The following is a 1,034,665-nucleotide window of genomic DNA, read 5'->3' on the forward strand; positions in this document are numbered from 1 at the left end:
ATTTCCTTTCCCTGTCTGCTAGCCAGAAGGAAATAATGCTTAAATTTATCTGTTAGAGGTATTTATTAGTATTTTATTTCAAAATTGTGATCATGTATATATGTGGGTTTAGAAAACAACTAATTTTAATTTTGTCAGACAGTGAAATTTCAGTTTGTCATGATCAGTTTTGTAAAATAGGTTTTATCAGTATAGCCTCAAAAAGGTTTTTTTCTAGCATAAGAGGTTTAAGGGAAAAAAATGGATTTAAGTGTTTAAACTTACCAAAAATGAGTTTTTGTTTAAAATTATCAAATGGTTTTCTTCTCAATGGTTTTCATCCCAGTGTATTAAAGTTGGACTAACTTTATTATTACATTTAACTTCTTGGTCTTGAAAATAGATAATCAGCCTGCTTGTCAAAAGGCTTGCTTTAAAGTTTACTGTCCTTAAAAGGTTTCAAATCTCTAAATTTAAAATAGATCCTGTAATACTAAATGCCTTATGAAAATTTTTTTAAATGTTATGTGAGTTGCTGCTGAAACATGTATTTTAAATATTGTTTGGATGTAAACAAAAGCTTATTGTAAATCTGACTCTACCATAGATTTTGTTCAATACTCAGTGGTTACCTCAGTTAACCAATTTGTTCTATGAACTGAAATTTATAACTGATGAGTACTATGCTAAAGATACAGTATTTCAATGATCCTTTAAATCAGAATTCTTTTGGTTACCAATTAGCAATTGAAGTGATACCAATGGAATGTTTGTTTGACTTATGATGGTAAAAGCAAGTCAGAGAAGTAGAAAAGGTATGTTGGGTTTGGAAGAATGGAAGTTGTGTTCTGCTTTTTAAGCAGAGTGTTTTGAAGGAAAAGAGAGCGAGAAGGTGAGAGAACAGATAGATGTTCTATTCTCATAATTGGATCTTTAACTTAGGGATAATTTCTAGAATTGATGTATGTGGAAAATCACAAATAATTCTGGAATTTCTCTGAATTCCATAGAATTGTCTTAGTTCCTTCAGATGGCCTAAGGTCAGGATTTGATCTAGCCCTGATTTGTATCTACCGTAGAGCTAATAAATTCGATATTCCTGTTCAGGTTTTATGACTAAATTGTGATAAATTAATTATTGCCAAAATATGTAGACTCATAGGCTTTAAGGAATCCTTAGAGAGGGCAAATGGTCAGAAAAGCTTGTTTGAGGGCATGGAAATGTGTTTCTGGACTGCTGATAAGCAGAATTTCTCTGAGCTGAAATGGGTGAGTCTTGTCCTTAAAGGAAAAAGAAGGCTTCTGGGATCCAATGGCAAGTGCTCTAAGAAGAGAGAAAGTCTTAGGATGGGTAGAGAAGACAACTGAAGGCTCACCTTGGACCGGACTTTCCTGACCATCTAGGCTGCTAATCCTTGAGTGGAACAATAATGGCAGTGACAGCCTTGCTTTGTACATTAAGCCACTCACTGTGTCCTTTGTGACATGAGTAGATATTTTCCCTTCTGGGTCTTCTTCCTTCATGACAATTCCCATAATCAGCACATAATACAAATTGGAAAATTAAAGTTTCCATTTCCCCAAACAACCTATTAGTTTAATAATTGAACACTCTCAAACTGTTAGGGAACATACTTTGAGACATAGGTGAAGTTCATTAATTGATGGCTTGTATTTGCAGCCTTAATTGAAGTTTGGATCTTGAGCTTGGAATAGCTCAAAGCTCTCCTGAATTTTCCCCAGAATCTTGGGTAAAGAAACTCATCTGTAAAATATTGTTACTCAAGTGTTTATAGCTTTTAACTATCTGACCATAACTATTTTTTTCCTTAAATTTTGGGTCTTCTTCTATGGTTTAAATCATGCATACCCAGCCAGCTGGACATATAATTCTCTGATTCATCTCCCTAATTGCTTCTAGGGTAAAAGCACTCTTGGGAGCCACCCAGATGCCAGATGCCACCATAACCTCAGCAATCATCCCAGCCTGACGCTGTGGACATGGCCTACAGTCAATACCTCTCTCTCCTAATGTTAGGCAGGGACAACTCTACACCCATTCTCAGCTTTGAAGAATTTACAGAAGACCGACACCATCATCCCTTTCCCCTTACATATTAGGAGAGGGGGGAGATGACATGGTCACTGTGCCCCCAGAAACTCAGGTGAACTATTATCAGGGAAACTCCCTTGCCTTTGCCATCCCCATGACTCTGAACATAGAAATACCCAATGACCCCTGTAGGGTCCTGAGATGTTTATCCTCCTTGATAGTCCTCTGGATTTAAGATGGACAAAGAGATGAATCTTTATGCCTCCAGGCAGACCCCAGTCAGATGACCACCCCACCCCACCAAATGCCTGAGGGACTAACACTCTATAGGTCATGTCCATACCAGGACATAGCATCTGTTGTGAAGAGTATAAAATCCCCAGTACTGATGTCATCTGGGGGACAACCTTTCCACCCATGCTGTCCCCAGGGGGAACAGCCTTTCCATTCATGCTGTCCTCCCAGGAACTGCTCCCCATCTTGCTGTCCCACCTTGCTATCCTCCTGGTCATTCTCAACATTACTTTCTAAATTAATAAATTTCTCTTTTTGTTTTTAAGCTAAGATTTGGAGTCTTGTATTCTTACAAAAGGTATCCTTCCCAAACCCCAGGGGTACACACCTGAACCCCATAACAGTACTACCACTCCAAAAAAGGGGACAATCTTTACTGAATACAGACTAATGTCTACACTCACTCCCCACCTAACATATTTGTTCAGACAGACTTGTCAAATACTGTGCTCAGACCCAGCATTAGGAGAGCAGGTGCTTTTAGATAAATCTTTCCACATACACAAGGAAAAGCCTAAGAAACAATAGTCTTCAAATTCAGCATTGAAACAAAGCAATTACATATATATACATATATGTAATAATGTGGCAAAGTCAAAAAAGGGTCTACTTATAAGTTAAGAAGATCTAAGTTCCTATGCCCCAAAGGGCTTTAAAAGAATGACTCTCCTTTGATTCAGCCATACCACTGCTGGGTTTGTACCCCAAAGAGATAATAGGGAAAAATATGTGTACAAAAATATTTATAGCTGCACTCTATGTAGTGGCAAAAAACTGGAAAATGAGGGGATGCCCTTCGATTGAGGAATGGCTGAACAAATTATGGTATATGTTGGTGATGGAATACTATTGTGCTCAAAGGAATAATGACCTGGAGGAATTCCATGTGAATGACCTCTAGGAATTGATGCAGAGTGAAAGGAGCAGAACCAAGAGAACATTATACACAGAGACTGATAGATACACTGTGGTACAATCAAATATAATGGACTTCTCTATTAGCAGCAATGCAATGATCCAGGATAATCCAGAGGAACTTATGAGAAAGAAGGCTATCCACATCCAGAGAAAGAACTGTGGGAGTAGAAACACTGACAAAAAAACAACTGCTTGATCACATGATTCAATGGGGATATGGTTGAGCATGTTGACTTTAAATGGTCACTCTATTGCAAATATTAATAATATGGAAATAGGTTTTGAACAATGATAACATAAAACCCAGTAAAACTGGTTCCAGGAGGGGGTAGGTAGGAGGGGAAGGAAAAAACATGAATCATGTAACCATGGAAAATATTCTAATTAAATAAATAAATATTTTAAAAAGAAGAACTACCATGTCTTGCTTCTCTCATGTAATATCCATGTAACCATGGATGAGTTTGTTTGTTTTTTAAAGTCTAAGTAGCTCAGGCAAATCTTTAGTTCAAAGCATTATAGATTTAGAGCTGAAAGTTCCCAGAGATTATCTAGTCATTTGAGAGTCTAGTAATTGAAAATGCAGTGTGCTAACTAGCAGCCCAGAAGTTGCTTCTTCTAGTGGAAAGGCTTCTGAGCTGAAAAGTAAAAAGACCTGCTCCAGACCTGGCCCTGTTTCTAATAGGCTGTACGATTATTTAACCCTCCTGAATTTCGGCTTCCTTATTTTGCAAATAAGGAAACAGAGCCCTAGAGAAGCTAAATGAATCACCGAGGTCATCCCTCTATGTTAAGTGGCAGAGAAAGGATGTGAATCCAGGTTCTCTGCCCCCACATTCAGTGTATTCCCCATAAGAGCTTCTCAAACTCCATCAGCATTCAATTACAGATGAGTTGCTAATCTATACTAGTTTATGAGAGTTTTAACTGGATGGAAAGTGCCTTATGAAATAACAGATCTGAACCCAAAGGGAAAAAACAGTGATAAATGACCATGATATATACACTTCCCTAGACTCTCTGAATAAAAGACCACAGGATTTAACCCACACTGTCTGTCTACAAAAAAGGGGGGGGGGCGTGGGGGGAAGCTTAGGAGTTCTAAAAAGGCATTGTTCTATGTTACCATTCATGTCACACACCGCTACCAATACAAATCCTCTGGCAAGCCCTATTGCATGGTACAGCTTGCACAGTGCACTCTGCATTTTATTCATGACTATTTCAGATAGTCACTTGACTGAGCTGAGTTTTGTTTATCCTTTTGTTCTATGCTACAGCTAGTACACATAGACACCCAGTCTATTATAATAAAAAAAGGTTTTTTCTTTTCTCTCCCTTCAAAATAATGTTTACTTTGAAATGTTGTCTTCCACCAGAAAGGAAAAGATAAAAAGTTACACTCCAACAATCCTCTAGGAGTGGTTAATCACTAATAGGAATTTTTTTAGAATAATAAAAAGTAAAATTAATCAAGCACTTGGCAAGATATTAGTTATTATACAAATTGTACATATTAATAACTTAAGAGAAATTACATTAAAAGAATGTTAACTGAAGAACCCATATTTCTACAGAGGTAAGATCTTTGCCTTCCCTAGGGCTCTTGGCTCAGGAATTTCAGGTATGGCAAAGCCAGTAGCTAAGTGTATAGAAAGCTAACCAACAAGCTTATTTATAGTTCCATTGAATACAATATTTATCCCTGGAGAAAGGGGGTGATTGAAATATTTTGATTATGCTTAAAAGTTTGTAGATTACTTACATTACTTATCAGAATTACATTACTTATCAGAAGTAAAGTCTAACAGTTGAAAATACAGTGGGTCTAGCTAGCAAACAGGAAGTATTTTCTTTTTGTGGAAAGGATAGTGAGCTGAGAAGTAAAAGGACCTGGTTCTAGACCTGAACTTGTTTCTAATCAGTTGGGTGATCTTTAGGAGATCATTCACCTTCTTTGAGTTTCAGCTTCTTCATTTATAAAATGAAGGGGGTTGGACTAAAACAGGAGGGGCTTAACCTATTTTGTATAATGGGTGACTTTGGCAGTCTGAAGAAGTCTATGGATCTCTTCGAAGAATAATGTTTTTAAAGGCATAAAAGAAAAGAAGGAGAAAAAACAGAATTACAAAGGAAGCCAATTATATTGAATTAAAGATGTAATTTCCCCCTTAACACCCCCCCAAGTTCATGTATCCCCTGAAATTTCTCTATGGATCACATTCCTGGACACTTCAGGTTAAGAATCCCAGGACTAGAATAGAATTATCTTTAAAGTCTTTTCCATGTCTCAAATTTTCTAAACCCCTGAATTTAGAAAAAGCAGACTCTGCTGGCTCTATCATGGGTTTTAGTTTCTGATAATAAAAGACAACAAAAGGAGCTTTTTAAAGTGTATTTGATGATCACTCTAGTGCAAAGGTCAATAATATGGAAATAGGTTTTGATGTAGGGCTCACTTAAAACCCAGTGGAATTGTGGGCAGGCAAAGTGAGAGGTTGGGGGAAGGTGAGGGAAAAAAACATGATTCTTATAAGCAGGGGAAAATATTCTAAATTGACTAATTAAATAAATTTTTCAAAAAACAAGACAAAAAACAACAACCAATAAATAAATAAATAAAGTGTATTTGAGGGGGCAGCTAGGTGGCTAAGTGGATTGAGAGTCAGGCCTGGAGATGGAAGGTCCTGGGTTCAAATATGACCTCAGATACTTCTTAGGTATGTGACCCTGAACAAGTCACTTAACCCCAATTTTCCTAGCCCTTACTGCTCTTCTGCTTTGGAAGCGATATTTAGTATCCAGTCTAAGACAGGAGGCAACAGTTTTAAAAAATTTAAGTATTTTTGAGGCAGGAAAAGATGGAATTCAGAAATACAGCACAGCACTCAAGTAAGTATATATAAGATCTGAATTTCAATGTTAATGTGCCCTATGAGAAAGGTACTGTTTAAATAAGACTTTCCCAGCACAACTATCTAATGAGTCTTTCTCAGTTGGAGAGAGGTGCCTTGAAGAGTCCTACCCATGTGAACTTAGAGAACAGCAACATGAGGAATCAGCTAACAGAAGGAAAGAACTGTAAAATAAATCTTTCTTAAGACACAACAGTAATTTCATCCATCTAGGTGCCAGATCATATTTTCACTGCAGTATGTATAAAAAATGGGGAAAATCAGGTAGAAAGATGACAGCAGTTTTTTAGTAATGGAAGAAGTAATATCTGCTTCTCAGTGTATTTACTTTTCTCATTTAAATGTTTAAAGTTATTATTCTAGAAATAATAAGTATATAATATAATTAAATCCAGGAATTACTATCTAAAAGGAAGGAGGATATCAAATACTTGAAAGGGGCAGGGGTGGAAAGGACATTATTATTATCCTCAAAATAGTGGGGGAGAAAATATCACAAAGCACTAATTCAAATGCTAAATTTCTTAACCTCTATAAAATCTTATGATAATAATGATATACTTTTCAAGGGCATCCTTGATGAAACTGTCAGAAGGGGGAGAGGCCACCTTTCTCAGGTGATATGCTATAGCAGTGCACATCTTTGCCATCAGGCAGTAAAGTTGTAAAGAATACAAGATCCCTCTGTGTTTAGACTTTTATGGTTTTCAAAAGGATTTTATTGGTACAACAAAATGCTACTGTGAAGACCTTTCTCTAACAAATCTCCCATATATATGCTGAAATTATACAAGATTCCTTGACAGATATAATGGAGAAAACTGTGACAACCCTGATTACTAATATTGAACAAGATGTAAGCCATGGAGACACATTCTCCCCCAAAAGGTTTTTGCCATTGTCTTGGTGATGCCCAGCATAGAGTTCAGATAGTAGAGGAATTTTGTATACCTGTTGAGGTCCTTCAGCTGTACCTTTTTGCAGCTGACATCATGCTAATTCCATAAAACTCCTCTGGAATGATGCTCCAAAATAAGATCTATAACCAATCAAAAGAGTTCAACAATAGGAAAAATCTTGTGGATAAAGGATGCTTAATTTTCAAAATATGATATCTAGTTGAATAGTTCACAACCCATTGTGAATATTAAATTTAACTCTCCCCTGATTGTGAAAATTAAATTAACTCCCCTGCCCATTTTTAGATTTAATCACCAAAAGTGTAAACACCCTACTTAAAGTTGAGTGAGATCTACCCATTTTTAGATCTAATCACCAAAAGTATAAACATCCTACTTAATCATTTAGTAGGAAGGTCTGTGACCCACATGTGCAATAGTGGGTGACAAATCAGAATCTACTGACTGCCTTCTGGGTAGTCCTAAGCAAGGCTTTAGACTATGATTTGTCTACGTAAAAATTGGAGGAAGGCACAGGAAGTGATGCAAAAGAAAGTGTCTTTAAAAGGAATTACAACTTCCTGTGAGACTCAGATCTTCATCCTTTGGAGTTGAGACTGGAGAAGAATCTGCTGACTGGATCTGACACCCTGTTCCTGGTGAGACTGTCCTTAAATCTCTCCCTTTGGACTGACAGGTGGTGAGTGAAAAAGCTGACTCCTTTCCTAGATTTTCTGAAGAGACTAGCCTCAGGAGAGACCTACCTCTTGAGAGAGACTTCCCCAGATCCTTGGCTACAAGGGCTGAGGTCTCTCTGGTTAAGGGCTAACTTCCCCTGCTCAGGTTGAGCCCCAGGTCAGAGCAAATTACTTAGTGCTTAGGCTAGATATCTTACCCTATCCTCTCTGATTTTCTTACTTCACTCTTTCTATATTTTGTAAATAAATCGTAAATAAATATCTTTGGAATAAATTAAATTCCTGGTGACCTTATTTTAAATATAATCCAGTCCAACCTTTTTATAAAATTAACCGCTTTCCCCCCTTACACCATAGAGCCAGTACATATATCTTAGACAGACTCTGCAACAGATGGATAATAAATTGGGCCAAAAATCAAATAAGAGCAGGAGAGAGGACAAGATTTTCTTTGGGATATTGTGATAATAAAATAACCAACATCAACAGAGCATCTACAATGTGCCAGGCATTATGGCAAAGGCTTTATGAATACTATCTCATTTCATACAATGCTTTCAATAATCCCAAGTTTCCCCTCTGAACAAAGTTTATCTTTTTAACATTAATATTCCTCAGATAAGGCTGTATGTACAAAGGAAAACCACATCCTCAAAATAACTAAAATTGTGTAAGCTAAAACAGCAATGGAGAGGTACATAAAGAGATCCAAATATTTTAACAAAGAAGTAGCATCAAAGGCATCAACAGAGAAAAGTATGACCCTAAATTTGTGCAATCTGTAGTAGTGGCTATCACTATACATTAAGTGCTTAATAAAAGCTTATTGAATTATTGGAAGAATTATCCAGTTCACAGATCCATCAAAGTATTTAACTAATAATTACATTAAACCTGGTAACTTTGACTTTTATTTGATTTAGCCAGTTTCTTTAGAATCATAAGATGACTTCTACTATGAATCATTTAGATGTCCCAAAACATAGGAAAATTTCATAAGACTTAGGGATTGTTTGGGGAATGGCTGAACAGATTGTGATATACCTGTAAATGGATATTATTATGATATAAGAAATGATGGGAAAGTTTCAGAGCAACTTAAAAACATCTCAATGATTCAAGACCGAGAGAACTGTTTGTATCATACCAACAACATCAAGAAAAATAACTCTGAAAAACTGTAGCATACCAGGCATCTTAGCATCTTGGAAGTATAATTGATGTATTGATATTGTATTCTGTATATTCATTTACCAGACACATGGTCACATCACTTAATGTTCATTGTATGGAAAGGGACAATCCAAAGAACTAGCACAAAGGACAAGCAAATTCCTGGGCTGTGTGACAAGGAAATCACTTTTAAAAGACTGATATATATTAATTTAAGGTCGCCAAGGAATTCAGCTATGTAATTCCTAAATGAAAACTCAAGTCAGCCATCAACCTTTTATGGAGTTTTAATTACAAACAGGAGGAAGAAAGGAATTAGAGATAGAGAGATAGAGGTAGAGAGAAAGGGGAGAGAAGGGAATAGGGCTTAATTACCCCTTCTGTTTAGGCTGGGCCAAATGGCCCAAGCCCTTAGATAGCTGGGGCAAAGAAAGGAGATCAGTCCCTATTACTCACGTGACCAAAATGGAGAAACAGTCTCAGAGCCCCCACCTTCAGCTTCCTTCAGAGCAAGCTTCTCAGAGCACACTGCAACCACTCCGACAAACTCCTCAAATCCCCCCCCCCCCCCCCCCAGTCTTCAGATCCCTCTCTCTTTAAGGAAACCATCCAAGTTGCCTCCCCTCAGTTCTCACATCTACCAATCACTGTCCATCAATTTCCCTGTGCCAATGGAGGCTCTAGCTTAACCCAGGACCGCCCAGAGGTCTCTGGCTTTGCACATGTCTGTTGAAGGTCATATTTTCAAATAATTAAATCTTTGATCCTTTGCTACAGCCCTTCCTAAATCCTGTTAACCTGAGTAGGGTAGAGATTGGAATAATTAAATTTTGATCTATGCTGCAGCCCTTTCTCAATCCTGTTAGGACTGAGTAGGGTGGAGATTGATTCCAAGTATCTCCATTGTATCAATTCCAAAATCAATCATGACTCAAAGAAATTCCTGTTCTATGCTTAAGCATAGGTCAAAGTCCTTTCCATTGTTCAGCAAAAGGTTTCTGCCCTAAAGTAATCTTAAGAAGGGAGGAGGGGGAAACTCTCATGCCAAAGGGGTTCACATTCCAATAGCTAAGACCCACTATCAATAGGGAATTTTTCAAGTATGAAATTTCCCAATGGTGAAATTTCCAACATTTATAAGTCTAAGAAATTTTGAGGTTTACAGCTGGACATTGACAGCCACAGTGTCCTGGCTTGGACTACATTCATTTACTAAGCGCAGGTTGGATTAATCTCCTCCTCTTTGATTCCATCATTGTCAATGCTACCAATGTAAAAACCTATATCATGTCACATATTCATTAATCACCTCCCACTTGACATTCCTAAGGTCCCCAATAAAGGCTGGGGAACTGGTGTGAGTCTTTTCTTCTCTTACACCTCTTGCTCTCATAGCCCTTGCTCTTGCTCTTGCTGTTGCACCTCTTAATCTTGCTATGCCCTATAATGGCTTCCTCACGTCTGACTGATGTACACAGCGAAGCTGCCCCGCACATCTCCCATTAATCTCTTGGCCATGTGGCCCATGAGGGATGTCCCAGAGTTCTCAGCTCCACTCATGTTCTCTTGTTTCTCATACTTATAATTTCTCCACTTGCTTTCTCTTTCTAGAGAGGTAATTACGGAGCTTGCTCTTCACCAAGTGTTTTAACTTGTGGTCTCTGAGTCTTTATTACTATGCTTCTTCCTCTGACTGCCTTATATATCTCACATCCATATTCCTCTAGCCTCCATTCTCCTTCTCAGGGCACACCCACAGATAAATTATATAGGAAATGCAGGTCGGTCCCTATAAAAACTTAAGAAATCTGATCAAAGTAATGATTGATCAGACTCCAGAACATTGATGATGAAGCAGACTATCTACCTGAGACATATTTTTGGATATGATAAATGCTAATTTGCTTGTCTTGAGAATGCTTACTTGTTACCAGTGTTGTTCATTAATATATTTATATATAAATATGCATTTTTAGCATAAGTTATTTTTCCAATTAAATTTTAGTGTTTTTTCCTCCAGTGTAATACTGATAGCATTATGGTCTGAAAAGGATAAATTTAATATTTCTGCTTTTCTGCATTTGGTTATGAGGCTTTTATGTCCCATTATATGATCAATTTTTATGAAGGTACAACCTGAGAAAAAGGTATATTCCTTTCTATTTCTATTCAGTTTTCTCCAGAGGCCTATCAAGCCTTACTTTTCTAAAATCTTATTTGCCTCCTTAATTTCTTCATTATTTTTTTTTGCTTGATTTATCTAATTTTGAGAGGGGAAAATTAAAATTCCCTACTAATATGGTTTTATTGTCTATTTCTTATAGCATGTAGTTCCTACTTTAGGAATTTAGATGCTATACCATTTGGTGTATATATGTTTAATGCTGATATTACTTCATAGTCTATGCTTCTTTTATCAATATGTAATTTCCATCCTTATCTCTTTTAATTAAGTCAAATTTTACTTTTGATTTGTCTAAGATCATATTTGCCATCCCTGCTTTTTTAACTTTAGGTAAAGCAGAGTAGATTTTGCTCCCTTTACCTTTACTCTGTGTGTAATTCCCTACTTTAAAAGAGTTTCTTATAGATAGCATAGTGTGGAATTCTGGTTTTTAATCAATTCTGCTATCCTCTTGCATTTTATGGATGGAATGAGTTCATCCATTCACATTCAGAGTTATGATTACTAACTATGTTTTTTAACCCTGTTTATTCTTCCCTTTCTCTCCTTTCATCCCTTTTCCTATTCGCATATGTTTTTGCTTCAGTTTACCCCCCATCTCCCTAACTTCATCCTCCTTATTGTCTCTCCCAACCTTTTTCTGTTTCTCCTCCTTTTCCTACTTCCCTATTGGATAAGAGAGATTTCTTATACCTGAGTATGGATGTTATTCAAATTTTGTGCCAATTCCAATGAGGGAAAGGTTAAGCACTGCCCATGATTCCTTCATCTTTCTTTCCATTATATTGATTCTTCCATACTTCTTCATGTGAGATAATTTACCCCCAACTTTCTCTCCTTTTCTCTTTTCTCATTGTATTACTCTTTCTTATCCCCTGATTTAAAAATAAATAGCATCCTATTACATCAACTTACTCCCTGCTCTCTGTCTATATATGCTCCAATTCATTGCCCTAATAGTGATGAAGTTAAGTATCTTCAGTATTTTAAGCATCCTAAGTACTTTAGGTATCTTAGGTACTTCAGGTATCATAGATATCTTAAGCATCTTAGTCATCACCTTCTAACTAGTAATCAGTTTAACCCTCAATTACCTTATAGTATATTAAATATCTTAAATATCTCTTGTACCATAAGTTTCATATTTAATTATCACTATCCTATTCAAGGAATGTAATCAGTTTAATCTCATTGTTTCCCTTGATTGTTTTAAGTATATTAATTACTTTAGATATTTCTTGTACTATAGAAATCTTAAATAACTGAGTTGCCACTTTCCCATTCAGAAATTTATTTTACTTTTTGATTTTTATTGATTGATTGATTAATTTAATGCCTTTGATTTTTTTTCTTTGTCTTTTCATGCTTCTTTTGAGTATCAAATTTGATCACTGGATTTTCTTTTTTAGATCTGGCTATTTCACTAGGAATGCTTGGAATTCCTCTATTCCACTAAATGTTCAATTCCTTCTTTGGAGCATTATGCTCAGTTATGCTGAGTGAGTGATTTTTGGTTGTAAGCCTATATCCTTTGCCTTGTACAATATCATATCCAATGCCATCCATTCCTTTAATGTAGAAGCCCCTAGGTCCTGTGTACTCCTGATTATGGTCCTACAATATTTGAATTTTTTCCCTTGGTTGTTTCTAATATTTTCTCCTTGACTTTGGATTTCTGGATTTTTGACATTCAAAAATGCCTTGCTAAGAGCTAATTACATCTAATGACTGTTAATAGGAAAGTACAATAGTACTTATGTACCATTGCGTTAGGATACATCAGAACCTGTGGCATTGGTAGCCATCTTCTGGGGCAATAGCCAGTTGATCAATAAACATTTATTAATTATCTACTATGTGCCAGACACTGTGTTAAGCACAAAGAGTAGCCCAAAAGGGATCTATCTATCCATCTATATATCTATGTATATGTGGAAATGGGTTTGAGTGATATATATTATTATTTTATTATTATCACTCAAACCCATTTCCATATTATTCATTTTTGTAAAAGAGTAATCCTTTAAAACACAAACCCCGCGGACTTCCGGGTAATCATGGCAATCTAGACTAAACACGCTTCCTCTCCCCGGCACCGAACGAAATAGACTACATCAAAGGAGCATAAAAATCACCTTTGGAGGAACAGAAGGACACCCCAGTACCCCCAGTACTCCACCGAAGCGAAGGTACGTGGGATTTGAACATTTCCACACTATAATAAGGAGGAAAAGCTTGCACAGAAAAGTGAACTGAGCCGCCCTTCCCCCACCCCACCTCCCCCACCAAACCAGCGTGAGCTACCTGAGTGCTCACCGGGGCAACGAGTGAGTGGGGAACGTCTCTGTCTGGTGGGGGGGGGGCACTCCAGGGTCCTTGGGATCTGGGGACTGCCAGGAAAAAACGTCTCAGGGCGGTTTCACTGGAGAATCCAGCGCGGAGCTGTACTTGGGGCGGGCTGCGCTGAACATCTCCACGGAGCTAAACACCAGGGGCCGACCACACGCTGATTATCTGGGCGGAGCTGAACACCTGGGCAGTGTGGCTGTGATCAGGGACCCAGCTCTCTAAGAAACCTCAGAGGCTGGGAAGAACTAGTCTGAAGCAACCTAAATTCACAGAAAAACCGCCCATATCACCCAGACCCCAGACCAGAAAGGAAAGGGGAATAAAACCACCAAAGGGATGGCTCACATGGCCCAAAATCAAGCCTCCAGGAAGAAAGGGGAAAAAGTGACTATTGAAAACTTTTATGGAGGAAGTACCCAAGGAAAAGAGGAGAATGAGGAGGAAATCCAAAAAAATTCAGAACACGCCTCCCAAAATGGAAACTATCAACAAGCTCTGGAAGATCTCAAACTGGAACTTATCCAAAAGATGGAAACCTGGAAAGAAAAATGGGAGAAAGAGATCAGCTGTCTGACAGATAAGAATGCTCAATTGGAAAAAGAACTCGAAGCATCCAACAGAAGGGCAGAAAAGGCTGAAAAGCAAAACCAGTCCCTAACGACCAGAATTAAGCACCTCGAAGAAAGTGAGATGATAAAACAGCAAGAATCAATAAAGCAAACCCAAAAAATTAATGAATTAGAAAAAAACATAAAATATCTCACTGAGAAGGTCACAGAACTGGAAAACAGAGGGAGATGAGAAAATCTCCGAATTATCGGTCTCCCAGAAAAACCAGAGGTAAACAATAAACTCAATATTATTCTACAGGAGATTATAAAAGAAAATTGCCCTCACGTTCTGGAGCAAGGGGGCAAAATAGAAATAGAAAGGATTCATAGAACACCCTCTATACTAAATCCCCAAAAGACAACGCCTAGGAATGTAATTGCCAAATTCAAGAGCTTCCAAGTAAAGGAGAAAATCCTACAAGAAGCCAAGAAGAAGAGCTTCAGATATAAGGGGGCTCCCATAAGGATCACACACGACTTAGCGGCTAACACACTAAGAGACCGCAAAGCATGGAACACGATATTTAGAAAGGCAAGAGAGCTGGGTCTCCAACCAAGAATCAACTACCCAGCAAAACTGACTATATACTTCCAGGGGAAAGTATGGGCATTTAACAAAATAGAAGATTTCCAAGCATTTGCTAAGAAAAGACCAGAGCTCTGTGGAAAGTTCGATATCCAAGCACAGAAAGCAAGAGAAACATGAAAAGGTAAATATGAAAGAAAGGGAAAAGGAGATAAATCTTATCTTTTTCTTTAAGTCAAACTCTCTTCTATAAGGACTACATTTACATCAAATTACATATATTAATATGTGGGGAAAATGTTTTGTGTAACTCTTATAAATTGTATCATCATAAGAGTAGTTAGAAGAAACATGCATAGGGAAAGATTGGGGCATTAAGAAGATTTGGGGAAAGTGGGGGCAAAAAAAGGAAAAGGGAGGGGGGAACCGTCGATAATACTAAGAATAACTTCAAGAAATGGGGGGGAATCAATAGAATAATCTTTCCCATATTAAGATACACATGGGAAGGGGAGGGGAAGAACTCTCATATGAGAAGGAGAGGAAGAGAGCGTGAAGTGGAATTACTAAAACCTTACTCTCAGTAAAATCAAATCTGAGAGGGAAGAACATCTAGATCTAGTGGGATCCTGAATTCTATCTTATCCATTAGGGCAAGAAAGAAAGGAAAATTAAGGAGGGGGTGGAGGGAGGGAGTACAAAAAGGGAGGGAAGGAGAGGAGGGAGGGGAAGGGAGCATAAAAAGGGAGGGGCTAGAAAGGGTAGCATCTCAAGGGAGGGGACTAGGGGGACTGACCTAAAGTAAATCACTGGTTCAAAAGGAGAAAGCTAAAGAAGAAAGGTCAGAACTAGGGGAAGATATCAAAATGCCAGCGAATCCACAAATGACAATCATAACTTTGAACGTGAATGGGATGAACTCACCCATAAAACATAGACAAATAGCAGATTGGATTAGAACCCAAAACCCTACCATATGTTGTCTTCAAGAAACACATATGAGATGGGTTGACACTCACAAGGTTAGAATTAAAGTTTGGAGTAAGACCTTTTGGGCCTCAACTGATAGAAAGAAGGCAGGAGTTACAATCATGATATCTGACAAAGCCAAAGCACAAATAGACCTGATCAAAAGGGATAGGGAAGGTAAATATATTCTGCTAAAAGGGAGTATAGACAATGAGGAAATATCACTAATCAACATGTATGCACCAAATGGTATAGCATCCAAATTTTTAATAGAGAAACTAGGAGAATTGAAGGAGGAAATAGACAGTAAAACTATATTAGTGGGAGACTTGAACCAACCACTATAAAATTTAGATAAATCAAACCAAAAAATAAACAAGAAAGAAGTAAAAGAGGTGAATGAAATCTTAGAAAAATTAGAGTTAATAGACATATGGAGAAAAATAAATAGGGACAAAAAAGAATACACCTTCTTTTCAGCACCACATGGCACATTCACAAAAATAGATCATACACTAGGTCATAGAAACATGGCACTCAAATGCAGAAAAGCAGAAATAATAACTGCAGCCTTTTCAGATCACAAGGCAATTAAAATGTTGATCGGCAAGGGTACATGGAGACCCAAATCAAAAATTAATTGGAAATTAAATAACATGATACTCCAAAATCGGATAGTTAGAGAAGAAATCATAGAAACAATTAACAATTTCATTGAAGAAAATGACAACGGCGAAACATCCTTTCAAACCTTATGGGATACAGCCAAGGCAGTATTTAGAGGAAAATTCATATCCCTGAGTGCATATATTAACAGATTAGGGAGGACAGAGACCAAGGAATTGGAAATGCAAATCAAAAAACTTGAGAATGAACAAATTAAAAACCCCCAGAAGAAAACCATACTAGAGATCCTAAAAATTAAGGGAGAAATTAATAAAATAGAAAGTGACAGAACTATTAAGCTAATAAACAAGACTAGAAGCTGGTACTTTGTTAAAAACAGACAAAATAGACAAAGTACTGGTTAATCTAATTAAAAAAAGGAAAGAAGAAAGGCAAATTAACAGCATCAAGGATGAAAAGGGGGATCTCACCTCCAATGAAGAGGAAATTAAGGCAATCATTAAAAACTACTTTGCCCAACTATATGGCAATAAATATACCAACCTAGGTGATATGGATGAATATTTACAAAAACATAAATTGCCTAAACTAACAGAAGAAGAAATAGTTTTCTTAAATAATACCATATCAGAAAAAGAAATCCAACAGGCCATCAAAGAACTTCCTAAGAAAAAATCCCCAGGGCCTGATGGATTCACCAGTGAATTCTATCAAACATTCAGAGAACAGTTAATCCCAATACTATACAAACTATTTGACATAATAAGCAAAGAGGGAGTTCTACCAAACTCCTTTTATGACACAAGCATGGTACTGATTCCAAAACCAGGCAGGCCAAAAACAGAGAAAGAAAATTATAGACCAATCTCCCTAATGAATATAGATGCAAAAATCTTAAATAGGATACTAGCAAAAAGACTCCAGCAAGTGATTAGAAGGGTCATCCATCATGATCAAGTAGGATTTATACCAGGGATGCAGGGCTGGTTCAATATTAGGAAAACTATCCACATAATTGACCACATCAACAAGCAAACCAACAAGAACCACATGATTATCTCAACAGATGCAGAAAAAGCCTTTGATAAAATACAACACCATTCCTACTAAAAACACTAGAAAGCATAGGAATAGAAGGGTCATTCCTAAAAATAATAAACAGTATATATCTAAAACCATCAGCTAATATCATCTGCAATGGGGATAAACTAAATCCATTCCCATTAAGATCAGGAGTTAAACAAGGATGCCCATTATCACCTCTATTATTTGACATTGTATTAGAAACACTAGCAGTAGCAATTAGAGAAGAAAAAGAAATTGAAGGCATTAAAATAGGCAAGGAGGAGACCAAATTATCGCTCTTTGCAGATGACATGATGGTCTACTTAAAGAATCCTAGAGATTCAACCAAAAAGCTAATCGAAATAATCAACAACTTTAGCAAAGTTGCAGGATACAAAATAAACCCACATAAGTCATCAGCATTTCTATATAATTCCAACACAGCTCAGCAGCAAGAACTAGAAAGAAAATCCCATTCAAAATTACCCTAGACAAAATAAAATACTTAGGAATCTATCTCCCGAGACAAACACAGGATCTATATGAACACAACTACAAAACACTTTCCACACAACTAAAACTAGACTTGAACAATTGGAAGAACATTAACTGCTCATGGGTAGGACCAGCCAATATAATAAAAATGACCATCCTACCCAAACTTATTTATCTATTTAGTGCCATACCCATGGAACTTCCAAAATTTTTTTTTACTGATTTAGAAAAAACCATAACAAAGTTCATTTGGAAGAACAAAAGATCAAGGATATCCAGGGAAATAATGAAAAAAAAAATACAAAGGAAGGGGGTCTTGCAGTCCCAGATCTCAGACTTTATTACAAAGCAGCGGTCATCAAAACAATTTGGTACTGGCTAAGAGACAGAAAGGAGGATCAGTGGAATAGACTGGGGGCAAGCAACCTCAGCAAGACAGTATATGACAAACCCAAAGATCCCAGCTTTTGGGACAAAAATCCACTATTTCATAAAAACTGCTGGGAAAATTGGAGGACAGTGTGGGAAAGATTAGGCTTAGATCAACACCTCACACCCTACACCAAGATAAATTCAAAATGGGTGAATGACTTGAACATAAAGAAGGAAACTATAAGAAAATTAGGCGAACACAGAATAGTATACATGTCAGACCTTTGGGAAGGCAAATACTTCAAAACCAAGCAAGAATTAGAAAGAGTTACAAAATGCAAAATAAATAATCTGGATTACATCAAATTAAAAAGTTTTTGTACAAACAAAACCACTGTAACCAAAATCAGAAGGGTAGCAACAAATTGGGAAACAATATTCATAGAAACCTCTGACAAAGGTTTAATTACTCAAATTTATAAAGAACTAAATCAATTGTACAAAAAATCAAGCCATTCTCCAATTGACAAATGGGCATTGGACATGAACAGGCAGTTCTCAGCCAAAGAAATCAAAACTATTAATAAGCACATGAAAAAGTGCTCTACATCTCTTATAATCAGAGAGATGCAAATCAAAACAACTCTGAGGTATCACCTCACACCTAGCAGAGTGGCTAACATGACAGCTATGGAAAGTAATGAATGCTGGAGGGGATGCAGCAAAGTGGGGACATTAATTCATTGCTGGTGGAGTTGTGAATTGATCCAACCATTCTGGAGGGCAATTTGGAACTATGCCCAAAGGGCGATAAAAGAATGTCTTCCCTTTGATCCAGCCATAGCACTGCTGGGCTTGTACCCCAAAGAGATAATGGACAAAAAGACTTGTACAAGAATATTCATAGCTGCGCTCTTTGTGGTGGCCAAAAATTGGAAAACGAGGGGATGCCCTTCAATTGGGGAATGGCTGAACAAATTGTGGTATATGTTGGTGATGGAATACTATTGTGCTAAAAGGAATAATAAAGTGGAGGAATTCCATGGAGACTGGAACAACCTCCAGGAAGTGATGCAGAGCGAAAGGAGCAGAACCAGGAAAACATTATACACAGAGACTGATACATTGTGGTACAATCGAAGGTGATGGACTTCTCCATTAGTATCAATGCAATTTCCCTGAACAATCTGCAGGGATCTAAAAAAAATACTATCCACAAACAGAGGATAAACTGTGGGAGTAAAAACACCGATGAAAAGCAACTGCTTGACTACAGGGTTGGAGGGGATAAGACTGAGGAGAGACTCTAAATGAACACTATAATGCAAATTCCAACAACAGGGAAATGGGTTTGAGTCAAGAACACATGTGATAACCAGTGGAATCATGTGTCGGCTATGGGAGAGGGAAAGGCGGGGGGGGGGGGGGGGGGGGATGGGAGGAAAAGAAAATGATCTTTGTTTCCAGTGAATAATGTATGAAAACGACCAAATAAAATAATGTTTAAAAAAAACACACACAAACCCCAAGTCATACACCCATATAAACAAGTGATAAATCATATGTTTTCTTCTGGATTTCTACTCCCACAGTTCTTTCTCTGGATGTGGATAGCATTCTTTCTCATAAATCTCTCAGAATAGTCCTGGATCATTGCATTGCTATTAGTAGCAAAGTCAATCACTTTTGATCATCCCACAATGTTAGAGTTTCTGTGTATAATGATCAAGGAGGTTACAATCTAATGAAAGAAGACAACACCCAAAAGGAAGCTGAAAAGCAGGAGAGAGGAGCACCAGAGAGCTAAAATCAAGCAGAGCAGCTGATGGAAAATGGAAGTTACCTATAAAATTTAGGATCCAGCCCTGTATAAAAGATGGGAGGGGAGGGGTGTAGTATTCTACCATCTAATCTTCCCGTCAGAGAAGAGAGGCAATTAAGAAGGTGATGGGCATCAAAAACTGAGTCAATCTCTCTGCTCCTGTCTCTTTGTCTCTTCCTCTCTGCTTCTGACTGTCTGTCTGTCTCTCTGTCTCTCTCTCCTCTTGACTGATCTTCTATAAGATCTTGCCATTAGCTATAACTCTTCAGCTGAGAAGATATTTGTCAAGGATACTTATATCTCAGCTTTTGGTAATCTGCTTCCACAACCTGCATCTATGAGTATGGGAGCTTTGTGTCTAGGTCAGCTACTTTCCTCTTGGGACCTTAAAAAAGCTTTGTGCCTCTTTTATTTTCCTGAAAATCCTTGAGATTCTGTAATCTGAAAATTTGTCCTTTCTTTTTCTCTCTTCCCCTCCTCCTCCTCCTCCTCCTCCTCCTCCTCTTCCTTCTTCTCCTCCTTCTCCTCCTCTTCCTCCTCTTCCTTTTTCTTCTCCTCCTCCTTTTCTTTTATCTCTTTCAGTAACCTTCCTTAAAGCAAATCCAAGCTATTCTTACCCAATTCTGCTTTGGATGGTGAATTTCGTCACTTATTAATGTTTCCTAGATAGACATTGGAAATGTTCTAGTTAGTACTTCAAGTTAAGGCCTACATAATTCCTCTCTAAGCCTCTCATTCAGCTACCAACCTAATGTCTTCCAATTATAAAATTCTTGTAAACACAGGACTCCCTTCAGATGTTCACTCTTCTTTGCCCCTTTTCCCTCTAGTGGCCTTTGGAAGACATGCAATATATAATATTAAAATATTGATTAGGGTCATATTACCAAACCCCTGAAAGACTATAGACCCAATTTTCAAAAAGGATGATAAGTTTTGATATACCAGTGAAACATATGTGTGGATATAAAATATATTGACTCTATACATGTAATTATATGTAGATAACATGTAATATGTATTGATAATTCCTAAAAATTACACTAGAAAAAATACACTAATCAAGTTATTGGAATTTGTGCTTGTAAGTATTTAGAAAGAAACACAATGGCATCCCAATAAGTGTGATGGAACAAGATGTTCTAAAAAGTTTTGTTCCTCAAATATCCACTTAAAAACAATACAATAACCCAAGAAAAAAATGGCCTAAAAACAGCAAAAATAATAAAAATCTAAGAAATATTGAAAGATATCCTAAAAGAAGTCCTCAAATTGGTAAATGACATGTTGAAATAATTTCTTTAAAAATTAAAAATTTTAAAACAATCAAAATAGCAAATAAAAATTTTATAGAAAGTTTTCAAAAATATGGGAGAAAGCAAGGCTAGAATTTTTTTTTTAATGCTAAAAAAATTGGTGGAAAATAATGAAAAAAATTACCAATATGTAGAATACAATGGAAAATCTGAAGGGGGAAAAAAACAGTAAAATCTGTCAATAACAGAGAGTAGAGTCATTGCAGGCTCAGTAATCTAATCCTTCCCCATCATCCTGCCAGCCCCCATGAAAGTTAGGCTATTTTGTCATCAAAAGGTATAAAGAACTTCCTCATTGGTTCACAGGACTAAAGACTGAAACTATTGACATTACTTCCTCAATTTCTACAAAGCAGGTATGAGGAACTCTAGTTGGCACTCTGCCCCTTGTCTCTTTAATCAAGAGGGGCAATTCAGTCAAGGGAACTTTGCTTGACTGAATCATCTCTGGGTACCCTCAATGCTAATATTCATTAAATAGTCTTCTAATGCTATGTCTAAGTAAAGCTCTCTCTTCTTAAACTCTTATTTTTTGTCTTAGAAACAACTCTAAAATGGAAGGGCAAGGGCCAGGCAAATGGGATTAAGTGATTTGCCCAGGGTCACACAATTAATTAGGAAGTATCCGAGGCCAGATTTGAACCAGATCTACTCCAGACCTGGTGCTCTATCCACTGTGCCACCTAGCTGCCTCATGTACATCTCTTTTTGTTAACTGTTGTGTGATCTCTGAGTATTTCTTTTTATTTCAGTATTGTCATTCAATAAACACTTATGAAGTACCTTCTACTATGTACTACCTAGATACTATGTTGGGAATACAAAAAGAAGGAAAAGACATTCCTTTTCCTAAAAAAACTTAAATCTATGGATATAAACTTAAACTATGAGGGGAGTGACTGGTGACATGTCTAACCCAGAATTATGACAAAGAATAAAATTTCAAACAATGTAGATGAAGCACAAAAAGAGTTTCAGAAAATGGTACAACTATTGAAAATTTTTTTCTATTAATTTTTTTATTTTTCTATTTTTTCCATGATTATGTGATTCCTGTTTTTTCTCTCCCCTCATCTCTCCCCCTTCTGGATTTGACAAGCAATTTCACTGGGTTATACACTCTCTCTCTCTCTCTCTCTCTCTCTCTCTCTCTCTCTCTCTCTCTCTCTCTGTCTCTCTCTCTCTCTCTCTCTCTCTCTCTCTCTCTCTCTCTCTCTCTCTCTCTCTCTCTCTCTCTCTCTCGTGTGTATGTATATTTATATATGGAAATGGGCTCAGCTGGTAACTGTTCTTCACTCTTGCTTCTTCCCTAATCTGCCTCATTCTCTGCTCATACATATCTCTCATATAGCTTTAATGCATCTTCATTTACACAATTATCATCTGATAATCTCTTGCAGCCTACTAAAACCATGTTCATCTCCATTGTTCCTTAGTTTATCCTCTCCTTAATTATTTTTAGAAATCATTTTGGGGGCAGCTGGGTAGCTCAGTGAATTGAGAGTCAGGCCTAGAGATCGGAGGTCCTGGGTTCAAATCTGACCTCAGACACTTCCCAATTGTGTGACTCTGGGCAAGTCACTTGACCCCCCTTTGCCTAGCCCTTACCACTCTTCTGCCTTAGAACCAATACACAGTATTGAGTCTAAGACAGAAGGTAAGGGTTTAAAAAATAAATAAATAAAAATCGTGTTATTCTGTGAATCACAGTCAGATGTGACCAAAAGAAAATCTCTGATAAAACACTGTTTCTTTATTTCAGAGAGAAGCTGGGGAAGGTATTACAAGTATGGCACAGTTTCTTAAAGAGAATCCAAACTACTCTCCTACTCTTACTTTATTCTTCCATCTCTGGTTGAGTAGACCTTCTATAACAGACACTTCATTCTCCTCTCCCCTCACTCTTTTCTTACTGTTGCCAAGGCCCCTCCAAAATGCCCCCATTCTTTCCTCCATGTTGCCAGAAGCATGAAGCATCATTTAGCATTTGGGCTATTGCAATAACCTTCCAGCGGTTCTCTCTGCTTCCAGTCACTCCCCAAACCAGTCCATTTGCCATTCAGCCCAAAAAAAGTGATTTTCCTACAAGCTAGCTTCTGTCCTCATTATTCCACTGTAACTCTTTTCTCAAAAGTTACCAATGATCTATTGCCAAATTCAGTGGACTTTTCTCAATTTCATTCTTCTTGACCTCTTTGACACTCCATCACTCGCTTCTTGATATTTTCTTCTCTCTAGGTTTTCAGATCATTTTTAGATCCTTTCCTACTTATCAGATGACTCTCCCTGTCTCCTTTGCTGGACTCCCATCCAGGTATACCCATTAACATTAGACATCTAACAGGAATTTGTCCTGGACATTTTTTCTTTGTTTTTTTTTAACCTGTATCTTCTGCCTTAGAATCAATACTGTGTATTAGTTCCAAGGCAGAAGAGCAATAAAGGTTAGGCAATTAGGGTTAAGTGACTTGCCCAGGGTAACACAGCTGGAAAGTGTCTGAGACTAGATTTAAACTCAGGACCTCCCATCTCTAGATCTGGCTCTCTATCCACTGAACCACCAAGCTGCCTCTGAATATTTTTTCTTCTTCTCCTTTACTTGATGATCTCTTTAGTTCCCACAGATTTAATTACTATCTCTATGCTGATGATTCTTATTCCTTATTTTGCCTCTAACTTCCCTCCTAATCTCTCTGCCCCAGCCCAAGACATTGTAAACTGAATGACCAGTAGATATCTTAAACTCAAAATTTATGAAACTGAACTCATTATTTTCCCCCAAACTCTCCCCATTCCAAACTTCCCTACTACTACTGGGAGCTCTATCATCTTTCTAGTACCCCAGGCTCACAATATGGGTGTCCTCCTCAACTCCTCATCCTCTCTGACTTCTCACATCCAATCTGCTGACCAGTTTCACCTTTCCAACATCTCTCAAATATGACCCCCCCCTTTCTTCTATACTGCCATCGCTCTGGGGCATCACCCAACAGTTGCTCTTCTGGTGGATCTGTCTGCCACAAGTTACTCCCCATCCTCCATTAAGCCACCTTGTGCTTAGCATAAGTCACATCATTTCACTCATTCCCTTCTCACTTAATATACTCCAGTTATTCCCTATCAGCTTCAGGATCAAATATCATATATTCAATTTGGCATTCAAAGTTCTTCAAAACTTCTACTTCCCCAATCTGCTTATACCCAATTCCCTACCTGTGTACTCTTCACTCCAATGGCACTGGTCTCCTTCTCCTCACTGGTACACAAACAAGAAATTCTCCCTTGCATCTCTGGACATGTCTGATGCTCTTTCTCCTCATCTCTGCCTCTTGGCTTCACTGACTTCCTTCATCTCCCAACTAAAATCTCACCTTCTACAGGAAGTTTTTCCCAATGCTTTTTAATTCTAGTCCCTTCTCCTTGTTAGTTTATTTCCCATTTATCTTCTATATGTGTCTGCTTATTGTCTTCCCCATTCGATAGTGAGCTCCTTGAAAGTAGAGACTGTCTTTTGCCTCTTTTGAATCCCTACTGCTTGGCATAGCACCTCAAATATAGAAAGGACATAATAAATTCTTATTGATTGACTGAGGAATCCACTTTAAAATCTCCAAGTCATCATCCAACCCTCACAAAAACACTTCAAGTGAGGAAGAACGGAATACTCTCAGAAACTGACCATTCCATTTTTGCCAGATTTTACATGTATTTGGGGGTGTAATGGAAATTCAAAGCAGACTAACACCTCCTATGTGAGGGCTAGCCACACCCTTTTCAAGGCTGCTCATCCACTCTTGGTGTCCACCTGGCACGCAACTCATACCTGTGGCTAAAAGAAGCTGTAGCATACACAGCAGCCACTTTCTGGCAAACCATCTTGGCAGAAGGTCTAAACCAAGTGGAGGGGAACTGATGGACCTCAAACGTATCTGTGAGGTAGGGAGGTGTCTACCCCAAGCATGTGAAGATTCCTCCTGAAAGAATATACAGATGAGAAAAATTTGTTCCAACAGCCACGAAGGTGACTGACTCGAGCAGTGAGGGGCACTTAAAGCTTGGTCAGACATCAAAGACACCACGGTCATCCACTGCATCCTAGGCCATCACCAGTCATCCTGACTTTTGTTTTGCCACTAGACTTGGATGACTCTGGAAGAGAGTGAGTCTGACTCTGCAGCTCTGACTCCCTTAAATCCAATTCATGCACATGTTAAGACATTACCTCATGACGTCACTGATCCTCTTCAAAAATGAAGGACAAACAACAACAACAAATATGTATTCTATTAAATACTAAGGACCAGTAGCAAGATTATCCAGTTGCAACAACTCTTTGCTTAGGAAGATCAACTGACCCAAATTCACTAAGCCTTTGTGCTCGTTGCATTTCTAATGACCCACTCACTTGAATTCAGGCCCAACTTCTGTCTTGGCTTCTACCAGAAGCCTGCTAACTTTTAAAAGCTGAGAAGGAGGAAAGAAGTCAGAAGAAAGAAAAGGCTAAAATATGCTCAGATTTTTCAAGAAGGAAAGGCTTTGAAATCATCTGGTCCAACTTCATTCATAGGAGAGCCAAGAAAGAAAAATACCAGAGATTAAATTATTTACTTGGGGGCAGCTGGCAAGAGGAAGAAGTTGGATTTGGATGCAAATCCTTTCCTTCCAAATTCAGGACTCATTCCACTGCACAATGCTTCCAGGAAAAAATAGACTTTTATTATTTATTAAGTTAATAGTAGTATCATTCAAAGAAATAACACTTGTTTTAGCAGATTGACATATTCCAAGTGGCATGGCTGAAATGAGGTGTGGGGGAAAAAAAGAGAAGCCTTTGGATGATTAAATAGAAATTTCTTTTCTCACTTTCCCCACTCACAACTTTACCTTGTACACAGTAACCATATGCATGCTATCTTTTTGCTGTAGCTTCTGGAAAGATTTCAAGCATTATGTGTTATGACAATTTGTTTGTTACTTGTTCTAGCAGAGTGATAAGAATATAAATATATAAATTCACTTTTTAGACATGAGTAGAAGCATTATTCAGCTTGTCAAGAAGCCAGGGAGAGACTTACACCTGGTTCATGATCATCATTATCCTACAAAACATTTTTTTAACATCTATTTTGGGGGCAGCTAGATGGTGCGGTGGATATAGTGCTGGGTCAGGAGTAACAAAGATTCACATTCCCAAGTTCAAATCTTTGCCAGAAAAACCCCAAATGGGGTCATGAAGAGTCAGACACAACTGAAATGACTATACAACAAAAAGTACCTAATTTGCATATTTCAAGGTCCTCCTATATCATCATGTCAAGGAAATAATACAAGATATTATAATCAAGCCTCTATTATGGCTCAATATGGGGAGAGACTTTGGACATGAGGGGAAAAATGAGAAATGATACAGCAAGCTTATAAATTAACCTAATTAAAAGAAATGAGGCCATAATTGAATCAAGTAGATAAAAATAGTAACCACAAAGTTTAAGAGTATTATTAACTAGAAACCTAATAATAATCTTGCTATTCTAAAAATAAAGCTACTTTATTTCCTGAAATGATTTTTTCTTTTAAACCCTTACCTTCCATCTTGGAATCAATATTGTGTATTGGTTCCAAGGCAGAAGAGTGGTAAGGGCTAGGCAGGGTCACACAGCAGGGAAGTGTCTGAGGCCAAATTTGAACCTAGGACTGAAATGATTTTTTAAAAAAAATTGGTATCCTGGAATTTGAAGTTACAGATAAAAGGAATGTTAGAGCAATTAAAAAAACAAATCTGAAACAGCTAATTGTGGTCCAGAGTCCTTCTACCCCCTGAGGAAACACAGAGTTAACTTTTAAACTTTAGATTCAAATACACTTGAGTTTTTATATTACTAGATTATTTTTTCTGAATTAAGATATGAGATCTCAAAAATGAAAAACATGAAGGCTGATTTAAAGTAAATATGGTTGAACGATAAAGTTTTCAGTGGTAGATTTAATGTGATTGCATTTTAAAGGTCAAAAGTCTACAGAAGATCATGGAAGTCTGTTTTTTCACACCTCAGAACAATTCATGTCTAACAATCAATAATTGCTGCTAGGTCCAGGGGAACTGAGGTTCTGTATCCCCTTTCTCCCTGCTAAGAAGCCTTTTTTTCTGGATTCATGCACTTGATGGGATTCAGTCCTTATGGAACCTGACCACCACAAAGAATGATCAGATTCCTTTCTTTATATTCTTTGGCTTGTAACCCTAAGAAAAAAATTGTTAAAGCTTAGATCTTTCTATTCATTTCTAGAGTATCCTCAAGTTAGAAGGCAAATAAGAGGCAAAAAGAGCCAAGAATTTATTTTATTTTATTAATATTTATTTCATTAATTTTGGGTGTTTTATAGTTCCATATATATAGCAAATGTCTTTCTCTAATGTGGAGTTGGGAGAAAGAGAGGGATACAACTTAGAACTCAAAATGTACCCCCAAAATTCCATATATCAATTCTTTCTCTGGAGGTAGATAACATTTTCTTTCATAAGTCCTTTGTAGCTGATTTGAATATTCATATTACTTAGAATAGCTTAGTCATTCAGAGTTACTCTTCAAACAATATTGCTGTTACCATACACAGTTTTCTCTTGGTTCTGCTCATTTTATTCTGCATAATTTCATGCAAGTCTTTCCATGCTTTTTAAAGATCCACCTGCTCATCATTTCTTACAGCAGAGTAGTATTCCATCACACTCATATACCACAATTTATTCAGCCAGTCCTCAATCACTTCAATTTCTAGTTCTTTGCCACCACAAAGAGAGCTGCTATAAATTTTATTTTATAGGATAGGTAGGTGATAACAGTAGATAGAATGCTGAGTCTGGAGTAAAAAAGGTTCATTTTCCTAAGTTCAAATATGACCTTAGGCACTTACTAGTTATGTGACCATGGGCAAGTCACTTAACCTGTTTGCCTCCGTTTCTTCATCTATAAAATGAGCTGGAAAAGGAAATGACAAACCACTCCAGTATCTTTATCAAGAAAACCCCAAATGAAGTTACAAAGAGTCAGACATGATTGAAAAATGACTGAACAACAACAACAAATATTTCAAAATATCCAGATTCTTTTCTTTTTCTCCTGATCACTTTGGGAAATAGTCCTAATTTTATAAATCTTTGAGTATATTCCAAATTGATTTCCAAAATGGTTGGATCAGTTCACAGTTACATCAATAGTGTAGTAATATCCCAATTTTTCCATAACCTCTTCAACATTATTATTTTCTCCTATCATTTTAGACAATCTGATAGATATCAGATAGTGCCTCAATTTTGTTTTAATTGCATTTCTTTAAGCAATAATTATTTAGAGCTTTTTTTAATATGACCATATATAACTTTTATTTCTTTTTCCAAATGCCTGTTCATATCTTTTGATCATTTATTAATTGGGGAATGATGTATATTTTTATGTAGAATATGTATTTTTTATGTAGAATACTCAGTATTCTACATATTTGAGATATGAAGACTTCATCTTAAATAATTTGTAAAGGTTTTTTTCTAACTTTCTGTTTTTCTTCTAACATTGTCTGTAGTGGTTTTATTTGTGCAGATGCTCTTTTGTTTAATCTGACCAAAAATTGTTCATTTTATATTAAATAATACTATCTCTTGCTTATTCATGGATTCTTTTCTTATCCATATATCTAATAAGTAATATGTTGCATGTTCTTCTAATTTATTTATGGCATCTCCCTTATGTCTAAAGTCATGCATTCATTTTAATTTCATCTTAATAAATTATGTAAGATATTGGTCTATACCTAGTTTCAGCCATACTGCTTTCTAAGAAGGTCAGGAGTAGAAGTTAATGTAAATCAGGCATAAGACAGATTTTTATTTCCTCCACCCAAAAGAATTGCTTAGTACTCACAAGCACATATTCACAAAAGACTTATGATGGGATTCAATAATTTATAACTAATGTTATACTCCCCCTATTCACCCCAAATGTGCAAGAACACTTGCAACAAAATAAAAGGAAGTAGAGAAGTGGTCAAATGGGGGAAAAGTTTGCTTTAAATTTCTCAGATAAGAATTTAGTATCCAAGATATGTTGACAACTGTAAATCTTGAAATTTCTCAGACTTGTGAATGTTTAAAAAATTCCCCATTGGGACTATTCCCCATTTTAAACAGTGGAGCTACTTAGATTTAAAAAATGTGAGAACTCTACTTAGATCAGAAATGTGAAGACCTCTACTCCACCCTACTTAAGTCTGCCCTAGGGGAAGATAAAGTTGTAAACTCTTTGCTGAACAATGAAAAGTACTTAAACCCATACTTCAGCCATGCCTATTTTTAGAACTAATACAAAGGGGTGCTAAGTACCTATAAAGGTCAAGCAACTTGTGAATTTACAAGGAACAAAGAGCTGAGAAACTTACTCAGAGCTTTCCTGGTGTGAATTACTCAAAAGTTCACACCTTCTTAGGTGTGAACTAAGAATGGTCTGTCCTTTGAAAAATGTCTACTGTGATTGGTAGATGAAAGAATTTAGGGAAAGTGACAAAGGAGAAAATGCCCTTTAAAAGGAGACAAAAAACTCTCTCTGAAAAGAGTCAGCTGGGAAAAGCTGCCTTGAAGGGTCTCTCTTGAGACTCATTCTGAAACATTCAGATTGAGGATTGAGCTGGTGAAGTCAGCTGAGATGGAGCTGGCCTGGTGTCACTAGAATCCTTGCTTGGACAGATCTTGTGGTGAGTGATTAAGATATAAGGACTGACTGATCTTTTCTTTTAGGGCTTAGGCCTGGGTTGGCCAGGGCTGCCTGGGCCTGCCTATTCTTTTCTCATTTATTTCCTTTTTCTCTCTCTCTTTCTTTGATTCCTCATTGTATTATTAATTAAAGTCTCTATAAAACCCAGTTGACTTGGGTATATTCATAATTGGGAATATTTTCCCTGGCAACCACCTTAAATATTGATTTAAAACAAGACACTGTAGTGAAAACATATTTCCTGCGGTCACAATTTACTCACCCACTCTTATATCTACTATAATTTATATCTTCCACTATTTTAATCACTACAGTTTATGACACCCAACCATTTTAACTCTTACAGTTTACAGCTCCCACTCTTTTAAATGCCACACAACCAATAGAAATATTTAAGATAAAGTCACTCAACAATAGATAAGTGATCATCAAATGTAAATAAATATTTTTCAAAAGAAAAAATTTTAACTCAACAACTGTATGAAAGAATAATCTAAATCACTAATAAAAAAATTTGCAAAGAAAAACAGTCTTGAAATTTTACCTCACACCTAGACAATTGGCAAAGGTGACAGAAGAAAATAGTCAATGTTGGAGGATTTTGGAAAGACAAACTAATGCATTGTCAGTGAAACTATGAATTGGTACAACTATTTTGGAAAGCAATTTGGTAAGAAGAGCCATCCATCAGTCTCTCTGAGGGTCCAAGATCTTTCTCCATCTAAGTGTGACAATCTGGTCAAGTAATGGAGATGAGAGACACTATGTGCTCAGACCCATGTGCATAGGCATCACACAGTGTTCTGCCATAGTACAGAAGCTCATTTATTATATAGGCTGGTGATTACATACTCCTTTGGGACACAATCAATTTTCTACATATGTTTCCATAGTACTTAACAACAGATATGAAGTCTAAGGAAATAGTCAACAAAATATTGTTGCAATAGATGAATGACAAACAGGGTAATCTAGAGGTTAGTTCTCCCTGACCTAGGAGAAACATTGTTACTTTTGGTCAGCTTTCACAATCAATCACAATTACTTAGAAGATGAGTAACAAAACATTTCATAACTAGCTACAAGGTTAAAGGGCAATGTAATGACAGACCAGATTTGGGGTCTCAATTTATAAGTTCTGTTTTTCTTGTGTTACTTTAAAGCACCTGGCAATGTTTCCTGGTTTCTGTCCATAAACAGAATTCAGTGGAGTGTGTCTTGAAGGTGATTGATGTTCTTGGCTTGCCTGACTTGTAACGGGAGTGAATGAAACTCTGTGAAGAAGGAAAGGAGAGGGGTAATAGGCAATAATCTTTGAGATTTAATTCTGTAAATGCAATCTTTTGGGGGTAATAACCAAGGGGGATTAAAGTGGTATATATATATATATATATATATATATATATATACACACACACACACATATATATAAGTATTTGCTGTCATATTATTTCTCCTGTATTGGGGAGAGATGAATAATCATAACAAGTCCATTAGTAGGGAAAGTTGAAAAGAGAAGTCACAAAAGGGAGTTGGGGGGGGCTTTGTTCTCTGGGGGCTACTTTGCAGTTTCCCAGGTTCCCACTGTGACTGTCAACCATTGGGTGTCTGGTGACTTCCCACAATTTAGAATTATACAAAATGTCTAAAAATGTCCACACCATTGATCCAAAGGATTTGCTGCTAGGAATATATGCTACTGGAGACTTTGATAAAAGTAAAAGTCCCATAAATACCAATATAGTTATAGAAGCTCTTTTTGAGGTAGTAAAGAATTTGAAACAAATTAGGCATTCATCAATCTGAGGTCTAAACAAATTGAGATAAATGAATGTAATGGAAGATTATTGTGTTGTAAGAAATGGTACATTTGATGAATATAGGAGCAAAGCATGAAAGAGATGCATGACTTGAGGCAAGGCGAAGTAACCAAGGCCAAGAAAGCAATATACCCAATAACTATGACAATGAAAATGGGAAGAATAACTACAAAACACTAAAATATGAATGCTGTAAAATTACAAAGAATAAACTTGGTCCCAAGAATAAATAATGAGGATACAACTTTCCCCATTCCCTGACAGGCAGAAAGATAAAGGAAAAGGTCCATTAGTGTGAATCATTGCACAGAATGCCAAATTTTCCTTATGTATTGGTTGGTTTTGCTGAATTTTTTTTCTTTCCACTTTTGCTTTTCTAACTCTTGACCACAGTATCCTAGCTATATTTGGGTTAACTAAACTTTCTTTTGTTTACTGTTCAGTGACTTATGAAAGCCTAATGTCATACCAACATCAAACAAAATAATAAGGGGTGGTATCAAGCCTGCTCCTAACATAAAGGATAGCTCTTTAGGAAGGGGGAGAAAGAAGGATACACAGGGAAATTCAACAATGTAAAAACAAAAGATGCTGATAAAATTCATTTTGAAAAGATTATGATTGTGCCAACTTATCTCTTCTGAACTCCCAACCTGAGTATCCTTTCATAAAATTCATGAAAGTGCCCTGATTATATTGGTGACAGGTTACTTCACCAATTAACCCAGAAAGTAACCTACTCTTAAGAAATGAGCTTTCTTCTTACCCATGATACAACAGAATCAGCCAGGATAGAAAATGAATATTTATTTCATTGGCAATTGCATCATTTACTAGGCTGCTAGATAGAGAAGAGATCTCTATCAAGGTAACAGAAGAGATTCTTCCTCTCTGTCTTCTTCTGAGAAACCATCAGTCATGCTACAAGTCTCTAGACAAGAACCTTTCATGGGCTCTCAATTAGAACTACAGATATTTGTTGTTATTGAGTCATTTCAGTCTTGTTTGACTCTTCATGACACCATTTGGGGTTTTCTTGGTAAGGATACTGCAGAGGTTTGCCATTTCCTTCTCCAGCTCATTGTACAGAGGAGGAATTAGGAGAATAGGGATAAGGTAAGGGATTTGCCTAGTCAGGGTAACAGAGTCTTGAGTGCCAGATTTGAATTCAAGAAAATGAGACTTTCTGTCTTCAGGCCCAGCACTGTATCCACTGTACCACCTAGTTGTCCTATTCGTGGTATAATACTTAGAGTATTAGATTTGGCTACTACATGGAACTTGGTTTCCAGAAGACTGAATTCCTACTTCAGACACTTACAGGTCTCTGACACTAGAAAACTCTTTTAATTTCTCTGAATCTCAGGTTTTTCAACTGTAAAATGGGTATAAGCATAGCATTTAAGTCACATGATTGCTCTGAAGATCAACTATTTTATATACATATATTTTTTAATGTAGGTAAAATATATAATATATAAATGTATATAAGGTATTCTATGTAAAGTGCTTTGAAAATATTAAAACAAGAACTATTATTACTATTTGGCTTTGAAAAACATATTGACTCACAAAATGTCAATGGAAGGGACAAATAGATGATTTAGTCCAAGTTGTTTATAAAAGTAAAGATACTAGTAACTTAGGTGACTTGCCCATGGTCTCATACCTATTTACTGGCAGACAATGAACTGATTGGTATCGGTGGGTATAGTAGGAGTATAGTATCTCTTCTGTATAGTTGGAGTGCAGTATCTCTTAACTATCTCCCTCTGCTTTGTCAGTCACTAAATTAATCATCCTAAAGGTAAGCCCATCATGCCTAGAAGGCTTTTTGACTCCTGTTTCCTTATTTCTTTATATGCTGGCAATAATCTAGCCAACTACATGGCATTATTATCTAATCAGTAGAGTAATTACACTGGTATGTTATTATCATTATTGTTCAAAACATTTATTGAGCACATAATTGTTGTTAGTATTATTTAGGTTTCTGACATTATTTCCTTGTCCCAGGGCATGCAAGGATATCATAAGCAACCTTAATTTTTTACTGTGTTCCTTGGGGCAATCTTCTGAATGAGCCCCAAAATTGAGAAAATAAAGCAGTGTAATAAAGAATAAACTGAGAGAAAACTATTACTTCTTGAAATGGAGGATGGTAAACTGAGGGGAACCTGTTTCCTCTTACAATGACTTTTGTTCTCTTGCTTTGACTGTGTCTAAAGAGATCTGCTGCAGGGGCCTGAGGCTGCTTAATGGTAATGGAGGTAGAACAGAAATGCTGAGGGATGCCACACACAGAGATGCTGGTATCACAGGGGATACTGCTTATAAGGGACTGCCTTGGGGTTTACTCAGGGGTTTGCCTATTGATCCCTATTGATTGCTGATGGGTCAATCTATTTCCTAACCTCCTTCCTCCCTCACTCCCTCCTCCAACCCTCTTCCTCCTGCCACCCTTCTCCTCCCAATTTTCCCTCCCCCCTGAGTGAATTATAAAATACTCTTAAGTTTCTTTCTCAGGTAAGGGGTTTATTGGGTTAACAGGATGGGAAACTGAGGTAAGGGGGGGTGAGGATGTCCCTAATCTAAATGAATGATTGAGAAAGTAGTCCAGTCACAAACTATGACTATTAGACAGGGAGATGGAGGACACTATGACTATTAGACAGGGAGATGGAGGACAATGGCTTTTCAAGATCCTCTTTCTTCTTCTTCAGCCAAGTTCTCTTCTCAGTGTCAACTTCGACTGCTCAGAATCAGAGAAACCCAAAACCCAAATCAGCTTCACAAAGATCTTTCAGTCAGCCTCAAACCTCCAGGGAGAGAGAGAGTCTCCCAGTCAGAGACAAAGTCCAAAAAAACCACCCTAGGGTCCTTTCAGCCAGCTTCAAACCTCCAAGGAAAAGGTGGTTTCCAGTCAGAGACACAGAGACCAAAAGCCCCTGTCCCCTGTCAGCTCAAACTGCCAACAACTGGGGACATTCCATTGGAACCCGGGTTTGATAGACATCTAGAGCTAGATGCATCTTAATCCATAAGTCCTGCAAAAACTTCCTCTCTTCATATCTCTATCACAGCAGTAAGAACATAAATGAGTTTCAAGAAAAAGACCTTTGAAAAAAAGAGAAACAGGGCAGAGAATCATACTAACCTTGAAGTTTGGGGTTAAAGATTCACGTTCCCAAGTTCAAATCTTTGCTAGAAAAACCCCAAATGGGGTCATGAAGAATCAGACACAACTGAAAGGACTATGCAACAAAAAGCACCTAATTTGCATATGTCAAGGTTCTCCTATATCATCATGTCAAGGAAATAATACAAGATATTATAATCAAGCCTCTATTATGGCCCAATGTGGGAAGAGACTTTGGACATGAGGGGGAAAATGAGAAATGATACAGCAGCAGCAGGTTTATGAATTTATCTAATTAAAAGAAATAAGGCCATAATTGAAACAAGTAGATAAAAATCTTAACCACAAAGCTTAAGGTTATTATTAACTCTAAACCTAGCCTCCCTTGCTGTCTAATTAATTAATTTTTAAACCCTTACCTTCCGTCTTGGAGTCAACACTGTGTATTGGTTCCAAGGCAGAAAAGTGGTAAGGGCTAAGCAATGGGAGTCAAGTGACTTACCCAGGGTCACACAGCTGAGAAGTATCTGAGGTCACATTTGAACCTAGGACCTCCCATCTCTAGACCTGGCTCTCAATCCACTGAGCTACCCAGCTGTCCCCCTCCCTTACTGTTTTAAAATAAAGTTATGGGAGCAGCTGAGTTTTCTGAATTTCTCTCTGAACTTCCCTTGACTTAGGTTAGGCTGGAGAAATCTTGTACCACTTTCTCTCTCTTCTTCTTCTTAATTCCTTCCCTCTATATTAATTAAACCACCATAAAATTCCCAAACTAACTTGAGTATTTTTATTGGGATTTGAATTAATGCCTGGCAATCTCTAGTATAATATATTCAGTCAATAGCCCCTAAATTTACCCCTTACAGTTGGAACCAATACATAGTATTGATTCCAAGACAGAAGGTAACAGTTTAAAAATCAATCAATAAATAAATAAATGAAAATTAAAGTTACTTTATTTCCTGAAATTATTTTTTACAAAATTGGTATCCTGGAATTTGGAATTACAAATAAAAAGAATGTTAGGATAATTAAAAAACAAATCTGAAACAATTTATTGTGGTCCAGAGTCCTTCTCCCCTCTGAGGAAACACAGAGTTAACTTTTAAACTTTTGATTCAAGTTAACTTGAGTTTTCATATTAGCAGACTATCTTTTCTGAAATAAGATATAAGATCTCAAAAATGAAAAACATGAAGGTGATTTAAAGTAAATATGGTTGGGGGCAGCTGGGTGAATTGAGAAGCCAGGTCTAGAGACAGGAGGCCCTAGTTTGAAATCAGGCCTCAGACATTTCCCAGTTGTGTAACCCTCGGCAAGTCACTTGACCCCCTTGCCTAGCCCTTACCACTCTTCTGCCTTGGAACCCATACACAATATTGATTCCAAGACAGAAGGTAAGGGTTTTTATTTTTTTAAAAATCATAAAGTAAATATGGTTGAACGATAAAGTTTTCAGTGGTAGATTTAATGTGATCACATTTTAAAGGTCAAAAGTCTACAGAAGATCATGGAAGTCTGTTTTTTCACACCTCAGAAGAATGCATGTCTAACAAATAATAATTGCTGCTAGGTCCAGGGGAACTGAGGTTCTATACCCCCTTTCTCTTTGCCAAGGAGCCTTTTTTTTACTAGATTCATGCACTTGATGATGGGGTTCAGTCCTTAGGGAATTTTGTGAATTTTAGATTTACTCCACCCTGCTTAGTCTTTCGAATATTAGTGACCAGGAAGGTATACACCCCCACTTAAGGATTAAGTGTTGGGGAGGAAGGACTATGACCCAATTGTGCTAGCAAGTGATAAATCAGAAACAACTGACTGACTCCCTGGGCCGTCCAAAGCCAAGTTTAAGCCACCATTGGTACATGTAAGACACAGGAAGACATAAAGAACTGCCTTTATATTTTGCATCACTTCCTGTGAGAGGGACTTATAAAACTTATAGGACTTTTTTTTCTACCTTTCTGTTTTTCTTCTAACATTGGCTGTAGTGGTTTTATTGGTACAAATACTCTTCAACAGACAGAAGCATGTCAAGAAGATAGTAAATATCTTCTTTTGCAACTGCATAAAAGAGTGCATAAGATCTCAAGGGATAAGGTTCAGTGTTGTCTCTCCAAAGTAGAATATTTGGGGTTCATTCTGACTGCTGGTGCCCATTCCATTTCTCCCAAGCAAATTGAAAATATTCAAAAATTGAGTGTTCCTACCACTAAGAAACAGTTAAGGGCAATTTTCAGAGCAACAGGGTTTTATAGACAATGGATCCCTTGCTATGGGGAAATTACTAAGCCCCTTATAGCACTAACAAGGGATGCAGTCCCTGAACCCCTCAAATTGGAGCCAGAACAGTTGTCAATTCTATCAGATATAAAACAGGCTATCTTTTCTGTCCCTGCTCTAGGCATCCCAGATTACAACAAGCCATTTACTTTGTATGTACATGAGTGGAGAGGTAGTAGCTTCAGGTGTTTTAACTCAAACTTTGGGACCTTCTCAGTGCCCAGTTGCTTATTATTTGGCCCAACTGGACCCAGTAGCTTCAGGGGCACCACCATGTCTTAGAGACATAGCTGCCACAGTTTTACTAGTGACAAAAACTATTGATCTAGTATTGGTATGCCCATTAACAATTATGTTCCCACATGAGGTAGAAGCATTGTTCCTAAGGCATAGAACACAGGCATTTTCTGGCCAGCGAATTACAAAGTATGAAATAACCTTGTTAAAAAACAAAAATATCACTTTAAAATGCTGTACAACTTTTAACCCTGCCACCTTGCTTCCAGATTTACCAAATTCAGGAGAACCATTACACAGTTGTGAAACTCTAGTGTCCATGGCAGAAAAGCCTCGAGATAATCTCTTGAACACTCTCTTAGACAACCCAGATATAGTTTTATATACTGATGGTTCTTCTTTTGTGAGGGATGGCATACGCTACACTGTGTGAACCTTAAAAATTCCCAGACCCCACTTTATAAGATTGGATTAAGACCATTCCCCATTTGGGCAGTGAACTCTACTTAAAGCAGAAATGTGAGAACTCTACTTAGATCAGAAATGGGAAGACCTCTACTCCATCCGTACTTAAGACTGCTTTAGGGGAGAAAACTCCTTGCTAAACAATGAAAGTACTTAAACCCATACTTATAATGAGGCAAAAAGTTCTTTAAGCCATGCCTATTTTAAAAAGTAATACAAAAGGGGTGCTAAGTACCTATTAAAGGTCAGGCAACTTGTGAATTTACAAGGAGCAAAGAGGTGAAAACTTATTCAGAAGTTTTTTCTGGTTCAAACTTACTAAAGGGATTAGTCGATTCAGCTGTGAATTCAGAATGGACTGTCCTTTGGAAAACGTCTACTGTGATTGGTAGATGGAAGAACTTAGGGGAGGTGACATAGGAGAAAACCCCCTATATAAGAAAAAGGATCTCTTGAGAAGGGATCTCTCTGGAGAGACAGGCTCTAAGGAGGGGTTCTTGAGAAGAATCTCTTGAAGGACAATCTCTAAGGAGGTCTCTCAAGGGAGGCTGACTCTGGCTGGAACTCCCTCTGGGGAGACTCTGTCCCCCAGAATAATCGCTTGAACAAGATCTTATGGTGAGTGATAAAAGACTGACTGATTCTCTCTCTCTTAAGACTCAGGTCTAGGCCATGTTGGCTTAAGGCCCTTCATACTTATACCTTTCTCTCTTTCTCTCTTTCTTTAATTCCTCATTGTATTACTAATTAAAGTCTCTATAAAACCCAGTTGACTTGGGTATATTTCATAATTGGGAATATTTTCCCTGGCGACCACCTTATATTTGATTTAAAACAAGACACTGTAGTGAAAACATATTTTCTGCGGTCACAATTTACTCACCCACTTTTATATCTACTACAATTTAAGTCTTCCACCATTTTAACTATTACAGTTTATGGCTCCCACTCTTTTAAATGCCACAACTGGAGCTGCTGTAGTTACAGAATTTGCCACTGGGTAGTTAGCTGCACTGCCCTCTAACATTAGTGCTCAAGGTGCAGAACTCATAGCCCTGAAACACGCCTGTATAATTGCCAAGGATAAAAAGGCAATAATTTATACAGATTTTAGATATGCTTTTGGCATTTTTCATTCAGTGGATATGCTATGGTTCCAGAGAGGATTTTTAAGCTCACCTGGAAAATCTATAGCTAATGCAGAAATTATTAACAAACTTCAGTCCAAATGAAGGGCTGCCCAAAGCCCTAGTTGTAGTTCATTGCTCTGCCCATACAGGTGGCACTGACCCTGTCTCTAGGGGAAACGACCAGGCAGATTCCACTGCAAAGCTAGAGGCCATTTAAGGGCCTGAACTAATTTTAACATTAACAACCACTGATGACTTAAATTTATCACTTTCCTATAATGAAAAGGAAGTGGAAAGATGGAAATAAAAATTTAAAGCAAAACAGATTAATGGAGTATGGGTGTCATCTGAAGGAAAACCCCTGCTCCCTAGAAGTTTCTATCACCAAATTTGACAATCTGTATATAAGAATTTTTCTTGTGGTCACTTTGGTACCCAGGGCATCGTGGACTCTGTTAAAAGAGTATGGATAGCCCCTAGTGTAACTACTATAGTCTATAGAGTGCATAAAGCCTGCTCTAACTGCCAAGCATATAACCAACACGTCTTTCGTGGCAAAGCTTTTGTTGGGCATCCTCTGGCTTACACACCTTTTGAGAACCTGCAGATAGATTTCATAACAATGCCAAAGACTGGACATTATAAATTTGTCTAGTCATAGTAGATCAACTGACCTGATGGCCAGAAACATTTCCTATGGCCTGAGCCACAGCAGCTTTTGCTGCTAAGGTACTTTTAAAAGAGATTATTCCGTGCTTTGACCTGCCAGCCCATATTGATTCAGATAGGGGGACTCATTTTATTAATTCTGTTCTGACTCAGATATATTCTTGTTTGGGGATAACTCCCAAATTTCATGTACCATATCATCCCCAGAGCTCAGGCCAAGGTGAAAGAATGAACAGGGAATTTAAAACTATGATTGGCAAATTATGCACTGAGACCCATTTAAAATGACCTGAAATTCTCCCTCTGCCCCTATTTTATCTTAGAAGCAGGCCCCGGGGAGATCTACACATCTCACCATTTGAGATGCTTTTCGGACATCCACCTATACAGGCTAAGCCCTTCTCCCCTACATATACATCACTATTAGGGGGAGATACTTCTATTGCTTCCTATATACAGAAATTAAAGCACAAACCGCATGAACTCCATGAATCTGGAGCTGCAATAGAAGCAGGACCACTAAACTTTTCATTTCATGACCGGAACCCAGGAGACCAGGTATATATAAAAAACTTCCAGCACACTGGAGCAAATCAGTCTTCCTAGGAAGGTCCATTCCAAATATTGCTAACCACTCTAACATCTATAAAAATTGGAGAGAAGGTCTCTGGGATTCATTGCTCACATGTAAAGAGAGCATCGTCTATTGAGACTGATTGACTGTATCCTATCACATGCATTCAAGATAATAATCCATAGATAAGTGGATACTGTTTTGGGGAACACATGAATTCTTGAATTTTATTTTATTATTGCTTTTTTCTTTTGATTAGAATATTTGATTTTTTTCCCTTTTCTCATTTCTTGTACTTAAGGTACATACAATCTATATTATTTTTTATTCTGCAGTATTATAACTTAAAATATATATACTTGCTATAATATTAATGCATCCCCAAAAGCTTTAGACTATGGAAACCTGCCATTTATTGATAAATGTTATAGGACTGTTATTAATGACTGTGTCTGATTCCAGGAGAAGGGAACAAAAAAGCTACTATACAGTGCCAAGGAGCACAATATAACAAGGACCAAACCAATCCAGGTGGGATTAATGAATATCTAAGCCAATACAAAAGGACTTGAACCTGGTGTGAGACTCAAGGTTGCGATGATTGACATATGTTAAGATGTAGGACTCCTTGTATCCACATTCTTTGTGAAATACTCACAGACAAGTACTGAAGTTTGGCTATCATCCTGGCTCCCTTTATCCCTGAGAATGATGAAAAATCAAACCATGGAATGACACTTCCCTATCACACACAAAATCTAGTCCTTTTTTCTCTCTTATAGTATGGCAACTTCCTATAGTCTTGACTGCAAATGGGTAAGTGAAATATTACTGCAATTTGTCCTATAGAGTTGTGAGATAGAAAGTATTTTAATTGGACCCTAATACAAAAGTCTATGATGAATTTATTCTTATTTACTCAGAAATTTTATATACTGATATTTTGATTCTGATTTTGAATTTTTTTCTTCTCCCAAAAGTTTAACTTTCTTCCATTTTTTAATGTTTTCTTTCTCTTCTTTTGATAACTGACCCATACAACCCCATAACTCAACCATGCATCCTGAGCTGAACTGGGTGTTTCTCAACACTCACTTCAGGGGGGTGTTGTATTTTAATAAAAATCCAATATTTAAAATTTTTCTTTGGGGAAGATCTTCAAGGAGAGAAGTTTGCTAAGTCCTAAAATCCAGAGAATGAACTGTTTGCAGAAAGATGCCTAAAAAACCTACACTACATCAAGAAGATCCAGAATGAACTTTGGGGTGTGGTTGGTTGAACTGAAGGTTGATTGAACATTTAATTTGAATGTATATTCTTATGCCAAAAGGGGACTGCCCCCTAATTGGTTTCTGTCAATGTGCCAAGCAAAACATCGGTTTTTCTTTCTCTCTTCTATTCCCCTCTTATCTCTAACTATTGTAGTTTCCTCTTAGAAGTATGCACCTGCAGTTAGAAGATTTTAGAGGTGCAAGATGATTATATTTAGTGATCAATTGGGGAGACAAGTCCCCAAATCATCATCAGGGGAGATTGTGAATTTTAGATTTACTCCACCCTGCTTAGTCTTTAGAATTTTAGCAACTAGGAATTTATACACCCCACACTTAAGAATTAAATGTGGGGAGGAAGGTCTATGACCCAATTGTGCTAGCAAGTGACAAATCAGAAACAACTGACTGACCCCCTGGGCCATCCAAAGCCAAGTTTAAGCCACCATTGGTACATGTGAGACAGAGGAAGTGACATAAAGAACTGCCTTTATATTTTGCATCACTTCCTGTGAGAGGGACTTGGCGGTGGAACTTGACTCTGGAGGAGCTTGAGTGTGAGACCTTAGATGGCTTCCCTTAAATTGTCACATGGTGAGTACAAGGCTTACTCCCCTTTCACTTGGCTTTCTGGAGGCACCAGGCTCTGAAGAGGCCCTCATCTTGGAGAAGGCCTCCTGGCTGGAAGACGTGCTAGATTTAATCCTCTACCCCTACCCCCTTGGCTGGGGCCTCTGAACTCCTGCCTGGTATCTCTCTCTTTTTCCTTTCTTTTTTCTTCCTTAATATCTTCACTCTATTGTAAATAAACCACCATGAATTTCCATTCTGACTTGAGTAATTGATTGGAATTTAGAATTTAAAGTTTTACCCCTAACAGGGGTAAATTTAATTAGTTATAGTTAGTTAGATTTGTAGGTAGTGAAATTATTAGATAATAATATCAAATTATCTAATAATAATAATAATACTATTAAGTAATTAATTATTGTTAAATAATATTAAATAATTAAATAATATTAATAATGAAGATTAAGAATAAGAATATCTAATAATATCTAATAATAATCTAATCTAATATCTACATCAGGGTTTAGCAATTTGGTTTTGGATTTAAGATAAGATCATCCCAATTCCCTTCCCTTCATCCCTTCTCCTAAAATAAACTGTTACATTGTTATATTTATAGGTTTTACCCATTATTTTCATATACCTATTTCAAAAGACAAATTAATGCATTTTGGTGAAACTATGATTTGGTACAACTATTCTGGAAAGCAATTTAGAATTATACAAAATGTCTAAAAATGTCCACACCATTGATCCAAAGGATTTGCTGCTAGGAATATATGCTACTGGAGACTTTGATAAAAGTAAAAGTCCCATAAATACCAATATAGTTATAGAAGCTCTTTTTGAGGTAGTAAAGAATTTGAAACAAATTAGGCATTCATCAATCTGAGGTCTAAACAAATTGAGATAAATGAATGTAATGGAAGATTATTGTGTTGTAAGAAATGGTACATTTGATGAATATAGGAGCAAAGCATGAAAGAGATGCATGACTTGAGGCAAGGCGAAGTAACCAAGGCCAAGAAAGCAATATACCCAATAACTATGACAATGAAAATGGGAAGAATAACTACAAAACACTAAAATATGAATGCTGTAAAATTACAAAGAATAAACTTGGTCCCAAGAATAAATAATGAGGATACAACTTTCCCCATTCCCTGACAGGCAGAAAGATAAAGGAAAAGGTCCATTAGTGTGAATCATTGCACAGAATGCCAAATTTTCCTTATGTATTGGTTGGTTTTGCTGAATTTTTTTTCTTTCCACTTTTGCTTTTCTAACTCTTGACCACAGTATCCTAGCTATATTTGGGTTAACTAAACTTTCTTTTGTTTACTGTTCAGTGACTTATGAAAGCCTAATGTCATACCAACATCAAACAAAATAATAAGGGGTGGTATCAAGCCTGCTCCTAACATAAAGGATAGCTCTTTAGGAAGGGGGAGAAAGAAGGATACACAGGGAAATTCAACAATGTAAAAACAAAAGATGCTGATAAAATTCATTTTGAAAAGATTATGATTGTGCCAACTTATCTCTTCTGAACTCCCAACCTGAGTATCCTTTCATAAAATTCATGAAAGTGCCCTGATTATATTGGTGACAGGTTACTTCACCAATTAACCCAGAAAGTAACCTACTCTTAAGAAATGAGCTTTCTTCTTACCCATGATACAACAGAATCAGCCAGGATAGAAAATGAATATTTATTTCATTGGCAATTGCATCATTTACTAGGCTGCTAGATAGAGAAGAGATCTCTATCAAGGTAACAGAAGAGATTCTTCCTCTCTGTCTTCTTCTGAGAAACCATCAGTCATGCTACAAGTCTCTAGACAAGAACCTTTCATGGGCTCTCAATTAGAACTACAGATATTTGTTGTTATTGAGTCATTTCAGTCTTGTTTGACTCTTCATGACACCATTTGGGGTTTTCTTGGTAAGGATACTGCAGAGGTTTGCCATTTCCTTCTCCAGCTCATTGTACAGAGGAGGAATTAGGAGAATAGGGATAAGGTAAGGGATTTGCCTAGTCAGGGTAACAGAGTCTTGAGTGCCAGATTTGAATTCAAGAAAATGAGACTTTCTGTCTTCAGGCCCAGCACTGTATCCACTGTACCACCTAGTTGTCCTATTCGTGGTATAATACTTAGAGTATTAGATTTGGCTACTACATGGAACTTGGTTTCCAGAAGACTGAATTCCTACTTCAGACACTTACAGGTCTCTGACACTAGAAAACTCTTTTAACTTCTCTGAATCTCAGGTTTTTCAACTGTAAAATGGGTATAAGGATAGCATTTAAGTCACATGATTGCTCTGAAGATCAACTATTTTATATACATATATTTTTTAATGTAGGTAAAATATATAATATATAAATGTATATAAGGTAATCTATGTAAAGTGCTTTGAAAATATTAAAACAAGAACTATTATTACTATTTGGCTTTGAAAAACATATTGACTCACAAAATGTCAATGGAAGGGACAAATAGATGATTTAGTCCAAGTTGTTTATAAAAGTAAAGATACTAGTAACTTAGGTGACTTGCCCATGGTCTCATACCTATTTACTGGCAGACAATGAACTGATTGGTATCGGTGGGTATAGTAGGAGTATAGTATCTCTTCTGTATAGTTGGAGTGCAGTATCTCTTAACTATCTCCCTCTGCTTTGTCAGTCACTAAATTAATCATCCTAAAGGTAAGCCCATCATGCCTAGAAGGCTTTTTGACTCCTGTTTCCTTATTTCTTTATATGCTGGCAATAATCTAGCCAACTACATGGCATTATTATCTAATCAGTAGAGTAATTACACTGGTATGTTATTATCATTATTGTTCAAAACATTTATTGAGCACATAATTGTTGTTAGTATTATTTAGGTTTCTGACATTATTTCCTTGTCCCAGGGCATGCAAGGATATCATAAGCAACCTTAATTTTTTACTGTGTTCCTTGGGGCAATCTTCTGAATGAGCCCCAAAATTGAGAAAATAAAGCAGTGTAATAAAGAATAAACTGAGAGAAAACTATTAACTTCTTGAAATGGAGGATGGTAAACTGAGGGGAACCTGTTTCCTCTTACAATGACTTTTGTTCTCTTGCTTTGACTGTGTCTAAAGAGATCTGCTGCAGGGGCCTGAGGCTGCTTAATGGTAATGGAGGTAGAACAGAAATGCTGAGGGATGCCACACACAGAGATGCTGGTATCACAGGGGACACTGCTTATAAGGGACTGCCTTGGGGTTTACTCAGGGGTTTGCCTATTGATCCCTATTGATTGCTGATGGGTCAATCTATTTCCTAACCTCCTTCCTCCCTCACTCCCTCCTCCAACCCTCTTCCTCCTGCCACCCTTCTCCTCCCAATTTTCCCTCCCCCCTGAGTGAATTATAAAATACTCTTAAGTTTCTTTCTCAGGTAAGGGGTTTATTGGGTTAACAGGATGGGAAACTGAGGTAAGGGGGGGTGAGGATGTCCCTAATCTAAATGAATGATTGAGAAAGTAGTCCAGTCACAAACTATGACTATTAGACAGGGAAATGGAGGACAATGGCTTTTCAAGATCTTCTTTCTTCTTCTTCAGCCAAGTTAAAAAGACCAACAGAAGAAGCAATTAGAAAGGAAGGGAGGAAAGGAGGAGGAAGGGAGGAAAGGGAGGGAAAAGGGAGGAAGGGAGGAAGGAAGAAGATTAACAGCCCTGATCCTTAGTTATCATTTATCATTCAAATAATCCCTTATTACTTTGCCCCAAGTGGAGGGTACTTTAGGAGTCTATGTCCCCACAAAACCATTGTTTTTGAGCCCAAATTGTGGTTTACATTTACTAATCTGTAAGAAGACACAATGAGTTGAAAGCAAAGATATTCAATGAATTAGAAGAAAAGTGGCAAAAGAACCTTTCCCACCTAAACCAGAGGACACATTCTTATATCCACATATATGCGGTACCTCTGTAATGCTCACTGAGGAAAACACATGTGTAAAGTCTACAAAGTAGAACTTACATGTGACCCAGGCACACAAATAGTGATCTAATTCACTCTTCTGCTGCTTTAAGGCCACCAAATCTTCTGGAAATGTCATCATGCTATTCCTACTTAGGTCAATAAGCATTTAGAAAGTGTCTGTTATGTAACAAATATTGTGTGAAGGAAACAAAGAACAGGAAAAAAATAATCCTTGTGCTCAAGAAGCTCACAGTTCCATGATTCCAAGCCTGCTTTTCACTGATCTTTTATGGTCGAGGTTCAAACACAAGGTCCTAAGGAAGCCTATAATTCTCCAAGTACGACTGAATCAGATTCAAACATAATTGGGAAATAATAATTAACAAAATAAATAAACAATTATTTTTATATAAATATATAGGTATATATAGGTATATGTATATATACAATTAACTTGTTTTCTTAGTCAATATATAGTCAGCAGGGATATTTAAATATGATTTAGCAAAAGAGTTTTAAATGTTAAAAGAGTACATAAATGTTCTGTGGGTATGTCTAGATCTGGATATTACTTCTACAACATTTATGGACTGTTTTAAAAAGAGTTTGATACCACAATCTTATAGTCTGAAGTCTCCAAAATATGTAACTTCTACAGGCTGTTGTCCTCTTCTGGTCTTGCATGAATACTTCTTAATGGTGTTCACCTGGCCCCGTGGTTGCCATTTTTCCTTGCCAAGTGGGATTCTACTGGAGTTCTCTGCCAGGCTGCTCCTTTTTCCATAGGAAGAGGAATGGACCATCATTTCTCTTTTAGCTTAGAGTCAGAGAATCAAGCTTTAGCTGTTTTAAAATGTCCAGGTTTCATATATTCAGTATTAGACTGGGGGGAGGAGGTTGGCATCTTTAGTTATTTTCTTCTCCCATTAGGTTCTCAGAACCATGGCAGCAAAATGCTTTTCCTCTCAATATTAAGAGTATTAGCCCCCAGAAGACAAACCATTGGAAACACAAAACAGAGAGAGGGACTAATTAGGGCCTATAGTCACTAGGTTTATTTTTTTAACTTCAACTTCTTACTTATCAAGGTCAAGCTCTCTGTCCCAAACCTATATATAACTAAGAATGAGAAGTTCCTTGTAACATCTAACAACTTCTGGTTAACCAGTAGCATCCATTCAGAATAATTTTAAGAGTTCCTACTTCCACAAATTGCTAAGGGATCTCTGGATTTAAGGCTCCCCTATTTTTCTCAGTCAACTTTTTCTCAATGACTATTTCTTAATACCACACACATATATACATGTTACTCTATAGTCCTATATACATAAATACAGAGCAAAGCCGTTTTACATTATTACCTTGTCTCTCATTCATAATCTGATATTCTCTTTTTTCAGTCCTCATTCTTTACTAATTGTCTACTGCATTTAATATTGCTTATTGCCTCCTCTTAGAACTCTTACTTCTCTGTGCTTTCATGATATAATTCTCTTACCTCGTCTTTCTCAGTCTCCTTTGCTATTTTTCATGCCTGGAATTATAGACTCTCTCTCTTCATTAAAGATACTCTTTAAATACTACCTTCTATAAGAAGCTTTTTCTGATACTCTAACCCTCCCTCCAAACTACCTTTATTTACCTACTTTGTATATGTTTGATTTTATTATTATTATTAATAATAGTAATAGCTAGCATTTACATTGTTCTTATAGTTTTCAAAAGACCTTATAAATCTTAGTTTATCTTCATATCCGAGAGGTGCTGCTATTATTTCATTTCACAGATGGGAAAACTGAAGCAGACAGAGGTTAAGTGACTTGCCAGTGTCACTTAGGTAGTAAATCTCTGAGGCTATATTTGAACTCAGGTTTTCTTGAGTGCTTCTCAGCACTCTATAAACAGCATCAATTTATTCTCTATATACTTCTATGTATTCCTATGAGCATCCCATTAAAATATAAGCTTAACAAATAGAGATTATCTCCTTCATTCTATGTGTAACCTCATGAACAAGCACAGCGCCTGGCACATAGTATGAATTTAATAAATATTATATTTACAAACATAATTTGTAAATTTCTTTTTAAATTTTACTGATGGATTGATTTCCTTTACTAAGGGATTGATTAGAAGTTAAGTTATAAATTTAGATTTATAGAGCCTTGTAAAGTTTATTAAGTGCTTTCTTCCAGCAGCCCTATGAGAGTATAATAATATTTTGCACAGATGACAGTAAAATAATGGGAGAGCTTTGAACAGTATCTTGCAAGTAAATCCCTTCTTAGAACACGTTTTAGATTTTTAATAAGTGAAGTATAATCTCTCTCTTCTCTAAGGATGCCCATACAATACATACAAATTCTCCCCTTTATTTGTTGCATCCAAATTAATCTTTTAATTTCTATCTTCTTAAAGAGTGGAGTGGCATGGGAGAGGATACACCAATCAGTGACACCTCTATAGGCCTGAGAAAGGTGGTGGCATCTATCTCTGAATGGTTGGATATTTAAAGTGACAGATCTGGTGTGGTGCGGTAAGGTGGTGTGTGTGTGTGTGTGTGTGTGTGTGTGTGTGTGTAAAACTCCTTGTTTGTTAATATCTAGGAGTGGAAAAATAGTGTCTGCATAGACCTTTTCAGCCTGAAGAAAAACCCTAATCACCAATATCAAAAGCCAAAGCTTCACTAATGAGCAACACCACAATCCCCAAACATTATGTTTTACTTATCCAGATTTCCCTCACTTCTCAGGAGTACAGAAATCAGTCTTAATGCAGACCCTGAAGAGTGTTGCCCAGTGAGTAATCATGGGAAGAAAACAACAACAACAACCCCCAACTTCATTTTCAATCTAACTGGTCAAAGGAAACTCTGAAATATGTAAAAGAAATGCAATTTAAATAATAAACATCTTTGTAAGAAATAGAAACTTTGAAAGCATTTACTTATAAGTAATTTTAAATTCAATTCAATTCAATTTTACATGAATTCAAAATTTTAAATTTTGAATTCATGTAAAACTGCTGAATTTTGTCTTTTGGCTCCATTTTAAAGTCCTCTTGACCCACTGTTACCCACACACATTTTTTGGAGAGAAACTGGTAAAATATTCATTGAATATGGCATTATATACTTTATGTGAATATAATAATATTATTTAAATAAGATTACAAATAAATATCACCACCAAGCTCATTAATATGGTGCTTCAGGGTTTGCCAAGTGCTTTATACCTAGTATTTAAATTTCTCATCACAATAACCCTGAGAGGTAGGCAACATCATTAGCCTTCATTTTACACAAGCAGAAATTGAGTTTGATAGAGCTAGCTAATAAGTATAAGGGGTAAGTTTTGAATTCAGCTCTTCCTGCCTCTAAGTCCAGCATTCAATACACTAAATAGCAATACTGGTAGAAGCAAGTAAAGCTGGCACAGTGTGACAAAATAGAGATGTAAAGTTATTTCTCTATTTGATATTTTGTTATAATTTTTATTAAAGCAAATATTATTTTCACACGTCTTTGTTTCCCTTACCTTCAGGTTAACATTTATCTATCCTCTCTAAGTAGCTATGGATAAGCATACTTTCTGGTCAAATTCTGATAAAAGCTTGGTTTTTTGCTTTAATTTTTGGAATAAACTTTGTGGTTGCCAGAACTATAATAACTCTAATTCATTGTTCAGTCATATCCAACTCTTCATGACCCCAATTGGAGTTTTCTTGGCAAGGATCCTGGACCGGTTGGCTATTTGCTTCTCCAGTTCATTTTACAGATGAGGAAACTGAAGCAAACAGGGTTAAGTGACTTGCCAGGGCTACACTGCTAGTAAGTGTCTGAGGTCACATTCGAACTCGGCAATACGACTCTGATTCTAATCAGAATCTAATCTATCCACTGCTCCACTTAGCAGCCTGTGCTATAATTAGGATTCAGCATCATGACTTTGCCCAACAGTGCTGAAATAGCACTTACACTTCTTTAACAGAATTGGAACCCTGAACTTAGCACCTAGTTAGTTAGAAATTAGTTAAAAATAGAAAGCTGCTACCCTGTTTCCAACTCTATGGGGGTCATTAGTATCCTGTCGCAGTGTCTGAATGCTTTTTTGTTCCTCTTGTCCCTGGTACATTTTGTGACACTTATGTTCCTGATCTTTGCGCCTCTCCACTCACATTTACCACATATTTCACAACATACTACATACACTCTTCCTACTGTTGGTATTTGTATTTGTGGGAGAGTGTGCTCCAAAATAATGTGCTCTAAAATAAAAAGTATTTTATTGCAACTCTTCTATATATGTACATGGAAAATTTGTCACCTCCTAGTAGAATGTAAGTTCCTTAATCAAAGGGATAGTATCATTTTTCATTTTTTTTATTCAGAGCCTCTGACAGAGTCCTGTATATAGTAGGTAGTTAATAAATTTAAAAAAAATTTTGTACACTTGGCTAATATTCTATAGATATAATATAACAAGTGAATTAATAATATAAAAAAAATTGACCCCTGATTGACTTAATTTTTAAAAAATTTTAAGTTATTCCCAGATTAAACTGTTTTGACAAGATTTTTGTTCTCTTTCTAGCATTTGGTAGAAATGCTAGTTCAAAAAAATGTGTCTAGGAGACCCAGAAGGACAGTCAGGTTAGTTTGACTAGATTTCCTCCCTAGAATCTAATAGTCCATTCCTCAATTGATAAAAGGAGAATATAATAGGAGAAAGAAAATAAAAAAGGAGAAAGAATAAAACTCTGTGAAAGTTAAAATGAAACAGTTCTTAGACTTCTTATCACTTTCCCTGGAGAGCGACCAATTTCTTGTTTTAGTGAAAGGGGAAAGGTAATTTCACTGATTAGAGAAAGAGATCTGAAGCTAGATTGAAAGTAGTATCAGTGAAGTTCTAAAGTGCAAAAAGGAATTTGCAATTTGTAGCTTAAATTTATCAGGTTCTTAGGAACTGCCTATTATTTACTCTTTTCTAGAAGCTTACTTAAATCATGGAGCAATTTAAAGGTAAGTAAAATTTAATTTGGAAAAATGGTTTGCATTACCACTGTATTTCTTCTGTGAATGATATAATGAAACTTAATTGCTTAGGTAAACTAGTGACAAAATCACCAGAAGGCAATGGAATAGAAAAGTGATGATGAACCTATGGCATGCATGTCAAGATGACATGCAGAGTGTTCTTTGTGGTCACATGTGCCACCCCCTCCCCCGCAAAGAGTTCATTACTAAAAAGGCAGAAGGACTTGAGTGAAGATTCTCCCCTACCCCTCTCCACCATGCCTGATGACATTTTTTCACATCACCCACCCCTCTGCCCAGCAGCCCAATGGGAGCTCACAGTATCTCACAGGCAGCAGAGCTGGAGGGGAGCAGAGAGCTCTGGCCACTCCTCTCCTCCTCACTACACTCATTGAAGATATTCCTCGGTTCACCCATCCCTCCACCTAACCCAATAGGAAAGCTTTCTCTCTCCCCTGTGTGGGGTAAGGGGTGGGGCATGGCTCCCAATCTCTAAAAGGTTCATCATCACTGGAATAGACCAGGTGTTCATAAACTTTTAAGAACCACAAAGGCAAATGCATTGAAATTAATTGGTTTTGTATAGTAAAAACTTACACTAAATTGTAAGGGAAAAATTCAGTGGAATGAAGATGAGTTCTATAGATAGCCCAAGATATGATTAGGAAATAAAGACTAGAGGAATTAAACATATAGAATAGAATTGGAATAGTGTTGGATATAAATAAAAAAAGAAAAAAGAATGGTCCAATTTTGAGGGCTTTAATCAAAGTTTACTGGAGTCATATATATAAAGAAAAGAAGAAATAAAGTTTAAGCAAGTTAGGATGAGACAAGAACAAGTAGAATAGTAAAGAAACTTGGAGTTCATTTTCACTGGCACACTGTAAATGGAGAGTTTAAAGCTATGATGGCGAATCTATGACACACGTGTCAGCTGACACACGTAGCCATTTTTGATGACACATGGCTGCATGTAGGCTCAACGCACCTTGGGGCCTGGGAGCCACCCAGGGAGCCACATGCCCACAGCCGTGGCCATGGCCATGCTCTGGCCTGGCCTGAGGGTGGGGGTTGGGAGGTGGGAAAGCTGCTCCACTGGCAGTGGGGGCAGAGAGAAGGATCCTGTGGGGAAGGAGCAAGCACAGGCAGGCAGGTTGGCAGGTGGCAGCTGCTGCTCTCAAAGTGCCCCCACCCAGCCTGCTGAGGAGGGGCGGGGTAGGGTGAGGTGGGGCGAGATGGGGTGGGGCCTGGCCTGTGGAAGACTGGGTGGGGCTCCAGCCCATGTGCAACAGAGAAGTGCCTGGAACCCATTACCAGACACTTTTAGCACCCTGAAAAATATAGCAATGGCTTTACTCACAAATTTTCCTTCTAGGTACTTTTGTGAAGCCTTATTCTCACTGTTAAATAATATCAAAACCAACAAAAGAAACAGATTGACAGATGAAGTTAGTAGCGCTTGCTTGGGCTTGAAGTGTACAAAATACCAACCTTCAACTGAAGATTTAGTCAATGAAATTCAGCAACAAAAAAGTCACTCATAGACAGGTTAGTTAAAGAATCCCCCCTCCCCCTCACTTATCTTAGTTCCCGGTACCACATACAAGTTAAATAATATCAAAACCAACAAAAGAAACCTACTGACAATGAACAAAGAAGTTACTAAGCAGGTAAGTTAAATAATTAGTTTTTTGGTTTATTAAATACAGTTATATAGTACAATTATACACTTTTGTTATTTATACTATAAATATCATGAAATTATGGGGTTTTTTTTCCCTCAAAGTGACACACCACCCAAATTATGCTAGGTTTTTGGGCAAATTGACACACCAAGCTCAAAATGTTGCCCATCACTGTTTTAAAGTAAGAAGGTTTGGGAATTTTAGGGAGGTTTTGATCTCATTGAAATAAGAAGGTTTTGAGAAACTTTATTTTAGTTATTCTTTATGATATGAAAAATATAGATATGTTTGCAGCATTGAATCACTTGAAGATAGCACCCTCTTTCTTTTTTTTAAATTAAGTAGCTTTTCCTGCCTACATTCCCTATCTTTATTAAACTTCTTGGAGTTACAACTGAAAAGTCTCAGGAGAAATAAGCATGGATTAAGAATAAAAAGGAATTTATTTGGCTCTTTGGGTGATTTAAAAAGAAATAAGGAAAAAGTTAATAGGGAATAGGGAGTGCCACCATGAATTTTTTTAACATGACCTACCTGAAAACATTGGGCCCATGGGAATATAAGATTTAAGTGGTGTCATTAGTGATTATAAATCCTGATCTGATATGGTCAAAATTTTGTTTTGAGATTAAATCATTGTATAGTCTCATTTACAGTAAGATATGTCTTCCTATCAAGATAATTGTAGTAAATCAGAACTTAATACAAATCACATTTATTTAGCATTAAAAACAATATGCTGGAAAATGAATAGATCAGGAGCATGAGTTACAAATTCAGTCTCAGAACTGTATTAACTTTGTGTGACATTAAGCAAGTTACTTCTTTTCCCCTCAGTTTCCTAATCTATAAATAATAAGAATACCACCCACTTCCTAGAGTTGTTGTGAGTGTGCTTATTATAGTACCTGGTTATTATCCTTATGTCTTTAACTAAATGTAATTACTTTGTATTAGGTTACTTTATACTGGGTTTTAGATTAACATTGATTAATGTTGAAAATCAAAAGTTATAAAATAGATGATTTTCTTTACAGGATAATTTGGAAAAACATTCATCTTAATTGATGTCACCTGCTTGGTAGTTTATTCATTTAAGTTTGTTTTAGATTTTAAACACATTTTAACATATAGGTATGTTATTATTATGTTTCCAATTTTTTTCTTATATTTTGAAATTGGAAAAAATAACTTTTAATTTGGATACTGCTGAATATTAATTCAGCTGTTAAATAATGTGGTAAAAATATTTGAAAACTATTAAATATTGAATTGGGTATATTTTGCTTTAAAATGAATAATAATTTAAATGACAATATTTAAGAAAAAAATATTGCAAAGATCTATTAAGTTGCCCTTATCTGTGGAATTCCTTGAGACTTTCTAGTTGGGCAAAGTCATAAAACCTTTTTTTTATTTTAAATTTTTAAAAATTTTCCATGTTTCCATAATTCATGTATACAAAAGATCCTATCATTGTCCATTTGAATTCGTAATCAATTCCATATCCTATGTAATTAGGTAAATGAATTTCTAACTTTGCCATCCCCTTGTTACTTATTATATATTAGTTATATATTCATGTATATTATTATGCTCTTAAAGTAAGTATTTCATTCTTTCAGGATATGGGGATAATACTCTCAAAAGAAAGGGAGTGACCCTTGCCTTTCTGTCTTAGAGTTGTTACTTAGAAAGTAAGTTTTTTTTTAAAGAAATGATTGTTGAATTCCAAAGGACTTGTGATGAAAAAAAATGCTATCGATGTCCAGAGAGAGAATTAATGAATTCTTAGCAGAAACTGAAGTATAATTTTCCTCTGCTCTTTATTTTTCTTGCCTTTTAAAAATATGGCTAATATGGAAATATGTTTTCTTTGACTGCAAATGTATAATTGTTATCATGATGCTTGCCTTCTCATGGGGAGAGGAGAGAATGGGAGGGAGAAAGAAAATTTGGAATTCAAAATTTAAAAGGAAAAAATGTTAGGAAAAAATAATAATCATTTTTAAAAAGAAAAGTTAAAAGTATATATGACTGGTTTCCAAATACTTCTAATGGAATATATATAGGCTTTGAGTATGTTTTAGTAGCAAGTTCTCGATATTGAATTAAGGATTTTAAATAGAAAATTGCACTGATAACTGTAAAGAAAGTTCCAATTTTGAAGCCTCTGACAAATGTGTTCATTTTCCAAGTTAGGCTTTCAGGGATTTTTATAAAAAGATTCTTCCTTTGGCATCCATATCAGGTACAGAGTTTAGGCAGCAAGTAGAAATGTGCTGATTGAATGACAACTGTGAATGTACAAGGAGACTTCATGTAGTTTCATGGTGTTTATGTATGCTGAGTTTTCTTGGTTACCTTGCTGACGTGTAAATCTCCCTTCTCAAATTAATCCATGATGAGCCCTCTAAGTAGTTTGATCTGTATTTGGACTTAATTTACCTATAGTCTAACAAAGTTTGACTCCTTAGTGGGGTGCATAAGATTATAACTTTGCTTAGACACTTTGGGCACCTTAAGGTAGACTATTATTCTGTTAAGAAATCCCTGACAAAGCATTTAAATAAGTGGTCCTGGAGGTTGAGAAACCCAAGATCAAAGTGGGGGATGTTGCATTAAAAAATAGCACTGTTTTGCTTTCATCAACATTTTGTAGAATTGTTTCAACTACATTAACCATCTGATTCAGGCTTCATGAAAATACTGCCTTTTCCCACTATTACCTGACTTAAAAAATGTCACAAGGATACTCTTTTCCCTCTCATCTCAGCATTTCTTGATCTCCAGTTCACCAATGAGAAACCAGATGTCTCTATCCCTATTATCCTATGTTTCCTGTTTTTCACTCTCTCCAAGTTGAATATTAACTGTGAGAATCCAAGCTTCTAGTTCCTTGGTTTACTGAGAGCCTTGGACTGGGTTTGTTTTGCAACTGCATGTATTGTTAAATAAGTAATTGTCTGGCTATAACTTGGATTTCTTTATTCCACTGTAACAGAAGTAAATTTCTATTTATTACATAGAAGAATACCATCTCAAGTTCAACATCATTTTTTGACACTGAAAATTTGCTTGAACTCTGGTACCATCATTTTTATGAAGAAAAAATTTTATCTTTACTCATGTTTTTTCCACATACAGAAGAGATGCAGCCTCTGCAATTACTTTATTTCCTCATTGCCTGGGCTCAGGACTTCCTGGACTCTTCTCATAAATAGCATATTGTCCTCATTAAGGTCTACATTATAATAGTTACCATTGTAGACACCTGCAGATTAACACCAGGGGCAGTTTGGCAAGGAGTCCGTCTGAGATTTTTTGCCAATACACATTAAAGAAAGATGAATACTACACAAATATTTGTCAAATGAATAAATGAGTTAATGAAGTACAGTGCCAGTAATTGTAAGTATGCAGAATTCTGTGCCAATTAAAGAGAACTGGATAGTGAAATTGGAGAAAAAAATATAGTGTGAAGCCAGAGGGGTGGGCAAGTATTTCATAAAATCAAGGACCAACCGGGTGAATAGGAAAGATAGCTGTAATATGAGATCAATAAAAGAAAGACACAACAAGTAATCAGGTGAGCTAAAATAACAGATTTCATTATCTCCTTCTTCCCTCCCCTAATAGTGCTCAACACATAGTAGGCACTTATTAAATATTTGTTGAGTCAAAATGCAATTAACTTTATATGTGGGAGAGGTATGAAAAGCTCTATAAAAATAACTTGTAATTCAGAGCCTTTCTTCCCTTTATTTGATTTGAATCAGTTATCTAATTAGTAGCTAATGACATTAAATGAGAAAACAAGCAAATTGCTTTGCAAATGTTAAAGTATTACATACATGGTAGCTATTACTAGTATTATTGTTATTGTTAGCAAAAGCATCTTTAAAATGCATCAGTGTCAATAAGGAAAAGACAAAGAAAGTGTTGGGAAGTTATGTTAGGGTGAGGAAGACTATGCCCATTAAATTCGAATTGTTCTCCTTTACCTTTGGTCTGGTATAAATTTGGCTGTAGTAAAACTATACTTTCAGCAAGATTTAACTGTCCATCTAGTTTTCAAGGATAAACCAGCTAACATGTATATACAGAAATGAGCTTAAAACCTGAGAAAATGCCCAAGAAAGACTTTGTGAATAGAGATGGAGGGCAGGAACCAAGTCCCCAGTGATCTACTGTGGCTACTGTCTCCATGGTGATTCCACACACAACACAACCCTACTACCCATTTGCTCCATTGAGGAGCCAAAGATAAAATAGGAGCCCTACTAAAGTACTTTAAGGAATCTAGGTGAGGCATGAAGACCATCAAAATAACAGCCAGAAGCTACCAGGCTACCAACAATACATATTTCATAGGAAATTTTAGAAATCTAAATTAATCTAACCCTACATAACAGAGAACAATAACAGAAGAAAAAGATCTGGAATATACTAGAAATAGATTGGTTTTCTCCTCTACCTAAAGTCCCTTTTAATTTTCTTTTTTTTTCCTTTTGGACATCTTTTCATGCTTAGAATATTCTCCCTTTGCATCTTCCACCCCCTTTCCCTGACTTCCTTCATATCTCACCTAAAATTCCATATTCTACAGGAAGTCTTTCCTAATCCCTCTTGATTCTAGTGTCTTTACTGATGATTTTCTATTTTCCTTCTGTATGTATTTTGTACATGTTTTTATGCATGTTGCTACCCCAGTAGCATATGAGCTCCCCAAAGGCAGGGACTTGTCTTTTGCTTCTGTTTTTATCCACGGTGTTTAGTTCAGTGCCTTACATATATTAATATTAATGTTAACTGACTTTTGACTATTATTGACTACAAGTGGGGCAGAAAGTACCCAGCACATAGGCATAATGAAGAAATCCAAAGGAGTACTACACAATGAAAAATGAAAAAAATATTGTCCTAATACTTGAAGCATAAAAACTATAAATCAATATATCTAGTGAATATAAATAGAAATATTTAATAAGATATTAGTAAAGAGGGTAAATAAAAATATTCCAAGATTATTCACTATGCTCAAATTAGATTCTTAGAAGAATGAAGGGTCTTTCAATGTTAAGAAAGCTATAAAAATAATGGACCATATTAATAGTAAAATCAATAAAAATTACATTAATATATCAATAGATACCAAAAAAAACTTTTTGAAAATGTAGCACTCATTTGTCTTAAGAAACACACACACTGACAGGGGGGTGAGGGGGGCAACTAGATGGCTCAATGAATTGAAAACCAACCCTAGAGACAGGAAGTCTTGGGTTCAAATGTGATATCAGAGACTTCCTGGCTATATGACCCTTGGCAAGTCACTTAACTCCCATCGCCTACCCCTTACTGCTCTCCTGCCTTGGAACCAAGACACAATATTGATTCCAAGATGGAAGGTCATGTGTTTAAAAAAAAAACACATGAAAAATCACAGTAATAATTAGATTTTGACCAATATGTCATGCATTTTATTATAATTAACTCAAAATAGATAGGACTTACATGTGACAGATCATATCATTTAAAAAATGAAAGAAATTCTATCTACTCCAGAGGAAGAACTTGTGGAATCTGAATGTAGATCAAAGTTTGTTTCTTTTTTTGTTCTCTGTTTTCTTTCACAATATGACTAATATGAAATGTGTTTTGCATGATTACACATGCATAACCTATATCAACTGGTTCTTCATCTCAGGGAGCAGGGGAGGGAAAAGTGGGGAAGGAAGATTTAGAACTCAAAATTTTTTAAAACGAATGTTTAAAATTGTCCATGTAATTGGGAAAAAATAATATTTTTTTTAAATAGGAGGAAAAAAAGGAGCTTTTTTTTTTTTAACAGCCATATCTAGCGGGAGAAGTCTGACTGAAACAAAGGATTTAAATAATCTGAAAAGACAAAAAACAAAATGAAAATATTTCTAAATTAGAAGGGAAATTAGTAATTGGGGAAAATCTTCAGCTCAAATTCTCTGACAAAGATCTAAAAGTAAAAATACATAAGAAATTGATACAAATACATAAGAAAGGGACTTTCCTAATAGATAAATAGGTCAAAGCATACAATCAGGTAATTTTCAAATAAAAAAAGTAAATTATCAACAACCATATAAAATACTCCAAATCACTAGAAATAAGAGAAATGATCATTTTAAAAGCTCTTGATATTCCACCACATACTCATCAGAACGGCAAAAAGAATCAAAGGAGAAAATGGCAATGGTTAGAGATGTTTTGGAGGACACGTTGTCTAACAAGTCGTTGATGGAATTGTGAATTAACTCAATCACGGAGAAACCATTTGGAGCTATGCCCAATGAATTACTAAATTGTACGTGCTCTTTTCCCTGGAGTTACTACTATTAGGCATGTATGCTGAAGAAATCAAAGTCAAAGGAAAAGGACTCATATTTAAAAGAATAGTTAGACCAAATGACTCCCTACTTTCTGCTTTCTCTTCCCTTTCATCAACCCTTTAATTTCACTGTCTACAAAAGGACACAAGAAGAAAACAAAAGACATATTAAAATTACAGTAAAAGTGTGAATAGGAAAATAATCCCTATCATGGGTCAGAAGTCCTGGGTTCAAATCATCTCTCTGCCACAGACTACTCATCCAACCAAGTCTTTTCTCTGATGTGAGTTTCAATTTCCTCACCTCTAGCATGAGAGATCTAAACTAGAGGAACTCTAAGATCTGTTCCAGGCATATATTTATGATCCTATGTACATTCACCATTTTAGATTGTATGTATTGACATAGGCACACCAAATTTTTTTTAAGTATATACTATGGGGGAAGCTGGGTAGCTCAGTGGATTGAGAGCCAGACCTAGAGACGGGAGGTCCTAGGTTCAAATCTGGTCTCAGACACTTCCCAGCTGGGTGACCCTGGGCAAGTCACTTGACCCCCATTGCCTAGCCCTTACCACTCTTCTGCCTTGGAGCCAATACACAGTATTGACTTCAAGACAGAAGGTAAGGGTTTTTCTAAAAAAATAAAAATAAAAAATAAAGTATATACTGTCATAAAGAGGTAGTTATTTAGCAAATGCTATACTGATAATTGATTTGCCAGATTCCTCTGTTCTACCCTGATCATGGTCCCTAATGTATATAAAAGAAAATAGAAGATATGGGTAGACATTTAATTACAATGCTCCACTTAGAAACTAGCAATAGCAAAAAAGGACAAAATATGATAGAAATAAATTTTGAAAAAATAAAATAATCTTACCTTACAATGGATTGAAGTAAGAACCTTAATCAAAAGGAAGCGCTGCTCTTGGAGAAGTTTATTTCTAAGATGGAATGTCATATTTATTTTCAGAGCCCAGATACGGAACAATGATCATATTGGGGCAGCTGTCTGTGGGTAGACCTGGCATTCATTCAGAATTAGAATAACTATCTGGTCCTTGGGTAATGGTTTCATAGATCATGACATGGAATGACAGTGGGTGTAAGCCTTCACCAGCTGTGCTATCTCTTCGTCTACAAATGGGAAAAGAAGTAGTAATCTCAAAAATAGCAGACCATGCATCAATGTGAGACTCGCCAGGATGCCATTCACCAATTCTGCCTCTTTTCTGTTCAAAGGACACTAAAGGTTCCTTGCCACTTAAGACACAAGACCCCCACCTTCCTCCAGGAAGTGGTAGTTCTTCTGTTTCTGCTCATTTTACTCTTTGTCAGTTCATAGAAGTCTTTCCATTGTCTTTGAATCATCACATTCATAGTTTCTTAGGATACAATAAAATTCTTTTACATTTATGTATCATGACTTGTTTGGCCATTCCTCATTTTGTGGGCGTTTCCAGTTTAAAAAAATTATTATATTAACTAGCATTTACGTAGCACATGGTTTGCAAAATGCTTTAATATATTATCTCATTTGATCGTCACGACTTGTAATGAGTGTTGACTAAAATGAATTTGACACAAGAAATAAAGATGGGCAACATTATAAAATTTGGGGGTTTTCTCTACAATCCAAAGGAAAGTTCATTCATGCCACTTAAGTCACTATTTATGGAATATTGAGACTGAACCCTTGAAGTATTATATAAGTGGAAGTTGCTCTGATTATTATTCTTGCACATGTACCACTACAGCTATAATGATGGAAGGGAAACACATTGAGTCAGTTCAAGTGTTTCTAGTCTCACTTATCTTTTTGATATGTGTCAACCAGTCTTCTGGGAATGGCTGAATGTACTTTGATTTTGTGCCCTTGGCATTTGTTTTATGAGCTAGTCAGCAGGGAGTCACATGCCCTTTCATCTCATCTACTTTATCTCTTATCTCATTTCCCTATGATGCTGCAATGGGGAAGGATGGATGCTATCATAAATATCTTTTAATTTTCTTTACCTGAGTTTGCTTTGTTATTGAGGGCAGAGGCCTGAACAAGGATTTTCTTTTAACAACAGTCTTTTCACAATCTATGCCATAAGCTAAATCACTGGAGAATTAAGAGTTAACATTCTGGATCAAGTTTTGTTTTTTAAACCCTTACCTTCTGTCTTGAAGTCAATACTGTGTATTGGCTCCAAGGCAGAAGAGTGGTAAGGGCTAGGCAATGGGGGTCAAGTGACTTGCCCAGGGTCACCCAGCTGGGAAGTGTCTGAGACCAGATTTGAACCTAGGACCTCCCATCTCTAGACCTGACTCTCAATCCACTGAGCCACCCAGCTGCCCCCTCTGGATCAAGTTTACTAGTCCTTTATCAGTTCTTTACCAGTCTTTGAAATTGTCAACTTAATATTCTTGCTCAATACCCATATTTAGCACAGAACAAAGAATATTTTGAGCCTAGAAATGAAAAATAATTTCCTTTTGATATCCTGATATGTACAAACCAAAGGTATCTGTTGCATTTGATGTTACTTTTTATCTATAGTTGTCATCTGTTGCTTCCTGCCAATAATAAAGACAACAGGGAAGAGAATCTTACCATTACTGGCATTGGGTGTCATATACACTGTAGAGGTATCAAGTTACGAGAAGGCTGATTTCCTGCAAATTAAAACAACACTGAGATATCATCTCACACCTATAAGATTGGCCAATATGACAGTAAAGGAAAGTGATAGATGTTGGAGAGGATGCAGCAAAATTGGGACACATGCATTATTGGTGGAGTTGTGAACTGTTCTGGCCATTCTGGAGGGCAATTTGAAACTGTGCTCAAAGGGCCACAAAATTGAGCATATCCTTGGATCCTGTAATACCACTAATGGGTTTGTATCCCAAAGAAATAATTAAAAGGGTAAAGGATCTACTTGTACAAAAATATTTATAGCAGATCTTTTAGTGGTGGCAGAGAATTGGAAATTGAGGGGATGCCCATCAATTGTGAAATGGATGAACAAATTATGGTAAATGTTAGTGATGGAATAATATTGTGCTCTAAGAAATGATAAGCAAGATGATTTCAGAAAAAGCTGGAAAGATCTGTGTTAACTGATTCAGAACAAAATAAGCAGAACTGGGAGAACATTGGATACAGTAACAGCAATATTATATGATGATCTGCTGTGAAAACTTGGCTACTCTCAGCAATGCAATGATCTGGGACAATTCTGAAATACTTATGTTGGGGAATACTATCCACCTTCAGAGAAAGAACTGTTGAAGTCAGATGGATGCAGATTAAAGCATACTATCTTTCATATCAGTGTATTTACAGTTCAGTTTTGGAGTTTTGGTTTATATAAACCAGCTCTTACAACAATGACCAATATGGAAGTATATTTTGCATGATATGTATAACCAAATCGAAATGCTTACCGTCTCCAAGTAGGGGGAGGGAAGGAAGAGAGGGGGATGATTTGGATCTTATAATTTTGGGAAATGTATGTCAAAAATTATTATTACATGTAATTGGGAAAATAAAATATCTTTGAATGAAAAAAAGAACCCAAAAGGTTGATTCCTTAACAACCTTGAATCTTTCCACACAAAGTAATACAAAAAAAGTAGTGTACTATAGTGGGTAAAGACTGGAGTTGGAGTCATAAAGCCTGGAGTTCAAATATTACCTCTTAAAAATAGCTAGCTCTGAGGCTTGGTCAATATGTAAAATGAGGATAATTTTATCTGTTCAATACACCTCAAAGGATGGTTATATCTTAAATGATTCAATGTATGAAACGGCTTTGCAATTTTTTTTACTTTAAACAATTTTATTACACAAATATCACATAATTAGGTATTTCTCTACTTTGTACATAATTTTAATTATTCTTCTTATGCATAGAAAGGCTGCTTCTGAAATTTCCTTTTAGTGATGGCAAACAATAAAAATCTGATTTAACAGAGTAGTAGTAAAAACACCTCAGCTGGTTTAAGTTGAAAGCAGAACATTGGCACATAGATCTTGTGCCCAATATTAGGAATGTATACGTTTTTATTTTTAAAAATACAAAGTAAGTTATCTGGAGGCACAGATAATGACAGCAATACACATATTTTATCAAATGATACCAGTAACTGATGATTAGAGTGATTTTCTTAAACATCAACTTTTACTTCAGTCCTCTCTCCAAATGACTTCCCTAAAGAACACTGCCTTGAGTCTTGCTTACATCATAGATCATAATGATAGAGAATTATTCTAAGAAATTACAGCATGCCACCTCCCATGCCTCCATTCATATTGCCTATCCCTCCCATGCCATTTTCTTTCCCTTCTTTAGGAATTTCAGAACAACTTCTGCTGTGGTTAACAGAGAAGCTACACCAGCAGCATCTAACAAAGCAGTTCTTACAACCTTAGTTGGGTCAATTTTTCCTTTTTCAACCATATTCACAAAATCTCCAAGCATGGCATGATAACCTATCTCTGAGGAGCTTTGTAAAATTTCCTCAACAATCAATGAGCTTTCAACACCCCCATTCTTTTAAAAAATTAATTATTTTTTCCATGGTTATATGATTCATGTTCTTTCCCTCATCTCCTCCCTCTTCCTTCCTCCCTCCTCCCTCCTCCCTGCTGTAGCCAATGAGCAATTCCACTGGGTTTTACACATATCATTGATCAAGACCTATGTCCATATTATTAATATTTGCAATAGAGTGATCGTTTAAAATCTACATCCCTAGTCATGTCCCCATCGACCCATGTGATCAAGCAGTTGTTTTTCTTCTGCATTTCTACTCCCACAGTTCTTTCTCTGGATGTGGATAGCGTTCTTTCTCACAAGTCCCTCAGAACTGTCCTTGATCATTGCATTGCTGCCAGTAGAGAAGTCCATTATGTTGGATTGTGCCACAGTATATCTGTCTCTGTGTATAATGTTCTCCTGGTTCTGCTCCTTTCACTCTGCATCAGTTCCTAGAGATAATTCCAATTCACATTGAATTCCTCCAGTATTCCATCACCAACAGATACCACAATTTGTTCAGCTATTCCCCAATTGAAGGTCATCCCCTCGTTTTCCAATTTTTTGCCACCACAAATAGCCCGGTTATAAATATTTTTGTACACGTCTTTTTCTTTATTATCTCTTTCAACACCCCCATTCTTAAAAATGGTGGCTGCAAGGATTTTCATTGCCTTTTTAATTATTCCAATTTTTTAATCTTTATTAGCTGGAGTTAACATTTCTGAGGTCAAAATATATCAAAGCAATACAAGATCACCTCCCAAAATTATGCTTTCTTTAATGGCAGCATGTGTAGCATTCAATGCATCAATAACTTGGTCTTTCTTTTCATTCACCTCTACATTGCTTATTCCACCAAACTTTATTAGAGCTACTCCATCAGAAAGTTTGGCCAATTATTCATTTAACTTATCTTTTTCATAATTACTAACTTATCTTTTTCATAATTATAATCTCTAAATGTTCAATGATTTCTTGAACATGCTTTTCAATTTGGGACTTTTCACCCTTTCCTTTCAAAAAATGGCATCATCTTTGTCACAATAATCTCCCCAACTTTTCCAAAGTCATGAGCTTGAATATCTTCAAGATTCAGAACCAATCTCTCTTCTCCAAGCAGTGTAACACCAAGTAACAATTTAGTTAAAATGCCTAAAGGCCAAACATGTTCCATTTTACTCTTCCTCTACCATTTTCTTAACTTTTTTTTTTAAACCCTTACCTTCCATCTTAGAATCAATACTATCTATTGGTTCCAAGGCAGAAGAGTGGTAAGGGCTAGGCAATGGGGGTTAAGTGACTTGCCCAGGGTCACACAGCTAGAAGTATCTGAGGCCAGATTTGAACCTAGGACCTCCCATCTCTAGGCCTGGCTCTCAATCCACTGAGCTGCCCAGCTGTACCCCCTCTACCATTTTCTGAAAGATTCAGGATGGTGGTGGTGGGGTGTTAGGGTGTCTTGTCTCTGCCATTGGTTCAACCTCTACCAATGGTGTGCTCCTTGATTTTAGGGGTTCTATGTACCCAGTTCCATTTAACTGCTTAAAAGTCAGATAGGATAGGGAACATAATGCCTCCCTCAATGCACCTCAGTCTCTGAGGAAGGAAGGGGGATTATATTCACAGTTTAGCTCAGTTCCTATAGAACACAGTTCCATCAAGTTCTAAATTCAGTGTCCTTCTGGAGTTGAGTCCAAGGACCCTGGCTTTGCAGGGCTTCTCTGCTTGGCCAGCAACAACATTTGGCCTGAGATCCTGGCTCCAAGGTTGCTATGGCTCCATCTTCAGAGTTCAGGGACTTCACTGCCAGTTTCTAGAACAGAAAAGAGCAAAAAAGCCAAACAAACCCCCAAGTCTGATTCTCAGGGGTCACAAGGTGCAAAGGAGAGAGGAGGAAGCAAACTTTGCTACTGTTAACCCCGTTGCTGCAGGTGAACAGGACCTTCTTCCTAGGAATGCCACCGAAAAGATCCCCAGATTGTCCCACTCTGGTATTTTTAATGATGCATCTTGTTCTGGCTAAGTAGCCAATGGAGAGAGGATCCTCTCACCCATGTAGGTCATTTTCTCCCAGAAGCAGATCCCTCCCATCCTCCATATGGCTGCTTCCATCTTAGGTGATTTAGGCACACACAGCAAAGCCCTGTTAATGAAATAAAGCATTTTATTTTTAACATGCTCCATAGCCTAAGTGCTTACAGAGGTTCCAATTGCTCCTTTCGGGAAATAAAAAAAATCAGCTATTGTAGATTTGACTAACGAATGAACACCACCCAGGCACGCCTTGAACATCCCATATTCCAACAGACAAAGCCCTTGATGGGTTGTCAAAGGGAATCACTCATCTGATTGAGTCTCATTTCTACAATGTCTAAGCATGGCGTGAACTACATCAGCAATTGTGCTCCAAATCTGCAATCCTGGGATTCAAAAAAAAGAATGAAATATTCGGAAGGATCAGATGAGCATTGCTCTGACCTTTAGGTAGACTCTTGTGAAGTCATTCAGCTAGAGATTACTGATGTTTGAGACACCCTGAAGCCCAGCCAATCTGAGGTTGACTCGAGAGACAGGTAAGCTAGAATCCTGGCGACTGTTCAAGAACCTTAGCTGAGGATTCTCTAAAGTTCCACCAACCCAGAGAGGAGAGCAATTTATCTTTTAATGTCATAGAAGCAATATCTTTTCAATGCTTTATGATATACCTACAGACTTTTCAATAACACCTGGGCATTTTACCTGTTTTACCACCATAGATCATCCTTGGATTACTACAAAACCATATAATTGGTATCAATATCTAAGAAGAATAGATAGACAAATAAATTATATAGATTATATATATATACACATATATGGATATATACATATACATTGGATAAAATTGTTGGTGCTAAAATAAACCAGTACCCAAATTAGAATTAAAACTAAAACCAAGGGGGAGCTGGGTGGCTCAGTGGATTGAACGTCAGGCCCAGAGATGGGAGATCCTGGGTTCAAATCTAGCCTAAGACACTTCCTAGCTGTGTGACCTGTGAATCTTAAAAACTACTCAGACTGTACCTTAGAAGATTTGGTAAAGCTATTCCACTATTGTAACAATGGAGATACTTGATCAGGAATGTTTTGGGAACTTGACAAATTACTCTACCCTACTCAGACAGTGCCTTAGGGGAAGATAAAGTTGTAAACTCCTGATTGAACAATGAAAGTCCCCAACTCATACCTTATAGTAAAGCTAGAACTTTAGGCTAGGTCTAGTTTTAGATCTAATACAAAAGGGTGCTAAGTACATATAAAGGTTAAATTAGTACCTAAAAAGGTCAAGTAACTTACAAAAGGCAAGCTTAACAAAGAGGCATGAAGTACTCAGAAGATTTAATCTAACCAGAGAAGGTGAAAACCAAAGAAGGTGAAAACTAAGAATGGGCATTCCTGGAAAAAAGTGTCTACTGTGATTGGTAGACATGAAAATTTAGGGGAGGTGACATAAGAGAAAATTTCTTTTAAAAGGAAGGGGTTAAAAGTCAGGAGACAATTGTAATTCAGTTTGGAGAGCAATTCAGTTCAGAGTGGAGGGAGATTCTAAACTGGAGTTCAGGAGATTCAGTGGACGACTGGAGCTTGCTTGGAGACAGTCTTGTGGTAAGTGATAAAGATTGACTCCCTCTCCCTTAGGCTCAGGCCTAGGCCATTTTGGTCTAGGCCTTTTTCTACTGCTTGGCTCAGCCTGAGCCAGAGCAGTTTAATTAATTCTCTCTCTCTTTCTCTCTCTCTCTCTCCTTCCCTTAATTCCTTCTTTCTTTATTAATTAAAGTCTCCATAATCCCCAGTTGACTTGGGTATTTTCATATTTGGGAATATCCCATGGCGACCACTTACTTAGAATTTAAGTCAAAACACTAAAAATTATCCTTTACAGTTTTGGTGTTTACAGACCCTGGGCAAGTCACTTGGCCCCCATTGCCTAGCCTTTACCACTCTTCTGCCTTGGAACCAATGCACAGTATTGATTCTAAGATGGAAGGTAAGGGTTTAAAAACAAACAAACAACAACAATAACAAAACTAAATAATAAAAACTAAAATAATAAATATAATAATAATAATAAAATAATAATAATACTAAATAATAATAATAATAATAAACCAAAACCAAACCAGAAATTTAGGAACCAAGGAGAGTTTTTTGAGTTTGCCAGCAAGAGGGTCCCATTTATACTAAATGAGCAAAAGGATAAAGCTTATATAGGTTTCAAATTGGGCAGGAGGTGAATTGACTATGGGGCACCCGGGGCACCTTGGGATTGAACATGACTTATAGTTGGGGGCTCATAGGGGAGGAATAGGGGATGTGGTACCCCTAGACAGGGCCTATTGTTGGGGCTAATAACAGGGAAGACTCTTCTTCAGGTTAGCTCTCTCTTGTTTCTGGGCTCTAATAGATAGGACTATCCCTGCTGTTTCAGCAGTAAGTAAGGTCGAAGACAGGATGGGGTTTGCAACAGAAACAGAGTCAGGCCAAGAAAGAAGAACTGCAGAAAAAATGAAGTGGCTTTAGTTGTCTTGGCTACCCATAATACACACACACACACATATGGAGCAGGGGCTCTCCCATGACTCAGATTGCTTTTCATGGTTCTTTTCTACCACATGGGTATTTTGGGGTCTACTTCTGGCCATGGGATGGATCAAGATTAGAAAGACTTGGAATTTTTTTTTATGCTTGGCAAGTCCTACATGATTCCTGGGTCTTCCTACCAAGTGTCAGTAACAGGAAGTAGGGTGCTACATTCATTAAAAGAAGAGACATCTTCTGGCTCAGCCTCTGGCTGCACCTTTCCCTTGTGACAAATAATATAGCTGGTCTCTAGAGTCTCAAAAAGAGGTTCTTTCCTCCTATTGCCACTGATACTCCTCCTTGGGGCAAGGACTCAAAGTAAGAGAGCTGTATCTGGGGCCATGGCTACCTTCTGCTTTATGTTTCCCTGGCTGAGTAGGTCACTGAGCATCAGCCTCAAGATGAAAGTGTCCAGCCTCCAAAGAGGCTTTAGGAGTTCAAGAGGTCCAGAGGCCTCTGATTCTGTTGGATTGGAACCAAAGGTGTGCTAGACTCAGCCCAAACCTGTTTGAGCAAAGAGCCAATTGTTAAATTTTCACTGTGAACATTTCTATCTTGGGAATCTGCCAACACTATCATTCCCGGCTTGATTTACTATTTTATTTGCTATTCAGATTTGCAAAAGTGATGTGTCATTGTTGTTCAGTTTTATCTGACTCTTCCGCAATCCCATTTGACATTTTCTTGGCAAGGATACCTGGGTGGTTTCCCATTTCCTTCTCCTAATCATTTTACAGATGAAAAACTGAGGTGAACAGGTTTAAGTGACTTGTCTCAAGTCACAGAGCCAGTAAGTGTCTGAGGCCAGATTTGAACTCTGGGAGATGAGTTTTCCAAACTCTAGGGCCAGCACTCTACCCATTGTGCCACCTCGTTGCCCTAAAAAGTGACATAGAAAATTTTAACAATGCAGATTAAACATAAATGTGTCTTGTATGTATATATACATATAAAAATATGTGCATGTACATGTATATGCATAACATATGCTATATATTCCCACTCACAATTTTATATTTAAATGTGTGTGAATATGTGGGGTGTAAAGATTAAAATTAATATCCAATACTCCAAGTATTATATTTAATAACATTTATTAAATATTTAACTTGAAGCTAAGGGAAAGTAAAGCTAGGAAAAACCGAGAGAGCTTCCCCCTGCCTCCATGTGGATCCAGAGAGCACTTGGGGGTCCTGAACAGAAATGAAAAACCCCAATCATCGATGCGCATACATGAAAAGGAAAGGGAATTGTGGGAAATGTAGTCCAAAGATTCTAATGCAATGGATTTATATATAGCTATATTTTATTTTATTTTTTTTAAAGAGAGTCAGTTGTAAGCATTTACCAGCATGACCCTGGTTGGAGTAGTTTCAGGGGAATTATGGGCAAGGATGGCAACCAACAAGTAGCCTTGGTCCAGTTGTATAAGTAAGAGCAAAGATAAAATGTAAAATGCCTAATTAGCAACCCTGCAAGTTGATCTAAATTCTGATGAGACTCAAATGTGAACCTCACAGAAGACTATAATTGTTGTTATATATTGATAACGAACTTTGTTCAAAATTTTTTGTTTTGTTTTTTGTTAATGGAGAGGGTGGAATGAAGGAGGAGGGGTAATTGCTTGAAAATAAGGGCAGAGGGGTATAAGAAACCTATCATACCAACTCTGCTCCTGGTCCTGTTCATTAGAGGCTATAAAGAAGGGGCAGCTATCTCCTTCCTTCCAAGAGGAATAACCTTGGTACTGAAAAGTAAAGAACAAAAAAAATTTTAGTAGTTGAAATTTAAGGTAAGATGATCAGATAGCATCTAGTTGCCCTCAGTGAATTTATTTCTTCATTAAGCTCAGATAAATTACATTCCAGAGTTCTAAAATAATTGGCAAATGTGATTGTTGATTTGCCGTCAGAAATTTTCAAAAAGTCATGGAGAATAAAAGAGAACCCCAGAATTGATGAAAGAAAAACTCTGCCCTGAATTTCAAAAAAAGGGAGGGGGGGAGAAGGTAGTATTCACAAATAAGAAGCAAAAACTTAATAAATATATATTTTACACTATTGCATTATGGTTAAACCCGAGGCCTTCTCCAGCTCATTTTACAGATCAGGAAACTGAGGCAAATTTCATTAAGTGACTTGCTCAGGATCACACAGCTACTAAATGTCTGAGGATATATTTGAACTCGGGGAGATAAGCCCCAATTGCCTATGTGTGATAGAGTAGTTAAGAGTTTCAATTGTGTCCACACCTTCATAATTCCATTTGGGATTTTCTTGTGTGGAAGAGGCATGAAGAAAGAGAGGATTTGCAGGACAAGCCAGGCATGCAGACCAAGGTGAAGGACCTGTCTGCCGATCAAGGAGAAGATTCCAAACAGAATGTTCCCAGGAGAGGCAGTTGGGAGCCTGACCAGAGGAGAGAAACTGGGACTTTGGCTTTGCGTTTTTTTGACCAAAGGGGAGAGACTGGCTTTACCTGACCTAGGCTGAGAGAGAGAGACCATTGTGGCTTTTGACAGAGTCTGAACTTGAGTTACTCAAGCAGAGATTATCTGACTAAAGAAAGAAGAAGAAAGTTGTAATAGATGATATTGGGAGGGTATATTTGATGGTTACTAGATAACTAATGGATCAGGTAGTTATCTTCTTTTACCTACCCTCCTCCCTCTACGCCTCCTGTTTTCCTCCCTCTTCAGAAGCCTTTCAGCCTCCCCTCCCCCTTTCTTCAGTCTTCCTCAAGTCACGCAGTGTGAGTTGTGAGGTTCAATGAAATAGTTCTTAATCTTCTTTGTCGAACAAGGGGTTTATTTGGGGAAGACAGGACAAGGAGGGAGGTTAAGGTAAAGAGGGGTGGGCTATCCCTATTATCTACAGTGAGTGTTAGTGGTGGATATTGAGAGAGATGGCAATTCAGTCACTAGCATGAAACAGAACCAGTCAGAAAGATATGTAAGAACTTTTGTCCTTCTTCTTCTGCCTTCAAATCAGCCAGGTCACCTCCAACTTGATTATCTCAAGTCCCAGAGATAAACCCAGCTTCTTCCTTCAGGGTCAACACCATCAGCCCAAAGACCTCAAATCCAGTCAAGCAGTTGGCTCTTGCCTCCAACTGTTTCCCAGTCACATTCCAAATGGAATCTTCATTTGACTGACAGATGATCAATCTCCAGCTTCTGCAATTTTTAATGATACCCTCCTTTCAGACACATTTTGTTATATTTCCAACTATCTAATTCTTAACCCTGTACTATATTAAATATTCCTTTGCCCTCCCAAAATAACAAATCCTAATCTTATCTTAGCTATTCTATCTAGTTCTATGCTAAGTTTGGGTATAGGAAAATGGTTTAGGTAATAGGGATTTACATGAAACATAGTTTTGACATAATAACTCATGTAACAATTTTAAACAAGAACAAAAAATTCAACAGCATTTTGAATATGCAACTGTCTTATCTTCTAATGTCTATAATTCAACTAAGTAAATTTTTCTATTATTAACAATTGCTAACCTACAATTATAATGTAATCTAACTTCTATGCTTAAGTAGTTTTTTATATCTGTCCCTACTTCCCTAAGACTTTGAACACATTTTCTAAACTGTCCCTATAGTTAATCATTAGAACATTAATAAATTATTCTAATATAGTTAGTTTGTTAGTATACATTAGTATTTACATGTGTACATAAGTTGTATTTATACAGATTTACATGTGTACATCCATATACACTGTTCTTGATTTCTGTGCAAACTCAAAGAAATATCTTTGTCTGTTTGAATTTCCTACAGAATTTATATATCAGTGTGACTTTTATGTTTTGCAACTATGCATATATTGTATACTTACCCATTCCATGAGAATACTGGCAGTGTCAGTAGAAAGAAAGGGGCAGATGTGAGGCATGTCAGGGAGACAGAATTGACAAGATGTAGCAATTGATGGGTCATGTAGGGTAAGGAAATGGGAGGAATTGAGAATGACCAAAGTACTGAAGCTGGGTGATTGAAATAATGAGAAGGCCCTTGATAGAATAGGATAGTTATAAAGAGAGATGGTATGAGGAATGTTTTGGGTTAGGACTAACTTGGACCACTACCTTGGCAATTTAGTTTTAATATCAGAACAAAATGAGACACTTGTAGGTCACAGAACAGTTAATAAAAGGAAAAAGATATTGGAACAAATTGGAAAAAAAAAAGGTGTATTTACCTAGAAGAGCTTTTAACAAGGATAGGCACTAAGGAACCTCTTAAGTTGATTCAGCTGAGTAAAGTTCCCATTGCAATCCATCAACCAAGCATCTCAAAGTCTCTCTAGCCCCTTATGGAGAAGCAGTATAGTGACTTAAAGTTTGCAAGAGTTAACATGGTCTAGGGGCAGGTAGGTAGTACGATGGATAGAGAGCTGGATCTGAAAACTCATCCCCCTGAGTTCAAATCTGACTTCAGATACCTACTATTGGTGTGACCCTAAGCAAGTCACTTTATCCTGTTTGCTTCAGTTTCCTCATCTGTAAAATGAGCTGGAGAAGGAAATGGCAAATCCCTTCAGCATCTCTGCCAAGAAAATCCCAAATGCCGTCATAGTTAGACACAACTGAAAAAAAATTACTAACTACAAAGTATGGTCTGGTGGATAAAGAGCTGACTCTTTAATCAAGACTTGGGTTTAAATCTTGACTCAAACATATTGACCATATGATTCTGGGTAAGTCATTAACTTCTCAGTAATCCAAGAAACTCTCTAAATTGCAAAGCAGTTCTGAATCTACATTGGTAGAAGGAGTTTTCTTACCCTTTGCTGATTAAATCAAAAGTCTACAACAGAAAAAAAAAACCCAAATACAGTTGATCTGTTATCCACTGATTCAGTTACCTGACGCTAACCATAGGAAAAAATGCAAAAAGTTGTAAATTTCGGAAAATCCCAGAAAATAAATGTTTTATAAGGTTCAACTCCTTCTGCCTCAGCCAAGCTAGTACAGGATGTAACGTGGTGAAATCCACCAGCCCAGTATGTGCGTGACTCAACTCCCTTTGCCCCATACCCACACTCCCATATGAAACTTTCTTCCAGTCTGCCTCTAATGTTCTTTTTTTAAAAAAGTTTTTAAATTTTTTTCCTGGATTACATATTGGTATAATTTTCAATAATCATTTTCTGACATTTTGTGATCCATGTTTTCTCCCTCCCTTCCAAGCCTCCCCTTTCTCCAGGACAGCAGGTAATATGATATAGATTGTACATGTGCTGTGTAATACATATTTCCATTTTCATCATGTTGTGAAAGAAGACCCATCTTGTTTACATGAGGGAAAAATTCATGAAGGAAATAAAGTGAAGAATGGCATGTTCATTCTCACTCAGACTTAATCAGAGTCTTCTAAAGCAGTAGAGAGCCTTTTTCATCATGAATCCCTTGGCTTTCTCCTGGATCTTTGCATTGCTGATCACTGTTGTCATTCACAGTTGATCATCCTGTTTTATTGCTGTTTCTGTGTACAATATTCTCCTGGTTCTGCTTATTTCACTTTGCATCACTTCATACAAGTCTTCTTAGGTTTGGGGGGGGGGGATCATTTCTCATGGCACAATAGAATTCCATTTCATTAACAACTTGTTCAACCTTCCCCAATTGATGGATATCCCTTCAGTTTCTAGTTCTTTGCTACTAAAAAAAAAAAGAGGTGCTATAAATATTTTTGTACAAGTAGATCCTTTTTTCCATCTTCTTGTGTCCAGCACAACATAAAAAAAATTAAAAACAAAACACACAAACAAAAAATGTGGGTTTTTCACCTGTGAAGGGAGCTGTGGACAAGAGATAGGGAAAGGAGAAAGTCGAAATGCAAATACACACAGATAGGTGTTGAAAATAGCCTCTTCTGGCTGGAGTTGGAGGCTAGTCTATTTATTTGCAAATAGACCAATTAGGTTAGGAGTACATTTTGATAAGAATTACAATGGATCATTCAAAGTTACAACTTCGGTTTCCACAAAGATAATACAAAAATTGTAGATGCTGGACATTTCTTCCTAACTTCCATGATTATAAAAATATGTTACATATATGATTTCCTGGAAAGTATGATGTTGCATGGGCTTCCCTGAGCTTCCTCTGCAATGTATTTTATCTATAGTGTCCCTTTCCTGCCTTGAGAGTTGTGTGCTTATATAGATAATGAGAACCTCTTGCTATGTGGCTTTTGGAAAGCTGAGAGATAACAAATTCGATTACTCTGAAGATTTTTGGGAACTGGGAGAATGTGTTTCTTTTGAGAAAGACAAATTAAGCTTGTTTCCTGCCTCTTGCATTCTTATTTTTTAATCCAAATCAATTTAATTATAGAAGGTTTCAGTACTCCTCAATCTTGTGAATTTTAATTTAGCTATAACAAGAAAATTGCCTTTGCCATCTTGCTTTTAACTGTCCCAAGACCATTGTCTTTTAGGATCAGCTTTGACTATTTTTTTTTTTAATTTCAAGATTTGTCAGTTCTGAATTCTCCACATCTTTGATCTCTTTGGGACATAGAGCTAGGAAGTAGAAGATACAGTTTTATGATCCTTTGGGCATGCTTCCAAATTGCTCTCCATAATGATTGTATCAGTCCACAACTCTATCAACAGTGTATTAGTGTCTCAACTTTTCCATATCCCCTCCAACATTTTTATCATTTTCTTCTTTGATCAAATTAGCCAGTCTGATAGGTATGAGGTAATACCTCACAGTTGTCTTAATTTTTATTTCTCTAATTAATAATATTTGGACCATTTTTTCATATGACTAAAGATAACTTAAATTTCTTCATCTGAGAATTTCCTGTACATCAACTACAGAATTATTTTTAGTCACATATTTGACTCTGTTCTCTATATAATTGAGGGGGAAAAACACCTTTGTCAAAGACAATTGCTATAAAAAATTGTTTCCCAATGTGTTGTTTCTAATCTTGGTTGCACCGATTCCCAATGTGTTGTTTCTAATTTTGGCTGCATTGATTTTGTTTGTGCAAAACCTTTAAAATTTATTGTACTCAAACATTTATTTTATATCTCATGTTCTCTATTTCTTATATGGACATAAATTCTTTCTTTATCCATAGATCTACCAGGTCAAATATTCTCTGTTCCTCTAATTTGTATGTGATTTTCATCATTTACTTCTCAATCATGTATGCATTTTTTCGTTACTTTGGTCTATATTCTGAAGTGTTGCTCTATGCTTAGTTTCAGTCATACTGTTTTCCAGTTTTGTCTTCCAAAAGCTTGGGTATTTGGGTTTGTCAAACACTAGGTTACTATGGTCATTTACTATTGTGTATTGAATGCCTAAACTAATCCATTGATCACTAATATATTTCTTAACCAGTATAAGACTATTTGGAAGGCTGCTGCTTTATAATATAGTTCAAGATCTTGTACAACTAGGCCACTTTCCTTTTCTAAAATTCATTCCCTTGATATTATTGGCCTTTTGTCCTTCCAGATGAATTTTGTTATTATTAATTTTAGCTTTATGAAATAAATTTTTGGAAGTTTGGTATGGCACTGAATAGGTAAGTTAATTTAGGTAGAATTGCCATTTTTATTATTTTGTCTCAGCCTATTCATGAACAATTAATGTTTTTCAATTGTTTAATTAATTTCTCCTTTAAAAATTTAGAGGCTATACCATTTGGTGCATTCCTTCCTTCCTTCCTTCCTTCCTTCCTTCCTTCCTTCCTTCCTTCCTTCCTTCCTTCCTTCCTTCCTCCCTCCCTCCCTCCCTCCCTCTCCCTCCCTCCCTTCCTCCCTCCCTCCCTCCCTCCCTCCCTCCTTTCTTTCTTTCTTTCTTTCTTTCTTTCTTTCTTTCTTTCTTTCTTTCTTTCTTTCTTTCTTTCTTTCTTTCTTTCTTTCTTTCTTTCTTTCTTTCTTTCTTTCTTTCTTTCTTTCTTTCTTTCTTTCTTTCTTTCCCTTACCTTCCATCTTGGAGTCAATACTGTGCATTGGCTCCAAGGCAGAAGAGTGGTAAGGGTTAGGCAATGGGGGTCAAGTGACTTGCTCAGGGTCACACAGTGGTGCATATGTTTCTAATTGATATTACTTCATTGTTTATATTATCTTTTAGCAAGATGTAATTTCCTTCCTTATCTCGTTTAATCAAATCTATTTTTACTTTAGTTTTGTCTGAGATCATGATTGCTACTCCTGCTTTTTTACTTTAGTTGAGGCAGAGTAATAGTAATAAATTCTGCTCTAGCCTCTTACCTTTATTCTGTGTGTGTCACCCTGTCGCAAATGTTTCTTGTAAACAATATATAGAAGGATTCTGGTTTTTTATTCCACTCTGCTATCTGCTTGTTTTATGGGTGAGTTCCGGAGATTCCTTTCCTGGCTTGCAGGAGATTTTTCCCCCTGGATTCTGTGTGGGTTTGCTGGGTGAGTGGCTGAGATTCCTGCCTTGGCTTTGGAGGAGGCTGCATTGGTGCACCTCTGGCTGAGGATTATTACCAGGAAATCCATGTGGAGATAGGACTTGGGGAAGCCCTGTTGGGGCTGAGCCCCACAGCAGAACAACACTTAGAGTAGTAGGCTAGACAATTCTCTACCTTCTTACATTTTTCCACTTTTACTTTTTTTTTTGCTAAAGTCATTTTGAGTTAAGCTATAACATTTTTAAATCAGCGATAACAATATTACTTTATAATTCTCATATTTAACATAAAACCTAAATTTAAACGTTTACAGATTTTATAAGATTTATCAGTTACAAAAATGAATAATATAGAAATATATTGAGTGATAATACACTTATAAAACAGTGGAATTGCCTGTCAATTCCAGGAGGAGGAAGGAAGATAACATGAATCACACAACTTTGGAAAACTTATGTGTAAATTTGTTATTAGAATAAAATAAAGATTAAAATTTTAAAAAATGTAAAAAAAACCTTCTGATTTCAGATACAGAACTATATCTGTACATAAGTTTCCATGGTGTTTAATACTATTGCAAAGTATGTACTTGCAATGGATTTGAGACTGTTGAATTTTACAAACTCAACCTGAACACGTGGAGCACAAACCCTTCTGAACTTGAGCACAAGAAGCCACATTTTAAAATAAAGGGTATTTTACCACCCCACCACACTCCCCCCCAAATTTCAGAATAATGTTTTTAAATGCATTGAAGTAAAACACATATTACTTTATAATTCTTAGTAAAATACATGGGGTTGTATGGGAAATAATTCTATTGAAATACACTTATTTAAAAAAAAAGCTTGATCATTCTATGAAACTGATGGATATTTAATCCTTTCTCTTTTTACCTAGTGGATGTTTCATTCCTCACTTTGGCCACATGGTGGAGGCTGCGTCCCTACCCAGAAAGCCCGCCCTGCTTCTTCCACAAGAGGGCAGATTTCCCTGAGACTCCGGAAGTTCTGCCCTTCGACGCTTCCCACTCCTGGCACATCCTCAGTCAAGATGGCGATGTCGTTAGCTGTACGTTCCTTACTGCTGCCGAGGCCGCGGCGTCTCTGGGCTTTATCCAACAAGTTCCTGCCCCAGAGGGTGAGTTACACGTGCAGTGCAGGCCTTTCGGTCGCAGTCGCAAACTAGGAGGGTCGGAATCAGTGGGAAGGGGAAGGATAGACTCTTGATTCTCAGTCGGGGACCGGAAAGCTACCTTGGACTGAGGAGGCGAAGTTGGCTCCCCTAGGGGACCTAGTATGACTGAGCCGCGCTGACGCGAGCCCGGAAACTACAATTCCCATCGGGCTTTGCGGGACCCCTGGTCCTTAACGAGCTCCTCATTGGATAGCTTGCAGGCGGAAGTTTAGTGTCGTAGGAATCCCATCAACCTGGACTTCTAGAGTTGGAAAAGGATATTAGTGGTCTCGTAGACTAGAGGCTGTGGAGGCCTAGGGAAATTAAGTAATGTGCTTTATTTCACTAGGATAGTAAATATCCCTTCTTCCTGTCAAACCCAGCCCCTTATGATTTCAGATACAGAACTATATCTTGTGAGTGCCTAACACTGGTAACGTCTTGAATCAAAAATGTATTTTTCAGGGCAGCTGGGTAACTCAGTGACTAGAACACCAGGCCTAGAGCAGAACGTCCTGGGTTCAAATATGGCCCCAGACACTTTTAGCTTTATGACCCTGGGCAAATCACTTAACCCCACTTGCCTAGCTCCTACTGCACTTCTACCTTGGAACTTATTCTAAGGGAGAAGGGAAGAGTATTCAGGAGTTAGGAACTGTGGATAATGGACTCTTAATCACTCTATTTATTAATGTGGTTAAAGGTTTCCATTTCTATAGAATTAAAGAATCCCAGAGTTGTAAGGGACCTCAAAGGCGGTCTCACCCTACTGTATTCTGAAAAAGAGTCCTCTGCCACATTTCCAGCAAATGATTATCCAGTATTTGATTGAAACATGTCCATGATGATGATGATAGCTAGCATTTTTACAGCACCATACATTTTACAAAGCACTTTACCAATATTATTCAATTCTCACCACAACCCTAGATCATAGGTAATACTATTGGACTCATTTTTCAGATCAGGAAACTAAGGCTGTCAGATAGTTAAGTGACTTGCCCAGGGTCAAACAGCTAAGTGAGTATCTGAGGCCTAATTTAAACTAAAGTATTCATGGTCCTTAAATTCAGTGCTTTTTCTCTACTCTTGTTACCCAGGATTCTTATTGCATGAGCCCCTTTTTCCTAAGGTAATCTCTTTGGGGGCAGTTGTAATAATTAGGAAATCTAGACTACAACATTTAGCTTATAACAGCTTTCCTGTAATTGTCATTGTATATAGTTATTCTATCTGGACCCAGTGCATAGCAAGTTTAATCCCTGTTCTACATGATAACTTTTTAAGCACCTGAAAATATCTATCTTGTCCTTACTAAATCTTCAAGCTAAGCAACCCTAGTTCTCACTGATCTTTGCCAGATAGTGACTGCGCATGTATATACAAGTATATATGTATACATATAATACAAATATGTATAAGTATATATAGTGTGACTACTCAGGTATGTGTGGGACTACATATACGTATGAGTGTGTGTGTGTCAGTCACACACAGTAAATACAAGGTAATGGGAATGAGGGAAGGAAGTATTAGTAGCTGGGAAGATCCAGAAGGACTCTTGCATTGATTCAGAGTTACTGTTGAAGAATGAACAGTGAGTTTGGTCAGAGGACCCGAGTTTGAATTCTAGCACTCTGATGCTTGCTACCTCTATGACCTCACTCTAGGCCTCAGTTTGCTGACATCTGTAAAATGAAGAGTTAGACTAGATAACCTCTAAGATTCCTTCCAGCTCAAATTTGTGATTTAATGTTGAACAGTAAAGGACCAAGGCACAACTTTGTCACTGTCAAAGCTATTCACTTTGGAGATTGCAGTAAAGTTGAATTGAGTCAGCTACTTTGACAATTTGGCATTGGCTTATTGGTGACTACTCTTTAGGTGTAGGTTATTTATCAGTCATTTCCATCTAACCAATATATCTCCATCTTGTCAAAAAAGATCATGATAATGAAAAACGAACTAGATTTGAAATTAAACATCCTGAGTTTGAATCCCATCTGTTTGATCTTGGGTAAGTCACTCTGCCTTAGTCTAGTTTTTTCACATGTAAAATTAATGAGTTAGTTTAGATCAGAGGTCTCAAATTGCTGATCCCCATCTCTAACCAGTGCTACCTGGCTGTCCCTAAATTCTTTATTAAAATACATGACCTTGACATTTTTGTCTTCTACCACAACCTTGTCAAAAAAAAAGGAAATGGTTTTATTTTGACATAACCTGATCTTGCTGGGGTCATGCTGACTTTTATGCTTGTATGTATGTTTTATAAAATTTTGCAGGTCAGTGTCCCAAACACTAGAGTTTTAAACTCTTCCCTCTTTCATCTCTTGAAAATCAGGACAATAATTACCTTACTTTGATCTTGAATACCCCGCCTATTGGCCATAATTTTTTCAAAAAATTGCCACTAGAATGACTCTTAGTTTTTTCAGTACCTTAAGATACATTTCATTGTGGTTTTCTGACTCAGCTTCTTTGAGAACAGATAAGTGATGTGTTTTTTATTTTTGTTCTTTTTATTGCTCCCTTTGGTTTTCAGCAGCTTATTAACCATCTTTGTTCTAGTCTTCCCCATCCAACGACAATGTATCTTGCAAGAGAAAACAATAATAAAGGTTCTCATTACTCTCATATCAGAAGTATTGTCTTATCCTTTGTTTGGTCATCCTCTTGACCCTAATTTACAAACATTAGCATTCATAGTCTCAGGTTGATCTTGGGCTTAATACTTCTGATATTCTTATAAAACTGTACCATTTTTTATTCTTCTTAAGTTACTTGCCCTTCTATCTTCTTTGGGGTTTTTAAAAATTTAAGTTGGGTGGGAAGTTTCCTTTTTCTTCATATAATGTGGATCTCACCCTTTCTCCAAATCCCTTGAAATGCAGTCTCCCCAAATATATGTATGTACGCCTAAATATTCTGCTTTCCTCTCGTTTTTTTATAGCTTCTATGTATAAATAGGCATTTGCTGTCTTTTCTACTTTAATAAGCAGTTCTTTCAGAGTCAGAAAGGTTAAAAGTAGTAGTTTCACTTGAGGCTTTTTCTGCCTTTTGGAAGACGAAGTTATTGTTAAATCATAAATTTATCTGCTGTTCTGCTTTTGGCAGAGAGAAGTCCTGCAGATGTCTCTAGGTTGGTGAAATCCTTCATCACTAGAATATCATGATTCATATTTGGTTTTTGGTTGTTTCCCAAACTTATCTAATTCTTCCTGTCAAGGTAGTCTGTTATTTTTTTCTTTCTTTCTTTTTTTTTTAAACCTTTACTTTACATCTTAGAATCAATACTAAGTATTGGTTCCAAGGCAGAAGAGGGGTAAGGGCTAGGAAATGGAGGTTAAGTGACTTGCCCAGGGTCACACAGCTAGGAAGTGTCTGAGGCCAGATTTGAACCTAGGACCTCTCATCTCTAGGCCTGGCTCTCAATCCACTGAGCCACCAAGCTGCCCCCTGTAATTTTTTTCAATGCAATATTTTTTTTCCAACAGTCTTTGCATAGCTATTCACCATGTTTCCTCTCTTTTCCTTCCTCCCTTTCCTCAAATGAGTATTTTTCCAATTTACAGTGCTATGCTACCACTTCTTTAATCTATTCTTTTCCTTTTAAATAAAACCATTTCATAAGTTAGTAATGAGTCCTGTTAGGATCACAGAGATCTCCATTTTATCCTCTCTGTTTCATCCATACTTTATTTGTTTATAGATATCTAAGAGGATTTTATTGTTAGTTCTTTTCTTGGCTACCATCTCAAGAATTGGTTTTTACCTTGGTTATCTTCTTTCTACATTATGCTATTTTCTGTGGTGCTAGGTTAGATTATTTGGAACTTTTCTCTTTTCACTCTCTTCTTAATTATTGATTTGTATAATTCCAGGAAAATGTATTTTTAACAGCCTTTTTAAAGCCCTTTTACCAGCTTCCTCCATTGTGAAGAGCCAATCAGTATTTCATTGGATGATGCTTGTATTTTAAGACTTGGTTGAAAAGCCTAATCATGTATATCTTATTAACAAATTCTCACTTTCTGAATCCTTTCCTACATTCTGCAGTAGAGACAAAAAACATTACGTGTGCCCCTGATATTATTAGATTTTTCTAGGATTTCATAATCCTTAGTAATGTTCCTTAAGTTCTCCTTGGTGTTTCATTTGTTCCAATGAGAGTGACTCAATACAGAAACTGAAAAGACTGCAGACCTTTGTTTGTCATGTCAGTCTGACTCCTGACCACCCTAGTAGCCCTCACATCAGGGTCACTAACCACCATTATTTGTGTTTTCCTTCTTTTGATTAATTTCTGGATAATCTCTCAACTGATGGTACCTATATGTTCATGTCTGTTTTCTGGTTCTTATTTTCTACTTTTTTGTCAGCCTCCATATACCTACACTGAAATTCCCCTCTACCCTGTTACATCTTATATCTTTATTTTTACCTTCTGTTCTTGCTAGGAATGCCACAGTTTTCTCATCTTCAAAACATAGTGGTTGAATTATATGACCTCCAAGGTCTTTTTGAGCTCCAAATCTATGATCTTACATTTTATTTTTTCCAAACTGGAGAGAAGAGATTACATTTTGACCCTTTTATCTTCACTGATAGAGATCAACTTATTACTTACGTTATACACAAACATAGCACTCTCCTGACAGACCACTTTATAGTTTTTCTTTATTCTTCATATTTGCTCAAAGTTCTGATGTCTCGTTCCTATAACCAACTTGACTAGTTTAATCCTTCTGACTGACTCCCAGTTTGCCAAACCTCTTTCTTTTGGCAAGAAAGGTAGGGGGAAAATAAGAATTTAACTGAGTAAAGTTACTTTATTATCTATGATCTCTTACCCAGGAACATTTTTGCTCTGCAGTCTTTAATTGGCAATTAGCACAGTCTTACCAATAGTCTAAAAACTGAAATCCATTTATATCCACTTTGTCTCTTTATTGACTGAGTTCTAGATATCTGCTTATGTCTCCTGTCTTATATTTCAAATTCTATAATAACTTTAATGTCTGATATTTAGATAGTAGTTAGCAGTCCAAGGTACTTTGAATCCATAATCTTATTTGAGCTTGACAACAGCATTGTGAGACAGTGACATTGTGATTTACCCAAGGTAATTTTTAAAAAAATTCAGGAAATTCAGTGTGTCCCAACCATACTCTTGACCTCCAATCTTTCTTTTCCAGCTATCTTTCAGATATCTCAAACTGGATATTCAGTAGATGTCTTAAATTCAACATGTCCAAAACTTGAATTCATTACCTTTTCCCTTAAACTCTTAATATTGTGGAGGGCATCACCAGCTTCCTGGTCCCTCAGACTCAGAACCCAGGAGTTATTCTTGACTCCTCACTGTCTTTTACCCTGTCCCACCTGTTGCCAAGGCCTGACAATTTTGCCTGTGCAAAATTGCCTGTGCATCTCTTAGATGCATCCCTTTCTTTTTCTGTACTGCTGCTGCCTTTGTGCATTGCCTCATACTTAATTGCAGTAGTCTGCTGATGGATCTGCCACAAGTCTTCCCAGTTCAGTCCATCCTCCCCATTCAGCCACCAAAATGATTTTCTTCAGCATGAGTCCATGCCACCCTCCTACTCAGTAAACATCAATGACTGACTATGGTCTCCCAGGATCACATTACAAAATACTGTTTTGTTTTAACATTTACAACTCTTTATAACCTACTCCCCCCCTCGTACTTTTTCCAATCTTTTAATATCTTACTCTCTACCATGCATTCTTTGATTCAGTGACATTGGTCTCCTCACCATTCTTTAAACCAGTTACTTGTAGAAAATTAATATTGTTTGAAGATATTTTTGTGAAACGTCTCTTTAGCTCCCTCCTAAGAACAGCTTGATTCAAAGACTGAAGTAGTTTCTCCCCCAGAATTGGGTACTTTCTTATTTTTATTTAGATCTCACAAAGATAAAATGATAAAGGGAAGGGCTGGCCAGCCATGTTGAACCCCCTGACCCATTTGAAAGATTAGGGAAGTCAGTAAGCTCTGCAGCCATGTTGGATTGATGCAGCCACATGGCAGGGAGAAAAGGGCATATTGGCATCTTTTTGGATAAAGATCCACCTCTTTCTGTGATGAAATAATGAGGGAGGATTTGAATTCCCTAAGTCCATTTCCTCAGTAGCTATTTACCAGTAAGAGAAGTGTTGGGATGTCTAGGGGAGAGACTTGAGATATATATTTCATTTATATCGTACAAGATACATATATATATGAGAGATGTGCAAGAAGAATTCACTCTCTTGGGCAATCGTTTGGATTGTGGAGGGAATCAGCTGACCAGTTTAGGATGTCTTGAGTGGTCAATTAAGTTATTTTAAAATTTAGAAATACTGCCTCTCAAGAATTTCAGTCATTACCCATTCTATTTTTTTCCCCTCCGGACATTTTCTCTGGCTGTTCCCCATGCCTGGAATGTTCTCTACTATCTCCTATCTCTTGGCCTTCATAGCTTCCTTTAAGTCCTATCTAAAATCTCATCTTCTACAGGAAGCTTTTCCCACCCACCCCTTAATTCTAGTAGTGACTTCTCTTATTTATGTGTATATATAGAAAAAAAAAATATATATATATATGTATGTGTATCTTGTTTATACATATTTGTTTTTTTCCCTCACTAAATTGGGATTTTCTTGAGAGTGTGACAAGGAAATCACGTTAAAAGACTGATTATATATTAATTTAAGGTCGCCAAGGAATTCAGCTATGTAATTCCTAAATGAAAACTCAAGTCAGCAGTCAACCTTTTATGGAGTTTTTAATTACAAACAGGAGGAAGAAAGGTATGAGAGAGAGAGAGAGAGAGAGAGAGAGAGAGAGAGAGAGAGAGAGAGAGAGAGAGAGAGAGAGAAGAAAAGGGGAGAGAAGGAAATAGGGCTTAAATACCCCCTCTGTTTAGGCTGGGCCAAAAGGCCCAAGCCCTTAGATAGCTGAGGCAAAGAAAAGAGATCAGTCCCTATCACTCACATGACCAAAATGGAGAAACAGTCTCAGGGGCCTCCACCTCCAGCCTCCTTCAGAGCAAAACTTCTCAGAGCACCACCTCTCAGAGCAAAACCTCTCGAACCCCTCAGTCCTCAGACCCCGCTATCTTTAAGGAAACCATCTAAGTTCCCTCCCCTCAGTTCTCACATCTACCAATCACTGTCCATGTCTTCCCTGTGCCAATGGTGGCTCTAGCTTAACCCAGGACCACCCAGAGGTCTGCCCCTTTGCACATGTCTGTTGAAGGTCATATTCTCAAATAATTAAATCTTGATCCTTGCTGCAGCCCTTCCTAAATCCTTTTACTCTGAGTAGGGTGGAGATTGTAGTTTCAAGACCTGGTTCTGTCATTCCAAGTATCTCTATTGTATCAATTCTAAAATCAATCATGACTCAAAGAACTTCCTGTTCTATGCTTAAGCATAGGTCAAAGCCCTTTCCATTGTTCAGCAAAAGGTTTCTGTCCTAAAGCAGTCCCAAGTAGGGAGGAGAAGGATCCTCTCATGCCAAGGGGGTTCACATTCCAATAGAGTTCTTACTATCAGTAGGAAATTTTTTCCAAGTATGAAACTTTCCAATGGTGAAATTTCCAACATTCACAAGTCTAAGAAATTTCAAGGTTTACAAGAGAGACCTTTTTTGGTGTATCTTTTTGTAAACCCCAGTACTTAGCATATTGCTTTAGCTCTGGCACCCACATATGATTGTTTGATTGATTAAAATGTGAATGAAATGATGTTTGCTGATTCCAAATCCAAGTTATTTTCATTACATTGTGCTAAATAAAAACTTTAAAAATTTGAGATTCAAGTAGCAAACTCTAATTTATCTGTACTTATTTTGTTGTAGATAAGAGTACAGGAGGAAAGGCAACAATATCACATATATTATTAAAGGCAATCAGAAGGGCTCTATCAACCATTTCTTAAAGAGACTTTAAAAAGTATTCCTTATGAAAGAAAGATCCACCACTTTGAATGCCTTCTTACTAACTTACCTTACAGTTTTTCTTTGACAACCTTTTGATGTAGATAATGCCAATAGTATCCCCATTTGTAGATGAGTAAACTCAACTTCAGTTTCCCCAAACCCCCAAATAATTTGTATGCAGTTACACAGTTAATGTCAAAACTGAGATTTACATTCAGGTTTCTTTACTCCAGTCAGAATTCTTTCCACTACACTATTCCAGGAAAGAGAAAATCCTAAGAGATATAAAAAAATTCTAAGATCTACAGATATTTCACTTTTTGTAACTGAAAGTTGGCTATAGAAAAAGACTAATGTTAATATAAAATTACAATATTTGTTGTTACATTGTATGACAGAGGCCATTCTGTCACAATTGTTTTTGTTTTTTACAGCCCATAAATTTTGGTGTGAACAGATTAAGAAGCACACAAACAGCTGCACAAGTAGTTTTAAATGTTCCTGAGACAAGAGTAACAACTTTGGAAAATGGACTCAGGGTAGCCTCTGAAGACTCTGGGCTCTCAACATGCACAGTAGGTATTTTTGAGGGGAGCGTTCGTTTGAATGGGACAATAACTGACTTTAAATCTATTGATCTTCAGGACTTAGATCCTTTGCTTGATAGATTCCTAGCAGCAATGTCTCTGGGGTCCAATGATGGCCATGTACCTAGAGTATGAGAAGTTACTAGACACCCTTTCCAGTGTCTCCTTTGGACTCTTTGTTATGGTAGCAAGTATAATTTTGTAGTGCCTTGATGGCCCCAAATCTTAAATTCTGTTCAGTACTATAAATGGATTATTAATTTGCTATAGCAATGCATGACTTTGTATTAATATTGGATGTGATATTTCAGGAAGAAGGGGTGAGGTCATAAACCAAAGTGGATGGTGTTTTGTTAATTTTTCTTTTTAACAAGGTTGGGCTTTGGATTGATGCTGGAAGTCGATATGAAAATGAGAAGAATAATGGAACAGCTCACTTTTTGGAACATATGGCTTTCAAGGCAAGTTGTCAGATTGGTTTAAATGTATTTCATTTATGAGATGACAAATACTAAGTCATTTACTCAATAGTAATAATGATTACTTATATTGTAGAGGAACATATATTATTAATTTTTACTGTACAGTCTTCCATTGTCTTTGATGATCTTCATTGGCAACCTTAAAACACTGGTGATTCTTAAATTTAAAGTAAAAAATGTTTTTTTGTGATCTAAGGATAATCTGAATGGGCATCTCTCAGAAGGAAGGAAGGGGAGGAAAGAAAAGAAGGAAGGAAGAATTAACTTATTAAGCATCTGCCATGTGTCAGGCACTGTGCTAAGCTCTTTGCAAATATTATGTCCTCACAGCAACCCTGGGAAGTGCTATTATGATCACCAAATTAATTTAAGAAACTGAAGCAACAGAGGTTAAGTGACTTGCTTAGACTAGTAAGTCTCTGAGACAGGATTTAAGTTCAGGTCTTCTGTTGCACTACCTAGGCCCTTCTAAAGCCTGTTGTACTTTTCCCTTAAGAGCAGTCAAAGTAGTTTATCCTCACTTTGTATTCTTTCTTGTCTTTTTATATGATCTTTAGAGGACCTCTCTTATGTACCCACTATGTATAGTTTATAGTATTTGTATGTTATCTCATCCTCCTCGATTTAAGCTCCATAAGCCAGGAAATCTAAACTTTGTGGCTTACCTGTGGCCTTGGCACAGTGCTTTGAGCATAATAGGCACTTAAAAATAAAAATGTTTATGGAGGTACCACTTTCACAACCATCAGAATAGTTCAGTTGACAAAAAAGAGAAATGACAAATGCTGAAATGGCTGGGGAAAAAGAGATAGTCAATATACTGTTGGTGCAACTGTGGACTGGTCCAACCACTCTGGAAAGCAGTTTGGAACTCTGTTCCAAAAGCTATTAAACTAAGCATACTGTGAGATTTAAAATGGTTGATGTCTTAAACTGTAGTGATTAAAATAGTGGAAGATATAAATTGTGATAGATATAAGAGAGAGTGAGTAAATTTGACCGCTGAAATATGTTTTCTACAGTGTCTTGTTTTTAAATCAATTATAAGGTGGTCACCAGGGAAATATTCCCAATTATTCAAATACCCAAGTCAATTGGGTTTTATAGAGATTTTAATTAACAATACAATGAGTAATCAAAGAAAGAGAGAGAGAGTAAGAAAGGAATAAGTATGAAGGGCCTCAAGCCAATATGGCCTAGACCTGAGTCTTAAAAGAGAAATCAGTCAGTTTTTTTAACACTCACCACAAGGTCTGACTAAACAAGGAGTCTTCCAGCCAGAGATCGTTTCAAAGGGCCTCTCTCAAGAGCCTCCAGAGCTCCTACCCCAGGGGGACAGAGCCCCTCAGAGGAGCTCCTCAAGGAGCTCTCCTTCAGAATGAGAATCAGAAATCCAGATCCTTCTTCAAAAGGATATATCCCTCCAAAAGGATTCTGCTTTTTCTTATATAGGGGTTTTTCTCCCATGTCACCTCCCCTAAGTCCCTACATCTACCAATCACTGTAGATGTTTTCCAAAAGACAGCCCATTTTGAATTCACAGCTGAGTAGATTAATCTCTTTAGTAAGAGAGAAAAAAAATGCTGCGGTGTCGACTAATTTCATTAAGAGAAAACCTCTGAGTAAGTTTTCACCTTTTAGGTCTAAGTAGTTTACAAGTTGCCCCACCTTTATAGGCACTTAGCATCCCATTGTATCTATTCTAAAACAGTCATGACTCAAAGAACTTCCTGTCCCTTCCATAAGCATGGATCAAAGTACTTTCATTGTTTAGCAAACAGTTTTCTGTCCTAAAGCAGTCTTAAGTAGGGTGGAGCAGGGACACTCCCATAGCTAGGAGCCCCCACACTCAAGTACAGTTCTCACCATCTGCTAGGGGATTTTTTTTAAGTAGAAGATTCCCCAATGGGGGAAACCCCTAACATTCATAAGTCTGAGAAATTTTGAGGTTTACAATACTGTTACTTGATCTTTCCCTGAAAGAGATAAAAGAAAGGAGCAGGTGATGTATGTCAGAAATATTTGTAGCAGGTCTTTTTGTTGGGGCAGAAAATTGGAAATTGAGTAATGTCCATCAGTTGGGGAATGGTTGAATTAATTATGGTATACGAGTGTGATAGAATGATGAAGGGAATGGTTTCAGAAAAATCTGGGGTGACTAGTGCGAACTGATGCAAAGTGAAATAAGCAGAACTAGGAGAACAATTTACACAGTAATAGTGATATTATAAGGGGATATCAACTTTGAGAGATTTAGTTGTGCTGATCAACGTAATGACTAACCACAGTCCCAAAGGACTTTTAATATAATTCAGAGTGCAGATTTTTTTATTGGACATAGCTAAGTTGGGGATTTGTTTTGTATAACTAAGCTTATTTGTAATGATTTTTGTTTGTTTTACCTTCTTGGGTGATTGAGGGAGAGGAAGGAGGGAAGGTGGGAATTGGAATTGAAAATACAATTTAATTTTTAAAAAATATTGTTTTTGTTAAATTGAGATCTGTTCAGTGGACTTAACCAACTGTCTGTCTACTTAATTCCTCTTTTTGTTTCAGGGCACCAAAAAAAGATCACAGTTAGATCTGGAGCTTGAGATTGAGAACATGGGTGCTCACCTCAATGCCTACACATCCAGAGAGCAAACAGTATATTATGCCAAGGCCTTCTCAAAAGATTTGCCAAGAGGTATTTATTTTTTGTATTTACAAAATTCTAGAAAGATTTCTTGAAAGATATTTTATTTCTTTTGAGGTTTATATTACTTTCCATTTATACTTTCTTGTGAGGGCTTTATAAGAATAGAAGTGTAGCATTGGAATAGATCTTAGTACACTTCTAATCCAACCTCCTGTGTGAATGTCTCCAGTTATGAATAACTCACTACTTTATAAGACAACTAATTTCATTCTTGGATAACTTGATTATTCAAAACTTTTATATATTTAGCTGAAATCCACCTCCTTTTATTTTATTTTTTTATTTTTAATATTAAAAAAACCTTTACCTTCTGCCTTGAAACTAATGCAGAAGAGTGGTAATGGCTAGGTAATGAGGGTTAAGTGACTTGCCCAGGGTCACACAGCTGGGAAGTGTCTGAGGCCAGATTTGAACCTAGGACCTCTAGACCTGGCTCTCAATCCACTGAGCTACTGAGCTACCCCCTGAAATCCACATCCTTGTAATCTCAACCCATTGATTCTATTTATTGCATCTCAGCAGAATAAGTCTTATTGTCCCTTTTCTTTAAGACAACTTTTAGAATATTTCAACACATTTTAAGTCTGATCTTCAATGTAAATATACTCAGCCTTTTCAATTTATTTTTATATCGGACAGTTTTGAATCCCATCATGATAGTAGTCTCTCACTTTTGGATGCCTTGTTGCCAAAGGTGCCTTCTAAAATGTGGTGTCCAGAGTTAACACAATATTTATTCCACATATATTCTGACTAGGACAAAGTGACACCTCTACTTCCTTATTTTATATATTATATTTTGTCACTTGAGACAGAATTAGTTTTTTGGCTCCCATTTCTCACAATTGAGTTATATTTAGTGTGCAGTCAACTAAAATCACATTCTTTTTCATATGAATTTCAGTCTAGTGTTTCCCCTACCTGTAAGATTAATAGAATGGACTTCCCAGCTGTAAGATTGAATTACAAAAGCTAATTATTGATCTGCATTGATAGAGGGAGTTCTCAGCTTACTTTTCATTACTAATGAAGCCATAAATCTAGACAAAAAAAAAGAAACATTTGTTAAATAATGAATCCTTTCTCCATTTTTTATTTCTATAAACAATAGTCTTTTGTTTACATTCTATTAGGTGCCTGGGGTATCTTGTACTTCACTCATCTATTTTTCTTTTCTACCAAGCACTAGGTAGTTTTGGTGCCATTTAAAAATTTTTGTTTTTCAATCAGTCTTATTTCAACTGATATAGAAAATTCTAGTAAAGAATCTCATTCTACCAAAGTATATTGGCATATAACTTATAGTCTTACAAAGTGGCCTAAGGGACTAAAAGGTTAAGTAACTTTATTTGCATTACATAGCCAGTATATTTTACAGACAAACTTTGAATTCAGGTTTTCCTGATTCTAAAGACAATTTTCAAATAGGCCATGATCTATTAAAATGAAAATTATAATCCCTGAATTTTTCCATTGATTTTTATTTTAATAGCTGTAGAAATTCTTGCTGATATAATACAAAATAGTACATTGGGAGAAGCTGAAATTGAACGTGAACGAGGTGTTATTCTCCGAGAGATGCAGGAAATTGAAACCAATTTGCAAGAAGTTGTTTTTGATCATCTTCATGCTACCGCCTATCAAAAAACTGCTCTTGGGCGAACAATATTAGGACCAACAGAAAATATCAAGTGAGTTGTATTCTTTACTTCTAAGTATTTTGTGATACTAGAAAATAATTTGGCATATCGTCAGCCATGGACTACTTGAAAGAGAGCCTTATTTCTTCTATGCTTGAAAGTGTGAACCTAGAGATTCTAGATTTCATGGTTTAATCATGTAAACATGCAAATATAACTATATGTTAGTTTGTTGCTCTTAACCTTGCATAACTCCATGACTCCCTAATAAATGTTTTTTGAATTGGCACTTAAGTTTACTAGCTCTTGAAATTTGGATGAATCATTTATTGGGCAGGATTTCATTTTGAGTCAAAGCTACTCTGGTATAGATGAGATATACAGATGCCTCTTTCTTTTTCTTATGAAGTATGCTAGTTGAAATGCTTCTTTCTATATATATGGCATATGTTATTAAAGGACACTTTCATATTCATGGGCATATTTGTAGTCAAGGGTATTCAAATTTTCTTATTTTTGCTTTTAACCATCTTTATTTTTCCATTTTCAGATCTATAAATCGTAAAGACTTAGTGGAATATATAACAACACATTATAAGGGTCCAAGGATTGTGCTTGCTGCTGCAGGAGGTAAGTAAACAGAAATGAAAAGTATTTGTTATGTTTTATGTCCATTCTATTAGGGTTCTTTTCTTTAGTTTAAAGGTTGGGAGGTGTCCCTGTGTAGGTGCTCACTTAATAGGTAGTTAACTTAAGTCTATAAAAAGCTAAGATAGAGGGAAGAGTAAAAGAACAATATATTTCATTGATTTTGAAAGATATACATTTTTTTGTGTCTTATGTATAAGCTTCAGTTATAGAACAAATTATGAACTATTTCCAGGTTGTAAAGTTAAGAACTAGAGATATTTTGGGATACATTTTTCCGTGAAGGATAGTTTAATTTCTGGAGACTAAGTTTGTTTCTCTAACAAATGTTTATTGAGCTTTAGCTTTTGACCTCTTTTGAATGAACACTGACTACATTTACACTAAGTCTGCTCTCAACAAGATGTGGAACTGGTCAGTGTATTGTGGGGAGTAGGTAAGTAGAAAGTACTTGAAGTTTCCATTGGAAATGAAGGCAATGGAATGCTAGGACATGACAGTAAAGCTCCTTGAAGTTTGGTGCCATTTGTTTGGCAGTCTAGTGACAGGAAACACTGAATCATTGGAGGGCAAAAGGCTCTGAGTTATACCTTTCCTCATGCTTGTTTTAAGTTAACCACCAAGATACTTTGCCTCTCCTTTTGCAGTTTTTTCTGTTCGTTCTAGATTGACTGAAGGGTTATAAGTGTCTCGGTTCATTTTTGTGTTCCTGGTGCTTATTATATAATCTTGCATATACTTTAGTATCTCAAAAGATTGGTGATTTCAATGGAAAAGAGTCTTGGTTCAGTTCAACAACCTACTACATTCAAGGCCCTGTGCAAGGCTACAAAAGATACAAGTACAAAAACAAAATGCCTGTCAGTCAGTCAACATTTTTTGAGTGTCTTCTATATGCTAGGTACTGTGTTAAGCTCTGGGTATATAAATATGAGAAAGAAAAACAGTCCCTCCCTTCAAGGTGTTAATAATTTAATGGTGGAAGATAACATACAAAAGGAAAGTGAAAAGGGAGGGAGGAATAGAAGGGGGTGTGATGGAGGAGTGCAAACTTGTGGGAAATAAAGATATAGTTGACCTGGGTGCCCTCCTTCTATGGAGGTTCTGACCTCAATTAATGGGGGTGGGGGTGGGAATGGAGGGGATGAGATGTACATAAACAGTAAGTACTAGGCAATTTGAAGAGGGAAAGAGCACTAATTACTGAAGGATCTGAAGACTTAGTACCTAAATTGAATCTTGAAAGAAGATAAGAATTTTGGCATGCAGGTATTCTTTTCTGGTATTAGTGTAAAGGCAGGAAATTGGATGCCAAATTCTAGGAACAGCTGTTTATCTAGTTTGGTTGAAAGGCAAAGTTAATAAAGAGGAGTAATACTTTTAAAAGGCTGAAAAGGTTAGAGTTAGTTTGTGGAAAGCCTTAATGCTAGATTGAAGAATTTGCATTTAGTTATATGACTATAAACATACAGAGATATTTTGTTTTCATTTTAGGAGTGTCTCACGATGAACTGCTTGACTTAGCAAAGTTTCATTTTGGTAATTCTTTGTCACGATGTGAAGGAGAAATACCAGCTTTGCCTGCCTGCAAATTTACAGGAAGTGAGGTAAATTTATAAGAAGTGAAGTAGGGGAAGCCACCTAAAATAGAATCTTGCATTTATTTCCTTGTGATATCAATATGTGCATAAGATACATAGAAAAATAGCTAGCTAACTAAATATGTATGTGTGTATCTTTCTTTTATTTTTAAAAAAATAACCCTTACCTTCTGTCTTTGAATTGATATTAAGTACTGGTTCTAAGACAGGAGAATGGTAAAGGCTAGGCAATTGGGGTTGTTGCCTGGGGTCACACAGCTAGGAAGTGCCTAAAGTCACATTTGAACCCAGCCTGGTGCTCTATCCACTGTGCCACTCAGCTGTTCCTGAATGTTTCTAATAAGAATGGTAAATGGGGGACTTAAGTCCCAAATCTATCCACAGAGTAAGATTGAGCAAGGTAAGTGGCATTTATTAAATGTCTGCTATGTGCCAGGCACTCTTCTAAGTGCTGAGGACACAAACATAAGCAGAAAGACAGTTCCTGATCTCAAGAAACTTAAAATTTAATGGGAGAAAGCACCATGTAAGAGGGAGCCAGAAATGGGGGTGATAGGAGGGAGGAGGAGTGTGAAAGTAGAGCTACATGTGGCAGAGTCAGAAGTATAGCACAGCTCGAGGAGAGGACTGAAAGTTGAAAATTTGACCACCTCAGGCCCTTCCCCAAAACTCACAAGTGGGAGAACAGGATCAGCACAGCAGAGAGACAGCCAGGGTGAGAAAGCCATGGAGGATAATCTGTTCCAGGGTGACACTGCAGATTGGCCATGATATTGAAATCTGGAAAAGACAGAAGCCCAGTCAGGAGGAGATGGCTTGAATGGGATGGAGAGCTTCAAGACAGCCAACAATACTGACTTGTTTGTTGCTTTTAATAATTCACTGCTACCTTGCCTTGCCCATTTGCTTCATTTCTTTTTTTCTGAGGAGAGTTAAATTTTAAGGTCCCAAATACTAATTTTTTCCTATATTGCCATTTACTTTTATGTCAGATTTGCTGACAACTGAACTCAACTCCAGAGTTTGGCCCTTGGTTTGTACCCCTAATAGTAGCAAACAAGTCAGTCTCCATTCCTGATGATAGTGATGGGAACCAGGTTCAGTTAGGGAACATGGAGGAGAGGGGAATCATTTTTCTCTGTCAGCTGTAAGCATTTTTGGACAGGTTAACTGGAGATTAGCATACTTCTCCAGTCTTAGGAGCTTTGCTATCATTTGACTGCCTAAGAGTGAACAAAATTAAATAAAGGTAGGATATATGTATACACAAAAACACGCATACACATATATACACACATAAACACACCTACTCCTTAACTTTCACAGGAATAGCAATTCTAGAAAGTGGTGTAAAAAACAAAAAAACACTAATGTTGATATGTTGAATCTATAGGAAATAGAGGTTAGATTCCTGTGACCCTAAAAAACTGTAATCTTTCACTAGAAATGGCTGAAAATTCACTTTTATGCATCCAACTTTTTATAATAAAACATTAATGTTGATAATATGCACTTTTCCTAGCATAGTAACCATGAAATAACCTATAAAATGCAGGTGGAAAGAGGTAACATGGGAAGGGGAGGTACCAGGATGGGGGTTTGCAGGGGCAGCTGCAATATCAGAAGAGTCCCAAGGTAAAAAATGGAAAGGGGGAGCCTGCCAGCTTTAATCTTCCATAAGCACATGCCTCAGGGTGAGTCTTGGCCCCCAGTCTGAGCTCAGAACTCCTGCCCTATGGAGGCTCTGACCAGCCCAGAAAGATACAAACCTGCTGAAATCATGGAACTTTCTTTCAAAACAATAAAGTTTCTTATAAACCTTTTTCCATATTTGGACTTGCATTTTATATTTTCTTAGCTAGAGCTGTGTTTTCTTATCTTAATCTTAACTAGATTCGTGTGAGGGATGACAAAATGCCTTTGGCACACATTGCCCTTGCTGTTGAAGCAATTGGTTGGTCTCACCCAGACACAATCTCTCTCATGGTGGCAAATACTCTGATTGGCAACTGGGATCGCTCTTTTGGAGGAGGAATGGTGAGTGCTCCTAAAGGCAATTTTCCATTTTAAATAACATTGATTTAAATGACTGTATTCTTCATAGGGTTAGTCCCTTAATTTTTTTGAATAAGCAATACAAATTTTAATACTTAAAAAGTTAAACCTGGAAGCTGTGTGGATTTGTTTGTCACTTATGTTTATTTCTCTCCTTTTAAGTCAGTAATGACTTAAAAGAGTTTGGAGCTGGTATTTCAACTCAGTGGAAAGCACTTTCTGCATAGAAAAGATGATAACTATCAGTTTAAAATAGTAAATTTAAGCTGAACATAAACGTTTATTAAGCACTTACTCTGTACAAGTACAGTGTTAGGGACTAAGAATATATTAAGATAAGACAGAAACAATTCTTGCTTCAAGAAGTTTATATTATAACGTCTATTCTGGAATATAAATTTAAAGCACATTTGAAGAATGAGAGTTTCAAAGATAGTAATTTTATATATTCCTAGCAAAAAGTAAAACAGCATATGTGGTTTTTGACCAGACCTCTTAAGTTCATTAGTGTAAGGGACTCCTGACCTGGAAGTTTCCTCAAACAACACAGAATGGCAATTTGTCATTTATAGTCTTAGAGTTACCTGGAGGCACCGAGAAGTTAAATGTCTCGCCCATCGTTTCATAGCTTTATGTGTCAGACAAGACTTAAAACCAAGTCTTCGTGTCTCCATTGCTGGCCCTCTCTATCTGGCATTTTGCTTTGCGAGACCTAACTACATATTAGAATCCAAATTCTCTTCTGCTTTTATTTGGTTGAGAAATATGATTGAGAGCCTCTAGTCCAATTATACCCAGCTATTCCTTCCACACAAATTCCACTTATATTTTAACTGCCTTTCATTTTTATTTTGTTTGTATCCTGCTCTTTGTTAAAAATTTTCATGGTTAGTTTATAAATTTACCAGTCATTATGCCAATAGAATATAATTTCAGATTGTTGTAGTTCAGTTGTTTCAGGCATGTCCAACTCATCATGACCCCATTTAGGGTTCTCTTGGCAAAGATACTGGAGTGGTTTGCCATTTCCTTCTGCTCATTTTACTGATGAGGAACCTAGGCCAATAGGATAAAGTGACTTGCCCAGCGTTACACAGTAAGTGTCTAAGGCCAAATTTAAATTAAAAAAGATGAGTCTTCTTGACTTTAGTTTCAGCATTCTGTCCCAGTGTGCCACCTAGTGGCCCCTATAATTTCAGATATCCTAGGCTAAAGAGCCAAAGATGATTAAAAATTAAGTTCATAAGGAATGCAATTTTGCAGTGGTTTTGGGAGCAATCATTATAACACAATGACTTAATACTTATAAATTCATTTCAGCAAATCCTGAAGTGCTTACTTTGTGCAAAGCACTGTTAAAAGTTGTGTATACAAAGAACTAAGATGACCCTAGTCTGTAAGGTCTTTAATTACTTTCTTTAACTCTTCTACGGTTCTTGTTGGTCTTATGCCCAGTCTGCATTGTTCTTTGAGACTTTGCTTGTCTTCAAATCTTTGTTTTCTTGAGTTTTTCTGTCACTGTAGTTGGTTTTATAGTCAGGTTTGTCTTTTTTTTTTAATTTGCTCCTTTCTAGCTTACTACTTGAGTATGGATTTTATGTCAGTTTTGGGCTCTGCTCACTTGTGGAGGGGGTGTCTGGCCAAAGTGTCCTGTCTTTTAAGCCCTTTTGCTGCTTTCATTGCTCATTTGGGGTAGGGGTAGGGAGTATCTATAAGTTTTTGGTGTTTCCAAAGATCTGGGGATGGGTCTGTTCACTGTCTTGATCTGCAAATTCATGACTTGGTTGGGCCTGTTGACTTATGTATGGTTGAGTTTCTGTAGACTGCAGCTGTACTTAGCCACAAAACTGGGAGGTTCTGTAGGTTCAGAATGACTGAACTGTTTTCTCTTTTTTGGTTTGGGTCTCTTGCCCGGGTTTATTTCACCATAGACTTATGTGCATGGCTAATGGTTAGAACTGAGTCTCTAATCTGCTTTCTTGGGCTCAGAGCCATATAGCCCTGGCTCTGGAACTTGTTCCTTGTTCCTTGGTAGGACCCCTGCTCCTTGGAAGTTACTTCTCTCCACTGCAAAACTATGACCAGGGGCTGGATAATAGTCACGAGATGCCAGATGGCACTTGTGCCTGCTCCTAATATTATTCCTGGGGTCTCCTGGGATTCTCTTCTTGCCTAAGTACTCATTTTCTTACTTCATCCTTGGGGGAAGGGAAATTCCTTCCTCTCAGGCAACCCTGCAGCTGATTGTCAAAGCTGAACTTCTAGAGACTTACTTTTCCTTTACTTATCTCAAAACTTATTCATCTTCTTAATTTCTGTCCTTTTAAGGAAAACCCATCCTAGAGACTGTTAACTATACCAAGTAAAAGAGAAGAGAGCATCATTTATTGTGGTACCAAATAATTGTTTCTTCCTAAATAGATTCCTTTAGAAATTATTCCTTTCATTCCTTAATCTCTCAGTAAAACAATCCTATCCCCAACCCTTTTGATTGGCAAGAATGGGGGCTAGAATTAGAAGGAGGGGTGATTTGAAGCTCTTCTTAAAGATATTTAGTGAAAGAGATTCCAACACTTCCCCATGGTAACCAGAGTTTAATGGCTTGTTGCTTTCAGGAAGTTCTTTCAGCAGATGTTTGAGTAATATGTAAAGCAACATGATATAATAGAAGGTGTGCTGGATTTAGAGCCACCAAGCCTTGATCAGATTTTGATTGTTTCTTGCTACTTTGTGAACTTGGGCAAGTTACTAAAACTGTTCAGGCCTCAATTCCCTTATCTGTGATGCTAGTGTTAGACTGGATGATCTAAATTTTCTGTCCTTTAAAACATTGTGTTAGGTGCTTTAGGAAGTGCAAAGAACCATAGGATGTGGCCCTTGCCTCATGGGACTCAAGAGTCTGGTAGAAGAGAAAAGACATGTGCATAATTATAATGTAGGGTAGATTGTGAAAGGATAAAAAGTTCAAAATGCTGGTTCCAAGTAGATGAGATTACTTTTGGCTGGTAAGGATTTGGGAAGAAGACTGAACTGGGTCTTCAAGAAAGAATAAGTAGACCTAGGGGAGGGATATTCTTGGCAAATTAAATATCGAAGGCAAAGGAATAGAAGTGGAGAAGTGAAAATAGAGGGTAATCTGAGGAAGAGCCAGGACTTTTGGATAAGAAGTTCTTTGGGCTCAGATTCTACTTTTATTTTTTATTCTGAGCAGTCCTCTGGCTCACTTTAAGAAAGAGGCAGAGCCACAAAATAATAAATAGGTCCTGAAAACATCATCTTTGGCTATAGCTGGAGGAAAAATGGCATTTGTGGAATGGTTCTGAGCTGTAAGTTGATTGTTATACTAGTGCACCTCATACTCTAAACCAAAGATGTTTATTCTTCTTTATGTCATAGATTCCTTTGGCAGGCTGGTGAAGCTATCCTTCCTAGAATAACATTTTCAAATGTATAAATTTAAAACATATAGAATTCCAAAAGAAAACAATTCTATCAAAATACAGTCATCAAAATACTTTAAAAGTTCATGAACCTATGGGAGCAGAAACACAGAAGAAAAACATTTCCTTGATCACATAGTTCAATAGGGATATGATTGGGGATGTAGACTTTAAATGATCACTCTATTATTGCAAGTATTAATAATATGGAAATAGGTCTTGATCAATGACACATGTAAAACCCAGTGGAACTGCTCGTTGGCTATGGGAGGGAGGAGGGGAGGGAAAGAATCATGTAACCATGGAAAAATATTCTAACATAATTAAACATAAATTTTAAAAAATAAAAAAACTTATCAACTGAAAATAAAGTAAAATAAAATAAAAATAAAAGTTCATGAACTTCCTGATCCTAGGTGGCTCTGTTCTAGACTGTAGTAGCATCCAGCAATAAGAAATGGAATATTTCCAATTGGCATGTGGTCTTGGCAGATTGACAATTCCATTTCCTCATCTATAAAATGAGAAAACTTGATTAAATGGTTTCTAAGATCTTTAACTTTGAAGAATGACAGTACTATCAGTGGAAAGAAGGAAGTTAAAAGACCAATTAGAGAGGCAGGAGGAGAGCCCAAAGCATGTGGTGTTATGGAAATGAAAAGATTTCAGAACCAAGTTGTTAGCAGCATCAGAAGCCAAATAGAGGTCAGGTGACAAAGACTCAAAAGCCCCATTCAGTTTAAAGATAAAAGGGTTCATCAGTGACCTTTGAAAGAACAGTTTCAAAAGATGAAAACCAGGTTATTTCCAGGAGTATAGGGATGAGTATTGTGGTTTGTGAGGAAGTGGCAGCACAAAGTACAGAGTATTCTTTCTAGGAGTTTGGCAATGAAGAGGAGAGGATATTAGGTTTGGAGGATATAGGTAGGGTCAAGGAACAGTATTTTAATTCTAACAGAGCTCTTTGTGGCCTTCAGTAATTCTAGAATGTTATTTCTTCCTACAGAATTTGTCTAGCAAGCTTGCCCAGATAGCCTGTCATGGAAATCTATGTCATAGCTTCCAGTCCTTCAACACTTCCTACACAGATACAGGACTGTGGGGACTCTATATGGTTTGTGAACCAGCCACTGTTGCAGACATGATACACTTCGCTCAAAGAGAATGGTGAGAAAATAATACCAGATACATGAGTTTAAATCTTTGGGGTTTATTAGTTAGATTGAAAGTTTTCATTTACCATCTTTCTAACAGTTAAATTTCAACAATTTGTTGAATAAAAATTTGTATTTAGTAGGGAAATCTAAGCCAGATTTTAAGAATTACTCTTTGTTTCTCTAGGCAAAACTTAATTTTTCTTAAAAAGGAGCCAATTTTCAGATAATTAAAAGTAATTTATGCAATCTCTCACTTATCTTGCCAAGTCTGGACTAGTTAAATCTTGGAGAGGTGGCAAGGTGGGGTAGACATTTGGTTAGTAGTCAGTCAAATATGTTTCATTTTTTCTTCACCTCCAGATTTTTCTTTCTGTACTCCTACAATAAAACACCACTTGTTACTTATCTAACCCTCTCAAAGCCTTTTAAAGCACTTCTCAAGATAGCAGTATTAATTTATCTTTAGGAAACTCAAAAAGTTTCTGAATAATGCCTTTGATAAAGTGATCTACATATATTTCAAAATATTATTTCTAAGCTCATGATTTTTGAAATTGGGAAAATGAACCTATTTTTAAAACCAGTTTAAAAAAACCTAGTGAATGATACTTATTGATCTACCATTTTCTGTCAGTAAGAATAACCTTATGACCTGTCAATCATAAGGTTATTATGGCAAAAGTTATTCTTGTGGAAGTCATACTGGCACTTGGTGGTCACTACTTCCTTTTGTACATGTTTACTGACTTTCCCTTTAATGTCATAACCTAGAATTTTGCAAAGAATTGAAGATAAATTAATTGCCCATTAGTTTGCTTCATTCTACTCTTCCCCACCCCACCCCTGCTTTTTTTAAAAACTGGGACAATATTTGATCTTCACAAGTCCTCTACTACTTCTTTCATTTTCTTACATCTTGCAGAGATAACAGTGCTTCAGCAGTGACACTGGCAAGTTTTTTCAGTGTCCCAGGATGTAGTTCATTTGGGCCTAATGAGTTTAATTAAAAAAAAATCTTTACCTTCTGTTTTAGAATCAATACTAAGTATTGATTCCAAGGCAGAAGAACAACCAGGACTAGGCAGTTTGGGGCAAGTTTATGGCTTGCCCAGTCACACAGCTAGGAAGTATCCATGGTCACATTTGATCCCATGACCTCCTGTCCCCACCTGGCTCTTTAACCACAGAGCCACCTAGCTACTCTCCTAATGAGTTAAATTTATGGCAGCCAGCATTCTTACTATCACTACTTGGCTAACAATACACAATTTTTATTTATTTTCCTTGGTAGAGAAAAGAAGCAAAATGATTGTTGCTTGGCCTTCTTTCTAGCTGTACTATTCTGCTCCTTCCATCATTCCTTCCCATCAGCTAAAAAAAATCCTCACCTTTTTGTGTTCTTAGCATTCCTTGCCCCCCACCCCCACCCCCCATCATTGTGAGCCTTTATTCACATGGCTGTTTTTAAGGACCATGCTAGGCCTTTGTCTTTATCCTCCTTTACCCATCCTTTCTTCTAGATTTTGTCATTTTAAAATCTAATATAATCTCTGTACAACCATATCAGCCTTTTGAGATAATCTTTCCTCATCCAAATCAATTCTCTTTGTGTCTTCAGAATTTAAGAACTTCCTATCCCTCCAGGATCGAATTCTTGTGTAGAATCTTACATCATATAATCCTTCCCAGCCTTTCCTTGAAACCTTTCAAATTTGTTTTCTAATGCCAGACTCTACACAGCTTTACTCTCCTGTCTAAAATGGAACAGCCACTTTTCCTAAGCTTACCCTTATTTCTGCTCTAGCAATCATTTTCTCCTTATTGGTGAAAATCAGAAACAGAAGAGTGGCTCCCCTTGTTAGCTCCTCCTTTACACTTTCTGGTGTGAAATTATGATCAGAGCCAGTCATGGAATGAATAGCTACTCTTGATTTTGAGAAGGAAGTACTTCTTAGAAGAGGGAAGGATTTATAATCCAGAAGTCTGTAGAGCAAGCTAACTAGCCTCTCAGGCCTTGTTCTTTTTCCTAGGTCAGGGATTCTTTTTTTTTTCCCAAACCCTTATCTTCTATCTTAAAATTACTACCAAGGCAGAAAAGCAGTAAGGGCTAGGCATTTGGAGTTACGTAACTTGCCCAGCATCACATAGCTGAGAATTTGAAGTCAAATTTGACCTCACAGCCTGACTTCTATCCGTTCTGAAATCTACCCCTTTACATATGTTTATCTAGAATTAGATTACTTTCCAGCTCAGTAGCCTTTCCACTAGAAGAAAACACTTCCTGGTTGCTAGCCAGCCCTCTATGTCCAGCTACTAGGTTTTTTAAATCTATATTTGACAGATGAGGAAACTGAGGCTTTAGAGAGATTAAGTAGCTAGAAGTGAAATTTGAACTCAGGTCTTCCAGACTCCAAGCCTATTGTTCTACCCACTACACCAGTACCTACATACCTGTCACTTCTCCCGAATGCTCTCTACTATGCTTCTAAGATTTCTTCATATGGATATAATAGATGACATACCACTTTAGTGTTTGCAAAGCTCTTTACATTGTCTCATCCTTTTTAAAACATCCTTTTTAAGTAAAGGGACTTGTCATAGGTGGATTTGAATTTGTCTTCTAGTCTCAAATTCATTGCTTTTCACACTATACCTCCAAGTCCTAATATTTAGTGCTGTTGCATCCTCATCACATCAGCTCTGCTTCCTTGTGCCATATTTTGTGTACAGACTTTTGAAAAGTCTTTTAAAATTGCATCTCCAGGCATCTCTGCTGCAATTCTTTTCATTAGATTTGCAAGCCTCTCGGCAGTTTCATTTTTATCAGATTCTTCATTAAATGCACTCCCACCTCTGTCCAGAAGCTTGTTAATTTTAAAGGTCCAGGAATCCAAATCCTCTTTTCCCATTCCAGTTTTAACTTTATGTTCCTTCTCAAATCTGCCTTTCTCCTTCAGAGGGTAGCGGTGATGAAAACACCAAAGGTATTTCTTTCTGAAGTCTTCAGCTTTCTTGCCCCAGACTTCGTATCCTTTAGCAGGGTTTTCATAATTCTTTCTGGAAATAACATTTGTGCTCACATCAATCACCAGAAGTGAGGAATAGACTTCCTGAGGATGGCAAGGTTCTCCGCCCCAAGAAATATATTGGATCCTTCTTTGATTTTTCTTATTTAGAAGTTTATTAAAATGCTTATCTCTAATGACAACTTATTCTTTTGTTAAATGTAATATGAGACACTAACATGATGAAAAGCATTCCATGATGATATAACAAAGATTCTCATTATCTATTATTTATTCACACTGTTTAGGATGCGGCTTTGTACAAGTGTCACTGAAAGTGAAGTTGCCCGAGCTAAGAATCTTCTGAAAACAAACATGCTACTGCAGCTTGATGGTAAGGTTGAAGGCTGGAGTTTCATTTTTATTTGGGGCGTATTTTGGTTTACTACATTTTTATCCTTTATCCTTTAAATAGGTTCAACTCCAATCTGTGAAGATATTGGTCGACAAATGTTATGTTACAATCGGAGAATTCCCATTCCTGAGCTTGAAGCAAGAATTGATGTAAGTTTTTAGATCTAGAATTAAAAATCCATATTCCTAATACAATTTGAAATCTGATATATTGTCTCATTGGTCAGGGTTCCCTTTAGTAAGCAGATTAAGATTTTACACAGATAAGCAATATAACTAGAGTTCAATTTTAAAGCAAGCATTTCTTATTTTTACTCATGGCAAATCCAAATATGTTAAGTCCTATCTGATTTTCTTCCTCTTTAGGCTGTTGATGCCCAGAATATTCGAGATGTGTGCACAAAATACATTTACGATAAACACCCTGCTGTAGCTGCTGTTGGTAAGCCTTCCCTGTTTGTTTTTTGGGGAAGGAGGAGAAGAAAGTAGTATTAAGTTATGCTTTAACTGTTATTTCCTTTTTAATCTTTAGGTCCCATTGAGCAACTACCGGATTATAACAGAATTTGCAGTGGCATGCATTGGCTTCGAGAATAAGAAGATTTTAATCAAAAGACTTTGAAAATGTTATTTGTAAAGCTAGGGAAATTCAGGTTGTCCATCAAAAAAGTATCTGCAACCTAGTAGGAAAATGTGAGGTGGTATTTGTCACTTTTTAAAAAGGTGATTACAAAATAAGCAAACCTTTTGGCTCTTTCAGTTGGAGACTATGGGGTTTTTTGGTAATGGGTAAAAAGTAAGGAAAGTGATCGCCACCAGCTGCTGTTTCTGTTTGAGGAATTATCAGTAAGCTAAAAGCACAAATTCCACACTAGTAGAGTTTATAAGTTTAAGAATGAAAATTTATACAGTATTTGCAGTTTTATTATAAAAACAAACACAACAAAGATTGTCAACTTTAGTCATTTCTTGGTGCGACACGCATTCATCACTTGTTCTTGAGCAGCTTTTTTTGCTTTTACCATTTCAACAAGTTCCTGGAGGAAAAGGAAGAAAGGTTAATGAAAAGGTTGAACTTTAAAGCTGCTTCTGTTTAAGAATATCAAAATCAGAGAAATACTTAATCTAAGAACTTGTCAGGGAGATTTTGTTTACCTTTTTGTGAGGATAGTATGGAATATTGTTTAGATTTTTACATCTATTGTTCACAATCTCCAAAAGGATCATTTGAGTAAATGCAAATAAAAGGATCTGTAGTTAGCAGATTAAGATATAGATTTATAGGTAAAATAAGTTTTACTCTGTAGCATAAACATCTTTTTCTTTTAAAAAATCAAGAAATGTTTATTTAAATGTCTATTGTGATAGTCCCTCTGTGGCTTTAAAGATGACAACTTGAATGGCAATGGCCAATCTTATATTGACAAGCCACTGATAGTCTTTGGCAGGCCATCTAATATGTGAAAGCTTATGCTGTGCTGGCATAGTCTTGGGAAGTCAGGGTTACCTTTTTAACCACAAGGAGACACTGGAAAAGGACTTTTTTTTTAGAGAAATAGTTTCTGGAAGGTAGCACTTTGTGACATAATGTTCTTCCTAATAGTGCAACCTTCCTTATAGTGCAACCATCCCCCAAAGTCTGTTGTGAGTTAATGTTATTTTAATCATAAACGACCTGTCTTTGTAATGACTTTTCATTTTTACAAGACAGATAACAGTTATGTAATTTAACTTGGAATAAAATTTGTCAATTACTGAGTTAATGTATGCATATATATACACAACCTTATATCGTTTCATACAGTCCTTTTTTGATCGGCCAGGCACTGTAGAAGCTATTTTTTCCCATCTCTCAGGTGTATTCACTGGATATGTCTTCAGAGCTTGTTCCAAAAGTTTTTGTTCTTCTGTTGTCCAAGGTATGAAATCTGTACATAGACCTAAAAAAAGTTATTTGCAAAACCTGACAGTATGAGTCCTACTACTATTGACTATTTGATGAAATAGTCAGACTCATAGATTCATCTCCTAGAATAATTTATTTATTAAAAATACTATTTACATTTTTATATGTGCAATTATAAATAAAAACATTTTTGACTTGCTTTTGATAATGAGTTTTATTTCACATATATATCCCTGCCCCACCTTTAAAAGAAAAAAGGGCAGTAAAATTACTCGCCTTGTTTTAAATACAGGCAGCTGCTAGTGGGGGGGGGGGAAACCCCAATGAATTCCAGTGTTAAGTTTTTATCTGGACCATATTTAGAAATTGCTTAAAGAATTTTATCAGTGTTCACTATAAATCTAATACAGTTGGTCTTAAATTGATCGCAAGACAATCACAAACTTTTTGATGTAGTTGAAATAGAAAAATCCCAGATATGTACCAGGAAAAATGTCAATTGTCTCTCTTCTGTAAGTATGGATGATGGGTAAAACTAGACACTTAAATTCTGTGGCCCAATGACTTGTGTAAAAAAGTAAGTTATGAGGCAGCTAGGTAGCACATTGTTTACAGCAAGTAATTTGCAAGTCTAGAGTAAATCTTATGTTAGAAAATAAGTTATAGTACACACTTTAGTTATCAAAATAATCATTTGAAAGAGGACAACAAATCTGCTTATATCCAAAATTCCCCACAAAGCCAAGGACTAAAAATTTACAGTGAATGGAATTTCTTTGTGTTATTCAATCAACTGAACATTTTATTTTCCTAATATGACAACTATAGGGTCTATTCCTAGAACTAAGAAGAGATTTTAGTAGATGTACACATCAATTATTTTTCACCTAATTAAAAAGAAGAAAAAAAAAACCCACTATTACCTTCAAACCGCTCAGAAGGTGCTGCACTGTCTGAATGAGGCACAACTCCATGTTCCTTTTTAAATTTATCAAAAGCTTTTTTGTTTATATCATCTTTTTGATGAGGATCTGAGGAGAAAAAGGATTTATTTACAATCTAATATTTCACATTCAGTACTCATGCAACAATGAATTCCTACCAAGATTTTAATTTACTAAAATGTACTTGGATACCCCCAAATCAGTTTTTTCCCCTTAAAAGGATTTCTCCAAAAGTTTTAAATACCTAGTTTCTGAAGACTCTTTGCCTTGCTGATGACATCTTTTGCAGTTCTCTTTATTCCAGAAGAAGAATGCAAATTCATATAATTGGCAATAACTTCCCACCTATCATAAGATAAAGAAAACAGCAGCAATATTATTTGGATTTTTATTGTAGTAAAAGCTGTTTACAAGATTAGACCAAACTGGACAATCTGGTTTAAATGACTACTATTAATTATTTGAAACTACTGCCAATATTTAACCATTTTAACAAAGCAGGTTTAGAAATCACAATGCAATTTAATTTAAGAGAACACTGTTATGGAATAGACTGCAGTTTAGGGTGGGTAGGTCTAGGTTCATGTTCTCTACCTCTCCAGTTTGGAGTGCTTGTTACTAGGTTCTAGTGTATTATGAATAGTATTTTAGTAAAAGAGGTACCTTGAATTAGTCCCAGCAGGGAAGAGATTCACAGCTTTAATTAGTAACTGCAAGTCATCTTCTGACCAATTTTTACCACTACTGCCACCTCCACCAGCTGATTTCTCAGTACTCTTAGATGCTTGGCGTATTCGAGCTTCAGCTTCCTCCTTCTCTTTCCTTATTTGCTCATTTATTGCTTCTATCTACATGAAGGATAAAGTTATTAATTAGTTAAAATTAATAATTATACTAGACAATTTCTAGTGTAGACTAATGGTAAATTATTCACTGCTGCCACTACCATTATCTTAAGTTTTCATGACTAGTTATCATCTAGGCTAAAGAGAAATTATGCAAATTTGCCTTCACCAGTGTGCTCTTACCAGCAATTATTCATACCTCTCTCCTCTAGCTTTTGGGTAGTCTACCTCTATAATCTTATTTTAAAATAACTTCACCTCATTCAACTGTGCCATCATCCTCTTGCCCCCCCCACCTCTAGTTTTCAGAGAAGTGTCCCCTAATCCTCAAGCCAGTGCTCCCCATCAGCCCTGCCGCTTTAAATGCACATGTTCTGCATGTTGCTGTAGTCTTCCTAAAGCACACATCCTTCCCATAGGCAGATAGCTATAGGAGGCTTATTTTTAGTAGGCCTGCCTCTAATCAGCCTCATCCCACATTACTCCTGAACCCAAACTCTAATCAAGTCATTCACTCCTGCCTCCACAAGGTCCTCTCTCTATTTTCAACACCTATTTTGTCATAAAAACAGCTTTATACCTTCTCTTATTAAAGCACAACCAATTCATTGGCTTGGCTTCCTTCCATCTCTGACTGAAGAAAAACAGTACTTACTGTTTGTACTGTTTTCAGTACAAATAGGCTGAAAAGAGTAAGAGAGCCAGTCCTGGAGTCAGACTCTACAGTCACTTCTGGCACAGACTGGGCAAGTCAGCGTCTCAAGCAAGTATTAATTATGCACCTACACACTGACACCCTACTAGGCCCTGAGCATGAAAACAAAAAATGAGACCATCTTGCCTGTGAGTATACATTTTCATAGTGTCCCAGGCAACTTTCCCAAACTATAAACTGAAGAATAGTTGTTGAGATGCTTTGTAGAGGGAGTATCTTCACTAGATGTTACCAGAATCAATGAAAAAACAGGCTGGCATGAAAATCACCCCCCCTAATTATTTGATCTTCTTAGCAAGAATCTTTAGTGTCTGGGATAGTGTTAAGCACTTCTTTTGGGCATACTGTGGCATAGTGGGAAAAGCACTGGATTAGGAACCAGACCTAAGTTCTTCCCTACGTCCTATCTTTGTAACTGGGCAAGTCATTTAACTTTTCAAATTCTATTTAATATTTACTTACCTATAAACACCTTAATCAATCTGATCTACCTAATAAGGGTTTAATGGTGCAGATTACAATCCCCATCTGTGCAACTCCTGTCCATGTGATCCAAAAAACTGTCCCCAAAGTGTTTGGGGGGAAAAGGATCACAGAAGAGGAGAGGATCTTTGATGTCAGTGAAACCTACAGACTTAGTTCTCAATATAAATGGACAACCTTCTTTTCTCGTCATATTTCTTGGATGTCCTTTATATGCTGCTGTTTCTGTAAAATACTCTGTTGATAAATTCATAACAATCTACCTTCTCTCCTCCTCCCCCTTAATCCTCTCCATTACCATTTGGGTGACCTCTGCCTTTCATTCTTTGAATACCATGGTATTCCATGACTTCTTTGTATACAGCAGCACTAAAAGCAAAGATGGAAAAGACCCCTAGGTCCATATAATCCAACCAGTCCCAGTCCAAACAAAAATTATTTGTCTATCTCTAATAAGTCATCAAGCCTTCTAAAAGGCTAGTTGAACGTACCAAGGATGACCTGTCACAACTTTATACCTAAATTCTCTACTTTTAAAAGGTTTTCTTAAAAAAAGGGGGGAGGCTTTCTGGGTAGCTCAGTGGATTGAGAGCCAGGCCAAGAGACAGGAGGTCCTGGGTTCAAATGTGGCCTCAGACATTTCCTAATTTTGTGACCCTGAGCAAGTCACTTAATCCCCATTGCCTAGCCCTTACCACTCTTCTGCCTTAGAACCAAAACACAGTATTGATTCTAAAATGTAAGGTGAAGATTAAAATTTTTTTTTTCTTTTGGTTGGAAAAAAATACCAAATTATGTCACATGCTATCTCAGTTTTGAAATCACCAGAAAAGTATATGTTTAAAAAACATATAGAACTTTGACTTAGGGATTAGTGAGTTAATTAAAATTTACCAAAGGCAAGCTAGTCTACTCTCATATTGAATCTTGAGCTCACTTTTTCCCCCCATATTCTCTTGTCTGCACAAGACTTTATATGTGTGCGTAAGCAGGTGTGTATACACAAAACATCTACATCTGAATGAAATATTCAATCAGTGGCTTATCAGAGCAACAAGCTTTTATTCATTTAGTTTCTCACATGTAGACAGACTGAACTCTTCTAAGTCATTTATATGAAACAACTTAAGAGGCGTACGCATACATGCATAAATATATAAAATTTTGTACAGCTGAGGGATATATGCTGCTGTTTTATCACACACATATATGTTGCTTTTATTAGACTTCCTCTGTCCAGCTGTTCTAGCTGTTTAGTATTATTTTTACTTCCTCAAGAAGCACTATAGAGCAAAGTACAGCAGATGTGTAATACATAAAAACACATACTTTTGTATATACACACATATAAATACATGCATAATATATTTAAAATGCAGGAAGTTCTATAGTCTAGATGCAATCAGCACTATCATCTGCAAAAAAAGGAACATCTGGAGGACTGCTCATTTTCTAAAAGACCTCCTACGTGTCATTGGGAAACACTTTTTGACAAGCATAGGCCTCACTGTTCTTTGCCTGTCAATGAACAAAGTTATTTCCATTGTTAAAATCTTTCAAGGGCTCTCATACTTTTGTTACATGCAAGGGGGTACCTTGTTAGCCTTTAAGGCAGCATTTTGCAAAAGCCTTTTCCTTTTCATACATTCACCAAAGGTACCTTCCATGAATGTGTTCTCAAAGATTTTGTAGATGATAAATTACCATTTGGATTGGTAGTTATTAGTATATTCTCAGTTGTCTTTTTTTTTAGGTAATAATAAAGTCCATGATTTTTTCCAAGTATTTGAAAACTAGATTCTTATTTTGCTTCTGTTTTCTCTGCCAAGGAAAATGACCTTTGCACTGGAAACGACAGAACAAAAATAGCTAACAAGGAGTTGACATCCAAGGTAGGACATAGTAAAGTGACAGGAGGAATTTAAGTCACGTGGCCCAAATAGACCACATCTTTGGATATTTTAAAAAACCGGCTATCTAATATCTGAAAGATTGTGAAGAATGGAAGTGGTATTGCAAGAGATGAGAAGAATAAATACTGTTCTAATTTTCAAAAAAGGTAGTGAGAACACTTTAAAATCTGAAGGCTAATGAGCAACATCAGTGAACACCTAGAAAGAACAGCAAGTACAAAAAAGCCAACCCAACTTCATTGAAAATAGGCCATTTCCTCTCGACTGTTACTAAACTAATAGGCCAGGGACCCCTAACTGTCTTCCTACATAGCACTCTCCCCATTGTGGTTCAATCCCTTTAGTCTCCTTTTTTTGCACACAATATTCTATTTCACTTCACAGTGCTTTTGCCCTGGCTATTCCCACACCTCCATATAATACTCTTGCTGTCTCTGAGCCTTTGAATCCTCACCTTTTTCCAAGGCTCTGTTCAACTGCCACTTCCTGAAAGGCCTTTCCCCTCAAGAACTGATGCCTTCCCCTTCTATGATGACTTTGCATCTACTTTGGATGTGATTGTTTACATACAGGTGTATGTAGCTACATCTACATTTTGTATATGCATATATATACACATCATGTATATACATATGTGGATTTTTAAAATATACTTACTATGTCTTTGCTTTTTCTTTGTGTCCCTTAGCTTAGCACAGTGCCTGACACAGAGTAAGTACCTGATAAATGATTTACAGATAGAATTTAGCTAGATTTTAGTAAGGCACATGACAAACTATCTCATACTATTCTTGTAGAAAGGATGGAGAGAGGCCAACTAGACAATAATACAGTTAGATTCAGAAGTTAAATGGCTGGACTCAAAAGCTAGTCATTCAAAGTTTAATGCTAACTTGGTAAGACTTCCATGAAATGCCCCAAGGATCTATTCTTGGCCTGGTGCTTTTTCACACTTTGAACAATAATCCAAATGAAGGAAGATATGCCTATGAATGTGTAGGTTGCATAAAGCTGGAGGGATATCTGAGGTCCTGGATAACAAGCTGAATCTAATGATGAAAAAGCCTTATACTGGGATTCAGAAAGTCAACCTCAGGGACAGGTATAGGGAGCTCAGACAGCTGTTTGTCCAAAAACAAAGATCTGGAAAACTGCAAGCTCAATGACTGAATAGTATCATGTGACAGCCCAAAACACTCATGTGATTTTAGCTGTTTTATGAGGCAAATATTCTGTCCTATTCAGACCACTCGTGGATTACTGTGTTTTCTTCTCAAGCCCACATTTAAAAAGGGCCTGGATGGAAAGTATCTGAAGGAAGGCAATCAGAATGATGATGACTCTTGATCCTGCATAACATGAGCAGAGAGTAACAGGAACTAGGGATGTTCTGTAGACAGAAGAGATTTCAGGAGGGATACGAGAGTCATGTTCAAGTATCTGAAATACGTATATAGAGGTGGGATTAGACTTGTTCTATTTGTTGACACAGCAGAAACAAGAACGATGGGAAGAAGTGGCAAAAAGGCAAATTTAGGCTTGATTTCAGGAAAAGCTTCCTTATGTTTAGTTATCCAAAAGCAAAATAGGCCTCTGGAAAGCATTAGGTTTGTCATCTCTTCCATCTTAGAGGTCTTAAAGCAGAGGCTCGATGACCACTTCTTGGGAACATTACAGTTAGGTTTCCTTTAGGTAGGGAAAATGGCCCTTTAAGTACCTGTGAGCTTTACAATACCTGGACACCCTCAAAAATGCTGCTTCTACCACAATGTGGGAACCAATGTTCCCTTTAGCCATCTCTGGCTAATTTCTATGTGCCCTTTGGTTTCCTTGTGGGCAACTGATATGCACTGATGTTTGTTCTTTTAACCACTTTGCGTTTTTCGATGTCAACAATGTCTATCCAGAGTTCACAAAAGGATTCTCTATCTTTTTGTTTTGATTCTTCTAATTTGGTATTGATTTTGATCATTGCTCTAATGAATCAATGATCTGACTCTACAAACACATAATTCAGAAATGATTCTCATATCACTAACTAGTCATTTCCTCTCTATAAAAATATAATTCAAGGGCAGCTGGGTAGCTCAGTGAATTGAGAGCCAGGCCAAGAGACAGGAGGTCCTGGGTTCAAATCTAACCTCAGACACTTCCTAGCTGTGTGACCCTAGGCAAGTCACTTAATCCCCATTGCCTAGCCCTTACCACTCTTCTGCCTTGATTCTAAGACAAGAAGGTAAGGGTTTTAAAATAAGTATAATTCATTTAATTTTGTGGGTTTTAAAATTAATATATAATAACTACATATTATATTTTAAAAGTTTTATTAATAATAACTAATGTAAAAGAACTACCTAAAGGGGGCAGCTGGGTAGCTCAGAGGATTGAGAATCAGGCCTAGAGACGGGAGGTCCTAGGTTCAAATCTGGCCTCAGCCACTTCCTAGCTGTGTAGCCCTGGGCAAGTCACTTAATCCCCATTGCCTAGCCCTTACCACTCTTCTGCCTTGGAGCCAATACACAGTATTGGCTTATACAAAGTGACCACCCAATGTGGTGGAGAGATTAAAAGGAATTTGGGGAAACACTAAGGGACTTCTGGGGGATGAAGTTCAAAGGTTCAAAATGTCCATTTATACAATTTTTTTTGTGATGTTATTTGTTGCTTATCCTATCCAATTGAGTGCTACACTGTACCCTCTTGTTGAAGGAGATAGTCATATTTAGGTATGAAAGTTTTAGTCTATAACCTTTTGACTTCTCTTATTTCTTAGACCTCAACAATTTTTTCCAACTTTTTTTTTTTTTGCTGCTCTTCTTCTGTCCACCTTTACAGAGAATTCAACAAGTATTACTATGTATTTGCTTTATATGGAGAGTATAACATTCTTCAGGGAATTTCTCCATCTCTCCTACCCTCTGCAAGAAATGTTAATATATAAATTGCAGTTATCTTCATGGTGGTCTTTTTTGCAAATGATCATTATAAGAACTGTAATACAAACTGACAATATTCCCAGAGAATTATGTTTCTTGATGCCTCTGGATAAATGATAAACCAAATGATAAGTCTGTAATAGGTCTCTTCATACCAGTGTTTTATTTTGTTTTCTGGTTTCATTTATACCAAGATTGTCATAATTTATATAATGCATTTTCTCCAGTAACTGAACAAGGCTCTCACATTTAAAAATGTATTCTCCCACTCTTCTTCTCTTCCAGTTCATACAATGCCAGCAGTACAGGTGGTAAGATGTAAAGATGGACAAGTCTAAGAAGAGACCCACCCCCAATAAGTCCCATAAAGGGAACATAAATAACATCAAGAAATCCAGACCACAGAGATAGGAGGTTCTGAAGGGGTTGACTTCAAGTTCCTAAGAAACATGTTTTACTAAGAAATTAAATAGGAACTAGAGGATGAAGGTCAACAATGTTAAAGCCATCCATTCCTGAATCCAATATAAAGCCCAGAATCACCAAGTCTAAGCTTCTAAATTTACTGCTGCACCTGCCCAAATATTGCTGTCAAACATCCAAGTCCCAAGATCACCAAGTATGACTGACTGACTATATAGGGTTGCCATAACCACTAACCCTAAAGTTACCAAGCCCACAAAGTAAGCATATTGACACCAAGGTCATAAAGCCCAATGCTTCTAAGACTCATAAGCCCACTTATTTCCAAGGCTGCCAAATTCACCAATTCCAAGGCAACCAAATTAAAAATGGCAGGGCTAACGCAACTGGGACCAAGGTTACTAATTCAAGCCTTCAAAACAGATGCTTCATAACAGGATTTATTTGAACTCTAAGCCACAGTTCTCCTTATAGGGCATATTTTTTGTGTAATAAAAGAAGATAGTGAGTCATATGGAGAAAAAACATCAAGTGCCAAAGTTACTAATGTTAATTTACAAATCATGGTCTAAAAACTATGATTTTTTTTTTGTACCTTCAGTGATCTTTTCTACCACCACCACTGCAGAAGCAAAACTGAGGGACATTTTGTATTTATGAACTTCCATGGCCAAAAGATTCATCGCCAATAGGCCAAGCTTAACTTAGTAAAATGGAAATAATAAAATTTTTAGTGACTACCCCACAGGATTGTTTTTATGGAAGTACTCTGTAAATGGCAACTACTGTTGAAATCATCTCCAAGGTACCTAACATATTGCAAACCATATAACTGATAATGAATAAATATTTTGCAAAATTAAACTGGAAACCAGAACTTATTGCCAATTAAGTTACCCCTTAGAATTTGCTAAATTATAGGTAATATCAACTAAGCTCAATTTGACTTAGTTCATGTAAATGAATTACAACTGCAGAAAAGTTAAGACCACATATATCTATTTTCCCACCAGTGAAATGAAAAAATTCTATATATAATACATGACTCCACCAAGAATAGCACAAATATAACCAGTTAAGTCATAATTGCTCTTTAGTAAATTCATACTGTGGTACATACTTTGATTGATATGCTAATGTTCAATTAAATCTGATTTTCAAAAATTCAAAGCATGAGCCTAATTTTCTTAGATAAGCGATGAAACTCTGTATAAAATATCTTCTCTCACCATGAAGATCACAATATGAAATGTAAAATATCGAAACCCCATATGAAAAGAGTCATAATGTAAAACAAAGTTGGAGAAAAAAATAGAACAGTTGAACTAAGGTAAAAAAATCTGGCTGCACTTTATTGTCTTCACATCTTCATCTCTTTCACTTATCTACACATTAATCTTAGAATGATTCTTAAGAGGAAAAAAAATCCCACTGGCTTTTGGCCAAGCTCAAGAACTAATAATATAGAACTGGAGAAAATGATTCTGCAAAGTACAAGATTTAATGAACATTTTCATCCTCATCTGTAAGGGGGACTGGATTAAATGCTCTCAAATAATTCCCATCAACTCTAAATTCTCTAAAGGTATAAACATATTTAGGAGACAAAGGTTAATAAAACAAATGTGTATCAACTACATTCCAACTAGTTCAACCCATGAAACATTGCAGATGAGAAATATATATTACCTGCTTTTCAACAGCAGCCTTCCCTTCTTCTTTTGTAGTAGATGCAAGAATGTCATTCAAGCACTGCAAGCTGAATTTTTAAAAGAAGCATGAAATTTTATCCAAATTTATTAGAAAAATATGACTTTTGAATAAAGATGTTAAATTTCACACAGGGGAAGCACCTTATTTTACTACATTAAAAGAGCCTATCTCTTCATGTTACTAAAAGGGAAGATGATTTAATTTTATGTAACTATCACTGTAACTTTACAGTCTAGCAAAGCTGCCATTATTACAAATTTAAGTGTCAGAATGTAATAAAGGTTGCTATTGTTTAAGTATCTAAATTGCAATAATGAAGAAATCAATCTAAAACTACCCAATATCACCATGCAATTTTAGTCTCTGGTTTTGTTCAACTATTTCAAATCTCGGCATCTGCTGTTTTTCCTGAAATCTATTTTTATATATTTGTGTATGTGCATTTGCAAAACATTAAGTGCACATACCACATTTGAACAATTAATATTGATTAGCTTGTATAGGTAGTATTGTTTCCCAGTTGAGATCATAACCATGATATTTTCACAATATATCAAAAAGACATTTAGAAAGCAACATTAACGCCTTTAGAATTTAATAAATGAATACATTAAGTATTAGGGTTAAAATTTTAAGAGGAAAAAGAAGTTGGCTTCTTGAGAGAGATCTACATACAGAAAAGTGGTGATCATACCTTGTGAGCTCAAGACGATCACAAAGCTTTTCAATCTCTTCCATCATTTTAACACACTCTGCCTCACTGTCTGAAAAATAATTCCAATTCTAGAAAGTACAAACATATAATTTTGTTGTGTACATAATGGTTTACAAGACCAATTTAACAGCTAAACATTGAACCTTTGAAAATCTTAGTAGTTTTCATTTATACTATAGCTTCTGACCTCGAGTCAAATCTCAGTGGCATTTGGCCAAGCTCTTCAGAGATAAAAGTCAACTTTTTTTTTTGGTAGGCTGTGGATGCAGGATGAATGAACCATATAGCTATTATGAACCAATTCAAGTCCCCAAGAAATTACTTAGAGATAAAGAAATAGTGTAATCCCCATAATAGAATTTTCATTAGTTAAGCTGGGAGTGCAACTCAGTCCATTTTAAGTATAAAAATCTACTATCAGGGAGTAAAACATTATCACCTAGCATCATGATAAATATGAGGTGCTGCTGAACAAAAAAAAAATCAAATTTACTTGTTAAATTTAAAACAAATAAATACCTTATCATATACCAATTATATAAGGGCAACTGGAAAGTAGTTATTAGTGTAATGAAGCTTAGGGAGATAGTGATAGATAAGCAAGTCTAAAACTATCTTTGTGTCATTTACCTAGGGAAAAGGGAAGAAGTCTGGCTAGACAGGAGAGATTGGCAACATATTCAAATAAAATTCAAATTCAAGTGCCTACTGTATAAAAAGGTGGTTATCACGATTAGGCTTTCCTCCCTGCCTGAATGTATTCTCTATTAACCTTTGCCTCTCAGAATCCCTAGCTTCATTAGGGCTTGACTCAACAGGCCACCTCCTGAGCAAGAACTATTCCAATCTCTCCAGCTGCCAGTACCCTCCATGCCCCCAATGAAACTACTGCACATATAGTTTATGCATATGTGACCTTTGGGGGAGAAACTTGTTTGGTATTTATTCTTGTATACATAGTGCAGATGCCCAGCATATAGTAAGCACCTACTAAAAGCTTGCTATATAGGGAAGAGCAATGGTCTGGAGTTAAAGTTTATAGGTTCAAATCCTGCATCGATACTACTTTTGTGACCTTGAGTAGATCACTTAACCTCTCTGGACCTCAGTTTCCTAGTCTATAATAAAGGGGGTTGGACAATATGGCCTTCGAGGTCTTTTCCAGTTCTAGAGCTATAAACTTATTCATTATGTGAAAATGTTTTTTCCTTCATAAGACTGACATACCTTGCATGAAGTTCGAAGTTTTTGCCTTTCCTTTTTAATGGCTTTTTTCTGAATTTCCTTTTCTTTCTTGGCCAGTAATGCTTGTTGTCTAACTTCCTCTTCTTCCTTCTCCTTCACTAACCGAGCTGCTTCTAATTCAGCTTGCCTTTGCTACAACCAGGGAAAAAAGAAATTATGATGCATTGCAAATGCAATGAATCCAATTAATATTCAGTCTCAGAAAATAGGTAAGATTAAAATTATCTCTTCCTGAAGAACAAAGACTGACCCCAGTATGGTCAAAATAATAAGTTCCATCAAATATTTCCTATTTCAACAGGAAAATAATATAAGATGCTTCTATGATATTGAAGATATTAGATAGATGCTGCCATGATATTTACACTATCTGCAACATACAATAATGATATAATTTCAGTAAATGCTTGATAAATGATTATGCTTTTTTATTTTAATTTTTTCAAACCCTCACCTTCTGTCTTAGAATCATTTTGGTTCCAAGGCAGAAAAGCAGTATGGGTTAGGCAGTTGGAATTAAGTTGTTTGCCCAGGGTCACGCAGCCAGGAAGTGTCTGACGCAAAGATAAATATTTATAATTAAGCCTCTTCTCTTGCTATGAATTGTGCAAATTATTTATTAGTGGTTACAACCATTTTCAAGCTCAAGTTCCTAGATTCTGTATTTTTAATAGCCTTGAAGACTAAAGAGAAATTTTTATCTCATGGCATATTTTGATAAATTCCAGGTGCAAATACAAAATGCTTTGTTCATAGTTCTAAGTCCTTCATAACCCAAGTCTTCTTACACTTTGTTCTCTCTTTATACTAATGACACTGGCTTCCTGGCTGTTTCATGAACAAGACACTCCATTTCTTAGCCATAGGCATTTTCTCTGGCTGTCTGCCATGCCTGGAATACTCTCTATTCTCTAATCCAACTACTGATCTCACCGGCTTCTTTTAAATCCCAACCAACTTAAAATTCCACCTTCTACAGGAAGTCTTCCCCAAACCCTTTCCTCTATTAATCATTTCCCATTTATTCCACATATAGCTTGCTTTGTATATAGCTGTTTGAATGCTGTTTCCCTTATTAAATTGTAAGCACTTTGAGGACAGGTACTGTCTTTTCTTTCTTTCCATATTTCCAGTATTGAGCCTAGTACCTCGTATATTATTGGGGTTTAATAAATGTTTATTGATTGACTGAATAAATTCATCCCACCAGTTAACTTTATGAATTGTCAACTTACTCTTTCTTTTGCTTCTTGCTCCTTTCTCTTTGCTTCTACTTTTGCTTTTTTCTCTGCTTCCTTCTTGGCTTTTTCTTCTTCCTTAAATTTTTTGATCCTAGGATCACAGCTATAGGCATTATCTATGAGAAGGAATAAAAACACTGTGAATACTTAGTCCCCCATTTAATACATTAAAACTTTTGAAAAAAATTTATACTTACCAACTAATGTTCTTATTCTGTTCATTTCTTCTTTTTTTCTTTGTGCCCTGGCCGCTCTGTTTTGTTTTTCAATCCACCTCCTCTCATCTCGACTGAAAAATGATAAACATTTGAAAAATATAGTATTTTCTGAAGTTCCCTGTTTAGAAGCAATGATTTCTAAATCAAATTGCTGCAAACTACTATCAGACATCTTTAATTTAGGTTTATTTTTGTTAGGCTATTAGGTGTAGAGAAGCATCCTGCCTCCCTCTCTCAAATATATTCACAAAAGGGTTGGTTAAGATGTGTCCAGATGTGATCTGGAGTGAACTGGACTTTACACTGTGGATATACTTCTGGAGACCTATGATGGACACATTTCTATTGTAGAAGTCCTTCTGTGCATATATCTATAGAAGCAGATGTGTGTCCTTGGATCCTCGGCCCATGAGGAGTTTCAAGTATGATGAAGACTTTTTTTTTCCACTATCATGCAAAACACACTTCCGTAATGGTCACTGTTGAATGAGCACACTCTTTCAAAACCAAACCCCCAAGTAAAACCCTAAATACACTGATGTGAAAGACAGTCTGCTTTTATCTTCATCCATCTGATTCCAATAGTTCCTTCTCTGGAGGTGGATCTCTTTCCCTATCACAAATCTTTCAGGATTGTCCCAGATCATTGCATTGCTGAGAGTAGACAAGTTTTCACAGTTAATCATCATACAATGTTGTTATGGTGTACAATGTTCTCCTGATTTTGCTTATTTCTCTCAGCATCAGTTCATGCAGATCTTTCCAGCTTTTCCTGAAATCATCTTGCTTATCATTTCTTATAAAAAGGAAGAAATATGAACTGTTTCCTTATTAATAGATGTGAAAGATAATTTCTTACTTGTACCTCTAAATTGTTTATGATGTTACCTTTTATCTATTAGTATTCATTTGGAGCATATCCTAGTCTACAGTGTGTGAGACTGGTTTATACCTATTTTCTGAAAGACTTATCCCAATAACTAAGCAGAGACTAACATTTATTTAGCACTTATTATGAGCCAAACACTGTGCTAAGCATTTTACAATTATCTCATTTGATCCTTTTAATAACCTTAGGTTTTATTATTATTATCATTTGACAGAGGAGGAAACTGAGGCAAACAGAAGTTGTGAGTTGCCCAGGGTCACACAGCTAGTCAGTACCTGAGGTCATATTTGAACTCAAATCTTCCTGATTCTAGGCCCAGTGCTCTATCCACTTTGCTACACAGTTGCCTAAGATAAAGCCTGGGTTTAACAAATACAGTATTATTGTCTTCATTTCCTTATTTATATTGTACACTTAATCTGTTAACAATAATCAATCTCTCTATTTTTTAGCCAGTACCAAATTATTTTTATAATTATTCCTTTGTACTATAACTTAGCTTACTACCAGGTCCTCTTCTTTCCTCTTTGTTTTCATTTCTCTTAAGAATATCTATTTTGATCTTTTATTGCTCTATACAAATTTCATTATTTTCTCTAGCTTTTTTAATCACTTCACAGTTTGATGGGTATGGCACTGAATAAGTAGCAGTCATTCTAATAATATTGGAAAGTCTACCCATGAGCAATTAGTATTTCTCCAAATGTTCAGTTCCATATTTCTGTAAAAAATGTTTTAATAGTTTCATTCATATAGTGTGTATTTTGGAAGGTAAGCTCCCAACTATTTCATATATTCTACAGATATTTTGAATACCAGGTTTTGTTGGTAATATATAGAAAAGTTTCGAATTTATTTGGCTTTGTTTTATATCTTGCTACTTTGCTAAATATATTGTTTCAATGAAAAACTAGCTGATTCTTTAGGTTTCTATAAATAGATTATCATATCATCTGCAAAAAAGCAAGTTTTTCCCACATTTTTCTCTATTTTTATCACCTCTACCTCTCTCTTGTCTTATTTCTATTTTAAAAAATTATTTTAATAACAAATTTCCATATAAGTTGTCTTATTACTATTGACTCAGAGGAAATCAAATTATCTTTGGATCTTGTTTGCTATGACTCACTCTTTCCTGTTGTTTGGTTCAGCTCTGTGTTTAGAGGACTTTAGAGAGTTAAGAACTCTTGAAATTTTCTTATTGATAGAGAAGCCCTGATGCCACAATGGGCTCTGTCCTTTCTATTATTCCAGTGCTATTTAAACAACAACAACAACAACAACTTTGACGATTGCTTCTGGGGCAAGAGCTTTATAAGGGTTCTTTTTACTTGACTGCCTCAGAGTACCAAAGACTATTCCCACTGGAACTCTTACTCTGATCCCACTGTCCTGACTGGCAAATATATTATGTCACCTACTCTATCTAGACATTTGTCACTTTTGCTTCACTTTACTCCACACTAAATCATCTCATCAGCCACCTAGATGCCAGGTATACCATCTGCTAAACCTATTTCTCTTAACCCTCTCTTTTCTAGTTTTGGAACTATAATCAATATTTCTACCGCTACTGGAAAGGGTGTACCAATATGTATTTTCCTATGACCCTACTCACCACCTCTTACGTTTTGTATTTCTATCCCCAGTATTTAGTACAATGTTCAATTATTACTAGATGCTCTTTCATTCCTTCATTCACATCATCCCTAATAAAATGGAAAAGTTTGGCAAATTCCCATTCAGACTGATGACATTAGAAATTTCACAATGGTAAGTAACACAGAGTTCTTAACTACTATTAATATCAGAGGACTTCAGAGGGCACCCTGATTTTATTAAAGCATGTAGCTAACTATAAGAGGAACCCCTATATGTGGATTTTGGCATTGCCCTGCTACCAATAGTTATGAATTTCAAAACTACTCTACCCTATTCAGACCATTCTTTAGAAGATCAGATTTAGCTATTTCCTGATCAATAATAATAGATACTTGGAATAAAAGAATCAGGTCTTGGAAACTACATTCTCCACCCTACTCAGTGTAACAAGATTAGGAAGGGCTGTCGCAAACGCAAGATTTAATTATTTGAGAATATGGCCTTCAACAGACATGTGCAAAAAAGGACAGACCTCTGGGCTGTCCTAAGTCAAGCTTGAGCCACCATTGGCACATGTGAGACGCAGGAAGTTAGGTAGAGAACAGCCTCTAGAGTTCTCGGGACTTCCTGTGAGGAGGGCTGGAGGTCAGTTGGATCCTGGAACCTGAGGTTGGAGGAGCCCCGCAGACTGTTTTCCTTCAGACTGGTCATGTGAGTGATAAGGACTGACCCCTTTCCCTGCCTTGGCTCTCCAAGGGCTTAATGCCCACTTTGGCTCAGCCTGAGCCAGAGTGGTTCTGAGTTAAACTTCTTTCCTTCTCTCCTTCTTTCCTTCTCTCTCTCTCTCTCTCTCTCTCTCTCTCTCTCTCTCTCTCTCTCTCTCTCTCTCTCTCTCTCTCTCTCTCTCTCTCTCTCTCTCTCTCTCTCTCTCTCTCTCTCTCTCTCTCTCCCCCTCTCCCTCTCCCTCTCCCTCTCCCTCTAATATTTTCTTCCTCCTGTTGTAATTAAAAACACCATAAAAATTTGGCAGCTGACTTGGATATTTTATTATTTGGGATTTCCCTTGGCAACCATTTAAATTTAGATTTTTTTCAGTCTCAACTATAATATTCACCCTTTACATAGTACACTAAGGCTTTCATGCACCAGGGACATTTATCCTTGGCTCTGAATTTAGGGTTTTTATTTCCTAATGCCATTATTGGAGCAAATCCCCTTTCCTTTGCATAAGTACCTTCTAACCATTAAATCCATATAAAGTAATTTGGAAACATCTATATAGTTTAAAGACATAGAGGTGAGTAATATTAAGTCATGAAGATTTCTCATTGTGAAACAAGCTGCCATGATTTTTTATAACTTTCAAGATACCTGAAATCAAATTCTTCCATCTGAAAAAACAAAAAATAAAAAGGATAAACCACTGTACTTGCTAATGACTTTACTTACCATTCTGCTTTTTCTTTTTCTTCCTCATCTAAATAAGAAAATTCTCTCCAAGAATCAAAGTTGTACCTGAAATAAAAAATTCATACACAAAATGCCAGATATAAGTAATTTCACATTTTAATCTATTATGCACATAATGATATACTTTAATAAAGAAATAATAGTCACTGAATTAATTGTATCAACTTATTTTTATGTCAACAAAGAATTTCTTACTTTGTTTTCATTTTAAATTAGATGTAGGCATAACATTTTATTGTACCCTTTCTCCTCTAATTATTACAAGTTCTTTACTTCTTGAGATCTGTCAAAAAAATTTTTTTTCACCTAACTATCATGGCTCTTACCCTCCTTTGCAACCCATTTTTTAAACTTTATGACCAGTCATTGCCAATCATAACAAATGATCATTTTCCTATTCCAATATATGTTATGTTAAGTAAAAACCATTAATTAGCAAAACAATTTTACTTTTCCTATATTATAAATTCCTTAAGGGCAGGGACTATTTTGTTTTTGATTTGCATCATTTTCTCTTTTTCTTCCCCTTCTCACATTATGGCATATATAAGTATTTAATAGCAATTTGTTAATAATCAATTGAGAAAATTACTTCATGCCCATTCTTCTTAGTATTCACTTGAGATTAACACAGCCATTTTTTTTTATCTATTCAATTTGGATTAGCCAACGCAAGTTAATCTAAGTTTCAATTACTTTCATCATATTGTTTTCAATAACCTAGTAACCTTCACCAAAAGGAAATGGATTGGAATAATTTGTTTAGAAAAGGTCAAATAGGTGAAAGAAAAAAATAGCTTTAAGCAAAAAACTTTCATTAATTCTAAATGATGCTGTGCTTCAGTGAGTTAATGATGAAAGTTTCTGAGAATCATTCATCTCCTCAATTGACATGTGTTTAATTAAAATCCTTTTAAGATTATGGCACTATTTATTTAAATAAGTGTATTAGCTTACCAAAAAGAGTAAAATGCATCTACATCTTCGAATGATGAATGCATGTCACCAAATTTAGGAACATTTTTCTGATTTGACCATCTGAAATATTAAAATAAAAAGCAAACCTAATCAAATTACAAAACTGATAGGAAAATTGAATGGATGTCAGAATTTGTAACATGGGCAATTTTTAACCATTTATGCCTGATAGGATGTATCTTCAAAGCATAGTGTAAGCAACTAGTTTGATATCTTTCGCTATATGACTTGCTTTAGAGTTATGACATTAACAGCCTTAAAAGCAGAGCATAATTCCTAACTTCCCTACCTGGCTGGAAAATCAATCTTTCGCATGCTGGACTTTATGCATAAAGTAAGATTTGAAACAGAAAAATCTGGTTAGTGGTGAACAGCAAGGAGCAATGGGACAAGTACAGATGAAGAAACTGAAGAATGATCATTCTAATTCTTTGGCTATCTTCTCCAAAACATGGGGAAGAAGGAAACAGGTTCTTTTCCCAAATATTTAATCATCTGCTGAAGCATCAAAAGAGGCAATTTGATGAAATCAGAAGAACACTGGATTTGGGCATAGAGGGCCTGGCTTCAAATCTCAATCTTATTATTTATTCCATGGGGGACACTGAACAAATCACAATCCCTTATAGCTTCAATCTCTTCATTTGTAAAATGAGGGAGGTTGGACTAGATAAAGTATTTAATTCATTTAGTTTTAAACCTACGATCTTATAATGCTATTTAAAGAGAAGGCATTTTTATAGCAAACTTAATGTTTAACTTATGTTTGATTTTTTAGAGTGAAAATAATAGCTAGTAGATATAGAAACTTGAGCTTGGAAATTAGGGAAATCAAGAGGTTAGACAAATGGAGAGACTAGAAAAACCCAGATTTAGAAAAATAACTTTTCCTACTTTCACAACCTTTGAATTTAAAGGTCTTGACTTAAAAAAACTAAAATAATTACACGAGTGGTCTCTGAACCAGGTCTCAGCTATTAAAGAACTGAAATTATGTTCCTGAAGTGGAAAAATTATCATTATCTCTATTAAAAAACTGTGACAAAAAATGTAGTATAAGTTTTTATTACCTGTTTGTTGAGCCCTGAAAAGGACTCAACAAATGATGATACTTAATGTCTTAGGAGAGGAATAAAAGGTGGGGAAATAGATTGAACATAAAGCCATTGAGAAAAAAAACTCTCAAGGGCAGTAAGGTTGAACCATAATGAGGGAAAACATTAATTTACACTAACTTTAAAAAAGTGGATTCAATGAAAATTTTTAAAATTACAAAAATATTTAAAGAATTTTAAAAGTAAACCCACCCTTATCCTGAGAAACCTTATGGTAATCAGTTCAGAAGAGAACAATTGTTTTTCTCAACTAATACTAGGCAAAGGAATACTAAATGGCAGAAGAGTAAAATGGTGCAGAAAAAGAGAAAGAAGTGAAGTTATAAGCAAGTAACATATTTACATCAGAATCAGCCATTAGTACATTATATATAGTATTGTAAAAGTGAGGAAAACAAATGAAAAGTTCTAGAATGTGTCAAAATAAGACTGTTGTTTCAGGGAATGAAACAACAGAGAAAACTGAAACTGCTAGATCTTTTTACAAGGGAAGAAGAGATGAGAAATATTCTTTTTCTTTTTCTTCCTTATGCAATAAGAAATGAAATTTTTTTTCAGGAAAAAAAGAAAAATATGGAAGACATGCAACAAGGCTGTAAGTTCAAAAGGTGATGCTGTAGCTCACCTGGAATTCCTTTCAAACACTGGTGAAAACACTTCAAAGAAATTGTCTTTTGCTTCATTTTTAGAAGGAACTGAGTTATCAAAAGTAGGATCTATACTGTTAAATGCTCGTCTTTTTGCAGGGTCAGACAACATTTCATAAGCTGAGGAAAAAAGTTATAATAAGGTCACAAAACATCACCAGATATGACCAGACTTTACATGTGTCTATGAGAAAATGCTTCACTGCTATTAGTAGTATTTAAGTTAAAGTAGGCTTTTATTTTCACAGGACAATAATGGACTCTTGCTTTCTGCTTTGAAAATGATTTAAGCAAAAGTTTAAATATCCATTTATTAAGCAATAGTTTAAATAACTAAAAAAAATCATTATTGGGCAGGGGTGGCAAATAAGGACTCAGAATACCGGAATGATAGACTATAAGAATTTTAGAAGTCAGTGAGCATCTGAAACTTTCCATGTTGTCCTAAAAATGTAATTTCATTTTAAATCACAAACTTTTTAAGACTAAGGATTATTTGGAAATGGTGATTACTATTCCAGAAAGAATATGCTTTTATTTTCCTTAATAAATGTATAAATACTCCTATGTTTATTATACAATTTCTCACATAAGATTGTATCCAATTATGGGTTATGTAGTGCATTAGAATACAGAATTAACTTCTTATTTTAGTCTAATAAAACTAGTCATGAAAAGTATTTATTTTTCCTTTTAACTAATTCAAATTTAAAGTTTGTTAATGTTACCACATAGTAAATGAAATATACTGCTTAAGATATTAATAATATATGCCTCCAAAAAAAAATCTACATTAATTTAGTAAACACTAGAAATTCCTACCACTAAAAGTATTTTCTTACCTTTAGTAATGCAAGTAAAGTAGTCATTTTCCCCTTCTGCTATTGGTTCACCTGCAGCTTTTCGTTTGTCTGGATGATGTTTCAAAACCATCGCTTTATCTACCAAATGAGTCAGGTTTGGATAAGTTCTGTCACTTAATGTTTTGTATTTGAAAATAAAAACAAGTTAAAATGATTCATTTCTGGAATCTTAAGCGTAATTTTGAACGTCATGACATATACTTTGTCATGAGATTCTTCCCCTCCCCCATTTAAATGTTATTATAAATTAAAATAGTTTTGGATAATTTACCATTAAAAGTTAGACAATTCAAATTATCAAAGACTCTGTATCCATAAAAATAAATCAAAACTACACATTCTCTAACTAGCATGGGACAGTGGAAATGGCACTGTATTTGGGACCAGAGAACTAGGGAGTCTGAATCTTGCCCTAACACTTAACCTCTCAAACACTAATTTTCCTTATGTGAAAGGGCCAATATTTACACTACTTAGTTCACAGGGTTTTTCTGAAGGAAGTGATTTGCAAACATTAAAGAACTACATAAATAGCATAAAATGCTAATATTTTAAAATAATCAGAATGAGGAAATTTTCAACTCTGTACCAGAATCTTGTTTGTTTTTTTCTGAGGGGAGAGAGGAGTACTGAACCTGAGATTTACTGAGGAAATTTCTTCAACCTAAAGAAGCTCATCTACTGCTCTACTTGCCAAAATCCTTAATGCTAACATAAATTTCACATTATAAACACATCAAATGTAGTGAGCACAAGTCTGTAAATAGATAGGACTTTTTAAAGTAATACTTTTTATTTTATGTATTTATTTAACAAAAAGTTTAATAATATTTCTATACATCTATCATAACTAGTATTTATTGTTTTTCATCCATTCACTGGATATGGAACAAGGGCTAGATGTGTGGATTTCACTGTAACTCTCAGGAGAGGAAACTCCTCAACTTGCAGGTTAGCATCTCTGTGACTTGTAAGCAGAGAAACTTCCTAAAGAACTGAGAGGTTTAACAACATTCAGATTCAGAGCTAGTACCCAGGTAGGTCTTCTTGCCTAGTGGGCTGACTCTTTAGTCACTGTTTTTTCCCATCTACATATTTAGTCATAATGTTATTCTAATATTATGTTTGTACTTAGAAAAGAAACAAAGATGCTAATTGACTTACTTACTCCTGGTGCCCCTATGGTGATTCTAACAAGAGGATCAATCTTACAAACAAGATAAAGGAAATGAAGGATACATTTTTATTAAGGAGCATACAATATCCAGTATTATTGGCAATTAACTGTCAAAATGAATGCTTCAACTGTCTATATGGCATATTAAATAGGATAACTTTATAATCAATTTTATAGATTACCTTCAATTTTATGACTTCCCACTAGAAAGATGGTTTATTATCAATAAATTTTCAGTCTGCCAGGTATCTACCATCCCAATGTTGGTCGGTCTCTCTCTCTCTCTCTCTCTCTCTCTCTCTCTCTCTCTCTCTCTCTCTCTCTCTCTCTCTCTCTCTCTCTCTCTCTTTCTTTCTTTCTTTCTTTCTTTCTTTCTTTCTTTCTTTCTTTCTTTCTCCCTTATCTTCCATTTTAGAATCAATACTGTGTATGGTTCCAAGGCAGAAGAGTGGTAAGGGCTAGGAAATGGGGTTAAGTGACTTGCCCAGGGTCACACAGCAGAGAAGTGTCTGAGGCCAGATTTGAAACTAGGACCTACCATTTCTAGACCTGGCTCTCAAGACACTAAGCTACCTAGCTGCCCCCAATACATGTTTATTTCTTCAATTATCAAAAATAAATAGCATAGTCAAAACAATTCCTCTCATGAAACTTTCTAATTTTATACAAAGCACCAATAAAAATTAGACATTAAATTAGCATGAAGGTATTACAGTGCATTCTATAAAAATTTAAGTCATAAAAAGGTCATAAAACAGTTTATTGGTGAAAATTTTACATATATGTTTACTGTTCAGTGAGAGCAACATATTTTTTAAAAGTCATACCTAGAGACACAGAATAATTCAATAATTTATACATCTAATGCATTCACTCTCTATCAAAGAATTAATTCTTAAAGATAGAGGTTTGGATAGCTAAGTCATTTGAAAAAAGGGAGGAGAATACAATAGAGTAAAAATGCAAAAGTGTCCCTGCATTTCCATGAATCCTGCATGTCATCAACTTCTTCCATGTCCTACTAACAAATCCTAACAAGAAGAAAATGGTCAAAAAATGTTACACCAGAAAAAAGAAAAGGGTTCAAAATGTGGTGTTATGTGAGTAAAACACTCTCTTCTTCATTTCCTAATACCATGCTTTCATGTAGTAAAATCCTTTATGTTCTGTTTTTTAAATCTGAATGTTCCTTTCATAAGATTTCAACTATTTTGATGATTATTATACCTCAAAATTTGAGTTTAGGTCTATTACTCTTGGATAAAAATGTTTGACATGTATCTTTGTTCTAATAAATTATATGACAAATTGGTTAATATGATTTTCAAGTTGTGAATTCACAAATAAGACAAGACTTAAAACTAGTAAGAGCAGAATTTATAAAGATCCTTCAAATGCTACAATATCCACTCTGATTCCAAAATAACACTAGAGAGAGGCAGCAATGAAAGTAATGTTCAGGAAAAAAGTTTTCAAAATTTTAGTCATATACTCCCAAGTACTTATCATTATAAAGTATAATATAGTCATATACAATATTTTATGTTCAGAAATCATACAAGAATTGATCTTGAATTAGATTTTTCCACAAAAGATTGACTGACATGTTTTAAAGTGATAGAAGCAGTCCCAGTATCTACAGTTAACTATATTGACCACTTAAGTCTAGAACAATGTTTCTCAGTACAAGGGCTAAGGACTTTGGGTTTAAAAGTTATCTTCCTTACTTTCCATTCTTAGACCATCATACAGGCTCTGTTCAGCTTATCTCTATAATTCCAACCTTTCTTCACTTAAATAATACATAGCCTAGCCCTTACTTCCACTTCTTACCATGACACAAACTCATCCATTCATCTATACATCGATCAAAAAATATACTAAATAGCTATTATTCAAAAGATACTGTGTAAGGGACTATGAAGGATATAAAGATCCTCAAAGAGGTCATAATCTAATAGGTAAAAAATGATACATATAAAAATAATTATGAGGATGAGAGAAATATAATCAAAGGGACATCAATATCGATATGACACAAAAATCGATATGAAATTTTAGAGGAAGGAAATATTGCCTCCATATAAGGGATTTAGAAAAACCCTCTTTAAAAAGAGGTACCATTTAAACAAAATCTTTAAAGATGGATAGAATTTTGAATGGTAAGGATGAGGTAAAAATATAGTGAATGGGAAGAGGTAAAGCATAAGTAAAGAAAAACAAATAATTGAATTTGATTGAAGTTAAAGGTATGTTAAAAACCACCATCATCATCACTACAAGGTCACCCTAGAAGATAGATACCCTTAGCCAAATTACAGAAGGTTTTGAATGCCATGCTTAAGAATTCAGGCTTTATTTGGTAAGCAAATGAAGGTCTCTGAGCAAACAATTAGCATAATAGGGGCTAGAGATGTATCTGAGATTGTTATTTAAAGAAAGGAAACATCAAAGCCACAAAAATTATTTAGAGAATTAATGTAATATTCTACATAATAGGTCCTAAACAAGTATGGCAGCCCTAAAAATTATTTAAATGAAATTTTGGAGTCAGATTTATAGAATTGAAGAACCATTAAGTGAATCACAAAAAAGAACAGAAAGGAGAATATCAAGTTTAGATTTTGCACCTACTAAGTTTGAGATAGTAATGGGAAATCCAGATATCTAAGCAATTCGTAATTATAAGTGTAATACTAGAGAGAGGATGGGCTAGAGATATAGCAATTGAAATTATGGAAGATCAGATTACCAAGGCTGAGAAGGAAGAACTGTAAGGAATTGAAGCAAGAAAAGCCAGGAGAGGAAGTAGAGGAGGGAAGAGAGATATAAGAATGCAAAGAAACCAAGAAAAGAGAGAGTATTAAATAGAAAAGTATTTCAACAGTGTCAAATACTGCAGATATATTGAGTCCAAGGACTTAAGGTCAATGGTTACCTTCTGAAATTTTTTGGACATGGGTTTGACTATCCCTGATCCCTCTATGTGGCTAAAATAGAGTGAAAGCATGGATCATTAGAGTTGAAAGAACCCCTTTCCATCCTTTTTCAGTTGACTATATAACAAGCTCAACTATATGCTGTCTGCTACCCTTGAAATTCTTCTCCCTGGTCCTATTGTAGTTCATGTCTTGGCAAACCTTATTCCTACCTTCTCTGCTCCTACTCCATGCAACAGAACACCCATGGACACAGAAATCAAAGAGCCATGCAGATGGAGTCCAGCATAAATTTCAGTTATCTTATTTCAAATGAGCACTAATTCAAAAATAATTTTGTTCTTCTCTATTATGACGCTTCACAGTGGCTTTCCTAAAACTTTTCTTCTTAAGCCTCCTGAATAATTGAAAATCTGTTACCCCCCAAAAAAGAACTACATTTCCCAGGAGCCCACTGACTTCCTGTCATTATGTACTTCCTGAAGAAAGAGGTTGTTAGCGAGTGGGCAGTCCTTTTGGGGCTCTTTCTTAGGCTTGCAGACAGCATGGTGGCCGTGGTAAGCTAAGCACAGGGATTTTAAAGGGCTAATCAGCCATGGGCACGTGGTCTTTATTTTTGTATCCCTTTATTCCTTGATTTCTAATGATCATTAATAAATCTCCTAAAATATAACATTTTTATTATTGAGACCAATTTTAATTTTTACAGTGATGTCAACCACTCGGAGAAAAGAATTCTCAATTTTTTTTTTTAAGATAGTCTAGATAAATTTTAAGCCATGTTTCTCCTGCCAAGGCTTTTTGCCCATGCCACCCACCCACTGTCTTTTTGGAGCTGTTGCCTTTTCCTTTCCCTCCTCTTTGCCTGGTTGCCCTCCCTACTGGCCAGGCTATTTTCAGCCAAGGGACTCTTGGTGAAGAATAGATAAGCCACTTCTCTCACCCATCTGCTTGAGCCCATGTTCCTCAGTTCCTCGCTGCTGCCTCTGGCATTGCTATTGCTAATACTGCCTGCTCCTACTCCTGAATCCTCCTCCTGATCTCCAGCCCCAGCCTAGCCCCAGCCCCAGTCCTGTTGGGCTGCTGGTAGCTGCCGCTGTGTCTTCAGAATCACAAACTAGCTGGTAAAAACTGGGGTGTATTTTCTTTAGGCACCAATTAGCCTCCTAACTCCCTCACCATGTGGCTGGGGAACCAAACTGCACCCTAGCATTTTTCCTCAGGGGGGCAGGGGAAGGGGAGAAGGAAGTTACTCTTCCAAACAGGAAGTAAATTATAAGCATGGAGTACTCTTTGAAAGAACAATAAATTGCCTATTTCAAACAGCTTCTGCCATTCATGAGTGCACTGATCCTTTCACTTATCTTGCCTGAGATTCAGGGGAGAAATTCAGGTCCATTTGGGCCTGCCCAGTGTCTGAGATTCATCCAATTCGGGATTCCTCTTCACCATGTTCAGTGAGGAATTCTCCCTCACTATGGGAGAGCCAAAAAAAATCTGACAAAAGGAATCTGGACAGATAGAGAAAGGAACTTTAAAGAGATTGGAGGTGAAAATTTTAAGCCTTTTCAGACTACATTGTTTTATGAAAGTCTCTGTATTTTATTGTATTTTCCTGATTGTTTTGTTTAAGATTTAATCTTGTTGTTTTAAGTTCATATGTTAATGTATTCAATACTATTCTGTTACACTGAATCAGTTTAATCTACTATGTTTTAACTACTGATATATTGTTACCTTTCCCCTATAACTATACTAAACAAATATTATTGAATAAGCATATAAAAAGTTTTTTCTTCCATTTTGGCTTTGTAAATTGTCACATGGATGACGGATGGACTCCATCAACCTGGTTAACAACTTTTGGTAAATTTAATGAGCTAAATATCTTAAATTGATTTTAAGGGGTCTTTAGACTGATTAAAAAAATTTTTTTTTCAGCAACTGACTGATCATTTTGCCTACCTCTGAGTTATTTATAACAAAAGGTAAAGGGTTCATTTTGTTTTATTTTTAATTTTAAGTTAGTTTATTAATCAAGAAAATCTAAACTAGCCATTTGACTACCTTCATAATCAGAATGGATGCCAGGGAGCATGAACAGGTCAAAAAAGCAAATGTGGCCAAACACAGGGGCAAAAGAGAAAGAATTCTTATACCTTAGGTCAATATTTACCCCTTGCAAACTCATCATTTAGTCCCTCCCCTGGACATTATAGTACATGTTTGATTGATAGTCACTGAGAAGCTGGTCTCAAAGACCTCAATCCCTCCCTTATTGCTTTATCATAGGAAGGGAAGTGTCTTTGTTGAGATGCAGAAGATGCTAACACCTAGTGCACTCTTTTTTTATTTTTTGAAAATTTTATTTAATTAGATGATTTAGAATATTTTCCTCTGGTTACAAGACTCATGTTCTTCCCCTTCCCTTCCCCTCCCCCTTTCCCATATCTGATGCATAATTCCACTGAGTTTAACATGTGTCATTGATCAAGACCTATTTCTATATTATTAATATTTGCACTAGGGTGATCTTTTAGAGTTAAAGGGTCCATTTCAGTAACTGAAGTGAAGTACAATTATAATGCCCACCTCCCGCATTTGTAAAAATGTGAATGCATGAGCCATAACAGTCTCATACCAAAAGAGCTGGGAAGTTGATCCCAGGGCATGGTACCCCTGGATGGCTCCCAAGAGGGAGCATCTCTTCTCTCATTTGTAACTCTTCAGTTTAATTTACTTCCACCAGAACAATCTAGACTTCTTAGTAATGTTCTAGATCCAAATAAGTTTTACTTTGTTTCAAAATATCTCAACCAAGGTTGAAAGATTTACTACACCTGAAAAACCTGTGATGAGTATCCATTAGCTTTAAATGTCATACAGCAGACTCATGTAAAATATAATAGTGGGTGTTTTTGCTATTGTCATTAAATGGGCTATTATAACTTTGGGGATATTGATACTTTTTGAATGTGCCTTACCTGTTGTATTATTGTTCTTTATAAAAAACTGTTACTTTGTGAAGATCATTTGCTCTGCACTCACAGAGGATCATGGCCAGTTTGAAGGAGGACATAGATCTCATTTTTTGGGTGAGAAACCATTGTATTCTACTTTTCCTTAGTTGACACAGTGTGTTAATGATTGTAAGCTTTTATTTTTTATTTTTAAAACTCCTTTATTGGTTTTGCTTTTATGTGCAATATACTATTTCAGTTTTATTTTTTTCTCTTTTTGTATTTGAAGCACATGTCACCAATATTGAGATTTTCTTAAACTTTTTTGATTTTGCAGTAATATAAGTTAAAATATATATTTGCTATAATATTAATACATACCCAAAAGTTTTAGACTATGGAAACCTGCCATCATTAAGCAAAGTCCCATAATATTTATCAATAAATTTTTATTTGTTGATATTTATTTATTTATTATTTATTAATTTATTAATATTTATTGACAAATATTATGGGACTTTGCTTAATGATTCTGTCTGATTCTAGGAGAAGGGAATAAAAAAAGAGCCACTGCACAGTGCTAAAGAAGCACAAAGCTAAACTGCATAGTGACAAGGAGCACAAAGTCAAAGGAGACAAAGTCAAAAAGGACCAAACCAATCCAGGTAGGATTGATGAACTTCTAAGTCAATATGAAAGGACTTGAACCTAGTGAGACTCGAGGTTGTGACACCTGATATATGTTAAGACACAGGACACCTTGCATCCACACTCTTTGTAAAATATTCACAGACAAGTATCAAAAAGTTTGGCTATCATCTTGGCTCCTCCCATCCCTGAGAGTGAAGGTAAAATCAGACCATGGAATGACACTTCCCTATCACACAAAAATCTAGTCCTTTTTTCTCTCTTATAGTATGGCAACTTCCTGTATTGTTGGCTGCAAAATGCATTTTTCCTACAGACTTGTGGGATAGAAATTACTTTAATTGGGTCCTGATTCAAGGACCTATTATAAATTTATTTTTCTTTTACTTAGAATTTTTAGACATAAGACTTTGATAGCCTATATTTCATCTAGAAATTTTTTTTCTTTGGACTTTTTTGATGTTTTTTAAATTTCTCTTGTTAATTGATTCATACACCTCATAACTCAGCCATGCATCCCTAAGTGATCCCTGTGTTTTTCAAAACCTTCTTCAGGGGGACATGTATTATTATTCTAAAATGCAAAGTTTAAATACTTTTTGAAAGTAATTTTAGGATAAGAAACATGCTAACTCTCTGAATTCAGAAAGTGAATTGTTTGGAGAAGACACCATGAAGATGCCTACACAGACAACATGCTGCACCAGAAGATTCAGAGTGAACTTTGGGATGTAGTGATTTGAACTGTGTAGGGTTGAATGCATTTGTTTTGTATGTATACTCTAATGCCAAAGGGGACTGCCCCCTAACTGGCTTTTTGTCAATGTGCCTAGCAATCATTAGTTATGTTCTCTTTTCCTTTTATCCCTAAATTATTGTAATTCAAAGTTGGTTATGTTTACAAGATCCAATGGAGAGACTAGTCTTCCATAGATCTCAGGGAGGGGATGTATAACTGAAAATCTGTTACCCTAAAAAAGAACTACATTTCCTGGGAGCTCATTGACTTCCTGCCCTTATGCACTTCCTGTAGACAGAGGATACTGGTGAGTGGGCGGTCCTCTTGGGGCTCTTTCTTGGGCTTGTAGTCAGCACTGGGCGGTAGTAAGTTAAGAGTGGAGATTTTAAATGGGCAAGTGGACTTTATTTTTGTATCCCTTTATTCTTTGATTTCTAATGATCATTAATAAATCCCTTAAAATATAACACTTTATTTAAATTGACATTAATTTTAATTTTTATACTCCTATACTACTTTCCTTGCTATTTCTCAGCAAAGGGACACACCTCCAATTTTAGCAAGAAAATAAGAGGCTATCTGTTTTAAGTTCCTTCTTTCCTTTTCTGCAAGTCAAAAATTCTCTTTATTAACCCCTATCCACCCTTTTTTGTTCTAATTTCTAACAAAGTGGCTCTCCTTCTTCCCAAGACTAATCTCAGCCAAACTTCCATGCTATTTTCTACCATTCTTCTAATCACTTGAGTTTCAGCTGGAGTCATCTTTGACTTCTCACTTTCTCTCACCTTTTCATAGCCAATTTGCTGCCAAGTCTCATGGATTCTACTTCCATAAGATCTTCTTGCATCCTTCTCATCTATCTCACATGACCTACCTATAATCTCATCACTTCTCATCTTAACTTCCATAATAGCCTAATTGCTGCTGTTCCTAGTCTCTGTCCTCTCAAATCTATTTTACACATCACTGCCAAAATAATTTTCCCAAGTATGGTTATGCCACTCCCTTGTTTGAAAATTTTCAGCTGCTCCCTATTTCCTCTTGATAAAAGTCAAACTCATCTTGACATTTAAAGTCCTGTGCAATCTGGTTCTAGCCTTCTTTTTCAGATTAAATGAACTCACAGTGCTCCTTGTCACATTCTGGCCTGCCTGATTCTTTCTAGAACTCAGCATTCCATCTCTATACCTTTGTCCCATTATCTCCCATCCACAGAATATCTCTCCCTTTGCCACGTGTTCTCAGAATATTTAGATTCCTTCAAAGCTCAGCTCAAGTGCTACCTCATATAGGAAAGCCTATCCCTAAGAACTCTTAGCTTCTAGAGCTCTTTCTCTCTTAATATTAAACTGTATTTACTTATCTGTTGAATGTTGTAGCTCCTAGATTATACACGTTTTTAAGGTAGCCACTATTTATCATTTCTATCTTTGCATTTCCCAATTCCTAGCATAAAAATTGAACTGGACTGGAGACTTAGCAGTATAAATTTTAGTTCCTTTGAGTCAGATTACAAATTTTCTAAGATAGTATACAACAAAATTCCCCCAAGTTGCAGTATGAATTTCTAGTCTTTTTAATCACCACCCTCTTCCTTTTTTATCACCAATGTTATAACTGATTGAATTGAATTGAATTTTTTTTTTTGGAGGAGAGATTATGATGGAGTCACAAGATATAAGGACTAGTAAGAGGCAGGTATTTCACATAGAAGAAGAATAAATGGTTAAATGTGGGTGAGGCAATTGAAGTTTGAACTGGTTGGTGAAAATTTCTGCATAATTATATTATTTAAAATATAATAAAGCTTTAACAAAAATAATTCTTTTTTACTGAACAAAGACAGAGCAGTATCAAGAATTATGTGACAAAAGCCTAAAACAAAACACTAACAACCTAAGAACATGGTAAATCTTACCAAATGCAGGTAAGACTACTAAAGAGATTAGAAGTTTAACTTATTTTTAAAAGCTGACCATCTTAAAAACGCTTTTTACATTACAGAGAAAATTCACCCCATGTTCTGATTTTTTTTTCATTCTTTCTGAATGAGGAAGTTAACAAATGTGAAAAAACAGATGCTGTTAATCTGTTTTCTAGTTTTGTTGATCAAAGGATACCCTGACAAGGTGTTTTTTCCTGATAAAATCCTAATAGTTAAATCTAGAGCTACAGATACAGGCTTTTTCACACCTTCCAAAAAGAATAATTGTATTCCAATGTCAAACTTTGAAGAATTCCAAAATAGTAACCAATATAAAATACTTACGGGCTGCTTTGATTTGTTTCTGAGTAGCCCTGTATCTTAAATGTCCAAGTCCAAGAACTGCATAATGATCTTGATTCTGAGAAATAAATATAAAAGGTTTGAATTCAACAAAAATGCACTTCCTACCTCTTGTGTCATATATATTAGTGTACAACTAAAACAGTCTTCCTAGGAGAATGGCTAAGATTGCATTTGGGATATAAAAGAATAGCGTTACAGGATTTATCTCAAAGTTTGCACCAATAACAGGAGACACAATCCTATGAATGGGAAAAGTATCTGAGACTGTTGGCCATAAAAAGAATAACTTGGGATTTCCTACATAATATTAATGGACTATAAACTTGATCATACTATGGAGGTAATCCAGCATTTCTGAGGGGTTGTGGCATTGGAAGAAAAGTTCCACTGAGTATGACCAAACTGGAAAGACTTGTTTTGTAAAGAGAATGGTCTTGGCAACAGATTGTCTCTGCTTCCTAAGGAACAATCTAGCAAAATATGGTCCTGCATATTATATGTTAACTAAGAACCAGATGGGCTAAAGTGATTATTGAATAAATATTGATAGTAATATAGAGAAACAGAACTAATACTACATTGCTAGAACAGCTGTGATTTTTGGGGGGGGGGGAGAGGGGTAGAAAACAAGATGGAAATACACATTAAGAGCTGTAAAGTTATTTATGTTTATTGACCTAGAGATCTCATTACTAAGATTAGGCCCTAAGAGCATTATTAAGAGAATAAAAAGCTGTGTAGGTATGAAAATATTCACAGAAGCTTTGTTAAGACAAAATAACTGGAAATAACTCATGCAGTGAATGAGGAGAAATGGCTGAATAGATTGTTATATTTTAATGTAATGGATTGTATTATACTATTAGAAATGACAAGTATTGGAAATACAAAGAAAATAAGGGAAATTTATGAAGAGACCAAAAAGAGGAGCATAAGAATACTACATACCATGTATTCTTACATTAAAAAAAAAAGAGCCACAAAATCAAGAGAAAAAGTATCCAAGTAAAACAAATCCAAAAAGAACTCCAAAGCAGATATTTATATTAGCATTCATATTTAATCTACATATTTTTCATTATTATTTTTTTTTAAACCCTCACCTTCCCTCTTGGAATCAATACTGTGTGTTGGTTCCAAGGCAGAAGAGTGGTAAGGGCTAGGCAATGGGGGTTAAGTGACTTGCCCAGGGCCAAGTGTCTGAGGCCAGATCTGAACCTAGGACCTCCCATCTCTAGACCTGGTTCTCAATCCACTGAGCTATCCAGATGCCCCCTAATCTACATATTTTTTGAAATTATAAACAATGTGGAGTTTGTGGTTTTAGACATAATTTTTCATACATTTTTTTTTGTTGGTAGTGATTACTAAAATCAAGCTTAAGAGTAGGATTGTTTTGTTTCTTATCATTGAATTTCCAGCATCTACCATGTTTTTTGATTAATGACAAATTGGCCACTACCTCAGAGATTCCATGGGTTTGTATAGCAATTAAGTAAAGCACTGTCTCTCCAATTTACTCAAACTGTGGATCATTTTGTTTGGCTATTGTACTAATTCCTAAGCTGGTAATGAGACAGGTGCTTTTACTGGGGAAAACTTAATCCCCAAGTCCACATGGGAGTAGAATAGTTCTCTAAATAAAAGAACTTGAATGAAGAACATTGCTTAGACTAGGAGTTGAGTTAGATGTAGAGATAATGAAGGACAATAAAAAGGCTGGTGACGGGCAGCTGGGTAGCTCAGTGGATTGAAAGCCAGGCCTAGAGATGGGAGGTCCTAGGATCAAATCTGGCCTCAGACACTTCCCAGCGGTGTGACTCTGGGCAAGTCACTTGACCCTCATTGCCTAGCCCTTACCACTCTTCTGCCTTGGAGCCAATACACAGTATTGACTCCAAGTAGGAAGGTAAGGGCTTAAAAAAAAAAGGCTGGTGATACCCTAGGGAAGAGATAAAGTCAAGGTAAATAAGGAGTGCCTATAGCTTTTCCATATAAGAGTCTGATTTTTCTCTCTGCTGTTAATATATGGAAACAAAAAATTGTTGTAGTGAGATAGGAGGTTGCTAGGATAAGCCCTTAGGACAATCCCTATGGAATTCTAATGGCCTGGTCAGACTCAAAAATGATGGGCTACAACAATAGGGGGAGGTAAAAGGAGTGGTAACCAGTTTTCCCCCTCTATCATAGAATCAAAGGTTTAGAGCTAGAAACCCATCCAGAGCCCATCCAGTCAACCTCCTAATTTTATATAAAAGGAAACTGAGGGCCAGAGAAGCTAAATGACTTGCCAAGGACATATACATAATAAGGAGCAGATCCAAGATTCAGGTCATGTCCTCTTAGTTCAAACCTAAGGTTCTTTCCTTTCTGTTACAATGCCTCCTTCATTGTAGAGATCTGGCATGCTCCTCAGGAGGCTATGCTTTCTTCTCTGTCTATTCACCTAGCATATACTTTCTTTCCCCACCTGCCTAGAAAGTTCAGAAAGTAGAAATAGCTGGAAATATTCTCATTAAAAAAAAAAAGTCTTGGTAACCAGTGCTCATGGCCTTTTATGCAAAAAAGGCTTTTCATGAGGCTATACCAACATACTATTGTTTAGAATGTGGGCACATTTCTTTTTTTTAAATTGACAATGGAAGCACCAATTAGAAACAGTTCTCATGACTCAACTATGAATTAATAAGTGCAATTCTAGGAAAGGAAAGGAATTGCAGGCAAGGTGGTCTTAGAATGTTATGGTAGCTTAAAAATAATTAATTAGTTAAAATACTTTTTATATAGTTGAAAACTTTGAGAGATACTACCCAACAATTTTAAGGAAAACACAACTACAATGTTAATTTAGTATGTATATACAATACCTTCCAGTCTTTAGGATCAAGTGTTTTCAGCATAGGAAATTCCTCTAACTGTAATTCTTCATCTTCTGATTCCTCTGATAATTCTTTCTTATCCTCTAGTTCCTGAAAAGAGGCTGAAATATTCCTGTTTCGCCTCTTAATAAATGCTTCATACCATCTTCCCACAGGTTCAACTTGACAGATTACAGAAGCTATGATTGAAAAGTATTGAGAAGCTTTCAATGCACTTTACAGGATATAGTTATTTCAAAATAAAACATTCCCCTAGGAAATAACAGGATCCAACAAATGATGTCTTCGCAAATTTCAATTTTTAAAAAGCGTTATTTAGGAAAACAATTGTACTAATCAAACTATTAGAAAGATTAATAATACATAATCAATTTCCAACAAATACACAAATAATACCCCTTATTCCAAAGTCTTGCAGTGCCACAGCCAACAGGCACACACAAAATGACTTCATAACCAAGTAAGTTACTACTGACTTCCTGGGGAACTGGGGGTGAGGTTGGGGGAGTAATCAGAAAAAAGAGGTGAAATACTGCAAATGATTTTTTACATCAATAATAGTAAAAACAATTATGCAGAGACTATGGAAACTGTCTTCATGAAATTTATTCATAGGTTGACTTCAAGGATCATCTCAAAAAAATACTAAACACTCATTAACATTGTTTGCAGGAACTACTCTGTAAAACAGAGGTTAAACATTTCTAAGAGAATGCATTATCAGCATGTTTAAATGTGTCCTTCAAGGTCTTCCTTTAATCAACCAACTATTTACCAAGTATTCCTGAGAAATGAAGGCAAACTGTTCTAACTCTTCCTTATAATAAAGTTTTAGAAGAGGAGAATGTAAATTGTGCTAAATAAGTGGTTACTGTATGTAAGAAAGCAAATTGTTATAGTGTGATAACAAGTAACTAAAAAGTAACTTTTATCTTTTAAATCATCTCCACAAATGTTGAAGGGAATTGAATACCTGTTCACATTTTGCTTCCTTCAGGAATCCGAGACTATCACTGCACTATGCTATATACATAGCTGGGGCATCTGAAGCAATACTCCAGGCATTTTTTCTCCTTTAAGATGATCTCACTTTACTACTTTTAAAATCCCTAGTTTTCTCAGATTTTCTTTTCTGCCATGCACTACATCATGTCCAAGTCTTTAGCAGATCACTCTCACCAGCCGATAATCTTGTAGCCAACCTCCTGGCAAAGGGCTTTTCTTTCCATCAGGAATACTCAAACCTTTCTGGCTAGGTAGAATCTAACAATTCTAGTCCTCTCTAGGTAGACTTCAGCACCCCAGGCACAACACCACACCAGGAAGAAAAAAGTCTTAGTCAACGGGAGGCAAGATTGGCCAACTACATTATCAGAAATTCACATAAATCACACAACCAGGATGGCACATTTAAGAGTAGTTCCCAAGAACGGGTCCCTGTGCAAACCAATAAAGGAACAAGGGCCGTTTCAGACTAGCAGGAGGCTAGCAAACTGAAGTTTCTATAGCAGCAGGGCAGCTTTTGAAGAACGAATTTTACACAGAAATGACCTCCTCTAAGGGCGCTTCAACGCCGATCTCGGAAGCAGCCGCGGTGGACAAGCTGACAGCCACAGGCTTTTGGTGAGCCAGAGGAGAGCAAAGCACTAGAGCCAGCCCCCAGACTGGAGGGGCATGGTTGCTGGGCAAAAGGATGGCTTTGTATGGGCAGCCGGCGACACGTGGGGGGCACAGCCCCGGCTTCTCCTCTCCTCGCAGGGACCTCGGGTCGTCTTCCTTTCCCCGCCAGGACGGGCAGGATGGGGTAACGGAGGAGCCCCGGGTCATCGTCGGCACCCAGTTCGTGATTCAGTTCTCAGCTCGGAGACCCTACACCGGGACGCTCCCGCCGGTCCGCGCTCCCCAAGATCCGGCGTTCGCCAGAAGCGCCCTTTGGCCCCTCGTGCCTCCTGAGCCGCCGGGTCACAGGGCGGGGCCAGGGACCGGCAGGGAGGTCTGGCGCTGGGCGGAGGGCTGGGGCTAGGGGGCAGGGGCTGGAGAGACCAGCTGAGGGAGGGCAGGCGCACTAAGCAGCTCCGGACACTTACCCGTGGACAGCGCTCGGGTGACGGCAGTGCCCTGGCCGTCCGGTGCGCCAGGCAGGAGCAACATGATGGCGCTGGTCCAAGCGGCGGTTCCTCTCCCGAGTTAGGGACGCCTCGAGGTCCCTCTCCAGCTTCTCGGCGGGTCCCTCGCGCCTCCGCTCGTTCTCCGGAGCCCAGGAACCGGCGCATGGAGACCGACCACAACTGCTTCCGGGCCATTGCCCTCTGGGTGCGTCGCTCTCTCCTGCCCCCCATCGTTGTACGTACAGATACCGACTCTCCCGGACAGGCCGGCTAGGCACTAAATCCTCACCGAAGGTTCCTGGACTGTCCGGCTCTTTCCGGAGTTGGCAGGGCTGGTTCAGAGGGGCAACCGGTTTATTTTCTTTGTAGACTTCTTGATACGTGGATTTGCGCAGGGATTCCTAGTTAACAAACATTTGTTAAGCACTTACTCTTCCAAGCATTGTTTCTGCTTGAATCTGGAATGAGAAGCCAGAACCATGGAAGCAGGGCCATTGAAGTAGAAAGCCTTGGGATCCTCTGATATTTACTACCTGTATAACCTTGCCTTAACTCTCCTGAGCCTCAGTTTTCTCAGATGTAAAACAAGAAAGTTGGATTTGACAAGTCTCAGAAGTTCCTTTTCTAGCTCCAGATCAATAAGTGTCTGAACTGGAAGTTTCATTGAATGAACAGGAGATAAATAGCAGTGGTAACTTGTATGTTATAGTATGCCTATAAATATATACTACAATTACAGTTTACTTTTGATAGACTGCCTACTACAAGTAAGTCAAGGTGAGAAGGCTGTAATCATGCATAAAACATGATTCCTGCCCATTGGGAATTTACTACATCATTCCTTCAACAATGACTGTTAACTAGTATAAGGTTCTTGGTGGTGGTAGTAATGATAGAAGATAATAATGAACATAATTATATAGCATTGATTATATATGCTTTATATATATAGCATAATAACTAATACTATTATTAGTCAATGGATAACTCACAATTTTAAGTTAATAATAGCTAGTATATATACTATGGTTAACATAATTTTAAACTAATATTAATAGTTGTTATTAAGAAAATATATCATTTGTTAATTGTATCATATTAGTAATTGGTTATTGTTTTATACTGGTTTAAATTTAAGAACCACTTTATAAATATCACAAAGAAATTATTATGGCACATTTCTGTAGCATTTAATGGTTAACAAAGCACCTTCATCACAACCACACTTTGAGACAGGTAAACATTATCTCATTTTAAAAAGAAGGAAACTGAAGCTTAGATGTAAAATGATTGGTCAATAATCACAATACAGCAAGCCAAAGGGAGATAAGACTTAAGGCTCAGATCTCCTAACCCCACGTTTAAGGCTAATCTTTGAGCACAATTGAGTCACCTGATGCTTACATCTTAAATGAATTCAGCTAGATAATAACAAGAACAATCAAACAGAGAGAAATAGTTATTTAAATGGTATGGTTTCCACCTACCTATGATGAACATATGCCCAGAGGTTCTTCAGTTTGTTGTTGAGAAAAATTTCCTCTTCTTCCAAACACATGGATAATCTGAATATGGGCTTGGATTGGTAAAGTTAATAACAGAACAGACTTTGTCTTCCAGCTATTCCTAGTCAGTTGATGGCCATTGCTATGGATCCTTTAACTTCCTTATGTCTTCTCTTGCCTCATTGAGAAGCAAGAGGAAGAAACAGTTATGTGGTGTTGTGGGCACCCTCTAACTGAATCATACTTAATGTGTGAAGAAGCCCTTTCAAGAGTTTTTCCCCTTAATTCCCCCCCACACACACACACACACACATACACACTTTTCCCAATAGCTGAATAGTTACCTTTCTTCATTTTTGTTTTGAACCTGAGTCTCCCTATTGCACTCTGAATGGATATGTGGTTAGTTCATGGGCCAGTCCCAATCCTGATCTGGGCAGGAGCTTTTTGACTTGCTTGGTTTTTCTAAACTGAGACAGTTTGACTCTCTTGAAGCATGCAATTTCTTGGCATTCCATTCCACAGATGGAGGCTTGCCATAATGATGCTGGACTTTTTTGAGTCTCAGAACAACCAAACTCAAATGATATAACTAGGTGGGGCAATGGATAGAATACTGGAGACAGCAAGACCTGAGTTTGAATCTTACCTCAGTTATGACCTGGTTATGATCCTGGGCAAATTAACCTCATTAGCCTTAATTTCCTCACACATATCCCACAGGATTGCTGTGGGACTAAATAAAATAGCTTATGCTGATGTATAGGATACTTTACAAACTCTTAAAATGCTTTTTATAGAAATGCTACCTACTATTACTATCCCCCAGTCTTAATCTCTAGCAACAGGGATTGTAGGTGTGCTCTGTCACATCTGACTTTATGTATTTTTGTTATCTTATGTTTGAACAGGAAGCTTAGTTATTCCTTCTAACCCCCAATCGATATCTAACATGGGTAGAGTGAAAAATGAAATTTTCATCCAATTGTTTTCATAACAACCATTTCAACTCCATCTGCTCTCTGATACAGACTGTCTTCCTTTAAATAGGCCTAGGCTCTTTCTAGCTACAATTACTTAAGGCTACTGTCCTACTTTGTGCGTGATTTAAGGGTAATTTTGACTATACAGTATCTCATTTAGGAACTCATCCAAGCACCCTAGATGCAACTCCACTATTCCCTATTCATTTATACAAAAAAAGACAACCTCTGTCTTCATGGAACTTTCATTTCCAAATTCCTTCAACTGGCATATACCTTTGCTGCTCCAATTTTCTACTTACTAAATCTTTCAGTCAATACAAATGTCTAAAACAAAATTCATAATTTTTCTCCCCTTAATTTCTCAAATCAGATCCTCCTCCTATCCAGTTTAGTCTCAATTAATATTAATACCATTCTCCCAGTAACCAGGTTCTCGAATCTGTTACCATTTACTTCCATGTCTCTCAGCATCAGTTTCAGGTTGCTAAGTTCTGCTTCTTGTTTTAGGGGCATAATTTTATACCTATCTTCCTTTGCCACTGGTTTGTATTTACTATGTCATTTCACAGGTGAATTATTCTCTCTTTCCCTCTTCTTCTCCTTCCCTTCTCCCCTTCTTTTTTTTTTAAACCCTTACCTTCCTACTTGGAGTCAATACTGTGTATTGGCTCCAAGGCAGAAGAGTGGTATGGGCTAGGCAATGGGGGTCAAGTGACTTGCCCAGGGTCACCCAGCTAGGAAGTGTCTGAGGCCAGATTTGAACCTAGGACCTCCCGTCTCCAGGCTTGGTTCTCAATCCACTGAGCTACCCAGCTGCCCCCCTTCTCCCCTTCTTTTTTATCCTCTCCCTATTTCTCCATCCTCTCTCTCTCTCTCTCTCCCTCTCTCCCCACATACACACCTCTCTCCCTTTAACATCCTATATACAGCTTAGTAGATTAACTTTCCTAAAGCATAGCCTTTCTTATGTTACTCTACTTAAAAAATTTCCATGGATATACTTATTCAACAGTTCTATGATTTCATCAGTATGGGTACTTTGTCCATGGTCACATATCATAACTGCTCTTCAGTTTCACAGATAGTCTGAGAAATGTCCTAGTAGAAAAAGTCATCACCTTTTAGCAAATCTGGTCAGAAGCTTTTCCCAATATAGCTAATTAGGTTGGTCCTAAACAGTTGATTACTTGAAGCCTTTCCAGTTTGGTAAGATCTGCCAGTGATTGCCCTCTATAACTACTGCATTCAAGAACCCAAAGACTTCCATGCCACTATGAGGCATCATATTAGAATTTGAGTGGTGATCCTTACTTATTGCCTAATGAATAAAATATTGAATTAGGGATATCTCTCCAGGTCCATAATATTTTTCCTTAAAAATGGCAAGGGGTGAGGATCACTCTGCTATCCATAATTCCTACATTCCAGGGTAGATTAACATCTATGCAAGAAAGGAAAAAGAACACTCATACCCAAACTGTGTGTATTCAAATGAAATTTATTGAAAGAAATTCTTTGTAGATAGAGACTTCAGAACAGTGGAAGACAGGAAATACTTCAAGTTGTATAGTATATTTCTTCAGGTAGACCTCCATTTGCTTTTGAAATGACATTTCAGCTCTTAGCAATGGGAAAAGGCGGTGAAGTTATCTTCCTAGCTTTCTTTTTTTATACAGAAAAGGTCCTACTTCTGACATATCTGTAGTATTTCTTCATTTTCCCTTGCTTTCCTTGATTATTGGTGGGAAAGTAAAGTGTTATTTGTTACTATCACTCTCAGATTTTATGCTTTGGTGTCTTTGGGCACTCTAATTGGTTGAGGGGTTAAAGAGTGGAAAAAGAAACTGAGAAAAGAGTCTGACATACCACATGCTGACTTCAGGCCTCCTCATCTCTTAGAATCTCTTAAGGGTTTGCATTCATTGCATTAGCAGGCCCTTTGAAACTTTCCCAGGGGTCTAAGAGTATCTCTCAACCAGGTGGCCATTAGCTCATAATAGGCTTCATAGCAGAACAAAGAACAAAGGTTCTATTAAGCATGTTCGCAGCCTGAATTTCCATTTTAATTTTTAAATCCTTTGAGTTAGTGTCCAGACTCTTAAATTATTCAACAGGTATGATAAACAGATTATTCTTTATTCAGTCAGTGGTTTTTGTTTGGTACTACAAATATTGGGATATGTTACTCTATTAGGGTGGAGTAGCAGACCATTACTAAATATGTACATACATTTTCTAGCAAGCAAAGTCATGAAGGATAGTACTTGAAGTTGCAAAAATGCTAAATAGTAAACATATCCATATATGTAACCAAGCTTCCAAGCAAGTCTGGGGAATTTTGCAGATGACTAACAGTATGGGGAAAAAGATGAGTCTGGATTGGCGAAAAGAATTCTGAGTTTGATATCATGCTTTGTACATGCATTAGGGGCAGCATTGATGACACAGCTTCTTGTGATATAAATACTTGTAGTTCCATATACTCTTTAGAAGAGATGGATAGAGAGAGAAAAATACTTCTGAAGCTAAAGATAAGCCAGCTTCTCAACATGCAGTAATTTCCAGGTTGCCTGCCTTGGAATTTTGGAGATAGACCTTTTTGGGTGAGACTTGGTCCTCTTTTGGTGTGAACTGAGATCTTTTCTTGCTCCACTCTTATATTTTCTTTGGTATATTCTAATCCATATAATGCTTTTGGTTTCTCTTTGCTGTTACTTGGAAAAATAGGTTTACTTGATATTCTCATTTTGTGATACATTTTTGTATATCTAGTACTTGGTGGGAAGGGGCAAAACTGGTGAAGGTAATCTGCCTTAGAGAGAGATGAACCAGGTCTCACCTCAGAATTATCAGTGCAACTATAAGCTGCTCTACTAACAATTCATATAGAATGATATATTCTACATAGGGACTTATATCTTACATATATATTATATTAAAGGTCACAACAGCTATAAGACAAGCATCATGAAATTAATTGCAGCAAACAATTTAACAGGCTTCATTATAGATTTATATTACAAATATATATTCATTATATGTATATTAAAAAAATATATATATATGCAATGAGGGTCTGGGACATGTGCTTTGTTAAAATGAAAAATAAATACTGGAAAGCAGTTGTCTGAGCCATACTGAAATTTTATTGTACAGTGTTGTAAATTACAAAATGTCAGGGCCCAGGCTTATCCCAGCTTGACTAAAGATGCAGAGATGAGGAAGTGACAAAAAAAAATATGTGTGTGTGTATGTACATATATATAGTCAGATTACACAAACTTCCCCTAGAAAGGAAGCGGTTGGCTGAATATTTGTTTCTTCTTTGGGGGATAATCAGTTTTCTTCTTCTTTTAAAAGGCTTCCATCTTCAAGAAAGTAAAATTTTCTTATCTTGGGATCAATTACATCATATTTGTTCCACATATATAGTAAAAAGTCAAAATTACTTCTGTAGTTTCCAAGCCACCTCTTATTTTATTTGATTCTTATCCTAATGTATATTCCAAAAGATGAACAGTATTTTTCTTGGGCTGGGTAGAAATTTCCCACATTACCTAATCCTGAGAGACCACCACCCTTCTCCTTTGCCTTGAAACACTATATAAGCTTTACCCTCCGTCAGTTTCCTGTGGGTGAGAAGAACCTTAGGTCTATCTGCCCCCTCCACATATGTGTGTGTGTTTTAATTCTCTCAATGGAAATAAACATTGTTTCTATCTAGCTGGATGTTTATTTGATTTTTAAGATCGACATAGCTCAAATGGATTATTCACTAGACTACTTTACTTTCTTTCTGTTCCTGTGTACTTACTTATGCAGCTGCTTCTATTATATCAGCTACTGAAATTCTATCAATGATAAAAGGACCAATTCAAATGCTATGTTCTTTATGAATCTATTTCAGATTCTTCATCTTGCAAAAAGTGACCTTTCCATGCTTTGAGCATTCATATTATGGTTTTCATATGACCTTTACTATATTCTCTACTTATTTGTCTTAAGGCTGGTAGGATTTATAAGCTTACTGCTTGTAAGTTTCCTGAGGGTAGTGCCTGAGGTAAGTAGTCTTATTCATCCCTGAATATTCTATAAAGTAGATAACATGGCTGGGTAGAGTTGGGGAGACCTACTCCAATATTCACTATATTCTGGGCAAGTTATCCTCTCTCAGGGGCTAAAATGGGGCTAATTATAGCACCTACCTCACAGGATTCTTGCAAAGACCAGATTTATTTATTATTTTTTTAAATGTTCCATAATTATATGATTCCTATTTTTCCCCTCTCCCCATCCCTCCCCTCTCCCAGAGTTGACAGGCAGTTCCACTGGGTTATACATATTTCTATTATCACTTGAACCCATTTCCATATTATTCATTTTTTAAAAAGAGTAATCCTTTAAAACCAAAACCCCAGGGGACAGCTGGGTAGCTCAGTGGATTGAGAGCCAGACCTAGAGAGGGTTCAAATTTGACATCAGACACTTCCCAGCTGTTTGACCCTAGGCAAATAACTTAACCCTCATTGCCTAGCCCTTACCACTCTTCTACCTTGGAACCAATACAGTATTGATTCTAAGACAGAAGGTCAGGATTAAAAAAAAAAAAACCCAAGCCCCAAATCACATACCCACATAAACAAGTGATAAGTCACATGTTTTCTTTTGGATTTCTACTCCCACAGTTCTTTCTCTAAATGTGGATAGCATTCTTTCCCACAAGTCCCACAGAATTGTCCTGGATCATTGCCTTGCTATTAGTTGCAAAGTCAATTATCTTTGATTATCCCACAATGTTACAGTTTCTGTTTATAATATTCTCCTGGATCTGCTTTTTTCATTGCCAGTCAGTTCATGTAGGAAAGAGCAAATTTAGAGTGCTTTTCAAACTTTGAAAAACTATGTCAGTTATTGTTGACATAATTAATAGTATCATAATTATTTCTGTTATCATAGGGCTTTGCCTACACAAGAGGCAAAAATGAATATTTGTTCAATAAATAAAAATATTGGTTTAAATTTCAACCTTCCTTGAAAACCTGATATCCCTCCCTTTGTTCATAAAATTGTCATCTGATGATTTTGTGATCTTAAAGGCAATGCCAGTGAAGCACATGCTCCAGAAAGGTCTATAATGCTAGAAAGATTCAATCATAAGTTCAGCATACTATGTCTGCTTTCTGAATGTGTATCTGCCTGCAGCCACAAATTAATATATTCATGGGTGGACACCTGAGAAGGAGAATGGAAACTGAGGGGAAAATGGGTAAAGGGGCGGGGGAAGAGAGAGAGACAGAGACAGAGACAAAGAGAGAGACAGAGACAGAGAGAGACAGACAGAGACAGAGAGAGACAGACAGAGACAGAGAGAGACAAGGAAGAAAGACTCAGAGGCAAGGAGTTAAAAAATATGGACTCCATTGTGCTTGCTCCTCTGATCTGAGGGTATTGAGAGGGTGCTGCACATGTTCCCAAACTTTTATTGAAGACTCCAGGAATGTGGAGTGGGAGGTAGCAAATGAACATGTGACATGGCATAGGATTTAACATTGGCTCAATTGACAACCATATGATCATAGAGGAGGAGGTTAATCAAACATGTGACTTGGTATGGAATGTGGTCTAACAAGGAGGTAGCCAGGACCCTGTGGCAGCTAATGTCCAGGAATTATTTTGGCCTTTGGACTGAGGATTTGGAAATACAATAATCAAGAAGTAACATAACCATGAGTCTGGTACATGAGCACATAGGTTACAATATCAATACATCAATAATACTTTCAACATGAGAATATACCTGGGATGCTACAGAACGGAAGCCCAGCTAGGTATGAAAAGATATATCCTATGGGTTGACCATTCTTTGGCTATGATAGCAATTCATGAAATGAAAAATACAAAATGCCCCTTATCCCTATGTGGCCCTCTTCTGCTGCTGGGATAAATGAATCACATAATATTGGCCTCCAGTATTCCTTACCTATATAACATTACTATGGAGATATTATATACCTGAAATGGAGATTGGGCTTTGGGTGATCGCCTTTTTTTTCATTTTGGAGACTTTTTGGGTAGAGAAAGAGTTAATTTCCCATCTTGCTGGTTTGTATCGGTAAGACAACTGGTGGAATTGCTGTTATTGACTCCGCTTTGCTTCTTGATAAGTTAGAGGAAAGACAGAGAAAGTTCTGATCATACTTCCCTACCTCCCACCAAAAAGAGCCAGAGTTTGTTTATATGGTTTATCTTTTTTTTTTTAAGCCCTTAACTTCTGTCTTATAATTGAAGCTAGGTATTGGTTCCAAGGCAAAAGAGCAGTGAGGACTAGAAAAATGGAGTTCTGTGACTTTCCCAGGATCACACAGTGAGGCCTGTGGTCTGAGGTCAAATTTGAACCAAGGACCTCCCATCTCCAAGCCTGGCTATCTATCCACTTAGCCACCGAGCTTCCCCTTATGGTTTATCTTCTGATCTGGCAATCAGTTATCTCTCTTGGTCCCCAGTTTCCCCTCCCATCCATGTCCTCTGTCCAAATAGAAACAAAGAAAATATTGTCTGATGTGATTTATGATGGGAGTACAAAGAGATTCAAGAAAAGGTTCTGAGCCCTTTAGAGGGTCTGGAGATATCCCTACTTTGGTATGAGCAAGGACAGGATAAAGACTTTATGGAAGTCCCTCAAGCAGGAGAGGGTACTAATATAATCCTAGGCAAGTGCAATTTTCTTCATAAACAGGAGAGTGTATAAGCAGAGGCAAATTTTATAGCATAATCTCAGATCAAATTGAGATAAGGTTTAGAGGCAAATGTAAGTTGAGCTTTGGATATACTGGACAATAATGCACAGAACAAAGGAAGATACACACATATATTGGGGTTTTACCCAGCCTTAGGTTTACATTACCAATAGACTGTTTAGCCACTTCCTTTTGGGAGGCTGAGTACCAGGGACAGAATGGCAGGTGATTTGGAAAAGAACCTGTTAACCTTGAGATCTCAGGAGTAGCCAGAGATCTGGTTTGTTTCAGTGAGGATGTCTTCTCAGTAGTTAATCTTATCAGAGTATCCTGGTGAGGTAAGTATTTCCCCCCTCACCCCTTGGTTACAAGAATCATATTCTTTCCCTCCCACCCCTTCCCCTCACCCATCCCATGGCTGCGCAATTCCACTGGGTTTTACATGTGTCCTCGAACAGAACCTATTTCCATGTTGTTGATGTTTGCACTAGGATAATCTTTTAGAGTCTACATCCCCAGTCATATCTCTCTGGACCCATGTAGTCAAACAGTTGTTTTCCTTCTGTGTTTCTATTCCCACAGTTTTTCCTCTGAATGTGGATAGCATTCTTTCTGGCAAATCCCTCAGAGTTGTTCAGGATCACTGCATTGCCATTAATGGAGAAGTCCATTACATTCAATTGCACCACAGTGTATAATGTTCTCCTGGTTCTGCTCCTTTCACTCTGCATCAATTCCTAGAGGTTGAACCACTTCCCATGGAATTCCTCCAGTTCATCATTCCTTATAGCACTACAGTATTCCATCACCAACATATACCACAATTTGTTCAGCCATTCTCCAATTGAAGGGCATCCCCTCATTTTACAATTTTTGTGCCACCACAAAGAGCGCAGCTATGAATATTCTTATTCTTGTACAGGTCTTTTTCCTTATTATCTCTTTGGGGGTACAAACCCAGCAGTGCTATGGCTGGATCAAAGAGCAGTCTTTTAGCGCCCTTTGGGCATAGTTCCAAATTGCCCTCCAAAATGGTTGGATTAATTCACAACTCCACCAGCAATGAATTAATGCCCCGACATCCCCTCCAGCATTCATTACTTTCCTTCCTTTGCTGTCATGTTAGCCAATCTGCTAGGTGTGAGGTGATACCTCAGAATTGTTTTGATTTGCATCTCTCTATAAGAGATGTAGAATACTTTTTCATGTGCTTATTAATAGTTTTGATTTCTTTGGCTGAGAACTTCCTGTTCATGTCCCTTGCCCATTTATCAATTGGAGAATGGCTTGATTTTTTGTACAATTGATGTAGCTCTTTGTAAATTTGAGTAATAAAACCTTTGTTAGAGGTTTTTGTATGAAGATTATTCCCCAATTTGTTGCTTCCCCTCTAATTTTGGTTGCATTGGTTTTGTTTGTACAAAACCTTTTTAATTTAATGTAATCAAAATTATTGATTTTACATTTTGTGATTTTTTTCTAACTCTTGCTTGGTCTTAAAATCTTTCCTTTCCCAAATATCTGACATGTATACTATTCTGTGTTCACCTAATTTACTTATAGTTTCCTTCTTTTTATTTAAGTCATTCACTCATTTTGAGTTCATCTTGGTGTAGGGTGTGAGATATTGATCCAAACCTAATCTCTCCCATACGGTCTTCCAATTTTCCCAGCAGTTTTTATCAAATAGTGGATTTTGGTCCCAAAAGCTTGGATCTTTGGGCTTATCATAGACAATCTTGCTGAGGTCACTTACCCCAAGTCTATTCCACTGATCCTCCTTTCTGTCTCTTAGCCAGTACCATATTGTTTTGATGACCAAGGCAAGTGATTTCTATGATAGTGATGGTCTCCTTCCAAAGAGAAATCATTAAGGCTCATTTTTATAGAGACTGATTCTCTATACAAATTCACAGCTTTGTTTCTTTGACTTTTAAGTTGAATTTTTTCTGGGGAGATGTTTCCCCTAAACTCACACTATAATGTTTTATCTATGTTCTTTACACTTTTGCATTATTGCAAGTGATATTTGACAATACTGCAATATCTTTTTGGGTGGCCTCTTTGACAACGGTCTGTTCACTACAGTTTATCTTCCACCAGGTGTCAAATTCATCTTCCTAAAGTGTAGGTATCATCATCTCATTGCCCTATTCACTGGACTCTGTAGCTCCCTATTACCTCGAGGACCAAATATAAAATCCTTTGTTTGGCTTTTAAAGCCCTTTATAACCTGGTTGCTTCCTACATTTCTAGTATTTTTGTTTGTTTGTTTGTTTTACACCTTTCCCCTTCTTGTGCATTCTTTGAGCCAGTAATGCAAGCTTCTTTGTTGTTTCTTGAACTAGACAGTCCCAATTCAGGGTATTCTCTCAGACAGTTGACTATACCTAGAATTCCCTCCTTCCTAATCTTCATTTCTTGGCTTCCCTTAAGTCTCAGATAAAGTCCCATCATCTGCAAGAAGCCTTTCCCAAACTTCTTAATTCTAGTGCCTTCCCTCTGTGACTATTTTCATTTTATCCCATGTATACTGTATTGTTTCCTCAGGTATGATTTTTGTCTCTTTGTATTCCCAGCATGTAGCACAGTACTTGTACAAAGAAGTCAGTTAAAAATGCTTGCTGAAGTGTCATTAGAGGCACTGAAAATTTGGTACCACTTGATCTTTCTAGCTTTATCTTATATCACTCTATTTAGGATACATTAGTTTTCAGGCAAATACTAACTATTCTCCAAATCTACCTATGAGTTTCTCTGTTCCTTACTTTTAGTCATGCTGTTCTTTTTGTCAGGAGTATACTTTTTTTCCATGGTAAACAGGTTGAATACTTACTCATCCTTTAAAACTGAATACAGATTCTGAGGTACTCAGAAAAAGTAAAATCTTTTAAGATCTTCATAAGTAACAATCTTCCTTCTTTTCCCCTTCTTTACTTTAGGTAGCTCCTCCTCCTCCCTAAATCCACTTATTAGATAATATTATATATTATAAATATTTATGATAGATCTACTAGATTGTGAACTAGGTCCATGAGAATAGGAATCATAGGAGCAGCTGGGTGGCTCAGTAGATTTAGAGTCTGGCCTAAGGACAGGAGGTCCTATGTTCAAATCTGGCCTCAGACAATTCCCAGCTGTGTGGCCCTGGGCAGGTCATTTAACTCCCATTGTGCCTTACTACTTTTCTGTCTTGGAGCCAATACACAGTATTGACTCAAAGAAGAAGTTAAGGGTTTAAAAAACCCCCCTCATATTCCATTTTAGAATTAATACTGGATATTGGTTCCAACATAGAAGAGGGCTTAGGTAATGGAGTTTAAGTGACTTGCCCAGGGTCACACAGCTAGGAAGTGTCTGAGGCCACATTTGAACCCAGGGCCTCCTGTCTCTGGGCCTGGCTCTCAATCTACTGACTGACCTAGATGCCCCTGTAATCATGCCTTTTCTAAGCTTTTGTCTTCCTCAGAATTTGACAGTGATTGGCATATAGTAAGCCCTTAATTAAAAAAAAAATAGAATTAAGTAACTGGCTACAACAGAAGTAGAAAAGTAAGAATATCAGAGTTGTCCTTCAGAAACCATCCTGTCCAATTGCTACCTCAATAAATATGTTTCATTTTTGTTTTTTTAATTTTGTTTAGTAAATGTTTGTTGATTGATTTATCTTCTCTCCCCCTCCCCCATTAGACCATGAGCTAAAGACTGGTTTTCCCACCCCTCCCCCTTTCTCTGTATCCTCAATACGGTGCCTGGCACATAATAGGAGCTTAATAAATACTGGTTTCTTGATGACAAATGGTCACCCAGTCTTTGAAGACCTTCAGTGATGGGGAGCTCACTACCTTTAGGGACAGCTCTGTGGGACAGTTCGGACTGTTAGGAAGGTAGTCCGGAGGCTGACATGGAGTCAAAAAGAGTTTCTTTGTAATACTGGCCGGGTAGTAAGGCCTCTGAGGGGAATGAAGGCCGACTGACCCCAGATGGAGCAAATGGGGGCTCCCCCAGGAGATCCCAAGTGCGGGAGGCGAACTCGGGGTGAACTCGCTCTGACTTCTTCCTGTACATGTTCCAGGGCCCGGCACCACTAGTGAGCCGGACCCACAAATTGCAGCACCAGTTCCACAGGGGGACCGGAAATGGGAGGGACCTCCGGAAGTGGAGGGGAAGCTGCTGTGTAATCGCTCCTAGGAACCGAGGTAGCTACGAGTCCCAAAATGCCGGATTACCTAGGCGCCGATCAGCGGAAAACCAAAGAAGAGGAGAAGGATGATAAACCCATCCGAGGTCAGTGGAGCGTAGCAGCGCGGCCAGGGGGCAGGGAGTGCGAGGGTATAGGAGGGGCCTGTCGCAGGTCGGCCTGGGGAAGGGAAGGGGCAAAGGAAGAGAAGGAGCCCCGGGGTTTGGGGCCCAGGCCATGGCCCCCACTGCCTCGGCCCTGATTCGCCCCCAACCCCTGCTTCCCTCCTTGACCCACCCGGAGGGGCCCAACCTAGCCCTGTTAAAAAGGGAGATAGATTTGTGCTATTTCTGAGGTTTCTTCTAGCTCTGGGATCATCGTTAATTCAATTCAGTTCAGCCAATATTAATTGAACGGCTACTGTGTGTGGAGCCCCATTACGAAGTGGGAGCGCTACGACGACCACTCACTCTGCAACCCCTGTGGAGTGGGGGAATGACGTGAGAGTACTTGACCAGCAAGTGTATATATAGGGATAGGTCCTCAGGGAAAGAGATTATTACTGGGGTCAGGGGTCAAGGGAGTTTTCTCTGGTGTTATTTGTTTTTAGTCGTGGTCCAATCTCTTTCATTATAACTACATTAACTGTTCCCCAAGGCATTAAAAAAGATCATCTTTTGTGGAAGTATTTGGAGAAATTTCCGTTTCTTTCCCATTACTTTGTGCTACTTTCTCCCGTCAAAGTGGATTTGGTGTCTGGCTAGGGTCCTGCAATTTAGAGATGAGATTGAGAGATTTTAGAACTCCTCAATTACTAGCCTCCTTACTCTTCCCTAAATCTAGAAATTTTATTAAGGAAGGGAATACGTTTTTAGAGAGGTTTAATGACTTACCTAATTAGTGCTTCACACAAAAGTGGTAGAGCTGGGGTACTTTTTTGTTTAGGAGATTATGAAGAATATAGAAACCCTGAATGATTTTTGATCTCTCCTGACGTGGGCATAATATCCAGTTGTGGTAATATTCTCCTTATTTTGTCTTCTCCAGATTTTTATCTTGACTGGAATGTTTCTTTCCACATAAATGTTTCTTCACCTCATAAACTGCATTTCACATAAATGTTCTTATCTTCTAACTTGGCCTTATCTCCTTTACATTTAAATACCTGCAAGTCCTAGCACCTTTTAAAAAAAGGAATCAGTCAAGATCCTATTTCATATTTCCTGCCTTCTCTTCTTGGAAGCATGTTCAGTATTGGGAACCCAAGAAATTTCCAGGCCAACCTACTGGAAAATTTTTTCATATTTTGTGTCCTGGAATTGATCATCCAACTTGGAATTTTTTTCTTTGCTCAGTATTTTTGAGTATATTACATTTGTTTACTGAGCTCATAGTTTATCCTTTGAAAAATAACTACTGTATACCCATTGTTTTTTTATGTTTGTGTACTTGTACTTGTACTAAGGATTTTAAAATCCTTAGATGTGTTGTATCTAGTTGTTAATGAAATTCTCAATAAAGATCCAAGAATGTTTTTTCTTGAGATGAGTTCCTCTAAAGAAAGACATAGGGGGCAGCTAGGTAGCTCAGTGGTTTGAGAGCCAGGCCCAGAGCCTGGAGATCCTAAGTTCAAATGTAACCTCAGTCACTTACTAGCTGTGTGACTCTGGGCAAGTCATTTAATTCCCATTGCCTACCCCTTTCCACTCTTCTGCCTTGGAATCAATACTTAGTATTAGTTCCAAGACAAAAGGTATTTTAAAAATAAAAATAAGACAAAACTATTGTTTCTTGATCTTAAAACTAACGTATTGTCTCTGTCTTTTCAGCACTGGATGAAGGTGATATTGCCTTGTTGAAAACTTACGTAAGTTCTTTGTTTAATTGTAAAATGTTGGAATATTAAGTGCAACTAAGAATTGTAATATTTTACCTACCCTAAGTAAGTATAATTTGCATGTAGATAATAAATAATTGCTTCTTCAGTTTTGTGTTTAAAAGTATTCTTGATTTTTGGTTGTTTTCTCTGTCAGCCATTGTAGATAAAAACTACATATTTTTCTGTGGATGAAAGTAAACTTATAGGTAACTCATGGCAAATATTGAAAATAATTTAATTGAATAAGTTTTTAGTCTTTTATATCAGGAATGGCATATTATTGAAAGGAAGATATGATATTTATAAGACAAAACCATTAATAGCTAACAGATTATTATTCTTTGAAGGAGATTATATGCATGTGAATGGAATGTAAACTTCCAAAAAGTCTTTGCCAAAATTCCACATCAAAACATTTGAGGCAGAATAGAATTGGAGAACTTGTTTTGTCATGGATGTTGAAGAAACTTTGAGATAGTAAACAAAGCTTAGGCAATTAATATTTCTCTACGTAGAAATGTAAAAAAGTTGATCTTCTAGGTAGAGGTTTTAGATATGAGTAGGTAGTTTAGTGGATAAAGAGCCATGCTGGACATCAGAGTTCAAATTTGACCTCAGAGTTCCTAGCTCTATGACCCTAGGCAAGTCATTTAACCTCAGTTTACCTAGTTCTTACCACTCTTCTACCTTAGAACTAGTGCTTAGTATCAATTCTAAGACAGAAGGGTAAGAGTTAAAAAAAATTAGTACCTTTGTAAATGCTTATTTGTAAATTACCTAATTATCACATTTAAAGTCTTTCTCTGCTGCTTTTACTAAGATCACATTGGGTCTTTATAGGGTAGGTGAGGAGATTGCAAATTAGGGCAGAGATTGCCAGTCTAGAAAGTTTTTGGTGTATGAGACTCATATGTGTTTTGAATGAGGGTCAGTTTGGCTAAGCTGGAGAGACTCTTCATCAGGTTGATTCCAGAATGATGGGTGCTTTTGTTTTTGTTTTTGTTTTTTGGTCTATAGCAGCTCTTGAAGATTGTCTTAGAATTAAGATATTTGTGATCTGCTTTGGTATTGAGAATACCCTTCACCATTGACAAAATTAGATACATTGGAGAAGAGAATGCTTGGTGGTTCCCTTAACTCTCAGTTAACACTAAGCTCTTCAAGGTAATGAATTGTCCAGTGCAGGATTAAGGGTTTAGGAGGTCATAGATGACTGCCATATGTTGATAGACTAACAAGTTTAGAGAATTCAGTTTTAAAAAATAATGTAGAGAAGAGGTGTGATTGGAGGCTATAAGAAAATGAGTGAGTGGAGAATGGGAATGGAGATAAAGTAAACTTGGTGTGATGGTCACTAAATCCAGGATGACTACAAAAAGGGAATATGTTAAAGCTTGAAAGAGACAAAAAAGATAGTATTGTTTCATGTGAGCTAGTAAATGTATGGAGCTCTTATTTTAGGAAGTGCTATAGGCTAAAAATAGAGCTTCAAAGAAAGGTTAGATAAATAAAATAGACTCATAATGGGATTATTAAGGAAAACAGCATATTCCTAGGCTCCAGTATTGATCCTTTTTTTTTTAAACCCTTACCTTCCTACTTGGAGTCAATACTGTGTATTGGCTCCAAGGCAGAAGAGTGGTAAGGGCTAAGCAATGGGGGTCAAGTGACTTGCCCAGGGTCACACAGTCCAGGATTGATCTTAACAGATGAGCTGTACTTCAATATATTTGATGTCTATATCAGAGAATATTGGGCAAGGTGTGTATTTCTTTTTTTTTCTTTCTTTCTTTTTTAAGTCCTTACCTTTTGCCTTAGAATCAACATTATATATTGGTTCCAAGGCAGAAGAGTGGTAAGGGCTAGGCAATTGGGGTTAAGTGATTTGCCCAGGGTTACACAGCAGGAAGTGTCTGAGGCCAAATTTGAATCCAGCACCTTCTGCCTCTAGGCCTGGCTCTCAATCCACTGAGCTACCCAGCTGCCCCCAAAGTCTGTATTTCTTAAACTTTTTGGTCTCAGAACCCCTTTAAAACACTAAAAATTGTTAATGACTTTAAAGAGGTCATTTTTTATTTATATGGATTTTATCTATCAGTATTTACTATATTAGAAATTAAAATTTATACATTTTTTAAACATTCATTAAAAAATAACAATGAGCCTATTCCATGTTAACATAAACATTTTCCATGAGTAATAACTTTTCCAAAACAAACAAAAAATTAATTACAAGAGTAGCACTGTTTTACATATTTTAAAAATCTTTGTGTCTGGCTTCATAGAAGACAATTGGATTCTCATATTTTATTTAATTTGCTGTTATGTGTAATTTTGGTTGAAGCACATGAGGAAAATTTGGCCTCTCCACAGATAAGTAGTTAAAATTGCAAGTTAAATAATGCCTTAGTATTATTGTGAAAGTATTTTTGACTCTATAGATCTCTTAAAAGGATTGGGTGCAGCTAGTGGTCCTCAGACCATACTATGAGAACCATGGGGCTAGATGCTATTTGTGTTCTTAAATGAAAACTAAAAATGTTATTGGACTTAATACTTAATAAGAGTGATAACATTATTACCTGGGAGTACATTATTTAGTGTGTAAATTAACCATGCTTTTGGATTGGCTTGCCTTTTGACTAATCAGTATTCATGTTTTATGAATTAGATGGCAGTCATATCACAACATTAAAGTACTGAAATTTTTTGTCACTCAGACTAAGATTTCCTTTTCTTGGTTTATAAGTTATTAAATAAATTAACTTCCTGTTATACATAATCAAGGCTATATGTTTCTATATTGAGTGGAATTTGAAATAATTTATATAGCAGATGTTTATTTCTATATTAGTAATATAGAAATGAATTAGAATGAAAAATATACAATTCTACCAAATATTGTGAATCTTTGCCCAATTTGCATACATGAATGTATCTGTTTTTCTGATCATGTCAGGCAGACATTTTGCTCATAAATTTGAATAATAGAGGGTTTGACAGTATTTGTAGTTGGAAGGAATAGTGTGAAAATGATATAGATATTAGGCTGTCAGTCTTATAAGCCTGAGGTAGTAGTAACATACTAAAACTATAGACCCTCAATTGCACAAAAATTTTTATCTATAGTCTATAAGTTACTGTTGTTTGGTTGTACTAATTAGAATTTATTTCATCTTCCAGGGCCAGAGTACTTATTCTAGACAGATCAAGCAAGTAGAAGATGATATCCAGCAACTTCTTAAGAAAATCAATGAGCTCACTGGTATGTTCCCTCCTTTCCCTTTCTCCAAAAATTATGTGAGTAAGAATTTTAATTCAGATTTTGCTTTCATTAAATGTATATTTTCTGGATTCTTGTTTTTTTTTTAATTGAGCCTCATTTTTATTAGCAGTCTGTTTCACTGTACCTACCATATAACCATTGCAATGTTTATGGGCTTATGATATAGCTTCTTTCCTTAAGATTGGCATGAATCTGGGTTTTAGTATAATAAATGACCATTATTTAAGGCATGGAAATATTTTTGTTATATGGAATTTATCTTATTATAAAGTTATTTGAAATGTAATCAATATTCCAATTAAGGACAATTTTAAATTTGACTCTAAAATATAGATTGATAACTTAATTTAGAGCAAGTTAATCTTAAAATACTTTTCAACGACTTTAATATTTTTTTCTTAGGCATTAAAGAGTCAGATACTGGCTTGGCTCCCCCAGCTCTTTGGGATTTGGCTGCAGATAAACAGACCCTTCAGAGTGAACAGCCCCTGCAGGTTGCGAGGTATTGATGCCATTCTTTATGTGTTTCTATCTAATTTTGTCTAAAGATAAATGTTTCATACTTCAGGATCTCTCTGACACATAACTGTAGCACCTATTAAAAAGTTTCATTTTAGATCCTAAGTAAGTTAAGCTTTCTACAAAAGTTCTTTAGAGTTGACCCTTAGGAATGATTGACACAAAGGAATTGTTTTTCATGCATCTTAGTGGTCTTGAGAAACTTTGTACAGTGAAGCTTTTCAGTAAAGTAGAATAGAAAAATTAATTCTTTACAGATTTTTATGATTCTTGGTTAGGTAAACTATTTAAGTTGTTTTTTTCTACCGTGAATTCTGTTTTATAAAGTGTATGTTTATTTTTACCATCCTCTGAGTATGGGAATATAATATATCCTTTATTCATTATTATATGCATACACATAATTTCTCCTGTTACAAAGAGCAGCAGTGTGTCATAAAGAAAGGCAGTGTCAGCTAATATTAGTAAGGTGTAGGACTCAGAGACACCTAGATTTCAGGTACACCTCTGATACTTTTTGTATGAAAATAGGCAAATCATTTAATCTCCCTTCATCTGTAAATTGAGGATAATAACTAATTTGCTTATAATATATATACACACATATACATATAAATAAATATATAAAGCACTTTGTCATATTTCAGGCTGTTAGAACTAGCGTCAATAGGATGTGCAAGCTTATGTATGATGCTATTTGTAATGAAGTATTTTGAGAAGATGATTCCTTTGATTTTATTGCTTTATTTAATGTTAGTTTTTAGTAATACTACTTTTAATGGAAACATACCATTTTTCACTTTATTTTCTTCATGAGTTTTTCTCTAGAATAAGCAATATGTGTCATTTTCCAACATGACAAACATAGAAATATATATTGCATGATAGCCCATGTATAACCAATATGATATTACCTGCCATCTCAGGGAGAGCTTAGGGAAGGGGGGAGTGAAAAAACTTAGATTGCAAAATGTCAGAAAATGATTATTGAAAAAATTCTATCTACCTGTAAAAAAAACCAAAATAAACATTAAATAAAAACTGGCATTACTTTGAGCAGTCTCATCTACAGGTCTCAATTTACCTTATGTATGTCCACAGTATAGAATCCATTTACCTTATTGCAGTATGGTGTCTTTTCCTCATGCTAATCATAAGTCTTTCTGTGCTAGGTGTACAAAGATAATCAATGCTGATTCAGAGGACCCAAAATACATTATCAACGTGAAACAGTTTGCCAAATTTGTGGTGGACCTTAGTGATCAGGTAGCACCCACTGACATTGAAGAAGGAATGAGAGTTGGGTAAGATGTCTTTACTGTACTCTTCTTTCACTAAAGATACTGTGACACACTGCTCACTTTATTTTGAATGCATTTATTCAATCCCATGTACCAAGAACTATTATCAATGAAATATTCCATTTGAGGCTCCCCCTTCCTTTGCTGCCTCCACTTCTTCACCACAAGCTCTTTAAACTCCTGCAGTCTGCTTTAGGTTCCCATTATTCTATGGAAACTGTTCTCTTCAAGATCATCAGTGACCTTTTCTTAAAAATAAAATTTTGTTGATGTGTTTTTTTTTCTTTGCATTGTAAATATTTACATATCACCCCTACTTCATGAGAGGTTTCTTGTAATTAAGTAAACAAGTAAAACTAACAGTACAGACCTCATTGGAATGGTGTTCTGAAATACATCTTACCTGAAAAGCTTTGCAAGTCTATAGCAATAACTCTCCACCACCATTGAAAAAACAAATGAACAGTAATCTATTTTCTTTCATACATCCTACACCATTGGAGAAAAAAAAAGAAAACCCATTTCTTGTAATAAGTATAGATAGTCAAACAAAAAATCCTTGATGATTATATATAGAATATATATGTGTATATATATGAAGATATATATATATATATATATATATATATATATATATATACACACACCTTCATATTTATGTATATATGTGAGTGAATTCTGCATTCTAAATCCATCACCTCTCTGTCAGGGATAGCATATTTTATCATTGAACAATTTACATTATAACATCAAAATTATAAAAATGAACATACATATAAATTATGTTTACAGTGCTTTCTTCCTGCTCCTAATGATTCATCACTTTATCTTGACAATTGCAACAGCCTCTCTAGGCTTCAGTTTTCTTCTTTATCAAGTGATGGCTTAGGACTACAGTATAGGGTCATAGCTGTAGAACTGGAAGTGACCTCCAAAGCCATATAGAATGTGCCCACTGGGATCCCTCCCATCTTTAAATCTATGGCCCTAGCCTGATTTCTCTGCCTCCATTTTCTTCTGGATTCCATTGTTCACATAAATGCCAAAACTTTTCTAAGATAGGGACAGGTCTGACCATCTCATGTCTGTGCTGAAAATCCTTTAATGACTCAGTTGCCTCCATAATTATCACAAACTTCTTAACCTGGCATAAAAAGTCTCTTTTCTGTCTCCAACCTCCATTTCTAGTCATATTTAATACTGTTCAACTTTGTGTTTCTTTCCTGCCAGACAGAAAAATTTCTCAATTTTGTTGTATGCATTCTTATCTTAATGTTTGTTTAGACTATATTCCATTCTGACAATAAGCACAATTGTTTCTGCCTCTTATCTTTCTCTTCTTCAAGTTCTGACTCAGCTCCTGTGTTTTCCATAAGCCTTTTTTTATTCTCCTTATGTTGAAGCTAGGTGGTACAGGATATTGAGCTCTGGCCCGGGAGTTATAAAGACCTGAGCTCAGATTTGGTTTCAGACCCTGTGTAATGCTGAGCAAAGTCACTTGACTTCTCTTTGCCTCAATTTCCTTGGTGGTGATACAATAACACCTACTTCCCAGGGTTGTTATATGGATCAAATCAGATAGATATTTGAAAAGCATTTGGCACATAGTAGGCATTTAATAAATGCTTATTTTCTTCCTTTCTCCTTAAAAGTGCTTCTATACACCACTTTCCTGGGTCTTTCCTTTGCTCTCACTTGGCTTTATGTTAAAACATATTATATATATATATATATATGCCTTCCCATCACACTGTACCATTAGAATGATGAGTTTTTTGAAGGCAGGGATTGTGTTGTTTTCCATCTTTGCATACCTACCTAGTACATACTAGGTAGTTAATATTTGTTCATTTGGATCCCTCAATTTGCTTCCTTTCCTCTACCCCCAAGCTCAGTGGTTATGTCTCAGTGATGGCTCTAACTATCAAAAAGAATCAATATGGGAACAAATTTTAAGGATAGGGACTTTATAATTTAGTCTTCCAAAGCACTTTCCAAAGCCAAGATGCCAAGATTTTTGTGCTAGTACGACATGGTAGTTAGATATGATTGTTCTTCCAATCCCAGCACTATCACCAAATAATTTTGTGATTTTAGGAAGGTCATTTGATTGTTTTTGGTTCTGCCTCAATTTTCTCAAGGAGTTTTTATAAAGATGATATTAGGGGGGAAGCTGGGTAGCTCTGTGGATCGAGCTAGGCCTAGATGTGGGAGGTCCTGGGTTAAAATCTGACCTTAAACACTTCCTAGTTGTGTGACCCTGGGCAAGTATGTGACCCTCTTTGCTTAACCCTTTCTACTCTTCTGCCTTAGAATAATACACAGTATTCTAAGACAGAAGGCAAGGGTTTAAAAAAAAAGATGATATAATAATAGAAATAATAGATGTTAAATTCTCTGAAAAGTTTTAAAAGTACTATTCAGAAGTAAAATGGTATTAAGAGATTTTGAAAAAGACAGCTAGGTGGTACAGTAGAGAGCCAAGCCTGGAGTCCAGAGGTCTTGGGTTCAAATCTGGACTCAGATACTTCCTAGCTTAGTGACCTTGGGCAAGTCACATTATCCTGGTTGCCTAGCTCTCTTACTGCTCTTCTGCCTTGGAACCAATAATTAGTATTGGAAGATAAGAGGTTTTTTTTCCCCCCAAGAGAGAGATTATGAACTATCAACTTGTATTTGTTTATAGATTATTTATTAGGAAAGCATTTAGAAAACATATATTCCAACATAAAATACATTGTAACATAAAATAATTAGTTATTTATTACAAAATGTGGTGTGTAAGGTTGGGATTGTGGCTGCCAGAATAAGTGGGCAAATGGAGATTCAATTGACTAGTCTAAGGCCATAGAACCGTTTAATAAATATTGACCAATAATTCTTTTCTTCATCTGTATTTAGTCTATGAAGCCATGTTTTATAGCCAAGTGTGAGCGTGTTGCTTTCATTTTCTGACCTTTCTCTCTGTCTTAATTTGAGATGTTTGAGTGAGGCTTTTTGTTTTTCCCCCTCAGTGTGGACAGAAATAAGTATCAAATTCATATTCCTCTGCCTCCCAAGATTGACCCAACAGTTACCATGATGCAGGTAAGTTATTGTGGGATGGGAAATAAAGAGTATCATTGAAGTAGAATTAATATAATTATATATAGTATAAGTATAATCTTGAAAATTGTTCAATATTTGTAACTGGCAGACTGTCCATATATATATATATATTAATGTACCAAGGCCCAATTTGCGAGCTGTCTGTTAAAGGAGTTAATAGTCTTGCAAAGTAGTTCCAAAAAAGATGCATTGCAAAGTATTGATCAACTTACAGATATTTTCCTACTCCCAATAACACTGCAAAATTTAGGTATTGGGAGTTCTAAAGTATTGGACTACATGTTTAAAATTATTTATTAAAATTCTTATTTGCTTCAAGTCTTGCTTTTGGGTTAAGAGTCTATATTTGTAGATAAGACACAGAACTTGCAATTAATTGTATATTTTCCCCACTTAGGTGGAAGAAAAACCTGATGTTACATACAGTGATGTTGGTGGTTGCAAAGAACAGATTGAGAAGCTACGAGAGGTGGTTGAAACTCCACTGCTTCATGTAAGTGGTATTTCTAATCAGCTTTAAATTGCTTTGTATGGAGGTAGTGATCGAATATTTTATGGTTTAGAGTGATTTCTTTTTTTTTTTTAATAGTGTAAGCAGTTAAAACCAAGTGTTTTCAGTAGGAAAGAAAAGAAAGTTGAGTAGGTCCATATTTAAAGGTTTTGAGAAAACATCTTATGATGAAAAATTAAAAGAATTGTTTGTTTGAAGATCAGAAATCAAGACTTTATTTACCTTTCAGATGTATGAAGGCTTGTTGTAGATCAGGACCAATAACTGATCTGAAGATATCAATAGGAAATGTGTTTAAATTAAATCAGAAATTTAGATGTAGTAAAATAATTATAAACTAGAGAATTTAGACATCATATGAAGTAGATGCTATTTTTAATGATAGCTACTCAAAATAGGGGGGGAAAGGTACTAACTTCAATTAAAATTTTGTCAAAATTATTATGAAATATAGAGAAGTATTTAAACTACTTTCACCATGATCACTCAAACAGTAAGAACAACCTTGTGATGGTATGTTGATAACAATAATATGTAGCAATTCTTTGTGACCAAGACTAGAGGTTAATAACATTTCTTTAGATTAGTACATAAGATTTTAATTTTTAAAATTTTAGTCATAAGTAGGTATTTATACAAATTTCCCTTATGCATTATTATTACATTTTTTCTTTGCAGCCAGAGAGGTTTGTTAACCTTGGTATTGAACCCCCAAAAGGTGTGCTTCTTTTTGGGCCCCCAGGCACGGGCAAGACTCTTTGTGCTCGTGCTGTTGCAAACAGAACAGATGCCTGCTTCATCCGAGTTATTGGATCTGAACTTGTGCAGAAATATGTTGGAGAGGTAAAGCTAATTTATTATAAACAAAGCAGCAGGAGATTTATAATACAGTTTGCAAAAGGAAAAACTCTTTATCTAGGTTACTCCTGTGGGCCTAGGAAAAGACAGTTATTGAATGACTGAAACACAATACAAGTTCAGATAGAAAGGGGTTAAAGTGATGTCTCACTCTAAGCAGTCATATTATTTATATAGAGTGTTATAAATTCTAGCTGTATGATACTCCCTGGGCTGTTTGTTCTTTAACATTGGTTCTTTTTTTTTTTTTTAATCTTTACCTTTCACCTTAGAATCAATACTGTATATTGGTCCTAAGGCAAAAGAGTAATGACTAGGCAGTGGGGATTAAGTGACTTGCCCAAGGTCACACAACTAGGAAGTGTCTGAGGTCAGATTTCAACCCAGGACCTCCCATCTCTAGACCTGGCTCTCAATCTACTGAGCTACCCAGCTGCCCCCATCTTTTGGTTCTTTATGTGGTCTGTGTGGCAGTGATGAATTTATGAATCCAGAAATATGTATACTTTAGGGAGGGATGGAAAATATATTTTTTCTTCTTCTATCACTTCTCACTATTGGTAAAATTACTTTACAGTGAATACCAGGCAAGAGTTTAATTTGCTTATTGAAATTTTTGATGTACAGAACATTTTACAAGTGGATTTTTGGCTAGAGTTTGGGTTATTGTTTTTTCTTAAAGGGACATTAGTCTGACCTGTTTGAGACTCACAGGTGTTGCCTTCTTTTAATAGGATACATGATCATGTAAACAGTATTGTTGAGGGGATGAGTGGATGAATCCTGGAAAGAAAGTGCCACTCTTGGGTCTTGAGCTGATTGTTGCCGTGGTTGAGTTTTATTTTTTTTGGTAGCATTGCAAAAATATGAGCATTATTTTTGTTTGATTATGCTTAAAGTTTTATTACGCTGACTGAGTTACATATTTCAACTTCTCTTTTTCTCACTAGGGGGCCCGAATGGTCCGTGAGCTCTTTGAAATGGCTAGAACCAAAAAGGCCTGCCTTATATTCTTTGATGAAATTGATGCCATTGGAGGTATGAATAACATTTAAGAAAGCTACTTTGGGGTCAGAATGTGCAAGAATTATAAGGTGAAAATAAAGAAGTCTTTATAGTATGGTAACAGTGTGCTGTATTCTAACTTGCTTAACAGCTCTAACATATTTGAAGTCTATACATTTGGGATAACTCATTTTAAGAGAATTACATAAGCAAAATAGATAAGCTTATTGAAATAGTTGTTAGAGAAGGGCCTTTTTTATCTTCTCATTATAATACTAGGTTATACTAGATTAGTACCATGTAGCATTCCAATATTTAATGGTGAGTATTACTTAAATTAATAAGACTTTGCTGTAGTGCTAGTGTTGTGCATGGTTTTACTAATATCCAACATGCAAACTAATTACGTTGACTTTCATCATAGTTATATTTCTTTCTTTTTTTCTTTTTAATACTAAGTATCAGTTCCAAGGCAGATGAGCAGTAAGGACTAGGCATTTGGGGTTAAGGGTCTTGCTCAGGGTAAACAGCTAAGAGTTTCTGAGGTCACATTTGAACCCAGGACTTCTGGTGTCCAGGCCTGGCTCTCTGTCCTGTAAACCACCTTTCTGCTCCTGTAGTTATATTTCAAGAGATATGATTTAACACTATGTATGTATAGCTCTTTATATGCTTGTGTAATTTGAGCTTCTTTTGCACTCGCTATTAATTTTAAAAAGTTATATCATCACTATTCCCTGTAGAGTTTAGTATTAAAAAGTTAAGGCTATTTTTTGTGATGGGAAAGAGCACATCTGCCTTAAGCTGGAGTGTATCCAAATTCATGCAGTTCTAAGTTGTGTTTTAACAATGTTCTATTGTATTAGAAATTTTAAAAGAGCATAAGATCCCAGAGTTAGCGAGAAGGCACCTAGAAGACTTAAAAATTCAGCCTCCTTATTTGTACTAACAATAGTGAGTGGAAGAATGAAAAGTTTCCATTCTACCATGCTGGAAATGGTTAGTAGTTTAGAAAAGCAATACAAACATTAGTTCTACATTGTTATCCATGATACTTTTTACAGGATTTCTGTGTTATAATGTTATTCAGGTAAGTATACAGATGTGCCACAATATAAGTGATTTGTATACTGAAATTTTATCAGGCCATTTCACAGGTATATATTTATAGGAATCTTAGGCCAAATAAAGCTCCACATTGTGATAAGATATGCTTTAAAAGAGATGTAAGTGGATATGTTCTTCAGTAGAGGATAGGGAAGGGGAAAGAAGTTGACCTGATATTCCTTTATAAGGTATTGTTTTTTACTATTAAGCATAATGTTCCATGTTGACTTTTGAGGGATTTTTTTTTAGAATTTGTGGAGTCTTAAACCCTATCTTTGAAAAGAAGAGAAGAATAATTGAGCAAAAACACAGGAATAGGCTAAACTTATTTATAAGCTTTGGAATGTATTTATTATAAAGGAGACATTTTGTAAGAGTTTTAGTTGATAAAATTGCTGTTTTTCTTGCATAACTCTTTCTAGCATAGTAAATTACAGAAAGTAAACATGATCCAATGTTAGAATAGTATTTTCCTTTTATACGGTTGATATTTTTGCTTCCTAAGTTGTAATGCAGCCTAATAGTTTTTACCCTTTTTAGGTGCTCGTTTTGATGATGGAGCTGGGGGTGACAATGAAGTACAGAGAACCATGTTGGAACTTATCAATCAGTTGGATGGATTTGATCCTCGAGGTAATATTAAAGTACTAATGGCTACCAACAGACCTGATACTTTGGACCCAGCATTAATGAGGCCCGGGAGACTGGATCGAAAGATTGAATTTAGCTTACCTGATCTGGAGGTAAGAAATTCATTTTTACTTTTGAAATACTTGGGCTCCTCCCTCCCTCCCATATTTTTGGGATTTAGCATTATTAATTTTTCTGTTTTTAGGGTCGGACACATATTTTCAAGATTCATGCTCGTTCAATGAGTGTTGAAAGAGATATAAGATTTGAGTTGTTAGCACGGCTGTGTCCCAATAGCACTGGTAAGTGAATAGTCTTGCTCATTGTTTGATTATTCTGTCCATTTTGCATTTATTCAGTTTCTGAATTGAGTTGCTTTTTCTTTCAATTTGAAAGGTGCTGAAATTAGAAGTGTTTGCACTGAAGCAGGGATGTTTGCCATCAGAGCACGACGAAAAATTGCCACTGAGAAAGATTTCTTGGAAGCTGTGAATAAGGTCATTAAGTCATATGCCAAATTCAGTGCTACTCCTCGTTATATGACATACAACTAATCACTGGAAATTTCCAAAGTAAATTGCTTCTCAATTGGAATAACTTGTTCTTATAAAGAAAAATTTCAGTTACATAGACTTGTTTAACCATCATAATTAGTGCTTAATAAACAAATAAACTTTTTCCAGAGTTTGTTTTTTCTTTTATTAGACTTTACTCTTTGTGTAGTAAAATAAAAGTGGAAAAAGTTCAAAGAAAGATTGTTAAAAGGTTGTTTTCTAATTTTTGATATCACAACTACTTAGGGGCTTAGTGTCATCAAGATATACATATGGGAACTACCATGGTGGATTTGGCAGCATGTCAAGATATTTTTCCCATATTCAGCACATTTATACATTTTTTAAAAACATGGAGTACTTGCTATCAGATACTTTGCTTTGGCATTTGGCACTATTCAATGAAGTAAGAATTACAAGTGGTATTGATAGGCTATGGGATTACTGAAGTGACTTGGGATGAGATCCCTATCAATAATATTTGACTTTGAGTAATCCATTGTTGGATATATATAAGTTTGCAAGTGAGGTGAGTTGAAGGAATCTTGGTGCCAGTCCCTGGCCAGAGAAATTGGCTGTTGCTTAAAGTTGGGGTTTTCCCTAGGGCCCATCCTTCTGTGGTTAATTAGGTATCTTTCCCCCCTCTCCAAGCCATCCTGCTGTTCTAGTACCTGGATGGAGGCTTTAGAAATAGATTTCAGTTCCATGGAAGGAAAAATGTCCTGCCAATTAGAGCTAGCCTAAAGTGGACTAGAGAAGAGAGGATACCTTCAAAGAAAGGCAAGAGGATGCTCACTTACTGAAGATATAGAAAAGATTATTCAGGTCTGGTTAAACTTCATGGCATTTAAGTTTCCTTTATAGCTCTTAACATTTTGTAAAACTGTGATTTAGCAATTAAAATTCATTTAGCTTCCTGGTACTTTAATTAAGACTTTTAAAATTCCTTAACATTAGGTATTTTGAAAGTAATTTTTGTAGCTAGCATATACAGCAAGAAAAAGACATAGATAATACATCAAAGAGACCCGAGTTTGAATTTCAGATCTAAATGTTTGATCTTGGTCAAGTTTCAAAACCTTTTTGGTCCTCAATTTCTTTTGTAAAATTGGAGTGGGGGGCATTCAAGGAGTTGAACTTTGAGGCTCCTTTCAGTACCAAATCTATGAGCCTATGAACTATGGGGGGAAAACATCCACAACACAAATATCCAGTAGTCAAATCTTTTAAATTCACAAGGAAAAAACCAAAACTTTTATAGTTTTGAAAATTAAAAAAAGTATCAAATACAACTTTTAGCTCAACCATAGTTTTTATTCTTGATATTTCACATATAAAACGGATCAGACAAGTTCTGCTCTTCTTTTTTCTACTTCCAGTCATTTCCTCTGCCCTATACCTTTCTTGAATTATAAAAACAAAGTAAGCCAGCCAATAGCAGGTTAAACTAAAAATAAAACAATTACCGATGACTGAAGAAGTGTGGGATAAGGAGAATACACAAGCTTTGTACTGTAGTGCTCTGATTTAAGTAAATTTGATTATAATCATGACACATTCTTGACAATTTTCACTTTCATATACAGACATAGGTTGTTGTAATCTAACAGTGAATGCAAAAGTCAGCTTTAAACTTCATCCTGAAAATGTTAGGCGGCTTTTGCCTGTATTAGAAAGTGCAAAGTTGAAGTAGGTTTTTAGCAATTTTTCATCTTCAGTTAAAAAGTAGAAATTCAACTTCTCAGATAAGTAGGCAACTGATAATTTGAAGAGCTTGGGTTTTTATGCCAAACAATAGTTAACAGCGAAACAAGTAACAGTATTATTTGTCTCTTTCTTTGCTTTAATGATACACAGTGGGCCATTGCTAAGATTTAATTAAAACTGAATCTTTGGTCAGTTATGTTATACCTAATTGAAAAAAACTTCCTATGGGAATATTTGCTTTATTTTATGGGACTGATTCTGAGAACAGAATACTATGGAAAGTGGGAAATGCCTGTAAATACTCAAGAGTAGGCAATTACATAGGGAGTGTCTCAAAGTAGTACAGGTGTATCCCACTGACAAAAATAGTGTATGAAGATCCTCATCTCAGAGTCTATAAAATTAGTGAATGGCAATTCAAAATGCAAAATGGAATTTTGCTTCAAAAAAAGTCACTGGAGGGTCCTTTAAAGTACATTTTCTTTAATACCTTTAACATGGGGTATATCTAAAAAATTATTTCATACACTTTTTTTAAAAAAATAAAACCCTTACCTTCCATCTTGGAGTCACTACTGTGTATTGGCTCCAAGGCAGAAGAGTGGTAAGGGCTAGGCAATGGGGGTCACACAGCTGGGAAGTGTCTGAGGCCAGATTTGAACCTATGTTTCATACACTTTTAAAAAACATTTCTTATACAAAGTGTAATGTACATTGGAAGAGTCAGCAAGCCATTCTTATCCCCAGATGGTTTTGTGAGCACATTAAACCAAGGCATTTGGGTAATCAATGTGGATCCTGCTTTGAGAAGTCACTGAGCAGAGGCTACATGGAATATTATTGGCTTCTGAATATTTTTAAGAGTTTTATGTTGTTTTGAGGTACTTTAAAAATATTAGTTGTATTTTAATTTGCTGTATGTTTTAAATAGCTTGCATCAGTCATCAGCTCTTGCTTACATTAGTGGGAATCTAGACACACTAACGCAATTATTCCTCCTAAGTATATTGTTGAAGGCATACAGATATTAAGAAAGCCTACAGCCTTCTGGTATTGGTTAAGGCAGACATAGTCAAATGTCATGCAGTCTTGTATGATTTCAGAATTGAAATGACATTAATACCTTTAAAGGGGCAGACACACACACTCCCACCCCTTACTTGGGCAGACATTTTATCCCATCCCCACATGGGGCACACAGAAGTAGATACAAACCCCTTCCCCCAATCCCCACACAAAGGCACACAACCCTCCCTCCCTTTCCCTCCCTCCCCCAACACACACAGAGAACCCCCCCACCTCCCAACCCCACATTCTCAGGGCCCAATTTAATTTATTGCCTCCTTTCAGGCTCCCTACCCATTCTCAAACACATGTCTGGAAAGACAGTCTATTTCTCATAGCAAAAATGTCAGTTATCACATAGAGATGCAGTCACCATTCTTCATTTCTGAAGAGGCAGCTATTATACAAATAAGGATGTGGTACTTGGAATAAAGCAGCAGGAATAAGCCTACGGGAGGACCTAGAGTAACCATTTCCTTCCTTGTTTCCTTGAGCTCTCTGCGAGGTAGCATGGTGTGGAAAGTTTTCAGCTGGGTTCCACCATGTACTAGCTGAACGGTGGTGAGCAAATCAGTTTAATAGCTGACATTTGTATGGCACTCTAAGGTTTGCAAAGTGCTTTGTTTATGTTTTCTTATTTTATTCTCACGACAACCCAGTGAAGGAAGTACTGCAGGTTTTAGACATTTTTTTTCAGCTGAGGAAAGTTAGGTGCAAGAGAGCTTAAGTGATTTGCTCATGATTACCCAGCTAATGTCAGGGCTAATATTGAGCCCATCGATATCATGTTTCCAAGTCAAGCACCTTTTCCATCCCCGTGATTGTGCAAACCTCTTGGATTCTGTTTCCTCATTGACCTACTTCATCAAATTAAAAGAAAAGCACTTTGTAAACAGTAAAGCACAATATAAACGTGAATTGCTACATCCTGATAGTAACCCTCTCACCAGCTACCTGCAAGGCTGTAGAGGTAGGGTCTGACTGGTACTGAGGATTCCCTGACCCCTTTGCTGAAAGTCAAACATGCATATGTACTCTGACATCATACCCATACATCCGTATAGATCAGCAATGGTAACCTCACTTGGAGTTGGAGTTGGGCAGGCTATATTGGAGGACTGCTTTTATTTATCCTTACAATTAAGGAGCCTCCAAATTGTAACAACAGATTGCAATGACAGTGGATAAGCCCAAAACTCATCAATAAATTTCTTGGAACAGAAATTGGGTATTATTAACCCCCAAATTGTCCATGACTTTCTATATCTGAAGGCAGAATCATATGAAATATGGAAAGCCCTACAAGTAGCAACTTTAATGTCTTGGGGTACCAAAGCAACAAAGAAAATAAAGACCCTGTGTATTAACGTCCCCAAATCCCACTTGCTGTAAAAATAGTTCATTTTAATATCTTCCATGATCCTGCATAAACAATTTACCCAAAAGGGACCTTGACTTTTAGAAGTAATAGATGTGAAGAAACAAAAATAACTGATTTTAGTAAAATATATTCCCCTCCTCTCACACAGCACTTTCTTCAACAGTTTTTATGTACATGTAGGAATTCTGTTAAAAATGTAGAACAGAAGTAATATAATACAGAAATAAAAAATATTGAAAAGGTTAAACTATTGTAAGATAAGGAATCAAATAGTTAACCACAAATATTTATTTAGCATCTGTGATGTGCAAGGTACTACTTTATTGGTGCTAAAGCATATGTGGTTAAAACCACATAATATCTGATTAAGGTCCTCATTAAGTTCTGTTTAAATCAGTGGTACTGAAGAAGATAATGGACTTTGGAAAACAGTTTCTAGAATAAACTGAATTGGATAACTACATGCTCTTTCAGAAGGCAGTCTGTATCAGAAAGCAGATGTATCTGATCTTGTGTATCTTACTAAGGGAAGGACAATACAAACGGAGACCAAGGGAAACTGGATTAGGGCAGGGGGCGATAACAGTACTGATGTAACTATTAAATCTGATTTGAAATAAGGGGAGAAGAAAGAGACCCGTTAAAATTTCCCATAAATCAGCAATATCACTTTGCTGTGTACTAATCTGAACAAGTCAGAAAGCTAAGAACCAAAGGCTAAATATCTCTTCCCCCGGCACTTCTTTTTAGGCTAGAAAAGAAGACACCAGAGACTTAGAAAAAGAAAACTTACTGTTGCCAGAAAATGTGCTTCCTTTGCCAGTAAGGCCTATTACCTGATAACAAAAGCATGCAGGTTTCATCACAGTGATAATTGCAACAGTAAGAGTTTTAGATGACAACAGTCTGAAGTAGCCCAGCTACGAACATGTCAGAAGGGAACTTCTACTCCGACACTGAGTGTAACGTTCAGAATTAGTTGAGAGAAGTGTTTAAACCTAAGGACAAAACCAGGATTAAATTAAGCCCTGACTAATAACGTATGTTGCTGAGAAAGGTACCAAACCGTACCTACCTACTTCATTAATACTTATGCTTTGTTGTATAATGAAGTGTCCTACTTTTGTTTTAAAAACAAAACAAAACTTGAGTGAAAAAGTATGCTTTTCAGGGCCCTTCAGCCATGCCTATTAGAAGGCTACCTGGTTAGATTACAAAATCTGCCAACATATTCCACTCACCTGGCAGCAAGCTTGTCCTTATTAGAAAGGATCATTGAAAAAATATACAGTGGTAGATGTAAATTCCATGCAGAAAGCTGCAGAAGAGACTAATTTTTTGGAAATCGTTGGACAGAAAAAAATACAAGTAAGTGACACATCTTGAGATGCTTCATTCACCCTCCAAATCAAGCAGTTCTCAACTAATAGGATTTACCTAAAAAGTGAAAATTCTTAATGTCTGATACTTCAAAATGTCTACCTAGTTTCACAAGAGGTTTTATAAAGCGAGGGGTGGTTAAGACCGCTTCTATTCCTCAGGGTCAGCAATCGGCTCTGAGTCCTCCTCTGGAGGGGGAGCTAAGGCTTCTTGCTGGGCAAGGGCTTCTCGAACTTTTGCACCTAAAACTGCATCGTGAATGCTGTGGAATAGTAGCTCCTTTACACAGGGATTCTCAAAAAACCTGTTTCGAGTGAGGTCATTCACAACTTGGGCTGTAAGAGAAGAAAAGTGAATTATTTTTCATGCCTTAGGTTTCACATTTCAGCATTATTTCTAAATATACTTATATATGTATACAGGTATAAAACAGTGCGAGCATATAAATATATATAATTTTAAAATGTAAATATATGCCTATATATACATATATAATATGAAACACAAAAGGTGCTAGCAGGTGCACTATTCCAAGTCTATTGAACAGAAAATTAAGATTAAAAAAAAAAACCCTTACCTTCTCTCTTAGAGTCAATACTGTATATTGGTTTGAAGGCAGAAGAGCAGTAAGGGCTAGGCAAGGGGGGTTAAGTGACTTGCCCAGAGTTACACAGCTAGATTTGAACCTAGGACTTCCCATCTCTGGGCCTGGCTCTCAATCCACTGAGCTACCCAGCTGCCCCCAGAGAGTTAAGATTATTAATGTAATAGACCCACAAAACCATTTTTTATTTATAGCCATCTTTAAATAATTTTTAAAGCGTTAGTAGTTTAGGACAAAGAATAATTAGTCCTATTTTTTCAAAACCAGCTCTTAGGTGGTATCTACACACAGGTAAATAGTTGAGTTTTGGTAAATGACTTGCTATTAAAAACTTTGAAAAGCTAGGAAGTTTCCAAAACACATTTATTAAGAAAACCAAAAATTGGGGGCAGCTGGGTAGCTCAGTGGATTAAGAGTCAGCCCTAGAGACAGGAGGTCCTAGGTTCAAATTTGGCCTCAGACACTTCCTAGCTGTGTGACCCTGGGCAAGTCACTTGACCCCCATTGCCTAGCCCTTACCACTCTTCTGCCTTGGAGCCAATACACAGTATCAACTCCAAGATGGAAGGTAAGGGTTTTTATTAAAAAAAAAAAAAAAAGAAAACCAAAAATTTATTGAACAAACCAAAACACTACGCTAAAATTTTTCTCCAGATTTTTGTTCACTTACCACTGCATGCAGCTAAATATACATAAATACCAACATCTCCATATTCTTTTAGGATCTGTAATAGTATTAAAATAAATTTAGTTTTTGCTGATATGTTTATGTCAATTAATCAGTTGATCATATTTATTAAGCATCCTCTATGTATCAGGTACTTGGGATACAAAGAAAATGATAAGTCTCTACTTAAAGGATTAGATTAATTGATTAGAGGAGACAACAGATAAACATATAAGTATTTGTGCCTATACACAAGTATAAAACATGTGCCAAATAAATTCAAGGTAATTTTTTGGTGGAGGGCACTAGCTGCTGGGAGAGAAACTTAGAAAAGTATTTATGCAGGAAAAAACCTTGAAGGATAGATACCAAGGATTCTAAGAGGTTAGGAGAGGGTGCATATTGCATTCCTGACTGGGTAGATATCTACTACAAAGGGCCACTGATAGGATATAGAATGTAGTGTATGAGGGACAGCAAAAAGTCAAGTCTGGCTGGACTATGCTGTAGGTAAGCAGAGTAAAGGAAAATGAATAGAAAGTTTGAAGAGTTTGAAGCTGTGTTATGAAGAATTTTAATAACTAACAAAGGAAAATGTATTTGACCCAAAAGGTAATAGAAAGTCATTAGAATTAACAGGAGTGGCATAATCACACCTGGATTTTTGGAAGATCACTTTGGTAGTTGTGAGACAAAGAGCAAGGTACAAATTCAGAAAGGGAGAGTGAGATCAAAACTAGCTACAGGCAAAACTTCAAAGAAAAGTGGGAATTACTCACAGGTTCTGGAAGAGCTAAAAAAAATAAGAGGCAGAGGAAAAATGGGGAAAAGAAAGAAAAGTGATGGAAGGGGAAAAATAACATCTTAAAAAGCAGAATTGGGCAAATGGAAAAGGAGGTTAAAAAGCTCATTGGAGAAAATAATGTCTTAAAAATTATAATTGGGCAAATGGAAGCTAATGACTTCATGAGACATCAAGAAACAATAAAATGAAATCAAATGAATAAAAAAAAACAGTAAAAAATATGAAATATCTCACTGGAAAAACAACTGACCTGGAAAACAGAACCAGTAAGACAATTTTAAGAATTATTGAACTACCTGAAAGTCATGATTAAAAAAAAAAACAACCCTAGACATCATATTATAAGAAATTATCCAAGAAAACTGTCTTGATATTCTTGAACAATAGGGTAAAATAGAAGTTGAAATTCTACTGATCACTCCATGAAATATACCCTCCAAGTGACAACTCATAGGAATATTATGGCCAAATTCAAGGGCTTTCAGACCAGGACAAAATACTTCAAGCATCCCATAACAGAAAGAGAAATTCCATTAAAAATAACACTAGACAATTAAAAAAAATATTACATAATTACAAGATATTTTTCAGACAAATAAAGCCAGATCTAAATAACTGGAAAAATATGAATTGCTCATGGGTAGGCCAACCTTATATAGTAAAAATGATAATTATTCATAAATTAATTTTCTTATTGGTTTATCCCAAACCAATTAAACTAAAAATTATTTTATAGAACTTGAAAAATAACAAAATTCATCTGAAAGAACAAAAGGTCAAGAATATCAGGAATTAATAAAAAAAAGTGAAGGTGGCTTAGCAGGAGTAAAAATATGAAAACTTAGGGAGGGAGGGAAAGAACATAGAGAAAGAAATGTCAAATGATTATTAAAATCTTATCTACATGTAAACTGGAAAAATATATACCATAAAAAATTAAGTTAAAAGCCAGTCATTTATCTGGTGGTTAAAAACAAATTTTGTATCTTATTGAGAAGAGGGAGGAAAGAGAGACACTTACTCCTGATACAGTTTTTACTCCAACTGAATCAATAAAATTGACTTGTGAGAAATCCAAAATCATAGTGTGAACATTTGGTCCTGGAGGCAAAAACCTTTCCAGTTCTGCTGGAAATGTTTTTTGGACCAGTGAATCAATTGTCATCGGCTTTGCATTTTCTTCATTCTGTTCTTCTTGTTTTGCTTCTTCTTCCCCGCCTGTTTCTGCATCCTCATCCTAGAATTAGAACAAAACAAAGTTCTACCACAATACCTCCATTATATGCACACACACAACTTATATTTCTGATTCCAGGTATGATTTGTAATAGAAGATGTTTATATGCTATTCATGTCCTTCATGCAAAAAACAGCACTATATAATGCTGAAAGACTTATGTATGTTCTTGAATTCTTACTACAAGCTTTCTTCTGCTGGAATAACAATCCCTAAACTTTATATATTAAAAGTGACTCATTTAGACTTGGTTTTTATTCTTTGTCTTTACATCTATTCTTCCTTCCCAAGCTGGTGTCTTTTACATAACATTTGCTCACTATTTGTTGTATTAGTTAATAACTTAGGAGAATAAAAGATGAATAGCTAGCTATTGATAACTGAAGGTCCAAAAGGATGAAGAGTCCCTCAGACTTTTTATTTCTCCAACGGATTAAATCTAGAGCAGGAGATGAATGCTTAAAATGCTTTTCTTTAAAAAGGAATAAATCTTCTATAGTTTAGTGATATTACTTCAAAAATAGTCTTAGTAAAAAAAAAATTATTAAGTCCCTTGTATGTTAATCATTGGGGCAGATAAGGTCTCTCCCTGCCTTCACAGGGCTTAAAATATATTGACAGATGCACAAATACCTATAATAGACAATAATACTGTGTGCAGGGAACCATCTCCCAGGATTATGCATAGAGTTTTACCTGTGTCCCTACAATCCCAGTTACGTCCTCTAGTGCAGGTTATGTGACTGAGTTCAAACCAGACATGATTGAAAGTGGACCCAGAAGGGAGAGGGAGGACAAAAGGTTGAAGACAAGGAAGTAGGGTCTGTCTCTTTCTGGAGGAATCGGCCAAGCAGAAAGTGACTGAGGGAGCTATGTGGAGAGCACCCACCTGGCTAAAAGGCTTTTCTCTCTAATTCTCTGCCTCTACCTATCCAAGTAAATACTAATAAAATTTATGAAAAATAAGGACCATAGTCCTAATTTATTTCTTATAATACCTAAGTATGTCAGAGAAGAGCAAGCAGCATTGTGAGGTACTAGAAGAAATAAGATGCTAAGATAATACTACCTGGGAGCCAAATATTAAAGGATAGGAAGGAATCTAAAAAGCATGATGGTCCAAAAAGCTTATTCTCATTCCTTGTTCAACTATCTTTATCAAACCTTTTTATTACAAATTAAACACCAATTCTTTCTCATCGTCCTTTTTTGGAAGCTTTATGCTACAAGGTTTAAGAAAGTAAAGAAAGTTCAGATGAAGAAGGTAGAAAAAAATTTTTTTTGACTACTCACAACTTTTACAACTGAAGATTTGGGTTTGCCTTGGGTCCCTAATTCCTTGGCATGCTTCTTCAGGGCTTTTCTCCTTGCTGCCATTATAAGTGCTGGGTTAACTCCAGTCTTTAAGGAAATGCAACATTAAATGTATATGCAAATCTGCTTTCTGGCTACCAAAGGCCCACCCAGATTTACTATTCTAATGTTCCTCAAAGGGAACTGGATTTAAACTGTGGAGGATGGAGATTATATTGATAATACAAAAAAAAAAAGAGTCTGCCCATCCGATACATTTAGTGAGCTACAAAGAGATGATTACTGTATCTCTTGTTGGTTACTGCCTCACTATGTAACATTAGTGTATAATAAATGACTACCATGGAAAGTGAAGGCATGATTTAGTGGGGATTGAGGGGAGGGTAAGATAAAAGGAGTCAACTAGGTGGCTCAGTGGATAGAGCACAAGAAGAGGAGTCTGAAAGACCCAAGTTTAAATACAACCTCAGACATTTACTACCTCTGTGACCCTGGTCAAGCCACGTAAGCTCTGTTTGCCTTCATCTACTGGAGAAGGAAATGGCAAACTATTCCAATATCTTTGCCAAGAAAATCCCAGGCATGGTATTGTCTATGGAGTCATGAAGAATTGGACCCAATTGAATGAACCATAACATCAAAGGAAAAGTGAGCCTTATTTGATCCATGGAAACCCTACAGGTTTTGTAGTTTTTACTTCATCACCTGATAACTTCTCAGAGGTTAAGCTGCCTCCTGATTCCCAACCTGAGCCCTGGCCACACCACTCCTTTGAGATCATATGGTACAAGGTGTAAAACCCAGAGATTAGTAATTAATAGAGATTTTCTTTCTGCTATAATCATAGGAACTGAAATTATATTGAAGAGGAAGCTTTGGAGAAAAGCTTCAGCAGCTGTTCTAAATATTTTCTACTGGCTACAAATTCCTTTTGTACATAAATCTTTATTATCTATGTAAGATTTCTCTGTATGAGGAGAATCTCTGAAATGTACCCCCTCTAAGAATGTGGCTGCTATCCTGCCTGTTGGGCAATACTGTGTAAAGTTTCAATATAAGCAAAAGGAGAAAATTTATTTCAAGAGCAAGAACTTCTAAAAAGATTCTTTTACTCACCTTCCTCCTTAGTGCATTATTGTACAAGTCACTATTAGCATAATAAATTGGGGCATTTATTTGGAATATTTTTATCCCAGCATGCTCCTTCACCTGAGGAACAAGATATTATACTTAAAGAAACTAATTTCAGAATTAATAATGACAGTTTTTCCCTCTCCCAACTGTAAACCTTAAAATTTCCCAGACCCTACTTTATAAGATTGGATTAAGACCATTCCCCACTTGGGCAGTGAACTCTACTTAGATCTGGAATGTGAGACCTCTACTCCACCCCTACTTAAGTCTGCCCTAGGGGAAGATAAAGTTGTGAACTCTTTTCTGAACAATGAAAGTATTTAAACCCATATTTATAAGGCAAAAATTCTTAAGCTAAGTACCTATAAAGGTCAGGCAACTTGTGAATTTACAAGGAACAAAGAACTGGGAAACTTACTCAGAGCTTTCCTGGTGTGAATTACTCGAAAATTCACACCTTCTTAGGTGTGGACTAAGAATGGTCTGTCCTTTGAAAAATATGTGATTGGTAGATATAAGGACTTAGGGGAGGTGACATAGGAGAAAATGCCCTTTAAATAGGAGCTCAGATAGGAGCTCAAGGGACTCATTCTGAAACATTCAGATTGAGGATTGAGCTGGTGAAGTCAGCTGAGATGGAGCTGGCCTGGTGTCACTAGAATCCTCACTTGAACAGATCTTATGGTGAGTGATAATTGACTGACTGATCTTTTCTTTTAGGGCTTAGGCCTGGGTTGGCCAGGGCTGCCTGGGCCGGCCTATTCTTTTCTCATTTATTTCCTTTCTCTCTCTCTCTCTCTTTCTTTGATTCCTCATTGTATTATTAAATTCTCTATAAAACCCAGTTGACTTGGGTATATTCATAATTGGGAATATTTCCCTGGCAACCACCTTAAATATTTGATTTAAAACAAGACACACTGTGGTGAAAAACATATTTCCTGCAGTCACAATTTACTCACCCACTCTTATATCTACTACAATTTATATCTTCCACTATTTTATTCACTACAGTTTATGACCCCTCAACCATTTTAACTCTTACAGTTTATGGCGACCACTCTTTTAAATGCCACAGTTTATGGCAGACAACTATTTTAAATATTTTAAATATTACACAACTTTACCCAGAACAGTTAACTGTCTTGGTATTATGTTACTCAATACTTTGTTAAGTCTAAGATCTCTCCTATTCAATTCATATTTTAGAGAAATTAATACTGAGAAAAACAAAAAAACCTTAAGAAAGGTTGACGTGGTTAATTTTTACCATATCTTTTTCATTTTATTATTTCTCTCAAAAACATAATTGAGGAATTGAATGGGGTGGAAAGAAAGAAAAACTGAAGAGGAAGAAGTTGTGAGATTTTGGGAAAGTTGACTTTAAGCAAAGAGAAAGGAGATTCAGATGAATGGAGAAAAAGTTTAAGCAAGCTTGATTCAAAGTAGATAGGAAGGAAAAGAATGGGAAAGAAGGGCATTGAATGGGCTATATCAAGGTCAACTGCCATTAATTTATGGAGACATGATAATTTTGTCTCACATATTTCTTAGAATAGTAACATATCCCTAAAGAAATATAGATTTCTCTACTGTGTTTTCAAATGTCTTTAAGATCACAGAATCCTTCTCATTTGCTTTTCATGTCTCAGAATTCAAATCTGCATAATGGTGGTGGGGCAGACACTTAATATCATTTGATATTATCATACTAGTTTCACGGAGCCTCTACAGATGCTTCATTGTAACTTTGGACACAATTTAGAAGACAGGAATATAAGTAATAGTTCTTGGGGCTGTTCCATATTATAGGGATGTGATGAACAATTATAAAGACCAATTCCATTCTCTAATACCTGATATATTTTCTGAGGCTTTCTTCAAAGAAATTCCAAGAACTTAGTGTATGTCAGCCAGAAACATTGTTCTAGAGAGCATATTGCAAGGGACTTTGGAATCTTCAGAAGAAAGGGGATTTTCAAATTCAAGGAAATTTGAAGCCATCATTATTAACTATTAAATGGAAGAGGAAAAGAATAGTTTCATAGCCTAAAAGTATTATCAATAATTATTATACAGCTACAAAATAACATTTTCAAATGAAGTCATTTTCTCTTAATATTGATAAAGTATATACATTTAAAACAAGAATCTGTTTAAGGGAGAAACAAGAGCAAGATAAAGATTTCTTATAATATTCTTATTTAATGTATTAAATTTGATTACCATGGCCAAATAACACATCACCTAGTTGACCAAATTACTGGTGTTTATTAGCCTTTCTGTACTTGTCTAGGTAATATTACAAATGTTGACTATAGACATAGATGAAGAAATAAAAGGGGTGAAATTAGAGCTAAATATACTATACATATATACACATATATAGTTTGTGTATGTACATATGTGTGTAATCATGTATGGGTTACAACCTGTCTGAGCCTCAGTCTTCTTACTTGGTTTTTAAAATTCTATTTTTTACCAATTACATGTAATAACAAATTTCCACACAAGTTTTCCTAAATTATATGATCAAACTTGCATCTCACCCTCCCTCCCTTCCTTCATTCCTTCCTTTCCCCCTCCTGGTGTCAGTTTTCTTACTTGTAACATGGGGAAAATAATATTTGTGTAGTTTAGTTTATTTGCTTTTTAAGTTTTCTGTGAGGAACGTGCTCTGTAAATTTTAGCATTTAGACATAATATTATTATTTATTATTAATCACTTAAAATGTTAGATTTAATCTACCTCCAGAGAAAGAATCGATGCAATCTGACTGTAGATTGAAGCATACTATGTTTTCACTTTATTGTCTGTTTTTTTTAATGTCTTCTTCCATAACATGACTAATGTGGAATTATGGTTTGCATGATCATTCATGTATAACCTATATAAAATAGTTTACCATCTTTGAGATGAGAATGTAAAACTCAAAAAATTAAAAAGTGAACATTAAAAATTGTTTTTCCACATAATTGGGAAAAAAGAATATTTAAAAAACCACCCAAATGTTAGCTTTCACTCAAACCCTGATCTGATGCCTTAACTGTGATGTGGAAGTGATTATCTTATATTTTAGCAAAGAAAAGTGCTGGAGGGTTGGGGCAGCTAGATGGCACACAGGATAGAGCACCAGATCTTTAGTTGGGAGCTACTTGGATCAAATCTGGCCTCAGACACTTCCTAGCTGTGTGACCCTAGGCAAGTCATTTAACACTATTTGTCTAGTCTTTGCCCATCATAGAATTGTTACTAAGACAAAAATAAGTGCTAAAAAAAGTTCTGGCAGGTCTTAGGCAAGAACAGCTTTGAGCCTTTGCCTGTCTCCTTTAATTCTAGATTCACTAAGTTTACAGAGACTCATAAGGCTGGCCACCAAGTGATGAAATTTTATTTTGGCCACATTAACTCAAAAGGACCATTTGTGAAGACTTAGAGGAGTTGTGATATATACCAGTGGAGGGCTACTAAAGGTAAAAAGTTATAATTAAAACAACTCTGAGATATCACCTCATACCTATCAGATTGACCAATATAACAGTAAAGAAAGTAATAAATGTTGGAGGGGATTTGGCAAAATTGGGATACTAATGTATTTTTGGTGGAGTTGTGAACTGATCCAACCATTAGGGAGGGCAATTTGAAATTATGACCAAAAGGATATAAAACTGTGCATACTCTTTGATACTGAAGTTCTAGGACTATATCTCAAAGAGATAATGAAAAAGGGGAAAAGACCTACTTGTATAAAATATTTGTAACAGTTATTTTTGTGGTGGCAAAGAATTAGAAATTGATGGGTAATGGATGAACAAATTATGATGGTGATGGATTTCCTATTGTATTATTAGAAATGATAAGCAGGATGCTTGCAGAAAAAGCAGAAAAAACATGAACTGATGCAGAATTAAATAAGCAGAACTAGGAAAACATTGAACATAGGAACAACAATACTGTATGATGTTCAACTGTGAAAGACTTAGCTACTGTCAGAAATAAAATGATCCATAGCAGTTCTGAAAGACTTCTGACAAAGAATGCTACCCACCACCTTCACAGAATGAACTGCTGGAGTCAGAATGCAGATCAAAGCATACTATCTTTCACTTTAGCTTATTTGTGCTCTTTTTGGGGGGTTTTGGTTTTATACAGGTATTCTCTTACAGTAATGACCAATATAGAGATATGTTTTGCATGATAATACATGTATAACCTAGATCAAATTGCTTACCATCTCTGGGAGGAGGGAGGAAAAAAAATTTGGATCTTATAACTTCAGAAAACATATGTGGAAAATTGTTATTATGTATAATTGGGAAAATAAAATATCTTAAAACAAAAAGGTTAGAAGTTGTTCTTACCTCCTCATATGCATCTATATCGATATATACATCTGTGTTGGGAAGTTGACCAAGAACTGTGTAGGTTGGACTGGAGAAAAGAAAAAAACACAAAAGGAAACAGTTTCTGATTTAAATGGATAGTTTTTATACATATGTACCACAGTATCAATAAACTCAGAAATACTTGATAATTAGTCTTCCCTCTGCCCTTTTTTGGATTTAATGCTGGAATTTCATCGGTTTAGATTATGTTCAATGTGTGGAAAGTCCTTTTACCAATGCAGATCCGTAACTCATCAGTAATTAGTAATTTTCGAGTTGAACTGACTTGCACATGGTCACACAAATGTGTGTCAGAAACAGAACTTGAATCGAGGTCATCCAGAAAGAAAACCTCTAGCTTTTAAACCAAGCTTCATCTTATCTTTTCACAAAAATATCCAAAACACAATGCATATTCTAGCTCACTAACACATAGGTTCTTGCAACCACATAAAGGAAGGAAAATGAACACTTCAAAGATAGGAGAAATATGATGCAGAGAGAAGTTACAGGTAAGGTTAGCTTTGTCTAGGATATAATTCCAGTTCTCTTAACTTCCTAATCTATATTCTATGTTTTAGGCCAGATTTTTGAAACCTAGGGTCTATAAACTCATCTTAAAAAATCTTTTTTTGATGATAGTATTTTAATATAACTTAAAAATAAAATAACATAATTTTAATAGAAGTAATTTAATAATTAATGTTTTAATGCAATATAACAATATAATTTTAATAATATAACACTATAATTTAATAATAATATAATTTCCTTTGTAATCCACTAAAGCCATTTTCCAAGGATCCATAGACTTCACTATAGTACTAAAAAAGTCCATGATATAAGGATTAAGGATCCCCTTTTACCTTCATATTCTACTGCTCAGATTAAAGAGAGGGAGTTCTTTTAGCAGAGGGAGGCCCTCTTCCTTTTCTGTGTATGGGAAACAAAAACCTTAAAATATTTGTTAAGATAGTCTATTTTATTTCCCGCATATCAGGAATTAGAGGAATCAAAGCAAATGGCAAGAATGACTAAATTATGATTTAATTAGTAAATTCCAAGGCTACAATTAAGCTGTTAATGATAACAGCTATTATGTTTCTGTCTATAGTCTTTTGATACAAAAGAACAGAAGGTAACTGAAGATGGTATGATATAAAATATCCAACAGGAGGTCGTCTTTTAAAAAATTCATTTCTAGTTTTGTTTTTGACAATCTAATCTTTACCTTCGTGACTTCTGATCTCTATATAGACAACTTCCAAATCAGTTTCTCCAAAACTTCTTTCTCTTTCAGGGCCCACTTCCTTTTTCCAACTGCCTATTGGACCACTGAGGTTTTTCTCTCATTAATCTGACAAATTTTGTCTCACTATGTCTCATATTCATCCTATTGCTGGCATCCTATTACCACTGTCTTAGTTAAGGTTCTCATGGACTATCTGTATCTACTGTAAAAGTCTTCTAAGTGAAGAGGAAAGTATATTTTCCAAACCAAATATTGGGTCACACAGTTTAGCAAAGATTACTCCTTGAGAGAAGTTTCATTAAATATATGCTTTCCCCCCTTCAAATTGATAATATCCATTGGAAATGGTTGGTCTAGCTATAGTCCTTCTTCTAACCAGTTAGGTAGTGTAGTGAATAGATCACTGGGTCTGGAGTCAAGGAGCCCCATGTTCAATTATAGTTCAAATATAAATACAGTCTCAAAGACTTACTAGCTGTGTGACCCTGGGCAGGTCACTTAATGGCTATCTACCTCAGTTTCCTCAAATGAAAATGGGGATAACAACAGGACCTACATCCCAATGATGTTGTGAGATTAAGTGAGATATTTGTAAATCACAGTACAAAAGAAGGCACTTAATAAATTCCTTCCTTCCTTCTTCCTCCCTTCCTTCCTCCCTCCCTCTCTCTCTCTCTGTTTCTCTCTCTCCCCCTCTTTTCTCCTATTATTACTTCATGTTTTGATTCCTTCTTTCCTTTTTTTATCCAATCTACTTTATCTACAGCTGACATATCACCTTCCTAAAGCTTGATTCTAAATACATCTCCCCTCTGTGAAACACAACTTCAGTAGGTCACATTGTCTAATAAATGAAGTCTGTGTCTTTCTCATCCTGAATTTTATGACTTTTGATAGTCCTATTTTAACCTCAATTTTCAGCTTCATCTTTAACTCCTCTCCATGTGTCTATGTTCCAGTCAAAATATACTTCTCACTGTTTCAAAAACATGACCCATATTTTACCAGTTCCAAACCTTTGCTTATACTCTTCATTTTGCCTAGAATGTCCTCTTCCAATTTCAACCTATCTGCATTCTAACTCATTCTTAAGACTTTGCCACCTCTCAGAAAGCTTTCTCAGATTCCCATAAGTATATATGTTATGTGAACCTCCAGAGTATTTTGCCTGTACTTTTCTTATGACAATTAACAATATTTGCTTATACTGTAGACATGTATGTATTTGTTTCAATACCCCACTAGATAACAAATTCCTATTAGATTATATATTATATAGAGGTGAGGGCAAATATGTCTTACCTATTTTATATTCTCTGAAGGCCCTAGCATAATACCTTGCATATAATAGGTATTCAACTATTTGTTGAATTATTTTGAATTCTAACATGTTCTTCCTTGTTCTTTTCTCCCACCTCACCCCATATATATTATATATATATATATACACACACACACACACACACACATATATATATATGCATGCTTTTGTTCAAACTCAATGAAAATAACCAGAGGAGCCTGATTTCTTTCCATATTTCTTTCTGCTATAAGATCAAAGTTTTAACTTTAAATATAGGGTTACAACATCCACACATAGACCCACTACCCAACTCACCTTTGTGTTCTATAAATAACAGTCATCAGAGCAATTATCACTGCAGTAATTAGACCATAGTCTAATCCAAGGAACAGGGAGGAAACAAAAGTGGTAAGCCAAATAGTCTAAACCAAAACAAGAAAGCCTTGCATTAAAATAGTTTAAAGGAAAAAAGTAGAGTTTTTAAAAAAGTAACTAATAGAAGAGTGATCAGATAAACTGAATTTTCCTAGCTAGATGACACATTCACAATTCTTTCAGCTACTTTTCTCATTATATCACAGGACTATTCCCTAATTACATTTATTATATACTCACAAATCATTTAAAGATGTTTTTTGACAACTATAAGTTTGAAAATACAGTACAGTATTTTAAAAATATCTCATCTTGTTGAGGGGGGGGGGGAAGAACCAGGTGGCTCAATGGATAAAGAGCCAGGCCCAGAGAAGAGAGGTGCTGGGTTAAAACCTGGCCTTAGACATTTCCTATATTTGTAACTCTCAGCAAGTCACCTAACTCCCATTTCCTAGCCCTTATTGCTTTTCTGCCTCAGAACCAACAACTAGTATTGATTCGAAGAAGGCAAGTAAGGGTTTAAAAAAATCTCATCTTGGATGGGCACAGTTTGAACAGGGTAACATCTGTACTGCCGAAGTAAGGGGCTTTTTCTTCTAGTCCTTCATATAGGTGTTTTCCAAACAGCATTGAGATAGATTCAGAATGACCACTTAGTGAGCATTCACACATACACACAAATATATAATACTTTTTCTTATATTTTACTCTCTCTTCTAGGAAGATTATATGAAAAAAGTTTAGTGTTCTCAAGGACAATACATTTTACTTATAATTCACCAATACATCCAGTTTACTTATATTCATTTAATTGAGGGGAAAATTTTGCAGATCAATTTCAAGGAGATCACAGGGAAAAAAAATCCAATGTGGTTCTATGTGAGATGTTAACGGAAACATTGGTAATGCTTCAAAGGCAAATCCAAGTATAACTGCATTAAAAAGTGGCCTATGAAAGAAATTCTACTACTCTTCTTCTAATTTCTAGTCTTTGTGGAACTTAGAAAGCAATGTGAAACAGTAGAATGATGGATCTGGAGTCTATAGAACTGAGTTAGGATCTCCCTTCTGATGCTTGCTAGCTGTGTGACCCTCAGGCAATTCACTTTATCTGTTGGGGCCTCAACTGTAAAATGAGAAGGTTGGTTTAGATAGATTTTGAGGTCCTTTTCAGCTCTAGATCTATGATCTTAAGCTAATGTAAACATCTTGGAAGTGTTAAGTACAAGCCACATTTGAGGACCAGACCACTTCAAAAGGCAAAGGAAAATTATATATGTTTTAGGACCTGGTTCTTTGTAACTGAAAGTAGTAATTCTTTTAGAGAAAATTTCAAGTTAACAAGTTGTCTAGAAACCACAATTTGAAGGAAACAATTAGGCCAGCATCATTCTACTTGGAGCAAATATAAGAATCTTTGGTTTGAATTAGAATTAAATGCAGATAATTATAGCAACATATATATATATATATACACACACACACATATATAAATATATATATGTATCATCAGATATGAAAGCATTGACATTTACTGTTCAGAATTATTATTCTGAGACTGTTGAATCAGTTGCTACTTCTAAGCTTCACCTTGAAGTTTGGATGATTGTTTAGGAATATGTCCAACAGTGACATATCCAGCTGGTTTTTATTGGACTAAAAGATTCATACTAAGCCATTATCATAGTAAACCATAACGTGCATTTTTCTAAGATGGATTTGCTTATTTTCACTTACTAGTTCTATTTTGCTGGTCCTCCAGAAAAAAGGGAGATCTGAGAATTGCATAAACATTCCTTTCAAGTTCACAATCACGATGGCTGATAGCACCGCCTGAAATACACCACAACCAAGCATTCCCCTTTTCTGGTGTCCAGGGTACACAGTTTTGGCACCATCACTTTTCCCTCATGCTGCTCATCCCCATTCCAGTTCCCCATCTCACTTCCCACACAGTGATGAGAGATTTTCAGTGAGCTAATCTAGGCTTGGAAGGCTGGACCTGCATTCCAACAGCAAACGTCCTGTACATGCACAAAACTCCAAGCCAAATCCAAGATACATACCTGGGGCAATGATTCGAAGAGAAAGCCAATGGCCAATATGACCAACAGAATCAATAAAGAGGCTAAACAACCTGCAAGCTGAACAAGACAAAATGCACTGAAGGGGTTTCTAGAAAAGTAGGCTAATCAGTAGGGTGGCATTTGTCTGATACCTTGAACATTACTGGTGAAGATATGGAACAAGCATGGATTCAGAAGCTACCCAGACCATGACCAAGTGCCCCCTCCCCCTGTCTAAAAATTTCAGTTGCTCTTATGGGTTCTGGTTAGATATAGAAATGCTCGAATACCCTGACCATTTCAAATACCCTTGCCCGAAGTGGGTGACGGGAAGTTGAAAGCCCATCCTCATGAGATGTCCGGTGCAGGCCTGGAGACACATGAGAGGTTGGGATAGTTTGGATGGGTGTTAGAGCTGCTGACATCCCTCCCATACTTAGTCACTGCCTGCAGGGATAAGTTTTCATCTCAGCACATGACAGTTTCCCACGTCTGAAGTTTTGGGTGCACAGGTGCTAGAATCAGAGTATTGTACAAACATCTAATTTAGTTGAGGGCAGGAGCTCCTCTTTACAGATCTAGTTTTTTTGTAGTTCAGTTCAACTAATTTTCACACCTTTCTCTGCAGAACTATATGATTCATTGCAAACTCCCTGATTCCCTTCTCCCCAAAAAGTTGATTAGAGACGTAGAACTCCATGGAGCACCCATTGGCTCTGCATGCAGAGTAGTTTTTCTGGGGCTCAGGAGTGAACTGAGAGGTTAAAATGTATAATTACCACCCCAATAACCTCTCCCTAATGTCTATCTGCAATACACACCTGAGTGTTTCCTCCAGTACTCTCTTGAACAAGACTCCGAGACAAGGAACATGAAATGGAGAAGGTTTGGAAAAGCGATCCAATGGAATTGCATATGCCTAGGGCGATGAGTTCCTTTTTCATATGAAAACAAGACACAAAAACCTTATGCAGCTCTTAAAAAAGTGAAATATGTTAGCCTAGTCAATAGAACTCTATCTCATCTTTCAGCTAGGTATGGTTAATGCTGGTTCAAAAGACCTTTGCATATCTTAGAGTGGGTAGAAAGCAGTGTGAGTTTTATTCCAGTGTTACAGGCATATATTGCCATTCTGCTCCCTCCCCAACTCCCAAATTCAAGTGGAGGATCATTTCACAAATAGTGTTAATTCTTGTACAGGAGACCCAGCAGAATGAACACAATTCTTTATTTTTAGTAAATATGTATAAAATTGTTTTGTTCACTTAAATCCCAACCGTGCTTTGTGCCACAATGCATTCGAAAGCAGTGCCTTTGGGTGGCCAGAGGGGTCTCTTTTTGAGGATCACATTAATCCATATTTTGATAAATGCAACTTGTATATAACTGAATCTTCTCAATAAGAACATTGTATGTTGCAATATTCATATTTGAATCAGTTATCCTTAGTTCTATTTGCCTTTTCATAGGAGAGGCAAATACTTTAACAGCAGCTGTGATACTTAAAAAGTTGAAAACAAAAACAATTGGACAATTATTTGCTGAATAAATAGCTAAAAGTCAAGCACTTTAGGGATCAGTATGGATAAAGTATGAATTGCCTGGTAGAGATTTGAAAGGTTTTGGGACAAGATTAAAACATGACAACTGATGACCTCTTAAGTAAATTCTGCCTAGTTTGAATGCATTTTTCAAGCTTTCAGGATAAAGAAATGGCACTTTATGCAGTGGATTCTGTCTTAGTGGTTTTACTTTCCTAATGCCTTCCTTACCTATGTCTACCTGAATCTGTGCTTTGGAGCCTAATTTGATTAAATTAAAGTATCAGTAACAACTAATTCACATATATGATTAAAGACAGAAGTATAATATAAATTCCAGTTTTGCCTAAACAAACACTGATTATTGTTAAACATTAATTATGGGGTGAAAGCAAGAAAGACTGCTTTTCTATCAAAATCTCTGGATCTCAGCCTCAGATATTTCCTGGGTTTGTGACTCTGGGCAAGTCACTTAATCCCATTTGCCTAGTCTTTGCTCTTCTGTCCTAGAATTTTTACTAAGATAAAGTAATACGGGTTTAAAAAAATCTTTGGATCAACATATTTTAAAAGTCCACCTAGCTTTGTCACTAAAAAACAATTCTATTGTGAACATTTCTATGGAAATACCATAATTTTACCTGATTTCCATCAACTTGGTAGCCATGTTTAACTGCAAAGATTTTGGCCATTGAGATGGTCACTGAAAATCCAACAATTGCAATGGCAATAGCATCAACATAGACAAGATGAAAGAGGCTGGAATCTGGGGTAGCTGGAGCTAATAACCTGAAAGAGGGAATTTACTTTAATGTAGATTTGATAACATGGGAGGAAACCCTTTGAACAAAGAGAAGCACTATTCATAGGAGTTTTAATTTCTTTTAAGATTTTAAAGTTTCTTTCCTTTTGGTTCCAGAATAGCCATTTTATTGCTAAAGAAATCACATAACTTTTTATAGCCTTTTCTTTTAGTGTAAAAAGTAGCTGAGACCTCCAAAAATTTAATTCAAGCGATTAATTCATTAGTGATAAAAGAATTTTTAGCTCAGTTTTATTTACTCATGATTAACATTCCTGGCTAGTTGTAAACTCCAGAGTAGATTTCCTAAAGTTTATTAATCAATTTACAAACTGACCTGATATAAATCTTTCTCTTCTGCTATTTCATTTTTGATATATAACCTCTTCTTCCATCATTTGCTTGCTATAAAATTATATATTTACCTTTGAAATGTAAATGTCTACTTTTTGAAGTTGTAAAATAATTATATTCATTTTGCTGATATAACTAAAGTTTGTATGAGAAACTCTGAAAACTCAATTTAGAGTTGTGTGATCATTTAGATACCATGAGGCTATGCTCCAAGCATATAGTAAATCAGTTATTAACTGTATGATCAACAGCAGTATCTTTCAACAAATCCATCAGATAAATGAAAAGTTCAATTTGAAGTGCATTGTTAAAATAATTTTTCAAAAAGGACATTCCTTACCAAGTGTGAAAAGAAGTTCTTTCTTTGCAAAAATTGGTTAGATCAGAGGAAGCTAGGTGTTGCAATGGAATCAAGAATATTTTTCTTCCTGAGTTCAAAACTTACTCAAACACTTACTAGCTGTGTAACCCCGGTCAAATCATTTAACTCTGTTTGCCTCAGTTTCTTCATTTGTAAAATGAGCTGGAAAAGGAAATGGCAAACCATTCCAGTACCTTTCCTAAGAAACCCCCAAAACGAGGACATGAAGAGTCAGACCCAACTGAAGTGAATGAAATGACTGAGCAACAACAAAGTAGTTTGTGCCATTCCAGAGTAGTTGACAGGCTACCCTTCCTAATCTGTGGTAAAAAATGAAAATTACTACAACTAGATAGAAAAGGCATCTGATTTATGTTAGTAAGAAGACAATAACTCCTGGTCAGAGTCCTAAGGAGGACATCCACCTCTCTCTGACTCTATGGCTCCCAGGAAGTTGGTCCATTATACTGTCTTTGTAGAGGTGATTAGGAAGAAAGAAAAGAAAGAGAGGTAGGTGAGGTCTCCAGGTGGCAGAATACTAAGATTTTGTTAAATAGGGTTGGAGGATTTGTATTTGGCTTCCCCAGAGTTGTATTCTTTGTGATATATGTGCCCCTAGGGAAGTTTTTTGTGTCAAGTTGTGCTGCAAGCTGTCCAAGGTTTGGGGAATTCAGGACACTGAAGAGTAGAGTGATGATGATTGTCATTAAGCCAGTGACAACTGAATCCTTACCAACATTTTATGAATCCTTCTCTCAAGTGATACTTTCAGGTTTGTGTCAGAGGTATTAAGACATTATAGTCATAAGCCTGGGGACTCTGAACATGAGTAGGTATGAATTTGGGCACTAAAAACATCATCTCTGAATGCCATATATCTCTGAGTATATGGCATCAAACAGCAGGGGATGAATAAGATTGCTAGATGCTGAGAAACCACTGGGATTTAACACCAAAGAAAATGTGCTGCTCTGTATTTCAGAGATTTTTTTCAGAAGAAAAAAAAGAGAAAAAAAAGATTAGTGGACTCTGCATTAAGTGAAGAGGAAATAAGGCAATGAATGTGTAGGAAAGTGGTAGGGAAAAAAACAACAGACGACTTTAGGGAATTATATAGAGCTAAAAATTATAAAATCATCAAAAGAAGTCTTGGAATTTTCCCTAAAGTGAAAGTGTAGTATTTTCAAATCAAGCTGTTTAAAATATAGAAAAAAAATTGCCTTTGTGTTTTAAGAGTATACGTGTAGGCAGTAGACTAGGTAAACAATACTTTCACTGATCATTTCAGTCATCTTATGGTTCCAAATAAAAATATATATATTCCCTACCCCAGCGGGAGTGATCCAACAACATCCACTTTGTAGGATTCTTCTAAATTAAATCCTGCTGAAATGCCAGTTCCTATTATCACCTAAAAATGGAACAAATTCAAGTTTATCTTCAAAGTTAAAAATAGGGAGCTGCAGAAACAAACTTAAGAAACTTGTGTCTGATCAATTCGAAAAATAAATGTAGTTAAGGTATTGTACCTTCTAATTTTTTTGCTCTAAATAAAAAAAAAGATTTACTTTGCTGTTTTTAAATATAATGGCAGCCTTTTCTTTTTCTTATTCTCACTCTATATTATGGAATGTGGCTCTTGGGTCCATTAAATCAATCAAGTAAGTAATCAATCAAGTAAAGAAAAGCAAACATGATTGATTAAAAATGCCAGTGTGCCAAGTACTGAAGATTCAAAGACAAAAACAGTCTCTGCTTTTGAGTTACATTCTATCCGGGGAAATCATATACACAGACCACACAGATATAAAGAAAAACAGAATATACACAAAATAAATTCAGAGGACAGGGTGAGAAGATTAATTTCTTTGAACCAGTTCTGTTTTAGAAATGGAGTACCATAAGAAGTGAAACTCTAATTAGGAAACTATGGGAACCAGTTATAAAAATTAGTGTGTGTAGCAGGAAGGCTCATTCTCACTAAATCTTGTTAAGAGTGAGCCCTTCAGTGCTACAGCTTTCTGTCTATAGACTCATGACTTCTTTGTGTCACCTAACGCTACTTGTTAGGGAAAAGGACTGAGGGGAAAGAGGGATGCTATTAAAGGTTTTCATATCAGCAGACTCTCCCCATTTCCTTTCTACCTTCAGCCACAGTAGCATGTTGGAAGTGGAATTCTGTGGACACTTAAAACATACTTAATATAGGCTACCATTTTGCTTACATCTTGTTCTAAAGTCAACCCACATTGATATTTTCCATAATGGAACATTGTTTTAACATAGAATTGCTGAATGTTGAATGTCACACTTGGTGAAGAACAAGGCAGAAAATAAAAGAAAAAGAGCTAGAAGTTGATAATATCTCACATCTGGAAAATATAGACAATGATACTTGGTGACCTCAGTATAAAATTTTAAATACAAATACAAGACAAATAGAGTCAACTGCATAGCGCATGGTCACTTCTTTAAAATTAACTTGTTGACCTGTATGAATAATGTAGAATGAAGTAAGTAGAACCAAGAAAACAATATATATTTACATATGTGTGTATATATATGACTATCAGAATGTAAATCAAAACAACAGAAGAAGAAAGCTGAATTCTGAGTAATTTTCATGACTAATCTAAGCTTCAGAGGACAGATAATGAAATTTTACTTCATTTTCCTATAGAATATGGGGATTAGATGCACAGAATATTGCACATGGTATCACATGTAGTCTCTCTATTCAATTGGTTTTGTTTAAGTACTTTTTATGTTACAAGGGAGGGTTCAGCATTGGTGAAGGGATGTCTCAGGAAGTGATTTTTTAATATAAAAATAGAATGCATAAAAATCAAACCCAAATAATTAGTTGACTGAGAAAAAAATGGCTTTGTATCAGATTCCTAGGGTAAGGATTTGGTATCAATACCAAAAGCCATTCTCCAGCTGTTAAATGGTCAATAGATACAGACAAATAATTTTCCAAACTATTAACCCTATGAAAGAATGTTCTAAATTGCTAATAAATGCTTATTAAAAGATTCTAAGATTTCATCTCACATCCAGAAAATTGGACAAAAATTTGTCAAAGATAACAAAAGATGAGCATAGTCAGTGTAGAAGGCATTGTTGGCAAAGCTGTGAATTAGTATGAGCTTTCTGGAAAGCTATATGGAATTATGAAATTAATAAAGTAGCTAAAACGTCCATACCTTTTTACCCGGTGATTTCACTTCCAGAAAAATACTTTAAGGAGGTCACTGTTAAAAACAAGGGTGCCATTTACACCAAAACATTTATAGTAACAAATTAGTAGAAACAAAGCAGATGCCCATAGATTGGGTAATAGCTAAATATTACCTGGCACCTGATTATAATAGAAGATTAATGTGTTGTAAGAAGTGGCAAATATGATGAATATCTGAGAAGCATGGGAAGACTTACATGACCTGATGCAAAATGAAATAACCAAAGCCTGAGAAACAATATGCATACTGACCACAAAAGTATATATGGAAAAAACCATGACACCATGAAATAAACAAAAATGAATAGTGCAAAAATACAAAGAATAAATTTGCCCCCCTGAGAAAAGATGAGAGGGCACCTTCTTCTAGTTCTTTGAACAGGTGGTAGAGGGCATACAGGTATGGAACATTGTATATATTATCATGTTTTTTAAAATATATTCATAAGTTCATAAGTTTTACTGATTTTTTCTCTTCTCTTTTTAAAAAAATTCTTTGTTATAAAGTATGGTTCTTTGAGAGGGAGCAGAAGAGATAGAGGGGGAAATTTAGACAATATAAAGACAAAAGAAATCCATAAACTTTTATTTTGAATAGAAAAAAATCACAAAATGACTTACTGCGACGATCTCTAAAGGAATAGGTGCTGGCAATTTATTTTTAAATCTTTCATTAAACTCCTTGCCGCCCAGAAGCAAAGCAAAACACATCAATCCAACAACAAGGGAACATATGTTGAGTTTTTTGACATTTGCTATCACAGCAAGAGTACTCTGTAAGAAATTGAATGTTGACCATTAAGAAAAAGTTCATATAAGGGTAATGATTCAATAATCACAAATGCTGCCACAGATATAATTCATAAATATAAACCAAAACATGTTGGTATTAATTCTCAGGAAGAAGGACATCCTAAGACTATCACAAAAAAACACAAAATCTTATAGATTGGATATATAAAATTGACATTCAATCCAATCCTGTTCCTTTTATAATACCCTTGGTAGGGATGTGATGGAACCAACTCAAATCAGCTATTGAGAACCAAATATTAACATTTCAGTGTGAGCTCTTTGCTGATTATCTAGATTTAAGAAAATGATGGAGAAAGTGTTTATAATGTGGGTTTCACATGAAAATATGTTAATGTATACATTTTTTTCAGAGAGCCAGTTAGTTGTTCAATATTTACCGGCACACACCTAATTGACAGCCTCTGTTTGAATACTTTTAGTGACAGAGAATACTGTACTTCTAATTGTTAGAAATTTTTTTGATGAGAAAAAATATCTTTCATAGCATCTTCTACCCTCTGTTCAGCATCCTCCAAATCCAAGAATCATCACATTTTATTGTTGGGAATGTTTTTTGAATTTTTTGTTCATTTTACAAAGCTATTTCATCCATCGCTCAGAGAAATTATAGAATGCTCAGGTAATGTAGTTTCCTCAAAAGTAGAAGAAAAAGGTACAGAGAGCTAAGTACAAGGCTTGGATATCAAAATTATACAGTTGAGAGAAAGAAGTCTAAAGTCTCTAAGAACCTGAAAACAGGGAAAATTAGGGAAAAAAGTAATGAAAATATTAAGAGTTAGTGAAAAGTATAGCTGATTATATTCTGGGTTTTTTTTTTGCTTTAACAACATGTTCTAAAAGTATGATCAGCTTTGTTATAAAATATTTACTTAATATTTACTATTTTATTCCTATCTAAAATATATATAAGAAACTGCAACTCCCATTTCACAATAGTTAAATTATCCACAATATGAATAATTTCAAAAGGAGAGACAAATTGTTAATAACCACTGATAAATCACCCAGCATCACTAATAATCAGATACAAATTAAAAGAACTTTGAGGTACCCTCTCACACCAATAAAACTGGCAGAAACAATTAAAGCAACAGTAGTCAATGCTAGTGGAGTTGTGGGAAAACATTGCTGTAAGAATTGTTGTTGCATGGTAAACTATAAGAATCTTTTTTGAGAACAAGCTGGTAATACATAGGAAAAGTTACAAAAATAATTATACCCTTTGAGTCAATAATTCCATTGCTGGGAACATGCTCTGATAGTGTTATTTAAAACAAAAAAAGGTTTCTATGTTCAAATATATTTATAGCAACATTATATGAAATTTCTACAAACTGGATATGGCAATGGTAGCCATTAATGTTATGGAATACAAAGAAATCTGGAAAGAACTTTAGTCAATCAATATTTATTAAGCACCTCCTATGTGCCAGGTTCAATGGTAAGTGTTCAAAGTAAGGCAAAAGATAGTCCCTGCTCTCAAAGAACTCAGAATTTAATAGGAACAATTTGCAAACAATTATATTCAATCAAGCTATCTGAAGAATAAATAGGAAACATTCAGTTGAAGGGAAATCCAAAGGAACTGAAGGAAGGCACTAGAATTAAGGGGGGATTTGAATAGGCTTCCTGAAAAGGGTGAGATTTTAGCTGAGATTTGAAGGAAGACAGAAAATCCAGGAAGCAGAAATGAACATATTCCAGGTATAAGATAGAGCTAGTAAAAATGCCTGGAGTCAGGACATGGCCTTTCTTGTTTAAAAAAACAAAAAACAAAGAAACAAAAAACCAAGGTGGTCAGTGTCAAAGAGTACATAGGAGAGGATTATAAGGGATAAGATGATAGATATAAGATAGAGATGTAAGGTATAATATGATGGTTGAAGGTGGTATGTTATGAAAGGCTCTGAATGTCAGACAAAGGATTTTAATGATCCTAAAGGTGATAGAAATCCACTGGAGTTTATTGAGTGGGAAGAGCACATGGTCAGACCTGTGATTTTATGCTTTAGTTGTAGAACAGAGAATGGCCTGGAGCGGGAAAAGACTTGTAGCAGGCAGACCAACCAGCAGGTGGTTACAATAGTCCAAGTACACAGAGATGAAATGGTACAAAGCTTAAACAAAACAGCTGGGTGAAGCAGTAGATAGAACCCTGGGCTTGGAATCAAGAAAACTCATCTTTTTGAATTCAAATTCAATCTAAGACACTTATTAGTTGTATGACCCTGAGGAAGCTGCTTAATCCTGTTTTCCTCAGTACCTCTTTTGTCAAATGAGCTGGAGAAGGAAACGGCAAACCACTCCAATATCCTTGCCAAGAAAACTCCCAATGTGGCCACAAAGAGTCACACATGATTGAAAATAACTGAACAACAAAAGAAGAAGAAAATGAAGCAAATTCAATCATGTAAGAGGATAACTAAGAATGAATCAACAAGGAATCCTCATGGGAACTTAAATTAAATGAAAAATTTTGATAGTTTATGTTTTGAATTGATTTAAATGTAAACTGCTACCATTAAATATAGTTGCCTCTAATAATGCTCGATTTAAGTTTTAAATAAAAGTATAAAATAATTTTCTCTTTTAATAAAATCCATTTTTAATTTAAAGAAGGTATGGGAAATTCATGGTTATAAGTCCATGAGTCCTTGAGCAGAGATTTATTAAATCTCAGACTTTACTACATTACCCAGGCACCTTCCAGCTATCTGTTGGCAGAATACCTAATTTTCAGTAACATCCTTCTGAGAGGTGAATAAATACTGTTAGGAATTGTATCTGTAAAATTAAAGTCATAATGTGGCAGCTTTGTGACAAAAGGTTTAAGAAAATTTCAATGATGACATACATAACTAGTAATTAAAAGAAATTTAAGTTACACAGTGAGATGGTTTCTACAGCTTTAGACAAGGCCATTCAATCACTGAAGATTTATTAAGACCCTTCAATTTATATAACTGCACAAAGGGCTATGAAGAATAAAAACTCTTTATGGAGTTTCTAATCTGGGTAGCTAGAGAAGAAATTGACATGAATAGATTGTTAATATTATAAAGGCAATAAGGCTAAGTGCCAAATGAGGGGATTAGACTAATGCTGTAGGAGGTCGGAAGAAGGGGGGCTTCTTTTTTCTGTGGGGTGGTTGGTCCAATGACATTTTCTTCATGATGAGCAACTTGAGCAGGACCTCAAAGGATAGATGAAGGGCATTCCAGGCAAGAAGGCTGATATATGCTCATAGCTGTGAAAGGCAAGAATGTTTCCTAAAGAGAGCTCCTAGAATAAACAAAATATGATATGTCTCTTATTTTCTAATAAAAGACTGAGTTTTTTACCACTATGCCAAAATATTTAGATAAAAATAGAATATTTAATCAGCACATGATTCCAACTATCTAGAAAGTCAGAATCACTATAAATATTTATCATCATATAGATGAAGCAACTGAATAACTGAGTCTCTTGCTTTTTATTTTGAGGGTCTAGAATGTAGATCCAGTCTGAAATATATTTAGCTTTAGATAGGATATCTTGTATATCATGGTTAAATTATTCATTGTTTAAATTAAATTCTTTTAAATGTTGAATTTTTAGGTTTTAGAAATCTCTGAGGCTACTAAATAAACAAGCCCCTTTGAGCATTAAAGATTATAAATTAATAACACACACATACTTACAAATGAATATTTTCTTTTAAATTAAGTCTTAGGGGACAAGGCTCTCCCAGTTTCCTGGGAGGTAAGAATGGCAAAACAAATACACAAGTATGCATTAATCTCATTTATATTCCATTTAGAAAAAAAAGTGAAAACAAATTATTGGGGATATGGATAGTAATGAATTTAAGATGCTACTTGTAAATAAATTGATGTCGGTAGCTGACTTTGTGATGAAGCCTCATTAATTATTCTCCTAAAAGCAGAAAGGCAATTAGTTTTTTACGGTCTTTGTAATGGGGCTGCTTATTCCTCAAGATTTAAGCATATTTTGCACTTAAAATTCTTCTGAGCACCATTATATTAAAAATCCTCCTGTGCTTTCTTAGTAAAATCTCATATTCCCATCTGACAGTTGGTTAGACAGTGTTGGAAAATTTCTTCACAATAATTTCTTCAGTTAATTGAGGTTCAATAAACTATTGCCTTGAGTAATGTTATTCTAGTGGCCTAAAAAACTTAGGGCAGCTTCCAAAGTTAGAAAAGAACAGATTAAGAACAAAGGGAAGTTAACTCAGCATTATTTCATCATATATAATATTTAAAAACAACTGAACCCTTCAGCCTATTAAAAGCTTTGATTTAATAACCTGAACAATACACAAAAGATAATGGACAAATATCTCGAGTATATCAAACTGTGGTTAATGCATTTAGTTCATTAACCTTGTGCTTTAATATTTTGTAATAGATCCCAGGTTGAAATGTGGGATTCCTTAAGCACAGGACCTTGTTTCACTAGAAAATTTCATTTTTTATAAGCAATGAAATCTATATTCCTCTCTATTGTGATATTTAAGGATTGAAAACCAATTCACCATCATTTAATTGTTTTTGTTGTTCACAGAGTACTCCTGGAGCCTTGCTTGCTTGCAGTTGTAGGTAACAAAATCTTGAGCTAAAATGCACTTTAGAGCTCATCTACTTCTAGTGCCAGTCAAACTCTCAAATAGAAAGGGATCCTTGTGGGCCTCATATTGCTTTAGAAAGACATGAATTACCCTTATCTTCATTATATGTATTTAAAATTTTTATTTTGCTAAACATTTCCCAATTATTAAAAAAACCTAAAAGCTATCTTCTGTTTTAGAATCAATACCAGGGTTTGGGTCTAAGGCAGAAGAGTGGCAAGGACAAAGCAATGGGGGTTGTCACACAACTAGGAAGAGTCTGAGGCTATATTTGAACCCAGGACCTCCTCTCCCTAGACCTGGCACTTTTGCCACTGAACTATCAAGCTGTTCCCTTTTTAATTACATTTTAATGTGGTTGGGCCACATTTGGGAGTTCTGCAGGCCAGTAAGTTTGACACCTCTGAGCTAATCCAATCTCTTGCTCAATGCAAGATAGATTACAGAAAGGTTTACTTTTTTCTGATTCATTATTACTTGTGATTAAGGTATGATATAATATGTACACATTAACATACTCAAGTATGTCTGTGACTGTTTTTGAAACATGAACATGAGCACACACATACAGAGCTAATTATCTGTATCTGTATTATACACAAATACAGTTTTATGTTTATAAGTTCTTTGAGGGCAATGCCTCATCTATTGCACACAGTATCAGATATTCGTATATCCTATCAATCAGATTTAAAGTCAATGTCTAGTAATACTTTCAATAAAGGCTCTAGGAGAACAGCTTTCATGTATCCCTTTCATTTCCTCAGGGAAGACTCTTGAACAGTGTAGTTTGAAAGAGAAAACACTTTGTATTGACAATTCTCTGAGTTTGGTTTGTGTATTTGGACAGTCATGTTAAAGATGCCCCATTAGGCTAAACAGAACTCTATGCTCCAACTATACACATGTTTCCATGGAATTTTGAAGATGCTTTTCTTGGAAAAGCTTTAGAAAAAAAATTTTCCTGATTGTAAAAATTCTTAGAAATAAAAAAAGAGGAATTATGAGGGCTGAGAAAAGTCAAAGCAGCATACTTACATAGACAACTGAAAAGGGTCCACTGTGTCGCTTTGTCTTCACACCAAACAGATATTTTAACATGGAAGTAAAGACATGTACTGCTGCTGCGGTTGTGAAACCACGGACCAAGGGCTCAGTTAGGTAGATGGCCACGAATCCAAACCTCAGGACACCCAAGCAAAACTAATTTTTAATGGCAAAGAGAAACATATCATTTAGCAGGTCTGACACTTAAAAATAATTGTCTCACCCTCTCACACATATACATATATACAGATTAAGCTGAGTGAGATCGTTTATGAGTAGAAAGGACTTTGCTATAATACATTATCACTTTTCATCCTGGTAGTTTTGTGAGGTCAATTAAATGGTATATATCCATTTCATAGATAAGGAAATTGAAGCTTAGAGAGATTATATGCTTTGCCCACAATCATGCAACTATTAAGTAGTAGAGCTAGAATTTGGAGATCTGGGCCTCAATCACTGAGATCAGTCATCCAATCAGCACATCCCACTGCCTTTCCTAGAGAATGTCAAGTTCTACCTGCCAGAGAGTAGTAATAGAAGTCACTTACTGGTTGTGCAATTAGTGCTAGATTTGTGTGTGTGTGTGTGTGATGCATTCCCTTTTTTTTAAAATAATATTTTATTTGATCATTTCCAAGCATTATTCATTAAAGACAAAGATCATTTTCTTTTCCTCCCCCCACCCCCCATAGCTGACGCGTGATTCCACTGGGTGTCACATGTGTTCTTGATTCGAACCCATTTCTATGTTGTCAATATTTGCATTAGAGTTTCATTTAGAGTCTCTCCTCTGTCATGTCCCCTCAACCGCTGTAGTCAGGCAGTTGATGCATTCCCTTTTTAAGCATCACTAGGACCAGTTATTTATGTGCAACTAATCTCAGCATTAGATTTTTTTTTTTTAAACTCTTACCTTCTGTCTTGGAGTCAATACTGTATATTGGTTCCAAGGCAGAAAAGTGGTAAGGGCTAGGCAATGGGGGTTAAGTGACTTGCCCAGGGTCACACAGCTGGGAAGTGTCTGAGGTCAAATTTGAACCTAGGACCTCCCATCTCTAGGCCTGACACTCAATCCACTGAGCTACCCAGCTGCCCCTTAAGCATTAGATTTTAAGTTGCTTAGAGGCAAGATTAGTATTGTGCTTTGTACATCCCTAAGCACTTTGCTCTGTGACTTGGACATTTCTTTGTCTGGACTTGCAATTTTACTGGTGAAGGGGGCTTCTGGTGAGGACAGTCCTTCTACGGATACATAAAGATATCTATTTTAAAATTCAATCTAAGAAAACTACCCACAGGCATTGAGAAACTGACTCACCCAGGATCACATAGCCAGTATGTGGCGGTGGTTCTGAATAGAGTGGGTGATTAATATGTATTGAATGAATGAATGGGTTCCATGCTGACAGACTTTGCCTCCATCTAATATAATTAGCATTTACCAGGTTGACATTTTAAATCTGAACCAATGGTTGCAGTAACAAGAATTTTACCTGAATAATTCCTGAAAGCAAAGTTACCGACATAGCAACTTTTACTCTCATAGCGTCTCTTTCCTCTGTGCCATTAGTTGAATTAGCACCTCCTCCACCAACGTACATATCATCTGGAACTAATCGGACAGCCACTCCACCGATCATTAGGCTAATCACAGCAAATGGACCTAAAATAGTGACACATCCAGGACTTAGCATAAATTTATTTACCTTGGATCTAAGGAAATGGTTTTCAGTTCTAATTTAATCTGCTTTTATGTAAAAGACTGTTGGCTTGTTGCCAAGAAATATCATTTTAATGTCATAGATCAGCTATAGTTATTTTAACCACTAGTCTTGCATTTAAAAAATTCTAGGTATGCATGTGTATATGAGAGAGAGGAAGAGAGGTAGGGGGAAGATTGTCATATACCCTCTTTTGAAAACTTGTCTATCTAGATTTATATCCTAACCTTAAATCTATTAGAGGAGGAATATATAAGTATAGATTTACACATATACACATACACACACATGTACACAGTAGGTACTTGATAAATGCTTATTGACTGGCTGACTCATGTAGGGCTTCTAGGAATATAGAATGATAGAATCTTAAAATTGACAGGGACCTTTCACTAGACATGGATCCCTGTCTAACTTCTATCTGATGGATGAAACTAGCAATAACTCTATATCGTCATAGTAATTAGGAGCTATGATTTACCACTATAGTTTCATTTTTAAATGTATGTGCAAGAAAATTTTGTATTATGCAAATAAATTTTTATCTTATTTTATATGTTTCAACAGATTGTCCTCCTACATGATGAATTTGATTCTGAATTTTTCAAAGACAGAGAGAATACTCAGTTGAATTTTGAGATCATATGACAGTTTCCATAAAAGTGCTATGTGGCACTTACTGAGTACCCAATAAAATAGTTATATAAATAAAAATTGCAATAATTGATATGACATGCTAAAATACTTATAAAAGAGAAAATACAATTTCTTAATGTTCAAATGTAAACTGTTACCTATGGAGACGTGTCTGGAAGTGCCAAAAAAACAATACAGGATAACAGGATAAAATGAAGAATACAGGCCAAATACTGGAGGCACAGCTGCCAACATTGCAAAAGCTAGACCTGGAGGTGTGCAAAAAAGGGAAAGAAATAATCATAAAATATAGAAATGCACTCATTCATAAAGACTCTATATCCAATGAAATAATTATAGCTGTAAGTAATCAGAAAATCCAAGTCTTAAAAATCTAAATTGTTCATGAGTGTCCTATTTTAAAAAATCTCTATGTGAACAATTAAAACAGAAAACCAAATATTTTAGGAGTGATTATTTTTTCAAAAGAACTTATGATAATACTCTTTTGAACCCCTTAGTCTATTTTAATTTATTCAACTTACAAAAAAAGTTTAAAACAACTTCTCAGGAAGATGTCTATTTTATAAAGTGAACTCTTTTTGTACCATGCCAATTATTTAGGCCTTGGAGAGAGTTGTTAAGGTGAAATAATTAGGCCACACATAATCTCAGAATTAGCACTTAAAGGACCAACACACATGGAGAAGAATCCCCTGTTGACATTGCTTGTATTCTGTAAGTGTTCATACATACAGCATTTGCTAGAATATTTCTAAGTGAGCTCAAGATTCTTATTTCTAGAGGCACCACATACTTTAAGATAGCTCCAATTTTTAGAAAGATTTTCCTTATATCAGACCCAAGTCTCCTTTTTTATTAACTTCTGTTCATTATTCTTCCAAGCTAAATAGCTCTAATTAATTCAAATGATTCTCCTAGAGCATAATCTTAAGATCTTTCAATATCTTGGTTACCCTCTTATGGATATTCTCCAATTTATCAATATCCTTGGTAAAATTTGATAGTCTGAACTGAACACAAAATACTAAATATGGTTTGACCAGAGTAAAACATAGCAGTACTATGTATCATTCCCCTAATCCACTCCTAATTCAACTTAATATTGCATTAGTTTTTGTTGTTGTATGTTTGCTTATTTTTGGCTGCTGTTTCCCAATGATATTGAAGTTCATTAAAACTCCCCCAATTTTTTTCTGCATTTCTGGCCAAGCCTATCCCTTTCTTGTGTATTTGAATTTTTAACCCAAGTATATGATTTTAAATTTGTCCCTATTAAATTTCATCTTATTAAGTTCAATTCAGTGTTCTAGCCGGTCAGGATTTTTAATGTTTTGATCTCACCTTCATCATCCAATATGCTAACTAATTTCCAAGCCTTATTTCGTCTGTAAATTCATTAGCATGTCATTTATGCCTTTACATAAGATAGTGATAAAATCATTAAGTGATACAGGACCAAGGATATATCCTTTGGGCATAGCAGTAGAGACGTCTTTCCAGATTAACATTGAAATTACATTGAAGGGGTAGCTGGGTGGCTCAGGGGATCGAGACCTGTCCTAGAGATGGGAGGTCCTAGGTTCAAATCTGGCCTCAGACACTTCCCAGCTGTGTGACGCTGGGCAAGTCACTTGACCTCCATTGCCTAGCCTGTACCACTCTTCTGCCTTGGAACCAATACACAATATTGATTCCAAGCTGGAAGGTAAGGGTTTTTTTTTTTTTTAATTACATTGAATCTAATTATCCAGTCAGTTGTAATTCCACTTAAGTATAGCCCATAATCCTCTACCTCATCCACAAAACCACACAAGAGACTTTGTCAAATGCTTTGTAAAATTTAAGCAAAGTGTTATCTACAGCATTCCCAAGACCAGATTTAATTTCCTTGTCGAGAAAGGAAATGAGGTTATATGACATGACTGCCATATTCTTGATTAAGTGACCTGGCTCTTTTCCATCCTTTTCTAGAGATACACTTTATGCAACTTTAGTGATATGTTCTAGAACTTTTCAGGAACCAACGTTGAGCTCACTGATCTAGTTTATAAGTTCAATTCCACTCATGTTTCTCTTTATTTGAAAATTTTGACCCATGCTCTCCTCTAGTGCCCAGGCACATCTGTTGCTCTCCTTAATCTTTTAAAGATCAATGGCAATGGCTCAGCAATCACAGCTGCCATTACTTTTGTTACTCTGAGATGTTGCTTATCTGGACTTGGTGCCTTGAACTCACCAAGATGAGCTAGATGTGTTTTCTCTATTTTTCCATTTATCATGTGTTTCAACTCCTTATGGGTAATTTTTATTCTGAAGTTTGAAGTTGAAAGGAATTCTCATTAGCAGAGAAAATCAAAGCTAAATAAGAGTTGAGTATACTATCTCTTTGTTATTCATTATTATTGTATTATCTATGCCCAAACTGTCCAGACCTTCTTCTTTATAATTCCTTTTCCTGATCTTTGAACAATTGAGATTATTATATCAAATAGATGAAAATCTAGTTTCACTCCTGAAATCTTAAAAATATTCTCTTATCATTAGCAATTCTGCTACATTATTTGCTTGTTAAATAATCTTTTGGTCCTCATGAATACCTCAAATTAGAACAATATTCTCTTCATAGAATATATATGATTTTGGATAATTTCTTGAAAATTCTAATATATAATCTTCATCAGAGAGTTGGAAAAGACCAAAGACCTCTAGAGGGTATAGATATCTGTTGACTGAAAGATTTGATGGGGTTCTGGGGGAGACCTAGGGGTTTGGGATAGCTTTGGAATCAATATTACCATATACTATTTCCTACTATGTTAGAGCTTTGTGTGGATCTGGTTAAAAACAAAAGACAGTAAATGGTATCTTAACATACATATAAATATATAACTTAACTTATATCAGAAGTTACATGCATTCAAATGTATAAACAAGAACAAAAGAAAGAAAATACAAAACAAAACCCTATTCATTATGCCATGTTTCATCTCCATTGTTCTTTCTTCATAAAATGATTTTCAAAAAAGTCTTTAGAAAGAGTTTTAAAAGTCATGAAAGTGATATGAAATATGGTTTGTACATGAGTACAAATTCTAATGAAACATGTGAAATTAATAAAGTTATGTATTTTGAAAGCAGGTAAATGTTTGAGATAGAATAAATATTGGTTTTATTTTACTAACCTTGAGGAAGGTGTAACACCCCTGTGCTTATACCTGAGACAAAGTCCCCAAATACATATTCTCTTGGTTTATAAGCTGGCAACCATTTACATATAGGCAAGAACATATAGATAATATTCCTTATTTTCTTAGGAGTACAGCTGGAAAAGAAAAATGGAGGCAAAGGACAATCAGTAAAATTCACAACAGCAGATATTTACTAATATGTAATTATCCTATTATAATAAAGTAGTCACTTAATTTGTGTTCTGGATAACATTCATCCTGAACAAGTTAGAGAACTGAAAGTTTTGCTTTTTTAAAACTGTTTTCTTTATGAGGGACACTGAGTTAGTGCTCTGATTGGTGATCTGTAGCCGAATCTGAAAAAGAGTAGAGGTTTCATTCAGAAGTCAGTGAAAAATGCCCCAAGAGAAATTTGGTAATCTGAACTCAAGACTTGAGTAAGCTAAGCTGAAGACAGACAGGATGTAAAATTTTCCACTCAGGAGGAAAGATAGAAAAGGATGTCAAAGAGAGTTTGGTGACATGAGATGAGCACACAAGACTAGAGAGGTTGGCTTAGGTGTAAGAGAGGAAACCCAATCTATTATCCTAAATAGAATGCATCCTAGGTGAATTTGTGAAGTAGGTATGGCACTTGCTCTGTTTAAAACAAGATTGCAATTGGTCCTATGGGGAATCAAGCAAAAGAATGTGTGAGGACCAGTGCACATCAATCAAACCACTAAACTATAAGACTTAAAATCCATGCCCTATTGGTTGATATATATAAAAGGCATGTCACTTTGATTTTTCTGTGAATTGCCCTCTAGTGGTTAAGTACACCCACTAATTAAATAAAAGGCATTCTGGAAAAAACCACTAACCTAGAATCATAGATCTCTGAGTTGTAAAGGAACTCAAGAGATCATCTGATCTAACACTGATCCTCAGACAGAAGGATATTTATTATCTTAATTTTATAGATGAAATAACTGAGTAGCATAGAGGTAAAATGACTTATCCCAAATCATACAGTTATTAATTTTTACCTTATTTCCATTCCTACATTTTTGGTGCTATATTTGCATCTAGCCAATGTATATTTTTAAGGTGTTTCCTGTTTGTGTTTTTACTATCTTGTATTTGGTCCTATAATTGTGATCTTGACAGGTTAGAGATCTCTAAATATTGCATGCTTTTAATTCATTACTTTTCCTTTTTACTTTGTTCCATTACAAATGCACATTCATTGTACAAATAATATTTTACATAATTCCTATGATCTTTTTTACTTCATCAAAAACTTTAAAAACAATAACTTCCAGAAACCAAGTCTTTTAGCTCCTAATACAGTGCTATTTTGAATAGAGCCCAATGCCTATCATTTCACTTGGATTTGTGAATTTGATTGAGCAGAAACAAAAATATAAATCATACTTGTTCCTATTTCTCTTCTTATTTTAGTGTGCTTGATTACTTTGTGAAAGTTTAAAAAGATCCTAAATTTATTACAAATATATAAAATTCTGTCATTTTTACAGACATCCTTTTCCATGTCTTAAAAAGGTTAATACAAATTAGAATACAATACCTTCTTTAGAATACAACATTTACTGCTTTTAATGTAGTATTCTTATGCAAAAGAAAAACAATTGAAAAGGAAAAGTCTCACTATTAATTTTTGAGTTAATGAGTCGTAGGACCATTAAAACCACAAGAAAATGAAATCAGAACTAACTGTTCAGGATCTTATCTTTTACTTCTCAAGAAAAGTCAGATCTTTTTAGCATGAAGATTAGTTAGTAGTTATCCCATTGGAACCAATTTAGGATTTGAGAAACAGAATTTTGGTTTAATAAAGTGTCAGCAAAAAACTGGAACTCATAATTATTTCAACAATGAATGGGTCTTTTTGCTTGTTTATTTTCCTTAGTATTGTCTGGACTTATTTTTGTAATAAAGTACCAGCATGAACTATTTGAGGCAAGTCTTAGAACTAATAAAAATACACCAAAACCCTAAATCTTGCCTGCTTGACTCATCTCTAATTTCTAATAGTAAATGTAGATCTGAAATTTAAGATGCAAACACTGATTGTCAATCAAATGGAGGAAATAAAGCCACAGTTTGTGGTATCTTGTAAATAGATTTTTAAGACAAAATTTTTGAAAAGGCATATTAATGTCTCTAAGTTTGTTACTGCTAAGGTAAAGTGCTTCCCAAAATGAGTGGTTCTTTTATTCTGGCTTTCTTTGATAAAATTAAGGGATGAAGAAGTTGGAGAAAAGATGGGAAAATAGGTTTAGCAGGGAAATTTGAGGGTTTTATAAAGGGAATAGAGGTAGATAGTTACTTTGATAGTTTGAAGTCTCAAGTCAATTATTCACAAACCCTTACAGAGACAAGATATAAAAAGCACTTGATAAACAGTCATATGTAATGGAGGAGGAAAATGGAGAGAGAAGGAAAGGAGGATTCCTCTCCTCTATTACTAATGGGGAGAGGTAAACCAGGTACTGTCTCAACTGGAAGGATGTCACTCCAGTGAGAAGTAGAAAGGGAGAAGTGGGGGCAGGAGACAGCATTTGAAAACGGGTTGATTCAGCTGAGGTGGCAATATGTCTACCTCACTAGAGTTCAGGACCCCTGAAGCTAACTGCCTCAGAGTGGCAAGATGACCCCCTTTGATGTCACTTCCCAAAGATACTTTTGCTGTCAGTCCTTTGGGGTTAATGTATGGCACTGACTGGTAAGGAAAGATGACAGAGTTCCTCAGCCAGCTGTACTGAGCCACAGGGGTTCAGAATCAAACCCCTTCTCTGTGGAGAGTATGACAAACCCACAGATAAGGACAGGATTTCAGCTTGAAATCCTGTCTTAAACTAATTAAATCTCAGCTCCTTTGTACTATAATCTAAAGACAGGTCTAAATCCAGATTTAAATATTTCTAAATATGATTTATTTGATGAACAAAGGGAAAGGAAATGGCAGAGGGAAGAGGGAAAAAATGGTAAGTGGGAGAGGATAGCCCTATGGACTACCCCCCTTGCAGATTGGCTTTCAGTGTCCAGAGGCCGGAGGCTTTGGGGACTTGGCCTCCCCTACACTTAATGGTCTCACTATATCTTAATGTTCAGTTCCAGAGTGAATCCAACAAAATCTCTCTTGTGAATTCAGATAGCTGTTGATGAATCTCAGTGGAGGTATTGAAGGTCTCTGAATGGAGTTAGGTCCCAATAATAGAGCTCTTCTCAGCCTTTGGAAAATGCTCCTTCTCCTCTCCTACCCAGGAAGGTAAGGGTTTAAAAACAAAAGAATATAATTTGCAGAAAAGATGCCTACCTACATTGATAGAGTTTCCTCATTTGGAAATTCCCTAAACCAAAGAAATCACAGGTCTAGTCCCTATCACTAGTCAGTCAGGCAAGAGACTGCTATGTCCTAGGCACTGTGGTCATCACCGGGGATACAAAAAGAAGTAAAAAATTGTCCCTGCCCTCAAGGGGCTTACAATTTAATTGAGGGATAAGAAAATGAATAGATACAAACAAGTTATATAAGGGTTAAATAGGGGGGAAATTAGAAGGAGAACACTCAAATTAAGAGGGTTTGGGAAAGGTTTCCTCTCAAAGATGAGCTTTTAGTTGGGATTTTAAAGGAAGCTTGTGAAACCTGTAGGTAGAGATGATGAGGGAGAGCATTCCAAAAATGGAAGGTAGCCACAGAAAATACCCAGAGCCAAGGGATAGAGTATCTAATTAGTGGTACAACAAGGAGGCCAGTGTCACTGGATTAAAGAATATATGGTGAGAAGTCAGGTATAAGAAGATTGGAAAGATAAGAAGGGACTAGGTTATAAAGTGCCTTAAATGCCAGTATCTTTATTCAAGATAACATCTGCTAAAAGAAGTTACTTAACTTCCCCAACTTCAGGGACTTCAATTGTACAATGAGGGGGATGGACTAGAACACCTCTAAAGTCTCTTCTTGATCCTAATATATGTTCTTATGATTTTAAATACCATTAATTCAATGCCCATACATCCAGCACTAATAAGAATGCTACAAATGGCTTTCTAAATCATGAGTATCTACCATTAATTTGTCTTTATCTTTAGACTACAGGTCTTTCATTTCACAACAGACTTATTATAGGCTATACAAAATATTTTAACCCTCTTTCCCCATACCCAGTGTACAAACATACTACCTTAAAGCCCGCTTTATCTTATCTCCAATAGGGTCAGAAACCTTGTCCTTCTTGTGCAGCTTCCCATGTAGGGCTGGATAGCTATAGATGGGCCGCTCCACGCAATATGTTTGGGTTGCTATAAGAATTTCATTTTCTTGTGTGTGGTCCATAGTATCCTGGAAGTTATTCATTTTGAATAGCAGACAAGCTTAGCTTGAGTATCACTGTGAAGGGGAAAAAAAGTTATTTAGATGATAGAGTTTATAGGTATGTGTGCATAATCAGAAAAGATCTGAAGGAAGAAGCCTTCAGGATATAAAGTAATAATAAAGAAGATGTTAAACCACCACTTTCCCTGTCCTCAAAGAAGTGGACAATTGGGAAGGATCACAATTAATTGTTATTGCTTCAAATGGTAAATATATAATTTGGGGCTTTTTTTTGAAGCTATAATAAATTTTGGCAGATACAGGAAGTCTACAAACAGATACAATACAAAGAATACATGAGGGAGAAAGTAAACAAATCAACAACCATTTATTATTTCATTGAGATTTTAAAAAATATTTTTAAAAAATATTCATTTAAAAATTTTTGGTTCTAAATTCTCTCTTTCCCTAAAGCTCTTCCCTCCCCATCCATCAAAAAAGACAACCACTGTGATACCCATTGTACAAGTAAAGTAATGCAAAAGTTTTCCATATTAACTCTTCAACAAGTATTTAGAAAATAAAAGGAGAATGTTAAAAGTACACTAGGAAAATTTCTGGAAGGAGAGAACACTTTTTGGGTGGAAGAAGGCTTCATAGAAGAGATTGTCTTTGAGCTGAACCTAGCAGGAAGAAAAAGACTTCAAACTGCAAAGATCAGAGGGGAGTCTATTATAGCCAAGGGAGACAGTCATAAGACTGTATGGAGGAGCAAGGGATAGCATGCTAGAGAAGATCAGGGAACCAGTTTGGCTAAAAGATAGTATCTATGAAAGGGACCAAAGTGACTAAGGCTAAAAAAATAGATTGGAACCAGACTTCTAAAGACAGTATGGAGTCATTTGGATTTTTGAGTGGAAAAGTGGCAAGGAAGTGACTTGTGCCATTAAGATTATTTTGGCATCTATGTGAAAAGAGGAAGAAACTGCAGTTGAGACAAGGCTTGACAAGTAGTTCAAGAATAGGTGATAAGGCCCTGAACTAGGGTGGTAGCAATGTAAGAAAAGATGGAATAAATTCAAGAAAAATTATAGTGACAGAATTGACAGGATATGGGCACAAATTAGATATTAGAGGTGATAGAGAAGGAAGAAACAAAGGTGGTTCTAGGATTTTGAACAAGAATTACTGTGAAGTTGAAATAGGAAAGGTAGGATAAGCTTGTAGGGGAAACAGGGAAATGATTATGTGTTAGTTTTGGGCACCTTGACTTTAAGGTACTTTTGGGACATCAACACTGATATGTTCAGTAGGCAGTTGGAAAAGTGAACTGTGTCTCTTAGCTTAATATTTTTAAAATCATAAGTTCATCCTCTGTTATTATGTGTAAAAACAGTTTGCAACATTTAAAGAAGAATTTTGAGTCTCAAATTCTTTCCCTCCCCAACAATGGTAAGCAATCTGATACAGATTTTACATATGCAGTCATGAAAAACATTTCTCCATTTTAATTTTTTGTGGAAGGAAACTTGAACAAAAATATTAAGAAAATGAAAAAATTTTGTTTTGATCTGGATTCAGACTATCAGTTCTTTATCTGAAAGTAGATTTTTTTTAATCATGATTCCTTTGGGATTGTTTTGGACCACTATATTATTATCATAATAAAGCAAATATATATATCCTCCAATAAAGTATTCTCTGGATGCTTCATTAGGTGGCCCTGCATTCTTGAGGGCCATAAGCAGTTATTGAGATTCTCTTTAAAAATCTCTCGTGAAAGAACCAGTTTGGTAGCCTTATGCTATGAATTTTTTGAACCCAAGAGCAGTTTGTAACCATCTCTTCTACATCTCATCTTGCTTGATGAATAACCCGTGAAAAACTTTTTGGATCTTACCTCTACTATGAAACATGTTACCTATCCTTCCCAGTTTTATGTCACCTGGAAATCTGATAGGTATGTCATCATTGCCTTTATATAAGTCTCAGATAAAACTTTTGAGCAGCCTATGGGCAAGGATAAATTTCTATGTTGTTCTACTAGAGACCTACCTCCAAATTGAAAATGACTCACTAATGGCAGTTTAGGGTCTACACAACAAGTTCCAGATCTATTTTAACTTTGTTATCTTGCCTATATTTCTCTATCATATCCACAAGGATAACATGAGGGATTTTATCTCATACTTTGACATTTACATTTAATGTTACTTATTTTATCTTTACCATTCTCTTGAGAAGACACTATCAGTCTCACCTCACTCCTCATTGTCACTATTCTCCAAATAGCTGTCAAAGTAATTGTCTTAAATTATAGGCCTGACAAAGCTATACTTCCCACCCCCCCGCCTTCTCAATAAATTCCCAGTGGCTCTCCATTATCCCTAAGATTGAATATAAGTTCTGATGGCATTTACAATTCTTCATAACTTAGCCTTGTTATATATTGCTGCCCTCCATAACTATGGTCCAAGTAAACTGGCCTTCTTACTGTTCCTTACACAGTACACTTAACCTTCTATCTCTTTCACTTTGTACTGACTGAACCTGATACCTAGAATGTACTTCCTCCTAATTCTCCCCTCCTAAAATCCCTGGTTTCCTTTAAGATTCAGGAGATCTCTGCAACCCTAACTATTAGTAACTTTCCCTTCCAGGTTACCTTGTATTTGCTTTGTGTTTATTTTGTATCTAACTTTTTTGTACAGTATCTCCCCCATATATCCCTCCCTAGAATATAGTCTTCTTGAAAGTGGTTAATTGCTTTTTTGGGGTCTGTATTATCAGTTCCCAGCACAAGTAAGCATTAATACTTATTGATTGCTAGTCTAGTAATGCCCCCACAATGAAATTAGATTGGCATGTCCATAGTTTCAAGTTTCCTCTTCAAAATGCTTATAAACCATCCCTTTAATAATAATATGTCTAAATTGCCCCCATCTTCTAAAGTTCCTATTCTTAACTGATGGCAGCTATAAAAATATCATCTGCATCTCTAAAGCCTTCAGTCTTTGATCAGACCTCATATCACCAAAAAACCTATCCAGATTTTTTCTGTCTTTACCATTTGTCCCCATATTAATCTATGATGCAACTTCAAATTTTGTCCCCAGATTCTAGCGCTGTTCAGTCTTTCAGTTGTATCTGACCCTTTGTGACCCTATATGAGGTTTTCTTGGCAAAGATACTAGAATAGTTTGCTGCTTCCTTCTTCAGTGGATAAAGGCAAATAGAGGTTAAAGCAACTTGGCTAGGGTCACACAGCTAAATTATTGAGTCTGTATTTGAGACTTAGGGCTTCCTGATTCCAGGACTATCCACTGAACCTCCTAGCTGCCTTGGATTCTAGAGTAGGGGATGGCAAACTACAGCCTGCAGGACAAATCCAGTCTTTTGCTTGTTATCTGTACAGTAGTCCCTCTAAGAATGATTTTTACATTTTTTTATTTAAAGAAAGCTTTATTATATTTAAAAATGTAAAAACAACTTTTATCACTATACAACAGCAGGCAGCAGGATCTGGCCTTTAGGCTGTGGTAGAGAGCAACACTCCCTTCATCCTCAAATATTTACTTCACTTTAAGAAGTTAAAACCTAACTGGAAAGATAGGAAGATACAGAAGAAAATACAAGGCTCACATTTGGAAAGGTTCATGTGAGCATGCAAACTTATACAAGTAGGAATTAAATGAGAGATTAATGAGTTAGATGAGTTAAACAAGAAGGACTTCCTAAAGTAGTTGAACTATGAGTAGAGATTTGAAAGAGATGAAAGAAATGAATTGATAAAGAGGAAGAGGGAGTATATTCTAAATGAAGACAATGGTATGTACAAAGGTATGGAGAAAAAAGAAAGAAGACTTCCTTAACTTATTACTCCATCTGTGGATGATAAAGGGATCCTTTGGCTGGGGTATTTATTGAATAATGAGAATGGTACATTATATTGGGGGAGCAGTTGGTAAAGGGATCTTGAAGCCCAAAGATTATGTATCCTAGTTTAATACGATAGGCATTAGGATACTATTATAAATTTCTGAATGAGAAATTCTGAGCTCTTGCCTGGTAGTTCAATGAACAATCAACGTTGAGAGTTTCTAAGAGGGAAAGAATAAAGGGATAGAGGTTGGGTGGTAGAGACTCATTTCTTGAGAATGTAAAATTTATACAAATTTCCATGTCTATCACCTTCTAATGAAGGGGAACAAGTCAAAGTTTGCAGCATACATGTGGGAGTCAAATTAATCAATCACTAAACAGCTTTTACAGATACTTCACTAAGTACTTGGGATACAAATGTAAGAATGAAACAATCTCCATTCTCAAGAGTGAATAATAGGGAAACAACAACATGTATCCACAGATATAGAATAAATACAAAGAGAATTCACATAAATACAAAGTAGTTTGTAAGAGAGAAAAGTAGTGCTTGGGGCTGGGAGAGTACAGGAAATGCTTTAGCAGAGAAGCTGGTTTTTGGACTCAAATAGAATAATGATAACAATAACAACAATAACTGACATTGACATAGCATTTAAGCAATTCAAAATGCTTGACCTACATTATCTCATTTGCTCTTCAGACTAACTCTGTAAGCACTCCAAGAATTATTCCCTGATTTTGCAGATGAGAAAACCTGGTTTAAGTGACTTGCCTGTGGTCACATGGATACTAAACACTAGTGGCAGGCCCTGAAAGGCTCCAAGTACAGTACACCTTCCACTTCATTATGTTGAAAAGATAGAGGAAGAACCAAATTCTGGCTTGGGTCAATACAGAAGCTTTATCTACGTTTAAATTAGGCAAAGTCTCAGATGAACTCAGATCACTCACATCTCCCCCCTCCCCCCAGGTAGGCTTACAAAAGGGTTAAAATCTGTAGATAAAGAAGGAAAATGAAGAAAGAAGGGATAAGTAACTAGTGTCTTTTTTAGCATTGGGGTACTGTTGAAATATTCTTTTTTTCCCCCTTCTGAGATCTGTCAACTGGGATAATGCAATGATTGGTATTGAGGAGGAGGACAGACAGAAAAGAGAGATAAATGAAATGTTCTTGCTGAATAATTTTCATGCTCAACAACAGTGATTTAATAATTAAACACCAAAGACTATCACTACTCTGTTATCAACTAGGCTGGGTGGCAAAGTAGTTTAAGGAACTTGAGGTATTGAGTAACAAGACCTGTTATCTAACTCATCATAGCCCTCCAGTGGGCTGACTGCAATTATATATCATCATGGTAGTTAAAAAAATTAATTTAGAGGAGATTGTGGCTTTTTTGAGCTAGCCTAAAAGGCTCCCTAGAAAGAATCTCAATTTTCTGGTCTGCTTCTAAAATAAAATCAACACAAAAACCCAATATCATTACAAAATATTTTATCACTTAATATTTTAGCAATTTAATCATTTAATATTTAGGGAAGAGGTAAAAAGGTCCCAGCAGTTTTAGTTTCCTTTTTTCATTGGGGCAGTTTGGTGGTACAATGGATAGAGCACTGGATCTGAACTCAGGAAAATCTAAATTCAAATCTGATCTGAGACACTTACTAGCTATTAACCTCTGTTTAACTCAGTTTCTCCATCTGTAAAATAGGGAAAATAACAGCACTTACCTACCTCCCAAAGTTATTGTGATGATCAAATGAGATAATAATTGTAAAGCACTCAGCACATAGTTAAGTACTATGTTAAAGTTAATATTGCTACTACTATTACTTACTACTTAGAAGGAGAGATTTTTCAAAAAGTTATTCATACTACGAGAAACATGAATTATGGAGCCTTAGAACTGGAAGGCTTTATAAAATCAAGCTAGTTCAACTCCTTTTATCATACCAGTAAAGAAACAGGTCTATATATTCTCACTTACGCACTCTATTTGGTGGCTAAGTCAGTAAAAAGTATTCATTATAAGGATAGTTGGGAAAATAAGTTCTATCGAAAGTGACACCATCCTTCCAGTCACCCAAGTACTTTATCTTGAAATCATCCTTGACTCTTCCTTCATCTTTACTCTCCACTGTCCAATTACTTGCCAAATCTTTTGAACTCTCCTGCTACATCATCTCTGACATCCATCCATTTGTCCAATCTCAGAATCTCTACTCTCCATTAGTCCCTCAATATCATTCTACTGGAAAATTCAAACAACCTCCTAACTGGTCTCCTTGCTTCTAGTCTCCCCTTTCTTCCCCTTCATACAGCACCAAATTACTCTTCCCTCAGAAGATGAAGGGACCACCACACCACTCCCTTATTTAAAAACCTTCAGTAGTTTTCTATTGCCTCAAGACATGACGTTTTGTGGCTGAAAAAAAATTCAATACCAGGTGGCCAAATTTCTGAGGCTAATCATTCTGATTCTCTTTACAGTTAGCTAGGCTGATGTGACCTAGCAAGAGATAGACATTCAGTTGTCAGGTTCACACTGCAAGATTAAGTTATGATGAAAGAGTCATTAAGAAATTAAGGCCAGCGTCATGCTAGAATGAGGTAATTTGGTAGAATCTTTTAGAAAGGTGAGTATTCATTTATAACTTAAATATTGAATACTAACCTTTAATGTCTACAACTGGGAAAAACTTTAAATGTTTTAAATGTATGTATGCATACATGGAATATTCACATTTGACACTGTATTTTTTTGATGACTATTCTATCTAAATAGCAGATAGGGTTCTGTGCTTGAAAAAAAAGGAACATAGGGTCAAATCTTATATTTGACATGAATCAAGCAATGTGACCGTGGGCAAATTACTTAACCCCTTTTACCTCAGGCAACTTCCTAGATCTCCCAAGACACAGTTGATCTGTACTGATGGAAGAACCTTCCACATTGGGAGTTCACTTCCACACTGGGAATAGTTTTCTTTTGATTTTTCCTGGTTTAGGTATCAAGACCATAGTTATATTATTTAAAAAAATCTGGTAGGATTCTTTCTTTTCCCACTTTTGAAAACAGTTTATATAATATCAGAATTCATTGTTCTTTGAATATTTGTTGAGATTCATTTGTTAATTTATCTAGTCCTAGGTTTTTTCCCTTTGTTAATTCATTTATGGTTTGTTCAATTTTTAATTTTTAAAGTATCCATTTTATTTAAGTTATTGTTTTTTATTGGCATATATCTCATTGGGAATCCTATACATTGAAGAATTCATGGAATCTGTGTATCTATTAATCCTATCCTTTATTTCTTATACTTAACTTATTACTGGTCACAAAACAAGTGAATATCTTCAACTTCTGGATGCCAAAATGCTAACAAAGGGGAGAAACAGATGACATTTGATAATATGCCTATAATAGAATAAATCTCTTTTAAATGGACCTAGGATTAATTATATAGCCATCTCCCTGAACCAATGAAGAATTACAATTGCCCTGCAAATTATAGTCTTGAAGAATTTCCCAGGGGCCTCTTGAGTTTTAATGACTTGCCCATGGTCACATAGTCTCCGAGATAGACTTAAGCCTAGGTTTTGTTCTAGAATTGGTTCTCTATCCACTAGACTAGGTTGCCTCCTGGGGTACTTGTGTTGGCATGTATAGGATTATACATTCAGGTGCTCAATTGCTGCTTGTTGAAATGAACTGAACTTTAATTTTTATCTGTAATTGTGTAATTAAGTAAGCAGTTATAGTAAATTATAGTACAGTTATCTTTATAACAATAGGGTGAGAGTGGCAGAACAATGAGAAGGACATTTTTTTTTGAGATATAGGATGTTTTTTTATTGTCTCTGAAATTATAATACACAATGATGGCCTTTTACATGTTTTAGGGTGTTCAAGGGGAAATGGATTAAGAGAAAATAGTATGCCTTTTCTCCTCTTTTTCATAAATCTTACATTCTTTTATCCCATCCTACTGCCCAAGAATCCAGGTGTCACAGATCCAAGAGTCCCATGATGACTATGCTATTTTGTTTTCCCTTTCAGTTTATGTCTCCTCCTCCTAACCCTCTAAAGTAGAGATTCTTAATCTTTTTAGGGCCATGTACCCTTTTGTCAGTCTGGTAAAGTCTATGGATCCCTTTTCAAAATAATGTTTTCTAACAGTTGAAGGAAATGCCAAATTTTGGTTATAGGGAAATGAAAATGTAAAACCATTCCCATCTAAATCCACAGATTCCTTGAAATATATATATCAAATCCTTTCATCAAAAATATAGTGATTATGCTGTCACTTTAGGGTCAGACAATCTAAAATCTTATAAGCTCACAATTTCTGGTACCTCAGGTCCTTTTTCATCCAAGATACCCAGTTTGGGGTTAAAGTAACAGAAACTGTCCCATGACTCCCCAGTAGTAGTGATGGTCATGAGCTGATCCATAAGAGATGACTGATGAAATGGGAAACTATGAGTTGAATATAGGAAATTTCAGAATTGGGGAATGATAATGGAGAAGGTAGGAAGATAGAAGACAATAAAACAGCAGTTATTGAGATGTAAGGTCTAAAACCTTTGTCTAACGTATAGTTATGTGCAATTACATCTTAACGATGATTGTGATTAAATGAAAAGTATTATATCAAAGAAAATTATACTACCAATAGAGACCTAAAAGTCAGAAAATAAGAAACTAGAAGTGTGGTTTTGATTGTGGAAAGGTAATACCAATTACTGTAATTTTTGTGAACTGTTTACTATTTTCTCTAATTTTCTCAGATTAAATTTTAAGTTTTGCTTTTCTAGCTTATTGTTCTTAGAACTGTAACTAACAATTCTAATGTCTAGAGAAAGTATCACAAAGTGATGCCAAGTCAAGCAGCATGAAATGAAACTTTTAAAACTTTTTAAAGACAAATTCAGTCTTTAGGGAGTTAACCTCAAGGAGAGGCTTTGAGATATAGGATACGGCTAGGTAGTTTCTGCAGATTATACAAGTAGGTCTGGGACGAAAGGGAGATGATCCCATTTGAGTAGTCATGGGTAGGTGGGAGTTAAATTAGATCATCTGTTAGGCATTCTTTTTAACTAATTATTTTTGATAACTAGGTACTAAATTTAGCTGCTTCTACCTGCCAGAGGAATATAAATGTTGTTAACATTCTTGGGGAAAGCCTTCCCTAAATATGGCTCTTCACATATTTATGCCACACTGAATTCAAATATGAAAGAGAAAAGTAAGATATGCAGCAGGGATATGCTGAGATGATTCAATGTGGATGTGAACAGGCAAGAGTAGGGAAGATGGGCCAGCTAAAAAAGTAATCATGTCAGGGGGCAGGTAGGTGGCTCAGTGGATTGAGAGCTAGGCCTAGAGACCAGAAGTTCTGGATTCAAATTTGACCACAGACACTTTCTAGCTGTGTGACCCTGGGCAAGTCATTTGACCCCCATTTCCTAACCTTTACCAATCTTCTGCCCTGGTATCAATACTTAATATTGATTCTAAGACAGAAGGTAAGGGTTAAAAAGATTCTTAGTGATAAGAGTGCCACCCAGTATAAGACCTGAATTCAAATCTAAGCTCAGACACTTCCTAGCTCTGTGACCCTGGGCAAATCAGAACCTCACCGCCTAGCCCTTACCATTCTCAGAATCAATACATAGTATTGATTCTAAGATGAAAGGTAAGGATTATTTAAAAAAATTTTTTAAGTAATCATGTAATAAGAGAGGGAAGTAAAGATGCTGAAGAAACCACAAAGGCAGTATGTTTATAGACAGAGATTAGCCTGGATCTTCAGTTGGAAAAATTAGAGTTGGGGGAAAGTCCTATGCACTAAAGGAGACGGACCCCTCTCCTCTCCCTTCATTAGATTGTAATTTCCTTGAGGGCAAGAACTATCTTTTTATTGATTGTATCCTCAGTGTTTAGCACAGTGCTTGGCACATAGAAGGTACGTGATTAATGTTTTTTTGATTGGATTGGGAGCTCCCTGAAATATTGAGAAGTTGAGTGACTTGCCCAGTGTGTATCAGAAGGACTTGAATCCTGAATGTGGGTTTTGAGACCAACTCTGCCCACTCCACCATGCTTCCTCCCAATTTAAGCAATAGACTGTGATTATCCTGTTGTATGCTGTGAAGAGTAATTTGGATTCCATGAGTGTTACTGATAAATTGTTACCTAGTCATGTTAAAATCTAGGATGGTGGAGAGAATTGGTTTAGAAATCAGTAAAACCTGAATTTTAGTCTTGCTTCTCATAAATACTATGTGAGATCTTGGGCAATTCACTTAATCTCTAGGTACACCCGATAATTTAGACTTTAAATTGTAGAGGTTCTAACCTACATTGGTAGAGGAAGTTTCCTCACCTAGGCATTCTCAATATCCATGAAACAGTTTAGAGAGGCTAGTATTTAGACTGCTAGATTTAGAGTAAGGTATGAATCGTGCCTCAGATACCTGCTGTATGACCCTGAGTTAGTCAATAAACTTCTCAGCTTCAGTTTTCTTATCTATAAAGTTGGGATAATAATAGCATCTACATTACAGATTTATTATTAGGATCAAAGAAGACACCTTATGTGTTTTGTAAACCTGAAAGTACTGTGTAAATACTAGTTATTAATATTATAATGAGTCACAGGTTTAGCCTATATCCTTATCCTTCATAATAAATTATATGGCATATGCTGGTGTTATTTTTTTAGGGTATAAAAGAGAGGAATTTTTAATTGTACTCAGTACTTGTTCCTGCTCCCTAGAAGACTGGGGAGTAAGGTGCAAATAAGCATCATTATCTACATTTTAAATCCTAGGGAAATCTCTGGGCTATGCTCAATAGGGGGAGTCCCTAAAGGTAGAAAGAATTAGTAGAGGCTAACCATTGGCAGCAGGTCTATAGTTAAGCAAATGCCAGAAAATCCTTGACCTGAGGGGAAATTTACCCCCCTAGTGTACAAGTCTTAGAGGGGGCTGTTATGGATGGTGTCCAGGCTCCAATTGATCAAAGACTACAAATATCAGATAATGCCTTTTGATGATCCTGTATTCTTAGAGCAACACAACTGTTAAAACTCAGTCTGTGAGTGAAGAAGGGTGCCTGTTCCATAGGATCCATTTGTAGATTAGCAGAAAAGAAAACATTTCTTTCTTAGAAATAGCCCACTCATTTAGCCCTTTTTTGGGGAAGCTTTAGCAAAGTAGCTAAAGTAAATTGCATTCTCAAAGTCCAATACATATTCTATTTTTAAAAAATTAGAATTTTAGGTTCTTGATGGATACCTGAACTTGATATTATCTTAATTTTTTAAAAATGATTTAAATGCATGAAGGAAAAGCTTTTTTCTCTACTATATATTTACATGCATTTAGAAGCTACAAAATAATGGGCCAGAAAATCAGTATTAACTGGATGTTCAAGTTTCTTTTTATTATTCTTTTAAAATGTCAATGTTGTTAGTTTAGGAGTTCTCTAAACCAATGAAATGGTAAAGAGAAAACAGTCCAGTGGCACAGTAGATAAACTGATGGACTTAGAATAAAACCTGAATTCAAATCCTGCCTCAGATACTTAACTGGTATCTGAGTATTTAGCAGAGTAGTGCGTTCATTGTTCACAATTATGTTTCTGGTCTGAACAGGTTTGTTCCTGGAAGGTGCTTCTCCTTTATTTGCCATTAGTTTTCTTATGAGAAAAAAAATATTTTTCTTTTTAGACTAAAAGATTTTAACTCATAAGTGAATCAGAGCAGAGGCTGTTTCATTTATTACCTCTGTGGATACAGTTAATGATAAGACAGATTTCCTGTTAGAGGGTGCCAGTTGGTCTGTCTAGGCATGAGTCTACTCACTTCCTGCAGTAAATGAAAGGGAACATGAGTGGAACATTAGGAATATTTAGGTATAAGTGCATTTTCGAAACCTACATGGTTAGGGCTTTGTAGGAGGACTTCTGTTAGTTAAAAGAAGGCAAATGGCTAACTTTTTTAGACAACTTTCTATAGGTGTCAGATCAGCAACAGAGAAACAGAAATAGAACTCCTTTTGTTCTCTTAGTCTACCAGTTTTCTAATTTCTGTCCTCCCTTCTTCTCAGTACTCTTTTATTCTCCATGTCTCCTCACTCCCCTCTCCATGACTTCTTTAGTTTGGAACTTCTAACCTGTGTTGGTATATAATTCACATATCTTTAGTACTTTGCATTGCATGGATGCCTTGGGAAACAGAGGAAAGTAGGAAGTGTAAGATGAACACAGACCAAACTAATACAAGAAGACGTTAAATTTAAGTGATAATTTTTCAAAGTGTGAACACCTACGACAGATACAAAGTGATGATAGAGTATGCAGATCCAAGCAGCAGATTAAATAGACAATGTCCTCTTTTTTCCTACCCTGTTTCTGGTAATCCAATAGGCTCCAACTGTTGATAAGGTGTGAGGATCATTTTTTATCTCATATTGAATGAGGAAGCTCACATTTCAGCAGTGACCAAAGTAGTCACCCTCACCTCACTTGCTTATTCCCCCACCCCCACAACTCATAGACCACTTAGAAGAAATTCAAAATGCTGTTAGACACTGCATCCATAATACAGTCAATGGTCTTCTAATTGTCAAGAATGGGCAAGCTTATACTGAACCTGGTCAACATTTCCTTGATACCAAATATTTGCTAGGTACTATGAGACAGATAAGTCAAAAGATAGGACACTGTACCTTTCTAGAGAACCAGAGGAGGGAGAGGGTAGAGAATTTTCACAATTCCTTTGAATTCCTCTAAAGAATGAGGAATGTAATGAATATTTAGGTATAATATTTAGGTATAAATCTATATGGATAAGGCTGTAAAGTATGTGGACTTTTTAGGCCTTCTGCTTTAAAAGCAATGAAATGGCCAAATGTGAAAGACAATTTTCAATACATAGAGTACCTTAAAGTCTCTGATGGACAGATGAAATTCTCAACAATTTGACTTAGGCTTTTGCAGAGGTTAATGTGTTTCTTTCCTTAGAAATGGTTTTCATGTTAAATTATTGGTCAGGAGAGTTACAACTGATATAAGGGAGGTAGAAAAGTGTTGATTTTTATTCATTTCTACAATCAAGACATTTCAAAAAGATTAGGGGAATCTGTGTAGCAAGGTAACCTCCCCCCAATACCTAAGGTTAAAATATTGTAGAAATAGAATAATTCAGTATACATTTATTATATATAAATATGTAATATTTAACATGTATATATAAAGTTATATTGCATATATCATTGAACTGTGCTTAATGTATTTGATCTGAGCTCTTTCTTATAAAATCTGGTTTCGTTTAACATTTCAGAATAGATTACATATGTAACATATGTATAATTATAAACATATATATATAATTATGTATAATTCATATAATATTCTGACTACATCATCATCAAGAGTTGAGATATGTCCAGTGGCTTATGGTATCAGCTTGGGCACTGCATAAACAGAATGCCATAGACCTGGCCTTTGCTCTACACTACATCAATGACATTCTAGGACTGGTGGTCTATGTTATCAGGCAGGGTTGTTGGTTCCTGTGACTGGCCAGCCTGCCAGCTGCTTCCCAAGAACAAAGGACATTTACAGTTCACTCTCCCCAAGGACCAGTTAAATCATGCCCCAATCCAAATGAAAGAAAGTGAGAAGATGCTGAGTTGTTTATGTCATTCTCTCTGATCTTCCTTTTCTAAAAAAAGAGAGTACATTGTTTAGTTCAGGTTTCTGGATATTGTTGTTTCACCTTCATCTGGGCAAGATCCAATACAACGATAATGTGGCCTAAAGGAAATATTAGTTATCTACTACTCACCCAAATCAGAAGTAAAAACACAGTAAGCAGGAGGGCAGGCTTCCCAATGGTAGAATCCAGTGTGACTCAAGGTTGCTTTGATTAAAGAGCCTGAAGTAGCTTTTCAGTTTAGATAGCTGTAGTCTTCTGCCCTCTGTGAAGGATAGATGAAATGGAAAAAATGTAAATTTATGGCTTTTTTTCTGTCACAGAATCTCTTGGTAGAATTCAGAGGCATGTTATATCAATACCCCCAAGTGATTGCTATATGATAGCAAAGAACTGAACATGGAACCAAGGGCTTAAATTTGAATCCTGTCTCACACACTTACTAGATATGTGATGGTGGGCAAATCAATTATTTTCCCTCTGCCTTAATGTCCACTTTCATGAAAGGAGGATAAAAATGTATGTATTGCAGTTTCCTCACAGGATTGTTGTAAGGACCAAATGAGACCAGGAATGCTAAGCACTTTAAAATACAGTGGCTAGCACACCAGTAATTGCTTAATAAATGCTTGATGACTATATAAACCACATATTATTATATATTGTGAAAATATATCAAGTATAATAAAATGTTACCCTCACCCCACATATAAGTGTGACCTTTCTAAACTTATCTTGAAGTCCAGTTTATAGAATAGGAAGATTTTCCAAAATTCCAGTTGAATCAGTTAAGTTAAACTTTTAAAAAAGGATCATGTATGTGGCTTAATTTGATAGATTCATAATTTTGAGTTTATTGCCCTTTAGAATATTTGCTGGTCTTTCAGACACTTATCAATGTCAATATGTCAAAAGATCTGATGAACAAGCAACTGAAGCTGGAAGGACTACACACCAGAAAAACTGTGGATCATAGTTTCAATATTAAAAAAAAAATCTCAAACCTCTTGTCTTGATAAAGAAATAAAGCCATGAGATTATAGATTTAGAGTGGGAAAGGACCTTGAGGTAATCTGGTCTAACCCTTTCATTTTACAGATGAGGAAATTGAGGCCTAGAGGTTAATTGACTCGATCAAGAAATATAGTAACAGTGTAGAGATTTGAACCCAGGTCTTCTGCCTCTAAATCCAGTATTTTTTTTTCATTAGAGCACACTACAAGGAAAAAGAAAGAGGATTAATGCACTGTTGTTGGATCTATAAAGTGTCAAGCAATTTAGAACATTTTTTTAAAGCTATTAAACTATGACTACCCTTTCATCTAGTGATATACTCCATATATATTACCAGGTCTATAATCCAGAGACCAAAGAAAGAGGGAAAGGACCCATATGTACAGATATGCTTATAGCACCTCTTTCTATGGTTGCTAAATATTGAGATCTGAGGGAGTGTTCATCAATTGTGCAACTGTCAAGTTTTGAATATATGAATGTGATAGAATACTATTGTGCTGTAGGAAATGGTAAAGGCAATGATTTCTGAGAAACCTGGGAAGATGAATGAACAAATGCAAAGTAAAGTGAGAAGATCTAAGAAAACAATTTATACATTGGCAATAATATTGAGAAAAATTAACAATTAAGAAAACTTAGGGACTCTGATCAATACCGTAGCTAACCAGAACACATATATTCATACATAATTATCTATATATCTAGGACATAACTCATCTGGGAATTTATTTTTCCTAGATACATATTTTTGTTAAGGAGTTTTGTTTTTCTTGCTTTCTCAATGGAAGAAAGAGGAAGTAGGAAGGAGAGAATATGTAGCTATGAAAATAAAATGAAATTGAATTAAAAAAAAGCAAATGAAAAAGGAATCAGAAAGTTGGAGACAAAACATGATCCTGAGGAATTTAAGTTGGAAATAAACTTGTCTTTTCTTCTTTTACTGTGAATCTTCATCTTTCATGAACAATTCTGTTTAATATACTGAAAGGATTATTTACTTAAAAGATCAAACAACCTCAAGGTTTGAATCCTGTCTCAGACACTTACTAGATAAGTGATGTTGGGCAAATTCCTTATTTTCCCTAACCCTTAATATCGTCTTTCATGAAGGAAAGGCAATAAATACAGATTGCAGTTACTTTATGGGATTGTTGTGAGGACCAAATGAGATGAGGGGTGCTTTAAATCACGTAAACTATTTGTAATCAACATACTTTATTAAGGGAATAATTACTCAATTGTTGATTTATCCAAGTCTTTTTTTCACTTCAGTTTCTTTCCTTCTATCTACCCTTTGCCCAGCTTATGACTCATTTGTACTTATACCAAGGAGAGAAAGAGGAGTGAAAGGATGAAAAAGTAAAATCAATAACTCATACATGATAGTAGCCACTAGGAAAGGATTGATGATGAAAAACACTAAACTATTCTCTAAAAGGTGGAGTTAGGGAAAAATGAGATGTTAAAGTTATTAAGGACTTAATTTATCCATGTTGAAATAAAGAGTATATATAAAAGACCATTAAGAACTATTTATGTGAAAGCAAAAGGGGAAAAATCATCTCTGCCCCATTTTCCAAGAGGTCATTTTCACTTTATTAACTCAGAGATGATGCAATATTGGTGTTATAGGTGAAATGGACAAATTCTTTATGGAGTACAATATTTTTCTCAATTTTTTACTTTGAAGCCCATAAAAAAAATATCAAGGTGTTTAATGCCCAGTGTAAGGAGGCCTGGAAAGTGACCAGAAACAAGTAAAAATATATGGAGCTTAAAATAGTGTTGTTAACTACTTTATTATTTGATTTTTGAATTAAATGCAATATGCATATAGTATTGGTAAGTCCATTTATGGTATTACAAATTATTTTCTAAATCAGTGAATAATCCATTGAGGCCTCTCATCAGAAAGGAAGAGCCACATTGAGTTTTTTTACCTGGTTTCGTTTTAAGTGTTGTTCATAAATAAATGAGGAATGTGAAACTCTGTGTAGTTTCAGAGTAGTTAGTTCCAGGGCGAAAAAAACCCCACTAGAAGTCAGGCTTCAGATGTTAACAACCAGAATGCTTTCCAGAAAAGCACTTAGGAGATCTGTTGGTAGCAACCCTACCTGCTAATTCTTTACCCTAACTTTGTTTCTAATGCAAATTAGTGAGGATTTTTTTCCCCAAGGAAGTCTTCAGATATAAATCTACACTGCAGTAATTAGAAAGAGTGCTTAGTGTGAACAACTAGAACAGGGAAGTAATGAAACTTGAATCTTTTTAAAACTTTCATTTTACAAAGGTTTATCCTACCTATCTAACTTATCACTCTGCTTATTCATTAAACTACTTACTGTTAAGGGTATGCCAGTGTGTAACAGTCTTGTAATAATTTTAAATGTATCCATTTTAGATAATAAGTTTGCATGGGACACTGAAACCTAAGGCAGAAAGGTTTAAAGACTTGCCCCAGTCTTACCTAAAATTTAAAGAGATTTCATGTATTTCAAAAGAAACTGATAACCAGTACCAGTCTAAGAAGAATGAACATGTTGAAATGTAAATTTTCCTGAAACTTATCTTCTAGTTCCCCTATTAACACCCCCCCCCCAAGAAAATGCCCACACTGACAAAAACCCTCTCACCACTCTGATGCATTTGATTGCAACCTTGTTCTAAAGGACACATCCTACCTCCTCCAGAATATCAGACTTGTTCCATCTACTCCTAAACTTATTTTCTTAACTTAAATTCACTTTGACGGCAGTTAGGATTAACTAACTCCAAAACTAGTGTTCTTTTCACTACACCTTCAATTTTCACAATTTTAGCCTTTATTATATGTAAATTACTGTTAAATTTCTCAAATACAAGTCTCAATATTATAGAATTATTTCATATTATATAAAATGCTATGAAAAGTATTTTTAAAGTGGTGAATGACAGCATCAGATTGTACTAAATTAGAACTGAATGGATTTAAGCAAGTGGCCAGAATATCCGTTTATCTTACAAAAGAAACAGCTGGGATTAGCACAGCCATACAGTTAGTTCTAGAAGTTTCTAGAACCTTCTGTTTCCTTATATATGATTTAAAAAAAATTACACGGTAGGGTAAAATGTGCCTAAATTCTCTTTTATAACTAAGGGGAAGGTGAAAGAGGTCACTACATAGGAGGTGAAGTGTACATGTGTTTGTGGAGAAAGACATGATAAAAGAAGGTGCTGAGGGGAGAAATTGCAGATTTCAGGATGGAAAAGAAAAAAAATATCTTTTAAAACTTTCCTAGGATCCTTGAAGAAGCTTAAAAAAATTACAATAATTTTGAGTGAAAATTTTAAGTTGATTGTAAGCCTTTCGCACCCACCCCCTCCCAAAGCCCAGAAGAAACACTTCACCCATGAAAATACTGAGGTCAATAGAAGTAATATAAAAGTTTGGGAGAAATTTCATTTTTTCCCAAATTTTATCATTATATATTTGAAGTCTATGCTGAGGAAGCAACACTGTGTGGAGGGAAGAGCTCTGGCCACTTTGGAAAAAGAGCAACTGGGTTCAAATTTGGCTCTTGACATGGATTAACTGTGTGACCCTGACCAAGTCGTTAATCATTTTAGATTTCCATTTCTTCATCTACAAAAGGAGGTTGTGGTAGATGACCTATGAGGTCCCTTACAGCTCTAAGATCCCATGGTGACAATATTTATTAATTTGTTCCACAAATATTTAATGGGAATTCATTTCCATCAAAACTCCTTACTATGGCCTCAGACACTTCCCAGCTGTGTGATCCTGGGCAAGTCACTTAACCACCCCATTGCCTAGCCCTTAGCTCTTCTGCCTTGGAACTGGTTCCAAGACAGAAGGTAAGGGTTTAAATTAAAAAACAAAACACCCTACTAGGTATTGCAAAAAATTCAAAGATGAAGATTTTAAAGTTCTTAAAGACAAAACACAAGCAAACACATCACCACTACGTCTTCCACATCTTTCTTTCTTTCTGAAGGGATACAAATTTCCAGACCACGAGTTTCAAAACAAACCAGAACTCTCTCCTTCATCACTAAGCTATTTCTTTGCCTCATAAAAGAAGTAAGGACTTATTTTTCCCCCCACTTTCCTGTCCTTTTACAGGCGAAGGATCTGAGATTTGACAGGTGAGGTCACTGCCTCTATCAACGTTAGACCAGGCAACCCTCCCACCAGTGCCTGAATCTAGAACATTTAGGTTTAGCTGTGTGACCGGAGCAAATCATTTAACTACCTCCCCTCACCCTCCTCTTCCAGACCTCAGTTTCCTCATCAGTAAAATGAGAGAATTTGCCTTAAAGAGCTTCTAAGGTGCCAACCAGCCCTCAAACTTTGATTCTTTATGATCTCTCAGCCAGGTAGATTGTTGTTCCTAATACAATGATTCACTCCCCACTCCCCACCCCCACCCTCCCGTGCCCACCTGAAGCCTTTTTGGCTCAGCAGGACCTACAAGTGCTTGCATTCTCCAGACAAAAGTTTTTCAGATCCCAGTCGCTGCCGTGCCTGAAGGGACTTCAGGAGGGTCTCCCACCCTTTGCAATACTGAAGTCTCACTCAGCGCTGAGGGTGGGTATCCGCGCCTCAGATCCCTGCAGCCCTTGCAGAACAACACTTAGCCCAGTGGTCCCCGTGGGACTGAACTCACCCCTGCAGCTCTCGGCAAAGCAGCGGGAGCCCGGAGCTGCAGCCGCCGCCGTAGCCGCCCGGCTCCCGCTCCTGTCCTCCTGTCTCCGGTCCAGTATCCGAGATGCAAGTTTCTACTCTCTCAACGCCACGCCCCTTAGGCTCTCAGTCAGTCCCCGTGCAGGGCTCTGACAGAGCAAGCGCCCAATGCTACCGGGCAAGGTTCACTAGCGGGTAACACAAGCTCCCCGAAAAGCGGGGAGAGCACCTGGGAGGCGTGGTTCACTCTCTCCCCTTTCCCCTCATCCCCGTCTCTAAAACAATGCCCACAATGCACTAGCGCACACGTGTTTGCCCTTCAGCCCTTGTCTCGAAGTTCACGGGCCTCGGGGCGCTCAGCCAACTCTCTGGGGTTCCGAAGCCTTATTTCTCCCAGCGAGTGGACATTTCCATACTAAAGCTGCGAGGAGTCATCCTCCTTCGACTGAGAAGGGAGAAAGACCCGGCCAACTGAAACGTAAGATCCCAAAGCTTTGCATTTTTTGTTCTTTAGATTACATCCTGCTTCCCTATCAAAAAGTTTAGTTTAAAAAAAAAATTTTAGTCAGGATCTGGATTCAAATTTGAGGGCTGGCATTCATTACCCGTGTGACTTTGTAGCTTAACATTTTCTCTTCAAAGAAATGCGGTGACTGGGCTACCCGCAGAGGTCTTTCTTAGATCTAACCCTATGACTTTTCCTTCTCCCTTCTCTATTTCCTAAAGTTATATCTGTAGACCACCCACCCATATGGGACACGAGAATAATCTGAGGTACCGTCAGGTGCTTTAAAGTTTTATTCTATTGAAGGTAAGGACAAGTCATGGCGTGAAGGGGAAAGATTCTTACTCAAGTCTAACCCCAAATGCCAAGGTACAACCTTGATGCATATAGTTGTGATAAGACAAAGAGGGTATAGCTGTACCCATGGTAAAATTTGCTTAGTGACAAGACAGTTTGTTCAGCCTCAGAGTCTATTCGCAGAGTCTGCCCAGCTTCAAGTAGGGGGGCAGTTTTGTTTGGTGATTGAAAGTCTATTCATAACAGAGCCATGTTGTCTGGAACATGGTTCTTCTAGGTGTTTTCCATTACTCAGCTGACATGGTTCTAGTCCGAGGTTTTGACAGTAACAAGATTAACAGAAATGGAGTTGATTCCTAGTGTAGGAGTGCAAAGGACTGTTGTTATGTCAAGTTCACAGCACATCTTGATTATGTCAGTTATGCTCAGCTGCTAGGTTTGGCCTTGGAGCTGCTAGGTCTTGTCTTGGGGAACTAACAACTCAGAAAAATGAGTGGCATTAGCAAAAGGTAAAATTTGATGCCCTGACATTTCCTATGACTTGGATGCTTCCAAATTCAATATCTAGTCCCCACTTTCCCATTTTAAGTAGCCTTGCACCTCAAACTCAACATGTCTAAAATCAAACTTGTATCTCCTTCCACCCAACAGCTTCTCTTCTAAATGTATTTAATTCTGTCCCCACTACCCCACTTCTCCATTCACTACACTCTGAACCTTAAGGTCACTTTGGACTCTGAGACCCTCTCACATCTCCTGAAAATGATAAGATTCCAAGGCCTGTGGATTATTCCTTCAGTCTCTCTTCCTTGCTGCCCTTCCTCTCTATTCCCACCGTTACTATTCTAGTTCTCTTCTAACTGGTCTTCTTGTGTCTTTTTTTCCACAGGACTTCCTTTCACTGCCAATACACTTGGCAACTACTTTGTCAGAACTATTCTGAGGCATGTAGGTGGTGTAAAGGATAGAGTGCCATCTGTAAAATGGGGATAATAATAGCATCTTCCTCCTAAGGTTGTTGTGAGGATAAAATGAGATAATAATTATAAAGTCCTTCCCTAAACCATAAAGCACTAAATAAATGCTAGCTATTTTCACAGGGCAGCTGAAACAACTGAACAACAAATTCTTCTCAAATCAAAGTGTAATAGAAAGAACATGGGGTGGGCAATGGGAAGCTAGGTTGCTCAGTGGTTAGAATGCCTTTCAAATCTGGCCTCAGACATTTCCTAGCTGTGTGACCCTGAGCAAGTCACTTATCCCCATTTGCCTACCCGTTGCTCTTCTATCTTAGAGTTGTTACTGGTCAGAAATAAAGGTTTAGAAAGAAAGAAAGAAAGAACATGGGCCTGGATATAGAAACCCTAGGTTAAGATTTTATTCTTTCCACTTAATAGTCACAAGAAATCACTTGTCCTTCAAGATCTTTATTTTCTGTACTGGTAAAATGTAGATAAAAATACTTGTCCCACCTACTTCATACAGTTAATTATGAAGATTAAATGATATGCAAAAATGTACCATAAAAACTACAAAGTGGTTCTAGCACATAAACTTCATAATAATGAATGAAACTTATCTGTATGGGTAATTCCTCCAACCAGGCATATCATAATCCATCATAATGATTATTCATTCTGTTCTACTCTTGTTCATGTCTTATGACAAATAATCTATAGGAGGTCTATCTAATGCACCGAGGATTGCCCTTTATTTCACTGGAAGGCATGTGGATATTAGTGAAGCACATTTGTTATGTCCATTGGGTAATTCCTGCTATGTTACAAGCCCACAGCCTTTTTACACTTTTTCCTACCTCAGTCTTCATTACCAATGTGTTAAGGTCTGTTCATACCTACTATTTATCACACTATTTCCATTATACTACATTATTGGAAGAAGCAAAAAATATTTAAACTGTTATCTTTCATCTTACATATTTAAACTGAGCCTTGTATAGAGGAATTAAAAAGACTAAGGCAATTCTATTCTCTTACTCAGTTTTGAACAGCTTAGTACCTTATTTGCTATTTGGTACACACACACAAAAGCACATATACTCTCTGTTTTAATAAGCTTTATTGTGCATTTATTAAGCTTTAAAAGCTTAAAATTGAACTAAGACTTTTGGGACATCATATATATGTCTATATCTATATAGATATTTACCTATCTATAAGTATACCTTTGTAGATACATCCACAATATATTTTCTTGTTCCCTTTTTTCAGACATGTCCAACTCTAAGTGATTTTAATATATTCTTGGGAAAAATACTGGAGTTGTTTACCATTTTCTTCTTCAGCTCATTTTACAGATAAGGGAACTGAAGTAAATGGGCCTGCTCTATCTACTGAACCACCTAACTACCTAGAAGCAGCATTAAAAAGACTTGAGAACAATTATCATTTTATTGTTTTTTTAAAATTGTAACTGACTTTTTCTGATCTCATTTGAGATTTTCTTGGTTGGTATAGAGATCCACCACAGAGTCCTATATTATTTATCTGTGGGTGGGTGACCTGAGAAGGAGAATGGAGGCCAGAGGAATATGGATGAGAGATAGATAAGGCAGTCAGAGGAAGCGAAGCAGGAATAAAGACTCAGACACCACAAGTTAAAGCACTTGGGGACAAGCGACTTCCATAATAACCTCTCTAGAAAGAGAAAGCGAGTGGAGAAATTATAAGTATGAAGACCGAGAGAACCTGCGTGGAGCTGAGAACTCTGGGACATCCCCCATGGGCCATACAGCCAAGAGATTAATGGGAGATGTGTGGGGCAGCTGTGCTGCATCAGTCAGTCAGACAGGAGGAACATAATAGGCCACAGCAAGATCAAGATTGTAAGAGGCAAGAGGGAGAGCAAAGCCTGTGAGAGTGAGAGGTGGAAGAGAAGGGAAGAGAGAAGGCTCACACATGCTCCCCAGCCTTTATTGGGGACCTTAGGAATGTCAAATGGGAGGTGATTCATGAATATGTGACATGATATAGGTTTTTACATTGGTAGCATTGACTATGACAGAATCACAGAGGAGGAGATTAATCCAATCCACACTTTGCAAATAAATGTACTTGGAGCCAGGACTCTGGCTGTCAACACCCAGCCCAGGAATTTGCCAGTCCTTTGGACTGTCCCTTTCCATACCATGTGTCTGGTAAATGAATATACAGGATACAATATCAATACATCAATCATACTTCCAAGATGCTAAGATGCCTGATATGCTACAGTTGGGATACTAGAGTGGTTTGCAATTTCCTTCTCCAGCTAAGGACACTGAGGGAAACAGGGTTAGGTGACTTGTCTAGAGTCACATAGCAAGTATCTGACACCAGATTTTAATTCAGGAAGATGAAGTATTGACTCTAGGCCTGACACATTATATACACTGTGCCACCTAGCTGCTATTGGATAAATACATGAATGTATATATGTGTATGATGGAGTAAGTAGAAATGTAAAATGATGATGATACTTGTAATTTTAGCAGAAAAATTTGCCACAAAGATTTTTTCTTTAGTTAACTTTTCCCCTTCTAATTATAACTTTTTTCTATGCCTATTTTATTTTATTTTTATTTATTTAATTTTATTTGGTCAATTTCAAACATTATTCCTTGGTTACAAAAATCATATTCTATTCCTCCCTCCCCTGCCCTTCCCGTTGCCGACTCGCAATTCCACAATTCCACTGGGTATTACATGTGTCCTTGCTCAGAACCTATTTCCATGCTGTTGATGTTTGCGCCAGCATGTTCCTTTAGGGTCTATATTCCCAATCATATCCCCCTCGACCCATGTAGTCAAGCAGTTGTTTTTCTTCTGTGTTTCTCCTCCCACAGTTTTCCCTCTGGATGTGGATAATGTTCCTTCTCCTAGATCCCTCTGGGTTGTTTAGGATCACTGCATTTTCACTAATGGAGAAGTCCATTATCTTCTATTGTACCACAGTGTATCAGTCTCTGTGTACAATGTTCTCCTGGTTCTGCTCCTTTCGCTCTGCATCACTTCCTGGAGGTTGTCCCAGTCCCCATGGAATACCTCCACTTTATTATTCCTTTGAGCACAATAGTATTCCATCACCAACCTATACCACAATTTGTTCAGCCATTCTCCAATGGAAGGTCATCCCCTCATTTTCCAATTTTTTTTTTGCCACCACAAAGAGTGCAGCTATGAATATTCTTGTACAAGTCTTTTTCCTTATTATCTCTTTGGGGTACAAACCCAGCAGTGCTATGGCTGGATCAAAGGGCAGACAGTCTTTTAGCGCCCTTTGGGCATAGTTTCAAATTTCCCTCCAGAATGATTGGATCAATTCACAACTCCAACAGCAATGCATTAATGTCCCTACTTTGCCACATCCCCTCCAGCATTCATTAAGTTCCTTTGCTGTCTTATTGGCCAATCTGCTAGGTGTGAGGTGATACCTCAGAGTTGTTTTGATTTACATCTCTCTGATTATAAGAGATTTAGAACACTTTTCCATGTGCTTATTAATAGTTTTGATTTCTTTAACTGAAAATTGCCTATTCATGTCCCTTGCCCATTTATCAATTGGAGAATGGCTTGATTTTTTGTACAACTGGTTTAGTTCTTTATAAATTTGAGTAATTAGACCTTTGTCAGAGGTTTTTATGAAGATTGTTTCCCAATTTGTTGCTTCCCTTCTGGTTTTAGTTACATTGGTTTTGTTTGTACAAAAACTTTTTAATTTGATGTAGTCAAAATTATTTAGTTTACATTTTGTTACTTTCTAAGTCTTGCTTGGTTTTAAAATCTTTCCCTTCCCAAAGGTCTGACATGTATACTATTCTGTGTTCACCTAATTTACTTATAGTTTCCTTCTTTATGTTCAAGTCATTCACCCATTCTGAGTTTATCTTGGTGTAGGGTGTGAGGTGTTGATCCAAACCTAATCTCTCCCACACTGTCTTCCAATTTTCCCAGCAGTTTTTATCAAATAGTGAACTTTTGTCCCAAAAGCTTGGGTCTTTGGGTTTGTCTTAGACTGTCTTGCTGAGGTAATTTACACCAAGTCTATTCCACTGATCCTCCTTTCTGTCTCTTAGCCAGTACCAAATTGTTTTGATTATCACTGCTTTGTAATATAGTTTGAGATCTGGGACTGCAAGGCCACCTTCCTTTGTATTTTTTTTTTCATTATTTCCCTGGATATCCTTGATCTTTTGTTCTTCCAAATGAACTTTGTTATGGGTTTCTCTAATTCAGTAAAAAAGTTTTTGGTAGTTCAATGGGTATGGCACTAGATAGATAGATAAGTTTGGGTAGGATGGTCATTTTTATTATGTTAGCTCGTCCCATCCACGAGCAGTAAATGTTTTCCCAATGGTTTCGATCTAGTTTTAATTGTGTGGAGAGTGTCTTGTAGTTGTGTTCATATAGTTCCTGCATTTGTCTCGGCAGATAGATTCCCAAGTATTTTATATTGTCTACGGTGGTTTTAAATGGTATTTCTCTTTCTAATTCTTGCTGCTGAACTGGGTTGGAGATATATAGAAATGCTGATGACTTATGCAGGTTTATTTTGTATCCTGCAACTTTGCTAAAGATGTTGATTATTTTGACTAGCTTTTTGGTTGATTCCCTAGAATTCTTTAAGTAAATCATCATATCATCCCCAAAGAGTAACAGCTTGGTCTCCTCATTGCCAATTTTAATGCCTTCAATTTCTTTTTCTTCTCTAATTGCTACTGCTAGTGTTTCTAGTACAATATTAAATAATAGAGGTGATAATGGGCATCCTTGTTTCACTCCTGATCTTATTGGGAATGCATCTAGTTTATCCCCATTGCAGATGATGTTTGCTGATGGTTTTAGATAAATACTTTTTATTATTTTTAGGAATGACCCTTCTATTCCTATACTTTATAGTGTTTTCAATAGGAATGGGTGTTGTATATTATCAGAAACTTTTTCTGCATCTATTGAGATAATCATGTGGTTTTTGTTGGTTTGCTTGTTGATATGGCCAATTATGTGGATGATTTTTGTAATATTGAACCATCCTTTCATTCCTAGTATAAATCCTACCTGATCATAGTGGATAACCCTTGTGATGATTTGCTGGAGTCTTTTTGCTAGTATCCTCTTTAAGATTTTTGCATCTATATTCATTAGGGAGATTGACCTATAGTTTTCTTTCTCTGTTTTTAACCTGCCTGGCTTTGGGATTAGTACCATGTTTGTGTCGTAAAAAGAATTTGGGAGAACCTCTTCTTAGCTTATTCTGTCAAATAGTTTGTATAATATGGAATTAGTTGTTCTTTGAATGTTTGATAGAATTCATTTGTGAATCCGTCTGGACCTGGGGATTTTTTCTTAGGGAATTCTTTGATGGCTTGTTCAATTCCTTTTTCTGATATGGGGTTGTTTAGGTAATTTATTTCTTCTTCTTTTAGTCTAGGCAATTCATATTTTTGTAAGTATTCATTCATATCACCTAGATTGCCATATTTGTTGCCATTTAATCGGGCATAGTAGTTTTTAATAATTGCCTTGATTTCCTCATCATTAGAGGTGAGGTCTCCCTTTTCATCTTGGATACTGTCAATTTGGTTTTTTCTTTTTTTTAAATCAGACTGACTAGTATTTTGTCTATTTTATTTGTTTTTTTCAATGTACCAGCTTCTAGTCTTATTTATTAAATCAATAGTTCTTTGACTTTCAATTTTATTAATTTCTCCTTTGAGTTTTAGGATCTCTAATTTAGTCTTCATCTGAGGATTTTTAATTTGTTCACTTTCTAGTTCTTTAATTTGCATGCCCAATTCATTGCCCTCTGCCCTTCTTAATTTGTTTATATATGAACTCAAGGATATAAATTTCCCCCTGAGTACTGCTTTGGCTGCATCCCATAGGTTTCGAAAGGATGTCTCACCATTGTCATTTTCTTCAGTGAAGTTATTGTTTCTACAATTTGTTCTTTAACTAGCCAGTTTTGGAGAATCATATTGTTTAATTTCCAATTAATTTTTTATTTATCTCTCCATGTATCCTTGCTAATTATTATTATTATTATTTTTTAAACCCTTACCTTCCATCTTTGAGTCAATACTGTGTATTGGCTCCAAAGCAGAAGAGTGGTAAGGGCTAGGCAATGGGTGTCAAGTAACCTGCTCAGGGTCACACAGCTGGGAAGTGTCTGAGACCAGATTTGAACCTAGGACCTCCCGTCTCTAGGGCTGACTCTCAATCCACTGAGCCACCCAGCTGCCCCCCTAATTATTATTTTTATTGCATTGTGGTCTGAGAAGTTTGCATTTATTATTTCTGCCCTTTTGCACTTGTTTGCAATGATTTTGTGCCCTAATACATGGTCAATTTTTGTGAATGTACCATGTGCTGCTGAAAAGAAGGTGTATTCCTTTTTGTCCCTATTTATTTTTCTCCATATGTCTACTAACTCTAATTTTTCTAAGATTTCATTCGCTTCTCTCACCTCTTATTTATTTTTTTGGTTTGATTTATCTAGTTCGGATAGAGGAAGGTTCAGATCTCCCACTAGTATAGTTTTTTCTATCTATTTCATCCTTGAGCTCCTCTAGTTTCTCCTTTAGAAATTTGGATGCTATGCCATTTGGTGCATACATATTCAGTACAGATATTTCCTTGTTGTCTATCCTGCCTTTTATCAGGATGTAATTACCTTCCCTATCTCTTTTTAACTACATTTATTTTTTCTTTGGCTTTGTCAGATATTATGATTGCTACTCCTGCCTTCTTTTTATCAGTTGATGCCCAATAGATTTGGCTCCATCCTCTTACTTTCACCCTATGCGTATCTACCTTCCTCATGTGTTTTTCTTGTAGATAGCATGTGGTAGGGTTTTGGACTCTAATCCACTCTGCTATTCGCTTGCGTTTTATGGGTGAGTTCATTCCATTCTCATTCAGAGTTATGATTACTAGCTGTGTATTTCCCAGCATTTTGATTTCAATTCTTGGTCCTGCCTCTTCTTCTTTCAATATTTCCTTCTATATCAATGTTTGTTTATAGTCAGTCCGCCTAATTCCCACCCTTAGTTTACTTCCCTTTCTACCCCCCTCCCTTCTTATTCCCTCCCTTATTTTCCCCTGTAGTCTTTTTAAAATTGCCCCCCTCTCACCTTCTCCCTCCCTTGTACTGCTTCCCTCCCCCCAGTCCATTTTTTACCCTTCTATTCCCCATAGGGTGCAAATCTATTCTCTTCCCCAATTAATTGGATTATTCTTCCTTCTTTGGGTCAGTTTCAAAGCATGTAAGAGTTGAGTATTTCCTATCTCCAACCTCTTCACCCTTCCAGTGTATCGATGTTCTCCCCCCTCCCGCCATGAGCTTCTTTGTGACATATAAATTGACCCCCATTTGTTTCTTTTCCTATTTCTTTTAGTATTAACCTTTTTTTTTAGCTCTGGTTGTATGTATGTATATTTTTATATATATATATATATATATATACATATATATATATATATACACACACACACACATATATACACACACATTTATATGTATTTATGCATGCATATATTTATATAGCTATTTATGTCTTGTCCTTTCATCCTATACAGTTTGTCACTGTTCCCTCTAAGTATAATTCTTTTAGCTGCCCAGGTGATAGCAACAGTTTTTAAGAGTTACCAATGACCTCTTTTCTTATAGGGATAGATATCATTTTAACTTATTGAGTCTCTTAGAAAAATTTTGTTGTTGTTTTGTTTTTCTTTTTCCCCATCTTTTTAAATTACCTTTCGATGACTCTCTTGAGTTCTGTGCTTGGACATCAAATTTTCTGTTCAGGTCTGGTCTTTTCTTTACGAATACTTGGAATTCTCCTATTGTGTTGAATGACCATACTTTCCCCTGTAAGGATATAGTCAGTTTTGATGGGTATTTTATTCTTGGTTGTAGACCTAGTTCCCTTGCTTTCTGGAATATCGTATTCCATGCCTTTCAGGCCTTTAGTGTGGATGCAGCCAGATCTTGAGTTATCCTCACCGTGTTTCCATGGTATCTGAATGGCTTCTTCTTGGCAGCTTGTAATATCTTTTATTTGGTATGATAGTTTTTGAGTTTGGCTATAACATTTCTGGGTGTTGTCAGTTGGGGATTAAATATAGGAGGTGATCTGTGGATTCTTTCAATCTCCACTTTCCCCTCTTGTTCTAGGATATCAGGACAGTTTTCCCAAATAATTTTCTGTAGTATTATGTCCAGGCTTTTTCTTTTGTCATGGTCTTCTGGTAGTCCAATGATTCTTAAATTGTCTCTTCTTGAATGATTTTTAAAATTTTTATTTGGTCATTTCCAAACATTATTCATTGGAAACAAAGATCATTTTCTTTTCTTCCCTCCCCTCCCTCCCACCACCTCTCCCATAGCCCACGCGCAATTCCACTGGGTATCACATGTGTTCTTGATTCAAACCCATTTCCATGTTGTTGGTATTTGCATTAGAGTGTTTATTTAGAGTCTCTCCTCAGTCATATCCCCTCCTCCCCTGTAGTCAAGCAGTTGCTTTTCATCGGTATTTTTACTCCCACAGTTTATCTTCTGCTTGTGGATAGTGTTTTTTAGATCCCTGCAGATTGTTCAGGGACACTGCATTGACACTAATGGAGAAGTCCATTACCTTCGATTGTACCACAATGTATCAGTCTCTGTGTACAATGTTTTCCTGGTTCTCCTTTCGCTCTGTATCACTTCCTGGAGGTTGTTCCAGTCTCCATGGAATTCCTCCACTTTATTATTCCTTTGAGCACAATAGTATTCCATCACCAACATATACCACAATTTGTTCAGCCATTCCCCAATTGAAGAGCATCCCCTCATTTTCCAATTTGTGGCCACTACAAAGAGTGCAGCTATGAATATTCTTGTACAAGTCTTTTTCCTTATTATCTCTTTGGGGTACAAGTCCAGTAGTGCTATGGCTGGATCAAAAGGCAGACAGTCTTTTATCGCTCTTTGGGCATAGTTCCAAATTGCCCTCCAGAATGGTTGGATTAATTCACAACTCCACCAGCAATGAATTAGTGTCCCTACTTTGCCACATCCCCTCCAGCATTCATTACTTTCCATAGCTGTTATGTTAGCCAATCTGCTAGGTGTGAGGTGATAACCTCAGAGTTGTTTTGATTTGCATCTCTCTGATGATAAGAGATGTAGAACACTTCTTCATGTGCTTATTAATAGTTTTGATTTCTTTGGCTGAGAACTGCCTGTTCATGTCCCTTGCCCATTTATCAATTGGAGAATGGCTTGATTTTTTGTACAACTGATTTAGCTCTTTGTAAATTTGAGTAATTAAACCTTTGTCAGAGGTTTTTATGAAGATTGTTTCCCAATTTGTTGCTTCCCTTCTGGTTTTAGTTACATTGGTTTTGTTTGTACAAAAACTTTTTAATTTGATGTAGTCAAAATTATTTAGTTTACATTTTGTTACTTTCTAAGTCTTGCTTGGTTTTAAAATCTTTCCCTTCCCAAAGGTCTGACATGTATACTATTCTGTGTTCACCTAATTTACTTATAGTTTCCTTCTTTATGTTCAAGTCATTCACCCATTCTGAGTTTATCTTGGTGTAGGGTGTGAGGTGTTGATTGAAACCTAATCTCTCCCACACTGTCTTCCAATTTTCCCAGCAGTTTTTATCAAATAATGGATTTTTGTCCCAAAAGCTGGGGTTTTTGGGTTTGTCATAAACTGTCTTGCTGAGATCATTTACGCCAAGTCTATTCCACTGATCCTCCTTTCTGTCTCTTAGCCAGAACCAAATTGTTTTGATAACCACTGCTTTATAGTATAGTTTGAGATCTGGGACTGCAAGTCCTCCTTCCTTTGCATTTTTTCCTTCTTTTTGTCAGTTGATGCCCAATAGATTTGGCTCCACCCTCTTACTTTCACCCTAAGTGTATCTACCTTTCTCATATGTGTTTCTTGTAGACAGCATATGGTAGGGTTTTGGACTCTAATCCACTCTGCTATTCGCTTGCGTTTTATGGGTGAGTTCATTCCATTCACATTCCAAGTTATGATTACTAGCTGTGTATTTCCCAGCATTTTGATTTCTGCTCCTTTACCTGCCTTTTCTTCTTTCACTATTTCCTTCTACACCAATGTTTGCTTTTGAACAGTCCCCCTTGTTCCCACCCTTATTTTACTTCCCTTTCTACCCCCCTCCCTATTTATTCCCCCCTTATTTTCCCTGTAGTCTTTCTAAAATTAACCCCCGCTCCCTCCCTCTCTTGTACTGCTTCCCTCCCCACCAGACCGTTTGTTACCCTTCTACTCCCCTATAGGGTGCAAATCTATTCTCTGCCCCCAATGGATTGGATTGATTTTCACTCCTTGAGTCACTTTCAAAGCACGTAAAAGTTGAGTATTTCCTGTCTCTGACCTCTTTACCCCTCCAGTGTATTGATGTTCTCCCCCTTCCCACCATGAGCTTCTTTATGACATATAAATTTACCCCCATTTGTTTCTTTTCCCATTTCTTTTAATATTAAACTATTTTTAAGCTCTAGTTATATATATATATGCATACTCATGTGTATGTATTTTTGCATGCATATATCTATTTACCTATTTATGTTTTGTCCTTTCATCCTGTACAGTTTGTTGCTGTTCCCTCTAAGTATACTTCTTTTTGCTGCCCAGCTAATAACAACAGTTTTTAAGAGTAACCAATGACCTCTTTTCTTATAGGGATAGATATCATTTTAACTTATTGAGTCTCCTAAAATTTTTTTTTGTTTTTCTTTTTTCCCCTCTTTTTTAATTACCTTTTGATGATTCTCTTGAGTTCTGTGCTTGGACATCAAATTTTCTGTTCAGGTCTGGTCTTTACGAATTCTTGAAATTCTTCTATTTTGTTGAATGACCATACTTTCCCCTGTAAGAATATAGTCAATTTTGCTGGGTAGTTGATTCTTGGTTGTAGACCTAGTTCCCTTGCTTTCCGGAATATTGTATTCCATGCCTTTTTTTTTTCAGTGTGGATGCAGCCAGATCCTGAGTTATCCTCACTGTGGTTCCTTGGTATCTGAATGACTTCTTCTTGGCAGCTTGTAATATCTTTTCTTTGGTCTTATAGTTCTTGAATTTGGCTATAACATTCCTGGATGTTGTCAGTTGGGGATTAAGTACAGGAAGTGATCTGTGGATTCTATCAATCTCCACTTTTCCCTCTTGTTCAAGGATTTCGGGGCAGTTTTCTTTAATAATTTCCTGTAATATAATGTCCTGGCTTTTTCTTTTGTCATGGTCTTCTGGTAGGCCAATAATTCTTAAATTGTCTCTCCTTGAACGATTTTCTAAATCCTCTGTTTTGTGAATGAGATGCTTCCATATTTTCCTCAATTTTTTCATTCTTTTGGTTTTGTTTTATATGTCTTGCTGCCTTGTGAGGTCACTCGATTCAAGTTGTATTCTGGTTCTTAAAGACTGGATTTCATCCTTAGTTTTTTGGTTGTCCTTTTCCTTTTGGTTGGATTTTCTTTGGAGGTCATCTTTCATCTTTTTCACCTCATCTTTCATCTGCTTTGCCTCATCTTTCATCTCCTTTGCCTCATTTTCCAGCTGGTTGATTTTGGTTGATCCAACTTTCAAGACACTATTTTCTGTTTCCAGATGACTTATCTTAGTTTTTAAGTTCTTTTCCCAATTGTCTTCAGCCTCTCTTAATTGTGTTTTTAATTGCATTTTGAGTTCTTCCAAAGCCTGTATCCAATTTGCTGGGATTTCTGATTTTTTCTTTGCTGGGTCCTCCCCTTCTGTTTCATTTGCTCTTTGCTCATTACCTGTGCAGAAGCTGTCTATTGTAATTTCTTTCTTCTTTTTCTGTTGTTTGCTCGAATTTGCTCCCCGTATTTGGCTGTGCTCCTGCTCCTCTCATTTTGTTTTGGTTTGGGGCTGTCAGTTTCCCCTCTTGGAGCTTTGTCAGATCTCTTGGTACAGTCTCTAGGGGAGGAATGTTAGCTTCCGTGTTCTCTGGAGGCTTTTGATTGGATTGAGTTCAATTGGGTTGGGCTGTATGTGGTATGAAGCAGTGAGGCTCTGAAGACTCCTGGAAGGCTGGGCCGCCCAGGCTCTCTCCAGTTCTTTCCAGCTGCTTCTCTGCTGTCTGCAAGTGCCTTTGCCCGCCTCCCTAAACTCTGAGGAGTTCTGATGGGATTAGTTCAACTGGATTGGTCTGGATATGCCCGAGGTAAGGGTGAGACTGGAGCCCAATGGAGGGACTCAGCCACTGCCCGTGTCTCCCTGGCTTCCTCCCCGCTGTCCAAGCTGGATGATCCGAGCCCGGCGCCCCGCTGCTCCCAAAGTAGACCCTGCAAACCAGCACCTTTGCCCACTCAGAGGTTCCTGCTGTTGCTGGGGGCTCAGCCCTCTGGGTTGTGGGGGAGGGGTCCTGGGACCTTCGCTCTGCTTTCCCCTTAGCCCTGAGTATTCTCGGATTCTGGCTTTTGGGGGGGCGTACCTTTTGATTTGAGTCCAGAAGGAGGGTTCCCCGCTTCTGTCCTGTTGTTCAGATTGAATTTTGGTGCCCTAGGAGCATTCAGTCTGTATCGGTGAGGAAGGGTCTTCCAAGAGGTCTGAACTTTTGCTGCTTGCTAAGCTGCCATCTTGACTCTGCCCCCCCTCGAAGGATTTTCTAAATCGTCTCTTTTGTGAATGAGTTGCTTCACATTTTCCTCAATTTTTTCATTCTTTCATTTTGTTTTATAATGTCCTGCTGCCTTGTGAGGTCACTTAATTCCAGTTGTTGTATTCTGGTTCTTACAGACTGGATTTCATCCCTTGCTTTTTGGTCATCCTTTTCCTTCTGGTCTGATTTTCTTTGAAGGTAATCTTTCATCCTCTTTACTTCGTCTTTCATCTCCTTTGCCTCATTTTCCAGCTGGTTGATTTTGGCTTTCAAGACACTGTTTTCTCGTTTTAGTTCAAGTGCCTTTGTTTCCAGATGACTTATCTTAATTTTTAAGTTCTTTTCCCAATTGTCTTCAGCCTCTCTTAATTGTGTTTTGAATTGCATTTTGAGTTCTTACACAGTCTGTATCCAATTTGCTGGGAATTCTGATTTATCATTTGCTGATCTCTCTCCCTCTGTTCCATTTGCTGAGTAGAAGCTGTCTATTGTAGTTTCTTTCTTTTTCTGTTGTTTGCTCAAATTCACCCTTCTTTACTCCCTGTCTGTGCTCTTGTTCCTCTCATTTTTTGGGGGGGGCTTCTATCAGTCTCCCCTCTTGGAGCTTTAACAGAAGATCTCTCACTGTAGTCTCTGGGGGAGTGTTATTGGGGGTTTGAGCTTCTCTGTCCTCTGGAGGGTTTTGATTGGCTTAAAGTCCAGCAGTCAATGAGGATTGGTGTGGAGCCTGGGCTTCCCTGAGTTCTAGAGACTTTTGATGGGATTAAGTTCAGCTTAGTTGGGGTGGGTGTGCTTTGACTCCTAAATTTTCTGGAAGGCTGGAACAAATATGGAGGATCTCCAAAGCTCTGGCCAGGCTGCCAGGTCTATGTTCCCTCTCTAGCTCCTTCCCTGCCATCTGTGTTGGACGCTCTGAACTGGGCACAGTCTTGCTCTCAAGCTTTGCCATTTAGACCAGTACCTTTGCCCTCTCAGAAGTTTCTGCTGCTGCTGGAATCTCAGTGCTCTGGGTGGGAGGGGGGATGGGTTCTGGGACCTTCCTTCTGTCTTCCCCTTAAATCCAAGTGTTCTCGGATTCTGGCTTTTTGGGGGGTGTATCTTTTGAATTAAGTCCAGCAGGAGGGTTCCTTGGCTCTGTCTTATTGTTAAGTTTGAATTTCAGTCCCCTGGGAGCATTCAGTTTGTGATCCGTAAGGAAGGGTTTTCAGAGGTCTGAACTTTTGCTCCTTCTAGGCTGTCATCTTCAAATGGCCAGCTTTCCTTCCTTCTTTAATATTTCTAAAACTACACCTAATTGAAGTGCTGATGATAAACATCTTTGCTTTACTCCTGATTTTACTGGAAAGACCTGTAGTGTTTTCCTAATACAAATAATGCTACAACTTGGTTTTAGAAAAATACTTTTCACTGAAGTTCATTTATTCTTATGCTATTTCAGTTTTTAAAACATAAATAGATTTTATGTTCTACCAATGGCTTTTTGGCATCTATTGATAAAGTTAGGTGCTTTTCAGAATCATTTTTTTGTCATTAACATGATCTATTATGTTTTAAATTTTCCAAATATTGAGCCAGCCATGCATTTCTCATCTATGTCAGTCTGTCACCTGACAACTAACATATAATTATTCTTTTTTTTAAAATATATTTTATTTGATCATTTCCAAGCATTATTCGTTAAAGACATAGATCATTTTCTTTTCCTCCCCCCACCCCCCATAGTCGACGCGTAAGTCCACTGGGCATTAGATGTTTTCTTGATTTGAACCCATTGCTTTGTTGATAGTATTTGCATTAGAGTGTTCATTTAGAGTCTCTCCTCTGTCATGTCCCCTCAACCTCTGTATTCAGGCAGTTGCTTTTCCTCGGTGTTTCCACTCCCATAGTTTATCCTTTGCTTATGAATGGTGTGTTTTTCTCCTGGATCCCTGCAAGTTGTTCAGGGACATTACACCGCCACTAATGGAGAAGTCCATTACGTTCGATTATACCACAGTGTATTAGTCTCTGTGTACAATGTTCTCCTGGTTCTGCTCCTCTCACTCTGCATCACTTCCTGGAGGTTGTTCCAGTCTCCATGGAACTCCTCCACTTTATTATTCCTTTTAGCACAATAGTACTCCATCACCAACATATACCACAGTTTGTTCAGCCATTCCCCAATTGATGGGCATCCCCTCGTTTTCCAGTTTTTGGCCACCACAAAGAGCGCAGCTATGAATATTTTTGTACAAGTCTTTTTGTCCATTATCTCTTTGGGGTACAGACCCAGCAGTGCTATGGCTGGGTCAAAGAGTAGATATTCTTTTGTCGCCCTTTGGGCATAGTTCCAAATTGCCCTCCAGAATGGTTGTATCAGTTCACAACTCCACCAGCAATGAATTAATGTCCCTACTTTGCCACATCCCCTTCAGCATTCATTACTTTCCTTTGCTGTTATGTTAGCCAATCTGCTAGGTGTGAGGTGATACCTCAGAGTTGTTTTGATTTGCATCTCTCTGATTATAAGAGATTTAGAACACTTCTTCATGTGCTTGTTAATAGTTTTGATTTCTTTATCTGAGAACTGCCTATCCATTTCCCTTGCCCATTTATCAATTGGAGAATGGCTTGATTTTTTGTACAATTGATTTAGCTCATTATAAATATGAGTAATTAAACCTTTGTCAGAGGTTTCTATGAAGATTGTTTCCCAATTTGTTGTTTCCCTTCTGATTTTAGTTACATTGGTTTTGTTTGTACAAAAGCTTTTTAGTTTGATGTAGTCAAAATTATTTATTTTACATTTTGTGATTCTTTCTATATCTTGCTTGGTTTTAAAGCCTTTCCCCTCCCAAAGGTCTGACATGTATACTATTCTGTGTTTACCCAATTTACTTATGGTTTCCTTTATGTTTAAGTCACTCACCCATTTTGAATTTATCTTGGTGTAGGGTGTGAGGTGTTGATCTATTCCTAGTCTCTCCCACACTGTCTTCCAATTTTCCCAACAGTTTTTATCGAATAGTGGATTTTTGTCCCAAAAGCTGGGATCTTTGGGTTTATCGTATACTGTCTTGCTGAGGTCGCTTTCCCCCAGTCTATTCCACTGATCTTCCTTTCTGTTTCTTAGCCAGTACCAAATTGTTTTGATGACTGCTGCTTTGTAATATAGTTTTAGGTCAGGGCCTGCAAGGCCCCCATCATATGTGTTTTTTTTTTCATTATTTCCCTGGATATCCTTGATCTTTTGTTCTTCCAAATGAACTTTGTTATGGTTTTTTCTAAATCAGTGAAGAAGTATTTTGGTAGTTCAATGGGTATGGCACTAAATAGATAAATAAGTTTGGGTAGGATGGTCATTTTTATTATATTGGCTCGTCCTATCCATGAGCAGTTAATGTTTTTCCATTTGCTCAAGTCTAGTTTTAGTTGTGTGGCGAGTGTTTTGTAGTTGTGTTCATATAGTTCCTGTGTTTGTCTTGGGAGGTAGATTCCTAGGTATTTTATTTTGTCTAAGGTGATTTTGAATGGGATTTCTCTTTCTAGTTCTTGCTGCTGAGCTGTGTTGGGGATATATAGAAAAGCTGATGATTTATGTGGGTTTATTTTGTATCCTGCAACTTTGCTAAAGTTGTTGATTATTTCAATTAGCTTTTTGGTTGAATCTCTAGGATTCTTTAAGTAGACCATCATGTCATCTGCAAAGAGTGATAACTTGGTCTCCTCTTTGCCTATTTTGATGCCTTCAATTCCTTTATCTTCTCTAATTGCTACTGCTAGTGTTTCTGGTACAATGTCAAATAGTAGAGGTGATAATGGGCATCCTTGTTTCACTCCGAATCTTATTGGGAATGCATCTAGTTTATCCCCATTGCAGATGATATTAGCTGTTGGTTTTAGATATATACTGTTTATTATTTTTAGGAATGACCCTTCTATTCCTATGCTTTCTAGTGTTTTTAATAGGAATGGGTGTTGTATTTTATCAAAGGCTTTTTCTGCATCTATTGAGATAATCATGTGGTTCTTGCTAGTTTGCTTGTTGATGTGGTCAATTATGTGGATGGTTTTCCTAATGTTGAACCAGCCCTGCATCCCTGGTATGAATCCTACTTGATCATGGTGAATGATCCTTCTGATCACTTGCTGGAGTCTTTTTGCTAGTATCCTATTTAAGATTTTTGCATCTATATTCATTAGGGAGATTGGCCTATAGTTTTCTTTCTCTGTTTTTGACCTGCCTGGTTTTGGAATCAGTACCATGTTTGTGTTGTAAAAGGAGTTTGGTAGAACTCCCTCTTTGCTTATTATGTCAAATAGTTTGTATAGTATTGGGATTAACTGTTCTCTGAATGTTTGATAGAATTCACAGGTGAATCCATCAGGCCCTGAGGATTTTTTCTTAGGAAGTTCTTTGATGGCTTGTTGGATTTCAATTTCTGATATGGGATTATTTAAGAATTCTATTTCCTCTTCTGTTAGTCTAGGCAGTTTGTATTTTGGTATATATTCATCCATTTCTCCTAAATTGGTGTATTTATTGCCATATAATTGGGCAAAGTAATTTCTAATGATTGCCTTAATTTCCTCTTCATCAGAGGTGCTGTCCCCCTTTTCATCTTTAATGCTGTGAATTTGCTTTTCTTCCTTCCTTTTTTTAATTAGATTGACCAGTACTTTGTCTATTTTGTTTGTTTTTTCAAAGTACCAGCTTCTTGTCTTATTTATTAAATCAATAGTTCTATCACTTTCGATTTTATTAATTTCTCCCTTAATTTTTAGGATTTCTAGTTTGGTTTTCTGCTGGGGGGTTTTAATTTGATCGCTTTCGAGTTTTTTCATTTGCATTTCCGATTGATCTCTGCTCTCCCTTGTTTGTTAATATAAGCATTCAGGGATATGAATTTACCTCTGATTACTGCTTTGGCTGCATCCCAAAAGGTTTGAAAGGATGTTTCGCCATTGTCATTTTCCTTGATGAAATTATTAATTGTTTCTATGATTTCTTCTTTAACTAAACGGTTTTGGAGTATCATATTGTTTAATTTCCAATTCGTTTTAGATTTGGTTTTCCATGTACCATTACTAATCATTATTTTTATTGCCTTGTGATCTGAGAAGGCTGCATTCATTATTTCTGCTTTTCTGCATTTGTGTGCTATGTTTCTGTGACCTAATGTATGGTCAATTTTTGTGAATGTGCCATGTGGTGCTGAGAAGAAGGTGTATTCCTTTTTATCCCTATTTATTTTTCTCCATATGTCTACTAATTCTAATTTTTTTAAGATTTCATTCACTTCTTTTACCTCTTTCTTATTTTTTTGATTTGATTTATCTAAATTTGATAATGGTTGGTTTAAGTCTCCCACTAGTATGGTTTTATTGTCTATTTCTTCCTTCAATTCTCCTAGTTTTTCCATTAGAAATTTGGGTGCTATATTATTTGGTGCATACATGTTGATTAATGATATTTCCTCATTGTCTAGAGTCCCTTTTAACAAAATATAATTACCTTCCCTATCCCTTTTGATCAGGTCTATTTTTGCATTGGCTTTATCAGATATCATGATTACCACTCCTGCCTTCTTTCTATCAGTTGAGGCCCAGAAGGTCTTACTCCATCCTTTAATTCTGACCTTGTGGGTGTCAACCCGCCTCATGTGTGTTTCTTGAAGACAACATATGGTAGGGTTTTGGATTCTAATCCATTCTGCTATTCGTCTGCGTTTTATGGGTGAGTTCATCCCATTCACATTCAAAGTTATGATTGTCATTTGTGGACTCCCTGGCATTTTGATAGCCTTCCCGAATTCTAACCTTTTCTTCTTCGGCTCTACCTTTTAGTCCAGTGATTTACTTTGAATCAGTCCCCCTTGTCCCCTCCCTTGATGTTTCCCTTTTTAGTCCCTCCCTTTTTCTTCCCCCCCCTCTCTTTCCCTCCCTTTTTGTTCTCCCTCTCCCCCTCCCCCCCTTGGTTTTCCCTTCTCCCTACCCTTGTTGGGTAAGATAGAATTCAAGATCCCAATGGATCTGGATGTTTTTCCCTCTCAGAGTTGATTTCCCTGAGATTGAGGTTTAAGTAACCCCCCCCACCTCGTCCTCTCCTTCTTATAGGAGTTTTCTTCCCCTCCCCTTTCCATGTGAATCTTTGTGTGAGAACGATTATTCTATTTGGTCTTTCTTTACCCCCTATTTATACATTACATTTTCCCCACATGTTGGTATACATAGATTGATATAAATGTAGTCCTTATAGAAGAGAGTTTGAGTAAAAGAAGAAGATAACATTTTCCCCTTTCCTTAATATTTACCTTTTCAGGTATTCCTTGCTCTTTGATTTTCGGTATCAAACTTTCCACAGAGCTCTGGTCTTTTCTTTGCAAAGAGTTGGAAATCTTCTATTTTGTTGAATGCCCATACTTTCCCTTGGAAGTATATAGTCAGTTTTGCTGGGTAGCTGATTCTTGGTTGGAGACCCAGCTCTCTTGCCTTTCTGAAGATCATGTTCCTTGCCTTACGATCATTCAGAGTAGAACTTGCAAGGTCTTGTGTGACCCTGATTGGCATTCCTTTATATCTAAATTGTCTTTTTCTGGCTTCCTGTAGGATTTTTTCTTTTGTTTGATAGCTTTGGAATTTGGCAATTACATTCCTGGGAGTTGTCTTTTGGGGGTTTAGTGTAGAAGGTGTTCTGTGAGCTCTGTCAGTGGCTATATTGCCCCCTTGTTCTAGAATCTCTGGGCAATTTTCTTTGATTATATCTTGTATCACCATGTCCAGTTTGGTGTTTATTTCTGGTTTTTCTGGGAGTCCAATTATTCTTAAATTCTCTCTTCTCCCTCTATTTTCCAGATCTATCACCTTGTCGGTGAGATATTTTATGTTCTCTTCTAATTTCTTGGTGTTTTGGCTTTGCTTTATTAGTTCTTGCTTTAAAGCCTGGTTTTCTTTTACAGTTTGGTCAAACTGGTTTTGTAGATGTGTGAATTTCTTTTGCATTATTTCCCACTTTTCCTCCCAGAAGGCTTCTATCTTTTTGGTCATTTCTGATTCAAATTCTTCATGGGTTTGTGGAGAGTTTCCATTTCCTTTGGAAGATTTTGGAGAATTTTCTTGTATATCTTCTTCTATCTCCTCTGTATTTTGTATTTTGGCTCCATAGAATGTGTCCAAAGTTGCCCCTTTCTTCTTATTTTTCTTGGTATTTTGGGGCTTCTGTGCTTCTGTGGAGTTTGCCATCTCTGAATGGGGAGGATTACCTTTTCTTATCTCTGTCTGGTGTTCAGAGGCTTTAGTCCTGGGCAGATTGTCGGTTCTATGAGGTTTCCCTGGGTTAAATTGAGTATGCCTCACTGGAACTGGAGTGGAAGGGTCGGACCAGGAGGCCACACTCTCCCTGGCTCTCTGGGTCAGGTTGCTTTCCGGAAGTTGCCTTCAGAATAGCTGGCCGTGAGGCTGTTTCCTTGGCCTGCGGGGGGATGGGCTTCGGCTTCCCAGAGCTCCGAGGGCAGTGACTTTCGCTGAGACTTGGATAGCAGGATCCAGCCCGTGAGGCTGTCTTGCCCGCCCTGAGGGTTGCTGTTGTTTGGGGAGCTCCGAGGGCAGTGACTTTCATTGGGACTCGGATAGAAGGCCCTGAGGGTTGCTGTTGTTTCGACCCTGCTCTCTGCCGGGGGAGTTCCGAGGGCAGTGACTTTCACTGGGACTTGGATAGAAGGCCCTGAGGGTTGTTGTTCCGAGGACCCTGCTCTCTGAGGGGGGAGGGGCTGCGGCTTCCCGGAGCCTTGGACTCTGCGCTCCTACCCCTTAGGTCCGAATGATCTCGTGTTCTGGCTTTTGAAGGGGGCCGTACCTTTTGATCCGGGTCCAGGTCCAGGAGGAGGGTTTCCATGGTCTATGCTGTTGATCGTTTTGAATTTCGGTGCCTTAGGAGCTTATAGTTTGAGGTTGGTCGGGAATGGTTTTCTGGAGATCTGAACTTTAGCTTTCTCTAAGCTGCCATCTTAACTGGAAGTCTAAGCCGCCATCTTAACCGGAAGTCCCCATATAATTATTCTTATATATCTCTTTATTAATATTTTTCAATAATTATGTGCTAATATCCATTAGGGATAGTCTATAGTTTTATTTCTGTGTCTTATTGTTTTAGGCATCAGGAGCATATTTGTCTAATGGAAGTAACTTAGAAGGATTCTTTCTATTTTGGAAAATTTGTGTAATGTTAGAATTATTTTTTCTTTGAATGTTTGTGAAATTGGATTATCTACATTCATTGTTTTATTAATCTTGATATTTTATATTTTTGTAAATATCCATCTGTTCCATGTATGATCAGTTCTGTTGGCATATGTTGTTGCAAGAGGAAAAGATGAAATTTTGCAAAAAGAGTTGAATGACAGCAATGACAGTTGGAAGTGGAGGATGCTAGGAGAGAAGAGGAGACTTTGCAAAGATCTGTGGAGAATTCTGCATTTTTTGAGCTGAGACCTTAAACAAGCAGGAAGCAATTTCCTTGCTGGGGACCTCATCAGGAACCATAAAAGGATTTGTCTGTACATTGTCCATTATATTCTTCTACCAAGACATATCAATCTGATACCTCAAGGACCATCTCAAAAGAGGGTCAGACTCTGCAGTGAGAGTCGTGGACTCAGCCAGAGAGCCAAGCTCTCCCCCTTAGCCCTCGTTGCACCTGTTCTACCATTCCTTAGCCCTGTCCTATTATAGTTTGGGAGATTTAGTGGGATGGGACGGATAAACTCAAACTGGCTGGATGGCTTCTTGAGTGATAGACCATGTTTAGGGGGACAAATCAGGGACCCTGACTTCCTCTTTCCAACTCCCCTACTTTCCTAACTATGGGCCTGGCACTTAATCCACTGTGCACCCTAGTTGCCCCATCATCTTTTAAGGGCATATCTTCCCTCTTAATTCTAGGGCCTTCCCTTTGTTCATTGGTTCTTATCATATATATTGCTTGTTTGAATATATGTATTTGCATTTTGTTGTCTCCTGTGAGCTCCTTGAAGGCAGGGATTTTCTTTCTCTTCATTTTGTAGCCCTAGTGCTTAGCACAGGGCCTGGTAGTAGTAGCAACTTAATAAATGCTTATTGATTGTTCAGACTATTGTTACAGCTTTCTTCTCTCTTAAAAATAAACCCTTATCTTTTGTTTTAGAATCAATATTAAGTATTTGTTCCAAGGCAGAAGGGCAGTAAGGACTAGTCAGTTGGTGTTAAGTGACTTGCCCAGTATTACATAACTAGGAAGTATATAAGATCAAATTAGAATCCAGGACCTCTTGTCTCCAGTCTTTGTTCTTTATCCACTGAGCTATCTATCTATCCTTTGTCATAGCCTTCTAATTGATCTTCATGTCTTAAGTCTCTTTCTACTCTAATCCATTTTCCACTCAGCTACCAAAGTGAGAATGTATCTAGAAACTTTATATATCGCAATTATGCTGGTTTCCCTCCTTTTACACACATCATCCCATCTGCTTCAAAGCCTTTGCATTGCCCCTGAGCCTATGATCATCTCCTATCTGCCTCTTAGCTTCCATGGCTTCTTTCAAAACTCTACTCAAATCCCATCTTTTGTTGTTTGTGCCTTATCTGTGAAACTGCCTTCTCTCTATTCTGTATATTTCTTGTATGTGCCTTGTTATATACATATTCAATCTCATATTTAGAATTTGAGTTTCTTGAAAACAAGATCAGTGATTTTGCCTTTCTCTTTCCGGTGCTTAGCACATTGTAAATGTTAAGTTTTTGATAATTTACCTCAAGCCCTTATGAAGGAGTTGGGTTTGGCTTTACCAGTGTTTTGTATGGTACTATTTCAAGGGCATTAGGAAGAGTTATATACCCTCAAATATCACTGCTTATTACAGGTAGGCATTTTGACCATTTGGAATTCATCTCATTGGATGCCTTCAAGGGTCCAAGATATTAGAATGTATAATCTTCAGAAGAGGTAGCACTTTAAATTAATATCACTGGGGATTAGTAGCCTTTGGGCCATGGAAATGGAAACTTTACTTGATCCAAAAGCTATTACATAAGCATGAAGAAATAAAGGTATAAAGATCAATGACCTTAATATGTCACTATCAAGAGAGGATTTTCATTTTCCAAGAACCAAAATAATGCATTCTTAATATTTATTAAACAACCTTCTTTTCTGGACACTGCAAGATAGAAGTTTTTCTGCTAATCTTATTGTGATAAGAAATTTCTTAGCTAAGTTTCTGTTCCATTAGGCATGATATTTTAATAATCACCCTATTCTATGAATACTTCCTTTATACATGAAATATTTTTTTATAAATGGCAACATAAAATTCTCTTTCTGAACTCTGCTGTCTTAAGAACAGGTTTTCAATTTGTGTCCCATTTAATTTCTGAACAATGGAATTTGGGTAATAAGGCCACTGGAGAGTGATTGTTTTTCTAGTTGTCACCTTAAGGTATCCAGTGATAATTAAATTAACTGTAAATTTCTATTCATAATTGTAAATCTTAAAACTACTCAGACTCTACTTTAAAAGATTTGATTAAGCTATTCCCCATTTTTAACAATGAAGATACTTGATCAGGAATGTATTGAGAACTTTTAAAATTACTCCACCCTACTCAGACAGTGCCTTAGGGGAAGATAAAGTTGCAAACTCCTGATTGAACAATGAAAAGTCCCTAACTCATACTTATAGTAAAGCTAGAACCTTAAGCTAGGCCTAGTTTTAGATCTAATACAAAAGGGTGCTAAGTACATATAAAGGTTAAATTAGTACCTAAAAGGTCAAGTAACTTATAAAGGCAAGCTTAACAAAAGAGGTGTGAAATACTTAGAGGATTTAATATAACCAGAGAAGGTGAGAACAAAAGAAGATGAGAACTAAGAATGGGCAGTCCTGGGAAAAAGTGTCTACTGTGATTGGTAGATGTAAAAATTTAGGGGAGGTGACATAAGAGAAAATTCCTTTTAAAAGGAGAAGTCAGTTCAGGTAATGGAGTTTTTGGATTGGATGTCAGTTTGGGTTGGAGTTAGTTGGAGTTCTGAGTGGGAGTTAGTAGTTGGAGTTTTGGCTGACCATGTAGGTTGTAACAAAAACCCTCAAATTTCTGTGAAATCTCTTTCCTTTCTCTCTTTATTACTTGCTTGTTAGTCAGTCTTTTTAAATGTGCTAACTAAGCTTCAAAACACAGCTGCAAGAGTGGGTGAGTAAAAAACATTTCGATTTCTCCTTAAATTAAATAGAACACAGCTGTTTTAAATCTTAGCAACAGGGCACTAAGGTCCTGGCTAGGAGAGCTGTTTCTAAATCTCCTTTCCTTTAGGGAACTACTGCCTAGAATAGGATTAAGGGAAATATGGAGAAAGCTTTTGGCCTTGTCCTGCTCCCCAAGTGTTTACTTTAGAAAAAAGAGGTTACAGTCAGTTCACAACTTACTTAACAACTGGCTCATGAGCTCCATGACCAAACTTGTAAATATAGTATTCCTTGTCTTTCTGAAATGGCTCATGCCATGGAACTCATGGCAAAGTCTAATTGACATGCTACTTTCCCTTGAGATTTTGATTGTTGTAGCTGTAATATTGTATTTCCTTAAAAAACTAATTTCTCAGTCAAACCAACTGATTACTCCTTCTAATATTCAACAAAATGCAGAACTAAATACTTGGCTTGAGTTTTTAGAGAAAAGTAAGCTCATAAAAAAGCTCATAGCTTTTATGAAAAACACTAACCATCCTAACCAACCCACTACTCCCCTTGCCCCCTTTGCCCCAGAACCCCCTACTCCTAACCAACCCATTCCTCCCTCTGCTCATGCCCCCTGCTCAACCTGTTCAGCCCTAGTCCCCCGCCCCCCATACTTCCTACCCTACCACCTCCACCCTAAGTTCACACCCTGTCCATGCTTCCTACGCCACCACTTTCCCCCCTAAATTCACACTTAAGTTCACACCCTACTCATTCCTCCAAACCTAACCCCTCTGCATCCTTTCCCCCAGCTAATGACCCTTCTTTCTTTGTCCCTCCTTCCCACCCTGCCCAATTCAATTCCCATACCTTTCCTACCTCTGATCCTTCTGGCACTATGGGACAACAACAACAAACCCTCCCCCTCAGTGTGCCCAACCCTTCTCTTTCTCATACCTACCCCATTGAGAATGAAGCAAGAAGCCTAGAAACAGAAACAGGAGTACCAAATAATTCAGATCATTTATTCCCTTTAAGGGAAGTATCCACTTTTAATAAAAATGGAAACTTGGTATCTGTAAGACATTACACACCTTTTAACCCTGAAGATTTAAATAAATTCAAGGAAGATCTTCCATCATTTGAGGAAGAACCAATATTAATTATAAAAAGATGGAAGAACATATTCAGAACTTTTGGCCCCACTTGGATGGATGTTGAAAATTTACATTAGAATCAATCTTTAAACTAGGCCATAAAAATTTGTTGGTAATAATACCTCTGAGGACGCCATAGAAGTTTTAATAATAACAAAAACCACACCTATTTAATTACCTCTGAAATGAAGAAACTTTAACTGTGAATTTTTCTTGGCTAAAAAATGAAATCGAATGAATTCCTATATGTTATAGAGGAGAATAAATTTGTAGGTACTCTGGAAAGGTGAATTATTGTCAAAATTTATGGGACTAGGCTCTTTTAGAGTTATCCTCAACAATGATCTAGTCACTTTATGTAAAAGGACACAGTGGCTTGGAGAATTTAAATGACTTGACCTTGCCAGAAAGATTTCAAAAGTTGTTTATAGAAAATTCTAATTCTTTTACTTTGTAATCTATTTTATCCTACTATCTTTCTATCTGATGTTTGATTTCTCATTATATTTCTTAAGCAAAAATCATACATCTTTGCCATTTGTCTTTACAAATCCAACCTTTTCCATAATTTAGTATTTAAAAAAAATGACATTGGACAAGTGGAATTTTCTTGACATAATCTTTATTGAAGCATGGAACTTTATTTCACCCTAAAGTGAAATTGCATTTATGATGATAGACAATTCAGGGCTGTACAACCATCATACTGTTGCTGGTGTAGGTACAACTTTATCAGAAGATACAAATATGACCCGCAAGAGAAACAAGTCACAAAGAGAACACGATGAAAACGTCCACTGTTTTACAAATCACTCTGTTATCACAAACACGAAATGGCAGTTACTGTTAGTAAATCAGCCACAGAAAATGGTATTTACCTTTAGATAAGGAAATGGGAATTTTAGGTGGGGGTGGGTGGGGAGGTTGTGCTTTATCCACAGTCCTTTAGTAGAAAAAAAATTTAGGTCATTCTTATCCACAAAACAACGCTAACCCACAAACATATTGAAGAGTAATATTAAAGGAGATAGCAATGTCTTTACAAGTGTCTTCTCAATCATAAATTTCTGTTTGCTTCCTGCACAATATCAGAGTGTAAGTAGCTCCAAAAAATCAGCAGCAAAATATTACAACAACATAACAAGTCAATACAGTGCCAATGTGTTATGTTGTAGAAGAGAGAGAGTACATAAAGGACAAATGATAACTTAATCATATAAAACATGATACATAGCTGAAATACAGTTCACTTAAATAGCTATGTGACAAAGAATGTTAAATACTGTATTAAATGTCATCTTAAAACATAAAATCTCTTTTTTGTGCTTAGTTTTTTTTCCTGTTTAACAGTTAGTTGCTTACTTCCAATACTGCCACTGTAACTGATATTACAACAGATCACAATTTTCACAGACACATCAACATTAAAACATTTAGCTATGAGAAAATAAGTCACTTCTCATTAGTTCACAGTGTGAAAAAGTGGTGTACACTCTGTCTGGAGAAAAGCTTTCATTAGTCATCAAGCCTTTCACAGAAAAGTCCTGATACCAGATGCAGTGCTAGATTTAGAAGATTGGAAAGCAACACATCACATGTTGGGAGGAAAAATAAAACAATTTGTTTCTTCATGGGTATCGTCTGAGTGATCTTCGTCTTCTGTTGTAGAAATGCCTGAGCCCATGTTGTCGTGAAAAATTCATCATGTAATTTTGTTTGCGAGTGCTATTAAAAGGAAGTAGGGTAGGGAAAAAAGAGAAATGTAAATATCATTTAAAGCAAAATTTGCTTGGGGTCCTGAATTTTTACCTTGTGATTACTTTCTGGTCTCCTTAGCTTCAAGTCTCAGCTAAAATACCAACATTTACAAGGAGTTTTTTACTTGTCCTCCTCAATCTTAGGGATGTTCCTCTGAAATTGCATCCAGTTTATCCTGTATGTATTTTGTTTGAACATAATTGTTTACTTGTGGTCTACTTCATTATTTAGATTGTGTATTCTTTGGGGTTGGGGCTGTTTCTAACCTTCCTTTGTATGCAGAGTGCTTCATGCACAACATGTGCTTAATAATGTTTCCTGAATTGACTTGTTGACATATTTTGAAATTTCCTAGAGCAGTTGGACAACCTGGACATCACCATTTAGAAAAAATATTAACTAAACATATTTATGCTTTGTAAATCCAACAGAAATTCTTATTTCTTGTAATCTGTTATAATCAGGTATCCAAACTAGTAAAGATACTATATTCTCTAGCATAAACTAATTGAATCTATTCTTAAAATTTCTACAATTGAATTGTTGCTGTTAATCCAATTATTTTTTGACTGGGAATAAGTATACCTATTATACCCCCTTTCTTCTACATTGGTAGCCTTTGAAAAGTAGATCAGCAAAATGATCTGATTCCTTCAGCTCTTCTTACCTTATAAAACGTTTTAATTCCTTTTATTTATTTTTTGGTATCTGCTTTGGATCAAATTTTCTTAGCCTCTCTCTGTTCTATACTCTCACATGGAGAAATGTAGAAGTAGAATGTTGGTCTGCACTGTGATACTACCCTCCTTAAATAGTAAGCAATTGTGGCCAGACTCTCCCTTTCTTTGTCATTTTAGTTCATCATAGTATTATAAAATGTGGAGGTCTCCACTGTCTGTATTATGGCTTTCCTTATAAATCTGATATGATACTGCAGAGATTCACTTTAGAAATGAATAGATGGATAACCAGAATATGAGACTGAAGAAGAGGCTGAGAATATGCTAGAAAAATAGTTACACAGAGAATCTTATTTTCAAGAAGCTGAAACAAATTGCAAGTAGATCTAATGTATATTGATAAAAAATTAATACATATTCATTAAGTAGCTACTACATGCATGTAAGATGACAGGTAAAGTTATCATAAGTAACATTCATTCTCTCCTTAAAATGCATGTATACTCTTTGATACTTTCAATGAAATATCCTTTATAAGACCACTGGAAGCAAATGGCAACTCTCAAGCATACACTAAGTTTGTTAGGCAACAGTTACTAATTCTTTGTATACTTTTCTAAGCTGCTAAATGTAAATGTTTTCAAAAAAAAATCACTGATTTTGTTGATGGTGTGAAGATTAAATTTAACTCTTCCTTGATTGTGAAGATTAAATTGTAAACCCTGACTATTTTTATATTTAATCACCAAAAGTGTAAACACTCTACTTACAGTTGTGGGGAGATCTGCCCATTTTTAGATTAAATCACCAAAGGTGAAAACACCCCATTCACATTTGAGTGGGGGAGGTCTGTGACCCATGTATGCAATAGTGGGTGATGAATCAGAATTAAACTTACTGCCCCTGGGCAGTCCTAAAGCAAAGCTTCAACTGTGATTGGTAGATGTGAAATTAGGGGAAGGCACAGGAAGTAATGCAAAAGAAAGTGTCTTTAAAAAGGGAGTGACAACTTCCCAAGTGCAGTTCTACTTGGGTTTTTTTACTTGAAGTTCTGAGTCTAAGTTGAGACTGGAGAAGAATCTGCTGACTGGACCTGACACCCTGTTCCTCATGAGGCTATTCTTAAATCTCTTCTTACCAACTGACACATGGTGAGTGAAAAGGCTGACTCATTTCCTGGATATTTCTGAAAAAACTAGCCTCAGGAGAGACCTACCTCTTGAGAGAGACTTCCCCAGGTCCTCTGCTACAAGGGCCGAGGCCTCTCAGGTTAAGAACTAATGTTCCCTGCTCAGGTTGAGCCAGGGGCCAGGAGTAAATTACTTAGTGCTTAGGCTAGATATCTTACCCTATCCTCTCTATGATTTCCTACTTTATTCTTTCTATATTTTGTAAGTAAATTGTAAATAAATCTCTTTGGAATTAATAAATAAATTCCTGGCGACCCTATTTTAAATATAACCCAGTCCAACCTTTTGACATAATAAACCCCCTTTCCCCCCACAATGATTATCATGGTTCTGAGGCCATTTCTAAATTATCTCATGGTACCATAGAAGGTGTTATATATGGTTTAATAAACTGTGATATGAGAAGACATGTGCTAGACTTAGTCATTAAATTAAAATCCTGCCTCAGACACTTACTGTGCGATGTTGGGCATTTCATTTTACCTCTCTGTGGCTCAGCTTCTGGATCTGTAAAATGAGAGTTGGACTTGACAGCTTCTAAGGTTCCTTCCAACTCTAACTCTATGGTCCTGTACCACAGATATGTGTATCATTAATGTGTGCATAGGAGATGAGATGGTAGAGGGTTCGTTTTTGACTGAATGACATAGTTATTTGGTGATCAATGATTGCAATACTGGAGAGGTATCTGTACTAAAATTTTTGGATTTTAATAGAAAAAAAGGAACATATCAAGAAGTAAAGTTTTTAGAAGAGAATGAAAATGTTACTAAGTTACATTTTTATTTATTTATTATTTATTAAAACCCTTACCTTCTGTCTTGGAAACAATACTGTGTATTGGTTACAAGGCAGAAGAATGGTAAGGGCTAGGCAATGGGAGTTAAGTGACTTGCCCAGGGTCACACAGCTGGGAAGTGTCTTAGGCCACATTTGAACCTAGGACCTCCCATCTCTAGGCCTGGCTCTCAATTGACTGAGCTACCCAGCTGCCCCCCTAAGTTACATTTTTACATGGATTTAAAAAATTAGATTTTACTTAATCAAAAGCACTAAGATGTACTTGACAAACATCTTTTTACTGTTTATAAGAAAGCACATCTGTGAAACTTATTTTATGAAATATTTAAACACTAATTTTTAGTTTTTTTTTTACTTGATAGCTATAGGAAAAAAAAGTCCAAAATATTTTTGTTAGTCTTCTAATTTCACAGCTAGCAAAATGATGAGAATTATAGGTTGGAGTACTCAATCTCATCTAGAAGTTCTTGGTAGAAAAATAAAAAAATCAAATTTTGTCTAAAATTTAAATTTCTGAGTCTAATTTAAACTAGGCTATGTAATCTTGGGAAAATTAGTTAACTTCTTATTCTGCCAGGCAACCCTCTAAGAGTTATAATCCTTTTTGCCTTATAGTAACCATGAATAATTCTTAGTAGAAAGTCAGGAAAATAACATATATTAAACACTTGCTCTGTGAAAACCACTAGCACTGTGAAAATGGCTGAGAAAGTATTGATCTACATTGATAAAGAAAGCTCTTCACCCAGGTCTTTGTACACTGATAATAAAAAAGTTTTTTTTCAACTAGGTCCATAACTGGTTTCATTTCTCCATTTGAGATTTGTCTGTGACATGAACATGCCAGTTGGATGAATAACTGAGAGATATTTATCACAAGTAAAATTCTCTGCTTTTAGGTGGCTTTACCAATTGCTTAAATATAGTAGACTTTGTTTTTATAAAAAAGTAAAATGGCCAGATTTGCTGGCTTTTTGTATAGGAAATTGTTTTTTTTTTCAAACATTTAATTCATATTCCTTCTCCTTTCCTTTTGTTAGCATCATACTATATAGGTCTTTGGTCTGCTTCCAGCATCTTCTCCTTCATCTGCTGAGCAAATCTTCCTAAAACACTGTTTTTATATCACATTGTTCCCAAACTCAAAAACTATGAGTACATATCCTTATGGCCTACAGAAAACATTCAGGCTCCTTAGCCAGGCAGCCACCCACAATCTATCACCACCAACCTGCCATTCCCACTATTCTATATACCACCCTTTGCTCCAAGAAAAACTATTTTGTTCTGTCCACTCTCTGCTGTATACATGCCTTCTGAATTTTTTGCTCATTCCATACCCTCCTCAAATGATCTTTGCTTATTGAAAACTTAACCTTCAAGGGTCCCATTCAAATTCCACTTTCTCTTTTCCTAATCAACACAATCAGAAGTGATCTGAACTCTTACACTAAAGTGTTTTTGTCTATACCATTTTTATGTTGGTTTGTATTATTATTTATATCTGTGGCTTATTTATCTCTTTGTTCCCCCCATAGTGTTTGGTATAGTATAGGTTCTAAATAACTATTTGTTGATTGTTTTCCTGAGAACCATTATTCATTACTATTATAAGGCTAAAAGAAGTATAATTACTATATTAAAAAATCTGTTAAGTTAAATGTAATTAAAGTGGTTCAAGTGCCTGGAATTGAAGCAAAAAACAAGGTTGTAAATTTAGAACTGAGAAGAATAAACATTTTTCAAACACAAAGTTCATGTGATTGTAATCTCAATGAAAAAAGAACAGTTTGTGTTGTATTGATTTTCTTAGTTTGATACATTATTCATTGATGCCAAAGCAATTTTCTTAAGTGATTATATAATTATCATAGTGCTCTATATAGCACAGCAAATTTATTCAATCAACATTTATTTGAAAAGATAAATCATGGTACTTTACATTCCTAGTTGTTAGAGCCATGAGACTATTGTCAGAGCCTATATTTTTTGTTGTAATTTTGATTATTTAAACATTCTTCATCGAACACATTTGTGTAATCATGACATACTATTTGTACCTCAACATCTCTCATATGTCTTTCTCTACCCATTTGGCCACTACCCTAGTTCACATCCTCATCACCTCTTGTCTAGACCACTGTAATAGCTTATTGACTTCTCTGTCTCAGATTTCTTCTCACTCCAATTCATTCTTTATATGGTTGCCATATTGATTTTTCTACAATGTAAGTTTGACCAAGTTATTCCCCTTCTCAGTAACTCCTGGGAATCCCTATTATTTCTAGAGCCAAATATAAACTCTGTTTAACACTTAAATCCTTCACAGTCTGGTCTTAACCTACCTTTCTGAACTTATACATTATACTTAATAATTTCCCTTCATGTTCTCTGTGGTCTAACCAAACTGGTCTTCTTCCTGGCTGTTCATCCATGGTGACTTTTTTCTTTACCTTTGCACTGGTTGTCTCCTAACCCTTTTCATTTCTGCTTTTGAGAACCCTTAATCTTAAAGACAACTCACACAACACCAACATGGGCCTCCTTTTCCTGGCCCATTTTCCTCATTAAAATCACCTCATAAAGATGTTTCAAATCTTTGTCTATCTGTATAAGTTGCCTTTCTAATAGAATATATCAAAATATCTATCAAATGTTTTGATATAGCCTCTCCTTTAATATGTGGCAACATTAACAGGCTTTGGAGTAAACTGCATATAAATCAAATAAATAAATGCATTAGAGTTTTCTAATTTCCAAGCTAACACTCTGGTTTATAAGGCAAACATTTGGGAAATCAAAATAAAACTCTTTCCAATTTTCTAGAGAACTACTTAGTTAGCTGATACAGTCACTGAAAAATTTACTGCAACTCCCCAAAACCTAACTTAGTATTAAGGTATTTAGGAGAATTTTAATAATCTTAACATGACAGCCTTCTTTTGTGGGCAGTGATCCATACTGCTTTTTTTGCTATGTTTAATGTGTTTTTGAAACAGATCCATGGGGCTGCCTTTCTGATTAATATAATGAAGTATAATGGAAACAGTACTAGGTCTGAAAGAAAGTATAAGGATTCATTCTTTCACTGAGATTATAGTGGCAACCAGATTTCTTTACAAATTCAGAGGAAGTATGTAATACTCATCCCTAAGCCACATTGCTAGGACACTCTGACCTATCTTCAGTTGATTCTGGTAATGGCCAGAAAAGGCATAGTTAAAAAAATCTTGCAAAATTATCTGTGATTGTTTGAAAGAAAACAATGAAATACAGTGAATCCTTGGAATCAATGAAAATTTTTTTTTTTCAGTAGGAGTTGGGAATTTGGATAGCATGCTGAATAATAAAACACAGGCATGGAAAGCTCCTTGAAATACTCATTATGACTCTTGCCCTTCATTTTTTGTTGTTCAATTTAAAAAAATCAGGGGGTTTCTGAAAGGGTACATTTTTCTAATGAAATGAAGGATGATGCAGATAGGGAAAGTAACATTAGTTTACGAGTATTGAAACTTTTAAAATGATCATTTGTTAACTTCATAGCCAAAGCAAATGCAGTTGCCACAGTAAAAAGAAAAGTTTTGCATTGGATACAAAGATAAGAATCCACTTAATTGTGAGGTAGTACAGTGGTTTGTATTGGTGAGTGTTAGTCATTCATACTCACCAATGAAATGCTACTGCATTTCTCTGGGGTCAAAGCAATACAAGCAATTGTGAATCCTATGTTTTCTTACCTAATTCTTACATAAAACTCATATCTTCATTATTTTAGCTTTTAAAATATAAAAACACTGTTTCACATATACCAAAAGTGCTCAACCTGACCAAAAAGTAGGAAATGGAATTTTCCAGTATAATGGATAAAAGGCTCTATATCTATAAAGAAATATCACTTCCCTCCCCCTCCCCCCGAGTTTACTTTTAAACATAGGCTTAAAACATTTTGTAATGGTAATTTTCCTGTTTGTAACTCCTTCAAAGGCAGCTCATTAGGATCTGAAGATTAATATGTGGTCAAGGGAGGCAGATTGGCCATTCCTTGCACATATTGTATTGATTCAAATATATAGGCTGCACTTAAAAAAAAAAACAGCCAAACCTATCTAGCTTAGGTAAAACCAATGTGACACATAATCATTATTTTTAAAAGTATTCCTAAATGTTGTGTTTTCTTTTTCTAAGAGAACTTATTTTAGAGTTGGGTTATTTATGTATTTAGGGGCATCCTTTATTCAAAACCAGTAAGGTATGGTATGTAGAAATATGGAGTTAAGTTATAAATAGCAGTTAGCTTGACTAACAATTTTTGTATCATTGAGAAAGACATTTCAAAGATTGCCAGTAACCTCATTCATTGAATAGATTTTCTTCGTTGGCAAAGTTATCTTGTTTCTCATCCACCCCCCTTAATAGGTGAAATTGAAGAAGTTTCACTACTAAGCATTCTCCAACATTCAATAATAGCACTTACCTTACTCTAGTGTAAAACCAATGACAGCAAATAATGAAATATAACACAAGTTAAAAAATGTCTTTCAATGCATGCAGCACTGTGATTAGTCATAAAAGTCTGATGAGGCTTAGAGGCAATATAGGATTTTTCATCTCTTTTGAAAATAAAAATGGAAAAAAAATTATTTCTTCTTTTAAAACCAGTGTATATGTAGTAATCTTTTCTACATGATACAACATGCAATATTTGCTCATAACCATATGTCAAACTACAAATAGGTATAGAATTACATTTGGCATAAATGTTATGAATAAAGAACAAATATTAAAGTAATAATGTAACAATGGTTCTTACTGTTTTAATCAATTATTTTACATTATTTTACAACATACTTATTTCTAAAGATACTAAAACAATGGGTAATAGGAAAGCCCTCTAAACTAGATAATAGAATTCAGATTTAAATACAGGACAAATCTACTTTGTAGCAAGTCCAGTATACTTTTTTTAAAAAAATAAATCATTTGTGCCAAAAATATGACTATCTTGAAAATGAATAGCATGATGGGATGGTGATGGTCGAATTAATATACTTATCAAAATGTGATAAATGCTTTTTGGACTGTAGTTGATGGTACATTATTTTTCCATTCTTAGGAAATCTGATCTGAATAAACTTTTGGAAACATTTTAAAAGGCTTACTATTTACAAAGAAATTACTTTCAATATACACATGCAAAAATTGTGCTTCTTTATTGTGCAGATGACAGGTTGTGACTTGGACTTGGACAAAGGATAATGAAATGTGCAAATGAACTGCATAGTTTGGTGTGGGAAGTTCTTAGGATACAAGAAGGACCCCCTTGCAAAAAAATGCTCATAAGAGTGGCAGGGCTTACTTTTTTATCCTAAGAAGAACCTCCACCAGCATGGATCTTGTGAGGGATCTGCCCAAAATGTATTCACAAATGTTTTCTTGAGAGAAAATATTCTACTCTAGCTGACAAATTCAGACATTCTCCCTTTCCCCTTTGCTTGATAGGTGTTTCATCTCATGTCACTTTGACTTTGTAATGTGAAACATTTGCTTCTTGATACAGCTAATGAGGCTGGGAAGGGATAGTTCAGTTCCTCAAGTATTTATATTTAGCAGAATAATAGGGACTCATTTCATTCTCAAGCACCTCAATTTTATTGAGAAGTATTAGAAATGGAAGTTTTTTTTTTTTTCAAGCAACTCTTGGATATTAAGCAGGTGAGTTAAACATCCATAAGATGGTTAAGTTTCTGTATTCTAGGGCCTTGTTAAGTAGATTTACCCCTATTTAGGAAATTGAAATCCTTACCACAAAATGTTCTAAAATAAAAAAGAACTACTCAAAATAAGACTCATCCAAATAATTATTAGGTGATGTCATTTAAGGTGAGTCAGCATGGCTTAATGGACAGTCTTTTAGGTGTATGACCCTGGGAAAGACACTTACCCCTTAGTACTCCAGGTAACTATATTACAAATTGCAGAGGTGGGGGGGGGTTAACCTCTTTTGGTAGACAGAGTTTTCTTATCTGGAAGTTATTTGCATTAGTGAAATCAAAGGTTCAGTCCCTAGCTCTATTCATTTTATTCATAAGCTTTCAAACTATCTAGATGTTACCCACTTACTATTATTTTTGTGGTTAATATTGAGGGCAGGGGCTGAGATTGAACTCAGCATAAGATACCATGCTTGACCACTAAATTTATTGTCTAAGAGGCAGAAAAAAAACCAAAACCAAAATAAAACAAAAAACTCTGTAGTTAGTCTTGATTTAAAATACAATCAGACACATTCTTTAAAACAAAACAAAATAATAAAACAAAACCCTAAGCAGCAATAAACATCCCAGACCCTTAGTTTAATTACATGTTGGTAGCTACACTTCTAGAAGTACCATTGAGGAAATTACTCTTTTGAGATGTCATTCCCATTTCCAATGAGTAAGGCTAATATTACTTTAGAAAAAAAGTAAGTTTCAGAGAAATTTAATCAAAGGGACTTTCTAGGTGTACTTTTTTATTCCTAAACAAACACTAGATGCTACATAAGAATATGGTGTTAGTTTTAGAAGGTAGTATGAGAGCTGTTTAGGTACTTTGGTTCCCTTAGCTTTATATTATAATTTTTAATATTCTTGTGTTTTTCTTTTTATTTTAGACACACAAAATGAATGAATGAATGAAGTTGGCTTACTAAACTATCAGATTAAGTAGGAATTAGCTGACAAATGCTTAAAATATACTTGGAAAATATATAGAGGCATAGAAATGTTAAATAGTAAGACAAATGGAAAACATCAAAAATATGGTTCTGAAATGTAATTTCCTTAAAAGTTAAACCTTTGAAAGGAAAGATAGTCTAAAATGTATTTTGGAAAGAGAATAATTTACTTTGAAGGTGAAAATAAATATTTCTCCTTGATCATATTGAATAACAATTCATTTGGAAATCTACTAGGCAGACATTTATTGGGGAATAGTTAAGATAAGCTGTTGTGGCTACATCTTACATACTAAACTTTCTAGTTTCATAACTTAAATCATACATTCCCAGATATGTTGAATGCATGACTGAACTGAAATGCTTTTGTGGTATAAAGGTTCCTTAGGAAAACTATGTTACTGTACCTAACTTTATATTATTTTTCTCCCAAGAGAGGAAAGAAGGGGGAAAATAGAAATAATTCATGTAGCAGTAAAAATAATGCTTGAATGTTATAGTATTAAACTTCCTTGAAAAAAGAATCAACAACAGGATATATAGAATTTTAGAATCATTTGCCCAAGAAAGAAAATGGATGAATCTCTTTTTAAGTGTGTAGAAAAAAGAACTGCATTCAATGCATTTTGTATCAATTCTCATTTCTTTCTTTAAAAGGGTAAGGGGAGCATTTTAGTGTACCTGACAGCCAGAGATATGAATGTAAGCTGAGTGTATACAGGACCTATAGAAAATTTTCAGGGTTGCTAAATGATCAGTGCTTTAAGTTCTGAGAATTGTCTAACCTAGGGGTTTAAAAATGTAGTTACCTTGAAAATCCAGATCACAGCAGCACCAGTGAAATAAATAAGCATTATATTATCTGAACTGTCACTCATAATAATCCAATGTATGTTGATAGTTCTGAAAATGCAATAACCAACAACTCTTTACTGGTCATTACTGAATGACTCAGTCCAAAAAGTTAGATGACATAATTCCCAAGAGTTGTGATGCAAGCACTTGCTGTTTATGGCTTTTCAAATACCACAGAACCAATTTAAATCCCTGGACTGAGCAAATGAGGAACTTCAAGTTCTAGTTCCAGTCCTATCTTTGGATTACTTTGTACTCTGCATATGTACATTCCCTTTCCCTCTCTTTTTAGTCCAACGGGACAGGAATCATAGTGCTATTGAGCTTTTCAATGATAGAAATAAAAAAAAGGAACTGCAATTTCATTGAGTAGCTGGGAAAGAAAGAACACATCAAATATTTTCTGTTAATGACTGTTGGGGTCCACAAAGTTAGTAATGTTGAAATAATGTGTTCTCTCTAAGACTGTTGAGAACTAATACTTCCATAGGACTGACTCAGTTATGCCAGGGACCAGAAACAATGTGGATTCAAGTTTTTCTTGGCAAGACATGCATGACTTGAAAACAAAGAATTAGACTGTTATTTTGGGGAAATTTATTTACTCAACCTGAAGGGAATAATAATCATATCAAAATTGCTTTAAAATCCTTTATCTTACATAAAGATTCATTCCAGAACCCAGAAGGGAATGCCTTAGTAAAATCATTGTCTGAGCAATACTAGGTCAGCCTCTTATTTCATTTCAAGGTGAGTCTAGAAATCATTGACCCTCCCTCCATTGCTTTTAACTTCACCATTGTGTCATAGAGGCAGAGCCCAGCAAGTTGTGTAGAAGCAGCAGAGCGCATAGTGGGGACTGGTGTGAAAACTGTTTTGCTCTTTGGTTTGGGGAGTTGATATGGATGCCATGCAAGCAGGTGCCTCAGTGAAAACTTAGTCAAGAGCTAACTCAAGATTAAATAATTTGGTTCATGGCTATGATGGAAAGAAAAGAAATTTGGTGGTATTCCTACCAATTGATCATTTAAATTTTACTTTCAAAATGACTGAAATCAGCAAAAAAGACTGATTTCAGTGTTTTTGTTTTTTGGTAAACAGAATGAACATTTGAACCTATCTACCGGGAAGATTCGCCTCTCCTTGTCAACCTCGGGGAGCCATCAGTCCGAACCCGTCGAGACATAAGCATTTCAGTTCTACAGGAACTAGATTGTTAGAAAAAAAGCAAGTCATCTCTCTGTGAGGGAACATAATCATTTGGGCTAATTGAAAATGATGAGACCCCTATCATTATATGGGAGAAATGATGAAGTGAAGACACACAATTTGAAGGCTGTGGAAAAGACTTGAGAATGAGAATCAGATAAAGTGAATACTTCTCTGAGCTGTATTTTCCCAGTAAAGGAAAAAAATGCTTAAGGCACCAGTGGCTACTACGTATTTTTGGATATTTTAATCAGTAATATTCTGCATAGAGAGCTAGATAGTTCACTATTAAACATAGTAAGTGCAAATCACCTCATCAGGCAACGAAGTCATGGTACATTTTTTTTTTCCTGGTTCTAGAGATTCCTGACATAACCAACTTAGCCAAATTGTAAAACTTTAACATGAATATATTTCTTATGTAAATTTCTAAGGCCCATAGACTACTGCTCTGTTTTATTTTTTCAGTGATTTGACTAAAATCTATAGGCTTTTTGCAGTCATTGAAAGATGTAAGCCAAAGTGATCTGGCAGAGAGCATTACTAAGGTACAGTTCTTGTTGAGCTAAGGAGCATGCCATATTGAAGGAATTTTAAAAAGTCCTCTGAAATGGATATGGTGTGACATGATTCAGATACTCACAGGACGACTTCAACATGATCCAAAGCCCATTGATCATGACCTGTTCCATTGTGGCGTGGCTGCCACCAACGAAGTAGCACTCCTTTCATTCGTGCCTCTCTAGGGTTACAAACAAAAGGATAAAGCAATTTAAAAATGAAAAAGACGTTTCTGGGGTTTAATTTATGGGATGGAAATAGGATTTTAAAAATATAGAATTTGGATTAGTGGTGTAATGGATAAATACTCCCAAAGGTTTAGAATCTATGAGGGCTCATGTTAACATAATATAGTGAAAAGAATAGCACTGGCTGTGATATCAGAGGACCCAGTTTCCTATACCAACTGCTCTATTTGATTATGTCCTTGGGCATATCACCTTATCTCTATGGGCTTTAACTTTTTCTCATCTGTAAAATGATAGCGTTAGTCTATATGACCTTAAAGGTTTCTTCCAGCTTTAAATCTTATGCTTTTTATATTTATCCCATGGCATCTAATACAAGGTTGCTCAATTTACATCAGATGCTTACTAATGTTGAGTAAAAGATTAGAAAAGGAAGATTGTGGTTAATATACAAATAGTAATCATAAATAACCAAATGGCAATGTAATTTTTTCCCCTCAATTCTTCTTCCTTGTTTCCTGGTATGTGCTAAAATAGCTTATAGATTTTATTTTTCCTTTATTTATCTTTCTCCTCCACAGATGACAATAAGTATTTGTAATAATGACTTTAGAAATCTGGTACTTACAGAGGAACATTGTAGGATACTCTTTGGGCTTGTATAAAGTCCTTTGGCTGATGCTGTGCAATGACTTGCCAAGTGATGCCATTATTTACACTATATTGGAGTAAAACTGCCTTGTCCACGGTATTGGGGTCACTCAGATTAGTATTGCAACTGTCTGTCTGTGAAGTGCTTCCAATTTGTAAAACAAACATTATTTTGCTGGAAAAAATTAAGGAAGATAACTTTTAAGAAAAAAATCAAGTATTAGGAGTTTGCTCAGACATTTTATATTTTTAATTGTGTCATTCCAAAATCCATATAAAAGAGGAAAATCCAGTTTTCTGACATACAAATTGATGCTATAATTTAACATTTCTCTTTATATACATAAATACATATATACAGTATTCTCACAAAGCCTAATTTTGTATTTTAAGGAAAATTTTGATTGTTAAACCTGTTTATTATACGTGGTGCTTAACACTTTACTTAGGGGATATAGATAAATGCCTCAGTGAATTGAGAGACAGAAGGTCCTAGGTTCAAATCTGGCCTCAGACACTTCCTAGTTGGGTGACCCTGGGTAAGTCACTTAACTCCCATTGCCTAGGCCTTATTGCTCTTCTGCCTTAGAACCAATATATAGTATTGATTCTAAGACAGAAGGTCAGGATTAAAAAAAATACTGAAATTATGCTAATCTTTTGGCCAAACAGGCCACTGAGGATGTTAACAGGACCATGAAATAAAATACCTGCACTCCTAAATCTCTACCTTTCAGTCAATGTGTGCCCAAAATCATAAATGTATTCTAATAGTAATTTAAGTCAAGTAAAATTGGGAAGCCAGATCACCTGTGAAGACATACTAAAGTTAAACCATATTTGGATTATATGCATTTTGATAATGTATACTAGGGATGCACCCCATTTCTGTGATTAGAAAACTGGCTTTATATACATTAAGCATGCTATTTCCAGATCTGAATGTAAGCATTGTTACCTTGCTCGGGTGAGGTCCAGTGGTTTTGTAACAGCTTGTCTTATCTGACATCCATTAAAGTACAGTGAGTCTCCATGGGCATAGGGAGACAGCTGTCCACATCCATTTCCAATTACACCACCTTGTATGGTTTCCCAATTTACTTCAGTGACTCTTTCTGACTCAAAATTATCCTTAATGTAACTGGGAAGGTCATGGCTAAAAACAGAACAGTCATCCCCTGGAAGTGGAAAAAATAATCATTGTAAGAGCAAGCAGGAATAAACAAAATTATGGTTTAGTATATTATGAGTATGACTAGAATGACAAAATAGGAAAATCTGGTTCTCCTTTATTCAGGACACTCATCTACTCATAGAGTTGTGACAATCCTTAATCTTGAAGTCAATGTTTTCTAAAATGTGCAGATGTCAAAAGCATTTTTTTAAAAGCACCTATTACTCAAGTGAATGTATATGAACTATTATGTATCTTTGGATATATATCATGCTGGCTGATGATGATTATAAATGGATGTTACAGAAGAATTAGGGCATATCTGCTTGAATAAGTCACCTCTGCATGAAAGTCCTACTTTGATTTATTTTTTTTTTACTTTGATTTAATATTAGAAAAATAGGGACTTTTTGGAGTCATTTACTTTTTAGTGTCATGGTGAATCACAAAATATCTTCAAGGAATCAATCACAGAAAAGACTTTTTATTTGATGAACTGTCTAATTCATGCCAGGCACTGTGTTAAACTCAGGAATATGAGGAGAGGTCAAAACAGAATTCCCTGCCAAGTAGTTTATGCTTCAATGGATGCTATACAACAAACATGTAAATAAATAAATAGGGATGTAAATGATATATCCCAAGTAAACATAAATTAATGTTAATTAGTCCTTATCACCCACATTTGCTTTTTAGTTTCACATCCACTTGGTACCTGAAGGAACCCTTCCCACTCTGGCTCTAAAGCAAATTGTCCTTGATTAGACTGGGCAGACCCAGTTACAAATAAAATGATATAGTTATTTTGAAGGTTAAAAATGACAGCAGAGTTTATAAAGCGAACTCTAGGATTGTGCATTTGACTGAAATTAACATTTGGCAAAGAGGCACCAGGAAAGCTCTAAGGTTATCTAATACAAAGAGAGAGAGGCTAAAAATATACGGACTGCCCAAGGAAGCTAGGAAAAGCCAGCACATGGAGGTCCTACTCTTAGATTCAGGTAGATGAGCCCATTTGTTTGCCATTGTTGAACATCTCCTTGGGTTTTTAATGACATTGAATTCTTCTGCTTCTCCTAGCTGACTGTTATCTGAAAAGTGTTCTCTGCTGCATCATCTAGACCTTTTCCCCTTCCTACACTTTTATTCTTGGTGTTTCCTTCTTTTAAAAAATATAAAATCTATTCTGCAATTTCCCTTAATAATCATTGGCAATAAATCCTAATGCATTAGATAAAGTGTGCATAATACTTTGTAAACATTAATGTATTGTATAAAAGTCAATTATTATTTCCCAAAGCAGAGGTGTCAAACATTCAGCCCACAACACTGCCAAGTATTGCTGAACCATATTATAATGTAATTGGGAAAAATGTAACCAAAGAAATATATAAAACAGATGATATTTAATTTAAAAAACCAAGTCAATATATGTCCCTTATGGATAGATAGTCTCTGTTTCTATTGAAGTTTGATATCACTACCTGACAGCATTGGTGTCAAATGCAAATAGAAACAGTTGCCAGGCAGTGTATTGACCTAGAAATCAACCATTAACATTATCTACATTGTGTTGTATTTTTATTTTATTAAATATTTCTCAAATACATTTTAATCTAGTTCCCCAGAGGAGTTTTGCAGGCCCTTGGACAATTGTCCTGGAGGACATAACTCCTTCACTCCTCCAAAATTCCTCCCCTGAGGTCTGGCTGTCCTGATTGATGGCTGCACCATATCTCTCACCAACTCTAGTCTCGGCTCCAACCATGCTTCATTTCTCTCACTGGCCATTTTCTTGCTATTGTGTGAGGGTCTTGGGTTCAAATATAGCTTCAGACACTTCCTAGCCGTGTGACCCCAGGCAAATCACTTAATTGCTAGCCCTTACTGCCCTTCTGCCTTGGAACCAATAGTACTGTCTTTTTATGCGTGTTTGTATCCCCAGCACTAAGAAGAATCCCTAGCACGTAGTAAAGACTCAAGATCTACTTTTTCATTTATTTACTCATTCTTATACTAATATTAAGAAGGGATGAATTTAGATAGTACCAGTGTAGACAATACAGTTAATAGAAAGGAAATTCAGGAGTTCTGACCTTGAAAACTTTCATCACAGATGCAGACAGCTCCAGTTGTACAATACCCATGGCCACTGCAGAGTTTGGGACAGGCTTCTCCTATGTAGACATGATCAATTCCCCAGCTTTGCTTTTCAGCTTCTTCTCCTTTCTGGATCCAGCGGAATTGGGTTGCACTATAAGGAAAAAAAAAGGACTGATATTACCCAGAATTATTATGTAGTAACAGGGTCAGTTTTCCCAGAGGAAATCTCCGATACTTCTAAATCTGTGTTTGGGTATGATAATTTCAAGGTAGCATTGTCTGGTACCATGCCATTTATACAAAATAAAATTTGCAATCCAAGTTTTTATTTTCTCCAAATGACTATTGATTGCTTAACGTAAAACATTTCTGGAAAATACAATTGCCAATTTTTTGTTTTGGTGGGATAGAGGCTAGACCTGTGGTGTCTTTGGTACAAGGAGCTCCTGGGTGAGGGAACTTCCTCTACCACTATAATCTGGCAACTGGACTATCTCAGAAATAGTCTTGTAGAGCTTTTTTGATCCTTGAGAGGATAAGTGATATATATATATACCCAGAGTTACACAGCCAGTAGGTGTCAGTCAGGACTTGAACAGGTCCTAAGCCACCTATCGACTAATTCAGATTGCTGTTTGAAAATTAAAACTTCTTTTTAATTTTTATAGAGCTCCCCAGATCTTCAAATAAGCTTTGCAGAGATAGTCTGACAGTTTTATGAGGAGCAGATAGAGCCTACCTGGAAGAAACATGATCAGGCAACTGGATGGTTATCCTTTTCCAACTAGAGCTATTGACAGAATTATAGATAGTGGCTTCATGGAACTGAAAGGGAGAACAGCCAATGCTGTTTGAAGAAGAAGGAAGGCATTGTGTCTGGACAAGTTGCCACGAATCAGATCTACCAAAAAAACAGAGAAAATACATTAGAATAACCTTAAAAAGAAGAAAGGCAGCAAGCCTGGCTAAATATCACAGTGGTGAATTTGGGGTTAAATTAAGATGATTTAAAATAGTTGGATACATTTTATTGCACATGATGAATAAGCAAATTATGATTATTTTAATGGATATAGGTTTATAATTTTGATGATCTAGTTAGTTACATGTATACTTTAAATATAAACCTAAAGAGAGTACTGTAAACCTCAAAATTTCTTAGACTTATAAATGTTGGAAATTTCACCATTGGGAAATTTCATACTTGAAAAAATTCCTATTGATAGTGGGTCTTGGCTATTGGAATGTGAACCCCATTGGCATGAGAGTTTCCCCCTCCTCCCTTCTTAAGATTACTTTAGGACAGAAACCTTTTGCTGAACAATGGAAAGGACTTTGACCTATGCTTAAGCATAGAACAGGAATTTCTTTGAGTCATGATTGATTTTAGAATTGATACAATGGAGATACTTGGAATCAATCTCCACCCTACTCAGCCCTAACAGGATTTAGGAAGGGCTGTAGCAAAGGATCAAAGATTTAATTATTTGAAAATATGACCTTCAACAGACATGTGCAAAGCCACAGACCTCTGGGCGGTCCTGGGTTAAGCTAGAGCCTCCATTGGCACAGGGAAATTGATGGACAGTGATTGGTAGATGTGAGAACTGAGGGGAGGCAACTTGGATGGTGTCCTTAAAGAGAGAGGGGTCTGAAGACTGAGGGGGGTTTTTAGGAGTTGGTCGGAGTGGTTGCAGTGTGCTCTGAGAAGCTTGCTCTGAAGGAGGCTGGAGGTGGGGGCCTTTGAGACTGTTTCTCCATTTTGGTCACGTGAGTAATAGGGACTGATCTCTTTTCTTGGCCCCAGCTATCTAAGGGCTTGGGCCTTTTGGCCCAGACTAAACAGAAGGGGTATTTAAGCCCTATTCCCTTCTCTCCCCTTTCTCTCTACCTCTATCTCTCTATCTCTAATTCCTTTCTTCCTCCTGTTTGTAATTAATAACTCCATAAAAGGTTGATGGCTGACTTGAGTTTTCATTTAGGAATTACATAGCTGAATTCCTTGGCGACCTTAAATTAATATATATCAGTCTTTTAAAAGTTATTTCCTTGTCACAGTACAAGTATCCCTTTGACATCAGGGGTTAGAGGGTACAGCACCCTCATGATCTGGAAATTCTATGGAAAAATTTTTTGGCTTGCTTCTTTGTAACAGAGAAGAAATACACATTTTTTATTTTATAGGATTGTTATTGTACAAGAAATTGTGTATATTGTATAAGAAATTGTGTATATTTATTGTATTGACTGATAAAAATGTTGATATTATTGTATGTACATGTATTTTACATGTATGTACATGTATTTTACAATATTTTCTAAACTTTTTCTATTTCATCTGCTGGCTTTTGCATGTTGTTGGCAGCTTGCATAAAACTCCATCCAAATTTCCATTTTGTCTCTTATGCCAGAAACTTCATTGGGGGAAATCACAATGTAGAAGGCATCTGTGTGTTATAACTTATTTTAACAGTCATTACGATACTATTACTCACAATGGTTTTCACCTGACCTTTCCAGTTTAAATACATTTAAGGCATAACCAAAATTCTCCTTTAAAAAGCAATTCACACAGCAAAACCCCTTTCCTGTGCTGTTTTGGGCAAGGAGACAAGGAGACCGTTTAAGGTGATAATAGAGATTTTTGCTGAATGTTGATTGTTGTGTTTTTTTAATAATGCAGGAATATTCAAATCTATATAAGAAACTATGTAAAATAAGACTTTATAGTAACCATAAACAAAAATTATCCTATTAGCTTTAAAGTAAAATTTTATTAGCTCCCTCTTAGAATCAGACTCCAAGTAGTTTTATCTTTATGAAGATAAGATACTTAGGTAGAAAATACATAGACTCCTCTACTTCCCACTGATCTTTCAACTCCTTTGAAATCTGACTTCTGACCTCATCACTGAGATGGAAACTCAGAAGTTATCAGGGATCTCTAAATTGCCAAATTTGTGGCTGCAGTTCTCATCTTTCACACCATTCTGCAATATACACTGACCATCTTCCTCTTCTGATACTTTTCCCCCTCCCATCTTTCTGTCCATTTTTTTTCCCCCAAGGCTCCTTGTTTAAGTTTCAGCCCATATGTGTGAGAATAGCTTATCCTGTCCTCTTTTTTCAGGATTCATTTGATCATCTTTCTATGAAGATGAATCCTAGATCTTCGTATCTAGCTAATAACTTTCTCTTGAGCTTTATTTTACATCACCAACTGCATATTAAAGATTTTTAACTTGATGTCCCTTGGACATCATAAACTCAATAAATTGAAAACAACCCATTGTTCCCTTTACCCTCATCCCTTACCTTTTTCTAACTTCTTTCTTCCTGTGGAGGGCACCACCCCCCCTTCTAGTTAACCAGACTACCAACTTGGAATAACTTTATTAGTCACCATTCTAGTTCAAGCCCTCACTATCTTTCTCTTTTTGACTATTGCAATAATAACCTTTTAGTTGATTGTCTTGCATTTCCCATTCAGCTCCATATAGTTGCCAAATTCACTTCTCCCCAGCTCAAGAAACTTCATTGGTTCCCAAGTTGCTATAGGATAAACAGACTCCTAAAGCTCTTCACACCCCTGGTTCCAGCCTCCCTTTCCTTGCTTACTTGTACATTCCTCTGATTCATGAATTTTCTATTCCAGTCAAGTTCTACTTGCTAACCCTAATATGATTCTCCATTTCTGATTTCTGTGCCTTTGTCCAAGCTGTCTGGAATCCTCTCTTTTTGTTCCTTTACCAGATAAAATCCCTAGATTTGTTCAATGCTAACTTTAAATGCTAACCTGATCCCTCCCTCTGCTTGCTCGTGGCACCTCATGCTGGAAATTACTTTGCATTTACTATGTTTTTATATATATGTCCATGTTTATGCTTTAGCCGACTGTAAACTCCTTCAAGGTAGGAATTATTTTGTTTTTGTCTTGGTATTTCTAGTATCTACAGCATTCTTGGCAAACTTTAACACATACAATACACATTTACTAAATGAATTTCTAAAGAAAGCTTGTAATAAATTCTTCTAAACTTAGGTGAAATTTTTACTGTTTATACTAATTTTAAAATGAATAATGAAATAGCTTACTAACCTGGTATCCTTAGTGTATTCTAACATTACAGAGTGGAGGTCACCACAAGAACTGGCTTCACATCCCACTACAATCTGAAACAAATACAAATGGGCATTTAGTATCATGAATTATATATACTACAATATGCCCCAACTCATCACCAGAGTTAGTCAATTTGAGGATTTAGAAAACACACTTGGAAAACAAAATTCATCATTTATTAAATTATTATTATAATATTATAATATAATAGATTATTATATAATCTCATTAAATTAGTGTAACTTTAGAATAGAAAGATCAGAAGTTTAAAAAAATACTAATTCCAGTTACTTAATGCAACACTTAAAAAAAAGAATTTGGGGAAAGAAAAGGGTAGGATGTGGCCTAAAATAATGCTGTTGAATAGAAAAAAAGGGATAAGAAAGATTTGAGTTATAAAAATGCAGTGTCATAGCTATTAAGGGAGGAGAGGATATTAAATTCTGGTAGTCAGTGCTATGGGGAGAATCATTGAGTATAAGGACAAGCTATTGGATTTATTGTTAAGGAGAGAGTTGTATTAGAAGTGGGAGATGAATCAAATGATGTGCTGAGGACTGAGTGAGTCATGAAGAAGTGGAGGCAGAATGTGGACTATTTCTAGAAGTTTGGTAGTAAAGGGGAGAAGGGATCAAATGATAGCTTGAAGTAGTAACAGAGTTGAAGAAAGGTTTTTTTCTTCTCATTATGGATGGAGGAAATGAGCATGTTTTATACAGTAGGGGGAGGAAGCTAGGAGAGGAGAAAAGATTACAAAGGGACATATGAAGCAAAGTAACAGGGGAGATAAAGAAGAATAAAATCCAAGGTGCAGATTGAGGGGTTAGGGAAGATTACCTCGGTCTGATACCAACCATGTGCCCATTTACTGATCCATCCAACCCTCCATCTGAATTAAACATTTATGTGTAAACTTACTAGGACTTTAAAAACACTTGTGAGTTGTGAGTCCCTATAGGTCTTTTGGACACAAGCATATTTGAAAGCTAGAGATATAGAAAATAATAGCAGTAAGAACAACAGTAATAGCATTTATATACTGTTTTAGTGTTTAGAAAGCACTTTCCAGTTATTATGTTATTTGATCTCCACAATAGCCCTGGTAGGAAGGTTCTTTTATTATTATTATTTTATGGGCAAAGAAATTGAAGCAGTCAATTAAAGTGACTTGCACAAGGTCCCACAATTGGTGTCTAAAGCTATATTTGAAGTCGAATCTTCCTGATAGAAAAAGAAAAGATGAGAGCATATGAGACACTGAGGCACAGGAAAGGACATGAAGAGAAAGAAAAGGAGAGAGATTAAAACAGAGAGGAGAAAAGAGGCCAAGAAAATCAGAAAGATAAAAAAGTCCAATGCAAAAACCAAAAATAGAGTTGAATATAGAGGGAAACAAAAGTTCCTACTAAGAGTTTATATTTTCAAGTATAGAAAAAAGTATTCCAGGTTAAAATATAATATATAACGAGTAGGCACAGTTTACATTTCTTAATGGTAAGAGCTTTCTTGACACTTTTTCATATTGATCCCAGAGATACTGTGCTCTCTAAACTACTTTTTAGAGAAGGGAATAGACCTGTGATTTTATAGAAATAGTCAACTCTGATGACAAAATTCTTTCAATAAAATCATGAACTGATTTGAAATTTATTGTCTTAATGAGCAGTGAAAGGTACTTGCTCAGGATCCTGAAGCCAGTATTAGAAGAAGAGGTGGCATTTATACCCAGATTTCCCTGACTCCAAGGCTTGGTTGCTCTGTTCACTCTACCATGCTGCTTCTTTGTAGAACACATCTCTTTAAATAAATAATCAGTGAATGAGTGGATGAATATATTCCTCTAGTTTGAGTAGGATATAAGCCTTAAAAGTGATGTAATAACATAACCATTTTGAGGAACAACTTTCACTTACTTTAAACTGTATCATGTAGCCTGGTTGTATAATGAGCTCTCGGGAGGAAAGGATATTGTGAGTCTTGTCCTTTTTCTTATTTGGCCAGTAGAGGTGAAATGAGGGATTTCCACAGAATCCTGCAGTCCTAACTGCATTAGGATAAAAACTCCAGTTTTCTTCATGAGAAATACCTTCTGTTGTGAAAAATTGGAAATGACAGTTATCTCAGAGTTGAAACAGAACTGATTATCTCTCCCTTGCTGCCACCTACCCTTTCTCCAAGTTCCCTAAAAGTTTCCCAGATTGGAAACTTTGGTTTAGTTACCATGACTCTTTCTTCACCACCCCCAATATATAATAAACTGCCATGTCTTACTGATTCTACCTCTCCAGCACTTGCAAACATTTCCTTCTCTCTACTTACATGACCTTATTCAGGACCTCATTGTCTCTATCCTAGATTCTATCCTAATAGCATTTTTTTTTACTCTTTTCTCTCCAATTCATCCTCCACAAGCTGCTATAATACTCCTTCTGTGCCCCATCTCACTATTTCTTTCTGACTTATTTCATATTCCTCTCTTTCATGAATTCTGTGCTCTATTTCCCAGACTATACATTTCATTTTAATTTCTTTGCATGTAAGCAGGTCATATCACATGTATGGAGTATATTCTGTTCTTATTTCCTTGCTTCCTTCAGCGATTTGCAAAAGTGCTATTTCCTCCATAAAGCCTTCTCTTATCCCCCTAGTTCTGAGTGTTTTCTCTTTTCTTAAAATTAATTGTATTGTATATATTTTTTAAAAATAAGTGTATCTCTCTTCGTATAATGTAAGTTCTTTGAGGCTTGACTTGATGTGTTTTTGTCTTGGTGTCCCTGGAACTTAGCTTAAGAAAAATTTATAAAATGTCAACATTTCCCCATGGTTACAAAATTATGCTTAATAATCTTTTATAAAGTAACAGCTATAAACAGTATATAGTGAGCTAAATATATTATAGCATTGTAAAAATGACCAAGTTAAATTATTTCAGTGTATTTGTTACAGTTGGCCTTTTTTCTTGGTTGAAAGCCTTTCATGGCTGTTATAACACTCCCTACAATTCCAGGTGCCCATCAATTTATGAATTTCTGCCTATAGATGTAAGGTTAAATGATGAACCAAGCCCCCATATGGGGTGAGATACATTCATTTCCCATTCTGTGCTGAAACTGACAGGGCAATCTCCATTTTATTCAATTACTTTCCTCAGTACGTAAAATGCTTATTAAAAAGATTGTACTGTAATCCTTTTTGCTTATTTGTTAAGGTAATAGTTTTCTCTGAACTACACTGTAACTACATACTTTTTCTCATCTTTCCTGTTAAAAGTCCAATAAGTTTTTTCTTCCTTTGTAATTTTTTTTAGAAGCATTAAGGTCTTAGGATAATTATTGGAATTTGCAATGTGCTAGCTGCCTATATTTAGATTACAGTTGCTTACTGAATGTATGCCATCTCATACTTGGTAAGTATGAGAAATTGTGTCATAGAGGCTTCTCATCCAGATAATGGGTCCTTTGTGTCTAAGGCTGCTGAAAGCATTAAGTTTATGCTATGACCATGCTGTCCAAAAGACCAATTGTGAATCAGAAAGACTGTTCATAAGTTCCTTCACTTATATCCTGGCCATTCAGTGTTTCCTAAATTTGCTTCAAGGTCACATCAAAAACAAACATTTTACTGAGGGGGAACAAAGCCTTTTTATCTTTGATTTCATTGATACAATTTCCCCAAAGTTTTATTATTTCTCTTCTTTCACAGATTTGAGTGTGGAAACAGGAAGAGTCATCATGGACCTGTTAAAGACTTTGGAGGTAGTTATAGTACAACGATCTTCATCATCCTCAGACTGAGCTGGTAGTTTTACACCATTCAGTAAACCCTATTTAGATGAGAAGTTATATCTTTTTTTCTCTGCTTTCATTTCTTAGTGGCATGATGTGTAAAACTAAGCATAAACCCATTGAGTTAGAAAGCTAAATAATGAGGAATGCTAACAAGAAACTGATAGCCAATTTAGTTTCTGAAATGAGTCCCTAGAACCCAGGGATAATGTTAAAGTGTGTTTAGAGTTAGAAAGGTGTTGAGAAGAATATCAATAATTCACAAGCTTAAAGTTTGATAAATCACAGGGCAGAAGGTAAAAGGTGAAGAAAACACCTGGTGTCTTCTTTCTTACCATCATCAAAAGTATCCACCAGTTGACTGGGATTGATTTCTGCTCCTCCAATCAATATATTATCTAATGCCCACTGAGCACGCTCCACTCCTGAAACCACCATCCCATTACTGATGACAAAAGGCTGCCACCATCGAAGGCGGGTTGTATTGGTTAGGGCATGTTCTGGAAGAAGTATGTAGTCATGTCTAACAGAAATGTACTTCTGGTAGTCCATTTCATGGAGCAAGGTCCAGGTAATTCCTGTAACAAAGCCAAGCAAATAGATGAAGTGCTTGTTTTCTCACTTGCAAAAATAAGCACATTTCTTATGGTACAAATAATTAAAGCTTCTTATATGAAGTTCTCAGGCAGAATGCAAAAGAAGTTATACGAAATGTTTCCATTAGCTCATTGTCTTCTATCTATCTTTCCAAGCCCATGAAAGTGCAAGAGTAATTAAAAGAAAAACTGTTCTATTTCAAGTGTATCTGAAGAGAAAGAAAATATTCCAAAGGCCATTTTATTATATTATTCTTTTTTATATATTAGTTTAGAGTTCTAGTTATATCTGCTCAGAAATAATACAACATTAACATAATATTTTATGTAAAGATAACCTCCAGATTATTTTAAAATAAATTAATATTTCATTAACAACATGCAGCCTTACTAGGATTTGTGATTATTCAGCTAGAGACCAAGCTAAAGTTTATCTCTGCATAATAAATTAAATAATCATTAACTGAAGAAATGAATAGTATAATTATTGGAGAAGGAATGTTTAAGCCACTTAAAATATCTTTTCAGATTTCCTCAAATATTTTGTAAGCACTGAAATATTCAATTATTAAGCAAATTTTTTATCTGCTATGTGCAAATCAGTTTGCTACTCGTGACAAAAAATTAAAGAGTATACACTTTTACTTGTAATTAGGAAGAACGTAAAAGTGGTGAGAGGTTCTAACAAGGTCTGAAGTTTAAATAAGTTATATACTATTATCTGTATGGTAAATTAGGGAGTCCTTTATAATAGAGCTGACTGACATATAAGGTTAGAACTGAAGATTGGGTAATGAAATGGGAATTTTGGATAAATGGAACAATGTGAACTAAGAGTTGGGAAAGTTTCCTATCCTAAGTATGTAGTCTAGTATGTACAAAGTGACATAAAGATGGAAAGGTACACTGGGTCTAAATTGTGGACAAGGCATCTGGACTTTGTTAGAGAATAAAGGAGTCACTGAAAACTTTTGAACAGTGTTGGGGATGGCATGACATGAGTTAGATAGTGAGATTAATCTGTCAGTCATCTACAAAATTAGAGGTGGAAAGACTGAAGATTTTTTTTTTTACCATTGTTTATGTCAAAGGCAATGAGGGTCTGCATTTGAGTTATTGGTAGCAATTTGGCAATGGCTAGAAGGCAATGGATGTGATGGAGGTTCTGAGGAAAAAACTAATAAAACTTAGTAACTTGTTGAATTCATGGAGAGAGATGAATCTCTTATTAAAGCAACCAGGCTTTTCTTGAGCCTGGATGAGAGTATAATAGCAAATTAATAGAAATGAATAAGCAGATCAGAAGGAAGAGAAGGTTTGGAGGGCAGTGGAAGGTTTGGTTCATGTTGAATTTAAAGTACTAAAAGAATAGTCATGCATAGATATCTAGAAGTTAGCTGGAAATGAAAATTTTATAATTGGGAGGGAAGGCAGAGCCCTGGGTAAGGATTGGAATCATTAACACAGAAGTGATACTTTGAATGAGAGAGAATATAGAGAGATAAGAGAAAGGCAAGATCAGGACCTTGGTAGATAGAGACAGAAGTTAGAGGAATAAAAGAAACCCAAGAAAGATGGGACAGAAGATGATGAGAATGAGAGTAGTTCAGTGTTAAATAAGCCAAGGGAAGAGGGAGTTTCAATCCAAAGCATCAAATATAACAGAAAGGGTCAGGAAATAGAAAAACTAAAAAAAAAAAAGGAATTGAGTCTGGTGGCTGGAAAGTTATTGTTTATTTTTTGGAGAGCAGTTTTAATATAGAGATCAAGAAGTCAAATTTCAAGAATCTAGGTGGGTGAGTGAGTGACAACACTTAGAGTAGACTACACTCATAAGTTTGGTAATGAATGAAAAGGAGGCAGTCACTGGAGGTGTGGATTTGAAGGAAACTGTTTTGTTTGTACATAGAGGAAGGCTGGGCATGTTAGCAGGTGGAAATGAACTGTTGGCATCAATGAAGTGTCTTGAAAAGAGTGATGGATTTAAAATTAAGAGCTCTAGATCTAAATGCAAGTTCTGATATGTGCAACCTGTGTGACCTTGTCTGAGTTACTTATCTCTTTTGGTGTGTGTGTGTGTGTGTGTGTACACCCAATGATAGGGCTGGACTACCATTATTATTATGAAACTGAAGACTCAAGAGCCAGGGAAAGATGGATTGAGCAACGCCCTCAAGGAGGGGCCAAGAGTGCAAATGGAGGTGTTAGCTATGCAAAGGAAGAATATCATATTTCTCTAAGGAAGAGCCAAAAAAGGTGAGGGATGTTGAATAAATAATTATAGTGGGGGGCTGGCCCGCAGCCCTCCCATGAAAGGAAAGATAGAAGGTTGACCTTGGGGAAGGACTGAAGCCAAGGAGATGGATAAGAAGCAGGCAGACACACACGTAATATTTAAAAAATGAGCTCCACAGAACAAGCCCAGCTACATAACCTCACGAGGACCTAAGATCCTTAAGTAGCTCTGAATTAACAACATGTAGTTACTGGAGTATAGAGATTAGCTGACAGGAAAACCTGGTCCTTTAGAGTAAATACTCTAAACCCAGACCACTCCGGCTTGAGGTTAGGATGACAATAAGAAAAGGTCTTTAGAGAAAGAAAGAGAGATAGGGAGAGGAAGATAAAGATAAGCTTGGCCAGAGGCTAAGCTCCAGGAAAGACAGAGGCAGGTGAGAGGTGATGGGTAAGAGACCTGGGTCTCTGTGGAGCTCCTATTTATTATTATTGAGATGCAAATGTACACAATACATATGGATGAGTACATAGTGGATTGCCATTGGGTAATTGTAAATTACGACAAGGTATAGGTGTGGTTTGCCTCAGTCAGGTGAGCACAAAGAAACCTGATTTCCCTCCTAATCCTGGGGGACGCTGGGAACAAGGGTCAAAGGCTTTACTTGCCATGCGCAGGACTGAGCATGCTCTCTCCTAAGACAATCTTTACATTTTAACTATTTTCCTTGTCCATAGATAGGCGTGGACTGCTACAATAATTTTCTAAATAGTCATTCTTACACATTAATTAACATGTAGACCGCTATTAGGTAGTATTAAATTGAGCTATTTTATATATTTGAAAGTTACAATGCTACGTTTCAATAAAAATATTCAATAACTCAGACCTTTAGCAAACTCGGGCTTCCCCTCCCATGATTAGCCTAAATTAGCATCATTTTCTTATGTATCTTTATGTCTTTTGTTATATGTGTTTTTTTACCCATTGCATAATGGTTTAGCTTTTTCATGATTTAAAAATTCTGACTTGGAAGATGATATTAAAATTGTTATTTTTCTCAGTTCATAACATATACATTAAAATGTTCTCTCTCAACTTATATATTTTTGATAACATATTTGCTCATGGATTAGGACACAGCAAGGTACTAATTTAATACTCAATTGAGACCTGAAGTTTTGTATTTGTGGTTATCTGCACTGGTACCACTTTCCTACATATTCTTAAAGCTTCCCACATATATGTACATCTATCTGTGGGGCACAGGGGACTATGAAGCTTTGTGGGACATAGTTTTCAGTAACATAACTGTTTAGATCATACTGAAACTTGCCTCCATCAATGGAGTAATCCAGGAGTACTCCTTCCTTCCTGCAGGTTGGCCGGTGGCAAGAGGTCATGTTATTTTCACTACCGATCCGTCCCCAGTATTGCAGAAATCTAAATGGAAATAATGGTAATAGTTTAACAGAATGGTTATATAATAGGACTTTATTCTTCTTCTCTAGAATTAGAGATCTCTGGAATTAATACTCTTATCAAGTATAAATAGCCTCTTCCCCCTTTCTCAAATATGCTTTGGTTCCCATTCCCTATGTCAAATTGCTAAATCCAATAGGATGACATACTTTGCACCCCTTAAATCCAAATCTTGAGTGATAGCTTGTCTCACAGTGGATCCTCCAAAATATAGAGCAGTATCTTCTGCAAGAATCCCACATTCTGTACAAGTGCTTCCACCTTCCAGGGACATCCATAAATCAGGTTTGATTTCTTCACTGTCAAAGCGTTCCTTCAGGAAAGTCTAGAAGAATGAGCAGGGCATAATTGTTTTAGGGGCTGCTACTCAGCAAGTGTTAAAGAGTGATGATGAAACTAGAGCCTTCATATACATCTTGGACTTTCTAAGAATGAAGCTGATTCATATTATGTTCCCAATTATTAAAAAAAAAAATCAGAAAATCTGGCACAGCCATCATGCTGGTACAAGCCCTCCCCTTATCTCCTCATACTTAGCCAATTACAGTAGTTTGCTACTAGTGACTTTATTGCCTCCAGGATCAAATATAAAATCCTGTTTGTCTTGTAAAGCCCTTCCTATAACTTTGTAGTTTTCATACTCTATGATCCAACAGTACTGACTGCCATGCAATTCCTAAAAATTCCATCTCCAAGCTGAGCACGATCACTGGATGACCCTATGCCAAGAATGCTCTCTCTCCTCATTATCATCTGGCTTCCTTGGCTTCCCTCAATTCTCAGTTAAAGTCTCACCTTCTACAGTAAGTCTTTCTAAAATTTTACTGCCTTCCATCTGAGACTATTCTCATTTTATCCCATATATATCTTGTTTGTACACAGCTGCTCATATTAGAGAGTGAACTCCCCCATTAGGATCTGGGGTCTTGTAGAGCAGAAATTTGTTGTTGTTGTAGTTGTTTTTTAAAACCCTTACCTTCCATTTTAGAACTGATACTTAATATTAGTTCCAAAGCAAAAGAGTGGTAAGGGCTAGGCAAAAAATGGGAAAGGTGCTTAATAAATGTTAGTTGACTGACAAGTCTTCATAGTGTTTGTTCATAATTATCTAAAGATCTAAAGTGAAGTGACGGTTTATATATTGACAAATCCTTAAGAATTTAGAAAGAAATATCATTAAAGCAAATAACTACAAAATTTAATTGTCAATCCATATTGCAAGCAACCAGCATTCTCAAGTAATTGATGCCTAAAATTTCAAATTTACCATAGAAAAGTTTGTCTATTATAAATTGATAAAATTACTCTTGATCTGGTGTCTATTAATTGCTTTAAAAGCATTTGCTTTCTTTTTTCTGATAACTTTTTAATTAGATTCTCTAAATTAAAAAATGAGAATTATAGTTTAGGAAAGACATTGACAAATTGAAGAAATGATCAGAGGAGGGCAAACAGAATGGTGAAGGACCCCGAGTCCATGCCATATAAGAACTGGTTGACAGAATTAGATTTGTTTAACCTACAGAAGAGAAGAATCAGAGTAGACATGATAGCTCTGTTTAAGTATTTGAAAGATTGCCATTTGGAAAAGGAATTTGACTTGTTTTGCTTGGTCTTAGTGGGAAAACCAGTGCAATATGTGGAAGTTTCAAAAAAGCAAATTTAGGTATGAACTGAAGAAAACTTCTTAAAAATTAGAGATATTGAAAATTGGAATAGGTTGCTTTGAGAGGGAGTAGATTCTCCCTCAAAAATGATCTTCAAGTAGAGGCTGGATGACCACTTCTTGAATGTCTTTTACTGGGGATTCTCTTTTGGATATAAGAGAATTATTTTTATTTGGTGATCAAAAAAAAGATTATACACATCACTGCAAAGGTCATGTGGTCACTTTACCATGTAAATTGCAGAGTGAGCATACAAAAAAAGATCAATATGAAGATAATTTCAGATTATCTATCACAGTCTACTGAAGAAGTACATACATCCTAATGAAAACTCAAAATCCTTCTTATAACCTCAACTTTATACTTATATACTTGGTAATTTCAAAAAGAAAGTGGGCAAAAATTTTGATGGAAAAGGTGATACAGGATTAAAAAATGTTAAAAAAAGATTAAAGATTTGTTTACAACCTTGAAGCTTCACATTTTTGTATGATCAATATGTTGCTAAGAAGAATTAGAATGTGCTGGACAAAGTGAACATGGAAAAATATAACAAATTAAAAATAACAAAATTACTGTATTTAAAGAAACAGGAAAAAGCAAATTAATGAATTAGCTGCCTATGCAGAAAGAATTATAAAACAGAGGTCAAAATCAATACTGAATTAGAATAAAGTATAAAATCTAGATTAGAAAAAGGGCAATAATTTTTTATTACCAAAAATTGTGCCTACTTTGTCAATGTTATATCATTTTGAGAATGATTCACGTGTGTTAATTAAGAATCCTTGATGAACATATAAGAAGGGAATAGGCAGACTTTCATGGATAATTTTCCATAGTAGAACAAACTTTTGTAGCTACATAATTGAAAGCTATAAAAAAAAACTCACTGTTTTCTATTGTAGATAACAAAAAAAAAACACCAATAGAGGAACACAAATTGGTAGAGTAATAGGCAGTTTTAAAGACTATCTAAAATGTGTCTCTTATACATATGTTGGAATCATGCAAGATTCTTTGATATATACAACCTGGAGAGATAACTTTGCTCAATTATCATTTATTAATATAAAAGAAAGTAATGCATGCTTTCAAGAGGGCTGTGAAGGACCACCTCTATAAAGTCTAAATGTCTAAATCCCTAAAAAGGGATTCCCTATGTGAAATTTTCAACATGATTTTGTTTGTAAATTACATTCTGCAAAACTGCTTCAAGACTTAGAATAATATAATCCTCCTCAATGATATCCACAACTAATCAAAAACATTTGCCATACAAGACAATATAGGAAAATCAAAATGAATGAAAAATATCTATTTTTAGGACCATGAACTGTTACAGTTAGACAGACAATCCACTGACTTCATTTATTAGGACATGTATTTCAGACAGGTACTTCAGTGGTACAGGAAGATATTTTTATTTAGAATTGTGCAGGATAAAGGGAAAGATAGAATTGAATCTGGCAATCCATGGTACTGGTACTTATAAAGTACTTGAATTCAGTACAAAACTTGAACTTTTTAAAAAAACATCATTATGTTCCTAGTAATGTTCTGCTACTATGCATCATGGGACACTGCAATCTTCAAAGAATTAAAAATAGTTGATGACCCAGAAAGGAATGGAGAGATATATAGTATATATAGTAGGTGCAAGAAAGTAGAAATATATTGTCAAGAATGGTTTACACATAAGAAGTGGTAAAAAACAAAAACATGCCACCACCACCACAATTAGGAAATGTATGATCAGACAAGGAGGTAAGAGTGAGTAAAGGTTGCAGATGGATACTTGGAATATTCACAAAATGTAAAATAGAGCAGATATTCCTAAGCCTTTTTTGGGTCATATACCCCTGGTGAAGACTGTGAATTTCTGTTTGGAATCATAATTTTTAAATGGACAAAATAAAATAACAGGGTCAAAAAGGACACTATGTTTAAATGCAGTTATCAAAATACTTAGAATAAATAGTGGGCCTCAGGTTAAGAATTCTTGATTTAGAGGAATCTCTTGCCTATTGACTAATTCTTCTGTGGAAGATTTATTAGAGTATGTAATAGATGATCTGGATAAATTATAATCTGTACCGAGAGAGTGCTAAACCAGTGAAATTCTAGAACCCAGAACCTTGAAAGTGCCGAGGTGCATGGTCATAGACCAACATGTAAAAGTCAGAAAAGATACACCAATTCCCATTAATAAGGTTGTAACAAATCCCATAATAATAATCATAGACATAAAATTCTTTAAACACCGAGGAATGCTAACTAAATTTTGGCAATTGATAAAAGACATACCAATGATTTAAAAATTCATCATACATATGGTCACGTAGGTTGTTTTTTCTCTTTATGGAAAATGAATCAACATTTTAAATTGAAATCTTCTATGATAAATGAATCTTGCCTTAGTTTTTTATTAATGTAATCTATCAATTTTAGGACTACTGAAGAAAGCAAGCATGAGGGAACATGTTTTTCTTTTGCTAGTTCCTTTTCACATCTATGGTTTTAATCATCCATCTTGATCATTTTAGTAATTTTCTGTCATCACAAAGATAAGTGTCCTATATTTTGTGTCACAGATAAAATGGTATGTTTTAACTGTTTTTGGCTTATATATTTATCACTGAGACTAGCACTAAAATCGTTCTGTTGTCCCTCTGTGAAACTATATTTAGTTCAATTAAGATATTGAAAATATGACCTTTCATGATAACATATCTACCAATCTCTTAATACATATAGAACAACAATAGTAACACATTTCATGTGATTTATCTTCTAGGAAGAGAAGAAAAGAAAAGCATAATGTGCATCTTAAATTAGGAGAGAGGAAAAAAACACCAAAAAAGAGAATTAAAGGCATTTTACTCAATTCATGCACTAGCTTTTTATTTTATTTTTTAAATCAAAATTAAAATTTATTTTTTAAAATAAAATTTTGTTTTCTCCCACTCCTATTTTTCTTCACTCCCTGGAGGAAACAAGAAAAACAACCCCCCTGTAACAAACCCATATAGTCAAGGAAAAATTTCCACATTGGCCATTCTCCCCAAAATATGCATCAATTTGCATTCTTGGTTCATCACTTCTTTCAGGAGGTGGGTTTAGCTTTTTTTTTTTTTAGTTCATAATTACACTGAAATATGCATTGGAACATCATTATAACTGCAGATTGTAATTATCAAGAAGACCAATCTCTATTCTTGCTTGAATTTAGGCACTAAAACAGAATAACAGTTGTGGACTGCCTAAATGAAGTACTCAGAGGCTACTATCAAAGATTGACCTTTCATGTAAGATAATTTAATATTATATGACATGAAAACTATTATTAGAATAGTTCTTTTATAACCAACATAGATTTACCTTCAGAGTGTGAGTTAAGTAGCAATTTGAGCCAGAGTATCCTAGGTCACAGATGCACTGTTCTTTCAAGCAATCGCCATGGCCCCTGCAGTTGTCCAAGCATCCAGGTCCCAGATAGAAATTGTCGATGGCCCATTGCATATCTGAGTACATCTGATAGAACCTAAACCTCACTGGACTGTTGGCAACACACACACACAATGGAAAGGACAAAAGTTAGATATTTATTCAGGTCCATTTTTCAGCATGCAGTACTCATTCATTTCTGAAAACAAGGATTTATGATATTCCTTATAGGAGGAAGAAATGTGTTAATGAAAAATATTTCCTTCCAATTAACTCATTTGGAAATTCCTAGTTGGGAAATGTTCATCAGAGTCATAGAATCAGAACCAGAAGAATCTGTAGAGAACATTTAGACCAGGTCTTTTAAAACAGAGGTCTTTGCACTCAGATATAAATAAATATTAATAAATATTTTGATAATTATATTTAAATTTAATTAGTTTTATTTGTAATCTTTTGAGTTTTAATGTTTACATTTAAAATAATATTTTAACAAGGGACCTGGAAAATAGGCTTCACCACAATGCCAAAAAAGGTGCATGAGACAAAACAAGGTTAAGAACCTCAGATCTAGGTCAACCTTCCCTCTCATTTTAGAGATAAGGAAACTGAGGTCCAGAGATAGGAAGTGGCAGGGTTGAGATTTGGACCAGGTCATCCAACTCCATATATAAAGATTTTTATTAATGCTTGAGCCATTTAAATTTTGTAAAGAACAAACTTGGTAAACAAAGAGATCATATTGTACACCTTACATTTAAAATAGTTGGAGTCTTCTTTAATATATCATAAATTGGTTGTTTTAATGAACTGAGAGTTGGTCATTGTTATGCCCACTTACACAAAAATGATTCATCTAATAGTATTATTTCTGAAAATGTAGAAAGTACAATAAAATCCCTTGAAAAAAAGACTCATTAAGACTCTTGCTGTTCCCACTTGGCTGGAAAGCAATAGCTCATGATTTCCTAGGAGAACGTCAATATCTTCAAAGTGACTATGCTAGCTAGCAAATTTAATAGGAAGTTTTTAGAAAGGTTAAGTGAAAGCCCTTTTTTTTTTGGGAGTAAATACTATAACAAAATCTTTATTAACAACTTCATGCTCAAAAGTAGCAAATGAATATTCACTTTGATCTAAAAGTAGTTAATCAAGGTATTAAGTAGTCATTCAAGTACTTTGAGAATCAGTCCTCCTCAGATTAGGCTATCATAATTTTTTGTCTTGTGTAAGAATAAATAAACCTTCATAGTTTATTTAACACTGAAACAGTTTTGTACTCTTAGTTAGAATGAGGCTCATCTATGTAAATTGGTACACACAAATGTTAACTGGATGAGCTTAAAAAATATTCCCAGAAAATTAGAGGAGTTTTTAAAAGATATGATTTACTATGTATCGGCTAGGTTTCTTTGAAAAAAGTATTTGCCCTATATGAGTGAGCATCTTACTCAAATATTGCCTCTCCCATCTAAATATCTTTTTTTTTTTTTTGTAAGATGTAATTTTGTAAGATGGCTAATTATGTAATTTTAATATTTAACTAACCCAGAGACAGCTTGGACTCCAAGTCAGGAAGAACTAGGTTTAAATTCTGCTTCTAAAATCTTACTCCAAGACCCTGGGAAAATCACTTAACTCCCCGGTACTTCAGGCAACTCCTTGTATTTTATCAGATTATAATTTGTGTTGAAGTAAGATCACTGGACTGGATATTTACATATTCATTAATTTAATTAGCAACCTCTACCAAAATCCACCTTAATGCTTCACCAATGCAGAAGAAGTGATTCTAGCTTTTTGAAGGCTATATCTTTAGAATGCAGGGCTTTGATGGGTTCTATAGAGCTGGAATGGGTCTGGTAACAGATCATGCACTAATCATCTGAGGACCATCTTGCTGAGTTTCGAGACGCTCACCCCCAGAAGACAACACCAGGTAGGCATTTGTTTTTGCCACAGAAGCTCATTAAAAATGGACTACTGAGGTGTGGAGGAAGTGTGATCTGAATCATTGGAAAGAGTAACCATGACAACCAATTCACCAATCACTGGGAACTTTAAAGTAATTACCTAACGAAGTGATAGATTTTTTTTTTGCTGTGGCTGTTTTAATCAACACAGCAGTTTTGCCAAGTTATAAAGATGAAGTGAAAGCCCTAAGCTCTTGAAATTGGCTGAAGTTAATATAGCCATGGGCTTACTAGAAAGCAGTTTAATCACTTTGGCTCACCATTACATCAGAGTAATTGTTTTTCTTTGCAGGTGCAGAATATCATGCTCCAGTTAAAACAAAAATTAAACCTAGAAAAAAAAACAAAACAGGAGCTCTCAAATACTCTAAGAGTGTGACCCCTTTCTGGCGTGTGCCATTGGCTGATTCAGGTGGGTCATTTGGAAGGATCATTCTCTTTAAGTGCTCATGTTTAAGAAAAGTCATAGCTTGCCCAGTCACTGACTTATCTCCATGTGGTAAATAACGACACTGACTCTTTGAAAAATACACAAGTGGCTTGCCAAAGCCATCTGGCTAAGTCCAGGAGATTACAAACTCAGATCTTTTGAAAAGAAATCTTTTTTTCATGGAGGACAACAATGGTAGTGCCCACAGGATTAGGGTGGGAGGAAGGACAGCATAGTACTTTTTAGAAAATATTTGATAATAGACCTTTCAATGAAGTACAGACCACAGTAGACCCAGCTTTATCTGAATTTCTTACTTACTTGCCAACCAAGCTGTCAGGAAGTGGGTAGGTGATTCGTTTCCATCCTTTTGTTGGAAAGAATACAGATGGCTGTGAGACACTCCCAGAACATTTTGGGTCAGCGGGTAAACACTGGGGGACCAGATAGTTCCAGCTCACTCCAAAATCAGTAGAATACTGCACATGGACTTGGTTCTGTACAATTCGGTCAGATACTTGACATCCAACAGAAATCTAATAAACATGGGAAGGCAAAATACAAGTTTTAAAAATAAAGCTATTTTAGCTTTATTTTTAATAATATCTATTCTGAATGATCTTCTGCAAGAAAATTGATGACTATTGAATAGAAGTTATGATCCAGGTGTCACAGGATTACATAGAGTTTCATTTTCTTCATGGGGAGGACTGGGGAGTGGCAGTAGAGATGCTGCCAAAGATGACAGTTTGTTACTTATATCAAAGGTGTTGTGCAGGTGCTGGGCTCAGGGAGTGAGGCTCTAGTAGTTCTTCTTGCCATGCTTTTCTATCTGGATCCCTGACCTAGCAAGTCTCTACCCACTCTTCCAGATCAGGGATTGTTATATTAAAGGACTGGCATTCATATCTGGCATAATTTTTCACGAAGCAGAGTCATTAGTTTTTTACAAATGTTACTATTTAGCAGTACAGTTTGGCATCTCTTTACCCACACCAACATGCAGTGAAGGAAGAGGCTTATTTTAATAGGGTACAGCATTTTTTATTTGACAATGGAAGGAACAATAAAGAAAATCAATTTCTAATTGCAGAGGTAATTTAGTTGAAATATTAAATTACTTGAATTGGAATCTTGATCAATTAACAGCAGTGGCTATTGGTGTTACCACCAATAAAGATTTCTCTTCCATAGTTTTTCTCTTCTACTAACATCAAAACATTAGAGGAAAAACTAATTCTCCCTATTGCCAAAAGATTACTTCATTGACTTTAACCAATTAGAAGGAATCTTTATCATTATGAAAATTTTAACAAGGAATATTAAAGAAAGAAAATGATTTTGAAGATTATACCATGTTTTTAACAAAATGGTAGACTTGATTTATTACTAAATCATCATCTCCCTTATTTATTTTAATTAGACAAAACCCTTGCCTTCCATCTTAGAATCAATATCATGTATTAGTTCCAAGGCAGAAGAGCAGTGGGCAATAGGGGCTAAGTGACTTGCCCAGAATTACATAGCTTAGGTTAGATTTGAACCTAGGACCTCTCATTTCTTGGTCTGGCTCTCAATCTCTTAAGCCACTAAGTTGCTCCCTTCATTTGTTTATTTCTAAAAAATCATATGTTGCAGAAATCTTGAGTACAAAAAAATGAAGATGAAACATGCCAATTCACCTCTTGCTAGAGAAGTGATGAAATTTTGACGTGGCAAATGTGGGTATTTGTTTTTCTATGCATGTATATATTTCTATTTATGTGTGTATTGAGAACTTAATTTTTCATTTTTTAAACATTTGCTTAGTGGGGAGCAACTAGGAAGGACATAATTAAAGGAAGGACAAAATTAAAAAAGGAGGACTTTTACTATAAAGAGTGAATTGGCAAGTAGTGATATAGTTAGAGCCCAAAAAAGAAGAAAGGAAAGGAAAGAGCATCAATCTAACATTTACATAGAGAACAGAAAGAAGTGCAGAATGAGACACACACATGTAAATGCTTCACTATAGTTTGATGTACACTTTTCTTTTATGTTCTTATTTGGTTATTGAAATGTTTGTTAATGTTCAAATGTATGTTAATGTTCATTAAGCTCATAATAATAAAGGCATTTAAAAAGAAAAAGCATCATACATACTATATTAAGTAAAAGATAGAGATTATCTCTGTATTTATTAATGTCATCTTATGAATTGCATTTAAGAAATGCTAGAATGATTATGTATATTCTTTCCACATCCTAGGGGTGAGAGGCATGGTGCCCCTATGATCTGGAAAGTCTACATAAAATATTTTGGCCCTCCCTTCATACCAGAGAAGTCCATATTTTTTCTTTTTCTTTTATGGAATGTTTACAGAACCTTATTGTAAAATATGGATTAAGTATTTGGTCATAAGCTAAACATAGGTCAATGTTAAGTAAAAATATGATGTGAAAAAATATTTTGAAATAAATATGAAAAAACAAATTTTTAAAAGTGAAACAAATTTGATGAGGATAATATTAAGTACATTATATGTTGTTTTATGCATTTCTGAATTTCTAAACTTTTTTCTGTGTGGTCTGCTGGCCTTTGTATGTCATCTGCAGCTTCTGCAAAACTCCCCCTAAATTCTCACTTAATTTCTTATGCTGACCTGTCACAATGTGGAAGGGAACCTGTACTTATTTAATTCAATCAAGAGGGATCTCACCTTGAACTGCATTATCCAGCCTTCAGTTGGAGTTAGGTCATGGGTAACTGCATACACTTCTCTGCCATCATGACTGCCACAGATCATTACACCATCAGGGGAATCACAGAACCTTTCCACAGTACAATCATCATGGAATAGCCAGTGCTCATTCACTTAAGAAAAAAGTCAATAGAGTTTACCGCAAATAGAGAAGAAAAATTTAAATAATTATAGATGACATTTGTATAGTACTTTTATATATCATTGCATTCAAATGGTCCCCAATGGCGGCTCATGGAGGTATAATTTATAAGCAACTCACTTAACCCCCATTGTCCACTGCTCTTCTGTCTTGGAATCAATACATGGATATTGATTCTAAGGTGGAAGGTAAGGATTTTTTAAAAAATTAAATAAAATAAGTAAGGGAGATGATTTAGTAATAAATCAAGTCTACCATTTTGTTAAAAAACATGGCATAATCTTAAAAAATTTTCTTTCTTTAATATTCCTTTTTAACCTTATGTATTTTATTTTATATATTTGAAAGCATTCCTCTGATAAGGAGTCCAAAATGTTCAAAAGTATAAAATAGGTTAAGAATTCCTGGGCTGGTAATCTCAAAGATCCCTTCTAACTGTTAAATTCTCTGACCTGATTTAAGAGCCAATGCAGGTAGTAGAGATAACCTGAAGAAGAAAAAACTTAGGGGTTGGAATATAATTGCAATCTTTACATGTTTGAAATATGATCCATGGAAGATAGTTTTGTCTTAATTTATTTGGCCCCAGGAGAAAGAACTAGAAGAAATGGGTTGAAATTGCAAAGAGGCAAACTTATATTTGATGTAAGGGAAGCTTTCCTGATAACCAGAGCCATTTAAGAGTGGGATGGATCATGTCAGAAGGCAGTGAGTTCCTTCAGTGAAAGGTTGAATTGTTACTTCTCGGTTTGATAAAGATCATTTGGGCTTTAAGCATGAGGTTGGGCTAGAATGCCTATGAATTCCTTTCCAACTTTGGGATTCTACAATTCTTATATGATTTTTAAAAAAATAGTAAATATAATGGGAACTTATTTAATTTGTTGTGGTAGAGTGGAGAGAGTGCAGACTTTGAAAGCAAGATTCAAATTCTGTCCTGATTCATCTGAGCTATGGGATGACAGGCAAATCAGGGAATCTTTCAGAGCCTCAATATTTTCCCATAGTTGCAATATGGGGATACTGTAAGCATGAAGTATGTATTTCACAGGGCTATTTAGAGGCAAATGAAGCTCCAAGTGGGACAGAAATGGGATGTGTAGGATTAATTTCATAATCCATCTCTATGTTATTTCTCCAGCTTGTCTTTGAACATTTTCAAGGTAAACAAAAATATTCACAGCAGAGATAAGTGAAACTTGAGCCCTTGATGCATCAGGGAATTAATGGTCTACCTTCAGTGGAACCAAATCATAGATTGGGCAATTTAATTGTCATTCAGCTTTTGCTTCATTGATTTTCCATGGTGTAACTAAATTTGTTCTCTGTTGTGGAGAATCTAAGGGAGAATATGGACAAAAATTGAACAGGACAGGAAGGGATGGATGGGTTACAATGGAGAGAATCTCTGCCTGGACATATCAGATCCATTGAAGCAGTGAAATATAAATAATCAAATATGTGGTACAGTTAAATGCTTCAAAAAGGAGAGATTCTTGTTAGACCATACCCTTTTTGCTCTGAGGGTTTGGTAAAGATGGACATGTTGATAAAAAATGACTATCCATGAGGACAGATGACTCTAAAAGAATTTTACCAATGTTTCTCATTAACTTATCTAATTACCTCAAGAGTGATGGATTGATAGCCCCTAAAATGTGTGGGTAATTCAGAACCAGTCAGCTGTCTGGACCAACTGTTTCCTGGGATTCAGCTACATACATCAGAAGCTTTAATTCTCCATACCAGGTCGAAGGAGTAAGCTCCAGCAAGATGGAAAAAGTCCAGTCATTATATCCTTTTTTTTGTATAGACAAGTGTTGCACTATTTGCTTTCATAGTACCATTCAATAAATGTTGCAGAAGATTAAACGTACTGCTGTTGCATGCATTCTCTGAAACTGATTCAATTGTGGCATTCTAATGAACTTTATATTTTACATTATCTTTTCCCTGCAATGGCAGAGAATCAGACATTTAAAAAACCCCAAATGCACATAACCTGTGGATATTTTCCTACTTCCTGCAATGACTACAAAACAGGCATAATCTCTGGTTGATATTTCAAAAACTAAGTGAATAATCTGAAACATGAAAAGTCATTACAACAGCATGTAAAATTTGGTAAAAATCAATTCACTTTTACTGGATGTGGAAACTGAAGTTTCAAGGAAATATTTGACATTCTCCACAAAACAGAAAGAAAACAGCAATAAATAAAATACCTAATAAATAAAATCACCTTTATTATTGCACATCTATTTATTTGGTACATGAAAGGGAAGTATTGCTTACATTTTAAAGGAGTAAATTAAAAAAAATAAATAGTAAGTATAAGATACTGCTGGCATTTTAGTTCTATTGAAAAACAAAGGCCAGCATGGTATACTAGAAAAAGGACAAGATTGGGGGTCAGATGAACTGGGTTTGAATCCCATCTCTATTATTAAATACCTATGCAAACTCTGCCAACATTTATTTAGCATCCTTTAGGAACAAAGGCCAGAGTCAGGCACCAACTAGTAACTTCACTGCCCTAAGACTCAGTTCCATTATTTATAAAATGAGATTTCGTAGTAGAAAGGACACTGAATTTAAAATCAGTGGATTTGGGTTTAAATCCTAATCTGCCACCTGACTGATAACTTCAGATATCACAAAGCTATGTGAATAGTCCATAAAATGACTTCATACAAAGGCAAGGGTATGCTGGAGCCAAAAATTAACTAGCTTGAGAGAGCCAATTATTAAATTTTCAGATGAGCACTTATACCTTAGAAAATGGCAAACATTATAAATCAGGGGCTCAACTTACTATTTTATTGATGTCCTAGACATAAGAAAGTGATGGACAAAATGGTAATAATGGCAGATTAAGCTGGAAAGTATGTTGTTCATCCTCTTCCATACTCCCCCATCCCAAGAACTGGTTGTCAAATATTTTCCAGCACACCTCTGCCAGAGGCAGAGAGGAATTATTTAAAGTATGATTATAGGATGATGGGCTCTAAGTTGTCATTTGCAACCATGTCTATTAAAGGATAAAGTTATTAAGGGATTTTTTGGTGAATGCCTTTAACCATCTGACATTGACATTAGGAAGATCAGCCGTGTCCACCTTTGATAACTCAGTCAGAGAAAGAGGAGGCTTTAAAGTCTTGGATCTGACAGGATATTTCTCAAGTCATGGCTAAAAGTATTTCCAAGGTTCCTCCTCGCCCCAGATGCTGTGAAACACTCCCTATCACACACAGTATTCTGCTTTGATGAGCAGATTCCATGTTCTGTACTTACCAAGCCAAAGCTGTGTACCCCTCTGAGTTCTTTCTCTGGCTCCTGGAAAACTTACCTGTGGTTTTGTCCTCCATGAATATGTCAAAAGCAATTCTTCCCACAGGTCCGGCATCTGCAGGGGATCGCTCGTGTTGGGGCACAGGGGCGCTGCTGAAAGTGTCTAACATGACAGTTCTCTGGTCAGCAGAGCCGGAGATTAGGACGTTATCAATAGCCCAGTCATTCTGGTCCAAGCCATCATGCCGAGGCTGCCACCAGCGGAAGCGAGTGGCAGTCTCCTTAGCATCAGGAGGAAGAAGAAGGTTCACAAAACTAAAAGGGCAATAATGGGAGAGAAAAAAACAACCCTAGAGTCAAACTTCTGTCAAAAAACCCCACCACTACCAACAGCATAAAACCATAATAAGAAATAAGAATGCAATTAGTAGTGGCAGAATCTTTAGGAAAATTTAGGATATTAAACTATGACAAATTGTTGTTGTTTAGTCATGTACAACTCTTCTTAACCCTGTGGACCATATTGGTCATGGGGTTTTCTTGATGGAGATACTGAAGGGATTTGCTATTTCTTTCTCCACGTCAGGTGACTTTCCTGGGGTCCCTTGACACAGCTAGCGAATGTCTGATTTCAACTCAGAGCTTCTTGACTCCAGACCCTGTGCTCTATCCATTGAACCATCCAGCTGTCTCTTCCTTATAAGTTTCTTTCTGAATTCACTTCCCTGTGTGATCCTGCACAAGCTGTTTAACACTCTTTGCCTCAGTTTCCTCATCTTTAAAATAAGCTGGAGAAGTAAATGGCAAACCATGCCAGTATCTTTGCCAGGAAAACCCCAGATGGGATCATGAAGAGTTGGATATGACTGAAACAAATGAACAACAATAACAAATGTGTATTGTTTGACAAGATTTTGGCACTAGAATTTGAGCCCATTAAAGAGCAGGGCTTGTCTTCATTTTAAACATTTGTATAAACATAACACAGTGGTTGGCCCATATTAAAATAATAAATGTTTTTCCAGTTATTCATTTTTTCATTCAAGTCACTTAACTGTTCAGGCTTTCATCTTCCTCATCTATATAATTGGAGGATTAGATAAATTCTATTCTAAGATCCCTTCCATTTCTAAAAATTCTATAAAATACTCCTGGAGGATTCTGGGGATATCATGAATTGCTGTGTGGGTAGCTACATGCAGGAGAATGGATATGACATGCAAGTGATCCTGGGGAAACTCAGAATTTATAGGCACAATTAGACCTATCATCAGGATGAATCCAGTGGTGTCAGCATCTGGCTAAACACACACATACTCTCTCTCTCCCTCTCTCCACCCTCTCTTTTTCTCCATGTCTGTCTCTGTCTCTGTCTCTCCCTCTCCCCCTCTCTGTCTCTTTCTCTTGGCATTTTTTTTTTCAGGAAGTAACATTTCCTGAATCCTTATATCAATATACAGCATATATCTGCCCCCCCCCCCTGGGGCACTTCTTGGAGTAGAAAACCCCCCCAACACATTGATAACAGAGATGGGTCTCAATATGTTCTCTGACAGTGGTATAAACCTAAACAAATCATTTAATGTCCCAGTTTTCTCATTTGTCAAATACTAAGACAGAAGGGCAAAGACTAGGCAAACAGTAACTTGCCCAGGGTCACACAACCTGAGGCCACATTTGAACCCAGGGTCTCCTTACTTCACGTCTGGAGCTCTATCCTTTGTAACATCTAGCTGCCCCAGATTCAGGTTCTATAAAGCCTAGTATTTTGTCTCTGAGTCAACAAAGGAAGGCACAGGTGAGCTTCCTTAATGTTAACTTTAGAGAGTTAAGGTCAGATGATAATGTGTCTTTGTAGAGGTATAGACAAGCCTGCAACTGACGGCTCAGAGCAGATCATGTTATACCATGATTTGAATAATTCCTCGAGTTCTTTTTGCTTTCCTGTCACTTTCTTGCCTATTTTTCCAGTCCCATGGATCTTCCTTTTATTATCCCCATTGACATGGCAATTCACCCCTAGGAAGAGCTTAGTGTCACTAACAAGCTTGGAGATTTCACTGAGAATTCCCTTTTGCATATTTATTTAGCATTTATAAAGATAGGAATGTAATCCAGTTCTTAAGCCTGGAGCATTTTCATCAGACTCGCTTTGGTGGAAAACATGATGACTTCTATGCTAGGTTAAATAATACTCATTTCACAGCATTGATTCATATTAGCTATAGTGTCCATCTAAGAAGTCTTCCTTTATCCTTCCCTTCACATTATCTCCACTGTCCATCTAAGAAGTCTTTGTTCCCCGTGTATTTTCTTCCTTGTCCCACACTGACTTGATTTTATATATAGCCTTTGGTTTTGAATCTTGTCAAGGCTTTTTGAAAGCCCATTTTATACCTACTGATGGCAGGCATGCTGATTTACCCCTCAATGAATGGACTAAAGTATATTAGGCAAGTCTGATTCCTTAAAAGAAACCTCTTTCCAGTAGACTTGCTCAAGTGTTTAGTGCTACTATATTAAAGAGTGCCCTAGAGTCTTCCTTTCACAGTAAAGAACAAGAAAACATTTGTCTTAATCCCTTTAGTATCTCTTTTTCCTGATAGAGCACATCTTTTACTTTATGTACCATAATGAACCACCCATGTTTATTGACTTAAGTAATGTATGGATTCTTGTCTTTAAGGAAACACTCATTGGTTTTCAAGTACTCTGTAAGGTATTCTTATAGTTATCTTCTGGCTTACCAAATTTTAAGTTTTTACCTGATCTGCCCTTTTTTAAAAAATTGATTTGATGGGGCTATGTTTTAAAATATAATCTTTTCTCTGCAATAATCCTTCTTGCTAGGAAGCCCCAAGGATCTTTTTTCCAAGTACATTATCTTGGTACATAAATCATATTTACTTTGGATTTTTAACAGAGGGGTTTTTAAACATTGGCTTAAGGTTTCCTGAATTCTTGAGTTTTCTTCTCTAACTTTTCTACAAGTGAGTAATTATACAATGAACATTTTTGGTCCATCCTCTTTCACCCTTTTCTACAACTCTACTCAGGAATAAGTGTATTAGATTTCCTTTTGAGTTTTAATGGTGGGTTTTAAGCTATGGACCCTCGTTTTAGCCAGAAACCTTTTAGTTCTGATAAGGGATCCTGAAGAAGGCTCTCCTACACTGGTTGTGAAGTTGGATTAGCCAATCTAAAATCTCTCAATGTTCTCAGTTGGCCTAACTGTGCAACTTCCTTAATTATAGGAGGTATTGTTTGTATGAGAAGATTACAAACCCGGGTTTACTGTACTGGTCATAGAAAATTTCCATGAGAAGGTTCCAGGTAATGCCTCCATTGATAGAATATTCCAGAAGAACTCCTTGATTGCGGTTGTTTGGTGTTATCAAGCATCCATACATAAAATAAAACTGGATAAATTCAGCATTGGTGAGGTTCAGATCCACTGTGACTAATAAGCGACTACAGCCCTAAAAAACAAGTAAGAGCAGAATGGACAACATTAATATCAACAAGATCATTAGTATTTAGTATTTAGTGAGGGAGCTATTTGGGAATTTCACTGCTATTCAGTAATTAAAAAAACTAGAAGGTGATCTTTTTGATGGGAGATTTAAAAAATTTACATATCATGATGTATGAATAACTCTTCTATTTTTTAATTCAATTTACTGGCTAATGACTCTACTTAATCTTATTAGTTTTTTTAAAGGCATCAGCAACTATTGGAACAACACAAATATTGAGCAGAGAATTCTTTTTTTTTGAGATGATTGTTCTAAGTAAATAAAAAATTTTTATGACTATATCTGGAAATGTCTTTGCCTAAATTATCATTAGATACACCAGGAATAATTCTTGTCTCTGTATAACAACTTAGTATGGCACCTGGCACACAGTATGTGCTTAATAAAAGCTTGTTGCCTTGCAAATGAAGAATTATAGGCACATTAATTAACAAATTAACTCATTCCTTACTATATCGGGGCACTAGAAATACATGGAAAATTATTTTGCTTTAACAGATGAGTGAAATTAGGACAAGGATTTGACCAAATGGCCCATAATCTCCAGTAGAGCTAGGATCTAATCTTCTGATTCCCAGTTAATACTTGTAATCATGTCAGCCCTTAAGTGCTTAATATGTCCTTGGTGGTCTAAGAGTAAGACACAATTATCATAAGAAAATAAATCATGAATTTCAGTAATATGCTCTGTTTATCCAAGGCAACAAACTCCAAGGCAGTGAAGGCAATTCAAGGAGGAAGATGGTAGATAATGAATACATGAAAAGTCATTTTGCTCACTGTTAAAGGCAGGGGAGACAGCTCCATGTAATGGAGAGAAAAAAGGACTTAGATTTAGAGAGTTGGGTTCCAACCTCAGATAGAATGTATGTTTGGTGAGTGCAGGGTCATTTTCACTTTTTATTTTTTGTATTCCCAGTGCCTATCACAGTGGTTGGCTCTTGTAGCTATTTAATAGCTGGTAGTTATTTATTGAGTTATTGAAATTCTATCTCTGACACTTAATAGATGTTTGATGTTAAATGAATCACTTTTTTGCCTTAAGTAATCCCTTAAAATCCCTAGAATTTACATACAAAAACATGATTTGCCTTAGTGGAGGGAATTCCCACACTAGGAATTCCCTGTGCTGTGGAAATCACAGCTCCTTTGAGAATGGAGGCAATTTAAGTGTTGATCTTGAATTAATGACACTTAAAAAAATTTTTTTTTACTTCAAATGTGGAATGATTCTGAAGAGGATTCAGATCTGAGGTACTTCTGAGGTACTTCAACTTCTCTAGTTGAAATTTTTTCATGGTGAAAAAGACTATGGCTACAAGTATAGGCATCTGGTAATTATTGATAATTACCAGAAAGAATTGGTTATCATTAATAAATTCAGGAACCACTGAAGCTCATTTCACAGATTTTTGGCTCCCATGATCCAAATCTGTGGTAAATTCAAGAGTTTTCAATTAAAACACCATCCAGATGGCAGCTCTCCAAACATTATGCAAATACTCTTCCCCTGATGGAAGCTGTATTAATTTAAGTCATTTTTATGTGACTTTTAATGTAACCTGGGATAATGCTACTGTATATAATTAAGCTAAGCCAAATCATGATTTTTGATGATTGAAAAACAGGAAATCTTTTGTATTTTTGTTTTTTGAAATGTCAGTCTTACTAGGGATTTGTACAAATGTGATGGCAATGACCTAATTTCTTATTAAGTTTCCAAGTAAACTTAAAAAGACCTAAGGGTTTTAGTGAAGTTAATGGATGAAGAAAGGACTGAAATAAAGGTTAAGAATTAGACCTGTAATTCCTCAATATTATGGTCTCCTTCCTGGGTAAAGAAACTCCCCCTACCAATATACATAAGTAAGTACCTTCTCTGCACAACCTTTAGTCTTATTTGTCTAGAGTACTGGGCAACACAGTCAATATATGACAAAAAGGACTTTATCCTAGGTCTTTCTGGCTTTTGACCCAGTTCTTTATCCAGTATCAAGTCTGTCTCTCATGACTGAAACAAAAATGACAAAAGTACCAGATTTCATTCTTCTCCATGCTGTTCTCCAGCTTTATTTTACCTCATCCCCAAGCCTGATGGGTACCTTTTTCTCCCTTTGCCTACCCCTTTTTAGAAGTTTCCTTTTCTGGTTGATTTGACCCAATTAGAACACAAACTCGTTGAAGACAGGGACTGTCTTTCTTTCCACTTACAGTGATATTTCCCAGAAGATTTGCAGAATGCTTGGCACCCTATGAAGGCTTAATAAATGCTATGAAACTAAAATGGCTGATTCTGACCCAAGAATTTCAGGCTTTGGATTGTACCCTGAAAGTGTTATAAAAAACAAAAGAATGACCTAATCAAGGGTTTTAATCTTAGCATTATATGTAAATGACAAAACCTAGGAGCAATCCAAATGTCTGACCATAGGGAAATGGTTAACGAAATTATGGCACATTAATGTAATGGAATACTATAATGAAAGTAAGATGAAGAGTACAGAAGAATCCAGAAAGACTTTTATAAAATAATTAATGCAATGTGAAAGAACAGATCCAGAAGAATAAAACATAAACTAACCAAGCAATACTACACAGCAGAAAAAAGGTATGAGAATGTGTAGAGAGAATCCTGATAGAGACTTGATGAGTGGAACAGAAATCTTAGGATATTTTATACTGAGGTGAATTTATCTGGGGTTCTTAATGTAGGTCCTCTGGATAGATTTCAGATTTGTGAACTTTGAAGGGAACAAAATTATACCTTTCTTTTCACTAACCTTTAGTTTTCTTTGCAATCCTATTATTTTTTTAAACCTTTACTTTCTGTTTTAGAACTGACACTAAATATTGGTTCCAAGGCAGAAGAATGGTAAGGGATAGGCAACTGAGGTTAAATGACTTGCCCAGGGCCACATAACCAGTAACTATCAGGTTAAATTTGAACCCAGGACCACTGAGCCACCTAGCTGCACCAATTCTATGTATTTTGTTTTATGCATTTAAAACAACATTATAAGAAGGACTCTATAGGTTTCACTAGACTTACAAAAGGTCCATAATACAAAAAGTGTACAGTTCCCTGATTGAAACAGAATACATTACTAGACAAGTTGAGTTTGTAGTTTTGGTTCTCAATAGTAAATTTTTAATAAAATGATCAATAAAAATTTTTAAAAATTGTCTTTACTGAAAGCCAAGAACCAACCCCACTGAAATGAAGAGCCATCCCAGAAGCCACAGCTCCACACACAGTACTCAGTTTTCCACCATTCACAGTCAACCAGTTCTGGTTGGATGGAACTCTGTTGAAGTTGTCTTTGAGTTGGGTTGGGAGGGCGATTTCTGGCTCATCACAGTACAACCCATTCCACTGCTCATCACAGCTGGGAAAAAGAAGACAAAGAAAGGAGAAAACACAGTGCTAAGCAGGAGGATCCACTACCATTTTTTCATTCAGAACAAGGACAGGTAACTTATCTTCATATAATAACAGACTGAAAGCAATAACCTTTTCTTTCCATAGTGTTTTATGTTAGAAATAAGCTTTGAGTTAACTTTTTATTTTTCAAATAAAGCTTAAAACAAGAAAGCATTTCTTCCTTCTTGTACATTGATGTGCAATATCTTTTTTAATATAATGAATTGATTTTAAATGATTTCTGACAAGAAGACATAGGAATTCTTTTGCATTTCATGTTTTTTCAAAGGGTTATAGGATTGATGAGAGATCAGAAAAGATCTTTTTTTTATGAAAAAAATCTCTTTACAGATTCCCTGAAGTATACTTTAAGTAAGGAAGATGGCTAGGAAACAAACCCAGCCCTCAGACTATTGACTTTAAAAATACTTTGGGTAAAAGTATACCTCTGGTAGTGACCACCTTTGCTAACCAGCAGGCAAATTTTACTTTATATTTGCTCAGTGTAGAAGAGACTGGTGCTGGGGACATTAGCTACCTTCCCCTGTGTTTAGTGACCCTATTGGCCTCTTGAGCCATTCTTCAACACACAGATCATAAAGCATTATTAAGAAGCATCATCTTTGAAAATGGAGAATGGTTGTTTCCCTCTTTCCATCCTCAACCTTTCAAACACAAAGACACACTATTTCAATCAGTTCTAAGAAACTCCCCTGAGATCATATATGAAGCCTCTTATAGTATTTGCAGAGAAGAATCTTTCATCAGAATAAATATGGCCAATTGATAATATAATATATATCTATGTAAATAACATGAAAACTGTGCTATTTATATAGACATTTTTATATTTGTAGATATCTATATATACAAACTATAGATATATTTCATCTGCATATATTTTCCAATGCACACATCTGTGAAATGTAAAATATGAATGGGATATACCAATATTTACCTATTTTAGTATAGCCATTAACAGAAGAGTTGCATATATTGCAACATGTTCAGACTTAAAAGAGAAAATTTTTATAGTGAATTACATTTGGTCCTAATGCAGAAAATGCCTGAATATTTCTGGGTGCCTTTCTCAGGCCCCCAACCTAATGTTGCATCTCTTAAGGAGATCTTCAAACTTTTAACTTTTGTCCAAAATTTCAGGCATCTCCTCCTCCACATTTAGATGTCTTTTCAGTCTCTAGTACCTTTTTGGACAGCAATGATGGAGAGATTTAATGGAGATGTTTTGAACATCATCTTGTAACAGCGAGGGTCACGTCCTCCTTTCTTCAGTGGCCAAGGTTAATGAACATCAATTGACAAACTACTAGTTTATATGCCTTATCATTCCTACTATCTGCATGCTCGGTGAGGACAGGAACTGTGTCTTATTTTATCTTTGTATTTCTATTGCATAGCATCTATTACATCCTTGATAAAGGTTTGATGAATTAAACCGAGTTAAATAAGAATGCCAAAGGAAATTTAAAAGATTGTTAACTATTACAAAGTCTTCTCCTTTCAAGTTGTGAATTTTAAGATTAGAAATATAATGTGACCTAGCAAATTTAGTTAGTTCAATGTCTCATTTCAGGGGTAACATACTCACAAACAAATCATAAAATGTAATGGAAGCTTTGGTGTAATTCAGAAACCAGCTTCTGAGTAGACAGCCAATATTAATATGAATGAAAATCTTTCTACAGAAGGAACAAAACATACTTACACACAATTTCCTTGTACACATCTCCCATGGCCACTGCACATATCTATGCAACCATCCCCAATATAGACATTGTCTATTGCCCATGTTTGCTGCTTGTCAAACGGAGCTGGCTGATGCCATCGGAAACGAGTGGCTTGAGACCTTTGACCAAAGAAAACAAAATGAAGGGTACATTTCCAGTCAAGCACTGATGAAAAAGTAGATCTCCTCTTTGTATATTTAACCATAGATGAACACCCAAAGAACACAGCATTTATTATTTGTAAGAAATCTATACAGTATTTTTACTTAAGTGAGAGAGAGAAAGGGCGGAGAGAGGAGCTTGTTGCCAATTAATTTTTTTTTAATATAAGGGATTTTTATTTTATAATTTATGATTTTATAAATTATGTAAAATATAATGTAACAATTTAGCAGACGAAGAACCCACAATAAAACAATGGCAAGGAGATCTGGGTCTTGGGTGCAGATGCTATCATATACATAACTCAGGCAGAAAGCTTTAAGAAATAATGACTGAACTTAAAAAAGAGATGATAAAAAGAGAAAAGCTAACCAAGCAGCAGAAAGAAACAAAGGGAGTAAGGAAAGAATGAAAGCAATCACTTATACTTAAAAAATTTAAAAACAATTAAAGAAACACAATTCAGACATGATACTAATGAAGGGAAGGGCTGAGTTGACATTCCATTTTAGAAGCCAATGTATAATTTCACATTTACACATCAGAAATTATTGGAATACTAAGTTATATCAGGGCAACACTGTGTCCTTTTTATTCTCTGTATCCCACAGATAGCAGCACTGCAACAATCTCAGACAATTCTGAGGGACTTATGAAAAAGAATGCTCTCCACATCTAGAGAAAGAACTGTAGGAGAAGAAATCCAGAAGAAAACCTGTGATTTATCACTTGGTTATATGGGTATAGGGATTTGGGGTTTTGGTTTTAATAGATTATTTTATTATAAAAATGAATAATATGGAAATGGGTTTTGAGTGATAATATATGTATAACCCAGGGAAATTGCTTGTCAGCTTTGGGAGGGGGGATAGAAGAGAGGAGAGAGACAATGGGAATCATGTAACCATGGAAAATATTTTTAAAAAGAATTGATGTCTTGAATTATAAATGAATTGGATTTAAGGGAGGCAGAGTTGCACCAAGTCCAGTGGCAAGTCAAGTCAGGAAGATTGGGAATGACCCAGAATTCATCTTCTCTCAATGACATCTTTGATATGTAACCAAGTTCTAAGTGTTCCACAGCACCAGCTTCAGCAGCCTTCATGGCAGCTGGAATAAATTGTTCTCATCACCCCATTCTATGAGGGGAAGTCTTCACTTACTTGGGGCAGACATCCATTTACCTCACTGATGGGTTCGACATTAGCTAAGAGGGCCATTTTTCCTACACAACACTATCTCCTGACTCCAGCATTCTCATTCATTCTCATTCATTCTCTCTCTCTCTCTCTCTCTCTCTCTCTCTCTCTCTCATATCTCTGCTGTCTTAAAGTCTCAAAAGAAGTCCTATTTTCTAGAAGAGGCATTTCCCAGACTTCCTTAGTCTGTGAGTTCCTGGAGAACTGGAACTCATTTATTATGATTATTTTTTGCCTTTCTTCTATTTCACTGAATATTAGTTAAATGAACAAGCATAATCAACTCGAGATGTTAAAAAACAAACCTTTTTTTCCCTCTCAAGCACTAGGTGGCAGCATAAACATTCATAGTGATTTATGGGTCCTTATAAATTGAATAAGAAAAGGCTTTTCTCAAAGGATCATGGATCTAGCACTGGAAGGGTCCTCAGAAGCTACCTTGTCCAAAGCCTTCACTTCCAAAAGTCATGGAAGTAGTAAGCATCACAGATAGCATTTGAATCCAAGTCCAAACTCCTCCTTCTATTATGCCAGATTCAGGTTAAGAATGGAGAATGCTTACCAGAACAGTTTTGGTGCTTAGTGATTAATATCACACCCCTGCCCCCCTCCGTAGCAAGGAATGGTATATCACTTTGGTAAAAGATATCTGTAATACCTGATAAACTAGGTAAAATAATGTTAAGAATTGTCTTTTTCTTTCATTTTTTTTACATTAGAAAAAGTTGTCAACCCCCCCCCCCCAACAAATGAACAAACAGAACCCTCAAAACTGCCTCATACATACTTGTAGATACGAGGAAAACTTAATCTGGAAAAATCTAACACTTTATTTATAACTAAAAAAACCACAAACTTGGCAATTATAATAAATACAGACATTTTAATATATAAAGAACAAGAAGAAAGAGGAGAATATATATAGAATCATTCCACCATGATTTCCTCTGTATTTTGAGAGCTTTCCATTCCACATTGTTTATAGATTATAAGTACTTAGTATGGCAAAATCTATTGAAAAGATTGTTTTGAAATTTGTGTGGGCCAGCATTCTGTTTGGAGAATTACTGGCAATAGTTTTAATTCTAATTGAGATTAATAGACTGGTTTTATTTATGATTATGCTCTGATACCAATATGACTTATTTGTTGAAATCTCAAAGCTATTTTGATATTTCTACTTGGACTTTGGCAATTTGTCTTAATAGTTTATCAACTATTTACTGTACAATTCTGGATTTTTGACTGTGCATTTATGGGTATATTTGGTAGGTGTTGTCTTTTCAACCTGTAGTGATATATTGTCAACCAAACCCCAAATGAGGTCACAAAGAGTCAGACATGACTGAAATGAGTGAACTGCAATAAAAGTGATATACTTTCTACATTTCCTACCTAGTACAACTTAAAAGAAACAACTAAATTATAGGCCCCAGATCTTATCTCCTAACCCACTAATTGAATTCATATTCTAGTTTTAATGGAATGAATGAAAACCAATTAATAAAAATAGGTGTGAATAAGACCTTGAATGAACCAATCATAGATTTTCATTTCCATGTAAAAGAGCCTTCATTAATTAAAAATATTTCAGAGCTGATATTGAATAGGAAATATGTTCATATTGGTTGAGGAAAACAGGTCATGCCCTGTGGGTCATTTATAAAACAGTAAGTTAGTTCAGAATTGAGAAATTTGAGCATTTTATTCCCAATATAGCAGAAACTTTCTTTAATATTTTCAATGTGCAGATGAACATTATTAGTTTTTTAAATGTCTCCTTGCTATATTCTGTACTATAAGATTCCGAGAATCAGTCACTGTTTTAACTCTTTTTATCACCAACTCTTAACTTGGTAGCTTGCCCATTGTAGTAGTTCATTGCCTGTTGGTTATGGTGATGATGGGGTCCAAGAAGGGTCTGGTCATATCTTGTGAAATAACCATAAACAGTAAAAGATCCATTTGATCATAATTAATTCATATGGTGATTGATTGGTGATTGATCATTAGCCAATCTTCCACGTATTAAAAACAAACAAATACTCTTACCTTCCTCCTGGAAATCAATATAAGCAGAAGGGTGGTAAGGGCTAGACAATTGGAATCAAGTGATTTGCCAAGAGTCACACAGTTAGGACCACATTTGCAGCCTGTCTCTAAGCCTGGCTTTCAATCCACTAAGCCACCTACCTGCCTCTTTCATGAATTTTAAAATAAATTCCTTTGTATTTAAGTCATTTTAAAGAAAAAGTTACAACTATACTTTTTTGTCTCAGTACGGTATTTGAGTTACCAAGAGAAATAAAAATGTCTGGAAGTTGGAATGATTGGGACCTATTATTCCCATTCCTGCCACAAATACATTTGAGATGCTGCTTAAATCACTTAAAGTCTGTGTGCTTCACCTTCCTTGTAGGAGAGGAGAATGACACTTGTTCTTTCTCTAGGGTATTGTGAAAATTAATTAGTTCCTGTTTACTGAGGTCTATGACTTCCTTGGCAAAAGTCCCCCTGCAAGCATCACGATGATGGAAGCTTCCTTCTAATGAGTGCCACCAGTCACCAGCTGGTGTTGTAAGAAGCCTGGGAAAGAGAGAGCGAGCTAGGGCAGAGCTGTCATCTCCTTCCTTCCTATATTCAAAATCTATCCTTTTGTCTTTATCCCTATGAGAGATCTGCTTCATCCAAGCTCCTGGAATTGAATGGATGAATTAATACAGCTTCTAGGGCTTTTAACAAAATTCTTTCCAATCTATTGCTTTTATTCATGTCAATATTTTGTTTCAAAAGCTTCTAATTACTTTCTATTTACATTTCAGTCTTCAATATCGCAACATTATCCTCTAACATCAGAGGTTTTTTTGCCTGTGCCCAGTTGGTGCCACCACATATTTCTTAATTTTTTATAATATCTTATTGTTGGGAGAGACTTAAGAGGTCACCAAGGGGCAGAGAGTTGGCACCGTAGATAGAGTGCCAAGTCTGGAGTCAGGAAGAGCTGGGTTCAAATTTAACCTTTGATACTTCCTAATTTTGGCACTTAATCCCATTTGTCTAGCTCTTACCCTTCTATCTTAGAGTTATTATTAAGATAGAACATAAAGGTTTTAAAAAAAAGAGGTCTGTTAGTCCAACCCAAATCTGAATAACACAATTCTCTACAGTGTACACAAGTGGCCATCAGGTTTTTGCTTGAAGACTTTTAATGAAGAACAACTCACTACCTGACAGTCCAGACAGTTCTACTTTTTTTTTTTATGTTGTTCAGTTGTGTTTGGCTCTTCATGACCCTGTGGATCTGAGGGTCCAAGGAGTTTTCTTGAAAAGTTATTGGAGTGGTTTGCCATTTCCTTCTCCAGTGGATTACTGAAAACAGAGACTTGGTGACTTGTCTACAGTGTCACATAGCTCGTAAGTGTCTGAGGCTGGATTTGAACTTAGATCTTATACAGTGGAGTTGTCTAACTGCCCCATTTTTTATTTTTAGACAGGTCGAGTTGTTAGGAAGTTTTTCTTGAAATCAAACCTAAGTTTTCTTCTTTTAAACTTTTTCCTTTGGAAAAATTCTCCCTTCTTAAGCCAAGAATGATAGATTTAGGTCTGGAATGGAATTTTACAGGTCATCTGGCCCAAATCTCTCATTTTACAGATGAAGAATCAGAAGCTAAAGGGACTGGAGTGATTTGAGTACTATAATCCAGAGAGAGCCAGGTTTCAGAGGTTTATTATTATTATTATTTTTTATTCCTGAGACTTCAAGCTCAATGCCTGGTTCCACTAGACTATATGGCTTTTTTCCCCCAAATGATGATGAAGTCCTTGATGATAACAACAAAGTTCTCTTCTCCAGCCTTCTATTAACTCCCAAATTATTTTCATCAGGCTAAAGGTCCTCTCATTCAGAGGTTTTAACCTTTTTTGTATCATGGATCCCTTTAATGACTGGCTGAAGCCTATAGACTTTATCTGAGAATAATGTTTTAAAATGTATAAAATTTATAGGATTACAAATCAAACCAATTATTATGAAATACAGATGTAAATTTCCCCATCTAAGTTCATGGGACCCCCAAACCACAAGACCCCTTCTTATTCATGGACCTCAGATAAAGAATGACTACTTTCATACTTCATGTGGCATGACTTTAAAGTTATTCATCAATCTGGTAGTCTTTCTCTGGATGACTTTTGATTTACCAATATTCTTCCTAAAATGCAACTCCATGAATTTGAATGCAATATTTTAGACATGGCCTGACTATGGAAGAAAGGCTGTCACCTCCTTGGCTTTTAAAACTGTTTCTCTTAATGTGGCCCAAGATTGCATCAGCCTTTTAGGCTGCCATATTGTTTTCTTGGCTCACATACTTAAAACTTTCTACATATTTTCTGGGAACATCTGTGGTATAGTGAAGCCTTTCCCATATTGTACTTGTACTTTCAGCTTTTTAATTCAAATGTAAGACTTTTTACATTAATCTCTAGTAAATCTATTAAATTTTGCCTTACTAGATTCAGTAAAAAAAAAATACTCTATCTCCCAACTCTAGGCATTTTCATTGGCTGTCTCCCATACTTGCAATATTTTCTGTCTTCATCTCTGCCTCTTGGCTTCCTCCAAGTCTTAAATCCTACCTCCTAGAAATAAGATACTTTTTTTTTGCCTTTCTTTACATGCCCAGCACTTAGCACAATGCCTCACACATAGAAGTTGCTTAATATTTGTTGACAGACTATGGCATCCAGGTAGCCTAGTGGATAGAGTGCAGAAGTGCAGGCCAGAATATATGTTTTCAAGATTTACCTTAGACTAGCTGTGTGACTGCAGGCAAGTTACTAACCTCTAAAATGAGCATAAAAATGGCACCTAATGTCACAGGCTTGTGGTAAAGATTAAATGAGATAATATTTGTAATGTGCATTATTACCTTTAAAACATTATATAATTAGATAAATTTCCCCCTAACTTATGTATTTCTCCTTTATTTTTGTCAATACAGATTTATAGTTATATTATATAAGTTATAAGTATGACTAGATAAGTTAATTTCCAGATAGCATGCTTTTTCATATTATAAATGGGGATTCTTGATTAAAATTACATTTTTCTTGATAGTTGTTAATTTTATATTGTTTTCTGCAACTCTGCTGTACACATTTGTTATCTCAATTAATTTTTGTTTTCAGACTGATGGTTTTTATGGGTAAACAATCATGCCACTTGCAAATGTTGATATTTTGACCTTTTATATACTACTTAATTCCTCTATTATTTTTCCTCATCTTATTGCAACAAAAATGTTTATAGTGCTACAGCAAATAAAATGACAAAAGTGGGAAAATATTACATAAAAGTTAGCTATTATTATTTTAGTACTTTATTCTTTCATGTGTCATTTTAATTATCCTTCCTAGATTTGTGGCATTTGTAAATTTAAAAATCATACACCCCATGCTTTTATCCAACATACTTAAAAGAAAAACTTGTGAAAATTATAGTATAGGACCAAGTACAGATCATTAAAGCACTCCACTAGAACCCCTTTTCTATGTGGAAGCTACTACTTCCAGTTCTAAATCCACCTAATACTATCTATCCTTTATCTTTTCACCATTCTTTGTAATAATAATAATAGCCCAAAATTGTATACCATTTACTATAAGCAGTACTGTGTGAAGCATTTCACAATTATTATCTCATTTGATCCCTTAACACCACTTGGGAAGTAGGTGCTATTATTATCCCCACTTTACAAATGACTAAACTGAGGCAAAAAAAGAGGGTATAGTGACTTGCCCTGGACCATACAACTAGTAAGTGTTTGAGGTTGGATTTGAATGAATTCAGATTTTCCCAACTCCAGACCTGACGCTTTCTCCATTGTGTTCCATCAATTTTATACACCAGAATTTGATGTCAGGCTCTTCAGTTTTCTGACTCCAAACTGTTTGGAACTGTGCAGTTGTGGTTTTCTGTCTTTTGGCTGTGAGTGTACACATATATGAAATTGTAGTACATTTGATTTTATTTCATGCACACATTTCCTCTCTTTTAAAAACCTACTTCAAAAACTGTTAAATTAGTCTAACAATTTTTTTAATGAATAAGTATTTATTTTCTCTCCCTTCTACTTCCCCAATAAAAAAAGGAAAACAAAAACCTTGTCATATATATGCTTATTCAGGTGTCACAAATTCCCAGATTTGTCATGTCCAAAATGTGTGTTCTGAATATTTAGTTCACTTCCTGACAGAAAGTGGGCTCAAGGGTCTCTTTAAGTACTTGCTTGTCACAAAAATACCATTCCTGACACTAATAGGCATCACCATTCATTTCTCCTTAGTTTGAAATTTCCACTATTAGTCACTATCCTGGATAAACAACAAAAATAGAAGCATCATCTCCAGAAATTATCCAGAAGATACATCTCTTAAAATGTACATTTCTTCCTGAGTAAGAAATTTACAGAATCATGGTCTTTTAGAGTTGAAAGGGAGATCATCTAATCCAATATTCTTCTTCTTTTTTTTTTTTTTAGGTGACAAGGGAAAAGAGTCTTCTGGTTGTAAAACTTTCTCCTTTAGCCCTCTCCAATTAGCCCATCAGCACAAGTTCTTTTATTAGATTAGTTAGATACTATTTTAGGCCCAGAGAGATTGAGGTGTTGAGATACAGAATAATAAGTCTCAGGGGTAGGCGTGTGGGAATATTAGGACACAATAGTGACAAGTTTTGTCAATAGGAGGATGGATGTAATTTGAGGCATGGGTCAAGGAGGACCATATTCATTGATGGGGTTCCCAAAGTAGGTCCTTGGGAAGAAGGGGCACCAATAAGGAAGATGGGTACTATTAACAAACTTTCGCTATTTCATAATCTTCTCTAGGTTTGGATCTTCTGTTATCTGATTGAAAGAGCAGATAGAAAAACTACTCAAACTTAATTTATTAGCTATAATCATGTCCAATCTTCTGAGCTACCTTGCTATCTTCCTTCCTTCTTCCTTTGTCATCTACTTATGTCTGTCTGTCTATTTATCCATTCATCCATCCAACAACTGGCTCTCCGTCTCTTGCCCTGGAGAGAAGTGCAATGGTCACTGTCCAACTTGATTCCACTTTCATCAACTTTGGAGCTTTGACTTGCTCCACTGATGATCTAGGTCAGTTTGGCTTAGCCCACTGTAGCTCAGAACTCCCAAGTTGAAGCAATATAGCAGTCCCAGCATCTCTGAAGGAGTGATTAACTGTTTCAGTCAGTGACTATATTGTTTTTAAAATAACTATGAACCTCTCCCTAAAAGAATCTAAATTTCTTTTCTTTAGCATGCAATGTGAGTTAAACAAGACAGCTTCTAGTCTTGTCAAAACTTAGCAACCATAGAACAATGAAAATAATTTAGATAGCCTTTTTCAAGAGAATAATTTTTTCCAAAATTCATAAGTCATGGTTATAGGTTTACCTCTGTGATTTATTAACTATGTGATTTAGGATAATTGATTTATTATCCCCGACTCATATCTGTTTTGCATAATTTAAAGGAGTTATTTTTGGGAGGATCAAATGAAATAATGCATATGAATGAATTTTTAAGTTGGTTCCTTTGACCAGATCTGTGATTTTGTTATTTTTCTTTGTAGGAGACTCTCTCTGCCCATGCAGATCAGTAAATGTTCTATAATTTGAAATCTTAGAGAATTCCTTGGGTATACAGAGATTAAGTGACTTGTCTAAAAGGTCAGTCTCTGTCAGATGTGAGACTTGAATTCTGGTCATCCTCATTCTGAGGTGAATTCTCCTCTCTTATACTTTTCATGTTGGAAGCATGGAGGAAGAAATGCAGAGGCTATAAAAAATTTACAGTGTGCTTTTAAAAGTTTGTGAACACTTATGATGATGATCCTTAATTTGACTTTGGATATTCCTAAAGGAACATGCTTTATGTTTAACCCATTATGTTTAGGTATGTGTCAACATAGATTGTGATTTATTCTTTTGTTTACATATATGGTAGAGATTTTAAAATCCATTTATATCTGCCTTACTCAACTTTATCCTCAATTTTTTCTCTTTCCCCTAATTTCCCTGACTCTTCTCTCCTTCAGTTTGTCCCTCCCCCTAGCTTTCTGCTAACTTTAAATAGTTTCCATGCTGGGTACAAAATTGCCTGACTTCTTAAGTGTTGTATTTAATCTTTAGAGACTGTCTTATCAGCTATGTCCCTAGGGTTGGTGGGAAGAAACAGATAATCATCAGATTGTAGCTTAAAATAGCCAAGGCACACCTAAGCTTTCCTCCGGAAGCCCCATCCTTTTCTATGGGGTTTTGTTACCTGGTCACCCACCCATGGACCAGGTTACCCTGGTACTCAGGTGACATTTATAGCACTCAGGTTGACTGAGTAACCTGTTATTTCCATGACTGATTGTAGCAAGGAGGATGAAGTAGACCTTGTAATCAGGTACCACTCCAGGAGAGATTGTGAAGTAGGTCAACTTTTAGTTTGATGCTTTTGATCATAGATTTAGAGCTGGATGGGCTCTTGTAGCCTAACCATTTAAACACCTCCATTTTAGAGAGGATTAAAGGTTCAGGAAAATTGTCTAGGGACATGCACTAATGACAGAGATAGGATTTGAACCCAGGTCCTTTGACTCCAAATTCTGTACTCTTTTCACCGAACCATTCTGATCTCCAACTCCCCTTTTATGAATCCTATTCTCTTGGCATCCCAACTTTCACCAACAAATTGGTTCTGCATTCACAGTCAGAACCACATAGTCTCTGAGTTGGAAGGGATTTCTGGTCAAACCTGTACTAGAGGGATGATTTCTATAAGTTCTGATTATCTGACAAATGGAAAACCTGTACTTGAAGATCACCATTGAGGAGGAACTCTGTACTTCCCAAAGTAACCTTTCTTACTTTGGGCTTCCTTTAATTGTTGGGAAGAAAATGACCATAAATTTTCTTCTTGACAGCTTTATCGCCCTCCACCCAATTTTTCCTAGTTCTGTCTTCTGGGATAAAGCAGAAGTAATGTAATAATCTAGCTATTCAAACATTTGAATATAGCTGGCATAGCTCCAGCCTCACCCTGAATTCCTTTCTTCTCCAGACTAAACATCACCATTTCATTCAAGAGAAGATACTCATATGGCATAATCTTGAAGCCCTTTACCATCCTAACACTTTTCTGGAGACTTCCTGGAGACACCTTTCCTAAAATATAACTTCCCAAATTCCCAAATTGAACACAAAACTCCAGAGGTAGTCTGACCAGGTGTCCGTTCTTAGTTTTTGAATAGGACCAAATGACATCAAGGGGTAATGTTGATCAGCTTGTGAACGGGATTTAAGTGAGGCAGACTTGTGCAAAGTCATCAGCCTCATCCTCTCTTCCAGTGTCATCAAAGTCCAGTGACAGAACAAAAGTCTGACCAGGTAGAATCATTTAACCTTCCCATTCTTAGATGACACACCTAATATCAAACTAATCCAAGATTACATTAGTTTTTTGACTCATTGTACTTGCAGTCCATTAAAGTCCTACATCATCTTGTACTTGTGAAGTTGATTTTTCTGAAACTCTTAAAGTCTTTTAGTACTTATTCATATTGAACATTAGCATAGAAGAGCTAGCCCAAAGTTCTATACTGTCAAGATCTTTTTGGATTTTTGTTCTGTCAACCAGTTATTACCTATCTCTCTCAGCCTTCAGTCATCTGAAAATGGACAAGTATGTCTATGCCTTCATTCACACAGAGTCCATATCCAGTTGTTTTCATCTGTTAAATTAATATACCACTAAGATTTTACTTGATAAGGCATTAATTCTCCTAATTGTTTATTTTTTCCACTATGATTTCATTGGCATAAGGATCTTTAGTGAACAAATTAAAATATTTGAACATGCCTTTCCTACCTCAGTTCAATAAATGACTCAGCTCTATCCATTATCCTTGGTTTAATAAGATAGGGTATATATATATTATAATATTATTATTATACATATAGGTATTATATATATTATAATTTATTTTTAAAGATTTTGTGGAAGATAATTAAAATATAAAAATAAAATCACCATTTGAAATAAACATTTCCTAGAAAATTCAATATTTCTCAGTTCCCTAATAATATTGGTTAGATAAGATAAATCACATGTATATTATCTAAGCAGATCACCTGACCTACTAAGGCACCATTTCAAGACAGACCTTAGAGTACCATTTTTGTGTTCCTTTTTCATGGCTATCTTACCAATCATGCCAATGGAATTTTATTCCAAAAAAGAGTTTAATTTTGTCCTAGGTTAATAATTCATTTATGGAATTATTAGGTGTGATTCTTGATCAAGATCCTAAACTAGTAGGGATGAATGGAAAAATAGGAAAATATTCCTTTTATGTTTAATTTGTACACGGTTCTAGGACATTAGGTTCAAATACAAAGGCTTCTTGCCTCCCTTACAGAGTAGAGTTCATGGTCTGCCAGTTATTTTCTTTATTACTGAAGGATTTTATTTTCTTCTAAAATCCCAGCAGAATGATAGATAATAGTTGAGGTTTCTAAAAGTTTTGCTCCTATATTAATAGGGTTATTACTGTACATATGGAGGTCATTATATATTTTCAAATAGGATAACTAATTTGAAAATTGAGAGATGAGACTTATCCAGATATAGAGAAATGCTTGGTTCAAGGCTTAAGAAATGATTAAATTAATTTAAAATAGCCTTTTATTAGTTTAAAAGTTCTCAAAAAACTTAGTTTAAATTAAAAAGTTTAATTCATAAAATTTATAGTTTATAGAATTAACTTTCTTATTTATATGAATCCAACATTATTTTGGATACCATCCTATCTTGGTTCTTTAAGAACCTTTTTCCCCTCTCAAACATCTTTAATCTCTTTTTATCCCAGTAGCTGTCTCTCTGTTGTCTTTAAATGTACACACATCTCTTCCATCTTGAAAATCACTTTGCTTTATCTACTTGCTTTCTTTAACTATCATCCTTTTCTCTTTATTTGGCTACCAAATTTCTCAAATGAGCCAAGATATAAATTGTTTTCAATTTCTCACATTTCTTTTCTTATTTTCTATGTTTCTCTTCACCAAAATTTTAATGAATCTATTAAAAGTCTCTTTAATTTTATTCTTTTAAGCACAAATCACACTATAAATTATGTATTTATTTACCAGTCTCATCATCACTATTAAATTTTAAACTCCAGGGGATAGAACCTATTGCTAATAATTATTTTTCAATCAGTCCATTGTACACATTATGTACTCAATGAATGTTTGTTGGAAGGAGTATTAAGTCATCTTTGACACATCCATCTCCTTCCACTATTGCCAGTTAGTCTTTAATACTCATTCATTCTATCTGTAGAATGTTTTTCATATTTATCATTCCATTCTCAGTAGTATCAGTTCAGTCCAAGGTACTTATTTCCCTAGACTTAGATTATTACTATAGCTTAACACCTTGACTCTAGTCCTTCTTTTCCTGTAATATATATTTCACTGTGTCATTTTCTCTGGCTCAGAACCTACTATGAATTTCCCACATCACTGGCATGCTTATAAAAATTTCTATGAATGTTTCAGATGAAAAAAAATCTATGAGAGGAAGTCTATGCAGTGGATGATAAAATTAAGATTCAAAAAATGATGATAAATCAGTATAATGAAATTAAATAGAGATACAAATAAAGTGCAAATGAATTATGTTTGGCAAGAAAAAACAATTTAAATGTAAGTTAAATAAATTGTTTGATAGCATTTTGTATGAAAATAAAACAAAATAGCAGTGATGTGTTGACTTTGTTGATATGAGCTGACAGTGATACTATTGTTAAAAATAGTTAATGTAGGGGGCAGCTGGGTAGCTCAAGGATTGAGAGCCAGACCTGGAGACAGGAGGTCCTGGGTTTAAATTTGGACTCAGACACTTCCTAGCTGTGTGCCCCTTGGCAAGTTGCTTGTCCCCTATTGCCTACACCTAACCATTCTTCTGCCTTGGCACCAATACATAGCATTGATTCTAATATGGAAAGTAAGGATTTAAAAAAATAACTAATGCAATCTTAGCTAAACTATAATATCCAACTCAAGAGATATAAGAATTTTATTATTCTCTATGATGATCACACTACATGAAGTATATTACTTACATTTCTGGGCATTATATTTTAAGAGTTATACTGATAAAATGGAATGGTACCACAAGAGGATGGTAGCATGGTGAATAGTATGAGGTGGGGAAAAAAGAATATTTGATTTGCAATCAAGAAACTTAAATTCTAATCCCAGTTCTATCATCAACTGGGCTAGATGTTCTTGGCTTAGTTATTTAAGCTTAATAGGTTTCAGTTTTTTTCTATGAAATGAGAAGCTGAATTAGATGTCATTTGGAAGATCTTTTAGATGATCTTTTTCAGTTCTAACATTTCATAATGCTCTAATCTCAAATTCTCTCCTTGGCTTTCAATATTCTCCATTATCTGTCATTATTCTACTTTTGCAAACTTATTTTCCAAACATACACTAAATTTCAGTCATACAAATCTCATTGTCTTGCTATGCCAGTTCTCATCTTTTTGTTTTTTTTGGTCATAACATTTCTCATCACCTAGTCAATTCCTGATCATCTCTCAAAACTTCATATATCACTTTCTCCATGAACTCCTACTTATCCAAAGCCCTCACTTCTCTGAAGTCCTATAACATTTACAATCAAATACCACAGTTCAGTTCTTAACATTGCTTTGAAGTTATTTTTGTGTTTATAGGAACCTTGTTTCCTCTGACAATAATGGGGGCTATTTGAAAATACAGACAGTCTCAAGTCAGTGCAGTAATTATTATATTCATATTATGAACTCAAGTGTTGATTCAGAGAAAATAGGTCCAAGAAAGATTACTTTATGTAAAAAAAAGCTACTGAGGTTTAAATTAAAATGGTTATTTACATAATCAATTTCAAACTTCTTCCAGAAAGTTTATCCCTACCTGAGAGAGGAGACAAAGAATAGAGAATAAATTTTATCATTCAAATTTTATTTGGATTTTAATTTGTTCATAATTAATGGATAGTTATGCTATTTCCTTTTCCAAGTGTTAACAGTCACTAAAAATTTCATCTTGGTGATAGATTAGATGCTTTTGAGTGAGCTATTTATTCCAATTGACTACAACTTCCATTTTCCCCAGAATATTGTGCTCCTGGTCTTGTGGTCAAATGAAAACTTATAATGAGGTTTGGCAGGCTTCTGGCACAGTCACATCTCCAGCTCCAGCATCGGGCAGAGCTGTAATTTTCCAGGAGTAACATTTATGAGGTATAATAATTTATTCTTTAATTTTCACTTCTGCTCAGAAAGACACGATGCATATTAATATCTGATTATATTCCCAATTTCTGAAGAAGTATCTGCATTTTGAGAATTAGACATTTTGTAATTCAAATGCAATTGAGTTGTAGTGGAAAGAACACTGGACCTGGAATCCCAAGATATGAGAAAGTTTTGCTTCTGATGTTGACTATTTTATTACCCTGAGACTCTCTTTCTTCATCAAATTGTGGATGGTGACATACCATCTACTTCATATGGTTGGGTTTTTTAAACCCTTACTTTCCATCTTAGAATCAATACTGTGTATTGGTTCCAAGGCAGAAGAGTGTGCAATAATCTATGGAACATAATAGAATAATAGCAAGATAGTAACTTGTCCTATATGAATTCCATTGAAAAAGATGAAAAAAACTCAACAAATAATCATTAAAATAATCAGCCTTAAAGTGTTTGGGTGATTTGAACCTCATTTTTCAAGCTCTTTGGTATCTGACTTGAAGGGACTTCAAAGGCCATCCAGTCCCACCCCCTCACTTTAGAGTTGAAAAAACTGAAGGCTAAGTTAAATGATTTGTCCAAAGCCATTGAGGTTCGAAGCATCACAGCCCCTCTGATTCGAGACTGTGCTCTCTCCATTATGCCATGCTTGTCATGAGAGATTTGCATCCTCATGGTTGTTCCATAATTCAAGCCTCAATAATAGCAAAATTAAATAAATTTTAATTTTAAATGAAAACTTTCATAATTAGGAGAAAATTATTGTTGATGTTCTTTTCCTAAATGTTATGAAATGAGGAAAATTCTTGCAGCTATGTGGAAAAAGAGTATCAAAAGTAGGTTAAGAGACCAGGAATATGTTGTTTTCTTGAGATAAAGAATCCAAATTATAAACACAAGTTCAAATGTAAATCATGCTACATTATTAACTAAATACTACATATGCTATGCAATTACTTCTAGACCTCCACATAAATTTAAAGGATTAATGCCTCAATGGAATTTTTTTTTGTATTTTACTTATTAAAATACCTTAATAATTCATGTGTGGCAATACTGCTAATGAGCAACAAAACCTCACTGTATCTCATTTAAAGTTGGCACCTCTGCTGACAGTTAATACCATCATGAAACTTTGGGCCAGCAACTGAATAGCAGCTCTGGGCTTTTAGTAACTGACACCATTCCATTTAGGATAGTTCTAGAAAAAGTTACACTGTAGATAAGTAGTTGAATTTTATGGTCAGTTGTTAGGAAAATGCATTGAGTTTGGGTTCTCTCTGTCTCTGTCTGTCTGTCTGTCTCTCTCACAGAATAAGCATGAACCCAAAGCACAATCATAGTTTTGTAAAGTGAAAGCTGGACTTGGTGTCAGGAGTTTGATCCTGGCTCTGGTATTTGCCGATTAGATGAGCATGAATAAGTGCCTTAACGTTTTTGGATTTCAGTTCTTTCATCTATAAAATGAGAATATCAATGGTGCTATCTATGTTAGAGGGTTGCTAGGAGGGGGAGAGCTTTGTCTATCTTAAGGCTGTATATAAAAATAAGATGATATGTGTATCTCACAGCTATAGCATCACTGCTGCTCTTCTTAATAGCAGAGACTGGATTCCAAAGGTATTTCCCCCAATAATTCAAATCTGTTGTTTAATTAGTACTTGGACTTTTTGCTCATGCAGTTGAAGCCATTTGAAGTTAGCTCCCTTCTCTCTTCTTTTCTATCTCAAAACTTCTTGATAACATCTCTAAAGAATGAAGTGGGCTTTCTTTTTGTAAAGGTTAATCCCTCTATATGACTTTGACCCCACCCCCTCCTACCTTATCAAGCAACTGTTAAAATTCATACTCCTTAAAATCTTCAACTTCTCCCTAAATACTGATTCTTTTCCTGCTGCCTTCAAGTGTGCCCATGTATTCACCATCTTAAAAACCAAACCCAACAAAATCTCTCCTACTCTACCATATGCACATGCTAACACACTATATTTTTCTTCCATGAAAAAGCTGTCTTTACTCACTTGGACAATAGATCCTATAGAGACAAGAGTCAAATATATTACATTTTATGTCTACCTGCTCTCTTTTCAGTTTTCATCTTTAAATGCATTTGGGATGATCTGATTTAGTTGGTCTCATGCCAAGCTCTCTGAAGTCGTATCTTTTTTGCTATTTCATGAGATACATTTTGTGATAATCTTCCTTTATTCTTCTCTGTAATATTTTTCAAATGACTTCACAACTCTGAAGAAGGGGTTGACAAACTAAAAATTTATGGCCAAATCTGCTCTGCAGCCTGTTTTTCAAGGTGGGCTATATTTGACTTACAGTTTAGAGTTTGCATCTCTTGCTCTAAACTGTTGCTGCTGCCTTTGCTTTCTGTGGTCCTTTACATAGATAAAAGACTGTTAGCTAATGGGGTTTCTAGGTGTTTTTTGACCTCCATGTTGAGGCAACTATTTTATACTGATTAAAGTTACATAAGAGATGGTGACAATCAGAATTAATGTCCTTACTTTCACCTTTTTAACATATTATGAGTCAGCTGCCTATTTCAACAAGTTAGTTTGGAGCAGTTGTTATTACATTAAATATCTTCTCATCTTCATTCCTTTTTTAAAATTCAGTACTGACTTTCTTAAGCTATTGATGATATGACTTCTAATCCTGAAATGACTCTGACATTGGTGAGCAATCATTTCCTATCTGTTAAGATTTTTGTTTCCGTGATATTATTTGGGTCTTGCTACATCTTGTGCTGTTCTTACTGACTTCTAGAAAAAAAAAATTAATGGTATATAGGAATGAGGTTTCTAGGCAATGCTCAGAGGAATCTAACCTCTTTCAATTCTTAATCCTTTATTATGTTTTCCGATATATATTTTCTCTCTTCCCCATGTCCAACGTCACATTTAACACATTTGGTATGATTGTTCAATTGGTATGAAGAATTGCATTAGATCAATAGTTTTTTCTTCCTTCTCAGCAAAAGATGTTGGTGCATAAATGGCATGATAAGCAGTATAAAGTAAGATGATCAAGGTTCTTAAGGAATGTTTTCCCCTTTTGGGGGTTAATTTTGGATGTATGATAACACCAATTCTTCCAGTTACTTTATTCATTACTCTATGAAAAATCTTTGTGCTGTTTTTAAAAATTAGCTGCATTTTGAAATGTCTTGATTTCATTTATGGTGAGAATATTAATATGGATGTAGTTTGCTTATTGAAGTAATAGATCTATTTATTGATCACTGGTTAAAGATTTCATATTTATAGCACTAAGCAAAAGTCATTTTTTAATGTGACCTAATCTGTTGTTGATATTCTACCTGGAACCTTTATAGCTTACTGGTATAGCCTCCAAGAATTCAGGATTACATTCATATTGCTAAGAAGCTACATATGTGGTTATTTTCTCTGTAATAATGCTATTATTTTTTCTTCCCTTGCTTCCACATATTACATAAGAACTGGTCCAAGGTAAAAAAAATAATATTGGTATACACATAATATGTTTTTGCATCCAACAACATAGGGAAAACACAAGCTGATTTCATCAAGGAAGTTAGTTTTCAACTTCCTCAAATTCTGGTATGGCAAATTGTGTAAAATTAAGATTCACAATGAACAGGATTCAATCATACCTGGTGTAAGCTGGAAGAGGTAGAGTAATTCTGGTCCACTTATTGAAAGTATCTGATATAAGAATTCGCTGGAGATGATATCGGTTGCATTCTACATTTGTAGGCAGGCAATCTCTTAGTACTGGGTGCCATGACAATCCAAGGTCTACTGAATATTCCAGTTCGATAGCTAAAAATGGCAATATATTTAATAAGCTGACATTTTGAATGTCGATATTGTCTTGGATAAAACTACACATACTAGGACCAATGATTTATAATAGCTTCATATATTTTGATATCACAAAATATTGACTTAATTTATGTTGCTGTTTATATAACTGAATGTGCAATTCAAGAGGAAGTTTTATTGGAAACTTATAAAAAGTATTTTGATGAATAAAAATACTTTGTTTTCAATATGATATCATAGTTTCTAAACAATTTCTTTTTTTAAAACCCTTGTCTTCCATCTTAGAATCAATACTGTGTTCTGGTTCCAAAGCAGAAGAGTGGTAAGGGCTAGACAATGGGGGTTAAGTAACTTGCCTTATGAAGTGTCTGGGGCCAGATTTGAACTTCCAATCTTCACACCTAGCTCTATTCACTGAGCAACCTAGCTGCTCCCTTTTAAACTATTTCTAATCTTATTCTGAACATTATTAGTATTATTAAGCATTCATATAGAATTATTAATTTTACTAATACATAACTCTTCTTTCTATGATATAAACTAACATTTCTCCTTCAGTTTGGATGAACTCAAGTACGTCTGGCAGATGAAATTGATTTATTAAAAATTACTCTTTAAGAGTATAGCAGAACCATAATAGATTTTCATAAAACATTTAAAGAAATATATATCTGGCACAAGGAACTTAAATAGAACATTCTTGTAATATTGCCTTATTCAGGGGACAAAGAAAAAATCATTTTTCTTTAAAAATCATAGTATTGAAATTTGGAAATTCATATTGGGGTAAATTATTATTATTAAATATAATAAGAAATGATGTTCTCAAATATGAAAGAATGCTTACTTTACTTTGTAGTTAAATGTGAAATTAACAAAAAGTGAAATATGAAAAGAATATTGGGGACAGCAGCCCATTCTTTATCCCCATATTGTTTTTTTATTACATATCAGACACATTTTCTTCCTGATCCTGATCGGTGACTTTATTGGTGTAGAAAAATCTCTTGAGGAAACTCGTTCTACCAATGAATGACAGGTCTTCTGAAATATAATCTCAGAGAGCAGTCTGGTACACTGAAAGGTCAAATGAACATGACCAAGGTAACATGGCTAGGATGAGTCAGAGATGAGACATCAAAGAGGTCTTCCTCAATCTGAAGCCTCTTCTTTATCTGTTATGGTAGACTACCCCTCTAAATACACTGATTTAAAATAACACATATGCTTGTCACAAGGCACTCTATCAAGGGAGATGTATATTATTAGCCCAGAACATGTATACATAAAAGTATTTACCTGTTTTCTTTTTAAACTTCTCAAAAGTGTAGAAATTTTATTTAGGAAAGAGGTTACTATGTTCCAGAAACACACCCATAACTCCTTTTATGTTTTACTTTCTAAAAAAAGAAGAACTTACCATAACAAGAATCTGTAACAGAGCAAGAGGCGGCAAAGTCTATTTGCAGGAAGGAATCTTCATTCACAGCAATATCTGTGCTGACTACATAACGTGTGCTTGCCTTTTCAATGAATACCAGTGCATCTCCAATGGAGCCACACACTGGCATTTTGGTACCCCCTGGGTGAAGCAGCCATTTTCTACTGTCCAGGGTGCTGAAATCATCTTCCAAGACGGTATTACCAGAAATATTTCCCCCAATGAGAATCTGAAATATTATATAAAAATAAACACATGAAAACAAAACTGAACTTTTCTCTCTTCTCCTCCTTTCTCTTTCCTCTTTCTCTCTCTGTCTGTCTCTCTCTCTCCCATTTTCCCTCCCTCCCCCCCACCTCTCTTTGGCTAGCCTATTCAAAACTGGCACTGTAATGTACACATGGTGTTAAAGTAATGTTAATAATGTATTTGTTTTTGTGATCTGGATGCCCATCTGGCAAGTAGCTACTGAAAACAAATCAAAGAAATGACAAAACTACTTAGAGGCTCCAATAAGCCAAATTATGCCTTTGGAAACTCCATGCGACCAGGCTTGGAAGTCAGAATTTGGCTCATGGAATGATTATTTTCCATGTAAAATTGCTATTTAAATGTAGTTGTGCCCTGAGGCTTTTCAGTTCCAATTCTTTACACGGACTATACCATGTGTTAATAGCTTCTCTAAGGTCCACTTGATGTAATTTATTAGGTATGAACATAGTCCACCATGAAGAGTTGGGGAGATTTATATTTTTTTCAAAGGGAGGAAGAGGATTTGAGAATCATTGTATGTGGCAGTCATTTCTAATTTACATGTTTTCCTTTTGTATCCTCATAGCCCAATTGATAGACTGCTGGCATCCACATGGGATAGACTTCTATGAGCAGGACTTGGGCCTTCTGCTGCCATTTCTAGGCTTTAGGCAATTGGAGAAATCATTAGAGAATTAGATCTAAAAATCCATGCCTTAGCTTTCTGGCACTAACTATTCGATTTCAGGGAAGCCATAACAATTCAGGGTTTCATCTGGAAAATGAGACAGTAGGAAGTAGTTTCTAAGGCCATTTCCAGTTGTAAAAATTTTCATTTCTATGATTCTAGTTCAATTAAATAAAACAATTAAACCTGTAGAAACTGACCTGATCAATAACCCAGGGACTGTAGAAGTGTCCATTTTCTGATGGCTGCCACCATCGAAGACGAGTGGAGCTGGAACGAGCTTTCAAAGGTATTTCCAGGGCAATGTACCTGCCAACATTGCTGGAATTACTGAACAGAAATTCTTGCATGAGGCTCCAGGAGAGGCCTCCATTGAGTGAGTATTGTAGTAGCACAGGTTGACTTCTTGGGTCTGGAACTCCTTTACCACATCCAAGTCTCATGAAGAACTGTACAAATCTGATAGTAAAAAATAGTAAAAATATTATTATGCATTCATTCAAAGACAAATCTACAAAATCAACAGAATATGGATGCTGGAAAGAATGGAATGGAGGGAACTTGTACTGTAAATGAAAGGGATCTTTTAATTTATAACTCTAATAATTTCTAAAGTCATTTTTTTTGGTAATGAAAAATGTCCATCAAGATATCTAGTTTGATGATATCTAGTCATGCTTTGACAAAGCAGGTAAGTAAGAGTCTATAAATTAAAATACTTTAAGAGGAATAGCCAAATTTTTACTTTTTTGATAAATATGGGCCTTGGTGGCATCAGAAAAATATGATTTATGCAAAATATCATAATCCTATGGAAATGAAATATAGCTACTAAAAGATATGTTGAAAAGACTGGCATTCCTTTTCCCTTCATGGCCTTTCTTTCTTTACCCAAGCATATGAAAGTTTGAGAAAAGAAGGTCATACTTTGTTTTTCTCTTTTGTAGTTCATTATAAAGAAAGTAATTATCCAAGGAGTGTGGAAGTTTGGGACCATGTGTTACTATTTGGTGAGATGAAAATTTGGTCTTTTGCCATTTGGAATTGAGAACATAAATCATTAGCTGTACATTCTGAAACTTCTGACCTGGTGTTTTCATATATTATATATTTAGTTAAGAGTGAATGATATGTTTCAGTGTGTCACAAAGAAAAGATTAGTTGATGTCTAAGAGCCATTCTAAATCTAAAATTCTATGATTATATGATGTAAATTTTTTTGTGTAGGCAAGAAGTAATAAACTATCGAGGAATGATATACTACTGTTATATAGTCCCTTTCAATTCTGTGTAGAAGTGTGTGAGGATATGGTGGCTGCCCTCACAGGGAGAACATGGAAAAGGAACATATGTGAGTTGCTACTTCTTCTGGGGAAAATGGTGGTGGTCAACCTTTCCTTTTCTTGGTGGCCAACCAATGGCAGCCTTCTCAAGAGCCAGGAAGATGAGTGGAATGACTACTGACTGACATGCCAGCAAACATAGCCCACATATCAGAATAAGAAAAAAGAAGACAATAATAGAAGTCTGAAGATACCTCACAGGGTATCTAATCCAAACCCATTCAAATCAACTTGGGCACATCTTTTGTGTATTCTTGACCTCTTATTATCTAGATATGTTCTGTTAATTAATTAAGATGAGATGAATTATTTTTATTTATTTGTGCTACCTATTTATTAATCTAGGGCAGTGTTTTTTATGCTGGTGGCTATGAATTTAAAAATAAATATTTGGAAAACTTTATATAAATATAATTGATTGCCTTTGTACAACTTACAGATGATCTGCCAATCTGCCCAAATCAAACAACCAGCTTTTATTAAATATCACGTATATGTTAAACCCTGAGCTAGATGCTGGGGATGCAAACATAAACATGTAACATTCGCCACTCCCCATCTTTTAGGACCTTAAATTTAGGATCTATTTTTTAGGATCTGTCAGAGTAAATGTGTATTATGAGCACATTTACAGAATGCCTTAAAGTTTTAAGAGCATTTTACTTTTTATCTCATTTGATCCTCACAACATCTCTGGGAGCTCAGTGCAGGTGAGAAAACTCAGGTCCACAGAGGTTGAGAGATTTGTCCATGTCACAAAGGCAGCAGTTGTCTAGGGCAAGAATGGAACTGAGGTCTTCCTAACTTTAAGCTCAATACTCTATCCAACTCCATACTCTGCTTCTTTCTCTCTATTCCAATATTGATAATGCAGCAATAATGATAAGGATTGGACCTACAACTTCACTGAAGAAGGGAATTCCCAGGTGAGGAAATTCCTTCTACCAAAGCAAGTCAGAAAATTTTCTGCAACTTATAGTCGTAAATAATTGCCTAGGGCACAAGAGATTGGTAGACTTGTCCAGGGTCACATAGCCAGGCTCTGGCAGAGGCAGGATTTAAACGTAGGTCTTCCAGGGGTAGGAGCCAGCTTGTTACCTAGTACTGGCCATGTAGCAAAATAAATATAAATATAAATTTGTGTATATAATATGTATTATATGCAATATAAAAAAGAAATATAAAGTAATATTGGTGAAGCACAGCTCAGTTAATAGGCAAAGGTTCTGGTATTTGAGTTAAGTGTTAAAGAAAAAAAAGTAGAGATTTGAAGAGGAGGAACTTAGAAAGGAGTACATTCCACACTTATGCAAAGGCATGGAGATGGGAGATGAAATATTACATCTGAAGAATCACCAGTGTGCCTGGATTACAGAGTACATGAAGCAAAGCCATATATAATAAGCCTGGGAGCCCTGATCCAGGTTGGAAAGTAATGCCCTTCTCCTTGAGAACTTGGCATTTAATAAGGGAGCTACTTTCTAGCATATATTGTTACATTTAAAAAAATCATATACTATGTTTCACATAGTCACATATTTCAAAAATTATTTCATGTCAGAGAGATCTATTTAGATCTACCTGTGTTTACTATATATGGCATGGAACATATACTATTTATACACATACATATGCATAACAAGAGGCATTAGAAATCTTAATAATAATTTTTTATTTAAAGTTTTTTAAATCTTCATTTCATTCATTTCTTTAATGAAAACAAACTGGGTCATTTATTTTTTAAATTGACTGGATTTCTATTGTTTTGTTGATCTAAGAAAATTGGTTTTTAAAGGTAGAGGGAGACTTTGGGTAAAATATATGGTTATCCTATCATAACCAGCCATTGAGATGAGATACATTTTTAATATTGGACAAATATAGGTTGTTTACTTATTATCTTCTACATTTACAAATATGAACATTTTACTGAAGATATCAGATGTTGTTTTAGAAATAGAACATGAAAATAAGAATAATAAAATGGGAGAAATTATATTAATTAAATGGCAGCCTATCTATAAACCATTACTGCATTAGTTCCTTAGGAAAAAATTTGTTATTTTATAATTTAGAGTTCTCAGTAGGCAATGATAATGTGAAATAAAAATAAAATAGAAATAAAAAAGTAGGAAAACTTGTTTCTCATAAGTTGTTCTTATTAATTCATTATCAGAATCATATATTCTGAGGCATAAGTTTATAGTAGTCAGCAAACTCTCAAGGCAAAATAAGATAAATTCATTTATGTACATTAAGAGACTTGTGAAATCTTTAAAAATTTTTTAAATTGGGTCTTTTATTCGGGTTCAAAGACATAGCATATACGATTGCATTTTACACATGATAAATTGCCTTTTAAATTTTACTTGTTAAGTTCCTGGCACATTAGATGATCAAGGCATGAACATCATGCCAGGCATAATCCTCCACATAAGTTTTTATGTTTGTTTCTGAACAGTTGAGCTCCATTTAGAAAATGATTGGTTAGGATTTGTTAGATGATTTGAAACAAATGCTTGTAAAAGATGAAGTTGAATTTCAGATGTTTTTAACTTAAACTGCCAAAGAGTGTAAATGCTAAATTGGCTATGAATATAGTTTGATGATATGTCCCATTTCAACAAAATTTTATATTAGGCATATTGTACAGAGTGAAAAAAATTCCAGTCAGATGGAAATTTGTTTATTATGAAAGCAGCATAAACCATGTAGGGAGATGTGATGATAGCTGCCTGATTAAACTTTAGAAGAATGACCAAGAATGAATTAAATGGTATAACTTATATTCATTCTTTTCATAATACAACATGGTAACTTTAATCAATGAAGCCATTTCTCATTTCTGATCCCATTATTTCAGACATCTCTGGCACTAGAACAGAAATTCTAATAGATTTCTTAAGAAGAGGCAAGACATTTCCTAGTGAAGGCCTTATTCTTGGTGATTCCCATCCTTATCCTGATTTAAGAATATTCTATTGCAAAATATGATGCAAGGTATAATAATAATTCTCAAATAATTCATCAGAATATTTTTGTGATTACCTGGCTTGTGACAGATCCAAGTCCCGCGTCATCAACATGCGCAAGCCATCTTCATTGAAAAAGAGGTTGTTTCCGCTGGAAAGGATTCCACATTTCCTAGATGGCTTTCCACCACTCACCAACAAGAATCTATCAGACTCCAGTTGACCTGAAAAAGTGAAAGATATATTTATATTTATCTGTATTCCAAAACAGTATATTAAATACTATTTATTGAAGTTAGCAATGTAAACACATTATCAACTTTTTAAGACACTGGACCTCTGTACTTTTAAAATTTCACATGTATAAGTCATGAATATTAATGGAATATTTTATGTACCTTTCAAATACTATAAATTGAAAAGAAGTTGCTGATCTGTACAGAATTTCAAATGCCAGTGAAATTTCCACATCATTCTCTATGTCTAACAGATTGCTCATAATGCTAAATTTGAGTACACAAGGCTGATGTGTTCTTAACTCAAGTGAATCTACAGATTAAATAAATGGACATTTCTTATAAAAAGCTGGTTAAAACCACAAATAACAGACCATATAGATTGATGTTACTTAGTTATTTTTCATTCTCTAATTTTATTCTATTTAGGGCTAGGATTGACTCCTCTTTTCTTCCTCCTCCTGCTCTGCCCTCACCCAAGACACAAATTCTGTAGAGACAGTTCCGATACATACAGAAATCTATACTACAAGCTGAGTGGGGAATTGACTATTTTAGCATTAATATTTCCTAATATATTGTCTATTATCACCAGATCTGAAATTTTTTCGAACACAACCTCTAATTTACTAATGTAGAAAACAAGATATGTAGTCAAAGAATGACTCAACACTGTTTAATAGATTGGTAATAGCTTACAGACAAGAACTTAATGTTTGTAGGACTTCATTCACATCTTTGTTCTATTAGAGACTCCTTGATAAAAATTTTCTTAATGAAAAAATTACACTTGACATATGTAGTGACCTGGCAGAAATAAGTCTCTAAATGTTAAGCAATACTGAAGAGAAACTTACATTACTCATGAAAATAATTCAAAAATAGGGATCATGGATAAAGGAAATGAGAAATATGAAAAATATATATTGTATTTTTTCTGATAGACAATAAGTAATTGCATAGTGCCAGGATTAAATGACATAGTGGATCATCTGGTCAAATACTAATGCCAGGCAAGATATAAGTGTTTTTATATTTGGGCACCACATTTTTATGAGTATGTGAAAGTTAAAGGTATGTCCAGAAGAGGACAAAAGAGAATAAGAAATTGAGAAAGCATATTATCCACAGAAAAATTAAGTGAACCAATTATATTTAACCTAGAAAACGGAATTAAGAAGGAAATAATAACTTCCTTCAAATATTTTAATGTCTGAAAGAATTAGATTTATTCTGTTACTTTAAAGGGCATAAATATGATTAATGAACAATTACTGGCAGGAGACATAATAAGTGAAGAATTTCTAACAATTTAGAGCTAGTCAGTAATAAAATAGGCAGCCTATTAAAAGAAGGCTTAATTATCAGGGACATTAAAGGAAGAACTCTTGTATTTTGTAGGTGGTAGGGCTATACAACCACTAAATTCAACTTTCAGATTCTATAAAGGAGTATAATAGAATATGAACAATTGATATTATGGAAGTATTCTTTCTAATTATCTATTTGTTTGAAATCAAGCTGGATGTTATGGAGTTTCTTTGTTATTAAGAATTACAATAATAAATTATTAGAAAATTTTATAGTATGTTTACTTTTTAATTGTCAAAATGTATATGTGCCATTAAAATTAAAATTCTTGTATAAAGATCCATAGGATTATGATTAAAGGAAGAAAAAAATCACCTTCGAAATCATCCTTGAGAAAATCTGAGTTTTTAGTACTTATTTTACAAGTTGGGCCCGAGTATCCAGGATCACATATACATTTGGTTCCATTGATACAACTTCCATGCCCATTACACATTTCTTCACATTGTGGACCAATATAGACATTATCAATGGCCCAAGTCACTGGCTGAGAACTTGCAGGATAAAATCCTTGATACCATCTGAATCGTACAGATCTGCAAAAGAGGTAAGTGCTATTCACAAACTAATCATTGAGAGTACAATAATGGAACACAGATGATCAGTAACCCTCTGGTAACAATAAGAAACTCCTGACTACTGTTCCCATTTTGAGAGGGAGGAAACATTAACAATTAAAAAAACATATACTTACCATTTATCTTAACTTTTGTCACCACTTAATAGCTTTGGGTTTGTAAGATGATCATTCCAGAAGCTATTTAAGCACATCATAATAAGTACTTTGCACCTATTTTGGGGAAGCTTCCCCCACATAGTATCTGGTCTATGCTTTTTTTTTTTTTTTTGCCAAAGAGCTATGTTTCCACAGGTATATTTAACCAAGTGAAAGAGCAATATTTCTTTTAAATTAATTATTCCTTTCTTCCATAAAAGTAGAACTCTTTATGAAAATAAATAAGTCAACAAGTATCATTAAATGTTTACAGTGTGTCAGTAACTTCTAAGTACTAAGCAAAAAATTAAATTAAGAATAAAAATTAAAAAACATGATTTGACAACAAATTTATAATAATAAACAAATTTATATTCATAATCAAGAATTAAATAAAAAAGTACAGTTTAGTTTTCCCTTAAATATTCTAAATTACTGTTTAATATTCTAAATTACTGTTCAATCTAACTTCACCTTCTTTACTTAAGAACTCTCACTGAATCTCCTAACATGGAGATAGAGTACCTGGGATTTTTCAACCACTCTGGTCAATTACAATGCATCAGATACAGATTTCAGACAAAATTCATATGATTCAAAAGCTGAAAATTGACTTCAATATGTCTTTTTTCTTTTTTTTTTGAAGTAGGAACTTTGAACCAACTGTTACCAGGGTATACTTAATTCATTCAACAACTGTATTAGGTTGCATAGGGAATACAGAGAAGAATAAGATTTACCTCCTGGATATGCAGGAATCTTTTTACCATTTAGTAGGGAAAATAATGGAGTTTCAGATTTAGTAATTAGTAGGGGAAATAATGGAGTTTCCATTTTATTAGTGGGAAAATATACATAAATCTCTATGCTAAAACTATTCTAGCAAATATTCAACCTTAGTGGGTAAATGGTTTTTTTTCCTTAAATTTTAGTTTTCCAAACCAGAAATTTAGTAAATATCAGATGAGAATCAAGAATAAGTCAATGGGCAGACTCATAGTTTATAAAAAGAGTGGCAATGCAGACTAGAAATACTGTAACATTTTAAAGAAAACAATACTGGAATAAGGGGACATCAAAGTATTGTGTTGGTTTAAAGGAGAAAGGGGTGACTTTCAGATGAGTGATGGTTTTATGGAGGAAATGGTATTTGTTCTGGGCCTTGAAAGATAAGCTAATATTTATATAGTGCTTTCGGGTTTGCAAAGCACTTTATATGTGTCATTCATTTCAGATAAGTAGGGAAGTTATTTGAGCCTCCTGGGAGGGTGCTATTATCATCCCTACAACAGACAAGGAAACTGAGACCAAGAAAGGATAAGAAATTTGTCCAATGTTTCACAGCTAAGTGTCCAAGATGGAATGTGAACTTAGCACTTCCTGTTTCCTTTAGTATACGAATTGCTTAAAGACTGGAAAGGCAGAGCTGAGACAGACATTAGCACTAGAAAGAAGAGCAGGAGCAAAAACGCCTTGCCTTGCTTTCTTCTCTAACCTTCTTTTCTAGAGGTTTAATATAAACATAAGGAAAAATCATATAGCAGTCTGAGTGGTTAATGTACTAAAAATTTCATGATGATCCTTTTTTCAACCCACAGTTTTCCTATTGGCAAGTTTCTAGTTAACTTGCATTTTCTATCATCTAAAAAACTAGGAATCTAGAAATCTGTGTATGACTGACTTTCTTATTAAAAGATTAGATTGTTTTAGATACAAATGGCTTTATTTAAAGAAGCCATATACTCATTATGTAGGAAAACACATACAAACAGATTAGAAGGTTTTAAAAAGTAAAATGCAATGATTTCTCTACTTTCACCAAAAAACGGATGCTGAAACATTCATTCTTAAATCTTGAAAAACTGTGCTGGCTAAGATCCACTTCCCTCACCTATAAAAGCAAAGGGTTAGATTAGATGAACTTCCTAAAATTTAATACCAATGATTGATTTATGGTATTTAATGTTACAAATAGTCACTTAGTCACCTTCATAGAAGGTCCGATGAAAAGTCAATGCAAGAGTGAAGGGGAAGATCCTAGGATAGTATATGTCTCTCCCCTAGACAAAAAGTCTGACTTCTAAAGTAATTTCCTAGCTTTTCTCTTTCGTAGTCAAAATAGTCAACAGTCATAGGTCATTAGTCTTCATCCTTTCTCCCAATATAGAAGCCTTTTAAAAAATTATCTATCCTGGTGGGTTTTTTTAAATGTCCACATTAAATAAAGATGTGTTCCCCTAGCTCAGTAAATGGATCTTCTATTTTTATTTTTGTTCTTCATGTTTGAGAATAATGCTGACATTCCTGGGGATTAATTATGCTTTCCTGAGAAGCAAAGTAGGAATAAAATGCTTCTCTGTATTTTCATGGCATGAGGTGAAATGTGTTGGCTACTAGGTAAGAGTGGGGGGTAAGAATTCTAGCTATCAAAATTGATGGCATGTGATTAAATCAGAAAATGTATGTCAAGTTCTTTGCAATTCAAATGCTTCTTATAGTCTTTCTATACACTTTAAATGTCTCCATCATTTGCTCTTAGTTCTTATATAATATTTGCCCAGTTTTAGGCAAGAAAAGCTGAAATCAAAAGTCAAAACTTTTAAGATGGAAAATTTGCTCAATAGCTATGAAAATGATTGAAGTAAAGTTCTCAATATAACTTAAACTCTATTATAATTTATTTAAATCAAGATTATTACTATCTACAGCCATCCTATCCCCTGGAGAAAAAAAATCCCAATTTGAAATTAAACTTTACTTTCAAATATATATCACAATTTAGTCTTGGCAAAGAACACTTCTTCCCATTTGAACTTTCAGACTGCTGAGCTGAGGGAAATGCTTAGAGTTTTCCTTTGAACAAAAGCCTACATAGAATTTTTTTGAGCCTTTTATTTATTCAAATGTTATGAATACAAATGAGCTACCTTGGTTGGATATTTATTATTGTTTCACCTGTCTTGACACAGAAACTGCAAGCACCATGATAAATGGACTGAAAGGCCTAGTTTCAATGTGGTTTCCTTCTGCTGAAATCTCATTTAAAAATTCTTGCTGCCATGCTCCTTAGTGAGTGTCAGCATCTATTCTCCCACATCAGTGGTATTCAAAGGAATCTGTTATTTAAAGCATAGACTTAAAAATTCAAGCACACAGCACTGGCTTCATTAAACAGGTTTTTTTTTGGCTGACTCATTATGAAAATGCATAAAGTAAAAAAAAAAAGAACTTGAGAAGTTTTAAAAAGGAACAGAACATAGAAAAGTCTACACAATTACAAAAAAATGATGTGGATAAACCTGAATAGGAAACAACATTTATGCTTTCAGCATAGTCTGATAATCTGTAGAGGTTACATACAATAATCATCCCTATAACTTATACTATTTAGTATATTCATGTGTATGGATAATATACATCACGGTCAATTAGGTAAAGCATTAATAATGAAAATTAAAAATAAATAGAAAAGTGAAAAATTAATTAAAAGTATGTTGTGTATAATTTTTCTTGTTTTAAAGAGAGTTGCATATATACTGGCATCTCTCTACTTTGGAGTATATTGGCAATCATAGACTTTAAATAAGGACCAAATAGTGTTGTTCTTTCAGAAGTATTGAAAGATAGCTTGTAACTTTGGTTGGACATCATTTGAGAAATGGGAATATACCCTTTTGTTCAAATTTCTTTTCTTAGCAAGCATTGAAATATTAGTGACAGTCAAAGGCTAGTATTTTGATTATTATAAGTTTTTTTAATTGGCTAAAAGACCATACTTTATCATTAACCAAGAGTGTTAGAAATATATATTTCTTTTGTTCACATTCACAGATAATATTGGTACTTCTGAAGCAAAAAAGACAGAGGAGAATTACTAATTTATAAATTGAATCAGCCTCTAAAATTGTATGGGTGGTCTCATTTAGAATGGTAAACCTTTGCAACCTTATTTCATACATTGTAGTTGGAATTCCTCTGTGGGAACCTACTAAAAAGCATGCCATATTTTTTACTAGCACAATCTGGTAACACTAAGCTCTACTTTTTGTTGAAGATTCTACAAATTTCTGGGTTTTCTCCTTGATTTAATAGGTTTGTAATTCTTAGGTAATCCATTAGGGAAAATTTAAGGACAATTAGAAAGTATGGAATTGTTTAGGGCTGAACATTGACTGCATTTAGGATAAAAACCATTTTCAGATGTCATCAAAGAATGATAGATCTTTGGTTTAAAGTCTGAAGGCAACTAAGGAATCATATAATTCAATAATCCCATTTCACAGATGAGGAAACAGGTCTGCTTTTGCCCAAGGTCACACAGACAATAAGTAGGAGAGGTAAAATTTTACTCCTGGTCTTCTGACTACAAATTCAGACTCTTTCCACCATATCATGCTTTTGATAGTCTAGAAAGCTTCCCTTCAACAATAGTGCTTTGTTAAGCCATCTGAGCCTTGGTTCCCCCATCTGTGAAACAAGGTGGTTCTACTACATCATCTCTAAGGTCCATCTGAGTGACAAAATTCCATTATTTAAGAGATATTAGCACCAATTTTATTAACGCTAAGTGTAATTTGGATGTGTCCTAACTCTTCTAGCACTCTTTTAGATGTTTGAGTTTTCAGCAAGAATTTCAGAGTAACTAAAAGGATTTGAAATGAAAGTCCATTTTTTTTACAGAAAAAAATTATCCTAGAGCACTAAATACTGGGGTTTGGATTGAATTTAGGCCTGATTTAGTTGTGGTGTAAATACATATATTTAATGTATACACATCCATATGTCAAGCCAATAAGTATTTGTTAACCTACTATTTGCCAGGCACTGTGCTAAGCACAGGTAGATACAAAGAAAAGCAAAAACCATGGTCCTAGCCTTCATGGAGCTCCCAATCTAATGAGAGAGACAACATGCACATGATTAGGTAGAAATGAGATACAGACAGGTTAAAATGTGATAATCGAGAGAGAGAAGACATCAGCATTAGGGTACTTGGAAAGGCTTCTTGTAGAAGGCAGGTTTTTAGCTGAGATTTGTGGGAAGCCAGGGAAGCCAGGAAGTGGAGACCAGGACAGGTTCATTCATTTGCATGGATCATGATAATAGGGTAGGATGGTGGCAGGGTTTGGGAAAGAGTCGAATCACCACAGTTTCATGTTGCTCCTTTGTAATTTTGCTAACTGAGGCCCCTGTGAATAATTTTTTCTGAATCATGAGTATGAAATGAGTTAAGCATTTTCTTAGGATAATTCTGGTAAAAGACTGAAGGTATTCAACACATATGGGGAAAAAAAAACAAGTCAAAAGACAGATTTTTAAGATGCCCAAGAGGTTCTGTGAATAGTTAACTAGTTATTGGGTGCTATTGGTATCTAATGACTGTCTGAGGAAATTTGAGTTATAAAGCAGCTAACGATGGCCCCCATGGTCATCAGGTTGAAAAGATTAAAGATATTTCTCCAGGAGACTAGTCTGTAGTTTGCTAAAGACCACCCCTAAAGTCATTAGGCATCTTTAAGTCTGTTTAGCAGGAAGAAAGTAAAGGCAGGTGCTATATTTTATACAAGTAACTTTCTTATTTTTAAACTATTGTTCTTCATTATAAGAGACAAAGGAAAACAAATGAAAATATCAGAGAGGGGAATGTGTGGTATTGCTTTCTTTTCTATTCCTCTGTCATTCTCTAATAGTTCCATTTTTTTACCTACAGCTTTTCATTTTATTTTTACACATCTTCATCAGCAAAATGGGGATAATAATAGTTTCACCATCTATATCATTAGGGTTGGTGTGAAGAAACTACTTTTTAAATTGCAAAACATCATAATAATGTGAGCTATTATCATTTCAACTTAAATGACCTTTCATTTAAAAAATCAGTAGATATAGCAAAAGCACAGAGAGAAGGGGAAAAGATCAGGGAAAGTCCTAGAGCTCTCTTCTAAGAAATTAGGATCTCAGGGAGGTACAGAATTTGAAAACTGATTTTCCTATTATTCATGCTGTGTTAATAATTAAATCACATGACCTCTCTCTGCGCCTCAGTTTCTTTATTTGTAATATGAAGGGATTGGATAGATTGTCATTAGAGTCCTCTAGTTCTAAAAATTCTATGATCCTATAAATCTGTGTCTTCTCAAGGGATATGGTGAGATTTGAATTGCAAAAATATGAAAATCTTTCATTGAATTTCTTAAGTAAATGAGCATGTGAATGTGTGTGTATGTGTATTATGTGTGTGTGTTGTCATTATATTTCAGGATAAATTAGACTCTTCTTAGATGCAAAGTGTCTGAATCACATATTCCAACTCAGGAAATGAATATTGCAACATAGCATTTCACACACATACCTTTTTAGCAACTGTCTATCATAGAAGTATGTCAGCATAGCTTCCTATTGTTTTCAAATATAAATATTTTATCTGATTTAAATGAGAATTCAGTGAGAAATAAAAGGAAGAATTCTGTTCCTCTCATAAGGCAAAAAAAAAAATCCAAAAATGACTCCAGGAAGGGAAATTTCAATAAAGATCAACTTTGAAAAGGCTTGAGAAGAAGCAGTGAGGACCTTACCCACATAGGTGCAGCTTCCCGAAATGAATGACCTCCCTTCTCCAGCCCTGAGTTGTACCAGCATAATAGGTACTGCTTGGGTGATGTTCAGTGGAGCATAAGGAGCTGATGTGGCTGCTACTACTATAGCACAATGGAAGGAGCAGGTGCCATGTGGCCCCGAAGTCCCTCGAAAATTCCAGCCTTACTGGATCAGCAGATGAGCTATCAGTTGAGCATCCAATGTTGATCTTGGGGGAAAAAATACAAATTATCAGAGTGGCAAGCCTTGAGATGATTCACCACTTTACTATTTCCCAGAGAGCCCATTGCCTGGAAAATGCCTTCTTGAATTATTTAGAAATACAAATTCTGTTTATGAATAATATAGTACACTACCTTTATACAACAATCTCTCATAAAGCACCTCAGTGCTTCATGAAAAAGTCACTTTTTTCCTTATCCCATAGGGAAAGCAGAGCATATCAAATAGAGTCCAGTGTTTTACTTTTGGTCTTCTTTCGAAGCTGGACTATGACCCAAGTAAATACATATGGAAAATGTGACACATTCCCCTTACTTTGACAATGAGTTTTTGTTTTTTTTTTTACTCATCAGGAAAATAGCTTGGTACAATGGAAAGAGGACTGACCCAATAGTTAGGAGACCTGGGTTCTAGTCCAAGTGTTGTCACAGACTATCTGCTACCTGGGATAAATCATTGCATGACTCTTCATAGTATTTTCCTCACCTCTAAAATTAAGAGGTTAGTCCAGGTGATCAGGGAGGCTAGTTCTAATGTCCTGTGATTTAATTACCCTACTTAGACTACAACTAAGTGGTCATTCCATTTTTCCATTCTTATTGAATGTGTGTGGTATAGTGCATTAGAAGGACTGGCAGTGAGGGAATTTGGGGTCTAATCTTGCTATGTTGTCAACTAGTTATGTGCCTTGGGAAAATCCTTTTAGTTATTTGATCTCAGTTTCTTCATCTGTAATAGGAGATCTGGTCCAGCTATAAAATCCTTTGATTCTATAAGTAAAGCTTAAAATCAATAGAATCATCTGTCTTGAGTTGTATAAGAGAAGAGTTAATCCAATTTGTGTAAAGAGAAATCTTTGGCAGAAATCAGCTGAATAGAAAGAACGGGAGAGGTACAAGAAGGAAAAAACTGAAAGTTCCAGGAGGGAACCTGAAGCTTGGAGAACTTCAAATGCAAACTGAGCCATCAGTGAATATTGTGCACTGGGACTTGAAGAAAGGCGTCCACTGAGATTCCCTTTTTCAAAGATCTCATTCTCCATCTCTCTCCATAAATTGTTCCAGGACTCCACCATTCAAGCTAGTTAGCTTAGGAGTAGGGACCGACCAGCAGCTGGCCAGAAAAGAGATCAAGGCCAAGAGCTTGAACCCCGAGACTTTGGGGGGGCCAGTCTGCCAGAGGGGACAAGTCAATAGGGCTTCCTGTTCACCCCTTCTCCCTGCCTAATATTTTTACCTCTCCTTCCTTGTTTGAACCCAAATAAATATCCACTACTTTAGAGTTAGGTCTGGCTAGTTTCTGTGAAATTATCTGTGACTTCTTTTTTTCTGGCTGCACTCTCTCAAATTACAATGGAAGAAAGGAAAATACCTCAAATTGGATGATTGTGTTCTCATTCACATTCAGATCTCGAGTTGTAATGGAGTGCTCACCAACTTCATTTGAAACAAACACCATGGCTGAATCTTCCTCGCTATCATGAAAGAAAAACAACATGGTACTCATATATTTACAATATAAGAGGAATTTATATGAGATAATGTGGCATAGGAGAGAGAGGGATCCTCTTGCAATCATGGAGACCTGGGTTCAAATCTTGCCTCAACATATACTAGTTGTGAGATTATGGGTAAGTCACAGCTAGGTGGTGTAGAGTAACCAGTCTGGAGTCAGATTCATCTTCCTGAGTTCAAATCTGGCCTCAGACACTTAAGAGCTGTGTAAAATACTGGGTGAGTCACCTAATTCCATTTGCCTCAATTCCTCATCTGTAAAATGAGTTGGAAAAAGGAAATGGCAAACTACTCTAAGTATCTTTGCCAAGAAAATTTGAAATGGGGTCACAAAGAGTAGGACACAGTTGAAAAATGACTGAAAACACTTAGCCATTCTGTGCCCCAGGCAAGTTTCTAAGACCATAAATTACAGATGAGTTTTTGATTTCCAAAAGTATGGAGTTTCTGCAATCATGGTTCCTTATACTCATGAGATTAGAGGTTAGATAAATAAAAAAGAAAAGAAGGGGGAATAAATTTATATGGAGAAGTGATTATTAAAACTTCTAAGTCTTTAAAGTAAATACTCACGGAGCCCCTTTTGAAGAATATGGGCAATAAAGGCCAATGTTACCACCAGGATAGAAAAACCAATTGTCTTCTTTGGGTCCAAAGTCAAAAGTATCCAGAAGGATTACAGGATTGTTTATATTATTCCCATCAATTATAAAGTCATCAACAATCCATATTTCTTCTTTCTTGCCTAAGTGATTTTCAGATAAAGAAGAATTTTGAAAGTGAAAATTGAGTTTTGTCCTTTGGAAAAAATTCAGTAAATTAAACATATGCTTCCAAAATTAAAACAGCATAAAATATATGATAGTTTATTTACAGTGATTATGAGCAAAATATGTTTAAAAATCTCAGAGTCATCTTAAGTTGACATAGCAAAAAAAAAGACTTAACTAATTTCAGAACTTCTCTGATGGAAAACATGCTGTGAAAAAACTGTTGTCTTTCATCTAAGAAAATGGTGCTATCGACCAAATATAGGAAAATAGGCCCTTTGAAAGTTATTCATTCACACTTTCTTGTTCACATAATGAGCAATGCCTACTTTTGTAAAATGACTAGATACACTTAGGAATGAAGTTTATAGCCACAGAAATGAGATAACTAGTCGAGTCGACAATGATTGGGCTCATGAGCATTTTGTTTTAACCAACTATTCCAATAGCTTATTTATATTTAAAAATATATATTTTTGATTTCCATCTGATTAACTGATGGAAAAAATTATACAGAAGAAAATTCCTTCATGTTGCAAAAAAATCCCTCCCCCCATTACCTATTATAATCTTTGGATTCTTTGGCAGAATTTTATGCGGGTGAAAGTCCAATAATCCAGTGTATCCCTGATCTTATTAATGTGGTCATTCCCTTCATTAGTGCAAATTACAACCCACCCATACTCTCTCATCCTGTGCTATTCTTGTCAAGCATGTCAAGTCAGCTATAAAGAATATCCTTAATAAATCTTTTATTAACTCTTTGCTCATTCAAATAGATTTAATACTCTAGGATCAGCAGTGTCAAACATGCAGCCCAGAGGCTATAAGCAGTCCACTCTATAGATTGAAATGTAATTGGGAAATATTTAACAAAAAAAAATAAAATAAAATAAAACATAGATTATAATGTATTTTAAAATTAAGTCAATATGTCACCCAAAGGGATCCTTATGTACAGATTAGTGGCCCCCTATTCTATTTGAGCTTTATAGTACTGTTTTAGATGATGGATTTTAACCTGATTTTAAACTTATTTTGTAAAAATATGTTTTGATAATTGTATTTCAACATACTTGGTTTCCTTTATAATCCTTTGTATTATATCCATTCAAAGGCATTATTCTGGCAACTGATCCATAGACTTTACCAAAATGCCAAAGGGGTTCATGACAAAAAAGGTTAATGATCCTAGACTTTTTTCTATTTTCAGTATAATATTTAAAAATGTTTATTTTATTTCTAGACTCATTTGTTATAAAACCACAGGAAGTGATTCGATTTTATGGTTGACTCTTTGATACTCTCTTTACCATTCTGGACTATTTACCTTTTCAGAAGCCTTTGTAATAAAATTATGTTTTTCTAATTTGAATGTAATGAAAAAAGTAAAATGCTACTAAAGACTTCCTTTTTATAAAACAGACAAAGAAGCAAAGCCATAAAACATTATTGATTTGTAGGAGCATCTTCAACCACCATTTCAAACCTGCATTAAACTCTATTTCTTTCAATGGCATTTCCCAAAGAAACAAGAGAATGTTAAAGAGAATGCGATACATATTTTACTTTTTTTAAATGGGTGACTACAGCATTTTGTATCAGTACTTCCTATTCTGTCAAACTCTGTGATGTGCCTATAATAGTGTCTTGAATGGAACTCCGCAGTTTGAAATCATATATGTATGTATATATATATATATATATATATATACATACACATACACAATTATTTCAGCAACATTGAGATGAAAGTAAACAGTTTGGAGAAGTAGCATTTTATTGCAACTAAAGTTCATATTTTGGAACAAGTCTCTATAAAGTCTTCTTTGGCATTTACCATATCCATATCCATCTCATGAAGGGAAACCAGTACTTTTGAAACAATGAATTAAAATAGTAACAAGGTGTTATATTTTCAAATCCAAATCATCTCAGCCATATTAAAGAGTTAATGATCTGTGCATAAAACACCCTTATTTAGTTTGAAGCTTGTGTTCTCATCTTAACAAAAATAAATGTGTCTCAGTCAATTTGCAAGCATAGAAAAAGAGGTTTATTTTTACCATTGTTGTACGGTTGCCAGAGTCGGAAACGTGTGGCATTGGTTTGTGCAGTATATGGCAGGGGAACATTAATAAAGAGGACATTGGTTGTTTGAGTAAAGTAAAACTCATCCATCAAGTGCCAAATGATGCCCCCACTGATGGAGTACTGTAATAAAATAGAGTGAGATCTCTCTGGGGTACCTAGAATGAAGAGGGGACACGGGCATTAATATGACACAGAAGAGCAGAAGCAACATAGACTAAGCTCATTTTGTTTTTTGCACCAGTGCAGGAAATGATCCCCTCGACCCCCCACCCCATTTCAAAGCCAAGACAATCCTCCTTCAAATTCTTGGAAGTTAAGCGTCTTTATGAATAAGGTATCCCAAATACAGGGCAGAGAGCTCAAGGAGCAATAAGTACATGACCAAGAACACATAGTAAGCACACACAAAAGCTTATTGAATTTGATTTAAGCAAAAATGAACAAACAAACAAACAAAACCAAGTAAAGTCTTTTGACTCATTGGAAACACAGCAAGCATTTTCAAAACATTTACCCGAATCCTGTGATACAGAAACTTATTCCCATAGCTCATGTAATTTAGAGCTAGGAAGAACTTTAGAGATCATTTAGTCCAACTCTTTCATGTGCTGTACATAGAGCACTGTGGAAGGCACTGGGGAAATACAAAGTTTAGATAACGTATGGTCCCTACCCTCAAAGATGAGTAGGTTAAAAGAAAATTGCATATTTTCATAAAATCTGATTCATTAACATGAAAAATCAGAATGGAAAATTTTGTAAAATTTTGTTTGGAATATTGTCCAAGATATATTTTAAAGTTAAGATATAAATCAATAAAAATAGAAAATGTGGATGGAAAGGCATATGGAAATGGTGACAAAATTAGTTGTCATAGAGCTAGAATTATCATTGTACTTAATAAGATCATTCCTGGGGAAAAATGATACTTATCTGATCCACACTTGGTAGAGGAGGAACATATTATATACTAAAAGTAACTGATAACTAACTTGACTTCTCAAAGTAACATTAAAATAACCAATTAACAATTGTGAATACTTAGAGATTAATATCAAATCTTTATTTTAACCATGCGGTATTGCTTGCAGATCTGATTCATCATTCTTACTGGGGGGAAAGGACTTATTCATTGGGTACCATTTCTGGGAAGGATATAAAAACATGGTTACAGCTATATATCTTACCTTTTGCAATAAATCTAAGTGAAAACTGGACATATAAGCTATTAGAGCAATCTAGGTCTCTGGAAATGAGCATCCTTAGTCCTTCCTGAAAATAGAAATATATAGTATAAATGACCTCATATCACTTTCTATCTTATTTTCCTATCAGTTGATTTACCTAAAGATATACTAAGAAGGTCCCAGAAAGTTCAAGAATCCATAAACATATTATGAAGTATAAATTCAATGAAAATTTATTTCAATACCTGAATGAATGGGATTTTTTTTTTTGGCCCACAAAACTTTTTTTCTCACAATGGCTAATATTTCCTTTGAACTCAGATAAAACAAATCTATTGACTCAATGAAAAATCACCTACTTGGTATGAATTTCAAGAAGCAATTCAAAAATGATAGCCTTAAATATCTTTAAGTAATGCTAATAAAGGTTTCTATGAGAATCAAGTGAATTAATGACATATTTGAAGTGCTTTGCAAACCTTAAGGCACCATCTAAATCTGAGTTACTATTATAATCTCCAGGAATATTTATTTAAGCATAATCTCTTTGGAACACAGCTAGATGTGAAAGGAATAACATGCTAGAAGGGAAATGTGCCAAGTACTTCTGCTGGATGCCTGAAGCTAATAGGTAACTTTTTTTTCCCAGGGTTCCCAGAATTCCTACAAGCTAAGTTCTATGCTTTGGCTCATTCCGACAACCCCTGGGGCATGCATTCCAGCTGAATGAATAAACCCCTACTTCTTCAAGTTAAATAAGGCATAATTAAGGTTAAATTCTTATGCCTAGGCTTCAGCAATTCATGCAGGGAAGTTTTGGACCACCATAAAGAGATTAAATTAGCTTTAGTAATTTTTCAGCTAATTTACTATTTTTGGTTTCCTGGGTCTGACAATCTTAAAGGTTCATTTCTTCCCAACACTACAGGATAGTTGTGCCAACTGAAAAACTCTATCTTCCTATTCAAACTTCTTACAATGGGAGTTAAATAGTTATATTCTTCTATAAGTACTCCAATTCTTTGAGTAGTTTCTGTTAATTTATCTGCAAACTAATAACTAAAGTAGAAGACATGGCATCTTACTGCTATAAGATGTTGCCATGGCTTTTATGGGACAGATATAGCAGTGGATAGAATGTTGGATCTGGAGTCAGAGAACCTGAGTTCAAATATGACCTTAGATACTTAATAGCTTTGAGACCCTGGTCAAGTCACTTAGTCTCTGTTGCCCAAGTTTCCTCAACTATAGAACTGGGGTGATAAAAGCACTTTGTTGGGTTGTTGTGAGAATCAAATGAGATATTTGCAAAATGCCTGGCACACAGAATACACTTAATAAAAGCTTGTTTCATTTTTTCTCTTCCCTATTTGGATAGATAATTAAGCATTTATTAAGAGCATCTTACATGCCAGGCTCTGTGCTATGTGCGGGAGATATAGATACCAGCAAATGAGACAATCCCAAGGTATTCTTTCTGTTTATTTGTTGTTCCCCTTCCAGTTTCATCTAGCAAGACTCTCAGGATGATCTAGCTTAATTGGGTCTCATGCCAAGCTTTCTACAAACTTTTTGTTATTTCCTAGAGCAACATTGCTCATAATTTTATTACACTTCTCTCTATAGGATTGCACATAAACTTGCTTCCTAAACTCATGTCCTTAGTGATTTCTGGGCTTGGAACTGTTGTAACAATGGGCAGCATCTTAACTTTATCCTTTCTTCTAATTTGGTTTTAATTTTCACCTTTGCTATCAGTGTTAAGTTAATGACAGAGTATAAGCACCTTAAGGGCAGCTCAGTGGCTCAGACAATAGAGGGCTATGCTTGGAATCAGGAAGATTCATCTTCCTGAGTTCAAATCTCATTTACTAACTGTGTGACCCTGGGCAGTTCACCTAACTCTGTTTGCCTCAGTTTTCTCATCTGTAAAATGAACTGGAGAAGGAAATGGCAAACCATCACAGTATCTTTGTTAAGAATGCCCCAAATGGGCACTAAGGTGACTTAATGGATAGAGAGCCAGGTCTGAAGATGGAATATCCTGGATTCAAATATAGCCTCAGTCTTCTTAGCTGTGTGACCCTGGGCAAATCATTTGCCTAGCCCTTATTGCTGCCTTGGAACTGATTTCTTACTATTGGTTCTAAAACAAGAAGGTAAGAGTTAAAAAAAAAACCTCAAAATGAGATCACATAGAATTGGACCTAACTAATACTATTGAATAACAACAACCACAAGCACCTAATAAGCAATATTTGCATCCAGTACAGCATCTAACAAATGATAGGTGCTAAAAAAAGGATTGTGCATAGATTGATTTTTAAAATGACTTACAACAGTAGTTGTTTTCAGTCAAGTTACAATTTCATTTTTTTGTGATGATTTTCAGTTCTCACTGTACCCAGAGTATTCTGACTCCAGTCTTTAAAAACCTATATTTGATTTTGACATATCAGTCACTTCCCAATAAAAACTCATCACACAATACTTTCCAGTTAAAAAATATTTAAGTACAGCAGTCTACTATGGTGGTTGTGACTGACCGCATATGTAATGTCATTTTTGCAGTTCACTGCCAACAGGAAATAGGAATTCTTTTTTATTTGGAATCATGGACCATTGTATTTGACTTGAATTGGATTGCTTGTTATTGTTGCTTTCATTTCTGTTATTGTACTAATTATGTATATTATTCTTTTGTTTCTACCTACTTTTCTCTGCATCAGTTCTTATTAACCTTCTCAATTTTCTCTGAATTCTTCATATTTAATATTCCATAGGCCATAATAACATTTTCTTTTTCCTTCTTTTTGCTAATTTGAGGTATGTCAAAATTGTTTTAGTTTGGAGTTATCTTGCTATTAGTAATTTAAAAAATTTTTATGTTGTTGATAATTTCTCTCAAAAATTATTCATATCTTTTATCACTTTCTTCTCTATTGGGAAATGACTTTTCATCATATAAATTTGTATCAATTTCCTATGTTTTTTGGACATTAGACTTTTACCATAGCTTTCTCTTTAAAGAAAGTATTACTGAGGCAGAGGCTTAAGGATTCTAGTAATCTACAATATGAATGGCCTCTTTTATTTCCTGACCCTGAGTCAAATTATCGAGCCTACTTTATATATATATTTATATCTATATATATCTATATCCTTTTGTTCTCTTTTGCTTAGAAGTCATTGAAGATTAAGCTAGATTTTGGCTTAATTCAGAGGATCTTGCTAAATTCTAAAAAGATTATTTTTGCTACTCGACAATAAAAGGTAGTACACAAGCTGAAATGAACTCCACTGTGATCTCTTTGTTTCTCTTTCTTTTGAGTATTTCCAGGTGAGATGACATGTACCAAGAAATGACTATCTTGGGGTACATGATAAAACTAATTCTGCCAACTCTTTTATTCATTGCTCTAAGAAAAATCTCATTTTCCATTTATAGTTTCCTTATGTCTTTGGGCTTAATTTGTAGTGAGAATGTCAGTGTAGAGGTGGTAGAAGTGGTTCACTTGCTTTCATAATGCATCTATTTTTTTTAATAGACAGAGATCTCACATTAAGAACAAGAAGTTAATATTTATAGATAGCCCAAGATCTAGGTGATTCTTGCTATCCAATGTCCCCTTTATTTACCCCTCCTTCATGATCACTGAGGAATCAAAAGGAGATTACAGAAGACCAAGGTTTGTTTTGTATTTTTGCTTGTTTCCAGAGTTGCAATGGCCCCAAATAAATCAATCAACTAGTGGCCAAATTTCTGGTAATAGCTGTCTTTTTACTTAGCTAAGCTGTTCCTCAGATAATGATATAGCCTGTGATTAGGACTGTTAAACCCTATTGAAACTTGTATTTCATCAGTCATTATCTTTGAAAACCTACAGCAGTGTGATGGTGAACCTTTTTGAGACCATGTGCCATACTCCCCCACTCCCCCCTAACCGCTGCTGAGTGCTTCTCCTTTTCCCTTACCTCAGACAGAGGAGGGAGAAAGGGAGGGGAGTGGCTTGAGAGCTGAGCTCAGGGGAGGGACCAAATGCTTCCATTGGGCTTTTGGACAGAGGGTGGGGAGGTGTGATGGAGATGAGGAGGGGAGTAGCTCTTCCCAAGCCTCTCTGCCTTTCTAGTAACTAACTCTGGCAGGTGACAGCACACATGCCCACAAAGAGGTCTCTGCATGCCATCTTTGGCATGTGTGTCATAGGTTCACCACCATGGACCTAGAGTTATCCGACATGATGATAAGGCAGTGGGGAAGAGCTTATATTTTTGTAGGTATTATATCTTGGCTTTTAAAACATTAATATGATTCTGTCAGTAAATAACATAATTTTCAGTTATCACATTGTTCTATAATCAAATATGATTTGCTTTGTAATGATCCATTTTATTAAGCAGTTTCCAGAAATTAATTTTGTAAAAAATTAGAGACTCACTGTGCAAGAAAATATTCTTTGTGCTAAGTGCAGTATATTGTATCATATATTTACTTAAAGTAAGATAAGAGGTTTATAGATTGAGAGTTAGCAGGGACCTTTGAGGTAATCATTTTATGAAAAGGACCTGAAGCTCAGGGAAGTGAAAAGATTTGCTAGGATCACTCATGTAGCAGGCAGACTTAGGTTCTCTGACTCCAAATCCAAAATTCTTTTTATTCTCTCACAGCACTTCCCTTTCACAGCTTGATGTACGAACTGCTCTTATTGATTCTTTCCAGTTCCTTATAGCATATGCTATTCTATGTGTTGAATTTTAATATTGCAAAAGGTGTGTGATTTCTTTGATATGATTTTTCTTTCTTTGGATACAGATTATGATCCCTTCATAACTGAATCAACAACCTTCATGAATTGTTTGGTTATAAAACAGTCTTCATATTGGGATATCTTTCCAAAGTCTGTTGCTAGGTCATACTAAAAAGTGTTCCAACTTGGTAGAATTAGTTAGCCCATGTGCTTTACAGGCATACTTATTACTTATGTGACTCTAGACAAGTCATAGAATTTTCCCAAGCCTCAGTTTCTTAATATGTAAAATGAGGATAATATAGTTTTGAGGAAAGAGTTCAGTAAACGAGAGTATTATCTAAGTGGAAGATATCATTTTATTATAACCTCTACATGAATTACAGATGTGTTGCGCACTTATCTCAATGGAGAGTTTCAAACTATGAGTTCCTTATACAAATGGAATATATGAAGTCAGGCCCTGATTAAACATTATCAACCATAGAGTCCAAACATGGAGCCTACCAAAATAGGACATTAATAGGGTATATATGTTGTGCTCTGTGAGAACATTGTTGTTGTTGTTGGTTTTTAACTGTTACCTTGTGTATTGGATCCAAGGCAGAAGAGTGGTAAGGGTTAGGCAATGGGGGTTAAGTGACTTGCCCAGGGTCACATAGCTAGGAAGTGTCTGAGGACAGATTTGAACCCATGACCTCCCTCTCAGGATCTCCCAATCCACTGAGCCACCTAGCTGCCCCCTACATTGTTTTTTCTTATCTAACTTATTATATAGTTTGTCCAAAAATTTTTAGTGCTACATTAGAAGAATCTAGCACTAAGATTTTTTAACAGAGTATTTTTTCTAATTGCATGTAAAACCAATTCTTGAGATCTGCCAGTAGTATGGTCTTGCTATCTATTTCCTCCTTGAGCTCCTTCAATTTTTCCTTTAGAAATCTAGATGCTATACCATTTGGTGAATAAATATGTTGTATTGATATTACTTCATTGTTTATAGTATCTTTTAACAAAATATAATTTCCTTCCTTATCTCTTTTAATCAGATCAATTTCTATTTTGGCTTTTTCTGGTATCATGATTGCCATTCCTGCTTTTTTAACTTTGATACATAAGAAATTCTGCTCTAGCCTTTTACCTTGAATCTTTGTGTGTCACCCTACCTCAAATGTGTTTCCTGTAAAAAACACATAGCATGATTATGGCTTTTAATCCACTCTGCTATCTGCTTCCATTTAATGGGTGAATTAATCCCATTCACATTTAGCGTCATAATTATTACCTGGGTGTTGCCCTCCATAGTTTTATCCCCTTTAGATCCTGTTCTATTCCCTTTCACTCTTGTAGAAACAATTCTTAACACGTGTTTTCAAGTTCCATATTCTCTCTCTCCCTACCCTTTTCCTGATACATTAAACAATTTGATCTAAGCTATATCTGTGTAAGACACTAGGATTTTTAGGACAATCTGTATATGATGAACCCATTTGGTTCAAATATAAGCAAAAAATAGACTGTTTTAATAATTGATACCACCATTAAAAGTAAATAAATATCTAACTGATCTATTCATTCTTAAAGAACACATTAAAATATATTTTTCCAAATGCATATAGAGTCCAAACATGGAGCCCTCACTAAATCCTGTAAAGATTTTAATATAATTTATATGGCAAATGGTTGTTCTTGTACTTGGATAGCTGATGGGAAAGTAAACAGGTTTGTCCTTCTTCACTTTTGTTTTTAATGAAGATTAGAATCATTATAAAAATAGGTTTCCACTTCTGTTTTCTTGTCAGTTTCTTCACAAAGAAAAATCAGGAGAAGAGCTCACTACAAATGTTAATTAAAAGCTTTGTTAGCAAGACTGAAAATATAACAGCAGTTTTCACTTTTAAACACATCTTTCTCTCCTATTTGGCCCTCAGGGATTTTTACACCCCAGGGCGTCAAACATGTTTCCTTCTCATCATTAAACACCTCGGAAGAATTCTGGACACAAACAAGGTTTATTATAGGCATATACTTCTTATAATTGAAAAAGTTCTAGGGTGTCTAATTTTCTAAGTTGTAGGTGTTAATCATCTAAGGTAGTATAGAATTTGGAAGATTTTTTTTTTGATAGATTTCATTTGCACACCTAGATTAACAGTTTTCTCCATGCTGAGAGATATCAGATATGGCAAGTATTCAAGGATGAAATTTTGCCAGGTTAACAAAAGTGCCTCACAAATTACTTATTAATACAACACAGGCATCGGAAATCTCTGAGAAAACACAGAAATACATAATTTTTAAAATATCATGAAACATTGCTTAAATATTTAGTTTTCATTCATTCCTGAAATAACAACAACAATGATAACAATAATTCCAAAATTTATATAGTGCTTTCAGGGTTGCAAAGTATTTTTAAAAATTTATATTTTATTCTCACAACAATCCTGAGATTCCTATGATCCTCATTTTATAGATGAGGAAACTTAGCTGGACAGAGTTTAAGTGACTGGTCCAGGGTCACACAGTTAATAAATTTCTAAGGTTGAATTTGAACTTAGTTCTTTCTTATCTGACAAAGTTCCTGAAACTCCCTTCCTAAAATCAATCCTACGATGGAAAAATTCCTCCCTCCCAAATAAGCAAACAAATAAAAAAAGTGAGAGAACTTTCACAGGAAAATAATTTGTATTATATATATATATATATATATATTAAATATGTGGTCATATGTAAATTGTTATATCCCAGAAAAGAGCCTAGATTAAAAACCAACCATATAGCATTTTTCTTCCCTAGAGAACATGAAAGCTCTGATGGCTAAAAGCAGAGAAAAGTATCATGTTTAAGTCCCGATAAAAAATGAATGTGCCTAACACAAAGAAAAATATGGCCCCGGGCAGAAGATGATAACAAAGTGAAAAGTATTGTACTCCACTGCCTGAAATAATTCAAAAATACATTCTTGGGAAGGAAGAAGGCAAGTGTTATAATTAAAAATATTAAAATTCATAACTAGAATCTTATCTGACCCCTTTAAAGATGAGTGAAGTTCCAGATTTAATGGTTTCTCCATTTAGGTTTCCTCTCTCGGCACCATAGACTTCAGGCCAAAGATCAGGATGTAAGTTCCCGTTGAAGTCATCCTTAAGAACAGAGGGCAAGGAGATGATAGGAACACAGAAAGGCCCCCCGAAGCCCCTATCACACCTAAGGGGGAAAATGATTAGGGAGAGAGCATTATTGCTGAGAAAGGTAAACGTTTAAGTGACTCAGTTGGACTTTTGCAACAGGAATAAAAAGAAAGATTTGTGACTACTTACACGCAATGTCCCAACTCACACATTCCATGGCCTGAACACATCCAAGGACACCCAGAAGCCAACACGACATTATCAATAGCCCAGGAATCAGCGCCAGATGTATAATTTGACTGAATCCATCTGAACCTTGTCCTGGGAGAGCTAGGCAAAGAAGAAGGATCCTTCAGCTCAATGAAATTCAAATACCTAGCAAGAATGACTTTCATGTACTTCTCTTTAAATTGCTATTTTCCCTAGTTTTAATTGCCCCAATGAAAAGTTCCTTTAAAAGGGCAGAGAATATTTTTCTATATTTCATCATAACTATATCAAGTGAGAATACATAGAGCATATGAAATGTGAAGACAATATTTTAGTTACTTCCTTTAGTCTTAAAAAAAACCAAACACCTTAGTTTATGTCTTAGAACTCTGCATCGATTCTAAGGCAGAAGAGCTTTAAGGGCTAGGAAATTGGGGTTAAGTGACTTGCCCAGGGTCACCCGAGCTAAGAAGTGTCTGAAGCCACCTTTGAACTCCAGGTCCTCTTGACTCCAGGCCTGGCACTCGATCCAATGTGCTGTGCAGACACCCCTACTTCAGTTAGTCTTTCCCAGAAACAGATGAATGCATGCTTTCTTATGAGGTGAGTAATAACCAGGAATGGAACTATTGTAAAGGAATACAAACTGTCTTCTCAATTATTAATGATCCAGAAGTTTATTTATACTTTGGGTGTTTGGAACCCATAACATAGTTCCTCATAGAAACAATGTTGCAATTGGCAGGTTCCCAGAGCGTGCCACAAAAAGTTACTTAACTTAATATATGCCATATCTTTCCTGTTAGTTATAGTAGAAAGGCATGGGAAAGGATATTTTCCCTAACTTTACCATTACTCCTAGGTAATTCTTACCTCTGGGGCCAAACACAAGAAGTATTACTTCTCTTCTAGATGATTATCTTTAAAATACAGATTGTATGGTGGCTAAAATGCAAGACAAATTCAGGGAGATGAGTTCAAATCCTACCTTGGATACTCTAGCTCTGTGACCTTGAGGAAATCACTTAATCTGACTGTCTCAGCTTCCTCCCACAGCACCTACCTTATAGTGGCATTGTGAGGATTAAAATAGATAATACAAAAATCACTTTGTAAATTTTTAAGTGCTCTGAAAGTGCGAACTGTTGTTATTAGTAGGTCTTTTGTTCTAGGACAAAATCTTCCTATGGCAACAGGATGTGGTGGATAGAATGCAGGATTTACAAGAGACCAGAAGTCCTGGGTTCTAATCCTGACTTTGATGCACATGACAGTCATTAGGATCCCAGGGCTCTTTATGATAACAACTGCATGTTGGATGTGCTCCATGTGAACAATGTTCTTCTTCAAATGTGGTGCCCAGAACCAATCAGACACAATATTTCAGATGTGCTCAGCCCAGGACAGAGTGCAGGGGACCAATCGTCTCCCTAGTTCTGCATACTCTGTTTCTCCATGCAGTTTAAGATGACCTTAACTTTATTGGTTGCAACAAAATCAATCAACCAATGACCATTTATTAGGTAACTATTATGTGCCAGGAACAATGTTAGGCACTAGAGATAGAAAACTAAAAATGAAACAGTTCTTGTTCTCAAGGAGCTTATATTCTAAAGGAGGAGCAACATATTTGAGCATAAGTATTTATGAAATAGAAACCAGGTAACTGGGGAGGGTGAAAAACTGGAAGCTGGGTGGATCAGGGAAGGCTTCTTGTAGGAGGTGGCAACTGAATTTAGAAGAAAATAAAGGGATTCTAAGAGTCAGGGGTAAGTAGAAGAAATGCAGTACAACAGTGAAAAAGTCCTAGAAACAATGTTGTGTGTGAGAAAGAGCAACACGATGAAGCTGGTTGGACTGAATAATGAGGGAAAGGAAATAATGTTATCACAAGTTTGGGAAGGAGGTAAGGAGGGGTCAAATTTTGAAGAGATTGAAGTCATCAAAAATGGAATCATATCTACATAAAAATAAATTGAGCTTTTAATTCATTAAAAGCTAAATATCTTTTCCATGGAATTACTGCCAAGCCACACCTCCCAACTTTTATATTTGTGGAAGTGATTTTTCTGGAATATATGTGAGAGTTTACTACTCTTAATAAGAAGAGGTATTTTTTTCTCCATCCATACAGACTGTTTGCCCTGGAGTAAGGAAGATCTGAGTTCAAATAAGACCTCACATATTTATTAGTTGTGTGACCTTTAATCTCTATTTGCCTCAGTTTCCTCATATGAAAAACAGGGATAATTACAGCACCAACCTCACAAGGATATTATGAGGATCAAATGAGATAATTGTAAAGCAATCATCAAAGTGCCTGGCATGTAGTGGATGTTATGTAAATGTTAGTTATTATTAATAGCATAAAAGAAGACATCTCTCTTGGTAAATCGCTTCCAAGACATCTGTGAACTGGGGAATAAAAGGTTGTCTTCCCTGGCTAAGTAATGATATGCACAGATATCTATATACACACATCCTACTTAAATAAGAAAAATATTTTGTAACATTTTATTAGTTAGGGTTCCTACAGAAATGGTGGAGTGGATTTAGGAGAAACCGTTTAGAAGACAACAATAACTAGTTAAAAGAAGGGAGAAGGAAGACAGAGAGAGGAATGTGTCCAGATAGGTAAGTGAAAAACAGGAGCCATGAAAAGTTGGTCTGAAGACAGTGTTCAGCTGGAGCATCCAAAAAACAATATAAGGGGTATCCCTAAAAACAGACTGGGAAGGGTGGTGAAACCAGAAACTTACTGCACTCCCATTTCAAAGGGTCTTCTGCAGCATATCATTCATCTTGAAGAAGAGGGTAAGATTTATAGAATCAAGAGGGAAGTAGGAAGATCTTATCAGATCAGATTTACAATGAAACGAGGATGAGGAGAACTTGGCTGGGAAGAAAGCACACTCGATGTACTGGACAAAATGGTTTAGATCCAAAGAATGTCTAAATATGATCCTTCCTAAGCTCTACACAGCTCAAGTCTAGAAGAAAGCTTCATATCACTCTTAGGCATTTATAGATAGTGTCCTGAAGAATCATGGAATGATACTAGCATACTGTGTATACCAGCTAGACCTAAAGGCAAGAAGACTCATCTTCCTGATCTGGCCTCAGACATTTATTAGCTGTGTGATCCTGGGCAAGTCATTTGACTCTATTTACCTCAATTTCCTTATCATATATATATATATGTATATATATATATATTCCATGCTTGTATTGGTATTTCTAAACTTATACTCCATGTAAATATGAGAATAGATTGTCTTGAAACCAAAAGAGAAATTAGATATTCATAATTCTTGATATTATTAGGTCACCTTTCCAGCAAGATTGACTACAACTTGCCATTCCCAATAGAGATAAACTCTTCTCTATAAAATGAGCTGGAGAAGGAAATGGCAAACCACTATAGTATCTTTGCCCAGAAAACTTCAAATGAGGTCACAAAACATTGAACATGCCAGAAATGACTGAACAACAAAGCTGCATGCAACACTAATTGTACTAGTTTGCTGCATACCAAATTACTGAGTTGTGTGTGATGTTGCTGAAAATACATTAATTCCTAAGCAGAGGTGCTTGGTAAAGGGGCAGTGACCCCAAGATTATAATCCAAATCCCCAGGGGTGGTGACAGAGCATAAACAGTAGGCAGCTGACTCTTTAGCACAACAGATACCTTCCCATTTGGATTTTAAATTTAAATAATTTATTTGATCAAGGAATGGTAGGAATAATGGTTCAGAATTGGACAAGACCTTAGAGGCTATTGAGTCCAACTCCCTAGATTTACAGATGAGGAACTCAGGCTCTGACAGGTGAATAGACCTGCACAATGTCACAGAGGTAGGAAATTGTGGAGTATGTGAATCTTGGTTCTCTGATTCCAGATCCCTCATTTTATTCACTGTCTGTCACATTTGGGGGCTGGAGAAGTACAATAGAAAAAAAATCCCAAGATGAGAGTTGACAGGACTGTGTTCGGGTCTTTGCTTTAATAGTGAGTGATTGTATGGCTTTGACATAGTCATTTTAGCACTCTAGGTTTTATTTTCCCCAAGTAGTAAAATGAAGTGGTTGGGAGAAATGGCCTCCAACTATGGGATTCTATGAGATATGCTTTGAACCTGTGGATCGTTGAAGATCAGATTGTCTTGTCACTGACACAGAAATAAGAAATGCATGAACCTTAATGTTATGAAATCATTTTACCAGCAGGAGTAAATACTACATCCCCTTTTTGACAGAGGCATTATTTCCTATGCATGCTGTGGCCACATTCAAGTTTGACAGTACTACCAGCTGATGTGCTAGCTGAGGTGAAAAGTTCTTTTTTGATATAATGATATAGTATGATACTTCATTGAAATCTTATGCCACTTATTAGGGTCACTGTTAACATCTTTGGTACTATACTAAGGTATTTCTTGTATTTCAGCCTTACACCACGGAAAAAATCAGGCAAGAGTTCAAATTTGAAATAATAAAATTTTTTTTTGCCCTTTCATTTATGCAACTTGATTGATGCACATGCAATATACCAGCATCCTAAACCAAAAGAAGTCCATCGACTTCTACTCTGGGAATAGTTACAACTCACCAGAGACAATGTCCTTAGCTAGGAGTCAGTCAGTACACATTTACTAAGCACCTGCTACATGTCAGTCAATGTGCTAAGTGATCGACAGTAACCTAGAATATATGGTGAGGGGTAAAAAAAAAGATGGTTGTCTCTTGAAGGTTTCTAGCTTTTAAGAAGAGGTATCAGAGGAGCTACATTGTGCTTTACTACGTATAAGAGAGATGTAAGTTGTACTAGTCTGGGATGTGGGCAATACTCATTTGCATCGTTGCTTTTGACTATAATTTGGCATAAAAAGGAATATTCAGTCTGTAGTTATCCTTGTCAACAGGAAGGTTTAAGGAAGGGGAACTTTTGAAATCCTTTGGTTGATCGCATTACATTTAAATCCATTTAGTAATGCAATCTAAAGTACTGTGTTCCCCCTTCGGTCACCCACCCAGCACATTCCATATGTAATTATCAAGGAAGATTCATAGATTTCCCCAGGGGGTCACATTTTTTCAAATTAGATGAGTACAGCTTAAAGTTCTGACATGTAGCCAACATGATAATTCTCACATGGTAGAAAGTGGAAGGTAGACAGTGACTCGCTTCCAATTCTGGAATCTTTCCGAGGTGTAAATTGAACTTTCTGTGTAATGCAGACAGCCAATAGTTGGAGGAACACACTCTTCTGTGACAAGATGCCAGTCTCTCCCATTGTTTAGGGAATACTGGAGTTGAACACCATGAGAGTCACTGAAAGGTTTGCTACAGCCCATGCTCAGCTCAAACTGGATGAAAGTGGAAGCTGTCACATGAAAATCCCAGGTCTCAGCATATCGGGGTTTTCCTAAAAGAAAAAAAAAAGAGGTAGGGGGAGGAATCAGTATTTTCTAGTTTGCTTACTGAAGCTCTATGTTTATAGCTAAATTTTGAGCTAGAAAACAGAAAAATTATATTCTTGCATATATTTGGTTTGACTTTCCCCCTTTTCATTAACTCATCTTTTATTTGTATGCTGAGAAAACAGTGGTATAACTAACTCAAAATACTTTGCTTCCAGGTTTATAGACAATAACAGACTTCAAGTTATTAATTCTACAAGTTAAGTATATGAGGTTAATGTAAGATTTAAATTAGTGTACGATAAATCCAAGTATTAGAATTTATAGGGTTTATTGGTAATCACTTGAAGTAGAAGAAATAAAAGAACAAAAGTATAAAAAGCCTGAGTAAAACTACATGGGTAAAATTCTCCTGTCTCGCTCTCACCCAACCTTCCACAACCGCCTTCCTGAGAGCAGAGAGAGAGGGAGGAGCTACACAAAACTTATATCTTCCCTACATTAGTACATAGTAAATACGCAAATGGGATGCTGGGAAAGAGAGTCCTGGGGAGCAAATTCTATACACACATTATTATAGATTTAAAGGAAACACCATAGCATATTGGAAATATTATAAGTCAAGGAATTGGAGGACTTGGGTTCACATATCACCCTTAAGGCTTATTACCTCAGTGACCTTCAGCAAGTAATTTAACATCCCAAGGTTTCAGTTTCCTCTTACATTAAATAAAGGGTTTGGGCCAAATGGCTCTTCACATCCCTTTCAGCTCTAACCTGTAAGCTAAGCTTACGATGGTTCATATAATACAGAGCCTTATACCTGGGTTAGAGCTACAGGCAATGGAATGACAGTATATTTTTCAGTATATTTTAAAAGACCCAGTCATGTCGTTCCATTGCCTGTGAAAGACAAACAACTACTGTAATATGTAATTATCTGAGAAGACAGAAATCTCTTGGTTTTAGAAGAATACTCTGTCCCAGGTATAAGGCTCTGCATTATATGAATCCTATTAAAGACACAGTTTCTATGGTGAATCACATATTCTCCATTTACCTATACTTTCACTGAATGTCAGAGCAGTATCCATAGAGAGACAGTCAATATCTACTTGGCCTCCTTGAATTCTATACCAGTTGGCTTGTAAATCTATAGAACCATCGAATTTATCCTTAAAACCAGTTTGAGAGCTGTCATTCATTCCTATAAGGACATCATCCAAAGCCCACTGTGCTGAGTGCTTTCCTGAAAATAGAAAAAAAATGGTAGTTAGTGGAATGCCATTACATAACATTCCTTAATATATCTCATAAATGTAATTGAGGATCAAATTGTCTTGAAATTGACACAGAAATAAGATAATTTTTCTGTTGCTAGGTCACTTTTTCAGCAAAATCAGATATATTTTGAAATTAATGATAGATAAAAGTTCTTAGATAAATTAAAAAGGCCCAATCAAACTTTTTGGTGCCTTGTAGCTTACCATGTTGGGGTTGCCACCATCGAAAAGCTGTTGCAGATGTCTTGGCCTCCCGTGGCAAATCGATGGAAATAATCTGTGGTTCCAGAAAAGACATGAAGTCCAGCTCTCGAAGTAAATGCCACAGTATCCCATTATCATTTGAATATTGCACTACAAGTCCTGGATCGGGGAAGATAGATAAATCCAGTTAGCTAGATGTTCACCCAGTCACCACCCCGCAGACTTTTGACTGATATTTTCTCTGGCATAGACTTAGTGATTTCTTTCCTTCTTGTTTCTCCATCTCTAATCAATCCTTCTTCACAAAGCTGCCAAAATAATATTGAATAATATTGACTACCACCTTCAGTGGCTCCCTATATTCTTGTTCCATCCAACCTTTTTATAAAGTTGATTTTACTTCTATTTTATCAAGACTTAAACTAGATTAGATATTCTCTTTTGCAGTTTAATTTCTACTGGAACACTTATCATCCTCATTTTACTCAATCTACAATCAAGCCATAGAATTATTCATATATTACTTTCCATTTCATGTCTCTGTGCGTTGGCACAAGTTTCCCCTGTCCTCATATTTAGAATTCATTCTCTCAATCTCTGCCTTTCCAGAATCCCAAATCTTTAAAAAAATATCACCTCTTTCTAAAGCTTTCCCTGGCCCTTTCAGCTATCAGTGTTCTTTTGTTCTACAAATTTTCCTTCAGAACTTTGATTTCTGCTTTGACCGTTTTCTATTCTACTTGTCTATGTTATAATTCAAGAAAAGAATGTAAGCTTCTTGAGGATAGATATTACATTATTTGTATCTTTGTATCATCAGTTCATAGCAGTGCATGTAACATGTTTAATATATTATTTGTTGAACTTGAATTAAAATACAGTTAAGGCAGGAAGAAGAGTTTGTCATTGAAGGGCAAGGCTATAACATATAGGATGACCCTATGGTCTAAGTGTAGTTTTAAGCTATCAATTAGCTTATTTGTATATAGTTTGCATATTGTCTTAATTGTTAGACTGTGAGAATTCTTTGAGAGCAACGACTATATATTTTTCCTATCTTTGTATTTCCAATACTGACACATAAAAGGCTTTTAATGTTTATTGACTGACTGACTTAGTAAGCACAATACATTTTTACTGATTGAATGACTAGCAGCGTTTTATGGAATGATAATGCATTGTTCTTTTTTTTTAACCCTTACTTTCTCTCTTAGAATCAAAACTATGTATTGGTGGCAAGAAGTGGCAGGGGCTAGAAAATGGGGGTTAAGTGACTTGCCCAAGATCACATAGCTAAGAAGTATCTGAGATCAAATTTGAACCCAGGACCTCCTGTCCCCAGACTTAGCTCTCTATCCATTGAGCCATATGCCTGCTCTTATTATTATTTTAAAATTTATTTCATTAGTCAGATATTTCTTAATTACATGTAAAAAGAATTTTAACAATCATTTAAAAAATGTGCATTACAAATTCTCTCTCTTTTCCTCTTCCTTCATACTCTTTGAGGAGTTCAGCAATTTGATATTGAATGCACATATGAAATCATGCAAAACATATTACATATTAGCTATGTTGCAAAAGGAAACAGACAAAAAATAAAAGAAGGAAAGTAAAGTAAAAATATGTTTCAACATATATTCAAAGTTCATGAGTTTTCTCTCTTGAGGTATAGTACTTCTCCTTCCCTTCCCTTCTCTCCCCTGATGGGCTTTACTATGTTCTTATTGCTTTCTTGATTTTTATATCTCTCTGAAACTAGAAGGATAGTGGTTATTCAAAGACCCCATCATCTCATCCTGATTGGCATGGGAGCCTTGACTTGCTCCATTTCTGACCTGTGATGGCTTCTTCCTTATATAAACTGGTACCCTCCCTACTCCTGGAGGCTCACCGATTAATGCCAACTTAGTTTAGACACCTGATTGGCATATACCAGCAAAACTTAAAATACCTGGGTTTAAGATATCCATCAGCATTAGCCTCCCTCAGAAACAGGTATTATAAATATAAGCCACTGGGGGACAACTAGGTGGCTCAGGGGATTGAGAGCCAGGTTCTGGTTTCAAATGTGATCTCAGACACTTCCTAGCTGTGTGACACTGGGCAAGTCACTTAACCCCCATTGTTTAGTCCTTACCACTCTTCTGTCTTGGAACAAATACATAGTATTGATTCCAAGATGGAAGGCAAGAGTTTTAGTTAAAAAATAAATATATGCCACCAAAACCATGCTTGATATAGTAACATTTGTTTCAGTGAAAGTCTTGCCTGTCTATGGCTCAATTTTGATTGAAACACAGTTTTAGAAAAAGCAGAAAAAAATTAATTATCAGTGGATCAACAATGTAGGTAATATCAGAGAGAATAAACGTTGATTAAGAAGCATAAAATCTCACTGGCTAGTTCACTTTCTAGGACAAAGCGCCCTGACGGTCTTAAAAGTTAAGTTTACTAAATTAACTCTTTCGGAGCATTGCATTCACCTCAGATAGTAACAAAGCCCTGCAGAAATAATCTGTTCCATTATAGAGGATAATCAAAGAAGCCAAGCTCAGAGAAGTGTTAATGTGTGGATAAAACACAAGGGAGGGAAATGGCAATATTCAATTTTATTCCATTTGCTGATCCTCATTAGCTGTGTCATTGAACACATTGTATGTCTGAATAAACCAAGTAATTTTAGCTCATCTATTGACTGTTTTAAGACATGTAAAACATCTCTTTTTACACTGAAACTGCATCTGTGTTCTGCCCAGTCTTAATGAAAATAGCCCAATTCTGATTTTAATTCCAAATATGCAGATTGATGCTTCAGCTTGAGTAAGCCAAAAATCTTTACTTTCATCCCTGTAAGAGATTTGCCCTTGGATTTAGCAGATTTACATTTTAACAGCCAGTTTTCCACAAAAGACTGAGAAGTGACTGACTGTTGGATGCAAATTATGCAGAGGGCTTGAAGTAAAAGGATTTGAGGCTGGTGGAGAAAAAGTTGCTTGTTTCCAACCTCCTTTTGACAGTCTTCCCTACAGTCTTAATCACACCTGCTAATAGATCAGAGGTAGGATATTGCTAGGAGAGTCACACCACACAGGGGTCCTTTGGTCTATGGGATCCTTCTGCTCTCTCTTCCCAACCAATGTCTGCTTCCAAATCCCGCTCTTTAAAGTCTGTTTCCATTCTTTCAATGGAACATTAAAGATAAAAGAGGAACAAACAAGCATAAATATGTACTGTTGTTCTCCAGGTCTAAAGATGAATTTATTACTTTAAATTCATGGCATCAATCAGTCAACAGATATTGACTGAGCAGCTGCTGCATAGCTTTTATTCTCTTGATAAGCAAGGAGGTATTATCAATAAGATACAGCACCAATTGCTTTGAGGAATACAAAGAATGCAAAGAAAAATGCGGGGTGCCTGCCCTCAAGGAGATTTGATTATATAGTTAGGGAGCTATAGATATTCAAGGCAATGAACCATCAATGACACAACGAATGCAGAGACTATAGTTTTGAGCTTGAATGTGCCATGACAGCTCGGTGGAGAAGATGGAATTGGAGTGAGAATTTAAGAGATAGGTAGATTGGAGGAAGAAGGCACACCTGTGGGGAATGGAGCAAATGGGGAGAGGAGCACAGGACATATGTAAAAGAGAGTCATTTTGGCCAGAAAGGCCACTTTGTGTGGGATAATCCTGGGAAATAAAGCAGGAAAGGTGCATTTGGGTGGACTGTACACAATCTTGGATCACAGGATAAGGATTTTGTACTTTGTTCTGTAAATAATCAGAAGCAATATGACATGGTGCAGTGAGAGCCAGTTGTGGAGCTAGAAAGACTGGACTCCAAGTTCAACCTCAGACACATTCTAGCTAAATGACCCTGGGTAAGTTACTAACCCTCTCAATGTCCTGGGCAACTATGTACTGCATAGAAGGCGCCTATTTTCATTGATTTCCTTACTGGACATTTCATATACCAATGAAATCATGGAATCTGCTGACAGTTTTGAAGAGTGGAGTGGCAGAAAAGAAGTAATATATTGGGAAGATTTGTTTAGTGGCACTGTGCGGGATAGTATGTATGGAGAAGAATTGGAGGCAAGGAGGCCAATTACAAGGCTATTAGAGCAGTCTAAGCAAATATAAAAGAGAATCAGGCCTGCCAAGTAGAATGAAAAGAAATGCAAGAGCCACTGAAAAGTCAGATCTTATAGATGTGATGATGGGTATGAAGAATGGAAGGAATTTACAGAATTTAGATACAAAAAGAGAAAAAAGAGATATCAAAGATGATACTATGGTTTTTGTCTGTGGCAACTTGCAGAATAATGGTGTCATTAACAACAGCAAAGTCATATAAGTATTTGTTAAGTTCCTACTATGGGCCAGGTAGTGTGCTGAGCCCTGGGAATACAAAGAAAGACAGGAGTCAGCCTCTGCTCTTGAAGGACGCTTGAGTTGGTCCAATGCAGGAGACAACAAGCAAACAGCAATGTACCCCCAAAAATAGGATAATAGAGTTATGGGATAGAATATAGATACAGGAAAAATGGGTGAAAATCAATAAATCCTAGAAGAAACTAGGATCAAGAAAGGCTTCCTACAGAAGATAAGATTTTAGCTGGAACCCAAAGGAAGACAAGAAGGTGAAGGGGGTGGGAGGTAGAGGGATGAGTATATTCCAGGCATATGCCAAAGAAAGTGGCATATCTGGAGATGGAGTGTCTTGTGCAAGAAACAGCAAAGAGACCAGGGCTACTGGATTGCAGAGTAGATGATGAGGAATAAGGCTTAAGAAGACTCAAAAGGTGAAGAACATCAGGTTGTGAAGGATTTTGAATGCTCCAAAGAGGATTATATATTTGATCCTGGAGATGATAGGGAGACACTGGAATTTACTGAATGAGGGTGGTGGTGGTGGTGGTAAAACGATCAGATTTAGTCTTTAGGAAAACTAATTTGACAGAACAAACAGCATTCATTCTAAGATGGAAGTCCCCCCCTTAAAGACTATATCTAGAGCCCTGTCATGATATTTTGAATAATGCAGAACTGAATACTAACTTAAGTTTGAGCCCATTAAAAAAAAACAAAACAAAACTAATAGTACCAGTAGGGATCCCTGTAAAAATTCTTGAGTTACTGGATAAGACAATTCACATGCTTTCCTTGCCCTGAGGCTCATCACTTTGTACATGACATCTTCTACCCCCTTTAAGTGTTCAGTGGATTGTGGAAGGATTACAAGAGATTGGGCTTCCTTAGGTTTCCTTCAGTTACTTTGGGCTTCCTAGACCTACTTCCCCACAGTTCAAGTTTCTTAAGCATTTCTGGAAATTTTCAAAGAATATGAGAATAGACTGAAGTGGGGAGAGGCTTGAGGTAGGGCAGATCCACCATTCCAGGATATTGCAAAAGGCATGAGGTGATGGGGGCTTAGACAATAGGGAAGTCAGGAAAGGAATGGAGCTCGAGGGAAATGAAGAATAATGTGGCCTGGTATAAGTAAGAGAGCAGATGAAGTGGGTCTGCAGGGAGATGCAGAAGCATGTAGGATGGAAAAGATAAGGTAGAAATAGCCACCAAGAGAAAGCAGACCGTCTCCTCCAGGTCAAAACTAGAGAGAAAGAGAGAGCTCAAACTTAACTGTCTCTTAGTAACAGCTTAACCCTCCCCTGTAAAATTCCGGAATCTTTTACTTTTTAGACAAAAATTACCCAAAGGCCTTCCCACATTGGAATTTGTTTGTTGGTGAGATCTCTCTGTAGGAATTATCAAAATTGGTTGTATTATATATATATATTATATATATATTATATATATATATATAACATATATATACTGAGATTGTCTGTTTGTTGCTATTCTTCTCCACCTCCTGCTTCCTCCTCTACTCTCCTCAAGGTCTAGATTGTAATATTCTTAAGAGAAGAGAGGATTCTTTATACTTTTTTTATCTCTTAGTTCTGACAGCCACTCAGAGCATACAGAAAACACTCAGTTCTATGATTATTATATTTTGAATATCAGATTTTGAATGTTGAATGGCTTTAGGTTCATATCTTAAAACTCTGTTCATTAACAAATAGAGGTTATAGGTAATAGTATTGATGATTTAAAAATAAATTCTCTTACTTAATATTAAGCATTAATGGAGCTAATAATACTCATTCTTCAACTAGTTACATTTAAACACATTACATTCAGTGCATATAAATGTCATAGCTTTTTACTGACACCTTTCGTCCTCATCAAGATTCTTTGCTCATCCATTAATTCCTATATATTGTTCTTCTTAGATAATTGCAGTCAGTGTTTACTCTGTTCTGGTTCTGATTTTTTCATGTTACATTTTCCAGAAGTCCATATTTCCCTCATTATTGTCAATCTTATTTTTGTAGTAGTATTCCACTACAGTAGGGCACCACAATATGTGAAAACATTCCTCATTTTTTTTGATATTTAGATTGCTTGTAAGTTTTTGCAATTAAAAACAACACTGCTATAAAAATAGCTTTAAAGAGTGTCCTCTTTTTAACTACTATTTCTGAGGTATATTCCAAAGAATAGTCCAGTTGGGTCAAAGTGCATAGTTATCTTCTTCCAGATTAGTTTGCAAATAAATTCTACTAGTAAACTAAATTAGTAGTTTACAATTCTACCAGAAATCAATGAGTATGTCTCTTTCTAGGCAATCCTGCCAACAGCTGATGTTAACAAATTCTGAAGCATATTACAACACCAGATGATAGATTTCTTATATCCTAAAACATGGATGTATAAGGCATATTGGATAAAACCAGCTCTGCTTCATTCTATTGATAATGCGGTATACTTGAATACAGTATCATCAACTCTTCTCTGATTGTCTATATCGTGACTGGTATGTTAATTCTCAAATTAATTTGTCTAAGTACTCAAACCTTTTCATTCTAATAGTTGTCCTCGCCTGAATCAATTGATTGGGACGTAAAATAACTATATAAAAACTTATCCTTGAGGTGTTGATTTTATTATGTGGTTAAAGCTTTAGTCAAATGCAGATCCTGGCACTTTGTTGCTTAATATCACCCTCAGAATTCTCATATTCTTTGAAAATTTCCAGAAATGCTTGAGAAACTTGGATTGTTGGGGCGGGGTAGTAACTGAAGGAAACCTAAGAAGCCCAACCCCTTGTAATCCTTCTACCATCCACTGAACACTTAAAGGGGTGGAAGATGTCATGTACAAAGTGGCGAGTCTCAGGGCAAGGAAAGAGTGTGAATTGTCTTATCCAGGCACTCTCAAGAATTTTTACAGGGATCTCTACTGGTACTATTAGTTTTTAAAAATTGGCTAGAAGTGGGTTCGAATCAGTTAGTATTCAGTTCTGCATTACTCAACATATGACAGGGCTCTAGATACAGTCAAAAAAAGGGGAAAAAACCCTTTTCTTCCATCTTAGAATTAATACTGGTTATTCTTTTCAAGGCAGAAGATCTGGAAAGGCTAGGCATATGTTTTATGTGACTTGCCTATAGTTACACAGCTAGGAAGAGTATGAGATCAAATTTGAACCTAGGACCTTGTCTCTAGGTCTGGCTCTCAATCCACTGAGTCACCTAGCTGCCCTCACCCCTCACCCACCCATCCCTTATTCCCAGATATAGTTTAAAAGTTATTGTTGCTTCTTTTCTCCCTAGGGAATGGTTTTTAAAATCTAGGTTATCCTCCAAACAAAAGCTTGACTGCTGTGATATAGAATAAATAGGAATTAATGGATGAACAAAGAATCTTGATGATGTCAAAAGATGTGTGTAAAAAGTGATGACATTTCTCTGCTTGTTTTTATCCTAGAGTAAATAGTTTTTTATATATCCCTAAAACTATTTCTTACATATGGGAAATATTCAAGATTGATTATGAGATACATACAATAGTGTTTGGTTAAACAGAATGTCATTTATGGAATATTCACAGAATTTGGAGCTAATAAAATAGAAACAACCATTAAATAAAAAATGGAATATCTAAACTATTGATATCTAATTTAAAAGTATGTATTGATTATACATGTATAATCTATTTCAAATTGTTTGTCTTCTACGAAAAAAATGTGAACGAAGGTGGCCTAGCAGTACCAGATTTTAAACTGCACTATAAAGCAGAGATCATCCAAACAATATGCTACTGGCTAAGAAACAGAAGGGAGGATCAATGAAATAGACTTGGGGTTTAGATCATCATTTCACACCTTACACCAATATAAATTCAGAATGGGTAAATGACTTAAATATAAAGGGGGAAATGATAAGTAAATTAGGTGAACATAGAATAGTATAACTGTCAGATCTATGGGAAAGGAAGGAATTTAAGACCAAGCAAGAGATCAAGAGAAAGAGAACATTACAAAATGTAAAATGAACAATTTTTATTACATTAAATTAAAAAAGGCTTTGTACAAATAAAACCAATGCAACCAAAATTAAAAGGGAAGCAATAGATTGGGAAATTTTTTTTATAACGAAAACCCCTGACAAGGTCTAATTTCTCAAATTTATAAGGAGCTAAGATAATTGTACAAAAAAATGAAGCCATAGCCCTCTTGACAAATGGTCAAGGGACATGAATAGGCTATTTTCAGATAAAGAAATAAAAACTAACAATAAACACATGAAAAAGTCTTCTAAATCTCTGATAATTAGAGAAATGCAAATCAAAACAACATTGAGGTACCCCCCTTCACACCTAGCAAATTGGTCAATATGACAGTAAAGGAAAAATAAATATTAGAGGGGTTGTAGTAAAATTGGTACACTAATACACTGTTGGTGGAGTTGTGAATTAGTCCAACCATTGTGGAAGGCAATTTGAAACTGCCCAAAGGGCTTTAAAAGAATGTATTCCCGTTGATCCAGCAATACCACTACTAGGTTTGCACCCTAAAGAGATAATAAGGAAAAATGTTTGTACAAAAATATTTATAACTGTGCTCTTTGTGATGGTAAAAATTGGAAAATGAGGGGGTATCACTCAATTGGGGAAAGATTGAATAAACTGTGGTATATGTGGTATATAGTGATGGAATACTATGGTGCAATAAGGAATAATGAACTGGATAATTTCTATATGAATTGGAAAAATCTCCAGGAACTGATGCAAAGTGAAATGAGCATAACCAAGACATTATACACAGAAAGTGAAACATTGTGGAACAATACAATGTAATAAACTTTGCTAATACAAGAATCCCAAGGAATTTATAAGAAAGAGTGCTATCCACATTAAGAGAAAAAAACTGTGGGAATAGAAACACAGGAGAAAAACAAATGCCATCATTTTTTTATTTGGATATATCATTTGGGGTTTTGGTTTTAAAAGATTGCTCTATTGCAAAAATGAATAATATGGAAATAGGTATAAGTGATAGCCTCTGTATAACCCAGTGAAAATGCTTATTGGATCTGGTATGGGGCAGAGGAGGGAAAGAAAATGAAATATGTAATCATGGAAAAATATTTAAAAAATAAAATGTCATCCAGAAAACAATTGCATGTCTTCTTAATGAGGAGGGAGGGAATGAAAGGAGGGAAAGAATTTGGAATTCACAATAAAAGACAAATGTAAAAAATGTTTTTAAAAGAAAAATATGCATCAATTTGCTAGTAGTAGTTATTCTGTTGGCTGAAAAAAATTACCTTCATTTCTAGCTCTTGGTTTGCTGCACGTGACACCTGGAGTTTTGCTTCCAATCTGTACATAAAACTGAACAAGTCTGGGAAAAACAAACACAGATTACTTAAGGCTAGGTGGAACTAGAATTTACTGTTTTCTACATAGCTTTAAATAATTTATCCAAGTTTTAAATATTTAAAAAAACAAAAGGGCTCATGGACCCTAGAAAATGCTTTGATTGTAACAAGTTTAATTCTGTAGTCATTTAGAATACTTCAAATTGCTGTAATGATGTTTTGTTTTTAAAGTAAAAGGAACCTAAATGAAAAACAATATATAAAGTCAGCTCTGACCTTATTAAATATAGTTCTCAAAACAGACTTTCATCTTGGTTTATTTAACCTAGGAAGTTCAAATGAAAATTTGTGAAATCCACAGCCAATAAGGTCCCAGGAAATATGATAGTTTTTTTTTTCTAGTTCTGACAATAGGAAATTGAATGTTATACTTGCTTTGGGCCAGATTACTTTTCTAAATAACCTGTGTGAGTTTGGTAACTTAGAGAAAACCTACACATTGTAAATTGGGATTTGTAACAAAAAGCATGTGGATTCCCCTTTCATGCCTCAGTGATTTTGTGCACCAGAGCTTTCAAGTTTTCCCTCTCACACTCCCTCCTTTAAAGGGGGAGGGTGATCTTTGAAATGAGTGATATGTGATCTCAAGTTATGGATGGGTGTAAAACTAGATCATTAAGCAATCTATATATCATACTGTTTTGTTTGGACAACAAATACTGTAAAATACATTATAAATCATGAAAATGCCTTTAGTTTTCTTCCCCTCCCAATCCCCCCCGAATTCTGCTCTTTACTAGAAAAACCACCATTTAGGTGTAGAGATGGTGTATCATCTTTTAATTAAAGCAACAGTTTTGCCAGCAGGTGTCACTGTAGGTATTTTACATCACTTGGCGGCAGTTTCCAAAACTTGTCCCTACACTTTTTTCCTCCCGACAAATCAGAATTAATGGTGTCTCTTTCAGAATTTGAAGTTGTCAAGCTCTGTGGCTATTTTACTAAAGCATCATTCATTCCACACTTTTCAGTTCATTACAAAAAAAATGTATAAGTTCTTCCCTCCTCTTTTTTACAAAGTAAATTCATGGATAACTCAAGAAATAGCTGTTAGTGCTTCCTAGGATTTTTCTGTGTTTATAGGGATATTTATGGGGCATTTCCATTTTTGAGATTCAGTCACCACCATCACAGAGGCAGAGGAGTTCAACAATAAAAGCAGGAAAGCAGTTGGTGGTGCCCATAGTCCTAATGAAGGTACTAACCTGTCTATGTGACCTAAGCTGCCTAAAGGCTGATTGTGAACACAAGAATAGGCCAAGCCATTGGGCTGGGATTCTCTCCACTGGCCCTTGTACTGTGACTATAACGTTAAGTATATTGGCAAGGAGGGCACAGATCTTAAGCACAGAGTAAAGCACAGGATTGGGCAATCTGTTGCATGATGAATGCTATGTGCATTGAGGGGCAATTGTAATTTTCTATTAACCTGATATTTGTTGTATCCAGAGGAACAGTCCTTGCTTCCCTTTTTCCAGGTCCACTGAAGTAAAGAGATTTCCCATCACTGAGTATTCCACAGCCTGTTCCCACCTGACCTCCAGTTATCTTGTACCAGAGAGGGCTGAGTTTCCCCTCAAACCTGTCGAACATCTCACTGTGATTAGGTACGTTAGAGACACAGGTTCCATAGGCAGCTTAAAAAAAAAGAAAAAGAAACACTTAGGAAATGCTTTGGTGAAACTGTGAAATGTTAAAGGTAGATTCAGAATATGGCAAAAAGATACTTTTATTTTTGCACTAAATTTTTATGGAAATGATGTAAAAACAAAAAAAATGTATTTGTTCAAATTGTTTGCCAAGAGTCATCATAATGATTGCAATAAGATTATTTCTGTTTCTAAATCATGTTTTTTCATTGGGAGAGACAAGAAATTTAGCTTTCTCAGCTCAAGTCACTGTGACAAAATTTTTGAAATTTGGGGAGAAATAGGATAAACTTGGTACATTTATAACAATTAAACATGCTGAGTTGCTGCTCGCCTTAAATTAGAGGATTCATCAGGGTGGCGAATATAATTGGTAGTGTCAATCACTACTTAAAAAAGCATCAACAATAACAAAAGCTACCATCTCTGAGACCACAAGTGAACAGCACTCTCTGTAGAGGGCTTGTCACAACATATGTTTGGTTTTGGTCATGTGCCATCTCAAGGTCAGGGGACTAAGAAGCAGAGCAATCCTTTTGAAGTCTCTCCAAATATTTTCTAGAGCAGCCTTTTAAACTTTATTTTTTTCTATCTTGCTTTTAAGAATCAGCTACTTTTCTCATTTTCCCCTTAAATCAACATACAAAGTTATAGTCAGAACATTTTACTCACATGTTCTCTTGTAATGTTCCCTCTCAGCACTACTAGATATATTGACCTAACTGTAGCTATCTTTAAAAAATCTTTTTTTCCCCAATGAGATTCATGTCACTAGGCTTTTCTTCTCTCTCTCCAGAACAACACTATTCATTAGATTAAAGTATCTGGTTGTTTGCCTCATTGGCCTGATTTCTATGGCTTTTAGTTTTAGAGGAGAATAGTATAGTCTGAACTCGCCTTTATCAGGGCTGAAATATTATTAAAACATATACCCATTCCCACCTCCCCATCCCCAAACAAGAGCAATAACAAAAGCCATTCTTACCTGTATAACCCAAATCACAGAAACAAACCCCTGAAACACAATCCCCATGGCCACTGCAGTAACTGGGACAAGGCTCAGAGATATAAACTCCATCTAGCCCAAATGGGGGAGCATTTTTCTGGGAACTACTCTCCTGGATCCAACGGAATCTGGTTTTGCTGTTTGGAAAAACAAGAGCTTTGTCAGCATTGCTATTATTTATTCCATTTGTGAAGTGGCTCATTGCTATATACACCAAAAGTGGATTCCTGGATAGGTCTGGTAAACTGGCAATTTCAAGAGAAATGGATATGCTTGACTATCTCACTATCCAGCTTTCCCTTCAGCTCCCAACTCAATGCAGCTCAGTGCATGGGGAAAGGCAGGAGGGGCAGTGAGTAGAAGGGACCGAGGCTCAGAAATGAATATTCTGTCTCACAAATATGGACTGATGGCTATTCAGAGTGGAAAGAGGACAAGTGAATAGCAATTGGATGGGATATTAGATCATATGGCTACATGAATGTGATCATGATGATATTTCATATGATATAACTGTATAAATACTATTCTATTCCTATCTACTTACCTCATTGACTATTGACCTCTTTCTCATTCATTCATTGAACAAATATTTATTAAAGCTCTTTTGAGATACTGTAATGGGCACTTAGGGTACAAAAACATATATGAAATAAACTCTACTCAAAGAGTTTGCAGCAATTTTTGGGGGGGAGTCATAGACAAGTAACTATGATGTGAGAAATGAATAAAATCCAAGTAAAGTATGTTAAGAAACTTACAGAGTTAAAGTTAGTTTTCACTTGGGGAAATGGAATGCTCTGAAGGCTTCAGTGAATAGGACGTTTTTTCACAGAAGAGAAAGACTTAAAAAGATGGACATTGTAAGATTCTATTCTAGGCACTGGACATGGTATATGGAAAACCAAGAATGAGAGATGAAGGGAAGCCCTACTTGGCTAGAATGTGAAGTAGATAAAAGAAAGTTGTATGATTTAGAGCCTGGAAAAATGTATTAGAATCAGATGGTGAAGGTAAATGGACCCTATTAGCAGTTTATGCTTTTATTTGGTAGATAATGATATGTCACTCAAAGTATTTGTGTAAGTAGAAAAGTGAGTGTTGTCAACAAAAGGAAAAGTTAGGCTGGAGAAAGGGAGCTAATAAGGAGTCAGTTATGATACACAAGACAAGAAGAGATGAAAGAGACGACTTGTAGTGACAAAGTTAAGCAGAGAATGAACATGGAAGATAAAGGAGGTGGGATCATTGGTTCTTGGCATTCTTTATCATTGAAGGAAGAGAGAAGAGAGTTATAGTGGGTGAGTAATTGAGAAGAGGAGGAGAATGGGAGAGAGAAAGGGAGGGAGAGTCAGAAAGTCAGAGGTTCCATTTGCAAAAATATCAACTGTAGGAAGAGGAAATATATTGGAGTGAACAGGAAGAATTCACTGAGGATCTACAGAGTTTGAAGTGTTATTCAGATATCTAGCATTCATTCAGAAACACAACACTACAGCTCTATGGGGAAGTTGAAGGTGGTGATATAGAAGTCATTTCCTTAAAGATGAAAATTAAAGTTTGAGGATTCAGTTGTTCAGTCATTTTTTAGATTTGTCTGACTCTTCATGACCCCATTTGGGATTTTCTTGGCAAAGATACTGGAGTGGTTTGCCTTTTCCTTCTCCAGTTCATTTTACAGATGAGGAAACTGAGGCAAACAGATTTAAGTAATTTGCTCAGGGTCACATAGTGTGGCCAGATTTGAATTAAGGAAAATGATGCTTTTTGACTCCAGTTTGGGCACTAAATCCACAGTACAACCTAGTTGTGGTTTCAGTAGGAAAGGGTTAATGAGAAAAGGTTCAAAGAGATGAGGTTGAATGAGAAAACAAAATAGAGGGATCTCAGTTGAAACAGGAAAAGGAGGAAGAGGCACACTGATAGCCAATCCTATTAGGATGGTTTTACAATGGTAAAGACAGTCTTTAAATTTGGGCATGGAAATTTGGGAGGAATCAAGAGGTAGATGAAGAATGATGTAAATTGAAAGAATTGAATTTAAGGAAGAAAGGCAGAAGGATTCAAGGAGAAGAATATAAGGAATGAGAGAGGAGCAATAGGGTGAGAAAAGGAGAAAAAAGGTGCAGAGCAAGGAGAAGGAAGTTGGTAGAATAAGGGAAAGAAGTCCTATACTTAATTCTCTCTCTCTCTCTCTCTCTCTCTCTCTCTCTCTCTCTCTCTCTCTCTCTCTCTCTCTCCTTTTCCTCCCTCTAGTTCTCTTTTCCCTCTCTTTCTCTTCCCCCATCTCTTTTCAAAGCCATCTCTCATATTTACTCATTTTATATATATGTTGTGCTCCCTCCTAACCTATTCCCTACCCAAGAGAAGGTGACCCCTTGAAGACAGGCACTATTTTATTTATATCTTTGTATCTCCTTTGCCCAACATCTTGCCTCTATATAGAAGGTGCTTAATAAATACTTGTTCAATTTAATAGAATCTTTGCTCTACGTGCAGGTCAGTCTTCTGCCTGAAAGAGAAAGTTGAGGGGACTGAGGAACTCACCTCCACTCTCTAGGTTATTTGGGTGAATTTTTTAAAAGTGAGAACAAAGAGAAAAGGAGTTGACAAAGTACAAGGATCATCTTGATCTTGCTAGGTTTGAAGTTATTGTAAACACAAAGGATAAAGAAAATACGGATCACTAAATATTTGGCATTAAGTAACAGATATAGGACTTTTCCTGAAGTAGAGGAAGATAGACACTTAAGAAGAAGCCACCTACTTATTTTCTAAGGAATGATGATACAGGATTCACAAGTGAAAGATCATTTGGGATAGACTACGGGAAGAAGAGATGAATACTGGTGATGGTTGGTGATTCCCTTATGGGAGAAACTAGTGTAGCTAACTGTCAATTTGATAATAAAAATAGAAGAAGATTCCTTGGGTACAGAACTAGCATGTGGAGTGGAACCTTTCAAGCCTTGTTAAATCTGATAGCTACTACCCACTTCTGGTGTTATATGTAATCACCCACAATAATAATTGATATTGCCTTAGAAAATGATATTACCTGGAAATCTTTGCTAAAGAAATGATATCTTGGGTAAGAAACTGAAAGCATTAAAGATATAATGTATTTTCATCATAGCTGGGGCTTCAAAAGTGAAAGGAAGATTTGGGAAGTGGTCAAAGAATGGTGTCTAAGAAAAGGATTCTGTGATGGAGCTTAATAGAGAGAAATAATATACTACAGGTAGATAAATAGCCCTGAACAGGTCTTGATAAACCTTCATTCCAGAGGTGCTAGCCCTCCTTGAACACCCAATTCTCCTTGGGCAACCATGTAAAAATTCAAATAGATACTAAGTGGAGGAAGGTGGGATTCATGAAGAATTTACGTAGGACCTATGGTGGGAATGTGACTCAGGAATGACTATTTCATATCAATGGAAGGAGGGCAACCAATGAGGGGAAGCTTTAGGTCAGTGAAATTGATTTATATTTCTAGAAAAATTCAATAGTGTATTATTAAGGATATATCTCTCTGATCTGTGCCTAGAAATAGTCTGCATTTAGAAAAGTAAGTATTACTACACAAAGAATCATGAAGAATTGGTGTGTTGAGTAAGAGAAGGTCATGCCAGAATAAACTAATTTTATTTTTTGACAGGATTCCCAGATCAGGGAAATATTTTAGAAAAGCATTTGCCTAGACTTTAATAAGGCATTCAACAAATTTTCTTATACTATGAGTATTGTTCTTCAGTAAATGGGCATAATCAATATGACAGATTAATGAAAGCAGCCAAGTAAGGCAGGGGATGATGACTTGTATGTTCAAATAATTTCCATTCTTCCACATCATTGGAGTGAAAATAGCAGGAAAAGTGGAGAAATTATGTATGTAAATATAGCGACAGGATTATGTTTTTGATTCTTAAAGAGTTTTAGCCACTTAACAATCAGTGAACTGCAAATCTTTTTGTATTGTTATTCTAAATCATCTATTCTTGGCAAATATGGTGATTTAACAAACACCTGTTGTTTACTAGCTTCAAAAATTTCAAATGATTAAGACTGACTTTCGAGAATCTTATCCTACTGCCTGTAAATACTTTAAACAGATAAATCTAAGTTCCTGTTTAGGCACCCAAATGGAATATGTTGTCTATATTTCCTCTCTAGTGGGAACATTTTTAAAAAGAGAACAGGCATCACTTTAGAACATTAAAGCAGTGAAAAGAAAAAAACATACCTAATTCAGAGATCTTATTCTAAAAGAAGCAAAGTGTAGTTCAAGAGATGCCTGTTGGATTCGAAAGTCCTAGGAAGTGGCAGCTACGTGGCTCAGTGGAGAGAAAGCCACATCTGAAGATGGGAGGGATTTTTGTTCAAATCAGGCTTCAAACCCTTCCTAGTTGTGTGACCTTGGCCAAGTCGCTGAACCCCAAATTGCCTATTCCTTACCATTCTTCTACCTTGGAAATGATACTTAGTATTGATTCTAAGACAGAAGAAAGGGGTTTAAAAAAGTTGGAGGAAACCTGGATGAAGGGCTTTATTATTACATTTAAAAAGTGAAAGTATTTCATAGGACCCTGGTGTAGAGCTGTAAAGAGGCTGATTGATCAATCGATGTCAGCCTCTTCATCTTACAGATGAGAATATTGAAGATGAGAGAGGAGAAATAGCTCTTCCTAAGTCACACCAATAATAAATCACAGTCAGAATTTGACTCAAGTCCTGTAATTTTGATTTCCGTGCTCTTTCTAGTACACTATTCATGTAGTAGTAGCAGAATGGTGTGGTGAGTTGGATCCTTAAGCCACTCCAATTCATCTTATCCTCTGCCTTTGACTCATTGACTGTATCAAGGATAGCTATTTCAGTTATACTGAAATGTGAATAATTATATTTAAAATATATTTAAAACTATTTAAATATAATTGCATTAGTTCTGTGCATACACACATATATATATATATGTATATACTCTATGTAGAACATACACAATAGATTTCCCAGTAAAAATACTCTTTCTCTGCTCTAGGAAGTCACATTGAAAGAATCTATAATTTTTCTCTTTCATTTCCAATCGCTAAGTCAAATACAACATTCAAGCAAAACCCTTTGTGTTAAAATCCATCTCCTCCAGGGATGCTTCTCTCTCAATTGCCTTCTCCCAACTGCATTCTCCTTACAGATATAACTCCAGACTCAGGCAAATGCCTTGAAGAAGAGAAAAAAAGCTGATTTTCTCCAGCCTCTATTAGTTTTCATGGCCACATTTATTGTTCTATGAACAGGTGCAGGAATGAATATCCTGAAAAGCACTGGGCAAATGTAAAGAAGAATGCAAATATGCCAGAGGAACACTATTATATTTTTGTATTCTGTGGAGGGGTCTCGCGCAGGCTGTGTGTTGCACTGTAGCTCTTTTGTGTATATCTCAGTTGGTGGAGAAGCGATCTGCCAACACATATTTGTGACAAGCCACTTCTTCCCCTGGCAGAATGCAGAATCAGGAAAATTAAGACAAATAGTCTCCACCTTTGTGAAAATTAGCTTAGCATTATTTCTTGGGGAACCAATATTCTAGTAGCCATTACAAGCAGACTGCCTTGTGGCAAAATATCTCCATGTGCTTAACACCTAAAACTCTCAGTTTTCTAACAGTCCATCTGGAGGAATCTTGGTGCTTCTGAATACACCACAGACAGTACAAAAATAAACCATTTTCCCAGGCTGAAATGCAAACATGTTTAGAGTTTTCTGGTAGCCAATTCTTTATAAAAAATGCCATCAAACAGCCTGGACCGCATTCAAAATAACCCAAAGAAACTGAATTCCAACAGGAAAAGACCATCAATACTCTTTTCCAATAGCCCAACTCCATAAAAAGTAATACAGACACATCAGAAGCCTTAGAGTACTGGCCCAATCTGTGATGGCTGGGATGAACTTCTGTTGTTTCTTTTTTGATCAAGTTACTATAAGCAACATCAAATAGACTCTGCTGTTTCACATTCAACTGTCATTAGTTGGCTTTGGGAAAATCAACCGTGCTAGCTCCAGATTTGTGGTCTTGGCAGAAGCCATGTAGCTTTGTGTTGATTTTATTGGCTACATGAGAACACTTCCAGCACACTGATCTCCCAGGAAAAAAGAGGGCATATGGTGCTTTCTTAACTGTGGCATGCCACTCCTACCCAGAGCAGCAAAAGGGCATGAGAGTTTCTGAAAGGAACAGAAAGGAAGGCATAGAACACAAGCATGATCTACACAGCCTGATACAAGGCTGAAAAATGAATCAGAAGAGTCCAAAAATTTCCTTTGGAGTTAGACAGTTATATAGCTGTGTATTTCTGGGCACTACTTTAGGCAAATCATTGGGATCAACCTCAGGACCACTGGAGAACAGATGAAACTTTGGGGTCTGGTCAGGAATTCATGAAGCCTCCTACGGTACTGCTGAAATTAGCAATACTTGGCTCTATTGGAGCCATGTCACTCTGTAGAGGGTGATCCTGGGTTTGCCTTAGTCCAGATGCAAACCTAGAACTGGACTGAAGTCAAACAGATCTTTGGGAGTAGAAGTGCTGGCAAGAAATTTTGTTATACTTGCATTGGGAAGGGAATAGAATTACATGTGTATGTATGTCTATTTGTGTATAAGAGAATAAGCAATATTTTCTCACTGGGAAAATTACTCCCTTGATTGCTTGTTAGATGATAATAATAAAATAACAATAATATTTTTAAACTCTTATTTTCCATCTCAGAATTGATACCATGTTTTGGTATTAAGGCAAAAAAAAAAACCACTAAAGGCTAGGCAATGGGGGTTAAGTGACTTCCCCAGGGTCACACAGCTATGAAATGTCTTGTGGTCAGATATGAACGCAGGACCTCCTGTCTCTAGGTCAGGCTCACAATCCACTGAGCCACCCAGCTGCTCCTGATAATATTAATGATAGCATAACAACTAGAATTTATATAGTACTTGAAGGTCTACAAAAACCTTCATATGTATTATCTCATTTGATTCTCACAATAACCCTATGAAGTAAGTGCTATTAATAGCCCCATTTTACCAATGATGAAACTAAGGCTTAGAAAGATTAAGTCAGTCTTTCCTAGAGTCACTTCTTCTTGACTTCAGGGCCAAGGCTCTATCTACTGTGGCACTTCACTGTCTAGCTGAACAATTTTATTGGGGAAATTTAAATTAATTAATTAAGAATACTTTTTCCATGGCTACATGATTCATGTTTTTTCCCTTCCCTCTTCCAACCCCCTCCCATTGCCGACGTGCAATTCCACTGGGCTTTACATGTGTCATTGATCAAGACCTATTTCCATATTATTGATATTTGCACTAGGGTGATCTACATCCCCAATCATATCTTCCTCGACCCATGTAATCAAGCAGTTGTTTTTCTTTTGTGTTTCTGCTCTCACAATTCTTCCTCTGAATATGGATAGTGATCTTTCTCATAAGTCCCTCAGAATTATTCTGGATCATTGCATTGCTACTGGTAGAGAAGTTCATTACATTTGATTGTGTCAGTGTATCAGTCTCTGTATCTACTATTCTCCTGGTTCTGCTCCTTTCACTCTGCATCAGGTCCTGGAGGCCATTCCAGTTCACATGGAATTCCTCCAGTTTATTATTCCTTTGAGCACAATAGTATTCCAACACCATCAGATACCACAATTTGTTCAGCCATTCCCCAATCTAAGGACATCCACTTATTTTCCAATTTTTTGCTACCACAAAGAGCGCAGCTATGAATATTTTTGTACAAGTCTTTTTCCTATTATCTCTTTGGGGCACAAACCCAGCAGTGGTATGTCTGGATCAAAGGGTAGACAGTCTTTTAGTGTCCTTTGGCTAGCTGGACAATTTTAAGAGTTTCATTAATAAATCTTTCAGTCCACTTTGGGTTTTATGAATGTGTTTATTACACACCGAGGAAAAGAACAGGTACACAGAGTAGCTAGAAAGTTTCTTTTCTTCTATCTTTCTCCCATTTATCTTTCTAAACATAGCTTGCACAGCTGAGCAAGTGACAGTTCTAGTGTTTGTTTTAGATTGTGCTGCCAAGCTGAAGGAGGCTCTCTAGTCTCTTACCCATCTACTTTTGGGCTGTAGTGAAGTTTGGAAGGGAACTATCAAATTAGAACCATCACTGAGCTGAGAGATGCAGACCACTCATGTGACACTACTCACTGCGTGACTTTGGACAAGTCAGTTCACTTTAATATGCTGGAGAAGGAAATGGCAAGCACTCCACTATCTCTGCTAAGAAAAACCTCATATGGGGCTAACGAGGAGTCCTACATGACTGAACAACAAAGTCAGCAAAGATCTATTTGTGTTTGTTGGTCCGTGGAACGTGGTAATACATGTATCCTCCATTTTCTCCCTTCCAAAACACTTTACAAACTTTAATATAATTTTTTTCCAGGTAAAAAGCCTCCTAAAAGGTACTACATTGGTATTACTGATAAGGAGAACTAAGTCACATAGAGTTTAAAGATATCTATCAAAGTCATGAAGCCAAGGAGAAACTGGAGTTCAAAAGTTTTCCCAGACTCTTTTTGAAACAGTAGTCTATATTGTTTCTTTTACCCCAAAGCTATTTGGCTGGATCAAATACTTGAGTACATCATTTTTTCCCTTTCCTTCAGCAATCTTGTCCCTTCACTGCATCTCAGGCTATACCTGGAAGGCTTTTGAGGACAGAAAATGTATGATTTCTAAAGTTATTTTCCCAAATGCCCAAGAGAAATGATGAAAGACATCTCTGGATGTGGGACTTCCAAGGCTTGGGAGATGATGGCCAAGGGAAGAATCTCTCCCTCTTTGGCCAGTGAAGTCACTTCCTTTTGCATTAGAAAAGTCAGCAGGCTCAAGCATAGGAACAAGAGTATTCTGGCAGCCAATCAGCCAATAAACATCTATTAAGCACTTTATATGTGCCAGATACTGTGCTAAGTGCTGGGGGATACAAAAAGACAAAAGGTACTCCCTATTCTCAAAGAGCCTCAATCTAATGATTCCACATCATAGCCTGGTGGATGAGGAATAGTATTATTCAACTGAGTCAAGGAAGAGCAGTAGAGAATAGTCATAGGGTAGGATCAGGATGCCTGCCACTATTAAATTGGAACTAAACTAGTACTCAGCAGTGAACTATAGGAGTAGTTCCAACCCAGCTTCTGCCTAGAACAAAGGAGTCAATTGGTTATTGAGATACCTGAATTTTCTGTTTATTTCACCCAATATCCACCTGCCTAGGGAGTACCAGTGAGAGCGAGGTTCTGTCCTAGTTTGAGGGGGTAGAGGTTGAAGTTCACAACCATTATATCAAATATGACCAAACTGCTTACTAAAATTTATGATCTTTTGGTTTTTGACTGAGAGTGTGAAGCAGCTAAGCATATGGATTATTAAATGAAGAAATTTTGATTGGCAGACACATAGATAAAACTATAGGCAGACATCTGATTATTGTGCAGCTTACACAGGATTTCTGACTAATTAATGGTTTAAATGACAAATGCACTGTCCTGAGGCTCCTGGTAGAGAAAGACAAGTAGCTAGGCTGATATTCACAGAGTTCTCTGGTGGAGTTGATATCAACAGAGCAATAAAACCTCTTCCATGCTTTCCTTTCTCCCCTACCTTTTCTGGGACATTTACATAGAAATATTACATGTAGAAAGCCGGCCCCCTCCTTTTTGAGAAGTTGATGGAACTATAGATGGCAGCAGTTGTATAGCAAAGTAGAAAACCCTATAATAACTACTGCCAGCATTCAGATGTAAATGTTATGTTAAATCATGTCTAACAAAACATAACAAGGAGAGGGAGTGGGACATGAAATCACTGTACATAGTGAAAATTTTATTAGAGAAGAGTTATCCTGCAAAGTAGTCATTCATCCTATCCTTTCATGCCCATTCTAAGTGGTTCCACTGCATTTATCTAATTTGAGCAAACTTTTATTAAACACCTATAATATACAATGCATTCTGCTACAAAACCAAAAGAACTCCTGCCCTTAGGGAGCTTCTATTCTACTGGTAAAAATACACATATGCATAGCATAAAGGAATACTAATAACTGGAGGAATCAGGGAAAGTTTCATAAAAGAAGTTGCAAATGAACTAAGCACTCTTTGTGAAGTGCACACATACACAAAACTTCACACAGAAACACAAACCTAGCTAAAAAAAACACCAAGTGTTCCCTAGTTGGGTACTCTCTCTACAGATTCCACTTTTCAAAAGATAGGCTCTCATTTATAGTACTTTTGGCTCTGAATAGCTAGTTGCTATTAATTCTTCTATTGGTAGGTACAAAAGCCAGGAGAAATAGACTTCAGAAGCATCAACTAGAATAATTAGAATGGTCTGCGTTACCTGGATGCAAGAGATCTTGGAATGACAATGGTAATTCTTGTCCACTCCTCAAAGTCCCCTGTATAATACACAGTGGGTTCACTCAGTTCTCGGGAGCTCCCTTCACATCCTTTGCCTCCAGGGGATGCTGGATAGCATCCTTCCTTCACCAGGGACCAGAAGAGGCCAGCATCATGGGAATACTGTAGCAGAACGGGGGCGGAACTGCTGAACTGATTAGTGCAGCCTATGTTCAGCTGGAAAAGGGGAGATAAGATTACAGAAGATCCTGTTTCAAATCAATCAATAAGGCAGTCAAAGATTAGTTATTTATGGAATACTAACTATAAATACAATACATTCTGTAGCAGCCAGCAGGTAAGGGCATATGTACTTTTTAGTTAAGTTTCATTGTCATCAATTTGTATTTCTTAACATTGGGTAAATGAATCCTAATCACAGACCCAAGACATTTTAGCAGCTTTTGATCCTTTTTCAAGCATAAGGTAAGGAATGAAACTCTAGACATAGAGGTAGGTAGATTTGGGTTCCAATTCAACTTTTAACTTTTGCTAGCTGTGTGATTCTGGACAAATTGCTTAACTCATCTGCAAAATGGGGATTACAATGCCAATAACTTCTACTGCACAGTATTTTTTAAATGAGATAATTGATAGAGAATATTTTGCCAACCCTATGGCACTCTACAAATGGTAGTTATTGATTCTGAGCATGGACCTGTGATTTCATTGGCTTAAGAATTCATGGCTTTAAGGATGTCCTGCTGAGGAAATGCTCTCTGCCAATGAAGATTGGTACCTTATAGACTGAGTCTTTAAACTTCTGAGGTAGATTGTAAATTTAGGTTTTCTTAACTTTAATCATAACTCTATCTAATTCTCTGGCATGCTCCCTCTCTTATAGTATCATTATCCCCATTCTCCTCATTTTATATTAGAGAAAATTCAGATAAGAAATAATACTGGGACAAGTTTCTATTCTACCACCCATCTTTTATGTTTAATGTTCATTGTAGACGAGAGTTACCAAACACATAGGCACTCTGAGTGTGGAACTAATCAGAGTAAAACATAATTGTAAAATATCAAATGAAATAAAAATACAATAAAATGTAGATGATACTACATTTTAAAAATAAGTCAATATGCAACACAGAGATATTTATGTATAGATTGGTAGCCCCCTTTTCTATTTGAGTTTAATACCACTGGTGTAGACTACTGCTGGGGTGGATAAAGTTTTGGCATTATTATTAAGATTATTCAAACTCTTATGTTTGATAAAGTTCATACAGAAATGTCCTAGAGACATTATCTTCCTATTGTTCTGTTGATTTTTATATTTGGTGGCTTATTATTATCAACAGAACAATCCTGGCTGGTTTCTTGAAATGGAGAGGACAAGCCAGATGGAAGAGTGTCAGTGGAAATATGGTCATCAACTGAAAATGAGAAGTTAAAAACCAGATTTATTTCCCCATTTGAAAGCAAAGCTAAGAGTGCAGAAAGGAGGAAAAGCCACAACATTGGAAAGACAATTGTCCTCTTTGATGTTTCTACTTAAAAAACCATCAAACAAGTATCTCAAATTATTTTCTTGCCAGTATAAATTAAAGTTCAGCAAGAAAACTGTTTATTTAGATAAAAGTACTATTTATTTTGCCAGTCTAGGTAATGTGCAAAGTAACAATACAATCAAGAAACAAAAAAATATTGCTGTTTTCTATGGTGGATGTCACTGGATTTTAAAGTGCAGTGCTTTACAAGTAACTTTATAAACACTGCTTTGTTCAGGGGTCACCTAGTAGAACACAGACAATTAGATTTGGCATCAAGAGTCCTGGCTTTTAACCCTGACAGTCATTTCCTTACCCATGTGACCTTGAGTGGTGAAGGGAAAGAAGAGCAGATTTTTAATCAGAAGATCTGAGTTAGAATTCTCTCTTTGTTATTATGCTCTATTAACTTTATCTCAGGGAGGATAAATCTTATTTTTAAATGAGTGGGATTAGACTAGATGATCTCTAAAGATCTCTCCAACTCCTAGGTTATCTGCTTTCATCCCTCACTTCCCATTATATATGAGTTTGTCTCCAGAATCAAAGACCAGAATTATGAGGGTTCTCAAGAGGACATCTAGGTTAGGCTCACGCTCCTGGGGTGGCAAACATTCATAACGAATAGTTACCTGCATTTCTCTAAAAGAAGTGGAGGGAAAGAAATTCCAGTTTTCCCTAATTTTACTTTCGAAGACAAAAACCATCTCTAAGAAGAGATTTTTAAAATAGCCTAGAGAGGACCATGCATGGAGAGCTGAAATTTCTATTAGATTCTTGGGAATCTGAGGGTGAGTCAGTGCAGAGAATTTTAATTATAGGAACTTGTGAAGAGTGAGTATAGAGTGCCTGAGAGATAGAGGATTCAGGGAATAAGAGAAAGCATGCCTTTTTCTATACTATAATTATTTATGGATATGTTATCCTCTACTACGTTGCTATAAACTCCAAAAGGTCTGGGATACTGTAATATGAAAACTTAGCATCTTCCCCAGAGCCAAGCCTGGGGATCTACTTATGGTAGTCTTGAAAATGTTTATTTAACTGAATTTAATTGGAGAAACAGCAGACAGTGTATCAGTCATGTTTTTTTTAACATACTAGACTCATATGAACTTTCAAATACAGTGAACAATCTGCTTTTAGAAATCATGCATTAGGGCAAATATATGCAGGCAGTCATATGGCACAGTAGATGGAATGCTAGACTCAGAGTTGGAGAAACTTGAGTTCAAAACCTTTTTTAGACATTTATTTGCTGTGTGATCCTGGGCAAATCACTTTATTTTTATTTTTTTGAAAATTTTATTTAATTAGTCAATTTGGCAAGTCACTTTAAAGTAGCACCTGCCTCACAAAATTGTGAGTTTCAAATGCGATAACATATATGAAGCATTTTGTATACCTCAAGGCACTATATAAATGCTATTTATTATTATGAAAATGTAGCCACATTCTGAAAGTCACTAAATTCAGTCCTAATGTAAAGTTAATGTTAAAGTATTATGTATTTTTCAAATTTCTACATAAACAATTTGCACAAAGAGCATTTATTAGTTTCAAGGGGCCACTAAACAATTCTTAGTCCATGCAATTCCTTTTAATAGAATAGAAAGTGGATGGCATTCATTTCATCATTACATAAAATGGATAGTATCAAAACAATGTAGAAATAAAAAGTAGTTGTTGCTACTGCAATGGCTGAATTGGGGCTTTTTAAATGACATATTATTTTGCCAGTTGTTTGAAGAACTGGCAACATTTTAAATATCATTAACCTTCTCTTTATTTAATTGTTATTTCAGGTATAGAATTATGTTGAATATAGCACCTTCAGGATCGTGATTTTGTCACTCATTATACAAAAAAGCTGTCAAGATAATAAATCATATGCATATATTTCTGGAGATACATTTCTATATTGAAGTTTTTACTAACCATTTTGGGAAGTGCTAACATAGGAATATAAATTCATCTGTTGATAGTGAATTTTTTTGCTTGATGTCTAGCACTAAAACTTAAATTGGCAATGGTAATTTTTTGCTAGCTTTTTAAAATTAGCTTCCCTATTTATAGAATTGTGGGAATTATTTTGAAGAGCTACCTGTAAACATCTGGTTTCTTTAATAATTCTATTTGTAAATTATTTAGCTTCTGTACCCACCAATTATGTAAGGACCATGTAGTTGTGCTAGCTCATTAAAACTGCATTGCTTTAGACCCTTAGAATTTACCAATGGGATTTCATTATAAACTCAATAAAATTTTGATTAGGATCCCGAAACAACAGCTTGTCAAAGCAAATACTTGCTATACATGTTGACATGTTGTCACAATGCTGAAAAATTTGGTGCAACAAGCTTTTAAGAGAAAAATGATAATTGGAGCTGAAATTTACTGACTTAAGGAAGTACAATTATTTGGGAAAAAATCCCCTACAATGAAAGCTTCAAATAGCTTGTGAAGTTCTTAAAGTACTTCTAAGTGAAATAATAAAGTTCATCCATTCCCATATGGAAGTATGACATTCATTAAATCACAAGTGGGATAAAGTACTAAGTTAATTTTCTTTTAAACTCTCATAGAGTTCCATGTATACTCATTGAAATATAATGACATAGTCATCACTTAGGAGGCTCATTAAAAACTGACAAGCTGTTTCCTTTTGGGTAGAACTAAAAGCTTTGCCCTTCTATAGTTAACTACACTTTCTTCAAGCAAAGTCATTCTTTAATAAAACATGGAGAACATGTTTCTATTCTTTGTCTCTCCTCTTAAGGAAGGGAGACTGATTTTGTTCTTTGACTTGCTAGACAAGGAAGGAAGACTTGAAGACTTGTAGATGAAATAGACTAATTGAGAGGAGAGAGGCTGCCTAAATAGGGACTGGACTTGCAATTCCATTGCTACAGGGAACTTTCAGATGAGTAAATTCCTTTTATTAATGCAAGTTAGAATCTTCTTTGCAACTTGTAATGTTATAAACCTAGAATACATAAGAATTATAGTTCTCTAGTGTTATAAACCTAGAAAAAAGTCCAGAGCAATGAGAGGTTAAATGCCTTGCTCAGAATCACACAGTCTGTGTCAGAGGTAGGATTTGAGTCTCAGTTCTTCTGGTTCTGAGACTAGATCCCTATCCATTAAACCACACTGCCTTTGACTCACTACAAGGAGTCTGAAACAGAAACTGTGTACAAATACCTTGAACTGTAGGACATATCCAGGTTTCAGAGTTAAATCTCGAGTAACTGCAAATCGATCTCCATCTGATTTCCCAAATATCATAGCCGATGGGGTAGCAGAACAGAAAGTTTCATTTTTGACCATTCCTTCATTAGCCAACATCAGCCACACACTCATCTGATTCATGGGGTAATCAAAAGCTGGTTTTTCATAAAAGTTCTACAGAAAAAAAACCCCACAAAATTAGTACTCTAACTTTAGAAAATGAACTTGTATTGATAAATGGTCAATGCTGTAACAAGTATACATTTTGAGACTGCTGTGATGACATCTTTCCACTAAATGTATAAATATTTTCCAAGAATTTACTTTGTTTCACTTGAGAACTTTGCTTGTTTTCAGAAACTTCATACTTACAGACAGTTTTTTGGTAAGGTAGTGCTGCCATAACACCAACAATATAACAGAATTACAGAGAGTATAAAATAGCTATCTTGTTCAGGGTTGGATAAGAACTGTGTAGAGGTGAAGTTCTCACTTCCTTATATGCAAAATTCCCCTTAATTCTGGAGTCCATCTATAACATGGCATAATTACCTGAGGTAAAGTTGGGTTGACAACTGGAATGATCTGCTTCTGTTTTTCAGACAAAATGATGATGTCATCAATTGCCCACTGATCATAGTCTTCCCCAGAGAAAACTGGCTGCCACCAGCGGAATCTAGTGCAAGGTGTCTTTGCAGCTGCTGGGAGCTCGAGATAGACAAACCTAAGGAAAAGCCAATTATCCATGTTTAGGAAAAGTGAAAGCAGTATTTTTCTTAGTTTAATATGTATTTTGCTTGCCACAGCAAAGGTTGTATCAAAAAAGAAGTTAGAATTTATGCGAAAATGTGGTCGAGATTTTTGTGGTATGGAATGGCATCTCAAGAGCTTTGCAAAATGATTTGTGACAGGAATAAATGTACCTCCTCAAGGAAATTCTATATAAGAAAAATCTAGATGAAAAATATACATATTCTGAACTTTGTAGAATGATTGGACATGATATGTCTTTAATCTGTAAACACGTGTACATTCAAAAGATTCAATTTAAGCCTAATTTTTAGCAATTCATCAGTGTATGATGTGAGGGGCACATAGATAAAGCTAGCACATAGGTAGCATTCATATGCTATACACCTAACATTGATTTCTAGTCTACACATAAAGTAAATCTTATAATGATTCTGTTAAGTCCAAGATTCAGAGATGAAAGAAATAAGGGTAATTTAAGACAGACCTAAATGGGTGGATTTTTGTGTTATTTTGTATGTACCTTGTTGGATTTTTTTACAGAAATTGTGACACATCCTCAAAAGAAATACATTTAAGCAAATAAAAATACTATCATTGAACTTTAAAAATGATAATCCTGAAAACTGCCATTTTTCTAAATTAGGCTTCCTATAATCATTAAGTAGTCACAATGAATAAAGATGTGACCAGGCTGGTCCAGTGGGAAAACAGCAAGGTGGCTGAGAATATTCCTCAAATCACATCGTCTACAGATGGCACCCTACACTGCTCAGATGTACGATCAGCCCTAAATGAAGTTAAGATTCTGGATTCAAACAGGTTAAACAGCTGAGCAAATCATATATAAGTGAAGCAATGGGACTTGAAAAATTAATCCATTTTTCCGAATGGTCTGGCTAAGTGTAGAATATCTGTAGTCTGGCATCTCCTTTTCAGACCACATTTTTCAAAAGTCTTGAAGAAGGAAATATTTATGATGTCACATTTTCAGGAATTAATATTAAAAAAAATAAATTACACAAATGTGCCCTCCTGTGTCTAGAGGAAGTGTGATGGAAATATTAATACCTGGGTTTGCTGAAGTCAGAGAAGTACATTTCTGCTAGGAGGTGCCAATGTATGCCCCCATTGTTGCTGTACTGAAGTAGGACACCCTCTTCTCTGCTATCTGGTTTGTTGCAGGTGGTGCTTTCTCCACCTATCTGAATGTAAAACTGGACAAAATCCACCCAAGAAGTATCCATATCCCAGCTCACCAATTGTCTCTTTCCAGCCTATCAAAAAAGAAAAGATAAAAAAAATAACAACTTACAAATAATATTAGAGAGTTCTGTGGCTTAAAAAAATTTACCTCTCTAAGTTTCAGCTAGCATTCTATGTAGTGTTATATAGAAAATGGTATCACATTATGGCTGTGAATGAGAGAAAAGGGACCTTTGATTTGGTCCAAAGGTAACTTCAATCTTATCCACTCATCTTTTTGTTTTCTTTCTTGGATCTATTTTATTATTCCTTAGTCCAGTAATAAAGTGCTGGACCATGAGTCAACAAAACTTGGGTTCAAATCCTACTCTTCTAGTTATTAGCCTCATGACCAACCCATGTGAACCTCAGTTTCCTTGATCATGAAATGGAGATAATAATAATATCTGCAAGACTTATCTCATTTTGCTGTTGTAACAGAACCATCTTCAACGTGATAACGAAACATTGTTAGGACCAATTATATAGAAGTGTATGATGAAAGTCTAAAAATTGTGCGGGGCTAAATTAAACGAAATTAACTTTAAGACAAACACATGACCATACTTTGGAGGATGGGTGACATTATATGATCGTGAAATGCTAAATCAGATGTGCTGTGATAAGGTGAACAAGACCTCTATCACAGCTGATACCTTCCTTCCCAGGCAGAAAATTATTCACAGACCTCCTTTCCTTTTTTATAGACTGCCTGGGGCTAGAAGTAGAGCCAGGCACAGCTGAAACTAATTGATAAAAGGGGACAGCATCTTAGTCATTTTCACTGTGGGTGGGGGAAAGATAAAGATAATAAAATTTTCCTGGATACTGAAAAGCATGTTAGGGCCTAAAAGAGTTAACAATATCTTCAAATCCAGCAATTTTCTTTCCTTCTACCAGAAGGCTCAGTGTGTCTATCTCATGTCATGGTCATGCTGTGAAGTGTTGGACAGAATTGAAATGGTTTGTCATCATTCCTGTTGTTAGTAAATGATTTCATGGTAATGAGATTATGAAAAAATGTCTTCCTTATGAAACTCTATAGCCAAAAGCAGGTTCTTCTCAGGGTGGAGCTATGAAAGATCCAGAAATCTGTCACAGAGTTCTCTAACCCCCAAGAATCTCAATAAAATACTATATGAATAAATGAAGCTACTCTACAATGCACAAGAGAAAAAATCTATCATACATAATTCAAAACTATCAAGTTAAAAAAGAATCTAGTTATGGAAAATCACAAAGTTATTGATGGCTAATTAAAAGTGTACAGCTTTGTAAATATAGTTAAAATGGATTAAATGAAGATTTAAAGCATAAATATAGCATTAAACAAAAGAGATATAAAGTTAAGCCTTATTTGAGAGATCATTCTTTAGAACTCCCTGTGCTATGGAAGTAACTGCTATAATGAGATAATGATGTTTGGATGTACACACAGATACATACAGGCACACGCGCGTGCCTGAGAAAACCTTTACTATACTACTTGTGCTTTTTATTTTTCTTTCATTGGATTGGAAGTAACAAAAAGAAAAGCATCTTAGGGATCATTATAATCTATAAGAAGATCCTATATAAGAAAAAAAATCTACAGAATTTAGCAGGTTAATTCCAATGTAGCAAACTACTTTGAGAAACTTGGCATGAGGAAATGAGCCAGAAGGAGGAAGATCCAATAGTGAAGACAATTATTAAGAAATCCAATTATCACAATTAGCTAGTTGTAATGATTGCTTTCTTAGGAAATTCACAGTACAGGGCTATATTCTCCCCCCTACCCCCCCCCCCCAAGGATACTTTGGTGTTAGTCTACAGAGGATTTCAAAAAGTGTTGTGTAAGATTTTTGTAAATCATGAAAAAAGATATAAGATTATTGCTTAGCTTGGCATTTTACTACCCAAAATGTACATAAGTTTCTCCCCCACCCTTTTGTTTAGCTATGCAAAATGCTACATTCTTTTTTAAAGAGGGAAAGAAAAAGGAAATAGTTAAAGCAAGAATTTGCTTTCCCTATGTAAATATTTCCAATTTGGTTTCATGCATAATTTTAACTTAAAAAATTTATAGAGATCAATATATTTGTATAGTATTTAAGACAAGGACATTTTCATCATTCAGGCACTCAAAACTATTTTCACCTACTTTTTCAAATTAGAGCAGTAATAAAGAACTGATGCCATGAAACTAAAAAGAAGAGATATTTATTGATTGTATTTTCCAGATCCATGATAATCCCAACTCTTGTTACATTTTAAATTTGAGTAATTATTTCTAATCTCTCTGTTTTCAGTTTATCTCCAGTGCGATTAATAAAAACTGTAGTTAAAAATCATTATATTCCACTAATTCATTAAGTTTTTCTCTCAACTCTTCTACAGTTTCCTAACTTCCTTTATGTCCATCTCTGATTACTTTATGGGAAGAGTCTTTAGTCTCTTTGAATTTGGTAAAGTTTCCTTACTTTTATTTTATAACTCTTCATTCTATTTTTAAAAGTATTCCTTAATCAGTGTACTATATACTGTGTATAGTGCTAGGAGGTACTAAGGTGGCTGATGGGGTTGGAAACAAATATATTATAGTGGTATAAAATCCAGTTCATATTCTTAAAATGACATTAATGAGTGCAGTTAAGACATAAGCATATCTTGAATAATAAGGAGTATTTGATTGAACAAGGAAAGGAAAGTCAAACTTGAAAGTAAGCATGTATTATATTAGTTGTAGGACAGAAGGAGCCTTCAAGTTGCAGCATTGAGTTTATATTAAAAAATAGAGGAGATTTATGTGGTATTGGTAGGGCAACAGATTAATCAGTGCCTTACTTCAATGTACTTCAGTACATTGTAAAGAATGTATGGATTTTATCCTAAATACAATGGTTTTCAAATAGAGGCATGATAAAATGAAAGAACTCTTTTTGTAAGACAGATGTGGTGCTGGTGGTTCCATTGGAACAAGGAGAGACAAAGGGGAGGAACACCAGGCAACTTAATCACATAAATGGTAAAGGAACAAAAGCATGCATTTGGAATATACCTTGAAGGTTGGAAATGTCTGGACTCAGTGATTGATTGGATGTGAAGAGTTACAAAGAGTTTAAAAATTATTCCTTAGATTTGGAGTTTGAAAAACATTGCTCCTACTAACAAACAAATTTGGAAAAGTCATGGGACAGCTTAGATTTGGCATTATAATTTGGGTGGGAGACTGGAATGAAAAACACAGATTTGAAAGTAGAAATAATAGCTAAGACTATGCAAATTAAAGAGATTTCTTAAGGATAATGTAAAGATAAAAGAAAAGAAACATCTTTCTATCTTGATCTTTGGGTAAAATGAATACATTTCTAATAATTATTATTACTACTGCTGCCAACATTGTTGGAACACTATGAATAGCCCATCTTCTCTTCCTATCATAAAATTCTTTGAATATGTCCTGTATTGCCAATCTTTGGAGTTACTCAATGGTTATATATTCTAGCCCCCTCAAACCCACCATGCACCCCTCCATTGCTCTCTTGATGATATTCATCTTTAGTTCTTCTGCAGGAGTGGTGTTCCAGGTTTCTCTGTTATGAAACAACAACTACTACTATAATAATTATTTCTACTACAATATCAGAACTTATAAAAGACAGGAGAGAAGGAAATGAACATTCGCGAAGCACGTACTATGTGTTAGGACCTGCTCTAAGAGCTTAACAGATATTATTTAATCCTCACAACAACCCTGATAGGTAAGTGCTAATATTATTTTCATTTTATAGTTGAGGAAAGCAAAACAGAAGGTAAGTAACTTGCTCAGGCTCATATGTCTAAAAAGTGTGTGAAGCTGGTTTTGAATTCAAGTCTTCCTGACTTCAGACCCAGCACCTTGCACCATGTAGTTGTTTCTCACAGCAAAAATGGTACTTTACAGTTCCATTGTGCACTACATATTTCAAAGTGCTTTAACATTCACTGCCTCATTTCATTCTCACAAAACTCTGTGATTTAGGCAAAGATGGTGTAGTTATACCCATTTTATAGATTTGGACATGATCTCAGAAAGGGTCAAGCCAAATCAACAAGTGTTTACTAAATATGATGTTCTAGGCAATGTGCACAAAGCCACAGAGTTAGTAAATGACAGAACTAGGATTCAAATCCATGTTTTCTAATCCTAGTACTTGTTTTTGTCAGAACATAATGACTAAATCTTTTTTCCATTTTATGATTTTATTTTCACAATTTAGATTGTGTATATACTTATATGCATTGTGTTTTAAATATAGGAAGGTAACTTGTTGGATTCATGTTGTCTTAACTGCTGCAGGACAAACTGCAGGACCACTCCTGCATGAATGTGCCTCGAATCTAGCTCTGTGCAATGTACAGAAGGTCACTTAATTAATGACATTTGATGATAATGATCAGGGAAGACTTAAGTGTTGATGGATGTGAGACCTAGTTAAGTTTAATCCACCCTGATTTTCTGTTTTCTCAATTTTGTTTACTTGCTAAAAGATCAAATTTTCTTTGTTCTGCACCTGCGTCTGAACAAAAAGCATATCTATTTTTGCATTTGCATAAATTATTTGCCTTGGATTTATGCCTAAACAGACTCTGCCACATATCAGCACCACAGCATTATAGCACATCTATTGAAACCCTTGATGATTTATCTCAGAATGTGTACCTACCTTACTGAAGTATAGAGACGATCCAGAAGAGATGACCCCGCATCCTTGTTCTGGTTTGACAACTTCTCCTCCAATGACTTCTTGCCAGTCACTCTCCCAACCATTCTGGCTCTCAAAATCTGACATAATAGTAGATGGAAGGGATGCTTCTGGGTGGCACTCAGTGCCTAGATACCCTTGGTCACACCTAAAGAAGTTAGTCAAACCAGAATGATTTTCTTAATTGTAGCTTCTTTTTTTTTTAACATTTTTCATTAAGTTTTAAATCTACTTCAGTTATCAGGAATCACTTCAATAAAGAACAGTGAATTGAATATCACATGAATGTTGTTTCCCCCATTTAATTGAATGCAGACACATCTCCTTTTATTGTACTTTGCTTTTGGGTATGTGTATTTTTTTTTTTGCAAATTGAAGATTTGTGGTTATCCTGTGTTGAGTAAGTCTATTAGCAGCATTTCCCTAACAGTGTATGCTGACATCATGTCTCTGTCACATTTTAGTAATTCTTGGACCATTTCAAACCTTTTCATTATTATTATATCTGCTATGTTGATTTGCAATCAGTGATCTCTGATGTTAATACTGAAACTGTTTCGGGGTACCACAAACCATGTCTACAGAAGAAGACAAACTAAATTGATAAATGTTATAGGTGTTCTGACTGCTCCTCCAAATGGGCTTCTTTCTGTTTATTCTTGGCTTTCTCTATTCTTTGAGACAAAATAATATTGAATTTAGAACAATCCTACAATTGCCTCTAATTGTTAAAGTGAAAGGAAGAGTCAGTCACTGAAGCAAATGTAACTGTTGTCTTATTTTAAGAAAATGCCAGGAATGCCTTAATCTTCAGCAAACGTCAACATCGAAGCAAGACCCTTCACCAGCAAAAACATTTTAACTTGAGGAGGGTTAGTATTATTTTTGGAAATCAATTATTTTAAAATTAAGGCATAGGCATTTTTAGACAGATATCATAAACTTAAAAGGTTAAAGTATAAACATAGCTTTCATATGCACTGGGAAACCAAAAAGTACACGTGACTCACGTTATTGCAATGTTCAGTTTATTGTGCTGATCTGGAACTGAAGTCACAATAGCTCCAAGGTATGTATGTTTACTTTTAGCATTAAGCAGGAATAACCTGGAGACAGTGCTCAATTTTTTTCACAACATGAAGTAGAAAAAAAATCTATGAAAGACATCCTAAGTCATAAATATTGTAAGTTGTTTCTCTCACAAAATGACCACTTCCTCATTGACTATCTTTTTCTGGTGTCATGATCTGATTCAACTCCCTGGACTCCAGTATATGACTTTATATGGAATAATGTCCGTGTAGTGTAAAAAGATAAATGTAAAAAGTGATCAGTCTCATAATTACTACCTAATCTCTTGCCATCTCTTCAGTCATCTTCCATTTTCAAGTACAAATTTTATTTCTGAACAAAATTTGTTATTTATTATTTCTTTATCTGAAAGCTTTAAAAATGGACACCATGCAACAAGGTCCTATGAAGTACAAAGTTGTAAAGTTGCCTGAGTTTGTGTTTAGTTTCCAGACTCCCTAATGTGTTTTTTTCTCCCCATACTGTTTCTTCTGCCTACTCTTCAATTCTCCACTTTAAAAATCTCTTTAGGTATCCAGTGACTTTTTGATGGCTTCTATTTCCTTCCCATCATTAAAACCGACTTTAAGGAAAGCAGTCAATCAGTTTATCATGCTAAAGTATAATGGCTAACTGTTAAAAAAGTTGTTTTTCAGTTGTTTCAGTAATGGTTGAGTCTTCATGACCTTACTTGGACTTTCTTGGCAAAGCTACTGGAGAGATTGTCTTAGAGGTATTTACATTTTAACAGGGATCAATGTTTTAGCTAAAGGAATGAAACCACCAGACTTTCTGGCAGCAGCTAATTAATAGGTAAATAATAACAATTCATCTTATTTTAACAGATTTTTCTTATGGTGAAGCTAAAAATCTAGGTGTGCTCAAGCAGAACAGGCTGTGGTTTGAGAAAGAGTAGGATGACATCCTTTCTCTTTCTAATATATATATTCATTTACTATTATGATATATATGTATATCTTTCACTAAAATGCATATTCCTTCATGATCAATTAATGGATCAGTCCACAAGCATATATTAAGCACCTGCTATATGTCAGGCTGGGGATAAAGACAAAAAACAAATTAGTCTATGTTCTCAAGGTATCCTATCAAATATCCTATTTGAGGAGAGAGTGTATTTAAAAATTTTTAATTTTTTTAAAATTAAAAAAATATCTAAAATAATTTCAAGGTGGAACAACTTGTTGGCTCAATGGAGGGAGAGGGAAATCTGGATATGCGAGTTCTTGGGTTCAAATATGACCTTATATTCTTTCTAGCTGTATGACTTTGAGGCAAGTTACTTAATCCCAATTGCCTAGCCATGGCCCCTCTTCTGCCTTGGAACTGGATCTAGAACTTGGAACTAGAGTCAGTACTGACTCTAAGACAGAAGGTAAGGATTAAAAAAATACAAGGCAATTTTTTTGGGAGAGGGCAGGGTCACAGTGAGCTACTGTCACTGGAGAAACAAAAAAGTTCTTTCATAGAAGAATGTACTTGAGCTGAGCTTTGAAGGAGACTAGAGTTTCTAAAAATTGGAGATGAGGATGCAACATACTCTGAAATAGACCTTTTGTAAGTGTGGCAGAGTTGAAAGTCATATCTGCATAGATGGTGCTTTAAGATTTACAGATGAAGGGAAAGGAAGCTACATGAAACCATTTCTGCATATCCCCCTGAATCAACTCCTTTTCAGAACAGGCTTTTCTGAAGGTTTGATTATGAGAAGGAAAATTTAAATTCCATGATAGATGATCCAGTAGATTTTCTATGTACCTGAACTAAGGGTAAGAAAAGTAATTTTCTTTTGGATATTTCATATACAACAATGAAATCACATGATGATTTTGACCAATGCTAGGTTAATGGTCATGAAGAGCATTTTCAAGCTGCAGAGACACTGTACACTTTTTTGTAATACATACTTGCAAAGTCCACGCTCACACCAGCCATGGCCATTACACATGTTTGGACACTGCTGTCCTATATAAATATTATCTAAAGCCCATTCATCTTGTGCTGTATAATAACTCTGACTCCAACGGAAGCGAGTAGCACTGGACCTATAAACACATTAAAAGAAAAATAAGAAATCATTTTTGAACCTCCCCATTGGGAGATGTTAAAGCATACATTCTCACATCATTTTCTTTCTGGACTAGTGCTCTGTGGAATTTTTAATTAAGTGTCAACCCTTCTACACATTGAACTTAATTTTTCTGAAATGGAAAATACAACAACATATATAATAGCTTGTGAAAATCAAAAGGAATTCTGTCTCTTTTTTGTGTAATTTTATGATTAAAATGATTGAATTTTTGAAAATTAAACAAATAAAAATCAAATATTAATACATTGTACATTAAGTTTTGCTATTAGTGAAATAAGCCAAAGAGGGAAAGCAATGGAAAAAAAAAACTCTTTTAGTATATTGGTTGATTGTTAAATAGTGAACATTCAATATCAAATTCTAGGAAGGCCACCTTCAATTTGACTCAAAGCAAAACAACAGTTAATAGTTGAATAATTGGTGGATAAATAAAGAAGATTCCCACAATATATTGTTATTTATAAAACATTATAAAACACTGGTACGTGACCTAAACAAGATAACAAAGAATACTCAGAAACACAGTTATATTTGTTGTAACTGAAAAATTAACCTGATTCTTTTTCAAAGACAAGTTGATGTTAAATGGTAGCAAATAATTAAACAGTCCAATAGACATTGAAGAGACCTAGAGAACTTGGTTCTGAATGACACATGTGGACTGAAGAAGAAGAAAAAAGCTTATTGTCATTTCTGCAGCAGAAGTTTAGTCATATATCCAACTGGTAACTGAAAGGTATTTTTTTTAGAACCACTTACATTTACTGGATGCCACAAAGTATTTTTTTTAAACTTCTGGGAGTTTGAATTTTTTCCTCCTGAGGCTTTCTTGGTTGTGAGGGCAGATAATTGCTATTCTGCAGTAATCATTTAGGAATAATTTTCAGAAATGAATGGGCATGCCCAGAGCCACAGACTGAATCCCATGTTCCAAGTACAGTATCCATTGATAGAACAGATCTTTAGGGATTTGCAAGAACCCTTAAAACCTACTGCATCTATGTGTGTTTAATACACAAAAGTGCGTTAAAATTCAGAGTAGGCTGTGATTGCTTTTCTTTTCTCCATGATCTGTGAATAATGGGTTGTATTTCCAGTTCTGGTAGTGTGATTCCTGCCTCTAACCCATAACTGGCTATTTGACCAGTTACTTGATTTCTTGGCATCTGTCAGTCAACATTTATCAAGTGCTTAATGTGATAAGCCCTGGGAATACAAAGAAGCAAAAAGAGTCTCAAAATGACTAACCCCCAAAGCTCATATTCTAATGGAGGAGAAAGCATGCAAGTAACTTTTTTTAGTTGATTAATTGTGTCTGACTCTTTGTGTTTCCACTTGGGATTTTCTTGGCAAGAATCCTGGAGTGGTTTCCCATTTCCTTCTCCAGCTCATTTTTACAGATGAGTAAAATGAGGCAAACAGGATTAAGTGACTTGCCCAAGGTCAGGGTAACTACTCTATCCACTGAACCACCTAGCTTACCCTAATAACAATACTCTTCCTTCTCAATCTCTCTCTCTCCCCCCCCCCACCTCACACTCTCTCTCTCTCTCTCTCTCTCTCTCTCTCTCTCACACACACACACACACATATACACACACTATAAAGAGATAAGATAAAAGGTTACTTAGAATGCAAGTGTTAGCTTCTGAGGGTGAGTTCCAGGAAAATCCTTTTGTACAAGATAGGATTTGAGGTGACTCATGAAGGAAAAAGTAATTTAATACATACCTACTATGTGCCAGGCATTGTATTAAGCACTTCATAAATATCATCTCATTTAATCTTAACAACTTTGGAAGCAAGGTGCTATTGTTATCCTTATTTTACTATTGAGTAAACTGAGTCAGACAGTAGGTAAGTGACTTTCCCAGTAAATATCTGAGACTGGATTTGAAGTTTTTTTTTTTACTCAAAGCCCTTCATTTTATCCACTATTCTACCTAGCTGCTTCTAAGGAAGATGGAGTAATTAAGATATGGAGAGGGAGAGAGAGAACATTGCAGTCATAGGGGATAGGTTAAATTGGTAGTGGAACTTTTCACACTATGGGTTTCCTATGCCAATAAAATAAAAGGTAAAATTACCAATTTTCCTCTTCCCTCCAACAAATATTTGTTGAACTGAATTGTTTTGATATTATTAAGATACTATAAAGAGACTTAATTTGCATGTCTTCAAGAATAAGTGACTATACTAGAGCTGCTCTATTCTCCCCCACCAGGTGCCTCATTGAACAGTTTCACCCAATGACAAATCTTGTCATTTTGTACTTATCTCCTTTTCTGGTCTTATGCTGTCAACATCCTAGTTAGGTTTTCATCTCCTCTCATTTTGACTATTGCAATAGTCTCCTAATTAGTCTCCTTAATTCCTATCCCTCTTTTCTTCTGTCTATGCTCTACACAGCCCTCAAAATTATCTTCCTGAAAAACAAGTCTAACCATGCTACTTCTCCATAATAAAAAAAAAAGCTTTAGTGTTTCCCTGTTGCCTTCAGGATAAAGTGTAAGCTCCTCATGTAGGCACTTAAAAGTCTTTATAATATAGTTCCAGCTTACCTCTCCAGACTCATTTCACATTCCTCCTCTTCACAAGCTGTCCTGCCTAATCTAACATGTCCATTTTCTAACTACATTTGCCTGAAATGATTCTTTCTCTAAACTCTGAGTTCTTAGTTGACTCTAAATTGTCATCTCCTTTGAGAAGCCTTTTCTAATCCCTCTAGCTGTTAGATTCCTTCCTTCCTTCCTTCCTTCCTTCCTTCCTTCCTTCCTTCCTTCCTTCCTTCCTTCCTTCCTTCCTTCCTTCCTTCCTTCCTTCCTTCCTCTCTCCAAGTTGTTTTGTACTTATCCGCATAAATATTGTAGCCCCTCTAGAAGGCAACCTCCTAGTGTTATGGTTTATATTTTGCCTTTGGCTCTTCCATGTCTAGCACAGTGCTTTGCATATCCTAGGTATTTAATAAATGCTTGTTGAACGAATAATTTGAAATATAATACATGTATGTTTGTGTATGAGTGGCAATACTTGGAGAATCTTAGGATAACACAACTTGACCTTAAGGTGACAAATACAACATAGATTTTAAGTTTAGTGATGCTCCACTGAATTTATGGGTCTAAATATTTATACATGGGCCTATTCAAAATTATTTTTTTTCTTCCTTTTCTAGTTGATTCATGCCTATTGTAAGCACTCCAAAAACTATGATATTTCCCTAGGATAAAAGCAGCTTACAGTGGATTATTCTATTAAAGACTGTCATACATACTTGAATGTGACCATGATAATTATGAGAAAGGAAAGGGAAAAGAGATTGGATGCTGGCCACATTTTCAGTGATTAAAAAACACCTGGTCTTCCAAGCAACCTTCATTTGGCCACACGTGAGAATACAAAGTGTGATCTCACTGATGTTCAGTTGTGGCACAGCTAAATAGCTTCCAAAATAAATGCTTAAACTTTCCACTCGTCTGCTCCTCAACCATTTTTACTTTAAAATACCAAAGATTGTACTTTGGAAGATAATCACATATTTACTTCATGTCTACACTGGATTCGGTCAGAAAGTTAAACAATTACTGTGGGATATAAAGATGCCTTATGGTTTTCAGCCAGCTACTGTGGAATCCCAAGGGCAGACCAGGCACCAGGTTTAAAACTCAATATTCTCCCTTATTTGATTCTTATCATATACACTTCAGTGTGTGAAATAAAATAATGTCAAGTCCTCTCTTGATAGTCATGGAACTTGAGAAATCATGGTAAATGCAAGCTGACAAAATTGTACTTGCTACCTTCAGAGTTGGTGTAATTACATTTACCCAATTATTCTGTAACTCTTATTCAGTCATTAAGTGTTGATTTGTTTATGAAGTCAGCGACTGACAGCTGTTTGGATCTCATTAAGTCCTGTTCTTATGTAAATGTCCCTCATAAAACTGAAATTAATTTTCATCAGATAACAAATATTTAATTCTTGTACAATACAATTTCTCTGAGCAGGTGCATACATTTGCTGTTTTTCTCCAAGTTGGTCTCATCTAATACATTTTCCTGCTAGCAGATCTTTGTGTACACAAGGATCCTGGAAAACCACATTTACTTGACTGCTCTACCCTTATTGTTGCATATGTTTGAATCAAAATGCCAGGACATTGCGGGGAGTTTTGCCAAAGAGAAATCTAGCTTCAAACTGCACTGTACCAATTTCCTTATCCTGTTTGAAGCTTTAGGAAAACAGATTCCTTCAAAAACTGTACAACAAACTAAAAGGATCAACTTGACTGCATTAAGGAAAATAGACTTCTTCCCCACATTCCAGTTCTAAAATAATGCACATCCATAAAAAGAGCAATTAGCACACCTGGCTTTTCTGGAGCTTCAACAATGTTTGATTTACATACTGATTAGTCGAATGCTAAAATAAATACTTCACTGAGGTGTTTGTATAGTTCTGCTCCTATTATTACTTCTGGGAAAGTCACAATTAAATAAATTCAGATCAACTTTTAAGATGGAACATCTGAGGAACTAAACTCAGCAATTGGGTTCTTATCTCAATTGGGTAAAACTGGGATGCATTTTAGGAAAGCATCTTCAAAGTCCAGTGAATTGGCAATCTCTTGACCTGAAGCAGTTAATGCACACATAGCATCTGCCTCATCCAGCTTTGTAGGGGAAGGGCAAACTAGGTTTGGTTGGGGATTTAGACAGGGATGAGGATAGAAATGAAGCTGTGCAGGGGAAAGAGTGCTGAATTCCGATCTGGGGAACCCTGCAGAGATAAGACAGTGAAGACCAAGGAGAGCACCTGCATTGGAAGCTCTGCTTTTCTCAAAAGGTCACTACTCCATGTCTGTGCTCCTGTCTTCATCTAAACACTGACCCTGCTGGATGTGTGAGCTGAGACTGAGTAGGCAATCCTTGACTCACTTGTAGCAGGGGAAAGAATGAGGCATTAACAGAGGCAAACTGTTTATTTCCTATAATTCCTGGGTTGAAGCAACTTCTGTGCTATTTAGGGAGCTTTGGGGATTTAGGAGAGCAACAGGCTACTAGCTGCTGGGGAAATGTTTTTAGTATTTTAGTAGGCATTAAATGTTGATTGTCATGTATTGTTTATTTGTTTATTCATTTTTTGCTTCAAGTAAAACTAAGGCATTCCAAGGACATCTGTCTTCTGAGCAGAGCCATTCTCTTATGCCAAGGCTATTTGACTAGGGCTCACTGGAAATAAAGCAAGTTGCAAAGGTGAGGAATCACTGCTAAGGGAGGGCTTAAGAATTTAATTGTTATTGGGTAAATCCACAGACTCACATGCTCCTTGGCAATGATTCATGGCTTCCTCATTGAGATAGGGAGGGCACTCAGGTCCCCAAGGAGCAGGGGTGTACAGATCTCTAGGGGGAGTGTAATACTCCCTAGGACTCACTAACCTTTTGTTGAACATGATTAGGTGAATGCCTAGCAATGCCACCTGGTAATTCAATCACCCCTAAAGCAATGGTGTCAAACTCATATGGAAAAGGAGCTGTAAGATAGCATATTAATTAAGGAAACTACAAATTAACACAATCAATATCATTGTAGTTTTATTTTGTTAAAACACTTCTAGATTAATCTGGTTCAGATTGAAATCTGGAATTTTGGGGGCTTTTTGAGGGGTCACCCTCAATCTGGGATTTTTTTGCATTCTGGGACCAAAGGGATATAGGTTTTGATGCTATTGTCATCTGCTGATCTGAATATTCTCACAGACTTAGTTTGGAATTGGTTTTCTCATTGTCTTCTGTCATCTTCATAGATGACACAAGATTCAAGTTGAGAATCTTGAGTTTAACAGTTTGACTACACAATTCCTCAATCTTCAATTTCAAGGATAGAACACTTCATTTTAGCCATGTACCAGTATAAGCCCTTTGATCTCATTATCTCTTAGAACTGTTCCACTAACATGGACTACTCTCTATAATCACAACCTCTGCTCATTACTCATATTAAACTTACTCTTGGCCTTTAACAGAGACTTGAATCCCTTTATCTATTGCTATTTTCCAAATCTATTTTTTAAATCTGGTTACTTGCCTCCATACCCAGCCTTTAACCAATAATCTACTACTTGAAAGTTTTACTAATAACTTAGAATTCCTTCACTTTTGGATTTCCTGATGTTCTGAGCTAAAACCCCTTATCTTTGGATAATCTTTACTACACTTGTCCTTGACACTATTGCCTTCTATATTTAAATCTCAGACTATATTTTTGAAATTATTTTGGATACTGATTAATAAAATGATGCTTTTAAAATCTTAACCGTATCCAAGAAATAAAATCCATAATATTTATATTCTCATGAAGTGAAAACACAATTCAAACACTGTAAAATTGTTAATCTTTTCATCTTACAATTTTGAAATATTTCCTATGTTAATGAAAAATGCTATAATTAAATAATCATTAGATTTTCATTAAATAGTCTTTGAATTAAATATATCACATTTAACATATCCTACTTGAATTTTTAAAAAGTCTACTAATATACTGATCAGCAGAGATACCAAAATGGAGAAGGTTAGGCAAAGTGGAGATATATTAGTAAAAAGCATGGGAAAGTAAGTTAGAAAGTAGAATGAAAGAATGGAAAATTACAGGAAAACAAATTAAAAAATTTAATTTCACCTAACATAAAGTCTCATCTTTAAAGGCAACTAGTTATTCTATTATAATGAATTAATTTTATTTTTTGCAAAAGTAAAAGCTAGAAAAAGTCTAGGAATGACTCATCCACTTATTTGAACATAAAATCAAATCTTTATGCCAAAATTAGGTAAAAATTCAAAGAGGAATTTCTTTAGTTTTTGCTTTTCTTTTTAGAATATGTTGTTGAATAATTCAAGAATGATGTAATTTTAAGATTTATGTTCTTTTTCTGGGCATGAAGTTCCTTCAGGGAGCAAAATATATGTTAGAGCTTCAAGGGAATTTAGGGGTTATTTAGTCAATCAGAGGACAAAATGAGGTTCACAGAGTTGTAATGAGCTCAAGGTCTCAAAGAAAATTCAAAGTCCATCAGGGACCACCCAGGTCTTCTTACTAGCTGTGTGACCCAGGGCAAGTGACTTAACCTCAATTGTCCAGCTCTTACCACTCTTCTGCCTTGCAACTTAGTACTGATTTTAAAAGAGTTTAAAAAAAGTAATACTTTATAATTTAATAGTCACATGTGAAATCTAGTATATAAAGACAATAACAATGTTGCAAAACAAATCTCTTACCAAGTTTTCTGAGGAAGAAGTACAGTGATCCTTCTCCACTGTGTAAATTCACTGGAATGGTACACACTTGCTGATGTAAATTCCTGACAGCTAGGCATTCCTGGAAGGCATTCCTAAATGAAGACCACCAAAAGATCAAGACTAGCTTTATCGTTATCTTTCCATACCTCCATATGTTGTTTTCCTCATTTTAGAAATGAAAAAGATCTTATCATTGGAAATTAAACCAATTTGAGGATTTAGTTGTGATATGTTTTTCTTCTGACAGATGGGTATTTTGGAAATATTCATTTGTAGATGCTTAAATGCAATTAAACAAAGTAAATTCACACACACACACACACACACACACACACACACACACACACACCCCCATAGGTCACACATAGGACATTTTAAAGGATTTAGGCTAACATTATAGACTTCTTATTCTAACTTTTGTCCAGTAGCACCAATATGTAAAGTCTTAAAGTCTTGTTCTCTAATTCCATCATTACCAATTATCCTTGGAAACTTTAGTACTCCCATTGATAACCCTCCTAACACTAAAATGTTAGCCCATCAAACTTGTGTTAACATCATATGAATTCTACCTCAGCTGATTAGAATGTTCATTGTATTGTGTATCTCAGTATTCCTCTCTCTTCTTTCCTTCCACCATTCCTATGCCTCAAAGGTTTTTTAATCCTGCTTTTTTTGTCCTCAGAATGCCTTCTGCAATATAAATCCAAAACTATTTTCTTGCATTATCCTCTTTGTTCTAGCTTCAATTACTTCTCTTCAGTCTTGATGCCCCTATCATTGACCCATTCAACAAAGGGACAATATAGAAAATATTGCATCATTAAGCCATTGCTCCTTTGGACATTGCCCTCTTTTGCCCTTCAATTCTGGATAACTCTTTCATTTGTTTCCTTTGCTCTTAAACTTGAATATTTAAAAATGATGTCAAGAAAGCATAATCCATTCAATTCATGCTGATTTCATTTGGGTTCTCATTATTCATGACATTTATTTATCTTTTATTGACTTTGAAATAAATGCCTTACAGACATTGGTCTAAATCTTCTCTCTCCTAAACTTAGGATTCTCCTTTTATACCCCTAAGAATATGAGCCACTTAATTGAAAAGGCTGAAGTTAAAAATATTCTCCCTCCTGTTTCTTGCTACACTTCAAAGAATCACCCCTCTATTATTCTTTCTTTCCAGTTTGAGGTAGCCTTCCTCTTGGCCAAGGTTAATGCTTCCATTTATGTACTTAATACTATCTGTTCTCATCACTTTTTCTATGTCTTTTCTCTAATTGTTAGTCTTTACTTGTCTTTTGATTTTCTCCTCTACCTGCAAGTAGGTGCAAGTCTTCTCCATTTCAAAAACCCTTCCACTAACTCTGCTACTTTATATGATCTTATATATATAGTTTTTTTTCTCTTCACGGCTAAACTCTAATAAGGTATACTCTATACTCATTGCTTTTACTTAGGATTTTAAAAATTAAAAAAAAAGTGATTGTTTTTGGTCTATCATATTGATTTTTGTCTTTGTGTTTTTCACTACCTTAGACTGTGAACTCCTTGAGGGCAGAGACTGTAGTTCATCTTTGAATATCTGATTCTTAGCATAGGCCTTATATCCAGAGGATAATTAAAAAATTCTTGTTAAAATATTTGTTGAAATAACTACATAATCTAGTGATACGGACTTCAAGCAGTAAATATCTTGCTGCCCTTCCACAATGAATTTAATTTTTAATTTTTATGGCTGAATAAAAAACATTTATAAATTCTATTCAATTTAATCAGTAATTTATTTAGTACCAATGGGGGTTAAGTGTCATACAGGGTCATTTTTATGCCCCCTGGTGTGGTCACTGCAAAAATCTAGAACCCAAGTACAAAGAATTGGGAGAATAGCTCAGCAAAGACCCCAATATTGTCATAGCAAAGATGGATGCTACAGCTAATGATGTGCCTTCTCCATATGAAGTCAGAGGCTTTCCTACTATCTACTTCTCTCCAGCCAATAATAAGCAAAATCCATGAAAATATGAAGGTGGCCAAGAAGTTAGTGACTTTATTAGCTACCTACAAAGAGAAGCTACAAATCCTCCTGTGATTCAAGAGGAAAAACCCAAAAAGAAGAAGGCAGAGGAAGATCTTTAAAGTAGCAGCCAAAACCAGACCACTTTGTATAAGGACTCTTTTACCAGTGATGGGGCAGCCAGTGCCTCAAGGATGAGTGGACAGTGTGGATGCCATTTGAATCCTGTTTAATTTTGCCTAAGCTGTTTCTTTAGGTGCACTGTTAATGGAAACACCAGGACTAGTTGATATTTGTTTGTGATTTGGGGGGGTGGGGGAGGATTATTTGTGTTGAGGGAATATTGTGGGGATGGGGAGGGAGTTGAGCCCAGGGTTATTTTCTAATTTTTTTTGTACATTTGGAACAATGACAATAAATGAGCCCCCTTTGAACTTAGTTTTTTGGGGGTGGGGGGATGGAGGTAATGTTGGTAGTTAGATGTAAAGCATTACCTTATGCCACATAACTAGCCTGATGTAAACACACAATTGTCCCCATGTTTACTACCCAGGCATTTTTTTTTATGATTATCAAAGATTTTGACTCTTTTTTTTTCTCATGGATTCTTCCCAGCCCTGCTCATGTCCTAATGGGCAAGTTGCTGTTTATCCTTTAGGCACCTGGGACCATTGCTTGTTTATACCTCCCTAGGGCTGCTCTTAGCCCAGGAGTCCTGCTATTGCAGTTCCTGAGCTTGTGTGTGGCTTTAGTTTGGAGTTTATTCCAAACTGTTACTGGAACTGCTGATACTAATATGGGTGCAGTTCTATCCATCCTACAGTCTAGGGTGTGGTACAGTAAACTCTTATTTGTAGGGACTGGTAATGGTAGAAATATTCTCAGGGCATCCCTTTTCCTCCTGCTATAATGCTCTATAAAAAAAAGAAAAAAAGGGTCATACAGCTAGAGGGTATGGGAGGCCAGAATTGAACCATCAAGTTTTTCAAGAAAGGACCCAAACATAAAGCCTTACCTCCTGTACTAGGTGCCATGTAAGACCATGGTTGGTAGAGTAGTCTAGTTTCACCTGGTTGTCCATATGGGGAGTATATTTCTGGCCACATCCCATCACCAGGCTGAATTGTATCATATATGAAGCTCCGATTTGCATAGATTGTGTTTCCACATAACGCATACTGGAGGCAAGTTTAGAGTCTCCTGTAAAACTGAGAAACAGAGAATCTGAATGAGAAACTCAATTGAGAAATACATCAAAGGTAATATTACAATTGTTGCATTCATAGCTATTTCTCTATGAAGTGGTCAACAAGTAATGAGATCAAATTGTGTGCTATGAAGTTAGAAAAGCATATTGTATCAAGTTATTGTTCCTTTTAGCAGTATATCATCTTCATAAGTTCTTTAATCAATGTACTATTTCCAATAAGAGCAAGTAGAAAAAAAAACTTAAAAAATCTCAATTATTACTTTGATCATTTAGCAAGGCATGAGTTAGAAATATAAGAATCCACAGAAGGAAAGAAATACTATATAAGTTGGCACATTACATCAATTTAAGAGATAATGCCATCTATTTTCAGGATAGAATGGAATCATGGTAAGTTGAGTGGGGAGGTGGGACAGACAAGCTAAGTAAAGCTTCACAGCTCATTCTGCTCCAAGTATCCTATATAGCTTCATAATTTTGTTTGGAGTATCAAGTTTTCAGACTAGAATAAATATTCAGATGCAAGTGTAAATTCAAAATTGAATTTCTCAAGTCAAATACTGCCAAATTCTGATTAATCACTTTGAGCATAGCCCCTTGGTATAGATAATAACATATTTTTAAAATCACGGTAATATATTTTTCTCAGACACACCCAACACTGCTAACAGATATTATAAAACAACTTTAGGTAAAACAATGTTGTAGGACAGTAGTATGAAGTGCAAAAAAAAAATGGATCCCTGCAGGCCACATATTGTCTTAGAAAACCACTGTGTAACATTATCTCTGTTTTATGTTAAAATTTTATTTTGTTTACAATTTCCTACTCACATTTTAATCTGGTTTAAGCCTTACTCAGGTGGCCCATTCTTGACGTCTCTGTCATGGGCAATAGTTATTTTCAGCATTGGTGGTACAGATGGAGCATAGTATATTGGGAAGTTAAAACTGAATTATAGAAACTTACAATTAATCTTTGTAAATACCTGATACCATAATGGAGGTGAGCTACTTATCTACCCAAGAGATGAGGTGTGGAGAACTAGAGTTCTCACCAAGTTGTCCTTGGGAGTCCTAACACCTTGGGCTAACAAACAATGAAATGGAAGTGGGCATAGCTTGCTCAAAGACAAGAAGCAAAGAATCCAGTGGCATTTCCATTCACAGAGTCACCAAATTAATTGTTCCATTTAGCCACTTCTCAATATATTAAAAAAAGACAGGAGAAAAGTGAATTTCTTTTCTACTTTTACATCTATTTCTCTAAGTTCTAAATGACTTCCTCATTCATTCCTCTATTTCTCTAGGCTCCTCCTAAACCATTAGACTCCAATTGTACTAAAGCCCAATGCTTTTCCATTTTTCTATTCCTCTGAAGGAACTAGATTAAACCTTCCTAGTTGCGAACAATAGATTTATGTTTTTGATTTTTAAGAGAAACCATGCTTAAACTCATCTGAAAATTATGTGTTCCAAACTGATCTTAAACTTGCAGTTGGGGAGATTCCAGAGAAAGAATGAGAACTTCTCACTCCTTTTCTAAAATCATAGGATCACAAAATTGCTGGAAGTGAGTTTGCGGAACATCTCAGCCAAACCCCACATTTTAAAGAGGGATTAACTCATGGCCTGGGAGATTATATAATTGTCCAGGACACACAGGTAATAAGCAGAGGAAAAGGAATAGAATACTCAATTCTCTGAAACCACAATCTGTGCTCTTACAACTCTACTATAAAATTGCTTGCATGAAGATACAACAGAATCATAATGGAGCACTTAAGCAGCATTACCCTGTTTCCTGGTACTTGTGTACCATATGAACTTTTTAGCTAATTAAATGTCTGTGTGGTTTACAACTGTTTCTGGAACTTCATTAGTACAAACTCCATGTAAATAGCCCTACCAAGCGCCTGTCTAAGGTCATAAGCTACTGAAAACAAGCTTGCTGAATTTAATAAATATTCTGTGGGTGGGAATTTGTACTTTGATTTTACTTTTAAAAAATTTCTAGAGTGTGACAGAATTAGTAGGAGAATAAAATTAGATGGCTTAATTGTTTTAGGAATGATTTTCTATCTAGGTCTGATGAGCTGTCAAGGGAAGAGGCATTCTTAATCTTTGCTAACACTAATCCCTCAACCTATGCCCTGAGACCATCTCAGAAGTGCTTCAGAGGTAGGTTCAAGAGAATGCAAAAGTCATCTAGTCCAACCTTTAATTGAAAAAGATTCACTTTTACAAAATACTCAACAAGTGGCCAAATGGTCTTTGTTTGAAGATCTCTAATAAAGGAGAACCCATATCTTCCTAGGCAATCAAATCCACTTTTGGAAAACTCTTAAATGTTAATATGCTTCTCCTCAAAGTTTCTTTCCTCCAAGTTGTGCCCTCTAAGACAAATGGAATAAATGTAATCCCTTATCCAAGTAATAGTGTTTCAGAATTTTGAAACTAGCAATCTCATTAATCTACTTAAACTAAATGACTCCAGTTTATCTGATTGATCCTCATAAAATTAAGTTTATAAAAACCTTCTTAAATGGGATCCAGCCAATTGCTAAAATTTCAGTGTGAGCATCTACACCTCCAACATGGAAAAACTTCAAATTTGGGCATGATTTATTGTTTTGTAGATTGTCTAGACTCAAGAAAGTGTTAATAATGAAGATTAAATGTCTTTTTTCCTCAGGGAGATGGTTGTTAAACATTTATCAGTATACCCTTATCAGTCTTGAGGACTTTTATATTTAAATTTATGAAAAATCTTCTCATTTTTGTAGCATTTTTAATCCCCCAAAATACCAAAGATATATTTTGGGAAAAAGTTACCATCCATACCTACCTCCCCAGTTTCACAATGGATATGTAGATTTGTTAAATTCAAGTTAAAGATTTTATAGCTGTCCCTATTAAATTTAATCAGATAAGATCCAGCCAATTGCTCTAGCCTGTTGACAGATTTTTGGATCTTTATGTTGAAATCCAATATGTTAGCCTAATATGCTGGCATCTGCAAATTTGATAAGTATGTCATGTATATCTCTACATGTTATTGGCAAAAATATCAAACAGTACAGCGCCAAGCACATATCCTAGAAAGTTCTCTAGAAACTATTTCCCAACCTATTTCCCACCATTAATAACTATTGTGTGGACCAAGTCATTCTATCAGTTCCAAATTCACAACATTTTACTATTATATATCCCAAATGACTTCATCTTGAATGCACAAACAGCATAAGAGACTTTATTAAGCACTTTAGTATTCTTTAGCATTCCCTTGATCTAATAGCCTAGTAACCTTGTAAAAAAAAAAGAAAATGAGATTAGTTTGGCAAGATCCATTCTTTAAAAAATTTTTTTTTAATTTGATCAATTTCAAACATTATTACTTGGTCACAAAAATAATTTTCTATTCTTCCCTCCCCTCCCCTCTCATAGGCGATGTACAATTCCACTGGGTATTACATGTGTCCTTGACCAGAATCCATTTCCATGTTGTTGGTATTTCTACTAGGATGTTCATTCAGAATCTACATTCCCAATCTTATCCCCCTCAACCCATGTGATCAAGCAGTTGTTTTTCTTCTGTTTTTCTACTCCCACAGTTTTTCCTCTGAATGTAGATAGTGTTCTTTCTCATACATCTCTCTGAGTCATTGAGGATCACTGCATTGCCACTAATGGAGAAGTCCATTACATTTGATTGTACCACAGTGTATCAGTCTCTGTGTACAATGTTCTCCTGGTTCTGCTCCTTTCACTCCATATCAATTCCTGGAAGTTGTTCCAGTCTCCATGGAATTCCTCCACTTTATTATTCCTTTGAGCGCAATAGTATTCCATCACCAACATATACCACAATTTGTTCAGCCATTCCCCAATCGAAGGGCAACCCCTCATTTTCCAATTTTTTGCCACCACAAAGTCTCTCCTTCCTCTGTTTTCCTTATCTGTTACCTTGTCAGGGAGATATTTTAGGTTTTCTTCTAGTTTGTGTGACTAGGAAATCACTTTAAAGGACTGATATATATTAATTTAAGGTCGCCAAGGAATTCAGCTATGTAATTCCTAAATGAAAACTCAAGTCAGCAGTCAACCTTTTATGGAGTTTAATTACAAACAGGATGAAGAAAGGTATTAGAGATAGAGAGAGAGAGGGAGAGAGAAAGGGGAGAGAAGGGAATAGGGCTTAAATACCCCTTCTGTTTAGGCTGGGCCAAAAGGCCCAAGCCCTTAGATAGCTGGGGCAAAGAAAGGAGATCAATCCCTATTACTCACGTGACCAAAATGGAGAAACAGTCTCAGGGGCCTCCACCTCCAGCTTCCTTCAGAGCAAGCTTCTCAGAGCACCTCTCCAACCACTCAGAGCCAAAACTCTCCAACCAACCACCCCCTGGTCCTCAGACCCCTCTATCTTTAAGGAAACCATCCAAGTTCCCTCCCCTCAGTTCTCACATCTACCAATCACTGTCCATGTCTTCCCTGTGCCAATGGTGGCTCTACCTTAACCCAGGACCGCCCAGAGGTCTGTGGCTTTGCACATGTCTGTTGAAGGTCATATTCTCAAATAATTAAATCTTGATCCTTTGCTACAGCCCTTCCTAAATCCTGTTAGGACTGAGTAGGGTAGAGATTGTAATTTCGAAGACCTGGTTCTGTCATTCCAAGTATCTCTATTGTATCAATTCTAAAATCAATCATGACTCAAAGAACTTCCTGTTCTATGCTTAAGCATAGAACAAAGCCCTTTCCATTGTTCAGCAAAAGGTTTCTGCCCTAAAGTAATCTTAAGAAGGGAGGAGGAGGAACCTCTCATGCCAATGGGGTTCACATTCCAATAGAGTTCCCACTATCAATAGGAAATTTTTCAAGTATGAAATTTCCCAATGGTGAAATTTCCAATATTTATAAGTCTAAGGAATTTTAAGGTTTACATTTGTCAGTCTTTTGACTTTGCTTTATTAATTCTTCCTGTTTTGCAAGATCATTGGTTTCCAGTTGCTCAAATCTGGTTCTTAAGGCCTGGTTTTCTGCTTTAACCTTTTGATTTTCAGCTATAATTTTTTGGTTCTCTACTCTAATTTTTTCATTTTCTTTCTGAAGCAATTCCCATTTATCTTGCCAGAAGGCTTCCATCTTTTTGATAAGCTTCAATTTAAATTCTTCCAGAGCTTGTGGACAATTTCCATTTCTTTTGGAAGGTTTTGGAGCAATGATTTGTATTTCTTCTTCTGCTATTTCCTCTGTAAAAATTATCCAAGGTCAACCCCCCCCTTTTTTTTTGGTGTTGGAAAGTTTTTCCTGGGAACTGTTTGCCATTGTTTTTCCTTCCCTTTCCAGTCAGAAATGTGAGTGAGGAGGGCAGGCTCTCTGTGTATGGAGCTAAGGAGCAAGGCTTTTTCCTGAGTCAAGATCTTGAATCTTTGCAGCTGTGCTACCTTCCTGGGGGCACTCAAGGTCTGCATTCCACTGCCTGCCTGCACCTGCATTTTGAGTGTAACTGCTCTCAGGGGCAGGTCCTTGGTGGTCTTAGTCAGCTCCCAAGACCTAGAGCTTCCCTTTGCTCATTCCAGAGGTGCCCTTTGCTCACTTGTTGATTCTGGAGGGTGCTGGCTCTAACTCTGGCTCTGTAGGTAGGGTAGAGTAGGGTAGATCAGCTTGAGTTTGAGTGGGAGCTTTTTCATTCCCTTTTAGTGTGGAAATGCCCAAGTCCAACGTAGCTTCAATGCTACGCCCTACTGTAGAGTCCCTTCATTCTTATGAAGATGGTTTTTTGGGGGTCTTTTTTGGTCGTCTATATCGGTGGATCTGAGGAGGGAAAGTGTCTGGCTTCTAGACTGCCACCATGCTTACCCGGAAGAAGACAAGACCCATTCTTAAACTAGGGTCTTTGTAATCAGTTTCCATTTTTAAAGGCCTATTAACCATCCCCATAAGAATGTATTACAGGATTTTTCTAGGAATGAAATCATATTTATTGATTTATGGTTTATAGATTTCCTTCCTTTGTACCTTTTAAAAATAAAGACAAGATTTACCTTTCACCCGTCTAACAACATGTTTCCTATTCTCCCATCATCTTTCAAGGGTATTTCACTGAACCAAACTCAAGATTTTCATTGAATAAGGGGCATGGATGGGCTTTGATCTGCCCTGTTAGAGGGGCCAATCACTTCAATAAAACAATAAATTCAATGGAGTCTTGTTTCCTTTTACTGTTTTTTAAAAATGTTTATACCATTATGTAGTTACTTCCAAATAAAGAATTTCCTCAATAAAGAAATAATATTCTTCTCTACCTTGGACTCAAGGCCATTCATAGTTCAAATTCAGCATACATAATTTATTTAATGAAGCAAAACATGCCCTTTTTTGAGTGTCTTGATGTTCACATTTAGTTGTAATTATTGGAAAAATTCCAAGTTTCTGATTCTTTCATTTGTAAACTTCTCCTTTTTACTGATTGAGATAGACATTTTGATAGGTAAAATAAAAGTTTCCCTTCTCCACAATCAGAGATACAGAGGGTAAGAGACAGGAAACAATTAATTTGGAATCTGGAGGCTGAGAGACCTTAAAAAAGTCATTTAGAACTACAAGTGGGACACCAAAAGGGGAAAATGATATTGTAATATTGTATTTTTATTATAATAATATTCTTCTCCCTTGCTGCTATGAGGCGTAATGAAATAGTCATAGTGTGACTTTCTTCTTTTTGGGGGGAGAGATTAGCAATATACCTTATTTGACAAATATGAAATAAACACCTGGTTAAACAGCTGAAACATTTTAGGTATCAAGTTCTGAGGTAAATCCTTTAAAAGACATCAAATGGGAATTACCTGCTCTTTCCACTTCCCCAGGATACCACCATCCCAACAAAAACAAAACAACAAACCTCTTGTGGTTATGTGAAAAATGGAGACAGACAAGCATCTAATAGGGAAATGTTTAGAACCACATGTGTCCCTTGAAAACAAATTCTTAGGCACGGTGGAAAGAGAGCCAGATCTATAGATGGGAAATTCTGGTTTCAAAATTGACCTCAGGCATTTTCCTGGCTCTATGACCTTGGGCAAGGCACTTAACCCCTATTGTCTAGCCCTTAATCACTCTTCTGCCACATCATGGAAGTGATATTTAGTATGGATTCTAAGACAAAAGGTAAGGGTTTAACAAAACAAAGTCATATAAAACTGCCACCATACTTGGATGGGGAGCACTTTTTGACAACGGATGCTTGATCTTAGCCTACCATATTCAAAGATATGTATTTCAGGTAAAGTCTTATTACCTTAGAGGAAAGTTCTAATGAATTCATCAATCTCAATGAATTCTAAAATATGAAATTACTAATAGAGAGAAGAAAATTTCCAAGGATCATTGATTAGAGCCAGAAGGAATCTCAGAGGTCAGATGCCAAAAAGCTTTCTCTTTACAGATAAGGGAACTGATCCATAAAGATTCTACAACTTGGTCAAGGTCACACCTGTAGTTAATGGTGAAAATGGGATTCAAATCCAGCTCTTCTGATTAGAAATTCCACACTCCTTCTCCACTATACTGCCTCTCTATTTTTTTTATCAGTTTAAATTCACATTTTCTCCTCTACAGTTGTGAAGAAAACTTTCATAGATGTGTGAATATGTTTTTGGGAAAACAAAAGACCTAGACCATGTTCAGTTTGCTCCATGTCACCCAAGGGCCAAGCTTACCTTAGACATTCCAGTGTAGGGCTGTTGATGAAAGCACTCCTCTGTCCTATAGCCATTTTCTTCCCTGCTCTGCTACCCCTCATTTAGTTTATACATGGTGCTTCATTAATGTGCAGATCCTCTATGGGACTTCAAATTAATGCTGGATTTTTACCAAACTGACATTTCTTTCAGTAGATAAGGACATTGGGATAAGTGTAAACTATTTGCTGACAAGCTTTCCCTTCAGTTTCTATTTTCTCATTTGCACCAATTTTGACTAATTTGGTATGCAGTAATATAACTTGTATCTGTCTTTACAACTTTATTATAGGTTTCTTTGAAATTTGAATGTTTGGCTATTTTAATTGCTTTATACTATTCCACTGCCACAAGTTATTTAAACATTCCCCTACTGCTGGACATTTAGATTGCTTCCAGATTGACCCTGGGCAAGTCACTTAACCCCTCACTTCCTAGTCTTTATCTACCTTGGAACCAATACTTAGTACTGATTCTATGATGGAAGGTCAAGATTTTTTTATAAAAATATGTTTCCAGGTTTGGGTTTTTCCTTTTATTTTTGCAAGTGAATATAATGTTGCTACAATACATCTTTGAACAATTATTTGTATTAATTTTGTATTTCTATGAAGAAAAATTAGTAGCTGAAAGAATGAAGAATAAAGGGAATGAAACTTCTGATGAATATCTGAGGGAGAGGCAGGTATGATGGTATAATACAAAGAATCCTGGCTTGGGATTCCAAGAAGACAAGCTTAAATCTTGCCTCTCAGGCTCTCTCTGTGATTTTGAACAATATATTTAAGGTTTCTGGAGCTCATTTTGTCATGGGCATTGTACCCCCAGAAACTCAGATCAGGGAAATTCTTTTGCTCCTTTACACCCTCAGACTCCCAACTCAAAACATCTGACCCTGAGAAGATTTTCCTTCTTGATTTTCCCATTGATCCAAATCATGAGAACCACCCCCATGCCTTCAGGGAAAACTCCTCCCCAACCCCTGGCCCCAGAGTCAAGTCCTCATTGAATATAAAAACTCCAGAACTGAGGCATTCATCTTGCTTGCCAAAAATTCAACATTAATAATAAATGTCTCTTTACTTTTAAGTTTTGGAGTCTTGCATTCCTGCAAAAGGTATCCTTCCCAAGCCCCAGGGGTGCACCTCTGCACCTCACAACATCTGGCACCCAATGTGAGGCTACCCCAGATAGTCTGCAAGGACACAGCTTCTCAGGTAGGAAGGAGTCTTTCTTGGATTCCTGAAACCCCTATCCTTTGGGTGACATCTTTGTGGGACCTATTTTGCGCTCTCTCTCCCATTGGCCCCAGAAGCCAGTCTAGTCTGGCCACTGGTTCTGGGGTTTATCGGCTCCCCTTTTTTATACCAGAAGGCGTTCTGGTGAAGGGGAGACTCTCGCCTCACTAAATATGAGTGCTATAGGTTAAGCAACCTCTGTGGACATACAGTTGTTGACCCTCGGTGTGGAATTGATTATTCCATATCCATGGTCTTGGGCTTTCATGTCTACCAGCTCTAGAAGTCAAGTCAGCCTGGCTGCTGGATCTGGGGTCTATTGGCCCCCCTTTTTCATACTAGAAGACCTTCTGGTGAAGGGGAGACTCTCGCCTCACTAAAGTGAGTGCTATAGGTCGGGCAACCTCTGTGTATGCACAGTTGTTGACCCTCAGTGTGGAATTGGCCATTCCACATCAAAATGGGACAGAGACAGACTTGAAAATTGGGGAAAATTGGATCTATACAACTTGAAAAAAGAGAAATTAATTTTTTTTGTAATGTTAAATGGCCACATTACACTCTTGATTAAGCAAGAAGCATGGCCTGTACGTGGCAGTTTGAACTGGTTAATAAAAGGAGGGTGTTAGATTAGATAGTCCCTGAGATCCCTTCCAAATCTCAAGTTATCACCCAATAAAATTGAAATATTGTTTTTATATTTTATGTATTTAAATAAATTAATTGAACTATAAATGATTATTAATTAGTTGTTGCTATTTGTATTGGTATTTAATGTTATTTCTACTAAAAGTTAATAAAAACTTTTATTGCACCCAATGTTTCCATCACCAGATTATTCTGTAGTTTGATAGAATAGGTCTTGTAAAGTAGTTACCTCAACATATCTATTGCTTCAAAGAAATTTGGAATTTTTTTATGAGACATTTCTTCATGCATTTTGCTCACTACTCCTTTTGAAAGACTTTTTATAGTTCCTAGGTGATTTTGCTGTTTTCCCTCTCTACTTCTTTGACAAAAGATTTCAAAGGTGAATACAGCATCTGAATTACTTTGGAGTATTACTTTTATGCATTTCCTTCAGGACTTGAAAAACTAAAAGCTTTTAATGTCTTTTTCTATCTGTTCCCTTTCCCCCCTTAGTCTTTAATCTTTGGGTATATGGGCTATTCTCTTTAGATTCTTTATTCTTGATTCTATACTAGAAAAAAATCTAGAAACTTGGGCTCATACTTTCCAAATCTGATACTGAAACTTATTTCTCCTTAAGTTTTAATCCTACAAAAAATAAGATAATCATTACTTTTCTGCTCTGTTTACTCAACTACTATAGATCTCATCCAAGACCCTTTCTACTATTTCACATTTGCTGATAAGAGTAGTCCCCTTACTATTAAAATAAAAAATAAATCCCATACTATGGCCCTTTTAGGATCTTATCTCATTATCTCAACCTTTTATAATTTCTAGATTTATTTTCTGATCTGCCCAGAACCCTTTCCACTATTTTGTAATTGTTAATAAGGAATGACTAGCATTCTATAATTAAAATAATACACATTATAGTCCTTCTTACCTCCATAGCTTATAATCTCTGACTTTTCAAGGCTCAGTTAACATGCCACCTTATATTGGAGGCCTTTCCTGATACACCCAACCATTAAAACTCTGCTCTCCCTAAATCACTTTGTATTTATTTATTTATTTTGTGTGTGTTCTCTCTCTCTCTCTGTCTCTCTCTCTGTCTCTCTCTCTCTCTGTCTCTCTCTCTCTCAAGTCTTTGAGATATAGGCCTCTTTAGCTTTGTAAATTAGGACCTGGCACATAACAAGTTCTTAAAAATGCTTCTTAAATTCTTGATTGAAGTATTATCTCTAAGGCAAATCAAACTTGTAGACAATTCAAGGTTATATCTGAGTTTCTATTGTACACAGAAATATATTATTTGGATACTTTTTGAGGAGAGAAACCAAGGAAAAAAAGATTCTGAGAATCTGGGAAATTCAAAAGATGGTGATAAACTTGATAGAAACAAGGAAGTTCAAAAGAGGGATGGGTTTTTGAGAAACAACGATGATTTAAGTACTGAAATCCATCCTTGTCTTCTCATTCTGTGCAGCTCATCTTGCCTCAATGAAAATAAAAAGTGATGTCCCACAAACTCTGTCAAGTTGCAGTATACAATCAAAAGAACATAGAAACAATAAGTGGTTGATTAGAATGGGGCTACCTTTCATATATAGATGTATGAGTTACTCAGATTCACAATTATGAGAAAACTCCTCACATCAATCCTTACATATAATCTAGGTCCTTTGTTGGGGGCTCTGAACAGCAAACACAAGTGGTTCAGTTCTCTAGTCACACAGGACTAAGTTCAAACAGTGCTCAATTTCCACTCTTACTACCTTCCTTAGAGCCTGGGAGGAAAAGGGCAAAATTTCAACTGAAATTGCCCCAGGGTATTTAACATATAATTAGCATCCATTTACATTGAAGGTAGCTCCCCCAAGTAGGCCAATGGGTAAAGCCAAGCAGACCAAAGGGGACCATGGTTCAAGTGACATCAGTTCTCTGGAGACACAGGGCAATAACTGCCTAAACAAATAACTCCTTTCCTTAAGAAAGCATTCTTGAAAATCCATACCTACCCTTTTACTCTCTCTCACTCATTACTTTTATTTACCACACTTCCTGACTTTACCTTAATTTCTTACTAACTATAATAGCTATAGTTACTATATTCTCTCATATTAAACTTATTTCCTTAAAAAGGAGAAAACTTGAGCCATCAATCAATTCTTTGGATGAACACTGACCACATCAAAAAGGAAGGAGCAGTTATTAATCACTCCCCACAACCCTGCTTCTTATAACTGGGTAAGCCTAAGAGAGGCTGGATATACATTTGTGGGAGATTTTGCCCATTGAGAACTGATGCAGGAACTCCAAGAGAGGTATAATTAAAATCACCCTGTAGGATGGACACCTAGAATAAAATGTGGGAAGTTAAAAGCTTGCACATCCCCAAGAGATCAGCAACAAGGTATAGTTGCTTTTAAGGCATGATGGAGAGGGTATGGTTGCCATAGTTTACTGTCACATGGAGGGTGAGATTCTGATTCTTTTATTGGTGGTCTTGGCTTTTAAAGAATAATAAACTAGAGTACTAGACTATCTCTAATAAAATGAAATTCAATGGGCATAAAGATAAAATCTTACACTTAAGTATGCAGAAGCCAGCTTCACAAATGATCTTCAGACTTTAGTGAACTTCAAGGTCATTTTGAGACAGAAGTATAATGTGGCAGACAAAAAAGTTTAATGATATTGCTGCATCAAGAGGAGTACAGCTTTCAGTAGAAGAGTAGTGATAGTCCCACTGTACTCTGACCTAAGATCTCATCTAGAATATTTTGTTCAATTCTGGGTACTACAGTATAAGGAGGACATTGATAAACTTCATAAGTGTCCATGGCAGGACAATAAGAACAGGGAAAAATCTTGAGTTTATGTTATGTGGTGATCAGTTGTAAGTAACTGGAGGTGTTTAATCTAGAGAAGACACAGGGGAAATAAAATAGCTATCTTCAAGTGCTTATCAACAATGTCATATTGAAGAAGGATTGGATTTGTTCTATTTGGTCCTCGTGGACAGAACTTGGAGTGATGGGTGGAATCTTTCTTGTTTAGTTATATACAATTCGTTGTATTTGGAGTTTCCTTGGCAAACTCCCATTTGGAGTTTCCTTGGCAAAGATACTGGAATGCTTTGCCATTTCTTTTTCCACTCATTTTACAGATGAGGAAACTGAGGCAAACAGGGTTCAGTGACTTGCCCTGGGTCACACAGCTGCTAAGTGTCTGAGGCCAGATTTGAACTTCAGAAGATAAATCTACCTGACTCTAAACTTGACATTGTACTACCTACCTGTCAGTGAGTGAAATGTATTAAGAGTTCAGTAAGGCTTGATATCAAAAATACTTTTCTAACAATTAGAGCTTGTCCAAAAATATTAGAGGCTACTTTGGAAGTCTCCTGGCAGAGACTAAATGGCCATTTATTTGTCAGGTATGATAAATTGGAGATTCTTTTTTGTGTACAGGTTGTTCTAGATGGCTGTTGGGCTTCTTTCCAATTCTGAAATTTAATGATGCTGTAAGTCTTGAGCAAATTTATTTCCTTTTAATATTTAGGGCATTTGTAATATATTGAGTCTTATCTAAATCTGTAGCAATTCATGGAACTGACATTTGCCATCATCATGCCTCTTCTTTCTTTTAAGTTAACTCTTTTTATTTTCCTTCTACTTTCAGAAGCTTTATATGGATAAAATCAAATATCTTCTAGCAGATAATGTCCTCAAGAGTGGTAAATACATTCCCTAAATATTAATAGCTATTAAAATGAATAAAAGGGAAGGAAATTTCAATACATCAAATTCTTATTCTGATGTTTATTCTCAATTATAGATCAGTATATGTGGGAAAGTAACTTGCTCTTGTCTTTTTCTCTGTGCCTGAACTATGCACATTGACATGAGTCAAGAAATTGCTTTCTCCTGACTAGATGGTAAATTTTATAGGAATAATGCTGAATAGTCATTAGTCTCGACATATGCTGCTTTCTAATTGTTTTTGTAATTGAGCATATCTCATAATTTTCAAGGTAGACTTTTCTACCCTTATTTTATTTGACATCCTTATAATATTTGACTATAGATGCATATTAGCATACACTGTAAATCTTTGCATCATTTCTCTTGAAACCCATCCCTCTTTTGAACTTTATTATTTCTATCAGTCCCTCACCATCCTTTGAATCTCTCAGATTCTTAACATATTTTTCCTTGACTTATCTCTTCAAAATGTGACTTGTATATTTCTGTCTATATTAGAAACTCAAATATAAAATTATATTTATGTGTGTGCATTAGTGGATCTGTGATTACATCAGTGTAGGGAGATCCTGGTGAGGAAATTACATTACCAGAGCATATCAACACCTTTTCTAAAACATATCTTTTGAGTGTTGCCAGGGGAGTACTGATATGGTAAACTGCTCTGGGTTGCAAATTGAGTATGAATCAGAAGCAAACCTTGAGCCAAGGTCATTCTAACTCCAAGGCAAATTGTCTATTCTATGATATCCAAACACTTTCTCAACTGCAATACTGGAATTATGTATTTTCTTACTGTCCACATGATTTAATTCCCTATGTAAATGTTTCCTTGTTTTCAAAGAACTTCCTGAATTGAGAGCATTCAACCAGTGAATGCTTTGTACCAATAAACCCCTGACTGTATATTGCCTTTTCTAGACATATCCCAGAAGCTATCCTCCTCAATCTTTACCTTCCCCTCCCCAAACCTACACCAATTTTCTCCCTTCCTTATTCTGGCCATTGTCCAAGTAGCTCTGTGGAACTTTGACCCAACAACTTCACAACATCTTTCCCCTTCCTCAAGGAGGACCATGCACATGCCAACTTAGCCCATTTTCTGTCTTTAATCACTTACACTGAATTTCACCTCAGTATGTTTCTCATATGTGTATAATTATCTTTAATCTCCCCCTTTTCCTAGTCTCTTTTAAAAATCTTGCCCAATTGACATAGAAAAATCTTTCTTCTTTGCCTTCTACCCCACTCCTTTTTTACTTAAAATATACCCCTAATTATGACTCATATGTTCAAAAATAGTGATATATCTATATTGAGGGAAGAGGGAAAATATTAATAAAATTAGATAAAAAAGAAAAAGATAAAAAATGCAGTGCTATCAACCAAAGTGCCTCCAAATCCCCTTCAAAACCAAGCCATTCTCTATCTTCTTAAATCAATTTCCCAAGTATTCAAAATGTAATTTTGAAACCATTACTCATCATTCAGTGCTATTGATTTTGTTTTGTTAACAATTAGCATTGCAACAGTACTGTTTTTACTCTTTCCTTTTTTAAATATGCATTATTTTTTAGGGTCCAGGAATCTAAATACCACTTAAACGCTGTCTTAGATGACAATTTATTCCAAATTCCCTACAACTGACTTTCAAACAGCATTTCTAAAAACTTGTTTGTCTGTACTGAGAAAGGGGACAAATGTTCAGAACTGGGGGACATAATGTAAAAACAAAGATCTCCTCCCAAGCACTTAATTATATAGGGAGGGTGTGCGCACACACACGTAAATGTGCTTCCTAGTGAAATATTTATCTTGTTCTTTAAAATCTAAGGAATATGATCCCATCTCTGGGAATGCCACTCGAGTAAAATATTGTTGGTTGTCTTTCTATAACAGAAGAAGACAAGCTTGATTTTGGTGATTAATTAGGTTTTGAAATTACTTCAGAGCAGTAAAATAGATACCATGTTTTACACTCTTTAATTAACTAGTGATACATTTTCCACTATCTCCTTATTTCCACCAGTAACAGATCACCATATTTAAAATGCAATCATAACCCTCCTTCTGCAGAAGCCCTGATTTTAAACTCAAAATACTGAATCATCTGAGAATATGGTTCTTATTTGTAGTATCTTGGGGTTATTTTTGATCTATTTTTATTTTGAAACTTAAATAAATGCCAAAGGAAATAATTAATTCCATAATATTGTGTTTAAAATGTGTATGTGAAAGGTTATCAAGAAAGCTACTTTCAGCTTATAGCTGATATAGGTCCTGATTTATGGATTCTCAGTATGAATTGAAAGCATCACAGATAATTATAAGCAATTCTTCCCTCTGCTGAAAAAGTGCTCTATGATGACAAGCTGTAGGGTGATTTATAGCATATTGACTATAGTTCTCCTAATGAAAAAGCAATTGTCTAAGTTTTCCCTGGGGAACACTCCTAGTGCCTTAACAATCCATGCTCATGGAAAGTCATGTGTTAGAAAATGAGAACCAAATGAACTCACAGCTGGGAAAAGCCAACAATAATTAATTTAACACCAACCATTTGTACAGATCTTGTGGAACTTAAAAAAATTTCCCTTGAGAGAAACAAGGTCAATGAAGGGTATAGTTCACATCTTAGAATGTGTTCTAAAGAATGTTTACATAATAAGATAATATACTCCAATGGTTTTCTATCAAGAAATAGATGGACTTGTATTTTTTACCAATAGGAGGTTATGCCCAAGTCATGGAATTTGCGATTCCCAAATGGCAATTTTATTTTGAATACTGTTCACAAGTGTTTCTGAAAAAGTATTGTTGAAGTTGTATGTTGACACTGGAAAAAGGCCCTAGATGATATATTAGTCAGTAGCAGCAGAGGAAACAAAATATCATTAGAAGGGTTTTTATTCTAATTCACTGGCTAAGAAAATGTGAACAGTTTGAGATCTACCATGTTGTTTCAGTTTAATGAGCAGTGAACACTTTTCTTGTCCTTATTAAAGTGGTTAATGTGTTTCTATGTCCTCATTATCACTGCCTGAACATACTCTCTGTTATTTGCAGAACCAAGTCAACTTCCTTTAGTTTCAGAGATGATCAGAAAGTCAAATCAGATTGCTCAAATGCACTTGTTAATAAAACTCCTATGGCGCTGTTCAGGGTACCCATGGGGATTGTACAATTATTTATATTTCCTTATGTTTTTCTATAATTACTATGATTGTACTTTCATGGAGAAAATGTATCTGTACCAATTAAAGCGGCAGTAGGTTAAAAATATTCATCAGTCTTGTATGAAAGGATATTGTTCTTAGGGTTTTGATCAAAGCACAGAAATTAAATTGCTGTTATCATGCATTTCAACCCGTGTCAAACTGACACACTCAGCAAGTTCAGAATTTACTTCAGCAGATGTTAACCATTTCTAAAAATTAAACGACTTCATTTAGTGCTTGAATTTATGACATAGTCTCATTGTTATATTACAAAAGGCTAAAACAACTACCTCACAAACTTAAGAATTTCATTTTGTAGTTTATAGGTGCACAACTAAACTGAATTAACTATGTAAAAAATTCTAATAAAATATAAAACTCCAAGGAAACAATTTTTTTGTTTATACTTGTATCCCCTCATTTATTTCCATTCATTTTCCTCCCTTTCCTAAGAAGACTTTAAAAATGATACACAGAAGCTAACTAAGAAAGATTTTCAACTGACAGAGCATATAATATGACCTTTTTATATTTTTTATAGAGATCTTTCATTGTGTCTAGGTTGAAAGAGCTCCTAGCGAAAGTGATCAGCTGTACTTTCATTTCCATTAGCAGTAATTTTGAAGCAAAATTTTTATCCTGCTGTGTGTGGGAAATCACTGTACATGCACAATTCCATCAAAGGTAATTCTCTGTGCAGTGGAGTATAAAATTTACCTCTAATTATGATTAGGTCATTGATTGAACATTTAGTGATATGCACTCTGGAGACAATTACAAGGAATAACAACCAAAGAGATTCATCTGGAGAAATCAAATAGGACTGCTTTGGACTCAGTAGTAAAATAAGTAAAATAATCTAAGAACCATATTCTCTAATTATGTGTAAGGAGCCAGAGAGCTGGAAGAATCCATCCTCCTACTTCCAAGTGAAATGACACTCAAATCATTTTATTCCAAAATTTCAAAACAACATTTTCCCTCTTATTAATTCAGGCTCATTTTATACAAATTTTCACCAATAGAAACCCTTCCAGATGCATCTTTTGGCTGCTAAAATTGATTATTTAAATGTGATAAAGAGTTTATATTCTTACCAAAGAGTCCAGTCGTGGCCACAATAGGGTTGAACATTTCCCAGGTAGAATCCCAGAGACTGAGTGACTTCCACTAAATTGGTGAAGTCAAGGCTAATGCTGTTGAAAAGTATTGAAGTCATGATGATCTCATCAATGGCCCATACATCTTCTCCTTGGGAGGAATGATATGGCTGCCACCATCTGAACTGAATTCCAAACTGTTGTGCATCAGCTGGCAATTCCACAGAAATAATTCTGTAGGGAGGGGGATTTTAGGATGGGAAGGGAGCAGAAAAAACATGTTCAAGAGACTTCAGTAACCTAAAAATGCCATATATATTTCACATTATTAGTTGCTTGAAAGGAATATAATGTATTAAGCAGTATTTTTGTGGTTTATTGTCAATTTTCTCTTATCCTGTATTATTTCCTCTGCTATGAAACAAAAGCATCCTAATACTTGCGTAAGCTCTAGGAAAGCTGGGAAAGTATTTCATTTTTTTTTGAATCTTGTATAAGGCAATATACGTTCTTAAAAATCAAACTTGGGATTTCTATGGTGTAGGCAACCCAAATGAAATTTTTTTCCATCAAGTTGGTACCAGATATGCAAGTTGAAGTCTTGGATACTGTAAAATCTCTCAGGAAATGTAGTTCCCCTTTAGGGTAAAGATTTTTAATTACATAATACTTGCCTGAGCTACTGTGAAGTTATATGATCTATCCAAGGCCACACAGCAAACATGTATTAGAAACAGGATTTCCTTAATCTCAGAACAGGTAACTACAACATGACACTATCTCCTGTAGTACCTATATTATTCTTGTTCAGTTGTGTCCAATTTTCAATGACCCCATTTGGGGTTTTCTAGGCACAGATACTGGAATGATTTGCCATTTCCTTCCCCAGCTCATTTTACAGATAAGGAACTGAGGCAAACAAGGTGCAGTGATTTGTCCAGGGTCATGCAGCTAATAAGTGTCTGAGGCCAGATTTGAATGAAGAAAGATGAATTTTCAGGTGTGGTGCTCTATCTAATATGCCACTTGCCTATAGTTAGTGCTTAATAAATATTTGTTAAATTGAATGGAATTAAATCACCAGTGTTGAATTATATCTCTGGGTTCACCCATCTGCGCTGACAAAATCTAAAACTAAAGCTTCAGCTTTCTAGAGTGAGGAGGTTTCATATTGTCTTGGTAGAGTAACATGAGTTTCACGTTACACACATAATTTTGTGCTTGTGGAACTGTCAACTTCCAACAGTCCCAAGAGTTTAGCACCGTATGCCAAGGTCACTTGATCTGTCATGGCGGCTATGACAACAAACCTGTACCTGACAAACGGTAAGGAAAATTAAGAATAATATCTAATTTCCAGGAGCAATTATTGTATACAGCAGCAGGGACCATACATTAATTGCCACTGCAATTCAATTCAAGCAATGACATTTGCTTGAAAGCTCCATAAATCACAGTTCCATGCTGCTCACATATATTCACAAGGTGAGATGTGAAGCAAATGGCAAGTGGTACATTTGTCTCCATCAGTGTACAATTAAATACCAGGAGAGGCATTTCAGTAAATGCACACTGAAGTGAGGGGATTTTTTCCCTTGTGTTATAAAGGAAAAAAAAACATAAAATAGTGTGACAGGTTAGATGACCTAGAAGCAGCTTATTACAATTTGTCTGAAAAGAGGGTTTCAGATTTTCTGGTTGGAATGAAGAATTGAACTATTTAACCTCAGTCATATTCATATTAAATGAAGTTATATGCTTAGTTACCAGCAAGCAGTTAAAATCATATGAATATTTTAGACTGAAAGCAAAAGCTAACTAAAATGCTTATATATTAACAGGATAAAAATAAAAATAACTTCATTTTCATTAACATAAACAACAATTAATAGATCATTTATAAGTTATTGGCATCTGGTATTATATAATATTTAGAAAATTCTAGGAAGAAAACAAATAAAAAAGAAAAATGAGAAATCTATAAATTAAAAGAATGAACTAGAATAATAGCTACATTATATTTGATTCTAAATTTCCTTTCACTAATATTCAAAATGAACTGAAATAAATTTATTTTGCAATTAAAAAATAAAGCTTTTAAAAAAAATTTGGACCAGAATCATGACTTTATTGCTATTGGGAACTCTCATTGAGGAAAAACTTTCCATTAATGCAGATTGACCTCTACAACTCAGAGGCTTAGGGAGTTACTGCTTTTCACACAGCTAGTATTTTTATCATATGTAAGATCTGAATTCAGGTTTTCCTGATTACCAAGCCAGAGCTCTATGTACTATGACTTTTCATATTTTTGATAAACGCCTAAAATCTTGTTGTTGTTATTTTGGCAAATAAGATGTGTTGCTTTACACTTCATGATATTTTTCATATCTTAAATTTCAAAGAGAATAAAAATTTATTTCTATTTCTGAGCAAAGGCTCAAATGTGAGAAGTTATGTGAAATAAAGGGGTACCATGACATAAGAGTGGTGCTACAACAACTGTGGAGTGCTTTGAAAACCAAAGCAAAGATTTCCACTTTCCTTGGTAGATAATGGGGTTTCATGGCTTTTGAGCGGTGGAGTACCAAAATAATATCTCATTCTCTCTATTTTAAATGAGAAGCAGACATTTTTACCTTGATCAGATAAGTTTTGAATAACAAGTGACAAAAGCTGGTTTTGAAATCAGGCTGATGGGTTTAATATTGAGAAAACAGGAGAGTCTTAGCTATATACAGTTCAGAATATGCAGCATTCAGTTTCTCATTGTTGCTTGTATATTCTCTTTGTTGAGAAGCAGCATGGCAGAATAGAGGTGGTACCAGGCATAGACAGTTACTACGCGGATGACCCTAGGAAAGTAACCTAACTTCTGAGTTTCAGTTGCTTCAGTGTAAAATGAGGATAACAATATCTTCTAACTCTCAAGGTTGTTTTGAGGGTAAATTGAGATAATATATGTAAAGTGCCTTCTATATTTTAAATCAATGTATAAATGTGAATAATTAGTATCAAAAGAACCCAAATTGCAACATTCTATGTAATGATTTGGTGCTGGTAAGTGGTTCTATGGTTACAGTGAACAGTCTAGAGTCAGGAAGCCTAATCTTCCTGAGTTCAAATTTGGTCTTGGATATTTACTAGCTGTGTCATCTTGGACAAGTCACTTAACCTTGTTTGCTTCAGCTCATATGATGTGGAGAAGGAAGTAGAAAATCATTCCATGTTTTTTTGTTGTTGTTTTGTTTTGCAAAAAACCTTAAGCTGAAATGAGGACACAAAGAGTCAGCCACAATTGAAAAACAATAGCATGGAGTGATTTGGTTATTCAGTACTGGATGCACTGATTAGAATTTTAAGAAATTAAAGACCTCTCATTTTATCAATAAGGAAACAGACCTAGAGAACTGAGTTGAATTACTGAAAGTCACATAGTTAGTGGGAGAACTGTCTTTTAATTCTCAGTTCATTGCTTTTTCTGGTACCCTATCAACAGTGAAGTAAAGGAATGGAGAGTCATAGTGTATTAAAGTATTAAAGAGGGGCTTTAATGACCAGGAAATACCTAATCATACCTGAAAAAAGCCATGGAAGAGGATAGATTAGAGATACATGAGATCAAATAAAGTATTAAGCAAGGTTTTAGAGCATATAAGAGAGACTTCTGATACAGAAATTAAAGAAAGATGAGCAGAGATACAGAGAACTTTGAAAATGTGATAGAGATAAGTTGAGGTAGTGTAGATTAGATGGCATCAACCTTTTCTGCAGAGGAGAAAAGATCTGGTGAAAGCATCAGTTAAAGTAGGATTAGGCTTGATAAAGGTGAATAGATTTGAATAGCTACTATGGAATGTGCTAGAGAATCAATAATCAGTAAAAGGATTTTTGTGCAACAAGGATGTTCCACCTGAGGTTAAACTACCACATGAACTTAAAGTAAACTCATCTGGCAATTTTATGACTTTGGCTAGTAGTTCAGTGGCCTTAGAATTAAAGTGAACTCTGAAGCTTACATAAGATCCAGGATTAGCAGGTTATGAGTAGTTCAAGGCTAGATAAAATTCAAAACTCTAAATTGTATGATTAGTAAGGTAAAGGGACATAAAGTTTTAGTGTAGAATTAAGAAGCATAAGCTAAGCTGAAGACAATTCATATTTTCCCTTTTCTCTGAGTAACTTACCTCATACTTTACTGAGAAAAAGGCTATCCCCAATGAGCTCACTCTTCTCAATCCAAATTTAAAATTCTCTACTTCAAGTTTTTCCCCACTTTTTTCTATTCTTTGAGGAAGAGATGGTTCCTCTTGCCAATGCCAACCTCTCTCTTTATGCCTGTGCTCCCATCCTTTCCAATAATTTGTTCTTTTCATCATCTCTGCCTCTCACTGATGTCCAGCTTCTCTACACTAGTCTCTATCCTGAACTCTTCAAATATGTCTACGTCTTCACATCTTTAGAAAATTTTCACTTCACTCTACCATCCTTTTAGGTAATCATATTTTATGTCTCCAGGCTTTCACAGCCAAATGCTTTTTAAAAAAAAAGTTGTCTAAATTCCTTACTCCCTAACTGCTTCTTGTCCATTTGCAATCTGAGTTTCTGTTGCCTCAACTCAACTGACATTGTACTCTCCAAAATCAGCAATGATATTTTTATTGCTGAATTCAGTGGCATTTTCTTAATCTTCATTCTTTTTGAACTTTTCACAGGGTTTGGCACTGCTTTTTACCTCTTCTTCCTGAATACTCTCTCCTTTTTGAATTTTCATGTTTTTTCTCTTTTCTGATGTTCTTCCCACTATGTAACTATTTCTCTGATTCCACATGCAGGATCATTATTTATGCATCCTAGGTATGACTGGGGTTCTGCCATGATCCCTTTTCTCTCCCTATACTTTCCCTAAGTGAATGCAATTACCATTATTATGCCAAATGCTCTGAAAAAGGTAAGCATCTAGCTTTCCTCACCTTCTGAGTTTCAGTCCCTCATCACAGTTGTTTGCTAAGCATCTAAAAGGGATGTCCCATAATATTACAGACTCAGTATGTACAAAATAGAACAGATATCTTACTCATTAAGGCTTCATCATCCATATAATTACCAAGCTTAATAACCTTAGAGTCATTATTTACTTATTATTCTCACACATCTCATATCCAATCAATTGTAAAGCCCTGTTGATTCTATCATCATACCATCTCTAGTATTGTTTCTCTATCATCTTAAAATCAGTTCAGTTCAGGACCTCATCAACTTTCACCCAGCTAACTGCAATAGTTTCCTCATAAGTCTGTCTATCTTCAGACTTTCTCCTTTCCAATCATTCCATCAAATAACTGCCAAACTGATATTCCAAGATCTGGATCTGACTGTGTCACTCTCCTATTTAAGAAGTTTTGATGGCTCCCTAGGAGCCATCTAGGAGATGGCTCTCTCATCTAGGAGAAAACAAAAATTCTGATTTGACTTTTAATGTCCTTTACAATCTATACTCTATCTTTCCTAGATGATTGTACAGTATTCCACTTTACATAAACACCAGCTAAAAAAGGCTTCTTTGCTGTTACTTGTACATTATACTCTACTTCATAATTCCATACTTTTGGACCATGTCTCAAAAGATCTCTCTTCATTTCTGTGCCTTATATTCTTTCTTGTCTTTCAAATCTCAGATTATGTACTACTTATTTTTTTAAACCCTTACCTTCCGTCTTGGAGTCAATATTGTGTATTGGCTCCAAGGCAGAAGAGGTCAAGTGACATGCCCAGGGTCACACAGCTGAGAAGTGTCTGAGGCCAGATTTGAACTTAGGACCTACCGTCTCTAGGCCTGGCTCTCAATCTACTGAGCTACCCAGCTGCTCCCTGTACTACTTATTTTAAGAGTTTTTCCTTATTCTTCCTACTCATTAGTATTTTTTCTCAATTTACATTGCATTTTGTACACATTTGATGCTGACATCTCTGTGTACATATTGTCCCCAAATTCTTCTCCCTCCCCAGTACTTGCAGTAGAATATAGGCTGCTTAAGGTCATGGGGGTGTCATAATTTTTCTATCTGTATCTTTGTGAACTATCACAATTGCTGGTAGAGAGTAGGAATTTAAACATATTATTGAATTGAATTAAAATAATAGGTGTAATTGTCAAAATCACCATTAAGTCTTAGGCTAAATGGGAGGCAAATAAAAACAGAATATGAATGACAATCTGAGAAAAGAGGGAAGGAGCCAAAGTACATGATAAAGGTAAGGGAAAAGATTCAGCAGGGATGAGATAGTGGGAAAAAAAGAAATTGTAAACTGCATCTATAGAATTTTTAGGTCACTTTAGGCATATTGTTCAATAAGTGGGATCTTCCATAATTTTAGTTACTCTTGTGTTTTATTAATAGATGTTTCCTCATTTGTTAATTACTAAATTAAAAATCAAAGAACTTAATTTCTGAAATTTTCTTCCATTACAGATTAATGTGTTTTCCCCATCCCATTCGCTTATTCATTAAAATATTCATTCAACAAATAGTGATTAATTTTTGCAGAACATCATTGTAGGCAATATGGCAATACAAAGATAGTCCTTGACTTTGGGGAATTAGCCAAGTTTCTCCCAAAGCCAGGAAACCTTTTATGTAGTAGTAACTTTACATGATTTTTTGAATGAAAAAGTTAATAATGTATGATATTATACTGTTGAATACTATAGAAGGTATTTCATAGGTTTCTGCACAATTAGTCAACTTCATTTATTCTCATTATCTGACATATGCTGGCTTTGCAACCCTGGGAGAGTAAGAAGAATTATCCAAAGGGTCCTAGAAATTCTCTAAAGCTACAAGGAACAAAGAAGATGTCAACCTGCACTGGTAGAGAGAGTCCTTTCATCCAGGAATTTTCAGTGCCAGTGGAATCACAACTCAAGTTCCTATTTCTTATATGTCCATTTCATGATAAACATAGTGCCAAGTCATGGGAAAACAAAGACAAAATCTACACTAAATTTAAGATACATATCCATCTAGATGTTGTGGTGGTGAAATACAATGATACAGAAATTAAAGGCAAATTATGCAAAACATTTTCTGGGATGAAGGGAGCAGGACAACTAGCAACTGTTGGAATCAGGACAGGTTTCCTGTAGGGAGGGGGCATTTGAGCTATTTTAAAGGAAATTAAGGATTCTATGAGCTAGAGAAGAGAACAGAATGGATTCTAGATTGGGAAAGAACTCCATGTTATTCAAAGTAATATGTTCAGTTAAAATTTCGTTTTTAACTTTTTAAGCTATATTTTTGCTAAGTGTGAACATAATCTTAGATAAGACAGTCATATTATGTGATCAATTTTGATTATTCTTGTTTTTTAAAAAAAGACAATTTTCCAATAAATAAAATTTCCTGATTCAAGTATAATTTTATCATTACTTGGAGTGATTTTGTTCCTCTGGGGAACAAAGTTTCATCATGAAAAGTAATTCCTAATATCTTTTTTTCTATGAAAGTTCAATTTATCAGCGTCATTTTCATAGGATATTTAAACCTGGAAAGTCAGGGAAATCAATACTAGCACAAAGTGATTGGCATATGAAAGTATCTCTTTGTTCATTTAATGACCATTCTGCAAACAAAACTGTCATTAGTTTGACCAGAATTTTTGAGATTTATTTAAGAACCATGATATCACTGTACAATGGGAGACAACTTCAGAGACCTCTATTAGTTTTCCACCTGAATTTTTGGTCCAGAATTTCTCTGAGGGGGAAAGATTATGTATGTAGTTATTAGTAATTGTTCCTTATAACTTTCGGTGGAAACTGACTTCCATCTCCAAGATACTATAATAAGTAGATCAAACAATAAAATTATGTCAAAAAAGGTAAATTGAAATTACCAAAGAAAACTTAAGTAAATTCACACCTAACAAAACTTCAAAAGGCTCAGCATCTCGACAGATTTAATGTTTTGCATTTATAAAAGTACTAATTAGTCTCTAAAACATATCAATCAGATTGAATCAAAAGAATAACTTAAAACTATAAATTATTTATTCTTAGATCTAGTTTCAGATATTTTTATAAAAATTCTGGCAAATACATTTCTTTAATTTATTTTATGAATCAGAAAGAATAGATGAATGGACGGGAAATTAGTTGTCAGCAAGTCATAAACCAATCAACTTACCTAATTTAAAGAGCATACTTTATTTCCAAACAAATGAACACCATCACAATAAGCAACAATATAGCTTCTACATCAATTATAGTAATTATTATTGAAAAGAGTACAGTAAGTGGCTAAAAGCATCAAGATATCTTTAATTCTGCTAGTTAGAATTTAAACAACATGCACTATTTATTAAAGACATTGCAAATTACTGCAATATGTAGATCACATGTTAAATTATATATTCTAGAGTAATGCAATGTAGCTTTCATGATATATATTTGCAAGAGAAAGCATGAGAGCTTGCTAGGTGAAATGAGGGAAGGATTCTAATAGAATTCAGTTTAAAGAGAATTTTCTTTCTAATGTTATCACATATCATTGTGTGTTATTTTTAACTTGCTGGGAAACAATTTCTATGGTCTTAATCTTTCTAGCTATTTATGTACTTAATATTAAAAATGGCATCATGGTTTTCTCAGAAGAAAAATGTTGCTGTCAAATGACAGGCAAGGATAAATTTATTTTTGCAGTAGAACATTAAGTGTGTAATTATTTTTCATATCATCAAAGATTAATTAAATGTCTGGATATAGACTACAGAGTTTTGTAATGTAGTTGTCCATTTGTGTCATGAAAACATTAGTGTATGTGGACAATATATAGAAATTATACTTTGTATTTTTATCATTATTAGTGCAACAATATTTATTTATTCTCTTTCTAAATTCCTGACATATCATAGATATGCTATGATAAATATTTTTATGAGACAAAAAACAATGGTGAATTTAATTTTATACTTACTGATAACATAGATTCATTTTTTTTCCATTTCAAAGAGTAAAAACAATCTACTGTAGTATCCATTGTGTTTTGAAATCTACTAAATTATATGCATATGTATATATATTTATGAATTCAGAATATAACTCCTTTTCATATGTGTAAATATTTTATTGAATTTGTAAAAGCTATGCTTAGGTAAAATTTTCATTTAGAGTAACTTTGCTTCTAAGTTATTCTGTTTCTATTTTTTCCTTATCCTTTCTCTATATTTATCAATATCTTTCTCAGAGAATGAGTACAGTTCTTTTACAGAAAAGTTCTTTTGGGAAAAGATTTCTGGTCACTTATTCATTAATGTGGATTAACCCATAGTGTTACCTCTTTTAATTGTTTTGGAATGTTTTTGAATTTCTAAGTTGGGAATGAAGACTTTCATGTTAAGTGAATTTCAGGTCTTTGTGAACAAGTTGGTGAAATATTTTTTGAGCAGTAAAGAAATGCTCCCTAATATCTCAGAAATCACTTCTGTGCAGGCATACATGGTCATATTACAAGGCAATTTTACATCCTAGAACTATAAGGAGAGACCTAGAAATGTTTAGATAAATAACAGCCTTCTCTCCAACAAGTTTTTAGTGATTAAAAACTGGAGTGCTAAGCCCACTGTTTTCTTCAATGATGCTAGATAGATAATAACCCCTGGAAACATTTCTCTGAGTCTACCAAACTTCTACTGGTTAAAATCTATTATAAAAAAGAATATAATATATAAAAACAACATCATTAGAATCAATATGTTGCCTGATCTAAGATTCTTCAGGAATTGTCATTTTGTTGGCAAACAGTTGTCAACAAAATTAGTACTTTAGGTCTACATTTGAATATTCCATTTTCTCAATTTTAGCTGTAAAAGAAAAATTCAGTTACTTTGTATATATGTTTAAATTTACAATTATGCCAATTTCTTCTTTCTCTAAATGAAACATTTTAACATAAAAATCACTTTATTTACAATACAGAAACTCATCTAGAATGAAATTTGCTAAAAGGAAACATGGCTAATTTATCATTCCAGAATATATTTGCTGTCCTAGTTAAAACTCAATGGCAGAGTATTTGCAGTCTACCTTTACAAATTATGATTCCAGAAAGAAGCTGCTATCATAGCATCTCTTTTTCATAACTATCCCACATACCTTGGTTCATGGTAGTTGAGATAAGAATAATGATCAAGTAGTTTCCATGTAATTCCGTTATCATAAGAATAATGCAATAAAACACCTTCGCCAGGCTGGTTGGGGGCTTTGCATGTACTCAAAACAGACTTGCTTCCTAGTCTTAATGTGAACTGGAGAAACCTAAATAAAAATTTATTAATGTAGATTAATGACTATACCTAAACATTTCAAAATATTATACCCATTAATACTTTTAAAAAGAATTCCAAGAAACTTCATATGAATTACTCATGCTGCTTTGTTGCTTTCTCTCTCTTTTATGCCAGTATGGAATGTATGTAAACACATATATTTTTATGTACATATATGCTTATATGTGTAAAATATTATATATAACAAAGGAAAGGAATGCGTGTTTTATTTGCATTCACAAAATATACATGCTAACACAAATATGTGTATATGACATATACACATTTAAAATGCCAATCATCACTGTACTGCATTATTTATTAGGTACTGAAGGAAGGGAAGACATGGAATGGATATAATCAGCCACCACAAGCTGTCAAATAAATAAAACTATATAAATAATTAATTAGTACTTGGCTCTGACACACATTTTTTGATGCTAACATTTCATATTTTTCCATCTGGCAGGTAATAAATACCCTAAAGTCATTTGTTAAGCAATAATGAATTATAAAAAAGAACAGATTAACCCCAAATTAACCTTTGGTTCTAATCTTAATTTTGATTTAGAGAAAGGTTAAGTTGCATTTTATGTAAATAAGAGAGAATTTGAAAACACCTAGAACAAAAAATTAAAATAGTAATACTATTTGGTCTCTATTGTAATGTCACTTTGCTATTCATTTCTTAGCCCACCTGGATTGTGAGCTGTCAAGAAAGGATGTAATGAGCTGACGCCTCCCATCTTTGTTGAAAACCAATGCCTTTCCACTGGCTAAGACACCACATCCAAAGCTAACTTCAGCACCACGGATAGAGTAAAAGTTGTGATAAGAGGAGAGCCTGGAACTTCCAAAGCTTTCTGAGATGAACATTGGGAATGTTTGGGATGCCATTTCACAAGCTGGACCTGAAAAGCCAGGATCACACCTGAGAGGGAAATACAACAAAATTAAATATTGAACATTATCGTTTTCAATTTTAATCTTTCGCTTTTCCAGAGATTTTCTGAATCTACTTTTGGGAGCAAAAAGTCAAGTATTTCACTGGATTAAGTGGAGCTTATTTGTCTTTGAAGAGTTCTGAGTATGAAGAGTCAGCAATGTCTGGATGATTGTAAATATTCTAACAAATATTTCTTAGTATTGTGGTGCTATAAAAAGATTATGATTAAAATAATAACCTGTAGTGTACCTTTAACAAATTCTACATAATTTACTACATAGATACCTATATTCATGTATAGCTCTATCCTGGAAGTCACTTAATACACTTAATAAAAGTTAAATCTGGAAAATATATAATTTGCTTCAAGTTGATGGATATTAAAAACATACAACAAATTCTATGAATATGCAACTTTTTCTGACATTTTGCAAAAATTGAAAGTTTGTAGATAATATTTTAAATATAAATGCTGTATTTTCATTGAGGTAAAATGCAATGATTATGATCTAACTTGAAATGCATTTAGTAGTAAATATATTATTTGGAACTGGAAAATACAATTGCATTCTGTTCTTTAGTTTCTTTATTGACTCTTTAAAATCCATAAGCTATGGAGATTTTATTGGAAAACATTGACCCTTGATTTATGTAGATAACCTTATTAAAATGAATATCCCAAGTCGGTGGAACTTAAAAAAAATGCCACCATACACTTGTATTTGCTGGCATGTTTTCTTTTTTATATGAACTGACTTGGGCACTTGAGCCACATTTAAATAAATACACCACTGTCTTCTATCCACCACCATAGAAGAAGCTCATTGAGTGTGAGAGGAGATTGAAGCATACCATTTTTATGTCTTCTGTGGATTTTTCTCTAGTGCAAGCAATGTGTCTTCTTTGACATGATGAACATGAAAATATTTACTGTATCATAACACATGTGCAACTTATATTCTATTACCTGCCATCTTGGGGAAGGTTGGGAAGGAGAGAACATGGATGGCAAAATGTAAGAAAACAATTATTAAAAATTATATTGACATATAATCTGGAAAAACAAATATCTATGTAAAAAAGAAAATATTAAATGTGAAGTTGAAAGACCTAGTTTGAATTCTTGCTCTGCTAATACTTACAAATAGAACCTGGAAAATAGTTAAGGGCTTAATAGGTGCTTGTTGACTGAGAAAAAAAGAAACCACTATCTTAAATGTAAAACTTAAATCTTAAACTAGCTTAACATTTGGAATTCCAAAGATTTGATGGATATTTTCTTTAAAAGAGAGAGAGAGAGGGGAGTATGGTGTAATAAATATACAGTTGGCCTGGAGTCAAGAAGACCTAGGATCAAGTTCTGCTTTGTACACATAATGCTATGACCTGGAGCAAGTTATTATACTTCACAGTGCCCCAGGCAACTGTCTAATAATATAAGTTGCAGACTGGGGCCAATATGCATTGCCAAAGGGAGTTTCTCACTGGCAATACCACATATCGATGAAATCACAGGTTTTTCAAAAACAACAACAAAAACCATTAAGATATTTCTTAACCAAGGACTCCTTTGCTCATTTTTTAAATTTACTACTACCCTTTTCACTATTTTTCCCATTTGTTTTGCCTTTCCTATAACAACACTGAAATTTCATTATAATTCAGTTTACATTAGACTGGAATTTGGTAGGAAGTCATTCTTTGTGGAATTCTGTTCAACTTGCTAATGTTTTTAAAAAAACATTTCAGGGTGCAGCTCCGTAGCTCAGTGGATTGAGAGTCAGGACTAGAGATGGGAGGTCCTAGGTTCAAATCTGATCTTAGATACTTCCCAGCTGTGTGACCCTGGGCAAGTCACTTAATCACTATTGCCTACCCTTTACCACTCTTCTGCCTTGGAACCAATACATAGTATTGATTCCAAGATGGAAGGTAAGGGTTTAAAAAAAACATTTCATTGTCAAAAAGAGCTTTAAAAAAACCAATAAAGCAATCTTAGGTCATGTGCTCAAAGGATAATGCCATAGTTGGCTATCAAATTATAAATGGTGTTTCCAGAGGAATTGATTCTGAATAATTCTGCCTGACTCTACCTAGCCCCAAATAAGAATTGTAAGTCCAAGTGATGGCATTCATCACAAACTCTTTTGCCTGGCTTTCCAGTCCCTTCATTTTCTGACAGTAGCTTACCTTTACATTCTTACTTCATATTATTGCCCCTATCCATCCATGTACCCTGAATTATAGTTAAATAACACTTTCTTATCTCTCTACCTTCATTCACACACTTTTCTCTATGTCTAGCCTGTCCTTCCAAACGTTACCTATTGCAACATTTCCCATTCCTTAAGTTGAAACCTAAATGTCACTTCTTCTTTGAAGCTTTCCTTGATCCCCATAGTTATTTTCCCTCACATTGAACCTTGAATTTACATATTTCATAATACTGTTTACCTATGGTGCTTTAAGATTTTCAAAAATTTCAAGATTAAAAATTTTAAATGTTATGGTTATATTCACATTTGATCTTCATTAACAATCCTATATGGTAAGGGCTACAAATAATATCCTCATTTTGTAGATGAAGAAATCACAGAGAGAGGCCAAATAATTTGCCTAGGATTATACAGTAAGGGCTGAGGCTTTAATTTGAAATCAATTGATTCTAATTCTAAGACCCTTCCTACTGTATAAATGGAGATTTTGAACCTAGACTTCATTCCCCAGAAGTCCTTGGTATTTCCCAGAATTCCCTATAATCTCTCCTGCATCTACATATTGGTGAGATCACAATTGGTATTTAACTGGCAGTAATGCCTCCCACTCGCTCTCTTCTTGCATGATGTAGCATTAGCAGTGATGGTGTTAAAGCAGGGAAAATTTGAAAATGGCTAACCAGCCATGGGCACATGGTTTTTTATTTTGTATCCTCTTTATTCCTTGATTTCTAATGATATTTAATAAACCTCATAAAATATATTTTTATTATTAGAGATATAATTTAATTTTTACACTACCATGCCATGTTACTTTTAAATTTATATTTTTGCATGCTTATCAGTTTGTTCCAGGTACATGTGTACCCTTGAAACTTCCATAGTATTGAGAATATGATCACAGTAATTGGATAATGTTTATTAAATAAATTATTGTAATAGAATGATTTAAAAGAATGCATTTCTGACTAGTTAGGTAATCTATTTCCCCCCTCCACTATAAGTAGAGAAGTAATTGAAGGATATTTGGGAATATTCATATATGTATATATCTATATTGATAAGACAACTTAGCAATAGATTGTAGAATTAATAGGTTTCATAAAATGAAATTTTATACTATGCTTCTTAGTCTTATAACACAAAGTTAGCTTTATGACCTTGGGTGGGAAATAGTTTTCTAAGCTTTTGTTTCTTGAGTTATAGTTATTAGTGCTTGCAATATATTCCTCATAAAGTTAGTCTTAGGAAAATGTTTTCTAAACCCTAAAGCACTATATAATATGGATGATTATTTAGATTAAATAATGAAGGCTTAAGATTTCTCTTTTTTAATGACTGTAGTTGGCAATGATATTTAATAAAATCCAATGGATGCTCTGTAGAAGTTTTTGAGGAAAAAAGATTCATAGGTGCTACTCTAAATAGCTCTTTCTATTGAATAAAACATTAACTCGTTGCTAAAGTTAATACATTTCCAGAATTGTAGAATAAAGAAAATATTATACTAGTATTCTTTTAGCATGGCGGTAAACTTAAAAAGGGAAAGGATTAACTATTTCAGTGGGATATATGAAATTTGAGAAAGTTAATCAGGCAATGATTTATAAGCATAAAGAACCTGCTTTTTTGCAAGAAATTTGGGGTAAATGTGGAGTGACCTTTGTCTTTCTCTTGGAATAAAAGGATCAAACAGTTAACATTAGGAGGGAATGTAGATGCCTTTCAATCCAATCCTCTAATTTTACTGAAGAGGAAACTGAGACCAAGAGAGTTTAAATGATTTGCCCAGGTCCTCAGGCTCCAAAACCCACATTTCCCCCACTAAACCATGTCTGTTTGCTCTGAAATTTTCTTCATATCACTGTAATTTTCTTGTATTTTTATTTTTTGGTTCAATTCATTTTTTAGATATAATTTTTAATAATTCTTTTCTTAAAATTGTGATCCATGCTCTCTTCTTCCCTCCCTTTGCCCTCTCCCCAAGATGGCAGGCAATATAATATAGACTATATATGAGATATCCTATAATTCATATTTCCATGTTCCTCACATTGTAAAAGAAGACACTATCATTATACAAGAAAAAAACTAATGATGAAAATAAAATGAAAACTGGTTTGCTTAAATCTGCATTCAGACTCCATCAGTTCCTCCTATGACAGTAGTAGCCTTTTCCATCACGAGTCTCTTGGAGTTGTCATGGATGCTTGCATTTCTTGTAATTTTAAATGCAATTTTTTAATGATTGGAAGCTGAATGGTCAAAAATATCTTGAAATGTTGGCATTGGTTGTCCAATTCCGTAAATATGATGTCCAAGACATGCAATGATGCTCAATGATCATAATGAATGTCTCTTAAATTATTCTCTATTTTTGGAATGTGTGTGTAGGAAGGATGAGGAGAAAAAGAATGGATGATTATGCTGACAAAAAATAGAAATGTATGTAGGTCAAATACAAAGATTAGAAATTTAGCAAATGCTTGTCCAGCCTATGCATTTCTTAACATACAACTGCATATTGGCTTGGCTTAGTTATGTAATAAATAAATTTGAGGTATATATAAATATTTCTCTTTGGTACAATTACTGATATGGACCAAAGTTGATTATTTATTAAATTGCTTATATGCTACTATTTAGATTATAAATTCTCTGATGCCAGAAGGAGGCATGTGGCACATTGGACAGATCTCAAAAAATTTTTGGAAGGGTTTGTGCAAGAGTTGCATAGGTTGAGGGGACAATAGTGGTTGCATTCGGCATTATTATATGCAGTCCCCACATTGATGAGATCAGAGGTCTAATGAAACATCAAAGTTTATATGATAAAAGAACTTCATAAAGAAAAGACTATCATAACCATATACAAAGCCAAAATGACTCACAAGAGCTAGGTAGCAAAGTGGATAGTGTTGTACTTGGATTAAAGAAGAACACAATTTGAATAGTGCATTATGTGCTTACTAAGTGTGTGAGCCTGTGCCAAATTCACTTAACAACTCTCAGACTCAGTTTCCTTATCTGTCAAATGGTGATAATAACAGATACTATTTCCCAAGGTCATTGTGAAGATAAAATAAAAGTGTATGGGGAAGTGCTTCATAAACTTGAAAGCACTGTATAAATGCTAGCTATTATTTGATAACATATAGCATCTATACTATCTGCAATATCCCTAACATCCTATATGGGGGTGGTTTAGAATATTCTTTAAAAAATTCTACAGTTGCAAAATTTTATTTTGTTTTCATCATTGCCCCTGTAAGTTACTATACTTTCTTTTTATAAACACTTAAGCCACTTTCAGTCATTATTCCCATGAAAAGATTAAGAAACTGAACTAGCTAACCAATTGTCTGAAGGCAGAAAATAAATTCAAGGTCTCACAAACCGGATTTTGTGAAAGGAAACATACAGAAAAGGTAAAAATATTCATTTTCTCATCAGAGTTGCTAATTATTCCTGTTTTGTCCATTCTGAGTGACTTGGTCTCTTGGATATATGAGTAAGTAGTTGTTTTTGCAGTTAATTTAGAAAATACTTCAATATTAATTCCAAAAATGACTTAAGAACCCTCAAAGAATGACCCAAATTAATAGGACGCCTTAAGGTTCTGGATTAACATATGGAAAGTAAATATCAATGTATCTAAAATTCAATGAATTACAAAACAAAATACTTGCTTAATTTTTTTTCTAGGTTTAGCATATAGAAATTTATGAAACATACCTCCACTTTACAAAGAATATTTAATAATAACAATAATTTTATAGCAATGAATTTATGTTCAGCATATTTGGCATTTTTCCGTGTGAGAAATCAACCTAGCTAACCTGAAGAAGCATTAGAGTTTATGAATTATAAGAGAAATCACATTTGTTTGTTTTTAATCACTACAAAGATTATTATTAGAGTGCTTACTTGCAGCCATTTCGAGTACATTGTCCTCTTCCAGAGCAGAATTTGAGGCATGATGGGCCAACATAAACTACAGAAGGAAAACAAAGTTTTTATAAATGAAGGCTTGTTATTGGGCAAGCTAAAACCATCACTCCCACATGAAATAATTTTATTAAACAAACATATTAAGTATTGCACTTTATATGTATACATATGGCCCCCATTTGCGGGAATGCAGAGAAACTCAAGATGACATATGGCATGTTATGTGACAAGATTATTGCTTAGGTTACAGTAGTTTACAGATAATTTTTTCAAGATTTTGACACATATTGCATGCAGGAGAAGAGAGAAAGGTTTTTGTGATTTTTACCATCCTTTGTACAAAATTACTTAAAACAAAATATTTTTATTCTATTAAGTGTCTTAATATTTTTATACAGCCCGTATTCTTTCATGAGAAGAAGAATGTCACAAAGTAACACCTACCTATGTCAATAAGTGAAAAGTCTAGATATATTTTCTTGAAATTTCCCACTTTATGTGTGAGCACAATTGAACAATCAACTGTTCATGGTCCTTAAATATATTTCTTAATGTTAATCATTTTAGGGTCAATAACAAATCTCTCAAACAGTTTAAAAACATGTATTTCCCCAAGAAGGTGAGATGTCCTCACTGATATTGATATAGCACTGTCATTTAGAAAATTACAGTATTCTATTTGTGGGAAGTTAGAAATCCAACTTCAGATCATAACTTAAGAACTGAAAGGGACCTTAGAGACCATCAAATACATTTGCCTCAGAATAAATGAGCCAAAGGGAGGTAAAGTCACTGCTAAGTGCCAAAAGCTAGTTGGGGTCTCAATTGGATTTTGAGCCCAGGTCTTCCTGCCTCCCAAATGTAGTGCTCATGATGTCATGTTGTCTCTCAACATGGGGAACTAAGAACACACACATATCTATAAGAAAATGCATGATTTCAGTTAAGAATTCTTCATGAAGCTTGGATGCTTTTTGTTTTATCAAGATCAAACTGCAAGCTTAACCCCAAGACCAATAAAAAAATAGTTTTTAAACCCATTCTTCAAACTTTGGGCCTTGGACTAGTTCCTGCTCCTTGTTAAGACCTAACCTTTTGTTTCTGACGTTACCAATCCTGGCAGTTGAGCATTCCACTTTGCCCACTGTCTACTGTAACTTCAAAATCAATTTGGCCACTCTGGTGTGTATTTCCCAGAACCTTCCAGCTTTAGGCCCCTGGACAGTGCTAAAAAGGGCTGGTAAGCCTTGTTAATGGTATGGTCTTCCCCTGGCCTTACTTCAGAATAGAATGGGATCAACAATACATTGGCATATGATTTTGTGCTTGTTTTTTGGATGGATGAAACTGATGACAAATATGACACTTATACCAAATATAAGTAGCTCTTGGCTACTCTGAAGGACTATACAATGTACTTAATTATCACTCAGTAAAGTAAAGCCAAAGAAATAACCATTTTCAGTATGTATGGCATCATTTTTCTCCCCAGAGAGAATCTGACCCAATGGCTCCAGGCATAAATGGCTTATATTTTTTAGATGAGTCAATTTATTCTGCTGTTCGGCACAGCCTAGAAGCGACACCAGGTAGTTCCCCAAACCTACCAACCTGAGCAGAATTCTAAAAGTCATTGATTCTAGTGATAAAGTCTCCATTAAAATGAAAAAGTGAACATCTCTAAGGTATGAATGAAAATTCAGTTTTAAGAAAAGTGTTCTTTGTCATTGCAATTTCCTATCCAAGAACTTTAATAAATCGGAATAATCTTGGGTTGCAAATTTTTTGATGATGAACAAATAATTCATGTATTCTCAATGGAAAATAAAAATGTATTTTCCTTTCTTGTCCTATCACTTTCATTTTTTCCCCAGAAAAGTGACAATTGTATCTGAAACTTAAAAATCACAAACAATGGGTTTTTCTACATGACAGTCTTAATGTAGCTACTTTGTTATAATTGTTATAATATGCTTAAGAAGTTTCCCAAGGTTCTTTCATAACTAAACAGGCAATTTGGAAATTTAGAAAAAATAATTTGGATTTAAGGTCAAGCCCTCTAGGTTTTGCTCTAATCTTTCCCTGAATTTCAGTTTCCTGACCTGTAAAATGGAAGTCATAATTCTTGCATAATCTTTTACAGAAAAAAGCAAGGTGCTTTATAAACCCCAATATTTACTATAAGTGTAAATTGTTGCAATTAAGTAGCATAGACATTTAATCTGATGCCATAATAAAAGAATATAATATATATAGAGAGACACTAATAGATATGCATATATACCTAATACAATTCTAACATCCACTGACATGTATTTACTTTTCTTACAGTTGCTTTTCTTCATAAGTATCTTATTTTAACATACAAGTCTCTATTTTCAGAAAGGGTTCAGATTCATAAGGAACTAGGAAGGAAAGAGGAATTGTTCATTAGTGATTCCCTGAAGGAGGCAAGTGTCATGTTCTCCATCTTGCAGATAAGACAGAGAGCTGGTTATTGTTGTTCTTTTGAAGGAGTTGCTTAAGCTGAGCCCTGAGGCAACTCCCTGCTTGGTTGAGGATAGAATTTAAGATTTCCTGTTTCTAAGTCTGCATTATGGCAACACTATTAACCACTGTCATTTCATTTGTTTCACCTTACACTAATAATTCTTCATATACTATCGAGGGCAGATTAGGTACTTAAATACCAACTCTAAGCAGGACACTACAATATCTTCCCCAAAGGGTTATCTTCACTTTCCTTTATTTTGAATTTCTTCATGCATTTTAATAAAGTCATCTCCAGAGAGTTAAAAAATTCAAGCCAATTCAACAAACATTTATCGGGTGTCTAAGGCATGCAATTCACTGGGTCATAGAAAGTTTAGGGTAAGAAAAGACTCATTCTCATGGAGTTAATAGTCTAGAATGGGAGTTGGAAGCAGATAGGGATAATGAAAATACACAATAGTTCTTGTTCAGTGCACTAGAAAATGGCAACCCTATGTGCTATGTAAGGGGGGGGGGTGGAGACTGTTACCAATCAGAAAAGGCTTCATGGAGGAGAAAGCATTTGTGATGGCTTTCAAGGACAAGGAGACATGTAACAGGTGAACAGAAGATTATTTCAAGCACAGAAAAATTGCATGAGCTAAGGTATGGAGGCAGGAAAGATCAACATTAGTTCAGTTTGCTTGGAAAACAAAATTAACAAAGGGGAGTAAGATGACATGAAGTGGGAAACAAGCAGATTGTGGAATTCTGGGGGGTGGGAATAAACGTTAGCTGTGAGATAATAGGGAGCTACTGAAGACTGAACACTGCAGTAATAGGACCAGAAAAATAGATGAGAAAGAGAAGTCGGGCAGCAATAGTAAGGAAGGATTGAAGGGAGTGTAGGAGGAGAAAGAGGAGGCTTCATGAAGACTCGAGTGCAGCAGTACAGCTGGTCTGCTCTAGAGTGGTGGCAATGGGAAGAGAAAGGAAGGGACATTTGTGAGAGACAGTGCAGATAGTATAGATGGCATATTTACACTCGCATGACTCATTTAGGCTTTGCATTTTGTTTTAGTGATAGTATTTCTTTATGAAGGTCTTCTGTGTTTAGCATATAAGCATCCCAGATGTTGTGCCAGCTCCTAAGAGAAGAATAGGCTTTATTTTAATAGCACAGCGAGGGATATATTTATGTTAATTCGATGTAAACAGTTGAAGGGAATGTTAGGCTATCCCTTGTCATCAAGCCTGGGAGTTTGAGTTTCGGGACTTTAAAAACATTTTAATTATGTATGTTGCAAAATACCAGGACCTTTTATTGCTGACTCCACTGCCTTTTCTGATTGCTCATCCCTGGGCTTCCTAACAGAAAGCATAGGCACAAAGGAAGAAAGAGTGTTTAATGAATTGCAGGGCCATAACTTACAAATGTGATGAAGTCTGTGCTGAACTAACAAAAGTGCAGGAAGAGTTTACATCAATGGTATGTGATTATAATAGGCATAAATACTAACTATTATCAATCGCCCACATGTTTCCAAGGATTGGTCCTATTTGTCTCCAGCGAATCCTGGTATCCTTGGTTAGTGCTGCATTAGGAAGGGGGATAGTTATTCGGTTCCATCTGCAAGAAAACGAACACACAAAACCAACTTAATTGCTAAGTTCCAATTCTCATCAATTACTTCATCCACAAGATATTCTACATGCATTGGGTATAACCATTTTTGCTAATAATCTCTCCTTGATCCACTTGTACTTTTATTCAGACATCCATGTATGGTAAAAAGAACTAGGGACTAGGCATCAAGATCCCAGAGTCTGATTCTCAGATCTGCCATTAACTAAATTTATGCCCTTTGACAAATCACAGTTTCTGCATCTCAGTTTCCCTATATGGAGGATAAGAAGGATGGTAAATATCCTTCCAGCACCAATAGTATTAACTTTTGACTAAATTATTATTCATTTGAATTTATTAGTGATCATTTTTAACTGACACAAACCTGATTCAACAATGTATTAACTTAAATTATAACCCATTGACCTAAATAATTATGCATGTGAACTTGTTATTACTGATATTCCTTGCTAAAATCCTTGCTAAATTTTCATGTTAAATAGGTAATAATCTTTCCAACTCTCAGTTGTCTTGTAGAACTTTGTACTTGGTACAAACACAATATTTCTTTTTTTTAATTTGATGGGAAATCTCGAGATAGATTACTCTACACTTGCTGTATAAAGACTGGATATCTACTCATCACCTCTCTGAAGAGAGTGCCATATCATAGCTGGCATCATCCCTTTAAAGATAATTATATTAAATAGAAGAGAATCTATTCATATGAACAACTTTGAGTATTTTACTTGTGTTTGTATTTTAAATACTTATAGGGTTGACTCTGTGACCTCATTTGGGGTATTCTTGGTAAAGACACTGGAGTGGTTTGCCATTTACTTCTTTAGGTCATTTTACAGATGAGGAAACTGAGGCAGATAGGGCTAAGAGACTTGTCTGCAGTCACACAGCCAGAAAGTGTCTGAGACTAGATTTAAACCCAGGAAGTTGAGTCTTCCTAACTCCGTGCCTGGCACCTTATCCATGGGGCTACTCTGTGATTTTTTAAAACTAATACTAAGTATTTGTTTTAAGACAGAAGAGCAATAAAGAGTAGACACCTGGGTTTAAGTGACTTGCCCAAGGGCACACAGCTAGGAAGCATCTGAGGTCACATTTGAATTCAGAACCTTTCAATTCTCCAAGCTTGGCTCTCTAGCCTCTCACCTATCTGCCCCTACTCTATAATATTTCCAACTCCAATGATGCTTTAGAGTGATCAGAGAATCTTAGATTTAGAGCTAGAAGAGATCTTAGAGACTAGTGAATCCCAAATTCTCATTTTACAAATGAGGAAGCTGAGACTAGAGAGTTTAAGAGATTTGTCTAATGTCACATAGCTAGTAAATGCTGGAGGTAAAGAGGTGAATTATAGTTTTTCTCAGTCTTAGTATTTTGTTCGAGCCACTTTGCCTCCTACTTGATACCAGATTACATTAATATAAGTCAAAATTCAATAACTACAATGTATGGGAGTCAGTATGGGGTCTTATCAAACTGCTAGATTGTTACTTTTCACTCACTTCTCCTGTTTGGCTGTCATGTGTACCACACTACCAACAGGTGAGTTAACATTTTTGAAAAAGCATCCCTGATGAAATGGGAAAAAAGACGAATCCCCCAGATGGCAGTGAAAAAGGGGGGGATTTGTTATTACATTACAGTAAAAATGAACATAATTGAAAGTCATGAACATGGTCAGAATAATTCTAAAACAATATGAGATGATGACATGCCTAACAATATAGATTATTATAAAAAGTTCAGGTAAAATAAGTGTAAAAAGCAAATCTGCATTCGTTTCGTGTGTGTGTGTGTGTGTGTGTGTGTGTGTGTGTGTGTGTGTGTGTTTTGCAAACAACCATAAGGAAAGAAGCATCTAGTGATGGAAATGGAGTGTCTTTTAGTTGTACTTAAGATTCCTTTGAATAAATGTCTTCCTCTAAGCAGAGCAGCTATTCAGACAAATTCTTCACATTTATTTAAGGCAGTGAAAGAAAATGGAAGTGACATGGAGAATGAGGACACTTTTATTGCAAGTAGTAACTAGTTTGGTCACTTAAAAACTGAGTTCAGTTGCAGAATGTTAAATGTACCAAAGAGGCAGTCAGAGCAGATAAAGACATTCTAGAATGTTGTTCTGAAGAAAATAATCGAAGAAGGTAGGTACACTGATCAACAAATTTTTAATGTGGATGAACTAGACTCATTCTGGAAAATGAAAGCTTTCAAAATTTACATTCTAAGGAAAAACTCCTCAAGCTTTATTTAAAGTGTCTAAGGTCATCTGACAATTTTTTTTGGACTTAAAGAAGATGGTGATTTTGACTTGGAACCAATGCTTGCTTATTAGTCTTCAAATTCTTGTGCTCTAAGAGTTATATGCATTGATCACTTCCAGTACTTTGGTGGTCAAATAAAGCATGGGCAACTAACACTCTTTGCAAAGATGAAATTATTTTAGCTCAGCTGTTGCAAAGTATTTCAAGGACAACAATAATCCATTGACATACAGCATTACTGATTTTAGGTCATGACCAGATCATTAAATGACACAAGTGTGAGAAGGTGAGCATGAAAATTTACTTGCAAACAGATGCAGCTCTTTGTTTGAGTTGGAATGCTTCATGGTGGTTACAATACCACAGCGGAGATGCTGGACACTACCAGGAAAGGCAATGACCAATGATATGCAAAAATGTTTTGATGATAACATCTCACTCAGGGGTTCTGATGTCCTCTAGCAATATGTCCTGGGAAGCCATATAGGACCCTGTAGATCCAGCTCTCAGAGTCTCAAAGACACAGGTGAGGAGGAAGGGAAGATCAATGTAAGAATCCAAAAAACTATCAGAAAATGCAAAAGAAATCAGTTTGGCCCTTAGACAAAGCTTCAATTCAGGAACTAGAGGGATAGGGAAACCAAAGTAGAAACTGATCAATATAAAACTTTCTTATAGTTCTAAAGATGTCTCAAAGTCCATTCAAAAGAGAGCAGCTCTGAAACAACTGCAAACAGAGATTCAAAGGAAGAAATTTTTTTTCCATAAAGACTACATGAATATCTAGAAGAAATGAAGTAGGGGATAAAAAATATGAAAAGTTCTGGAGGAAGAAATTCAAAGGAGAAATAGTTTAGAGGAGAAAATGGAAGATTTTGTCCTCAAAATGGAACACCTGTAAAACCAGAATAGGCCAACTAGAAATCAATGGTTCCATGAAACAAGAAAAAGATATAACACCATCAATAAGTTAAAAAATAGGATAGGATATTTGATATTAAAATACTGAACAAAAATAGGTCAAGAATAAATAATTTAAGAACTTCTGTCATTATTGTAAACACTGATTAAAAGCCTGGCTAACATACTTGAAGAAATAAAAAATTAAAATTGTCCATATCTCAGAATCAGAGGGTGAAGATAGAAACAATCTAATTCCTGAAAGGATCTCCCAAAAGAAAAAGCCAGGAGCATCATAGCCAAAATGTAGAGCTCTAACATCAAAGAAAAAAACATTTTGAGTATTCCAAAAGAAGCATTTTAAGTATCAAGGAATCAAAAACAAGAAGACAGAGGTGATCTTTATGGAGCAAAAAAAATGTCCAATCACTTCTCATTAAAAAACCCAGAGCTAAGTAGGAATTTTGAAATACAAACACAGAAGTCAAGAGAAATCTAGGTAAACTTATTTGAGAAACTGGGAGTGGCTATGTGATGATTTGGCATTGTCATTCTAATAGTGGGAGAAAAGTCAAGTTTTCTTCAGAATTTTTAATTCTGCAAAGGTTACTGAGAGTGAAATAAGAAAAAAAAGGAAGCCTATGGGTAAACTATTTCTGTTCTGAGGATTTTAAGAGGAAAGAAAGATGGAAGGTAAAGGTCTGAACTAGGAAGATAAAATTAGAATTTGTAATTTCTCATAATTAGGGTATGTGAAAAGTACATAAATTTGGAGGAAGAAGGAGATCCTATGAACCTCACTTATCTATAATGAAGGTTAAATACAATACATGTTCGCTTTGTTGTGGAAATTTATTAGAGTCAATAGAGAAAAAAGTGAAGATGGAGAAAAGGAGAAAAAAAGAAAAAAGAAAAGAGATAGAGCAAAATAGGTATATTCCAATTGGAGAATGGCCAATAAATTATGGTATATGAATGTCCAGAATTTTATCCTGTCATAAGAAATGATGAAAGATAAACTTTGAAAGAATCCTAGGCAGTATCACCTAATGCAGAGTTAAGTGAATAGAACCAGGGGATCAATTTATACAAGCTTAACAACACTGTAAAGAAAAATAGCTTTGAAAGGCTTAAGGTCTCTGGTCAGAGCAATGACCAACCATGTCTTCCAAGAACCTATGTTGAAACATGTCACTCACCTTCTTACAGAGACATGATGAAGATGACATAGAAAGAAGTATTTTTTTTGGTCCAAGTTTTTTTTTTCTTTTTCATTTGATTTTAAATTAAGAGAGGGTTGAAAAGAAGTGGTTAGGAAGAGTGATCCCTCCAAAAAGAAGTTCATTAAAACATTGTAAAATGCATACAAAAGGAATATGGGAGAGTTCAGAGGAAGGCACATGTGAGCTTGGAAGTTTGGAGAGTAGCCTATAAAATTCATGAAATGTAAATGTATATATGTATACACATGTGCAAATATATGTGTATATAGATAATTGATGAAAAAATAGTGTGAAATAGAGATTTGTGATTTTTGTATGGAATTCTCTTCTTGCATTTGGCTCTGTATTTTGAAATGTTCACTTTTGATGCTTAGTTCAGAAAAAATTTAAAAAACAAAAGTTGAACAGAAAAATTTAGAAATCTTCATTTTCATAATTTAATTTTTCTCATGTCAAAAAATTGACAAACTATTTTACAAGCAATTAGAATAAAATAAAAGACCACCTCTAATACATATCTATGTATATGTAATCATTGAAATACAGCTAAAAAGATAAGAGGGCTTTACGACAGATTTACCAAAATGTACTTCCCTTTTTTTGAGGCTATCTTTCAAAATTACCTGAAAAGAGGCACTATGGTTCCTGCCCATTATTTCAGGGCAACCAGACATCAAAGAGGAGATTTTTATTCTTTTACATGTCAAAAGTTTCAAATGTCCTATTATTTCATAAAGGATATACTTACCCACTATAGTTTTCAGAAGAATAGACAGTACTATGAGGGAGATGTGGCCCAGCACATATCTCTGGTAAACATTCAGTGTGAAGCAGAGACCAGGAGCGTCCATGATTGGTTGAAAATTCTAAGCTGACACTGCCATGAACAGAAGAAGCAATGATGAAAGAGGGCAAAGACAAGCAAAGTAAAACAATTCATACCTGACTGAACACAATAGTAGTATTTGAAAGACAAACATAGAAAACCCTTGAACTCAAAGTGCTCATGACTGACAAATAGCTACATCACTTGGGCATAGATAAATTCAATATTTTCAAGATGACAAAAAATAACCTGAGTTTGAGCACTTGAAATTGATAGATTAGAAGGAAATTACTATGTCGCACATTGCTATTTCACAATGCTAAAAAAATTCCAGGTTGGAGATAGGACAAAAGCAATTATGAATGACAATTCATGTTTGGCCCTGCAACTGCTGTTTGATTCTAGTGACAGTTATTAGGAGGTCACTAGACTGACACAGGGTCAAGATTATTTATTTTTCCACAACATGTGCTGCTATTAGAGAGTACCAGGGATATCTTTTGGTATAACTGAGACTAAGTATTAGGATGAAGAAAACAAAGACACTCATCAGACAGCTTGAATTTTCAGAGTAACATTTTGTACATACAATTGGGAAATGTATATAATAGAAAATGAGTGTTAGTCATGTTTATTATTAAAGCAACCCAATTTTATATAAGGATGAAAATGTTTTAGTTTATACTTAAAGTATAGAAGACTACAGAGAACACATACACAATCTCTCTGAAAACTCATTTTTAGTTTTAATAGTCAAATATATTAAACCAAAACCTCAGCCTTCATACCTGTTGCCAGGCTGATGGGTTCCACATCCAAGGTTGATGGAAAACTGTATCATATGGGATACGGTTGAAGGCAGAACAGGCAAGACATGGAAAAAATCTATTGCCCAAACATTCCTATTATATCCTAGGTGATTCTTTTGTCTCAGACAAAACTTGGTGGCAGGAGTCTGAAGCTCGGGGTTGATGACGACAGAAACCAAAGATGGAACCTTTAAGACAAACAAATCCTTTGCAATAACAGGAACAGACAAGAGACTTTTTATGTACCTAAAATGTAGCATTATGGGAGACATAAAAGACTACAATTTCTATACCTCCCCTCCCCTAGTGATTTACTACTCTGATGTATTCAACCATCATCTCTATATAGATCATTCTCAGACTTATAGAAGCAGACCCTATTTCTCACTTGCACTCTAGTTCAACATCTATAGCATTTCTCTACAATTGTCTGCTAGATATTTCCACCTGGATGTCCCATAAACATATCATTTTTAAACTTAACATGCTTAAAAAAGAATTCATTTATCTTTTCACCTAAATATCCCCCCTTTCCTAACATTTCTTTTTCTGTTGAGGATACCACTATCCTTCCAGGGACCCAGTTTGCCATCTAAGAGTTATATCCTTTTCTCTTTCTGATACTCCATATGCAATCAGGCATAAAGTACTTTGGATTCAACTCTATGACATCTCTTTCATTTTCCTCAAAACTTCATTTCCAAGTCTACAATGTATTCCTCTCACTGCTAACTATCACTCTTCTAATAGTTTCACACAGCCTCACTGCTCTCCAATATATCTTTTACATTTTTTCCAAATTGATATTCCACAGGCATCGACCTGCTCACATCCCTCCTACTTAAGAAATCTCAATGGATTTCTATTGCCCTTTGGATAATATATAAACTCCTGTTTAGAATTTAGAGCTCTTCACAATGCACCTCCAAACAATCTTTCCAGACTGATGTCATATTATTTCACCTACCATAGTCTACATTCCAGTACTACCTGCTTTTCTCTGTACATGACATTCAGTATTCTACTTCTGGGGCTTTTTCATAGGATGCCCAAACACATAAAATGCTCTTCCTCTTCAACTCTGCCTCTTGGAATTCCTAGTCCCCTTCAAGGCTTAGTTAAAGTGCCACCTCCTACAAAAGATTTTCCCAATACCCCTAGTTGTTAATGTCCCTAATGTTATCTGAAAATTTGTATTCATTTCCCATGTACAGGTATTCCATTCATATCACAACTTTCCCCATTGTGGTTTTGCTTTATTCAGGTCAGTATAAGAAATTAAATGGGAATTTGGGGGGAGTTTTGAGGAAGATACAAATGACATATGAAGGTCACCAGACAACAAGGAAAAATATAGAAACTATATAGCCCATGACCAAATACTTAGCCCAAATTTTAAAATAAGGTACCATAAACACCTCAGAAAAGAAAAAGAAAAAATTCAGACTTCTTCTCTGGCATGAAGAGAGGGCCAAAACATTTAGGGGAGATTTTCCAGATTGTGGACACTGTGTGCCCTTAGCTCCTGTGATGTGGAAGGGATATCTGTATTTTATATCATATTTTATTTATTTCTGTATCCATAATGTTTCTCTGCAGTAGAATATGAGCTCCTTGAGGATAGGTAATATTTCATTTTTGTTCTTATAAGCCCATTACCTATTATAGTACCTGGCCCAAAGTAATATTTCAATTGATTCATAAATCTCCCTACTTGAATATTGCTAGACTTCTTTGCCTCCAGATAAACTAGCCGTGCTCTCTTTATCTGCTTTAGCCAATTACCACACTGATAGTTTCAAAGTAAGCATGTTTCACAAATACCCTACTGTGAGTGAAATGTTGGCATTCCACTTAGCTCAAATCAGAGGAAAGTTGATTGATACATATCAATTTTGATGATATTTGACACCATCGAAGGTTGCCAAATATGGTATATTTTAAGGTGGCAAAATTTGTTTTTCTAAACCAGTAGGACCTATGGGGTCTGAATGCAAACAACTAAGCAAATGGATTATCACGTATCATGATAAGAAAAGGAAAACGGAATTGTTCACGCCTTCGGAATATTGTCAAGGCTTGTTTCATTTGACCTGAATGAGCTATTGAGCCATTGCTAGTGACAGCATCCCTTCTGCATACCCAAGACCCTAACACGTGGGTCATGTCAGTTCTTCATCCTTCTGTCGATATTCCCCATTCCGCCCTCTCTGTTTATATTATGCCTTTCAAATCTTCATTATGAGCTCGCTGGGCAAGAACTGGCCTCAAGCTCTTTATGGAGTGTCATCAGTGCTAAATGAAGGCTAACTAATGCTGATAGTGTCAGCACAAATGAATGTACAATTAGGAAAAAAACCCTAAAACCCATGACAAGCATCTCACATAATTTTGAAGATGTTTGCAAACAACTAGAGTCAACACCTGTCCTAAATCCAAAGGGCAAAGCGGAAAGGTCGACCTCAGCAGTTCTAATTAGCTAAGAAGAAAGCATCAGTAATAATGATCTGCATTTCTACACTGCCTCTCATCTAGGGAATCTCAAAATGCTGGATAAATATTAATTATGCCTGATGGCACTCCAGTGGGACTGCATAATTAGAGATACTTTTAGGGCTTTTGAGGGGACACGACCAATTGTCACTCAGGGTATTGGGATCTGCCTTCTTTTCTCTGATTGTGTTTTTAGCCCTTTCTAGTAAAACCCTAATTCAAAAGTATAAGAATTAAAAGGGTCCAATAAAGGCATTGCAATAAACTAAAGCACAATGTCTCACTTAAATCAAGCAACTTCATTCCTAATGATATCTTACGTGGTTGTTAGCAGAAGACACTTTCCTTTTTGATTCTGGGGTAATTTCTATAGCTATATAGCCTGGGAGGGGCCAGGGAAAATTTCCAGGTTAGTTATGCTTACCTTATATGATGAATAGGAAAGTGTGTCCAGAGTAATATGCTCTTTTCTTCCTTCAGTCTTTGCATAGAGAATTACATCATTTTCATGGGATTCTCCAGGGTCACAGACTCCTCCTGCACAATATAGGATTGTTAGGCTATTAATACTCATTTGCATCAATCATCACATAAAGTACAATATTAATTACAGTAGGTTGTGATTAAACTATGGCCTAAAAGAAAACTCGTAGAAAAGAGATGATTTACCTTTGGTCCAGAACAGGCAGCCACAGAGATAAAAAACTTGACACAAATAACTATTTGCTTATTGAGATTGGAAGAATAATCCGCTATTAATAAGTAGTGTTATTATCTTCACATTTCAGCCTACCTGAAAAAGACCTGTTCAACTTTTTTACTAAACTGTTTTTTTGGTTATGTTTTAGGTCTTTGCTGCTAAAAGTCCAAAGCCCAGGAACTATTATCATAATATTGCACTTTGTTTTCCTTTCCAAAGAATTTCATAAACATTAGCTTTCCCTCAAAATGTAGAGTAACAATAAGATTCTGTTTTAGAATATAGTGGAGAATTCTACCAAAACCATTGCTCTACTTTGGAGAGAGTTATTTTTCAGAGAATTTTCACATTTATTATCTTTTCCAGGATGGTTCTTAGAGAATTGTTTTATAAAATCATGAAAATGCAGATTATATAAATAAAATTTATGTCTTATTAAACAAAATTAAATAAATCATCATATAAATCAAGTTATCATTAGAGAGGCAACTTGATATAGAAAACCAGGAAAGACTAAATTTAAATACTGAGAAATATTAGTCATATGAAAGCAAATGAGTCTCATTATTGTTCTGGGCCTCAGTAAATGCCTTTAAATTGCAATTTGCTCTGGTGGTGATGATACTATAGAATGTTAGTGTATCTTTGTATCATCCAATAGCCATAGTCCTAAAAAGCAAGTGTAAGAAGAAAGGTAGTATCTATCATTCTATTTACAGAAGGGAAAATGGAGAATGAATGGGAAGTAACTTCCTATAGACATACAATATCTCCTAACAATCAATATCCATCTTGTAAGTGTTTACAGTGGGCCAGGCATTTTACTAATAGCTAGGAAAACAGATTTCAAAAAAATCAAAATAGTTCTCACTTTCAAGAAGTCCATATTCTTTTTTATAAGGGGACATCAAAAAATCAGGAATTATTTGTTGGGAGACAGGAAGATAAAGCAGGTTGGGGAGGTCCATGCTTTGAACTCGGAAAGGATTTTAATAGGTAGAAGGAAGCAGTCAGTATATCTCAGAAATATTGGGGGATGTAGCTTGATGAAGGGCATGAAGACAGAAGGTGGAATGATGTATATGTGGAACTAGAAAATAAGTATATTTGGTTGGAAGGTTGAGTATATGAAAGAGAGTTATATTTAAAAATCCTGTAAAGATGGGCAGGAGCAAGATTGGAAAGGACTCTGATTGTCAAAGAGAAGGTTCTGTATTTTGTGCTACAGGCAATGGGGAGTCATGAGAGGTTCTCAAGCAGGGGAGTAACAGGGTCAGTTTTTGATTTAGGAATTTTTCTTGGGCAACTGTGTAGACATAGTACATTTTGTTCATATACATAGTTGATTGTAAAATAACATCTGTTGCATCAAATACATATCTAGTTCTTCAAGATATACAAAGTACTAACTTTCTAATAACCTTGTGAAATAGAAACATAAATAATATTAAATACATTTAACAGATAAGGGGACAAGTCCAAAGGGGTTAAGATACTTTCTAATGCCTGCACAGCTTCTAAGAAGCAAAGGTGGTATTTAAATCTAGTTCTTTTGACTCCAGGTACAGCAGTATCTCTACTATGCCATGCTATTAGTGGATAAGTTCGGATTACATAGCAGGGATACTAACTCCTAACCCTAGATAATTTCTCTTCTTTTTAAAATCATTTTCTGTCTCCCTTAGAATCTATACAAAGTAATGACTAATGCAGAAGAATGGTAAGGGATAGGTAATAAGGATTAAGTGATTTGTTTAGAGTCACCCAGCAAGGAAGTATGAGAGGTCAGATTTGATCCCAGGTCTTCATGTCCTCAGGTGTTCTGTAGATATCTTTTTAATTTCTTTTTAATTATTATTTTTAACAATCATAAATGAACACAGATTAACTAGGCGAAGAAATTATAAAGACCTTAATGTTCATTACTTAAGAGTTTTTTTTAAACCCTTATCTTCTGACTTGAATTCAACACTAAGTATTGGTTCCAAAGCAGAAGTTCAGTAAAGCAGTATGGGATAGGCAATTAGGGGCAAGGGATTTTCCCAGTGTCACATGGCTAGAAGGTCCCTGAGGTCAAATTTGAATCCAGGATCTTCCATCTCTCAGTCTGGTGCTCTATCCACCAAGCCACATAGCTGCCTTTGAATAGTCTTTTTAAGGATTTAGCTATTAAACAGAAGAGAGATATAAGGTTATCACTAGCAGGGATTGTTGGACCAAGTGAGAGTTTTTAATGATAGGAGAGACATTGGAATGGTAGTAGACAGCAGGGAAGGAGTCATTGTAGAAATAAAGATCAAAGAAAAATCAGTGGGGTTGATAGTTGGAGTGAATTGCTGGAGAAATGAAGAAGGAATTAGAGTAAGAGTGTGTACCCAGGTTTGCTTCACCAAGGATTAAGGACAAGAGATATGAGTGGAGGAGAGAATCAAAGATGTTTAAGTGATATGAGGGGAGAAGAGAGAGAATTCTAAGAGAAGAGTTTGAATTTTTTTCAGTGAAATGAAGTTCTCAGCTCACAGAGTAGGGAAAAAGGGTGCATTGGGAAGTTGGAGGAGAGACGAGAACATCTGGATGAACTCCTAAGAATAGAAGAGATCAGTTATGGAAGAATATAATGTTTGCTTTGATGAAATGAGGATTAGATTAGATAATATAAAATGAATTCACATTAAACCATATAAACTTGTCATGTGTCCGGCACATGACAAGCACAATTTTTTAAATTGGGTCCAATCAGTACAGTTTTGTGATTTTTTCCCTCTAGTTCTGATCAAGAGCATATGAACAAGAGTGAAATAGGTAAATTCTGGGTATAATTAGGATTGTGGATTGGAAGAGTATGATTGGCAACTGGATAAAAATGAAATAAAATCAAAGATACATGATTGTAAAGAGTTGAGTTGTTTTTCCAATACATGGAAGAGAATTTAGACAATACAGAGGCCTTGGAAATAAATGAGAAATGGAGAACATCATTGGGAATTGTAAGACATAGAAAAGATGGAATATAAAGGATTATAATCAAATAAAAGGTTTTCAGATTTCATGAACATGGACGTTTTCTACTGGTAATGGTAAAGTCAATGGCAAAACCTTCTTTTTATGTACTAGAAGTAAAATGGAAGAGTAGATCATGGTAATTTAGTGAACCGAGGAATTGGGAAGCTAAAGTATTTGAAGGAGCATCAATATATATGTTGAGGTCCCCAATTATAAAGGCTGAAGCATAAAAGAGAGAGATTCTAAGCAAGTAACTAAACTCACTGGAGAAGAAAGGCAATATCCTGAAGATTGATTAATAACAATCAGTAAGATTTAGGTTTTGGTGATAAATTCTGATAGCATGAACCTCAAAAGAGGATGTGTTTCTTAAGGAAGAGGGTGTGGGGGGTCTGGAAGTGGTGATGAGGAGTAAAGATTGCTCTACCATGATCAGTGAGTTAGAGAGGTCATGGAATTGTAGCCAATACTGGAAAGCATGATTATGAAAGCATGTGTTGAGGGGAAGGAGACATGTTTTGAACATGTTAAAATGGAAGGAGACAAAAAAGTTTAAGATGAAGGAGATTTGTTAATTATGGAACAGGCATTCCATAGGACACAGTAGTAGCTGTAGGAAGTCTAGAGTGGGATATTATTAAGGGTTGAATTGAGGTGGAAATCTGAGTCTGAGGAACTGTTGAGTTGAGATGGGAAATAAGTTTCATATATTGACTGTCAGTTCAGGGTCATTAACTCATTAACTTACTAAGTCTACATCTCTCATAATAGAAGCCTTTCCTTGCATCAATATATGGTAGTCCAAGAAAATAAATACATTTGTCATGTATGAAAATTCTTATCTCTAGTTCTTTATCTCTCTGTCTGGGAATAGGAGGTCTCTTTCATCATCAATCTTTTGAAATAATTGCTTAGAAGTTTATTAGAGCTCTAAGGTCTTTCACTTTTCTTTCTTATTGTTATTTCCTAAATTGTCCTACTAGTTCTGCTCATTTCATTCTTCATCAATTCTTACAAATCTTCTCTTCTTTCTCTGAATCAGTCATGTTTATAATTTCTTTAGGTATGATACTATTCTATTATAATCACATGCTATTTATGCTATCCCTTTTCTTTAATATACCCTGCTATATACTATTGACTTCCAGGTAATTAAAGGAACTATATTTTTAAAGGTGAAGTTCATTTCTGATGAATGTATTTTTCTTTACCATTATCAGTTATACTAACAAAAATGCATGAGTGGAATTGTCCATATACTTTTTTTGTTTTAATATATCCATTACCCTCGAATACTAAAATTTATCATTGTTCTTCAGATTCTTTCATAACTGTCTTCCATATAAGATTATTCTTTAGTTCTTTAATATTCATAAATAGAATTATTTTTACAAAAGTTTTTTAAAATATGTATTGGGGGATAGAATGATATGGAGGACTAGAAATGGTCAATAAATCCAAAGTAGTCAATTATTTCTATTGATGTATGATTTGAATTCTTTCATCATACTCTGTTTTTCTTAATTTTATATTCAACTTATTTTGTATTACTAAATAAACATTAACTCAACACAGAGGGAAACAACTCAGGAATACATTGGGTGATAAAGGAAGATTAATATGGAATTAAAATTGTGCCTCGATCAATCCAAACAAGGAAAGATCCTTGCCAATAATCAAGGGTTGAGTGCTTTATTTCCTTATGCTTTATTTCCTTATTGGATGGAAAATATCACTGTCAGCAAGGCATCTGTGGGGACTTTGGGTTTAGAGGGCATCTAATGTCAACGGCATACTTTTTGATGGTCAATCACTGATACCAAGTCTACTGAAGATGTCCTGTTGCTATAGCAACTGTTACTTAGATACATTCCTAATTGGTGTTGGCAGAAAAATAGAGTTCTTGCTTGGAAGTGATTTTGCTTCTGAATGCAAAATGATTTATCTAGAATATAAGTATCTTAGCAAATAATTTTTACTAGAAGACAGATGTACTGCCCATTTGAAGATGTATTGCCCATTCAAAGGACCATATGGACCCTGCCCAACTGTTGAGAATCTTTTACAGTCATTCAATACCAACTGAAGTATCAAAATACTTTGAAATAAACTTGTTAGGAATTAAAATATAAAATAATCTCTAAATTTAGCTGAGTTAATCAAACCAATGACATCAATAAAATATTATGGCAAAATATATGAGCTTCAAGGAATTTACTTTGATAACTTTGAAAAAGAGGGAAAAAAAGGCTTATATGGGATGTGGTTAGCTAATTATGCTAATTGTTTGAATGTTATTAGGTTGTAGCTAGACTCAGGCAAGGTAAAAGCCTTGAATAGGGGAAAAGAGCCTTGGGCTTGAAGTCAAGACTCAAGAGACTAGCATTTGAGTTCCAGACTATTAGCTTTGCCACTTATATAACCTTGAATCAATCACTTTACCTTTATAGGCTCAGTTTCCTTTTATGTAAAATTACAGTGGTTATCAAGATTATGTTTGCTAGCTTTAATACTCTGGAGAGTATATTCATGGACAGATAACATCACAAAGGCAAACAGGCATATGTGTATATGCAGAACATCCCCCAAATCTAAGAGCAATTAAATCTCAATAAATAAAAACACATACATACATTCATCATTGCCTTTTTTTGAAAACAGGATTACTGAGAGTGTTTGACTTCTAGGGAAGAATGAATGAAAAAGTCCTTTGGTATAATGCAGTAGTTTTTGTTTAAGGCCCTGCCTCTGACTTGCCTTCTCTGTTTGTTCTCACTGAGCCTCCTTTTCCTGATCAGCTTTCATGTGCTATGTTTCTTTGCATTTCAGAATGATGACAGAGTCATACTTCCTTCATGACTCTTCTGTCCATCCTGCTTCTCAATTAACTAAATGTTACTTATCACATAGTGCCTCCTTAGGTATCCCACTAACATTAATCTATTTGCCTAGACAAATGCAGCTATGATTATGTAAGTCCAGTAATGTTGTAGTCACAAAGATAATATTAAAGACTTTCTTTTAGTGAATTTATCCTGTTATGGATTATGGCTCACTAGTGATCCTCTTGAATCCCTCCAAGAAAATAGATGTTTGGGGGTCTAAGTACCAAAAAGAATCTTGGATCTTATTATTTCTTTGTGTAACTTTAATTTGAGCTAACTCCCAAAGAACCTAATAGGCTTTTGATCCTGATTCATCAGTTAATAGGTAAGGAAACCAAGATCCAGATTATGTGTTTTTCCCAGGGTCACAAAGGAATAAATAACAGAGAATGGAATTGAGACCATGTCTCTCATCTCCAGAGTTCCCTATATATTACACAACCCCCTTCATTCAGGTGGTTTCTGCATTTATTAACTTTATAAGTCATCTAGAATCTTCTTCAATTTATTTTTTAAAATACATTCTGATGTCTTTTTTTTCATATTATTGTCACTACCATAAGCCTTTCCCCAATGAATTTTTTCCTGTGATAAGTAAAAATAATTGAAGAAAAATATCCTGTAGGAAGACTAATATATAATGCATACAATAATTTGTCCTAAAAGAATATGGAATACAATAGAAAACAGGGTGATAAAGAGGAAAAAGTGATACAGTCAGAAGATCTGGGTTCCAATACCTGTTCTGCCACTTACTATTCCTTGTGACTTTAGACAAGTTATCTGAATTGTCAAATTTTTCTCATATGTAAAATGAAGGAATTGGATTTGATGACCTCTATAGTTCCTTCCAATTCTAAATTTGTGGTCCTATAAGTTTCCTCATTATGGAGTTTATTTCCTAATCTTTTTTCCTGGATTCTTCATTAATTTTGACCTTTTAATTTATATTGTAACAGTGAGAATATTGATTTCTTGCTTCTGTTTAATTTGCTTTGTGTGAGTTCATCCAAAGCTTTAGAATTCTCAGGACAAAATAATTTCTTAATGTAAAATAATATTTTATTATATTCAAAATCTAAGGTGTTTTCAGCTATTGTCAAATTGATGGGCATCTACTTTATTTGTGTTATCATGAAGAGGAGTTCTGAATATTTCAAAATATACTGGAGCTTCATTTTAATCTTGGGCCTCCTTGGGATATATGCTTAATGGTTATACCACCTGGCTAAAGAGCATGAAGAATTCAGCCACTTTTCTTACATAATTTCAAAATGAAAATTTTAATTATTTGACCACTTGATAGCTCCACCAATTATTGATCAGGGAGATTGAATTCCCAAAAGTCCCTTGACTGACTGATGCCATTTTTTTTATCACTTTTGCCAATTTTGCAAGATGAGGATCGAAATCAATGACTTGTTTTACTAATTAGATTTTTTATTATTAACAATATGTGGAGCATGTTTTATTGGAATCACTGATAGTAATTCTTTTGAAAACCATTCCTTTGATTACTAACCTATGGTGGCATGGCATTTGGCAATTCATCTTGATTTTATAAATTCTGATCATTATTCATCAAAACATCATTATCACACTGGTTAGAAAATATGTTGTATTCCTCCCTTCTCAAAACTTGTTTGCCTAAAACCTGAGAGAAGTTTATTATGTATCAAAAGATGTAATAATGTCTCCAGTTACATAGTGATCATGAAAACTCATATTTTAGCTGACGAGATAAAAATGTCAAAATGAGAATAAATAGACTTTGCATTACCAATTTTTATCTGTGCCTGCTGTATTATTTCAGAGTCACCTCATTTTAGGCATTTGGTCTATACTCATAGCAATATAGGACATATTTTGTGGATATGATGATCATAGCTCATAAAGACAATTCTAAATGATGGGTCCTGGGGGAAAAATCCAAACTGAAACAAAATGCTTTTTTCAGAAATGTAATTTAGCATAGAGTTAATAATGAACCATTATCAATAAATGAGCACTGAGGAAGATGAAGGTCACAATTAAAATGAGTCCACGCTAATAAAAGAATATAAATGTCTATGAATAAATGTGACTTATGAATAATATCACTTATTGACTTCATTTTCTGCTTGTTTATGAACATGTTCTGTATTAGTAGATACTATGTTCTTTTAAAAAGAACTAATGGTTAAAAAGTCTAAAAGAAATCCAGAAACTCCCCTTTGCCCTAAAAAGTGACAGAAGAGAAAAGATCTTTGGTTGAAGGGACATTAAAACACTACATAATTTATCTAAAGAACTCCTAGGGAGTGGATGCATCATTCTTGTGAAGGTGCAGGGACATGAGTTCCTATGGAAAACTGGAATTTTTTCTTGTCCTTCATATAAATATGATACACAATGAAGAAAAATTGAAGACTTAAGGATCTTTTACTTGGTAAGTGCAAGCCCTTATTTTTAAATTGAAACGTATCTTAATGATAAATTTTAAAAGATGATAAATGTACTCTTGAGAAAAACTTCAAGAGTATGATTGATATAAAACAATCAACTAAGTTTTTTTAGAACATACTATAGTGAAATTCAACAACTATTTGTTAATTATTTACATTAGTTCTGACATACAACTGTGTGACTTTAGGTGTCGTGTACATTTCTCTGACTGAGTTTCCTCATTTATAAAATGGTAATAATCTTGTTTGCACAGGCTATGTTATCAGGTTGTAAAGTTTTGCCATTCCATCATTCAGTTATGTCCCATTCTTCTTGATTCCATATGAGGTTTCTTTGCAAAGATATTCACTGAGGCTTGCCATTTTCTTCTACAGAGGATTAAGGCAAACAAAGGTTAAGTGACTTGCCCAGGATCACATAGCTAGTGAGTGTATGAGACTGAATTTGAACCCCCAACTCCAGACCCAGTGCTCTTTGCACTGAACCATTGCTGCCTTGAGGCAGCATGTTATCAAAGATAATTTATAAGATGAAAGGGAAATGAGAAACATTAGTAAGCCTATAAGTGATCCAGAAGGAAGATGATCTATTTATTGAGTAAGAATGAGGGACAGCAGAATCTTGGTTCCCTTAAGATAATCAAAGGCTACCAATTTGATGAGGGCATGCTTTATGGAGAGTAGTAGAGGTGGTGTCTCATTAGTTAGATGGTTCTAAACTTACTGGATCATTAATGGTTTCATTGTGTCATTGAAAATGATCTCCAGTACAGTGCCCCACAGACATGTGTTTGGCACTGTGCTATTTAAGACTTTCATGAGTGACGCAGATAAAAGAGTAGACTACATCCATATGCAATTTGCAGATGGCAGATGAGAAAAAGTTTGATGTGCTAGAACACTGTTCTGAACCAAACTAGATGAAATACAACAGGTATAGATACTGTTTTATATTTGGATTAAAAATTAATCTCATAAATACAAAATAGGGGAGGGAGACAAATTATATAGCATTTTGTCTAAAAACAATTTGATTATTAGTGAATGACAATCTCAAATTGACTAAACACTATAATTTGAACTCCTCCCCCACCCCCAGAACTGATAGAGTCTTAGGCTCCAAGATGAAGGTCTTGAAATAGTCTTCCTTGGTCAGACCACATATGGAATACTATGTTTGTGTATACAAGTAATTTTAGGAATCACATCAATAATCCAGAGAACATCCAAAGAAAATCAACAGGAAGGGTGAGAGGATACATACTCCCACCATCTGAGGTTTAAGAGAAGGATATAGATTATTTAGCATTGTAAACAATAGGAACATGACAGCTGTCTTAATATATTTGAGAGATTTTCATATATATAAAGGATTAGATTTAGAAGTGTTTGCTCCTCTGAGGGAAGAAAAAACTTCATAACAATTATAGTTAACCAAAAGTGGAATAGGAGCCCTCCCCTCCAAAGACAGTGGGCTCCTCTCATCAGAGGTCTCTAAGGAAAAGCTGGAGAAGCACTTGTCAGGAATATGTAATAGGGAATCATCTTTTTCTTCTGGTATGGGTTGGGTTAGATGATGACTGTATACCCTTCCAACTGAAATTCTATGTGAGAGAGTTATAATCTGTATCAGCAAAGGGAGCACCAATATTGGTGAAGCCAAAGACCATTTGAAATGGCAATGAGCTAGATTTTTTGTGGGGCAAAATATAGCAGCAAAACAATCAGGCTTTGTTGCTTGTGGATATGCACAATAAAAACTGGAATCTGGACTGGATAGATGGATATCCTGTAATCTTAAACTATAACTCAAATGCTATTTCCAAAAGTACAAGAGTTTTTCTACTAACTAAGCGCACATATTTTAGCTTAATTCCTCATTTTGTTCCATCCAACCCCGCATCCCCATATTGAATAATTTGTCAATCTTGTTGATTCTGCCTCCATAATACCTCATATTGATTGTCCCCTTATCTACACTCAGGGAGTGGAGGCCTAGTTCAGGATCTCATCACCTATCATTAGATTATTGCCATCATCATTCAATTTGTCAACCTGCTTCTGTTTTTTTCCCCAAAAACAACCTATTCTGCAAAAAGTTACAAATTGATTTTTTATTCTCCCCTGAATTTTAGTCCTATATTTCCAATCATCTGATGTATAGATTTATCTGAATTGCCTACCAGCACCTCATATCCAATGTCTTAAACTAAATACCCTATAAAAACCCCTGAAGCAATTTCTTCACTTCTCTATTTTGATGGCGCAATTCTTTACTCAGTCACTCAAGCTTCATTATCTTTGATTCTTCCCTTTCTGTACTTCCTCTACATCTAGCCAGTTGCTAAAATCCCTTAAATTCTATATTTGCTATATTTCACATCCATTTTTTCCTTCCAAATCAAACTACTATATATTATATCTTACTTAGACTATGAAAATGTCTCATTAACTGTTATTCCCTGTATGGGGATTTCTCTTTTCTAATTCACCCTGCATACCACAACCAAAGTCATCTTCTCAATGCCAAAATCATAGTACTTTGCTGCATGAAAACATTTAGGGCTTACCCAGTAATTCCAATATTAAATAGAAAATCTTTGGTTTTGCATTCAAAATATACATTTTTCTACCTGCAATTCAAAATTCTGAAATCTGGCTTCAACCTCTCTTTCCAGGCTTCTCTAATACTATTCTCCTTCATAATTTGAGCTCATTGTGAGTAGAGATTGTTTTATTCTTTGTACTTATATCCCCAGCACATAGCCTAGGGCCAGACACAGAGTAAGCACTCAAAGACTTGTTGATTGACATTCTAATTCTACACTTTAGGAAAATGAGACTACTATTCATGTTTTCTTGCCATCTTCCATTCTGAACATTTACATGCTCCAAGTTTGAAACATACTTTCTCTATATATACCTCTTTTAAAATGAGTCTCTTCTTTCAAGTCCCAGACCTTGGATCCCCTCTTCTATGAAGCCTCCTCTCTTGCTCCTTTCCTGAATCTCTTCATTGCACTTGAAACTCTAAATATTTTATACTTATTTGTAGGTGTATCTTGTCCCACTACTATGTTATAAACCAGAAAAGGCTACCTACTTTTTATCATCTTTGTATTCTGAATACCTCAAACAATGATTTATCTTTGGTAAGCGTTCAATAAATGTTGGTTGAATTGAAATGACATTTGGAAGGTAACATAACAACTGTCCTCAAGGAATTGATAATATGGTAAGATTAGATAGATAAAAAATACATCTTATATTCTTGCTTTGTATCATACTTAAGTGTATACTTCTCTGCCAAATACTGTGGGATAAACAAAATAAATATTAGACACAGTAACTGTACTCAGAGAGTTTTTAATTTACTAGGAAGATACCACAAAAATACATGAAACAAAGAGAAAATGACTAAGGACCATATCATGTGGGCATGGCTACACTAGGAAAGAGAAAGAAGAGATCAGTGTGGATTAGAATGGTCAAAAAGGGATTAATTAAAAAAAGAAGAACCTGAAATGGACTTTTGCAGACGGGATGGATTTACATTAGATGGAGAGGAGAAAGGTGTACACTGCAAATGTATCAAACAGCATGGACCAAAGTAGACCATGCAGAGAGAACAGAGGATGTGGGAGGAACGAAAGGTGGGGACTGCTTGACTAAACTGGCCACATGTTGAAAGAATATTCATTGGAAAAAAAGGATTTGTGCTTCAGTCCTTTCAATTGTGACTCACTCTTTGAGATAACCCTGCTTGGGGATTTCTTGGCAAAGATACGGGATTGATTTGCTTTTATTTATCCAGTTCAATTCACAGATGAAGAAACTGAGGCAAAGAAGGTGAAGTGACTTGCTCAAGATCATATGGCTAATAAGTGTCAGATTTGAACTCAGGAAGATTCATCTTCTTGACTGTTCTATCTATTTACTCTACCTAGCTACCTCCCAAAAGGAGTATTAAGGTCAACATATCTCTGATGTGGATTAAGCTAACCTGATATTTTCTCAGGATACTTAGAATAATAATATACAACAGAATTCATGATAACAAAGTCCTACCCAAATGTGAATCTCTGACAAGTAAATCTTCTAGTCACCATTGAGAGGACTATAGTGATGGCCTCCCATGGCTGTACATTCCATTTTTAAAAAAGACAGCCATAATTATTGATTGTTCCCTATAATAACTCAAACTACTCCATCCCCCCTAAGTGCTACTCCTTAGACCTATTTATGTATTCAGCGTCAAAATACTGATGTATAATAATACTTTAAATATTTGGAGTCTGCTATAATTTCTCCTTCCCTTCTCCATCTTTCTTCACTAAAAATGAAAATTATATTTAGGTCAGTATAAGGCTTTAAGGGATATATATAACAATTAGGAACTATATTTTCCTGACGGTTTCACTATTTAGGTTAATTTAGATTAATTTGGACTGGTCTCTCTTACTCAGTAACCTACTATACAAAGAATGTGTATATTATATTGTTACAATTTTGGTATGAGAAATAGAAACAAATTATAACAGTAACAGTCATGTTTAAAATGGGGCAAAAACTTAAATGCAACTAGCATGCCTGGTATATATTACAACATTGACTATTTCCAGGAATCATTTTGAATAAACTTATACTTAGGTTGAGATTTGGATTTTTAAATTCAATGAATGACATTTCAATGTTCAAATTATTTAAGAGTCAAAGCTGTATATTGCTATTCAAGGCAGGCACCTCAAATTTTGTTTTTATAGTCTGCTTTCAAAACACACAGCCTTCATTCTATAAACTAGAGAATGCCTGGAGAGGTGAAGATGAAATAAATGAGATGGTTAGAGAGGCTGTGCTGATGTCTAGACAACAGGCATGTTTGTCCTATTGGAATGAAAACGTCTATCATAAGTTCAGAAGGTGAACAAAATTTATTTCCTGTTACTCTTCCAAGTGTTGCCAGGCTGAGAAAAGTTCATCCCTGTTTCCTGTGCTTTCCTGGTCACTCAACAAAGTAGGTGTGGGACACCAGTAAACCCCTCTAGAATGACTTTCACTGACAAAACATGAAATTTTGTCACTATTTGTCACAATAACTCAAGGATGTCATTAATTATAATACCTACTTCCTCTATGTATTTTCCCCAATGCTTTATGTTTACATATTTTTAAGAGGATAATTTTTAACAGGATCATAGATTTAAAAGCTAGAAAAGGAGCTGGAGCAGCATGTAGTCTAAAACTCTCATTTTACTGATGAATAAACTGAGGTTCAAGGACCTTAAAATGATAACACAGGTAGTAAGCAAGAAAGTGGTATTTGAATTCAGGATCCCCTGACTCTATAACCAGCATTATTCCACTATGTTATGGAGAAAATAAGTTTGATCCAACCTTTTCTAGCATTCACAGAGATAATAAAAATACAATATGCTGCAAATAAAATTTTCAAAGCTTCTGATCTCAAAGAAGTTATGTAATAGTATTATATGCACAAAAACAAATGAATCATCTTGATGGAAGGAAATTTTGGGGGGGATTTAGTAGGGAAGGTCATATTAGGCTGGTCTGTTTTTTTTTAACATCTCTTATGTCATTATTTCTGCTTTTCCCATTGGATGAAAAGACTATTAATGTATTTTGCACTATCAGAATGATGACACACAAGGGCTAGTACTCTTTGTAGATGAGAGAAGAGTAGGACTGGTTACTGGCAAATGTCACCATTATATTCCCTCTTTTGACCATCAGGTTTATTGCTTAAATTTTATGAGTATTCCCTTTCCTACCGAAGATATTTAAAACAATCAAATATCCCTAGGAATGAATTCTAACCCAAGATCTGGTTGACGTTAATAAAATTATAAAAGGCATTTACTTACCCATAGTGAAGTAAAATCTCAGATTTCCATAATCTGTTGTGTCCATGTATGGAGTACATATTTTTCTCTCGCCTTCTTTTAGGAAGATCATGGATAAACCTGATTCTAAAGTTCCACATTCATTGCCAATGACAGCTCCCAAGATATCCCATCTTAAAAGAGAACAAAAGATTTGTTAGATAAAAGATAGGTAAAACAAATCTATAACAAATAGAATTGTCTATCTTACTCAAGGGTAATCTCAAAAATGAAGAGTCAGTGAATATAAATTTTAGGAAAGGGGGCAGCTATATGGCTCAGTGGATTGACAGGCCTAGAGATGAGAGCTCCTAGGTTCAAATCTGGCCTCAGATACTTCCTAACTTAGTGACCCTGGGCAAGTCACTTAACCCCCACTGCCTAGCCCTTACAGCTCTTTTGCCTTGGAACCAATACTCGGTATTAATTCTAAGATGGAAGGTAAGGGTTGTTTTTAAACTTTAAAAAATGATAAAAAAAAAAAACAACAACAACTTGATGACCCCAGGGTCCTGATGACTGAGTTGACTGGACTTCCCATTGTAGGAAATCAAGGAAACCTTTAATCCTAAAGCTGGTTTAAAAGGTTATCAGAGGTCATTTAAACCAAAAAGAATTCAAGAATTCTATGAAGTCCAAACAATGGAAGCTTGGATGTCCAGTCTTCTATTAAACACTTTACATGATCTGAGGTAACTAAAATCTACTTTTGGGCAATTTTAGTTATTGGGAAATTGGCTAATTATCCCTAATTATTAGGAAATTATGATTATTGGCTTCCTATTGAGCCAAAAATTAAATTCTATAACTTTCACTCATTGGTCAAAGTACAAAAGTTACAAAGCTGACAGAAGAAAGTATAATACATTAATTTCATGAGAGAATATAGATTCCAAAATATCTGGACAGGCTAAAAAGAAGATGGGTCAATAACATTAAATGAAAAATATTTGAAAAATGAAAAATGAAATAATAATGAAAATGAAAAATGAAATTAAATTAAAATGAAAAAAATATTAAGGGCTTACTATGTTCTAGGCAATGAGCTAAGAATAAAGCAATGGGACAGAAAATAGGGGAAAAAGACAGTCTATCCCCTCAAGGAGCTTAAATTATTTATTATTAATTTTTTTAGCCCTTTCCTTCTGTGTTAGCATCAGTTGTAAGATAGAAGAGTGACAAGGGCCAAGGCAATTGGGGTAAAATGACTTGCTCACGGTTGTATAGCTAGGTAGCATCTGATGCCATATTTGAACCAAGGTCCCTCCTGTCAGGCCTGGAGCTCTATCAACTGTACTACCTTGTTGCCTCAAGTAGCTCAAATTCTAACAGAGACTAGAAATATAAGGCAATGATGGCCTTGGAAGAGTGTTATAGAGGGGAATGTTACAGGGATTGTGAGTAGGATCACATGGCAAATGATTGATAAGAACTTTTTTTTTAACCCTTAACTTCCATCTTGGAGTCAATACTTTGTATTGGCTCCAATGCAGAAGAGTGGTAAGGGCTAGGCAATGGGGGTCAAGTGACTTGTCCAGGGTCACACAGCTGGGAAGTGTCTGAGGCCAGATTTGAACGTAGGACCTCCCATCTCTAGATCTGGCTCTCAATCCACTGAGCTACTCACCTGCCCTCTGATAAGAACTTTCTAAGAATGGTTGTGTTGATTTATTTCCAGAAGGAGAGGTGGAAAAGTGTAAGAGAGAAAGAGGAAGGGGGGAGACGGAGAGAGAGAATCTCCTTTAAGCCTTTCAATATTCCTACGAGGCAGGTATTATGGGTTAGTGTATTTGAGGGAACATCAACATATAGACTGAAGTCTTACAGAATGAGAATTGGAGTTGGGATGGAAAAAAAAAACCTTTGGGGAAGATTGATTGTAGAATGGATAGAGGAAAGTTGGAAAAAAGCAATGTGGAGCAAGTGAATTAAGGGGCATGAGAAAAGGGGCAATAAGTAATGCGAAGTATAAGAGTGTAGAGTGGGTAGGAATCTACTTTAACCCAATAGAACTCAGAAGTCTAGAAATATCCATTGAATCAATGAGTCCTCCTTCAATAAAATAACAACATACTCTTTTCTTTATTAAGTCAGAATCCTCTGAGTGTAAAATAGTTAAATATAAAAAATAAATGTGAACAATCCCTCTGAAACAAAAGTTTGTATAAATAACTTAGTTAATTAAATCTGGAAGAAGGGAAGTACTTCAAATGATTGGGTGAAATGAGCTGCCACTATGGAGGAAGCCTATATGATTGTTAAAAACCCAAACCAAAACCAACAACAAAGCAATTCAGAAGCTGAAGTTCTAATACTCTACCTATGGGTAGAGTAGTTACATCTAAGGCTCTGAGAGGAAATCACTTTGAGAGAGGGAGGACAGCATCTCTGTCACACCTTCTCCCAAGGAGAATGACTCTGTAAACTTCAAATGAAGTGAGGATTTGGGTTTCCCCTCTTATCTGGGGAGTGCCCTTAAGGAAGTAAGGAGATAACAGTACCAGGCTTTACAAGCTATGCCTAGTGGAAACTTCACCATGATTTCTAAATGTGAAAAAAAGAACTTTCAGCAACCAACTACATGTGAATTATTCCTTTGCCATAAATAATCTTTAAGTTAGAGTACACTTTCCACTGTACTCTGTATGGATTTATGGTAACTTGTACCCTGGTTTGGGAGGGATGTTTGGTATCAACTGTTTTTATTATTCACTCCCCTAGTATATAACCAATTCTCTTTTTAAAAATTCTTATATTTTATTTACCATTACATATAATACCAATTAATAAAAATTCTTGAGTTCTAAGTTCTCCCTCCCCTTGACCTCTTTCCTTGAGAAGCCAAGCAATATATTCAATTCTAAAATTTAATTAAGTCTAACAAGGCTAATTAGCATCATCTGATAATCAATGGGAAACACACCACAGGGTGCTCAAGTATAGTAAATTGAGACCAATTTCTGGCCCTCAGGTTTACCTCTATAATCTTAAGGGGAATAGTCTTCTGCCATTGGTGATCATGACCCACCAATGTGAGAGGAAGTTGTAGAATGGTGCTGGAGAAGGTGCTACAAAAGGATGACTCTGAGTGCAGTATTATGGTGGGGTAAGAAAGAGGAAGAATAAGGGCAGCTAGATGGCTCAGTGGATTGAGAGCCAGGCCTAGAGATAAGAGGGATTGTGTTTGGTACCAATACATGGTATTGATTGTGAGACAGAAGGTGAGGGTTTAAAAAAAAAGAAGAGTTAGCCAGGTCTTGGTGAGAGCCAGGAGATAGAATGAACATGAAAGAGTTAGAAAATAAAGGAAAATGTATTGATTATAGGGTAGAAATTCCAGAGGGCGCAATGGAAGGGGTGGAGTTGGTACTGGACATTTGAGGATGAAAGGGAAGGCAGTAGGATCTCAATGGAGGTGGTTACTCTTGGGCAAGCAGGGATTTATTACCTATTAGTTGCCAAAATGCTGTCTTCCTCTTTCTCCTCTAGTCAAAGTCAGTAACAAATTAAAGTTCCTCCTAGTGTCTTTATTAAATCTATCAGTCTGGATGTTCAATATATGAGTGCTAGTTCTATGAAACCAATCATTCAAATTAGCCAGCATTTAAGTGCCTACATCCTATGACCAAATTTATATAAGAACACAGTGTTAGTCCTTTCAAAGACAGCTTTTGTTAATCATATTAGCTTCAAAAATCCTCAAAGCATTTTGTTTTCTTTTTATCATTTCTTCTTGGCCTGAGACAATTTGATGAATATTACCTGTGCAATGAATTCTTCTGCAGATGGGAAAAACTAGGACACACAAAATTTCAAAGATTTGCCCAAGGCAAAATAACATATGAGGATCATAAATGTAGGTCTCTTGATTCTTAGGTCAATATTCAACTAGCAGTTAAATAACAAAGGCTTTTAGATCTGAGAAAGAGGGGTGAATCATTCTCCCTTTAATAAAGTTAGATTCAAAATACAAGGAAATTTGAGATATTTTATTTTATTAGAACTATTTTATTGATGCTTATATTTTATAAACCTTTTCAGAATCCTCTGTGGAAAGTAAGAGATCAAAGAAGAAAACTGATTGATTTTTGAACATGCCTCCAACCCACCAAAAATAGTTGAACCTTTTCATAAAAGGTAAATGTACACTGGCTCATTGGTCTTTTCTATGCTCCATTTATGCCAATTAAAACACTCAGTCTAGTGATCCACAAAAGAAACTGGTCTTATAAATGATGCAGATTATGCCTCTTTCTGGGCCTTGGACTCTTTTAGAGTATTTTTAAAAAGGAAAAATATGAAATAATGAATAGAAAAAAATATGAGGCATAGCTGAGGGATAGGGTTGGTAACCTTTTTGTATCTTAATTTTTGGTTGTATGTTTTAGTAATTTTTTAACACTAGTTTACATAAAATATATTTGGAAACATCACCATAGGCACATTATATGTTTTGCAGACTACTTAAAAGTTGAGGAAAACTGTTTTTTCCTTTGACAATCAACCTTTATTATTCCTTCTGTTACTGTTGGCTGATTAAAAAATCACAAACAAAATTGAATTTCTAGGAAACACAAATGTTTATGTTAGATGAGTCAGGAAGTTCTAGTTAGTGAGAAATAAGGAAGGGAAAGGAATCCAATATGCAAAAAAAAAATCATCCTGAGGAAATACTATTGAAACAGCATAACTTTGAATGTACTAAAAATTCAGTAGAAATTACATATGCAGAATCAGATAAATTTGGATATTCTAAAGAATAAGGGTGTTGTGAGAAACCTAACACAACTGGATTTTAGGAGAAGAAATTCATTTGAGTCTCTGCTATGCTGCTAACTGGTTACATGTCCCTGGATCATAGAATCATCTATTTAGAGATGGAAGACACCATGGAGGTCATCAAGATCATTTCTTTCATTTTCTAGATGAAGTACCTGAAGCCTAGGATGGTTAAGTGATTTTTCCCAAGGTCAAATAGGTGCTAACAGCAAAGCTGGCTTTTTATGCCAATTTCCCAACTCTTCATTATAATTAAAATTTCTGGACTTAGTTTCCTCATTTATAAACAAAGGGGTTTTGGTTACTGTAGTTCATTCATTTGAATCTTGTCTGATCATGACCCTATTTGAGGTTTTCTTGGCAAAGATACTGGGGAGTGGTTTGCCATTTCCTTCTCCAGCTCATTTTATAGATGAGAAAACTGAGGCAAAATAGGGGTTTACTGATTTGCTCAGTGTCAGAGTTAGAAAGTGTCAGAGGCCAGGTTTGCAATCAGGAAGATTAGTCTTCTTGACACCAAGTCCAGTTCTCTAGCCACCCAGAGTATGTCACCTAGCTGCCCTCTCCCTCTCCTGCCCACTTCTGTTTCTCATTCTGCCATGTGGAAAGCAGGCACCATAAACTCTAAGGAAAGAGAGCTGAATGATATGGAGAATTATTTTTAAGTAGGCTATGAAAAAGATAGATATTAATTTTTACTCTGTTAAAGCTTCCATTGTCAGCAGATGAGAGATAAACTGTAAAGAGTCATAGTTACTAATCCTGGTAGATGACTGAATCTGAGATAGAGCAATATTTTAACCAAAGGCAGTATAAAAGAAAGGGGCCAAATTGTATTTTATATTATTTTTCTGTAAAAGCTTCTCCTATGGGAATTTTCTGTTTTACTTATTTCTGAAATATTATACTAGTTATAGAAATAGAAATATTAGAGTCCTATATATTTTTAAATTAAAAATGTCATTAATCTTAAAAAGAAGAGGAGAAATATTTCTACCCAAGTTCAAGTCCCAACTTAATTCAATTCAAAACCATTATTAAATACTCTCCCTATACACAATAAACAAACATTCTAAGAGCTGAAGTTGGGAATGGGGGAAGGCAGATATAATATGCACAAGGATATGTTAATGCAAATCAAATGGTCTCCCTTCCTATTTTTGAGGGGATCAGAATATGAAAAGGCTTCAAGGAAGATTTGTACCCCAAGGTGGGCCACAAAAACAGATAAAGGCTTTGACATGAAGATATGGATTTTACAAGGAACAGCAGAAAGTCTTTGCAAATGCCCTGAAATAAGAAATGTAATGGCAATATGGGGTCCAGCTGGTAGTCTAGTTTGAAGGACATTAATGTGAAATAAAACTGGAAAAGTAGATTATCCAATCTAAATGCAAGAAACACTATACATGAGAATGATGATTTTATCAGTATGGGGCACCTAGGTAGGGCAGTGATACAGGACCTAGAGTCAGGAAGAACTGAGTTGAAATCTGGTCTCAGACGTGTACTAGCTGGGTGACCATGGGCAAGTCACTTATCTTTGTTTGCTTCAGTTTCCTCATCTGTAAAATGAGCTGGGGAAAAAAAGGGCAGAATACTCCTAAATGACTAAACAACAATAATATAACTCCTGGCTAAGGAAACTCCTTCTTCCAATGCAGCTTGATGTTTTCTCTGCAATTTGGAACTTTAGAGTTATGAAGAGCACTGAGAAATGAAATTATTTACTCAGGGTCACACACAGTACGTGACAGAAAGCATATTGGAACTTAGAGATTCCAGGTTTCATCTGGCTCTCTCATCACTACACCTTGCTGTTTCTTAATTTCAAGGGAACTAAGTGAAAAAACAAACCCACCAACTTCTTAAATGAAACTATAAATTCAGGTAACAGATGAGGTCCCTCCCTACTTCCTCAACTTTTTAATTAACTGCAAATAAACAAATCTCTAGGAGAAAGGACTCCTGCCTTTTGTGGGCTTCTCTGCCATATGTAGATAGTATGTTTGTCTCTACTGACTAACTTTTGCTGGTGGTCCAAAGCCACTTGTAACTGTTCTCACCAAAAGACTCACCTAGAGGCTCTCAATTTGCTACCTCCTAGTTTGAGGAGACATTGGCTTACATAGCAAAGGCTAGTACATTCTTCAGTGAAATAATAGCACTTTTTTCTCTATCAACAAAATCTTCAAGTAAAATATTTACTTATTTATTTTAAGATTGAATTGTTAAAATAGTGGCAAGTTTATAACTTAATCTATTTCTGTGCTAAGTGGACAGTTTCTATTTTAAACTATACCTTTACCTGGCCACTTTGTTACTCAGTTCTGTTTAAGCAAAAATCCCCGGGGTATATTAGCACTGAAAAAAGAAGTGTCTGAATGGGGACGCCAAATTGGAGCACTCTGAAGCTCAAATTTCATGTCTGGCTTCAATTTGTAATACTCTTCTATTTGTTCTACAAAGATCTAAATCTTCCTTTCCCTTCACAAAGGCTGGTTAAGCCGATTACATATTCATCTGAACAAAAGGACAACAGGCTGTATAATATACCTTGGGGGGCTGCAAGCAGCCCTGTGGGGAGGCAGGCTGGGAGTCTGAGATCGCACAAATCCAGCCTGTGAGGGGATTCTCATTTATGGCTTGGGAGGAAAAAGGACGTCTGGATGTTGGAGATATGGGGCAGATATTTAAATGAGATTTGGCTCCCTACAGAGGTGGACATAAATGGCACTAAATATCATGAAACCAACAAGCTAAGTTTGACAACAAGCTAAGATCTGACCTAGGGTCTGGAAATGCAGATAATTAGGAGCTGAGGTGCACCTGTGATCTAGTGCCCCGAGCCACATCATCGAAGATGAAAACCAAAAGGGACTGGGATCATTTGCTATGTTAATTATGTAGAAATCACCATGTTTGCTAATATAATTAATAAGCATCCTTTCAGGAAGAAATCTTTGGGAGTGATTGAATTTTTCTGTTTCCTAAGAATCCACTTTTCTCTCTTTCACTTCTCCTAATAACACACGATTCCTAATTAATGTTTGAAGTCTAGGTCTGTCCCTGAGACATATTCTCCTCCAATATTATGAATTTAATTAGACAATGTCTTAGAAATGCTTTCTGAGAACACATTAGTGACTTATTAGGATTCTTCCTCCAATAAACTTTTGTTTTTCAACTCTACACCCTGTAACAGAAAAATATTAAAATATTCTTATTGCCAAGAAGCGGCATTCAGGGATTCATAACCTTTACCACTGAGGTTTTAAGAACTTTGTTCATTATATATTCAGCACAGTTATTAATTATCAACCCTGCAGCTCCTCAGGTAAATAGCACCATGAATATTATCAAGGACATGCTAATGGCATAATTTGCCAACAAATTACAGCTAATTCACAGACATATTTTGATGGCATTCAAGGTGGAATTTTTGTCCCCAGATTTTAAGTGTCTAAGTACAAAAATACAGCTACAGAGACAGAGAATAATTAGAAAATGGTTTATGAAATACCCTTTAAACTTTTTGAGACTATATAATAAGTTGATTGGTACATTGTTTAAGATGATGTAAGCAACTTGAGGGCAAGGGCTCTTTTACTTATATCTTTATATCCCAAAAGCCTAGCAAAGTGTCTGTCACATAAGAGATGCTTAATAAATGCTTGTTGATTCACTGACTGCTTGTTCTAATGGGCAATATCAATTGCTTTAATTTAATTTAATAAAGAAAGAAAATATCAATACAGAAAGAAGATTTCCAACTGAGTCTTCTTGAATATTATCTACAAATAAAACAGGTTTCTTAGCATTTTCCTGTTGTATGGGCACTGGCTTCCTTTAAGATTCAGCTCAAAAACACCTTTTGCAAGAAACCTCTCCCCAATACTAGGGCTTTCCTTTTGAGATTACGTCTTATTTTCTCTCTCTGTATATATACATTATACATGCATATATACAATATATATGTTACACATATATGAACACACATATGTGTGTATATATACAATACAAACATACATGCATATAAATATCATAAAATCAGCATATAACGAGGTCCTGATTAGCGCAAATAATGAATCCCCATTTTGGCTTTCACACGGCATATTACCTTTGGGCTGGCTTCAACTATAATATTTTATGGAGTTATAATTTCAAATAGCAAGAGCTTGAATACATGCTACCACTTCACAGGGTTTGAGGATCTAATTATACATAGTTATTTGAATGTTATGTCTCCATAAGAATATGAGCTCATGGAGGAAGGGAAAGTATTTTTGCTTTTCTTTGTATTCCTCACTTTTTGCACTATGCCCAGCACCTATTAGATCCTTAAGCTACACCAGCAAATTGACTGAATTACATGAACTTTTTACAGAATGTTTTCACATTCATCAAATACCTAAAATAAAAAGATCTCCAATGAAATCAATTACATGGAAATGCATTTATCCAAAAAGTAAAGAATAAGTTCACAGACTCTAGGTTTAAAACCTTTGAAGTAAAAGATTTCACCAAAGTACCACCATTTCCCCATGTTAACATTTATACTATACTTCTATGTTGACAAAGTGCTTTGTACGCAGTTTCATCTCATTGATCCCTTTGACAAACCTCATGAATGAAGGTAATTAAACTCTCGCAGGGGTTCAAAGACTTGAACAAGGCCACATAGTTAGTAGTTGGTGGAACTACAGCCAAACTCCAGATTTTCTAGATTGAAGTTTAGTGTTCTTTCCCTAGACATATACTATGCTGCCTCCAGAAAGCCCTTGTGAATAATAGACATTTTCTAGAGTAGTTAGCTCAGAGATCAGCAAAATCTTCTCAGACAGAACCATGTATTGTTTGGGAACAAGTAGGGCTACTTAGTTTACTCTTTGGGCAGTTCAGGGATAGCTAGTGGCACAATGCATAGAGTGCTGAGTCTGGAGTCAGGAAGACCCAAGCTCACATCTGACCTCAGATATTTACTAGCTGTGTGAACCTAATGAAGTAATTTAACTCTGTTTGCTTCAGGTTCCTCATCTGTAAAATGAGGAGAAAATGACAAGCCACTTCAGTATTTTTGCCAAGAAAACCCCAGAGTCCCAAAGAGATGGACATGAATGGAAAGCAGTTAGTCTTTTTAAAAAATCTCTTACCTTCCATCTTAGAATCAAGATTGGGCATTGGTTCCAAGGCAAAAGGGCAGTAAGGGTTAGGCAATGGGAGTTAAATGACTTGCCCACAGTCTCAAAAGTTTACTCTTAGAAAGTCATTGTTCAAAGTAAAATTCCACATTTGCCCATTTAAAAAAACATAGCTAATGTAACACAAGTTTCTATTTTTTGGTTGATCGTCAGCTATAATATGGATGTACAGAAAATAAGGAATATCCAAGTGTAGGGCATATGGAGGATATTTGGGACATGGTATTGCAAAAACTGTTTTTCAACTTCTTCCTCCCCTCAATTTAGAAAATTATCAGGGAATTAATTTTCATTTAAATGATGAAATTGTTTTATGCTAAACATAAAAAGTCATAAAAGGAACCGACTGCAGTATTTCATTATTAGTAATGCAGATTACTAATAATATTCTATTATTATAATGAATAGTAAGGAATCATGCCATTCAACCACTTGCAGAGAAATGATGCCATGAAAGACATTACATGCAATGAGCTATATATATTTTTTAAAAAGATGTTACTTTAAATGGAAATATCAAGCAGTAGGTAGAAGATAAGATTAATCGACAATAAACAACATGAATTAATCTGAATCCTAGTTAATGAGGATTTATAGAACTTCTCCAATTGGCTATTCAGAATTATTGAGTAGAAACATAATAATAGTCACAAAACCTGATTTTGCATGCTAATGCTTCACTACAATGATTGTATAGTTCTCAGATTTATAAACTGTAGAGAAAGACTAGTAAAATGTAGACATAGAGACCAAGAAAGACAAACAGTGAAATCTGACTAATGTGTTCTATGTCAAATATGATTACTATTAGTTGTATTTTATAAAATTCTGCTTTACTTAGCTATTGGAAGTTCATATTTTAGCATAATAATTTAGGCTATACTTCCCCTCAATGTTTTCATGGTATGAAATTTTTGAACTTTCATATTATAACCAAAGTATCATATTATATAAAATAGGAGATAGTATTTCAACCAGGGCAATAAAGACTCATGTTCTACATCTTTCCCAAGATTAGTAAGATTGTCAAAATTTTAGAAGAGTACCGTGGGCTACAATGATCATCTAGTCAGTCTACTCATTAAAAAAAAACAAATTCATTTTATAGATAGATAATTATGGAAACTAAGACCAAGGAAGATTAACCTGCTTATTTATATAGAAAGCAAATGATATAAAAAGGATTCAAACTCAATTTTTCTGACTTCAAAACCAGTCTCTTTCTGTTTCACCAACATTTCAAGAAAGGATTTTCCCTCTCATTATATGCCATGAAGTAAATGGCCTGAGTATTATTATTCTTATTTCATAGATGAAGGAATGGAGACTTGGAGAAAAGTGACTTGATTGAAGTAGCATTGCTAATATCAGTAACAGCTGGGACACAAATAAATACAGGTTTCTTAGAATCCCTCGCTTCCCACAAAGCCCAGATCACACAGTCTTTTATAAGAAGCCATTCCTGATAGATCCAAATGTTGCACCTCCCTTTCTCTATAATTTATTGTTATTGTTGAGACATTTCAGTCATGTCTGACTCTTCCTGACCCCATTTTGAAGTTTTCTTGGCAAAGAAACTGGAGTGGTTTACCATTTCCTTCTCCAGCTCATTTTGCAGATGAGAAAACCGAGGCGAACAGGATTAAGCGACATGCCCAGGGTCACACAGCTAGTGTCTGAGGTCAGATCTGAACTCATGAAGATGAGACTTCCTAATTCCAAGTCCAGTGTTATATTCACTGCACCCTAGCTGCCCCTTTCCCACAATTACTTTGCATTTGCACATGTGTGAATACAAATATACATTTGTATATATATGTATATATATATATTCAGACAGATATTACTTAGTTTTAAGTAATATAAAAATAAATCATATAATTACATAAATTACCTGGCATAAATCAATTCTTTGTTAATATTAATAATTTGTTATTATAGGATTTATTTTTATTTCACTTCTATATATATATATATATATATATATATATATATATATGTTTCCTTGATAGGTGCTAAGCTCCCTAGTGCCTTGCTCATAGTAGGCTCTTTAGCAACCCTTGTTGACTTGACTTGAAGGCAGGGCTGTTTCATATCTCATTTGTTTTTCAAGTGCTGATGTAGTGACTAGAAAGGGAATACATTCAATAAATGATTGTTGATTGATTTTTAGTTAAGACAACTGGAGACAGAGCTGGGGATAGAGATAATATGAATTTGAATCCTCCCTTTCATCCTTAGTAGCCTCTATGACTTTGGGCAAGTGAGAGAACCTTTCATTCTTAGTTTCTTCATTTGTAAAATGGGTATGTGAACAGCATCCACCTCATAGCATTGCTGTGAGAACCAAAGAAGGTTGCACATATAAAGTGTTTTACAAGCCTTATGGCATTATAGAAATGCTAGTTATTATTATTATTTCTGCCTCCTAGTCTAGCCTACTTGCCTCACTAATATGTTGCTTCCTTTTAAAATCATTTCTCAAAATCAATGGGCAATTATCCAGCCTAACCTAGCCACGAGCCTGCTAGATTTAACTTGTCCATAGTTTCATTTTGTCACCATCATCCATAAGCTAAGCAGTCCCAGAAGAGGGGCAAACACAGTCAAAAAATTATCAAGCTTTTAATGCTTTTCTCTACATGCTTTATAAAATGACTTTTAGGGCTGCCAAACGACTTTCTTGTCAGTACCACTTTGCTCAGAGTGCTGCAGAACAAAACCACATACAATAACAACCACTTCAGTTGCACAGGCTTGTCTGGGAGGTCACTTCCAGAGGGAAAGAAAGGGCAGACAGGAGAGCTGGAAGAGCAGGTAAGGGCACTGAAACACATGCAGCCTTCTTCTGGCCACCATGAAGCCTTTATTGAAAGTTGTCTTCACTCCTGATCCTTAAGTCATGCTGCCTATTTGCCCAGCAAAATCTTCAGGGATTAAGTCATTCTTTCAGGATTTTAAAACTGGTTCTCCCTTTTTTTAGACATAGTGGAGAGAACTAGGAAGATGTTCTAAAGCTTGAATGACCTGCTTTGTGAGTTCCATTCCAGCTAAATGCATATAGTAGTAGTGGTAGTCTCTCGTTGATCGAGAATGACTATTGTCTTTGTGCAGTTTCATCTACGGTGTACCCTCATGTGGCTTTGGAGTCCAAAGGCTGAGGCGCAGAGTTTGTGGCACACGGGGCCTGGGACGCCAGTTGTTACGGGAGGTGCGGCTGTGGCCTGGTGTTGGCGTTCATGAGCAGCGGCAAGACGTCGACGTCGCTCATCTTCAAAGGTGCTTGCTGCATGGTGAATGTGGGTTCGCCAGCTGCTTCTGACAGAGGCAGCGAGTTCTAGTTGCTTTGGTGTGATGCCAGCCCACTTCAAGTTTGACTTTAGCTGATCCTTGAATCTTTTCTTTGGTTGGCCTTGTTTCCTGAGTCCAGCTGACAGTTCACCATAGAATACCTGTCTTGGTATTCGCTGTGGGTCCATGCGGATGACGTGTCCAGACCATCGTAGCTGGGCTTTGAGGACCAGGACTTCGATGCTGGTGGAGTTGGCTCTGTCGAGGACTTCCTGGTTGGTGATCCAGTCCTGCCATCGGGTCCTCATGACTGACTGGAGGGAGCGTTGGTGGAATTGCTCCAGCTGTTTCATGTGCTTCCAGTACAGTGTCCATGTCTCGCAACCGTACAGGAGTGAGCTGAGGACCACTGCGTTGTACACTTTGAGCTTCATCGCAGTGCTTACACCTCTGTGTTGGAGGACTTTGCAGTGCAGCTACCCGAGTGCCTAGCTGGCCTTTTGGATCCTGGCATTAATCTTGTGGTCTAGGGACCCGTCGTTGGCAATGGTGCTGCCAGGTACTTGAAAGTGTTGACGTTAGAAAGCTGCGTGCCATCGATTGTAATGCACGGCTGGTATGTTGGCCTTCCTGGTGCAGGTTAGAAAAGCACCTCTGTTTTGCTGAGGCTGATAGTCAGGCCAAACAGTTTTGTTGCTGTAGGGAACCTGTCCACAATGGTTTGGAGATGATTTTCTTGGTGGGCCATGAGAGCACAGTCATCTGCAAAGAGAGCTTCCAGGATGAGTCTCTCTGTTGTCTTTGTTTTTGCAGTCAGGAGGCGAAGGTCGAATAGTGAGCCATCCAGTCGGTATTTGATGTAGATGCCCAGGTCTAGATCCATCACAGCATGTCGTAATACTTGGGTGAAGGATAGGTTGAATAGTACCGTAGCGAGGACACAGCCTTGTTTCACGCCATTGGAGATGTTGAAGCTATCGGAAGTCTCTCCACCAGATAGGACTTCCTCTGTCATGTCGACATGAAAGAGCTGGATCACTTTGACAAATTTTGCTGGGCAACCGAGCTTGCTAAGGATCACCCACAATGCATCCCTGTTCACTGTGTCAAACGCCTTTGTCAGGTCTATGAAGACACTGTAGAGACTCAGGTTCTGCTCAAGGCATTTTTCCTGCATTTGCCTCACCGTAAAGACCATGTTGATGGTGCTGCAATCTGGTCGGAAGCCACATTGTGATTCAGGCAGGTTCTGCTCTGAAACAGATGACAAGAGTCTGTTGAGTATAACACGGGCGAGGATCTTTACAGTAGTGGAGAGTAGTGAGATGCCTCTGTAGTTGTCACAGGCTGCTCCTGCGCCTTTGTTCTTGTATAGGGCAACGATGGAGACATCTCTGAGTTCTGGGGGCATGTCTTCCTCTTCCCATATGCTGGTCAGCACTATGTGGAATGCCTGGAGCTCCTTTCCATTTAAGGCCTTGTACACCTTGGTTGGGATCCCGTCTTTACTGGGTGCCTTGCCTGCACTCATTTGTTTAATGGTTTTTTGGACTTCCTCTATTGAAGGAGGGACATCAAGTTGTTCAGTGGTGCAGTTTTGGGGGATCTGGTCAAGGGCGCTTTGGTCGACTGAAGAGGGTCGGTTGAGAAGCTGACTGAAGTGTTCTTTCCACCTGTTGCTGATGCCTTGATTATCTTTTATGAGAGTGTCACCGTCAGAGGATAGCAAGGGAGTGGTGGTGGGTTTTAATGGCCCATAGACAGTCTTGAGGGCACTGAAAAATTGTTTGTAGTTTTTTGTATCAGCAAAGCGCTGGATTGAATTCTTCTGCCTTTTTTTTCCCACCATCGGTCTTGCATCTTCCTGATCTCACACTGCTCTGTGGCTTGGAGAGACTTGAATCTGTCCTTTTTAGGAGCAGAGTTTGGGTTATTTTGCCACTCCATAAAGGCTGTGTTCTTTTTGTTCAGTAGGTCTTCAATAGCAGTGTTGTTCTCGTCGAACCAGTCCTGGTGGTTGTGTTGTTTGGGGCCTAGGACTGCCTTTGATGTTTCCTTCACTGCATCTCTGAACTGATTCCATTTCTCGGTTGAGCTTCCAGTGAGTGGTCCCTTGGCAGACAGCTTGTCATCCAGGCAGGACTGGAATGTTTGCAAATAAGATGGATCTCTAAGATGACTCACGTTGTAAAATGCACGAACTGTCTGGGCGTGTTTTGGATGGTGAGGCGCAATGCACATTTGAAGAGTTGCTCTAACCAATCGGTGGTCTGTCCAGCATTCAGCTCCTCTCATGGCTCTGGTGATCTGTACATCCTGGATGTCTCGCCGGTGTACAATGATGTAGTCAATGAGATGCCACTGTTTTGATCGTGGGGGAATCCATGTTGTTTTATATTTGTTTGCCATTCTGAACACAGTGTTCGTGATGGTGAGTTCGAACTCTGAGCATTTGCTGAGTAGCAGTAGGCCATTGTTGTTCATTTTGCCCACGCCGTGTTTGCCGAGCACTCCTTTCCATCTTTTATGGTCCTGGCCAACGCGGGCGTTAAAGTCTCCCAGTAGTATCAGCTTGTCATTTGTGGGCACTGAGTGCAGGACGGCACTCAGGTCAGAGTAGAACTGCTCGATGGTCTCCTCTGTGCTGGTCAGTGTTGGGGCATATGTGCTGATGATTGTGGCATACCGGTCTTTGCTGAGAGGCAAACGGATCTTCATGAGCCTCTCGCTGATGCCCACAGGCAAGTCTGGCAGCTGTTTGAGCAAACTGGTCTTGATGGCCAGGCCAACACCATGGATTCTGTCTTCATTTGAGGCTCTACCTTTCCAGAAGAAGGTGTATCCAGTGGTGGGTTCGCTGAGTGATCCCTCTTCTGGTAAGCGTGTTTCGCTTAAGGCTGTGATGTCGATGTTATATTGCGCCAGTTCTTTACCGATTAGAGCTGTTCTTTTCTCAGGTCTTGGGGTATTCTCTCTATCAAGTAATGTTCTGATGTTCCATGCTCCTAGTAGGAGTTTCTTTGTATTATGTTTTCTTTGGTTTCGACTGCTTAAAGGGATGACCTGCCAGTTGCGGTGTGCTGACCGGGTGTTTGTAGGGCAGGCAATGTTTGGGACACCTTTTCTAGTCCCCTCCCTTGATTAGGGTGAGCAGTGCTGTCCTAGAGAGGGCTGCTCAGTCGCCCAGGATGCTGCCGAACATCCCTGCTGCCCACAGGGCCGAGCGACCACTGGTCCGTGGGTCGCCTACATGCAGGATCATGACTACAACTGCCAGTGGTCACCTCTACCTGTTGCTTCACCACTCCCCCATCGCTGCAGGTCTTGAAGAGGGTGGGCGGGGTCAGGATAGATGAGTGTGCACAAAGACACTTGTGCGTGAAGGAGATTTAAGTGGAAAAGTCGATGCACAGAGACAGTCCCACTCTCTCGGCGTTGGAAGCCTGGGTCTAGGCTTAGGGTGTATGGGGTGCTCAGGGAGGGGTAGTATCGCTGGTATGGAGGGCTTGTCATGCCCTCCTAGGGCAGCTCTCCAGCCTCTGACCCCCACCTGACACCCAGCTCTCACGTGTGGCTCCCAGTAGCTGCTAGCATGCGGCAGCAGCTACACCCCGGGCAACGGCTTCGACAGGCCGGCTATACCTTGTGAGGGTAGCCATCGGGTCATCGACCTCTGGTGAACCAGGGCTTTGCTCAACCAGCATGTGAAGACTGCTTTGGCAGAACAGGCAGAAGAAACCAATAAGAAGGTTCAATGGCTGAGATGGCGACGCAGCAAAGCACTGTGGAGTGCTTAAAGTGTGTTGGAGCACAAAAGACAACATGGCCATCCAATGCAGCTGAGGAAGTCTCCAGATGTAACAACTTTTTGTACCGCATATGAAGGGGTTTAAACAAGCAAATGGGCAGCGAGGCAATGTAGTGGATAGCATGGTTGGCTTAGAATCAGGATATCTCAATCTTCCTATGTTCAAATCCAGCCTAGACACTTACTAGTTGTGTGACTCTGGGCAAGTCATTTAACCCTGTTGGCTTCAGATCTTCATTTGTGAAATGAGCTAGAGAAGGAAACGAAAACCACTCTAGTATCTTACCATGAAAACCCCAAATGGGGTCATGAGGATAGAGGCACAGCTGTAATGACTGAGCTACAGCAAAACAATTAATGGCTGGGCAATATGTCCAGTGCCGTGTCACAAAAAATTCAAAGTGTTCCAATTAAATAGAGCCAATCTAGAGTAATTTCAACATATCAAATCATCTATACTTTTTCAGTTCTCTAATGGATGGAAAAATCAAAGGGGTTCATGTTATCATCTTATTGTACTTATATAAACACTACCAACAAGACCTATTTTTCCTCATGTAATAATCTTTTTATTAAAATTCCTTTTAAAACTAGAGTACTAACTCTTTGTAGTATATAATTCTCAAAAACAATTCAAATAGCTTGAACTATAAAAGTTTAAGACGTCCAGGTAGGCTAAAAAAACAAATATAGAAAATCCATATAACAGTTTACTTTTTCACAAAATATTTTTTTCTAAGAGTCTCAACTGGGTGAGATACAGTAGCTGCTAATTAGATGATGTGTTGTATAAGTGGAAGCCAGAGTTCTGAAATGCACACATAAATTATCAATGTATCTATTAGAGTTTCTTTGAAACAAAGGTAACATGTGAAAAAATAGAAAAAAACAAAAAATATTTCCACTTTTAAAACCTGTTTATTTTTAACAGTGGAAATAATTTAAAAACTTTTTTCAATTTGTAAAATGAACTAGACAAGGAAATGGCAAACAACTCCAAGAAAACCCCCCAAATGAGTCATGAGGCATCAGATATGATTGAAACTATTGAACAGCAACATCAAAGCTTTAACTTGCTTCACAGTTCACCCGAAGAGTGGCCATATATTCAATTCTTCCAGCCTGGCTACCTGTACTGTGCTCTTTGACTTGACATAGCCTTTGACAATGAACTAGTTCACATGCCAAAGGTTTTGCATTTTAACTAAGAAAATTGTACAACTGTCAGTGAAAGTTTTTTGTGTGATCTCAGTAGTTTTCTTTTACAACTTCTGGAATTGCCACTCAAATTCTTTTGTTAGCAGCATTTGAAATTGACAGTCTCTACTCCCTCTTCACTTCAGTAACTCCTAGGAATAGAAAAGTATTAAAAAGAGTCAAAAGTGACCAAGAAGTTAGATGTAAAAGCATCAAGTCTCCATTTGGTAACTCTCTCATACATTCAGAAAGTGATTCTGCAGAGACGGATGGCGTTTCTGCTGGTTCAGTTTTACTGATGAGTTTATAATGAGAGATTGTCTGTGTGGGTGGTGGTTGTTGGGGAACAGAATGAAACAAATGCTCAATAAACTTGGGCAGGAAAACTCAGAATGCAGCAGGATGCTCACGACCAGAATTCCTAATATCTTCCCTCTCTGTCATCACACAAAATAAAATGCTTCACATTAATCTAGCAGTGAGATACTTTCAGAAGCCGAGATAAAATTGATTACAACAGCACCCCCTTCTCTCTTTCCTTCTTTACACTAAACAATAAGGAGATGAATGAAAAAAAGTTAAATTATTATGGCTCATGTTGTCATCATCATTATATGCTGAGAGGTAGCATAATGATGAGTGTTAGGAAGATTTCTGGACTTAATGAAAGACCTGGGTTTGAAGTGAAGCTCAGATATTTCATACCTCACCTCAGACATTTATTTACAAGCATTTTGGCTATCTTTGGATGTCAGTTCCTCATATGAATTTGATATGCCTGAAGTCAGGGAGATCTACATTCAAATCCGACCCAATATTCTCACTAGCTATGTGACCCTGGGCAAGTCATTTAACTTCTGTTTGCCTAATGTACTAGAGAAGGAAATGGCAAACCTCTCCAGTATCTTTGCCAAAAAAACCCACACAGAGTCATGAAGAGTTGGTCATGACTGAAATGAGTAAAAAACAAGGTCTTTTAGTTCTTAAAGTATAATTAAAATCCTTCTATCCTAGCTAAGTCACTGGGCTGTGACTCAGTTTTTTTAAATTTGTAAAATGGAGACAAAAATATGCCACAAAGTTTGTCAGGAAAATGTTTTAAAAGCAGCTAGAAGGTATAATAGATAGAAAGTTTGATTTGGAGTCAGGAAGACTTAAATTTAAATCCTAACTTAGGCACTCAGAGTTTTGGTGACTGAGCAAGTCAATGGATCTCTCTTACTTTCTTCTCTAAATGAAAATCTCTCAGAAGTTGATTGTGAGGATAAAGCAGTCTACATAATTTAAAGCGAACAGAAATAATGATTATTCTGAAACCTTAATACACTAATTAAATGTGTATTTGTTTTCTAGGGATTCTTGTAAAAAATGTGAAGTGGGCAAAGGTTTACATTTGTGGTCATTACACTAATACATTTGCCCATCTTCCAAGCTCAAGGGCAGGAAAGATGACAACAGTGTTCTACAGTCCCTAAGGTTTAACTGGCTAGATAGCCTAGTTTCTGGGCATTCACAATCCATCTTTATTTTAAGAGAAACCATAATGTCAATCCAGCACAGATTTCTGAACTGGAACCAATGGATGGAAGTTAACAGAAGCCTGCCTGATTTCAGATTGCTGCATGGAAGTACTTCTTGACAATTAGAGCTGCCTTAAATGTTACCATATAACATATAGAGTGCCTTGAGATAGGGTATGCAGTATTTTGACACTGGTAATATTCAAGCAAAGGATGGATTTATCATTTATCCAGATAATGGAAGGGGAGCCAAGATTCAAGCAAGTTTGGGACTGGATGGTTTTTCCAAGTTCCTCCAAATAAAGATATCTTAATTTCATAATCCAGGTTGTTAGTCTCTTATGGGCCTGAACCAGTCTATTTTAAATGAATAATAAATATTAAGATATTTATGTATTTTCTAATAATTTTTAAAAATTTAATTTTTCCCTTATTACATGTAAAAACAGTTTCTAATATTTTAGAAAGAATTTTGAGTTTCAGATTGTTTCCTTCTCTCCTTCCCACCATGATGGTTAGCAGTCTCATGTAGATTTTACATATGTGATCATATGAAAACATTTTCCTTTTGTGGGAGGAAAACAGAACAAAAATTATCAAAGTGAGAAAAGTTTGCTTCGGTCTAGATTTGTACTCTATCATTTCCTTCTCTGGAAGCAGATGGCATTTTTTTTTATCATGAGTCCTTTGGGACTGTTTTGGATCATTGTATTGCTGAGAATAGCTGTTATTCATTCAAAGTTGTTTTCTGTAAGGTATTCCCGTCATCATGTACAATGTTCTCCTGATTCTGCTCATATCACTGTGCTTCATTTTGGGTAAGTCTTTCCAGGATTTTCTGAGCTCTTCCTGCTCATCATTTCTTATAGTACAATAGTATTTCATTAGAGTCATATACTATAACTTACTCAGTCATTCTCCAATTGATAGGTATCCCCTCACTTTCCAATTCTTAGCCCTCCACAAAAAGAACTGCTTAAAATTTTTTTGTACATGTAGATCCTGCTCCTTTTTTTCATCATTTTGGGATGCAAATCTGGTAATGGTCAAAGGGCATAATACTGTTTTACAACACTTTGGTCATAGGTCCAAATTGCTCTCTGGAATTGTTGAATGAGTCCACACCTCCACCTATAGTGCATTAGTGTCTCAATTTTCCCTCCAAGTTTTGTCATTTACCTTTTCTGTCATAATAGCCAATCTGATAGGTGAGAGTGGTACCACAGAGTTCTTTTAATGTGCATTTCTCTAATTAAGAGTGATTTAGAACACCTTTTTGCATGACTATAGAGAGTTTTTTTTTTAAACACTTACCTTCCATGTTGGAATCAATACTGGGTATTGGTTCCAAGGCAGAAGAGTGGTAAGGGCTAGGCAATGGGGGTTAAGTGATTTGCCCAGGTTGAAACAGCTGGGAAGTGTCTGAGGCCAGACTTGAAATTAGGACCTCCCATCTCTAGGCCTGGCTCTCCATCCATTGAGCAACCCAGCTGCCTCCCTATAAAGAGTTTTAATTACTTTGTCAGAGAACTGCCTATTCACATCCTTTGAACATGTATCAACTTGAATGCTTATATGTTCAACTTAAATTTCTATGTATTTAAGAAATGAGACTTTTATTTGAGAGACTGGTAAAAAAATGATTACTGTGTACTACTCTCCATCCTATTTCCCCTTGTTCAGTTTTTGACTATCACCTCCCACAATTTGCCCTCTTTTCTATCAGCCTCTTTTCTTATGGCCTTCCCTTCCTTCTTTCCTGTAGGATAAGGCAGATTTCTATACCCAACTGATTGTGTATGTTCTTTCCACCCACTGTACAAGCTCTTTCAGGCCTCTTCATTAATCTCATTCTATTTTTCCCTTCCCCCTCCTCACAATGTATTCCTTTGTCTCATGCCTTAATTTTATTTTATATTTTAGATATCCCTTCATATTCAACTCACACTCTCATCCTCTGACTAATGTATACTATTTCTAACTGCTCGAATAATGATTAAGTTCTTAGAAGTTAACAATAATCATCTTCCCATGTAGAGATTTAAACTTACTTAATGCCTTTTGATTTCTCTTTCTTGTTTTATCTTTTTATGCTTTTCAATCTTGTATTTGAGAGTCAAATTTTCCATTCTGCTCTGGTTCTTTCATCAGGAGTTTTTGAAAGTCCTCTATTTCAGAGAACACCCATTTATTCCCCCTGAAGTATTATGCCCAGTTTTGCTGGGTAAATAATTCTTTGTTGAAGTATTAGCTCCTCTAGAATATCTTATGCCATGCCCTTTGAATTGTTATATAGAAACTGCTAAATCTTGTGTTTTCATGACTGTGATGCCATGTTATTTAAATGGTTTCTCTTTTGGCTGCTTGTAATATTTTCTCCTTGACTTCAGAGTTTTGGAATTTGGCTATAATATTCCTGGGAGTTGTCCTTTTGTGATCTTCTACAGGAGATTAGTGCTAGATTCTTTCTTTTTTTTCTATTTTACCCTTTGGTTCCAAAATATCAGGCAGATTTCCTTGAAAATTTCTTGAAAGATGATGTTTAAGCTCTTTATTTGATCATGGCTTTCAGGTAGCCTAATAATTCTTAGATTATTTCTTCTGGGTTTATTTTCCAGGTCAGTTATTTTTAATGAGATATTTCACATTTTTCTAATTTTTTATTCTTTGAACTCTGTTTGCTTCTTGATGTCTCATGTCTCATTAGCTTACTCTTGCCCAATTTTAGTTCTTAAAGCATTCTTTTCTCTTAAAATATTTTTAATTTTTTCCCATGGTGACATGATTATGTTGTCTCCCTTCCCTTTTTCCTCCCTCCTCCTTGATTTGACAAGAAATCCCACTGGGTTAGACATGTATTATCACTCAAAACTTATTTCTATATTATTCATTTTTTGTTATAAAATGATCTTTTAAAATCAAAACCCTAAATCACATACCCACATAAACAAGTGATAAATCATATGTTTTCTTTTGCATTCCTACTCCTACAGTTCTTTTTCTAGTCATGGATAGTATTTTTTCTCATATGTCCCTCAGAATTGTCCTGGATCATTGCACTGCTATTAGTAGCAAAGTCTGTTACATTTGATCATCTCACAATGTTTTGGTTAGAGTGTATAATGTTCTCCTGGTTCTGCTTATTTCACTCTGCATCAGTTCATGTAGGTCAGTTGTTAAAGAAATCAACCATTTCATCATTCCTTAGAGGACAATAGTGTTTGATCATTATCAGAGACCACAATTTGTTTCGCTATTCCTCAAAGGACATCCCCTGATTTTCCATTTTTTTTTGCCACCACAAAAAGTACAGTTATAAATATTTTTATTCAAACAGGTCCATCCCTGCATTAATTTCTTGAGAGAGCTTCTGCACCTCTTTTTCCATTTGGCAAATTCTACTTTGTAAATAATTCTTTTATTCAGTGAATTTCTATAACTCTTTTTTTTCTATACTTCCAGTTCTGTCTTTTAAGAAATTTGTCTCTTGATGTGGATTTTTTCTCTTTTACAAACTGACCTATATTTTTCTGAAGGCATCAGCTTCTTCAGTATTTTTTATACCTCTATAAAGCTGTTGACTGTTTTTCGTGATTTTCCTGTCACTCTCATTTAATTTCCCAATTTTTCTTCTACCTCTCATTTTATCTTTAAAATCCTTTTTTGAGCTCCACTATTAATTCATTTTGGGCTTGAGAGCAATTCCTATTTTTCCTGGAGACTTTGGATACAGCAGAATTGATTTTTGTTGCCTACTTCAGAATTTGTTTTGGTATTTTTTTGTTTTCTCATTTTCTAACCTTTTTTTTTTTTAATGAAAAAAACCTGTTAAAGCAGGACTCTACAAATTGCAGTGAAAGGATCACTGTTCCAACCTTCAGGCTCTTTGTGTAGCTACCTTCACAACTAGCTATTTCGTACCTTGAACCTTGACCAGGGTCCCCTCCTTCCATGAGGCCTTAAGTGTACTAGTGTTCCTTCTCAACCAGAGACTGTACCCTCTGGACTACAACCTGATTTTCTTTTTGGCAATGTGACAAGAGTCTTGATGCCAGAGGCAGCAGAGGGACCCCTGTAATCTTTTTTGGAGCAGTTGTCCAACCCACTCCTTTTGGTCTGTTGCTAAGCTCTGGAAGCCTTCTCTGCTGATTCAGCTGCCCCCAAGGCTTGTTTCCAAAAGGTGGGGCCTGCCTTCATATGATGCTTTGTATTCCACTTCCATCCTGTGAGTGCACTAAATCTTTTGTGCTGGCTTTCTAAGCTGTTTTGGGCTGAAAACTTTCACCCCATCTTTTTGTGGGGTAAGACACTTAGTTGTGTGGCTCTGGGTAAGTCCCTTAATGTCCCTTGGAATCAGAATACAGCATTGATTCTGTGACAGAAGATAAGGGTTGTTTTTAAACAAAACAATACAAAACCTCAGTGTTATATAAACAAAGTGAGATGTAGCACAGTAGACAAATCACGGGCTTGGAGTCAGGAAGACTAATTTTCTTGAGTTCAAATCTGGCCTCAGACACTTTCTGGCAGTGTGATCCTGGGCAAGTCCCTTAACCCTGTTTGCCTCAGTTTCCTCATCTAGAAAATGATCGGGAGAAGAAATGGTAAACCACTTTAGTATTTTTGCCAAGAAAACCCCAAATGAGCCTAAGAAGAGTGCTCATTTAGTCTCTTATAAGGAGATTTATATCAGACACTGAATTTCATTGAGAAAAAAGATAAATATTGAATTTTATTAACAATAATATTTTTATTATTCAATTATATAATATTAATTTTAAGTGTCTATTCAAATACCAAACAACATAATCTGTAGTGTAAATATCTCATCACATGATTACATGTATTTGTTGAATAAGTAGCCAGAAGAAATCCATGAAGTTATTAGGAAATAAATGCCAACTTTTTTCTCTCAACTCTCATCATCCTATTAATGCCGGCCTTGTTAATAATCCTGCCCATGTAGACTTCCCCAATGCTACTCAAGTTAAAGAAGCTGTTAGAGTGGTATATTTATTAGAAGCAAGGGATACAGGACCAAGGCAATCAATAAAAAATTATCTTATGTCCCATCTCCCTAATTTTACTCAAATTTTCTTCTCATCTATGAGTTTTCAAAGACAAATTTCAGTTCATAAATGATTTTAACAAGTCAAGTCATACCCATCTGAGTCAGTATCTAGAAACTATAACTAATTCCCTTGAACCAGCATATATTTAAGTGTCTGAATAAAAGGAAGGAAAAGAAATTGCCAAAAAAGTGAAAGAAAAGAAATACTCAAAATAAAAGTCAATTTTTGACACAGTTTTGTTAATAGAATAATGAATTATTCTAATTAGATTATTATTTAATCTAATTAGATATCTAATTAGATTATTTCTAATTAGATAGTAGCTAAATGTGTTTTAATTTTATAATTTTGTTTTTTAATATGTATAAAGGTATAGTTTTATAAGAGAGAGAGATTAAGAATAGTATGAAGCATTTAACTTTTGAAAGCCAAAATTATCGGTTTCCTTGTTAAAGTTTTTTTTTTTTCCCCAGACACTTAAAAAACTCACTGCCCTGAAATCACATCCATTGAATTGAATGTAACTCTTAAGACCATTACTTACCCAGTAGGCTGGTCCTCAAACTCCTCTGACCATTGCTCTTGGACATCCTCAGTAGAAAGGTCTATATCTCGGGTGGTAGCAAAATTGAACTCAGTGCCTTCGGTTCCATGAAAATAAATTGCATTCCCATCTGACTGGCAGCTATGCTATAGATTTTTTAAAAAGAACAAAAAATTGCTTTCAGATGAATTTTTTAGCAGAAGTGTTAATATTCATTTACATTTGGAACTTTGAAGAACTAAATGGTTTATCTACATGTGAGTTTACAAGTCAAAATCAAAATACTAGTTTATTTTTTAAAACTATCTTGAATTGCTTCTAAAACAGCCATTATCATAAGCTGGGCCTAATTATTTATTAATTTAAAATTAAGTTATTTAATTAAATAAATACCTAAAGATAAGAGGACAAAAGATCATATGAGCTTTGAAAGCCTCCTTGATAAAGTATTCTGAACAGAAAAGAGGTTTGTTAATTGGAATGATATCCTATTCTTATCATAGTCCTTGTTTGTGGGCACAAGGTACAAAAATGAGTTTTCATATATTTTCAGCTTTATGGTTATGGGCTAAATCACATTGACCTTTTCAATATTCTATACTTTGCTGGTTTGCCATTCAAGCCCTTCACAATGAGTCTGTAAATGGGATATGAGTAGAATGGCTAGCTAATCAAAACATGGAATACAGAAAAGGTCAAGGTAATCCCAAGTATGGCTAGATCTTTTTATTCTGCTCTCTTGACAGACCTGCTCGAAGGATCTAAGATTTGCACAAGGTTGATTTTCATCTGAGCCCCAAAGATGTAAGATCATTTACTTCAGCATTCTTCAACTGAAGGTGAGGTACGGAAGGACTGAAAGGAAATACTTTCTCATATACTTTCATGGTTCAGATTTGTGATTTCACATTTCCAGGGCTTATTTAGAAGCCTTCTATAATTTAAGGCCCTGGATAGTTGTCCAGAGACACTGAGCAGGTGTCACTGGTCTAAGTTACACATCTAGTGGGTGTCAGAAGGACTCAAATTTGGGACTTGCTCCTTGAGATCAGCTGTATATCTACTTCTCAGTCTTAGAATGATTATTTCTTTTATCCACTAATGAATTAAATTTCTTTGCTTTTCTTCTTGATTGGGTAAAACAAGCATTTCCCAGTAATCTTAAAATATATTCTTATAGTAATAATGGCGACAGATAAAAAACAATGAAGAATCATGAGCATGGCTCTGTAATCAGAAGACCTGGGTTCAAATGGCAAATATACAAATTTTCTGACCTTGGGCAAAAGGCATGACATAAGACATGGTGTATGGCTTGGCATTTACACATACATATATACATATACATAAGTAAATGTATATATGATGCTCCAAATATCTTTCTATAGTTTTAAGGTACTAAAACCTTCCATATATTTACACACATACATACAAGGGGTACCAAAATACTTAGTAGCTTAAAACTGGGCAAAGACTTATGGGATATGCTTTATATTTGCATCTTGCAACTTTTTTTGTGTATATATATATATTTTATGTACATATATATGTATGTAAACACGTATTTTTGTTTGCATATGTAAGGAATCTAATGCTTTTTTCTAAAGCCTACCCAAAAGAAATAGAAATACCTACATGGAACTGGGTCTTAGGAAGAGATTGGTTTTCGGATTAAGACATTGGATGTAAGAAATTTCCAAGGCAGGGAAATCAGAGGGAAATACAAAGGCCAAGAATTGAATTGTCACATATTTTAGTTTTGGTATGTGTGCATTTATCAATTTCAAAAATACACAGTGTTTGAAAGAAGATATCACATATATTTTTCTATAGAGATTTAGTTTTGAATTTAGAAGATTTATAAAAAGATTCTTTTAGTATGGAAAATAATCCCCAGATTTTTGATAGCCGACTTTCTATTTTTTAACATCACTACTTACAAAATGTGTCTTTTCTTGTATCAAAACAGTAATTGAATGCCTACTGTGTAAATGATGAAATATAATGCAGCTTCTAAACTCAATTCAATCCCTTTTATTTTGTATCTAAAGACTAGGAAAGGTTCTGGGAATACAAAGACAAAATCTAAAACAGTCTTTTTTCTTTGAGAAATGAACATTCCATTCTCCAACTATCCAAAGGAAACAAGTCTGGGTAGTATGATATTTTTAACTTGAGGGCTGTATAAGGAGGTACTCTGTTTAATTTCAATGGTAGAGTATTATACCATTAAGCAATAAGGTAATTCCTACCACATGGCTTCCATGTTGTCACCCTAAATCAATATCTAGTAATACAGCATGAGACAATTGCCTTATAAATGTGTGCACATTATGTGTATTTGTCCACTCTAAATTGAATAAATTCCTGATATTAAAGGATCTAGTGTCTACAAAAAAGTAAATAGAAACCATAGAAATATTGACAGAGCTACATACTATTCAAAAACAGACATTACAAAAGAGAAAGATAAAGAGATCTTTAGTTATAAACTTGGTAAAATGCTATAAATACACTTAATCCTAGATAAAGGTCAGAGCAATTATCATGAAATTCTGGAATTCTGAGCAGCCACAGGCTATATTTACCCTAGAAATAATAAGAACTCTGCCACCAATGCAGTTTAATGGTTGAATGATTAAAGAAAGTACCACATGACACACTAAATCATTGTCAGAGAAAATGGGCCACGTACAATATGAACATGTTCGAAAAGTAAAGATCACTTGTACTTTTTAAGAGATAACTATTTGGCTAAGAAAAATAATGAAATATGTGATATAAAGACCTCATAAGCTAAATGCTAGTTTAAATATACCAAGTTTATTGCATTTAAAACATTAACTGTTTCCTATTTTTAAAAGATTCTTGGAGTATTTATATATTATGCATATTTCATTCTATATTTATTCTAAGAGTTCTATTAAAGGAAAAACTAGGTCATCACCCTCTCTTTAAGGTTCACATTGCTCCTTATATTCAGTATTTATTTTTGGGCTATCATCTGGGATGGGAAATTCATTTATCAGTAAACCTGAATAATGAGAAATAGTGTAAAACACCTTCATACTCTTCATGTATCTTAAAAACAGACACCAAGCAAAATGCACCAGTACAGTGGAATTGGAACAGGAAGTTCTTTTAATGGAGCTTTGGAAAAATTTGTGTATTGCAAATCCCAAGTATAGATTTAGGAGTCAAATGGATTATTTTAGTCTTCATACTTGATGAAAATAGACAATTAAATATATGTACATAAGTAAACTGTATAATGTTTTAAAATAAAAAATAGTTTATTAATGTACATATATACATAATACACAATAAATACAGACATTCTGTAGAGGTCATAATATTTTAAAGTGTTAGCATATTTCTTAGCTGCCTCAAGTAATATTGAAAATAGTAATCACAAAGAAAGCAGTCTGAATAAACAAATTCTGGGCTTTGATAGTGGGCTAAAAAGAGTTTTACAAAAGAGGAGGTAAAGTCAGCTTTATTTTTACCTTAGTTGATTTTGGTAAGGCCTAGGAACTGTATTGTACTGCATTTATTCATGTATGAAATCAGAAAAAAAATTTAGGAGAAACGATTCCATATTCATATTGGCTATGTGAGTCACAGCTAATCATGTTCTCTTTTGCTTCTTGGGGCTACTAAGAGTACAAATTTTTGAGAAAATACTGTTGCCATTGGGAGAAGCTCCTCGCCAGCAATTCCCTGTACCAACAAGATCACAGGTCCTAAAATTAAAATTAAATAACTATAATAATGATAATAGCATTTACATGGTGTTTTGTTCTTACAAAGAACTTATACACATATCTTCATAATGGTCCTCTCAGTGAGGTTGCCATTTTACAGGTAAATGGGAATCAGAATATTAAGAGGAATTAACTGATGTGATTTAGTAATGTATCTAAAAATGGACACAACTGAAACTTAAACCCACTATTTGCATCTTGAATGACTGATTGACTGAATAGTGAAAACCAAAATCAGTATTTTTGAATGATTAAAAATTTGGAACTAGATGCCATTTATTCTCCAACTTTTATAATGTTTTTCCTAGTTTGTAAATGTTTAGCATTTTTTCACTGAACTATAGATGGTATGAAATCCAGAATGAATTCCTGTAAGTTAACCAAGTATCTCATTCCTATCCTTCAAACTTTACATGAAAAAGCAATTCCTATTTTCAGGAAAAGATAAATAATGCATTATAGTATAAAAGAGGTTGATCTTAATATCAAGGATACCTAGGTTCAATTTCTATCTGGCACATAATAGATGGAGAGAGTTTTCACACCTGGAATTCCATACACTGAAAAAATCACAGATCTTAACACCCTAGACCTCTATAAAACAAATGTCCACGAAGGAGAGAAAGTTTCTTTTTTATGTTTTTATACACTTTCTAAAGGGAAAATATGTACTTTCTTCATTGATCAAAATAATATATTCACTTCAGTTTTAATACCGAATTGAAATCAAAGGAACATACTTTCTAATCAATTTATTACTTTATACTACAAATAAAACTGGATTTATAGTGAAGGGGCTTCAGTTGGATTACTTTGGATAAGTCCTTTCCCTACTCTGGGCTTTCTCTCTCTCTACAATGATGGAGTTAGACCAGAAGAGGCAGAAGTTCTTTTTGGCTTTAAAAATCTTATGAATAGCTGAGTTTCCTAGAAAAGCCAGAGAATAAAATTATCTCCAATGACCTTCTCTATTCCTAATGGGGAATGTGGTAAGGGGGGCCATCTTGCATTGCTCTCCTGATATTCTCATCTACATGTTCTAGGAGATGAAAACATTTGAGCAAGGAAGAGGCTACAATGACCTTTAAGTATACAACTGTATCTCTGATAAAAGTGGCTCTGCCATTCCCTAGTGCAGAGCAAGGAATAGACTATGCTTTTTTCCCCCTAAACAGTGGTCCTTAGATAAGGTAGATGTCCATTCCTGGTTAGTACAGTGGAATGGAAAATAATGCTCTAAGGAGGTCAAGTTTCCAGTTTTATTCTGATCTGGGCCAAATAACTTTGTCCCTTTTGCTTCCCAATATAAAATACTTTGCTTAGCTTTTAGAACTCTTCATAATCTGCTCCCTGCTGATCTTTCCAGCTCTACTCTACTTCCTTCCACATAAGCTACCATTCAGTGACACTGACCTCTTTGCTCTTCTTTCCACAAAAAGCTCCATTTCCCAAATCACTGAATTTTCAATGGCCGCCTTGTAGGCTAGGAATTCAATTCCACCCCTACATTTCTAACTCCTGGGTTCCCTGCATTTTTCAGATCTCCATTTAAGTTGTACCTTTGGCAAGAAGTCATTCCTGATCCCCTTTCATACTAGTGGCTTCTTGGCAATTATCTACAATTTACCCTTTATAGATTTCACTGACCTAGTTGTTTTCATGCTGTCTCCTCCATTAACTTTTGAGCTTGAGAGCAAGGGTTGTTTTTTTCTCCTATTTCTTTGTATCCTCAGCACTTAGCATAATGCCTGGGACATAACAGGCATTTAGGAAATGTTTGATTATTTAACCATGGAGATTTTGGTGGAGATTTTGCCCTTAACTTCAGCTCTCCATCTTGTATTTGGTTAGATGGGGGAAGAAGAAGAGGGAGAGGAAGAGGAAGGGGGGGGAGAGGGGGGAGAGAGAGAGAGAGAGAGAGAGAGAGAGAGAGAGAGAGAGAGAGAGAGAGAGAGAGAGAGAGAGAGAGAGAGAGAGAGAGAGAGAGAAGAAAGTAGAAGGAGAGAGAAGGAATGGGGAGAGATGGAGAGAGGGATTTCCACACTGATATTGGAATTTTATGATAGAGGTGTTGTGTTAATTTTTATTATGGTTGGACTTGAATATTTTAAATTGGTGGTCACCAGGAATTTAATTTCTAAATCCCAAAATGAATTACTAAAGTAGAATGGAATATGTTAGTTTATTTACAATTGAGGGAATATATTGAGGAAGAGATAAAAGTGGGGAGAGAGAAAGAGAGCGAGCTCCTGCTTCCTTTGAGCCAGGTAGAAATTCTCAGGCCCCAGCCAGGGGAAAGGAGTCTCAAGAGGATGGGCCTTTCTCAGAGGTTCACATCTCCAGAAAGGGCAAGGAACTAAGTCAGCCTTTACACTCATCATGAGATGACTGTCTAAAAGGAAAGCAGTCTGAATTCTCCTGCATGAGCTCCTCCAAGGGTCCAGTTCCACAGCCAAGTGTCTTCACTCCAAGTCTGAGTGTCTGTCTTCCAGTCTCTCCTCAAGTGTCTGTCTTCCAGTCCAACTCTGAGTGACTCTTCCAGTCTCTCCTCTGAGTGACTCTTCTTCACTCCAAGCCTCAGTGACTGATCTCTCTCCAGTCCAACTCCGAGTGATTGAATGTTTATCAAATCTCTCAATTGCCTCTTCTGTGCCTCTGTTTCCTCTATTTAAAGACCTTTTCCTCTTGTGTCACCTCCGCTAAATTTAAGCCTACCAATCACAGCAGACTCTCCAGGACTGCCCACTCAATGTAGGAAATGGGTGTTCACACCTTTTTTAGTTAGTTAACACATTTTTGTGGTTAGTTAACATTTTTTGTAGTTAAAATGGGTAAATCTACTTTAAATACTAAGTTAACACTTTGGGGATTAAAATCTAAAAATAGACTGGGGATTATAATTTTATTTTCTCTATCAAGGAAGAGCTAAGTACCTTCATTATTACAATCAGAGGAGAGCCAATCCAATCTTCACAGTTGACTGTACAATACAAAAGGCAAAGAAAAATTAAGTGACATAGGCAGGATATAAAAGAGACCAGTGTCACAGGTCAGATCTGAACCTAAATTTTACTGAATCTAAATTCAGTATTTTACACTAGAAATTCTCAAGCTTTTGGCTTAAGGACTCCTGTATATTCTTCTTCTTTTTAAACCCTCAATCTCAATCTTAGTATCAATTCTAAGACAGAAGATTGGCAAGGGCTAAGCAACTGGGGTTAAAAAATTTGTACAGGGTCACAAAGCTGGGAAGTATCTGAGCCAAATTTGAACCCAAGTACTCTTTACTCTAAGCCTGGTTGCTCTATTGACTGTGCTATTGAGTTGCCCCAAATATTTTATACTCCTAAATATTATTGAGTACCTTCTTCCAAAAACCTTTTGTTTTGGTAGGTCATTTCCATTTACACTGACCTTATTAGAAATCAAAAGTTTATGGTTTTAATGTCAGGGATCTCTTGAAAGAAGACTTTTAATGGCCCATGGATCACACTTTGAGAGCTTCTGTCTTACATATCACACAATGCTTTCCAAATGGTCAATCTATTTTAGGGTAAATCAAAATGGACTCTTTTGAAGTTGACCTTTGCCTTATATGTATTTTCCAGACTGGAATGACAGACCTTCCTGACATCATTCTAAGTTGAAATAGGCTCTCTTGGTTAAATTTTTTCTTGTTCTTGAACCATATCACTAAGAGCACCAGGTTCCACATGATTCCTTCAGATTATGGGTAAGGTTCAGTTTGCCTCTAGACTTCACTAGTGCAGAAAGAATCTTGCTAGGTCATGTGAAGTGAAGAGAATTAAGAGAGGGCAGCTGGGTGGCATAATGGATAGAGTATAACCTAGGTTCAAATCTGGCTGCAGACAACATTTGCCTAGCTCTTGCTCTTCTGTCTTAAAAGTTGTTACAAAGACAGAAAGTAAAGGTTTTTTTTTTAAAGAGAATTAAGACGAAAAGCATTTGCTTTTCAAGTCAAGATAACAGACAAAAATATAGTTTTTTGAATTCTATTTCTCTAATTAGATTTTTAAAAATTTTGTCATTGAACAACATTTCTGATCATGGAATTTGGTGATTCGGTTATATTAAAGAAGAAAACAAAAGCATCATTGAAAACAATTAAGAGGTAGTCTGATGGATTGGAAAGATGGCTAGACTTGAAATCAGAAAAAAACTGGATTCAAATTCCAAAACACCCAAATTAGTAATATGGCCATGGGCAAGTCCACGAATTCCATCTCTCCATTTGTAAAATGGGAACAATAATATTAACCAGAGAGAGGTACATCATAATTTAAAGACTTTAAAGTGATATAATAATTTAAAAAATTAATTGCAAGGCAATGTGGTATAACAGAGGATAGGATTTGGAGTCCAGGAGGTCCTGAGTTCAAATCCTGCCTCAGATACTTATCAGCTATAGGACAGAGCAAATCAAAATCTTTTTCAAGATCATTTTTCTTATCTGAAGAATGGGTATAAAAATAGCATCTACCTTACAGGGTTATTGTGAGGTAAAATGAGATAATTTTTGTAGGTGCTTTGCAAAACCTGAAGTCCTTTATTTATGCTATTATGTTTTGGTATGGTATAGTATGGCATAGTATTCTATCAACAGCATAGCATAGAACTTAATACTAATTTAGTTGGTGACTATGGGTAAGTCACAACTTCGGAGATGCCTCTAAAAATATTCTACAATTTGCCAGTCTGAATCAGCAAAGATAGCTTCCATACTGACAGCTCTTCACTCAGATGAAACCATAGATCAAGACTATAATAATAATTGTTATTATTAATAATGCATGTTAATGTAAATATCTACAAAAATAGAAATAGTGATGAATGCTTTTCAATTTCCATTTTTGTTAACCCTCCATTTAAATCCATATTACATTTCTATAAAATTATAATTGAAAATCAAATAATTAGAAAATGTTATCAAGTATATAAGGAAGCTGGAAGGTCTAGTAAAATCAAGGAAATTTTAGAATATAAAACTATTTTTACTTTGCAAACTGCTCAGAAACATCAAGTAGATGGTGCTAAACCATATGTGGCTACTGGAATAATATGAGCTTTTGACTTACTGCCAACATGTAGAGACCAGTTGAACAAGCATGTGTATTGCATTAAATCTCAGGTCTACACTTGGTGCATGGCAAAGTTTTCCTTTTCTTAGCCTTCTAAATGGACCTTTATTGAAGCATTTCTTTATCATTCTTTTCTCCTTCTCATAATTTTGATGTAGTATGCTTCTTACGTTTTGGTGTGTGTCTTCTATTTTGTACTTTTAAACACAAATGTTTTTCTATTTCACTGTTTACCTCCTTTAGTTATCATTCCTGTTTTATATCTCCATTGTCAATCAAATATATTTTCCCATTTTTGCTGCTGAATGGATTTCCTCTGCTTGACAAGCAGAACACAGTGTAGCTAAGTGACAAGATTTTGCCATTCACAAAAACATCAACAGGAAACATCGGTGCACATTCCTCCATGTATCAGGTCCTTGGCTATGGTTCAGAGTAACATCTTCCTGAGGTTGCTCCCTATACGATGTTGCAAATGTTAATGACTTCACCTCTGTGCTTTTAAAGTATTCACAATCACCTCTACCATCGTTTAATTAGGTTTTCATCTAAGATGAACAGTGATGCACCTCTTCATATTATCTCCCTGGGGCCTAATGGCCCTGATGATTCTTTCAGACAGCTGTAGCCTCACAATTTATTTTTTGGCGACATCCTTTTTGTGGGAATGAGTATATTGGGCATTTGGGCAATGCCAGCTTGCAAAGGGCTGGTGGCAGATGGAAAGAAATCTGCCCAGTATGCCTTCACCTCTACATGAGCAGAAAGTCATCAATTTCCTCCATTAAGGAGTTGTCACTCAGCCCACCCAGCTGGAAGACCATTTTTGATAGCCAGGCTGGCTGGTGGTAGACGATTCAGATACAAAGTGCACTTTAAAAGGAAGCTAAAACATCATTTGTAGGAAAATTGAAAATGCGTGGCTTCAACCACAGCCAATTTTTTAATGACTGTAATATTTTAAGTGATTATTTTTGCCACTTCAGATTGCTCCTTAGAGAGGAGAGGTTTTTTAATTAAAATCTAGGCAATGCAAACAGATGAGATATGGGGAGGAGAGGAAAGAGAAATAGGATGAATAAAATTAATTAAGGCGGCATTGTCAGCAGAGCCATAAATTAGACTGTGGCTTGCTGGGAAAGAAATATATTGGTAAAGGAATTTCTAGACTCTAAGTGAGAGATGTGATTGATTGATCTGAAATCAACTGAGTCATAGCCTACATACCATCCTGTTTCCTCTGCCTTCAACTCTTCCACAGTAACCTTTGTGGGCCGGTTTCAAGATTTTGGCTCAGAGATTACAGGATCACCCAGAAGGGAACAGATTTTAGACTATGACAATCCAGAGTGGGAACAGAAAGCCCTCTCCCAGGAGGCAAACTAAATTTCTATCATTCTCCACACATTCGATTTTTAGGTAATTTAATGCCAGTTAAAAAAAGCCCCAAAACTTGGCTAAGTATTACAGTCCAGGTGCAAAAAAGGACCACGGTGCACTTTTGCCTATTCAAAACAATAGATGCAGTAATAGTGAATGGATTTCAGATTGCTGAAAAGGTATGTTTTGTCTCATTGTTTTCTGTGATCATCAGGGGCTTGCATTTTAAAAGCTCTGACTATGAATCATAGCGATTCAATTTATGGTTTATTTTGTGACAAGTATATAATTATTTGGCAATACTTACTACAACTATGGAACAAAATAGCTATGGTGACAGACTTGAGTTAGAATAATGAGGGGGAAATAACAATGTAAGATTCCATAAGGTGATTAATAATCTTAACCATGCGTCTCAACTTGGCTTTCAAACCATCATTTCGTACTGGTCTCATTGAGGACACTAGGCAAGACATTATTTTGAAGAAAAATGTCACTGAGTTTTTAACAGTCAAGTAGAATAATCTATAGTCCTTTAGTTTACAACTAAAGTTCACTTAGTAAGCATTAAAAATAACTCTAGTTGGTAATTAAATGTATCTGCTTTCTTCAGGGGAAAAAAAGAGCGAAATGAATTAACCCAGGGGATTTATTTGGAAGTTATTTTCTTTGCTTTTAATACAAAATTACTCATTTTCCATATTCTATAGTCTATTCTTAACATGGAAATTGGGCTGTCTTCCATTTTTTGCTAATGCTATTTCATGTTAATTATAGAACAAATTCACCACATGGAGCAACATAATATCATGAAGGCCCATCTCTCTTTGTGCAAAATGTACCTTTCATCCCCAAAGCACTTTATTAGCTTAACAAATTAGAGCCCAGTTGTTTTATCCTACACTAATATGCAGCCACCTCTGGGGAGGAACATGACAGTTGTAGTGATGCTAACCAAAGTGAGAAGAATTCCACCAAGCAGAGGGAATCTAAGTAGACAGAATGCAATTGCCCAAGTTGGAATTTATCCAAGGGACCACGTTTAACATTCCTCTTCTTAATGGAAAATGACATGGGAACTTAAAGAAAAACACACGCCTTATTGAAATTGGGTTTACTTAAAAAAATGGAAGGACAGCAGAGATATTCCTTACTTTACAAAACAAATGTGTTTCGGCAAGATGATCTATGAAGTGGACATTATTTCCTACTGTTTTTCACTATATAACAGGAAGTACTTTCTGACAGAAAATAAAACTCCCCAGTGGATTAAGATAAAAGCTTGCACATAGATTCAGTGTCAGTTAGTGGTGGTGATCTGACTGAAAATATATATTTGCCATTGTAATAAATAAGCATAATACACAAATGGTAGCATATCATGGATAGAGAGGACTAGCCTTGAAACCAAGACTTGAAACCAAGACTGGTTCTGATTCAGATATGTAGTGATTATGTGACTCTGGATGAATCATTTCACTTCTTCAATTCTCTAGATAACAAAGTTGAAACTATGCTCTTCTCCCTTGCCATTAAAATTTCAAATATCATGAATACCTCAAAGTTACATTTTCATATTTCATCAGTAGGTGACCATGCTATTTAAGATGTGTGAAGGAAGTTCTGGAACTGAGTTTTCCTCTACAGGGAACTCTAGCTATTGAACTGAGCAAAGCCAATATCACCTCAATCAATAAAACCAGTCTCAGTCTCCCCTATTAAAAGTTTTCTATCTCTTAGTATCTATCAGAAGTTGAGCTCATAATGCAATGATCCAGGCTAATTCTGAGGGACTTAGGAGAAGAAATGCTATCCACATCCAGAGAAAGAATGGAGTAGAAACACAGAAGAAAAACAACTGCTTGATGTGGGTCGTTGGGGATATGGGTCATATGGGTCGATGGGGATATGATTGGGGATGTAGACTCTAAGCAATCACCCTAGTGCAATTATCAATAATATGGAAATAGGTCTTGATCAATGACATATGTAAAACCCAGTGGAATTGCTCATTGGCTATAGTGGGGTTGGGGATAAGGGGAGGGAAAGAACATGAATTATGTAACCATGAAAAATATTCTAAATTAATTAATTAAATAAAAAATTTCAGTTCTAAATAAAAATAAATAAATAAAAAGAAGTTGAGCTAATTCCTGTCATTTGTGAATAGAAAGGCACTGGGTGGGATAAGATGTTGGTTTTCTATTAGAATTTATTTAGGGAAAAGTAGATGAAAGAAAGATCTTAAGAAGTTGTGATATTGTTCCAAGACACAGCTTTCATTCAAATCAATAGGTAAACATTGCTTAAGCACCTACTAGGTGCCAGATACTATACAAAGCAGTAGATATACAAAATGAGGCAAAAACCAGTTGCTGCTCTCTAGGAGTTAACAATATAATGGGAGAGACAGTTTGCAAAGAAATATATACATAGCAATCTATCTCTCTCAATCTCTGATCAATTATAAATAATTAATAGAGGGAAAGCAATGGAAAGAAGAAGGGTTATGGATGGCCATCTGTAGAAAGATCTTAGCTGGGACTGAAAGGGAGCTTGGGAGGCCAGTAGACTGAGCAGAGAGAGAACACCTCAGGCAGGAAGGACAGTCAGAGGGAATGAATACTCAGAGCCAAGATATGAAGTCACTTGTCTGAGGAACAACCAGGAGGCTAGTATTGGTGAATTGAAGACTGTGTTTTGGCGAGTAAGTATAAGGAGATTAAAATGGTAAGAAGAGATTAAGTTTTGAGGGATTTCAGATACCAAATAGAGAATTTTTATCTGTTCCCAGACTCAACAGAAGTCAATGGAGTTTATTGAATAGGAGGTAAGGTGGGGGTGGTTTGACTTGACTGGAGCTATGCTTTATGTAAATCACTTCATTGGTTGAATGGAGGAGGGACTGGAGTGGAGAAAGACTTGAGGCAGGCAGACTCACTGCAGTAATCAAAGGGTCAGGTAATGAGGGTCTATACCAGAATGGGAGCAGTGTTGGATAAAAGAAGGGGGCATTTTGGAGCAATGTTGCCAATGTGAAGTCAGTAGGCATTGGCAACATTTTGGATATGGGGGTGGGGGGTGAGAGATAATGAAGAACCCAGGATGGCTCCTGTGTTGTGTACCTGAGGGATTTGGAAGATCATATTTTCCTCCAAAGTAATAGGAAAGGTAAAACATAGTGGAGAAGATGAATTCTGTTTGGACATATTAAATTTATCTACTGTACATCCAGTTCAAGATGTCTGAAAGGTAATGGGAGATGCAAGATTAGATGCCAGCAGAGAGATTGAGGCATGATGGGTAGATTAGAAAATCATCAGAACAGAAACGGTAATTAAATCCATGGGAGCTGATGAAATCACCAGATAAAGCAATATAGAGGTAGAGGAGAAGAGATGTGAGCAAAGTTTGCTATGAGGCACATTTCTTTTCAGTGAATCCCATTTTCCCAGTAATTTCATTAAAAACATTGCAGATAACTTCCAATGAAGCAGAGGATTATTTAGGATGATTAATTTTTGGACATAAAAAAGTTGGCTAACAACTTTTTAAAAAACCCATTAAGAAAAAAGTCATTTTTTGGGCAGTAGACCATATTAGATGTTGGGTAGATAATTTTAGAATAGCAGATCCCATAAATTGCTGTTTTATGGAAACTGTTTTAGTATGTACTTCTAAAAGGGAAGTAGTTAAGGTTTTGAATTTCAGATGGCCTGAGTTCAAATCCTGTTTTTGCCACTTGCTATTTCTGTGATATTAAGCAAAGCCCTCAACTTCTCTGGATCTCAGTTTCCTTATCTACAAAATGAAAGGGTCAGACTATTGGCCCTTGACATTTCTTCTGGCTCCAAGTCTCTGAATCTGTCATCCTACAAAACTTACTTAGAATCACAGAATCTCGCATTTGGAGTGGATCTCTAAGGATCTTTGGTGACCTGGACCTGAATAGGACTCCCACCAAAAACTTCCTTGACAAGTGATCCTGAAAGATGTGTTTGAAGACTTCTTACCTAATAGAGAAAGAATGGCATTTACTTCTCAAGGTAATTTTTTGGGGATTGAGTTCTAATTTTTTGAAGTTTTTTCTTTGAGTTCTGCCCTCTGGGGTTTAAGCATTACATGAAGATATTAATTTTTGCTCATGTTATTCATTATATCAATATGTTAATAATATATAATTGATAATCAATATTTTAATGGTCTCAAGGACCTTTAATATCTTGGTCACCTTCCTCTTGACAAGAATGTCAATATTCCTTCTAAAATGTAGTGGTAAGAAATAAATATAATACAGTTGTCCTTTGCTATATTGCAGTTCTCTTATTTCTGCTTCACTGTATCGTGGGGTTAAAAAAATCTAATTCTGTATCACAGAGTTTTCGCTATATCTCAGATTTTGCAGTTAAATACCATACTGTACACAATGGAAATGCAGTATGTACACCTCTACAGCTTGTGCAAGTTTGTCAAGGTGAGATTGTACACAGGGCATTATTGGCTGATTGAATGAAATGCGACTAACCACAGGGCTGTGTTCTGTATCAGGGCTCTGATAATCAGCTCAGTGTTTATAAGTGTGGGAAAGATTTATAGGAGAGCAGGAAGGGTTTATAATACCTTAAAACACATAAAGATAATGAATTACTGCAATTTTGTGATTTTCACTTATTGTGGGGGTCTCTGGAATGTATCTCTTGCAATAGGTGAGGGATCACTGTACTCTAGACGCAGTCTCTCTCTGGCAAAGGATAGCAGAATAATCACCTCCCTAATTCTGGACACTCTGTCTCTCATTACAATCTAGAAGTCTATTGGAGTTTATATTTGTATTTTTGGCTGCCATGCTGTCCTTTTGCTAATCTGTGTTACCAAAAAGTTAACAATTCTTAAAGTCGCCACAATTTGGTTTCTGGTTTCATTAGGCTCAGATTTCTTTAATGATCTTAATTAAATGAATTAAGTTATAACCATAATGATTTTTATCTTCATTAGAGGCCTTGATGTTTGTTAGACCGAGACAAAAAACTGATTATTATTGGCTGTTTAGCCATAGCACACAAAGAAAAGTCAGTTGCTGTAGTGGTGTGACAAGGAAATCACTTTAAAAGACTGATATATATTAATTTAAGGTCGTCAAGGAATTCAGCTATGTAATTCCTAAATGAAACTCAAGTCAGCAGTCAACCTTTTATGGAGTTTTTAATTACAAACAGGAGGAAGAAAGGTATGAGAGAGACAGAGACAGAGAGGGACAGAGAGACAGAGAGACAGAGAGACAGAGAGACAGACAGACAGAGAGAGAGAGAGAGACAGAGAGAGAGAGACAGAGAGAGACAGAGAGAGAGACAGAGACAGAGAGAGAGAGAGAGAGAGAGAGGAGAGAAGGGAGAAAAGGGAATAGGGCTTAAATACCCCCTCTGTTTAGGCTGGGCCAAAAGGCCCAAGCCCTTAGATAGCTGAGGCAAAGAAAAGAGATCAGTCCCTATCACTCACGTGACCAAAATGGAGAAACAGTCTCAGGGGCCTCCACCTCCAGCTTCCTTCAGAGCAAACTTCTCAGAGCACAACCTCTCAGAGCAAAACCTCTCCAACCACCTAGTCCTCAGATCCCCGCTATCTTTAAGGAAACCATCCAAGTTCCCTCCTCTCAGTTCTCACATCTACCAGTCACTGTCCATTTCTTCCCTGTGCCAATGGTAGCTCTAGCTTAACCACCCAGAGGTCTGTGGCTTTGCACATGTCTGTTGAAGGTCATATTCTCAAATAATTAAATCTTGATCCTTTGCTGCAGTCCTTCCTAAATCCTGTTACCCTGAGTAGGGTGGAGATTGGAAGTTCCAAGACCTGGTTCTGTCATTCCAAGTATCTCTATTGTATCAATTCTAAAATCAATCATGACTCAAAGAACTTCCTGTTCTATGCTTAAGCATAGGTCAAAGCCCTTTCCATTGTTCAGCAAAAGGTTTCTGTCCTAAAGTAATCTTAAGTAGGGAAGAGAAGGACCCTCCCTTGCCAAGGGGGGGTTCACATTCCAATAGACTATCAGTAGGAAATTTTTCAAGTATGAAATTTCCCAATGGTGAAATTTCCAACATTTATAAGTCTAAGAAATTTTAAGGTTTACAGTGGACATATGGAACTGAGACGAAATGATGATGAAAAACTTTCAAATTCCATAAACTCAGGAAGTCTTATTTCTTAAAGAATTTGTAACTTACTCATTTAATGCCTGAAGCTTAGAGCTATGTTGAAGGCATTTCTGTTAAATAAGGTATAGATATAGCAATACCCATTCTAAAAGCCACATGTCAATCATAGGATATCCAGTTTGTCCTTTCAATCTATTTCTCAAGGTAAATTAATATACATGAGCAGAGTGAAAAACTGGTGAATTCACCAGTTTTTTTTTTAATCATGGTGTTTATGTAACCATATTGGAAAAGAAGGTAGAAGGACCAGCAGATGCAGAAACAGCCATCAAAACAAGGCAGAATCCTTTTTAAAATGTAGTACAGCATCCATCTCTCAGTGATCTGCATTTAATCTCTGGGTCAATTCCAGAACCTGACAGAAGTCAATGATTTATACCTCTGAGTGCTAGGTATAAATGGAGTACAGGGCAAATAAAAAGATTGTTAATGGTGATCAAGACTGTCTCCTTCCTGTCTCCTTCCCCTTTTCTCTTTTGTTCTTTCTTTCTTTCTCCTTTAAGTGTATATAGATATGCATCTATGGTCCATCTATCTATCCATCTACAGATAGTGTGCTCTCATATATATTCTCTCTCTCTCTCTCACACACACACACACACACACACACACACACATATATATTCTGTCTCTTAGGAATGTAGAATGATGGACCCATCCAGGAGAAAAATTTGTGCTATCACCAAGGAGGAAACAAATTTGAAATCTGAAGCATGTGTTCAATAAATATGTAGTACATCGTTGACAGCTGATCCATTTTAAGAATCTGCCACCATCTGTTTCACGTAAGGTATCATTAAAAGAAGAGAAAGAGAGAGGAAAAATGCTTAGAGTTCACTTACAAGTCATTGATCTCTGGGTTGTATTTTGGGTCTCTTGACATTTCCTGTAGTTTCTCTTCATTAATACTTAACTCTGGTAGATGACAGCATATAGGCTAACTATATCTTCTTGAACTTGTTTTTGGTAATTTCCTCACTTAAAATCAGGAAGATTCTTATATTCTAGGTTGCTTCTAGAAATGTTCAACTTAAGTCTTTGGCAACATTTTTCAAATGTTTCAACAACTACTGAGGTAAATGGAGTGTCTGATAGTGGAGGTCTTTAAGCAAGGAAATGTTTGCTTTATGCTCTTAGAGTAGTGAGTTGAGTTGGACCACATCACAATCTGAGGAATTTCTTTTTTTAGGGTACTATCCAGTCTCTCATTCCCCAAGCAAATATATATTTAATTGCAGAATCAAAGGATCAGTCTCCAAATTAATATTAGAAATACAAATTGCTTTCTGAAAATAAACTATTCTGGCTGATTATAGTTATTACTAGACCGGAAACAACTAGCTAATCTCCTGGCATAAACTAGCACCTCTTCCATTCTGCCTCAGGGTTACACCTACCCTGTTTTCCATGTTGTGCTAACAGCTATTTAGTACTTCATATAAAACATATATACTGTGATAGAAGTTAGATTCTATACTGTTAAATATAAGTATTATAATGAAAGTACTATAAAATTTTGCTCCTACAGTATAGTTCACTCCTAAATGGACACTTTAAATTATATGTGTGATAGAGCTTGAAAGAAAAATGAATAGCTAATCCTTAACACTGAAAAAAATAAGGACCAATAAATAAATAAATAAATAAGCATGATTGAAAAAAAAGGAGCATATATTATTCTCATTGCCTTCTTACTTGGAACAAATGCCTATCATTCCCAAATAAAAACAGAAAAGACATAGTATCCTATATATTTTCTTTGGTTATTTCTATCCTCATGATCTACATATTTCATATAAATTACTAAATACCCATAAGATTTAAGTGGTCACATAAATACCTTAAATTAATTATTCAATTTGATCTTATGCTATTGTGGTGGGGATAAAAAAGTTACATAAAATTAATTGAATATCTAAAGAGAAATAGAAACAAGCATCTACCAAGATGTGTGCATGGATTCTTCTACTTTCCTTTTATGCTTTCCTATTTAACTTTCCTCCCTTGAGCTTTCTACATTACAATTGTGCAGCCAGGCAGTTTACATATGCCCCTAATTTCATGGGTAAGAGTTAATTTCATAAAATCACTCATGTCAATAATAGTGACTATTAACTATCACCTTTACAATAATGTCATTTAACTGCTAAAGAAAAGCATTTTCTTAGCTTAAGTAGAAGTTAATACCTAGCCTCTTAACATCCCTCTGGGAAGGAAATACTTGAGTACAATAGAACAAGTTTCTATTTATTTGACGGTGGGATCATTTTTACGATGTACAAATTCATGAAGTAGTAGCCGAGTGATGGATTGCATCTACCTTGTCCGAGGACCAGATTAAACAAAGTCTCCACCAAGTCAACCACTGATGGTGATTTCTTTTAGCCAGAGCAATTCACAAAGACCATCTATCAAGGTGCAGAGGGTCTGGCATGTGTATTTTATGGAGGGAGTCCCCACAAAATTACAGATCCTTGAAGCTGAGATAAGATTAAAGCAATCCATATTTTTACACTTCATTTTCTACCTTTTTATATGAGTATAAAATCTATGAGTCATGAGCAGCTTCAGAGGTGATGTGGCCTAATTTCTAAGCCAAGTATTAACCTCCCCGTCAATCTTCGGCTTCCTTCTAATTGGAAGTGTACTCCTGGAGGCACAGTCCTAGGTTCTCTTCCCATTTTCTGCTCACTCTTTTATTAATTATCTTGCTTTTTTATATTTATGACTTCCACATCAGTATTATTGTTCTGAACTTCCCATTCTTCTAGCTAAATTCTAAATTCCTCATGGTAAGGGGATCATATCTGCTAGCACAGAGGTGTCTCTCCCACACAGAGCTAGGATGCTGTCCGCAATACCTGAGTGTAGCCTGAACCAGGTTAAAATATAATTGGGAAATGTTTAACAAAATAATTTATTTTCTAACACAGATAATGCTAAAATGTTACTTTTTTTATGAGTCAAAATGCAGTCCACAGGAATCTTGTAGATGTATAATGGCTCCTGTTTCTATTAAGGTTTGTCATCATTGGTCTAGAATCATTGAATTATAAACTGCTAGGTTTGGAATAAATTTTAGAGATTAGAAGTCAATACCTTTTATTTTAGTGATGAACTACCAGGGGCCCACATCAGTGAAGTGATTTACAGGGGCTAGTTTGTTGCAGAACCATAATTAGACCTTGAGTATTTTTATTTTTATTATGTATTATATTCCCACTATAACCATGTTATAACTTCTTTTGTAATTCCCATAGTGCCTGCCTAACAAATATTTGTTGACTTCATATGGTAAAAAAAGATATGTCATAAAAATTCATGTTGAAAAAATTTTAATATCTCCCATCCTCAACTAAAATATGAGTAAATAAAAAAGGAGGATAAATAGCAAAAAAATGGTACATAATTAACTTTGCAAAGAAAAAAAACTTGCTCTTACAGATTGAGATTAAGGAAAGTGGTCAGTTTTTTATTAACTGTCCAAAAGAATGAAACATGCACATTTTAGATCATGAAACTAGAAGATTTTAAAAATTAAAAAATCATTTAAATGATAAACTTTCTAATTACTGGGCACAAATTATTTAAAGAAAGATCACAACTATCAATTTCCAAAGGAAAAGACACAGGTGGCCTGAAATAAACAGAAAAAATAGATGTTATGTAATTTTTATCACCAGGTGGTAAAAGATGTCTTTACTAAATAAATTACATAGAATACAAATTATGATTTTTCTTTGAAAAAATTGAAATCAATCAGATAAAGACATCTTATCCAGCCAGTGAGATAGGAAGAGGGGAAGAAACTGGATTGTGATTTTGTTTGTCTAGGGAATTCTCAGGTGAGGAAACTCTTTTTTAGGGCAACATTACATCTTTAATTTGTACTCTTTCCAAAGTCAATGAAATAGTCAAATGAGCTTAAGTGAAAAATGATTTAAGGTAATGATTCCAGAGGCCCCCCAACCCACCCCCAGGATTGATCTAGTCCAATGTTACCATTTTAGAGGTAACGACACTGATGCCTGCAGAGGTTTAAGTGTTGTACTCAGTATCATGAGGCTAATACGGAGGTAAGCAGCAGTGGTGGGATATGAGCCAAGTCTTCTGTCATTGAACAAGTTACATGCATTTTAAAATGAAACCATTAGACTTTGGGAAAAATTCTTGCCAGCCAGCCAAGTTGAGAGCTGATATTTTAGTCATCTTTATTGCAACCCATTTTGTTTTGTAAACTAGGGTTAACTTGTTAAACTTACAGTCATTGAAATGATGAGTTGGAAAATGCATATGATACGCCAAAGTCTAATCTACAAAGTTGCAATTTAATTTAAATATCATTACTGAAGCAAAACCACACTTGATGCATTTTTATCATGTACTGTTCTGAAGTACATGCATTAAAGAACAGAGTATCTAATTAGATTAGTATAATAGCTTGTAAAATGAGGCAGAAAACATATATTTTTGCCGCAAGGAGTACTTCTGTTATAACTGAGACCAAATGATAGGCATGTCGTTATGGGAAAAGGATGCAAATCCAAGACCCCTAGGGATTACATGTGTTTCCCCTGTTCATTTGTCTATTTGCCAATGATGAAAAGTCACATCAGAAATCCCTCTTTTGTCAAGTAGCAATGTGATTGTGACAAGTAACTCAATAATCAAAGGTGCTTTTTAGTATCAACACAGAAAGAATCCAATTTTTAAAGAGGCCAAGTTTTTGGAATGCTAATCAAAAAAAAAGTTTTCAATCTGTTGTTTTAATAAGCTATTCTCCATTTATTCTGGAATTTCTTTTGTTGGAGTTAGGAGTTTCTTATTGGGATTTTAAATCTAATTCTGTGCTTGCCCTTTCCTTCCATTATTCTGTGAACCCTACTCCTAGTTACAGTAACAAGGTCCAAGATTTTTGTTCCAAAAGCTGAATGCGTATATAGTTTTTGGAAAAGAGGAGCTATAATAACCCCAATAACTCTTGAATTCCATGTTGTTTTTTCATGGTCTCATATCTGCTTTACTACAAAATTGTACTTGAATAAAGAATGGTATACTTGGTTATCAAATTTTGTTTGTATAGAAGAAAAGTGAGGAAAAATGAATTAAAATATGTTGTAAAAGCCACCTGCATACACAGAACATGTGATCCATTTGGAAATCTTGAATTTTCATTGATTGAGTTACATGAAAAACATTTTTCCCTCCTGGTGTAGATATTATTTCCTTCTACCTTTTCTTGTTATGGTATAAGATTTTTATCTACTTGAGGTTTTATTCCATAATTTACTTTATATCCAAAGAGATCTTACTTAAAATGTGATTAATATTTTCTAATGTTTTTCATAGATAAATGTTTTAATACCTGCATTTTGTAAATTTAAGATTAATGGCTAATAACCTCTATATTTTTCCTTATAAATATAATTTAACATTAAATTAAAGCAAAGAAGAAGTAATTCTCTTCTCCAAGACAAAGGTGGTTGTGGGGAAGGAGAATTAGGTCATCTCAGTTTGGTGAATTACTTCTTTAGGAGGAAAAAAAGTAACAAACCTTAACTGTAGCTCCTGGGAAGAAAAGCCAGTTGCCAGTGTCCACTGGGTCCAGATTGTCTTCTAAGATAATTTGTCTGTGAGCTGAATTGATGATCAGAATATTGTCTAAAGCCCAGCAGGCTTCATACATATCACCTGCGTGAATATATTCCTGTTTCCATTGAAACTGAACATTCTCTCCTTTGGCATCTTCAGGAAGGTAGAGGATATGGATGATGGTGCTGATATTTGATGGAGCTCTGCAAAATATTGTGAATTAGTGAATGAGACACCTCAAGGAGGTTTGGTCACATTAACATATTTTTGCCCTTAGTTATCAAAGGTGGTCAACAGTGGAAAATATAAAATACTTTGAAACTAACTGTAAAACACCATATAAATTTAACCTATTCGTATAATTATTGTTAATAATAATAATACTAGTTATAAGAAGACTACACCTGATCAGCTAATAACATAAACTGTTACAAATTATGAATGTTCCAAAAAATTAACACAGGTGTGATGAGAAATGTTATGTCCTCAAATTCTGTAATGGTCAAAGAATATGTGAATATCAACCATATTCCAGTGTCTCATATAGGGCCTTCCTATGAACAAGTGCTTGATTAACATTAATCATAGAAAACTTTAAGTACATACTGACAAATTAATTTATAAATTTCTAATTTTATTTTGAAAATAAGTACAAGAGAATTCACCAGGTAATATATTTCACATTTGTACTTTAGATAATATTATCTTCTTTGGGGAATCATATAACTTTTTATGCTTAGAATATAAAAAATTTCAATTCAAGAAAGTTTAAAAAGTTAAACTATTCATTTGTATTTCTTTATTATTTTAGAGTAAACCAATTTTTGACATTTTATAATTTAACATAATTTTTACATTGCATCTCTTAAAGCCAGAACTTTTCCATATTATAAAATATTTTATTGAATATTTTATCCTCCTAAACTAGTAACCTGCCATGCTGAAAATTATAGTCTTGGTCAAGATTAAAAGTGCTGCTAAAATGCAAACTAGTGATACTAGTGGCTCACAATAAATCAGTCATGAAAAAGGCCAAGCCAGACTCATATTTTTTACTCTTCAATGAAGAATATATATTGATAAAACTGTAATTGATGGTTATAAATTGTTTATCTTTATATTATAATCAATTGGAAATTTGTTTTAAATAGTTATATTTTTCTATCATCTAAAAGAAATTAAAACAGATAAAAGGAACACTGAATTAATGAAATAAATAAAATAACTGTCCAGTTCACACAAAGAAGGTAATACATTTTTGTTTGAATAAATATTGTAGCTTTAGTTATGACTTAGTAATCCAAAATTCTACTGATTTACAAACAGGTGATTTTTAACATTCTAATTAATGGTATAGTTATAGTATTATAGAAAGAAAAAATACTTAGACTTCTATATAACATTATAAGCATAAATAAAACATCATGACCAAAATTTTTTGAGTTAATTTGTCTAAATTATAACATAAAAAATTAAGAAAGAAAAATAATATGTGATGATATAAGCACAATTATGTGCTCAATTGGTTAATACATGCTTTGAGATTGAAAGTTTTTCAGTTAAAGATATAGGTGGATTTAATTAGCACATGCTCTTTATTCTTAATACCCACTAGAAATGAGAAAAAATAATATGGTCAGTGTGTCAGAACTCAGATTGTACTAGGAGCACATTAATTTTATTTCATCCTGTTATAAAGGGAAAGATAATATTAAAATCTATGAATTATACCCACTCGTCCCTAGCTCATGGCTACAATAAAGACTCGCAGAAATCCATCGAATGGGGAAATGCCACTAGAAACTAGACAAATTTTTTTGCTGCTAAAGACTAGTAGCTTACATTAAGAACCTGATATTTATTCCATCTTGATGGCATAAATCAGGGTTCTTTCAGCATGGCAACTGAGGTAAAACAAATGTTGTATTATCAATGGAACCACAACAAAATAAGAAATGTTTTCTTTGCATTATTTTGGTTAGAAATGTAATAACAGCAAAATAATTAGATTTTTAAAATTACTGAACACAGAATTTTAATTTTAATTCATACTTTCTATTATTTAGGACATGAATGGGGAAAAAATAAAACAGACTGAGATATTATGTGCTATATGTCTGCCAAACCCATTTTAATGGAGAACCAGTTTTCTTTCCCAAAAGCATCCCACCTCATTTCTTGTTAAAACCATTTGAAAAAATGAAAAATATTAATATTTAATTTAGCTGCTGAAGGCCTAGTGGCTGCTATCAAAGAATGATTGTCCAGAAGGGACTTTAGGAGGTCATCTAGTTTATATCCAAGCCCATAGGCAGAACTATACCCATTTAGACAGATGGGTAACTATCTCATTTTATTGTGTATTGTCAGTTCCTTACCCTCCGAACCTGACAGTTATATTCTCCCATTACAGCTGTCTAATTGTAAGAGATAGAATACAAAATCATTTTCCTACATTCTTATCAATCGTTTCACTATGACTTCCAGAGTCAGAAGGATATAGGTAAGAGTTTGGGTGGCTCCACATAGTCCTGGAAAGTAAATATTTGCTTGAATTTAAGCCCTCCTGACACTAGAGTATCCAGAAGAGGAAGCAACACAATAACTTTATACTCTTCAAATTGAAAAGGTGATGTGTACATTTAACTACATACACACAACCATGAGACAAAATAGATTCTTAAAACCACTAGGAATCAGTTTAGTCTTAGGGTAAGAAAACTGGAAAGCTGAGGAAGAATGTCTGATGTTTTAGAGTACATGCAAATACTTTGAGTTATTACAAACCTAATTTTCTCTAGTTGAATCCAATCTGCAGTGTTATTCTTGGTATAGGACACAACGATGCTGGGGTCTGAATAACTAAAGCGGCATGAACCTGACCCTGTAAAGAGTAATAATAGATGTCAGAGTTAGAAACCAAGGAAATGATACATCATCTTTTCCAATCGATATTTTCCATAGAACCATCTCATGATTTTTCTTTGTTTTGCGTTAGTGTTTATAATTGTCTGTGATCTGTTACAAGGAACATTTTTTTAACTAATAAGGAGTGATGTAAAAGCAATAAAAAGCAGATGTTTAACTCTGTAGATTTCCCAAGGCAGACTAAATTTTTTTTCCTCCCTCAACTTGTGAAAAAAAATCAGCACATTCTATACTGCTGGAGAACCACATATAACTAATGGAAAATAATATTAACATTTCCAATAAATTTACTTTATATCATCATAATTTTACCAAATGATAAACACAGCATTATATGGCATGTAATTTATGAAGAAATGCAACGTTTTATTTTGCTAGTGAAATAACAATAATACTCTTCATTTGGAGAATAAACAAAAGACTTTTAGCCACATTTCCAAGGTTTGACGGAGTCTTTTTGATCAAATTTAGAAACATGAAAGTAAAAGAGAGATTCTATTGTTCAATCAGTTCATGTAATAAAGCACTATAATTGCAAAGACCTAGTTAGAATTCCCAACTATGCATGGAAAATGAGTGATAGCAGAGCAGTTTATTTTAACTGCCATGGCAGGGATTTCTTTGCACTGTATTAAAAACAAATGAAGCAAAAGAAGCAAAATAGTACAATTTATGTTTGATTTTCACCCATCTGCTGGACTAGCTGATATTTCTGTGACTGGCAGCTGTTGACAGTTTTTACATTTGTAAGGCTCAGGGGCTCCAAATTTTAATCGTTCTCATTTACTTTATGTTTGTGGAACTCAGTTCAAAATCAGCGAGTCAACCATCGCCAAAACGGGCATCTTGATAAAAGGCCAAACAGCAGCATTCTGTCTTCTATTACCAAAGGCTGAGATACTTATGGTAAATCTGAGAGGGAAGAATTCTATTCAAAGGATAATTATCTAGCAGTGCAGCTCTAGGACAGTTTTAAATATATGCTAAATTCTACCTTTCATGATCCACTGCTTAAAATAAATACCAAGCTGGGCTGTTGAAAATATAAATGTATCATATGGGATAAAATGCAACAGAAATAAAACAGAATTGGGAGGGAATTCAGAGGTTACCTAGTCTAAATCAGGACTTCTACAGGAATCCCATCAACAAAATCACTGGCATACACTGTCATCCAGACTCTTCGTAAGCACTTCCATTAAAGATGAACATATTTTGAGGTAGTCCATTATATTTTGGGAAGTTGTATTGCCAAGGAGTTTTTTTAATTGATGTTAAATTTGTCTCTTTATAGATTTTAACCATTGACCACTTCCAGTTTTAACTGTAGAAACCAGGCAGAATAAGTCTAATCTCTCCTCCAATACTTGATTATGTCTATCATATGCCCTCATAAGTCATCTCTTCTCAAGACTAAATATCTCTAGTTCCTTTAACCATCCCCATATGTCACTGTCTCCAACGTCTTTAGTGTTCTCAGCAGGCAAATTCCAGCTTGTCAGCATCCTTCCTAAAATGTACTCACAAAATTAAACATAATATTTCAGCTAAAATATGAATAGGGGGAGAATACTGAGGGCTATCACATCCTTCATTCTGGATCATAAGCCTCTCTGAATTCAACCTATGATGGTATACTGGCAGATGATTTGTTCATTAAAAAAAAGAAAATATGGCACCTTCTTCATGGTATACTCCTTCCAATTTCTACTGCCACTGGCAGATTAGGCCCCCACATGGGAGACTACATATCCTCATCTGGGTTCTAAGGCAAGAGCTAAGGGACTCAGTTTCTAGTACTGTCACTCAAAATCCCCCATCTCTACTTTATATAGACATTAATCAGATTTAATTAATTTTGAGTACTTTCTAAGGTGATAAAGTAAGAGCAGGTGATAGAAAATATCCTCCCCCAAACCTGGTATATACTCTCTCACAAATCCCCAGAGAGTCAGGGAAAGAACAGGATTAAACAATAAAACAGGCTTAAATTTCCTACATAACTGTGATCTCCTACCCAACATATGACTATTAAGCTGCTATAAAATGATTACCTCATTGCCAATTGAGACTTCTTTAAGTAGAATACATTTTTCTATTGCCAGGGCAGGCAATGAATTATTTAAAGATAGATTGCCAGTGACTGGAGGAAAGAGCTAGTAAACATCCAGTCTTTTACCCAGCGCACAATTACATCTCACTCACCTCTCTCCTCTCCTTACATTAGTTTCCTTTTTACTTCCCCTGGGGAGGAAGCTAAAGGGCTATCCGAACCCAAGTTTATCTCCAAATTTATGGCAAGCCCAACAATGAGCAAAAGCGGTCAGTGGCAGCTCCCTAAGCACACTTCTCTTAGAATCAAAATGTTTAAAGCCCCAAACTTAACACTTAAAAAACCTTAAATACATATCATGCTTCAATCATTTGTAGACCATTGCCTATACTTGTTCAGAAATAGAAACTCATGAAAGTATCCCTAATTCAGTTCTTCATTCTAAGTGACATCCTCCTTTCTTTTTTCTCACCTCCCCATTCAAGTCTCTGAGGAATTACTGAAAGAGGAGAAACTCTGTATTACAATCAACTTTACCACTGAATAATTTTGACATTCTGTTAGAGTTGACAGGAGAAAAAACCTCAAAAATTGATGATAGTTAAATTCAGTAAGCATTTATTAAGTACCTAATGTATGCACAATACCACTAGGCTAGAGGAGATAGAAGATTTAAGTAATCTTTGCCTACCCTGATGGAATTCACAGTCTATCAGGGTTGTTAAAAGTTAGCTGCCTGAAGATGGTGGCATAGGAGCAGCGAAAGTTCAGACCTGGGAAACCCTTCCTTACCGATCGTAAACAGAGTGCTCCTAGGACACCGAAATTCAAGATGAACAACAGGATAGACCTGGGGAAACCTCCTCCTGGACCTGGATCAAAAGGTACCACACCCCACCCCAAAATCCAGAACCCTAGATCACTCAGATCTAAGGGGTAGACAGAAAGAAGGTCCCAGGACCCATCCCCCCCAACCCAGAGTGCTGAGCCAATGGCAGCAGCAGGAACCTCAGGGCTCTGAGGACTCACCTTGAAAACAACCTGAGCCAGTCTCCGGGGCACCCAACACAGACGGCAGGGAAACATAGAGAGAAGGGGGAAGCCTGTAGCCCCCTGGCTGGGTCCTTCCATCTGAGTCTCAAGGGAGGTCCCAGCTTTAGGGCACCAGCTGAACCCAATCCCATTAGGAGCCCTCAGAGCTACTGAAAGGACAGAAAACTCAGGGCTGGCAAAGGGGTTGCTCCAAAGAGCTCACCTTGAAAGTAACCCAGGCCAGTCTCTGGGCATTCAACACAGATTGTGGAGGAGGAGGTTTTTTTTTCTTCCTTTTTTTGGCTCGGTGATCATTTGGCCCACATCCCTGAACCTAATCCCATCAGGAGCCCTCAGAGCCCAGGCAAGCCATGACCCCTCCCCCCTTAGAGAGCTGGATCTTCTGAAAAAAACAGAAACCTAGAGGCAAAGTCAAGATGGCAGCCTAGAAGGAGCATAGACCTGGCAGTCTGGCCAGAGCTTTGGAGATCCTCCATATTTGCTCCAGCCATCCAGGAAGTTTAAAACTCAGAGCAAACCCAGCCCAACTAAACTGAACTCAATCCCATCAAAAGTCTCCAGAACACAGGGAAGCCCAGGCTCCCCATCCATCCTCATTGACTGCTGGACTTTAAGCCAATCAAAAGCCTCCAGAGGACAGTAAAGCTCAAACCCCCAACAACCCTCCCCCAGAGATTACACCAAGAGATCTTCTGTTAAAGCTGCAAGAGGGGAGACTGATAGAAGTCCCCAAAAAAGAAAAAAAATGAGAGGAACAAGAGCATAGACAAATATGGGGAGTAAAGGGGTGAATTTGAACAAACAACAGAAACAGAAGGAAGAAACTACAATAGACAGCTACTACTCAGCAAATGGAACAGAGGGGGAGAGATCAGCAAACAATAAACCAGAAATCCCAGCGAATTGGATACAGGCTGTGGAAGAACTCAAAACACAACTAAGAGAGGCTGAAGACAATTGGGAAAAGTACTTAAAAATTAAGATAAGTCATCTGGAAACAGAGGCACTTGAACTAAAACAAGAAAATAGTGTCCTGAAAGCCAAAATCATCCAGCTGGAAAATGAGGCAAAGGAGATGAAACACAAGGTAAAGAGGATGAAAGACGATCTTCAAAGAAAATCAGACCAGAAGGAAAAAGAGGACCAAAAAGCCAGAGATGAAATCCAATCTTTAAGAACCAGAGTAAAACAACTAGAATCAAGTGACCTCACAAGGCAGCAGGACACTATAAAACAAAACAAAAAGAATGAAAAAATTGAGGAAAATGTGAAGCATCTCATTCACAAAACAGACGATTTAGAAAATCGTTCAAGAAGAGATAATTTAAGAATAATTGGACTACCAGAAGACCATGACAAAAGAAAAAGCCTGGACATAATACTAGAGGAAATTATGCAGGAAAACTGTCCCGAGATCCTAGAACAAGAGGGGAAAGTGGAGATTGAAAGAATCCACAGATCACCCCCTGTATTTAATCCCCAACCAACAACACCAAGAAATGTTATAGCCAAATTCAAAAACAATCAGATGAAAGAAGAGATATTACAAGCTGCCAATAAGAAGCCATTCAGATACCATGGAAACAAGGTGAGGATAACACAGGATCTGTCTGCATCCACCCTGAAGGACCAAAAGGCATGGAAAAAGATATTCCGGAAAGCAAGGGAACTAGGTCTACAGCCAAGAATAAAATACCCATCAAAACTGACTATATTCTTACAGGGGAAAGTATGGTCATTTAACACAACAGAAGAGTTCCAAGCATTCATAAATAAAAGACCAGACCTGAACAGAAAATTTGAAGTCCAACCACAGAACTCAAGAGAATCATCAAAAGGTCATTAAAAAAGAGGGGGAAAAAAACAACAACAACAACAACAACAACAGCTTTTTAAGAGACTCAATAAGTTAAAATGATATGTATCCCCATAAGAAAAGAGGTCATTGGTAACTCTTAAAAACTGTTGCTATCACCTGAGCAGCTAGAAGAACTACACTCAGAGGGAACAGTGGCAAACTGTATAGGATGAAAGGACAAGACATAAATAGGTATATAGATATATGCATGCATAAATACATATACATGTGTATGTATGTATATATATATACACATGACTAAAGCTAAAAAAGGAAAGAGGTTATGACTAAAAGAAATGGGAAAAGAAACAAATGGGGGTAAATTTATATGTCACAAAGAAGCTCATGGCGGGAGGGGGGAAAACATCAATAAACTGGAAGGGTAAAGAGGTTGGGGATAGGAAATACTCAACTCTTACTTACTTTGAAACTGACCCAAAGAGGGAAGAACAATCCAATCCATTGGGGAAGAGAATAGATTTGCACCCTATAGGGGAGTAGAAGGGTAAAAAGCAGACTGGAGCGGAGGGAAGCAGTACAAGGGAGGGAGAGGGTGGGGGGGAATTTTAAAAAGACTACAGGGGAAAATAAGGGAGGGAATAAGAAGAGAGGGGGGTAGAAAGGGAAATACAAGGGGGACTGATTTAAAGTAAATCACTGGACTAAAAGGTAGAGCTGAAGAAGAAAGGTTAGAATTAGGGAAGGATATCAAAATGCCAGGGAGTCCACAAGTGACAGTCATAACTTTGAACGTGAATGGGATGAACTCACCCATAAAATGTAGACAAATAGCAGAATGGATTAGAATCCAAAACCCTACCATATGTTGTCTTCAAGAAACACACATGAGGTGGGTAGACACCCACAAGGTGAGAATTAAAGGATGGAGTAAGACCTTCTGGGCCTCAACTGACAGAAAGAAGGCAGGAGTGGTAATCATGATATCTGATAAAGCCAAAGCAAAAATAGACCTGATCAAAAGGGATAGGGAAGGTAATTATATTTTGTTAAAAGGGACTTTAGACAATGAGGAAATATCACTAATCAACATGTATGCACCAAATAATATAGCACACAAATTTCTAATGGAGAAACTAGGAGAATTGAAGGAAGAAATAGACAGTAAAACCATCTTAGTGGGAGACTTGAACCAACCATTATCAAATTTAGACAAATCAAATCAAAAAATAAATAAGAAAGAGGTAAAAGAAGCGAATGAAATCTTAGAAAAATTAGAATTAATAGACATATGGAGAAAAATAAATAGGGATAAAAAGGAATGCACCTTCTTCTCAGCACCACATGGCACATTCACAAAGATTGACCATACATCACAGAAATACATTTTTGTATTTTTATGTCAATGTAAATTGACATATGTATATGTCAATGTAAATTGACATACATCACAGGTCACAGAAACATGGCACACAAATGCAGAAAAGCAGAAATAATAAATGCAGCCTTTTCAGACCACAAGGCAATAAAATAATGATCAGTAATGGTACATGGAAAACCAAATCAAAAACGAATTGGAAATTAAACAATATGATACTCCAAAATCATTTAGTTAGAGAAGAAATCATAGAAACAATTAATAATTTCATTGAGGAAAATGACAATGGCGAGACATCCTTTCAAACCTTTTGGGATGCAGCCAAAGCAGTAATCAGAGGTAAATTCATATCCCTGAATGCTTATATTAACAAACTAGGGAGAGCAGAGATCAATCAATTGGAAATGCAAATAAAAAAACTCAAAAGCAACCAAATTAAAAAAAAAAACAGCAGAAAACCAAACTAGAAATCCTAAAAATTAAGGGAGAAATTAATAAAATCAAAAGTGATAGAACTATTGATTTAATAAATAAGACAAGAACCTGGTACTTTGAAAAAACAAACAAAATAGACAAAGTACTGGTCAATCTAATTTAAAAAAGGAAGGAAGCAAAGCAAATTAACAGCATCAAACATGAAAAGGGGGACATCACCTCTGATGAAGAGGAAATTAAGGCAATCATTAAAAATTACTTTGCCCAATTATATGGCAATAAATACACCAATTTAGGTGATATGGATGAATATATACAAAAATACAAACTGCCTAGACTAACAGAAGAGGAAATAGAATTCTTAAATAATCCCATATCAGAAAGTGAAATCCAACAGGCCATCAAAGAACTTCCTAAGAAAAAATCGCCAGGGCCTGATGGATTCACCAGTGAATTCTATCAAACATTCAGAGAACAGTTAATCCCAATACTATACAAACTAGTTGATATAATAAGCAAAGAGGGAGTTCTACCAAACTCCTTTTATGACACAAACATGGTACTGATTCCAAAACCAGGCAGGTCAAAAATAGAGAAAGAAAACTATAGGTCAATCTCCCTAATGAATATAGATGCAAAAATCTTAAATAGGATACTAGCAAAAAGACTCCAGCAAGTGATCAGAAGGGTCATCCACCATGATCAAGTAGGATTCATACCAGGGATGCAGGGCTGGTTCAATATTAGGAAAACCATCCACATAATTGACCACATCAACAAGAAAACCAGCAAGAACCACATGATTATCTCAATAGACGCAGAAAAAGCATTTGATAAAATACAACACCCATTCCTATTAAAAACACTAGAAAGCATAGGAATAGAAGGGTCGTTCCTAAAAATAATAAACAGTATATATCTAAAACCATCAGCTAATATCATCTGCAATGGGGATAAACTAGATGCATTCCCAATAAGATCAGGAGTGAAACAAGGATGCCCCATTATCAACTCTACTATTTGACATTGTACTAGAAACACCAGCAGTAGCAATTAGAGAAGAAAAAGAAGTTGAAGGCATCAAAATAGGCAAGGAGGAGACCAAGTTATCACTCTTTGCAGATGACATGATGGTCTACTTAAAGAATCCTAGAGATTCAACCAAAAAGCTAATTGAAATAATCAACAACTTTAGCAAAGTTGCAGGATACAAAATAAACCCACATAAGTCATCAGCTTTTCTATATATCTCCAACACAGCTCAGCAGCAAGAACTAGAAAGAGAAATCCCATTCAAAATCACCTTAGACAAAATAAAATACCTAGGAATCTATCTCCCGAGACAAACACAGGAACTATATGAACACAACTACAAAACACTCGCCACACAACTAGAACTAGACTTGAGCAATTGGAAAAACATTAACTGCTCATGGGTAGGATGAGCCAATATAGTAAAAATGACCATCCTACCCAAACTTATTTATCTATTTAGTGCCATACCCATGGAACTCCCAAAAAATTTTTTTTACTTATTTAGAAAAAACCATAACAAAGTTCATTTGGAAGAACAAAAGATCAAGGATATCCAGGGAAATAATGAAAAAAAAAACACAAATGTGGGGGGCCTAGCAGTCCCAGACCTCAAACTATATTACAAAGCAGCAGTCATCAAAACAATTTGGTACTGGCTAAGAAACAGAAAGGAAGATCAGTGGAATAGACTGGGGGAAAGCGACCTCAGCAAGACAGTATACGATAAACCCAAAGATCCCAGCTTTTGGGACAAAAACCCACTATTCGATAAAAACTGCTGGGAAAATTGGAAGACAGTGTGGGAGAGACTAGGAATTGATCAACACCTCACACCCTACACCAAGATAAATTCAAAATGGGTGAATGACTTAAACATAAAGAAGGAAACCATAAGTAAATTGGGTAAACACAGAATAGTATACATGTCAGACCTTTGGGAAGGGAAAGACTTTAAAACCAAGCAAGACATAGAAAGAGTCACAAAATGTAAAATAAATAATTTCAACTACATCAAATTAAAAGGCTTTTGTACAAACAAAACCAATGTAACTAAAATCAGAAGGAAAACAACAAATTGGGAAAAAAATCTTCATAAAAACCTCTGACAAAGGTTTAAATACTCAGATTTATAAAGAGCTAAATCAATTGTACAAAAAACCAAGCCATTCTCCAATTGATAAATGGGCAAGGGACATGGATAGGCAATTTTTAGATAAAGAAATCAAAACTATTAATAAGCACATGAAAAAGTGCTCTACATCTCTTATAATCAGAGAGATGCAAATAAAAACAACTCTGAGGTATCACCTCACACCTAGCAGATTGGCTAACATGATAGCAAAGGAAAGTAATGAATGCTGGAGGGGATGTGGCAAAGTCAGGGCATTAATTCATTGCTGGTGGAGTTGTGAACTGATCCAACCATTCTGGAGGGCAATTTGGAACTATGCCCAAAGGACGACAAAAGGATATCTACCCTTTGACCCAGCCATAGCACTGCTGGGTCTGTACCCCAAAGAGATAATGGACACAAAGACTTGTACAAAAATATTCATAGCTGCGCTCTTTGTGGTGGCCAAAAATTGGAAAACGAGGAGATGCCCATCAATTGTGGAATGGCTGAGCAAACTGTGGTATATGTTGGTGATGGAATACTATTGTGCTAAAAGGAATAATAAAGTGGAGGAATTCCATGGAGACTGGAACAACCTCCAGGAACTGATGCAGAGTGAGAGGAGCAGAACCAGGAGAACATTGTACACAGAGACTAATACACTGTGGTATAATCGAACGTAATGGACTTCTCCATTAGTGGCGGTGTAATGTCCCTGAACAATCTGCAGGGATCTAGGAGAAAAAACACTATTCATAAGCAGAGGACAAACTGTGGGAGTGGAAACACCGAGGAAAAGCAACTGCCTGAATACAGCGGTTGAGGGGACATGACAGAGGAGAGACTCTAAAAGAACACTCTAATGCAAATATTAACAACATAGCAATGGGTCCGAATCAGGAACACATGTGATACCCAGTGGAATCACGCATCGGCTATGGGGGTGGGGGGGAGGAAAAGAAAATGATCTTTGTCTTTAATGAATAATGCATGGAAATGATCAAATAAAATATTATAAATTTTTTTAAAAAGTTAGCTGCCTATCAGAATACAGAAGTTACTGAATTCTTTTCATATTTTTGAGATCTCGAGTCAAGACATAGGGGACATGGTAAAATTTTCTTCATTCTATCTGCCATAGAAAAGGCACAACACTGAGCTAGATGAATTATTTTACTAATTAAGAAAGTATCAAAATATGGGTAAGGGGTGGGGGTAAGGGAGGAAAAGAACATGAGTCTTGTAACCATGGAAAGATATTCTAAATCAACTAATTAAATAAAATAAAAAATAGAAAGTATCAAAATAATAGCATAGCTTAATGAAAAAAATATGTAATTTGAGATAGCAGCCATTTAAATTGCAATAAGCCATGTATGATTAAATATCTCAATATACTGTTCTGACCCCTCAATTGAGATTGACTGCATTAAAAAATTCCTTCAGATTTAATTTTCTATGGGTATACATTGAAAAATATGCAAATATGACACACAAAGGCCCACACAAAGCAAATTCTGTTCTTCAGTCTGGGACCTCATGCTGCCTCTTTATTTAAATTACTTTATTTATTATCTCATTTAAAATCTTAAAGTAAATTAACAAACTACTCTGAGGGAAAAATTATTTCATGTTCAACAACTCTCCGATAAATTGGAGTATATAAACTAAATTTTAAAACATCTTCCTAAAAATTGCTATATGATAGTTCACTTAAAATTTCTTTTGCTAGTGAGATACATCACAAAATGTGACTTAAATGGATTACATTACATTTCTGTGATAGGAGAGAACTCTTCATGGTAATGAAGAAAATGAATATTAACATTGCTACTAATTTTAAACATTTTTTACTCCAATTTACTGTGCCAGGGGAAACTTTAAATAGAATTTCATTAATTTAATGAAATCATTCATCCTAGAAAGAATACTAAATCACTAACCAGTAGATACAAATAATGGTCCACTATTAAGTTAAAAAAAAAAAACAACCTTTATGTCTCAGCAATCACTCTGAGACAGAAAGGCAAGGTCTAGGCAAATGGGATTAGGTGACTTGCCCAGGGTCACACATCTAAGAAGTGTCTAAGAACAGAGATCTGAACCCAGGTCCTCCTGATACTATGCCCAGAGCTCCATTATTAAGTTTTAATTGTTTAGGGGATGAATCATATGCTATGACTAAAGTTTCTTAAATATTTTCATGATAGTTCTTTTCCTCTAGTGGCCTGACTTTGGTTTATTTTATTGCTCATCAATATAGAGAGGGGAAATATAAGGGCAAAAAAATTCAATTGGTGATTTTTTTTAATGTCTAAAGTAAAAGATATACTGAGGTGAAAGGTACTCTAAGGAGAAAGATAAACTGAGTTATCTGTATAAAAGAAAAGGAGGCAGAATTCTCAACAATCATATACCAGTAAGAAGTGGTCCCCCCATATGTGGAAATCTGCAGGTATATGATATTCTCAATCCCTGAAATCATTTCTATGTTCCCTGGCATGTCACTCTTCACCTTACCAAGTTCCATAAACTTTTTTAATTGGCAAATTTTGTTTGTTCTAGTGAGTTTGAAACCATTGGCTACAATGACTTTTATTTGTGGATATTCCAATTATCTGTACTTTATCACCCCTGATAATAAGTAGCACTTGTATTTACTGAAGTTTAAGCCATTTTATTTTATTTTTTTAAAAATTGTTACCTTCCCTCTTAGAATCAAAACTATTAGTCCCAAGGCATAAGAGCATTAAAGTTCTATGCAATTGAGGTTAAGCGATTTGCTAGTACTATACATCTAGATTTGAACTCTAAGCCTGACTCTATCCACTGAGCCACCTACCTGCCTCTAGTTTAAACCATTTTTTAACAATTTGTGCTAGCTGTATAAACTACACTAAATAAATTATCTAAAAAATTAGAATAGTCACAGAATTGAATGTACTTTGCCCTTAGACATTAAAATTACATATTTATTCCATGGATATTAGTCTCATATACATGGAATCACATTTACAAGGCTGTAAAAGATTTGGAAAGAGTAGTTGAATTGTAGAGAATTTCAGGTATTTAAAGAATTATGCTAATCATTTTCAAAAAACAAAAATACATTTTCGGGCTACTGCCAGACTAAAGAGTTTAAAAGTATTTATTGGAAAGGTATGGAAAAACTGTTCTAGAAAATCATTAGTTAGGGAAACAAAGTAATAATGTACCAAGTAGAAGTTCTGTATCCATCTGTGTATCTCTTCCTTAATCCATTCTCATTCATCATCTTCAAGAAACAAACTGCAAGTGTCATCCATTTTATTCTACTTACTTATTTTTGTTGTAAAACCATAACCACTACTATTAAAAGAAGCTTCTTTAAGTAGAATATACTTTGTTCTATACGAGATAAACATGGGAATAATTTTGGTCTAGAGTTTTGCTTTTTAAAGTATTTTCCTTTTTAAAATAATCAACAAAATGTTATTTGAAAGAATAGTCCCTTAAAATAGCTATATTCTGGACCAAATAATATATTGAGCATTTCCTAAAGTAGGACAATTTCAATCATGTGAAAAATGTTATCCTAATAATATGTTGCAAGCAGGATTAAATTTAAGGTCTTAATGTAATCCACATTTAATATCTGAAACAACCAATTCTATAATGGTTTGTGAATCTGCTTTCTAAATGTGCATTTTTCTATAAAGAAATCTATATTTACTGTCCTAAAACCACATGTTAGCATTTGTTTTAGAAAAAAAGAAGTTAGCAAAAGATTATTAATGATGGGATTGTCTTTCTGCAATTGCAGAGAAGCATAGGTTTACTGTTACCTTGTATAAACTATGAAACTTTATAAATCATTTTGCTAAAAATACTTTAAAATGACAACTTGAATGATTATTAACTTTTGATCTTAATTCTAAGTGAATATATTCTTGGGTAATTCAGGAAAACTAATAGACAACATCTCACCTTTCTACTTCTTATAGGTGATAATTAACGAATCAGTTAAACATCTTGTCCTATAGACACTACTTAAACAGAGTATTCATTTGGAGAATCTCAGAGTAGGAAATAAATTAAGAGATAATCTAATTCAATCACTTGGCCATAAACAAATCCCTTCAATAACTTTCCTCTCTAGAGGCCATTCAGTCTTTTTCTAAATAATTTCTAAATAATTATAGATAGAAGAAACTGATTACCTCATGAGAGAGTTGATTCCAATTTGTTGTAGGTGTCATTGGTTGGACATTTTTCTTTATGTTATCAAGAAAGTTTTCTACCTTTTCTATACTTTGTACAAAGTTCTATACTTTGGAAACATGCAGAGTAATTTTTTATTTAAATTTTTATTGATTAGCTTTTTTATGTTATCTACAGTTTCTCCTTCCTCCCAGAAAAAGAATCATTCCTTATAACAAAGATAAAGAGGAGAAAGAAAAAACAATTCAGTAAAACTAAGTAACATGCTGAAAAAGTCTTCTAATATATTGATTGTTTTATGAACTCTCCAAAGAAGGGAACACGGGGAAAACATTTAATCACTCCATCATTTAAATTTTCTTTGAATTTTTGACAATAGGTAGACCTCTATCTTCTATTTTTTGCAGGTAAAATATCTCCAATTCCTTCAAATGATCCCTATGTAACATAGTTTTGAGAATCTTCACTGTTTCAGTTATCCTTTCTCATGTATTCTTTAGCTTATAAATGTCCTTAAAATACAGAATGGAAAATAATATTCAAGGCAATAAGACTTTTTCAATTCATTGGTCAATTTTATTGAACTGCTTTTTCACACCTTTAATTTTTTCTTATTAAATAGGATCACTTGGGAGTAGTGGGAGACAAGTGTATTGGGAAATGTAAAACAAAGATATCAATACATTTAAAAACCCTAAATGATCATTTATCTTCTTATAAACATGACAAGTTTATCATGAAAACAAAACAAGGATTTATAAAAATTGAAAACCAAAAATGAGAAGAAATATATGTTCTTATAATAAATAAATTCTTTTGGATTTGACAGTATTCCAATTATATGTAAAAACAATCTTTATATTTGTTTATAAAATTTATAAAATTTTGTTTATAAAAATAAAAAATAAAAATTATAAAATTTTGTTTATAAAAATATAAAAAATTAAAAAAAATTACAAATTCTCCCCTTTCCTTCTACCTCATAGAGAAGGCAAACAATTTGATAGATTATACATGTGTAATCAATCATGCAAAACATATTTCTGTATTATCCATGTTGCAAAAGAAAACAAAGAATGAAGTAAAAAAAAGTATGTTGCAATCTGCATTCAGGCTCTATCAATTCTTTCCCTGGGGATAGATGGTATTTTAAAAATCATAATTCCTTTGGAAATGTATTACATCATTGTATTGCTTAGACTAGCTATGCCATTCATATGACTATATTGCTATTATTTTGTATAATGTCCTGTTTCTGCCTACTTCACTTTGTATCAGTTCATGTAAGTCTTCATAGGTTTTATAACTATGCTTTAAGAGGATTATAGGAAAGAGATATGAAATTATAACCTTATTTAGATATAATATTCTTTTTTCTTTGCTCTTCCTTTTCTAAGTGAAATCACTAGTCTTTTAGAAAAATAAAGTTTACTTAACCATATCTCAGCTCATGTTACTCTAAATTCTCTTCATTCTCTCTAGCAGAATCTTGCCCATCCTTTAATAGCATACTCAAATCTCTGTAACTCTTAGGTGATTACAGCTAGCTGCAATCTCTCCATTTTCCAAAATCACTTCCAAAAAACTTACTAGCTACACTATTCTACTATTTTCTCAGTGATTAGTAATCAAGTATTTCCTTATTACGACTTTTCTGGTTTTGTTTTTATTATTCTCTACCTTGCAATGTGCTCATTTGCCTTTTGTCAATTAAATCGTGGGCAGATACTGGGTCTTATAAGTAACTTTTTGTAGAACCTACTGTATAAGCTTGCTCAATGGCTGTGCTTGGGTAGTTAATGTAAAGGAAGGTAGAGTTTGAAATACCACATTTCTTTGTTTTTTGCTATTAAAGCACTAACTTGAAGTAGGGTAAGATTAGCCAGGAACCAATTTAGAAGAATGGACAGAAATCCTTGTCACTTGGGTCAGATTTGAAGAATATTGTAAAAGCTGGATCACAGTAGTTCTGTCAATACTAGCTGATAAAAGTATTTGCATATCTGTTCTTGTACTTTTGGCACCTTTTCCTGGTGTCAAAAAATGCTACAAGTATAAATTGCTACAATTAGATGTGTTAAGGCATGACAACTAGAACTTTTCTCTATGAGCTGCTTTAATTAACTGGAACATGCAAATAACTTAATACCCATCTTTTCTGTCAAGATTAATTCCTGGTTAATGATTCACAACAGTGTATCATTTTCATTATCATCACCCCTCTAGCATTTCTCCATCCCCCTTTTCATCAAAAGAGAAAATACTTTGTCATATTAATATGCGGTAAAGGCATGAAGGCATGCTGTAATATTAGGAAACTTTGAAATATCCCCAGGTATGTTTAAAATACTAAGAACAATAAAATCTGTTTTGCAAAAATTATTTACCATTATTTACCAAATGGAAGCATGCAAGGTGATGCCATTGGTACAATGACAGACCTGCTTCCTATACAATTTCCTTCCGAACAATATAGGTGAAGTTATTAAAACAGAAAAAAGAGAATTAACAGGAGGGAAAAGTGAATGCAACTCTAGACAGACAGGGTATAATGAACTAAGAAAATACTAAGTTTCAGTAGCATAATGTCTGATGACCATAGGATTTGCCATTGAAAGAGACCAGAGAGATGGACCATCTATCTAATCCAACCCTCTCAAACAGATGAGACAACTGCAATCCAGAGAAGTGAAACAACTATTTGTAAATTAATTTTTTTCAGTGAACAAAAAGTAAATTTCTCTCCTCCTCCCAGTCTGACAACTGACTTACTAATGGACACACAAGCTAATACATGGCAGAGTTAGGATTCGAAGTTTATTATGCTATGAGGCTAGGCGTTCTCCTTTGGCTCCCAATTATAACAAGAATGGCAACTCTTTTCATCATTAGTTGGATATATTATTGGTTCTTAAAAACTTGGGAGTTTTTCACAGTAAATACTCACACGTAGCAAGATATGTGAACTGAAAAGCTTTCAAAATACAGACACCTACTGGATGAATCAAAATCTTTTGGGCAAAAGATGAGGTCTATGCTATCCCTGTCATTCTATCTGCTATTGAAATGAGGCTTTCAGTGAGTCTAGAAAAGAATGTATGCTCATGTGCCAATTCAGTTACAGAAGGAGTTATTTTATCCACATGTGCAGTAGTCCACAGGAAATTACATTTAAAGAGAATAGAGTAATAGCAGGATGGTAACTTGCTCCAAAAGAGTTACCCTAGTCATGGCTCTTAACCCTTTTATGCCTTAATTTTCTCATATGCAAAAGGGGGAAATTGGAATAGATGGCCTATAAGGTCCCTTCCAACTCCAAATGTATAATCTCATGATTTCTAGAATTTTTTTGCAATGATAAGTTGGATTGAGAAGGAAAATGATGATACAATCTACAAATCACCATATATTCAAGTATTCATTTGATGTTTTTATTCTATTGTTTTGCATGTGAGTGTATTTTGCATCTTCTTTAATTTAAAAGAAAATGTAAAAATGTCAATGTTCCTAGGCTACAAGTAGGTATCATTTAAATTCATTTCATAAAATGCCTAACATAATATTGGAACCACGTGATGATTAATAAAAGCTTTTTGACAAAAGGGCAACAAGTAGAAATTTAATATTTACACTTTCAAGATGATTTTCATTCTTTTCTTCAAGTATCAAAACATTTTGTAAATTGAATCACAATTATTCAATGAGACTAAATTGTAAGAAAATAATTTTAAAGGATGTGCTTATTTAATTCATGAAATGTCTTGCTGATTTGTGACTATGTAGAAGATGAACCTGAGTGGCATCTACTCTGACCCTTCTGAACCTCTGGAGTTCAAGAGCAGCACGAGAGCCTATTATGCCAATGACTTTTTAACTGAAATGCTGCTAACCAGAGCCTGCCTTGATAATCCTTTAGAGCTATTATGGTGCATAATGTCAATGAATGCATCCTAATTATGTGCTAATCAAATGAATTCAACATTAAGCATATTGAAAAGCTGCTCATTGGGTAATTATGCTGTTGACTATTTAACCATAATATCCATTACAGAATTCAATGAAAATACATGCTTTAGTTAGGAAGTTTCCCAAAGTTCACAAAGAGAACTTTCCCCGCACTAAAATTCTACCACATGACTAAATAAATGAGTGGAAGACACTTTACTGGGAATGCAATCAAAGGTCTAGGTCTGACTCTAACAAATAAAACATATTGGGAATTCAACATTTACCCGCTCTTCCTGAATACTGAAATAATGGCATCACAGGATTTTAGAGCTAGAAAGGCTCTTTGAAACTTAATCTAAGTCCTTCCTTTTTTCAGTCGAGGCCCAGAGAGATTGACTTGTCCAATGTCCATTGGGATAGTGATTATTCTAATATCTGTTTCTATTAATAAAGAAAAAGGATTCATGAATGGTACCCGAAGTTTTATAGCGATGTATGATGTATGCATTCTTTTGTCTTGATTTGAAGATATCCTTTTGTACTAAGCACAGGCCTCTCTTCCCAACAAACTGGAGCAGAAACAATCCAAGGAGCTACTTCCCTCCCGGGGGGCTCACAACTATTCAAGTGTTGCCTGGAGGAAGCTTCTTCTTCAAAGCTTCTCTCAAAAATAACTCTTTCCTTCCCCTCCCTTCAACCCACACCCCAGAGTCTCTGAAGAAGGAAGAAACTGATGAGGTAGGATTTATAGAAAGGGGAAAAATACTCCCAGAAATCATGTCCCTGGATGCAATAGAGGAGTCAATAAATAGCAAAGATTCGGAGAGAGCCTGCAAAGAGCCCTGCTGGGAATTCCAGTATCACAAGTACTACTTCTGTCATCACTCAACTCTTGGACCTCAGAGACGCAGACTGTTTTCCAAGTGCAAGAAAAGACAAACAGAATATGATATATATAGATCATAAACCTCGAGGATGGAGGCTATCAGCCTACTCGGAACTTCAACTTACTACAGAAGCAAATCCTTACAGGATTCGCACATGCTTTCATCATTTCAAGGCATGCAAATTGGGGACAGTGCATTTAGCTTCAGGTGGTAGGAAGTGGAAAGGCAGGACCTGGAAAGGGAGGGAGAAGCCCATTGAGAGACTCTTTAAAAAAGCAAAGCCTGTCTATTTTTGTGGAATATTGCGTGCTCCTCCAGAAGATGGGGGAAGGAGCTGTCCTTTGTTAATCTTCAACAGAAGAAAAAGCTGAATTAGGTAGCCTGAAGGAATTGGTCTAACAATTAAGATTATTGATTTTGGTGGTACAGACGTGCTATTTCATTGACATAGGGAACTCCAGATGAGGAAATGTTCTTCACTGATGCAGATGAGCACCTACTCTGTACCCTATGGTGTGACTGGATCACTAAGAGGTTAAGAGACTGCCCCAAGGACCCATCCTCAGTATGTAGCAGAGGCAGGACTTAGATTCATCTTCCTTACTTCAAGGCAACTCACTCTCTCTAATGAATATTGATGCCAAAATTTTAAATATATACTATTCAAAGAGATTACAGCAATTAGGTCACTAGGATTGTATACTATGACCAGGTAGGTGGGTTTTATACCAGGAATGCAGTGCTTGCTCAATATTAGGAAAACTATCAGCATAACTGACCATATCAATAACAAAAAGAATAGAAATCATATGATTATCTCAATAGATGCAAAAAAAGCTTTTGACAAAATGCAGCACCCATTCCTATTAATAACAGTAGAGAACATTGGGCTAAATGCAATATTGCTGAACCTCCAACTAACATCATCTGTAATGGGGACAAGCTAGAAGCCAACTCTCTAGTCAGCCACATTACCTTTTAATATGTGCAACTTTAGGGGCAGTGTAGTATGACTGAATGAACGCTGGATTTGGAGGTCAGAAGTCTTGGATTCAACACTTGTGATATTTATCTGCTAGGTGTCCATGTTTTTAAGCCTTAGATTCCTCACTTGGAAAATGAGGGATAAAAATACTTTTAACATGTGAGGACTGAGTGAGATAATGTCTGCAAAAGGATCCATTGGATTCAGGGGAGAAGGAAATGACAAACCACTCTAATAGCCTTGCCAAGAAAACCCCTGGATGGTCCATGGGGTTGCCAAAGGGGACCACCCCCAATTGGCTGTCAATGCACTTAACATTGATTTTGTTCTTTTTCTCTTTTATTTCCCTTTATCCCCAAATTATTATAATTTCCATTTAGAAACTGCAATATTGTATATACCTTTAGTTTAAAAATCTTCAAAATTTCAAGTTAATTATGTTTAAAATGATCTATTGGGGAGACTTGTCTCCCAAAGGATCACAGGGAGAATTGTAAATAGAAAATTTTATACTCTTGAACTACATTACCCAGCATCCCTTTACTTTATGTCCTGACTTTGAATCCTTACATTTGGGAAATAACTTTCCTGGAAATGTTGGCCTTGGGGCTTCTCTGGAGGCTCTGCGCTCTCTCCTGGGTGTATAGTTCGAGAAGCTTTGTCTTTATTGAAGCTATTCCTTCTTTTGCTTCAAGTTATTATTATTAAATCTTATAAAAATAATACTTGGAATATTCGGATATTAAGTTTTAATCTTACAGGGTCAGGCTATGACCAAAAAACAAAATAAAATGTATGCAAAATACTGTAAGCCTTAGAACACTATATTGTCAGTTATTAGGTAGGAATATATTAAGTATGATCTCTTGTTTTATTAAAGAGAAGGTTGGTTTGGTATGCCATCAAAATTACTCCATTCAACATGCCCAACAGTAGACACATTGTGTTCTACCCCAGTAGATTGCAAGCTCCTTGAAGGCATGGACTCTCATTTTTCTGTCTTTGATCCATTGGCACCTAGCACAGTATTTTGCATGTAATAGGTCCTTAATAAATATTTGTGGATCATAATGTGATTATTGTTGCTACTGAATATTTCAAATTAGACATTTCAAAGACATCTCAAACTCAACAGGTCCAAAACAGAACTCACTATCTTTCCACCTAAATTCTTTGCTCCTCTAAACTTACCTCTTTCTTTCAAGTGTGGCACACTTCTTCCAGTGTCCCAGTTTCATAACCTTGGATTTATCCTTGACTCCCCCAAATCCCACATTCAATCAGTTGACACATCTTGCTGTCCACCAGCCTAACAAGTTTCCCTAACTCATAGTCTTTTCCCACTATACCCAGTTCATTCTACATACTGATACCAAAGTAATTTTCTTAAAGCTTTTTTTCTGATTGTGTTACTTTCCTTCTCAACCAACTTTAGTAGTTTTCTTTTTCCTGTAGAGGAAAATATAAACTCCCATGTTTAGCTTCCAGAGTCCTACAAAACCTACTTTTCACCTAGTTTTCTAGTCTAATTAGAAATTATTCTTCTCACATCCACATCCCCTCAAGGAGACTGCCAAATCAGTCTTTTTCTATTCTTTATAAGTGCTCCATGTCTTGCTACTGTGTTACTGCTGTGGAATGCATACCTGGAACACACTCCCTCCTCATAGAGTCCCTCACTTCATTTAGGATGCTATTCAGGTACTCTCTTCTTCATGAAGCTCTTTCTGATTCCCCCAAATGATAGTGCCTTCTCTTCCAAATTAGCTATGTTACTTTCTAATAGGGAAGATAAGTATATACATGAATTATGCACATGTATAAATTTTATATTTTGATATATATATATATAAACATTCAGTTTTTGTTGTTTCGTGTTTTTTCAATTGTGTCTGACTCTTTATGATCTCATTTGGATTTTTCTTGGCAAATATACTGGAGTCATTTGCCATTTCCTTCTCTAGTTCATTTTGCAGATGAGGAACCTGAGGTGAACCTGGTTAAATGACTTGACCAGGGTCACAGAGCTAGTGTCTCAATCGCCAGTTATATTCAAGAAGATTAATCTTCCTCACTGCAGATCCAGCCACGTAGCTGTTCATGGATATAAGTATTATGTGTGTGTATACACACACACACACAGAGATAGAGAGATAGATATATAATAGGCACTTGTTATCTTCTTCATCTGAATATAAATTCATTGCAAAGAAATATTGGTTCATTCTTTTTCCTTCTATTGCCAGTACCTAACATAGTGAGTAGTCACATAGTAGGGTGTTGTAAAATTTAAATGAAAATGAAAAAATACTCATTGATGAAATGATTAATATTGTTTTTCTTTTTCGAATGATTGTTATCTTTTTCCTTCTTGTCTTTTCCTCAACATTGCATTAAAACAGACAATTTTAGAATCACGGAATTAAAATTATAATATAGTGAAAAGAAGATGGGTCAGGGAGTCAATCTTGATTCTTCTTGTTTTGCTATTAATTAGAATTATGACTGTAAGCAAAGTTATTTAAATTTTCTGAGTCTTGGCTTACTTATTTAGGAAGTGGTAGAGGAAGAGAGGAGGGTAGATTAGATGGCTAATCTAATTGTCAAACAGGAAGGCACCTGATTAGTCGGCTATCTATGAGATATGGAAAATGTCCAAGAGAATTTGTCCCCAAAGCCCTACACTCCATACATATATTGTAAAGCCCCGTTCTACTCTAAATCTTATGATTATATGATCCATGAGCAGAACTCCCTAGAAAATATCTCTTAATTCAGAGGTGAACCATAATCTGTGCTGGTGAATTTTGTTTCTTATTTTCACAGAAGCAATTTGTATATGAATAGAACAGATCTTAGTATGTTCCACTGAAAGAATTCACTTATGTTTGGTGGCAGATACCCTCCAAAATGAGAGGAATATGTTAAATAGGAAATGTTGTCTTTAGTCCTAGGTAAGATCACAAGATAAATGTTCATTGCTAACAGCAAAAATTCCCCCCAATTATCCTTATTACAGCTCTATGAGAGACAAGTCTTAGTCACTACGCATTTGGCCTCCCCCAAAAGTGACTGACTTTCCATTTTTACCCTTTTTAGCCATGTTGGAACTGCTTTATAGTTTCTATACATGACTGCTTCAGCCCCTGATTCAACAATGATCAGAATCTCAGAGAACACACAGAAATGGCAGGTTTTCCTTTTTGTTGAAATTCATAGGATATAGCTATGGGGCAGCAGTTTGAGTTCATGGGTGAGAAACAGGGGGAAATTGGTTATTGAATCATGATAATGCCTTGTGGCAGGATGGCTTTGCAGTTTGGGGATGCTTCTCAGTTCCATGTGGCAAGTCAGGAATCCTAACTAAAAGGAGTCCAAAGCTACCATTTTAGTGATATCTTCCTGAGAAGAAATGCAAGACTGATTCTTTCATACATCAACAATAAATGAATTCAACTTTAGAAAAGGCCATAAAACATAGCAGGCTATTTGAAACAAATTGCTGTTACATTAGTAAGAACTGACCATTTGCACAGAGCAATAAATTCAGAGTTTTTCTTCAGCTCAAATTATCAATCAAAATACCAATTAGGATTATTTGCATGTGGCAATCTGGTCTTTATGCCTACAGCAATACTTAGTGACCATGGGGGGAAAGTCTATTGGGAAAATTCAACAAATGCCTAACTAAAGGAAAAGAATTAAAGGTCATGTTTTTGAAAAGGGGATCTTGTAAGGTAATGAAACCTCGATTTCAACCTTTCATTGTAAATTGGTTTTAAGAATTCAAATGGAGCAGAAATGCAAAACCCATAAAATAATAGCCTTACAACAAAACATACTTTCCATTTCATTTAAGAGAACATTACATGTGCTATAAATTGCAGTTCTCAAAAGTAATAAATGCTGTTCATCCTATTTTTAAGCAAGTTAGCAGCAGTTAGATGCTTTTTGCATTTGTTGATTTTATAAACCAATAACTTACAATTTTTATCACTTTGCATCTTCTAATTTTAACATTGTTTACAGAAGGATATACATAAGAGTTGGAAAGTAAAAGGCAGCTAGACAGGTCTTTGGATAATGCTGGAGCTGAAGTCATGAAGACCCGAGTTCAAATTTGATCATAGCCATTTACTAGCTTTGTGATCCTGGGAAAGTCACTCAACCTCTGTCTGTTTCAGTTTCCTCATCTGTAAAATGAAGATAATAACTGCAGCTACCTCTCAGAGTTATTGAGAAGACAAAATGAGATAATATTTATTAAAAAAAAGCCTTGCAAGTCTCAAGGTACTCTAGAAATGCTAGCTATTATTAGTATTAGTGGTATAAGAGATCCTGAATGGGTTGGCACATGTATCATTAGAGGGAGTTCCCTCAATCTAGGCTATGTTAGTGAAGCAGAAAAAAATGCTTAGTGACACATTTCATTTTGATAACTCTGCCAACATCTTTTGTCACAGTTAGGTCTTGGAAATGGTGTCTGAATCCTGTATATATGTTTAGTCATCATGTATTTAATTTTGTATCACTCAGTTGCTTTCATAGCAAAAATATTTCAAAACTAAGAAATATCTTTGGATGACAAATTGTACCTTGAAGACTCTACAATCAACCACTAGGGTCATGTTTCTCTTCCTTCCCTTCTATTTCCTAGTCTTTAAACATTCAAAATGTGTGAAACCTTCAAATTCCAAAAATATATTTTATAAAAGAAAGCAGTCTATTTCATAGTCATTTCCATTTCTAGTTACAGGCAACTTTTTCCTTTATTCAGAGACCAATTTTCCTTCAATGTGTGGATCTTCAAAACTATCCTCCAAATTTCTTCAAAATTCTTGATTTTTTGGTGATTTAATGATTAATCTCTGGTGCAGAAATTCATTAATGTTTGCGCCCCAAAATGAAAATATAAACCATTTAATTCTAAAAATTTTCCTATATACCATCAATCTCGTAACAGATTCTACACTCTCTTTCCCCCTAGCACTTAAAAATATTGTCCATCTTTTTATAACTCTTCTCTTTTGCTTTTGGGACACTAAAATCTAGTCCTTCCCTCCTTATATGACTGTTCTTTCTTTTTAGCTGATTCTTTTTTTCTTTTCCTTGTTCATGTAGGCATTCCTTAATTTTAAGACTTCATTCTTCTGCTCTTTCTTAAAAAATTATCATACCTTCCATTCCCCACTGTCAATAGCTTCAAAACATGACTTTCTTCTGAAGTCCACTTCTCAATACAGTATAAAATGTTCAAAATCAAGTTCATCAATTATCTTTAAAAATAGTTCTTCTAAACCTTGGTGTTCTCTGTTTTTGTTAATGGTACCAACATTTGCTCAGTTACCCAGATCTGAAACTTCAATAACCTATAAATTCCTTTCCATTCCATATCCCTTTATTTTAATAAGTCAATTTCCAACCCCCCACTAAACTGTCTCATGGAGAGTCCTCCTTTTCCATCCCCAATGCCAACGATTTCATTTAGGTTTTTATAAGTTCATGTGTTAGCCTTTTAACAGGCCTTCCTGGGATGTGGCAAAATTGGGACATAAATGCATTGTATCTAAAATTAAAACAATTAATAAACCTCCCCACATTCAGTCACTATATATATGTATAAAACATTGCTAGCTTTATCTTTTTAGAATAGGCTTTTATCATATATCATGGCCACTTTCTCCAAGTATACCATTGTGGCCTCTTTATCTTCATTTCTAATTAACTCCATTTAACCAGTCTCTCAAACTAACTTTTCAGTCTTATTTCTCGTGACATTTCTTCAAGTTCCATCACCTCTGATCATGCACCAGGTCTTGAACAGGCTTTGCACACTGGTTTCAGTCATTTTACCACCCAGTCTTCTTGTCCATTTAAAATTTATTTTCTTTAGGAAGTCTTCTTTGACTGCCCTAGATAGAACTGACTTTCCTTCTCAAAACTCTGTGTGTTTTAAAATGTAGGTTTTATTTTTTTTCTACATAGAACATTCCCAGATCTCTTCTCCTAGCCCCTATCTCTGCTGACCTTCAATTCTAGACTGCTGATTGACTTTTGGGCATTTCAGACTTAATATTTCAGATACAAAATTGCAAACTCAATATATCCAAAACAGACTTCCTCCAAACCTACCTCTCTTCCAAACTTCTCTATTTCACATCCCCCTTCTTTTAGTTTACCAGGTTTGTAAACCTTGGTATTATCTTTGACTGGTCACTCTCTTGCACCTCACATAACCAGTCAGTTACCAAATCTTGAAGTTTCTACTCCCCCTAAATCCCTCATATCTGACTTCTTCTTTGTACTAACACTGCCTCTATGTAGTTTAGACCTTCTATTTCTTACCTAAATGATTACTGTGACCCTCTAATGGAGGTCTCCTTGTTTCAAGTTTCTTTATTCTAATCCACAGCTGCAAAAATGATTTGTTTTAAAGCAGATGTCATCACATATCACTCCATTCATGAAATTTCTCTGGCTTCATAGTGCCTCTATTTGGCTTTGAGATTCTAATATAATCTGACCCAAATCAGTATTTCCATTTCTACTACTTATTGCTCTTTTGAAGCTCTGTGGTCCAGCCAAATTGGTCCTCTCTTTGCTCTTCATACGTGACACTGTCTCCCTGGTTGAGAGTTTCACACATCATCCTCCATTCCCAAACTGCACTTTCTCCTTATCTCCATCTCATAAAATTCCTCTCTTCCTTCAAGAAAGTTCAAGCACTGCTTTTTACATGCATTTCTTTCTGACTCTCAACTGCTAATGTCCCTTCTCCCTAGCCACATTGACTTTAACTAAAAAGAATTAATTTTGGTTTTATTACCTATAAATTCATATAAGTACTTGTTCTATCCTAGATAAAATGTAAGCTCTTTAAAAGAAGAGATTATTTCTTTTCTTCTTTTCTCTATCCCTTTCTCTTTCCTTGTTTCCTTAATTCTTTTCACCCCTTTGGTACTTTGTCTTACACAGAATGGGCAATAATAAATCCTTACTATAATAAATATGGCATATTTATATATTATGTAATAAATGTTTTAAAATAACAATAAATATATTATATAATATATAATAAATATATTTTGTTTTATTTCTCTCACCCAAATTATATGCCCTTTGATGACTAGGATCAACAAAATTAATTAAATATTTATATGCATGTAGTATACATATATCTAAAGATACATATTCATGTTCCACAATGGCTAGAATATATAAGGGGATTTTAATACATTTTGTTAAGTGAATGAATTTCTTTTGACTTTCCATAACCTTTCTTATCTAATCTATTCAAGTATCAATTTTATCAAGTTTTAAAATAATGAAGAATGAAGCCTAGTCCTCATAGAAGAAACTTAAAAACTAAACTACCCAAAGGATATATACCAATCAATCACTTACTAATCTTTATTTATTAAGTTAATCAGAGCCTTTGAATGCAATGATTAATTAGATAGTGTTTCTGGAACATTGCAGGTGGAATGAATAGAGTATCTGTCTTTCAGATGAAAAGTTTAGATTAAGGGAAATAAATGAATTAACTGGGATATTGCTTATCATCCTTTAATATGAGCAATTAAATGTTATTGCATATAATTGGCATTAAAAATTCTGCACCCTTTACTAAAATCCTAATTTGATATCTTATTACACTGAAGAGGAGATTATCTATTCTTATAAGGTTATTCTAGTAAAGTTAGTATCTAGAAGTTGCAAAGATTTAAAAAATATTTCTCATTGTGGATGATATGCTTGAAGGTTGGCTTAGCTGGGGGACTATTAGCAAAGGGATAGACATCAAGTCAGATCATAGCAATCCACAAAACAATATTAAAGTCTAGTAGAATTATATTCTGCTTCCATGGAGGACGTGTTTATCCACACCATGGATTATAGATTTACAAACCAACGAGAATCCTAGAGCCCAATTAATCCAAGCTTTTCATTTTAAAGAATAGAAACTAAGGCCCTGGGAAGTTAGGCAAACTGCCCCAAAGTCACACAAATACTAAGGTTGAACCCAGGTTCTTTGACTCCCAAACAAGGCCTCCTTTAACTATTTCAATTTCCAAAGAAAATGACTGAACCCTAAAGGTGGAGGATTGCAAAATGATGCTCATATTCTTTTTTCTTTTATAAATTATCCTTAAAGGAAGAGTTTAATGAGTTAACTTCATCATACTGAAGAAGAGATAAGGAATATTCAATTTTAATTTGTTGTATTCTTTTACTTATAAAATACAGCTTTGAGACTATGATTACCTTATAGGTAATCAAAACCTTTTTTTTATTTCAGAGAAGGAAATGGATATCTAAAGATGTTAAAGGGGTTTCCCAAAGTCACACAGGTGCTTTGAATCCAGGTCACCTGGTTCCAAAGTCAACATCCTTCCTACTAAACCACTCTGGCTTAAGTAACTCATATCTCTTTGAAAATCATAAGATCAAGATTTAAAGGAATTTTACTTTGATACATTTTATGTTTAAGAACCTCATGTACAAATAAAATATTTATTTAACTTCCCAAAACATATGTTTCAAACTAATTTTGCCATTAAAAATTTGTGAACTTTCAGCAGTTTGATTTATATTAGGTTTGAACTCAACCCACCAGGGGTTTTGGTCTATCTCTTACTGATGGATTTTCATATTTCTGGTAGAGATTTCTACTATTTCATCATATATCCCCCAAAGGAACTGCTCACTCAGCATGGAAAGTTAGTGTTTTGGGAAAAAATGAGCATCAAATTTAGAAATATATTTCTGTGGATCCACATAGGAAATTGGTAGTAATTCATATGATGGCAAGAAGTAGTCAACATTTCTCCTCCTCTTCTTTTCCCCTGAATTATCTATATTTAAAGAATTGAGAGAGTTTTTTCTCTATTGAACCAAGGTCTAAGTAATTAAATTGTTTATGAATGAGGCTCAGAGGAAAACTGATTTCTGCTGTAAGTACTACCTGAAAAGATATCAGTTATAACAGACAGGATATTCAATACAGCAAACTAAAAATGAAAGTTCAATTTTCCTATATTTGTTTGTGTGGAGGCAGAGGATAAAAAGGGAAGAAATGAAGGAAGAGAGAGAGGAAGGAGGGAGAGAAAGAGGGAGAGAGAAAAGGGAAGAGAAAGGGAAGAGAGATAGAGGGGACAAAGAAGGGAAGAGATGGAAAGGCAGGAAAATATAGCAAGACAGCAAGTAAGACAAAGAGTGACATAGAGTAGAGAGGGAAAGGAAGAGGGAGAGAAAGAGGGAGGAAGAAGGGATAGAAAAATACAGAGGCAGAAGACAGAAACAGAGACAGAGAGATACAGAGAAAGAGTGAGAAAAAAGAATAGTATTCTAAATCCAAAAATATTACTTTGAAATTTATTACCTAAAAATTTTCATAACCTTCCAAGATTTATCATATACTGGTTAATTTCCAGTCTTGTTGGGAACTTATTAATACATAATTTTTTCTAAGACAAATCAGATACAACATAAGAAAAATTCATTTCATCTCTGAAGTTATGAGAATCATATATTTTAGTGATCTAGAAAGTCTTTTTTCTTTTTAGAAATTCTACCTCATCTCTAATCCAATAAGACTAATCTAAGCATTTAGTATACCTAAGGCTTAAGCTAGGAAATAAAATTACTATTTACTTCTAAAACTTACAAACACTGGATAAATATGAATAATTTACCAGATCTAAGAATCATGAATTAACGAACTCATCAATCTTACTGGCAGTTTTTACTCTGTTGATCTCAAAGTAAGAATTAGTTATTAGATTTGCATCTCCCAATTATCTTCTCCTTCCATGGAAAATTTTTGCAATTGATTAAAAGTCCAGATTACCATTTAGGGCTTGAATTCTCCTTTATTTCAAAAGAACAAAATTCAGTAAATTGTGCAACAGATTAGCGTCAGAAGACCTGTGCTCAATTTCTAACTTGTACGAACTTTGCAATCACATGTTGTGAATGTTATAATCACATCTTGTTTACTATAAGTTGTGCCTTTACTCCATGCAATCTATATTAGTCCAGCCATGCGACTTGTGAAAATTAGTTAACTTCTCTAATACTCCTTATCTTTAAAATTAGAAATATGATAGCTGTATCATATACCTCAAATGGTTGCAAATTCAATGAATCTGAGAATTAGAAGAGACCTCAGAATTAATTTAATTCAACCCTTCTGGAAGCAGGAATCTCTTCTGATGGTCACTTAACATCTGTTTAAGGGCCACAAAGGAGGAGAAAATCACTTACTCCTGAGGCAGTACTATGGACAGCTCTAATTATTGTGCTAGAATAGTCCTCAATAGAACTTCTATTTTTTTTCTAGTTTGGCCCTGGAACAGGGGTGAGGTGGTAGCTGGGGTGAGAGAAGAAGGGAAAAACACCAATTTTAATTCCTCTTTCACATAATGGCCCTCCACACTTGAAGATATGTATCCTGTCCCTCCACCACAAATCTTCTCTTCTCCATGCAGAACATCCTCTGTTGCTTTACATTATCCATGTATGGTATAATTTCCAGTGTCTCATTATCCTAGTTACCCACCTCCAGAAAAGGATGATTAAGTGATATAATATGTATAAAGTGATATTTAAGTGTAAGCTATTATATGATCATGATCATCATAATTATCTAATCATTTTTATTTTCTGAACAAGTTATTAAATCTGTGTCATGTATTTCCGCATTTTATTATATATTATTGTATAAAGCTCTTTTGAGAGTCAGCATGGCATAGTGAATGGACAGAGGGTGATCTGAGTTAGGATGTCTTGATTCTGATATATATATATAGTAAATAAGCGGTCACTTAAACTCTTAGTATTGCCAAACAACTCCCTAAAACTGTAACTTGTAGAAAAGTTGCCCATGTATATCAGTTGGAGCAATTTCCTCACTCCCAACACCAGTGAAATCACAAGACCATAAAGAATGGTTTTATGCACAAGTTTTGTGAAAAAATGCTTGCTTGTAAATGCTTAGGGACAATCTAAATCCTTCTTCCATCTTGGGCAATACAAGGTATATGATAGGTTCTATATATAAATGATTGAATTTCAACTTGCAAAAAGTATCTTCTTAAAGATCATTCTCCTAAATCTCAATGGGATATGGAAACAATACTCATTTGAAAAATAATAGCACAAGCACATGAAACTTGTAGAAAACAGAAAGTATGTAAAGCTTAAAGACATATTTCATTCAAGCAACTTCTGAAGATATATCTGGAAGTCATTGGGAGCTATTTGTGAATGAAAGTGTAATTAAAAATTAAACCAAAAGTATTTTAAATTATAGTGCAAAATTATGAGATATTCATTTTTCCATGGCAACAATAACTCAATGAACATTTTGATTTATAGTTCTTTATGCATAATTTAGTAATTATCCATATACATATACATCATGAAAATATATCCTGAATATTAAGTCCCAACAAATCTCATAAGAAGTAAAAATAACTGAAAGCTCTAGGAAATGTAAATGGCCATATTTAATCCTTGGTTATTAACATGAAGTTAGAATATTACATATTAAACCATGTTAAAAGGAAATAGAAAAATTTGAATGGCTATATCAAATCCTCCTACACATGCTTTTTTTACATAAATTTCCAAGCTGAAGAATATAAGCATAGAAATTACTAATTACTGTTGCTATTTTCATATCTAGTTATGTAGAGCTTCTTAAGATTATAAATGTATGTGTAATTATAAAATTTCTAGAATTTGGGTATTTGCATCAGTCTAGTCTCACCAGAACATACATACATACATACATACATACATACATACATATATAAAAGAATAACCATGACATTCTGGGCATTTCAGTTAAATAAAACATTCTAGAGAATATTGTTTATCATATTACATTTGCAATATAGCTCATTAATAACAAAGTATGGTTCCGTTTTCTTTTCCATAACCCTACTTCATCTGAATTGTTAAACATTTTCTTCTACGTAAAAATTTAACCCAGTCCCTCATCCAACTCTCAAGAAAATCTAAGATTAATAAATTATATCTCTTATTATAAAAGGCTTACTGGTGTCTCATTAATAGGAATAGCTCAGGTGAATGTTTTCTTCTGGAGCTCTTATTAGATTGGGCTTTTAAAAAAAGTTATCTTAATCTGTTTTTTCTTTCCCTTTTTTAAAGTGTTAATTAGTCTTAGCATTGAGATTTAAATAAATGTTATGAACAAGACATTAATCTTTATATTTTAATAAATTAGTAATGCTCCCCACTCTCATCCTTTCATTGGGTCTATTCCCAAACCTTCAGTTCTCACTCAATTTTTCCCTGATCAATCCATGATCCCTATGTTCTCTCAGGAGGAGACTATTTAATATAAGGCATCTAGGTACAACTAACAGGTCTTCAGCCTTAACAACAATTGGCATCTATGTATTCATGTATTTAGGATCCCAGCTCCTAAGATCTAAATTCCATTTTTGGAAAGTGGCCAACTGAAAGTTAAAGCTATTCTCTATCAATCTATATCTCCCCTAAACAAGCAAAGTTATAGGAAAATTGATCTAGAACTTACTTCTAAACATCTCTACTTTTGAATAATAGAAATTTGGAAATCAAGATAAGATCAAGAGTACCCATTTTGAGAAGCCCTCAAAATAATATGATCTATGTAAACAAATTTATACTTACTGGAATTTATTAATTGTAGGTTCCTATAGAACCACTAAGAATATAAGGTATAAAACGCCCATTAATAAATGTCAATGCCTTAGTAGATATAGGATCTCACTGATGTGGATACTCCTTTCAACTCAACAGATTTTACAGAAATGTTAAAGAAAGAAGAGCATTAATGAAACAAACAATAAAGAAGCAAGATAAGAGAAACTGAAATGATGACAACCTTGAGGTTGTCACATCTAGCAAATGGCAAGGATGGCAAAGGTTTTGGAAAGATAGGCAAACAAATGTATTTTTAGTGGAGCTGTGAATTATTATAACCATTGTGGAAAGCAATTTGGAATGCTTAAAATAAAGTGGCTAAAATCCCCATTCAATCTAATGCAAATATTCTATTGCTAGGCAATATTCAAAGGAGGTTGCTAACAATGAAAATTCTATATACACAAAAACATGTATAAATCACTTTAGTGACAGTCAAGAAATGGAAAAAACGTAGATGCTCATGAAAAGACAACTGTGGCAACTGAATGTAATGGAGTATTATTGTTCTGTATGAAACAACATATGATGAATACATAAAACCATTGAAAGACCAAATGAACTGATTTAAAAAGAAGTAAGCAGATCCTAGAAAACATTACACATAATGACAATAATTTAAATGAAAATGACAACCACTATAAAACAACTGCAAATTAAGGTTATAAAATTATAAAGAACAAGGTTAGGCCCCCCTCCCCAAAGAAATATAAGAAGATACCTCACCTTATGCCTTTGTTGGGTTAAGGACTGAGGTTCTAGGGCTAATGAAGACTATAGAATGTCTGGGTTTTTTAAAATTGAGTTTTACTCATTCCCCTTCTTTCCCCCATTTCCCCCTTTTTTCTTAAAATTATTCTTTTATAAAGGATGGCTGTTTGGGAGGAGGATGGATGGAGAGGGAAATGAAGTGATATAAAAACAAAAGCTATCTATGGAATATATTTTAAAATAATAACAAATTAAACTAATGACTAATAGAAAAGACAAGCCAAAGAAAAGAAATAATCAAGTTGCTTTGAAAGTAATTTCTAAAACTATTTCACATAGTTCATGCAGGAGTTTCTAGATCAATCAAGGAAGCATTTTCCTCCAAGCACTCATCAAATAATCACATGAAACATGATAATAGAGCCATCTTTTAATTATCCTTAGGTGAGTTATATGTTTTGTGAATTATGGTTACAATGTAATTTTAAATTGTTTGCCCTCTACCTTCTAGCATCTCTCTTCTCCTCTCCTAGTTATTGTATGTTTGAGGAATGTAAATATAATTATTAGCCTAAAAGAACAGTTAGGAACATAACTATAACTACACTTTAGTTGACAAAAAATTCGTGAAGTGCATTCACATTATGTAGCACTTTAGATTATTCGTGCCTTTTATTTAGCTGCTGCTAAGAAGTTTCAATTTATAATAAATATATGTAACTTGATTTTCATTAGTAAAATTTCACTGTTTATGCTTCCAAAATACATTTACTACTACTTTGCAATGTCTCCCTCCATTATGATCAATAGGTTTAAAAAAACTAAAATGACATAAATACTTACCAATAGAAAATTGAAGGACAGAAGCTGTTGTTGTATTAAGGCCAGCAGTAGTCTAGAGAAAGGAACATACAAGGATTAGAGATAAATAGAAGGGACATAGAAAAAGAGGATGGGGGTAGGAAGGAGAGAGAAAAAGAAAGGAATGAGAAAAGAAATATAGAAGAATATGAAGAGAAAGAAGTCATCATTAGCATTATGTTTAATAATTTTTCTCCCACAATATTTTTTTCTTTTTCTTTCAAGTTGTTTATGGCCAGGTCTAGAAAGACAAAGCTATCCCATGTAACCTTGGAGAAACACAGCTATAGGACACTGTATTCAGGAATAGTAGTAAATTTCTCAGGTCCCTGTATTAGTGCTAATGAAATCTATTGTGTAGTAAAGGTGAATGATACAAACAGGATCATATTTAGAAAATTAGTTAAACAAACACAAAAAATATTGGGGAATAGGAATGTCAACCCCTGAGAAATTCTGGGTCCTTGCCTTGCTCTGAATAGCAGTTTCTAATCCCTTCTCCTACTCCTAAAGCCAATCCCCTAAGAATATCTGCTCTGACCAACAGTTTCTAACTGCTCCCAAGAAGATATTCCAGCAGTTTCTAACCATCCCTATTCCTGCCTGGACAGAGATAATTACAAGGACGATTCTGTAGCACTACTCCTGCAATTTGGCTATTCTATGTATTCAGACTCCTGTTTCACATGACTATATATACCTTATAAGAATTCACTTTCTCTCCCCTCTCCCAGGCTTCTCTACCTGAGAAGGCAGTGCATTGTCCCAAATGACCATATGTCATCCCTGAATAAACACTTAATTTTAGGTATTGATCTTCTACGTGGTCTGAGGTTTTTCCAGGTCTGATAGAATGAATATTTTTTCTTTAAAAAAAAACTAGAAATGTATTCAATATATCTTTAGTTCTGTCCAACTTCATGAAAGAATACCTAATATAATTTCAAACTGAGGAGATGCCAACTTTTTCCCAAAAGACTTGCGGAAGTTATTCCATAATTTTTAGTGTCAGAAAATTATTTGTATTCAGAGTAATGTTCGACAGCTGTTAGTAAAACTGCACCAACAATTTTGGGACACTTATATGTATAACTTTGGTTACTCTAATGATAATAAAAACAGTTCATAAGTTTTATATGACTGTAGTTGATATACTACAAGTGGCAAACGTCATCCAGATCTCTTCTTCTTGAAGAAAAGTTGCATTATCATAATTGGCTTAAAATTATCAAGGTTTTGACTATACTACTTGGATACTACAATGGTACCAAAAATAATGCATTTCACTCTTTCTATATAATATAGACTAGTTCAGAATCCTTGATTACTTACAAGGTTTTAAAAGAACATTCCTAATTACTAATTTAAGATATTTTAAAGTAAATTCTTGGTCTTAAAGTATAAGTTTTGTATTGTCTAAAGACTGGTCCAGTTTCACTGGGCAAGAAAAGCTCATTGCCTAGTGGCATAAGAGATACAATGCTAGACTTGGAGCCAGGAAGACCAAAGTTTAAATATTGTCTCAGAAACTTCCTAGTTCTGTGACCCTATTGGGCATTTCACTTAAACTCTCTAAAGCCTCAGTTTCCCCATATGTATAAAGGGAATATTAAAAGCAGCTACCTCTCAGGGCCATTATGAGGGAAAATGGGATAACATAAAAAGCATTTTGCAAAACATAAAGCACTATATTAGAAAGGTTACTGTGTGATAATTCTTTTCAGCTGCAACTCACAAACACTATCTAGTGGAGGTGACAAGAGGTTGCACTATTTGTGGATTGAGCAAGGATATAAATAAAGGAAATTGTGGGTTTTTGAGGGGACTAAAGAAAACATGAAGTAATTTACACCAATAGTACCTCCCCCCAATTCCTTCAACCTGAACAAGTTTAAGAATTTTTTAAAATTAGGAATATTAAGTCCTTTGAAGTAAAAGAAATAAATCTAAAGTGTGATTATTATTCCTATGTGATTAAATACAATGGAAGTTTATAGAAGGATTATTCTGTCAGCTATCAACAAAGGCGAGAAAAGAGCATAGAGGTTTACAGGCACACATGGTACTATGTCATTCGTGATTCCAATTCTCTAGCAGTAGCCCCTGCCTATGAAATCACACAGCTGGCTCCTAAATGACACGTACATAGCCCGGAGAGAAGAACATCACAGATAATCAAAGACTGTTGACTATTGATTGTTCAATATCTTTAAAAAATGTTAGTGTGACTAAGGAGCTGTGAGAACATTTACTTTCCTTCTATCTCTTCCCCTTTTCCATTTAGCTTTTTGAAGTTATTATCAAATGGAAAATTAGGGGAAATGAAGAAAAATATAAGAAACATGGAATATGCTTAACCCATAAACTACATAATTTGTATCCATGTAGATAATCAATTACATTTGAAATTGGCTATTAAAAATCTTCACCTAAAATCAATATAATTTTACCCTGAAAAAATTAATAGTTTTTTAATCTGACAAAATGGCAACTAAAAGGCCTCTTAAATGGGATTTTAGTCAATAATATGAACTAAGAACAATTTACATAGAAGAGTTTGCTACAAAATGTCAGAGCTTTAACAACCCATATAGACTGAAACATGCAAACATTAAGATTTATAGCTATCTGTATTTGAAAAATTTATTGCTCATGGTCAGGCCATTAACCCTTAGAGAAGAGTATGTAGAAAGATGTTTGTACCCAACTCAATGTCATTTTTTATGCTCTTTTGTTCCCCAGGCCCATTTTTTACTGGATATGATTTGTCCATGGCCTGAATTCATCTAAAAAGCAGAATAAATTCCTCCAAAGTTTCAGAGTATCACTTGGTAAATAATAATTTGGAGAATAATTAAAGGTTGACATCAGAGTCCATTTCACATCCAATTTCTATAAATTATTTATTTCTATAGGAAAAGAGTAAATAAATTAGAAAGCAAAATGATTTTTCTTTATTTTAAAATACTATTCAGAGGGCAATAAAGTATTATTGGATCTGTGCTAAATATAAGGCTATTACTTAGTAGAAAGAAAATCCTGGCTCTGACTTATTAACATCTCTGATCACTCTTCATTTCCCCCATATGTAAGGTGAGTCAGTTGCATCAAATAGCCTCTAAAGTCCATTCCAGCTTAGATGATAATATAATAATATGATACCATGCCACATAAATGGTAAAACTGCAGAATAGCAATGAAAATGCTATCGTGACTTCTTATATGTGATGGCAATTAATTAGTCTGACTATAGTCATTCTTGTACTACACTGAATGACTGATTTCACAGACCAAAGAGAGTAGTTATTTTGTGATTTTGTAGGTCAAGCCTTTGAGTCTACCTACAATTGCTATGTCTATGGCTAATTTAATAATTGCTTTAGAAGAACTATTACTACTAACAATAATGAAATATATCAACAAAATGTAATATGTAATATTTAATGCAAAAATAGGAATTTTGACATTCAGTGTACCCATTTTTATCTTGCCCCATGATAGTAGATTCAGATTGGATGGAATAATTTTTATACTGATAAGTACATTGACCCAAAATTTCCCCAAAGAAACTGCCTTCACTGATTATAGTTAAATCAATCACTTTCTAAGACAATAAAACAAAATGTATTTTATATGATGGCAAGCTGATGGTTTTATGGATTTTTTCAGTTTTCACTCATTTCAGTAATTATTAAGTAAGCTTAACATGAAAGGATAACAGTTAGATTTAGTAATGTAGGATTCAGCTATGATATCAACACAGTAGCAGCCATTAACAAAAACAAGAAAATGGAGCAGATTACTAAGAGTAAACAAATAGAAAGTGTTCTCTTTATATTTCCATCTAAAAGAGTTTCAGGAACAGAATTAGAATTTCAGTCAAAATACTACAGACTTGAATCCCACCTTATTGGCAAAATGTCACTAAAGAAAACAGAATATTTGTTACTTAGAGCATAAGCATGATTCTTAAACTATATGCTATATTTCACTCTGATTCAAATGATGTGAAAGCTTCTTAGGAAAATTCTTAGGATGAGAATATGATCCTCTATATGTTTTCTGACTTTTGGAAGCATTCCTTAAAAATGTCCATGACTTAAACCAGGAAATGATTTTTAAGCATTTCTTTTTGAATAACTGTTTAATCAACCCTATTAATAATATTACAGAAATAAAAAGGTTGATTAGGCAAGTTCATTCCAATATAAAATGTGAATAGTCATAAAATAAATAAATATATAGCATTAGTCTTGTTAGGCAATGACGAGTTTATGGGCTCTTTTTGAGGATAATGTTTATTTCCTGTTTACTGATGGAAAAATACAATTTGATAAGCATTTCTGAAAGTACTACTGAATCTAAGTCACTACAACAGGAAATGATTCTCTGTTCAAATTGTTTTCTATGGAAGAATTCACATTTTTTTCTAAATATTTTAAATGATTTATTTCTTAGTGGGAAAATCAGGAATGATATGCACCTTTAAAATTATTAGCAAAACTTTGATTTAGGAGCTTCTTGAAGAAGAGCCTCAGTTCTGGAGTCACATCCATCTTGGGGAATAATAGAGCACCTTTCCAGACTTGAGTTATGTGTACCTATTATTTTAATTTGCATTCAATTAATTCTGTTGTACGAGCTCTAATTTCAACAAGAATCTCCTCGATTTATCAATGTTTTGAAGCTCTTTTCTTCAATAAATTAAATGTATCTATTGCCATGAAAGAGGTACTCATGCAGTATAAAAAAGAACCATGTTACATAAAATTAATTGGCTATCACTTCTTGATAACTAAATCTTCTTTTAATTGCTATAGCATTTTTCTTTCTTGAACAAAAACATGTAACAAAGTCTTTTAGGAAGCTATTAAACTAATGATTTTGAAATAGGATATGTGGATTCACAGTGATGAGGTAGAAAAACCTCAAGAAAAAAATCCCCAAAAGACAATAGGATAAGAAAGATGTGTGAAACATGAAGGATGAGCAGCAAGTAAGACCCAAAGTACAACAGCAGGACAGATAAAATCCTGGAAAGCTGCAAGAGGCAGATTAACATCAAAGAAAAGGGGGCCAGAGAGGAGACAACAAATAATTCAAGCTTGAATAACCTCAGATCTCTAAAATTGAGTTTCAGAGCCTGGAAACTTTAGGCAAGTAATGCAAAAGATAATTAATCATATACTGTTGGTCCAGTGGCTACTTTAAATCTTACAATCTCTATTTACAATCCAAAATTTTTTATGACGGCCAAAACAGCCCAATATATGCATTTTCTATTAAGAAAAGACACATTTATACAACTAAAGTAAATATGATCCATCTTTTAGGAATCTGGAATAAATAATTTTAAATATAAATTTTAAAAAATTAATTTCTTTTTCAGCTTATTTATGTTCTTGGCCCTTAAATGCTACATTGATAAGTATCAATAATGATAACGGAAAATTATTTATATAACACTTAAAAAATTTAAGCACTTAAATACATCACACTAGTCAGAATTTCAGAAGATTGAGAAAATCATACATCAAACATTCCTGATATGCTTAGAAAATATGATGGAAAATTTAAAAAAGAAACATTTTTCTTATGAATATTTAGATTTATAGTGAGGCATTTATAAACATACTAAGAGCAGCTTGAGGGTTTTAAAAAAATAATTAACTAAAATGTTATTCAAAGATCTAATAACAATACCATATAGATGCATTTTGAGGCTCTGCCATGTTTTTATTATTATGTCTTCTCTTTTTACTTTTGAAACATCTCCTCCTCCCTAGAAATAATACATATAGCTATTTTTAACAATATGAGCACTATTATAAGATCTTAGTATGGTTCAATAGGAAAATAAAACCTCTCAGTGGTTTAAACAAACCCAAGACTTCAAATAAAATTTTAAATGGTCTTATGCATTTAGAATTGTATCAGCAAAGAACATGCCCTTACCAGTTCTCTTGGACCATATGGCTCACAGAACGTCACAGCATTGCCATGCATAATTACACCACACTGTTCTCCAATCTCACAGTTGTTACATTCAATCCTGCAAGAACATGGAATACGTTTAACATATGAGAAATGAAGTTGCAGAAGGCAAATAACTTAGGAAAGAAAATCCAATGGTTAATAAAGTCCAATTTGTTCAGATTTTGGTTATTTTAATATTTTAAGAAAGAAGGCAGAGTTGGTATTGTTTAGTGGTGTCTGACTCTTCATCAACACCCATTGGATTTTTGGGGGGCAGATTTGCCAATTTCTTCTTCAACAGCTCATTTTACAGATAAGAAACAGAGGCAAACAATATTAAGTGACTTGTCCAGGGTCACACGGCTAGTGTTTGAGACTGAATTTGAATTTAGGAAGATGAGTCTTGACTCCTTGTCCAGCATTCTATTTACTGAGCTCCCTAGCTGCTCAGGAAGCAGAGTGATCCTGGGCAAAAGGATGCTGGATGTGGAATCAGAAGACCTGGGTTGGATTTTTGGCTCTGTAGGTAGCTCTGTGTGGTATTGGACAAGTGCTTAACTAATATCCCTGGGCCTTACCATCTGACCTATGAAATGAGGTTGTTGGACTACAAGATTTCTAAAATGCTTTCCTCTTAAATTCTATGATCCTGATTTCTAGGGGGTGTCTCAAACGTCTTTGTGTGATTTAAAATTATTAAATCTGCACTAACACATTAAAAATATCTCTAATAAATAAATTATATATTTTCTCTTCCATTTACATTTCTTAGATAAGAAAAGTAACAGTTTTATACAAGAGTATGTGTGAAAGGAAATTACATTTTATAAATCTTAATCCTTTTTTCTTTGAGCTATTTTCAAGGCAAATTTCTTAAGATACTTTTATATTAAGCCAATAAGAATGGAATTAAATTCAATTGGACCCATTGTTTTAATATTAAATGCATATGCATTAAAACATGTGCTAATTTCTAAAATTAGTAAATTAATAACATTTTAAGATTATTACATTTTAACAGATCAAATGAGAAATTGATTATTTTATATATATATGCTTAAAAATTCCTATAACCAGCAATAACTGATGGGAACTTTTTATACTTTATATTATGTTTGTTTTCAGCTTACTCCTATTACTATTCTTCCTTACACAATGATGTGCTGGTTCTTAGAATTGCCATTTAAGGATGTCTTACTGCTTTAAACATTATGAAAACAGTATAGTTTTTGAGGGTAGCGAGGTGATGAAGTGGATAGAACACCAGACATTGGGTTAGGAAACCCTGAATCCAGATCCAGCCTCAGATACTTAATTGCTGTCAGAATCTTGGCAAGCAATGCAACCCTGTTTGCCTCAGTTTCTTCATATATAAAAAATGAGCTGGAGAAAGAAATGGTAAGTGATTTTAGTATCTTTGCCAAGAAAATTTCAAATGACTTCATGGAAATTCAGACTAGACTAAGATGACTGAACTCAAGAACTTATAGTTCTTTATATACTTAATACTATTTTGCATGCTGATTTTATTATTTATAATACATTTTGACACAGCATTTCAATCTACCATCCTAGGGACAACACACTCAGGCAGTAAGGGAGAAAAGATCTATGCTTCCCCTTCTAGCACCTCATATCCCAGGAGAGCTGTATTTCATGAAGTCAGAACATTTTTGAAGACTCTCACATTCCAGGTGCTAAACACTGTGGAAAGGGCACTGTGCCCTTAATTTCAGAGACCTTTGTAGTATGCCCTTTCAGCTATTTGCTTATGTCTGAGACAAAGTAGCTAGGTAGCAGGAAAAATTCCTCTTAGCAACCTCAGAAGTAGAAATAAAAAAATATGAATGATAAATAGCAGGTACCCAGCACTGGATTTACTGCTACACAGTATATTTCATGGGAGAAGAAATCTGTCATCTAAGTTCATGGTTAAAGGACAGTGAAACCAAAACTTTCTAAATATGAAAAAAAGAATTCTGTCTTCAGTCAACAAATGTTAAATAGATAACTGTGCCATTGCATCATGAGCCTTTAATAGAAAAATTTCACTCTTATAAGAATAAGAATCTGGGGATAATACCTTGGTACAAAAAAAGACAGATATGTTATATATAAATTTTAAAAAGTCTAACTTTAAAGCCTTGGTCTCAACTGCTTTCTGGATCTTGAGGGATTTCCTTCATTGGTGTCCACTTCTCTGCTATATAGAACATCAACAGTCTATAACCTCGAGCAATTGACTGAGGTTTGACAAGAGTAATGCAGTTTTATCAATGATTTTTTGTCTTTGTTTTGTCATTTTCAATCATATCTGACTCATGATCCCATTTGGGTTTTCTAGACTCAGATCATGGAGTGGTTTGCCATTTCCATCTCTGGCTCATTTTATAGATGAAGAAACTGAGGCAAAAGAGGATTAAGTGACTTATCCATGGTCACACCACTAGTAAATGTCTGAGGCCAGATTTTTTTTTTTACAAGGATGCAACTATCTCTCAGAATTTATCCATTGACACAGATAGCAACTTTATTTTGTGATCCTGAATAAATCCTAGATTTCTTGACAAACCAAATGGGTAAACAGCATAATCAGAGAACACACAGATGTTTAGTCCCAGAGTTGGGATTTGAATTCCAGATTTCCAGCACTTTATTGTACTCTACAAACTAATGCTTAATACAGTGTTTGGCATACAGTAGTTGGATAATAAGTGTTTATTCCATTTTTATCAATAAAAAAGCAACTTCTCATCAGGGAGAGATAGAAAGAAGTGTTAGCTTATTATAAGTCTATCTCTAATTCTATATAGAGGAAAGGCAGAAAGGGAAAGAAAACACTTGCATGACTACTACTACTACTATTCTAAATGTTTTACAAATATCTCATTTAACCATAAAAATCTTGTGAGGTAAGTGCTTTATTATCCCCATTTTATAGTAGATGAAACTGAGGCAAGCAGAGGTTAAGTGCCACTATGCTATTTCTCTAAAATTCCTTGATTTTACAAGTTAGTGAATCTTTGCTTTGATATATGAGATTTGCCTGGGCTTTTCACCATTGCTCCTCATAATTCTATACATTAAAATGATTTTACTCATCATGGCATAATCTCCCCAATAATTAGAATGCCCAGAGATTTTGATAATGAAGAATTTCTTATCAATGAATATGAAGTATTCCTATGGTAACAGGGAGGGGGCTAACAGATAGAATGCTGGGCTCTCAGTTTCAGAAGACTGAAGTTCAAGCCTCCTTGTTAGCATAAAATGAGGATATCTAATGTTCAACAAAGTTAGCCTCTCCCATAATGGCAGGTATCTAATACAGAGATTAAATGGTAAAGATATGTTGAGGCTACAAAGACCAAAAAAAAATAATCCTTGCTCTCATGAGGCTTACATTCTGTTTGGGGAAACAACATGTACATATGTAAAGAGAATAATATATATATATATATATATTTAATAGCTACAAAATAAATATAATGTTTATAAATCATAAGCTCATTTTTTCCTGGAAGAAGTGAGCATTCATATAGACCTTCTTGCTATGAATTGAACAGGAAAACACTATAATTTTGAAATGAGATGGAAAAATCTCCAGGTTCTCTGTAGGAAAGAAAATAAATGATTTGGTAACCTTGATTCCATTTGGGATTCTTTCCATCCCTATTATCTATTTCCCTGTATTCATTTTCCCTTTGTGGAGATGACCTTGAGAAGGCCATCTGCAGGAGGTACTTCTACTTCTTATCCTCTTGCTCTGTTCTTAAGACTTCTGTCCTCATCATTGAGCCAAAACGACTCTTGCCAGATTTACTATCTTTTTATTGCCAAATTGAATGGCTTTTCTCCATTTTCCATTCTTTTTGACCTCTCTGCAGCTTTGGACACTGCTGATCACACTCTTCTCCTTGGTACTCTCTTCTTACTAAGTCTTTGTGGTACTGATCAGTCCTGGTTTTCCTCCAACTAGGCTAATCCTTCTTTCTTTCCTTTGCTGAATCTTCATTTAAGTCATGCTATGACTTATTGACTTATTGACTATGAGGGCCCCCCAAATGTACCTCACCTCTCCTCTCCTCTCTCCCCTCTCCCCTCTCTCCCCCACCTCTCCTCTCCTCTCCTCTCTCCTCTCCTCCCCTCCTCTTCCCTCCCCTCCTCTTCCCTCCCCTCCTCTTCCCTCCCCTTCTCTTCTCTCCTCTTCTCTTCTATTTTCAACTGGTGATCTCTCAAACAACCATGGTTTCAATGATCTATCTAGGCTAACATGGAAATCTATTTTGCCTGATTTAGCATGTACAACTGATATCATGTCTTCTCAGTAGGTGGGGGAGGAGCTGGTGGGAGTGAGAAAATGGGGAACTCAAAAAAAATTTTAGTGGAAAAATATTAAAATAAAAATAATAAATTAAATAATAAATAAAAATTAAATAGTAAGCTCTAGCTAGATGATTCTGAGATGAATCTGTTCATCTAGACCTAATCTCTCCTAATCTCTATTCTTGTGGAGATTATCCCATAGATATCTTAAATTCAATATGTTGAAAATTGACCTCATATTTCCACCTAAATCCTCCCCATTTCCCTGGTTTCCTAGTAAATTGTCAAGGGTATGACCATCCTACCAGCTATTCAGGTTTGTCACTTAGGTGTCATCCTCAGCTCCTCACTTTTTCTCACTTCCATATTCAATATGTTGTCAAAGTCTTTTGAGTCTACCCTAGTCACCTCTCTTGTATACATCCCTTTCTAACATGGTCAACATTCTGGTAAAGGACCTTCATTTTCTCACTTCTGTATTTAGCAATAATTTGCTAATTGGTCTCCTTGCCTCAAGTCTCTCTCCATTCTAATCCATCCTCCTCTCAGTTGTCAAATTGGGTTTCCTAAAAACTAAAGTATAGCCATATCATACCCCATTCTTTAAAAAAATTATTTCGACCCTTACCTTTTGTCTTAGAATCAATACTAGGTATTGGTTTCAAGGCAGACGAGTGGTAAAGACTAGGCAATGGGGTTCAAGTGACTTGCCCAGGGTCACATAGATAGGAAGTGTCTGAGGTCACATTTGAACCCAGGACCTCCCATTCACTGAGCTACAAAGCTGCCCCCATATAGCTACAAATTATGATACATCACAATATCAAAAGTCTTAACATCAGAAATGATCCAAAGAAAGGACAAAAGGAATGATGTACAATGAAGGGACTACCTACTGTAGTAGAGGCATGGAGAGAAAACTGAGAGAACTTGTAAACCAAGATGCAAGAACCAGGATTCCAAATGGAATGTTCCCAGCAGTTGGCAGTTTGAGCTGACAGGGGGAGGGGACTGGGAGAATCCCAGAGTATTTTCCAGAGTAGTTCCCCTGTGTGGCAGCACCCCTGTCAGCATCCCTGTGTGGCAGCATCCCTGTGTGGCAGCATCCCTCAGCATTTCTCATTCCTACCTCCATTACAAATAAGCAGCCTCAGGTTCCCTTAGCAGCCCTCTCAGGTCACAGCCAGAGAACAGAAGTCATTGCAGAAGAATCAGTTTCCCCTCAGTTTACCTCTCTATTTCAATAAGAAATAGTTTCCATTGGTTTACTATATTTAAGAAGTGATATGAAATCCATCATGTGGGATATGTGTCAGCACAAAAAGAGGTTGGATGATCATGAAGCAAGAGTGGCACAGAGAAAGACAGAGGGAGGCAGAGAAACAGGGAAGAGGGACCCAGACTTCAGATGGAATATTCAAGCAGTTTACTATGACTCTTGAAATACTAAAAGAACAAGAATTAGGTCTTTACAGGAGAAAAAGGTCTGAATGGCTTATGTAATTTGTATCAGAAGAGGAGGGACAAACATCAAAAAATCTTGGATGACTTCTGCCTTATGTACACCTACATTTGACTTCATTTTTAATATTATGAACCATGATGGGAGGTTTCATCATGTTTTCAAAGTTTTTCTTTGTCTATAAATTAGATTAATCTTCATGAGTTGAGCATTTAATGTCAGATGGGACTTTTCGAGAAGACTGCAAATAAATGGATACCTAACTCTGACCCTATGGAACATATTCTAAGTACCAAAGACAGGTGTTAGTTCCATGTGTCAGATTACTTGGAACAGAATATTCTTCACCTTTGCCATTTATGTATTGTTGTTTCTAGCACCTTAGCTTTATTTTACAGTTGAATTTCTCCTACTTTCTTCAGAAGGTTGAGTTAGCTTAAATAAAATATTCTTTATAGAACAGAGAAATACAAACTAATTTTTAAATAACCCCTAGCTGAACTAGACTTTCAATTTCTAAAAATAATCTTAATCTTGCTTCTGGATTAGGCATTTCTAAAGAGATCTAAAAAGAATCTGACACTAATCACTTCCCTAACTAGGACAACTTTCTCAATTTTCCTCTCTTTTAATCTAAAAGGTAAACCATAAAGACATGGCAATTACTAAAGGAAATCAGAAAAAGTAGTCGAGATTGGCTACTATTTTGTATCTGACAGTGATATTTTGCAATATTTTGTGACTGGTTTCTTGGTAATGCTTTTTTTCCTTACTAATATGTATAAAACATGTAGACATTGAAAGAATAATACTCATTTCTAAGCATCCTCATAGATATGTTGTTATATTTGTTATCAGAAGTTTATAGTTATATGTGAATTATTTGAATTGCTTTAAGCAATTTTATACTTCTAATAGAAAGGGTCAGATATATGCTTTCACAATGAAAAATACATATTAAAAATAGAAAGTTGTAGCTGATAGAAAATACCAATAGATAATATTAGATTAAAATAATCATGTAGCAATTATTTTCATTCCTTTGAAATATTAATGCTTAGAAATTATTGATCAAAAATCTACTAAATATAATTTTTTTGTTTTAGTGAAACAAGGAAACCATCAATCATAAATATTGTTCCAGTTAACCAACAAAGTTAAAGTAAAATCACAAATGTTAATATACTACTAAGCGAGGCTTTTTATTTTATTGTAACAGTCCTCCTGATAGGTGGAAATGTGAGTATTTTGATGTCAGTTCTTTGTTTCTGCTCTCTATTATTTTGGTTTGTTCTTTGTTCTCTAACAAAGAATTGTGTGAGATGTGTATCTGAATTAGAAAGAGTTCATTTTTACAGCCAGTTAGGTTGTTAATATATCCTTTCAAAATTGTTAGGCACAAAAAATAAACCAGGGGGAGAATTTGCTATAGGACTATTCAGCAGACTTAGAGGAATCTCTGAAATACAATGTGGAATTTGAAATTTAAATGTCACTGAAGTCTGGGGGCCCACACATATAATAATTGGAGTGATTCATATACATGGCTTTCAGCAGGCAAGAAAGAGGAAAAAGAGGAGGAGGATTAATGGGGAAATTACATTCTTGTGAACTCTTTGCGCAAACTAGAGATTTATGAATAGTTTGCAGTGACATCACACCAATGACAATAAATAAACAACTGAAAGGCTGTTTTTCAAGAATAATGTCTTTGACATTGATCATTGCTCTTGTTGGGTCAAAATGAAGTCACTCAGCCTATGGTCAGGTCCACTGCCCAGGCAAGTTAATCAACTGGAAACACATTGACAATTATGCATTATCTAATCATCATTCTTTCCTGAGCATGACAAAAATGAAATTTGTCACCACACTTGAGAATGGCACTCTATCTACCCTTGATATCTTGTGTCTGGAAGTGGTCAGCATTGGATTCAGAGACTTTACCTAATAATCTATGGAATAAACTGTTGCCTGCCATTATAATGTATAAGCATATGCTTAATGAGAAATCTCGAGCTAGTATTTCTTTATAAACAGCTTAATGTGGATGATGATTATATCTCTAAGGCATTGGAGATCATGTATTATTTCAAACTATGGAGCGGACCCTTTCTTGGACACTTTGTTTTACTGTTTCTTATTGTGAAAGCGGTGACTTTTGATTCCTCTCACCTTTTGACTGCAGCTAGATGGTTGATAAAGGATTTTTCTTTCCTAGTAATGTTCCTAATCTGCTTTATAACTGATTGTCTGGAAATTTATTTCCATTCTATTTCTCACACTCAGCTTTCCAGGGGTTGAAATGTTGCCACAGTTGTTGTTCTTTTGCTCTAAGGTAATGACAATAGTTAATGATGAACCATGGAACCATAAAAGAAATAATTCTCTTTTTTCCCCTACCTTTACTGTTCCCAAGCAAAAAAAAAACCAAACAAAACATCAACATACTTTTATTAGGATTAGCCTTCTCTTCCCTATAAAATTAAATACTTCTAAAGGCAGGAACCTCTATCTTCATCTTTGTATATGTAGACTCTCACATAGTGCTTTGTATAGCAGGCACATACTAAATGAGGAGGCAAGGCAGCTTAGTAAATATAGTGCTATATATGGAGTTATCAACATGAGTTCAATTTCATTCTGACACTTAATAGCTGGGAAAGTTATTAAATTGCTGTCTTAGTTTCTTCATCTGTAAAATGAGCACAAGAACACTTTGCTTCCACTTAGTTGTGAAGATAAAAATGAAAAGAAAATATTTGGAAAGCACTATATAAACCTTAAAATTCTATAAAGTTGCTAGCAATTACTACCACTACTAATAATCATTATAACAATATTTGCTGTATTGTTATGGTCACTTTATATCTGCCTCTCTTTTTCCCTTTTGTGAACAAGTCAGGAACCAGAAAGAAGACTGAAATAAATTCAGCAATTTTTTATTTTGTTTATGATCTGGAAAGAACTATGTAAGAGACCAAAGAAACTTTTGTGAAGAAGGTGGCTCATGACCTGAGGCCTGAAGAATTTCTATAGATAGAGATATGATTAAGGCACACTATACAAGGAAATAAAAAAGGCAAAGAGAGACTTGGGGATTCGCCAATTAGTCCATCCAATTTGGCTGGCTAGAGAATGCTTGAAACGGAAATAATGGTCATTAAGTCTGGAAAGGTTGGCTAGAGCCAGATTGTGGACATATCTTTGAATACCAGTATAAGAAGCTTATGTTTTGTAAGCAATGAAAAGTCACAGGTACTTTTTGAGAAGGTAAATTATATGATCAGAGCTTGTGCACTTGGACTATCTTGAACAATAATCTGAAGGCTGAAATAGAAAGACATGATGCAAGGCAAGAACAGTGGGTTGCTATTATAGTAACATAGAGAAGAAATAATGAGGACTTGAATTAGGATGGGAATAAGCATGAGTGGAGAAGGGGATGACTTTTTGAGACATCTGAGATAAAAGGGTCATCATTATTCCAATAATTCATTCTCAAAAACTGTTACCTTCCATTCTTCTACCTCCCTCAATTCTGATAGCCATTGTTGAGCCTTATGCTGTGTTTCTTCAGTCTTCTCAGACATGTCTGACTGAGTGACCCCATTTGGGGTTTTCATGGCAAAGATCATGGGATGGTTTTCCATTTTCTCTTCCAGCTCATTATGCAGAGGAGGAAATTGAGGCAAAAAGGTTTAAATAATTTGCCCAGGACTACAGATTTAGAAGGGTCTGAGGTGGTAATTATTTCAGGTCTAAAGGTCCAGCTCTCTATTTACTGTGCCATCTACCTGGCCAAGAATGATGGTACCATATGAAAAAACAAGGAATTTAGGGAATGTGGAACATAATCCATAATTTAAAAAAAGTTCCAATTATACTGAATGTCCTTATATCAAATATTTCTTTGCTTTCTTGTTCCTTCAAAGCATCCTTTGCTTCCTTTTTCTCTTCATATTTCCTCTGTACCCTATTTTATTATTTTCTCTAAAGTCATGGATTACAATGAGTCAGATCCCTAATCCTCTTTCTCTTTGAGATTAATTGCTTCTGTGAATTTAATTGCCCAAATGCTATAGACAGCACAGTCCTCAATTTGTATTTCTCTGGCCCTATAATTATTACCTTGTACATATGGAAATGGAAATATTCCAGTCTGTGGTAGAGCTTCTCTCCTTGATTTGAACAATTATGCTAACTTTCTCAATTCCAGGCAATATTTACAGTGATTTTTTTATCTTCCTACTTGTCTGGCATTCTGTCCTCTAAGCAGATTGATTGAAGTCTTCATTTACCTACGATAGATGAGCTGTCTTCATTTTTGTCTTCGCTTTTGATGTATCATGTCCCTACTGGCACCACATCACATTCATCTAGAGCTACTTTTCTGAGAGGATGCCACTGCTCTTCTTTGCTCTCTCCTGAATGCTACCTCTCTGTTATTATCATTCTATCATTGTGCTGGAGGGGAAACATCTGTTATTATCTAGTCACCATTTGTCATCTTATTTTTCCAACAGTCCCTTGTTTCCTACTAGAACATCCTCGTCTAGTAATATTATAGTTCCGGATGCCTTCTGTGATCCTCATACGGTACGTATTAAGGGGGATAAACATTTTAGTTGTTTAAACAAAGCAAATTTTTATCCTTGACTTCAGAGAAGCCTGGAGGATAAAGCCTTTTCTGTTTCATTTTTTCTAAAGAATGAATTTGCTTCCTGGTCCTTGCAAACATCACTATGTATTCTGCAATAGGGGTTCTTAACCTCAGATCACAGAAGTCCCAAGGGTCTATGGAGAGATTCCATGAGGTCATTGAACTTGAATGAGAAAAAACTACATAGAAATTATATCTTTCACTAACCTTTGATTTCCTTTGTAATTTCAGGTATTTTATTTTATAGACTTAAAAAGATTATTTTGAGAAAGGGTCAATCAACTTCATCAGACTGACAAGGGGGTCCAAGCCCCTCCCCAAATTAAGAACCCTTTAAGTGAACTCTGATTTTCACATATCATGCCTAAGAGATGACTCTTCCCTTTAGTAGAAAGAACATTATTTGGCATCATAGTACCTTGTTCAACATCAGATTCTATTCATTTCTACTTATATGTACCCTAGCAAAGTCAATTACACTAGGCCTCAGTTTATTTATATGAAAATTGAAGATTTGAGGTAAATGAACTAAAAGTTTCTTTGTAGCTTTAAGTCTATAATTCAATGATTTTTTGGTCAAATTGTTGGTACTGCAAAATTTATTTTTTTAAGTATTTAAGTACTAGAATTTTGGACCTGATTAAATAAACTTCAAAATCAGTGACACAGAGACTGAAGGAAGCATTGATTCCAATAAAAGAAAGGTATCATATTTTAAATTTCAGAGATGAGTGCAATGCAACAAATAGCATATATGAATAGTAAATATTTATTGAACTTAATTCATTTGAAGTGATTTAAATCAGAGATTTTAAGTTTTCATCATCCTACCTATTTTTCTTTGGCTACCACTACAAAACTATGAAGATACTGAATGGCAAAAGTACAGTGGCTGGAACTTAATGTTTTCTCAATAACTGCTCCTGGCTTAAGAGAAAGACAGGAAGGAGAAGAAAATTCCTTTCCAATAATAGTGAGAGATCTATGGAGATCCATTTTCCCTCTTCTGCAGCAACTAGGTGGCACAGTGGAAAAGACACAGAAAGAACTGAGCTCAAATACAGTCTCAGATACTATGTGAACATAATCAAGCCACTTAACTATGATCTGCCTCAGTTTCCTCAACTACAAACTGGGTATAATAAATGCACCTACCTGTCATGGTTGTTGTGAGGATCAGATGAAATAATATTTGTAAAGTATTTAACCCAGTGCCTGGAATACTTAATGTTTATTCCCTATCCTTCCCTTTTCTAATTACTTGCTTTTGGTCCAATGGAACTTGGTTGAGTAGAAGCACCAGGTAGACTAAATCGCTGAGTCTATCTGTATACTACTCTGAAAAACTAAACCAAACTGGTTATCTGGTCATAAGAAGGGAAGAGATGAGAGGATAGAGCAAGAAATGGGGAAAAATAAATCAGCAGACCTTTTTGGCAACATATGGATATAATCCCAGCTTCTTGAATTGTATTTCTACAAAAATATAATTTAATATCTCTTCCAAAGAAAAATTTATTTTCTTGAGGCTAAAGGTCTGATTAGTTGATCATTAGCAGAAACCTAGCATACCCACACACATAGCTTCTGTTTTGTACTGTATGGCACAGAGAAACCATATTCAAAACCAATCCACTTATAAACTAAAGGGAAAAATCTTTCTCCTACTCTGTCAACCAATGGAGTGAAACTCTTCATTGTACTTTCATGGGACGAAAGAGGATCAACACACTGTTAAACGAGTTAAACATGTAAGCTACAGGATGAGCCAAGTTAAAATAGTGCCTATATTAGGTAGAGAAAATTATATGACCATTTTGATCGAATCCACTACAGATTTATGTTACACAATTTCGACTGAGTCTTCACTGCTACTGAGCAATCCTACTATATTTTCCTTATCAATTCAGTATCTTACTCTCCATGATAGCTCTTCCAAACTTTTCATTCCTCCTCAAACCTCCCAAGACACTCTGTAAGCTTTCAATTTTACCTCATATTTTAAAGAAAAATGAGACTTCACCATGAATTTATCTTCTCCCCTCTTTTTCATTTCCTCTGCCAACTGCTTTCTACCTCCTTCTCTTCCTTCCTGTTTTATATGATGAAATGTTTCTACCCCTTAACAAGACTAACTCTCAAATTGTTCAAGTATTCCCATTCCATCTGTCTCCAAAAGAACACCCCTCTGTCACCCCCACTCTTTCACTTATTTTCAGTCTCTCCCTCTCTCTATTAGTTCTTCTCTTGAAAAAAAATTCTTCCTTGATCCTTCCATCCATCTATACTCCTGTGCTTTATAGTTAAATTCCTCAAAAGGCCATTTGCAATGGGTGCTTCCATTTTCTTTCCTCTTACTCTCTCTTTTAGCCTCTGACAATCTTGCTTCCAATCTTACCATTCTGCCAAATCTACTCCCTCCAAAGTTACTAATGGCTGTTTTACAAACAAAACACTTTGTCTCTACTTGGGGCATTGTCTCTGGGTGTCCCCCATGCCAAGAATGCTCTCCCTCCTATAATCTGGCCACTGCCCTTCCTGGCTTCCTTTAAGTCCCAACTAACATCCTACCTTCTACAGAAAGGCTTCTATAACCCCTCTTAATTCCAGTGTTTTCCCTTTTAATTATTTCCTATTAATCTGGATAGCTTCCTATGTATATGTTTGCTTGTATGTTGTCTCTTCTAATAAACTATAACCTTCTGGAAGGCAAGGACTGTTTTTTGCCTCTTTTTTGTATCCTCTGTACTTAGCACATAATCTGACCCATAGTAGGCACTCAATAAATGTTTATTGATAATTAATTGATTGGTGCTAGAGAGGAACACTGAGTTCTTTCAGATGAGAAGGTCTAAGAAGAAATTGTGTTTAGATTCAGTTGGGATGTGATGGTACTTTGCTGAAAACACCTCACTGTAACACCTAACTTTGAGAAATGTCTTTGTTAATCTTATAAAATATATAGTGTCAATGCCAGACTATTTCATATTACATTCAAAATGAGTGAAAAGAAGACTGCCAAGGATTTTCAATAGTTTGCTTTCTTCCTTTCCTTTAAATAATTTTGCTTCATTTAGTATTCTTTCCACGTCTTCCATTCTTAAATTCCTTTCACATTCATTTGTCTGATATAACTCAGGAGGACATCAGACACATTTAAATGAACCAGCAAAGGGAATGATTTTCACTTACACTTAGGATAAGAGTTGACAAGTTTCCCACCATGCATAGTTCTACATCTCATCATAGACCCAAACTAAATAATCTTTCAAAGACTAAGAGTTCTGCCAGTTTTACAGTGACCTTAAAGATGGGGAAGGGAAGTTGTAAGTGATTAAGAGTAATATGTCACTAGAAAATGTATCATGAAGCTCACGTAATAAAGAGGAATATTATGATTTCAGATATCAAAGATTTTGGTGGGCAAAGGGAAGATTTGGGAAAAAAATAATGACTTAAATAAAAAGGCACAACATCCATAATATTGGTCAAAACATATATCAGAATCACTCATAACGAGTTGAAAAATATCTATTGCTCTTATATAAAAAACTGAAATAGAATCACAAGTCAATTTGTATTTCTCAAAATAAAAACATTGGCAGAAAAAAATTACCCTTACTAAGATGAATCTGCCCTGAATACAACAAATTCTATGATACTATTGGCATTAATGGACTATAAAAGAAAATGGTAAAATCCTGCGTAACAAAAATATGCACCTAGAAATCTTTCTTATCTTTTTAATAAGAATTTTTCAATTTAAAAAATCCATCCAAAAACAATAATAAAGTAAAATGGCATTATTAAACAAATTCTACTGATTTAAACTTCTATGTAAGTTGCTTCTTAAGTAAATCATTGAATATATTGAACTACATTTCTTGTAGATATTTCAAATTAAAAATGTTATCCCAAAATGAATTCATTATTTTCTCTCCACATCTTTCTTTCTTCCTAACTTCATTATTAATATAAAATGGCTGTTATTGTACTTAAAAGTGATATTCTTTGAGACAGAAAGGCATGAGACCAAATCCTACCCAGACATTTCTTAGCTATATAATCCCTGAGCAAGTCATTTAACTCCTCTAACCTCAGTAAAATAAGAAATAATAATAGAACTACTGCTCATGGGTGTTGTGAGGATTAAATAAGAATATTTGTAAAGGACTTTATAAACTTTAAAACACTCTTTTAAATGCTACCTATGATGATTTTTAAAAATCATCACATTTGGGTCTCTTATCATATATTAGAGATGTCAATGTAGGGGGTAAATCACAATATCTATATTAATTCTATAGTTTCAACAGCTCTCACTGATTCTGAATAGGAATTGGGTTTTAGAGAGATCCTTTAAAAAAGTACATGCATCACAGGCATACTTGTTAAATTGAATTAAAAAAGACATTGGTATATTTCTTAATGGAAAACAAAACCAAACAAATTGAAATACCATTGCGTAACTTACCATATATTTGGATTTAGTTCCAGCTGGTGGTAGGAGTCAAAGTCATCTCGCAAGATAACACTGTCACTGTGTATTTCAGCTGAAAAAAGAAATACAGTGGTATTGGGAGCTGTTATGATATGTCTATCTTTGCAAAGCAAAACTGACAGCATATTATTGCCATTGCTAAAATCAAATGTATTTCTTAATTACAACTAAAATGACATATGTAAAAATACAAATAATAAAAGGCTAATTACATGCTGTCCCTAAGCCAGAAGTTTCCAGCAACACAGATATCTCTCTAATTCAATCACTCCAGATGTAGTATAAACTAAAGATATTGGGAAAAACTTAAAAATGAAGAAAGAAACAAACAAGCAAAAAAAAATATTCCAAATAAGTATTAGGCAGAAGTCAAGGGTATGAATTAGTTAGTGTTGCTGGACCCTTCATAGCCCTTATCTAACAGTGTGGCAACACTAGAACTTCCTGGAATTTATACCAGATGGCATTCATTCTCAGAGCTAGCTAAATGAAGGTTTAATCTTCCAACTATCCACTGTCAACTAAAATCAGAAATCTACATCTGGAAAGGACCTCAGAGACCATTTAGTCCAATTCTGCATTTTACAGGTGAGCAACTATGGTCCAAGACATTTGTACAAAGTCACATAATTAGTGATCATCAGAAGTGAGATTTGAACCCTGATCTGCAGATGCCTGAGCCAGTACTGCTTCCACTGTAACATTCTGCCTCTCCCATTCACTTCAATCCACTTCAATTTCTTTTTATTTTCTTATACTCTATGATTCATTAATTTCTTGTTATTGAGAGGATTCAAAAGGCGTGGCTTTTTGAAAGGTAAAACATTATCAATATATCCCTCTGACTTGTCAGGGGGAAAATGAGTTCTATGATCAATATATAGACTTAAAAATAAATCTGGACCTGTGAATTCATCAGCAAGGGCAATTTCTAGTAAAAATAAACTCCTATGTAAGATATAAAAGAGTCATACTAATTTTAACTATTGTTAGTTTTTATAGATTATTTACAGGTTGTTAGTTTTTCTTTTTCATAGAGGAGCTCCAAAATATCATTATAATTCACTGTATAGCTACATACCTACCTCATGAAAAAAAGGTTCCATAGACCACTAGCAGTATAGCATAGATGTACATGTAATTAACCCATATGTAATCTATTTAGGTTTATTATTCCCTATAGTTCTCCATATCAACTCACAGGTCTAAGACAAAAAAGAACACTGACTTATTAATATAACTTATTTTTAATAAATATTGGAGGGGATATGGCAAAATTGGAACACTAATACACTGCTAGTGTAGTTGTGAATTGATCCAACCATTCTGGAGGGCAATTTGGACCTATGCCCAAAGGACTAAAGACTGCTTGCGCTTTGATTCAGGCATAGCTCTGCTGGATTTGTACCCCAAAGAGATAATAAGGTGTGAAGATTAAATTGACTCTCCCTTGATTGTGAAAGTGAAATTAATTCTCCTCTTATTGTGAAGATTTAATTAACTCTCTCCTGCCCAATTTTAGATTGAATCACCAGAAGTATAAACATCCCATTTACTCTTGAGTGGGGAAGGTCTGTGACCCACCTGTGGGAAAGTGGGTGATGAATCAGAATCAACTGACTGCCCCCTGGGCAGTCCTAAGCAAAGATTTAGCTGTAATTAGTATATGTCAAATGAAGGAAGTCACAAGAAGTGACAAAAAGAAATGGTCTTTAAAAATGCCAAGCTCTTCCTGTGAGGGCACTCTTCTCTCTTCAGTGTTCTATCTGACTTTGGAGGAGCTCAGGCTTAAGATCTTGGACTGCTTCCCTTTGTACTGACATGTGTTGAGTGAAAGGCTGACTCCTTTTCTGGATTTTCTGAAGGGACTAGCCTCAGGAGAGACCTATTACTTGAGAGAGGCTCCCTGAATCCCTAGCTTCTCTGCTCAAGGCTGATGCTCCTCTGGCTAAGAGCTAATAAACCCTGTCTGAGTTGAGCCAGGGGCCAAGCAAATTAGAGCTTAGGCTAGATATCTTACCCTATCCTCTGATTTCCTTGCTTTGATTCTTTCTATATTTTATAATAATTTGTGAAAATAAATCTCTTTTAAATTAATTAAATTCCTGGCAACCCTATTCTTAAATAATCCAGTCCAACTTTTTATAAAACACCTCACATATTCTACCCCCTTACAAAGAAAAAAAGACTTGTATGAAAATATTTACAGCTGCACTCTTTGTGGTGGAAAAAAATTGGAAAATGAGGGGGTGCCCATCGATTGGTGAATGGTTAAATAAATTGTGGCATATGATGGTGATGGAATACTATTGTGTTGAAAGGAATGATGAACTGGCGGGATTCCATGTGAACTGGGAGAGCCTCCATGAACTAATGCAGAGTGAAATGAGCAAAACCAGAAGAACATTGTACACAGAAAGTAAAACTTTGTAGAAAAATCCAATGTAATGGACTTTGCTACTAGTAGCAATGAAACAAGCCAGGACACTCCTGAAGGATTTATGGAAATAATGCTATCTACATTGAGAGAAAGAATTATGAGAACAGAAATGCAAATGCAAAACATGACATCACTTATCACACGTATATATGGGTATGTTATTTGGGGTTTAGGCTTTAAAACATTGCTCTATAGCAAAAGATATCAAGTAGGCAACATTTGTCCAACGCAATGGAATTGCTTGTCTGCTCTGGGAGGGGGAAAGGGAAAGAAAATTAATCATGTAAACATGGAAAATATTTAAAAATGAAAAAATATAACATTTTTTCTTTTGAACTCACAAATAGCATGTTTATATGTATATATAGATGTATGTGTGTACACAGAGACATATACATAAAACACATGTGCATGTGCATATATTGTATAATGTACTGTGTATATTATGGCTGGTTTATTGCATATATAAAAGGAGAGAACATATCTGGTCTGGACATATCTATATATCTATATCTATACATATCTATCTATCTATACATATCTATCTATACATATCTATCTCTATATCTATCTATCTATTTATCTATCTATCTATCTATCTATCTATCTATCTATCTATCTACCTACCTACCTACCTACCTACCTACCTACCTATCTATACTATTCAGTGAAATCTAGGAAATTGCTAGTGTGGGTAATTCTCTCCACCAGTACAGATCAGCAGCTCATCTGTAATGTATAATCTTAGAGAACTGTCCAGAGTACTGTGGGGTTACGACTTGTCCATGGGCACGCAGTCAGCATGTCAGAGGGAAATCTTCAAACCTAGGTCTCCTTTACTCCATCAAATCTTCATTTTTTAAAAAAAAAATGACTCATTTAAAATTATTTCATTTGTTTCACTTTTTTCTGATTTGTGAGCCTAAGTCTTTGTTAAACAAGGCTTCCTTAATCTTTTGAACTTCAAGTTAAAACAACAGAAATTAAACTTTTGTCATTTTGTTTACTCTAAAATGATTGCATATTAACAAATAACTCTAAAGCTACTAGAAACTTGGAATTATTATTGAATATCAGGAGGCACAGTTTAAACTCATTGGGCAATATTTCCATATTTAATTCACTGTGGATATGCTTCTCAAAATACTCTTTGCTTTTACTCTAGGCATTTCGGCAAGTTAACATATAATGAAGTAATTGGCAATCAGTGAATCAGCTGGTATTGAGATGAATGCTTAGAGGTACGGAGGTAGAATGGGGATTTATGCTGGCAGCAAATAATGATTTATTCTGCACATGGGAATGGATTAATCATGTCTTTCAGCAATAAGATAAGTTGAATGAAGTATCTAGAGTCTGCAGTTCTCTCAAATATCCAACCTAGTAAAGATGATGCTGGGCCTCCAAGGGTCACCATATTTCTCTTGCTGCCAAAAAGCAGGGCTTCCAAGTATCTAAGTTTGTCTGCCAAATGAAAGAAGCCCCAAAGCTATAGCATACATAAAAGTAGTGCTCCCAGAGGCAGATTTTCCAAAAGAGAAAAAAAATAAATTAATTGGACTCAAAGGTTCAAAGCAAAAGCCTAAAAGGCAAATAACTGACCGATGCCAAAATCCCATAGTGGTAGATACCTAAGGAGAAGCAAACTCATTAGGACTATAGCTTTCATCTCCTCTTAAGCAGAATAATGTAGGAAGATTTTTTTTTAAAAAACTACCACTAAATTGTTTTTAGCTCACAAAGGATGCCTTATTTTGCAAACTTTAGTGGAAAATGTGTAAACTGTCATTTTCCCATTCTACAAAAGGTCAAAGAGTCCATCTAGGTAATAAAGGATAATGTTAAAATGATATGATGTAATTGTTTAACAAGGCACCTCTAAGTTTATCTCCCAATAACTTCATCTTCCCTCTCAAAGGAAGAGGCTCATTGATTCTTTTGTTAACAATTCACTTCTAATTTGACTATATTTCTCCACCATGGAGAACCGGGTTTAACTTCATGTTTAGAGAGTGAGGTGGGCAATGGTGAGAACTGTCCTTTTTGCTCTCCATTATTGGGCATGACTAGGATCAAAGCATGGCATGAAATGCATAGCTCCAAATTCACGCATCCTGTAATACTCCAGAGTTGCTAAGCTGATATTTCTTACTTCAAAGCTTTCTAAAAATTTCTGAGACTTGACTGGGTGAATACCTGCATTAGCCAGGACTGACAGCTAACATCTGAGAAGTTAAGTTCTCTGTTCAAGGAGAACCTGGGCAAGATTTCTATTTGAGTAATAATAATATGTATCAGCAAGAACTGCTATTTAAATAAAGAATTAAGGAAGAAATAAGCAAATACCACACTGTAGCCTTATAGGTGGAACAGGTCAAGGGACAAGTCTTAAAACTCATGAAAAAACTGAAGTACAATATAATAGAATACATAATTAACTACCGGGCTACACAATATAGGCAAAGTACAACAGAATTCAGAGAAGAGAAAGATAATGTTCCAAGAACAACAAAAGTTAGAAATGTATTTATAGAATAGAGCATGTAATGAAATTATAATACTTATCTCTAAAATACTTACCAAGATGTGGGTGCAGAGGTGCCTCTGTTGGAGCTGAACCAAGGAAAGGAAAGGAAAAAAGAAATAAAGATGATCAGTAAAAAGAAATACTTAATTCTACATCAATTGTAAAGTTAACTAAATAATCCAAGTTGGCTGTTACTAATTAATTCTATGGAATTTTAAAAGTAGATTTAAGTTAAAGTGATAAAGTACCTTAAAATATTTGAGAATGTGATCTCCATATTTTATTTATTTTGCCTAAAAATAATGGTGTTTGGTAAAAATATGATAGATTCTTAATAAGAAATCATTCTCCATAAAAGTAATATTTGGTAAAATAAAACATTCTGAAACCCAGGCTTTACATATTAAACATATTATTACATAATAACATATAATATCTTAAAATCTTGATAAAATATATAGCACAACATATTTGTTAGTTCTATCATCGAATGCTTGTGCTATAAATGTGTTTTTCTCTATTTATAGGGTAAATAGTGAAAGGAAATAAATTATTAATAGCTACCCAGGGGGATGAAACTACAAAGACTTGAAAAATTAAAATGAATGAATTAAATACAGAAAGATTGGTAGAAAGTACCCTGTAGAAACAGTTCCTCATCACTATATTTATGAGTGTAGGTGAGTAAACAACATTACAGTATCATTACTGCACTTCTTTTGTTTTCAATGAATGTGATGATTCAGGCACTAGTTGACCACTTTGCATCTCCAATTTCTAGGACTATTTCCACATTCATCTTTCCATTCATTGAACTTCCCTGTACCTTGGTATCTATTTGTTTTTCCCCAACCTCAATCAACAAGCATTTATTAATAGAATACTGTGTGCCAGGCATTGGAAATGCAAAGATCATGGTAAGACAGTCCTTGACCTCAAAAAAGTTACATTCTACTGTAGGGACATGCCATGCTTACAGAAAAGTAAATGCAAAATTTTGGAGAGGGAGAATCAAAGGACTGTGATTTGAAGTAAAGAATTCTTGAAAAGGAAAGTCCTTTATTAGTCCAGGTTAGCTACTGCTTTGCAACCTGGTCTTTGCTTTGGCTTTCTTTTGTGATTAGAATTTACTTCCTCTTATCTCTACCCCTTAGTATGTATGCTGTGTTTTCCTCAAAATCCAGCTCAAGAATAATTCTGCCATAATTGTACATGTAAGAGCTATATTAGATTGCACAATATCTCAGGGAGGAGGGAGAGGAGAGATAGTAGGAGAGAAATAGAGAATTTGGAACTGAATTTTTTTAAAAGTTAAAATTGATTTTACATGTAATTAGGGAAAAATAAAATGTTATTTTTAAAAGAACCATTTTCTTTATGAAGTCTTTTTTATCACACTAATTGCTAATGCTTCCCCTCCCAAATTACCTTAGATTTATATTGTATGTATTTATATTATATACATATTGCTTCTTCAGTAGAATTAAAAACTTTTTGAATTTATTTTTTTCAGTGAAAATTCATTTTTCTCTCTAATGTTTCCTTCCCATTTAGAATAGGAAAACAGAACACTTGCTTAAGTTTATAAAATTAAATATATAAAGTTGTTTATAAAGATAGTTAAGAAAGATTGGTTCCTGCATTGTCCATTTCCAAAAAGTATTTGTATCGATCTTCACTCTCAATACCTTATATCTCTAATAGATGGATAGCATTTTTTGTCACTTCCCTAATAGGATGTAGCTTTATAAACACAGAGAAAATTTCTTTTTTGTTCTTGTATTTCCATAGTTCCTAACACAGTTCTAAGCATATAATTCTGTCATTTTTCAGTCATGTTTGACTCTTCATGACTCCATCTGGGGTTTTCTTGGCAAAGATATTGAAGTGGATTGCCATTTCCTTCTCCAGCTCATTTTACAGAAGAAGAAACCGAGGCCAACAGGGTTAAGTGCTATCTAGGATCACACAACCAGTAAGTAGATGAGGCTGGATTTGTCACTCAGAGAGATGAGTCTTTCTGACTCCAGACCCAGTACTTCATCCACAATATACTACCTATTTCCCTGAACCACATTTCAGGCATGTCATAAATTCTGGGTGAATAGGAGAATGTTGGTACTCTATTCAAAAATAGGGTATCGAGGAGGAGAATTAGGGTTGGAAAAAAGTTAATAAATTCAGTTTTAGTCAAATTGAGTTTGATGTCTATGAGACACTGAAGTCAAGATGTCCAATAGGCAGTTGTAGATAAAGAACTAGGGTTCAGGAGAGATGAGAACTGTATGTGTAGATATGGGATAATGGTGATAGTGGGAACATATAGGAATTGAGTAGATCATAGCGAGAATATAGAAAGAGAACAGGAAAGGGCCCATGAGGAACAAAGCAGTACCATCAAAATCCAGGCAGCTGAGAGTAAACAAAAGGAAGGTCTGGCCAGCAGTGTCAAAAGTTGCAGAGATGCCAACATGAATAAACTCAGAAAAATGACTATTGGGATTATTAGCAACAGACACTAGTGATCCTGTAGATAGTATTCATAAGCACCAAATACTGCACTAGGGGCTAGAAATATTCAGAAGAATAAAAACCTGTTACTGTTCTCCAGGAGTTTATAATCTATTGAGGAGAAACAGCAAATGCTCTGATAAAATTGTGCAAAATCAATAAAAAGTGTTTGGGAGGGGGCACTAATAAGTAGAGGGATCAAGAAAAGGCCATATATAACAGGTGGTCCTTAAACAGAGTTTCAGAGGACAGAGATCAGCATTTCAGGTGGACCAAGCTTGATTCAAATTTTGGCCAGAGATAGATAATTTCGCATTACTGCAATGATTCAAAGATTAGGTTTACATTTTCCTATCAAACACAAAAAGTAAAAAAAATGGATTAAAAAAAAAACCAATGCGTTTGGGGATTACATGAAACAATGAATCTTTGGTTTTAGGAAGCACTTTAGAATTTGTTTTGAAAAGTAAGTAGCAATAATCCTTTTCACTCAGTTGTGCTATTCTCAAAAGAATTTACAAATGATCACAAGATAGCCTTTAAATTTTTTATTATAGTTTTCTTTTCCAGATTACATGTTAATACAATCTTTAATAATTCTTTCTTGATATTTTCCAGTCCATAAGATATCCTTTTTTAAAAAGTCTTTCATAGTTTTATTTCAGGTAATTGAAGAAAAGATAATTTAGTAGACAAGGCATAAAGGCATATATTATTAAATGAAGCCGGTATGAAAAAAACAAACACCAATGGTTCATGTCTAAAGGAAACAGAGTAATGAATAAGATTAAAGAGGGGATATGAATTTAGGTTCAAAATATTCCAGAGCAGGATGTGTCTTTTTCTGATCTCTTTAAAAGAGGATTCACAATCATTAGTCTAAAAGCAAGGTCAAAGGAGTATGGGAATTATTAGTCACTGATCATTGTAAATGAAGCAAAAAAAATAACATGCATATTAAATTTTTTAAAAATATCACTTCTCAATAAAAAATCCACAAGGGACACAATTCTATTTTTATTAAATAGTTTTTATAGCCCATTAGTAAATACCATTTTACAGTCTTCTACAAAATGATACTTCAACCACTGTATATAAAAACACCTTTTATTTCTATTCTATTAAGTGCAACTTTATCTAACACTTATCACAATTTAGAAAAAGCAATGAGTAGAAGCAGAAAATTATATTTGAAAAGAGAAGAGATTTGGAAATGAGAGTATTTGATTATATTCTAGCTCTGCTACTTCCTACATCTGTGATCCCAGGTAAGTTATTTTCACCTCTCTGAGTCTCAGTTTCCTTATCGGTAAAATTAGGAAGTTGTACTAAGTGACCTCTAGGGTCACCTCCAGCTCTAAAGCTATGATACTCTGATTCCCCTTTAAGACCCAAATTGAATCGAATGGAGAATACTTTAAAATAACTAAATTAACTATTTTTATTTTTATGATGATAGAAAGTTTGCATTTATGGTAGACTACTTTTTATCCTTAATCTCAAAATATAAATCAATCATATTTTCGGTTCTATTTAAGGCATAGTATGAAGAGATGGTGGCTTTGTTTTGAAGACTGAGGAAGAAAAGCCTAAAAGGAATGTGACTCTACAATGGTCTTACTTCATTTGGATATCAGAGATTACAACTACAATTTATGTAGTTTTTGCTAGTCAATCCCCTAGAGAACTGTACAAATACTAATTTGAAGAATAGTATAGTATATTGTTTTATACCTTTTTACACAAAGTTGTATAGAAAAATAATATGATTTTCAACTGGTACTCAAGGGCTAAATCATATGTTAATAGTGGAAGAATATATATATATATATGCTCTCAGAAGGTAATATACATGAACCTCAAATGAGTCATGGCAATCTGTCTAAGGATCATCAAAAAGAAATACCATTTGTAGTCATATGAAAGACTATACATTTTATCAGTTTTTCTTTGAACTGACATCATGAAGCAAATTCTACTTTACGTGGTTATGTATTCCACAACAATACTGCTCAATTTTAGCAAATTAGTCATCAATAAAAAGGATTTAGGTCTTGGCTATACTCTGCAAAAAACAAGAAGGGAGGTGTAACAACTCATTGAATCTCAGATCAAATAAGAAGCAGCTAACCAGCTTTGTGTTAATATCACTAATTATTTTCTTCAGATCAGCATTAGAGTTAGGCAAGTATAATAACAGGAAAATCTTACAAATAAAATATCATGCTAAAGGAACTATACCTTCCAAATTTCTATAGTTTCAAAGACCCATAGTACTTTTTTTGCCTCAGGTATCCCTTCATCTAATTTGTAATTCAAATGTATTAAACTTCCCGAGCTAAATATGACAAATTAGACACGGTCTGTGAAGTTACCATTTAATGAGCTATGAACCTAGACTTTCATCTCCCCAGGAATAATTCCTTTATTACTTTTTTGTATTTTATTGCAATACAGCACAGTTTGACCTTCAAGTATGATAATTAAGCCTCCAAAATGTTATAAATTTAGAGTAGAAATAGTTTTCAATGTGTTCAAGAATATACTTATGATTAGTATGAAAGACTGCTTAATATTTCAAACAAGTTAAATTATAGACGGGGCTATGGATTAAGGTTGGGATGAAATCTTTGCCTTTCTTGATTTTTGACACTTAATGTAATGATCATCTCTCATATTTTCAAATGGGTGGAATCAAAGTAAAATCAAAATAAATCTTTAGAATGTATGATCAGGGTTCAGTGAACCACTGATTCCCTTCTCTAAAATGCTTCCTGGGCCTTTGGGAGTTTTAAGGAGACAGGGCCTGGTAAGAGAGAGGGAGGAGGAGCAGCAGCTGTAGCACAGTCCGAAGCCCAAGCAACATATGGCCAGCAAAGAACTGTCAGAGCAGTGAGGGAAAGCCGTTCAGATAAGCACAAGCTCTACTGGTGATTGGGTTGGCTGCCTCTGTGGTGAAAAATGACTCCTCTTATGGGACAGGGTGTCATCCACTCTTGACCTTCTGATCAAACACCTAAAGACATTCCAGAAACCCAACCTGGAGAAAGAGTGGCAACATTTGTGGCTTGACTAACCTTGATAGAAAACTGTAGGATAAATCTGAATTGAATTCACTAATAGTTGATGGATATCTTCTAGGAATAAGCCACTGTACAGGGAACTTCACTGGATCTTGCCTTCAAAAAATTTGTAATCTTCTGTATGTGCCTCCTCTTCCACTTAATTGACTGTTCTCACATTGCTTTCCTTTTTCTTCCCTAGTAATCAACTTTGGCTCTTCTCCTTGTCCCCCTCATTTACTCTCATTCTGATATTTCCCTGCTCCAACCTAGAATTAAGTCTCACATCCTGAATTTCATTCCCTTGACTGATCATGATATGGAGAAGACTAACCGTGCTCAAAGGCTTTGGCCAGTGGAGAATAAACCAAAGGAGTTCTACAAAGCTGGAAAGGTTGCAAAGATGGCTTGCAAAAAGTATTTTTATCTACTGTTGAAGCAACAGCTTGATTAAATGCATGCAGCTGGCTCATCATAAGAAGAGTACCCACCAAGTGAAGAGGTGGGGGCAGAGAACACAGAATCCTGTGAAAAGGACAAAAATCACAAAATGGCACTTGGATTGGTGGGTCCTTTTGGCTTTCACAGAGACAGTGAAGTGTTGAAAATGAACTAAAATAATTATCATACAGTTCTTGGTCCATGAACATTAACTTAATTTGGATAATCTTGAAGTCATTCTGGCTTAGTTTATAGAGAGAAACAACCTGGAGATCAAGTATATGTGAATTGGGACCAAGAAATGAAAAAAGCTTGTGACCTGAGTCCAGCACTAAGAGGAAGAGATAAGCTGGATCAATCTGGGCACTGGTGAAATCATCCCAAACAGCTCACTTCCTCAAAAGTCTCTCTTTTTTAACATCAATATTTTCTTACTGATTCTCTTCAGTTGCACACAGAAGAATAAAGATTTACAAATAAGATTTAGAATGAAAGGAAGTGGAAAGACACATGGCAGACCCAAGTAGACTGCAGCATGTTGCCAGTGATGACTGTTAAGTGAGAACTGGCATAAAGAGTATTGTCAAGGACACATATGACCCGAAAAAAAGGTTGGCTGGTCATTCAGTGAGAATGAGACAGCAGATGGACCATCTAAGGTTTACATTAACTCATGATATTTAATGATCTAGCCAAGGTGGTGGAGGCACAGTTAATGTTGTTAATAATGATGAATATTAGCTAACATAATTTTGGACAACCACTATGTTAAGTATTTAAAAATCCTCATATCAAATTATACTCTTCTCTCTTATATTTTCAAGAAGTTTATTTTCAAAAAACAAAACAAAGCTATGATTTTTATGTGTTTATAATATTCCTGCTGACCCATATAACTGCATAGGAATGAATTTACATTTATCTCTTCAGAATATAGGCAAATCAACCAAATAGCATAATACTTCGTATGAAGACATCTTTATTCTGTTTTTCAAAGAATTCAATGTCAAATTCTTTTCAGGTATAAATCTCAGCATTTTGACCTTTAAACTGCATAAAGCTGACACATTAAAATGTATATACTCTTGGAAATGAAGACTATCTAATTATATTTTAAATCATATCAATGTAAATACACTAACCCAAACACCCTTTGTTTACCACTGGCGACACTGAGATAAGTGCCTATTTTGCTAGGAGCCCTAAAGTGCATCTTCCACTTTAGTGATTGCCAGATCTTACTTCTTTTAGTCACATATGTTAACCTAATTGAGTCCTTTCAATTATCCTATATTCTTCCAAAATGGATTATTCTTCATTGTCCAGTCTCATGCCATCCTCTAAGGCCTCCATGCCTGCTTGTCTTTCTGTTTATGAAAATCCATGCTGACACCTACTTCTTTTTTTTAAATCTGCACTTTTCCCTGCTGAAAATAACCTCTATTTTATTGAAAATGTTCATAGTGCTATCTCAACTCTTTTGTGCATTTAGAACATTTGTGATATTCCAGAAAACTTTTATACGGGAGAAATTGATGACAGGATGTTTCTGATCTAGATATTTCTTACCCATCCCTTCGTGAAATTGCCTAAGCCTGAAACCTTCCATGCTAGAAATCCCCTGTAATCCATATAAAACTACTAAATGGTATCTCCTTCTCTATAGCACCAGAAGTGGAAAATCAATCCTGAGAAAGATTCCTAGCCCATTCTTCCAAATTGAAACATTAGCCTTTATCTATATTGTTGGGGTCAGTCCTGTTGTGTAAGTCTGGACGCAAGCCTTTTTTTCTAGATTAATTCAACAGGAACCTCTCAAACAATCAGAGAACACTTTCCTCCTTCTGCCAAAGCAAGGAGATGATCTAATCTAAATCCTGATGAGAACTCTCTGTCAACTGAATCATGGACCTATCCCAACCCCCTCAAGGGACCAATTTATTTTTTTGTCTATCTGGTGCTGATTAGCCTAGTGTAACATTTGCCTTGAATCTCTCTTTCCACATTCCCTTCTTCATCTCCCTGGGCATCTCAACTTAGATGGCTTGCCTTTCTTGTATGAGTTATATAAGTTCTTGGAAGACTTTTATATTTGTCTTTTTAATCTTAGCGTCTTATATATGGGAAGTACTTAATAAATGTTGAGATGAATTTGTTGTAATGAATTAAAACATTATTATTCATTGCAATATTGTCTGTTCTAAGAAAACCCATTTTCCACAAACCTACTGCAGTGATCTGGAACTATTCTCTGTAGTAAATCATAAGACTTGTTTGAAGGGCATATCCCTTCTATTAGAGAGTAAGCGCCTTGAAGAGTAGAGTATGTGTCATTAAAGTTTCGTAACTGAGATATGACTAGGTGATGCAGTGGATTTAGGAAGCTTGACTTGAATTTAAAACCAGTCCGTCCCAGACACTTTTTGGCTGTGTGGTCCTATACAAGTAACAGCTTCTGACTGCTTCAGTTTACAAAACTGCAAATAATAACACCTATTTTCACAATGTTGTAGAGATATTTGTGCTTAGTGTGGTACCTGGAACACAGTAGGTACTTAATAAATGGTTAGTTCCTGCCTTTGTTTGTTCCTTCCAGAATACCCAGAGACTATCCAAAACATTTGTTGAATTGAATTTTCATGATTTTAGATTAGTAAACTTGTAAAAATTAGGGAAAGCATCCATTTCCTTAGCCTTTGGCATTCAAAGAAATTTCAAGGGATATTGAGCGACTAAGGCATATACATTTATCAATTCAAGTAGACATAGTAACATCCCCTTCTGACAAATTGAAAAAGATGAATCTGCTTTGGGAAAAGCATGAATTGTTGAGAGAATGTTCATGGGAATGCCATCATAGAAATTAAACAAATGATTCCAAATAAAGATCATGTCAAATTTGTTTGGCAATAAGGAACTATATTTAATTCACATTATGTATATTGTACTTGATAATCTGTTGGAATTTGCAAAGTTTAAAAGCTCCCCACTTCCATCTTGTTCACTTGGCCAATTTGTTTTCTGTCAAGCCCTTCTCTCAGATTTAGTATGAGAGTAAACTTTAGCTTTCCCCATCCAAATGATGACAAAATCTAAAAGTTAGATGTGAATGAGGTTCATACATTATATATCATTACGATTCAATGAACTTTTAGTTGGCATACACAATCTACATTTCTCAAGTTCTTTGTTCATTATTGTGATGGTGATTTAGGGCAAAGCCAAGAGTTTAGCTTAGAGACAAAAGTCAACATTTTCTAATAATGAATTGGTTACTACTCAAGCTGACCTCTGTTCTCCAGATGGAGGAGGCATTTGTTTCTCTTTCTATACACTATCACTCAACCAACAGCAGAGGATTCTAGAGCCATTTGCAAATTATACATAGCCTTTGAGGACTCTGCAGGACACAATGGCTGTCAGGCCATGGAGTCCAACCATCTGGCCTTGTGCAACCATTTATGTATGTAGTTGTGAAATGTGCCAAGTAGCTCCCACACTAAAGGATAGGTATATACATGCCATTTATTATCTTTTTGGACTAAGTAGGATTTTAAAAACCTTGATTGTCATACTAACAGACAAGTTAATTCTTGAGGTTCAGTTTTCTCATCTGGAAAATGAGTATGTTGAGCTAGAATTATCTGAGGTCCATTTCAGATGTAAAATTCTGAATTCTATCATCATAGAAAAATAGTGAGTAGCTTTAACATCATTAGTTTATACCAGCATATACTTCTCTATAAACATTTTTAAGATCAGTTTTTTACTTCAAATACATTTTTAAAGAGATTGGCTTAATAAGGTTGCACATCATGGAATTATTCTTTATTTTACTCCATTATCTATTACAAATAGTACAGTCATTCTCTTAATATGCCATATTTCCTTCATTTCCCTTTCCCTTTATCTTTCTAATCTGTCAATGTAGTGTCCTTTTTTCTTGAGAATTTTACAAAAAGTCTATTTATAAAGGATTACACAAATACTTTACCTTTTCTGCCTTCACAATTACTGAATTTTCAAGTGCTAATTTCTTTCCTTTTGTCCATGAGAATATGAATCAAAGACTTAGTTATCTACTTTTAAATGGGATTATGCCATAGGGATAGTTCCTAGAAAGCTGGACTGCAAATCAGAAAAATCAAGAGTTTTTGGCTTATATGACTATGGATACTATATACACACACATATACACACAGAAATGTTTACAATGGAAAGTTTTTAGATTTCCATCTTTATGGGTAACACTATACAAGTTGAAAACTTCTGGTGCATTCATATAAACACTGTCTAAACAACACTGTCTTTGGAGGCACAGCTCTAGTAGAGATTTGTTTATTTCGCTGCTAGTGAGACGCTAAATGGTCCTTTCTAAAATACTTTCTTGGGAATTCCAACTTAAGCCACCCATCTTGGACCCTTTTAGATGAGGGTGGTAGAATGGAATGACTTCAAGTCCAGAATCCTAGTTTTAAGTCTAAACTCATACACACTAGGTTAAATCTCAGTTTGCTCCTCTATAAAATGAGGATAAACACACTACTTAGCTCGTAGAATTGCCTTGAGGCAAGCATTTTATAAATCTTAAACTTCCCTTATGAATACGAGTTATTTCTAAGTTTTAAAAAAGTGGATTTCCTTTAATTTCTGAAGCCTACATACCTTATAAGAGCAGTGAGTAGTTAGAACCCTCTATCCTAAAAAAATCTCCAGTGAGGTTAAATGTTTTCATTAATGATTATTTTCTTTAGCCAACAGACATTTTGAAGTTTGTGACAGGTTTAAGGAAATACCATTCTCCACTTTGGGAAAATAGTCACACTTTTTAGTTGTTTATGATTTCTCTTTTTGATAATCATTAAGTTTTTTATGTAAATATGTGTATACAGACATATTAGGGATCTATAATTGTCTACCAGGGTATATCATTCTATTTCTAAGAAGTCATTTACTCTCTACTTTTATATCGAAGACATAAAAGATCACAAGTTCTTTTTTTTTAATCAAATTTGGCTCTTTGAATTTTTTAATAAATTGATTTAGTTTCTCCTATGTTTCCCTTGATAATGTGAGACTTTAAGTTAGTTACTTTCTTCAAGCCTCACAAGGTTCAGGAACCTTTCCTCCTTTATCCTCTCATTTGCCCAGAATCCACTTGAGACAAGTGGTTATAAGAAACTAGTTACCATGGCAGGAAGGAAAAGAGGGAAGACCTCTCTTAGCTTGTACTTTACCCAGTCCAGTCAGAACCATGACTGATGACATAACATGAAAGGTAGTCTTTAACCCTAATTCTTCTAGTGAAATGGAGAATCACCAAGTCATATCACCTGTCTTGTAACTGATTCCTAAAGTCCTCCAGGTTTTACTCCAGCCCCAATTTAAATCTCTCCAGATCCCTGGGCAAGGTTATCTGAGCTATTGTTGTAGCCTAAATACCCTGGGTCTGTCATCTTCTAGACCTTAGTCTATGTCCTAGGGTGACACTTTTTCAATCAGAATATGAGCCCCTTGAAAGCAAGGGCTTATACTTTTCCTTTTTGTATCCTCAGTGATTAACATGGGCTAAGCACATAGTAAATGCTTAATAAATTAATTTTCATTCATTAATTTATTTATATAAGCTATCCCTTGTCTGCAAGAGGTTTCAAACACATGGTGGGATGCCTATAGTCCACAGCATTCCCAAAGGTACCCTGAACCAGATTAAAATGCAATTGGGAATTATTTAGCAAAATAAATTAAAATACAGTAAAACACAGATAATATTACACTTTAAAACTAAGTCAACATGTGGCCCATTGGGACCCTGAAGCATGATTTGGCAGCTCCCATTTTTTATGAGTTTGATACAACTGGTTTATAACATAGCAAAACATTACAACCTAAAAGGATAGATCATACTACTTCATTTGAAAACAAATTGAATACCTTGGTAAAAATAGTGAGGATATTATAAAAAGTTATACTTATCATAAAATGTAGCATATTCTTATTTTGTGGAATATCTGAATTCAAGAAAGTATTATTCCCTTTCATACAAAATTATTTTTTTAATCTAGCTGAGGCATAATTGGAATTACATCTTCTAGGTAACACCAGATATATGAGTATTGTATAACTACTATCTTGGTTTATATTATCTTTATAATAACATGTCTGTCATATGTTGCCTTGTTAATTAGACTATCACAATGTCAACTGTATTAGCATGAAACATCTCAGTGAGAGAAATTTTTTTCTGATTGGCCAAAATTGTTTTCCCTTATTGGTTTTTCCGATTTTTCCCTGATAGGATAATAAATCATAAATCACTGATTTAGAGTTAGAATAGAATGTAGAGGCCATCAAGTCTATACACCTTCCCATTTTATGTGCAAAGAAACTGAGGCACAGAGAAGTTAATTGTCCAAGGTCATAGACTATCAAGTATCTCAGACATGATTTGAATGAACATTCTTCTGACTCCCAAGTTCAGTGACCAATTAGTTATGACATGCCACTTCTAAAGTTATCCCAACTTCAATATTAGGTATACAATAGAACAGGTTCCCAAATTCAAACGATTAAAGACAAGATTCATTTATATATGAGCCCTAGTCCCAAAGCCCATTGGTACAGCTGGAGATAAATGTGCTGCTTTAGGGGCAAAACTAGCAAGAGGCAAGAGACTAGATTCCTTCAGTAGTCTTGAAGTCACTGAGTGATAAGTACCTTTGGGGCACATTTGATCTCTCTTGTTTAGAGGGTAGATGGGTCAGACCAACTCCATTTCAGGTCCACATGGCAAGATCTACATCTCATTTATATGCATTTTTAGTAATTGCTCTTTTTTGATAATTACAAAGTTATATAAACCTTTTCTCAATAATAGAGAATATTTGCTTATACTATTGGTACCCATTCCTTGTAATATTCATAAATGAAAGGACCATAAGAGATTACTTGAAGGGGAAAAAAAGACTAAGGAGATTAATATCTATCAATAAGGAGAGTCCTACACCAGTGAGTTTTGGGGTTGGGGTTACATATACAATAATAAATCTCTTTTTTTATTCTAGGTCTACCTGTCTCACCAAGACTAGTGTATGCCTACCTCCCTCAGTGCTGACAGGCACAGACATTTTGACCTGCTTAGCCACCATTGTTTTTTATTTTACCCTAAGCATACTTGCTGGTGTTCTCAATCCTCCTCCATTCAAATAAAATTAATTAACATCAGATTACATAAAATGAAACACTATATTTTCCACAAATTTTTCCCTGCTCATTCATCCAACCCTAACTGTAAGCAAGCTCTTTGTCTCAAAATTGTTCAAGGAATTTTGTTGGAACCCTTTGAACTTACCACATTATCTCTTTTGCCAAAGTTCTTTGTATATAGGTTCTCCCCTCCCCCAGACCCTTAAGGATCTAATCCTTGACAGTAGAGTTTGGGTTGTAGTTAACTTTTTATCTCCAGTGACAGTCTTGAAACTGATATGAGAAAATTACTGTTTATATAGTCAATATGGAGAGTTAGACTTGGAGGAAAGAGAGGCTTAGATTAGAATCCAAGGCTTATTATGCTTAAATAGAACCCAAGATAAGTTATTTGAATTAGCTATGATATAATAGTTTCATGTGTAAAATCATAATATTTGAACTAAATATTTTAGAGAGTTATTGTGAGTAAAGCACTTTGTAAACCATAAAGTGCTTTTTGGAGGTAAAATTATTATTGGAGCAGAATCAAAGCTTTTTAGAACATCTAATGTTGTCTGACATCTGATGTTTTGGATGATTTAGAAAATAATTTAGAAAATTTATTTAACATTAATTTCTTAGTATATTTAATCATTCAAAAATTAATCAACAAAATAATTTAAAATTTAAAAACTCATTTAAATTATTCATTTAGAAAATTTTGCAATGTAAAGATAATTTATATTCTTTTAAAATAATTTGAGACTTGTAAAAGCAAGAAAATGTTGTTTTATGAAAAATAACAGAAGAAACTATAAAGAACATTGTTAACATTATCTTCACAAAACATGAGCAGAATTTTAAGACTGTAGAGATATGTGGACATGGATAAGAATATGAGAACACCACTTAGTTTTGCTGCATTGACAACAAAATATTTATTTTTGCTTTTATTGTTTCTACTATTTAGTTTTTACTTTCTTGATCCAATAAAAAAACTATATTAATTTATTTGTGGTATTTTGTTGAATTTGTTGCTGCATTTTCCTAATTCAAACTTGTTTGCTAGGTTTTCAGTAATTAATGATATTGTTCCTTTTTCCTTTACCACTACAGTAAGTTCAAGTATTGACTTATACATAATCACATATCAACAAAAATTTTAATATTTTTGGTCATTTCAAATCAAAAGTCAGTTGACTAGTTGGTCACTGGAAATATAATCTTATGTAAAGATGCTTAAATCAGGATGCTTTAAGGATTAAGCGGCTATAGAGAGCCCTGAATTCAAATGCACCTTAGAGGTTTTCTGTCAGTTAATATTTCCTTTTAATGTGTCTGTGTGTATATTTGATATCACAAGCCAGGAAGCTAGTGTGAATTGTCCCCCTCTTGTAGACTAATGAAGCATTACCATGTTCATATAGAAATTGGGTAATTACTACCCATAAAATGAATTAGTATAAAATAGAGATAGCATGAATAAAACAAATCTAGCAAGAATAACTATGAATAAGTGTATAGTGATCAAATTTTAGCAAGTGACAAAACTGTGATGGAATTTGAGTGGTAAATTGAACTCTGTCTTGGGGTGATAACCAGTTTATATTAAAATGCTCATTTCTAACATAATGAAAGACTTCATCAGAATAATATTGCAAATTGTCTTTAGAAACTATTATTTCCTTCTTATGTTATGATCTGCATATTTAACCTTTTTACAGTCTGAACTTCTCTTAAAAACCAATGAAATGATCAATGCCAAGTTCTTATCAGATGTCAAATGACATCAGCAGCATGAAGAATTTTCATCTGTCTTGTGTGCATGTATGTATGAGACATATTTATAACATTATGTATGAGCAGAAAAGAAAATGAATCCATAATCCATAATATATTTAAAGCCCCTAATATCAACTTCTCTCAACATCATCAAGCAATATTAATAACATATTCCCTCTGTGCTCAAGACTGCAACATCTTCCACTTATAATGTGGAGACAGATAAAATAGTTGAAATTCATTAAAGTTCAGTAACTCTTACCTCCTTGTTCACACAACTGCTGGGCTAAGGCATCCTTAAATATAACTTGGCCTCTGTGAGTAGCTGTAGCCCTGGAGACAAAGAGGAAAGAGTTCAAAGTTTGCAATGAGTTTCAGTTTAAATTAAATAAATGACTAAAAAGATTTAATACTCTAAAATTTCTGTGGTTTCTTTCCATATCCAAGAACAGAATCTACATGAATATGATGATAACTAATAGTTAACCTTTTGATGAAAAGCCCACTCTACTTCAAGGAGTGAAAACTTGAGGATTTTTCCATGTAATAAGACCTACCTATCAACCAGAGTTGATAGGGCCCAGAAGTAGTCTATAAGAACCCAAGATTCACTTTATACCATTAAGAAACTCTGAAGTAAGATTTTGATGGAGATTAAATTTAGATAGGCTTAGAGATTGAACGTGAGGTAACATAGGTACAGAGTATACCAGATGAGGAAATTCCCTGTGTTATAAATGTATCTTGTTCTGTTCTCCTAACTACCTCTCCCCTTTCTAGTTACTAGAGTAAGTTTATGAGTTGCCAGTATAAAGTAACAATTTGATATTGTTAAATCATTTTTAAGCCCTGTATAACTCTTTATGGTCCTAGTGGGGTTTTCTTGGTAAAAACTTTGGAGTAATTTGCCATGCCCATTTTATAGATGAAGAAAACAAAATTTTAGTGACTTTCCCAGGGTCACACATGCTAGTAAGTGTCTCAGACTGGATTTCAACTCATCCTCCTGACTCCAGGTCCACTCTATGCACTGTGCCACCTAGCTACTGGCCAAAATAATATTAGCAGGAAATAAGATTGCAGAGGGAAATGTCGAAGTCACTTATATACTATCTTATAGATCAAAAGAGCATAATAGCTACTTTCTGGATTGTATCTTATGTTAACTAGACATCACAACCTGTGAATATATGCTGAAATAGTGGAAGTCTACTAGATCTAGCTGTGAGGACCTTTGGGTCCTGCTCACTAACATGCTTTGCAAGCCTCAGATAAGCTCCAGAAATCCACAGTAAGATCAGCAGAACATCAAAGTTGCTGATAACTTTGAGAAGATGTGGATATGTGTTAATAAACCAATCCCAAAGTGTCCTGGATAAGAGCTTATCTTTCCTGCACCAAAACCCTGTAACAATAAGATCCCAAGCTCCTTTTCTCAATTTCTTTCATCTCTATCTGGGTCTATGTTGTCAAGTGCTCCTCATTCTTATCCATGGTTTCATGAGCAACTTTCTGTGTCTCCTTCCTTCCCACACTGCCTGCCTTCTTCTACTACCCCATTCCTGTCTCATATCTGCCTCTGAACCACTGTATCATTTTGTCTCTATACATTCTTTGCTATTTGACTCCATACTCTTTGTGCCTTATCAAAGTTTGATTGAAGCATTATTTACTGCTGCCCCCATAGTTTTTCCCCAATGAACTGGGTGTGCCTGCTCCCACCTAATAATTTCATAAATTAATCAGAAATTCACTCCCTCTATCACTGCAGTTGGGCACTTTCTCTGAAATTTAAAGGGAGAAATGAGAAATTAAGTTATTTTCCTGAGTAGTGTCACAGATATCACCTGTAATAATAACATGAACCAGAGAAGAGAAGCTATTTAATGACAATAATAGGAATTGCCTTTACTAGAATTGAAACCAGTTGTGACTTCTATGTGAAGTGCCAGGCTTTGAAGAAAAAGAATATTGACTCTTAGGAGGGACTTTTGATGTCGTGGGTGTAGAGGTAGATCAGGACTTCTCTGGAGATCTGGGTTTGAGTTCTAGCTCTGCTCCTTACTAGTTTGATGACCTTGAACAAATGTCTGATACTTAAACTTGTCTTCAAAATGGGGATATCTTTATTTACTTTTTCTAACTCAGTGATCATGAAGTAATACCTGCAAAATCCTAACTGTCAATCAATAGGCTTTTATTAAGCATTTACTAAGTGCCAGGTGCCACACTAAGCCCTGGAGATATGATGCCTTTACTCAAAGAGTTCATATTCCAATGGGGGAGAAAATATACATGCACCAAATGACTATAGCTATCACCATTGATGGGACTGAATGAGTCTAAATGCAGATTAAAGCATACCATTTTTCAATTTATTTCCTATATGAATTTTTCTCTAGTTTAAGTGATATTTGTCTTCTTTCACAATTTGACAAACATGGAAATAAGGTTTGCATGATAACGCATGTACAATCTATTCTCACATTACTTGCCATCTTGGGGAGTGGGAAGGGGTAGGAGGGAGAGAGTAGATTGAGAAATATTAGAAAATGGTTATTAAAATTGTATTTAGTTTGAATTTGGCCTCCAAATACATCCTACCTATGTGACCCTGGACAAGTCACAACCCAAATTCCCCAGCCTTTATTGGTCTTCTGCCTTGGAACCAAACCTTAGTATCAATTCTAAGAAGTTAATGTGTTTTTTAAAATTGTATCTACATGTTATCTGGAAATGTCAAAAATGAGAGGAAAAGAAAATAGAGATGAATTAGCATGTACAAGGTAAATTCTGAGAGAGAAGGTAAACTCAAAGAGAAGGTAAACTCCTAGTATATGGCATGGAGGGGAACAGAAAAAAATCTCCCCGAGTAGGTTAGACCTTGAGTCAACTATAAAAAGGTGGGAAAGTGGTGGGGTGGGGGAGGGATGGAGACAGAGATAGAGACAGAGAGAGAAAGATGGCTTGATTGATTCCAGGTCAGAGATGTCAAGTATACAGCCTGAACCAGATCCAAATTTAAATGTGAAATATTTAATAAAATCAAGGAAAATAGAACAACACAGATAATGTTAATATGTGGTCTGCCAAGTCAAATAAGTGGCCTGCAGGAATCCTTACATATGCATTAGTGGTCCATTTCTTTTTGAGTTTGACATCAATGTTATAAGCTTTAGAAACAGATTGGGAGAAGGAATGTTATGTGCAAGCAAGAGTTAGTAAAGCTGGATTGGAAAGTGTTTGAGGAAGAAAGACGTAAGAAGAATGGGAAGGTAACCCAAATAAGATACTTCACATTTGATCTTGGTAGATAACGAGCCACTAGAGTTTATTGAATTGGGGGGGGCATGTGACATGGACAAACATGTGTCACAAAGGGTTATTTGGGCAGCTTTGTGGGTGGAGGGAAAGATGAGAGGTAGAAAGACAAATTGAGAGGAGGGTTATTGTAATAATCCAGAAAAGAGGCTATGATATCCTAAAATGATGGATGTGTAAGTGGAGAGAAGTCTATGAAAGATGTCATAGTGGAAGAAATTAAAAGGTTTGGCAACAAAATATCAGTAACTAAATGAATAAAATAAAGAAACTTAATTTTAGAAAATCTACTGCAAAGTGTGGGATTGATGTTTCCTCAGAGTGGGGAACTCCCTGCACTGAGGCAGTCAGCAAGTAGATTTAATAATTAAGTCATAGTGAGTTGCCCAATGTGCAGAGAGATTAAATGACTCGCCCAGGATCATGACAACAAAGCAGGATGAACCCATGTTGCCCTAACTGTAAGTTCTCTCCTACACAATGCTATCTCTACCCTTGAAAAATGTTAATATATAAATTTTTATGCTACTCAGGTGTGAGCAAGACCACATGCTGAAGTGTTAATGGAACATCTTCCTCTTAAGAAATACATTTTAACAGGGGTCTCCTGAAGACAGTTATTTAACCAAAAGGAATTACTTTAAGAGTAAGAATTTCAAGTAATTTGATTAAAGTTACATTTCAATAGGCAGGTTTTCCTTAATGCTTATTATGTAAGTAGCCTATAAAAAGAGCAAAAAACGATCCTTAATTATCACTTGGTAGACATTTAATAAATATTTGTTGATTATTTTAAGTACTATTGAAATTAGAGATAAAAATTATTCCTATCTTAAAAGGTTCTAGTATGGCCTATGATACCCTCTGAAGAGAGGAATCTTTTGAACTGGCTGCTGGCAGCTTGAACAGAGGACTGAGGACTCACTTGGATCCACTGGACCTGTTTTGGACAGTTTTCATCTGAAGATCCTGGCCCATTTGATTGGACTCCACTTGTAAGATTTGGTTATTGGGGAAACTTATTGATTTAGCTTAGATAAGAGAGGTTGAGATAGATTTATAGAAATTAGTGTTTAAGATTAATTGTAATAATTCTCCTAACCCCTTTTCCTTCCTCCCTTTCCCAAACAATAAATCTGATTTTTATACGTTTCCTTCTTGTTCATTCCCCTACCAAATTCCACTATTACAGTATCAGGCACAATATTGTATTTTATGAAATACTCTCAGTTGATTCTTAAGATAAGGTAGATACTGCTATTGCCTCCAGTTTATAATGGAAGAAACTGAGGCAAAGTGGTTAAGTTACTTGCCCAGGGGTCACACTACCAGTAAGTATCCAAGGCTAGATTTGAACTCAGGATTTTCTGACTCCAGGACCAGCAGGAACCACAAGATAGCTGTCTCATAGGGTGTAAAACACTAATTTGGAGCCAAAAACCTAAGGTTCAAAGCTCTGCTCTATTTCTTACTCATGAGACTTAAGGTAAATCCCTTAACCTCTTTGGAGCTCATTTCCCCATGTGTAAATTTAAAGTTTTGGACTAGATCATTTCCTTTTTTTTTTAACCCTTACCCTCAGTCTTACAAGGCAGAAAAGCAGCAAGGGTGAGGCAATTGGATTTAAGTGACTTGCCTAATGTCATACAACTAGGAAGTTTCTGAGGCCACATTTGAATCCAGGTTCATCCAACTCTAGATCTAGTGTTAAACCCACTGTTATGTCTCACTGGATTATTTCTTATAGTCTTTAATTCATCATTCTATAAATATAGTTGCTGGATATTCCTGAGGATATTTATCATCTAGCAGCCAGGTTATTCTTAAGTAAATTAGTAGTCTAGATATGCCTTTCCCCAAACCAAGCAAAAGAAAATGTACTCTTCAAAAGTAACTTTTTAGAACACTAGAATTCCGCAAGGAAAACCTCTTTAATGGTTTTGCTGTTTTAAATACCTTTCTATTAAGTGGTAAGCATGTTTGAGGCTGCCTCAGAGGTATCCTTAGGCAAGACAAAAACAGTACAGCTAAAATAGCACACTAATTCCAAAGGTGACCTTAGAGAGATGTAAAGTAAAAAAATCACCTTATTGGTTTGCTGGTGAATTAATGGGAATTTGTGTATGTCTTAGTGTAAACACATTTGTAAACATGTTTTTTTTAATGTTCAATACATTGTTCTGAGCTCAAATTGTATATATCTCACAATGTCAAAAGCAATGGAAGTTGAGTGAGGAGATCCGAGGTCCAGGACTGGTCTGGCCATTAATTAACTATGTTGGCCCTAACCATATCTGTTGGTCATCATTAGCTGCCTCCTTTTGTTTTCATGTCTATGTGAAAGGTATGATTTCAGCATTAATTTAAAGACAGCAATCTAGGAGCCAAGACTTGTCTCAGGTTGCCAATCTGTTAGTTGATCCCACCATGTAAAAAATATTCCCAATTGCCCTCTCACCCTGACAGAACATACAGACATGTAAGATTCCACAATTAAATCTCATTACTCTGGGGCCACCAATGAGACCACCCGGTTTCTGGGCAAGCGACCAAAGTCCTAGACTCTGAGCTAAGAACATACACTTTATGAAAGGGAAGAAAAAGGGAAGATTGCTAAGACTGCCAAGAATGGGTCAAGCTGGTACAACTGTGTGACCACAAAATAAGTCAGACAAGATAATTCCGTTTCTGGGCTCCTACACTGGAAGAATTCTGAAGGATAACCAACAAAGCCTATTTCCAGCCCAATGGTTTTCCTATTACCTCAGTCTCCTTGGTGGCGAGGTATTGTTCCTATTTGATATTCTAAACAGCCAATGTAACTATCTGACTTGGCACTCACAGGTGTTCCTTTTTGGGCAAATGCCCAATTTGGAATTGTCAAAGTGACTGAATATAACTCAGAGAAAGACTTATAGCTATCCATGTATATAGCCATTTCTGGTACCTGTATCACATCAGTGTCCAAGCTGCTAACAAAGTAATATTCCTACTTTGGTTTTGAGTCCCTCATCTGTGAAAGGAAAGGGACTGGAAAGTAGTATACAAATGCTACTGTCAATTCCAGCTTTTTTAACATTCTATGATCTGATTGATCTTGTAATTGGCATTTAATGAATATTTATTGAATTGGAAAAAATCACAGAGCAATGGATCAAGCATGACTTGAGTTTGAATCCTACCTTGAATATGTACTTTTTGTGTGCCAATCACCAAGTCACTTAACCTCTCAATTTCAGTTTTGGTTGTTTGAAAAGTAGGAATGACAACAGAACCTAGCTCTGAAGGAGGCTTTGAGATTCAACTGAAATAAAATATGTAAGGGAATTTGCAAAGATAAACATGTTATATAAATATCAACTATTGTAATTATCAAAAAGCTTAAATAACTCTCACTAACATCGTTCTTTGAGTTAGCAATACGATGTGGCTGCTGGTGGAAAAGCTAGCGAAATCTGCGCTGAAGTTCAGGATCACTAATTACGTGAATGTGGTCTGAGGAGAGAGGCAATTTTGGGTCTGTTAAGAAGATACATGAAGGAGTAAACAAATAGGTGGACAAAGAAAAGTGGTGACTTCCATTCATTTTGACTTTGGATAAATCATTGACAAACTATAATTCCAAAGATCTCATCTCTGGAGGTCTTTGAGAAAAGGCTAGATAATTATTGTTCCAAGATGGCATAGAGAAAGTTCATAGTAACCAAGGGATCTGGAGAGATACAGGAAGACAGGGGAAGGCAATAAAGAGGAGATGAATAAACATTCCTGGTTGGAAAAGTGGAGTCTCTCCCTCAGCAGCCCTTCTGTAGAAATCTTCAGTGACTGACACATAATATAGGTCTTTAATAACTTTTCATTGATTAGTTAATTGAATTCATGGTTGCAGAGGCTCTCATACTCTATTGAACAGTTCAATTAAAGCTTATAAACACTATAAGATATCCCAAGACAGAATTATCTGACTAGCATGACATGGGTAAGCATATAATATATTTAGGGTGCAATAATGCAGAATTGCCTTAATTAAGTTAGTCTTGTTTAATCAGATCTCAATCAATCACTGAACAAGCATTTTCTTAAATGCTTAGTATGTGCCAGGCACTGTGCTAATTGCTGGGGATACAAAGACAGGAAAAATCTACACAAAAAGTCCCTTCCCTCAGAGAACTTAAATAACTAGAGTGCATCACTTATATCTTTGGGAGGTTGACACCAAAATTAGCAGTCATATCCTGTCACAAGCCTCTCTTGGTGACACTATCAGTTAGAAACTGGAGGGACCATGTATTTGACTTGGCCCAATATTGCTCATGCTCCTATTATGCCCTCAACACAGGAAAGATAGTTAAAGGCCAGAATTCTAACCATATTCTCAACTGATAATAAAATTCAAGGTTTAATTTACAGATAAAATATTCATCTTAGATCCCTAAGATGTTTGTTTTCAAATTTATAGAGGGTCTTTCTTGTAAAACTACCTTAGGTCATATAGACCTGAAAAAACAACATTAGACTATTGATCTAGGATCAATTGAAAGTCCCTTTAAATTTCTCTTTGTGAAAGAACAAAGAATCATCATAAAGAAGCCTGAGGGTAATTAAACTTGGGCTCTTTTGAATCATAAAATAGTAGGTGTGGGGTCATCTGATTAAAAGAACAGCGATGAATGCATTGAATATTGTGTACAGCTTGATTTTGTACCCTCTTTGCCCACCTATGTATAGCTAAAGATCCAGGTCCCTATGATCAAAATAGACCCAGAGCTATATTATTTCTCTTAAGCAGCCCAGGCAAATTTCAATGATTAAAGAATCGGATACATTTCCAGAAATGGAGACTTTCAACAAAGCCACCAATGATTTAACTACCCATTAGAGAATTTGGAGTAGATGTGTTTCAGGATAGACCTAATGAGAATCAGTTACCAGACAATAAAGGGCAATGCCTCTAAATTAGAAATGTGATATCCTCTCCCTTTCTCCTTTTTTTAACTTCTGAATTTGTGATCCATGAGAGAGTTCGGTGTAGTTATTGTAATTAGGGGATAGTGTTTTAATATACAGGAAACGACAGAAGAAAGACTTTTTGTTTGGGAGACTGAGTCATCTTGTAGCCCAGTGGTTGTTGGAAAAAATATTTCTTATTGAATAGAGCACTGGACTTAGAGTGAGGAAAATCTGAGTTCGAATATGAGTTTGAATCCTCTGTTAGCTACTTACCTAGCTTTGTGACTCTTAAATCACAAAATCACATGACATTTCTTAACTTTACCTTTCTCATCTGTAAAATGGAGATAATAATAGAAGCTACCTCAGAGATTTGGAGACGGACAAGATTTAAAAACCCATCTAGTCTAAACTATTAATTTAAGAATTAAGAAATTGGGACCTTGAGATAGCAAAAGACTTGCACACAGCCACATTCAAAGTGGCAGAGGTTATTCCTTTGACTAAATCCCTTGTTTGTACCACAAAGTTTTGCAAAATTCTTAAGAAAAGCAGTTACTATCATAGTAGATAGAACACTGGAACTAGAAACAGGAAACCTGAATTCAATAGACAATTGCTAACTGTGTGACCTTATGCAAGTCTTGTAACTTTCAATCAATAAATATCTATTAAGTGCCTACTATGTGCCAGGCAATGTACTATGATGTAGGGATGCTGAAAGAGGCAAAATATAGTCCCTGCCAATAAGGAGCTCAAGATATAATGAGGGAGATAGCATGTAAACACCGATGTGCAAAGTAAGTTATATAGCATAAGTAGGAAATTATCAAGAGAGAAGTGGCATTAGAATTAAGAGAGATCAGGGAAGTCTAGAAAAAGAAGAGATTTCAGATATGACTTCAAGGAAGCTCAGAGAGGTCAGTAGGAAAAGCTGAAGACATAGAGCATTTCAGGCATGGGGGATAGCCAGAGAAAATGTTCAGATACCCCATAGAATATAGAAAATGATGAAGTTTCTTTGTTTATGTCTTCATTTAAAGTCTAGAGCTACAAATAATACTCATAGAAAAGAAAATTTATGTGTAGATAGATACTTGTGAAGTGAAAGAAAACTTCAGTTAGAAATACTAAGGTTCAAAGTCAAGAACATATCAGAGACCAGGTTCCTCATGGAACACATTTTAATTAGTTGAGTAAAACAAACAAAACATCCTAATTGTCTTTATTATCCTTCACTTTGCAAGAGAGGTAAGGCCATAGTATTTAATTTGGGGATATTTCAGCTAATCAAAAGGAAGCATTTTATTACAAATGAGCTTAGGTGATAAACAATTCAAGAAATATTTACTTAGACTTTCAACATGCACAACATTGTGTTAAATAAAGAGAACACAAAAATAAAAAGCCAAGAATCCTTTGTGTCAAGGAGAATTTATTCTACATTTTAAAAAATCAAAACATACATCATGAAAAATTAGTACTTGAGATTTCTTTGGAGTAATGCATTTAAAAAATCTATCCAGTGGCATAAAAATGATATCCCATCACTTTGTAAGTCCACATCAGTGAGAATATACTATTAGAATTCCAAGTTGGGTAAAGCAGCAAAGAAGAAAACCATTCTTACACAGCTAGTGTTCTTCAAATGATATTTCCTGCTTTGCTCTGACTATAATGTTACATACTTAATGTTAAAGAAAATCACATTTTCATTTTTGGCCCTTCCTCACAGCTTATTACTGCAGTAAATGCACAACCAGTCAATTAGAATAAATAATAGAACAAGCTTCTGTAGTCTCTCAGTTGACATGGTGCCAACAAGTAGATCTACCCTTCCCAATAGGGAAATTTTGTTTTTAAATTCTTTATCTAATTTTAACATCCCTGGAGTTATAAAGAGTAAATTCTTTTAAAACTGCTGAATGCAGTGTGTGCACTTTCATACTTGTCCCTTTAAATTAGGTCACATAAAAAAGGAGTGATACCTATGATATCACCAGTGGATTAAGTGGGGGGAGGCAGAAGCTCTATGTGGGTATTGAAAACTCAGATTCTCTTTTTATTCCTTTGATGTTTAAAAACAGTGCCATTTTAGCAAAATTAGTTCAACTAAAGTAGCCATCATATAACATATAAATTAATGTATATGTAACTCAAATTACCTGAAACATTTTTAAAATGTTAAGAAGAATCAATCTTTTTATTTTAGACATTTATGCTCTCAAAGTTTCAAAATAAGTAAGACAGTCTATAGAATGACTAATTATCAATCTACAGAAGGCTATAGGACTACATTTGGGCAAAGATGAAATCTCCAAAAGGGGGGACATGATTTAAATCCAATTTTGGTATCTTCCTGACTACCATGCCTCAAAGTCTACCAGTGGAGATGTTTTCTTGGGGCATTAATTGATCATTCCAAGTGGGACTCTTTTAAAATGAAAATATTTTGGGGACAAGTAAGACATTAATGCACTAACACATATTAGTAAATTAGTTTATGATACCACTTCTTAAGTAATAGGAAGGAAATGAACAGTGGTTAAGTTTTTGGGCATCTAACAAAAAAGTGTTAAAAAGATAAGAGATGCTGACAAGGTGGCAGGATGCTGAAAGGGTGATAGTTAGAATTGTGATATTGTGGCTAGAGTACTAGGAATCAGAAAACACAGGTTTACATATTGCTTCAGATGATTAGTCATACGATCATGGGCAGATTACTTAATTTTATAGAATATTTGTTTTTTTTTTCCTGTAAGAAATGGGGATAATAACATGTGGTGAAGGTTCATCAGAGGAACCCTAATCAACTGAGTTCATCAATCCATTTGATAAAACTACAGGGTGAAGACCTAATTTGGAAAGGGTCATTTTCCATGTAGCTAGATATATGTCCTGACTTGGCACTGAAAATTATGCATTCTGAGAAGACATGGTCACTGTTTAATGGTCCATGACTGGGAGGGTTGTGTTGAAGATGATGAGTGATTGAATTGCAAAGACTCATCCAATTTGTGGATTTTAAGAGGAACTAGGAAAGAAACAGCTCCTTGTTTGAATGTGAGCAGGGCTTTCTTTATCAGCAAAGGCAAGAAGGGGATTTCTTCTCCCCATCTCCATAGTCCTCATGGCTGAGTCCTGGGCAACTTTTCTTTGCTTCAGAGCTTCTTTCCTAAGCTCAAGCCAGTGATCAACAGTTCAGAGAAATAGATGATTTCTGTACTAGAAGCTACTTCATGATTTGGAGGTACAAAGAATAAAACAATGCCTACATGCAATGGAGACAAATAATCGTGAAAATAAATATAGTATAAGTAAAACATTAATAAGAACTTTTGCAAAGTAAGCCAATACAAGGTTGTTTGGAAGGGAGGACACCAAAAGGTGAGGGGAACAAGTAGGAATTCATGTAGAAGATGGCATTTAAACTGCATCTTAAAAAAAGGAAAGGGACTCTAAGGAAGGAATGTATTTGTGATAAAATGGGCAGCCACTACACCAAGGCACAATGATGGAAGACAATGTTGTTTATGTGTGAAGCACAGAGAAAAGGCTCCTTTAGCTATATTACAAAATTCAGGAAGGATAGTAATGCTTAATTATGCAGGTAGAGAGGTTAGGACCAGATTTATTGGTCTTTGAACGATAAGTAGATGTTCAGTCATTTTTGGTCACGTCCAACTCTTCATGACCCCATTTGGGGCTTTCTTAGCAAAGCTATTAGAGAGGTTTGTAATTCCCTTCTCTGGCTCATTTTACAGATGAGGAAATAGAGGCAAACAGGGTCCTGAGCAATGTCACACATAGCCAGTAAGTATCTGAGGCCAGTTTTTAATTCCCAAAGATGAGTTTTCCTGACTCCAGATGCACTACTCTATCCATTATACCACCTCACCACCTGTATGCATTCTACTTTATAGTAATAAATTAGTATGTTGCTTTGCTCGCTTAGTATTAAACATGAAAGGTATTTTTAGAGCTTCCAGATGGATTCAGAGATTTGAGTACTTCTGACTCTCCAAGCATGTGTAGGAAAACATTAGAAGAAAAATCATATATTTGTACTTCATGACAAAGCAATAACGGATTAGATTCTGACTTTGACAATAATTATGTCAGCTATGCTAAATTTTTAAAGAAAAAAGAAAATCTCAAATCCTTTACTTTTTGATGGCCTTGAAAAAGACAGTGTACAATTTTAAACTATTTGTTGGTTCTAAGACAGAATAGTGGTAAGTGGCTAGGCCATCTGGGTAAGGTGACTTGCCCAGCTAAGAAGTGTGTGAGGCTGTATTTGAATCCAGGACTTCCCATCTTTAGACCTGACTCTCAATCCACTGAGCTACCTCGCTGCCCCTGGAATATAATGCCAAACTGCAGTATAATTTCATAATACTACTTAAAATCTTATTAATGAGATTCAATTCATCATTTTCTCATAATCTCTCTGTCTCTGTCTGTCTGTCTTTCTCTCTCCCTCTCTCTCTCCCTCTCTCTCTCTCTCACACACACACACACAAGCTCTTCCTCTCTCCCTCTCTTTAAGTATTCAGCATGATATAGCAGAAAGAATGCAAGGAACCTAGAGACCTGAGTTCTAGTCCTAATTTTGCTACTAATAAACAGTGATGATTACTGCAGTACTTAGCCCCACTAAGTCTTTGAATTTTTTCATAATAAATGGAAGGATGATACTAAGTGATTTGAAAGGTCTTGGCCAGCTCTAAACCTATTATTTTAAGTCATGTATAGACCCAATTAAAAAAAAAACACTTAGTATCTGGGGTAACTAAGTTAATATCAGTCATATATGGCTTCAATATTTGGATCTTCTGTGTTAAAGACCATCATTTTACTGAGTGATGTGGGCCTGGGTAGATGAAAATTTGTCCAATAAATTGTCTTATTTTATTTATTAGGACCCAGTGATATCTCATATTATGCATTGTACTCAAGGGTGGATTTCTTGTGGGGTAATCTAAAATTCAGACGTTTCATTAAGTCAGTCTGCCTCTTCTCTATCTTTTCTATATGCCCAATTTATGAGGTTTTAGCATATTTAAATTGCAGAACCCTTTATCCTAAGGGAAACTCTGATAGGGTAGAAATTTAGGTTCCCAAATTCATCTCTTAGAGCCTTCAGTTTCCTTTAAAACTTAGCTCTAGTTTCATCTTCTGCGCAAGATTTTTTCCTGGTTTTCCCCAGATAGTATTTTCTTCCAAAAGCTCACCTTGAGTGTATATATGTACACGTGATATCTCCAGGGTGAGAATGTAAGCTTCTTGAGGCCAGGGACCATTTTGCTTAGCCTTTTGGACCTTTAGTGCTTAGCATAGAATATAGCCTTCAATATAATCAATCAATAAATACTTAGTAAGTATCTATTATGAGCCAAAACCTAAGCTAAGTTCTGGGGATGCAAAAGATAGATATCCTAATGGGGTAGGAGGAATCTGCAAACAAAGAAATATATATATATATATATATATATATATATATATATATATACACACACACACATATATGTTATACACACATATGTTAAATACAAAATAAACTGGTAATAATTAACAGAGGGAAGATCCTGTAATCAAGAGGGGTTGGGGAAGGCTTCCTGTAAAAGATAGAATTTTAGTTGGGACTTAAAGAAAACCAAAGCTATCAGTCAGAAGGAGAAAAAAGAGCATTCCAGGCATGGGAGACAGCCTGAGAAAATACCCAGAGCTGAGAGATGGAAGGACTTTTCATGGATCCTCCAGGAGGCCAGTGTCAATGGATTAAAGGGCAAGTGATCAGTAAGAAGACTGGAAAGCAGGAGAAGATGAGATTGATTATGAAGGGCTTTCAATTCCAGAGGCATTTTTGTCTTTGCTCTGGGAGGTAGTAGGAAGCCAGTGGAGTTTATTAAGGACAAAGGTGACATGATTTGACTTTTGTTTTAAAAACACTCCTTTAGCAACTGAATAGTGGAGGGATTGGAGTAGGGAGACTTGAGGCAGGCAGATCAACTAGCAGGTAATTAGAAGACTGGCCCTAGAGTGATGGCAGTGTCAGAAGAGAAAAGGTGCTTAATTGCTTCTTTTTCATTGTTTATAAAAATGAGTTATATTCCCCTCCCAATTTACATAAAGCAACAGATAGCATATATAAAGAATTTTGCAAACTTTGAAGTACTATCTATTAGGGCTGCCTCAAAATTAATTAAACACACATGTATATTGGTACTAGCATGGGACTTGGAAAAAAATCTGCTTATCCTTAGCTAAATCCTTAGCTTCTGTCTTAGAATCAATACTATGTGCTGGTTCCAAAGCAGAAGAGCAGTAAGGGCTGGGCAATTGAGGCTCAGTGACTTGCTATGGGGTACATAGCGAGGAAGTATCTGGGACAAGATTTGAACCCAGGACATCTAGTCTCCAGGCCTGGATCTCTATCCATCTAGCTGCCCTCAACATGTGATATTTGAAGAGACATCCAAAGAAGGCTCTATTTGACTAATGACAAGAAATAGCAATAACAAAAGGTTTTTAAGTCCCCAGGAAAATGCACTAAACGTTGTTACTGATCCAGTTCCAGTTTTATTTAAAGATTCAGAATCACTTCAGGGACATGCATATAACTGAATTTGAAACATTCAAAGGCATATTTGAAAAGAGAATATATCTTTCATAAAACTTTGCTTTAGATATCCCTACATTTCTCTCCCCAGTGTAAAGCAAAATGGAAGCCTAGAGTTTGCCAAAGTCATAAAGTAAAAATATAGTTTTACAAACCTACAACTAGTTCTATTGATTTACTTGAAACTTTACTGTAATATGTAGAATTTAGAAATAGAAATAATACTTGCAGATCCTGTCAAGGCTTTTGAGGGATAAAACAACAACAACAACAACAGCAAAGCAGGTAAGGCACTTTGCAAAACTTAAGGTTATCATGTATTATTTCTGCTACCACTTTTAGTATTGTTTTGTGAAGAAACAATAATAGCTAACATTTATACAGACTTTTCTTAGCTATAAAATTGGGATAGTGATGCCTCTCCAGCCGAATTGTCGTGAAGGTCACATAAGATAATTTATATGAAAGTGTTTTTGTAAACTTTAAAGAGCTAAACAAATTAAGACATCACCATAAAGTTGTACTTTAGAGTTTTGTTTGGTTTTCATTTTCATATACCCTACCTTTTTTTTAAAACCCTTACCTTCTGTCTTGGAGTCAATACATGTGCTAATCTTTAAACCTCTCCTTTCCAGCTCTCCCTCTAGTCATATTAGGGAAATAGACTGCTTTTCCAGGATGCTGACTAAAGTTTTTCTTCCAATGGGCATTCTTATCTATCATTTCTTAGGTCTTAACTGTTTCAATCATGATAATATTACTGAGGTCAAGAAAACAATAGAGTATTGGATGGGGGAAAACAAAACAAAACTACTCACTAAGCAAGGCCAGGAATAGAGTTCAAATTCTTCTGATACTCCCTGTGGGACTTTGGAATTGTCACTTTCCTGAGCTTCTGCTCCCTGATCTTTAAAATGGAGGGTCCAGGTCCCCATCTATAATCCTCTCAACTTACTCAAATTTGAACTCTGGTCCTCCTGACTTTTTGGCTCTGAAGTACAAATCTGGCCTCACATCTTTATTGATTATATGACCCTGGGCAAGTCACAGCTGCCATCTCACTTTTCCTCAAGTATAAAATAGGGATACTAACAGCATCTACCTCCAGGCTTGTTATGTGGAGCAAAAGAAATAAAATTGCATGGCACTGGCACAAAGGAGGTGATTAGCAAATGCTTTTTGCCCCTTCCATCTTCCTTGCCTCCAACATGATGTCTTTCTTGATTCCCCAGGGTACCCCCTCCCAATTTATTTTGTACATATTTTATGTTTAATTATGTGTGTGCCTGTGGTTTCTCTCCCAATAGAGTATAATCTCATTGAAGGCAGGGGCTATTTATTTTTGTCTTTGGATTCCCAGCACCTAGCACAGTGCCTGATACGTAGCTGGAATTTTATGAGCTTGTTGAATTACTGATTACAACCCAGAGCTTTAGTGCTTCCAAGAGTCTGTGAATGTCAGCTGGGGCTCCTTACTCCCTAATTTGTCTTTAGGGAAAGTATTTGGCTTCTCTGCCCTTCAGTTGCTTTACCTGTGAAAATGGGGAGTCAGACTTTCCTCTCTAAGATTCTCTAGATCTAGAAATTTCATTTGGTAAGTACACTGCCTAATTACATCTTTAACAACTTTATTATCAGTCTGTACATTGAAACCTGAAAGCCTATAGGACACTGCGGAATTCCACATTGAAGTTTCAAGGATCCAAAGGGAACCTCTTGGATTTAGAATAGAGAGAATGAGCACTGAGGCTCTTTGGGAGGAGGCTGTTCAGAGACAGTCAGGGGTGGATTCAAGGAAGGAGTATGATGGGTTTGCTTGGACTGACAGTACACAAGGCTGAACTTCCAGCTTCTTTGGATGGGGACTCAGAGATATAATTGCTCCTCTCCACCTTCTCCCCTCAGCTTAAGCCTCTGATACTAGTTAGAGATGATGGGGTCTGCCAAGCTATCATGAACAAATGTACTGGTCCTGACCTACAGTATTTTTCAGAGTTCAGGTCTCATTCCTTTCTGCTGTTGTTATAAAATGGGCTCAGTGGCTCTTTCTTGTTAAAAGGCAGTGCAAGCCAAAGTGTGAACAAAGACTTAAGGGTCATCTAGAATGAGGTTACAGAGGTGCCTAAAAAACACTAAGTAACACACTGATGGAATGAACCAAGGAAAGTTCTTTTAGGGTTTTTAAATTGACTATTTCATAGGAATCAATGACACCTCATCAGAATGTTTTAAAAAATACTTAGAGGCTTTTTAAAAAGAGGACAATTTGATAGACTAGCACACATACATTTTCAATTCATAGGACAGAGCAACACAAGATGTAAAATTATTTGTTATTACACACTCTACAGGTGTCATGCATAATCATGAGAAAATTCACCTATTTTCAGAGGCTTAGAGAGCATGGCCATTATTGTTTTGGCAGGGGGAAAAGACAAATATATTCAAGAACCAGAAAAAGCCTATTGTACTAGCTTCAAATACAATTCCATGAACCCTTGTTGTTAAAAGACTTGACATTCCACTATGCACACTAGGCTGCCTCCTCCAAAAATATACCATTTAAAAATTTCAGCTGTGATTATTTTAATCAATGAAATAGACAGTAATAGAAAATAAGCACCCTTCTTATCTCTTCCTTTTAAAAATCATCTGTCTTTTAACTCATCTTGGTGATTTCAAATCTGGCCTCAGACACTTACAAGCTGTGAGTCCATGGACAAGTCACTTAACCCTGTTTTATCATCTGCAAAATGAGCTGAAAAAGGAAATGGCAAACTGCTCTAGTATCTTGACCAAGAAAACACCAAAAGGGATCACAAAGAGCCAGACATGACTGAAACTATTGAATGACAACATTTTTTTTTGGAAAATCAATTCATTTAAAATATTTTTTACAAAACTGAAAAATTCTAAAAATGACCTTTTTTACAAAACAGAAGATAAAAAGCAACTAGCTTATTTTAAAAAGACCTTCACTTACTTGCTTATACACATTTTTTTCTGGTCTTAAATTCCAAGTCATTCTGAAACTAAAACTTTAGAAACAATATAACCTCAGAAAAGTTTGCTGCAGAGTGAAGAATCTCCTCCTTAGAATCCTGACACCCAGGGTTAGCAGGAGATCAATAGGGAGGTCTTTCTAGAGCATGATATACTTAGAATGTCATCGAAAAAGCACAATATTACATTTGTAGGTTAAACTTGATAGTCTAATATAGGCCATTTTGGTACCTCTCAATAAATCCTAGAGGAAATCTCTGACCTGCTATCTAGTCATGAAGGGACCTTCTCACACCACATTCCCAAGAAGCAAATAATTCATCTAGCTCCTTCATTGGAATGGACAGTTTCTCATTCAGCTCCTTGGCTTCTCTGCCCCATGGGCTATGAAGGAAGAATCAATGGAGGAAATGTCTAAAGGACATTCTCTCAGAGTAACTAATGGGTTTCAGCTTAGAACATGCTGCTATTTACAAAAAATGATTAATGTGGGTCAAATAAAGATATTCCATTTAATAGGCATCAATGATCAATAATGACCACAAGATTTTTTCTAAATTTAATTTTGCCACAAAGTCAACATGCCTAATAAAATCTTTCTCTTATAGTTTGTAACATTAAAAATTCAAAACACTTATTCTTAAATTTCTTCTATTACCACAAATCTTCCTCACATTTTTGTCATTTTCTCCTTTTATACTCTTGTGTTTGTATTCCTCCACTTCTAATATGCTAATGGATCCTTTAGTGCTTATTTGTGCTTTTGTTCTGCCCCTTGCCTCAAGTTTTATGAAATCAATTACCTATTCCACTACTAAGTAATGTCATTTCCTTTTCATCTTTTTGTCACTTGAATTTTGGAAGACAGAAGCTCATCCATCTTCTTTTCATAATAAGGACCAAATAAATAGAAATTTTTAAAAGAAAAAATGAAAGCCTCAATCTACAACTAGAATTAATCAAATGAAACCTGGAGACCAAGGAGAAGATATCCCTGACAGTTTTCTGCATATGCTGGAATTATTTTTTTCATCAGAGACATGCCACATTCTCCCTTTCTGACAGTCAGTACAGCTGATCACAGAGGTATGTAACAGTCAAGTGATGGGGAGAGACAACCTGGCAACCTCAGCCATTATCTCTATGCACTCTGGTGCTATGCTGTTTGGTTAGATTATCCATCCCTCTGGGAAGCAACTCAGGTCCTCTGCATGGATGACAGAGCACTCAGCACATTGTTGGTTTCAAAGAATAATTAATAATGATGACAGGAGTAACAACAACAATGATAATAATAGCTCCGCATGTTTATTGACAAAAACACTTTTTAATGAAGGTTGTACCTTGGTACTAATAGAGAATATTTTTCCTACCCCTTTTGTGAAACTCAAACATAAGCCCTCATTTTCCTTTATTAATTATAATCATTAGAATTCTTGATTATAATGACTATTTTTTCTTTCCAGCTGTTGGCTTCCAAGAGAAACAATTACCTGGCTTTCATAAGCTGTTAACCTGTTCTTTAGGAAGCCAGCTCTCAAAAAGGTAACAGACTGAATGTATAGAAGAGCTTCATTCATAAATTATTATCAGAAAGAATTTTGAGTGTATCTTTTACTATAGCTACTCTTTGAGTCCGGATAGAAAGCTGGCTGGGAGGCGCAGGAAGTGGGGGGGGGGGGAAGGGCGGTGCTCCTACCAGGTGTATAATCCAGGGCAAGCAACTTAACCTATTAGCGCCCAGGCAATCTCTAGCATTGAAGAGGCAAGAGCAGGGGACAATTTGCATTGCTATCAGGAATTCCCACTACAAATAAAATCAAGGGTTAGGCAGCTGAATTAGTGGTGACTCCTTCAGAAGTTCTCACAAAATGTGTATCTTTGTTTTGTTTGTGATGTAGAATAATTGTAATAATAGTTTCACCTTCAGTAGAACTTTAACGTATACCAAACGCATCGCATATGCTCTATGCTATAGTTATCAGGAGTTCTTACTTGGAGCATCTGTCAAAAAGATATGCTGGAATTATAAAATTTCAGTCAGTGTCTACTCCGTATAGTACACTCTGTTCAATGTGTTTACGAAATAGAGCTCTTCTGCTTGTGGGGCAATAATGGAGACCCACTGTACCTACATAAATAAAAAACAAATTGAATTTATTTGAAAAACTGCAAAGCCGATAGCTACTTGTTATTTTCACCTGGAGCACAAGCATACAAAGGGGTCCTCGGTTTAATCACAAGAGGCGCTGTAAAACATCTCGGTGACACCTCCTAACCTAACTCACGCCTCCATGAGAGATTGGTACATCTTATGAATTAAACATAATTCCTGATTTATGTTCGCTTATCCCTTATATCAAAACCTACAGTAGCAGAGTGCTGTCACTGGGAATTCATTTAATGATATTGATGAGACATCTAGCACAGAGAATGCAAAGCAAGAACCAGTGCGGGGCATGACCATATAAATCACTTCAGCAGAGTGGTTGAGTAATAAATAACAAGTCATTAATTCCCTCTAAGTTATGCTAAGAAGCCCGGGACGACACGTGCGCCAGATTGTGGGGAGCAGCCATTTTGACGGAAGGTGGCAAACAGACAATATCTGACATGAAAACGTTTTTATAAAGGCAAAATGTGCTGATTGGAATTCATTTCTTTGGGTTCTGCCTTGCCAGACCTAAATGAAAAATAATACAAAGTGCATACTTCTGCCGTTCTAACCAGAGCTGGGCTCAGACATTGGATCACAACGAGCTTCTCTTAGGGCTGGTGGTATGGACTGAGTCACCCACCGACTGATAGAAAGAACTCATCCAAGGCTCTTGAATAAGCTCCTAATAACATCCATCTCAAGGATAAGAATGAGGCTAATTAACCCAAGGGTTTTTTCCCTCAATACATATGGCCTGATGGAAAGAGGTAATTGGGGTTATTTTTTTCCTCTATGATACCATACAGAGAGAAAAATACCAAACAGAAAAAAATCTGTGCAGAGCTCCTCTTTCCCAACACAGTCCTTGCATCAACTCTTTCTTTGTTAGCCCCCCCCCCCCCCCCCTCGCAGAGATGGTACTCATGGCTTTCATGTCCCTCCCTTAAGACAGAAACATTTACCTGTGCTGGCTACTGTCCCCAGGGCTCTGCTTTCCAAAAGCTAACAGCTAAGTAATCTTACACATTAATCCATTTTGAATGTTATTTTCCGCCAAAGGTAATAAGTGCTTTGCTTGAGGGGAGCTTTTCTGCAACAATGATTTAAGTGAAAGGAATGGTTCTAATGGGAAGCAGGTCAGAAATCACAGCAAGCAGGTTGGAGGTGGGCAGAGGGATTTCTGGGCAGGGAGGCTCCTTCAACACTCCTCCAATCCTATTCTTTAGGTGTCCATCTGAATATACTGTATTTTTCCCAAGCTGGTGGACTTACTCCATGAAAGTTATTGCCCATATACACACCCAGGGCAAAAGCCCTGGTGAATTGTAACTATAGGCATGTGTTTGTGGATGCAAATACATATACACACATATATAACCATACATCTAGTTGTACTTTTTCTTGTCCAACTCTTCTCAATTCCATTTGGGGTTTTCTTGACAAAGCTACTCGAGTGGTTTTGTCATTTCCTTCCCCAGTTCTTTTTATGGATGAGGAACGGAGGCAAACAGGGTATTAACTTGCTCAGGGTCACACAGCTAGTGTCTGAAGCCAGATTTGCCTCACTACAACTTCAACCACAACTCTCTATTCATGGTGCCACTGGAGCCCATAGATATGATCACCCACATTACAGATGCGTGTACATGTTTAGATAAATATACACACATACATCTATACACACATATATGAAAAGACTCACTAGTCATCTTTTCTTCTTAGTGTGAGATTTTTGATTCTAACAGATCTTTTGTTCTTTTGTTTTATTTAAGTTTAAATGGTCTTTTCATTACCTAATGGTTTAGCGAGGAACTCTGATCTTGGTCTAATCAGTTGAGAGAAGCATTTATTTCACTCCTCTATTATCTAGTACTGAGTTTATACTATTATCTAGTGCTTACTAGAGGAGTGCTGCCTCCGTGTTAATATTTCAAGCTCATATTTAATTTGCTGCTTCTGCTCACCCTTGGCCTCTTTTAGGAGCAGGGTATTCGAATTCCATGTCATCTACTCTCAGCATTTAAAATGACTTTCCCCCCAGACACATTGTCCTGAACTTCTAAGGTAGATTTGGTTTTATCTCCTGCCCATATCACTAACATTCTCAAGACTCTTCTTTATATCTCTCAATCTTCAATATTGTAGCAGTCCACACCTATCTATGGACAAGGGAAACAGAATGTAAAGATTGTCTTAGAGGAGAGCATGCTCAGTCTTGCGCATGGCTAGTAAAGCCTGTTGACCCTTGATCCCAGCTTCCCCCAGGTTAGGCGAGAAATCAGGTTTCTTTGTGCTCACCTGGCTGAGACAAACCACACCTATACCTTGTCCTTAACCAATGATAATACACTATGCACTCATCCCTATGTATTGTGCACATTTGCATCTAAATGGTAATAAATAGGAGCTCCACAGAAGGCCAGCTCTCTTGCCTCATCATCTCTCACCTATGTCTGTCTTTCCTGTCCATCTGTAACTTCCTCCCTCTCTATCTCTCTCTCTCTTCCTGAAAGACCTTTCCTCCTCGATCTCTTATCCTCAAGTGGTTTGTGCTTAGAGTACCAGCTCTAAGGAACCAGTGATTCCTTTCTTGATCTCCTCTCCTCAAGCCAGACTGATCTGTACCTGCAGCCCAGGCTGAAAGGGATCGTGGCTTTTCCTCTCAGCTAATCTCTATACTCCTATTTCCACATGTTGTTAATTTAGGACTGCTTAGCGGTATCATGTCCTCGTGATAGCTAAGTAGTGGGGGCTTTTCTGTGGAGCTCCATTGTCAAATATTACGTGTGTATCTGCCTGCTTCTTGTCCATCTCCTTGACTGTAGTCCTTCCCCAAGGTCAGCTTCCTATCTTTCCTTTCATGGGAAGGCTGTGGGCCAGCCTTCCTGCTTTAAATATGATTTTGCAACACCTTTCCACTTAAGATCTCTGATCATTTAATTAATTTTCTATTTATCCTCTTTCAGGTCCTTAATGAGGATATTGGGTCTAGACTGAATGCTAGTCTCTCTGCAACCCTAAAAGTCCTATTTACTGGAAACACTGTTGATTATGCTCTGTGGTTCTTTGGTGAGTTTTCACTAGTGGAAAACACATCCCTGTCTCTCTCAGTTTGATTTAATTATATGACCAATATTTTGTGAAAGAAAGTACTAGACCTTGGATATATATGGTCCTGGTCTCAGAACAAGGAAGACTTTGGCTTAAGTTCTGCCTCTGACACATACTGGCTATGTAACCCTGGGCAAGTAACTTAACCTCTCAGGGTCCCAATCTATTTTCTTAGAAATTCAGAGTAGGTCCTTATCTGTATTGATGGAGGGAATTTCCACACTGGGAGTTCCTCATGCCAATTAAATTCTAGGTCTAGTTTAAAAATGGAGAAGATAGACTAGGTAAAAGTAGAATTCCTCTACCCCAATTCATCCATCATAAAGCATCTATTAAGCAACTACTGGGTGCTAGAAGTTAGAAATATAAAGAGTGAGAAAATGCCTGGGTCTCAAGTACCAAGAATATCACAGGTTACACATTGTATTCTTGTCAATCTTTTTCATCCATCAACCAGAAATTTCTCTAGCTTCAGACAAAGACTGGACTCTTCTGAAAGAAAGAGGATTCCTTGAGATCAAGTCCTACAACTTATTTTCACCTTTATACAAGGTGTCCCCAAAGTCTTAGTGCTTAAAAAACTGCACAAATACTCTAGGGGCCCTTTGTGTATCTCATACCACTTAGTACTAATTGTGTTATACAGAGCAGGCAATTCGATAAACATTGAGTGGATGAATTACTTCAATGTTTCAAGGTTCTATGGTCTTGCTAGTAGGCATACTATCTCTGCTAATACAACTTATACCCCCTTTACTTATCTAGTAGTATCTAGTTCTTAAAACTTCTATAGCTAAAAAAAATTAAAAAGCACCGTAGAGATAATCTGACGATGAACCTCACCATACTTAGACAGATTCGTACTCTGGCAAGGCATTGAATTGGGGAGGGCATGATTTTGGTGCACAGTCCTAGCAGAGTGGGGATTCTGGGTTTTCCAAGGTAATGCCAGGAAAGCGTGATGTCTGGCAGGTCCAACCATGCCAGAAAGATTGAGTATTAATTTGATAATGACTTTTAATGAGTCAATACAACATGATGGAGGCTATTTGTTAAACTCCATTATTTGGGGGGAAAAGTTAAGATCTTTTAATAGTAACAAAATCATTTCTTCAAGCGGAATCACAGCAATAATCAGAGGACATGCTGGAGTCAACTCCAATTGGTTTGAGAAGGACATTATTAAATTTTTAGTGTGAGCATTTATATTTCAGATTCTTATAAATGAGGCTTTGATTTGTTGTTTTATTGATTGTCTAGATTAATAAAATGTTAGCAATGCAGATTACAGAGAGAAGTGGATGTACATGTATTTTTTTTAGAAAGTCCAATTGTTAAATATTTACCAACCTACCCCCAATATTGCTCTATAACATGACTTGAGATCAGCAGAAATGCCATAGAAGCCTCAGAAAATGAAGTCATCAGTAGACTACAGACTAATAAGTAAATGAATGAATAAATAACAATTGCATTTTCATGGAATTTTAAGGTTTCCAAAGCTCTTTACATCCATAATTTCATCTGAACTTCATAGCACCAACTTGTTATATCCCATTTGTTCATTAATCTTTAGAGGAATCTCGTGGTGGGGCAGTGGTTCTGGGCTCAGGAGGACCTGAGTTCAAATTTGACCTCAGAAACTCAACGAAGCAAGTTATTTAACCCTATTTGCCTCATTTTCCTCATCTGTAAAATAAACTGGGAAGAAAATGACAAAACACTCCAATATCTTGGCCAAAAAAATCCCTAATGAGGTCATAAAGAGTTAACTTGACTAACAAATTTAACAACAACAACAGAGGAATTAGGATTCCCCTCAAGAGAATTTCTCAGAAAATATCCTTTCATAACATTGTATTAAGCTATTTCTTAAATATCATACATATATTTTTTATTTTGTTTCCTTAAAGAGAGAACACTAAATAGAGTCCAGTTTTTCCCTCATCACTTGAGATCACCATTGTGAACATCATTTACTATATCATTGGGTAAATGCCTTCTAGGTTATAATATTCCAGGGTATATAGTCCTACTTTGCCCTCCCCCCAAAACAGAGTGATACAAGACAACTGAAATGTCATGATGCTTATGCCTATTTCTTATAGCTCTTGTCTTCTCTCACCTCTCATTTCTTCCTGCTGGCAAGGTATCCCGCTGTTGCTCCTAACATGCTGCCTAATTTTACATGCAATTATCTGTGTGAGGTCCAAGAAGGATGTGAATTGAACTGAAGTTCAGTGTTCAGTAGATAAAATAACAAGTTATCTGAAGCAGGGTCCACAATGACCCTCCAAGTTTACATCATCCCCATGAAGTAATAATCTTAAAAACAGTGTGTTCTCTAAAGAAAACCAGAAAAAGGTAAGAGAGAGAGAGAGAAGCAATTAAAAATCAATATTGAGAATACATGGGAGTGTGACCAGATAATCTGTGAGCTCTCTTAGAAGGCTACAGAATTCCACCCTATTTGACTTTCATTAAAGCATTTTTAAACCCTTACCTTCTGTCTTAGAATCAGTACTGTGTATTAGCTCTAAGGCAGAAGAGCAGTAAGGGCAAGACAATGGGGGTTAAATGACTTTCTCAGCGTCCCACAGCCAGGAAGTGTCTGTGGTCACATTTGAACCCAGGACCTTCCATTTCTGGGCCTGGTTCTCAATCCACTAAGCCACCTACTTGCTCCCTAAAGAACTTTTTAAACATTTAAAAGGGATATTTGCAGGTATGAGGGAGAATCAAAGTTATAATGATTACAGTTCAATTTCTTCTTTTTATCTTATATGTTTCCAAAATGTCTACTCTGATATTGTATCTTTACAGATTCAAATCTCAGCTCAAAATCACATTCTACTTCAAACTTCACTTTAAAAAATTTTATAGTTTTCACAGAGAGAACTTTTACATTTTTCCCCAGCCAAACAGAATAAATCTTCACTGTACTAGTGATCACAGTTGTAAGATAGATAGATGAGTTCCTACCATTTGAGATGTCATTTTGCTCAGATTTATCATACAGTCTTGAATTTTGCATATAATCTTGGTGCATAAGTTATTAATTTACTTATGCAAAATTTAAATGAATAATCTTTATATTATACCTCTTTAAAATATCATTTTACCCTCATACCTTTCCATTATTAAATAGAACCAAGAAAAAAGTGAAAAGATTGAAATTTGAAAGGTAGTCTGCAAATATTAATTAAATTAGATGCTTTCAAAAGTCCTCATTACAAGCAGACAAAGGTGGATGTCAAGAATTTCTAATAATTCAGAGGACCACTATGTAAATATAAATTACTGAGCCATTAAAAGTAATACCTACTCTGAATGTTAAATACTTCACCAAATATTTCTTTTGACTAGCAAAATGAAGTGTCAGGTGTAAAAAAGGCCAAATGATAAAAAAAATTATAGACATTTAATTAATTGTAATTTATTACACAAATATAAAAATCTGTGCACAAACTGAATTTACTTTAGTGAAACAGTGTCTACTTTTCTTTCTTGTAAATAAAATCACATTTTAAACTGATGACAAAACATGTTATTTTAGGGAATTACTGGGGAAACTTTTTTTAAGTGAAGAATCCATTTGTAAGTCAACAAATTACTCCCTTAACTTAAAATGTTCTGAAAGTTGAGATTCTTCTAAATATCAATTTTATTTAAAATAGGAGCAATCTGCATATTATAGAATTTCTCCAATTATCATGCTTATTTTGCCAGTGTAAATCAAGCCAAAATGATAGACTTTATGGGGAGCTTCTATTACTTGAAGATTCAAGAAAATATAAGCAGAAGAATTTTCATTTAGCTTACTTAAAAAAGTGCTAAAGTTCTAAATGCATCATCCCCATGTCAAACATTCTGATTTCATTGAGTTCCACACAATCATCTTTGTCTAAATTAAAGCACATGAAAACCTTGCTTTTCCTCCAGACTTGAAAAAATGGAAATGTTATTTTTTTGGTTGTACAATAAATGTAATGCTGAATTTGGAATTAGAAAGACCTGATTAAAAATCTGGCCTCTCACACTTAGTAGCTGCATGACGCTGGGTAAGTCACTTAACTTGTTTGCCTCAATTTCCTCATCTCTAAAATGGAAATGAAAATAATAATAGCACCAACCTCTTAATGTTGTTGTGAGGATCAAATGAGATAATAAATGTAAACAGTGCCTGGAACAAAGTAACCATTATATAATTTCTAGCTATTATTATTGTTGTAATTATTCAATCAACTAAACAATATATCAAGGATTTATCAGGGATTATGTTGGGCAGTGGGGAGAAAAAGCCAAATAAACAGTCACTGTCCTTAAGGACCTTACATTTTAGTGAACAGACAGCATCTATATGCCTTTGTTAATATACATATACATATATAAATATGTACACAGATATTTATACATTAACAAATAATGTGTGTGTGTAGTACAATCTCTAAATTTTAACTTCTTGATCTCTATTCCTATTTGCTGACCAGGTCTCCAGAGAAAGGCTACTACAATGCCCTCTTGGTTTGAGGATTAATAATGAAAGCATGGGGATATCTTTTCTAGAATTACAGCTTTGGAGCCCCTACCAGTGTGTATGTATCCCCCTATGATTATTAGCTGACATGAATTAATTTGGCAGAGAGAGCTTTTTGAAAGGGCCATTTACTAGGATGATACAGTTAGGATAGCAGGCATAAAATATCTCCCTTAAAAGTTGCACAGTCTCCAAACCACATATACTGAGTTCAGAGGAAAAGGCAATTAGGTTTATGTGAACAAAAAGAGTAACTAACAGATTCTGGAAGTACATTGGTTTGGGAACTCAGTGTTCTAGCTTATTTGCTAGGTTCTGTGTACAGAGCCTTGAATCTGTCTTTCCTCAGTATGTCCAGGCTATCTCTAGCTAATCTGAAAATACTACTGCTAGCCACTGTTATTCCAGGATATTTCTGGGACCCCATCATAAAGTTCCAAATTTTACAAATTCCTTGCTCTGCCTCTACACTCCCCAAGCTATTCCTTCTTAAGAGTTTAGTTGGAGGTTATTACCAATAGCCTCTAAGAATCAAATCTCTGGATTGAGTCTACACTTCTCAAAAGGAGTGACCATTCTCCTTAATCAAACTGAAAACACTGCCTAGATGACATCATTTCACTTCATTCAATGGATTTTAAGTATATCTTAATTAGTCAAGAACTTTTCTCACGAAACGTCTATGATTGCTTGCTTGATTTGCTAGGGATGTCTAGGGCTTTTGCATATCTCTGATTTATTAACTGCCACCCTAAAAATGTACCAGGATAGCATCTTGCCACTTACTTTAAGCAGGTTACTTATTGACTTATTAACTTGTTCACTCCAATCCCAAATCAAGTTAAGTGAAGAAACATTTATTGAATGTTTATTAGGTCCCAGGCACTCTGCTAAGAGCTAGCAATACAAAATAGGACAAAAGGCAGTCCCTACACTCAAGTAGCCCATATTTTAATAGAAGAGAAAACATGTAAACTGTCATGTTCAAAATATATATGGGGTAAATGGGATGTCCTCTCAAAGAGAAAGTATTAGCATTGAGGAGGAGGTAGAAAAGGCTTCTTCCTGAAGGTGGGATTTGATTTGATATTTGAAGAAAGCCTGGAGGCAGAAATAAGGAGGGAGAGAGTTTCAGTCATGGGGGACAGACTGAAAGAAAGGGCACAGAATTAGATTATGGAGTGTCTTCTATAAGAAAAATCAAAAGGCTAGTATCTTTGGATCACAAAGTACACAGAATGAGAGAAGCTGGTAAAGTGGAAAGGGGACAGGTTTCAAAGGGATGTAAAAGGTAAACATGAGATTTCCTATTTAATCTTGGAGATGGAAAGTCCGAGACAGAGAGAACAGCACATCATTAATACTAGGCAGCTTAAGGAAGGTGGTAGCTTGAAATGGATTTGGGAAAGGCTCCATGCCCATTGTGGTACTAGATCTGAGTCTTAAAAGGAATAAAGGAGTCTATAAGATGGAGAACATTCCAGGCATTGGGGATGGTCATTGCCATGGCAAGGAGATAGAAAATAGATCATTATGTTTGAGGAACAGCAAGAAGGCCAGAATGGGTGGACCACAGCATCTAGGAAGGTGAATAATATATGATGAGTTATGTTCTAGTCAAACCAAAGTAAATTGGAAGTAAATTAAATGCCCTTGAATTGAAGGAGTCGCTGATTTCATACTTAAAAAAAAAGATGATATGCTCACTTTCTATCATTTTATAACCTAGAACTATTTTTTGTGAGATGTGGAATCTCCTTTTGGATTAGCGTCCATAATGGGGTCTTTCCCCTTCATTCCTTTCCTGAATACTGTCTAAAACTGAGAGGCTAACAGACAAAGACTGCACTGCAAAGCACATCCAGAGAAAGAATGGTATGATGGAAAGACCACTGGACTACTGATCTGGAAACCAATGTTTTAGTTTTAGTTCTCATTCTGACACAAACTGAGTGATCTTGAGCCATTAACTTAAGAAAATTTTGTGGGCCATTAACTTGAGGTCCCTGGACTCATTTATAAAAAAATATGATTTTAATATTATTAATCTATTTCAGATAAGGAAACTGAATCTCAAAGAAGTTAAAGGAATGAGTTAAGATAAGAATCAAAGGTAAAAATCAAGCATAGGGTATTTAAATTCAATTCTATAAACATTTATTAAGTCAAGGTCTACTATCTATCTACAATGCTCTAGCATACTTTAGGACCTAAAAGAAAAAAAAAGTAAAAGTTCTACAAGGTAAAGGTGAGAAAATAGACTATTTCAGTAAAGGGGACAACTTATGTGATGACCCAAAAGCAAAGATCAAATGGCATATAGGAGGGATAATAGTGTGCTCTGTATCTTGAAAAGTATTCCTTTTAAATCACCTTAAATTTGATTATTTTGATCTTCAAGACATTTCTGCCAAATATAGTAGGTGTCTTCTTGCTCAACTATATTAGAATCCCTGATTCAAGTATGAGAAGTAGTATGGGATAGTGATTAGGAAGGTGGCCTTCAAACCAGGAGGATCTTGACTTAAATTCCACCTGTGGTGCACACTGGTTATGTGGGTAACTTCCCTGCACTAGTGGCAATTGATTGGCTGGTTGTTGTCCTTCATACTCACAGAACACCAAAATGATATTGTGGTCTTATAGTAGTAGTTGTCTCTCGGTAACCGAGGATGATGATTGTCTTTGTGCGTTTTCATCTGTGATGTAGATGAGTGTGCACAAAGACACTTGTGCGTGAAGGAGATTTAAGTGGAAAAGTCGATGCAGAGAGACAGTCCCACTCTCTCGGTGTTGGAAGCCTGGGTCCAATGGCACATAAGGTCATTACACCTGGAGACTTCCTCAGCTGCATTGGATGGCCATGTTGTCTTTTGTGCTCCAACATGCCCTAAGCACTCCACAGTGCTTTGCTGCATCGCCATCTCAGCCGTTGAACCTTCTTATTGGTTTCTTCCGCCTGTTCAGCCGAAGCAGTCTTCACATGCTGGGTGAGCAAAGCCTTAGTTCACCAGGGGTCCACGACGACCTGATGGCTACCCTCACAAGGTTTAGCCGGCCTGTCGAAGCCGTTGCCCGGGGTGTGGCTGCTGCTGCGTGCTAGCAGCTACTGGGAGCCACAAGTGAGAGCTGGGTGTCAGGTGGGGGTCAGAGGCTGGAGAGCTGCCCTAGAAGGGCATGACAAGCCCTCCATACCAGAGATACTACCATATACATGTACAAATAGCACATTTAAATATTTATATCAATATACCTCTTGACTCAAGCATAATTTGGATTTAAGCAAGGCAAAGTCACTCTCTCTTCTAGAGTCATCAAAGTCCAATGACAACACAAAAGTCAAGATGACTGGTGATGGATGGCTCAGGATGCTGTGGATGACTTTGACTGCTTTGATGTCTGACCAGGTTCTAAGTGGCACACAGTACCTGCTTCCATTGCCTTCATGGCCACTGGAACAAATTGTTCTCATCCACCTTTTCCCCCAAGGGAAGTCTTCACATGCCTGGGGCAGACATAGCCCTTCATTCACCAAGAGATGTGAAGCCTGCTGGTTACCCCTTAATCTGGCTTACTTTGCCAACTGTGATCATTGGTATGTCCACTGTGTATGCTACAGCTTCATGGAACCACAAGTTAGATCTAGGTGGCAGCTGGGCACCAAAGGAAGAGAGCATCCATGAAAAGGCAATTCTCTATTCCAATGAAAGTACACCTCTGGGTCCCTAATTCTACCTTATGCCCTGTTTGCCCATTTCACATTCTGATTTAAAATCCATTGATCATATGGCTTCTTTGCTCATTTTAATGATAAATATCTCAAATGGTATACAAATAAATCAAATAAACTTTGAGTATAAAATCCCTTATATCCTGAAATATGTTCTAGACCATTTTCAGTTCTGCTTTGAGTTAAAACAATGTGAATCAAATTATATTCCACTTTTCTGGGAGCCATCAGGCCACAATGTCTTGACATGGTCACTCGTGGAAGCTAGGAGGTCACAAAGTGGCTCCTTGGCAGGATGAAATCATCCACTCAGCCCCCTCTGTGTGACTTCTCTCATCAACATCCCTTACTAATGGAATTGACATGATTATTGTCCTCTCCCTAGTCTCAGAAAAAGTAATATGAGAACAAAATGCTTGCACGCTATTTCCCCAAAAGATTATTATTGGCTAACTTTTGCTTAGGTATATAATTCCCAACAAAAGCTGTGCCCACAAAAGCTGTACCCTGAAATCCCCTAATCCCATGCTCAGAAACAAATCTTGAACCAGTATATAGATCACTATAGGGAGAGGCATGTATAATATGCCATAGTACATCATGCCTCAGTGACTTGATTTACCAACCAAAACCCTTCCTGGAAATCTCCCCAACTAACTCTGAAAAATGATTAGTCTAATATTAAATCTGAATTGTGTTTTTGGTACCCCTTTAATCTCTCCACTTGACTACTATGATTGTTGACTGTCTCTAGAATTTCTGATTATCTATTTTTATTAAAGATAATAAGTGATTTTCCTTGATTGTCTGTAAGCTCAAGCTCCTCACAGGTTAATGAGAAAATTAAGCTACCAGTGATGAAATTGATATCTTGTGCAAAAGCTTTGTGTATCCTGTCAAAATCAATAGTTACAATATAAGTGTATAGAATGATCACAGAATGTTAATCAAATGGTTCGTCAAGAGTTAATGTCACCCAATTATCTGCATGTGAAGATATATGTTGAATAATGTAGCTGTGTGCCAAGAAAATGGGTATAAAAATAAAAACCAAACTTGGGCCAAGTGAAGCAGCCTTTCCATGCAGAGCCTGGCCCTGGGATGACACACACACAGCTGTCTTCCATCATTCATTTCTGCCTACACCGCTCCACCTGACGAAGACCCCTGGAGCTGTGAGCAGGGCTGGACCCAAGCTCCCAGCACCATTTAAGGCTATATTATATTATTGTATATGAGGGAAACAAGTGTTCTTGGCTTTCTTTCTGGAATCCTTGCTGCTGGTATCCAGCAATTTGGTTGGCCTTTTAGTCAGAGCAGCATACTGGACTAGGTGGCCTTGGAAAGGTCTATAAGAAGTCTGAGGATTCTCCCTTGGGTTGAAATTCATAGTTTAGAGTTCAACATCTCACAAGAATAATTTATAATACCATTTATATATCCATTCCAAAACTCACTGGCCATTTTTCTATGTACTTGAAAATATGTATAACATTCCCAAGCTAGCTGATGTCCTACTATCTTTAAAATCCTTAAGTGACCTTTGAGCTTGGAATTTAAATCTTGCAGGTCACTTTGCAAATATTATATGTGGCTGATCCTAGAAAGAATGTTCACAGTAGCATTTCAAGATTACAAATTATGACTAGGCTTTCTTTTCTCTTTCTTTTAATTTTATATATATATATATATATATATATATATATATAAGACATTTCTTTAGTACTTAACCATTTACAAAGGACTTTCTTCACAAAAAGTCTGTTTGTATAAACTAATATTAACTGTGCTTGAGAGATGAGGAAGCTAAGGTTTGGAAAAGTTAAGTGCCTTATCCACGGTTACAAAGAAGAGACTAAAAGTTTGATAGTTCTACTATGAATAGGAGAAAAGTAGAGAATTTGCAGGAAAAGGACACAGAGATCTTTAAACTTTTATAAATTATGAAATGGACAGGGATCACCTTTTTTAAATAAACTTTATAATGAACTGTGTTTTATGTTAAATTACCAATAAATCGTGAGGCTTCTTGGGACAAATCATAATAACAAAATATGTATATTGCATTTTAGGGCTTTCAAATGGTTTAAAATGTTTATCTTAGGAACATATAACAACTTAAGAAAAACATCTCTGAAAAATTTATCAATTTAAAATAAATTTAAAATAAAAATTTTGTATCTTAAAGAAAAAATAACAATATTATTTAGACAACTGCCTTTCAAAATAGAAACAAAAACAAATAAGCCAATTATAGTTTGGTAGAATTTCTTGCCTCCTGAAGTATTAATGACTTTTCAGAATGAAATATTATTCTTTATGGGTATTTTAATACATACTTTATGTTTCATTGGCTTATAAAAAGATTATAAGAATATTTAGCTATAGTTCATACTAATATCAGCTATCAGTAGAAAACATAGTTGACATACTACTTAAAAGACAAAATGCTTGCATAAAAAATTATATGTAATTGCATTTCTTTCTGATCCCTTCTTCCACAAAAAATATTTTTTTAAATCAGATTCCAAATCCTCTAGAATTCCTCTTTTGGACTTTATTTTGTTTTTTTAAACCCTCACCTTCCATCTTAAAATCAATATTGTGTATTGGTTCCAAGGCAGAAGAGTGGGAAGGGCTAGGCAATGGGGGTTAAGTGACTTGCCCAGGGCCACACAGTTAGGAAGTGTCTGAGGTCAGACTTGAACCTAGGACCTCCCATCTCTAGGCCTGGCTCTCAATCCACTGAGCTACCCAGCTGGCCCCCTCTTTTGGACTTTAAAATAAAACTCAGTAGCAACTCTTCTGTAGTCCTCTATCTCTTTAAAAATGAATATAGTTTTTAAGGCAATCATCTAAGATCTCAGCATCCTATGATTCTATATTCTTTCCCATTTCAAAAAAAAAAGTTCTACCTCAAAAGCCATTAATCAAGGGGTCTAATTCTGGAATTAAAAAGAACAAGCTAAAATTTACTTTAAGTGTCCATTAATAATGTTAAATCAATGTTAAATTACGAAGAATTTCCATGGAAATACACATGACATTCCCATTAATACTAAATGAATTCATTATGAGCAGCACTATTATGCTGAATGGCAAATGAATTCTTAATGATGAGGCACTTGATGTGTTATCAAGAACAATGGTTGACAGGAAAACCACTTAGCTACTCTTCCAGAATACTATTACAATAGTAGGTGATCACGTTTTTTTTTTCCTTCCTTTTTAATTTGGAAGGAAGACTTTCCTGGAAAGTATGTTGCAAGACTCTAAAAAAGAGAGCCGTGCCTTCATTGTATCAGTTATGGAAACACAAGAGGATCTTGCTATTTTGCAAGCTTCATTTTGTCCTTTGCAAACAGAAAAGTCCATTGTAACAGGTGTTAGAATAATTTTAAAATATATTACTGTAGGTTTTGCCACAACTGATTAGAGGAATGGTGACTTTTTATAGGTGTCCTTGTCTCACTTTTACAACCTCTCTGTGTATGACTTGTAGGTTTTAATGTGCATCATAACACCTCTCATCCAACAGGAAGATACTCTCTAGGGATCACTTGCAGAAAATAGGACATTGAGTCCATAATTAACGTAATCTCTTTCCAGGCAGATGCTTCGGTTGGCTCTGTTATCACATATTACAAAAGGCATCTTGAGGGTTATAAAATGTGCGGCAAATAGCTTTGGAGATGAGAAACAGCAATTTTTCATCTAATTTTGATCCACAGACATGTAAGTACTGCATTGCTACTTTTTTGGTTTTGAGCCAAATAACTATTGTGGCTGCTGAAATGAGCCCTGCAGTAACCAAAATTAAAGAGTACTTCAGCTTTCATCCTCAAAGTCAGAAAAGCCCTTTTGTAACCATCTTTGCACTTAGCAAATAAGCAGGCCATCTTGAATAGGGGAGTTAATGCCTGCATATGGATTTAGAAGAAGGACTTAATACAGCTTAACTCTACAGTCATATTTTCTATATATTTGCTTAAGTTAAAACTGGAGTTTGGATAAGAGACTGGCCATCTTTGCTACTTTGCAACATACAGTGTGCATTATTAATTGGAAGCATTTCCACTGTTTATCTTCCATATAACATGTTAGGACATCTAGGACATTGCTCTTTGAAATATTTAAGTAGGTCTTGTTAAGTAATTTGTTCATGTTATTCATAATCCTTTCTATAAACACTAATACCGATAAGGACTGGGTGAGATTTACACAGCACATTTTTGTTTCCAGATTAAGATGCGTCATTGGGTAGCCAAAACTTGACCTCAAATTTGTGAGATGCTGAAATGGAAATGGAAATGAGTGACTTTGTATTTTCTACATTCCATCTTGATACATAAATCTTTTTTTGGATATGAGCTCATGTGCATTTATAGGGTTCATCTTCAAATCAAGAAATCATGACATTCAATTTTAAAAGCAACCTTGACTTTTATTTGTCTTATACCAAGGTTTCAATCAATCTCATTCAAATTAAATTGGGTGCTTAGGAACATTAAACATTATATATTATTCTTGTCAAAATAGAAAATAGAATTCTACTTGGCTTAATAAAAAATCAGAATTATCTGTTGCATTGTATTGTTACCATATTTACATTGCATTTATATTACACAGATGGGATCTATGCAAATCCATTTGAATTATAAAATACCTGGCTGTAAATTGAATAATTTTTATTTACCTATAAATCATAAACTATAAATTATTATAAAGGTCATTTAATTCCAGATCTTTTAAAAATCTCTTGAAAGCTAGCAATCACCAATTTATAACGATGTGTTCAAATCTCTCTCTAAGAATCCCAAATTTCATTTACAGTTGGGGTTGAGAGCAATAAATTAAAACATAAACAATTCTGAGAGGACACAAGGTAATAATCTGCATGAGTTGGTTCTGAGAGCAATGATAATATTTCCACCAACCTTTCATGGATACATCCTTTCTCTTCTATGTGTGTGGAGGAATTGGTAGCTGACCCATTTAATTATTTGGAATTACTTAAATTTAGAAAAATATTACAAATTATTATTTGGATAGATATTATAATTTTTATCTAAATAAAGTAGAATTCAATAAAAAGACATCTATTCATCACAAGAAAGATGGTTATGACTATAAATATATTGGCTAGATATGACAACCTCACTAGCTCCTAACTATACTCCATATAGAAGTTATTCAAAATTTAAAAAATGTATATGCCTCAATAGTGTTTCAGTTTGTAAAAGGTGGAGAAATAATCACTCTCTTTTTTAATTCTGTTATGTTGTAGGCCTAATATCTTCTTAGCAAAAAAACAAACAAAAAAACACAACAAAAAAACAGTACTTTGCATTTATTTACAGGGTACTTCCCTTACTTTTCAAAATGCTTTTACATAGTATAATTTGATTTCTATATACAACTCTTATAGACTTGAAAAAAATGGCAAATCTCGCCTACTGAGTAGGTGTGATTTGAGAGTCCCAAATGGCCTTCCTGCCCAGAATATTATCAATCTATCAGCATGTCTGAATTTTCTTCTATTTTGGCCATTTGGAGTTTAGGTAATAACTCCAAAACGCCCTAGATAAAATGTATGCCATCTTAAAGCAATAGCATATTACTATCCATTAGCACACAATACATATTAGTATCTAGTAAATTATCAGATTATCTAATTTAAAGAAGAGGATACATATCAATTAAGTTTTATGGGTGAAGGGAAAAATTGGAAAAGGTTCTAGATCATGGGGAGATTTATATGAGACAATGAATACCAAAGGGAGAGCAAAAAGGAGAGGAAGTGAAGACCAATTTTGCTTACTTTACAATCACGTCTAAGGATGTTTGTAGAGACAGTTCACAAAAATGGACTCTTAGAAAAATATAAAGTTTTAGAATGATAATCTTTTCTACTTTAATTGTGTGTTATTTCTCCAGATTAATTGATCAGTTTCCCAAATTGATCAGTTTTGAAAAATATCTTACTATGTTGATTACATAACTGGAAATTTTTTAGTTAATTTTAGAAACATTTCTTATTATCATCTTCAATTGTGGTCCATTTATTTTTGGAACTGCAAAGAATCCAAACATATTTATGCAGTTCAAACCATTGCTAATTATTATGCATAATCATTCTAAGTAGCATATTTATTAGGTCACATTTTCCAACAAGGTGTATCTGTCCTGGTTCAATAGTTTTCTTATGTAATATTACTTAAAAGCACATTAGGATTCCAAATTGGTTTATATATTGCTAAATCTAAGGAGTATTTTTACCAAGTCCCAAATGAAAATATTTTAAAAGAAAATCAGACAAAACATTAAATATTTGAATGTAGTTACCATTGTGTTTCCTTACTTAAATTCACTCAGACTCTCCATCATAGATATAAATTATGGCAGGATATTCTGGCAAACTCTGAGATAAATATTTCTATTGCCCCTTCCCTTGTGAAAGGGGTAGTGGTGAATAATGAGAGGTAGCAGTTATTCTCTTGAGGGGAAAGGAAAAGGCAAAAATAAATGCTCACTAAATAGTGTCCCAGTATGCCTGGGTATACCATACACACACTCTATACAAGCCTCAGCTTCCTCCATAGCTCTAAGATAAAATTCTAGGCAAAACAGTTAATCATTCAAGATATTCTTAATATGATTTTAGAATCTCTTGATTATTATATGTAGAAAGCAGGATGTTTCTGTCAATAAGCTGATTTTCATATAAATAATGGGAGTTAGGATGGATTTTTTTCAACAAAAAGTTCTTATTCTGAAGAAGCAATCAAAGGTGATCATTTTTCATGTCATACTGAAAGCACCTCCATCCTTCCTAAGAAAAATGCCACAGTTCTCAGAAGGAAGCCAAAGGAAGAACTGAATAACCCTTCTGCTGCTACTATATATTATCTAAATGACATAAATATTGGTAAATCATGAAACTTTGCTCTACTGAGAGAAAAACTTATCCACCTGTTTCCCAGAGAACTCTGTCATTCTATTTTTGTACCTTGTGAGAAATTCAAGAAAAAATCCCCTTATGGATGGCTTTTAAAAATGGGACAATTGGGGGCAGCTGGGTGGCTCAGTATTTTGAGAGCCAGGCCTAGAGATGGCTTCAAATCTGGCCTCAGACACTTCCCAGCTTTGTGACCCTGGGCAAGTCACTTAACCCTCATTGCCTAGCCCTTACCACTCTTCTGCCTTAGAACCAATAAACAGTATTGATTCCAAGAGGAAGGATAAGGGTTTTTAGAAAATGGGACAATTGATTCTCAGAATAAAAAACTGAACTTAGCCTCTCCCATTCTCTTAAGGGGAAACTTTCAACGCATTTGAAGAACCTCAGGAAATTGTGAAATTTGGATTTTCTCTTTTGGATCTGTTTGCTTTTTGCTTTCACAAACCTTCCATGTAGTATCTAAGTAAGAAGGACCATAATGTAGAAAGTAAAGCAGCCAAGACCAAAAAGTACTGAAATGCCCCATGAGTATGTTCTCATAAGAATCCAGGATTCACTTCATTTAGTCAATTTTCCTCCAAAGAGTCTACACAAAGGGAAAATATAATCCTGAGCAAGTTGAAAAGAATGAACTGCTATATCCAAGTGAATGGTTAGTCAACTGTATAGTGTCTGCCAACCCTTATTTCTTGATGTGTATATATATATATATATATATATATATATATATATATATACAGAGAGAGAGAGAGAGAGAGAGAGAGAGAGAGAGAGAGAGAGAGAAAGAGAGAGATCTCATCATCATCATCACAAGATCTTTTTTTATAAATTAAACCTCTTTCTTAGTTGATGTTCCTAATATGAATGTCAAGACAATATTAATTGCTCAAATTTGCCAGTTTAAACTTGTGTTTCTTTGCATCCGTTTTATTATTAGGTGAAGCAAAACCTCTCCTGGAGAAAGGCTTTTACTCCCAGCTACTTGTGTTTCTTCTTATATTCTTCAGAGGCATAAAGGATAAGAGAGAGAGTTGGGGGGGGGGAGTGGAAGAGAGAGAGAGAATTCTCAGTGCACTCATTAAGATTTAAGAAATATTCCTTCAAAATTTCACTATTTTTCCCATAAAAGAAATTTTAGAGGATTTAGTGCTAGTTGGAATCTGATGAGTGATTAACTAGTCCAACCATCTCATTTTGGAGATGAGGATATTTAGGGGGAGAGATTAGATGGTTTGCCAAAGGTTACCCAGAGAGTAACAGAGTTGAGATGAAAACCTGGCTCTTCAGAATAAATCCAGGGTTGTCTTTTTTAATATACATTTCCAGGTAGAGAAAAGAGAAATTTTGTAAAGAAAGGATCTAATCTTTTACTTTGCAAAATGGTAGAGTAAAAAGAATACTAGACCTTCAGTCAGGAGTGAACTGTGCTCAAATTCAAGCTCTGACAATGGTTAGCTGTATGATAATGAGTGAGAGACAACCTCTCTGAGATTCAATTTTTTCATCTCTAAAAGAAAGATCATAATGCCTGTGATGCTTGCCTCACAAGGCTTCCAAGAACCTTGTGATAATCTATGTATATAATATAATCAGATAATACTTCAAGTACTATGTAAAACTTAGCAACTGATTAGGACTTATAAATATGCTATTGATAGCTGGTGGAAGTCTGTTACAAAATGCCTACTTATGTCACTTTCCCCTTTAAAAACTTATTTTATTTTGTGTTGCATTTCTTCAAGGAATTGAGTGTTTTCCACTTAAACTTGAGAGTTGCAATTTTTTTTCCTTTGGATTTGCAATGAAATTTCCCCTAAAGTCTAATTCATTTCCCCTTGAGATGGTATACCTGGAAATTGCATAGTTGACATTAGAGGAATATTGGTTGGTATTGATGATGGCAATTCAAGGTCAATAGGAAGACTTACTTGAATTGTGGATAACAGATGAAGAATTAGATATCTTGTATATAATCCATCCAGAAGTGCTTTCTTTTTAAATACTTGCCATCAGTACTAAGTATTGTTTCTAAAGCTATGCCCTCCTCATGTCCTGAGGTTCTTTCTCCAGGTCTCTTGAATGTGTACCACTGAAGCATGTAAGATGTCCATTTATTATCTGTCATTCTCATTAATGCCTGACTCACTTTTTTTTCCAGTCATATATTTCTCTGATTGCAGCTAATTCTCCTGAGCAACTACTTACTTAAAACATGCCTTGTCTAATTACACCCACCATGTGTCTCTACATTGTCCAGTGGGTGGGTAGCCCATAATTTCAATTTTTTGGAGAAATTTAAGTTTGCTGTCAGGAAAAACTTCCTAACAAATCAGAACTATATTAAAGTCCAAAAGAAGCAAAGGCTGGATAAACCCCTGCCAGGCATGAGATAGAAGAATTCCTTTCAGGTATGAGATAGATTAGATGATTACTGTTTTTTAAATTCTGTGACATTTTAATTCAAGTAAGGAATGACGATATCGTTTGCTGAAGCAGTTTCTAGTCTTGTGACCTATGATAATGGATTTAAACTATTAAATTTTATACCACTTAAGCTTTCTTAGGACATGGTGAAAGTCACTATCCTTATCAGTTCTTTTATTTATTTCCCACTTAGATAATAGCTTATATAAATAGATTTTGTGGGAATCCCTTAAAATGGATGCCATGTTTTCTCATTTTTATATTTTCTTCTGTTTTAATATTGATTTAGATTTCTGATCTAACAACTAGTTGGTCTTAACATAGGAAGAACCTGAACCAGAAATGACTTTTCATTAGTAAATTTCCAGTTATTTTCTGTCGGTTAACATAATATTCTTTACACAAGTTATAATGTCCTTCTGGCTCAAATGAAACTCATGTATATTGTTACTGGGCACTAGATCTTGTCATGAGGTCGACCTTTTGAGGCATAAAAATAAAAACAAAATTTTAACCAATCTATTTCCTTCAACACAAAGCTTATTGATGTCTACTTCTGCTTGTTTTTTCAGGTAAAGTTAGAACAAAGATCATTATTTCTCTGTATTCCCTATGTTGTTGAACTTAAAGGAAAGCTAGACTACCATGGAAACCACATACTTCACACTCCACCCAAGACTGTTTCTCATCCAGAAAGACTCATTATACTTCTGTTATGACTGCTTTCTCCTTTAGCAATATGATTTAGTTCCCAGTTCATCCTCTTTCCAATAAATATATTTTCAGCATTTTATAACTCTTGCTCTACCTCAAACCACATATACTTATTTTATTTTTCTTTCTATTTACATCAGGCCTGACGTTTGTTTAAAAGACTAAGGACTTTTTTCATCTGCACAAGACTTTTACACATATCTTAAATATAAAACAATCAAATGTTTTTTTAAAACCTGTAAATATCTTGTTAATCTTCTATGGATAAATGCAAAAGTGTCATTTTATCATTATTGTGCAATAAAGAAATAAATAAAAACTATAAGAAAGTATCCTTCTACCACCTGATATAATTTCTTAAAAAGCAAATAAAAAAATACAGTCATAAACTTAGTACTTTTCTCTCTCCAAAATTTAACTGGTCCCCTGACAGTGATACAATGAATAACATGAAACTATTCATTATGGTCCTGGAAAAATTATATTTTTATGTCTAGACCCCAACATAACAACAATAGTATTTCAGCAGTTCTTGATATTACTTGATATCCCAGTTAGACACCAGAAACCTCAACCAATCACAAAATCTGGGGCTTGGGAGGCAGAAAAGATAAAAGTGCTCTTGGAGAATATTATATCCAATTTTATCTAACATTTTGAATCCTTGGATTCAGACTCACATGAGTCTGAATTTACTTTCTCTGAGAGATATGCATAGCTCAAAAAGTAAAATAATTTGGAGATATATCAAATTTTGGCAAGCTTATCCTTAAAAATGAACGTATTCACTAAAAAAAAAAAACACCCAGGAGGTATTCACATATCTTATTTCAAATATTTAAATGTCAAGGCAAGTACAATTGCGATATTTTCTTGTGATGGACAGAAAGAAATGTGCAATGAGCCTATCTCTCCAGATGAATTCTCTAGACAAATTAGAATGGCTCTCATCAAAAATTAAAGGCTTTTGAGCTATACCCTCTGTAGCACTCAAGATCACAGCATTTGTCGTATCTCAAGCCCACTGGATGCACAGAAACTGCTAGTGTCTTCAATTTTTAAAATGGATTTTCTGTATTTTTTACTGTACTTTAAAAATTGTTCCTCCAAGAGATATCTGCTCTAAACTATCAAATGCTCAATCCAATCTACTTGCCAGGTAACCTGTGCCTACACGGTGGTCACTCAGTATCTTAACTGGAACATTGCTTGGTTTACTCTACTCTGTATCAGTTTTGAGAGACTTCAGTTATAAATAAATCATAATTAACACAGGTACACATTTGACTTTTCCAGTTATGTCATTTGCCCAAATCACCACTAATACACCATTGAAAAAAAGATATTTGACCAGTATTATTTATTATAGTATTTAAAGAAATCTTCAACTCCACACAGATTTAATATCTGTTCTCTCATTTTAAAAAAAACCCAAACCTCTTACCTTCTTAGTATCAATTCTAAGAATAAAGAGCAGCAAAGGTTAGGCAGTTGGGGGTCAAGTCATTTGCCCAAACTCACACAGCTAGAAAGTATTTGTTAAACAGATTTGAACCCGGGTTCTCCCAGTTCCAGGCTTAGTGCTCTATTCATTGTGCTTCCTAGCTGCCCTTCTCCTTTGTTTGAAGATAAGGAATCTAAAGTCAGAGAAGTCAGACAACTTGCCAAGGCCTTAAGTTAGTGGCAAAGGCAGGATTATCTTTCATTTCTTTTTTCTTCCAGTGTGCTCTCTCAGTATGGTGCCCTTAGAAAAGATTATACCAGAGATTTTTTTAAGTGGTCCATAAGGTGAATTAAACTGCCCTTCCTGGTTTTCTTCCACCTTATTACCTTCCTTGTATTTTACAATATGGTCACAATGACTTCCTTGCTCTTCCTTGGGCAGGACAATACATCTCCCAGTGAAGCATTTTCACTCTGTTTCTTTGCCTAGAATTTTTTCTCCTCATTTTTGCCTCTGGCTCCCCCCCCCCTCCACTTTCAGTTCTTAGCTAACATCCTACCTTCTACAAGAAGTCTTTCTCAGTCTCCTTTAATGCTAGTGCCTTTCCTCTGAGATTATCTTCAATTTATGCCCTACATATCTTGTTTGTGTGCAGTTATTACATGTTGTCTCCTCCATCATACTACATATACAGTGAGTTTGGACTGTTTTTTTGCCCTTCTTTGAATCTTCAGCCTACAGCACGGTGCTTGATATATAGTAGCACTTAAAAATACATGCTTCCTGCTGGCTTGACTTTATCCTATTTTTGAAACAGGTACATCAAATATGTCCTTTTTCCATAACACAGGCAGCTTCTTTTGGTCCAGGTACTCATAACAAGACCAGTTCAATCCTCATCTACTTCTCCCTGGTACTGGTATCATTTGAATACTCTATTTCTATGCCTAGAAGATGGAAGAAAGACTAGTGGAGAGAAGGAATTTTGCCCTTCTGAACCCCAAGATACAGAGAGAAAGAGATGTTGATGCAAAGAATAGGCACATAGTCCAAAGTCTGGTGAGAAGAAGAAGCAATTAGGATCAATTCACCCACCATAAGCCAGTCAAAAATGGTAAATATAGAATTATTCCAGGGGTGATAGTATCCTGAAATGCACTTAGAGTAAAACACCACAGGGTATGAGATTTAAATGTACAAAATGATTTTTAAAAGTACTCTGGCATGGAAGTGGGACAAATAGGAGTGAGACAACACAGTACACCCTCCCTATGGGCCATATGCTGGAAAGAAGAGCCTATAGATAAGGCAAGAGAATGGGCAGAGTATTGGGCTTTGAGTCAGCCCAACTAAAGACCTACATTTAAATCCACCCTCAGACAATTACGAGCTGTGTGACACTGGACAAGTCACTTAGCCTCTGTATGCCCGAGTTTCCTCAACTGTAAAATAGCACCTGCCTCCTAGAGTTATTTTGAAGATCAATGGAGATATTTATAAAGTGCTTAGCACAGTGTCTGGAATATAACAAGCACAATATAAATGCTAGAGGTCATGAGGATGACAACAAGGATGACTTCCATTCATGGAATGCAAAGCTTCACAGGTGTTGAGACCCAGACTTCAAGATACTGAGCCATGAAGGGCAGTGAAAATGTAAAGACTAAACTACTATCTACTGAGAGTTGAGGAGGACTGTAGGAAGTGGGAAAGGGTGTGGGAGGACATGGAAAGAGAAGATAAGAAAGAGTAACCTCTCTGCTTGCAGAAGTCCTACTCCAGAAGTACTAAAACTATAGCTTCTTTATAAGTCTTGAGGAATCTTGATTTCCTGTCTTAGAAATAAGTCCTTCATAAATCCATTAATTCAGAATCAAAAATTATTTATGTTCTGAGTTTAAAATATCTTTATACTTCTAAGAAGAGCTGTTAGCTATCCTAGGGTAGTGTCAAATATTAACATTTACAAGTTCTATATGGAGGTGATAATCAATTTAGAGAAGTGCCCAAATTGTACATGGGTCCTCCATATCACAAGAAAATCTGTGCATAAGAGTTAAACACCCTTTATGAGAATGCTTTCTTTTGTTTGAATAAAGGTTAGTATGAAGTGGCAAATTCAGTATGAGTTATTCACTTTGCTTTGCAATCTAATCAATGTCAATCATTCTAGGATTTTATTCTGACTTTAAATAAATAAGTGATGATAACTTTATAAATCTTCTCTCTTCCTGGTTCTAATTAACTTCAAATGTAAAATGACAATTTTTTAATTAAAAGTTTTATTAATATGTTTTAATATCATAAACATTTATAGATTATTCCTGCTCTGTAATAATTCTCTTGTAACAAAGTAAAACAATTTAAGGTAATAATTATTATTATTATCTAAAAGTATATTTAATATCACATATCTGTAGCACATTCTCATACCCATCTACTATTAAATTGTTTTCACATTGTTCATTGTAAGAGAATGCAACAAACTCAATAACTTCTCCCCTACCCCCTACATTACTCCTGGAATTTCACAGGCATAGAAATCTCCCAATGATGAAGTTACTTCTACCAGTATAGAGCTCTATTTATTTTGCAAATTAGGTCTTAGAGAGTTGCTATGTGACTTGAAATGTTACTCTGCCCATCATATATGTCAAAAGTGGGATTTTAAGGGGGCAGCTGAGTGGCTCAATGAATTGAGAGCCAGGTCTAGAGACGGGAGGTCCCAGCTTCAAATCTGGCCTCAGACACTTCCCAGCTGTGTGACCCTGGGCAAGTCACTGAACCCTCATTGCCTAGCCCTTCCCACTCTTCTGCCTTAGAACCAATACACAGTATTGATTCCAAGACGAAAGGTAAGGTTTTTTTTTTTTAAGTGGGACTTGAGTCTTCTTGATTCACAGACTAGCATCTCTATTATGCCATACTACCTCCTTTTTCTAATTATTAGGAAATTAAAAGTAAAATTGTTCATGTTCAACCATTAAGTCATGTCCGACTATTTGTGACCCTATGGATCATATTATACCATAAAATCCATGGGGTTTTCTTAGCAAAGATACAGGAATGGTTGGCCATTTCCTCCCCTAGTAGATAAAAAACAAACAGAAATTAAATGATTTACCCAGCTTCATAAAAAGTAAGTGTCTGAGATTGGATTTGAACTCAGGTCTTCCTGACTCCCAGTCCAGGCCTCTGTATCTACTGAGTCACTTAGCTGCTTTCAAAAGCCAAATTACTGACATAAATCAGTAACAGTAACAAGAAACTGGGTTATGTAACTGAAATTATTATTTAATTTTTATATTAAATATAGCATCAGGAATTATGGCACACATCTGTAATTCCTGCTACTAGGGGAGACTCAGGCTAGTGGATCACTTAAGTTCAGAAGTTCTAGGTACAAGAGGGCTAAAGCCAGTCAGAAATGTGCACCCAATAAGTTTAACATTAAAATGGTGAGAGAGAGAGAGAGAGAGAGAAAGAGAGAGAGAGAGAGAGAGAGCGCTCCAGGTTGCTGAAGGAAGAACAAACTGGTTTAGTTTCAAAACAAAACAGATCAAAACTTTGGGGCCAATCAACAGTGGGGTTCAGTCTGTGAAGGGCTGCTGTACTTTCAGCTTGGTTGAAATAAGGACTCAAAAGGACTGAAATAGACTCAAAAGGAAAGAAGGAAGGAAGGAGGGAGAGGGGAGGAAGATTAATGATGATTATTAGTTTAGTAACTGATAACTTTTACACACAAATGCTGAAAACACCAGCAACCTCACTTTCAAGTCCCTTTGCTTACAATAAGCAATTTTCTTCCCATGTTTCTTCTTTGATTATTTTTAATCAAGGAAGGCAGTAAACAAGACTGTTCCAAATGACTGTGTAGCGAAGTGGTTTACCAATAAAATGTGGTTTGTTCAGACATTATTTCATTTACTTTTCATTGGAAAAGACACTCTTACTAAGACTGTGTAATTGTCAAAGATTTGGGTTCAAAATTTCTATAATTCTTACTATGGGATTTCCAAGGAGGTTTTAAAATAGGTAAGCAGGTTTTATAATTACAGGTTGTGTGTTATATGTTGGCAGGCTAATGTCACATTACTGTTTCATACACACTAGTAATGTAGTTTCTAACTCTCAGAAACAGCCCCAGACAGAAAGAAATGTGAATCCCTTACAGAAATATATAAAATTTACCAGAATCAAGGGAGTTCTAGTATTCTTTCCCAGCAAAGGAATTGAAGAATTACAGCAATTTCGCTGCCTGGAACTGTACACTGACTCCATACAATTTCACTTTAAATTTCAGGTTATGAAATAATTCTCCAATATGAAAAGAATAGATCAAATTGGTCTTTCTTAGCTCCAAATTCTGTGATACTATGATTACACAAATGTAGCCTTTTAATTAAGCTGAAAAAAGGATACTGGATATAAAATATATTGGAATCACTAATGAAATATTATGAAGATGTTTAACTTTTTAGTATATACTCACAAAGATTTAGCCTACAATCAAAATAATGTTCATTTGGCATTTCTAATCTATTCTCTACTGATAATGACTCCCTTTAAAAAGTATAGAGTTACTAGAGTCATGACATTTTAAATCATTGCATAAGACAAGATAAACATCTCAACAACAAGCTAATTCATTAGTTCTTTAAATTTTGCCCCTCATGCAGAAGCAGGGAATAAAAATATATAAATATATATGTATATATTTATATATATTTAATATATATTATAAATCCATTTTATATATGTAAATCCATTTTATTTTTAGTTTATTCATTTAAAAATATTTCTAAATAGCTGACTACTTATACAAAAAAAAGCTAAACATTGTGGAAAATTCAAAGGTTAATCTATAATTCTTGCCCTCAAGCAGCTTATTGCCCTGTTGGAGAAATAAAATATCAGCAAGTAAAAATTTAATTTTAAAAATTATATAATTATAAAATAATGTAATTATATATTTAGTAAATTATATAATAACTAATGATATATGGGTTAATAAGAATTTTAGTGGAAAAGATTTAGAGAGCAGTAGGTTCTGATCTGGTGACAATCAAAATAGTAATTCCATATTCAGAAATTCCCCTCACCAATGCAGATCAGCAAATTAGCCAGCAATAAATTCTTAGAGAGTTGTGAGAGCTAATGAGAGGTTAAGTAACAAAAATAATCACATTAATAGTAGGTATCAGAAGCATTCAGATAGTCCTTTTGATTTATTGTGCTAAGTTAGAGTTCTCTTGTTCCTTGGCATCTATATAGTTTGCATGATTCACAGAATCACAGGAAAAAAATAGGTCAAGGTTGCCCCTCTACATCATGACTCCCTATTTTATTAAGGCTCCTTTCCAGTTTTGTCTCATCTTGCAATGGCCCCTAATTAATTTCCATACCTCCAATTCATTTCAGGAAGCTCTGATGATTCCAAAAAGATTTTGAATCTGAAGCAACATATTGGAATGTGCTTTCTGAGAACCAGACAAAGTAAGTACTTTGAGGTTCTTTATCTCTGACCACCTGATGAATTCTCTCACCACAGCAACTCATGAACAACAACAAAAAGAAAAAAGAAAATAGGAATTGGTCTCATATGGTCACTTTTTACTTCTTCTGCAATGGTAGAAGAGTGACCAAAAAAGGGGGCAGAGGATGCTAAGAATCACAATTTCCAAACCCTCTACAAAACATTGTTTATCTATTAACTAAAAATGTGAGATCTTTCCCCAGGAACCAATGAGTGGACAAATTATTAGAGGAAATGAAGGCTATGAATTCTGACTTTCTTATTAGAAGCAAAACAAGCAAACAGAAAGAAGCTGCAACTAAATGGAAAGAAGTTTCACAGCTTTTCCTTGGAGAATCAAATAAAATGTTTGGCAGAGATGGTTTTATCATTCACCTTAAGGCAATAAGTAACATTATTTCAGAGGATATTGTTTCTTCTCATATTGGAAAGCACATGTTAAGAACTTGCAGAAAGAGTAACTATTATCACAAAGAGCTAGAAACAAAGTAGATTTATTTGCTCATTAATAAGGAAATGGTTAAACCAACTGGTTTATGATTATAAAATTTGTCTACAAAACCAATGCCATAAGATATCATAGTGTTCTAAGAAAATAGAAATAAGAATTTAAAGAAACATGAGAAAATGTATAAAAACTAACAGAAAGTGTAGTAGACACAAGGAAAACTATCTATCTACCTCTCACTACATACATATATATACAGATATATATATATATATAACATCAACATGAACAAAAAGCAAAATCCATTAAATTAAACATAATGTAATAATGACAAAAGTGTTGGGGTCAAAGAAGAGATGATAAAATGTGCTTCTCTCCATTCATATAAGAGGCAAGAAATTTTTAAGGATAGAAGGAAACATATGTATGTCAGATGGGAATGAATATGTTGGTTGATTATATTGAATTTTAAAAAAAAATTTGATCCTTATTCTATGGGAAATCATGCTGAACAGAGGATAGGAAGCGGTATCTTAACTTATTAAATGTGATGTGAAAAGAATATACCTTATTTTAAAAATTACTATGAAAATTCTTGTAGCACATATGCCTTTTGTAGAAGATGAAGAGGCAGAGAAATTCTATTAATTACTCAAAGAGAACATATAAAATAAATGAACAAATATTTTAGAATTCAGTGATTTCATCCTGAGAGTAAACAGGGACTGACAAAAAGATGGAAAAGATTTACAACAATTTTTATGTTAATATTTTATCTTATCAAAAAGAATGAACCACCACTCTTGGAATTCAATATGATAGTCCCTGAGGTACTTATAGAGAAAGCAGAAATAGCACATAGAGAAAAAGGTAAGAAAAAACAGCTATATTATACAAAGTACATGCAAAAGAAATTCATGCTAAGGAAGTAACAATTTTAAGAGAATTGAAGGGTCATTTCACAAGATAACTGAAGATAATTAAGGCATGCCAAAAGACTTCTCACAAATGTAATAAAAAGCAACAATAACCAATATAAACAGATACTTTCTCAGTTACATAAATTGTTGTGGAAATAATATATACAGAAATATAGAATGCATTGAATAAGGCAAACTTTTACAAACGAGCAATATTCAGTCATTTGAGAGTATCTCTGCATACATTTCAGGGATAATTATTTCCTTAGACTAATACAGATTAGTCTTTAAGACATTAACACATTGCACTTGGGATAGTCTCTTTTTTGACATGGCACTTCTGATAATTTAGCCCAGTAGTAAAGGGAAGACAAACGTGAGTCCCTGGAATAATAATTAATATTCAAAAAAGGCACTTCATTATTCCCAAAAAATTCTATAAACTTTAACTTAATTTTCTGACACTCTATAAGGCAAGTGCTTTTTCCCATTTTACAGATAATAAAATTTCAAAATTATTAAAGTTACTTATGCATGGTCACACAGCCAGGAAATGTCAGAAACAGGATTACAATACAAATATTTACTGACACCAGGTTCAACACTCTACTGTACAATGCTGTCTCTATAATGACTGGAATGGTTTAGTTTAAAGAATAAAAGAGTAAGAAAAAAAAACAAGCATTCTGATCCCCTAAAAAAACCTGGAAATTTTAATATGGAGCAGAAAAGAAAAGACTTGGGGTAACAACACTATAACATTGGTGTATATAAATTTGAAAGCCTTGCATGTGGAAATGGTACTAGGTTATTTCTCATTGGTCTCATAAAGCAGGTTTAAGGTAAATTTTGGCTCAATAGAAGAAAAATAGTCAGATCTGCCTGATGTGTTACCCCATGAGATAGTTCCATAGGATTAGAGGTCATTGTTTGAACTCTACATGGCCACTTGCTTGGGATACTCTTGATTAGATTCATGCTTTGCGTAAGGATTAGATATGATGATCTCTTAGGCCCCCGTCCAACTCTGAAATGCTATATTCTGTAATTCATTTGTTATTATCAGGCAGAGGGCATTTTCTTCTATATTAATTGAGTTTACTCTGGCTAACATTTAATGTAATCAGCAAAAAAAAAAAACCCAAATATTCTCCATCCTTAAGTATAAAAATGGTTTACTAAGTTAATGGGAAATAGATAATTATGAAATTATAAGTGTATTAATTTATACATATAAAATATGTATGTATGTATTAGAAAACAGATGGAAATAGAGGTCATGTTATATGTTAATGAAAAGATAATTTTCCATGACTTCCTACTGTTTTATGGTTGACATATATTTCTAATATCCCAACAATTTGGAAAGGCTTAGAATATCTGTTGTTTAGACATTAACTCTATCTCCATATTTGAAAATTTAGTCCTACCTAAAGAAGGGAGCTTTTCTGTCAGAAGGATAGATTTAGAAACTCATAATAAGGCAATCAATCACATTTGATACTAAATAATTTAAATGACACAAAGCTATGAGAAGATGTGAAATTCAATTTTGTTTCATCAAAGGGAAAGAAAAAGTAACCAGCGTATTGACAAGGACAGACCACCCTCCATCACCTATAATAGTAAATCTCAGAACTCACATGAAGTTGACACAGCCTGTGCCAGCAGGTGGAGCGATCCAAACAAAGCTGAGATTGGTTGTTGGCAGATGACTCACATGTGAGGCTACCACACTGCACATAAACTGGTTTCCAAACTGGTGGTCTGACATAATTCCTAAAGGAAAACAAAAGGACGTTATAACATTCTTATGTCAAGATGTTTTTACAATTTTTAAACAACATATTCGGGACACTTTTTCTTTCATCACTTGAAAGTGACTTTGGTTTCTCCCTTAATCCTGTAATAGTAACACTTCTTACGAAGCAGCACTTTTTATAATCATAAAGAAATCCATCATTTAAAAATTTTTTACAGAACTGAGACTATATTCTGAAAGCCACAGTTTTCCTATTTAAAAGAAATTCTATGGGGCTTTAGAGTTTTCAAAAGTTCTTTCATATAATTTATTATCATTTGATAAATCAATCAATAATTGTTTCTTAAGAGCTTACTATATGTACCGAGAACTTTGTTAGGAATACAAAAACAATAATGAATTTAATCTTCACAAGAACCATTTGAGGTAGGTGGGGTAGATATTAACATTCCTACTTTATAGGTGAAGAAACTATAAGTTCCTTTCTGGATTTTCATGATTTTTTTCTCTTATTTTTCTTTTATCTATATGACTGCTTCCTTTTGATATCATTTTGGTTGAGAGTCCTCTCCACAAAACATGGGTACTCCCCAAAGTTCTGTCCTGAAATCTCTTCTCTTTTCTCTCCACTTTCTTTAACCTGGAGGTCCCATCAGCTCCCATGATTTGAATTATCTCTATGCTGATTATACCTATATCTATTTATCTCGTTCTAGTTTCTCCCTAAAGCTGCAGCCCTATATTACCAACTAGCCTATAAGATGTTGAACTAAATGTACTGTAGGCAACTCAAACTCAACATGCATGAAATGAAACTTATTTTTTTCTCCCTAAATTAATCTCTTTTGAAGTTTCCTATTAGTTGAGTGAACCACAATCCTTCCTATCCTCTGGGTTCACAACTCAACCTAATTTTGGATTTCTCTCTCTTGATCATTCCATATATATAAATGTGCAAAAATCTTATAATTTCTTTCTCTACATCTCTTACATACACTCCCGTCTCTATAAAAAGTCCAAATCTAAATTTGGTCTTTACTTCCTCTCACCTAGACTAGTGCAAAGACTTTCTAAATTCTATCCCCACTTCAACTCTGCTTGCTACCATCCATTTTCTACTCAGCTGCCCAAAGAATATCTCTGAAATTTAGGTTTGACCATAAAATCCACATGCTCAACAAACTCCAGCAGCTCCTTTCTACTTCCGGGATCAAATATGCTTTGTTTTAAAGCTCTTCATAATCTGCTGCTTTCTATTCTTTCCACTTTTCTTATATTCAACTCCCTACTATGTCCTCTATAATACAACCATACTGTCTTACTTGATGTTCCTTGTATATAGTCCTCCATTTTCTGTCTCTGTGCATTTACCTGCTTATTCCTTTTGCCTAGATTGCTCTCTTCCCCAACCTTTGACTTAGTATCCCTTGCCATCCCCTCTAAGGTTATCTTCCATCTATTCTGTATATATTTAATATACTCTAATTTATATCTCGCATTAGAATTTAAGCTCCTTAAAGGTAGTGACTGCTTTGTAATACATTTATAACTTGGCTCTTAATATAATCTATGATAAAGAGTAAACATTTAGTAAATTCTTAGTGATTACATGCAGAAATAAGTGATTTTTTTTATTCTAGTGATCAATAAATCCAAAGACTGCCACTACTGGAGTAAAGAGTCACCTTTCAGCAAAAACTTCTGGGAAAAATTTAAAAGTAGACTGGCAGAAATTAGATTTATGCCTCCAAATCACACTATATATCAAGGGAGGTTCCAAATGCTTTTGGGAATTAGAAATAAAAGGCCACATAAAAGCAAATTAGAGGATAAAGGGACAAAAAGAATCACAAAATATAAAATTAAGAATTTTAGTTGCATGTAATAAGAAAAGTTTTTGCATAAACAAAATTAAATCATCTAACATTTGACGAGAAACAAGTAAATTGAGGAAAATATTTGTACCAATTTCCTCTGATATACTCTCTCATTTCCAAGATATATAAGGAACTGATTAAAATTATAAGAATAAAACTGTTATCTAACTGATAAATTGTCAAGGGATAAGAAAAGGTAGTTTTTAAAGGAAGAAATTCAAGCTATTAATCACAATTTAAAAAATACTTCAAAACACCAAAAATAGAAAAATGTGAATTAAAGTAACTCTGAAGTTCTATCTCACAGCCATCAGATTGACAAAGTTGATTTTTTTTAAAAGGAAAAATACAAATTGGAGGGACTCTGGGAATGCAGGCACATAATTTTGGAACTAAGAACTGGTCAACTGCTTTTGGAAAGCAATATAGAACAATGTCTAAAAATATTGCTACAACTTTGTATACCTTTTGATTCAGAGATATTGCTGATAGTATTATATCCCAAAGATATCAAAGAAAAAAGAAAAGGACTAAAACTAGAGTAGCTCTTTTAGATGGTGTCAAAGAACTGGAAATTAGAGGGGGGACTCATCAATTCAGGAATGAATGCAAAATTATAATAAAAGGATATAATGGAATACTATCAAGGAGTGAATAATGATGAGAGAAATAGTTTCAGAGAAACCTAGGAAGTACTTTTATGAACAGATATATAGAGTGAAGAAACCAGGAGAACAATTTATACAATGATTATAATACTGTAAAGAACAAACAAATTTGCAAGACCTTAGAACTCTGATGAATGCAATGGCCAATCACAAAAATATCAGAACCATTGAGGAGGCATGCTACCCACATAACCAAAAGATAATTGACTTGAAGCAGAAAGAGATCTACACTTTTAGCCACATGCAAAGTACAATTTGTTTTACGCGGTTATGCATATTTATTATAAGGGTTTTATTTTTGTTTTTCTTTTTTTCCAATGGGAGGCAAGGAAGAAGGGAGGATAAGTGCTTCTTAACTGAAAACAAAACAGCACAGCTTTTAAAATATTTATATTTGATTAATAAAAAAGGTTAGCAGGGCCACAAAGCTTATATTTTATTAAACCATTCAATTAAATAGCTATTTATTAAGCATCTACTACATAACAATGTCCTGTCCTAGATGCTGTAATAGGTTTAAGGGCAGGGGAGGGAAGATCAATGCATGGACTTTATTTTCTCATTAAATTATGAGGGAAACTATTCTGCTAAAGCAGAATGTAGTGGCAGTACAGTGAACAGAGTAGAAGGAATCCAGATCTTCTAAATCCTTGGCTGCTATTCACTGCATGACATCCTGCTGCTTCTTGCAATGTAATAAGAACAGGTTTCCTAACATCAATGGATTCAGTAAACAGTCAGTTCTAGCCCTTGAATTTATCTTATTCAAAAGAATACTGCCAGTTTTGCATAAACGTTATTTTAAAAGTTATCCCTTAATTAATTTCTTCCTTCCCTTATGCTCTTGGATATTTAAGGTCAAGTATAATTGCAGTGGTCCAATTAGAGATTCATTGGGTCATAGATTTTGAATTGGCAGGAACCTATAAAGCCTTTCATGGTGATGTAGGAGAAAGAATAATGGAGAAATGATTCAAGGGAGAAAGGACAAATCTACAATCAGGAGATCTTGGTTCAAATTCTATACTTATTGCTTATTACTTATTTGGCTTTGAGTAAGTCATTTGGAAGGGGCAGACTCTTTCTAAATCTTAATGAATGGATGTATAATATTAGCAAAATATTGTTTTATGCCAGGATGTTGGAATTTTATTACCAGTATCAAAAATGTAAAAGGAAAATTTGCAGTAAATGGAGAAACAAAAAATTACTGAAACTATTTTGCCCAACTTTATGTTCATTGTAGGAGACTTGGTATGGTTCCTGGAGAGCAATTGAGAAGAAGTCAAGATAGCCCTGTAAACTTGCCATAAAAGTTTAGTATCAACTTTTCTAACAAAAATAATTGACATTTACATAGCACTCTCGGGTTGAACAAAGTGATTTACGTATACAACCTTATTTTCTCATCATAGCAACCAGATAGGGCACTCAGGTAAAGAAGTATTTCCAGGTACTAGAAATAATAATGCAGAAATGCAATATGGCATACATAACAAAATGCTAGACTTGGAGTCAGGAAAGTCCAAATTCAAATACTGTCTCTAGTACCAATTAGCTGTGTGACCAAGGACAAGACTCTTGGATTCTGAGTTTCCTTGTGTAAATTGAAGATAAAATAAACAACTGTAGTACCTACTTATTAGAGTTATAACAGAGAACCCCACATAAAAAAGCATGAGAGCTTTGCAAATCTAAGAGCACTATATATGCCAATTATTAAAATATTCTGCCTATTATCAGGTAAAAGTCAAATTATAATTTCTCTGGGCCTTAATTTCTCCAACTATAAAATGAGAGGATTAGATGAGGAAATATCTAAGGTCCTTTCTGTTTCAAAATATTAGATTAATATAAGAAAAAACTATTACAAAAAGTAGGGGAAAATAATAATGTACAGGATGTGTTAACAAAAAATCTACTTTAGCAAATTGTTCAAGTGTTTAAAACACAACCTTAAAAATAGGGACAGATTTTTAAATGCTACAACTCTGTATTTTAATGCACTCTAGTGACCCTGTGAATTCAACCAAGTTATTTTCAGGCACATACTGAGATGTAACTTGTCAAGCCACAGAAACCACAGGCTTAGGGTAAATGAGACACCCACAAGGAAAACCCAGGGTGTAGCAGGAGGACCAGCAGCTGGTGACTCAGTGGTTGTCATTTCTCTATGAGTCAGTCCTAAATCACAGTTTCAATGTAAGAGAAATTACATTAACCAAAGAGGAGATCTTGAATTAAAATAAAAAAATTGAAATCCCAACCACCTTTTTGTGGGGAGTAAATGGAATGGAAACATCAGAATGAGTTCATTGCTGGTTTTTTAAAAAATGTTGGCAGCCCAAGTTATGTTCAAACATCTCTTACATTTTTCAAAACACTTATGAGAAAGTGAGTTAATGTCTAGCCAGGATGTTTAGAAAAAAATTCTTATGGATCATCCTCTATTAGTTTAACATCCTATCATAGCTAGATGTCTGAGACCATCACTCTGTGTGAGCAGACAAGTGGGAACTTCTATTACAAATACTTGTGGTCCAGCTTATGGTACAAAATTCAGCTATACAAGAGGCAAAGGTGAAAGTATTAGCATTGTTATTGTGCCAAATATCTAGTTCATGGGATACATGGCATATCACTAGCAGTAAACGTTGAAATTCTCAGCCCCCAAAGGGATTAAGTTTAAATAATGGATCCCATTCTTTAAACCATCACCCATAGAAATAACCAAAACAATTAACAGTACTACTCTGACTATATCAGCTAGAGGCATTTGAAAAGTATGGGTTAACTATTTTTTTCATTAGGATACTAGTCTGCCAGAGGCTCAGTTATTAGGAAACTAAAGGTTTTGCTACTAGCTATCAAAGAGAAAGTATTTATTGGAAAAATATTTTGTGATAACCACTGTCTCAGAATACAAATAAAGTATGATAAAGCTTCTGTTCTTAAGGAGCTTACACTCTAGTAGGGTTGAGAAAATTAATATGTATGAAACAAAGAAAAACTAAGTGCTTATTCTGATATTAGATATAAATGCAAAAAAGAATTCAGAGAAGGGAATTAATGTGGAATCACATGAACAGTTCAAACTTTATGAAAGAAATAGTATTTATGCTGGATCTTGAAGAATAAATAGGATAAACATAAATAGAAGGAAGGCAGTCATTCAGGTGGGCAGAAAGCATTGGTAAACACATGGATACTGTGTATGCAAAGGCAACAAGAAACATAATTTCAAGGGATGTTTTGTTCTTCTTGAAATGTACTCCTCATGGAAATGACTTGGAAAAAAAGGCCACCACAGAAATAAAAATCTGGTGTAATCGACTGTGTCTGGTGTGTGTGTGTGTGTGTAATTAGGGTGGCCAAAGGCTGGTAGATTATCTAGAAGTCATCAGCCTGTATATTAAGAATACTTTTTAAAATAAAAGAATAAAGATATCCTAGGCAACATAAGTAACAACCTAAAAAGTGAAATTAGGATATTTTTATCAACAAGTTGTCACTCATTATTAATATAAGAGATATTCTTTAATAATTTATCATGAAGTCAGATTACCAACTTGCTGTATCTAAGAACAAAATACAAAGCCAAAAGAAAGAACAAAAATAAGAAAACCAGTTACTGATGATCAAAACTGGATCTAATTGGAAGAAATGGGATCGCTACTGATTACAGTAATTTCATACAGAAGTTGAATAGATGTACATTAACTGCTATGAAGGGGAGGCAAGAAAGCTTTAAAAAGTGCTCTTTAATCATCAAATGCTTAATTTCTGAGACCAGATGGAGGGATATGGTAGCAAAGGGCAACATTATTTAGAAATTGAAATTCAGCCTTAATTGGTTTTGAGAAGTTTGAGTTGGGGGAGGAATCCAGTGGACACCCCCTTATTAGTGGTGGACTTTCTGTCATCCTGTGGTAATAGATGGGGCTCTTGCTGTCCTCAGGCCACCAAAGGAAATGTGTGTGTGGTGTATGGATGTATGGATATATGTGTGAAACATGGATATAAACACACATAAAATATACACATCAGAGATTGTAAAAGAAGTATTCACAGCAGGAATAAAGAAGCTTATAACAAATAAAGAAATAAAAAGATGATCCAGAGTCAAGGACATCATCAAAAATGTATGATTAAAAAGAAGAGGGCTAGTGCTAGGGTTCCACTTAATCTTCATAATGAACTAATGATATCAAGAGAAAGTGAGGAAGCCTTCCAGAACACTGAATAGACCTCCTATGGTGAACTATGAGTGGATATGGATGAGAGTTAAACAGGGTGGGCAGGCATGGATGGGCTACAATTTGTACTGTTGGAGGGAGCATCTACATTGATGGCATCATAAATCAATTTGAACATTTGAATGTTAATACTAGGGTGAGGTTAATGGAAACAGAGAGGAGTTAAAGTAAGGAGTAGAAAGTAAGGAGAAGAAATAGAGGAGAATTAATAAATGACTAGATATAGAAATTGAATGAAAAAGAAGAGTCAAAAACCATACAAAAGCTCAAAAGAATATATCTGAGATAGTTATCATTTTAGTTGTGATCATTCTCAGTTAGTACCCATTATTTTGTAGCAAATTTTCATGTGCACTCTCCTTCCTAAATTAACTAAGATGAATACTTTTCAGGTATCACATAAATTTCACATGCTGAAAATATCATGAGAGAAAACACAAACTAAGGTACTGTGGTTCTCCTGGACTATATTTAGAATTTATTTCCTCTAGTGAAGGAAGCAGAATGTCTTTGATGAATGCTCAGATTCCTACAGAAGTGATGACTATTTCCATTTTGGTCAGATTTGCAACTATCACATTGTAAAGACAGTAAGCTTTTTCACTTTTGAATTTTTTACAAGGTCATTTAAAGGTAATGTAAGTCTTTGTAATTTGTCTTTATCTTTCTACTTCACATCTCAATAAAATGCTTTAAAGATAATTTTTCCTTTGAATATTCAGAAATTTAGTAATTCACATTTCGCTGGGCAGTGAATAAATATTCCTTGCCTTTTTAATCCCTTTCCAGTCACACAAAGAATAAGCAGCTATGGCAGAGTTTTTCTTTGCTGGTGTGGAATTTCTAGATGATTAGATGGATGATGTCTTTAATTGATCTAAAGTTGCATGATTCCTTTTAAGGCAGTGATACACATTTCTGTCTTCCGGGATATCATTTTCTTTGACAAGTCTTCAGTTATTTTAAGTTTGTGACTAAACCTTGCACGAACCCCATTTTCCTCAGGGATATCTTTTCCATGCTTTTAATGTGCACACCTTAAAAATCTCATAACTATAACTAGGATTGCCACAACACCACATCTCTAAAATGTCCTGTTTCTAAAAGATCCTACCCAGAAAATTAAAATTTCTCACTTCTGAGAATGACATTGTAATTTTATTTTTAAATTTTATTTATTAATTTTTAAGCCCTTACCTTCCATCTTAGAATCAATACTGTAAATTGGTTCCAAGGCAGAAGAATGGTATGGGCTAAGGCAATGGGGGTTAAATGACTTACCCAGGGTTACCCAGCAAGGAAGTGTCTGGGGTCAAATTTGAACGCAGGACTTCCTGTCTCTAGGCCTGGTTCTCAATCCACTGAGTCACCAGCTGCCCCCCACACTATAATTTTATCACACTGTATGGCCTACTGTGGGATGTGTCTTCTCTGCAATGTGATTTCTAAACATACAGATTACTCAAGGTTATTTATTATAAAAAGGATTTTCCATGATCAGTATAAACATTGCTTCATTTGTTAGTTTTCACAGCGTACAAAAACTAAGACATTTATAGATAGAAAGTTGCTTAATTAACCAGAGAAAAATATACAAGAATTCCAGCAGTCTATTCTTTGGAAACAGGCACTGACATATAAAATGAAGTCTGAAAGTTAAAATGTTGATTAGGTTTTATGTATTATTTCAAGCCTTCAGAAGGACATTAGAAAGTATGGTAATTAATACTAAACAATATCAGTTACTACATAAAAGCATGTTATTTCAATAAATTTCAGACCTCTGGAAAGGTTGCCAGCTTATTTTATGAAAGCCAATTTGTTTTCTCTAAAAGAGCATTAAAGATCATTATCATATTCTTTAAAAGAATTCTGAAAATTCCATGTAGGGTAAGTATATTCTAACTGGCATGGAGAGATGAATTACATATTTTTATTCTATTTTAAACATATTAGCAAAGTAGCCAAATATAAAACAAACCTACATAATATACCAGTATTTCTATATATCATAAAAAATATCCTGCAAGAAGAGAAAGAGATAACTCATCAAGTTCCTAAGAGTATATCTGCCAAATCAAACCCAGAAACTAAATGAACATGATTATAAAATACTTTATATAGAAGTAAAATCAGATTTAAATAATTGGAAAGATATCAATTATTCTTGAGTGGGCAGAGCCAATATAATTAAAATGAAAATCTTTTCTAAACTGATCTACTTATTCTAAACTTCTCATTGAATTCTAAAGTGAATAAATTCTGTGTACAGAGAATTTGGCCTATTATTAATCTTCTCTGACAGATTAGTGTACTCAAACATTTCAGCCAAATCAACTACATCTGTATGTGTTGAAAAGTAATCATAGACTTTCCTAAAACCATCTCTATTTCAGCTTATCTCTTGAAGTACTATGTTGGTGATAATGGTCATGAAAGCAATAATTCTCAAGTAATCTGAAACAATTCTAATTAAATATCTCTCCCTCTTTCCTGGCACTATTTTTGGTTTCTTGCAGCTTTGGTTTGGGGATAACTGACCTCAGATCTAAAAGTATGAAGGTATAAAAAGGCCAGACAGATCATGTTTTTGTTCTTTTAGTATGCCATTTTGACTTCTTGTTAACACAGGTCTGGATGATTCCTGCTTCAAAAAGAAAGTTGAATATGAAATTAATGCACAAAATGTTCTCATATCTACCTTTTATGTCCTTTATCTGGAAAAACACCTACATAAAGCCCCAAATTCATTCAACTAATCATTTCTGTACAGGTACATGTAGAGGTAGTGCTCAGTGTTGGATCAAGTTGACCTAAATTTGAATCTGACTTCAGACACTTGTCGTCTGTGCAACTCTGGACATGTCCAACAACTTCTCTTAGCTACAGTTTCCTCAACTGCAAAAAAGGATAACAACAGCATCTACCACTGATGGTTATGAGTATTAAAATGAAATATTTGTAAGCTGTTTGGCACTTAAATACAACTAGAGAGAGAAACAGATACAGCACTAAGTTGGAGTCAGAGAACTTTGAGTATAAATCTTGCTTCAGAAACTAGCTTTGTGATTCTGAGGAAGTCACTCATTGCCTAACGCTTACCATTTTTCTGCCTTGGAACCAATACACAGTATTAATTTTATGACACAAGGTAAGGAATTATTTTTTAAATAAAGGAAGAAGAAGGAATCACCAATTAGTTAGATTTGGAGGTTTTGAATAGAGAGATCTCAGGAGCATTTGTCAGAGCAATTTCTCTTGCTGGGAGTTATCTAGAAACTAACTGTTTCTGCCTGACTTTCTCTGATAATGGTATAACAGAGCCCTCTGTCTCTGTACCTCTTCTCTTGCTTTTGCTTGTTTTCAACCCTCTTCACAACAGATACCAGATGCAATTCTCACTCAATGTCCATCATGAACCCAATTTGCTTCAGAAACCAGTACCTAGATTGGCCTTTGCTCCCTACCTGCTCAGGTTCTATCTCAGATACACAGCCTAGTTTCCCAGACAGGTTCCAAAAGTTTGCCCTGACTCATTTACAGGATGCAGAAGCAAAAAAGACAATTCTGTCTGAAAACAAAACCCCAAATAAAGAAGATAGGAGGGTTGCAAATCACTTCTTATGAATACCTGTATATGGTGTTAAAAAACAGAAAACTTCATGAATTGAAGGGGGGCAGGAGAACTGGGATCCCTCAGATGGAGTAACTCCCAGTGCAGAAACTTCCTTGCTCATTGTTTATTGGCAAGTCATTTGTAACCTACAGAATTAGAAAGTTTCCAGGGGTACTAAAACCACCTGCCCATGGTCACAGAACAAATAGGAATCAAAGACAGATAAGATTTCCTAATTTTAGGTCATATTTACTATGCCAATCTGATAATAAGTCTGAGTCACGGCAAGGAATTCTGCCATTCAAGGCAAATTGAGTTCTGGGTAGAGAGGACATAAAAAGTCTCTTCAGAGATCACTGACCATGCCATTATTTATACTCCTTTAGGGTAAGGATTGTCACTTATATTTGTATCCTCAGTGTCTGGCATAGTAGGTGCTTTAACAGATGCTTGTTGATTGTTGACTGACTACAGTGATAGTATTATTGGAAAATATCAATGTGAAAATGATGGGTTTCTATGTCAAGAGTATTTCTGGATCGTTGAAGGTGTTAATTTTTCAAATGTGGTCCAGCTCATTTTCTTCTTTCTTTTCTGTTATGGACCCAGTTCACTGTTCACCTGAAGTTCCAATCTAAAGTAACAATGATTAGTTCAGTGCAGTGGTGTCAAATAGAAACAGGAACCACTAATCCATTCATTAGAATCCCTGAAAACGACATACTGACTTGGTTTTAAAGTGTTGTGCGATTTAGGTTTTTATATTTTGTTACTTATTTTAAATATTTTCCAATCATATTTTAAACTGGTTCTGGTTACACTCGGGAGTGTTGTGGGCTACATTATAGACTGTGTTTGACACATTTGAATTTAATGAATCTCCTTTCAAATAGAATGCCATACTATGAATATGATTTTTTCTAATCTATCTTTCCTATGTAGATTGCTAAATCAATTGAACAACTCACTGAGGAGGATCCAAAGTATTTTGTGTCTTGAAGTAAAAGAAATAACATAATTCAAAACTAGGCATGTGGAAGATATCACTGTTTAGAATGAATCCCTCAAGGGAATGGCTAAACAAGTTGTGGTATATAATTGTAATGGCATACTATTGTGCCATGAGAGATGACTAATAAGATAATTATTTTAAAAAACCTAGAAAGATTATATGAAGTGAAGCAAAATGAAGTGAACACAACAAGGTGAATGTTGTACACAATAACAACAATAATAAATTATGATCAATTGTGAATGACAACTATTATCAGCAATGCACGGATTCAAGACAACTCTAAGAGATTCATGACAAAAGGCTATCTACTACCACAAAAAGAACTGATGGAGTCTGAATGCAGATTGCAGTATATCATTTGTCAGTTTATTGCCTTCTTTAGTTTTTTCTTTTATAAGCAACTTTTATAATTTTTTTACATGATGAACATGGAAATATGCAACGAATGATAGCACATGTATAATATATCATCTGCTCTACTAGGAAGGAGATAGAAGGAGGAAAAGAACATGGATCACAAAATGTCAAAAAAAATGATTAAAATTGTATCTACATGTAATCTGGGAAAGAAAAAAGAGAATAAAAATTTTGAAGTGAAAAAATTTTATTTGTATTTTATATGAATAATTATTCTAAATTGCAAAGTTTACATTCTTTTTGAGAGTAATTTTAGGTTAAGAAACATTCTACTTCTCCAAATCCAGAAATTGAACTGTTTGGAGAATACACCATGAAGATGCCTCTACAGACCACACACTGCACCAGAAAATCAAGAGTGAACTTTGGGATGTGATGATTTGAACTGTGTGGGATTGAATGCATTTGTTTTGTATGTATATGCTTAAGCTGAAGGAGACTGTCCCCTAACTGGCTTTTTGTCAATGAGCCTAGCGATGATTGGTTTTGTTCTCTTTACCTCTTATCCTCAATTCAAAGTTGGTATGTTTACAAGACCCATTGGAGAGACTAGTCTTCCTTGGCTCTCAGGGAGGGAATGTATAATTGAAAATCTGTTACCCTAAAAAAGAACTACATATCTGGAGAACCCACTGACTTCCTGTCATTACGCACTTCCTGTAGACAGAGGATAAAGTGAGTGGGCATTGAGGCTCTGCCTCCTCTTTTTGGCATGCAGCCAGAGGTGATGGTGGTGAGTGGGGATTTTGAAAATGGCTAACCAGCCATGGGCACATGGTTTTATTTTGTATCCTCTTTATTTCTTGATTTCTAATGATCACTTAACAAACCTCTTAATATATTTTTATTATTTGAGATTGTGGAAGAGACATGGAGAGAGGATTTGCAGGACAACTCAGGCATGCAGACCAAAGTGAAGGATCTGTCTGTCAATCAAGATGAAGATTTCAAATGGAATGTTCCCGGGGGGGGGGGGGGGATGGGCGGGGGGGGGGGAGGACTGATTCTGTCTCTCGTTGGGGGTGACTGACCAAGAAAGGAGAGAGAAACCTCTTCTCTGGGTTTTTTTCTGACCAAAGGAGGCAAGTCTGGCTGGAAGGGGGGATAAACTGAACTGATCCTATTAGCTTCTGTCCCAGGCTGAAGGACCCTTGAGAGGGGGCTTCTGAAATTAGGCTGAGAGACCTTGGTCATTTTGTGAATTGAAAGAAGAAAAGAAGACTTAACAGTTATCTTCCATCTCTCTGACTTGTCCCCCTCTCACAGCTGTGACTTCCCAAATCCTCATAATTCTCATTTTAGATTAGAAAATCTTATCCCTCTCACCTCAGTTTCCTTGACCTGTTATCCCAATAAACCCCTTACCTGAGAAAAGAAAGGAAGATGTTTTTCCTCATAAATATCATAGTCCACTCGGGGGGAGGGGTGAAGCCACAAGCTTCAGAAGAAACTGGGAGGGAGTGGGTGGAAGAAGGGAGGGAGTGAAGGGAGGAGGAGGTTAGGAAATATATTGATCTACTAGTCATCAGTAGAGATCAGTAGACAAACCCCAGAGCATTCCCCTGTGGCAGCATCTCTTTATCTCTCTCTCAACTAACTCCATTGCAAATAGGCAGCCTCAGAAGTTCCCCTAGCAGTAACTCTCTAGTCTGCCAGAGTATCCAGTTATCACCACCTGAAATAGTTATACACAGATTACCTATTCTATTACAATATTTAATTTTAATATTTTACAATATGAAACAGAGACATTTTGGTTGAGCATATTTTCTTTTATGATTTTCTTGATGTTGGCAATCAGTAGACTACTAAATATATTATTGTGTTTTTATCTATCCAGGTAAGTTGAACACTTTCAACATGCACAGTAAATGTCATATTAGAAAAGAACTCATGTAAGGCCACAGTTTGCTTTATCTCATCAAATGAATCAGATAACAGTAAGCAGATCTTATATATTCTACCTTTTAGTCAATTATATGATGGTGAAGATGTGGTTTGTTGTTTTAAAAAATAACATCCAAACATCTGTCTGTGTGCAATTTGTTCTTATAAGGATTTTACAGAGATGAAAAGTTGTGTTACTTCCAATATAAATCTTCTGCATGTGCTGGTTGATAGTTGGAAGAGACCACCAAGGTCAACCACTTTAATGCCTTCATTTTACAGATGAAAATACTGAGACTCATAGAGGTTAAGAAACTTACTGAAGGTGACAGGCAATGACAGCTTCAGGATTTGAACTTAATTGAACAAATTCTGCTATTCTCAATGTAATTTTCTTAAAAGCCATATATGAATAGAGACATACATAGCACACTAAATACTGAGTGTGCAGTCTAAATATGGTTGTTCCACTATAATTAATAGTGAGACCTAGAGAAATGTTGACCATCTGCTTCATAGTGCATCCATTTGTTGTCTTCTTTCTAGTTCCATCCATAAATGTTTTTGCGGGGGTGATCTGGCTTAGTGAGGGCTTATATAAAGCTAGCTTTCTGTGAATTATTTTTTTTGCTTCCATTCTACTGTCTAAGAAGAAATAACACAATTCCCCATCTCTGTAAAATCTTTATAAAATTGATCTATATACAGGCAGATGTTTCATATAATGTTTACATCTTCATTGTTTTATGAGGAGACACTTTGTTGTCTTTCATCCTTCTCCACCTCAATTATTTAAATATGGGGTCTTCCCATTTCATCAGCACAGATACTTTGAACAGCTCTGCTTCTGATCTGGGATGTTTTGCTTTCTGGGCAACTCACTTGTCCTCTTCTCCAAAGGCCTCACCATAATAATGCTAAACAGTATGGACAATCAGGTTAGCCCTAAATCATTTTAGAACTCCAAAACCTCACTGGACTCAATTTCCCCTGTAGCAGGATTATAGTGTTTGCCACCACATCCAGCCATTCCCTAAAGAACCTAAATAATAAAAAGGTGCACTCTGTTGCCATCCATTCTACTTCAATGTCTAGTTGTAGTATGGAAATGATCTTAGTTCTTGAAGGGTATGACAATGAAGGTGGGGCCTGGTAGGTTTTTCTAAGCTGAAAATTATCCAAATACAATCCTGGCCATCCGTTGCCCAAGAGGATACAAAAAAGAACTGTTGCTTTGGGTCACCTTCATGGCAATGTTATACAATAAAAAGTGTGCTTGACCTCTAGTGATGTTTGGTATAATTTGAGTTCAAATTCTAGCTTGGCCACTTACTTCTGGTATATCTTTGGGCAAGCCACACAACCTCTTTGGGCTTCAGTTTCCTGGCCTGTAAAATGATGGGGATGAACTAGCTCACATGGATGGTCTCTTCTAGCTTTAGATCTATAATCTTCCCATTCATAGGAATCTAAATAAACTCTGCCAATCTTTATCATATGGACTGGAGTGACTTCAAGCATAGGTACTAATTAAAATGTCAATACGTCAATTTATTGATTGTTGGACAATGGTTAACAAATGTATGAATAGTCAAATTAATATTTTAATATTGACTAAAAACTATGGAGTCTCTCAATTAAAGAATCACATCTCCAAATCAATGAAGCATCAAATTAGGACATTTACAGAATTAATTCAAACTTTAATCAATACTGTGGCCTTGTTCACATGCATATTTATAAATAAATAAAAATCATAGAAAACAATATAATCGAGATATTTATTAAGCCTAAGACAGGCACTGGTAACTACTTGTTTAAAGTATTTATGAAACATGTATTTTGAGAAGCAAAGTCACTGCTATTGGCCATCATCATCTACTAGATTTGGCTATCAGCAATGTTCTATTCAGTTACCATAGCTCTCTCTTTCTAGGCATCAGAGAAAAATAATATTTAAGTGAGCTATGTGAATGTCCCACTTATCTCATTGTTCTTCTCTCTCTCCCGAATGAGAGATGGGAAGAAGCCAAGAAAAATGCCTGGTATATCTCTATCCAGTGAATGTATGAAGTCAAGGAAAATTAAAAGAAATAAATAAGAAACGATCACTGGCTAAGAATATTTTCAAGAGAAAGTATTTGTACTTGCTCACTGATGTTTCCTTTTTTCTTACATTACTGTAAATGAAAAAATATTCAACCTATTAGATATTGCAAAGAACAGAAACCAGGTGCTTTGTGTAAATTAGAAACTGAAATTAGAAGCTATTTCTTGAAGTGTTTCTTTGGTAGCAAGTCACACGTAGAGCAAGCATGGTTTAAAAAAAAAGGTTACATAAGGAGACTAATTCTTTACTGTCTAATAGGAAAAAGAAGTCATTTTCACAGCTCACCTGAGATTCTATCAAAGGCCTCAGCATAGATTTTCTTGGAGGCTGAATCACTGACCTGTAATGAGTGGTCTATCTGCAGTTTTCAACTCAATACCTCTCTGAATATCTGAGATAAATAGTAAACTGAAAACGTAACACATACAAGTAATTTGCACAAAGTACAACAAAGCAGGCTATAGAGTTAAGGGTGAATTTCCAAGATGAATAATCCTCAATATTTAAAAATACCTCCCTTGATGCTGTGCAAGTGAAAGAAAAGGAATGATAGTTCAACATGTTGAAAAGGCCTCAAAGTACTCAACTGGTGATAGACAGTAAACCTCTGAAGTCGGCAATCTAAGCCCAGAGAATGGGTTATGCCAGACCACCTCCAGGTCTGTGCACATTGCTTGCTTGGATTTGAGCAGATCCTCTGATGCAGATAGTTTAGCAGATAGGATTACAAAACATGTAGGATTCAGAGCAGCGCTGTTGATCAATAATCCTTACCATTAATGAAGCTAAAGCACAAAGGTTTCTTTTTCATGCAATTCAGAAAAATGTGTACTATAATGACATGGCTATGGGCAAAGGATATAAAATAACATAATCCCAGAAGACCAATGACAGCACATACTACCCCTTTCCTGACTGAAAAGTAATAGACTCCGAACGTGAAATGAGACTTGTGTTTTGGTTATTTTGTATGTTTTGCTCAACTATGACCACTTGTTATAATACTTTTATTTCATTTTTTTAACAAAGAGTGGAGGGTATTGGAGGGAAAGAAAATAAATGTTTATTAATTGAAAAGAAATTTTCAACTTAAAAATTTTCAACTAATTTTCAACTTAAAAGCACAAGGAGAGGAGTACCCAGCTCTTCAGAACTGAAAGATTTTTCTGCTCTATGCTGCACTTGCCAATGTTCAATTATTATCTCCATGGAAGAAAAAGAGAGACAAAATGAAAGTCTTGGAGTTCAAGAAAACCAGAACCTGAACAATCAACATGTATCCTAACCCTTGGTTTGGCAAGTGTATTCTTATAAGTTAAAAAGCCCTTTATTTTACTTCCAAGGGTCAAGTTGGTCATTTGTGGCACCCGAATTCTGAAGCTTAAAATAGTTGCCAACAGCCTCTCATGAACAGGTAAGGAATTTTTCAGCTTGAGAAACTGATGACAGTCATTGATTAATGTAGATAAGGGTGGTGACAACTTCTTCAAACATGACCATGAGGGCTGGCTCCTCAAACTGGGAGGAGGTTTGGTGAAGACCTAGAAATGGCAATGCTTCCTCATTACTGACAACTGCCTCTATTACTTTCAGTACAAGAGTCACAGAGTCCCAGGGAATCATCCACTTGGAGAATCTGAACATCTGAAAAATGAAGGATCCCCGGAAACCAAACTGTTTTGAGCTCTAAATCCTACCCCCCCACACCCCAAATATCAAAGGACATCTCGTCAAGGCATATAAAATAGAGGCTGATGGCTGGCTGATTGAGGGCAACCACACAGTCTACATATCTTGGCCTGTGCATAAGGATTGATGGATTAAATCCATCAAAGCCACTGTGAGTGTGTACTGTTTCTGCAAGATTCTGGCTGCTTGAAAGAATAGAATCTCAGAAAAGAAGAAATAGGAGCAGGCTTGAGATCTCCCTTTTTGTCCATTCCTATTTTGTCCTCACAGGTCTTCCTCAGTGGTAAAGGGAATGTCTACACTGATAAAATCATGGATCACTGGCTACATGCATTCTGATAAAGGCAACTCATTGACTCTGATAACAGTCTTTCCTCAATATTTTTCATGACATTTTAAATCTACTTTTTTTTTCTATTTAACAATATCACTAAAAAAAGCCTAAAATTCTTATTATAACCCCCAAATCCCAATCTACTGTATATCTTGGACAGGTAGAAATTTGTAATGTTACCATCACCAAATTATCATTAAATATAATCAAGCAGATGAATATCATCATGCTAATTAGCAAAATGAGGATTTTAGAAAATCTACACTTAACCAAAACACTGATTAGCCAACTAAAGTTAGGTGGAAATGGGATCATGGCATGTGATTTGAATTAGATCATGAAATTCAGCCTATTCATTTTATAGTTGAATTAACTGACCCTAAAAGATCAAATAAGGCCCAAGATCACACAGGTTATAATAATAGAGACAGAATTCAAATCTAGATTCATACGAGTTATTTTATCTGATAAACTATTACATCATTACATAAATTTTATATTTACATTTTAGCTACTAAAATTCTATTCACAATTTATTCACATCCAAATCGATTGGATATATATATGTATATAAGGATATACATATATATAAATATATGGTCTTTCTTTGCTCCTCCTCCTTCATTTAGGTCTAAAGTATAGTTTTACCTGAATGTGTTGAGATTATTAAAACAATTTCAATTACTCATAACAGAGTGAACACATGTAAAGTCTTGCACAGAGAGATGGGAATCCTCCCATCAATTTGCATCTTTTCCCCCAGAGGCTGAAACACGATTCTTCACACAATATGGTTTGTGTGCAGTGGTTAGGGCACAATGCACTAGGCAGTTTAAGGGCATTCATTCAGTGAAGATGAGCAGATGATTTACAGCTGATGTCTAAGTGATCCTTAGAGAACAGCCAAGCACTGGGCTAAATGCCTCAAATCAAGCAAATTTAGTAATAGGAAACAGGTCTGGCATTTAACAACAGAAATAAAAAATGCTAATAAGTTGTTCTACTCCAGAAAAACAATCCATGAGAGGCAATGGAAGAATATTCATGACTTTAAGTCTTTCCAGAGAGGCTTTTGTTCATTTTTCTTATTTACATTTATTTCTACCACCTACGTTATTAATGTCCTTCTAGTGCATTTTTATCTATAACACTTCCAAAGTCCTCACTTGGATCTTTTTTAAGATCTACACTCATCTTACTGAAGTAATACCTAGAATTTCTCTTCCCTTTTTGCTTCAATCTTTTTACTTTTTCTAATTATTTAATTTTTAAGAACTTTCCATAATCCAAAATCCTTTACATTGTATTAAAAAACTGTAGAACAAGATACCTATTGGTCAAATAAAACATAAAACTGAAGGGGTGATTCATGAGCCAGAAGTTACTTTGTTAAAAGAGTACTGAGCTAAACTAGTAGCCAGTTTTCTTTCAAATGAAGGGAAATTTTAAGTGGTAAGATAATTACTTTGAATTAGACATTGAAAACAACAATAGAGAAGCAAACAAAAATCTTAAACTAAAACCAAATAATAACTTTTGATTCTTTTAATAAATGTTTGTAGTATATTTTAGCCAACAAGAAGGATGATGTAGAAAAAGCACTGGTCTAGGAATCAGTTTGAATCAATCACTCAATAAGCATTTTAAATTTTATTCATTATATTTTTCCAGATTATATGTAGATACATTTTTAGTAATTGTTTTCTGCTATTTTTGATCCCTCTCAACCTTCACTTCTTCCCAAGACAGCCAGCAATCTAAGTTACACATGTGCTATTATGCAATATATATTTCCAAGTTCATTGTGTTGTGAAAGAACTCATATTACTTATACTAAAAAAAATCATGAAGGAAATGAAGTGAAAATGGCACACCTCAATCTGCATTCAGACTCTATCAGTTCCTTCTAAGTCTGTGTAGAGACTTTTTCATCATGAGTCCCTTGGAGTTTTCTTGGATCCTTGCATTGCTGATAATACTTAGTCATTCACAATTGATCTGTGTACATCATTGTTGCTATTGTGTACAATAGTCAATAAGCCTTTACTAATTGCCTACAAAGTACCAGGCACTGTGTTAAGTGCTGAGGATACACAATAGAGCCAAGAGAGTTTCTGCCCTTAAGGAGCTTGCAATCTAATCAACAACCAAATAAAAACACACATATGACATAACAGCAGAGAGTGCTAGTATTAAGAAGGATTGGGAAATACTTTCCTTAAGAAAATGGTATTTTAGTTCAGACTAGAAGAAGCCAGGAAGACCAAGAGATAACGATGAGGAGGGAGAGCATTTTAGGAATGGGAAACTGACAGAGAAAATTCCCAAAGCCAAGAGATGGACTGAAAACACAAGGACCTTGACCATAACAAAAATTTTTCCTCCTTTGTGGGTCAGATATGATTTTATGCGTACAGGGAATTCCTGGTGAATAAATTCCCTTTCCTAGTACAGTTTGTTACCTGTTAGGCAACTTAGAGTCATTTTAATGAGTTTCCCTGGCCCTGAAAGATGAAGTGACTTGTCTAGTCACATGACCAGTATGTGTCAGAAAGCTGATTTGAATCTAGGTCTTTTAGGTTGTAAGGCCAGCTCTTTATCCATATGTTACAACACCTCTTTATAGGGGTATAGGACTACAAGAGAGGAATTGTTTTTTGCTTACTTGACTATGTATATGCTATAATTATTTTATTATTGTTTTCCTAATACTTGGGGGAGAGAGAAAAGAAATTTCTGTTATTTGAGAAAAATTTTCAATATGAGAATAAAAATAATAGTTTATGAGACTATAAGAATAGTATATCAGATAAATATGTAATGTTACATGTTATTTTCTCCACTGTTTATATACATTTGTGTATGTACATATCATGTCAGGGCTTTACGCGTGCCCTGATCACATAAAATGGAGATTCTCATTTAGGAGAGAGCAGAGATCTGCTTCTGGAAGAAAATATTCTGTGCTCCCCTCAATCCCATAATCCTATCACAGCAGCCTCTTTCCATTAGGTATGTAATCAGAAAGGGCTGCAGCTTTAAAAGAGACAGATTAGAAGTCTTTGTCTTTCCAGCAGTATGCAGGAGGTGATGGTCTTGTTCATCCACAGCATGGGTACCTCTTCCTTTGGACCCTGTGGCACTGAGAAATGGATATTGGGCTTTGGGGGTGTTTTGTTTGTCCCTTTCAGATATAGGGACGAGTAGTGGTGTTCTCATAAATGGATACAGATCCCTGTCAACCTTGGAGCCAGGATTCCAAGCCAGAGAGCTGGGGCACAAACTAAAAGAAGTTTTAGACTTGGAATTGGTGGGATTATGCTATATAGAAACTGAGATAAACTAATCCGCCTCTGTTCTCTGGAGATGCTGGCGATTATGCAACAAGGTATTATGTTCTCTCCCAAAGTGTTAGAGTAGGGGAATGTTTATATCTTCTTGTTCCACATTTGAACTAAATATTCCTTTGCAAAAGTTAATCTGTTAAGGGGTTAAATGGTGCTGGTAAGCCCAAAATTGAGGTGATATGATCAATGGACGTTTGAGCCAATGGCTGAGTATTATATGACGTGGTATTCCATCCTTGCTATCCTCTTGTGTGTTCACTAGCTTGTCGAGGTTCTTTCCAAAATGAGATCACCAGAACTGACCCCTTACTCCAGATGGATTTTACAAAGGCACAGTATAGAGGGACTCCCAACTTTCACATTCTGAACACTGAAATTCTCTTAATGAAGTATAAGATCTTATGGATTAAGTTATTTAAGTACTTTCTAAAATGTGGCCCTCACAATAAATACTATAGTATTATTATAAGACCACTGGAACATTTCTTCCACACATTCCACAAATACTTTATTCATACCAAATTATTTCTCTAACCTCCTTTCCCAATCTATTTGCAGAAGCACTAAAAAATGTTTGCCTAGTTATTTACTTTCTTTAAAATGTTTTAATGTCCAAATTTTTATATGACCAAAATCACATACCATACTACATAATAAATATATTTAAAGAGAAAAGTCGACACAACTGAGCAATACATCAGAAAGTCTAAAAATATTTAGAAAGGAACACACCAGTGAACTTTTTTTCTCTACAAGGGGTGATCGGGTGTCTTTTGTAATTTTTAACATTAATTTTTAATTTTGTGTGGTCATTCTTTTCACCTACAGTATCATAGTTGATATTGTTTCCTTGGCTATGCATCAGTTCATAAAGATCTATGCTTCTCTGTAGTCATCATATTCAATGCTTCTTGCAATCCAGTAATGTTACATTAATCTACCTCTGTTTGTTTAACTATTTTCAAATCCATGATGGTCTACTTTGTTTCCAATTCTTTGCTTATGTTAAAAGTGCTACTATGAATATTTAACATTCATGGAAGTTTTTTTCTTATCAATGTCTTCTATATCTTGGAGTATATAAAACTAGCAGTAGAATACCTACTCACGTTTGTCTTATGTGAACTATTTCAAAGAATAACTATAAGTAATTCTATGAAATAATGGTAGTTAACCTAAAATTATTATTTACATAATAAAAATAGAAATAAAGTTTTTACTGGTAAAATTCAATACCAATGACTCATGACATGGAAGTTATTTAAAGCTTCCAAAGCCCATGCCACCATGCCAAAGTACCAAGTTGCTAGTGACTGCTGGAAGATTGAGAAATGGGACATAGCTTGACTAACAATTTCTGAGACTTCAAACCAAATGTTGGTATACTAGGTGATGGGATATTTTTGCCACTAAAAGTTAGAAAATTATACTCTGTGAGGTACAGAATTATTGTAATATGTATTGATGGATAGAGTCTGAGGAAATCATTATTCCATTAAGTATAAAACATTTCCTCACATGACAATAATGAAGCAACCCTATCACAAATGAACTTCTGTCACACAAAGTCTGATATTTTGCATTGATTTTGTTTTAATTAGTACTTTATTTTAAATAGTCAGGTAATAAAATGTAGTGGATAGCATTTGCAGCTCTCTTCAACATGGCCATTGAAAAGAGACTATTTCACAAAGAAGAGATTTACAGTATAATTCACGAGAGCAACTTTATTAACTAAGTCAAGATATATAAATAATAGATAAATGGACAGAGATGATTCATGGGTAGATAGAAACATAGACAAAATGACAAGGAAATTAAACAGAACAAGAATTTCTTAAATAAACTTGATATTCATAAATATTTTAAGGGCAAAGTAAAGTGCAATAACCCATCCTGAGAAAAGCAAAAACAGCAAATCACTAAGCCTTCTCCATATTGGATCTTTTTGGTTGCCTTCTTTACTAGTATAAGCAAGTATAGTTATCTTAAAGGTGAAATGGGTATAAGCTGTACACTATATCATGACCACAAATGGAAAAACCTTAATATTCTCCACTGACAGTGTCACACAATTAATGATGACATAACTGAAAAAGACTCCTTGATAATAACTACTATTGTACTTTTGCATTTGTTTTCAGTGCTCTATATATAAATACAATATATAAATATAAGAAATATAAATATATGAGAACTTAAAACACATTATATTCCCCATCTTGGGGAATTCTAAGAGCCAAACACATGAACACTTCATATAACACTAGGGGATTAAAGTATTTTAGGTTTTATTTTAATTATTTTGTGCCAGAAGTCAATTATTATATGCAGAAAGTCAATAAATGTGCTCCTGCTGTTTTATGGGTCCTTGGATGGTACCAAAAACAAGTGTTATATGTAATGTTTAAAAAACACACATAGAAACATGTCACAATGAGATTTTGAAGATTAGAATTTGAATTACAAAGACCTGGGTTTGAAATAATATCTCATATTTTGATAGTGTTTTAAAGTTACTTTGTGCTTTCTTCACAAAAAATACTGCAAGGTAGGTTCTGCAAAAATTGTGCCCTTTTTTACAGACAGGAAATTGAAGCTGAGAGAGTTTGCTGACTTGCTCATGCCCACAGAGAAGCAGTGAGATGGTTCAATACATAAAGTGCTGGGTCTGAAGTAAAAAAGACCTGAATTCAAATCCAGACTCAAACACTTACCAGCTGTATGACCCTAAAGGCACAATAACAATAGCAACTACCTTCCAGGGTTGCTGTGAAGATCAGATGAGGTAACATTTACAAAGTCTTTGGCACAGTGCCTGATGCATTATGTTCCTTCTTTCCTTCTTTCTTTTTTCTCTCGTTCCTTCCATCCTTTTTTATAAATAATAAATGTTGGGGGTCATGACATCATCCAAGGCCACCTAATGTCAAGTTGAGTGCTCTTTCCATTAAATCTTGCTTGCTCTCACAAACAGATGTAAGACTATAGTGTGCTGGGCAGTTAGTAACCTAAAATTATCCAAGCATAAACTGGGTCAATAGAACAAAAATGCTTTAAAATACAGTAGAGCTAAGCTTCCCATAATCCATCACAGCACTAGCTACTGAGAAGGCAGCAAGGATTAAACACAAGGCGCTTCATTTTGAACAAAGGTGTCAAAAAGGACGACGGGAATCGGAGAGGCAAAGTCACCAAGAGTGACAGGGTCTAAAAATAGTTGGGATCACCTCAAAATGAATGACAGTCTTAACGTATCCACTACTTGGAATCATTGACAGTACACTGCCTGTACTTTTCAACCACCCACACAACCTTGATCTCTTCAACAGCATCATCTGCCTCCCTGCTCTGAATGACAACACTGTTCAGCCCTGAAAGTTGTGAAGGTGGAGCTTGCTCCTCTCTTTGTTTTTGAACAATCAGTGGGGCTTTTATCTTTGTAAATATTACAGAAAGAGTCTCAAATGGAACATCAACAATATCTTAAGTGCCAAACAGAACAGAGGCTGAAGGCTTAAATAGTGAAAAAAAAAAAGAGATGCTTTGCTTTATCACTTGAAAATGTGTTTTCCTTCCGTTTTATAAGGGGAAAAGTTGCTAAAGTAAAGACCCCTTTGATATTTGATATTGTGCATTTTCATGAATGTTTTGATACTTTGATCCTCGAAACTAGTTTGGATTTCTTAGGCAGTCAATGGGAATAATGAAGCAGCTTTCTCTGTATGGTGCTACTACCTTCACCCAATATCTATTGAAATAAGCTTAATCCTCAATTGTAAACATTTCTGCTTACTTTTATTTTTTAAAATTTCCTTTGCCTGAGCATTTTACACAGCTAATGGCTGCCAAATTGCTTGCCTGATCAATGCATAACAGAAGAGACTGGAAAAAGGGAAAGAATTTAGAGCTGACATTTTTAAAGAAATGTTTAAAATTTGGTAAGGATATGCTGAGCCATCTATTGCATGCATACTGCAGAGACTCAATTAAAATATAAAAAAATTACTTTGCCTTGATAACTTTCACAGGTCAGGAGTAAGTATACATTTCCAAGAACTGTTATAAAGACTGCTTAACTGGAAAACATAACTTGTTTCCATTCTATGGAAGAATACAGTAAAAATGACCCAAGTTTTGAGCACCTGATCCAAGAAAAAATCCTGGTCATGTAGGAACATACTCATGACATACAATGATATACCCATTTCTATAGAAAGCTTTAGGTAGTCAAAATACATGCTTTAGCAAATGATCACTTTTTCATATTTTATTTCCAAAGGAGTAGCATCACAATTCAAATAGGACTCAAAAACAAAAATTAAGGGATGCATTATTACACTAATTTCTGCCTTAAATAAGGACAAACTAATTCTGTCTGGCAATTTTAAGGGAAGCATGAAATTTTGTTAAAAATTAATTTAACTCTAACTCTCCACCAAAATAAGCAATGTTTAGTACTTGCTCATAGCAGGGACCCAAAAAATGTATTCTGAGTTGAAATAAAATTGAAACAAGATGGGCAGCTAGGTGACTCAGTGGATAGAGAGCCAGGCCCAGCGAAGGGATGTCCCAGGTTTGAATTTGACTTTAGATGCTTCCATGTGACCCTGGGCAAGTCACTTAATCCCAACTGCCAAATCTGTATCATTCTTCTATCCTGAAATTGGTAACTATAGATTCTAAGATAGAAGGCAAGGATTTAAAAAAAAATAAAAACAGATTTCTTCCATTTCCTAATTAAAACTGAAAATGTATATCCCCAAACCCTTCTGAAAAATATACTATATGAGAGTTTCAGCACCTTAACAAGTCAGTTAATATTTACTTAAAACAATTTAACTCAACTTTTCTATGTAGATCTGATGTGTAAGTAAATGTTATTTATGCAATCCACTTCCTTTTTTACATACAATGCAGACAAGCCATGATGCAGTGCTTTCATTTAAAAGGGAAACTCCATCATCCAGACCATTTATATTTCCCAGTTTGATAATATTTCCCAAAATGTCAACCCTTAAGAGAAAGATTACTTCATTATATTGCCTTACTGAAAAAAAAAACATAGGATTTGTTATGTTTCCTTTGGGCTTAGAAATATGAAGTCTGAGAAGAGTCTAAACAACTTTTTGTTTAAGAATATATTTTATATAGCATTTAAAATCTACTGTATGAAAGTTGCTTAAGCCTAAGATTTGTTTAGATTTTTTTTTTTAATAAAAGCTTCTGGAAAATGTCATAAAATACCTAAACTTCAAATGTGATTGCCCTAAAGGGTTAATTTCCAAGGGAAAGAAGGCAAAAATATTAATTACTTTAATTAAAATTTCTAATTCATTCTGTTTATAGGTACCATTGGACCTTACATCCCAAAATCTACTCTCTGGTATTTCATAGATGGGACCTTTTGGGCAGACTATTTTTATTATTACTGATCTCAGTCTATATTTCTCACTGCCATCAAGCAGTGTTCTGTTTGAATTCATCTATTTGAAATCAAGAAGTTGTCTAGTTGGAGTAGGCTCTTTCAGCAGAATGTAGTGAATGCGGTCCTGGGGCATTACTGTCCCAGAGGAGCAGACTCTGTTACTTACTCCTTGGATGTCCCAGGGCAAGAACTTGCCTCTCTGGACTTCAGTCTCTGTGTCTATTAAATTAGGATATACAAATATCAGTCACAGAAACAAACCATGAAACAAATCTTCTTTGTAGGGAAAAAGATGGGATTCTCTAGGTGAGGAACTGTCAGATTCCATTACTATGCTGGTTGCTTTTACTTAACCATTTTACTTTGTTACAAAGGAGGGATCGAGATGGGAATTCAAGGGAAACGTTGAGTACATGGGGAATTGACTGCTTCAAAAATTAAGATAAAATCCATCAATAAACCCTAAAGTGAAATAAAATGAGTGAATTGGACTAGATTATCTGAAAGTTTCTTTCCAACTTTGAATCCTAATAAATACTGAAGGGTATATAGAATTTCATTTAGTGAAACCAAATAAAAGATAAAAGAATTATTTTATGTGATTTTTAAAAGAAATTTTACATCTGCTATGCCATCTAATTCTTATTCAATTACAGGCAGTCCCTAGGAAAAAAACCTGAGTAATCTAAATTTTATCTTCTGTGCCTTTTCCTCTTCCCATTTCAGTATCTTTCTTTCAGATTCCTCCATTAGAGGTTCAGGTCTTTTTGGTTTTTACCTTTTCTGTCAAAATAGTAGTAGAATAGAGTCCAATAAAGAGATTCACATTGTAGTAAAGTTGATTAATAAGAGCCTGGTATATGTTCCCTCCTAAGAGCCTCTGAGTAAAATATAATACCATGGCATCCTTTTAAAAGTGGCATGGTACAACAAGTCTTCATTTATTTATTCACCAATGATCAGGGCTTGGGAGAGAGTGGGAGTATGGCAAGGAACAAGGAAGCAAATACGTCTAGAAGAAATTTTAGGCTATGCAGGTTGGTTGAGATTAACTTTGGAGTAACAACCATTTTAATGAGTACAAAAGATGATAAATTGGAATCTTATAGCAATTCTGTGAAGTGGATATTACTAGTAAAGTAAGTTCTTCATAGTCGCACAGTGAGTAAACATCAGAGATAGTATTTGAACCTGTGTTCTCTAGGCTCATGCTCTTTCCAGCATACCACAATGCCTTACATGGGCTCAGGAACCTTGCAATTAAATTGCATAGGTAAATAGTAAAAAAAAAAAAAGGTAAATCTACATTTTCTAATTTGAAGCTGTATTTGTCTTCCTTTTAGAAGTAGTGTAGCAAATAGTCATTTATAAATCCACTTGTGATCAGGGGCTGCCTGTGTGTGGGAGCATGAAGAGAAAAAGAAGCCCACCCAATGGAAGCCTCATCAGAATATCAAGAGAGATATTGCGAAGGAATGCAATACTCTTCAAAAGAGTTGGCAAACTACGTTTTAAACATGTTGTGTTAGTACTATAGGCTTCATAGAGAATTAAAATTGTGGGCAAATATCCATCTGACTGATCAAAGTTAAACCTTAAATATAAGCATATAGGATTATTTTCTTTAAGGTTCATTTTCCAAGCCACATGGTCAGGTCGAAAAGATAGCCTGGTTTAAATCTTCTGACTTTATTGTTGCGTTAGAAATCTCAGAACTAGTGTCCATTTCCTGTTATTATTATCATTAAGGGTTGGAATCTAAAATTTAGATTGCCAGCTCTTTTAAAGATATTGCTCTCCTGGCATTTTTCAGAGATCCAGCCAGGGACCAGTAAGGTAAAAAGCTAAGGAAGCACACATTTAAGGAAAAATCCAACATGTTGTCAGATTATTAGGATCATTTAAAGCAGCCTGAAACTACACCTTTCAGCATGATTTCATGGAAAAGGTACAAGTTGAGAGACATGAGACAGTGGTTCTAGTCCTGACACTCTCACTGACTACCAGTTATGTGATCTTCAGCAAATCAAAGGCTCTCTCTTTTAGCTTCTTAGAAACTTAGGGCTTAGTTTCCCCACCTATAAATTAGGGGATAAATACCTGAGTACCACATCCACTCTCCCCTAATCTTAGTGTCTTCCCTTTGCGATTACCCCCATTTATCTTGGATATGTTTTGCTTGTACATAGCAGCTTTCATGTTGTCTCTTTTATCAGATTGTGAGCTCCTAGAAAGCAGGGAATATTGTTTCCCCAGACCTAGTACTTGGTATAGATAGCAGGTACTTAATAACTGCTAGTTGATTGACTAAAGATGAAATAATCTGAACTGAAAAAACCAATGATAGGGAACTATTTTTCAAAGAAGCTCCTGTAGTGAATCAGAAACTTACATAATATAATTGACAGGGCCTTAACTTATTCTTATAAGCAGAATCTAATGTTCAAAATTTTAAGAACCTGACAAGAGCTAGCTGCAAAATATTCACCAAGTAACTTAACCTCAATGGGTTTCACTTTCCTCATCTGTAAAATGGACTGACATGTCAAGATTTCATAGAGTTAAAAACTCATGATTTTACTAATGTTTTTTTAAATACAATAGAAGGTTCCTAGGACATGAATACATTCACCTTAACATGAAATTTTGCTAAAATTTAAAGATCATAGGAACAAGGTTAAAGAATAATGAATTGACCATAATATACTTTGACACATCAATGGATCTGTGATCTTACTGATAATTTGTCATCACTCCAAGAATGCAGATGGCAAAGCATCCAGACCTATCCTTCCTGTGGAACTCATCCATATTCTCCAATAAATTCTCCACAGGGGATCCACCTTCCTCTAGATCTTCTGACACTATGTGTCTACTAATGGAACATTCAGTCTGTCCATCAATTATCTGTTGCTCTTAGTAGGTAACTGGTTCACCTTTCTTAGTCATGCATCTTCTTAATGGATATCAGAGATTAAATTATCATGCCCTTCAATCTGACAATTTCCCAAATATAATTCTCTCTATGAGAGAATACTGAATATAGAATTCAATTCATAGAATCAAGAGATCTCTAAATTGCAGGGAACCCAGAGGTCATGTTGGAAATTTTGAACCTTAACAGGAATTCTCTCTAAAATAAAGAGGAATATAATCATTTCAAGTTGTGCCTTATATTTTACCTATATCTGTTTTTCCCATGAAAATTCCAATTATTGCTCCTAGTCTTGCCCTCACAAATTTAAAGCATTTGAAAGTGGAAGGGAACCATAGAGATTATCTTGCCCAATTCCAACATGAACAGAAACCATTGTACTGTCATATCAATCAAGTAATTGGCTAGATTCTACTTGAAGATCTCAGAGGGGTGGGAGAGGAGCATCATTTTTGGAGTCAAAGAGAAGCCATTATGTTTTTGGATGGATCAAACTGTTATCCAGTTATTCCAGGCATCAAGCCTACAATGGCCTTTTATAACCTGTAGCCATTGTCTTATCTGTTACAAGATAAGTATGCCTACTTCTACCATGCTGCTGTAAGAAATGATGAGGGGATGGGGGGAGATAGCTAGGTGACTCAGTAGAGAGAGAGCCAGGCCTGGAGACAGGAAATCCAGAGTTCAAATCTGATCTTAGACACTTCCTACCAGTGTGAGCCTGAACAAATCACTTAACACCAATTGCCTAACTCTTAATGCCCTTCTGCTTTAGAATATTTAGTTTTGTAAGGGTTTAAAAAAAAGAAATGGTGAAAGGAAGGGTTTTGGAAGAAGATGGAAAGATTTGTATGAGATGATGTGTAATGAGATGAGTAGAACCAAGAGAACAATGTATATAGTAACAACAATATTGTAAAGACAATTCTTTTAACTGACAGTTAATTCTTTTAAAAGACAGTTCTTTTAACTGATCTTCATAGGGCATAAACTCAAGTCCCTTTACCATTCTGGTTGCCCTTCTTTGAACACTCTCTTTTATATCAATATCCTTACTAAACTGTGATTTCTAGAACAGAATTAAATATTGCAAATAAGGCCTGATAAAGACAAAGTATAATGAGGTTTTCACCACGTTTTTCATCATCTCTGCTCCTTTTGATACAGCATTAGCATTTGTGATTCTCAGATCACATTGCAGACTTAGGATAAGCTTATAGTCTCCTAAAACCACTCTGGGGTCACAAAGAACAAACTTTATCACTTTCACATTAGTCTTTCAAGTATCTGAAGAGAACTATTTTGTCTCCCATTCCCCCTCACACACACACATCACAGCAAAATTTTGCTTGAGATGTGAAACAATAATTCAGTAATATCAATGACTGCTCCTAAGTCAATAATATCAAATGGTTTACTCTGAAGAGCCAATGTAGTCTGAGAGCTACAGGGCACAAATTTAAAATGGTGATGCTTACTATAGCCATCTTTTCCTCTGATTGCATAGTGATCACAAACAAGAAGTATTAGACTTAGTAAAACCTATAGCAATTAGGATGGAAGTCCCATTCAGCCTATCCAATAGAGGTACATTTTCTCTGCTCCTCACCTTCAAATTGAGTCTTCTTCTCGACCCAAAACAAGCTAAAAGAGTAATCACAGGGAAAGGTACAGTTAAGGCACATGTCAATATAAAGGAAATTCAAGTGATTGGTTAAGATAGGAAAACTTCTCAGGTTATTGTATCTGGTGAGGCTGGGAAAATCAAGTGGCACTTGTGGATCTTCAAAAGCTGTTTTAGATTGTTATTTAAGGAACCAGTGTAGTACCATATATTCTTATTGCCCTAGATATATATATATATATATATATATATATATATATATGTTAGTTATGTGCTATACTGTTTTATACCCCAAAAGTGCAACAGATGATGTCAGAGGTATTAGAATACAGGTGGTCTTAGACCATTCAAAGGAGCCCCTAGCTAAAAAATGCTACAGTTTTATGAACTTCATTTTCCCAGCACACTAGTAGGCAATTTTCGCCTGTGTGGTTTGTTTTACTGAGACCATTTTCTGCCACTTAACAATCTCTGATAAATTATGTCCATAACCTCTTTCAAGATCTGGCTCTTCCTGCAGCAGGAAGCTTTTCCTAATTAATTCTTTCCCTTTAGTATTTTACTGGCTCTTAACATCTGCATACTCAATTTACACAAAATCATTCTTCACTTGATGCTTTGTTTTGCAACCCTAAGGTCATTCCAAGTGTGTATAATTTATTTCCCCAACTAGATTTTTATTAGAGCACTGAGGGGTTGCAGTCAGGAAGATCTGAGATCAAATCCTGGCTTAGCCTTTTACTAGCTGTGTCATTCTAGGCAAATATCTTACCTCTCACTCTTGGGTTCTAAATCTGTAAAGTTATATAGAGTGTCCTTACCTTTAAAATGGGGTTTGACTGGATTATCTACCTGAGGTACTATTCAGCACTAAATCTATGACTATGATCTTTTGTTTTGGGATTAATTAGGCTTTTTTGTTTATTTATTTTTCCTAACATTAGCCATTTTGGGGGAGGAAGCAAAAAAAAAAAGCATGGAAAAAAGTGGAAAAGGTATGCTTCTGTATTCAGAGTTTATCGGTTCTTTTCTGGATGTGGATTAAACTTTTCATCATGTGATATGACCTTATGATCTTTTAAAAATTGTTATTTACTAATATTTCTGAGAAGAAACAACTACAGACAGATTACAATCAAGTACAATAATATGAATTGAAGTTATTAAAGACCAAAAGTATAGGTTAGATGACAAAATCCTTGTTAACTCCCACCAATGCTATTACAAAATCTCTTTCCTCAAACCCTTAAACTTATAACTAGTCACATGTCTGTCAACAAATGACTTCATGTCCTACTTAAATGAAAAGAATGAGGCTCATGATTCAAACATGAGCTGATTCAGCTCCCTGTTTTCATATATCAAGATACCTTACCATTCAACCATTCCCTTAATTGTTCTCTCTAGTCTTGGAAATATGATGGTCTTCCTCCTGGTCAAAGATAACCTTTCCAACTGTGCCCCATATCTTCTATCATACCAAGGTCTCTAGGATCTTGATACTTGTCATCTCTCTCTCTCTCTCTTTCAACTTTTCCAACTAAAAAATCCGTGACTGATATTCCCTCAATCTAGCATCCTTTCTTTTCTTTTTTTAAACCTTTATCTTACATCTTAGAATAATTACTCTATATTAGTTCTAAGGCAGAAGAGAGGGAAAGACTAGGCAATGAGTGTTAAGTGAATTGCATACTGCCAGGAAGTATCAGAGGCCAAATTTGAAGCCAAGACCTCTAGTCTCTAGGTCTGGCTTTCAATTAACTGAGCCACCTTGATGCACCCCTTTCTTTTCCCTACTCATAAAGTTAGCAACTCTTTAAGACTTTTAAGTTGAAGACAAAGTATTAAATTGTATTGTAAGATTTTTCATTAGTCCTCCATATCAATGAATGTACAGGTTCATTCCCTATTCCCTTCAAAAATACTATATTCAACAATGTAAAAACAGATTTACTTTGTGTTTCTTACACACTTTTTTCTTCTGTTAAATTTAAAAGTGGTTATGGATTTTCTTTCCATTAGATTTTATTAACACCTTTCCACAAGGCCATCCATGATCCTAGCAGCAAGAGAACCCTTTCTTCTGAATCTATTGTAGGATCACAATAAAGGGATCTCAGAGCCATCTGGTCAAACCTATTCATTTTACAGATGAAGAAACTGAGAGCCAAGGAGATTGTCAAATGGGTAGTAAATATTAATAGCAAAATTTGAACTTGTGTCTTATGACCAAATTCTCTCTATATAAATACTAAGCACATCCCTTATTGACCCCTTTTATGGATATTTCTCATTCTAACTTTGATGATCTTTATTTTTTGCCATGCCTCATCACTGTCAGTAAAACTGTAAGATTTTCATGCCAGGGCCATTATAATTTTTCATCCTAATATCCTTCTTGCCTAGAAACACTTAATATATGTTTGCTAAATTCTGAAAATATCAAGTACTTATATAAGTACCATTTTGGATTTTGGCAAAGGAAAAACAATTTTCTCGGGCTGTTTGGTATCAACACAGCTAACACTTTCCATGATTATGATTGTGGAAATTGCCCCAGGCTCACTCAGTAAAAACACACACCCTCAATATCACTTTCATACCTTATCCAAAAGTTCACAACACCACTTGGCACACCATGCCAGATACCAGCACTACATTAGGACATTAGTTTCATTTTGAATGAGGAGGAGGGCGACCTGCCAAAACACCAACAACTATGCTTCCTGAAACACCTGAATTTCTCTGAAAGGTCTTTCTCTTTCAAACACTGACCAGGCCAATTCTATCCCTGACAGATGGCAGGGCTGAAGACCATATGCATTTTCATCACTTTGCTGCTTATCACAGGTGCTGCAGGTAGGTGGGAGAGCTTAATGTTTGCTAACGTTATGATAACCTTTTCTGTTATTTCTTTTGTGGGTCAATTTTATCTTAAAAATGTTTCTAACTTTTTTTAGAAAATTGGTGTTTTGGGCCATTTGTTGAAAAAAAAGGAATTCTTGTCTAAAAAGCATTCTCCCACATATATAATCATATAGCTGGCTTCCTTGCAAATTCTATTTACTCCTTTTTCCCTTGAGTCACTTTTTTTTCTCCCTTAGATATGAGGGCTGTATTTAGCAGAGAAATGGCATGTGTTTTATACAGTTTTCAGAAGTAGGATTTTAAATCTATAATTAGTTTAAAATAAGATGTTCACCCTCCTTTTTAATGTAATTATAAATGTGTAATTTTTTCCCAACATAGAAGAACTTGTGCTAAAAACATTTATAACCATCTCTGTCATATTAAAGTGACTAAATAAATATTCTTTGTTTAACTAGGAATAAAAAAATCAGAAACATAAAACATTAGTCTACAGTTGGGACAATTCTACTAATTTTTCCTTCATCTGATCTATAATTAGGAGGAACCAAATTTGGGAGTGGAATTCTGATGAAAATTTGTATACTTGGCTATGTCAAGAAGGGTGTGTTTAAAATATAAGAAAACATTAGGTAGATGAAGAATTTGGATTAAATAATTTCAAAGATTCCTTCCAGCTCTAAAAGGTTCCAATTATCATGATATCAAATTTTAGATATTAGGTACCTTTTGATAGGTATAAGATAAAACATCAGTAAATGTACCTTTGCCTCATGAAGAAAATATCATTCTATTTTAAGATTAGTCTAAAGAATGAGGAGAGATTTCACAATATAGGAAAAACTGAAATGGAAAATTCCCTAAAATTCAGTAAATTGCTATTTTTCATTAGAAGTTCCAAAGTTAAAGCAGAAAAAGTATTCACTTGTTCCACATCAGTGTGACTTCTAGCCTGCAAACAGATGGCTCTAAAGCAGGTGATTTTAACATCTACCTGACAAGCCATAGTGTGACATAACACATCTAAGAAAAGATGCTCACGCATTCTAAGTGTAATTACAAAGAGCTTTTGATTGAAAAGCCTGTCAGCAAACTTTATGGTTATAAAACATTTACATATCATTTTCTGTTTGCCAAGTATCTCCCATCAACCTCTCTTGGGTAATCTCATGAAACCAACTCTGTGATGTATGTCACTACTCAAATTGTCTACAATCATTTGAAAGGTTGTCCTATGGGATAAGGATTAGACTAATTCTATTTGGTGGCAGAGGTCAGAATTAGGAGGAATTTGTAGAAATTTCAAAGAAGCAATTTTTGGCATGTAAGGGAAAACTTTCTTAAAATCAGTTATCAAAAAAAAAAAGAAATGCAAAGGCTGAAGTCCCTTCCCTTTTGAGAGTCTGTGACAGTGGAAAAACCCTAATATTAAATTCTCCATTTTGCACATGAGGAAAATGGATTTCAGAGGGGGTAGCTTGCCAGAGGTCACAGAGCTAGAAAGTTCTGGCAGCATGATTTGACTCCACCAGTGTGTTATCCATTACCACTCTCTAGCTATAATTTGTCTTTTTAGGTAGTTTGTAATCTGGAAGACAGAGACTCTTTGCTACTTTTGTATCCCATATAGGGCCTTGGATCGAATAGGTACTCAATAAACATTAATTGATTCATTTTAAAAGTTATAGTCAATAATCCCCCCCCTCGTCCAAATTCTCTCTTGTTCTTAGTTTTCTCTAAATTAATAACAATAAATAAGAAACAGGTCCTACAAACTGGAAAGAGTTGGATGAGAAAAATGAAAAACAAAAGATTTTATTCAGAGAACCAGGGTGGAAAAATGGAAAAGATGATTTGAAGTCAGAGGACATGGGTTCAAGTCCCAGCTTTTCAACTTATTACTTATGTAACTGGGCAAATTTCTTAGTCTCTAGGAGCCTTAGTTTCCTCACTTATAAAATTGGTACCTTAAACAAGATTACCTTGGAGATCTCTTCGGACTATACATCTATAACTTGGTGAAGGACTTTGATATCTTTATCTCCAATGCTGCTCTCTTTTCTTTTCTATAGCCCTGCATTTACAACTGGATACTATGCATTTCCACTTATATATGCCATTATTACCTTAAATTCAACACGTGTAAAGTTGAACTCAGTATATCTTCCCAGAATTGGGCATTCATTTCCGACTATCTGTTTTCATTATTTCCCTTTCATTATTTCCCTCATCATTATTCATATCATCTTTGAGAATTTCCCTTTTCCTTATTCTCGAGATTCAGTTAGTCATCAAGCCTTAGTTTAAAGGTTCCATATTGGTCATTTTTGCTTTAAAATATACTTGCATCAAGTATTACCTATTTCAAATTGTTTGCTTTCTCAGAGAACAGAATGTGGAGGGAGAGACAAAGAGAATTTGGAACTGAAAAAATTTAAAAATAAATGTTAAACTTTGTTTTTACATGTAATTAGAAAAATGAAAAGTATTTTAGAATATATATGTATATATACATATATACACACATACATATATCTTATCCTTTCTATTTTTAGTATCATTACTATCTAAAATAGTCTAGGTACTCTATATTATACCTTAATTTTTACAAAGCTTTGCAAATTATTTCATTGTAATATGGATGAATTAAATCTGTCAAAAGAACCTAAATTTTTCTCCTATCATAAGGTATTGATCCAATTCTAAAATTTTGGATATTTGTATTAAATACAGTATTGCAATAAAGTTTAGGAATTCTTTTAGGGACAGTGCTTATTTTAATATCGTGTTACTTAGAAAGGGAAAATGTATTTTTTTTTAAACATGGAGCTGAGTAGGTTTTAAAATTAATTGCCCACAATTGGCCAAATAAAAAGCTCTTTTGTTTGAATATTTTGTTTTTGGTAATCTGTACAAGGGATGTGGTAAATAAAATCTAGAGTCGTGTGCTCATAATATTCTTTTAGTTGAATATTATGAAATGCTAGTTCCTGTGTCAGGAAACAAAGGATCTTCAAAATGAATCTAGTAGATATAGCAGAGGATAGAAGGGGAAGCATGGGAAAGAAAACTGGAGGCTTATCTTTTCTTCAATACACATAGGTTCAACTTCTGTTAATAGGATAGGGAGTTTACTGCCCGTATCAAGGGGGGAAAGGACAGAGTATTTATTCCTGATAAATTTTTCCTTTATACTTCTAAATTCTTTAAAGGGTATGTATTTAGAAGATATTCTGCATCATGGGAAGTTTGGGGAGGTAGGGGCATGAAAGCACTAAAATCTATCAAAGTTGATTTCCTGGCTTTATATTAACAGAAGTTAACCTCAATTAGCCTTCTTCAAACAAAGGATTATCTTTCATGTAAAAAATTAATTTACATTAGTGCAATGGTGAATTATCTGTTTCATAGGAACGTGAAAAACATTCTGATATGTCAAACAGAAAAAAATTAATTCCAGTTGAACTCACCTAAAATGCAATAATCTTATCTAGAAAACAGCTTTAGGAAAAGGAATGAACAATAAAGGGTCAACAAAATTTATCAATTTCTAATGAAATTTTATATTATCATATATATATATACACACATATATATATATATCATTGGCAATTTTATATAGTTTTAAACTGCTATTATTTTTGCCCTCAAAACTAATAACAAAGTTCGGATACAAAATGGGCAAATATACATATTAACACATCAATATATATACATACATAAATGTATACATTAGGTCAGATCACACATAAACACCAAAAAACTATAAACAGATGCATTATGACCAGTACAAGATGTTTATTAAGCCCTGTTAATATTCATATAGGAGAGCTGCATTTTTGTCATCATAATTCTTATCACTAATTTCCACGGTAGATTTTTGTTCCTGATCCTCTACCAACCTCAGAGAGTGACAAAGATACACTAAATTCATGTCTGTTCAGCACTGATACAAGGTAGCAACAAGACCTTCAAAATAAAGAGGGTGAGTGCATATAAGAGATTTGGAGTTTGGAATCTACTTCTAGGTTCTACTTTTGGTTCTCTCGGTAATCTTCAACCCTAAGAAGCAGAGCAATTAACACTAATGGTAATGCATCCTTGATTTATAAATACATAGAAAGACATAGGCTAATTGACTGCAATGTGATAGCATGTTCAATTTAGATTAATAGAAAGTTTCCTAGATTTTGACACTAGATTCAAAAGGTCTTAAAAGCTACAACTTGGTGGGTAAGAGGGAACAATCCATTGGTATTATGAAGAAAAATTAATATTAAAGAGGGGAAATGTGGAATATTTGTACCTGGTTTGAGTAAAGGCTCCAGATAATGTTGTATTTAAAGAGAACATTTAGTTAAACAAAATATCCCTAAAGTCAAGAGAGATGTTTAAACTTGATCCTTTGGCAAGATACAGACACAGAGAAAAAAAAAACTCACAGAGGATGTGACATTAGTTGGGCTCTAGAATATAGGATGGATGGAAAGTGGGGGATTCTTAGAGGAAGAGATTGAAATTATCAGTTACGATCAAATCTAAAGGATGTTTCATAGGGGGAAAAACTAATCCTTAACCCAAATTGAAATGGTTTTTTTTTCTGCTGTGTATTTCTTATCTTCTAAGAGAAGGGAAAAAGGATTTTGGTGGTACACTATATTTGTGATTCCCAGCACTGTAAGGTCACTTTCTTTTTCCTTGTTATTGTTTAAAAATTATTTTTACTCCCAGAATGCTTCAACCAAATTTGTTTTCTTACTCATCTGATTCCTGGAAGAATGATAGCTTCCCTCAGTTTTTATACATAAAAGGGGAAAGTTTTACATAATTAGGACACTAGTTTAATATCATATGTGAACTTAATTTAGTCTAATAAAACAGAAACAAAAGTCTCAGATCTTATGTTCTGATCAACTAGTAAATCCTGCTTGCTAAGGCACAGGAAGTCATAGGCACCCAGCACCCTGATACTCTCCAGGAGGACTCCTCTGGCTTCAAGCATATGGTATATATAGTGCTCTTCTTCTTCCAGAGCCTGAAATCTCTCATTCTATACTCAAACTAAAATGTCCAGTTCAACATGTAGATCTGTCTTACTTGTTTATTTACTTCAAGCTACATGAAGAAGGAAAAATATGAGAGTTGACAATAAGACCATGAAGAGAGAAAAAAACTAATGCTATACAAGTCAGAAACTTGAGCTGCTACTGATCCCTCTTTCCCTAGACACGATAGCTTATCTTCCTACCTCTCCTGACACCAATTATTTCTTGTTTTAAGCCATAATCAAACCAACTTTGTCATTCACTCTGTCATTTACAATATGAGTCCATTAGGTACACTCTCAATTCACTGACCAGCACTGAACTTTTCCAAAACAAAATATCCTTCCTTGGCCACTACTATCTGAAATGTTTTATCTCCCCATATCAAAATGCAAGCTCCTTCAAGGCAGAAACTGACTTTGCATCTTCAGCACTTAATACAGTGCTTAGCACAAAGTTGCCACTTTATCGACATTTTTTTCACCCATTCATTTATTCAGTGTATCAAACTGAAATCCACCTATTTGCCCACTTCCATACAAGGTTCCAAATTGGACTCTCCAAGACTGAACAAAACATCTCTCTTCCGCAAGACAGATCTTCCAACAGTTGAATACAGTGTATATCCTATCCCTCTTCTTCCTTCCCCTACCATGTCTTCTCCAGGCAATACAGTGAGAGATCTCTTACCTCCTAGACTTCCTCTTCTGGATGTACTGCAGCTTTTCAATCTTTTTTCTAAAATGTAGCACCCACAAACTACCAAATTGCTAATGGGACTAAGCAGGATAGAGTATCATGGAGCTTTGACTTCCCTCATTGTTTCCACACACTTGTATTAACAAAGCCCAGTTCAACATTTTGCTTTCAAGGGAAGACTTGGGTACCAACACCACCATGAGTTGTTCTCTTCTTCACCACAATTATTAGCATTCTCTCCCTTCTCAAATAATTATAGATTTATTTTGTGTGTGTGTGTGTGTGTGTGCACAGGCGGTCTCCCCCTAGTAACAGGCATGTTCCTTAAATGGATAGTTTACTTTTGTCTTTCTGTCCTCAGTGCCCAACACAGTATGAGACATAGATGTGTATTGAAATGAATTGACTGTCACATTATACTATTGAGACATTGAGGTTATTATACACTAAATCCCCTGTCCTGGGTACTTTTCATTATTTCCCCCTTTTAAAAAAATTCTTGCTTACTGCCTTAGAATACATAATAAGTATTGGTTCCAAGGTACAATCACAGTAAGGGTTTGGCAAATAAGGTTGTGACTTGCCCAGGGTCACATTGTTAGGAAGTGTCTGAGGCTAGATTTGGACCCAGGATCTTCCATCTTCAGGCCTAGCCCTCTATTCACTAAAACACCTAGCTTTCCTTTCCCTCCATCTTTCCCCCTCCCCCAACCCTGTCCCAATACTTTTCACAAGACCTGTTACATAATTGTTGAGCTAACTTTTAAAACCCAGTTGAATTCTTTTTTTTTTTTTTAAATAGAAATTCAGCCTGCCATCCCATTTTGTTGAAATCTTTTTGGATCTCAAGTTTATCATCAAATAATTTATTCTTCTCAGATTGATGTCACCTTTAAATGTGATAACCAAGTCACTATGCTTTCCTCAGTAACAGATAAACATTGAACATTCCTATTTGCTATTGTTTTGTCTCTGCCGTTCCATCAATTCCTGAGTGCTTGACTTGTCTTGTTTTTTATTCTCTTGTGTCTACCTCCTTCTTGATATGGGGTCTTTTGGTTACCCTGATGCCTACCAAAGCCCTAATTCCTAATGTCCATGTTCGCCCTGCAGCACATAAAGCATCACTGACCCTTGCCAGGCATCAGACTTGCCTAGTTCTAGTACCATAAATTATCCTTCAACATATTCTAAACATGAAAATCAGCAGCCGAAAAGATGTTCTAAAAAGTCATAATTTGATATTTCATAGAATGTACATATGGAAAATACTGAGGCTTTTCAGATATACCTTTAGAAGTTTTGACCATTTGATAGGTTCACCAGGCAGTTGTTGAATTACATGAAGCATTTCAAGAAAAAGAACATAAAACCGTGTATCTATTCCTTTTATCTCAGTAGCTTCACACACCATATAATTCACTTTAAGCACCAATAGTAGGAACCTAAAAATGAGTCCTCTTATCGCTTTTTGGAGAATTCTATCCATGAATTCTGTACATAACCTTATAAACTCATTCACAGCTTATCCATCAGCAGAATTACCTGTGTAACTCATAAGATACTGGGAATCTATGTACAAACTCATACTAGTGAGACACTAGACTGCTTAGTGAAAAAGAAATTAGATTTGAAACAATAAGGAGAATTTTTCTCTAGGAATCCCAGTGCTAGGATATGGAAGAATCATACTCCACCAACAAGCAGAATCTTTGTGTTCTGCCCAAGACAAAAACAAAACATGGAAAAAAGAGACAGAAACTTAAGAAGAAGAGAATTAGATGAAGACTAGTTAGTAATGGCTTTGCTGGGTTGGTAGTCTTTTTTGAAATTGTCAACATGATTTAAACAATCAAATTGTATATTTCAAATGTTTTACTATTGAAAATATCACCCATAAAAAACCTAGGTGTCTGATGCTAAGATTATTTGTCCAGTCAACCTCAAGTTTCAGTCACACCTTAAATTAACCTAGGCCAGAATTTGGTCTTTCTAAAATAATATCACTGGAAAATTTAATTTTAGTATGAACAATCCTTTTTCACAGGTTATGATGTTATGGTAGTCTCTTCTCTAATCTATGGCTCCTTGGGCAATATTTTTGACCCTCTAAAACCTCCCACCTCTCCTTTTAGATCTCTTCTTTTCCTCCTTATATATTTGTCTCTCCTTTTATCTTCATGTTTTCTTTTTCCCCCTTCCTATGCTTATCAGGGAAATTCAGAACTAAAGGCTTTCTGTTTCTTTTCCATAAAGCAAGACCCTTTAACTGAGCAGCTCTAGAAACACAGGTATCTCACCCAATGTTAGAGCTTCATTTTAGACTGAATTCTCTTTAAAACTAAACCCCCTGCTATAGGACCTAAAAAAAAATAATGAATCCTGCTTTATGAGAATATGAATATCATGAGATCTCCACGTTCCTTCTCTCTTTAAGGAAGGAGTTCTTAATCTGAGATCTATGAACTTATTTTTAAAATATCAATAAGTATTTCAATACAATTAATTTTCTTTTTGAACTTATATATTTGATTTTATGCTTTTAAAACTATCAGTCTGAGAAAGAATTCACAGGCTTCAGACTGCTAAATGAGTCCATGTTACAAAAAATGTTAAGAAACCATGGCTGTAAAGCAAGAACTAGCATTAATAACATTTGAAATTCCACCTAAGACCTGATTTTCTTGGAAGAATATTAAGCAGTTATATCATTTAGTTTTTCTCCCAAATCTTTAAACCTTTACTTTTAGTTTATGATATCTTTTGTATCCTTTTTTTGAGAATTCAGCCTAGTTGGCTCCTTTTTACATTATGAAATTTAACTTTCCTCTTTACCTTACAATTTCACAGGGAAAAAAATAATAACAGAAAAGTCACTGTTTGGTTCAGACATGCTATTTACCTTTTGGTATTATGTCTTACCACCCTTTGAGTTAATTAATTTAGCCACAGAAGCAGGAACCATCTGCTCACCTCAATTGAGTGACACAATGGGGCACTATGGGAAAATATGCACTTGCCTTCAGATCCTACTGTTGCTCCTGAATAGTTTGGACAGTACAAAACTGCAGGAGTATAGCTCAAGTCTATGTTGCTCTCCTTTATGGATTCTCACTCTCTAGGCTCAATTCAGCTAGGCAATCTCCAACAGATAAATGGAAAAAGGGGCAAGAGGGCAATCCAACAAATATTCATTTAGCATCTACGATATATCCAGCTTCAGTTGTGTGACTCTGGGCAAGTCACTTATGCTGGAAAAGGAAATGGCAAATCACTTCAGTAAAAGAAAATCTCAAAAGGGATTACAGAGAAGTGGATACAACCAAAAAACAACAAGAAACATATATATATATATTAATATTTAATAAATATATGCTTATATAAAAATTATCTAAATCTATAATGAATATTAAATAAGCATGTAATATGAATTTATATTTATATGTCTATTATTTGTTTACTGTTAATATAAATATATAAAGGGGGCAGCTAGGTGGTGTAGTAGATATACCACCAGACCTGGAGAAAGGAAGACTCATTGTCCAGAGATCAAATCTGACCTCAGACACCAGCTCTTTGATCTTAGACAAGTCACTTAAACATGTCTGCCTTTATTTCCTCATCTAAAGTTTTCTTGGCAAACATATGGGAGCAGTTTTCCATTTCTCTCTCTAGTTGATTTTACAGATGAGGAAACTGAGCCAAACAGGAATTAAGAAACTTGCACAAGGTCATACAGCTACAAAGTATTTGAGACTAAATTTGAACTCAAATTCTCTTGACTCTATCTACTGTCCCACCTAGCTATGTCATCTAGGAAGCTAAGTGGTACAGAATATAGTTGAATTTGAAATCAAGAAGATTTAAGTTCAAATCCTACTCAGATACTTTGTAGCTGTGGAACTCAGGGAAAATCACTTAGCTTCCTATGTCTACCTCTCCCCAGATTTGGTATGTTCCTTTCTTAAGAAATCTCAAGGTATATTTTGCATGAAAATAAAAATAAAATAATAAAAAAGAAATCTCACCAATCTCTCAAAGCTTGTTTAGAATTGAGTCTTCTCCAGAGAAGATTTCTTCTGTCGATGCTTGATCTAGCCTAGTTGATTTCTCTTACTGAAGGCAGCTTTTTTCATGCCATTTTCATTTCCTCACATTATACACTGAATCCCAAGGTGTTAGGAGTCCATGGTGTTCCATTATCATCAATGATGAAAAAATATCGAAATGATGACAAATTACTTTCATCTTTTTCTGTTGTTTCACTCCCATTTTAATTTTTATATACTATTGAGTTGATCTGGCTTAATTAGGTCTCACTATCAAGATTTCTACAACCTTATTTTCATCACCACTGTTCTTTGACATTTTGTGAAACAAAAGTTCTCTCATTTGTCCTTTTCAGACATTTCATTTCCTACCTGGGTTTCCTCATTTGACTTCTCCACTGTACCACTAATTAACTCATCTTTGGGAAATCTCATCATCTTTTAAGATCTATTCCATCTTGATATTTACACTGTAGCAATACTTCTGCCCCTCTGATTAGAGAGTGGAGCTAGGAACTCCTAAAGCTTCATTTAAGGAGGGAAGAGAAGAGAGAGATCTTAAATAATTCCTCTTTTCCCACTGGGCTATACTCTTTGAATTCCTTGGACTTCACCTCCCACCTTCTGCTTTCTTTTGTGTGTCATCTTCCTTCCTGAGACTGTAAAGTCCTTGAGGACACACACTATCTTACTTTTTCATATTTCTATTCCCAGCTCACTCCTGGGAAATAGTAGTGCTTAATAAAAGTTTACTATGTCTATATGACTAAATCTCACCATTCTCCTCTGTAACATTAGATTTTAAATCAGAGGGACTTTTGTCTTCCAGATCTGCTTGGGAAAGGGAGGGGGAGCAAAACCAAGAATTTATTAATAATATTTATCAATTTATTTACTTTATTTAATTAATTGCTATGTGATAGATACTGTGCTGAGTGCTTTAAATTTATAATCTCATTTGATGATCAAGATTTTGCTCCTCACGCTTCTTTTTTTGTGCTTCTTTTGCTTCTTCTTTGTGTCCATTCCTTTTTATATTTATCCTATTTAGATCCTATTTATAGGATATGTTGTTAATCAGAATCATTATCTTTTCTTCATTAATTTCCCATTTTCAAGGCCAGAATTTCAGGCTGTAGTTGTTATAATTGAAAGTCAAGTAACTTTTTATGCTCATCCTTTCCTCAAATTTGGTTTGCTTTTGAGTTCTGTTCCCAAGAGTCATTGGCTTGAAAAGACTCTGAGAGAGGATTCTAAGTGTTATCCTCAATCTGTAAAGATAGAGGCAGTTACAGAGGAAGGTTACAGAGTGCTAGACAGAGTGAGAAAGACTTGGTTTGAATTCTGCCTCAGATATTTACTAGATGGCCTCAAAGTACATTAAACATTTTGTAAATCTGAAAGCACCATAAAAATATTGGCTACTTGTATCATTTTTGCTCAGCACTTGCCACGATGACTTTTTTTAAGGTTATTTCTTAACTGTTTTCATTGTCTGAATTTGTATGTTTACAAATAGTGAGGGGGAAAGAATGTAATGGCAAGGTCTCCCAGCAACAAAAACAAAGTAAAAGTGACGGTTAATTTTTGCTTCTTTGTGAGTCTCCAGCTGCACTTAAGTTCTAAATGGCAATAAGCAGAAAACACAGAGGAATCTATGGCCCAATTTCATGTGGAAATTTTAAGGTTGAGAAAGCCCATACAATTAACGGGATCAAGAGACGAGCCAATTAATGGAGCTTTAAGTCTCGTGTGCAACCCACAGCGTGACAAGGCCGCCATCATATGTCTTTTAACACTAAAAGCATACTTACTTTCAATATCATAGATAGCAATTTGAGCTTTATAATGCTCAACAGAAGCCACATTTGCCCTGCACATGCTCCTCCTTTTTACAGTCAAGAGTTTTTTAAATAGATGAGGCTTTTCTATAAACTTTCTTGACCAAAATCAACTTGGCACTAATTCACAAGTTAATTAACTGTTAACAGATTCTCCTAGATATGACTGCTACACAGATATTTTATCTTCCTGTTAATTAGTAATTATGCACTGGCAAGAAAAACAGTGTATCTTTCCAATTATTCCAGAACTCAGTGATTATTTAAACTTGGCTAATTAGCAGTGGAGGGCTGGTACATCTTCTGGGCAAATTGTGTTTGATAATCCCTATTAAAATATACATGGTGGTTGTTGACTTGTAACAGAAAAAAGTGGCAGTTCAAAGGGTATTAGATACAGCACAAGGCAAATGGGGGCCTATTAAAATTTCGCCGACTGTTCTAATGAGAATGCCGAGGGTCATTTCTTCCTAGTTTACCATCTGTTTGGTTTCTGGCATGTGTCTGTAGTGTGAAAGGAGTGTCCTGAAGCCCATTTGGCTTATCACAGAGTAATCCAGGGATCTGAAGCAATTTCACTAGTTTATAAAACAGCACATTAGAATCAAAAGGTTACATGTGCGCAACTGAAAACTTCCAAGTCCAGAAAGTAGTGCCCAGTGGAAAGTTTCCCAGATTTTTCTTTTTAAGGCTGAAATAATCATCAAAGAATAAATTTCTTAGAGGAAAATTTAAAAGAACTACATATTATCTTCCCTACCCTATGTCTTGTGGTGATTGAGAATTAGGTATTTCCCTTAGCTTTTACACTTAAAGCACATAAAAAATACATCCTCTATGACCTTGAGTACTACATCTTAGAGAATGTTAATGTTGAAAGGAATATCTGAGAGTATCTAGACCACATCCCTTATTTTACAGATGAGACATGTGAGTTTCAGGATTAGAACACAAGTCCTATGAGCATTTTATTCTTTAAAAACGTAAACTCTTTATCACATGAGTACCTACAAGTTCTCACATAATACAAAACCAAGCTAAGTCTCTGTCATCATAATATAGCACCATTCAATCAAGGTCAGACTTCCATAGAGATGCATTAAGCAACCATTCGATAGTATTTTTTCAGGGGTACCATCAACAAGAAAACAAAACAAAACAAAACAAAACACACTTCCACAATTGTTCTCTGGTTTGTAACATTCAGCAATTGGTATAAAACTTTTAATTTTAAAATTAGATCAAAGATGAAGATTAAAACACAAGCACAGAAAAGTTCACTTTATTCACATTAACATTATCAGTGACAGATAATAGCTTCTTTCTTCAAAGTGCAATAAAAGATCCCAAATGGAGGGAAAGAAGGAGAGAGAGAGAGAGACAGACAGACAGACAGACAGACAGACAGACAGACAGAGACAGACAGAGACAGAGAGACAGAGACAGACACACACACAGACAGACACTTAATCACTTCTCAATTTTGTTTAGTGATGGAATCCCAAGAAAACTATTTCTAGTTTTATTACTTTTCACTATCTAGCTACACCCCTCTTATACAAATATCATTCCAACTATTTCCTTCCTCTCAAGGAGCAAAGACCAAACTATTGGTCCCGTAGAGAGTGCTACACACCAGATCCAGATCCACATGTGAGCTTCAGACAAATAATTTTACCTGAGTCTGGATCTCAGTTTCCTTATCTGTAAAATAAAAGGGATGGACTATGTCTGGGGTTCTTATCATAGATCCCTCTGGCAAGTCACTAAAACTGAGGGATCTCTGTTCATAAGGCTTTAAATGCATAAAATAAAATATATGGGATTGAAGAGGACTAATTATATTGCAAAAATACATTCACACACATACATATCAAAATACCGTTTTTCTTTCCATAACTTTGTTTTTTGTGGAAGCTGCTGTAGTGGTTTTTACATCTAGATTCACAGAAGTAGGGGTTGCCTGATGAATCAATACGCACACATATTCCCAGACTAGAAGTTAAGAGCCCTTTAGATGAATCCAGAGATTCCTTCTAATGTTTTTTTTTTTGGCCTTCCTTTTTATCCTCAGCACTTGGGACAGCACTGGAATATAACAGTCACTTAAGTGCTTGCTGACTTCCAGTTCCAACATTCTTTAATGTTTTCATGCTAATGCACCATCTACTCTTCTAAAGGCTCCTGGGCAAGTTCTTTTATAAGTAGGAAGGAGGTATTTATATTTCTTCTTTTGCTGATGTGATTTCTGTTAGGATTATTATCAAAAGAGCTGGAAAAACCAGTACTATCTAACAGTGTGTTTACTGTTAAAGCAACCAACTGCCTGCTTTAAACAAAGCCTAGCTAATTCTAAAATGTTTTGCCAGGTCTCTGATAGTTATGTATCCTACTTGAAATGTGTTGCTTACTGAAATGACTATGCAAGAATCTTTCTGAATTAAGCTCCTCAAAAATAGCATAATTGACTAGAAATGGCAGTGCAATTTTGACCTTAGAGAACATGTTGGTAGATAAATGGAGTGCTGTGCGAGGGAGGAGAGTAGGGAAGAAAATAACACAATATCAACTTTACAGGAATATTAACAGATTTTGGTATTCTGTATTTTTAAAAATGCCACTCCCACATTGACAAAATCCTTTCATTCAGAGGTCTGAAAACAGTAATTTATAGCTGAGTTCTCTTGCCTCATGAGACAACCCCTGCATCTATTTAGCTAAATGTAAAAGCCAGTAACAGAAGCTTCCACACAAAATAAAATTGTGGAAAGATAAATGATATCTTTGGTAAAGTGCCACTCTGACTGGGAGCCCCTGCACCCACTTTAAAATGTATGCTCCCTACATTCGAAGAGAAAAATAAAGCCTTTGACTAAGTGAACAGAGGGTGGGGTTTTGTTATCTTTGTTTTAAAATTATTTTGGAATATGAAAAAATTCAGCATCAGAATCATTTCTAGCAACTGACTTTTTATACAAGAATTTTAAATCATTCTGTATTTCACTATTGCTCTTCCCTGACTATTGCGAGTAAAAGAGATGCCGAATTCATCCAATAATATTTATAAATCATTCATCATATGTATCAAATACATAAACCCACATTTCATTATCTGGCAACCATAAAGGAATTGAAAACCTCAGGAAAAACCCACACCACAGGTGAAATGACTGCCAGGTTTGAGTCAACCTTTGATGTTCTCCCCCTTAAGCACATACTTCTATCCTGTATCTTGTCAAACTGGACTACCTGGCATACTGTGAAAGTGTCACATTCCTAGAAAACAGGATTTCTTATCAGCAGAGACCCACCATTTCTAAGCTTTCTTTAATGCACAGGCACAGAGGAAAATGTATTCCTGATTCCAATTACATCTAGTGAAGGCTAAGCCTTCATTAACAGGAAATGCCTAACCACACTTCACCTAAAACTCTTAGCACTCATGAAGATTCAACCCAATCCCGTTAGCTAGGCCAGAATTATCCAGTGGAAACTCTCAAGTTTCCATCAAACATAATCCCTACTGCTACTCCCTGGCTCCTACCAGATATAACTCAGTTTCTTTTAATCACAAGAATAACAATTACATACATTTTCCCATATAATTAATAAACCAACAACTGTTTATGAAACTGCTCATATGGTCAAGAAACTGTGCAGGGCCCCCAGGATACAAATATAAAGAATGAAATTATCCCTACACACAATGAGCTGACATTCTAATGAGGGCATCAAAAAATAAAAATAGAACAAAAATAAATATAAGTTCACACACATACACATATACAAAGAAGCTGTATCTGTATAGTAAATATTCATGAATGTGGCTAACAAAATTGTTACATGGTATACTCTACATACACACACACACACACAAGGTTGTACAATTCAAGGTACTACTACTAAATAGTAGGGGATAGTCAAGAATAAGTGGGAAAGTACTAGCAATTGAGGGAATAAGGGAAGTCTTTCTGCAGAAAATAGAGTTTGAGCAGGATCTGAAGCTAAGAAAGGGACTCAGTGAGCAGGCAAAGGTAAGAAGGGAGTCCACTGGAACCATGCAGAGCCACCATTGCAAAGGCATTAAAAAAGGATTAACAGGAATAAAGAATGGAGAAGTCAGTTTGATTGCATTACAAATGATGGGAAGAGAATCAGTTAACATATGATGAGGCTAGAAAGGTAGGTAAGGGCCAGATTCTTTTTTTTATTTTGAAATTTTTATTTAATTAGTCAATTTAGAACATTTTTCCTTGGTTACAATAATTATATTCTTTCACTCCCCTCCTCCTGTCCCATCTCAAAGCTGACTTTGCAGTTCCACTGGGTTTTACATGTGTCCTTGATCAAAACCTATTTTCATGTTGTTGATGCTTGCACTAGGATGATTGTCTAGGGTCTATATCCCCAATCATATCCCCCTTGAACCATGTGATCAAGCAGTTGTTTTTCTTCTGTGTTTCTACTCCCACAGTTTTTCCACTGACTGTGGATAGTGTTCTTTCTCATAGATCCCTCTGAGTTGTTCAGGATCCCTGCATTGCCACTAATGGAGAAGTCCATTACATTCGACTGTACCACAGTGTATCAGTTTCTGTGTACAATGTTCTCCTTTAGGGTTATTAAAGTGTTTTATTTCTATTATCTCATAACAATCTTTTGAGGCAGAACAATTATTATTTTCATTTTATAGACAAGCAAACAGAGAAAGAGAGGTTAAATGATTTGTCAAGCAAGAGTCAAAGAGCTAATAACTGTCTGGGTTGGAATTCAAATTCAAGTCTTCCAACAATAACTAACTAAAGTAAGATTCATAAAAGAGCATATTTCTTTCCCTAATGCTTCTCAGTCCCATTGTTTCTATTTCTAATGTTTCTCCTTTATTTTTTGCTTTCCTCCCCCTGCCCTTTCTCCCAATATTTTCTAAATACTACATTCCTAACCCCACAAATACTGGGGCCTTTCCAAGGAAATTAGAAAGAGGAAATAAGATGGTCTGAGAGACTTAGCAGACCTGGAAAGGGATGACAGTGTCTATATCAGTCAACTTCTAGCCAGTAGGTCAGGCTGATTCCCATGAAGCCAGGCATTGCATGAAGTTTCCTGGGAGCCAGGCTTCTGGGGATAAAACTTCCAAGGATACCAAGAGGATAAACAATGACATACATAATGACATGAGAGAATAAGGGTGGAGGTGGAGCCTGGCAGATGCTCCCAATGGAATCGCTTATTCTTAAAAACCACAGACTTCTTAGCCTACTGGGCAATTGTCCAATTGCCCCCTGGGACATCAGTTCAACCCTAGGGTTTGGACAGTTCATCATTATTTGAATGAATTATTTATTTGTAGGAGTCACCTTTTTGGCAAAGAGGAGAAGAGAAAAGAAAAGGAGATAGAACAGAATTACTGCAGATTGGGATTTGACCCCAATTTCCCATTTTAAAGCTGAATGTGATAAAGTACAGAATGAGTAGATAGGATAAACTCGTTTAGTCTCCAGAGATTTCAGAGTTGCTAGTGAATAGATACAAGAGTCTTGGGGCTTTACATCCTTATATCGTTTAGGTTCACAGTTGTTTGTATATTATTCCCACTATTAGCAAGTGAGCTCCATTAGGGCAAAGGCTTTTTTTTTTTACTATCTCTAACATAGTAACCTTTTGGCAAATGGCTATCAGTTGACTGATTCCTTTTACAAATCATAGCATTGTACTGGAACTAAGGGGAGCTGGGGTCTGGTACTCTCTTTGCAATAGTGTAGCTATGAAGCTTTGAGCAAGAACCTGAATCTCTTTAGAACTCAAATTCCCCATCAGTAAAATGTACATGTTGGATTAAATGAGATCTGAAATTCCTTCAGCCTCCAAACTTCTATGATCTGAGGACAATGGCTTATCTAATTTGTGAGTTGGTTCTACTCTGCTAAAAAAAAAAAAACCCTCTCCCTTATTTAAATTCTTTGTTGTTCTGTCATTTTAATGGTGTCTGACTGTTTGTGACCCCATCTGGGATTTTCTTGGCAAAGATACTGGAATGATTTGTCATTTCCTTCTCCAGCTCATTTTACAAATGAGGAACTGAGACAAACAGGGTTAAGTGACTTGCCCAAGGTCATACACCTAGTTAAATGTCTGAGACTGGATTTGAACTCATAAAGATGGGTCTTCCTGCTCTGCCCATTAATCAACTCTTGTTCTCAATATATGCCATGGTTATATCTCTCTAATGATATCCTTTCATCTTCATTTTAATCTGTACCATAAAGATCTACTCAAACCAATTATGCATCAATCCTATTGAAAAAATTATATATATGTATATATATATATATAAAACGTGTGACATTTGGGCTTAAAATTTTAATTACACAAATGTGGCCTGGTAGACACTAATTAATTGATATTTATTAAGCATCTATCTCATATCAGGCACTGAGCTAAATTAGAAAACAATTTATATGAAAAATATTTGAATCTATTAATGGGTTGCCAGCTAAATATGAGCCAATGAGCTAAAAGTTAATTCCAATTTAGACTGTACTTATAGAAGAATAGTTTCCTGAACTGGTAAGTTTTTAACATGACTGCACCCTGCACTGGTCATGTTACAGCTAAAATTCTGGGTACAGTGCTAAGTACCTGCACAGTTTAGCAAGACTATTGAACAACATCCAGAAGAGGATCAGCAGGGTTTCGAGGGGACTTTGTACCATGACATATAAGGACCGATTGAAGAAACCAGGTATGTTTAGTTGATATAAAGGAAGACTTAGAGGGAATATGATAGACTGCCTTCAAGTATTTGAAAGGCCATCAGACACGGGTGGGGGGGTGGGGATGGAGAATAGGGTTATTGAAATTGGCCTCAGGGGTAGAATTGGAAGCAAAAGATGCCAGTTGTAGAGAGGCAAAAATTTATATCACTATAACTGAAAATTTTCTAACAATTGAGAGGTCTACTAACTGTGTCCTGGGAATTAATAAGCTTCTTATCACTGAAAATGTACATATGAAAGACAGGGAAGCCTTTTTAGGAATGTTACATGAACAATTATTGTTCAAGATGCCCCAATAGGTCCCACGTGACCTCTGCGATCTCTATCAGGTCTGATTATTGTTATTATTGTTATTGTTCTTTGTCTTCATATATCTCCCCCAGGAATGAAAACAATACTCCACACATGTTTGTTACAATGCCATAAATGTTTTAATTGAGTTGAATTCTATGATCCCGTTAAGATATTTTATTTGACAGTTAGGAAATATGCCTGGCTCCTCTGACAATGTTATAAATAGAAGTTCTTCTATAAAGAGCTTCATGAACCGACAAGAAGTGAGCAGAAGGAGAACAATTTACATAATGACAACATTACAAAGAAAAATGGCTTAGAAAGACCTGAGAACTCTGATCCATCTAATGGCAAATAACCACTGATTCCAGAGGACTGAAGATAAGCATAATATCCAGTATCCTGAGAGCCTGGCAATGGACTTCAAGTGAACAATGAGGCAATTTATTTGCTGCACTATGTGTGTTACCATAGTTTTGTTTTTTTTATTGTTCAACTGCAAGAGGAAATAGGAAGGGAAAAATAACAAATGTTTAAGAATATTTAAAAACAAGTTCTTCCGTAAGGCAATAATATTATGTATTTCTAAAATAGCTCTCTGTCCTCTTACATATGCACCCCCTCCTCTTCTCTCCCTCTATCTCTGTCTCTCTGTCTCTCTGTCTCTATCTCTCCCTCCCTCCCACCCCTAAGCTTTCTCCTGAAGTGGGGGAGTATGCTCTAGTATGGAATGGAGTTATAAGAATAGGGTCAATTCTGTGTGTCAAGCAGATACACAGATATACAACCTCCTTTGTAGAATGATAGGGTTAGCCTAGATAATCTCTAAGGTCCATTTCAACTCTAAAGCTCGTGAACTCTTATAGCCCTTTGTTTGATTCCCTAGAGCACATAAAATCTATTTATATTACAGTTATTTTTGCACATTTTCTTCCTCTATTAAATATAAACTTCTTAGGGCAAAGTGCTATCAGTGCTTTTCACATAAGAGACATAATAGATATCTCTTAAATTAATAGCTGGGTTCAGAATAGTCTGGGCAAAAAATGTACTGTACTTAGTAAACAATTCTACCAACAAGTTCTACTTTCTTTTGAGACCTTGGTTTCTCAAAGGTTATGCCAGCAGAATAAAAGCTCAGAGAGGTCCCGTCAATCCAGAAAAGTTAAGATTATGGGTTCTTAATGCATTGGTTTTGAAGGGCAAGGCAAACTAAATTGGAAAAGGCGCATCACTAAAATGTAGGCTCTAATTTCATTGAATTTACTTTGGCTAAAGATATTTATGAAACCATTTATCAGTGCATGGAGATGGTGCATTTGCATCAGTGGAAGTTCATGCTGATGAAATAATGGATCAGTTGAAGTACTAATGTAGTAAAAAGTGAGTTCCCATTAAGAATTTCATTAACTAGTGAATAGTTTATACTTCAAATCTTAAGTAAAATGATTTGTTCAAACTGAGGTTTCTTGCTATCTTCTGAGTGGGAGGATATTTGTTTGAATTTCACTCGTGAATTTAATAGATGTATTCCTTAGTAGAGACCCATAAAATTAATATTTTAACACAGTGAATGCTACCAGCAAATCATATGGCTTCATCTAAACTAAATAATGAGTATTTTAACGCAGCACTTAAATAGGATGCTAAATAATGAATATTTCAATTGCTTTCCTTTGTTTACAGATATTAGCCTAAATCCTTAGTGAAAACTCTTTACACATATGCATATATGACATGCACATACATACATGTAAAAACTATGGAAATTAGGAAAAAAAGGTAATCCCAAAGATTGAGATATTACACCTCAAGCTTCAATGATGGCCAATATGCTCATAGAAAATCCATTAATTATAGTTCTATTTAATCTTCTATTTGTTATTTGATTGTTTCAGTCACTTTTGACTCTTTGTGAACTCATTTAGGGTTTTTTTGGCAAAGACAGTAGAAAGACTAGACATTTCCATTCACCAGCTTGTTTTCCAGATGAGAAAATTGAGGCAAACAGGGTTAAGTGATGTGCCCAGAGTCACACAGAGAATAAATGTTTGAGACCAGGTTTTCACTCAGAACTTCCTAACTCTAGGGCTGGCACCAGCTCTATCCCCTGTGTCACCTGGCTGCTCCTTAATTTTCTATCTAGACAGATTATTAATTTTTGACCTATTACAGTGCCTATTTCCTTGAGTGCAAGAGTTAATTGAGGAAAATGTTAAATGAATCAAGTTCCTAGTGTGAAATTCAAGCATGGGTATTGCAAACAATAGTTGAATCTGAACAATTTTCATTTACTGAACACAAAGGATCTTTGATTACATTGTGATTACATCACTAAAACAGAATTTCAATGCTGTCTCTGATCTATTTTAATTCAAGGTTTTCATGAACATCTCCAAATTTAGCACTGACAAGTCACTTGCTGGTAGGAATCCCATCAAATTTATCTAATATGGAATGTGAACCATAGAATGGCAGCCCATTTCCAGGTTCATTTCTGAAGGCTTTCAAGCTTGGTGAGACCTGCCAGCCACTTGAATTCTTTATCTATTAATAACTTAATGAAAACATTGAATTCTAAAAACTAACATGATTATATTTGGCAATAAAAATGTCCATAAGCATCAATTAAAGTCTAATTGATTTTCTCTGCTAGAGACAATAAAGACCACTGGCTCTGGAGGCAGCAGTCCAAGATTCAAATCCTCTCCTGAACACCATCAACTTGTGAGATCTAAGACAAGTCATTTAACCTCTCTTAAGCTTTAATTTCCAGATCTGTAATATGGGAAGGGAGGACTAGGTGGTATCTAAAATCCCTGCAAGTTTCAGATTTCTGAGTTTATGAATTAATAAACAAGTATTTCTAGTGTGAGACATATGTTATGTGCTATAATTTAAAATATATATTATACATTTCAAATTAAAGCAAATACATATTCCTAAATGTTGGATATAATAAACTATCCCCTGAAAGAAATCCATACAATTTTATATAATATTATATTGAAAGTTATTCCAATGAAATCTGAATATTTTTCATGACTAAATTGTTACTCAAAGGCAAGGGTAAATGCTAGAATATAAAAATGGACAGGCTATAATTAAACGTCAGATCTCTCTAGGGCTTTATGTTTTTGAATTCCCATTGACAAGGGAAATGAGGCATTCCAAGCTATATATTTCTGGCTTCCAGTCATCCTTTGCACGTCTGTTATTTTCATTTAGTTCTGGCCATTGGGTATGGCCATGATTATTCATGCATTTTAAAGAATCTTGGTTTTCATAAAAGGCTGGTGTTATTTTGATACAATTATACTCATAAAATCATGCTTAAAGGTAGTCACAATTCTTGTTTTGATTATTTATATGTATACTTTATGAACAAGATGCAGTTTCTGTAACTTTAAGCAATTAACATAATGGGGCCATCTATACAGAGTCCATACTGAAACTTTAATAAATAAAATCAACTATTCAGATGGAATTAAATGCTTTACTTAGCCCTCATTTATCAGAACTAGTTAAACACAGCATATGCTATTTACTACTATAACATGTTGGAAAAATGCCAAGGGCCTTCTGTTTGCTTAACACTCCTCTGAAAAGTCAGAGCTTCATAGTAAATTAAATATTCAAAGCATCTTCCAGACAATAAGCAAGGCATGCCATATGATCTCGGCATGATGTTCATTACCTCTAAGCTTCTAAGATCATAAAGATGGAATAGGTATTGCCTAATTTGCACAATACTATGTTGATTGTGACAAACATATTGTAAAAGTGAAGATATCTTTTGAGAAAATTCTCTTCCTTTCTATCTCCCTCTTCTTTTTTCTTTCTCTTCCTATTCTTGGCCATGCAAATCCTCTCTGGTGACTATTGATCGCAAAAAAATTATATATAGATCTCAAACAAATAATTTATTTTGTCTCTAAAAGTTAAACAAATATTTCACATTGTAAATATAACTTAAGTTTCTTGTTTTAAAATAATTTCGTTTCTTAGCCATATGACCCTGGGCAAGTCATTTAACCCCCCACAGCTTGAATCTTACTGCTCTTCTGCCTTATAACCAATACACAGTTTTGATTCTAAGATGAAATGTAAAGGTTTTTGAAAAAAATAAAAATTGTAGTGGAAATGGAAAGAAGAAAAAAGACTTAATTGCTTAATTGGCTGATGTGTAATTCTAGCCTGGTTACTCCACAAATGGTGGGGGGGAATAAACCTTTCTACTTTATTTGCAGATGTGAAGGGCCACTAGTAGTGTGGAATCCTAAATACTTCTATCAGCTCTATGTTGATTTATGAAAAGCATAGAAGAGTAGCATTAAAATATTTTTGGACCTTAGTATAAATTAATCTTTATGTCTATGGAAAATTTATCTAAAGGAGAGATTTAAGTACAAAGATAGAAATAGAAATCCATCCACTATAAATATGATACCATTGTCCATTGGATGCCCAGATGGGTCATGCCAATACTAAAGCACTATCGAGTACTACTTGAAATTAGCCATGTCATCCCAATCATCTGCAGACGACACTTCACTAATGTTTGCTGGATTGAAATAGTTTTAATTAATAGATTTATTCTTTGTGTGTTTTTAACCTAAATTAGAGGTAACTACTCTCAGTACTCCACAAAATTGTTAATCTTTAAACCCAGCTGTTTTTGAATCTTGAATTTTTTTCCTTCCACCAGGCATAGCCTTATATAGGAAAAAGAGCACTAACCTACTACACTAAAAGTCCATATTCACATTCAAGTCTTATCTTTAACACTTACTGTATGATCATGGGCAAATTGCTTGAAGTCTCAGGCTCGAATTAAGAAGCAGGATTATTCTTAGGCTACTATTATACAAATATAAGTAATGTCACCATTTTATGTCAAATCGGGAGTCTTTATAATGCATGACTGAATAGAAGTAAGCAAACCCACACCCAATAAGATATTTGGGGGGTAAATAGGAAGCATAATAATTATGCTAACCTACATGATTGTTATGGGAAAATAACTTTTCAAACTGTAAAACCATGTAAATATGAGGACTTTTTTCTTAACAGCTGGACAGGCAAATACCAAAACTTTTGGGTTTTGGTTGTTTTATCTCCAGCACCTCAGCCAGGTCTATAGCCAGATGCTAGTCCTGGGCTAACTTTATTTAGGACTTGCTTTCCCCTTTATAGGAAACATAAAACGAGCTCTTGCAATGAGTTAGAATTTCCTCTGTTATTAAAGATTTTTTTATTTCTGACTCCTTGCTTATCTTCCCATACTTGCTACACTCTCCTCCTTCAGAATCTTCACCTCTCCTAATTCTTGACTGTTTGCCCTATTTTTTTGCCATCCACTTTGGTTATTCCTTTAGTTTTTATGTTTTCCTGGGTTCCTCTATCTGTGTGGCTTCTGAACTTATCTTTGTCCTTGACATGGTGGAAATCCTGACTCAAGCCCACCAAACTGATTTTAATTCTTCCTAGTCCAATTGCCTCCTAAATCTTAACATCCTTCTCTTTGCCATCCCATTTTGTCAGGTTGCCCAACACTAACATTTTAAACAAAAAGAAAATTATGAAGATAAAATTTGCTTCCATTTTCTAAAAGGAAATGCTGCCAATAAATAACAGATACAAAAACAATGCTTTAGTGATATCAGGCATATAAATGGGTCAAGTAAATGTATAACTATTTATCAAGGAATTGTATAACTAAAAATTGTACAATCCACAAAAGTGGATCATGACACAAAAGGTCATATGGATACATAGCCCATATGCTTCACTAACACCCATGAAAAGAAAGATTGCCTAAATCAAAGCATATTGAGTAGGCTCCTACGGTGGATTTATGAGGAAACATGAACAAGAATTATATGGGGAAAAAAGATGTATATCTCATCTGTATTGATGGAGGTAATACTCTCAGTAATTAGATCATCAATTCCTTAATAACACATTATGGTTTGTAATGTGTTTTTTACAAATCTTCAACCTCAAAACAACTAACTATATGAGATGGGTGCTATTACTATCATCCTTTTACATACAAAGAAATTGAGGCAGGGAAACAGTAAGAGACTTGTCCAGGGTCGCACAGCTAGTAAGTGTCTGAGATTGGATTTGAATTTATGTCTTCCTAATTCTAAGTATAATACCACATTATTATTGTTGCTTTTTCAATTATTTTTTAGGTGTGTCTAAATCTCTATGACTCACTTGGGGTTTTCTTGGCAAAAATACTGGAGTGGTTTGCTATTCCCTTCTCCAGCTCATTTTACAGATGAAAAGAAGTAGACAGAGTTAAGGGACTTGACTAGGGTCATATGGCTAGTAAGTATTTGAGTCCAGTTTTGAACTAAAGGAAAATAAGTCTTCCTGACTCCAGGCCTGGCACTCTATCCACTATGCTGCCTATATAAAGATTATATAATAAAGTATAATGCCTATAAAGTGCTACGTAAGTGCAAACTATTATAAGCCATATAACAGACCTACCCCATTTTCCTCCCCAAGAAAAATAGATTAATATTTTGTGGAAATAGTCATATATGTTTGTCTTTTCTATTTTATACTAGATATATTAGGCTTGGAATATTTAAAATTGAATAGGAAAGGAAAAAATTTTGCATCATGTTGCCTCTGTTATTGGTGACTGATTTACTAACCAGTCACCATAATAGCCTGATGACTTTGTAACTTCACTTGGTAGTTTACCTTTCCCTATGTTTTAAAATAAATAAATTTCTATTTATATGTTCAACATGAAGTTCCAATCTATAAAAATGTCAATTAAGCAAAATAATTTCACATTTTGTGAAATAACTGTTTTACATAATTTAATAGTTGTCATCACTATCAGATTGGATAAAATGAGAAAGGGACAAAATGAAAAATGTTGGAGGGGATGTGTGAAAGTGGAGACATTAACACACTGTTGCTGGAACTATGAAATGAACCAACCATTTTGGAGAGCAAACTGGAATTATGCTCAAAGAGTTATAAAACCGTGTGTACCTTTTGACTCAGAATACCAACATTAGGTTTGTTTCCTAGGGTGACCAGGGATAAAGGCAAAGAGAACCTGTATATTCTAAAATAGTTTAACAGTTCTCTTTGTGGGAGCAAAAAACTGGAAATTGAAGGAACGTCTAACAATTGAGGAATGGCTAAACAAGCTGAGGCATACAATTGTGAAACAATACTACTGTGCCATAAGAAATGATGGACAGGTTAATTTCAGAAAAACATGGAAAGACCTTTGTGAAATTATGAAGAGTGAAACGAGCAGAACCAAGAGAACATCATGTACAGTTATAGAAATACTGTTTGAAGAATTACTTGTGTATTTCCACCTCAAGAGAAAAAGCTGATAAATAGAAATAAGGCATAGTATATATTCCTTTTTTTGTCAAATGATGCCTTCTCTAATGGGGTTAAGGGTAGGAGGATTGGAGTTGATGTAACAAATTAATTTTACAAAATATAAGGGGTCAGTTACCACACATCAAATATTAAATATTTTAGATGTTTATGAGATTGGTTATTGATTGATGTACAGGAGTCAAAATGAATTTTAGCCCCCTAAATGACAGAATTGTATGCAGGTCCCAGAATCAAGTATGGGTTGTTCCACCTGAAGAGATATTATTAGATAAAATGTAATGGTGGGCCCATGACACATACTTATTCCAATCACTTTTATTCCCTGCTCCCCTGCCATGCCTATTCTCTGCTAAATTCTAAAAAAAATTATTTAAATTTGTCATTAAACAAAGTTTTAAAATTTATTTTAAATTTTAAATAAAAAAGAATGATTTAAATAAGTTACATTTGAATCCTAAGTGGAAAAGAATGTGTAAGGGTTCTTAAGAAGATTTTTAAAACAATAATAACACACTAGAAAACATACATATTGACTACTTTCTTTAACCACATTAAACTTACCAAATCCAAAAGCATTAGCACCTCCAATGCTTTGTGAAGCCTGGACACTAGTGGATGTGTATAGTCCTGTAACCAGCAAGCCATCAAAGAAGGTACTTGTGGAAATTGTCACTGAAATGAAAAAGAAAAATCAATAAATACTAGTCATCAAAATATTTAATTATATGTCTATCAATTATGATATGCTAAGTTTTTCAACATTACATTTATTATTTGTTAAATAATCATTATTTACTTTGTTCATTTGTGAAATGAACACTATATTAGGGAAAAGAAAGAATAAATTGTTGGATTGAGAAACTCCTTAGAAAAGATCAAAATTCAAGTTTATAACATTTTCTTCCATGTTTAGACAACCAGTCTGCCTTTCCCCATTCATATACAAATTCAATCTCTATGTGAAAAATCAATCCCAAACAATATAGTATTCAAGAGAAAAATTTTCCCCCTCTGAGCCACAATTTCAAAAGCATTGCTGGAGATTTGGCATTGTCATGAGTATACTTTTTTAAAAGCATGCCAAACTGTGAGAAACAATCCTTCATTGGCACAAGGAAGGATAGCAATAAGCACTCTATTTCTTTCTATGAATCTATATTTTGGAGCAGTGTTTCCTGACATTTTTCAACAAAAGGGAGACTAATTTGGATGAGGAGAGCCAGGCTTATCCTTCTTGTGAGGAAGAAAGGAAGATCAACTTATTACTTGTAATATTCTTAAGGGATTTCTGATATATAGAGCTTGTAGTGTGTACCTCACTGAGTAGAAAGTTCTGTAATCAAAACTTATTATACTGTAGTCAGGAAGTTGGGCTCATTATATTTATTCCTTAACTATTCATGTTTTGCTACATGAAACATCTTTTTTTGCTTGCTGTTGCAGAAATTAATTATAAAGGACTTCTGGTGTGAAATTACAGTGGCTTCTACTCTATGAAGCTTTAAGTTTCCCACTTCAAGATGAAAGGTAAAAGGCTCCATGGTATGTCAACAGAATAGAATTTTATAATGTTGATTTAGTAGTATACAATGAAGGCTTGTCATCACTTTTGGCAACAACAAAAATGTATGGGTGAAGGCAAGTGTCATACAGGCAGCTTGGATGAGACTTCTCTTCTGAAAACTCTTTCCTCTAGATTTTAGAGGAATTGCTCTGCCATGATTCTCTCCACACCAGGCTGATCAATCCTCCTCAATTGATTTCAGGGGATCATCATCCATGTATTGACCTCAGAGACAGTGTAGTACAACAGAAAGGATTATAGATTTGGAGTCAGTGTATCTAGGTTTGAATCTTGGTGCTTCCACTTACAACCTATGTAACACTGGACATGCCACTTAATGTATCTAAGATACCTCATTTATAAAATGAAAGGGCTGGACTAGATCACCCATAAGATCCCTTTGGGTTCAAAACTTATGATCTAATTATAGCTATGCAGGGTTGTGCATGATTGGAGGGCAATTAGGTGGCTCCGTGGATTGAGAGCTAGGTCCAGAGATTGGAAGTCCTGGATTCAAATATGGCCTCAGACACTTTCTAGCTGTATGGTCCTGGGCAAGTCACTTCACCCCAATTTGCCTATGCCCTTACTGCTCTTATTCCTTGGAACCAATATTTAGTATCAATTCTAAGACAGAAAGTAAGGGCTTTAGAAAGTTAGATATAACTAAATGACTGAATAACAACATAGTTGTATTCCTGAATTTTTCTCTAGGCTCTCTCATTTTTTCCTCTACCATCTCCTTTGGAGATTCCAGTAGTTCGGACCATTATTTCTATGCGAATAAGAAAAAAAGATATATGCAAAATCTACCACCCTTATCTATCTTCTGAGATTTAGTCCTACATCACCAGCAGTCTACTGCACATTTTCACTTGGATGCCCAATGAGTTTCTCAAATCCAACATGTCAATAACTGAACTTATGAAGTTACTCCTTTTTTTAAGGTCCTGCTCAGTAGCAATAAGGGGAAGCTTTGCCACCTAAAAGACATGAGTTCTTGGTCACAGATGGCCAGAAGAAAGTTGCCAGGGGGCATATAATCCCCAAAGGACCCAATTGTCAAGCTAGCACATTTTATTAAAATGAGGGACAGTTTTAATATATGTCCATTTCAAACTCCCCTGACCAATATATGATTGGATCCTCATGATAAATTTGAATTACATTCTATAGGTATTTGTATAGTCATTTTACAGATAAAGAAACAGAGGCCTAGAGAGGTAAAGTGTCTTACCCCTACCCACACAACTAGCAATTATAACATTTAATTAAAAGTTAAAATCAAAAGCCATGACTTTCTCAACTTCAAGTGCTGTGTTCTTTCCAATATATCATTATCCACAATCCCTCCACTTAACTCCAGTCTTAAATACTTCTAACTCTCTAAATATCTCCATTTAGATGCCCACACCTTCCCAGAACCTCACACTCAATCTGCCCAAAAGCAACCATATCATCTTCTCCTTTAAACCAGCTGCTATTTTCTCTGTTAATTAGTATTGTTTCCATACATTACTCAACCTTTAAATCTCAGTAGACTAAATCTTCTGTCCTCTTTTTTCTCTTCTCCATTATCAATTAGCTGTCAAATTTAGTCGATAATACATCTTTCATCTATCTCTTACTTACAAACTTCCATGTCATTTAGAACTCATATAGCTACTAGACTGATTCAAATCATCATACACCTAATGGTAATAACTTTTCTGCTTCCAGTCTTTCCCCTAATTTAACTCTTACAGATAGACTAGAATGGTCATTTTAAGGCACATTTCTGACTATGCCATTCCCTGACTCAAAACTCTTCAGTGCTTCCAAAATGCCTGTAGGATGAAATACCCATTCTTTGACCTGTCATTTAAGTCTTTGCACTGTCTCCAACTTTACTTACAAACCTTATTTCAATCTACTGCTTTCCACACACTCATAGATACTATTTCACCAAAAGAGGATTAAGTCCTGGTAGTTCCCCAGTGGTTTTGCATAATGATTCACCTCCATGAATCTGTCTGGGACATTTCTTCAACATCCTAAAACCCAACTCAAATACCACTCAGGATGATTTGCGTGATTTATTCCTCTTCTCCCAAACTTCGAGTTAGTCATTTTCAGCTCTTCAGATTTTCTCATAACACTTTTACCTAGAGTTCTACTTAGTCATTATCATATTATCCATTTGTTCACATGTGGTATAACCTATTTAGACTGTAAGTCTAAAACTTACATTTTATCATTTTGCATAATACCTTGCAAAGAGCAGGCACTTAAGTGTTTGTTGAATCTGTAGCAATTCCAAATGTCCCTTTATTTTATGATAAATGGCTAAAGATCTATTACAGTGTGCCAATTAGAAATGCTAAATACTTCAATAAAGAAAAGTAATGAAATATCATGTAGGTATACAAGATGATACTGAGTAAAAGATAACCATACTAATTATCTATCACTATATTTATACCCCCAAAGGTTAGACTGTGGAATATCTAAAACATCTACTAGAAATAATTATATCATATCAATGATTAAAACTGAGACAAAGAGTTTCCTATATATTGTGCATATATTACTCATTAATTTAGTGACAAATCAATGTCAACTGATTAAAAGTCCATATTTCTGAATGTCCATGAAGATTTAATATAAGTATATCAAATATGTAAAATAAGTTAAAAACATATTTGGCATGGTAATTATGTTTTGACCCAGAAAGTAGACCAGCTTACAAAAGAAATAGAAATTTTGTTTTAAAACTAATTGTACAAAGAGGCACACATACATTGGTTAAAGTAAGTAAAATATTTATTCATATTTATCTTGATATATTTTAATGATCTAAGCATTCCTTTTATGAAAGTTTAATGATTCTTTAACACTTCAATTCCTGAACTAAATAACCCAAAGCTAGGAGAACCAATATGACATAGTGGAAAGACTATCAGGCCTAGAATTCAGAAGATCTGGATTCAAATCTTAATATCAGAATTATGCCCTGGGACAAGTCATTCTGAGCCTCAGTTTTCCATCTATATATGGCAATAATAATAAAATAAAAATATGCAGTATCTAGTAGATGGTCATTATAGTCAGAATCACTAGTTTATGTGACAATAGACAATTAACCTTTCATGGTCCAAGGCACATGCCACAAAGTGCCAATCTCAAATAATAGAAGGAGCTTCCAACACTATTGAAATGAAGGTTGGAATAATCATTATCTTCATCATTGTTCAAGGAAGCAAAGAGTATGCAATGAAGCTATACAGGTTACTAACATTTGGCATGTATGAAATACTTATAAAGACATGATCAGATGAACAGTAATGTACACCAGAAACTCACTATCCTTCATAAACAAACCAAAGATCCCAATAGTAAAAATACATACTCCAAACTATTCTTGAGAATTCACCAAATAAACTGCAGCAGAAAGAACTACAGTAATATCACAAATAAAACAATTACCCAAAATTGCCCAATACAACATTGATCCTTCAAATTTGAGAACACTGTAAGTTGTTTGGTGCAAAGCCAGATATCCATAATCTACAAACTGCATGGCAGAGAAAGCTTTCAAAATATTTATTTATTGAGTGAAGGAAGTTAAAATTGTATTGAACAGGATGAGGTCATCAGATTATCTACTCCTAGAGTTGTCATGCTGGTGATGCATTCCGTGAGTCTATAGAAAATAAGCTGATGGCCTATTACTTTTATTCAATTATAAAGAGATGTTACTTTAACCACATGTGTAATTGCCCTAGAAATATTGACTGTAAAAGAACAACTAAGAGTAATTTTTTTCAGGCCTATTTCAATCTACAGTCTACCAAAAAAGATAGAAATGAGAAAATAATATTACAACTACTAACTACAGTGTAGAGTTGTTTTGAGGAAAGTGCCTTGTAAACCTTAAACTATATATGTATAAGTAATATACTTATATATGTAATAATCATATGCCTATCCTCTCCTCCAAAGAGTTATAGTTAACTATCATAGGATTTTATATCTACAAAATCTTAGAGTTGGAAGGCACCTTAAATGGTATGAACTATAATCCATACCTACCTAGTATTCCATTCAGACGTAATCATATCACATGTAATAATAAAATTAATTCTTGTTTGGGGCAATGTATTAATTTTGGATAAGTAGATGATATTGTTAAAATCTAAATATCTGTTCATTTTAGATTTTGAAAGAAATAAAATTTTTCATATTGTTATGACTGAACCAGTACCATCAAAGATTAGTTATTGTTAGCATTTAAAGTGTTTGCATAACACTTCTCTTACCCTAGTTGGTTTGCAAAGTCTCTGTCCTTGATAGATAGCTAGATCTTGATTGATAATGCTAGTATCAAAAAGGCACTTTTAACATGAGTATGAGTGTGGCACTAACCTCTTCATATATATTTAAAAAGCTGTCAGTCCAAAAAAAGAGAGGGCATGTCAGAAGAATGAAAATAATTTTGTCAAAGGAAGAAAACTGATTAAGAAAAAACAGAAGCAGCAAAAGTATATATGTTGCTAATTGATTATTTCAAGCAGGACCCCAAGGAATGTAGATAAAATCTGAACAGAAAGAAGTCAAAGAAATGAAAAGATGGGGGAAAGACAATCAAGACAGGAAAAATGAACAGGGGAAAAAAGACATCCTAAATAAGAGCTGATTGATGAAGAGCAAAGGAAGTTTTAAGGCAAATGAAAATATCTTTTTTCATCTTTTTTTCCATATGGGAAGTTAGCATATATAATTCATTTCCCCAAATGTTTATATAAATTAAGGAATCACAGATATGATGCATATTTTCAGGAGGCTATAAGGCAGCTCACAAAAGAAGGTAATACAATGATTCGATAAGTAAAAGTGTGTAGAGTTTAAGGAAACCAGGTAAGGTCAAGAGCACTAGAAATGAAAGCCAAAATGTAAGGATCATATGATTTCTTATGGCAGAACCCTGGACAGCTCCCTGGGAGCATAACTATTATTTAAAAAGTTCTCACCTTTAGCTTTTATCTGTGCAGTAGCTTATGTGGTTCCATTTCCATGTATAACTACTTGGGGTTTAAAGTTCCTTTGCTTTGTTATTACAGATTCTGACTTTCTTAGGAAAAAGGGCTCATTCTTGTTGGCCCAGAATTATTTGTATCTATATCAGACAGATAGGACCATAATTTCTGACATAAGAAGTTTTCAGAGGGTCAGTTTTAGGGTTCAGTATAGGAAAGTAAAAGGATTCCCCAAGGATAAGGAGGGATGTTTATATTTTTCTTTGATATCCTTCAAGTTCTGAGTTAGATTTCAGTTTAAACAAGGACAAAGTTCATGCCCCCTGCCATACTTAGTATTACATACATATGTATGTATATGTAAACACATGTGTAATATGTTTGAGTGCATCTGTTATGTTATAGGTCAAATGAAGATCTGCTAAAAATGATGTAGGGCAACAAATATGAAATGGTGTTTTCGGAAACAACCAAAGAGTCAATCAACTTTTAAAAGGCCTAGAGGATAAAAGATAGAAAGTGGAGACCTCCCCTCAGATCTTTCATTTAAAGAAGGAACCCAGGGTGGTCATCTCATTTCTCATCCAGATTTATTCCTCTGGATTTTGTTCCTATGGGCTTGGTCCCTTACCTCCTCTCTCTACCCTTGACTTTTCACCTTCTTTTTTGGGTCTTTCCCTATAATATTGTGAGCTCCATAAGAGAAAGTACTATCTTTTGCTTTTCCTCATATCCCCAGAACTTAGTACCCGGCACATAGTAAGCACTTAATTTTTAATGACTATTATAGCTACAAATGTCTCCAAATATATCTGCAATTGTAAAGGAGTAAAACTTATTGGAAGATAATGAGATAGACTTTGATTCAAACAAGAAATTTGTAGTAAATATCTAATATGTGCCGAGTATTATGCTTAACTTCATATTCTATAATCATATTTCTTTCTCCTAGGAGGAACCTTAGAAATTACTTAATTTAGTCCTCATGTTTTAAATGAGGGCCCCCAAATTACATAATGATGTAAGCATAATTCTTTGCAAAACAAAAGTCCTATATATAGGTCAATTCTTAACAGTACTATAAAAGGGAGATAAGCATCAGAACTTCTATCACTGATTAAATAGATGTAGGGCTAGAGGTTTAGCATTTCTTTGGTACAGAATTTAGAGGCCTCCTCACCTTGGTATCTACTAGATCCATTACCCTGACTTATATTACCATAGCCAATAAGCAAAGAAATATAGATTTTGGGATCGATGGAACTTTGCAGGTCATCCAGCACAACTTGCTTCTTTTATAAATGGAGAATATGAGGTTCATTTAGTTTAAAGTGCTCCAACCAAAATCACAGATAGTAAGTGGCAGAAGAAAGATTTAATATTGGGTCCCTTAAATCCAATCCCAGTCCTCCTTCCACAGCAGAATGATATCCTCTCTATGTTGTGTCACCAAACTATTTGAGAAAAATATCTCCTCAAACTTTCATGATCATAAAGTGCCCTTTTAAATGGGCAGCAACTTGGTGACTCAGGAAGCCCATATTCAATCAGTGGCTAATTATTGTCCATAATAACTCTTGCTTCTATTCTTATCCCTTCCCCATACCCATAGTACCCTAGTCCAGGTCCTTGTCACCTTTTGCTTAGACTAGTATAATAACTTCCTAATTTGTTTTGCTGTTTCTAATTTTTCCTGTCTCAAAAACATGTTACACAGCTGAAAAAGTAGTCATAAGGAAAAAATTCTTCAATAGTTCTCTATTGTTGCTTGTATAAAATGTAGACTATAAAGCCAGTGTGATAGGACTGGTGGTTTCCTAACACAGCCTATGATTACTTTGAGATATCTTCCTCCCCTTCGCCACCCCCAGTCAACCTGATTATCCCCAGATCCCTTGACCCAACTGGTATAGGGTCATAAAAGGTCCAGCTATGTTTATTCAGGGTCTTTCAGTCTTGATGGGCAACTCATACCATTTGAATCTCCATACTCTCATTATTTACTGACCAGAGGAACTTTCTAGATGGAGAGTTGGGTCCACTGGATCCTTCTTGTATGCCCTTGAACTATTAAAGTAAACCTCCTTTGTTAAATGTTTAGTGGTTATGAGTGCCTTTCATCCCAACACTGAACTTCAACTAAGAGGGTACTGGCATTAGAGCAATATCTACAATAACCTGACATTTAAAACCATCTACAATCTGAGTTCCACCTATATTTTTAGATTTACTTCACTTTGGTCCCTCCAGATATCCTACATTCAAGCAACATTTTTCTATTTTCCAAACATCACTTATCACTAAACATTCTGAAAGACTATACCACCACTATCATGCCTGCATTATATGCTTTTCTCACCTAAACTTCTCTTTATCTTTATCATCTTTCTACATCTTTATCATCCTTCAAGTTTCAATTCAGGTACGGCCATTTATGTATAGGTTTTCCTGAGCTGCACAGTTCTCTCTCTCCCCTCAAATTACTTTATTTTTACTTAACAATATATATTTGACATCCCTCCTCAAATTACAGTATAATGTAAGCTATTTGAGGTCAAGGATTTTCATTTTTATCCCACTGTTCAACACTTATTTTATTTTTTGGTCTGGATTTGTGAATTCATCATTCTAGGAACTCTCCTTGTAGATACTACATCATAGATCAGCAACCACTGGCCCAGATTAGAAAGTCAGAATGAAGAATAAGTTTAAAAGAAAATATTATATATACTATTTTACATATTAGATGTAAGGTGTTGGTGAGCCCTACAAATTGAAATGTACAATAGATATACAAATCTGGAGCTTGGAAAAAAAGTTATGAAGAAATGAATAGGATAAAGACAGAAAATTTCAAAAATATGTAAGTAGTTCAGAGTATGAAGATAAGTTACAAAGGGGAAAATTGGGATGTAGGAAAAATTAGCAGAATGTTGTAACAGAAGTCAAAATGGCAGAAATTATAGTTGGGGAAAAGAGGGATAAGACTTGGTCAACAGAATCAAATGCTTAAATGGCATGTGTCTTATAACCAGTATGCAAAACTATTTCTACTACATGGAAATATCCACTTTTCTTGTTTAAGAAATAAGAATTTGGAATTATGCATAAGCAAGGGCTTAAACTAAAAATAATTGTTTGAAGTCTAAGAAATTTTAAATTGACTCCTGAATTTGAATTGCTCTCTTGTATAGGAAAAAGATGTTACTTGTGATGACTATGTGGAACTGTAACATTTTCTATTAAAAGTTACATGGAAAAATATGATGAAGCATTTTATATATTGCTGATGAAAAAGAAATGTTGATTTTTTTGTGAAATGTTTTTAACTGAACATAACCAAGCTAGAAAGCTCTAAATATTAGGGGGAAATTGGACTGTTTTTGTCTTTCAACTTGAGCCTGTGTGTTTGTATAAATAATACCCATTTATGTATCTATAATGACATATAGGTATGCATATAATGAAACGATCTTCTCATAAACTTATCATGTAGATACCTTGTACTATTATCCACTCTGTGAAGTTGCTCTATCAGTTATTCAAATAGGAAATAGGAAAGAATCAAAAGGCTAAGGATATTGCATATATTTTTTCAGTGTCTGTGATAAGCTGGCAATGAGCTTAGCATTGGAAGACTATGAATATAGATTGCCAGGTTGTGACAGCAGACCAGAAACATGATGTAGAGACACAATTCAATTCTTATCAGTGGTGCGAAGAGAAGAGTAGGCTCTGCCTCGAAATGACTAATTATAAAGCCAGTATTATCCATTCTAGTTTCTATTTAATGTTCACAACAAGGGACTGATAGCATTCTGGGAGTGGGGGCTGAGGGGTGGGGAACACCATAAGATGAAAGTCTAGCAGGAAAAGAATTCTGATGTTTAATGTTTGTATTTTACTCCATAGCTTCTTGCTCGTGAAAACTATATGTTCTAACAAATTGGAATCATTTCAAGGATGTTCCTATATTGCTTGCACAAAAGGCCATTAACATATATAGAAATACTGAAATTGAAAACTGTGTGACATTATGGCACTATTATGTTTCTCCAAATAACAGACTACATACATATAATATATACATAATATGTGTATCTGATGGCAAATTATAAATATAAAATTAAATTACTTGACTGTAGCAACTTCCCATTGATTATTTTTCATACACAATGTGGAATTTTGAGTTGAAAAACCATTAGCAAAATTCCAGATTGTCAACATAAAAAAAAAAACAAAAAACAAATAAACCCTTGGTGTACTTTTATTTGCCTTTTGAATACTGAATCTTGTCTGCCTTTTGAATACCAAGCAGTTTAAATAGCCTGAGGAATAAACATATTACTGTGGAAATGAAATAAACTGAATTTATTTACTGCAAAATTTACTCAACAAAAGGTAGGCCTGCCACTGCCACAATTTAGTCAAATTGCCACAAGCTCCAACTACCAGAAAGGGAACTAAAGTCCATTATAATTCACATTTTAAAACCAGAGAAAATCATGACCCCTCAACTATTTCTCATTACAAGCATTATTATTGCTATTACTATTTGTGTTTATGTAGCTTTCAAATATGAGTTTAAGCATTTCAGTAATAACACTCCAACAACTAAAAAGGAAATCATCCAGGTTTAAAAAAAAAAAAGAAAAAGACTTGAAGCCAAAAATCACCGAGAGAACACATGTATCTTTAGTGCTGGTGTGGAATTGGGGATTTTAAATCAATAGACTATGAACAAATGGGGACCAGTGAAAAGTGTAGGAAGAGCCATTCCTTCCTTCCTTAAGTCAGATAGTTATAAAGCAGGGATACCTGTGGAAGCATAGAAAGAGAGGGGCAGGCAGGAACTGGGAGGTACAAATGTGGGAAGTTTTTCCTTTGTACATGCCCAGATAACCTGTAGGTCCCTCTGAGATAGTTCCAATCACTAGTTATACAACAAGCATTTATTGAGCAGCAACTGCATGTGGAAGACTCTGCTTAGAAAACTGAAGCCCAAAGAATTTAGAATATAATCTCCTTGAGATCAGGAGTTATTTCCTTTTCTGTCATTGTTTCCCAAGTGCCTAGCTTAGCACCTGAAATATAGTAAATACTTTTTTTGTAAGCTTGTTTTAAGCAGTTTTAAGCTTTCAAAGTATCATGGTCAATTCATGATAACTTTTTTTAAAGCAAGCTATATAAAGAAGATATTTGTGGTTTGGAATAAGATACTATTTTTATTTTCTGCTTTGTATGAGGAAATAATTTGGGGGTAGGATTAATCAAATTTAGAATATAAAAAATTAAATTGAAAAAATGGTTTCACTTCATTCCTGTCATTAGGGGATGAGAAACTACAGGTGTAGAATATCAAATGCATTGTCAAAGTCCCTTTTTAGGTAAACACTGCTTAACAGTTTTATGTTTGTTAAAAGAGAGGGGGTGAGTGGGTAGTGGATCTATCTCAGGAATGGACTGAAGTGTAAACAAGCATCAATATATTACACTAAGAAATAAATACTTATTTAATGAAGGAATACATTAGCAGACACAGGTAGCTTTTGCTCTCAATAGGCATTATCCAAAATTATCAATATTGCTCTCCAGTGATCTAAGTATACTTTTTTTCTTCAGCAAGACAATAATCTGGTGGAAAATGAGAATAGGGCACAGAGTAAAGGGGCTCCTGTCATGCTCAGGAAGCTCAGTTGCTAGCAAGCTTCTGAGATGATTAATGCTGACTATACTGCTGCAGTGGAGATTGCACTTACAATATCAATTTTGACAATTATTATTATTACCCTTTAAAATTATTATTTTGAATTTTGCCCAAATCAGCACTGTTCCCTGGGGGCACAAAAGAGGCAGAAGGGATGACCTCAGGGGAGTAAGCCCCAAATGCAATGTGATGGAGGATTGACCTAGAGATCAAAGATAAAAAAGATCAAAGAATCATACTATCTGTCCACTCCTGAGGGTAGGGAAAGAGCACTGGATAAATGCCCTCCTACCTATTTTCTTCCACTGTCATTTATAATAGGCAGTAGAAAAACCAGAAAAAGGAAATGGAAATCTGGGTCATTATCAAGGCATAAAGTGAACCCAAAATAATTTGGACCAATTAGTGCATCCCATTAAATAAAAATATATAAGTATATGAAAACATTTCCTAAGGGCTTAGGAAATGATCTTTATGGGCAGAAAGAAGGATTCGGTCTTTTGTACAAGCCACTGTTAGTATCATTTATTATGCATTCAGACATAGCAAGTGAGTATTAGTGATATCTACCAACATGAGTTACAAAAAGTGGTTCTACTAAACTCTTTTAACCATCAAAAAGCTCAGTAATTAAATGGGTTTAGTTCAAGTCTGTGTGATTATATCATTTTTAAATCAATTTCTTTAAAATTCCAAAAAAATTCAGTCTTACATCAGTAAATTTACTTCTATGTCTTCCTTTATACTTCTTCATTCCCCTTTTCTTTATATTCTTCCACCCTGTAGTTTACACATTCACACACACACACACACACACACAAGAAAAAGAGAGAACCCCTGGGCAAAACACAGTTTTTTATGCAAGTGAAATTTTTATCAAAGATGATGAAAACCTCTTTGGCATAAATTGCATAGAAGCAGGTTCTGATTAGAAATAAAACCAACAGTGGCTATAAACAATACTCATCTACTACAAACCAGACCTCTTTTACCAAGGATTTCTATAAATACCTTTGCACAATACTTTATACTCTTCCCTAAAGCAGAAAAACAGGGATGGATTTTTAATCACATCCCTCTTTTTTTACACTAAACCTTATTATCAATGTTTATCAAATTCCTGGGTTTTATGTTCTAAGGACAGTGATGAAATTTAGTTTCTCAAAGAAAAAAGCTTTATTTCCTCATTATTTTAAATGACATTTCATTATTATTATCCAGAGAACCATAGCCCAGAGTTACTGACCTCTAAGCGTTAAGTGTAACCTTATTTTTCATGTCTTTTAGGTTTATATGAGGCTGGATGATACTCATACATGAAAATTTTATATTGTTGGTGTGCACTCAATAAATTATTAAAGAGATATGAATAGGAATGTAGGATTCAGAATTTTCTGCAATTTTAATACTTTTTACTCAATGGTATTGGTTTTCAAGAAGTCTACCTTGCTGAAACTCATCACAACTTTTAAAATACTAGGCCAAACCTTATGAGTATTTTAGGAGTATATTATTATATGTGTTTTAAAGAAAATTTTTGCTAAAGTCATAATTCTTGAATGGGTTACCTCAGGCTAAAAGAATATATCCATGAATAGTGATTCTCATAAGTTGATATAAACATAGAGATATGTAGTATAGACAAATGTGAAAACATTTACAAAGAAAATATCCACATGTGGCAACTTTACTAATGTCTGAAGATGTTATTCAGTGAAAAAGGAGGATAATACCTGTATTCAGTACATTGTTTTTATTTTAGTTTTTAAGTGAAAGAAATTTTTAAAAGATAATATTGAGTCAAGAAACAAAGAAAATTTGAACTCACTTTACTGATGGCAGTTGTCAATTGTAGTCTCAATATAATGAAGATTTATATTTATATATATATGCAAATATATAGTCACCTAGTTCAAGAGATTTATAATAAACTCACTATAAATCTCTAAGATAATATTCATAATTGCAGTGCTTTTAAAAGAATTCCCCCAATATATGCTGAGGCTGTTCATTTGGAAGATTGTTTATATAACATACTAGCCTGTGAATTAATATTATTAAGGTCCCTAAAAAGATGGAAATTGTTTAAATCTGCAGTACTATAAGGATTGAGACAATTCTCAGGGACATAAAAGCTACATTGAATAGTTCGCTAAATATATTAACATTAAAAGATGAGTGTTCCATTATGTTTCATTTGCCTCTTCCACATATTAATGCCCTTATTCCCTATGGGCAGTTACTAACAACCCTTAGACATCTAGTCATTTTTTTACATTATCAACCCAGTATGGTATCCAGTGGTTCATAGATGTACATAGACAAAAGTACATATGTATATGTATATACACACATAAGTATTTAAACCTTAGCTTTCATCTTAGAATCAATACTGTGTATTGGTTCCAAGGCATAAGAGTGGTAGGGGCTAGGCAATGGGGGTTAAGTGACTTGTCTAGGGTCACACAGCAAGGAAGTGTTTGAGGTCAAATTTGAACACAGGACCTCCTGTCTCTAGGCCTGGCTCTTAATCCACTGAGCTACCCAGTTATCCCCATCTATATATTTGTAAATAAACATTCTTTAGATTTTACTTTTATAGTAAGATACTTTGTTAAACTATTCAGGCTCTAATAATCAGTCAAAACAATACTTGCTCTGTGCCAGACATTTTTATAAGCACTGGGGATACAAAGTAAGACAACAGTAAGTAGTCTTTTCCTTCATGGGGACTCACATTTTAATGGAGAGATAATAAATAAATGACTTTTGTTGCTATTCTTCTTTCATTTTCAGTTGTGCCCAACTCGTTGGGACCATATTTGGGGTTTTCTTGGCCAAGATATTGGAGTGCTTTGCCATTTCTTTCTCCGGTTCATTTTACAGATGAGGAAACTAAGGCAAATTGGGTTAAGTGACTTGTCCACTTGAACTCAGGTCTTCCTGACTCCAGGACTAGTGTTTTACTCACTATACCACCTAACTAAGTACACAAAGATAAAAAGGAAATAAAAGTTAATCTGGAGTAATGGATAGAATATCTAGCTTGGACTCAGGGAGATTCATCTTAACAATTTCAAATCTGGTCTCAGACACTTATTAGCTCTGTGAACTTGGACAAGTCACTTAACCCTTTGTGCCTCAGTTTCCTCATCTGAAAAATAAGCTAGAGAAGGACATGGCGAACCACTCTAGTATTTTGGCCAAGAAAATCTCAGATGAGGTCATGAAGAGTTGGGCAGGATTGAATAAGAATGAAAAGTTAATCTGAGAAAGAAATATGTCAGTAGCTGGGGAAGCCAGGAAAGCCTCTGAAGAAGGTGGGACTTCAGTTAAGTATTGAGGGAAGCCAGGGAAAGCATATCCCTGATTGCCATTTTTTCAAAACCTATATAATTTGGAGGAATAAAAAAACAGCAGGGGGTATACAGTGATTGAAGAATGACCCAACAAATTACTGTGAATAGTTATGATATATCATGCAAAATTGAAGAAAATATGGAAAGCTTTGGACAAATACACACACATGTATGTAAACAACAAATGAAACTGAAAGCTGTGTTTCTGCAATGCCCTATCTTGGACCTATGGAGAGGATAAAACATACCTCTCAAGGACTAAGGGTACAGATATTCTTGCTCCATGATTTGTCCATTTTATCTAACTGTTACTGCTTTTTTTCTATAAGAGAAGATTCAATGCAGGGGCAGACCAAGAGCATGGATTTTTTAAAAGATTTGAATTTAATAAAAAATACAACTTAGAAATTTAACACCAATCCAAAATTTACTGAATTCAACTACTGGCAAGCTATAAAGCAGTCATTAATAAAAGATACACCAGCAATCTTTCCAGGTACTATTACTTTAACAAGTTACAACCAATTTAGTTTCTTTTGGAATTAAAATAGTCACTAAATAAAAAGGTAACCTGAACTAACCTTTACATTGAGAAATGGCATATGGGACTCATTCAGAAAATTGTTCTTCAAGGAATAATTGCAAAGCTAATTCATATAACAAGATGACCATAATTTCTTCTAGATGTAACATGGGACACACTTCATTTATTTTATATTAGTTAAATAATTCAACCTTGTACTAAGAAATGTGAACCTTAAGAATCATATTAGCATAAGTCCTTTTCAGTGAGATGTGAAATTTCATTTTTACTATAACCACAAAAATAGTTACAAGCATAGTAAATATAAAGGAAAATTTCAGTGATGAATAATTACTAGGAAAAAAAGGTTTTCAGTGATTAGTGTTCAAATTCAGGTATATTACTGAGGGCTAAATGTGCTTCACTACTGTTAAATTTGTTACTTTATGATTTTTTCTTGCCAAATTGCAGTTTAGCTTTTGTACAGATATGTTATGCCATTTTAAAAGTTTTTATAAAACAGATGTCTTTATACTTACATTGAGAACTAAAAGAGAAGGAGAAGGTTGGACCAGATGCTAGTTAAAATCTAATTGCATTTGTATGTCCTTTGGTAAATACAAATAAACACCCATATAAATAATGTACTAAATTTTTATTAGAATTGAAATTAGGGTAACCAAAGAATTTATTTAACATGGGCCATTCTGTCACTGATCTATTTCTACAGATAAGCAAACTGATGTAGGGCAAGTTTCAGTGATTTTATCTTCCTCAAATAATGAATAAGTAGCTGACTTAAAGTAAGGCACTTAAATTTTTACTACCACAATTAAAATGTTTAGCTTGCCAAGACAAAACTGTTAGAATTATATGAAATGTTGCAAATTTATACCTTCTATAGTTGGATCCAGACTAGATCATGCATTGCTCCATGTCTAGAATTTACTCTCTCCTAATATCCTCTTAGGACCCTTCATTTCCTTTAAGACTTACCTGCTTATTCCTTGGAAGGAATGCTGTGGTAAATCTGGATAGTAAAAAGCAGAGACATCAGCTTGCTAACAAAGGTCCAAATAGTCAAAGCTATGGTTTTTTCGGCACTAATATATCTCTGCATATATACTCTATGCACTATAAAGAAAGCCAAGTGTCCCAAAATCAGTACTTTGAAATTGTGCTACTGGAGAGCCCTTTTGAGCATCTCTTGCATAGCAAGATCAGACTTACTCATTGAAATGACAAATACCAGAACTGAAGCTTAAATACTTTGGCCATAGAATGAGAAGATGACTCATTAGAAAAGAGCCTGATTCTGGGAGAACTGAAGGCAGAAGAGAAAGAGACGGCAGAGGTTGAGATAGTCATACAGAAAGAAGGAACTTGAACAGACTTTGGGAGATACTAGAGGATAAAAGGCCTGGCACAGTATAGTCAATGGGGTTTCAAAGAGTTGGATATTGTCAAACAACTGAATATGATTGAACAACTAATGTAATTTTCTAAAATCAAAAAGCCTTTTGGGATTTCCCCCCAAAAATTATTTCTCTATTTTATAAATAACTCTCTATGTACACACAAATTCTTCTAGCCAGACAGAAGCTTCTAAAAGGCAGGTGCTGTTTCTCTCTTGTGTCTTTATCCTACTGTCTAGTACAATTCTTAGGTAAGTAATAAATCTAACTGGTTGACAGATAGATCTAGTCACCCACTCCAGTCATTTTGCTAATGTACCTTGGCCCACCTTCCCAATTACCATCTCTTTTTTCTAGGCTTACTAATGAAATCAATACTATAGTAGTTACCTAAAAACGTTTGTCAGTTAATTTCCTATTGATTAAGTAAACATACCTGTGATTCCCCAGATACTCTCTTCTTTGGTTATTATTCCCATAAAGGCATTTTAATCCCCTATAAGCTTCTTGAAAACAGGGAATATCTCACTTTTGTATCTGTACCTACAGTCCTTAACACAGGCCTGACACTTTCTAAGCATGCAAGCCATGCTTTTTCATTCATTCATCATATGAAAAATAAGCAAATAAAAATCAACAAAGGCTGCCCTTTGGATTAAAAGGTAACTTAAGAAACCAAATAGAGGGAAACATTTTTATCTCTTTTTTAAAATCTGTAGTTTCCTCCTAGTCCAAATAAAGCTTAACAAGATGAGAATATAATGGGACACCTGTTCTTATGAGACTTCAAGTATGCCAACAATTTTGCTCTAACTGACAAGGAATAAAGCAAATCTGGAATCTGAATCAGCATGCCAAAGCAGAAATGGATATTAGGGTAAATACTAAAGAGATGTCAAAGCCCTATTGGGAAGTCATTGGCAAGGTAGGTAGAGAGCACCGTATGTCCTGGCTGTGAACTAATATCAAATAAAGTGTCAAACATTTACTAATTTTGGCAAATGTGTCTCTTAATAGCACAAAATGATATTAAATGTATCAGGGATCCAGTACCTTGACGCTAATATCAAGGGAATGTGTTCACACATAATCATGACAACAGTTGTGAGTACAGAAATTTAAAATATATGTTAATTAACATACTAACATATTATATTTGGAAATATCGTATATTCTAATAGGCTAAATCCCTACTAAGGCAATTTGACAAGAACTAATAATAGATATGAAAAGGATTAAGATTGTATATTTTATAAGATTATATATTACACATATAGTCTATATAATTTGCTTTAAATCAAGTTCAATACACAGTGTAACATTTATTACAGTTTAATCTTTTGTTCAGTATAATTTTGGAGCCTAATATTATTTTAAAAGGAGGATATTTTGCACATTACTCTCAGATCAAATGAACTGAGTAATAAAAAATAATTGGGCTTCAGAATCCTGATCTAGGACCTTGTACTCACAGAATGGCTAAATCTTCTTAGGTTCAATCAATGTGTCTCTCAACTCTTAAGGGTAAATAGAATGATTATGAATCAAGCTACTCTTAAAATGTCCTAGGACATCTCCATATTTAAAGAACCTTGGAAACGATCATCCCTAAATTCCCCAAATCTCCATTTCTCCGAATTAAATATCCTCAGGTTCTTTATCCATTCCTCATATGCTAGCATTTGCAGCCCCTTTAATGTCCTGCCTTTTCTCAACAGCAGTGGTGTAAATTTAAATAGAAATAGGAACCTCTAAATTATACATTCCTTCAGGTCACAAATTGGCTTAGTTCTGAAATGTAATTTATCTATGTTTATTGTGTTTTTTCTTGTTCTGTTTAAAATTTTTCCAGATATAATTTAATCCAGTTTGGGTGCTCCTGGGAATGTTGTAGGCCACATGTGACCCATAGGCTGGGTATTTAACCCCTGTAAGGCAACTATTATTACCCTTTTTTGTGTCATGAACCCTTCAGCTCTCTAGTAAAGTCATTGAACCCCTTCTCAGAATGTTTTTAAATATAAAAGATAAAACACACAAGATTACAAAGGAAAGATATTGAAATTCAGACATCAAAGTACTTTCTAAACAAGTTCATAAACTAACTCAGAAAGTCTTAGGAATTCCATCAACATAATGACCAAGCACAATTCCAGAGGACTTATTATGAAATATAACACCCACATCCAAATAGAGAGGTAAATGACTCAGAATACAAATTAAGACAATAGGTGATGTGTTTCTTTTAAGCAAGGTATATCTATCTACCCTGCATTCTATTCATCAGTCCCATCCTGGCATATCTTAATGATAGCTTCAAAATCTTACTTGTTTATTAATAATTTAGGTTTGTTTTATTCTTATCCATCCTATTGCCAATATTATACAAATATTGGAATGCCCATGTATTATTTCTATGTCTTTTCATTATTAACTCATTCTAAAAATAGACCCCTTTTCCACCACTCCTCTTCAATGTAATATGTATTTTATTATATTACATGTATATTTGTTATGTTATATAACCACATATATAATAAACACACAAAGATATAATCTTCCATAATATCTGGTTTTATAACTTATGAGAGGATTTTACTATCTCCACCACAAACTGTAGCTTAAAACCCTCTAATTTAGGTCAGGAAGTTTCATGTCAAACCCATTCTTCCTTATCTTCATCAAATACATTTTGGCTCTTGCCAGGAGTCTGTAGTTCTGGTATCATAAACCTTGGTCTAGAAAAGCAAATTCTGCTTTTTGATGCCATCCAAGTTGACAGTTGTTTACTTCCCATATCCTTCTTTCTTTGCCAATGTCATCTCCCCAACCTCCAAGTCACAGCTTCCAGAAGGGATCTGGAAGTCCCCATGCATATGGAATGTGCCAAGAATTTCACTTCCCCTCCAGACTCTGCATATACCTTTTGGCATATTGTTCATTCCTAATTTTTTCTGGGTCTTCTCCAGGCACTGAATATTTACATTTGAAACGTGTGCAGATGGATGGACAGATCAAAGAAGATCAGCAGGTCCCTAACAAATTTCACTCTAAGAAAAAAGTAGCCAGTATCCACTATGACAATTTGGTTTTGATAATGTAACTGCTTGTGGGCCAGGAACTGCTACCACAGTTAATGATTAACACCAACAGATTCCTGTTAGTGCCAAGTACCAAGAGCTTCAAAAGCATACATTGGCACTACTGTTGCTCCTTCTGCCAATCACCCCAATAATAGAAATGAATGTAGTAACACCAGCATCAGGCTTAGGAGTTCTGCTGCTGCCACAGCATGTCATCTTGTGTTTTCTGGGGAGAACAACTTATCCACAGTGCCAATAGTGGTGAATACAGTAGTATTCATCATTCATGAAGCCTAACTAGCTTCTGTAGTAATAACAATTACAGCAGCAGACACTCCTCTGGATTAGAGGTTCAAAGAAAAGCCAAGTATACCAGCCCCTTGTCATCACCCTAATGATAGCAATCAGTTAATTAGGTCAAGGAACTTGATATATTGTTTTATTGATTGTCTAGATTGATAAAAGGTATGGAGAAGAAGCTTTAATCATATTTTATTTTCCCTAATTAGATGTAAAAATAATTTTTATCACTTTTTTAAAATTTTGTATTACAAATACTCTCCCTCCCACCCTCCATAACCTCTCCCCTCTCTGAAATGATAAATAATCTGATATAAATTTTTACATGTGAAATCATGTAAAACATTTTTCTATGTTAGTCATTTTGTAGAAGAGAACTCAAACAAACAAAAAAAAGTATACCATAAAGTATATAGTATGTTTTGGTCTGCATTCAGATGCCAACAATCCTTACATTCTAGAGAAAATTTTAACCATGCAGATTAAAATTAAAATTGTGTCACAGGCATGTGTGTGTGTGTGTGTGTGTGTGTGTGTGTGTGTGTGTGTGTGTGTGTGTGTAAATGGAGCTGGTTATTGAACATTTACTAGCACATCACCATTCAAAAAACACAAGATCATAGCTTGGCCAATTCCATTTCTAGATAATCAGTTACTTTTTCTCAGGAGACTTTCTGTTTACACTTGAAATGTCCTTCTCTACTCCTATATGGTTGTAGTCTTCTCTTGTTAATTCAGTCCTTTGTCATCGAGGTCAATGGGAAGAGTAGAAGAGGTAAAAGGATGTACTTTCTCTTCCCCTCAAGAATCATTGCTCCTTAGGAGCTTGCAATTCTCAACTCTCAAAGCTCTATATAAATGCTAATCAATATTATTAGTTGGAGATATAGATTAACCTAACTTTGCTCTTGCTGACCTACTATTTTAATAAAAAGGTTGTTTTTTTGCAATGAAGCATATTCTATAACATAACAGGGGTTTAATTTAAATATCATAATTCATAGAGCTACTCACAATTTCTATAATTTGAGTATAGTTATACACCCTGCCCTTAAAGCAGAATTTGTGAAAACAGAAAGCAAGAAGGTATTAGTATCATATGACTTGGGTTTGAGTTCCCATTTCTGTAACTTATTCTGTGACAAAAAACAAGTAACTTAACTTATGAGTGCCTTGGTTTACAGATCTCTAAAATAAGGTTAGCAATAGCTATTCAACCCACTTAGTTAGGTTGGGATGAGGATTAACTCAGATAATGTGCTTGAAAGAGCTTTCCGAGAACTGAAAAGCAGTAAAGAAATGAGAGGTATCATGGCTATCTCCCAGGAAATCTGTCTTCATGATGGGTCATCCAAAATAAAAATTATCTTGCATAAACCATGGGGATGAATAAAACATACATTCATTTATCAAGTAACATTATGGAGATTAAAAAAAGGTAAACCATCTTTCATTTCTGTTAAAATTTTGATGTTAAAAAATGACTGTTTATGCCTATTACAAATATCTGGGCACTATGAGGTGAAGAGATTATTCTGATAGAGAATTTATTTCCACCATAGAGGGGAAGTTGATGGATGTACTAATGAGTCTCACATCTGGATATCTGAATTCTAACACAAGGATTAAGTCTCACACATTAAAGTGAACCTGATGGTCTCATCCTAATGGGCTCACAGCTTGCAGCCATTTGTCCATATCACACACAAAAAAAAAAATATAATCTGTCACCACTAGCAGCCTCTGCTCTAGTAACCCCTAATTAAAGAGCAGGTTCCAATGGAGGCAAGTTTGACAAAGAAAGCAAAAAGGGGAAAAGAGTGAAAATAGTTTCAATATAACTTTCAAACTGAAGTTGAATAGTCAATAGAGGAGCAGAGTATTTAAGTTTGTGACAATGTAGTTGAATTTTCTGAAACTGACTCCTAACTACCTCAGGGTATTAAGTCAAGTCTTTGAACTTGATTGTTCATTGCTGAAGAATTGGGCATTTATTAGTTGTATGACTTTGGGCAAGTCACTTAACCCTGTTTGCCTCAGTTTTCTCATCTATAAAATGAGCTGGAGCAGAAAATGACAAACTACTCTAGTATTGTGGCCAAAATAACTCCAAATGGAGTAATCAAGAGTTGGATATAACTGAAATAATCAAACAACAACAAACCACCCAGACACCACACAGGGTAAGTGTGATTTTTTACTTCTTCACTGTCATTTACTCCAAATATTCAACCACTTACCCGATCTCATATCTTGTTGTTTATCACACATGACTGTTTCCTTTTGTTGTGCATAGATTGTCTCTTATTCCTGGCATACTGAATCTATTCATCATCTCCCCTTAGAATTATGAGTTTCTTCCTGTTGTCCCAGAAATATCACTGTTAGGTCTATATCCCAAAGAAATTTTTTAAAGGGGGAATTGAACTGTTTATGAAAAAAATATTTTACTGTAATTTCTTTTTTCTTTTTCTGTTGCTTGCTCAAATTTAACCCTTCTTTACTCCCTGCAGTTGCCTGAGCTCTGGCTCCTCTCATTTTTTTGTGTTTTTGGGCTTTTCTGTCAGCCTTCATGCTTGGAGCTTTGTCAGCAAATCTCTCATTCCAGTCTGTGGGGGAGGGGTAGGAGCTTGAGCTTCCCTGCCCTCTGGAAGCTTTGATGGGATTAAGTCCAGCAGTCTGTGGGGGAGGGGTATTGGAGCTTGGGTTTCCCTGAACTCTGAAAGCTTTGATGGGATTAAGTCCAGCTGAGTTGAGCCCTGAGGCCAAAACCTTGGGAAGGGGGGTGGCAATATGGAGTGTCTCTGCTGCTGAAACTAGGCTGCCATCTCTGTGCTCTATGCTTCTTCTCTGAATGCTTTCCCACCACCAATCAACAGTTTCTATACAGGCAATGAACAAAGAGCTAATGTAACAGAGGAAGATCAAGGAACACCAAGAAAAAACACAGAAACTCCAGCGAATTGGACACAGGCTTTGGAAGAATTAAAAATACAATTCAAAATACAATTAAGAGAGGCTGAAGACAACTGGGAAAAAGAACTTAAAAAGTAAGATAAGACATCTGGAAACAGAAGCACTTGAACTAAAACAAGAAAATAGTGTCTTGAAAGCCAAAATTAATCTGCTTGAAAATGAGGCAAAAAGAGATGAAAGATGACCTCCAAAGAAAATCTGACCAGAAGGAGAAGAATGACCAAAAAGCAAGGGATGAAGCCCAGTCTTTTAAAAAGCAGAATACAACAACTAAAAGCAAGTGACTGCACAAGGCAGCAGGACACTATAAAACAAAATCAAAAGAATGAAAAAAATTGAGGAAAATATGTAGTACCTTATTCACAAAACAGAAGATTTAGAAAATCATTCTAGGAGAGACAACTTAAAAATCATTGTTCTACCAGAAGACCATGGCAAAATAAAAAGACTCGACATCATACTACAGGAAATTATCCAAGAAAACTACCCTGATATTCTAGAATAAGAGGGGAAAGTGGAGATTGAAAGAATCCACAGATCACCTCCTGTGCTTAATCCCCAACTGACAACACCCAGGAATGTTAAAGAATCCTAGAGAATCAACTAAAAAGCTAGTTGAAATAATCAACAACTTTAGTAAAGTTGCAGGATACAAAATAATCTCACATAAGTTATCAGCATTTCTGTATATCTCCAACACATCTCAGCAACAAGAATTAGAAAGAAAAATTCCATTTAAAATCACCCTAGACACCATAAAACACTTAGGAATCTATCTGCCAAGACAAATTCAGGAACTATATGAACACAACTACAAAACACTCTCCACACAATTAAAACTAGATCTAAACAATTGGAAAAAACATCAATTTCTCATGGGTAGGATGAGCTAACATAATAAAAATGACAATCTTACCCAAATTAATTTACTTATTTAGAGCCATACCCATTGAACTACCAAAAAACTTTTTTATTTAATTAGAAAAAATCATAACAAAATTCATTTGGAAGAACAAAAAAGATCAAGGATATCCAGGGAAATCATGAAAAAAAATGTGAAGGAAGGGGGCCTTGCAGTCCCAGATCTCAAACTATACTATAAAGCAGTGGTCATCAAAACAATTTGGTACTGGCTAAGAGACAGAAAGGAGGATCAGTGGAATAGACTTGGGGTAAATGACCTCAGCAAGATAGTCTATGATAAGTCCAAAAATCCCAGCTTTGGGGACCAAAATCCATTATTTGAAAAAAAACTGCTGGGAAAATTGGAAGACAGTATGGGAGAGATTAGGTTTGGATCAACATCTCACATCCCACACCAAGATAAACTCAGAATGGGTGAGTTACTTGAATATAAACAAGGAAACTATAAGTAAATTAGGTAAACACAGAATAGTATACATGTCAGATCTTTGGGAAAGGAAAGACTTTAAAACCAAGCAAGAACTAGAAAAAAATCACAAAATTTAAAATAAATAATTTTGATTATATCAAATTAAAAGTTTTTGTACAAACAAAACCAATGCAACCAAAATTAGAAGGGAAACAACAAATTGGGAAAAAATCTTCATAACAAAAATCTGACAAAGGTCTAATTACTCAAATTTATAAAGAGCTAAACCAATTGCACAAAAATATCAAGCCATTCTCCAATTGATAAATGGGCAAGGGACATGAATAGGCAGTTTTCAACCAAAGAAATCAATCCCACTAATAAGCACATGAAAAAGTGTTCTAAATCTCTTATAATCAGAGAGATGAAAATCAAAACAACTCTGAGGTATCACCTCACACCCAGCAGATTGGCTAACATGACAGCAAAGGAAAGTAATGAATGCTGGAGGAGATGTGGCAAAGTCAGGACATTAATGCATTGCTGGTGGAATTGTGAATTAATCCAACCATTCTGGAGGGCAATTTGGAACTGTGCCTAAACAACTGTCCAGCCATCGCGCTCTTTATGGTGGCAAAAAATTGGAAAATGAGGGGATGCCCCTCAATTGGGGAATGGCTGAATAAATTGTGGTATATGTTGGTGATGGAATACTATTGTACTCAAAGGAATAATAAAGTGGAGGAATTCCATAGGAACTGGAATGACCTCCAGGAATTGATGCAGAGCGAAAGGAGCAGAAGTAGGAGAACATGATTCACAGAGACCAATACACTGTGGTACAATTGACTATAATGAACTTCTCCATTAGTAGCAATGCAGTGATCCTGAAATGGAGGGATCTAGGAGAAAAAACACTATCAACATTTAGAGGAAAAACTGTGGGAGTAGAAACACAGGAGAAAAACAACTGTTTGAATACATGGGTTGAGAGGATATGGTTGGAGATGGAGACTCTAAATGAACAACCTAATGCAAACACCAACAACATGGAAATAGGTTTTGATCAAGGACACATGTAATACCCAATGAAATAGTGCATCAGCTACAGGAAGGATGGGGTGAAGGGAGGGAGGGAAATAATATGATTCTTGTAACCAAGGAATAATGTTCTAAATTGACTCAATAAATTAAAGTAAAAGATATATTTTACTGGCTCTTTTTGTGGTGGAAAAGAAATGAAAACTGGGGGGATGTCCATCAATTGGGGAATGACAGAACAAGGTGTGCTATATGATTGCAATGGAATGCTACTTTATTGTAAGAAATAATGTAACAGATGATTTAAGAAAGACCTGGAAGACCTACATCAATTGATAACAAGTGAAGTGAGAAAAACCAGGAGAATATGTAACACTTTTACAGCAATATTATCTGATAAACATTTATGAATGACTTAGCTTTCCTAGAAATACAGTGATCCAAGAAAATCCTCAAGGATTCATGATGAAAAATGCTATCCACCTCAAAAGCAAAAACTGATGGAATCTGAATGCAGGCTGAAATGTACTATATTTTATTTCTTTACTTTTCTTTCATGTGTTTGGGTTCTCTTTCACAAAAGAACTAATGTGAAGAGATGATTTGCACCATTACACATGCAAAATCAATACCAGATTACCATCTCAGTGAGGGAGGAAGGGGAGAATTTGGCTCAAACTTAATTTTCATGTAATTGAGCTAAAAATAATTTTTTAAAAGTAAGCTTCTTTCAGAAAAAAACTGGAAAGATCTGTGGGAGCTGATACAAAGTGAAATAAGCAGAACTGAGACAACACTGTACACAGTAACAGCAATATTGGATGATGATTATCTGTGAAAACTTGGCAACTTGCAGCAATGTACTGATCTGGGATAAATCTGAAAGACTTATGATAGGAAATGCTATCCAACTCCAGAGAAAGAACTGCCAGAATTGTCATTCATATCAGTGTATCTTTGGTTTTATTTTGAGGTTTTGGTTATATATGAATTTGCTCTTATGACAATGACCAACATGGAATTGTATTTTGCATGACAATAAAAATGAAAGAATGTAAGCTTCTTGAAGGCAGAAATTGCCTCATTTTAATTTCATGTTTCCAGGACCTACCTACTAAGGTGCCTGGCATATAGCCTTTGTTTAATAAAGGTTTATTAGTTTACTTATTAAAAGAAATTACAGTTTTCTTAAAAATCTGAGTTCAAACAAGCATGAGGCCTTTCCATGTTCTCCAAGCAACTGATACCTTTCCCTCATCTCAAAACTTATCTTTCCTTTGTGTAGGCATATAGTAGTCCATTCATGTAATTTCTTTGAAGGCAGATTTTCGCTTTGTATCTTCTAAGATGTAGTACAGGGTCTGTTCCATAGTAGGCACTTAATACATTTTTGATGAATGATTTATTGATGGATTGGAATAGGAAGAGGTTAAAGAAAAAACAATTTCCTTCAGTACCTTCCTCCACTCTCTTCCTCCACTTTTGGCAGCCTAAGTGATTGCGTATATTTTCATGTGCTATCAGGATAAAAATGATCCCAGGAGGTCACCTGCTTTAAAGCAAAAATACCACTAGTACTCGATTCATCATGTAATAATTATTTTATTGTTATTGTTATTATTTTATCATTATTTAGCTGCTTCCTGGAGTTTTTTTTGACAAAGATCATGGAGTGGCTTGCCATTTCCTTCTCCAGATCATTTTACCAGTGAGGAAACTGAGGCAAATACTCACTTGCCCAGGGTGGCACAGCTAGTAAGTCTCTGTGGCTAGATTTGAATGCAGAAAGATAAATCATTCTGACTACTGGCCTAGCATTCTATCCACTGCACTACCTAACTGCCTGAGACATCCCTGAGACCTTTTTCTCATCATTTCCATGACTATTGGTATACTTTGCTTTTTAAAATTACTTTGTTTGCTTTGTATAAACAGTATTTAGTATTTACTTCCTTGTGGCCATGTACTCTCCTTGGAGAAAGTAAGCACCCTGAAAACAGAAACCATCCCATTTTTCTCTCTTTTTCCATGGTATGTAAAGACCTTACACATAGCACCTTTTTAAGTTTATCTGTGATCACATTGATTTGGAAATTGCTTCCAGTGATACAAATGGAAACTCTTCTCAGACTGTTTACCTTGTACAACTTTGGCCCATGTTTCCCATAAATTCAACACAGAAAGTTCATCTTATCTGCTGGAGGCTTTCCTTGATTTCTTCTGACACTGAAAAAATAGAAGGACTCTAGCTGTCAACATTTCATCCCAAGCCATCTTCTTTTCCTATCAGAAAATTCTTTGATGATAGCTTTTATTCCTGATTTTCAGAGTTCCCCTTGGTTATGTGATGCAGCTAAGTCAGCACAATGTCATCTGTAAACAGGAATATCTAAAGTATCTCACCATCCATAAAGAATCTTTCTTTAACTTGGATTCCTTCCTGGTGGCTCACTTTCATCACAGTGTCAAATCCTTTTAGCATACACACATTTTCTTGTTTTATGCTTTAATTTAATGTAATATTTATTTTCAGTAGGTCACTGAACAATGAACAATGATTTCTATAGTTTTATCTTTAAAGAAATCTTGAATGATTGTGATGCATAGGTAGGAGATACTTTGCTGGAAAAGAGCCTATAGAGTCATGTTTTACCTTATTACATTAAATGTGTTTTTAATATAATTAACAAATAGTAAGCTGAGGAGAAACTGTTTTCTAAATCTTTCAATTGACTGAGGAGCTAATGGTATTGCCTGTTTAATATTACTTACAAAAAGCTATGTGTTACTTTCTAATGACCTCATCAAGTATGTCCTCAATTCATGCATACATTGCTTTCATAAATATTTTGTACAGACAGGAGACTAGGTATAGAAATTCATGGTAATCAATGTTCTCTCTGATTCCTTTTCTTGGTATTAATAAGGTAGAAAATTTTTCTCATGCCTTTGGTACCTTTCCCTACTTCAGCCACTGTCCCTAAGTTTCCTCAAAATTGTTTCATATCCATCACAGATATCATTCATGTATATTTGGACCAACACAGTTGCTTTTTTCATATTTGCTCTCCCCTACAAACACAACCAGAGTTATAAAGTTAGCATCCAGATCATTGTTTCCATATAATTGGTGGGAAAAAGTTTGCAATAGTGATCTTTTCAGTGTTGTTTCCTCTCCATTTTCACCATTAAATGCACTTAGGATGGCTTTGCTTAGCTATGATCTCCCAAGTTTTCTTTAAACTTGTCTTACTCTTTACTGCTTCTCTTTGTTTTATGAGACAATAATGTCAAAATACCCATTATGCCTCTTCATAAAATTATTTCTAATGAATTTTTATTTTCAATCTGGTGGTAGCTTTGGCAACCATCTCCTTCCATTCAACAGATAATTCTGAAGTTTCCCTATGAGAGAAATTTCTGGACTCCTTTAGTCCTCCTACATAGATAGATAGATAGATAGATAGATAGATAGATAGATAGATAGATAGATAGGTTCTATCTATCTATATCTTAAAATTTTGTGTTAAATTACTACTGATATCTTCTTTACTGGTAATTTAGAGTAAAGACCAAGAAGGAATAATCCTAAGAAAAAGATGTAATATACAACTAATACATCTATTATTTTGAAAAGTAAATTGATGTGGAAAATGGACAACAGAAATCACATTGTACATAATAGTTGCTCAATAAATGTTTAAGACAATTCTCTGAGGGAGAAATTAAAACCAATTATAGTCATATGAAAAATGTCCCACATCAGTATTGATAGGAGAAATGCAAATTAAAACAATTCTGAGATACCACTTTACACTTTCATATTGGCTAATATGACCAAAATGAAAATGAAAAATGATGTGGATGTGGGAAAATTGAAACACTAATACACTGTTGCTGGAATTGTTAACTGATACTACCAATCCAGAGAGCAATATGGAATTATGTTCAAAGGACCATAAAATTAGCCATAATTTTTATCTAACAATACTACTACTGGGTCTGTAATCCAAAGAGATGAGATTAGGGAAAAGGTTTTACTGGTCCTAAAAATATTTTTGCAGTTCTTTTTATAGTGGCAAAAACTGGAAACTAAAGGGTTGTCCATCATCTGGGGAATTGATGGACAAGTTGTGTAAAGGGTTATAATGGAACTATTGTACCATAAGAAATGAACAGGATGAGTTCAGAAAAACCTGGAAAGACTTATATAAACTGATGCAAAGTCAAGTGAGCAGAACCAGGAGAACAATGTATATGGTAACAGAAATAGTATACAATAATCAACTGTGAAAGACTAAACTAAGCTATTAGCAAAGCAAGTTTCCAAGATAACCACCAGGCATGCATGACGAAAAACACAATCTACAACTAAAGAAGAAACTATTGGAGTCTTATTGAAGGACAAAGTAATGCCATCTTCCACTTTATTTCCTTCATGAGTTTTTTATTGTATGTATGACATATGTCTTCTATCATTACATGAGCTATATGGAAATATGCATTGCATGAAAGCACTGGTATAACCTATTTCAGACTACTTACCACCTGGAGAGAGAAAATATGAATCCTAAAATGTCAGAAAATTTTTTCAAAAATTGTTTCAACATGTAACTAAAAAATGAATATGAATTAATAAATATTTTAAAATTAAAATTTAGGTTTAGTAAATGTATGAGTAAAGGCTAAAATTAAAACAATATCTATTTATTAATACAAAAAAAAATAAAAAGTTTCACAGGTAAGTAGATTAGGTGTCAACCTATCTGCTTTGATTCCAAGAGTCCTGGAAACTCCCCTTAACCCCCCTTAATTAGCCCCCTTAATAACATTAAACACTATGAATCATTTAGACCTTAATTTATTGGTTTGATTACTGAGCTCAGGTTTCAATGAGGTAGAAAGAACATGAGAACATGGGTGACTTGAGGGGTTCAGGGAAAAGCAGATAGTATGAATGCTTGCTTTACAGATTGCAGATAAACCACATATTTCACAAATCTGCTTAAGGTCAGCTCTGATAGCCAACAGCAATACTAGTTTTGGAGATTTAATTAGAAATTAAAATTTAATCTTATACCTGACAGCATTCAACACTTGTCTCCTGGATAATAATAGCTCAACAAGTGTTTATAGATTATCTGTTACAAGCAATTAACTGGGCTAAAACAAAGAATCTATTAAGAAAACTACTAGGTTTCTTTGACTTTTAATCCAATCATCCTTTCTCTTTAAAGAATGGAATGCCTTGTGAATTATTGGTGAAAAGAATATCTGAAAATTAAACTATTCATATTACCACAAAATTACTATTACTTTGGGAAGTCAGTGAAAACTAAACCTCAGCTATTTCTTTTAAGGATAATAATGGTTTAAAGAAATGTCTAACAGCTGCTGTCAGCCTTCCTTTAATTATTCATTCTGTACAGTAGTTTAGGAAACAATGAACCAAAAACCATGAGAAGTTCAAAGAATGATTAACCTACATTAAAAAATAATATTTTAAATGAGCCCTAGAAATAAAAGGCAAGCAAGTGGAAATACAGCAGGCACAGACTCAGAGAGATGAAGAGCCCAGTTAAATTATATCCAATCAAGGCAAAATATAGATATGAAACATTCATGAGCTATTCTAAAATATTATGAATTAATCAGTGCCTGCTCATTTAAATGTTTAATATTTAATAAGCATGCTTCCATAGTCCTCTAGGATTATGAAACTTTACAATGTCTTTTACCAAATTAATAACAATGGCGTTGATGATAGATAATAGCTAAGAATTGTGGTTATTGAATCTGTGGTGACCTATACTTCACAGGAAACCATGATTGTAGTGCATTAAAGTACTGATGAAAAATTCTCAACACCTACTTAACTTAGATGCCAATTGTATAACAGCATCAACCACCATCTTATTAAGCAAAAGTATGTATTTGCAGTGTGTGCTTTTTTTCCTTCATGATGGATTATTTATTCAGACTTACTCAAAACTGCCTAGGCTTTCACAAAATCTCCTAGACAAATGTAAGTGGTATGCTAAAGGCATTTTGGATATCACAGCATATTAGTGCTTGCATGCTAGCATAGTAAATCTTCAAAACACCAGCTGTGGAGGCAGAATAATATCCCTGTCAACAAATTCATTCATTGAAACTCTCTGCAGACTTTTTCTAACCAATGTTGGCACTTAAAAATATAATAATAGCAATAATGCTTCATTCTTATGTAGACTCCATTATATGAAAATGTCAAGGAAATTAACAGTAATTCATTATTTCTTGCTAAATATTCGATTAATTTACCTCCATCAAAGAAGTAAACATATCTGTATAAAAACTGAAATATTAATATGATATAATTCAATATTATCCTTTCTAATAGAAATATCCTAAACAAAAGGCAAGAAAATATTATAAAATCTATAAAAGATGCATAAACTATTAATAATTAAATAAGGAATGCTTTGTCTATTTAATTATAATATAAATATAAGTAATTGATATAATAATTATATACTTCACATTATTAAATTTTAATCATTATATGTGTGACATGGCTGAATTATGGTTTCTATAGACTCTTGTTTTGAAATTTCTGACTTCTCTATATAGCATTACATTGAAGTAACTATGTCTTCTACTTTTCAAACAATGTAGTATTTCCTGTTTGCATACAGCACAAATATAACAACTAAATGGTACATAAGAATGGTATTCACTTCAAATGGTAAGAATTTTAATATAATACAGATAGATACTATTTAGTAATGTGCCACTCTGCTGTCTTATCATGGAATGGAGATGCCATTGTATCTTAAACTACTATGCCAATGTAATACATGACCTGGTAAATCTTACCAAAGTAAAAAGATAATTAATATAGACTGAACAAAAGACTAAAAACTGCATAATGAGTCAAACTAATTTTAAAAAGACTTATCCTAGAAATCTGATCAGTAGATGGTTCTCATTAATGATTATCTAGTAAGGTTGAGGTGTCATACATGGGTTCCAGAGGTTCATACATAGCCTACAGCTCTTCCAGTTACACTCCAAACCAGATCAAATGTAATTCCTGTGATTTTAATGTGTTATCCTATTAATAAAAATATACATATGACTATGGGTGGTTTTTTAAGTCAATATGTGGCCCAGAGGGATCTTTATGGAGGGTTTATCTATATTCTTATTTGAGTTGTAAACTGCTAAGACACTGAAAGACTACAAACAACACAGAAATCAAAACTATTTTTGAAGTATGAGGAAGTATAGGTATACCAATGCCAATATAATACCTCTTAATTGATTAGCATTTACTCATTAGGTGTCAACTATGTCATATAATTTTGATCACCATCCAATTGTATCATGTAAAGAAATATTATATAAAACAAGTGTATATATTAATTTTTAAGTATGGACAAAAATGCACTAAGCACAATAGAAGTGATCCTTTTTCTTAAATAATCATTTTTGTGATTAAAACCATATTTTAGATGCACTACAAAGAGCTTAATAGAGAAGGAAATCCTACAAAATGTGTAAAATTCTTTTCAAAGTTGATGGTTCCTCTTTCCTTCCCTACCCTTCCTAATTTTCCTTAATTCAATTAAACATTTTTTCTAAGTACTACAATTTGTATGGTTCAATGCTAGGTGACAGAGATACAAAGAAGAAATATGGCATATTTTCTGCCTCTAAGAGTTTACAAATTAATAATACTTGGTTGGAATTAATTGGATTGAATTGAATCCCTGTTGACATTATAACTTAACTTCCAAACTTCAATACTTTAGCACATGGTATTTTCCTCTAACCCCTTCCCTGGTTATCATACTCTGGGATCTGAATATTCATACTCACGATCCTTCTTATTACATATGATCTATTTCCTTAAGTCTCTGGGTTTGAATAACCTTTTTTTTTTATAATACAGAGCTCCATTCACACATTACCAACTGCCTTTCAGACACCTCAAATTGGATGGCTCATAATCATCTTAAACTCAACATGTCCAAACAGAATTCATTGCTTTTCTCTCCTCCAATCCCTTCTCTATTCCAAACTTTCTTATAAGGGAGCAAAATTATCCCAGCACTCAAGCTCACAACCTGGGTTATCATCCTCAGTATTTCACTTGCATTCATTTCATATAGCCAATCTGTTACCAAGTTTTGTTATTTCTATTTCTCAAAATTTCTCATGTATGTATCTTCTTCATTCACACAGATATCACCCTAGTGTAGGCTCTTATCAACTCACACCCAGATTTGTAATAGTGTTTTAATTGGTCTTTGCCTTCTTCAGTTTTTGAAATGGTTTTCCTAAAGTACAGGTCTGACCATATCACATATCTCTATTCAATAAACTGTAGCAGATTTCCATTACACGTGTTCCTTACATGCAACACTCCATCTCTAAACTCCAGGTATTTTCACTGTCTCTCTCCATGCTTGGAGGGTCTCTTACCTTGTCTCTGATTTCTGACTTCCCTAGCTTTCTTCAGGTTTTAGCTAAAAATCCATCTTTGTCAAGAAACTTCTCAGTCTCCTGTAGGGCTGAGTTCCTTTCTTCAAAATTAAATCCAATTGTTGTGAACTGATCTAACTGCTCTGGAGAGCAATTTCAAACTATACTCAAAGGGCTATAAAACTGTGCATACTCTTTGAACTGGTGATGTCACTACTGGGTCTGTATCCCAAAGAGATAATTAAAAAAGGGGAAATACTTGTACAAAAATATTTATAGAAGCTCTTTTTGTGGTGGCAAAGAATTGGAAATTATGAGGATGTCCATGAATTGGAGAATGGCTGAACAAATTGTGGTATATGATTGTAATGGAATACTATTGTGTTATAAGAAGTGATAAGCAAGGTGATTTCAGAAAAAGCTGGAAAAATCTGCGGGAATGGATGCAGAGTGAAAGAAGCATAACTGAGAGAACATTGTACACAATAACAGCAATACTGGATGATGATTATCTGTGAAAACTTGGCTACTCTCAGCAATGCAGATCTGGGGCAATTCTGAAAGACTTAAGATGGACAGTGCTATCCACCTACAGAGAATCTGTTGGAATTGTCTTTCACATCAGTGTATCTTTGGCTTTATTTGGGGGTTTTGACTGTGTATGACTTTGCTCTTACAACAATGACCAATATGGAAGTATGTTTTGCATGACAATAAAAATTGAAAACCTCTATGAAAAGATTCAAGTCTTCTTTTATATGGTTATTAGTTTGTAATACTTTTTTTTAAAAAACTCTGTAAATTGGGTACTGACATTTGGACAAATATTTCTTTTAGTTGTCTATGTATCTTGGATACTAAACCCTTATTAGCAATATCTGCTACCAAGACTCTTTTCCTCAGTCTATTGCTTCCCTTCTTATTCAAGATTCATTCATTCTGTTCATGTAAAAGCTTTTCATGTAATCAAAGTAATTCACTTTATCTCTTGTAATTTCCTCTGTCCTTTCTGTTGATGTTAAAAATTCATCTCTATGGTTCTCCTTACAGAAATAAAGAAAAGCTTAGTGAGGAAAAAAAATCACATCCAGTTTAACCTGTCTATATCTCATTAGAATATCATTGTTTACACATTGTCTCCTATGTTAGATTATAAACTCCTTGAAAGCAGAGACTATTTGCCTTTCTTTGACTCCCCAGAACTTTGTGCAGTATGTAGAACATAGTAAATATTCAGTAAATGCTTGTTGACCAACTAGAGTTTGTTACAGATTAATCAAATCATATATTCTCATGTATGTGCATGCATACACACACACACACACACACACACACACACACGGGATGTTTAAGAGAATTTGCTTTTCTTTGTTGAAGCCAAATTTATGTTAACTGTACTTAAATGGGTTCCTATAATGTTATAGGCAGCTAGATGGTACTGTAGATAGAGTGCCAAGTCTGAAATCAGAAGACATCTTCCGAGTTCAAATCTGGCCTCGGATACTAGCTGTGTTACCCTGGGCAAGCCACTTAACCCAGTTGGCCTTAGTTTCCTCATATGTAAAATGAGCTGAAGAAGGAAATGGCAAACCACTTCAGTATCTTTGACAAAAATCTCTCAATGACAGAAAGAATGGGATGTAAGATGTAGCTGGGTAGCTGAGTGTATTGAGATCTAGGGCTAGAGATGGGAGGTCCTAGGTTCATGTCTGGCCTCAGATACTTCCCAGCTGTGTGGCCCTGGGCAAGTCACTTGGCCCCCATTGCCTAGCCCTTACCACTCTTTTGCCTTGGAAGGAATACACAGTATTGATGCCAAGACAAAAGGTAAGGGTTAAAAAAAAGAATGGCATGTAAAATGAAATAACCAAACAATAACTATGAAAGTTATAGAAATCCATTACTTTTAAGTAAAATATCAAGATGTTCTGGTGTGGAACTCCATCTTCTTAATAATACATTATATTAAAATGAATTCTTATGTTCTAAAAATCAGTCTTTTCAAACTTAGGTATACTGAAAAGTGCATGATGATCTTATACAGTCTTAAGAGATATTTTTAATAGATAATTTGTTTGCCCCAAATATATCTAAATGTGTATGGGCTTAGGGTAAGTTTTTTTTTTATTTCAGTCATAAACATAGGTTCATAAAAAGCTTAGAACTAAGTTGCTCTCTTTTCTCTCTTTTTCCTCCTCTCTCAGCAACTATTTGATTAACCTGCATCTTTTCTTACACCTGCCTCTACATGACACTGAATGGAATATTTAACAAATGAACAAAAATAAAAACTCTAACTCATGAAAGTATTCTTAAGTGATTTTAATATTATGTGCATCTACAAATGAAGATTTGATTAAAACTCTTCCTCACTGAAATGGAGTGACACAGTTAGCTTTTCCTCTTTCATTTTTATTTACTACAGGAGTTGTTGAAATGCTAAAAACTCAGGTGTAACGAATTTTGGCAAGAAAGATGGTAGATACACCATTAGGCAAAAAAAAAAATTTCCAAAACACTTTCATAATAATTACAGCTCTGTTCTTTCTTGCTAGGTTTTATGTTTTTTTTTTAAGAAATTGCTCCATAGCAATCAACTATATTAAAAACCTGAAACTTTCTCCAGCTAAGTGGTTAATTTAGTTAGCAAACTTCTTCTAGTCATATACCTTAAAACCTGATCATGTGATATATTTTTAAAGTATCTATTTTTAGGGGGCAACTGGGTGATTCAGTGGATTGAAAGTTAGGCCCAGATATGGGAGATTCTGGGTTAAAATCTGATCTCAGACACTTTCTAGCTGTGTGACCCTAGGTAACTCACTTAACTCCCAAAGCCTATCCTTTACTACTCTTCTCCTTTGGAACCAATATACAATATTGATTGTAAGATGGAATTTAAGGGGGTTTAAAAATGTCTATTTTGAAAATAGCAATGAAATGACATTTTTTAAAATAAAAACTTAAATTATCCAGATGCCAAAAGAAAAAGATACATTTTTAGACATTTGGAATTAAGTATTTTTGAAAAGGAAATAAAATTGTTTTAGGTAGCATATACTTTTGTCTAAATAACTTAAGTTCCTACATCTAAAATGTGAGTTAGAAAAGCAGGAGAAACCTAAAATAGGATTTACTTTATTATTCTACTTCCCTATCTCATTTTTAAATGAATGTATTTTAACTACTCTAGTTTGACTCCTAAATTGATTATAGGTTAACAGCTTGGCTTTTTCGCTTCCTAGTGTCCAATTGATATGATGATATTTGTCATGATATGATACTATGTGTATATATATATATATATATATATATAATTTTGATGGAATCTTAATATTGGAAGATCTCTGCAGGCAGGAAACAATACTCAGAATGACTCAGAGTGTAAATCCTAACAGTAAAAGGGGAAATGGAACTTTGCTGACTTTACCCAAAAGACTATGTAAACATATAGTACAGGCATATTTAGGAGTTGTTTTCCCATTAAAATGTCATTAGAAGATGAATAGCAAATCATCATATTGTTTAAAAATATTAAGGCACAGTGAAGTCTTGCTAACAGCAAATCTAGAAAGTGAAAGGAAGTCATATACAATTTATATACACACAAAAACACATACCACCCTTAAAATATACTAATACTTTCTTCTTCCTACATTTTCAATAGTCAGAAAAAATAGTATCTTAATATGAAAACTGAATCTTGGCTTATAAAAAGGGTTCATCTCTCCCCTGCTGATTAGTCTTTAGATGAAGTCATATTTCTCTGTGATGTCATAATCACTACAACTACCACCAAACGTGACTTCTGGTGGGGATTAATCATCAAGGACCAATTTCTCTTCTTTCTCCATATCCTGTGGTGCTGATCTCAGCGTGACACTTCCTACTGACTTCAAAGAGAGATTTTCTCTAGGATAACTGCCACAGGAGCACAGAACAAGGCAAAGAATAGGTTTCTACTAGAAGATAAGCTCTTGCCTTGTTTAAAGAGACTTTTAAAATTATTGGATTGTTGATGGATCTATGAATTGGTTCATCTGTTCTGTATAGCAAATTGGAATTTTGTAAGAAAAATGACTAAATTTTCCATACATATTGTTTCATCCATTGATTCTGCTACTAGATATATACCTCCAAAGTGGTTAAAGACAGAACATATACATGTAAGTACATATTATGTATGTAGGTACATGTGTACATGTATATGTGCATATCTAACATAATTTCACTTTATGTGGAATCACATGAAATTCCAATTTTCCAATTTCCTATGTGGAAAAAACAATCAAGCAAATAAATTGCCTTAGTTTATATTCTCCTCCTCTCTCTCTCTCTTGCTGGAATTTGGCAAGTATGATGACCAGGAACAAACTACATACTTTTAAAATGAAAGATGTTTGCAGGATTTACTTCATTCTCCCTTTTCTTTATTGCTTTCATATTTCTACAGCTTTTCTTCATCCATCTCCTCTGGTTACTCAGACTAAGGATAAATCAGTTTTCATTAGTGTAAGTTGGGTGGAAATCAAGATCTTATTAATACCACTATATAACAAAGCATAAATGATATGCTAGCATGTCAAAGTCTTTATGTACCAATGCTTCTATGGAACATAAAAAGGTCTGGATATAAATCCAAAAAGGCAAGTAAATGATTATACCATTAAATAACACCTACGTAAATATCAAGGTTCATCATCTCTTGAGTTTGTTTTATGGAGCCTGCAATGGAAAAAAAAGTTATTTGAGATAAAGGCTAAATCCTCAATAAGTCCAAGGCATATAGATAAATAGAGGCAGCTGAATGATGTACAATTGAGTAACTCAACTGCAAAGTTTAAACTTAGAGAACTAACTATATGGGACATGAGTGGTTGAGCAACTTATGTCTGGTAGCCCAAGATATCAGAGGCAAGACTTAAACTCATATATTCCTTGATTTAAGGCAAACCTTCTCTCTATTCACAACACCATACTCTAAATAATTTACTCACCTAGCTCATAGAATTATGGGAACATAAACTGTGACATGTGAAAGACCTTAAATGTCATAAAATCTAACATTTTAATTTACAGATAAAAAAAACAAATGTCTAGAAAAGTTAACTGGCTTGTTAAAAGTCATAAAGATAGCATTTGTCAGAGTCAGAATGTCAAATGACCCCCAATCCAACAGTCACCATTAAACCAAACTTACTCTTATTGAAAATAACACTAGACTGAAAAATACCTTGACAACTAGAATAAAAGTCAAAAGCATTAGGACAAGAATAAAAACAGTTTTCTATCAAAATATTTACAGTAGCTCATTTCATGTTGACAAAGTGGAAAGTTGAGGGAATATCCAGCAACTGGAGAATGGATGAACAAATTATGGTATATGATTGTTATAGAATTCTATTGTTCTATAAGAAATGGGCAAAATGTTCTCAGAAAAATCTAGAAAGAATTACATGAACTGATGCAAAGTGAGAAGAACCAGGAAGACATTATACATAACAACAATATTGTATGATGATCCACTGTGAAAGACAGTTATTCTCAGCAATACAATGATCCAAAACAATTTCAAAGGACTCAAGATGAAAAATACTATCTGCTTTCAGAAAACTATAGTCCAAATACATATGTTTTAAACTTTACTTATGTTGTTGCTGTTGTTTTTGTCTGTGTTTTCTTTCAAAATATTACTAATATGGAAATATATTTTGTATGGCCACACAGGTATCACCTACATATGCCTTCTCAATGAGGAGAGAGGGGAAGGACAGAACTTGGAATTCAAAATTTTTTTAAATAAACAAATGTTAAAAATTGTTTTATATGTAATTGGAAAAATAAAATATTTTAATATAAAAGCAAACATTTCAATAAATGTAAGAAATAAATTAAAATTATAAACATTAAGAAACTTTTTAAAAGGTCACTTTGAGATAAAATCTACTAGAGTGATTTTTAAAATAACAATAGCTCTGATTTTGAATGATCAAAACATTAAGGAAATCTTACCTACTGATTTGAGAAGGGAAGAAAAGATAATTTTGTGAAATAGCAAATTTGTCCATTGGCTCAATTTTGAGTCAATTGTAAAGGACAATTAGAAATCATATTTATAAAAATTTGATTCTTGGGCACAAATCTAGTTAAATAGGGAAAAAAAGGCTGAACATGTGCTTAGTTTGAACAGCCTTGAACAAATCTTCTCCCAATAGGGTTTATTAGCAAGGAATTTGAAGGCTTAAAAAGAACTAAATATTAACATGGACTCAAAGTGATGTAAATACATTAAGAATGTAGTTATTGATTGCAACTATTGTTAGCCTAAACATAAGTACTTGAGGATAGAGCTTGTGAAGTTTTTATTGATGAAAGGACTATGCTGGCAACTTTACAACTTCTGTTTAGAACTGATAGTCAAAGAAGAACAAAAAGAAAGATGAATGAATATTTTAGTGTTTTAGAAGTCTCTCAGCCAAGAACAAAATTAACACTTCAGATCTGGGACTGGGATTCTAAATGAACACAAAAGGCGGCCATGAATTCTAAACTGAATTGAAAAAGGTAAATTATAAGATGTAGAAAAGATGAGATAAAGATGTTAAAGGAGAATAATCAGGGCCGTAGAGTTCTCACAATCTATAAGTAACTTTTGTCTATGTCACTTAATGTCTATAGGATTTAGTTCCTTCATATTAAAAATTGGATAACTAATAATTAGCATCTGCACACCCATATTACTTCTATTATTTAATATCCTTAGAACCTCTTTGTGAGGTAGATCCTATTGTTTTCCCCATCTTACAAATAAGGAAAGTGAGATTGACAGAAGTTAAATGACTGTTAGGGTCATAGAGCTAATGTCTGATACATGACTTGATGGAAAATACCGGTATCTGATAAAGGTTCAAATTCCACTTCTAATATTTGCTAACTGTGTGACCTTAAACAAGTTACTTAAACTCCCTAGTCCTTGGTTTCTCATCTATGAGATGAGCAGGATGCATTGGGTAGCTTCTGAGATCCATTCCAACTCTAAATCAATATCATTCTTTCATTTCAGCCTCACCACAAATGCAAATGATGCTAAAGTATTCCATATGTCTATTAGTAGTACATTTACAAAATTAAAATTATTTCATTCATTACACTGCAATATAATTCAATGAACTTTAAGAAGAGTCTGCAATGAGCCAGGCACTTCTAGGTGCTTGAGATACAAAGGCAAAAACAAAACAATCATTGCCCTCAAGTAATTTACATTCTATTAAAGATAAACAACATATACACAAAAAAATTTAAATATACATACTAAGGAACTTCTATGGAGAGGGCTCATACATAATATGACAAGCAATTTCTTAGCAATAGAAAAAGAGTTTCAGTGGGGACATGGGAAAGGCTGGTAAGAATAGAATGGGGTTCACATGAAGTTAGAGACAAGGAGATGGTGAAGTGGATAGAGTAGTGACTCTGGAATTAAGAGGCCTTGAGTTCAAACTCAGTCTCAGGCTTAGTATGCCCCTGGGAAAGTAATTAATTCTGTTTGCCTCAGTTTCCTCATTTGTAATATAAGCTGGAGGGGAAAAATGGTAAACCATTCCAGGATCGTTGCCAAGAAAAGCCTAAATGGAGTCACAGAGTTGGACACAAGTGAAATGACTGAATAACAACAGGAGAAATGGGGCTGACATGAAGTATGCAACAAATGAAGAATAGTAGCAAGGGAAGGGAGCTTCAGTCTAGGCAGCCTAAAACTTGGGATGACAGTAAAAGTATATATGCTTTGCTGAAAAAGAATGTGTAAAAAACAGTTGGTTTAGCATTTTGTAATTGGAAGAGACTAAGGGGTTTATCATTTTATAGATGAGGATAGTGAAGCCCAAATAGTAAAAACGGTTTCCCAAGGTCACATAGCTAAACTGCAGAATCTAGGTGTTTTGATTCCTAGCTCAAAAATAGGTACTTTCTACTATAAAGCATTACTTCTCTGATTGAATTTCTTTTCCTGGACTAGTCACAGAATTTTAAAAATTCTGTTTAGCCTGCTAGTGTACACCTATTTGAATAATGCAATTTTATCTTCAAAGGATGAGACCTATATCCTCTCTATGGACAACCTAATATGCTGTATAAAAAGACTGAACATGATGTTAAATCACCTCTATTTATCTTGAATTTTTACATTTTTCTTTTTTTAAAATGTAAGAAAAAATTAACTGTTTAGCCAGAGTTAGCTCTCATGAAGCAGGGCTTCTTAATCTTGTGTGTGTGTGTGTGTGTGTGTGTGTGTGTGTGTGTGTGTGTGTGTCTGTGTGTTAGAATCTCCTGGACATCTGGTAAAACTTCTGTAACCATTCCCACAATCATTGTTTTAGATCCATTAAATAAAATACATGGAATTGTGAAGGAAACCAATTATAAGGAAATATAGTTATACAATATTTTAAAAGACAAATCTGCAGACCCCAAGTTAAGAATCCCTATTCCACGAAGAGAAATAAAGCCCAGAAAATAGAGAAGAAGCACAATGGCTAAATCAATGCAACGTAAAGGAATAATATTGCTTCAATATACTTTCTCTGCCAAAAGGTAACTCCCCAAGTCAGACATCCTTAACAAGCCCCAGCAAGTGGTGATGAATAACTGGTGTTGGTTGGAGACATGTGCACAAGAGGGATATGTAAATTCTTGGGCAGATGAGTTCTGTAAAGCATGAATGTGGACTATGTGGTCTGTCAGCAAAGTGCTAATGGGAAGGGGGAATTGAAAATGTTGCTTGTGCAAGAAACAGAAGAATATAGGGCATGTCTGTTCCAGGACCATATCCTCCTGGGTGAGTACTCATGTTAAAGTGGAGGAAAAGGCAACTATGACAAGAAGAAAAAAATTGAAATGTTGCTCTATATTTACTCTCCCAAATTCCAATGAAGAGCTAAACTGTCTTCAAACCTTTGGAATTCAGGTTTTTACACATCACTAGAGAAATAAGGAGAAAAACATATCAAACATTTTAAAGGATTCAAAAAATATATAATATTTGCTGTTTATAAAAATCTGATAAAGCAGTTCTGTTTTCTTTTTATCCATACAGAGATTAAATTAGAACCTAAAAATAACTTTAGAAAATTATTCCTTTCAATTTCATTTTTCTTCAACCATTTGTCTTCATAACAGTACTGATAAATAATGAAATGGTCAAGAGTACTCCCAAACAAGTGAGGAGAAACTAGACATGGGCATAATCCACTAAATAGTAATTCATTCCTGAATAATTAAGAGTTGGTTGTATATGCTAAGAAGCTAAAAAGCAAAGCAGATTTAAATTAGAACAGATATACAATTTGTTGTTTCTGAACCAGGTTATATCTTTTTCAAATAAAGGATTTAGAAATAAATACAGATGTGTAAATTTCAATTCTGAGCATACAAGAAAAACTCTACTATGGAGTCCAATGGTTTCAGAAAATTCCCAGTTTACACCTTGGTTAGAAAGTTCATACCATATCACAGATCTTTTGTCCTCAAATCATCTAAGAAGCTCTTTGGGTTCTAGCTAGTCCTATAAAAAGCAAGGTACAACAATTTAGCCAGGTTTATTATTACTTCCTTACCTGATCTAAAAGAATTTTTCTTTTCAGTTACAGCTACCAAAAATGTAAAGATACACATGATTATCATGACACTAAGAAATAAGCAAAACTACAAGTCATGACTTTGTCAGATCTTTGATCATGCCACTGAACTCTCCAAACCAATGACACTGAATTTCAATAAATTATATGGAAAGAACTAGTTTTGTCTTAGTCATACCTGGGACCAAAATACACCACAAAGTCCAAAAAAACCCTATAAAAACTGAGCTTCCTGGATGTTAGGCTGCAATCTCTAAACTTAGTTCAAACTTTCACCTCATCACTAAAAACAAGTTAAGCCCCACCTTTAATATATGCTTATTTATAGCATGCATAGTGAAACTTTGGTGGTATGTGATAGGGGAGAGATAGAAGTGAGAAGTCTAGGACAGGGAAATCAAACATTACAACAGCGTAGGAGAGAATGAGCTCCTAAATTAGGATGATGACTGTGTGAACAGAAAAAAACAGTTGCAAGAGATATTTTATTGAAAAAATTTAGAAGATTTATCAACTGATTAGATATGTGGAAAGAGAGATATCAAAGAGTCCAATATAACACTGATGTTGTTAACTTGTATAACTGGAAGGATGATGGTGTCCTCAAGAGAAGTCAATGTAAGGGATAGAAGATTCAAACTCAATGTAGGGGGAAAGTTCTAAAAATAAGAACAATACAAATATGGAATAAGCTTCCTAGAGGATTCATGAGTTTTTCTGCACTGGATGTCTTCAGAGTAAAGGTATATGATGATTCATCAGACTTGTTTTAGAGAAAATTGCTAAATAAATACATGTTGGACAACATAACCTCTGGGGTACCTTCCAACTCTTGAGTTCCCATGACTAAAAATGCTAATTTTCTCAATGTCTCTTTCTCTTCATTGTGGTTTGGTTTCCATATAAGTTTTATTTTTATTTATAAACTATCTAGTCCACAACATTTCATCTGTACCAAGCAATAGTGGTATGTACCCAGCAATTACTTTTTAAGCTTGAATAGCTTTCCCAAGCTTTAATGGCTGAAAAGTATACTAGGTCTTTGGAATGCACCATATATTCACCTTTATGATTCTGTCCTAGGACTAGGCAGCATCTTAATCTCAGTCTGTACTCACAGAACTATTTTGTGTATATAATATTATCTTCATATATCCATTTTCCTTTCATCCTCTTGCCTCATTATCTTTCCTCCTTTCTGACATCTCCTTGCTTTCCCCTCTACCTATTCTCTCTTTGATATTCATGCTTCTTGTTTTGCCTTCCCAACCCCTACCAGGATGAATGAGTTAGGTGGCTGAACAGACAGATCTATGCCACATATAGGTGGCCTGCTCACAAAGTAGTTGCCCGGAGGCACCTAACTAGGAGTGTTCAGCTCTGGAGAGTACACACACTGCAAAGGAATACAAAGAATATTAAAGGAAAAAACAGGACAAATCCCAGAGGAAAAACCTGAAAGGTACTTCAGGGGGAAAAAAGCCTTTTGAAAACTGTTACCAGAACTGTTACCAGAATTCACAAAGAAATAGGAAGGGAAGAAAGTTGCATTAATTATCTGTAAGCTGTTATTATTACCAAAATATATCAGGCTAGTAAAAATGAGTTTACTTGTTGAAGAATATTTTTGAGAAAATCAAAGCAATCAGGAAACATGCTGGAGTAAAACCCATCATGCTTTCAATTTGATTATAAAGTAAATCATTATGACTAATTCATATTCTCTAATACCAATCAATATGCACTTATTAAGCCCTTGTTATCTTTGAGTTGAAATGTTAAATAATAAAGACTCAAATAAAAAGCTAAAAATGCCTCTGCTTTTGAGGAATATAAATTTGAATGAGATAGAAAACATATTTTTTCATATACACAATATATATATATGTATATATATGAATAACTACAAGATCTATAAAAAATAGGTGGCAGGTAATCTTAGAGAAGAAGACATTAGCAGCTCAGCATCCAGAAAAAAAAAAGCCACATACAGAAAGCAACATTTGAACTGAGTTTCGAAGGAAGTCAGGAATTCTAAGAAGGTGAGGTGAGTAGGAAGAGAATCCTAGACATCATAGATAGCCACTGAGAATATCTGACAATGGGCAATGGAAAAATCTGTACTGGAAACAGCAATTAGGTTAATGTGGCTAGGCCACAGAATAGGTGTATAATTGGAAAAGGTAGGAAGGTATTAAGTTATAAAGAGGTTAAAATGTCAAATAAAGTAATTTATAATTGATCTTAAAGGTAATAGGAAGCCAAAGGGATTGCAAGACCAGATCTATGCTTTAAGAGAATAATTTTGTCAGTGATGTAAAAGATAAATTGGAATGGAAAGATGAAAGGAAACCAATAGTAGATATAACCATATCAATATGACATATAATGGGTATATACAAGTATAAAATTCAACATAATAATTGGTCTACATGTTTTAAAGTTTTCAAACTATTTAATATCCAGTTATGCATTTGATTCCCATTGAGGTAGACTCATGTGTTATTAACCCCATTTTCCAGATGAGGAAACCGGTGTTGCGTTTAAGTGAGTTGGCCATGGTCATATACTTAATAAATATCATAGATATGATTCAAACTCAAATCTCTCCTGACTCTGAATCTAGCACTTTTTTTATTCCAGCTTTCAAAGATAACTTTATCTTCACATATTTTCCAGTAACTCTGGAGACTTCCAGGTTGAACAACTCTGTTACTATGCAGCAAAGCATCTTGAGGAATCAAATCTGTCTCCAGTTGTAAGCTTTGAACCAAGAAGGGGAAAAAGATGGTCCAAAAAAATCAAGTCATCTCTCTTTTGACAAAACAAAAAAAAATCCCCTAATTTTACCTATCTATGAATTAAGAACAGCAGGTTCAGTTCACCATATAAACTACAGATCGCCAAAGAGAATGAAAGAATCGACATAATATAGTAATATTTCTCTTCGAAGAGAGCTCTCTGACAGAGACAGTAGTCAACCTCATCTTCTAAAGACTATAATCTGGTTTTCTATGACATATTAATTTTTTCTATCTTATCTATGCTGAACACAAGAATGTGAGCATCTCATACAACTATTTAACTAACAGACTATTGAGACTATTTTGTAGCCAGTCGAGAAACTAAAGTCTCAGATATAGTAACAAATTGTTTCACCCTATTACATACTATATTGGAACAAATGAGAATGGTGTTAACTTATAATTTCCATGAGACTTTGATGTAAATTCAGTAACATACAATAACTGTAAATGATTTATCTTTTAAAGATGCATAACAAAAGGTGTCCTCAGCATATATGTCTATAAAACTTAAAGAAATGCCTTTATAACAAGTAGAAAGCACACCATTGAATAACAATAAATGATTAAAAGTTATGTGACATTGGATTTGTTCAAAGTAGTTATAAATAGTATCCTCTTAGATTGGGCACATGAAACTGCTAAGATCCAAGATCTTAAAAGACATCTCACAGATAATAATCAAATAAAAATTAATTATGATGCTGATAAAAGCTATTTTAATAGAGTACTTTAAGATTTGCAAAGCTCTTTACATATTTTTCTTGAACCTCATAACAACATTGTTATGTAGGTGTTGTTCCCATTTTACAAAGGAGGAAATTGTGGCCAAGGAAGGTTGTGACCTGTCCAGGGTCACATAGCTAGTAAGTATCTGCAGCAGATTTGGAGCACATGAAGTCAACCCACAATATTCTATCAGAGAAATATCAAAATTGGCTGACTATATAGACTGGGGTAAGGATTACAATTGTTATTGAGAACCATGTCATCACCACCATAAATCATAGATGGATTGTCCTTTAGAACCTGGGGTTTATAGATTAATAAAGGAAATGGTAGAACGTATGCAACATAACACTATAGGCTGCAAAATTTTAGCACCTATAAAATCTCCAGCAAGACACAAGCTAGTAAATAGAATTATAAGATGTTTACTATCCTAAATAAATGTGATAAATCATCATACTGCAAATAGAAACTTCAATATATACTTGAAAATTCAAAATACTTCACTGAAAGCAGGCTATTATCACACAAAGAACTATTACCCACAATCTCCTAGACACAATATTAGAGCATAAAAATTTAGGAATAATAAACTTGTTAATATATATTGTTACACCAAATACTCATAATCTGCAAGTTATGATGGAACAAAAAACTTTCAAAATACAGATGTCCAGTGGAATAAGTCAAAGTCATATGAGAATAAACTCAATATTTAATCATTCCAATATCATATCTTTAACTTATATTAGCTTCAATATAATTTCAATGAACTTATGATGAGCTTACATCCTAATACTTTTATTCAATTACAAAAAGCCTTCATTCTTATCCGTTAGTAATATAGTACACAGAACAATATAAAAGATTAATAGTTGAATGGTTACTTGTCCCAAGACTGTTTCTCTCAGATCTTTACTAAAAATAAGAAAAAGATCATTATTATTACTAATAACAACAAATTACACTAGAAAAAAGTACAGTGGGCTGAAGCAAAAGTTCTACAGACTCTAATGCCCTATAATATTATAAAGGTGACACAGGGTTCTTGAATATAATTTTAACAGAGTGCAAATCTTATAGATCCTGAAAACTCTGAACTTGAAACTCTTCTTCAATCAATTAATAGATTTTTACTTATAATATTTATTAAGCAAATATTTATGTATATACTTCCTATATACCTGGAACTGTCCTAGGTACTGAGGACACATATACAAAAAATAAGTGCTTCTCATTCAGCAGATAAAGAATTTACATTCTATGGAGAAAGAAATCAGATACATGTGCATGTATATTTGTATTTATATAAATACATACGTACATACAAATATGTACACAGACTTACTCTAAAGAAAATAAATACAAAGTAGTTGATCTAAGTTTGATAAGGAAGGAATCAGGAAGAGTTTCATATTGAAGGAAACAGGGCTTTTGTGAAGTAGAAGTGGAAAGGAAATGCATTTTCAGATAGTTGGCATACAGACAATATTTGGAGTGTGGTATGGGAGGAGTGTTCATTTGTGTTGTCTGAGAACCATTATTGTTAAGTGTGGAGTGGCATAATCCTAGGGCAGCTATGGCAAAGGTCTTAGAGTACAAGTGCCCAGAGGGCAAATTCAAGCTGTAGGTCAGCCCCTATACATTACAGGAGGGAGGAAATGCTTGCTTTGTCGATCAGAGGGGCAGGGCATGCAAAAATGTCCTTTGGGCACTGGGAAAAGGGGGAGAAGAGCAGTTCCTGAGTACCCACCTTCGGGGCACACCTGCCAATACTTCGCCAACACATTGGCTGCTAAATGCTGAATTCCTAGACCAATAGGCATTAGGTGAGGTTCTAATTTTATGTTCTATGGAAGACCTACACTATTGATAGATTGCAGCTTACTATTTTCACAGAGTTTTAAGGTTACAAAACATTTTACATGCACACATTCTTTTGTGATCTTCACAACAGTTCTGTAAGTTAATAATGTATTATCCCCACTTAAGAGATAAGGAAATTTAGACTCAGAAAAGTTAAGTGACTTGTCTAATGTCACAGCTGGTAAGTGGCAAAATCACAATTCAAACTTGGATTTTCTGAGTCCAAGCCTGGAGTCTTTTCCATAGGAGACACCAAGAATAAATATAGAAAAAAGGAAAAATATAAAAAGTTTTATATCCTATTTCCTTTCTGTGTATCAAATTCATATAATCAAATTTTCATTCACATCCAATATAGTCCATTCTTCTATAGAAGATTATCAATGTAGCTTTTTATACTTTGAGTAAATAAATGTTACTATGAGCTCAAGAGGAAGGACCTTAGAAATTTCATCTTTTCTCCAAAAAAAGTCCTTAAATTCCTCAAAAAAACCCTTCAATTTCCTCATCTTTTCAATATAGATTTCCTAGGAGCAGCTCAGTGGATTGGGAGCTAGGCCAAGAGATGGGAGGATCTATGTTAAAATTTGGCCTCAGATACTTTCTAGCTGTGTGACCCTGGGCAAGTCACTTAACCCTCATTGCCTAATTATTCCTGCTTTTCTGCCTTGGAACCAATATATAGTATGGATTCTAAGACAAAAGATAAGGGTTTAAAATAAAGTTAGATGGATAGATTTTATGATAGCAGCACAAAATACATGGGGATAAAGTGAGAACCATATTCTGGGGAGATAAAGAGCTGTGTGAAACCATTGGCAACATTACTCAATTTCTTTTTGTAGATTTTTTTATTGCATTATTTGTCTTTTTCCCCACTTAAGTCTTAATTTTTGTAGTATGTAAATGCCTTACATTTCTTAAAGCAGTGTCAGAATAGTAAGTTCTCTAGCATGTTATCTTAAGCTGGAAAAGTTTTAAGTATGGACTTTGTGATGTAGTGAAGGTGGCAATGATAAAAACATAAAATGATAAAACAATTTTTAAAAATTAAAAAATAATAAATGTTTGTTTAGAAAAGATATGGGTTTTTTAGTCACAGCAACTCGAGATTTTATTTTAAATGTGAAAAGTATTGTAAGATGCACCTAGGCAAGGACTACCACAGAGATGAAACTTTAGATCTTTGAAGAACTGAAGAAAGTATTTGTGTTCATTTTGTTTCTCAGGTATATATTAAACATATTATTCTGGGCTTATGGAATCTACAAGATTATAATTCAAAATGACAGAATTCTATTTTGTTTTCTTGTTTTACTTAGACTTGTAAACATAGGTCAACAAACACTGGATATGCTAAAAATTATCAATAAATGAATATACATATATATTTATAATGAATAAATCAGAGCAAATTCTGGAAAAGTCTAACATCTTTTATAAGCCACATAAGTCCCTTTTCCTACTTTGACAAAATGTCAAATTATTTCAAATATTTAGAATATTTTTTAAAATATAGGCAATATTAATAACAAAATTATGTCTTCTTTGAGAAATTATAGAATTGAAATTATACTTAAAGAATTGATCCCTTTGTTTTGATTCTAAGTCTACCAAAATCTGTGAAGTGAATAGAGTCTTTATTCTAATTGGTTTGTGCTAAGGAAAAATGAACTTGGCATTAATGGCAATAATATGCTTTTTATTTCACATATCTCTCCTATTCACCTGGTTAGATAAAACTCATTCTTAATTCATTTTTTTGGCTGACACAGCAAAGGCCTTTGTTTAGTTAAAGAATAAATCACATTATAAATTTAGAGCATTAATGCAAATTCTATTTAGTACTCAGTAATCTATTTCTTACATACATAAATTTAATTATGAAAGCAGTTAGCGATCACTTTTATTTCATATACTAACATAAGCACTCATTTGGTCCAAACTATTAGTCTTTCGACTTTCTAACCTTAAAAATCAAATGTTAAGTGATTATTTACATTTATGTAGAATGCTTATCAACTCACAAACTTAGAACTAAAATTTCCCTAAGGAAACATTAGCCTTTAAAAGTAAACACTTTTAAAATATAAACATTTAAATATACCATACCATGAAGACAACTTAAGTATAAAATAAAATAAAATTCTCTAGTTCTGCTTTATAATACATGCCTGGAAAAAAAAATAAGCAGGAATTATTTATGTCTACATCTATGATGAACCTACCAAAAGCCCAGGCTTGAAATAATACTCTAACATTTTCCTCCATTTTTCTATGTTTCCAAACATAAGCATTGAAGTGGCAAAAGAAACACTTTTCTGATATATTTGGTTACAAAGGTCATTGTGTAAAGTGAAGGATAACATCCTTCTTAATTCTGATTCATTTTTGTGGCTATTCAATTTGATGGACACAAAGACATCCTCTCTTCAAACATGAACTGCAATCCTGCATACCTTCTTAAATCTGAAAACCTGGCTGAAATTAGAATCTAAAGGGGAAGCAAAATGATTATCTCCCTAAAATTGTCTTGTCATCATAAACTCCTTATTTATGTTCATCTTACCATCACTTTTCCCTCTCATGCTGCCTTTTCAAAACCTTGTTACTTTGAGAGTCTTACCTTTCCCTCATCACTCTAATCTCATCTAGCTTTCTTTGAAATTCCTCTCACACCTCCGCTCACAAAAATTACAGTATTTCACAATTGGGAGGGGCTTCACTAGCCATCTAATCCAATCCATAAGCCCCTTAAGTTCTTCAATACATTTATCAAGTATGAATATCCACCGATTTTCATAGCCACACACATAATTCTGGTCCTTTCTGTAGATACAACTTTCTAGATAGTAAAAAGAGAGGTCAGATGTAATAGAATGCATGCTATTCTTTGATGAGAAGAGAAGGAAAAGGTACAATTATTAAGTTGTTGCACTGTGCTAAGTTCATTACAAATATTTCATTTAATTCTCACAACAACCCTTAGAGGTGGGTGTTATTCTTAATCCCCATTTTTAGTTGAGGAAACTGAGGCAAACAGAGGTTAAGTCACTTGCCCCAAATCACACTAGGAAGTTTCTGAGGCTGGGTTTGAATGCAGGTCTTCCTTACTCTAAGTCCAAAGCTCTATCCACTATACCACCTAGAGAACTCTTTGGTTCCTATCCTTACTTTTTAACACTTACAGGCTGTGTGACTTTTAATAAGTCACTGGTGTTTTAAGCCTCAGCTCAAATATAAGACTCAAATATAAAAATGTATAATGACCTCTTGAGTTCCTTGTTCTAGATTCTAGATCATTTTAAGTCTCCCAATTCTAATCCTTCCTTCATATCAATGCCAAATTAATCTTTTAAAAATACTCTTACTATGTCATCACTTTATTTTCTCTTCCCCCACCAAAAAAACCCCAAAAAGCCAAAGGTTCTCAGGACCCGAGTACCCACAAGATAAAGTCCAAATTTAATAGCCTGGCATAGAAGGTCCTCAGTATTCAGCCCCCAAACTACCACTTCAGTCTTTTCCTTAATTAGTCTTACAGAAGTATTCTAGTCTAACCTTCTCTTTTTAATGTTCCCTGAACATACTTTGCATATTCCCATGAGCACTCATAATCTCTTCCTTCCTTGGATGCCATTCTTTTCCATTGATCAGAATTCTACTCATACTCAAGTTCTCATGGCAAATACCAAGTTCTGTTGTAAAGTTCTCCTTGATTACACCCACCCAAATCCATCCAATCCAGCTAATGTTTCTTCAGGGCCAGATACTAACTATGTGCAGGGCACCAAGTTAGATAGATTCCTCTCCTAAATTATGAAAGCACATATGTCACTCAATAGTTTCTTATTTTATGAGTTTGTATTATTAGTTGTATTGGACAAAAAAAATCACACAAATACTTATTATTTACTCTTTTATCAACTCGCTTTTTCTGTGTACATATTTTATCCTCCCCAACTAGACTACAAGCTTCTTGAATAAAGCAACCACACTTAATATGTTTTATCTCTCCCACAGAACCAAGCACAAGTCTTAATACATAGGGAACATACAAAATAAATAATTATTGACTGGTTTTTAAAAACCTTTTCCCATAAAAAGGTTAAATGTTGCTTATGATAATATATCTGATTTTTAGTTTTCAAGCATAAACCTTTCTTAAACAAAGCTGTAAATATAGGGATTACAAAGAAATTATATTTGCAGTGAGTCAAGAAATAAAAGAGCCAGAAGTCAAATGTCATGGGTAATTCAAAGGATGTTTATGGGAACACTCAGGCCCTTATTATCAATTAGTTTGACAACCAGGTCAGTAATCATGATTACTGTTCACATGGGTCAGTGGTCCCTGTGAATCAAATGAATAGCAAAGAGATCACTGGTATGACAAAGGAAGAACTACAATAGAATCTATCCTTACAGGCACTATTGTTGTGTCCCAATAGAAAAAAAAATCCTCAGAATAATCACAAAAAGATACCATTCTCTTCCACTGAAAAATGCCTCTTGTACATGATCATGCCATAGTTAGAAGATAATGTGAAGAGGGTTTGAACTTCTTTTACCCTTTTTTATGTGCAGAGGAAAGACTTTCATTTCCAATATTGTCAGTCCAAAAGTTTATGTATTAATAAGGAAAGAACCAAAACAGTATGAAATGGGAGAAAATGAGAAGAAAAAATAAATATGATAATACAAGTATAGGGTAATAAGAAAAATTAGAGGACTGTCCAAAAAAAGTGAGAAAAGAGGTAAGGGCAAAGAGGTGATAGATGTATCTATTTTCAAACCAAATTTTAACCTATTCATTCCATTGAAATCAACTTATAAGTATAATTACTTCACATTAGATTATTAAATGGAGAATGTCAAAGAGCAAAATGGAGAACTTGAGAGTGAACATTTAAATTAGTTATCTAAAATTTAAATCAAATTAGGTGAACAAAATTAAATTACTGATAGTTGTAAAATTCAAAATATAAAATTCAAAATAATTTAATATGCAACAATTATTCTATTTCCAATTTTAAAAATAATATCAGATATGTTGAAATCTTCAAGGGGATATGACAGTAAAAGGGAAGATTCATTCTCTGTTATGGGGCAACTATATCTAATTTTATAGAAATATAAGCTCTATTCCTATTAGAAACAAAAGTATCAATTGAAATTTTTAATAATGTCATTAACCTAAAACAATATTACAGTTATCTATTCTGTCCATCTATACATGCTTCTTAATAATATCCATTTTATTGAACCATAATCCTTCTAACAAACTATTTTAGTTTGAGGACCAACATTTCTATGGGGTTTTTGAATGTATATCTCTAAAGTCCTTTAAGGTAATCAAAAGGACTATTACAAATCCCTTTGCTCCTCATGAATCAAACTGATGTGAGCATCATTAAGTATACTGGTTCAACAAGGAATGGAAAATATAACAATCATCTTAAATAATTCCAGTGGGATCATAATAATGCTTTCTTTCCTTCTGAGCTTAGAATTACCCCCCAAGAAATGACAAATATGTATTTGCTTCCCTAAATTCATCTTTTTGAATTCATTTAATACTGTTCTTAACTAAAAAGAGATAAAATAATAAACCTAGCACTTGAAATCAAATTCCCACAGTGAAATACATACTGTTCAATTCAAATCAACAGAGACTCATTATCCCCTTTCAAACACAAATTTCAACTTATAACAAATCAAACTTCTCCTGTTATAAAGCTCCATGCATCCAAACTGCCTAGGCTAAAAATAATCATTTTCTAAATTACAACTTCATTCTTTCAAAACTCCATTACCCAAATTGTAAGGGAACAGTGATCTATCTATTCAATTGTTCAGTGTGCTGGAAGAACTAAATACTCTACATTTTACCTCTTCCTGGCAAACAACAAAGTTGAGAACACTTAATCCACCTTGTTTTCTATGGAATCAATATAGGCATTAAGAACTGGGGTTTGTAGGACTTAGTAACAACAAAGACAACAACAATAATGAACTGCTGCTTGGCATATCATCCCAGCTAGTATAAAGAAATTGCTCCTGAAAACACCTAAAAATCAAAGTTTTGTCATAGGATGGCAAGTTGATTTGGTCTTACTTGATAATATCATGAAAATCAATGTGATACAAAGGACAATGGGGAGAATGTCCCTCAATCATGTTTTGGGACCAAAAGGAAGGCATTAGACATTAAAGAAGGCATTCTACATTAGAACAAATCAGAAATACCAATATTCTACTTGCAGGAAAAGCTTCAATACAAATAGCACTAGCCACTGGTGCAGACAACCCATGATTGCTAGTAAAATGAAATGAAGGTGAGAACATTTTCATTATTTGCCAACATCATAACAAAATTGGGAAAAGTTCTCACCAGTTAGAAGCAACCACCCCATATGGTGTTTTGTCTCAACTATACATCACATATAACATCATATTGACCAATTAGAATCAACAACAAAACTAGCTTTACCACTAAACCTAAATTGGATTAAATGAATTGAAATCAAAGGATAATTAAAAAGGAAAAGCTGAAGCTCAATTTAAAAAACCTTCGGGTCACTGAAAATATTCACAGCCCAAACTCCAGAAATTACATCCCACAGGAAAACAGAGAGCAAAAACAATAGCATTATTTAGAAAGGGAAATAAAAATAATTTAAGAAGTAGAAGAAACATCATCCTCATTTTCCTACCTGGTACTAGATTTTTACTGAGAATGCTTTCAGTGAACCTAAAGAGAATGAGCATATGTTCTAACTTTTAATTCAGTTACCCTTATATAGAGTAATACATGAGTTAACATAAAAGAATAATAACAGGATAGCCACCAGACTCAATGCTATTTTTATCTAAACTCCATCAAAAAAGACAAAACTGATATGATAGTAAGAATGATAGCAATAATGATCCTAGAACAAAACAGTATTACGTTACATGGAAAATATTTTATTTCCAGAGTACAGTAAAAACCACTGTTAAAACTTCAAAGATAACATATTTGATAAAATTTTAAACAGAATTGATTCATCTTTTAGAAATATTTCCCCTATGTAGACCTGTATCTTTTCTGCCTCTGAACCAAAATCCTCTTTAGGAATCTCAAAATGTTATCAATGTATATGAGAAGAATCAAATAACATATTAGGGCATCAACAAAAGGACAGAACATAGTAGTCAGGTCTTCAACTGTAACTCTTCAACCATTATTAACTGTAAAATTAGGATGAAAGAACTGATTTCCAGCCTAAATTATTCAGTATCCCATAAGGCTTCATATGTAAACATTTTTTCAACTAGTATCTTTTTCTGGAGAATCCAGAGAAGAAAATCTGGGGCATGCACAATTTGCAGGCATGATATGTTTAACTAAAGTAGCAATTACTGAGTTTAACCAAGGGAATTTGATTTGGAGAAAACTTTAATATAATTCAGATTTCAACATTCAAAGCTCATCAGATGAGAAAAGGATAAATACCTCAATGATAGATATCATTAGGACAAGAAGGTTAGATAGAGGTCTTAAATGATAATTTTGTCATAATGACCATGATAGATCCAGAGACATTAAAGACCTCACATGCTATCTAGTTCAACTCTGTGATCTTAGAGATGAAGAAACTGAGGCCTAGGGAGGTTAAAATTTGCTCAAGGTCACAAGGAATAAGTTGAAGATTAGAAAGCACACATTCACAAGAACAGCCTAAGCTCCAAATAAGGAATGCAAATTGAAATTTATGCAAAGTACATAAGGTCTTGTAACTTGTATTTAATATGAGTTCTTGAAATTGAACTTTTTAATCTTGATACTTTCACTGATTAGCTCAACTTTAATACAACCTAATTCGATACAATTGTGAGTATTCTCCCAAACCCATGAGTGTAAAAAAAGAATACAATCCACCCCCACCCCCCCAGTGTCTTCTCACACTGCAATTCTCTATAGTGGCAATCCCTAGAGCAAATTTATCCAAATTCCATGAGGTTATCTACTAGGTCTTTAACATTGCATAGGCAAATACGTGAATTTATTTTGTTTGGCTATTTTTCTTTTTTCAAAGATTGTGGTTTTCTTTCCTTTCTTTTTCTCTGTTCTTTTCCAGCAAAAGAATAGGAAAGAGAGCTAATGGCAATGTTGCCCCCAAAAGCATATAAACAAAAAGCAAGAGAGTAATGGAAGACTTTTTGATATGCACCAAAGAAAATAGAAGGAAATTCAAGAAGAAACACAAACAGGTAGGATAGCTTTGAAAGTAGCAGATTTTATTTGACATATATAAAAATAAAAATGCAAATGGACAGTGACTTGGTCCTAGAATTAGGATGAGGACTTCATTTGGGAAATAGCAAAATTCTTTTAATAACCTCAAAGTTTTGACTGAAGCTAATATACATCTTTTTAATATCTTATACTAGCATTCTGCTAGCATTGTTGTATGACTACAAGCCAAGGAACACTATAGGTTCTGAAGAATAAATAATACTTAAGTTAAGGGAGAGACTCATGGTGGAAGGGAGGAGGCAGTAACTTGTAATAAGTAAGGACTTATAATGAATTTTTTTAATAAGTCAGTAAGTGGTACTCTCTTTAGCATTGAGAATACCAAAAATAAAACGCAAACAAGATAGAACCTCCCTTCATGGAAACCACATTCTAAGAGAGGAAGGCAACACATAAAGCTGTGATAGGGATAGAGAAATGGTAGCATGGTTTGGAAATGTCCAAAAAGTGACTTGGATCTACTCAAATTAAGGTGAAGAAAACAGAGTAAAGAATATTTTATATATATATATATATATATATATATATATATATATATATATATATATAAAATACATATATTAAAAAAAAAACAAAAGAAGATGGGCTGGTTACATGGCAAAAATGTCAGATAAAGTATTCAAAGCCTGTGGTCCACCTATTATCACTGAGAAGTCAAATGAAAATAAAGAAAGACTCCATCAAATCTGGTAAACTCCTTATGATGAACTTATAGAAGATATGGATAAGTAGAGGAATGGAAAGGCATGGATGAGTGGCAATTAGCATTGTTGAAGAGAATATGCACAAGAATGAAACTACAGTTCCATCTGGTAAATATATATGTTTACATATATATTTATATAATCTCTCACACACACATTATGTATAGCATCTATACAGCCATTCTTTGGATGCCAGTTATTACTGATAATATGATGTTCCCAACACTAATTAGCATGCCCTTTGGGTCACTTGAGATTTTTATTCTTTGGAGCACGTGAAATTCTATGATTTGTAACAACATGGCATCCTCCAAAGAATATTCATGTTAAAAAGATGGGGTTTTAGGTAAGGCAGCTAGAATCCTTGAAAGCACTGAGTGGTTTCCCAAAGGCAAACCAGTCCATTCTTATTCCTATTCAGTTCTCAGCCCAATTCATTATCTATCTTCAGGGCATATCCAAGACAGATACAGGGATGAACTTAATTGAATGCCTATCCAAAAGCATAATGTAGCTTGGCCAATGGGTGTTTTTCATCTATTTGGTTATTCTAGTATGGATTGATAAGCCAATCAGGTTTTGATAGCTATTGTAGAACTTGAAAATTTGGTTCAAACAACAAAATATCTTCCACAATTGTATTTATCTGTAGCACCTCATCATCTTTATGAAATCCTTCTTCCAAATAGATTCTGTGCACAACACTTTCTATGGTAAAGGCAAACACTTCAGGTAAACATATATATTGCTCTTTTATGCCTAATTTAATATCAAAATAAATGGTTGGATAAAAAAATCTCTCTATAGTTACATCTAACAATTATGGGTCCTTTCTGGTGCCTTTTTATGAAATAAAGGTGAACACTTTGAATATTGTTTGTGTATGTGCTTGTCCTAAATCGTATAGATGTAGTGATAAGGCAGGATTCCAAAAATGCACCATCAGAGAATGAATGGAGTCCATCATGATGACAGCAGTCTCTTTGGACCAGTCATGACTCACAAATTGAAGATGTGGACCTCCCAAAATAATTTTCCACCGTCAAATCTCTTATGCAAAATGAGCCACTATATGTTTCATTAAAAATATAAAGGCTCTCTACAGGCAAATTTAAAGGCATGTGGTGACATCTGCCATGGAAGTCAGTCTGATTAATGTGCTCCATATGGTGCATGATGTGCTATGACACAACTCAAAAGATATTGTGTGTACCCAACTAGCCAAGAAAAAATAGCACAAAACAAGTGCCGAAACTGACAGTTTTAGCATAACTACAGTGAACAGCTTTGTGACTCCCATGTGAAAGTTTTTGCTTCAACATCAAAAGATGCATAACTGAGATGCTCATTAACGTGTGTGAAATATAATCTAGTTTCTGGAAATCTATAATGACAACAATAATAAACCTAACTCGAATTCTGTTGAACTCTACATGACACAAAGTAACAGAGCATCCATTTTATCTCTGTACTACATAATCAAATCTCTCATTTTGAAGTTTCATAATTTAAAATGCCTAGATATAGAGGGACAAAATTGTCACAACTAGAATACGCTCATGTTTTGTGTGCATCAATAGTACTTTAATCTCATTTTATCAAACAAAACTAAAACTTGCCCTTTAAAGTGGAAATATATCCAGGTAGGAGACAAAAATCATGAGATTTCTAATTATAAGAGCAGGTGGATAGTAGGTATGGTTGGTCCTAATTATTTTATGACATGTAATTTGAAGTGTAAATCAAAGAGGAATTCCATTTTGATTAAGGGTCTACAGATTCTTCTATTTGCCAGTGACATTGTGTCCCAGAACACCGTGAAGCCTCCTAAAAGGGATTCATAATCACACAGAAAAGTTTGGCTCTACTATCCCCCAAGGGAGGGAAAACCACAACTGGATGAAAAAAATTTATCATCTGTGCTATGATATGTCATTGGTTTGACAACCTGTAGTTCTTATCCATTAGTAGATGACACTAGAAATCAGTAGAAAATGGAGAGTGATCTGTCTCTCCTTTAGAAAATCACAGAGTTCTTTTAATATCCCTTTAATATCTACTTTAAACAAAGGTTCATCATTTAGAATAAATATTTTTCTAATAATATTGTATGGTTGAAGGTCATGGAATGCAAGTTTCTGAAGATAGGCAGTTAAATACTGCTTGTATGGCAATGGAAAGGCACATAATTGGCTATAGTGTTTTTAAAATAAAGACTTTAGCAGGTATGCCTCTGAACAAAAAAAGATTAGCTAGTCACATAGAGCAAGGAAGAGTTCTGTCTCCATATTCCACTAATATCCCTTCACTGTTCAAAGAATATAAGAAAAGCCCTAGGATACTAGATGGTCCCCAGTGGTGAACTTAAGCAAAAAAAAAAAAAAACAACCCTCAAATCAGAAGATTAATCAGAGATAGGTTGTAACCTACATTATTGGAGAAAATGTCCACATAAATGAGGCAATTAATCCACTGAGCTACTGCAGTATACAAATGAAATTTGGGCAATCTAATCAGGTCAGTGTCAAAATAGATATTATGGGGATGCTGACCAAAAGAAATTTTTTTGAGGTTGAATATTTTTGTTCTTAATCATATGCCTTACAGAGATATTTTGGAGGGACTCTCCGAATACTTACTTTTCACTATGTTTGACAAGTTTAGAAATTCTGACCATGCTTTCATTTCTTATAGGATTGTAGCTATAGATATGAATCCTTTCATTGTGTCTCCTCTTATTTTTGCAAATGCTTTACATATTTACTCCTTTTATATAAGGATGAAAGCTTTTGCATTCATTTATTAATTCCATAAGACTCTGCCCATAAATCTCCTGATCACTTCTCAACCTCTAATTCACTGATCCTATCTCACTGGCAATACCTTCATCTGCATGATCTCTTTCTCTAGCTACCAAGTTCATTCCCAAAGCTTCTGAGTAGGCATCAGTGAGTCATATTCATTCCAAACCTAGTTCAGCTCATGACTTTCTAGACTACCTTTCAATCTTTCAGCTCTTCCATCTAGTTTTCAGCACCTCTTTATATGCTGTCTTTCTTCATTAGAATATAAATTTTTTGAGGGCAATAATTATCTTTACATTTACATTCACTGTGCCTAGCATACAGCATCTATTTGATTAATGTTTTCTCTATCATCTATCTATTACTAAGTTTTAAAAAGAGGATGTTTTGATCAGATTTTTTCCTACTTTTTATTTTCATTCAGAAGAAAATCTAAATTAAAAAGAGATTGACTGATCCTTCATGATAATTGCTACACATTTATTTATGGCCCTGCATGATGGGACTCCTGGGAATAGTAACCTAAAATAAAATATTACTACTATTGTTAGTTGCATTCACTAATGGCTATGTGAATTTTTGTTGTCATTTTTCCACATTGCAAAAATATGGATAATCAGATAAATTACTATAAATAAGTTTACAGAGTATACTAGGAGCCATATGATAATTTTGAAAGTTTTGAGGGTGGGAAATTGGAAGCATGGGATAAACTTTCCCCCTATCCTTTTCCTTTGGGAAAATCCTCATTCTAAATCTATAATTATAAATAACTCTCAATCATTTGGAAACTGGCATCTTTAGACATTTGTTTTTAATACAATAAGATCATAAAGATATTTCTAGTTCCATTTTTGTAATATCTTTTGTACTCTTTCTTTTTCTTAAAATGACAAAATATTTCTCCACTAACATCCTAATCTGATGTCTTTTATCTTATGGAAATGGTTCTGAGGTTCTAGAGTATTTGTCAGCAAGATCAAAGAATTAACCAATAACCATGAAGTAATTAAGTGCCTACTAAGTGCCAAGCATTATGATGGGTAGCAGAGATTTAAGTACAATGAAAGGATTGGAAGCTACTCGGTTGAAAAGGCTTTATATATAAGCTGTGTGTCTGTCATCAGAGAACCAATCTATTTATTTAAGCATGGAAAAAGTCATCACCAAAAGGTTGATCATCAAGTCATAAATATTTTAGCAATGACGACCCACCTTAAAGAAATCATGAGTGGCTCTGTGATGGAGGTCAAGAACACTAAACTAGGAATGATACAAACTAATTAAAATTCCATCTTTGCCAATAATTGCATTACACTGAGCAAATCACCTGATTTCTTTGGATCTGCTTCTTCACATTAAAATGAGGGAGTTTGACTTGGGCAACTCTACTGTTCTATGGTTCTATATAATTCTTTAAAAAAGCCCTTTGCCTTCCATCTTAGACTCAATACCACATATTGGTTGCAAAGCAGAAGATCAGTAAGGGCTAGGTAATGGTGCCTCACCTAAGGTCACAGTTAGGCAGTGTTTGAGGCCACATTTGAATCCAGGACTTCCCATCTCTATATAATTCTTGATATTTTCCAATATAAGGATGGCTTCCTTATATTCCTGCCTAAAGGCAGGGGAAAGTAATCATTATTTTACCTATGAATTCATTCCTAGGTCATTAGGAATAAGTTGAGGGAGGAGGGCAAGTCCTATCCTATAGTTGTTTATATCAAATATGATTTTGGAAGTCACACAGGACCATGCATCCCTCTAAGTCTGTGATGCTTACAGACTAGAATTATACATTTGGCATAAATGTATAAGAATTTGAAAATTTTCAATGCAGGTTTCTGCTTTACAACATACAATGTGGTAGACTTAATACAAAAAGATTACCTTGTAGATCTATTATGCCTTTGAAGAAACAACACTTCACATTCTCAATATTTTCAAAACAACACAAATTAATGGTTGTAATGGAACCCATCACAATATTCTATAGATCAATTTTGTTACTGTTCCTTTAAATGAAGCTACTTAAGATATAACTGTTCTCAAAATAAGTTGTTAGGAAATCTTTTTTAATTTGGTGGACTTCTACTAGCCATTCTAATAGTAAATATTTGTTTCACTGTAAAATATCCCAATAAAAAGCATTTATGTACCTCATTTACTAACATTTGGCAACATATTATAGTGGTAAGAGCAGTGGAATGTGAATCAGCGAAGAACTGAGTTTGAGTCTCTCATATGGCAGAAGCTTTCTGATGATGGGAAAATTATTTTGCTACTCTGAGCCTCACCTACAAAATATAGGCCAGTGAGTTTGAATTTGATTCCTATAAATATAAATATGATAAATTCTCAAAAGGATGGTTAAATGGACATCTACAAAAGAACAAATGGATAGAATGATTTCATCAAATGGTCGTGCCTGACTAATCTTGTTTCCTTTTTTGTCAAGGTTACTCAACTAATAGAAGAATGTTATTGATACAGTTTATGTATTTTTTCCAAAGTATTTAACAAAGTATTACATGTTATTCTTTTAGCCAAGATGGAAAAATATGATCAAGTTGAATTCATAGTTAAGTGAACTGAAAATTAACTGAATGCTAAAAGAGTAGTCATAGTTGTTTATAGTCGCTTGGAAAGAAATACCTAATAAAGGGCCCCACAAATCCGGATTTGGCCCTGTGCCAAAAATTGTTAAGAGTGACTTAAAGATATTCATGGCATGCTTTTAAATTTTCAGATACTGCAAATCCAGTAGAGAAAAGTAATACATTGGATAACAGATATGGGATTCAAAAATATCTTTCCAAGTAAAAATGCTGGGCCAAATTTAATAAGATGACATTTAATAGGGACGAATGTAGTAAACTTATACTTGCCTTATACCAAGTTATACTTGGTTTCAAATTTTAGTTTCATATGTATAATGTACAGAAGACAGAGGTCTCATCTGCCTGAAAAAAAAGCTATAGTTTTTAGTAGAATATAATCTCCGACAGTCAAAAAATCATTGGACTCAGCCTATGTTTAAGAGAAACATGGTCAGATCAAATGGGTTAGCTGGACTCCCTTTAATTCAGACAATCTTGAGTATTATTTTTAGTTCTAGACTCTACATTTTAGGAAGGGATGATTATGAGCCTTAAGATCATATTATATAAAATTTGATTGAAAAAACTGGGAATGTTCATTTACAATAGAAAGAAGTACTATGAGGTACATGATATGTCTTTTAGTATTTGGAGGGTCATCTTATAAAAAAGAGATAAGAATTTCTGTGCATTTTTATTTGATATAAGAAAAAAATTCCAGATAAAGATTGTGGTGGTTCATTTTTCATTTCCAAAACAGACCATTTCCAAAAAAAGACCAATGATATCACAGGATGATGTCTTGACTTGCTTGGCAAGTGAATTGGATTTTAAGTGAGACTTTAGAGTTGCACAAAGTAACCAACTTCACTCTCTCTTTCAGAATCATTCAAGTCCAGAATCAAGACAAAAGTCAAGATGGCTGGCAACATCCCAGGATGCAGTGTGTGAATGATTTTGGCATCTTTTTTGCTGGAGCAAGCTCTAACTGCTCTACAGCACCCATTGCCATCACCTTTAATTCATTCTTATCTACCTCTTCCACTGGGAGAAGTCTTCACATGGGGTAGACATCCCCCTAATTCAACAATGGTTTAGGCTTGTCTGTTATCCTCAACCTGGTTTAACCTGTCTGCCTAGAAAATTTTTACCAGGATGTTGCTGCAATGCATGTTATAGCTTCTTGGAGCCACAGGTGAGAGGTTGGTGAAAGATAAACACCAAAGGTGGATGAGCAGACATGAAAAGGGCTCAGCAAACTCCCTATACCAGAAGTACCTGATAGAGACACCCAAAGTAAAATAGATTCTGATGGAAAGTGGTTATTTTCCCTGACTAAAGATCTTTAAGCAAAAGCTGGATGAACATTTTTTAAGTTTGGGGATTCTTAAGTGGATTGGAATAAATGGTCTTTGAGTTCTCTTCCAAGTCTTAGACTTTGTGACTTTTTGTGAAAATTTTACTAAATTTGCACAATCTCAAACAGATGCAGTCTTCCATAGGAGCAGTATGGAGCATAGAAAAAGAGTTGAGCTCTACAGGACCCATTATCTTCTTCGCATTCAAAAAGGTACAAGTGCCATGTCCTCCTCATAATAAATGGGGAAATATGTTTTCACACTTCCTAGGTAGAGGACATGCAAAAAGATAACAAATATCCGTCTCCATACTTATGCACTTTAGCATAGCCAACTTCTCTTTACACACAGCTAAATGTTTTGTACCAAAGCTGACAGAAGTGTTAAGCAGTGTTACAGAGAAGACGAACCAGAATTAAAGTAGTTACCATAAAAAAGAAAACAAGAGTAACCTTTTGCCCCATGCCCAAAATTCTGGAGCACCACATTTTCTAAAGCTTATACAAGATATGAATAGGACATTAGGAGAAATGTTTTATGTTTTACAGATCATAATGGATTTGGACAAAGTAATCATGAAAGAATTTTGGGAGAGAATTGTTAGGAGGTTGGTCAATTATCTTTTCTGTTTAAAGATATATATAGTCTGGCAGAATCTCCATGAGGTAAAGATTTAAACATACTCAATGGCTATGCTAGATTACTTCTTACCTAACTAGACTGTATACCTGCCATTTAGTAGAACATTGGCTGATTATGTTTGAAGAGATTAAACCAAAGTGAAAGTGTACTCCTTCCTCCTGTGACAGTACACAGGAAATGAAGCATAAGATGTGTCATCACTGTACATAGCAGTATTCTCAAGATAGCAACTAGAAAATGGAACGGTGTTAATTAAATAACATACCTTGGAAATAAATCAAGCATCAATTTTTTCTTGAAAGGTTTGCTGCAAAATACATAATATTTTAGATATACTTAATAATGGTCAATTAATTCATGGCTTCAGGGAGGTCAGCACTCAGTGGATTCATGGAATTTATTACCTGTCCTTTAAAACTTTTTATTTCTTCCTTCAAATGTCTTAGTAGATAATACTGTAAAAAGGAAATTTTAAGGGGCTAATTTATGTGATAATCATGACTATACCAGGTAGTGTAGAAAATGCAAAGCAGATGATATGAAAACAATTTCACTTCCAGAGGAAAGATACCAATATCTAACTCTTCTTTTTAGGAGAGAGTTAAGAAAGGGGAAAAATAGTTGAGAGCACTTTAGACTCAGATGTTGGACATGGTTGCCAAGGAAGATCTGAATTCAGATCCTAGCTGTGATACTAATTGAATGACTGGACCAGTCATTTAACTTTTCTCAATTTTAATTTCCTCTACTATAAAGTAGGGATAAATGTAGCACTTACCTCACAAGGCTGTTATATATGAAATATTTTGCATATCTGAAAGTGATATTTATGTTTTTTAATCTTTAAATATTTTTCCACATTTACATTATTTGTTTTCTTTCCCTCCCCTCTTCCCTCCCCACACCAAGAGCTGACATGCAATTCCACTGGGTTGTACAAATATTATCACTTGATACCTATATTTCCATATTATTCATTTTTGCTATAGAGTGATCTTTTAACCCCAATTCACATACACATATAAGTGACGTCATGTTTTTCTTTTGCATTTCTACTCCCATAGTTCATTCTCACATTGTGGATATCATTCTGAAAGTGCTATTTAAATGCATATTATTATTATTTTATAAGATATTTTATTAATTGACCCCAAGGTTGATTGATACTTGGGAGAAATTACTTGTTAAAGAAATGTTACAGATAAATGGACCCTTCTTTAAAATACTTCACTACAACAAGGAGCTCATCAGTATAGGCACTCCTTTCCAGCATGTGGAGAACAACATATATTCCTATTCTGCATAATTCTTGCTAATGTTGTCCAATTGATTCTTCATAAAAATTTGTCCCATGCTTTAGCAACACTCTCATTTTAATATTCTGTGATGACAATTACAATATGTAAGACATGTTAGATGCTTTTACTTCATGGCCAGTTTCACCTTCTTACAAAAAATGTTATCATGAAACATTTTTTAAAATTTTGTTATTCCCTCCACTTAATTCCTATTCTCATGTTTCATGTCAGCATAAAGGTAACCCTGCATTATCAAGGGCTATGCCATCCGAGCACAATACCTGAAAGGTTTTCCCATGCTAGAAAAGCCTTCAAGTATGACCTGTTTCATGTCTGCTCCTTGAGAACCAGCCTACCTAAGTATGGAGAGTCTCATTATCAGGAGACTGACTACCAAATGTTGAATTCATTGGCCAGGGGAACCCATAAAGCAGAGAAAAATGCAAAACAACTCTCAGTCCTGTGCAGTTCCTTTCCATTTCCATGGTGACAGTAGTAGAGTGGCAGAAAATGGGGGAAAGGGCCTTAGAATCACAGTTTTTAAAGAATCTATAAATTTTAGTTCAACTGTTGGTACTCAAAATTTAAAATCCTTTCCCAAAGATCAACAAAAGCCACACTACTAGAGAAATCAAACCATCTTATAATTTACATTCTCATTCTAAATGAAGTCAGAAGGCATAAGGAAGTTACAACTAAATAGAAGAATAAAAAATTAGAAAGTGGTAGGGTCAGTTTCATCAAATGTCCAATGGAAATATATCATTTGTTGAGGCATTTGGTCCTCTCACTTAATAATGCTTGTGATAATAAGCATAAGCAAAAAGATAACCAGAAGCATAACTATAACTTTTACAAATGCATCAACTGCCAAGAATCACATAAAGAAACTTCATGAAGTACTAGGGTACTTCAATATAGTAACACAATGTCTACTAGGATATTCAGTGACTGATGATAGTCATTGGAAAAGATGACAAGGAATATTAGAAATTACATTTCAGGATTAAAAAATGAACAAGACCAAAGCTTTGTGGAATACACAAAAGAATCACAAAAGCCTCGTCAAGATTTTCTTCAAAAAGAAATCTGGAAAGTCCAGGATGTCATAACCAAGAAACATAACAAAAAGTAAAATGTCCAAGAATCAGTTACTAATGTAGGGGGAATGTCCGAATCACCTGTCAATGTGCAGGTAATTTGGTAAAGCAGAGCTAAGAATTAATAACAAATAAGAATAAAAGAGATATAAGAAAGATAGAGATCAAGTGAAAAATGGATAAAGGGAAAGACATTGGCAAATACTATCACCATTTCCTATGGAAATTTAACTGATGTAACACAGTCACCACAAGGAGGCATCAAGCGTGCAGAAACCAAATTAGCCAGCATAACCTTTATCTCCTTGGCTAAAACAGAGACAAGGCAGCCAACAGCCAAATTAGAATATAATAGAATTTAACAAAAACTTATTTGTAAAGCCTTATGAATGGAAAGGGCTATAGAAATACAAGGACACCAGTGTATGATTTCTGGAGCTCGGAAACGGTAGAACCTTTCTGGAAGAAATTTTGGAATTATACTAAGAAAGACATCAAAATGTCCAAACCCTCTGACCTACAGATCTCCCTAGTAAGCATATATTCCACAGAAGTCAAAGACAGAAAGGTTCCCCTATACAGCAAATAATTATAGTAACACTTTTTGTAGCAGCAAAGAAATGGAAACAATATTGATACTCACTTATGGGGAAATAGCTAAACAATAATTTAATGCAACATTACAGTATTTCAAGAAAATGAGAATGAGAAATACAGAAAAGCCTGGGAAGACATATAAACTGATACTCTGTGATATAACAATGCCAGGAAAATGATATTCACAATGATTAAATCAATATGAATAGACAGAACAACAACAAATATCCCTGAATACTTTGAAATGGTGATTTCCAAGCATGATCTTGAGAAAGATGAAAAAAAAATTAACCTCTCTGCCTGCCTTGAAAAAGTCGTACAGGACTATGCATATACATAGTGATTTACTGGATGGTTTAGTATTTTTACTGAATTGACAGTTTCTTCCTTTCTTGTTAAATGGGATGGTTCTTTGGGTAGAGAAGTGAGATACCCATATGTGATAAGGAGGTAATGTAAAAACAACATGTATCAATAGATTTTATAACTTTTGGATGAAGGTGGAATGTCAATGTGGATGGGAATTTGTAGAAATCTTGGTATGTGGATCAATTATATGGCATCGACTCAAGATCATTTAAAGACAAAACTCATGGAAGAATAGTCGCCTCACCTCCCAAAGGGAAAAAGATCTGTTAGACTCTATATAATACATCATTTTTTTTACTAGTGACAGTGGATATCTCTGTCCTTGATGTGATCATGTAAGGAAATGGAAATGGCACTACAGAGCAACTGGACCAGACCAAATTTTCATAGATTAAATCCATCTGAGAGGAGACATAATTTAGAGCTGTTGAGGAAGTAATTCTTAAGATCTTTGAAAATGGGAAGATATCAAGGAATTGGGCAAAATAGGTAGAGTCCCTGCTGAAATAGAAAGCATTATATACTTAATTCTGAGAGCTGGCCTCATAGTTAGGAAGACCTGAATTCAATGAGAGCTTCAGGCACAAACTAATTGTATGACCTCAGTCATTTAATTTTTAGTGTTCTAGTTAGCTAAGACTATAAATTTCAGAGAAGATTCTGACTTAGATGGACAAGAGTTTCTTCATCAAGGATTTCCCTAAACCCATGATGTCACAGGCCTGAATCTCTACATCTATCTTTACCAAATAAATGCTATCAATAGGATGTCAAAACTACAAAACCATATGATTTCTGTCTTACTATTTATTATATATGTATAAGAATTATCTACAGAAACATTGAGAGTATCCTTCATGGGAATGAGAAGGAAAAAATGAACATATAAGTTTGAAATAACAACTGATTGAAATTATAAAGAATACAAGATCTGTGCTTATTTTTTTTTTGCTTACAAAGTCATTTTATTTAGTAGAATAAAATGCAAAGTTTCCCCTCTAACAAATTATCTACAAATAACATGTTAATGTCATACAAAATTCCTTGATGCATATAACCACAAAGATAGCTTGTTTCAACAAGTCTTTCATTAATATTAAACAAGGCATCTTAGGGGGTGCTTGGGGACATTTATGCTTGTCAAGGGCTTTTGCCTCTGATATATGGAATATGTCCTGGGCAAAGTCCAAAAAAAGAAGGTCTATGTAAAAGTGGTAAGGTCCTCCAGGTGCTTGTTTGCATATTGAATTATATCCATTGCATCAAGTCCTAAGATATTACAGAACCTCGACAACAACCACTCCCAAACAGTTCAGCCTAATGCTTCATAAAGAATGCCTATTGGTGAGTCTAGGATTTATAATTGGACAGACAGCTATTGAGTTCCTCTTATTAGTATACTTATTTGATACAGGCATTACAAATATATGATAGGTAGGGCCCAGAATTGAACAACAAAAAGAAAATGGTCTGGACTGCATTTTGGAAACCACATAAAAGTTATAATGATCTCTTGAATTTTCCTGAAAGAAAAACCCATCTTTTAAAAAATTTTCAATATTTTAAGAGATTGTTCTTTCATGAAAGAATTCATGAAAGCCTACAGTTTGCAAGTTTTAAAGATTGCCAGTAAGCCAATAGTCAATAAAGAAATGTATGAGGGAAGCAAATAAAGTGTAGACTATTAACTACGATGGCACCTATGAAAGAAAGAAATCTTTTAGGAGATGTCTTACCAGAAAAGTGGAGTGGAAATATAATAAGAGAAAGGGCTATAGATGAGTACCTTGAGTGCTATACACATATGTTCATAATATTAATAGACATAGCGAATAGCCTCCAGCATATTTAGTCGATCCTCTAATTAACACAGAATGAATAGTCATGGAGAGTTTGGAACTTTACCCTTACAAAGTAGATCCACTTTAATGATATAATAATATGAAATATTATGAATATGAAAATAATATGAAATGAAAATATGAAATAATAATAATAATAACAGTTCCATTGAAAAATTATTTCTGTCTTGGTTTCTTGTAGCACTTATGGCTCCCAATAGTTTAAAGAGTGAACTAATTTTAAATGTTCATGATATTTTTATTTGCATTTTATTATAGATATATCTTTATGGTAATTTGACTTTTTTGGTCTAACAGTATATTGAATGAAATAATTTACTGAATACATTATAATTATCTAAAAATGTTAAGTCCTAAAAAAGAACATATCCAATTGAAACTAAATCCAGGACTTCTCTGCCTTTGAAATCAAGTTCTAAATTTTTATTTAAAAAACTAATATTGCTATTATTTTGTTTAAGTTATCATCTTCCATGGTCTATAGTAACATTCATTTTTAAGCTTTTTTGTTACCATTTATATTTTTATCGATAACATAATTATATAATAGCACTTGTTATATGTAATAAATTATAGTAAATATGCTTAGCCAAAGAAACAAATTCTCACATTAGTTATGTTCAAAAATTTGTCTCATTATTTTTCCTCCCTCCCCAAGAGGGAATGCAAAATGATACAGGTTGCATATATATTATCATATAACACATTTCCCTGTTCATCAGGTTGTAAAATATTAATTTAAAAAACTTATTGATAACATTTATAAGCAACTATTTATATTTAGAAGAACTCAATGTAATTGGATCCTTCTGCCTGAAATGAACAGTTTCCTAGTGTTCTTTCACCTCAAGCATTGGCTATGTACCTTTCTTTTATTTTTGTAGAGTGAGAAAATAGGAAGTGTTTATGCAAAGAAAGGAAGTATGAAAAAGGCTGGAAGTGGGATCATAGGATATTTCAACACATAACAAATGTGAATTTATCGCTAAAGGAAGGTTATATGTTCCTGGAGGTAAAATTGAGCTGTCTGTTTCCTTTGCTAACTATATAGCCAGCAAGAAAAATGACAAATCTGGGTTTGGTCTTAGTGGATGAGCCAAATATAATAAATAAGGTTAAGGTTGGGCATATTTCACATTTATGTCTGTGTTTTTTATCCAGGTATTTTGAACCCACCAACAGGGTTTTCCTATGTTAAAAAGGCATTTTAAGAAAGACACATAAGACAGACAATTCAGGGGAAATACTTAACTAGCACCTTGTAGATAGCAATTATTCTCAGCGGAGGTCTACATGCTGGTAATAGATCAGAGAAAAGTCATTAAATGTATTCCACTATTTATTACAATGGTAGCCTACCAGTGCTGCATCTAAACATATAATCTGATTAACTGTTATCTTAACAGATAGTTCTTAAAAGATCAGGCCTCAAACAACCCTTCAATATAGCAAAAGAATAAAATTCAACTTAGTTTTTGATGGAATTCATTAATCCTTTTTACTATTGTTGTCAGTTATTACAATAATCTCATCAGAGGAATAGTTAAATTTATACAAGGGCCAAATTTTTTGGTCTTGAACAATATTTTGTGTTTAGGCAGTTTACATGTATTATGTTATATGTGTATATAAACACACACATACAATTTCCACTTAAATGTGCCAGCCCTTTCTACCTCAACATATTCTATTCAGAGTTCCTATGAAAATAGTCTACATGTTGAAAGAGTTAAAAGCAAATATTTAAAGTACATTAATTACCCCTATTTATTTGAAAAAAATGTAATTATAATCCAGACCCCAAAACAAGGGAATGGACTAGATGGATATGTAGAAAAATTGTGGCTGAGCTTTATTGTCACAAAGGGATTTCATATATTAGGGATCTAAGAGAATATCTAATCCAATGCACGATTTACAAATGATGGCACCAAGGAGGCCCAGAGAGGTGATGAGATTTGCCCCAAAGTTAGTAACAAGATGATCACACACACAAAAAACCCCCCCACAAAACTGGAAAGACATATGAAGTGAAGCAAAGTGAGCAGGACAAGAACATGGTACACAGCAACAGCAATGATGAAGGACAATCGACTGTGAACAACTTAACTATTATCAATAAAGGAAGGATCTGGGACAATTCCAAGAGATTCAAGAGAAAAATGGAATATCCCCTGCCATAGAAGGAACAAATGGAGTCTGAATGCAAATTGAAATATACCATTCTTCACTTTATTTCCTCCCATGAATTTTTCTCTAGTGTGATCATTAAGTGTCTTGTTTCATACCATGACAAACATGGAAAGATATGTTATATGATAATATATGTACAATCTAAACAATATTACCTGCCTTCTTGGGGAGGGGACAGAGAAGGAAAGAAAACAGGGATTGCAAAATATCAGAAAAATGTTAAGAAGTTGTATTGGTGTGTAATCTGGAAAAGTATTTAAAATTATTATAATATTTTTAAAGTTAGTTACATGGTTATTAGGTCACTAAATTGACACTAGAACCCAGGACTCGTGGCTCCTACCTTGGTGCTTTTCTCACTCTATAATGCCATTTTTCTTGCAGGGTTTCTCTGTCTCTTGGCAGAGATTCCTACTTCTGAAGGATCATATGATATAATATGGATATGAATTCAGGTGTGTTAAATACATACACAAATAGGTATATACCTATAAATATATACAAAGCTTTATTTAAAGAAAGTATCTTGCAAAAGAAACGATGGTGATGATAATGCTCAAAAAGCAGCATTATTTCTGCACCTTGAGAAATGCTAAACAGTATTTGCAAATAACACCGTTTTAGGAGTCACAGAAGAACCAGCTAATGTGTTGATTGGCTGATGTGTTGATTAATTTTGCTAAACTTACTTTTTTTCTTTCAAAAATTACTTCTTTTTTTATATAGGTTGGCTTACTGTTAGAGGAAGAGGTGAAACTATCATTTATATAGTGCCTAATATGTGCCACTTTTTAAAAATATTACCTCATTTGATCACAACAACTTTATGAGGTACATATTATTTCCATTTTATAGACATTTTGTAGACATTTTATAGCATAGGAAAACTGAAGGAAACAGAAGCTATGTGACTTGCTCTGGGTTACATAGCTGCTAAGTGTTGCATTTGAACTCAGGTCTTCCTGATTCCAGGGTCACTGCTCTATCCACTGTACCACCTGCTGCCTCCAGAAAACATACTAGAAAATGAAGATGTAATAAAAGTAAAAGGTACCAACAAAGAATTAAAAATATTTTAAAAGAAAAAATCAAACCCACTCAACTATCCATGAAGTTACAAACATGATACAACTAAAAATTCAAATCATTTGGTGTAGCAATTTTATAATTTGTTGCTACTTCATATGATATATACTTTTGGACTTCTTTTAATCACAGATTTTGGGTTGTTTGGACATATCCACAATAGACCGAGCTGTTAACACAAAGTCATGATGTGATTTATAGATGTGACACTGACATTGAAAAATTTTCTAGACTATAGTGCAGGAATTCTGGAACAATAACTCATAAGGGGGGGGGGGAGCTGAGGATCACAGATGTAAAATATCTTTTTAAAAAGTGAAATTGAAGAAAACGGAATAGGCAAAATGGAGCTGGAGAAAGGAAAACGAGAAATGTAAAAGGGAAGAGATAGAGATAAAAAGAAAAATCAAGTGAAAAAGAAAAATAAAGAGAGAGGAAAGAAAAGGTAATGACACAAGGAGGGGAGAAGAGAATGAAGAGATGACAGGAATGAAAGGTAAATAAAGAGAAAAAGAAGGGAAAAGATTCACTATGGGAATGATAGGGGTGAGGTAGGGAGGAAAGAAGAAACAAGGCACAATGGGGAAAGAGAAAGACTAAGGGAAAAGGAAAGATGATAATAGGAAAATGTGGGAGAGGAATCACAGGATGAGTAAATGGGTCTTAGGCTGAATGCTTCTAAGTTAGAAGCAAACCTCTAAACTGATTTTGTGCTCTCCTTTAGTTTTACTTGGTTGTAAGCATGAGGCTGAATTCTCCCTCTTTCCTTTATCACTGCATTTAAAATGCCCATCAGCTCTTATTAACTTAAAATAGTATTTTTCAGTCGGAAATGGTTAGATTTTATTTTCAAAATTTGTTTTTTTATTTATTTTCTGAAGAAATTTTTTACAATTAAGGGCGATTTAAAGAGACTATGTTTTCCAGATTTCTCAAGTTATAGACAGGAAAACTGAGGTCAGAAGAAGGAATGGGGGGACTTAATCAGGGACAAAAAGAAAGTAGTAGAGGTGGAACTAGAAATCAGGTATCCTAATTTCAGATCAGAGTCCATTCACTATGTCACTAGGAAACCACTTTAGAAATGCACTTTGAGAGGCAACTAGGTAGCACAGAGAATAGAGTGCCAGTTCTGGAGTTGGAAGAGCTTGAGTTTAAATCTGACCTCCTAGTTGTGTGATTCTGGACAAGTCAACAGTCCCCAATTGCCTAATCCTTGCTACTCTTCTGCCTTACAAATGATGCTAAGATACATAAAGATTGTGTGTGTGTAAATATATATATTTTTATATTATATATTAAATATTAAATATATTTATATGATAAATATATATATTTACACACACACATATATTATGTATTTGGAACTTGAGAGTAATTATTTTATACCTATAATCTGGAGTCTAGGAACTTGTTTTAAAAATATTTCAATAAGTATATTTCACTGATCCATGACAAACAAAAAAAGGCTGAGAACTGTGACAGAGGCTGGCACTAAAGAAAAGGTTATTAAAAAATAAAGTAAAATAAATTTTAAAAAATAAGGCCTCTCTTTTATATAAAAAAACTAATTACTTTGCCTCTGTCCAGCAGCTAACACAGTGGGTGCTTAATAAATGTTTAAACTTTGAGAGATTGTTTTTATTTTTCCATGATATCTAGAGGCTGTATTTGGAATCCATTATTTTATTGTTGAGTCTGTCTTTATCAACACCATTATTCAGCTCTACCTACTGCCCCCTTCAAAAAATATCCAGATTTTTATTCTATTTCGGTCCTAGCGGAAGTAATAGATAATGGGAAGCTGACCAGAAAAAAAGGTAACTAAAAATATAACTTCAGGAATAGCAGAGTTAACCACTTTGCAGAGTTCTTTTAATTGTTTTTCACATCTTCAGATGATCTGTTCTAACCAGAATAGGTGAGCAGCACACAAAAGTGGACATTATTCTTGGCCATGCTCGTTGTTGCCATCACTAGGAACTGCATAGTCAAGTCATTTTATTTTCCCAAGTTTTAGTATCTTCACTTGTAAAGAAATTGGCTTAGAAGATATCTGAATCTCCTTCCAGCTCTACATCTATGATCTTATCATTGGATGAATTAACAACTACACTTGATAAACTATTGATTTGATAATCTACATTGAGTTAGAAGACTCAATTCCAATTCCAATTATTGAGACATTATTTATATAATAAAATAATAGTCACTCTGGTGATCCATAAATCTGAAAAATGTGGATTATGAGTGTTTTGTTTTGTTTTTTACTTTTTGTTGGTTTGTTTTAGTGTGGTATAGAGTTCATCATAGATATTATACCAGGAAAGACTTTCAGACCCATGCATTCCACCTTCTTATTTCCTCAGGAAAGGACATAACTTATTTTTCTGGTAGATATGACTCAAGGATTGTAAATTATATATAATAGAGGCATCAGGGAGTATGGTTGGTATTGGAGCCAAGGAAACTTGGATTCCAATGTTGCTTCTGAAACATACTGATTGCCTGATCATACCTCTCAACACCCTCAAGACAGTTCCTTGAGACTATCAGTTATAAATCAGCTGCCTGTCTGAACCAATAGATAGAAATTCTACCATGGTAGTTCCTATACTAATGAAATCAAGTATGAAAATTAATAAATATATATATACATTTATGGAGATATAAGAATATGTATATAATTTCTATTTTTCCAAACCTGTGATCTTTTAAAAATAGTGATCTTTTCATTTAAAGTGTCTAAACGATATATATGTGTGTGTGTGTGTGTTTATCTATACCTGCAAGTATTCAAATGTGCACACATTTTATAATTATGCATAATATTTTTATGCTTTATATAAAATAAACATTACTCTACTTTTAAAAGCCCCAAGGATTAAAAAGTAAATATTTCACTTGGGAAAATATTTAAGATATAATTTATTTCACTTACAACTATAAAAATTTAAAGTAGTGACCAGCTCTTCAGATATTGTGTGTGAAGATTTAAGTATAAGAGACAAAAATAGCTCTTAAAATGGGCAAAGCATCAATTCTAACATGACGTGCAACTTATTGAAAGAATTGCTACCAAGAATGGATAGCATTTACAGGCATCTGATTTTGGCATCAACTAGAAAGTTCATGATACTGATCAATTTTTAAAAAATTAATGGAAGAGAAATACTTTCTTTTCACTAAAACAAATTTGAAAAGAAAATCAGACTTGAAGACATTTAGTGGAAATATTTATTGCAAAGCTGTTACACTTACTAAAAGTCATTCAAAATAGATTTCAAATAACTACTTGTTATAATCCTCTAACGTATTGCTAATATCTATATTTTTTACTTCTCTATACTTAAAAAGGATAAAAAACCAGTCAAAATTATAGAATAAGATAAAGTTTTACAACATTAGCGGAGAATTGACTAAAGGAATAATTTCTAATATTGTACTGCCATAACTAAAGAATTTCTGTTTAAAGGTAATGTTTCAAATTATAATTCTGAAGATATGATTAACTAGTTTACAGTTGAAATTGGAAATCACAAGGGGAATATAAATTATACAATGTAGGATTTAGACCATTTAAGCAAAGAATTTGGAGGAAATCTGTTAAGTACATTTGAAAAAATTGCAAGAAGATGAAATATGTGGCAAATAGGGTAAAATTTGTAAAAAGTATTCATCTTTCATAGTCACACACTATCAGAACGTAGCTGCAAGTCATTTGCAGAATTTATTTGACAAATTATTTGGGAGGTTTAAATGTACTATTTTCAGAAATTGGTTATGCTGTAGTCATATAATGAACTACTTAATCCATGACCTGATCAATAATAGGGTTAATTTATTAACTGCAAATTATTCTAGTTTAAATAACTCTTTCCATCAGAGAAAAATTGAGTTCCAAGTATATTTCCTTAGACATTAGACCAATAATATTCATTACTCCTATATTTTAAAAGTTCCCTATGTAGCATTATCTTTACCTCTGTTAGCAACCAGTTGATTCTAGAACAATTATAATGTGACAATAGCATCTGATATAAGAATATTAAATCATTTCCCCTTTTATTTAAATGACATTTCAGTGATGGGAAATTAATCTCCTTTTCCTATAGTTTGTATAGATATATCAAAGTAGCATTCAGTTTATATATATATATGTGTGTGTATATAACATATATACAGCCAGCTATACATACATACATATGTATGCGAATGCTCCCTTCCTTCCCCACAAATCTATGACATTATCTGTGTAGAGAACTCACAGTGTGGAATTTCCCTCCACAGATGGAGATCAGTAACTCAATTGTAAGGGATACTGAGAAAGAGAGATTAAGTGTCTTGCTCATGTTTGCACAGCTAGTATTTGTCAGAGGCAAAATTTGAAACAGGTCTTGCTTACTTCCAAAGTCAGTCATCTGTCCAATACTCAATGTCACCCTTGTAACTAGATTAAAAATTAAATAAAATTTCCTTGGAAAAAATTGGTAATTGCCATAGCATCAAATACATTTGGTAAAACTAATATGAAGCATATGATGTTAGAATTCAGTTATATTATGGGGGGAAAGTCTGCCGCTGTTACATGTTAAGCCTTCTGAGATGAGTGTTATAACAAAATTTAATGTATTTCAAGCAACAAAACTGCCATTTGAAAAATGCAAAGTCGGGTCCCTCATCACAATCTCTTCGGCATCTAATAGTCTTTTCTTTGAATTCAACTCAATAAACATTTATGAAATGCTTACTCATACTGAATTCCTGGTACTTCTTTTGTCACAGTTACAGAGTAAAGCCATATTTATGAGTAAGCAGAGCAGGCAGCTACCCATTTTTGTGATTTCAGAGACACCAAAGCCATCTCCTACAATCTTAATATACCTTTCCGTTAACTCAATGGTCTAAAATTTGTTTAAGAGACAACAAAATTACAGTGTGAAATAAAACTCAAAACTGAAAATGATCCATAGGAGAGGTCGCTTTAATTCAATTTACCTTGGGGTATAAATATATAATTATATCAGAAGTCCCTTCCCTAAGATTATGCTTGGATGAGAAGAAAATGGAGGGACAGGGAGAAATAAGTAGATAGCTGGAGAGAGAGAAAAACACCCTCAAGCAACAAAAGCCACCTTTGTCTACTTCACCAATTTTGCCTGGTACAGAGAAATAAAATACTACAATGGAATCAAAATGATGGCACTAACCAAACTTCTATTTCCTATAGTGGTACCAATAAAACTGTTATGGTGATTGAGGTGGAGGGACTGGATAATGAAGGTAGTATGGGAACAGTAGGAGATTGGAGCAAGAAAAGTGTTCTGGAATGGGTTTGATTTGTCATATTTTAACCCTTTCTATCTCAACATGCTATATCCTGAACAATCAACCTGAAGATATTCTACCTTTAGCTAACAGAAAGGCAATATGGAACAGGGGGCTGACAACTCTGAGTCACAAAGATGACCCTGGATTGTATGACCCTGGATAAGTAATTTTGTATTTCTGGATGACCAGACAACATTAAACCTCTAAGTTAGAGGACAGTCACTGGTCTGCATTGGTTGAGAGTGTTTCCTCACCAGTTTCTCCCTACACAGATAAAATCACGGGTCCAGAAAAGCAAGTATGATTTAAAAAAACACTAACAAAAATGCAGTATGATGCTGCAAAAAAGTGCTAGATTAGAAGTCAGAAGACCTAGGCTCCATCCAGGTTTATGTAACTTTCTAACTGTGACCCTGAGCAAGTCACTTCATACAATCAGGCTCTTTTTTTCTGAGAATAAAATATACTCTTATTGTAATACTTTTTACAACACTTACTGATCTTTCAGTAGTTTCTGATACTATAGAGATCTTTATACCAAACCATTAACCTTGGGATACATAGCAAGGTATAGAATATAAAACAAGTCAAATCAAGTCAACAGCTGTTTACTAGGTATTTACTATGTGCCAGGCATAGGGATAAGTGGCAGACAAAAACAAAACAAAAACCTGTCAGTCCTTCATACTCAACAAAATTGCAAGCACACACAGGTTTTTTAAATGATGAGGCTCCATCATCTCTCCTCACTTGAATTTCTTTCAGCTGTAGAGTTCTCATCACCACTGTAGACCACAATAGTTCATAAAATTGAAATAGCAATAAAAAAGAAAGCATTCTCCTTTCTACTGATGGCATGGTTTTATTATCCCCAACTAGGAATGGTCTTAAGAATTCTGAAATATGATGAAACACTCCTTTTGTCTTATTAGGGAAAAAAAGTTTCAAATAATCTTACTAAACCTAAAAATGCACTTAGCAGGTTTTTAAAAATCACTTAAATGGACAATAGTTAAATAACCTTATCTAACAGGGTAGTTTTTCCAGGAACTTAGGAAGATATTTTGCAGCTAAGTCATTTTGTTGAGTTCATCAAGATGCAACCCTACTCAGAATCAGAGAGTTCAAAGGGCCCATTCCAAGAGTCTATTTTCACTTGTAAAATAGGGCTGAACTAGAAGACCATTAAGATTCACTCTAGCTCTAAACCTATGATCTTACATATTGTCCTCAATACATTAATGTGACAAGAGCACAATGTAGTGAATTCAGCATAAATAGTAAGTTAGGTTAAAAGAGAACTTGTCTTCCTTTTGGTCAAAAAATGTTTAATATGTTTCTTTAAAATGAGTAATGAACTCTAAATTTTTTTTCTCATAGCTATTTCCTCCTTTTTAATTTTCAGGAGGTGGATTTAACCTCTATCATGAAAATCTTTGAAAGAACAAGTTTGAACCACAGTACCTTTACCACACCTCCTTTTTTAATTCAATAACTTTAGCTTACCCTTAACCATTCATCCAAATGTAGTTTTTTTTTTCCCATTACAAATGTTATATTTTAAAGGCTTATACATTTAGAAATAGGTCAATATGAGATTTTAGAAAATGGCATCTCAACTGCATAGGATTTTGATTGGGAAAGGGTGGGGTTAGTCTCTCTTAACTATCATAAGATTCAAGTGGTGGTAGTAGGGAAATACCTGTTGCCTCTTTTTCAAGTTCCTTTCACATACACATAATTTTTAATGATTAAAAATTAATTTGCTTATTAGACTTCACAGTAGTGAGTTCTAAAATCCTAAAAAGAAAACCATATTTATCAAAATACAGTTCAAATGAGATACTAGCCTCAAACTCATGCCAATTCAATGTTTTGCAATTCTTTATAATGAAATAATCTTAATTGGGTGATTGGAAAACTCTTTGAGAACATTTCACAGCAATAAAGTTGTGTCCATTCAGCTGTGTTCTGAAGTGTCACACTCTGAGTATTTAACACAATTCTAACCCTTTTCCTGTCCTTAAACTCCATTTCACACAGAGGAACTGGACCATAGGCTATCAGCCTTGACTTGAAACTGGCTAAATTGGCATGAACAAGAGACAATATTTTCATCAGGCACACTGTGTCCCAGGCTCTATCCCAAAATAAAAAGAAAAGGAAAATTGAGGGAAATACCCATAGTATAAAATGTTTTATTAAAAATCAGTCTCCTACAAGGTACAAGGCAGTCTTGATGAGTTTTATCTAATACCATGTTTTTGTTCATTCCCATTCTTGTTAAAATAAGAATTGAGTAGAGGCTTCACATTGTACCAAAGACCTTTGTCCCTTTAGTAAGGATGTCAATCCTTTTTTTTTTTAAACAGGGATAATTTAAATTCTCATTATACTCATTCACTTTTGAAATTATTGCTGGGAATCAAGCTCAGATCTTTTCTATTACAAACAGCAAGATAAATCTACCTTTCAGTCAGGCTGTGGGCATATTTGATTTGACACCCTCCCTTTCAGATGTTGTAGGCAAATACCTCTAAGGGTTTTCAAAAGTGAATCACTTCTTCCCCCAGGTCTATGTCATAGCACTACGGGTTGATTAGTCCAATTACAGAATTGGTGACCTCTGAATAGAAGCAGATAGCAACTGGAGTTTATATTAATTAAAGAACAGGCTGCATGCCAGAAAATGAATTTTCAAAGTCTAAAATTCTACCAAAGAAGCACTGAGCTTCATAAAGAAAGCTGCCAACAGTGTCCCAGAGAAGTTGTCAAAGCATTGTTTTAAGTATTTTTAATGCCCTTTCTTTACACTTGTCATTGTAAACCTCAAAGAAAGAGTGTTTTCTAAAGGAAAACTCCCAAGGATTTTAGTAATTTTTCTTTGTTTAGTTGCAATTCCATCCCACATGACATATCCCCTGTAGTTTATTACCCTGACATTTCACACATCAAAGTGATATTGGAAACTGAAAGCATGAAGAGGCACCATCAGAAAAGAGTTTCAATCAGGTTGGGCACCAGTATTTTCATATCGTTAACAATTATAAATAAATCAATATAATAGTCTGTCAACCACTTGCAGATTCTATAGGAGTGAAATATTCAAAACTCTCAGTAGGAGTACAGAAAAAAGAAGGCAATGTTATACTTTTCATACAGTTTGGGGGGCCTAATGCATTAGAAGTGCACTTTTAATAAAATAAGCATTGTGGCTAAATGTTTTTAGTACTCTAATACATAACTATGAGAGCACAAGAAATTACTACCCTTTAAAAGGCAGGTTTATATAATAAAGTATTCAAGCTCCCTTCTATTCTTGAAAGCTGTGTGGATGCATAACAGGCAATGCCATTAATAGATTGATCTAAAAACATTATAGAAAACATTTGAAGAATTGGTAAAGAAAAAAAATTATTTTATTTTTTAAACTGAAAAAAGTACCCTGAGAAAAGAATTAAAAAAATTGTCAGAGATACACAATATCAATAAGCAGCTCTGGGAAACAGACTGTATGAATTAGGGTTGGTTGATAGCGAATAGGAAATCTGACGGACCCCTGGCTAGTTCACAGCGGGAACTTTGCAGAGGAGCTTGCAGCGCCAGGCATATGCAAACTGCTGTGGTTCAGCCTGTCAGCCCCACTCTATGTAAAACATTAAAAGGCCATGTCAACAGCCTGTCCCTAGGGCTACGAAGGGAGACCTTACCCGGGTGAATGGGGGCTACACAAAGGTCTGGAAGCTAAGTACTGAGGTGAAAGAGACAGCACGCTCCTGGCCATTTAAACAAGCCAGGAGGCAAAAGGCTTGGGAAGAACAGAGGGTCGAGACTGAGAAGAGGAAGGAGAAAGGGAACAGCTACTCTAATTGGCAGAATGACTGGAGATTTGAAGTGGAGGACCAGATCTCTTAACAGAGCTGGAGAGGGAGGAGATAAGGGGATATTCTCGTTTTTCTTCCTCTTTGCAACTAATTCCCAGTTCGCTACTTTGTTCTCGACCAACTTTGTTCTTTCGCCTTAGACTTAGATGTGTGCTTTGGGAATTGGAAGAGGGAAAGGGAAGGTGGAGGCTGTTCCTTGAAAAACAAACAAACGAGAACTATTTAGGAAATTAACTAGAAAAAAACTGAGGTGCGGGTCCGAGAGCACAGAGGGTCTGGGAAAGTGCGCACGCTGAGGTACCTACCATGGTATTCTTGTCCAGGGACATAGTAGGTTGGGTTTCCCGCAATGTGCAGGGAAATGAGCACTTCTCCCTGCTCCCCATCCCCTTCCAGCTCCCCGTGGTGGGTGCACAGGAAAAAGAAGGGCGAGAAGCGGGGGTAGTAGCCCACCGCCCCTCTCACTCTCAGCATCGCCCCCAGCCACAGCGCCAGGAGGAAAGTCCACCGCTTAGCGAAACTCCGCTCCATGCTGCCGCTGCTGCTCCCGTGACCGCTGGCCCCGCGCGGAGCTCATTCAGTTTGGGAGAGGACTGGAGATGCCGGGATGAAGGCGCCAGGACAGGGGGAAGGGAAGGAGGCGAGTGGGGCCGGGGCAAGTCCCACTCCGGGAAAGTTCGGGCGGCCGCAGCCGCCGCCGATGTTGGAGGAGGAACAGGAGAAAGCGTCTGGGATCCGAAGTTTGCGGTCGTTCGTGGGGCTAAGGGAGCGGGTTGGCGGGGAAGGCTGTCAGCGGACGGCTGCGCCTCGGCTGCCTCCGCGCGGACACTCAGGTCCGGGAGTGGGAAAAGCTCCCGCCTCCTCTCCACACCTTCTTAAAGCCCCGGGCAGCGAGTCCTCCCCCCAACACCACACGTGTCCCCGGCCCGGCTATGCCCGCCCTCTCTTCCTCCCAGCGCTCAGGGCTCTAATTCCCTCCCTCTCTTTTTTCCTCCCTCCCTCTTCTGCTCTGTCCCTCCCTCCCTCGCTCAGTCTCTTTCTGGCAACTTGGGAACTGGGAGAACGCTCTACTGGGTTCAGGGGTCCGAGTTTGCACGAGGAAAGGGAGCGGAGTGCTGGAGGGAGGGGCTGGAAAGCAATGATGTGCGTGCTGATTGGGAAAGGGGGTAGGAACCCGGGAGAAAGAGAAATAGAGCTAGATAGGATTATTTATTTTTCCCCAGGTGTCTTGGCAAAAGAAGAGATCATAAAATCCCATATCTCTCTCAGCTGAAAAGGGGGTTGAGAAAGAGGAAAGAGAGAGAAATGGATGCAAGCATGCTCTGGAGACGGGCAGAAAGCTGGTTGGGAGACTCGGGCCCGCTCCTCTTTCTTTGTCTGTATTGGTTGCTCTTTCTCCCTTCCTGCCTCCCAGCCTCTTGGGCTGTGGCTAAGACTTGTTCTGATAAACTGCCCGCGGAGCCTAAACCTGAGAGGAAACACCTAGAGCCTCCTCTGGGTCCTCTTGAGCTCCCTTTCCTTGCAGTCCTCTCATCCCTTCTAGTATCCCCACCCCACCCTTCTCTGTAGCTCCAAAACCTCATCTGTATCCAGGTTTAAAATGAGATTAAACGAAAGTCGAATTGGCAGCTTCAAGTGTTGTCTGGAAATGATGATTTGTGATTCCAGGGTGGAGGGGAAATGTGTGGGATGGGAAGGTTGTAGCTAAGACTCACAGGGACTCTTCTTCAGACTGAGATTTACTGGGTTTTGTTTTGTTTTGTTTAGAGAAGGGTGGTGGGTATTTGTTTATGATTATTAGTGTTTATTTTCCTTTAAGTATCATATCTGTTCTGACAAATGTCACTGAAGTAGGTGTGGGGGTGGGGAGCCCATTCAGGGAAAGGAGCTGGCAACTGTGATTGAAAGGGGTGGTAATGAGCAGCTGAACACGAAGCCGTGGGGAAGTAGAATAATTCATAAAACACGTTTTTAACAGAGGATGGCTGGCAGGAGCACTGACTGCAGTATCAAGAGAGAAGGGGGGGGGGGGTCTGAATTGCTAGATGTTAATACCTCTCCCCACCCCCATTTGGCTTGCCACCAAACCCATATAAACCCACCACAAAAATTAGTAAATGCTGAAATCTGAAGGGATGCCATACCTAGTAGCATTTTTTTTGAAGTGCAAAAGGCAGGATCCAAAGGGAGCCTTTTATATTCATCTCATCGCCAAAGAGAAGGGCTTTTTCCTTTCTCATCACTCCTGCCCAGAACCCTATTCAGGAAAAAAATAATAAAAATAATATCAGGAGAAAGAAGTGCATCTTCTTTACACGTTCACCAGCCTTCAAGCTCACTTCTCATATAGATAATTTATATGGATTCCATGCATTTGATGGATTTAACATCATTTCAGTCAACTATGCATTTATTAAGTACCTACTATGTGTCAGGCACTGCACCAGATGCTGGGGATACAAAGACAAAAACAAAACAGTCGTTGCTCTCGAGGACCTTAAATTCCCTAGAGGGAAGGGTGGGGCAGGGAATATAAAGGCAAAACACATAAGTCAATACAAAGTATGCACAAAGTAGATGGAAGGTAATTTCAGGGTAGCTGAGGAAGAGAGCAAAAATCAAAAAAGGTTTCATGAAGGAGATGACACTTGAACAGTGCTTTTCTTAGACTAGACAAATTAGAACTAAAAGAAAGTTACCCATCACTATTAATGAACTCATTTGTATTTCCCTGTCCTGTTTGTTGGGCATAAAACCCATGTAATTTTAGGCAGCAGGTGAGAAGAATCTGAATTTTATAAGACTCCATCCTAAAATTGGGAGAGAAGGTAGAAGCTCTCCAGTTCTTGTAAACCGTGCACCCATTTGGTTTCCCATTTTATCCTTCTTAGGTTCCTGCGCCTTTTAGAAGAATTATCCATGAGCATTTGCATGAATTTTAGCTCTCCTTACTAAGGCACATCCCTGGCTGCAGGAAAAGCCATTCTGACCAAATAATGCACAAGCTTCCTCATGCATCTCTGCCAGTTTAGTACATATTCCAAGCTTCCCATAGCCTTATGGTTTCCATGCACAGACTTTTCTATGTTAATATTGCCAGCTATGGCTATGTGTGCCAGCTTGTGTGTGCCTGATGGTTTAGTGATATGAACTTAGAATGGTGCAGAATTCCCTTCTGTGATCTAATCCTTGAAACAGTCTGCTGTGTGGATTTCTGTAATCCGTATGTATATTTGTCTACTAGTGCCTAGGCTTTCTAATCAGTGCAACCAAACTGCAGAGCTATTTTCAAAGGGACATTGATTTTCATGTTAACATTTTGGCCTGAGTATTGATTTAGTGAGGTGGTGGTGCCTACCTTTACAATGGTCAAAGTAGAAGTATCTGGTTTTTTTAAATTACCGAACTGTTAGAGACATAGTAAGCCATGTTTAAGTGTGGGTTTTGCTTGTGATTTCTTGATCCCCTGCCATCAGTAGGTTGGTCATTAGAACATAATGAGCAGCTGGGTAGATATGGCATAATGGATAAAATGTCAGGCTTGGAGTCAGGAAGACTCATCTTCCTGAGTTCAAATCTGGCTTCAGACACTTACTAGTTGTATGATCCTGGACAAATCACTTTACCCTGTTTGCTTTAGTTTCCTCATTTGTAAAATGAGCTGGAGAAGGAAATAGCAAACCACTCCAGTATCATTGCCAAGAAAACCTCAAATGGAGTCACAAAGAGTCAGACACAACTATACAACAATAAAAAATTGAAACATAATAGAATATTATGCAACCAGAGCGAAAAGGGATCTCAAAGACTTGCTCCAAAGACTACAGAGGGAGAAAATTACAGCACCAGGATTTGAACTCAAGCCCTTTGACTCTAAATCCAGCACATTTTCTAATGTGATATTTTTCTACTCACAGATATCAACTACCCTTCTCCACATAGATGATTCCTGAAGCTCCATTTTCAGTCATTACTTCTCTTCTGAGCTTCTGACTACATGGCCTTAGAAGTTCTTTTTAGCTATAAATATTCCTATATTGCCCTGCAATTACCAGCCTTGATGTTAGGACCAGATGTAGAAACCTAAATTTACAACCACCTAGAGACAACATGGTATATGCAATAAAAAAATACCAATTTGGGGAGTCCGAAGATATGAGTTCAAGTGATTCCTCTACTTGCTAACTAAATTATCTCAATTATGTCATTCAACATCTTTACAATTTTACTTGCCCCATTTAAAAAACAGAGATTATAATACATAGGGCAGCTAGGAAGCACAGGAAGCTAGATGACACAGTGGATATAACACTGAGCCTGAAATCAGGAAGACTCACCTTCATGAGTTCAAATCTGGTCTCAGACACTTACTAGCTTGTATGACCCTGGGCAAATCACTTAACCCTATTGATCTCAGTTTCCTTATCTGTAAAATGAGCTGGAGAGGGAAATGGCAAACCAGTCCTGTACCAAAAACAACAAAACAAAACAAACACAAACAAAAAAACAAATGGGTGTCACAGAGAGCCAAACACAACTGAAACAACTGAACAACAGTAATACATAATCTACTTCACAAGCTTGTTTTTAAATCAAATAAGAAAATATAATGTTTTGTAACCATAAAAAGCTATATGACACTATAAGATGAACTTCCTCCATCAGTGGTCATAGTTCCTTACTTTCTTATGAGAAAAAAATGGGTATAAGGAGGGGAAAGTGTTTAGGGAAATAAGTAGTTCTCAGAGGACTGAATAGATTGAGGTTCACTTCTGGACCACTGTTCCCAATTGTCTTTGCAGCCTGACAGAGTTTTTCATTAACAAGTATAAAGAATGTTTAAATAACACCCCTGGGTTGTGCTAAACTGGACTGAATATGGGTAGAGGGGTTGCTATGCCTCATTTTCAAATCCTTTGGCTTAATAACATCAATATTATTTCCTTTTCATTTTAATCTAAGATTCTATAGAGATGCCTATTCAAAAATCAAGGTAAATCTCTGGCTTAATCCAATCTAATTAATGAATTTGTTTAAAATACTCTGTAAAAAAACCTGGAGTATTGACAAGATATAGGTGGTACCACCTTGCCCATTAGGCTTGAAGTCACACACAAAAATAAGTTAATGACAAAGCTAGGTTAGAATACAAGATACTCAATTAGCAACCTCCTGGGCTAACCTTTAGACCTTCCTTTCCACTCAATGCACCATGATAAACATCTCAGGAAAAGGCATTTTCTGTTTTTCAGGGCTGACAAACCTATTGTGGTCTGATTTTTAAAACAAACTGAACAGAAGTGGTTATCAAATCAATTTTCTTAAAAATGACATTTCCAAAAAGCAAAAGCATAAATGAAAAGAGAGATGAACAAATTTATGGAAGAGTGGATAAATTTATTGAGATGAATAGGGTGACTAAAAACAATTACAGGTTTTCTAATGTCATAGTCTAAGACTACCAACTCATTTCTTCTGTTATATAGGACAAGTAGTTAATAAATTATCTAATGTTTTTCAGCATGGAGTTAAAAGTCATGAAACAATCTGAGAAACATTTGACTTATTCATGCATTAAATCTATACCTTTAAGATCTATGAGAGATTATGGGTTAGAAAATTAAAAATAAATTGTCAAAGTAAAATTTAACTTACAAGAATGATTTCTCTGAATCTTGTTTTTTTGTCTAGAACATTATTTGAGGTTGTAAAATAGTTGGAAGAGAAAGTTTCATCACTCCCAATTTCTATGCAAAAGTCAAACTGAAACTACAAAATCATGTAGGATAAAAAAAATCATGTAGGATATCAATCAGATGTGTAGTTTTCACTCAATAAATATTTATTAGCTATTATTCACAGTATACAGTAGCAATTGTGTGAGTGATGAAAATAAAGATGTGGCCCCTGCACTCAGGAAGCTTATAATCTTGTAGATTATATTTGAATATAAATAAATATTATATAAACTGTGTTTGGATAAAAATACTGTATGATAATATAAGGGAGAAATCACATGAGAGGATAGAGGGGGATAAGGAAAATTTTCAGGAAAAAATTGACAATGGGAAGCAGGTAACAGGAGATATTCTAGCTGGGTGGCTCAGAGTGAAAGGTAGAAAAATATGGAATACATTAAAGGAAAAGCATTGAATCTGATTTTGAGTTGAGGGCAGAATTAGTGAATGTAATGCTGTATCAGTATGGTTGAACAAAGAAACTCTGGAAAATCTAGGAATTGTTTTAATGTAACAGCAAGGATAAATAATGAAGGATAAATATGAAAATACATTTTAGTCCTCTAAGGGGTTTGCAGTAAATTTGCTAAACATAGAGGGTTGTTTTGTTTTGTTTTTTAGAAAACTATATTGAGGAAAGCTAAGTGGCTCAGTACATAGAGAGCTAGGCCTAGTAACAGAAGGTCCTAGGTTCAAATCTAGCCTCAGACACTTTCTAGCTTTGTGACCTTGGGCAAGTCACTGAACCCCAATTGCCTAGCCTGTACCACTCTTCCGCCTTGGAACTGTTACTATCAATTCTATGACTGAAGGTAAGGGTTAAAAAAAAAAGCTACATTAAGGAAAAGAAGAACATCAAATTGGGGAAAGGATTGCCATTCAGAATGAATGGGAGGGAGAGGGGCAGCTGGGTGGCAGCTGGGTGGCTCAGTGGATTGAGAACCAGGCTTGGAGATGGGAGGTCCTACGTTCAAATCTGGCCTCAGACACTTCCCAGCTGTGTGACTCTGGGCAAGTCACTTGACCCCCATTGCCTATCCCTTACCACTCTTCTGCCTTGGAACCAATACACAGTATTGATTCCAAGATGGAAGGTAAGGGTTTAAAAAAAAAGGAATGAATAGAGGGACAAGAAAGAGAGAGCAAATCTATTCAATTTTTATTTCACTTTGATTTTTCTTTTTCTGGGAATATGATCTTTGAACTGAAAAGGGCATTAAAATGATTAACAGGGAAATGGAACTCAAATTAAATGGGAATTAGAAAGAACACCTTTAAGTTTCAAGTCACCAATCTTGGATGAACATAGTGTAAAGAAACAGAGAAGCTAACAGAACAAAAGAGAATAAAGCACTTGGGCTTGGAATCAGGAAGACTCATCTTCCTGGGTTCAAATCTGGCCTCAGACACTTACTAGTTGTATAACTCTGAGGCAGTCATTTAACCCCTTTTTGCTCATCTGTAAAATAAGCTGGAGAAGGAAATGGAAAACCACTCTAGTATCTTTGCCTGGAAAACCTCAAATGGAATCACAAAGAGTTGGACACTGAAAACAACTGAACAACAAAGAAAGGCTCCTAGCAATTTGAGCTATATGAAAAAATAGAATAGACCTCATGAAGTAGGTGGCTCTTCTTCACTGGAAATCTTCAGATAAAGCCGGGATAAGCACTTGATAAAGATAAACAACTCTATATATAGATTCAATGAGATAGATTTCGACATGCTTGTCAACTCTGAACTTCTGTAATTTTGTGAAATAATTCTGGAAATACAAGCAGGAGTTAACTGTGTCAGAGTAACCTTTTTTTTTTTTGCCTCTCAAACCAAGAAGAAATAAACATAGAGAAATAAGCCTGAAAGTTAGATAAGAAGCCTAACGTGTATCCCATGAATAAAAGAGATGCCCTACTCCCTCCAACCCCCATCAATGGATCAATGGCTGCTGCCTCTGCCTTGCTCTGGGAGATCTGAGAAAATTAGTGCAGTTTTTTAAACTACCCTCCCCCCCTCTTCCTGCAGATGGCAGACGTAGCCAGTGGATTTTTTTGCTCTTTGAGTTATTCATAATTTTTGTCTTTCATAGTAATTTAAAAGCTGTCTTATCCTTAATATAGAATTATAACTGGTCACAACTTCTTTGTGATCAGTATATATTCCAACTGTAAACTAAGGGATTTTAATGGGAAAAGTCAGTCAATACATCATGATTAGATACAGAGAAGGCAAAGGGCATAGACTCTGTTTTAAATGTGGGGAGGAATAACTCGTAATCTTCCCAATAGCAGAAAAAAATTGAAGTTCAGATGAGCTTGCTAGAAACAACATCCTTCCTTTTAAAACACCTCTCCATCATTCAAATCAGGAAGTAGCCTTTGGTGAGAGGTAGAGCCAGAAGAAGCCCACACTGTAAAGTGGTAGGAGTAGAGTGCCTGGGTTTCCAATCCTACCATTCATCTGAAATTTCTCCAAGGTTACCAATGATCTCTTAATTGTTAAATCCAATGGCTTTTCTTTTAGTCCTTTGTAGATGACCTTTCTACAACTTTAGATATGATTAATCTCCTTGTAGCTACTTTCTCCTCTCAGTGTCTATGACAATTCCCCAGTAGAAATGGGAGACTTTGGAGGAGGGGTAGATTTTTTTGGAGAAGATAAAATGTTTAGTTTGAGGCATATAGAATTTGAGCTATCTATTGGAATCTCGGTGGAGATATCCAGTAGCTAGTTGGTAAGGGGGAACTAGAATTAAAGAGAAAGGTACGAGGTGAATTTATAGATGTGTGAGTCATAGAGATGGTGATAAATGAGATTGCCAAAATAGAGAGGCTATGGAGAAAAGAGATTTCAGGACAGTCTTGAGGGAAGCTCATGCTTAATGAGTGGAAAGCCCATGATATTCTGGAATGGGAACAGAATTGAGAAGGAATAGACAGGTAAGAGGAGCACTACTATCCTTCAATTCACCAGATTCCCAAATGGCAAGTTATATTTGACCCTTCCCTCACCTTCATCCCTTATGTTCATTGCCAAGTCTACTACCCCAGCATCACTCATACCATTCCTTTTCTGGGACCACTAAATGATGCAGTGGCTAGAGCACTGGGCTTAGTGTCAGGAAGACTCATCTTTATGAGTTCAAATTTTGCATCAGACCCTTATTAGCTGTTTGACCTTCATTTAACCTTATTTTCCTTAGTTTTTCATCTGCAAAATGAGCTGGAGAAGGAAATGGAAAACCACTCCAATATCCTTGCTAAGAATACCCCAAATGAGGTCACAAAAATTCAGGTGACTGAAAAGTAACACATTATAAACCTTGGACTGGTCTGGCTATGATAGGTAAGTTTTCTTCTCATCTTGCTGGTAACCAGGCTTCTACTATACCACTTTCTGGTCTTCTCCCCAAATACCCTCTTTCCAGTCCCGTTTATGTATTATTTTCCTCTTTAGAATATAAACTCCTAGAGGCCAGGGATAGGTTTCTTTGATTAAATTTGTGTTCTCAGCACTTAGCCCAGTGCCTGGCACAATGTTTAATAAATGTTCTATTTCTCTTCTATTTAAGATCTGCAAAGCACTTTACTTGCATCATCTCATTTGATCCTCATAATAGCTCTGTGAAGTAGGTGTGAAAAATGTTCACTTTTCAGATGAGAAAATGGAGTTCCAGAGAAGGTAACTGAGTTGACTATGATCATACAAATAGCTTCTGTCAGAGAATGAATTCCAACTAAGACTTTTCTGACACCATGTCCAGAATTTAGCCTAATGCCTGGCACATAGTGGGCACTTAAAAATGTTTACTGATTGGTGGGTACAGGAAGAAACCAATTAGAAGCTAATTTCCTTATGTCCCTCTGACTGCCTATGATAGAGGAGCCAGCCATATATCCTAGGGACTTAGAGGCAAATCAAGCTTTTCTTTAGGCCCTCACCCATGAAGGTTGGTGAGTGAATTTCTTTTTCTTAAAAGATATTAAAGCTGTCTTTAAGAACTGATGGCTCAGAGAACCAATGCTTTGGCCACTGATGGCTTTTTTTTTCTGAGTGCAAAGGAAACTTCTACTCCCTTTAGGAGGCATCTGACCACCTGCATTTGGGGAAGAGCCCCAGAACAGTCAGACCCAATTCTCCTGCCTTGGCTGCTATGCCTCAGCTGCCTTCTGTCCCTGTTCTCCTATGTCCCTTCTCTTTTAGGGGAGAGGGGAAGAACCTCCAGAGAACCATCATTTTGGAGAAGAACCCAGATCACTTGTCCCTGGTTGTACAGATTTTTACACCTTTCCTGGAGCACAGATATCTTCTTCTAATCACCCTCCATTCCTAACACTAACACACACCGTTTAGTTCCCTTTTATGTAAGGTCCTTGACTGCAGGTAAATACCTTTCTTTTTGTTTATATTTGAATCCTCATCTCTTAGCATAGTACTTGGTACATAGTAAACACTTAATAAATGCTTGTTAACTTGACTAATCCAACAGCATAAATAATACTGAGAAATTGAGCTGAGATGAATCAAGATAATGGGCTCACTAAATATCCTACTATGGCTAAGTAAACCTTTTGATAATTCTTTTTTAACACTTAACTTCCATCTTAGAATCAATATTAAGTATTGGTTCCAAGGCAGGAGAACGGTAAGGGCTAGGGAATTGGGTTAAGTGACTTGCCCAGGGTCACACAGCTAGGAAATATCTGAGGTCACATTTGAGCCCAACACTTCCCCTCTCCTTTCCACTTAGCCATTTAGCTACTCTCTTTTGTCAACTCTTAAATGGACCCTAAATAAACAGCCTGCCCTAGAATTCTCTTTACTGTCCTAGCACTATTACCTAGCACAGTGCCTTGGAAAAAACACCCAAATAACCAAATGAATCCATTATCTCAATGCATCTATTATTTCCAGTGATGTAGATTCCAACTCATCCAAACCTGCCCATCTTCTATCACTCTTGGCTATATCCTTGTATAACTTGCCATATTGGAGCCTTTACATACTGGGATCCTTTCTAAGGCAACTCAAAGGAATAATTAGATCTGAACGTCAACTTCTCTTGGCTCTAAATCCCTTAATTTTATGTTTCCTTGTACTTTTCCTATTATTTGAATTTGGTATCAAAGATATAGATGTGATAGGGATCTGTCTATTCCAAACCCCCTCATTTTACAGTTGAAGAAACTGAGGCCCTGTGAGTTTTAATAACTTCTCCAATGTCACATAATTATTAAGTGAAAAAAATGGAATTTAAATTCATGACCAGAATCAGGGCTCTTTCTACTATACCAGGAAACCTCCATTATTGATTTATTTTCCATTTTTTAACACTTTACTTCCATCTAGCTTGCCCCTTTTCAATTCATATGGCAGTACTGCAGTAGTTTTTGGTTGATCAGAGAAGCTAGCAGTACATAAAAAAATAAATACTGAAATTTGCAATCATTGCTTAGCAATGGAGTTATATATTAGTGACTAACAGAACATGTAATTTTCTGATAGCCAGCTACCATTAGGTAAACATGAGTAAATTATTAGATTTCCCTGAATTGACTGTTCTATTTGCTGTCTGGTGAAGTGCTGATCAATATTCATTGCTTATTGATGGGCAAGCTGTGCATTTTATTCCTGAAGGCAGCAGCAGGAAAGGAAGGACTGGACAAATACAATGGTGTCATGGGACATCCAGATTCTTTAAGTCCACATACTCTTATTGTATGTTTTCTATTCAGGCATTAAACTTATCATTTAAACAATAAAATGCAAAACAGACATCATAACACACACTTCTATAAGCATTTATAGTAAAAACTAAAGAAGGATTTGCTTGCCACGGATGGATTTGGCTCTGAGTTTATGTTGTGAGACACTAGAAAAATTATTCAAGAAACTTAATCCTTGAGAAAATAGACTGCATGTTGTCGATAATGTTTATGTTTCTGGGCTTTCATGAACTAAAACTCAAGCTGTCTATGCACACACCCTGGAAGGTTATTTTTTAATGCACAACAGTTTCATAGATTATGGGAAGCCAGAGATCCTAAGAGTTGAAGCAAAGGAGGGAATGTATTTTAGACACGAGGGACAGCCTGGGCATAGAGAGGAAAATGAGAAATAGAATGTTGTTCACAAAGCAGCTAATAAGAGGCCAGTTTGAATACAGTGTAATATGGAATGTTAGAAAAAATGAATGAGAGCTAGATTGTGTGGAGATTTAAATGTCAAACTAAGAAGGGCATAGTTTGTCCTAGAGATGTTTTTAGTAAAATCTCAGAAAATATTAATTTGGTAGTTGTGCAAAGGATAGATTAGAGGGTTATAGATTAAACATTTATCAAATGCTTAATATATACCAGGAACTGTGCTAAATCCTGGTGATATAAATACTAGCAATCAACAAATGTGAAGGCTCTGGGAATAGTCTAGGTGAGATGTGATGGAGGGGGTAGCTAATTAAAGGAATAGATTGTGGGTTTTATCAACCTTGAAAATTAATTGTATGTGGATAGTGAGGGAAAGAGAAGAGTCAAAGATGAAACCATAGTTGAGGTTCTGGGTTACTAGTTTGGAGGAGAAAGTTTAGGGAGAGGGAAAGATATTTAGTTCCATTTCTGACACATTGAATTTGAAATGCCTATGGCTATCCAGCAGGTGGTTGGTGATGAAGACCTGGAGTTCAAAAGTCAGATAAAGTTGTGATATATGGATTTAGAAAACATATTGTGAAGGCAATAAATAAATCAAGAAGGGATGAGAAGGGAGAGGAAGAGAAAGAAATAGAGGCAGAAAGAGAGGGGAAACGAAGAAGAGAAGAAAAAGGAGGCAGGGAGGAAGGGGAGGACTCCCTTTTGAGCTTTAGGGAACATCCATGTTTAAGAGACTGAATGATTGTCAAGGAAAGGACAATAAAAAGTGAGACAGTAATTATGAAAGAAGAAGCATCAAGAACTGGAGACCTTTGCCAAATTCAATATTTTTCAGGGAACAAGGTGCCTATTATTAGCAGAAGAGAAAGAAAGGATGAGATCAAGTTGGCATTAGAGCAGAAATTCCAAATGGCACATGGAAAGAGAGGGCAGAGGAGTAAATGAACATTTTGAATGAGGTAGGAATGAGGTAAAGAGGTATGAGAGTACAAGAAAAGCAGGAAGAACAGATTTCTTTCTTAGTAGATATAGATTCGGAATCACAGATTTGCTCAAAAGCTGGAATATTTGTATAACCCTAGGGATCATTGATAACACAGAGTGTGTTTTCTGAAGATGAAATCTCTTGAATGTGTTTTCTAATGAGTCAGAACACACAAGCTTTTGCATTTATTTTCACACTCTCCCTCTCTCTCTCTTTTTTATCTCTTTCCCCTCTCTCTCCCCCCCTCTAATTTCTCTGTTTCTTTGTCTTGGCGCATGAGCTGGGAATTTTCCTGACATGGGAAGAAGGAAGAATCAGTTGATTAGGACCTCCTCTTCTAGAATACTGTGATGACCAGGTATGCTGAAAGTTCAAACACAAGAGAATCATGAATGTCTATAAGCAGAAGGTATCTCAGTCAATAAATAATGAAAGTTTAGGTTCTCCAAGGAAGATCAAGGTAGCCTTCTCTCCTATCCTAAGATCTAATCACCTCATGCCATAAATATTTCCATAAAACATTTTGCATGTGAAACAAACACTTGTATTCCAAGCTTTCAGACTGAAGAAACACATTTCCTCCAGAAGCTTTGGAATCCTGTGTTTTAAAAGCCTGATGGATCCACTGAGGATCTTCTATGGACTTTCAAATATCTTAGATAGCGAATCCCATTAATGGTGTTCAGAAAGGAACTTTCTCTGCAATAGGAGGAGATAAAGTTATATATTCTACCTATCCATTTCCTTCCATAATATAAGTCATGAATAACAATTATGCCTCAGTTACACAGCATATTCTGATGACAAAGTACTTTATAAATATATTTTCTAATTTGATCCTACAACAACTTTAAAAATTGTTAATAATAAAAGGAACTGATATATATGCATATATGTGTGTGTTTGTATATGTGTATATATATACATATATATAGGGAAAAATGTTTAAACCTTTACCTTACCTCTTAGAATCAATACAGAACCATTGCAGAAGAGTGGTAAGGGCTAGGCAGTGGGGATTAAGTGATTTTGCCCAGAGTCACACAGCTTAGAAATGTCTCAGGCCACATTTGAACCCAGGACCTCCCATCTCTAAGCCAGGCTCTCTATTCACTGAGCCACTTACTGCCTATATATATGTAAATGTTAAAATTAACATTTACAAAATGCTTTATATTCAAGATCTTACATAAACCAACAACAAGCCTGTTATCCCCCTTTTTAAAAGGAGCACATGTGAATTCAGAAAAGACAAGCAGTCTCACCAATATTAGAAGTAGAAATTAAATTAGTTTTCCCAATTCCAAGTATAGCACTTAGTCCATTATTCCAATAATAATAAGTATTATCTCTGTTTTAGAAATGAGAAAAATGAGGCTCAAAGGGACTAAGCATAACTCTAGAGAATATAATTAATAGGTTGGGGAGGGGCCAGCTATGTTAATAGCCTTTGAGGTCCTCTGATTTTATCATATTTTCTAACATGCCAACAGTTATATTCTCATAGACTTAAAATAGATTGAGTAGATCAGTTAGCATATTTAGGTAACATGGTGAGTAGAATGTCAAGCCAGGAGTCAGGAAGACACATCTTTCTGAGTTCAAATCCAAACTCAGGTACTTTCTAGCTATATGACCCTGGGCAAGTCACTGATAATTCTGTTTGCCTCAGTTCCCTCATCTGTAAAATGAGCTGGAAAAGGAAATGGCCAACTGTTCCAGGATCTCTGCCAAGAAAACTCCAAAATGAGGTCTGGAAGTCTGGCAAGACTGAAAACAATTGAACAACAACAACAAACTGGAGATGAGAAGGGAACCAGTCTTCATCCTCCTCATTCTCATCCCTATTATTAAGAAACATTTATCAAGCATCTACTATATTCAAGTCACAGTCCATCACCACCAAAGGAATAAAGGCCTAGAGAATGGTTGGAACTATGGATAATTGGGATGAGGACATTTAGAAGTCAGTTAAGATTGAAATCTTCAGTGGGGAAGAGGGAAAGGAGACACAGGTTATGAGAAGAAGATCTTTTGAGATTAATCTAAAGACTTTGACCTCTCCTAAATCAATTGTACAAAAAATCAATTCATTCCCCAATGGATAAATGGGCAAGGGACATGAATAGGCAATTTTCAGGTAAAGAAATCAAAACTATCAGTAAAAACATGAAAAAAATGTTCTAAATCTCTTATAATTAGAGAGATGCAAATCAAAACAACTCTGGGGGGCAGAGTCAAGATGGCATCTTACAAGCAGCAAAAATTCAGACCTCTGAAAACCCTTCCTTACCGATCACAAACTGAATGCTCCTAGAGGACTGAAATTAAAACTTAACAACAGGACAGAGGCAGGGATCCCTCCTTCTGGACTCAAATCGAAAGGTACACCCCCACAAAAAGGAATCTGAGAACACTCGGGTCTAAGGGGAAGGCAGAAGGAAGGTCCCAGGATCCCTCCCCCCAACCCAGAGTGCTGAGCCCCCAGAGGCAGCGGGAACCTCTGGGTGGGCAAAGGTGCTGGTTTGGAGGGTCTACCTTGTGAACAGTGGGGCGCCGGGCTCAGAGCATCCAGCGCGGGCAGCGGGGGAGGAAGCCAGGGAGAGACGGGAAGAGCCTGCAGCCCCGTGGCTGGGTCCTTCTATCTGGATCCAGTCTCACCAGAGGTTTTTGCCTCAGGGCACATCCAGACCAACCCAGTTGAACCTAATCCCATCAGGAGTCCTCAGAGCTCAGGGAGGCCAGGACCCTTCCCCCCCCCCCCCCCAGAGTGCAGGGCCTCCTGAAAGGACAGGAACCTCGGGGCAGGCAAAGGCACTGGGGTACCTTGAGGACAGTGCTGTCCCAGGCTCAGAGCATGGAAGTAAGGCAGCAGAGAAGCAGCTGGAGAGAACTGAGAGCAGTAACACACGAAACACCGGCAGGCAGGGGAGGGAAGACCCTGGGCTTCCCCAGGAAGACAGCGCAGCTGTGGAGAATGGACAATTTGCCTGGGTCTAAAGCCTTGATTGATCATTAGACTCATACCCTGAGAGCCAGTCCTCCTCACTCAGATTTCTGACTGGAAAGGGGAGGAAAAACCATAGAGATGGCAAACTGTACTCAGGGTCAGCCTCCCAATACCAAGAAAAGCAAGATGAAGGGGGTGACTTTGGACACATTTTATGGAGCAAAAATACAAAGTACAGAGGAAATAGAAGAGGAAACACAAACAAATGCTCCAAAACCTTCCAAAAGAAATGGAAATTCTCCACAAGCTCTTGAAGAATTTAAATTGGAAATTATCAAAAAGATGGAAGCCTTCTGGCAGGAAAAATGGGAAATAATGCAAAAGAAACTCAGCAATCTGAGGGACCAAAATATGCAAATGAAGAAACAGCACAAAGCCTCAAAAAACAGATCAGACCAAACTGAAAAGGAAAACCAGAGAATCAGGCAACGGGAAGACAATGATCTTGCAAAAGAGCAAGAATTAATAAAGCAAAGTCAAAAGACTAAGGAATTAGAAGATAACATAAAATATCTCACTGACAAGGTGACAGACCTGGAAAACAGAGGAAGGAGAGACAATCTGAGAATCATTGGTCTACCAGAAAAGCCAGAAATAAACAGTAATCTTGATATCATAATATATATCATCAAAGAAAACTGTCCGGAGATTTTTAAGGGGAAAAAATATGCATTGAAAGAATTCACAGAAAACCCTCTACAGTAAATCCCCAAAAGACAACTCCCAGGAATGTAATTGCCAAATTCCAAAGCTTCTAAGCAAAAGAAAAAAATTTTACAAGAAGCCAGAAAAATAAAATTTAGATATAAAGAAAGACTAATCAGAGTCACACAGGACCTAGCAATCTCTACTCTGAACGACCATAAGGCATGGAACATGATATTCAGAAAAGCAAGAGAGCTGGGTCTTCAACCAAGAATCAGCTATCCATCAAAACTGACTATATACTTCCAAAGGAAAGTATGGGCATTCAACAAAATACAAGATTTCCAAGTATTTGTAAAGAGAAGACCAGAGCTCTGTGGAAAGTTTGACATCCAAACACAAAGAGCAAGAGAAACTTGAAAAGGTAAATAGGAAGGAAAGGGAAAAAAAGAAAAATGTTATCTTTTTCTTTTATTCAAACTCTCTTCTATAAGGACTACATTCATATCAAATTATATATATATATATTAATATATGGGGAAAATGTAATGTGTAACGCTAAAAAATTCTATGCATCTCCTGGGCAAGTCACTTGACCCCTATTGCCTAGCCCTTACCACTCTTCTGCCTTGGAGTCAATACACAGTATTGACTCTAATACGGACCATAAGGTTTAAAAAAAAATTCTATGCATCATTAGAGTAGTAAGAAGAATCACGTGTAGGGAAAGTTTGGGACACCAAGACGATATGGAGAAAGGGGGGGAAAGAAAGAAAAAGGGAGGTGAGGAATCCTTTATGGTACTCAGATATACTCTAAGAAATAGAAAAAAATCTAAATAGAATAATCTTTCTCACACAAAGATACACATGGGAAGGGAGGGGAAGAATTCTCCTATAAGAAGGAGAGGAAGAGAGTTTTTACTTAAACCTTACTCTCAGTGAAATAAACTCTAAGAGGGAAGAGCATCCAGATCCATTGGGATCATGAATTCTATCTTATCCAACAGGGTAAGGGAGAAGGGAAAACAAAGAGGGGTAGGGGGGAAGGGAACACAAAAAGGAGGGAAGGAGAGGGGGGAGGGGAAGGGAACAAAAAGGGAGGGGCTAGAAAGGGAAACATATCAAGGGAGGGGACTAGGGGAACTTATTTAAAGTAAATCACTGGCTTAAAAGGTTATAGCTAAAGAAGAAAGGTCAGAATTAGGGGAGGATATCAAAATGCCAGGGAATCCACAAGTGACAATCATAACTTTGAACATGAATGGGATGAACTCACCCATAAAATGTAGACAAATAGCAGAATGGATTAGAATCCAAAACCCTACCATATGTTGTCTTCAAGAAACACACATGAGGCTGGTAGATAGAAGGATTTTGGGCTTCAACTGATAGAAAGAAGGCAGGAGTTGCAATCATGGTATCTGACAAAGCCAAAGCAAAAATAGACCTGATTAAAAGGGATAGGGAAGGTAATTATATTTTGTTAAAAGGAACTATAAACAATGAGGAAATATCACTAATCAACATATATGCACCAAATAGTATAGCACCCAAATTTCTAATGGAGGAACTAGGAGAATTGAAGGAGGAAATAGACAGGCAAACCATATTAGTGGGAGATCTGAATCAACCACTATCAAATTTAGATAAATCAAATCAAAAAATACATAAGAAAAAGGTAAAAGAAGTGAATGAAACCTTAGAAAAATTAGAGTTAATAGACATATGGAGAAAAATAAATAGGGACAAAAAGGAATACACCTTCTTCTCAGCACCACATGGTACATTCACAAAGATAGACCATACACTAGGTCACAGAAACATGGCATACAAATGCAGAAAAGCAGAAATAATAAATGCAGCCTTTTCAGATCATAAGGCAATAAAAATAATGATCAGTAAGGGTACATGGAGAGCCCAAATCAAAAATTAATTGGAAATTAAATAATATGATACTCCAAAATAGGTTAGTTAGAGAACAAATCATAGAAACAAATAATAATTTCATTGAGGAAAATGACAATGGTGAGACATCCTTTCAAACCTTATGGGATGCAGCCAAAGAAGCACTCAGAGGAAAATTCATATCCCTGAATATATATATTAACAAATTAGGGAGGGCAGAGATCAATGAATTGGAAATGCAAATAAAAAAACTTGAAAGTGAACAAATTAAAACCCCCCAGAAGAAAACCAAAGTAGAGATCCTAAAAACTAAGGGAGAAATTAACAAAATCGAAAGTGATAGAACTATTGAAATAATAAATAAGACTACAAGCTGGTACTTTGAGAAAACAAAATAGACAAAGTACTGGTCAATCTAATTTAAAAAAGGAAAGAAGAAAAGCAAATTAACAGCATCAAAGATGAAAAGGGGGAACTCACCTCCAATGAAGAGGAAATTAAGGCATTCATTAAAAATTACTTTGCCAAATTATATGGCAATAAATACACCAACCTAGGCAATATGGACGAATATATACAAAAATATAAACTGCCTAGACTAACAGAAGAAGAAATAGAATTCTTAAATAATCCCATATCAGAAAAAGAAATCCAACAGGCCATCAAAGAACTCCCTAAGAAAAAATCCCCAGGGCCTGATGGATTCACAAGTGAATTCTATCAAACATTCAAAGAACAGCTAATCCCAATACTATACAAACTATTTGATATAATAAGTAAGAGGGAGTTCTACCAAATTCCTTTCATGACACAAACATGGTACTGATTCCAAAGTCAGGCAGGTCAAAAACAGAGAAAGAAAACTATAGACCAATCTCCCTAATGAATATAGATGCAAAAATCCTAAATAGTGTACTAGCAAAAAGACTCCAGCAAATGATCAGGAGGGTCATTCACTATGATCAAGTAGGATTCATACCAGGAATGCAGGGCTGGTTCAATATTAGGAAAACCATGCACATAATTGACCATATCAACAAGCAAACCAACAAAAATCACATTATTATCTCAAGAGATGCAGAAAAAGCCTTTGACAAAATACAACACTCATTCCTATTGAAAACACTAGAAAGTATAGGAATAGAAGGGTCTTTCCTAAAAATAATAAACAGTATATATCTAAAACCATCAGCAAACATCATCTGCAATAGGGATAAACTAGATGCATTCCCAATAAGATCAGGAGAGAAACAAGGGTGCCCATTATTGCCTCTATTATTTAACATTGTACTAGAAACATTAGCAGTAGCAATTAGGGAAGAAAAAGAAATTGAAGGAATTAAAATAGGCAATGAGGAGACCAAGTTATCACTCATTGCAGATGATATGATGGTCTACTTAAAGAATCCTAGAGAATCAACAAAAAAGCTAATCGAAATAATCAACAACTTTCACAAAGTAGCAGGATACAAAATAAACCCACATAAGTCATCAGCATTCCTATTTCCAACACATCTCAGCAGCAAGAATTAGAAAGAGAAATACCATTCAAAATCACCTTAGACAAAATAAAATACTTAGGAATCTATCTCCTGAGACAAACACAGGAACTATATGAACACAACTACAAAACACTCTCCACACAATTAAAACTAGACTTGAGCAATTGGAAAAACATTAACTACTCATGGGTAGGATGAGCCAATATAATAAAAATGAACATCCTACCCAAATTGATGTATCTATTTACTGCCATACCCATTGAACTTCCAAAAAAAATGTTTACTGAATTAAAAAAAAGCATAACAAAGTTCATTTGGAAGGACAAAGGATCAAGGATATCCAGGGAAATAATGGAAAAAAATACAGAGGAAGGGGGCCTTGTAGTCCCAGATCTCAAACTATACTATAAAGTAGTGGTCATCAAAACAATTTGGTACTGGCTAAGAGACAGAAAGGAGGATCAGTGGAATAGACTTGGGGTAAATGACCTCAGCAAGACAGTCTATGACAAACCCAAAGACCCTAGCTTTTGGGACAAAAATGCACTATTTGACAAAAACTGCTGGGAAAACTGTAAGGCAGTGTGGGAGAGACTAGATCTGGATCAACACCTCACACCCTACACTAAGATAAACTCAGAATGGGTGAATGAATGACCTGAACATAAAGAAGCAAACTATAAGTAAATTAGGTGAACACAGAATAGTATACATGTCAGACCTTTGGGAAGGGAAAGACTTTAAAACTAAGCAACATACAGAAAGAGTCACAAAATATAAAATAAATAATTTTGATTACATCAAATTAAAAAGGTTTTGTACAAACAAAAAAAATAAATAAATTAGAAGGGAAGCAACAAATTGGGAAACAATCTTCATTACAAAAACCTCTGACAAAGGTCTAATTACTCAAATTTATAAAGAGCTAAATCAATTGTACAAAAAAGCAAGCCATTCTCTGATTGATAAATGGGCAAGGGACATGAATAGGCAGTTTTCGGCCAAAGAAATCAATCCCATTAATAAGCACATGAAAAAGTGTTCTAAATGTCTTATAATCAGAGAGATGCAAATCAAAACAACTCTGAGATATCACCTCACACCCAGCAGACTGGCTAACATGACAGTGAAGGAAAGTAATGAATGCTGGAGCGGATGTGGCAAAGTCGGGACATTAATTCATTGATGGTGGAGTTGTGAAATGATCCAACCACTTTGATCCAGCCATAGCACTGCTGGGTTTGTACCCCAAAGAAACAATAAGTAAAAAGACTTGTACAGAATATTCATAGCTGCACTCTTTGTGGTGGCAAAAATTTGGAAAATGGGATGCCCTTCAATTGGGGAATGGCTGAACAACTTGTGGTATCTGTTGGTGATGGAATACTATTGTGCTAAAAGGAACAATAAAGTGGAGGAATTCCATGGAGACTGGAACGACCTCCAGGAAGTGATGCAGTGAAAGGAGCAGAGCCAGGAAAACATTGTACACAGATACTGATACACTGTGGTACAATCGAAAGTAATGGACTTCTCCATTAGTCTCAATGCAATGTCCCTGAACAACCTGCAGGGACCAAGGAGAAAAAACACTACCCACAAGCAGAGGACAAAAGGTGGGAGTAAAAACAAGGAGGAAGGACAACAGCTTAACTTAAGGAGTGCAGGGGATTTGAATTAGGAGAGATTCTGAATGAACACCCTACTATGGAAACCAATAGCATGGAAATGGGCTCCAGTTGAGAAAGCATGTGATACTCAGAGATATTGCACATGGACAATGGGAGAGGTGGGGGGAGGGGGGAGGGAAAAAAAAAGATGAACTTTGTTTCTAATGAATAATGTTGGGAAATGACCAAATAAAATAAATGCTTAAAAAAAAAAACAACTCTGAGGTAATACCTCACACCTAGCAGGTTGGCTAACATGACAGCAAAGGAAAGTAATGAATGCTGGAGGGGATGTGGCAAAGTTGGGACATTAATGCATTGCTGGTGGAGTTGTGAATTGATCCAGACATTCTGCAGGGCAATTTGGAACTATGCCCAAAGGGCACTTAAAGACTGTCTGCCCTTTGATCCGGCCATAGCATTGCTGGGTTTGTGCCCCAAAGAAGTATAAGGAAAAAGATTTGTACAAGAATATTCATAGCTGCACTCTTTGTGGTGGCAAAAAATTGGAAAATGAGAGGATGCCCTTAAATTGGGGAATGGCTGAACAAAGTGTGGTATATGTTGGTGATAGAATATTATTGTGATCAAAGGAATAATGAACTGGAGGAATTCCATGGGAACTGGAAAGACCTCCAGGAACTGATGCAGAGTGAAAGGAGCAGAACCAGGAAAACATTGTACACAGAGACTGATACACTGTGATACAATCAAATGTAATAGACTTCTCCATTAGTGGCAATATAATGACCCAGGACAATTCTGAGGGATTTATGAGAAAGAACACTATCCATACCAAGAGAAAGAACTGTGGGAGTAGAAACACAGAAGAAAAACAACTGCTTGATCACATGGGTCAAGGGGGATATAATTGGGAATGTAGACTCTAAATGATCATCCCAGTGCAAATATTAATAATATGAAAATAGGTCGTGATCAATGACACATGTAAAACCCAGTGGAATTGGGCATCAGCTACAGGAGGGGGTTGGGGTGAGGGAAGGGAAAGAACATAAATCTTGTAACCATGGAAAAATATTCTTAATTAATTAATTAAAATAATAAAAAAAAGACTGAGCTCTAAATCAAAGGGAATCAGGCAACAGAATCAACTTGTTTCTTTGCAGGGCCTAGGAATCCCTATCCATAAAAATAAAATAAAAATTAACAAACAAACAACAACAGTAAAAACCTCCAAACTTGAGCTACCTGAAATCCTACTGAAATAATTTGGTTGTGTTCTCTTAAAAAAAAAATACAAAATGCTCTAGGAAGATTAGGGAGTCTGTTAGTCATCTACATTCTAGTCTCACAGATTGATTTCCTAAGACCTAGTTACCATCAGAAGCATTAAGGAAATCGAAGTTTTGACTGGTGTGGTGCTTGGAAAGAAAAGACAATTTTGAACTTTGAGAACTTTGGAGAAAGTCAACTTGGGTGAGTGATTCTGTGAGAATGGAAGTGGGTCCAAGATTAGTATGAGATCGTGCCTCCGGAGCTCAAAGAGAGTATTCTGGAAAAGAAGATGGAAGGGAATTTTGATTAGCTTGAAATTTTGCCAAGACCAACCCTCCTGCTCTCCCCCTGCTCTAACAGACACATCTAAAATGTCTCCTTACCTTGGAATGTAAGGGCAAAAATGGCACCAGTGGCACCAGGTCAGTCCCATAGCCCTGGAGGGTCTCAGAGCCAGGGGAAAGTGGGAAAGAGCACAGATAATTGCTCTTGGGCCCTGGACTTGAATCTCCATACTGATTGAAATCCCTGTTTCCCCTTGTTACTAGTATAAAGCAAACAAATGTGGAGCAGAAGCAATACTGCTGGTTCAGAGCTTACAGGAGGTGCTTAATTGTTATCTATATCCTGAGTACCAATTCCTAAACTCATTTTTCCAGATAAAGAATTTCATGAGTCTACTAAATAGGTTTTTGTAAAGGAAAAGAACATCAATAAATAAATTTAAAAATTGAATTAAAAAAATAAAAACTAAATTTATAAGTACACAGAAAAAACAAAAAGGTCAAGGGGGAAAATTAATGGGATAATTTTCATATTACTTCTTAAATTTAATATAGACTTTGAAAAGAAACTGAATGCAATAGAATTTTTATATATTGGATTTAATTTTATATAAGTTTATATAATTTACACATTTTAATATACTAAATTGTTTATTTGTTAGTGATCTTAAGCTCATAAGAAAAAAGACAAATTTAAAAAAATTGTTGGCTGACTTTAGAATTTAATATTGAAGAGCCATGCCTGGAGATGAGAAATCTTGTGTTTAAATGTGGCCTCAGACACTGTCTAGCTGTGTGACCCTGAGCAAATCACTTAACCCTAATTGCCTACTCCTTACCATTCTACCTAGCAACTCGTACTTAGCATCTATTCTAAAATAGAAGGTGAAGGTATAAAAAAAAGGAAAAAGAAAAAGGTTTTCCCAATTCCAAACAAACAAATAATAGTTAACAATATAATTTTTATTATGTTAATACATATATTATTATATATTTATATGTTTAGCACACTATAGTGTGTAGAGTGCTGGAGTTAGGAAAACTCTAGCTTTGCTATATTTCCTTGGGCAATCTCTTAACCTATGTATATACTTCAGGAAATTCATTAGTACTTTTCTATTATGACATCTTGGTGGTGCAGTAGATAGAGTGCCTTTCCTAAAATGAGGAAGTCTCATCTTCCCGTGTTCAAATGTGATCTCAGATACCTACCAGCTGTGGGACCCTGGATAAGCCATGTAACCCTGTTCCCCTCAGTTTCCTCACCTGTAAAATGATCTGGAGAAGGAAATGGCAAATCACTCCATTATATATGCCCAGAAAACCCCAGATGGGGTCATAAAAAGTAAGACACAATTGAAAAATGACCCAAACAGTTCTAAGGCATAAATATTCTGCTGGTAAACAGATTCTCCAGAATAGGAATTCCCTAAAATGACCAAATACAGATCCTCCCCATATTTGAACATGTTACTTAAACATCATAGAATGCAAATGAATTTTTGAAATGTCACTTGGAAGTTAATTTGCTCATAATCCTTAAAAAGTATTAACAATAGTCTTCCCCTTCATGAAAACTTAGACTACAATACAAATAATCAAAACATTTTACATTCATGGAACAGTTTGTTCTTCCTAATCAAGAAAGATGCTATTGATCAGCAACATGGAAATAGGTTCTGATCAAGGACACGTGTAATACCCAATGAAATTGTGCGTCACCTGCAGGAAGGGCAGGTGGAGGGGAGGGAGGGAAATAATGTGATTATTGTAACCAAGGAATAATGTTCTAAATTGACTAAATAAACTAATTCAAATGAAAAAAAAAAGAAAGATGCTATTGACTCTTAATGGGCCATACATTTGGATGGTTTTTCCAGTCTTTCTGAAAATGTTCACTGAGCCATGACTTCTCCTTTGTATTGCATTGTCTAAGAATAAGCATTATATATATATATACATATATATATATGTATGTATGTATATACACATATGTGTCTCACAATTATAGGTAAAGTGTATGAATAAGAGACAGACCAAAATCATCTGGCTCATTCAATGATATAACTGACCCATGACTTTCAGTTTGCTGGCTTTATGCCGATCTCATTGGTCTTTCCCCATTTGGAGAATGCATTCACACCACTATTTCTTACAATTTCTAGTTTCCTTCATTACTCAGCTAAAATAGCCTTTCTACTTAAGGCTTTCCTAATTCAACTGCTCATTACTAACATCATTTATCTCTCTTTCATATATTTTGTATATACCAATGATATGTTATCTTGCCTGCAGACTGTAAGGTCTTTGAGGGCAGGAATTTTGATTTTTTTTCTTTTTTACCCCAGAAACCAGCATAATGCATACTATATTAGGAGCTTAATAAATGCCAAGAACTGCTTGGATAATATTTATGCATAACACTTTGAGAACAATGCATGACTCTTTGAAAAATATCTTTGACAAGGCTCATCTTTATTAAACTAGTGCAATAAGCCCATTTTAATCTATTTTTTAAAATCTTTATCTTCTGTCCTGGTATCATTTCTAAGATAAAAGAGAGACAAGGGTTAGGAAATAATGGTTAAGTGACTTACCTAGGGTAACATACCTGGGAAGCATCTAAGGCCAAATTTGCCCACATGGTCCTCCTGGTTGCAATCATTCCATTCACTAAGCTACCTATCTTCCCCAAAAAGTCCATTTTATTTTGTTTCATTTTTTAAAAATTTAATAACAAATTTCCATATAAATTTCCCTAAGTTATATGATCCACATTGTCTCCCTTCCTTCTTCCCTCTATGGCAGAGGCTGGCACTAAAGAAAAAGTGCCAGGCTAAAGAGTGTGTGAAATTGATCACCTCGATGGGGGAGGGGCCCCAGGAGTTGGGAATCTGGAGGAGGAGAGGACTCTGGCTGGTAAAGGAGTTGGTCTCTCTCAGTCTTGAGAAGCTGAAGACAGAAGGTAGGAAAAAGACTTTCTCCTGAGGGTTACCCACTTTTCCAGCTGGTAACTAGAAATCCTTCCCCCCCCCCCAACATTTCCCAATTGAAAGGACTATCTGAAGAGAAACCTGAACAGACTTTACCTCAGCTCCTGTTGCCCAGGGGTGAGTCAACCTGACTTTCTCTCAGGGGGCTCAGGCTGCCAAGGCCTGAGTTCCCCCCAAACTCAAGGAGGCAGGGCAAAGGGTTTAGATAGAGACGGGGACCCCCTTTCCCCACTTTCCTTTTCCCATTCTTCCCTGCCCATTATTCCTTTTATATTACCTGATTGAGTTGACATTAAAAGTTATCTGTTCCCTAAGTGTGAGTGAACAGATCAAGGGGAAAACCTTTGGTCTCCAGTAGTGGAGAGCGGGGGACAGGAGGGACAAGAGCAAATTGGGACAAGAGCGAATTGGAGAGAGCAGGTTTGGCAAGGAGGGAAGGCAGAAGGGGGGAAAATCTTCAAACCCCCTCTCCTCTCTCTGAGCCAACCCTAAACATCAGCTATCTCCCCTGTACCCTACTTTGTGAAGGGAGCTTCTCCTCTCTTTTCCCCCTCTCAGTACTGAAAGTCTTAACCCCTTGAGTACAACTTAACCTCCCCTTTATAATACACCTCCCCCTTTCTGGAGCTGACCAGAAATTCAATCTGGGTTATACATGCATTATCACAAAAGATGCATTTTTTTTTGGTAAGCAAATAATCTTATAAAATGAAAACTCCAAAACATATATCCAAATAAGTAAGTTATAAATTCTATGTTTTCATCTGCATTCCTACTCCAACAGTTCTTTCTCTAGAGGTAGATATAGCATTCTTTTTCATAAGTCCCTCAGAATCATTCTGGATCATTGTATTGCAGAGAGTAGCTAAATCTGTTACATTTGATCATTCCACAACATGGCAGTTACTGTGTATAATGTTCTCCTTGTTCTGCTTATTTCACTCTGCATCAGTTCACAAAGGTCTTTCTAGCTCTTTCTGAAATCATCTTGTCAATGAATCCATTTTAAAAGGAAATTGGAACAGGCTGATGAAAAAATTTATTGGTGGTCACAGGTAAAAGTAAGGTGATTTTAGAAATAAAAGCAAGCAATCATGACTTCCACTCCTTCTCTCTACTATGTCAGATAAAATTGCAAACAGTCCAAATTATCAAACTAGAATCATCATAGAAGCAAAGATTTGGATGGAACCAGAAAAGATATTACCAGATTACCAGAGAAATTAAGTGACTTGCCCAAGGTGACAAAAGAAATAAGTGACAAAGACAGGATCTGAATGCAGGTCCAGTGTAACTCTGAAGACAGTTCAATCCAAGTAAGAAAGTTCCTTTCAGGGGGCAGCTGGGTAGCTCAGTGGATTGAGAGCCAGGCCTAGAGAAGGGAGGACCTGGGTTCAAATGTGGCCTCAGAGACTTCTCAACTTTGTGGCCCTGAGCAAGTCACTTAACCCCCATTGCCTAGCCCTTACCACTCTTCCTCCTTGGAACCAATACACAGTATTGATTCTAAGGTGGAAGGTAAGTGTTAAAAAAAAAAAGAAGAAAGTTCCTTTCAAGTTTTCTTTATGAGAAATTCCAAGGGGCTCAGTTTGGGTCATATGATTTGAGACTAACCCTGAAATGAGAAAGATGAATAAGAACAAGGAAAATAATGTTAAAAAAAATAAAACTGGGTTCCTTTCACCATTTACTTTTCTCACTCTCCACAGACATTTTTTTAAATTTTCAAATATTTTTAAGACTTAGAAGTTTTTCATGCCAAGTAATGTCTTGATGAATTCCTTTTTTGTGTGCCAGTCATATAATAATGCAATCATCCCTTGCCAGTTACATGAACTTTGATTTCAAATGGGTCATAAGCCATTTTCCAACAAAGTCCTAAATGTGAAATTATAAGCAAATCCCATGCCTATGATATTACGAGATTTTAATTTTGCATATTGAATATGATGGAATTTTTTGTCTTTCATTTTTCAGTGGGTAGATATAATGTCATTATTGCTCAATATCTGTAACAAGTCTGACAATTATATTTGAAGATTTTCTCAGCATTTCATGTTCACTAATACATACTGTATTCCCTTTTAGATATTTCACTATTATAAATAAGCATTAAAGAGTTAAGAATATAAAAAAGAATATTGACAGTATATTTCTTATGATATTGTGTTTAGCTCTAACACATTAAGAGTTATAAAACTGATCAGTGTTAAGATTAGTTTCACGGATTTGTTTCTGATGTCACAGGATTTGAAGAAAAATATTAATTAAAATGTCCTTAATTCAACTGAGATAGACCATGAACTATATAGCTTAATAATAGAAGTGCCAAATATCACAAGTTTTACATTAAAAAGTGAGACCTTAAGACCTTTATGAAAGCATTCATTCTACAGCTACATTATTATGAAATGAAAATCAATTGGGAATTGTGACTGTGTTCCCATTAATAGTTTTTAAATCCACTAGTTCAAATGGTCTAAATCTAAATGATGTGAATATAGTATATTCAAATATTTCTTTGAGATAAAAAGAAAAGCAACAGCCTCTTAAAACTGGACTGTGGTAAGTGAATACTTGGAGTGATGAACTTTAGTCCAGGAAAACAAATAATGAAAGATACCTCCCTCCTTTCATTAGACTGGTGGGAGCTTACGTGTACAAAATGCTGTAGACATTTGTCAGATGGCCTAAGTGTATGACTTAAGCTTTTACCAAATTGTTTTTTGCTACCAGAGAAGGTTCGGTGTATAGATAGAGCATCTATTTCTGAAAACAAAAGGAAGCAATGATCTAGTTTAAAATAAAGAATTAAAATAAAATATACTACCATTTCATGAAAATAATACATTTATCATGAACGGTTCTACTCTTTGTACAACTTATATCAGCAATATCACAATCCATCTGTTTCCAACTCAATGTCCTTTATTCCCATGAATTTATTCGGACCTAATTAGGCTTTAATAATTTCACACCTTGTACTTATCTGCCTTCAATTTGTTTTTACATGATGATCAGTCCAGATTTACCATTCCGATAGCCCTCCTCATTTCTGGGTAGAATTCACAACTGTTGGCTTATAGCTGTTTGCCTACAAACTGAGGCTTCCAGTTTTCATGAATTTGCAAATATTTATACTGGATAGCCTTTCTTTAAAGGACTTTTGCAAATGCTAGTGGCTACAACAATACTCAGACCATTTTACAAACAAATTTGTCTCATCCCATCACATCACTACTGCATGTTCCAAAGGCTTAGGATAATTTTAGGTTTTTCGTTTTTTAGGAAGGCGATGTTCAAATCCCAAGAATGCAAAAATTGTCCTTTCTGCTGAATTAAATTCTTGAGTGCCCTAGGCTGTGGAAGTCAACAAAGCCACTTTTGTCAATGCCTTCAAATTTCTGTGTCAGTAAAAGAATTCTTGAAGACACTTAAGTGCTCTTAAAGTAACCCAGTTATCAGTGAACTTAAGGTCCATTCTCAGATATAGAGCCTAAAATCTCCAAACTGATTTCCTAACTTTGAGACTTGGAGGAGAATTTCTTTTCTGCCAAACTTCATTTTATATCACCAACCAGATAAAAGTCCCCAAAGAATACTCCAGCTGTCCCCCCCACAAAAGGCCCTTTAAAGCATCCAAGTGATGATTTGCCCTAAGAATCTAAGAGAATAAGGCAGTGTAAAGACTCTTTGAAATTTTGTGAAGTCTGAAATGCCTTACAGTTCAGAAGGCAAGTGACCCCAGGGGCCAGGACCCTCCACTCTAAAGATGGTGCTTAGCCTGACACACCCCTTTAACTAAAGGATCCACGCTCTCTGACCTGCAAGGACAAACTGGTTCATATATTAGGATGCCAGAACCTTGGGGAGTTCGAAGGGCTTCAGAGCATTGCAGGTTGAAGCAAAAAAAGCTAAAAACCCCAAGCTTTATTTGCATGTCAACAGGCTGCTGTACTGTCCCCTCTTTTTGATTTGATTAATCATTGAGCTTTCTTTTTTCTGAATTTGGGGGAGAAGTGGCTCAGGCTCTTCAGCAAGCTAATAAAGGTCCCACATCAATGGTGTGCCCCATGGTTTTCAGATCAAAAAAGAATGGGAGCCAAGATGAATGGATGAGGAGAAGTCACAAATAATCTGGTCAATAGAAATGATCAAAACCCATTTTCATCCCCAAATAACCTTAAATAACAAAAATCTGTCTTACTAAGGACTGTAGGAGGTTCTTGGATTGGGCATATAATATTTTTAAGTAGCATATACATTCTTGTTTTCATTTCACAAGATATTTAACTGATGTTTGTTGTAAATGACCAGCCAATACGCAGTCAGATAGTAGGATGGTGTCCTGACTTGCACTGACTCTTTTAGAAGTCATAGTCTGAGAAGCTGTTGGGTCATCAAGATGAAAAGAGTCACAGAAAATCAGAACTAGAAAGAAACTTAGCAATCAATTATCCTAACTGCTTCATTTTACATTTGAAGAAATTGAGTCCTGAAGAAGTTTGTCCATCACCAGTCAAAACATATGAAGGGTAAATCTTGGAAACATTTGTCTTCATACATTGGTGTTTACATTATGCAAACATTCACAAAAAGATAACATAGGATGAGTCAGTAATATTTACTTGCCTCTCTAATGGTTTCAGACAGCAAATTAGGATAGCTTGGGAGAAAAGACAGGAGAAGAAGGGCCAAATAAATTCTTATCTCCCAAACATAGATCAAAAATGAGGAAAATTATATTTAGGGCAATATGAATTTTAAAAAAATGAAAATTATATAATAATTATCACCCTCCCAAGAATAATTTTAAGAGATATGAATAATATCTTGGTCTGAACTTCTTGAGAGGCAAATATTTGATCATGTCTCTATTCCTAAAGGATCTGTGATTTTATTGGGATAACTATTTCTTCCAAAGATGCCAAACCTGGCCCCTTTGTAATTCCTGAGATGGTTTCATAAGTTAACATATCTAAAAATATTTATCATATGGTAACCAACATTATCATGATAAGCTTCACCAAACTCAACTAGACTAGACCTCAGACAACAAATCTGTCACTAGAGCCATACACATGCTTCCTAGTTTAGTTATAATAGTAATAGCACCTAGCATTTTTGTAATAGCATTTAAGGTTTATACTTTACTTATCTCATTTGGCTCACAAAACAACCCTTTAAAGCAGGAGATGCTATTATCTTTCATTTTTCATATAAGAAATCTATGCTTGGGAGATATAAAGGGACTTGCCCAGAATCTGACCTAATAAAGGTTGGAGATAGGATTTGAATTCAAATCTTCCTTACTCCAAGTCCAGATCTCTATCCACTGAAATAGTTACTAAAAAGCACCCTGAACTTATACTTTACTGGTATGGCCATCAAGAATAGTGGGTTACCTTTATATCATAATTTATATCATAATGAGGCAAATATCTGAATATGGGGCAAGAACTTTATCTAATCATTAAATATATATATATATATATATATATATATATATATATATATTTGTGAGGTTGAAGTACTATAAACCTAAAGGAGACCTCAGGTTTATAAGACCTTCCATTAGGTAAAAAATTAGATACTTCCCAAACTCCCCATTGTAGTATATTGTTTTAAGTTTTAATTCCACTGAATTTTGTTTTGCATGGTTAGAGATTGCTCTAGTCAATTGTTAAATGCCCTGTCCCATTTATAATAACTAATGAAAAACCCTATCTCTAATACCTGCATTAAATAAATACTACTCAATTGAAACCATTGATAAGAGATCTAACCTGAAATAAGTATGAACAAGATCAGGGCATCTCTTTTGAGTTAAGGACTTTTGACCAAGTACAAGAAGTCCTAGAAAACCATTGGATGAAATGGAATGATTAGTCAACAGGAAATATAATCAAGAAGAATATATTGGCCATTACTTCTGGGTCTTCTCTAAAACTATTTTAGATGCCTGGTATTCCAGTGTCTAGTAGGGAAGAAGAGAGAGCCCTGTCATCCAAACCTGGAAAGGGAATTGTTTGGGGGATGGTAATGGAGACCACTCACCTTGTTCAGAAGATGACCTTGTGAACCTTGGAGGTCAGGGGATTTGTACTGACAGCATCCTAACAGCGTCTCTCCCCAGGAAAACAGTGGCTGATAGCAGAGTCAAAGGACAAATTAAACTCATTGAGAAAATGGAGCTTCCAAACTCTACAAAGAAATTAGTGAAAATTGCATCATGCCAATGGGATATTTTCTCTCCATAAAAGGGAAAAAAAATTTTTTTCCTTCCAGCAACCAACACTGTTAAGTTACACCTTTACCAAATGTATTTTCTAAGTCTAAGCCCACTTTCTCCTGAACTCACTATAATATATTGTTGAGAAAATGTGTCATATTTTTGCTTGAGGAATAAGTAGAGAGGTTGAGGCATTCATATAAAAAAATCTTACTCTACCATCTTAGTAAATGCCTCTTTATAAAAGTTAATGATTGAGTAAATTAATTGATATCAAACAAGAAGCATGGGGGGGCATAGTGTCGGGGACATATGACCTGTAGTATTAGAAACCTTACTCTTCACAGCCCTTCAAGGCCACCAGCTGGATCGTAGGGACTTAACATGCTGGTGAAAGTAGGTATTGGGAAAGTAGCTCCAGAAGATGTGCTATAATTCTATAACCCACTTCTAATCAGATTAATCTCTCATTTATCCTTGCAGGCAAGATGTAGGAATAAGGTTGGATAATAGATTATTTAAGGAGATTTTGAATTAATTAAATCACTAGACCCTAAGAGTACTTTCAGTGAGAACATCAAATGGGAGGAATACCTCTGAAGGAGTAGACTAAAAAGTCAATTCTTGAGTATGTTCAGCCTTTGAGACCATCAACTTTGAGGTCTGCTCTACTTTTGTCATGATGCAAATGAAAGCATAGGTGCAATGTTTATCAAATTTGCAAATGATAGAAAACTGAGTAAAGATCACAAGGCATATTGGATTGACTGAATTAGTATCCAGAAGGATCTTATAAGATAGAATTATGGGCTATATCTAGTAAGATGAGTTACTTCATTCCTTTGATTAATTTAGGAGATCGTTCTGTGGATCCTCACCTCAGTAGGGTCATGTTGTAACCCAACCTACCCTAATATGACACTTATTCCCATCTTCCCATTTCTCTTCCACAAATGATCCCCAAATTATTCTAAGTACCTTCCTCAAGATTTGTACAAATATCAGGGGAACATATAAGCTATTCTGGTCATTCCTTGCAACTACTACATTTATAGCATTTTTTTTAGTCACCCATCTCTTTGATGATCTCTTTTCTGTGACTTCTCCTATGCAGTTCCTTTTTTGGCAATATACAAAAGCCTGGGGTAAACTGCCACTTGGTTCTTTGGGGACTTTGTAAATCTATTTAATATCATTAAAATAATGTTCTTATCCAGAACATGGGTCTTTCGTTCAGGGAGAAGCTTGGGATCATTAAAAGTGCTGCTGTTTTTCAGTTGTTTTGGTCATGTCTGACTTTTCATGATACCATTTGTGGTTTTCTTGGCAAAGATACTATGGTGGTTTGCCATTTCCTTTTCCAATTCATCTTACAGACAAGGAATAATAATAAATAATATTTAATATTATTATTAAAATTAATAATAATAGAATAATAAATATTATATTATATAGGTAAATAAATAAATAAATAATGAATAAATAAATAAATGAAGTGACTTGCCCAGGGTCACACATCTAGTAATTTGAGGCTAGATTTAAATTTAGGAAGATCAGTCTTGTTGACTTCATTTCCAGCCCTCTATTCATCACTCCCCCTAGCTGTTTATGAAGTTCCCAAAAATAGTTCCCCCCATTCTCCTCCTCTTCCATTTGGAGCCTAGTTATGATCCACCCACAGTGTCATTCCAAAACATATGTTAATTGACCAGCTTCATGGCTAGTCCATTCAACTGAATATAATAGTCTAAACAATAGGGACTCTTTGTCCTCTCTGTTTTTTGTGGGGAAGTTTGGTTGAACTCTTTTGAGTAATTCTGAAACTTGTTTAGAAGTTTCTGCAATGTTCTGAAGCTTAGTACAATCAGCACAACATCATCAGCAAACAAAAGCGAAGGGAGTATCTTGTGAAGAAGGAATCTCTTTCATTTGGATTCTATGCTAGACACCTCCATGTAAAAATGGCAAACATTTTGGTGCATGTGTGTCCCCTTGTCTTATGTCTCACATGATATTTGAAGGTTATTAAACAAAGTCTTTATTGTTCAATCTTCCATGGAATCTTCTTGGGTTTTGTCATGTACAAGAGAAACACTTTGTTGAAAGGGAATGCTTAAGACACAATTTTGTTCCATTAACTCAAGTGCTTTTTAAAAGTCAACAAATGACAGTAGGATCTTGACTTTTCTCTGCATCTTTTAGACGGTGTGACTGTAAACATGTGGTCTGTACTAAATTCTCACTTGGGAAGGCTTACCTGTTCCAATTCATCAAGGATACCTTCAATGCACATGTTGATTATTCTTATAAAATTTTTGTAGGGATGAAAAAAGTAGGGATATGGATTGATAACTGTATTTTTCAAATCTTTTTTATTTTAAATTCTAAGGTTTTTTTCAAAAAAAAAATTGAAACCCAGCTAATGTTGTGTTTTGCCTATAATGCCCTTATATTTTTCACCTTGAGGACATTATCACAGTCCTCAAAATCTTTGTATTAGTCATGAAGCTTTCCATGACTATTTCAGGGCTTTCTGCTCTTTGCCTGAACTCTTACAGCATCAGAATTCCAGAAAAATTAACCTATAGAGTATGTCACAATTTAGCTGAAAAATGATAGTATTAAATATTACTTCACTTATATTTGCATTTTCTAACTACATCTCAACCTCTTGGCAACTGTGTTTTATATACTTCTGCATCCTTCAAAATATTTAATTTAAATCTTAGTATTCAATATCAATTTGTTGATGGGTTAGTAACATAATATTTAATCCTTTATATGTTTCCTGAAAAAAAAGTTGATGAAGGGAAAATAGAAAGAGCATGAAGACAGTGTGGGATTGGTATTGAGAACAATGCCATTGAAGTGGGGGGAGGGGAAGGAAATAGAAAACTAGAAGATGTATTGTATTAACTTTCATTAGGGTGAGTCCTTTTGCTAATGTTCCTCATCTTTCTACTGGTACTCTTCTGTACCTTAGATCATGCATTCAGGCCTGGAAGTGACATCAGAAACAAATGAATCCAATACTTTCTTTTTTACAGATGATGAAACAGAGGGACAGAAAGGTTAAATTACTTGCCCAGGGTCACAAATATAGTAAGTGTCTGGGGGTAGGATTTAACTTTAGTTCTTCCTATATAAAAGTGCTTCTCAGAAAGCTAACATCTTAAAAAAAACAATCAGATAACCCAGAAATTTTACTGCTGAGTACATGTCCCAAGAAGGTCAAAGACAGAAAGATCTCATATGCTAAAATAATCAATGTAACATATTTTATAGTAACAAAATTCTGGGACTTGCTTTGAAAGTGGGCCTTGAGGAGACTAGTGTGATATAGAAATTTACTTAAACTGGAGAAGGAATATTTGAATATCTAACTAAATTGTGGGACATGGTTATAAGGGAATATTATTGTGCTAAAAGACATGGTAAAAATAATGAATTTAGACAAATGAGAAAACTTGTATGAACTGATGCAAAACAAATAAGGGCTCAAGAGAGGTGATTCAGTACTAAAATATTAAATGTATCTATGATCTCACCAATTTGGAAATTCTTTCCAACAATACAGATCTCAAACAATCTATTTTTGCTCATTCTGTGCTATTCTTGCTCATTTCCTCCATACACTTGCAACTGAGGATCCATCCAATATGGTGGAGGTCTTCCTCACTTTCTCCTGACATCATGAAGATAATAGTTGAGCATTCTGTCTGTTCATCTATTATCCTTTGCCTTTACCATCTGACTAGCCCATCTTTCCTTTTTTTTCTTACATATTGATCTGATGACAGTTTACTTTGTTCTTTGAAGATCTTCACTGGGTGATATGTTAAAGTTTCCTCATACTGATCATTTATCTTTCCATTACTTTGAATGTGATTTTCACTTTCAGGTTTTTTGGAGATTTTTTTATTCTATATCCTGAAGCCATTTATTAATACAACAATGTTAGAAACAAAAAAGGGCCTTTTTTCTTCGGGGGAAAAAAATTCATGAAAGGAATTTTGCATTTCCTCATAATGATTCAGTTCTTTCTTCTTTTGTCAAATCCTGGGATCAACTCATTTTTTAAAGCCCTTATTTCTGTCCTAGAATCAATGGGGGTTATGCATTTGCCTAGGGTCACAACTCTCGAAGTTTCCGAGTTCAAATTTGAACCCAGGACCTCCAGTGTCTAGGCCTGACTCTCTACTGCCCCCTGACTATACTTATTTTTACCAAATATGCATATTTATGGACCAGCTGTATAGGCTGTCTATTTAAATGTATATCATAAGCTCAGCAATTCTCTTCACTTTTAACTAGGTCTTTCCTGTGTGGATTTTCAGGGCACTTTCCCCTCAGTGGTCACTGGTCTCTTCCAGAAAGTCCTTCAGCATCTAAGGCTTGGTACATCCAGCACTGTGTCATCCCAAAAAAAGGAGCATCTGGAGGACCTTCACATGTGTCTTCATTTTAGTCTCATTGCTGAATCTTCTCCAAAATAACATCCATCTTTATAAAATAAGAGAAAAGAAAACTATTTAGGAAGATGGATATAAGTATTTTTCAAAGAAGTTTAAGTTAAATTTTCAAATCTTAATCATGTTCTCGGAAATTTCTTTCAGTGAATACATTGACCTCAGGACAAAATGTCTTGGACTGAAAATTTGCTCATAAAAAGTAACAGACAGATCAGGAAAGAAAAATATAAAGTATAAAAAAAAGAAGTATAAAACTGTCATCACCAATGTGAAATAATGACATTTGCCCTCCATTTTCCATTTTCTTCTCTTCATGAAAAATACAGATATCACTGAAAAATTTAAAACATGGATAAAAATTTAAAAAAAATTGTGAGATCCTTAATGAGCCCATTGTTGTAGCTTTAAAAAAAAAAAGACAGTTTATGTGCTGTAGAAGTTGGATAAACAGAACATTCATTGGAGAGACAATAGATAACTGTAGTCAAATATATTACTCCTCTTCCTGAGGAAATATCTAGTAATTCAGGATATGAGTTGTGAGATCTTTCCCAAAGGGAAAAGTAATATGTCCCAGGGGGTCTTATTGTTTATTATATGCTCTATCTCCATGCAATCAATGAGTGGTTATGCATTCTGTTATTTTGTGAATATTTCTATTTAGATAACATCTTTCACCATAGGTCTAAGTATGTGGGTTTTTTTTTTTATTTCAATTTGCAGGCAAATATTCTGACAATAAATTAGAATGTTGGGATAATGACTTTCTTCTACAGAACTCCATCCTCTCTAGCTTTCTATTAGTCAGTCCAACTTTCTGGACTTCATTTGGAGTTTTCTCAGCAAAGACACTGGAGTGCTCCACCATTTCTTTCTCCTGCTCATTTTACAAAGGACAAAACTGAAGCAAATAAAGTTAAGCCACTCACCCAGATACCTAGTAAGTATCTGATGCCAGATTTGAACTCAAGAAGATAAATCTGCTTTAGGACAGTGGAAATGGGTCAGTGCAGTGCCTTGCAGTGCAGACTAGAAACTCAAGTTTATTATCTTGACCTCTGTTCCTTTAAGTCACAAGTCACTTATTTGGAGAAATCTTTGTTTTGAGGGATAACAATTTTTATTTCTTTTATCATGAGAAAAGCACAACTGACATTTTCATCAATCACCATTATAAAGTCATATCTAAAGTACAGTAAAACTAATAGAAAGGTTGATAATTATATTTTATTTTCATTTAGTATCTCATATCTGCTAAACTCATAGGAAGAAGGTACCTAATTACCTAAAAAACTAGAATCTATTTATAAGATGACTTAAAGTGGGTTAGGAGAGTTAATTAATTTATTCAGTTCACTTTTATTCTGAGATGCAGTTTGACTTAGTGGACAGGGATTCAGAAAGAACTAGGTTCAATTTCTGCCTCTCATGGTTACTGAATCTGTGACCTTTGGCATGTCATTTATCCTTTCTAATTTCCAGGTATCTCTTTAAGACTGTAAATTTTAGAAAAGATGACAACCTGCCTTTGGTAGAGGGAGTTTCTTTGCCAGAGAATAGCCTATGTGAATGAAATCACAGGTCCAATAAAAGTATTAACAAATGAAAACAAACAAACAAAAAAACCCTTATTCTGCAACAAGGTGTCTAGCACCATATTGGATGTTTCTGGGCAGGTACACAAGACAAAAAAGTATAAAAGATGTAGCTTGTCCATCAAGGTAGTCTTGAAATCTGGCCCTTATGCTCAGTACATACAAGGTATGGTCTTTATTGTGTAATTAGGGTTTGCTCCCCAAGACTTTAAATCCCAGCATCCCACTTTCATTGTCATGTCACGCCCTTACATTTTGGAGATAAAATTTGTGTGTGACTCCTCCCCTTTCTCTCTTTTCTCCTGATCATGGCTGGGAAAGGGTGCTTTATGCCAGGCAGGAGAATCTACACACATGGATTTACTTTTTGTTAGATAACTAGGTTTGAACTTCTTTTAGATTATTTTCTTTCTACTTCAAGTGATTATTAATATACTTTATACAATATAATACTTGGAGTTATTTGATATTAATTTAAATCTTATAATATAAATGGGAAATCATTTGAGAAGGGAAAATGCTAGCCATTGGACAGGTTGGAAAAGGCCTCCCGGAAGAAGGTGGGATCTGTGCTGAATCTTAGGAGGCAGAAATGAGGTGACAGAATGTTTCAGACATGGTGGATGGCCAATACAAAGACACTGGAACAAGACAGGGAGTTGTAGTATTCAAGGGACTGAAAGTAAACCAGTGTAGTTGGAGGAGAATAAAAGGAGGTGCTCTAAGTGAAGAGAACACTGAGCCTGGCATCCAGAAGACCTGAGTTGAAATTCACCTCAGGTCTTCCTTAACTGGGTGACCTTTGGCAAATCACTTAACCCCTGTCTGCATCAAAGTCCTTGACATTGGATAATAATCACAGGATTATTGCATGCATCCAATGAGATATCTGTAAAGCATTTTTCAAATCCTAATGCATATAAAATGCTTATGATTATTATTAATGCTTTAATATTCTACTCAGACTTAACATTCTATGACATTAATTTGTGAGAAGCCAGTGTTGTAGGACTATAAACCTGGGTGCTCTGGCAATCCCCAGGAAGCCCAGGTTACTGAAGGCTCTACTGATTTTCTTCATCAATGAGATCCTGCTTGGCACCAAGACCCAGGTATGAGCAATTATATAACAATGTTAACAAATTAGAAAAACAAGGAAGCAATGAACTCAGTAAAATCATACCCTGATTAGAAATGATGCACCTGGCTTGAGCCTAGGAAGAGAAAATGAACAGCAAGTACTTGTGGAGGCTGGAGAGGGAGATGGTTGTTAGAAGGTACCACTCTGCTGTAGGGAACTAGGGCAGAAAGTAGAGGTTCAGTCACCGGGGAAGGGGAGAGGGAACCATTCACTACTGCAATCATTTGACTGGGTTTCTATGAGCAACATTTTCAGTTTAAGAGTTTATTTTTTGTTATTTTGGCTTTTTTGCTTTTAACTTTTAAAGCCCTTAGAAGACTGGTTCCAAGAGGATTTTATAAACACCAGGCTGTCCTTTGCCTTTGGGGGTCTAAGAGAAGGTAACATTTGGACTTTGGGATTTAGTAGGAAATTAAAGGGATTATACAGTTCTTTCATTCTGTGGCCAAAGGGAGAAAAGGAGGATATGTCTCATTTTAAAACTTTTCAAAGGCCCTTGGCAACTAAAATTCATTTTATGCCTGAGTTTTAAAACTGGCTTATATTGTAATAGAGGTGACTCTTCCCTTCCTTCTTCATTTCTCTCTCTCTCTGTCTCTCCTTTCTTTCACATGGGTTTTTCTTTTCTCTCCTAAAACGCACTTCTGGTTAGAATTGAACTAATTCTTATAAATGATGGACAGCTCACTGTGAGACAGTAAACATGGTGGATTAGATAGAAAGCAGGCAAAATCAATTTCTAAAAGTCAAGTAGATAGCTTTACAGATTATATTTGGGGTATTTCTTTTGGCAAGCGTGGCTTATTAAGTGATGTGGGAGGTTTGAGTTTTTTTAAGGCTTTTATCCAAGGAGCATGGAGTATGCTAAGCAGTCAATCGGGCCTCAAGCTCACAGGTCCAATTCATGACATGGGCAGAAGTAAGTCAAGTGAGACTGTAAGAAGCATAGAAGTCGGACAAGACCCCTGGAAGTTGAACTCTAGTAGAGAGATCAGACTAACACAGAGAACTATAATACATTACCCAATAAGGAACGTAGCCTGTGAACCAAAATGTTTTATGGGAGTGGGGTGGGAGTGGTGTAGCCAGGAGCAGGTTAGATCCCTTTGACCTGAAGTTATTAGGAAAGATTTCATGGAGGAGATAAAATTTGAGTTGGACTTTAATTGCTGGTAGTCAGTAGACATTTATTAAGCATCTACTGAGCACTGTGCTAAACTCTTTTTGTATGCATATACAAAAAAGAGAAAGTCTCTGTCTTTTAGGAGTTTATAGTAATGGGGAAAACAAGAAAGAAAGCTGAAAGGGGATCCAAATGGATAGCTATCTAATAGACAGATGATAAAAGAAGAGGGAAAGGAAGGACATCAGATCATGTAATGGATTTGGAAGGAATCTTAGGTATAATTTAGGCCAACTTTCTCACTTTACAAATGAGGAATTTCTTGTTTTTTTACTGAAGAAGTTGAGACTCATTGAGATGGGGTGGGTTGCTCCTGCTCACCTGGGTAGGCAACAGAAAAGTTCTTGATCCACTTCTTGATCCACTTCTTAATCCACTCTTTCCCACAGAACCGCTCTCACCAGAATAAAAACCCAGGGAGAAAGAAAGACAAGTCGTGTCCCTCAAAGAGTTTATGTTCTAACTTGGGAAGACAATACAGAAAAGGAAGATGAAAGGGGGAGAGGAAGAAGGTATCCAGAAGGAAAAAGTTCAGAGAAAGTAAGTATAACAAAGTCAGAAAGGTAGAACAAAGAAACTAATGATTCAAGCAGAAACCTAGGGGACTTCATCTAACCTTTCTGTTCCCTGCTGCAGGTTTATTTGCATTTCTACCCTGGGGAGTCCCTTTATAGAAGCCCACAGAACTTCTGGGTGATTTCCTTGGAGGGAGTACAAAGGGATGAGAGAGAAACAATCAAAGATTTAAGAAGTGAAAGGAATTTATTGAAGCTATCTGAGAATCAACTAGAGTTGGAGACTTTGAGTAAAAGCATCAGGGAGGCAGTCCAAGATGAAGATATTGTTGCTCACAGGACCTCTGCAGACTCTTTCGGGGACCCAGAAGGCCCCCACTGTCATAGCCTTAAGCTATGCAGACTTAGAGGGTTAAAAAGAAAAAAGAGCTTTGACTTTCCTTTCAAAAGAGTGGCCTGGGTGATGACAGTGAAGAACAACTTCAAGGACACCACAGCAAAAGATCCATTGGAGGCCGACTAAAATGACTTTATGATTGCCAATGTAGAAAAAATAACCAACGTCCAGCAGAGAATCAAATGCTGATATGATCAGAAGTCATTGGGGGGTCTATGGAACAACAAACCTTGGTGCCCCCAAGTACATGCCCACCATGCATGCGCCATGTTTTCTCTGTGTGCTCTTCATGTTTGTTTCTTGCACATACATACATATTCCTTTCCTGCATGTTTCTTCACACATGTTCCTGACAACAAATGTTTCTTGCACGTATGTCCTTTTATGTGTGTTCCCTGATCATGTAATATGTGTGTGTGTTTGTGTGCTTTCTTTCCACTCATGGTGTGATAATTTAGGAGAAAACACTCTCCTAGGCAGGGCAAGTATGTGGTTCAATGGATAGAGTACTGGCCTGAAGTCAGGAAGACCTGAATTCAAATATGATCATCAGATTCTTACTAGCTGTGGGAACCTGAGCAAGTCACTTAACCCTGTTGGCCTCAGTTTCCTCATCTGTAAAATGAACTGGAGAAGGAAATGGCAAATGACTCCAGTACCTTTGCCAAGAAAACCCCAAATGGAGTCATGAAGAGTTGGACAAGATTAAAACAACTCAACAACAAATTACCCTAAGTTTGGAGAGATCTACTACTGTCAGTTCATTTGGTATGCTGCTTGAATGTCTTTTGAGTTGAACTGTGTCCTGACTGGTTTACTTAACAAAAGTCGTTATTTTTGATGAACTTTTTTCTTTCTTTTCTCTTTATTATAAGGTATGACTCAATAGGTACATCAAGGGGGAAAGCGTTATTCCTTCCGAAATGAATCTAATGTGAAAACAAAATATATTCATAAAATTCACTAGAATGTAAAAGTAAGCAATTGGTGGAGGTTCTTATTAGGATGAGAAACTTAGAGTCTTTGGGCTCTTCAAATTCTTCCCAATCAGGTTTCAGCCTCCCTTTTTGAGCTCCTCTGTGCACACTCTATGTCCCAGCCAAGTGTGCCCTATAAATGGGATTCCGTCTTCAGCTTGTAGGGACTTAAAAAGGGTTTCCCCTAAGCTTGGAATGTTCTCCCCATTCAGTCTTGGAAACTCTACCAGTCTTTAATGCTCAGAACATGGGCCATCCTTTCAAGGACACTTTCCAGATTTCCCCAGTTGTGAGCACCCACTCCCAAGATCACTATGCTTATATTTTGTATGTAAGCTCTACTTTCTTTTCAGTGAAAGTATTGTTATCTAAAAAGGAGTATGTGATTTCCTAAAGGGCAAGGGGCTCTCTGATTTTGGTATTTATGTTTTACATATTAAAAATGCTTAAAATTTTTTTGTTGATTGACTAAGCATGACCTAACCACATGTTCTGAATATAACACAGATATATACAAATTTAGAAACAGAGACTAGAATGAAAATATTTGACCTGGAGTCAATACCAATATATCGACCCCAGAAAATCAATTGACATTTTTCTGGACCAAACTGGATTAAAAATAAAGTGCTATAAGAGATAGTGCTATAAGAGAAACCATATTATGCTAAAAGGCTTCATTAACAATGAAACAATGACAGTATTAAATATATATATATATATGTATATATGTCTCCAACGATGCTAAATACTTAAAAGTTAAATGAAAACAATACATTTGAACAAAAAATAAATAATAGATCCAATATTTTACTAATGAAAATTGATAAATTAAAGAAGGTGATAATTAAATTACAAACCCAAAATTTCCATGTAAACATAAATGATTGCTTTTGTTTATATCTATACAATTATTTAAATGTTGTTTCCACCATTAGAATGTAAATCAGAGATCCTGTTTTGTTTTTTTGTTTTTAGTTGCTTAGTATGGTGCTTAGCATGTAGACAACTCTTAATAAATGCTTTGTTGATTGCCTGACTAAACAGAACAATGAAAAAAATGGAATTTGATAGGCATAGGGAGAGAACCAAATGAAAGTATTAGGGAATTTGGTTATCATTCTAACACTTGTCATAATTCCATGAAAATTGGTTACTCTTGGATATGTTACTCTTGAACATAAAGAATTTATAAATAAATGAAAAAAAGCAAAAATCTTAAACATTTCCTTCCCAGAAAATGAAACATACACACATGCCCACACACATAATCAATGCAGAAAATCTGATAAAATGTAAAAGCCTAAATGAATCAAAATGAATTATTATAGAAACAATTCTTTGTTGAAATACCAATTACAAAAAAAACAAATAGAAACACATTAAAGATGACAGCAATACCTCATGATAAGATTTATGGAATGTAGCTAGAAACAATTTGATGTTCCTAGAAGGCAACCCATTCCACTCCTAGATCATATTTCCTCTCCCAGGTACTCTTCTGACTCACCAAACTTTGCCACCATGACTTAGCTACCTTCTTACCATGGAATATTTCTAAATTCCTGGTATCTTCTCATCTTAGAAGATCTGGGTTCCCATCTCTCTTTGGTGAACTCCTTCTGGGTACCTCTACATTGGGGACAGGTCCAAGAAAGTCATCTTGCATTCCCCTCTTAATTATACTTTTGACTCCTTGAACTTTGACACCCAACTCCCAGCAAGTATCTTCTTTCTCCTCACTTTTCGATTCCCTTTTGTGTTATTCTTCTCTGCTGGAATGTAAGCTCCTGGAAGGTTGGTCTTTTCTTTCTTTTTTTGCTTGTATTTTTGCCCCCAGCATTTAGCACAATGCCTGGAACATATTAAGTGCTTAATAAATGTTTGTTTCCTAATGAGTACCGACAAAAAATAAGATTACTAATTTAAAAGCAGAGTTTAGAAAGTAGAAAATCAGATTTAACTAATTCTGATCAACACTTACTAAACAAAATACGTGGGAATACAAAGGTAAAAATTAATAGTCCTTACCTTCACAGAGATTCCATGCTACTGGGAGTTTCAACATATACACAATTAAGTACAATGGGGGTAAACAGCAGGTCTCTTGATCTGCTCTAGCTAAAATACTCTTCATGGAGTATTAAACCAGTCAACATGTGCTCAGCTCTCAAAGATTCGGTGCTTTGGAATAATTTCATAAAAGGCAGGCAGGTCACACAGTGGACTTGGAATCAGGAAGACTCATCTTCCTAAGTTCAAATCTGACCGAGACACTAGCTGGGTGACTCTGGGCAAGTCAATTAACCCTGTTTGCCTCAGTTACCTCATCTATAAAATGAGTTGGAAAATGGCAAACTACTCTACTGTCTTTGCCAAGAAAACCAAAATGGCATCATGAAGAGTTGGACATGACTGAGATGACTGAACAACAACAAATAAAGCCCGAGTGGTCCCTTAGTTCTCTTCCTTACCACTGAACACTGGTGGAGTTTGGGTGGGTGGGTGGGAACACTGCATGACTTTAAAAGGAGAGAAAATAACTCTCCAAGAAGACATATCATTCAACACATTCTGAACAAAAATACCCTCTCCAGCATACAGAAAGCAATCCATTCCACTCCTTGAGAGCTCTAATTGTAACGGTGATGATTACAGCTCCCATTTACATAGCATTTTGAGTTTTGCAAGATGCTTTACATATCTTCACAGCAATGCAGCAAGGGAGGTGACACTAGAGTCCTTATTTTACCCAGGAACAAATTGGGGATCAAGTAAGTGGTTTGCCTGGGATCATGTAGCTGATTGGAACCAAAGTCTCTCCCAACTCCAGATCCAACACTCTTTCCACGCTACTTCTCTCATACCGTCAGACTCCATCAGGCTCAGTAGAGTTCAAAAAGAAAAAAGGAAATTGAGAATCTCTTTCAAAGCTGATGATGGTGTGATATACTTGCAATCTCCATTAGAGCTAGAGAAACTATGCCATGAAAGAAGGGTCATCAGCACTGGATGGACAGCAAAGTCCAAGAGGATGACAGCAGGGAATGTGATGCAAAGAAAGACTTGAGCCATTATGATAACCAATTTTATTGAGTTGTTGGCTCAGGGAAGAGAAGGAAATATAAAAATGCCTCACCAATATGTGGGGAGCCCTCCTCAGAGTACACAACAGTAGTGATGATGAATTATTTCTATTTAAAGAAAAGTAGGAATTTAATTCGATGAGCTATCAGCAGCGAGATAATTTATGATCGCTTTTTCTTTGGAGACACAATAAAGCTCACCCTCTCAACAATTTATGGGAGGAGAAGCTCTGCAGCCACTGTGGGTGCCCATGCCAGATTTCCATCATTAGTTATCATGCCAGTGTTCAGTTCTGGGTCACTGGCATACACAGCTTTACGGGTGCTCTGCCAAGCTGATCTGAAAAGAAGCTTTCCTTTCCATATGACCACAGGGAAGGGCTGTTTAGATCTAGGTTATCAACAAACAAATTACAAACAAAAGCTAGTATGGCACAGCATAAAAGGGCCCTGGGTTAGTCAGAGGATCTGGGTTCAAATCTTGCTTCTATTACTTTCAACTTGTCCCACAAAGCATTTAACCTCTCTTGCCCTTCGTTTTTTCATTTTTGTTTTTTTTTTATTAAAACTCTTACCTTCCGTCTTGAAGTCAATACTGTGTATTGGCTCCAAGGCAGAAGAGTGGTAAGGGCTAGGCAATGGGGGTCAAGTGACTTGCCCAGGGTCACACAGCTAGGAAGTATCTGAGGTCAGATTTGAACCCAGGTCCTCCCATCTCTAGGCCTGGCTCTCAATCCACTGAGCTACTCAGCTGTCCCCTCTTGCCTTCGTTTTTAATATATAAAATGAGAGGACTGGCTTAGAAGGCCTTTAAAGTCCCTTTCATCCCTAAATCCTGTCTTCTCTACATACTTAAGTAAATGATTACCAGAGTTAGTTTGGATCTCTGATTAGGTTGTTGGGAAGGGGAAGATAAGTCAGAGAAAGAAAAACTATGACATTCTCCAGCCATCTAAAAACACTCAAAAATATTAGTGACAGGATTAGGATGCTTGCAAGTGGAAATGTTGTCTTAGGAAATGAAGTGACATAATTGTTAATAATAGTGTTTGATCTGCAGGAATTATACCCTATACCAGATGACTAACAAGCCAAAGCCTGTCAGTACGGGGAGCAAAATAAAATTATTGCCTAATTTAGGGAACATTTGAAGTCAGGTTCACAGAGAGAATCCAATTTGATCATAAGACTGGATATAAATCAGGAAGCTAAAAAAATTACTGGAGCAGAGACAAATTATTTTCCTGTCATTTTTTGGTTCATTTGATAACCTTCTATCAGAGTCAGCATTTGGGGAAAATTGGAGAGAAGTTATACCTTAAAAAACTTCTGGAGGCAGCTGGGTAGCTCAGTGGATTGAGAGCCAGGCCTAGAGATGGAAGGTCCTGGGTTCAAATCTGGCCTCAGACACTTCCCAGCTGTGTGACCCTGGGCAAGTCACTTAACCCCCATTGCTTAGCCCTTACTGCTCTTCTGTCTTGGAACCAGTACACAGTATTGATTCCAAGATGGAAGGTAAGGGTTTAAAAAAAAAAGCCTCAGGGGTAATGGAAGACCCCACAACGGTTATTAGGGCGCAGTCCTATAGAAAAAATAATTTTCTGTTTTGAGTCCAGACAAAAGAGAGACTGACAGCTTGTTGCTAAGTCCCATACTGATAATAGCAAGGGGGATGCATGGATCCTTGTGAGTATAAAAACTGCTTTTTCTGCAGGGAATCACTACTCGTGAGCAGCTCTCAGTGTGGATTTCCAGGAGAAAGATACTGAGGACAGCAATTAATCGTAATATCTGAAAAAGTGAGGCTATGTAGAAATGTGTTCCACTGATCTTTAGGGAATGTATTATATAGGTCATCCTGCCTGGTAGGGTTACATATGATGTGTGCCGCAAGTGTAATCTGCTTTCCCCGGCAGAGGAGGAGCTAAAAGAGCTTGAGAAATGTCTATGAACAGTGGAAAGAATGCTTCATTGGGAGTCAAGAAAGGTCTGGATTCGAGTGTTGACCCTGATACTTGCTAGCCATGTGCACTTGGGAAAATCACCAAACTTTATCTATAAATTGGGGCCAGGAATTTGGGTAAGATAATAATAATTGATGTTTAAGTATCACTTACTTACAGACATCTCATTCGATTCTCACATTAACCCTGTGAGTTAGGTAAGACAAGTTTTATAAATGAGGCTCAGGGAGCTTGAGAGCTCTTCCCAAGGTCTGGCCAGGAGGAGATGGAGTCAGAATTCAAACCCAAGCCTTCCGATGGGACCTGACCCCACGGACACATGCCTCATCTGGAGGAAAACTACAATGAATGATTGGTGCAGCCCATAATGGAAAGTGACTTTGCTAATTTCTTTGTGGACAGAACACTGGGCTTGGATGTGGGAAGACTCATCTTCGGGATGTTCACACTAGCTGGGTGAGCCTGGGTAAGCCACTTAACCTTGTTTGCCCCAGTCCCTTATCTGTAAAATGAGCTGGAGAAGGAAATGGCAACCTTTCCAGTATCTTTGCCAAGAAAACACCAAATGGAATAAGGAAGAGTCATCTGGCACAAATGGAGGGACTGAACATCATCACGTCCTTTTTTCACTTGAGACTGACATACTTGAAAAATGTTTACCCTAGCCAGACTGGCAAATAGCCTTTGATGTTTGAACTTTTTATTTGTATCTCCAAGTTGAGTGTTGAGCCTGGTTCCAAGTAAACAATAATAGTTGACTGACTGGCTGACTGACTCTTATTATCACAGAAGTCAAGCCACATAGAATCCAGCCCTATCTGGATTATCTGGATAGCCAGATTGTAGAAGGTACCAGCTCCTTTGGGTCCCTGAATACAGGTATCCCTTCCACATCTTGGAGGTTAGGGGCATGGCGCCCATGCCATCTGGAAATCCATGTAAAAGGTTTTTGGCCCTTCCATCCTACCAGAGAAGAATCAAAGATGGCGGCAAAAGGTTAGTGACCAAAAGATTGGCAAGGAGGGGCAAGAGAAGTAGAAGCTCTGTTGTGACATCATAACAGTGAAGCAGCCTCATCCCACAGTCAACCCAAAGCCATCATTACCAGCGGAGAAGCATCCTTTATTGATTGCTGACTCCCCACCAACACGTGTAGACCTGACACAGCGATTCCAAAGGTGGGCTCCTGTCCTGCAGTACATATCTGAGACACGGACATCAAATCCATGAAGCGCTAACTGCCTCTGAGAGTGTACAAAGCATCACAAGCCACTCAGAACAAGCCTGGAATGCATTTCCAGTTATTCAGAGTCCTGGTGGGAAACTGAGTAATAATTAACATTTATATAGTACTTAAAATTTTATAAAGCATTTTATGAACACTATTTCACTTGAGCCTCACAATTGCCCTGTTGGGCATCCTAGGCAGTGTTGTCCCCACTTTACAGACAAGGAAATTGAGGTTCAAAAGAGTCGAGCATCCCTGGCTTCCTTTAAGACTCATCCCAATTATCCCTTTCGCTAGGACGCCCCTTCCTATTGCCCTCAGACACTTAAGCTTTCTTCCATGAGTTTGCTTTATTTCTACTTCACACCTGTCTTGTATGTACTCAAGAATGATGTGTTTTCTACTGAATTATAGGACAGCTGGGGGGCTTATTAGAGAGAGGGTTGAGGCTGGAGTCAGGAAGGTTCATCTTCCTGAGTTCAAATCTGGCCTCAGATATTTACTAGCTGATTGACCCTGTTTGCCTCATTTTCCTCATCTGTAAGATGAGCTGGAGAAGGAAATGACAAACCACACCAGTCTCTCTGCCAAGAAAACCCCAGATGGGGCCATGAAGAGGCTGGAATGATGGAATGGAAACAACCCTATGATAACGTGAGCTCCTTGAGGTCAGAGACTGTTTTGGTCTTTCTTCATGTCCCCCACACTTAGCCAATTGCCTGTCACAGAGTAGTCGCTTAAGAAATATTTGTTCATTGCTCAAAGTCCATGCATGCACAACCAGTAAGTGTCACCCTGATTTCAAATCCAGCACCCTATCTATTTCACACTGACTCTTTGAAGGCCGTAGCAGAAATGGTGTTTTCATTTTTTTTCATCTGAAGATACACAAAGGAAGTACTGTTTCTCATGAAAACTGAAAACAAATGTGTTTTAAGATATATATGTTTTACCTGATCCAAGAGTCTTCAATTGAAATTTGAAAAAGAAGGAGTAATTTTCTCCTTCAGCTAAAACTGTAAAGCTGAATGCTATGGAGGATCACCGCTGAGAAACAAATCTCACCATCGTATGGAGTGGGTTCCCAATAATTCTCAGAAAGAAATGGAAGGGAATGCAGTAAGGAGCAATGCCTCTGGCCTCAGAGGTCTAGATTACAAGACCCAAAGCAGTGAAGTGAAATTTTTAACACCAGTTTCACAGATATCTCTAAGATTTAGTGATTTTTAAATAACAATCGGAATATAGCAGAATAAGAATGTTTTGATGTTCCAACGGCTCTTTTCAAGGGAGACTATTCTCTTTCTGAGTATAAACTCCATCCCACTCTGGCAATATCTTTGCATTCCAGGCATTTCAAACCCATGGCCTTACAAAAATACATCAAAGAATCTACCCAGCATTTAGCTACAGGATGGACTGGTTCTTTTAATATTTCAAGGACACCATTACAACAATTGAGCAGTCCATTTGTTATCCCTTGTTCTCCCTTCTGTTGCCTGGCCCACATACTTTTCACGTCCCTGATGATAACTTGTGCATCACTTACTGGTAATGTGTTTCTGCTTACTTATACCCACCATGTGTTGTACTGCCCTTTGGGTCATCTGAAAATCTGATTCTTCTGAGATCATGGTGGTGGTACACAGTCATAAATAGACAATGTCTGTGTTAAAAAATATGGGTTTTGGCAGCAGAAAGCAGTCTGGGATCATTAAACGTGATGTGCAGCTTCACAAATGCAATCCAGCCTGATCTCTTAAAGAGTCTGGAGTGCTATAGCTCAAAATAAACTGGGACTGGTAAGGAAACAAAAGAATAAGAGGAAAAGGGGTTATTTTTTTTAAAGCTACATTGAGAGAAAAAAAAAGAAAGGTCAAAGAAGGGATAAGACTGCTTCTCAAGGTGGAAAACACAGTAATAAAAAGAAAACAGAACTGCCTTGTTTGCTTCTGTTTTCTCTAACAAAGAGAATAATTTTTGTATTAGAAATGGATAGCAAATTGGTCTAAGATTTTGGTTGGTCTAGAGAACTCCTCAATGAAGGAATTCCTTTTACTAATATAGGTCATAAAGTAATTTATCTGCAATTTTTAATCTCAGAAAGCACTGAGACTAGAGCACTGGGGGGTTATGGAACTTGCCCAAGGTAACAGTCAGTAAATGCCAAGGGCAGAACATGAATTCAGATCTTTGCTCTCTATCCGCTATGCTATGCTGCCTCTCAGTAAACATGGTTAACAGCTAATAGGGGGTTGTTTTGTGGCTGGGTGGGTATGTAGTGAGTTGGTTAAAAGTTTATTTGTTTGGGTCTTAGAGATTTGTCTGGGCATAGCAATGGAAATGGAGTCAGGAGGGAAGTTAGTAAATTCATAAAGCACACACCCATCCTTGAATACTAATAGAACTAATGGGTAAGCCACTTATTGGGAGGTCATGCAGAATAAAAAGGGTACATATGACTAGGGAAAAGTAAGTATTGTTTTGATTGAGAGAGAGAGAGAGATAGAGAGAGAGAGAGAGAGAGAGAGAGAGAGAAGAGCATAGACTGTAAACCAATGAGCTCAACTGGTCCCTGGCAATAATTCTGAAAATTATAAAGGATAATTAGTAAAAAACTAGAAAAGGAAGACATGATATTAAGGAGCAGCTATAACTTTATAAAAAATGAGCCACACTTAACTAAACTCATTTCCATTTTGGACAGAGGTACTAAATTGATAAGCCAGGGAAATGCTGCAGATATAGCTTACCTTGGTTTGATCAAAGCATTTTGCAAAGTTTCTCTGGCTATTCTTGTGGGAAAGATGGAGAGGTGTGGGCTAAGCATGTTAAGTGAAGTGAACTGGTTAAATGACTGACCCAAAGAGTGATCATTAGCAGTTCAGTGTCAGATTGGAAGCTAAATGTCCAGTCAAACTTTTTTTATCAATGATTTGAATGAAATTGTTGATGGCATATTGATCATCTGTGCAGATGACACAAAACTAGGGAAAATAGATATCATAATAGATGAGAGGAGATCTGAACATGTCAGAGTATGGGGAAATCAAATAAAAATAGTAAATTTTAGGAGTAATAAATATAACACCTTAAAAGTGAATTTTTAAAAAATATTTTATTTTCCTAATTATGTATAATAACAATTTTCAAAATATATTTCCCCAAATTATAAGATCCAAATTGTCTCCTTCCCTCCATTCCCTCCCTCTCCCAGAGGTGGTAGCAATTTGATCTCAGTTAAATATGTGATTATGCAAAACATATTTCTATATTGGTCATTGTTGTGAGAGAATACTCATATAAAACCAAAATCCTAAAACAAAAGCAAATAAACTAAAATGAAAAATAGTTTGCTTTGATCTGCACTCCAACTCCAACAATTCTTTCTTTGGAGGCAGATAGCATTCTTTGTCATAAATCCTTTAGAATTATCCTGGATCACTCATTATATGTCTGAGAGTATCTAAGTCTTTCATAGTTTATCATCGTACAATATTGCTGTCACTATGTACAAGGTTCTCCTGGTTCTACTTACTTCACTCTGCATCAGTTCATGTAGGTCTTTTTAGATTTTACTGAAATCATCCAGCTCATCATTTTTATAGCAAAATATTATGGATCCATCATAATCATGTACCACAATTTGTTCATTGACGGACATCCCCTCAGCTCCCAATTTTTAGCCATCACAAAAAGAGCTGCTATAAACATTTTGTACAAATAGTCCCCCCTTTTTAAATTTCTTTGGGATACAGACCTAATGGTGGCATTATTGGATAAAAGGATATGCACAATTTAATAGCCCTTTGACATAGTTCCAAATTGCTCTCCAGAATGGTGGGATCAGTTCACAACTTCATTAACAATGCATTAGTGTCCCAATTTTTCTACATCCTCTCTTGTATTTGTGATTTTCCTTTACTATCATATTAGCCAACCTGAGAGGTGTGAGGTGATACCTTAGAATTGTTCTAGTTTACATTTATCTAATCAATCATAATTTTGAAAATGTTTTCACACGACTAATGATAGCTTTCATTTCTTCATCTGAAAACTGCTTGTTTACATCCTTTGACCATTTGTCAATAGGAGGAATGACATATTTTTATAAATTAGCTTCAGTTCTCTATATGTTTGAGAAATAAGCCCTTTATCAAAAATACTTGCTGTAAATTTTTTCTCCAGTTTCTTTCTCTTCTAATCTTGGTTACATTGGTTTTGTTTATATAAAATCTTTTAACATTATTCATTTTGCATCTCATAATGTTCTCTATATCTTGTTTGATTATAAATTCATCCCTTATCCTTAGAATTTACAGGTAAATTATTCCATGCCCCCATAATTTTCTTATGGTATTATTACCCTTTGTGTCAAAATAATATATCAATTTTGACTTTATCTTGGTACAGGATGTGAGATGCTGGTCTATACTTAATTTCTGCCATACGGTTTTTTGGTTTTCCTATCAGTTTTTGTCAAATAGTGAGTTCTTAACCCCGAAGCTTAGACCTTTGGCTATATTAGAAGTAAATTTTAAAAAATCAACTTTCCAAGTCCAAGATGGGAGGGGCATGGCCATATCTTATAAAGTTATCTGAAAAAATCTTTGGGAGTTTTAGTGGACTGCAAGTTTAATATGATTCCTAAATACTATTGTTATCAAATAAATTTAATGCAATCTTGGGTTGCATTAAGAGAAGCATAGTATCCAGGACTATGGAGGCAAAACTTCTTTTGTACTTTACCTTCATAAGACTTCATCTGGAATATTGTGCTCATTTCTGAGCACCATTATTTTAGAAAAGGCACTGATTAATTTGGACAGCTGATAGAGTAGATAGATTGCTGGTCCTGGAGTCAGAAAGACTCATCTTCATGAGTTGAATCTGGCCTATCTGTGTGACTCAGTTCCTCATCTGTAAAATGTACTGGGGAAGAAAATGGCACACCACTCTAGTATCTCTGCCAAGAAAACCCCAAATGGGGTCATGAAGAGTCAGACACAACTGAAAAATGACTGAATAATAAATCAATTAATTTGAGAATGTCCAGAGAAGGACAACCATGATAGCTAGCATAACAGGATGGATAGCTGTAGCTATCAATTGATAGGACTTGAAGTGAAACAGATGCTTAATGGAAAGGAAAAATTCCAAACAACTAAAGCAATCCCAAAGTGGAGGGATCTGCTAATGAAGCTGGTGGATTCCCACTTATTGTAGATCTTCGGAGAAAAAATGACCACTGGCTCAAAAGTTGTAGATTCTTCTTCAGTTTTTGTACCATGTTGATTTGTATTTGTGTCTCATCCTCCTGCTTGAAAATAAGCTTCACAAGGGTAGGGATTATGTTTAATATAAACTTTGTAGTTCTCCCATTGCCCAACACAGTCCTCTGTAAACTCTTAGTGTTCAATAGATTTTTGTTGAGTAAATGATTGAACAAATATAGAGCACATTACATGATATCTTTTTGAGCATGATGGAAAAATCTGGACTACTTGACATACAGCCATCTTTGTAAAACAATGGACCCATGAAGAGTTAATGAATCTATCTTAAAAAGGAAGAGAAATCTCTTTTGGAACTACTGTTTATTGCACCAGTTAGAGGCAGCTGTTGCCACAGAAAGTAATATGAGTGGCCAATAACTACCCAGGTGCAATGACTTTTAAGAATCTAGACTATATGGCCAATTTGGCATAAAAAGAAACATGCTCCTAAAGAATCAATCAAGAGGCATTTTTAAGCACATACTATGCTCCAGGTCTTGGAACCAGGTGCTAAGGATATCAGAAAAAAATAATATTGTTCTTGCCCTCAAGGCACTTATGTTTCAAGAGAGAAGACAACATGTTTTATCTATGTATTTATTGCTTATTCTTCATTTTGAAGAGGTCAGTGATATTTTGACTTGCATGTGAATTGAATTTAAGTGAGACAGAATTGCACATAATTTGTTAGCCTCATTCTCTTTTTGTTTAAACAAAATACATCCAAAACATATATAAAGTGACTTTCTGGGAGAAATCATTAGCTGCAAAACAAACCAAGAGAGACCGAAAGCAGAAAGTGGGTCTGAACTGTGCCTTAAAGAAAACCAAGGATTCCAAGAGGCAGAATGGGTACTTAGAGACAGCCTATAATAAGGAAGGGTTGATAACTAAACTCATGGGAGGTAATAAAGTCACTGAGTAAGACAGTGTTTTTTAAAAAAAGGAAGAAAAGACCCTGGACAAATCTTGGATTACTCACAGTTGGAGAGTATGTTATGAATGATGATCCAGCAAAGGAAATTGATAATCATCAAACATGTTGGAGAATAACCAAGAAGGGAAAATATCAAGACAGCCCAGAGAGTGGAGAGTAAGAATCTAGGAAGAGAAGGTAATCAGTAGTGTCAAATGCTACAGAGATGCCAAGATGGACAAAGATTTAGAATAGGCCATCAGATTTGTAAATTAAGAGAATATGGGTCATTTTGAAGAGAGTAGTGTCAGTTGAGTGAGGAATCAAGGGAAATAAGGAAGGTGAAAACCTGGGAGACTAAAGGATTCTATCCTCAATAGGAAAATTGAGAGGAAAGGTAGATTTGCAGGGAAAAGTCATATAACTGTAACCCATTCATGCCTGTTCATCCCATGCTACTCAATCTTTCTTTTTTCCTGGCCAAAAAAATACAAGGAAGAAGAGGACTTACTCTGTGGCCACTGCTATAGTCAGGGACAAGATTTGTGGACAATGGAAAGGGAGGATGAAATTTTAGATGAGCAGCTAATGTGGTTGTCTGGGTCTAAGGTGGTTCCAACCTACCTAAAAGCTCCATGTCTGCAATAGCCACAGAAGCAGAGAAGGAAGACATGGAAGTGGCAGCGGTGGGGAGTATTTTAATGGGTGTGTAATGGTGTTAGAGACAAGCTATGAGTTGGGGGAAAGAATTGGGAAAAGTGGCCCATCTATCCCATCTATCTTATTGGTTTATCACAAACTCTTGGATTTGAGTCAAGGCTTCTTAGAACTAGGAAACTGTTATTCTAAAAGGGAGATCTAAATACAGATGCTGGCTTAGTGAAAGATGTGGTATATTGGTATAACCCAGATGTGGAATGAGATTTAGTTGTTTAAGAAAAAATAAGAACTTTGTCATAAGAAGAATTCAAGCAGACTAAATGACTGTCTTGTCTGAGATATTCTAGAGGAGATTCTTCAACTGGAAGGAAACTCACCACTAAAGTTCTTTCTAACACCAACATTCTTTGATCTTGCACATTTATTTTTTTAAACTAAAAACACTTCAATGAATAGCAGAGCTCCTGAGAATAGAACCTGATTTAAAAGTTAGGCATGAGTCTAGCAGAGTTTAGGGGGTAGAACTGAAACCTGGAACCTCAGCATTAGAGCATAATGCTTGAGAAGATCTCAAAACTGTGAATGAATGAATGAATGAATGAATGAATGAATGAATGAATGAGCACTGGTTAGGCTCTTCCAAGTGCCAAGCACTTTCCTAATCCCTAAAGTTAAAACTAGATAATCCCTGGCTTTAAGGAAATTGAAATCTTATGGAGAAAGCACATAAGAGAATGGCAGCCAAGGAGGATTATTTTAATTTGAAATATCACAGGGATGTTGAATCAAGCCACTAAAAAGATATTTACCCATTCTTTCCAGAAGCCATGGCAATAATGGTTTGGTTATGGCCCTAGAACTAAATGTATTTTTATATATTAGGAGGGTTCCTATGCCAAGAAGATATCTGGGCAGCACAGTGAAGCATGGCTTAGACACATCTGAAATAAGGAACCAGGTGACGCAATCAAAAAAAAAAAGGTGAGGCACCCAGGACAAGTGTTTCAGAAAGGGTCAAGACCTCAAGGGCATGGCTTCTGGTTCTGGTAGCAAACTGACAAGTGAGAAGATAGTCACCCAATAAACCAGCTACAGATTCATACTGCTGATTGACAGATGACTCATTTAATGACTCATGAAGGCATTCTTTATGCTATTCCATCTTCCACCTCCACGCTCTGTTTGATTATTTCTCATTTATAGAAGTTGCCATTTTGCTTTGGATATTTTTGAATCATTTCTCTCACATTAATAGCAAAATAAATGAGGCAACTTGGCATAGTGTCTAGTGGGGGCGGGGGGTGGGGTAAGAGGGGGTTGGAAACAGGAAGACCTCAGTTAGAATTCCACCTCCGACATGTACTGGCTCTCTGGTCCCAATGTAGCCACTATTGCCTCTGACCTCATCTTTTAAATCATAGCCAGATGGTGGGAGTTTCCTCATCATGACAATAGTCCTCTGTGGGGTGTTAATGAGTACTAGACAGTACTTTTGATAGACAAGAAACTGATGCAAGAATCGGAAGTCACTTTGGAAGATTTTCTTATAAACAGCATGGTATAGGAAAGATTCCTTGATTTGGAGTTAGAAGGATTGTATTTCATTCCTGGCTATACTTCTTAAGACCTGTGTGACCTTAGACAAGTCATATAATCTTTTAGGACCTCAGTTTCTCCCTCTGTAAAAATATAAGGAGTTTGGATGATCTCTAAAATCCCCTCCAGCTCTAAAGCTATAATCATAAAAATCAGCATAGAGTCACTGAGAGGAGATAAAAAATGTTCTGATCACCAGATCCAGTACCTTCATGCAAAATACAATTAAAATTTGCTCTTTTTACAACCTGGGAAACATTTAGCTTGGGATCTCTAAGGCGACTTAACTACCAGCTGGAAAAACTCTGCGATTCTGGGGAAGTTGCTGATCTGCCCCTTTTGCTACTGAGTCATCTTCTTTTGTTTCTTTTGTGTTTCTGGTTTATTGTTGACAAGCCCTCCTTAACAGCTCTCTGTAATGATAGGCCAGGGATTGGGGGGAAAGAGGTAAGCAAAGAATCTGACAGCTAAGTATTTGTTACACAATGCATTTCCACCACATTCTTATTTTTGAGCAGTGTTATTCCTTTTCAGCTTTCAATTATTTTAGCGCAGGAATCTTTTTGTACTGTCATAAAAATCCGTATTCATTTGGCACTTGTCCAAATCCATTTCAGGGGCGTGTCTGATTTATATTTCAACTAAGAAAATCTCATCAAAGGCAAAAGGTAAGAGAGAAGAGTTACTCAAAACCAAAATTGTACATAGACCATCGTCTTTTATGATGGATCTCTTTTGAATTATTTTTTCTGAATCTCACAAGTACCAGAAAGAGAGAATTTTTCCATGTAAAAATTGTAACAGTTAAGGAGGGTTATGTGTGAAACCACGAGTCTCTGTTACATTATCACTTGCTTCTTTAAAAAAAAAAAAAGTAAAGGTTTCTTTGGAAGTTTGTCCTTGTAATTGATCGTAATGACACACAGTGGCCACTAGATGGCAGCCGCAAGAGAATCACCTATTTCTTCTCTGGGAAATTTACCGTCAAGGTCTCTTGTCCAACCTGTGATCCCTGCAACCTTCCATCTGTTTTAGAAGTAGAATTTAGATTTACTTATTTCTCGTGAATTTAAATATAATTCTTTGTATTTTGAGCTTGTGCATGCAAAAATCATTTCTGAAATCAATTGCTTTCTCCTTGGTCTCCAAATTGCACTCTCATTTTCACCCTGTCCGGGCATATTTGTTCCAAAGTGCAATGCAGAACCAGCTCGAAAAGTAAACAGTGCAAGTGCTATTAACCTCCCTGCGCCCAAGTTTCCTCAACTTCAAAGCCTTTGAGGGCCCTCCCAACTCTTAGTCTACGGTAGGAAATGTCTTTGATTTCAATAAAATTCAGTAAACATTGATGAAAAATAGACTATGACGGCTGGGTGGTACGGTGGAGAAATACGAGGTCTGGAGTCAGGAAGACGATTCAAATTCGGCCTCAGATACTTCCTAGCTTTTAACTGTGCTCCTGTCATTTAATCACCATCTCAGTTTTTTCAATGATATAAGGGGAATCCTAATAGCGGCTCCTCCAAGCCCCAGGGGTGTTGTCAGGATCAAATGAGCACCTAAGGTAGGTGCTTAAAAATGCCTGTGTCCTCCCTTCCTACTTTGTGCTGTGCATTGCGCTAGGTGGAAGGGATATAAAAATAAAATGAGTCGGCTCGTGCCTTCAGGGAGCTTTTATTTGTGAGGCATGACCAAGGCTAATCCATTGGGCATACTCAGCGTTGACCCTTTTGCTTCTTTGGACAAAAGACAAGCCAGAGCGCCCATTTCTGGTTATTTGTGACTCCGGGACTGGTGGGCTTTCATTTTCAAATGAGAACCCCCTTATTGGCTTCCTTCCAGTGAGCTTTCTTTAGCTGAGTGCTGATATTGGTCCTGCAGGACATTTTCTAGTTAATTCTACACCACGCCCATACCATTACCCCCTTTCCAACTATAGCTGGGAGGTGGGAGAGGCAGGCAGGGACTGTCTTGTTTGCTTTTTTTGTTGCTGTTTTGGTATCCCCCATGCTTGAAGATTCAGGGCCTGTCATGTAATAAATTTTTATTTTATTAAATTTAAATACATAAAATAAAAATAAATTTATGAAATTTAATTAAATTTTAATAACTGCTTCTCCATTCCTTTATTCCACTCCTTTGAAGCCCTGACTGTGTGCAGAACACAGTTCCATAACACCTCTGCCTCCTAGGAAAAATTCAGTTCAAATAATACCTTCTTCAGGAAACCCTTTCAGATTCCCCCTCCAAAAAATTTCATTCCATTGTATATATTTTATTTTTTTTACAAACCCTTACCTTCCATTTTGGAATCAACAATATGTATTGGTTCTAAGGCAGAAGAGTGGTAAGGGCTAGGCAATGGGGGTTAAGTGACTTGCCCAAGGTCACAGAGCTAGGAAGGATTTAAGATAACATTTGAACCCAAGACTTCCCATCTCTAGGTTTAGCTCTCAAACCACAGTGCCACCTAGATGCCTCTAATATATATATATATATATATATATATATATATATTATATATGCTCATTTATCTTATGTACAGTATAATGGATGGAGAGCAGGTCTTGAAGTCAAGAAGACATTGGTACAATTTTCACTTTTTATGGGAAAGAGTTGGATTAGGCTGTTTCTAAGATTATACAGAGAGATAATTCTAGAAATAGGGGATACTGATGAGATATAATCATATTCTATATTTAATATAGATTCAAAATCTTACCCAGGGCACATAAATGCCTTGCCACAGGTCTAACTTGTAGGAAGTCTGCTTTGGGTAGCTGATGATGAATCAACTATCAGAAGGCAGAGAATAATTGTAAGAAGTGACTGTGAGGTCCAATGCTCCATTTTCCAGTGATAATTTTTTCTTAGTTCTTCATATAAACCAGTGCATCTACCATTTCACCTTAAATTGTGTCTCCCCAGTGGCAAATCTTCCCATCAGAATCACAGTTACAGTATGCCTAATTAATTCAAAAAGGATATCAACATTCCTAGGAGCGCTCACAATATGAAACATTGGGAAATAAAGCAAGTCTCCTTCTGTTTCAATTATACAAAGAGTTGATGTTATAACCATTTGGAGTCAATACTAATAGGATGGTCTGAATCCTTCATTATCAGCTAACAATAATTACATCTCTTAAGATGCAGGGAGCCTTGATAGTCCTACATCTTTGGAAGCAGCCATGCCCTTTAATTTCCTTCATGTGGAAATAAGAGACAGTGGATTAAATGGCATCAAGAAGAATTTTATATTAGGCATAATAAAAAGCTTCCCATTCAGAAGAATCATAGTGTTATAGAGTTAGAGTTGAAAAGGATCTTAGAAGTCATCTAGTCCAATTGTCTCACTTTACAAATGAGGAAACTGAGCCATGGAGAGGGGACCAATGTTATATTCATGTTGCATATATTCATACATGCACTTGTTGCTTCTCCCATAAGTGCGTACGTTTCTTCCTTGGTATTTGTATCACCAGCATCCACTACAGTGGATTGCACATCATAAGCAATTAATAATTGCTCATCGATTGCTTGGCTGATTGGCTGAAGTTATCCAGGTAAATGGCAGAGTAGGGTTGCACATGCCAACTCATGGAACACTGGAACCAGTTTGCCAAAGGAAGATGTAAACTCTTTTGAAAATATTTTAAAATTGGGTAGAAATAAGTGCACCTGGAACAGGCTCAGGAAATACAGATCTATATTTTCTGCACAATTTCTATTGATTTGCGAGGGGAGAAAATAGTATGAGAACATTCCCTGATGATCTCTTTTCTACCTTCAGGGTCAACCCTGAGCAAAATTGTAAAGCAAGTAGCATGAAAGACACTGTTAGCTACATTTTCCTGACTTTTGATGGAATTCCTCTGTCCCTCCTAACTTTGAACAAGTATTGATTGAATGCTGGCTTAAGTACAGGAAAATGTGGGCAGAATTTGTACTCCATTTAGAAGAATTTTGTTCTCATCTAGAATCTAATCTCTGCTGAGGTTCAATTTGACCCAATTCAAGTTAATTTTTTAAGTGCTAACTATTCACAAGGCACTCTGCCTAGAAATAGAGAGAGCTGAAAACTGACACAGTTCCTGCTTAAAGAGGTTACAATATAATAGGGGAGATAAGACAGGTACACAAATAATTATAGTGTAAACAGAATGTGAGAAGGATAAAGCAAAAGTTCAAAGAAAGTGTTATGGGAAATTGGAGGAGTGAGAGATCACTTTCAGTTGGGGATATCAAGTAAAACTTGGCCCAGGTGGCATCATTGGAGTCCTAGTTGAGTCTTCAAGGAAGGGAGGGATTTAAACAGGTGGAGATGGGTAGTGGCAGGGAATGACATTTCTCAATATATGTGAAATTAAACTCTGACTATGTGGGGCAGCTAGGTGGCACAGTGGATAGAGCCTAGGATCATAGAATCAGGAAGACCAGAGTTAAAATTCAGCCTGAGACACTTGCTGTGAGGCACAAGGCAATGTACTTAACCTCTCTTGGCCTTAGTTTCCCCATTTGTAAAATGGGGATATAATAAAGTACAAGGCCCTTTTTGTGGTAAGGATCAAATGAAGTAATATTTGGAAAGCGCTTTGTAAACCTTACAGCTCTATACAAATGCTAGCTGTTATTATTAACATTGAAGATTCAAAGACAAAAATAAAACTGTCCCCATGACCACAAAGCTTATATTCTAGACATATAGGAAGGCATTCACAAAAGCATGGAAATGAGAGAGGATAGGATAAAAATTTGCTTATACACTATGCCATGCAGGGTTATCCAAGATGGACAGATCATAGTGGAGAATTCTGACAAAAGGTGATTCACTGAAGAAGGAAATGGCAATTCACTCTGGTATCTTTGCCAAGAAAACTCCATGGACAGTATTAAAATGCATGACATGAGAAGATGAGCCCCTCAGGTTGAGGACCTGATGTGCTATGGACCATGGGATCACCAAGAGTCAGACAGGACTAAACAACTGAACAACAACAGCAAGGATAGGAGAAGGAAAAATAAGAACTGTGAGTAATCCAGTTTGGCTAGAAAATACCACTTTGTAAATAGTTGTGTGTAAGGAATATTAGGGAGAGATTGTGAATGATCTTGAATGCCAGAATAAGGAATTCTTGCTTGGATCAGTTGGCAATGGGGAGCCATTGAGTGTTTTTGAGTAAAAGATTGGTATGATCAGAGTAATACATTAGGAAGATGAATTGGGCAACTCTATATAGGATGATTAGAGATGTAAGAAGAAAGAGCAAGAAGATTCCCAAGGCTTTTGTGCATCCTCATAAGTGATTTAGGGAATGTTAAAAAGCCTTTGCAATTTGAAGAAATGAATCTCTGGTGGAGGAATGACAGGTAACAAAAGAGAATTTATATTTTTGGTCAAGTATTTTCTTTCAAGAATCCCCCAAATCACACTCCACATGACTACTTTGCCCCCTTGTAAAACTGGCAGTGTTTCTTTCTCATCAGTCTGTAGAACTACTCTGGGTAAGTCTCTTCATTTCTCCAGAAAGAAGTGCCTTCCATTATGAAAAAGGGGTAGAAAAAGAAAAACTGGACTATATGACCTCCAAGGTCCTTTAAAGCTCAAACATCCTATGATTTTATGAGACATCTAATTGTTTAAAAAAAAAAAAGGAAAGTGTTATATATTAGAGCTTTCTGTGAAAAGAAAAGCAGCCAAGGTAGTGCTGGAGCCAGATGCTACCACAATTTTCATTGTGACCATCTATCCCTTGGAAATCAGCAAAAACTATAAAATCAATACTTGTTATATTGTTTTGTTAATTAACTCAATTTGAAAAGTGATGGAGTTGTCAGTATTGCAGATTAACTTAAAATTGTGTCCTGTGTGATCCTGGGTGAGCCACTTACCCCAATTGCCTAGCCCTTACTGCTCTTCTGCCTTGAAACTGATATGAATTCCAAGACCAAAGGTAAGGGTTTTAAGAAAGCAAACAAACCTGTATTGTGTATTTCTTTTCCAGAGAGCTGGCTATTAAACATTTATCTGCACACTCACACCCCTGCTTATGTCTCTATCTCAAACTCCTAGTAATTCCTAGGACAATTCTGAACACATATTAAAGGGAGGGAGCATTGTATAATCTTAGATTTGAAAGCATATCAAGAGACACAATCTCTTTTCCCAATCTATGAATTTGCTCTTGGTGTTTAATAAATGTTTACAAGCTGAGTGAGGCAGGCAAGGGAATGAACTCAATGATCATTTGTGTTTCCAGTATGTCTCGTGATTCTATAATCAACAAAAGGGGAATTTGGGAGACAGGCTGGAAAGAAGCTCTGGATTCAAATTTTGACCCTGTCCATTTATTTCCTGTGAGATGCTGGACAAATCTCTTAATGTCTCTGATTTATATATGAGCTCTTCCATTAGAATGTGAACTCTGGAAGGCAGAGGCAGTTTTTCACTTTGTTTTCATGTTGGGTGTCACTACTCGGCATATATTCAATACTTAATGAATGCATTTTGATTGATAAAGTTTGGGTGTTGGACTATTATGACCAAGTCCAGCCCCTGCTTAGACCCTCAGCTCAGAATGTTTGGGGTTTTTTAATATGTTTTTAAAAAATAAAGTTTTGTTGTATTTTATTTTATTTTTTAAAACCCTTACCTTCTGTCTTAGAACCAGTATTGGTTCTAAGGCAGAAGAGCAGTAAAGACAAGGCAATAGCGGTTAAGTTACTTTCTCAGGATGGAGGTTACACAGCTAGAAAGTGTCTGAGGTCAGTTTTGAACTAGGACCTCCCATCTCTAGGCCTGGCTCTCAATCCACTGAACCACCCAGCTGCCCCTTTGTTGTATTTTAAAGGGTAAAAAACTCTCAATTAGCTGGAATAGAAGTGCAAAAACAGGCAGGGGGTGAAATGAGAGTAGTCCAATTGACATTGGCACTGTACCCCCCAGAAACCCAGGTGAACTATTATCAGGGAAACTCCCTTGCCTTTGCATCCTCTTGACTCTTAACCTACAAACACCCAAGGACCCCCCCCCCCCCCAGGCTCCTGAGATGTTTATCCTCTTTGATAGTCCTCTAGATTTAAGATGGACAAAGAGATGAATCTTTATACTCCCAGGCAGACCCCATTCAGATGACCACCCCACCCCACCAAATGCCTGAGGGACTAACACTCACTCTGGCCTCATCCACACCAGGACATAGCATCTAAAGAGTATAAAAACCCCAGAACTGATGTCCTCTGGAGGACAGCCTTTCCATCCATGCTGTCCCCATGGGGAACAGCCTTTCCTTTCATGCTGTCCTCCCAGGAACTGCTCCCCATCTTGCTGTTCCACCTTGCTATCCTCCTGGCCATTCTCAACATTACTCCCAAAACTAATAAATTTCTCTTTTTGTTTTTAATCTAAATTTTGGAGTCTTGCATTCTTGCAAAAGGTATCCTTCCCAAACCCCAAAGGTATCCTTCCTGCCCATAACACAATGATTCCTGAAGAAGAAAAACTCCTCTAAAGTTTCTTGGGGGGTTTTTGTCACTAAATCTCTGACCTAGGAAGATCAGTGTTCAGCAATTAAGATACTTTGATGTGGGCTTCCTAAATAGATTAAAGCGGTGTCGCAAAATAATTGCAAAGGTTTCCATCCCTATTTCACTAAATTAACCTGTTGACAGGGTGTCATGTAGACATAATCTTAATTCATATGTAAAGCAGGAACCTAAGAATTCATCTGTAACAACTTCAATTGGGAAGAAGCAGTCATCTTGTATAATTATAGTTTGAAAGAATATGCACTGGGAATGTTGTAGCTCCAGTAACACTAAATTTGCATCCCTTCTCTTCTAATGCCCCCGTTCAGGGGCAATGGTTCATATGCCACATTATTGTCTCAGTACAAACTTGGGTGGGAAGTATCTTTTGTTCGATGGAATGGAACTTGGCATTAATAAGACCAGATAGCATGGAGCCCTTCTAATAAGCCAGAAAGAAAATGTTGTTCTGTGAGCCATCTTAATTCAGAGAATGCCCTGGGGCAGTGGGTGGCTCAGTCAATAGAGAGCCAGGCCTAGAGATGGGAGGTCTTGAGTTCAAATGCAACCTGGGACACTTCTTAGCTGGGTGACTTTGAACAAGTCACAGCCTCAACTGCTTAGCCCAGCCCATTCTTCTGCCTTAGAACCAATACTTAGTATGGATTCTAAAATGAGAGGTAAGGGTTTGTGTGAGAGAGAGAAAGATAGAAGGAGAGACAGGGACAGAGAGATGGAGAGGAAGAGGGAGAGACAGAGAGGGTGAGAAACTGAGAGAGAGAGAGAGAGAGAGAGAGAGAGAGAGAGAGAGAGAGAGAGAGAGAGAGAGAGAGAGAGGGAGGGAGAGAGACAGAGAAACAGAGAGACAGAGACAGACAGAAAGAGAAGAGGCAGAGAGACAGAGACAGAGAGGCAGAGAGAATGCATATGATTCCAGAATACCAGCTACCTCTCTACTCACAGAATTATTAATGACAACTTCAGCCAATATTCTCTTTTTCATTTATTATAAATGGTCAAACCCGAGTTTGTTCTCAGATACTCAGGCAACAGCATGGGAAAGGCAGAAAAAATATGGAACTTCCCTGAAGGCCAGGTGAAGTCCGATTTGAGAAGAGCCAGGATGCCAAGGAAAGTAAAGTGTTCACCATTGTTCTGATGATTGCTAAATACATTAGCAATTCCTGTGCCTGCAGAGAAAGTACATGCATTTCAATGGCACTTCTAGATCTGAGCAGCTGTACCCAGTAGGAAGTGCTCCGCCTTCATCTCGAATTAACGGAAACCCGCCAGGGGCCCTCCCTTTCTTTGGAAAATGAAGTTGCCCCGTGGGTTCTGGTAACTCGGGAATCTCTGTAGTCACCGAGTCTTGGACTAGGAAGGGGCCTCAGAAGTTATGGTTCTAGCAGAGCAAGTCTAAAACTGCTGCCACACTGCGGTCTCTCAGATATGTATGGATGCTGATTCTTCCTCCCTTCTCTAAATCGTTTCTTCTGGAGCAAAGTAGTTCCTCCAGAAAGGCTTTGTTCCTCGATGGGAGCTCCAGAATGAAGAGCGTCCATTCTTTCAGGCAAGCCTTTTAGGGCATGTTCTCAGGCCCTTTCCTTGTGAGTGTGTTCACACACCTCTGCAAGGACTCCAGCTTGACGGGATCCTTCCTAAAACTCAGTGCTCAGGACGAGATTTAGTACTCCAAATGTGGGTCTGACCAGGACCAGGTACAGAAGGCCATTCCCCCCCTCCCCTTGCCCTGAATACTATACTTCTGCTAAAGAACCCTTAATTTGGATTCTTTTTTGGCTATCATCTCATATTGCTGACTCATAATGAGTTTGCAATTTACCAAAACTCTCAAGGTTTTCCATCTGCCCTTCTTCCTTCGGATGACTGGAGTTAGTCAAGAATGATGGTGTAACCCATGCTGCTGGGGAGTTTGAGGGGGTGGATGGGGTCGCTTGGGCTCCAGAGTTTTGTAGAAGGTGTAAAACTGATCAGGTGTCTGTACTAAGTCCAGCACCCACATGATGAACATTCCCCTGTCCTCCCCCAGGACCGGAGTGGGGCATCAGACTGCCTAAGGAGAGAGTGAATCAGCCCATGTAGGATAGTGGGATTAGACCCATCCAGTCTAAGTGAGATAGGGAGACTCAATCTCTAAAAATAAATTATTTTTTTCTTAAAAAAAGGACTAAAGTTAACAGGAGGGATGTTGCTCAGTAAAATGGAGCACCAAATAGTCTTGGGTCTCCTGAATCTATAATTATTACAAATAGCTCAGGAAAACTGAAGAGGGTGAGTCTTTTATAGAGAGAAGTTATGTTTTATTGACTTCCTACCTATAATGTCACAGGAAGGAGAGTACCAATTAGTCAGGAAGCTGGCAGTGTTTAGCGTGGAAGGTTCTAAATAGGAAAGATCCAAGAAAAGGGGCAAAGAAAGAAGAATGGAGTAATAGTCAAGAAAAGAAAACAGGGTGAAGACCAAGACAGCATATTAGACTAGGAAAGATTAGGCTCCAATATGCCATGGAATGTTTCATCCTTTTCTATTGGCTGTCAGGAGACCCTCATCTGGACCTTCTAGCAACTATAAAATAAGGGTAAAAAGAAAAACTTATGGAAAAGTTGAAAAACAGATGATTAGCAGTAATTCTGCTGCCTTACTTAACCTATCAGATATCACGCAGTTTACCCATTTACACATGCATATTGATTTAATGTTTTGTAATTTTAGCTCTCTTCAGCCTCAGCTGATATGTGGGGGTGTGTCCTAGGCTGGTATTTATTCCACTAGTGTGAAATGACTTGATAATTTATGAGTGGTGAAACCCAAAGTCATACAGGTTTTTTTTTCTCCTCCTCAGGAAAAGCAATAAATATATGCAACACATTTTAATCAACTTGTTCCTTTAGAGATTTCATTTTTAAGAATTATGTGCTTTCTGATATGAATACATAGGGATTTCACAGACAACAAGTCAGCCTACCTCTTCCTTCTCTGGACTATCTTTGGAAACCAATTACTTGAAAGGACAATTTTCTTCATAAAATCATTGTAAGGAAGAGAAGTCTTAGGGGATACCTGCAGGAGAATAGGGAAGAGAATGAACCCCCATCTGGAGGCTTAATCCCTTACCTTTATCTGGGACTAGTCTTAGTTATATATAGGGAGAATGTAGAGATAGCTATTTCAGTTGTTGTCTGACTCAGAATCTAGTTAGCATCTCTTTGTTTCCTTTTCCTACTTTAGCAAAACAGAACTCCCTCATCTTACCCTTGTGCTATTTATTTTTTGCACCCAAATGTAAAACTTTACATTTATATCTATTGAATTTCATCTTCTTAGTTTCAACCCACTGCTATAGCCTATCTAGCCCTAATCCTTTTGATTCCTGACTTGATCATCCATTGTGTTTAACTGTCCCACCCACATTGTATCAGATGAAAACTTGACAAACTTGCCATCTCTTCCTTTATCCAAGTCTTTGATAAAAATATTAAGTAGCACAGAACCAAGGACAGATCTGTCTACTGAAGACCTTCTACTTCATAGAAATTTAACAATTAGCAACTATTGTTTGAGTCTGACATCTAACCAATTTTGCATCTCTCCATTTTGTTTTAATAAAATCTATATCCACACAGGATTTCCTTTATCTACTATAAGAGTAATCTTGTCAAAAAAGGAAATGAGGTTATGTCTGATTAGTCTAGTGTTTTATTGGTTGGATTTGTCTATCACCTTCCTTAATAAAATTATCTAGGCTCTTTGTAATAAGCACTGCTTCAATCTGGAGCTATGCCCAAAGGTCTATAAAAATGCACCTTGACCCAGTAATGCCACTAATAGGTCTATATCCCAAAGAAATTGTTTTAAAAGGGGGCAAGGACCAATTCATACAAAAATATTTACAGTAGCTCTTTTTTGTGGTGGAGATAAAATGTCCATCACTTGAGGAATGACTGACCAAGTTGTGGCATATATTTGTCATGGAATATTATTGGGTTTTAATAAGTGATGAGCAGGATGATTTTAGAAAAAAAAACTGGAAAGACTACATGAACTGAAACAAAATGAAGTGAGCAGATCCAGGAGAACATTGTACATAATAACAGCAATATTGTGCGATACTTAACTGCTATTTTTAGCAATATGATGACTGTAGACAATCACAAAAAACTCATGGTGCTACCCACCTCTAAAGAAAGAATTGATAGGGTCTGAATACAGATCAAAGCATACTATTTTTCACTTTATTTTTTGTGGTTAAAAAAATCTTTCTTTTACAATGTGACTATTATGGAACTAACTTTTACTGATTGTACATGTATAATCTATATCAAATCATTTTCCATGTCAGAAAAGAGATAGGAAAAGGAGTGAGAAAGAATTTGGAACTCAATTTTTTAAAAAATGAATGTTAAAATTATTTTTACATGCATTTGGCAAAATTAAAAAAAAAATCTGATTCCCTTTCTAAATATTTAGTCACCAGGGGCTGCAGCTAGGTAGCTCAGTGGATTGAGAGTCAGGCCAAGAGATAGGAGGTCCTGGGTTCAAATTTGACCTTAGACACTTCCCAGCTGTTTGATCTTGGGCAAGTCACTTAACCCCCATTGCCTAGCCTTTACTGCTCATCTGCCTTGGAACCAATGCATAGTATTGATTACAAGATGGAAGGTAAGGGTTTAAAAAAATTAATAAATGTTCAGCTACCATCTCTTTAACCATTCTTTCTGTGTAAAGAGAACCCCTTCCTTCCAGAGTTGAGAACTTTGTGCTTATCTGATTAGCCCATTAGCTACAGGGAACTAGGGATTATGGGTCCAGGTCAGACAGGCTTTATTTGATTGGTTCCTGAGATGTGAGAGACCAATGCAGAGGAAAAGGGGGACTATAAAAATGAGACCGTAGAGGAGGAGTGCTCTTTTTCTCTGGAGATTTTTGGTTGGGGGATTCTCTGTGATTCGACATTGGTGGCTGGGGCAGAAGACACTCTTATGGGCTGGTAAGATTAGGGTGGCAGGCTAGGAAATATTTTTTCTATTTCCTTGACCTCCTTATTTCTTTCTTAGACTATATATTAAAATTAAATTGTTAAAAGCTACTATCATCCTTGTGTATGTAAGGGTTAATTTTTTTTTATAAATGGCAACCACAATAATTTTAACTAATATTATATTACAAAACAAATTTCTAAATATTACATTTAAAATGTTACATTTAGTATAATATTAAATTTTCAATATTACATTTCAAGAATTTTCTCAGGAGTTCAAATTAAGTTCCCTCTCCTTGCTTCCTTTTCTTAAAAAATATGCCCTTTTCCAATTTTTGGGTACCTATCCCATTGTCTAAGACTTATCTTTTTTTTTTCTTTTTTATTATCATGGAAAACACATTTCCATTTTGGTCATTGTTGTAAGAGCAAACTCATACATAACCAAAAACCCAAAATAAAACTGTAAATACACTAATGTGAAAGGCAATATGCTTTGATCTCCATCCATCCAAATCCAATAATTCTTTCTCTGGAGGTGGAGAGTATTTCTCATCATAAGACTTTCAGGATTGTTCCAGATCATTGCATTGCTGAGAAGATAGCCTCTCACAGCTGATCATCATACAGTATTACTGTTACTGTGTACAGTATTCTCCTGGTTCTGTTTATTTCATTCTGCATTAATTCATATAGACCTTTCCAACTTTTTTTGAAATCAGTCTGCTTATCATTTCTTATAGCACAATAGTATTGCTTCATCAGCATATATGCCAAAATTTGTTCAGCCATTCTCCAATTGATAGATATGCCCTCAATTTCTAATTCTTTGCCACTACAAAAAGAGCTGCTATAAATATTTTTGTACAAGTAAGTCCTTCCCCCATGCTTATTATCTATTTGGACCTTGGGCATTCCAAATTGCCCTCCAGAATGGTTAGTTTAGTTCACAACTCCACCAACAATGCATTAGTGTCCCTATTTTGCCACAACCCCTCTAACCAAGATAAGATCCAAATGGGTATATAATTTTGAAGAAAAGAATGATAGCATTACTAATTTAGGGAACATAGTACAGTTTACTTGCTTAGAGAAGGGAAGAATTTATGACCAAACACAAAATAGAGGGCATTTATGGGATGTAAAATGAATAATTTTGATTATACAAAATTTAAAAGCTTTTGTACAAACAAAACCAATATAACCAAGATTAGAAGGGAAACAACAAAGTGGGGAATTTTTAAAATAACATTTCTCCAATAAAGGCCTAATTTCTCAAAACTAGAGGGAACAAAGTCAAGTTTATAAGAACACAAGCCATTCTCCAATTGATAAATGGTCAAAGGACACGAATGAGCATTTTAGTCCATTGGGATCTTACCTTTCCCCACTCTAAATCCCTTGAAAAATCTTCTCTCCCAGAATCTAAGTGCATGTCAGAATATGCCTGAATTTTCTTTCCTCTATCATAAACTATAGGAGGAAATGGTCATTTTGCCCAAGACCTGCAATTGTTTCCACTCTATCAACCAATTCTTCCATTAATTAGAATCATATCCAGGGTGGAATTGCCTCTTATTGGTCTCTCCACGTTTTGTGGGATGAAATTATTACTGAGGCAAGTAGAAGCTAAGCTATTACCTTCTCTGCTCTTCTGTAAAGAGAGTTTCAGATATACCTTCCCCTTTTAAACTATTTCCTATTTTCTTGTATTTTGCTTGCTATAAACATATATGTATATATATTTGTTTGCATATTGTTCCCCTGCTCCCATCATATTTTTAAACTCCTTGACAGCAGAGACCATCTTTTACCTCTTTGCATTAGAATTGCTTCTCCTTTGTCTTTAAAATTTATCTTGACTACTTCCCACTTCTGGTCTAGCTATAGATTTTAATTATTTTTATTTAATCAGAAATTAGGGGTAAGGATGAAAGAGAGAGAGATTATTTTTAGGGAAAAATTTACCCTAATTCAATCCATTTAGCTTGCTGTTCCTTGGCCCCCCAGTCAGCAACAACATGTGTAAACCTCAAAATTTCTTAGACTTATAAATGTTGGAAATTTCACCATTGGGAAATTTCATACTTGAAAAATTCCCTATTGATAGTGGGTCTTGGCTATTGGAATGTGAACCCCTTTGGCATGAGAGTTTCCCCCTCCTCCCTTCTTAAGATTACTTTAGGACAGAAACCTTTTGCTGAACAATGGAAAGGACTTTGACCTATGCTTAAGCATAGAACAGGAATTTCTTTGAGTCATGATTGATTTTAGAATTGATATAATGGAGATACTTGGAATCAATCTCCACCCTACTCAGTCCTAACAGGATTGAGGAAGGGCTGCGGCATAGATCAAAATTTAATTATTCCAATCTCTACCCTACTCAGGTTAACAGGATTTAGGAAGGGCTGTAGCAAAGGATCAAAGATTTAATTATTTGAAAATATGACCTTCAACAGACATGTGCAAAGCCAGAGACCTCTGGGCGGTCCTGGGTTAAGCTGGAGCCTCCATTGGCACAGGGAAATTGATGGACAGTGATTGGTAGATGGGAGAACTGAGGGGAGGCAACTTGGATGGTTTCCTTAAAGAGAGAGGGGGTCTGAAGACTCAGGGTTGGGGGGTTTTAGGAGATTGTCGGAGTGGTTGCAGTGTGCTCTGAGAAGCTTGCTCTGAAGGAAGCTGAAGGTGGGGGCTCTGAGACTGTTTCTCCATTTTGGTCACGTGAGTAATAGGGACTGATCTCCTTTCTTTGCCCCAGCTATCTAAGGGCTTGGGCCCTTTGGCCCAGGCTAAACAGAAGGGGTATTTAAGCCCTATTCCCTTCTCTCCCTTTTCTCTCTACCTCTCTCTCTCTCTCTCTAATTCCTTTCTTCCTCCTGTTTGTAATTAAATCTCCATAAAAGGTTGACGGCTGACTTGAGTTTTCATTTAGGAATTACATAGCTGAATTCCTTGGCGACCTTAAATTAATATATATCAGTCTTTTAAAGTGATTTCCTTGTCACATTGTGGCTGACCACACGGGAGTCTAAAGAATCCTCTCAATAAACTTCTGAAATTCCTTGCCTTTTTACTATACGTCTCACCACTTAGTCCCTTTTTAAAAAAAAAAAAAAACTTGGCTTAAAGACACAGCTGCTAGAACACGTGAGTATAAAAAACTTTTTTTTTCTCTTCTCTTTTCTCCTTAAGTTAAATTGGAATCAGCAGTTTTTTCTTTTTCTTCCCTTTAATCTTAAGGGACAGCTGGGTAGCTCAGCAGATTGAGAGCCAGGCCTAGAGACAGAAGGTCCTGGGTTCAAATCGGACCTCAGATACTTCCCAGCTGTGTGACTCTGATAGACAGAAAACAGCTGTTTTAAATCTCAGCAACAGGACTCTAAAACTCCTGGCTGGAAGAGCTGTTTCTAAATATCCTTTCCCTTAAGGAACAACTTCCTGGATTAGGAAAAAAAAAACAACCTTGTGGAAAGTTTGTGGCTTTGCCCTGCTCCCCACGTGTTTTGTGAAATTACAAAATATATATAAAAAAAATGAGTACTACATTCTTTGACAATTATATGGCAGCTGAAGAAGTAGGGGCATTGAGGAATGCAGTATACCTCCAAATTTTTATATTAATAGGTACTGTCATTTTTGTACTCCTCAATACTATATTTAGAGATGAAAAAATAAAAAAAATTGAGGATAAAATAAAAAAATGAGGATAAAATAAAACAAAATGAGGAGAAAATAGAAAAAATTGAGGATAAAATAGAAAAAATTGAGGATAAAATAGGAAATATTGAGGATAAAATAGAAAAAATTGAGGATAAAATAGGAAACATTGAGAATAAAATAGGAAATATTGAGGATAAAATGGGAAATATGGAGGATAAAATAGGAAAAATTGAGGATAAAATGCAAGCCCAATTAGAAGATCTAAAAAGTTTCTTACAGGATCAATTGGCAAACAACCACTCTACCAGAAACAGACCTGTTTCTGAACCTTTGAATGAGGAAATTTCCTTCCCTGAAATAGAGATGGAAAACACCTTCCCTATAGCCCAGTTAACAGACTGCTTCTCTCGTGTAGTGCAAATCTTGTCTGAATTTAATCCCCAAAACCCTTCCCCTGCAATCCCAGTTTCTCATGTTCCTTCTCCTACAGAAAACCAAATTCCAATGCAAGGGAGATCTTGTCCTCCTAGAGAAACCTGTCCTTGTCAAACTGACCCACAGGTGCAAAATTCAACTAGAGGCCTGTTTCCTCTAAGAGAAGTACCTGAAATAGGACGGAATGGGGATGTGGTAACTTTTAAGACATAGGATACCGTTTACTCCCCAAGAAATAAATGAATTTACACGAAATATCCCCACATATGAACAAGATCCTTTTCTAGTAACAAAAAAGATGGGAGACATATTTTTTCAGTATAATCCGTCTTACAAGGACGTTGAGAACTTACTACAGGCTTTTTTAAGTGAACGTGAAAAAAATAAAATAATTGCTCATGTCAACAAAACCTGGGGGCGTAATGCAGCACATTGGCCATCTCAGGATCCCAAATGGGACTATAACAATCCTGAGGATTATCTACAACTATACCGTTGTAGAGAGGCCATCCTCACGGCTATGAAGGAATGTGCAGACAGTACAGATAAGTGGATGGAACTGGAAAAAATTAAGCAAAAGAATGAAGAAACACCCTCCAGATTTATGGATAGAATTATCAAGTTTGGGGACAGATACTTAGATTGGGACTTAACTAAAGAGAGTAGTTTAAGACAAGTTAGAAGAATTTTTGTAAATAATTCTTGCAAAGCAATTAAGAATTATTTTAGAACACAATGCCCAAGATGGTCAGATATGGACCTTGAAGAATTGCGAAAAACAGCTATACATGTTTTAAAGGGAAACAAGGAAAAGGAGGAAGAAAATAATGATGACATGGAGGAAATGAAGAAAAAAATGAGATATTTAATAGATAGGATGACTAAATTAGAAAGTGGGCATGATAATGAACCAACGACAATTGCCCCTCTCCAGAAATCCAATTATCAATCCATTACTTGCCACTTCTGTGAGAAGAAGGGCCACAAAATGATGGAATGTAGAACCTTTCTTAAGATGTTTGGAAGGAATACACAGTTTAATAATAGTTTTAGAAATAATAACTATAGAAATGATGATAATGGTTATAGAAACCAGAATTCTAGAAATTATAATAATGACTATGGAAATAACTATAATGAATATAGAAATAAGAACTTTAGAAACCAGAATTATAGAAATAGGAATTGGGAAATTAATGACAATGCTCAAATTGAAGAAAATTATAATGATAATGAACAACAACAATATATGAGAAATGGCGCTCGTCCAAAAAATACTCGAGGTACTAATGACCCTCAGAGAGGTGCCCTTCAGGGGGGGTGCCCAAGGAATATCCCAAACACAATGATGATGCCCGGGGGGGGATGGGGCACAGGAATCAGAGGATACAACCTTTGATTTCCCAGACCCTGATGTCCTACTACCCGTTGTCCCTATCCACTGCCCTCCCCATACTAATGAACCCCATGTTACCTTAAAGGTGGGTAACATCTATTATGATTGTCTATTAGACACCGGAGCTTCCTGGTCTGTATTAAAGAGAACACCTGATTTACAATGTTATTCTATTGGCTCAGAGAATGTAATGGGAGTATCAGGAATAACCCAAAGAGTTAAAAGACTTCCTCCTAGAATGGTGTCTGAAGGACCTCTAGAGGTACAACACTCCTTCCTTTTGATGCCTGACTCCCCTTTAAATTTGCTGGGGAGGGACCTTCTATGCAAACTCAGAGCCACAATAACCTGCTCCCCAGATGGCTCATTATCATTAGAAGTACCAGAGGAATCTTTAAATTTACTCCCTGTACTTCTCTCGGAAAACCAGGAGGCAAAAGAGCCTTCCATTTTTGAAATACCTAAAGATATACTGGAGTCTCTTTGGGCCACATCTTCTTCTGATGTAGGCTTACTTAAATCTGCTGTTCCTGTGCAGATAAAAACTAAATCTAGCCCACCTCCTTCTATCCCTCAGTATCCCCTCTCAAAGGAGGCAATTGAGGGTATTACACCAGTTATTAACTCATTAATAGAACAGGGAATAATAATCCCTTGCAAATCTGAATACAACACACCCATCCTGCCAATTAAAAAACCAAAAAAAGGGCCCGATGGCAAGCACATCTATAGATTCGTACAGGATCTAAGGGCAGTGAATAATCACGTTATAAAGAGACACTCCGTAGTTTCTAACATACATACTATTATTTCATCTATTCCTAGCACAGCTACATACTTTACAGTAGTAGACTTGTGTTCAGCTTTCTTTTCCATACCAATACATGAAAACTCCAGGCATATTTTTGCTTTCACCTGGAAGGGCTCACAATATACCTGGTGTCGGCTGCCACAGGGTTATGTCGAAAGTCCGAGCTTATTTGAGCAAATTTTGAGCCAAGGCACAGACAATATAACATTTAAAAATAGCAAATTAATCAAATATGTAGATGATCTACTCTTGGCTTCAACAGATGCAAAAACATGTCAAGAAGATAGCAAACACCTTCTTTTGGAATTGCACAAAAGAGGACATAAAATCTCTAAGGATAAAGTTCAATGGTGTCTCCAAAAAGTAGAATAGTTGGGATTCATCTTGACTGCGGGTGCTCGTTATATTTCTCCAAAACGAATTGAGAACATTCAAAAATTGAGTGCTCCTACCACTAAGAAACAGCTGAAAGCAATTTTAGGAGCAACAGGGTTTTGTAGACAATGGATTCCTTGCTATGGGGAAATCACTAAACCCCTTATAGCATTAACAAAGGATTCGGTTCCTGAACCCCTCAAATTAGAGCCTGAACACTTGTCAGCTCTATCAGATCTAAAAAAGGCTATCATGTCTGCCCCTGCTCTAGGCATCCCAGATTACAACAAGCCATTTACTTTATATGTGCATGAGCGAAGAGGAGTAGCCTCTGGTGTGTTAACTCAGACTTTGGGACCTTCTCAGTGCCCAATTGCTTATTATTCTGCCCAACTAGACCCAGTAGCAGCAGGAGCACCACCATGCCTTAGAGGAGTAGCTGCTACAGCCTTACTAGTAACAAAAACCATTGATTTAGTATTGGGATGTCCATTAACAATAATGTGCCCACATGAGATTGAAGCATTATTGATAAAACATAGAACACAGGCATTCTCGGATCAGAGAATTACAAGGTATGAAATAACCTTATTAAATAGTGAAAATATTACCTTGAAACGCTGTTCAACTCTTAACCCTGCCACCTTGCTTCCAGATTTACCCACTTCAGGAAAACCATTACATAACTGTGAAACATTAGTGTCCATGGCAGAAAAGCCTCGAGATAATCTCTTGGACACTCCCTTAGACAATGCAGATCTGATTTTATTTACCGATGGTTCCTCTTTTATGAGGGATGGCATATGTTACACTGGAGCTGCCGTAGTCTCAGAATTTGCCACTGAAATGGTCAGCTTCACTACCTTCTAACATTAGCGCTCAAGGAGCAGAACTCATAGCTCTAAAACAAGCTTGTATAATTGCCAAGGATAAAAAGGCAACAATTTATACGGATTCTAGATATGCTTTCGGCATTTGTCACTCAGTCGGGATGTTATGGCTCCAAAGAGGATTTTTAACCTCAGCTGGAAAATCCATAGCTAATGCAGAAATTATTAATGAAGTTCTTTCTGCTCTCAAACTGCCTAAAGCCCTAGCTGTAGTTCATTGCTCTGCCCATACAGGTGGCTCTGACCCTGTCTCTAGAGGAAATGACTGAGCAGATGCCGCTGCAAAACTAGCAGCCATAGAAGGACCTGGATTAATTTTAATATTAACAAACACTGATAATTTAAATTTATCACTTTCCTATAATGAAAAGGAAGTGGAAAAATGGAAACAAAATTTTAAAGCAAAACAAATTAATGGAGTATGGGTGTCATCTGAAGGAAAACCCCTGCTCCCTAGAAGTTTCTATAACCAAATTTGCCAATCTATTCATAAAAATGGTCATTTTGGCACCCAGGGCATTGTGGACTCTGTCAAGAGAGTATGGATAGCCCCTGGGATAACTACTATAGCCTCTAAAGTATGTTCAGCCTGCCCTATCTGCCAGGCATATAACCAACATGCATATCGTGGGAAAGCCTTTGGTGGACGTCCTCTGGCTTACACACCTTTTGAACATCTACAGATAGATTTCATAACAATGCCAAAGGCTGGACGTTATAAATTTTGTCTAGTAATTGTAGATCAACTAACCAGATGGCCGGAAGCATTTCCTACGACCCAAGCCACAGCAGATTTTGTTGCAAAGATACTTTTAAAAGAAATTATTCCTCGTTTTGGCCTACCAGCACGTATTGACTCCGATAGAGGGAGTCATTTTACCGATTCTGTCTTATTCTTGCTTGGGGATAACTCCAAAATTCCATATTCCATATCACCCCCAGAGCTCAGGCCAAGTGGAGAGGATGAATAAAGAACTTAAGACTATGATTGGCAAATTATGCACTGAGACCCATTTAAAATGGCCTGAAATTCTCCCTCTGGCCCTATTTTATCTTAGAAGCAGGCCTAGAGGAGACTTACATATTTCACCATTTGAGATGCTTTTTGGACATCCGCCTATACAGGCTAAGCCTTTCTCCCCGGCTTATACATTGCTATTAGGGGGAGATATTACTATTGCTTTCTATATACAGGAATTACAGCACAAACTATGTGAACTTCATGAATCCGGAGCTGCAGTACAAGCCGGACCATTAGACTTTTCTCTGCATGACCTGAACCCAGGAGATAAAGTTTATATCAAGAATTTCAAGCGAACTGGAGCAACTCAACCTTCATGGGAAGGACCATTCCAAATATTATTAACTACTCCAACATCTATAAAGATTGGAGAAAGAGACTCTTGGATTCACTGCTCACATGTGAAGAAAGCATCGTCTGCTGAGACTGATTGACTCTATCCTATCATATGAATTGTGACTCTATCTTATCATATGAATTGGAGATAATAATCCATAGACAAATGGATGCTTTTTTTTTTCAAGAATATATTGAATTACTGATTTTTTTCTTATTTTTTCTTATTTCTTTTCTTTTCTTTTTTTTTGATCAGAATATTTGATTTTTTTTCTCATTTTTTGTACTGAAGGTACACATAATTAATATTAATATTTTTTCCCTGCAGTAATACAAGTTAATATATATACTCTTGCTATAATATCAATATATGCCTAAAAGCTTTAAACTATGGGAACCTGCCATTTATTGATAAAATATTATAGGACTGTGATTAATGTTTGTGTCTGATTCCAGGAAAAGGGATAAAAACAAGAAGCACAGACTAAACCTGAATAGTGCCAATAGAGCACACAAGAAATATTAAAGTGAGACTCAAGGTTGCGACGCTTAACTTATGTTTAAGTCGTAGGACTTCCTTGTATCTACACTCTTTTTGAAGTACTCAAACAAGTACAAAGCTTGACTATCATGCTGGCTCCCTATATCTCTGAGGAAAAAATCGGACAAGGGAATGACATTTCCCCATCAAAATAGAATTCTAATTCTTTTCTTCTTATATTATGGCAACTTCCTGTAGTCTTGGCTACAAATGGCTAAGTGAAATATTACTGCATTCTGTCCTACATACTTGTGGGATAGAAATTACTTTAAACTGGACCTATACAAGGTCTATTTTGAATTTTTCTTATGTTTTTGATTATTTTTCTATTCTTTTGATAATTGACACATACACCCCCATAACTGAACATTGCATTCTGAGCTAAACTTGATATTTTTTTTAAATACTTACTTCAGGGGTGTAAAAAATAGACTCGAATACAGGACTACAATCCCCATGAGCCTTTGCTCCACTTCCCCAGAATGCCTTGTAATCTCATCTGGGCCGAGATCGAGAAGATATTTAAGCAAAGGCTTTTGAAGTCTTGGCGCTTTTTGGACTTGCGTTTTGGAGCAGAGGCGTCTCTTCCATGATGTGAGGTTATTTTGTCTAGGCCTCTGGCCTAGGCACATGTTTCTTACTTGTATATTCTTAATCTTTAACCTTTAATAAACCTCTAAAAATTATAATATTCCTTGCAGAGAGAAACTAATTTCTACCTGCCTCAGTCTCCCCATATTCCATAAATTTTAATCTTTACAGTTTTGGCAACCACGAAGGGATAAGAACTTTCAATCTTCTGATTTCTTTTCTGATCTTAAATTCAGTTTTAATAGCTAGTACCTAGAAATTTTTTTTTGAGCCATATGTCTCTGGCCAAGGTTTTCTACCCTCGCAAAGCTGCTACAGGCTCTGGACCTGCTGCCCACCCCACCTGGCTCGGCCCCGCCGCTTCCTGCCTGCAGTCTGCAGCCCTGATCATCCTCACCTGGTACCTGGTCCCGGCCTTGACCACCCCCGCAGCCGCTCCTGCTCCTGGCCTCTCACCGGCCTGCTGCCTGCCTATTTCTGCGCCCCAGACCCACAAGCGTGACCCCAGCCGGCTCATCACCCAGATCCTTGGAGCAGATCGCTCAGGACTCATTGCGACCAGCTGGTAACAGTATTGGCCACGTGGGCGGAGGGGAGAGACCAGAGGGAAAGGAGACCGGGCAATTTTCCTTTAGGCTAAGCCTCCACGTGGCTGGGGGTATTGGCCACTGCGGGATCAGAGAGGGGAAAGAGAGAAAAGACTAGAGAGAAGAAACAGACTTTTCAAACAGAAACCTAAAAAGCAATGGGCTGTTTAAAAGGATTTTTGACTCTTCTGGCAATTTCATTGACTTTACCTGCCTGTCTGGGAGCAGACTCAGCCCAAAGATTCAACTTTGAATTTGAAAATGGGTGGCCCAGCGAACTGGAAGCCAGGCCCAGAGACCGGAGGTCTCTAGTTAAAATCTGGCCTCCGATGCTTCCCAGCTATGGGGCCCTGGACGGATCCCTTGAACCCCATAGCCTAGCCTTTACTACTCTACCTTCGGACAATAGACATTTAAATGGATAATTAAAAACAAACAAACAAACAAACAAAAAACCCCAAGGAACTTTGAAGAGACTAAAGGCTATATTCTAAGGCATTTCAAACTCCAATGGTTTATTAAAAAATCTCTGTATTCTATTGCATTTTTTGTTTAAGATATAACTTTGTGATTTTAAGTTCATATATTACTGGATTGAATATTATTCTGTGAACTGAAGGTTGATTGAATTTATTTTGAATGTACTGAGTTTTGAAATTCTGTTGTTTTTCCCCTATAACTGTTGAACAAATATTGTTGTGAATAAGCCCATATATGAAAAAACAGCTTTTTTCTATTTTGCTGAGGATAGATGGACTTCAGAACTAGTTATAATTGTATTAACAACCTTTGGAAAATTTAATGTGCTAAATACCTCAAATGATTTGATTTTAAGGGTTTTTTAAATATGATTTTTGGAATTTTTTTTAACAGTCTGGTTATTTTTGCCTGCCCCTACCACGAGGTAAGGCCCATTCTAGTAGCTGAAGTGAAATGTATTTTATAACCCCCAACCTTCCCACATGTGAATGGAAGTTGGGCAGTTAATTTCAGGGCATTTGTACCCTTGGGAAAAGCCTCCAAAAGGAGCACCCTTTATTTATACTCTTCAGCTCACTACTTTACTTGCACCAGAATGATATATAGATTTCTTGATTATGTTCTTAACCCAAGATGAGTTTTACTTTGTTTAAAAAAAAAATGTTTATTACCAAGGTTGAAGGATTGCTATGTTTGTAAAAATTGTGACAAATGTGCATCAATTCATAGGTTTTAAAAATGTCATACAGCAACTTATGTGAAATATGAAAGTGTGTTTGTTTGCTATTGTAATTAATTGGGCTATTGAGAATTTTGGGGATTTTGGTAACTACATAGTTGTACTACTGACTTTTAAAGATGAAAAATTGTTAACCTTGTTCAATTAATTTGCCTTCTACTCACAGTGATCATGGCCAGATACAATGAGGAAATGGATCTCATTTTTGGTGAGAAAGCCTTGTATTCTATATTTTCTTAACTGACACAGAGTGTCAATGGTTATAAGCTATATTTTTGAATTTTTTAAAGCTCTTTTATTATTATATTTTTCTTGCATGTGCAATATACTTTTTCAGTTTTTTAATTATTTTTTCTTTCCTTTTTATATTTGAAGCACATGTCACCAGTATTAAGATTTTCTTTAACCTTTTGATTTTCAGTGCTACAAGTTTAAGATACATTTTCTAATACATGCCCTAAAAAGCTTGTGACTATGAAAATGATGCCACTAATTATTTAAATAAATTATGGGACTTTGCTTAATGATTCTGTCTGATTCCAGGACAAGAGATACACACAAGAGCCATTTCATAGGGCCAAAGAAAGGCCAATCCAGGATGGATTGATGCACTTCTAGGCCAATACAAAGGTCTTGAACCTAGTGTGAAGACTCAAGGTTACTATGTTTAACATGTGTTAAGACATAGGCTTTCCTTGTATCTACACTCACTCTGAAAATACTCACAAATGAGTATCCCCGAAACCTTGGCTCCTACTTGGCTTCTATAATCTGGTCCCTTTCTTTTCTGCCTCTCATAGTGTGGTACCTTTCTGTAGTCCTGGCACTGATTGGGTAAATGCATCATTACTTAGATCATTTTGATTGGGCCCTGATTGAAGGACCTGTTATAGATTTATTTTTCTTCTACTTGGAATTTTTACATATAAGACTTTGATAGTCTATATTTCCATCCAGAAATTTTTCTTTTCTTTTGGATTTTCTGATGTCTTTTTAATATCTCCTGCCAATTGATTCATATACCTCATACCTCAGCCATGCATCCCTAACTGATTCTGAATCTTTCAATCACCCACAACACGGGGGAATGTAAAAAAAAATCATTATTTAAATTGCAAAGTTTAAATTCCTTTTGAGAAGAATTTTAGGTGAAGAAGATGCTACCTCTCTGAATCCAGAACTGAACTGTTGGAGAAGCCACCATGAAGAAGCCTCCAGACCACAAGTTGCACAAAATTGAACTTTGGGTGTGGTTGATTGAACATTTATTTGTATGTATACTTTTATGCCAAAGGGGACTGCCCCCTAACGGCTTTTTGTCAATGTGTTCAGAAATTATTGGTTTTATTCTTTTTTCTCTTATCCTCACACTATTGTAATCTTTTAAGTTTATTATGTTTTTATGATCCTTTTGGGGAAAAATTAATTTTTCCACAAATGATCGCACGGGGGGATGTAAAAAATAGACTCGAATACAGGACTACAATCCCCATGAGCCTTTGCTCCACTTCCCCAGAATGCCTTGTAATCTCACCTGGGCCGAGATCGAGAAGATATTTAAGCAAAGGCTTTTGAAGTCTTGGCGCTTTTTGGACTTGCGTTTTGGAGCAGAGGCGTCTCTTCCATGATGTGAGGTTATTTTGTCTAGGCCTCTGGCCTAGGCACATGTTTCTTACTTGTATATTCTTAATCTTTAACCTTTAATAAACCTCTAAAAATTATAATATTCCTTGCAGAGAGAAACTAATTTCTACCTGCCTCAGTCTCCCCATATTCCATAAATTTTAATCTTTACAGGGGGGATTGTATTTTAATTTAAAATCTAAGAATTTTTGAATTTTTTTTTGTTTGAGATTATATTTTTATAAAAATCCAAGAATTTTGTTTAAGATTTTACTTTTATAAAAAATTCAAAGATTTTGATTTTGTTCGAGAAAAGATCTTCAAGAAAGAAGCTTGAAACTTTTATATCCAGAGAATGAACTGTTACAGAAAGATGCCGAAACCCTACACTTCATCAAGAAGATCAAGAATGAACTTTGGATGTGATTGATTGGACTGAACTTTTGATTGAACATTTATTGTAACTATACACATTTATGCCAAAAGGGACTGCCCCTAATTTGGCTTTCTGTCAATGCGCCTAGCAAACATTGGTTTTGCTTTCTTTTCTTTTCTATTTCCTCTATCACTATTCTAATTTCTCTTAGAAAATTGAATATTGTGTATATCTTTAGTTAGAAGTGAATTTAGAACTACAAAATGATTATGTTAAATGATCAATGGGGAGACTAGTCTCCCAATGATCATCAGGGGGGATTGTAAACCTCAAAATTTCTTAGACTTATAAATGTTGGAAATTTCACCATTGGGAAATTTCATACTTGAAAAATTCCCTATTGATAGTGGGTCTTGGCTATTGGAATGTGAACCCCTTTGGCATGAGAGTTTCCCCCTCCTCCCTTCTTAAGTTTACTTTAGGACAGAAACCTTTTGCTGAACAATGGAAAGGACTTTGACCTATGCTTAAGCATAGAACAGGAATTTCTTTGAGTCATGATTGATTTTAGAATTGATACAATGGAGATACTTGGAATCAATCTCCACCCTACTCAGTCCTAACAGGATTGAGGAAGGGCTGCAGCATAGATCAAAATTTAATTATTCCAATCTCTACCCTACTCAGGTTAACAGGATTTAGAAAGGGCTGTAGCAAAGGATCAAAGATTTAATTATTTGAAAATATGACCTTCAACAGACATGTGCAAAGCCAGAGACCTCTGGGCGGTCCTGGGTTAAGCTAGAGCCTCCATTGGCACAGGGAGATTGATGGACAGTGATTGGTAGATGGGAGAACTGAGGGGAGACAACTTGGATGGTTTCCTTAAACAAAGAAGGGGTCTGAAGACTCAGGGTTGGGGGGTTTTAGGAGTTTGTCGGAGTGGTTGCAGTGTGCTCTGAGAAGCTTGCTCTGAAGGAAGCTGAAGGTGGGGGCTCTGAGACTGTTTCTCCATTTTGGTCACGTGAGTAATAGGGACTGATCTCCTTTCTTTGCCCCAGCTATCTAAGGGCTTGGGCCTTTTGGCCCAGGCTAAACAGAAGGGGTATTTAAGCCCTATTCCCTTCTCTCCCCTTTCTCTCTACCTCTCTCTCTCTCTCTCTAATTCCTTTCTTCCTCCTGTTAGTAATTTAAAAATCTCCATAAAAGGTTGACAGCTGACTTGAGTTTTCATTTAGGAATTACATAGCTGAATTCCTTGGCGACCTTAATATATATCAGTCTTTTAAAAGTGATTTCCTTGTCACACATGGAGGCCAGAGGCTGCAATCTGGTCTAGCCTCTGTTTTTCAAACTTTATCTCTGCCCAATGACTCTCACACCTCACACCTCTGAGCCAGAGGCTGCAATCTGGTCTAGCCTCTGTTTTTCAAACTTTATCTCTGCCCAATGACTCTCACACCTCACACCTCTGAGCCAACTGTCTCCCTTTTTCCTTTGCCTGGGCCACCCAGGGGTATATGGTCTGTCTTCTGGACTCATTTTCCTCTACCTTAATTGTTGGCTTTTCCTGATGACTACGGGGAGCACCAGAGTTTTGATTCTATCCTGGTGATCAAAGTCCCCTCAATAATTTCCTTCACACAATGTCAAGGTGGTCTATAGCACAGATGTCAGCCACATGGGATCCATAATACTCCAAAGTATGTTACCTAAACCAGATTAGAATATAATTGGGAAATATTATAAAATAATTTGAAATATAATAGAACAAAGATATGGTTTTCTAAGTCAATATGTTGATCCATGGTGATCATCACACATAGTTTAGTAATCTTATGTCTATATGAGCTTTTTGACACTACTAGTCTATATATAGACTATAGACTATAGTCTATTCTAATGAAATCTTTGATTTGTTCCTCTATTGCTCTTAAATAAAAAATGATCTTTATCATATTTCCCTTCTCTACTTCCTGGACTTCCCCTTGCATATACTTTCTTAGTATATAGTACTACCCATCTATCTTTTTTAATAAGATATTCTATTTTAAATTCTGTTTCTTCTTAATAAGATATACATTCAGTGATACAAATAAAGTCAGTACTTAAATAAGAAAGAGTCAAAACAGAAAAAGAAAAACAGACTAATATTTCTAATGAACATTGATGCAAAAAAATTTAAATGTATTAGCAAGGAGGCAACAGCGACATAACTCAAAGATTATGTCTTAAAACCAGGTTAATTTATATTAGGAATTCAGGGTTGGTTTTAACATTAGGAAAATTATAAACATAATTGAGTAAGTTTTCCCCTTCCAGAACCATAGTTCAGCCAAAGATTTCACCCCACTAAATCTCAGTGATACCCATAAGATTAGATTTGTCTCCTTGAGTTCCTTTTGTTCATTGTCTAAACTTTAATGAAATTGATCTTTTTGAACTTACCCCCCTATTTCTTTTGCATGCCAAAATATATAGACTTTGGAGCAATATGTACCTTGACTTTATGCCAATAGACTGATCAACACCCTTATTCACCATTATAAAGTCATAGGAGATCAAAGGACTTCTACAATAAAGACCAGGACCATGTGACACAGGTGTCATAACTGTACAAGTCTTTCCAGCCTCCAGTGGCTTAGAGTTGTTGTCATAATTTAGAGAGGTACAATAACTGCGTCTCTCTTCCAAGCCTTCAGATGTCATCAGAATTCACTAAAGGAATTTTATTATAAGGCAAATAGATATTTATTACTACCTCATAAAGACAATAGTTTTATTTAAAGGAAACTCAAACTTAACTTCATTTAAAAATAACTACTGAGGGCAGTTGGAGAGCTGAGTGGATTGAGAGCCAGCCTAGAGACAGGAGGTACTAGGTTCAAATTTGACCTCAGACATATTTCTGGCTGTGTGACTGACCCTGGGCAAGTCACTTAACCCCATTGCCTAGCCCTTATTGCTCTTCTGTCTTGGAACCAAGATACAGTATTGATTCTAAGATGGAGAGTGAGATTAGGCAGTTGAACCCAGATCCTTTGTGACTCACACCTCAGTAGTACCCACAGATTGGAGGGCTGAGCAAAGACCTCTTTGCAAAGCCTCTATATAAATAAGGTTCAGAAATCCAGTTCTTCTTTCCATTCTTTGGATTCTATGGTACCATCACTCTGTCCCCACAAAGGGCATTTTCTCTAGCCTCTCCCTCTACCTTTTCAGCTTCCTTTTTGTGTGTGGCCTCTTTCCATTCCATTGCAAGTTCTTCTTGGAGGAGCTGTCTTTCCTTTCCTTATTTGTATCTCCAGCATTTAGCAGGAGAGTAGTATTTAGTACATAGTAGTCACTTAACAAATGTTTATTGTACTGTTTTCTTGCTCCTTGGAGAATGTTTGTTTCATTGTAACATGTCATCTCCTATAAGATATGTATTGTCCTTTGCAAACCTTAAAGCACTATATAAAGGTGAATTATTATCTGGGGTATGATTTATTAATCATGTCAGTTGTAGACATTTTCAGTAAGATGGCAAAAGAAATCTTTTCAGTCATGTAGAGATTTTCAGAGACTCACAAACCATAGTCAGCTCCACCTACTCACAGATCTGTTCTTCTACTATCAACCATGAAGGTAGTTTAGACAAATAAAAGAAAATCATCCTTGCTTATAGTTTCACTTGGCAATCTGCTATGAACAGGATAGAAGCCTACCCATGCTATAGCCTTATTCTTTGTAATTAAAAAAAGTAAAAATAAAAAAGGTCTTTACCAAAGGAGTAGAAGGAAAAGGCAATCATTTGACTTTGATTTATGATCCTGATATAAATATAGGAAATTCTTAAATTAGGCTTCCTTTATACCTTAATCAGAAGAGCTTTACATATGGACAAAGTATATTCACTACGTTATGATTGAATTTTTGAACTATAGTTCAGAAATATACTCAGCATGTATACCATAAAAGGTTAGGATAGATGTATATGTATGTGGTAACAATTAATAATCTTTGAAATCATAGTTGAAGCAGCTTATGGATCTTTAGGAAATATATTTGACCTAACCTCTTCATTATATTTTATGAAAGTTTCAGGTTTAAATGGATTATAGACTTACTATCACCATATATTACATCTATGTTAATAAAAGATATATTAGAAACAGATTTTCTCAATATTTTAATGAGGGTAGCTAGAAAAAAATGAAGACATTCTTAGTTCTCAGATCTGTGTTTTCTTTTTCCTTTTCCCCATAAGTGGGGGTATTGTTGGAAATCTGCATATAAGGATTTTTACTAAGATAACCCCTTTCCCTTGGGCATGCAATGACCTTTCTAGTCAATATTTACAATATTGACTAGAATCTTAAGTCACCATCTTCTAAACATACAGTAAGTTTAACTGAAAAGGAAGTTTTGCCCTGTCAGAGGGCTTTGATCCAGATAAAAAAGAAAATTATTAATCCTGGAGGAAACAGAACTTTGATCCCATGTTAGTACTCCGATGAATGACAGCTACAGGTATCACCAGAAGAATAATCATCTTTAAAGTCATTCACCTCAGGAGATTCTTTGGATCAACAAATTGCTCCATGTTTGTAAAAGCTCAATGCTCAGAGCATCATCCAAGTAGGTTCCAGTCTAGTATATTACAATTCATGAGCAAGAGTACCAATGGCTTGATTTCCTATTACATAAAAGCTACATGAAAGATAGCTTAAGTGCTCGTTTTTCCCTCTCTTGTTAGAGAAAGAAATGTGCTGAGAAATACAGCTTATCTGCAGGGCTAAAGAAAGCACAACTAACCCTTGTGGAAAGCACTAAAAGACCATGTGCATGTGTCTGTTTTGGAGAAGAAAAAAGGAAAGGACAGCACAGATTCTCTGAATGAACAATTTTATACCCCCCCCCCTTTTATAAAAAGGTATGTGGGGTTTATTTGGTTTGGTTTGAGGGCAATGGGGCTGATCTCAACTGGTTATTTCATTTGGCAGGAAGAAAATTCTACCAATGTAAAATTTTCAACTATTCTGAAATCTACACAGTTTTAGAGAATTTTTGAGGTCACTGAGTTTAAGTGACTTGCCTAGGATCACAAAGAGAGTTGGTGTAAGAGACAGATTGGAACACAGGTCTTCCTGATTCTGAGGTTCATTTTTTATATGTTATTTAATTTTGCCTCTATTTTTAAAAAGATAAATACTATTGGTAGGGTGGAGGAAAGCATTTAAAAAATGGTTGCTTGTTGACAGGGAAATGGCTGTGGGAATTAGTCATGGAACATCATGGTACCATAGAGAATTGGAAGAGGCATTGTGACATACAGATCAAAAGTTGGCATTAGAGTCAGAAAGACTTGGATTTTAGTCTAGCTTTTGGCACAGACTGATGGTCTCTCAGTGTCCCAGGTAACTCTCTAAGAGTATAAATTGCAAATCAACTGTTAATATGGTAGAGTTCATCATCCAGAACTCCCTACACTGATTAAATCATAGTTCTGATCCAAAAAAGGAAAGATAAATATAAAGAATCTAGAGGACTGTGCAAGACCATAACAGAATATGTACAAAGTTGATCTTCTTATGTTCAACTGTCCACATGTACATGTGAGAAAGATGGTGCTCTAAGATGACAAAGCAATCTCTTTGTTGACCTCTGAGCAAGAAGAGTTGATGACTCAATGGATATATAAAAAGAAATAACTGTACCCTTCAGAGTTCTCTTCCCTCCTGGTTATAGAATGCATCATAACTGCTTCCAGTTACTGCTCTCCAGTGGCTCCATTGGTTATAGGAAATTATATAAGGTCCTTTGGACCAAGCAAGATACAAAATTACACTTATAGGAAATGATGAAGAAGAAAAAGAAATGCACAATTCTAAGAGAACAATGCCCACAAGGACTATGAAAATATAAGTTACACCACTGCTAAATTCCAGTTGAATTCTGTTAAAACCAAAAAATAGCCTTTATCCAGGAAAGTATAGTTCAGTAAAAATTCTAGATTTAGAGTCAAAACAACTGGGATGAAGTCTTGACTCTAACATTTATGACCTATGTCATCTTTGGCAAGTCACTTAACCTCTATAAGACTCAGTTTCCTCATCCATAAAATAAGAGGGTTCAATTAGATGATGTTAGAAATCCTGTCTAGGTTTAAATCTATGATTCCATCACAAAGTCATAATAAAATGCAACACTCCTATCAGTAGAAGAGTGGAATGCTGTGTCTGGAGAGTACAGCATATGTTCTTAGTTGCCACAATTCTTGGTTTTATAGGAATCTTGTTTTTTGTTATAAGAGAGGATTTAAAGTGGGGTAATTTAATCTAAAATGATGGTGTTACAAAATCAAAAAAGCAACAAAAAATTTTAAAAGAAAAAAGAGAAAGTCTATCTCCTAATTGCATAAAATTAGTATATTTTTTAAAATATAATTTTTTTAAAAGTTGGGTTAGAGAGCTCACATATGTAAGTGAGTGAAAGAATTTGTCAATGCCTTTGTCAAACATTTAGCTTTATTTATCCTCTCCATCTTCTATAGCAAATGTAAAGTGATATTGACACTAGCCTGGAGGTCTGATGAGTTCCTATTTCATTTAACTGGTGATATACCATGAGCAGCTGTGCAAATTACTTTAGCAGAAAAGATGAAAAATAATAACGGCCCCTTCTCCCCAGAGAGATAGCAGCTATTCAAGCCTTATTTGAGACTCTCTCTACCCATACACATTCAAATTCAACTTTCCTCTTGGAAACTCTTCCTCTTTCCTCACAAGGCAAAAACAAGATAGCTGCACCCCTTTGCTTTCAAGGATGTGCTAAAAGGTGAATTCATCTATCCACATGGCAACAGAATCCAGGAGTATCACACCTTGATCTTAGGACACTGAGCAGCAATAGCTCTACTTGGTAATTCCGGGAAGCATCAAGCAATTGGGTTCCAATGAGCCCACCATTAACTGAAAACGTCTCACCCTTCAAGGCAAAGTTCAAGTCCTTCCTTCTCCTTGAATCCTTCCCTGCCCACTGCACCTTTCCATCACCTCTCTACGATGACCTCTTTTACCTTCCATATTTTTCACATCTGACCTATCCCTCTGATCATCTCTCATCCAGATAGAATCTCTCAAAACTTCCTTTTTCACAGTGTACTTGTGCTTCAATAGAGGGGAAATGTATGGGGAGGTCTAGGCTTTGATTGTAAAGTAAGAAAGCCCTAGAGAAAGGGGACAGTACTATGGAGAAACAAAAAGGGCTTTACATTATATTGTTATCTTTTTCTATGTCTAGATCTCATCTTCCCAAATAGACAGGAAGTTCCTTGAAGATGGCTTCTTTGACACCTTCCATAATTCCTAGAACAGTATCCTGTAAATATAGTAGAATTGAGTACAGCCAAGTGTCACAATGAATAGGACACTGGGCCTGGAGTCAGGAAAACCTGAGTTTAAATCCAATCTCAGACATTAGTTGTGGGTCCTTGGACAAGTCTTTTAACCCTGTTTGCTTCAGTTTCCTCATCTGTAAAATCAAATGGCAAGCCACTTAGCAAATAAGAATATTTGCCAAGAAAATCTCAAATGCGGTCATGTGGAGTCAGAGAGAATTGAATAATATCAAAATGAATAAGAACTCTGGAATTTTTTTGGTCTCCAGGACTTTACACCTTGCTTTCCCTAAATCTGATAGGTACTTCATAAATGTTTATTTAACTGACTAGTAAATGTTCACTAAATAGTTGATTGAACCAAAGCAACCACAGGATCATACATTTATAGCAGGAAATTAGTACCTTTGAGGTCATTTGATAAACAACTTGCTTCCATGGTCCTAAAGAAATTTCCAAGAGGGGATTCAAACTCAGATTTTCCCTCCTAATGGCCTATATACCACACAGGGGTATATGTCCATTAAAGCTGCCCACTGTAAGGATGATAATGAACTTGTTCCAGGGCAGGGAATCTTTATTCCTTCTTGGTTTTATAGGAATCTTGTTTTTTGTTATAAGAGAGGATTTAAAGTGGGGTAATTTAAGCTAAAATGATGGTGTTACAAAATCAGAAATGTTGACACATCTTGGGGGGTAGATTTCTACCTCTGAGATATTTTAGGGACAATTTTGGCTGAATGTATGGAAAATCTGATCTCAGAAGAATGCCAACTTTTCTTTAATTAGTCTGTGAAATGCTAGACAACTCAGAAACCACACCAAATTCCTAACCATAGTTTGCAGCTACTACCAGGATATATATGATCCTCAAAATATCCAAATAGCTTAGTCTAGCCTTGACCCTAAAACATTTCCACAGAACGTCAATTTTCTACTTGAAACCACCAAAGAGCAGGAAGCAGACAGAAATTAGAATTCAAAAGGGATCAGCCAAGGTTAGAACAGAAATCATAATGGCATAGATTTAGAGCTAGAAGGGGCAAGAAAGGCATCCTGCTCCCATTTTATAGGTGAGAAGTTCAAGATTCTGAAAAAGAAAGTGACTTGCCCAAGGACATACAAAGAATAAACAACAGAGGTAGGATTTAAATCCATAAAAATGTCAAATCTAGTGCTTTTTCTTCTGTGTAACAGATATCTCAAGGGCAGTCAGTACAAGGAAAATCAAGGCAGGAAATTGGTTCAACCTTCAGTAACTGGATGCCAAGGTCAAGGCTCTGTGGAAAGGGGGTTGAAGACATGCAGTGAAGATTTGGGGAAGGAAGTGTCCGACAGGTTAAGACTAAATCATCAGTAATTAAAAGTTGGGGAGCTAGAATTGGTCTTGAGTCTATAGATGAGATAAATGCACTGGCCTCAGGTGCTGCAGGTGGAGGGCTAAGAGGGAGGCTATCTTGAGAATCTGTAGAAAGCAAAATAACCTTAAAATTCAGCATTAAACTGAAGTATAAAACAAAATTAATCAGGTGGAGATCACTGCTCGGTAGGACAGAACAAGGGGATATTAATATGAAATTCTTTGTTTGAAAAGGGGCCTTAATTATGGAAATTCAGCAGGGAGTAAATAACCCTAAAGTTTTCTTTCAAATAATGCTCTATATTAGAAAGTCTTCAGAATATATGAGGGAGGCCTGGGTACATTTAATCTCTGGTTTCTTTCCTGGCCACAAATATCTCTAGTTATTACTTGAAGCCAAATGAACACTTACCATGGTAGAGGTGATTATGGTTGATTGAGGGCAGGATGACAGGTCAGAAGCCCTTAGCGTGACACTCCACATCTCTTACAACCTGGTGTGTTCATCATTGTAAGACACCGCAAATGATCTACCCAGGGTTCACTCTCGCTGGAGCCCAAGGAATTGGTAGGATATGATCACATCATTTGAAATTCATGCAGCTCCTGCTATTGCAACTGTAAATCAAAGGGACGACACTTGAGCCGACAGGCTCTCCTTGCAATTGTATCTGTAAGTTCGTGTTACGTTCAATACCTAGTTTTCTAGATAGGATAAAAAAAATCCAGTGAATTTAAATACTTACCCTATTAATCTCCAGCAGAGGGACATGGCTTAAAGGGTTCTATTTCAAATCTCTTTTATCTTACCCCCCAAGATGTGTCAACATTTCTGTAAAAGGACCACTCAGGAGGGAAAGGCTTTTCTCCTTGTCCTATTCAGTCCTTTGTGTCTGAGTTCCAACAGAGGTGTTAATTACTGACAGAACTGACCATGGGGAGTTTATGACTTGGGCATCCTTGCACAAGAAATAGGAAATGAAATAAATCACCCCCTCATTTACAACAAGACCAAAGAGATAGCAGGCAGCCACTATCCCTGCTGTCATTGATTTGAACCCTGTTTGAGTTAGTGGTTTCCAATAAGGAAAGCAGAATTACACATAGAGTAAGCCATCACTTGGTTGATTTGATTTTAGGGGCCAGTAAGAGCCCCTAATAGTGATAATATATTATTTTACTACTCACTAAAGCTTGAAGGGATTGGAATAGATGGTCTCTGGAATCATAATCAAATTTGAAATTCATGATTCTTAGGATTTTTATACAGTGACTTTCATTTCTGGGGCTGGCCCATTAAAATGCAAATATCATTGGGAGATGTAGCTCTTTAGCTATTTCATTTCCATTTTCATGAATCTAAAATCATAGAATTTAGAGAGAGTTCATAAATTCCCCTCTCATAGAATATAAGCTCCATGAGGGCACAGACATTTCATTTTTTATCTCTATATTTATAATATGCTCAGCCCTAATACACCCTTAAATAATTTTTGAGTTGAACTGAATCTCATCTAAACTTTTTATTTTATAGATGAAAAAACTAAGGCCCCAAATGGTGAAGATCTTTGAAGAAAAAATGAAAGCTTCTCTTCTACCCACATTTTTTAATCACGAGTTTTTAGTGCCTTGGCAGTTATACAGCAATAGCAAGAGCTGGTACCATACACCTACTTACTCTGGATTCCCAGGGGTGGGGTAGGGAAAAGCCCCTTCTTCCTCCATATACTCCAATTTATGGTTTGTGTGATGTCCCTTTCCCAAGTCTCTGACTGGAGCATTCTGACCTCCCTCTAAAAAAAAGGTAAATCTTAAAGATGCCAGTAGTCATGAGACCTTTAGAATGGCCACACAGTAGGCATGTCCTCTTTTCTCCCTTAAGAGACTTCATTGCAGAAAAACAAAAAGCCTTGTTTCCACCCTTATTCAGCAAGGGGGTGGGAGGGAAGGTGCATTTTGTAGCTTCAATTTTAAGATTAAACATTTTTTCCCTTTAAAATCCAAAAGTTATTTTGGAGTGCCAAAAAGGAGTGTAGCTAATGTTGAATTTCCACATATCTTAGGATCAGAGGGTAAAGCAGAAATTGAAAGAATCTACTGATCACTTCCTAATAAAGATCCCCAAATGAAAACTCCCAGGAATATTATAACCAAATTCCAAAATTTATAGATTAAGGAGAAAGTATTGCAAGCAGCAAGAAAATAAAAAAAAAAAACATTCAAATATCATGAAACCATAGTCATGATTACCCAAGATTTAGCAGCATTCACAATAAAGGAGTAGAAGAGTTGGAATATCATATTCCAGAAGGCAAAGGAACTAGGATTATAACAAAGAATGACCTATTCAGCAAATCTGGAATAAATCCTCTGAAGGAAAAAAATGAATATTTAGTGAATTAGAGGACTTTTAAACATTCTTGATGAAAATACCAGAGATGAATATAAAATTTGATATTCAAAAACAATACTCAAGAGAAACATAAAAAGATAACATGAAAGAATAATCATAAGGGATTCAATAATATTAAACTGTTTATATTTCTATATGGGAAAATGATACATATAACTCTTAACTTTATTATTATTGGGAGAGTTAGAAGGAGTATACATATAGGGCATGGGTGTGAATTGATTATGATGGGATGATATCTAAAAAAATAAAATCAAGGGGTGGCAAAGAATGATGCACTGAGAGAAGGGGGAAAGGAAAGGAAGAACAAAGAAAATTATCCCACTTAAAAAATGTGTGCAAGGAAGCACTTTTAAAGTAGAGGGATATGCAAAAAGGGAGGGCAGGCAATTCTTCAATTATACTCTCATCAAAATAGTCAAAATTGGATCAAAGAAGGAAGAATACACACTTGCACTCAGTTGGGTATAATAATCTATCTCATCCAATGGAGAAGTAGGAAGAGAAGGGGATATGAAAAAGGAGGGATTGAAAAAAGGGAGGATAGTTTAAGGGAGGGAGTAGTCAAAGATAAAACAGGCTTTGAATGACAGTGTAAAAAGAGTAAAAAAAGGATAAATAGAATAAAATGGAATGTGAATATGAATAAGAAAAACTCACTCACAAAAAAGTAGATAGCAGAACAGCATCTAACAATATATTGTTTACAAGAAATACATTTGAAGCAGAGAGTTAAAATAAGGGACTGGAGAAGAATCTTTTATGCTTCAGGTAAAGTAAAAAAGGAAGGAGTAGTAATCATGTTCTCAAAGCAAAAACAGAAATAGACTAATTAAAAAAAGATAATCATGGAGACTACCATTTGCTAAATGGTATCATAGGTAAGGAAGTAATAATATCAATATTAAACATACATCAAATAGCAGAGCATCTAAATTCTTAAAATCACAAACAAAACCAATGCAATAAAAATTAGCTAGAAATCAAGAAATTAGGGAAAATATTCAAACCAAGTTTTTCTATTAAAGGTCTCATTTCTAGGGAATTGAGTTAAAATTATTTTTTAAAAAGCCATTCACATTCATAGCTGCACTCTTTGTGGTGGCAAAAAATTGGAAAATGAGGGGATGCCCTTCAATTGGGGAATGACTGAACAAATTGTGGTATATGTTGGTGATGGAATACTATTGTGCTCAAAGGAATAATAAAGTGGAGGAATTCCATGGAGACTGGAACAACCTCCAGGAAGTGATGCAGAGTGAAAGGAGCAGAACCAGGAAAACATTGTACACAGAGACTGATACACTGTGGTACAATCGAATATAATGGACTTCTCCATTAGTGGCAATGCAGGGATCCTGAACAACTGGCAGGGATCAAGGAGGAAAAAAAAAACACTACCCACAAGCAGAGGACAAACAGTGGGAGTAAAAACACCAAAGAAAAACAACTGCTTGAACACAAGGGTTAAAGGCATGTTGTTGGGGATATAGACTCTAAATGAACATCCTAGTGTAAACAACAACATGGAAATGGGTTCCTATCAAGGATACATGTAATACCCAATGAAATTGCGCATTGGCTGTGGGAAGAGTGGGTGGAGGGGAAGGAGGGAAATAATGTGATTATTGTAACCAAGGAATAATGTTCTAAATTGACTAAATAAACTTATTCAAATGGCGGAAAAAAGCCATTCCCCAGTTCTCTAATGGCTAAGGGATATGAACAAGCAGTTCTCAGAAGAAGAAATCAAAGTTATCAATGAAAAAAAAATGCTCTAAATCACTACTGCAATTAAATCAACTGTACCAAGTCTTGAGGACAGAAAATATAGCTCCAATATAAGACTTAAACTCAAGAGTTTATGATCTATTAGGAAGAAGGACAAGCACACAAATGATCAAGTAAGAGTGATCTGAATGAAGTGGAAGTCTGGGCAATTTATGATAAATTTGAAAAGAGAGAAATCACTTTCACCTGAAAGGTGCTGGAAGTGGAGATGGGAAAGGTAAGAAGGCTAGGGAAGTATTGTTGGGGGAAAGATTGCCCAAAATGGCCCTTGAAAGAAGAGAAACACTTCAACAGATCAGATGATGGAGAAGGTGGAAGAGAGCCCATTCCAGGGATGGAGAATGATGTGAGCCAAGGTAAGTGGAAGGTAGGATAAGAATAGGAGACAGGAATGGGATGAGAAAGAGGGCACGGTTGGACAGTTGTACATTTCATTTCTCTGGACCTCTGTTTCCTTCTGACATGGGCTCTGTACCCCCAGAAACCCAGGGGAACTATTATCAGGAAAACTCCCTTGCTCCCTTGCATCCTTGTGACTAAACCTAGAAACACCCAAGGACCCCAGCTAGGGTCCTGAGATGTTTATCCTCCTTGATTGTCCTCTAGATTTAAGATGGACAAAGAGATGAATCTTTATGCCTCCAGGCAGACCCCAGTCAGATGACCACCTCACCCTACCAAATGTCTGAGGGACTAACACTCACTCTGGTCTCTTCCACACCAGGACATAGCATCTAAAAAGTATAAAAACCCCAGAACTGATGTTGTCTGAGGGACAGCCTTTCCATCCATGCTGTCACCATGGGGAATAGCCTTTCCATTCATGCTGTCCTCCCATGAACTGCTCCCCATCTTGCTGTACTACCTTGCTATCCTCCTGGCCATTCTCAACATTACTTTCTAAATTAATAAATTTCTCTTTTTGTTTTTAAGCTAAGTTTTGGAGTCTTGCATTCTTGCAAAAGGTATCCTTCCTGAACTGCAGGGGTACATATCTGCCCCCATAACACTTCTCTTTAAAATGAGGTGATTGAACTAAATCATCTTCGTAAGTTTTTCCAGTTCTAAATCTTTTCACTTCAAACAAATAAACAAACTTTTATTTAACCAGCATTTATTAGACACCTGTTTTATACAGAGCACTGTACCAGGTGTGTATATAAGTGTGGAGTATATATATATATATATATATATATATATATATATATATATATATATATATATGAGGGTGGTAAAAGCAAAATAAATTTATACTAAAAAACAGTTTCTGTTCTCAAAAGTGTTGTAATCCAGTTAGAGAAATCCTATAAGCATGTAATGATAATAGAACATTGCAAACATCTCTGGAAAGGTTTTCTCTTTCCCCAAAATAAAACACTGTGGAGTGACCTTGAGGCATTAAAAATGCTAATTGTTGATGAAGTAACACTAAGCTGGGATCATTAACATTTTCAATGAAGAGGACTCTGATTTGAGTGACAATGATGGGAATAATTATGATTTACATCACTAAATGGGAAGGAGCATAATGGTGGTGGCTTTAAATGAGAATGACCACAAAGATTACTGAATCTTTGTTGTTTTCACAAATTCAGGGAATTAAACTTTTTAATGGGCAAAAAAAAAAAGATACAGAATAATATAATCTAAGGCAATGTGTGTGGAGGTTGTCCTTAATCTTTTTTGGTGTATCATGAAGCCTTTGGCATTCTGGTGAAATCAAATGATCCTTTCTTAGAATGATGTTTTTAAATGCTTAAAACAAAATAGTATATAGAGAAGAAACTAATTACAATGTAATACTTTTTATCAAAATATTATCAAAAATGCATAGACCACATATTAAGAATCCTTGATCTAAGGGGAATCATATATTCAGAGCTGGAATAATTTGCCACCTTTTTATATTAGCAGTGATGAAACTGAGGCCCAGGTCACAAAAATAGTAAGCATCAGAGGTGGGATTTGAAGCAAGAACTATGATTAAAGAGCTAATTCTCAATCCACTGTATCATCACAGTTTTCCAAATCCTTAAATGCCAGGAAAAGCACAGCTGCAATTAGACAAAGGAAATGTGCATTAGAATAAAGTTCTTGAAATAAGGAAGTTTGATTTAAGTTTGAAGAACTTTATGAACATGGGGCACTAAGTAGGTCAAGGATGTCCTGGGTGGGCAATTTCTCCATCATGACCATTCATGGATCAATCTCTGAAGTTAGATTTTGGTTACTTGGCTTTGCATGGGTATTTTTTTCCCAACAACCCTAACTCTTCCAGGCAGTTAATCAATAGGCTGAGTCATCTCAACATCTTTAAAAAAGAACACATTTTTACTTAACCAATTCTGAATTCCAGTGCTTAAGAGTTGCCTATTTATTTTTCCTAAAAGCCTTTCTTGGTTATCTCAACCTGGAGCCTATTTTTTCAGTCACCTCTATACCCAGTCTCACCCAAGATTGTTCCTATTGACATGGGCACTTTACCCCCAGAAACCCAGGGGAACTATTATCAGGGAAACTCCCTTGCCTTTGCATCCTCCTGACTCTTAATCTAGAAACACCCAATAATCCCCTTAGGGTCCTGAGAGGTTTATCCTCTTTGATAGTCCTCTAGACTTAAGATGGACAAAGAGATGAATCTTTATGCCTCCAGGCAGACCCCAGTCAGATGACCACCCCACCCCACCCCACCAAATGCCTGAGGGACTAACACTCCATAGGTCAAGTCCACACCATGACATAGCATCTATAAAGAGTATAAAATCCCCAGGACTGATGTTGTCTAGGGGACAGCCTTTCCATCCATGCTGTCCCCACGGAGGAACAGCCTTTCCATTCATGCTGTCCTCCCAGGAGCTACTCCCCATCTTGTCTTCCCACCTTGCTATCCTCCTAGCCATTCTCAACATTACTTTATAAATTAATAAATTTCTCTTTTTGTTTTTAAGCTAAGTTTTGGAGTCTTGCATTCTTGCAAAATGTATGCTTCCTGAACCCCAAAGGTATCCTTCCCGCCCATAACACTATGTAGAGATAGAACAAATGATAAGCAGTAAGGACCTACACCCAGATACTGATAGGGGTCCACAAACACTTCAACTAGCAACACTCCAGTAAAGAGGTGAGATTTCAAGCCTTTGCAGCACCTGACTTTCCTGATTCCTTTCTTTCCACAGTGCCTTCCCTCTGAGATTACCTTCTGTTTACATTGTATATCTTGCATGTGTGTGTGTTTATATATATGTATAGTTATTTACATGCCATATTCCTCATTAGAATGTAAGATCCCTTAAATTCTCAATACTTACAACACTGTCCAACACAGAGTAAATGTTTAATTATACTGTTATCAACATGGTGGTTGATTCATTCTGATTCATCATTCAGCTTTTTAGAGAATTAATTAATTTGTTACATTACAGTACCCAATTAACTCCCTCCTTCCTTTTCTCCATCAAAGAAGAGGTCATTTGACAAAATGTTATATGTCTATAATAGTTACATACATACATATATACATATATATGTATATATATATATATAAAATTGTCTTACTTATTTCTATTGATCACTTAAGGGGAACTAGTCATACAATAATATATAATTTTATTAAAGAAAATGATAATAATGCAACAACATACTGAATTCTATAGGCTATAGAAAAAGCAATCATTAGAGGAAAATATATATCTCTCAATGCTTATATCAATAAAATAGAGAAAGAACAGATCAGTGAATTGAATATAGAATTTTAAAAACCAGAAAAAGAACAAATTAGAAATTTACTATTAAATTAAATACTAAATTGGAAATCCTAAAGATTATAGGTGAGATGAATATCTTTCATCTTTGATACTCTGGGCCTCCTCAGCATCCTACTCAGTGCCACTAGCTTTTCCCCTCTGATTGGAGGGCCAATAAACTTCTCCCTTTATAGAAGGCTCAGAACTTTCTTTTTTTAATTTAAAATTTTAAAAATATTTTCCCATGTTTACATATTTTATTTTCTTTCCCTATCCTCTTCCCTCCCCACTCCAGGATCCAATGAGCACTTCCACTGAGTTATACCAATGAAGGCTCAGAATTTTCTAGTTAACTTCATTTCCCATCAGCTGATCTGCTTGGTATACTCTCTAAACTAATTTTCTCCATCCTCTGGCAGTCCCCTGAACCCTCCACCTTAGCTTCCTTTTGTTTCTTTTCTTCTTCCTTTAGATTGTAAGCTCCTTATGGGCAGGAGCTGTCTTTCATTTTTCTTATTTGTATCTCTAGCACTTACTAAATGACTATATATTTATGGATTATCAGCTGATAAAGGTTTGTTGGTTAGTTGGCTATCCTGGTGTATGGGGTGTTCAGGGAGGGGTAGTATCTCTGGCATGGAGGGCTTGTTATGCCCTCCTAAAGCAGCTCTCCAGCCACTGACCCCCACCTGACACCCAGCTCTCACTTGTGGCTCCCTGTAGCTGCTAGCATGTGGCAGTGGCCACACCTCGGGCAAAGGCTTTGACAGGCCAGCCAAACGTTGTGAGGGTAGCCATCGGGGCGTCACCCAGCATGTGAAGACTGCTTTGGCAGAACAGGCGGAAGAAACCAACAAGAAGGTTCAACGGCTGAGAGGGCGATGCAACAAGGCACTGTGGCGTGCTTAGGGCATGTTGGAGCACAAAGGACAACACGGCCATCCAATGCAGCTGAGGAAGTCTCCAGACGTAACAACTTTTCATGCCACTGGACCCAGGCTTCCAATGCCGAGAGAGTGGGACTGTCTCTGTGCATCGACTTTTCCACTTGAATCTCCTTCAAGCACAAGTATCTTTGTGCACACTCATCTATCCTGACCCCGTCCACCCTCTTCAAGACCTATGGCAATGGGGGAGTGGCGACGCAATAGGTGGAGGTGACCACTGGCCGTTGTAGTCACCATCCTGCACGTAGGTATCCCACGGACCAGTGGTCGCTCGGCCCTGTAGGGCAGCAGGGACGTTCGGCAGCATCCTGGGTGACTGAGCAGCCTGCTCTAGGACAGCACTGCTCACCCTAATCAAGGGAGGGGACTAGAAAAGGTGTCCCAAACATTGCCTGCCCTACAAACTCCCGGTCAGCACACCGCGGCTGGCGGGTCATCCCTTTAAGCAGTCGAAATCAAAGAAAACAAAACACAAAAGAACTCCTACTAGGAGCATGGAACATCAGGACATTACTTGATAGAGAGAATACCCCAAGACCTGAGAGAAGAACAGCCCTAATCGGTAAAGAACTGGCGCTATATAACATCGACATTGCTGCCTTAAGCGAAACACGCTTACCAGAAGAGGGATCACTCAGCGAACCCACCACTGGATACACCTTCTTCTGGAAAGGTAGAGCCTCGAATGAAGACAGAATCCACGGTGTTGGCCTGGCCATCAAGACCAGTTTGCTCAAACAGCTGCCAGACTTGCTTGTGGGCATCAGCGAGAGGCTCATGAAGATCCGTTTGCCTCTCAGCAAAGACGGGTATGCCACAATCATCAGCGCATATGCCCCAACACTGACCAGCACAGAGGAGACCATCGAGCAGTTCTACTCTGACCTGAGTGCCGTCCTGCACTCAGTGCCCACAAATGACAAGCTGATACTACTGGGAGACTTCAACGCCCGCGTTGGCCAGGACCATGAAAGATGGAAAGGAGTGATTGGCAAACACGGCACAGGCAAAATGAACAACAACGGCCTACTGCTACTTAGCAAATATTCAGAGTTCGAACTCACCATCACGAACACTATGTTCAGAATGGCAAACAAATATAAAATAACGTAGATGCATCCATGATCAAAACAGTGGCATCTCATTGACTACATCATTGTACACCGGCGAGACATCCAGGACGTACAGATCACCAGAGCCATGAGAGGAGCTGAATGCTGAACAGACCACTGATTGGTTAGAGTGACTCTACAAATGCGCATTGCGCCTTGCCATCCATAACGCGCCCAGACAGTTCGCACATCTTGCAATGTGAATTATCTCAGAGATCCACTTTATCTGCAAACATTCCAGTCCTATCTGAACGACAAACTGTCTGACAAGGGACCACTCACTGGAAGCCCAACCGAGAAATGGAACCAGTTCAGAGATGCAGTGAAGGAAACATTAAAGGCAGTCCTAGGCCCCAAACAACACAACCATCAGGACTGGTTTGACGAGAACAACAATGCTATTGAAGACCTATTGAACTAAAAGAACAAAGCCTTTATGGAGTGGTAAAATAATTCAAACTCTGCTCCTAAAAAGGACAGATTCAAGTCTCTCCAAGCCACGGCTGCAAGACCGATGGTGGGGAAAAAAAAAAGGCAGAAGAAATCCAGCTCTTTGCTGACATGAAAAACTATAAACAATTTTTCAGTGCCCTCAAGACTGTCTATGGGCCATTAAAATCCGCCACCGCCCCCTTGCTATCCTCTGACGGTGACACTCTCATAAAAGATAAAAAAGGCATCATCAACAGGTGAAAAGAACACTTCAGTTAGCTTCTCAACCAACCCTCCTCAGTCGACCAAAGCACCCTTGACCAGATCCTCCAAAACCGCATCATCAAGCAACTTGACATCCCTCCTTCATTAGTAGAAGTCCAAAAAGCCATTAAACAAATGAGTGAAGGCAACGCACCTGGCAAAGACAGGATCCCAATTGAGGTGTGCAAGGCCTTAAATGGAAAGGCACATCAGGCATTCCATATAGTGCTGACCAGCATATGGGAAGAGGAAGACATGCCCCCAGAACTCAGAGATGCCTCCATTGTAGTCCTATACAAGAACAAAGGCGCATGAGCAGCCGGTGACAACTACAGAGGCATCTCACTACTCTCCACTGCTGGAAAGATCCTCGCCTGTGTTATACTCAACAGACTCCTGTCATCTGTTTCAGAGCAGAACCTGCCTGAATCACAATGTGGCTTCCGACCAGATCGCAGCACCATCGACATGGTCTTCATGGTGAGGCAAATGCAGGAAAAATACCTTGAGCAGAACCTGAGTCTCTACATTGTCTTCATAGACCTGACAAAGGCGTTTGACACAGTGAACAGGGATGCATTGTGGGTGATCCTCAGCAAGCTCGGTTGCCCAGCAAAATTCGTCAAACTGATCCAGCTTTTTCATGTCGACATGACAGGGGAAGTCCTATCTGGTGGAGAGACTTCTGATCGCTTCAACATCTCCAATGGCATGAAACAAGGCTGCGTCCTTGCTCAGGTGCTATTCAACCTATCCTTCACCCAATACGACATGCTGTGATGGATCTAGACCTGGGCGTCTACATCAAATACCAACTGGATGGCTCACTATTAGACCTTCGCCGCCTGACTGCAAAAACAAAGACAACAGAGAGACTCATCCTGGAAGCTCTCTTTGCAGATGACTGTGCTCTCATGGCCCACCAAGAAAATCATCTTCAAACCATTGTGGACAGGTTCTCTACCGCAACAAAACTGTTTGGCCTGACTATCAGCCTCAGCAAAACAGAGGAGCTGTTCTAATCTGCACCAGGGAGGCCAACGAACCAGCCATGCATTACAATCGATGGCACGCAGCTTTCTAACATCAACACTTTCAAGTACCTGGGCAGCACCATCGCCAATGACAGGTCCCTAGACCATGAGATTAATGCCAGGATCCAAAAGGCCAGCCAGGCACTTGGGCGGCTGCACTGCAAAGTCCTCCAACACAGAGGTGTAAGCACTGTGATGAAGCTCAAAGTGTATAACGCAGTGGTCCTCAGCTCGCTCCTGTACGGTTATGAGACATGGACACTGTACCGGAAGCACATGAAACAGCTGGAGCAATTCCACCAACGCTCCCTCCGGTCAATCATGAGGATCCGATGGCAGGACCGAATCACCAATCAGGAAGTCCTCGACAGAGCCAACTCCACCAGCATCTAAGTAATTGAAGCTTCCTTAAACCCGCAAGAAGCCTCAAGATAGGAAGATAGAGGAAGGATAGAAGTTCTGGATGCCATGAGGGGGGTGGCGGAGTCAAATTAGAGATATGAGGTGGCAGGAATGAGTCAGAAATCCAGGCCTTATTAATTATCAAGGAGCCACAGCAATAACTCCAATCAGTGGACTACTCAGAAGGCTTATACCCGTCCAAAGATCCAAATTTAATAACACACAGGTTGGAGACATGATAGAGAAAAGAAAGTGCCTGGCCAAAGGCCAGGTCCCAGGTGGGAGAGGTAGATCAGGAAAGGAATCAAAGATGGAGCTTGGCCTCAGCAAGGACAAGCATCAGTGAGAGCTGAGATCCAAGTGAAAGAGAGGGAGGTGGAGCTTGCTGTGGCCCGGTATTTAATCTCTTTGATATGCAAATATACACAATACATAGGGATGATTATCATTGGTCAATGACAAGGTATATGTGTGGTTTCTCTTAGCCAGGTGAGCACAAAGAAACCTGTTTTCCCGCCTAACCTGGGGGAAGCTGGGGTCAAGGGTCAGAGTCTTTCCCAGCCATGTGCAAGACTGAGCATGCTCAAGACTGAGCATGCTCTCTTCTAAACCACTCTGTACATACTGTTTCCCTTGCCCATAGCTAGGGGTGGACTGCTACAGTAATGGTCCTCAAAACCCAGCTACGATGGTCTGGACACGTCATCCGCATGGACCCACAGCGAATACCAAGACAGGTATTCTATAGTGAACTGTCAGCTGGACTCAGGAAACAAGGCTGACCAAAGAGAAGATTCAAGGATCAGCTAAAGTCAAACTTGAAGTGGGCTGGCATCACACCAAAGCAACTAGAACTCGCTGCCTCTGACAGAAGGAGCTGGCAAACCCACATTAGCCATGCCGCCACCACCTTTGAAGATGCGCGACGTCTTGCTGCTGCACGGGAACGCCGACACCAGGCCACAACCGCACCTCCCGTAACAACTGGCGTCCCATGCCCCATGTGCCACAAACTCTGTGCTTCAGCCTTTGGACTCCAAAGCCACATGAGGGTACACCGTAGATGAAACTGCACAAAGACAATCGTCATTCTCAGCTTCCGAGAGATTACTACTACTTTGCCTCTATCAGAACCTAGGCAATCTGAAGCTAACATCCAAGCATTTATTCATCAAACTTTTAACACTGTGGCAAACACTATCTTGAAATACAAAAGATAAATATGTTTTCAATCCTCAAAGAGCTTAAAATTTGGCTAGCTGTGACATGGGCTCTGTACCCCCAGAAACCCAGGGGAACTATTACCAGGGAAACTCCCTTGCCTTTGCATCCTCATGACTCTGAACCTAGAAACACCTAATGACCCCCTCTAGGGTCCTGAGATGTTTATCCACTTTGACTGTCCTCTAGATTTAAGATGAACAAAGAGATGAATCTTTATGCCTCCAAGTAGACCCCAGTCAGATGACCACCCCACCCCACCAAATGTCTGAGGGACTAACACTCTATAGGTCATGTCCATACCATGACATAGCATCTGTTGTAAAGAGTATAAAATCCCCAGAACTGATGTCGTCTGGGGAACAACCTTTCCATCCATGCTGTCCTCATGGGGAACAACCTTTCCATTCATGCTGTCCTCCCACGAACTGCTCCCCATCTTGCCGTCCCACCTTGCTGTCCTCCTGGCCACTCTCAACATTACTTTCTAAATTAATAAATTTCTCTTTTTTATTTTTAAGCTAAGTTTTGGAGTCTTGCATGCTTGCAAAAGGTATCCTTCCCAAACCCCAGGGGTACTCATCTGAACCTCCATAACAGCTGCTTTATCCAACATATCTTCAGATTGGAAAGGATAGGCCCAAAAGGGCTAAGAGGAAATTGAAACTAAAATAAGTGGGTAGATAGTCAAAAAGCACAGACAAGCTGTAAGTGAACTCAAATCACCTGGTCCTGATGAATTACACCTTGAAGGGTAATGAAAGAACTTGCTGGCAAGTTTGACTAGAGGATAGTAGAGGTGCATTTGAACTAATAATGGGTAAACATTTTTCTGGATTTTAAAAGGGGGAAAAGGTAGGTTCTTCAGACTATAGGCTAATGAGCTTGATGTCTCATTAGGATAGTGGGTAGGAAGCCAGATTGCAAGGAGTTGAAATGTGAGTAGGCAGTGATCAAAAAGGGATAGCAAATGTAGATAGATGGCTTTATCTTGGAAAAGAAGAAGAGATAGAGGATGATATCTTGAGGGCATGGCAAGGTCAAGAGGTTTGGTTGTTTTATTTTTTAAGGAGAGATTAAAAACAGAGAAAACAACAGAAACAGAGAAACCAAGACAGATAGATTCAGAGAGATTGATAAAAGTGGCAAGCTCAAAAGAAAATGAGATCAAGTAGAGAAATTGGCCTCTTGCTCAGAAAATGGGACAGAGGATAAGTGAACATGTAGTAGAATTTTAATATTCGGAGTAGAGGTAACTCACAGAGAATAGCTTTGATTTTCTTTTTTAGATTGGAGTAGAAGCCCTTTTCTGAGCAACAGGGAAATATGGCATATAGGGCTTGAGGATAAAGTTTTGGAACAATTTCTCTGGGAAATAAAATAATGATTTAAGGAAGGAGAAAAGGGTAGCCAAGCAGGAATTAGGACCTCATTGGGACTAATTAACATGAATTTTTAGTAATCCAGTTGTCATCATTGCATGACTTTTCCCCATAAGCATTTAACTACAAAGGAGTAGGAGTAAATGGAAGTAATGAGGGTTGAGATTTGTCAGGGCTTGAGCAATGACAGGATAAAAAGGTCAAAGGATTCAAGGGTAGAAGATAGTAGAGATTTGAACTGGTCAATTATACAATTGAGACCTTGAAAGGGGAAAAGTAGGAAAAGAAAACGGAAAAGACTAGAGGTCCTGAAGGTCATGAGGAAGATAAAGAATAGCTCTCAAACAGGGCTTCTTAAAACATTTTTTGTGCCATGGTGGTGAAGCCTGTGGACCCCTTATTGGAATAATGTTTTAAATATACAGAACAAAATATATAGAATTACAAAGGAAACCAATTCTATGGAGTAGACTTTCTCAATGCCACAACAGACTACCCACCCTGGAGGCTCACTCTGTACTGCTTTGCTTTGAGCCTTCCTAGAATCTCTATTTTAAGAAAAGTTTCCAAGCCAGGCAGTTTTCATTCATTTCTAGGGTCCACCTGGGATGCTCCAGATTTCTTCCATCATGCCCCTGAGGGATCTTCATCCCCCACCCCTTCTCAGCTTCCTTTAATGGATCATCTTCCCTGTTAGAATGGAGTGAACTTCTTGGTGGCTAGGGTTCTCTTTCGATCTGCTTGTCCTGGCATTCTCAGCACTTAGCACAGTGCCTGACGTGTAGTATTTGCTGAATAAATACTTGTTGACTTATATTCATATTGTGAAAGACAATGAGAACAGATTGCAGTACTCAAATATTAGGTTAAAGAGTTTGCTGCCAAGACTTGAGTGTGCAGGGCTTGAAGGTATAAGGACCCAGGATAAACGGAATCAGAGGTGGGCAATCCCCTCACCATCACTAAGATAGCTCATTTCAAAACACCTTTTTCCAGTCACTACGTCCATATATGTTTTCTCCCTCTTTTAAAATATAAAATTCTTGAAATAAGGGTCTGTCTCTCTTTTATATTTGCCTTGCTCTTAGCATAGTATATATCATAAGAATTATATATATATATATATATACATATATATATATATATAAACATATAGCAAATTTTTAACCCTGACCTTCCATGTTATGTATTGATTTCAAGACAGAAGCGTGGTAAGGGGGGTTAAGTGACTTGTCTACAAGGACATGTCTGAGGCCAGATCTGAACCCAGGCCCTCCTGTCTCAATCCACTGAGCCACCTAGCTGCCCCCACTACATAGCAATTGTATTTAACAAGGCCCTGTCCTTATTAGCTACTACCCTAGTAACAATTTCATGACTGTAGTCTATATTTTTAGAATGTGCGTTATGTCCTTATTAGTTGTTCCTTTCATGCCAATGGGATACGTTATCAGCCATGTTTTATAATTCAAAGGTTATTTTCTGGAAACTTAAAAAATCTTTTGTGTCATGAATTTAATCATTAGCACACACACACATTTCAACATAGAAAGAATAAAAAAGATTCTATGAACTGTGAACTGGTATTACATATATATAATAACAAGTTAGGAAATTACTCTGTTCCTTTCTGAACTTTGTCTTCTGTTTGTTTTTAAGTATTGATGGTCTTTACTTGTTTCTTTGCATCTCTGTAACTATCAACTAACCCCCCCCCACCCCACAAAAAAGCCTTTCCTTTGTAATGAATAAATATAGCCAAGAAAAACCAATATATTTAGTCATGTTTGAAAATAAGTGTCTGTAGAGACTCTTCATAGGTATTATTTCAACTGTACAGAAAATTGGTTTAGCCCTGCAGACATTAAGTGCTAACTCTTCATCATGTAATCCTAAATGGCCTCGAGATTTTTTAAAAAGCAAAAGTGAAAGAAGATTCAGAAAAACTGAAGTATGCTTTGAATTTTTAAAATGAAAGCATTCTGGGGGAGGGGACCCTCTGGAAGACAAAACAAAACAAAAGGTTCTTTTCTCACTTATTACAACTGTCAGTGATGAATACGCCAAACAATCAAGAAAGGAGCAGTTGGTTTTCATCATTTCCTGGCAAATGAGGAGACTTTTAGGTGAATGGGGTTGTGTTCACAGCATTCTTTTGCTTCCCAAATAGTGAGACTTGAAAGTGCCCACTGATGAAGGCTTTTCATTGCCTGCCCAGGGACTCTTCCATACTATTTGTTTAAGTTCTTCCAAAGGACTGAAGACATGGCACATTCATTCTCCATCTTCAGGAACTTCAGTAGTGTGTAAGGGAATGAAACACATGCAAGGCTGAATTTCAAAAGATGTTCATGAATAAAGATGTTTGTTTCCAAGTAATCTGCACTGCTCTTCATATCAGCAACTAATGCTCTTTAATCAGCAGTTTAAAAAAAGATAATCTTGCAAGTATCTTTTTTCTCTTTTTAAAGAAATCTGATTGCTGATTATTAAAAAGGAATACCAAGTCAGAAGGTACCGAGAAGCGTAAAAGGTGAGTTTCTGGCCAATGGAAATTCAAAAAGCAACAATTACTCAATCTGTGCTCCTGAGTATAATCTTAAAATAGTACTTTATGAGAGATTTATGAGAGCCTGATTGCTTAAGGAATTCAGTAAATGATCACTGCAGAAAAAGAATGAGGAATTTTGCAAGCTCAAATCTTGGAATACAGATAATTTTTTGGAATACATATGTATGAATGTTTATGTGCACACATATACATACACATATGTAATTGAGAGCTTAGAGAATAAATCTAGGAGCCAACTAGGCTTGGATTTGAGTCTTGCCTCTGCTGTGACCCTGAGCAAGTCATTTAACTTCTTGTGCTCTAGGTCAATGGGATCAAAGTCAAATAGAAATGAGGCCATCAAACATTACATAAGGATTTCTGGAGTCCACATATTGTCTTAGGAAAACATATATTAATAGCATATGTTTTTATTATACCTTCATTTTTATTGATATTTGTTAAATTTTTATTAATTAAAAAATTTTTTTAAAAATTGTTAAATTTGTTAATTTGTTAAAATTTGTTAAATATTCCCAATTTCCCAATCTGTTTTTTGTCTGCCCTTGGGAGTGCTGTGGGGTGGGTGTCTGTCATGTTGGCTGTAGGCAATCTATACACAAGAAATTACAGAGAAGGTGTTGACCTGCACCTTAAGGTTTTTCAACTAAGTGATACCATCACAACCCTACTTTCAGTCCCTATCAGTGTGTGTGTGTGTGTGTATGCATTATAATGTGACATATTATAATAATACAGAATGCATTATTTTTAGACATATAGTTGCCCTGCCACATAAATAAAGCACCCCTTTCATAAAGCTTGCATCTACTTGTAAAGTGGAAAGATAAGACCTCTTGTCTGGGAAGCTATAGTGGGAATTTCTTTGGTGTATGGGTTGGACTAGTTGGCCATTGGAAATCCCTTCCAACTCTTATATTTTTGTAATTTCCAGTTTTTTCAATACAATAAAAATTGTTTGAATGCCATGACTTCATTAAAATAACTGATTGGTACATAATTGCTTCTCCCTAGATATCCTTTACTTAGTTCTTAGTTCATAGAAAATATATCTATACATATTAGATGGGAAACGACTAAACAATTTGTGGGATATATAGGTAATGGGATATTATTGGGTTATAAAAATGATGAGATTGACAATTTCAGAGGAAATTGGGAAGACCTTTAAGATTGAAGCCAACAGACTTAGGAGGACAATTTATACAATAATAACATTATCATAAAGAAAAACAACACTGAAAGACTTTAGAACTCTGAACAGCCCAATGATGAACAACAGGTCCATGAAGGAGGGAGGTAAAATTTGCTGCTTGCTTCCTAAGAAGCAATTAATTTAAAAAGCAGAAAGAGACAAACAGACATTTTCAGGCATGGCTAATGAAGAGATTTTGTGTCCAGCCTTATATGTAGCTACATCTTGAGCATTTTATTATGTTTTGCTCAATGGGAGGATTTGTGGAGGGAATTAGGAGGAACGTATTAATATAAAATCCTTGTTATTTGAAAAATAAAATAACAATTATTAAAAATATGTCAGGAAATCAGTTTTTTTAACCCTGTAAAATACAATGGAAACTCTATGGATAGATTCAAAGATATATGTATGTATAGCTCTAAATATATTTCCACACATCTCATGGATTGATAGATGGAGAGATGGACCTATATAGATATAGTCTCATAATGAGAGGACCCCTTCTCCTAGATCAATCAATAAACTACTTATGAAACACCTCTTATGTGTCAGGCACTGATCTAGGTGCAAATAATAAAAGTACAAAGCAGGAGACAGTTCCTACTGGCAAAGAGCTTATGCGTTAATATAATATAGATTTAGAAGTGACCTTGACTAGCAGTGAGGTCTTTTTTGCTCATATGCTACTTTAATGACTAAATCATCTCAGGTAAAGACTAAGTAGATCATATTTAAACTGAATTCCATTACATAGCAAATACTGTTTTATAAAATAGCAGTGTTCATGTGAAAGTGCCGTTAAATATGGATAGCCTGCTGCTGATTACTTGTGTATGATTTAATTATTCTATGCAATTCAATACCTCCTTCCTGAGCACAGATCCTGTGCATTACTCGAAGAAAGTTTTAATCCCAGCCTCTTTTATTTATGTCACTCAAGATACTTCTGGGACATCTTCCTTCTCCTTCAGCTAGTTTGTGTTAAGAGAATGAAAACTAATTTTAATATGAGCCTCAGCAAAACATGATTAAAGTGAATCCCTAAGTACTGAAGTAAATATGGTATATCCCCCAAATCAAATAATATATTCCAAACTCAATAATGAGAATAACTCACATTATATATATATAATTTCACAGTTCACAAAATGGTTTCCTCCTACAACTTTATGTTGTACAGAAGGATTTTTGTATTATCTGCTGTTTTGGATTATCTACATCATTAGCTCCAGCTCTCATTCCAGTTTTTAAGAGTGGACATTGTATGAGTAATTAATAATTGTAAATAGGTGCCCTCTATTCTGGAAGGTAAGCATTAAGGCAGCTAGGTGACATAGTGGACAAGAGCACTGGACTTGCAGTCAGGAAGCCTTAAGTTCAAATTCAGTCAAATACTAACTGTGTAGTCCTGGACAAGACATTTAACGTCATTCAGCTTCAATTTCCTCAACCGTAAAATGATTTTACTTAACACCTACCTCCCAGGGTTGCACCAAGGATGCCAGGGTATTCTGGGCTGTCATCAGTTGTCTTGACTTTTGTCTGCTGGACTTCACTGACTCTGGAAGAGAGTCATTCTTCATCACTTTGGGGTGTCACTGGTCCTCTTCCAAAATGAAGGATGAACAATGTGTATGCTGTGTATTAACTAGCATTTACATGACACTTGTTACATACACACATATTTCTATTTTGCCCAATTATTTTATAAATAAGGAAATGACAATCCTATGTAACTGTTGGGATATAATACAAGCCTCAGGAGCATGTTAAGCCATGCCACACAATGGCTACAGCTGATATCCATGAGAAAGAAAACCCAGAACATTCCAAATATGTAGAACAACAAGATGAAGTCTTCCTTGGCCCAAATGAAGTGAAAGTGTCCCAGTACATTTCATCTTTGGTTGTACAAATTACTCCAGGGCTATAGTTATAGGAAGAGGGAGAATTTACAGAAAAGTAAACAAAAAGGATTTAAGTTCCAGTTAATTACAGTGTGCTACTGTTTTCCCAGTTTCTTATCCAGGTTGTGATTTCATTGCCAAAACAAACTTGCAGATGGATAAAATCCCTCTCCTGATGCAGATTGGTACCTGGTGTGCAATTTCTACTCTTAGAGAAAAGCCTACAAAGCTGAGAAGTAAGTGGCTTGTCCGGAGTCACACAGTCAGTATGTGGAGACTCAAAGTGGGAATCTTCTTGATTTGCTGTCTACTATTGGATATAAGGGTGAATTCGAAGGGTTTTTAAGGCTTTATTCATATAAAAGGCTAAGGATATGGTTAGCTGTACAGGAAAGGCAGAAATACTTTTTCCCTTGTCCTCTGAGATTACATTCCTCTCCCCTAGCCACTTATCTACATGGGAACATGGAGATTGGAGTTGAGAAATGAGAGATTTTGGAATCTTGGAATAGAATTAAAAAACACTAACTTTGAAGTCAGAACAGCTGCGTTCAAATCTTACCTTTAATGCTCACTACCTGTGTGATCTAGGGTAATTCGTTCAACCTATCTAGTCTTACTCTCCCATCTGTAAAATAAAAGAGTTGGAATAGATGATCTCTACATTTTCTTTTAGCTCTATGATTCCATGATCCTTTGAGTAGCCCCTACATAGATAATGATTAGGTACTGTCTAACTTTCATAGATTTAAATCCCATGGCATAAAGAATGTTCATCATAAGTTAAGAGTTAAGATTTCTGACCCACATTTGGTTCCAAAGTCAGGCTTAAGGCTGATGGCATGTTAGCTTCTTGCCAAAGTCTTTCTTTTTCTTTCTTTCTTTCTTTCTTTCTTTCTTTCTTTCTTTCTTTCTTTCTTTCTTTCTTTCTTTCTTTCTTTCTTTCTTTCTTTCTTTCTTCCTTTCTTCCTTTCTTCCTTTCTTCCTTTCTTCCTTTCTTCCTTTCTTCCTTTCTTCCTTTCTTCCTTTCTTCCTTTCTTCCTTTCTTCCTTTCTTCCTTTCTTCCTTTCCTTCCTTCCTTCCTTCCTTCCTTCCTTCCTTCCTTCCTTCCTTCCTTCCTTCCTTCCTTCCATTGGTTCCAAGACAGAAGAGCTATAAAGGCTAAGAAATAGGATTCAAGAACTTGCTCAAGGTCCCATAGCTAGGAAGTATCTGAGGCCAGATTTGAAACCTGGACCTCCCATTTCTAGGCCTCAATCTCAATCTACTGAACCATCTAACTGTTCCTAAGTCTTTCTTCATGGACCACTTTCTCTCTGTGAAGGGAGACTGGTACCATGTGTCTTCTCTCAAAACTGGAAGCCAGGAAAAAAAAAAAAGAAAAACTCTTCTCTCCCAACTTCTTACCTCTTCTCTCCCAACTTCTTACCAGTTCCATCCTTCACCCTCAAGCAGGAAGCCATCATTTTTTCTATCAACGAAAACACAAATACCCAGGTTTGATCCTTAGGTTACAACAATGAAGCTCTTCCTTGACCAAGAAATTACTTTACATTTACTCTAAATATATTGTATATTATTTATATGTTCATTAAGTCTGTTTATTTGAACCTGTAAGTTATACATATTTATCCCATATGTACATATTCAACATTTATAAGGGGAATAATAGTTTTATTTATGAATAATATACAAAATATATACAAATCACATGACGGTGTATACATGAATGTACTAACATGTAAATATATTCATATGTGGCATGCAAATATTTTATACATGTAAACACATTATAAATTATAATATACTCATCACAATTATATATTTATATTAATATCATTTATTTATTCTTTATGTATGTTCTTGTTTGTCCTAAAAAATATAAACTCCCAAAGTACATTGGCTGCTTATTGACAAAGAAATTTTCTTGAGACTACTTAAGAAATAAAATAAAGAAAAGTCGAACATAGATATGAAATAATGAAGGAAGATAAAGACAAAGCAAGGAGAATAAAATGGAGAAAAGTGAGAAAGTGAAAAACATTCTGCAACTATTGAGAAACAAGTCTCAGTGTAGCCAATCTTATGCCTTATTACAGGTGTAAACAAAGAATGGGGAGAGGCTGAAGGAGGCACTCTATTTTGTGTATTGAATGAATCATATCTGAAAAAAAAGGTCAAAGAAACATTTAAAAAATTCTCTTATCAGCAGCAAGAGTTAGAAAGAGAAATTAGATTTTAAATCACCCTAGACAATATAAAATACTCAGGAATCTATCTGACAAGTGTTCTATTGGGATTTTTTAGGGGAAAGAACAAGAAGGGAACATATAAATAATCAGGTTTATTTTGGGGAAGGTTGAGAAGGGAAGAGGGAAAAGAGTATGGAAAATTATTATAATTAATCCCAAAACGAATTCCTATTTTAAACCCAATTTATCTAAGCTAAAAACAATTAAGTTTCCCCAACACAAATCTCACAAATGGAGTCCAATCTATGAGCCAAGATCTTCAGATGAAACTGTCCAAAGCAAATCTGGTAGAGAAGTGGGTCTTTAGTACTCTTCCCAATTGCCATCAGCCAGTCCAAGCAGGATCCCTCTCTCTTCAGCTGGTATCACCAAATGGCCAGAAATCTGGTAGATAGATGGAAAAACCTCCAATCTCCAAACCTTCTCCAGGACAGAGAGAGCTTTCTTAAGTTGGAACCTTGGAACCTTGGAACCTTGACCCAGATTTTGACCCCAGGCTCCCATGTGACTTCTCCATCGCATGTGCCTGTCAATCATTTGGAAGTTTACATTGTGAAGTCCTTTTGCAAACTTCCTCTTCCTATTACATAAGACAAACACAGGAACTATGTGAACACCACTACAAAACACTCTCCATACAATTAAAACTATATCTAAATAATTGGAAAAGACATTAATTGTTCATGGGTAGGATGAGATAACATAATAAATATAGCATCCTACCCAAATTAATACTTATTCAGTGTCATACCTAATCAAACCAACAAGAAACTTTTTTATTGAATTAGAAAAAATTATAACAAAGTTCATTTGGAAGAACAAAAGATCAAGAAAATCAAGGGAACTAATGAAAAAAAAATGTGAAGGATGGGAGCAGTTCCAGATCTCAAACTTTACAGTGGTGTTCAGCAGTGGTCAAAATGATATGGTACTAAGAGACAGAGGAGAGGATCAATGGAATAGACTTGGAGTAAATGACCTCAGCTGAACAATAAACCCACCATTCTGGAAGGCAATTTGGAACTATTTGCATAGGGCTTTAAAAGACTGTCTGCCCTTTGATCCAGCCATAGCACTGTTGGGTTTGTACCCCAAAGAGATAATAAGAAAAAAGACTTGTACAGAAATATTTATAGCCACACTCTGTGTGGTGGCAAAAAATTGTGAAGTGAGGGGATGCCCTTCAACTAGGGAATGGTTGAACAAATTGTGGCATCTGATGATGTATGGATACTATTGTGCTAAAAGAAATAATGAAGTGGAGAAATTCCATATGAACTGGAAAGACCTACAGGAATTGATGCAGAGTGAAAGGAGCAGAACGAGGAGAACATTGTACAGAGAGACTGATACACCTTGGCACAATAGAACATAATGGAGTTTTCTACTAGCAGCAATGCAATGATCCTGGACAATTCTGAGAAATTTATGAGAAAGAATGCTCTCCACATCCAGAGAAAGAAGTGTGGGAGCAGAAACGCAGAAGAAAATCATATTATTCATAACATGGTTTGATGGGGATATGATTGGGGATGTAGACTCTAAACCATCACTCTATTGCAAATATTAATAATATGGAAATAGGTTTTGAACAATGATACATGTAAAATCCAGTGGAATTGCTCAGTGGCTATTGGAGGGGGGTGGGTGGAGTGGAGGGAAAGAACATAACTCATGTAAACATGGAAAAATATTCTAAATTAATTAAATTTAAAAATTAAAAAAATAAACAAAAAATTGTCTCAGAAGCACTTTGTGTCCGAAGTCCCTGAGCCCCTGGTTCTAATCTGTAGATGCTGCTATCTTGCTTCTTGATTTGAGTGAGTTACTTCCTAACTTCCTTTGGGTCTTGGTTTTCCTGGTTGAATGGATGGAATGTTTGGGGAAGATTAGTACCTTTGGTGTGAGGGTCTGCCAAGTCCTTTTCAGGACTGCTTTCTTATTTTGGTGTCTACCTGCCACCCAGCTCTCCCCTGTGGCTCTAAGAAGCTGTCTAATGTGCAGTGGCCACACTCCAATAAACTGTCTCAAAAGGCAAGCTAAACCAGGATGAGAATAACCAATGGATCTCAAACCCATTGGTGAATAAGTGGGGAGGCTACCATACCCATGTGAAAGCTTTCCCCCGTGGAAGGGGCAGATGATATTCTAATGACCCGAAGGAAGTGGAGCAGGCATTGTGGAGAGCTTAGAGCTTGGTTCAAAGAAGCCATTATCAGGATAATTAAAGGGTGCAGAACTGGAACCGGAGTTTTGCTGGTTTTGAGGTCAACGATGCCATGCTGCTCCTTAGACTAAGAACACAGAGGACCAAAATGAAATCATGGTGATATCTTTTGACTTGTGCATTAATTGGGTTTAAGTGAGGCAGAGTTGCTCAGTCATAGTCTTTGCTTCCTCTTCCAGAGTCATTGAAGTCCAGAGGCAAAACAAAAGTCAAGATGATTGGTGATGGCTCAGGATGCTGTGGATGACCTTGGCTTCTTTGGTGTTTAACCAAGCTCTAAGCTCTCCACAACGCCTTCAGCAGGAGTTTCCTATCCAATGAAAATCATAGTTCCACTCACTATCCCTTCAGATTGAAGTGGAGAAGAAATGATCCTTGTTGGCATATTTCGTGTTTTTATGGAGACAGGGAGATATGTATGAAGGACAATAATCAAGTTTCCCTATTGTGGACTACATGAACTAAAGTACTTTCTTTTTACCACCTTCAAGATGATAAATATGATTCTGTGATGGTGAGAAGAATGTTTTAGCAGCAGCCCAATTTCCCATTCTCTGAGAGATTAAGGAAGAAGGTAAAGAATTATCAGGGTCAGGATCAGACGCTGTCCATGGTTCCTACTATTTTCATCACTACTACTGCTGTTCTTTGCAATTCATTGACTTTTGTGAAATGCTGCCAGACACAGTTTTCTTTTCCAGATTTCACTAAAAGCATACAAAACATTGCCTAAATCTTTTGACACTGGTAAGAAGTACAGAATAATTTACATTTCCTTAATTAAATTTCTACATCTGCTGTTTGGACTGTTTTGAAAAAAATGCCATGATATTTGACTGGCAGGAAGCCCATGGAATACATAGAGAGGGGACTGGATTTGAAGTTTAGGTCTTGAATCTGTTGCTACTTCTGTGGCTCAGGGAAACTCCCAATCTCGCTGGCCCTCAGTTTCTTCATCTGTAAAATGGAAGTAGTTAGACTACATGACCTCCATGCTCTCTATCAGTTTTACATCTAAGATCCCATTAATTTTCCTCCCCATTAGGTCATGGGGTGGAGAAAATGAATGCATCTTCACTATGTTAGTCAGTATTCCTCCCCCACAGAGCCCTATTTCCATCTAACCCTGTTAAATTATATACCATTTTCTGTCCCTAGAAAATCCCCTTTCCTATAGATGGATTTTATCATCCCTACCAGCACTAGATTCAGAGCCCTGCTCTCTCCTAATGCTTAACTTCTCAGCCCTATTCATTTAGTCCTTTGTCTTGGGGTAGGGAGGGAGGTTTGTTATATATTGCTTTTATAATGCTTTAATCATGGATTATGAGTTGCTCTACAGCTCCCTGAATGCCTTGGCAGGGGCTCTGTATAAATAAAATTATTATTATTAAAGTCAATTAATCAGACACACAAATCACTTTTCAGTCTCTGGCAGGCCTCAAGCCCAGTGATGGAAGACAGAATTATTTTTTTTTCTCCAGTTAGTGTGGCAACATTTTAGGGTGTCAATAATGTGGAAATGTCACTCACACAGCACAGTAGTGGCAACTTGAATGAGATTTCCAGCCCACAGGCAGAAATGAAGACTGAATGCCTCCTTCCTCTAGCCCATTAACAAGAGCATAGTGCTTTGATTAGTAGTGAACTATTACTTATTGCCTAAGCAATAACGTCAATTTTTTAAGGAAGGCTGGCATGGAGGATATATAAATAATTTGGGCAGTATTTTAATTAAACATTAAAAAAAGAAAATAAAGACAAAGGAAAGGATTGGAGGGAAATGACTCCTGGTATGATTAGAATCCCTTAGTGCTCTGGTTCTGTTCTCTAAGTCTGAGAAACAGCATTGCAGAATGGTCATGGAATTTGAGCTTAAAATTAGCAAAATTTGGATTCAAATCCTACGTCTTTAAGTTCTACTGACTATTACACTATGTGACCCCTAGTGGCCCACTGCTATAGGCAACATGCTGACCTGCATTGGTAGAAGAGGGAGTTTCCTTCACTGGGAGTTCAGTATCCACTGAAAACCACTGGTCCAGTCACTATCCCTTCAAAGTGAAGTGGAGAATCTTGGATATTTCATGGTTTTATTGAGATATTATGATACTTCCCATGTCTTCTGGGGTGTGGGGAATGTAAAACAAGGGGGAAAATGCTGTCTCACTAGTCTTTTGAGAAAGCCTCCCATTTTGTATTGCTTCTGAATTGCAGCCTCACAGCATTCCTGGGTAAGTTGTTCAGTTGGGGCCAACTTCATGATCTGGTGGATTTTTCTTGGCAAAGATACTGGAATGGTTTGCCATTTTCTTTTCTTTTGAGTCCCTATTTTATAGATGGGAAATGGAGGCAAGGAGGGGTTAAGTGGCTTGTCCAGGTTACAAAGTTAGTAAATGAGGCTTCATTTGAACTCAGATCTTCCTGACTGTATCCAGCTGGCTCTGTCCACTGTGACACCTAGCTGCCTCAGGCAATATATTTCAGGCATGGAAAAATTACTTGTGGATAGGATTAGAATTGAGATTTCAAATTTTATGATTCTGTGATGAGGCCAGGGATCTGTCCATCTTGCTACTTAGATGCCCTATGTTACCATTAGGTAGGGAATTTGGTAGAAGGGGGTGTGGGAAGGATGGAGAATAAGAGGAGGTGGTGATAGGACAAAGAGCAGTGTAATTTCTTTCTTCTTCTTCTTTTTTTTTTTAAATAACCCTTACCTTCCATCTTAGAATTACTACTGTGTATTGGTTCCAAGGCAGAAGAGCAGTAAGGGCTAGGCAAGGGGGGACTGGATTTGCCCAGGGTCACCCAGCTAGCAAGTGTCTGAGGCCAGATTTGAACCTAGGACCTCTTATCTCTATCTTATTTTTATTTATTTAATTTTTAAAGTAGTCTTTAATTTCTTATTTTTCTCCAGTTAGATCAAGCCCTGTCTGCATCTGATTGATTTATCTATGGAAAACCTCTCCACGTGCCAAGCCCGGTTCAGGCAGAGGTATTCGGCTGAAGCAGATAGAAGTTCAGTTTTGTCTTTTCTTAGGAAGCCCCTAAAAGGTGGTGGGTCGTGATTGTCCATCCACTGAGCATTGCCAGAAGCTCACATTGTGTTCAGGATAAATAAAGACCATTTAAAGCGCCAGCCAGAGCTCTTGGCCTCTAGCCTCTCCGAGATGCCAAGAATAATCCAGACTGCGTTTCTTTTTCATCTGATTCTGACAGGGTAGTTTCGGTATCTTACCCACCCAGCGCCCGGCTAAATGGAAGGCACGCAGGAGAGCGAACCGGTTGAAGCTTAATTCAGACAATTGATATGGTACAGTGCCCGTCTCTCCCTCCCACCTTGCCAGGCTCTTCACGCCCTCCCCCCCCCCCCCCCCCCCAGCCCCCAGCCCCCAACCTCCGGGGTAGGGGAGCTCTCCGCAGCGTCCCGTAGGTGGCGCTGTGCTCTAAGACGCCGCCACTTGTAACTGACATCAATGGTTATTAAATAGGTTGTTAAATAGGTCAGCCTCGCTTAGGCGCGCGAGGGCTCTGATTTGCATATTGGATGAAGCGCGATGCGAGGTGATATAGCAGGCTGCCAATAGCCTGCTGGCCATGTCAGCACTTACAAGTCTCAGGTAAAGGTGCTGGAAGAGTTCCTTATTAATTAGGCACGCCCTGGGTCCCCTGGCCTGGTGGGGGAAGGACGCAGAACGAGAGAGCCCAGCAGCGGGACTTTATAAGGGACTTTCCCGTCCCGGTTGCTAAGGGCGGGTCAGGACCTGTTTAAATGGCTTCTGTGCGTTATTTTGTCCCTGTGACTGTTCAAGCTGAGTTCTGCTGAACACTCGGATTCCTGGGAGAAGCGCCCGGGGGGCGGCTGCTGGAACTCTCCAGCCCCCAGGAGAAGGGGCAAACCCCCTTTCTGGGGCTAGGTAGACTATCTGGGAATACAATATACAGAGTGTGCCGGTTTTTTTATGCGAGTGACAGATTGGGTGCAATATCTGTCTCTGGCTGACTTCTTGTAGGAGAGAATGAATGTCATCTACATATGTGAAATGGACAAGCATTTTAAAGGGCCCACTATGGGCCAAAAGGCGGAGCAAAGTGGATGGGCAGGAAGACGTGCCTGAATCTAACTTCTGACACATTCTGGCTGGGGGACCCTGGGCAATGATCCGGGCTACTCTCAGAGACTAACAGGCTGATCTGCATTGATAATGTCACTGTCATTAAACTGATGAAATCATAAGTATAGTCATTTAAAAAAAAAACGTGTCAAGCATCAAGGGTCATGTCAATTACAATTTACAAATTACATTTACAAATATTATATCATTTGATTCTCACAACCCTGGGAAGTAGATGCTATTATTATTCTCATTTTATAGTTAAGAAAACAGAGGCAGATGGAGGTTAAGGGACTCATCTAAGATACCAACTAATTGGTATCTGAGACTGGATTTGAACTCAGGTAGTCCTTACTTCAGCCCCAGCACTCTCCACTGGGCTACTTAGCTGCAGCCTGCAGGAGCAGGTGTTGGAGATTCCCAGAGCTTTGTCTTCAAACTACCTTATATTTCTTTTGTATTTATTCTGGATATCATTATCTATATGTCCATGTTGTGAAATATAGGCTCCTTGAGAGGAGGGACTGTTTTGCTTTTGTCTCATCCCCTATACTTGACAGTGCCTGGCACCAAGCAATCACTTGATCCTTGGACTAATTGACTCCAAGCAGAGGGGGGCAGTCTGTACAAAAGTTTTGAGAAGAAAGATGGGCTGTACTGGGTGAGGACCAGAAAGAAGGCTAGGCTGGCCAGACAGGAGATAATCTGTAATAAAGCCAGAAAGATAGGCTGGAGCCAACTTTTGATGCCAGAATAGTTTGTATTAACTCTGAGAGTAAGAGGAAGCTTCTGAAGTTATTGAGCAGGGGAGTGATATTGTCACAAATCTAGATTTTAGGGAGGATGTGGGAATTCATATATATATATATATATACATATATATGTATGTGAAATATATAATAAATATATATTAAAATTTTTAAATCCAGGCCCTTGGAAAGATTTTACTGAAAATGATGAATGTCATAGGACCCATTATTTCCTCTTTCTTAAAATTATCTTGATTGACCTTTTGTAATGTTACTAGGTATATATTTTCTGTTTGTATAAAGAAATATTTTAGCAATCAAGAAGGCAAGGGAAGGGAAGAAAGCATTTGTATAGGGCTTATTATGTGCCAGGCCCTCTGCTGAGTGCTTTACAAATATTATATCATTTGATTCTCATAATGATCCTATGAGGTAGGTGTCATTATTATCCCTATTTTACAATTCAGAAAACTGAGGTAGATAGAGGTTAGGTGACTTGCTCAGTTTCATTTAGCTATGTGTCTGAGGACACATTTGAACCTTGGTCTTCCTGACTCCTGTACCTATGGGCCACCCAGCTGTCTCAGGTTATATATTCCAGGCATGGAAGAATTACTTATGGCCTGATCAGAAGCAGGATTTGCAATTTATTATTCTGTGCTATGCATTTCAGGGAATAGCTAATATCTTAATTGGGCTACAATAGAAAGGTTGTAAGAGAGAATACTGTGAAATAAGGAAGAGATGGAGGTAGGAAATGGATAGTGGAAGGCTTCCAGTGCCAGGCTCTTCACTAGAGACAACAGGGAACCACTCTAATGTTCTTCCTGTGCCATAGGAAGATCTGTTTGGCAGTTGTGTGTATTTGGAGGCCTGGAAAAAATAGATGTGGGAAGACCAAATAGAAGATCATCCAGTAGCTTAGAAAGGACTGCTTACATGTGAGAAAGGGAATATAGCAGAGATATCATGGAGATTCATTTGACTTCATGTCACCCTAGGTGAGCCATAAATCAATTAAACCTTATAAGTGCTTCAAAGAACTCCCTTAAGACTCCAAGGTGCCAACTTGCATCCATAGAGGGAATTTCTTCTATTGAGAATTCTCCACACCAGTGAATGACAGGTCTAGTCCATATCCTAATTTTATGAAAAATAATTTTACTTTCTGCTTTCAAAACAAAGCAGATAAAAGGCATTTTGAAAACTGTGATGGGTATGATGTGGTTTTTATGCATGATGCATGGGAATGATTAATGCAAATCTAAAAATTCATTTTCATATTGCACAAAAGATTTTGTACAGATGACAAGACAACAAAAAGGCATTCAATCCACAGACAGAATATGAGTATTTTAAAATTGGGCCTAACATGTATATTTTAGAGCAGGCTATGTGATATTTGTAAAATAGCAAAAAGGGAGCAAAAGAAGATAACAATGCTATTCTTATTTCTAGATTTTTAGGTAGGGGAAGGAATTCCTAGAAATATGTATTTAAAAAACCCAAGTCTTTGGAAACTTCTTAGTCAATATGATGAATGCCAGGCACTCCATTACTTCCTTTCTTAACAATACTTTGATTGAGCTTTTGCAATATTACTAGGCATTTATTTTCTGTTTATGTAGAAAGTTTCTCCATGGAGATATGTCTGTAATATGAAGGCATCCAATATAGAAAATGACATGCAATGCCTTTATTCTTCCAATTTAATTAATGCTATGACAACAACTTGGCAAAGAGAATAGGTAGAGAATGGCCTCTGTAGGGAACTGCAGGTTGTAAACAGAAAGGAAACTAACACAATATTACTAAGAGTCAACATATAAGAAAAAGAAATCTCTCTCCCTGGCATCCATAAATTCTTAGCAGGGCAGGCATTTCTAAATATTGGATGTTTAGCCCAAAAGAAACAAAGGAATATGATGATTATAACAGAAATCAAGGAATGTTTTTTTTTTTTCAGATCAAATTTCTAGAAAATTATTTAGTTTGTTTCTGCCAAAGCCTTCAGGCTGCTTGAATTCTCAGTGCCTCCCCAAAAGCTCAGACCTTCTAGCACATTGCTTGAGAATTCTGAGATAATTCAAGAGACCTCCACAAAGAAGACCAATGGTAATAATTTCTGAAAAAAAAAATCAGTATGCATTATATTTTGCTACTTCTTATACCATCTTTTTTATGCAGATTAAAAAAATTGATTTGTTTCTGGTGACTTAAATACTTTATCCCTTTAGATAAACTAACTATATGGGCTAACCTAATATAGTATGCTTTTAACTCATAATTGTATTGTGGGGACACAACTGAATTTGCCATATACCAGAACACATGTTAAAAATGAGCTCAGCTATAACAAAATCTATTGGAAGCAACAGTGAACTTCTTCCCTATCACTGCCCTATTTCCTATTATAAGAACTAGACCAGTGATGGTGAACCTTTGAGAGACTAAAAGCCATGCCCTCCTCACCCCCCAGATAGGGGAAGGAGAAAAAGATGGGAGTGGTCACAGCAGTCTGCTCAGGGGAGGAAGTGCAGAGGGGGAAGGAGGTCCACGAGAAGGGGGAGGGGAGCACCTCCTCTAGAGTTCCTCTGCCTTTCTAGTAACTAACTCTGCTGGGTGATAGCATATGTGCCCACAGAGAAGTCTCTGCATGCTGTCTTTGGCATGTGTGCCAGAGATTCACCATCATGGACCTAGACACTTGTTTTTCTCTAATGTTCTGTGCTATCCCTCTCTTTCCTTGACTAGGTGTAGCTGTTATTAGTTGGGTGGGGGAGGCAAATATGAATGCTCCATGTTAGAAGAATTATTATCAGAGAACCACTAATCCTCATTATCAAAGTATTAGCTTGTTATAAAGAGTTGTATATAGTTTGCCGATATCCATTTGCTTGTTGTCTGCCCCATAAGGCTGACAGGACAGGGGCTGACTTTTGCTTCTTTGTGTATCCTCAGTGCCTGGCTTGTAGCAGGTGCTTATTTACTGACTGATTAGAAGTATTGTAGCATTGTGTTGTGTACAGTCAGAAAGACTTGGGTTCAGATCCTGCCTTTGACCCATAATAGCTTTGTGGCCATTGGTAAATCATTTAATCTCTGTGCCCCAAGCAATTCTCAATCATTTGGGCAACCAGCATTTATTAAATGACTAATAAGGTTCAGACACAGTGCTAAGAGCTGGGAATACACTTTGTGATAAGCACAAAGAAAAAAAAACCAAAATGAACAAAAAATTACTCACTTCTCTAACTTTATGGGTTATGGGTTAGTTCTGTAGAGGGGATTAGCACAACTGGGAGTTCTCTCATTCAGTAATGCCTGTACCTCAAAAACCCCCAAAACAAAACAGGCAATGTGCTGAGGTGGTTGGAACTGAATAAACAGTAAGAAATATATATTCAAGGACAATAAGTGGAAGAGTTTGAATAGCTTAGGAATATTGAATGGTGTGATTGAGTATTTGGTGGTGAATGATTGAACACTGGTTCAAATGTGGCCTCCATCTGCCTCAGTTTCCTCATCTGTCAAATGAACTGGAGAAGGAAATGGCAAACCACTCCAGTATCTTTGCCAAGAAAACCTCAAATGGGGTCATGAAGAGTCGGACATGAGTAAAAAGACTCACCAATCACATCTGAGTTTTGAGGAGACTGCTTGGAAAGACTATCTCCTATAAGCATCATGGGGAAAAAGGCAGAATTGAAACAGAAAAGACATAAGTCAATAGAGAAAACAAGAGGAATAACAGAATCAAAAAAAGAAGAAGAAATGGAAGAAGAGGTTTAGATGGGGCAGATGAAAAGAATCTTTTGAAATGAGGGAAATGAAATCTCAGTCTGGGGATAGGTGAGTTTATTATGATATCTTTGAATTTTCTGGCTAGGGGGTCAGAATCAGGGACTTCTGTGGAGTGGGTTCTAGAAGATAACAAAAGATAATAAAAACACATATGTTAGTAATATAAACAGTTGGGAAAGGAAATAGGAAAAACCAGATTTAAAACTTTTAAATGCCGTCCAGTATCTCAGGACTCCGAGAGCAGCATGTGCTAGATCCTTTGCCTTGGATGTTTTGTAGCAAGAAAATACCAAACTCCTAGAAAACCAGTAGTGGGGAAAACTTTAAGATGTTAGTTGGGGAGGAAAAAGTTATATAGCTTAAGGAAGGAGGAAAAAAAAGATGGCATGGCCTGAGGAAGAGTATTTTTGTACCCATTTTTAGCTTTTTTTTTTGTTCTCTATAATCCAAATTTGGAAGATTCAGATACGTAACAGTGGCAACTGAATCCCCTAACCACTCTTGGGTTTTTAAATTTTAATGTGTTTTAATATCTTTGGTAGGAAAGAAACCCAGAAATGAAAATGTCCCAGAGGCAGGGACCATCATGCAGAAACATGACACATAGGCTAAGCAGAATAGGTTATTTAGCAGGGCTAAAATATCATAATATATTATTTCACAAACTGCTTTTGCTCCAGGCCCTGAAAGAACTAAGGTGACTTAGCTAAGTTGGAAAGTTTTAGGGATGTGGATAAAAAAAAAAAAACAAAAAAACTCAACAAAAGGATTGTACATAATAACATTTTAAATTATTATAGAACAGTGAGAGAAAATCAGTCAATCAAGAGTCATTTATTTAGTGCTTCTCATACACCTTCCTATCATTGTGATGGGGAGGGAGAAAATATATATATAAATCAGAATATAAAGATTGGATAGAAAGTAGTCTTAGAGAGGAAAGCTCTAACAGTGGAGTAATAGAAAACTGGTAGAATCTTTTTTCTGAAGGTGATTTGTAGCAAAAATAATCATACTCGAATTTTAAAATCACATTATTGGGCATATATCATAAGAACATTTTTGGAAAGAAAAAAGAGCCCTATGTCAAAGATATTTTTAGAAACATTACCTGTAAAATTTACTAAAGAAAAACTCCAACTGGAAACAACCCAAATGGTCTGATAGTGGGAGAACAGTTGAAAAAACTGTGATATATTAACATAATGGAATGCCCTTGAAACTGATCCTGACCTCTGACATAATTAATGGGGGCCAGCTTTTAGACTCTCTTCTTGTTTACTCCCCCAGAATTCTGGTTCTTGTGATTTCAAAGTATCCTTTAGTGATTTCCCCGAACCATAAGGGGAACGATGGGACCTGAGAGTAGACCGGCAATGGAGCGTTCTTATTTGCTTCAGCTTCATCTCTGCAAGGGGGCGTCGGGTGCGGGGCTCCACTTTCCTTAGTCCAGTCCAGCCTCGATCCAGACCTGTTTCCATCTTCCTTCTCGGCAGAGCACAGTTCAAATCTGACCTCAGATCCGTATTAGCTGTACGACCCTGGGCAAGTCACTTAGCCCTGCTTGCCTTGGTTTCCTCATGTGGAAAGTGAGTAGCTAGAGAAGGAAATGGCAAACCTCTCTAGTGTCTTTGCCAAGGAAACCCCAAATGGGGTTACAAAGAGTCAGACATGGCTGAAATGGTATGTGTATATGCATAGATTTTACCCCTACTACCTTTAAGCAGTGATTTAAACCTAGAGCCAATTCCATTAGTGTACTAGGTACTTTCTTTAGTAGATTAATATGTTTAAAATGAGATGTGTCTAATATGAACCCAAGCAGCACTCCAAACAATCATATAATCTCCCTGTTGTGACTTCTAAAGTTTATTCAATCAATTAATTTATATGTGTGTGTGTAATCTGAGAAGGTATGCTTGTTTTGGGCTAAGTGCCTTGGCCAGGGCTACTGTGATGTCACACACTGGAGAGTTGGGGGGGTCAAGTCCAGATTCCCTGTGGCCAGTGTTAACACTCTCTCTCACCTCATTCACTTTCCACCCTGCCTTATTTTAGAAGTCTTGCCAGTGCCTTAAAGTTCAGCCTTATTATATTATATATTATAGCTATTGTAAGGAAGGGTGCAAGACGGAAAGATGGAATTTTGCAAGAAGGGCTGGAGTGACAGTTGGAGAGCAAAGCATCCTGGGAGAAGAGAAGAGATCTGGAAAAGATCCAGATGGAATTGATGGACAGTGATTGGTAGATGTGAGAACTGAGGGGAGGCAACTTGGATGGTTTCCTTAAAGATCAGGGGGGTCTGAAGACTCGAGGGGGTTGAGGAGTTGGCCGGAGTGGTTGCAGTGTGCTCTGAGAAGCTTGCTCTGAAGGAAGCTGAAGGTGGGGGCCTCTGAGACTGTTTCTCCATTTTGGTCATGTGAGTAATAGGGACTGATCTCTTTCCTTTGCCCCAGCTATCTAAGGGCTTGGGCCTTTTGGCCCAGCCTAAACAGAAGGGGTATTTAAGCCCTATTCCCTTCTCTCCCTTTTTCTCTCTCTCTATCTCTAATTCCTTTCTTACTCCTATTGTAATTAAACTCCATAAAAGATTTACTGCTGACTTGAGTTTTCATTTAGGAATTACATAGTTGAATTCCTTGGCGACCTTAAATTAATATATATCAGTCTTTTAAAGTGATTCCCTTGTAACAATTATTTGAAATTGCAGTCAGATAAGTGGACTATCTTTTCTGTGCATTGAGGGAGCTGAACATCAGTTCAGTCATTCAACGACAAACAGTCCTTATCGGACCCCTACTGCTTCCTCTCGGCAGGGGGCATCTTCTCTTTTGCCTCACAGAGCAATGTTCCCTCTCTCCCCTCAACTCCTCCATACCCTGCTACAAACCTCCCTTTATCCCCTGTTATTTCAATCCCCCCTTCCTTTCCCAATAAATATAACAGAACTTGATATTTGATAAAAAAAACCGCTGCTGAAAACACTGGAAAACAGACTATCAAAAAATTAGGCTGAAATAAGTTCCAATTGGATATAGAGTAGATGTAAATTATCACATCAGAAACAAATTAGAACAGGGAAGAAACTTCCTTTCAGATCCATGGATGGAGAAGAGTTCTTGACTAAATAAGGAATATATGGGATCACAGGAAATAAATAAAATAGACTTTCATTTCCACAAACAAAACCAATAGAGTTAAAATGAGAAGAAAAACAGTTAACTAAAAGGAGGACGTTGCAACAGTTTTCTCTGATAAAAACCTAATTTCCAAGCTATATAAAGAATTGATTCACATGTGAAAAATAAGAGCCATTCCTCAATTGAAAAGTGATCAAGAAATATGAACAAGTAGTTCTCAAAGGAAGAACTCCAACCATATGGGAAAAAAAATGTTCCAAATCACTTATAGAGAAATAAAAATTAAAAACTCTGAGATTCTACTTCTCACTGATAAGATTGGCAAAATTAACAAAAAAGGGAAAATGACAAATGCCAGAAGATCTATAGGAAAAGATTCGTTGAATTGTTGGTGAAGTCTGACTAGATGAGAAGTAGCTGGACAAATTGTGATCTGGGAAAGTGCTATAAAACTATTGCGATATAAGAAATGAGAATGGTGAAGCAAAGATTTGTAAGACCCAATGGAAGGGGGACTGAGTAGAATCGGAACATTTTACACAATAAACACATAAAGACTATTTTAAACGACTTAAGAACTCTATTCAACAAAATGACTATTCAAAAAAAAGGGACTACAGAAAATTCATACTGAAACACACCGCCTCCCTCCTGACTCATGGGTACGGATTGAGACTACCTTTTGAACTTAGCCAATGTGGGGATTTTTATTTATTTATTTTTTGGCCTGATTGTGCCTATTTGTTATAAGAGTTTTGCTTTTTTATCAATGTAGAGGGAGACGTGGGAAAGAGAGGTGAATTTTCATTAACTTTTTTTTAAATACTGTTCAGCTTTGTAAAGACCAAAGGTGGTGAAGTTTATGTTTTTTTAAAGGCACTTTTGAGTACTGTAATAATGGTACTTTCTCACTAACTTTGATGATACTCTCATGGAGTCAAAAGGGAGCTCGTAGAAAAGAAACTGAAAGTGGAGGAGAAAGAAATCTAGATGTCTTGACTCCTACTCTCCTTTCACCTCTCCTAGGTGCTGCACAGGTAGGTATTAAAGAACTCCCTGATGTGAAAGGGTAATGAAGAGTTGAAAGGATCTCTCTCTTATCAGGAAGACCTGAATTCAAATCCATACTCACATACTTTACTAGTTAGGTGAATTGAGCAAGCCACTTAACCTCTGTTTGCCTTACTTCACTGGAGAAGGAAATGACTAACCACTCCAGTATCTTTGCCAAGAAAACCCCATGGATAAACACTGGTGTAGTATGGTCCACGGAGTGAGGAAGAGTCAGACATGCCCAACCAACAATTTTACTTATAAATGTTAGTTTTGTTTTCAATTTTATACTTTTAGATTTTTAAAAATTTTCTTTTTATGTGTATTAGAAGACTTCTTGACTTGAAAAGGTTTTTTTAGTTGCTTACTCAATTCATTGATACTTGTCCTTCTATTATTCTTATTTTTAAAAATAAACCTTTACCTTCCATCTTTGAATCAATACTGTGCATTGGTTCCAAGACAAAAGAGTGGTAAGGGCTAGTCAATGGGGGTCAAGTGACTTGCCCAGGGTCACACAGCGGGGAAGTGTCTGAGGTCATATTTGAACCCAGGACCTCCTGTCTCTAGGCCTGACTCTCAATCCACTAGCCACCCAGATGACCCCTTGTCCTTCTATTATTGAAAGTGACTGCATCCCAAAAGTTTTTGTATGTGGTCTTATGTTGATTTAAAATTTTCATTAATAAAATTACTGTTTCTATGACATTTCCTCTGACTGGTTCATTCTTGAATATTGTATTATTTTATCACTGTGTAGATCCAGAACTTTTCTTTAAGCATCCTTTGATTATAGTTTTTATTACATTGTAGTCTGCAAATGATGGTTAATATTTCTACTTTTTAAATATTTCTACTTATTCTGGGGTCACTGAAGTTACTCTTTTACATTTTAACTGTATTTCAATATAATCAGTTTCCTTTGTAGTCTCATATTTCATTTTAAGCATTCAAAAACATCCTGTCTTGTTTCACCAGACTTCCAAAGGGGTCTATGCCAAAAAAAAAGCTAAAGAACCCCTACTCTAGATGAAGATGGGCTTGGTTGTAATCTTTCATATTATCTTCTTTGCTAGAAGCTATGCATAGAATCTTTAAAAAACTTACACAGAGCTGTGATTAGAAGTTTTGGCATTCAAGAAAAGTAGCATATAACATGCAAATCAACTTTATAATACAAGATGTGACAATACAAGAAACAAATGAGACAAATTCAATTGGGCTGAGGAATTGGACTAACACAAAGTAGGGATAACATATTGTTGTTGGTCCTGAGGTGTGTGCACTGTGTGGGGAGGGCAGGATGCTTGTTGGCTGAGCAAATCTGAAAAAAAAGTTCACCTATGGTTTTACTGTGAGTTAGAAGGAAATGTGTTTCCATAGCTTCTTATTTTAACGAATTATTACTCTGAGTTGGGTGCTAAGCTCAATTGATTCTCTACTACTGGAGTACAGGTGTTATGAAAATATAAACACATTCAAGTGAACTATCTTTAAAATGATAACAAGATTTTGGAACCTTTTAAATTTCAATACCTGGGGAAAAGCCTTGGTATGTATCTCCTCCCAGCTATATTTTAGATTGGGTCTCTTATGTTTCCTTTCCTCCCTAAAAGATTCCATTTGCTTTATACATATAAAAACTGTTCAAGTGACAAATTCAATCAAATGTCAAGTCTCAGCACAGAATAGCTTACCTTTAAAGAGCCAATATTACATGGGCAATTTTTCTACTAAATTTGGATCAAGAAAACTATATTTAAAACTAGATTTGAAACAAATCAGCAATGTCTCTGAATATTGGCCCCCACACCTCCAAAAATCCCTGTATATTTTTGTGGAAAGAACTTCTTTGTAAGAACATGCAATTATTTGTACTTTCAGCAATGATCATGAAGCTGAGATTGTCGAATTGGTTCCTAAATTCCTTTAAAGGCCAGTGAATGTAGTGAGAATCACAGATCATGCCACAGCTAATCTATGGCAAGGAAGTTTCCCCAAGACCTAGATAATGTCAGATCACACAGCTTTTGTACCTGCCATTCGAATGCTTTCCTAACTTGCTCATCATTATCTTGCATCAACATGCTGGGGAAGGTTGTTGCAGGAGAGCTTTCAGGTTAAAGGAATGAATGCACTGATGATGATTTTCTTTGCTCTCCTGAATTATTCTTTCCTCATACTGTGCCTCATGAATGTCACGGCTGGAAAGTGAACATCATCTGTATATTCAATGTACTTAACTGGAAATTTGATTGAAAATTTGATCTCAATATGAAAGATTTCTTTGAGTTCTCCTGAGCATTTCCAAAGAAAATTGTGTAAGCAGATTAAAATTACAGACAAAATTAGCTAAATTTATGCTCCTTAGATAGGCAGTCATATTCAGGGGTAGATGAAGCATTCAAAAGATAGGAGTTAGCTGAGTACCAACTCCTTGTTTAATTATTTCAGATGATCTAAGACATAAAAAAAGGTTAGATGAGGGAGCTTTCAGGTAACACTATAACAATTCTCTAATTTACATAATTAGGACTATTTCTGAGTTATCTCCATCACTGCTTGAGCCTACCAGGTATGCCATATTCCTTAGGAAGTGCTGGTCTCCTGGTTGGTGGTGTCACTAAAACCATTTGTTCCCTTTTCCTTCTTTCCTTGGTGAGAATGGGGAGGGGGCCAGATTTGCTTTCACCTATGTGTATCATGCCCATAAGACTGTAGTTATTCCAACAGCTGGAGTTACCTGGAGTATGATGCTATCTAATGACATATGGAAGTAGTCTGGCACAGTAAATGAGAGTTCTTGTCCGGAATCAGGAAGATGACCATTTTACATTCTTCCTCTCAATCCTCTGAGCTGTGTGACTATGGAAGGTCATAATCCTGCTGGTGTTCAGTCTTCTCTTCTGCAAAATGGGATAATAATGCCTGTAGTAGCTATCTGACAAGGTTATTTGAAGATGCAGGACAGAGAGCATAAATGAAACACTTGAATTTTAAAGCACTATATGTCACCCCTTCTTCTCCTGCATTTATTACTCTGCTGTTCTCTTCTGCTCAGCTTGTTGATTGTGTCACCTGAAACTAACCTATATGCCATTTGGGAATTCTGTATGGGCTGAAACTCAGAAATACAGATGGTTCATTTGGAAGGAAAAAAGATCCATTTAGGCAAGCAACCTTATGGTTTTTAAACTGTAGCTATATCTTTGATTTTCTGATACTTTATGAAATCAAAGTCTAGAACTTAGTCATTTTAGTGGTTGTGTGTTTGAGTTGGGGGAACCAGATTCAAGTAGACAATGGAACCAGATTTGGCTGTTCAAATCTCTATAAGCTCTGATATTAAGAAGAAATTCTCTTCCAAAAAAGGCCATTAGCAAGTTGTTAGTCTCTAACTCAACAGTTTAGTAGCATTGCTGGCCCATTTTTTTTTTTGCAGTTTAAACACAAAATCAGGTATACTATTAGGCAAATTTCTCGGGGTTAGAGACTATTCATTTTTGTCTTTCCCAAAATGTAGCAACATGTCTGATCCCTGGTAGGTATTTAATAAATGTTTGTTGAATTGAAGGTTATATTTTGGGTGCAATTTGAAGTTGTCCTCTACCTAAGAAAGGATATAGAACTGAAAGAGACCATAGAGGCTTTCTAATCTATGCCCTTTAATTCATAGATAAGGAAGCCAAAGATTAGGGAGATTCAGTGATTTGTTCAAAGTGGAAAAGGAAAAAGATGAGCCCAACTCTTTAACTTACATGTGAATGGATTAAACAATTCAACACAACAAAAAAAGTACCAAATAGGATAAGAAAATGAAACTCCATAATCTATTGCTTAGAAAAAATACACCTAAAATAAAAAAGACATTCCCAGAATAAAAAAGTGATGGAAGAACACTAGATGAAGGTGAAGGCAAGGGCTGTAATCATGCTATCAGACACAGCAAAAACAAAATTCACAAATGAAAAAGACAAACAGGAAAACTGTACTATGCTGAAAGAAATCAATATCAGTATTAAACTTGTATGAATGTTCTAAATGCTTCTGCATTTAACTGAATTACAATAAGACATAAGGAGTAATGCAATAATGGAAGATTTTAATATCTTTCAGTTTTAGATAAATATAATAGAAAGATAAATGAAAAATAATTGAGCAAATTGCTGAAGAAATTAGAGCTGCAAGGCATCTTCTGAACTGGATTGCTAAAGAACACATGCATTCAGGAGCAGCTAGGTGGCTCAGTGGATAGAAAATCAGGCCTGGAGACAGGAGGTCCTGTGTTCAAATCTGATCTTCCCAGCTGTGTGACCCTGGGCAAGTTACTTATTGCTTAGTCTTTACCACTCTTCTTAGTATTTAAAGTGTTAGAATTTTAGCAGTATTTAATAGTATTAGTATTTTTTTAAAAAGAATTAAAAAGAAATTTTAAAAGAATTTCAAGAGAATTTAAAAAGAATCATAAACACAGACATAAAATTTTGTTTTCCTCATCACCTTGTGCAATTTTATAAAAAATGAACATATAGTAAGGCACAGAGACTTCCAAGGTTACACAAATAATAACAGGTATAGGATTTGAATTCAGGTCCTCTGACTCTAGAAGCAGAACTCTTTCTACTGTACAAAGACCCACTCTGTAAAAGAAATCTTGTCTAAATGTGACTAAAATCCCCTTTTAATAAAGTCATGTTATTGATAGCTTCAGGCCTTCCATGTGAAAATTCAAATATCCCCTCGAAGGATCAAACATTAAACAGTCATTAACCTTAATTCATAAGATTTATAACTTGTCTAGACCAAGAAAGAAGATTTAAGACAGGTATAATTGGGTAGGAGGAAGGGGAAGAGGAGGATGAGTGAATGGTCTAGAGCACAGGGGTCAAACACATGTCTTACAGCACTTCTAATTGTGATCTAAACTAGATTAAAAAATAATCAATACATATTTAACAAAATAAATGAAAATACAATACAACTCATCTAACATGAGGGCATAAGGAGGGGAGGAGGAGGAGGCAGGCACTAAAAAACATATTTTAAGTAAACTTATTCACTCTCTTTCCCTCCCTCCCTCCTTCCCTTCTTGCTTACCCCCCCCCCCCCTCCACACACACACGATCAGCACAGTCTTTTGAAAATATACTTAATCCGCTGGAAGATGCTTTCCATGGTGTGGGTAGGGGAGGAAGGGCGGAGATACCAGGAATTAAATTCTATTAAGAAAAAAAAAAGGAAAACAAACTAAATCCAAACTATTGAGACTTAAAAAGCCACACCTCTTATTTAAAGTGGCTGTATAAAAATGGCATCATTATTGCTGAAGCTTGGGCATTCTAGCAGGGAAATCTCATGACCTTTTCCTTGAGTATAACATTGGTCCTGCCTTGGCGTGTCCCTAGTAAGGATAGGATGAGGCCATTATAGAAGTGATATGCTAACACTTTCAGTGAATAGTGCCCTTTTTGGAGAGGAATTTCTTTCCTTGTTCTCTTCTACCAAGAGAAGGGTATAATTTATTTTTCCTCTTCTTTCTCCTTACCTGTTAAATACAGGGCATGCATCAAGTAAATAATTACTTGTTCAATCTGTACTTTGTGTTAGTAAGTTATAGTTCCTGTGTGACAGGTAATTATTGTATAGAAAGATTTCTTATCTGGGAGTACATAATTTAAGTTTTTCTTAAAAAATGAAGTGTATGAAAGTTCCATTTGTATTGAAATTTAAAAGAGGCCTTTTTATCAAGCAATCTAAGTGAGCTTCATCAAATTTTCAAATATTCACATGTTAACCTGAAAATGCCTTCAAAAAACCAAGTTAGGCAAGAAAATTAGAGCCAAGGCCTAGAGTTGACATAACAAGCACAGTTTTAATTGTAAAAAATTTAATTGCTAGTAGTTAAAAACAAAATCTAATCACATTAATAAAGTCCTAGTTTGGCCAGTCAATTACAAGTAGGTGTCCAGATAAGTCTCACAAGCATATTCCAGGTGGGCAGTTACCATATAGTCAGTCAGAGATGCAAAGTTGATCTATATCTGATCAAAAGTACCTTCTGTTCTGAGAAAATTATGATCAGCGCAGATAAACATACACACCCGTTAAGATTTCGATAGAACCTTATATTTATTACACTTCACAATTCCAATCTCTTAAAATGGTGGCCTCAGGAAAAAACTGCTTTGGCAGGCAATTGCAAAGACTCCTGCGGAGAGGAAGTGAAAAAACTGGGCATACAAATAAGGGCTGCTGGCACGTTCAAAGCGCAGGGGATAGTTCACAGAGCAAAATGCAGTCCTAAGTAAATGGGTTTCAGGCAATTTCAGTGTTAAGATAACATCATTAAGAGTAGAACAGATTGTGCTCAAACCCTGCTGTTTATAATTAACACATTGCTTCCAAATACTCCAGGGTCTCTGGTAAATAGTCCTCTGCTCAGATCCACCCAGACCAATCAGAGTATTTTCATCGGATGCCATGCTGGGCCAGCACCTGTTTGGACAAATCCAATAGAGCCAAAACACTCCTCTCCCTGGCCAGCTAAGTGATGGATGAACACAGCTTGGCTTAGTCACTGTCACAGTGTCCATATGTGAAGCTGGGAAGCTTGTTTTCACAAGAAATCATACAAGTATTTTATTATGTCGAAGTTCACCGTCCTATAAACAAAAACACAGAATCTGTTAGTATCACCATTGCTGAATTGCTCAGGGCAATGTGTATTTAGGTTTGTAAAAACACCTAGGAATATTCACAATTAATGCTTCCCAATCTGTTGGTGCTATGACATTGCACATAACACTGATAAATTTGATGCCAATTCTTTGAAATGCTATTAGCAAAACAAGATCTGAATGAAGTTTTTGCCCAGGCATTAAATGTTTTTTTTTTATCTAAAAAAAAAAAACAAAGTTCAATCAAACTGTATAAAGACTCTTTCAATTATGCCAAAGAAAGTTGAAATTTAGTTTGCCAGCTACTTGTTTTTTTTGTCTAATAAACAGGATAAAGTAATTAGAGATGCAAAAGTATTTAAATCTTTTGTGCTGCTGAACATTGTTTATCATCCAAACCACCTGTTTAAGCATTACATACTGCATAGCTCATCTGTCCTCATTTATGGTGTTCATTCTTTCAGTCTTTTAACACTAGTTGACCTGTGTATGCATTGTAGCTAAATCTGTAAAATTCAAGAATGAGATTCAACAGATAGATCGTGAATGTGTATTTTTGTACTCTGATGGCAGGCAGAATAAAATAGCAGCGGCGAGAGACATATAATTATTTTCTTTTCTCTAAACTCATTCTTCACTACAAATATTCAGACTTAGAGTTTTATTATTTGAATAAATGATCAAAATAATTAGATATAATGATCTAGCAATAAGTATAAAATGAAAGGCTTAACATATTGAATGCTGCAAAAATAATCGTCCATATGAGAGTAGCATGTTAAAGATTTGCTAATTGCATCTCTTATTTATTAAACCATCATCACTGAATGTTTTGGGCTATCATTTTGTAACTTAAAAAAAAAGTTTTGGCACATCATTAACACAAAAGATACTTTAAAATAGCAGATAATGGAAACTATTTGTGAAAAAGTATTTAGCAACAGTTTAAGTGAAGTGCAATGGTGACAGTGGTATTTAATAGGGGACAAGGAAGAGCCAAAGTACCTTAACCATTTGACTGCAATGCTTTCACTCTAAGGAATGCTAACCTTATCAAACAGAAGGATCATGACCAAAAGTAATTCTTATAAAATAACTGGCACCAAAACAGCTGTTAAAAAAATAATGGCATAGAAATGAAACTCATAATATCTTAATATTTATTTTCCAATATATTCTTTTTTGCTATATATATAGCTTTTAGAACCCAGAAAATTTGGAGAGAAGTATAGATGATAGAACAGATTCTTGTAATAACTGAATTGCCCTTTTTAGTTGAGCCTTGTGGTAGGGGGAGAAAGAAAAGTTTTTTGAGGTATTTAGGACATGGCAGATGCTTTTCTATTAAAAAGAGAAGGAATTCATGTAATCACATACCTATAGACAAAACGATAAAACTTATTTCCAATGTCAAGGACCAGTAGGTAAAATGGATTTAATTTTAGGGTTTATTTTCGGTGTGCAAATACACATTGAGCAAAACTAAAGCTTCAGAGGATTAAAAAAAGTAAGAAAGGTAAGCAATTTTAATGTATTATTGATGAAAACAATTTCAATCTTAAGGAAATGTTTGAATGTTAACTAGAACAGCTAAATCCATTCCCTTAAGAAATAGACATTTGTCAAGGTAACTGAAATTCCTAATTTCTTCCACTGTAAGTGATCTGTCCACTCATCTTAGCAGATCATCTTCCACGATATTGGCAACTACAGGAGAATTTAATAATTTTCAATATTGACAGTATCAAGATGATATTAGGCAGTCAAATTCATAGCAGGCTAATAACAATCCAACTCTTATAAGAAGGATGGATTAAGAAGGCTTAGATCAATTTATTCTTGGAGAAAGTTTTGGTTTGTAAGGGAGAAAATGTGCTTTGCAAGTACTTTCTCTAACTCTTGTTGGCTTTTCATGTCTATCAAGTTCACAAAGAACAACTGTTTCTCCCTTGAAGAATGCAATGCATATTGATTTATTTGGGGGAGGCGATTGATTTCTTTTTTTAAAGCAAACATCATAAAAGAGTATGATAGAGAAAAAAGTCAAACAGTTTTAATGGTGATTTGCCTAGTGCTATTTAAAAAAACAAGAATTTAAATGATTTGAAGATAAGCTGAGCACGCAGTTTTAGGATATCAATCTAGTATCTTTCCTTTATACTCCAGGTTTCTTTGTGTCTTTTTTCTAGGACCTGTTTTATTTCTTTCTGTCTCTATATACAGACTATCCAATTTTTCAAAATAGTTCATTTGATAACCTGACATTTTATAATGCTGAAGTGAATACTGAATCATTTTCTATTACTTATTGCAACTTAGATATCTAAAAGGCCTATAGGTTTTAGGAAAGCTTCAATGATAACATCTTAATTTCATTCATTAATTCATTTGTAGCATACTTTGGGTAGGCATTTTGGTGGTTAATGTATACAAGCATAAATGATAGACTATATTCTTTTAATTTCAAATGAGAATTTAGCATTTTGTTTTTCCCCTTTTCATAACCATGATTATGCAGAGGCAATCCAACATTATTAGATAATTTGTATTCTAAAATTCATACTTTCCTAGGTAAGTGTATGTAAAAACTTGAATGTTTTCCTGTACTATAACTTTCCCATTAAAATTCTCTCCCTTCTTAGGGAAAATTTTGAAAAATTTTAAATAAAGGAAACTCTAATGGAAGCAAATACACACTGAGCTTTATAATTGTGCAAAATCACTGTTCACTACTATAATTAGAAAAAATGTTGCCACAAATTTTGAAGCCCATTAAAAACATTGACAAAGCAGATCTTTTAAAAAAATCATTTCAATGAAAATATGGTCCTTTTTGGAGGTGGGGATAAAGAGGACTTAGAGTACTAATACTATTTTTTTTAAAGGGCTTTTTAAAAAAGTCCTACTGCAGGCAGCTGGGTGGATCAGTGGATTGAGAGCCAGGCCTAAAGATGGGAGGTCCTAGGTTCAAATCTGGCCTCAGACACTTCCTAGCTTTGTGACCCTGGGCAAGTCACTTAACCACCATTGCCTAGCCCATACCACTCTTCTGTCTTAGAACCAGAGAAAATATGTACAAAAAGACTTCCACAGTTCAATCAGGCAATACATATAATGGAAAAAGCACTAGATTGTCAAAAACCCAGATTTTAATTCTAGATGGCCAGTGGCTAGTTCTGTGACCTTGGTCAAGTCATTTAGCTTCTATGAAATTATTTCCTTATCTCTAATGAAGGGGACTGGATTGGATAATTTCTAAGGTTCCAATATAGCTCTAATGCTCAATTATTCTATAGCACTCTATTAAGTATTTTCCACCCCTCCTATTACACTAATACATAATGATTACAGAATGAAGTAGAATAACTTGCTTCACAATGATTATTACTTTTCCTGGTCAAATAAACGAGAGACTATTTCAAAGATTGTTGGGGGGAAAAAAACAGTAAAAAAGAAGACATTTCTCTTCATTTATTTAATGGTGAGATTTGTTTTTATGATGTTTACAGAAGGTGATATAGAAAGTGTCCCTTAACAAACTGAAGGGCTTTTCCAATAAAAGTTCAGAAACTAGGGTCTGATTCTACCCAGTGACAAGTAACTCAATTTGGGCAGTGAGGCTCAGGAGACAGTGCTGACTCTGGAGTTTAAATCCTATCTCTGACACCTAAAAACTATGTGAGTTTGGCATGTTAGAACCTTTATAAACCTCAAGTTTCCTAATCTGTAAGAGAGGAATAATGCCATCAATCATGAGGAATTTGTGAGGATCCAATAAAATGTAGATTGCAAACTAAAAGTGCTATATAAATATTAGATACTTTTGGTATTATTTAGTTGTTCATTTTTTGAGGCATGTTTCTTTTAGTCAGAAAACTAAACCAGAAATCCTTCAGATTTTCATAAAGAGTTAAATGTATTTTATTGTTATTGTTCTAAATTTTGTGATAAATTAGGCTTAACATTATGCCAACCTAAGCCAATATATCCCTATACCATGCATTTCAATTTGAAGATAGAAACTACTATGAGACCTAAGTAATAAATTAAGTTGCATGATACACAAAAAATGCTAAAGGAATGGAAAGGGAACCAGAAAAAAGTAACATTTTTATGACTTTAGATGACAAAAGATGTATGCTATGCTCCAAGGAGGTCAATGGTAGAACCATCTCATATAATGCACCACAAATCAGAAGACAAAGAATGACTTAAAAAACAAGTATGACTATAAAAAAAAGAAATGTACCTGCATTTATAACCTAAGGGCAGGGGAGAACTAATCTCTTTTAAAAAAAGTGATCTCTTAACATATCCCAGTGATGCTGGCATTAGTCAAATCATCCTTATATTTCTCTTTGGAAGTACTTTCAGAACCTGTTTGCAAGCCATACACAGAAAACTATTTTAGGGTCCTATTTCACGTCTGATTAAACCAGCATTACCCATCCTAATTGTCCACCCTATTTACCAGACTTTGCTGTGTGTGTGGCTTAACTTTTAGCTATTTTAAAAAGTCAAATACACACTCTAAATGTCAAACAGATGAAGACTAATGGATAAAGATTCAACAGACTGAAGAGAAGTAAAAGAAAAAAGAATGTGCCATGGGCTCTGGGAGTATTCTCAAACGTGGTATGGATTCCCACCTGCATGGTTCTTTTCCACTACTAGTCAAATGAGCTCTTCTCTTTAAAAATAAATACTATTAAATTTATTTCCACTTCCATAAGTTATGTTAAAGTCTATTTTGAGCTGACCTTGCAATAGCTCTGACAAAATCTAAAGACACAGTGCATTTGTACTTGGGTCCATCAAGCTGGTCTTCATGGCCAACCAAAGTTAACAGCTGAAGGGTCACAAGAGAGGTGATCTAGAAATAAGAAAACATCAAAGTTTTAATTTCTTTGAAAAGATGCATTGGTAGCATTTTCATTCATAATTCAATGTAATAATTTAAAAAATCCTTAATAAAGAATCTAAAACTGCAAGGAAAATATGATTATTCTGAAATAAGTCATACATTCAGAACCCTATTTAACTAACAGAACAAGCATCTTTATTCTTGAGGAACACTTATTTTCTTTTCCATTGAACAAAATACTTTGTTTCATTAATGACTCAGAAATATGAGCACTGCCCTTTTAAAATGAGAAATCAAAACACTTTCCCAAAACACATAAATGTTTTTTGAAGTTTCTATCCAAATACAGCAAAAGATCAAAAATCTATTCTCCTTGGGATTCAAACCATGTGTGGTCTTTGATTTTTCTCCCCAGTCTGAAGAGGTAGAAATGGGGAGTGAAGGGGGAAAAGTACCAATAGCTAAATAACCTGTCCCATCCCTTTCCCCTGGGTTGGTTTTACTTTAAAATTGAGTACTGACCAGTCAGTCAGGAAAATAGCCCAAGGCTTGGATTTGCCACAGATTAAGGTTTGACAAGTCAAAACCAAATAGTATAACAACATCCATCTCACAGGACCATCATCTAAAGGATTACAGCTTGAAATCCAGGAATGATAGGTGCTCCAAGCATTAAAAGGCTTAGCTCAGGCTCATTCTGTACTCACACCCAAAGTTTCCATGCTGTGGACCAGCAGGAGACACAGAAAGGCAGTGGAAAGAAGTGGAAATGCATAGCTTTGATGATCTGCTATGTGATCTTATCCAGGATTGCCTTATCACAAACAATTCAACATAAGAACTGGTATAAGTTACATTAGCTTATTCATCTAAATTGGGAACTAATATGGCCCACTTCGTAGGCTAGCACTAACACATTATAGATGTTCAAGAACAATGAACAAAGCAAATTATTTTGGTTGAAAAAATTGAAGGCTTTTAACAACTTACCAATCTTATCAATTTCTATTTGAACTTTCTTTTGATTTAACAACTACTAATTTGTCTTTTTATTAAATTTATTTTTGTAAGAGAAAAATATGACCTAAGACTGCTGTTTAATCAAATATCTATTCAGCCAATGAAGAAGCATAATACTGTTATTACAGCTGCTCTTTTACACCCTAGTGCACCATTATTAGCTAATCACTCTTGTGCTTGCTGCTGGCTCCTTATATTTAGGGACTACCAATGAAACAAAGTTATATCCTCTAGAAAGAATGGGTTTGAAGGTCATAAAAGCTTCCAGTGAAATACTGTTTTAACTCTTAATATAACTATAATACACAATTTTGAAAATTACTTTTGTTGGTTCATTGTAAATCTTTTAGTATTGTGTTAATACACATATCAGACAAAAGTGAAAAATAAAGAATATTCAAAATTTAGGAACTATTAAAAACTAAGTCTTTTATTTTTGAAGAGGTAGAAAGTAGTTTAATATTCCAAACAGTATTCATCCAAAATTAGTTCTATATTGATGAAACAAATAAATTACAACTTTCTGCATCATATCTGGGAGTGACTTTGGATCCTCCAGTTCATTTCCTTTATTTTAAAGGCAAGGAAATTAAAGAGAAGTAATTAAAATGAGTTGTCTAAAATCATGCAGCAAGTTAGTTGAATAGCCAAGATTTTCTACAATCTAGATGTTCTGATTCTTAACCCAGTGATTGTTTCATTATAAATGTTTTTTTCAGAATAGGTATTTTTATTTACCAGCAACTTTGGATGTAAAAGCTAATCATCATCATAATAAACTATTTCTATCTAAGTTCTGTCAGACATAAAGATGAAAATCAGATACATGGAATGAAATCATCACTTCTCATAAACAACTTAAATTATAATGAAAGAGACAAGTACACATACATATACATTCATACAGAACAATTATAAAGTCAAAGTAGTTAAATACCAAGTAGCCTGAGAAGGAGGGCACTAACAGCTAAGGGGCATCAAGGAAGACTTTGTGGAAAAGCTGGTACATAAACTACATCTTGAAGAAAAAGGGATTTTATGAACTGGAGGTGTAGAAGGAGCATTATTCCAGGCTTGGGGGATGGCAATCGCAAGGACAAAATGATAATAACAAGCACTGGCACTAACATAATATTTTAATGTTTTCAAAGCCTTTATATACGTTATCTCATTTTATCATTAGCTGCTTGTCAAAACGCTTGCTTATTAAAGGATAGATCATTTAGCTAGTAAATAACTCCAGCGAGGTCATTCTTATCACAGGTAAACCTCAACTAGTGTGTTGGCAAGGTAAATAAATGAGTAAGAAACTTGAAATAATTCAATTTTGCTATAAATTAGTAGATAAGAGATTATTATTAGCTAATCTAAAGTTGGGGGATGAGCTATGGATTTAGATTATTTACAAACTCCCTGATCCTTTCTATCAAGAATTGGCTCCAGTGATCACATTTTAAAAAAACAGCTCAAGAGAAATAAATTCTGTGCCTATGGAACTATGGCAGCCATGTTGATTATATATATTAAACAGAGACAAAAACTACAGACCTTCCCCTGAAGCATTTTATGATCTACTTGGTGGGAAGAAACATGTAACTCTAACATGAGTTATAATGTGACTTAAGACTCTTAAGAGTCAAGGATCATAGCCAGGAAGGGAATAATGGAGGCAGCACCTGGGATGTGCCATGAAGGAAGATGATTTCAAATGCTAGGGATAAGGTGAGGGGGAAGGAGGAAGGGAAAATATCTATTCAAGGCCTATTAATGGTGTGAGCAGAAGTACAACAGTAGGAGGAAAGACCAAGAAGTAAAAAATAGTGGGGGGCAGGGAAGGGAACAAGCATTTATGAAGAGCCTACTATGTATGTGTCAAGTGCTTTACAACAGTAAAGATGGGCTAAAATAAAAATGCACAAAGGAGAGTACTGTGGAAAAATGCTGGAAAAGTAGACTGAATCAGATTATGGAGGACCTTGAATGTCATACTAAGAAATGTGTATTTTGCTAAGTCAGCATCTATCACTGTGCTGTTTCATAAGCAGAGCATTTAATTTTTAATTTCTGAAGCAGTTTTATAATTAGGAACATTTTATTGTAATAATTTAGATATGAATGTTTATATTAAAACTTTAATAGATCAATGTTTTTATTGTTATGCTTTAAAATCATAACATGAGACTTGAAATTAAATGCTCAGTGTGAAGTTCCATCTTTAAGGTAGTAAATACTAGGTAAATCCCATTTTAATGTTTTATTGATTTGTCACAAACAAGCCACATTTATGCCCAAATTTAACCAAGTTGCTTTTACTTGTCTAAAGCCCTCTGCTCCTGGTAGCCAAGTGTGTACAGATGTTACACAGTAATGTAACCAAGGGCAATTTGAAAATCAGATGTCATTTGGAAAACACATTTCATGCAAAATTACCACCCAGGACTAGTCTCATGGAATTAAACTCAATGACCCCAGAACAAATTATGTTAACATAAAAAAAAGCTGTCCTGAGAAAATTAAATTGTTTATATTTTTACCCTTTCAGAAATCAGTGAAAACAAAAATGACAGAAGTGGTGCCATGAAGCCAATCAATATGGTGTATACTCCCTAAGACCATACGAATTATATGTAAAAAGAGACTTAATAGAAGTATGTGAATGTAGGGTTTTAAAAAAGGAAATATCTGAAACCCTAAGTAATTTTATAGTATAGGAAATAAATCTATCAGAAAGTCCCTAACTGACTGCTTATCAATGAGATCACTGTTTTAAACTGAAATGTTTATATCTAACAATTTCATGGTTAGATTTTGTTTTCATTTTTTAAAATCTTGTTCTTGTTTCCTTCAAAATTACTTTGCTATGACAATTAGAGGAATTTTGAAAGGTAAATTACTATTATTTCCCTGAATTTGGGGTCTAAGAGACTCGATGGAAGATAAGCAGAAATCTTCATGTGTACTATTCTTTTGTTGGCTCTGACTTAGTATGGGATTTCTTATTTGGAAAAGTGTTTAGCTTATGTGTCATTCATGAGGAGAATTCCAAGGATCCATGATGTGATCACAATGAATGGAAGGGAGCTTAGAAATCATCCTACTCTAGAACTCCTGAAGTTATAGTTCAGAAAATTGTTCAATAAGGTAAAATTACTTGTCTAACATCAAACAACTAGATGGTTAAAGGTCCAACACAGACCTCCAAAAATTATTAGTAAATGAGCAGTTGAGGAACAATGGACCAAAACTGGGTTTTCACCATATATTTACCAAGTGTTCACAAAGTTCTTAGAACTGTAACAGAAAATCTAGACTCTATCTTTGGTTTTGCTCTAATTGAAAAATTAGTTCAGGTAAACTCTTTCTCACAGAGGCTTGCTCAAAATCAACAGAATGGTAGGATCAACCTACCAATAAAGGAGTAAGTTATTAAAATATTAGTATGTAAGTGAATTTATTCCACACTTTTGTAAGGTGCAATGGAACTCAAATATATGCAAATGGCAACTATTCAAGGGGCTATGGAAGGTCAAGCCCAGAAATGCACTGTTGGTGGGGCTGTAAACTGGTCAAATGATCAGGAAAGAAATTTGAAACGATATATCAAAATCATATATTTTGACTCAGTGATACTACTGAGATATATTCTCCAAAGAGATCAAAGAACGTATGTCCACAAGAATGTTTATTGTGGCTCTTTGTTGCAGGAAAGAATTGGAAACCAAGTGAATATCCAGCAACTGGGGCTGAATAAATTGTGGTATACAAACATAATGGAATATTATTTTGCTCTAAGAAAAGATTCTCAGAAATCTAAGAACACTTGCATGAACTGATGCAAAATAAAAAGCAGGGTAGCAATTACCCAAAAGCCACAATGTAAAGAAAACAACTTTGAAAGACTACAGAATGATGAATGATGTAGTCACCAATTGTGATTTCAGAATATTAATGAAGAATATCAGTTGTGCCTAAGTAGAGAGGCGATAGACCAGAGGTGCAAATGAGACACATTTTCAGGCACTGCTAATACAACCATTTGTTCAAAAGGAGGGCTACTGAAAAAGAAAGTGGGAATTATGTAATGACAGAGTATTGAGAAATGGCAGAGATGCAAAAAAAAAATTCATTATGAACTTAAGAAAAACAAAACCTTCAGATATCTAATAATTTACAGTTCCAACCTTCTTTGTTCCCCATACAATGAAATATTCATGTTTACTTATGGTAGATGAATATCATTTTAAATTACAAAAAGAAATAAAAGTAGTAAGGTATGTGATTTTGTAGTCTGGTATACTCCTAGGGTGATTAGCTGGCATGATGGATAGCATGTTGGGCCTCGTGGCAGGAAGACATGAGTTCAAATTCAGCCTCAGCCATTTACTAGTTGTGCGATTCTGAGCAAGTTATTTAACCCTATTTACTTCAGTTTCCTCATGTGTAAAAATGAGTTGAATAAGGAATGGCAAACCTCTCCAGTATCTTTGTTAAGAAAACCCCAAACAGAGTCAGGTAGGTCCACACATGATTGAAATGATTGAATGACATTTAAGGGCAGCTAGGTGGTATAGTGGATAAAGTGCTAGGCCTGGAATCTGGAAGAGTCATCTTCCATGGTTCAAATCTAGTCTCAAACACTAATTGGCTATGAGACCCTAAGCAAGTCACTTAATTTTTGTTTGCTTCAATTTCTTTATTTATAAAATGACCTATGGAAGGAAATGCAAACTACTCCTGGTTGCTAAGAAAATCTCAAACAGGGTTCATGAAGAGTCAGACAAAACTAAACTGACTGAATAACAACAACAGCAAACTATAATTATGTCTTTCAGGACTATTTCTCCTTTAGAATCTAATTGCTATTGTACTTCTGATTCTTGATATAAAAAAAAAAACTTAATACATCTCAATCCTTTTTAAAAAAGCTGTTAGATGATTTAAAAATCTTTGTACCCAATATGATCTTCCCTCAGTTCCCAGATTTCTAATGTAAATATGTTATGGTCAGTGACTAAATTGGAACTATTATCTTCAAGCAGGGAACTTTATTGATAAATTCATGATTGCCCTTTAGAATGTCTACTAAAGGCCAATTCTTTGCTTACTCAATTGACAATATTTATCAAGGAACTACTATGTGCTAAGCATGGTGCTAGGAGCTGGCAATACAAAGACAAAAATGACCCATGTTTTGTTCTTAAGGAGCTTATATTCCAAATTAACACCATGAACATTTAAGACACTGTATGAAGTTTGATTCCTGTTAGAAAACTTATGAAGATAGAAACTTCTTAAGTATAAGCACTGTTTGTTTGTTTTTTCCCTTATGACAAATAGCAGTAATTAATCAATGAAAATGAATTCAGTTGAAACTCCAGGTCACAATTTTTAGTATTTGGCCCAAGACATAAGTATATGGCAGGGCAAAGGGTAGATATAATGTGACTTTTAAAATAAGTTAAAATGGCAAAAAAGGAACAAAATATAATTTATAAAATGTGAATAGTGAAAAGAATAATCAGAATTTACCCGTTGTCACTATGTCATTTTAACTTTAGTGTCTGATCTTCAGACCTCTTCAGGAATTGTCCTAGAGTAAATACTAATTAAAATTGGCCCCAAAATGTCTAGTATGGTTGCAGTTATATGGAGCAAAATAAAAGGTCATGTGTAAGGACGTCTAGCTGAGGGGCTCCAAAAATGGTCCTAGATTCTCTCTGCCTAATGGACTTGTATCTACCTTGGATTATGGCAGTAGAAATAACATAGAAAAGCTGCTATAAAGCTCTAAATTTAAGAAAGGTGAGACTGACCAGATGGGTCCATAGTTACTTTCATCATTTTAATTATCTTATACCACCTGGAAAAAACAAAAACTAGTATATCTAGCCAGTTTTTCAGACAAATATTTTAATTAAAGTTTTAGCCAAGGGAATTGTTAATATGGTGGAGGTGCAAATGAGATTTTCTGGGAGTTTTTATTTTAAAAGCCATAGAAAAAAAGCTGTTTGAGAAATGAATAATCAATCAATCCATTTAGATGGCACATTTATTTAAAGGAAAAATCTAATCCTAACTATTCTATATCAGATCATAGATCAATTTGGATAGATGGGTTTTTAGGAAAAATGCATGAAATATTAGAACAGACCTGGAATCCTTAGAGAATCAATTAATCAACAAACATTCTTAAGTGATATATATGTGCCAAATACTGTTTTAGCCTCTGGGTATGCAAAGACAAAAAAAGAAACAATCCTACCCTCAAAGGAGTTTGTATTTCATTGGAGGAGATAATATAGGTACATATGTGTGTGAAATATAGGTAATGGAGGAGGTATTAGATAGAGAGGTTGCAGGACTTGAGTTTTGAAAGATATGGGATTCTAAGACACGGAGGAGAGGAAGAAGTGCATTCTAGGCACGGAAATAGAGTATGGAATACAGTGTGTGGGATGGTAATCATGCATAAATGATACTGAAAAACTGCTTAGGATTAGGGATTAAATGAAATCATTTACTGTTAAGATAGTGCTTGACCTCAAAGAACTTATATTCTTAGAAAAAATTATTCTAAATTTAATGAAAAAACAAAATAAAGGAATATTTCTATATAGAAAGCAGAATAGAAAAACATCATGCATATAAATGGTTACTTCTGGTCAGTTTCCTTTTGAACATCCTTCAGTTCTCTTCAGTGTATTTTTAAATATGCTTCAATGACCCTTCTTCCTTTAAAATCTTAGCCCCATGTTCCTCTATTTATCCTCACCCAAATCTTTTCCTCTAACTATAAAAAAAGGCAATTCTTATAACAAATAAGCAAAGTCAAGCCAAAAAAATCTGCACATTTATCATGCCACCAAAATGTCTTAATCTCTGTTAGCAGGTGAACATGCAGATTTTCTAATTCGTTCTTGAGTCTTGGTCATTGCACTCATTAAAGTGAAGTCTTTTAACATTGTTTTCCTTTACAATGTTATTACAGTATAAATTGTTCTCTTGATTCCTCATTCAGCATTAATTTTGCCTTGCAATAATATTTAATTATTCATGTCATAATTTGTTCAATCATTCTCAATTGATGGGCATCCCCTTTCTTTCCAGTTCTTTGTTATACAATAAAAAGGCTGGTTTAAAAATTTTTTGTACATGAGCCTTTTTCTTTTCTTTTTTAAAATCTTTTTGGGGTTTCTCTGGACCAAAATATATGTAGATTAATGACCTTGGGGCACAGTTCCAAACTGCTTACCAGAATAGCTGGACCAATTCACTGTTAATACAACAAGGCATTAAAGTGCCTGACTTCTCACAGCCCTTCCAACAACTGTAGTTTACCTTTTTTGTCATCTTTTGCTAATCTAATAGCTATGAAATGGAATCAGTTATTTTATGGTACATTTCTTTAATTATTAATAATTTTGAGTGTTTTTTCATATGGTGTTCTTTGTAACCTTTGACCATTTACAAATTTAGATTTTCCTTAATGTCACGGGGAAAAGACAACACACTGAAAAAGGAGGAAGGCATGGTTTGGAAATGGTCAGAGGGTGACACAGAAGACTGGTTCCAGGCAAGAAAAATCTAAATCTCATGTCCTAGAGCTCAGGAGATCCTAGAAGAGTCCAGGTAAAGTTGGAGAGAGCTGGCCATAGGGCAGTTAGTATGACTTGGAAATGCCCAAATCATTGACACAACCACACCTGTGCTTTAGGAAAATTGTTTTTACAACTGTTTGGAGGATGGATTGGAGAAAGGAAAACCAAAGCCAGGCCAATATGGATACTATTACAATAGTCTAGGAAATAAGAGATGGGAGATCTGAACAAAGATGCTGGGCATGAGTAGAGAGAAAGAGGCAGATGAGAGGTCTTGTAGAGACAAGATTTGGCAACTAATTAGTCACTCTCTTTATAGTTAAATAAAATGTTTGAAGCTCAAAGAAGTGAATTGATTTGCCCACTAGCTAATGTCCTGTGCTTCTTCTTCCCCTTTGAACTAAACAACAGGAAAAAAAAAAACACATTTAGTGCCCCTCTTCTTTCTCTCACCTCACTTTCTTTTAAACCCCTTGCAATGTGCCTTCTCCAAAATTACCAGGGATCTCTAATTGACAAATATTTTACTGCAATGTACCTTACCTGCACTCCCCAAACCCTTAGTTGTAAGAAGTTTGAGAATCAGTGGGGAGCCTTTCAAAGGAAAGGAAAGACATGCAGAAGAAAAAAAGAAATTTAAGAGAACTACTGAAACATTTTTTTTTAAAGTGCACAGAAAAGAACAGATAAAATTTGAAAGGAAGAACAGACAAACAGGATAGTCTTGAAGGTAAACAGCTAAATTTATTGTATACTTTTTAATTAAAAATTCAACTGATATGGAAAAAATCCACTATTTTATGGACAATCTTCTTTTGGAGTTCTGGTTTACATAAAAGTGCTTTTTTGGAGGAGTGACTGTTAAGTTTAAAATAAAAAAAAAAAGAGGGTTCCTAGGATGCAGAAAGTGGTAGAGACTTTCCCAGAAAGGCATGACCTTCACCCACTGAATGGACCCAACTGGGCCTCTTATTGTACTAATCATAAGCAGAGCCACTCTTGAGAAAATGGTCCTTAAGAGGCTTAGCAATTATTCGGCTCTCTCTCTCCATCTTGAAGGTAAGCACCACCGATGATGTCCCTCTCTCTCCTTCTACTAGTGGAACCCAGCAAGCTGAACACCAGGAAGCACAGCAATAAGAACCTCAAAGAAAGATTGCCCTGACTCTTGCCATCTTTTCATTTGTTCTCTACAATTAGAATCTTAAAACTTCAACTTTCTTTCCAGTCATACTTTTTCAACCTTGGGGCAAATTTGAATCCTAGAACAAAGTCCCATAGCCTTAACCTAGTTTCTGGCTCTGAGTTGGAGTGGGGAGAAGGCAAGGGGGACAATGCTACAGAAAGTCTGATATGAGACCCAACTATATCACACTATCCAGAATATTTATAGATGAAAACTGGAAGGAAAACAGAAATAGCTTTGTCAGAATTTCTATAGTGATCTATTCTCATCATTGAAGAGAATGGAGTCACCAAACTTGGAATCAAACACGAAGAAATGGAAATGGCACTTAAGTTGTCAAGAGAGGCTGAATTGGACTGAATACATACAAAAGAAACCTTCACTTTATGTATTTCATGATACAGTTTTGAAAGCACTCAGTAGTGCTCAGTTTATATAGATACATATGCACATTATATATACATATATATAAATCAAAAGGAAGATACTGAAAGAGCTATGGGAAAAAATCATGGATATCTTACCAAAAAATATAATTGATAAAAAGCCTAGCAAATACTGACTCACCTACCTGCTTTCTCATTCCTATAACATCTTTGGTAAAAAGTTCTGTCTTAACATTTAGGGGGTCCTTGAAGAAAGCATAAGCCAAGTGAGCTTTTGCAGACAACTTTAAAGTTGTTTGTAATTTTTTAAAGAATTCTGGAGTGTTGAAAAGAGGGTTGAGCTGAAAAACTGAGAAGCAGTTAAGTGTCTCTCTGGGTGTTTGCTGGAGGCTTTGCTGCCAAGCCACTTGATGGATTACCTTTACCTGTCCTTCCTGCTAAGTCGTGTGTTTCCTGAGAAAGATCCTTGAACTGAAGCTAGCATGACTCAACATCTTGTCTACTACAGCTATCAGTGAGTTGGAGATCTAAGTTCATCCCTGGACCCTGCCAAGCTTACCACAGCCTAGTACCTTAATATCAACTAAGGGGGGTTTTAGTGCAGAATTATCTAGAGCAGGGACTCGGAATTTTAGGTAATTGAGATGAGGAGTAGTGTAGACCAACTCTGTGAAGATGAAGACTCTCCTTGAGCAGATATTTAGATACTGGGGACTTTAGTTAGAGAAACTTAGTATCAGGGTTACCCTATCTCCATTTCAACCTTTCCCTATTTAATTAAAATACTTTCCTAGTTACTGAGTGGTCTGTGTGTTGATGTCAGATCAGGCTCTGCCCTGGTTTGAGTTTCTGTTGGCCTTTCCACCCACAGTTAACAACCTGATGCTGGCCCAATACAATTCATTCTATGCCATCCCCCAAACAACTTCCCTAAAACAAACAAGAGTAGGAAGAAAGTTATTTGTCCAAGGCTCTAAGGTCCCAATGATGATAGAAAAATGTTGGGAAATTAGAATTTAGAAAAATGAGGCATTGGTGGGTCAGTCCACTCAACAAAAATAAACCAATTAAAGCATTGTTATTTACTAAATTACAAAAGTTAGGGAAGTCACAGACTGTGCCTTTATGGAACTTAAAATCTAGTAAGGGGGCATACAGAAAAGTGCTATGTAAAGTAGAAGAGAAAAAAGTCATGTTATCAACACCTTGGAGAAAAAAGCATTTGAGCTGGTCTTTAAAGGATGTGCAGCTACTCATGGGAGGAAAGGGCACCCTTTGCAAAGAAGAATATGAGCAATGTGTAGTGGGTATGGGGCTAGTCCAGTTTGGATGAACTGTAGACTACTGTGAAGATAGGATTAACTCTCCCCTTGTCTATTTTTAGCTAATTAAACCAAGAACTTAAAGTATTCCAACTTATGAGGTACAAGAGTTCACAAGTCAGAGAGACCAATATGGTCTGGGATAGCATTCCTTTCCTGGAGTTTGGAGTGAGTGGCTAAGATTCCTGCCTTGGTTTTGGAGGAGGCTGTGTTGGTGGAATTTGGGCTGAGGATTACTGGGAAATCCACATGGAGATAGGGACTTAGGGGAAGCCCCTACTAGGCCGAGCTGGACTTCACCAGAGAAGGGTTGCTAGGCTTGTTAGGAATCTGTCTCTTTATCTACATCTTATGCTTTCACTCTTTCCACTTTTTTTGTAAATAAAAGCTAAAAGTCATTTACACTTAATTTATAATATTTAAAATCAGCAACCACAATGTTACTTTATAACTCTCATATTTAGTAAAAAAAAAACCAAAACAACCTTTATTTAAACATTACACTACATAGTGATAAGTAACATGAGAAAGTCAGGAAAGAATGGTGCCAGAGAGTGAAAGGCCTTGAATGTCAGGAAAAGGACCTTAAATTCTCATCCTGGGGATGAGAAACCAATGGAGGATTTTGTGGAGAGCTCTGATATGTGAATACAATATTCCAAAAAGAAAAAGAGAGCTTTAAGAGAAAAAAGCCCTCTTGATGCAAAGATAAAAGCTGGGTATAATCTCTGAAATGCAAACAAGGAGATAAGAGAAACCTAGAAAAGGTAAAATACATTTGGGTAATTGGAAGGGTCCCAAATGATCATCTAATGCTTAAATTCTAATAGGCAAAATAGAGACAATTGTCTTTTTAGGATTTCACTGTCATCAACTGTAATAAAGTAAAAAAAAAAAGACAAAGTCTTAGGAGTGGATTTGCTTTATTACAATGGTTTTATAATAGAAAGAAGGAAAAAGAGAAACCTTAAAGAAATATTAGGAAAGAATTAAAGAATATGGAAAAATTTATTACTTCTCACAATACAAATGTACCAAAAGAGTATTTTTTAAAATGGAGGGGAGGGTGGGGAGAAATAGGTATCTAAACCTCACTTCAATCTGTCCTGGGAAAAGGAGGGCTTCACACACATATAGGCATATACAAACAAAGAGAAAAGTCTGGGACATGAAGAAGAGATAGTAAAATTGGGGAGCAAATAGTTACGAGCAAAACAAACTTCATATCAAGAGGACAGCTTTTATAACCAGCCAAAATTGAAAGCAAAGAAAAATTGGAAGCTAGATCTTGGCTGCATAGAGCAGCTATAATCTATTACAGATAATTAATAATTATACTATTCTCACTCTTTCACCACTTTGTTTTTCTTTGTAATGAGGGTATAGGGGAGCAAGGAGAGAAAAAGGTATATGAAAGTGAGGGAAAAAAACCACAGTAATAACAGTTCATGGGATAAAGGATGGATTTACTCACAAGAGAAAAACAGAAGGGATTAGAAAGCAGAATCCCACAATATGCTGTTTATAAGGAAATGCATTTGAAATCCAAAGACTCACAGAGTTAAAATTGAGGATTTAGAGCAGAAATTATTATGCTTCAGTTAAATCCAAAACACCAGGGGTGGCAATAATGATCTCAGATAAGCAAACAGTAAAAACAGGAATGGCTAAAAGAGATAAGTGGGAAACAATACCAATATTGCTCATAAATGTGTATGTATTTCTGTACACCTAATGGCATATAATATTACTTAAAAGGAAAAGCTAAATGAATAACAGGGACAAAGAAACAGCAAACTATAATAGATGGGAACCTTAATGCGTCCCTTTGAAATCTAAATAAGCCTAACAAAAAGATAAACCATAAAGATGTTAAAGAAAAAAGAATTTTGAAAAACTAGATATAAGATATCTCTGGTAATGAATGAATGGAAACCAAAGGGAGTATACATATTTTTAAATTTTACAAAGAACCATTACAAAAATATATTATAATGGGCATATTAGGGCATAAAAATAAAACCCAATGAACAAATGCAGAAAAGCAGAAATGTTATACATATCCGTTGCTGATCTTAATGTAATAAAAAACATAACCAATAAGGGGAAGTTGAATAAAAGATTTAAGTTTAAATGGAGGGTGCTAAATGTAATCTTAAAGAATACAGGTCAAAGAAGAAATTATAGAAACAATGAATAGAAACAATTCAAGAAAATGATGCTAATAAGATAACATAATAAAACTTCTGGAATGGAAAAGTTTATTTTTAAATAGTACATCAATAAGTGGAAAAACAGAAAAATGAATTGGGCACATAAACAAACAGAAAAATAGAGTGTTTCCCAAGGTCATAATGGTAATACTAGAACTGGAATTGTTTTTTCTAAAGGGTGAGAACAGGCTTATATTAAGCCCACACATCTCTTTGGCTTCTCTCATGACTCACAACAAAGGTTTTCTGTGGTAGCTGAATGAAAAGGATTAATCATAGATTTGGAACTGGAAAAATCTCAAACTCTTTCATTTTATAGGCAAGAAAACTGAGATCCAAAGGGCTTCAGACTTGTCCAAGGTAACAGGTATTACCTGGCAGAATATGAAATCAAAGCCAGGTTCTCTGATCAAATGAAATATTCTACCATATTATAGTAAGGTGTTAGGGAAAAAGGAGAAATTGAACTAAATACTTTTTACACACTTTTGCCAGACAGTGGATGAGAATAGAATCTAAGGCAACACTATTTCAAGGTAAAAAGACACAGCAGGAAACAGTTGATGGGGTGAGATTAATAAGAGTAGATGGTAATATCCTTAAGAGAGCAATAAATAGCAATCCATATCCCAGAAAGCTAGTTCTGGAAATAATCACTATCTTCTGCTATTTAGCCCTACCTAACTGTTGCCTTCAAAAATGCTGGCTACTTTGTGGCTTTAACCACATTTTTCCCCGTGTGCAGTAGGTCTTCTTTTCATCTTTGTTAATTTTAGTGTAAAATGGTATTTTTAATGTTACTAGGCTACCTGCTTCTATAAAAATGTTACACTTTATGCTACACATATATAACATTAAACAAGTGATAGCAACTAATCTAGGGAATGGGTTGGTTAAGTGAACAGACTGAAAACATCAGGAGAATGTTCAGAGAACTGATGGATAGAGTGAAATGAGAAAAAGCAGACAACTAAGGAATCTAACCCCTATTGAGTGCAATGGCAAAGAACTCTTTGGAAAACTGAGTTGGGAGGACTGACCAGATCTGGTGAAGGGGGATGGTGGGGGATACTGAGAGAAAGGACTGCCCTTAAGAGAAAACCTAGTTCTGAGGAAGAATCATGGAGGAAATCTCATAATTTAAAGTTCACCATATTGAACATAAGTTGAAAACTGAAAATCTTGTTGGAGATGTTTTATAGACAAGCCCTTTATAAAACTAAAGAGTTATGTTCATATCAGGCAGTTAAACAAGTATCATCTCTGATCACAGTTGAGCCTATGGAATTAAAGAACATAATACTAATGTCAATCAAGATTTGGGATGAATTTAATTCTTCTAAGCAGAGATCCATCTACTGATGCAGAGACATCTACAAAAGTAGAATTCTAATAGCACTTAGAACTTCATATCAATTTTTATGGAGTTAAAATTATTTACAGAATTAATCACAGAACTTCAGATTTAGTTATTTTAAGGCCCCTTCCTTTGTAACAAAGAAAAAGTTACAAAGAGTTAACATAGGGGAGAAAAAGGGAAAAGGACCTATTTGTTCAAAAATATCTATAGTGGTTCCTTTTGTGGTAGCAAAGAACTACAAAGTTGTGAATCTCCATCAATGAGAAATTGTTGAACAAATAGTAGTATATAATTGTAATGGAATACTATTTTGTTCTAAAAAATGATGAGCAGGATGATTTCAGAAAAAACCTGGAAATACTAAAATGAACTGATGCAAAGTAAAGTGAACAGATTCTGAACAATATTGTACACAGAAATAGCAACATTGTTTGAGGAATAAGTGTGAATGACCTAGCGATTCTCAGTAATACAATTATGATCTAAAACAATCCCAAAGACTAGTGATGAAAAATATCTGAAGGGGCAGCCAGGTGGCTCAGAAGACAGACAGGGATTTATGGTCTCAGACAATTCCTATTCTGTGACCTTGGGCAAGTCATTTAACTTCAATTGCCTAGCTCTTACCACTCTTCTGCCTTGGAACTGATATTTAGTATTGATACTAAGACAGAAGGGTCTTTAAAAAAAAGAAAAAAGAAAAATGCCATCTATCTCCACAGAAAGAACTGAAGGAGTCTGAATGCAGAACAATTTTTTCCCTTCCTTCCTTCCTTCCTTCCTTCCTTCCTTCCTTCCTTCCTTCCTTCCTTCCTTCCTTCCTTCCTTCCTTCCTTCCTTCCTTCCTTCCTTCCTTCCTTCCTTCCTTCCTTCCTTCCTTCCTTCCTTCCTTCCTTCCTTCCTTCCTTCCTTCCTTCCTTCTCCATTCCTTTGTTTGAGATCTCTTCCACAAAATGACTAATGTGGAAAAATGTTTTACATGATTCCACATGTAAAATTTTTGTCAGATTACTTACCATGGGGGATGGAAGCAAGGTGGAAAGAGAGAATTTGGAACTCCAAACTAAAAATAAACTAATGTTAAAAACTGTTTTTATGTATAAAGGGGGGAAATATATATATACATATCGTTATGTTAAAATTAACCTTGAAGATTTTATACTAAATTTATAAGTATTTATTGGTAAATAGAAAGACGGAAGTAAGGTTTCTGGCCTAATGCAAAGTCCCCAACTGCAGTTCTAAGTCCTGGATTTGCAGCCCATGTGGTCCTCATCTGTGGCTTGCCAGTGATGGCTTACATATATAGCACAGGCTTGCCAGGAAAAGATCTTTTATAAGCCCCCCAAAATGGCAGAAAGCATGCTTCCTTGTTTGTCCTGGATTTTACCTTGTCCATGATGTTATACCTACTCTGCTTTTGATTGGACAGTCTGAGTCATGTAATGCTGCCAGGCTGCTCAGTCAGAGGCCGGGATTTCATCCTACTGTAATGCGCATGTGCCAACTATGAGTTACATCTTTATGTTAACTTCACAGAATGTTTAAAAAAAAAAAGACATGAAGGGTTGAAAAAGCAATGTTGAGCAAGTTTTATACTACTTTCTAGAGCATTGTCTCGCACCTTTTTACTGAAATGAGTGAAATATGTTTCATTGTCTGTTGTCTAGGACCGAGATTTTTCAGAGAAATTACTCTGCCTTTCAATTTAATTTTAATTTATATTATAGTAGTAATTATGTTTAGTGTTCTCCTAGTTCTGCATCAGACAAATGAGTCTTCAGACTTTTATCAGAAACATTTGGTGAAAAGATTTTGAAAGGTTAATTTTTAAGGTAATTTTTAAAGTTTAAATTTAAAAGGCACTGAAAAAAGCCCTTCTGATTCCTTTAAATCAAGGAATATTTTTCAGAATTTCAAGTAATGATTTAACTCTAACAATAGACAGTGTATATCATGGAAATGCTCACAAAATATGAAGGCAAAAGAATTTTTTAAAAATCATTTACCACAAATATTAAAAACTCTAATAATTGAACTATTAAAGGATCAAATTCTAAGAAACAAAAAGTATAAATGCCAAATTGCTGTGTTCCTATTTATTGAAGAAGTAGGACTGTAAGAAAGAAATGCGAGTTTTCTAATTTCGTTGGAAATCAATTATATTCTTTCTTTTTTTAGTATTTTTAACCTATGAAAATGTATTCTTTTGTTAATAAGTTTCAAATTTTAAGGGAGTGCATACTGCTCTGCACAGCTGCTTTACTTGCCTATTAATCTATGCCAGGCTCTGCTGCTTCCAATTCAAATGACTGAAAAGCAACACAGTGGGGTGGATTATCTTGTTCAAAGTAGGAATCTAGAAAGAAGGCCTAAACTAGAAGTAAAAAAAAAAATTACTTATATCCCAAATTTTGTTCTCTTTCCAATTTTCCCAGTCCTATTTCTATGGAATTCTCAGAATAGAAACCACTTGAAAAGCAATTTTGACTCTTTTTTTTCCCCTCCTGGATACAAGATTTATATAATATTAATTGAATGCATTTTACTTAAAATAACTTAATTCAAACTACTTACTACAAATACTAGGCATTTTTTTTCTGTGAAAACTGACCATTATTCAAGCACTTCTAAATAAATCACAACTCTTCTTGTATGCAGAATACTTTTAGATATTCAATGTTTAAATGAGGCTATGCAATATTTGCTTAATTAATCTTTGCTCTATTAACAGTTATACCAGATGTACTATTATGTTCTTTGTTCTCATCTAAGTGGGGGATGAGCTGATTAGTTATCTCTAAACAATAGGAGTTCATGTACCACAGTGAGGATTTTTTCCCCCTTAATCTGAGAGGCAATCACTAACAAGCTTCAGCTGGAAATGCTTGTTGTAAACACAGTGTGAACCTGCTCCTGGACCAATAAATGATGTTCCTTCTGTTAACAGAAGCAAAGCAAATCAATTTTCAACTGTAATTAATTTTCTACCACTCATTCTTGTATTTTCATGTTCCGTATATTGTCAAGTTTTTCTGTCATAATCTTGTAGCCTTACCAAATACTAAGCGTTGAAATATATATAAAATTATAATAATGTTAAATGATTTAAGTAAATGAAGTCTTTTATAACCTAAAGAATATCGTACCTGACCTAATTTCAGCATCTTATCATTTTATCTGTCCATAGAGGCTTATCACAATTGAGGGTTGAGGGAGGTGGGGAGGAAGACATATATGTAGGGGTCACTGATAGAGGAGCTCAGGCAGCACTTACTTAACCGACTGGCATAGTAGAACCATGGGAACGATGGTTCTAGCTTTAATCACTCCCAGGAGGTAGCTATACTGGTAAGCTATTGTGGAAGTACAAAGTATAGCTTTCATTAACCAAAGCTATCTGGATTTAACAACAATTATGCTTTTCTCCGCCCTTCTTCACAACATAGGTACAAGTAAGAGGGGGTCATCCACAAGGAAAGAGAGGAACTACTACTAACAGTGCAGCCCAGGCTTCTGCCAAAATTTTGCCTCCTCACTGGGACTGGGACAGAGAGGAATGGTGTAAAGGTCATGTGCTTCCCAGGATTAGAGGTTTCTTTAACCATGATTCACATAGCCTTTTAAACTATGATCTATACCAAAGAATAATGAAAAGGACAGGATAAAGTGGCTCCTGCGTCACATCTTGATCAGATTAGTGGCCTCCATCATGTGACCTTGTCCATAAGTATTGCCATCAACCCTGCTACTGTCCTCATGTCAATCTCTTGGAGCCTGTGCCTTTTCTTTTGTGTTCTGATCCCTGGATATCTTCTTAAATGACAAGTTTCTCCTCATGTGAATTTAAAAGGTACCAATAAGACCAATAAATACCATAAGTGTACCAAATAGTATTTTAAGTGTTTTATACTATGGTGTATCAAAGTTAAAGTATAGGGTTATTAATTGGCCTAATTTCAATATTGTTGTGTATCAGGGAACAGGAAGGTCCAAAGAGAGAGAGAGACAGGAAAATGGCCAATGGAGCAGTCAGAACATACACAATATGTATTAAGTTCTTTGAGTTTTGTAGTTACACCTGTGGCATCCCAAAACAATTAAAATAGTAATAAAGACCACTGATTGCAGATCGTCAAAACAGACATAATGATGAAAAGATCTTAAGTATTGTGAGAATTATAAAAATGTTACACAGAGAAATGAAGAAACATATTGTTGGAAAAATGGTATTCATAGACTTACTTGATACAGTATTGCCACAAACCTTCAATTTGCAAAAATCACAAGATCTGTGTACAATAAAATGAAGTATGCCTATAGAGTAAATTTTAAATTTTTAAAAATCTTTGTACTTTCCCTATTGAATTTCAACATATTATTATGAAGTCATTGTAATTTCAAGTCCTGATTGTTTCTCAAAGAGAAACTGAAGAGAGTTAAGAGTTAGCACTGCTGGAATATAAAGTATTATAAATAAGCCATGTGGAAATTTCTAGATAACTGAATCCATTTATATAGTAAAACTTATTTTAAAAATCTTGGAAAGTTATCATTCTAAAAAAAAAATCTATCCTACATTTTCCTGCATTCTTAAAGTTTCTGAATCTTATTTATGACAGCAGTATAGATTTTAAACATTACACTTTTACTTTAGTTGCTGATTTTTCATTATATATTACTTTACTCATTTAAACAGTTTAATGCCTAAGGTTATATTTACTGTCATGGCTTACATTACATTTTTGCATGTGAATATCTGTATGGCCCATCACCATATTACTACCACCAAATCTTATTTTTAAACTCTTTCTTATGCTTTCAAGACAAAATGTGCCAAGTAAAGTAAAATTTACAGGCACTGAATACATTTCCTACAAAGTTATGAATATATATTTATATATATGAACAATATATTTGGTATATTTATTAGAAACAATCCTTGGCACTGAGAGTGGTAGCTATAAAATATTGCCTAAGGGAAAGAATAGTTACTGACATAGTATTGTTATAGTGAAGTTGAAAGCATAATTTATGTAACTTTTTTTTCATCCCTAAGGCATTATCTTGCATGTCACCTTTGAATTATGGGTCCATTTTCTAGACTCCAGCAAAAAACAGCTCTGGAAAAAGGCTTGATGCACTATTATAATCACAAAGGGAAAGCTGCTATCCTTGAAGGATCTTGACATCAAATTCAGAAAAGGCTATAAAAATGGGTATAAATATTCTTTAAAACAAAATACAAAACCTTTTTTCTAGCTAGTGAAATAAAACAAATGGTGATGCTAAATGATTTGTGGTAATAGTTGACATCAGCACTCCACATATTCCTTAAATAGTGTTACTGTGTAGGGAGACAGGTCAATCCTTTGTATTCTTATTCATAAAGCATTCCCCAAATGATCTATCTAACACCCTCCTCCCCCCAACTGGAAATAGGCACTTTACTTAAGACAGGACTATAAGACTGTTCAAGTGTTGCCACAGTAACATATAGCAAAACCAGCTGTAGTGAAGAGATTTAGGAATTTAATTTATTGCACTATTGGAAACAGCATTGTTTTGGTGATGCTTCTTATATACTGAAGAAAGTACATGTCTCTATCAAGTAGCACTCAGTCTGATCTAGTCATTAAATAAAATGCCTGTTATGTTGTTTTTTTTTAAATGGAACTCCTTAATAATCTTATTCATGGTAAAGAGGAAACAATGGTAAGGTAACTGGAAAATAATGTGCCCTTCTGAGATTTATGTATTTAACAGCATCAAGTTTTTGGATAGATATTTTTGGAACCACTGAAGTACTACATGTGTGTGCATGTGTGTATGTGTAAATTCATTTCAATACTGAGTCCTAAGAGAAGTCCAAAGATTCACAAAGAGCAATGACTGCTGTCATTTAAAAATGACATAATATTATGGGATTGGTTTTGGGGAAAAACAATCCTTCCAAATCCTCCAGGCTGGAGATATGACAGCTCAATTCAATAAACATGTTAACGTAACATTTAGATACAAATCAGCTTAAGTAATCATGCTATGAAAGTCATAAGATGCTACACATTATCTTAATAATGCAAAAATCCTCAACCAAGTAAGTCAAATGCATGTTGAAGTTAGGGTGTTTCATTGAAAGCGTATGTGTGAAAAATTTCAAGGTAACATACTACGTTATGTTACTAAGAACTTTATAGTTTGATACATTATCTCCCTTGGTTCTTACATCAACCCTGTTTGGAATTATAATTTCTGAGAACAATTTCTCTTTATTTCATAAAAGTCAGTTGCCTTTTGCACCAATAAAAAACTGGGCCACAAAATATATAATGTGCAATCACATTTTAAAAAAAGCATTAAGAATTACCTTCTCCCTGCCTCAGACCTACGATTTCAATGATGTAGAGAAATTCCTTCATGGAAAATCCTTCTATTGATACGGATTAGAAACTCATCAATCATACCAATTCCTCAAAGTTTGCTAGGCACTGAGAAGTAAAATGATTTGTCTAGATCTAGTTAAGAATCAGAAGCTGACCTTTCACTCAGAACTTTCTTCTTCCAACATCCACTTTCTATCTACCACACCACACTGATACTCTAGAAATAAAGTCACATGATTTTAATGATGAAGGCTTATTACTCTTAGATTTTTACTTGAAAAGACAAATTAAACGATTAAAAACAAAACATTCTATGAGTAGAATGACATAAATACTCAAGTTCTCTTGTTGTCTCTTTTATGTAACTATTTTTCTTCCTTACGAGTTAAGGTTTAATGAAATAGGGTACATTAGGAAATGATTATAGCACTAAAATCAAAAGGTCTTAATAGAACCTAAAAAGAGAAAAGGGCCTCTCAGTTAATATAAATAAACAAGGAAATTATCAAACAGGGGAGTAAAATAATAATCATAACACTTAAAAGTTCTTACTATGTGACAAGCACTGTACTAAGTTCTTTACAATTAGTTTCTCATTAGATCATCATAACAACCCCGTGAGAGTACTATTAGTACTTTCATATTAGAGATGAAGGAACTGAGGTTAAACAACTTTCTCAGGAACAGATACATAAGAAGTATCTAAAGTTGGATGTAAACTCAAGTTTTCCTGACTCTAAGCTATATAACTGAAAATCTGTTACCCTAAAAAAGAACTACATTTCCTGAGAGCCCACTGACTTCCTGTCATTATGTACTTCCTATAGACAGAGAATATTAGGTGGGGGACATGGAGAGTCCCCCCCACCCCCTCTTGGCCCTGTCAGTGAGCATGGTGGTGGTTAAGTGGGGATTTTGAAATGGCTAATCAGTCATGGGCACATGGTCTTTATTTTGTATCCTCTTTATTCCTTGATATCTAATGATCATTAATATGTCTCCTAAAATATGTTTTATATTTGAGATTTAATTTATTTATTTTTACAGAGATGGCAACCATTTGGAGAAAAGAATTCTCGCTCTTTTTTTTTTTAAGAAAGCCTAGATAAATTTTAAGCCATGTTTCTCCTGCCAAGGCTTTTTGCCCACCCACTTTCTCTTTGGAGCTGCTCCCTTTTTCTTTCCCTACTTTTTACCCAGTTGCCCTCCCTACTGACCTGGCTATTTTTAGCTGGGGGGCTCTTAGAGAAGAAGAGATAAGCCACTTCTCTCACCCATCTGCTTGAGCCCATATTCCTCAGTTCCTTGCTGCTGCCTCTGGCATTGCTGTTGCTAACATTGCCTGCTCCTACTCCTGAATCCTCCTCCTGATCTCTGGCTCCAGCCCAGCTCTAGCCCCAGTCCTGTTGGGCTGCTGGTAGCTGCTGCTGTGTCTTCAGAATCACAAACTAGCTGGTAAAAAAACAGGACATATTTTCCTTGCCAACAATTAGCCTCCATGTGGCTGGGGAAACTAGTGTTTTAACTCCGGGGGGGGGGGGGGGGGCAGGAAGAAGGAAGTTACAAAGCAAATTACAAGCATGGCATACTCTTTGAAAGAGCAGTACTTTGCCTATTTCAAACAGCTTCTACCATTCATGAGTGCACTGATCTTTTCACTTATCTTGCCTGAGATTCTGGGGAGAAATTCATCTCCCTACAACCTTTTGCCTTGTGGGCTTGTCCAGTGTCTAAGATTCATCCAGTCTGAGATTCCTTAAGCCTATGTTCTCCCTTGCTATGGGAAATATCACAGTTCTGACAAAAGGAATCCAAACTGATAGAGAAGGAACTTTAAAGAGTCTGGAGGTTAAAATTTTAAGCCTTTTCAGACTCCATTGTTTTATGAAAGTCTCTGTATTTTATTGTATTTGGCGATTGTCTGCTTAAAGATTTAATTCTGTTGTTTTAAGTTTATATATTAATGTATTCAGTACTCTTCTGTTACACTGAATCAGTTTAATCTACTGTGTTTTAACTATTAGATATATTCGGTTACTTTTCCCATATAACTACTGAACAAAATATTGTAAAAGCCCATAAAAAAACCCAACAGCTTTTTCTTCCATTTTGGCTTTGTAAATTGTCACATAGATGATGTATGGACTTCATCAAAACTGGTTACAGTTGTATAACAACCTTTGGAAAATTTAATGAGCTAAATATCTCAAATTGATTTTACAGGATCTTTAGACATAATTTTTAGATTTTTTTTCAACAACTCTGACTGATGATTTTGCCTACCTCTGAGTTATTTGTAATAAGAGGTAATGAATCCATTTAAGTAGCTGAAGTGAAGCACTATTATAATCCCCACCTCTGCAGTTGTAAAAATGTGAATGGATGGGACATAACAGTCTCAAACCAAAGGATCTGGGAAGTTGATCCCAGGGCATGGTATCCCTGGATGGCTCCCAAGAGGGAGCATCTCTCATTTGTAACTCTTCTGCTTACTCTACCCTTCCACCAGAATGATCTAGATTCTTGGTGATGTTTTTAGACCCAACATCAACAGTACAGAGGTTTGGTCTTTTCTAGGCTCCTCTGCCACAGTTTTATAATGATGGCAGTAATAGATTTTTAAAAAGTATCTCAGCAAAGGTTGAAACATTGCTACACCTGAAAAACTTGTGACAAATATCCATTAGTTTTTAATGTCATCCAGCAGATTAATGTAAAATATGACAGTGGGTTTGTTATTATCATTAAATGGGCTATTATAACTTTGGGGATTTTTGATACTTCATGAATGTGTATTATATGCTATACTACTGTTCTTTATAAAAAACTGTTAGTGGATCATGGCTAAGTTTGAAAAGGAAATGGATCTCATTTTTTAGTGAGAAACCCTTGAATTCTATCTTTCCTTAACTGACACAGTGTGTCAATGATTATAAGCTATATATTTCTAATTAAAAAAACTTTTTTATTGTTTTTGCTTGCATGTGCAATATACTATTTCAGTTATATTTTTTCTCTCCCATTTTTATCTGAAGCACATGTCAACAGTATTGAGATTTTTCTTTAACTTTTTTGATTTTGCACTAATGTAAGTTTAAAATACATTTGCCCTAATGTCAATGCACCCAAAAAGCTTTAGATTATAAAAATGATGCCATTGATTGTTTTTAAAAATTATGGGACTTTGCTTAATGATTCTGTCTGATTCTACAAGAAGAGAATACAAAAAGAGCCACTGCATAGTGCCAAAGTAGCACAAAGCTACTTGTGTAGTGCCAATCGAGCACAAGGTTAAAGAGACCAAACCACTCCTGCATGGATTGATGACATTCTGTGCAAAGAGCGCAAGGACTTGATCATGTGTGAGACAAAGTTGTGGCTATTTAACATGTGTTAAATGCAGGACTTCCTTGCAATACACACTCTATATCAAATATGTAACATCAATTGTTCTGGCTCCAGTATTCCTGAGAAAAATACATAAAATTTGACCAAGTAATGCTGTTTCCCATTTGCTGCAAAAATCTAGTCCTTTTTCCTCTCTTATAGTATGGCAACTTCCCATAGTCTTGGCCGCAAATGGGTAAGTAAAATATTACTGCATTTTGTCTTACAGACTCATGGGATCATCTGCATTATTAATTGGGCCCTGATTCAAGGACCTGTTATAGGTTTATTTTTCCTTTACTTAAAATTTTTACACATAAGACTTTGATAGTTTATATTTCATCCAGAAATTTTTTTTAAATTTGGATTTTTTTTTGATGTTTTTGATTTCTCTTGTCAATTTATTCATAAACCTCATAACTCAGCCATGCATCCCTAAGTGATCCCTGTGTTTTTCAATACCGTCTTCATCGGGGAATGTATTATTATTCTAAAATGCAAAGTTTAAATTCTTTTTGAGAGTAATTTTAGGATAAGAAACATGCTCTCTCTTTGAATCCAGAAAATGAACTGTTTGGGGAAGGCACCATGAAGATGTCTCCACAGACCACACACTGTACCAGAAGATCCAAAGTGAACTTTGGGATGTGGTGATTTGAACTGCGTGGGGTTGAATGCATTTGTTTTTGTATGTATACTCTTATGCCGAAGGGGACTGCCCCCTGTTTTTTTTTGTCAATGCGCCTAGCAAACATTGGTTTTGTTCTCTTTTCCTTTTATCCTCAAATCACTGTAATTTCAAAGTTGATTATGTTCACAAGATCCATCAGAGAGACTAGTCTTCCATGGATCTCAGGGGGAAAGTATAATTGAAAATATGTTACCCTAAAAAAGAACTACATTTCCTGGGAGTTCACTGACTTCCATTACATACTTCCTGTAGACAGGGGATATTAGGTAGGGATGTGGAGGGTCCCCCTCTCTTTTTGGCCCTATCGGTGAGCATGGTGGTGATGAGTTGAGATTCTGAAATGGCTAATCATCCATGGGCACGTGGTCTTTATTTTGTATCCTCTTTATTCTTTGATTTCTAATGATCATTAATACATCTCCTAAAATAATAATATTTTATATTTGAGATTTAATTTTAATTTTTACAAAGCCCAGCATTCTATCCACTGTACCAAAAAAAAATCTTGAAGATGTCACCAGAAGAAAAAAAAACAAAAGCAAACAAAAATTAGCTGCAACAACAATTGACCAAGAATTGAAATTAAAGTTAACACAAGACACATGAAATTAAATGGCAGACATTAAAATGAGGGAGTTTAGTGTTCATGAAGAAAAATCAAATATCTGGAATGAAAGATTTTGAGTATCATTCGAAACAACAAAAGACAAATTATTTTAAAAAGTCAACAATATAGGGTACAAATCTGAATAAAGGGAAAAAATCAAAAGGAAATAAAATTCGCTGGTAGTCAAATCTAAAGTGGTAGAACATGAAGCACAAGAAAATAAAAAGGCAACTCAATTGGGGGAGTATATTGGGGGTAGGGGTATAAAAAGGTTATATAAATGCAAAGAAAATGGAACTAGAAGATCAAGGGTAGAGTGATCCAAGAATCTCTGGATTACCAAAAGATTCAAATAAAGAGAATAACAACTATTTTTCAAGAAACACCTTAGGACAATTTCTTAGGTCTAATAAGAACAAGAGACACAGAATCAACAGAATTCACAGGCTGCCTTCAGAGAAAACATTAGATTCAAATCACCTTGACACGCTGTGATCAAATCCCCTTCTGAGCAAGATACAAGGAAAAAGCAGGATTCTGAAAGTGATATTCTAAAGTATTACCATATTTTCATGCTCATACAACTGCCTGAAATACAATGAAAACAGAAGTTGCTATGGGGTGCTTTTTGAATCTAAAACCATATATGATCAGAGAAAGCAAAATATTGCTCTAAAGACTATCTTTCAAAAAACAATTTCTCATACAGATCTCATAAAATTATGGGCAATTCCAAATAGACACATGGAGTACATATACACATAGGATATATACACATGATGAATTGTTGATCTGTATCAGTGGAAGGATCTTCCACATAGAAATTTCTCTATAACAGTGAGATCACAAGAATATATGCACATGGAATATACATACTATATTACATTATCTGTGTGCATGTGCGTACATGTGCATATATAAGAGCTTGTACACACACATATAAATCATGTTAAGATTCCATGTGTATGTACATACATAAACATGTAAGCATGTATACACAAAGCCAATAACAAGGTCACTTTGTTTGCTGGTCCTCAGATAATTACCGGCAGGTAAAGAATTAAACTAAAATATGTGCTTAGCAAAGGAGTCTACTCTCTGTCATGGTAAAAATGGAGTGAAGAGAACTCTAGATGGTGACATCATCCAGATGGTCCAATTTATACATGACATTGATCTGGTCACACCAGATTCTCCTAGACAAAATTAATAACCATTCAACATAATATGACCTAACCATTCACACAGGAAAACCCAAGAGGATGAAGAATGCCTTTCATCTATACTGTGACATACAAATGGATGGATATCACAAAGACCTTGTTTGCCAGTATAAAAACATTTCCCGGTGCCCAGGTCTAATGATTGAAATGAATATTAAGTGCAAGTGTTGAAAAGGGAGAGGAAAATGAATTGTACCAACTTTGGGAAACTGAAAAATTCATTTAATGAATTTGAACTTCTTCCTGAAACAAAAAATCCGTTTTTATAAAACCAAAATTCTTTCAGTATTTTACAGGGCTATAAGTTCTAGAATATAACCATGGTCTCTTAAAGAATTAAAAATGAGGATCTCATTAGACAATGGAAAGGGATATGCTGCATGTGAGAGGGTAAAACACTTAAACAAGAACCTACTCTGGAGAAATAGAGTAAAGGATGTCATCAATGAAATACATAATGGAAAGGACGGGCTTATTATTATTATTATTTCATCACTTATTATGTGATGAAAGCAAAAAAAAAAAGTGAGAAATGCACTCCAGGAAATTGGGTGGATACCTTGTGGTAGGTAAACTTAAAGGGAGAGATGTACAAGTACTATATAGAACAGACATGTGTAGGTGGTTCTTTAACAGCAAAATCCAAAGAAATATATAATGATTATTATTTATAAACAACTAAGAAAACTCTATCATTTTTAGTGGTACCCTGATTTATTTCATATGATTTATAACTCCCCTAAACCCTACACAGAAAAACATGGAACACTACTGTATAAGAGGGAAAGACCAGAAACAATGAAAAAATTGAATTTTGAAGAAATGCCTCAGGAGAAGAGGAAATGGAACCCCCGCTGACATCGGGGGATGGTATGGAATTTTTCCAGCCAAGCAGAAGAGGCAACAGTTGGGGGAAACAAAGGGTTCTTGTCTTTGACTCCATGAGCTGGGAAGGAGAGAACTACCCTTAGTTGTGAAGATACACATTTTTCAATCCTTTTACCTGAGTAGAAGATCTTGTCTCCCAATTGGTGATATCTTTAGGCTTCCCATAGGGGAACCCAAAGCTTATTTCTAAAGACTTCCTGGTTCAAACCCTCAAGATCTGTATAGGGAAAATAGCTAGGGATTTCCTTATCCTCCTGTCCTCATTACCCTTCAACCCTTTATACTTAAATAAATAGACAATTTTTATTTTAATAGAAACTTCAATCAGACTCAATGTGTTAGGAGGGGAACTTCAAAAAACATCATTTCAAGAAGGAGGCTGAGGGTAAATTTCACTTACCCTTTTAGTCTAGTTAGAACAGAATCCATTTGTTAACTTGGGGGAAGGGGAGGAAGTGCCACATTATATTCAATCTCTAAGTGTATAGCAACTTTGATTCCTCCTTCAAAGCCCCCCACTAATACACTACTTACAGAAATGAAAAATATATCTTTGTACCAAATAACTATGAGCAAAATTGACATCTAAAATGGATATAACAAATGAATACAAATACGTGAAGAACTATGCTGCAATGTATAAGTAGTGAAAAAAATACAAACAGGCAGGTCTCAATAGAAAATATAAGCATGTCTCAAAAATATTAATAATCAAAGAAATATAAATGAATATAAGTGAGATTCCACCTAATATCCATTAAATTGTTAAAGATAATATGACAAAAAATAACTCAGTGTTCAGCTGGCTATAATAAAGCAGGTGTACTATTTTATTTCTCTTAGAATTGTGAATTTATTTAACTTTTTTGGAAACCAATACACAATAATTACATCATAAGTAAGGGAATGTGTATATTCTTTCCTCCTATTACTAACCTCTGCAGAGGTTAATGGAAAGGAGGGAAAGAACATGTATCTCTGAAAAAAAAATTCTAGCACCAGTATATCAATGAACATAGAATAGAAATAAATTAATTTTTCATTAATTTAGCAATGACTGAACAAATATATGAATTTAAAATAAAATCTAAAATACTGCTATATTTTCCTAATTACATTATAAATTAGACTATAGATGATTCTATAGTATTTAGACTATGATTTATTTTCAATAGATTCAGTGTCTGAACCTTTTCCTCAAGGTAAATAACAATATATAAAAATTAGGGGAAGCCAAATTATTGTTACTATAAGCTAAAAAGATATATAATTTACTTTAAAGTAGTGAAAACATTTAATATCACTATTTTTGTTTTGTGCATAAATTTTTTTACATAATCAAGTTAAATATCATGAAATAGCATTTATATCAATGTCAATGTTCTTTTCTCAATCCAGATTTCCTAAACCAAATAAGGTATATTTCAAAATACTGTATATTTTATGGTTGTTGGAATGTTTTAAATATTTACTGTAACAATGCTGCCATCTAGTGTACATAGTTCAATTATTATTTTAAAATGTATTAAGTATTCAAAGAGAGGCAACACAGAGAGAGGTATTGGCTAACAAGCTGGCCTAGAAACCAGAAAAGAACCTCAGTTCAAGTATTATCTCTGACATATATTTGCTATGTGATCCTGGGAAAAATACTTAGTCTTACAGGGCTCCACATAACTCCCTAGAATGACGAATCACAAAAACAGGTACTGACCTACAAAGGGAGATGGAAGTCTTCAGCAGGACTACAGGAGTATGTCTGTGAAATATCAGGTGCATTCCCTAACCCTCCTGATTATTCAATGGATTAAGAAGTGTACAGAGAAGAAGTGTGCTCATGAATGAGGGCACATCCTATATAAGATGAAGCTAAGAAAACCTTTAAAGCAGTTTAAAATGATTTCTAAGTGTCTCAGATTTTCTGATTTGTTTCTTTTGTTTTCTCTTTTTTCCTTAACGGTCTCCTTTCATGTTGGAAAGGAGGAAAGCACATGCTAATTACTACCAGGCCTACTAGGACTACAACTAAGCCCACCACTGCTACTGTCACTCACTGAATCAACAAGCATTTAGCAGGCTCCTGCCAGGCACCAGGTAAACAAATAAAACGAATCAAAGGACTCTACTCTTAAAGAATTTGGCATTCTATGGGGAAAACACAGACTACATAAAGAGAAAACACAGACTAAATACAGGTAGTAGAAAGCTAAGGCATCAGCTGGGAGGCAGATAAGGAAGGGCTTCATGAAGAAGGTGATATTTGCATTTTGTCTAGAAGATAGAGAGGGATTCTATGAGGAGGAGCTGAGGAGGGAATTCTAGGCAGAAGGAGCAAACAGCAAAGGCAAAAAAGAGGGAAGAAAGAATGCCAGTGATGAGACTGAGGGTGGTTGGTTCATGGAGTGTGAAAGGGGGAGTAAGAAGTCTTGACAGACTGAAATGGGCCTGGATGTGAAGGATTTTGAGAGCCAAAAAGGAATTTATGTTTTATTCCAGGGCAATAGGAGTTTCTTCAACAGAGGATTAACAGTGTCAGATCTATGCTTTGGGAGCAATGTAAAGGACGGCCTGAAGTGGGGAGACATTTGAGACAGGAAGCCCAATCGGGGGTGACGGTAACAGTGTAGATGAGATGGTGTTTGTGTGAGTGGAAAGGTCTGATGTGAAAACGGTGTGGAGGCAGAAATGGCAAGATTTGGCAACTGACTGGACATATCAAACAGGAAACAGAAAAACTAAGGAAAATACCAGGTTTCCAAACCTGGGAGAACTGGCAAATACCTTAGATAGAAACAGACTTACCCTAGAGAAATCTGAACATGATACCTGGTAAAAAGTAGCACTTAAATGCTTGTTGTGTGACTGAACACAAACAGTCTCAGAGATTTCCAGTCTGAAATGTCCAATGGACATTTGGAGATAAAAGACCAATGCTTAAGGAACAGACTGGGGCTGTCTCTTTTTGTCTTAATACAATATTTGCACATTTCACTATATCTCCTATGGATCCTATTAGAAAAAGGAAAAATAAAAATGTGAATTTCTTTCATGGATACAAGACCTAGAAAAAGAGGTAATTAATATGGGAAGTATTTTTGAGAATATTATTATTTCAAAATACTTTTAAACTTTGTATATATCTTTAAAATTTCATTTGAGTATACTTTTTTAGAATTCTAAACTGACAAACTTGGTCATTACTGAAATCTATTTCCTAAAAAGACTGAACTAGAAAAGAAAACTCAATTTTAAAATATAAATGATTTCCTAAATTATGTGACTTACTAAAAAGATTTTAAGGACATTTCTAATTTTAAATGTGATGAGTCTATAATAATCCCAGTCCAGAAGACTAGATATAAGTACAATAAATAGCACATACCTAAGAACTATTGTTATGCCTCTTAAGAACTATGAAGTAATTCTTTGCACAAAAAAAATCAAAAACATTTCCCTACTGCTTACAGGTAGAATTTCAAATTCCAAATAAGCTGACCAATTCATAATTGCCCTAACCTCAACACATATCTACTGCTTTTCTTGCTTTTTCTGTGCCTTCATATTCCCAGATGCTTCCTTGTTATATATAATTCACTCCTCTTTAACCCATCCACCCCAAGGTTTCAGTCTGGAAATTAATTTACTCTGAAATTTCTACTGTAAACTTGGGACCTATTTATTTACAGTCTTTTTTTAGTATCTTCCCCCCAAGTACTTCCTCAAGGGCAGGAACCATATATCTTACCTCTAATATATCAGAGCACCTAAACTAGTTTCTTGTACACTGTACTCTTGATATCACAGCATCATCTTGTATTTTAAGCAAGAAGGGAGTTTTAAGGTCATCTTGTCCAATCTCATTTTAGCAGAGACAGTAAACTGAAACAGGCAGGAAGTGGAAGGGCTAAGATTCAGATCCAGACTGAATTTCAAATTTATCATGATGTTACCAATAGTAGGTTCTGGGAGCACAGTTTTGTTTTTTTTTTTATATTAGCCTAGGAAAGTATATTCTGAGAAACAAACAGAAACCCCAAACCCCAAACTTGCAATACCATTCAAAACTGAACATAAATTAAATAAAAATTATGATAGAAATAAAAAAAATAACAATTATCTTCACCCTTAGTGTATGGGTATATTCATAGGTATATTTCTAGTATGTATGAATATATTGGATAATGCAGATGATCTAAGAGATGGATCTATTACCCCTTTTAACAATCAGAAAACCTCATGTACTTCACATATCATCATCTAATATAATCCTTACTGTAAGCCTGTAACAGAAAGAACTTAGGGTACATGAAAACTTAATAATAAATTTACTTAGTCATGTAACAGTATGTGAGAAACACCATGTATCACAAAGAGTCCTATTTTATTAATTAAAATTTCTACATAATTATGTGGGTAGCAAGATGGCCTCGAATCGGGAGGCTTGAATTCAAATATGGCCTCAGACACTCCCTGTGTGCCCCTTGGCAAGTCACTTAATGCTCTCTGCCTCAGTTTCCTTATCTGTAAAATGAGCTGGAAAAGGAAATGGCAACATTCTAGTATCTTTGCCATGAAAACCCTAAATGGAGTCTCAAAGAGTGAGACATCACTGAAACAAATGAAAAATAACCAAAACCCATTTATGTAAGTTTTATCCTAATAATAAAATGAAATTTTTGACTATAAGTTTCTCTTCAGTAAATGAGAGCTGAAAAAGGTTTTTCTGGTTTCCTGAGGAATTCATTTATAAAAGCTACTAGCCTATGATATTAATATTCCTCTTTCAAATGTAGGTCATATCAAAGAAATATTTTATACAAGGTACATATATACTTTATTTTTATAGAACTGCTGCCACCTAGTGAATTATTTTTGAAACATATTACCTATAAAATTTTATAATGGCTCACTTCCTAATATGAACTTCTATTATGCAAAACAAGTCCTGGAAAAAAGACATGGATTCATTTTACCCAAATAATGTTACAGAAAAAAATTCACTTCCCTGCCTTAATTCTTCCCTCACTTCAGTCCACCTTCACTCTGCTATCAAAGTGATCTTCCTGATGTACAGGTCCATCCCTTAGGTAACATAATATGCAATGTTAGCCCTCTATTTAATATAATCCAGTGGCTACCAATTAACTCCAGAATAAAATAAAAAATGTTGTTTGGCATTAAAGCCATTTATAACCTAAGGTTTTCCTACCATTCCAATATTCTTCTTCACTATTTCTCTGAATGTATTCTATGATCCAGTGAAACTGATCTCCTGGATGTTCCCTGAACACAAGACACTCCCTTATCCCAGCTTTGCATTTTCACTAGATATCCCCCATCCCTAACATGCTCTCCCTCCTACTTCCTGACTTCCCTCAATTCTTAGCAAAAATCCTACCTACTACAAGAAGGCTAGACCTACCTAATACAACTGCTGTCTCTCTAGGGTTACCTCTAGTTTTCCCTGCATATGTCATTAGTTCACAATTGTTTGCATGTCCCCTCCCTCATTAGAATGACTCCCTTGAGTTGTTTTTGCTGGTATGTGTATCCCCAGAGCTTATGCCAGTCACATAGGAAAGATTTAAGGAATACTTAATGATCAACTCACTAATTGGTTAAAATGTTTATACAATGGAAAAAGAAATCTGCGGAGTCAGAGAACTTGGGTCCAAATTTCACTTTTGAAAATTACTAAGTAACTTTGGGCCTCAATTTCCTTGTCTGTAAAATGAGCACACTGAACTAAATGGCCTTAGATCTATAATCTCATGTAATGTTCTAATTTTAAATTATGAACCTTATTATTTTTTTCTCAATAATTTAAACTTTACAAATAAAGTTCTACCATGTAAAAAACTGAAAAGTAATCAAGCTAAAGTCTTTAAAGAACACTAATTTTTCCTAAAGATTAACAATTAGCCTGAATTGCTATGTTCATAAATTTTCTCTAAACAATCACTTTTCATGAATTTTGACTATTTTTAATGAACTCTGAAATAGTTACAGGGAAAAAAACATCTTTCTTATTATTCCAATAATATCAATTGAAATTAAGTCATATTTTCTTCAACAATGGAAGTACCTAACATCAAGAACTGTGATAAATAAAAGCGTTTGTACTATGTTCTCAAGACAAAATAAAAAAATTTCCCCATGTATACGTATCCAAATTTTCTTTGTATTACAATATTCATAAATTTTTATCTCCACTTTGCATCTGCTGCCCTGGATGATTTCAACTTCACAGAATAAGATATACCCCTTAATGTCCATTTCCCTCTTCCCTTCCCTGCCACCTTTTGTGCATGTATTCCCCTTTAGATTGTAAGCTCCTTGACATCAGGGATTGTCTTTCTTTTTATTGTCTTTTTAGTTTTTAGCACAGTTTCTGGCACCCAGTAGGCACCCAAAAGGTCTAGACCTAAAACTTCAAACTAATGAGAAGAGGTTCTTTTTTTTTTTTTTAACACACATATAAAACACATTCTTCTTTCACATTAATTAACACCATACTTTTTTTTTTAAGTGTGATTTTTATCAGATATAGTGTAACATTTTGAGGAGCTCCCAAGAATGATGGAAAAAATGAGATAATATAAAATCTATTCTCACCTGGGAGAAGATATTTGAAGTTGGAGCAACTCTGCTGTCCACAATACTGTATAATATTGCTAACAATCTGTCCAGAGGAAATGGCTTGGGTCCAAGAAGATGATTGCTAGTCTGTAAGAAAAAAGATCAATTAAATAGATTTTTCCTAGGAACTGAGAGCCCTTATTTATTGCACTGATAAATCCTTAAAAGCAATATATTTACACTTAGTCTCTGAAGAAAAACCCTGAAAACTACTCAACCTAAAATCTCTAACAAATCTGATTGAGGCCTATATCAAAACTTTGGAAGATTCTTCATGGTCAAGATTTAAAAAACAAACAACAACAACAAAAAAAAAACAACCAATCATTTTCCCTTAACATTTTCTGAATTTCTATTTCTTCATTCAAGATGGGCATACTCACAAGGAAACAAGTTGTTTTTCCTCTCTATTCTTAAAATCCAATTATGATAAATATCAGGGGTTATCATACTATTCCCAGATATCAGTAATAGCTTAGGGATGGTTCAGCAAAAGTAAGGTATAATGAATATTTATGAACTGTGTAGAAGATGCTGTCAGTCTATAAACATAAAGAGGGAAGATTTGTAAAAATGTTGTGATGAGGTCTGAAAAACTTTGTATTTATCTACAAGTCAAATGACACACATTTCATCATATGCCACTATGCAAACAAGATAAAATTAAAAGGCCCTGTGATCACTGCTTGATGAGCTTTATTTAGACACATTCATCAGTAATTAGAAAATAATTTATTATACTGAAAACTAGTATTTATAAAGTAAGATAATTAGTAACTTGCTATAGTGGAAAAATATGGACTAGAAGGACCTGAATTTGAGTTGTAGCTCTGCTTCTTTTTTTAGAAAGCAAAGCATTTCCCTTCTCCAGATCTTTCCTTCTTTGAAAAATGAATCTTTAAAGCTGATGATCTTTAAAGTTACTTCTTGAGGGCAGCTGGGTAGTTCAGTGGATTGAGAGTCAGGCCCAGAGACGGGAGGTCCTAAGATTAAATCTGGCCTCAGACACTTCCTAGCTGTGTGACCCTGGACAAGTCACTTAACCCCCATTGCCTAGCCCTTACCATGCTTTGTCTTGGAACAAATGTTTAGCATTGATTCTAAGATGGAAGATAAGAGGTTAAAAATAAAATAAAATAACGTTACTTCTTGATAAAGGCTTCATTATGGTATATAGGTAATCCTGTCACCAAGATATAAGCTCTGACTGATTCTAGTAATCAGAAAAGGCTCTGAGTATAGGTCCCATGATTTATCAGCACCTGGCAATTCAATGATAATTTCTACGCTGATGATACTCAAATATACTTATCTAGCCTTAACCTCCATATTCACCTCCAGTCTTGTATCTCCAATTTCCTCAGATATCTTAAATTCAACAAATTTCCACATAAACTCATTATATTTTCCTCAAAACTTTTTCCTCTTCCTAACTTCCCTATTCCAGTGGAAAGTACCACCATCTTTGTAGTGTTCCAGGTACCCAACCTAGGGTCATGCTCTACTCTTCACTGCCCATATGCAATCTGTTCCCAAAGTTCACTTGGAGACATCTCTCAAATAATGCGTCTTTCTAGCCTGAGGTTTCTGCCACTCAGATGCAGGCCCTTTTCACCCAAGGCTGGTTGATTCTCCTGCCACAGGCCTCTCCCCACTCCAGCCTAATGTCCATTCAGCTGATAAAGTGATATTCCTAAAGCAGAGGTCTAACCCTGTCACTCCCCACTGCCCTACTTAATAAATTCCAGAGGCTTTCCATCACCTCCAGGATCAAATATAAAATCCCTTCTGTAACATTCAAAGTCCTTCATAATCTGGTTTCTCCTTAGCTTTCTAGTCTGCTTATTCCTTACATTCTTTTCCAACCATAGACTCTGCTCTCCTGTGACAGTGGCCTCCTTGCTCTTTCTCCATAAGGTCTCACCTGACTCCAGACATTTTCATTGGTTGTCACCTTAGCCTGGAATGTTCTTCCTCATCTCCACCTTCAGATATTGTTGGCTTCCTTCAAATCCCAGCTAAAATTCTACCTTCCTTTCATAGAAAGATTCCCAGTTCCTCTTAATTCTAGTGCCTTCTCTCTGTTACTGTCTCCAATTTATTCTGACTGTCTCTTATATATACATCGTTATTTGCATGTGGGTCTCTCCCATTAAACCGTCAGCTGCTTGTATTCAGGCCCTCTACACAATGATAGGATATTGAGACTTAAATCTTCCAATGATTTGATCTTGTAATTGGGGTAATGAGACTGTAAACAATGAGTTGTCTTTACATCTGGAATTATTAGGATACTTTGAAGTTAATCAAAAGACATTAAAAATATTTACATTTTGTTGAATGATGTACTTTTTGAGGGAAGAAAGAGAAAGTGGCAGGGCAAATGATCATACTTTGAAGAATTTCTGTCAGCTATATTTTCCTATTCAGCATTTTAATTTTTATTTTTCTTGAATTTACTAGTAACATACGGTACTTTTGGTAATGTTTAACTGCAAAAAAAAATACTCCACTCTTTTCTATTCCTTTAAATATACAACTAAAATATTTTCTATATTCAAAAATATGATTTAAATTTTTGTAGAGACCCAAGTTTTGATGGAGAACACATTTCTAACATAAAAATGTAAATAAATTTCATGTGCATGGTTCGTCTCTTTAAACTTCTCTTTAAACTTAGATACTTTGAAAACTAGCATTATGTGCTATAAATGCAGAGGTTTTACCATTTACTCCTAAACCTCTCCATTTGAGGCACTAGACTAACTTAGATTCTGTGATGCTGTGGATAATCCAAGAGAATATAAGAGCTAAGTATCTTCTCTTACTACTGACTAAAAAGATTCAAACCTTTCATAATTTAAAGTTTAATGAGCTGCCATGGCAAAATAAAAATTAAAATATACATGTAGACAACTCTTTGGTGAAGAACTTCTCTGTCCTTAACTAGAATGGTCCTTAGACAAGATATTTATAATCTGTATGGAGATCATAAACAAAGTATTTCCAGTTTGGTAGCACCTGACAAAATTAAGAACTCTTCTAGTAAAGCCTTTAAGAATTCACAATCACTTACATTCTAAAAGGGGAGGTTTTAAAAAACTTTCTAGACCTATCACTTCAGTGAACTACTCAAACCTAACTATTAACATTTGTCTTAATTTCCTATGAAGAAATGTACACAGCAAGATTTTTCTTATGAAAGTAATGAAAATGGAAATACCTTTTCGTGTTTTTTCATGAAATTAGTTTTCTTGATTTTTCCATGATGCTGAAAATGAATTAAAAAAATGAAAAAGAATCAACAGGGACTCAAATACAAAAAACAATATGTTATCTATTCTTAATGTAGTAGTGTAATTTAATGTGTATTCTAATGTAATAATGACAACAAATATATGTGTGTGTGTGTGTGTGTGTGTGTGTACACAGAATACAAATAAATACAAAATACCTAAATATAAGTAGTTCAAGAGGAAAGCAGGGGGTGTGTAGAGCTGCTTTAAATAAACCAACTGATAAATTTTCAGTATGAATAATTACAACTTAGAAATCAGCCAATGAAACAAACCACAACTTGATTTATTTAGCTGACTGCCTAGTTTTAAGTGATAAAATTTTAATACAGATCAAACTTAAAAGTGAGCATTTTACATGAAAAATGTTCTAAATCCCTTCTGATTAGAGAAATGCAAATCAAACCAACTCTGAGTTACCACTTCACACCTAGCTGACTGGCCAATATGGCAGCAAAGGACAGTGATAAATGTTGGAGAGGATGTGGCAAAATTGGGACACTAATACACAGCTGGTGGAGTTGTGAACTGGTCCAACCATTCTGGAGGGCAATTTGGAGCTATGTCTAAAGGGCGATAAAAGACTGTCTACCCTTTGATCCAGCCATAGCACTGCTAGGTCTGTACCCCAAAGAGATAATATAGTCGTGCTCTTTGTGGTGGCAAAAAATTGGAAAATGAGGGGATGCCCTCCAATTGGGGAATGGCTGAACAAATTGTGGTGTACGTTGGTGATGGAATACTATTGTGCTCAAAGGAATAATAAAGTGGAGGAATTCCATGGAGACCGGAACAACCTCCAGGAAGTGATGCAGAGTGAGAGGAGCAGAACCAGGAGAATATCATATACTGAGACTGATACACTGTGGCACAATCGAACATAACAGATTTCTCTACTAGCAGCAATGCAACAAACAAGGACAATCCAGAGGAACTGGAAAAGAAAGAACACTGTCCACATCCAGAAAAAAGAACTATGGAAGCAGAAACACAGAAGAAAAACTTATAATCAATCACATGGTTTAATGGAGATAAGATTGATGTTTTGATATTAAAAGATCACTCTAAGGGGGCAGCTGGGTGGCTCAGTGGATTGAGAGGAGAGAGAGATAGAGTTGGGAGGTCCTAGGTTCAATCTGACCTCAGACACTTCCCAGCTATGTGACCCTGGGCAAGTCACTTAACCCCCATTGCCTAGCCCTTACCACTCTTCTGCCTTGGAACCAATACAGAGTATTGGCTCCAAGACAGAAGGTAAGGGTTAAAAAAAAAAACACTCTACTGCAAATAGGAATAACATGGAAATAGGTTCTGAACAATGATACATATATAATCCAATTGCTTGTCAGCTCTGGGAGTGGGGGGGGGGGGAGAATCCTGAATCATGTAACAATGGAAAAATATTCTTAAAAAAAAAAAGACAACCACGGAGGAAGAATGTTGGCAAGTAAAGAGGAAAGGCTTCATACAGAAGATGGTATTCGAGCTAAGCCTTGAAGGAAGAGGTATTCTGTAAGATAGAGGTGAGAAAGGATTGCATTCCATCTATACAGGAAAAGTGCAGCAAAGGTACAGTGATAAAAGATAGGAATGTACTGTAATAAGAAGGCCAGTTTGAATCGATTGCAGGGTGTAAGAGGGGGAGTAATGTACAAGGCTAGAAAGATGATTAAAAAGCAAAGATAGAACTTGGCTAATTACAAGAGTTTCAGATGAAAAGAACAAAGTTCCATTGACAAATTCTGTTAAATCTGAAGTTGTATTTTTTGAATTATTAAAACAAAATGCTCATTTTACATTTGCTTTACTTTTTTCCAATTCAATACATCTAAAGATTTGTGATTTCCTCTCCCCTTGATGCAAGAGCACAACCCTTAAATACTTTAGTAGAATTTTATGTGTTGTTGTGATCCTATTTCATAAGTTGATAACCAGTCTTTCAATGAATAGCCTTTTCCAACTTTGTGAAAGTGAGGTAATAGATATTTATTAAGAACCTGTCAACTTGACTTGTAAAATTTAATTCTTATTGATATGAATTGATTTGAATCAGAACTTGGAAAGGGTTGAAATTTGTTTTGATATTATCCATGTGCAAAGAATTCTCTAAGTATTAGTGCAGGGGACCTTGTTAATCTTAAGATAAATTGCTTTTTAAGTACTTTAAATAATCTATTTTTATGAATATGAAAATAGGTGCCAAAATTTTAAATTAAATCCTATTTAGTTCTTCAAGCAGACCAAGGGATTTTTACTTAGAAATATTTTATTAGCAACATAAACTATTGTGTATATACTAAATGGTTTTTCCCTCTACCTTAAAACATTTCTCAGATGACATCTATCAAATTAAATATTCCAAAATCATATTTTCTGAGTTGAAAAGGATGCAAAATACCATTTGGCTCAATCCGCAATGACCAAGAAGACAAATGCCCTCTACATTTCTAATAAATGATCAAATTTGACAACCATTATTGACTATTCCTAGTGATTTGTATGAGAACATTTATTTCGCTTGGCTTCAGTTTACTCATGTGAAAAGAGTTGGACTAGAAAGCTTCTAATGCCCTTCTAACTCTAGATCTAAGATTTGACTAGGGGTAGGGAGGTGACATGCTAGAAAGAATCTATCAAGATTTGATATCAAAGTCTTGGGCTGTAGGGGAAATATGTATCACTGTGTGATCACTTGATGTTTTCAGACTCCATTTTGTAACTATGTCTTGTTTTTTGATTTGCTGTGGAAATGTAGGGGGCTTGCTGAAGCTCCACAAGTTGTTTTCCCCTGGTTAGTATCCTGGCAAGTTACCATCTCTTATCCTGCTTCTTGGCATAGGGCACTCACTGTCAAAATGGGCAAAGGTTAGAACATTAAGCAGTCCCTTTACCCACCCTGCATATGAACATCAGTCCTACTACCTACTATGCAGATGGTCAAGGGAATGTCCTTGAAGGACCTTCCAGGACCATTAAAAACATCATTTGAATCCTTAGTATAGCAAACATTGCCAATCTCTTGACTGCATTGCTGACTTCTATGTAGGATATTCAGAGCTCAGCTGTTGCATTCCACAGGAACACTTAAATCCTTCAGTGCTAGGCCCTGCAGGCTATTCCCATCCTTTCTCCTTCCTCTGGGTTTCACTGCTTACACCAGTCAACTGAAGTATAAGGACAGGAAAAAGGATGCACCTGGACCACTGGGGCCTCCATTTAGTGAACAAAACATCAGCCAAAGCCGAGACTAAGATTTAGGGCAGCTTCACCCCCATGGATTAGGTGGGATGAGCAGCCTCACTGCCACCCTATTTTATACAGAGAAAGCAAGGGACAGGTCACTGAACGTTGTGCTTCAGTAGCATGGAGTTCTTTTTCCCTTAGTTCCAAAAGTCAATGACCAAAGCTATATCTAGGACTCAGCAGCCATACCTTCATGGGTACCACCTACCTTCACTGAATAGAGTGAGGGATGTGAGTTTGAACCCCATGGCCTGGTGATGACAAACGCCTGCCTTTCCCTTAGAGCCAAAAGTTGCTGATGAGGACCAGGACTGGGAGCTACACTTTTTTTGGAAAGGATTTCCTATTTTCACCAAAGAAAGCAGGGGTCTGAACCCTTGCCCTGTAAGAGAATTCCCTTCATATTATGTCCCTTATTTTCATGGTCTCTAAATCTGTTTATCTCTTTCATTTTTGATTGAATTTTTACTTTCAGTTATAATTTCTGATTTAGTTTTTTTAAATGAATTTTATCTTTTAAACTACTCTAGAATTTCTTCTTGTTCTTTGATGCTCTCTAGGGAATTTTCAGTATTCTATTTTCTATCAGGCACTATTGGTTCATTTTTCAATTATTTTTTAGGTTTTTTTGTTTTCTTTGTATTCCCTTTGAGGTCCTGCTTTCAACGTCTTCTCTATTTGAGTTCTGAATTTTTACTGAGTCTTTTACTCTTTAAAACTTTGTTGTTTTAGTTGTTGTGTCACTTTTTGGTTTTTCTTAAAATCCCCCCTGCCACTTTTTTTGGCCTGTCTACCTTGTTGGTAAGTACACTGAAGCTGGGCTGTAAGGCGCTTTCAGACTCTTCACACTGAAAGATATAGAATTCATTAACTTGAGTCTTTCACAACTCTTCAACCCATCCACTAACAGAATATGTAGAATGATTACAACTAAATTCAAAGTAGAAGACAAAGGTAGGGCAAAAAATATAAATAACAGTGGAGAACTCTTAATACTTCCCTACTTTACTAACCTCCATGCCTCTACCAAAAGAGGGTCAAATTTAAGCACATTTATAGGCTGTAGAATAGAGATGCTACTATCATCAATGTCAACCAGTGGAGAGTGAAGGAAAGGAAGAGAGATGGGGGTGGAGGGCAGGGGGGAAGAGAGAATCAGGAGGGGTGCCAAAGTGTATGGATGCATGTAGCCTGAGGGAAAAGAGGCTGAAACCCAGCTGGGACAGTTTTTTCTCCTCTGAGGTTATTCATGGCAGAGACCTCCAGGGTGCTGAATATCATGTCTTGCTTGCCCTCTGGTCTCATTTTCTAAGGCATTAACAATGTAGTTATTTTAAGAAACATATGCCCTTTTATTTTTTTAAACATTTTAATGTTAACTTCATTATTTGTTCCCTTTATACTTTTTTGTTTCTAATAAGATTTTTATTTAGTCTACGATTTTTACCATGTTCAATTAATATTTAATTTGAATATTCACTAAGTTAATGTATCACTTATCCATATGAATATATCTCTCCAAAAGTCTTCTGCTATTTCTGTGAAACTCCTATTTTAGTTATTTCATTGCTTCACAGAATTTTTTATCAGTATTTTGTTTTATTCATTACCTATTTCAGATTGTTTTTATTTATGTAGTTTTAAAATGATTTTTTATCACTTATATTTTTATTGTTTTGATGGGTATACAAAAGCCCAGTTCCTTTTTGAATCTCTTATTTCGATATATCAACTTGAAAGGCTTATTTTTTTCCTCTGCTGAGCACTTCAAAATACTTTATTCTGCTATGGCTGTCATCCCGGTTTCTACTAAGAAATGCCAATAGGATGAAGGCATTAAAAGGTCCTACAAAAGTTAGGACTCCAACATTCAAAGGGAATAGTGATCTCATTGATGTATTTTGGGTTTTTTTTGGCCTAATAAAGTAAATGAGAAACTATCCATAACTGCTTATCCTCTGTAATTCTTGTCCATATTCTCCTATAAGCTCAAAATAGGAGGTATATCCAGTGTGCCGACAACTTTCTCACTGATAGCACAAAGATACCAAAAAAAAAACCCAACAAAAAACCTTTCAGGCGGTTCAATGGTGATTTCTCTAGACAACCAATTTCATACAATTATTTAAAGACATCTTTTATTTAAGTTCTCATTTTTAACTTCTTTTTTGCAAGGGGTTGTAGTTATTAATCATACCTCCACTTAGCTATCACTTTCTCTATGTTCTGGTTTCCTTTACAATGAGAATATTAAAATGGCAATGATTCAGTTCAATTGGACATATCTTTCGCATTAGTCACAATTTAGTTAATTGCTAAGCTAGTTTTAATTGGCTTAAAAACTATGAGATCTCTGTCATCTGCTTCCTTTCCCCCCTTCCTACTGTGACATATCACTTCAGAAATTGAATGGTATTAATCAATAGCAAGAGGTCATTTTATATTTTTGTGTATTTTGTGGACTATTGTAGTCAAACAATTATTAACATCCAGCCTATTTCTGAGGAGATCAAACTAGAAAGGCTTAAAAAATAGCTTTGGAATCATCTGTCATTCAATGGCCAATCTAAGTCTGGAGGAGCTCATCACTAAAAGGTCTGTTTTCAACTTAATTTTTGGTTCCAAAAGCTCATGTAGATCTTCTATTAAGGCATAAATGGTCTGTGATCTGCATCAGAAAAGAAAGTGCCCACCCTGATTAAGAAATAGGTCTTTGTAAGCTTGTTGAACATCCTAACAAAAATAATCCTTATATGGGATTAAGCATTTTCCTTATCACCATAAAAATCTACAACTGATTTAGACTTTTAAAGAAATTTTGAAAATGTAACTACAATGATATTCTTTTTTAAAAAACACTTACCTTCTATCTTAAAATCAATACTTTGTATGGATTCCAAGGAAGATGAGTGGTAAGGGCTGGGCAATGTGGGTTAGGTGACTTGCCCAGGGTCAAACAGCTAGGAAGTGTCTGAGGCTACATTTGAATCTAGGACCTCCCACCTCTAGGTCTTGCTCTCAATCCACTGAGCTACCCTGCTGCCCCCTGCAATGTGATATTCTTAAAAGACTAGCCAGGAAGGCACAAGAGCATATATAAGACAGCTAATTTAACAAAGGATACATTTAAAATCTATTTATATGCAGGGACCACTTTAATAAACTGTTAAGTCATGTGTTTTTTCTGAAATTCACTAAAAACTTGAATCACATGTAAAATGGAAATATGAAAGATATTATTCCTAAAATTATTTTCATTTCTCTTCACTGAATACACTGAATTAACAAAATAAAAACTAATGAAAATTTTCCAAAGTGATTTCACTAAGCACATTTCTCCTTTTTTTGACAGGAATAATTATTTACAGAAAAGAAACCAGAGGAATCAGTGATCATATTAAGGTTATTAATCATATATATCATAATAATGAAATTATTGGTATTATTGATATTATACTATTGGTATTATTGGTAATTATATTATTTAAAGTTGCAATAATCAATTTATTATTAGTGCATGGATTCTATCTTAAATATCTATTATTCATAATTTTACTGCCTATTAAAATAATCTTTGCTTTAAAAAGTTGTAAAAGAATATATCTAACAGCATTTATAAATAGTGAAGCCAGTGTCAGATAAAATCTTATACTATTATGTTACTGAGTAAAAGAAACTTCATAAAATACAAAATTGTGATGCTTAACTGCTCTCTTGCAAACTGAGATGCCAACCCCCCCCAACTTTAAAGTGATAGGCTGCTATTTTAATAATGTGAATAGCTAAATAAATGGAAGATAAATGGCATTGCAACAAATACAATACATTTTTATACTTGGGAAAACATACTGAAAATTATCCAAACTCATGGTCAGTACTATTCTCTGCTATGACAATAAAAATACTAAATTAAATGAAATTTTATTACTACTCTCAAAACCGATGTTTTAGAAAGCAGCATACATTGAATATGAATTTCTATAAAACAAGAAAAAGCAGTTTTCAGTTAAATTTTAGATAATTCAGAAAATATTTAAGGCCAACTGTAAGGGGTTTTTGACTGAAATTAGGGGGTTTTGACTGAAATATAAATTTAATTGGTCGCCGGGGATTTAATTCAAATACCAAATAAAATACTCAAGTCAGTTTGGACATTTTATGGTGGTTTAATTAAAATAGAGGGAAGGAATTAAGAAGAAGAGAGAGGGAAAAGGGCATAGGATTTCTCCAGCCTTGCCAGAGTCAAGGGGAGTTCAGAGACCTTCCAGTCAGGAGGCCTCCTCCGAGATGAGGGGCCTCCCAGGAGGATGGCGTTTTTAGGAAAACTAAAGGAAAAAAAAAGAATCAGCCTAAACTCCAAGAGAGCTCAGAGAAGACGCCTCACCTGACCTATGACATTAAGCTTCTCCCAGTTACTGTATCAAGGACGCTCAGTGCCAAACTGGGACAATAGCTGCAGCCACGCCAAGATGCCAAGATGCTCAGCATGCTGCCACCAGTCTACCTCTTTGCCACAAGAGCCAGAGCCACCTCTCTACGAAAAGAGGCTGAAGAGAGGAAGTGATGTGAAACATATAGACCATTTTTACATCACTTCCTGCGTCTCACATTTACCAATGTACCAGGGGGCCGGTCAGTTGTTTCTGATTTGTCATTTGCTAGCATATGTCTGTCTTAGTTAATCTTTAAATAGGGGTGTAGGCATTCTTGTTTTGTTAAACTAAGCAGGATGGAGTAAATCTAAAATTCACACTACTATGAACTTAATATCAAGGGAGATACTAAATAAATTTGGCGCAGTCTCTGACCATTAGGAATTTATTATATTCAATCTTATTGGAAAAGTAAGTCTTTAAACATCCAAGAAAAGCTAGTTGACAATAATTAACAAGACAATGAATATTATAAGAGGTTGTAGTAAGGAAAATCAACAAGAACTCTAAAGTTCTCTTCAGTTCTAAAATTCCTCAGGGTTCATTTAAAGTGAATACCCAAGATTTAACTAGACAGATAGCATTCTAAGCAGGAAGAGCATCATAGCAAAGTTTCTTCGATGAAAATTAGTATGATAAGTTTGGGGACAACAGAATGTATTAGATATTGTAAAAAATAGACTCGAATACAGGACTACAATCCCCACGAGCCTTTGCTCCACTTCCCCAGAATGCCTTGTAATCTCACCTGGGCCGAGATCAAGAAGGTATTTAAGCTGATTCAAAGGCTTTTGAGGGTCTCTGGGACTTCCATTTTGGGGCAGGCCTGGCTTTTTTCATAATGTAGGTGAGGTTGTGTCTAGGCCACTCTATGGCCTGGACACGTGTTTCTTATCCTGTATTTTCTTTAATCCTTAATCTTCAATAAACCTCTAAAAAATTATAATACTCCTTGCAGAGAGAAACTAATTTCTACCTGCCTCAGTCTCCCCCATCTCCCCTAAATTTTAATCTTTACAATATCAGTAAGAGAAATCATTGAATAGAATTTTTTCCTCTCTTATATTTTACACACACATATCAAGGAATTGTAGGCTATGGAAAAAAAGATGGGCTGCTCATTTGTTTGTAGGAAACCCTGGGATCTACTGATATTCTCAGATTGTCAATTTTATATTCAATTATTTTCATTCTATTTTATTTATAAAGACATGAGTTTTTAGGGAGATAGTTGAAAAAAACCCACTTCTTAGGCTTAGTCTGAAATGCCCTCTCCTAGGCGAAAACACATTGGCTCACAAGCCAATTTGCCACATCCTAATTTATATCTCTTAGATTCTCTCTGCATGTCTGCCAGTCCTGTAGCAGCATTTCCTTCTCTTGCTTTATATGTGAATTTCTCCTTGCCTCTTTACTGTCAGTGCCTTTTTCTGATGCCTCAGTGTTTATATATACTCTATATACAGTATCATTGTGTTATATGAATTAAAGAAAAGAAAAGCCTTCTTAAAAAAAGAAAGAAACAAGTAGACAGCCAGAATAATCCACTGGTAATGTTGTGGGAAAAGTGTCACAGTCCTCAAACAAGGTAAGACGCCTTGTGGTGAAATATTGTAAGGATACAGGAAAGTCACACAAGATGGGTTCTGATCTGTATCACTGGAAAGAACTCCTAAATTGATGAGATCACAAATCCATTTCAGCATTTGAGATTTCATACTTTTAAAATTAATCATATTTGTTCAGCTGTGCCATATAAATTATCTTTGGCACATTTACAAATTGGCTGGTTCTGATTCCTAATTTAGCAAAAAACATGCTTGGCATTCACACATTAAAAAACAAACAAACAAAAAAAAAAACAACTTACCCAATACTCTTGCCCATTTTATTCACTGCTACTGTCTCTGAGTTACAAAACAATGCAATACAGAGAACGGAAGAGAAGTACAACATAAAGTAACGAATGATCTAAAGTATTTGCATTGAAAAGCACCTTCAATAACATGCCCTTTTTTTTTAAGGCTCCAATTCATTCTGGCTAACACTTGCAGCCCAAATAGAAAAGGAATAAATGGTTAAGAACAGATTTGCAAAAGAAAAATATGACCCACAAACCTTTAATAGAAAGCTGACAATATAGCAACTGGAGAAAAATCTAATTTTCCTATATTCATTTAACATCACAGACATTTATTAAATGTTTAGTGTTTACTTACAGCACTATGCTCTAGGTAGAAAAATGCTAAGTTTAGACAAGACATAGTACTGACTTCTTGAAGTTTATACTCTAATAAAATTGTGAATTAAAGCATTTCCTCTAATCTAAAATAAAGAATATTTTCTTCATTCATTCAAGAAGTATTATGATAGACAGCCTACCTTGTGACAAGTTAGAAGAGATTTGGATAAAAATTCTGTCTCAGGACTTACTGGCTATATGATCAAGGGGCAAGTTATTTAGCACATTGGGGATTCCATTTCCTCTTCTATAAATGGGGATGATAAGAGTTCTTACTCACAGCCTTGTGAGAATAAAATGAGATGATGTAATACACTTTTGTAAACTTTAAAATTCTACGTAAATGTGATTACTCAATTGAAGCTGTGATCTCAAGTATTTCAATGTCCCAGTCAATGATGCAGGATGCTTCATTCATGTCTACTTAGCTTGTACAATTTTTGTCCACATCCTCCCCAAAGTTCTATATAACTTTCCTCTAAAACTGAAAATAAACCAATGGAACATTGAATTCAACTCCTTCATTTTACGGTTGAGGAAACAGATTCAATGAGGCTAAAACTTGTCCAAGATGAAAGATGGAGTAAATAGTTGTAAAACACCAAAAGCAAAACAAGAACTCAAGTTATCCAACTTCAAGCCAATGTTACTTTCATTGTACTACAATGCTTATACTTTCCATTATTTTGTCTAGATTTGTGACTTCACTGGAGAAGGCAGTTCCCATTGAGGAAACTGCCTCAATCAATGCAGACAGGCAACCTTTCTTTATAGTTTAGAATTTTAGAGTAGGTGGCTGGGATCCTGAAAGATTAAATGACTTTTCAGGAATAAAGCGGGACTTGAAGTAAGGTCTTTTCGACTGCGGATGGCCTCCTCTATCAAGCATACAATAGTAGATACTTTAATTAAAACACCTTATTTTTCTTAATATTTCTGGAATATCAAGACATAATTCTAATTGCCTAAATTTTCTAAAACTTACAAGAATGTAATGAGGGTAAATTAAGAGTCAGAGGATCAAATGCTCTATAATTCATTTTATAAAATAATATTCTCCAAAACTGTCTCTAGAATACTATTAGGCCAATAAACATTTCTGGTGGTCTTCACCAATTTCCTTTCATTATTCTCCTGAGTTTAAAAAAAAAAGGAAAAGGAAAAGATTTAGGGTCAGTAATAATTATATATTAACTCTGAACCTGACACTTAATAGTGACATTTGAAATAAACATGTGAAACTCAATTTTATATACCTATTTATTCTGGGAAAACTCTACTAAAGACCATTTCTTTGTGTTCCCTGGTGTTCATATAGAAGAAAAAAATAAGGAATAATTCATATGATTTTTCCCCAACATCATTTTACAAAGAATAAAGAACACTCATAACATACTCCAACAAGGCCCATGCACAAAGGCTGAGATATGATGACAAACCACAGATTTGTTGATAGTTCCAATGAAATTATTCTGAAATTCTTTTAAATATAGAAAGAACATGGCATTCTTTTCTTTATATTCTACTTAAAATAATTTTATCATTATCTCATGATAAAAGAGGTAAATATTAGTTGATTATGAAGGAATATAACTTTTGACTGATACTATCCTTCCCAAGAGGCTCTCTTTCTTTTTTTTTTTAAACCAAAGTTCATTTGTCTTAAGAGTTTGTTAAGAGTCCTTTGAAACCAGTGTAATTATTTTTTTTTCCTTTTAAAAAAGGAACTTTTTACTACAGGAAGCAGAGATATAATCAGTAAGATTTGTAGATGGGGAACAAGTACTGTCACTTGGAGTCCCCAGTTTACAGGAAAGAGAGAAATCCAGAAAGTAGAAAATTTCCTCCTGCTTAGTGCCAACACAATGCCAGTCACAAGCGGGGACACAGAACACTCTAAACTAGCTGTGCCTTTTGGTAAATGAAGTACACTACCAAGTCAAATAATACACTCTGCAGAGGTGCTAACCCTGTACAATAAAAAGAGTTCCATCCTTAGAGAACTGGAACACACTGAACCCCAAAGCTTCAATTGACCTTTTGGGGGATACAGTTATTAATTATGACAAAATAAGACAAACACAGCCCATTCCTACTACCTCCCTAGCTCACAGATTGGGTTCTCCAGAGGGTTACTACCCTAGAGTTCAAGGTATTTGACCTGTTGGTGTTTCTAAACCTATAGCTGTTGTGCCCCTCCTGGTGTATTTATATCTGGTTTCCAGTCATCCTAGAGGGCATGGTTAGCTCAAAGCAAAAATATTTCATGAAATGGCATCGAAAAAGAATAGCTACAAAATTATCTCTATAATCCTGAGGCTCTCTTTCTTAATTTACACTTATGTTCATGTTTAAATTTCATTATAAAAATTAAAAAGCTATTTTAAATACCTTTTCAGAGGTCAGATTTTATAGGTTTTATAATAAATTCAGAATTTCCAACTAAATATTCTTCAATTAAAGGAACGATTTTAATGCTAAATCAAGGACATGTTTTTTTTTTCTTTCCAGAAGGAAAGAGTCTCAAAATGGGACATTTTAGTTAGTAGAAAAAAAAAGTTCATATCCACATGATATAGGATATATTAAAGTTAGAATTTTACCAAGGCTATTGCACTTGAGAAACTTCTGATATATCATACTTCAATTAAAATTTAATTTACAAAGAATTTAAAGTTAACACATTATTTGCTGAGTTGTCTCCTAGACTTTGACTGGCTTTCATGTAATGCACCAAAACTCCAGATTGTGACCCTAATGCAAAACATTCGTGGGAAACGACCAATATACTAAAAGATCTTTTATTCTTCATTCTACCCTACTTCTCTTAAGATTTTACAGTTTCTGCAAAAATATTTAATTCTATGAACACACTTGTAATCTTAAGGAAAAAATAGCCCAAAGTGAAGTATAGAAAAATTACCTTCAGGAAAAATCTTTTATCTGTTCTTGTTGGATTATATGAAGCCAAGTATGCAGCAATTAGAATAAATTTGGAGTAATATGGAAGTTCTATATGAGCATGTGCAGAAAGACCTGTGGAAAATATTTTTATAAAATTTATTAATAATAAAACAGTTCACACTGATACAGCACTTTGCAGTCAAATAAACCTTTTCCTTACCACAACTCTGTGTGCCTGGTACTATAAGTGTCAAATTCACTGACTTTCAGAGTTGGAAAGGTCCTCAGTAGTCAATTCACCCAGCTTCTATCTGAGCAAGAACCTTCCTGAAAAACCAGTAGCTAGCTCAGCTCTTGTTTGAAGACACTGAGTAACTGAGAAACTATTAGCTCTTTAAAAAGCCCTCACCACTTTTAGATAACTATTGGGAATTCCGTCCTTACATTGAACTTTTTTTGCTTTCACTGATTTTAGTGTTACTCTTTTGGGTCAAGTGAAATATGTCTACTCTCCCTTCATTGTTATAGCTTCCTAGGCCCCCTCCCTCTAAGCCTTTTCTTCTCTAGGCTAAAGAACTCCAATTTCTTCACTGGGAATACATGGATATCAAGGCATCAAGTCCTTTCATCAACTTAAAGTCAATTTAACCAGTAGTATGTCTTGAGTATCTGTTTCAAAACTCATTGTTATAAGACAGTCTTGAATTCCATAACCAATTTTTACCAATAAGAAATTTTAAATGAAACTTGAATTCCATTGGGAGGGGAGAACATGAAACAGAGGCAATCTAGTGACAACTACTTGCTTCCTTTCAGGCTGCTAAGGATATTAGGACAAAGGCTATTCTCAGAGATGAATATTTATTTCCAAAGGGTCTGGATTGCCAAAATCTTTTTAATGAGTTTGTAAAAATAAATGTTTTTTTTAAAATGTAAATTATAAAACATTGTCAGGCATAAATGACTGTACTTTTTAGTGTCAATGAAAACTAGTCACACAACTTTTAAATACAAGTTCAAATTGTAAATTGTTTAAACTAAAGAGGGCAAATTCAGAAGACAATATTTTTTTTACCAAATGCTAACTTATGCTCTTCTTATATATAATAATAGCACTGTGAAAGTGACAAGGAATGTATTTGTTCACTAAATTATAAATACTGCATTATGACAACTAATTCTAGTTTTAAAAAACCCAACTCTTCAATTTCAAAAAAAATTGTCCATCTAGACTTTTAAAATTTATCTTTGTGAGTTGCATAAAGAATCATCTTCTAAAACAGGCAACATCCCAGTTTTAGTCAGTTTTGGTATCTGTGTGTATTACTTTACTGCAGGATTATCAGGAAAATATCAGGTTAATAAGGATGATTGGTCAGCCTCATTTCAATAATGGATTTCATGAACATTTCTCACTCTTTTTAGAAGTTAGGACTCTGACATAAGTATTCATTGTGTGAGATGCTGAAATTAAAAGTCTAATAAAATTAAGCATTGTTAGGCAGAGTGCTATACTGAGCTATATTAATTTTTAAAAATCCAGTATACTTTATTGCCAAAAGAAGAGAAGTCAGCTTACTTTTCCTTCCCCCTTCCAAAACTATATGTCAAGAATGATGGATAAAAAAATTAGAAATCTTTAGCTGTTTCAGTATATTTCCATCCCACCAAGAACTATTTTAGCACTTAGCAAAGTGACTAGCCCAAAGTAAGTGCTTAATAAATGCTTGTGACCTCTTTCTGCTCTCTATAACTTTCCCACTGGGCAGTATCAACACATGGATCATGTGTCAGTGAAGAATGCATCAAAACCAGGCCCCCAAAGCCTGGTAGTCAGTAGTTTGAGCCAGGGAATCAAAATGAAGGAGAACAGAATTTCATAGATGGAATCTTTTCTCAAATAATTCATGGAAGTACCTTAATAGCAGGAAAATCTATTAACCATTATACTACACACACTTCCTTAATAATAACATTTGAACTTAATAATAAACATAGCTGATAACCTATTTTAATGCTTTTGATACCTTTTAGTTGTCCCATTTCTGTGTCATCTTGCTGTAATTTTTCCCATTGTGAACTAAAAGTTCAAGAAAAGAACATAATAAATTAGTTCAATATATCTGAAAATAATTTCCTTAAAATTATAAATTTATGGAGTATTACAGGGGTATGAAATCAATATATTTAAAAATCAATATGGTATTATAACCAGTTCATAATCTGCATATAAAAATGATCTTAGTACTTTATAGTCAAACCTTGCTTTTGATTCATAATTTATATTAATTCAATTTGACATTTAAAAAAAAACATATTCAAGGAATTATGCTAGGCACTAAGGATATTTAATCAGCTTCTTCACCAGTATTTACATAAAAAAAATTTCGCTCTCAAAAGACAACAAAAGAATATTCAAAAGAATCCTGCCTCAAACCACTTTTTTAAAGGCATTTAAAATATTATTATTATTATGAACAACTTACATTTATATGGCACTTTAAAGTATGCAAAGTGTTTACAAAATATCATCATTTAATCTTCATGATACAAAGACCTCATTTTATGTGACCAATGTTCCAAGATTCTTCTCATAAGTTAAATTAGATGATGGCAAACCCTATTATTTAATAAATATTTCTTATATGGAACTAAATAGACACTTTATGACTTTTCTTAGGCTTATCAGAAAACAATTTAATGACTTACACTAATGTTTCTTACAGCAAAATGAGCATGATTGGGTGTATTGCTGGGAGATTTTATGCTGATTGGGAGAACAGAATATTTTTAGTGCAAGTTTTTTAATTTTATGTATTTTTCTGCCTTTATTTTCTTCCATTGATAATTATATAGAACTGAATTCTCATATGATGAGGTCACATAAAATGAGGTCCTAAGATAACACAATAAATCATTATTATTTCTATCTTATGTGATTTTCTTAGGGTCACATGGATAGCAAAAGTCTGAGGGGGGGGGGGGGGGTTTCTAATGTAGGTCTTCTTAATTCCAAGCTCAGCATTCTATCCACTATATCAGAGGTGTCAAACTTGAAGCCCAACTATGGCCAAGCCAAATTAAAATACAATTAGTAAATATCTAATAACATTAATGAAAATTTAATAAAATATAGAGGATGTAAATTTGCAATTTCTAAGTCTTGTGATCCACAGGGATACATTTCTGTTTGTGATTAACAACAATGCACTACATAATGCTGCCTCTATCAAGTCAACTGCAAATAACATGTTGAACCCTTTGTTTCCAGAGTAGGAGGGAGGCAACATGATGCAATGGAAAAAGCACTGAATTTTGAGTCAAAGGTCCTTGGTACCAAGTCCTCCTTCTACCATTTACTTCCCATTGAGTGAAATAAAAGTGTGTAATTCTCAAAGTATTGGTGGTGGAGGACTGCTCTGATTTAAATTTCAAGGACCTTTTGTTTACTTTATCTAAAAGACTCCAGAACAAGCCTGGGACAGAGATGGATAAAAGACAAAAGGTCCCTGGTTTAAAGGCAATAAACAACCCAGTTGCTCCCTTATTTCTTAAGTATGTTAAAGTAACACTTTTATGGTCATAGTGCCTTGAATTGGGTTAGAATCCACCTGGGTTAATTTACTTGCCTAGGTTTCATGGTGTGTGAGATAAAAACGAGCATGAATGCCCTACTCACTTAAATAAACAAAGCCTGGAGTCCTAAAGGCAAGAGTAAAAAAAGACAGTTTATTATTTTCCTCATGTAAAAAGGAGGAATGGGAAAGGGCTGGTTTGTACAAAAATATTTATAGCTGCTCTTTTTGTTGTGGCAAAGAATTGGAAACTAAAGGGATGTCCATCAATTGGGGAATGGCTGAACAAATTGTGGTATAAGATGGTGATGGAATACTATTGTGCTCAAAGGAATGATGAACAGGATGATTTCAGAAAGAGATGGAAAGACTTACATGTAATGATACAGAGTGAAATAAGAAGATCCAGTAAAACACAGTACACAATTAACTACAATATTGTAGAATGATCAAATGTGATAAGGCTTTGCTACTAAAAGCAATGCAATGATCCAGGACAATTCTGAGGGGATTATGATAAAGAATGCTATCAACTGCTAGAGAAAGAACTGCTGGAGTACAACTGAAAATGAAAACATGAGATTTATTACTTATTTATTTGGATATATGATTTGGGATTTTGGTTGTATAACCCAGATTGATTTGTCAGCTCTGAGAAGAGAGAGGGAAGAAGGGAGGGAGACAATATGGATCCTGTAACTTTGGACAACTCACATGAAAATTTGTTATTTAAAAAAAAATGAGTAAAAAAGAGAGAATTGAACTTGATGGCCTGAGGAAACATCTATTCCAGCTCAAGATCTATGATCCTCTAATACAATTTTTTCTGATATTGCAGTGAAAGTGGATACTTGTGTGAAGAGGGATTTTCCCTCCTTTTCAAAAAAGGTAATTAATTTCTTTCTCCAAGTTTTATTTTTCCCATTCTATCAGTCTGAATAATATATGCATGGAGAGAATTAACTTTGGTATTAGTTTTTGTATTATTTCTCCTTTTTATATTTAAAAGTTTACTAATCTGCATTTTCTCTTTTTGATTAATTTTGCTACTGGTTTGTTAACTTTACTGGTCTTTTTAGAAAGGTAGCTTCTGGTTTTATTTATTAATTTAATTGCTCTGCAAATCCTTAAGTTTTGTGCTTAGTTTTATCATGTCTTTTTAAATTATAGCTTTGCTACTTTTCAACTGTCTTTATGTGGAAGCCTAATTCATTCCCCACCCCCCTATTTTCCTTATTAATACAGGCAACTCAGACATATAAATTTACTTCTAAGAACTGCCTTAACTACCTCCAACAGATGGTGATATTATTTCTCTCATTATCTTAAATATTCTGGATTTGTCTTCTTTAATTCAAATTTTAACATAATGTTTTCCTGTTTCCATATTGGTTTATATATTTTTCTTATGTTAATTAAAACAAATGTAATTATTTAATTATAATTTTACTGTTGTTTAAAAATATAGTATATCTAAATTTCTACCTTTTTGAATTAATGCAATGCTCCTCATGCTGTTATCAATTTTTGTAAATATTCTAAGTAATTGATTCAGTTTTTTCTATGCAGCTGTTGCCAATTTAATGAGTTTATATAATTTCTTTACTTTCCTTAACCTCATAATATATTTTTGAAGTTGTCCATTATTATTGTTATATTTTTGTCTCTTGAGTTCAAATAATTATCTCCAATTCATAAGCTACTTATAAGCAATGTAAGTAATCATGGGTCATTCAGTTTAACTTTGAGCCTCAATTTCTTCATCTGAAAAAATATACCTGTCCTATTATGTCACAGGATTGGTATGATAATCAAATGAGACTCTTGGGGCCTCTGAAGATATAGAAATATGGATATCTCTTTTATGACAAATACTAATGTAGGAGAGCCAACCATTTTTGAGGTGGTTCTAGAAATACTCCACCTAGGGAAGCACAGTGGAAGGGGCTAGAGGTAAGGCAACCCTAAAGGCAGGGAAAGAAAATTGGTGACTGACTTCTTTTGGGCTAAAGTGATGCAAAGAGTACTGGATTGATAGAAGGCAAAAGTACCCTTTAAGCTACAGGACTTGAAAATAGGAAGGAGTTCAGCATGGCTCTATAAACCAGCATTATAGCCAGGGAAGGAAATATTCCATGGAAAGGAATAAACATGAAAATATTGGTAGAAAATAAGATGTTTTAGAGAAAAAGATAAATGAGATAGTGATAAATAATTAGCATGACTAGGAAGAAAGATGGTTGTTAGTAATGGTTCTCACTAAAGTTTCTATACCACTATAAATACAGGATTTACAGGATTCAGGTGCCACATAGCTTCTTGAACAATTTCATCAACAGTTTGCAGCTGAACAAGCTTATTACTGATGAGATCTTAGACTCAAGCCGTTTTATTGACCCTGAAATCTTGTTTATTTTAACAGAATGTTATAGGGCTGGAGAAATGAAAAAAAAAAAAACAAACAACAGTAGAACTCCCAAAAAGCTGTACATCATGATCAATGTGATTGAAAGTAAAGAGGACAAGAGAAACTTTGTATTTACTGAGATAAAATCTCAAGTAATATGACTTCACTGCAAATGGCTAAAAAAATCACAATCATTAGATAAACTCAGAATGTACATTTTCAGTTTTAGGACAAAAATTACCATGCCAATTTAGTCTGGAGAGCAAAGTCACAAAACACCACAGACACTCAGATTATACATTAATTAATTAAATTAAATTAATCAAAAACAACATTTTATATGTCCTCTTGAGAAAGGCTATATATACACTTTGGCTATATAATAGCATAGAGATAATTTCCACTAAAATCATCTTATTTTTTAAAATCAAGACAATGAAACTATCAATAAAGCTACATCATCAATAATTTCTTTGGTTTCCCAATGAGGAGTTTTAAAACTATTTCTTCAGGTAAATCATTGAGTTACATTTATTGAGAAAACAGGTATATCTCATATATCATTACAAATGAAACTTTTTCATCCCCAAACTTCATTAGGTTACATTTGAAATGCAAAAAGATTTTCATCTAATTTTTCAATTTGGCTTACCTTATTTTATTCTCTGAAATCATCTTAAAAGATTTGAAATTCTATTAGTGGATCTGATGAGTTAACAACTCATTCATGTAATCATTAGATTATATTAAATAAGTTTAAAGTAAGTTATTAAAACCAATGTAATGGTCAAAGAACAGAATACACATTTCATATAACATTTCTGAGCTATTTCCCCAATTAAAAGAATCACTTTTCTCTTACACTTGAGATATAAAGAAATATTTGTAAGTATTGTATATCACAAAACTTACACATTTAAAAATTTTTACCAGTTTTTTTGGTGAAAGAAAAGCATTTGAGAAAAATTTTTTGAGATAAAAAATGATAAAGTTCTTAATTATGATTTTTACTAGCTAGGAGCTCAAGAGCACATATTCATTTTTTAATACAACATGTACTTTTCTTCTTGATTTATTTGGACACTGTGGTTTGCTTCTTAATATAAAATAAAAATATTTAAATAGTATAAGAAAGAAAGCTAGTTGAAGAATATTCTAATTCTTCTGAATATCACATTCCTATCTAATAAGTTAGGGAATAGTTTTCTTCAAAATAAAACATGTTAATTTTTAACCCAGAAAAAATAAATTTACAATGATTTGCAGATCTTTACACTCGGCTACAAATATTAGCTTTCTCTAATATAAAAATGAAGAATAAGAACCACATTTTAGCATAATAAATTAAGTATCCTGATCATACATACTGAATATTTCCCTAGAATTTGGTCAAAAAGGGAAACTTACCTTGATATCTCCCTGAGATAAACAGTCTGCATGGCTTTCTTCAGATGAGGTTCAATATTTCTCCACAATTTACGCGTATCACGCTCATTAGCTACATTGAGGAAAAACATACACACAAACACACACACAATAAAACCTCAAATTTTAGCAATATAAATCCTAGAAAACAGCTACACAAAAGAACAATTACATAGAAATTACAAGAATACTTACCTTCTCCTTTTACCACAGGTTCACAATATTTAGAAAAGTTAAGAGCTGCCTATATGAAAAAAGAAAAAAAATTATTTCCATATAGCTACAATATGAGGACAAATTTATTTTTAAGGTAAGTTATTTACTACTTTCTTACAACAAATTGAGATGAAGAAAATTCATTAACTGAAATAAAATTTTTTAAAGTTCTCAAATAAAATTTTAATGGGCCAAATTCTTCTAGTAGATTGTTCCTTGGCTATACACTAAGTACTTTCAGGGAAAGCAAGTACTTAGACTAGAGAAATTATCTAGTCCTTTGAAACAATGATTTATAAAACAGTCCTTCCGAGAACTAAATACTGAACAATTTTATAGTTAATTAGAGTAGTATAATCCTCAGTTTTTCAAACTAGTTGTAGTTAATCAATGGCTAATTAAACCATTAATTAACATGGTTTTTATTAATAGCAGATGAATTTTAAAATTTCTTTAGTCAGATGTCAACTATCTATACAAATGCTTATTTGCTCCCCAAAAATTTGATGTTGAGATAATGAAATAATAATAAATAATCAACCAATAATCCTTTATTAATTGCATACAACATGCCAGGTACTATGAATATAAGGACCAATAGGGATACATTCAACAGTCAAATGTATAACTAAAAGAATACAATGAACTAGCACTGAAGAGAAACAAAATGAAACATATACAAAATTTATTTCTCTCACTGTCCCTCAATAAAACATCCAGACTAAAAAATTTTCAAGTATCTGATTATGGTAAAAAAAACCATCTTAAATGAATTTTTCCTTCAGAGAATTTTTCTAGAGCAACTATGCCTAGCCTTTTTTATCTTTAGGTCCAAGAAATGGATTCATTAATAAAGAATTGATAGAATGCAAATAGTAACTGATGATTTTTAAAATAATTCCCTTCTTAGTTGAAAAATTACATATATGGCATATAATTTACATATGCCACTAATTAACTAGTCTTAAATATTTTGTTTCATGTATGGGAATATATTTAATTGCTAAACACATTTTTTTTTCATTTTAAGTTAAACAAGGAATTTTTGGTCTCTTGAAACCTAATTATTGAACATTATAAGAACTTAACCATTATTAGGGCAATGAGAGGGACTCTACATAAAAAAGAGGGTGCAGGAATTAGTGGATTATATTGGAATGATGTTTAAAAAAATGGATAGGCAAAGAAGATGGCTGCCCTATGAGAAGGGAGGAAGACTGGTAGACCTAAAAAAAATAGTAAAAATTGATATGGAAGAACAAAAGGTCAATAAAATCAGGGGAATCAATGAAATCAATAGAAGGAAGGTAGCCTGGCAGTTCCCAATTTGAAACTATTTTACAAAATAGTAATCACTGAAGTAATCTGATACTGGAAAAGAAATGATAAAGAGTGGAACAGGGTAGGTACACAACTTACTGTTTGGTTGTTTCAGTTGTGTCTAACTTTCTGTGATTTCATTTGGGATTTTCTTGGCAAAGATACTAGAGTGGTTTGCTAATTCTTTCTCCAGTTGATTTTACAGATGAGGATCTGCACCAGGGTAACACAGCTATTAAGACTATGAGGCTAAATTTGAACTAAAAAAGATGCATCTTCCTGACTTCTGGCCTTGCACACTATCATACTCTGGACCTCAGGTACATAATACACAGTAGTAAATGCCCATAGTTATCTTTTTTTGATCAGTCCAAAGATTCAAGCTTTGGGGGAAGGAAGTTGACATTTGACAAAAATTGTTAGGAAAATTTAAAAACTGTTTCACTGAAACTTGGCATAGACCAATATGTCATCATATATCAAGACAAAGTGAAAATAGATAAATGATTTAAACAGAAAGGATGATATCATAAGTAAATTAAAGGAATGTGGAAAAATCTACAGATAATTGAAGAGTTATCATCAAACAAAAGATAAAGGGAATTACAGGTATTAATGGATTTTAGTTTGATTACATGAATTAAAAACCTTTTGTACACACAACTAATGTAGATAAAGTTAGAAGGAAAATAGGAAACTAGAAAAAAATTGCAGAACAATTTCTCAGGTAAAAGTTTCATTTCTCAAATTTATAGGAAACTGATTCAAATTTATTAAAAAATAAGAGCCACTGTACAGTTGTTAGTTAAAGGACAGGAACAGTTTTATGACAATGAAATCAATGTTATTAACAGTCACATGAAATAGTGTTCCAAATCCCTACTCTCAGTGCTCTAAATCCCTACTGTTTTAGAGAAATGCAAATTTAACCAACTCTGGGATACTACTTCATACCTATCAGATTGGTTAACATGAAAGAAAAGGAAAATGACAAATACTAGAAGGGATGTGGGAAAATTGGTCTACTCAACCTGGAGAACAATTTGGGACTATACCCAAAGGGTTTTTTAATTATGCATAACCTTTGGTATTGACTGAGTAATATCATTACTAGGTGTGTATTACAAAGAAATGAAAGAAAAGAGAAAAGAAACTATTAGTACAAAGTATTTATAGCAGTTCCTTTTAGTGGTGACCAAAAAGTGGAAATTGAGGGAATGCCCATCAGTTGGGGACTGGCTGAACAAGTTGTGGCATAATTGTGATAGAATAATATTAGGTTTTAATGATAGCTGGGAAGATTTATATGAACTCATGCAGAGTGAAGTGAACAGAACCAGGAAAAGATTGAAAATAGTAATAACAATATTGTAATAAGGATGATCAACTATTAAAACCTTAGCTGCTCTGATTAAGACAATGACCCAATACAATTTCGAAGGACCCATAATGACAAATGCTGTCAATCTCCAGAGAGAAAATTGATGAACTCTAAATGCAGATAGAGAAGTAGTTTTTAAAAATTTCTTTTTTTAACAACTGTTTGATTACATGGGGGATATAGACTCTATAAACAATCGCCCTAGTACAAATATCAATAATATGGAAATAGGTCTTTGATCAATGACATTTAAAATCCAGTGGAATTGCATATCGGCTATAGGAATGGGGGAAGGAAGGATGGGAGGGAAAGAACACAAATCATGTGACCATGGGAAAATGTTCTAAATTAATTAAATAACATTTTCCGAACTAAAAAAAAATTCAAAAAAAATAATTTAAAAAGATTTTGATCCAGAAAAAATAAATAAAAAAATAAAAAATTGGAATAACAAAAAAATTTCTTTTGCAACATGGTTAATATGAAAACATATTTTACATGGTCTCACATATATAATCAAAATCAAATTGTTTGCCTTCTCAAAGCGGAAGAAGGAACAAAAGGAAGAGAGTGAAAGAATTTGGAACAAAATTTTTAAAAATTAATGTTAAAAGTTAATTTAATTGCAATGTAATTACATGTAATTAGAGAATATTTAACAAAATAAAATTTAAAAATGTAAATAGTCATTTAGTCACCACAGATAGAGAATCCACATAGATATTAAACTTAATTCTGAACAGCTATAATTTTTAGTACTTCCTTATGTTAGTTGATTATCTGTTATTTCCCTGTCCTTACCCCTCAAGCCTACTCCCATAACTTGGTCCTGAGTTTTATATTCTACACAAGCAGAACTAGTGCAGTCTCTCAAATGACAATCCTTCAAATGTCAGTAACATTCCCATTTCCAGCCTGAATTTCAATCTTCCTATGAACATTTCTCTAGTGGTTATAGACTTCTGGCCATACCATGTTTGTCAACTGAGCGCAGTTCTGGTAAATAGAAATAGAAGAGTGTGATGAAGAAAAGATTATAATGATCATGAAGTTAGGTTATAATAGAATTTGATACTTGATAACTTGCAAAGTCAGTTCAAACTATACTAAAAAACAGTATGGAAATTAAAGAGTAGAAATTGTCAAGACCTTTTTGATTACAGAAAAGCCTCTTATTTTTGTGACTACTTTCTTCAGAACAGCAAATTAAAAGATACTGGATATGATGAGCACTGAATGTAAACATTAAGCTGACTACAACTTAATTGTCAAGAACTGACTAGTTACTATCATTTGCTTTGACCTTTCAGCTGATGAAACACCAAACAATAACAATGGCAATGGAAAGATGAATGAATATGCAGATGGATATAAACATTAATTAAGTAGGAGAAATCATATTAGCAATGACAATTTGGAGGTAAGAAATAGTAAAAGATATTAAGGACAAAAATGGCAGGGAAAAAAAGTTGAGCTAATTACATAAATCAAGAGTAATAATAGACAACAACAGTTTACATTAGCACTTTTAAAATATTAAAAGAAGAGAAAGTTATCTATCATGTTTAGTGGATTCTCTGTGGAAAGAATTCTCATAATAAAGTATAGGGGGAAAAAAACAAGCATGTGATGAGAAGTTGAAGGATTCCAATTTTCAGTGGTGTTGAGAGTACTCAGAACATCAAGATAGCAGATCTTTCAAAATATCAAAGGAAACTACAACAGTAAGTCATTAGTAATACAAGAATTGGTATCCCTCAACAAAGAGTTTTACTAGGGCAGAAAGGTTTAAGAAAAGGAAGAAAGCAGCTCATTGAGAAAGGACTATTACCGTTTATATTTGGTATCTCCATCATCTTACATAGTATCTTGCAAATAAAAGTTAAGCAATACTGATTGACTAATATCCTCTAGATCATAGGTTTTAGAACAAAAGATTTAACCCAATAGAATATGATATGAGAATAAATGCTTAGTTTATAGACTCTTATACTTTTAGTATTTTATATGGAAACAGAAGTAATTCTAAACAAACAAACAAACAGAAAAACAAGTTCACTCACCAGATGTCTGAGCTCTTTCAGGTCTCTACAGACAGTATAAAAAACACCAAGAAGAATATTAATGTAGGCAGCATAGAAATCAGCTGAATACTCTGGAGGATGATCATGGGACAAAATCTTTTGAAGATGCCCTGGTACATAAACATAAATTTGTTCTTAGTAATTCATAAATATCAAACACATGCATCTTATAACACTTTGTTATACAACTTTGAAACTATATACAAAGTCATGAAAAGTTATAAGAATTGTAAGTTGGAATAGGAAAGCAACATAAAATTTTGAAACCATGATGAGGGGTCTGTGGGCAATGGGAGTTGTGAATCTACTTTAGTTCTATAGTTTAAGTGGTAAGCATGGCAAAAACCCATGAGGAATTGCTTCTAAGTAGATCTCAAAAGTCTTATTTGCCTTGGCAAAGTAAATATTAACTGAAAAAAATCTAAAGAACCTTTAGGTTGAGCATTCTATCATGTTAGGTATTCTTATATGACCAAAAAATGTTGGTCATCTGCTTTAAAATTTTTTCATGTAATAGAATTCTAAAATTCTAAATAGATCCACCAATTTCCAAAGATTGTATTCCTTACCTTTCTCTCCCTTCTTTTGAAAACATTTTCTTCTTCTTTTTAACATGTATTTTCCTCTGCTCCCAACTTAGATGATAGAAATTTAGAAACAAAAGACTTCCTTTTTCTGGCTATGGCCTTCTCACTCCTAATCATTCCTCACATCTCTGCATTTTTTGATACTATTAATAAGACTCTTCTCAAAAATACTTTCTCTTCTCTTGGTTTTAGTGAAACTACACTCTCCTGGTTCTGTCATTAGCTGTTTGACAGCTCTTTCTCGCTCTTCTTTACTGAATCATCTTCTGTGTCTCCTTAACCTTAGGTTTCTACCAGTACTGTTAGGAGCCATTCTCCTTTTTCTATATAGTCTCTCTCAGAGATCTCTTCAGTCCCATTGTCTTTGCATACCACCCACAGAGTTTCCTTTCCTAAACCCCAATTCTAGATCACCACCCACCTGCCGAACAATTCCAACTGGATGGATGCTCCACAGGCATCACAAACATATAAAAAACAGAACCTAGAACTGCTGAGCAGCATTGACAGCCAGGCCAGCAGTTTCCTGTGAAGTTCAAAATTCAGGGAATAAATCTTATCTCCCTAAGAAACTCAGGAGATACAAGACCTGCCCCAGACAGCTGGAAACCAAGGGTATAAGTGCACATCTGCCAACCCTCTATGGATGACATGATTTTCTTTTACATACATGTAACGTTTAGGTGACAGATTAAACACACAGTAAGACATTACCAACATTAAATGAAGGAATAATACATTGTAGCTTATTAGGCAGCACTGGACAGCACTTTAGACAATGCTCCCTTTAACCTTTAACACATTAACTGTACTCTCTCTGGCCGCATCTGCTTCCTGCGCATTGCTCTATACTCTCTTGAGCCACATCCTGGCCCTGGTGGCAGCCCCCTTTTGGCCTTCTTCCCTTCCCCTGGAATGACAGAGGGTAACTGCAACCATGAAATGGGGCTATGGTAGTGGGGAGCAAGCGGGGGTGGGGAAGAAGGGGAGAGGAGGAAGGGAGGGAGAGGATAGAGAAACAGAGAGGCAGATGGACAGGGAGAGGCAAGGAGAGAAGAGAGGAGAGACAGACAGAGAGAGGAGAGTCAGAGACAGAAAAAGAGAGAGAGAGACAGAGTCAGAGAAATAGAGAGAGACAGGGAGAGTATAGTAAAAGAAAAGCTAAGTGGTATACTGGAAAGAGCAATGGACTTGAATTAGGAAGATCTAAATTCAAACATGGCTTCAGACATTTAATAGCTATGTGACCTTGGGCAAGTCACTTATCTTTGTCTCAGTTTTCTCATCTATAAAATGGAGGTCATAATAGCACCTACCTCCCAGGATTATTTTGAAGATTAAATGAGGTAATATTTGTAAAGGGCTTAGCACAGTTCCTGGCACAGAGTAGGCACTATACAAATTCTTATTCTCTTGTTTTCCCTGGTCTATTTCAGTACTGGGGGGAAGAAGGCAGAGATTCATATTATTTTAATAATAATTACCATAAAGCATAGAATTCCTTTCTTTTAAATGAGTTTCTGTTTTTTTCCTTGTGAAAACAGATTTTTAAAATTTTATTTTTAAAATTAATAACTGCAGCTGGTTAGGTCAGTTGGTCAATGTGATAAGAAGAGCAAGGTACTGGGGCCAAAATTAGAAAGAGCCCTAGATCTCATCTGTGAGATTTTATAACTGGGGAAATTTAAGCCCAGAGAGGTTATACATGCCCACAAGAGGTATAAGAGTGGGAGATTTAAACCTATTGGGTCTTTCTTTTGCCACATAATGCTTCTTAAATTCCATGACCACAGCCCATACTAAACATTTTGAAAATTCAGAACTGTGTGGAGGATATATGTAAAAAAATATATAGATGAATCAGCAAAAATTCACGATCACTATTAAAACATATACTCAAATTTTTGATAATGGATCAGACCCTAATACTAATCTACTGAACTGTTCAGCTAAAAATCAGACTCTTTGTAAGTCACACCTGCAGAGAAAGAAGATTCTCAAAAACTAAAAAAATGACATTTAAATGTTTGCAAAGTAAACAAACACTTTCCACCTGTGGCAAAATGTAAATGGTGATACAAGGATCATTATACTTGATTCCCACATTCCACGGTGATGTATCATTTACCTTTAAGAGTTTACTTATAAAATTATCTCCCCATTCAAACATGTTATAGCTATTTCTCAAATATTGATAATTGTAAATGTTTCCATTTAAAAAACTTACTTCTGAAAGGAATAAAGAAAATGAGGATTTACCTATGCTATAGTCAGGGAAATACATGACGAATGGTTCAAAACAACCAGTATTTGGTCGAAACTTTTCCCAAACAATTTGACTGAGAAAGATAACAGTCACATTTCTGTTGGTCTGTAAAAGAAAAGGGAATAAAAGGTGACCTTGTACACTGAAATTGTAATCAGAATAGTGATTCTATTTAGGTTTTTCATTCAGAAAATTATTGAATTTCCAACTTAATATAAGTATTTGCATGTTAATAAGTTATATTTAGACATTCTAATCAAGAAGCTCATACATTTGCAAATTTTCATAATTATCCAGAATTTCTATAAAACTCTCATTATTTTAATTGTTATTCAGTTACTCTGTATGAAACAAGGTCTTACACAAAAAGTATTGTTTTACACTAAATTAAGAAAATGCATTGCTTTACTAAGATTAAGGCTTTTTATAAGAATGTTCTCAGGGAAAAAATGTGTCCCTGCATCTTTCTATAACAAAGTTAATTATTTTTTTAAAATCATTGTTCTAGTTACCAATAATATGAAAAGTGTTACTTTCTAAAATTTTTCCTCTCAAAGTAAAATAGAAAAACTGGGTAGATTACAAAGGAAGATTACACATAAGAATTACAGTCCATCTAACTTTAGGAACATTAAGTAAAAAAAAAGTAAACATTTCAAAGGATTCCAGGACTTTTAATTTTAATATCTTCGTTATTTAAAAACAAATTCTCTTGGCAGACAAAAGGTGAACACATTTCAACAAATTAACAATAATTTCAGAGGGCCTACTGGCTGCATCATATAAAGAAAAAATAATCACTTCCAAATGCCTTTCTATATAGTCTAGAAACTCAGTGTCTTTAAAAAATAGTCTACATTTATTCTTCCAGAGAAGAAAGGTATTTGTGAATTCTAAAACAGTCCTAACTAAAAAGCTACTTTCCTACTTTAAAATGATTAATGATTTAAAAAAATACTGACTTATTAAAATCAGATTAAAAAAAAAGATTGGGGGGCAGGATCTCAGAAGAGCAATAGAATATATTTCTTATCTAAAAATGATTTATAATGGAAAACAACCATCTATTCACCTGGCAGAGTATCCAGTATAAAATGAATTTAATCATTACTGAAATTTTTATTTGTAGTCTCATGTGAAAAGCAAAGATAAAATATTTATACAAAAAGGAATGGCAGAGGATTCATTTAGGGGATGGAGGTGTCCCCAAGTTTAATACATTTTTCTTGCTTTATAGAAAATCCTAGGAAAATGTTATTTTCTTTGTTGTCACAGAGAGGTAAATTCTAGTATCTTATTGTTCATTTGATTCTCCCAATTCTGGGGGTCCTTTGTTCTGCACTTCTTTTGGTCATCCAACAATATCTAAGAGGTCTTTAAAAGAATGTATCCAGTTGCTTTCTTGCCTGGATGCCAAAAGCTTCAATACAGCACAATGTTTGAAGTGTGAATCTGTGGACAGACTATCTGTTAAATGTGGGTATGAAGAGACAACAGAGAGAAGGCTAGTATAAACAACAAAATACAGAAGTACTGGGAAACTACACTGGAAAGGAGATTTAATGATAATGGGGTCAGGATCCTAGCATCTGGAAATCTAATGGAAGAACAATGTGTTGAGCCTGAGAAGGGCAAAAGGAAAAGCCAGCCAGTTAGGAAGACCTGTGATCACGCAAATCAAATTCCAAGTTTTTCAGACTACCGGGAGCCAATGATGATGAGACATCTACCTGTACAGAAAGTCAGTCAGAAAAGAATTCCGACATCTGGGTATAGTTTCTCCTTACAATTAGAGCAGGGGGGAAGGTGAAAAGGATAAAGTCAATTACTATCTCTCTGAAATCAACCCCAACTTCTAAAAAACGTTAAATAGTAGGTTAACCTATATGCCCAGCCTTAGTCATAGGAACACTTCATAGGCAAAGAAGAGTCCCCAGTCACTACACAAAGATATACACATATATTCAAAGATCCAAGACAATTCAGAAGGACTCAGGCTGAAAAATGCTACCTGATATCAAAGAAAGAACTGATTGATGGAGGCTGAGTGTAGATTAAAGCATACTATTTTTTACTTTACTTTTTACTTGTTGTTTTGTCTATTTTCTTTTAAATATGAATAAAATGGAAATATGTTTTACATGGCTGTATATGTATAGATCACATCAAACTACTTACCACCTTAGGGAGGAAGTAGGGGAGGAAAGGAGAGAGAGCATTTAAAACTCAAATTTAAAAAAATGAATGTTAAAAATAGTTTTTACATGTAATTGAAAAAAAAGAAAATATTTTTTAAAAGTCCCCAGTCAGAGGTAAAACAAAGTACTATACATATAGACCTTAAACAGATGTGAAGATTGTTTTCCCTTTCATGTTGTAGCTTAAGTAGATGCCTCTCCTATCTATCTCAAGTGTCTTATCTCACCCCCAAAACCTCCTTTCACCTGTCTGTTAAAGTTAGAAATTCCTTTACCAGAAAACACCTATCATTCTAGAATTAGATTGAAATATTTGGAAATACAAGTAAAACTTGAAGAGGTAACACAATGTGAATGAGAATTAGTCAAAGTGGAAATGATATATCATTTTTATAAAGCAAAAGGCTTAGAAAACAGGAAATCACTGGGCAAACCTCAAGGGTAAAAGGGTACAGAAAAGGCAGGTTAGAAACACCAAAATAAAACAAAAACAAAAAACAAAACAAAAACAAAACCCCAAACAAACAAAAAACCTTTATAACATATAAAGATATCTACATACTATGATAACAACTTCAATTAAGATGAAAAAAGTAATTGTTAAATTCATTCCAAAAAATGAACATAAAAAAATAAAGGGAACACTGACTCATAGAGGGATCAAGGTACTTTTCTGGGATTTTCTGGTTAAGCCAGCTCTATAGAAACACTTTTTTCCAGGATTTCCAGATTTCCAGGAAAGGCATTCAGTTAATTTGGATAACTCAGTGTAATAACCATGGCTTGAATATTCTATTTAACCATTTGTCACACTTTTGATGGTGCTATTTTCATATGTAGCAAAGTGTCTCAAGAATACTATTTCAAACTAGCTGCTGCAATTATTGTAAGATCTTTGCTTCCTAAGATAGTATTTAAGGCTTCGAGGTGATAAAATATTGCATTCTTTTAACATGCACTGCATGCGTTATAGAAAATCAATGCTGTCAGAAACAAGGGTAGAAAAGGAAAAGGGAAAAATTTATATCAATATGTTAATTAAAAGCAAAATGCAGTGCAGTTGGGTGGCTCAGTGGATTGAGAGCCAGGATTCAAATCTGGCCTCAGATACTTCCTAGTTGTGTGACCCTGGGCAAGTCACCTAACCCCTATTGCCTAGCCCTTACTACTCCTCTGCCTTGAAACCAACACATGGCAATCATTCTAAGACAGAAGGTAATAGTTTTAAAAAAAAGTAAAATGCTCTAAGTAGACATAAATCCATACTATAAGTATATATTTCTGGATAAAACTAACATGTACTTCAAACATATGGATAAGCACAAATGAAACTGGAACAAATCTTCTTGTAATAACACCAATTTTCCTGTTCTGTAAATTAAATATTTACCTAAAACTTTCCTGAAATAAGGCCCAATTCTATTTTACTTCCTCTTACCAGTTCTTGTAACCTAAGAAACGCAGGCAGTAGATTCGCTTCCATTTCTCTTAGATATTCTGCTTTATCCAGCACCTTAAAAAAAAGTAAAAAATGTGGGCAGAGTCAAAATCAAATTAATCAACTGACAATATGTAGCATATTGAGCTGACCTTTTCATTATGGTTCAAAACCTTTCATTTAAATCTCAGGTTCTCAAAGAATAATTTTTACACCTAGTTCCACTTTGAAGATCCTATTCCAACCCAGGCTCTGCACAGGTCTAATCATGTTACTCCCTAATCATGAATCTTGACTCCCTACTGCCACCAGAACAAAAGATAAAACTCAACTCAGCATTTATAGCTCTTCATGAACTGCCTGCAATCTACTTTTTCAGAATTATTTCACATTGGTTGTTGTCTCTGGTACTTAAAACAACTAAAATGATATCACTGATGCCTTCTGACTGACATAATTTGGATTTAGGGGCTTGGCAAGTCTTCAGACCCAAAGCACTAGTCCTCTCTGAATACCCCACCCACCCCCATTTCACATCACCCCTCTTTTCAAATGCTATGTTTCAGTCAAACTGGTCAGCTTTCTATTTTCCAAATAGTATTCCAAGTCCTAGATTTATTCTTTTGCACACTCTTCTAGATCCCTAGAATTCATACCCTGTCCACCTCAGGTACCACCTACTCCAGAGAGATATTTCTGAATATGACCTCAGTTACTGTTTTCTCCCTATTTGATTTGTGTACATGCATATACAGGTATGCACATAAAAGCATGTGTACATACCACGTGTGCACACACCACACCCACACCATATCTGCTTACATTTTGTGTATTCCAGTTGAGTATAAAATATAAACTCCTTAAGGGCAACGATTGCTTTTCCCTCAGTTTTGGGATTCCAGTGCCCCACTCAGTATTTTCGAGAGTTTTTGGTAACCCCTGTGACATGCCAGGTGTTCCCTCTACCAATATAGATCAACACTGATTCTCAAGAGAACTGCCAGGCTACCTGGCAGTTTAACTTCCTGAATTCAAAGCTGACCTCACACACTTACTAGCTATGGGAAAATGGGCAAGTCACTTAACCTTATTTGCCTCTGCTTCCTCATCTGTAAAATAAACTGGAAGAAATAGCAAATCACCCAGTTTTTTGCCAAAGAAACCCTAAATGGGTGTTATAAAGAGTTGGACACAACTGAAATGATTGAAAAAAATAATAGCATGTAAAAAAAAAACTTCACTTATCAAAATATCTAACAAAATAAATTAATACAAATAAAAGAGCAAATCATGTGCCTAGAAATTTAGTCTATGCCACCTCAACCAACAAAATCAGAACATTCCAAATTCTCTTTCTTTTTCTGTGCTACCCCACTTTCACCTTATTTATTTTACTAACATGCTTATTTTAAAGGACTTAAAAAAATTAACCACACTCTTCATTTGAATTTTTGGTTTATTTTTGTTTTCTTCATTCACTGTATAGGAAAAGCAGTATGATTTTTAATCTATTGATTCTACACACTTTTATTTACATGTACTCAATATCCATTATCAAATTAATTTTTCATAAAGACTTTGTCACTTAATATAAGATTTTAACATATATAAACAGCTGACTTTTCAACATCTGATGTTGAAATTGATCCTATACTTCTTACTATCTTTAGACCTTTAGTCCACATTTCCACCAAGGGCTAAGTTATGACAGAAGCACAGCACAATCAAGATTTCATCTTGCTGCAATTTACTTTATTTACTTAAAAATATCTCAAGAGGCCAGTTTGCTCTTTATCTTGCTGCCAGCAGAAGCCTTTGGGTTACTGCGCTCTCTGCCAAGATGCCTGAGGTAACACAGGCACAGGACCAACCTATGGAGGAAGAGGAAGTGGAAACTTTTGCCTTTCAGGCAGAAATTGCTCAATTGATGTCTTTAAAAATTAATTATGTTCTATTCTAATAAAGAGATCTTTTTGAGAGAGCTAATTTCAAATTCATCTGATGTCTTGAACAAAATCAGATATGAGCATTTGAAAGATCCAAGTAAACTAGATTCTGGGAAAGAGCTAAACATTAGTATTATTCCAAACAAAGATGATCTCACCCTACCATTGTGGATACTGGTATTGGAATGACCAAAGCTGATTTGATCAACAATCTTGGTACAATAGCAAAGTCTGGAACCAAGGCTTTTATGGAAGCATTACAGGCTGGTGCAGATATCTCCATGATTGGTCAGTTTGGTGTTGTTTTTACTCTGCCTATCTGGTTGCTGAGAAAGTGACTGTTATTACTAAACATAACGATGAAGAGTAGTATGCCTGGGAGTCTTCAGCAGGAGGATCATTCACTGTTAGGACTGATATAGGTGAACCTATGGGTCGGGGAACAAAGGTAATTGTGCATCTGAAAGAGGACCAAACTGAGTACTTGGAGGAAAGAAGAATAAAGGAAATTGTGAAGAAGCACTCTCAATTTATTGGATATCCAATTACACTTTTTGTGGAAAAAAAAGGGATAAAGAAATTAGTGATGATGAAGCAGAAGAAAAAGAAGAGAAACAGGAGAAGGAAAAAGAAAAAGAGTCTAAGGATAAACCAGAGATAGAAGATGTTGGCTCTGATGAAGAAGAAAAGAAGGATGGTGACAAGAAAAAAAATTAAAGAAAAATACATTGATCAGGAAGAGCTTAACAAAACCAAACCAATTTGGACCAGAAATCCTGATGATAATACTAATGAGGAATATGGAGAATCCTATAAGAGTTTGACAAATGACTAGGAAGATCATTTAGCTGTGAAACACTTCTCAGGGGAAGGACAGTTGGAATTCCAAGCCCTTCTCTTTGTACCATGACATGCCCCCTTTGACTTATTTGAAAATAGAAAGAAAAAGAATAACATCAAATTGTATGTGCGCAAGGTTTTCATCATGATAACTGAATATCTGAATTTCATTAGAGGTGTGGTGGACTCTGAAGATCTGCCTCTAAATATCTCACAGGAAATGCTGCAGCAAAGCAAGATTCTGAAAGTGATTAGGAAGAACTTGGTTAAAAAGTGCTTGGAACTCTTCACTGAACTGACAGAGGATAAAGAGAATTATAAAAAGTTTTATGAGCAGTTTTCTAAAAACATTAAGGTTGGAATACACGAAAACTCCCAGAACTGAAAGAAACTTTCAGAATTGCTGAGATACTATACTTCTGCTTCTGGTGATGAGATGGTTTCTCTTAAGGACTATTGCACAAGGATGAAGGAGAACCAGAAGTTTATCTATTATAACTGGTGAAACCAAGGACTAAGTGGCTAATTTAGCATTTGTTGAATGTCTTCAGAAGCATGGTTTAGAATATATATGATTGAACCTATTGATGTAATACTGTGTGCAACAGCTAAAGGAGTTTGAGGCAAGACTTTAGTGTCTTACCAAAGAGGGTTTGGAACTCCCAGAAGATGAAAATGAAAAAAAGAAACAGAAGGAGAAAAAGGCAAAGTTTGAAAACCTCTGCAAAATTATGAAAGATATCCTAGAAAAGTAAGTTGAAAAGGTAGTTGTGTCAAATCGATTGGTTACTTCCCCATGCTGCATTGTCACAAGCACATATGGCTGGACAGCAAATATGGAAAGAATTATGAAGGTTCAGGCACTAAGTGACAACTCAACAATGGGTTACATGGCAGCAAACAGTTGTAGATAAACCCTGACCATTCCATTATTGAAACTCTAAGGCAAAAGGCAGAGGCTGACAAGATAAATCAGTGAAGGATCTGGCTATCTTGTTGTATGAGACTGCACTGCTGTCTTCTGGGTTCAGCTTGGAAGATCACCAAACACATGCCAATTGGATCTACAGGATGATCAAACTTGGTCTTGGAATTGATGAAGATGATCCAACAACTGAAGAAATCAATGCAGCTATAACTGAGGGAATGCCACCTCTTTAAGGAGATGATGACACATCACGTATGGAAGAAGACTAAAGCATTCCAATTCATGAAGCAAAAGAATGTTTCCTAGACTAGTCTGAATAAGTTATTTTGTATAAGGTGTTGAGAGAAAATGCTTGATGTCTTCATTCCCTCTGATGTATATTTTCAGATATGTTCTCTTTATTTCTGTTAAATCACTTTTTAAAAAAATGTATGGCATGAACATGCAGTTTAAGGGGAAGTTTAGGTTTCTTTTCCCTTCTAAGTAAATCAATACTGTGATACCTTAGACAATTCAAGCAAGAACTAGTAATCATTGTAGTTTACTTTGTTTTTATTTTAGGGAGGGAGAAATAACATCTTTAATATGTCCAGACATTGTAATCGTAATGTTAGTTTAATAACATTTTTATGGTCTGATAACAATATGTAGCTATCAGTTGAATAATGGAATTGAATTACTCCTTGGTCTCTAAAATACACTGTTGAGGTATCTTAAAATGTTTATAAAACTGTCTTTCTTTTATATCCTTAAAAGAATTGAGTTGCATTCTATTCCACCAATTTATGCATGTATAAGCCCTGGAAGCCTAGGAAAATAAAAGTTTTAACACCAAGAAAAAAAAATAAAATAAAATATCTCAAGATACTAAAAAATTAGATGAAGACCTTAGAACCATGAAGGTCATTTATGAAGGACTTACAGAAGGACATGGAAGAGAATCACTGAGGCTAGAAAGCCTGGAGGGCTTGGGAGAAGAAACATCTACTAGGATCAAAGAACTGAATGGTCCAGGGGACCATGGTTTGAGCCATTGAAAGTGTCAGGAACAGACCAACCTCAAGTCAGTGGCCCTTAGACTTAAAGAAAACCCACTGTCCTCAAGACACCACAACTATCTGCTTCAAAGCTTCCACATAAAAATGAAAGGGGTGTGTCCACCTGAACCAGTTCTGTATCCTTATAATCTTCTTCTCTTCTTGTTAAATAAACTTCTTTTCCACTAAGTGTTGGCTAGTTTCCAAATCCCTCATTTCCTTCCAATCCAAATTTGAGTCACTAGACCCATGATGGCAAATGAAATAGAAGATGTAAACTGACTGAAAACTGTTTCTAATTGAAGTAGAGAAAGGTAAACTGAGAGAAAACTACTACTGATTGAAATAGAGAAGGTAAACTGAGGGTAACCTGTTTCTCCTTACAATGACGGCTGTTCTCTGGCAAATCTCTCTCTCTCTCTCTCCATGTCTCTATCACACAAACCAATGGCACGTGTGCCAAAAATGGCACCCAGAACCCTCCCTGCCATGCCATCACCTGCCAGAGATCCTTACTAGAAAGCTAGAGGAACTCAGGGCAGAGCTGTCCCTCTCCATCTCTCCATGTGCCTGAGGAAATTCCTCACTTCTCCTACCCCTCTGGCCAGTAGCCAAGGGGAGCGTTTATTCCTCCCTTGTCTGGGGTAAAGCACTGGGGGAGGGAGGGGGTGCACAAGGCAGCACAAAATGAGACAGTGAGAAAGGACAAGGAAGGAAGTTATCTGGTTCCTCAGCTCACAGAATCTTAGAACCAGCAGGGAGGTAAGGGAATATTAGAGGAAATTTTAAAATAAAAACAAAGAAGAATAAAGAAAAAATGAAAAATACTGGCAAAGATGGATGTTCAAGGTGACAATACCAAGTCATTGAAATCATATTACATTCAGTATCCTCTACTTAAGCAATATATTTTAAAAATATTTCCATCAAAATAGTTAAAAACAATTTTTATGCTTAGAGAAAAGTTTTACTTATCTTGAAAGGAAATTTAAGGGATCCATATCTCAAAAATATCAGATAAATGAGATGTTACTACATACATGCTTTAATGTGCATGAGTGTAGCTTTTCATATATGAACATACCATCCATATATTGTCAGCAAAATATTCATTCAAAAAGTACTTAATATCACAAGTGTGTTTTCTCATTTCTGTAATGTAAACCAACTGGACTGATAGAACCATTTTCCATATAACCAGTGCCAGTAAGTATGAGGGAAAAAAAAGACTATCAATCTCTTTCAGAGATTAAATTTGTAACTTAAGTTTCACTAGTATCAGACTATAATCATTTGTGTTAAAGGGGTCAAATTTATTATAAGCAATAAAATATTAAATTTTTATTAGTTACACACCCAGAAATCTCTTGATCACAGAAACAGATTTAGAACTAAAAGTGGACTAAATACCATTAGGTCAAAATCTTTCATTTCATAGGTGAGGAGAGAGAGAGACAAAAAGAGACAGTGAGAGCGAGAGACAATGAGAGCAAGAGAGAGTAAGAGCAAGAGAGAAGCCTGGATAGAAGGGGAGGATAGAAAATAACAAGAAATTAAGGAATAGGAGAGGGTTTGTCTGTACATTTGGAAATATTGAGAGATTCATAGAGAAGTGTACATATGTGAACTTTAAATTACTCCACCCTACTTAGTCTAACAAAATCAGGAATGTCTACAACCAGACTTAAGGGTTAAGTATTTAGAAGGATGGCCTATGACAGACATGGGCTAGCAAATGACAAATCAGAAACAGCTGACAGAACCCTAGGCTGTGTAAAAATGGAGATTTGAACCCTAGACTTCAATCCCCAGAAGTCCTTGGTATTTCCCAGAATTCCCTATAATCTCACCTGAGTCTCCACCTGGGCGAGATCACAATTAGCATTTAACTGGTGGTAATGCCTATCTCTCTTCTATGCTCTGCCCTTCTCCTTCCTGCCTTTGCAAGACGTAGTAAGTAAGCTTTGAATGGGCTAATCAGCCATAGGCACATGGTTTCTTATTTTGTATTTTCTTTATTTCTTGATTTCTAATAATCTTTAATAAACCTCATAAAAATATAATACTTTTAGTAGAGAAACTAATTTAATTTTTACAGTTGTCCTAAGTCAAGCTTAAGCTACCATTGGTACAGGTGAGACGCAGGAAAATGATGTAAAACTGTCTATATATTTTGCGTCACTTCCTCTCTCCAGCCTCTTGGATGGCAGAGAGGTGGCTGGCGGCAGCGTGATGGGTATCTTGGCATGGCTGCAGCTATTGTCCGGTTTGGCAGTGAGTGCTATACTGGGAGAAGCTGAGTAGCTAGTTCAGGTTCAGGCATCTTAGGTGAGTTCTCTTGGAGTTTAGGCTGATACTTTCTCCTTTACCTTCCAAACACTATCCTCTTAGAGAAAGCCTCTAATCTTCCCTCTGGTTCAGGCCAAGCGGGAGAAAATCCTACACCTTTTCCCTCTCACTTCTCCTTAATTTCTTTCCTCTATATCAATTAAAATCACCATAAATTTCCAGCTGACTTGGGTATTTTATTTGGGATATTCCCTGGTGACCAAAAATTAAATTTAGATTAGGTCACAACCCTAAATTATCTTTACACATATAACTGATAAATCCATATAGAAGTATACATTGAAATCAATCTGGAACACTAAGAAGTAATGTATTTAATGAATAGCTCATCTTAAAAATAAAAGGAAAGAACTTAGTAAAACTACTTACAATATACACAGTTTGATCATCCACACCCCGCTCTTGAGTTACTTTCTTAAACAATCGAACAAAATCATTAAATGAATCACAGGCTATGTGAGAGGTATATTCATCTTCTGAATAATGGAGACAATTCAACTGGTTTAAAATTTGCTCCAACAGTATCCTTGAGGTAAAACACTCAACACAGTTCACAATAACATGTGGAAGCTTAAAAAAAAGAAAAGGAAAAGGAAACATGTTAAATTTGAACTTTCCCCCTACAAACTGCTATAAAACCATTAGTTCTAATTGTTTAAACACTTATAGTTGTTGAAACACCTAAATTCTTTTAAACTATTAATAATTTTTACAACTCTTGGGAACTAGTAAAAGCTTGTATTCTAGTCCCAGGCTTGACACTAATTTGCAATGTGGCCTTTGGTAAGTTATTATACTAAATTGCCTCTCTGTAGAATGAAGAGTTTTTTACTAGATGATAAGGGAATTTCCTAGACTAACACAGATCAAAACCAGCTTATGACTTAGTAGGTAAGTCCTAGGGAGAATCTTGAGGAACCTTGAGGTTAAATGACTTGCTCAAGCTCATATATTCACTGTATATCAGAAATAGTTGAACCTATGACTTCTCTACTTTGAACTCAGAACTTGATCTACTGTGCCAAGCTGCCTCTGTAGATGACCAGATATTACATTTACTATTTTTAAAGATAATTTTGACACATTTAAATTATGTATTTCATAATTAGAATTTAAAAGGTAAATTTTGATAGTTTATTTTTAACTTTAGACAATTCATATCATATTACAATTACATAACTCAGGAACTCAAAGACTATTAAGAAAATGAACAGGTGAATTATCTTAAGTTTGCTTAATTATGTAGATGATGAAGTTGTGTGAGGCTGACTCAATTATTAAAGATAAACAATTGCAACCTTGGAGAACGACTAGGACCAATCTCAGTAGGGTCAGTGACCAGGGGAATCATCCCATACTAGCTTTCTTAGTCCCTGGGATGGGATCATTGGGTGACCTCATGTCTCCAAGAATATTCTGTGTTCCACAGAAAATCAACAGACTATTTCAATCAGTCTAAGTTCTTTTTTAACTGTTTAACAGTTATTGGTTGGCCTCAAATACAGGACACTTGCTTATTTCATACTTGCTTCTCTATGTTACTGTAACAAACAAAGAGCCTCTATCTTGCTGTTACCCTCCTTGTCCTGGCAATCCATCACCCCAGTTTTTGGGACTCTCTGCCCACCTCCCTGGATCTGTTCCTTCTAGCCCCTTTTCCCACTTCTCTTTGTTAGAAAAAATATTTATTCAATTGCTTGCTATCTTAAGATTTTAACTCCTTGCCAACAGACTGAGTTGTTTTACATGGGCATATAGGTCCTTGCTTAATAAAGATGATCTTGACTCTAAAGGCATTCTCTCTCTAAGGTATTCCTACCCTCCTGGAAAAAAAGAGTCCATGGTCTCCCTTAGTGTAGGGCTTGTGCTTTCCAAGGTGTCTTTCAGGTATTCTGCTTCTTGGGAATGAAGGGACTTGAGCCCCATAGGAGTTCGTACTTGACAGTGCTTCTCAGGTATGCTCCCCCTCAGAGAAAGAGGGGCCTAAGTTCCAAACAGGTTATGCCTCAGTTTACACTACACAATTTCTATCTATATTATTAGAGAAACCATTCTTAATTCAATTTTCCCATAGATTGTATATAGACTTAGGATATATAAAAATGAAGTATAGAAAAGTAATGCTTTCAGTCAAGCTTTTCAATACCTTAAAAACTCTTATCTTGAACAAGCAAGGATGTTCCTTTAGTTTAATAGGAAAGAAATGATAGAGTTGCATTTTCTATATATGCTTCAAGAAGTACCAGGTTATAAATATAGCCTGTAGGTATTGGATTTTTTAATACACATAAAGAATCATTAGTACTTGAGGCACGAGCCTTCTGATAACTTAGTCTATTATAGCCATGCTACTTCCTCCTAGGAATGAGACAATCAGAAAAAGCTCAGCCTCTGGAAAGAGAGGGCAACAATGAAAGGATTACACTGTTATTTACATAATGCTACCAATTTCACAAATGCTCAAAGCTTCACTTTCTCATAGAAGTAGCACAAACAGTAATAGGATATAGCCTGCTTTCCAAAGTATTCCAGATATCCTGACCTAAACTGATTTTATACATAGACTTTGTTGCTAGCACATTCTAAGGGGAGACTCAGTAAACAGACTAGAGTCTGTCCCTGCCTCTGGAAAAAGTCCCAATAGCAACTAGGGTGGCTATAAATACCAAAATTTCAATTATAACACATAATAACATATTTTTAGAAAAATCAAATCAGTAGTTATTCTTTGTATTTCTAAAGTTATTTCCTAATGTGTGTCCCTCCCCCCACCCCAACTACTAACATTTTAAATCAACTTACAAATAATGAGTTAAATGTTAATTCTTACCTCTGAAGTTTTCAACAAAGTTTTCATCACATATGTCTTTCCACTAGCTTTATGTCCATAAATAAAGATGGATGGGAAGCTGAAATGATGACGCTAAGGACAAAAGCAAGTATCAATTTATATTTTAAAAATTTAAAAATACGCTGAACTTCATTTTTTACCAAATTTTTTTATTTACTCATTTTGGATCATGCAATCCAAAAGACTATAATAAAAAGAGCTAATTTAATGCTTTGTTGTTGAATAAAAATGGTCCTGAGATAGAGGGGGATTTCAGGAGGGCACTAGGTCCAAGGCCACACCAAAGGGAAAAGAATATTTTTTACTAGTCAGTCTAGGGACTTACTAAAGCAAATCAGGAATACAATTGGTCTATCTTATTCAAATAAACAAATGTGTACATTTTAAAATCACTATGTGCTTCCCAAACAGTTCATGGAAGTAGCAGTTGCTGGAAGAAAAAAAAAGTAAAGTTTTCAGAGATTCTTGCCCATGCTACCAATACTATACATATTCTTCCAATGAGCTAGTTAGAGTAGAAACTGAGACAAACAGAACTAAGTGACTGGCCCAAAGTCCCATAGCTAATCATTATCTCAGTCTTCTTGACTCCAAGCTCTGGATTCCATCCACTGTGACACCTAGCTGCCCTGTATAGCTATAGCTACATGTTATTAGAGCAATAACAATCAGACAACTGCTGAAACATTAAAATCTCATATTATCAGTTTGTTTTCCATAAATTGAAAACCGTATGGTATATTTCAATACACAGGTGCTTCTAAAAACATACAAGGACATATTCTGGACTTTGTTTAAGGATTTTAGGATAGAAACAATTATGTGCTCATACTGAACAGCTCCTTAAATTCTACCTACTTCTTAAGTCTCTAATCATAGCATACAAGATCTATCTCATTCTCTGACATCCTAGAACACTTATTGTTTGTACAGTTAATTTAGCAGAATCATAGACTACTGCACTGGAGCAATGATTTCAATTAAACAGATGTTTATTAAAAAACCTACTATGTCTAAAAAAAGAAAAAAATTAAAAAGTTCCTGCTCGCAAGGAAATGAAATACTCCTTGGGAAAAAGAGCAAGGCTACTATGACTGGACCAAAACATGTGGGATGGAGAATGATGTATAAAAGACACTAGAAAGGCTTACCATGCCTCCCTAGGCTAATTGATCCCAAAGGGGCACACACAGAAAAACCTTCCCCAAACTAATCTATCAGGCCACATCTTAACTGAATGGTAAAATATGGCCAGAAGCCTTTGACCCCCAGTTCACTTTCCCAGGCATCATGTCTCCTGGTTCTGTCTTGTCACATGCTCCCTTCTGCCTCCCCAAGCTATTCAATCTCTTATTTTTCTTTTATTCTCATCCTCTGGTAAAGAGGAAAGGCATGCCAGTCTTTTGGCAACATTATTAGCTGAAACCGTGACAAGGTTATCACATACTTAAATATATCTGTATAACATTACTACCCACCTTCCATTTAATTCAACTCTTATCCTAGCTGAGTCAGAACCATAGAAGTGATAACACATCTGAGCAGCAGAATGTGAACTCCCTAAGAGAAAGGCCTTTTTCTTCTTTTTTGGTTACATTCTCATTGGCCAGGCCTTCTAAATTCCTAAGTCAACCAACAAGTTTCCTTTCCAACTCAACAAAAATTTCACCTTCTCCAGGAAGGCTTCCCTAGCTTTCACACTTTGTTTTCTATTTAAAATGTAGGTAGTTTAACTTTGGATATATTCGTTTGCATTTTGTTTTCTTCATTGAATTATGAACAGCTTGAGGGCAGGGGCTGTCTTTTGCCTCTTTTTGTATGACTGGCCTTTAGCAAAGTGCTTGGCACATAGTAAGGACTTAATAAATGTTTATTGAATGAACTCAAGAGTTTTCTCTATTTACTATGCAAAGCTGCTCCAAACACAAATCCTGACTTGACCCTGGGGCAAGTCATTCAAGTTAGAATACACCTAAAGGATGGTGACAACCAAGATGGATGATTATTGCATGTTTAGAAAAGAGAAGATGATATAATTAATGGTGGTCCATAAAATAATGAAGACAATACTTATTTTGTATGGCTTCACAGCGCAGATCTTGGGACCAAAAGATGGAAGTTAAAATAGAGCATAATTTTTGTCTCCATAGAAGGAAGAACAATTACAGATATCCCAAAATAGACTGGGTTTCCTTGTGATACAGTGAATTCCTTATCATCAGATGCTTAAAAATGAAAGAGTACATGAGAAATAATCCAAATCAAACTTTGTTTTTGCAACTAAAGAAATAGAGGTCCCAAGAGACTAAATGATGTCTACTGGCATACATATTAGCGGCAGGGCTGGAGCTGAAATCCATGCCTCCTTGACGTCAGTCTAATATTTTAAATGGTATTTAGAGACTATAGCGGATGTTAAATAGGGGAAATTTTGTGTATTGGGTCTCTAGGAGTCCCTTCCAAATATGACATTCCAAGCACCAAGTAAAATTACCACATTTTGAATAACAACAGCAAAACTCTAGGTAGAAAATTATGTGAAATATTAGCATGCTTCACTTTGAAATATTATTTCATTCACCCAGATTGGGGGTTCAGGAAATGAGGGGGGAGTTGCAATGTTTCCATACTCCCTAAGTCTTCTTTTGGCCAATGATTTTTTCACTTATTGTTCTAGTGGAAAACGGTTAGATTCCTAAGCACCGCTTCTTAACACGAGTTTCCTCACACTCAATATCACAATCTATCTCACTGAAGCTTATGAATAAGTAAATATACCCATTACCCTGACAATGTTTATTTGGCAAGTTCTGTTTTGTACTATACCCCAATAAATGAATTCAGCTTTTCACATATATTCTTGTAATGATAAATTGCACCTGGAGTTTCCATCTGAGACCCGTCTTATCAAAGTGCTTTCCAAAACTGCTGATTTTCACTTTGGGTTACTTTTTAAAAGTGAAGGTTTCTGAAAGCTTTAGAAATAAAATTTTCCCAAGGTCTATTTCCTTTCTCTAGTATAACTATGGTAAGATTCCCTACAGAATCTCTAAGCATAATAGTTCGGTTTGGGATGCCGGTGAGTGTGGAGATGAAGGAGGAAGAAGGAAAGGGGAGAGAAAGGAAGACGAGAGGAGAAAACAAGAATCAGTTATCCAGGGCTTTAAGTTTTGCAAAGTTCTCCATATGTGATCTCACTGATCCTCACAGCGATTCTGAGATGTAGCTGCTACTGTTGGCCACATTTTTTTTTAAACAGACGAGAAACTGTAGGCTGAGGTTAAACTACATGCCTAGGGTCACATAGCAATTGATGACTTAAGCAGCACTGGAATTCAGGTCCTCCTGATCCACATTCAGCGCTCTCTCCACTCTGCCAACAAAAATGGCAACAGAAAAGTCTGAAAATTTAAGTTTAAGGAAAATATTTGATAAACAATACCTCTCCAAACAAGGCCATCAAACTGGACACTTGGGATTCGCGACAAAGCACCACGTTCTCCAAAGGAAGCATCGTGGCCGAGGTGACGACTAACCCAAAGGCGGAAGAAAAAGGCAGAAGCCGGTTTGGAGGGTTCTTAACCGACTCCCAAGAAGCCTGCGACACAGACGCTAAAACTGAAAACCTACAGAGCACCCGCTAGACACTTAAAAAGTCCCAGTCCAACCTCCCAGCGTTACAGCAGCCTCTATGGCCGGACACCAGCACGTTTGCGTCTCTACGTCACCACGCCGACACCGCAGTCAAATGGTCCTTCTGGAGGGCGCGTGGGGAGGGAGCTCCTTCAAACCCCGCCTTCCAAGGTCGCGGAGTTCTGACGGTCTCACGTTCAGTCTTGTCTAGATGTCTGAGTCCTATCCCAGAGGAGGAGGAGAAGGAAGAGGTGACGGAGGCGGGGACTAGATGAGGGAAATTGGGGAGTGCTGACGACATCCCCTACTTCGCTACTGGCTGGGCGGAGAAAGTGCCAATGGCCATAGTGGGACCCCATCCCCTGATAGACCTTGGGCCTTGAGTCTCTGAAACAAGGAGTGCCCTGGATTCTTTTAGGGTCGCGCAAAATATATGGCCAAAATATATCTCATTCAGTATTTTGAGGCCATCACCTCTCCATCGAAAGGTAGATAGCTTATTAGAACTGGTAAAATATCAATGTTATTGATCAAGAAGAAAATTGCAGTGGTTTCAGAAAAATCAAATTTGAGTATATTTAGTGACTTGGCTTTATAGCTTCCCTGTAACAGATTGTGTGACCCAGGGAAAATCACCAAGCCTCAAGTTCTCTATAAAATGGACATGAAAGTACCTGTCTCACAGAGATGGAGTAAGGATTAAATGAGAAAATGTGGAAAGCTCTATACAAACCTTAAAATATTATAAAAGATAGCTATCATTATCATTGATGTAAGCATGCAAAACAGACATTAAAGATGCTATAAAACAGCTGAATCAAGAGATGGAATTGATAATCCCAAAAGAAGTTAAAATAGAGAACAAGGATCTTTTACTTTTCAAGAAGTAGCTAAGAAAAGTTAGATGACTTGAAGAGTCTCATCCTTGGAGAAACAATTCAATGCCAGGTTTTCTTATTCCAAATTTAAGACACTTTATACCCCATTTTCTTTAAGTTAGAAGGACTTTAATTTGAGTGAAAGGATTAATTGTTTGTATTTTGCAAAAACAAAATGTTCTCATATTGATTTATAAAGTGTTCTTGATTATACAGGTTAAGTATAGCTACCCAAAATTATAGTATTGTTGGTTCATTAACTGCTAAAAATCACTTCAGTGTTACAGACAAAAGAGTGGTTGCCTTAAACTATGGCAAAAATATGGTTTCAAGACTGTGAATTGCCAAAACTGTAAAGATAAATTTTAGTGTCTTGATTTTATATTAAAAATAAAGTGGTCGCTATGAGAAATTTCCCAAAATATAAAAATACCCAAGTCACCTGGGTTTTTATGGAGATTTAATTAATACAAATGAAGGAATTAAGAAAAAGGAGAGCGAATAAGAGAAATATAGTATGAAGGACCTAGGCCAACATGGCCTAGGCCTGAGCCTTAAGAGAGAGACTAGTCAGTCTTTTATCAACTCACCACAAGATCCTTCCAAGCAAAACTCTAGTGTTCAGAGAGACCCTCCAGTTTAGCTCAGGAAGCTGCACTCAGTTCAGAGCCCCAGCAGCCTCCTCTGACTCCTGACCTCCAATTCAGCTCCAAAGCTGAATTCCACTCAGAGGCCTAAACCCCTTCCTTTTAAAGAAAATTTTCTCCTATGTCACCTCCCCTAAATTTCTACATCTACCAATCACAGTAGACGTTTTCCAAAGGACTGACCATTCTTAATTCACACCTGAGTAGACTAAAACTTTTGAGTAATTCACACCTAAGTCGACTAATCTCGTCCTTTGCAAGTTGCCTGATTAATTTGATCTTCATGGGTACTTAGCACCCCTTTGTATTAGATCTAAAGATAGACCTAGCTTCTTCCTTCACTTTAAATATGGGTTGGGGACTTTTCATTGTTCAATCAGGAGTTTACAACTTTATCTTCCCCTAAAGTATACCTAAGTATGGGTGGAGTAATGTTAGAGTTCCCACCTACATTCCTGACTAAGTACCTTCATTGAAAAATAAGGGGATAGTAGCCTTAACCAAAAATGTTCTAAGGTAGAGTCTGAGAATTTTTAAGATTCACAAGTCTGAGAAATTTTAAGATTCACAATCCCCCCTGATGATCATTGGGAGACTAGTCTCCCCATTGATCATTTAACATAATCATATTGTAGTCCTAAACACACTTCTAACTACAGACATATACAATATTCAATTTTCTAAGAGGAAATTAGAGTAGTGAGGGAGAAATAGAAAAGAAAGAAAGCAAAACCAATGTTTTGCTAGGCACATTGACAGAAAGCCAAATTAGGGGCAGTCCCTTTTGGCATTAATGTGTACATTTACAATAAATTTTCAATCAAATTTCAGTTCAATCAACCACACCCAAAGTTCATTCTTGATATTCTTGATGTAGTGTGGGTTTTCTGCATCTTTCTGCAACAGTTCATTCTCTGGATTTAGGAGTTAGCAAGCTTCTTCCTTGAAGATCTTTTCTGGAACAAAAATCAAAATCTTGGATTTTTATAAAAATACAATCTCAAACAAAATATCAAAAATCTTGGATTTTAAATTAAAATACAATCCCCCCCCTGAAGTAGGTGTTAAAAAAAACCCGAAAACATCCAGTTCAGCCCAGGATGCCTCCACTTGCTTTCCTCTCACTTCTAACATTCTTGCACTTAACTAATAGACTCTGTTATCTGTCTTCTGACCTAATCATTCAACAGAAAATGACCTCTACAATGTTATCAATGATATCTTAATTGTCAATTTAATTGCTCATCATCATTTCTCATCATTTTTTACCTTTGTAGTATTTTACACTGTTGAGCATCCTGTTCTCTTCAACAGCTTCTCTAGGTTTTTATACCACTTCTTTTTCCTTTCTCCTACCTGTTTGACTGCTACTTATCAATTTTTTTATTCTGGATCTTCATCTAGTTCATGTCCACTAACCATTGATATCTCCCAGGGCTCTGCCTTAGCCCCCTATTTTTTTTTCCTTTTTGCTCTTAAATGATGATCTTGTCAGGCCCCACAGGTTCAACTATCTCTATGCAGATAGTTCTCAGATCTATATAACCAGCTTTAATCCTCTTCCTGAGTTCTAATCCCACATCATCAATTGCCTTTTGGACTTCTTCAATTGGGATGTTTTCTAGATATCTCAAAATCAATGTGTCCCAAATAGAACTAATTATTTCCCTCCTTACCACTCAACTCTACCCTTTCCCCAAATTTTCCTGTTACTGTCAAAGTCACTACAATTTTCTCAGTCACGCAAGCTTACCACATTATTGTTCCTATCTGTGAAGAGTGAATCAAACTTTCTTTGTCTATCAATCAGCAACTTTTAAATTAATCAATCAAAAACTTAAACACTCCTACTTAATACTAAGTAAGAGAGCCAATAAGTTACTTACTACAGTGAGTGACAACTTCAGAGGCCACTGCCCTGCCCCTGGGCAGTGCTAGACAATTTGAAAGACTATAATTGGTTCCTGTGAAGTGGAGAAAGAGACAGGAAGTGACATGGAAAAGGACTATAAAAAGCCCTGAACTTCCTGTTGGGGGGAGATTTGACCTTGACTCATGGGCTGCTTTTTGGAGGACTGCTCCTGGATCGTCTCCTTTGGACTTTGGTGTTGGAGGACTTGGCCTAGGGACTTAGCCTTTGGTCTTCTTATTTGGAGTTTATCTTGGGTGGGTAAGTACCTGGCCTTCCTTTCCTGACTTCTGGAGAGATTAGTTCCAGAGATTCCTGCCTTGGCTTTGGAGGAGGCTGAGTTGTGTAAAAAATAGACTCGAATACAGGACTACAATCCCCATGAGCCTTTGCTCCACTTCCCCAGAATACCTTGTAATCTCACCTGGGCCGAGATCGAGAAGATATTTAAGTTGATTCAAAGGCTTTTGAGGGTCTCTTGGCTCTTTTTGGACTTCCGTTTGGAGCAGGCTCGGCTCTTGCGTGATGTGAGGTTATTTTGTCTAGGCCTCCGGCCTAGGCACATGTTTCTTACTTGTATATTCTTTAATCTTTAACCTTTAATAAACCTCTAAAAAATATAATACTCCTTGCAGAGAGAAACTAATTTCTACCTGCCTCAGTCTCCCCATCTCCCCTAAATTTTAACTGTTACAGATGGCGACCACTAGATTGGATGAGAACTTCTCAAAAAAAATTTTAGCCTAGAGAATTTTTTTTTAAAGCCAAGGTTCTCCGAGATGCTCTTTAGAAAACCATCTTGATCAGCTCCTGCCTGCGGCCCTCTCCAGCTCCTGCTTCTGCTCCTGGCCTCTCACCTGGTGCCCGAGCTGTGCTCCAGCTCCTGGCCCGACTCTCACCCATCTGGCCTCCGACCCAGCCGGCTCATCACCCAGATCCTTGGAGCAGATTGCTGAGGACTCATTGCAACCAGCTGGTAACAGTATTGGCCACGTGGGCGGAGGGGAGAGACGAGAGGGAAAGGAGACCGGGTAATTTTCCCTTAGGCTAAGCCTCCACGTGGATGGGGGTATTGGCCACAGGGGGATCAGAGGGGAAAGAGAGAAAAGACTAGAGAGAAGAAACAGACTTTTCAAACAGAAACCTAAAAAGCAATGGGCTGTTTAAAAGGATTTTTGACTCTTCTGGCAATTTCATTGATTTTACCTGCCTGTCAGAGAGCAGACTCAGCCCAAAGATTCAACTTTAACTTTGGGGAGGAAAATGGGTGGCCCAGCGAACTGGAAGCCAGGCCCAGAGATGGGAGGTCTCTAGTTAAAATCTGGCCTCCGATGCTTCCCAGCTATGGGGCCCTGGACGGATCCCTTGAACCCCATAGCCTAGCCTTTACTACTCTACCTTCGGACAATAGACATTTAAATGGATAATTAAAAACAAACAAACAAACAAAAAAAAACCGAAGGAACTTTGAAGAGACTAAAGGCTACATTCTAAGGCATTTCAGACTCCAATGGTTTATAAACATCTCTGTATTCTATTGCATTTTTTGTTTAAGATATAACTTTGTGATTTTAAGTTCATATATTACTGGATTGAATATTATTCTGTGAACTGAAGGTTGATTGAATTTATTTTGAATGTACTGAGTTTTAAAATTCTGTTGTTTTTCCCCTATAACTGTGTTGAACAAATATTATTATTGTGAATAAGCCCATATATGAAAAAACAGCTTTTTTCTATTTTGCTGAGGATAGATGGACTTCAGAGCTGGTTATAATTGTATTAACAACCTTGGAAAATTTAATGTGCTAAATACCTCAAATGATTTGATTTTAAGGGTTTTTAAAATATGATTGTTGGAATTTTTTTTTTAACAATCTGGTTATTTTGCCTGCCCCTACCACGAGGTAAGGCCCATTAGCTGAAGTGAAATACATTTTATAAACCCCCAACCTTCCCACATGTGAATGGAAGTTGGGCAGTTAATCTCAGGGCATTTGTATCCCTATAAGCCTCCAAGAAAAAGGAGCACCCCTTTATTTATGCTCTTTAGCTCACTATTTTACTTCTACCAGAATGATATATAGATTTCTTGATTATGTTCTAAACCCAAGATGAGTTTTACTTTGTTTTAAAAAATATGTTTAAATACCAAGGTTGAAGGATTGCTATGTTTGTAAAAATTGTGACAAATGTCCATCAATTCATAGGTTTTAAAAATATCATACAGCAACGTATGTGAAATATGAAAGTGTGTTTGTTTGCTATTGTAATTAATTGGGCTATTGAGAATTTTGGGGATTTTGATATCTACATATTTGTACTACTGTATTTTTAAAGATGAAAAAATTGTTAACCTTGTTCAATTCATTTGCCTTCTACTCACAGTGATCATGGCCAGATACAAAGAGGAAATGGATCTCATTTTTGGTGAGAAAGCCTTGCATTTTATATTTTCTTAACTGACACAGAGTGTCAATGATTATAAGCTATATTTTTGAATTTTTTAAAGCTCTTTTATTATTATATTTTTCTTGCATGTGCAATATACTTTTTCAGTTTTTTTAATTATTTTTTCTCTCCTTTTTATAGTTGAAGCACATGTCACCAGTATTAAGATTTTCTTTAACCTTTTGATTTTTAAGTTAAAGATACATTTGCTAATACATGCCCTAAAAGGCTTGTGACTATAAAAATGATGCCACTAATTATTTAAATAAATTATGGGACTTTGCTTAATGATTCTGTCTGATTCCAGGACAAGAGATACACACAAGAGCCATTTCATAGGACCAAAGAAAGGCCAATCTAGGATGGATTGATGCACTTCTAGGCCAATACAAAGGTCTTGAACCTAGTGTGAAGACTCGAGGTTACTATGTTTAACATGTGTTAAGACATAGGCTTTCCTTGTATCCACACTCACTCTGAAGATACTCACAGATGAGTATCCCCAAAACCTTGGCTCCTACTTGGCTTCTATAATCTGGTCCCTTTCTTTTCTGCCTCTCATAGTGTGGTACCTTTCTGTAGTCCTGGCACTGACTGGGTAAATGCATCATTACTTAGATCATTTTGATTGGGCCCTGATTGAAGGACCTGTTATAGATTTATTTTTCTTCTACTTGGAATTTTTACACATAAGACTTTGATAGTCTATATTTTCATCCAGAAATTTTTATTTTCTTTTGGATTTTCTGATGTCTTTTTAATATCTCTTGCCAATTGATTCATATACCTCATACCTCAGCCATGCATCCCTAAGTGATCCCTTTTTTTTTTATATCACCCTCTTAACGGGGGGAATGTAAAAAATATCATTATTTAAATTGCAAAGTTTAAATTCCTTTTGAGAAGAATTTTAGGTAAAGAAGATGCTACTTCCCTGAATTCAGAAACTGAACTGTTGGAGAAGCCATCATGAAGAAGCCTCCAGACCACGAACTGCACAAAATGAACTTTGGGTGTGGTTAATGAACATTTATTTGCATGCATACTTTCATGCCAGAGGGGACTGCCTCCTAACTGGCTTTCTGTCAATGCATCCAGTAATTATTGGTTTTATTCTTTTCTTTCTCTTATCCTCAATTATTGTAATCTTTAAATTGATTATGTTTTCATGATCCTTTGGAAAAAAATTAATTTTTTGCAAACGATCAAAGGGGGGGAATGTAAAAAATAGACTCGAATACAGGACTACAATCCCCATGAGCCTTTGCTCCACTTCCCCAGAATGCCTTGTAATCTCACCTGGGCCGAGATCGAGAAGATATTTAAGTTGATTCAAAGGCTTTTGAGGGTCTCTTGGCTCTTTTTGGACTTCCGTTTGGAGCAGGCTCGGCTCTTGCGTGATGTGAGGTTATTTTGTCTAGGCCTCCGGCCTAGGCACATGTTTCTTACTTGTATATTCTTTAATCTTTAACTTTTAATAAACCTCTAAAAAATATAATACTCCTTGCAGAGAGAAACTAATTTCTACCTGCCTCAGTCTCCCCATCTCCCCTAAATTTTAACTGTTACAGTTGGTGGAACGCTAGCTGAAGACACCACTGGACATGAGGAAGCCCCTGTGGTTCTGAGCCTTATTTCATCAGAGAAAGGCTAGTTGGCTTGTTAAAACTTGTCTCTTTAGCTACCTTTTTCCATTTTCACTCTTTCTACCTCTTTGTAAATAAAGCTACCAAAAGTCATTTTTGACTTAAGTTATAATATCTTTAAAACTGGTGACAATAATATTGTTTAGAACTTTAATGTTAACATAAAAACCTAAATTTATACTTTTACATATCTTCATAAAAATCTCTCTTATAGGTAACTTAATGGCAGTATGGGTAGGATGTAGGACTTGGAGTCAGGAAGACTGAATTCAAATTCTGCCTCAGATACATCTGTGTGGCAATGGGCAAGTTGCAGTCTCTATGAATATCTATTCTTGTATTTACGAAATGGGGAAAATAATGTAATCTATCTCCCAGGATTCTTAGAAGGATGAAATGAGTTAACATATGTAAAGCCATTTATAAACCTTAAAGCATTATGTAAATGCCAGTAATAATTATTACTTTTATCATTTTATGTTATGCTTTTCTCTCTAATCATATAGCCACCATTCTTATCACCTCTTTCCCAGACCATTGCAATAGCTTTTTAACTGATATCCCTGCTTCAAGTCTGTTGCCATTATTAATATATCCCCCACTTAGCTGTCCAACTAATTTTTCCAAAGCATAGACCTGACCATATCAACCTCCTACTAAGTAAACTCCAGTTTTTTTCTTATTACTTTTAGATTAAATCTAAATTCTTCTGATCATCATTTTAATCTTTAATTGCCTTATCACATTGTCTCATATTTTGCTTACCTCCATATTTTCTATAATCCATCTAAACTGACCTACTTGTTACTAGGACAAGATCTCTTCTTCTTCTTCCATCTCTTCCATCTCTGTGTCTTTATACTGACTCTCCTCCATGCCAGGGATGCTCCCACTCTTCTTCACCTCTTAGGTTCCCTGGTTTCCTTCAAGACCTATCTCAGTGGCACCTTCTCTAAGAGGTCTGCCAATTTCTCAAGCTCTTAATGCCTTCCATTTGTAAGAGTTAAAATTTTGGGAAGCTGATAGAGGTAGAAAGTAGTGATTTGCTCTTAGCCCAGGTGAGAATTCAGTGAGATTACAAAGCATTTTGGGGAAGTGGAGCAAGGATTTTTCTGGGGATTGGAGTCCTGGATTCGAGTCCATTTTTACACATTCTTGGATTATTCCCTATCTATTCTGTATATATTTTTCCCTAGTTATTTATGTGTCTCCCCCATTAAAATATGAACTTCTAAAGGACAAGGACTTTGTTTGCTTTCCTTTAATATCTTTGTTGCTTAGCACATACTTGTGACTATTAAGTACTTTCAAAGTGCATTTGGATAGACTGATACTTTCCGAGAGACTTTTGATTTAGAATAATAAATAGATGCATATGATGCATAACTTTCAGACTGCAACATATCTTTTAAAACAATTCCTACACCTAGACTATTTTACTGTCTCCTTTAAAATCTGCTCTAAAACACAACAGTACATCTTCAGATTTTTCAGTCACCTTTTTTCCTTCTAGCTTGACAGGAAGCTATTCAGATATTTTTATTTTGCAAAGTAACAGTGAGAAATATAATTTTAATTACTTTCAAAATTTTGTAGTTTTTAAATAAACACCCAGTTTTATTTTATTATGGAATTATTTCTTGAAAAGTTGATATATAGCCCTTTCTATTAAAGCCATCTATCATAAATCTCTTGCCTCTAGTTCCTGACCTTATTTAGAGTGGAAAACAGCACTTAAATAACCTGGTCTTTTACTTCTTTGAAAACCTTTAGAACAATTTAAATGAGCATCCTCTGTATCTACCACCCCCATCCCCAGAACTTGAGACCATGATCCACACTTTTACCTTTTTTTGGTGAAAAAATAAGAAGCATGCCTACTTTAAGGAATCTGAACACTTATGAACTATTTTCTCTTTTTGGGTTCTTTTATCCAGATTTATTTCCTATTTCTTATATACCCTCAGTCTTTGCTGTTAGACCTGTTTCTTGAAAAAAATGTCTACATATGCTATTGACATCCAAATCTTTATCTATTGCCTTCACTTATCTTTTGAAATCCCAGCCTTCTTGTCTATTCACTTTCATAACCCCTTCTCCTGGATTGCTTCATTGACACCTTGAACAACAGGAAAAGCTTATTTGCCAAAAAATTTGTATGTCCTTTCTTTTTGTTCTTTCTATTTGCAGTGCCACTATTAACCATGTCTCTCATGTTCACAATTTGGGGATTACCTTTTACTTTGATGTCCTTCACTTTTCATATCCATTTAGTTACTAAATCCTCTCCATTTCACCTCTGTAGCCTTTCTTGCCCCCAGCTCTTTTCCTTTCCCTCTAGTATTACTTATCTGGCCTATTGGCATAGATTCCTACTAGGTTTTTCCAGATTCCTTTTTCTTCCTTTTCCAATCCATGCCTCATATTACTCAAAATAATATTTCTTATGCATAAATATGCTTCTGTTACCATGCATACAAATCTTCAGTAGCAGTGAATTGTTTTATGAATAAAATTAAAATATCTTTGTTTGGCACTAAATACCTTCCACAAGCTATTGTCTCATTAACTTTCCATCTTTATCATACATCCTTCCCCTCCATATTATCTTTCCTTCAGTTAAACTAGTGTATTCTTTCAGCCAAAATATATTTTCCCTACTTCTATACTGATGTTCATAGCTGGAATCTTCTTTTCCCCTCACTCCCAGCAATATATGCAAACTATTCATCTATTGATTTACATGAATCCTTTAAAGTCCAACTCAAATAACTTTTCCTCTTCTGTGAAGACTTCTGATCCCTCTAGTTAGAAATGACCTCCTTCCAACAGTGTAAAAAGAAAAGGTTTTGGTTTTTTTTTCCAACATTTTCATATATTTATCACTTCATATTGTAGGGCATATTTATCTTTGTGTCTTATCCTTCACGTGGGCTGTGAACCCCATCAGGGTAGAAAATGTGTCTTATTTAAGCTTTGTATATCTGGCCAGCATAGTACCCTGCACATAAAAGCTTAATAAATATTTGTTAAATTGAATTGGATAAAATAGGGCTCAAGCACCAAAAGGGGGAACTAATTGCAAAAAGTTAGTTAAATTGACTTATTTAGTTATTTTAATTGTTAATGCCACTAATAATAAGCAGTATTTTCTAGATTCTCTGATGTGTTGACCTATTCTTCTCAACTTAATGGCTTTGGTCTTAAATTATTAGGTGATAGTGAGTTAAAATATGCTTAAGGGCTAATTATTTATTTGAAAATAATTAAATGACAGTGAAAAAGCTATTTTAATGTGATCGTATTCTAGGACTAATAAACCCCTATCTTAATTGAGCAATAAAAACATCATAAGGTTGAGAACAGAAGGCAAATTCTTCCTGAATCATATAGCTAATTTCAAATATAAGCTCAAAGGCAAGGCATTCGATAATACTGAAGATGTACCCAAATGCAAACTATCCATTG

The 1,034,665-nt window shown here is 35.6% G+C and overlaps 6 protein-coding genes, 2 long non-coding RNA genes and 1 pseudogene across 13 annotated transcripts in view; 5 read left to right on the forward strand and 4 right to left on the reverse strand.

Moving 5' to 3' along the window:
• Window positions 1-77,774: 77,774 nt before the first annotated feature.
• On the forward strand, window positions 77,775-105,772 carry PMPCB (peptidase, mitochondrial processing subunit beta). The gene is made up of 13 exons (XM_007504067.3): window positions 77,775-77,956; window positions 86,375-86,515; window positions 86,902-86,988; window positions 89,566-89,695; window positions 91,200-91,398; window positions 91,898-91,977; window positions 93,490-93,602; window positions 95,490-95,633; window positions 100,098-100,258; window positions 103,562-103,647; window positions 103,729-103,817; window positions 104,034-104,109; window positions 104,200-105,772. Exons 1-13 carry the CDS (start codon window positions 77,870-77,872, stop codon window positions 104,262-104,264), a joined length of 1,458 nt encoding a protein of 485 aa, XP_007504129.2. The 5' UTR covers window positions 77,775-77,869; the 3' UTR covers window positions 104,265-105,772.
• On the reverse strand, window positions 104,570-142,475 carry DNAJC2 (DnaJ heat shock protein family (Hsp40) member C2). Of its 5 annotated transcripts, none has more exons than XM_007504065.3 (17): window positions 142,248-142,473; window positions 140,149-140,339; window positions 137,261-137,336; window positions 126,508-126,606; window positions 125,644-125,785; window positions 123,883-123,963; window positions 122,905-122,970; window positions 118,944-119,035; window positions 118,741-118,862; window positions 117,488-117,637; window positions 116,240-116,328; window positions 115,522-115,591; window positions 107,181-107,365; window positions 106,762-106,862; window positions 106,497-106,604; window positions 105,453-105,595; window positions 104,570-104,704 (listed from the first exon to the last, which is right to left on the reverse strand). In XM_007504065.3, the coding sequence occupies exons 1-17, from the start codon at window positions 142,309-142,311 to the stop codon at window positions 104,630-104,632; spliced, it is 1,854 nt and encodes a 617-aa protein (XP_007504127.2). In that variant the 5' UTR covers window positions 142,312-142,473; the 3' UTR covers window positions 104,570-104,629. The 5 variants fall into 5 exon arrangements, with proteins under 5 accessions (XP_007504127.2, XP_001364805.1, XP_056655489.1 ...); XM_001364768.4 differs by having other exon boundaries at window positions 105,453-105,607; XM_056799511.1 differs by having other exon boundaries at window positions 104,570-105,595; window positions 142,248-142,475.
• Window positions 142,476-155,258: 12,783 nt separating this feature from the next.
• On the forward strand, window positions 155,259-170,558 carry PSMC2 (proteasome 26S subunit, ATPase 2). Its single transcript, XM_001364838.5, has 12 exons — window positions 155,259-155,783; window positions 157,506-157,543; window positions 160,739-160,820; window positions 161,244-161,343; window positions 162,533-162,664; window positions 165,676-165,748; window positions 166,167-166,262; window positions 166,959-167,123; window positions 168,089-168,176; window positions 169,791-169,993; window positions 170,086-170,182; window positions 170,277-170,558. Exons 1-12 carry the CDS (start codon window positions 155,714-155,716, stop codon window positions 170,432-170,434), a joined length of 1,302 nt encoding a protein of 433 aa, XP_001364875.1. The 5' UTR covers window positions 155,259-155,713; the 3' UTR covers window positions 170,435-170,558.
• Window positions 170,559-171,727: 1,169 nt separating this feature from the next.
• Window positions 171,728-233,396, reverse strand: SLC26A5 (solute carrier family 26 member 5). Of its 2 annotated transcripts, XM_007504068.3 has the most exons (20): window positions 233,094-233,396; window positions 227,542-227,674; window positions 213,668-213,873; window positions 209,472-209,611; window positions 206,424-206,534; window positions 205,402-205,571; window positions 203,897-204,061; window positions 198,031-198,183; window positions 195,497-195,579; window positions 193,293-193,440; window positions 191,932-192,045; window positions 191,111-191,188; window positions 190,782-190,877; window positions 188,985-189,091; window positions 186,091-186,160; window positions 181,711-181,803; window positions 180,574-180,681; window positions 179,065-179,280; window positions 177,242-177,296; window positions 173,420-176,302 (listed from the first exon to the last, which is right to left on the reverse strand). In XM_007504068.3, the coding sequence occupies exons 3-20, from the start codon at window positions 213,838-213,840 to the stop codon at window positions 176,118-176,120; spliced, it is 2,265 nt and encodes a 754-aa protein (XP_007504130.1). In that variant the 5' UTR covers window positions 213,841-213,873; window positions 227,542-227,674; window positions 233,094-233,396; the 3' UTR covers window positions 173,420-176,117. The 2 variants fall into 2 exon arrangements, with proteins under 2 accessions (XP_007504131.1, XP_007504130.1); XM_007504069.3 differs by lacking the exon at window positions 191,111-191,188 and having other exon boundaries at window positions 171,728-176,302.
• Window positions 233,371-294,647, forward strand: LOC107648961 (uncharacterized). Its single transcript, XR_001624924.2, has 4 exons — window positions 233,371-233,588; window positions 285,618-285,670; window positions 289,913-289,991; window positions 294,479-294,647. It is a non-coding gene; the product is annotated as an uncharacterized LOC107648961 (long non-coding RNA).
• On the reverse strand, window positions 260,510-799,711 carry RELN (reelin). The gene is made up of 64 exons (XM_003342005.3): window positions 798,677-799,711; window positions 714,984-715,094; window positions 654,137-654,272; window positions 602,877-602,947; window positions 587,684-587,716; window positions 582,637-582,715; window positions 567,691-567,787; window positions 561,718-561,769; window positions 528,402-528,498; window positions 525,577-525,817; window positions 503,568-503,713; window positions 478,138-478,289; window positions 463,648-463,760; window positions 460,710-460,918; window positions 459,844-459,972; window positions 454,584-454,693; window positions 450,568-450,634; window positions 444,176-444,409; window positions 443,306-443,467; window positions 433,150-433,386; window positions 415,257-415,449; window positions 412,201-412,313; window positions 404,736-404,873; window positions 401,698-401,884; window positions 396,836-397,041; window positions 395,567-395,738; window positions 394,988-395,188; window positions 390,229-390,464; window positions 379,788-379,945; window positions 378,583-378,790; window positions 377,040-377,116; window positions 367,359-367,517; window positions 366,932-367,120; window positions 365,603-365,876; window positions 360,428-360,568; window positions 360,137-360,314; window positions 352,357-352,441; window positions 351,142-351,324; window positions 348,879-349,050; window positions 348,163-348,265; window positions 346,548-346,777; window positions 339,573-339,793; window positions 337,727-337,874; window positions 333,536-333,794; window positions 332,375-332,624; window positions 330,783-330,951; window positions 312,389-312,529; window positions 310,450-310,627; window positions 306,991-307,184; window positions 303,764-304,020; window positions 300,231-300,385; window positions 297,853-298,067; window positions 295,063-295,240; window positions 290,164-290,339; window positions 289,869-289,975; window positions 286,036-286,278; window positions 283,829-284,004; window positions 281,892-281,965; window positions 278,532-278,693; window positions 277,786-277,943; window positions 275,474-275,693; window positions 274,493-274,690; window positions 273,759-273,857; window positions 260,510-261,629 (listed from the first exon to the last, which is right to left on the reverse strand). The coding sequence occupies exons 1-64, from the start codon at window positions 798,900-798,902 to the stop codon at window positions 261,533-261,535; spliced, it is 10,380 nt and encodes a 3,459-aa protein (XP_003342053.2). The 5' UTR covers window positions 798,903-799,711; the 3' UTR covers window positions 260,510-261,532.
• Window positions 799,712-934,733: 135,022 nt separating this feature from the next.
• On the reverse strand, window positions 934,734-1,023,610 carry ORC5 (origin recognition complex subunit 5). The gene is made up of 14 exons (XM_001371395.5): window positions 1,023,476-1,023,610; window positions 1,020,013-1,020,105; window positions 1,017,552-1,017,752; window positions 1,010,083-1,010,157; window positions 1,006,440-1,006,551; window positions 1,003,573-1,003,703; window positions 998,788-998,836; window positions 998,575-998,665; window positions 993,213-993,265; window positions 991,205-991,317; window positions 978,291-978,338; window positions 975,044-975,154; window positions 940,061-940,173; window positions 934,734-935,285 (listed from the first exon to the last, which is right to left on the reverse strand). Exons 1-14 carry the CDS (start codon window positions 1,023,545-1,023,547, stop codon window positions 935,240-935,242), a joined length of 1,308 nt encoding a protein of 435 aa, XP_001371432.1. The 5' UTR covers window positions 1,023,548-1,023,610; the 3' UTR covers window positions 934,734-935,239.
• Window positions 1,011,868-1,014,411, forward strand: LOC103106862 (heat shock protein HSP 90-alpha-like; annotated as a pseudogene).
• A 271-nt stretch (window positions 1,023,611-1,023,881) lies between the features above and the next one.
• Window positions 1,023,882-1,034,665, forward strand: part of LOC103099056 (uncharacterized) — a 12,062-nt gene continuing 1,278 nt past the window's right edge. The window contains exon 1 of the long non-coding RNA XR_008912237.1: window positions 1,023,882-1,024,154. This is a non-coding gene — a long non-coding RNA (uncharacterized LOC103099056). The remainder of the gene's footprint in view (window positions 1,024,155-1,034,665) is intronic.

Source organism: Monodelphis domestica, chromosome 5 (genome assembly GCF_027887165.1).
Source record: "Monodelphis domestica isolate mMonDom1 chromosome 5, mMonDom1.pri, whole genome shotgun sequence".
NCBI lineage: Eukaryota > Metazoa > Chordata > Mammalia > Didelphimorphia > Didelphidae > Monodelphis > Monodelphis domestica.

Excerpts from the sequence above, each read along its gene's own strand:
- PMPCB (XM_007504067.3), top strand. The coding sequence starts at position 77,870 with ATGGCGATGTCGTTAGCTGTACGTTCCTTACTGCTGCCGAGGCCGCGG. Across the intron at positions 91,978-93,489 it reads TGTGCTTGCTGCTGCAGGAG|GAGTGTCTCACGATGAACTG; the intron begins GTAAGTAAACAG and ends TTTTCATTTTAG. Across the intron at positions 100,259-103,561 it reads CACTTCGCTCAAAGAGAATG|GATGCGGCTTTGTACAAGTG; the intron begins GTGAGAAAATAA and ends CACACTGTTTAG.
- PSMC2 (XM_001364838.5), top strand. The coding sequence starts at position 155,714 with ATGCCGGATTACCTAGGCGCCGATCAGCGGAAAACCAAAGAAGAGGAG. Across the intron at positions 168,177-169,790 it reads TGAAATTGATGCCATTGGAG|GTGCTCGTTTTGATGATGGA; the intron begins GTATGAATAACA and ends TACCCTTTTTAG. Across the intron at positions 169,994-170,085 it reads TTAGCTTACCTGATCTGGAG|GGTCGGACACATATTTTCAA; the intron begins GTAAGAAATTCA and ends TTCTGTTTTTAG.
- DNAJC2 (XM_056799510.1), bottom strand. The coding sequence starts at position 142,311 with ATGTTGCTCCTGCCTGGCGCACCGGACGGCCAGGGCACTGCCGTCACC. Across the intron at positions 137,337-140,148 it reads TTGATCCTAAAGACTGGAAG|AATCAAGATCATTATGCAGT; the intron begins GTATTGTATATA and ends TTTATTTCTCAG. Across the intron at positions 119,036-122,904 it reads GAAAAAGAAAAAGCAGAATG|TCGAGATGAGAGGAGGTGGA; the intron begins GTAAGTAAAGTC and ends ATCATTTTTCAG.
- SLC26A5 (XM_007504068.3), bottom strand. The coding sequence starts at position 213,840 with ATGAATAACTTCCAGGATACTATGGACCACACACAAGAAAATGAAATT. Across the intron at positions 181,804-186,090 it reads ATATAGATGCATATGAGGAG|GTGAAGGAGCATGCTGGGAT; the intron begins GTAAGAACAACT and ends CTTGTTCCTCAG. Across the intron at positions 179,281-180,573 it reads AATCTTCAGTTGTAAAAGTT|GATGAGGATGCAGAAACAGG; the intron begins GTGAGTAGTCAA and ends TTCTAATTCTAG.
- ORC5 (XM_001371395.5), bottom strand. The coding sequence starts at position 1,023,547 with ATGCTTCCTTTGGAGAACGTGGTGCTTTGTCGCGAATCCCAAGTGTCC. Across the intron at positions 998,666-998,787 it reads ACCTGTGGTAAAAGGAGAAG|CTAATGAGCGTGATACGCGT; the intron begins GTAAGTATTCTT and ends TCCTCAATGTAG. Across the intron at positions 991,318-993,212 it reads AGAAATGGGACAACTAAAAG|GTCTTTCTGCACATGCTCAT; the intron begins GTATCAAAAGCA and ends TATTTTCCACAG.
- RELN (XM_003342005.3), bottom strand. The coding sequence starts at position 798,902 with ATGGAGCGGAGTTTCGCTAAGCGGTGGACTTTCCTCCTGGCGCTGTGG. Across the intron at positions 346,778-348,162 it reads ACACAATCATCCAATTTGAG|ATCAACATTGGATGCTCAAC; the intron begins GTATTTTCCTTT and ends TTTTCCCCCAAG. Across the intron at positions 286,279-289,868 it reads GGATTACTCCATTGATGGAG|GAATTACCTGGACCTTGCTC; the intron begins GCAAGTTTCAGT and ends GCTTTGTTACAG.